The sequence below is a fragment of the Mobula hypostoma genome, chromosome 21 (genome assembly GCF_963921235.1).
Source record: "Mobula hypostoma chromosome 21, sMobHyp1.1, whole genome shotgun sequence".
Classification (NCBI taxonomy): domain Eukaryota; kingdom Metazoa; phylum Chordata; class Chondrichthyes; order Myliobatiformes; family Myliobatidae; genus Mobula; species Mobula hypostoma.
Window position 1 is genome coordinate 5,447,501 of NC_086117.1, and position 1,142,500 is coordinate 6,590,000.

The 1,142,500-nt window shown below is 42.6% G+C and overlaps 3 protein-coding genes and 1 long non-coding RNA gene across 17 annotated transcripts in view; 2 read left to right on the forward strand and 2 right to left on the reverse strand.

Moving 5' to 3' along the window:
* Positions 1–34,366, reverse strand: part of LOC134359760 (uncharacterized) — an 87,844-nt gene extending 53,478 nt beyond the window's left edge. The window contains exons 1-2 of the long non-coding RNA XR_010021199.1: positions 33,305–34,366; positions 14,048–14,141 (exon numbers count right to left, since the gene is read on the reverse strand). This is a non-coding gene — a long non-coding RNA (uncharacterized LOC134359760). The remainder of the gene's footprint in view (positions 1–14,047; positions 14,142–33,304) is intronic.
* A 4,352-nt stretch (positions 34,367–38,718) lies between these two features.
* LOC134359756 (protein crumbs homolog 2-like) lies at positions 38,719–203,918 on the forward strand. Of its 2 annotated transcripts, none has more exons than XM_063073350.1 (13): positions 38,719–39,115; positions 118,970–119,671; positions 129,762–129,957; positions 134,656–134,795; positions 144,394–144,576; positions 149,112–149,225; positions 173,564–174,490; positions 176,665–177,224; positions 184,752–184,917; positions 188,441–189,308; positions 191,606–191,722; positions 194,335–194,461; positions 202,380–203,918. In XM_063073350.1, exons 1-13 carry the CDS (start codon positions 39,052–39,054, stop codon positions 202,599–202,601), a joined length of 4,386 nt encoding a protein of 1,461 aa, XP_062929420.1. In that variant the 5' UTR covers positions 38,719–39,051; the 3' UTR covers positions 202,602–203,918. The 2 variants fall into 2 exon arrangements, with proteins under 2 accessions (XP_062929420.1, XP_062929421.1); XM_063073351.1 differs by having other exon boundaries at positions 118,970–119,212; positions 202,380–203,916.
* A 23,193-nt stretch (positions 203,919–227,111) lies between these two features.
* On the reverse strand, positions 227,112–861,306 carry LOC134359757 (DENN domain-containing protein 1A-like). Of its 5 annotated transcripts, none has more exons than XM_063073354.1 (24): positions 860,124–861,306; positions 844,596–844,660; positions 732,886–732,929; positions 664,550–664,599; positions 646,095–646,214; positions 583,845–583,914; positions 582,034–582,114; positions 579,045–579,098; positions 571,735–571,845; positions 521,574–521,674; positions 475,956–476,001; positions 462,669–462,770; positions 427,163–427,288; positions 357,260–357,361; positions 353,178–353,268; positions 340,857–340,897; positions 337,878–337,949; positions 332,718–332,774; positions 329,704–329,835; positions 289,922–289,981; positions 271,452–271,540; positions 242,748–242,873; positions 235,394–235,550; positions 227,112–232,024 (listed from the first exon to the last, which is right to left on the reverse strand). In XM_063073354.1, the coding sequence occupies exons 1-24, from the start codon at positions 860,138–860,140 to the stop codon at positions 230,705–230,707; spliced, it is 3,234 nt and encodes a 1,077-aa protein (XP_062929424.1). In that variant the 5' UTR covers positions 860,141–861,306; the 3' UTR covers positions 227,112–230,704. The 5 variants fall into 5 exon arrangements, with proteins under 5 accessions (XP_062929424.1, XP_062929422.1, XP_062929423.1 ...); XM_063073352.1 differs by having other exon boundaries at positions 235,298–235,550; positions 860,124–861,305; XM_063073353.1 differs by lacking the exon at positions 289,922–289,981 and having other exon boundaries at positions 235,298–235,550; positions 860,124–861,305.
* A 66,343-nt stretch (positions 861,307–927,649) lies between these two features.
* Positions 927,650–1,000,193, forward strand: LOC134359762 (LIM/homeobox protein Lhx2). 9 transcript variants are annotated; one of them, XM_063073365.1, is made up of 6 exons: positions 944,687–945,271; positions 946,630–946,832; positions 949,701–950,059; positions 980,008–980,213; positions 981,905–981,968; positions 999,427–999,504. In XM_063073365.1, exons 1-5 carry the CDS (start codon positions 945,074–945,076, stop codon positions 981,932–981,934), a joined length of 996 nt encoding a protein of 331 aa, XP_062929435.1. In that variant the 5' UTR covers positions 944,687–945,073; the 3' UTR covers positions 981,935–981,968; positions 999,427–999,504. The 9 variants fall into 9 exon arrangements, with proteins under 9 accessions (XP_062929434.1, XP_062929432.1, XP_062929431.1 ...); XM_063073364.1 differs by lacking the exons at positions 944,687–945,271; positions 981,905–981,968 and adding an exon at positions 927,650–927,748 and having other exon boundaries at positions 999,427–1,000,190; XM_063073362.1 differs by lacking the exons at positions 944,687–945,271; positions 981,905–981,968 and adding an exon at positions 942,047–942,186 and having other exon boundaries at positions 999,427–1,000,190.
* Positions 1,000,194–1,142,500: the final 142,307 nt, after the last annotated feature.

Below are 1,142,500 nucleotides of genomic sequence, written 5' to 3' on the forward strand. Positions count from 1 at the left end.
AGGTCATGGGTTAAGGGTGAAAGGTGAAATGTTCAAAAGGGGAATCTGAAGGGTCACTTTGTGAGAATGTAGAACGAGCTGCCAGTGGAAGTGGTGGATGTAAGATTGATTTCAACATTTAGGAGAAGTTTGGATAAGTATGTGAATGTGAGGGTTATGGAGGGCTGTGGCCCAGGTGTAGGTTGAAGGAACGAGGCAAAGTAACACTTTGGCACGAACTAGATGTTTCTATGCACATAAAGGTGCTGGAAAACCTTTATGTCCTGACTTTAATTAAAATGCATTGCCCACACTGTGAAAAAATATTGCCTCCTTTGCTGCTTAATTTTTAAACCTGTATTTTTATTCTTAAAAATGTTGAAGTCCTAAAGTTATTTTATATTCTCTCCTCCGTTGTTCTTTAAACCAATTCTGCAAGAATGGGTAATCTCCAGAGTGTAGTGATTAAGATTTTTTGCAGAATGTTCTTCAGGGACCTTTTTAACTGTCAGTTCTAATAAAGCTTTCAGTAAATGCTTTACAATATATTTATGTAGCAACAAATTAAAAACCCTGGAATCTAATTGAGTAATGGTGATGTCTGATATTAACATTTAACTACTTACATCATTCAGATCAAATTAATTTCTTACCTTGACTGGGGGATCTAATCTTGTTCAAAATATTATTGTGTTAATATTAGTTTATGCGTGATGACATGTAATGTGCTTTGCACCTTGATCCCTGGAGGAACAATGTTTCGTTTAGCTGTATACGTGTGTACAGTTGAGTGTTTAAACTTGAACTTGGAATGTCACACTTCTAAGTGTTTTTGAAGGCGTTTTCATGTTTGGGTGTCAATGAAAGTCTCTAAGTGGATTTCTGATTATTCTTTTTACACCAAAACTCATGTTAAACTGAAAAATGATATTTCAATTAGCAAAAAAAAAAGTGCTGGAAATACTCAGCAGGCTAGGCAGCATCCGTGGTGAGAGATTATCTGAAATGTTAAGTCTGTTTCTTTCTCCGCAGATGCTGACTGACATTCTTTCAAAGTCCTCTGTTTTTGTTTCAATTTCCAATAGCCATGACATCTATTTGTTTGTTTGTTTGTTTGTTTATTTTATCAATACAGCACAGAACAGGCCTTTCCCACCCATTCAGGGGTGCCACTCAGCAACCCAGCTATTTAACCCTGTCCTAGCCTAATCACAGGATAATTTACAATGGCATCTATAAATTTGCTGATGATACAGCCACTGTTGGTAGAGTCTCAGATGGTGATGTGAGGTGTTCAGGAGCGAGATATATCAGCTAGTTGAGTGACGTCACAGCTACAAACTTGTACTCAACGTCAGTAAGACCAAAAAAGCTGATTGTGGACTTCAGAAATGGTAGGACAAGGGAACACTAACCAATCCTCACAGAGGTATCAGAAGTGGAGAGAGTGAGGAATTTCAAGTTCCTTGGCGTTAATAGCTCTGAGAACCTAACCTGGTCCCAACATATTGATGCAGCTATAAAGAAAGCAAGACAGTGGTTATGTCTCATTGGAGTTTGAGGAGATTTAGTATGTCACCTAAATCGCTTAAAAATTTCTGTAGATGTACCATGGAGAACATTCTGACTGGCTGTATCACTGTTTGGTGTGGAGGGAGGATACAGCACAGGATCAAAGCAAGCTGAAGAGAGTTGTAAAATTAGTCAGCTCCACCATAGGTACCAGCCCCAAAGACATCTTCGCGGAGTGGTACTACAAAAAGGTGGCGTCCATCATTAAGGACCCCCCACCCACCCAGGCCATGCCCTCTTCTCACCGTTACCATCAGGGAGGAGGTACAGAAGCCTGAAGGCACTCACTCAGAGATTCAGGAACAGCTTCTTCCCCTCTGCCATTCGATTTCTGAATGGACATCGAACCCGTGAACACTACCTCGCTACTTTTTTATTTCTGTTTTTGCACTACTTAACTGTTTAATTTACATACTGTATACGCTCACTGTAATTCAGTTCTTTTCTATATCTCTCATGTATTGCACTGTACTGCTGCCGCAATGTTAACAAATTTCACGACATATGCCAGTGATATTAAACCTGATTCTGATTCTGATCAATTAACACACTAACTGGAACGTGGGGGGAGACTGGAGCACTTAGCGAAAACCCTCACACCTCAGAGGAAGGACACACACACGGTGTCGGAATTGAACTGGCCCTGAGCTGTAACATCGTCACACTAACCGTTACACTACTGTGGCGTACTTAAGAAATTTTAATTAATATGGCCACGCTAACCCACTGTAGCCAATCAGATTGACGAGCATAGACAGTCAGAAACAAATTGCACTGGGAATGCAGACTGACCCCAGTGAAATGTGGATGTGAGTAATATCTGAAATAATGGAAGCTAGAGTCACAGAGTGCTACAGCATGGAAACAGGCCCTTCAGCCCATCTAGTCCATGGCAATTTGTTATTCTGCCTCGTCCCATTGACCCACACCTGTCCATACCCCTCTCACTCATGTACTTCTAAAAACTTTTCTTCAGTGTTGGGATTGAATCCACATTCGCCACTTCCACTGGCAACTCAGTCCACACTCTCACCACCCTCTGATGAAGTAGTTCATCCTCAGGTTCCCCTTAGACATTTCACCTTTCACCCTTAACCTATGACCTCTAGTTCTAGTCTCATCCAACCTCAGTGGAAAAAGCCTGCTTGCATTTACCCTATCTATACCCCTCATAATTTTGTATACCTCTATCAAATCTCCCCTCATTCTCCTGCACGTAAAGTCCTAGCCTATTCAACCTTTCTCTATCTCTGTAACTCAGGTCCTCAAGTCCCGGCAACATCCTTGTAAACTTTCTCTGTACTCTTTCAACCTGACTGATATCTTTCCTGCAGATAGGTGACCCGAACTGCAAACAATACTCCAAATTCATCTTCACCAAGATCTCACACAACTTCAACATAACCTCCCAAATCCTGTACTCAGTGCTCTGATTTATGAAGCCAAGGGCTTTCTTTATGACACTTTCTACCTGTGATGCCACTTTCAAGGAATTATGGACCCTGGCTCCCTTAGAATACATGTAAGGGGGTTTTGTCTCTTATGTTACTGTGTAGGCTCATTAAAATAGCTTCTTTGTTATGTTAAACGCTGAGAAAGTTTTTGTGCTAGCAGCCTGTTTTGGTTTAGAGTGTGATAAGAATATGTTACGAACCAATTGGGATAGTTGTTATGTTTTTGGTGTATTTGAAGATACTGTATGTGTGGAGTTTTGGGGCAGAAGGCAGGAGAGAGAGAGACAGAGGATGGACCAGGTGCTGTGAGTCCACTAACGGGGTTGGACCCCGAGGTGGGCGTTCGGTGAGGAGAGGAGACGGAGACGGACTCGTGTGGGGCGTCTGGTCGACCACCATTGTTGGTCCCAGGCCGCCGGTCGAGGTGGTCCGAGGGGCGCAGGGTGAAGAAGAAGGGTCCTAAGCTCCAACTGTTTGTGCACAAAGAAATTGAACTTTGATGAGTGTGGCGCCTTTTATTTTCCTTTTATATTTTATTCTCTATTAATTATATAGTTCTAGTAATATCTATAAACTGTAAATCATTTAATCGTAGCTGGTGTATTGTCTGTTAATTGGGCGGGGTGGGGTACATCACACAGCATCCACACAAACTAATTACCCAGTTCGGTGGGGCCGAGGGCTGTTTCCCTAGACGACAGCGAGCCGAGCGACCCTGAGGCTGGCCGGGGGGTCTACATACAGAAGTAGCAAAAATTAATTAATGGAAATTTCACTCTATAACTCATGTTCTCAGTTATATTTATATATTAATTTGTTTGTTTGTTATTGCTTGTTTCTGTTTTGTATTTGCACAATTTGTCAGTCGTTGTTTTGTGTGGTTTTTCATTGATTCCATTGTAGTTCTTGTTGTAATGTGAATGCCTGCAAGAAAATGAATTTCAGGGTAGTATATGGTGATATATATGTACTTTGATAATAAATTTAGTTTGAACTTTGAAAATGAAATTAATTTACGTCTTTATTACACTGATAAAATTGGAGAACAAATCTAAACTGGATTTGCAGTAAAAGTAGAGGCTAATAATGACGTTAGATAATAGTGTCAGTTGCAGTTTACACAATCCAGTCAGTGGGAGCTTCAATTAAATGGTACTGTTTTATTACTGTGGTTCATAATTAAGAAGTCAGTCCTGGAGAGGGATTTGAATCTGTCAGGTGTCAGAGGTCAGAGGTTGGACTTGCATTTCTATTCCTTTACTCACCTCACTACAGTGGAGAGATGTCATAGGCGGCAAGTTAACTCTCTTCACCTATTGGTGGAAAGCAATTGGAAAGAGAATCAAAAGACTTCAGATCATTGTGATCCAAACGGTGGTAATTCAAAGACAAATCACAGAACATAGGAAGCAGCATCCGCTGTCGAGCACTCCACCAGCCAGGTCCTGCCGTCATCTCGCCACTCTCATTGGACAGGAAGTACGGGAGTCTCAGGTTCAGGAACAGTTATTACCCCACAGCTACCAGGCTCCTGACCCAGCGTGGATAACTTCACTCGCCCAACAATGAGCCTCAGGTCCCACACCACCAGGTGCAGGAACAGTTATTACCCCACAGCGTGGATAACTTCACTCGCCCAACAATGGAATGATTCCACAACCTATGCACTCTCCTTCAAGCACTCCGCAACCCATGTCGTCCATATTGTTTATATCATTTATGTATTTGCACAACTTCTCTTCTTTTGCACATTGGTTGTTTGTTAGTCTTATGTTTATGTATATTTGTTCATATTTTTGTATTTTCCTATAAACTTGAAAATGAATTTCAGGGTAATATATGAAGACGCACGTGTACTTTGATAATAAATTGTCACAATGTGCACTGGCAATATCGGAACCCAAGTGCGGAGGAAAGACAGACTCCAATGTAGGGACAACAACGAGAGTTTATTTATAATAATTCTAAAAGCTGAGCGACAACGCGAGAAGTAACATTCTCAAAACTAGGACACCTTGATTAGCGTTAATCGGGCATCCGTTTAAATAATACAAGTAACATGGATTCCCGGAGCCTATCAAAATAACTTAACAAGCTTAAACAGAAAGCATCAGGAGGCCACACTACAGAGAGTGAGTTGCTCGAGGAAAACACAAGGAACTCTAAATGATTAATGACTCTCGTTAAACAACAATTAACCAGTTCTGGTGTCCTAAAAACCTTGGAGCCCAATACTCTCCGGTGCCCCGCACAAACCCAAAGAGCTCATTACTTAACTTTACTTTGACTATGAACACTACAGCACAGGACAGGCCCTTCAGCCCACAATGCTGTACTGACCGTTTAACCTACTCCAAGATCAATCTAACCCTTGCCTTCCACATAACAACCCATTTTTCTTTCATCCATGTGCCTATCAAAGAGTCTCTCGAATGCCCCTGATGCATCTGTCTCTATCACCACCCCTGTCAGGGTATTCCACACACCCACCACTCTCTCTGTAAAAGACCTACCATATAACCATATAACAATTACAGCATGGAAACAGGTCATCTCCGAACCTTTAACATTCCTCCTATACTTTCCTCCAAACACCTCAAAATTACGCCCCCTCCATATTAGCCATTTCTGCCCTGGGAAAACCGCCGACTTTTCACTCGATCTCTGCCTCAAATCTTCAGTCATGCTTTCAAAAAGGCAACCTTAGCTAATTTCTGGTAACTCATTCAGAATGAGGGAGAGTCACAGTTGAACATAAGGATTCCAGTGAAACATATAGTAATAGTCTAACAGCTTCACAGAGTTGATCATTTTTTAAAATCAGTTTCCTTGGTCAAAGGTTAAGGGTGAAAGGTGAGATATCAAAGAGGAACATGAGGGGGAACTTCTTCGCTCAGAGGGAGGTGAGAGTGTGGAACGAGCTGCCAGTGGAAGTTGTGGATGTGGGATTGATTTCAACGCAAGAGAAATTTGGATATGTACCTGAATGGGAGGGATACTATGGAGGGCAGGTCGATGAGACTGGGGGTAGAATAACAGTACGTATTAGATGGACCAAAGCTCCTGTTTCTGTGTTGTAGTGCTGGAAGACTCTAATTAAAAAGCATTGCCCTCTGTGAAAAGGTTGCTTCTTTTTGCTGCTTAATTGTAAAACTTTTATTTTTATTCTATGCCTCAGTACCGTGTGTGTTATAGTTCTGGCTTTTTCAGTCTCAACACCATCGCAGATGGATCAGATTCTCAGGGATACTTGACGCTTCCTACAAACACGTTTCCAATCCGTCAGGACAGCAAGCACCGGCCAGCCAGGACATACAGAGCTCCCGGAGGGAGGGCAGCTTAAACAAGCAGCAAATAGTAGGGTCAGCAGAGAGTGGACCAGGAGCTGATGGACCGTGAAATGGATTCCAGATGTCGCCTGTGAGTGACAGGGAGCTCGTACCGCAGATAACTTAAATCAACATTGCCTGAGACATCAGACGGGGCCAGGGTGGTCTGGATATCTACCTTCTAACAGGGAAAGGCAGATAATATTCCATCCTTTGAGCGATGCAGATTCAGCTGTTACCCAACATGATAAATTGCAACCCAGAAAGAGTATACCTTTGAGGAGAACCATAAATACACCGCGTACTGGGACCAATCACTGCTCGACGCACAGAGATTAAAAGGTTTGAAACTTGTGTGATGAAGTGCTCCTGGAAACTATCACTAATGCAATTCACATCAGAGTTTCACAGGTGAAGATTCACAGAATGTACAGCTTTGCAAGGAAGCCATTTTCCCCAGAACCTGGACCCATGGAAACTCTTCAAGTAGACATCTTGTGGTTCCTTAAGGTTGTCATATCCAGAGGGGGGTGTGGGGGGATGGTGTTAGGCATGAGCTCCCACTACCTATTAAATGCTCCCAATGGCATGCGTCTCAAAAAGCCTCTGACAACCAAGTCCGGCTCCCGGGCTTCACGTGTGGTTTAGCTACTAGGCCTGGCAGAACCACTTCTGCTGACAAGAGAAGGAGCAAAGGTGGGTTACTGGCACCTTAACACCAGTTACTTTGGGCAGATGGGGTTTGTCAGCCGTGGTTGGCAGCTCACCTGGGGTTACGTCCATGCCCCATGTGGCATCCATCATTTTCAGAACTTCCCCATTTGGAACTTCTCCAAAGTGCACTCCTTCTCGAAGGACACTGTGGCAGCTCGTCTAGGAGAAGGTAGACTCTGATCTCAAACCTCCGCTGCCTTGTGGCTATACCCACTCATGGGGAAGGTTTCAGGAGGAAAATTTTGGAGCTGGAGCCTCTAAGGCAGTCCTATGTTGAGTTCAACACTGACTGGCAACTTCTGCAAGGCTGCTCATGCCAAACTGTGTCGGTCCCTGCCGTTCCTGAGTGCATCAGGCTCCCCTTTTCCACACAGCTGGTGGACCCAAAGGAATGGCAGAGACCGATACAATTTGGCACCCAGCTAAACAGTGGGAGGAGAGAGAGCAGCACGCCATGCGTGCGCAGCCCTCCGGTGAAAAATGATATCGTATCTGTTAAATAGGGGCCATGGACAATTCTGATTTGATGGAGACGGACGTGAAAGCATAGAGGAACATCTGGAAAAATTTCTGAAACGCCCGTTCACTGATGTTGTTACTGCGTGATCGGGAATCTTTCGGAGGGAAGGCCTCAAAATCCCCGGCTTTGCCTGCTGTTGGCAACCGAGATTGAGGTTGAATCGTTCGGCTAGAGATGGTGCTCGGTACTCGGTGTCGGAGAGCTGATCGAGGCTCGAAGTTTTCGGATGACTCAGAGTCGGACTGTGGTCGGGCATGGCAGGGAGAGTTTTTCTTCCTTCTCCCGTCTGCATGAGATGTGGGACATTTGAGAAACTTTGAACTTTTACTGTGCTCATGGACTTCTTCATCAAGTTATGGGATTGTTGCACTGTTGTAACTATATTATAATTATGTGGTTTTGTCAGTTTTTTCAGTCTTGGTCTGTCCTGTGTTTTTGTGATATCACACCGGAGGAAATATTGTATCATTTTTTAATGCATGCACTACTAAATGACAATAAAAAAGGACTGCGTGTCTTCATAATCTATTACAATGTTAAGGAACCTTTAAATTTAAAATATGTTTTCTATTATCTACAAAACATTGGAGCCCAGTAGAGGGGCAGGCAGTTGGCTTGGGCAGAGCCCTTGAATACCCACCACCTGGACCCTGGAATGACTAACCTGGCCAGGCCCAGGAGGAGGCCGACCAGGGACCCCACCCAGCTCCGTGCTGGGTGACCACAGAGATGAGAAGCATGCAGCTGCAATGCAGTCAGAACCTGGGCGGCAGCCCCCTCAAATTGTTGTTTTGTGGTAGCAGTGCAGTGTGCGATGTAGAAGTTACTGTAAGTTACAAAGTAAGTATATAGAGCAAAAGAGGAATAGTGAGGTTGTGTTCTTTGGTAAATGGTCCACAAGTGGGCAGTGTATTAATTCAAACAAACCCTGCAATTTCTGAAGGATATTGTGGATAAGAAGGTGCGTGGTGTGTAGGTCTTCATTAGTCAGAGGAATGAGTTCAAGAGCTGCAAGGTTATGTTACAGCTCTATAAAACCCTGGTTACACCACACATTTGGACTGTTGTGTTCAGTTCTGCTTGCCTCATTAGAATTTCCTCTCACAGTCCAAAGATGGACCAGTTAGTAGCGTAATTGGTCATTGTAAATTGTTCCACGATTAGGCTAGGATCAAATCAGGTTGCTGGCAGCGTGGATCATTGGGTCGAAAGGGTCTGTTCCGTGCTGTATCTCTACATATAATAAAGTCTGATTTGTAGCAGGGAAATGAGGCAGGACAAGAGGATAAGTATCAGTGATTGAGCACTTAGGAAACCAGGACCATTATGTCAAGAGGGTTAGAACAGCAGTGAAATTGGATTTAGAACATTCCAAGGTAAAAGCAGTCAACAGATAAAGGACAATCTCTATGGATTGAAAACAAATCTATGACATGAACCTTTGGAATCTTTGTCTTCAGTTCTGATTGCCTCATTACAGGAAGAATATGGAAGCTTTGGAGAGGGTGCAGAAGAGACTTACCAGGATGCTGCCTGGTTTAGAGAGAAAGTCGTATGAGGAGAGGTTGAGCGAGCTGGGGCTCTTCTCTCTGGGAAGGAGGAGGATGAGGGGGGTACCAGATCAACTGGACTGTCAGAGACTTTTTTCCAGAGTGAAACTGACTAATAGAAGGGGCATAACTAAAGTGATTGGAGGCAAGTACAGGGGGATGTCAGAGGCAGGTGTTTTTAGGCAGAGAATGGTGGGTCCAGGAGTGCGCTGATGGGGTCGGGGTAGAGGCAGATACATTAGGGGCATTTAACAGACTCTTAATTAGGCACATGGATGAAGGAAAAATGCAGGCTTTGTAGGAGGCAAGGGTTAGGTTGATCTTGGGCTAGGTTAAAGGGTTGGCATAACATTGTGGGCCGAGGGACCTGTTTCGCGCTGTCCTGTTCGATATTGGTGAACAGGTTGATATCAATGCAAAACACATCACTCTTGAAGGGTTTTGGCCCAAAATGTTGACTGTTTATACGTTTCCAAGATGGCACCTGACCTGCTGAGTTCCTCCGGCATTTTGTGTGTCTTGCTCTGGATTTCCAGCATCTGCGGTGTCTCTTGGGTTTATTGTTTGTTATTAATGCTGCTCTTTAACAAGTAAAGCTGCTTTTTTATCAAGTCAGATTTCATTTATTTACCACAGTAACAATCTTCAAGACTGCAGGTTGTGAGAATAGATTGTGTCTATGTACATAAAGATTAAACCCTGTGATCATGATAAAGAACCACTGAAATGTTTGATTCTCTCACACTGGTTACTAACAGTACATAATGGGCCATTGTCACTGAGATATGGTCACGTTCTCCCAGTAATTTATCTGCTTGTGTGTTGTGGAAAAGCACTGAATACGTTAATGAGTAGTTTGTTGGTGCTCAGAATAGACGGTCCTTTTCACATTTAAAGCATAATTGGACAACACAGGATCAGAATCGGGTTTAATATTTATTGAAATACCGTTCAGAACGGGCCCTTCCGGCCCTTCGATCCACGTTGCTCAGCAACCCCCGATTTAACCCGAGTCTAATCATGGGACAACTCACAATCACCACTTAACCGACTAACCTGTACGTCTTGGACTGTGGGAGGAAACCGGAACACCCGGAGAAAAAGCGTGCATTCCGCAGGGAGGACGTACAGACTCATGAACTCTGAACCCTGGAACGCCGCGGGCTGTAATAGCGGCATCCTAATCGCCACACTACCATGACATAGACAGTGACATACACACACTTCGATAATAAACATACTTTAACTGCTTTTATAAAATAAATAAATAGTGTGAAAGAGGAATGGTGAGGTAGCGTTCATGGACCGTTTAGAAATCTGATGACGAAGGGGAAGAAGCTGACCCTAAAATGTTGAGTGTGGGTCTTCAGATTCCTGTAACTTCTCCCCGAAGGTATTTCTGAAAAGAGGGCGTGTTCCAGATGATGGAGGCCGCCTTCTAGAGGCATTGTCTTTCAAAGATGTCCTCGGTGCTGTGTTCTGTTGTGCCCATGATGGAGTTGGATGAGTTTACAGATCTCTGAGGCCTCTGCCCCTGCACAAATGATGCATTGAGCTGAGGGCTCAATGTAGATGTGGTACATGAATCGGAATGTGGGCAGCACCCTGTCCGGGAGAGTCTGGGCCCCCACTGCCACCTCATTGGCTGGAATGTGTTTCAGCTCCCTGTGCATCTTCTGTGAGATAAGGCCTTGGTTCCTAAAATAGCACATTTTGTGTACTACATGAGCGATCATTCCTCCGAGGGATAACCCTTATCCCAGATTCCTCATCCTCCCAGCGTTTCATCTCTCTTGCCACTTCACCCCTTTTGAAGTTACTCATCAACATAAAAGTAAACAGGTTTTCCTCCGCCTGGAACAATGAGTTGGTCGGCTCCACCTCCTGAATGATTTATATCTGTTTTCAGGAGACTCCCCCTCCAGCACCTCTCTGAGCCTTTCAAACTGCCTCTGTGTTTCTCTTTCACAATCCTCCAACTGATCGTGTGAGAGAGAGAGAGAGAGGGATATATACTTAGAGGGGGCAGGTGGGGATGGAGAGAGCGAGAGGGAGGTGTGCGGATGGGGAGAGGGAGGGGGGTGGGTGGGAGATGGGGGGGATGGAGAGAGAGAGGGAGAGAGAGAGAGAGAGTGGGGAGAGGTAGGGATGGAGAGAGGGCACAAGGCGGGGATGCAGAGAGGGGTGGGGGCAGAAAGAGGGCCTGCGGTGGAGAGAGGGGGGAGCGGGGGGGTGAGAGAGAGAGAGAGATGATGAGATGGAGAGGAGGGGTGAGATGGAGGGGGGAGATGGAGAGGGGGGAGACAGAGAGAGGGAGTGAGAGAGACAGAGAGAAAGAAATAGAGCGAGATAGAAAGAGGAAAGAAAAGAGATAGAGGTAGAGAGTGAGATAGATAGGAGAGAGATAGAGATAGAGATGTATAGGAGAGAGAGAGAGAAAGATGAGGTTTTGATTGACATTAAGTCATTAGTGAGAGAGACTGAGAGAAAGAGAAGGGGGAGAGAGAGAGAGGAGAGAGAGGGGAGAGGGGAGAGGGGAGAGGGGCAAGGGGAGAGGGGGAGAGGGGAGAGGGGGGGCAGAGGGGAGAGAGGGGAGGGGGAGGAGAGGGGAGAGGGGAGAGGAGAGAGGGGAGGGGAGAGGGGGGAGAGGGGAGAGGGGAGAGGGGGAGAGGGGAGAGGGGAGGGGGAGGGGAGAGAGGAGAGAGGAGAGAGGGGAGGGGGAGGAGAGGGAAGAGGGGAGAGGGAAGGGGAGAGGGGAGGGGGAGGGGGAGGAGAGAGGGGGAGAGGGGAGGGGGAGAGGGGAGGGGGAGAGGGGAGGGGGAGAGGGGGAGAGGGGAGGGGGAGGGGGAGAGGGGAGGGGGAGGGGAGAGGGGAGGGGGAGGGGGGAGAGGGGAGAGGGAGGGGGGAGGGGGAGAGGGGGAGGGGGAGAGGGGAGAGGGAGAGGGGGAGGGGGAGAGGGGAGAGGGGAGAGGGAGACAGGGGGAGAGGGGAGGGGGAGAGGGGAGAGGGGAGAGGGAGAGGGGGAGAGGGGAGAGGGGGAGAGGGGAGAGGGGAGAGGGGAGAGGGTGGAGAGAGGGGAGAGAGAGACAGAGAGAGAGAGAGAGAGAGAGGAGAGAGAGAGAGAGAGAGAGAGAGAGAGAGAGAATGAGAGAGAGAGAGAGAGAGAGAGAGAGTAGAGATATTACCATGGCTGATTTCTGATGCTATTTAGTAGCCACATTAAGTCATTAGAGATAATTATCACAGGGGGAGAAGAGTCAACAGCGGGAGTGACCTGGAATGCCTCAGCAAATTATCCGAACACATGCAAAATAAACTTCACAACTGGAAACAGCTAATCATTCGTTTACTCTTCTCATCACAATCTGGTGGACATGGTTCACAGTGTGGAGCAGCGAGAGTGGATACCACTGCCTCCTCCAAAGGCTCGACCCCTCAGTCCCTTACCCAGCCCCCAGGTCAGTCATCATCAGTCCGAACTTCCCGGTTTGCTGCCAGGATCTGACCCACCATCACACTCCAATGGCCAAAGCACAGCAGGTAGTTCAGATTTAGTTTCAGGTTCAGGTTCAGGTTCAGATTCAAAGTCCAAAGTACATTTATTATCACAGTATGTATACTTTATTCAACCTTGAGATTCACCTCCCGACAGGCAGCCACAAAACAAAGAAACCCAACAGAACCCATAAAAAAATGAAGACCGTCAAACACCTAACGTGCAGAGGGAGAACAAAACAAATCGTGCAACCAGTGGAAGTAAGCAAATAGCATTCAGAACAAAAGTGAGTCCACAGACATCAAAGCAACCCATACAAACTGCTGGAGGAACTCAGCAGGCCAGGCAGCATCTCTGGAAAAGGGTTTTGGCCAGAAACATCGACTGTACTTTTTTCCACAGGTGCCGCCTGGCCTGCTGAGTTCCTCCAGCAGTTTGTGTGTGTTGCTCAGATTTCCAGCATCTGCAGATTTTCTCTTGTTTGTCCATAGACATCAAGCCCAGAGCAGCGAGCAGGCCACAGCCTCAGCCTCAGTTCAACACAGAGCAGAGCAGCGAGCAGAACCGGCCTGACCCTCACTTCTTGTTCTGACACCCTGCCTTTTCAATTCATCTGGCCTGGTGTTTGAATCATCCAAACACTGGGTTGTTCCTCACATTAGGACCTAGGCCTCGTCACATCCGTACACTCTCCTGCCATGTTCTGGCCCGTACCCAACCTTTCCAAATCAGCCTGGTGCAAACCTCACTCTCGGTTTAGGTAGACGGGCCTCGGATCTTCCTCTCCTCCGCTCCAACTGTGCTCCACTCCACTCTGCTGGATTTTGCCTCACACCCGTACACTTCGACCCTTGACCCAGCCTCGCCTTCACTTGCCTCTCCATTGCCCGTGGTAATCGTTTACCATAAATTTTATAAGAAGAAGTGTTATTAATAAAGTACTTAGTTGTATTGTTTGTTTAGTTTGCTGCCAGTAAGTCGTTGCTGACCTTCACCAGTTCCATCTTAAAACAACGACCCAATTCAAATTCATTCATCTCATGTACTGCAAAACATCAATGAAATTTGTCGTTTGTTTTAAGAATGAACATACCCAAGGACGTGCTGGGGGCAGTCAGCAAGTGCCACCCACATTCTGGTCCCAAGAAGGCATGCCCACATTGTTCAGCAGAACAAAGATAACAGCATCGAAGCAAACCCCTTTCCATCATCCCACCCCCTCGCACACGCAGACAGGCCTCCAAGCCCAGGGGAGGCCACCGCCAGGCTTCAGTCCTTCCCCCGGACTCTGAGACATCGGGTCTCCATCCTGCGGTCTCTGGCCTGGACTCACTCCCCATCTCCGGACTTGCCCGGGATGTAGACTTTAACCTTTGGCTTTGCCTTTCAGACTTCCCCGACCTCTGATCACAGCCTTTGATCCTAGAACTCACCAATCATGGGCTTGACTTCACTCAGAGTGCCTCGTGTGCCAGGCTCTGGGAACTCTTCTCGGGGTGGTGTAACAGATGTATTGAGTTATTGGACCTGGATGAACAATTTAGAGAAATAAAATCAAATCCCATTCGAGACATTGGGAACTTAAACATCATTAACTAAATTAATCTGGAATGGTGTTATACATAGCGGTTAGTGTAACTTTATTACAGCACCTGCTGTCTGTAAGGAGTTTGTATTTTCTCGCCATGACAGTATGGGTTTCGCTGGGTGCTCTGCTTTCCTCCCAAAGACACGCAGCTCAGTAGGTTGATTAGCCGCATGGATGTCATTGGGTGGTGTGGACTCACTGGGCCACGCTCCCTTCTCACCACCACCATCCGACAGGAGGTACAGAAGCCTTAGGTCCCCCACCACCAGGTTCAGAAACAGTTACTACCCCTCAACCATCAGGCTCCTGAACTGGCGTGGATAACCTCACTAACCGCAACTCTAGCCCAATTCAACAACCTACAGACTCATTGTCAAAGACTCTTTACAGCTCTCGTTTCTCTATTATTTGTATTTGCAATTTGTCTTTATTTGCATATTGGTTGTTTGTCACTCTTCACCTGTTTATGTACCATGGTCAAAGTCACTTAAATCACATCTCTTCCCCATTCTGATGTTTGGGGTCTGTACAACAACTGAACCTCTTGACCATATCTGTATTATTTTATCTATTGAGTTGCTGCCACATGATTGGCTGAGTGGATATTTGTATTAATGAGCAGGCATACCTAATAAAGTGGCCACTGAGGGTATTTCTCCGTTAGTGCTGCAGCCAGCCAGACGTTTATTTATCTGCCTGGAGATAGGTGAGTGTTGGAAAGTGAGGGTTTGACACGTGGGTTTAGTGATTGATTTATGAGACAGGATTAATCACTCTTTACCACAGGTCTGGTGCTGTGAGCGGGGGAGAACTCTGCTCTACAGAGCAAGGTGTACCCAGGCATTTAATTTGGAGAGCGAGATGGAACTCAGCAAAGAGCAATAAAAAACGCCATTAATTTTTAGATTAAAACCTCCACTTACTTCCTGCTGTGTCTTTACACTTCACACTGCTGGCTTCACTTTCTTGTGACAAGTGGAACGGGATTGATAAAAGCCTAGCTGTGGGGTCAGATTGGAACTACCTGTGTCTGAATGCTAAACAGGAGTTGGCTAAATTAAAACATGTCCATTTCTCGTCTTTACAGATCTGAGCCCAACATCCACTGAGTCCTTGAAACTGTTGACATTTTGTATATAGTGCAGTAAGGGAGGTCGGGTGGAGTGGGATGGGATTAGTCCAGTAGCTGGGGGCAAGAATTGACCACACTGCTCAGTAAGGACTTTTCTTACAGTTTGCAAATACAAAGAACAAGGCAAATAAGGCAAGGAGAGAGGGAGGGAGGAGAGAAAGAGAGAGAGAGAAAAAAGACTGCTAACCAATTTACAACGCAAGTGCCATGTTTGATACTTTGGAACAAAATCTTTATGCAGTGAGTTAAGAGACATTAAGACTGATAATATAGACATCAAATGATATGGTCCTAATGCAAGCAAATGGGGAGAGCAGGAAGGTATGGACAGAAAGGGCCTGTGCCTTGTTCTACTGTAGGTCTATAACTCTGTCAGTCAAAGGTGAGCCAAGATCTTGTTGAAAGGCTGGAGGGTTGAACTCTGTTCCTGCTCCTCGTCTCACAGTAAGTAGTCCACATGATGCACTGATAACTCCGCCAGGGCATTAACACTACACCCACCACAACAAGAAAACCGTGGAGCCGAGTAAAAGTCTTCGCAATTTATTTCTAACATTCCCTATCTAATATTTACCAATACAAAGGATGATACCTAAAAATAGAATTAAAACAGTCACATTAAAACAAAGGGTTTAAAAGGTTTAAAAAGTTAGAAGTAAAGAGCACACCTAAGATAGTTTCTGATCTCCACGTGACAATGTGTAGTCCCATCCCTCTGTTACCAATATTTATTTTTATTAGTTTTTTAATTTAGAGATACAGTGTGGAATTCAGGCCCGACGAGTCATACCGCTAGTAACCCCTGATTTAATCCTAGCCTAGTCACAGGACAATTTACTAATTAATCTACTAACCAGCATGTCTTTGGACTATGGGAGGAAACGGGAGTACCTGGAGGAAAGCCACACAGTTCACAGGGAAAGCGTACAAACTCCATGCAGACAGCACCGGAATTGAACTCTGATGTCCAGACGCCTGAGCTGTAATCGCCTTGCGCTAACTGCTTTGTTACTGTGCTGCCAGTGAAAGGTATATTACACTGAAATGAAAGGGGGAGAATGTCATAGGTTAGTGGTTGTCCATTGTGTCCGACAATTACAGGAAACCTGTGCAGGAGAGCTTTCAATGTTGAAAACCCTTTGCACTGGGGCAGTTCCACCCTCTTGACCTCAGAGGTCCGGGTCCAGTGGTACGAACAAGCGTCACAAACTGGGGTCGTCCTTGGCTGCAGTGGATGACCATGATGTCTTCTGTGTCCTTTCATGCCCTTGGCTCTCCACAGGGTGTTGCAGATCCAGCTTCCTGGCTGTTGGATCTCACCGGAGATCTCATCCACCCAGTCTGCTGAGCTGATTTCACATGCTGGGACATGAAGTCCCTATCTCACCGGGGAATGAGGCTCGTTGGCTGCCCCTCACCTGGTTTAACGGTTGAAGCGGTGTACCAGGGTGTGGTCGCTTGTCGCAGGCAAACAGCTACTTTATACTTTATTGTCGCCAAACAATTGGTACTAGAATGTACAATCATCACAGCGATATTTGATTCTGCGCTTCACACTTGGAGCCACAGGCGAGAGCTAAGTGTCCAGTGGGGACCAAAGTGAGTGAGCTACCCCAGAATGGACATCACAAGCCCCTTCACCAGAGGTACTACCCCTCTCTGGACACCCCACACACCCCAATTATAGATTATTATTTAAATAAAGGAGTTACTTTCATCCAATTTCAATGCTTGTTTTTATAAAATAAAATTGTATGGTGGCTCATGTGACCGTCTTTAAATATACATAGCGTTGAGACTGCGTCAATGGACTGATCTTTCTCAACAAGTATAGGCACCAATGTGGTGTAGCAGTTAGCACCACACTATTACAGCTCAGGCCAGAGTTCACAGTTCAAATCCGCCACTGCCTGTAAGGAGTTTGTAGGTTCTCTCCATGACTGCGATGGTTTCCTTTGGGTGCTCCCGTTTCATCCCACAGTCCAAAGATGTACCGGTTAGTAGGCTAGTTGGTCATTGTAAATTGTCCTGTGATTAGGCTAGGGTTAAATCGGGGGCGGGGGGGGGTTGTTGCTGGGTGGGTTGGCTCGGTAGGTCAGAAGGATCTGTTCCACACTGTATCAGTAAATAAAATAAAGTCTGATTTGTATCAGGGAAATGAGGCAGGACAAGAGGATAAGTATCAGTGATTGAGCACATAGGAAACCAAGACCATTGCGTCAAGAGAGTTAGAACAGCTGTGAAACAGGATTTTAATTTAAGGCATCCGTTAGTCTTGTGAGACCATGGATCTGTGCCCGGAAAGTCTTCACTCTCCAGGGCGCAGGCCTGGGCAAGGTTGTATGGAAGACCAGCAGTTGCCCATGCTGCAAGTCTCCCCTCTCCACGACACCAATGTTGTCCAAGGGAAGGGCGTTAGGACCCAAACAGCTTGGCACCAGTGTCATCGCAGAGCAATGTGTGATTAAGTGCCTTGTTCAAGGGCACAACACGCTGCCTCAGCCAAGGTTTGAACTCACGACCTTCAGATCACTAGTCCAATGCCTTAACCACTTGGCCACGTGCTCACAGAATTTTTTTTGAATAGGATTTAGGACATTCCAAAGTAAAAGTAGCCCACAGGTAAAGGACAATCTCTATGGATTGAAAACAAATCTATGACATGGAGTATTGTGTTCAACTTTCATCACCTCATTACTGGAAGGATGTGGAAGCTTTAGAGAGGGCGCAGAGAAGATTTACCAGGATGCTGCCTGGATTAGAGAGCATGTCTTTTGAGGAACAAACACAAAATGCTGGAGGAACTCTAAACAATGTTTTGGGATGAGATCCTTCTTTAGGATTTATGAGGAAGAATCCCAGCCCGAAACATCGACCTTTACTCCCCTCCATCGATGCTGCCTGACCTGCTGAGTTCCTCCAGCATTTTGTGTGTATTGCTCTGGATTTCCAGCATCTTCAGAATCTCATGTGTTTATGTCTTATGAGGATAGATTTAAGTGAGATAGGGGCTTTTCTTTTTTCGAGTGAAGGAATGTGAGAGCTGACTTGACAGAGGTGTACAAGTTGATAAGAAGCATAGACCGAGTAGACAGCAGGAGACTTTTACCGAGGGTGGAAATGGCTAAAATGGGGTGGGGATGGGAGCATAATTTTAGGGTGTCTCTGGTAGTGGTATTCCGAATTTCCTGTCCGCAGAGTTTCCTCTTTGTCACTCTTGCACAGGGGTTTCCAACTGGGGGTCCATGGACCCCTCAGTTAATGGTTGGAGACCATGGCATAAAAAAAGTTTGGGAACTGTTTCTCTGGCAGAAACACATCAGATCTGCTTTCGAACGAGCAGTCTGACAATGCCCCAGCACCGCAGAATGTCTGTTTTATGTTCCTGCCAAACTCCGATAACCCTGCAACCACACCACTCGGCTTTGAAGGTTTACTGATGGTGTTTGAGTGGAAAGCAGGAGATGTGAGCTGCATTAGAGTGCTTCAATTATTAATCACACTCGAAAACAAAACTGATGCACCCTGCTGTTAGAGGCTGGGTTCCACTGGGACTTTCTGATCAAAGGGTGGACTGCTGTATTTATTAAACCTGTAGGCTGTGCTTTTTTTCAGCATTTTGGGTCTGGAGCTATCTATTGTAGAAACATCCCCCCTGACTGTGAACTCTCTCTAGGTTGTTAGATAAACCAGGCAAAATATCCTCCAGCCTAATCGAGGCACCAAATGGGCTTCAACAACAGAACTCGCTGTTCCTCAGATAAACCAGGCAAAATATCCTCCAGCCTAATCGAGGCACCAAACAGGCTTCGACAACAAAGCTCACTGTTCCTCAGAGTCTAACAGAACCTTTCCTCGTAAGTTTGGAAACGTTAACCTTTTGCCCCCTTCCCTGACCATTTGATTTAACCTTCAATCGACGATTTAGACCACCTACAGCTCATATTTACATGATCAGAAAAGCTCACCAACGCTTTTACTTTCTGAGGAGGCTGAAGAGGACTGGACTGGGCACATCTATACTCACTTCTTTCCACCAATGCACAGTAGAGAGCGTCCTAACAAGCTCCATCTTCACACGGTTCGGAAACTGCACTGCAGCGGGCAGGAATGCTCTACAAAGAGTAGTCGAAACTACCCAACACATCATCGCACCAGCCTACCTGCCAGATACAGGTATATATGGAGAGGTGGCAGAATAGGGCCAGTAACATCATGAAGGATTCCACCCACCCTGCTCAGGGACTGTTTGTCCCACTCCCATCAGGGAGAAAGCTACGTAACATCCACGCCCGGATCACAACAGTCAAAAACAGTTACTTTCCCCAAGCTGTAAGACTGTTCAACACCTCCACCCACTTAAACACCCCTCCGCCACGACATCATTTCCTGTCAGTCACCTTATGTACAGACACTCCTGTGCCTAGCATCACTTTGTGGACATACAATCAATGCATATACACAAGGAATTCTGCAGATGCTGGAAATTCAAGCAACACACATCAAAGTTGCTGGTGAACGCAGCAGGCCAGGCAGCATCTCTAGGAAGAGGTACAGTTGACATTTCGGTGTTTCAGGTTCAGTCCTGACGAAGGGTCTCGGCCCGAAACATTGACTGTACCTCTTCCTAGAGATGCTGCCTGGCCTGCTGCGTTCACCAGCAACTTTTAAATGCATATACACTATCTTTTATACTTATACTTATTGTGTCTTGTTTATTATGGTTCCATTTTGATATCAGAGAATATATACAGTATACAACCTGAACTTCTTACTCTTCACAGACATCCATTAAAAGAGAAGAAAACCCCAAAGAATGAATGACAGGAAAACATTAGAACCCCACCCCCTCTCCCCCTCCCCTAACCCACCCATTCAGCTTTACCTTGTTGTGTGTTTGTGCTGCCTCAGATCCGGAGTGACAATTACTTCATTTTCTTTACACTTCAGTACTAGAAGTGACATTAGACAATGTTGAGTCTTGAATCTTCGGCAGGAAATCCACAGGAGGGTATTGAGACAGTGTGGATCAGACACCAAGGCTGCTGAGTGGCAGTCGAGCCGGTGCCTCTGAGGAACCGAGCAGCAAGGGAACCGGGTGACCTGATGATCCCAGGTTGACTGTGTATGGCTGGCTCAGTGAGCTCTCCTGCTGTGTCAGCTTGTCTGGTGCTCATGTTTTCTTATTTAAACTTGGTCTTGTTTTATTTAGAGATACTGTCTGGAACAGGGCCCCCCAGCTCACTAAACTGTGCCACCCAGCAGCCCACCGATCTAACCGGACCCCAAGGGGGCATTTACAATGACTAATTAACCTCCTAACTGCTCCCTCTTTGGACTGTGGGAGGAAACCAGAGCACCCGGAGGAAACCCACACGCTCACACGGAGGACGTACAAACTTCTTTCAGAGGACACCAGAACTGAACTCCAATTTCTGACACCCCAGGCTGTAACAGCGTCATGCCAACTGCTACGCTACTGTGCTAATCCTGCACTTAAATGATCTTCTATCAATTTCCCTAATGGTTCAGGGACAGGGATGAGGGGAGTTAGAGGATGGAGGTTAGAGGTAGTGGCCCCTAGGTTGGCATGTCCAGAAATTAGAGGCCTGATGTCTGCGACTCTGGACCACGGACTGGAGGTTAGAGGCCCAGAGGTAGTTTATCCTAATTCTGCTCTTGTGCCTTCTAAATGCAGTGGAATATGAATACACTTGGTGGCCACTTTATTAGGTACACCTGCCCGTTAATGCAAATATCTAATCATGTGGCAGTAACTCAACGCATAAAAGCATGCAGACATGCTCAAAAAGGTTTGACTGTTATTCAGACTAGGGTAACATGTCTGAACGACTGGCGTCCTGTCACACTCACCTCAATAATAAGCAAATACTTTGAGAGGCTGGTCAAGGACCACATCTGCAGCTTGCTATCACCCTCACTGGACCCCCTACAATTCACCTACCGACATAACCAATTGACAGATGATGCAATAGCCACAGCTCTACACACCATCCTTACACATCTGGAGAAGAAGGATGCTTATGTGAAAATGCTGTTTTTGGACTACAGTTCAGCATTCAACACCATAATTCCCTCCAGATTTGACAAGGAGCTCAGAGACTTCGGCCTTCATCCTGTCTTGTGTAGCTGGATCCTGGACTTCCTGTCAGATCGCTGTTAGTGGGCTCCCTCACCTCTGTCCCCCTGCCCCTCAATACAGGAGCCCCTCAGGGATGTGTACTAAGTCCCCTCCTTTACTCTCTGTATACCCATGACTGTGTCACCACCCACAGCTCCAATCTGCTAATTAAATTTGCTGATGACACTACACTGATTGGCCTAATCTCAAATAATAATGAGGCAGCCTACAGAGAAGACGTCACCGCCCTGACACAGTGGTGTCAAGAAAACAACCTCTCCCTCAATATTGCAAAAACAAAGGAGCTGGTTGTGGATTACAGGAGGAATGGAGACAGGCTAACCCCTGTTGACATCAATGGATCTGGAGCTGAGAGGGTGAACAGCTTTAAATTCCTCAGCATACACTTCACTGAGGATCTCATGTGGTCTGTACATACGGGCTGTGTGGTGAAAAAGGCACACAGCGCCTCTTTCACCTCAGACATTTGAAGAAGTTTGGTATGGGCCCCCAAATCTTAAGAACTTTCTACAGGGGCACAATTGAGAGCATCCTGACTGGCTGCATCACTGCCTGGTATGGGAACTGTACCTCCTTTAATCGCAGGATTCTGCAGAGTGGTTTGGGCAGCCCAACACATGTGTAGATGTGAACTTCCCATGATTCAGGACACTTACAAAGATAAGTGTGAGAAAAGGGCCCGAAGGATCATTGGGGACCTGAATCACCCCAACCACAATCTATTCCAGCTACTACCATCCGGAAAACGGTACTGCAGCATGAAAACCAGGACCAACAAGCTCTGGGACAGCTTCTACCACCAGGCCATCAGACTGATTAATTCATGCTGACACAATTGTATCTCTATGTTATATTGACTGTTCTGTTGACTCTTACTCTTTGTGTATATGAAGGATGTAAGAAATAAAGTCAATCTAATCAAAATTCAATCAAATATCAGAATGGGGAAGAAATGTGTTCTAAGTGACTTTGACTGTGGAATGATTGTTGGTGCCAGACAGGGTGGTTTGTGTATCTCAGAAACTGCTGATTGCCTAGGATTTTCACACACAGAAGAAAATCTCTAGAGATGACAGAAAATAGCATGAGAAACAAAAAACACCCAGTGAGTGACAGTTCTGTGAGCGAAAACGCCTTGTTAATGAGAGAGGTCAGAAGAGAACAGTCGTGGCCAGACTGTTCAAGCTGACAGGAAGGTATACAGTAACTCAAATAGCCATGCATTATAACGGTGGTGTGCGAAGAGCATCTCTGAGCACACAACACATCGAACCTTGAAGTGGATGGGCTAGGGCAGCCGGCAGAAGACCATGAACATACAGAAATAACAGTGGCCAATGAGTGCGTATGTCAATATTTTGTTACTCAGCCTGCCTTCTTTAAAAAAGTATTACCAGAATGCAAATGATTAATGTGTGGAATTGTGCCCTTTAACTAAGAAAAGCTGTGCTGGCATTGGAGAGGGTCCAGAGGAGGTTCATGAGAATGATCCTGGCAATGAAAGGGTTAAGGTAGGAGGATTGTTAGATGTCTCTGGGACTGTACGCACTGGAGTTTAGAAGAATTGTGGTGGTGGTGGGGGAGGGGGGAAGGGTCTCATTGAAACTGACTGAAAATTGAAAGGGCTAGATAGAGTGGATGTGGAGAGGATGTTTCCTATAGTGGGGAAGTCTAGGGATTCAGAGGACACAGTCACAGAATAGAAGAACATTCCTTTAGAACTCAGATTGTAAGGAACTTCTTTAGCCAGAGGATAGTGAATCTTTGGAATTCACTGGCATAGATGGCTGTGGAGGCCAAGTTATTAGGTGTATTTGAAGCAGAGATTGATAGGTTCTTGATTAGTCAGGGTGTTAAAAGGAGCATGGGCTTGCGAGGGATAGTAAATCAGCCTTGATGGAATGGCAGAGCAGACTTGATGGGGAGAAAGGCCTAATTCTGCTCTGCCTGATGGTATTACAAAACAGCACAGTGCCACATTATGTATCAACAGAGTGAATGAAAGCACTGGCCAAGTCTGACTAAACCTAATAAAGGCCACTTCCCTGACGGAATAACAGAGGAAGGGACATTACTGAACAAAACAGTAAGATCAGAAATAACAATTTTATCCTCTGACGACAGAAAGGGACAGGACAAAATGTTATACATAAAAATAACTCAAACTTCTCAAGCAGCAACTGAAACGATTGTTAGTGCTGACTGTCAGAACAAAAAGTGTCTGTGTAAAGATAACTAAATGTGTTATAGCCCCAGCCCACGGCAGAACAAACCAACTGGCAGCCGGACAGAATTTGTTTTGGAATCGGTTTATTATTGTCACGCGTACAGAGAGACAGTGGAAGGCTTGTCTTGCACAGTGTTCATGCAGATCAAATCATTACACAGTGCATTGAGGTAGAACGAAGTAAAACGATAACAATGCAGAACAAAATGTAACAGCTACGGAGGGTGTAGGCTTACGAAGTGTATGTGTACAGCTTTACGGACTGTAGGCATACAGAGAAAGAGAGGTTGATAGATAGTCAGGGCAGGAAGGGTTGTGGGGAGAAGGCAGGAGATCGTGGCTGAGAGGGAAAATGAATCGGCCATGATAAAATGGGGCAGCAGACTCAATGGGCCGCATGGCCTAAATCTGCTCCTATCTCTTATGGTCTAATTTAAGGTGAACCTGAGGAGGAACTTCTTAATCAGAGGGTGGTGAGAGTTTGGATCGAGCAGCCAGTGGAAGTGGCGGATGTGGATTCAATTTCAACACTTAAGAGTAAGTTTTTAGAAGTACATGAATGAGAGGGGTATGGACAGGTGTGGGTTAATGGAACTAGGCAGAATAACAATTTGCCATGGACTAGATGGGCTGAAGGGCCTGCTTCTGTGCTGTAGCACTCTGTGACTCTAGTTTCCATTATTTTAGATATTACTCACATCCACATTTCACTGGGGTCAGTCTGCATTCCCAGTGTGATTTGTTTCTGACTGTCTATGCTCGTTAATCTGATTGGCTACGGTGGGTTAGCACCTAATTCTGCTCCTATATCTTATGGTAAAGTGCAGTGCAGGTAAACAATAAGGTGAAAGATCATAATGAGGTTGATTGTGCAGTCAAAAGTCATAGGAAGTCATTCCTGCCTGTGGCCATCAAACTTTACAACTCCTCCCTTGGAGGGTCAGACACCCTGAGCCAATAGGCTGGTCCTGGACTTATTTCCTGGCATAATTTACATATTACTATTTAACTATTTATGGTTCTATTACTATTTATTATTTATGGTGCAACTGTAACGAAAACCAATTTCCCCCGGGATCAATAAAGTATGACTACTACTATTTAATAGACTCATAACAGTGGAGCAGAGGCTGCCCTTGAACTTGGTGGCACATCTTCTGCCTGGTGGGTGGGGTCTTTGATCATGCTGGCTGCTTTACTGGAAATCCGTATTTTTAAATATTCACTTATTGGATATTGTGAGGCAAAAGCCCTATTGCAAAGCTGTACTTTTCTGTGTTCTATACAAGTCTTAATCCTTACGTTATTTTAGATGTTTGCTCAACGGTCCTGAACTGAATTCATTACTGTCCTGTTTGGTGTAGCGTCCTCTCACACTGCGCAAAAGCTACACCGAGCTGTCAGGTCAGCAGGAATGTCGCCGGCTGCAGTTTGCTGTCTCTGCTGGAGTTGAATGTGTCCAGGACAAAGAATCAGGCAGGACAGATCATTGCGGACGCTACCCACCCAGAAAAACTGCCTTTTCCAAAAGCTCCCTTCTAGAACCACTATAGGGCTATCAAACAAAAACTTCACACCATCTTCCCCCAGGCAGTTAATCTGATCAACCATTCTAGTTAGCCTCCATTTACCCCCCCCCCACAATCTACTACCCCTTCACTACAACACTGTAAACATTTTAAACCACTTTTCACATTGTAAATACATGCTGTCATTATGCATATTTTATTCCATATCTGTACTTTAACCTCTAATTTTATGTTGTATACAATTCTTTATTCTTTTGGATTGTTGAACCTTGATGGTTTTTCATTGCTTGCCGCACCCAGATCAACACACCACGGCAAACTTCTAATCAACGTAAGCGTATATGGTGAGTAAAGTTGACCCTTGATCTTCGATCTGTTTCAGTGATGGTGATTGAGGGCGAAGTATCAAGCAGAACATAAGGAGAGCCTTCTGCTCACCAGTTTAACATCAAATCCAAAAATAACCTCACAAAGATCTATGTTAGTCCATCACTGGAGGGGCAGGGTGCACAGGAGTGTTCAAACCTCCAAAATGGGACTTGAACTCTCAGTCTTCGAGAGGCTGACTCATCCGATAAACAGCTTAAAAGGTACAATTAGTCAGCGTACAAATCTACTCAAATTTACGCTGATTACTCAAATTGATTTACTAATTGCCAGTTTACACCCTGAGAATGGGGGATGAAAAGACAAGTCAGTATATTGATATCCCCCTGAGAGAGAGCAACTGAGAGACATCAGTCTGTATGCAACAGACACTGCGTCGAGGTACAACTCACCTGGGTACAAAACTAAACACCAGAGATTCTGCAGATGCTGGAAATCCAGAGCAACACACACAAAATGCTGTAGGAACTCAGCAGATCTGGCAGCATCCATGGAGGGGAATAAAAAAATTGATGTTTCAGGACTGGAAAGGAAGGGGGAAGAAGCTAGAATAGGAAGGTGGGGGGGGAATAATTGGCAAGCTTACAGCATGATGAATTCAAGTGTTTTGCAATGTTATTGGGACCGTCTATTAATACAACCTCAGAGAAATTTCCTCTACATTAACCTCACTTCCTTTGTGTGGGCAAATTGATAACAAAAGTGCTTGTGATCTGATTATGTTCTTTTTGAAAGGATCTTTATTCAAAAGTGTTGACATTGATGCTTCACTTCACAGATTTCACATTCCTTTGGGGTGAGATAAATGTTTCTTCCTATGGGGAGGAGGTTGGTGGACCAGAATTTTTTCATTAGTGTCATTGGGATGAGGCTGTAGAAACCAGCTCTTCACTTTGCCTTTGACCTAGCAACACACACAAAAAATGCTGGTGAACGCTGCAGGCCAGGCAGCATCTCTAGGAAGAGGTACAATCAACGTTTCGGGCCGAGTCCCTTCGTCAGGACTAACTGAAGGAAGAGTTAGTAAGAGATTTGAAAGTGGGAGGGGAAGGGGGAGATCCGAAATGATAGGAGAAGACAGGGGGGGGAGGGATGGAGCCAAGAGCTGGACAGGTGATTGGCAAAAGGGATATGAGAGGATCATGGGACAGGAGGCCTAGGGAGAAAGACAAGGGGGGTGGGGAAGCCCAGAGGATGGGCAAGGAGTATAGTGAGTGGGACAGAGGGAGAAAAAAGAGAGGAAAAAAGGGGGGGGGAGGAGGGGGGTAAATAAATAAATAAATAAATAAGGGATGGGGTACGAAGAGGAGGTGGGGCATTAATGGAAGTTAGAGAAGTCAGTGTTCATGCCATTAGGTTGGAGGCTACCAAGATGGAATATGAGGTGTTGTTCCTCCAATTTTTTTTCAATGATTTTAAGTTCCCTGGCCCCCACCGCTTTATTTTCACCATGGATGTTCAGTCCCTATATACTTCCATCCCCTACCAGGAAGGTCTCACAGCTCTCCACTTCTTTTTGGATTCCAGACCTAACCAGTTCCCCTCTACCACCACTCTGCTCTGTCTAGTGGAATTAGTCCTTACACTTAATAATTTCTCCTTTGGCTCCTCCCACCTCCTCCAAACTAAAGGTTTAGCCATGGGCACCCGTATGGGTCCAAGCTATGCCTGCCTTTTTGTTGGCTTTGTGGAACAATCCATGTTCCAAGCCTATACTGATATCTGTCCCCCTCTTTCCCTTTGCTACATCGACGACTGCATTGGCGCTGCTTCCTGCACGCATGCAGAACTCGTTGACTTCATTAACTTTGCCTCCAACTTCCACCCTGCCTTCAAGTTTACCTGGTCCATTTCAGACACCTCCCTCCCCTTCCTTGATCTTTCTGTCTCTGTCTCTGGAGACAGCTTATCTACTGATGTCTACTATGAGCCTACAGATCCTCACATCTGGACTATTCCTCTTCTCACCCTGTCTCTTGCAAAAATGCCATCCTCTTCTCACAATTCCTCCGTCTCCGCCACATCTGCTCTCAGGATGAGGCTTTTCATTCCAGAACGAAGATGTCCTCCTTTTTTAGAGAAAGGGGCTTCCCTTCCTCACCATTAACTCTGCCCTCAAACGCATCTCCCCCATTTCACGCACATCTGCTCTCACTCCATCCTCCCACCACCCCACTAGGAATAGGGTTCCCCTTGTCCTCACCTACCACCCCACCAGCCTGCGGGTCCAACATATAATTCTCTGTAACTTCCGCCACCTCCAATGGGATCCCACCACTAAGCGCATCTTTCCCTCCCCCCCCCTCTGCATTCCGCAGGGATCGCTCCCTACACAACTCCCTTGTCCATTCGTCCCCCTCATCCCTCCCCACTGATCTCCCTCCTGGCACTTATCCTTGTAAGGGGAACAAATGCTACACATACCCTTACACTTCCTCCCTCACTACCATGCAGGGCCCCAGACAGTCCTTCCCGGTGAGGCGACACTTCACCTGTGAGTCGGCTGGGGTGATATACTGCGTCCGGTGTTCCTGATGCGGCCTTCTATATATTGGCGAGACCCAATGCAGGCTGGGAGACCATTTCGCTGAACACCTACGCTCTGTCCGCCAGAGAAAGCAGGATCTCCCAGTGGCCACACATTTTAATTCCACATCCCATTCCCATTCTGACATGTCTATCCACGGCCTCCTCTACTGTAAAGATGAAGCCACACTCAGGTTGGAGGAACAACACCTTATATTCCGTCTGGGCAGCCTCCAACCTGATGGCATGAACATTGACTTCTCTAACTTCTGCTAATGCCCCACCTCCCCTTCGTACCCCATCCCTTATTTATTTATTATTTCCCCCCCCCTTTTTTTTCTCTCTCTTTTTTCTCCCTCTGTCCCTCTCACTATAACTCCTTGCCCATCCTCTGGGCTCCCCCCACTTTCTTTCTCCCTAGGCTCCCACCCCATGATCTTCTCCCTTCTCCAACCTCGTATTCCTTTTGCCAATCAACTTTCCAGCTCTTAGCTCCATCCCTCCCCCTCCTGTCTTCTCCTAGCATTTCGGATCTCCCCCTCCCCCTCCCACTTTCAAATCTCTTTCTATCTCTTCTTTCAGTTAGTCCTGACGAAGGGTCTCGGCCTGAAACGTCGACTGTACCTCTTCCTATAGATGCTGCCTGGCCTGCTGCGTTCACCAGCATTTTGTGTGTGTTGCTTGAACTTCCAGCATCTGCAGATATCCTCCTGTTTGCCATTGACCTACTTTATCTTAGAGATAGAGCATGGTTTCTGGCCCTTCTGGTCCAAAAATGCCCATGCCGCCTAATTGCACTCATGTGACAAATTAACCTACTAACATGTATGGCTTTGGACTGTGGGAGGAAACCAGGGCTCCCAGAGGAAACCCACGCATTCACAAGCTCCTTACCGACCGTGACAGGAATTGAACCCAGGTTGGTGGCGCAGTACAAGTGTTACGCTAACCACCAAGTCAGTATCCTGCCCACTGTACCACCACGTGACCGTGCACCCACACTAACATACCACCCACACACGTCAAAATGCGCCGCTTGCATCAACAACCAACACAGTCCGAGGATGTGCCAGGGGCAGCCCACATGTGTCGCCATGTTTCCGGTGCCAACGTACCATGCCCACAACTTACTACGCCTAACCCGTATGTCTTTGGAATGTGGGAGGAAGCCATAGCACTTGCAGGAAACCCATGTGGTCACAGGGAGAGCTTACAAAGTCATGATAGAGAGCAGCGGGAATTGAACCCAAGTTGTTGGCACCGTAGTAACATTATGCTAACCGTTATGCTATTGTGCCACTCTTCAAAGGCAGAATCAGCCAACCTGTTATGCCAAAGATTGCAGGACATTTCACAACTGCAGTGGTTGGAAATATAACACTTAGGACTGAATTCATCTGATTAAACTCCCCTTATCGATGGAGGAATTCATCTGCCATGTTCTTTTGATCGACTGTAAATGAACAAAATCAGCAGAGACACCTAGTGCAGATAATGAACTGCCTTCACACAATGCTTTAGACCAGAAGTTCCCAACCATTATGCCATGGACCAATACCATTAAGCAAGAGCTCCATTGCCCCCAGATTGAGAACCCCTGCTTTAGGCAATTATATCCTCCAAATGCACGTGACTGACGCTAGTTAGAAACTGTTCGGCAACAGTCTCCTGCCCCAGTTAAGCAACACTGCATCCTAAATAAACAAAGGGAATCGTGGCTATTTTCTCAATTTAGTTTTTGTTCTTTAAACGTTATCCCAAGTAAATGGCTGCCCGGATTAACCGATGGCCCGATTAACTGGCATCCATCATATAATTTTATCTGCTGAATTGAATGCAGAATGCAGTGTTTCAGTTACAATCAGGAGTTTACCTGTGCTGGTCTGTGATAATCCAAAATGCACACAATACTGAAGGAACTCAATGGTTCTAAATGAAGGGTCATGGCCTGAAACTATCTTCTGGTAAGATGTTTAATCATAGCACGTTTGATCATAGCTGCTTCTACGGGGTCAACAAAGGGTGCTACTGTCCTTTTTAAATATATTCTTTATGAATGCAAGATCCTGCTAGACATCAAGATCTTAAAATACTACAGGTCTACTGTAGTGTTTGGATCTATTTCTTTTAGAGCAATGACTCCCTTTAGCATTACGTATGGACTGGTAACTTACCTGTGTACATTGATCTGTTGTCTACGCATGCGTATTGATGATCTCTTGCTCTCTCTTGCTGTGATGTGAATACACCAGTTAAAGCCATCTCCTGTGTGCGTGCTTTTATTTAATCAACATGTAGTTGTGCAGACACAACATCTACCCAACCAGCGAGTTGGCCGAGAAACTGAAGGAGCTGGACTTGGTGCAGATCCTGTTGCTGCTTGCATCTGCTTTCGTGTGGGAAAGAGTCATACAGTCTTAAAGTAAGTGACCATCTTGGTCGCTTCTCCTGTGATCGCAAGATCCTTTTGGACATTGTTAATGTGGAATACTGCAAGTCCCATTCACTGATTTATTGGCGGACAGCAGGGAGAATGGTGGGGAGCTGCGTGGCCTCAGTCATAGCGAGTACTAGGCCTCAAGCCGCGGTGTTGCCTGTTTACAGCCACCAGGAGAAAGATGCCAAATCCGGTGCTCTCCTTAGGGGGCTGTGTGGGGCAGCATCCAGACTGTAAACCCTCCACCCCCCCTGGTGTATTGTGGTCAACTGCAAATTTCTGCCACATTCGTGGACTCAGGATCTGGACTATTTTTTTTTGCCTGGCCATATGTTACATGTGCTTGCTACCTTGTATGTACTATGTGTGCTTTGTGCTGTGTATGACTGTTGGTACTGTGTTTTGCACCTTGGCCACAGAGTAACACTGTCTTGTTTGGCTGCATTCATGAATATTCATGTATGCTTGACCGACAGTTAAACTTGAATTGAAATTGAATTTATTCCTGTCCCAAGATCCTACTGCACTTGTTGAGCTCCCCCAGCATTACCCTAAATTCAGGTAATTCAGAATCACAGTTCTTTTATGAGACAATTTGCTCCATCAATGTCTATGCAAGAATTCCTCTTTCCATAGCCCTGAAAGTTTTTTCCCACCTTTTAGATACTTATCCAGCTCCCTCTTCAATGTTATAGCTGAATCTGTCTCCTGGATGTCCGTGCCAGACCAGGACACGGACATAGTGGTAGTGTGATCACCTGAGTTGAGTACGATGTTCTCTTACGACATTGTCTATTGGTGGGTCCTCAGGTGGATGTAGAGACTGATCTGGGATGTTAGGGTGGATTCCCTTAATGGAGATTGCCTGTGCATGACTTCCTTTAACATAGGCAGGCTGTATATGGTGATATACTTTCATCATAAATTTACTTTGAACTTTGATTACAACAAAATAAAAATCTCCTGTGACCTGAGACAGAAACTGTGATTGATGGTGAGGACATGGTTTTAGTTGAGAGAAGAAACTGCACAGTACAAAAATGAACAATCGTTGATTTTCATTGCAAATGGGTCAGCTCTTTACCCTTGCTGTTTGCTCAAATCTTTTGAAAGCAATGTTAAATATCAAAGCACAATTTATACTCGGACAAGGAGGGACAAATCACGAGAGTGTGGAGATCTCACAGAGACCAGGATAAAGTGACAAAAACATTCAAGTGGAAGATTCTCCAGAACCTCCAAGCAGAATTAGGGAATTAAGGGTTATGGGGAAAAGGCAGGTAGGTGGAGATGAGTCCATGGCCAGATCAGCCGTGATCTTATTGGATGGCGGGGCAGGCTGGATGGGCCAGATGGCCGACTCCTGCTCCTATTTCTTATGTTCTAATGTTCAGACTTAGCTAACTCCCAAAGTTTGCTTCACTGCTATAGAAAGTGCTAAACCCTGACAAAAATTTTAAAATATTCTCTCAAAACGATACCTAACATAATATGATTGAGTGTCTCCAATTGGAAAGTACAAAAGAAAATGAAACAGAAATTAATATGGATTCGTTAAAAAGAATTCCTATGCGATGCAGAACAGATAAGCATATCTGCCCTTGTTTCTCGCATCTCAAGAAATCCGCTAAAACTCTGCATTATCTGGCAGCTAACTCATGCTGGCAGCATCGGAATAGTTGTACAGTGACCTGGAATGGATTTTGAAATGGATTCTGGATTTACAATCAGCCATAGCTACTCAGAAGGACACAGCCAGTGGTGAAACCATTCCCTCAAGCGACTTTCTCAGCTATCACATCAGAAAACTTGGGGGCAGTGGCTCAGTGATCCATAGCTTTTATTTAGAGGCCTGAGTTCGAATGACAATCGAAGTCACGGGAGTCAGACTGCAGGTAAACAGGCTCTTCGGCCCAGCTGGTCTGTGCTAGCCAAGATTCCCATCTGAGCTTGTCCCACTTGCCTGCAGTTTCCCCGACCACGTACCTTTTCAATGTTGCTTGTATGATGTTACTTCTTAAATCCATCTCTGTAATCTCACACTGCACAATGCACAGGAAGATTGCTGGCTGAACTTGGCACAAAGTAATAGCAATAGCAAGTGAAGTGCAGGATATTCACAGGTTACAACAGAGTTCTGTTCCTGTATACTGTCTGAACATAGAACAGTACAGCACACTTCAGGCCATTCAGCCCACTATGTTGTGCTGATCCTTTAATCTGCTCTAAGACCAGAATCAGAATCAGGGTTATTATGTTGTGAAACTTGTTGTTTTGCAGCAGCAGTACTATGTAATACATAAAAAGTATAAAATTACACTTATATATATATATATATATATATATAAAAACACACAGTGGATTCTGGTTAATCGGGGCAGCCGCTTATTTGGGACAACTTTTAAAGAACAAAATCTAATTGAAAAAATAGCTGAGATTCCCTCCATTTATTTGGGACACTGTGCTGCTTAATTGGGACAGTAGACTGTAGCTGAACAGTTTCTAACAGTGTCAGTCATGTGCACCTGTGTGTCTATTAGACATTATAGTCTTTTAGATAGATAGATAGATAGATAGATAGATATACTTTATTAATCCCGAGGGAAATTTGGTTTCGTTACAGCCGCACCAACCAAGAATAGAACGTAAATATAGCAGAACAAAATACCCCAACAATGAAACACCAAAATGCAAACCATACCAGATGGAAAGTAAGTCCAGGACCAGTCTATTGGCTCAGGGTGTCTGACCCTCCACGGGAGGAGCTGCACGTTAGATGGCCACAGGCAGGAACGACCTCCCGTGCCGCCAAGTGTTGTATCACAGTGGAATGTGGCTGAAGTCCAACAGTAAAAAGTTCAATATCCAGTCTGCAAACACGTTCCTCGATCGTAATATGCCCCGGATTGCACCATCCGTTGTTAACCAGATCAGTAAGCACCCAACTCCTTTACGCTTACCGCTATCAGTGCACTTCCAGTCAGGCGGAACGGTATTACCCACTGAACTCCTCTTCTCCAAAAGTCTCTGTTGTCTTGACCCGGTCCTCTTTCCTCGGCCTTGTGATCCCCCCTGTGTGATTTCCTCAGGATTTCAGCAGGGGTGTCCACCGCTCTGTTCGCTAAGCTGGCCGGTCTTTGCTGGTCCGTGGAATACACAATGCGACCTTGCTTCTGTCTCGCGTGTCGGGATGTAACCATTGTTGGGATAAAAAATATATGAATATTTAAGGTAGATTGAATAGCGTGCGGTATCTCTAAGTAAACAGATAAACAAACATTGACTAATTTGACATGTGACATATTTGAGATTTAATTGAATTAGCAAAAAAAAAGCAGAAAACGTAAATATCACATCAGCTATTTACTTCAGAGTGCTGTGAGCCCAGGGAATGTTCACTTTCACCATCACGTTTCTGAGAGAAGTTTCTAACGTGAAGATACTGGCTTCTGCGGTGGGGATTAGCAATCTTGAAACCTGTCACAGCGCAATATATCAGCGCACTCATCATAGGCAGTACCCGTCTAGTACCACTCAGTTCATAAAGCTGATGATTGTTCTCATCATAGAATGACTTTCACATCAAATGGAAACTTCAAGGAATATGACGTGCCCAAATCTCTGGGTTGTATTAAAATAATAGTCATACAGACATAGAGTAGAATCTTAGAGCACCTTGGTAGTGTAATGGTTAGCACAACACTATTACAGCCTGGGGGGGGTGGGGGTCAGAGTTTGCAATTCAGTTCAGGCATCCTCTGTAAGAAAGCTGGACATTCCGCCCGTGAGTGTGTGAGTTTCCTCTGGCTGCTCCCTTCCATGGTACAAAGGTGTATCGGTTAATTGGTAAATTGTACTTTATTACTTTATTGTCGCCAAACAATTGATACTAGGGCGTACAATCATCACAGCGATATTTGATTCTGCGCTTCGCGCTCCCTGGAGTACAAATCGATAGTAAGTATAATAAAAATTTAAATTATAAATTATAAATAGAAAATAGAAAAGGGAAAGTAAGGTAGCGCAAAAAAACCGAGAGGCAGGTCCGGATATTTGGAGGGTACGGCCCAGATCCGGGTCAGGATCCATTCAGTAGTCTTATCACAGTTGGAAAGAAGCTGTTCCCAAATCTGGCCGTATGAGTCTTCAAGCTCCTGAGCCTTCTCCCGGAGGGAAGAGGGACGAAAAGTGTGTTGGTTGGGTGGGTCGTGTCCTTGATTATCCTGGCAGCACTGCTCCGACAGCGTGCGGTGTAAAGTGAGTCCAAGGACAGAAGATTGGTTTGTGTGATGTGCTGTGCTGTGTTCACGATCTTCTGCAGCTTCTTCCGGTCTTGGACAGGACAACTTCCATACCAGGTTGTGATGCACCCTAGAAGAATGCTTTCTACGGTGCATCTATAAAAATTAGTAAGAGTTTTAGGGGACAGGAAAAATTTCTTTAGCTTTCTCAGGAAGTAAAGGCGCTGGTGGGCCTTCTTGGTAGTGAACTCTGCTTGGTTGGACTAAGTCAAGTCTGGCTTCATGGTGCCAGCGACTAGAAGGTCAAGGTTCAATTCCCACTGCTGTTGATAAAGAGTTTTTACATTCTCCCCATGACTGAGTGGGTTTTGTCTGGGTACTCTGGTCTCCTGCCACATTCCAAAAAGATGTACTGGTTAGGGCTGGTAAGTTGTAGGCAGGCTATGTTGGTGCTGGAAGTGTGGTGATACTTGCGGGCTGCCTCCAGCACCCCTTTGGGTTATGTTGGTTGATGAGATAAATGACTATTTCACTGTTTTATTCTCCCACCACTAAGCATATCTTTCCCTCCCCGCCTCTCTCTGCATTCCGCAGGGATCGCTCCCTACACAACTCCCTTGTCCATTCGTCCCCCCCATCCCTCCCCACTGATCTCCCTCCTGGCACTTATCCGTGTAAGCGGAACAAGTGCTACACATGCCCTTACACTTCCTCCCTTACCACCATTCAGGGCCCCAAACAGTCCTTCCAGGTGAGGCATCACTTCACCTGTGAGTCGACTGGGGTGATATACTGCGTCCGGTGCTCCCGATGTGGCCTTTTATATATTGGTGAGACCCGACGCAGACTGGGAGACCGCTTTGCTGAACATCTACGCTCTGTCCGCCAGAGAAAGCAGGATCTCCCAGTGGCCACACATTTTAATTCCACATCCCATTCCCATTCTGACATGTCTATCCACGGCCTCCTCTACTGTAAAGATGAAGCGACACTCAGGTTGGAGGAACAACACCTTATATTCCGTCTGGGTAGCCTCCAACCTGATGGCATGAACATTGACTTCTCTAACTTCCGCTAGGCCCCACCTCCCCCTCGTACCCCATCTGTTACTCTTTTTAATGCACACATTCTTTCTCTCACTCTCCTTTTTCTCCCTCTGTCCCTCTGAATATACCTCTTGCCCATCCTCTGGGTCACCCCCCCCCGTCTTTCTTCCCGGACCTCCTGTCCCATGATCCTCTCGTATCCCCTTCTGCCTATCACCTGTCCAGCTCTCGGCTCTATCCCTCCCCCTCCTGTCTTCTCCTATCATTTTGCATCTCCCCCTCCCCCTCCAGCTTTCAAATCCCTTACTCACTCTTCCTTCAGTTAGTCCTGACGAAGGGTCTCGGCCTGAAACGTCGACTGCGCCTCTTCCTATAGGTGCTGCCTGGCCTGCTGCGTTCACCAGCAACTTTGATGTATGTCACTGTTTTATTCAATGTTTTGATGTACATATAACAAACAAAGCTAATCTTTTATCTTTATAATTGAATCCACATCTATCACTTCCACTGGCAGCTCATTCCACACTTGCACCCCCCCCCCGAGTAAAGAAGTTCCCCCTCAGGTTTCCCTTAAACAGTTCACCTTTCACCCTTAACCCATGACCTCTAGTTCTTGTCTCACCCAACCTCAGTAGAAAAAGCCTGCTTGCACTTACTTTATCTATACTCCTCATAATTTTGTTCATTGGCGAATTATATTATTGGCAACCTAACTATTTGCTACTCCTGGCAAGAACCTCAAGCATTGTGACCTCCGGTAATCAGAATACTCCCCCCTCCCCATTCTGAAATAATCTCAAAACCAAATCAAGATCCAACAACTTGTGTTAACCCTTTCGACCAGCACTAATCCCAGTGCAAACATCTTCATGACAGGATACTCAGTGGGAACAATATATCACTCCCATAAGCACAGTGCAAACTAAATGTACAATAACTTTACACATCTACTTTGTGGAAAAAAATCAAAGTAGAAAATCGAACATTATAGAACATTACAGGCCCTTCGATCTACAATGTTAACCTATTGTAAAATCAATCTATCCCTTCCTTCCCACATAGCCCTCTATTTTTCTATAATCCACGTGTCTATCTAAGAGTCCTTTAAATGTCTCTAATATATCTGCCTCTACCATCACCCCAGTAGGGCATTCCATGCACCCACCACTATGGAAAAGATTTTTTTGAATTTATACATTTCACAGATTTTAAAAAAACATTTAGAGTTCGTAGGTGGTGATAAGATTACTCTTTGAATATTTTGCCACTCCTCTGAAGGAAAAAGGAACATAGGACACAGTTCAGTATGGTACAGACCCTTCGACCCATTATGTTATGCTGTCCTTTTAACCTCCTCCAAGTTCAATTTAACCCTTCCCTCCAATTTTTTCATCCTTGTGCCTATCTTAAATGTCCCTAACCCATCACCCCTGGCAGGGTGTTTTATGCACCCACCATTCTCTGTGTGAAAAACCTACCCCTGACATTCTCCCTATACTTTCTTCCAGTTAACTTAAAGTTATGCCTCCTTGTATTAACCACTTCAGGCCTGGGAAAATGTCTCTGGCTGTCCACTCTATATATTGAGTAATTGCGATATTCAGAGTATAAAAAGATTAATCATTACAATCACCCACCGTCAGAAACCATAAATACTTCTCATAGCTCGCAACTTAGAAACAATGTGAAAATCATTCTGTAGTAATATAATTATCATATCAATCTATCATGATCAACCTGTTAAAATGCACGAATCTTGTAAAGGTTAATGGACAAGCAGACCCTTGAGGTCTTGTTTGTTAAAGGTTACAAGAGCATTTATTTAAGAGGTTCCTGGGCATCATTATTTCCCAGCACCTCATGTGGGAGAACCGTATCTCCTTCATTGACAGAAAGGCTCGGCAGAGGATGTACCACTTGTGGCCTTTGGTAAAATTCCATCTTCCCTAGAACATACTGGTGCAATCCTACACTCCATCATGGAGAGCACCCTCACGTCACCCAACACTGTCTGCTTTGGGGCAGCATCTTCTCACAATACACAAAAACTACGGTGGACTGACAGGTCAGCAGAAAAGGTTATTGGCTGCAGTCTACCATCACTGCAGGGCTTGTATGTGTCCAGGACAAAGAAATGGACAGGTAAAATCATTGCCGACACTTCACACCCCACAAATAGACATTTTTCCAAATTCTCCCCTCTGGAAAGCACTACAGGGCTATCGATCAAAACACTTCACGCCATATTGAAAGTTTCTTCCTCCCGTCAGTTAATCTGATTAACCATTCTAGTTAGCCCCTGCACCCCTCACAACCCCCTCCCCCCATCACCCCTGTCACTGCACTGTAAACACTTTAAACCACTGTTTATAATGCTGTTTACATTGTAAATACATGCTGGGATGTATGTATTTATGCACATTTTATTCAATATGTCTCTAACATACTTTTATATAATTCTTTGTAATTGTTGTATTTTTTTTGTTATTGCATGACGAAAGGAGCTGCAAAATCTGTAACATCATGAAGGATCCTGTACACTCTGTTCGTGGACTGATTGTCCTTCTCCCATCAGGGAGGAGGCTACATAGCATCCACACCAGGACCAACAGACTCAAAAACAGTTACTTTCCCCAAGCAGTAAGACTGATCAACACCTCCACTCCCACTAGCTCCACCACCATTTTACCAGTCACCTTATTTACAGCATAGCGTCACGTTATGGACATTCGATCTATGTATATAAATTATCTTATGTATTTATATTTATTACGTTATTAGTAGTATTTTGTTGTTTATTTCTTGTGTTTATGAGCTGCTTCGGATCCAGAGTAACAACTATTTCATCCTCCTATACACTTGTGTACTGGAAATAACATTAAACAGTCTTCAATCCGTTGGACATCAGCAACCCGGTCCAGTGCAGGAATCCAGACCACATATTACAAAATGCTGTAACGGGTTGAGTGAAGCCGGGGCCAGTGGACAGGGCCAGAGTATCATTGGTGTTCCCTGATGTAACTGGGCACGGGGTGCTTGTGAAACTCTTCCCATCACTTTGCGAGCAGATTTCGAAGGACATGCGGGAGAAGCAGCTGGGTGCGGGGGCTGTTACATACTCTCTCATACAGCATCTCTAGCCTGTCTGCAGCAAGATAACCATGGAAGGAAAGCGAGGGTCTTCCTATTCTCCTGTGGTGGCTCTGATGTCCCTCTTCTTTTGGGGTAGGTCTACTTTGCACTGAACTTTCTTAACCAGCTCTGCTGAGCTGAAGTCCAGCTCTGTGCGGGTAACAGTGGGAGCCAGGAGCGGGCTGGTCAATTAGCAAGGACTTTATTACTTGAGCATTAAGCTGGACTGTTACAGTTATTTATCTTCTATGTGAGGTTAATACTGAAGCGACATAGCTTGCTAACAAAGTGAATTTTGCACTGTTTGCGATTAACTGCCCTGTTCATCAGCAGTATACAAGTAGTTTTGAATTAATGTGAACCTCTTAACTTCTGAAAACAAAAACTACGCAGTCATTCCTTTCAGTAACCAAGGTTACGCCACTTACCGTTGCCTGGCAATTAGCGAACTAAAATCCAGTGCTCGGGAGGAAGGGATGGAAGACGTTTTCTGTCAGAACATCGGTCCATGATGTTGTGCCGACCTCTTAACCTACTCTGAGATCAGTCTAACCCCTCCCTCCCACATTGCTCTCCCCCTTGGATGTACCTGTCTAAGAGTTTCTCAAATGCCCCTAATGCCCCTGCCTCTACCACCACCCCTGCAGCGCATTCCACACCCCCAGCCCTCTCGGTCTGAAAAAAACACGTCGGACATCTCCTCCATACTTTCTGCCAATCACCTTAAAGCTATGCCCCCCTGGTATGAGACATTTTTGCCCTGGGAAAAAGTTTCTGGCTGTCCACTTGATCTATGCCTCTTATCATCTTGTACACCTCTCTCAGGTTACACACAACCGCACAACAAAAAGAGAGGGTCTCTAATGTCCCCAAGATATTGAGAGTGATTGATGGTGAAGGGTGAAAGGTTTAAGGGGAACGTCTTCGCTCGGAGGGTGGCAAGGGTGTGGAATGTTACCAGCTGCCAGCGCAAGTGGTGGATGTGGGTGCAATTGCAACATTTCAATGAGTAACTTAGATTGGTAGGTGGATGGGACAAGGCAGATTAATAGTTTGGCACAGACTAGATGGGCCAAAGGGCCTGTTTCTGTGTTGTGGTGGCTCTTTGACTTTAAGATTAATTACCTTGATTGTTAAAAACACGGTCTTGCTATTCTGGGTGTGATCTACTTGTCCTTTTAAATGTTTTAATTTGATTATTACACTAATCGCGGGAACATTCACTGAGAAGTTGGTCAGAAGGGTTGATCACACCACAGTGAAGGAAGTTTCTGCACGGATTTTTTAGAAAGAGTAAAACCATATCAGCCGTTTCCGTAGGACACAGAAAGCCTGTTCGGAAAGCTTGAGTGACAGTGGGAGTGTGAGCGGGCAGCTGGCAGTGACAGATGATCAGTTCTGCTGGGACAGTTTGCTGCCCGTGGGGTTTAGTCAGCTCCAGCCGCTGGTGTCTGGATGTGGAAGGACCTGGTAAACCTTCAGCAATGGAAGTTGAGGAAGATGATCCAGTTCCTGAAATATGTGAGGATCATTTTTAGGAAGTTGTGCATTTTGCAACTCTGCCATGGATAGTCCCAAGCCTGGCTGTGAAGGGGGGAGAGTTGGACATGGGGCTAGCAACCCCATCCCATAAAAACCCAGAGCTACAAAAACACCGACAGAACCTCCGAAGACCTCATCCCTGGGAGAGCAAGGATCTTCACCTCGAAGACTTATGAAGTCGTGTGGTGGAATCAGAAGCCTCAGGGCTGATCGACCTTATAGAGAACTCTGGAGAGCTGCTGTCTCCGGCCTCTGCCCCAGTCGGGGTGATGGGCTCAAGAGAAAGAAGAATACATTCAGCACATCAATCTGTCAGTGACAATGACATTTGAAAATGTGAAAAGTTAGCACGAACACTGCAGCAGGGTTGTGCATCTGGCAGCTTCAGTTTCCCATCCAGTAGCCAACCTGGAGCAGGATCAGATCAAGGAACTGGAGATGAAGATGGAAATGGTGGAAACATGTTTATTGAAGACAGTGATGATGAGCTGTATGGTTAAGCATACACTGTGGACCAAATTAGATCAGGCCAAGTTGTGTAACTTTTAAAATGCTGGGGGAACTCAGCAGGTCAGGCAGCATATATGGAAAGGAATAAACAGTGAATGTTTCAGGCTGAGACCCTTAATCAGTCCTGAGGGAAATCTCGAACTGAAACATCGACTGTTTATTCCTCTCCATAGATGCTGCCTGACCTGCTGAGTTCCTTGTATGTGTTGCTCTGGATTTCCAGCAGCTACATAATCTCTTGTGTTTACAAGTTGTACAATTTAGTGGATAATTGGTCATTGTAAATTGTCCCATGATTAGGTTAGGATTAAGTCAATGGGTGGCTGGGTGGCCCTATACTAAGGGTTAAGTCGCTGGGTGGCCTGAAGTGCTGGAAAGACTTGTTCTGTGCTGTATCTCTAAATAAAACTAAATTTTCATTTCTTGGATTGTTACTTTTCTCCCCTTCAGTCCATTAGGTGATATGTGTGCAGCTTGCAATAATCTGGCTCAGGAGCTTCTAAATAACCTATCCTTGATGTTGGATGTGAATTTGTTTATTTAGATGAATTTGTTTATTTAGAGAGACAGTGCAAAACAAGCACTCCGGGCCCACCAATCTGCGCTGCCCAGCAACCCAGCGATTTAACCCTAGCCTAATCACAAGATAATAAACTTCTAATGTTCAAGGGCACTTCATCTCATGCTCTCAATATTTATTGTTTATTTATTTATTATTATTATTTCCTTCTTTTAGCATTTGCTCAGTTTGCTGTCTTTTGCACACTGGTTAAATACCTCAATTGGTGTGGTCTTTTATTGATCCTGTTATGGATATTCGATTATGGATTTATTGAGTATGCCCCAAGAAAATGAATCTCGGGGTTTGTTTATGGTGACATATATTTACTTTGAACTTTGAACTGGTACATCTTTGTTCTGTGGGAGGAAACCAGAGCACAGGGAGGAAATCCACACACACATGGGAGGGAATACAGACGATGCTGGAATTGAACTCTGAACTCTGACGCCCTGAGCTGTACTTGTGTGCGCCAACTGTTAAATCACTGCAGAATCGTCTGCCTACCTCTGTTCTAATTGTTAAGGCAGATTCAGCTGCTTCTGTAGTGGGTATAACTGTAGTCTGGAAAAAAAAATAACGAATGTTTATGGAACTTTATATTTTTAGGTGACATATGATAAATGCATGCATTTGAAAAATAAGTTGGAAATATTATGGAACTTAAGTTGTTCATTCAAGACTGTTCAATGTCATTTCCAGTACGCAAGTGTAAAAAAGAATGAAATAATTTTTACTTCAGATCTGATGCAGCGCAAAAAACACAATAAGATAAAGAACACAATAAATATACATACATAAGATGACTTGTATACATTGATACTATGTCCATATATAACCATATAACAATTACAGCATGGAAACAGGCCATCTCGGCCTTTCTAGTCCGTGCTGAACTCCTACTCTCACCTAGTCCCACCGACTTGCACTCACCCTCCATTCCTTTCCTGTCCATATAGTTGTCCAATTTAACTTTAAACGACAACATCGAACCTGCCTCAACCACTTCTGCTGGAAGCTCGTTCCACACAGCTACCACTCTCTGAGTAAAGAATTTCCCCCTCATGTTACCCCTAAACTTTTGCCCTTTAAATCTCAACTCATGTCCTCTTGTTTGAATCTTCCTCACTCTCAATGGAAAAAGCCTATCCATGTCAACTCTATCTATCCCCTCATAATTTTAAGTACCTCTATCAAGTCCCCCCTCAACCTTCTACGTTCCAAAGAATAAAGACCCAACTTGTTCAACCTTTCTCTGTAACTTAGGTGATGAAACGCAGGTAACATTCTAGTAAATCTTCTCTGTACTCGCTCAATTTTGTTGACATCTTTCCTATAATTCGGTGACCAAAACTGTACACAATACTCCAAATTTGGCCTCACCAATGCCTTGTACAATTTCAACATTACATCCCAACTCCTATACTCAATGCTCTGATTTATAAAGACCAGCATACCAAAAGCTTTCTTCACCACCCTATCCACATGAGATTCCACCTTCAGGGAACTGTGCACCATTATTCCCAGATCCCTCTGTTCTACTGCATTCTTCAACACTCTACCATTTACCATGTATGTCCTATTTTGATTAGTTCTACCAAAATGTAGCACCTCACATTTATCAGCATTAAACTCCACCTGCCATCTTTCAGCCCACTCTTCTAACCGGCCTAAATCTCTCTGCAAGCTTTGAAAACCTGCTTCATTATCCACAACTCCACCTGTCTTAGTATCATCTGCATACTTACTCATCCAATTTACCACCCCATCATCCAGATCATTAATGTATGTGACAAATAAGTGACACTAGACACAGGAGTGACAGGAAACGATAAGGTAGTGATGGCGGTGGAGGGGTGGGTTAGTAGGTGGAGATGTTGATCAGCCTTACTCTTTGTGAGTCCGATAGTCCTGACGTGGATGCTACGTAGCCTCCTCCCTGATGGGAGAGGGACAAACAGTCCATGAGTAGGGTGGGTGGGAGCCTTCATGATGTTCCTGGCCCTTTTCCAGCACTTTTCCAGCACCTATATCTGTCCTTGATGGGCAGGCTGTTGCTGGTGATGTGCTGGGCAGTTTTGACTGCCCTTTGCAGAGCCTTCCTGTTGGCTGCAGCGCAGTGCCTATACCGCTTAGTTATGCAGCGGGTTAACATCTGAGTTGTTGCATCTCCAAAAAAAATTCAAAAGTTTTCAATAAACTAAGCTCGCAGTAAACTGGTTGGTTATAGAAACTGCCAGTAAAATTTGTTCAATCTGTTGGGAGCTGAACAGGATTTAGGATACTTAACTGGTAATTTCTAACAGGTTGAATTTGTCCATTAAGGATGTGTAACATTAAGGAACTTTTAGATAGGCACATGGGTGCAAGAGAAACGGATGGCTATGTGAAAGGGAAGAGTTAGATTGATCTTGGATTAGGTTAAAATGATGGTGCAACATCATGGGCTGAAGGACCTGTAAAGTGCTGTAATGTTCCTTGTACGTTACCACGGGTTATCACAGTAAAGCCCTTCCCACCATTGAACACATCAGTATGGAGACTGTCACAGGAAAGCAGCATCCATCATCAGAAACCCCCACCACCCAGGCCATGCTCTCTTCTTGCTGCTGCCATCAGGAAGGAGATACAGGAACCTCAGGACTCATAGTCATAGTCATACTTTATTGATCCCGAGGGAAATTGGCTTTCGTTACAGTTGCACCATAAATAATTAAATAGTAATAAAACAATAAATAAATAATTAAATAGTGATATGTAAATTATGCCAGGAAGTAAGTCCAGGACCAGCCTATTGGCTCAGGGTGTCTGACCCTCCAAGGGAGGAGTTGTAAAGTTTGATGGCCACAGGCAGGAATGACTTCCTATGACGCTCTGTGTTGCATCTCGGTGGAATGAGTCTCTGGCTGAATGTAGTCCTGTGCCCACCCAGTACATTATGTAGTGGATGGGAGACATTGTCCAAGATGGCATGCAACTTGGACAGCATCCTCTTTTCAGACACTACCGTCAGAGAGTCCAGTTCCATCCCCACAACGTCACTGGCCTTACGAATGAGTTTGTTGATTCTGTTGGTGTCTGCTACCCTCAGCCTGCTGCCCCAGTACACAACAGCAAACATGATAGCACTGGCCACCACAGACTCGTAGAACATCCTCAGCATCGTCCAACAGATGTTAAAGGACCTCAGTCTCCTCAGGAAATAGAGACGGTTCTGACCCTTCTTGTAGACAGCCTCAGTGTTCTTTGACTAGTCCAGTTTATTGTCAATTCATATCCCCAGGTATTTGTAATCCACCACCATGTCCACACTGACCCCCTGGTTGGAAACAGGGGTCACCGGTGCCTTAGCTCTCCTCAGATCTACCACCAACTCCTTAGTCTTTTTCACATTAAGCTGTAGATAATTCTGCTCACACCATGTGACAAAGTTTCCTACTGTAGCCCTGTACTCAGCCTCATCTCCCTTGCTGATGCATCCAACTATGGCAGAGTCATCTGAAAACTCCTGAAGATGACAAGACTCTGTGCAGTAGTTGAAGTCTGAACATCACCAGGTTCAGGAACAGTTATTACTCCTCAACTATCAGACTCTTGAACCAGAGGGTAGAGCTTCACTCAACTTCACTCACCGCAACGCTGAACTGTTCCGCAACCTGTACACTCACTTTCAAGAAACCTTCATCTCATGTGCTCTACTTATTGTTTATTTATTTATTGTATTTGCCTTTTGCACACCGGTTGTTCATCTGTCATGTTGTGTGTGATCTTCCACTGATTCTATTGTGTTTCTTTGTATTTACTGTGAATGCCCACAAGAAAATGAATCTTAAGGTTGGTATATAGTGACATATATTTAATTTGAACTTTGAACGATGCTATATCTTAGGTACAAACTTCAGCCGCCTACCTCTCTCTGTTCCCCAGCTCTGGTGGTCTCTATGGCTACTTAACAAGTGTTTTTCCTGAAGAACTAATACTTTTGTACAGTGGGGGAAGGGGAAGTTGTTTGAAGAATGCTTTTGGATTTTCTGAGTGGCTTCATTAGCCAGGAATTCAATGAGGCTTTCCAACTGATCCACCCCAGAACCCATCACTGTTTTTTCAATTAATGGTTGCTATGGAAAAGAGAAGAATCTTCTGGTGGTGAATGCAAAGGCTTCCAGCGACTTTCAGGGTAACAGTGGTTCTTTATATCTGACAGGTGATTGTTGAGTTGAATGTGTTGTTGTGTTTTGCCGGCGGTTCGAGCTGTATTTCAATGTTCTGTGCTCAAAGATAAACTTTATTCACCATTTAGTTATTTACTTTATTTAAAGATACAGCACGGGTCAACCACTTTCAGCCCACTGAGATGTGCTGCGCTGCAATCCACCTATCAAGTCAAGCCGCTTGTATTGTCATTTCAACCATAACTGCTGGTACAGTACACAGTAAAAATGAAACAGCGTTCCTCCAGGACCATGGTGCTATCTGAAACAACACAAAACTACACCAGACTAGGTGAAACAACACAAAACTGCATTAGACTTCAGGCCTACACGGGACTACATAAAGTTGCCAAAACAGTGCAAGACAGTGCAATAATTAATATACAAGACAATAGGTACAGTAAAGGACAAATTACAATATAATGATGTAAATATAAACAATGTAAACAATATTTTAGCAGGAATTGAGAAAGAAATGAGCAAAAATTGCAAAGGGAGTGGAGTGGTGTTCAGTTGAGTGAGTGTGTGTGTGTGTGTGTGTGTGTGTGTGTGGCGGGGGGCTGGGGTTGGTGTCAGACTCCACTCTGGGTATTGAGAAGTCTGATGGCTTGGGGGAAGAAACTGTTGCACAGTCTGGTCGTGAGAGCCCGAATGCTTCGGAACTTTTTGCCAGATGGCAGGAGGGAGAAGAGTTTGTATGAGGGGTGCGTGGGGTCCTTCACAATGCTGTTTGCTTTGTGGATGCAGCGTGTGGTGTAAATGTCTGTAATGGCAGGAAGAGAGACCCTGATGATCCCTATGTAACACTGGCCTAATCACAGGACAATTTACGATGGTACTAACCAGTACGACTTTGGACTGTGGGAGGAAACTGGAGCACCTGGAGGAAACCCCCCTCCACACACATGGGAAGGATGTACAAACTTTCTTACAGATCTGGAATTGAACTCTGAATTCTGGAACACCATGTGCTGTAACAGCAACACACTATGCTGCTATGAAGCCCTAACATTTGCAATTTACCTATATTAGGAATTTGCTGTGGTGTGTTGGTCAGGAGGTGACTTGCAATATAAAAAATACAACAATTAAAAAGAATAAAGACTTGTGTATACATAAAAAACGAAGTTAGAGGTTAAAGTACAGATACATTTTATTCCAGAATAAAATGTGTATAAGTACATAAATCCCAGCATGTATTTACAATGTAAACAGAATTATAAACAGTGGTTTAAAGTGTTTACAGTACAGTTCAGTGACTGGGGTAATAGATAGATGGGGGTGTGGGGGAGCTAACTAGAATGGTTGATCAGATTAGCTGCCTGGGGGATGAAAGTTTTAAGATTCTATGCGTGCATTAATTCCCCACACACTGGAAGAAATGATCATGGACTTTTATGTCCTGGTACAACAATTCTTCTGCCTTCAGAACAGTCCAGGATTAGAGAAGCAATATGCCAGATTTCTCAGTGGAGTTCGTGTATTGTTAATTCACTGGTCTGAAGGTGAATTTATTTTTAAACTCACTATGTGGCTGTAGTTAAATCAGTTGGCAGAGATTCATTGAGATTCAGACTTCACACTCACTGAGTTGCAGAAAGGAGGCCATTCGCCCCATCAGGTCTATGCTAGATCCTTACTGGAGCAAAGCAACTAGTCCCATCCCACATCCCTCTCTCCCCATAGATCTGCCATTTAAATGTTTAAGTGGGTAAATTTCTGAGATCATTTTGGTAAACCTTTCTGTATTTTTCAACTGCCTTCATGTTTTGTTCCCAAGTCTGGCATATATAACTGAACAAAGAACATTACAACACAGTGCAGGCCTTTCGGTTCACAATGTTGTGCCGAGCTTTAAGACTAATTCAAGATCAATCTAACCCTTCCCTCCTACATTGACCGCCATGTTTCTATCATCCGTGTGCCTATCTAAGAGTTTCTCAAATGTCCTTAATGTATCTACCAACACCCCTTGCAGGGTGTTCCACGCACCCACCACTCTCTATGTGAAATAACTTCCCTCTGACATTCGTTTCTCCTATACTTTTCTCCAATCACCTTAAAATTATGCCCCCCATATTAGCCATTTCCACCCAATGCAAAGCCCCAATTGCGGTTAACTAGTGTTTTCTAAAGTTGTAATGTCACTTCCTTGTTTTGTGTGCTATGTCGCCATTTATAAGGACACCTTAGGGTGCTTAGCCCGCCCTGCTGCCTTTAACAACTTGAGAATGTAACCCCACCCCCCCCCGTCTCACTGCTTTGACCCCCTTTTAGATTTGCACCTTCAGATGCAAACAATCAAAATATAACTCCTCTTCAATTCGCCACTCCGGCCTCTTACCTCTCATGAAGGTGAGTGAAGTTATCCCCTTCAAGGACTCTACCTGACCTGTTAACTATCTCCAGCATTTTCTCTTTTATTTTGGATTTTCTGCAAACTGGTTACTATGAGTTTTTCTCTCCTTGTTCAGCTCCTGTTTACACCTCCTCTCAGCAGTTTTACCACCTTCATTCCCATGTCTCATGCTCTCCATCCTGCGCAGATGTTCTGTTTGTTTCTCCTCCGTTCCCCTTCTTTGCAACTTAAAGTATGTTCGCTTTCCAACAGTTTTTTCGTTTGTTCATTTATTTGTAGTGATATACTTTGCGTTGTGTTGTGCACCCTGGCCAGGAGGAACATTGTTTCAGTTGGTTGTACAACTGTACAGTTGAATGATAATAAACTGAACTTGAATTTCTGAATGAAGGGCATTAATCAGAAATGTTAATTCATTTGTTTCCATAGATGCTGCCTGACCTGCTGAGTTCCTGGAGCAGTTTGTGTGAGTTGCTCAAGATTTCCAGCATCTGCAGAATCCCTTGTGTTTCAGACATGTCGTAGATAATTCATATAAACCAATACTCTCAGTGATGGATAGATTAGCTCTATTTATCTCATGTACATGGAAACATACAGTGAAAAATGACACTCACAACATGCTGCAGGAACTCAGCAGGTCGGGCAGCATCCATGGAAATGATCAGTCAACGTTTCGGGCTGGAACCCTTCGTCAGGACTGTAGAGGGAAGGGGCAGGTGCCCTATAAAGAAGGTGGGGGGAGGGTGGGAAGGAGAAGGCTGGTAGGTTCCAGGTGAAAAACCAGTAAGGGGAAAGATAAAGGGGTGGGGGAGGGGAGGCAGGGAGGGGATAGGCAGGAAAGGTGAAGAAGGAATAGGGGAAAACACAATGGGTAGTAGAAGGAGGCGGAACCATGAGGGAGGTGATAGGTAGCTGGGGGAGGGGGCAGAGTGACATAGGGATAGTAGAAGGGAGGGGGAGGGAATTACTGGAAGTTGGAGAATTCTATGTTCATACCAAGGGGCTGGAGACTACCTAGACGGTATATGAGGTGTTGCTCCTCCAACCTGAGTTTAGCCTCATCATGGCAGTAGAGAAGGCCACGTATGGACCTATCTGAATGGGAATGTGAAGCAGAGTTTGAAGTGGATGGCTACCGGGAGATCCTGTCTGTTGTGGCGGACGGAGCGGAGGTGCTCAACGAAGCAGTCCCCCAGTCTGCGTCGGGTTTCACCGATGTAGAGGAGGCCGCACCGGGAGCACCAGATGCAATAGATGACCCCAACAGACTCACAAGTGAAGTGTTGCCTCACCTGGAAGGACTGTTTGGGGCCCTGAAAATGTTGGTGAGAGAGGAGGTGTAGGGACAGGTGTGGCACTTCGCTTGCAGGGATAAGTGCCGGGTGGGAGATCCGTGGGGAGGGATGTGTGGACCAGGGAATCGCGGAGGGACTGATCCCTGTGGAAAGCGGAGAGGGGTGGAGAGGGAAAGACGTGCTTAGTGGTGGGGTCCTGTTGAAGGTGGCGGAAGCTGCGGAGGATAATGTGCTGGATCCGGAGGCTGGTGGGGTGGGAGGTGAGGACGAGGGGAACTCTGACCCTGTTGTGGTGGCGGGAGGATGGGGTGAGGGCCGAAGTGCGGGAAATGGAGGAGATGCAGGTGAGGGCATCATTGATGACGGCAGAAGGGAAACCACCATCCTTAAAGAAAGAGGACATTTGAGATGTCCTGGAATGGAAAGCCTCATCCTGGGAGCAGATGCAGCGGAGACGGAGGAACTGGGAATATGGAATGGCATTTTTGCATGTGGCGGGGTGGGAAGAGGTATAGTTGAGGTAGTTATGAGAGTCAGTGGGCTTGTAGAAGATGTCAGTGGATAGTCTGTCTCCAGAGATGGAGACCGAGAGATCGAGAAAGGGGAGAAAAGTGTCCGAGATAGACCAAGTGAATTTGAGGGCTGGGTGGAAGTTTGAAGTAAAGTTGATGAAATTGACGAGCTCAGCATGGGTGCAGGAAGCATCACCAATGTAGTCGTCAATGTACCGAAGGAAAAGTTGGGGAGCAGTACCAGAATAGGTTTGGAGCTCAGACTGTTCCACATAACCAACGAAGAGGCAGGCGTAGCTGGGTCCCATGTGGGTTCCCATAGCTACACCCTGAGTCTGAAGAAAGTGGGAAGAGCCAAAAGAGAAGTTATTAAGTGTGAGAACCAGTTCTGCCAACCGGAGGAGGGTAGTGGTGGTGGGGGACTGGTGAGGTCTATTATGTACAAACATTGTTTGCATCAATAACCAACACAGGTGTGAGGATGTCCTGGGGACAGTACACAAGTGTTGTGACATTTCAGCCATGCTGTGCAGGCAGATCATTTCACACATACGTACATTGAGGTAGTACAGAAGGGCCTAAATTGTCACCACGGGAGACGTAGCAGTGAAGTGGGCAGATGAACAGGAAATCACACACGCTGAATGCATCACCAGCAAAGTATACGGATATCTACATGATTAGACCATAAGACATAGGAGCAGAATTAGGCCGTTCAGCCCATCGAGTCTGCTCTGCCATTTCATCGTGGCTGATCCCAGATCCCATTCAACCCCATACATCTGCCCTCTCACCTTATAACTTTGATGTCCTGACCAACCAGGAATCCATCGACTTCTGCTTTGAATGTACCCACGGACTTGGCCTCCACCGCAGTCTGTGGCAGAGCGTTCCACAGATTCACCACTCTTTGTTGAAAAAACGTTCCTCCTTACCTCTGTTCTAAAAGGTCGTCCCCCGGTTTTGAGGCTGTGCCCTCTAGTTCTGGATACCCCCACCAGAGGAAACATCCTCTCCACATGCACCTCATCTAGTCCTTTCAACATTCGGTAGGTTTCAATGAGATCCCCATGCATTCTTCTAAATTCCAGTGAGTACAAGCCCAAAGCTATCAAATGCTCCTCAGATGTTAACCTCTTCATTCCTGGAATCATCCTCATAAACCTCCTCTGGACTCTGTCCAATGACAACACATCCTTTTTTAGATAAGGGGCCCAACACTGTTGACAATAATCCAAGTGCGGCCTGACTATTGTCTCATAAAGGTTCAGCATTATCTCCTTGCTTTCATATTCTATTCCGCTTAAAATAAATGTCAATAATGCATTTGCCTTCTTTACCACAGACTTGGTCTGTGAATTAACCTTCTGGGAGTCTTGCACGAGGACTCTGTGCTTCTGATGTTTGAATTTTTCTCCCCATTTAGATAATAGTCTGTACTATTGTTCCTTTTACGAAAATGCATTATCTTACATTTCCCAACACTGTCTTTCATCTGCCACTTTTTTGCCCATTCTTCCAATTTGTCTAAGTCCTGCTATAACTGCATTGATTCCTCAGCACATAGAAACATAGAAAAACTACTGCTCAATACTTCAGCCCACAATGCTGTGCTGAACATGTACTTACTTAGAAATTACCTAGGGTTACCCATAGCCCTCTATTTTTCTAAGCTCCATGTACCTATCCAGGAGTCTCATAAAGACCCTTTCGTATCCACCTCCACCACCGTCGCTGGCAGCCCATTCCATGCACTCACCATGCTCTGCGTAAAAACAACAATAACAACTTACCCCGACATCTCCTCTGTACTTACTTCCAAGCACCTTAAAACTGTGCCCTCTCGTGTTAGCCATTTCAGCCCTAGGAAAAAGCCTCTGACTATCTACGCGATGCCTCTCATCATTTTATACACCTACCTCTCCACCTATCTTTGTATCATCTGAAAACTTTGCCACAAAACCATCAATTCCATTATCCAAATCATTGTTAAACATTGTGAAAAGTAGCGTTTCCAATACTGACCCCTGAGGAACACCACTAGTCACTGGCAGCCAACCAGAAAAGGCCCCTTTTATTCCTACTCACTGCCTCCTCCCTGTCAGCCATTCCTCTATCCATGCCAGTATCTTTCCTGTAACACTAGAGGATTTTATCTTGTTAAGCAGCCTCGTGTGGCCCCTTGTCAAATGGTTTCTGAAAATCTAAGTAAATGACATCCACTGCTTCTCCTTTGTCCACCCCCAACCACTGAGGTTAGGCTAACTGGCCTATAATTTCTTCTTTTTTGTCTTCCTCCCTTCTTAAAGAATGGAGTGACATTTCCAATTTTCCAGTTCTCTGGGACCAGACCAAAATCAAGTGATTCTTGAAAGATCATGACCAATGCATCCATTATCTCTTCAGCAACCTCTCTCACGCCTCTGGGATGTAGTCTATCTGATTCAGGTGACTATCTACCTTATGACTTCTGAATTTGCCAGCACTTTTTCTTTGTAATAGCAGTGGCCCTCACTCCTGCTCCTTGACACTCACAGACCTCTGGCACACTGCTAGTGTCTTCCATATTGAAGGTAGATGCAAAGTACTCATTAAGTTCATCTGCCATTTCTTTGTCCCCCATTACTACCTCACCCCCATCATTTTCCAGTTGTCCAATATCAACTCTCATCTCCCCTTTATTCTTTATATAACTGTTAGGAAACTAGTCATGCAGTGATCAGAGAATTAATAACAAAGTGGTCTAGGTTTTCAGGACGAAGCCTCGAACTAGTTCAGTTTCTGTGACATTTTACAAGGGCATAGAAACAGGCAGGAAAAATCATTGTGGACACTGCCCACCCTACAAATGCCTTTTTTTTCAGAAGCTCCCTTCTGGAGAGTCTATGGCGCTGTTAAAACAAAGACTTCACGCCATTTTAAAACTTTCTTCTCCCAGGCAGTTAATCTAGTTAGCCCTGCCCCCACTACCCACTCTCTCTGTTGGTTTCATAAAAAACATAAAACCATTTTTTATAATGCTGTTTACACTGTAAATTCACTTAAATTAGAGCTTTGTTGACATTGCTGAGAACAATGAGATTACAGTACCGCTCCAAAGCTGCAAACTGGCAATTCAACGACCAAACACTCAGTGACTACATTTAAAATAATGTTGAAGTTAGTTAGAGCGACATTGAAACTGAATTAAAACAAACAACTGCAAAGTTAGAAGGAACAGTGGCTGCCCCATTCAGGTGTTGCACTTGCCCATTTTATAAAATACAATGACCAAATACAACAGAATCAAGAATTAAGGCTGAATTTAAAAAAAATCAGAGCTCTGGTGAATAAGACAAAGGAGCAGAAGTCGGCCATTTGGCCCATCGAGTCTGCTCCGCCATTTTATCATGAGCTGATCCATTCTCCTATTTAGTCCCACTCCCCCGCCTTCTCACCATAACCTTTGATGCCCTGGCTACTCAGATACCTATCAATCTCTGCCTTAAATACACCCAATGACTTGGCCTCCACTGCTGCCCGAGGCAACAAATTCCATAGATTCTCCACCCTCTGACTAAAAAAATTTCTTCGCATTTCCGTTCTGAATGGACAACCTTCAATCCTTAAATCACGCCCTCTCGTACTAGACTCCCCCATCATGGGAAACCACTTTGCCACATCCACTCTGTCCATGCCTTTTAACATTCGAAGTGTTTCTATGAGGTCTCCCCTCATTCTTCTAAACTCCAAGGAGTACAGTCCAAGAACGGACAAAGGTTCCTCATATGTTAACCCTCTCATTCCCGGAACTGTCCCATTAAAACCCAAATGTTACATATTGCACTTGGAGATTGTCCATAGCGCTATGGACTTTGGGTGGATGCGGTTGGGGAGCATTGTTGAGTTGCATGACTGCCCTGGGGAGAAAGTGGGTTTTCAGTCTGGATTTCTGTGCAAGGATGTTTGCTGGATGGCAGGAGATTGAACAAGGGTGTGATGAGCCCATCACGATGTTGTGAGCCTGCTTTAGACATTGTGAGTTGCAGATGGTTTCCATATCTGGTAGTTGTGTCTACAGACTGGTATTTGTACACATTTTATTCCATATCTGCCCTTTAACCTCTAACTTCATTTTTTTATATAATTCTTTATAATTGTTGAATGTTGTTTTTTGTTGCATATCGTGCCAACACACCTCAACAAATGCCCAATACATGTAAATTTATCTGGCGAATAAAGTTAATCATTGATTTTTTAGTTTTGGTGTGAGAACTCGGTGTAGGAAAAATATATAAGCACGAGGAATTCTGCAGATGTTGGAAATTCAAGCAACACACATCAAAGTTGCTGGTGAACGCAGCAGGCCAGGCGGCATCTCTAGGAAGAGGTACAGTCGACGTTTCGGGCCGAGACCCTTCGTCAGGACTAACTGAAGGAAGAGCTAGTAAGAGATTTGAAAATGGGAGGGGGAGGAGGAGATCCAAAATGATAGGAGAAGTCAGGAGGGGGAGGGATAGTAACGAGCTCTTCCTTCAGTTAGTCCTGACGAAGGGTCTCAGCCCGAAACGTCGACTGTACCTCCTCCTAGAGATGCTGCCTGGCCTGCTGCGTTCACCAGCAACTTTGATGTGTGTTGTAGGAAAAATATACTTCACCTGACTAGGTTTCGGGTGAAGTATATTTTGCAGAGATATGTTACAAACAGCTGCTTATCATGTGGCTGGTGATTTTTTTTCAGAAGGGTTAGTCTGACAACTCGGAGTCAAGTGCCCTTCTGTGTATTACCGCCAGCATTGTGCGTCTTTGCAGGGCTGAGGAGTGAACCCAGCCACATCTATCAGCCCTTCCTTTCTAGCTGCTTAAGTCATCAGCTCTATGGTATTGGGTTACAAGATCTTTTTGCATCGCTGCCCTTCATATCACAATGCTGAACAATGATGTGCATAAAGTGACACCAAGAGGGTCAGTAAAATATTTGAATGCAGCAGCTTCTCCTGTAATGGTTACCATGGGAGGTTGATGAGAGGGCAGAGATAGTAGTATACACTTATTAAAAGGATTACCCCTTAGTAATAATGATCAGTTAGGCACAGAGAGAATCTGTATTTACTAAACACAAAATAATCTTCAGATGCTGGGGTCAAAGCAACACTCACAACACGCTGGAGGAACTCAGCAGGTCGGGCAGCATCTGTGGAAACGATCAGTCAATGTTTTGGGCCGGAACCCTTCGTCAGGACTGAAGAGGGAGGGGGCAGAGGCCCTATAAAGAAGGTGGGGGGGAGGGTGGGAAGGAGAAGGCTGGTAGGTGCCAGGTGAAGAACCAGTAAGGGGAAAGATAAAGGGGTGGCGGAGGGGAAGCAGGGAGGTGATAGGCAGGAAAGGTGAAGAAGGAATAGGGGAAAACACAATGGGTAGTAGAAGGAGGCGGAACCATGAGGGAGGTGATAGGCAGCTGGGGGAGGGGGCAGAGTGAAACTGGGATAGAGGAAGGGAGGGGGAGGAAATTACCAGAAGTTGGAGAATTCTATGTTCATACCAAGGGGCTGGAGACTACCTAGATGGTATATGAGGTGTATTTACTGACTGGTACCTTATTGTCTCAACTGAAAACCATGTGAATTTACACAACCGAATACCTGTGTGCAGACTTACTAAATTTCTCTAACCCTCTGTGAACAGTCAAAGAATACGTGTTCCTAATCTAATCTCCACATGTACAATGTAGAGGTCCTGTACATCTGCGTTGGTTGGTCTTCAGAGACTAGTCGCTCATTTGCATTCTAAGCCTCTCATTTTTTTCACTCTTCCCTCACCAGTTCAAATGCTGCACTTTGATCTCGGTGGCTTGAGATCACCTGAGAGACCTGGGTCACCTGATTGTCTCTGGTCTAAAGCTACAATCAGTATTGTTCTATGGCCTTTGCCCTCAGCTTCGTACCCTTTGTTCTCCTCAACTCTGGTTCAAACCAGGTGATGCAGACACTGAGTCTAATGAGATTACAGATTGCTCCTCCTGCAAACCTGCCACTTTACATATTAAAAAGCTTCTTGGCTGAGAACGGTTTTAGGTTTAGCAGGTCATTAGCTGAACTCCTTGCTTCCACATTCAATTGCTCTGATTAAGTTATCCCGAAGCAAGAATCAGTTGATCAAACAGTTCACAAAATGGCGACTGCAAGAACAGTCTCACAACATGACCAGATCCATTCCTGTTCACTGATTGTCGTTCTTTCTGGCCAATGCTCTCATGAAAGCTTTCTGTTTATCACTGAACCTGGGGGACTACAAACTACCTATCACTCCCAAGGTTGCAGGCATGTAGGCTGCAACAAAAATAATGTGAATTTGTATAGCATCTTTACCTTGGTAACCTTGGTAAACCTTGATGGTGACCTTAGCCAACAGGAACTGAAATGATCCACTGAGATGTTTGGAGAGAGGGCAACGAAAACAGGACCTAGGGCAGGTGTAGCGAATCTTTTTGAGAGCATGTGCCCAAAACGGTGATGATTGTTTAATAAAAATTCTCTCTTGTGCCATGGTAATTTTGAAAATTGAAAATTGATTAATGAATTAGTAACAACTGCTATGGACTTTTTAAAGGAAATACAGCTCTTGCATTGTAAAAAATGCTGTTTCATTTGGCAGAAAAGATCATTTCTAGATATATTTTTATTATCTATGGGTTTAAAGAAACAAGGGGTGATCTTGCATGATGCTGCTGACAAATGTTTTTGTGTGTCCCAAGGTCAAGTTTATCGTCATTCAACTGTGCACCTGTATACTGCCAAACGAGACGATATTCTTCTGGACCAAGGTGCACAACACGACACATAAAGTAATATTACCACAAATAAATTAATAAATAATAAGGTGCATTTATGAAAAAGTTTAAAAACAAACGGTATAATACTGGCGCTTCGTATGTGATGATATGATGCCATCATAGGCACATGTGCCACAGGTTCGCCACCCTGCTCAGGAATGTCTACAAAGAGAAGGGGGTTCAGAAAGGAATTCCAGAAATTGGATCCTTGGTAACTGAGGACAGAGTCGCGAGCTCCATGGTGGTGTGCTTCTCAAAAAGCCAGGTTTGGACAACTACAGAGATGCCAACAAGTGAACTTGTAAATTCTAATGTTATTCACTATAGACAATAGACCAATGGATGTAGGAGCAGAATTGGGCCATTCGGCCTATCAGGTCTGCTCTACCATTCCATCATGGCTGATTTATTATCCCTCTCAACCCCATTCTCCTGACTTTTCCCTGTAACCTTTGAAGCCCTTATTAATCAAGAACCTATCGACCTCTGCTTTAAAAGTACCCAGTGGCTTGGCCTCCACAGATGTCTGTGACACTAAATTCCACAGATTCACCACCCTCTGGCTAAAGAAATTCTTCTTTATCTCTGTATTAAGGGGGGTGTTGTTCTATTCCGTAACTGTGTCCTCTGATCCTAGACTCTCCTACCACAGGAAACATCTTCTCCACATCTACTCTATCTAGGCCTTTTAATGTTCAATACATTTCCCTAAACCACCCCTCCCCAATTCTTTTAAACTTTAGCGAGTACAGACGCAGAGCCATCATACACTACTCGTACATTAACCCTTTCATTCCCGAGATAATGATCATAAACCTCCTCTGGACCCTCTCTTGAGAGTACGAGGCTGTGGATTTATGGAAACTGGAATGGAACCAAAAGTGCAAAACTGGAATGGAACAAAAAGGTGGCATGCATCACTAAGGACCCTCATCACTCAGGACATTCCCTCTTCCCATTGCTACCATCATGGAGGAGGTACAGGAGCCTGAAGACACACACTCAACATTTCAGAAACAAATTCTTCCCCTCCGCCATCAGATTTCTGAATGAACAGTGAACCCTGAACACTTCTTGATTTTTTTTACTCTTTTTGCACTACTGACTTATAAATATATGTCTTATTATAATATATAGTTTTTTATTATTATGGATTGCAACATACAGCTGCTGAAAAACAACAAATTTCACAATATCTGCAGTGATATTAAACCTGATTCTGATTCTGGAACTCCTTAACTTGTATTGCAACAATGACTTTTACTCTCATAGCACCTTTTCAAAGAAATGAAATGGCCCCAGGTGCATCTTCAACTCATTGGATACAACTTGGGCTCTGTAGTTCAGTTAGCAGATGAATAAGTTCAGTTAATGATCAGAATTCAGAACGAGTCCTGATAATGGTGATGGCAAAAATTACCAAAATCGACTGGGCTCACCAATGACCTTCAGGATGGGATTTGCTGTCCTTACCCAATCTGGTCTGAATGTGAACATGAAAGATGATGGAAATTGAGTTCAACTTGAAATTTGATAGGGAGAAAGTAAAGTCTGATGTAGCAGTATTTCAGTGGAGTAAAGAAAATTACAGTGGTATGAGAGAGAAGTTGGCAAGTTATCTGGAAGGAGCTGCAGGCAGGGATGACAGCAGAGCAACAATAGAGTGAGTTTCTGGGAAAAGTGAGGAAAGTGCAGGACGGATGTATTCCAAGAACAAAGAAATGCTCAAATGGCAAAATAGTACAACCGTGGCTGACAAAGGAAGTCAAAGCTAATGTAAAAGCAAAAGAGAGGGCATACAACCAAGCAAAAATGACTAGGAAGATAGGATTGGGAAGCTTTTAAAAACCTACAGAAAGCAACTAAAAAAATCATTAGAAGGGAAATGATGAAATATGAAAGGAAGCTAGCAAGCAATATCAAAATGGATACTAAAAGCCTTCTCAAGTATGTAAAAAATAATAAAAGAGATGAGAGTGAATATAGGACCGCTAAAAAATGAGGCCAGAGAAGGCAGAGGAACTAAATGTGAAGGATGAGAAGTGACTGCAGTTACTATTACAAGGGCGAAGGTACTCAAAAAGCTGAACAACCTAAGGGTACGTAAGTCACCCAGACCAGATGAACTGCACCCTAGGGTTCTAAAAGGCAGCATTGGAGATTGTAGAGGCATTAGTAATGATCTTTCAAAAATTATTGGACTCTAGCATGGTCACTTCACTCTTTAAGAAAGGAAGAAGGCAGCAGAAAGGAAATTGTAGAGCAGTTAGCCTGAGCTGAGTGATTGGGAAGACGTTAGAGTCAATTGTTAAGGACGAGGTGATGGAGTACTTGGTGACACAGGACAAGATAGGACAAAGTCAACATGGTTTCCTGAAGGGAAAATCTTGCCTGACGAACCTATTGGAATTCTTTGAGGAGATTACAAGTAGGATAGATAAAGAGGATGCAGTGGGTGTTGTATATTTGGACTTTCAGAAGGCCTTTGACAAGATGCCACACATGAGACTGCTTACCAAGTTAAGAGCTCATGGTATTACAGGAAAGTTACTAACATGGTAAAGTATTGGCTGACTGGTGGGAGGAAAAGGATCCTTATCTGGTTGGCTGCCAGTGGTGTTTCGCAGGGGTTGGTGTTGGGACCCCTTCTTTTTATGCCGTATATCAATGATTTAAATGATGGAATAGATGGCTTTGTTACCAAGTTTGCGGATGATACAAAGATTGGTGGAAGGGCGGGCAGTGTTGAGGAAACAGGAAAGTTGCAGAAGGGCTTTGTTAGATTAGGAGAATGGGCAAAAAAGTGGCAAATGAAATACAATGTTGGAAAAGTGCATGGTCATGCACTTTGGTAGTAGAAATAAATGTGTGGACAATTTTCTAAATGGGGAGAAAATCCAAAAATCTGAGATGCAAAAGGACTTGGGAGTCCTTGTGAAGAACAACCTAAAGGTTACCTTGCAGGTTGAGTTGGTGGTGAAGAAGGCAAATGCAAGGTTAGCATTCATTTCAAGAGGTCTAGAATAGAAGAGCATGGATGTGATGCTGAGGCTTTATAAGGAACTGGTGAGGCCTCACCTTGAGTATTGTGAACAGTTCTGGGCTCCTCATCTAAGAAACGATGTGCTGACATTGGAGAGGTTCAAGGGAGGTTCACAAGAATGATTCCAGGAATGAAACTGTTATCACATGAGGAACGTTTGATAGCTCTGGGTCTGTACTCACTGGAATTCAGAAGGACGAAAGGGGATCTCATTGAAACCTGTTGAGTGTTTAAAGGCCTAGACAGAGAAGATGTGGAAAGGATGTTTCCCATGGTGGGGGAGTCTAGGGCAAGAGGGCACAGCCTCAGGCTAGAGGAGCACCCATTTAAAACGGATGCAGAGAAATTTCTTTAGCAAGGGAGCGGTGAATCTGTGGAACTTATTACTACAGGCAGCTGTGGAGGCCAGATCGTTGGGTGTATTTAAGGCAGAGATTGATAGGTTCTTGATTGGACACGGCATCAAAGGTTATGGAGAGAAGGTATGGTAATAGAGTTGAGGAAGGGGAAAAAGGATCAGCCATGATTGAATGGCAGAGCAGACTCGATGGTCCAATTGGTCTAATTCTTCTCCTACGTCTTATGGTCTTATAAATCCAGAGCAATGCACACACTCAAAATGCTGAAGGAACTCAGTAGGTTGGGCAGCGTTTATGGAGAAAAGTTGACATTTCAAGCCAAGACCCTACATGCAACTTCCGAATGTTCCTTAACTGCCCTGGGGTATGACCTGGTGTCCACCTGATCCAAGGGCACGTAAGGATAGGCAAAAAATGCTGGCCTTGCTACACCCAGGTCCTGAAAAGTAATTTTCTTTGAAAAAGACTGTAATTGAAAAGGAAAATGGAAAATGTTCTTTTCTTCTTTGGAGCAGAGGATGAGATGTGACAGTTCTGAATGTTATTTGCTTACTTTTATTGTTGGCACAATTTGTTTTTTTACCTGCAAATTGGGTCTTTTTTAATGCCTCTACAATTCACATATTTATACATATAACCCACAATGAATAATATACATACACACACACACAATTACTCAAACAATACTAAATACACAACACATACATACTTTAATAAAATCAATTTTGAGACAAGGGTTGGATTGATCTTGGAGTGGGTTAAAAGGTTGGCACAAAATTGAGGGCCAAAGGCCTCGACTGTTCCATGTTCTACGTGAAATGGAAGAATTGTAGGGTGGTTTGCTTAGATAAACAGGATTTATAGAGCAATGAACTGACAGAGCTGGAGAAGCTGTGGCAGGTGAAAGCATCTATTGATTAAGTTTAGGAGTAAGCAACAAGCCTAAACAGGAGGTGAGCAGAGAATGATTTGGATTATAGGCCAAATTGAGGTTGTGGAGGCTGTTTCCCTATGAATTACTCAATTCTTGTAAGATCCAATGAGGTGTTGGTGACATACTTACCAGGCAAGATTTAGTGAAAGGTAAGTACTAGATTCTGAAATACAATGTCTTCTTTCTAATTAAATTGGGACATAATGATATAAATAAGTGCTGAAAGATAGTTTTTTTAAAAGACTTTATTTTGTCACAATATCTGTGGCCCTGACAAAGCAACTGTCTTTATTTTCTTTACTTTACTTTTACTTTACTTTACTGTCACCAAACGATTGATACTAGAGCATACAATCAACAAACTGTGACATCAGAGTCTTAATCCTCTTTTGAGAGAGATTTACCCAGAGAGATTAAGAGCACAATTCACAGTGTGCTGCACGGCTAAATATAATGCTTGTACAATATGTGAGCTCTGATATTTTATTAAGGAAAAAGATATTCTATTCCCTTTACTACTGCTTCTCCAAAATGCAAGTCTGCCACCAGGGGAGAGACAATACATTCATAACTTGACTGAGACGAAGTTGGGATGTTTTGAAACTGTAAGAGTGCTTTCATGATGGTTTTGTGTTTGAAACTGACTTGCAGAACTTTTCAAAAGATTAAAGATGAGTTTTATTGGTCATACGTACATCGAAACATAGAGTGACATATGATGTTTGCGTCAATGACCAACAGTCCCAGGATGTACTGGAGGCAGCCCGCAAGCATCACCACACTCCTGGTGACAACATAGCATGCTCACAACTTGCTAACCCTAACCTGTAAGTCTTTGGAATGTGGGAGGAAACCAGAGCACCCGGAGGAAACACACACACAGTCACAGGAAGTATGTACATTCTGTACAGTGGTGAGAATTGAACCCCAATCTTTTCATCACTAGTACTGTAAAACATTATGGGAACCACTAGACTACCAGGAAGGCCTTTTTGCAGCTACCATCAGGCAGTACAGAAACCTGAAGTCACACCCCACCAGGATCAAGAACAGCTACTTCCTTTCAACTATTCAGTCCTTGAACCAACCAGCACAACCCCAATCACCACCCTCAGTATAGCAACACTGTAATCACCTTGATCACTGCACTAAAATTGAATTTGTTTCTGAAATGTTGAGTGTGTGTCTTCAGGCTCCTGTACCTCCTCCATGATGGTAGCAATGGGAAGAGGGAATGTCCTGAGTGATGAGGGTCCTTAGTGATGCATGCCACCTTTTTGTGGCATTGCCTTTTGAAATATTGGGAAGGCTAGAGCTCATGGTGGAGCCGGCAGAGTTCACAACTTCCTGCAGCCTTTTCCGACCCTGTGCAGTGGCCCCTCCATACCAGATGGTGATGCTCTCCTCGGTACAGCCATTCCTGATATCTCAGGTTTGATAAGGAAATGGTGGCATGAAATAGGCAATGAAGTTTCTTTGACCTCCTGCTGTCAGGCAGACAGTACCGCAGCACAAGAACCAGAACAGTCCGGCTGGGTAACAGCTTCTTCCCCCAAGCTGCCACCCAGGACGCCCGTTTGAACGTCCTGCCATTCCCACCTCCACTCCCCAACTCAGAGAATCACTCTCATCCTTCTCATCTTTTATTGCTGCTGTTTCACATATCTATACAACTGCTTGTAACTGTATACACTGGATTGAAACTGTATGTGCTGCGTGTGACTGCGCCGCGGTTTACACCTTGGGCCCAGAGGAATGTGTAGAAATTCGGGGATTGGTCATCAGTCAGCAACAGTACAGGATAATGTGGAGAAGTGGAAGGAATAGGTCATTCCATAAAAGGATGGGATGGAGCTGATAATGGTTAATGGCTTTTTTTTTCCTGTGCCATAACAAATCAGGAGAGGAGTACAATAGAGCACAGTGCAGGAGTGCCAATAAACCTGTAACCATCAGAAACCAATGACAGTACCAGGTTAACACCAATTGGGATTGACTTTTTCTCATTACTTTCTCTGAGTTACCACAAATGAGACAGGAGTTTCTGGAATGATATTTAGAGGTTCTAACCACTGTTCCCTCGAAGCTGCAAAGATGCGCGGCTACGCAGTAACAGAAATGCTCCCACGCACGTAGCCTTTATTGCCGCACAGCTGGAATGTTCTTTTATTTAATACTAGTATAATTTTGAAATCTATGTTAATATAACTGTGAAATACCCTGTAATTAATTGTGTGATTCACCACCATCCTAATTGTGTTAATGAATATACTCCATAAATTTTCTAAATAATAAACATATCACAACCTTTACTTTGAAACATTTCAGAGTTTTAAGGTATTTACATTGTCAGTGTTTCAAGTTACAACAGTGTTATAAATTGTAACAATAAACACAGAAAGGAACTCGATAGTTCATTGTTAATACACCGTGATCTGGCACCATCTTGTCAAAACACTTTGTTTTTGCCCTTGTGCCTATCAGTTGTAGTTTGTGTCTGTTTCATGTGCATAAAAAGGCAGGAGGAAAAGATGGCAACGCGCCTGCGTGTGCGCAGCCTTCTGGTGAAAAATGATATCGTATCTGTTAAATAGGGGCTGTGGACAATTCTGGTTTGATGGAGAATGGACGTGAAAGCACAGAGGAACATCTGGAGAAATTTCTGAAACGCCCATTCGCTGTTGTCGTTACTGTTTGGTCGGGAATCTTTCAGAGGGTAGGCCTCAAAATCCCCAGCCTTGCCTGCTTTTGGCGACCGAGAAGTAGGTCGAATCGTTCGGACAGAGATGGCACTCAGTACTCGGTGTCGGAGAGCTGATCAGAGTTTGAAGTTTTCGGATGACTCAGAGTCGGACTGTGGTCGGCACGGCAGGGAGAGTTTTTCTTCCTTCTCCCATCTGCGTGAGATGTGGGACATTTGAGAAACTTTGACCTTTTACTGTGCTCACGGACTTCTTCATCAAGTTATGGTATTGTTGCATTGTTGTAACTATATGTTATAATTATGTGGTTTTGTTAGTTTTTTCTGTCTTGGTCTGTCATGTGTTTTGTGATATCACACCGGAGGAAATATTGTATCATTTCTTAATGCATGCATTACTAAATGACAATAAAAGAGGACTCCGTGTCTTCATAATCATCATATTACATAAAACATTTAAAGTACTATGTAGCTTTCAGGCAGTGTTTAAAATAAATAAATCCCGTTCAGAGCTGTAATAAATAAATAAATTAGAGGGACTGGTGGTTTGAACATCGGCTTATTTGTTTATTTTATTTACAGATACAATGTGGAACAGGCTATTCTGGCCCAATGACCCGCGCCATCCAGCAACTCTCCTATTTGACCCTAGTCTAATAACAGGACAATTTACAATGACCAATTAACCTACCAACCAGTACATTTTTGGACTGTGGGAGGAAACTTGGAGGAAGCCCCCGCGGTTACAGGGGAATGTACAAAACGCCTTACAGGCAGTGGGCTGCCTGTGTTGTAAAGAGTTGTGCTAATCACTGCGCTACTCGACAACATATGGGATGTAGGAAGAAATGAGCGCACCCAGAACACAAACATACAACCTCCTCGCAGACAGAGGCGGGCATTGAGCTCAGCTCAATGGCACTGTGAGGCAGCGGCTCTACACACTGGCCTACGCTGTGTGTGCTTTGCAACTGCCAACATCTTGTAGCCTACATCAGTGTTTACTGAGGGTAAATCCTGATCCCGTCGCAAGGCAAAATGTTGGGAAGTATTTGGATTAGTTTGCGGAAAGCTGAAGAATTTTTGATAGGATTATACTTTGTCAGCACTTCAACCTAATACTCCAAACATGCAGCTCAGACTAGGAGTGGCGTGATATTGTAGAGGTCAGCATAACACTGTTACAGCACCAGTGACTAGATTTCCATTCCCTGTTGTCTGTAAGGAGTTTGTGACCACACGGGTTTCCTCCGGGTGCTCTGGTTTCCTTCCACATTCCAAAAACGTACAGTTCAGTAGGTTAATCAGTGTAATCGGGTGGCGTGGGCCCATGAGTGTAATCGGGTGACATGGGCCCATTGGTGTAATCAGTGTAATTGGGTGGTGTGGGCCCATTGGTGTAATCGGGTGGTGTGGGACCGTGGTGTAATTGGTTTAATCGGGTGGTGTGGGCCCGTTGGTGTAATCAGGTGGTGTGGGCCCATGGTGTAATCGGGTGGTGTGGGCCCGTGGTGTAATTGGTTTAATCGGGTGGCGTGGGCCCGTTGGTGTAATCAGGTGGTGTGGGCCCATGGTGTAATCGGGTGGTGTGGGCCCGTGGTGTAATTGGTTTAATCGGGTGGTGTGGGCCCGTTGGTGTAATCGGGTGACGTGGGCCCGCGGGTGTAATTGGTGTAATCGGGTGACGTGGGCCCATGGGTGTAATTGGCGTAATCGGGTGGCGTGGGCCCGTTGGTGTAATTGATGTAATCGGGTGACGTGGGGCCCATGGGTGTAATCGGGTGACGTGGGCCCGTGGGTGTAATTGGTGTAATCGGGTGGTGTGGGCCCGTTGGTGTAATCGGGTGACGTGGGCCCGCGGGTGTAATTGGTGTAATCGGGTGACGTGGGCCCATGGGTGTAATTGGTGTAATCGGGTGGCGTGGGCCCGTTGGTGTAATTGGTGTAATCGGGTGGCGTGGGCCCGTTGGTGTAATTGGTGTAATCGGGTGACGTGGGCCCATGGGTGTAATTGGTGTAATCGGGTGACGTGGGCCCATGGGTGTAATTGGTGTAATCGGGTGGTGTGGGCCCGTTGGTGTAATCGGGTGACGTGGGCCCGCGGGTGTAATTGGTGTAATCGGGTGACGTGGGCCCATGGGTGTAATTGGTGTAATCGGGTGGCGTGGGCCCGTTGGTGTAATTGGTGTAATCGGGTGGCGTGGGCCCGTTGGTGTAATTGGTGTAATCGGGTGACGTGGGCCCATGGGTGTAATTGGTGTAATCGGGTGACGTGGGCCCATGGGTGTAATTGGTGTAATCGGGTGACGTGGGCCCGTGGGTGTAATTGGTGTAATCGGGTGGTGTGGGCCCGTTGGTGTAATCGGGTGACGTGGGCCCGCGGGTGTAATTGGTGTAATCGGGTGACGTGGGCCCATGGGTGTAATTGGTGTAATCGGGTGGCGTGGGCCCGTTGGTGTAATTGGTGTAATCGGGTGGCGTGGGCCGGTTGGTGTAATTGGTGTAATCGGGTGACGTGGGCCCATGGGTGTAATTGGTGTAATCGGGTGACGTGGGCCCATGGGTGTAATTGGTATAATTGGGTGACGTGGGCCCATTGGTGTAATCAGGTGACGTGGGCCCATGGGTGTAATTGGTTTAATCGGGTGGCGTGGGCCCGTGGGTGTAATCAGGTGGCATGGCCCGTAGGTGTAATCAGTGTAATTGGGTGAAGTGGGCCCGTTGGCCCATTTCTGCATTCTTATCTCTAACTAAAATTTAAAAAGTCTGATGTTCAAAGCTGACAGTGGATTGTTTTGTTCTGTTTGATTTCTTCCCGTTGGGTTTTTCTTCAAAATGTGTCCCAGGTTAGAGACGCAATCTCTGATGAATTTGACGGGTACAGGGGAGCCGTGCTGGACTCACACATGGTAGTACAATAGCCATGGACGAAGCAGTGTGGTTTAGATTGTGGTGAACGATTCGGATGTAGCTCTTATAGAGAAAGTCTTTGTCACTGCTGATTACACGCATCACTTGACTTCATTTTGGAGCCAACAGAAGAATTCAGATTCATCATTTGCCAGCATATGTCCTGTGTCATGTGTGGGAAGCACCAATACAGCAGACACTGCAATGCCAAGCAACATCTTGGCCATACAACAAGCCCCTCGGCCTGAATATTGTGCTGACCTTTAACCTTCTCCAAGATCAATCTAACCCTTCCACATCGCCCTCCATTTTTCTTACATCCATGTACCTAACTAAGAGTCTCTTTAAATGTCCCCTAGGTCTCTACCATCATCCCTAGCAGTGTGTTCCACACACTCAACACTTCCCTTTAAAAAAAAAACTACCTTTCTCTTATGCTTGGTTATGCACTTCTACTTCCCTCCAATCACCTTAAAAATATGCCCCCTCATATTTGCCATTTCCACCCCGTTTAAAAAGTCACTGGTTGTCCACTTGATCTATAGCTCTTCTCATCTTTTACACCTCCATCAAGTCACCACTCATCCTCCGTCACTCCAAAGGGAAAAGCCCTGGCTCACTCAACCTTCCTCATAATTCTTTGAGGATGTGAAGGTAGGGCAGTAGATGTAGTGTATATGGATTTCAGCAAGGCATTTGATGAGGTACCCCATGCAAGGCTTATTGAGAAAGTAAGGAGGCATGGGTCCAAGGGGACCTTGCTTTGTGGATCCAGAACTGGATTGCCCACAGAAGACAAAGAGTGGTTGAGAACAGGTCATATTTTTCATGGAGGTCAGTGACCAGTGGTGTGCCTCAGGGATCTGTTCTGGGACCCCTACTCCGTGACTTTTATAAATGACCTGGATGAGGAAGTGGAGGGATGTGTTAGTAAGTTTGCTGATGACACAAAGGTTGGGGGTGTTGTGGATAGTGGGGAGGGCTGTCAGAGGTTACAGTGGGACATTGATAGGATGCAAAACTGGGCTGAGAAGTGGCAGATGGAGTTCAACCCAGATAAGTATGAGGTGGTTCGTTTTGGTAGGTCAAATATGATGACGGAATATAGTATTAACGGTAAGACTCTTGGCAGTGTGGAGGATCAAAGGGATCTTGGGGTCCAAGTCCATAGGACACTCAAAGCTGCTGCATAGGTTGACTCTGTGGTTAAGAAGGCATACGGTGCATTGGCCTTCATCAATCGTGGGATTGAGTTTAGGAGCCGAGAGGTAAAGTTGCAGCTATATAGGACCCTGGTCAAACCCCACTTGGAGTACTGTGCTCAGTTCTGGTCACCTCACTACAGGAAGGATGTGGAAACCATAGAAAGGGTGCAGAGGAGATTTACAAGGATGTTGCCTGGATTGGGGAGCATGCCTTTTGAGAATAGGTTGCGTGACCTCGGCCTTTTCTCCTTGGAGCTACGAAGGATGAGAGGTGACCTGACAGAAGTGTACAAGATGATGAGAGGCATTGATCGTGTGGATAGTCAGAGGCTTTTTCCCAAGCTTGAAATAGCTAGCATGAGGAGGCACAGTTTTAAGGTGCTTGGAAGTAGGTACAGAGGAGGTCAGGAGTGAGTTTTTTACGCAGAGTGATGAGTGTGTGGAACGGGCTGCCGGCAACGGTGGTGGAGGTGGATATGATAGGATCTTTTAAGAGACTCCTGGATAGGTACATGGATCTTAGAAAAATAGAGGGCTGTGGGAAACCCTAGGTAATTTCTAAGGTAAGGACATGTTCAGCACGGCTTTGTGGGCCAAAGGGCCAGTATTGTGCTGTAGATTTTCTATGTTTCTATAAGACATGCTGTTTAATCCAGGCATCATCCTGGTAAATCTCGTTTGCACCCTTTCTAAAGCTTCCAATTCCTTCCTATAATGAGGCTATCAAAACTGAACACAAAACTCCAAGTGTGGTCTAACCAGACTTTTATAGAGCTGCTTCGCTTGCAGCTCTTGAACTCAACATCTAGACAACTGAAGGCCAGCACGCCATATGTCTTCCTAATCTCTCTACCAATTTGCATGGAAAATTTGGGTAGCCTGAGTACAGAGCTCAGTGGGATTATACATGGTCATCATTTCAACATATTACCACAGGCAAGTAACTCAAGACTTGTTTTTTTTATTCTGGTTAAATTCTTGGTCTTAATATTTTCTGCAAAATGATATTGCCATGTTAATGAATTAGCAAATGTGCTCGATGCAGGAGATGCGTATGTGAACTTAGTTCACTTGCTAATACTGACTTGAAATGTGGAAATGTTTTAAGACTATAAGATATAGGAGCAGAAGTGGGCCATATGGCCCATTGAGTGCTACACCATTTCATCATGGCTGATCCAATTTTTTCTCTTGCCCCCAATCTTTTGCCTTCTCCCATATCCCTTCATTCTCTGACCAATCAAGAATCTATCAGCCTCTGCCTTAAATATGCCCAATGACCTGGCCTCCACAGACACCTGTGGCAACGAATTCCACAGATCCACCACTCTCTGGCTAAATAAATTCCTGCTCATCTCCATTCTAAATGGACATCCCTCTATTCTGAGGCTGTGTCCTCTGGTCTTGGGTTCCCCCACCATAGGAAACATTCACTGCACATCCACTCTATCGAGGCCTTTCATCATTCGATAGGTTTCGATGAGATCCCCCTTCATTCTTCTGAATTCCAGTGAATATAGGCCCAGAGCCATCAAATGCTCCTCATATGATAAGCTTTTCAATCCTGGAATCATTTTCATGAACCTCCTTTGAACCCTCTCCAATGTCAGCACATCCTTTCTTAGATAAGGGGCCTACTTAAAGATTTTTCTAGTTGAAGGCAACCCAGTTGCATTTGGAGGTCACTGTCAGGGAGTTTCAGATATGAGTTTTCAGGGTCATTTATCCTTGGTTATTTCATCTTACTAAAGCAATGACAACATGTCAAAAATGCAGAAAGCAAAAATGTATACAAAATAAAGCTGGCCTATCTTTGTTGTTACATTTATTCAGCACCATGCCTGATCAATGTTTGCATTTCTTAAGGTTAGCATAGTACTATTTGCTTGCCTTTATTTCATGTGACGTATGTAGTCATTTAGGTCGAGCACCTTCGCTCTACCTGCAAAAAGCAGGATTTTCCGGTGGCCAACCATCTTAGTTCCAATCCCCATTCCTATTCCGACTCATTGGTCCACTGCCTCTTCCACTGGCATGATGAGACCATTCTCAGGGTGGAGGAGCAACACCTCCTATTCCGTCTGGGTAGCTACCAACCTGATGACATGAATATCATCTTCTCTAACTTCCAGTAATTTTCTCTAATCTCCCCCCACCCCTTTCTTCCATTCCCCATTCTGGCTCCCTTCATACCTCTCCTCTGCTCCCCATGGTGCCCTTCCTCCTTCCCTTTCTCCCATGGTCCACCACCCTCTCTATGACTCCTTTTCCAGCCCTTTACCTTTTCTACCTATCACCGCCCCGCTTCTCATTTCACCCCCTGCCCACCCACCTGACTTCACCAATCACCTCCTATCTTGTCCTCTTCCCCCTCTTCTCCCTCTCCCCTTCCTCCTCTTCCCCCTTCCCCCCTCCTCCCCCCATCTTCTTATTCTGGCTTCTTCCCCCTTCCTTTCCAGTCCTGATGAAGGGTCTCGGCTCGAAGTGTCAACTGTTTATTAATTTTCTGCCGAGTTCCTCCAGCGTTTTCCGTGTGTTGCTCGGGATTTGGAGGTCACTGTTGGAGAATCTCGGAGAAGAGCTTCCAGAGACACTTATCCTGGCATGCACGAAGCGAAATGTATACAAAATAAAACTTGCCTTTCTTTGCCGCTGGACTTATTTAGCATCATGTTTGATTGATGTTTACACAGGAGCCTAGCACCCCTAAGTTTATCATAGTAATATTTGCTTGTGTTTTTGTAGTAACTTTCGTCACAATTGGAAAGTGACAGTCATTTGCCACTCTGACAGAGAAACGGGAAACATCCACTACAAAACTTCACGCCAATATACATTTGTGAGACAAGAAACAAAGAATGAATCTGAGAGGGAGAGAGGGAGGTTCAGAGAGCAAATCAAAAATTGGGAGGGTTACGGAATCGGATTCAGAGGTGGAGAGGGAGAGATTCGAGGGTAGAAAAGGCGATCGACAGAGTTTGGAGATTGACAGAGAGACCGGCAAAATAAAAAATGCATTCTGTAAGTTGCAAAAAAATAAGACACGTAGTTTTGTCTCTAGAAAAATAGAGAATGAATGAATTCCTTAATGATCTAAAGTCAAAGACCAGGGTAGAAGAGCCTGTTGGATTGTTCAGGTGTACAATAGAACATAAAGCAATTCCAGTAGGAGGGTCAGAGTCTTTTCCCCCAGGGTACTGGAGTGAAAAAAGGTGGAACAGTGGTTTCAGGTGAGAGGGAAAGATTTAAGAGGGACCTGATGGGAAAGCTTTTGTACAGCGAGTGGTGGGCATGTGGAACAAGGTGCCAGAGGAAGTGGTAAAGGCAGATACGATTACAATATTCTAAAAATTCCAGATTGCTTAACGTCATTTACGGTACACAAATGTAAAAGAGAATGAAATATTTGTAACTCTGGATCTAATGAGGCATATAAATAACACAGTAAGATAAAGAACACATTAATAAAAATATAAATATATTAATTAGCTAATACATGCATTGATTATATGCCCATAAAGTGACACTTAAGACCATAAGACATAGGAGCAGAATTAGGCCATTTGGCCCATCGAGTCTGCTTTGCCATTTCATCATGGCTGATCCAATTTTCCTCTCAGCCCCAATCTCCTGCCTTCTCTCCATATCCCTTCAAGCCCTGACCAATCAAGAATCTATCAGCCTCTGTCTTCAATATACATAAATACTTGGCCTCCACAGCTGCCTGTGGCAAAGAATTGCACAGATTCACCACTCTCTGGCTGAAGAAATTCCTCCCGGAGCCACGTTGGCCCCTCTGCCTTCCTGTCTATTCTTTCGATACAATCTGTATCCTTGGACATTCAGCTCCCAGCTATATTCTTTCAGCCATGATTCAGTGACGCCTACAACATCATACCCACCAATCTGCAACTGTGCTGCAAGTTCATCTACTATACCTTATCCGGTATACTGCCTGCATTCAGATACAACTCCTTCGGTCCTGTATTCACCCTTTTCGATTTTGTCTGCCTTTTATATTACAACTCATCCTGTTAACTGCAATTTTGCCCTATCAACAGCCTCTCCTCACGACATGTTGCCTCTGTTTGTAAACCAGCTACCTCATCTTCAGCCTTTCCTATGATACTTCTTGCATTGAAATATAGGCAGCTCAGGACACTAGTCGCACCATGCTCAACCTTTTGTTTCCTAACTTTGTCTGGGTTAGCTAACATCAGCCTCCACAAACTGTTCTGATACTCTGGTTCCCATCACCCTGCAACTTTACTTTGAACCCCACTGTGCAGCATTAACAATCCTTCCCACTAAGATATTAGTCCACCTCCAGTTCAAGTGCAAACTGTCCTTTCTGTACAGGTCCCACCTTCCCTGGAAGAGAGCTCAGTGATCCAGAAATCTTATGCCCTCCCTCCTGCACCAACTACTTAGCCATGTAATAAACTGTATCATCCTTCCCGTTCTGGCCTCACTAGCACATGGCACAGGTAGCAATCCTGAGATTACAACCCTGGAAGTCTTGCCCTCTATCTTAGCACCTAACTCCCTGTGCACAGCCTCATCACTCATCCTCCCTGTGTCATTGGTACCAACATGGACCACGATTTCCGGCTGTTCACCCTCCCACTTAAGAATGCTGAGGACTTGATCCGAGATATCCCAGATCCTGTCACCCGGGAGGCAACATACCACCCAGGAATCTCGTTCTTGCTCACAAAACCTCCTGTCTGTTCCCCTAACTGACGAATCCCCTATCTCCACAGCGTGCCTCTTCTCCCTCACCTTCCCTTCTGAGTCAGAGGCAGACTCGGTGCCAGAGACCTGGTCACTGTTACTTTCCTCTGTTAGGTCATCCCCCCTGACATTATCTAAAGTGATATACCTGTTGTTGAGGGGGATGGCCATAGGGGTACTCTGCACTGGCTGTTTAACCCCTTTCCCCTTTCTGACTGTCACCAAGTCTCCTGTATCCTGCACCTTGGGTGTAACTATCTCTCTATGACGTATCTATTACCCCTTAGTCTCCCGAATGACCTGGATTACATCTGGTTCCTGGACCAGATGGACTATACCCCAGGGTTCAGAAAGTGGTAGCTAAGGAGATTGTAGAGGTATTAGTGTTGATCTCTCAAGAATCACTAGTTCCTGGAATGGTTCTGGAAGGATGGAAAATTGCAAATGTCACTCCACTCTTTAAGAAGAGAGGGAGGCAGAAGAATGAAAATTACAGGCCAGTTAGCCTGACTTCAGTGGTTGGAGTCTATTACTAAGGATGAGTTTTTGGGTACTTGGAAGCACATGATAAAATAGAACATCATCAGCATGGTTTCCTTCAGGGAAAATCTTGCCTGACAAATCTGTTGGAATTCTTGAGGAAACAGCAGGCGGGATATACAAAGGAAAGTTAGTGGATGTCATTTATTTGTATTTTCAGAAGGCCTTTGACAAGGTGCCACACTTTGACAGGGCTGCTTAACAAGATGAGAGTCTGTGGTATTCCAGGAAAAATACGAGGATGGATAGAAGATTGGCTTCCTGGCAGGAGGCAAAGAGTGGGACTAAAGGTGTTGGCTGCTGGTGGCAAGTGGTCTTCTGCGGGGGACAGTATTGGGACCGCTTCCTTTCACGTTGTATGTTAACAATTTGGATGATGGAATGTATGGCTTGTGGCCCAGTTTGCAGACAATACAAGGATAGGTGGAGGGGCAGGTAGTGCTGGGGAAGCAGAGAATCTGCAGAGGGACTTAGACAGATTGGGAGAATGGGCAACGAAGTAGCAGACAGAGTATCGTGTAGGGAAGTGTATGGTCATGCACTTTGGTAGAAGGAATAAAGGTGTAGACTATTTTCTAAATGGGCAGAAAATTCAGAAAACGGAGGTACCTTGTGCATATTCCTTAAAGGTTAACTTGCAGTCTGAGTCGGTGGAAAGGAAGATACGTGCAATGTTAGGATTCGTTTTGAGAGGACTAGAATATAAAAGCAAGGATGTGATGCTGAGAATTTATAAGGCACTATCAGACCGCATTTGAAGTATTGTGAGCAGTTTGGAGCTCCTTATCTAAAAAGTTGTGCTGGCATTGGAGAGGGTCCAGAGGAGGTTCATGAAAATTGAATTGAAATGACTTTGTTCCCTACATCCTTCATATATATGAGTAAAAATCTTTACGTTACATCTCCATCTAAATGTGCCATTTATAGTAATTTGTAATAAATAGTACATACAACAGGACAGTCAATATAACATAGAAATGCAATTGTATTAGCATGAATTAATCAGTCTGATGGTCTGGCGGAAGAAGCTGTCCCGGAGCCTGTTGGTCCTGGTTTTAATTCTGCGGTACCAGTTCCCAGATGGTAGCAGCTGGAACAGTTTGTGGTTGGGGTGACTCGGGTCACCAATGATCTTTCAGGCCCTTTTTACACACCTGTCTTTGTAAATGTCCTGAATAGTGGGAAGTTCACATCTATAGATGCGCTGGGGTGTCCGCACCTCTCTCTGCAGAGCCCTGCGATTGAAGGAAGTCGGTGATGCAGCCAATCAGGTTGCTCTCAATTGTGCCCCTGTAGAGAGTTCTTAGGATCTGGGGGTCCATATCAAACTTAGTTAACCATCTGAGGTGAAAGAGGCACTATTGTGCTTTTTTCACCACATAGCCAGCCGGTAACTACAGACCACATGAGATCCTCAGTGATGTGTATGCCGAGGAACTTAAAGCAGTTCATCCTCTCAACCCCAGATCCATTGATGTCAACAGGGGTTAGCCTGTCTCCATTCCTCCTGTCTCCTGTAGTCCACAACCAGCTCCTTTGCTTTTGCAACATTGAGGGAGAGGTTGTTTTCTTGACACCACTGTGTCAGGGTGATGACTTCTTCTCTGTAGGCTGCCTCATTATTATTTGAGGTTAGGCCAATCAATGTAGTATTGTCAGCAAATTTAATTAGCAGGTTGGAGCTGTAGGTAATGATGCTAGGAGTGAAAGTGTTAACGTGAGGAGCATTTGATGGCCCTGGGCTTGTATTTCCTGGAGCTTAGAACAGTGGTTTTCAATGTTTTTTCTGCTTGTGGTCCAATTGTGACTTTCATTTACCTTTGTGATCCCCATTCTCCATAGACTCCATCAGCTGCTGAAGTTTTTTTTCTTGGTCAGCTATACTAATTATTCCAATAAACAGTCAATATTCATGTTTTTTAACAGGTTATAGGTATTGTATGTTAAATATAATGTTACAAATATCTATGAGAAATAAAACTATTTCAAAGATCTGAATGGCATACTTTTATTTATAATATATATAATATTCTTCCAACTAGCCATGAAAAAGTGCTTAAAATTGTTGCTTTGGGCACTTAGTGAGATCCTTGTGACTGATGCAAACTAGCGAGGTTTTGATTATCTGGTTGGAACTTGGTCAAATATAATCCAAGATCACATCCTTTCGCAACATCAATACGGATGTGAACTTTTGATACAAGATGGAAAGCTGAACTAAGACCTCATTCAACAAGATAAGAGGTGGGAAATCCAATTTAAAAACAACTTTGCTTTCTACCAGAGCTGTGAAAATTTACTTTGAATATCACTCTCTAGAAACTCCTTTAGCCCCTAGTTTCTTGTTTTTTTTAAACTTGTGGCCTCTCTGAAATCCAGCGTGGCCTCCTGGGGGTGGGGCAGGGGGTATAGGCCCACGTTGAGAACCACTTGATTAGAGGAATGAGGGGGGATCGCATTGAAACCTTTCGAATATTGAAAGGCCTAGACAGAGTGGATTTGGAGAGGATGTTGCTTATAGTGGGTGAGCCTAGGTCCAGAGGGCACAGCCTTAGAATAGAGGGACATCCATTTAGAACAGAGATGAGCAGGAACTTCTTTAGCCAGAGTTTGGTGAATCTGTGGAATTTATTGGCACTGACAGCTGTGGCGGCTCAGTCATTGAGTATATTTAAAGTAGAGGTTGATAAGTTCTTGGTTAGTCGAGGTGTCCAAGGTTACAGGGGGAAGGCAGGTGAGTGGGATTGAAAGGGGTAGTAAATCATCCATGGTGGGATGGCGGAGTAGACTCCATGATCTGAGTTGCCTAATTCTGCTCCAAAGTCTTTGTTCGCAACTAAGCTAATTGCTTGTCCATATCCTTACATTTTCTGCACATTCATGTCTCAAATGTTTCTCTTTCTGCCACCATCCCAGACGCCCACCTCTCTCTGTGTTTTTTAAAAAAGAGAACTTGCCCTCACATTTCCAGCACAGGACAGCCTGCTGTTAACTGTTACTGTTTGCCCGTGCTATGCACTACGAGCACTTTGAAATATATTGTATCTCTTATCGTAATATTTTAGTTTGTATGCTATGTGTGATGTATGTTTCGTGAATGCGTCATGATCCGGATGAAGGTTGTTTTGCTTGGTTGTATATATGTACAGTCAGATGTTAAACTCGAATTTTGAAATTATTCTCCCTTTAAATAATAAAAAGAATATTGATCAGTTGGTTTAACAGAACAATCTAGGGTCAGAATGCAGGAAATAGTTTAAAGAGTGTTCAGGTATCAGGTCCCAAATGTGTTGCCCTCTCATACAAGCTTTAAACAAATCTGTTTAATAATTTACAGTCTAAACATCAAAGCCTCTCCCTATTGAGTGGCCAATTTGTCAAAATCTAGTTGGTCAAATGTACTTACCGAGGCTCTCAGCAGGCAAGACTGAAGAGGCCTGGATTTTTTATTAACTCAAGGAATATAATTAGCTCCTTTGAACCTCAGTCTCTGCTTCCCTAGATTTCCTGTACTAATTAAAACTTTCCCATCAAATCTGCACCAAGCCTCCCTCATTTTCTGGGTGGAATATGAGATCCAAGTATTTTAAGATATTCACATGCAAAACCTTGCTGACTTTTATGAATCTAATTGATTTTTTTTCAAATATGTAATTATGAGTCCATAAAGAAATAATTTTGAATGTTGCCAGTTTGCCTTGTCACATCACGAACCCTTTGAATTATTCTTGAGGTGCAGGCATCGCTTCTTATTTCTAGCAGATGAAACTTGTTCTTGGGTAGGTCCAGGATACCAAGAAAAATGAATGCTTTGATCAAGTGTAATATCATTTATTTAGAGATACAGCACAAAATAGGCCCTTCCAGCCCTTGGCAGGATCTCAGACTCACAGGCATCAGGCCTCTAACCTTCAGTCCTGGCCTGGACTTGCAGACTCAAGCTTTCTGGCCTCTCCCTCAGGACTGATTTCTGCCTTCAACATTTTGGGCTTTCTATCTCTGGACACGTCGAGCTTTGGACTTCGACCTCTGGTTTGCCCTCTGGACTTTGCTGAGCTGAAATCTCAGAGTCCGTGTGCTGATGGTGGAGGGAACGAATGTGTCTGTTGAGTACCAGACAAGGGACTATATCAAGCAGTAGTAAATCAAGGCAACTGGACTTGCTGTGTTGTCTGGAAGACATTTTGCCACTCATCCAAGAGCCTTCTTCAGTTCTGATCCATGGCGGGTAGTTTTCTGGTTGATAAACCGTGAGTTTAAAGGTATAGCAATCACAAGGGTCGTTAAGGGTTGAAGAGGTAGTGAGACGGTCATTAGTCTTATCTTTGGATGAATGGAGGTGTGAACTGTTGTGAAGACATCAGGGTAGAGATGATAGGACTGCATTGTAAATAGCTGATAGGTGATGTCGTACCCCACCTCCTCTGTTCAGGGATGGGTTTTCCAGTTTGACAAAGATGGCTTCTTCAACCCCTCGTTCAAACCACCTGTCCTCCCTGTCCGAAATGTGCACATTGTTATCATCAAAGGAGTGTCCCTTGTCCTGTAGGTGTAGATATACAGTATAACCGAGTCTTGACCTGAGGTGTTAGGCCTCCTATGTTGGGCTATCCGTTTATGAAGTGCTTGTTTTGTCTCACCGATATACAGATCTGTGTAGTTCTCATTGCATTGGATAGCTTATACAATATTGCTCTGCAACACACTTAAAAGTTGCTGGTGAACGCAGCAGGCCAGGCAGCATCTCAGACCCTTCACGGCCTGAAACATCGACTGTACCTTTTCCTAGAGATGCTGCCTGGCCTGCTGCGTTCACCAGCAACTTTTATGTGTGTTGCTTGAATTTCCAGCATCTGCAGATTTCCTCATGTTTGCAATATTGCTCTGTTTATGTTTGGGTGTAGGATCCTTTGGGTGGATGAGTGTCTGAGTGTCCTTAGAACCATAGAACACTACAGCACAGAAAACAGGCCATTCAGCCCTTCTAGTCTGTGCCAAAACTTTATTCTGTTAGTCCCATTGACCTGCATCCAGTTCACGACCCTCCAGACCTCTCCCATCCATGTATCTATCCAATTTATTCTTAAAACTTAAGAGTGAGCCCGCATATACCACGTCAAATGGCAGCTCGTTCCACACTCCCACCACTCTCTGAGTGAAGTTCCCCCTAAACCTCTCCCCTTTCACCCTAAAGCCATGTCCTCTCGTATTTATCTCTCCTAATCTAAGTGGAAAGAGCTTATTCACATTTACTGTCTATATCCCTCTATCAAATCTCCCCTCATTCTTCTACGCTTCAAGGAATAAAGTCCTAACCTGATCAATCTTTCCTTGTAACTCAACTCCTGAAGACCCGGCAATATCCTATTAAATCTTCTCTACATTCTTTCAATCTTACTGATATCCTTCCTATAGTTAGGTGACCAGAACTGCACATAATACTACAAATTTGGCCTCACCAATGTCTTATACAACCTCACTATAACATCCCAACTCCTATACTCAATACTTTGATTTATGAATGTCAGGATGCCAAAAGCCTGCTTTACAACCCTGTCTACCTGTGATGCCACTTTCAGGGAATTATGTATCTGAACTCCCAGATCCCTTTGTTCCTCCGCACTCCTCAGTGCCCTACCATTAACTGTGTATGTCCTACCTTGATTTGTTCTTCCAAAATGCAACACCTCAGGTGTAGGTTTGTAGGTTTCAGACATCCCACCCTGCAAAAACTCATTTCAGGGAGGTAGCACCATCAATTTGCGGGAGACTCCCGGAACTTCCGGGAGAGGTGGGATGTCTACAAAAGAGTAGCTCCTTAGCAGCTAACCAGCTAGTTTAAATAACATTAGCTATGCTAATGAACGAATGACACCTGTTAAACTCACCTCAACATGTCTTTTACAGTCTTAACCCACCATGGGCAATAGAAAAGTCACTGTTGCAAACAGTGCAGCGAGCAACACTGTCATTATTTTTGACTCCTATTAGGCAGGGGTACACTTTAGTGTAGTCTGAGGTCATGTATGTTTTATATTTTCTTTTTTTGGAACACTCTGCATGGCGCTCTCCCCCTCTCTCACTCGCTCTAAAAAAAATTGATTATCGGGATATTGTATATAATTTGTGGGCATCAGGGAGCCGCTACCAATATGCGGGAGACTCCCAGAACCTCCTGGAGAGGTGGGATGTCTGAGGTTTGAAAAACACAGGGATTTGGTGTTTGTTGAAGATCTTTCTGAGTTTCTCTGGAACTCCAGCTACATATGGGTTAACTACGTTTTTCCATCTGCTTTGCTCCTTACCTCTGTCCGTTGGGCTGATGTCCCTGTTTCTTTTTGTTGCTGACTTGATGGAGGCTCAGTCAGAGTAGCCGCAAGCTTTCAAGGTTTCTCTCAAATACTTGCGCTCCTTGTCTTTAGCTGTAATGTTGGTGGGCACATTCTCGGCGCGATGATGTCGTGTTCTGATAACTCCCAGCGTATGTTCTAATGGGTGATGAGAGTCAACTCGTAGGTACTGATCTGTGTGGGTTGGTTTCCTGTAAACTTCAATATATAGATGCCCATTTTCTTTGACAAGTACTGCACAGTCTAAAAAGGCCAGTCCTGTCCTCGATATCTTCTCATGCTTTGGGGTTGAAGGCCTGTCTGTATTTGTGCGTGAGTGCGGCTGGGAGCAAAGGATTAAAAGAGCTTTTTTTTTTGTTTTTGTTTTGTTGTAGTAGTTAATGTTTTTGCTGTTGCTTATCAAAATCAGGTTTAATACCGTTGGTGTATGTTGTGAAATTCGTTGTTTTGTGGCAGCAGTACAGTGCATTGCTGCTGAGCATTGTGGGTATGCTACATTGGCATCAGAATGTGTGGCGACACTTGTGGGCCGCCCCCAGCACATCCTGCTCTGTGTTGGTTGTTAATGTGAATGATGCACACGATAAGTAAATCTGAATCTGAACAAGTAATGAGAAATTCCTTCATTTGACAGGGAAATTTCAATATCTCTCCCTCAGCACTGCATTTTTTCAAAGTTCTGCTGGAGTGTTGGTTTAGAATTGTGTGAGGTTGGGATTTGATTCCACAATATTACATCTCAGGGTTACAAGTGTTTCGAAACCGAGTCAGAGCTAACACCTCTGAATTTTCAAAGCTGTATTGTGCTATCTTAGCTACCAGTCTCAGAAGTGGAAAGGCAGCTTGAAATCCCCTGATGGGTTTGTATTGTGTGCTGGAGATCACAAGGAGGCCAAGCCATGTTGCTGACCCAGGTGAAAGTCAACCACCAGCTGTTAAACCTCAGTCTGTTGTCCACACTTCCCGCTGTCTTAGCAAAGCAGCTGCGATAAGCAATGACCCTACCCATCCTGGACATTCTGCCTACTTCCCCAGAAACAGAGGTTGCCAGAACCGCAGGGCCATGGTTCTGAGCTGAGATTGACCAAGCCAGGCCTGAACTCTTTGGAACACAGGAAATTGAGGGGAGATTTAAAGATGAACTTCATTTGTCATAGGCAAGCATCAAAACAGAGAGAAATGTTTTGATGATTTGTGACAAATCAAATCAGTGACAGTTGTGGAGGGCAGCCCACAAGTGTTGCTACACTTCCAGCACCAACATAGTAATTCCAGCAACTTACTAACCCTAGCCTTTGGAATGTGGGAGGAATCCGGACCACTCGGAAGAACCAAAGTGGTCATGGGGAGAATGTACAAGATCCTTAGAGAGAGCGATGGGAATCGAAGCCCGTTCGGCCATTGCTGCGGCTGTAAAGCGTTGTGCTGACCACTACACCACAGCTGCCACAGGAGCAACTCATTTCCCTTGGCACACAGGTGTGGGGCATACTCGAGGAGTAGTTGGTAGAAGGCTTAGAAGGTAATTGAGGGAATTATTATTCACTCAGGGTGTTGTTACTGTATGATTAGGAACTCTGTGCCCGAGAGGGTGGTGGAGATAGAAACCGTCCCCAGAGGAAAAAGATACCTCCTGAACCGGAGGGGATAACTTCACTCAACTTCACTTGTCCCATCGCTAAAATGTTCCCTCAACCAATGTTCTCACCTTCAAGGACTCGTCATCTCATGTTCTTGATATTTATTGCTTATTTATTTATTATTATTCTTTCTTTTTTGTAAACCCCATTTCCAGAAAAGTTGGGATATTTTCCAAAATGCAATAAAAACAAAAATCTGTGATATGTTAATTCACGTGAACCTTTATTTAACTGACAAAAGTACAAAGAAAAGACTTTCAATAGTTTTACTGACCAACTTAACTGTATATTGTAAACATACACAAATATAGAATTTGATGGCTGCAACACACTCAACAAAAGTTGGGACAGAGTTAAAATAAGATTAAAAGGTGCACAGAATATTCAAGTAACACCGGTTTGGAAGACTCCACATTAAGCAGGCTAATTGGTAGCAGGTGAGGTATCATGACTGGGTATAAAAGTAGCGTCCATCAAAGGCTCGGTCTTTGCAAGCAAGGATGGGTCGTGGCTCACCCCTTTGTGCCAAAATTCATGAGAGAATTGTTCGTCAGTTCAAAAAGAACATTTCTTGATGCAAGATTGCAGAGAATTTAGGTCTTTCAACATCTACAGTACATAATATTGTGGAAAGATTCAGAGAATTCACAGACATCTCAGTGCGTAAAGGGCAAGGTCAGAAACCACTGTTGAATGCGCGTGATCTTCGAGCCCTCAGGCTGCACTGCCTAAGAAACCATCATGCTACTGTGACAATTATAGCCACCTGGGCTCGGGAGTACTTCAGAAAACCATTGTCACTCAACACAGTCCGTCGCTGCATCCAGAAATGCAACTTGAAACTGTATTACGCAAGGAGGAAGCCATACATCAACTTTATGCAGAAACACTGGCGAGTTCTCTGGGCCCGAGCTCATCTCAGATGGACCGAAAGACTGTGGAACCGTGTGCTGTGGTCAGATGAGTCCACATTTCAGCTAGTTTTCGGAAAAAACGGGCGTCGAGTTCTCTGTGCCAAAGATGAAAACGACCATCCAGATTGTTATCAGCGAAAGGTGCAAAAGCCAGCATTTGTGATGGTATGGGGGTGCATCAGTGCCCACGGCATGGGTGAGTTGCATGTACGTGAAGGTATCATTGACTCTGAGGCGTATATTAGGATTTTAGAGAGACATATGTTGCCATCAAGGCGACGTCTCTTCCCGGGACATCCATGCTTATTTCAGCAGGACAATGCCAGACCACATTCTGCACGGGCTACAACAGCGTGGCTTTGTAGACACAGAGTGCGCGTGCTTGACTGGCCTGCTGCCAGTCCAGATCTATCTCCTATTGAAAATGTATGGCGCATCATGAAGAGGAGAATCAGACAACGGAGACCACGGACTGTTGAGCAGCTGAAGTCTTATATCAAGCACGAATGGACAAAATTTCCAATTGCAAATCTACTACAATTAGTATCCTCAGTTCCAAAACGATTAAAAAGTGTTATTAAAAGGAAAGGTGATGAAACACAATGGTAAACATGCCTCTGTCCCAACTTTTGTTGAGTGTGTTGCAGCTATCAAATTCTAAATTTGTGTATGTTTACAAAATACAATTAAGTTGGTCAGTAAAACTATTGAAAATCTTTTCTTTGTACTTTTGTCAGTTAAATAAAGGTTCACATGAATTAACATATCACATATTTTTGTTTTTATTGCATTTTGGAAAATATCCCAACTTTTCTGGAAATGAGGTTTGTATTTGCAGAGTTGATTCTTTTCCCCCCACACTGGTTGTTTGTCTGTCTTGTTGGGTGCAGTCTTCCAGTGATTCTGCTGTGTTTCTTGTATTTGCCGTGACACCTCAAGAAAACGACTCTCGAGGTTGTATAAGATGACATTTATGTCCTTGGAAATAAATTTACTTTCAACTTTAACTTTTGAACCTGAGACTGGAGAGAGGCTGTAGTGGAGGAGTTTAAGACCAGAAAGGACCACCTCAGAATAGAGGGACGTCCCTTTAGTATCGAGACCAGGAGGAATTTCTTTAGCCAGAGGGTGGTGAATCTGTGGAATTCATTGCCATGGACGGCTGTGGAGGCCACATCATTGGGTATATATAAAGTGCAGGTTGATGGATTCTTCATTAGTCAGGGTGTCAAAGGTTTCGGGGAGAAGGCAGGAGAATGGGGTTGAGAGGGATAGTAAATTAGCCATGAAGGAATGGCAGAGGAGACTCAGAATACTAGAGCACAGAAATGGGCCCTTCAGCCCACAGTGTTGTGCTGAGCCAAATAAAGGGTTAATCAAATGGGTGACTAAGCTAATCTCTTCCTCCAACAAAATGTCCATATCCTTCCATTTTCCTCACATTGGTGTGTCTATCTAATCTTAAAAGTCTCTAATGTTTCTGCCTTTGCCACCACCCCAGGCAGTGCATTCCAAGCACCCATCACTCACTGCGTTTTTAAAAAAAAAAATCAACCTGCCCCTCACATCTCATTTGAAATTACTCCCTCCTTAAATCCATGCCCTCTGGCATTAGACATTTCAGCCCTGGGGAAATGATGCTGTCTGTCTGTTTTATCTGATACCTCAGCACTCCAGAGCGAACAGCCCAAGTTTCTCCTATCCTCTCGTTATAGCATGTGCCTTCTCTTCCAGGCAGCGTCTAGGTAAACCTCTTCTGCCCCCTCTCCAAAGCCTTGACATCCTTCCTATAATGGGCCACATGCTCCTTTGTCTAATGGTCTAAGAGACTGCGAGTGGGAAGTGGAGGTAATGCAGATAACTTTGTTTATCCCTGGTGTGGACAGGATGAGTTGAGTGACGATTCTGTGCTTCTCTCTTCCCTGTAACACTCCTACTGCTCCCATGGCTTCGAGAGCGGAAGTGACAGCATCTCCTTGTATTGAGAACAAGGCAGGTTATCTGCCATAACTGTGAGTACTGAGCTGAAAGGTCTGCTGGTCTCACAAGACGAATTGGTCAAAGCCCCTTGTTTCTCAGACCTTTAATGTCTTCTGCTTCAGTGATACCTTTTTGCTTGTGCACAAGTGAAAGCAGGGAAAGCTCCAACAGATGGGAAAAAATGTGGTAAATGACAGGATAAAACCATAAGATATCAGAGCAGAATTAGGCCATTTAGCCCATCGAGTCTGCTCCACCATTTCATCACGGCTGATCTAATTTTCCTCTCAGCCCCATTCTCCTGCCTTCTCCCCGTATTCCTTCACACCCTGGCCAATCAAGAATCTATCAACCTTTGCTTAAATATACAAAAAGACTTGCCTTCCATAGTAATGATTCGCTGTTCTCTGGCTAAAGAAATATCTCCTCATCTCTGTTCTAAAATGATGGCCCTCTAGCGGAGGCTGTGCCCCCTGGCCTTGGACTCTCCGACCATAGGAAGCATCCTCTCCACATCCACTCTATCAAGGCCTTTCACCATTTGATGGGTTTCATTGAGGTCACCTCTCATTCTTCTGAGTGAATACAGGCCCAGAGCCATCAAATGCTCTTCATATGACAAGCCATTCAATCCTGCAATCATTTTTGTGAACCTCCTTTGAACCCTCTCCAGTTTCAGCACATCCTTTCTAAGATAAATGGCCCATAACTGCTCACAATACTCCAAGTGAGACCTTTATAAAGTCTCAAAATTACATTCTTACTTTTATATTCTAGTCCTCTCGAAATGAATGCTAACGTTGCATTTGCTTTCCTCACAACAGTCTCAACCTGTGAGTTAACGTTTAGGGAATCCTACATAAGGACTCCTCCCAAGTCCCAGTGCACCTCAGTTCTTGTATTTTCTTTTCAATTAGAAAATAATCAACCCTTTCATTTCTTCTACCAAAGTGCAGGACCATACATTTCCCCACACTGCTCCATCTGCCATTTCTTTGTCCATTTTCCTAATCTGTCTCAGTCCTTCTGTAGCCTCTCTACTTCCTCAAAACTATCTGCCCCTCCAACTAACTTCATATCATCTGAAAACTTTGCAACAAAGCCATTGATATATACCATAAAAAGAATTCAGAAGTCAAGAATCTGCAAGTACAAAAGGAAAGAAGTAATAATAATAAATACATTATCAATAAATATCAAGAATATGAGGTGAAGAGTCCTTGAAAGGGAATCGATTGGTTGAAGGAGCATTTCAGTGATGGGCAAGTGAAGTTATCCACACTGGTCCAAGAGGCCAATGGTAGAGGGGCAGTAACTGTTCCAGAACCTGATGGTGTGAGTCCTGAGGCTCCTGTACCGCTTTCCTGATGGCAGCAGCGAGAAGAAAGCACGAAGAAGAGAACATCTGCAGATGCTGGAAATCAAAGTAACCACACAAAATGTTGGTGGAACTCAGCAGGCCAGGCAGCATCTGTGGAAAAACATAAAAGACCCCGTCCTGATGAAGGGTTTTGGCCCGAAACGTAGACTGTTCACTCTTTTCCATAGACGTTACTTCTAATATTTTGTGTGTTTGAGAAGAGAGCATGTCCCGGGGATGCTGCTTTGCTGCAACTTCGTTCCGCGTAGATGAGTTCAATGGTGGGAAGGACTATACCTGTAGTGAACTGGGCTGTATCCACTACTTCTTGTAGGATTTTCTATTCAAAGATACCTTTCCTACAACAGGGTGACCAAAACTGAACACAATCACTCCAGTGTGGCCTCACTAATGTCCTGTAGGTATTCCCTGGAGCCTAGAATTGGAGAAGCAGAGAGATGTTATCTCAGGGGTTCAATTCCCACTGCTGCTGGAAGGAGGTTGTAAGTTTCCCCGTGATGGCATGGGTTTCCTCTGGACGTTCCGGTTTCCTCCCACATTCCAAAGACGTTCGAGGTAGAGTTAGTAAGTTGTGGGCATGCTATAGTAGCACTGGAATTGTGGCGACACTGACAATTGCAGGCTGCCCACAGTACATTGGTTTGATGCAGTGGGTGCATTTCACCATAAGTTTCAGTATATATGTAACAAATAAAGCTAATCTAATCAATCTCGGACCATCTTGTCCTTGCAGCATTCTCATAAAACCTTTTGGCACATTTTCCAGTTTAGTGATGCACAGTGCTCCAGGTGCAATCTTCTACAATTGCAAAGTACCGTCAGAATCAGAATCAGGTTTATTATCACTGGCATACGGCATGAAATTTGTTGTTTTGTGACAGCAGTACACTGTCATAAGTAAAAGATCATTGTCTGCAGTCTGCCATCACTACAGGACTTGTACGAGTCCAAGCCAAGGAAATAGGCAGAGAAAGTCATTGCGAACACTACCCACCTAGCAAACTGCTGTTTCCTAAAGCTCCCTTCTGGGAAATGCTATAGGGCTACTAAAACTAATGCTTCACCCCATCTTAAAAGTTTTTTCCCAGGCAGTTAAACTGATCAACCTTTCTAGTTAGCCTGCACACCCCTCTCTCTATCTACTACCTCAGTCAATGCATTGTACTGTAAGTGTTTTAAACTACTTTTTATCATGATGTTTACATTGTAAATACATGCTGGGGGTTGTGCACATTTTATTCCATATCTGTACTTTAACCTCTAACTATACTTTTTATATAATTCTTTATAACTGTTGAATCTTGTTTTTTTTGTTGCATGTGGTGTCAGCACACCACAGCAAATTCCTAATACATGTAAAGTTGATCTTCGATGTATAAACAAAACAGTTGTGCACAAAGAAATGTACTGAGCTACTGTTCATGGGCCATTCGGAAATCTGAAGGCAGAGGGGAAGAAACTGTTCCTAAATCACCAAATGTGTGTTTTCAGGCCCCCGCACCTCCTCCCTGATCGTAGTAATGATGAGTGTGATGGGGGTCCTTAATGATGGATGCTGCCTCTTCGAGCTATTGCCTTTTGAAAGTGTCATCACTGCTGGGGAGGCTAGTGCCCATGATGGAGTTGGCTGAGTGTGCAACTTCTATTGGCTTTTTCCGATCCTGTGCAGTGGCCCCTCCATACCAGTCGGTGATGCACAGTAGAATGCTCTCCACGGTACTGTAGAATGTTCCAACTGTTGTACTCAGTCCCCTGACTGATGGAGGCCAGTGTGGCAAACTCTTCTTCTCTGTCCTGTCTACTTTCTGGTGGTTGGGGATGTACTTGGTCTGAGCACTGAGGTGACATGAAATCCCTCCCCTCCACCAACACTGCCATCCAACGCTGTCAGTACTCCTCCTGTCTTTCAGTTCTACCCTGCAAGACTGGGAACACACCTTCAATCATCAGAGCCTTTAGGCAGATTCTTCCCAGCTGATTCAGAGGATTACACCACCACTTTCTGAGGTGTTTTCTCTGGAGCGATGGATGCTGAGGGAGATCTGATAGAGGTCTATAAGATTGAGAGGCATCGATAGAGTGGACAGACAGTATCTTTTCCCCAGGGTTGACGAGTCTCATACCAGAGGGCATGCATTTAAGGTGAGGGGGGAAATTTCAAAGGAGATGTGAAGAGTAAGTTTTCTTACACAGAGAGTGGTGATTGGTGGCAGAGGCAGGTACTTCAGGGACTTGTAAGAGATTTATTTAGAGATACGGTATGGAACAGACCCTACCAGCCCACCACCCAGCAACCCACTGATTTAACCTTAATGTAATCACGGGACAATGTACAATGACCAATTGACCTACTAACCGGTACGTCTTTGGACCGTGGGAGGAAACTGGAGATGGTTCACCTGGAGAATGTACAAACTGCTTACAGATGATGTTCCACCAGTGGCGTGCAGAAGAGCATTTCTGAATACACAACACGCAAACCTTGAAATGGACAGACTACAGCAGCAGAAACCCATGAACTTATCTTCACTGGCCACTTTAATAGGTACATCCTGTAGTTAACAGAGTAGCCACCGAGTGTAAAATTCCATTTATGATGTGTCGAGGGGAATAGTTCTAAATTAAATTCTTCGGAGAGTATAGGAAATGATTGTACACTTCAATGTGTAAGGTTCTGTGATGTGATATTAATTCTACAGATCGGCAGTGGTGGAGGCTTGAAATCATAGCTCTCTTAAATATTGACTGACACAACGGATACTTAAAATATTAATGAAGGGAGGGAGAACAAGTGCTTTTCTGGGGCTGGTTAGATTGTGCAAGGTTGTAGCCACAGGCTGTGCATGTGCCACAGGGAGAGGAGAAGGAAAGCTGACTTAAATTCTAAAGGCAGCCACTTTCTGCATTCTTGTTTGTATTTCCCTGCTTGTACTTCTCTTGCTGCAGGGAATCTTCGGCTCCCCGTTCTGAGCTGTCAACCTGACGATAACAACCTGCAAACCAGCCAACCTATGTGTCTGCTGTGACATTTTTTGACCCGCTTCTCTGGGCTACACTGTGCACAGCGCATATTTAATTTAGGTGCCTGAGATAGTTCCTAACGGGTTGTTTGTAGTTGTTTAGGCAAGTCTGTGAAGTGCTTGCAAGTTTCTGGAGAAGGCAAGTTCAGAGCTGAGGTGCACAAGACATCTCAGATGGGAAAAGAAATTACAGGATTGTTGGGAAGAGAATCTGTGCTCTTGGCCCGAAACATCGACTGGTTATTCCTCTCCGTAGTTGCTGCCTGATTTACTGAGTTTCTCTAGCATTTTTGTGTGTGTTGCTGTGGAATTCATTGCCTCAGATGGCTGTGGAGGCTAAGTTATTTGGTATAGTTAAAGCAGAGGTTGATGGGTACTTAATTAGCCAGGGTGTCAAAGGTTACAAGGAGAATTGGATTAAGAGGAATAAATCGGGCATGGTCGAACAGCAGAGCAGACTCGATGGGCCTAATTGTGCTGCTGCACCTCTTGTTGTTATGGAAGATGTGGAATTGGTATCAAATGGAGGGCGGCAGGAAACAATGCTTTTCAGTACCTTCAATACCAGTTCCACTCTTTCTATGAGATAGAGAGATAAAGACTGTCCAAGTGGTGCCTGTAAACTATGGCGAAGTATTGCGGTCTGCTTACGTGTTGCAGGTCAGGGGATGGGAAATTGGACAGATCAGGGGAAACAGCAGATAATTGTAAGGATGAGCAGATGCTCATTAATGAGTTAATGAATTGCCAGTACCCACCACCGACATTACCCTGAGTCTCCCCAAAATTGGCTCCATGCACAATGTCCAATGTTGCTATCATGTTTGCTGTTGTGCGCTGGGGCAGCAGGCTGAGGGTAGCAGACACCAACAGAATCAACAAACTCATTTGTAAGGCCAGTGATGTTGTGGGGATGGAACTGGACTCTCTCACGGTGGTGTCTGAAAAGAGGATGTTGTCCAAGTTGCATGCCATCTTGAACAATGTCTCCCATCCACTACATAATGTACTGGTTGGGCACAGGAGTACATTCAGCCAGAGACTCATTCCACTGAGATGCAACACAGAGCGTCATAGGAAGTCATTCCTGCCTGTGGCCATCAAACTTTACAACTCCTCCCTTGGAGGGGCAGACACCCTGAGCCGATAGGCTGGTCCTGGACTTATTTCATAATTTACTGGCATAATTTACATATTACTATTTAACTATTTATGGTTCTTTTACTATTTATTATTTATGGTGCAATTGTAACGAAAACCAATTTCCCCCGGATCAATAAAGTATGACTATGACTATGTTCCTTTAAAACCCTTTGCTGTTCCATTATTTATTCAATAACAATCATCTGCACAATCTCCAGGTAATCTATTTACCATCACTAACCTTTCACACAATCAACCGGGGTTTAACTAGCAACCTGGTGCTTGTATTTCAGTTTGTTTCTTTTATTTGTTGAGATACAGTGTGGAACAGGCTCTTCAAACCGCGTCACCCCAGAAGCCCTCGATTTAACCTGAGCCTAATCACAGGACGATTTACAATGTCTAATTAACCTACTAACCAGGGTTTATTCGGACTGTGGGAGGAAACTGGAGAACCTGAAGGAATCCCATGCATTCCATGGAGAAGATACACAAACTCCTTGCAGGGGACACAGGAGATGAACTCCGAAATCTGACACCCTGAGCTGTAATTGCATCATGCTAACCGCTATGCTACAGTGGTGCCCAAGTTGGAACCTGGAGTATTCTGCTCACCGCACTACAGGAAGGATGTAACAATAGAGGGAGTGCAGAAAATGTTCACTAGGACGTTGTCTGGAATAGAAGGCTGTAGTTATAATGAGAGATTCAATGGGCTATGTTTGTTCTCTCTGGAACAGAGGAGGTTGTGAAATAGACCTCACAAAGTTCTATTACATTTTGATGGTCATAGATGGATAGAAAGAGCTTTTTTTAATCCCCAAGGCAGTAGAGTCTAAATCTAAAGAGTACAGGTTAAAATTGAGAGAAGAGGAATTTCAATTGGTAAGTTGGTTTATTGTTGTCACAAGTGCACAACTATTTTGTAATGCTGCCCATACAGACCAGTTCACTGAAATAGTGTGTTGAGGTTGTACAAGAGAAAACAACAACAGAATACGGAATAAAATGTTACGTTTTCAGGGAAAGTGCAATGCAGGCAGACTGTAAGTGCAAGGCCATCCTGAGGTAGAATATGAGGTCAAGAGTCCATCTTATTGTACCAGGGAACCATTTAATAGTCTTATAACAGCAGGGTAGAAGCTCTCCTTGAACCTGATGGTACGTGCCTCCGGGCTTTTGTATCTTCTGCCCAGTGGGAGAGTGGAGAAAGAGAATGTCCGGGATGGGTTGAGTCTTTGATTACACTGGATACTTTACTGAGGCAGCGAGAAGTGTAGACAGAGTCCATGGAAGGGAGTCTGGTTCCTAGGGTGCGCTGATCTATGTCCATAACTCTCTGCAGTTTCTTACCCCTGATTAATCCTGCATGTTGTAGACATATTAAAAAACTTTTAAAGGTGGAAAAAGACATAAAATTTAAAACTCCAAAAATACTTAATATTTAAAACAAAACTGACTTTATAGAGTTCAAAAACTTTGAGATTTTTCGTATCTGTCACCATATCCGACCCTGTGGTTCATTTTCTCAGTAAATCCAAGAACCATAATAGAATCAATGAAAGACTGCACACAACAGGGTGGACAATCAATTAAACAGTGTGCATAAGACAACAAACTGTGCAAATACAAAAAAAATAAGCAATAGACATCAAGAACTTGAGATGAATCCTTGAAAGTGAGTCAATAGGTTGTGTTGCTAATCCACTACAGGTGAAACAATTCTTGAAAGGATTACAGAGCTTGTTTGAACCAACACTACAACTTGAAAGTGTTTTCTTGTGGTCATGGTTATCCCTGAGATTCCAAACATTTCCTTTCATTCACATTGACAAGAGAATTATCTGATGAGTCAATGTTGTGGGTTGGAGCACTTAACCTAGGTTCTCACTTCCTCATTGAAGTTCCTAATAAATTCAAGATTCTAGATTGTTCCATGTCATTTCCAGTACACAAGTGTAAAGGAGAATGAAATAACTGTTACTCTCAATCGAATGTAGCACAAAAAAACAAATAAGATAAAGAACACAATAATAATTTAAAAAACAATAAATATAAATACATAAGGTAGCTTATATACATAGATTGATTGTATGTCCATAAAGTGACTCTAGGCACAGGAGTGTCTGTACAGGAAATGATAAAGTAGTGGTGGTTGGGGGTGTGGAGGGTAGGTTAGTGGTGGACATGTTGATCAACCTTGCTGCTTGGGGAAAGTAACTGTTTTTGAATCTGGTGGCCCTGTCGTGGATGCTATGTAGCCTCCTCCCTGATGGGAGCAGGACAAACAGTCCATGAGCAGGGTGGGTGGGATTTTCTATGATGTTACGGGCCCTTTTCTGGCACCTTTCTGTATATATGTAGGCTGGTGCCGATGATATTTTGGGCAGTTTTGACTACCTTCTTGTCCACCGCAGTACAGTTTCCCTACCATGCTGTGATGCAGTTTGTTGGGATTAAGGTTGCCAACTGTCCCGTATTAGCCGGGACATCCCGTATATTGGGCTAAATTGGTTTGTCCCATACGGGACTGCCCTTGTCCCGTATTTCCCCCGCTAAGGTAGAGCGTTCCTATGAAACCTTTCGTGCCGAAATGGTGTAAAGCAAAGAAGTAATTACCATTAATTGATATGGGAAAAATTTTTGAGCGTTCCCAGACCCAAAAAATAACCTAACAAATCATACCAAATAACACATAAAACCTAAAATAACACTAACATATAGTAAAAGCAGGAATGATATGATAAATACAGCCTATATAAAGTAGAAATAATGTATGTACAGTATAGTTTCACTTAGAATCGGGAAGATTAAGCCAATTAGTAGACAAAAATCGGCACGTACACGCATGCGCACACAGGTACCTGCACAAGGCTTCATGGTCATGGTAGTCTTTCTCGGGGTAAACACAAGTGTCCCGTACTTGACTGCCACTTTGGTCCCTTATTTGGGAGTGAGAAAGTTGGCAACCCCAGATGGGATGCACTCTGCTGTAGAATGATGTGAGTATAGATGAGCAAAGTCCAGCTCTCCTCAGCCAACAATCGAGTTTGAATTCATGTGGGAGCAAATCTAAAAGTCACTCCCAATCCTGCTGCATCATTGGCCAAGTCTGGCAGTTTTGCTGTTGTAACTTGGAAGCTTTTGGACTTGGTTTGCAGTGAGTGGAGGTTCTATTCACATTCATATTAATTTATCACATGTATATTGAAAAGTTCCATGAAATCCGCTGTTTTTGTTAACAACCAACACAACCCAAGGACATACGGGGGGCTGCCTGCAAGTAACGCTACACCATACCTGGCAGAACACCACAGAACACAAGAAGTGACCTCCCTCCCACCCACATACTAATCAGTCCTCTAACCCCAGGACAGGCCGTCTTTAGCCTGAAGCCATGCGTCGATTCGCAGACACTGCACCTTTAACTTCCCCAGCGGACTCACAGAGATTAGCAGACTAGAGTAGAGGATTGTGGCTAGAGTAATATTAACTTCACAGCACAGAAACAGAAACAGGCCCTTTGGCCCAACTTGTCTGTACTGAGGTAGTCTTATTTGCTCATTTCTACAGTGCCTATTAAAAGTATTCACCCCCCCCCACTTGGAAGTTTTCATGTTTTATTGTTTTACAACATTGAATCACATTGGATTTAATTTTGCTTTTTTGACACTGATCAATTGAAAATGACTCTTTTGTGTCAAAGCGAAAGCAAATCTCTACAAGGTGATCTAAATTAATTATAAGTATAGAATACAAAATAATTGATTGTATAAGTACTCACCCCCCCTTTAATATGACACAGCAAATTATCACTGGTGCAGCCAATTGGTTTTCAAAGTCGTACAATTAGTTAAATGCAAATCTAACCAATTTGATTTCCAGCATCTGCAGATTTTCATTTGTTTGTGATCAAAAACACACCATCGCTACTGTGAAGCATGGTAGTGGCTGCATCATGCTGTGGGGATGCTTCATTGCAACAGGCCCTGGAAGGCTCGTGAAGGTAGGGGGTAAAATGAATACAGTAAAATACAGGGAAATCCTGGAGGAAAACCTGATGCAGTCTGCAAAAAAAAACTGTGACTTGGGAGAAGATTTGTTTTCCAGCAAGACAATGACCCCAAGCATAAAGCCAAAGCTACACAGGAATGGCTTAAAAACAACAAAGTTAATGTTCTGGAGTAACCAAACCATGCTGTAGACCTCAATTCAATTGAGAATTTGTGGCTGAACTTGAAAAGAGCTGTTCATTCATGATCCCCATGAAATCTGACAGAGCTTGAGCAGTTTTGTAAAGAAGAATGGGGAAACATTGCAGTGTCCAGATGTGCAAAGCTGAAAGAGATCCTATCCACACAGACTCAAGGTTGTATTTACTGTCAAATGTGCATCTACTTGAATACTAAATTGAAGGGGCTGAGTAAATATGCAATCAATTATTTTGTGTTTAATAGTTGTAATAAATTTAGACCAATTTGTAGAAATTTGTTTTCACTTTGACATGATAGTCTGTTTGTTGAGCAGTGTCAAAAAAGCTAAATTAAATCCATTGTGGTTCAATGTTGTAAAACAATTAAAACTTGAAAACTTCTGGGGGGGGGCATGAGTACTTTTTATAGGCACTATATCTTTTGAAATACAGTGGATTCCAGTTAATTGGGACACGTCAGGACCAGTACAATGTGGCCCAATTAAGCGACTTGCCCAGGTCAGCAAAGTTTCATGGAAATAATTAAAAAGGTAAAAAAAAAAGACAAACTACTGTTTAAATGAGTAACAAATTATGTATTTAAATGAAATACAAAGCAAATCAGAATGCTACCAATAGTACTGCGGGGCTATAAAACCGAACATATTTAAGTGGAAGTTAATAGGTTCTTGATTACTAAGGGCAACAAAGGTTCTTGGGTGAAGGCAAGAGAATGGGATTGAGGGGAAAAATGAATCAGCTGTGATGGCATGGCGGAGCAGACTTGATGAGCCGAGTGGCCTAATTCTGCTCCAATGTGTTATTTAGGTGTACACAGTTTCCCCGTATTTTAGGATGTCCCTGCTTCCACAGGCATTTTGGAAACGTATTAGAATGTTCATATTTTCCAAAAAAATTTTACTATTAATTTATCTTTCTACATTTTTAATCCAGGTCTTGCACATGCATACTGACACCAACTACAACATGTAATAACCCTTTGTACCTGGAACCCCTCTTTGTTACAGCTCTCCTGCAAATCTCTAGAGTTTATTTGACACAAACAAGAATAAACTGGCCTCATTTACCGGTGTTCCACTTGGTACAGGCAGGCACTAGGGACAACGTAAGTATGAAAATGGAGCAGAGAAGGAAAGACTTCCGTATGCTGTAGTACATTCCATCCTAGCTATGCTGTGTTGGCTTCCTGTATCTTTTAGGATTGATTTTAAAGCTCTCTTGCCTGTTTTTAAAGCTCTCAATGGTCTGGGACCAGAGTACACCACAGAATTGTTTTTGTTTTATTATCCTGCTTGAGCTCCTCGCTCTTCTTCTGGCGGTCTCTTAAATTTAAACAAGCTCCCTCAAAAGATAAATGTCAAGTCAGCTGTTTTAAACTACACTCCTAAAAAACTGTGGAATTCAATACCTAAAACTATAAAGGATGCAGACTCAGTTGGCACTTATAAATGCCAGCTCAAAACCTATTTATTTAACCTTGATTTTAACTAACATCTTCTTGTCTTTTATTTTCATGTTTATTTTAATTTTATTTTCATATTTGCGCTTTAGTCCCATTGTAAAGCACTTTAAACCATGCCATCTGTATGAAAAGTGCACTATAAATAAAGTTATTATTATTTATTATATTTTTAAAATATGCACCCACATCACGCATGATGTGCCAGTTGAGTTATTTAACTTGTGTTACAAATGTCCTGTATTATGTGTTAATTTATTAGTGGTGATATTGCTTTATGTGTAGTGGAGAGTCTTGTTGACTGACTGCATCACAGCCTGGTATGGAAACACCAATGCCCTTGAATATAAAGCCCCACAAAAAGTAGTGGATACAGCCCAGTCCATCACAGGTAAAGCCCTCCCCACCATTGAGCAGATCTGCACGGAACGCTGTTGCAGGAAAGCAGCATCCATCATCAAGGACCCCAGCATTTAGGCCACACTCTCTTCTCACTGCTGCCTTCAGGAGGAAGGTACAGGAGCCTCAGGGCTCACCAGCAGGTTCAGGAACAGTTATTACATCTCAACCATCAGGCTCTTGAACCAAAGGGGTAACTTCACTCAACTTCATTCGCCCCATCACTGAAATGTTCCCACAACCTATGGACTCACTTTCAAGGATTCTTCATTTCATGTTCTCGATAGTTATTGCTTATTTATTTGCTATTATTTGTATTTGTGCAGTTTGTTACCTTTTGCACTCTGGTTAAATGCCCAAGTTGGTGCGGTCTTTCATTGATTCTATTATGGTTATTATTCTATGGATTTATTGAGTATGCCCACAAGAAAATGAATTTCAGGGTTGTTCATGGTGACATATATGAACTTTGATAATAAATTAACTTTGAACTTGTCCTGTCTGGTACACCTTGGTCGGGAGGAACGTTGTTTCATTTGGCGATATACATACATGTGTATGGTGGAATGACAGTGAACTGAACTTGATCTTATGAGGATGGATTAAGTGAACTCGGTCTTTTCTCTTTGGAGCGCAGGAGGGTGAGGGGCGACTTGATAGACAAGCACAAAACGATAAGAAGCACAGACTGAGTGGACAACCAAAGACTTTTTCCCAGGGCGGAAATGGCTAATACCAGGAGACATAATTTTAAGGTGATTGGAGAAACGTATAGGTAGAGGATATCAGAGGTAGGTATTTACACAGAGAGTGGTGAGTGAATGGAATGCCCTGCCAGAGCTGGTGGTAGAGACAGGTATATTAGGAACACTTAATAAACTCTTAGATAGGCACATGGATGATGGAAAATATGTGGGAGGGAAGGGTTAGACAGATCATGGAGCAGATTAGAAGGTCAGCACGACATTGTGGGCTGACTGGCGGGTACTTGCTGTGGTGTTCTATGTTCTACACTCAGGTACACCTGTTCATTAATGCAAATATCTAATCAGCCAATCATGTAGCAGCAACTCAATACATAAAAAAAACACAGACATGGTCAAGAGGTTCAGTTGTGTTCAGACCAAATGACAGAATAGGGAAGAAATGTGAACTAAGTGACCTTGACTATGGTTGGTGCCAGATAGGGTAGTTTGTGTATCTCAAAAAATGCTAATCTCCTGCGAGTTTCATCTCTAGAGTTCAGAGAAAATGGTACAAAAAACCAAAAATAAAACTTTCAGTGAATGGTAGTTCTATGGGTGAAAACACCTTGTTAATGAGAAACGCAAACAATAGGAATTCTGCAGATGCTGGAAATTCAAGCAACACACATCAAAGTTGCTGGTGAACGCAGCAGGCCAAGCAGCATCTGTAGGAAGAGGTGCAGTCGACGTTTCAGGCCGAGACCCTTCATCAGGACTAACTGAAGGAAGAGTGAGTAAGGGATTTGAAAGTTGGAGGGGGAGGGAGAGATCCAAAATGATAGGAGAAGACAGGAGGGGGAGGGATAGAGACAAGAGCTGGACAGGTGATAGGCAAAAGGGGATACGAGAGGATCATGGGACAGGAGGTCCGGGAAGAAAGACAAGGAGGGGGGGGGACCCAGAGGATGGGCAAGAGGTATATTCAGAGGGACAGAGGAAGAAAAAGGAGAGTAAGAGGAAGAATGTGTGCATAAAAATAAATAACAGATGGGGTACGAGGGGGAGATGGGGCCTAGCGGAAGTTAGAGAAGTCGATGTTCATGCCATCAGGTTGGAGGCTACCCAGACGGAATATAAGGTGTTGTTCCTCCAACCTGAGTGTGGCTTCATCTTTACAGTAGAGGAGGCCGTGGATAGACATGTCAGAATGGGAATGGGATGTGGAATTAAAATGTGTGGCCACTGGGAGATCCTGCTTTCTCTGGCGGACAGAGCGTAGATGTTCAGCAAAGCGGTCTCCCAGTCTGCGTCGGGTCTCACCAATATATAAAAGGCCACATCGGGAGCACCGGACGCAGTATATCACCCCAGTCGACTCACAGGTGAAGGAGTGGGGAGTGGGGAGGGATCTCCCTCCTGGCACTTATCCGTGTAAGCGGAACAAGTGCTACACATGCCCTTACACTTCCTCCCTTACCACCATTCAGGGCTCCAAACAGTCCTTCCAGGTGAGGCAACACTTCACCTGTGAGTCAGCTGGTGTGATATACTGCATCCGGTGCTCCCGATGTGGCCTTTTATATATTGACGAGACCCGACGCAGACTGGGAGACCGCTTTGCTGAACATCTACGCTCTGTCCGCCAGAGAAAGCAGGATCTCCCAGTGGCCACACATTTTAATTCCACATCCCATTCCCATTCTGACATGTCTATCCATGGCCTCCTCCACTGTAAAGATGAAGCCACACTCAGGTTGGAGGAACAACACCTTATATTCCGTCTGGGTAGCCTCCAACCTGATGGCATGAACATCGACTTCTCTAACTTCCGCTAGGCCCCATCTCCCCCTCGTACCCCATCTGTTACTTATTTTTATGCACACATTCTTTCTCTCACTCTCCTTTTTCTCCCTCTGTCCCTCTGAATATACCTCTTGCCCATCCTCTGGGTCCCCCCCCCTTGTCTTTCTTCCCGGACCTCCTGTCCCATGATCCTCTCGTATCCCCTTTTGCCTATCACCTGTCCAGCTCTTGGCTCTATCCCTCCCCCTCCTGTCTTCTCCTATCATTTTGGATCTCTCCCTCCCCCTCCAACTTTCAAATCCCTTACTCACTCTTCCTTCAGTTAGTCCTGACGACGGGTCTCGGCCTGAAACATCGACTGCACCTCTTCCTACAGATGCTGCTTGGCCTGCTGCGTTCACCAGCAACTTTGATGTGTGTTGCTTGTTAATGAGAAAGGTTAGAGTAGAATGGCCAGACTGGTTCAAGCTGACAGGTGGGCATCAATAACTCAAATAACCACACATTACAGCAGTGGTGTGCAGAAGAGAACCTCTGAATGCACAACATGTTGAACTTTGAAGTGGATGGGCTACAGCAGCAGAAGACCACAGATATACATTCATATGTGTACAGGGGGTATGTAATAAAATAGCCACTTGATTATATGCTCTGTGTTGTATGTTTTAATACTTAAACACTCTAGCTTGTAGAACCGATTAGGACAACAAAGGAATTTTAACATGTAAAAATCGCAGTTTGTACAATTTCACTCTTTTCCATTGTTTAAAGTTGGCATTACAGATACACAGTGAAGATGGTATTTTCTGAGTGCTAGACACTCCTGGCAATGGAGTTTGCAGCTCTTTTGTCGCCTGGAAAATGGATTGCTTTGCATTCTGCTGGTATTATTTTGGCAGTAATTGTTGGATAATCTAACAGAGAATAGTGAACCCCTAGAGATTCTACTGAAAACATTCATAAATTAAGCTACTTTCAGATGCCAAAGTCTTGGAAGTGGCCACACAAGAGCAGAGTTTGTTTTCCTCGGGAGGCCACAGTGAAGATCATTAGTTGCCGACTTCTTGTGAGCAAGAGTTTATGGAGTTTAGACCAGCAGTGAAAGAGGACAGTGGCCTGTTCTCTAGGCACCTGGTTCCCTCCAGGGACTTTGGTACCAGAACTTCCCATGATCCCCCAGCCCAGGACTGGAGAAGTGTACTGTACAGTCAGAGGCTTATTTAACACACCTCTTGGCTTCTCTCTTGGATAGGCATCAAAGTTACCATTGATTTATTTTGCAGAGGAGTGTGCAAATTATCCATTGTTTTGGCCAAAATGAACCTCTCATTCCATAGGTTTCCTGTCCGTATCATTCTGGGTTCAAAGTTCAAAGTAAATTTATTATTGTAGTATACATTTGTTACCATATACTGCTGTGAGATTCATTTTCTTTCAGGCATTTACAGGAAAAGAAGAAATATAATAGAACCGTATGAAAGACTGAACATAAACAGGCAAAGAGTGTCAAACGACCAACGTGCAAAAGAAGACGAACAGCAAATAAAAATAATACAGAGAACATGAGTTGCAAAGCATCCTTGGAAGTGAGTCTGTAGGTTGTAGAATCAGTTTGGAGTTGCGGTTGTTTGGTTCAGGAGCCTGTTGGAGTCCATGAGGCCACACTACGAAGGTGTCATTGACTTATCTGACGAAGCATTCGGGGCGTAAGGGCGATAAACTTAGAGCCCTCTCCTCAAAGTCCTCTGTGAAGAAGTTAGCAATAGCCAGCAACAGGGGCAATACCCTGGCCACTCTGTCTGTTTGTTCATAGTATGGCCCCTTGTAGGGGAAGTACCTCGATGTAAGGGTGTGTTCATAAAGGTCAATGGTACCTTTATCAAACCCCGGCCACAGGAGGACCAAGCTGTCTTTAAAGGGAACTCGTGTGAAATCCAGGCACTCCAACAGTTCCATGACCATCTGAATACCTTAAATCCATTAAAAGGAATGACAGAAAAACCAGGAAACTTAACAATGAGGAGGAACCTGTTGCTATCGCCTGGCTTCCCTGTATTTTAGATTACGAAGACACGTAGTCCCCTTTTATTGTCATTTAGTAATGCATGCATTAAGAAATGCCTGTCGTCCCCTGTATTTCTATGCTTTCTGGAAGGTTCACCAGGATCCTGAAGAAATACCGGATTAATACCATCCACAAGCTCGTAAGGAAGCTCAAATAACAACTTGTGCAGGTCAAAGAGGACCTGGGACTCAAGATGACTGGTGGTTACAGGATTCTCTGTGAATATGGAGTAGCGTATATCAGCCGGATATACTCATGGTGGAAACCTGCATCAAGGAGCACAGGAGGTGTATCCGTTTGGGTTACCTGAAGGAATTGGCGGTAGCAGAACATTGATTAGCAATGGCCGTAAGATTGACTTTGACTACTGTGCCACACCAATGGCTTTTGGGACCGCCTTGTGAAGGAAGCCATTGAAATAAGACTAGAGGAAAAAAAATTAACGAGGTCGAAGGTCTTGCTCTAAGTAAGAACTGGAATTCAGTTGTGAACGAGGTGGGACAGCGGAGACCTAATTGGATGAGGACTAACCAATCAGGAAGGACGGATGACGGGGGTATAAATACCACTGTACGAGATATCCCTAGGCATCTTCCCTGATAAAGATGGCAGAGTTTCTCATCGAAACATCGGTTAAAATCAACACCTGTACCCGGCTGAAATCCTGAGAAGGGTTTATTTGTCATATATGCCAGGAAAGCACTAGATCATTTTTCAACTACCCAGTGTTTAAATTATTTTGGGTTTAATTTCCATTTTCTACATGTGAATGTAAGGAGCAGGAAGAATTCATTCATAGTGTTGAGGAAGCAGGGACTGTGCAGAATTAGAGTCATGGAACACTACAGCACAGAATCAGTTCCTTTGGCCCATCTAGTCTGTGTTGAACTATTATTCTGCCTTGTGTCATTGACCTGCACCCTCACCGTAGCTCTCCATACCGCTCCCATTTCATGTACCTATCCAAGCTTCTCTTAAATGTTGAAATGAAACCCGTGTCCACCACCCACTGAACAAAGAAGTTCCCTTGAAATATTTCACCTTTTACCTTTAACTTATGACCTCTAGTTCTAGTCTCCTCCAACCTGAGGAGAAAATGGATGTTGTAACGTAAAGTTAGTTTAACTGGAAAGTACTAACTTAAACTTACATTTGTTGTGCAGAATGGATCAGGTTGGTTATGAGTAATTTGGGCCAGTATCTCCAAGCGGCATGCCTAAAATTCTTCAGTGCCACAGATTCTCTGTATGAAGAAATGCTTTGTGTTTGGAGAGCTGATTTCCTGAGTGTTGGTTTTGAATTAACAAGCTCTGGCCTTCTGATTATTCTGCACAAATAACCCTGTTTATCTGACGGACGAGGGGATTAAAGTGAAGAAAACCAAGGGTTATCTTGCTTTGGCCTGATAATCATTCTAGGCCTGGTAGTCGCTCTGATAGAAACCAGGGGCCCAACAGCAAAAGATCTGGAATATTCCTGGACTACTTTCTGTTTCTCTGGTATAAGCAGAATGAGGCAAATTATTCATCTGAAGCAGTCTTTTAGTCAATTAATTTATTATTTAACTGATTATTTAATGTCAATTTTTATGTATATTATCATCATCATCATCATATGCCGTGTCATATGATGCAGGAAATCATGGTCTGGACCATGATTGCTCTTGGCAAATTTTTCTACAGAAGTGGTTTGTCATTGCCATCTTCTGGGTAGTGTCTTCACAAGACGGGTGACCCCAGCCATTATCGCTGCTCTTCAGTGGTCACATAACCAGGACTTGTGATATGCACCAGCTGCTCATACAACCACCCACCACCTGCGTCTATATGGCTTCATGGTCGGGGTGCGGTGAGGTGGGGGAATGGTGGTCTGAGCAACTAGACCTTGCCCAGCGGAGGGAAGGAGTACCTTGCGCCTCCTTTGGTAGAGATGTAGCTCCACCCCACCAGCCTTGTTTGTTTATTTATTTGTTTTTATTTAGCTTTAATATAATTTTATTTTATTTTTATCATTTTATCCTTTCATATGACACAGCACATGATGACAATGATCTATTTCCCCTACTTATTTGTTATTATTTATTTATTTTATTTAGAGATACAGCACCCTTCCCACACAAGTTTGTTCTGCCCAGTTACACCCATGTGACCAATTAATCTAGTGACCGATGTCTTTGGAATGTGGGAGGGAAGTGGAGCACCTGGAGTAAACCTGTGGAGTTCGAGAGAGAATATTCAAACTCTTTACAGACAGCGCTGGAACTGAGCCGGGTCGCGGGCACTGTAATAGTGTTACGCTAAACCTGCCGCTCAGAAAAAAAAGCAGATCTCCAAATATCTAAAAGCAGAACTGTAAATCTGGAATGAAAATCACGGGATGACTGAAATACTCAGCAGGTCGGTCAGCATTTGTGGAGAGCGAAACAGAGTTAACGCTTGCGATTAAAAAGTCTTTCTTTAAGCAGTTCCTGGACAGGCAGCTAGCTGGGCACTTGACATGTACTGAGCCGTGCAGCTTGTGCACACACAAAAAAAGCAGAACATAAACATTTTGCAAACTGTGGCGTCAGCAAAATTAGAGTCCAAAGCAGAACAGATGAACCTGTAACAAATATCAGGAAAGATTGCACAGAGGTGTAGTCGCTGCAGTGGAGTGTCACAGCTTGAATCAGTGAACAACTGGCTATAACTATTTGTAAACACTATTTTCAAACCACAACCACATCACCAAACTGTGCATTCTAGCTAAATTAAAATCAGTTTCTCTGTTGCAAGTCTGAAAAGGTGCCTTGCGTCTGTTGCTGTTCCAATGGCAGCAAGCTGTCCAGGTGGAAATAAATGAGATTCTGGAAACTAGAGGTAATAAAACACAGTTTCTTTTGTATTTCCTTTAATATCTCTGCTGCTGGGACCAAACCACAGCATAAAGTTCACCATCACACATGAAACCGGCCCAGTGGCTGCTAGGAGTTGTGTTTGCTGAGGCCGGACATAGCAGGCAAAGGCTATTGAATGTCTTCCAAATTAACTACCTCTGTAAAGTCACTTAAATGCTACAAGAGTAAAGTTTAGGTTGGCACAGTAGCAGAATGCTTTACAGAGCAGCGAACGGGGTTCAATTCTTGCTGCTCTTTGTAAGTAATCTGTATGTTCTCCCCGTAAGCGTGAGGGTCTCCTCCAGGTGCATTTTAACACTTGTGGGCTGGCCACAACACATCTCTGGACTGCATTGGTCGTTGATGTACGTGCTTTGATGTTTCACGTTATGTGTCCGTGATTTGGATAACAAATCGATGATCTTGTGTATGATACAAAGATACGGGGAGGGACAGGTAGTGCTGAGAAAGCGGGGAGGCTGCAGAGGGACTTGGACCAGGGGTCCCAACCTGGAATCCACAGACCCCTTGGTTAATGGTAGGAGTCCATGGCATAAAAACGGTTGGGAACCTGTCTGAGATGGATTAGGAGAATGGGCGAAGAAGTGGCAGATGGGATACAGTGTAGGGAAGTGCGTGGTCGTGCACTTTGGGAGAAGGAATGAAGAATATTTTCTGTGCACTGCCTCGGAATACAAGAACATTTCTTTAGAAAGGAGATGAGGAGGAATTTCTTTAGCCCCGAGGGCGATGAATCTGTGGAATTCATTGCCAAGGACGGCTGGGGAGGGCAAGTCAATGGGTATACTTAAACTGGAGGTTGATAGGTTCTTGATTTGTCAGGGCGTCAAACATTATGGGGGTAAGGCAGGAGAATGGGGTTGAGAGGGAAAGTAAATCAGCCATGATGGAATGTTGGAACAGACTCAATGGGCCAAATGGCCTAATTCTTCTCCTATATCTTATAGTGTTATGTGACAAATCTAATCTTTAATTTTAAAGGCTAGATCAATAAAACTCTCAGTCCACCCCAGCACAATAAGTGTGGCAAACAATGTTCGAATTTATCCAGGAGATGTCTGCTTCTGAGTTATATTGAAGCTTCCCATTATGGGAGCTAATGAGATCCAGCACTGTAAATATTGCTTTATTATTGCTGCCTCCTTTATATTATTTTGTAAAGTGGGGGACTGCTTTGTTGAGCACCTCTGTCCCAAGCAATCAAAGCAGAACTTCATGTGGCCAAACATTTTAAATCCGATTTCCAGTCCTGTTCTGACATGTTGGTCCATGGCCTCCTCTTGTTCTTGGAGAACAGTGCGGTAAGAACAGGTGTTGTTTTCTCCTGGTAGGGATTAGTTTTTAGTTCCAAGTGCTCCTGCCGTGTTTTGTCACCCTGCAACCTTATCCTTCAATCTCTTTGAATTATGGAGGGCAGCATGTGTATAAATGTCTCTCTCCAGCAGACTTCATCATGATCATCATGACTTCAGTATTTCTACTATTTTTTAATGTTTCTTAATTGTACATATGATTTTTTTTTGTGTTCTATCGCTGAGCAGCAGTGAACCATCTGATTGGCCCATCAGAGTTCTCTTTGGGAACTAGTTAACTTGATCAGCATTTCTGATCTGGCTATTGTTCACGATTGCACTTAATAAAAAAAAAGTTGAGATCACGCTCAGGGTGGAGTTGCTTATTCTGTCTGGGTAGCCTCCAACCTGGTGGCATGAATATTGATTTCTCCTTCAAGTAAAAAAAGAATTACCTCTCCCTCTACTCACCTTCCATTTCCTACTCTTGCATTTTGCCTCTTCTCACCTACCTATCACCTCCCCAGTCCCCCCTCCTTTCAGATTCCTTCCTTTTCAGCCCACCCACCTGGCATCACCTGCCACCTAGCTACCTTCCTCCCCATCCCCCCCACCTTTTTATTCTGGTATCTTCCCCCCCCCTCCTGTTCAGCCTTGAAGAAGGGTCTTAGCCTGAAATATAGACTGTTTATTCATTTCCATAAATGTTGTCTGACCTCAGTTCCCCCAGCATTTTGTGTGTGTTGCTTTGATTTATTATTGTCTCAATACCAAGATACAGTGAAAAACTTTGAAAAAACTTCTGTAGAAGTATATTAACTGGCTGCAACAAACCTGGTATGGAAACACCAATTCCCTTGGATGGAAAATCCGACAAGAAGTGGTGGATACGGCCCAGTCCATCACGGGTAAAGCCCTTCCCTTTTACTGAGCATATCTACACGAAACCTTGTCACAGGAAAGCAGGTCCATCATCAAGGACCCCCACCATCCAGGTCACGCTCACTTCTCACTACTGCCAACAGGAAGGAGGTCCAGGAGCCTCAGGACTCACACTACCAAGTTCAAGAACAGTTATTACCCCTCAGCCATCAGGCTCTTGAACCGAAGAGGATAACTTCTCTTAACTTCACTTGCCGCATCACTGAAATGTCCCCACACACCATGGGTCACTTTCAAGGACACTTCATCTCATGTTCTCGATCTTTATTACTTATTATTATTTCTTCATTTTGTATTACACAGTTTGTTGTCTTCCGCAGTTTGAACATCCTAGTTGGGCAGTCTTTCATTGATCCTGTTACTGTTATTTTCCTATAGTTTTATTGGGTATGCCCACAAGACAGTGAATCTCAGGATCATGTAGGATGATGAATATGTCTTTTGATAATAAAGACTTTCCAGGTGCAGATCCATGGTCTTGCAAGATACAGAGAAAATGCAGTGTCTGGCCTCTGAGGTAGACTGACAGTCTCCTAGCCTATGTGAGGCCCATTCAAGAGTTTGATAAGAGTGGGATAGAAGCTGTCCGTGAGTCTGGTAGCTTGTGCTTATGGGCTTTTATATTCTCAGAAGAGTAAATGACCGGGGTTGGAGAAGTCTTTCCCAAGGCCTTTCCTCGGGAGACAGCCACTTTCCTATAGGAAGGAAGTGTAGACAGTGCTGGTGTAACGGAGGTTGGTTTGCATGACGGACTGGGCTGTGTTCACGACTCTCTGCAATTCCTTGCAGTCTTGGGCAGAGCCGCGGCTGTACCGAGCTGTGATGCATCAGATCATTCAGAATCGGCTTTAATATCACTGGCATATGTCATGAAATTTGTTGTTTTACAGCAGCGGTACATTGTAATTTATAGTATTTATTATGTATTGCAATCTGAAATATATACTCAGAAATCTGACAGCATTAGGGAAGAAACTGTTCCTGAAATGTTTTGACTTCTTCCCTTCCTTTCCAGCCCTGAAGAAGGGTCTTGTCCTCAAAGGTCGAATGTTCACTCTTTTCCATTGATGCTGCCTGGCCTGCTGAGTTCCTCCAGCATTTTGTGTGTGTTACTTTGAACTGTTGAGTTCGGGCTCCTGTACCACCTCCTTGATGGTAGCAACGAGAAGAGGGAAGTCCTGGGTGCTCAGGGTCCCTAATGGTGGATGTCATCTTGTTGAGGCATTACCTTTTGAGGATGTCCTCCACGCTGGGGAGGCGAGTGCCCATGATGGAGCTGGCTGAGTTTACAACTTTCTGCAGCTTTTTCTGATCCTGTGAAGTGCCCCTCCATATCAGGTGGTGCTGTAACCAGTTAGAATGCTCTCTGTGGTAAATCTCTGGAAGGTATCTGACTTGTGCAAACCAGGCACAGAATATTATTTAAAATATAAAAGGAAAACTTTGGGAATACCCAGCAGGTCAATCAGCACTTGTGGAGAAAGGATCAGAGTTGATGTTTCAGTTGGATAACCTTTCATGGGAACATTATAATATGTCGGCTGATGGTTTCCTTGCTCTGAGGAAATACAGACTGATAGCTACAGTAAATGGATTCCTTCATCATGCTTCAGTTTAGCTCCTGAAATTAGACTCGAATTTAACTGCAGTCTAGTTTGCTGCTTTGGGTACTGATTGATAATATACGGTGTAGTATGCAAGATCAAGGTTCAAGATAGTTTAATGTCATTTCCTGTGTATCTGCCCTGACTGGTCTCCCTCTTTTCTCGCTGCTACCATTGGGCGCGGTGGGCGCGGGTTCCGCGATGCCAGGTTCCGGAGCGATTGTTGCCCTGCAGCCACTGGGCTTCTGGACCAGCTTCGCTTGCCTCGGTACGGGCCAGGCTCCACAGCCGTGGGCTCACTTTCAGGGACTCTGCAGTTCACATTCCATCAGGTTTTGCTTACTTTTTTTTTACTCTTGACGCAATTTGTCCTCTTTTGTAAAGTGGATACGCAGCTGTCTGTGTGCCTTTTTTGTGAATTTTATTGTGTTTTCTTGCTTTTGTGAGCGGATGCATGAAACTTGTATATTGAAGCTTGAAACTCGAGGTTGTATATGATATGTATACTTTGATAATAAGTGTGAACGTTAAGAATGAGACAATTGACAGACACACGAATGTTAGAAAACTGGAGGACTACGCGGGAGGGAGAGATTAGATTGATCTTGGAGTAGGTTATAAGGTCAGCACAACATTATGGGCCAAAGGGTCTGTACTGATGTTCACTGGTTTTCCCCAGTCCTCTATTTTTTATTTTAATATTTTCATTTATTTAGCAATTCAGAGCAGGGTTGGCTCTTTGAGCCGCACTACCCAGCAGCCCCCAATAAACCCGATTAACCCTAACCTAATCATGGATCTAATGACTAATTAACCTACTCGGTATGATTGTGGGAGGAAACAAGAGCACCTGGAGGAAACCCATGCATTCCACATGGAGGATGTACAGATATTCCTTAGAGAGGAACTCTGAACTGTGATGTCCTGAGCTGTAACATGGCTCTCACCACAATCTTCTCAAGGACAACTGGGGATTGCCAATAAACAATGACCTTGGCAGCAACACTGAGATCCTGAAAGTGACTGTTTAAAAAGTTACCAAATATATTCTAATAGATTTGTCAAACATGATTTCCCTTGCAGAATTGTGCATTGATTCTGCCCTGTCATGTTTGCAATGCTTAAACTGTTTTGCTCCCATTTTTATGTCCATCCACCCAGTCAAAATTCCCAAATTACTTGTTCTCTCCTTTCTTAAATAGAGCAGGTGCCTTTGCTGTCTTCCCAACACTGGGAGCTATCCCAGAGTGCGTTGTCTCCATAGCAGCTCTTCCACAACCTCAGGATGCAAGTTTGTCAGGTCAGCCTGGTTCCTGTACCAACCTGAGGTTGGTTAACTGGTCTCCGTCGTGTCACCAGAGCATCCAGGGATATCCCACGCATTCCCTACAGATGATGCCAGGATTGAACTTTGAACTCTCATAGAACATAGAATAGTACAGCACAGTACAGGCCCTTTGGCCCACAGTGTTGTGCCAACCCTCAGACCCTGCCTCCCATATAACTCCCCACTTTAAATTCCTCATATACCTGTCTAGTAGTCTCTTAAACTTCACTAGTGTATCTGCCTCCACCACTGACTCAGGCAGTGCATTCCATACACCAACCACTCTCTGAGTAAAAAGCCTTCCTCTAATATCCTCCTTGAACTTCCCACCCCTTACCTTAAAGCCATGTCCTCTTGTATTGAGCAGTGGTGCCCTGGGGAAGAGGCACTGGCTATCCACTCTATCTATTCCTCTTATTATCTTGTACACCTCTATCATGTCTCCTCTTATCCTCCTCCTCTCCAAAGAGTAAAGCCCTAGCTCCCTTAATCTCTGATCATAATGCATACTCTCTCTAAACCAGGCAGCGTCCTGGTAAATCTCCTCTGTACCCTTTCCAATGCTTCCACATCCTTCCTATAGTGAGGTGACTAGAACTGGACACAGTACTCCAAGTGTGGCCTAACCAGAGTTTTATAGAGCTGCATCATTACATCGCGACTCTTAAACTCTATCTCTCGACTTATGAAAGCTAACACCCCATAAGCTTTCTTAACTAACCTATCCACCTGTGAGGCAACTTTCAGGGATCTGCCCTGAGCTGTAACGTGCTTCTTGCCACAACTTTCTCAAGGACATCTGGGGGTTGCCAATGAACAATGACCTTGTCAGCAGCACTGAAATCCTGAAAGTGAATTTTTAAATGTTCCCAAATACATTCTAATAGATTTGTTCCCGGAATGTGGAAGGCAGGCTGGAATTCTTGCTGTTGATCCAGATTCAAGGATGGCAAATGTCTGGTATTTCCAGCATTTTCCATGTTTATTTTAGATTTTCAGCATCTGCCCCATTTTGCGTTTGGATCCCTTACCTAAAGATTAGTTCTATTTGTCACGTGTACATTGGAACATACAGTGAAATGCATCGTTTGCGTTGATGACCACACAGATAGAATATGTGCTGGGGGCAGCCCACAAATGTCGCTGTGCTCATGCACCAGCACAGGATGTCCATAACGTATTAATCCCTACTATATGCAGTCTTTAGCCCTAACCCATAAGTCTTAGGAATGTGGGAGGAAAGCAGAACACCCAGAGGAAATCTATACGGTTATGGGGAGAATGTACAAACTCCTTAAAGACAGTGGTGGGAATTGATCCATTTTAGCTGGGGTTGTGAAACATTACACCAGCAGCAATACTGCTGTTTTGGAGTGTTGGTTGTCTGAGGCAGTTGAAAAACAGTCATAAGGTGCAGAAACAGGCCCTTCAGCACATCGTAACTTTATTCTACCTCCCTGTATTTTGTCTGCAGCCCTACGGGTATCAGATCCTCAGGAAAACATCCATGTCTTGTTTAAGTTTGAGGTGTTCTGTTTCTCCTCTACCCACCACCCTTAATTTTCCACATCTCTCCTCTACGATCAATCGTTCAATAATTCTGCCCCTCCCCCCCCCAGCCCCATGGTTTTTGACCCCACCGTTAAGGAAAGTAAATCCTTCCCTTTGGGCCCTTTGCTAAGTTGTACAAGTCAATAAAGTCTCCCTTAGGTCTTCTCTGCTCTTAAGACAACAAACTCAACCGCTTCTCCTCCCCACTGCATTTTCCAGTGTGGGTAACATCTCTACAAATCTCCTCCGCACTCTGTCCTGCGCTATCACATCTTTCCATAAACAACATTTCCAATATTGCAACCACAGCAAGATTCGCAAATGACTTCATTTTGCTACAAATCTCTTTGGAATGTCCCGAGAAAGGCTCTGTCAGCAAGTAAAGTACTTCTCGTCTTTAAGATGCTCACAACATCTCTGTTCTCTTCTCTGCCAACCAAACTGCTTCCATCTGTGCCCTCTCCCACCCCTGCGGTGAGGAATCCTGAAAGAGTTAGGCCTGAAAGGTTAAAATAACTTCCATTGTCCTGCAAAACTGATCCGAGGCATTTGGTGACACTGGACTGTGTCACAGAAGCACTTTCTCCCAAAGTGGTTTGATTGTACGATCTGGAAGCTAATTAAAAAAGGCCATTTTTTGGTTTTAGCTTCCACGTTTTTAATGGGAAAAAGTTTTTATATTTAATATGAATTAAATTGAGTATTAGAGACATTTTCAAGAAACATTTGTGACTTGAAAACGTGTAATTTGCCTGATCAAGCCTTTTTAAAATATCTCTGGTAAGCAGAAACAAATCCTATTCTGCTGCGTGTATTTTATTGAACTCAGCAGTTCTGTCTGTTAAATCTTCCCAAACTGGTCCTTCAGGATGTGCCTTAAGCACACCTCTCACTCCCTCTAATGGTGCAAGCTGTTTGGGTTGGCGTTGGGCTGCCTTACTGTTAGGGCTCTGGGGAAAATTAATGATTTTGTAATCTGTAATCATTTTTTCTTCACACATGCTCAACGTTCGCATCTTAGTACTTTGTTTATATCACTGTGCAAAACGAAAAGAACCCCAAGGCAGAGATTTTGTAAAGGAGTCAAGGTAAGACTGAGGGAATCTCAGTTAAAGTTATTTATGGACATGGTCTGGATTTTGTGATAAATAGGCCGTGTATTAGACCGTCACATGCACATAAGTTCTGCAGCGTAACTTAATAAGGAAGATGACCCAAGATCACATAATTAACTGTGTGACCATCTCCAGAAAGCGGTCTCACCCAGCTAGAGTTTCATACCTGCTGTTGTAATGCTCTGGTTTCAGCCGTCGTTCTGATGTATAAAGGCAACAGAGAACTATCAACAGATCAGATTTCTTTTAAGATAAAAGATGTGTTTTATTTGTCAGCTGTACATTGAAACATACAGTGAAATGTACAGTTTACAAAAAAAATCAAATCAGTGAGGATTGTACTGGGCAGCCTGCAAGTGTCGCCATGCTTCTGGCGTCGACATAGCATGTTCACAATTTACTAATCCTATGTAGCATAGCATGCCCACAATTTACTAATCCTAACCAGTACGTCTTTGGAATGTTGGAGGAAACCAGAGCACCCGGAGGAAACCCACGTGGTCATGGAGAGAACGTACAAACTCTTTACAGACAGAGGTGGTGATCGAACCCCGATCTTACAGCTGACACTGTAAAGTGCTGTGCAAACCTCTACACGACTGCACTGCCCAGTTTTTCTTGTACATTGAAATCTGCCATTTCTTGAGCACACAGGGACCAACACCGTTACCTGGGGGAGGGTGGTGGAATTGCAGATAGGGTGACCTATTGGTACCGGTTTATCAGTGTCACATAATCTGAGACAATGATTGCCCTTAAACTAGAATTAGGCCATTCAGCCCATCAAGTCTGCTCCGCTTTTCTGTCATGGTTGATTTATTATCCCTCTCAACCCCATTTTCCTGCCTTCTCCCCATAACCTTTCACACCCTTACTAATCAAGTTCCACTTAAAAATACTCGATGACTTGGCCTCCACAACCATCTGTGACAATGATTCCTTTCCCTCTGGCTAAAGAAACTTGTCCTAATCTCTTTTCCAAAAGGACGTTCCTGTATCTGAGGCTGTGCCCTCTGGTCCTAGACTCACTCACTATAAGAAACATTCTCTTCACATCCACTCTATCTAGTCCTTTCAACGTTTGATAGGTTTCAATGAGATCCTCCCTCGTTCTTCTAAATTCCAGCAAGTAGAGGCCCAGAGAAATCAACTGCTCCGCATTAACCCTGTCATTCCCAGGATAACTCTCGTGAACCTCTGCTCGACTCTCGCAAATGGCAGCTCATCCTGTTTTAGAAAAGGGGTCCAAAACTGCGTGCAGTGCTTTTTCCTCTTGTTTAATTGGGTTCTGAAGAACCAAGAGCAATGTTCTGATTCAGGAAAGTGCTGGATTCTCAGATCCTGGCAGTACAATGCAGGTGGATTGTTGCTGTGAAGGAGTATTAGTCAGTTATCTTGCTCAATGCTCACAAGGCCACTGATTAGTCACAGGGAGCTGTGTTTCCAGGAAAGTATCACTAAACAGATGAGCTCATTGGAAGAGAAGCACATTCCACCAAAGTGTCCCGTTATGCATGACAATGAAGCACGCAGACCATCACTCCCATTCCTGATCAAACAGTGGCTGAAAGGAGATGGGGCGGGGGGGGCGGGGGGGGAGGGGATGGGGAATGTGCGATCAAACAGATGCCCTCAGTATGCACTTAAACATTTTATTTTTATTTAGAAATACAGCAAAATAAAAGGCTCTTCATGCCCAATTAGGCCCTGGCTCTCCTCCTCTGCCATCTGCCCTACACCCCTCCCGCGGCAATTGACCCTCGCCATTCCCAACAGCCTTTGCTCCCGCCAGATTTAAAAACTTGCTCTTTACTCCATGTTCACAAATACGGTACTGTGCAAAAGTCCTAGGCACCCTAGATATGTATATCTAAGACTTTCGCACAATACTGTAAGTCTTATGGAGTCGAGTGTTCTGTAGCTTCTCACATGGCTGCACATTTGAAATGCCATAGCAGACCATGATGCAGTCAGTCAGGGCTCTTTCAGTAGGTCACCTCGTGAACCAGATGCTGAACTACTGGTATTTCTGAATCGTCAGCTGGTGGCTTTTCACAGTTTTGCTGTGTATAGCAAGAACTGGAGTTATGGTTACACAGCATTCTGTGCAGATATAATCCCTTCCAACATTTTTTTCTGTCACTGCTTTCCCTGAAGGGATTAGTTTAATTTTCACTTATAACAGGTTCTTCCAAATTTAAAGAGCAGAATTTTTTTCAGTTAATTAACCTCTGCCTTGAGCTGAAATCCCGTGCCTATTCCGTGAAATTTCAGTTACCTTGCATTTTTCTTGCTCTCATCTTCAGATCCATTCCACAGGGAAATATAAACATCGAGGTTAAAGAGTTAATGGTCATTATTCATTATCGTGGGGCCAAGAAAACTAATTGAATGTTTGTTTATGTTGATTCAGCCAAAGTTTTTGAACATGCAGCATTTAGTGAGAGTCGGATTAATTTTATTATCAAAGTATGTATATGTCACCATATCCTACTCTGAGATTTATTTTCTTTCAGGCAAGTAGCTGCTGTAATTGACAGCAGATGAAAATTCTGATAATCCGCCTTCTGACCATTCCGAAGTTCCAATAGTTTGGCTCTCTACATGTTGGTTCCCAGATTCCCTCTGACATGCTCCGACAATCACTCCAAATTGACCAGAGTCTGTTTCCTCTGCTCCCTTCTGGTTTTATTTTGAGAGCTCCCTAGATTTTCTAGAAAATTTATTATAACTCCCAAAAAGTGTTTTAAAATTGTGCTAGGGTATTAAATGGTAACATCTAATAGACTGGAAAATCTGGACTTACTTTTAAAGGCTCTTCATCTCATGTTCTCGATATTCATTGCTTTTTTTTTGTTTTGTATTCAGACAGTTTGTTGTCTTTTGCACCCTGGTTGTTTGTCCATCCTGTTGGGTACGGCCTTTTGTTGATTATTTTGTGCTTCTTGGATTTACTCTAAATGCCCGCAAGAAAACGAATTTCAGGGTAGTATATGATGACATATGTTCAAAGGTTCATTTATTATCAAAGTATACAACTCTGAAACTCTTCTCCAGATAGCCGTGAAGCCAAGGAAGAAAAGAATGCTTGCAGGATCAACAACCCCCAAATCCCTCCACCCTGCACGAAAAAAATGAACCAAAGCAGAAAGAAGGTTCACCAGATTGATTCCCGGGATGGCAGGACTTTCATATGATGAAAGACTGGATCAACTAGGCTTATACTCGCTGGAATTTAGAAGATTGAGGGGGGATCTGATTGAAACGTATAAGATCCTAAAGGGATTGGACAGGCTAGATGCAGGAAGATTGTTCCCGATGTTGGGGAAGTCCAGAACGAGGGGTCACAGTTTGAGGATAAAGGGGAAGCCTTTTAGGACCGAGATTAGGAAAAACTTCTTCACACAGAGAGTGGTGAATCTGTGGAATTCTCTGCCACAGGAAACAGTTGAGGCCAGTTCATTGGCTATATTTAAGAGGGAGTTAGATATGGCTCTTGTGGCTAAAGGGATCAGGGGGTATGGAGGGAAGGCAAGCACAGGGTTCTGAGTTGGATGATCGGCCATGATCATACTGAATGGTGGTGCAGGCTCGAAGGGCCGAATGGCCTATTCCTGCACCTATTTTCTATGTTTCTATTTTCAAAGTACATGTATGTCACCATTACAACTCTGAGATTCATTTTCTTGTGGGCATACTCAACAAGTCTATAGAAAATAACCCTAACGGAATCAGTGACTCACCACCCAGCTAGGGCATTCAACCAGAGTGCAGAACAACAAAGTGTACAAGTACAAAAAGGAAGAAATATAATAAATAAACAATAAATATCGAGAACATGAAGAGTCCTTGAAAGTGAGTCCATAGGTTGTGGGAACATTTCAATGATGGGGCAAGTGAAGTTATCCCCTCTGATTCAAGAGCCTGATGGTTGAGGGGTAATAACTGTCCCTGAACTGTTGGTATGGGTCCTGAGGTTCCTGTACCACCTTCCTGATGGCAGCAGCGAGAAGACAGCATGTCCTGGATGGTGGGGATTGCTGATGATGGATGCTGTAGATTCCTTATAGACTTGCTGAATGGTGGGGAGGGCTTTACCTGTGATGGACTGGGCCATATCCACTCTCTTTGTATAGGATTTTCTGTTCAAGGGAATTGGTGTTTTCGTACCAGGCTGTGATGCAGCCAGTCAGTATACTCTCCACTGCACAACTATAGAAGTCTGTCAAAGTTTTAGATGTCATACTGAATCTCTGTAAACTCCTAAGGAAGTAAAGGTAAATGATGTATTTCACTGTATGTTTTGATATACATGTAGCAAGTAAATCTACTCGTACCTCATGTTAAAGTCCCTCATGCCTGAAATTGCTTTCATTTCCTCTGCATTGCCTGAGGTTGAGAGCAGCAGAAAGAATTAGTTATAGCCAGAGAAATGGAAGATTTTAGAACTCGGGAAAGGAAGACCAAGAAATTGTTAAACAAAGGCAAAATAGAAACTGCAGTGCAGTGGACAGGAGGCCTCTATAACAGCAAGTCACAACTGCCCACTGGCACCAGCCTGCTCGGCTATCGAGGATATTGATACAGACAGGTGCCGGAAAAGAGCCAGTAACATCATGAAGGATCTCACCCACCCTGCTCATGGACTGTTTGTCCCACTCCCATCAGGGAGACTACATTGCATCCACACCAGAACCATCAGACACAAAAACAGTTACTTTCCCCAAGCAGCAAGGCTGAACAACACCTCCGCCCACTTCCCACTCCCTCCCCTCTCCCTTCCCCCCTTTTCCCAAGCATGACTCCCCTCTCCCTGCCCCCTTCCCACTCTCAGTCCACAATAGAAACTCATATCAGAATCAGGTTTATCATCACTCATATATGTCATGAAATTTGTTTTTTTTGTGGTAGCAGTACAGTGCAATACTTAAAATTACTACAGTACTGTGCAAAAGTCTTAGGCACCCCAGCTATACTGTATATACGTGGCTAAGACTTTTGCATAGTATCATATTTATTGTGTTATTTTAAATTGTTGTGTTCTTTATCTTTTTCAGTTTTTTTGTGCTGCATTGGATCTGGAGTAACAATTATTTTGTTCTTTACACTTGCGTACTTGAAATGACATTAAGCAATCTTGAATATCGGAGAAACATGAAGCAGAGAGTAAGAGGCTCTGTTAGACATGTAAAAAAACACTGTGGAGGCATCCCTCACAGAGAGAGGAGAATTAATAGCCGGGAATAAGGAATTGGCAGAGGACTTACACAAATATATCGTGCCTGTTCTCCTGGTTGAAGAAGCAACAAAACCTGCCAGAAATACGAGAGAACTTCAGTCCATTGAGGACGAGGAACTGAAGGAAATAAATACTAGTCAAAAAATAGCACTGGAGAAGTCAGCAAGCTTGAAAGCTGATAAATCCCAAGGACCTGATGATCTATATGCTTGCATTTTGAGCACGATGGCTATGGAGTCGGTGAACATTCTAGTTATCATCTTCCAGAATTCTATAGATTCTGGAGTACTTCCTGTTGGTTAGAAAGTGGCTAATGTGACACTTCAGAAGGAAGAGAGAGAATAGGGAACCACTGACCTGTTCAACTAATATTCAGGGCCATAGAGTCATTGTGTTACACAACTTTTGACTTCCATGCCCAATTCACTCTCTTTCAAGGACTCTACAACTCATAGTCTCACTATTATTTATTTGTTTGTTTATGTGTTTACCAGTTTGCTTATCTGCTTATTTATTTACTTATTTATTATTATTTTTGTATTTGCACGGTTTGATTTCTTTTGCTCACTGGCTGTTTATCCGTTGCCTGTGTGGCGTTTTTTATTGATGTATGTAACATTACGCACTTTGAGCACGGAAGCAAGCCCTTCGGCTCAGTTGATCCGTGCTGACCAAGGTGTCTGCCTCGGTTATGACTGTTTGCCAGTGTTAGAACACAGGAGACACACACTCAAGGTTTTAGGAGCAACTTCTTCCCCTCCCCCAACAGATTTCTGAACAAACCATGAATATTATCTCACATAAACACGAGGAATTCTGCAGATGCTGGAAATTCAAGCAACACACATCAAAGTTGCTGGTGAACGCAGCAGGCCAGGCAGCATCTCTAGGAAGAGGTACAGTCGACGTTTCGGGCCGAGACTCTTCGTCAGGACTAACTGAAGGAAGAGCTAGTAAGAGATTTGAAAGCGGGGGGGGGAGGGGGAGATCCGAAATTATACGAGAAGACAGGAGGGGGAGGGATGGAGCCAAGAGCTGGACAGGTGATTGGCAAAAGGGATATGAGAGGATCGTGGGACAGGAGGCCCAGGGAGAAGGAAAAGGGGGAAGGGGGGAAAACCCAGAGGATGGGCAAGGGGTATAGTCAGAGAGACAGAGGGAGAAAAAGGAGAGAGAGAGAAAGAATGTGTGTATATAAATAAATAACAGATGGGGTACGAGGGGGAGGTGGGGCATTAGCGGAAGTTAGAGAAGTCAATGTTCATGCCATCAGGTTGGAGGCTACCCAGACGGAATATAAGGTGTTGTTCCTCCAATATTATCTCACTATTTTCCTCTCTTTTTGCTTTACTTTTTTTTCACATTTCTTATTGTAATTTATAGCATTTTTAATGTATTGCACAGTACTGTTGCTGCAAGACAAATTTCATGACCTACAGTATTTCTGTGATATTAAACTAGATTCTGATTCAAAATGGCACAAGAAAAGGCCCTTCAGCCCACAATGTCTGTACTGGATCCCTTTTGCTTGTACATGATCCGTATCCCTTCATTCCCTGTAGGTTCATGTGTGTCCATTTGTTATGCGCCATAAACATTTGATATGGGCAATCGTGGTCTTTCCATGACCATGATTGTTCTTGGCAAGTTTTTCTATACGTTGCCTCCTTCCGGGCAGTGTCTTTACAAGACAGGTGACCCCAGCCATTATCAATACTCTTCAGAGATTGTCTGCCTGGCGTCAGTAGTCGCATAACCAGGACTTGTGATATGCACCAGCTACTCATACGAGCACCCACCACCTGCTCCCATGGCTTCACGTGACCCTGATCTGGGGTGGGGAGGGGTAGGCTAGGCAGGTGCTGCACTTTGCCCAAGGGTGACCTGTAGACTAGTGGAGGGAACGAGCACCTTTCACCTCCTTTGGTAGAGATGAATCTCCACCCTTCCACCCATGTTCATGTACCTGTCTAAAAACCTGTTGAAAGGTAGGAAAATGCAAAACTCTGTAGTGAAGGATGTAGTAACAAAAATTCTTAAAAATAATAATAAGGTTGAGCGGAAAGAAATCATGTTTGACAAATTTGCTTTTTAAGCAATTGATTGATAATATACACGGACTAATTTGAGGATGTGGCTAGTAGAATAGAAGAAGGGGAACCGAAAGCATAATGTATTTTGGGAACGTTTTTGATAAGATTCCACGCAAGAGACAAGTTGACAAGATTAACACAATAAAAAAAACTGGCAGAACTCAGCGGGTCATGAACAGTCGCCACTTTTTGGCGTGACCACTATTTGCTCCAGGCCACATGGCTGCGTGGTGACTGAAATGCTCCCACGCACATAGCCCGTGTTGCCGTGCAGCTGGAATGTTCTTTTGGTAAATGTTTTATTGAAGTGCTGCGTGGTTTTCAGACCATGTAAAAGTTTCCTGCAGAGATGGATCCACACTGCTGTAAAATTAAATAAATAAATATGTTCATGGGAGCTTTCATCTTTTTATACTTCTCTGTAGATGCCACCTGACTGGCTGAGTTCCTCCAGCATTTTGAGTATGTTCCTCTGGATTTCCAGCATCTGCAGAATCTCTTGTGTTTATAAATAATGTTTCAATTTTTAACACAGAAAATGCGAGACTGATTTCTCTGACTGAAGTTATTAATTTTAAAGCATTTGTTTTCTTTTTAAATCACACAGGTAATCTCTGTTCTACAGATGTCAATGTGTGTTTGTCAGAGCCGTGCCAGAACAATGGGATTTGTATCGCCGGTCTGGATAACTACACGTGCCAGTGTCCAGTGCATCCCGTCATCTACTTTGGAAAGAATTGTGAACTACTGCTTGATGCCTGCAGATTCCAGTTGTGTCTTAATAACGGCACCTGTCACACCTCACTGGGAAGCCTACAGTACAACTGTACCTGTTTACCTGGCTTTACAGGTACTGACTGCAGTATAGATGTAAATGAATGCGAGAGCAGCCCTTGCAAGGGGATTCATATGGATTGCGTAGATCAGGTGAATGGATATAGTTGCCTGTGTTCTCCAGGGTATGAAGGGGAAACCTGTACGACAGAGATTGATGAGTGCCTTGTCAGCTCGTGCAGGAACAATGGAACTTGCTTGGACGGGGTTGGGAGTTACGTTTGCGATTGTCAACCTGGTTACACAGGGGCCAGCTGTGAAACCGACGTCGACGAGTGTGCGTCTAGTCCGTGTTTGAACGGGGCTCTGTGTATTCAAGGGGTAAATGAATATAGATGCTTCTGTGTTCCCGGATATCAGGGATCTAACTGTGAAATTGACATCAACGAGTGCGCGTCCAGGCCGTGCAGAAACGGGGCTACGTGCGTGCATGACGTGGATCGATACTTGTGTGTCTGTCCGCTTGGCTATAAAGGTAACTCGTGACTCAAGTCCAGGGCATGCATACCTATAAGTAGAATAGTTGTCCTTCTCATTTAGATAAATTTAAGGCAACTTTTGAACAGATTCAGCAGATAAAATGTGCAGAATCTGAGAAAGAATGCACAGTGTCGAAATTGGGAGCGTGAACACAAGTTGGAATTGGGTTCGTCTCCGACGCTCGCAATTGTATTTTTGAACAATAATGTTGATTTTCCTTCCTTACAGATCCACAAGACACAGGAGCAAAATCAGCCTGTTGAGTTTGCTCTACCACTGGGTCATGGTCATGGTCATGGTCATAGTCATACTTTATTGATCCCGGGGGAAATTGGTTTTCGTTACAGTTGCACCATAAATAATTAAATAGTAATAAACCCATAAATAGTTAAATAGTAATATGTAAATTATGCCAGGAAATAAGTCCAGGACCAGCCTATTGACTCAGGGTGTCTGACCCTCCAAGGGAGGAGTTGTAAAGTTTGGTGGCCACAGGCAGGAATGACTTCCTATGACGCTCTGTGTTGCATCTCGGTGGAATGAGTCTCTGGCTGAATGTACTCCTGTGCCCACCCAGTACATTATGTAGTGGATGGGAGACATTGTCCAAGATGGCATGCAACTTGGACAGCATCCTCTTTTCAGACCCTATCATCAGGGAGTCCAGTTCCATCCCCACAACACCCCTGGCCTTACGAATGAGTTTGTTGATTCTGTTGGTGTCTGCTACCCTCAGCCTGCTGCCCCAGCACACAACAGCAAACATGATAGCACTGGCCACCACAGACTCGTAGAACATCCTCAGCATTGTCTGGCAGATGTTAAAGGACCTCAGTCTCCTCAGGAAATAGAGACGGCTCTGACCCTTCTTGTAGACAGCCTCAGTGTTCTTTGACCAGTCCAGTTTATTGTCATGGCTCAAACCCTTTCCCCTGCCTTCTCCCTCGTGTGCCTGTCCCTCAGTGATCTCACGTAGTATTATTGCTGAAGGCTGATATAGATCCAGGTGCCTTGGTTTCCTCCCACAGTCCAAAGATGTACAGGTTGGTACGGGAATTGTTCTTTGTAAATTATCCTGTAACTAGGCTCGGGCTAAATCGGGGGTTGCTGGGCAGCAAGGCTCGAAGTGCCAGAAGGGCCTGTTCCACACCGTATCTCTAAGTACAAAAACATAGAACAGTTCACAGCAATTTGCCTACTGTCACAGGAGACATAATCTCAATGGCTTTCCACGCAGTGTTGGGTCACCTGGACAATGCAATTACTGTTTATTGACTATAGCTCAGCGTTTAACACCGTCATTCCTACAGTCCTGATCGGAAAGCTGCAGAACCCGGGCCTCTGTACCTCCCTCTGCAACTGGATCCTTGACTTCCTAACCGGAAGACCACAATCTGCGCAGATTGGAAGTAACATTTTCACCTTGCTGTCAGTCAACACTGGTGTACCTCAGGGGTGTGTGCTTAGCCCACTGCTCTACTCTCTGTGTACACATAACTGTGTGGTTAGGCATAGCTCAAATACCATCTACAAATTTGTTGATGATACAACCATTCTTGGCAGAATTTCAGATGGTGATGAAAGGATGGCCAGGAGTGAGATGTACCAGTTAGTTGAGTGATGTCGAAGCAACAACCTGGCACTCAAAGTCAGTAATACGAAAGATCTGATTGTGGACTTCAGAAAGGGTAGGACGAGGGAACACACACCTTGTAGAAGAATCAGAAGTGGAGAGAGTGAGCAGTTTCAACTTCCGGGATGTCAATATCTCTGAGGACCTAAGTGGATGCAACATATTGATGCAGCTATAAAGGAGGCAAGACAGCAATTATATTTCTTTCAAAACTTGAGGAGATTTGGTTTGCCAACTAAACCAAAAACTTCTACAAATGTACTGTGGAGAGAATTCTGACTGGCTGCCTCACTGTCTGGTTGGGGTGGGGCGGGGGATGCAGGTGTACTACACATGACTGAAGTAAGTTGCAGAAACTCGTAACATTAGTCAGCTCCATCATGAGCTCTAGCTTCCAGAGTATCCAAGGCCTCTTCAGGGAGCGGTGCCTTAGGAAGGCGACAGTCATTAAGCACCCCCACCACCCAGGACATGCCCTCTTCTCATTGATACCATCAGGAAGGACGTACAGGAGCCTGAAGGCACCCACTCAACGATTCAGGAACAGCTTCTTCCCCTCTGCCATCCAATTTCTAAATGGACATTGAACCCGGGAACACTAACTCACACTCTTTTATTTGTTTTTTTTTGCATTTAATAGACTTGTACGTACTTAGTGTAGCTCAGTTTTCTCTCTATGCTACTTATCATGTATTTCATTGCACTGCTGCCGTCAAGTTAACAAAGTTTACACCCTACGCCTGTGATATTAAACCTGATCCTGACTCTGACTGTACACCACAGTACAGGACCTTTGGCCCAAGATGCTGTGACAACCTTTTAACCTACTCCAATATCGAACTAACCCTTCACTCCCACTTAGCCCTCCATTTTCAGTCATCCTTGTGCCTATCCAAGAGTCTTTTAAATGCCTGTACCAATCTGCCCCAGCCCCCGCCCTGGCAGTGCTTTCCACATAGTTTCCACTCCAAAAACCCTCTCTCTACTTTCCTCCAAACACCTTAAAGCTACGGCTCCTTGTATTAGCAGCTGGAAGGAAAGTCTCTAGCTGTCCTCTCCGTGGTAAATTTGTAAGTATGGGGAAGGGGTGGGAAGGTGAAGACTTCTCTCCTCCTCGAGCTCATGTCCACCTCCCACTTTGAACACCACAACAGCGACTACACCTGATTGGCGGATAAGCATTTTGGGATGATAAAAGGCACAACTACTTTGTTACTATGTCTGAATCAGATCAGGTTACGTTAGTTCAGAACTCCTCCCACAGACAGACGATGTAGCAGACTCTATATCACCCTGAGAAATCTCTGATTTTGAAGATTTAACCTTCAAAAGAGATCCTTGGAGTTGCCTGTTACTTTGTCTCTGTCAGCAACCTCAGTTATTCTTTCCTTTTCATAACCTTTGACCTTTAAAAACCACTAGATTCTGCGTCATTGCCCTAACAGACACTCTGCCTGTTTATTTATCATTTTAAAGGTCAAGGCAACGCGGTCTTACTCCTTTTAAACCTATACATCCGCTGCCTGTACATAAGGTACATTGATTTCTAAACTTTTATTATGGATCACGATTACACATTCTCTTTGGAGTGAAGGAGCCCGAGAGGTGAATTGATAGATAGAGTGGACAGCCGGGGACTTTCCCCAGGCGGAAATGGCTAACATGAGGGGATATAATTTTAAGATTGGAGGAAAGTAAAGGTGGGGACGTCAGATTTAGATTTCTTATGTAGAGAGTAGAACGCACTGTCAGTGTCAGGTGTGGTGGTTGAGGCAAATAAGAGACTCTTAAGAGATTTTTTAATAGGCATACAGATGAAAGAAAAAAAGTGAAAGGCTACGTAGGAGGGAAGGGTTAGATTGATCTTAGAGTAGAGTCATAGAGCCATACAGCACAGAGACAGGCCCTTTGGCCCATCTAGTCTGTGCTGAACCATTTGAACTGCAGAAGGCCCAAGGCCCTCCATAGTAGGTTATAAGATTGGCACACAACGTGGACCGAAGGGCCCTGTACTCTGCTGTAATGCTCTACCATCCATCAATGCTTCTTATTGTCTTATACACTGATATCAAATCAGATCAAGTGCTATTTATGTGGAGTCTGCACATTCCAAAAATGTGAAACCATTTGTGATAAAGATATTAGAGCCAAATTTATATACTGGGCAGCACACACAAAATGCTGGAGGAACTCAGCAGGTCAGGCAGCATCTGTGGGGGAATAAGAGTCAACATTCGGGGCGGAGACCCTTCGTCAGGGTTGTTGTGTTTACTAATTATTAGATATCCTTTAGAAAGTCTTTCTGTATCAGTTTGTGCTGCCTTCCTATTTCCCTTTGACCTTCTATGAGTAACAGTTACAGTCATAAATAGTTGGACCATGATGGAATTCATGGCCCAAAACTGGACCACAAGTTGAATGGCAATTTGACTTTTATTTTTCAAAATAAATATTTCGTCTTCAGAGATGGACAACCTTTGAAAAAGACAAAGACCTTCCTTTTGGTAGGGCTGGAGTGAATTCTCATAGAAATTTTAGACATTTCTGATAAGGAAGGAAGTGTCTGGATATGGGATTTTACTTTCTGTTGCTGGTGGTCAGTCAAACAAAGTAGATTACTATTAATTTTTAAAAATGTAAATAATAAAGATGACTTTACAGATAGAGTAAGAGTCCTGATGAAGACGGGTCTCCACCTGAAACGTCAACACTTCATTCCTCTCCATAGATGCTGCCTGACCTGTTGAGTTCCTCCAGCATTTTGTGTGTTCCCCTGGATCTGAGCATCTGCAGAATCCCTTGAGTTAGAGATATTTCACGGAAACAGCCCATCAAGTTGGCACCGATTAACCACCAATTTTTACATCCATCATCTCAGAAACCATTTTATTTTCTCCATAATTGTCTTATCCCCTCCCCTTAGAATCTACCATTCACCCCTCTCTGGGGGCGATGGTTCCCAGCCTGGGGTAATGGTAGTGGTCCGTGGCACAATAAAGGTTGGGAACCCCTGCTGTAGGGGCAATCTAACAGCACATCCTTGGTACGTGGGAGGAATTTACCCACCCACCTTCCCCTCACCTGGTCTCACCAGCTTGTGCTCCTTCCCATCTCCCAACTTCTGCTCCCTTCCTTCCCTGATGAAGAGTCTCGGCCCAAAATGCCGACTGTTTTTCCCCTCCATGGATGCTGCCCGACCTGCTGAACTCCTCCAGCATTTTGTGTGTGTTGCTCTGGATTTCCAGCATCTGCAGAATCTGTTTGTGTTTGGGAGTTTAGTTTTTGATAGAGAAATAGACGGCTACTGAAGCACATCGACCTTTTCAAAACAATTGTGTTCCCGTGTGAAGATTAGAATGAGTAAAGAAGATGCGATGCTTCCGTACGTTACCCCAGGACTGACAACTCCAAAGTTGCCTTCTCCCTGAGATGCTCAGAATCAGCATAATCAAAGACCCCACCCACCCAAACATCCTCTCTTCTCCCACCCCCCCATACGGCAGAAGATACAAAAGGCTGAAAGCACGTACAACAGGCTCGAGGACAGCTTCCATCCTGCTGTAATAAGACTAAATAGCTCCATAGTATGATGGAATGGACTCTCGACCTCCCAATCCACCTCATTATGATTTCGCACCTTATTGTTTACCTGCACTGCACTCTCTCTGTGGCTGTTACACCTTCCTCTGCATTCTGTTAATGCTTTACCTTGTACCTCAGTGCACTGCTGTGAGGAATTGATCTGTATCAATGGTGTGCAGTCTGAATCACTGGATTCAGATTTATTTATCACCTGTACATCAAAACATACGTTAACACATCGGGGCAGAATTAGGCCATTCGGCCTGTGTTAGATGTTGCGTTTCACTATATCCCATCCTATCCACCCAGCGATCTCTTTGACCCCCTTACCATCAGGTAGGAGGTACCATAGCATTCGGACAAGGACTGTTAGGATGGGAAACAGCTTCTTCACCCAGGCCATGAGGCTACTGAACTCCCTGACACCATCCAGGTCTCATCACGTATGTGGGGCCAATGGCGCTATACTGTTTACTTTTTAACTGGTATCTTAAATGCACCTTATTATTTGTTAATTTGTTGGTGGTAATATTAATTCATGTGTTTTGTGTGTGTGTGTGTGTGGTGGTGGTGGTTATGTGTATTATGTTCTGCACCTTGGTCTGGATGAGCATGATTTCGTCTGGTGGTAGACGTGTACAGTTGAATGACAATAAAGTGAACTTGAACCTGTATGTTTCGATGTACATGTGACAAATGGAGCTAATCTTTAAAAAATCTTCAATTGATCCTCCTAGAGAGTGCATTGTGACTTGGTGCTTTTTTTTCCAAACCATTTCAATTCTCACCCCAGTGAGATGAGCTAGAGCTCTCTGGTGAATGCTCACTCCCCGAGTTAGTCAGGACAGCAAGCTTAGTGTCAGGTCAACCTGCAACGTCTCAAGTCAGAGACCTTAAGCCCACTTAAGCCTCGGGCTCCTCTCACGGGCTGGTACGGCACGAGATCACAGGGGGCTGACGTGGTGAGTTATGGGGTGGGATAGTTAAAACTGTCAGAGTCTTATCAGCAGACAAGCTTCATGCACTCACGCCCCATTAGAGGGTGAAGGAGACCCATTCTGTCAACGTTAAAACTAGATTGCTTAAACTCCAGAAATTCCAAAGCCATGACCTGACTGGTGCATTTTAAATCAAAACCTCACGCATTCGTTTATATCTGCCTCCAAGTTACAGACACCAAGATTCCTGCTTAAAGAAATGTGTCAAAACTGACTGAAACAGATGAAATTCTTCCATTGTAGAGTGTGCCCGAGCTGTAATTCTGGGCAGCGCAGAAGGTGGTGCTTGTCATCTGAAAGCAGAAGAGTTCCTTGTTTATTTGTTTAGTTAGAGACACAGAGCAGGCCTTTTCAACTCAACAAGCTGAGCTGCTGAGCTGCCCAGCAGCCCACCTATTTATCACTAACCTAATCGCAGGACAATTAACCAGTATGTCTTTGGACTGTGGGAGGACATCGGAGCACTTGGAGGAAACCCATGTGCTTATGGGAAGGAACGTGCAATTTTCTTACAGGTAGCACGAACTCTGAACTCCGACGCACCGAGCTGTAAGTAACGCGCGCTAACCACTCTGCTGATACAAGTCACTACGAAGAAGGTGCGTTGAACAGATGTGCTGCACCGCCTTGGGAGGGGTGAGGGAGGGGAGATACGGGGCACCGCAGTGGCGTGGCAGTTAGCATGACACTGTTACAGCTCGGGGTGCTCTGGAGTTCAGACTGCAATTCCCGCACCATTCTGTAAGGAGTGTCTGTACGCCCTCCCTGTGGAACGCATGGGTTTCTCTGGGTCAAAGATGTACCGGGTAAGTTGATCTGTCATTGTAAACTTTCCTGTGTATAGGTTAGGGTTAATCAGGTTTGTCAGGGGTTGCTGGTGTGGCATGGCTCGAAGGGCCAAGAGGGTTTACTCTGCGCTGTATCACTAAACAAATAATTAACCATCTCTGGTTCATGGTGAGCGTTGAAATACAGAGCCAGTCATGCCCTATTACTGTAATGTAGGGTTAGATCTTCCTCAACCAGGAAGACGACGATGGGCCGAATAGCCTCCTGTGTCATAAGTTTATCGCGATTCCACAATTTCACTTAACTGGTTGAGGTTCAGGCAACGCTGAGTTAATTGTGTTTTGTTGACCGTTTGGTAAAGTCCTGCTGATGTCCGTAAGGAGCCTGTACATTCTCCCAGTGACTGCGTGGGTTTCCTCCGGGTGCTCCGGTTTCCTCCCACAGTCCAAAGACGTACAGTACCGGTTACGGTTATTACGGTGTGAGCATGTGATACTGGTACCGGCAGTGTGGCCACACATGCAGGCTGACCCAGCACATCCTCGCTGAATTGATTTGATACAAGTGATGGATTTCACTGTATGTTTCTATATACATTGACAAATAAACGTAACCATTAAATCTTTTTAAAAATCGGTTCATTATTGTCACATGTACCAACATACATGAAGGCCAGGAGCTGGACTTGGTTGTCAGAGGCTATTTGAGATGTGCACCATTGGGAGCATTTAATAGGTAGTGGGAGCTCGTCCCCACTAACCACACCCTGCTTATAACAACCTCAAGGTCCTGAAGGTAGAACAATGTAAAACAATAACGTGTGTACGAATCTCCCACGTTAGCTCTAGTATTGGAATTGGATACTGGTTTACTATTGTCTCATGTACTGAGGTACAGGGAGAAACATGTCTGACATGCTGTTCGTACAGATCAGATCATTACACAGAGCTTTGATCTAGAACAAGAGTGCAGGATAAAGTGTAACAGCTACAGAGAAAGTGCAGTGCAGGTAGGCAGCAAGGCACAAGACCGTATCGAAGTAGATTGTGAGGTCAAGAGACCGTTGTATCATACTAATAGTCTTATAACAGGCTTTTGTATTTTCTGAAGCAGCACACACAAAACGCTGGAGGAACCCAGTGAGTCAGGCAGCACCTATGGAACTGAACCAACTGTTGATGTTTTGGGCTGAGGCTCACCTTCAGGACCGGAAAGGAAGGGAGATAGTTGGAATGTGATGGGGAAGCCAGGTGGGTGGGAAAGATGAAGGGCTGGAGAGGAAGGAATCTGATGGGAGAAGAGAGTGGACCTTAGGAGAAGGGGAAGGAGGAGGTGACTCAGGGGAGGTGATGAGCTGGTGAGAAGAAGAGGGGAAGGGGAGGGAACTTTTTTTTTACTTGAAGGAGAAATTGATGTTCCTGCCATTGGGTTGGAGGCTCCTCAGATGGAATATAAGGTATTGTTCCTCCACCCTGAGGATGGCCTCTTCTCGGCACAAGAGGAGGCCGTGGACCAACAAGTCAGAACGAGAATAGGAATTGGAGTCAAAATTTTTGGCCACCGGGAAGTTCCATCTTTGGCAGATGGAGCAGAGGTGCTTGACGAAGCGGTCCCCCAGTCTATGACAGTCCTCACCAATGCAGAGGAGGTCGCATCGGGAGCCGCAGACACAGTGGGTGACCTCAGCAGATTCGTAGAGGGTATTGCCTCGCCTGGAAGGACTGTTTGGGGCCCTGAAGGAGGTGAGGGAGGAGGTGAATAGGCAACTTGCAGGGACATGGGCAGGCACAGCAAACCTGCGTATTTTCTGCCTGATGGGAAGAGGAGAAGAGAGGATGTCTGGGAAGGGAGAAGAGAAGACCCACGTACTGTGATGGTGTGTGAGTCCTGAGTCATTAGGCAGAGAAGGGGAAGGCTGACTGGCTGAGTTCCTCCAGCATTTTGTATGTGTTGGCTGGCTGACTGCAGTCTACAAAGGTTTGGTGACAGCCATTACATTTAACGCTGAAGACCATTAGCTAGAGTGAAAGTTATTAAGTGTGATAATGTGCAGTGTCAATCACGATGAGCTGTGGGGTGGGGTGTGTACGATCAACAGCACTTCCCTCAATGTCTGCAAAAGCAAAGCCCACCATCATACCACACTCTGAATCCTGAATCATGCTACGGTTTGTTTTCAGTGCTGATCTTACCCAGAATTCAGAATCAGGTTTATTATCACTGAGATATGTTATGAAATCTGTTGTTTTCAAAGTTCAAATAACATTTATCATCAAAGTATGTATACATTATACAACCTTAAGATTCGTCTCCTAACAGGCAGTCATGAAACAAAGAAAACCAAAAGAACCCATAAAAAAACAAATGCCATCAAACGCCCAATGTGCAGAGAGGAAAAAAGCACGTCATGCAAACATGAACCGTTCTGAACTGAAGCCTGTACCGAGAGTCCCGTAGTTCAGCACGGAGTGAGTAAATGTCGTGGAACGGTGATCTGAACCGGCCCATCTGAACCCTGACCTGTTTTGGGACAGCAGCACAGTGCAATACAGAAACAGAACAAATAGTGAGAACAACACTGAGGTCTGAAGGCTCTGTACTGTGCTGTAATATTCTGTACTCTATAAAACCCATTTGATTCACAGTCTTATTAATCTGCTCTCTGACAGGCAGCAAATCCCACTTTATCTGCAATTCTAAACTGTTTAAAAGTTGCAGACACTGTTCATTCTTTTTCTAACAAAAACAGCAGGCGTGGATTTTCAGAAATTAAATCTTCATTTAAAAAAAAATGAAAATTATTGAATTTAATTCCAAAGTAGAGTCAAGGAGGCTGGTCGACACTAGGGTAAATTTTCAACAGCTGTTGTTAACCTAGGTCACTGCTAGAAATCTAGTGATCCATAACGAGAATTCATCTTGCTTTCTTTGTTACTTATCCATTTCTTCTTACTTCTATCTTAACACTATGAAATGACCTATTTTCCATTTTTTTAAAAGATTATTTCTGTGTAGATAACTTCTCAGTGAAAAAGAAAAGTGAGATTTTGTTTAAAACCCACATTGTCTTCTGATTTCCAAAGGTCTGAACTGCGAGGTTGAGATAAAAGAATGTGAGTCTAATCCCTGTCAGAATGGTGCCGTGTGTAAAGACCATGTTGCGTTCTACACCTGTGCCTGCCCTGCTGGCTATGAAGGGGTTAACTGCGAGATAGATATCGATGAGTGTGCCAGCAATCCGTGCGTCAATGGCGGGAAGTGCGAGGACCTGATCAATCGGTAAGGAACACGTGTAATAAACACGGGAGATTCTGCAGATGCTGGAAATCCAGAGTAACACGCACTAATGCTGGAGAAACTCAGCAGGTCAGGCAGCATCTACGGAGGGGAATAAACAGTCGAGACCCTTCATCAGGGGGCATGCTCAAAGGAGATGTGAGGGGCAAGTTTTTTACTCAGAGGGCAGTGGGTGCTTGGAATGCACTGCCTGGGGTGATGTGAGGGGCAGATACGGAGACGTTTAAGAGATATTGAGATAGACACATTGCTGTGAGAAAAATGGAAGAGATTTGTTAGCCTTTTCATGACTAATTTAATAGTGTGTTCCTGCGCTGTTCTACATTCTTTGACTCATGAAAGATCCCAATAAAGGTCTCTGCCTGAAACATCATCTGTTTATTCCTCTTTATAGATGCCTCCAGGCCAGCTGAGTTCCTCTAGTGTTTGGTATGTGTTACTCAGGAAAACGTGTAATGCTTCCCAATCACCCTACTGGCCTTTCCACAGAGAAAGCTGGGCTTCACTGCACAGTTACTCAAGTGTTTGTGTCACATCACATCTGGCGAGGACTCAAATCTTATCAAGGGGGTTGGTGAGAGGAAAAATATCAAATCCAGGAATAATTCATCACTTTGATTTATAGAACATATAAAGTTACAGCACAGGAGCAGGCCCTTCGGCCCACAATGTTGTGCTGACCCACTTACATTAGCAATCAATGGCCAACTAAACTAATCTCTTCTGCCTACACAATGTCTGCATGCTTCCATTTTCCTCACCTTCATGTGCCTATCTAAATGTCTCTTAAATGTCCCTAATGTATCTGTCTCTACCACCAGCCCAGGCAGTGCATTCCAGGCACCCACCACTCTCTGTGTATATAAAAAAAAACAAACTTGTCCCTCACATCCCCTTTGAAGTTACCCCCTTCTCACCTTAAATGCATTCCCTCTGGTGTTAGACATTTTAATCCTGGGAAAACGATACTGTCTGTCTACTCTATGCTTCTCATAATCTTATAAACCTCTACGATCATCCACAACCAGTCAGACCCTCCACAGTGATTTCTGAGAGATGACCAGTTAGCTGTATGTCACTTGTAAGTGGATTCTTCCTACTCATCAGCTGGGAACACCAGAGATTCTACAGATGCTGGAAATCCAGAGCATCACACACACTGTGCTGGAGGAACTCAGCAGCTCAAGCAGCATCTTGGAGGGCAATGAACAGTTGAAATTTCAGGGCCAAGATCATTCATCAGGACTGGAATGGAAGGGCGGTGGGGGGGGGGGGGGAGAAGTCACGATAAAGTGGGGGAAGAGGAGGAGGACCAGCTAGAAGGTGATAGGTGAGACCAATTGAGAGAAGATGTGTGGGTGGGAAAGGGGGAAACTGGGAGCTGATAAGTGGAAGAGGTAAAGGACTGAAGGAGGAGGAATCTGATAGGAGAGTGAACCGTGGGAGAAAGTGAAGGCAGAGGGAGACACGTGTCGGTGATAATAAACCTGCTTCTGATTCTGATAGGCAGGGGAGCAGAAGCAAAGTGTTGAGAGGGGAGCCTGAGGGGAAATGGAAAAGGCGGGAAATTACCAGAGGATAGGGAAATCAGTTTTCATGCCATCAGGTTGGAGGCTACCCAGCCGGAATATGAGATGTTGCTCCTTCAACCTGAAAGTGGCCTCATTGTGGTAGTACGGGAGCTCACGGACTGACATCCTGGAATGAGAGTGGTTGGTAGGATGGCCACCAGGAAATGCTGCCTTGCTGTAGTTTTGGCTGAAAATGCAATGAATTAAAATCTACCCTAGGATTATTGTAAAAAGGTTTGGGATTCTTGACACCCATTACTCTGTGTAAAACTTGACTCCTGCACAATTTAAGAGAATTCTGCCCCCCCGCACACTTCTCCAGCCAGCATGCACATGTTCCATCACATCAATTGTGGATATTTCTTCACTGCTTCATGGTTGCGCAACAGTTAACGTAACACTTTACAGAGCCAGGGAACCTGGGTTCAATTCCACCGCTGTCTGTAAGGAGTTTTACGTTCTCTCCGTAACTGCGTGGGTTTCCTCCAGGTGTTCGGGATTGTCACTGGATTGCTTCACATATAGATTCTTCTCGAGATTTTTTAAAGAGATTTTAGTGGAGATTTTAGAGACAGAGCAGGGTAACAGGCCCTTCTGGTTCAAAGAGCAAACGCCACCCAGTTACACCCATGTGACAATGAACCTACTAACTGGCACGTCTTGGAATGTGGGAGGAACTGAGAGGAAATACACGTGTTCACAGGGAGAGCACACAAACTCCAAACAGACAGTGACGGGAATTGAATCCCGATCACTCGCGCTATGAAGTGCTGTGCTAACTGGTGTTGTACCATGGGTATCGACAGTGACCTGTTACATTGCTGGTGATGTCCACATCTCAGGTACCCCCTCCACCCATTGATTTTTGGAACAGCCCCAGGACTAGAGAAGGATAATTAAATTCCACATGGCTAAAACAGAAAAGAAACAAATTGAAATACTGTATTTCACCTTTCTAGATGCCATTCACATTTCTGCCCCTAGGTGGCAGCACAGCTTGCAATTTAACACATTCACCAAACCCCAGAGCCTGAGAATTAACTTTCTCGGTTGTCATGAAACATAGAAGGGTTATAATATGGAAGGAGACTATTTGGGCCATCATATCTGTGACAGTTCTACCAGTGAAGTTTCCTAGTTGCACCCACCAGCTCCTTCCCTGTAGCCTCATAAATTTTTTTTTGCATAGCAGTTAATGTAACACAGCGCTAGCAACCTGGATTCAATTCCGCCACTATCTGCAAGGAGTTTGTACGTTTTCCTTGTGACCGTGTGGGTCTCCCCTGGGTGCTTTGGTTTCCCACCCCCTCACCCCCCTGTCGAAAGATGCACAGGAAACGGTTAGTAAGTTGTAGGCTCGCTACATTGGCGCTGGAAACCCGGCGACACTTGGTGTGGCCCCAGCGCATCCTCAGACTGTGTTAGACATGCAAATGACGTACTGTGACAAATAAAACTGATATTTGAAAAACGTTTTATCTTTAAATATCCCAGTCCCTCTTTAAACCACAATGGAGCCTGCCTCCACCTCATCTGTTCTACATGTCCTTGAACTTCCTGTCATATGCTGCAGAAACATTCTCATTAGGTGACTGTTAAGTTGCTTCCCCTCTGATCTCTAGTTCTCGTCCCGTTCACCAACTAGAACAGCCCCCTCCCCAGTATCCACTCATTCAGATCATCAAAAAAGAAAGATTAAAGATTGGCTTCTCCACATCCACTCTATCCAGGCCTTTCATTACCTGATAGGTTTCAGTGAGACTCCCCCAGCATTATCCTTCTGAACTGCAAGGCTGAGCAACATTAAACACTTCTTGTATGTTAATCCTTTCATTCCCATGAACCTCCTTTGGAACCTCTCCATAGTTGCAGGAATGAGTGAATTTAGACCATAAGACATTGGAGCAGAATCAGGCCATTCAGCCCGTCGAGTCTGCTCCGCCATTCCATCATGACTAATTTATTATCCCTCTCAACCCATTCTGCTGCCTTCTCCCCGTAACCTTTGACTCCCTGACTAATCAAGAACCTATCAGCCTCTGCTTTAGATATACCCAATGAATTGACTCCCACAGCTGTCTGTAGCAATGAATTTTACAGATTCGCTATTCTCCAGCTAAAGAAATTCCTCCTCACCTCTGTTGTAAAGAAAATTTTTTGCATTCTGAGGCTGTGCCCCTTGGTCCGAGACTCCCCCCTCTATAGGAAACATCCTCCCCATGTTGAATCTATCTGGGCCTCTCAACAGGTTGGAAAAGCTGAGAATGTTTTCCTTCGAGCACTGGGTAGCGATCAAGGTCATTGGAATGTTATGCTGAAGTTGTATAAGACATTGGTGAGACTAGCTTTACAGTACTGTATGTAGTTCTGGTCACCTAACTGCAGGAAAGATGTCAGTAAGATTGAAGGAGGGCAGAAAAAGTTTACAAGAATGTTGCTGGGACTTGAGGACCTGATTTGTAGGGAAAGGTTGAATAGGTTAGGACATGACTCCCTGGAGTGTGGGAGAAAGAGGGGAGATTTGATAGAGATTATGAGGGGTACAGATGGGGTAAATGCAGGCAGGCTTTTTCCACTGAGATTGGGTGAAACTAAAACTAGAGGCCATGGGTTAAGGGTGAAAGGTGAAATGTGTCAGGGAAACACGAGGGGAAATCTCTTCACTCAGAGGGTGGTGAGAGTGTGGACGAGCAGCCAGCGTAGGTGGTGGATACAGATTTGACTGAAACATTTAAGAGAAGAATTGTATATGGAGGGCTATGGTCCAGGTGTGGGTCGATGGGAATAGGCTGATCAGCCGTTGGTACAGACTAGGTGGGCCGAATGGCCTGATTCTGTGCTGTAGTGCTCTGTATCTCTTAGGACAGTTTTAAGTAATATTGACAACGATAAGTGCTCCTATCGGTTGGTGATATGGGGTGGCAGGGATGTGGATTTAAGTTTCTCGATAAGTACCCGTGGATAAAAGGACCTATAAGATGCTGCTTTCAAGGGCAGTGCCAAATGGAAACACTGAATGCACATAATCACCCCAAACTCTGAACTGTCAGTCCTCTTCCTCTGCTGAAATCAAGAAACAGGATTCATCTTCTGTATTTTGTTTCACTAGTTACCGCTGTGACTGCGACGAGACAGGATTTGAAGGCACAAACTGTGAGGTTGACATCCTGGAATGTTCCTCGGACCCCTGTGTCAACAATGCAACCTGTCTGGAAGGCGTGAAGACCTATGGCTGCCTCTGCTGGCCAGGTGAGTGAACGCCAGAGAGGACACACACAGGAGATAGAGAGCGTAGCTTACTGTCATGGGGTCATGACAACAGCCATCCCCAAAAAAAAACAATTGCTGGACACTGACTTCAGAAAGGGGGTGGTTCCCATGGTCTTGTTGGTATGGAACGGGAGATGGTGCTGTTGATGTTGATAGAGGGTGGTGCCCATGGTCCTGTTGGTATTGAATGGGAGATGGTGCTGTTGGTGTTGAATCTGAGATGGTGCTGTTGGTGTTGAATGGGAGGTGGTGCCCATGGTCCTGTTGGTATTGAACAGGAGATGGTGCTGTTGGTGTTGAGGTTGAGAGCTTCAGACTCCTGGGTGTGAACATCACCAACAGTCTGTCCTGCTCCATCCATGTTGACATCTCATAGCCAATGCCTCTAGTTCCACAGGAGACTGAAGAAAATTACCTTGTCCCTGTCGACTCTTAACATTTTTATTGCTGCACCATGGAGAGTATTCTGTCTGGATGTACAATGGCTTGTTCAAAATTCAAAACACATTTATTATCAGAGTACGTATACATTATACAACCTTGAGATTTGTCTCCTTACAGGCAGCCACGAAACATGAAACCCAAAAGAACCCATTTTAAAAAGTCCATCAAACACCCAGTGTACAGAGAGTTTCAAAAAAACAAATCATGCAAATAATAAAAGTAAACAAATAGCATTTGGGATGAAAGCAAATCGTCAGACACTAAGCTGGAGCTGGCCCATAGTGTCAGCCTCAGTTCATCACACAGCAGAGTAAAATGTCACGGAGCCTGCAGACACGAACCTGGGAGCAGGCCCAAGGCCTCAGCCTCACTGCAGCAAAGAGCAGAGTAAAATGCTGTGGAGCCTGCAGACAAGACATCAGGAGCAGGCCCAAGGCCTCAGCCTCAACCTCCATGCTGCAGAGTGCAGAGTAAACATCCAGGAGCAGTGAGCAGAACTGGCCTTTGGTCCTGGCACCCGGTCTTTTCAATCCACCTGGCCTGACGTATAAATCGTCCAAACATCGGGTCTTTCCTCGCACTAAGACCCAGGCCCTGTTGCACTGATCTGCTCTGTGCCTGGCTCCTACCCCCACATTTCAGATCACACCTGACCTTTCAAAATCACCCTGACACTTAAACCAGCCAACTTTGGTCAGTCTAGGTAGGCGGGCCCTGAAACTGACTTCTCTCCCCTCCACACGCCCCTGCCCCAGCCCCGGCTTCATTTCCAACATGCCTCGACCTCGCTCCCGCACACTCGGTACAACAACTGCTCTGTGATGACCACGAGAAACCGCGGAGAGCAGCGGACACAGCTCAGCACATCATGGAAACCAGCCTCCCCTCTGTGGACCCTGTCTACACTTCTTGCTGCCTCGGCAAAACAGCCAACGTAATCAAAGACCCCACCCACCCCAGACATTCTCTCTTCTCCCGTGTCCCATCGGGTAGAAGTTACAAAAGCCTGAAAGAATACATCACCTGGCTGAAAGACAGCTGCAATCCCACAGTTATCAGACTCTTTCGTTCAACAAGTTGGGCTCTTACTCAACTTATCCTGGTATGATCTTGCACTTTATTGTTGAGCCGCACTACACTATTTTCCAGTGACTTTTACATTGTGCTTCCTCAACGCCTCTGATCTGTAGAAGCAGCAGTATCGAAGACAAGCTTCACACTGTATCTTAGTTCATTCAGATGAGTTTTATTTCTCACATGTACGTCGAAACGTGTCATTTGCATCAATGACCACCACAGTCCGAGGATTGTGCTGGGACAGCCCACAATTGTCACCGTGCTTCTGGTGCCGACGTAGAATATGCACAACTCACCCTCATCCTAAATGTGTGTCTTTGGAATGTGTGAGGAAACCGGAGCATGAGGTCATGAGAGAAACGTGCAGACTCCTCAGAGACAGCAGTGGCGACTGAACGCTGACGGGTGATCCCTGCTCTGTAGAGCATTGTGCTAACTATCACGCTACTGAGCCGCCCTGTACGACAGTAATAAATGCCAAGACACAGAAGATCAGGTGACCGAATCATTAATCTTTACCAGAGAACTGGCAGTAACCTGCAGCAGTTTTGTGAAGAAAACCAGTGTTAGAAACTACTGACTAATGACTGTCTCGGGAACTGTCATTAATCCAGCTGCAAGATGGCAACCTGCTGGATCCCGATGTCTTTAATCCAAGGTTCTCTCAGAAGTTGGGAAAAAGGCACAAAACTTCTTGCTTCATGATTGTTTTATTAAGCGTTAATAGAAAATTGAAAAAGAGACTGTGACAGAGGTCTGGAAGTGGACTGGGAGGTGGGGTGGTGGCAAAAGAAGATGGCATCACCAAATGGTCAGCCCTTTCTATACACATAGATTAAACATTCCATTCAGATTTGCAGATAAGAGTCAGCTCTATACAAATAATGCAGCACCAGCAAAGCCTCTGGATATTTTCAGAATCATACAGGTGAACCAATGTGGGCAAAGTTCCAGACCACGATGCACAAAGTTCACCACGCACCCAACCAGCACTGAAATTTCCTCCCCACATCACAACTAAATTTACGAAATGACAACCAACAAAATGTTTGCAAGTAAATTGTCAAGATCAGAAAACAGCTCAACCCAACGATCATATGAATGCACCTACTAGGAGACACACTGAACAGTTGCACATACTGTGACCGGGAAACGTACCAAACGGTTGCATGTGTACAAGTAATTATATAAAATACTATCAGGCAATTAATTGTTAAGCCGCAAAGAAATGAGCAGTTTCTCCTGGTTCTGACCTTGGTGCCCATGAGTCAGGAAGATTCAGAAGCCCCTCAGCGTCTGGACTGCATCACATGAATGCTCTGTCCACCAGGAGGTGAGATGCTGCTCTGGCCCACCTCTGTGCTGGACGCTGCTGTGACGTAGCTGGTAGAGCTGCCCACTCGTGGCTCCAGGAAGCCCCGGTTCAATCCTGGCCTCCACTGCTGTCTGTGTGGAGTTTGCAGGTCCTCCTTAAAGCTGTGTGAGCTGGCACCACCTACTCCAGTTTCCTCCCACATCCCAAACGCATGCAGGTCAGTCAATTAATTGTCAGCTGTGGTGTGTGGGGGTGGGTGAGTGGCAAAGTCCGGGGAGAATGGGGTAAATGGAGGTTTGATGGTTAGCACAGACTCAGGGTTGGGTGGCCCGCACTCTACAACTCTGTGAATTGTCACGTGATCGGCAACAATCAATACCAATTGAGTCGGGTTTTTATAAAAACAATCAAACATTTACTAAACCCTGCTCAATATTAAAAAAAATAAACAAACGAAAATCTTAACCGTAAGTAAACTGCTATGCGGCCATTTAACAAACCGCCACTCAGTACTAGTTCTTAAAGCGATAAATGCGAAAACAGTTCTTAAAGTGGTAATTTCAAAAACAGTTCTTAGAATGGTGAATTCGAAAGTCCAAGAGATTTATACAGTCAATTAGGACAGACTTTCTTGAAGTAAAGAATTCCTCGAAGACACAATGTCACTGTCCATCCCAGCCGGAACCTGCCTTGTCCGCAGGATTCACGATGACAGAAATAAAACGGTTTAAAGGCACTGACCTTTCCCTCTGGATACTAGATACTGCACAGCCCTTTCTGCCACTTTTAGCGGAGGCTATCTCATGCAGATCACTCTTTCTTGAACGAATTCAATAATGGTCGATCCTCTCCAAAACCGCCGAATGACTCCTTCAGGATCCTGTCTTCACTCTCCAATACTACTGAAAAGATACATCAACAAACCTGGCAGCGATTGGTTAAACAGCTGGCCCAACACTTTTGTACCTTACAACAGAATGTAAAACTCCGTTTTAAATCAAAACCGCGTCATAAGGCGGAGTGGAGTGGAGTCTCTGGCTGACGTTCTAACTGGAAAACAAACTGCGTCACCCCAGGGGTCTCCTTTTATACCCGTGGTGAACATGTCATCACGTGACCTCACATCGGCGGGAAAATTACATCAGGTGACCTCCAAAAGACCACTACATCATTCTCACAAGAAAGTCACAAGATCTCCATGAGGTATGTAACAGAATACAATCTGAAGCTCAATCCCATTGGCTGTAGCGAGGACAATTTCACTCACCTCAGCACTGGACTGCCACAAGCTATCGACTCTCTTTCAAAAACTCTACAACTGAGTATTATTTATTTATTGTAATTTGCTCAATTTGTTATCTTTTGCATATTGGTTGTTTGTCAGGCTTTGTTATTTATCCCTTTTCATAAATACAGTTGTACTGACTTACCGTTTACCTGTGCTTCACACTGCATGCATTTTGAATTATATTTTATTAACTTATTTGTGTTAATATTTTGTTTTACGTGTCATGTGTAGTTATATGTGTACCGTGGTCTGGAGAAACGTTTCATTTGACTGTATATACTGTATGTATAGTCAATTGACAATAAACACAAACTTGAACTTTACTTTACTGTACGTGCCTGCAAGAACTCAAATTTCAAGGTAGCATATGGTGACATTTGCGCATTTTGATAATAAATTTGCTTTGAACTTTGAGCTGTCTAGATTTGAATACAACACTATGCAGATCATCCCCCCGGTAACAAAGTTTCACGAGTTCCCATTAGTCAGAAAGCGCACAGATATGGATGTAAGTAAAATGCAGGGCTATGTGTGAGGGAGGGTGAGATTGATTTTAGAGTCAGTAAAAGGAGTGGCAGAACATCGTGGGTCAGAGGGCCTGTACTGAACTGCACTGTTTGATGTTCTGTGATAATTGAAACCCCACAGTGTAGTAGCGAGTGGCATCAAAAGCACATTAAGACTGAGTTTTAAAAAAAATTAAAGTTTAGAGTTCAAAGTAAATTTATTATCAAACTACAAGGGATTGTTGATGTTTCAAGTTAAAACCCTGCAAGGGATCCGATCTGAAACGTCAGAGAGTCCTTTTCCCTACGGATGCTGCTCGACCTGCCTGTTGCTTTATATTTAATACTCTTCTTCTGCCTCTACAAAGTTCAAAGTAAATTTATTATCGAAGTACATATTTTACCACATACAACCCTGAGATTCATTTTCTTGCAGGCACTCGCAATAAATACAAAAAAAAAACACAATAGGATTAATGAAAGACCACACCAACAGGAATGGACAAACAACTAATCTGCAAATGACAGCAAACTGTGCAAATACAAAAAGTAAAAAGAAATAATAAATTAGTTAAAATAGACAATAAATATTGAGAACATCAGATGAAGAGTCCTTAAATCATATTTGACTTGTCACTGGTTAACCTTTGACGTATCTCACAATATTAATGCATTTTATTTTGTTATTTATGTGTGATTCACCTATAGATTTTATCCTTGCCTTCATACGTGTGTTTTGCATACTACTATATTTTACACCCTGGTTAAGAAACATCTTGTTTCTATATACATTATATGGTTATATATGTTATATACATGTATGTAGTTAAGTAACAACAGACTTTACTTGACTTGACAGTTCGGTGTTGGTGGTGAGTGAAGTTATCCTCCCTGGTTCAGGAGCCTGATGGTTGAGGGTTAATAGCTGTTACTGAGAAGACAGCTGAAACGACTCAACCCGAACAAGGCTGCAGGACCGGATGGTGTCAGTACCAGGGTGCTCAAAGCCTGTGCCCCTCAGCTATGTGGAGTACTTCACCATGTCTTCAACCTGAGCCTGAGGCTGTGGTTCCTATGCTGTGGAAGACGTCCTGCCTCGTCCCTGTGCCGAAGACGCCGCGCCCCAGCGGCCTCAATGACTACAGACGGGTGGCATTGACCTCCCACATCATGAAGACCCTGGAGAGACTTGTTCTGGAGCTGCTCCGGCCTATGGTCAGGCCACACTTAGATCCCCTCCAGTTCGCCTACCAGCCCCGACTAGGAGTTGAGGATGTCATCATCTACCTGCTGAACCGTGTCTATGCCCACCTGGACAAGCCAGCGAGCACTGTGAGGATCATGTTTTTTGACTTCTCCAGTGCGTTCAACACCATCTGCCCTGCTCTGCTGGGGGAGAAGCTGACAGCAATGCAGGTGGATGCTTTCCTGGTGTCATGGATTCTTGATTACCTGACTGGCAGACCACAGTACGTGTGCTTGCAACATTGTGTATCCGACAGAGTGATCAGCAGCACTGGGGCTCCACAGGGGACTGTCTTGTCTCCCTTTCTCTTCACCATTTACACCTCGGACTTCAACTACTGCACAGAGTCTTGTCATCTTCTGATGACTCTGCCATAATTGGATGCATCAGCAAGGGAGATGAGGCTGGGTACAGGGCTACGGTAGGAAACTTTGTCACATGGTGTGAGCAGAATTATCTGCAGCTTAATGTGAAAAAGACTAAGGAGCTAGTGGTAGACCTGAGGAGAGCTAAGGTACCAGTGACCCCTGTTTCCATCCAGGGGGTCAGTGTGGACATGGTGGAGGATTACAAATACCTGGGGATACGAATTGACAATAAACTGGACTGGTCAAAGAACACTGAGGCTGTCTACAAGAAGGGTCAGAGCCGTCTCTGTTTCCTGAGGAGACTGAGATCCTTTAACATCTGCCGGACGATGCTGAGGATGTTCTATGAGTCTGTGGTGGCCAGTGTGATCATGTTTGCTGTTGTGTGCTGGGGCAGCAGGCTGAGGGTAGCAGACACCAACAGAATCAACAAACTCATTCGTAAGGCCAGTGATGTTGTGGGGATGGAACTGGACTCTGTTACGGTGGTGTCTGAAAAGAGGATGCTGTCTAAGTTGCATGCCATCTTGGACAATGTCTCCCATCCACTACATAATGTACTGGTTGGGCACAGGAGTACATTCAGCCAGAGACTCATTCCACCGAGATGCAACACAGAGCGTCATAGGAAGTCATTACTGCCTGTGGCCATCAAACTTTACAACTCCTCCCTTGGAGGGTCAGACACCCTGAGCCGATAGGCTGGTCCTGGACTTATTTCCTGGCATAATTTACATATTACTATTTAACTATTTATGGTTTTATTACTCTTTAATTATTTATGGTGCAACTATAATGAAAACCAATTTCCCCCGGGATCAATAAAGTATGATTATGACTATGACTGATCTGGTGGTGTGGGTCCTGAGGCTCCTGTACCTCCTTCCTGATGGCAGCAGTGAGAAGAGAACATGATCTGGATGGTAGGATGAGAGAACAGCAGAGAATTCTGTCATTTTCAGGAACAAACCTATGTATGCATGTTGAAATTTTGGTATTAATAACTTTATGGGAGCTTGTTTATATCCAGGGGTGAACATAGTTGGGTGTCTGGAACCCAGATGCAGACTCTCTGTGCCTCTAACCCAAAGGTTTGTTCCAGTCAAGAATAGTACAAAATGCTACTGTTTACCTGGAATTGTTCCTTGTTCTGTTTTACCAAAATATCAAAATTCAAAGTAAATTTATTATCAAAGTGCATATACTGTATGTTGTGTGTTATACTACCTTGAGAATCCTTTTAGTGCAGGCACTTACAGGAAACAAGGAGATACAGTAGGGAGGCATAGTAGTGTAGCAGTTAGCTGCAACACTTTTATAGTGTCAATGATTAATGATATAGTTGAGGGATAGGGTTTAAGAGTTGCGATGTAATGATGCAGCTCTATAAAACTCTGGTTAGGGCACACTTGGAGTACTGTGTCCAGTTCTGGTCGCCTCACTATAGGAAGGATGTGGAAGCATTGGAAAGGGTACAGAGGAGATTTACCAGGATGCTGCCTGGTTTAGAGAGTATGCATTATGATCAGAGATTAAGGGAGCTAGGGCTTTACTCTTTGGAGAGAAGGAGGATAAGAGGAGACATGTTAGAGGTGTACAAGATATTAAGAGGAATAGATAGAGTGGATAGCCAGCACCTCTTCCCCAGGGCACCACTGCTCAATACAAGGAGACATGGCTTTAAGGTAAGGGGTGGGAAGTTCAAGGGGGATATTAGAGGAAGGTTTTTTATTCAGAGAGTGGTTGGTGTGTGGAATACACTGCCTGAGTCAGTGGTGGAGGCAGATACACTAGTGAAATTTAAGAGACTACTAGACAGGTATATTGAGGAATTTAAGGTGGGGGGTTATATGGGAGGTAGGGTTTGAGGGTCAGCACAACATTGGGAGCCGAAGGGCCTGTAATGTGCTGTACTATTCTATGTTCTATGTTCTATGATCTGCGATCTGGGTTCAATTCCTGCCCCTGTCTGCAAGGAGTTTGTACATTCTCCCCGTGACTGCATCGGCTCCCCCCCCCACCCCCACAGTCCAATGACATACAAGTTACAGTTAGTGAGTTGTCGGCATGCCATGTTGGGGCCAAAAGTGTTGTGCTGGTCCAACTGTGCAAGTAAAGAGCAAATAAGTAAGTGAAAAATAATACTGAGCACATGAGTTTTAGTGTCCCTGAAAGTGAGTCCACAGTTTGTGGAGTCACTTCAGAGATCAGGTGATTGAAGTTATCCATGATTTCACTATGTTTTGATGTACATTTGATACATATATTCTTTAATCTTTTACAATGGAACTTTCATGAAAAACTATACATAAACAGACAAAGACCGACAAACAATATGAATGGAAATGTCAAGAAAAATGCAAAAACTTGAAGTCAAAGGTTCATGTATTCATATACAACTTTGAAATTTGTCTTTTCGAGTTTATTGTTATCTGCACAAGTTCAGATATGCACAGGTGCAATGAAAAACTTACCTGCAGCAGAATCACAGGTACAGAGCATCAGGTAAACCACATTCACAAGAAAAGCAAACAAGAGAAAATCTGCAGGCGCTGGAAATCCAGGCAACGCACACAAAATGCTGGAGGAACTCAGCAGGCCAGGCAGCATCTGTGGAAAAGAGTTCAGTCGACGTTTCGGGCAGAGACCCTTCACAAGAAAAGCAGATATCATACACAATTTCTTACAAGAAAGAACACAATAGGACACCATGTCACTGGAAACCAACAAAATTTGGCAGCAATAATTGATGTAGTGTTATAATTGTCAGAATTCGGAACAGGTTTATAATCATTGATGTAACTTCTTGTTTTGTGGCAGTGGTGCAGAGCAATACATACAAATATACTACAATTTACGAAAATAAATGAAGGTGTGAAAGAGGAACAGCGAGGTACTGTTTATGGGTTCATGTACCATACACAAATCTTACAGTACAGAGGAAGAAGCTGTCCCTAAAACGTTGAGTGTGGTTCTTCAGGTTCCTGTACCTCCTTCCTGATCAGCAGAAAGCACGTCACAGATAATGAGGGTCCTTAATGATTCATGAAGCCTTCTTGAGGTGCTGCCTTTCGAAGGTGGCCTCGATTGTGAGGAGGGTTGTCTGTGAAAGGGCTGGCTGAGTCTAAACCCTCAGCAGTTTTTGCACCTGAATTACTGAGAGTGGGTCTTCAGACTCCTGTATCTCCTCGCTGAAGGTAGTAATGAGAAGAGGGCACTCCCCGGATGGTGAGGATCGTTAATGATAAATGCATCCTTTTTGAGGCACTATAAGTAATGAACTCTAAGAATTATTACGTATCTAATACCTGCATTTTGTACTCTCCGTATCAGGTTACACTGGACAACACTGTGAAATTGACATCAATGAATGCGTAATGCATCCTTGTATGAATAACGGCTCTTGTTTGCAACGCTCCAATCAAGTGTATTACGGCAATCTCCCGCAGTTCAGGTCTACTTTCAGTTATACCAATGCATCTGGCTATGTTTGCCTCTGTCAGCGTGGTTTCACAGGTCAGTAAAAAACTTAACCTTTTAAATTCAGATTCAGCAAAGATCAAAAGCACATGATTTACCATTTTGGAAATGAGGTTGCCTGGCAGTCTGAAGAAAGGTTCAAGGTTCAAAGCTCAGTGCTCTACAATAGCAGTGGAATGAGCAGACATAGTTGGTCACAAGAGCCTGCTCCTCATTCACTGAGATCCTGGCTAGTCTGATCTTGGTCCCATTGGAGAATGGGACTGGTGAGGTGAGGCCATCACCAGGAAACCTCTTCATCCGAGGAGAGGCTGGAGAAGTATGTGAGACAACAAATGTAGAGAATGCTGGAAGCACTCAGAGTCAGATTCAAATTCAGATTTCTTTATCAAGGATCAACTTTATTTGCCATTTACACTCAATGGAGTGTATATGCCCAATATGAGAGGCTTCAATATCGTGGATAGTGCAGTCTTTTCCTCAGGTTATGTCCAAAACTAGGGGGCATAGTGGCGGGGGTGGGGGGGTATTTAAAGGGATCTGAGGGGCAACATTTTCAGACACAGGGTGGTGAACATACAGAACGAGCTGCCGGAGAAAGAGGTTGAAGCAGATACCATTGTGTCATTTAAGAAGACTTGGATAGGTACATGGGTGACGGAGTGAAGATACGTCTCTATCAAAGGAGGTGTAAGGCACTCCTTCCCTCTGCTAGTCTGCAGGTCACCCTTGGGCAGGGTGTAGCACCTGCTTAGCCCCCCAATCAGGGTCATATGAAGTGATGGGAGCGGATGGTGGACGGTTGTATGAGCAGCTGGTGCAGATCACAAGTCCTGATTATGTGACCACTGTCGCCAGGCAGACAATCTCTGAAGAGTATTGATAATGGCTAGTGCCGCTTGTCTTATAAAGACACTGCCCAGAAGCAGGGAATGGGAAACCACTTCTGTAGAAACATTTGACAAGAACAATCATGGTCATGAAAAGAGCATGATTCCCTACATCAATACAACACAGCACATAATGATGATGATGACCCATATATCCCGCATAATTCTGTATTAAAAACTTCTGTAGTTGTCCACATTCTTTGCTAATGGGTTTGTATTACATCATATGGGTCCATCTATAAAACCATTCCCTTCTCAGTATCCTTGTCAAAGAGTCTTAAGGGACGAAGGGTCTCGGCCTGAAACGTCAACTGCACCTCTTCCTACAGATGCTGCTTGGCCTGCTGCGTTCACCAGCAACTTTGATATATGTTGCTCAAAGAGTATTAAGGCTTTTTAGTTATTTTTTTACATTTTGGTTTATTATTATCTATTATTGGCTAGGTTGATCAGACCCAAAAGGCCCAACAATTTGAGTGTCCAGGAGATGTGGTAAAAAGTGTACAAGCACAACAAAGTAATTTAATCCTAATTTATCATCATAAAACAGAAAGCACAAATAAACCTTTCTAAATACCACCTGGTAAGTCACAAAGATTTCAGGGCTCACCATTCTTAGTCTCTCGTTGCTGTCGTCAGGGGACTTGATTGTCGCTGCAGTTGGGGGATCTCTGAATTCCGACTCGTGAAATCACCCTGGGTCTGTCCTAGGCACTGTTTGATTGTCATTACTCACGCTAGGTGAAGTCCCAAAAACTTCAGTAAGTTACCTCAGTAAATAGGGGTTCAATCCACAAACCTAGCAAGACATGCAGAGACAAGTAAACTCTTTGGTCTTTTGTTCTCATGCCACTGGTGCCTGAGGCCAAAAAGAGTCCAGCTGCTATTAGCAAACATTGAACAAATCTACAGTGTTTAACTTGTATGGACACCTTACATGCTGTGAGCTCACAAAGGGTTAAAGTGTCACTTGGAATTGTTTAGATGTTCATCTAATATTTTTACAAAATTCAATACACAACTCATTGTCACATGTAGCAAGATACAGTGAAAAGCCTGTCTTGCTTACTGTTCGTGCAGATCAGATCATTACACAGTGCACTGAGCTAGAAGAAGGTAAAACAGTAACAGAATGCAGGATAAAGTGTAACAGCTACCAAAAAAGTTTTGTGCAGGTAAACAATGAAGTGCAAGATCAATAAGAGGTAGATTGTGAGGTCAAGAGTCATCTTATTGTGCTAGAGTCTGCTCATTCAAGATTCAGGATTGTTTAGTGTAAAGGAGAATGAAATAATTGTACTGCAGATCTGACGGAACACAGGAAAATACTCAAGAAGATAAAGAACCCAATAAAAATAGTAATATAACACACAATGAATATAAATACGTAAGGTAGTGTATCTACATACTGTTAGATTGATTGTATGTCCATAAAGTGACACTAGGTACAGGAGCGTCTGTACATAAGGTGATTGACAGGAAATGAAGAAGTATTGGTGATTGGGGAGGTGGGTTAGTGGGTGGATGTGTTGATCAACATTACTGTTTGGGAAATATAACTGTTTTTAAGTCTGGTGGTCTTGGCGTGGATGCTATGTAGCCTTCATCCTGATGAGAGTGGACAAATAGCCCATGAGCAGGGTGGGTGGGATCCTTCATGATGTTACTGGCCATTTACCGGCAGAAACTGTCCTTGAGCCTGGACTTCAAGGACTTGTACACAAACAGCCCAGATCTCTCTCTTCCTGTAAAAAAAAAGAAATCCAAAATCCTGGGGAATCTCTCCTTGTTTGGTTGTATTTAGCACTCTGTGCAGCAGTGGAAGTGAGTTGCATTCTCCCTGTGAAATGTATTGCCATTGACTTCAATAGATCTGCATGTCAGAGGGAGAGCATGATGCAGTTTTTGTCTCTGCCTTCTGTCCTATTGCCAATTTTATATTCACAATTCTGTCCCAATTATGCTAACAACTAGTTCCTGGAGATAAGAAGGGTTCAGATCTGGGTAATTTTTCTAAAATAATGAGGTTTAAGAAGGCAGGTTTCGGAAAAAAAAAGAAGCAAATGTTTATTGTATATCTGTCTGGAAATGTAGATTTTGAAGCATAAATTGTCATATTTCAGAGTTGGGCTCTTAGATCCCGGTTCCTGCCAGATCTTAATGAAGCAGCGGAGGGTGATCAGGGCCATGTCCTCTGCTGTCACCAGCAGAACACATCAGCATTGACACCAAGCTCGATGTAAGGAAGGAAAATGACACCTCTGCTATATCAAGCCTGCCGCTGACTATCATTCCCCTCTGCTGTCGAGACACATTCAACGATGTGTGAGCCAATGGACTTTTCTCCCCTGGTAGATCATTGGACATCTTTCAAAAGCAGAAATACCTAGGATGATGCCTCAGAAAGGTGGCATCCATCTCCCAGGGTATGCCCTCTTCTCATTGTGATCATCAAGGAGGAGGTACACGCTCAGTGCCTTAGGAGTAGCCTTTTGCCTCTGCTGTCAGATTTCTGACTGGACAATGAACCCATGAACACTTCCTCTGTATTTTTTTCTTTTTTTTGCTCTCTTTTTGAAAGACTTGTTTAATTAATTTTTAAAATGTATTTCTTATTGTGATGCATAGTTTTTATTATGTATTGTGATGTACTGTGACACAAAACAACATATTTCATGCCATAAACCTGACTCTGATTCAGGTACTGAATCTTTATTTTTAAAGCACTTTTTTACCGTCCTTCTCCACAGTGGCTTTATTATTTAATGGAGGCTTAATTACTGAAGGGTCAGAATTTTCAATTAAAATTCATAATCAACAACTCCCTCCAAGAGCCCGATCTGATTTTCCTAGGTTAGAAGGTACCAAAAGGATTGATTTTATACCGAGGATCAAAGACGAGAGAGTGATTCTGTTCACTCTAGTATAAGCAGGGTTAACTGCCCTTTTCTCACCTCCTTTATGCCTGAAATGGTTCAACAAATCTCTATTAATGTATTAGTATTGGCCTTAGTTTTATTTATCACATGTACATCGAAACATACAGTGAAATGCGTCATTTGCGTCAACAACCAGCACAGGCTGAGGGGAGAAGGCAGAAAAATGGGGTTGAGAGGGATTAGAAATCAGCTATGATAGACTGGCAGGGGAGACTTGATGGGCCAATTGGCTCCTATGTCTTATGGTTATTGATGTATCTGTTTATTATATCTATTTATTTCAAGATACAGCATTTAACAGGCCCAGCGAGCTGCGCTGCCCAGAACTCTAACCCTAGCCTAATCACAGGACAATTTACAACAAACTATTGATCTACTAACCAATACGTTTATGGGATGTGGAAGAAAACCCAAGTACCTGGAGAAAACCCTCACGGTTCATGAGGAGTATGTATAAACTCCCTACAGACCGCATTGGAGTTAAACTCTGAACACGCAGTTCTGGAGCAGTAATATTGTCGTGCTACCCACTACTCTACCATGGCGCCCGCTTAACGTACTGCAGGCGGTTACAAGTGTCAACATGCTTCTGGCGCCAACAGAGCACTTACTTAACCCTAACTTGTTCACTTTTGGAACAAGGGAGGAAAATATTGAAGCTTGAAATTGCAATAACAATTCAACTTTTGCATTGTTAGGATTGTTCTGTGCAACTAAATTTTTGAATTTTTTTTTTTCCAAGGAGAAAATTGTTCGGTTAACATTGACGAATGTGAGTCAGATCCTTGTATGAATGGAGGCACGTGTGAAGATCGAACCGATGGATTTGAATGTCATTGTGCACCCGGACTTACAGGTAAATCATGCCAAGCATTTCTACTCTCCTGTTGAACACTTCCACTCTTTGTTCATCACACTGGAGGAACTCAGCAAGTCAGGCAGCATCTATGGAGGGAAATGATGTTTCATGCTGAGATCCTTTATGACGACTGGAAAGCTGCCCTATGCCTCCTTACGTGGATGCCAACCACTCTGGGTCCAGTTCCCAGAGATGGATGGACAGGAACTGCCAACATTACGCATTGCCTGAAATGCTGACTGTCCACTTCCATCTGCAGGTGCTGCCTGACCCACTGAGTTCCTCCAGGGCTTTCTGCATCGCTCCAGATCCCAGCATCTGCATAGTTATAGTCATAGTCATACTTTATTGATCCCGGGGGAAATTGGTTTTCGTATCTCTCAAGTTTTCAGTAACTGACCTTATAGAATATAGTCAAAGTAAAGTTTTATCAGAGCATGGATATGTCACCTTGAGATTCATTTTCTTGTAGACATTTTACAGGAAAATAAAAACTATATATAAACTGAGGTGACAGGGTGGAGATACATCTCTACCAATGGAGGTCTAAGGCGCCCATTCCCTCCGCTATCCTGCAGGTCACCCTTGGACAAGGTGCAGCACCTGTTTATCCCCCCAATCAGGGCCACATGAATCCATGGGAGCAGATGGCCACCCATCTTGTAAAGACACTGCCCAGAGGAAGACGGTGGCAACCCATTTCTGTAGAAAGTTTTGCCAAGAACAATCACGGTACAACACAGCACATAACAGTAATGATGATAATACATAAAGACTGACAAAAAAACAATGTGCCAAGGAAGACAAATTACCCAAAACTGTTCCTGAATCTGGTGGTGTGGGACATAAGGCTCCTGTACTTCCTGCCCAATGGTAGTAGCAAGAAGAAAGCACGGCCTGGATGGTGGGGGTCCTTGGTGATGGATACTGCTTTCATCTGGCAGCACTCCTTGTACGTGTGTTCAGTTGTGGGAAGGGTGTCCCTTTAGAACAGAGATGAGGAGGAATTTCTTTAAATGGAGGGTAGTGAGTCTGTGGAATTCATTGCCACAGATGGCCGTGGAGGCCAAGTCATTGGACATACTTAAAGCGGAGGTTGATAGGTTGTCAATTAGTAAGGGTGTCAAAGGTTATGTGAAGAAGGCAGGAGGATGTGGTTGGGAGAGAAAATAAATCAGCCAGAATTGAATGATGGAGCAGACACAATAGGCCAATTGGCCTTATTCTGCTCCTATGTCTTATGATGTTGCAAAGAAATACCTCTTAAGCCTGATCTTAGATGCTGGCTGGCCCACTGAGTTCTTCCAACACCTTTTATGTTATTCCTTAAGCTTTGACTGTTATTGTTTTAGACTCTTGATTTGGAATTTTTCACCGGGGGTTAGCTGCAAAAAAATCTGTGTGTAGAGGCATAGCACTGAACAGTTGAAAAGTGACTTTGCACGGATGATAAAATTAAGCAGCTGTCAACATCATCTTCAATCTATAGTGAACTGCAGCCTGCAAGGATTCAGTAACCAGCTCTCACCTGGTTATACATCAGTAATGTCCTGTGAGAAAACAGAGAGCCTTTCCCAAAAGATATCAAGCCTAGAGTTTCATCCCTATCTACATTGTGTAGTGGAGATAGACCATTATCCTCCCAGATTTCGATTTACAAAAGAGCTCCCTTCCTGAGAAAATCAATATGTCGAGCAAATTTTCATCAATTGAAAGGGCTGAGCAAAATACATTATAGAAATTTATATATTATATTATTTATATTAAATGATAGAATAGGGACAGCACGGTAGTGTAGCAGTTAGTGTGATATGTTACAGCTAGGGGCATTGGTGTTTGGAGTTTAATTTTGGCATCCTCTGTAAGAAAGGTTGTACATTTTTCTTGTGAGTGTGTGGGTTTCCTCCAGGTGCTCTGGTTTCCTCGCAGAGTCCAAAGACGTACTGGTAGTAGGATAATTAATTATTGTAAATTGTCCTGTAATTAGGTTAGGGTTTAATCGGTGGGTTGCTGGGTAGTGTGTCTCATTGGGCCAGAAGGGCTTGCTCTGTGTTGTATCTCTAAGTAAAGTTTAATTGTCATTCTACCATATATGAACACCCATGAATACAGCCAAACAAAACAGTGTTACTCTGGGGCCAAGGTGAAAACCACAATACCAACAGTCATACACAGCACAAGGCACACATAGCATATATAAGACGGCAGTAAAATAAGGTTATACCAAAAAAAAATAGTCCCAAGTCCCTGAGTCCATAAATGGTGCAGCAGTCTACGGTCGAACACAATACAGCTTTTATTCACTGAGTGAACACTTGGAGGGGCACCTCCAATGCCTCTCTTCTGGACTGCTGTCAACAGCAGCACCACGGCTTGAGGCCTCGTCTTCCGCCGAGCGAACACAGGAGGGCAGCACTGACACCAGCCTGGACGCCACGCCACACTCGCTCTAGCACAGACTCCAATGCCTCTCTCCTGGACCACTGCAACAGGTGATACCCAGGCTTGAGTCTTGGTCCTTGTTATGACTGAAGTCATGCAGCCTCCCCACAATCAGTCTCGCCAATAAAACAGTGGACTGGACTTACAGTACTCAACGTTACCAATGTCCATCAGGGTCTTGTGATCACTAGAAAAGTGACTAAGGCAATCACTCACCGTTCGAATGCACGCTGCATTCATGCACGGGCTCTGATGCCCCTCTGTAGCAGGCAGAGTATCAAAGTAAATAAATTAAACATTTTAGTCCAATGGAGATACAGGTCAAGGTGTAGTGACTATTTAGCCCCCCACCCCCCCGTGAGTCTGTGGGAGCAGGTGGTGGACGGTCGTATGAGCAGCTGGTGCACATCGCAAGTCCTGGTTATTTGACTGCTGATGCCAGGCAGACAATCTCGGAAGAGTATTGATCATGGCTGGGGTCACCCACCTTGTCAAGACACTGCCCAGAAGAAGGCAATGGCAAATGACTTCTATGAAAAATTTGCCAAGAACAATCATGGTCAAGGACCACGATCGCCCTCGTCATACGACACGGCACCTAAGGATGATGAGTCTATTCGGAATTCCTTTGCACAGAGGAACACATATTTAGAGTACGTATAACCAAAAAACTCTGTATGTCAATGGGTTTATGGCTTAAATTCTTCAGTGGAAGTCAAGTAAAATTCTTGCCCATTTCCAAGGCTCCTTGTGTGTGTTAACACAAATGGTACATTTCACTGTGTATTTCAATATACATGTGACAAATAAATTTGAATCTGAAGAAAGTGAAGTGGGTCCTGAAATCAGTGAAAATGCCAATACCAGCAGATTTATTGTTAACTTTATACTACAAAATTATGAGAGACGTAGACAGGGGGGACAGCACTTTTTCCCGGGGTGAAGTGTTTAGTACTGGAAGGTATGGATTTTAAGGTGAGAGGGAGAAAAGTCAAAGGAAAGTTTTTTTACACAGAGTGCTGGGTGCCTGTAGTGCACTGCCTGGGGGGGTGGTGGAGGCAGATGTGATGGAGACGTTCAAGAGGCTCTCACATAGGCATATGAATGTTCAGAGAGTGGACAGACAGGGACCACGTGCAGGCAGTATTGTAATTAAACCGTTTGCTTCATTGATTTGACACAACATCGAGGGCCAGAGGTCCTTTTCCTGTACTGTACCTAATAAAGTGGCCACAGAAGTGGAACGTGGTATGTTCTTCTGTTTCTGTGGCCCATCCACTTCGAAGTTCATCGTGCTGTGCATTTAGAGATAGTCTTCTGCACACCACTGTTGTAACGTGTGGTTATTTGAGTTACTGTCACCTTCCTGTCAGCTTGAACCAGTTTGACCATTCTCCTCTGACCTCTCTCATTAACAAAGTGTTTTCACCCACAGAACTGCCACTCACTGGATGTTTTTTGTTTTTTGTGAATTCTAGAAAATCCCAGGAGATAAGCAGTTTCTGAAATACGCAGACCACCCTGTGTGACACCAACAATCATTCCATGGTCAAAGTCATTTAAATCATATTTCTTTCCCCATTCTGATGCTTGGTCTGAACAACAACTGAACCTCTTGACCGGGTCTGCATGCTTTCATGCATTGAATTGCTGCCACATGATTGACTGATTATTAAGGCATCCGTTAGTCTTGCGAGACCATGGATCTGCACCTGGAAAGTCTTCACTCTCCAGGGCGCAGACCTGGGCAAGGTTGTGTGGAAGACCAGCAGTTGCCCATGCTGCAAGACACCAATGTTGTCCAAGGGAAGGGCATTAGGACCCATACAGCTTGGCACCAGTGTCGTCGCAGAGCAATGTGTGATTAAGTGCCTTGCTCAAGGACACAACACGCTGCCTCGGCTGGGTCACTAGTCCAATGTCTTAACCACTTGGCCACGTGCCCATGATTGACTGATTAAATATTTGCATTAATGAACGAGTGTGCAGGTGTACCTAATAAAGTGGCCACTGAGTGTATATGTTGTGTTTAGCTCCATAGGCCAGAAATAAGTTTAATCATTTAACTAATAGAATATAACGAACATACTACAAAACACAAGAAAGTCTGCAGATGCTGGAAATCCAGAGCAACACGTACAAAATGCTGGACGGTTGCTTATTTATTTCCATAGATGCTGCCTGAGTTGCTGAGTTCCTCCAGCAATTTTTGTGTGTTGCTTTAAACACTACACCGTGTTAGGTAAAGACAAGAAGCCTTGATGTTATTTTCCTGGTGTGCTGGGTGTCAAGGTGACATTGTAGTTAGCTTACAGCTCTGGAGTTTGGAATTCAGTTCCAGCACTGCTCTGTAAGGAGTCCTTCCCGTGGAATGCGTGGTCTTTCCCTGGGTGCCCTGGTTTCCTCCCACAGTGCAGAGATGTACCAGGTTGGCTAATTAGTCATTGTAAGTTGCTCTCTGATTAGGTGAGGGTTGCACCGGGGTTTGCTGGGGAGGCATAAAGGGCCGGAAAGCCATACTGTGTTCTGTATGTCTGCAATAAACAAAAGCCATTCTTACTATCGAGAGAATCCTCCCAATTCTGGCAAATAGAAAATATGGGAAAAGCAAGTTCATCCGATCGGAATTGTAACGATGGAAGGTGGCGGTTCAAGAACTATGTGCAGAATTCCACAGAAGTTCAAGGTGTAAACGCAATCCTAACAAAGAGGTGAAAATAAATTGTCTTAGCTGACAAATGCCGAGATAATCATCTTACATTGTAACAGCTTCGGGGTGCCTGCATACCAAACACTCCCTTCACATAGCTTTAAATTATTAAACAATTGAAGACATAGTGTGAATTTTTCAGCACTAGAATATATGCCCTGAAATGAAATTGGACAAATATGTACCACTCTGTGGAAAAGATGACTGTTCATTTAAAGTTTGTGACCACAGGCATCCATCCTCAGTAAAAATAATCATTGCACAAATCTACAAACTATGATTTCCTCCAAAACCCATTACAGAAAGGCTCTGGTAATGGGCAACTTTGTGATAGATTCCACATTCCGTGGCTTTGTACTTGATGGCTTACCATCTGACAGAACACAGGAGAACGACTGACAGCAGGAAAACAAAATCCTCCAGTCCTGCTGAATGGTTTCAGCCTGAAACGTCAACTGTACTCTTTTCCATAGATGCTGCCTGGCCTGCTGGGTCCTCCAGCATTCTGTGTGTGTTGCTTGGATTTCCAGCATCTGCAGATTTTCTCTTGTTTGTGATTATAAAAATTATTACAGGTTGCAAATGCTTTGATTGTTATAATTTGTAATGGCAGTGCACAAAGAAATGTTAATTTCTATTTTGTGTATAATTAGGAACATATGAAATAGGTTCAGGTTCAGGCTGTCTGGCTCGTCAAGCCTGCTCCACCACCCAATAAGATCATGGCTGCTTTGGCCATGCACTCATCTCCACCTACCTGCCTTTTCTCCATAACCCTTAATTCCCCTACTATGCAAAAAATCTATCCAGCCTTGTCTTACTGAGGTAGCCTCCACTGCTTCATTGGGCAGAGAATTCCACAGATTCACCACTCTGGGACAAGCAGTTCCTCCTCATCTCCATGCTAAATCTACTCCCCCGAATCTTGTGGCTATGTCCCCTAGTTCTAGTCTCATGTACCAGTGGAAACAACTTTCCTGCCTCTATCTTATCTATCCCTTTCATAATTTTATATGTTCCTATAAAATCCCCTCTCATTCTTCTGAATTCCAACGAGTACAGCCCCTGGCAACTCAATCTCTCCTCATAGTCTAACCCCTCATTTCTGGAATCAACCTGGTGAACCTCCTCTGCACCACCTCCAAACCCAGTATATCCTTCCTCAATTGAGGAGGACAGAACTGCACGCAGAACTCCAGGTGTGGCCTCACCAGTACCTGTACAGTTGCAGCATAACCTCCCTGCTCATAATTTCAATCCCTCTAGCAATGAAGGTCAACATACCATTTGCCTTCTCGATAGCCTGTTGCACCTGCAAACCAACCTTTTGTGATTCATGCACAAGCACTCCCAAGTCCCTCTGCACAACGGCATGCTGTGATTTTCTTATAACCATTTAAATAATAATCTCATCCTCCATTTTTCCTTCCAAAGTGGACGACCTCACATTTACCAACCTTGTACTCCATCTGCCAGACCCTTGCCTACTTATTTAACCTATCTATATCTCTCTGCAAACTCTCCGTATCTTCTGCACAATTTGCTTTTCCACTCAATTTAGTGTCATCGGTAAACTCAGATACAGTGCATTTGATCTCCTCTTTCAGATCGTTAATGTATATCGTGAACATTTGTGGGCCCAGCATCGACCCCTGGTGCACTCCGCTCACTACTGATTGCCAACCAGAGTAACACCCATGTATCCCAACTCTCCTTTCTATTAGATAACCAATCCTCTATCCATGCTAATACATCACCTTATGCATCCTTATCTTAATAAAGTTGATTTATTTGTACTGGGGATTTTTTTCATAAATCAAGTTCTTTTTTAGAGATACAACGTGGAACAGGCCCTTCCAGACTAACAAGCTACTCCACCCAGGAACAGAAAGCTTCGTTCCCCTTTCTTTTCCAGTCCTGACGAAGGGCCTCGGCTCCAAACATCGACTGTTTATTCCACTCCACAGATGCTGTCTGACCTGTTGAGATCCTCCAGCATTTTGTGTGTGTTGCTCAAGGTTTCTTCTCCCATGCTTTTCTACTTTCCTATCCCTCCACCTAATCTCCTCTCCCACCCCCCCATCTAAATCCATTATCCCTGCCCACCACCACCGCCTCCATCTTGTATACTGACTGCCTCTCCTCTAAGCCCTCCTGCAGGGGCTTGGCCCAGAATGTTGACTATCCCTTTGCTTCCACAGATGCTGCCTGATCTGCTGAGTTCTTCCAGTCATTTGTTTTTTTTTGTAAGTTCTGAGTTCCAGCATCTTCAGGCTCATTGTAAGCTTTGTCAGTCCCTTTGTGGGATTATTTTAACAGTCTCTATTTCAGTCCCAAGATTCCCTCCCTCACCTCTTTCTTCTCTTGGACATTAGTGAGGGCAGTGTGTTTCTTCCTGCTCTCAAGTAAAATGTGCTCTGCTCCCCCCTCATAGAGTCAGACCTTCATGGGCATTCCTATCAAACTCCCATTGTCCTGAATCCTGCACTAATTCTAATTTATTTTGACTTCTGGTAACCACTTCCCTTTGCCCCTTCCCTTTTTATTCCTTATCCACCAGCCCCCATTACCCTCTCTCTTATTACCCCCCCAACCCACCATCCTTTCCATCTGCCTATCATCCACACACTCCTCCCTCCAGTTCCCCCCTCCCCCTTTATTCCATATGCACTGTCCTCTCCTATCAGATTCCATCTTCTTCAGCCCTTTGTCATTTCCACCTATCACCTCCCAGCTTCTTACATCATTGCTCCCTCTGTCCCTCGCCTGGATCCATCACCTGCCACTGCTGCCAGTTCTGGCTCCATCCCTTCCCTTCACCCTTTTAAACTGGTGATCTTGCCTCTTTCTTTCCAGTCTTGGTGAGAAGGGTCTTGACCTGAAACATCGACTATCCATTTTCCTGCACAGAAACTGCCTGACCCCCTCAGCTCTCCCAGCATTTTGTGTATTGGTCCAATTATTGACCCTTTGTTCCCAGTAACTTCACTAGAATGTGGGTCTGACTACCATCATCCTGTAAGTGTTGTATGACATTTGTGTATGCTTCCTAGTGTGTTTAGTGTTTGATTAACAGTTTGGAAAATGGAAAAACATGAAAATTTAGACATGCAAACAACAGGAATTCTGCAGATGCTGGAAATTCAAGCAACACACATCAAAGTTGCTGGTGAACGCATCATTTAGACATCAGTTTTATTTATCATGTGTACATCGAAACATACAGTGAAGTGCGTCGCTTTGTGTCGATGACCAACACAGTCTGAGTATGCGCTGGGGGCAGCCTGCAAGTAGCACCATGCTTCTGGCACTAACATATCACGTCCACAACTCTAACCACTGACCCCTAACCCCCAAGTCTTTGGACTGTGGGAGGAAGCTGGAGAGAACATACAAACCCCTTACAGACAGTGGCAGGTGGCAGGAATTGAACCTGGGTCACCAATGCTGTAAACCCAGGACAATTAGCAGCGGCTGTAAAGCCGGTCTGTTGCTTATTCAAGCAACATACATCAAAGTTGCTGGTGAACGCAGCAGGCCAAGCAGCATCTATAGGAAGAGGCGCAGTCGACGTTTCAGGCCGAGACCCTTCGTCAGGAGTCCTGACGAAGGGTCTCGGCCTGAAACGTCGACTGCGCCTCTTCCTATAGATGCTGCTTGGCCTGCTGCGTTCACCAGCAACTTTGATGTATGTTGCTTGAATTTCCAGCATCTGCAGAATTCCTGTTGTCTGTTGCTTATTCAGTCTTCATTATTGTGACATGCACAGAGATACAGTGAAAGTTTTTGCTTAACATACACACACAATGCTGTCGGAACTCAGCAGTCCTGATGAAATGTTTTGGCTGAAACATCAACAGTTTATTCCTCTCCGTCGATACTGCCTGACCCGCTGGGTTCCTCTAACATCTTGTGTGTGTTACTCCGGATTTCCAGCATCTGCAGAATCTCTTGTGTTTATGAAAAGCTTCTGTTTTGTGTGCCATCCACACAGATCATGCTGCGCTGAGGTGCTACATAGAAATTGAATGCAGTTACAGAGAAAACGCTGTGCCATCAGATTTTGAAACAGTCCATGCACTACTAACGCTAAATAAATAATTTCACATACTGGTGAGGTAGAGCAGGGGTGGCTGAAGTCCACAAGGCACAGGATAGATATATTCCACACAGGTATCCAAATGGCAGGGGTAGGCAACCATTTCTGACCAAGGGAAGTTAAGGACTGCATAAAAGCCAAGGAAAGGGCACATAAGGTAGCAAAAGTGAGTGGGAAGTTGGATGATTGGGAAGCTTTTAAAATCCAACAAAAGGGAACTAAAAAAGCTATAAGAAGGGAAAAGATGAAATATGAGGGCAAGTTAGCCAATAATGTAAAGCAGGATGCTAAAAGTTTTTATCAGTTTTATAAAGAGTAAAAGGGAGGTGAGGGTTGATATTGGACCACTGGAAAATTATGCTGGTGAGGTAGTAATGGGGGACAAAGAAATGGCAGAAGAACTTAATGGGTACCTTGCATCAGTCTTCACTGTGGAAGACACTAGCAGTGTGCCAGAGGACTGTGACTGTCAGGGAGCAGGAGTGAGTGCCATTGCTATTACAAAGGGAAGACCTGCTAAGTAAACTCAAAGGTCTTCTGGTGGATAAATCACCTGGACCAGATGGACTACATCCCAGAGTCCTGAGAGAGGTTGCTGAGGAGATAGCAGATGCATTGGTTATCAACTTTCAAGAATCACTTGATTCTAGCATGGTCCCAGAGGACTAGAAAATTGCAAATGTCACTCCATTCTTTAAGAAGGGAGGAAGGCAAAAGAAATTATAGGCCAGTTAGCCTAACCTCAGTGGTTGGGGAAAATGTTGGAGTTCATTATAAAAGATGAGATTTCAGGATACTTGGAAACTAATAAGTCAAAAGCAGCATGGTTTCTGTCAAGAGAAATTTTGCCTGACAAATCTGTTAAGAGTTCTTCGCGGAAGTAACAAGCAGGGTGGACAAAGAAGAGGCAGTGGATGTCATTTACTTGGATTTTTAGAAGGCATTTGAAAAGGTGCCATACATGAGGTTGCCTAACAAGATAAAATCCTATGGCCTTGCAAAAAGGTTACTGGCATGGATAGAGGAATGGCTGACAGGCAGGAGGCAGTGAGTGGGAATAAAGGGGGCCTTTTCTAGTTGGCTGCTACTTTTCACATTGTTTGTCAATGATCTGGATAATGGAATTGATGGCTTTGTGGCAAAGTTTGTGGATGATACAAAGATAGGTGGAGGGGTAGGTAGTGCTGAGGAAGCAATGTGATTGCAACAGGACTTGGACAAATTAGAAGAATGGCAAAAAAAATGGCAGATGGAGTACAATGTTGGGAAATGTACGATGATGCATTTTGGTAAAAGGAACAATAGTGTGGACTATTATCTAAATGAGAAGGCTCAGATGTCAGAGGTGCAGACGGACTTCGGAGTCCTTGTGCAAGGAGGTTAATTTACAGGTTGAGTCTGTGGTAAACAAAGGCAAATGCAATGTTGGCATTAATTTCAAGAGGAATAGAATATAAAAGCAATGAGATAATGCTGAGCACCTCCGCTCCGTCCGCCAAAACAGACAGGATCTCCCAGTAGCCACCCACTTCAACTCTGCTTCCCACTCCCATTCAGATATGTCCATACATGGCCTCCTCTACTGCCATGATGAGGCTAAACTCAGGTTGGAGGAGCAACACCTCATATACCATCTAGGTAGCCTCCAGCCCCTTGGTATGAACATAGAATTCTCCAACTTCCGGTAATTCCCTCCCCTTCCCCTATCCCTATGTCACTCTGCCCCCTCCCCCAGCTGCCTATCACCTCCCTCATGGTTCTGCCTCCTTCTACTACCCATTGTGCTTTCCCCTATTCCTTCTTCACCTTTCCTGCCTATCACCTCCCCCACCCCTTTATCTTTCCCCTTACTGGTTTTTCACCTGGAACCTACCAGCCTTCTCCTTCCCACCCTCCCCCCACCTTCTTTATAGGGCCTCTGCCCCTTCCCTCTACAGTCCTGACGGAGGGTTCCAGCCCGAAATGTCGACCGATCTTTTTCCACGGATGCTGCCTGACCTGCTGAGTTCCTCCAGCGTGTTGTGAGTGTTGAGATAATGCTGAGGCTTTATAAGACACCAGGCAGGTTGCACTTGGAGTATTGTCAACAGTTTTGGGGCCCTATATCTCAGAAAGGATGTGTTGTTGTTGGAAAAAGTCCAGAGGAGGTTGACGAGAATGATTCCAGGAATGAAGGGGTTAACGTGAGGAGCTTTTTGGCAGCTTTGGGCCTGTACTCACTGGAATTTAGAATCTCATTGAACCCTGCTGAAAGTTGAAAGGACTACATAAGTTGGATGTGGAGAGGATGTTTCTTATGGCAGGGGTGTCCAGAACTGAAGGGTGACCTTTTAGAACAGAGGTAAGGAGGAATTTTTTAGCCAGAGCGTAGTGAATCTGTGGAATGCTCTACCATAGACTGTGGTGGAGGCCAAGTCCGTGGGTATATTTAAAGTGGAGATTGATAGTTTCCTGATTGGTCTGGGCATCAAAGGATATGGCGAGAAGGCAGGTGTATGGGGTTGAGTGGGATCCGGATTAGCCATGATGGAATGGTGGAGCAGACTTGATGGGTTGAATGGCCTAATTCTGCTTCTATGTCATATGATCTTACCATATACACAAGAGATTCTGCAAATGCTGGAAACCTAGAGCAACACACACAAAATGCTGATGGAACAAAGCAGGTCAAGCAGCACCTATGGAGAGGAAATGTTTTGGGCCGAGACCCTTCATCAGGAAATGTTATTTGTCAAATGTCAAATAACCATATAACAATTACAGCACTGAAACAGGCCATCTCGGCCCTTCTAGTCCGTGCTGAACTCTTACTCTCACCTAGTCCCACCGACCTGCACTCAGCCCATAACCCTCCATTCCTTTCCTGTCCATATATATATCCAATTTAACTTTAAACGACAACATTGAACCTGCCTCAACCACTTCTGCTGGAAGCTCGTTCCACATAGCTACCACTCTCTGAGTAAAGAAGTTCCCCCTCATGTTACCCCTAAACTTTTGTCCTTTAACTCTCAACTCATGTCCTCTTGTTTGAATCTTCCCCACTCTCAATGGAAAAAGCCTATCCATGTCAACTCTATCAATCCCCCTCATAATTTTAAATACCTCTATCAAGTCCCCCTCAACCTTCTACGCTCCAAAGAATAAAGACCTAACTTGTTTAACCTTTCTCTGTAACTTAGGAGATGAAACCCAGGCAACATTTTAGTAAACCTCATCTGTACTCTCTCAATTTTATTGACATCTTTCCTATAATTCGGTGACCAGAACTGTACACAATACTCCAAATTTGGCCTTACCAATGCTCTATACAATTTCAACATTACAACCCAACTCCTATACTCAATGCTCTGATTTATAAAGGCCAGCATACCAAAAGCTTTCTTCACCACCCTATCCACATGAGATTCCACCTTCAGGGAACTATGCACCATTATTTCTAGATCCCTCTATTCTACAGCATTCTTCAATGCCCTACCATTTACCATGTATGTCCTATTTTGATTAGTCCTACCAAAATGTAGCACCTCACATTTTTCAGCATTAAACTCCATCTGCCATCTTTCAGGCCACTCTGCTAACTGTCCAAAGTCTCTCTGCAAGCTTTGAAAACCTACCTCAACATCGACAATGCCAAAATGTCTATTGTCTATTGTCATGTATGTCAGTGATAATAATTCTGACTGTGATTCAGATAGACAAACAAATATACAAAGGTCACAATGAGGTAGACTGAAAGATCAAGAATACATCTTTAAATTATCAGAGGTTAGATCCCTGCTGTTTGTCATCTGAGGGGAAGGATAGGCAAGATGAACCGAGTACAAATGCAAGAGAAACAGTATGTGAAGGTGGTTTGCGCTATATGGCTAAGATGCCGAAGAATTTTGTAAATCTTGCAGGAGCAAATGATGTTGGGAATGGCGAGGGTGAAGTGTCACAGGAGGGCTGTGGGACAGGTGGCAGAGGAGGAGTGTCAGGGGAGGGCAGGCACACCCAGCTTTGAGACACCAGGCAAGGTCATTTGACTCCAAATAATTGATTTATTGATTATTACAGAATGTCTCTCTGGTGCTTCCCACTCCCTCCCCTCTCCCTTCCCCTTTTCCCAACTCCCTGCCCACTTCCCACTCTCAGCCCACTATACAGACCTGTATCAGAATCAGCTTTATCATTACCCACATAGGTCATGAAATTTGTTGCTTTTTTTGCAGTACAGTACTGTGCAAACGTCTGAGGCATCCTAGCTATATATATAGAACATGGGATATAGAACAGCACAGCACGGTACAGGCCCTTCGGCCCACAATGTTGTGCCGACCCTTAACCCTGCCTCCCATATAACCCCCCACCTTAAATTCCTCCATATACCTGTCTAGCAGTCTCTTAAATTTCACTAGTGTATCTGCCTCCACCACTGACTCAGGCAGTGCATTCCACGCACCAACCACTCTCTGAGTAAAAAACCTTCCTCTAATATCCCCCTTGAACTTCCCACCCCTTACCTTAAAGCCATGTCCTCTTGTATTGAGCAGTGGTGTCCTGGGGAAGAGGGGCTGGCTGTCCACTCTATCTATTCCTCTTAATATCTTGTAGACCTCTATCATGTCTCCTCTCATCCTCCTTCTCTCCAAAGAGTACAGCCCTAGCTCCCTTAATCTCTGACCATAATGCATACTTTTGAACTTTTTTACTGTGCCCATGGCCTGTTCTTCATCAAGTTATGGTATTGTTGCACTGTTTTAACTATATGTTATAATTATGTGGTTTTTGTTAGTTTTTCAGTCTTGGTCTGTCCTGTGTTTCTGTGATATTACACCGGAGGAATATTGTATCATTTCTTAATGCATGCATTACTAAATGACAATAAGAGAGGACTGCATGTCCTCATAATCTAATCTAATCCTCTCTAAAATAGGCAGCATCCTGGTAAATCTCCTCTGTACCCTTATCAATGCTTCCACATCCTTCCTATAGTGAGGTGACCAGAACTGGACATATATATGTGTATCTATATCTAATGAACCAATCACGTGGCAGCAACTCAATGCATAGAAGCATGCAGACACGGTCAAGAGGTTCAGTTGTTGTTCAGACCAAACATCAGAACGGGGAAGAAATGTGATCTAAGTGACTTTGACCGTGGAGTGATTGTTGGCAGCAAACGGGATGGTTTGTATATCTCAGGAACTGAAGATCTCTTGGGATTTTCACGCACAAAGGTCTTTAGCGTTAACAGCGAATGATGTGAAAAACAAAAAAAAACGTCCAGTGAGCGGCAGTTCTGTGGGTGAAAACACCTTGTTAATGAGAGAGGTCAGAGGAGAACGGCCAGACTGGTTCAAGCTGACAGGAAGGTGACAGTAACTCAAGTAACCACACGTTACAACAGTAGTGGCAGAAGAGCATCTCTGAACACACACATGCTGAACAGCAGTAGAAGACCACAAACGTAAACTCAATGTCCCTTTATTAAGTCGAGGAAGTAACTGAAAAAAGTGGCCCTTGAATAGATTTCTCCTAAAATGGAGAAGGATTAATAGTGACAATGTGGTGACTGACACATTCAGTATTAGATAAAACTTTATAATCAACTATTACCAGCGCTGTTTGCAGAATGAACTATTTCACAGGATTTTGTTGAAGAACCAGGCTTCTCACAGCAGAGAGCTCCATGGTCACATTCCAGTGGCTCGCTGGCCTTTGACCTACATATGACTTCCATTTTGAAAAGCCAAGATGGTTTCCACACTCTGTTAAAGCTGGTAAAACTCAATAATGAGAAAATAGAAGAAGCTGCTAGATTATTTTGTTCTGGGTTTTGAAACAATTTTTGGAAAGTATTTAGCAGAACTAGCAGGGGGTTTCCGGACTTTAATCCACCAGTACCCCAATTGTAAGCTCAATAGGCTGAACGAATGAACATGGGAGTGGATCAGACAGTTCAACAATAGAGGCTAATCTTCTGTGCTGCGTAAGTTAGTCAGCCATGGGTGCGCTTTCCAAAACCCTGGCTGCAGCTTGTTACAGCAAATCAGCATCACCAAACAATCAGAGAAGTTTCCGAAACACTTCAGTTTCAAAAGCACGGCAAATGAAAAAGGTGGTGGGGAGGGAAAGAGGGCCTCAGATCTCTCAAGAAACAGACTTTAACACAGGGACTGAATGTATCATGCTGACCTGTTTCAGCTGGTGATTAATTTAACCCTTGACCCATGTCAATTGAGTTAGAGAAGCTGATAATGACTATAAAAGGCGAATAAGCATAAAATCTCCTTGTCAAACTGTAACCCATTTCACCAAAGCTAAATAGATTTTCCACAATTTAGAACACAGAAGATTACAACACAAATTAATTACTGGTTTAATTGGTTGTGGTGGGACAGTTCTGTATCCTGGAATAAAATCTCTTGGTCTGCCAAATTCACCAGCAATAACAGAGAAAATACGGAGACTAATGCTCCTCTCCTGAGTGATAGAATATAGGAAGGTACAGCACAGTACAGGCCCTTCTGCCCACAATGCTGTGCTGCCTTTCTAGCCTACTCCAAGATTAGTCTAACCTTTCCATTCTACATAGCCCTGCATTTTTCTATCATCCATGTGACTATTAAATGTTCCTGATGTATCTGCCTCACCACCACAAAGGGTTCCATGCACCCACCACTCTGTGTTTATATAAAAAAAAACAAACACTTACCTCTGACATCCACACTATACTTTCCTCCAATCACCTTAAAATTCTGGCTCCTTTCCAGTCCTGATGAAGGGTCTCAGCCCGAAACGTCGACTGTTTATTCATTTCCACAGATGCTACCTGGCCTGCTGAGTTCCTCCAGCATTTTGTGTGTGTTACTCTGGATTTCCAGCATCTGCAGAATCTCTTGTGTTTATGTCATAATTGTGCTCCCCCACTCCCCCTGCCTTCTGTGTTAGCTATTTCTGCCCTGGGTGGCTGTCCTCTCAAAAAGGTATAATTGTAAAGTGTTTGGAGAGAAGTATAGGGGGAAGTTCTTTACACAGAGACTGGTGGGTGTGTGGAACGTGCTGCCAGGGGTGAGGGTAGAGACAGATACATTAGGGACTTTTAAGAAACTTAGGCACATGGATGATAGAGGAATGGAGGGTTTTTAAGGAGGGAAGAATGCTGAGATATATCCAAGGACGTGCTGGGACACATCATCAGTGATGTAACCTGGGGCCATCGGATGTTTGAAGTCTTTGAACATCAGACACTCTCACCCAGGTGATCAGTCCCAGCAGCATTGGTCCGCAGGTCACAGCTCTTGATTCCATACCCATCCGGAGACTTGCTCAGCAGCCTCTGTGACAGTCCCTGATGGCTCTTTTCTTTGCAGCCCCTATAATGCCAAGGAGAAAGAACAGATTGAACTTGGAGTAAGTGGAAAAGGTCAGCACGACATCATGCGCCGAAGGGCCTGTACGGTGCTGTAATACTCTGTTCCATCGATGATTTTTATTGTCTTGTACAGCTCCCGGGCGGCGAGGTGGAGATACATCTCTATCAAAGGAGTTGTAAGGTGCTGCTCTCAGGGCTTCGGGGGGCTAAGCAGGTGCTACACCTTGCCCAAGGGTGACCTGCAGGCTAGTGGAGGGAAGGAGTGCCCTACACCTCCTTTGATAGAGACGTATCTTCACTCCGTCACCCATGTACCTATCCGAGTCTTCTTAAATGACACAATGGTATCTGCTTCAACCTCTTTCTCCGGCAGCTCGTTCTGTATGTTCACCACACTGTGTGTGAAAATGTTGCCCCTCAGATCCCTTTAAATATCCCCCCCCCAACTATGCCCCCTAGTTTTGGACATAACCTGGGGAAAAGACTGTACCATCCACTATATTGATGCCTGTCATATTGGGCTGGCATGGTAGCATACTTTAGCATAAGCCCATTACGGTGTTGGTGGCCTGGGCTGTCTGTAAGAAGTTTGTACGTACTCGCTGTGACCATATGGGTTTCCTCCCACATTCCAAAGATGTACAGCTCATTGGATTAATTGATCACGTGGGTATAACCCAGCAGCGCAGTCTCACTGAGCCAGAAGGGCCTGTTACCATGTTGTATCGCTAAATAAAATAATCTTGAAATAAAACACTTCTATAAATTTGCCCTTCATTCTCATAAATGAGACTAACGGGGTTACTCTGCTGGGAGCGGGGCCAAATGTACAGTGCCTATAAAAAGTATTCACCCCCCCCACCCCTGGAAGTTTTACAACAGTGAATCACAGTGGATTTAATTTGGGTTTTTTGACACTGATCGAGAGAAAAAGACTCTTTTTGTGTCAAAGTGAAAACAGATGACTACAAAGTGATGTAAATGAATTACAAATATAAAATGCGAAATAATTGATTGCAAAAGTATTCACTCCCTTTAATATGACACACCAAATCGCCACCAGTGCAGCAAATTGGTTTTAGAAGTCACGTTAGTTAAATAAAGATCTGTTTTTGGAGACTTGTGTGCAGTCAAAGTGTTTCAATTGATTGTAGTGAAAATACACTTGTATCGGGAAGGTCCAACTGCTGGTTTCAGTATCCTGGCAAAAACTACGCCATGAAGACAAAGGAGCACTCCAAGCAACTCTACGAAAAGGTTAATGAAAAGCACAAGTCAGCAGATGGATACAAGAAAATTTTCAAGTCACTGAATATCCCTTGGAGTACAGTTAAGTCAATCATTAAGAAATGGAAAGAATATGGCACAGCTGTAAATCTGCCTAGAGCAGGCCATCCTCAAAATTGAGTGATGGTGTAAGAAGGGGACTAGTGAGGGAGGCCACCAAAGAGACCTATGACAACTCTGGAGGAGTTATAAGCTTCAGTGGCTGAGATGGGAGAGACTGCACATACAACTGTTGCCTGGGTGTTTCACAAGTCACAGCTTTATGGGAGAGTGGCAAAGAGAAAGCCACTGTTGAAAAAAACTCAAATGAAATCTCGGCTAGAGTTTGCCAGAAGGCATGAGGAAGACTCTGAAGTCAGCTGGAAGAAGATTCTATGGTCTGATGAAACCAAAATTAAGTTTTTTAGCCATCAGACTAAACGCTATGGTTGATGTAAGCCAAACACCACACATCATCAAAAACAAGCCATCCCTACTGTGGTGGCTGCATTATGCTGTGGGGATGCTTCACTGTAGCAGGCCTTGGAAGTCTTGTGAAGGTAGAGGGTAAAATGAATGCAGCATAATACAGGAAATCCTGGAGGAAAACCTGATGCAGTCTACAAGAGAATTGCGACTTTGGAGAAGATTTGTTTTCCAGCAAGACAATGACCCCAAGCATAAAGCCAAAGCTACACAGGAATGGCTTAAAAACAACAAAGTTAATGTTCCTGGAGTGGCCAAGTCAGAGTCCAAGACTCAATCCAATTGAGAATTTGTGACTGGACTTGAAAAGGGCTGTTCACTCATAATCTCCATGCAATCTGACAGAGCTTGAGCAGTTTTGTAAAGAAGAAAGGGGAAAAATTGCAAAGCTGATGGAGACCTAGCCACACAGACTCAAGGCTGTAATTGCTGCCAAGTGCTATCTACTAAATACTGACTTGAAAGGGGTGAGTAATTATGCAATCAATTATTTTGTGCTTAATAATTGAAATAAATTTAGACCAATTTGTAGAAATTTGTTTTCACTTTGACATGAAAGAGTCTTTTCTGTTGAGCAGTGTCATAAAAGCCAAATGTTGTAAAATAATAAAACATGAAAACTTCCGGGGGAGGGAGTGAAAACTTTTTATAGCCACTGTAGGTACAATGTTTAAGCAGAAATTCCTAGACTTTTACTTTTGTGTTCAGCGTAAAGAATATTCTGAATTTATTGTGCAAGAATAATCAAAATAGACCAATCAGAACAGACTGACATAAAAAAAAACTTATAACTACCACATAGGAGGTAATTGGATTCAGACATTAGACTAACAGTTCAGAGAGTTTTCAAAGTTTGGAAATATTACCTCCTTGAAATCTCAATGAAAGGACGTCACTGATCATTTGTAAGGTAGAGAGGACAAAGAAATTATTTTTAGGTCTGAAGAAAAACACCTCATATTTCATCTGGGTGGCCTCCAACCTGAAGGCATGATCATTGATTTCTCCAACTTCCACTAATTTTTCCCCCTTCCTTCTTGGGGCATATTGGTTAATACATGATTGATCTTGTTAATATAATGCAGGAACAGTTTCCATTGATGTAGACATCCAATTCTACAATCTGAATCAGGTTTATTATCACTGGCGTATGTCATCTTTTTGCAGCAACAATATAGTGCAAAACATAAAATATACTATAAGTCAATTAAAGTATATAGTCATTTAACCATATACATGTATCTAACCAATATATTCATATAATGTATATAGTCATTTAACCATATACATGTATCTAACCAATATATTCATATAATGTATATAGTCATTTAACCATCTACACTTATCTAACCAATATATTCATATAATATATATAGAAACAAAATATAGTTTCTTTGAACACCCTGGTAAAACACAGCAGTACACACAGCACACATAACACGCGATAATTTATGAAGGTAAGGATAAAATCTGCAGATGAATCATACATAAATAACAAACTAAAGTGCATTAATATTAAATATTGTAAAGTATGGAACAGATTAACCAGTGACACTTCAAATATGATACAGCGGGGAGTTCAGAAGCCTTTGGGAAGAAACTGTTTCTCATCCCGACCGTTCTTGTCTTTTTGCATCGGAGTCTCCTGACTGATGGTAGAAAGTCAAAGAGGATGCTGGATGGTTGGGTGGGATCTTTAATAATACTAAGGGCCCTGCTTGTGCAGTGCTTCTGATAAATGTCCCCAATGGATGGTAGGGAGACCCCTATGATCCTCTCAGCTGTCCTCACAGTCCTTTGTAGGGACTTCTGGTCCAATGGTCGACTGCTCCCATACCATTTGGAGATGCAACTTGTCAGGATGCTCTCAATGGTGCTCTTGTAAAACACACCTAAGATGGGGTGTAGTGAGAGTGGAGGGAAGCCTTGCTTGCTTCAATAAAGTGGAGGTGCTGCTGTGCCTTCTTGTTCAGGCAGGTGATATTAAAGGACCAGGTGAGGTCATCTGTAACAAATTACAATAAGAAACAAATATCCATATTATTTAAATAAGTGATGTGAGGCCCCAGTTTGTCAAAGTCGACCATGGACGTTGTGTCCTGGCTATCTAGGTACACAAGCCAGGGCAGTACGATATGGAGAGCAAGTTGTTGCCCATGTGGCAGGCGACCCCTCTCCACACATCTGATGAACCCAAAGGAATGGCAGAGACCAATACAGTTTGATACCAGTGACATCGCAGGAATCGCCAGTCAGCGTTGAACTCAACGTAGGACTGCCTTAGGGACTCCAGCTCCAGGTTCTTCCCTTGGGATTTACTTCCAAAGCCTTCCCCTTCCCCATGAGTGGATATAGCCGCAAGGCAGAGGAGGTTTAAGAGCAGAGTTTTCCTTCTAAGTGAGCTGCCAGCTACGGCTGACAAGCTCTATCTGCCTGAAGTGATTGGTTTTAAAGCACCAATAACCTGCCTTTGCCTCTTCTCCCGTCAGTAGAAGCAGTTCCATCAGTCTTTGTAGTTAAGCCACATGTGAAGGCCAGGAGCTGGACTTGGTTATCAGAGACTATTTGAGACCCACGCAACTGGGAACATTTAATAGGTAGTGGGAGCTTATCCGCACTATCACCCCCAGCTATGACAACCTTAAGAAACCAAAAAATGTAAATCAGTAATATAACTAAAAAGTAATATTATATATTTTAAAATACACTATTTAAACACATAAATATAAATATATTTGTATTTGCCAATGTGGAGCGGAGTGCAAGTTTGTAAACCTGGCAGGAGTCAAGGATGTTGGGAATGGTGAGGGTGGAGCACCACGGGAGGGGTGTGAGACAGGTGGGACAGGAGGAGTGCTGGGGCAGGAGTAGGACAGGTGCAGACCCTTGGCCCGAAACATTGACTGTTCATTCCCCTCCTGAGTTCCTCCAGCATTTTGTCTGGATTTCCAACATCTGCAGAATCTCTTGTGTTTATGTTATTATTTGTTTCGATCCAAGAATTATTCTTGGAGAGAAAAGCCGGGAAAATGGAAATTCAGCAAAGTTATTGCCTCCTGTTACAAAAAAGTATTTACTTCGCTAACTGAATCGGGAAGAAGGTACGGGAGTCTTCTGTCCTATACCACCAGGTTCAGAAGCAGTTACTCCCTTACGACCATAGAACTGCTGAAGCAGCATGGATAACTTCACATCTCAACACTGAACTCTACAACTCATGTTCTGAGCGGTATTTATTTATCCATCTATCTATCTATTTTTTTGTATTGGACATTTTGTCTTTTGCTCATTGGTTGTCAGTCGTTGCGTGTGGTTTTTCACTGATTCTATTGTTTCTTTGTTCTACTGTGAATGTGCAATAAAATGAACCTCTGGGCCGTATACGGTGACATGTACATTCTTTGATAGTAAACTTACTTCGAACTTTGAATTGAGGTCAGTTTTGAGGTGTGCGAACTAATTTCTCCACTGTAACATTGTGGAGTTTGCAAAGAAGGCACTGTGCTGTACGTATAAGAAACTGGCCCTTGCCTGTTGCCATTAACCACACAGTGCCTCTGTTTTCACTGGAGTTTCGAACATTGGGAGGGCAGGGGGAGGGGAGTTGGACAGGACAATTAAAAATTGCTTGGGGGAGTGGGGCTGTGGCTTTTCTGGCTGATCCTGTGTGGGGTCTGGACAGGATGGGCCACACTGCTAATGAAATAACTGGATCCACAAATGGGCGAGACACAAAACGACTTTTTGAAAAGCATTGGGGCATTTTCTTGAAGCCACAGATTAGAACAGACAGCTGTAGTTCAGTCACCATGCATGGGTTGCAACGGTAGTGTAGCAGTTAGTGCTACCTTATGTCAGCTCGTTTATTAAAATAATAAAAACAATAACAAGGCTATTGCCTGCTGGTTCTGCAAGTGGAATCTAACAGCTCCCTCACAGCAAATGTAAAGAGTTGAGCAAACCAGCTGTAGTGGTCACATGGGGAATTTAATTCTGTGACACACCATGGTAGTTAGAACTGTATACTGAAATGAACAGAGTTAGATATAAAAAGTTCTCTTCCGAATCCCACAAGTTCCTGAGAACAGAAAGAGCCTTTCTCAGAGAAAGGCCGGAGGTTTGATGTCAATTGGTGCTTGCTGCAATCTAAAATGTAAAGACGAGGAGACTAGCATTCTTCGTGTCAGACCTGACAGCATCCAGCTGGGAATGGATAAGGAGGAGGAGGAGGATTACCAGCAAGACCAACTTATATTAAAGTGCAGCTCTCTTTATATTGGCTGATTTAATTACTAATCGCTTTTGCCTGACTGGCATCAGTAAGGCACACTCAGTGTTCTGTTGTAATCAGACACTTATACACAGGCAGACGGGGAATCAGGGAATCCACAATGAAGTCTCGCCTTTACTGTGTGTTCTTCTGGGGAATTCTTCTGAATTCAGGTACTGATGTCATCGTCATTTCATTCTTGCGTTTACAACTGTAGCCTGGCATAATTTTTAAATCTCTCTTCCTCTCCCCACTCTCGCTCTCTCCCTCCTTTCAGCCCTTTCCCCATCGCTATCTCCTTCTTCTCTCCCCCTCTCTCGTCTGTCTCACCCCCTCCTTCCTCACTCCCCACTCTCTTGTCTCTTCACCTCTCTCCTTCCTCTCTACTCCCTCTTGTCTGTCCTTCACCCCTCCCTCTCCTTACCCCCTCTCTCCCTCCCCTCTCCCCTTCCCCCTCCTTAGCCCCCTCTCCTTCCACATCTTCTTTAGCCCTCCCTCCCCTCTTCCCACTTTTCTTTCTCTCTTTCTCTTCCTCTCTCTCTCTTCTTTCTGCCCCCCCCCCTCCGCCAAGCTCCTGTTTTACAAAAGAAGAATTTTGGAAGGCAGGAGCTTAGTTTTAAGCTCTTTATTGCAGGTTTAATGGTGTATTGCATTCAGGAAAAGACTTCACTCTGGACAGGACGATGTTGAGTTGGTTTCCTATCTTGGATCTGATCTATTCGATGTGCCTTTTCATTTAGATCAGCTTCTGTTCAAAGTTTTACCTTATTACAGTGTTTCTGACTCCTCCAAAGATAACCTGCATCACTCAGTCATTACCGCAGCTTTGTTAAAATAGAGACTCGCTGACGAGGGAGTTGGTGAACTTTCCGCAGTTCTGTTTGGTTCTGCTTGCAAGTTGAGTTTTCATGGAGGAGTTCTGTTCAGAAATCTCCCGTTATACGGTGTCGGCTGTTTAGTACAAGTGCCTCAGAGGAGGGTAATGATGTCAGATCACAGAACGAGCAGTCCGTCAGTAACCAAGGGCTTGATCAAAGAGGATTTAAGGAGGTGGGGAAGGGAGATAGTTGGAGGGAGAGGGAGAGGGGAGGGGAAGGGTAAAAGAGAGAAAGATTTTGGGGGTGAGAGAGGGTTGGAGAGGGAAAGGGGAGAGAGAAAGAAGGGAAGAGAGGGAGAGATGGGAAGGGGTGATGGGGAGGGAGAGAGAGCAGAGAGACAGTGAGAGGGAGAAGGACACGTTCGGCACAGCATTGGGGGCTGAAGGGCCTGTATTGTGTTGCAGGTTTTTCTATGCTTCTGGAGCGAGGATGTGAAAAGGAGAGGGGAGAGGAAGTGAGAGAGACAGAAATAAAGGGAAGGGTGGTGGGGGAGGGGGTGGGTGGAGAGAGGGTAGTCTGGAGAGGGAATTCCAGAGGTTAAGTCTTTGGCAGCTGAGTCCACAGCGTCTGATGGTGTAATGATTCAGTCCTGAGAGATTCAGGTGCTAAACTTGGTGGACACAGAAATCCCACATGATTGGAGGAACTTCCAAGGCTAGAGTGAGGGGTGGATGCGAGGCAACTGGAAAACAAGGATGAGGATTTTAAATTCAAGGTATGAATCCCATAGATAGTACATTTTAGAAATATTCTGTATTTCAAACAGATCAAAATATGTGAAACTTTCTTGTGGTATAAATGATTGGTTTTCTATCTCCCCGCAGGTTTGACATGTCAAACTAATGTCAATGAATGTGAGAGCAGCCCCTGTGAAAGTGGAGGGACCTGTGAAGATGGTGTGGCGGACTATACCTGTCATTGTCCTCCCATGGGGGAAGATGGAATCGTCTGGGGAGGGAAAAGATGTTCAGTCAAACTGACCGGCTGTCTGCAACACAACTGCCTCAGTGGAGCTACCTGCATCCCTAACATGGTGAACGACATCCATGGCTACACCTGCAGATGTCCTGCTGGTTTTTATGACGCCTCTTGTTCGACCTCCACCACTTTCTCCTTGTACAATGGCTTTGTAGCTCTGCATTCAGAAGAGGACAACAACCAACCCAGCAGACGTACTGAAGGTGAATCAATCAGCATCAATATGAGATTCAGGACGACTTTACCAAATGCGTTGCTGATTTACCGAGGCAATCTACTCAATGAATATCTTCGCGTTCAGATCCATGGTGGGAAGCTGATGTCCAGAGCAGTCATTAGTGGCCAGATCATGGATATCTCATTCGGTAATCTGGTCAGTGATGGGGCATGGCACCACCTCAGAGTTCTTCTTGGGGAGAACTTCCTGGTGAAGTTATCGCATCCGAGTTGTCCAAACCAGACCTGCTCTGACTCAAAGCTCATTAAATCAGCCACGCTGCCCTTGTTGGCTTCATTCCAGACTACGTACATCGGTAGTGACCAAACACCTGGGGAAAATTTCACTGGCTGCATGCAGGATTTAGAAGTGGATCACAGGCCCATATTGCCACAAACCTTCACAGAGGATACTGCGTGGAATTTTAAACTGGACTGTGAGAAGACGAACTGGTGTGACCAGAACCCGTGTAACAGTCAAGGGATGTGTGTAGACTGGTGGACAAGCTACACATGTGATTGCTTCCGGCCGTATGCTGGTCCCACTTGTGACCAAGGTAAGCAGATCCGATCATTTATTCTTCTTCAGTCTTTGAATGACGTAGTCATTGTTGCGGTAAATATCCATCTTACCGGTTCATCGACAGCCCCTACCCTGTTCTAGCTGGGGATTGGCCTGTTTGAGGAGCATTGCAGCCGCTGCCATTCACTGCCTTTCAGCTGATGATGCCATGGTGCCAGTCGGGTATAAGTCTAGTGCACTGAAAGCACTTGGTTGCTTTTTGCTCTCTGGCTCACCATGAGTTGGGGAATCATGACTGGTGCTGTGGAAACAGTAACCAGTGGAGGTGTGCTGCAGTAAAGTGGGCCTGGGTGCACATTTAGTTAAGTATTTGCCACTGGATCTAACTTGAAGGGTTTACTGAATGTTTAGTGTTTGTTTTGTTGGGTAAATAGATGGTAACTCACTTAGCAGTAATGAGCGTCTCCTGACCCCACTCACTGATTTCACAAACAATAATGGAAACCACTTGAAAATGGGTTTAACTTTACAACTCCTCATATGATAACCCTTCCATTCCTGGAATCATTCTCGTGAACCTCCTCTGAACCTTCTCCAATATCAGGACATCCTTTCTTGCATAAGGTGCCCAAAAATGCTCACAGTACTCCATGTGACAGCTCACCTGTGCCTTATAAAGTTTCAGCATTACATCCTTGTTTTTATATTTCAGTCCTCTCAAAGTGAATGCTAACATTGCATTTGCCCTTCTCACCACTGACTCAACCTGCAAGTTAACCTTTAGGGAATCCTACATGATGACTCCCAAGTCCCTTTGCACCCCTGATTTTTGAATTTTCTGCTCGTTTAGAAAATAATCAGTGCTTCTATTCTTTCTACCGAAGTGCGTAACCATACACTTCCCATCTGCAGCACAAAATACTCTGCAGATGCTGGGGTCAAAGCAACACTCACAACATGCTGGAGGAACTCAGCAGGTCAGGCAGCATTCTTCAACTCTGCTTCCCATTCCCATTCGGATATGTCCATACATGGCCTCCTCTACTGCCATGAAGAGGCTAAACTCAGGTTGGAGGAGCAACACTTCATATACCGTCTGGGTAGTCTCCAGCCCCTGGGCATGAACATAGAATTCTCCAACTTGCGGTAATTCCCTCCCCCTCCCTCTTTCACTCTGCCCCCTCCCCCAGCTGCCTATCACCTCCCTCATGATTCTGCCTCCTTCTACTACCCTTTGTGTTTTCCCCTATTCTTTCTTCACCTTTCCTGCCTATCCCCTCCCTGCTTTCCCTCCCCCACCCCTTGATCTTTCCCCTTACTGGTTTTTCACCTGAAACCTACCAGCCTTCTCCTTCCCACCCCCCCCTTCTTTATAGGGCCTCTGCCCCTTCCCTCTACAGTCCTGATGAAGGGTTCCAGCCCGAAACATTGACTGATCGTTTCCACGGATGCTGCCCGACCTGCTGAGTTCCTCCAGCGTGTTGTGAGTTCCACTTCCCATCTGCCACTTCTTTGCCCATTCTCCCAATCTTTCCAAGTCCTTCTGAAGCTTCCCTGCTTCAACACTACCTGCCCCTGCACCTGTCTTTGTATTATCTGTAAATGTGACCACAAGGTCATCAATTCTGTCATCCAGATCATTGACAAATAACGTGAAAAGAAGTGGTCTGAAGATCAACCCCTGTGGAACACCACTAGTCAAAAAAGGCTCCCTTTGTCACCACTCTCTGCCTTCTGACAGTTGGCCAATCCTCTAGCCATGCGAAATTACCAGGTTGTTGGCTGGATTAGAGGGCATTTGCTATAATGGGAGCTTGGACAAACCTGGGTGGTTTTGCCTGGAGTGGTGGAGGCTGGAGGGAGATCTGACAGAGGTTATGAGAAATATAGGAAGAGTAGACAGTCAGTATCTTTTTCCAAGGGTTGAAATATCTAATACCAGAGGGAATGTATTTAAGGTGAGAGGGGGTAATTTCAAAGGAGATGTGAGGGCTAGTTTTTTTTACACAAAGTGGTGGGTGCCTGGAAAGTACTGCCTATGGTGGTGGTAGGGTCAGATACATTACAAACTTTTAAGACAAGTTTAGATGAGGAAAATGGAAGGAAATAGATATTGTGTTGGCCATTGGATTACTGATTTATTTGGTTTGACACCACATTTTCCTGTGCTGTACTGTTCTATGTTCCATGTTCTTTATCCTGGTGCAGAATACGTCCCTGCCACGTTCGGCTACAACAACTCCAGCAGCTTGGCGTCTTTCATTATCGAGGATAATCCGGGAACAAAGTATGTCGTTTCGTTCTTCATTCGCACCCGGAGCCCAAATGGCTTCATCTTCCAGCTCAGGAATGCCACAGCTCCTTACCTGTCGAGCTACCTGCTGAATGGCAGCCTTCTCGTTGCAGTACGTGGCACGAAGCTGGGCACCTCCAGATACCTGGCCGATGGCGTGAGGAGACTAGTAGAGTTCCACATGGACGGACACTGGTTGACTGTGAGGGAATCAAATGTTATTGTATTGGAGCGAATGTTGCCTCATGAGAGTGTTCAACAGCTCAAGCATGTGCACCTGGGCCGGGATCCCGAGGGAGACTCTGCTGTTTGGGGGGGAGCCTTCAAGGGCTGTCTGCAGGATGTGAGGGTCAATGATAATCTACTGGAATTTTACCCTCTGGAAGACAAGAATTACACCTTGTCGCTGGACGTTTCCACCAGTAAGACTACTATGAATGTGCTCAAGGACTGTATCAGTGATGATACGTGCGAGGTAAAACATATAGTTCATATTGCAGTTTGTTTTCCAGTGTTGCTGGCATTTACGGTTCAATGTCAAGTTCAGAGGCACAGCAGGGCCATGCTGGGTAAGGATGGGAGATATCTTAACCAGAAACACTCTCAGTGACCACTTTATTAGGTACCTAATACACCTGATGTACCTCCTGTACCCTGACATAGTGGGAAAGGCATTTGACAAGATCCCACATGGGAGGTTGGTCAAGAAGGATCAGTTGCTCAGCATTGAAGATGAGATGGTAAACTGGATTAGACACTGGCTTTGTGGGAGAAGCCAGCAAGTGGTAGAAGATGGCTGCCTCTCTGACTGGAGGCCTGTGATTAGTGGAGTGCCAAAGGGATCGGTGCTGGGTCAGTGGTTGTTTGTCATCTGTAATCAATGATCTGGATGATAATATGGTTAACTGGATCAGTTATCATGGCTTGCATCAGCTGGAAAAATGGGCTGAAAAATGGCAGATGGAATTTAATGCAAAACATTGGGAGATTTTGCACCCCGGCAGGACCAACCAGGATAGCTCTTACACAGTGAATGGTAGGGCACCGAGGAGTGTGGTAGAAGAAAGGTACATCATTCATTGATAATGGTATCACAGGTAGATAAGGTCATAAAGAAAGCCTTTGGCACGTTGGCCTTCATGAATGTGTTGGGAACGTGAACAACTGGTTATGGCGTTCGTCTAGTGATCTGAAGGTCGCTAGTTCGAGCCTCAGCTGTGGCAGCGTGTTTGTGCCCTTGAGCAAGGCACTTAACCACACATTGCTCTAGTCTGTGCGAGGAGTGGTGCCCCACACAGACTTCCAGTCTGCAACATGTAAGGCATGAAAATGCCCGACGCAGGCCTCTCATGGGCTGAATCGATGTTGCCCTCCCTTCATAAACCAAAGTACTGAGTACAGGAGAAGGGATGTTATGTTGAAGTTGTATAAGATGTTGGTGAGGCCTAATGTGTGCTGTTTTGGTCACCTACCTACAGAAAAGATGTGAGTATGGTTGAAAGAGTACAGAGAAAATTTACAAGGATGTTCCTAGGACTGGAGGACCTGAGATATAAGGAAAGATTAAATTGGCTAGGAATCTATTCCTTGAAATATAGAAGATCGAGAGGAGATTTGATAGAGGTATACAGAATTATGATGGGTATAGACAGGGTAAATGCAATCAGGCTTTTTCCACCGAGGTTGGGTGAGACTCCAACTAGAGGTCATTGGATAAGGGTGAAAGATGAAATGCTCAAGGAGAATATAAGGGGGAACTTCTTCACTCAGAGGGTTGGGAGAGTGTGGAGTGAGCTACCAGCACAAGTGGTTCATGTGAGCTCGATTTCAACATTTAAACAAAGTTTGGATAGACACATGGACAGTAGGGGTATGGAGGGCTATGGTCCCGGTGCAGGTCGATGGGGGTAGGCAGCTTAAATGGTTCAGCACAGAGTAGATGGGCCACAGGGCTTGCTTCTGAGCTATACTCCTCCATGACTCTAGATCACAGAAACCGTAGAAACTACAGCACAGAAACAGGCCTTTTGGCCCTTCTTGGCTGTGCCGAACCATTTTCTGCCTAGTCCCACTGACCTGCACACGGACCATATCCTTCCATACACCTCCCATCCATGTATCTGTCCAATTTATTCTTAAATGTGAAAAAAGAACCCGCATTTACCACCTCATCTGGCAGCTCATTCCATACTCCCACCACTCTCTGTGTGAAGAAGCCCCCCCTTAATGTTCCCTTTAAACTTTTCCCCCTTAACCCATGTCCTCTGGTTTTTTTCTCCCCTTGCCTCAGTGGAAAAAGCCTGCTTGCATTCACTCTATCTATACCCATCATAATTTTATATACCTCTATCAAATCTCCCCTCATTCTTCTACGCTCCAGGGAATAAAGTCCTAACCTATTCAACCTTTCTCTGTAACTGAGTTTCTCAAGTCCCGGCAACATCCTTGTAAACCTTCTCTGCACTCTTTCAACCTTATTTATATCCTTCCTGTAATTTGGTGACCAAAACTGAACACAATACTCCAGATTCGGCCTCACCAATGCCTTATACAACCCCATCATAACATTCCAGCTCTTATACTCAATACTTCGATTAATAAAGGCCAATGTACCAAAAGCTCTCTTTACGACCCTATCTAACTGTGACGCCACTTTTAGGGAATTTTGTATCTGTATTCCCAGATCCCTCTGTTCCACTGCACTCCTCAGTGCCTTACCATTAACCCTGTATGTTCTACCTTGGTTTGTCCTTCCAACGTGCAATACCTCACACTTGTCTGTATTAAACTCCATCTGCCATTTTTCAGCCCATTTTTCCAGCTGGTCCAAGTCCCTCTGCAGGCTCTGAAAACCTTCCTCACTGTCTGCTCCACCTCCAATCTTTGTATCATCAGCAAATTTGCTGATCCAATTTACCACATTATCATCCAGATCATTGATATAGAAGACAAATAACAATGGACCCAGCACTGATCCCTGTGGCACACCACTAGTCACAGGCCTCCACTTGGAGAAGCAATTCTCTATCACCACTCTTTGGCTTCTTCCATTGAGCCAATGTCTAATCCAATTTACCACCTCTCCATGTACACCTAGCGACTGAATTTTCCTAACTAACCTCCCATGCTGGACCTTGTCAAAGGCCTTACTGAAGTCCATGTAGACAATATCCACTGCCTTCCCTTCATCCACTTTCCTGGTAACCTCCTCGAAAAACTCCAATAGATTGGTCAAACATGACCTACCATGCACAAAGCCATGTTGACTCTCCCTAATAAGTCCCTGTCTATCCAAATGCTTGTAGATTCTGTCTCTTAGTACTCCCTCCAATAACTTACCTACTACCGATGTTAAACTTACTGGCCTGTAATTTCCCGGATTACTTTTCGATCCTTTTTTAAACAACGGAACAACATGAGCCACTCTCCAATCCTCCAGCAGCTTACCTGTAGACAGCGACATTTTAAACATTCCTGCCAGGGCCCCTGCAATTTCAACACTAGTCTCCTTCAAGGTCCGAGGGAACACGCTGTCAGGTCCCGGGGATTTATCCACTTTAATTTTCCTCAAGACAGCAAGGACCTCCTCCTTTTTGATCTGTACAGTTTCCATGATCTCACTACTTGTTTCCCTTAATTCCATAAGCTTCATGCCAATTTCCTTAGTAAATACAGACGCAAAAAACCTATTTAAGATCTCCCCCATTTGGTGGCTTTCATTTAACAGCGTTCAGCACCGCGAGTGTGAGCAATGTCTGCTTAAATATCTTTTTTTTATTTTATTTTTATTTGGATAAGGAATTCACAAATATCATGTACTTTTTTCACACATATAACCTTTTCCATTTTTTATATGTATAAAACTATAATTATTTATACATTTTTAAGTACACATTGAGATGATATAAAAGGAAATTAGACACTTAAATAGATAATTATGTACTGTGGTAATTCTAATCTATTAGGCTAAGTAATGGTATTAGTTGTTAAGAAAAATGGTAATAATTGTTTCCATATAACTCTTCTGGACCATTTCCACTGGTCCAAAATGTTGTATAGAAACATAGAAAATAGGTGCAGGAGTAGGCCATTCGGCCCTTCGAGCCTGCACCGCCATTTATTATGATCATGGCTGATCATCCAACTCAGAACTCCGCCCCAGCCTTCCCTCCATACCCCCTGACCCCTGTAGCCACAAGGGCCATATCTAACTCCCTCTTAAACATAGCCAATGAACTGGCCTCAACAGTTTCCTGTGGCAGAAAATTCCACAGATTCACCACTCTCTGTGTGAAGAAGTTTTTCCTAATCTCGGTCCTAAAAGGCTTCCCCTCTATCCTCAAACTGTGACCCCTCGTTCTGGACTTCCCCAACATCGGGAACAATCTTCCTGCATCCAGCCTGTCCAATCCCTTTAGGATCTTATACGTTTCAATCAGATCCCCCCTCAATCTTCTAAATTCCAACGAGTACAAGCCCAGTTCATCCAGTCTTTCTTCATATGAAAGTCCTGCCATCCCAGGAATCAATCTGGTGAACCTTCTTTGTACTCCCTCTATGGCAAAGATGTCTTTCCTCAGATTAGGGGACCAAAACTGCACACAATACTCCAGGTGTGGTCTCACCAAGGCCTTGTACAACTGCAGTAGTACCTCCCTGCTCCTGTACTCGAATCCTCTTGCTATAAATGCCAGCATACCATTTGCCTTTTTCACCGCCTGCTGTACCTGCATGCCCACTTTCAATGACTGGTGTATAATGACACCCAGGTCTCGTTGCACCTCCCCTTTTCCTAATCGGCCATCATTCAGATAATAATCTGTTTTCCTATTTTTGCCACCAAAGTGGATAACTTCACATTTATCCACATTAAATTGCATCTGCCATGAATTTGTCCACTCACCCAACCTATCCAAGTCACCCTGCATCCTCTTAGCATCCTCCTCACTGCTAACACTGCCACCCAGCTTCGTGTCATCCGCAAACTTGGAGATGCTGCATTTAATTCCCTCATCCAAGTCATTAATATATATTGTAAACAACTGGGGTCCCAGCACTGAGCCTTGCGGTACCCCACTAGTCACCGCCTGCCATTCTGAAAAGGTCCCGTTTATTCTCACTCTTTGCTTCCTGTCTGCTAACCAATTCTCCACCCACATCAATAACTTACCCCCAATACCGTGTGCTTTAAGTTTGCACACTAATCTCCTGTGTGGGACCTTGTCAAAAGCCTTTTGAAAATCCAAATATATATAAGTATATAAGCCTATGTAACAACCATTGTAGGTGTTTATATCCTAATTTGTTCATGCTTGCTCCTGCCTGCAGACATAATTATCCAATCCCTATGTACTTATTTACTTAATTTTTTCATTTTTTATGCCTTTCCCAAATCTTTCCCTTTACTTGTGTTAATTCTCTATTTTCCAAAAGAAAACAAAAAAAAAGACATTTAGACTAGGGGTGCTTACGTTAGCAATGTGTTGATGAGAAGAGCAGTATAAATCATTAGGAGAGTTATCTAAAGTCTGCTCACATTGGGGTTATATATTCAATCCATTTATTCCAGATTTGATAAAATTTTTCTTTTTGAATTCTCAGGGAATAAGTCAACTTTTCCATTTTAAATATTTCCAAGATAATTTCATGCCAATCTTCTAATGTAGGTGGTATTGGATTTAGCCACTTTCTAGTGATTGATTTCTTACTTGCCGCTAAGAAGGCCTGCAGCAACTTTATATCTTCCTTCTGTTCAAGAAACAATACATGCCCCAAATAGAGCGTCTCAAAGTTCAGAGGTATCTGGGACCTGAGTACCTTCCCAATATAGACTTAATTTAGGGCAATCCCAGAAAATGTGAAAATGATTTGCCTCCTTGGAGCCGCACTTTCTCCAACACGTCACGTTTGTATCTTTATATTTTTCCTGATATGGGGTCTTGAAGTATCTTATAATGTTTTTCCAACAATGTTCTCTCCAAGTCAAAGAATTAGTCGAGGACCATTGAAAGCTGCAGATTTTCCCCTAAGCCTCCTCTGAAAGTACTAACCCTGCTTCTTTCTCCCACTTCTCTTTAATATACAGAGTGTATTATATAATCGAGAAACTGATTTACTAGGTATTGAACTGCAAGCCGAATTCAGAATCTTGAAAAATTCTAATTCTACTGTTGATAGGTCTGTATATCTACAACTCTGGTTAACATAGTTTCTGCTTAAATATCAGAAACAAATGACACTTTCTTCTGTACGTATGCACAGAAATCTTTTCCAGAGTGCGGTCAGCAGAATATGAAGGGAAATTCGGCAGGGAACACAGGTTCTAGAGGGTACTATTATTTTATTTCATCCTCATCACCTTTGTAAGCCTGTCGCCCCTACTCGGGCCTAGGCCACCGAAAGCAGCTCACTAGAGTCCTCTGTCCTGGGTGAGCGGTGATCAGCTCTGTGGCTTCCACAGACTTGCGCCCTTCCCCATGTGACTTCATACGTCTTCGAGGTGAAGGTCCTTCCTCTCCCAGGGATGAAGTCTTTGGAACTTCTGGTGGCACAACAGTAGCTCTGTTTTTACTGATGAGTTCTCTACCTCCATGCCCAATCCTCCTCCTTTTGCAGCTGGGCTCAGGACTGTCCATGGCAAAGTTATTATTTTATATATTTTATTTAGAGATACAGCATGGTGAAGGCCCTTCAGCCCAATGAGTTCACACTGGCCAATTACACCCAAGTGACCAAATAACCTATTGTGCCAAATGTGGGAGGAAACCAGGGCACCTGCTGGAATCCCACTCGGTCACCAGGAGAATGTACAAACTCCTGACAGGTAGGGGCAAGAATTGAACCTGGGTCACTGCTGCTGTAATCCCATTGTGCTAACCACGACACCACTGATCCAACATGATCAATATCATATTATGATATTTAAAAGGCATTTGGACAGTTACATGGAAAGGAAAGGTTGTCAGGAGAATGAGCCAAACACAGGCAAATGGGACTGGCTCAGTTACGCAGAGATGAGTTAGGCCGAAAGGCCTGTTTCCATACAGTAACACAACTTACAGAGAGAAATAGATACATACAGATTCGCAACATCAAGTTCAAGTTTATGGTCATCTGACTGAATACAGTACCATGCAAAAATCTTAGGCATATATCTAAGTGCCTAAGATTTTTACACAGCACTGTATTTGTCAATGCGGAGCAGAGAGTGAGTTTGTAAATCTGGCAGGAGCAAAGAGTGTTGGGAATGGTGAGGGTGGAACGCTGCAGGAGGGGTGTGGGACAGGTGGCAGAGAAGGAGTCCCGAGATGGGGAGTGGCACAAATGCAGACACACCCAGTCCTGAGACACCAGGCAAGGAGGCCATCTGATTCCAAACAATTGGTTTATTGATCATTACAGAAAGTCTCCCTGGTGTTTCCTGCTCCCTTCCCTCTCCCTTCCCCTTTTCCCAACCACGATTCCTCTCTCTCTGCCCCTTCCTCCCTCTCAGTCCCCAATAGAGAGTCATATCAGAATCAGGTTTATCATCACTCACATATGTCATGAAATTTGTTTTTTCTTGTCTGTGGCAGCAGAATGGTGCAATTCATAAAATTACTACAGTACTGTGCAAAAGTCTTAGGTATCCTAGATATATATATCTCACACTTTTGCATGGTACTGTACATATCTACAACCAAATGAAACAAAGTTCCTCCAGACCATAGGTACACCCACAAAACATACATCACACACAGCACATAAACCAAAATATTACCATAAATAAGTTACTAAAATATAATTCAAAATGCACGTAGTGCACAGTACAGGTAAACAGTTAACAGATCGCTGTCCTAGTGACCAGACCTTGGTGGTGGCAGGGTGGTCATTCTCAATGTAGTGTAATTCATTCATCTTCCAAGTGTTGGGTTAGTCCTCGCGTATTGTGCAGGGACCGGCGGACTGAGACCTAGTAAAGTTCAATTGGTTTGCATGACCTTCGCTTCTTCCTTTTCCACAGCTTACGCCGTGCCAAAATGGTGGTAACTGCACTGTGACCTGGAATGATTTTGAATGTGAGTGTACGGAGGAGTACACAGGGCGGACCTGTGAGGAGATCGTGTGGTGCGCGACACATCCGTGTCCCTCAGAGTCTTGCTGTCTGGATCTCCCCGGTGGATACGAATGTAAGGACGACATTCAACAGTACAAGTAAAAACTTCATATACAGGAGAATGTTATGATAGGAGGAAAATCAAAATAAAAAGCTGGAAACACTCAGTATATTGTCAGTACTTAGAGCACAGAACAGGAAGTCCCTTTGGCCCATCATGACTGTGCTAACCATGGTTCCAATTATTGTGCAGAACAAAAAAACAACAGAATATCCATGATATTTCTTTAGATATGAATCAAAACATTGACTTAATTTCTCTGCTATGCAATTTGCTTAAGTGTTTGCAACATTTTCTGTTTTTATTCCAGATTTTCAGCTTTCAGTCCTCTATGCTCCGTTAAATAATCTAGACTTTTCCAAATCAAATGCAAATTCTGGAAGTTAAAATTGCTAATTACACACTGCCCAAGTTAACTTCATTTTAAACTTTCATTTGAACCAAAGAAACAATATGTCAGCACAGACAAGATGGGCCAAAAGGCCTGTTTCTGTACTGTAGTGCTCTGTGACTCTTCAGTTGTTAAAAAAAAGAAAATAAGAAGAGATTGTAGTTGAAATTGTAACATTGAATGTTTAGAACAAAGAACAGTGTATTGGATACATTCTCTGATATTAAAAGGATCATTGATTGATCCAGTACAGGCTCTTCGGCCCACGATGTTGTGGTGACCCTCTAATCATGTCCACAAATCCCCTTTAAACTGCCCTCCCCTCCCCTCCCCTCCCCTCCCCTCTCCACTTCCAATGGATCTCCTCTAGTCTTTGATATTTCTAGTCTGGGGCAAGATTCCGACTGCCTATCCCTATCTCTGCCTCTCATTCTATGGATGCTCTAGGTGAGTAAATTGGTAAATTTCATTTATTACTGTCACATGTATCAAGGTATAGTGAAAAACTACGTTTTGCTTGCTACCCACAGGTTTTTTTGTGGTAGCCCAAGGTAAAACAATAGTAGAATGCAGAATAAGGTGTTACAGTTACAAAGGATGTGCAGTGCAGGCAGATTATAAGGTACGAGGTTGAGTGAGTTGGGGCTTTTCTCTTTGGTGAGAATGTAGATTAGCAGTAACTTGATTCAAATGGTTTACTGTCATTTCCTGTACACAAGTGTAAAGGAGAACAAAATAATTATTACTCCAGATCCAACGCAGCACAAAAAAACACAATAATTTAAAAAATGAAATAAATATAATAGATAAGCTAGCTTGTATTCATAGACTGATTGTATGTCCATAAAGTGATGCTTGGCACAGGAATATCTGTACATAAGGTGACTCTGACAGGAACTGATAAAGTAGTGGTTGTTGGGGGTGCAGAGGCGATGATCGTCCTTACTGCTTGGGGAAAGTTAATGTCAATGAGTCTGGTGGTCCTGATGTGGATGCTATGTAGCCTCTTCCCTGATAGGAGTGGGACAAACAGTCCATGAACAGGGTGGGTGGTGGGATCCTTCAAGATATTACTGGGTGATGGAGGGGTACAAGAAGAGAAGAGGTGTAGGTCAGGGTAGTTTGAGGATTGAGAGGTTAAGAGTCTATCTTGTCCTGAATGGTAGAATTGCGCAGGAGTTGATGAGAATGTGTCATAAAGTCAAACTGGCCATTCAGCCCACTATGTCAATGCTGGCCAGTGGGAACTTGGCTGTACTAATCTCATCTTCCAACACTCAGCCCATAGCCTTCAATGTCTAACTGAAACACTGTCAGAGATTCTGCCACCATTGCTCTCTCAAGCAGTGCATAGAATGTATTCACCCCTTGAGGTGACAAAGCTCCCTGCTAAATCTATGCGAGTGGAACAAATAACATCACTTTCTGTGTGGTTAAAAAAAACTTACCCCACGCATCTCATTTGAATTTACCCCCTCCCACCTTAAATGCCTGCCCTGTGGTTTTAGATGTTTAGGGTTTTAGCCAACAACGTCCAGAAAACTATTCCTCCCATAGATGCAGCTTGACCCTCTGAGTTCTTTTAGCATTAGACATTAGACTATTCAAAAAGAGACCAGTTCTGTCTCTGCTTCACATAATCTTAGAAACCTCTGTCAGGTCCCCTCTCAGCCTCTGCATCTCCAGAGAAAGCAACCCAAGTTTGTCCAGCCTCAAGGGATAGAAAGGTAAAGACCAGCTTTATTTGTTACAGGTACAGTGAAATGTGTCGCTTACATCAGGAGTGTGCTGGGGCAGCCCACAAGCACGCCTCTGCCACAAATATAGCATGCCCCTAACTCAATAACCCTAACCTGGGGGAGGAAATTGGATACCAGAGGGCAGGGCAGGCATTCCAGGTGAGAGGAGGTAAATTCAAAGGAGATGTGGGGAGCACGTTTTTTTCTCCACGTGGTCATGGGGCAAACATACACACTCCTTACAGACAGTGGTGGGGATTGAACCCTGATCACTGGTGGTGTAAAGCCGTTGCACTAACTGCCACACTCTGTGCATTAACCAGTCACCATACTAGTGTGTCGTCGGTAACTCCTGACTGAAGCCAAGAATTGAAAAATAGGCATTAAACTAAAACCTTACCCCTACCTTGAAACCAAAAGAACCTCAAAAAAAAAATTAAACCCTACTTGATTTTTTTTTAAGTTAAGCTGATTCAATTGTTGTAAATATGAATGCTTGAATCTTTCACAGAAATTCTAGCAGTCCTGTACATTGATGTCTGTAACCAGTCAGATGTCGAGCACACTCTGGGGAAAAGAAAACACTGAAATAATAAACTGTCATGCAACAAGGCATTGCATTCAAACTAACTTTGGACTTCCTGAGTATAACAGATTTTCATTGCATCTCAGGATTCAGAGATTAAGGAATCCCATTTGGTGGTCACTGCTGCTGTAAAGTGATTGTGCTAACTGCTACACTACCATGCCACTCATTATAGACACATTTCTTCTAATCCAGGCAGCATCTTGGTAAAGGCTAACGTACCTTCTACACTCAGTGGTCAGTTTATTGGTAGAGGGTACCTAATAAAGTGGCCACTGAATTTATATTTGTGGTCTGCTGCTGTAGCCCATCAACTTCAAATCAAGGTTCCATGTGTTGTGCGTTCAGAGATGCTCTTCTGCACACCACTGTTGTAACACGTGGCTACTTGAGTTACTTTCCCCTTCCTGTCAGCTTGAACCAGTCTGACCGTTCTTCTCTGACCTCTCTCCTTAACAAGGCGTTTTCACCCATAGAACTGCTGCTCACTGGATTTTTTTTTTGCTTCTCACACCATCCTCTGTGAACTCTAGAGACAGTAATGCATGAAAATCACAAGAGATCAGTTGTTTCTGAATTACTCAAACCACCCCATCCGGCACCATCAATTGTTCCATGGTCAAAGTCACTTAGATTACATTTCTTGCCCATTCTAATGCTTTGTCTGATAAAACAACTGAACCTCTGACCCATGTCTGCATGCTTTTATGTGTTGGGCTTCTACCACATGATTGGCTGAATAGATCTTTGCATTAATGATCAGGTGTATAGGTGAACCTAGTAAAGAGGAACTGAGCATGCTCTGCTGTATTTTCACAGGTCTGGCCAACGCAACATTTCAAGGTGAGAATCCAGTCGTTTACACCAGCAACAAGTTGATCACAAGAGATCTCACCAGCATTTTGGTGGACTTCAAGACCAGAGACGTGTCTGCCGATCTTTTACAGGTCAGCCACGGAGCAGAATCCTTCTGGATTGGATTCCACAATTCCCAGCTACAGTTTAATCTGTACAGTGGAAATAGCGTAGAGGGTCTTACCCTCTCTAGCAGCATCAATATCTCAGACGGACAGTGGCATTCGGTGCTTGTGACCATGGAGGAACCTTCAAAGGTGTCATCAAGATGGGTTCTTGCTGTGGACGGCAACGCCAATATTACCAGCACAGTCACTGCTGGAAACATAAACTTCCTTCAAGATAATGTGAACTTAACATTGGGCTACAATTTCACTGGGTGTCTCGGAGAGGTCAGAATCAGTGGAATCTACCTTCCTTATGTAAGCCAGGAGGTCCTCACCAAGGGCGGACAGTTTGTTATAGTGAGCGGTTCCCCAGCTCTGATTGGATGCTTTGGCTCGAAGGTTTGTTCCCCAAATCCATGCCTGAATAACGGCCAGTGTGAAGACCTCTTTGATCTTTTCCAGTGCAACTGCGTTTCAGGCTGGGAAGGAAGCCGGTGTGAGGCCAGAGTCGACAACTGCGCCTCCAGGCCTTGTATCCATGGCAACTGTAGCAACCTGGAGCCAGGCTATAGGTGCAGCTGCGATGTGGGCTACACCGGGGTGAACTGCGAGGAGGATATAGACGACTGCATGGGCCACCACTGTACAAACCAGGGGAGATGCATTGACACTCTCAACTCATACTACTGTGTCTGCCCCAGTCAGTTCACTGGGCCACACTGCGAGTAAGTCCGGGTAGACAGATTAGCTGGGAGGAATGGCAGCGTAACACTAACACAGTGCCAGCAATCACCGACCAGGGTTCAATTCCGCCACTGTCTGTAAGGAGTTTGTACATTTTCCCTGTGGCTGTGTGGGTTCCTCCCACGGTCTAAAGACATTCCGGTTAGGGTGAGTGAGTTGTGGGTGTGCTATGTTGCAGGCTGCCTAGCACAGTCCTTGCCGATTTGATTTGAGGCAAACAATGCATCTCACATTATATTTCAATGTACATGTGACAAATGAAGCTAATCTCGTTATCTCTTTAGAAAGATTAGCTTTATTTGTCGCACGTACATCAAAATGTGTAGGGAAATGCATCGTTTGCGTCAGCGACCAACACAGTCTGAGGACGTGCAGGGGGCCTGCCCTCAGGAGATGGCACGCGTCCAGTGCCTGCACAATCCTTACTAACCTGTAGGCCTTTGGAATGTTGTGTGGAAACTGACCATCCGGAGGAAACCCACGTGGTCACGGGGAGAACGCACAAACTCCTTACAGACAGCAGCGGGAATTGAACCTGGGTTGTTGGTACTTTAAAGCGTTACTATGTTACTGTGCCGCCTATAGGCTTAGAGCACTTGCCTTTTCCCCGCAAGCCTTAATTTCCTATAGTATGCAAAAATCTATCTAATTGTATCTTAAATAGGAGATAGTCTCAACCACTTCCTCGGGCAGACAATCCCACAGATTCATTGCTCGCTGGGAAAAGCAGTTTCTCCTCATCTCTGTCCTAAATCTATTATCCTGAATCTGGAGGCTCTATCCAGCATCACCTACCAGTGGAACCAACTTTTCTGTCTCTATTTTATCTATCCCTTAATTGTATATGTTTGTATAAGATTCCTTCTCATTCTTCTGAATTCCAGCAGGTATAGTCTCAGGTGACCCAGTCTCTCCTCACAGGTGAGCCCCTTCACGTCCAGAATGAACGTAGTGAACTTCCTCTGCTCTGCCTGCAAAACCAGTACGTTTTTCCTCAAGTAGGGAAACCAGAGTGGCATGAGACGCTCCAGGTGTGGCCTTGCCAGTACCATGTACAGTGGCAGCACAACCTCCCTGCTCAGTTGTCCTAGCGATGACCAACATTCCGTTTCCCTTCTTGATAACCTGTCGCACTTGAAGATTTGTGATTTTTGTGATTCATACACAAGCACTCCCAAGTCCCTCCACACAACAGCATGCTGCAATCTTGCACCATTTCAATAATAATCTGATTTTCTATTCTTTTTTCCTTTCAAAGTGGGTGATCTCACATTTACCAGCATTGTACTCCATCTGCCAGACCCTTGCCCACTCACTTAATCAATCTATATCTCTCTGCAGACACTCCACCTCCTCAAAACAATTTGCTTTTCCACTCAGTTTAGTGTAATCAGCAAACTTGATCCCCTCTTCCTAAAAGTTCATGTATATGGTGAGCAGTTGTGGGCATTCTGGAATACCACTGTGGTATTCTATTCACCATGTTCTGCCTTCTACTGGTTAACCAATCCTCTATCCATACTAATACCTATCTTCCTTTTCTTCCTTAATGATAGCTTCAAGCATTTTGCCAACTACAGAAATTATTCAAACTGGCCTACAGTTACCTATCTTTTGCCTATATTCTTTTTTTAAACAACAGCATGGCATTCATTGCCTTTGAATTCACCAGGACCTGTCAAGAGCCCAGAATTTTTTCTTTGTAAATTATCACAAACATGTCTGCTATAACTTTCACCATTTCTTTCAGTACCCAGTACATCAGGAGCAGAGGACTTGTCTGCCTTTAGGCCCACTTGTTTGCTTCTCATTCTATACCTCTTTAGTGACAGTGATCATGTCGAGATCCTTCCCCCGCCCCCCCCCCCGCCCCATCACATCCATAACATCTGTGATTGGCAAGTGTCCCCGACACAAAATTGTCATTTAAAGCCTTAGCCAATTTCACATTACCCAGCGTTAATTGCACCTTCTCATCTTCCAAGGGTCCTCCGTTCACTTTAGCTCCCCTTTTCTGCTTTATATAATTTAAAGTCAAGTTTAATTGTCATTTAACCACACTTGAACATAGCCCCAGAGGAAAGTTGTTTCATTTGGCTAAGGTGTAAGACGCATCACCGACAGTTCACAGCACACAACACATAGCACATATGGTTATTTATGATTGCAGAAAACATACAGTCACAAAAAAAAATGTAGCTCATGTCTCTTAGAAACTTGTATGATGCTTTCGTATTTTCTGCTAGTTTACATTCTTCTATCTTCCCTTACTTTCTAGGTGGCCCTATCCCCCAGTAATGTGTGGAGAGGGCTTCAGCTGTCACAACGGGGGACTTTGCACTGATGGTGTGTGGGGGGCGAATTGTACCTGCAAACCAGGGTTCACTGGAGAAAGGTAAACTTCCTGTTGCCGTCGAGACCAGAATTTATTGCCCATCCTCCACGCCCCTGGCGGTGAGGTGTCTTCTCGATAATCAAGTGGCTTTTTGGCCCGAGAGAGAAGGCATTTCAATGTAAATTGTATCCCTGTAACTTAACTGCTCTCTCATGCCTATCCACTACCTCTTTAGACCAAAAGACATAGGATCAGAATCAGACCATTCAGCCCATTGAGTCTGTTCCACCCTTCCGTCATGGCTGACTTATTAGCTCTCTTAACCCCATTCTCCTGCCTTCTCCCTGTAACCTTTGACACCCTGATTAATCAAGAACCTATTAACCTCCACTTTAAATATATATTCACAGCTCTCTGTGGCAGTGAATTCCACAGATTCACCATCCTCTGGCTAAAGAAGTTCCTCCTTATCTCTGTTCTAAAGGAACAACCTTGTATTCCGAGGTTGTGCCCTCTGGGCCGAGTCTCCCCCACTATAGAACATATCCTCTCCACATCCGCTCTTTCTAGGCTTTTCAATATTTTTTAGGTTTCAATGAGATCCCCCTCCCCCCAGCCCACTCACCAGTCACTTATACTAAAACTTATTTACTGCTACCAATTAACCTACCAGCTCTGTTTGAAATGGGAGAGGAAATTGAAGAATCCACTCTATTGATACCCACAGGGAGAACATGCAAATTCCACAACGACAGCTCTGGAGGTTAGGATTGAACCTGCAGTCTTAGGGTTGTGTGGCAGCATCTCTATAAGACCATAAGATATAGGAGCAGAATTAGGCCATTCAGCCCATCGAGTCTGCTCCACCATTACATCATATCTGATTCATTATCCCTCTCACCCCTATTCTCCTGTCTTCTCCCCGTATCCTTTGATGCCATGATTAATCAAGAATCTATCAACCTCTTTTAATATACTCAACGACTTGGCCTAGCAACTGTCAGTGGTAATGAATTTCACAGATTCACCATCCTCTGGTTAAAGAAATTCCTTTTTATCTTTGTTCTGAAGGAACTAGACCACCCATTAATTTCATCCAAAATTTTTTACACAGTTCTACCTTTCTGGAGATCATAGTGTAAACACAATTAAATATGGTTGAAAAATAACATCTTTCAATGTGTTAGATCACAACAATTAATGCCTGTTTCAAGCTGCTGATAGTGATTTAGGCTCTCTTATGTTTTATGGTTTATTTTTAAGGGTGTCGCTTGCTAGTATTTAAGTTAAAATGTGATTATTAATCTTAAACTTTCAAAGGACCACAGAAAAATACACTATGCCCCATTTATTAGGTACACCTGTACACCTCATTAATGCAAATATCTAATCAGCCAATCATGTGGCAGCAACCCAATGCATAAAAGCACGCAGACATGGTCAAGAGATTCAGTTGTTGTTATGTAATTGACTTTGACCGTGGAACGATTGTTGGTGCCAGACAGTGTGGTTTGAGTATCTCAGAAACTGCTGATCTCCTGGGAATTTCACACACAACAGTGTCCATAGTTTACAGATAATGGTGTGAAAAACAAAAAAAAACCACATCTAGTGAGCAGCAGTTCTGTGTTCAAAAACAGCTTGTTAATGAGAGAGGGCAGAGGAGAATGGCCGGACTGGTTCAAGCTGACAGCAACTCAAATAACCAGGCGTTACAACAGTGGTGTGCAGAAGAGCATCTCTGAATGCACAACACATTGAACATTGAAGTGGGAGGCCTACAACAGCAGAAGACCACAAACTTACGCTCAGTGATCACTTTATTCGATATAGGAGATCCCTAATAAAGTGGCCACTGAGTTCGGTCACATAAAGGTACAGAAGAAGCCTAGTGCCTTCAGAGAAAGGTTTCAAAATCTTTGTATTTCTAAACCAATGTTCGGTATATAAAACCCAGTAACTAGGAATTACACTTAGTGGCCACTTTATTACATACCGTCTAATAAAGTGGCCACTGAGTGTATGTTCATGGTCTTCTGCTGCTGTAGCCCATCCAGTTCAAGGCTGGACATGTTGTGCATTCAGAGGTGCTGTTCTGCACACCACTGCTGTAATGCATGGTTATTTGAGTTCCTGTTAGCTTGAACCAGTCTAGCCAATCTCCCCTGACCTCTGTCATGAGCAAGATCAATAAGGCATTTCTGCCCATAGAACAGCCACTCACTGGGTGTTTTTTGTTTGGTTTTTTGCACCATTCTCTGTAAGCCCTAGACTCCAGAGTCTAGAGATTGTTGTGCATGAAAATCCCAGGAGAGCAGCAGTTTTTCAGATATTCAAACCACCCCATCTGGCATCAACAATCATTCCACGGCCAAAGACACTTAGATCACATTTCGTCCCCATTCTGATGTTTGGTCTGAACAACAACTTGACCATGTCTGCATGCTTTTATGCATTGAGTTGCTGCCACATGACTGGCTGATCAGATATTTGCATTAACAAGGTATACAGGTGTACCTAATAAAGTGGCCACTGAGTGTATGTGTATGTGAAGCCAAGACATCAAAAACACCCAGAGATTTGCAAGTGTCTCTCAATCTGAACCACACAAGAAATTGGTTTGCCAAGTTCTCTCTCTTCCACTGATTCAGCACTTTGATCCTTTCTGTAAGGTGTGAGGTGGAAATCAATGCGTGTGCGTCGAACCCCTGCCAGAATGGAGCTACCTGCCGCAGCGTGGTCAACACCTTTGAGTGCATCTGTGCAGCCAACTTTGCGGGCCAACAGTGTGAGACTGATGTACGCAAATTCTTCTTATGTTTTTGCTCCATGCTTTAGATTTAGGATTGGAGAACATATTTTCTGAGGGTAGGCTGAGTGAGCTAGGGCTTTTCTCTTTGGAGTGAAGCAGGATGAGGGGCGACTTGATAGGGATGTACAAGTTGATAGAAGACAAAGATCGAATGCACAGCCAGAGACTTTTTCCCAGGCTGGAAACGGCTAATGCTGGGGGACACAACTTCGACGTGACTGGAAGAAAGTATGGGGGAAGGTGATGTCAGAGACAGGTTTCTTACACAGAGAGTGGCAAGGGTATGTAACGCCCTGCCAGGGGCAATTACATTAAGGACATTTAAGTGACTCTCAGGCACATGGAAACTAGAAAAATGTAGGGTTAGGTAGGAGGGAAGGGTTAGATCGATCTAAGAGCAGGTTAAAGGTCAGCACAACATTGTGGGCTGGAGGACCTGCACTGTTCTCTGTTCTATGTTGCTTTGGCAAAATATTGTTTTCAGTTTCTATCCTGCCTAATCTTGTTCATGGAGAATGACGAGCTTGAAACAGAGCTTGTTTGGCACTAGAATTGCTCAAGTCTTTCCAAATCTGATGACATCTTGGAACACACTGTAAATCAAAATGAATATACTGAGCCAACCTGAATGGGTTAAACAGGTGACATAAATCTCCAGTAATTTCCACACTTCCCTCCTTTTCTCTTTTCCCATTCCCCATTCTGGTTTCCCTCTTATCCTTTCTCTTCACCTGTCCGTCACCTTCCACCCTTTTTTCCATGGTCCACTCTCCTATCAGATTCCTTCTTCCTCCTCCCCCATCTACCCACCTGGTCTCACCCATCACCTGCCAGCTTGACTTCTTCCCACCCCCACCCCATCTCACCTTCTTATTCTGGCTTTTTCCACCTTCCTTTTCAGTCCTGATGAAAGGTCTCGGCCCAGAACGTAGACTTATTAATCTCAATAGATGCTGCCTGACCTGCTGAGTTTTGCACGCATTTTGTGTGTGTGTAGCTTCGGATTTCCAGTATCTGCAGAATCTCCTATGTTTTTGATTTGCCGTACTATTGCATGTTTACAGGCAAATATTAAATATCAGTAATAATACGGTTCTATCCTTACTTTGTCCCATCTAGCATGTGGTAAGATTTGACCAGTCACTCCAAGACTTATTAAACCCATGGTGGCCTCTCCCATTTTCGTTCAGGGTAGCGTGCAGTACATTTAACAGACTCTGTAAAATCATTTAACAGACTCTCAATACATCTAACCAGTTCTATAATATATTTAACAGAGGTAGAACAAGCTCTATGTAAAACTCTTAGATGGGAAGTGCCAGAGAGATGTTCTGTGATCAATAAACCAGATGGGGAGGGTGGAGTGCCATGGGAGGGGTATGGGACAGGCAGCAGAGAAGGAGTGCTGGGGCAAGGTGTGGTTCAGGTGTAGACATACCTAGCTCTGACACACCAGGCAAGGTCATTTGACTCCAAACAACTGGTGTATTGATCATTGCAGAATGTCTCTCTGGTGCTTCCCACTCCCTCCCTCTCCCTTCCCCTTTTCCCAACCATGATTCCCCTCTCCCTGCTCCCTCCCACTCTCAGTCCAGAACAGAGACCCATATCAGAATCAGGTTTATCATCACTCACATACATCATGAAATGTGTTTTTTTTGAGGCAGCAATGTACAAAATTACTACATGCAAAAGTCTGGGGCACCCGAGCTATATATACATACCTAAGATGTTTGCATTGTACTGTATGTCAGTGACAATAAATCTGATTATGGTAGGAATAAACCTTCGGAGTGGTTACCGCTGCATGCACCCATTTTCCGTGAAATGCTCTTCACCAGAAAATGTTTGCAAAATGCATAAGGAACTGGATCTTGCTTATACCAGTGACACTTTGCATAATGAACCAACCCAGTGACATACTCACATGCTACTTCCTGCTGGGATGTTTATCTGAATAAGCATTGGCCCTGTTTCCAAGCAGATGTGACTGACAGTCATTTCGGTGAGGACAACATTAATCTTTTGTCACCGATGGGATTGTGGCATTAATTGGTAATCTGAGAGACACACGGCTGTGTGTTTTATCATGCTGTTCCTGCGTGTCCAATTAGCATTAAGATTAAGATATAGTGAAGGAGCTTATTATTCAAGCAGCTTCATTATGTTAACAGCTTGTTACTCATCGGAAACATTAAAAAGATGACACAAAGTATTATGGAAGTTGCAAACATTTGTTGAATGTTTATATTATTACTATAAGTGCTGCAATCAGAACACTTCATGAATAACAGACTGCATTTAGTTAGTCTTCTCCTCAACCCTGTCTGGGCCAATCAGATGCAACTTAATTTTTTTTTAAAAAAGATTCAGTCAATGAAACCGGGCACAGGCGTAACTCATGAGCACAACATATTCTGCAGAAACTGGAAATCCAAAGCAACACACGTGCAAAGTGCAAAAGGAACTCGACAGGTCAGGCAGCATCTATGGAAATAAACAGTCGACGTTTCGGGCTGAGACAGGGCTGGAAAGGAAGGGGGGATGATGCCAGAATAGCAAAGTGGGGGTGAGGTGGCAAAGAGGATAGCTATAAGGTGATAGGTGAAGCCGAGTAGGTGGGAAAGGTAAAGGGCTGAGACGCAACTCTCTGGACGATGATCTTTAGATTGAATCTGGAGGTGATTTGACTCGGCAAGCGAAAATCAAAACCGTCTGAATCAGGTTTATTGGTTTCAATGGCATTAGTCGTGAAATTTGTTGTTTTGTAGCAGCAGTACAGTGTAAACATAAAAATTACAATCAGTTACAAAGTAAACTAATTGTGGAAAAGAGGAACAGTGAGGTGGGGTTCTTTGTTCATGGACTGTTCCAGGAACCTGATGGCAGTGGGGAAGACATTGTTTCTAAACTGTTGAGTTCCTGTACCACCTCATTAATGGTAGTAAAAAGAAGAGGGCATGTGCTGGGTGACAGGGTGCCACCAATGGATGTCACCTTCCTCAAGCATCAGCTTTTGATGATTCCATTGGTGATGGTGAGGGTTGTGACTGTGGTGGAGCTGGATGACTCTACAACCCTTTGCGGCCTCTTTCAGTCCTGTGCCTTGGTGCCTCCACAGTCTCTGGTGACATGCCAAATCTCCTCAGATAAAGTGATAAACTCTTGCATTTGCAAGTGTTAACTACAAAAATAAAATGATGCTTGAGCCCAGCCAACTGATTTGGACCATAGAAAGTATGGACTTAATCCCATTTCTTCTGAGTTTTTTTAAGACCATAGACATGGGGACGGGGGAATGTACAAGCTCCTTACAGATGATGCCGGAATTGAACTCTGACGCCCCGTGCTGTAATTGCGTTGTGCTACTATGGTGCTATCTTAGTGCTCATCCTGCCTGTTATTTCTTCAAGGAATTCCAACAGATTTCTCAGGCAAGATTTCCCCTTAAAGAAACCATGGTGACTTTAGCCTAGTTTTATCATGTGCTTCCAAGTACCCCAAAACCTCATCCGTAATAATGGACTCCAACATCTTCCCAACCACTGAAGTCAGGTTAACTGGTCTATAATTTCTTTTCTTCTGCCGCCTTCCCTTTTTAAAGAGTGGGGTGACATTTACAATTTTCCAGAACTATTCCAGAAACTTGTGATTCTTGAATGATCATTACTAATGTCACCACGATCTCTTCAGCTACTTCTTTTGGAGGTGTAGTCCACCTGGTCCAGGTGACTTATCTACCTTCAGACCTTTCAGCTTCTCAAGCATCTTCTCCTTAGTAATAGCAACTACACTCACCTCTGCTCCCGCCACTCTCGAGTTCCTAGCATACTGCTTGTGTCCTCCACAGTGAAGACTGATCCAAAATACATTAATTTTGTCTGCCATTTCTTTGTCCTCCATTATTACCTCCCTAGTGTCATTTTCCAGCAGTTGAAAATCCACTCTCGCCTCTCTTTTATTCTTTATATATCCAAAAAAAACCTTTGGTATCCTCTTTTATATTATTGGCTAGCTAATCTTCATATTTCATCTTTTCTCTATTTTTTTTTGCCTCCTGTTAGTTTTTAAAAGCTTCCCAATCCTCTGACTTCCCATTAGTTTTTGCTCTATTACATGCCCTCTCTTTTGTCAGCCACAGTTGCCTCATCCTCCCTTTAGAATACTACTTCTTTGGGAAGTATCTATCCTGTGCTTTCTGAACTGCTCCCAGAAACTCCAGCCATTGCTGCTCTGCTGTCATCCCTGCTAGTGCCCGCTTCCAGTCAGCTTTGGCCTGCTTCTCTCTCGTGCCTCTGGAATTCCCTTTACTCCAATGCAATGCTGATACATCTGACTTCACCTTCTCCCTGTCAAACTGCAGGGTGAATTCTATCATATTATGGCCACTGTCTCCCAAGGGTTCCTTTAAGCTCTCTCATCAAATCTAGTTCATTGCACAACACCCAACCCAAAATAAGGTGCTCTAGGAAGCCATCTTGTAGACATTCTACAAATCCCCTTTCTTTGGATCCAGCACCAACTGGATTTTCGCATCTACAGTACCTGCATATTGAAATCCCCCGTGACAATCTGTAATACCATCTGTAAATTTGCTGATGATACAACCATTCTTGGTAGAATCTCAGGTGGTGATGAGAGGGAGTACAGGAGTGAGCTATGCCAACTAGTGGAGTGGTGTCACAGCAACAACCTGGCACTCAACGTCAGTAAGATGAAAGAGCTGATTGTGGTCTTCAGGAAGGGTAAGATGAAGGAACACATACCAATCCTCATAGAGGGATCAGAAGTGGAGAGAGTGAACAGTTTCAAGTTCCTGGGTGTCAAGATTTATGAGGATCTAATCTAGTCCCAACATATTGATATAGTTATAAAGAAGGCAAGACAGCGGCTATACTTCATTAGGAGTTTGAAGAGATTTGGCATGTCAACGATTACACTCAAAAACTTCTATAGTTGTACTGTGGAGAGCATTCTGACAGGCTACATCACTGTCTGGTATGGAGGGGCTACTGCGCAGGACCGAAAGAAGCTGCAGAAGGTTGTAAATCTAGTTAGCTCCATCCTGAGCACTAGCCTATAAAGTACCCAGGTCATCTTCAGGGAGCGGTGTCTCAGAAAGGCAGCGTCCATTATTAAAGACCTCCAGCATCCAGAGCATGCCCTTTTCTTACTGTTACCATCAGGTAGGAGGTACAGAAGCCTGAAGGCACACACTCAGTGATTCAGGAACAGCTTCTTCCTCTCTGCCATCTGATTCCTAAATAGATATTGAACCCTTGGACACTACCTCACCTTTTTAATATATAGTATTTGTTTTTTTGCAGGTTTTTTAATCTATTTAATATGAATACTATAATTGATTTACTTATTTATTTTTTTCTCTTCTATATTATGTATTGTATTGAACTGCTGCTGCTAAGTTAATAAATTTCACGTCACATGCCAGTGATAATAAACCTGATTCTGACATTGGGAATTAGAAAAGTCATGTATTAAAGGCATTGAAATTTATATTCCATATACTGCCTACTGTTCAGGGATTTGCATATAACACCCATCAGGGTCTTTTTAACTTTGTAGTTTCTTAACTCTGTCAACAAGGATTCTACATCTTCCACTCATATGTCACCTCTTTCTAAGAATTTGATTTCATTTTACCAACAGACTCACCCCACCTCCCTCTGCCTACCTGCCTGTCCTCTTGACATAAGTGTATGGATGTTAAGCTCCCATCTGTGATCTTCTTTCAGCCACGACTGAGTGATGCCCACGACATCATACCTGCTAATCTCTAACTGCACTACAAGGTCATCTACCTCATTCCATACACTGCGTGCAGTCAAATGTAACACCTTCAGTCCTGTATTAATCACCCTTTTTGATTTTACCCCCATGTTACACTCCAACTCATCCCTCTGACTGCAATTTTTCCCCATCATCTGCCGGTCCTTCCTCACAATTGCATTGACTTGTATAGCAACTGGCCCATCCCTAGCTCTGTCACTCTGGTTCCCATCTCCCTGTTAAACACACTCAGTCTCAATGAGAACAAAAAGCAGATTTAATATCAACATGTCTGATATAGATTTAAGTTTCCATTCCGACCTTAATGCATGAAGATAAAATGCAGAGTGTGGGCTTTAATCTAGACAATGGATGTGGTTCTTTATCAAGCAACATGCATCAAAGTTGCTGGTGAACGCAGCAGGCCAGGCAGCATCTCTAGGAAGAGGTACAGCCGACGTTTTGGGCCGAGACCCTTCAGTGGCCTGCTGCATTCACCAGCAACTTTTATGTGTGTTGCTTGAAACTCCAGCATCGGCAGATTTCCTCGTGTTTGGTTCTTTATCAGATGGTATTGTTGAAACGAGTGACTGCCACACTCTACAAAGAACATGACAGCTTTGTGGGTTATAAACACAAGAGATTCTGCAGATGCTGGAAATCCAGAGGAATACACACAAAATGCTGGAGGAACTCAGGTCAGGCAGCATCTATGGAGGGGAGTAAACAGTCAATGTTTTGGGCTGAGACCCTTCATCAGGGCCAGAAGGGAGGATGTGCCTTTAAGGGACTGACCAAAGGTGACCCCCTTTTCTTTTGCAGTCCCAAAGAAGGGTCTGAACTCAAAACGTTGACTGTTTATTCCTTCTCATAACGTGACCTGCTGAGTTCCTCCAGTGTTTTAGGTGTGTGGGTCCATGTCTTGCTTAACAGCTTGAACCTCTTCTTGCAGCACACAGAAGGACTAGATATAGAAGATGGAGGGCTTGAGGAGGGTAGGGTTGGATATCTGTCTGCCAGTGGGATACCAACCTTACCAACGGCTTAAAGTTCTGTGATAAGAAGTGAGCCTACTAACAGTCCCAATTTAATAAGAATCAATTGCCCTAACTGTTGTAATGCTCCTACGTACCTTTAGATGACATGAGGCGACCACAGGTTTTACCAACGCTGCGGCATGGTTCTCACTAAACAAGTACACCTTTCTCTAAGCCGTTACAATCATTTTCAAGATCCACTTTGCCCTGAGCTAATGTTTATTCTTTTCTGCTGTGTTGTTTAAAACTTTTGGAAGAAAGTTAAACTTCGGTATTACTGCAGAGTAAATTTATTACTAAAGTATATATATGTCACCATATTCAACCCTGAGGTTCATTTTCTTGCAGGCATTCAAAGTAGAACAAAGAGAAACAATAGAACCAATGAAAAATGTCTCACTAACAAGGACTGATGTTCTTATTTGTGAGACGGCTGGGTAGACATAGGGTAAACACCAGCAGGCTTTTTCCACTGACATTAGTTGTCACTAGAACTAGAGGTCATGGGTTAAGGGTGGCAGTTGAAATGTTTAAGAGGAATATGAGGGGGAACATCTTCACTCAGCAGGTGGTGAGAGTGTGGAATGAGCTGCCTGCAGACGTGGTGGATACAGATATGATTGCAACATTTAAGAGGTTTGGAGAGGTACTTGCATGGGAGGGGTATGGTGGGCTGTGCTTCAGGTTGATGGGACAAGGCAGAATAATAGTTTGGCATAGACTAGATGGGCTGAAGGGCCTGTTTCTGTGCTATAGTGCTCTATGACTGTATCTTGAGCAGAACTCAAAACAGCCACTAGAATGTATCACAGATAGTTTTCTGTAAGCAAATCTGGGTTAATTACTGTGCCCTGTTTATTGTCCAGTTTGACTAATGATGCCCTTACCTGTCCCCGTTCTCTGTGTATTCTTTCCTACTTGCTCTTGCACGTTTCTGCTCTCTGCACCTGACAGCTATGTTTCCTGTTGAATCCAAGAGGGGTGGAGGGTGGGGAGGGGTGGGTGAGATGGGGAAGGACAGTGAGCAGTTTGAAAGCAGCAGGCACTGCACTTACGGTCTGGTCTCCCTTTGTCTTCGCAGAGAGGGAGCAAGGCGGATGCTAACCCCCTGCTGGCCGTGGCTGTGCCCGTGGCGTGTGGAGCCGTGCTCCTCATTGCAATAGCTCTGATATTTGTGGTGCTGACCGCCCGTAAGAAGCGGCAGACAGAAGGGACGTACAACCCGAGCCAGCAGGAAGTGGCCGGTGCCCGGCTGGAAATGGACAGCGTCCTTAAGGTGCCTCCCGAAGAGCGCCTGATATAATTGGCCACTGGACTCAGAAGAGGGAAAGTTTCTCTTGAAATATCGGACCACTTAAGGTGCCTTCGCTCTTGCCCTGTACTACTGACCCTGCTCACCAAGTGGGATGCAACCCATTTGATGCTGGCACTGAGCAATCCTCACGGAGACTGGAGATGGTGGGGAAATTCGCACTGCGCTGTTCACTGCAATCACGCACGAATAACGTGTGGATTCAGACACTGATTCAAGCATTTCCTGTGCACACACAAAAGGTATGACGAGGTATCACTTCCAGAGGTCAACCCCTCCTCATTTAGATTACAACAACCCCTTCTCAAATCTGTGAAGAAAAAAATGGAAGTTTTTAAAGCTGTTCTGCATTCCAACTGGTTGAAATGTGCTCATTATTTAAATATTCACTGTAATTTGATTCTTAATTGAACCCCCTTTTTAACAGCAAATTCTTTCTGGAATTTAAGTTTATTATATATTGAAACAAATCAAAATACACCTAGTGGCCACTTTATTAGGTACAGCAGTGGAACCTGTTGTGGTCGTCTGCTGCTGTAGCCCATCCACTTCAAGGTTTGATGTGTTGTGCGTTCAGAGATGCTCTCCTGCCACCGGTTATTTGAGTTACTGTCACCTTCCTGTCAGCTTGAACCAGACTGGCCATTCTCCTCTGACCTCTCTCATTAGCAAGGCATTTTCACCCACAGAACTGGATGTTTTTTTTTCCCCCACACCATTGTCTATAAACTCTAGAGACTATTGTGCATGAAAATCCCAGAAGATCAGAGGTTTCTGAGATACTCAAACCACCCCATCTGGCATCAGCAATCATTCCGCCATCAAAGTCACTTGGATCACATTTCTTCTCCATTCAGATGTTTGGTTTGCACAAATGAACCTTTTGACCATGCCTGCATGCTTAAATGCAGTGAGCTGCCACCACATGATTGGCTGCTGAGATATTTGCATTAATAAGCAGGTGTACCTAATAAAGTGGCCACTTGAGTGTATCGTCATTAAATATGGGAACTGTTATAGTTAATTATATATTGAAACAAATTAGTATTAATACAAATGGAGGGATCTATTTTTAGAATACATCTAGCTGGGAGAGGATGGATGATGATGCTGTGCTAGAGGTAAATGGTCACAGTCACAGGATTCTGCATCCCTCTCCTTTGGCTTCTATGTCTAATTAAAGACTTGTTCCCTACCAGAGAGTCTGTACACAGCTTGAAAGCACTTATGTTGTTGCATCAACAGTTGTTACTGACAGACTGTGTCCTCATCCGTTCTATTTACGAACTGCTGTGGGGGCGGGGGGGGGGGAGCTGCCAGGCTGGGGACGCACAACATGAGTGTAGGCCAATAAACTGGAGTTTTCTCATCACCACTTCACTGAATGGTGGGTTCTCCACAGCAGAGAGAGTCTTCCCAGGGAAATGATGGCCCCTGTGCAGTTGCAAGCGGAGGGGTCACAGTCGTCATCCGTCACCACCGCAGTTCTGTTGGCCACTGCCAGGAAAGGAAAGGTAACCATGTGGCAACACGCACAAATTGCCGGAGGAACTCGGCAGATCAGCTGGCATTTATAGAAATGAATAAACAGTCGACATTTTGGGCCAAGACCCTTCATCAGAATTGGGAAGGAAGGGGGCACAAGCCAGAAAAAGGTAGAGGGGAAGGATTATTAATTCTTGCCCTCCCCCCACTTTCTCAGTTTGGCTGCTAGAAGTTGATGGGTGAAGCCAGGTGGCTGGGGTTGGGGGTGAGAGAGGGGGTGAAGTAAGGCTGGGAGATGATAGGTGGAAAAGGCAAAGGGGCAAAGGAGGAATTTGATAGGAGAGAAGAGTGGACCATGGGAGAAAGCAAAGGAGGAGGGGCACCAGAGAGAGAGGTGAAGAGAAAGTGAGGAGAAGAGGCAACTCTAGTGACTTGTAGCCCCAGGAGAACGAAGGAGCAAGAATAGAAATGTGGAGCATCGTTAAGCCGCCGCAGATTTGACTTTGGGAAATAAACAGAATCTCTGGAGTTTTGAGCAACACACATCAAAGTTGCTGGTGAACGCAGCAGGCCAGGCAGCATCTCTAGGAAGAGGTACAGTCGACGTTTCAGGCCGAGACCCTCAGAAAATGTTCTAAGAACTTTCCAACAGCAATTCCCAGCTCCTTTATAATTTTTTGTCATTTGGCACAAATTCCACTAACTCTATTTAACATCATCGGAATTTGAGCTGTTTCCAAAACTGGGGAGGTTGTTTTCACATTCTTTGCTTGGTTACAATTCTGAAGGTATTTTGGGCTGCACAGCCTACATTCAAGTCTTTGTGATGTTACACTTGCGACTTAAAATGCCAAACATATTTTAACATCATTCAAAAATGATGGAATTAGCCTGAATGCTAAAAGTGAGAAATATCATCCAACAGTTCTGTCGAGTACAGTCTAGCTCAGGGAGGCATTCCATAAGACCGTAAGACATACTGTAGGAGCAAAATTAGGCCATTCAGCCCATCGAGACTGCTTCGCCATTCCATCATTGCTGACTTATTATCCTTCTCAATTCCATTCTCTAGACCTCCTCCCTCCCCCCAACCAATGAAGAACCTATCAACATTTGCTTTAAATATAACCAATGACTTGACCTCCAAGAGCCATCTATGACAATGAATTCCACTGATTCACCATTCTCTGGTTAAAGAAATTCCTCCTCATGTCTATTCTAAAGGGACATCTTTCTATTCTGAGGCTGTTCGCTCTGGTCCGTGATGCTTCTTATATTGGAAACATCCTGTCCACATCCACTCTATCTAGGTCTTTCAACATTCAGACTCAGTGGTGTCAATTTCTAATTAGTTGTAAACATGGTACCAATTTTCCAGAGTGCTTAGTATTGAATCTAAAAGTAGAAATCCAGGGAATTCAATGTGGAGGCAGTGAACTCAGGGTGGATGCAGTACTGGCTTTACCCTTCAGCTAGCAGGTACTAATGGGTTGGAGTCTACTTTTAGTGGCAGGCAAACCAACTCTTTCCAAGATGATCCAGGAGCAACTGTGCCCTAACATTACTGTACAAACAAGCCCATCTGTTCGCTGGCCCTCTCTCTCTTTCCTTCCCTTTACCAAGCATGGTCATCTCCATCCCTCTCCAAACCCACGTCATATCCAAAAGTCATCAGCTTCTGTCTCGGCATGAAGACCCTGAAGGAACAACTTGGTTTCAAGACTGGATGCTTGGGTCTCCTTCCTCTCCACTGCGAGTTGTCTGACCTTATCCAGCACAGTGTTTCATCAGAGTCCCTTTTCATCCTTTCCTCACCCACATCTGCTGGGAAAACCAACATCTATTCCGTCTCCATATTTGGAATGAAAGTAAATTCTCTGATTTTCTGGGCTTATATTTAAAGTTATAAAAAGTTATTTCTGCTTGGGATGTTATAGTTTGTAAAAAAAAGTTCTGAAATATTTGGCATAAACAGTTTAAAAAAAAAACTTCAAGCAGGTTCCTCCAAAGAAGAGAAAGCTCTTCTCTTTCTCTTTCATTACGAACTAATAACGATGAGAAACTCTACAGGTCAGGTAGCATATACATTGGGGAATGAACAGTTAATGTTCCAGGCCAAGACGGAGGGTGAAGGTGTGGGCAGAGGAAGGAGTACAAGCTGGCAGGTGACAGGTGAGTGTGAAGGTGGGTAGATTGTGATTGGTCAAGGAATTAGGTCCAAAACATTGATTGTTTATTCCCCCTGCACAGATGCCGTCCGTCTTGCAGTGAAACATTGCTGCCTGGTAAACGTTATGTTTTTGATGAAATGTGAATGGTGTAAGCGTCATGTCATATCTCCTCGGGTGAACTCAGCTCAGGACCAGAGCAATCCCATGGAGAAAAACCACAGTCAACTCCTGTTGTGACCTTTTTGTACAATTTTGGCTAAACTTTATAAAATTATGTTGGGTTTGTGCTTTGTATTGGCAAAACAAATCCCACTATTGATGTAAATTTCTTAGGCTTGTAAATGTAAATTCTGTAATTGATAAATGTGGTGTAATATAAAGAACTGATAAAATCATGATGTTGATATTTATTTGAGTGAACTGAAAATTTTGAAGCAAAATTTGTTGAACTTGGTGGGCTTGAGGGGACTTTCCCGAGATGCGGACACATCAATGCCCTCTGTCCTAGGACGCAGACACACTAACACCCTCTGTCCCATGATCCACGTGAGAGAGACAAAATGTCCCCAGTTTTCCCTGGAATGCTGAACCTCAAGAAGGTAAGGATTCTACAACTGATTCATGAGAAATACAGTCTTCCCAGTTCTTTCTCCCCCTAAGCTCAGGAGGGGAGGGGGGACTGTATCGGACCACCAGGCTACCAGGAAACAAGTTGTTTCCCCAACCTGTCCCAAAATATCTGATAGCCCGGATCAGCGAGTCCTCGGATCACTCAAAACTGCACATGCATTTGGTGTCATTTTCACAAAGCAGTGAATTGGGTATGTTTTTGTGTGGAGTGTTGGAGGTTGAAGCTGTTGTAGAGGCCACTGTTCACGTGCCTTCACTCCCTTGCCATCCTCAGCAGAGCACCACTGCAGTGGGCTCAGTATGGATGATACTTCACCCTCAACCAGCAGGGACAGGGGCGAGTCTGCACACCCAATGAACGGGCACTATCAGGAGGGTTAAGTGAGCTGGGGCTTTTCTGGAGTGAAGGAGGATGAGTAAAAAAAAAACTATCCCTTTCAGACAAGATCATTCCATCCATCAACAGGTACCCCCACCATCCAGACCATGCTTTCTCATGGCTGCCATCAGGAAAAAGGTACAGGAGCCACATAGCACTAGGTTCAGGCACAGTTATTACCCCTGGGTGAGCAGGGGACTGTATAGGGTAACATGTTTGGTGGAAACATAGAGTTGGGGTTTCACTTTAAGAGACTGGTCTGACAGGATGACGTAATTATGTAAAGGGCTTTTAGTGTGCTTCGAGTTCAGTTTTTCTGGTGTTCAATAAATAAGCTGCTGCTGCTTTTCTGAAACATAAAAAGTTCCTGCCGTTTTATTTGTGAAAACCTACATTGGTGACCCTGATGGTCCAGGACGATTCGAATTAGTGAACATGTCGACCAATGCAGTTTGTTGTATATTGCACATTGGCTGAATGCCCAAATTGCATTCCTGCACTGCACTTTCTCTGTAATTAAAACATTATATTCTGTTTTTGTTTTCCTTTCACCACATCAATGCACTTATGTACAAAGTTCAAAGTAAATTTATTAACAAAGTTCATATATGTTACCATATACAACCCTGGGATTAATTTTCTTTTGGGCATTCACAGTAAATACAAGAAACACATTGGAAACAATGAAAGGCATCACCCAAAAGGACAAACAACCAATGTGACGGAGACAACAAATTGTGAAAATACAAGAGTAAAAAACATAAATATCGAGAACATGAGATGAAGGGTCCTTGAAAGTGAGTCCACAGGTTGTGGGAACAGTTCAGTGATGGGGTGAGTGAAGTTATCCCACTTGGTTCAAGAACCTAATGGTTGAACAGTAATATCCCCATTATACTTTCCTCCAATCATCATGAAATTATGCCCCCTTGGTTTGTAGGTTTTTACAAATAAAACAGCGGAGGCATTTTATGTTTCAGAAAAGCAGAAGCAGTTCATTGATTAAACACCAAAAAAAAAACTGAACTTGAAGCACACTAAAAGCCCTTTACATAATTACATCATCCTGTCAGACCAGTCTCTTAAAGTGAAACCCCAATTCACTGTTGGAGATTGTGAATGCTGTACGTTTCCACCAATTATGTTACCCTACACATGCTCCCCACCACCCAGGGGTAATAACTGCTCCTGAACCTGGTGGTGTGAGTCCTGAGGCTCCTGTACCTTCTCCCTGATGGCAGCAGCGAGAAGAGAGCATGACCTGGATGGTGGGCTCCTTGATGATGGATGGAATGATCTTGTCTGAATGGGATACTTTTTTTTATTCTATCTCAATAATAAATCAATAGTTTAAAATGAAACAGGCTTTCCTTATCCTCGTCAACACACTGAATGACAACAAGATGAGATTTAAACTGACCTTACTTTAAACAGGCTTGCCAGAAAAGTTCTTACAGGCTGAATGAAAACAAACTGATAAACACAATGTTCACACTCGTAGAAACTTTGGATCATTAAATGTAGCATACAACAATCCGCTAAATTTTAGATGTCACCCAGTCTAAGCTGAACATCTCATTTGGGTTTGGTCCATTCTTGGACCAAAACTTCCAAAGTAACAACCAACACTCACAATAGACAATAGGTGCAGGAGTAGGCCATTCGACCCTTCGAGCCAGCACCACCATTCACTGTGATCATGGTTGATCATCCACAATCAGTACCCCGTTCCTGCCTTCTCCCCATATCCCTTGACTCCACTATCTTTAAGAGCTCTATCTAACTCTTTCTTGAAAGCATCCAGAGAACTGGCCTCCACTGCCTTCTGAGGCAGAGCATTCCACAGATCCACGATTCTCTGGGTGAAAAAGTTTTTCCACTCTGTTCTAACTGGCCTAACCTTTATTCTTAAACTGTGGCTTCTGGTTCTGGACTCCCCCAACATTGGGAACATGTTTCCTGCCTCTAGCGTGTCCAATCCCTTAATAATCTTACATGTTTCAATCAGATCCCCTCTCATCCTTCTAAATTCCAGTGTATACAAGCCCAGTCGCTCCAATCTTTCAACATATGACAGTCCTGCCATCCCAGGAATTAACCTTGTGAACCTACACTGCACTCCCTCAATAGCAAGAATGTCCTTCCTCAAATTTGGAGACCAAAACTGCACACAATACTCTAGGTGTGGTCTCACCAGGGCCCTGTACAACTGCAGAAGGACCTCTTTGCTCCTATACTCAACTCCCCTTGTTATGAAGGCCAACATGCCATTAGCTTTCTTCACTGCCTGCAGTATCTGCATGCTTACTTTCAGTGACTGATGAACAAGGACATCTAGATCTCGTTGTACTTCCCCTTTTCCTAACTTGACACTATTCAGATAGTAATCTGCCTTCCTGGTTTTGCCACCAAAGTGGATAACCTCACAATTATCCACATTAAACTGCATCTGCCCACTCACCCAAGTCACCCCGCATTCTCATAACACCCTCCTCACATTTCACACTGCCACCCAGCTTTGTGTCATCTGCAAATTTGCTAATGTTACTTTTAATCCCTTCATCTAAATCATTAATGTATATTGTAAATAGCTGCGGTCCCAGCACCGAGCCTTGCGGTACCCCACTAGTCACTGCCTGCCATTCTGAAAGGGACCCGCTAATCCCTACTGTTTGTTTCCTGTTTGCCAACCAATTTTCTATCCATGTCAGTACCCTACCCCCAATACCCTGTGCTCCAATTTTGCCCACTAATCTCCAATGTGGGACCTTATCAAAGGCCTTCTGAAAGTCCAGGTACACTACATCCACTGGCTCTTCCTTGTCCATTTTCATAGTTACATCCTCAAAAAAAATTCCAGAAGATTAGTCAAGCATGATTTCCCCTTCGTAAATCCGTGCTGACTCAGACTGATCCTGTTACTGCTATCCAAATGTGCTGCTATTTCATCTTTTATAATTGACTCCAGCATCTTCCCCACCGCTGATGTCAGGCTAACTGGTCTATAATTCCCTGTTTTCTCTCTCCCTCCTTTCTTAAAAAGTGGGATAACATTAGCTACCCTCCAATCCACAGGAACTGATCCTGAATCTATAGAACATTGGAAAATGATTACCAATGCATCCACAATTTCTAGAGCCACCTCCTTGACTACCCTGGGAAGCAGACCATCAGGCCCTGGGGATTTATCAGCCTTCAGTCCCATCAGTCTATCCAACATAATTTTCTGCCTAATATGAATTTCCTTCAGTTCCTCCATAATCCTAGGTCCTCTGGCCACTATTACATCTGGGAGATTGTTTGTGTCTTCCCTAGTGAAGACAGATCCAAAGCACCTGTTCAACTCGTCTGCCATTTCTTTGTTCCCCATAATAAATTCACCCGTTTCTGTCTTCAAGGGCCCAACTTTGGTCTTAACTAATTTTTTCCTCTTCACATACCTAAAGAAGCTTTTACTATCCTCCTTTATATTCTCGGCTAGCTTGCCTCCATACCTCATCTTTTCTCCCCATATTGCCCTTTTAGTTATCTTCTGTTGCTCTTTAAAAGTTTCCCAATCCTCCGGCTTCCCGCTCATCTTGCTATGTTATACTTCTCCTTTATTTTTATACTGTCCTTGACTTCCCTTGTCAGTCACAGTCACCCCTTGCTCCCCTTAGAATTTTTCTTCCTCTTTGGAATGAACTGATCCTGCACCTTCTGTATTATTCCCAGAAATACCTGCCATTGTTGTTCCACTGTCATCCCTGCTAGGGTATCTTTCCAGTCAACTTTGGCCAGCTCCTCCCTCATGGGTCCATAGTCCCCTTTGTTCAACTGTAATACTGACACTTCCGGTTTTCCTTTCTCCCTCTCAAATTGTAGATTAAAACTTATCATATTATGGTCACTACCTCCTAATGGCTCCTTTACCTCGAGTTCCCTTATCAAATCTGGTTCATTACACAACACTAGATCCAGAATTGCCTTCTCCCTGGTAGGCTCCAGTACAAGCTGCTCTAAGAATCCATCTCGGAGGCACTCCACAAACTCCCTTTCTTGGGGTCCAGTACCAACCTGGTTTTCCCAGTCTACCTGCATGTTGAAATCCCCCATAACAACCGTAGCATTACCTTTGCGACATGCCAATTTTAACTCTTGATTCAACTTGCACCCTATATCAAGCCTACTGTTTGGGGGCCTGTAGATAACTCCCATTAGGGAGTTTTCGCCCTTACAATTTCTCAGTTCTATCCATACTGACTCCACATCTCCTGATTCTATGTCCCCCCTCGCAAGTGACTGAATTTCATTCCTCACCAACACAGCCACCCCACCCCCTCTGCCCACCTGTCTGTCCTTCCGATAGGACATATACACTTGAATATTCATTTCCCAGCCCTGATCCTCTTGAAGCCATGTCTCTGTTATTCCCACAACATCATACTTGCCAATTTCCAACTGAGCCTCAAGCTCATCCACTTTATTTCTTGTACTTGGTGCATTCATATATGATACTTTTAATCCATTACTCCCCTCACCTTTCACATCGATTCCTACTGCACTTGGCCATACTCTCCGATCCCTTCCTGAGCTTTCTGCCCTGTTACTTCTGTTGTCTTTCTTAACTTTTCCTATTCTCACTTTCCCTTTAACTCCATCCTTATATTTCCAGTTCATTCCCCCCCCCCCCACTACTTAGTTTAAACACACCCCTGTAGCAATGACAAACCTGCCTGCCAGAATGCTGGTTCCCCTTCCTGTTAAGGTGCAACCCGTCCCTTTTGTACAATTCAGCCTGACCCCAAAACAGATCCCAGTGGTCTAAGAATCTAAATCCCTGCGTCCCGCGCCAGCTCCTCAGCCACACATTCAGATCCCCCATCTCCCTGTTCCTGTCCTCTCCAGCACGGGGAACTGGAAGCAAACCGGAGATAACCACCCTGGAAGTCCTGCTTTTCCGCCTTCTTCTGAGTTCTCTGAGGTCACGCTACAGAATTTCTTTCGTCATCCTCCCGATATCATTTGTGCCGACATGCACCACCACTTCCGGATGTTCACCTTCACTCTTGAGGATGCCCTGCAATCGGTCCGTGACGTCCTGGATCCTGGCACCAGGGAGGCAACACGCCATCCTTAATTCCTGCCTGTTGCCGCAGAACCCCCTTTCTGTACCTCTCACTATGGAGTCCCCTACTACCACGGCTCTGCCTGACGTCTGTCTCCTCGGCTTTGCTTCAGAGCCAATTTTTGACTCGCAGACCTGACCGCCTCTCAGGCTGGCAGAGTCTTCTGTCCCGACAGCTTCCAAGAGGGTGAACCTGTTTTCAAAAAAGTCTCCTGTACTCCAAGCATCCATCCCTTCCTCATCGTCGCCCCCCTTCTCTCTTCCGGTATCTTCGGTGTAACGATCTCGCTGTAGGTCCTGTCCAGAAAACTCCCGATTTCCCGGATGAACCCAAGGTCATCCAGTTGCTTCTCCAGTACCCCAACACAGTCCTTCAGGAGCTGAACCTGGACACACTTTTCACAGCTGTAGCAACCAGAAGCACCATCAGTGTCCCTGACCTCCCACATCATGCAAGCATCACAGTGAATCAGCTTACCTGTCATTTCTTCACCACTCCTCACCCTCTCCAACTGTGGTGTAGTCTTCTTCTCGCCGAAGACTCTCGAACCAAAGACTCGCACTTTTCTCACAAGACACTTCCCTCCGCAAGGCCGCTCCCCTCGAGCGACCTTGCTTATATTGGCTGATAAATTGACTAATTCGTTTCACTTGCCGCACCTCTGTCGACCTTGAAGGTATGTGTTTCAGGCTGCTCCCGACCGGTTTTTAAATCAACCGCTCCTGAAAACAACAGAAAAAAAGACTCCCAAGAGCTTATCAAAATAAGCTCAGTGTGACTTGTGACATATCTATCCTGCACCCTGGGAATTATTTCCAGAAACTTCATCCAACTCTGCTCTGCCGTCATTCCCGCCAGTATCTCCCTCTAACCCACCCGGGCAAGCTCCTCTCTCATGCCTCTAATTCCCTTTCTTCCATTGTGCTGCTGATACACGTGACTTGAGCTTCTCCCTCTCAAATTGCAGTATGAATTCAATCATATTCTGATCACTGCCTCCTAAGGGTTCCTATACATGAGATCTGGGTTATTACACAACACCCAATCTAAGATAACCTTTTCCCCAGTAGGCTTAAGCACAGCTGCTCTAAACAGCCATCTCATGGGCATTCAACAAATTCCCTCTCTTACATCTGATACCAACTTGATTTTCCTAATCCCCTTGCATATTGAGATCCTCTATTACCCTTATTACATCCCTTTGCAAACTCAACCCCACGTCTTGGCTACTGTTTGGAGGCCTATATATGATTCCCATAGTGGATTTTTTACCCTTGCAATTTCTTAACTCCACCCACAAAAATTCAACATTCTCGGACCCTATGTCACTTCTTTCTAAAGGTGTAATTCCCTCTCTTACCAACAGAACCACACCACCGCCTATATCTTCCTGCCTGTCCTTTCGATACAAAGTATATCCTTTGATGTTAAGCTCCCAACTATGGCCGTCTTTCAGCCATGACTTAGCGATGCCCACATCACCATACCAACCAATCTCTAATTGTGCCACAGGTCTGTCCACTTTATTCCAAATGCCATGCACATTTAAATACAGCACCTTTGGTCCTGCATTCTTTGCCCTTTTGAATTTTTTCTCTGTGGTACAATTTAACTCTTTGCTCTGTCTGCATTTGTACCCAATTATTGGCTTGTCCTTCCTTACATTCATGTTACACCCATCATCTCCTTGTAAACCAGCTGGCTCATCCTCAGCTCTATCATACTGGTTCCCATCCCTCTGCCAGATTAGTTAAAACCACTCCCAACAGCTCTATTAAACCTGCCCACAAGATTATTGGTCCCCTCAGATTCAAGTGCAACCCGTCCCTTTCCTATCCTCGTGTGACTCATGCTCTATCCTCAGTGTTGCGTGGCACAGGCAGCAATCCTGAGATTACTATCCTTGAAGTCCTGCTTCTCAGCTTCCTTCCTAACTCACCATATTCTTTCTTTTTTTTCTTGTTTTTTTGAGCAGGCTCCAATTATACAATTCTGTAAGAAGAACCTGCCTCAATGACTATCATCTCGCTGCACTTACATCCATTTTGATGAAGTGCTTTGAGAGGTCGGTGATGAAGCATAATAACTCCTACCTGAGAAGTGACGTATATCTACTCCATTTGCCAGCCGACATAACACGCCAACAGAAGATGCAATTTCATTGGCTTTTGGAACATCTGGACATACTGCTCTCAATGGACTACAGCTCAGCATTCAACACTATCATCCCCTCCAAACCAATCTATAAGGTTCAAGGCCTTGGCCTCAATACCGCCTTGTGCAAATGGATCTCGATTTCCTCACTTACAGATCTCAGTAGGCAACATGTTCTCCACAATCATCATCAGCACAGGTGCACCACAAGGCTGTGTGCTTAGCCCCCTCTCTACTCACTTTACATTTATGACTGTGTGGCTAAGCACAGCTCCAATGCTATATTTAATTTGCTGATGACACCACTGTCATTGGCCGAATCAAAGCGGTGATGAATCAGCATATAGGAGAAAGACTGAAAATCTGGTTGAGTGGTGGCATGACAACAACCTCTCACTCAATGTCAGCAAAACCGGGGAGATGAATATTGATTTCAGGAGGAGGACACCGGAAGAGATGAATATTGATTTCAGGAGGAGGACACCAGAGGTCCATGAGCCACTCCTATCAGGCTATCAGAGGTGGAGAGAGTCAGCAACTTTAAATTCCTCGGTGTTATCATTTCAGAGGATCCTGGGTCCAGCACATAAGTGCCATTATGAAGAAAGCATGGCAGGACCTCTACTTTCTTAGAAGTTTCCTAAGATTCAGCATGTCATCTAAAACTTTGACAAACTACATTAGATGTGTGGTGGAGAGTATATTGACTGATTGCATCATGGCCTGGTATAGAAACACCAAGTAGTGGATAAAGCCCAGTCCATAAAGCCCTCTCGAAAGGTGCTGTCACTGGAAACCAGCATCCATTATCAAGGATTCCCGACATCCAGGCCATGCTCTCTTTTCGTTACTGCCATCAGGAAGGAAGTGCAGGAGCCTCAGGACCCACACCACCAGGTTTAGGAACAGTTGTTACCACTCAAAACAGAGGGGATAACTTCTCTCACCCCATCACTGAACTGTTTCCACAACCTATGAATTCATTTTCAAAGACCCTTCATATCTCATGTTCTCGATTATTAGTGCTCATTTATCTATCTATCTATTTATTTATTTATTTATTTATTATTTCTTTTTTTTTCTTTGGTTTCGTACTTCACAGTTTGTTGTCTTTTGCTCATTGGTTGTCTGTCCTGTCCATTGATTCAAGAGTGTTTCTTGTATTATCTGTCAATGCCCATGAGAAAATGAATCTCAAGTTTATATATGATGGCATATAGATTATCAGATTATGAGAACACTCAGTCCTCGTTTATTGTCATTTAGAAATGCATGCATGCATTAAGAAATGATACAATGTTCCTCCAGAGTGATATCACAGAAAAACAGGACAAACCAAAGACTAACACCGACAGAACCACATAATTATAACATATTGTTACGGCAGTGCAAAGCAATACCATAATTTGATAAAGAGCAGACCATGGGCACGGTAAAAAAAAGTCTCAAAGTGCCGAGTCGATTGACTCCTGAGTCCCCGATAGCAGGCAGCGAAGGGAGAAACTCCCTGCCATAAACCTCCAGGCACCGACAACTGCCGATGCATTGGAAGCACCCAACAACAGCCGACACTGAGCCCGTCCGTCCGAAAACTTCGAGCCTCCGACCAGCCCCTCCGATACAGCCTCCCGAGTGCCATCCTCTGCCGAGCACCTTCGACCTCGTCCCGGCCGCCGAAACAAGCAAAGCCAAGGATTCGGGGCCTTCTCCTCTGGAGATTCTGAACCAAACAGTAACAGTGGCAGCGAAGCGGGCATTTCAGAAGTTTTCCAGATGTTCCTCCGTACTCTCATGTCTGTCTCCATCAAATCAGAATTGTGCACAGTCCCCTACTTGACAAATAACAGACATCACCACTGAAGTGGCCGCGCGCCCTATGTTGCGCTGCTATCTTCTCCTCCTCCTCCTTATTAAAGTATTATGTACTTTAATAACAAATTTACTTTGATACCAAAGGCATCCTATCCAGATGCATCACGGCTTGCTACAGCAACTGCTCTGCCCCAGTACCTCCACTGGCAATTTCTGAGCGGTGTCCTTCTCCAGGATGTCCCATCACATCTTTCCACAGCACAGGAGCTGGCAGGGATATCCGGGCATTTATGCTGTGAATTTTGCTCCAAGATTCCTGATTCCTTTAAGTAGAATCCACAACTGCAACAGAAGAACAATATAGGCATTCCTCCTTCCCTTTCTCCTATGGTCCACTCTCCTCTCCTATCAGATTCCTTCTTCTTCAGTCCTTTACCTCTTCCACCTATCACCTCCCAGCTTCTTACTTCATCCCCCCTTTCCCCTCACCTGGTCTCACCTCTCACCTGCAGGCTTGGACTCCTCCCCCCTCCTCTCATCTTCTTATTCTGGCTTCTGCCTCCTTCCTTTCCAGTCCTGATGAAGGGTCCTGGTCCAAAACATCAACTATTTATTCCCCTCTATAGGTGCTGTCTGGGTTGCTAAGTTCCACCAGCATTCATGTATGTATTGTTCAAGATTTCCAGTAGAGACAAAATCTTTTGTTTATAATGTAAGTTAGATTTTTAACATTATTTGTGCTTTTAATAATGACTTCAATTTTTAAAATGTTTCAGATGATTTTAATTAAGACAACCTTTAGATTGCAATAAATTACTTCAACTTTACTAGTTGCTAAGCTTTTCTGACATCAAAGGCATTCATAGATATTGAAGGTTCTGGGAGATTTGACAGACAGCAAAGCTGAGGGCTGGAATTTTCCACGGTGTTTTTGGAGGAGGTAGGGTTTATTCCAGCCTATCTGTGTCTCTGTTATGCATCATCAGATTTAGAATCAGATACATTTGCTTATCATGTGTACATCAAAACATACAGTGAAATGTTATCATTTGTGTTGACACCCAACACACACAAGGATGTGTCGGGGCACATTCCATCTCCAACATAGCATGTCCACCATGTTCAGCAGAACAACACAGCAAATGATAAAGCAGCAACTGCAGGACAAGCCTGGTTCCTCCGTCCCTCTCACCCACCCACCCAGGCATATACATTGTCCTCTAGTCTGAGGACAGGCTGTCTTCGTCTGGCTCTAGTGGACTCACAGATTCACAGACATTGGGCCTCTGAGATTCCTAACAGACTCAGTCAGGGCTTCAGCCAGTTGGGCCTTGACTTCTATACTTCAAACTTGCGGACAGCGAGTTAGACAATAGACAATAGACAACAGATGCAGGAGTAGGCCATTTGGCCCTTCGAGCCAGCACCGCCATTCATTGTGATCATGGCTGATCATCCACAATCAGTATCCAGTTCCTGCCTTATCCCCATAACCTTTGATTCTGCTATCTTTAAGAGCCCTATCCATCTCTTTCTTGAAAGCATCCAGAGACTTGGCCTCCACAGCCTTCTGGGGCAGAGCATTCCATATATCCACCACTCTCTGGGTGAAAATGTTTTTCCTCAACTCTATTCTAAATGGCCTACCCCTTATTCTTAAACTGTGGCCCCTGGTTCTGGACTCACCCATCAGCGGGAACATGCTTCCTGCCTCCAGCGTGTCCAATCCCTTAATAATCTTATATGTTTCAATAAGATCCCCTCTCAGCCTTCTAAATTCCAGAGTATACAAGCTCAGTCACTCCAATCTTTTGACATAAGACAGTCCCGCCGTCCCGGGAATTAACCTTGTGAACCTACCCTGCACTCCCTCAATAGCAAGAATGTCCTTCCTCAAATTTGGAGAGCAAAACTACACACAGTACTCCAGGTGTGGTCTCACCAGGGCCCTGTACAGCTGCAGAAGGACCTCTTTGCTCCTATACTCAGTTCCCCTTGTTATGAAGGCCAGCATGCCATTAGCTTTCTTCACAGCCTGCTGTACTTGCATGCTTGCTTTCAGTGACTGATGTACAAGAACACCTAGATCTCGTTGTAATATTGGTATTGAATCTCCCAACCAACTCCAGTCTGGTTAGCGCAGCAGGTGCATACAAATAATTCAAACTTCTTTCACACCAGTGACATTTTCACAAAATCTGACCCAATCACTCTTAACTGACAGAAATCAGAATCAGAATATCACTGGCATATGTCATGAAATTTGTTGTTTTTGTGGCAGCAATGCATTGAAAAACACAATATTAAGAACTCTAAATTATAGTAATAAATATTTTAAAAAATAAATTGGTGGTGCAAAGGAGAGATCAAAAAATATTGAGTTCATGAACATGGGTTCATTGGCCTTTCAGAAACTGGCTGGCGGAGGGGAAGAAGTTGCTGCTGAAACACTGTGTGTGTGTTTACAGGCTCCTCCTTGATGGGTAGAAATGAGAAGAGAAGAGAACATATCTTGGGTGATGGAGGTCCTTAATGATGGATGCCACCTTTTTGAGGACGCGTGCTTTCAAGAAACATTTAACAATGGGAAAAGATTTTTCAGTGAATGAATTTCGCATGTTCAGGCTTCAGAGATTTTTTATAACAAGAAAACAAAATGTGATCCAGCCTGTTTCACAATAAGGAGATTACAAATAACGTTAGGTGAATGATCTCCTGAGTTTTGGAGATTATTCCCAGAGGGTATTCACTCCTTTTATACTCAACCAAATTGTAACATTTTCCTAAAGCAGGAAGACTGCATGACAGAGTTCAATAACACTTCATAAATTATTCAGCAGTCCCGATAGTGTGTTAGTAAATAAATCAGTAGCTTCTCTACCAATGCTAGAATTATTTTTACTTGCTTGAGGTTGATAAATAGATGCAGATGGCAGGGTGGAGATATGTCTCTGCAAAACAGGTGTGAGGTGCTCCTTCCCTCTGCTAGCTTGCAGGTCACCCTCGGGCAAGGTGTAGCACCTGCTTAGCTGCCCCAATCAGGGTCACGTGAAGCCATGGGAGCAGGTGGCGGATGGTCGTATGAGCAGCCGGTGCAGATCACAAGTCCTGGTTATGTGACCACTGAAGCCAGGCAGACAATCTCTGAAAAGTATTGATAATGGCTGGGGTTGCCCGTCTTGCAAAGACATTGCCTAGGAGAAGGCAATGGTAAACTACTTCTGTAGAAAAATTTACCAAGAGCAATCATGGTCATGAAACCGTGATCACCTATATTATACAATGCGGCACATCATGATGATGGTGAAACAGATGTAATTGCTACTTATTTTTAATAGCACCATGAATCCACAAACACACCAAGAAACTCTACCATGTTTGCTTTTCAACAATTTGACTATTTTCAATGTTAATTTTCCTGCCATCTCCCCAAAACCATTGACACCCTGACTAAACAAGAACCTATCAACCTCCACTTTAAATATACCCAATGACTTATCCTCTACAGCCATCCGTGGCATACTGTACTTTGATTATTTTGGTTCAGAATTTTTAATTATTTCTAAATATTTCATACCTTTAGCTTACTTATTTTCTTTTGAATTATTTATTGCAAGAGTTTTAAAATATTTCCTGTATATTTAAACATTGTTTAAAGCCTTACAATTCTGACCGAAGGCACAGGTGAGGCAACTTGAGGGTGGGGTCTCGCTACTCCACCTCCTGTAAGCACTTACCGTCTGGGCCTTGCCTCAGGAGCCTAGTGCAGGAGTATCAGGAAACGTAGAGGAGGCTTTACACAAAAGCTGAGCAGCGGAGAGGATTCAGTGGTAAATGATAACTTTGACAATAGGCCACAAAATAAGAGACAACTATACACAATGAGCAAGAAGATAAACTTTAGGCAGGGAGAGAGAAAGCGGGGAGCAACTGGTTGAGGCCAGTTGGTTCGATGAGTGAACAAGTACTGTGGATAAGAGATGGGTTAAATAGGCTGCAGGTCATGAGATTGGGATGAGTGGCAGGCACAGCCTATTAGCTGGGAGGTGCCTGCATGAGCAGGCCTGATGTACTAATTTCAGCTGCAAGTTCACATAAAATGAGAGATGCCTGCTGGGTCTGATCTGGAGTGATGGTTTACCACACAATAAATATTTCTTGTGGCTCTATCTCAGACCATAGCTAGAAGTAAAAAAATCGGGCTTGTTTTCTTCAGCACTGACCCCTTTTCTACTGCTATACTCATGATTGGATTAGATTAGATTAACTTTATTTGTTACATGTACATCGAAACATACAATGAAATGCATTATTTGTGTCAACAACCAGCACAATCCGAGGACAGCCCACAAGTGTCACCATGCTTCCAGCGCCAACATAGCTTGTCCACAAACCAATACCTAAATGGTCTCCGGACAGGATCAACAAATTGCCTTTTACATGTCCTAAACTGAGTGGTAGCCATGAATAAGTCTTTAATTCAGACAACCAAAGATCTAAAAAGCATTGTGATGGACGGGAGAGGAGCAAGTTAGGATTTCCATCCCTTTGTGATACATTTCCCCAGTACAGCTGAAACTCTGTCGTGTTAGATAGGTGCTTATTCACAGTATTTCTGCATACACTCAGTGGTCACTTTATTAGGTACACCTGCTCATTAATGCAAATATCTAATCAGCCAACATGTGGGAGCAACTCAATGCATAAAAGCATGCAGACATGGTCAACAGAAGCACAGAAAAACTACTGCACAATAAAGGCCCTTCGGCCCACAATGCTGTGCCAGACATGTACTTACTTTAGAAATTACCTAGTGTTACCCACAGCCCTCTATTTTTCTAAGCTCCATGTACCTATCCAGGAGTCTCTTAAAAGACCCTATCGTATCCACCTCCACCACCGTCGCCGGCAGCCCATTCCACACACTCACCGCTTAAAAAACTTACGCCTGACATCTCCTCTGTACCTACCTCAAAGCAGCTTAAAATTGTGCCCTCTCATGTTAGCCGTTTCAGCCCTGGGAAAAAGCCCCTGACTATCCACATGATCAATGCCTCTCATCATCTTATACACCTCTATCAGGTCACCTCTCATTCTCCGTCACTCCAAGGAGAAAAGGCCAAGTTCACTCAACCTATTCTCGTAAGGCATTCTCCCCAATCCAGACAACATCCTTGTAAATCTCCTCTGCACCCTTTCTATAGTTTCCACATCCTTCCTATAGAGAGGTGACCAGAACTGAGCACTGTACTCCAAGTGGGGTCTGACTAGGGTCCTATATAGCTGTAACATTACCTCTCAGCTCTTAAACTCAATCCAACGGTTGTTGAAGGCAATGCACCGTATGCCTTCTCAACCATAGAGTCAACCTGCGCAGCAGCTTTGAATGTCCTATGGACTCGAACCCCAAGATCCCTCTAATTCTCCACACGGCCAAGAGTCTTACCATTGATACTATATTCTGCCATCATATTTGAAATACTAAAATGAACCACCTCACACTTATCTGGGTTGAACCCCATCTGCCATTTCTCAGGCCAGTTTTGCACCCTATCGATGTCCCATTGTAACCTCTGACAGCCCTCTACACTATCCACAACACTCCCAACGTTTGTGTCATTAGCAAATTTACTAATCCATCCCTTCACTTCCTCATCCAGGTCGTTTATAAAAATCACAAAGAGAAGGAGTCCCAGACAAATCCCTGAGGCACACCACTGGTCACTGACCTTCATACAGAATATGACCCGTCTACAACCACTCTATGCCTTCTGTGGGCAAGCCAAATCTGGATCCACAAAGCAAGGTCCCCTTGGATCCCATGCCTCCTTACTTTCTCAATAAGCCTTGCATGGGGTACCTTATAAAATGCCTTGCTGAAATCCCTATACACTACATCTCCTGCTCTACCTTCATTAACATGTTTAGCCACATCCTCAAAAATTCAAATCAGGCTCGTAAGGAACAATGACAAAGCCATGTTGACTATTCCTAATCATATTATGCCTCTCCAACTGTTCATAAATCCTGCCTCTCAGGATCTTTTCCATCAATTTACCAACCACTGAAGTAAGACTCACTGGTCTATAATTTCCTGGGCTAACTCTACTCCCTTTCTTGAATAATGGAACAACATCTTCAACCCTCCAGTCCTCTGGAACCTCTCCCATCCCAACTGATGTTGCAAAGATCATTGCCAGAGGCTCAGCAACCTCCTCCCTTGCCTCCCACACTAGCCTGGGGTAAATCTCGTCCAGTCCTGGTGACTTATCCAACTTGATGCTTTCCAAAAGCTCCAGCATATCCTCTTTCTTAATATCTCCATGCTCAAGCTTTTCAGTCCACTGTAAATCATCCCAACAATCGCCAAGATCATTTTCCGTAGCGAATATTGAAACAAAGTATTCATTAAGTACCTCTGCCATCTCCTCCAGTTCCATACACACTCTTCCACTGTCACACTTGATAGGTCCTATTCTCTCATATCTTATCCTCTTGCTCTTCACATACTTGTAGAATGCCTTGGGGTTTTCCTTAATCCTGCAATAGGTCCAGTTGTTATTCTGACTAAACATCAGAATGGAGAAGAATTGTTATCTAAGTGAGTTTGACTGTGGAATGATTGTTGGCGCAAGATGGGCTGGTTTGAGTATCTCAGAAACTGCTGTATTCAGGCACAACAGTCTCTACGGTTTAAAAAGAAAGGTGTGAGAAACAAGAAAAATATCCAGTGAGCAGCAGTTCTGTGGGCAAAAAATGCCTTGTTAATGAAAGAAGTCAGAGGAAAATGGCCAGACTGGTTCAAGCTGACAGGAGGGCAATAATAACTGAAATTGGCATTGTAATACTGATGTACAGACGAGCACCTCTGAATGCACAACTCATCAAACCTTGAAGTGGATGGGCGACAGCAGCAGAAGACCTGCAGCTAATTAAGTACCACAAAAATAATTCTCTCATCTCCACCCTCTCTTTGGATAGAAATTACCTAAAGCTAGAGAGCATATGCCACCACATTCAAGGCCTGCCTCTACTCCATGTTATTAGACTCTTGAACCAAACTTCCATAATGATAAAAGAAGAACCCTTGATTTCCAAATCTACCTTTTTGTGGCCCTTGCATGTTTATTTGTCCACCTGCACTGCACTTTCTCTGTAGCCCTAGCATTCTGCATTTTGTTTTCCCGTTTACTACCTCGGTGTATTTCTGCATGCCACAATCTGTCTGGCTGGCACAAAGACCAGAAAATCAGCAGATGCTGGAGATGCAAAGCAACACACACAAAATGCTGGAGGAACTCGGCAGACCAGACATCAACGGAAAAGAATGAACAGTTTAAGTTTTGGGCTGAGACCCTTCTTCAGGACTGGAAAGTGAGAAGTCAGAGTAAGAAGGTGGGGGGAGGAGGAGGAAGAAGTACAAGGTAGCGGGTGATAGGAGAAACCGAGGGGGGGGGTGAAGTAAAGAGCTGGGAAGTTGATTGGTGAAAGAGATAAAGGGCTGGAGGAGGGGGAATCCACTAGGAGACGATTGAAGATTATGGAAGAAAGGGAAGGGGCAGGAACACCAGAGGGAAATGATGGGCAGGTAAGGAGATAAGGTGAGAGAGGGAAATAGGAATGGTGAAGGAGAGGTGTGTGTGTGGGGGGGGGGGTAGAATTACTAGAAGTGTGAGAAATTGATGTTTATGCCTTCAGGTTGGAGGACACCCAATGGAATATAAGTAGGTGCTCCTCCAACCTGAGTGTGGCCTTATCGTGGCAGTAGAGGAGGTGATGGACAGACATGTCAGAATGGGAATGGGAAGTGGAATTGAAGTGAATGGCTACGGGGAGATCCTGCTTTTTCTAGCAGAGTGCAGGTGCTCAGCAAAGTTTTGTTGGAGGGCCAAAGAGATCACAGAGAGGGAGCCCCCCTTTCTTTCACTATTCCCCATTCCTGTTTTCCTCTCTCACCTTATCTCCTTACCTGCCCATCATCCGCCTCTGGTGCTTCTCTCTCTTCCCTTTCTTCGAGTGTCTTCCATCCTCTCCTAGTGGATTCCCCCTTCTCCGGTCCTTTATCTCTTTCACCAATCAACTTCCCAGCTCTTCACTTCACCCCCTCCTCCTCTCCCAGCTTCACCTATCACCTGCCACCTTGTACTTCTTCCTCCTCCTCTCCCCACCTTCTTACTCCGACTTCACCCCTTCCTTTCCAATCCTGAAGAAGAGCCTCGATCCAAAATGTGAACTGTTTATTCTTTTCTATACATGTTGCCTGGGCTGCTGATTTCCTCCAGTATTTTGTGTGTACTGTCTGGATAGCAAACAGTTGTCCCTGTATCTCGGTATGAGGCACTCCGTTGGTCAGGGTCAACCATGGATGTTTTGTCCCAGCTGTCTAGATATTCAATTCAGTACGCAAGCCAGTGCAGTACGATATGGAGAGCAAGCAGGCTCCCACTCTCCACGCAACTGATGAATCCAAAGGAGTCACAGGAGTTGCCAGTCAGCATTGAACTCAGCATACGACTGCCTTACGAACTACAGCTCTGGATGCTTCCTCGGGTTTTACTCCCGAAGCCTTCCCCATCAGTTGGTATAGCCACTTGGAGGTCTGAGATCAGCGTCTTCCTTCTCCCAGATGAGCTGCCAACCACAGTTGACAAGGCCCAAAGTGAAGGCTTTAAGGCGTCAATAACGTTCCTGTCAGGAGAAGGGTTCTGCCGGGCTTAGTAGCTAAGCCACATGTAAAAGCTAGGAGCTGGACATGTGTTGTCAAAGGTTATTTGAGGTCTATTCCATTGGGAGCATTTAATAGGAAGTGGGAGCTTATTGCCACTACCACCCCTGGCTGTGACAACCTTAAGGAACGAGGTATTTCAGTACAGTGACAATAATAAATAAACATCAATCAGTGTGTGACAGTGTTTTTGGAGATTGACAGGTAAACTGAGTCATTACACTTTAGCACCAGATCTCTGGTAAATAATGAAGAACCAAGCCCCAGAAATTACACAGGAGAATCATTACTTTTATTACTTTTAAGTCCCTCAGCATCATTCTGTCAGCTTACAAGTCCATTTCACTGTATTAATTACAAAATTCACTTGTTCACAGTCGTATGAGTGATAATCAATAATAGAACACAAAAATAATAATGCACTGAATCTCAGCCTAGCTGCCTCGGTGCTAGGTGTAGTAAAGTGTGCAGTGAACCATTATCTAAATACTTTGATTCTATACTTTTTTCAGAAACTAAACAGTGTCTTTGGACACAGAAACGCAGAAATCTCTGTAGACGACCAGTTTTGGAAAGCAGCACAAAGAAAAACCCTGGGCAAAAGCATGGCAACTCTCACTGAACCCTGCCTTCTGTATTTTTCAAACAACACATCTTTTGGGCAAATTATAGGCAACATGTAATTATATGAATTTTATATTTCTGCATGGTTTTAAAAAAAAAGATTGAGAATTATAGTGTTGATAAGATTCTACAAAAAAGTAACACATTTCTAAATGTGTACACCATTAGCCTTCCACAATACTTGACAAGAAACTGCTGATACCAGTTACAAAGTGTCACTGGGGCCCTGGTTACAAATACTAGCTGTGCTATTATTGCAATTAAAAATAAAAACTTAATAGCTATTGCTTAATATCAACATTATCTAAAATTCACTGTGCATATACTTACAACTGTGGGCAGTCTCTGTGGAAAATCCTCTGTGGTCACGTACTAAATCTGTGTTACTCTTGCCCCAATACACCAAGTAGATCCCTAATGGGCAAAGTGAAAGCTTTTGCCACACATCATAGAATTCAATACATAAAACACAATCACCACATCCGTGACAAATATATTAAACCAGAAATAGATGCATAGGACAAAACCAGATAAGCACTGCTGGTAAAGAAACACTCTTCGCAATATACCCAGGAACTTGGAACATTTATTCAGCCAAGTTGTAAAAGCAATGAATAAGCTCAAATAGGAATCCTGCCATCATATTACACAATACCAAGACTGGCTATCCCTATTGTGTGGGCTAGTGATTTAGTAAATGTAACCAATTCATGAGCATTAATGCTGCTTTGGATACTACAAAAACTAGAGACTTTGCAGATGTTGGAAATCCAGAGCAACACACACACACACTGGAGGGATTTAACAGGTCAGGAAGCATCTGTGGAAATTTAAAAGCAGTCAATGCTTCGGGCAGAGGCCCTTCATCAGGACCTTAAAGGAGGGAGGGAAGACACTAGAATAAGAAGTTGGGAGGAGGGGATAGGTGGGTGGGGGGAGGGGGAATGAAGTGAGAAGCTGGGAGGTGATAATTGGAAAAGGTGAAGAGCTGGAGAAGAATCTGATAGGAGAGGAGAGTGGATCATGAGAGAAAGGGAACAGGATGAGAGGCACCAGCGGGAGGTGATAGGCAGGTGAGGAGAAAAGGTAAGAGGCCAGAATGTGGAATTAAAGAAGAGGGAAGGGGGAGGGGGGGGAATACCATTAGTTAGAGAAATCGACGTTCATGCCATCAGGTTGGAGGCCACTAGATAGAATATCACCTGTTGCTCCTCCACCCTGAGAGTGGCTACCGGCTTCATCTATCACCTTCTAGTCTGTCCTCATTCCTCCTCCCCCCACCATCTTCTTATTCTGGCATCTTCCCCCTTACTTTCCAGTCCTGACGATGGGCCTTGGCCAGAAACATCAACTCTTTATCCATTTTCATAGATGCTGCCTGATCTGGTAAGTTCCTCCAGGATTTTGTATGTGTTTCTCTTTACACCACCTCGGTTTCAGTAAACCGCACTACCTTACATTCAGTAGTGTTCGAGGCACATTAACAAGTTACTGTAATTCTCAGGAAATGCATTAGAGTCTTGTCAAAAGCCACTGCAATATCACTGACTAATTCAGATAGATTTCCAAAGCAGTTATTACAAGGTAACAGTTATTGTAAATATGGAAATTTTGAATCTACTACATCTTAAGTGTGTTTAAAGGTTGCGTGAAACTAATTATTTATTCAGAAACTTGTGCCAGGTTTCTTTTGTGAGGGGTAAGACATTGAGTGTCTGTGGATAGGAACAAATATAGTGCAACCATTTTGAAGTGTAACAGCTCAGACTTTGTGGCTTCAGCACAAATTCAAGTTGTGTTGCTGCAATATTTATTTCATAATAAAATTTGAGAAGAAAACTTTCAAAACTATAAATGCATTAATAACAAACTTTGGCAGTAAGCACAAGCCAGTCTTACAAACGGAGAGCATCCACGCCAATGAAACCACTTCCTGATCTTGTCGTAGGTAGGCTACCACCCTTTTCCAGTGCAAAGTAAAACACCACCGGCAAAACCTCGAGCAATAATCTGTATCTTGAGCTTGGAGATTTGTACCATATTATCCGAGTACTAGTGTGCAAGTTCCATGATTACAGCTCCTCAAAATCCCATTTTCAATATTTGGAAGTTCAGTCACTAAAATCAGGTAAGACTAATCACTAAATACTCTAGGTTTCTTGAGTGGATTGTAAAAACAAATGAAATATATTAAAAGAGATATTATTTTTGCTTGGCGGTAGGCGAGAAGTATCTTTAACAGCTGAAAAAACTCAAACTCTGTTATTTATGAAGCTCAATCATTTTATATATTGATAAATGTTTAAATTTGTTCATTTTTCAATTTACTCCACCCAGTGCTCTCATTCTTCATTTACTCCTTGCTCAGAATCATCGTGGGTGTGGGTGGTGACTGTGTAATGAAATGTATTACCATCTGTGGACCTTATGTAGACATAGATGTGTGTCAGTGAGCATGAGACAAAGTGTGCACGTGTGTGTGTGTGTGTGTGTGTGTGTGTGTGAGCCTGCAGGTCTGTGTGAGGGAGAATATGTCTGTGTGTGTGTCTGAGTGTCAGAGAGTATGTGTGTGTGAGCATGTGTATGTGTGAATGTGTGTGTGTGAATGTTGTGTGTATTGGTGCTCAACTGCCAGAATAACACACATATAAAATGCAGGAAGAACTCAGCAGTCGACGTTACAGGCTGAGACCTTTCACCAGTCCTGATGAAGTTTCTTGGCCTGAAAAGTCGACTGTTTATTCCCCTCCATAGATGCTGAGTTCCTCCAGCACTGTGCGTATATTACTGTACCGATGATGTTACACCAGCAATGTGTGTGTGTGTTACTGCAGAGACGATGTCACACATGGCAGTTTACAAATACTAAACTTGCCACTTGATTATCAGACCCACAATTATTTGTGGAAGCTTTTGATGATGTTCTTGATTGATTACATGCCTCACTTAATGGGAACAGACTTGATGGGCCGAATGGCAGAATTCTTATCCTATGTATCATGGTTTTAATGAAAATACAAACAGTGATACCTTAAAAAAGTTCACTTTACTTTAACTGTAGTTGACCTAAACTAATTTTTTCAAGGCAAAACAAGGAACTAAAATGGGTTACAAACCAAACACAAAATGCGTTCAGACTGATAAACACAAGAGATTCTGCAAGTTCTGTAAGTCCAGAGCAACTTACACAAAACACTGGAAGAACTCAGAAAGTCAGGCAACATCTATGGCGGGGAATAAACATTCGATGCTTCAGGCCGAGACCCTTCACTGGGACTCATGAATGAAGGGTTTTGGCCCAAAATATATACTGTTTATTTCTGTCCATAGATGCTGCCTAACCTGTTGAGTTCCTCCAGTGTTTCATGTATGTTGCTCTGCATCGGGATTGTCCAGTACTTTATAGAAATAGGTGGAGTGTGAGAGGTAAAATCTGGCTTAAACTACACATGATCATAATAATTTAGCCGTCTGATCCCTTTTCACCCTTCAGTACTATAAAAGTATAACCAGAATTACATCAGAAATGGTCCATGAACATTGGGTAGATAGAAAACAGCTTTCTACAAACAGAGCCACAAGTGTGTTAGCATACATTTCCTCCTCAAAGGTTGTAAAACATCCTAACATGAATGCAAAGTACGTACAAAGATTGGTAGAGTTTCCCCTGAAGATGATTAGATGATTTCAGATTTCTTTCTGGTTAGTCGATGTTTGGCCGCTGCATTGGAAAGCTTCCCTGCAGAAGTTGGAAGGAGATATACATGTCCTTCGGCCAACAAGGAAGCAGAGCTTAGGAGGATTTGAAGAAGCATCAAACCACTTCTTTCTTATGATCAGAGGATAGTTTTGATAAAGTGCATCAAGCAGGGAAATGAGTAGCCTTGGATGAATCAAAAACCTGGTAAAAGTTCATATATGCACCTTGTGAGGATTTACAATAACTTGGGGACGGTTCACCTGAATTTGGACGTTCCTGCTTGACGCTTGAGTTCGAACCACCAGTGGCCACAGACGTGCATTACTCAAACCCAGAGGCAGTGTGGTAGAAGGACCCTGGTTCCACCTGAGCACGTTATGCCAGCCATTATAATACTTGGCCAAAGTTGCTGGTTGGTCTTAACACTAGTAGTGGCCGTACGTTAGACACAGAGCTGAAGATTATACTTTAACAAACCTAAGTTGAAAATTCTATTAATCATTTGATGCTGAACTTATCCCACAATAAAACCAATATAAAATCTTTCACTAACAAGCCTGAATTAAAGCAGCTTTACTGAGCTGGAAGAGAAATGTATGAGCACTGATTTGCCTGGTCTTCTTTGCGCACACAGTTACAATAAATAGACAATACTTCGTCATAATTAATTTTTTGAAAAAAGTTCATGTGCAGGAGTTTAGTGTTTACTCTCTGATGTCATGGGAGGATAATTAAGAAATGTTCTGATAAATACAGCAATCATTTCATGATAACTCACATAATTATCAAAATACTGCCTGACCAAGAGCACTACAATCGAAAGGTGCTGCAAAAGGAATCACTGCACTGACAAATTTACGCCGTGGTGCTTCATAACTGATGCAGATATTTAAACGCTGTGCTGAGCAATGGTGACAGTGGTGTGCACATCAAACAGCATCACTGAGCAAGCAAAAAGAAAGAGGAATCAAAAGTAACGAAAGAAGGCAATCTCACGTTGAACTTCGGCAGCTTTGCAGAAGTATTTCTTCGCAGGAAAGCAACTGCAGAAGTCACAGTAAATCACCATATTGAGGAGGTCGTGTTGACTTGCCTTGGGGATTAAGTATAGTGTTACAATACCTCACCATAACTAGAATGGATACAAGATACACTGCCTATGGCTATTACAGAAACCATACAGAATTATCTTGTACAGCGTACTCTTTGCAATGTGATATTCTTTTCTTTATGAGACATCCAAAGGCCACAGTGTATGGACACTCTGGTGTCGTTCACTTAATGACGGGACACTGCATGTCAGCTTTTACTCAAACGTCTCCCACTTCTTCCTGAGCTGGTCTACTCGACTCTGTGAACTTGCTGCCTCCTTCTTCGTCGCATTGAGCAATACTGCAAATGGATCGTCGGCCACCCCAGTGTCGCACGGCTGCGGAATTCTTTCCAGACCTTTCGAAGGCTTTGGTGGGACCACTGGTGGGTCAGTCAAGTTTTTCCCTCCGCTGGCCATGGCGGAATTGGAATCCGCCACATTCCCTGCTGCCTTTGCATAGCTTGTTCCACCCAGGCTGGTGGAGGAGATTGTACTTTGCTTGCTGAAAGTCCCTGACTGAGTCAGTGGGGTGGGCTGTACATACAGATGATGGAGCGAGGGTGCGGAGAAGTTCCGATGGGGCATCTGCGGCTGGAAGTATCCGGGACCCGACGGCAAGAAGCCTGGAACAAAGGGAGAAGCCGCAGGAGACACGAAGTGAGTCGCTGTAGGCTGGGCCTGAGGGAAGTGAAGAGCTGCCGGTAATGTTTGGGAAAACGGATACGATGGGGGTTGGGGAAATGGCACTACTGGTGCTGGGCTGGGGGCTGAGTACCCCAGAGTTTGGCTGAACTGTAGGGAAGCAGGCGGGGTACTTATTCCCAGGTCAGTACTTGGAGAGGCAAAAGCCAAAGGTGCAGGAGCGGAAGGCAAAGACGATGCGGGTGCTAATGAAACGCTGGGACTTGGAGACTGGCCCCTGTCGAGGTCAGAAGTGGAACTCAATGGATCCAAAAGACTCAAGAGATCGTTCCTGCTATCCACTCCCTTGCCGATTTTGATAGGTTTCAGAATATCAGTAGCACAAGAACTTAATGCAGGCTGAGGGGTCAGGTTCAATGGTCTTAAGTCTGATTTCTTCTCAGCTCCTGTGGACTCCTGTAACATTTCGGACACTGAACCAGCAGTGGACACGGACACGTCTTGCTTAGAGCTATCCTGTAACACAGCCGAGACTTGGTCAAGTCCAGGAAGGGCCTGCTGTTTGGCGCCCCGACTGACAGCCGCTGGGGGCGGAAGCACAATCCCCTTGTCCGTGGACCTCTTGCCTTGAGGCCGGGGAATGGTGATGCTGCCCGAGCCACCTGGCGGAGGATCCGTGGGGGGTAACTGAACGCCTCTGTTCAAAGTCTCTGCGTCAATCGCTGTGAAGAAACTCCCGAAGTGAATGCTCCCAGGTGATGAGCTGGTGATGGGCTTCACCCCCAGGGCTGTGTTGTCATGGACAGTGCTCCGAAGCTTGGCATGGGGCAGGGTGTGATGCAGTCCCGTTGAGAGAGCTTTGCTCTTCTCAGATGAAGCCATTCCCTTCCACTGCAGAGATAGCAAAACACATAACATGTAATTTTAAAATGCAGTATTGCAAACAAAATCAGTACACTGAAAGGGTCCTTACATTGGCTTACGTCTACCAACAAGTTATATGGAGAACCCTGGTTGGTTGCATCATTAGCCATGATGAAATGGCAGAGCAGACATGATGGGCCAAATGGCCCAATTCTTTTTCTATATCTTAAGGTATACCTCTTCCCCTCAGCTGCCTATCACCTCCCACTGGCTCTCCTCCTCCTTCCCTTTCTCCCATGGTCCACTCTCCTCTCCTATCAGATTCTTTCTTCTTCACCCCTTTACCTTTCCACCTATCACCTCCCAGCTTCTTACTTCATCCTCCCTGCCCCACCTATCACCTGCCAGATTGTACTCCTCCCCCACCCTACCTTCTTATTCCAGTACCTTCCCCCTGATGAAGGTCTCAGCTGGAAACATCGACTGTTTATTCTTTCCACATACGCTGCGTGACTTGCTGAGCTCCTCCAGCATTTTGTGTGTGTTGAATTGGTGCTATGTGTATGTTGCTCTGGTATGGAAGTGACTGGTGGATCCAGGTGAGGGGGTGTGATAGACAGATGGAGGAGGGGCCACAGCAGCAGAAGGCCATATACAGTTAATGGCCACTTTATGAGGGACAGGAGTGGTCCTCTGCTGCTGCAGTCCATGCACTTCAAGGTTTAACTGTTATGCAGTCAGAGACGCCCTTCTACACACAACTATAGTACTGCGTGGTTATCTGAGTTACTATCACCTTCAACCAGTCTGGCCATTCTCCTCTGATCTCTCTCATTAACAACATACATCAAAGTTGCTGGTGAACGCAGCAGGCCAAGCAGCATCTATAGGAAGAGGCGCAGTCGACGTTTCAGGCCGAGACCCTTCGTCAGGACTAACTGAAGGTTAGTCCTGACGAAGGGTCTCGGCCTGAAACGTCGACTGCGCCTCTTCCTATAGATGCTGCTTGGCCTGCTGCGTTCACCAGCAACTTTGATGTATGTTGCTTGAATTTCCAGCATCTGCAGAATTCCTGTTGTTTGCGTTCTCTCATTAACAAGGCATTTTTGTCCATAGAACTGCTGCTTACTAGATGTTCTTTTGTTTTTCACACCACTCTCTGTAAACTAGAGAATGTTGTGCATGAAAACCCCAGGAGATCACCAGTTTCTAAGATACTCATACCACCCCATCTGGCACCAACAATCATTCCACAGTTAAAGTCTCTTAGATCACATTTCTTCCCCATTCAGATGTTTGGTCTGAACAACAACTGAGCCTCTTGACCACGTCTGCAAGCTTTTATGCATTGAATTGCTGTCACATGATTGGCTGATTAGATATTTGCATCCCCCAGGGCCAATGGTCTGCATCCCAGAGTGCATAAGGAAATAGCCAAAGAAATAGTGGATGCATTAGTGATAATTTTTCAAAACTCTTTAGATTCTGGACTAGTTCCTGAGGATTGGAGGGTGGTTAATGTTACCCCGCTTTTTAAAAAAGGAGGGAGAGAGAAACCGGGGAATTATAGACCGGTTAGCCTAACATCAGTGGTGGGGAAAATGCTAGAGTCAGTTATCAAAGATGTGATAACAGCACATTTGGAAAGCGGTGAAATCATCGGACAAAGTCAGCATGGATTTGTGAAAGGGAAATCATGTCTGACGAATCTCATAGAATTTTTTGAGGATGTAACTAGTAGAGTGGATAGGGGAGAACCAGTGGATGTGGTATATTTGGATTTTCAAAAGGTTTTTGACAAGGCCCCACACAGGAGATTAGTGTGCAAACTTAAAGCACACGGTATTGGGGGTAAGGTATTGATGTGGATAGAGAATTGGTTGGCAGACAGGAAGCAAAGAGTGGGAATAAACGGGACCTTTTCAGAATGGCAGGCAGTGATTAGTTGGGTACCGCAAGGCTCAGTGCTGGGACCCCAGTTGTTTACAATATATATTAATGACTTCGATGAGGGAATTAAATGCAGCATCTCCAAGTTTGCGGATGACATAAAGTGGGCGGCAGTGTTAGCTGTGAGGAGGATGCTAAGAGGATGCAGGGTAACTTGGATAGGTTAGGTGAGTGGGCAAATTCATGGCAGATGCAATTTAATGTGGATAAATGTGAGGTTATCCACTTTGGTGGCAAAAACAGGAAAACAGATTATTATCTGAATGGTGGCCGATTAGGAAAAGGGGAGGTGCAACGAGACCTGGGTGTCATTATACACCAGTCATTGAAAGTGGGCATGCAGGTACAGCAGGCGGTGAAAAAGGCGAATGGTATGCTGGCATTCATAGCAAGAGGATTCGAGTACAGGAGCAGGGAGGTACTACTGCAGTTGTACAAGGCCTTGGTGAGACCACACCTGGAGTATTGTGTGCAGTTTTGGTCCCCTAATCTGAGGAAAGACATCCTTGCCATAGAGGGAGTACAAAGAAGGTTCACCAGATTGATTCCTGGGATGGCAGGACTTTCATATGATGAAAGACTGGATCAACTAGGCTTATACTCTCTGGAATTTAGAAGATTGAGGGGGGATCTTATTGAAACGTATAAAATCCTAAAGGGATTGGACAGGTTAGATGCAGGAAGATTGTTCCCGATGTTGGGGAAGTCCAGAACGAGTGGTCACAGTTTGAGGATAAAGGGGAAGCCTTTTAGGACCGAGATTAGGAAAAACTTCTTCACACAGAGAGTGGTGAATCTGTGGAATTCTCTGCCACAGGAGACAGTTGAGGCCAGTTCATTGGCTGTAATTAAGAGGGAGTTAGATATAGCTCTTGTGGCTAAAGGGATCGGGGTTATGGAGGGAAGGCTGGTACAGGGTTCTGAGTTGGATGATCAGCCATGATCATACTGAATGGCGGTGCAGGCTCGAAGGGCCGAATAGCCTACTCCTGCACCTATTTTCTATGTAGCCAGTAGATGTACCTAATAAAGTGGCCACTGAGTGTAAATGGGTGGGTTAGTATGTCTGTAATCACACCATGATTGTGGCATATTGAATATTGTCAAAGCCACTGGGTGCTCCAGTTTCCTCCGATAGTCCAAAGGCATAGTGGTCAGTAGGTTAACTGGTCATTATAAGTTGTAATTAGCCTAGGGTTAAATCAATTGTTGGGTTGCTGGGCTGTGTGGCTCATTAGGCCGGAAGGGCCTGTTCCACACTGTTTCGCTAAATAAATAAATACACGCGGATAATGTGGGAGCATGGAGAATTGCGTTGTACGGACATTATACAAAATCATTTGTTCAAACCTGAGTTCCAAATGCATTCTCTATTTCTTCCTCTTTAGGGGTCCTCAGATCCTCCATGCTCTTTGCTTGGCTGAGTGGCTGATGTTGTGAAGTTACCTTAATACTGCTGAACAGATCGTCCAGTAAGTTCACATCCATATTCCTGGTTGGTACTGACAGGCCAGAAAAGATGTTATGCCCCTGCCTCTTCTCAGTACCCAAATCTTCTCCATCAACAGCATCAGATTCCTTTAAAGTTTTATATGGCTGAGGCCTGGCAAATGGGGAAGAGAGAAAGACCAAATCAGGTTTGTATCTGAAATAAAATCAGGGAAACTTGGCTGACTGCCGCGAACAGGAAGGTTCTACCATGGGGAGTCAACACTGCCTGACACACCACCGGCACCAGCCTATCTGTCATCAAAGACATATACACATAAAAATGCCGGAAAAGGGTCAGTAACATTACGAAGGATCCCACCCATCCTGCTCATGGATGTTTGTCCCACTCCCGTCAGTGAGGAGGCTACGTAGCATCCAAACCAGGACCACCAGACTCGGAAATAGTTACTTTCCCCAAGCAGTAAGGCTGATCAACACCTCCACCCACTAACCCACCCCTCCACACCCCCAACCACCACTACGTTATCAATTCCTGTCAGTCACCTTATGTTCAGACACTCCTGTATTAACGTCACTTTAACAATCAATCTGTGTATATAAGCTACCTTATGTATTTATATTTATTGTGTTTTTGTATTATTATTGTGTTCTTCAGCTTATCGTGTTTTTTTTTGTGCTGGACCTGCTCCAGGTTAACAACTATTTTGTTCTCCTTTACACTTGTGTATTGGAAATTACATTAAACAATCTTGAATCTTGAAGAATTTTGCACTTGCAGCTGGAATGTGCAGGGATTTAGTCAAATCTCAGTTGCACAGAATACAAAGCTCATCTGGTTCGAGGGCTTCACTGGATGCAGGCTCTGTGGCTAGGTTTAATGGTTTCTAGAGATAGATCAAGGCTGCAGATTTAGTTTTTTTCTCAGGCAGTGTCACAAGCAGATTTTTATATATTTATTTATTTTTTGAGCTACAGAACAGAACAGGCCCTTCTGGTCCAACAAACAGCACTGCCCAGCAATCCACCCATTTAACACTAGCCTGACAGGACAATTTATAGTCATAGTCATACTTTATTGATCCCGGGGGAAATTGGTTTTCGTTACAGTTGCACCATAAATAAATAGTAATAAAACCATAAATAATTAAATAGTAATATGTAAATTATGCCAGGAAATAAGTCCAGGACCAGCCTATTGGCTCAGGGTGTCTGACCCTCCAAGGGAGGAGTTGTAAAGTTTGATGGACACAGGCAGGAATGACTTCCTATGACGCTCTGTGTTGCATCTCGGTGGAATGAGTCTCTGGCTGAATGTACTCCTGTGCCCACCCAGTACATTATGTAGTGGATGGGAGACATTGTCCAAGATGGCATGCAACTTGGACAGCATCCTCTTTTCAGACACAATGACTAATTAAACTATTAACTGGTACATCTTTGGTCTGTGGGAGGAAATCAGAACACCTGGAGGAAACCCACACATTCATAGTGAGGATGCACAAACTCCTTACAGAGGACGCTGGAACTGAACTCCAAACTCTGATCGAGCTGTAATAGTGTTGCGCTAACTGCTACGCTACTATGGTGCCTTAGGGTCATAAAGAGACCTTGTGACACATTGGTCTTCGTAAATCAGAGCGCTAAGTACAGGAGTTGTGATGTTATGTTTAAGTTTAAAAGACGTTGCTGAGGTCATATTTGGAGTACTGTGTGTAGTTTTGATCACCAACCTACAGGGAAGTTATCTATAGGATTGAAAGACTGCAGAGAAAACTTACACGGATGTTGCCAGGCCTTAAGGGAAAGGTTGAATAGGTTAGGGCTTTTAGCCCCGTAGAGATTTGATAGAGGTATACAAAATTAAGAGTGGTATTGATAGGGTGAACGTAAGCAGGCTTTTTCACTAAGGTTGGGTGAGACTAGAACTGGAGGTTATGGGTTAAGCATTAAAGGTGAAATGTTTAAGGGTAACTTCTTCACTCAGAGGACGGTGAGAGTGTGGAACGAGCTGCTAGTGGAAGTGGTGATGCAGGTTCCATTTCGACATTTAGGAAGTTTGGATGGGAGGGCAACGTTCCTGATGCAGGTTGATGGGACTAGGGAGATTAATAGTTCGACAAGAACAAGGTTGGCCGAAGAGCCTGTTTCTGTGCCGTAGTGCTCTAGTACTGTGCCAGTGGGATCCAGCTAACAGATCTATTTAGTGTTCAAGTGCAGAGTTTTATTATATTTAACAAATAAACTGCTTTTTAACATATTATTTTAAAATTATATTTGCTATAACTATTTGTAACTTTCTTAAACAACAAAGAAGTTTCTTTGAGATTTGTTTGGTGCACTGTTTAACAACCAACCTCTCAAAAGAAATCTGTGGTTTGTGACTTGGAGTGGGTCTTTCAGTGACAGTAACATTGGTATTGAACCAGCCACCATAACACTATCATTGGCAGAATGAACGCTTCATATATTTTTTCCCAAAAAGTGTGCAAACAGTTGCTACGATGAATTGCTGTATTGAAATTCAAGTTCAAGTTTATTGTCATCTGACTGTACGTATATACAACCAAACAAAATAATGTTCCTCTGGACTATGGTGCACCCACAGAGCATTATATCACACATAGCACATAAACCAAGTTTTTATATGATAAATAATTCCAAATGCATATAATAAAGCACAGCACAGGTGTACAATAAACAGCTCACTGTCCTAGTGATGAGAACTTGGTGGTTGTAGGGTATTCATTGATCTCAGAGCCCGAGGGAAGAAGCTGTTACCCAGTCTGACAGACCTCGTCCTGATGCTCCTGTACCTCCTTCCTGATGGTAGTGGGTCAAAAAGATTGTGGGATGGGTGGTAGGGATCCTCAACAATACTTTAGACCCTTCATCTGCAACGCTCCCGGTAAATGTCACAAATAGAGGGAGCGACCCCAGTGATCCTCTTGACGGTTTTTACTCTCCTCTGTAGGGTCTTCAGTCTGATGCCTTGCAGCTTCCGTACGACACAAAGATACAGCCAGACAGGGCACTCTAGACGGTGCTCCTGTAGCATGTTGAAGAATGGGAGTGGGGAGCCTTGCACACTTCTGTCTCCAACAAATGTTAATGCTGCTGTGCCTTCTTGACTAGTGAAGAGGGACTGTACTAGTGGTGAGCCCCATTCACATTACCTGTCCTCAAGAACAATTTCTTTATTCAACTAAGAAGAAAATATTAAATTAATTCAATCACACCAATGGGATTTCACATTTGCTTTATTTATTTATTGTTATTATTTTTCTTTTGTATTTGCAGAGCTTGTAGCTTTTGCCCACTGGTTGTCTGTCCTGTTGGGTGTGGTCTTTCATTGATTCTGTTGTGGCTCTTGGATTTACTGTGAATGCCCACAAGAAAACAAATCTTGGTGACATATATGTACTTTGATTATAAATTGACCGAATTTTAAGAAATGAAAGAAAGGCTGAAAGATTTTTCTGATCATTACACCCACCCCTTCCTGATACTACGATATGTCCTTGTGCGGAGGTGGAGTGAAGCGATGATGGCGCTAAACGGCGACTCCTTTGTTTGCATCTTTGGAAACAGCTTTATTTCCATCTTTAATATTTCTTTTCCCTTTCAGGGTCCTTTTGAAGACTCTGACCTGGAGTTACACGCTGACTTCGGTTCTTTGTGAGAATGGGACCCGCTCTCGGGGTTTCACAACTGGCCGTTGTTCGGCACGCCAAGGGCTCGGCCTAAGAGTTCGGCACACCTTTTGAGGCCTAGGATCTCGGGGCTCTGGAGACGGGCAGATCGAAGGTCGGTGCCACGGCAGGCGATCCATGTGTCATCAGGGGAGTTGGAAGATCTACGGCTGTGTGCCCAGAGACTCAAGATCTTTGGGCATAGAGCATGAAAAAAGTGGCGTAACGGACTTTTAACATTGTAAACCAGCGAGTTGTTTGTTATGTCTCTCCGCTTGCTGTGAAATGGAGACACCTCTTTCTTCCTTGTTAGGGAGAGAGAGAGCCTGTGGTATGTCAAATGCCGTTTGAACAATGTAGTCTTTGGAGTACTGCAAGTCTGTGTCCTTACTGTTGCCTTGCTCACACTTGAGTGTTCGGTGGTGGGTGCCAATACTATTTTTTTGCCAGTGGAGGGGGGGTTGTTGCTTGCTGCCGTTTACACGCGGGAAGGAGGGGAGCTGGGGGGGACTTTGGGGTTCTAACATTGAACTGTTGTTCATTCTTTGGGGCACTCCTCTGTTTTCGTGGATAGTTGCGATGAAAAAACATTTCAGGATGTGTATTGTATACATTTCTCTGTCATTAAATGTACCTTTGAAACCTTTGAAAAGTATATCAAAAACCATTTAGATCAGGATTACATTTCAGTAACTCAAAGAGGAAAATGTATTATATAGAGTTCATTCCATTCAGTAGGAATACCTCACCCATGAACTGACTTAAAGAATAGAACCTTTATTCCAAAGCAATCAAGAAATATGTAGTATGTTAGAAATATTTTCAGAAAAGTGTGATGCTGGTTGGATGGTGGAGGAGATTCTAAATATCAGGCTATTCAGATGGACAGAAAAAAGTGAAAATAAACCAAGTAAGAATTCTTAATATTTAAATTTGTTTGAATTTTTAAAAAAGCTTTATATTGTTTGCCATTATAATAATTTAGTAATACTCTATTATTATTTCCTGTAAGCACCTTATTGTACAGCCTAACATCGCTTTATGGACATACCATCAATCTATGTATACAAGCTAGCTATGTATTTATATTCATTGTGTTTTTTATTATTATTGTGTTCTTTAGCTTATTGTAGTTTTTGTACTGATCAGATCCAGAGTGACAATTATTTTCTTCTCCTTTACACTTGTGTGCAGGAAATTACATTGAATAATCCTGAATCCTTAATGATTTAGATTACAATGTGGTAAATTGGATCTGCAAACTTGCGGGTGACACCAAGGTTTACTTACTGGGAACAGCATGGAATAGGCCCTTCTGGCCCCTCAAGCCGAGCGGCCCAGCAACCCCGGACTTCACCCCGGCATGATCATGGGACATTTCACAATCACCAAAACCGACATGGTCACAGGGAGGATGTACAAACTCCTTACAGGCAGCGGCGGGAATTGAACCCAGGTCACTGGTACCGTAAAGTGTTGTGCTAACCACTATGCGACCATGCTGTAGATTGGCTGTCAAAGTCTGCAATGTGATCCTGACCCACTGGGAAAAGTGGATAAATGTAGGTTCAGTTGTAACATTTCAGAGAAGTTTGGATAGGTTCATGGACGGAAGGCACATGGAAGAATGGGTGCACATCGATGGAACTAGGTGGAATGTAAACGGGTTAGTATCTTTTGATAGTGCTTTCACTAAAGCACTTGCTTTCATGAGAGTTTAGTGGGGATTGTACAGACACTTTGATTTCTCTTTGGTATGAGATATGGGTTTCATGCAGGCACCGGGATTAATGCAGATTGGTTTTATGGTTGTTATGGATGTGCTGGGCCACAGGATCCACTGCTGTGCTGAATCTAAAAATCTACTGATTTAAATGAATTTCTAATGAAATTCGCCACCACTGAAGTCTCGTCACTAGGAAAGCGAGCTGTTCACTGTACTGTTTACCTGTGCTGTGCACTTCACATGCATTTTGAATGATACTTTATTAACTTATTGTGGTAATAATTTGTTTTATGTGCTGTGTGCGATACATTTTGCATGGGTGCATTGTGGCCCAGAGGAATACTGTTTCGTTTGGTTTTATATGTCAGGCAGATGGGGCTCATCAGCCGTGGTTGGCAGCTCATCTTGGAGAAGGAAATCTCTGATCTCAAACCTCTGCTGCCTTGCACCTATACCAACTCAAGGGGAAGGCTTCAGGAGTAAATCCCGAGGGAGAAATCTGGAGCTGGAGTCCCCAAGGTGGTCCTACGCTGAGTTCAACGCTGACTGGCATTTCCTGCGATGCTGCTGGTGCCAAACTGTATCTCTCTCTGATGTTCATCAGATGCGTGGAGAGTAGTTTGCTACATGGGCAACAGCTTGTTCTCCATAGTGTACTGCCCATGCTTGCATAACCTGTCAACGAAGATGCAACATCCATGATCGACCCTGACTGACAGAGGCCCTCTCTCTCTCTCTCATATATGTACAGTCAGAAGACAATAAACTTGAACTTGAACTTGATATACTCCATGGTGTATGCTGTAATGAATGTACTCCATGTATGTTACGTATGTTTTGAGATATTTTGATGGGGGAGGTAGGTGAAGACATTTTTCTTCACATCATTCCTAAATATTTGATCCCACATTCTGGGCCTCAGTCTGGTTACCCCTACAAAGGAAAACACCAACTTCACACCTACTCAAGACAGCCCTTCTCTCGCCCCTAATGCAAGTGTGCAATTAACAGGCTCTATGCTGGTCTGAGTTCCACAAACTCAGCAGATGTCAAGCAACACAGCCTGGGCAAATAGGGTACATCAGCTGGCAACTGAAAGAACACTTACTTGTTTTGTGCAGTATTTTGAACAACCAGACAGAGGAGGAAAGGCAAAAGAATTTCCACTTTAAACCCACAGGAAACAAAAAAAAAGAGCAACACTGTAGCGTAGTGGTTAGCACAATGCTTTACAGTACAGGCGACCCGGGTTCAATTCCCGCTACTGACTGTAAGGAGCTTGTACGTTCTCCATGTGATCGCATGTGTTTCCTCCGGGTGCTCCGGTTTCCTTTCACATTCCAAAGATGTACCGGCTGGTAGGTTAACTGGTCATTGTAAATTGTCCCATGATTAGGCTAGGGTTAAATCAAGGGATTGCTAGGCAGTGTGGCTCGAATGGCCTATTCCGCACTGTATCTCAATAAACAACACAATAAAAGTAAAGTAGCTTCCCAGTATTAGGGCTCTTTTTGATAGCTAAAGATAAAAGGCGACTATGATACTGAAAAGCAATCTATTGATAAAGGTTCACTTGATAAAAGACAAACACATCCAGTCTTTATACTGTCGGGGAATAATCCTTCTCTGCATGCCTGCATGCTGGACTATGACCCATAGTTAAAAGATTAGGTAAAACATCTGGAGTAATTTGTTACTGTACAACCAACAGAAACAGCTGCCATGTAATGAAATGTAATAAATAATTCTACCCAGTTGATAGCAAAACGCCTAGAAATAGATATTTAACAAATAGAGCTTGCTTTACACTGAAAGACTACCATGCATTATACATTCACATCCTGTCAGGACCATGGACAGAGGCATGCACAATCCAACAAATTCATGCACTAATTTCTCAGTCAATAGAGTATGAAGGAAGAAGTCAATAGACCATTCGAAAGGAGTGAAGAGAAAGCTTTCCGAGAAGGCAGATACAGAGTTCTCTTCAGGGTGAAGCTCATCATCAGAAGACTCCTCAGAGAGGAACACTGTGTAATGCCGTGTGGGTCTTACAATGCTGAAGAAAACAGGAAGAAAATTTAATTTTACTCACTGAAGAGAAAAAGTGGGAAAATCACTGCCTATATAACAAGACAAGTCAGGCCTAGAGACTCTAACACAGCAGTTTTCAAGCCGTTCAACCTTCAACAATATGTGACATGAAACACAGACAAAAGTTTTTTATATTGGAATATCAATGAACGATAGAGCCACCGTCATTATTTTGTGTTATTAAAGTGAGGCTGATAAAGTTAGACATAAACAGTCACCAACATCACTGTATTCTGCATTAGTAGGTAATTCTATATAACATCAAAAACTGGCAATAACCACAGAGAAAGCAGAGAAATCAGGACTCTCTACAACTCTTGGCGCTTAAGTTAAACAGCCAGCATAATCAAAGATACCACCCAGCCCAGACATTCTCTCTTCTCCCCTCTTCCATTGGGCAGAAATTGCAAAAGCCTGAAAGCACATATCACAAAGCATAAGAACAGCTTCTATCCTGCTGTTATAAGACTATTGAATGGTTCCCTAATGCTTAGTAGAACAAGATAGACTCTTGATCGCACTATCCATCTCATCATGGCATTTTACCTTATGGTCTGTCTGTAACAGACTTCCTCTGTAACGGCAGCACAGCGCTAAGTATATCGCTTTACAAAGCCAACAATCACCGATTGGAGTTCAATTCCCATTGCTGTCTGTAAGAAATTTGTACCTTTCCCCGTGACCACATCGGTTTCTCTGGGTTCTGCAGTTTCCTCCCACATTTCAAAGACATATGGGTCGGGGTGAGTAAGCTGTGGGCATACTAAGTGTGGCAACACTTGTGGGCTGCCCCTGGCACATCCTTGGACTTCGTTGGTCGTTGACGCAAATGGCATACTTCACTGTTTGCTTTGATGTACATGTGACAAACTTTAAAAACAGCTAATTAATTAATGCAGCAAAGTTAATTCACACTAAAAGTGACCACAGCAAAGTAGGGATGGTTTGTTTTACTCTTCCTTTTTGCAGATTTTTGTGTCTTTCCTCTCATTCCTCTATCCCACAAGCCTGCAACTGTCTGACAAGAGCTGACATACGCATGACAGCAGATCGTTCAGCCACTGGGCATTGCACATACTGCCCACTGCGAGGAGGATCTGCCTGGCGCTGGGCTGCAAGGTAAGCCTGACCCTTTTTGACACCAATTATTATACCTGAGGAAAAGATCAGAGTACAGGCGGGACCAAATCCTTCTGGCTTGCACAGGTTAGTGCACAAGAGCATGAGGTTTCTGATCACTATCACATCTTCAGAATCAGAGTCAGGTTTAATATCACCGACACGTCGTGAAATCTGTTGTTTTGCAGCAGCAATGCAGTACACGACAGAAAAAATTATCGTAAGTTACAATAAAAATGCATAAATACTGCAAAAGTGGAATACTGAGATACTAACATGAAATTCTGTTCGAACTTAGCAGGTCAGACAGCATCTATGGAAGTAAACAAATAGTCGACATTTTGGGCCAAGACCCTGCATCAGGACTGCACTAATACTGAGATCATATTCATGGACTGTTCCGAAATTTGATGATGGAGAGGAAGAAGCTGTTTCTAAAACAATGAGTGTGGGTTGTCAGACTCCTGTACCACCTCCTTGATGGTAATAATGATTATAAAATGTGTTTTTAGCACTAAATAAATTAAAACCATTGTATCATATGTCATAGAATTTAATAAATATATGTAATATATTACAATGATGTACTTTGATAATAAATTTACTTTGACTTGGAACATATTCACTTTGACCTCTTCAGCTTCTGAAATCAGAATCAGGCTTATTATCAGTGACATATGTCCTGAAACTTGTTGTTTTACAGCAGCTGTACATTGCAAGACATAAAAAAAAACTATAAAGTACAATAAAAAATACATTTAAAAATTAAATTAAATAAATAATGCAAGAAGAGAGCAAAAATAGTGAGGTCGTGTCCCTGGGTTGGTTCATTGTCCGTTCAGGAACCTGACAGTGAAAGGGAAGAAGCTGTTCTTAAAACATTGAGTGTGGGTCTTCAGACTCTTGTACCTCCTGCTTGATTTAATGAGAATTAAAATCTGTGACTTTTATCATTAAATAAATTAAAGCTATGGTTTTATGTTTCATATAATTCCATAGATCACAAGAGGCTACATTTTGGCCCGTCAAGTTTAATGCTGACGCTCACAAAATTCCCAGTGATATCAGTGAGATCGTGCCACTCAATCTGCAATCCATAAATCTCATTAACGAAAGTCAAAGTCAAGTCAAGTCAAAGTAAATTTGTTATCAAACTATACCTACTTACCCTGAGATTCATTTTCTTACAGGCATTCACAGTAGAACGAAGATATACTATAGTATCACTAAAAAACTGTACACAAAGACTGACAAACAACCAATATGCAAAAGATGACAAACTGTGTAATGCAAAAAAATAAACAAACAATACTGAGAAGATGAGCTGTAGAGCCCATCGGTTGTGGAAACAGTTCAGTGTCAAGGTGAGTGAAGTTATCTACACTAGTTCATTAACATGGTGAAGATTATCAGTCCGAATGGCAAATAACTCAGTTGGTTATATAACATTGAAAAATAAAAAGCTAATACAAGTAACACACACAAAATGCTGCAGGAACTCAGCAGGCCAGGCAGCATCTATGGAAAAAGGTACAATCAACATCTCGACTCGAAACGTCGACTGTACCTTTTTCCATAGATACTGTCTAGCCAGTGAGTTCCTCCAGCATTTTGTGTGCGTTGCTTGGATTTCCAGCATCTGCAGATTTTCTCTTGTTTGTGAGCTAATACAGACTATCCATCGACAAGTGTTTTGCAGATGCCCATCAGTTGATTATGTCCTTAAGTTGGAAAACGCAATGAAATCACCCATATCGAACCATACCTCCACAAAATTGTAATGAATGGCATTGGTCAGACATCATTTGGAGCATTGGGAGCAGTTTGGGATTCCATACATAAGAAATTATGTGCTGGCATTGGAGAGGGTCCTGAGGAGGTTTACAGGAATGATTTAGGGAATGAAAGGGTTAATCTATGGGAAGCGTTTGATGACTCTCGGCCTGTATTCACTGAAGTTTAGAAGAATGAGGGGAGATCTCATTGAACCTTACCGTATATAGAAAAACCTAGATAGAGTGGAGGTGGAGAGGATGTTTCCAATAATAGGATAGTCTAGGACCAGAGGGTACGGCCTCAGAATAGAAAGACGTCCCTTTAGAACAGTGATGAGGAGGGATTTCTTTAGGCAGAAGGTGGTGAACTGTGGAATTCATTGCCACAGGTGGCTGTGGAGGTCAAGTCATTGGATATATTAAGAGGGAAAATGAATCAGCCACGGTTGAATGGTGGAGGAGACTTAATGGGCCCAATGTCCTAATTCTGCTCCTGTGTCTTACAGTAAAACAAATAAGACTGATAAGAAAGAACAACTACTAAATGTGGAGAGAATAAGGAAGACTAGTTTTGCCATTAATAGGAACAAATGTATGTAACTGAACATCATATTGGACTTTTGGACTAAATAACCTTATAGGAATTCATATGTAGGGATGTCCTTAAGATGCTCAGAACCTGGGGACAGTTTGTACTAGTAATAGTGGCCATTTCTGGAGAGCTACAGAAGCCTGTTCTCTCACAAATTTCTACAGATGTACTGTGGAGAGCATTCCAACAGGCTGCATCACTGTCTGGTATAGGGGGCGGGGGAGGCTACTGCACAGGATCGAAATAAGCTGCAGGAAGTTGTAAACTCAGTCAGCTTCTTCATAGTTACTAGTCTCCCCAGCGTCCCGGACACCTTCAAGGAGTGATGCTTCAAAAAGGTGTCATCCATCATTAAGGACCCCTTCACCCAGGACCTACCTTCTTCTCATTGCTATCATCAGGGAGGAGGTACAGGAGTCTTGAAGGCACACATTCAATTATTCAGAAACAGCTTCTTCTCCTCCACATTGAACCCATGAACACTACCTCACTGCTTTTTTTTCCTCTTTTTGCACCACTTAACTTTTTAAATATATATACATGAACTTCTTACCGTAATTTACAGTTTAAAAAATGGACTGCAATGTACTGCTGTCGCAAAGCAACAAATTTCACAATATATGCCAATGATATTAAACCTGATTTTGATTCTGTAATTCCCAGCAATACAGGAAACCCTGCTATTTCTACAAAAGGTGGGCCCATGTCTGATTCAGTATGACAGGAATCTGGTTGAAGCCTACTTACTCCAAGAGCAATTCAGTACGTTCAATGAATGTGACCCAAACTCCATGAATGGATTGCAAAATATTATTGATATTATTTTAATATTCTAATTTTAATATTATTAACTTTGAAAAAGTTAATTTGCCAAGTTATTGAACTGATTAATTAGTACTTAACCACAAGGTACATCATAACTCACATTCACCTATTGATGAGTAACAGATACTATTCTTAGGTAAACTGCCATTATCAAGGACCCTCACCATCCAGACCATGCCTTCTTCTCACTGCTTTAGGTCCCACACCAACAGTTTCAGGAACGGTTATAACCCTTCAACCATCAGACTCCTGAACCAGAGTCATAACTTCACTCACATCAATACGGAACTAATTCCACAACCTATGGATTTCAATTGGAGTACTGTGCAGATGCAACAGAAGCGTTCCCATGCAAGTCTGGTGAAGAGTTTTAAAGACCCTGTCTCAGTAAAAGAGAAGTACCGTCTAACAGAGCAGTCGTCACTGGAATAGTCTGAGTCAGAGTAGTAAGGCTTTGGCAAGAACAGGTGGAGGCAACGTAAGTAGGGAAGTTCATTCTTTATTTCTTTATTTCTTCTTTTCTGAATTCTTCTTCTTCAGCTGCCCATCGGTTTTCAATGTTGACTGAGGCTTGGGCAAGGTTGTATGGAAGACTGGCAGTTGCCCATGCTGCAAGTCTCCCCTCTCCATGCCACCGATGTTGTCCAAGGGAAGGGCACTAGGGCCGATACAGCTTGGCACTGGTGTCGTCGCAGAGCAATGTGTGGTTAAGTGCCTTGCTCAAGGACACAACACGTTGCCTCAGCTGAGGCTCGAACTAGCGACCTTCAGATCACTAGACCGATGCCTTAACCACTTGGCCACGTGCCTTTTCTGAATTAACTCTTGGGAGAATAGGGGGTATGCCTGCAGAGCCAGTGTTCTGGGTGTCAGATATGGGTGTCCAGGAGACTTCCAGCCTCCCCAATGGCCATATCTGCACCTGGTGCATCGAGATGCAGGTCCTTAAGAGACTGGAGTTGCAGCTTGATGACCTTTGGCTTGTTAGGGAAAGTGAAGTGGTGATAAAAGGAGCAACAGGGCGGTACTCACCCCAAGGCTACAGGAGACAGATAAATGGGTGACTGTCAAGAGAGAAGAGGGAGAACATCAGATAGTGGAGAGCACCCCTGTGGCTGTCCCCTTCAACAATACTGTTGGGGAGGGATGATCTACCTGGGGGGAAGTAACAGTGGTCGTGTCTCTGGCACGAAGTCTAGCCTTGTGGCCAGGAAGGGCAGGACACTGGAAAAGGGTGGCAGCAGTAATAGGGAACTCTATAGTTAGGGGGACACTTAGGTGATTCTGTAGACACAAAAAGGCAAGACAGTTGGAAGTTTGCCTCCCAGGTGCAAGGATTTGCGATGTTTCTCAATGCATCCACAATATCCTGAAAAGGGAGGGTGAGCATCCAGAAGCCAGTGACAGAGATAGAAAAAGAGAGGAGGTCCTGAAAACAGCATACAGGGAGTTAGGAAGAAAGCTGACAAACAGGACCTCAAGGATAGTCATCTCAGGATTGCTGCCTATGCAACTCGACAGTGAGGATAGAAATAGAATGAAGTGGCAGATAAATGCATGGCTGAAGATTTGGGGCAGGGGTAGGGATTCAGATTTCTGGATCATTGGGACCTCTTCTGGAGCAGGTGTGAGACCTGTATAAAAGGGATTGGTTGCACTTGAATCCGAGGGGGACCAACATCCCTGCAGGCAGGTTTGCTAGAGATTTTCGGAATGGTTTAAACTAATATGGCAGGGGGATGGGAACCAGTATGATAGAGCTGAGGATGAGCCAGCAGGTTTACAAGTAGATGATGGGTGTAACATGAATGTAAGGAAGGACAAGCCAATGATTAAGTACAACTGCAGCAGAGTGAAGAGTTAAGTTGTACCAGAGGCAAAATTCATAAGGGTGTAGAATGCAGAACTGAAGGTGCTGTATTTAAATGCACTTAGCATTCAGAATAAGGTGGATGAACTTGTGGCACAGAGATTGGTTGGTATGATGTTATGGGCATCAGTGAGTCGTGGCTGAAAGAAGGCCATATTTGGGAACTTAACATCAAAAGAGATATATTGTATCAAAAGGGCAGGCAGGAAGGCATAGACGGTGGTGTGGCTCTGTTGGTAAGAGATGGAATTACATCCTTGGAAAGTGGTGACATAGGGTCAGAGAACGTTGAATCTTTGTGGGTGGAGTTAAGAAACTGTAAGGGTAGAAAAACCACTATGGGAGTCATATATAGGCCTCCAGATAGTAGCCAAGGTGTGGGGTTGAGATTGCAAAAGGAGCTGGAAAGGGTATGTACAAAGGTAATATCACAATAGTAATGGGGGACTTCAATATGCAAGGGGATGGGAAAATCAGGTTAATGTCAGATCGCAAGAGAGAGAATTTGTTGAGTGCCTACAAGATGGTTTTTCAGAGCAGCCTGTGCTCAAGCCTACAAGGGGAAACGCTATCTTAAATTGGGTGTTGTGTAATAACCCATATCTTATTAGGGAGCTTAATGTAAAGGAACCCTTAGGAGGCAGTGATCATGATATGATTGAATTCATGCTGCAATTTGAGGGGGAGAAGCATAAGTCATATGTATCAGTATCACAATAGGATAAAGAGAATTACAGAGGCATGAGAGAGGAGCTTGCCAGGTGGATTGGAGGAGGTTACTGGCGGGGATGATGGCAGAACAGAGGTGACTGAAATTTCTGGGAATAATTCACAAGATATGTCCCACAGAAGGAATACAGTGTTGGGAAATGTACGATAATGCATTTTGGTAAAAGGAACAATAGTGCAGACTATTATCTAAATAGGAGAACATTTAAACATCAGAGGTACAAAGGGACTTAGAGGAGACCTCATGCAAGACTCCCAGAAGGTTAATTCGTAGGTTGAGTCTGTGGTAATAAAGCCAGATATAATGTTGGCATTTATTTCAAGGGAAATATAATATAAAAACAAGGAGATAATGCAGAAGCTTTATAAGACACTAATCAGGCAGCACTTGAAGTATTGTGAAAAGTTTTAGGCCCCCTATTTCACAAAGGTTGTATTGTCTTTGGAGGGAGTCCAGAGCAGATTCACAAGGATGATTCTGGGAATGAAGGGGTTAACATATGAGGAGCGTTTTGGCAGCTTTGGGCCTGTACTCACTGGAATTTTGAAGAATGCGTGGTGATCTAATTGAAACCCACTGAATGTTGACAGGACTAGATAGGGTGCATGTGGAGAGGATGTTTCCTCTGGTGGGGGTACCCAGAACTAGAGGGCAAAGCCTCAAAATTGAGGGGCGGACTATTAGAACAGAAGTAAGGAGGAATTTTTTTTAGTCAAAGAGTGGTGAACCACAGATTGCAGTGGAGGCCAAGTCTGTGGGTATATTCATAGTGGAAGCTGACAGTTTCCTGACAGTTCGGGGCATCAAGGGATATGGCAGGAAGGCAGGTGTCTGGGGTTGAATGGGGTCTGGGATCAGCCATGATGAAAATGTGGAGCGAAATCAATGGGCTGAATGGCCTAATTCTGCTCCTATGTCTTATAGTCTATGGACTCACTTTCAAGATTATTTATTTATATTTTTGTATTTGTACAGCTTCTCTTCTTTTTCATATTGGTTGTTTGTCAGTCTTTGTTTAGATGCAGTTTTTCACTGATTCTATTGTATTTCCTTGTCCTACTGTGAACGCTGCAAGAAAATGAATCTCCGGGTAGTATACAGTGACATAAATGTGCTTCGATCATAAACTTACTTTGAACATTGAATTCTACCAGATTCAGATTCATGAAGTGAAAAATTACTTTTATACGTACTTAAGCCCATTACCCGAAGTGAAAATATTTGCTCATTCTAAAATAACTTGCACTAAGTGAGGTTACAAAATCTGCAGAATGGATATCTAATCTGTTCCCCTTTGTTCTCATGCTACGATCTTTCACTTTTATGCAGTTATCTTTCACTTGTTGGATGGTATGCCCTGACCCACAAATTCCTAATAAATGTGATTGTATCTGGTGAATAAAAATGATCCTTGATCCTTGACAGCATCCTTTGTTTGCACTATGGTCTTACTTTTCATTGTCTTTTGTTTCTACCGTGATGTCAACATAATTTTATGTATAATCTACTGTTGCAAACCACTGTTTTTTAAAAATAATACTTTTTATAAGATTTGTACTTCACCTACCTGATGTAGTTGTTTTCGTTATGTAGTCTATTAACTAATTTATCACTATCTAAGGAATTTTCTTCATCTTATCTATAAAAGTGATAGATTTTTCAGAAGCATCACCTTGTATTCATTCCTTTGTCTTACACCCCTTAGCATTAATTCCCCTCTTAGCATTGTTTCTCAGCTCTTTGCTTAGTATTTGTATGTTTGTTTGTACTCTAGAATACACCGAAATCTTGGAATTCAGACTGCTCGTCATTTTTGAATCCCGGAAGAACCCTAAGGATCAGAAATTAAACAAAGATCGAACACAGTGTATCATTTATATTTAGTGTGTTGTCTGTGCCTACTGTCTGATGTGCTGAGAGCAAGTTTTAATTGTACTGTGTCCATAATTATGCATGTGATAATAAACTAGATTTGATTGCTAGTTTCTCTGTTGATTGGTCACAGCAGTGACATTAGAGGTAACTGAGCCCCAACTCCTGTTGTAGGTTTCCTGCAGTGACTCTCCCCAATGCCCACCACAACACTGACAGAAAGCAGACCAACAGTGCAAGGACTCAAACAGGCAGCAGGAACATTGCGGTCCTTTGCTGTAACTCCACCTGCTGGGCTCAGTAAATCAACATAACACATCTTACACAACACACGCAAAATGCTGGAGGAACTCAGCAGGTCAGGCAGCATCTATGGAGAAGAATAAAGAGTTGATGGTTTGGGCTGAGACCTTTCATCAAGGCTGCAAGGAAGGGGCAGAAGCCAGAGTAAAGGGGTTGGGGAGCGGAAGAAGCATGAGCTGGTGGGTGGTAGGTGAATCCTGGTTAAGGGAAGGTTGAATAATGTGCAAAAAGTCTGAGACACATATATATAGCTAGGGTGCTGAAAGACTTTTGCATAGTACTGCAGTAATTTTATGTATTGCATTGTACTGTTACAAAAAAGACAAATTTCATGACATATGTGAGTGATGATAAATCTGATCCTGATACGGATCTCTAGGTTGGGAAGAGGGGAAGGGAGTGGGAAGCACCAGAGAGATATTCTGTAGTTATCAATAAACCAATTGTTTGGAATCAAGTAACCTTGCCTGGTGTCTCAGAGCTGGGTGTGTCTGCACCCCCCCCCCGGCACCCCTTCTCTGCCACTGGCCCCGCACCCCTCTCATGGCACTCCATCTTCGCCATTTCCAACATCCTTTGCTCCATCTACTCACTGTCAGCGCTCCAAGCTGACAAATACAGTACTGTGCAAACATCTTAGGCACCCTTGCTATATACATCCATGTGGTTGGGGAGGAGTTGGAAAGTGAGAATGATTTGAGAATCTGGACGGTGACAGGTGGAAGAGGCAAAAGGCAGAAAAAGATTAAACCTGATCAGAAAGGGCAGTAGACCATGGAATAAAGGGAAAGAGGTGAGAACCAGAGGGAGGAAGGTGTTTATGATGGGCAGGTCATGAAGACAGGAGAGGGCAAAGGGAAGAGGTAAAGGGGACACAGGGATGAGGGAAAACGAAGGGAGGGAAGACAGAGAGGAATGGCTACTGGAAATGAGAAAGTTCGATGGTGATGCTGTTGAAGCTTAACCAAGACAGAACATGAGGCGTTGCTCCTCCACTCTGCCTCTGGCTTGATGTGAAAGTGAAGGAAGCTACAGACAGAAACGTCAGTGTGGGGATGGAAATTGGAATTGAAATGGGTGGCCATAGGGAGATCCTGGCTGTTAGGATGGATGGAGTGAAGGTGTCCGATAAAGCAGTATCCCACTCTGTGTCGAGTCTCAATGAAGTAGAGGAGGCCGCACAAGAAGCACCAGATAAACAACCCTAATGGATTCACCTGTGAAACACATCTTATACCTGTTGCCACAGTAACATTTCCCTTATTTGAAAACTGTGCTGCACTTTATATTAACAGTATATAACAGAAAATTTCAGCCGCTGGGCAACAAAGGCTATGGGCGTGAGAGTATTTCAGCTACTGTGCGGCCACACAGCTTACAGGGACAATGTGCCACAGTACCCCGACAGTGGGAAGTTCTCCTTGTAACATGACCCCAGCTGTGGCTATTTCCTGACCATTACTCATAATCTGGCATCTTGACTGCCAGTTAGTTTTGAACATGACGGCAGACATTGGGTACCTGTTGGGACCTGGCCAGGTGCCTCTAGTTTAGTTATTAAAATAAAGTTAAAGTCTGTCCTGAGCCTTATAGGCTCATCAGGCTGGTGCTTATGCCGGTTTCCGTGGCGTGAAGTGACTGAGAGCATGAGACTCCCCCCCCCCCCCGGATAGGATGCCAGTCTATCGCGAGGTTAACCCCCAGCATTTTGCCAGTACCCATTTTCAGCTGGGTGGACTGGAGCAGCGTGTGGTTAAATGTCTTGCTCAAGGACAAAACACGCTGCCTCGGCTGGGGCTCGAACTCACTGGTTCAGGAGCCTGATGGTTGTAAGGTAACTGTTCCTGAATCTGGTGGTGTGTGACCTAGGGCTCCTGTATCTCCTGCCCGATGGTAGTAATGAGAAGAGAGCATGGCCTGGATGGTGGGGGTCCTTGATGATGGATGTTGGTTTACTGTGGCAGTGTTCCTTGTAGATGTTCTCAGTGGTAGGGAGGGATTTGCTTGTGGTGGACTGGGCAGAGGCCACCACTTTTAGTAGGTGTTTTGTTCCTGGGCATATCAGACCGTGATGTAACCAGTTAGGACACTTTGTGCTGTGCATCTATAGAGGTTTATCAGCATTTTACCTTCAGAATTATTATTAGCATAAAATTTCAGCGTTCACAGGCGATTCTGCACTGCATGACTCCCACACCTTTCACTGGGTACAATGCATTATTATGCTAACAGATTTATCTCTGTGTTGTTTTGTAGACAGGTCTACACAGTCAGACGTTAGGGAACAGTCAATATTAAATGTGTTCAGATAGATCGCACACATTTCAGGAAAGAATAGCAAAGTTAAATTCTTGCACATTTTCATCCAGCCAGTAACATCATGAAGGATTCCATCCACCCTGCTCATGGACTGTTTGCTCCACTCCCATCAGGAAGGAGGCTACATTGCATCCACATCAGGACCACCAGACTCAAAAATATTTACTTTCCCCAAGCAGTAAGGCTGATCAACACCTCCACCCACTAACCCACCCCTCCACACCCCAACCAACACTACTTTATCATTTCCTGTCGGAGTCACCGTATATACAGACACACCTATGTTTAGCATCACTTTATGGACATACAATCAATGTATATAAGCTATCTTATATATTTATATTTAGTGCATTTTTTAATATTATGATCTTTATCTTATTGTGTTTTTTGAGCTGCATCTGAGCTGGAGTAACAATTATTTTGTTCTTTACAATTGTGTACTGCAAATGACATTAAACAATCTTGAATATTGAATATTCTTGAATAATGTGCAAATATGTTCCAAATATTATTGATGTTTTGGGAATGCAATTCCCTACAGGGTCACACAGAGATGTTAAAAAGAAAAATGTTTTCTTTTAATTCCTTGCTTCTTTTGAATTTCAAGCTCCTGGAATTATATTCTCAGCAAAACGCCCAGCATTCCTAATTAATCTGATTCAGTGAGCAATTCTGACGTCTACCACCCGCTACCTGCTTGGAATTCACACTGAGGAGGCTGTCTGCAGAAAGGCAGGTCACAGCGAGTGTTGGTACACAGAAAACATCCACCGCTAACACAAAAGGAGATTTTTTCTGTCTATCTCAGCGATACACGCCGCCGATCACCGCATGACTGTGCAAGCTTTGCCTCCTAATCCCCGGGCTAAGCTACAATGCGGATGACTTCTCCTCAATATTTTAACGTCTAGTTATCATGTCTTCTGTTGTCCTCTGTTACTGTTTGCTTGTGACAACAATGACAGCAGAGGCTGTTCCTTGTTAAGTATCGTGTAACAAATTCAGCCCTACATACACTAAGTCTCGCTTCAGAGCTTCTGATGGTGTGGGCTTATTCTAATGAGGACAGACCACATCTTGAGGGTTCATTTTCTGTCAGAACGGATTAAAATTCCCAGTGAATTTTGATCAAGGAATTCATAGAGACAAACCTAGTTCCATGCAAAAAATTAACACTAGTAAGAAAAACAGGGACTTTTATGTTTAATGAAGGAGTCTTGCACTGTAATATTTAAAACAAAGGCAGAAAACATATTTAAACATAATAGCAAGCTATTCTGCATCATGGACCCCCACCAATCAGGCCATGCTCTCTTCTTGCTGCTACCGTCAGGAAGAAGGTACATGAGCCTCTGGACTCATATCACCAGAAAGAGTTATAACCCCTCAACCATCAGGCTCTTGAACCAGAGGGGAGAATTTCACTCACCCCATCACTGAACTGCTCCCAGAACCTAAGCACTCACTTTCAAGGATTCTTCATCTCATGTTTTTGCTATTTATAGCTTATTTATTTGATAATAAATTTACTTTGAACTTTGAAGTAGTTTAGACTTGAATAATGTATTAGGGCGTATAATTCTTTTGTGGAAAAGGTAACGGCACAAAGAGTGAATGAAGGTCAGTGAGTCCCCGGGGTCAGAGGTCAGTGGAAGTCTGGTTGTCAAGGACTGGAGTTCAAAGTCTTGTGATCGGTGAGTTCTACAGTCGATACTGGAAGTCAAAACCCAACGTTGAAGACCTAAGTCCAGAGGGTGAGACTTGAAGGTCGAAGCCTCTGGGTTGGTATTTCCGGAAGTCAGAAGCCCAATATCTGCAACTCTGAGACTCCGGGGCAGAGGACTCTCAAGAAGACTTGTCCTGGTTTGGAGCCGGTCCGTAGGCGTGTGAGTAGGTGGAGAGGGGAGGGTGGTATCGGGACATCCTGGGTTTGGAGCCGGTCTGTAGGCGTGTGAGTAGGTGGAGGGGACAGGGTGGTATGGGGACTTGTCCTGATTTGGAGCTGGTCCGTAGGTGTGTGAGTAGGTGGAGAGGAGAGGCTGGTATAGGGACTTGTTCTGGTTTGGAGCCAGTCCGTAGGCGTGTGAGTAGGTGGAGGGGACAGGGTGGTATAGGGTCTTGTCCTGGTTTGGAGCCGGTCTGTAGGCGTGTGAGTAGGTGGAGAGGAGAGAGTGGTATAGGGACTTGTCCTGGGTTTGGAGCCGGTCCGTAGGTGTGTGAGTAGGTGGAGAGGACAGGGTGGTATAGGGACTTGTCCTGGTTTGGAGCCGGTCTGTAGGCGTGTGAGTAGGTGGAGAGGAGAGGGTGGTATCCAGACATCCTGGGTTTGGAGCCGGTCCGTAGGCGTGTGAGTAGGTGGAGGGGAGAGGGTGGTATGGGGACTTGTTTAGCTCCTGTTGTGGTTGGTTGTGTTGTTCTGCTGAGCATTGTGAGTGTGCTATGCTGGCACTGGGGTGTGTGTCAAGACGTGTGGGCTGCCCACAGCACTTCCATTACGTCATCATGGGGGGAACGTACGAACTCCTTACAGACAGGGCAATGTGCTAACCATTATGTTACCGTGCTTTCACGTACACATGATAAATAAATGAAGCTGAACCTATCTTCTGATCCAGACTCCATGAAACTTGCCTCCTTTATGGCAAAACATCCCGCGTGCGCCCAGTTACAGAGCTGAGGAACAGCACCCCTCTCAATAGTTTTACTCCCTGCAATAGGATCAAAATGCATGACAGACAAAAAGTTTGGCGTGGGGTGGCTCTGATCAGAAGATCTGAGATCTGCAGAAGAGCAGATCCGGTCTTGAACCAGATTGCCTTGATATTTTCCAGCTGATACCTAGAGTGGCTGAAACAGAAAACAGAGTATTGTCCTGTTTGACCGGGCGGGTGAAGGTGAAGAGGGAGTGCTTCAGAACAGGGCTCCAACGTGCCACTTCAGGCAGATTCCCTCAGGACCCAATCTATCGGAGCAAACACGATGGACTGAATGGCCTAATTCTGCTCACAGGTCTTATCTGAATTCCCAAAGTACAAAGCGGGTGCAAAACACACTCAAAATCCAGTTTTCTTTATTCTAGTGGAGACAGGGTGTGCCCAGTGAAAAATTCTAAACCTAAAATTAGTACAATGCATTTTCACATTGAATACACGTTAATTATCAGCAACTCATATTTGATTTAAATTGTTCGTGACTGTTGATAAAAGAATTGAGATTTTCAGTGACAGTACCACAACAACAGGAGAGAAATTATAGCATCTTCTCTTTTTAAATATTTAACTCATTTAAAATTAGGGAATATAAAGATGAGTGATTCCCAATGCTTTTTTAAAAATTCATTTTCCAAAGGGACTGGTCAAGAATAAATTAAAGTAGAGAATAAGGATTAAGGATCAACTTTATTCCATAAGATACAGCAGCAGAATTAGGCAATTTGGCTCATCAGGTCTGCTTCATCATTAAATCATGGCTGATTTATTATCCCTCTCAACCCCATTCTCCTGCCTTCTCCCTGCAGCCTTTCACGCCCTGACTAATCAACCTCTGCCTTAAAGATACCCAAAGACCTGGCCCCCACAGCTATCTGTGGCAACGAATTCCACTGATCACCACCCTCTGCTTAAAGAAACTCCTCCTCAGCTTTGTTCTAATGCAGGGGTTCCCAACCTGGATCCTCAGTTAATGGCAGGGGTTCAAGGCATAAAGAAGGTTGGGAACCCCTGTTTTAAAGGGACGTCCTTCTATTCTGAGACAGTGCCCTCTGGTCCTAGACTCACCCACTACAGGAACTTATCCTATTTGTCATATACATTTCCATGGATTAGGAATTTGCTATGGTATGTTGGTCAGGGTGCAACAAAAAACAACATTCAACAATTACAAAGATTACAGAATTATATAAAAGTGAGAGGTAATGTGCTTAAGTACATAAATACCAAGGTATTTTACAATGTCAACAGCATTATGATTTAAAGTGTTTATAGGTAGTGTAGTGATGGGGGGTAACAGAAAGAGGGGTGTGGGGGCTAACTAGAATGGCTGATCAGATTAACTGCCTGAGGGAAGAAACTTTTAAGATGGTGTGGTTTTTGTTTTAATATCTATAATGCTTCCTGAAGGGAAGAGAGAATATAAAAGAATGATCCAAGTGTTTTTTAAAATTCATTTTTTTTTCCTGATGGACTGGTCAAGAATGAAATACAAATATAAACACAAGACATTCTGCAGATCACAAATAAGAGAAGATCTGTTGATGCTGGAAATCCAAGCATCACACACAAAATGCTGGAGGAACTCAGCAGGCCAGGCAGTACTTACGGAAAAAAAGTACAGTCAACGTTTTGGGCCAGGACCCTTCGGTCAGTCCTGTCGGAGGATCTCAGCCCGAAACATCGACTGTACTTTTTCTCGTGGATGCTGCCTGACATTCTGCAGATGCTGGAAATGCAGAGCAACACACACAAAATGCTGGAGAAACTCAGCAGTCCAGGCAGCATCTATGGAAGTGAATAAACAGTTTCAGGCTGAGATCCTTCATCAGTACTAAGTTAACCAAACTTTGATGCAATGTGGGTTCTTGGCTTGAAACACTGTTTATTCATTTCCATAGATATTGCTTGACCTGCTGAGTTCCTCCAGCATTTTGCATGTGTTACTCTGGACTTGCAGTGTCTGCAGAATCTGCTATATTTATAACGCAGGTTAATTGTATTTTCAGCTGGAAGTTGTTTTAATTCCCCTGTGCTTCCTTCAGGATTCCCCTGGCTGAGGAGAGGCTTCAAGCACTGAGCTTTGCCAACACCATTGTGTGATCTGTCACAGCGCAGTGTGTTGATGTCTGCTCTCCCTCTGTGGAAGTGGCTAGCTTCCAAAACTGCCAGCGTGCAATATGAACAATCGGATGCACGAGCTGGTGCCGTGTGTCATCCCAGTGTGCCTCACGTTACTGATTACACCTCGCGTTCCCAATAGCAACACAGCAGAACTGCGAGCAGCGGAAGACACTCCTTGCAAAAGCACATCTTCACATCGATGGGCTTTCGAACCCACGTAACCAAAATATCAAGCTCAAAGTTCAAAGTAACTTCATTATCAAAGTAGCTATACATCACCATATACTACCCTGAGATTCATTTTCTTGCAGGCATTCTCAATAAATACAAAGAAACACAACAGAATCAATGAAAAGCTACACACAAAGACGGACAGACAACAGACGTACAGAAAGAAGACGAACTGTGCAAATACAAAATAATAATAAATAAATAACATTGGGAATATGAGTTGTATAGTCCTGGAATGTGAATCTGTAGGCTGTGGAATCAGTTCAGTGTTGAGGTGAGTGAAGTTATCTATGCTGATTCAGGGCACTGATGTTTGAGGGGTAATAACTGTTCCTGAACCTGGTGGCATGGGAACTAAGGTCCCTGTATCTCCTCGTCAATGGCAGTAGTGAGAAGACAGCATGCCCTTGACGATGATGCTGCTTTCCTTGTAGATGTGCTCAATGGTGGGGAGCAATTTCCTGTGATAGACTGACCTTTCCCTGCACTGACCTTACAACCTCATTTTTTTTGTTGGCTAACTCAACAGTCAGAAACAGAAATGAATTTGTTTATTTGATCATTTCAGTGATCACTTGCAGTTCACAGACAGAGTAACTCAAGTTACCACTTATCATTCCTTTACTCTGTACCACTGTTCTTCTAGATTGCCTGACAGAGACAAGAGAGGACTCCAACAGGGGGGGATAGTAGTGCAGCCGTTTGCATAAAGCCTTACAGAGCCAGCATCAGGCCGAGACTGGAAGTAAGAGGGCATAGTCTCAGAATACAGAGATGGGGAGGAATTTCTATAGCTAGAGGGTGGCGAATCTGTGGAACTCATTGCCCCAGATGACTGTGAAGGTCAAGTCATTGGTTATATTTAAAGTGGAAGTTGATGGGTTCTTGATTAGTAAGGGCATCACAGATTACAAGGAGAAGGCATTCCTGCCACTGTCTGTAAGGAGTTAGTCCATTTTCCTCATGAATGTGTGGGTTTCCTCCGGATGCTCTGGTTTCCTCCCACCGTCCAAAGATGTATGGGTTAGGAGGTTATTTGGTCACAAGGGTGCAGTGGGCTTTGCGGACTCATTGGGCTAGAAGGGCCTGATACAGTGCTGTATCTCTGAATAAATAAAAAGGCAGTAGACTGGGCTTCAGCTTATTATTAATAACTGAATTGATTTGCTAATTTACATTTTTGTCTTCCTTGGTCAGCTTGAGTGACTTGGTACCTTCTGCCCAATACATTTGTTTATTTAGAGATGCAGTGTGGAACAGGCCCCTCCAGCCCAATGAACAGCACAGGCCAGCAACCCACCAATTTAACCCCAGCCTAACCACAGAACAATTTACAATGACCAATTAACCTACCAACCGGTACGTCTTTGGACTGTGGGAGAATGGAGATTCCCAACCTGGGCTCCACAGATCCCTTGCTTAATGGTATTGGTCCATGGCATAAAAAAGGTTGGGAACCCACATGCTCATGGGTAGGATGTACCAACTTCTTACTGAGGACAGTGGAGTTGAGCTGCAAGCTGTAACAGCTTCGTGCTAACCACTACACTACTGTGGCACCCAACACTTCCAACACCTGCAGATGCAGCCAAGCACTGCACCTTGGGAGGCCAGGTACAGCGCCTTAATGTTTGAAAATGCGACATTTGTGCTTGGAGACCTGAAACAAAGTGTCTGATCCTATAACAAGTGACCAAGAGCGGACAATCGCTTTAATACTATCACTTTTCATTATTCTTTATAACAGCTACAGAGAAAAAAAAAATTAGCCCCACATATTCTTAGCACTGCTGTGGAAAGTAAAATTAAACAGTAAATTGAAATGCATTACTTAAAAAAAATTTACACACTGAATGCATTAACCTCTACAGCATCTCGTCTCTGAAGAGTCAGTCAGCTCTCCTCGACTCATATATATTCCAAGTGGTGAATTGTTTGCAAAATATTAATGATGTCCATATAGCTTTATATACAAGTAATACAAAAATTGGTTAATAAAAGATGTAAATTTTCTAAAGGAATTCAATTATAAATTACCTGACCTGTGCAGTAGAGGTGAATGCTCAGTCCTAATTAAAAATACGACAAAACCTTAGAGAAGAACGTTCTCACTGACAAATTAAAGAGCTACATGAAATAAATTAATAGAAGGTTACTATCAATATATAACCCAGCATTCACCAATTCCTTATGCATAATCATCGTGTGTGCACGGACTGTAGATACAGGAATGCAAAACGAAGGCCTTGACATGGTATGTGTCAAATGTAGAATGGCAGCATTGTATTATAAACCACAGATTACTGAAAATAACTACCGTCACTGGGGTTACTGTATACTCAGGATTGAAATCCCATCTTTGTTTTAAATACATGTCATTAACCTCTCCCTTACAGATAAAACCTTTTATTCCTATCTAATACAAACCTTACTTCTCAAAGATCAACCCTACATCCCCTTCATAAGAGGTCGAAACGGGTAAGGCCAGCCAGCAGGGCTCTGGTGAAGCTCTGTAGGCTAATCCCCTCCACAATGGATGGCAGAAACATTGACGAACTCCAAGCTGGGAGGTCATTGATGGCCCATGCTCCACTGGGAGCTAGGAGCTCAAGAAGAAGAACATAAAAACTTGGAAACTACCTAAAAATTTGCACCATGGTAGCGTAGCGGCTAGTGTGACACTATTACAGATTGGGTTGTCAGAGCTCGGAGTTCGATTCCGGCATGTTTGCCAGCAAGTTTGTACATTTCTTCCCATGAGTGTGTGGGTTTTCTCCAAGTGCTGTGGGTTCCTCCCGCAGTTCAAAGACCTACTGATTAGTAGGTTAATTGGACATTGCAAATTGTCCCATGATTAGGCTAGGGTTTAATTGGTGGGCAACGATGCTCAACAGGCCGGAAGGGCCTGTTCCGTGTTGTATCTTTAAATAAAAATAATAAAACTAAGTGGTTATTTAAACTTACAAAACACGCAAAATGCTGGAGGAACTCAGCAGGTCAGGCCGTCGGCACAGAAATGAACAAACAGTTGATGGTTTGGGCCGAGACCCTTCTCCAGATCACATTTAAATGCTTTGCTTGTCAGTGATCTGCACTGCCTGCCACTTCCACAAGGAGGCAGTAAAGTTCCACAGCAGACACAACCGTTCGCTGAGCAACATTAATGGACCTACCTTCCGATCAGTGGTAATTTACAACTTCCTGGAGGTTAAAAACATGCTGGATTTGGTGACAGTACTACAGAAGCATTTACCGCTGTTCATCTTTATGCTGGTCTCAAATGCAATTAACAACAGACTGTTTTTCGGGCTTTACAAGGGAAGAAATATTCTAACTGAAAACACACAATATTCTCTATATTCCAGACAGGAAGGTATACATTTAGAGAATACAAAATCCAGCAATAATTTATTTTATCTGGGATTAAGATTTATGATGGGAAATGTACAATGTACAAGATAGGATGCAAATTTGTCAATCCGATATCAAAGTAAATTTATTATCACATGCAGTATGTCTCCATACACTACTTTAAGATTCGCTTTCTTGCAGGCATTTACAGAAAATAAAGAAATACAGTAGCACTTGTGAAAAGCTATGCACAAATACAGACTGACAAATAGTCTGTAAAAACAACCACTGCACAACCAGTGCGCAAAAGAAGACGGATTGTGCAAATAATTAGAAGTAAATAAATACTACTGAGATCATGAGTTATAGAGACTCTTGCAAGTGAGTCTATAGCAGGAGTTCCCAATATGGGGCCCACGAACTCCTTGCTTGATGATTTTGGTCTATGGCTTAAGAAAGGTTGGGAACCTCTGGTCTGGAGGTTGTGGAGTTATCCACACTGGTTCAGTACAGCTTGATCAGGTTTACCTGAAGTACGCCCCTCACTACAAAACAATTATTACTGTTTTTTGTAGTTGCACAGTTTGTCTTCTTTTGCACATCAGTTGTTTGACAGTCTTTGTAGTTTTTCATTGGTTCTATTGTATTTCTTTGTTCTACTGTGAATGCCTACAAGAAAATGAACTGCAGGGTAGTATATGGTGACATATACATATCTTGATAATACACTTATTTTGAACTCTTAGTAAATTGTGACCTTGACCTGTTCTTCCTCTATTCCCCACTCTGAACTTTCACTTTTTTTCACCTGCCTATTACTTCTCCCTCAGCCCCCTTCACTTTCCCTTTCTCCTATGGTCCACTCTCCTCTCCCACAAGATTCCTTTCCCATCCACTTGGTTTCACCTATTAGGCCAGATAGCATCTATGGACCCTTCTCGGTCCGAAACATCAACTGTCCTCTTTTCCATTGATGCTGTTTGCCCTGCTGAGTTCCTCCAGCATTTTGTGTGTGTTGTTTGGATTTCCAGCATCTGCAGATTTTCTCTTGTTTGTGGCTTCACCTATTACCTTCCAGCTAGCCTCCTTCCCCTCCCCTCACCTTTTTATTCTGGTATCTTCCCCCTTCCCTCTCAGTCCTGAAGGAGGGTTTCGGTCTGAAATGTCCACTGTCTATTTATTTCCATAGATGCTGCCTGACCTGCTGAATTCCTCTAACATATTGTGTGTGTTACCTTGACTTGTTGGCTTTCATTTTCTGAGTGTAATTTTTCAACGGAGAGAATGTGCCGGATGTCGGTGTTCAGACCTGGGTAGGTGTACAAGGCTTGCCAGGATGGATGGGCCTTTCCCCCCTGGCAAACTCACCAATAGTCTTCCGAACATATGCAAAAGCTCACACCTCTTAATACGAAAATAGTCTTCAGGCAATTCCACTTTGCCTAGCAGCTTGTCACTTCAAATTCTCAATAACAATGGGCGAGTTAATAAATGTACAAGTTTTAGACACAATAATATGAATATTATATTATTGAACAACCCCCATCTATCTATTACCTCAGTCACTGCACTGTGAACACTTTAAACTGCTTCTGATAAAGCTGCTTACATTGTAAATACAAGTTAATATTTATGTATTTATGCACATTTTATTCCAAATTTGTACTTTAACCTCGAAATTATTTTTCAAATTTCAAAGTAAATTTATTATCAAAGTACGCATCTACGCTCAGTGGCCACTTTATTAGGTACAGGAGGTGCCAAATGAAGTGGCCGCCGAGTGAATTTCTGTATGCTCAGTCTGCTGCTGCTGCGGCCCATCCACTTCAAGATTCGATGTGTTGGGTGTTCAGAGATCCTCTTCTGCACACCTGTTGCAACGCTGGTTATTTGAGTTACTGCTGTCTTACTGTCAGTCTGAACCAGTCTGACCATTCTCCTCTGACCTTTCTCATTAACCAGGCGTTTTCACCTAGAGAAACGCCACTCAATGGAAGTCTTTTGTTTTTCGCACCATTCTCTGTAAACTCTAGAGACTGCTGTGCGCAAAAATCCCAGGAGATCTACGTTTCTGAGATACTCAAACCACCCTGTCTGGCACCAACAATCATTCCACGGTCAGTCACTTAGGTCACATTTCTTCCCCATTCTGACGTCGTCTGAACAATAACTGAACCTCTTGACCATGACTGCATGCTTTTATGCATTGAGTTTATGGCATGTGATAGGTATTTGCATTAATAAGCAGGTGTACAGGTGTACCTAATAAAGTGACCACTGAGTCTATGTCACCACATTCATTCATTTGCAGGCATTCACAGTAGAACAAAGAAAAACAATAGGATCATTGAAAAACTACAGAGACTGACAAACAACTGATGAGCAAAAGAAGACAAACTGTGCAACTACAAAAAAAAAGTAGATAAGTAAATAAATGATACTGAGAACATGTAGAGTTTTGAACGTGAGTCCATATAGGAAGTGGAATGAGAGTTGATTATACAGTAAATTATCATAAAGAATTTTTTTTTAATTACTCTACGTTGTTGTTTTATGTGCATGTTGTGCCAACACACCACAGCAAATTCCTACTACATGTAAATGTATTGGTGAATAAAACTGATACTTGATCTTTGATTGCTCGATAGGTGGAAAAGCACTACGTTTAATAGGGCTTAATAGCATGGGGTAGAATAGAATTATCAAAGCATTAATACTTCACGCTCTACACATCTACAGTCATATCTGGCAGGGTGAGTTCACTAAATGCAGGATAAATCCATTTTGACTGACCGTGCTAGTCTGCTCTTAATCACGGTGAAACAAGCTACTCTTGACCATGCTATCAGGTTAAATTCTTCACTAATGAGCTGATCTATACCTGCCAAGACCACACACCTCCCTCCAGGCTTAAACCACAACTTTGATCTAAACTTTGCAACTCCCCAAAGTTTGACCTCTAACATTGAGGTGGACAGGGGCAGCAGGTAGTTAAGAGACACCACCTTCGGCTACACATCCCTTTTGTTCCAGCGCGGCACGGTAGCGTAACGATTTGTAGCGTTAGCAATGAGGGTTCAATTCCTGCCGTGGTCTGGACAGGAGTCGGTACGTTCTCTCCATGATCGCGTGGGTTTCCTCCAGGTGCTTCAGTTTCTTCCCACGGTCCAAAGACCATAAAACATGAGAGCAGAATTAGGCCTTTTGGCCCATTGAGTCTGCTCCGCCATTCCATCATGGCTGATTTATTATCCATCTGAATCCCATTCTCCTGCCTTCTCCCTGTAACCTTCGATGCCCTGAATAATCAAGAACCATTTTAAATATGCCCAATAACTTGGCCTCCACAGCCATCTGTGCTAAGGAATTCCACAGATTCACCACTTACTGACCAAAGAAATTCCTCCTCATCTCTGTTCTAAAGGGACATTCTTCTATTTTGAGGCTGTGTCCTCTGGTCCTAGATTCCCCCACTATAGGAAACATCCTCTCCACGACTACTCTATCTAGGCCTTTCAATATCTGGTAGGTTTCACCCCCTCATTCTTCTGTACTCCAATGAATACAGGTCCAGAGACATGCTCATATGTTAACTCTTTAATTCCTGGAATAATTCACTTGAATCTTTTCTGGACCCTCTCCAATACCAGCACATCTTTTCTTAGATAAGAGGCCCAAAGCTGCTCACAGCACTTCAAATGCAGTCTGACCAATAGCCTATAAAGCCTCAGAATTACATACTTGCTTTTATACTCTCGAAATGAATACGGACACTGCAATTTGTAATCTATGCACAGGTGTACCCGCCTGGCAAAGCACTTCAAGTTTTCCTACTAACGTGATCATTAGGTTTCAACACTTAGACAAAGTCCTGGCAATTTAAGTGGTTGAGTGGTTTTAGAATACTGGCAACACGCTGGAGGAACTCAGCAGGTCAGGCAGCATCCGTGGATACAATGAGTCGACGTTTCGGGCTGGAACCCTTCATCAGGACTACCAACTTCTGCAGAGAATTTTGTGTTTAGAATTTTGTGTTATGAAAGCCTAACTTATGGACACCTTGTACATATGAACGAGAAGTGTAGTGTGAGCTGCCTTAATAACTATCGTCCAGTAGCACTCACATCTACAGTGGTCATGGCTAGAGTCAACTCCTGTCTCAGGAAGGACCTGGACCCATGCAATTTGCCTACTGCCACAATAGGTCTACAGCAGACGCAATCTCAATGGCTCTCCACCCGGCCTTGGATCACTTGGACGATGTAAATACCTTTGTTGGGATGCTGATTATTGACTACAGCTCAGCGTTTAACGCTATCATTCCTACAGTCATCATTGGAAAGCTACAGAAACTAGTCCACTGTATCTCCCTCTGCAACTGGATCCTCGACTTTCTTACCAGAAGCCCACAACCTGTGCAGATTGGAAATGACATTCGGCACAGCTTTGTGGGCTGAAGGGCCTGTATTGTGCTGTAGGTCCTCTGTGATTCTATCTCCACCTCACTGACAATCAACACTGGCACACCACAAGGACATGTGCTTAGCCCACTGTTCTACTCTCTCTATACCCATGACTGTGTGGCTAGGCACAACTCAAATGCTATCTATAAATTTGTTGATTGCACAAATATTATTGGTGGAATTTCAGATGGTGACAAAAAGGCGTACAGGATCGAGATATACCAGTTAGCTGAATGGTGTCACAGCAACAATCTTGCACTCAACATCAGCAAGATCAAAGAGCTGATTGTGGACTTCAGGAAGGGTAAGACAAGGGAACACAAACCAATTCTCATAGAGAGATCAGAAGTAGTGAGAGTGAGCAATTTCAAATTCCTGGGTGTCAATACCTCTGAGGACCTAACCCCAGGACATGCCCTCTTTTTATTGTTACCACCAGGTAGGAGATACAGAAGCCTCAAGACACACACTCAGCAATTCAGGAGCAGCTTCTTCCCCTCTGCCATCCGATTCCTAAATGGACATTGAACAGTGAATGCTACCTCACTACTTTTTTTGGCTTTTTTGCACTACTTATTTTTAACTTAGCTATTTACTAGAAATATATATATATACTTGTTGTAATTCAGTATCTCTGCCTATATTTGTGGCAGATAGAGCGAAGGTGCTCGACAAAACGGTTTCTCAATCTAATCAGGTCTCACCAATGAAGAGAAGGCCACATTGGGAGAACCAGGTACAGCAGATGACCCTGGCAGACTCACAGGTGAAATGTCTATCATGTATTTTATTGTACTGCTGCCGTAAAGTTAATGAATTTCACGACCATTGTCGGTGATATTAAACTTGACTGATTCTATGCCTCAACTAATAAAGAATTTACTCCCCTAAATCCTTACACCTTACTGACCCGCCCTGCTAACTTTAACAGATCTGTGGTTAGGGTTACTAATGGCCACATCTCTACCCTGAAAATATCCAAACAGAAGTTGGCTATGAAATGCAATGACAAAAATTTTGTGAAAATGAAAACTACCTCAACAGCCTCATTAAGTGAGGCTTGAAATGCGTAAAGTGGTAAATATGGCCACAACATTATAGGATTCTTTTGTTTAGAGTCAGAGGTAAAACAAAGTGGTGTCAGAGGTTATGGGGAGAAGGCAGGAGAATGGGGAATAATAAATCAGCCATGATGGAATGGCGAGCAGATTTGACTTGCCGAATGGCCTAATTCTGCTCCTGTGACTTTAAAAAGAAAAAAATAATGGTTGAGGTGGGTGGATTAGCTACGTTTAAAAGCCACCTAGTTAAGTACGTAAATAGGAGAGATTTAGGGGACTGAGGGCCAAACGTGGCAGATGAGACTAGCTCACTCGGCAACACAGTCTACGTGGATGAGCTTAGAACAATACAGCGCAGTACAAACCCTTCAGCCCACAATGTTGTGCCAACCCTTTAACCTACTGTAAGATCAATCTGCATCACTGCCATGGACGGTCCCAAGCCCGGCTGCGAAAGGAGGAGGTTGGGAATAGGGCTAGCCACTCCATCTCATAAAACCCAGAAATGGCAGCAGAAGCTCGAAGGACCTCATCCCTGGGAGAGGAAGGATCTTCATCTAGAAGAAATCTGAAGCTGTGTGGAGAAGGTGGAAGCCACAAGACAGCCCAGGACGGAGGACTCCGGTGAGCTGCTATCGGCAGCCTGTGCCCCAGTAGGGGTGATGTGCTTATGAAGAATAAGATCAATTTTCCCTTTCCCTCACACAGCGCCCTTCATTTTCCTTTTATCCGCGTGCAAGTTTCTTTAATTGTCCATAATGTATCTGCCTCTACCGCCACCCCTGTCAGTGCATCCGACACATCCACCACTCTATGTGTAAAAAACCTACCTCTGATAGCCTCCTCATACTTTCCTTCAATCATCTTGAAGTTATGCCTGAGTCAGGTTAATGGGTCTGTTTCCATGCTGTAGGATTCTATGACTCCATAACTCTGTATTAGTAGCTTGATGGACCATCAACTACTATGCACAGTTGAGTACTTGGCATTGATACTGACACTCAAGAAAGAGATGTTACCTTTCACAAGATGGTGTAGAAACACTGATTAAATGCGAAGAAGAGGAACATTTCATTCCTTGTAAACGTTAATATACTTTCAGGAACATCAAGGCCTAAGATGCATTATTCCTTGCCCCCCACTCTCCACTTTCCATAGGAATCACTCTCTGTGTGACTCACTTGTCCACTTGTCCCTCCCCAGTGATCTCCCTCCTGGCACTTAACCCTGCAACAGGGACAAGGGCTACCCTCCTCCCCAGCATCATTCATCCCCCAAACAGTCCTTCCAGGTGAGTTAACATTTCACCTGTGAGTCTGCCAGGGTCATCTACTGTACCTGGTTCTCCCAATGTGGCCTTCTCTTCATTGGTGAGACCTGATTAGATTGGGAGACCGTTTTGTCGAGCACCTTTGCTCCATCTGCCATAAAAAGCCGGATTTCCTAGTTGCCACCCATTTCGACTACCCACTCCCATTCCGGCATGTCTGCTGTCCACGGCCTCCTCTACTGCCACAATGAGGCCACTCTCAGGTTGAATGAGCAACATCTCATATTCTGTGCGGGTAGCCTCCAACCTGACAGCATGAACATTCATTTCTCGAACTTCTGGTAATTCCTCCACCCTCCCCCTTCTTGCTCATTCCACTCCCCATTCTAGCTCCCCTCTCACCCCTTCTCTTCTCCTCACTTGCCCATCACCTCCGACTCCTCCCTCTCTTTCTCCCATAGTCCACTTCAGAGTCCTTCTTCTTCAGTCCCTTTCCTCTTCCACCCAAACCATCTCAGCTTCTTACTTCATCCCCACTCCCTCAGCCACCCACCTTCCCTCTCACCTGGTCTCACCTATCATCTGCCAACTTACTCTCCTCCTCCTCCTCCCCCCTCCCCCACCTTCTTACTCTTCCTTTGTGGTCCTGACAAAGGGTTGCAGCCCAAAACGTCAACCATTTATTCCCCTACGTAGGTGGTGCCTGATCGGCTCAGTTCCTCCAGCACTTAATGTGTTGCTCTGGATTTCCAGCATCTACAGAATCTCTTGTCTTTAAGGGAAAATTCAGGACATTTAACCTAAGCTTGTAGATAACTTCAAGCTTGCAGTTCAGTGTGTTGTTCTGTGATACACACACAATGCAGACTGATGCACATCGAACTTTTTTTTGCCCTCGCACAGCAGAATCCCTTTGTTATTTTAATTCATTATTGATAACAAGAAGCAGAACAAAGTTGAGAGAAAAAATCTGACAGTTTCCTTCATGTAACCATTATTGGAAAATGGAATGACTCAACCATTTAAGGCGATTGTGGCCTTACTGAAGTAATCTAGTGCCAGGCGTACACTGGAACAAAACAGGCCCAAAAATAGAATAACACACACAAAATACTTGAGGGACTCAGCAGGTCAGGATAAACAGTCGACGTTTCGGGCCGAGATCCTTCATCAGGACTGGCAAGGAAGAGGGAAGATGCCAGAATAAAAAAGGTGGAGGGAAGGGAAGCTGGAGGGTAAAGCCAGGTGGGAAATGAAGTGAGAAGCTGGGAGGTGATAGTGGAAAAGGCAAAGGGTTGGAGAAGGAGGAATCTGATAGGAGAGGAGAGTGGACCATGAAAACGGAAAGGGGAGTAGCGCCAGTGGGAGTTAATAGGCAGTTGAGGAGATGAATAAGAGGCCGGAGTGGGGAGGGGAAAGAGGACAAGCTAGAAAGTGATAGGTGAAGAAAACAGAGGCACACCTATGAGTGAATTGTCAGAATTGAGTTACAGAGTTAACACCGTTAGCAGCATCACAAGATCACACAACTAGGATATGAAATTATCTTTCTCATACTGGTTCTAAATATGTGAACGATTTGGATTTTTAAAAACATGTATTTGTTTAACTCTGTCAGACATATTTTGAAGCATCTTGTTGCAGTTTGACATGATACATATTAACTGAAGTTACACAACGAAACACTTCACAGACTTCCTACCTGACCCTGTCAAAAGTAGTCTGCGTGAGGATAAAAATCCCCAGGACATAAAAACCACTCAGTATGCTAAACGTGAGGCCAATAAGCTAAGCTTGCAAACATAATTACCTGCAAATTGAGAATGTCAGGATTAAATGGGCTATTAAATGAAAAATTCAAAGTGCGAATTGTAAAAGCCATGTATTCGTTCTGGAATAAGAATGTTTAACTGTTAGAAGTAGCACTTACTGCTCTGGGCTTGAAATGGAGGCTATTCGAGTCTCTGCCGATAGTGCATTACTCCTTGGCTTCTTAACTGGTGGTCTTGGAGGTCTTGCCTGTAAACACACATGCATAGTGTTAGAAATAACTGTAGAAATTATCACTAAAGTTTAACTCTAAGTGCTCAGGGGCTAAAGAAATGGTCAGTACAGACAGAATACTCAAAGTAACAATGTTTTAACCAATTTCTACAGGAGGCACTATAGCATTAGGACAAGGACTTCTTGGATGGGAAACAGCTTCCCCCAGCCGTAAGGCTACTGAACTCCCTGCCACCAAACAGGTCTCAACACGCATGAAGTTTCAGTAGCAGTGCACTGTTTACTTTTTAACTTGTATCGTATATGCACCGTACTATTTGTTAATTTATTTGTGCTGCTTTATGTGTTATGTGCTGTATGTGAGTGCACCTTGGTCCAGAAGAACGTTGTCTCATTTGGCAGTACGCATGGGTATGGTTGAATGACAATAAACTTGAACTTGAATTTGGAGGGAAATCCATGCAGATTTAGGACAATCTACACAGCTACAGGGCAAAGGCAAACGGAGAGCTGAACTCACTAGCTTGAGGCTGCCATCCTGCTGACGATGAAACTTGCTCCTGTATGCTTCTAACTTTACATGAAACTCGGCCAACGCGTCAGAGATGGTTCAGAAAACAATCCAGGGCTCATTTAACACTCGCTGTATCGTAATAAGAATATTGTTTTACTGGATATACACTCAGTGGTGACTTTACCGGGCCCTTTTATACACCTGCTCGTTAATGCAAATATCTAATCAGCCAATCATGTGTCAGCAACTCAATGCGTAAAAGCATGCAGACACGGTCAAGAGGTCCAGTTGTTATACAGACCTAACATCAGAATGGGGAAGAAATGTAATCTGTGACTTTGACTGTAGAATGATTGATAGTGCCAGGCAAGATGATTTGAGTATCTCAGAAACTACTGATGTCCTGGGATTTTCACGCACAACAGTCTCTAGGGCAGGGATTCCACAGACCTCTCGGTTAATGGTCAGGTCCGTGGCATAAAAAGGGCTGGGAACCCCTGCTTTAGAATTTATAGAAAATGATGTGAGAAAGAAAAACCCGTCATGAAAGAGATTAGAGAAGAATGGCCAGGCTGGTTCAAAATTACAAGGTGGTGACAGAATTTAATAATTACTTATTACAACAGTGGTGTGCTGAAGAGCATCTCCGAACGCACAACACATTGAATATTGAAGTGGAAGGGCTACAGCAGCAGAAGATCATCTGGTGCTCCACTCCTGTACCTAATAAAGTGGCTACTGAGTATATTTTCAGCTTTTTCAAAAGAAGTAATAGCCTGTTACTGAGTAGCAAAGGGAATTAGATGATTTCTCTTCAACCACCAGGTTCAGAACACAGATCCCATACTTGTACTCATTGTCAAGTTCACCGATGACACAACAGTGGTGGGCTCATCGACAACAATGATGAGGTGGCCTACAGAGAGCAGGTGGAAGAGCCTGAGGCTTGGTGCAAAGCAAATAACCTCCATCTCAATATTACCGAGACAAAGGTGATAGTTATCAACCTTAAAACTTGCACCACTCCCACACCTCTTTATTTTGGTGGCACAGCAGTGGAAACTGTGAGCCATAGCAAACTCCTGGGAGTGCCGTCTCACACAACCTCTCGTAGTCCTGAATGCCTCCTGCAAGGTCGTAAAAGCTCTCTTTTCGGAGGAGGCTGAAAACAGCTGGACAGTGCGCATCATTACTCTCGACCTTCTACAGGCCTGCAGTAGCGAGCTTCCAAACAAGCTGTATCACTGCAAGGTATGGAAACTACACTGCGGTGGACAGGAAGGCTCTACGGTAGATAGTCAAAACTGCCCAACGCGTCACTGGCAAACAGCCTACCAACGATCAAGGACATATATACAGAAAGGTGCTGGGAAAAGCCCAACAATATCAGGATGGATTTCATACACCCTGCTCATGGACTGCTTGTCGCACTCCCATCAGGGAGGAGGCCATGTAGCATCCACACCAGGACCACTGGACTCAAAAACAGTTACATTTCCCAAGCCATCAGGCTGATCAATACCTCCACCTACTAATCCACCCCTCCACCACTACATCCACATCAGTCACTCCTCTCCACAGCATCTCTGCACCCTTCATCCCCCATCCACAGCTGCTTTACACTTTGTACATACAATCAGTCTATGTATATAGCTAATCTTATGTGTGTGTGTACACATTATAGGGTTGCTTTATATTTATATTTATTGTATTCTTTATGCTTATTGTGTATTTTTAATTTACTTTTACTTTATTACTTTATTGTTGCCAAACAATTGATACCAGAGCGTACAATCATCACAGTGATATTTGATTCTGCGCTTCGCACTCCCTGGAGTACAAATCGATAGTAAATATAATAAAAATTTAAATTATAAATCATAAATAGAAAATAGGAAAGGGAAAGTAAGGTAGTGCAAAAAAACCTAGAGGCAGGTCTGGATATTTGGAGGGTACGGCCCAGATCCGAGTCAGGATCCGTTCAGCAGTCTTATCACAGTTGGAAAGAAGCTATTCCCAAATCTGGCCGGACGAGTCTTCAAGCTCCTGAACCTTCTCCCGGAGGGAAGAGGGATGAAAGTGTGTTGGCTGGGTGGGTCGTGTCCTTGATTATCCTGGCAGCACTGCTCCGACAGCGTGCAGTATAAAGTGAGTCCAAGGACAGAAGATTGGTTTGTGTGATGTGCTGCGCCGTGTTCATGATCTTCTGCAGCTTCTTCCGGTCTTGGACAGGACAACTTCCATACCAGGTTGTGGTGCACCCTAGAAGAATGCTTTCTACGGTGGACATCTATAAAAATTAGTGAGGGTTTTAGGGGACAGGCCAAATTTCTTCAGCTTTCTCAGGAAGTAAAGGCGCTGGTGGGCCTTCTTGGCAGTGGACTCTGCTTGGTTGGACCAAGTCAGGTCATTTGTGATATTGACCCTGAGGAACTTACAGCTTTTGACCTGTTCCACCTGCGCGCCACCAAAGTAGATGGGGTCGTGCGGTCCGCTACTCCTTCTGAAGTCAACAACCAATTCCTTCATCTTGCTGACGTTGAGGGATAAGTTATTGTCTTCGCACCATGCCACCAGGTTCTTAATTTCCTCTCTGTACTCAAACTCATCATTACCCGAGATACGGCCTACAGTTGTGGTGTCATCAGCAAACTTATATATTGAATTTGATGGAAACTTGGTTACACAATCATTAGTGTACAGTGAGTACAGCAGGGGGCTGAGTACACAGTCTTGTGGAGCACCAGTGCTCAGAGTGATTGTAGAGGAGAGCTTGTCCCCTATTTTTACACGCAAACACGAGGAAATCTGCAGATGCTGGAAATTCAAGCAACACACATCAAAGTTACTAGTGAACGCAGCAGGCCAGGCAGCATCTCTAGGAAGAGGTACAGTCGACGTTTTGGGCCGAGACCCTTCGTCAGGACTAACTGAAAGAAAAGATAGTAAGAGATTTGAAAGTGGGAAGGGAGGGGAGATCCAAAATGATAGGAGAAGACAGGAGGGGGAGGGATGGAGCCAAGAGCTGGACAGTTGATTGGCAAAAGGGATATGAGAGGATCATGGGACAGGAGGCCCAGGGAGAAGGAAAAGAGGGGGGGGGGAACTCGTTGGATGGGCAAGGGGTATAGTGAGAGGGACAGAGGGAGAAAAAGGAGAGTGAGAGAAAGAATGTGTGTATAAAAATAAATAGCGGATGGGGTACGAGGGGGAGGTGGCCCTCGTACCCCATCTGTTATTTTTTATATATACACATTCTTTCTCTCTCTCTCCTTTTTCTCCCTCTGTCCCTCTCACTATACTCCTTGCCCATCCTCTGGGTTCCCCCCCCCTTTTCCTTCTCCCTGGGCCTCCTGTCCCATGATTCTCTCATATCCCTTTTGCCAATCACCTGTCCAGCTCTTGGCTCCATCCCTCCCCCTCCTGTCTTCTCCTATCATTTTGGATCTCCCCCTCCCCCTCCCACTTTCAAATCTCTTACTAGCTCTTCCTTCAGTTAGTCCTGACGAAGGGTCTCGGCCCGAAACGTCGACTGTACCTCTTCCTAGAGATGCCTGGCCTACTGCGTTCACCAGCAACTTCGATGTGTGTTGCCCATATTTTTACAGCCTGGGTCCTGACTGTGAGGAAGTTGAAGATCCAGCTGCAGATCTGAGTGCTAAGACCCAGGTTCCGGAGCTTAGCAATCAGTTTATTTGGAATGGTGGTATTAAAGGCAGAGCTGTAGTCAATGAAAAGGAGCCTTACATATGTGTCTTTAATTTACACTGAATTCGGAGTAACAATCATTTTGTTCTCCTTTACACTTATGTACTGAAGAATGGCAATAAACAATATTGAAACTGGAATCTTCAGATTCTCCCATTAAATGGTAAACTTCTATCCAAACATAGAGAAACCAATAGATGCTGTTAGCTTGAAATGCTTATTAAAAGGATTACAAATGTACATCTAAAATTTAGGAGAAGGTGAAATAAAGGTTGTCCTTGAACAGAAAAATTTACACAAAATGCACAGAATCAACAAACTACACAAAAATAAACGTTTTCAGTCTTAAAGAAAACATAGACAGTGTGATGTGGCTTATGATATGTAACGAATGCTCTATTGAGGTGATGATAGAGGTGTACAAGATGATAAGAGGCATAGATCGAGTGGATAGCCAGAGATCTTTCCCTGGGTGGAAATGGCTAACACAAGAGGGCATAATTTTAAGACGATTGGAGGAAAGTATAGAGGGTATGTCAGGGGTAGGTTTTTTAGGTCACTGATGTGGATGTAGTGGTGGAGGGGTGGGTGCGTGGAATGCTGAATCAGGGGTAATGGTAGAGACAGATACATTTGAGAGATTTAAGAGGCTCTTAAATAAGTTTTTACGCTGTATTTTCACCAGCAACGAAATTTAACCAGCCAGCAGCAAAACCGGGGGTTGCTGCGGGGCAGTGTAGCCTGAAGGTCCAGAAGGGCCTGTTCCATGCTGTATCACCAAATAATAAATAAATAAAATTCTCTGCTCATTGTAGTTTTTATAAATGACTTCAGTAAGAAAGTGGGAAGATGGCTGGTAAGTTTGTAGATGAACCTGGTCAGGTGTCAGGTCTCTCAGTGGGAGAGCATTTTGGAGATAGTGATCACAATTCTATCTCCTTTACCATACCACTGGAGAGGGATAGGAACAGACAAGTTAAGAAAGCGTTTAATTGGAGTAAGGGGAAACATGAAGCTATCAGGCAGGTACTTGGACGCATAAATTGGGAAGAGATATCCTCAGGGAAATGTACAGCAGAAATGTGGCAAATGTTCAGGGGATATTTGTGTGGCGTTCTGCATAGGTACGTTCCAATGAGACAGGGAAAGGATGATAGGGGACAGGAACCACGGTGTACAAAGGCTGTTGAAAATCTAGTCAAGAAGAAGAGAAAAGCTTACGAAAGGTTCAAAAAATTAGGTAATGATAGAGATCTAGAAGATTATAAGGCTAGCAGGAAGGAGCTTAAGAATGAAATTAGGAGATCCAGAAGGGGCCATGAGAAGGTCTTCATGACCAGGATTAAAGAAAACCCCAAAGCATTCTAAAAGTATATGAAGAGCAAGAGGATAAGACGTGAGAGAATAAGACCAATTAAGTGTGACAGTGGAAAAGTATGCATGGAACTGGAGGAGATAGCACAGGTACTTAATGAATACTTTGCTTCAGTATTCACTACAGAAGAGGATCTTGGACATTGTAGGGATAATTTACAGCATATTGAAAAGCTTGAGCAAATAGACATTAAGAAAGAGGATGTGCTGGAGCTTCTGAAAAGCATCAAGTTGGATAAGTCTCTGGGACCAGACGAGATATACCCCAGGCTACTGTAGGAGGTGAGGGAAGAGATTGTTGAGCCTCTGGCAATGATCTTTGCATCATCAATGGGGATGGGAGAGGTTCCAGGGGATTGGTGGGGTTGCAGATGTTATTTTCTTATTCAAGAAAGGGAGTAGAGATAGCCCAGGAAATTATAGACCAGTGAATCTTACTTCAGTGGTTGGTAAGTTGATGGAAAAGATCCTGAGAGGCAGAATTTATGAACATTTGGAGAGGCATAATATGATTAGGAATAGTCAGCGTGGCTTTGTCAAGGGCAGGTCATGCCTTACGAGCCTGACTGAATTTTTTGAGGATGTGACTAAGCACATTGATGAAGGTAGAACAGGAGATGTAGTGTATGTGGATTTCAGCAAGGCATTTTATAAGGTACTCCATGCAAGGCTTATTGAGAAAGTAAGGTGCCATGGGATCCAAGGGAACCTTGCTTTGTGGATCCAGATTTGGCTTGCACACAGAAGGCAAAGAGTGGTTGTAGACGGGTCATATTCTGCATGGAGGCTGGTGACCAGTGGTGTGCCTCAGGGATCTGTTCTGGGATCCCTACACTTTGTGATTTTTATAAATGACCTGGATGAGGAAGTGGCGGGATGGGTTAGTAAATTTGCTGATGACACAAAGGTTGCGGGTGTTGTGGATAGTTTGGAGGGCTGTCAGAGGTTACAGCGGGACATCGATAGGATGCAGAACTGGGCTGAGAAGTGGCAGATAGAGTTCAAACCAGATAAGTGTGATGTGGTTCATTTTGGTAGGTCAAATATGATGGCAGAATATAGTATTAATGGTAAGACTCTTGGCAGTGTGGAGGATCAGAGGGATCTTGGGGTCCGAGTCCATAGGATACTCAAAGCTGCTGTGCAGGTTGACTCTGTGGTTAAGAAAGCATATGGTGCATTGGCCTCCATCAACTGTTGGTTTGAGTTTAAGAGCCGAGAGGTAATGTTGCAGCTATATAGGACCCTGGTCAAACCCCACTTGGAGTACTGTGCTCACTTCTGGTCACCTCACTACAGGAAGGATGTGGAAACTATAGAAAGGGTGCAGAGGAGACTTACAAGGATGTTGCCTGGATTGGGGAGCACGCCTTATGAGAATAGGTTGAGTGAACTTGGCCTTTTCTCCTTGGAGCGATGGAGGATGAGAGGCTACCTGATTGAAGTGTATAAGATGATGAGGCATTGATCCTGTGGATAGTCAGAGGCTTTTTCCCAGGGCTGAAATAGCTAACATGAGGGCACAGTTCTAAGCTGCTTAGAAGTAGATACAGAGGTAAGTTTTTTACGCAGAGAGTGGTGAGTGCGTGGAATGGGCTGCCGGCAACAGTGGTGGAGGTGGATACGGTAAGTTCTTTTAAGAGAATCCTGGATAGGTATGTGGAGCTTAGAAAAATGAAGGGTTATGGATAACCCTAGGTAATTTCTAAAGTAAGTACATGTTCGGCACAGCATTGTGGGCCGAAGGGCCTGTATTGTGCTGCAGGTTTTCTATGTTTCTATGACACAAAGTTTGGTGGTAGTAGAAGGCTGTCGTAGTTTACAGTAGGACATTGATAGGATGCAGAGCTGGGCTGACAAATGGCAGATGGAGTTCAATCCATAAAAATGTGAGTTGATTTGGTTTGGAAGGTCAAACTCCGAGGCAACGTGCAGGGTATAGGGCAGAACTCCTAACAGTGCGGAGGAACATGGGAATCTTGTGGTCTATACAACATTCCCTCTAATTTTTTTTTTACAGCTGCACGAACCAACCATTGCTCTGAGCAGGAAATTTTTACACAGCCTGAAAACTGTGCAGCACTTTAATAAAACATTATATAAAAGAAAATTCTAGCTGCGCGGCACAAAGGCTACGTGTGCAGGAGCATTTCAGTTACTGTGTGGCCGCTCATCTGCACAGCTAAGAGGGAACAGTGGGTCTACGCCCAATCATCCTTCACCTTTGCTGTGCAAGTTGACAGGATGTTTAAGAAGGTGGATGGTGTGCTGGTCTTCATTAGTCGGTGGATTGAGCTCGAGAGCTGTGAAGTATTGTTGCAGCTCTATAAAACTCTGATTAGACCACACTTGGAGAACAGTGAACAGTTCTGGTCGCCTCATTACAGGAAGGCTGTGGAAGCTTTAGAGAGGGTGCAGAGGAGATTTACCAGGTTGCTGCCTGGATTAGAGAGCATGTCTTATGAGGTTGAGCAAGCTCCAGTTTTTCTCTTTGGAGCAAAGGAGGATCAGAGGTAACTTGATAGAGGTGTACAAGATGATAAGAGGTATAGACAAAACAGACAGCCGTTGACTTTTTCCCAGGTGGCAATGGCTAATATAAGAGGGCATAATTTTAGGATGATTGAAGGAAAGTATGGGGGGGGGGAATGTCAGAGGTAGGGTTTTTTACACAGATAATGATGAGTGCTTGGAACATGCTGCCAGGGGAGGTGGTAGAGGCAGGTACATTCGGGACTCCTAAAAGATTCTTCAGCACATAGATGATAGAAAAATTGAGGCCAGTGTGACAGAGGCCTAAAAGTCTTGGAACCAATGCTTTTGGAGTCATCAGAACCACAGTTGCTATTTAAAGGTAATTAAGAAACCTAATAAGTCACATGACAAGCTGCTGGCATAAAACCAGTTCAGGAATGTAGCCCAAAGGCTTAATTATTGCCAAAGATGTTTGAAAGCCATATAAAATGGAAGTTACCCAGTAAATACAATGTTTATTATTTTTGAAGGCTATATAATTTAATCATATTTTAAACTGGGATTCATAACAAATGTAAAGGTGAACAAAATATCTTGTCTATTTGATTTTCTCCCCCCCCCATTCACTTCACGTTTTCTCTTCCTTCACAGAACGCTTCACACATCCTACATTCAATAGATTCAACCATCTGCTTCCTTCGCAATCTTTGATACCTGTGACACTCTCCGTCACCAACGGGGTAGACGTCGCTGTTAGCTCTCCCTCCCGCCCCCCCTCCCCTCCCCTCCCCTCCCCTCCCCTCCCAAGGCGGTGTGGTCACTGACAAGTGTTGTTGGCCCGTCTTGGTGTGAAACTGCTGGCTTCTTCCGCCGCTTATTTTAATCTCTTACTGTTTTGTCTGTCAGATACCTTGGACCGGTTTTTATTTATGAAGCAGACTAGATAGTGAAGGGGATTATCAATTAAAGACAGAGCCGCAACATGGAACTTAATATCAGTCTTTAAATATATTTAGCAGTTTCAGTTAAGGAGTGCTTTTTTCCAAATGAACTATGACAGCTGTTTTAAAATCATTAAAGAACAATTTCTGATTAATGACCTTACATGAGGAAATGATGGCAGTAATTCCACAGATGTTTCTTCATGGGATTTGGCATACTGAAAATCTGGGATGCATTTTAGAAGCGTGAAGCGTATGAAAGTCAAATTCTTGAATTTACTGATCTGCAAGTTGGTTTTATTGACCGGATTACTTTCAGAGCAAGAAACCTAAAACCTCAGCCTGTGAGGTTGCAGGCTGAACCGGCCATCACGTTTAGAGTGGGTAAAATGTCCACTTAAATCACCCGGATTTGAGAGTAATAGTCCATTGTTCAGAGAGAAAAAAAATCCAATTCTATATTCACGAACATTCCCAAACTTAAAAAAGAGACGACAAAAGAAAGTAACTGAAGCATTCAGAGATTTAACTCGGTGTAGAACGCAACAAAAGTTTGGCAGAGAGGGGGAGGTTGTTCAACCCGTGACCTCGGGTGTAGCCAGCGCCGCTGAAGAAAAGAACGGGGTCAAAGGAGGTCGGTTTGTGAACTTGCCGAGGAGGAGGAGGGTACAGCCCTCAGACAAAGCCGCCCTTCGACACAATGGAGACGGCTTAAGCATGTGAACCCGATTGGAAGGAACAGAAGGATTAAGTTTGTGGCAAGTTTGCCTGAACTTGCAACAGGGAGAAACATGGGGGAAAAGAACAACAGAGCTAATTAGCAGCGCCGAGCTGTCATGGCTCAGTGCCAACAAACAAAAGGGAATGCCTAGCAATCAGCAGGATCGATGGAAAAGACTGCTTCATTAGGGATGATAGAACGAAGTAGGAAGAAAAAGAAAAAGAAGGCTGTTTAATTAAGCTTGAGCTGGAAGGTGATGCATGAAGTTTGCCTGTCATCGCGCTGCTAATACTTTCACCTTTCCGCCAGAGCTTTGAAAAGCCGGCGATTACCCCACTGGTGTCAGTAACACCAGATATATCTGGGGAGAAATGCAAAGAAGGATTGGAGCCATCGCCTAAAGGGACTTCAGTGGAAAGTCAGACGGAAAAAAAGGCAGATTCCCTACAGTGACAAATCCAACTGGGCAAATCCGAAAACTGCTTCAGACCCAACTGCTCGCATTTAATCATTATTAAACATTAAATTCAAGCTTATGTACAAAATAGCAGCATCACATACACACAGCAACATAATAATGTGTGCTTTCACTATAATGAAATTGTGAAATATTTCTTATATAGTTTTGAATTCTGATGATTGCAGCTGCGCCTTTATCGAATCTATAATCGCAAGACACTAACCGGATTTAAAATGTTTTTAAAAAACAAATACCATGTGCTTTCTAATGCTGTGTTAATGATTTAACATCTGCAGAGAATTGCACATGTCAGTGTACCTCTCTGGGTTTGTGTCACGATTACCAGGACTTGCCAGAACCATCGAACAATAAAGCTTCATTGACACGTGACGTAGACCCAGTGACACGCTATCATATAGAGAGATAATTTATTCAAAGATTTCCTTAAATGCTGATAAGGCACAAAATGAAGATATTTCACTGAAATTTGCAGCTGAATTTTAGTTCGAAGGAGACATGCCACTGCGCCGTGCAGACAATGGAGGTCGCGCTTTTTGATTAGTTCTTCGGAGACAATGAAGTGTTGCTACGGGCAAGGCCTGATTTGCAATCAGGTCACTTCGTAATTATCGGAAGTGATTAAAGAAATGGAAGTTGTTCATGCCCTGCACTCATTTTAATTAAGCAAGGTGTACTTTAACCTTATTCTTAAGACTAAAAAGTTTGCTATATTGTGTAATGTTCAAGTCATCATGGGATGTAGTGTTCTTTTAAACCACTCCTTGTACCTTTAACCCTGTTTCTAATGACAGTAGAATACGAGATAGAGTGTATGGGGAGTCCAGAGAGGGGTAGTACCTCTGGTGAAGGGGCTTGTCCCAGATCACTTATCTTTGGACCCCATTAAGCACTCAACTCTCACCTGTGGCTTCAAGTAGCTGTGACAGTGGCCCACATGCCTGTACACAGGCGGGCTAGACCAGGTGAGAGGAGCCAGTGGGTTCAGATCCATATCGGACCCTTCACATATCTGATGGCGCAGGAAAAGCAGCTGTTCTTGAGTGTGGGTCAGCTCTCTGATGGTAGTAATGAGAAGAGGGCATGTCCTGGGTAGTGAGGGTCCTTCGGGAGGCATGGCGCCTTTTGAGGGTGCTCCTTAAAAAGGCAGAGCCTCTAATACGGATGCTGTGACTGAGAAGAGGAGCTGGCTCCAGGTGCAAAATGGCTTCCGCCTGCTACTTTCTGGTTAAAGACCTTGACAGTAGTGGTAATGGTATTGATATTGAACGGAATCACATACCTGGACAACAAAAAATTTCCTTCCTGAATACTTTTGGGTGTATCTTAAGGATTTTGGGCTGCTGATCATGAAAATCACCATGAAATTTCCTTATCACCAACCTTTATAAAAAATTGCCCATATTTGTTATTTCAATTCATAATTCAAGCCAGAATAACTGTTGCCAAGATTAAGGAAGACAATTTTGTTGGCCCCCAAATCAAATGCATTGTCAATGACAGGCAATTCGAAGAACTTCTAGTGAGACGCGAGAAAGTCGCATCGAAGGCCATCAAGGATGTTGTTGCAAAATTTATTGGTAACTACAGAGCACCAAACTATGTGCAGCTGGTTGACAACATGCTTCAAGCATAGAAAACCATGAAGTGCAACATGGTTCATTTTCTGCATCCCATTTAGACTTCTTCCCTGCCAATCTTGGCATTGTCAATGATGAGCATGGTGAAAGGCTTCACCAGGACATGGAGAAATGGTATCAGGGCAACCGGAATCCATCAAAGCTGGCCGAATATTGCTGGACTGTTAAGCAAGAAGCCTCAGATACTGAGTAGAAACAAAAATCATCAACAAAACATTTTTAGCTTAGTTGAAATATTACAAGGCTTCAGCACCGTTATGCAATTAAATGCATTATATTCAATAAAAGAATGTCTTGTTTCTCCAAATTCCTACATGATTCAGGAGTCTGAAATTATATTTGTGTTCAGTTTCAAGCAGTCTATCATAAACAAAAAAAAGTTCTGAGGAAGCAACACTTGAAAAAATTTGTTGTCCAGTGATATCTACCCTGTTTAATAACCTACCATCAGAATACTTTAAACAGTGGATTCTAGTTAATTGAGCCATCAGTTAATTGGGGCAGCCACTTACTTGGGACAAATCTTAAAGACAAAAATTATTTGAGGAAATAGCCAGGATTCCCTTAATTTATTTGGAATACTATGCAGCTAAATTGGGAACAGGAGACTGATGCCGAAGTTTCTAACTAGCGTCAGTCACATGTACTTGTGTGTGTGGCCTTTAGATGCTACCTGGTGCATAGAATGAACAGTTTTTAAATAGCGTCTGTTGCGTGTGTTAGTGTTCAAAAAGCAGTGATTTTCGTCTCTGATAATTGGCGAGAAATAAATAGTAAGACAATTTTGAAATGCTTTGCTCACTATGGTTTCAAGTATTCAGGCTTGGGGGATGCCAGAAATGGCTGGGAGTGAAAATGAAACAATTTTATTACTTCAACAAGTTAAGAATTATGAAGAATTTGAAGGTATCAACAATCATGTTGAATGTTAAAATGAAAATGAAGATATGGAGGATGCAATCATTGAAAGCATTGTATGAAGGCAGTCCATTATCTACACTAGGTGTCTGCGTTGATTTTGTTCATTTACAGTCAATCATGTGTGGTGGGCCGAGAGATGTCTGCACCAAAAGAGGTATAAGGCACTCCTTCCCTCTCGTAGTCCGCAGGTCACCCTTGGGCAAAGTGCAACACCTGCTCAGCCACCCCCAGCCCCCACCAATCAGGGTCACATGAAGCCATGTAATCAGGTGGTGGATGGTCGTATGAGCAGCTGGCACATATCATAAGTCCTGGTTATGTGACCACTAATGCCAGGCAGACAATCTCTGAAGAGTATTTAAAATGGCTGGGGTCACCCGTCTTGTAAAGACACTGGCCAGAAGAAGGCAATGGCAAACCACTACTGCAGAAAATTTGCCAAGAACAATCATAGTCATGGAAAGACCATGATTGCCCACATCATACAATATGGCGTATAATGAATGAATGAACAGTCAATCAAAAGACACAGCAGTGTACACTGGATGAATTCCTCCACTGCTAACTATTAGGAACTATAGTTTTATGGTACTGTAGTAGTATTGTTAGTGTTCAAATTCATTTTGTATTTCATTTGAATATGTAAAATGATAGTTAAATGGCAGTTTGCCCTTTTTAGACATTTTTAACTATTTCCATGAAACTCTGGCTAATTGGGGAAGCCACTTAATTGGGCCAAATTGCACTGGTCCCAATGTGTCCCAGTTAACTGGAATCCACTGTATATGGAACGATGATCACAGACTTCCTCTGACCAAACTGGGCCGAGTGGAATCAGTGGATTATGGAGAGCACAAAACCAACTAAGGGAGCTGAGCCAACGGTAAAACCCAGTGCAAATGAAGCCTTGTATACCAGGGACAGGAGTTCACTCATTTCTGTTTCATTTAATTGACATTATTTTGGCTGTGCAATTTCTTTCAAAGCAGGTTTCAGGGAATATTAGTGGAGCTGTCTTTCTGGTACTTTGGATTAAGAGAGAACTGCCGAGGCCAGGGCAGAGGGTCAACTGTGGACCCATCCCAGACAGCTAATCTCCTTGGTCCCCTATTGCTACAGCTAATGGCCTGGTAGAAATTCTGTTCACTGCTTGCTGAGCATTACACACTCCTTAATGATTCTCAAAGGTAGAGAGAGTTACCAAATCAAAATAAGACTAATACTGAAAATGCTGATGCAATATTGACATAGTTGTCCATGTTATTCTTTTATTTCATTTGAGATTATATTGGGATTAGAGTACTGTAGTAGCTAATGTTACAGGGTGTCTGGGGTTTCCAGGAAGGGGTAACACCTCCGGTGAAGGGGCTTATTGTGTCTATTCCAGGGCAGTTTACTCACCTTTGTTCCCCACTGGATACTCAGCTCTCACCTGTGGCTGCAAGTCATGCCACAGCAGCCACATCCCGGTACCATGCTTCCAAAGGCAGGCTAAACCAGGTGAGGGTAGCCAGCAGGCCTCATACCCCAGTAAGACAGGGAATTGCCTGTCCTAGCATGTGAAGTCAGCTGCGGCAGATTGGGTGCATGAGATCAACGGTGAGGTCCAATGGCCAGCAAGGCAGTTCTGCTATATTTTGTGGAGAGTGAAAGGCATGATGAGACACATGGGTCAACCACTGCAACCAAGAAAGTCCCCAGTTTGTGATGACTACTCGTGCCACTGGCCTGGTTGAGAAAGTGCAACGGTCCCAGTGCAACAGCTTTTCTGCTTTAAAAACTCTCCCATACAGGTCTCCTGTCATCGTTGGATACGATGAGACTACGAACATTACAGTGCCAGTGCCGACAGCCGGGGTTCGATTCCCCTGTTGTCTGTAAGGAGTCGAAATGACATGGGCCCGCTTGGGCTGGAAGGGCTTGTTACCATTCTGTATCTCTAAATAAATAAATATTGCTTTTTTCCACCTAGCATTTGGAAATACTCAATAAATTAAGGACTGATATCTTAGCAACAGTGAGTTCTAGATTTTTGTACTCAAGAAATTAGAATCAAAAAACAAAACGCTTTAAAAATACATTAAAGCAACACACACAAAATGCTGGAGGAACTCAGCAGGCCAGGCAGCATCAAGGAAATGAGTACAGTGATGTTTCGGATTGAAACGTGTTTGTGATTAAAAATACATTACTCTGGGTACAGTAACATAGAATCATAGGGCACTACAGCACAGAAACAGAGCTTTTCCAGTTCATGCCAAACTGTTTTTCTGTCTAGTCCCATCTGAACCATGGTCCTTCATATCTCTCCCGTCCACGTACTTATCCAAACTTCTCTGAAATGTTGCCATTGAATCCACATCCACTACTTCTTCTAGCAGCTTGTTCCATACTTGCACCACCCTCTGAGTGAAAAAGTCTCCCTCAGGTTCCCCTTAAATATTTCACCTTTCACCCTAAGCTTATGAGTTCTAGTTCGAGTCTAAAACATAGTGGTTTATATGAATGGCCCTGAAATCTGGAACCGTGAGTTCAATTTAAACTCTGTTAATTGAATAAAGTGTGACTCAAAGGTTGGGGTAATTAGATACCTAATTATTGGATCGTCATGAATCTATTATGTTTACTAATGCCTGTTAAGGGACAAGCTTTACTAGGTCAGGCCTATGTAACACCTGATGCACAGCATGTAACTTTTAGCAAAAGACAAACTGGTGGAGGAATCCAGCGGGTCAGGCAGTGAAGGGAAATGGTTAGCCCTTCATCTGGCTTTAAAGATTAGGGAGATATCTGGTATAAGGAGGTGAAGGGTACGGGAGGAGCCAGAGTGTCTGCAGCCTTGTTGTTTCAGTGTGGTATATACTTTGGTTGTGATCTGTTAGGCCACTGAGTAGTTCAAAGTTCAAAGTAAATTTATTATCAAAGTATGTAGGTATTTGTTACCTTGAGGGGTGTATGGGGTGTCCAGATAGGGGCAGCTAGTTGTGCACATTCTGGGAGAACTCACTTGCCTTTGGTCCCCACTGGACACTTGGCTTTCACCTGCGGCTCCAAATAGCTGTTTTCATGTGACAGTGGCCACATTCTGGTATAGCGCTCGAAGGGCGTGTTAAACCAGGTGGAGGTAGCTGGCGGGCCTCATACCCCAGTAAGATAGGGACATGCCTGTCCTAGCATGTGACGTTAGCTCTGGCAGACAGGGTGGATGAAACCTCCAGTGAGATCCAATGGCCAGGAAGGTGGTTCTGTAACACTTTGTAGAGAGCAAAGGGCATGACAGGGCACAGAAGACGTCAAGGTCATCCACTGCAACCAAGGAAGACCCAGCTGTGATGACCTCTTGTACCACTGGACCCGGACTTCCGAGTCGAGAGAGTGGAACAGTTTTGGTGCACCGACTTTTCTACTTTAAAAACTCTCCTGCACAGGTCTCCTGTGATTGTTGGATACGACGGGCAGCAGCCATACTACCCTGAGATTAATTTTTTTTGCAGATATTCACAGGAAAATAAAGGAGTAAAAAATAATTTTTGAAGTCCTTTCTGTAAACAAAGACTGTCAAACAACCAACGTGTAAAAGAGAAAATGTGGAAATAAAACATTGTCACAATAAGAGTTATAAATGAATGGGTTTGCAGTGGTTTGAACAGCCAGACCATCATCAATTTCCCAAAGGTAAATAAACATAATACTGTGCCTGCAATACTCATTTCCCATAAATGAGTAAGAAAACTTCTGTGGTCTTTGTTTAAATTTACCTGCTGCGGCTAAAATTTGAAGAGTGGAACAGCAATTGTGCTTGGTGTGCCAATCAGCAGGTTTATTTCTTAGTCTTTGGAGTCAAGAATTTTCTGCTTTCTTAATACTTCGACTATTGTATTCACTTCTGGTCACCTCATTATAGGAAGCTTTGGAGAGGGTGCAGTGGAGATTTACCAGGACGCTGCCTGGATTACAGAACATGTCTTATGAGGAAAGGTTGAGTGAGCAAGGGCTTTTCTCTTTAGAGCGAAGAAGGATGAGAGGAGACTTGATAGAGATGTACAAGAAGATAAGGGGCAGAGATCGAGTGGATACCAAAGACTTTTTTCCCACAGTGAAAAGGCAAAATTTTAAGACGACGGGAGAAAAGTATAGAAGGGATATCAGAGGTAATTTTACACTGAGAGTGGTGGGTGCATGGAATGAACTGCCAAAGGCGGCGGTAGAGGGAGATACATCAGGGACATTTAAGAGACTCTTAGATAGGCACATGGATGGTAGTAAAGTGGAGGGCTATGTAGGGGGGCAGGGTTAGATTGATCTTAAGAGTAGGTTAAATGTCAGCACAACATCATGCGCTGAAGGGCCTTACAGTGCTTTACTGTTCTATGTTAAGCTGTACTGGGCTGTGCACCATCCCACAGTCAATAGACTGACAGGTGACTTGCTCCCCATCCACTGATCACACTGCTCTGTACTTCATCACCCTCCCATCTCAAAGAAGGAGAACCTTGGCCTCTGTGTCTCTGAGACAGGGGAATATTTTGAGTGAGGGAATCATAATTTGTTGGTCAGTTGGCATGCCCAGAATTTGAGTCTGCCATTCGGGGTCTGTCATCGGTTCATCTTCAGCGGGTGGGCTGTCCCCCACGTGTCCCTAGGTCTGTTGGTTGTTACTGCAAACGACACATTTCAATGTACATGTGCAAAAAATGAAACTGAATCTGTCTGTTATTCTGTGATGTATCATTCCGTTTGATTGGTAATAATACCTCATCGCGAGCTATTTCTTTATAGTAGAGTTGAAGCACAATTTGTTAAACAGTGATGAGACCAATGACTGCCCCGCCACCAGCGAGGTCTAGTCTCTGGGAGTTGTTCTATATATTATGATGTTTACCATTTACCTGTGCTGCGCACTATATGAATTCTTAAACTATATTTTAACTTATTTATGGTAATATTTTGTTTTATGTGCTGTGTGTGATACATGTTTTGTGGGTACACCATGATCTGGATGAACGTTGTTTCATTTGGTTGTATATATATACAGTCAGATGACAATAAAATTGAATTTTATCACTGATATGATCATAACATTGCAGAGGTCCACGTCAGCTCTTGAAAAATTTAAAACATTACTGAAAACGTCCCAAAAGCATTATCACAAGATACTCTTTCTAATGTACCACATGCACACAGCACCACACAGAGAGGCATATAAGAACACTGCACACCTTATGAATATTGTAGATTACATTATAAATATGTAATTAGTCCAATTAAAAGGTTAGACCACCTCTGAGCATGTACAACATGCATGTTTCCTGTGTACAAACACAAACTGCCACATCCGTGCATGCAATTGAGGTTAGAGCCTTGTATCCAGATGTTAGGGAGTCCCAATGTCAGATGCACTGACACTGCCCAGAGTTCCCTGACGATTTAATCAAGCAAAACACCCTCCACGGTTTTATCATAATGTGAATCAGCACCAGCCACAGGTAGAATTAGAAAGGGGTTACACCTGTTCTGAAAGGTGAGCAAAGCTACAGTCCCTTGGCAGACAAATTGAAGAGAAGGGTAGTGGAATTAGCAGTGTTAGAATAAGTGAGGAAGGACGTAACTTCAGTTCTACTCACAGCTGGAGGAGTACAGTTTATCTTTGGAGGAGGCGGCCGAGGTGGAGGGATTTTCTCTGGCTGTATCAAAGTGGAAACTCAAACGTCACAACCATGTACCCTTCAAATCAATTTACAGTTTTAAAAAAAAACAGAGTGCAGCTTCTAATAAAACACAGACTTGAAACTTGCACATATTGGGAGATCATTATCCTGGATCCGTGTACTGATATGAAACACTTGATCTGACACAATAGGCTTCAGCTAAAACAAACTCTTACATTTTTTTAAATAATTTATCTTGTACCAGTTTTTAGAAGGGCATTATCTATAATTAGAGAGCATGGAACAAAGGGGCAAACAGGCAGAGTGGAGAACTCTTACATACATATACATCATTTTGTGAGATGTAGCACTTCCATGTAAAACTGCAGAACACCATTATTTTTATTCAAATTAAGAGTACAGTGCTTATTAAATTAAGTAACTGCTGCAGACATCATGATTAAAATCCATTTAGTTCTGTGAGCACGAAGCTCGAAACTTCTCCAAATTGAATTTATTTGGATCGCTTAGCTATTTCACATACTGATCTGAACATTACACAGTTAGACTGTGTTTCAGAGTCCGGAGCCAAGGACTGGAGGCCTGGTGGTGGCCTGTCCTGGGGTTAGAACTCTATCTGTGTGTGTGAGCTGGAAAAGAGCTTGTTCTGCTGTTGTTGTCTTGCTTTGTTTTCTTGTTGATGGCACTGCTGCTGTTTGTGTGATTCTGCTGAACATTGTGGGCCTGCTACATCGGTGTCACGAAGTGTGGAGAACTTGCAGGTTGGCCTCAGCACATCTTTGGATGTGTTGGTTGTAACACAAGGGATGGATTTCACTCTATCTTTCAATGTGCGCGTGATAAAGAAATCTGAATCGGACATCCCGTCTTCACACAAGGACAGTTCAATGCACCAGACCTTGCTGGTTTTCTAAACTGAAATGACCAAAAGGTGAAATATCCAACTTGGAATTTTGTTACTCTTTGCATTGGAGTTCAGCATGACAGCTTCTTCCCCTCTGCCATCTGATGAGGTAGCGTTCATTGTACCCATGATGTATGCAGATATTAGGGAGTCCCTATGCTAAACGCACGGACACTGCCAGGGCTATCTGATGATTTAATCAAGCAAAATCACCCTCCATAGTTTTATCATAATGTGAATTAGCACTGACCACAGGTAGAATTAGAAATTCAGTCCATTGAGTCTACTCTACCATTCCATCATGGCTGATTTATTATCCCTCTCAATCCCATTCTCCTGCCTTTTCCCCATAACCTTTGATGCCCTTACTAATCAAGAACCTATTAACTTCTGCTTTAAATTTTGATTCAATGTACAAATATACCCAATTATTTGGCCTCCACAGCCATCTGTGGCAATGTATTCCACAGATTCACTACTCTCTATCTAAAGAAATTCCTCTTTATCTCAGTTCTAAATGGATGTCCCTCTACTCTGAGGCAATGCTCTCTGATCCTGGATTCCCCCACAATTAGGAAACATTCTCTCTGTATCAACTCTAACTAGGCCTTTCAACATTCGACAGGTTTCAATGAAGCCACTCCCACCCCCATTCTTCTAAACTCCAGTGAGTACAGGGCCAGAGCCATCAAACACTCTTCATACCTTATTCGTTTCATTCCCAGAATCATGCCTGTGAACCTCCTCTGAACCCTCTGCAATGCCAGTGCATCTTTTCTTAGATAAGGGGTCCTCTTTTTTTTTCCCCTTCGATCAGTAAGTCTCATCAGAAAACTTTAGCCAGGCTGCTGTGTTGGCAATAGCTGAACACTCTGGGACAAGGGCCGACTATGACTTTAGATCCAAATGTTGATACAGCCCTCTTCTAAAATGTGACTTAGAAGTTCAGATCAAATGATAGGGACCTCTCTCAAGACCAACACCAATGCTTCAAAGTCACCACAAATAGAAGTAAACAACAGGAATTCTGCAGATGCTGGAAATTCAAGCAACACACATCAAAGTTGCTGGTAAACGCAGCAGGCCAGGCAGCATCTGTAGGAAGAGGTGCAGTCGATGTTTCAGGCCGAGACTGATAGAAGTAAGTTGGCTCTGCACCCATGACTGAATTGTCTATGTAACACACAAGCACACTTCAAATGTCACCATAAGCAGATCTATAAGAGTTTGCCAAGGCAAATTCAGGCACATACCTATGAGCTATAGAATAATGGAGGACTACAGTACAGAAACAAGCCCTTTGGCCCACCTAGTCCATACCAAACTATTAATCTGCCTAGTCCTATCGACCTGCATCTGGAACATAGCCGTCCATACCCCTCCCATCCATGCACTTATCTGAATTTCTCCTAAATGTGGAAACTGAACCTGCACCCACCACTTACCGGCAGGTCCGGCAACAATTGCTAACTATCTTCACTGGAGATTATTACATTTTATTTTGCTCTCTCCTTGCACTGCTTATTTACTTTTTAACATTTCTTATTGTAACTTATAGTAATTTTTCATGATTTGCATTATACTGCTGCCACAAAACAACAAATTTTCATGACATACAGTGCCTCAGTGATAATAAATCTGTTTCTGATTCTGATTTTGATTGGTTGAATGAATTGCAACTGGAGTCAATAAAATCTGTGGAAGATGAAACTAAATATTTTGGATATAAAAATGTTAGTCTTTTTTTGCCTCATGCCTTCACATAAATGACTAACAATTCTGCAATTCTTATATTCAGCATTATAAATATGTGAAGAATCATTTAAATATAAATGATACAGTGCCGCATGCATTAAGCAACATTAATTAGTTGTTACATTGAGCTGCTTACCAATGAAACCTGAAGTTAAAAAAATGTAAATTTTTACTGAATCTTGAAAGGATTTATCAGTGAGTGCTTCAGTCTGTGCATCACGGTCACTGCAATTGTGTTAATAGCAGCTCTACTGCCCTAACAGCAGAGGTACTTAGTGAAGTGTGTCAGATTAAAAGAAAAGTCTGCACTACAGATCATCCAAATCTCCGCAACAATGAAAATTTAATTCTGCTCTGAGTCACAGGTCTGCCCTGGTCTTTATTTTATCACACAACGGCCAAGAAAATGTAGATCTGGAGTTAATAAACCATTCCACATAAGACCATAAGACATTGGAGCTGTATTAGACTGTTCGGCCCTTTGAGTTAGGTCCACCACTCCAACACCTACTGTAAGTCTCAAACCCATTCTCCTTCCTTCTTCCCATAACCTTTGACATCCTGACTAATCAAGGACCTATCAACCTCCGTTTTAAATACACCCAATGACTTGGCCTCCACAGTTGTCTGTGGCAATGAATTCCACAGATTCACCACCCTCTGACCAAAGAAATTCCTCTTCAGCTCTGTTCTAAAGGGACATTTTTCTATTCTGAGGTTGTATCCTCTGCTCCTAGACACTCCCACGATAGGAAGTATCCTCTCCACATCCACTCTATCTAACCCTTTAAACATTTGAAAGGTTTCAATGAGATCCACCCCCTCATCTAAACTCCAGTGAGTACAGGCTCAGAGCCATCCAAAGCTCTTCATATGTTAATTGTGGCATTCCCGAAATCATTCTCGTGGATCTTCTCCAATGCCAGCACATCCTTTCTTAGATAAGGGGCCCAAAACTGCTCACAATACTCCAAGTGGGGTCTGACTTGGAGTATTGTGAGCCTCCGCATTACATTCTTGCTTTTTACACTTTAGTCCTTTCAAACTGAATGCTCACATAACATCCAGCGATATGCCTTAGTTTCAGAACACAAAATAACAAAGAAATCATTGCAGATTGTTCCAATTACACAGACTTTCATCATCACTATAAACAATGAATCAAAATAATAGTATTTTAGAAAGCAGTAGTATAAAAAGTGATGTTTAGGAGAATGATTTTCTTTGTTACATCTTTCAATTACTTCATAAGCACAAGAGATTCTGCAGATGTTCGAAATCCAGAGCAACACACACAAAATGCTGGAGGTACTCAGCAGGTCAGGCAGCATCTATGGAGAGGGAAAAACAGTCGACGTTTCAGGCTGAGACCCTGATGAAGGTCCTCCAGCATTCTGTTCGTGTTGCTGAGTTCCTTTATGTTTGTTCTGGAGGTCTGTCTACCGGGTACAAGACTTCCCCTTCACAGAATGATTTCTGTAAACTGGTCCTCAACAGGATTGCTGAATTCACGTTAGCAGGTAACTTCTCCCTCCCTTGGAAAGGCCTCCCTGTCAACTAATTCTTCCTTTCAGAAGTAATCACATTTGAATGAATACAAGACCTTACAGTTCAATGGTGAGGTACATCTGATTTATTTCAATAATTAACTGATGCTGTTATAAATGCAAGATGTTCCGCAGATGATGGAAATCCACACACACAAAATGCTGGAGGAACTCAACAGGTCAGGCAGCACCTATGGAAACGAATAAGCAGTCTACGTTTCAGGCAGAGACCTTTCATCAGGATAGGAAAGGAAGGGGGAAGAAGCCAGAAAAAGAAGCTGGGAGGAGGGGAAGGGGTACAAGCTGACAGGTGATAGGTGAAGCCAGGTGAGTGGGGGGAGGAGGGATGTAATGAGAAGCTGAGAGGTGATAGTGGAAAAGGTAAAGGACTGGAGAAGAAGGAATCTGATAGAAAAGGAGAGTGGACCATGGGAGAAAGGGAAGAGGACAGCCCCTCACGCCAGAGGGAAGCACCGGATATTGGCTTCTTTTCCAGCCCTTTATCTTTTACACCTATCACCACCCCTCCCCCACCAGCCTGTTACTTTCCCCCCCTCCCTCACCCACCTGCCTTCACCTATCACCTTCTAGTTCATACTTCTTCCCCTCCCTCCACTTTCTTGTTCTGGCATCTTCTCCTTTCCTTTCCTGACCTGATGAAGGGTCTCGGCCTAAAACATCGACTGGCTACTCATTTCCATATTATCTCCTGACCTGCTGAGTTCCTCCAGCATGTTGTGTGCGTTGTTAATGCTGTTATGTTTATTTCTGATTTCTTTGCCATGTCATCGATGTTTGGTTTCCCACTGTATCTGACAAAGACTATTAGGGCCTAAGATGGGTGGGGCAGGGTCACTCCAGGTTCCAACATCTGCAGTTTCTTGCCTCTTCATTGAATCCATATGTTCTGATTTAGACTGTACTTTTTTCCATAGATGCTGCCTGGCCTGCTGAGTTCCTCCAGCATTTTGCAGGTGTTGCTTGGATTTCCAGCATCTGCAGATTTTTCCTGTTTGTGACTCTGATTTAGGTTTTACTTGGTGCTTGTGTAGCCATCTTGCAGGTAACCGAGCTGATTGGTTAAGGCGGTACAAGTTCAAGTTTATTGTCATTCAACAGCATACACGTATACTGACAAACAAAACTTTCGTCCTCCAAAGGTACACAACACAGTATATATAACTCACACACATAACACATAATTATCACAAATAAATAAATATATTCCATATGACATTTAGCATAAGGCTAAAAAGTAAACAGTATAATGCTACTGGTGTTTCATACGTGATGAGACCTGGATGGTGTCAGGGAGTTCAGGAGTCTCAGTCTGGGGGAAGAAGCTGTTTTTCATCCTAACAGTCCTTGTTCTAATGCTACAGTACCTCCTGCCTGATCGTAAGGGATCAAAGAGATTGTTGGACGGCTGGGAGGGATCACTGACAATGCTAAGGGCCTGCATGTGCAGTGCTCCTGCTAAACGTCTCAGATTGGTGAAAGAGAGACCCTGATGATCTTCTCAGCGGTCCTCATAATCCTTTGCAGGGACTTGTGGACAAATGCCTTTGAAATGTGAAGATCCCTTACAACAGTTCCTGAGGTTCCCAATATCCTGATGCATGGTGGTTTATCACTAAACGCGTTTGTCATGCTGCTTTGCAAAATATTTTAAGCCTAAATGTGCAGCAGCATATCTTGGCAAGTATCCTGTTACTACAAAACTTCGACAGTTCTCCAAAGCTAGAAATCAAATTCTTTTTGATGTAGTGTTGTTGAAGCTTATTGACACATTCATAGTGTCATAGAGAAGTACAGCACAGAAACAGGCTTTTCGGCCCATCTAGTCCATGCCAAAACCATTCAAACTGCCAACTCATATCATCCTGCACTAGGACCATAGCCTTCCATATTCCTACTACCCATGTACCTATCCAAACTTCTCTTAAATGTTGAAATCGAGCTTGCATGCATCACATGCGCTGGCAGCTCATTCCACACTCTCTTGACCTTCTGAATGAAGAAGTTTCCCCTCATGTAACCCTTAAACTGTTCACCTTTCACCCTTAACCCATGACTCTAATTGTAGTCCCACCCAACCCTTGAAAAAGCTTGTTTACGTTTACCCTATCTATACCCCTCAAATCTCCTCTCAACCTTCATTCTAAAAAATATAGTACTAACCTATTCAATATTTCCTTATAACTCAGGTCCTCTAGACCAAGCAACATCCTTGTAAAGTTTCTCTGCACTCTTTCAACCTTATTTACATCTTTCCTGTAGGTAGGTGACCAAAACAGCATACAATACTCCAAATAAGGCCTCACCAACATCTTATACAACTTCAACATAACATCCCTTATCCTGCACTCAAGATATTGATTTATGAAGGTCAATGTGCCAAAAGCTTTCTTGACAACCCTATGTGCCTGTGAAGCCACTTTCAATGAATTATGCACCTGTATTCCCAGATCCCCTTGTTCTACCACACTCCATGGTGCCCTACCGTTCAATGTGTAAGACTGACCCTGGTTGGTCCTACTGAAGAGCAAAACCTTGCGCTTGTCTGCATTAAATTCCATCTGCCATTTTTCCGCCCATTTTTCCAGCTGATGCAGATCCCTCTGCAAGCCAAGATAGCCTTCCTTACTGTGGACTACACTCCCAATCTTGGTGTCCAGTTAACCACAGTTTCATCCAGATCGTTGATATAGATGACAAACAACAATGGACCCAGCACCGATCCCTGCAGCACACCACTAATCACAGGCCTCCAGTCAGAGGCAATCCTCTACTACCACTCCCTGGCTCCTCCCACAAAGCCAATGTCTAATCCAATTTACTAACTCATCCTGAATGCTGAGCAACTGAACCTTTTTACCAGCCTCCCATGTCCATGTAGACGACATCCACTTTCCTGGTAACTTCCTTGAAAAACTCTATAAGGTTGGTTAGACATGACCTACCACACACGAAGCCATGCTGACTATCCTTGATCAGTCCATGTCTATCCAAATTCTTTAGCATCCAGTCTCTTAGAATACCTTCCAATACCTTTCCCACATCTGATGTCAGACTCACCGGCTTGTAATTTCCTGGTTTATGTTTAGAGCCTTTTTTAAATAGCAGAACAATGTTGGCTATCCTCTAATCCTCTGGTACCTCTCCTGTCACTAAGGATGTTTTAAATATCTCTGCTAGGGCTCTGGCAATTTCTGCGCTTGCCTCCTGTAGGGTCCGAGGGACACCTTGTCGGGCCCTTGGGATTTACCCACCCTGATTTGCCTCAGGACACTAAACACCTCCTTCTCTGTAATCTGTACAGGGTTAGGTCCACCAATTGACCTATGACAATTCTGGAGGAGTTACAAGCTTTAATAGATGAGATGGGAGAGACTGCACAAACAACAGCTGTTGCCTGGGTGCTTCACCAGTTGCAGTTTTATGGGAGAGTGGCAAAAAGAAAGCCACTGTTGAAAAATAGTCACAAAAATCTCAGCTAGAGTTTGCCAGTGGGAGACTTTGAAGTCAGCTGGAAGAAGGTCCTATGGTCTGATGAAACCAAAATTGAGCTTCTTTGCCATCAGACTAAAAGCTATGTTAAGCCAAACACTGCACAAAATCAAAAATATACCATCCCTAGTGTGAAGCATGGTGGTGGCTGCATCATGCTGTGGGGATGCTTCACTGCAGCAGGCCCTGGAAGGCTTGTGAAGGTAGAGGGTAAATGACTGTAGCAAAATACAGGGAATTCCTGGAGGAAAACCTGATGCAGATTACTGCAATTTAGGAGAAGATTTGTTTTCCAGCAAATAATCCCAAACAAAAGCCAAAGCTACACACGAATATAGCTAATGTCCTCAAATGGCCAAGTCACAAGTCCAAACCTCAATGCAACTGAAAATTTGTGGCTGCACTTGAAAAGGGCTGTTCACTCATAATCTCCATGCAATCTGACAGAGCTTGAGCAGTTTTGTAAAGAAGAAAGGGGAAAAATTGCAATGTCCAGATGTGCAAAGCTGATAGAGGCCTATCCACACAGACTCAAGGCTGTAATTGCTGCGAAAGACGCATCCACTAAATACTGACTTGAAGGGGTGAATACTTAAGCAATCAATTGTGTTTAATAATTGTAATAAATTTAGATTAATTTGTAGAAATTTGTTTTCACTTTGTCATGAAAGCGTCTTTTCTGTTGATTAGTGTCAAAAAAGCCAAATTATATCCACTGTGATTCAATGTTGTAAAACATTAAAACATGAAAATTTCCAAGGGGGGGGTGAATATTTTCTATAGGCCTTGCAACATGTCCTTAGAACCCTTAGGATTCTCCTTCACCTTGTCTGCTAGAGCAATTTCTTGCCTTCTTTTAGCCTTCCTGATTTCTTTCTTAAGTATTCTTTTGCATTTCTTGTACTCCATAAGCACCTCATTTGTTCCTACTTGCCTGTGGCTATGCACCTCTTTTTTTCTCTTAACCAGAGTCTCAATATCTCTTTAAAACCAAGGTTCCCTACACTGGTCATCTATACCTTTTATTTTGACAGGCACATACAAGCCTTGTACTCTCAAAGTTTTGTTATTGAAGGCCTCCAAGTACACCTTTGCCAGGAAACAGCCTGTCCTAATCTACACTTTCCAGATCAATTCTGATACCATTAAAATTGGTGTTTCTCCAACTTAGAATCTCAACCAGCAGACCAGACCTATCTCTTTGCATATTTACTTTGAAACTAACGGCACAGTGGTCATTGTGGTCACTGGATGCAAAGTGTTCCCCTGTCACCTGCCCTGTCTCATTCCCTGATAGGAGATCGAGAATCACACACACTCTCATTGGGACTTCTACATAACGATGGAGGAAACTTCCCTGAACACATTTGACAAACTCTATCCCATCTAGCCCTTTTACAGTATGGGATTTCCAGTCAATATGTAGAAAGTTAAAATCACTTGCTATAACAACTACATGTTTCTCGCAAAAGTCTGCAATCTCTTTACAAATTTGTTCTTCCAAATTGCTAGGACTGTTGGGTGGTCTGTAATATAGCCCCATTAACGTGGTCATACTTGTCTTATTTCTCAATTCCACCCGTAATGCTTCACTAGACGAGTTCTCTATCTGTTCTGATGGAGCACTGCCATGACATTTTCCCTGACTAGTAATGATTCAATTCAATTCAGGATTGTTTAATGTCATTTGCTGTACATAAGAGTAAGGGCAAACAAAGTAATTGTAACTTCAGATCTGTTTCAGCACAAAAAACACAAGATAAAAAATACAACAATAAAAAGAAACAAAATAAATATAAATATAAGATAGCTTACTGTATATACATAGACAGATTGTATGCAGATAAAGGGACGCTAGGCACAAGAGTGTCTGCACGCAAGGTAACTGACAGGAAATGATAAAGTAGTGGTAGTTGGGATATATTGGGGTGAGTTCGTAGGTGAGGTGTTGATCAGCCTTACTGCTTGGGGAAAGTAACTGTTTTTGAGTCTAGTGGTCCTAGTGTGGACACAACATAGCCTCCTCCCTGGTGGGAGTGGGACACATGCTATAGAGATAACAGTGAACCAATGTTTTCTGCAGTTCTGTTGTACATTCGACAGTGGCTGTTGAGTTCACGTTGTAAGTGACGTGGATGTCCACAATAAGAACGTGAAAACTGTCCTGCATTTGGCAGTGGAATCATTGCTACAGCTTTTCTTCTTTGCCGGGGAGTGACTAGTTCTGCATGGCACCTCTCCTTGAGGTTGTTGTGAGTGATTTTAACCAAGGCTCATTGGACACTCTGGTCTTGTGCATTCTGCTCCAGCTGTTTGGGAACAAGTTCAGTGTGTACAATATTAGCCTTTACTCACTCTCTGGACCTTTTATGGGACCTGCCTCAATTTCTCTTGCCCAGCAAAAGCTCGCCATAGAGTAGCTGTCTATGGAGTCAAGGAATTTAGTTCCCAAATTTGATTACAGAATCCCCAAACTCTGCCATGTAAATTATGTATCATTTATGTTAATTTAAGTCTGTTTATTTATTGATTTATTTAGAGATACAACTTGGTAACAAGCCCTTCTGGCCTAACGAGCCCACAACCCCCAATTACACCCATGTAATGAGACAATTGTCAATAATAAACCTGATTCTGATTCTCAGAAAGCATACTTCCTCAAAAGGCCATGGAAATTCAGCATGTCCTCAATGAATCTCACCAAATGCACCAGTGAGAGCGTTCTATCCAGATATATCAGAGCTCGCTTCACCCAAGACCACAGCAAGTTACAGAGAGTGGTGAACAAAGCTGTGTCCATCATGCAAATCAATTTTCCACCATCAACTTCCTGCTCCTCTGGAAAGCAACAAATATAATCAAGGACCCCTCCTTTTGGGCGGCACGGTGGTGTAGTGCTTAGTGTAACACGTTACAACAATTCCCGGCACTGTCCGTAAGCAGTTTGTATATTCTTCCCGTGACCGTGTGGGCTTTCTTTCATTTCTCCACTTTCCACCCACTTTCCAAAGACATATGGGTTAGGATTAGTTGTCGGCATGCTATGTTGGTACCGGAAGCACGGCAAAACACTTGTGAGCTGCCCCCAGCATATCCTTGGACAATGTTGGTCGTTAACACAAACAACATACTTTACTGCATGTTTCAACGTACATGTGACAAATAAAGCTAATCTCTTTAATCACTTAAAAGGTCTCACCCTGGTCAATCTCTTCTCCCTCCTTCCATCAGAAAGGAGATACAAAAGCTTGGAAGCACGTACCCCCAAGCTCAAGGACAGATTCTACCCTGCTGTTATCATCCTCATCATCATCATCATTATGTGCCATGTTGTATGCCAAGGGTGATCATGGTCTTTTCATGACCATGATTGTTCTTGGCAAATTTTTCTACAGAAGTGGTTTGCCATTGACACCTTCTTCTGGGCAGTGTCTTTACGAGATGGGTGACACCAGCCAGTATTGCTACTCTTCAGGGACCGTCTGCCTGGCATCAGTGGTCACATAACCAGGACTTGTGACATGCACCAGCTGCTCATACGACCATCCCCCATCTGCTCCCAGGCTTCACGTGACCCTGATCGGTGGGGCTGGGGGAGGGCACCTTGCTCCGCCACTGATCAATGTACTTGCGTTCTGGCTGGTTAGCTTGCAAAATGAAGCTTTTCAGTGTATCTAGGTATATGCGAAATTAATAACCAATTACTAATAGTGACTTCATTCAGAAGTATTTCACTGGGATGTTCTGAGAGGGACGTAAAAGGCAAAATAAGTTCAAGTTTAAGTTTATTGTCTTCTGAATGTACATGTATATACCAAATGAAACAATATTCCTCAGGTCCATGGTTCACCCACACAACATATATCACACACAGCACATCAGCCTAAAGCTAGGGCTTTACTCTTTGGAGAGAAGGAGGATGAGAGGAGACATGACAGAGGTGTACAAGATATTAAGAGGAATAGATAGAATGGCCAGCCAGCGCCTCTTCCCCAGGGCACCATTGCTCAGTACAAGGGGACATGGCTTTAAGGTAAGGGGTGGGAAGTTCAAGAGGGATATTAGAGGAAGGTTTTTTACTCAGAGAGTGGTTGGTGCGTGGAATGCACTGCCTGAGTCAGTGGTGGAGGCAGATACACTAGTGAAATTTATGAGACTGCTAGACAGGTATATGGAGGAATTTAAGGTGGGGGGTTATATGGGAGGTAGGGTTTAAGGGTCAGCACAACATTGTGGGCCGAAGGCCCTGTACTGTGCTGTACTATTGTATGTTCTATATTACCACAAATATGCTAATAAAATATAATTCAAAGTGCATGTAGAGTTACAGAACACTACAAAGGTCAGAAGTTTATTTTAATATCAGAGAATGTGTGCAGTGTACAACCTGAAAGTTTTACTCTTCACCGACATTCATAAAACAAGAAACTGACATAAGAGAAGACAAATAAGCAGAGAAACAGGCCCTTGGCTCATCTAGTCTGTGTTGACTTATTATGCTGCCTAGTCCCATTGATCTGCACTCGGACCACAGCCCTCCAAATATCCAAATTTCTCTTAAATGTTAAAATTGGACCTGCATCCATCACTCCCGCTGCCAGCTTGTTCCGCACTCTCACCACCCTCTGAGTGAAGAAGTTCCCCCTCATGTTGCCCTTAAACCTTTCACCTTTCACCGTTTACCTATGACTACTAGTTCTAGTCTCATCCAGCCTCAGTGGATAAAGCCTGCCTGCAAACAAACTCTGAGATTCTCTTTCTATTTTATTGTCTCAACCATAAACAACAAAAAAAATGCTGTGGGATTTCTTCTCCTTCGTTTAGTTGGGAAGAAAACATTAAACTTGGTCCTGGCTGGACAACCCGTGAGCTAGCTAAAGCCCTCATTATCAGTGTACAGGAGATAACTAAAAGCATCTGCAATACCCCTCGTGTTGGTTAGTCAAATACTTGCTGTCAGCACGAACAAATCACCCTTACTTCACTTTTTTTTCTCAAAAAAAATTTTAATTAGTATTTGACAAATGCCTTTTCATGCAAAAAAATATACATCAGCAATAACAGATAAATAGGTCAACATTGTTTTCTCTTCAAACTTAATCTAAGGATGTCAAAAACTCCGGGAACATGCAGCCAACCAATTTGCACTGACTACACACTCGTCCTGTAATATCTGCTTGACGGGAATGACATTTTCCACTGCTTAGGACAGAAATCCTGTGACATTTTTATTCATAGCCGCGCGTGCCCTTGTAATGATCAGCTCTGGACAATCTGCTTACTGCAGCAGGCCCCCGAGCCGTCCGAGAACAAACAATCACTGGAGGTGCCGGCAGCCCAACCTGCTTATTAAATATCACCAGGCTCCTAACGAAGAGTAACTGCTGAAAATTCAGGGTGGAAAACCCTCAAGGGCACCTCTGGCACATGACTGCTCGCATAATTTTAAACTTCTCAAACACCAGGAACTAGGCAGCTGATGGCCTCCCATTTGCAGTCCAAGGTAATACGAGGCAGTTTCGCTGATGCTGATTTTACACCTGCGTCACTAAAGACGACAGCTTTTTGGGAATCAATAATGGAGGTTTAAAAATTACTCATAATTGATTGTTACGGCCACCAAACAATAATCTTTACTGTGCCGCAATAAAAGTAGTATTTCAGACCTCCAGTGAGTACTATAGACTGTATTTTTATCAATGCATCCTATCCAGATGCATCACGGCTTGGTATGGCAATTGCTCTGTCCATGATCACAAGACACAGTAGAGAGTTGTGGACACAGCTCAGTACATCACGGAAATCAGTTACCCCTCCATGGACTCTGCCTACGCTTCTCGCTGCCTCATTAAAGCAGCCAGCATAATCAAACACCCTATCCACCACAGATACTTTCTCTTCTCCCTCTCTCAAAGGGCAAAAGATACAGAAGCCTGAAAGCACGTCCCGCCAGCCTCAAGGACAGCTTCTGTTCTGCTGTTATAAGACGATTCAAAGGTCTCCTAGTACAGTAAGATGGGACTCCTGACCTCACAATCTACCTCCTCATGCCCATTGCATCTCATTGTCTATCTGCCCTGCCACTATAAGACTATTGAACAGATCCCTACTACCTAGTACAATAAATTGGACTCTTAAATTCACAAACATGAGAAATTCTGCTGATGCTGGAAATCCAAAGCAACACACACAAAAAGCTGGAGGGACTCAGCAGGTGAGGCAGGATCCATGGAAGTGGACAGTCAACATTTCGGCCCAAGGTCATCCTGAAGAAGGGTCTTGGCTTGAAATGCCGACTATTTGTTCATTTCCATGAACGCTGCCTGTGTTCCTCCTGAATTCATAATTTACCTCATTATGATCCTGCACTTTATTGTTCACCTGCACTCCACTTTCTCTGTAGCTGTTACATTTTATTCTGCACTCTGTTATTGTTTTACCTTGTTCTAACTCAATGCACTGTGTAGTGATCTGTTCTGTATGAACAGTATGGAAGACAAGATTTTCACTGTAACTGAGTACATGTGACATAATAAACCAATAACAATACCAATTCATGTCGTCGCATAAGGTGCTACAGAAATCCTCCCTTCATTCCAGTTCTGAAATTAATTGTGTAATGTAACCTGCTATAACTGTAGGCTCACAAACACAAGAAAATCTGCAGATGCTGGAAATCCAAAGCAACGCACACGAAGTGAAGGGACTTGGTGCGAAACGTCGGCTGTACTCTTTTCCATTAATGCGGCCTGGCCTGCTGAGTTCCTCCAGCATTTTGCGTGTGTTACAATTATAGGATGTAATTTTCCAGAGATTATTTTCTTTTTATGATCCTGGGGGAAGTGACAGTGGCTGTGCCTCCGGCACAGAGTCCAGCCCTGTAGCTCAGAAGGGTAGGGAAAGGAAGAGGAGGGCAGTTGTAATAGGGGACTCGATAGTAAGGGGGTCAGATAGGCGATTCTGTGGACGCAGTCCAGAGACCCAGATGGTAGTTTGCCTCCCTGGTGCCAGGGTCCAGGATATTTCTGATCGTGTCCAAGATATCCTGAAGTGAGAGGGTGAGGAGCCAGAGGTCGTGGTACATAGGTACCAATGACATAGGTAGGAAAAGGGAAGAGGTCCTGAAAGGAGAATATAGGGAGCTAGGAAGGGAGTTGAGAAAAAGGACCGCAAAGGTAGTAATCTCGGGATTACTGCCTGTGCCATGCGACAGTGAGAGTAGGAATGCAATGAGGTGGAGGATAAATGTGTGGCTGAGGGATTGGAGGAGGGGGCAGGGATTCAAGTTTTTGGATCATTGGGACCTCTTTTGGCACAGGCGTGACCTGTATAAAAAGGACGGGTTACACTTGAATCCTAGGGGGACCAATATCCTGGCAGGGAGATTAGCGAGGGCTACTGAGGTGACTTTAAACTAGAATGGTTGGGGGGTGGGAATCAAATTAAAAAGGCTAGGCGAGAGGAGGTTAGTTCACAACAGGGGGATGGGAACCACTGCAGAGAGACAGGGTAAAATGAGGGTAGAAGCAAAAAGTAGTAAGGTGAAAAGTAAAAGTGGCAGGCTGACAAATCCAGGGCAAGCATCAAAAAGGGCCACTTTTCAACATAATTGTATAAGGGCTAAGAGAGTTGTAAAAGCGCGCCTGAAGGCTTTGTGTGTCAATGCAAGGAGTATTCGTAACAAGGTGGATGAATTAAAAGTGCAGATTGTTATTAATGAATATGATATAGTTGGGATCACAGAGACATGGCTCCAGGGTGACCAAGAATGGGAGCTCAACATTCAGGGATATTCCATATTCAGGAGGGATAGACATGAAGGAAGGGGAGGTGGGGTGGCGTTGCTGGTTAGAGAGGAGATTAACGCAATAGAAAGGAAGGACATAAGCTGGGAGGATGTGGAATCGATATGGGTAGAGCTGCATAACACTAAGGGGCAGAAAACGCTGGTGGGAGTTGTGTACAGGCCACCTAACAGTAGTAGTGAGGTTGGGGATGGTATTAAACAGGAAATTAGAAATGTGTGCAATGAAGGAACAGCAGTTATAATGGGTGACTTCAATCTACATGTAGATTGGGTGAACCAAATTGGTAAGGGTGCTGAGGAAGAGGATTTCTTAGAATGTATGCGGGATGGTTTTTTGAACCAACATGTCGAGGAACCAACTAGAAAGCAGGGTATTCTAGACTGGGTATTGAGCAATGAGGAAGGGTTAATTAGCAATCTTGTCGTGAGAGGCCCCTTGGGTAAGAGTGACCATAATATGGTGGAATTCTTCATTAAGATGGAGAGTGACATAGTTAAATCAGAAACAAAGGTTCTGAACTTAAAGAAGGGTAACTTTGAAGGTATGAGATGTGAATTAGCTAAGATAGACTGGCAAATGACACTTAAAGGATTGACGGTGGATATGCAATGGCAAGCATTTAAAGATCGCATGGATGACCTACAACAATTGTTCATCCCAGTTTGGCAAAAGAATAAATCAAGGAAGGTAGTGCACCCGTGGCTGACAAGGGAAATTAGGGATAGTATCAATTCCAAAGAAGAAGCATACAAACTAGCCAGAAAAAGTGGCTCACCTGAGGACTGGGAGAAATTCAGAGTTCAGCAGAGGAGGACAAAGGGCTTAATTAGGAAGGGGAAAAAAGATTATGAGAGAAAACTGGCAGGGAACATAAAAACTGACTGTAAAAGCTTTTATAGACATGTGAAAAGAAAAAGATTGGTTACGACAAATGTAGGTCCCCTACAGACAGAAACAGGTGAATTGATTATGGGGAGCAAGGACATGGTAGACCAATTGAATAATTACTTTGGTTCTGTCTTCACTAAGGAGGACATAAATAATCTTCCGGAAATAGTAGGGGACAGAGGGTCCAGTGAGATGGAGGAACTGAGGGAAATACATGTTAGTAGGGAAGTAGTGTTAGGTAAATTGAAGGGATTAAAGGCAGACAAATCCCCAGGGCCAGATGGTCTGCATCCCAGAGTGCATAAGGAAGTAGCCCAAGAAATAGTGGATGCATTAGTGATAATTTTTCAAAACTCTTTAGATTCTGGACCAGTTCCTGAGGATTGGAGGGTGGCTAATGTAACTCCACTTTTTAAAAAAGGAGGGAGAGAGAAACCGGGGAATTATAGACCGGTTAGCCTAACATCGGTGGTGGGGAAACTGCTAGAGTCAGTTATCAAAGATGTGATAACAGCACATTTGGAAAGCAGTGAAATCATCGGACAAAGTCAGCATGGATTTGTGAAAGGAAAATCATGTCTGACGAATCTCATAGAATTTTTTGAGGATGTAACTAATAGAGTGGATAGGGGAGAACCAGTGGATGTGGTATATTTGGATTTTCAAAAGGCTTTTGACAAGGTCCCACACAGGAGATTAGTGTGCAAACTTAAAGCACACGGTATTGGGGGTAAGGTATTGATGTGGATAGAGAATTGGTTGGCAGACAGAAAGCAAAGAGTGGGAATAAACGGGACCTTTTCAGAATGGCAGGCAGTGACTAGTGGGGTACCGCAAGGCTCAGTGCTGGGACCCCAGTTGTTTACAATATATATTAATGACTTGGATGAGGGAATTAAATGCAGCATCTCCAAGTTTGCAGATGACATGAAGCTGGGCGGCACTGTTAGCTGTGAGGAGGATGCTAAGAGGATGCAGGGTGACTTGGATAGGTTAGTTGAGTGGGCAAATTCATGGCAGATGCAATTTAATGTGGATAAATGTGAAGTTATCCACTTTGGTGGCAAAAACAGGAAAACAGATTATTATCTGAATGGTGGCCCATTAGGAAAAGGGGAGGTGCAACGAGACCTGGGTGTCATTATACACCAGTCATTGAAAGTGGGCATGCAGGTACAGTAGGCGGTGAAAAAGGCGAATGGTATGCTGGCATTTATAGCGAGAGGATTCGAGTACAGGAGCAGGGAGGTACTACTGCAGTTGTACAAGGCCTTGGTGAGACCACACCTGGAGTATTGTGAGCAGTTTTGGTCCCCTAATCTGAGGAAAGACATCCTTGCCATAGAGGGAGTACAAAAAAGGTTCACCAGATAGATTCCTGGGATGGCAGGACTTTCATATGAAGAAAGACTGGATGAACTAGGCTTATACTCGTTGGAATTTAGAAGATTGAGGGGGATCTGATTGAAACGTATAAAATCCTAAAGGGATTGGACAGGCTAGATGCAGGAAGATTGTTCCCGATGTTGGGGAAGTCCAGAACGAGGGGTTACAGTTTGACGATAAAGGGGAAGCCTTTTAGGACCGAGATTAGGAAAAACTTCTTCACACAGAGAGTGGTGAATCTGTGGAATTCTCTGCCACAGGAAACAGTTGAGGCCAGTTCATTGGCTATATTTAAGAGGGAGTTAGATATGGCCCTTGTGGCTACGGGGATCAGGGGGTATGGAGGGAAGGCTGGTACAGGGTTCTGAGTTGGATGATCAGCCATGATCATACTGAATGGCGGTGCAGGCTCAAAGGGCCGAATGGCCTACTCCTGCACCTATTTTCTATGTTTATTTAGAGATACAGCAAGGTAACAGGCCCTTTTGGCCCAACGAGCTCACACTGCCCAGTTACACCCAATTAACCTACAAATCCGCACACCCCTGGAATGTGGGAGGAAAGCAGAGCAGCCGGAGACCGCTACACTACTGTGCCACACGCTCAACTAACTGGGACATAACAATACAATGAGATTGAAATGTTGCATTGAGACAGAGTTCTTGTATTGGAAATACTCTTCCCCACGATAAAACAAAACTATTCCCTTAAACAAAAGAGATTCTGCAGTTGCTGGAAGTCTTGAGCAACACACACAAAATGCTTGATAAACATAGCATGTTAGGCAGCATCTATGAAGGGGAGTAAACAGATGATGTTCTGAGACCCTCCATCAGGGCTCACTGCCTTCCCTAAGCCATGTTAATCGTGATAACTGCACCTGAGGAAGGGAGAGGAAGCAGAAGGGATTCAGGGGGCTGGTGGGGCAACCGTAAGGATTGTGGAGACACACCTGACGTTCCCTGGCTCCACCGAAGGACTCTGATTAAGTTATCAAGGCAAACATTTACGGTGCAAACCTTGAGCAGAGTGGTCCTAATTCCTACCCTACTCCATGGGGACAGGGAGGGTGGCATGGTAGAGTGGTATTTACCACATCGCTTTACAGCACCAGCGAACAGGGTTCAATTCTCACCCTATCTGCAAGAAGTTTATACAGTACATTCTCCTCATGACCGTATACCAAAGATGTATGGGTTAGCGTTAACAGAGAAAATTTACAAGGATGTTGCTGGGTCTGGAAGGCCTAAGTTACAAGGAAAGATTGAACAGGTTAGGACTTTATTCATTGGAACATAGGAGATTGGGAGGAGATTAGATAGGGGTATACAAAATTATGAGAGATATAAATAAGGTAGATGCAAGCAATCTTTTCCACTGAGGCTAGGTGAGATTCCATCTACGTTTAATCAAAGTTTAAGGGGAACATGAGGGGAAACTTCTTCACTCAGAGGGTTGTGAGAGTGTGGAACAAGCTGCCAGCACAAATGGTGCATGCGAGTTTGACTTCAACATTTAAGAGAAGTTTGGATAGGTACATGGATGGTAGGGTTATGGAGGGCTATGGTCCCGTGCAGGTCGATGGTAGTAGGCAGTTTAAATGGCTTGGCACAGACTAGATGGGCTGAAGGGCATGTTTCTGTGCGGTACTTTTCTATGACTCTAAATTATGGGCATGCTTTGTTGGCACCAGAAGTGTGGTGACAATTGTGGGCTGCCCCCAGCAATCCTCAGACACAAAATGATGGAATTTCACTGTACGTTCCGATCTACATATGACAAATAAAGCTAACCTCTGAATGAGCCTCCTTTCAAACCACACAAACAAATCAGTTAAACCTGAGCTTTAGAAATTCAGAGATGAGTTAATTCAATAAATTTGTGCCAAGTTTTCTCCACGTTAAAGAAGAATTAACAGCTGGTAAACAGTCTGATAGAAAGCCCAACAAACCAAGACAGTAACTGTCAAAGATCATGTAACAATAGAGTATCACTCTAGAGATGCAGATTGGGACTGAGCCAGAAGCAATTTGAATTCACTAGTAGTCTGTGGTACTAGTCGCAGTACTGAGTATTTACTGCTGGGATGCTTTCTAACGATGACAATATGCTGCCAGTGTTCAGAGGTCAGCTCTGACAACTCCTTTGAGAACTCCAGTCTTATTTCAGTACCAATTTATTTATTTAAAATACAAGATTATAATGATTGAGTGGATTATTTAGTGGATATCGTGGATTATTAAAATACTACAGCTGATAGAAATGTGTGAAAATGGAACAAATGTAATAGCAGGGTATTTGATTATGCCAATATCAACTAGGATTAAATTAGTGTAAATAACATTGCACATAATTTTTAAAATGCATTCAGAAGAGCCTTTTTAGTTTTTATGTGCAAAGTGGTGAAAGGGGGAGTACTGCTATTCAGAACCAGCTTCAGGAAGTTAAAGTGGGGAAGTTGGAAGGCACTGTGTATCTGTGGGGCAGCATGGTGGTGTGGCAGTTAGCACAATCACTTTACAGTGCCAACGATCACTGATTGGGGGTTCGATTCCTGCTGCTGTCTAGGAGTTTATACATTCTCCCCGTGACTGCCTGGGTTTCCTCCCACATTCTAAAGACAGACAAGACAGGGTTGTGGGCATACTATGTTGGTGCCAGAAGTGTGGCAATACTTGTGGGCTTGCTGCATCCAGCACATAGCAAATGGTGACACAAACGACATATTTCATTGTATGTTTTGATGTAGGTGTGACAAATAAAGCTAATCTTTATCTTTTTTTCATCTTTATTTATGTCAGTAGTTCAGTGCAGGTATGGAAAGGAACAGAGAGAGAACAGGAGAAAAGGCTTGTTCTGGGGAAGATCCAATTTTACCCTATGGAGACGTAATCTAACCAAGACCCACAACACCTCATTAGGTGAAGGCACAGCGCATCTACACTTTCTGAGGAGACTGAAGCATGCAAGGCTCTCCACCCCCATTTTAATAACTTTCTATAGTTGCCGCCTTGCCTGGCTGCATCAGTGTGTGGTACAGAAGCTCCAAGGCATCTGACCTCAAAACACCCTACAGAGGAGAGTAAAAACTGCCGAGAAGATCACTGAGGTTTCTCTCTCCTCTATTTGTGACATTTACCAAGAGCGTTGTAGACAAAAGGCCCGAAACATTGTTGAGGATTCCTACCACTCATCCCACAACTCTCTTTGACCCACTACCATCAGGAAAGAAATAAAGGAGCATCAAGACTAGGTAACAACTTCTTTCCTCAGGCTGTGAGACTAACTCCCCAAAGCTTTCCCTTCAGTCCTGACAAAGGGTTTCGGCCCGAAATGTCGACTAATCTTTTCAACTGATGCTGACTGACCTGCTGAGTTTCTCCAGCGCATTGTGAGTGTTCCTTTCGACAGCATCTGCAGATTATTTTGTCTTTGAGACTAATGAATACCCTGCCACCAATGAAGTCTCATCACTAGGACAGCGATCTGTTTACTGTTTACCTGTGCTGCACTTTACTACATGCATTTTGAATTATATTTTATTAATTTATTTATGCTCATATTTTATGTGCTCTTTGTGATATATGTTTTGTGGGTGCACCGTAATCTGGAGGAACATTGTTTCATTTGGTGGTATATATGTACAGTCAGACAACAATGAACTTGATCTTGAACTTAAACAATAGTGACTTGACATTAAATTTGCATTAAAATGGTTAGCAACAATCAATGGTGAGAGTCCAGGGCAGAATATGTTCTTCATGACTAAACTGCTTTAAAGGTGGTTGGGGTGAGGTGGAAATACTGTGCATGCAGTGTTTAGAGAGGAGATGGAATAGGAATGGGATGAACAGAGACTGGAACCTTTAAGGGGTTTGGCATCTTCATATAAGCATTATGTTGGGAGGCAACTAATATTGCACCAGTATTTAAATGGACCTTAAGTCAGTAAAGTTCAAAGTTCTAAGTACATTTATTATCAAAGTGTGCATACTGGAGTGGTGGGGTGGAGATAGTCTCTACCAATGGAGATGTAAGATGCTTCCTCCCTCTGCTAGCCTGCAAATCACCCTTGGGCAAATTGTAGCACCTGCTGAGCCCCCATTAGCCCCCTCCCCTCGGCCAGATCAAGTTCACGTGAAGTCATGGGAGCAGCTGGTGCATATCACGAGTCCTGGTTATGCAATCACTGATGCCAAGTAGACAATCTCTGAAGAGTATTGATAATGACTGGAGTCCCCCGTCTTGTAAAGACACTGCCCAGAAGAAGACAATGGCAAACCACTTCTGTAGAAAAAATTGCCAAGAACAATCATGGTCATGGATGGACTATGATCGTCCATGTCATAAGACACGGCACATAATGAACGAATGACAGCATATACATCCAGACCCTGCTTCATGCTGAGGATGTGTTCCTTGGAGGTGGAGTGGTATGTAAATCAGTGCTATGTGGGGTCATTATAACATTTCGTAAGTGGACATGAGTGCCTAATAAAAAAGATGAAACACGAGATATATATTATTTTATGTGTACACAGTAATTTGTGGAGTAAGAAGCACGCAAATAGACCTGACCTGTGCATCAGTGGAGCAAACATACATCGCAGCAGTAACAGAGGGAAGCAGGTGGTGGTTACATCTTAGAGAAGGGACTGGGCTGTGGGTCCTCCTCTAAATCAGGCTGCTTCTTCAAGTAGGTGTCATAATTTGACGGCCTTTTCTTAAGTTTCCTCTCATGAAGCAGTTTTCAGTCACAGGAAATCATGTTGAGAACACCTCTCTTTGCCTATTGCTTCACTCCCAGTCAGGGTCGTTATCAATCTGATGCTCGCCAGCTTCCAAACGCCGTATCACTTGCAGTTTCAAATCCATGCTGATGTTTTTCCTAGACATATTAAATGGATATTGCAGGCCATTTTCCAGACATTATGGGAGAAAAAAATGGAATAAATTGGCGAGGGAGCAAGAATGTTTCGACACCCTGGTGAGCAGAGCGTGAACTAATATGTGATTGCCTGTGAGTGGCTTAGAGCGTATGTAAAATGCTCTCATTGGCTGATTGAATGTTTACTCTAATGGTGGCTGCTCTTGAGAAGTTTTAAGTGTTGTTTAGAATGAATTTTTGTTGTTTTTTAAAAATCTCAGTAAGGAATTGAATAACCAGATTGTAATGAATCAGCGTTATGCAGGCTCTGAGTGTACAACCTTTAGATTCATCTTCTTGCAGACAGCCACAAAACGAAGAAACACAGCAGAATCCACGAAAACTCCACACAACAGAGACCAGCAAACATCCAAGGTGTGAGAAAAAGAACAAGTCATGCAAACAATAAAAAAGTAAACAAATAATATACAGCACATGAACTGCAGAGTCCCTGAACACGAGTCCACAGCCATGGAGCCAGTTCAGTGCTGAGGCGATGGTTGCAGGCCACAGCTGTAGAGTCAATTCAGACAAGAGACCAGAATTAGGCCATTTGGCCCATCAAGTATCTCCCTCATTTGATCACAGCAGATTTATTATCCCTCTCAACACCATTCTCCTGTCTTCAACCCATAACCTTTGACGCCCTTACTAATCCAGTACCTATCAACCTCCACTTTAAATATACCCAATGTGTTGTTACTGGAGCTATCAGTGTCTGGTCATCTTGCTGGCAGTGTTGGAAAAACTACAGATTAGAACTTTCTCATCCAGCATACTACAGCCAAGAAACTCCATGGTCTGGCATGTTGTAATTCTATCAAACATATCAATATGAATCTATCAATCCATCTATTTATTTCTTGATTGATTGATTGATAGATAAACAGCTTGGAACATGCCCTTCCAGCCCTTTGAGCTACGTTGCTCTGCAAACCCCAATTTAAAGCCTAATCACAGAACAATTTACAATGACCAATTTATCTACCAATCGGTAGGTCTTTGGACTGTGTGAGGAAACGGAAGCACGCAGAGGAAACGCACGCTGTCATGGAGAGAAAGTACAAACTCCTTACAGACAGCGATGGGAATTGAACCTGAGTCGCCTGTACTATAAAAGTGTTGTGCTAACCACTATGTTACTGTGCTTCCTGAATTGTAAGGCCTAAGATTAACTGAGACCCGAACTAATCTGTATCTATTTAACCTACTGGTGCAACTTTTGCAATCTACTAATAATTCTTCTGATGGTGAGAATTATAGTGTAGAACAAATGAAAATAATATTCAAAAGGTACTCAACTGATTGTGAAATTCTGCTCCTACGCCTTATGCTGGTGGGTTAACTAATTCCTGTAAATTGCTTCTTAGTGTAAATGTATCAAAAAGAGGAGTTACAGACAAGATAGAGAGAACAGGTTCCGGCTAAAGGGAAATAAAATGAAGGGGAAATGACTCTGCTGGAAGCTGGCATGGATCCAATGGGCCGAATAGCCTCTTTTGTGCTGTAATAAATAGGTTAACATGTTAGAAGGGTGGTTGGCACAGCTGTGGTGTTAAAATAGGTCAAAATAACATCCTTCTATATTATCTTCATTAAAAGAACATTTCCGCAGCATTCTCTCACAGGGAGTTGCAAAGTTTAGACAATTAACACTGAGGAAGGTCAACGTTTGCCCTTCAATGCAAGGTGACAGAACAGCACTTAAGGGAAATTATATTCTGTTGGTCGTATACTTTGATTTTGTCAGTACAGAATGAATATCTTCTGTGAACTATATAATATCTTTGAAATGTGGGGTGTGCGATTCACCCGTGGTCTTAATGACATCCAGTAATATTACCTCAACTTCTAAAATTTCCAGGTGAAATTCAGCTGGGGATTGACCACCAGGCAAAGAATTAAACACGAAAGATAATTGGAATCATTTTATGCTTGGGTAAGGAATTCTCGAGAATTACTGAAGTCACCTGATGAAATTCTGAATTTCAGACAATGCAATTATTACAGCCCAGTAGCAGTTTGTGAAGTGTTATTAGTCACAATTATCATTTCAAAATTGGAGGAGGTAGATCCTGATTTTTTTCAAGATATCAGGATAATTCAGTTATTCAAAATCTGCACCAACTAAGTACAGAGTTAAATGCCAGGAATGCAAGGCACTGGTGTCCTGATGTACAGCCACCCATTTTCTTCTTTTAAACTTGTCCCTATTTGAACGGCAAAGTCTAATTTTCAAAGAATATTGATATTCAGATCACAACACTTGACAGATCTGTGGAATAGGAAGCATTTTGATTGTCTGCATAGATGATTTTCTTCTTCATGTGCTCTATTCAAGCAAACAAGTCCACGGGCACTTGGGTTATAAATGTGCCCGTTGATTGAATCCGAAAATGGCAAAAGCAATCGCGAGGAAAAGATCAGCTTTTCGTCCCTTTCCTGTTTAGACAAACTGTCAGGCAATGCAGAAGAATACAGTGTGGAGGACAGCTTTCAGCAGGCTCGCTAGAGAAGGCTGATTAAGAATGTTCAACCAACAGCAAACTGCAGGCCGTTACAGCAAAAATAAATAGAGTATATGCAAATGGGTTTGTCACTTTGACAGCATGTCTCAATTAAGGCATCTCACCGCTGTTGGTTAGATCTTCTTCTGCAGTTGTATCAGCGAACCTACTGTATTCGAAAAACACAGGGCTTGACCCTAATCCACATGCATGCATTTTAAAAATTCTGTCTTGCCTGTGCACACCAGGATAACATTGGCAGATGTGTTAAGCAGTTGACAAATGATGAAAAACAGCTTGTCTCATCATCTGCATAGAAAAGCTTTAAAATATTATAACTACTGTCTTCAGCTTCTAATAAACTAGCAATCGTGCATTGAGAAAATGTTTTGTGGTCAGATTTTTCTGTTTGTATATCCATTGCTACTTATAGAACCTGATTTGCATCTTATAAAGTTACACCTTTCAGTAGCAATAACACATGTGTAAGCTTCGACCAACTTGATGGTATAAAGCCATATCATTTTTAATACAATTTGATTTCTACTTCTTCACTTTCATTTGCGGACTGCATTCTATATTTCGCTGCAGACAGCATATTAAGCATTCAATAAAAATGCAAATATGACCATAAGACATGGGAGCAGAATTTGGCCACTTGGCCCATTGAGTCTGCTCCGCTATTTCATCATGGCTGATTTATTGTCTCTCTCAACCCCAATCTCCTGCCTTCTCCCTGTAACCTTTGATGCCCTTATTAATCAAGAACCTATCAACCTCCGCTTTAAATATAACCAATGACTTGGCCTCCACAGACATTTGTGGCAATGAATTCCACAGATTAATCACCCTTTGACTCAAGAAATTCCTCCTCATCTCTGTTCGAAAGGGAATTCCTTGTATTCTGAGGCTGTACCCTCTGGTCTGAGACTCACCCACTGTACAAAACATCCTCTCTGTGATCATTCTGTCCAGGCCTTTCAATATAGTTTTAGCTACAGGGTCGGATAAGCTGGGAGAAATTCCTTCTCCTCTCTGTTCTAAAGGGATGTGCACTGACCAAGTAATGTAAATTCATCGTGATAAGAATGAGTAAGCTTCAGTTTGGGGGGGGGGGGTTCTGTCTACTTTTCAGACTGAAATGTATTTCTTTATCTCACTGTGTGAGGTACTTCTGTACCTCACCTGTTTTAAGTATCCATCTCTTGTTCTGTCTTGCACAGAAACCAAGCTCTCAAAGATGTCTGCCAATGGACTGAAGTTTAATACATAATTAACAAACTAAAGCTAAAAGTGCAGAGAGTTTGACACACATATGCAAAAACACACATCAGCCGGGTCAAATCCTGTTCTTGTCAAAGGCAGATTAAGTGCAATTTCTCACATTGACACTAATCAAGATTTATGGCAAGTAAATAATACGCCAGCAGAGTCACACAATTTTTATTTTAAAAAGCTCATCACATTGTTTCTCTAGATCCTTGATTGGTCAGGGCATAAAGGAATACGGGAAGAAGGCAGGAGATTGGATCAGCCGTGATGAAATGGCACAGCAGACTCGATTGGCCAAATGCTAATTCTGCTCCTATATCTTATGGTCTTAATGTCTTCAATTGTATGCTTTTTTTCCCATACAGGATACCGTCTAACATAAGAAGGTGACACAGCCTCTCCCCTGACCAAGGACGTTTAGTGTTACATTACCCATGCTGGATTAATGACAAACTATCTTTATGCAGAAGTACAAAACCCAATTTGGTTAGGTGTATAATCACATCAAACAGCAAGCTTGACCAAATAATATATTTTCATTTCTAACTACAAAGTAATTCTTGAAAAGAGTTTAAACTAGAGGATTGAACCTTATAACAAGAAGTCTGATACATCACCAACACATTTCTCCCCACCATCAGTAGCATCTACAGGAGGTGGTGCCTCAGTAATGCAACATCCATGATCAAAGAGCCCAACAAACAGGGCAACGGCACCTTCTCGAAGCTCCCATCGAGCATGAGGTACAGAAATCTGAGGTTCCACACCTCCAGGTTCAAGAATGGCCGCTTCCCTTCAACCATTCATTTCTTGAACCAGTTTGTACAACCCCAGTTGGTACGGCCAGATTTGGGAAGAGCTTCTTTCCAACTGTGATAAGACTGGTGAACGGAACCTGACCCGGATCTGGGCCATGCCCTCCAAATACCCAGACCTGCCTCTCGGTTTTTTTGCACTACCTTACTTTCCATTTTTCTATTTTCTATTTATGATTTATAATTTAAATTTTTAATATCTACTATTGATTTGTAATCCAGGGAGCAGGAAGCGCAGAATCAAATATTGCTGTGATGATTGAACGTTCTAGTATCAATTGTTTGGCGACAATAAAGTATAAAGTATAAAGTAAGTATAAAGTATAATCACTACCCTCAGTATAGCAACACTATAACCACTTTGACTCAATGGGCTTTTTTCATTTGAATTGTGTTCTTTCTTGTAAAACTGTGTATAGTTTCTGTTCAAATCATTAATCCATAATTAATAATTAATTCATGTAATTAATGAATGTTTTTTTTCTGGAGAATGCTGATTATATGGGCCTGTGATGCTGCTGCAGGTATCACTCACCTTAACTCTGAACTGATTCCACACCCTACAGACTCACTTACAAGGGCTCTGCAACTCATGTTGTCAGTATTATTTATTTTTTATTTGCAACAATTTATCTTCTTTAGTTGTCTTTCAGTCTTTGCTTATGTATAGTTTTTCATAAATTCTATTGTATTTCCTTTTTTCCCCAGTAAATGACTGCAAGAAAATGAATTTCAAGGTAGTATATGGTGACATGTATGTACCTTGATAATGAATTTACTTTGACTTGAAGTGAGTTTTTCCATTGCACCTGGGCAAACATACTCTTTACATATGACAATAAATGCCATTTTGAGTTTGATCTTCAAAACACAATGCCTCAAAAAGGTGGCATCCATCATTAAAGACCCCCATCACCCAGGACATGCCCTACCTCACGATTTTTGCTCTCTTTTGCACTACTTAGTTAATCCATTTATATATACTTCTTTAAAATTGTAATTCATAGTATTTTTTTATGTATTACATTGTACTGCTGCTGGAAAATAACAAATTTCACGACTTATGTGAGTGATATTAAATCAGATTCTGATTCCAATTTATATTGTTGACTGTAAAAATATTTTTGAGTTAAATTATTTCACGTTAAGCTATGGCTGCTGCAATTATATTTTCCTTTTGTTCCCCAAGTACCAGCAGAATCACCCCTTGATCCTAACTTGTGCTGGTTTCATCAGCAGCTGTTGTCACCTTATATTCTCGGTGACTTTTGTAAGCTCTTTATACAGCTGCTTTGATTATGCTAACAAGCAAATCCTTGATATCCTTATGCAGTAAATTGATTATATTCAGAATTGAGCCTCATCACCAGAACCTTCTTTTGGCAAGTGTTGCATTTACAGTATATGAAATATCAGCTGCTACGATTGAATTTTTAACGTTAAATTATCTCCATTGTGTGGGGACATATTCAGAAGTTTAATCTTGTATGTTTTATATCTGAATGCTGCAGACGATGTTCAAAGCAATACAAAATGAGTAATGGAAAGGTTGCAGTTTCCAGAGTCAGAATCAGGTTTATTATCACTGACGTATGTGGAGGACTGACATGGAACAAAAATATTAAAAATTGCTGTACTGTGTGGATGATGGTATTGATCCAGTCAAGGACTGACATGGAGCAAAATCAAATGAATACACACAAAAATGTTGTAGGTTACAAAAAGAAAATAAACACTGCAAAAACAGAGCAAAATAGTGAGGTGGTGTTCAGAGACTGTTCAGAATCCGATAATGGAGAGGAAGAAGCTGTTTTTAAAATGATGTCCTTGATGCTGGGGAGGCTAGTGCCCATGATGTAGCTGGCTGAGTTCACAGCTCTCTGCAGCTTTTTACCATCCACTACATTGCCCCCACCCCTCAAACCAGGTGGTGATGCAACCAGTCAGAATGCTCTCCATGGTTCACCTGTAGAAATTTGCTTGAGTCAGGTGGAGGCCATTCAAAGATATGCACTTAGCCTGCTGCTCTACTCTGTCTCTTTCCCCCATGACTTTGTGGCTAGGTACAGCTCAAACACCAGCTATAAATTTGCTGATGACACAACTACTGTGGGCAGAACTTCAGATGGTGACGAGGAGTGAGACAGATCGGCTGGTTGAGAGCTGCTGCAACAATAACTTTGCACTTAACATCAGACCAAGGGATTGTTTGTGAACTTCAGGAAGGCGAAGTCCAGAAGAACATAAAGCCATAAGACGTAGGAGCAGAAGTAGGCCATTCGGCCCATCGAGTCTGCTCCGCTATTCAATCATGGGCTGATCCAATCCTTCCAGTCATCCCCACTCCCCTGCCTTCTCCCCATACCCTTTGATGCCCTGGCTAATCAAGAACCTATCTATCTCTGCCTTAAATGCACTCAGTGATTTGGCCTCTACAGCCGCTCGTGGCAACAAATTTGACAGATTTACCATCCTCTGACTAAATTAATTTCTCCGCATCTCCATTATAAATGGACGTCCTTCAATTCTGAAATTGTGCCCTCTTGTCCGAGACACCCCCACTATGGGAAATAACTTTGCCGTATCTAATCTCTTCAGACCTTTTAACATTCAGAATGTTTCTATGAGATACCCCCTCATTCTCCTCAATTCCAGGGAATACAGCCCAAGAGCTGCCAGACGTTCCTCATACCCTTTCATTCCTGGAATCATTCTCGTGAATCTTCTCTGAACCCTCTCCAATGTCAGTATATCCTTTCGAAAATAAGGGGACCAAAACTGCTCACAATACTCCAAGTGTGGTCTCACAAGTGCCTTATAGAGCCTCAACATCCCATCCCTGCTCTTATATTCTATACCTCTAGAAATGAATGCCAACATTACATTCGTCTTCTTTACCACCGTCTCAACCTTGAGGGTATCCTGCACAAGGTCTCCCAAGTCCCTTTACATCTCTGCATTTTGAATTCTCTGCCCATCTAAATAATAGTTTGCCCATTTATTTCTTCCACCGAAGTGCATGACCATACACTTTCCAACATTGTACTTCATTTGCCACTTCTTTGCCCATTCCTCTAAACTATCTAAGTCTCTCTGCAGGCTCTCTGTTTCCTTAACACTACCCACTCCTCCACCTATCTTTGTATCATCGGCAAACTTAGCCATAAATCCATTAATCCCATGGTCCAAATCATTGACATACATCGTAAAAAGCAGCGGTCCCTCACAGACCCCTGTGAACTCCACTGATAACCGGCAGCCAGCCAGAATAGGATCCCTTTATTTCCACTCACTGCTTTCTGCCGATCAACCAATGCTCCACCCATTCTAGTAACTCCCCTGTAATTCTATGGGCTCTTATCTTGCTAAGCAGCCTCATGTGTGGCACCTTGTCAAAGGCCTTCTGAAAATCCAAGTGCACCACATTTACTGCATCTCCTTTGTCTACTCTGCTTGTAATTTCCTCAAAAAATTGCAGTAGGTTAGTCAGGCAGGATTTTAATTTCAGGAAGCCATGCTGGCTTTGGTCTATCTTGTCATGTGCCTACTGGTACACCATAATCTCAATCGATTCCAACAACTTCCCAACCACTGATGTCAGGCTAACAGGTCTATATTTTTCTTTCTGCTGCCTCCCACCCTTCTTAAATAGCGGAGTAACATTTGTAATTTTCCATTCATCCGGTTCAATTCCACTGAAATACCGACACATTGGAATTTAGTTTCTCCGTCTCAAGTTTCAAAGTGAACTCGATCATATAGTGATCACTGTTTCCCAAGGGTTCCTTAACCTTAAGCTCTCATATCACCTCTGGATCATTGCACAACACCCAATCCAACACAGCCAATCTCTTAGTGGGTTCAATTACAAGCTGTTCTAAAAAGCCATCCCTTAGACATTCTACAAATTCTCTCTCTTAAGGGCCAGTACTGGCCTGGTTTTTCTAATCCACTTTCATGCTAAAATCCCCAACGATTATCATGACATTGCCCTTCTGACACACCTTTTCTATCTCCTGCTGTAATTTGTAATCCACATCCCAGTTGCTGTTTGGAGGCCTGTATACAACTGCCATTAGGGTCCTTTTATCCTTGCCATTTCTTAACTCAACCCATAGAGACTCTACAGCTTCCAATCCTATGTCATCCCTTTCTAGTGATTTAATATTATTTCTTACACAGAGCCACACCACCCCCTCTGCCTACTAACCTATCTTTCCGATACACCGTATATCTTTGGACATTAGGCTCCCAATGGCAGCCATCCTTTAGCCCAGTTTCAGAGATGGCCACAACGTCATATTTGCCAATCTGTAGCTGAATTTCAAGATTGTCCATTTTATTTATTTTGCTGTGTGCATTCAAATATAAATATAACACTTTCAGTACAGTGTTTGTTGCTTTCTGTTTTAACTGCACCACACCTGTATTGCCCTGTAAATCATCCCACTGGCCGTGATTAAGCCTCATCTCCTGCCTGTCCTTTCTATTATCTCTGTTGCACGCTATCTTTGATTTATTTCTGTTTTCCCCTTCCTCAGCCCTATCACTCCAGCTCCCATCCCTCTGCCAAATTAGTTTAAACCCTCCCTACAGCCCTATTAAACCTGCCTGCTGGGATACTGGACCCCTTTGAATTCAGGTGTAACCCATCCTTTTTGTATAGGACGTACCTCCCCCAGTAGAGGCCCCAATGAGCCAGGAACCCGAAGTCCTGCCCCCTACACCAGTCTCTCAGCCACGCATTAATATGCCTGATCATGCTATTCTTGCGCTTGTTAACACGTGGCACAGGCAGCATTCCTGAGATTACTACCCTGGAGGTCCTAATTTTCAGCTTCCTACCCAACTCCCCGAATTCTCTCTTCAGGGGTCCTCTCTTTTTCTACCTATGTCACTGGTACCAATGTATACCAAGACTTCAGGCTGTTCACCTTCTCCCTTCAGAATACTCTGCACCGGATCCGAGATATCCCATACCCTGGCACCTGGGAGGGAAACCACCACGCGGGTATCTCTATCAGGCTGACAGAACCTGTTCCCCTCACTATGACTACCACATTCCTCATCTTCTTCTCTCTCTTCTGAGGTTCAATGCCAGAGACCCAATCACCGTGGTCATCCTCTATCAGGTCACCCCACCACCCCCCAACAGCATCCAAAACGGGATAACGATTACTGAGGGGGATGGCCACAGAGGTGTTCTCTACTATCTCCTCCTTCCCACCCCTGACAGTCACTCATTTATCTAATTCCTGCAGCCTCAGGGTGACTAATTCCCTGTAGCTTCTATCTATCTCCTGCTCACCTTCCCTAATAAGCAGTAGGTCATCAAGCTGCAGCTCCAGATTCCTAACACGGTCTCTCAGAAGCTGCATCTCGGTGCACCTGGCGCAGATGTGGCCAACTGGGAGACTGGAAGATTTCCAGGACTTCCACATCTGACACCCAGAGCAAAGTACTAGCCCTATAGACATGCTCTCTATTCTTCAAAAAAAAACTGCAAGGAAAAAACTAAGTTCACTTACCCACTTACCTCGCCAAAGTCGAGGGAACACACACCCTCATTGAGGGGTTAGCAGTGGAAGGGGTGTGTAGCTTCAAGTTCTGGGTGTTAATATTTCAAAGATTGTATGCTGGGCCCAACATACTGATGCAATCACACGGAAGGCATTGCCAGCGACAATACTTCATTAGGAGTTTCAGGAGAAACTTCATTATTTCACCACAGACTCTAGTAAATGTCTACAGATGAACCGTGGAGAGCATTCTAACTGGTTGCATCATCATCTGGCGTGAAGGCGCCAATGCACAAGGTCAGAAAAAGCTGCAAAAGTCGATGCCTCAAGAAGGTAGCATTAAGGACCCCCACCACCCAGGACATACCCTCTTCTCATTACTACCATCAGAGAGGAGGTACCGGAGCTTGAAGACCAACACTCAACAGCTCTCCATCGGATTTCTGAATGGACCCGTGAATGCTACCTCGCTATTCTTTTTGCTTTCTTTTCCCACTGCTCAGTTAATTTTTTAAAATATGTTTCTTAATATAACTTATGTTGTGTTTTATGTCTTGTACTGTACTGCTGCCACAAACCAACAAATTTCATGGCAAGCGTCAGTGATAGTTAACCTGACTCTGATTCTTAAAAGCACAACACATGCAAAAACTGGAGAGCTGGAATAAACACAAAATGCTGGTGAACACAGCAGGCCAGGCAGCATCACTAGGAAGAGGTACAGTCGACGTTTCAGGCCAAGACCCTTCATCAGGACTAACTGAAAGAAGAACTAGTAAGAGATTTGAAAGTGGGAGGGGGAGGGGGAGATCCGAAATGATAGGCGAAGATAGGAGGAGGAGGGATGGAGCTAAGAGCTGGAAAGTCGATTGGCAAAAGGGACACAAGGCTGGAGAAGGAAGAAGATCTTGGGACGGGAGGAGAGGAGCACCAGAGAAAGATGGAGAGCAGGCAAGGAGTTATAGTGAGAGGGACAGAGGGAGAAAAAAGAGAGAGAAAGAAAAAAAAAGGGGGAATAAATAAATAAATAAATATAAGGGATGGGGTAAGAAGGGGAGGAAGGGCATTAATGGAAGTTAGAGAAGTCAATGTTCATGCCATCAGGTTGGAGGCTACCCAGACAGAATATAAGGTGTTGTTCCTCCAACCTGAGTGTGGCTTCATCTTGACAGTAGAGGAGGCTGTGGATTGACATATCAGAATGGGAATGGGATGTGGAATTAAAATGTGTGGCCACTGGGAGACCCTGCTTTCTCTGGCGGACAGAGCAGAGGTGCTCCCCATCCCTTATTTATTTATTTATTTATTCCCCCGACCCCCCTTTCTCTTTTTTCTCCCTCTGTCCCTCTCACTATAACTCCTTGCCTGCTCTCCATCTTTCTCTGGTGCTCCTCTCCTCCCGTCCCATGATCCTCCCTTCTCCAGCCTTGTATCCCTTTTGCCAATCGACTTTCCAGCTCTTAGCTCCATCCCTCCCCCTCCTGTCTTCTCCTATCATTTTGGATCTCCCCCTCCCCCTCTCAAACCTCTTACTATCTCTTCTTTCAGTTAGTCCTGACAAAGAGTCTCGGCCTGAAACATCGACTGTACCTCTCCCTATAAATGCTGCCTGGCCTGCTGCGTTCCACCTGCATTTTGTGTGTGTTGCTTGAATTTCCAGCATCTGCAGACTTCCTCGTGTTTGAGATGGAATAAAAGCAGAAAATACTGGATATACCTAGACAGTCTATAATGAGAAAAGATGTTAATGGCTTGGTATAAATAACTGTTGTTGATGCTGTCGCCAATAGCTGGCCCCAAATAAATTAAACCATCTACTTCAGGCCAAGGAGCTACGCTCTCTTTCCACACTCCCCCAACAATTAAAACTCCTCCTGGATAATAAGACACACCAATCTTCACATTCCTCTTGCAAGAGCTATTTTTATGTGGAGTGTACTAAGTCCCTGTTGAACCTACAGCACTCAACACAACGACAAGCTTGATGCATGTTGCCTGCAGTCCTAGGAGAACTTTGTCAGCCACTGCCCGGTCTTCACGTTTTCCCGTGTATAAAATGATGCATCGTTTTTAAACAAGTAAAAAGAAAATAACGAAGAATGTGAATTCAGGCACCTTTTGGATTTTTAGCATGCATAATTCTCAGATAATGAAGTCGTCAGGCCTGCATGGTGGAATAACTAGATTTGGGAGATATCATTTGCGGCAAGCAGGTATCAGATAATTACCATTTAAAAGAGGAGAGCACTTGGTCTCCTCCCCTTGAAAGTCAATGGCATCAACTAGGCGACATTTTCCACCAACAGCTTCCAAGAGGTAATTGCAGAACAGAATCTCACAAGGACCAGGCACATAGCTGGCACGTTTCTAGAGGTCAGGGGCTGGGTAGCCGCTCATTTGGGACAGGTGAGTCACGTTCTGAGTTTCCACCATCTGCCGTTCCCAAGTCAGGAGTGAAATAGAATTGTCATCACCTGCCTGAACTGAAAGCAGCAGCAATACGTAAGCTCAACTGCATTCAGGCTGAGGCAGTTCACACCATCAATGGATCTGCCAGGCTGAGAAGTCAGTTTTTTTAGGTTTGTTGGGATGGTTTTGATGGACAGCATATGATGTTAGGGGTCAGATTAGTGATAGCAATAGGGATGAGGGAAGTGAGAGGTCAGTAGCAGCAAATAAGAGGAATGGAAGTCAGATTTCAGATAGGAGTTTCCCAAGGTCAGAGGCCAGAGATCTCTGAGGACAGATGTCTGAGGTCTATGAGGCCCCAAGAATGAGGGCTGATGATCTCTGAGGTCGGCAACTCCTGGGGTTGGAGGTACAAGGTTAGCAAGTCCCAGGATTGGAGGCCGAGGTCAGTTGGTAGGTCCTGAGGTCAGAAGGCCATCAGCATTGAGCCTGGAGGTTCGAAGACTGAGGTTAGCGGGTTCAGTGTTCAAAACCCAAAGGTTGATGACCCTGGGTCAGCAGGTCTGGAGGCCAAAGGCTTGATTCTGAGAGTCCAGGGCCAGTGCCTGAAGGTCAGAGGCCAAGTGGTGATCTGTCCTGCGTTGGAGGCCCATCTGTGTGTGTAGATTGGGAGGGGGTGGTGGGAAACAGATTTGTTTTGCTGCTGCTGTTTGTTGTATACTGTATGTTGACTGCATGTTATTCTGATGAACATTGTGGGCATGCTTTGTTGGCAATGAAATATGTGGCGACACGTGCTGCCTGCTCCCCAGCACATCGTTAGGTTATGTTGGTCTTTAACGCAAATGATGTGTGTTTTGATGTAGATGTAACTAATAGAGCTAATCTAATAAATAAATAAATCTGATCTGTCAACAGTCTGTTCACCAGTGTAACATCAATATAGAAAGCTATGACAGTAGAGTGGTTCAGTATGAGTTTAATAGCCACAGCAGTACACCATCAACTCAAAGAAACACTTTCAAGGTCTCTTCATCTCATGTCTGCGATACTTATTGCTTATTAATTAATTCATTAATTCTTCTTTTCCTGTTTGCACAGTTTGTTGTCTTCTGCATTCTGGTTGAATGACCTAGATGGCCAGTCCTTCAGTGATTCTGTTATAGTTGTTATTCTATAGATTTATTGGGTATGCCCACAAGAAGATGAATCTCAGAGTTATATATGGTGATATATATGTACCTTGAGAATAAAATATACTTTGAACTTTTGAACTTTGAAGTTCAAATCCTCCCATAAGTCTGAGGAAGTCAAATTCAACTAATTAAGTGAATCTAGAATTGAACAAGTCTTGGTAACTACCGACTGTTGTTACAAACCATCTGGTTCGCTATGTCTCAGATCTATGTTCATAATTAATTTCTACCCAGGGATCGATGTTCATAATTAATTTCTACCTATTAGTCTCTGCCCATGAAGATCAAGGGGGCGCAAATTCAACTGGGCATCAGTGAAAGTCATGGCGCAACATACACGCGGCATACAAAAGAGTTTCTGGAAGCGTGGTTTTCTGTTAACAATACTGTAAACAGACTCATAGACCTCGATCCTATTTATGAGCCAATGCAGACAAAATTCCAAATCACAACACATGAAGGTTGCCACACAACCAATAAGGGACAGACTTTCTTCCTACACTACAACTGAGTTTCCATAATGACAACCAGTCGGCTGGTTGATAAGTATATAAAGGCCAAGCTCTGGGAGGACACAACAATTAGCAGTGCACTGAAGATGTTTCCTCGTATGATGACAAAATGTTTGCAACTAAATTGCCAAGATCAGAGAACAACTCAACCCAACCATCAACCAGCCAAGATACACATTTTCCAAATTATTTCCAATTAATTTCTTTCTCACTTCAGAAACAAGCAAAGATGGACAATAAATACCAGCACAACTTGCAACATCCATACCCATGAAAAAACAAATTAAATCCAGCATTGCAGCATGTGCTATCTTTCCTCACAAGGGCTCCTTTCGCCAGGCTATTTAAAATGCACAAATGCAAAGACAGCACCACTATCGCAATCACAGACTTCAACAATCCACCTCACCGCTCCAGGGAGCAGGGTTTTATCCTGACCTCTAGTGCAGTCTGTGGGGTGTTTGGATGTTCTCTCACTATACCAGTTCCCTCCAATATCCCAAAGACATGTTGATTGGTCGTCAAACTGGCTGGTACAGTGAGTGGTCAGAGAATCAGGAAGAGTTGATGGATGTGTAAGGAAGAGAAGGTTATAGGATAGTAATTGGGGGAATGGGATTGGTGGGATTGTTCTAAGAGCTACCAGACTCAATAGGCCTAAAGGCCACTTTCTAAATTGTAAGAAAAGTACAAAGGAATATGGACAATCATCATCATCATTTTGTGCCGTGTTGGCGATGATAGTCTTTTGACCATGATTGCTCTTGGCAAGTTTTTTTACAGAAGTGGTTTGCTGTTGCTTTCTTCTGAGTAGTACCTTTGCAAGATGGGTGACCCCAGCCGTTATCAAAACTCTTCAGAGATTGTCTGCCTGCTGTCAGTGGTCGCATAACCAGGACTTGTGATATGTACCAGCTGCTCATACGGCCATCCACCACCTGCTCCCATGGCTGCACGTAACCCTCAACCGGGGGGGGGGGGGGTTAAGCAGGTGTTACACCTTGCCCAAGGTACAGGCTAGTGGAGGGAAGGAGCGCCTTACACCTCCTTTGGTAGAGACGTATTTCCACCTTGCCACCTGAATATGGACAATATCCTTTCAAAATACAGACATTAGTATCTAACAGGATCATGGGAGTATCTCTGCCACACTTGAAGACCAACATTTTCTCACACATATGTGCTGCACCTTCCAGTGAAGCAACATAGAGTCAACCAGCACAGAAGCAGGCCCACCACTTCATCTGGTCCATGCTGACCAAGATTCCCATCTAAGCCAGTTCCACTATTCCTGGTACCTTTGAGTAAAAGAACCAAGAGCATCAAAGAAATCAAGATTTTGTGGCTACTACTTTATTAATATCCTGCTTCAATATATGATGGGCACTGCTTAAGGCGGTGGGATGTAAATACGTCTTTACCAAAGGAGGTGTAAGGCACTCCTTCCCTTCACTAGCCTGGAGGTCACCCTTGGGAAAGATGTAGCACCTGCTTAGTCGCCCTGTCCGGGTCATGTGAAACCATGGGAACAGGTGGTGGATGGTCGTACGAACAGCTGGTGCACATCACAAGTCCTGGTTACGCGACCACTGATGCCAAGCAGACAATCTCTGAAGAGTATTGATAATGGCTGGGTTCACCCGTTTTGTAAGGACTCTGCCCAGAAGAAGGAAAATGCAAACCACTCCTGTAGAAAAATTTGCCAAGAACAATCATGGTCATGGAAAGACCATGATCACCCACTTCATACGACACGGTGCATAACCAACGAAATGCTACCATAGCTGCCAACTCTATAACAGAGATTCCCAACCTTCATTATGCCATGGGCCCCTACCATTAACTGAGGGGGTCTGTGGAAACCACATTGGGAACCCCTGCTCTAGAGAGTGTTCACAGTTCAGTGTTGACATGATTTTCCATGCAATCCCTCCAATTTTTAACTGGGATTTTAGACCGGTCATTCCAAAACCTGATCTTTAAAACTACAAATCATAAGCACAAGGTTTTCTGCAGATGCTGGAAATCCAGCACAACACACACAAAATGCTGGAGGAACTCAGCAGGTCAGGCAGCATCCACAGACAGAAACAAACAGTTGTTGTCTCGGGCAGAGACCCTTTATCAGGACTGAGCTCTGCTGAGTGCCTCCAGTATTCTGTATTCATCTTTAAAACTGTTCAAAGACTCCTGAAGCACATTGTAGGTTCTGTTTTCAATCGTAGCCCCAAAAATACGAGATTCCATTTTTAAATAATAACATCAAATAATGTCCCGAACTCTTCACAACATAACTAGTTCATTTTTCTGACAAGGAAGAGAAAGTCTGGATAACCAAATAAACAGTTGTGGCAATTTCAAAGGAGAAAGCTTGATGATGCAAGGATTTTGTCAGGAAATCCCGACTAATGAAGGCCAATACACCATACATCTTGTTAACTATCCTATCAACTTGCTCTGAAAATTTGAGGGATTTGTGGACTTGGACCCAGAGATTCCTCTGTTCCTCCACACTGCTAAGAATTCCACCATTAACCCTGAATTCTGCTTTCAAGTTTGACCTTCCAAAGTGAATCACTTCACACTTTTAGGGATTGAACTCCATCTGCCATTTCTCAGCTCAGCTCTGTATCCTGTCTGTGCCTTATTGTAACCTGGACAACCTTCTCCATTATCTGTAATGTCACCTGCAAACTTACTTCATTTATGTATAAACATTCCACTAAACAAAAAAAAACTGACAAGCGCTCAATGGAAAGGAAACACACTGGCCATTACATACCTGCCCAAAATGCATGGTTATCGGCCGCTGGTCGTCTCGCTGTCTCCCTTCCTTCTTCTCAGACAGAGGGGATGCCATACCTTTATGCTGGACATTGTCTCCCGCCACTGAGTAGCCATTTTCTGCCATTTCCTGCAAGACAGACACAAGTGACTTGCATTCGCAGGACCATTTGTGGTTAGGGGACACGGGACATGAAGGAAGCGCTGCAGGGAACAGCAGTCGACATGTTCTGATGTTAGAAACGCAAGCTATACACACACACCAATAAACCAGTGAGTGACATACCAATTGCAACACAACCCTGTAGAACCCTGAGAGTAAAATAGGGAAAAACAATTCATTAATCAAAGAGTTACATCTCTCATTGCAATCCAGCGATAGTCACTGTGCAGGGAAGAATCAGACACATCTTCTGCTAGTTCTGACTGAGGATAAAATATCCTGCGGTAGCATATTGGTTAGTGTGACGCTATTACAACTCAAGGCGTTGGAGTTTAGAGTTTGATTCTGGTGTCCTCTGCAAGCAGGCTCGTATGTTACTTCCTGTGTTCGTGTGGGTTTTCTCCAAGTGCTGTAATTTTCTTCCAGTCGAAAGACAATTAGTAGGTTAATTGGTCATTGTATGCTGTCCTGTGATTAGGCTAGGGTTAAATCAGTGGGTTGCTAGGCAGCGCAGCTCTAAGTGCTGGAAGGGCCTATTTCACACTGTATCTCTAAATAAGTAAATATACTTTCAGATATCACCATTGTATGACCAAGAGTAGCAATATAGGTGTTACCTGTCACATCGTTCTCTTCACGATTGGTGTGGACAACAGATGAAAATTAGTCCTGAATGTCTCAGTAGCTGTCAGGATCAAGGGAGCGTGAGGAAGGAGATTTTTCACCAGAATTGAATTGTGCTTGCTTTTAAAAGTGAGCTGCATCAAAATCTCCCACAGTTTTAAAACAAGTAGATCATTCTAAATGGATAAAACTGGTGATAGTTAACCTGGGCTACTAATGAATAGGCAAGGATTTAATCTCATCATCCAGGAGCTCCATCTGATTTGAAGGTTCTGATCTGTTCTCATGATATTTGGTTATTCTTCTCCGAGGATCATCACCTTGTTGTGATGGAGAGGCTTGCGAGTTCCTGAGATCCCAAGAGCAATGCCATCTGGAGTTTAGCCATCTGACGCTTAGCTCCCGGCAGTCACTCGTGGCAAGGTCAGGGTGAGGTCCAGACAAGGAGCAATCTAACCCAGACCTCAGTGGTGCAGCTGGTGGAAGATGATGACATATCACAACTGCAGTGACGGCAGAGGAAGGCTACAGCAGTGCAGGGACTCCAGTTACCTTGCATTCGATGCCACTGGACCCTGATCCTGATATATCAAGGACCGTGGGGTGTCTGTCCATGTATCAGCACCCCATGTTAAACAAAGTCACACACAAGCATTCTCCATTAATGGAATCTATCCTAACGTCCCAGATTAAGTCCAGTGGCGATCAGCAAGTGGCAAAGGGTGCAGGGTTGTGAGATCTGGCCAGAATATGTGGATTCTGGATCAGCCTCTACAGCCACTTGAGTGCCCAGCAATAGACAACCCCTTAAGAGAACATCAAACTTGACTCAAGTGATTGCACTACTGCTAATTTGGCTATTGTTTATTTTAAGTCCCTATTTTACTGAAGTAATGAGAATAGGGATTCTTTTTGACAGAATTTCCAATGGATGATTGAGAAAGATGTAGCAATTCTCATGAAATAAAGTTTCTGTACACTAGAATCAAAGAATTTACTTCAGACTATCTATGTATAACACTGGCAGAGAGGTTTGGCTTAACACACACTAAGTGCTGGAGGAACTCAACAGGTCAGGTAGTGTCTATGGAGAGGAATGAACAGTTGATGTTTTAGGCCGAGACATTTCATCAAGACTTTAAAGGAAGGAGGAAGAAGCCAGAATAAGAAGGTGAGGGGAAGGGAAGGGTCTTGGCCTGAATCATTGACAGTTTATTCCTCTCCATAGATGCTGCCTGAACCACTGAGTTCCTTCAGTATTTTGTGAGTGTTGCTCTGGATTTCCCGCATCTGCAGAATCTTTTGTGTTTATAATTTTTGGACCAGAAGATCATAAGAAATAGGTGTAGAATAATGCCATTCAGCCCATTGTGTCTGCACCACCATTCATCATGGCTGACTTATCACCTCTCTTCAATTCCATTCTCCTGTCTTTTTCCTGTAACCTTTGACATCTTTACTAATCAAGCACCTATCAACCTCTGTTTTAAATATACTCAATGACTTGGCTTCCAGAGCCATCTGTGGCAATGAACCAGGACTGGAGAAAAAAAGATGAGGAGTTCTGTTGAAGGGTCTTGGCCCGAAACGTCGACTGTACTCTTTTCCATAGATGCTGCCTGGGCTGCTGAGTTCCTCCAGCACTTTGTGTGTGTTGCTTGGATTTCCAGCATCTGCAGGTTTTCTCTTGTTTCTATTTATATTTATTGTGTCTTTTGATTATTATTGGATCCTTTTTCTTACTGTGTTTTTTTTGTGCTGCATTGGATCTGGGTAACAGTTATTTTGTTCTCCTTTACACTGTATACTGGAAATGACATTAAACAATTTTGAATATTGAATTGGTCACTAATTGGCAGCAACACTCAAGTAGGCCAGGAAGTTCAGTAACACAACAAACAGAACTCTGGAGAATGCTACAGCAGCGATGCTCATGAGGTTGAGGTTAAGGAGGGATATTAAAGGAAAACCTTCACTCAACATCTAACTTGTGCTTTAACCATCTGAGCCAATATCAGACTAGAGCCCAGAAAGAAACAATACAACCTTTTTGGGTTAAGAGACGCTCGCCATCTCTCCACATTTTTCAAAAAGCCCACTCAGTATCGTCACTGTTAATGCATTTTCAAGTGGACTCACAACAATGCCTCAAACAGTTCCACATTGATCAGATAATATACTTAATGGCTCAGTACTTATTGCAGCACCAAAAATAAATCAAATACCTTTTGCTTCAAACGATTTTTCACCTCTTTTATTCCCATTTTCGCATGGTCCTTTGCCTAGAAGTGCAGAAGAGAATTCAAGTTAAAACCACTTCATTAGACTTCATCTCCCTTCAATAGTAACAAGCCTTCCCATTAAGCCATTTCTGTTTCAGCTGTTTCGGTACAATGCATTAACAGAAAACAGGAGCTGCAAAAAGTTCGAAGGAAGAACCAAGAACTTCTGAATACTAATAAATAGTTCACACATGCTCACTTATTTATTATCTATCTGTCTGTCCATTTATTTACTTATTTTGGAGATGCCGCGGGGAACACCCTTCCGGCCCACTGAGCCACACTGCCCAGCAACCTCTAATTTAACCCTAGTCTAATCTTGGGACAATTTACAATGACCAAATAACCTACTAACTGGCACAGTTCTTGATTAGCAAGGGCATCAAAGGGTATGGGGAGAAGGCAGGGGAGCGGGGAATGACTGGAAGAATTGGATCGGCCCATGATTGAATGGCAGAGCAGACTCGAGGGTCTTATGGTCTTTGGGATGTGGAAGGAAACCTGAACACCCAGAGGAAACCTGCACAGTCCATGGGGAGAATGTACAAACTCCTTACAGATGGCATTGGAATTGATCTCTAACCTCTGACGTTGTAATACTGTTGCACTTACAATGAAGACACATGCTCGATGGTTGAGGAACATCTTCTTCCCCTCCACTGTCAGATTTCTGAACAAGCAAAGAATCCATGTATTGGCCACGGTGGATTTAAAATATGGAAGGAAATGTCAAACTCGAATGGGTCAAGGACAATGGAAGCAGATAGATCCATTGTCTTTGTCCCCGTCATGTGCTTGGAGATGGAAGCTGCCATATTGTGCAACTGTTTTACATCCTCTATTTTGTGAGATGAAGTTGCTTCACTTTCTTTCTGTTTTAAAGTAAACACAATGTTGCTTCAGGTAACCTGGTGGACTAGAGATAATTTCCAAATGATAGGTTATTTGTGAGGTGAATATAACATACAGGTTTGTGAGTGTCGGGATCTGTGAGTGCCTGGAGTGATTCGAGCTGGTTACTGAAGAGAACAAAGAGCCATAAATTATCAACTGTCACTTGCTGGGAAGAGGGTAATAAATAGATGCTGGCCTTGAGCAGAGCCAATAAAAAGGTGTTAAAGGTCAGACCCATGACCTATAGCCTATGACACTGGAATGCAGTATTTGAATTGGTAAGGAACAAATATAAAAGTGGAGGCTTCAAATATGCTATCAGGAATAAATCTCTCAAGAGACCCACCATTGTGAGGAAGAACCCCCACGCCAGAGGCTAGGAGAAGATAGGATCGATCATCTGACCAATGAGGATCCCCTATTTAGGAGTTATAAATTGGACAAGTTGTCTGAGTGAGTATTGGTGGAAAGGGAACAGCAAAATTCATGTATAAGACATGGCTGTAAGCAGCACAAGGGCCCCACAGGGACTGTATTGGCTCCCTTTCTGTTTACCCCATATGCCTCGGAATTCAGAAACAACACTGAGCCATGTCATGTCATCTGCAGAAATTCTCTGATGACTCAGCAACAGTTTGGTGTACAAAGGGAGGATGGGAGGATGAATACAGGACCCTGGTGGAGGACTTTGTCGAATGGTGCAAGCTGAATCATCTGCAGCTCTACATCAGTAAAGGAGATGGTGATGGACTTGCGGAAGACCAAGGCTGCACTGCTCCCTGTTACTATTTTTAGTGAGGACATGGATGCGGTGAGGACCTAGAAGTACCTGTAGTTGCACCTGGATGACAAACCTGAGTGGAAGACCAACACAGAAGCTGTGTACAAGAAGGGCCAGAGGAGACTGAGGTCCCTTGGAGTGTGCAGGCCTCTCCTTCACAGGTTCTACCAGTCTGTTGTTGCCGGTACAATCTTCTATGCGGTGGTGTGCTGGGGCAATGGCATCACCTTGGGTGATGCAAACAGGCTCAATAAATGGATTAGAAAGGCTGGCTCTGTTACAGGAGTCAAACTGGACACAGTGGAGGTTGTGGTAGAACAAAGGACCCTTTGGAAAATCACGGCAATTCTAGACAATGTTTTTAACCCTCTGCATGCCACCTTGGCTGAACTGAAGAGCATTTTCAGTAACAGAATCAGACAACTGCACTGCTCCAAAGAGGGCTATATGAGGTCAATCTTTCCCTCAGCCATTAGGTTCAATAGTTAGCAAACCTATAGCTGGAGAAGTGATGACCCCCTTCTGTTAGACTGTTATTAACCTCTGTTTACCAGAGCTCTGTTTAAGCTCTGTTTACCACACCCTGCTATCGCAGACATGCTGTGCAATACTACCATCACTTCTTATCTGGACGGTGTGAATGTGCACCCATTACTGTATAATATTATGGTCATTCCTGCACTACCATCTTTATCAGTGAGAACTCAGAAATCTTGAAATTCTTGTAATCTTTGACTTGTAAATCTTGTACAACTTATTTTTAACCTAACTTACTTTTTTTATTCTTTCTTACTTCTCTTCTAATATTTATATATCTGTGCACTTGTAATAATACTGTGACTGTAATTTCCTTTGGGATCAATAAAGTATCTAGCGATCTAAATTGAATTGAATTGAATTGAATTGACTTTATTTCTTACATCCTTCACATACACAAGGAGTAAAAATGTTCACGTTACATCTCTGTCTAAATGTGCAATGTGCAATCATAGTAATTTATATTATACTTGATGTATTGCACTGTACTGCTGCTGCAAACAACAAACCTCATGGCACATGTCAGTGATAACAAACCAGAGTAACACACACAAAATGTTGGTGGAACTCAGCAGGTCAGGCAGCATCTATTAAGAGGAATAAAGAGTCAACATTTTGGTCCAAGACTCTTCATCATAATAAACCTGATTCTGATAATGTGCTGAAACTCTGACAAGGTTGAAATTAAAACCCCTAAAATATTTCTACCTTTTTTGACACAGACATTGCTAATTATGGTCAAATTATCCTCGGAGGAACAGAATGAATCAAGTGAAGAAGCAAACAGGAAAGAAATATTCTCCAAAAGAAAATTACGAGGCTTAGAATGCACCAGAATGAAAAGTCGTAAGCACGTCGAGGTATAACTGGATACTGAAGGAGAAATGTACTGTAGCAAATTCACAATGCAAATGGCCCAGTAGGGTCCACAGTTTTCTTTATAATGATTCTCAACTACCTAATGATAAACATTTTTGGTGCATTGTAAGCTTACACTGTGGTTTCCAGGGGCTTATTACTTCTGACATTGTCTTCCTTTTTTATATTCTCTAATAATCTGGATCACTTGGAGCAGTGACTTAACTAGATTCAGCAGAGAAGTTTGTAAACAAGGTCAGTTGCGGACCCTGGAGATCTTTTACATCTTGTTTTCACTGGCATCACTCCTTTGTCAGCTTCGAAGGTCACCTGGATTATCAGTCCCAGCGGGCTCATGAGATCTCTTCTGGGAAATCCTGGAAGAAACCTTGTTATATCTTCCCCGGTTGTCCACCCAGGAGACACCAATTTTGGTACCAAACCAGCTTCACTGAACACTCATGAAGTATGTTTGGCCTATTGTGTTTGTATCGGCCATTTGCTAGAACAATGTACTCTTTGCTTCAAACATTTATCGGCTCTTTCTCTTTTAAATGTGCAGTGGTCTCAACTCCATCAACACCAGACGCAGATTTTGTCAGCCTTTCTCCTCTCCGTTAAATTGAATGATCCCTCCTCACTGGTTCCTCTGTCAGGGAAAATTTTCTTTCTCACTCACCCAATCAAAATCTTTCATGATTATATTAGATGTCTGCATATAACATAAATTATTAGTTGCTTCTAAAAAAAGACCATTCACCATAAAACAGAGCAGCAGATTAGCCCATTCAGCCCATTGAGTCTGCTCTGCCATTCGATCACAATTGATTTATTTTCCCTCTATACTCGATTCTCCTTGCCTTCTCCTTGTAACCTTTGAAATTCTTACTAATCAAGAACCTATCACCCTCCACTTTAAATATACCGAACAACTTGGCCTCTGCAGCCACCTGTGACAATGAATTCTACAGATTCACCAGCTTCTGGCTAAGGAAGTTCCTTTTCATTTCTGTTCTAAAAGGATATCCTTATATTCTGAGGCTGTGCCCTTTGGTCCTAGACTCCTCTAGGAACACTGGAAAATGGAGGGCGTTACTCATGCAGGCTTGGGAAAGGAGAAAAACCCTGAGACATGGGAGCTCGTAACAAATAAACTTTCTGAAACCAATTAAACTGCTTTTCCTTGTAATGAGAAAGGAGTCATAGCCGACTTGCAGGTGACTCTAGCAAATTTTTACAGATGTACCAGCATGGCGAGCATTCTAACTAGTTGCATCACCATTTGTTATGGAGGGTCCACCGCACTGAATTGGGAAAAGCTGCAGAAGGTGGCAAACTCAGCCAGCTTTATCATGGGCACTCACCTCCCCAGCATCAAGAACACCTGCAAAAGGCAATGCCTTAAAAAGGCGGCATCCATCATTAATGACCTCCATCACCCAGGACATGCCATCTTCTCATGTCAGAGAGGAGGTACAGGAGCCTGAAAACACTCTCTCAATGTTTTAGGAAAAGCTTCTTCCCCTCTGCCATTAGATTTCAGAATGAATAGTGAACAAAACAATGAACACTATCTCACAATTTTCTCTCTGTTAGCACTACTTACTTAATTTAATTATTTTAATATATATTTCTAATTGTAATTTATAGGTTTTTATGTCTTGTTCCATACTGCTGTTGCAAAACAGCTTATTTCACGACATATTTGTGGTAAGATTTTGTTTTGCTTTATGTGCTGTGTGTGATGTACGTATGTTTTGGGAGTGCACTGCAGTCTGGAGGAATGCTGTTTTGTTTGGTTGTATATATGTACAGTCAGATGACAGTAAAGTTGAATTTGAAATGTCAGTGATATTAAACCTGACTCTGATCTTTGAAGATACTGCTATTCAATTCTGTACTCTTCAGTAACATATAACTGTGCAAATGCTGCAGACAGATACTTCATTATGATATATTTCATTGAAATATTCATTCCCCTATGATTTTCATAAATTAACAAAATTTGTAACATTTTAAAACCATCCACTTACAAACTTGTACACTGTTTTCATTGCGGGGTTCGCCTTTGTCTTCATTGTATTTATGAGGGCCCCACTTCCTTTCTGTTAATAGATTAATGTTTAAATAATTTGCATTCTGCAAGTAAATAGCTAAAGCATCATATTGCAAAAACATTCTCACAATATTTCAGAGAGAGAATCACAGACTCTTTTTTAAATGGTGATTTTCCTGTAATACCTAGGGATTTGAATGATAACATATCCCGGGACTAATTGATACATACTCAGACATAATTTGTAGGCAAAATTGCATACAAAACTGCATACATTTCAAAAACTGTGAAACTGCTAATTTATCATTAGGCTTAAGATGTATCAAATCTGAGTAAATAAAATCTTACAAATCTTACTAAAATAGTAATACAGGAGCCAATCAGGAAAAGCTGAAAATATAAGGAAAATGTTGAATTCTAAAATAAAAAAACAGAAAATGCTAAAAATATCCAGGATGTCAGGCAGCATCCATGGAGAGAGAAACAGTGATAATGTTTCAGATCAAAGTGTTATCATCAGAACCAGTCATTATTAAAATTCAAATAAAGTGTCTTCAACCAGATATATAGAACACAGAACATAGAATAGTACAGCACAGTACAGGGCCTTCGGCCCACAATGTTGTGCTGACCTTCAAACCCTGCCTCCTATATAACCCCTCACCTTAAATTCCTCCATCTGCAGGCATTTCTCATTTTTTAGAGTCAGAGGGCCAGACAGCAGGGAAACAGGCCCTTCGGCTCAATGCTTCCATACTGACTGTGTTGCTCAGAGAGCTGGTCTCATCAGCACTCATTTCGGCAACAGGCCGCTAAACCTTTCGATCTGTGTAGTTACCCTGATGGCTTTAAATGATGCTAATGTGTCCACAAAACCACTGTTTCTGGCATCTCTTTCCAAATATGCACCACCCTTTGTGTGAAGAAGCTGCCCCTGATTTTCTTTCAGATCTCTTGGCTCTGGGCCGGCTGGTGGTGCAATGACATTGGCACCAGACCCGGGGAGTGGAGGTTCCCGGGTTTGAAACCAGTCGGGTTCGCTCCTGAGTACGCTTTCCACCCGTGCCGGGTTGAGTGTCGAGATCACAACTCGACCTCGTAAAATAAAGGGAAAAATACTGTGAAAATGTCTGTGTGAGGAGTGGAGCGCCATACAGTCTCTCCCTCGCTCCGTGCCCTGTAAAAGCCATGAGAAAGACATCACGCATGCATGCACGCACACGCAGACGCACAGATGCACAGACTCGCACGCACGCAGGCACACGCCAAAAAAAAAACTCTTGGCTCTGACCTTAAACTAATGCGCTCTAAGTTTTTGTAGCCTCCTCCTTGGTAAAAAGATAACGAGCTTTCATCCAATCAATGCCCCTCCTGATCTTATATATCTCTATTAGATCATCCCCCTTGATCTCCTACGCCACAGGGAATAAAGCAACTTCTGTCAGCTATTCCTGACCAACCCTCTACCGCTCAACCCCCCCACCACCAAGCACCCAACCACATCTACACAACAGAGCAGAGGCACGGGTTCAGAAAGAAGACCGTTCTGTTTATTTCACTAAGCTACCTGCAAATGTACTTTCTAGCAACCAGCTTAAGAAAGCAAATGATAGAGACACCAAGGTTAGGGGTGTAGTGGACAGCAAGGTAAACTATCAAAGCTTGCAACAGGATCTGGACCAGGTGGAAGACTGGGCTGAAAAATGACAGATGGAACTTAATTCAGACGAGTGTGAGTGTCGCCTTTGGGAGGACAATCCAGGGTAGGACTGACACTGCGAATGGTAGGACACTGAGGAGTGTCGTAGAACAGTAGGATCTGGGAATACAGATTCATAATTCCTTGAAAGTGTGCCACAGGTTGATAGGATTGTAAAGAAAACTTTTAGCACACTGGCCTAAATAAATCAAAGCACTAAGTACAGGAGATGGGATGTTATGTTGAAGTTGAACAACACATTGGTGAGGCCTAATTTGGAGCACTGTGTGCACTTTTGGTCACCTGCCTACAATCTTACGTCAATATGATTGAAAGAGTACAGAGAAAATTTACAAGGATGTTGCCAGGAGTTGAGGACCTGAACTGTGGGGAAAGTTTGAATAGGTTAGAACTTTATTCGTGTTGGGCACGTGGTCAAGTGGTTAAGGCGTTCGTCTTGTGATCTGAAGGTCGCTAGTTCGAGCCTCAGCTGTGGCAGCGTGTTTGTGTCCTTGAGAAAGGCACTCAATCACACATTGCTCTAGTGTCTGTGCAAGGAGTGGCGTCCCACACAGACTTCCAATCTGCGCCTTGTAAGGCATGAAAATGCCCGACGCAGGCCTCTCATGGTCTGAGTCGACGTTCCCCTTATTTTCTAGAATGTAGAAGAATGAGGGGAGGTTAGAAACAGATGAAAAAGGGTGAAAGGAGAAATGTTTAGGGGGACCATGAGGGGGAATTTCTTCACTCAGAGGATGGTAAGAGTGAGGAACAAGCTTCCAGTAGAAGTGATAGATGCAGGTCTGATTTCGATATTTAAGATAAATTTATACATGTACATCGATACATGTATGGGAGGGGTACGGAGGGTATGGTCCAGGTACAGGTCAATGGGACGAGGCAAATTAATGGCTCGGCAGGGACTAGATGGATTGAAAGTCCCGTTGTATGCTGTGGTGTTCTATGACTCTATGATACAGACTTAGGAAAATCTACAACAATAATGAGCCCCGTAATCAGATTAAAATAGCCAAGCCCATATACAGATAATGTTGAATTCTAGAATGCACCATCCCATGATAAAAAGTAAAGTATAATTAATATTCAGAATTTTAAAGAATGCTTGTAAAACAAAAACTGAAACATTTCATGGACATTGAAGTTAATTTAACTTTTAGTTTTTTAAAATTCATTCAAGTATTTCAGGAGGCTTTTATGAGCATTCCATTTGGAAAGGAAATAAGTGATCCTACTCACCTTCACTGTGAACAGCCACTGATGATAGGATTTGTAGCTTCCTACATAAAGCAGAAAGGTGTCTTACTTGAAAATCGACCCACATAATGAACAACATTTCAGTCAAATGTTCTAATATATCTTCTTGCAGTTCATTCAATTTATATCGAAATGTCTGTTGGATACAACTCAGTCAAGCTAGAAGATGCAGGAATTCCATCTTGCCTTTTATTTAAAGGTTCCCTTTATGTGTCACATGTACATCGAAACATTGAACCATAGAGTGAGTCCAAAGATGTGCTGGGGGAAGGATGCAAGTGTTGCTGTGACTCTGGTGGCAACATAGCATGCCCACAGCTCAGTAACCCTAACCTTTGGCATGAGGGAGGAAAGCAGAGCACCCAGTGGACACCCACGTGGGGAGAACGTACATACTGCTTACGGACAGTGGCATGGACTGAACCCTGATCTTACAGCTGCTATGCAAAGCATTTCACTAAACAACATCTGTTTGGGCTGAACACTACTGACCATTTAATAAGTTAGTGTTTACCAGGAGTGCCAGAACCTGTCATGAATTACAGCAAAAGTAGATAGAGAGGTGGCTAGAACAGAAAGGTAGTTGCAAATACTTTATAGGCAGGAAATACTTTGTGCACCATGGCAGTATCAATTCATAATCTCTATCACAGCGCATTTTCTGATGTGCCGACTTCCTATCAGTTTAGCCGCACGATTCCCACTTTACTTCATTCTCCTCATTTTCCATTGTCTCCTCTTGTCAAACTCTAAACACAATCTGCGTCACATTAATGTGGGAAACACGAACCTTCCTACACCTTGTGAACAGTGACCATATAGGGGCCATTACAATTAGTTCATACTGCTTTGTGTTACTTGCAAGGCTTAGATGAACAATTCTTCTATTTTCCTTCGCAGAAAGATGGCATTCCTCATACTTACTGATATCATGTAGCAAAGCGGTTAGCTTAATGCTTTACAGCACCAGCTGTAAGATCAGGTTTCAATTCCTACCACCGTCTATAAGGAGTATGTATGTTCTCCATGTGAATACTGTACATGGATTTCCTCCAGGCGCTCCAGTCCTCTCCCACAATCCAAAGATGTAGGTTAGGGTTGGTGAGCTGTGGCTATGATGTGTTGGCACCAGAAACATGGCGACACTTGCGGGCTGCCCCCGGCACATCCTCCACTCAACCGATGCAAACGTCTGCATGTTTCAATGTACATGTAACAAATAAAGCTAATCTTTATCTTTGTGGCCCTTGTAAAGGAACAGAGCACCACTGGGTGCTCTGCTTTCCTCCCTCATGCCAAAGGTTAGGGTTACTGAGCTGTGGGCATGCTATGTTGCCACCAGAGTCACAGCGACACTTGCATCCTTCCCCCAGCACATCCTTGGACTCACTCTATGGTTCGATGTTTCGATGTACATGTGTCACATAAAGGGAATCTTTAAATAAAAGGCAAGGTGGAATTCCTGCATCTTCTAGCTTCACCTTTTGTGAAGGTGCCCTCATAGTTCGGATAGTGAGATGCCGATTTGGACCCACTGACACTGATGCAACAAGAAATGTTTTTTAAAATAAAAAAAAGAAACATAAATTATCAACTCGCTTGAACCTGTTCCCAATCCTCTCTGTTCCTTTTCTTTATTTTTATTTAGAGATATAGTCCGGAACAGGCCTTTCCAGCCTAACGAGCCACACCACCCAGCAACCCACCTATTTAACCCTAGCCGCATCACAGGCACTTTACAATGACCAGTTAATCAACTAACCAGTATGTCTTTGAAATGTGGGAGGAAAGTGGATCACCCACACAGTTCATGAGGAGAACGTACAAATTTCTCACAGATGGAATTGAACTCCGAACTCCGACCTCTTTCCTTTATACTCCTGCTCCTCAAACATCCACCTGTTATTGTGAAATTAGCCACAGTCGATGTATTATCAAGGCACATATATGTCACCATATATTACCTTGAGATTCATTTTCTTGTGAGCATTTAGAGAAAACTAAAGAAATACAATGGAACTTATGAAAAACTATAAATAACAACGACTGACAAACAATCAGTGTGCAAAAGACAAACAGCCAATGTGCCTTCTAGCTTGTGAGTTTTTAATTCGGTTGTGGCAAGGTCCTTGATTTACTCCTTGGATCGTGTGGCTTGCTGTGGCATTTCAAGGGGCAGTTAACGTTCATCCGCATTGCTTGGGGCTTGCAGTCACTAATAGACCAGACAGGGCAGGTTTGGCAGATATAGCAATATAGCCCATGGATGATAGAAAAATGGATGGCTACGTAGGAGGAAAGGGTGAGATTGATCTTAAAATAGGTTATAAAGTTAGCACAACATTGTGGGCTGAAGGGCCTGTAATGTGTTGTCATTTCTATGTTCTACACTCCATGATCACTTTATTAGGTACACCTGTTAGTTCATGCAAATATCTGATCAGCCCATCATGTGGTAGCAACCCAATGTATAAAAGCACGCAGACATGGTCAAGAGGTTCAGTTGTTGTTCAGACCAAACATCAGAATGGAGCAGAAATGTGATCAAAGTGACTTTGACTGTGGAATGATTGTTGGTGCCAGACAGGGTGACTTGAGCATCTCAGTAACTGCTGATCGCCTGGGATTTTCACACAGAACAGTCTCTAGAGTTTACAGAGAATAGTGCGAGAAACAAAAAATACCCAGTGAATAGCAGTTCTGTGGGAGAAAACACCTAGAGAGGTTAGAGGAGAATGGCCGGACTGGTTCCAGTTGATAGGAAGGTGACAGTAACCGTGCTTTACAACAGCGGTGTGCAGAAGATTATCCCTGAACACACAACCTGCCGATCCTTGAAGTGGATGGGCTACAGCAACAGAAGACCACGAAAGTAAACTCAGTGGCCACTTTATTAGCGACAGGAGGTACCTAATAAAATGGCCACTGAGCGCATTCCCTTTCCTGAAAGATATAAACGAACAAAATGCTTCTTTTAAAGACAATCCAGTGGTTTCATAGTTGTCATTATTGATGCTTGCTTTTGAGACCATGCTCATTTTCATTAACTGAATTTTAAATTCCCCAGCTGCTGTGGAAGAATTTGAACCTCATTACCTTCAGATCAATGGCCCAATGTTATCGTGCGCTCACCACATCTTTCACAAACATTATCATTAGATCGTCTTCTTTCCTGCTTCTCTTTTTGTGTTTATCCTTTTTTCCTAATCAGGAGGATTATTACGGAATAATATTCATGCCCAAGAACAATATTCCTCTCTGTGACAAGAATGACTCCTGCAGTACAGGGCTTAAAAATTTTAGATGCATGCATGTAGCCTAGGTGTCAAATGCACCTTACGCCCCATTTAGATACAATTCTGACAGGATGCTGTGAACTAAGTGACTATTGAAATTCAATATAGTCATCATATAGAATTTATAATTTTAAAATGTGGAATAAATCATTAAATCTCCTACATTTTGATCATAGATTTTGTTCTTTCACATGCTATGTGCCATCTCATTCTTTATTCTGCTCTTTGAACGTTAAGCTTTCATTTTTTCCCTTTTAAAAATATTCTCGTCTCTTTTTCTCCCAGTTATTTTAATTTTGTTGACCCTAATATGAACCTAAGCTCAAGTCTATTTGTAATTTTTTTTCTTTTGTCTTTATGTAGCCTTTTCATTCACCCTTCTATCATCAATTTTTCTTCCCTGTGCAGTGTCCTTCCTCATTAGCACACGTGAAGCTTGGTTGTGTGATAGCTAGAGTTACCACTGAACATGTACTGAGATTTCAACATTGGGTAACTTTACTATAATACACCTTCAGACTTACAAATAATAATGAAATACAGCAAGAATATCACTGAGGGAAAAGTACGAGGGGTGATTGATAAGTTTGTGGCCTAAGGTAGACGGAGTCAATTTTAGGAAACCTAGCACATTTATTTTTCAGCATAGTCCCCTCCTACATTTACACACTTAGTCCAGCGGCCGTGGAGCATATGGATCCCTTCTTTGTAGAAGTCGGCGTCTTGGACCTCCAGAAAGTGGTCCACAGCAGGGTTGATTGATAAGTACGTGGCCTAAGGTAGAAGGAGATGAGTTATACAGCTCTCATTACATGCAAGTGCAGTTCAACTCTTTGCGTGATTATGCAGAAAGTTTGAAGTTAATAACTCATCTCCTTCTACCTTGGGCCACAAACTTATCAATCAACCCTGCTGTGGACCACTTTCTGGAGACGCCGACTTCTACAAAGAAGGAATCCGTAAGCTCCACGACTGCTGAACTAAGTGTGTAAGTGTAGGAGGGGACTATGTTGAAAAATAAGTGTTCTAGGTTTTCTAAAATTGACTCCGTCTACTTTAGGCCACCAATTTATCAATCACCCCTCATATATGCTGAGGACTAAAGCATCATAGAATGTTAGGATTAAAGTTAGGATTAACTGTGGCGGGACAGTAGGTAGTGGTTAGCACAATGCTTTACAGTACCAGTGATCTGGGTTCAATTCCTGCCATTGCCTATAAGGAGTTTGTACGTTCTCTCTGCAGCTGTGTGGTTTTCCTCCAAGTGCTCAGTTTCCTCCCACAGTCCAAAAGCATGCCTGTAGGGAGATCAACTGCTCATTGTAAATTGTCATGGGATTAGGCTAGGGACTAATTGGGGACTGCTGGACGACACGGTTCCAAGGACCTGAAGCTCTTATTCCAGGTTGTATCTCAATTAATAAATTTTTAAAAATTACAAGTGAAAACAATCAGAAGCCTAATGTAAAACAGTAAGACCAGAATGATCTGGGTTTTTATTTTTAGCAAGGTGCATATATGACCTTCTTTTGTTAAATAATTAAAATAATTGACACTGAGGTTACAAAGGTGCAATTCAAGTTACATATCTAGATATCCAGTCTGCTTTGAAGGGTCAGATGGAGCAGTGTGAAGATGCTTGTGGGTAAATTTCATCAGAACTGACATAATTGAGCTCAGGCTGCTTTATAAAACAGAAAAAGTAACTCATCTTGCTCTAAGGTAATAAACAAACTCTCAAAATTCCAGTGCAAGGGTTTTTTTTAGCCTGTAAACAAATTCTAACTTTAGTTGAATTATAAATCAATTTCCTGACTTTCAGAATGATAAAGTGCCATAAAATCATCTGCCTTTAAGAGCTTTGAAATGAAATGCACTCTTATGCTATTTTCAAACAGGTCTTTAGGGCTGAGAAAACTGGAAGGCTCATATTTGAAGGGGATTTCACTGAAGCGCATTGAATATTGAAACGCCTAGATACAGTGGACATGGAGAGGATGTTTTCAATAATAGGAGAGTCTAGGACCAGAGGGAAGAGCCTCAGAATAGAAGGATATCCTTTAGTACAGAGATGAGGAGGAATTTCTTTAGCCAGAGGGTGGTGAATCTGTGGAATTCTTTGCCACAGACAGCTCTTGGAGGCCAAGGAACTGGTACAGCTGAAGCAGAGGTTGGCTTTAAGAACGTCAAAGGTTATGAGCAGAAGGTAAGAGAATGGGGTTGAGAGGGATATTACATCAACCATGATGATGGGCTGACTGGCCTAATTATGCTCCTATGTCTTCTGGTCTTATGTATTAAACTTGCTGCAGCATATACGAAGATGAATGTATTTATTTCTATTTGTTTCATATGACCAATTTTAAATTTACCTTTAAGATTGTGAACCAATTGCAATTAAAGTGTTTTACAGCAAACTTCAGAAGCATAATTTTTCCCAAAACCCCACATGTCCACAATTCTTTAGTGCTGTATTCAGCAAAACTAAAAAGTAGAAACAAGTGCAAATGTTACAATCTGAAATAAAAACAAACTGTTTTTGAAGCACTCAGCAGGGCAGGTAACATCCATGGAGAGTGAAACTGGGTCAATATTTCAGGTCAAGAAAACTCTGAGCAGGTCACACTTGGAATACTGTGTTTTAGTTCTGGTCATCTCATTGTAGGAAGAAAGTTTAAGTTTTAGAGAGGATGCAGAGGAGATTTACTAGGACGCTGCCTGGATTAGAGAGCATGTGTTAAGAGGATAGGTTGAGTGAGGAAGGGATTTTCTCTTTGAGGTGAAGGAGGATGAGAGGTGACTTGATAGAGGTGTACAAGATAAGAGGTATAGATAGGGTGGACAGCCAGAGAGTTTTCCCAGGGTGGAAATGGCTAACATGAGGGGGTACAGTTTGAAGGTGACTGGAGGAAAGTATAGCGGGGATATCAGAGGTAGGTATTTACACAGAGAATGGTGAGTGCGTGGAATGCCCTGCCAGGTGTAGTGGTTGAGGGAGATACATTAAGAGCATTTAAGAAACTTAGGTAGCCACAGAGATGATAAAAAAAATGGAGGGCTATGTAGAAGGGAAGGTTTAGATTGATCTTAGAGTAGGTTAAAAGGTCAGCACAACATCATGGGCCAGACAGCTTGTACTGTGCTGTAGTGTTACATGGTCTATGCTCTAAGAAAAAGTTAGAAATCACTTTCAGTGAGTGGAGAGGACAGTGGTATTCTCTGTAATAAACTGGAAACTATCGAAGTCTAATTGCTGGTCCTAGTTTGAGGGGGTTAGTGAAGCTTATTAATTGTTGCTGATCTAACTGAAATAAATATTTTATTTTATTTTAGAGATACAGTGCAGAACAGGCCCAACGAGCCGCACCGTTCAGCAACCCCTGATTTAACTCTAGCCTAATCACAGGACTATTTACAATGGCCGATTAACCTACTAACAGTATGTCTTTGGAATGTGGGAGGAAACCAGAGCACCCGAGGGAACTGAAGCGACTTGTGGGGAGAACATACAAACTCCGTGCAGACCGCGCTGGAACTGAACTCTGAACTCCGGAACACCCCGGGCTGTAATAGCGTCACATTAACCACTACACTACAGGAAATATAAGGAGGAGGAAATGATAGGATGGTGGCAAACGTGGAATTCTCGCCCTCGTAAGGTTGTTATGACTAGATCATTGCAGGCTTTTGCAAAGGAAGCAGACTTTTTGTTAAGTTCTGGAATAGGAGGCTCTGGGAAGTGACAGAGAAGAGATGAGACATGAAACAGATCAGATATAATAACCATAAGGGCAAGCCTGAGGTGCGGAGTGGCCTACTCCTGATGTATTCTTGGTGTGAAACAAAACTGGTGATGCATATTCAATTACTGGATGTTCTCAGTATGTTTGTGAAAAAACTAATAACTAAAACTAATAAATCTCATAATTGTTTTTCTATAGGTTCTGCTTTTACTGATGTTTTTAACATTGATTTTGTCTGTAAACTGGAAAATACACTAAATCACTTGATATGGGAACCGTATGTATGGGGTGTCCACGGAGGGGTAGCACCGCTATTGAAGGGACTTGGTGTGTCCATTTTGGGGCAGCTCATTCACCGTTAGGCTCCACCAGACACTTAGCTCCCACTTGTAGCTGTTTGCAAGCAACAGTAGCCACACCCTGGTACCACCGGTTTGACAGGAGGGCTGAACCAGGTGAGGACAGCTGGCAGGCCTCTCACCCCGGTGAGACAGGTTTACACCTGTCCTAGCATGCGAAGTCAGCTCTGGTGGGCAGGGTGGATAAGATCTACAGTGAGATCCAATGGCCAGGAAGGCAGTTCTGCAACACTTCGTGGAGAGTGAGGGGCATGACAAGGCACGGAAGAAGTCATGGTCAACCATTGCAACCAAGGAAAATCTCAGTTTGTGATGACTACTCTTACCACTGGACCTGGACATTCAAGGTCGAGAGAGTGGAACTGTGTAATTGCTTTTCCACTTTAAAAACGCTCCCGCACAGGTCTCCTGTCAGCATCAGGTATGACAGACAACCAACATGGCAACCATATCTCTTCAGTTTTGTACTGAATGGCATCAAAAACACGTAAGACTGAGATAAAAGAACAATTACTAAAAACGAAAAGAGAGATGAAACTAACTTTGCCATTTGTAGAATGTCAGACCTTTGAATACAATGATATTCAAAGGTGGCATAGTAGTGTAGTGGTTAGCACAACGCTTTACAGTACTAGCAACCTGGGTTCAGCCCCCACCGCCTCCTGTAAGCAGTTTGTAACTTCTCCCCATGACCACGTGGGTTTCCTCCGGGTGCTCCAGTTTCCTTCCACCAGTCCAAAGATGTACCAGTCTGTAGGTTAATTGGTTAATTCGATTTGTAATCCAGGGAGCGGGAAGTGCAGAATCAAAAATCGCTGTGATGATTGTACGTTCTAGTATCAATTGTTTGGCAACAATAAAGTATAAAGGTATTGTAAATTGTCCTGTGATTAAGGGAGCGTTAAATCAGGGGATTGGTGGACGGCGTGGCTCAAAGGGCCAGAAAAGCTCACTCCACAATGCACCCCTATCAATCAATCAATCAATCAATCAATAAATAAATAAATAAATAAAATGGTGAATCTAATTGGATCGAATAATATATAACTGTTCATCTATGTGACATTCTCAAATAATATCATGGGAACTTGCTCGTGTGTAGGAGTGTCCATTAGTCAGGCGTTCATAACCTCTCTCTCTCCTGAGTCTCCCTTCCCCCTATTTGCGACATTTACCGGGAGTGTTGTATACGAAGGGCCTGAAGCATTGTTGAGGATCCCTACCACCCATCCTACAATCTTTTTGACCCACTACTGTCAGAGAAGAGGTACAGGAGCATCAGGACTAGGTCTGCAGACTGGGAAACAGCTTCTTCCCTCAGGCTGTGAGACTAATGAATACCCTGCCACCACCGAGGTCTCATCACCAGGGCAGTGAGCTGTTTACTGTTTACCTGAGTTAAGCACTACATGCATTTTGAATTATATTTTATTAACTTATTTATGATAATATTTTGGTTTATGTGCTGCGTGTGATACATGTTTTGTGAGTGCATGGTGATCCAGAAGAACGTTGTTTCATTTGGCTATATATATGTACAGTTAGATAACTATAAACTTGAACTTGAACTTGGTGATGGCCTGTGCCTACATTGTAAAAGATAGCACACTTTATCTGAATGATGGGAAGAACAAGCCTATTCCTGTTGGGTTCTTGGTGTGAACAAAACTTAGTGTTGCATATTCAATTACTGGACATTCTCAGAATACATCTGAAAACACTAATAAACCTCATAATGCTTGTGCAAAGCTGCTTTTCTACCTGCGGTATAGACCATCCCCAGTTTTATAATCCTGCTGAAGCTCTCAGGCCCTCTTCTCCAGTCTCTTAAATTTAAACAATCTCCCACAAAAGATAACTGGCAGGTCAGCTTTTGTGAACTACACTCCTAAACTATGGTATTCAATACCTGAAACTATAAGGGATGCAGACTTAGTTGATACTTTTAAACGCCAACAAAACCTATTTATATAACCTTGTATTAACAAACAGGCTTAGATTTCTCTGATAATTTATTTGTGGATTCTAGTTAATTGGGGCAGCTGTTTATTTGGAGCAACTCTTAAAGAACAAAAACTAGCAAAAACCATTAGAAATTTTCTGGGATTACCTTAATTTATTTGGGACACAATGCCGCTTAATTAGGACAAGAGACTGTAACTAAACAGGTTCTAACTAATGTCAGTCATGTGCGCTTTTGTGGCCATTAGATGTAATACTGTGCTGAGAGTGAAGTTTTTAAATAGCATTAGTTATGAGTGTTTGTGTTCAAAAAGCAGTGATTTTTGGCATTGATAGTTGGCAAGAAATAAGCAGTAAGACAATTCAGAGCTGCTTTGCTCACTGTGGTTTCCAGCAATCAGGCTTGCAGATGCTGGGATGCGATGGGAAGTGAGGACTTTGATATAATAGCTATCACTAAAAAGGTAGTACTGAGTAAACTTATGGGCTTAAAAATAGATAAGTCCCCTGGTCCTGATGGAATGCATCCCAGGGTACTGAAAGAAACGGCAGAGGTTACAGTTGAGGCTTTGGTGATAATTTACCAAAATTCTCTCGACTCTGGGCAAGTCTCAGTGGATTGGAAGAAGGCGAGTGTCACGTCACTATTCAAAAAACAATGTAGGCAAAAGGCAGATAACTTTAGGCTGAACAACAGGAATTCTGCAGATGCTGGAAATTCAAGCAACACACATCAAAGTTGCTGGTGAACGCAGCAGGCCAGGCAGCATCTGTAGGAAGAGGTGCAGTCGACGTTTCAGGCCGAGACCCTGCGTCCTACAGATGCTGCCTGGCCTGCTGCGTTCACCAGCAACTTTGATGTGTGTAACTTTAGGCTGGTTGGTTTAACATCTGTAGTTGGGGAAATGCTTGAAGCTATCATTAAAGAAGAAATAGTGAGGCATCTGGAAAGAAATGGATCCATCATACAGACACAGCCTGGACTCAGTAAAGGCAGATCCTGTTTTACAAACTTACTGGAGTTCTTTGAGGATATAATGAGCGCAGTGGATAGAGGAGAACAGATAGACGTTATTTACTTGGATTTCCAGAAGGCATTCGAGATGTATCCATAAGATAAGGATGCATAGAGTTGGGGGTGATGTACTAGCACGGACAGAGGATTCGTTAACCAATAGAAAGCAGAGGGCTGGGTTATATGGGTGTTTCTCTGATTGGCAATCAGTGGTGACCAGTGTGCTGCAGGGGTCAGTACTGGGCCCACATCTGTTCATGATATACATTAATGATCTGGAAGAGGGGACCGAGTGTAGTCTATCTAAGTTTGCTGATGACACTAAATTGAGTGGAAAAGCAAATTGTGCAGAGGATACGGACAGTCTGCAGAGAGATATAAATAGGTTAAGTGAGTGGGCAAGGGTCTGGCAGATGTTGGTAAATGCGAAGTCATCCACTTTGGAAGGGCAAATGGAAGATCAGATTATTACTTAAATGGTAGAAGACTTGGAAGTGCTTGTGAACAAATTGCAAAAGGTTGGTTTGCAGATGCAGCAGGGTATCAAGAAGGCAAATAGAATGTTGGCCTTCATTGCTGGAGGGATTGAATTTAATAGCAGGGAGGTTATGCTGCAACCGTACAGGGTACTGGTGAGGCTGCACCTGGATTACTGTGTGCAGTTCTGGTCTCCTTACTTGAGGAAGGAGATACTGGCTTTGGTGGTGCAGAGGAGGTTCACCAGGTTGATTCCAGAGATGAGGGAGTTAGACTATGAGGAGAGATTGAGTTGCCTGGGTCTGTACTTGCCGGAATTCAGAAGAATGAGAGGAGCTCTTATAGAAACATATAAAATTATGAAAGGGATAGATAAGATAGAGACAGGGAAGTTGTTTCCACTGGCAGGTGAGACTACAACCAGGGGACCTCAAGATTCAGAGGAGTAAATTTAGGATGGAGATGAGGAGGAACTGCTTTTCCCAAAGAGTGGTGAATCTGTGAAATTCTCCTCCCAAAGAAGCAGTGGAGGCCACCTCAGTAAATGTACCTAAGACAAGATTGGATAGATTTTCGCATTTAGGGGAATTAAGGGTTATGGGGAAAAGGTAGGTAGGTGGAGATGAGTTCATGGTCAGATCAGCCATGATCTTATTGAATGGCGGAGCAGGCTCAACGGGCCAGATGGTCGACTCCTGCTCCTATTTCTTATGTTCTTATGTCAGAAACAGCCAGGAGTGAAAATGAAACAATTTCACTACTTCAAGTGAGAAATTACAAAGAATTTGAAGGTGTCGACAGTCATCTTGAATGTTACAATGAAAATTAGGATTTGGAGCATACAATCATCGAAAGCATTGTATGAAAGCAGCCTATTAACTACACCAGGCATCTGCACTGACTTTGTTCATTGTGTACACTGGATGGATTCCTGTGTCAATAACTATTAGGAACTAATACACAGTTTAATAGTACTGTAGTACTACTGATGGTGTTCTAATTTAATCTGTATTTCATTTAAGGACATCATTTATTTCTCAGTTTGTCTTTTTTATACCTTTTTAACTACTTCCACGAAACTTTAAATAATTGTGGCAGCCACTTAGTTGGGCCAAACTGTACTGGTCCCGATATGTCCCAATTAACCAGAATCTACTGTATATCAATTAAAGTGCCTTAGATGGTCTCAACAATAGCAAGCTGATTGAGGCTTTACATATTGGACAGATCATCCTTATGCAGTTAGCAACTGTGGTGTTAAATGGGAAGTTAAACCAACTAAGAACTTCATCATTGAGGAGCGCCTATTATAAATATTCTCTTGTGCTTTTTTTAAAGTAAGCTTTCATGCAGTCTGCATGAATCAAGGAACATAAGCAGTCAAATATCCTTTAACGTCCAGTCCCACATTGCCTCTCCAGCTTTGACCCAATGAACAGGTAAAGTCTTACCTCCTCCATATTCGCCGTTATTTATCTCCTCCTCAAATACATCACTAAATCCTTCCCCAGAATTCAGCAGATCCAGTCGACCGTCAATGAACTGGAAAACAGAATGATTTTTTTTACGGGAAACAACTGTTCATATAAGTGACACTCTCAAAGCAGGACGTGAAAGGAAGCAGAGTATTTGAAATACAGTTTTTGTGCTGTCAAAACACAATTAATGAGCTCACACTAATTAAAAGAATCAGCAAGTCAGACAGAAGTGAAGAATACGTTACTGTTTCAGATTTTACGCTTGTTTGCAGACAATGTGCACGGTTGAATAACAAGTAATTTAGGAAATTGAGGGATTTCATTTCACTGAAAGAAAGACTCTAATTCACCATGCTCAGCTATTAATATCAACGGAAATCTCAATATTGTAAATAATAGATATCTGATACATACTGAAAAACTCTACTGGCTCAGAGTGCCATGGGCTACAATCGAAATATAAACTACAGGTGGTGCATTTCAATAGTTTTAAGTTCCTTGGGCAGGTCATATTGTGTCTGTGAACCTGACCCACTGTCACGTTACTAAAGGGATTGGACAGGCTAGATGCAGGAAGATTGTTCCTGATGTTGGGGAAGTCCAGAATGAGGGGTCACAGTTTGAGGATAAAGGGGAAGCCTTTTAGGACCAAGATTAGGAAAAACTTCTTCGCACATAGAGTGGTGAATCTGTGGAATTCTCTGCCACAGGAAACAGTTGAGGCCAGTTCATTGGCTATACTTAAGAGGGAGTTAGATATGGCCCTTGTGGCTAAAGGGGTCAGGGGGTATGGAGGGAAGGCTGGTACAGGCTTCTGAGTTGGATGATCAGCCATGATCATACTGAATGGCGGTGCAGGCTCGATGGGCCGAATGGCCTACTCCTGCACCTAGTTTCCATGTTTCTATGTTTACTGCAAGTTGAAGAAAGGCAAAGGTGACGAAGCATTTTCCAAAAGAGCATTTGCCGCTTCATTCCTTTCACATGAATCAGCAACATGAAGTTAGAGATTTTATACCCAAGGCTGAAAACAAAATCAAGTATGGTTGATTATAAGCGGTAATTTCTTAGGGGGTTAAGTTAAATGGCTACCCTTGACGTCAATGAAATGCCATTACGAACAGGAATCCTAAGGAGGAGGGTTGGTCATGTGGCTAACAACCCTATCCTGTAAAAACCCAATGCTGCACAAATGCCAACAGAAGCTCCAAAGACCTTATCCTTGGGAGAGGAAGAATCTTCAATGAGCTACAACTGGGGACAACCTGTAAGACCAGCCTCAAATATAGAACTCTGGCGAGCTGCTGTTGGCGGCCTATGCCCCAGTAGGGAGAAGGACATAAGAAGAGGAAAAAAATCATTGTTGGACACAACCCACTCTTCAAATTGCCTTTTCCAAGTGCCCCCTTCTGGAAAGTGCTATAGGGTATTAAACAAAAAAACTTCACACCATCTTAAAAGTTTCTTCCCCCAAGCAGTTAATCTGATTAACCATTGTGGTTAGCCCCCCATATTTTCGTCTATCTATTACTTCAGTCACTACACTGCACTGTAAACACTTCCAACCACTTTTTAAAATGTAAATACATGTTAGCATTTATATATTTATACACATTTTATTCCATATCCATTCTTTAACCTCTAATTTTATTTTCTATATAATTCTATATATGAGCTGCCAGATGAAGTGGTAAATGCGGGCTCACTTTTAACATTTAAGAAAAACTTGGACAGGTACATGGATGGGAGGTGTATGGAGGGATATGGTCCAGGTGCAGGTCAGTGGGACTAGGCAGAAAAATGGTTCGGCACAGCCAAGAAGGGCCAAAAGGCCTGGTTCAGTGCTGTAATGTTCTATGGTTCTTTATTCTTTATATTAGTTTAATATTGTTGTTTTTTGTTGCAATTGCCCCCCTGACCAACACAACACAGCAAATTCCTAATACGTGCTGTTGTATTTGGTGAATAAAGTTGATTCTTGCCTCTTAACCTTCTTGCAGGAAACTGCAAGGTCCAAATACCAAAAAAATTAAGTAGGCACTCAATATAACAAACATTTTTTTTATGTGTAGTTGGATAAGGGGGCCTACAGAAAGATCTACTGTCAGTCAAGTGAGGACTAAGAAGGAGCAACCAAAATGGTGCAATATTCTGGAACAATCCCTAGGATAAATATTTCTGGTTCTAGAAAGTAAGTTAGAATTGTAAAATTACCAGCACATTTGAATCTTGCTCCAACACGAGCACCAGCCTAACCAGCATCAAGGACATCTTCAAAAGGTGATGTCTCAAAAAGGTACCATCCATTATTAAGGACCCCCATCACTCAGGACATGTCCTCTTCTCATTGCTACCATCGAGGAGGAGGTATAGGAGCCTGAAGACACACACTCAGTATTTCAGGAATAGCCTCTTCCCCTCCACCATCAGATGTATGAATGGACAATGAACTCATGAATACTACCTCACTACATTTTTTCTTTTTTGTTCTCATTTTGCACTACTTATTTAATTGATTTTTTAAATATATACTTAATGTAATTTATAATTTTATTATCTATTGCAATGCAGTGCTGCCACAAAATAACAAATTTCGCGACACATGCCGGTGATATTAAATCTGATTCTGAAATTTTAAGCTTGAATTAAAATGTTGGAGATATGTTTGTTTGTTATTCCCTGTCATTCTTTGAGTAGAATGGGATTGTACTCAGCAAGTGAATTCATCTACCTGGTCATCAAAACAAGGCTGTGCAAAGATTGGAGCGGGTTAAATCTTGGTCCATAACAATGCGAACCATCCATCACAGTATCAGAAACTCACCTCATTTCTGCGCCGAAGCAAAAACTCAAGGAAGCTGATCTCATTAAAAAATCATCACCTCCAATAAGAGGGCACTAAAGCAAAAGCCTGCTTTTTGGAAAGAAATCTGGAAAATTTCTAAGCAGCCTGCGAAACCACCAACACTGTGCAGCTGTTCACAACCACAAGCGATAATAACTTTCTAGCTTGTATAAAGACACAAGCCAGCTTTCAAAAAATTCCCACTCCATCTATAAAGTAAGGGTTTCCTAAAATCTATCACTCAACGTTTATTTTAGAAATTCTTCCAAGTTACTTTCTACAACTTAATCAATCACAGAACATAGAACGTTATAGTACAGTTCAGGTCCATTGTATGACAATGTTGTGCTAACCTTTTAACCTACTCTAAGATCAATCTAACCCTTCCCTCCCACATAGCCCTCCATTTTTCCATCATCCATGTGCCTATCTAAGAGTTTCTTAAACGTCCTTAATGAATCTGCCTCTACCACCACTTTTGGTAGTGCTATACACCTACCACTCTTTGTGTAAAACAAATCTTCCTCTGACATCCTCCCTACGCATTCCTCCAATCACCTTAAAATTATGACCCCTCGTATTAGCCATTTCCGCCCTGGAAAACAATTCTCTGGCTGTCTACTTATCCTTTAGGATGGGATTTCATATGGACAATGGACTTTTATCCAAACTCGGCAAAGAATGATCCCACTGAGGCTCAACTTTTGTTCAAAGTTTTTAAAGAATAAAAAGTTCTCCTCCCTCCCCCTTCTCCCTTTTCTCCATTCCTCATTCTGGCTCTACCTTACCCCCTCCCTTTTCCTCACCTGCCTATCACCTCCCACAGGTGCCCCTCCTCCTTCCCTTTCTCCCATGGTCCACTCTCCTCTCCTATCAGATTCCTTCTTCTTCAGCCCTTTGCCTTTTCCACCTATCACCTCTTAGCTTCTCACTTTGTCCCCTCCTCTCCAATTCACCCATTTCCCCCCTCACTGGCTTCACCTATCACCTGCCAACTTGTAGTCCTCCCTCTTCCCTCCAGCTTCCTTTCCAGTGCTTATGAAGGGTCTTAGCCAGAAACGTTGACTGTTTTTTCCTCTCCATAGATGCTGCCTGACCTGCTGAGTTCCTCCAGCACTTTGTGAATGTTGCTCGGATTTCCAGCATCTGCAGAATCTCTTGTGTTTAGGAGATGAGCTAAACTGTTAGGGTTACCTCATTCACTTCGTACCTGTTTGAAGAGTTGCAGTTGAATGGCATTCTGTAGGAACTGCCTCATGGCACTCGAGCGGTGTGAAACAAAAACCTCCTCGTTGAACGTTATGGGTTCCTCCTAGAAACAATAACAAGAACGTGATATAGTGCTGATGTTTAGTAAGCTGTAACGATGCTGGTAAAATTCCATCTTCTTCAGAACATTCTGGTACAATTCTACACTGCCATCATAGACAGCATCCATACAACAGCCATTATGGGGCGGCACGGTAGTGTAGCGTTAGCGTAACGCTTTACAGTGCCGGCGACCGGGGTTCAGTTCCCCCCGCCGCTGTCTGTAAGGAGTTTGCACATCCTCCCCGTGACTGCATGACTTTCCTCTGGGTGCCTAAGTTTCCTCCTACATCCCAAAGAGGTATGGATTAGTAGGTTAATTGGTTACTTGGGCGCAGGCTTGTTGGGTTGGAAGGGCCTGTTACCGTGCTAAATCTATAAGTAAAATAAATAAAATTTGGTGCAGCATCCTCTCACTCACACAAACAGCAAAACTAGCAGAACTCAACAGAAACAAACGGTCATGAGCTGCATTCTAAATGGCTATCCTTGACATCGATGAAATACAGTTATCTACAGCAAGGCTGAAAACTGTAAATTGGCTGCAGTCTGCCGTCACCACAGGACTTGGATGTGTCGAGGACAAAGGAGCAGGCAGGAAATAAATCATTGCGGACACCGCCCAGTAAACTACCTTTTCCAAAATCTCCTTTCTGAAGAGTGCTACAAGGCTATTAAACAAAAACGTCACACCATCTTAAAAGTTCCTTCCTCTAGACAGTTAATCTAATCCACAATTCTAGATATCCCCCACACCAACCCCCTCTATCTACACCTCAATCACTGCAGTGTACTGAGAACACTTGAAACCACATTCTATAATGCTGTTTACATTGTAAATACATGCCAGTATCACGTATTCATGCATATTTTATTCTATATCTGAAGTTTAGCCTCTCACTTAATTTTTATAAACTTCTTTATAATTGTTGTTTGCTGTTTTTTTGTTACACAATCATGCCTTGACCAACACAACACAGCAAATTCCTAATACATGTAAATGTATATGGTGAATAAAGCTGATCCTTTATCTTTGATAATGCATAAATTAACAACAAATGCATAATAACATACCAATTACACAACGTAAGTTTGGCTGAGAGTAAATTGTCCTTCCTGATGCATTTTCTAAATGCATTCCTAAATTCAAAATCAGAGTTATATAAAAAAAAAGAGCAAAAGCAACCTGGGAGAGTGTTGGGGGTGGGGGGGGGGGCGGTGTGGCACTGTGGATTAGTGCCATTACACCAGTGACTTGGGTTCAATTCCTGTCACTGTCTGTAAGGAGTTTGTACGCTTTCCCCATGGCTGCGTGGGTTTCCTCTGGGTGCAGTGTCCTCCCACATTCCAAAGACATACAGGTTAATAGGTTAATTGGTCACATGGGCATAATTAGGCAGCATGGACTCATTTGTGCCAGAAGGGCCGGTTACTACACGGTACCTCTAAGTAAAAATAAAAATAAAAACAAAATAGTTTCAAGGGCTGCACTACCTACCTGTTTGTGAATTTAATTCTGTCTACATTCTTAAAATAGACAAAACCATTCCTTCCAAAGTTCAACTGGGGCACTTGCAGATAATTTCAGTAAATGCCCCCTTATTTTACCGAAGGCAATACCCTCAGGGTTACTACTGAAATACTCGCTCTAATGATAGAGGACCCATTTTGGAGACAGATTATAATGTGGCATAAGATAAATAATTAAATATCAGGCTAGTTATCGACTTTTATGGAGAATAACAATACTGTTGCACATTTGTGTTTTCTTCCTATACCATATAAGAAAACTGATTTTTAAGACTATTACTATTTACGAAGCAATCCAGATTATATGCCATCCTCTCCCACTATCAGCCTCAATGAAATGTAAAGATTAGCTTTATTTGTCACACACACATTGAAACATACAGTAAAAAGCATTGTTTCTGTTAATGCCCTACACAGTCTGACAATGGCATGGGCCAGTCCACAAATGTCATCGTGCTTATGGCGCCAACATAGCTTGGCTACAATTTATTAACCCTAACCCATACAGCTCTAGAATGTGGGAGGAAACGGGAGCATCTGGAGGAACTACGTGTGGTTATGGGGAAAATATACAATACCTGACCGGCAGCAACAGGATTTGAACCCCGATGGTGACTACAGGCACTATAAAGTGCGACCTGAACCACACACTACTGTGCTGCCCTGAAGTTTTGCATCATGCTTCGTAATTACACTGGCTGGACAATAGTGTACATTACAAATTGTTGGCATCTTATACTTCTTCATCTCTGCTTTCTCCAGGTAAGGAAGTTTGTATATCCTCAGCGTAGACTGGAAACACATAACACAATGCAGAAGGAAAATAAATAGACACTCAAGAGATTTTCCTTCACATTTTCCTAGATTTTGTTCGGTGAAGCACTAGCAAAATATCAAGAGATTTGAGAGAGGTAGCTTTAGATAGTGGATGCTCTAATTATTATCGTCCAGACTACTACAGATGTGGGAATTGTTGTGGACAAGAAAATGGTAATGCAACCCCATTATTTAATAAAGGAGGGAGAGAGAAAACAGCAAACTACTGACCATTAGGCTATTGTCAGTGATTGGGTAAAAACTGAAACATGCCATAACACAACACCTTGCAAAAATTAATACATTTGAAGAGCAATGTCACAAGAAAGTTGCATCCATTATCAAGGATCCCCATCATCCAGGCCATGTTCTCTCTTGCTACTACCATCAAGAAGGAGATACAGGAGCCTTAGGTCTCACACTACCAGGTTCAGGAACAGTTAATACCCTTCAACTCTCAGGCTCCTGAACCAGCGTCGATAACTTCACTCATCTCAGGCCTGAACTGATTCCACAACCAACAGACTCACTTTCAAGGACTCTACAAATCATGTCCTCTGTGTTATACACTTCCTGACATGTAGTCCGTCTGCCATTTCTTTGCCTATTCTCTTAATCTGTCTAAGTACTTCTGTGGCCTCTCTATTTCCCTTAAGCTACCTGCCCATCCATCTATCTTGGTATCATCTGCAAACTTTGCAACAAAGCTATTAATTCCATCATCCAAATCATTGACAATTGTCAGATGGGGCCTTCCACAAAAAGAATTGGCCCCAACGTAGACCACTGTGAAACACCAATAGTCACTAGCAGCCACCCAGAAAAGGTTCCCTTTACTCCCACTCTTTGCCTCCTCCCAATCAGCCATTGTTTTATCCAAGCTAGAATCTTTCCTGTAATACCATGGACTCGTAGCTTGTTAAACAACCTTGTGAGGCACCTTGTCAAAGGCCTTCTGAAAATCCAAGTACACAACATCAACTGAGTCTCCTTTGCTTATCCTGTTTGTTATTTCTTCAAAGAATTCCAACAAATTTGTCAGGCAAGATTTTCCCCTGAGGAAACCATGCTGACTACAGCCTATTTTATCATGTACTGTTTATCTATGCCTGCTCATGCTGTTTCTATGCCTGATGCGAGAACCTACACACTGGATAGAAGCTTCCTTCACTGTGCTATCAGAATTTGGAACAGCCTTCCAGATGCTGTGGTTGGAAACATCTGCGACGATGGGGTCCAAGCCTTCAAGAGTCGAGTGCACAAACATCTATCATTGCTGGGAGAGAAGTCACATGCTTCTTCATAAGCTATCATGAAGGGGACCAGAATGGCAATGCTTGGTTGTTGGTAGGTAGGGTTAATACAGGTGTCCCCTGCTTTTCAAACGTTCGCTTTACGAAACCTCGCTGTTACGAAAGACCTACATTAGTTACCTGCTTTCGCTAACAGAAGGTGTTTTCACTGTTACGAGAAAAGGCGGCGTGAAAAAAGCAGTGCGCGATAAAAGGCAGCGCACGCCCCAAGCAGCCAAGATCCTCCCCCGGAACTGCATTCTTGCCGGCATTGCTTAAACATGTGCCTGTGAGCAGCCGTTAGCAAGATGAGTTCTAAGGTATCGGAAAAGCCTAAGAGAGCTCGTAAGGGTGTTACACTTAGCGTAAAACTAGACATAATTAAGTATTTTGATCGTGGTGAACGAAGTAAGGACAGAGTAAGTTTGGCTTGAGGAAGTTGATGAAGATGATGTTGAAGAGGTTTTGGCATCCCATGACCAAGAGCTGATAGATGAAGAGCTGATGCAACTGGAAGAGGAAAGGATAACAATCGAAACCGAGTGCAGTAGCGAACGGACCAAAAGTGAAGTCGTCCAGGAACTGAACGTGAAGCAACTGCGTGAGATTTTCGCTGCAATTATTGCAGAAAAGTACAACTTTAATTTTGAAAGGGTATGTAGGTTTAGGGTATATTTGCAAGATGGTTTGAGTGCTTACAAAGAACTGTATGATAGAAAAATGCGCAAGGCTAAGCAGTCAAGCATACTGTCGTTTTTCAAACCTTCCACATCAGCCACAGCAGACGACGAACCTTGACCTTCGACATCGAGGCAGGCAGACATAGAAGAAGATGACCTGCCTGCCCTGATGGAAACAGACAACGATGAGATGACACCCCAGTGTCCCACCACCCCAACCCCCGGGCCGTGGACCGATACATTGCCGCGGAGAATGCAGCGGTAGCCGGGATGCACCCAGCACATCTTTAAGAAAAAAGCCGAAATAAACATGCTAATTACATACGTAATTACGTGCCGGGCGGCACCTAATTAATTAGCTTGTTTATTTCAGCTTTTTCCTTAAAGATGTGCTGGGTGCATCCCGGCCACCACTGCACTGCTGCATTCTTCGCAGATCGGTATCGTTCCCCGGCCTGGAGGTCGGGGTCCACTGCACCACCCCAACCTCCGACGACTCAGCCTAACACACCATCATCAGTGTGCTCAGCGCTGTCTTCCCAATTCCGGTAAGTGATACTACACTGTACATACATTATTTCTACTTTATATAGGCTGTGTATTTTTATGTGTTATTTGGTATGACTTGGCAGCTTCATAGCTTAAAGGTTAATGGAGAGAGTGTTTCCTCCGAGAGCGCTTGCGTGAAATTTTCGCTATGGAGAACAGTGCAGCATTGATTGTAGAAAAGTATTTCTACTTTATATAGGCTGTATATTTATCATATCATTCCTGCTTTTACTATATGTTACCGTTATTTTAGGTTTTATGTGTTATTTGGCATGATTTGGTAGGTTATGTTTTGGGTCTGCGAACGCTCACAAATTTTTCCCATACAAATAAATGGTAATTGCTTCTTCACTTTACACCATTCTGGCTTACGAACTGTTTCATAAGAACGCTCTACCTTCAGATGGCGGGGAAAACCTGTACCTGACCTTCAAGAGCACTTGTGAGTTCTGTTCTGGCTGGACTTAGTCCCTAAAGTGCTGGAGAACAGTGCGGAAAGAACAGGTGCTGTTTTCTTCTGCTAGGGATTAGTTTTTAGTTCCACGTGCTCCTGTCACGTTTTGTCACCCTGCAACCTTATCCTTCAATCTCTTTGAATTATGGAGGGCAGCATGTGTATAAATGTCTCTCTCCAGCAGACTTCATCATGATCATCATGACTCCAGTATTTCTACTATTTTTTAATGTTTCTTAATTGTACATATGATTTTTTTGTGTTCTATTGCTGAGTAGCAGTGAACCATCTGATTGGCCTATCAGAGTTCTCTTTGGGAACTAGTTGACTTGATCAGCATTTCTGATCTGGCTATTGTTCACGATTGCACTTAATAAAAAAACCCCTCCAAATACCCTGAGACCTCATCCTTAATAATTGTCTCCAACATCTTCCTAACCACTGAGGTCAGATTAATTGGCCTATAGTTTCCTTTCTTCTGCCTCTCTCCCATCTTGAAGAGTTGAATGACATTTGTAATTTTCTAGTTTTCTGGAACTATTTCAGAATCTAGTGATTCTTGAAAGACCATTACTAATGCCTCTGTTCTGCAATCTGTTCAGGCACCTTTTTCAGAACTCTGGGGAATACACCATCTGGTCCAGGTGACTTATCTACCTTCAGACCTTTCAGTTTCCGAAGAATCTTCTTCTCTAGTTATGGTAACTTCACACACTTCATAACCCGTTACACTTGGAACTTCCATCATACTGCTGGTGTCTTCCACCGCGAAGACGTGTAAAATACTTATTCAGTTTGCCTATCAGTTCGTTGTCTACCTCTCCAGCATAATTTTCTAGCAGTCCGATATCCATTCTCATTTTTTATGTTGGCTTTGACTTCTCTTGTGAGCCATGGTTGTGTAATTTTTCCTTCAGAATACTTCTTCCTCATTGGGACGTATATATCCTGTGCCTTCCAAATTGCTTCCAGAAATTCCAGCCATTGCTGCCTCCCGTCACCCCTGCCTATGTTCTTTTCCCAATCAATTCTGTCCAACTCTTCTCTTAAGCCTCTGTAATTCCCTTTACTCGACTGTAATACTGATACATCTGACTTTAGCTTCTCCTTCTCAAACTTCAGGGAGAATTCAATCATATTATGATCACTTGCTCCTAAGGGATTTTTTATTTACCTTGAGCTTTCTAATCAATTCTGATTCATTGTACAATACCCAATGCAGAATAGCTGATCCTCTAGTGAGCTCATCAACAAACTGCTCTAAAAGGCCATCTCGTAGGCACTCTAGAAAATCACCCTCCTGGAATCCAGCACCAACCCGATTTTCCCAATCCAGCTGTGTTTTGAAGTCCCCCATGAATATTGTAACACTTACCTTTTGGAATGCATTTTCCATCTACTGTTGTAACTTGTAGGCCACATCCTAACTACTGTTTGGGAGTCTGTATACAACTCCCATCAGAGTCATTTTACCCTTGCAGTTGCTCCAAAATGATTCACACCTTCTCACCCTATGTCACTTCTTTCTAATGATTTGATTTCTTTTTTTTTACTAATAGAGCAACATCATGCCCTCTGCCTTCCTGCCTGTCCATTCGATACAATGTGTATCCTTGGTCATTAAGCTCCCAGCTATAATCTTCTTTCAGCTATGATTCAGTGATGCCTACAACATCATACCCACCAATCTGCAAGTTTATCTACCTTATTCTATGTACTGAGTGCATTTAAATCTAACACCTTCAGTCCTGCATTCACCCTTTTCGATTTTGTCTGCCTTTTACACTGCAACTCATCCAGTTGACTGCAATTTTGCCCTACCAACAGCTTCTGTTTGTAAACGTCATCTTCAACACAATTAGCTGCCTTTTCTACGATACTTCTTGCATTGAAATATATGCATTTCAGGACGCGCAGCACACTCAACCTTTTGATTCCTAATTTTGTCTGAGGTCTTACCAACATCTGCCTCCACAACCTCTCTACTAATTGCTCTGGCACTTCGGTTCTCGTCCCCCTACAACTCTAGTTTAAACTCCACGGTGCAGCATTAACAAGTCTTCCTGCTAGGATATTAGTCCCCCTCCAGTTCAAAGGTTAGCTGTCCCTTCTGAACAGGTCCCACCTTCCCTGGAAAAAAGACCAATGATTGAAAAAATTCATGCCCTCTCTTCTACACCAATTCTTTGTATAATCTTTCTAGTTCAGGCCTCACTAGCACGTGGCACAGGTAGCAATTCTGAGATCACAACCCTGCCCTTTAACTCAGCATCTTACTCCTTGAACTCCCTATGCAGAACCTTGTCACTTGTCCTACTCATGTCATTGGTACTTATACGGACCACGACTTCTGGCTGTTCACCCTCCCACTTCAGAATGCTGAGGACTCAATCTGAGATACCCCGGACCCTGGCACCTGGGAGGCAACATATTATCGGGGAATCGCGTTCTCGCCCACAGAACCTTCTGTCTGTTCCCATGACTAATAAATCCCCTATTATCACAGCGCACCTCTTCTCCACCCCACCCCCCCATGCTTCCAGGCCATGCCATATTGCAGCTATCATTAGGTGTTTCCTGACAGAGCACCTTCTGTACAGACACTCCTGTGCCTAACATCACTCTATGGGCATACAATCAATCTGTCTATATAAACTACCATATGTATTTATACTTATTGTGTTTTTTAAATTACTATTGTGTTCTTTACCTTACTGTGTTTTTTGGTGCCGCATCGGATCCCAAGTAACAATGATTTCATTTATATTTGTATACTGGAAATGACGTTAAACAATCTTGAATCTTAAAATTAGTGTTGTTATAATGAGGTAGTGATTAGGGTTTCATAAACTGGTTCAGGAACCAAATTGTTGAGTTGAAGGGAAGTAGCTAATTTTGAATCTGGTAGTGTTAGACCTCAGGCTTCTGTACCATGAGATGGAGTGGCCTGGATGGTGGAGATCTTTGATGATGGATATCGGCTTCTGGAGACAGCAACTCCTGTGGATACTACCTATGGTAGGGAGGGGTGTGACTGTGATGGGTTAAGCTGAGTCCTTGACACTCTGCAGCTTCTTTTTAGATGCAAACACAGTTACTTCAATCAAGCTGTCAGTCTGATCAACACCACACATAAAGTGTTAACCCACTTTACCAACCCTCACCACCAGTACATGCACATCACCTAACGTCACTTCATGCATATTGTGTTTGACAGGAGCACTTTTATATTTATACTTAGTGTTTTTTGTTTGTTTTACTGTGATCCTTACGATTAATGTGTTTTTTATGCTGCATCGGATTGGGAGTAACAACCATTTGGTTCTCCTTTGCTCTCATGTATTGAAAAGTGTTAATAACTGAATTTGTAATGAAGATGATGGTGGGCCCGTTGGCTGTTACAATGGTGGAAGTGTGACAGGGATTTTAGAAGCATGGTGAAATGTGGAGGTGATGAAACTGCTGTTGGCGATTTTGTGTTGCACCTCGGAGTGCGTTACAGCAGTCCTCCCTGGTGTGACCAGCAAAATCAGAAAAGTTGTGAGAAAGTCAACTGTTTACAAACTGGAAGTGCCTGGCCTTGTAGAACAAAGTGTTTTTAATCATGTGATATATCATAATTTCTGCTGAACAGCCACGCTGGTCCTTGGTTGCTGATGGCATAAAAACAAAGTAACAAGAGTTTATTTTCAGTAACTCAACAGTTTTATGTTGCTGAAAATTAAAATGTATAAGTTTACTTTAACCTTTAGACTATTCTTCAACTAAAAGGAAGAAATAATTAAGTTGCTAAAACCTAAATGTTGAACACAAGAAATTCTGCAGATGCTGGTAATCCAAAGCAACACACACAAAGCAACAATGTTGGAGGAACTCAACAGGTCAGGCAGCAAATGTGGAAGTTCTTCAGACTGAGGTCCTTCATCACCACTTACAGTACTGTGCAAAAGTCTGAGGCTCGTGTGAAGAAAATTCTGTAAATTGAAGATGCTTTCAAAAAAATTAAGTTTCTAAGTATCAAAAAAATTACTATAAAGAGCAGCAAACAGCAAAAAACTAAATAAAATTAATATTTGGTGTGACCACAAACAAGAGAAAATCTGCAGATGCTGGAAATCCAAGCAACACACACAAAATGCTGGAGGATCTCAGCAGGCCAGGCAGCATCCATGGAAAAAAGGTTGCTAGTGAATGCAGCAGGCCAGGCAGCATCTCTAGGAAGAGGTACAGTCGACATTTCGGACCGAGACCCTTCGTCCTGACGAAGAGTCTCGGCCGGAAACGTTGACTATACCTCTTCCTAGAAATGCTGCCTGGCCTGCTGCGTTCACCAGCAACTTTGATATGTGTTGCTTGAATTTCCGGCATCTGCAGAATTCCTCGTGTTTCCATGGAAAAAAAACTAGTCGATATTTCAGGCCGAGACTCCAGGACTGGAGAAAAAATGATGAGATAGTGTTCATAAATTCATGGACTGTTCAGAAATAGAGGGCTTCGGGTAACCCTAGTAATTTCTAAGGTAGGGACATGTTTGGCACAACTTTGTGGGCCGAAGGGCCTGTATTGTGCTATAGGTTTTCTACGTTTCTAAATCTGATGGCAGAGGAGAAGAAACTGTTCTTAAAACTTTGAGTATGTGTCTTCAGGCTCCTGTACCTCCTTTCTGATGGTAGCAACGAGAAGAGGGCATTTATGTACTTATATTTTTGCAACTTCAAATAATTTTTATGTTCAGTGATGAGGAGACACTGAAATCTGATGGATTTACAGATCTGATGGGATCTTTTTCTTGCAAAGAGTAATAAGTACCTGGAACAAACTGTCTGAGAGAGTACTGGAAGCAGTTACTGACAGCAACTCATTTCATTGTGTGTCTTAATATATCTTTATGGCACAGTGCCAGATTTCACTTGATTACATTCCTTTGAAGGGCTTGAGAAAACTCAGATGAATTAATAATGGTTGTTGCAGTTGCTGGAGGCAGAGGGATGGAGGCTGCGAAGAGGTAAGAAGCAGGTCTGGAGACATGATAGGTTATGGACGATACATAAGTATGCAATATTGGCATGGGGTGAGATTAAATAACTGGCACTAGGCAGCATGGTAGCGTTGTGGTTGACGTAATGCTTTACAGCGCCAGTTGTAAGATCGGGGTCAATTTCTAATGAGTTTGTACGTTCTCCCCGTGATTGCGTGGCTTTCTTCCAGGTTCCCTGATTTCTTTCCACATTCCTTAGACATTCAGGTTAGGGTTAGTAAGCTATTGGCACGGTCTGTTGTTGCCAGAAGCACGACGTCACTTTCGGGCTGCTCTCAGCATATCCTTGGAAACATGCAAGCAGTGCATTTCACTGACGTACACGTGACAAATAAAGCTTAACTTTATCTTTAACTGGTCCAAAAATATTTCCTTAAATTAGCAGGGCAGTCAGCAGCCATGGTAGCGTACGGTCAACGCAGCACTATTCCAGCTTGGGCATCGCAGTTCAGAATTTAATTCCTGCGCCTCTGTAAGCAAGTTTATACATTCTTTTCCATGTGTGCATGGGGTTCCTCCAGGTGTTCCAGTTCCCTTCCACAGTCCAAAGATGTATCAGTTAGCAGGTTAATTGGTCATTGTAAATTATCACGTGATTAAGCTGCAGCTAAATAGGTAGATTGCTGGGTGGCGTGGCTTGAAGGGCTGGAAGAGAATGGTCTACTTACACTGTCTCTCTGAATAAGTACATGTACAGTGTTTCTGAACATACTCTCAATAACGTGTACATACAAATGCACAAGACCGTAAGATATAGGAGCAGAATTAGGCCATTTGGCTCAATAAGTCTGCTCTGCCATTCAATCATGGCTGATCCTTTTTACCCCTCCTCAGCCCCACTCCCCAGCCTCTCCCCGTAATCTTTGATGCCGTGTCCAATCAAGAATCTATGAAGCTCTGCCTTAAATACACCCAGCAACCTGGCCCCCACAGCTGCCTATAGTAATAACTTTCACAAATTCACCACCCTCTGGTGAAAGAATTTTCCCACATCTCTGTTTTAAATGGCCGTTCCTCTGTCCTGAGGCTGTGCCCTCTTGTCCTAGACTCCCCCATCATGGGAAACATCCTTTCCACATCTACTTTGTTTAGGCCTTTCAACATTTGAAAAGTTTCAATGAGATTCCCCCCTATCCTTCCAAATTCCAGCGAGTCAGACCCAGAGCTATCAAATGTTCCTTGTATGATATCCCTTACATTTCTAGAATCATCCTTGTGAACCTCCTCTGAACCTCTCCAATGCCAGAACATCTTTTCTTAAATGAGGAGCCCAAAACTGATCACAATACTCAAGGTGAGGCCTCACCAGTGCCTTATAAAGCCTCAGCATCACATCCCTACTCTTGCATTCTAGACCTCTTGAAACGAATGCTAATGTTGCATTTGCCTTCCTCACCACCAACTCCACCTACAAGTTAACCTTTAGGGTGTCCTGCACAAGGACTACCAAGTCCCTTTGCATCTCCGATTTTTGGATTTTTTTCCCTGCTTAGAAAATAGTCCACACATTTGTTTCTACTACCAAAGTACATGACTATGCATTTTCCAGCTTTGTATTTCATTTGCCACTTACTTGCTTATTCTCCTCATCAGTGTAAGTCCTTCAGCAGGCTACCTGTTTCCTCAACATAACCTGCCCCTCCACCAATCTTTTTATCATCTGCAAACTTGGCAACAAAACCATCTATTCCATCATTTAAATCATTGATATACAACATAAAAAGAAGCTGTCCCAACATCGACCCCTGTGGAACACCACTACTCACTGGCAGCCAACCAGAAAGGAATCCTTTTATTCCCACTTGCTGCCTCCCACCAATCAGCCAATGTTCTAACCATGTTAGTGATTCTCCTATAATACTATGGGCTCTTAACTTGGTAAGCAGCCTCATGTGTGGCACATTGTCAAAGGCCTTCTGAAAGTCCAAATACACAACATCCACTGCATCCCCTTTGCCTATCCTACTTGTAATCTACTCAAAGAATTCCAACAGGTTCATCAGGCAAGATACTCCCTTAAAAAAAACCATGTTGATTTTGTACTATCTTGTCCTGTGTCTCCATAACCTCATCCTTAACATTGACTCCAACATCTGCCCAACCACTGCGATCAGGCTAACTGGTCTATAGCTTCCTTTCTGCTGCCTCCCTCCTTTTTTACATACTTGAAAAAGCTTTTACTATTCACTTTGAAATTGTTTGCTAGCTTGCTTTCATATTTCACTTTTTCCATCCTAATGAATCTTCTCTAGGGTTTTAAAAGCTTCCAAATTCTCTGCCCCGCTAATTTTTGCTTTGTTGTATGCCCTCCCTTTTGCACTTACATTAGCTTTGACTTCCCTTGTCACCATGGTTGAACTATTTTGCCATTTCAGCATTTCCTTGTTTTTGGAATACATTTATTCTGCACCTTCCTCATTTTCCCCAGAACTCACATCATTGCTGCTCTGCTATCATCCCTGCCAGCAGCTCCTTCCAATTTACTTTGGCCAGCTCCTCTCTCACACTACTGCAATTTCCTTTGCTCCACTGAAAGATTGCTCGTCAGACTTTACTTTCTCTCTATCAAATTTCAAGTTGAACTCAATCATATTGTGATCACTGGCTTTTTAGGGTTCTTTTACCGTAAGCTCCCTAATCACCTCCGGTTCATTACATAACACCCAATCCAGTATAGCTGATCCCCTAGTAGCCTCAATGACAAACTGCTCTAAAAAGCCATCTTGTAGGCATTCAACAAACTCACTACTTGAGGTTCACTTCCAACCTGATTTTCCCAATTGACCTGCTTGTTGAAATCTCCCATGACTATCATAACATTGCCCTTTTGTCACGCCTTTTCTATTTCCTGTTGTAATCTGTAATCTCTGGTTCACATCCCGGCTATTGTTGTGAGGCCATCAGGGTCCTTTTACCCTTACAGTTTCTAAAGTCAACCAATAAGGATTCAACATCTTCCGATCCTATGTCACATCTTTCTAATTATTTGATGCCATTCTTTACCAGCAGAGCCACGCCACCCCCTCTGCCTACCTTCCTATCCCTCCTTGAACAACCTTGAACATTTAACTCCCAACTACAACTGTCCTTCAGTCACGATTCAGCGATGGCCACAACATCATACTTGACAATCTACAATAGTACAACAAGATCATCCATCTTATACCTTATTCTCCATTCACTGAGATACAACACTTTGAGAACTGTATTTGCTACCCTTTTTGATTCGGCATTCCTAATACACTGATTCCTAATTACATTCCTAGTACCTGCTGGCTGCAATTATGTCCTATCCTCTGCCTCCCTTCCCTGACAGTCTGACTGCACGCTATAGTACTGACATAATTTTCTGTAGTATCCAGCTTCAGGATTGGGAAATGGACCTTAGCAGCCAAGTGTTACCAGGAATTAGCAATGCTTCTCTTTAAGAAGTACTTCCATCTCATAACTTTGTGAACTCTGAAGATTGGACGTACCCAAATTTCACCGTACAACCTCACAACACACAAGACATTTTTATTTTATTGATACAGTGCGGAATAGGCCCTTCCAGCCCTTCGAAGCGCTCCACCCCAGCAACCCTTGACAAACTCGATTAACCTTCACATAAACACGTGACAATTTACAATGACCAATTACCCGACCCGGTACGTACATCTTTGAACTGTGAGAGGAAACTGGAGCACCCGGAGAAAACCCATGCATTCCATGGGGAGGATATACAGACTCCTTATAGAACTGAGCTCTGAAACACCCCGAGCTGTAACGGTGTTGAGCTAACTGCTATGCTACAGCAGAACCACAAGCCTCACAATACAGTACACTCAGTCCCTTGAGTCCAGGCAACATCCTTGTAAATATGTTCTGGGCTCTTTACAGTTTAATCGCATCTTTCTTGTAGCAGAACAACGAAAAATTAAAAAAGGAAAATTAAGAGATAAGGCTTGTTTGATCTTTTCAGTTACACACTCAACATAAAGGATAGCACACGAACGTAAACACCACCTCATTTGAATCCTTTAAGTACCTCTGGGTTGCAATAAATGTGATTCAAACTAGTTCTTGCAAATTTCTTATAGATGTACCGCAGACAGCAGACTAACAGGTTGTATCACTGTCTGGGTTGGAGGGGCCACTGCACAGGCTCAGAATTAGCTGCAGAAAGTTGCAAAGTCAGCTATCCCCATCATGGGCACTGCCTCCCCAGCATCCAGGGCATCTTCAAAAGGCAATGCCTCAAAAAGGCACTAGCCATCATTAAGAATTCCGGGGAGTGCAGGGAGGTGAGGAGTTTTTGATTATGTTGGATGCTTTACCAATTAATTAACTTCTTAAATCAGATCCACTATTCAATCAGACCAGAACTAATTTTGAAATCTAACTCCACACACCCATCTACTCTTTTTAAGCACATTTGGTCAAAAAAGATATATAAATTCCATACTTACAATTACCAAATGACCTATATTTGTAAATATCCATGATCCTCTGTAAAATCACAGTAAGAGATCCACTTACAGAGGGTAATTTGCCCTCTGTCAGGTATTGGTCATTGTAAGAGCAATGACTTCATTCATTTCAGGAGAGCAAGGGCTACAAGGGGTGGGCAAAGAAAAAAATTAATTAATTTACAGTAATTGGGTTTACTTAACTGTTGTTAAGTTAAGGGCAAATCATTGGGTGAATTTAAAATGTAGATTGATAGATACTTAGTTAGAAAAGGTGTCAAAGGTTAACAGGAGAATGCAGGAGAGAGACGATGTTGAGAGGGATAATAAATCAGCCAGGATGGAATGATGTAGATGGGCCTAATTCTGCTCCTATGATTTATGGTCTTTTGGTCTAAAATTATAGACAGGATCAAGTATATGCAGCCAGGATCAAATGGCCAAGCAGATTCAATGGGCTGAATAGCCTAATTCTGCTTAAAACCATTTCATAACCTTACTTTTGGAAGGCCAGGCTCTAATTTTCGGGCTATATCCTCTATGTGGTCAGCAGAAATGGGTTCTCTCTGACATCCTCAACAATAAGCCTTGCTTCTTTAAGAGTTTAATATTGTAAACACTTCAAAATGTCAGCTCATTGCTCACATACACTTACTGGGTTAACATTATCTGTGTAACAGTATCTGTGAAGTATCTAATCTGTATGACAGTCATAATCTTTACCGCACTCTATTGGAATTTATAAAATTCAAAGTGGCTCGCCTCTGATATCACCGGTTCCTGCACTAGTTAACATTTCAGACCATGCAGTCAGTGAATTCTCCTCCATCAACAAAATGAGTGTTTTGACTGTGGTGTGACTAATTTTTATCAGGCTACACCTTTCATTATCTGTTTTCCTTCTGAAATTAACCATTTCAACTGCAACTAATAACTCCCAGCACCATTTTCAGTAAGTTTGGAAAACATTGTTTTACTTAATGTCTTATTGGGAAATACGAAGTGGGGCTATGAAACTTTCATTTGGAATGTTATGTGCTTCATTACGTTATGTTGGAATGTTAGGGCAGCATGGTAGCATAGCAGTTAACATTATGACGCCAGTGATCACCAGTCAGAGTTCGTTTTACGTCACTGCCTGTAAGGAGTTTGCATGTTCTCCCCATGGCTTTAAAGGTACTCTTTAAAAGAGCCGGCATAGTTATGATGGGTTGAATAGCCTCATGTTGCACTGTTAGTCCAATGTGACTAATTATATCCAAATTCTTATTTCTTTTCCAAAACTATAGTTGCACTTTGCTGAAGCAAGAACATCAGAGTAATAACAATGAAAAGCTGTTACCCAGTTATATGCTTAAAGCAAGTAACCAACAATATAGCCAAATGTTTGCATGTTAGACAGCAGTACAAATTCTCTGATAATTGCAAAGAAACTGCGTATAATTAGACCACATGTGCACCAGAGCATCTGGCTGCTCAAGAAGCAGTTTACAAGTCTTGTTGAGTTGTCGTGGTGACTGTCACATGACTAGCTCAGTGCTGAAACTCTAGGGCACGGATCCAAATGCACCCACTAACTTAGGCTGACAGTGAGCAGATGTGCAGCTTTTCACAAGGCCAGAAAGCACCAGCTCAAGGCCTACCTGCAGTTTGTTTTCATGTTTGCCTCCCGCATTAGCATTTATTGCCTTTGATGCCAGACGGGAGCTTAGTCTTTTTTCTACTGCGTACACGAAACCTCTTTCTGAGAGTGCAAATTTTACAAAGCCCAGACTGACGTTAGGAGCCAATGTTCTCAAAAAGGAATTCTGGCATATTACCTTATAGCATGAAATGTTAAATCTAGGTAAGATATGCCATTGACCTCGGACTATTGAAGCTTCTACTGCTTCTGCTATTATTCAAATTTGTAAATAGAGAAATCGAGAACATGTCCTGGTACTAACTCAAATAATACTAACACCAGGATGCCCAGACAAGCAAAGCCTAAAGGATTTTCTTTTCCCTGCCCAGTTGCCCACTATCATTTGGTTAATTAATCTTTTTGAGAAAGTATTTCCTTCAACCAATAGTGATCACGTATTTAATAATTTAACTGCCTGGACAGTCCCAAGCCTGGCTGTGAAAGGACAAGGATTGGGCATGGGGCTAGTAACCACATCTTGTAAAAACACAGAGGAGAAATGCCAACAGAAGCTCCAGAGACCTCATCCCTGGGCGAGGAAGGGTACACCAAGAAGATGGGCTACACTTGGAGACAACGTGAAAGACTGACCCAGGACAGAGGAATCTGGCAAGCTGCTGTTGGTGACCTATGCCCCAGTAGGGGTGATGGGCTTAAGTAAGTAATTTAACAATTTATCGAAGGTCATTTTTCAAGGTTTATTTTAAATGATTATGGTATTCATGATCATCTGGGACTATGTTCTCCGATGTAATATGCTCTAGGTCAAGTCCTTTCGTAAAATGCACGTGTGAAGAAAAGGAGACAGATAGACAGACATACACACAGAGTCACTGAGAAGAACCATCTATTGTACAAAAGGGATGACTAAGTGGTGCAACAAAGCTTAAGACTTCACTTTAAAGAAAGATAGAGCTGTAAATCATAAAGAGGTTTTCCAGGTACTGGAAAACCACAACAACACACGCAAAACACAAGAAAAACTGCAGAAGCTGATAATCCAGAGCTGGGGTGGCCAACCTTTTACAGTCCATGCGTCAATTTCTTCACTCACGTGTTCAGATGCACCATACAACTCTTGTACCCCCATTTAGTTCTTGTAAAAATATGTTAATATAGAACTCGTGCGTGAAAAAAATCGCATCTGAACTTGCGGGTGAAAAAATTGACGCATGGAATGTAAAAGGTTGGCCACCCCTGGTCCAGAGTAACACACACAAAATGCTGGAGGAACTCTGCAGGTCAGGCAGCATCTATGGAAATGTTTGAGGCTAAGACCCTTCATCAGAACTAACACACCATTTTGTAAGTGTTTTAACATTTCTTAAACTTGAGGCAATTATGTAATATAGATAACAAGATATTGTTTTGAAAAGGCGGTCCTGTGAATTTGGTCACCCAAGGCAGATAAGATTCTTAAATATGAAATTCAAATTGTAATTAATAATGCAACACAATTAAATTAACAGGAAACTACTAATTGAATTCAGTGGTGGGCACATTTTAAATTATTTTTAATTCACATTCAGAGTAAGGTTATCTGATAATAATTAGAATCAGAAGTCATTCGGCCTATAACTATAAAATGGGCTGTGAAGTGCCTATTCAATACAGGCAAGCACATTTAGCATGTGTAACACGTAAAGCAATTATTTAAACTCTGACATGTCAATAAAATTGCCTGTGCTTCTACAAACACGGTTTAAAGTTAACCGAATCTTTTTTTCTGATGTACTAAAACGAGCACCATACATCTGTAAACACGAGAAGTCTGCAGATGTTGGAAATCCAGAGCAACACACAAAGAAATGCTGGAGGAACTCAGCAGGTCAGGCAGCATCCATGGAAAAGAATAAATAGTCGACGTTTTGGGCCGAGACCCTTCTTCAGGACTGATTAATGTTTTGGATTAGGAAACTGTTTTATGCACTTCTGAACCAAAACCTTACTTCTGCAGAGACTCTGATTAGATTCACTAGATTGTCCAAGACAACGATGATTGTCTTGGAATTTTTTCTTGTGATCACAAGACCTTGTTGGACATTGCGAAAATGGAATACTGTCAGTCCTGTTCACTGGTTCATTGGTGACATCGACGGTGGGAGAGCTGTATGAACTCAGTTGCTGTGTGGACCAGGTCTTCATACCACAGGGTTGCCTGTTGCAGCCATCCAAGGGAAAAAATATGGGAGGCAGTGTGGGAGAGGGCAGAGGCACCAGTGGAAGATACGGGAGGCAGTGTGGGAGAGGGCAGAGGCACCAGTGGAAGATACGGGAGGCAGTGTGGGAGAGGGCAGAGACACCAGTGGAAGATACGGGAGGTAGTGTGGAAGAGGGCAGAGGCACCGGTGGAAGATACGGGAAGCAGTGTGGGAGAGGGCAGAGACACCAGTGGAAGATACGGGAGGTAGTGTGGGAGAGGGCAGAGACACCAGTGGAAGATACGGGAGGTAGTGTGGAAGAGGGCAGAGGCACTGGTGGAAGATACGGGAGGCAGTGTGGGAGAGGGCAGAGGCACCAGCGGAAGTCTGTGCTGGGTTGGGGCTGGCCCCTCCTGTCAGCACTGCCCTCCAGTTTTTACTCATGGAAGGCAGGTTGGATTGCGTTTGTCTACTACTGCACTATTGTGTCATGAAGAACTGCTGTGTGCTTGATCTTGCAGAAATGTAACTCCAGGACAACATCCCATGCGCCATCGATCTACAGTCCATGACACTCATGGACTTGGGCTATATATCTTTTTTGTAACTGCATGATTTTCTGTTATCATAATTACAAAGTGCCGATAGAAAGTATTCACCCCCTTATTGTTTTACAACATTGAATCACAGTGGATTTAATTTGGCTTTTTTTGACACTTAATTAATTGTGTCAAAATTAATTACAAATATAAAACACAAGGAACTGATTGCATAAAAATTCAGCCCCATTCAAGTCAGTATTTAGTAGATGCACCTTTGGCAGCAATTACAGCCTTGAGTCTGTGTGGATAGGTCTCTATCAGCTTTGCACATCTGGACACTGCAATTTTTCCCCATTCATCTTTACAAAACTGCAAACAGCTCTGTCAGATTGCATGGAGATTGTGAGTGAACAGCCCTTTTCAAGTGCAGCCACAAATTCTCAATTAGATTGAGGTCTGGACTCTGACTTGGCCACTCCAGGATATTAACTTTGCTGTTTTTAAGCCATCCCTATGTAGCTTTGGCTTTATGCTTGAGGTTATTGTCTTGCCGGAAAACAAATCTCCCAAGTTTCAGTTCTCTTGCAGACTGCATTAGGTTTTCCTCCAGATTTCCCTATATTTTCCTGCATTCATTTTACCCTCTACCTTCACAAGCTTTCCAGGGCCTGCTGTAGTGAAGCATCCCCACAGCATAATGCAGCCACCACCATGCTTCACACCAGGGATGGTGTGTTTTTGATGATGTGCGGTGTTTGGCTTAGCCAAACATAGTGTTTAGTCTGATGGCCTAAAAGCTCAATTTTGGTTTCATCAGACCATAGAATCTTCTTCCAGCTGACTTCAGAGTCTCCCACATGCCTTCTGGCAAACTCTAGCCAAGATTTTATGTGACTATTTTTCAACAGTGGCTTTCTCTTTGCCACTCTCCCATAAAGCTGTGACTTGTGAAACACCCGGCAACAGTTGTTGTATGCACAGTCTCTCCCATCTCAGCCACTGAAACTTGTAACTCCTCCAGAGTTGTCATAGGTCTTTTGGTGGCCTCCCTCACTAGTCCCCTTCTTGCACGGTCACTCAGTTTTTGAGGATGGCCTGCTCTAGACAGATTTACTGCTGTGCCATATTCTTTCCACTTCTAGATGATTGATTTAACTGTACTCCAAGGGATATTCAGTGACTTGGAAATTTTCTTGTATCCATCTCCTGACTCGTGCTTTTCAGTAACCTTTTTCAGAGTTGCTCGGAGTTTTCTTTTGTCTTCATGTTGTAGTTTTTGCCAGGATGTTGACCCACCAGCAGTTGGACCTTCCAGATACAGGTGTATTTCTACAATCAATTGAAACACCTTGATTGTACACTAGTGATCTCCATTTAACTAATTATGTGACTTATAAAACCAATTGGCTGCACCAGTGATGATTTGGTGTGTCATATTAAAGAGAGTGAATACTTACGAAAAAAATTATTTTGTTTTATATTTGTAATTAATTTTGATCACTTTAGAGAGATCTGTTTTCACTTTGACATGGAAGTCTTTTTCTGTTGATCAGTCTCAAAAAAGCACTGGGTCACCACACACCCCCAGTCACATTCTCAGTGCATACCAGTCGCTGTGCACAAGGTAGCATTCAGGGACAGATGCACTCGCCAATCTTCCCACAGTAAGCATCCTTTTTAGCAGTTTGTTAAAACTCCGGATGATCTGAATCACTTACAGCTAACACCGAGCAAGATAGCCAATTTGTGAAATCATAGAGTCATAGAGCACAACAGCATCGAAACAGGCCCTTCTGCCTATCTAGTCCGTGCTGAACTATTATTCTGCCTAGTGTGGTGAATAATATAGGTTAGGGCAGGAATGGGATAAAAACCAAGTATTTCATGGTCAGCACACACTTGGTGAGTTTTATGAATTATTATAAATCTATGATTTTTGTTTATTTCCAGAAACTCAGTGAATTTCCCACTTCTTGATTGCAGTTCTTAAATTCTTCCCTGAGATCAAATAAGAAAACTCTGGTCAGAAGAGCGTTATGGATTACTGTATATATCCATGAATTTTGCAACCAGAACCACGTTAGGGAATAAGATCAGACTCTATGATTCGTGTGTGTTTGCATGTGTATGTGGGTGTTTATGTGAGAGTGTACTTGTGTATGTGAGTGTGCGTGTTTATGTCAGCTTTCTTACCTGTGTATGTTCGTATATATGAGTGTGTGTCTGTGTGTGTATGTGGGTGTTTAAGTAAATGTAAGTCTGTGTGTTTTATATGACTGTATACTTATGTGAGGATGTGTGTGTGTTTGAGAGACAGAGTCTGCAGGTGTGTGTATGAGGGGGAGGGGGGAAGGGGAGGGCGGAAGGGGAAGAGAGGGGGAAGGGGGGCAGAAGAGTCAGGGGAGGGAAGGGGGAAGAGAAGGGAAGAGAGGAGGGAAGGGGGGGCAGAGGAGTCGAGAGGAGAGAACCTGTGCATATATATATGTTCCAATGCTGGTTGTCTGTATGTGTGGCTGTTGGTCAATTTTTGATATACATCACTAGCAAGTACAGAGAAGTGGGAACTCAGAGTGATTCCCCGAGAACAGACACATCAGAGAATCAGTAACAATTACACTCAGCCCCAGTGTCACTCCTCCCATTAATCCGAACCCCTCCCTGTGATTAATCACTCCTGGGTATCCAGTACTCTCAGTGTATTTTTTTAAAGCTATCTGCTCAGAATCACAAACCTGACTCTTGGTGGGGATTAAAGGTTAAGGTGAGCAAATAATTGCAGCACAACAGTTTAAAAAAAACATACAGATTAAAAATGGGAAGCAGAGCCCAGCCAGTGGTGAAGATGGTTCAATTCAGCACAGCTCTCAAACAAAGCAAGTCACAGGATTTGCAGATGCAGCTGTTAATTAAAGGGCAAGGTAGATCTACCTGGGCAAGGTGTGTGTGTTTGCCTCCTGTCCCAGAGAAGGAGCCACTCTGTGGAGAGTAAGAGAGCTCATTAATGAGGCTAATTAGGTGGAAAGGGTTAGTGCCAGGCATCAGCTGCGGCTTATCACAGCTAATGACTAAACTGTGTAATCTCAGGGGTATAACAACAGTTGACCTGACTCCTGTGTGACTGACGTCGTGAAGGGTGGCTCAGACACCTGAGCACCAGACCGCAAAGTCACTGGAACAACAACAAAAAAAAGCTCTCTTAACCCCCTTTGTGCCGATGGGCAACATGCAGGCCCTTTAATATCATTTGCAAAATGACGATAGGTGGATTCTTAATGATGGATGTCAAGACCATAAGACAAAACAAGGGAGCAGAATTAGGCCATTCGGCCCACTGAGACTGTTCCACCATTCGATCACTATCCCTCTCTACCCCATTCTCCCATCTCCTCCCCATAACCTTTGATGCCCTTACTAATCAAGAATGTATCAACCCCTGCTTTAAATACACCCAATGACTTGGCCTCCACAGCTGTCTGTTGCAATGAATTCCACAAATTCACCACCCTCTGACTACAGAATTTCCTCCTCATCTTTCTAGTCTGAGGCTGTGCCCTCTGGTCTTAGAGTCCCTCACTATAGGAAACGTCCTCTCCACATCCACGCTATATAGGCATTTCAATATTTGGTAGGTTCCTGTGAGACTTTTCCCTCCTCATTCTTCTGAACTCCAGTGAGAACAGGTCCAGAGTCATCAAATGTTAACCCTTTCATATCCAGGATTAATGGGACACTACAAGCGTTATTAGAATAAGTAGAAACAATAGCCACAAATCTCACCAGGCACTTGTTTTGTAATGGTGGGATTGTTCAGAGACCCAGGATTTTATGTTAAATTGTCACGTATAAAATGAGAACTCACATAGCTATAGTCCAATAGCGGGTGGCACGATAAGAGTAGTGGTTAGCGTAACGCTTTACAGCGCCAGCAGACCGGGTTTAATTCCTGCCACTCTCTGTAAGGAGCTTGTACGTTCTCCCCCTGACCAAGTAGTTTTTCTATGGGGGCTCCAGTTACCTTCCACAACCCATAGGAGTACCGGTGAGTAGGCTAATTGGCCATAGGGTGACGCAAGCTTGCTGGGCCAGAAGGGCCTGTTACCGTGCTGTATCGCTAAGTAAAAAATAAATAAATAAAATAAAAAGAATGATAGACAGAAGGTGTAGTTACTATTTTATCTTCTGCATATGTAATCAAAGTAATTTAAATTCTGCAGATGTAATTCTGTGTTTAAAATAACCAAGAGGAGAAAGGCTGTGCAAAGCAGTGAATGTAATTCTACATCAGAGTGCACGTTCAGATTTAGTGCAGTAATCATATTCACACATCTTCTGGCTGCTATAATGTTTCAATCAGCCTAAGGATATGGCACCGAATGCTCACAGCTGGTGTAAGTTCCGCTCTGTGCCAGGAAATGGCACATCTTTCTCACACGCACCAACTCCAAGTTAACAGCTTCAGTGCTAGATCATCCCTGTCGTTTCCTACCCTGTTACTGGTCACAATAACCCCTTAGTAACACACACAAAATACTGGAGCAACTCAGCAAGTCAGGCAGCATCTATGGAGAGGAATAAACAGTTGACGTTTCCAGCTGAGATCCTTCATCAAGACTGGAAAGGAAGGGGAGAGGCTCCAGATTAAGAAATCGGGGCAGGGGAAGGAAGACAAGCTAGAAGATGCTAGGTGAAGACAGGTGGGTGGGGGAGAGGGAATGAAGCAAGAAGCTGGGAGTTGAAAGGTGGAAAAGGTAAAGGGCTACTGAAGGAATCAGACAGAAGAGGAGAGAGGACCATAGGAGAAAGGGTCCTCTAGAGGGAAATGACAAGCAGGTGAGGAGAAGAGGTAAGAGGGCAGAATGGCTCCTTGACATCTCACAGGCATAATGTTACAGAATACTACAGCACTTACAACTACAAAGCATCTACAAACTAAGGATTAAAGATTAATTTTATTTGTCACATGTACATTGAAGCATACAGTGAAATGCATTGGTTGCATCAAATCAAATCAGTGAAGATTGTAGTGGGCAACCTGCAAGGGTCGCCATGTTTCCAGCGCTAACATAGCATCCGTAAAGCAATCAAAATACGAGAGAATAGGATTAAATGTCATCAGTACAGAGCTGCACTGAAATAAACTGCTGCAGAAAATGAATCACAATTTAACTGGGGCGATCAGGTTACTCTGAGAGTACAGCAAGTAAATTTGAGGCTTACAATGAAAGTAACTTCCAACAACATCTACATAAAAGATTATTAAAGTAAACGTTGGTTATAATTTGAGACTAAACATAGAACACTGCAGCGCTATACAGGCCCTTCAGCCCACAATGTTATGCCAACCTTTTAATCTACTCTAAGATCGATCTTTGCTGCTGCATAACCCTCCATTTTTCTTTCATCCAAGTGCCTCGCTAAGGGTCTCTCAAATGTCCTGATGTATCTGCCTCTACCACCACCCTGGCTGTGTGTTTCATTCACCCACCTCTCTCTGTGTAAAAAACCTATCTCTGACATTCCCCCTATACTTTTCTCCAATCACTTTAAAATTATGCCCCCTTATATTAGCCATTACCACCCTGAGAAAATGTCTCAGGCTATCCACTCAGTCTATGCCTCTTATCATCTTATACACCACGGTCAATAACCCTTCTCTATCATTTTTCTACCATCCACATGCCTAAGGGTCTCTACTGTACGTTTCAATGGTTTAATGGTTCCATTTAACATCAGAGAATGTATATAACCTGAAATTCTTACTCTTCGCCAACATGAGGAGAACTAGAGGAGCCTCACAGTGAACTGGACAAACAGGCTGAGTAAAGGGGAAGGGAAATCTAAGAATGTCAGGTACAGTTGTAACCAACTATATCCACCGCCCCCCTCAAACCACAACCACAACCACACCCCACTCCCCTGTCAGATGTGGTGGCCTTCTGTTACAAAGCATGACCAGGGAGTGATAGTATCTTTTGTAATTGCCTCCAGCACCACCCGCAGCAGCACATCAGGAGTTAATAAAAACACATCAACATTTTGTTTCATATACTGTACCGGCCCTTCAGCCTAACCCTTCCCTCTCACATTGCCCTCCTTATTTGTTCAAACATGCATCTATCTAAGAGTCTCTTAAATCTCTCTCCTCATTGCTACCATCAGGAAGGAGGCACAGGAGCTTGAAGGCACACCCTCAATGATTCAGGAACAGCTTCTTCTCCTCTGCCATCTGATTTCTGAATGGACATTGAATGCAAGAACACTACCTCATTACCTTTATGCACAACTTATCTAATTTAACTATTATATACACACATATGAACATATATTGTTTCTCTGCGAGGTTTACTCATCTCTCAACCGAACTGTGGGCGCGGCCTGCAATCATCACAGTGTGAACTCACTTCTGTGGACTTCAGTTCTAAATGCTACTTGCTTACTTCTACTGTTTGCGTGTTTTTTCTCTTTATTTTAAAAGCCAATTCTGATTGGCCATTTCCACCCAGGAAAAAACTCTCTGGCTGTCTATTCAGTCTATGTCTCTTACCATCTTGTACATGTCTATCAAATCACCTCTCATCCTCCTTTGCTCCAAAGAGAAAAAAAAGCCCTAGTTCACTCAACCTCTCCCCATAAAACATGCTCTCTAATCCAGGCAGCATCCTAGTAAACCCCTCTGTACACTCTCTAAAGCTTCCATATCCATCCTATAATAAGGAGACCAGAACTGAACAAGAAACTGCGAGTATCATGAAAAACTGAGGTTTGAAAGTGACATTGCCGAGTGGGTTTCAACAAACTGTGGGAATGGCTCTGATAACCACAGAGCTAGGAGGTAAAATATGCAAATCTTAACAGGCAACACAGCTGGGGCAACTCTGTTCACTTCTGAAATCATGGTTGTAATTTAATTTTAAGCTGAAGTAAGTATGTTTTATAATAATTACAGTCTACAAACATGGGTGTTAACAGCTCTTAAGATCTGTCCTGGACACAACACACGGATGCAATTAGAAGGAAGGCACATTTGCAGCTATGCTTCATTAGGAGTTTGAAGAGATTTGGTATGTCACCAAAGATACCCGCAAATTTCTATAGGTGTACCGTGGAGTGCGTTCTAACTGGTTGCATCACATCTGATATGGAGGGGCCACTGCACAGGACTGGGAAAAACTGCAGAGGGTTGTTAATTCAGCCAGCTCCATCATGGGCACTAGCCTCCCCAGCATTGAGGATATCTTCAAAATGCGATGCCTCAAAAAGGTATCATCCATCATTAAGGATCTCCATCACCCAGAACATGCCCTCTTCTCATTGCTACCATCAGAGTGGAGGTACAGCAGCCTGAAGACACACACATACAATGTTTTAGCAACATCCTCCACCATCAGATTTCTGCATGGACAGTGAACCCACCAACACAACCTCACTATTCTTGCTTTCTTTCTACTACTTATTTAATTTATTTTTGTATGTTTCTTATTGTAATTTATAGATTATGGGAGGGAAGTACAAACTTCATACAGAGAACGCTGAAATTAAACTCCAAACTCTAACGCCCCAAGCTGTAATAGCATCTCGCCAACTGCTACACTACCATATTGTGTTGTAATACTGTCGCGAAATAACAAATTTCATGACATATGTCAGCGATATTAAATTTGATTCTGATTCTGACCTGCAAAGATCCTTAACAAGCCATGAACTGTGAAAAGTTAGCTTCAATGCTCATCAATGCCATTTGGTTATGAAAAATAAATATAAAATCTGGTGATAAGGAGCCAACTGACAACACTGTGAAGATGCAGCCACTTTAATTCTTTCATTTGTTCATTACACATGCTCATACTCATTAAAACTTATACAAGGCGATTCTCAGAGCTTCTCATGACGTCCATCTAAAACTAGTGCATAGGCCTCTAGACAACAAAGAGCTATTTAATAACGGCTCATTTCTAACAACAGGATTACTTTGGTGGACCCTGAGACCTATGAATACATCTGTGTTAATCCACTGCATGTGCGACACACACTTGGCATGTGTGAATCTTTCAGGGTGACGTGTTCAGAAGTGAGAGACTGAGATGCAGCGTCTCTGCACTAATCACAGGAGTTTTACGTGAATTTTTAATAAATGGCTGGAAATATCACTGATGCGAATGAGAGAAGAAATGAATATAAATTTGGAATATTGTGTTCAGTTCTGATTGCCTTGTTACAGGAAAGTTGTGAAAACTTTGGAGAGGGTGTAGAGGAGATTTACCAGGATGCTGCTTGGACTAGAGGCTTGTCTAATGAATATAGGTGGAGCTTTCTCTTTGGGGTTTTCTCTTTGGAGTGAATGAGGATGAGAAGTGACTTGATAGAGGTGTACAAGATATGAGATAATAAGAGATATGGATTAATTGGATAGCCAGAGATTTCTTCTCCAGGGCAGAAATAGCTAATACAAGAGGGGATAATTTTAAGGTGTTTAGAGGAAAATACAATATAAGAGGGATGTCAGAAGCAAGATCTTTACAAAGAGAGTGGTGGGTTCATGAAACATCCTGCTAGGGGTGGTGGTAGAGACAGATAAGTTAGAAATATTTAAGAAATTCTTAAATAAGCACAGTGACGATAGAAAAATGGAGGACCATTTAGGAGGGAAGGGTTAGATTGATCTTAGGGTAGGTTAAAAGGTTGGCACAAGGTTGTGGGCTGAAGGGTCTATACTCTGTTGTAATTTATTTATTTATTGAGATAAGTGCGGAATAGGCCCTTCTGGCTCTGTGACCTGTGTTGCCCATCAGATCCTGATTTAATCTTAGCCTAATCACGGGACAATTTACATTGACCAGCTAGCCTATCAAGCCGTACATCTTTGGACTAGGGGAGGAAACCAAAGCACCCAAAGAAAACACACACGCTCACGGGGAAAATGTACAAAAATCAGCGGTAGGAATTGATGGTAGTGTAAAGCGTGTGCTAACCGCTGTGGTACTGTGCAACAGGGTTCCATGTTTTACAATACAGAAACTACAAGACGTACATAACCTCACTGGGGCAGCTCCTGGTCACTGACATGGATGCAGATGTGTGCTTTCCCCTTGCACGTCCCACCACTGAACCTGAAGCTGATTAGGCTTTGAAAGTGCTCATTTTTTCTAACATCTGATAACAGGACAAACACAGCTAATAATTTAAATAACTGAACAGGATATCAATAAGATTGAACAACTGCAGTGAAAATTTATAAGGATGTTGTTAGGACTTGAGAATATGAGTTATCAGGAAAAGTTGAACAGGTTTGGACTTTATTCCCTAGAGTTTAGAAGAATGAGGGAGATTTGATAGAAGGATATAAAATTATGAGGGGTATGGATAGAATTAATGCTAGCGGGCTTTTTCCACTGAGATTGGGTGAGACTAGAACTGGAGACCATGGGTTAAAGGTGAATGGTGAAATGCTTAATGGGAACTTCTAAGTGGTGGATGTGGGTTCAATTTCAACACTTAAGAGAAATTTGGATGTGAGGGGTATGGAGAGGACTATAATCCAGGTGCAGGTCAATAGGACAAGACAGCATAATCGTTCAGCATGGACTAGATGGGCCAAATAGTCTGTTTCTGTGCTGTAGTGTTCTATGACTCAAGGACTCCCAGCTTGGTGCTGGGAGCTCTCTCTGTGGAGTTAGTTTCTTCAAGAAACCTGATGAATCATGAGTCCAGAATCAGAATTAGAATCAGGTTTATTAACACTGACATATGTTGTGAAATTAGCTGTTTTGCAGCAGCAGTACATTGCAGTACATAATAAACTGTAAATTACAATAAGAAATATATTAAAAACTTACCTTAAATAAATAGTGCAAAAAGAGAGCAAAAATAGTGAGGTAGTGTTCAAAAGTTGGTTCAGTGTCCATTCCGAAATTTGATGGCAAGGGAAAATGGTGTTCCTAAAATACTTCACATGGGCCTTTAGGCTCTCATACATCCTCTCTGATGGTAGTAATGAAAAATGGGTATGTCCTGGTTAATGGGGGTCCTTAATGATGGAGGCCAGTTTTCACTGCTGCCATCAGGAAGGAGGTACAGGAGTCTCAGGACTCACACCACCAGGTTCAGGAACAGTTACTACCCCTCAACCATCAGGCTCTTGAACCAGAGGGAATAACTGCGCTCAACTTCGCTTGCCCATCACTGAGCTGCAGACTCATTTTCAAGTATGCCCTCAAGAAAATGAATCTCATTGTTGTGTATGGTGACTTATATGTACTTCGATGATAAATTTACTGTGAACTTTTAAACTTGAACTTGGAGGATACACTCAGTAATTACATGTATATAAAAATACAAAGAAAGGTGGGAAAGTGAAACTACAAGGAAAATAAAAATACGACACTGCAATCCAACAAACCCTTGTGAAGATCCTGCTCGTTGAACACCAGCTCCAAGGGAGGCTTTTCCTGCTGAACTTCTGACCGGCTTTCACTAACACAAAGCTCTGAGTGTTCCCTCTGAAGGATCTCCACATGAAATGTAAACAATTCCTCTCTCTTTTCCCCACGCTAACCAGCTCCTGATTCACTCTTTATTGGCTGTTCCCCCTCTACTCTTTCAGGAGTAGAAAGCCAAGGTCCTGATGCTTATTGATTAGTTTTGAGGGGATGATGGTGAAGAGCATCCTGATGTATAAATCTTCGCTGTCTAGATATTCCAGGGTTGAGTGAAGAGACAATGAGATGGCATCTGCTGTGGAATGTTGCACCGGTAGGCAAAATGGAGTGGATTCAAGTTAATTCTCAGGCAAGAGTTGATATGTTTCATCACCAACCTCTCAAAACACTTCATCACCATGAATGAAGTGCTACTAGACGATAGTCACTGAGGCAGGTTACTATGTTCTTCTTAGGCACTGGAATAATTGAAGACTGCTTGAAGTAAGGTTCAAGGTTCAAGGTACATTTATTATCAAAGCATGTATGCAGTATACAACACTGAGATTTGTCTTCTCCAGATAGCCATGAAACCTTCAAGAAAAACAGTACCTTAGATGACAGGCTTTAATAGTACCAGAAACACATTTAAAAGAAAATGAAGACATAAAAGAAGTGAAAGAAACAGTTTTTGTGGACTATCTGGAAGACGTCACCCGAGGGTGCGTTGTTCGCTGGCACCATCTTGGCCGGCACCACTCAGCCAGATTCATCCTCCTTTTTTTAACCTTCAGAGTATCAGGGAAGGTGATTGTTGTTGTTATATTGTTATTTTGGATGATGAATTAGAAAATGGAAAAAGTGTTTGCAGAGTAAATTTAATTTTAAAGGTGAACTACAAACCTGCTTGTTTCAATTTATTGATTGTATCTTAAGATAACAATAAAATGACAAAGCAATGCCCTTTGAAAAAGTGTTCTGAACAATTGGTTTTCTGTTATCTCGCTGAGGCCTTGTGATTTCCCTGATGGGAGTTACCCTGCCAGCGTTTCGCTACCTGGTCATTAGTTTCAGTGGAACTCATTGTTTTGTTTACAAATATTGCAGATAATCAACAATGTTCAATTAGTAGCAATTTACCTTTTTCCCCATAAATATACTGTTCCAAACACATGCCACAGAATGTTTTGGCACTCAGCAGGTCGGGCAGCATCTACAGAGAGGAAAAGAAACTTTCTGAGACCCTCTGGTGAAGGGTCTGAGCCAGAAAAGTTACTGCTTATTCCCCTCCATAGACACTGCTGCCGGCTGGTGGTGTAGAGGCATCCGCACTGTACTTCAAGGCGAGAGTTCTCGGGTTCGAATCTGGCCGGCTCCTTGCACGCTTTCCATCCATGCTGGGTTGTGCATTGATCTAGGAGCTCGGCCGCATAAAAAAAGACAAAATTGCAAAAGGAACAGCAAGGTTGCCACCTGATGTGCCGCAAGGTATGGTAAGGAATAACAACAATAGATGCTGCCTGACCTGCTGAGTTCCTCCAGCACTTTGCATGTGTTGCTTTGGATTTCGAACACCTACAGAATTTCTTATACTTATCTATAAGCACTTCTCTGAGGCACCCAGTGTTTAGTTTGCTAACATTCTCATATCATAAAAGCCAATTGAACTATCTGTTTTTAACATAGAATATTTGCATTAAAAGGAAATATACTAATTGGCTACATTATTACATACAACTGTTCATTAATGCAAATATCTAATCAGCCAATCATGTGGCAAAAACTCAATGCATAAAAGTATGCAGAAGTGGTCAAGAGGTTCAGTTGTTGTTCAGATCAAACATCAGAATGGAGAAGAAATGTGATCGAAGTGATTTTGACCGTGGAATGATTGTTGGTGGTTTGAGTATCTCAGAAGCTGCTGATCTCCAGGGATTTTCACGCACAACAATGTCTAGAGTTTACAGAGAATGGTGCAAAAGCAAAAAACATCTGTGGGTAAAAATGCCTTGTTAATGAAAGAGGTCAGAGGAGAATGGCCAGACTGGTTCAAGCTGACAGGAAGGCGACAGTAACTCAAATAACCACATGTTACAACAGTGGTGTGCAGAAGAGCATCTCTGAATAAATAATACGTTGAACCTTGAAGTAGATGGGTTACAGCAACAGAAGACCACAAACATACAAAAATACAATTAGTGACCACTTTATTAGAACCTTCCTGTACATATTAAAGTGTTGATTGTGTCTCAGATTAGACATGGATGGAAGTGAAAATCATAGCGTGGGAATAAGGTCAATGTACAAACTCAATCTTTATGAATATTCTTTTCAAGTCTTCTTGTCAGTTCATAATAACCACACCAGTATTTTGATGAAAAGTTAATCAGTTTAACATTTCAAAAATCTGTCGGAAATATTGGGCAGAAAAGTGCTGGGAAATGCCTGTGGCTTTTGGAAAAGTTGTAAGATTCTTTGTAAATTCCGGCAAGATGAGGCCATCCACACGATGTTTATTGGCCAGACTACATCAGTGACTTCCTGGCACTGCTCTGACAGAGCACCTGGACCAAATCCAGTGCTGGAGCATTAAATTGCTGCATTTCCCAGAACCTGCTCATTTGAACAACTTTAGATCACAAGACATAGAATCTCACCATTGGTGGTATCTACAGGAAGTGCTGCCGTAAGAAAGCAACATCCATTACCAATGATCCACACTGGCCAGGCCATGCTCTGTTCTTGTTGCCATCAGGAAGGAGGTACAGGAGCCTCAAGACCCGCAGCACCAGGTTCAGGAAGTTATTACTCCTCAACCATTACTTTTAAGGACTCTTCATCTCATGTTCTTGATAGTTATTGCTTGCTTGCTTGTTTGTTTGTTTACTTATTCTTTTTGTATTTGCACAACTTATTGTCTTCTTCACCATTGGTTGTTTATCCCTCTTGTTGGGTGTGGTCTTTAATTTATTCTCTTGTGTTTCATTGTATTTATTGTGAAATCTAGGGTTGTACATGGTGATATATATACTGGTATGTACTTTAATAATAAAATTACTTAGATTTTTGAACTTTGACAGTGAGTGTACGTGGCAGGAACACGCATAATTGCACATTCCTTAATGAACAGCGATTGCCAAACAAACAGAGTGGGAACCTGTGGGCAAAAACCACTAGATTTTGTTCCCTATTTTTAAAAATATGTTGTGTCCTGTGCTTGACAGCAAGCCATTTGTCAATCTCATGAGCTAATTCCAGCAGTAACTGACTGCAATGATTCAGATACCAAACATCGTTCAGGTGGGGAGACTGAAACACATTCTAGAGGAGGGTGGTATCATCAACAGGGAGGATACGAAGTGTTTATGACATCTTCCAGATTGTCACTGCCGATGAGAAGCAGAATGGGGCCAACTGTTCCTTGCTTGAATTACAACTAGAAAAAGACTAACATTTATTATCATTGCCAAAAGCTTGTAGCACAGATCACTTCTACTGTAAACATGCCATAAGAAGCCAGCTTTTCAAAAGGGTGATGATTTCAATGTATTGAGAAGGTTGAACACAAAGAAAATGATTCTATTTTTTGACATACAAATCAACTCAACAGACAATCTGTTGGACGAACTCAAAGGGTTGAGCAGGTTCTGAATCAGAATCAGGTTTATTATCACTGGCATATGTAATGAAATTTGTTGTTTTTGCAAAAGCAATACTGTGCAATACATAATAAATTGCAATAAAAAATGTACAACATTTCTTATATATGGTAAATTAAATATTTATATATATATATATATATAAAATTATACAAGTTAGCGCATAAAGAGAGTGAAAAAAGAAAGAAAATAGTGAGGTAGTGATCCTTGTTCATTTAGAAATCTGATAGTGGAGGGGAAGAAGCTGTTCCTAAACTGTGTGTGAGTGTGTGTATTCAAGCCTCTCTCAGAGAGGAAAGGAATTACTGATGTCTTGGGTCGAAACTGAGCATCAAACGCAAAGCGTCGGCAAATCCCATTGCCTTCACAGACTCTGCTCGACTCACTGTTCCAAAAGCAGATTGTTCGTCGCTCCAGATTCCTGCAGTCCCTTGTGTGTCCATTAATCCCTGCTCCAACCAGGAAAACTGAAATGGAGACTACTTTTAAAAAGCATTCAGGATGATCCTGGAACAGGACCTGAATGGACAGCCTGTTAGTCTATGTTTACACTTTGTTATACTCAATGTCTGTATTGTTCTCCTACAACTAACTAACCTCACCTTGCCCACCACTGCTCTGTTGCAGATGGAAAATAACTTGCAATAATCATTTTGAGGAAAAGATAAATAAAAGGTCAGATTATCTTTATGTGTCCCATGCACAATACTGTGCAAAAGTCTTAGGCACTTATAGAACTAGAAAGTTTACAGCACATTACAGGCCCTTCGGCCCACAATGTTGTGCTGACCATGTAACCTACTCTAGAAACTGCCTAGAATTTCCCTAGTGAATAGCCCTCTATTTTTCTAAGCTCCATGTACCTATCTAAGAGGCTCTAAAAAGACCCTTATATATAGCTAAGGTGCCGAAGACTTTTGCACAGTACTGTAGTGCACTGTACAGCTGACTCAAAAAAAATCAAATTTCATAACATATGTGAGTGATAGTAAACTTGATTCTGATATGGGTCTCTATTACGGACTGAGAGCGAGAAGGTGGCAAGGAGAGGGGAATCAGGATTGGGAAAAGTGGAAAAGAGAGGGGAGGAATGGGAAGCACCAGAGAGACATTTTATAATGATCAATAAACCAATTGTTTGGAATCAAATGACCTTGCCTGGTATCTCAGGGCTGGGTATCTCTGCACCTGCGCCCCTGGCATTCCTCTTCTGCCACCTGTCCCACACCCCTCTCATGGCGCTCCACCCTCACCATTCCTAACATCCTTTGCTCCTGCCAGGTTTACAAACTTGCTCTCTGTTCCACATTGACAATAACAGTACCGTGCCCAAGTCTTTTGCACAGTACTGCCCATCAAAGCATTGAAACGTACAGTGAGATACATTGTTTGCATCAAATCAAACCTGCAAGCATTATTCTGGGTAGTCCACAAGTGTCGCCATGCTTATAGTGCCAACATAGCGCCACAACTTACTAACCCTAACTGTGCATCTTTGGAATGTGGGAGGAAACCAGAGCAGCCGGAGGAAACACATGTGGTCACTGGGAGAACGTACAAACTCCTTATAGACAGCTGTGGGAAGTGAGCCCACAGCACTCTCTGGTGCGGTAAAGTGATGTGCTAAAACTCTATGGATAGCCACATAAAGGATGAAAAAGTATGAGGAGACAGACCATGGGTCCTGGTCTATCTTAGGTAGAAAGGTTTTAGTGAGATACAGTTCAGCATTAAAGCAAATGCAGCAGATATGGTAAAATCAGAGAAATCTAGAAATATTTAGTAGATCAGGAAGCACTCAGAGAAGGGCAGCAGTTACATTTTAACCATAGAACATTACAGCACAGAAACAGGCCTTTTGGCCCTTCTTAGCTGTGCCGAACCATTTTTCTGCCTAGTCCCACTGACCTGCACCTGGACGTGTAGCTTTTGCGGGAGGCATTACCCAAAAGGTTCACATACTTTTTTGAACCTACACTGTGATTGTTTAAATAGTGTACTCAGTATTGATGACAATACTGATAACAATATTGATGACAAAGCTGATGACACAACAATTGTAGGCCGTATCTCGGGTAATGATGAGTTTGAGTACAGAGTGGAAATTAAGAACCTGGTGGCATGGTGCGAAGACAATAACCTATCCCTCAATGTCAGCAAGACAAAGGAATTGGTCGTTAACTTCAGAAGGAGTAGCGGACCGCATGACGCATGACCCCATTTACATCGGTGGTGCGCAAGTGGGCTCACTCTTATTTTAGGTTAATGTCTTTTCATCTCTAACAACAAAAGAAATTTTAACTGATTTCTTTAAGTGCTGTCTGACTTGCAGAGGGTCTTGCTTTTATTTCGTAGTTTCATCTGATATATGTACATATAGAAATATGATGCTTTGACCCCAGCATCTGCAGACTATTTTGTGTTTAGATATGTGATTAAGTGTTTTACCTGGAGTGCACATCATTTGTTATAAATTCTTTATTTTTAAACACAGAACAGTACAGCACAGGGACAAGCCCTCTGGCCCATGTTAAACCATAAGACCACAAGCAGAATTAGGCCAGTCATTCATAGCTATCCTTTTTTTTCTCTCCTCCTCAACCCCAGTTCCTGGCCTTCTCCCTATAACCTTTGATGCCATGTCCAGTCAAGAACCTATCAATCTCAGCCTTAAATACACCCAACAACCTGGCCTTCACAGCTGCATGTGGCAACAAATTTCACAAATTCACCACCTTTTGGCTGAAAAAATTTCTCCGCATCTCTGTTTTGAAAGGGTGCCCCTCTATCCTGAGGTTGTGCACACTTGTCCTACACAATCCCACCATGGGAAACATCCTTTCCACATCTACTTTGTCTAGGCCTTTCAACATTTGAAAGGTTTCAATGAGATCCCCCCTCATCCTTCTGAATTCCAGCGAGTACAGACCCAGAGTTATCAAATGTTCCTGGAATGATAACCCTTTCATTCCTGGAATCATCCTTCTGAACCTCCTCTGGACCCTCTCCAATGCCAGCACATCTTTTCTTAGATGAGGGGCCCAATCCTGTTCACAATACTCAAGATGAGGCATCACCAGTGCCTTATAAAGCCTCAGCATCTCATCCTTGCTCTTGTATTCTAGACCTCTTGAAACGAATGCTAACATGGCATTTGCCTTCCTCACCACCGATTCAACCTGCAAGTTAACCTTCAGGGTGTTCTGCAGAAGGACTCCCAAGTCCCTCTGCATCTCAGATTCCTGGATCTTCTCCCTGTTAAGAAAATAATCTACACATTTATGTTGTGCTTAACTAATTTAACCAGTAATTAAGGGCCTAACTAAACTAATCCCTTCTGCTTGCATAATGTCTACCTCACTCAGTTCTCTATTTAAGAGCCCCCTGAACAGCTCTATCATACCTGTCTCTGCCACCACCCCAGGCAGTGTATTCCAGGCACCCACCACTCTCTGCATGGAAAAATATTGCCCTTCACATCTTCTCTGAATTTACCTTTCTCACCTTAAATGCATGTCCCCTGGTATTACAGACTCTAGTCCTGAGCAAAAAAATTACTGTCTGTCTATGACTCTCATAATGTTATAAATCTCTATCAGGTGTCTCCTCAGCCTCTGCCGCTCCAGAGAAAACAACCTTTCATAGTCCAACCCCTCCTTATAGCACACACCCACTGATCCAGGCAGCGTTCTCAAGAACCTCTTCTACATCCTGTCCAAAGCCTCCACATCCTTCCTATAATGGGGCAACAAGAAATGAATGACATACTCCAGATCTGGCCTAACTCAGAGTTCTATACAGCTACAACGTAAGTTCCTGGCTAATAAAGTACCTAAGAACATTTAATTGTATATTTCAACTACCTCAGCTTCTGATCACTAGGTGGTCTTGCGGAAGATGTCTTTGAAATAGTGGAAAGCGAAAAAAAAAACGTAGATACTGGAAATTTGAAAAAATACTTGATTGGTCAGGCAACATATGTGAAGAGAGGAAATGACTTAAAATTTGGATTGAATTCTGATGAAAGCTCATCGAACTCAATCTTTGACAACAAACTTGCAGATAAATTCCAACACTTTTATTAATTTTTAAAATAAAGATTAAATTGATTTGTCACATGTACATCAAAACATCAAAATATACTGTGAAATATGTTGCGTCAAATCACATAAACGAGGATTGTGCCAGGCTGCCCGCGAGTGTCGCCACGCTTCAGGTGCCAACATAGCATACCCTGAACTTACTAATCTACTAACCTTTATGTCTTTGGAATTTGAGAGGAATCTGTAACACCAGAAGGAAACACGTGTGGTCACGGGGAGAAGTTTCTTCCCTCATGCCATTAGGCTTCCGAACGCCCTGCTGCATCATATTTGAAATGTCACTGGTTAATCTTTTCTGTACCTTATAATATTTAATTTATACACTTTAGTTTGTTATTTATGCATGATTCATCTGTGGATTTTATCCTTACTTTAATAAGTTATTGTGTGTTATGTGTACTAGTGTACTATTGTGATTTATACCCTGGTTCAAAGAAACATTGTCTTGTTTGATGGTATACATATATATATATACACACAGTGGTGCTAGAAAGTTTGTGAACCTTGTAGAATTTTCTCTATTGCTGCATAAATATGACCTAAAATGTAATCAGATCTTCACATAAGTCCTAAAACTAGATAAAGAGAACCTAATTAGATAAATAACACAAAAACATTATACTTGTTCATTTATTTATTGAGAAAAATGATCCAATATTACATGTATTTGCTGGAAAAAATACCTTGGTTTTCAGTAACTGGTGTGACCCCCCCTTGTACAGCAATAACTTCAATCAAGCGTTTCCGGTAACTGTTGATCAGTCCTGCACATCAGCTTGGAGGAATTTTAGGCCATTCCTCCTTACAAAACTGCTTCAAAACACAAATTTTCTTCTTTTTAAACCATTCTGCTGTTGATTTACTCTTGTCTTTCACATCAATGTCTTGTTACATTATCCAACTTCTATTAAGCCTCAGGTAAGGGGCTGCTATCCTGATATTCTCCTGTAAAATGTCTTGATACAATTTTGAATTCATTTCCCCAACAATTGCAAGCTGTCCAAGCAATGAGACAACAAAGCAGCCCCAAACCATGATACTCTTTCCACCATGCTTCACAGTTGGGACGATGTTTTGGCGTTGGTGTGCAGCACCCTTTTCCCTCCAAACATAGTGGTGTGCATTTCTGCCAAAGAGTTCAACTTTTGTCTCATCTGTCCACAGAACATTGTCCCAGAAGCATTGTAGAACATCCAGGTGGACTTTTGCAAACTTGAGACGTATAGAATGTTTGTTTTTTTTGGACAGCAGTGGTTTCCTCCATGGTGTCCTTCCATGAACACCATTCCTGTTCAGTGTTTTTCTTATAGTGGACACATAAGCAGAGACTTTAGCAAGCAAGAGCAATTTCTGCAGGTCTTTGGCTGTTATCCTTGGCTTCTTTTTCACATCTTTCATCATTGCACATTGTGCTCTTGGTGTGATCTTTGCAAGATACCCACTCCTAGGGAGAGTAGCAACAGTACTGTCTCCCCCCCATTTGTAGACAATTTCTCTTACTGTGGACTGATGAATACTCAGGTCTTTAGAAATGCTTTTGTAGCCTTTTCCAGCTTCAAGCATCTCTACAATTCTTCTAAGCTCCTCTGAAAGTTGTTTTGATCGAAGCATAGTGCACATAAACAGATCTTTCTTAGAAGAGCAGGCTCTGTCAGTAACCTGACTTTGTGTGTCTTTTTTTAAAAAGGGCAGGGCACCTCTACAACCCACATCTCCAATCTCACCTCATTGATTGGAACACCTGACTCCAAATAGCTTTTGTAGAAGGCATTACCCCAGAGGATCACATACTTTTTCCAACAAATACACATAATATCCGATCATTTTTTCTCAATAAATAAATGAACAAGTATAATGTTTTTTGCTTACTTTTACACACGTGGGCAATGAACTCCAAACTCTGAGCCAATGGCTTTCCGATCATTTTGTAGATATAATGTAGAGCAAATTGTTATCTTCAATGATGAGAAACACCTCAAGTAAAAATCTGCTGTGAATGAAGGAAGCATCGATCATTGTCCACCCTCCACTTCCAAACTGTACCCACTTTTGTGTCACTGTCCAAAGAGGATCTTCAATTTGCATTTGGTTGAGAAGACTGAGACAAACTACCTTTATAAATGTTTTCTAAAATCAGAGCATCAGTACAACACACCAGAAGAATGCCACAAATAGGATGAACAAAAGTTAAAATGGCAAATGATTCACAGACTAAGTAATGTTCCACGTTATCAAGGCTGCATTGCCTTTATAAAACACCTCATAAATTTGCATCAAATCTCACTAAACCTCTCTTGGCAAGCAAACAAAGAAGCTTCTTTTCTCAATGCCCAAATCACTAGTTGGAAATAAAATCTGTTTCCGACCAATCACATTCAGATCTACACTCAGTGGCCACTTTATTAGGTACACCTGTACACCTGCTCGTCAATGCAAATATCTGAGAACACAACCCTCTGCAGCTTTTTCCATTCTTCTATATATTGAATACTAGACAACGATGAATGCAGCTAGACTGCTCTCTGTAGAAATTTGCTGGAGTCTTTGGTGACACACCTAATCTTCTCAAACTCCTAATGAAGTATAGCTGCTGGCATGCCTTCTTTGTAATTGCACCAATATATTGGGCCCAGGATAGATCTTCAGAGATGCCAACACCCAGGAGCTTGAAGCTATTCACCCTTGGTTAATTCTACCTCAGCCTGAATGTATTTTCAGTGAAGAACTTTCACTGGAACTATGAATGAAATGGTGGAGGACTGAACAGTTGTACAGGCTATTCCTACTTTTATTTCTAATGGAAGAAAAATGCGAAAGAAGCCTGCCAATCAAGAGAGCCAGAGATTTTTTCCCCAGGGTAGAAATGGTTAACATAAGGGGGCATCAATTTAAGGTGATTGGAGGAAATATGGTGGGGATATCAGATGTACTGTAAGATGGTGAATGCATGGAACACCCTACCATGCACTTACTTTTTTCTAGTCTTCTTGAAATGAATGCTAACATTGCGTTTGCCTTGCTCACCACAGGTTCAACCTGCAAATTAACCATTAGGAAATCCTGCACAAGGACTCTCAAGTCCCTTTGTGCCTCAATTTTTGTGTATTTTCTCTCCATTTAGAAAATAATAAACACTTCTATTTCTTCTAGCAAAGAGCATGATTATACACTTCCCGACACTGTATTTCACCAGCCATTTCTTTACCCGTTCTCCTAATTTGTCTCAGTCCTTCTGTAGCCTCTCAAAACAACCTGCCCCACCACCTATCTTCATATCGTCTGCAAACTTTGCAACAAAGCCATCAATTCCATCATTCAAATCATTGACGTAAAACATAAAAAGAATCGGTCTCAACACAGACCCCTGTGGAACACCACTAGTCATCGGCAGTCAGCCAGAAAAGGCTCCCTTTATTCCCACTCTTTACCTCTTGCCAATCAACTACTGCTTTATCCATGCTAGAATCATTCCTGTAAAACCATGGGCTCGTAGCTGTTCAAGCAGCTTGTCAAAGGCCTCCTGAAAATCCAAGTGCACAACATCAACTGATTCTCTGTCCACTATCCTGCCTGTTACTCCTTCAAAGAATTCCAACAGATTCCTTGAGGAAACCATGCTGACAATGGCCTATTTTATCATGTGCCTCCAAGTACCTTGAGTCCTTATCTTTAATAATCAACTCTAACCACTGAGGTCAGACTAACTTGCCCAGTTTCCTTTCTTCTGCCTCTCTCCCTTCTTGAACAGTGGAGTGACATTTGAAATTTTCCAGTCTTCCAGAACATTCCAGAATCTAGTGATTCTTGAAAGATCATTACTAATGCCTCCACGATCTCTTCAGCCACCTCTTTCAGAACCCTGGGGTGTACACCATCTGGTCCAGGTGACTTACCTACCTTCAGACATTTCAGTTTTCCAAGAACCTTCTCTGTAGTTAACGTTCTGGTAGTTTTATGCTTCCTGTTACGTGTGATCACAATAGCAACTATCAGAAAGAACAATTCCAAGCAAGTTATCAATAAGTTCAAGTTCAAACCGTACACATGTATGGTGGTTATCTATTAATCTAATGATGACGGGAAACCTGTGAGAGAGAGATTTAAAAAGATGAAAAGCTCTTCCACTGCGGCAGTTTCACTCTCTCGACCTCAGAAGTCTGGGTCCAGTGGCACAAATGGTCATCACAGATGTGGTCTTCCTTGGTTGCAGTGGTGGATGACTATGACTTCTTCTGTGCTTTGCCATGCCTTTGCTCTCCATGAAGTGTTGCAGAGCTACCTTCCTGGTCGCAGGATTTCACTGTGGATCTCATCCGCCTCGTCCACCAGAGCTGACTGAGAAAGCCGTGTCCCTATCTCACTGGGGTCTGAGGCCCACCAGCTACACTCGCCTGGTTTAGCCCACCTGTTGAAGCGGCGTACTGGGGTGTGGCTGCTGTCTCATGCAAGAGCTAGTTGGAGCTACAGGTGAGAGTTGAGGCGGGGACCGAAGATGAGTGAGCTGTCCCAGAATGGACACGACAAGCCCCTTCACAAGAAGAGCTAGCCCTTCCTGGGCACCCCATACATATGTACACAGCTAAATGAAACACTGTTCCTCTGGGGCCAAGGTGTGAAACCCAGTTCATAAAGTCACACACATCACATAGAGTTATGATCCAGCACATAAAGTCCCAAAATAATACTAGCACAAGTCACTGAGTGGCAGGGCCTGACGGTTGACAGGTTGACATAAAGTGCAAAGTACATGTTTATGTGAGACAGTATAATGTTTCTGACATTATTAAAATAAAACAAACAGTCGTATAAATATGTGAAACAGCAGCAAAAGAAATTGGAAAGTGACCAGTGTAGGATGAGAGAATGTGTGGGGGTTGGGTGGTGGGTGAAAAGGGTCAGTGGGGGGGGGGGTTGAGTGGGGAGTGGGCCTCGGGCGGCAGGGAGTGGGTTGTACTGCAGGGCATTCAGACAGGGTGTACATGCGTGTTGAGTGGGAGCAGGACAGTGATAAGCCTGTATTGTGAAGAGAATGGAACCTCAGCTATAAAACACAATGCAGGATCTTTGCGAGGTCCTGTTCTAGGGTGGCCTTGTTTCTGTGCCACTGCATTGATGAACACCTGACTAGAATAAGTTTATCAGTCTTCCAAGGAATTTTTATAGCAAACAATGAGCCGATGCTGTTAGGAAATTAGAAGCAGAATCAGGTTTACTATGATGTGAAATTATTGTTTTGCAGCAGCAGCATAGCGCAAAGACATAAAATTACTATAAATTACAAAATAAATAGTGTAGAAAAAATGAATAATGAGGTAGTATTCGTGGGTTCATGGATCGTTCAGAAATCTGATGACAGAGGGAAATGAGCTGTTTCTGAGTTGTTGAGTGTGGATTTTCAGGCTCCTATGCCCGCTGCCTGATACGAGTGACAAGAAGGGGGCATGTCCTGGATGGTGAGGGTCCCGAGTGATGGATGCCACCTTCTCGAGGCTCAGCCTCTCAAAGATGCCCTCATTGGTAGGAAGGAGCGTGCCTGAGTCCGCAACCCTCTGCAGCTTCTTTTTAATAATGTTTTTATTAATGAGGTATTTTAGCCTGAGGCGGGTCATTTTATATAAATATTGTGTATAGAAACCATATGGATAAATACTACATTTAAAGCAAATTGATAAATACAGTTGATATATCATTCAGAAATTCAAGATTGGGCAGCAATAAGATATATTAAAAATAAAATCAGGCAAGGGAATATTATTTGAGCTCACATATATCAGAATGCTGAGGTACAGTCATCTTTAATCGTTAGCAGGAACAGCTTCTTTCTCTCCACCATCAGATTTCTGAATGGACAATGAACCCATGAATGCTACCTCAGTATTCTTCCCTCTCTTTTTACACTACTTTTAATTTAATTTAATTTTTTATATATACTTACTGTAATTTAATGCAAAACAACAAATTTCACAACATACGCCAGTGACATTACATCCGATTCTGATTCTAATTCTTACGGCAATTATCCAAATGTTGTTTTGTGGCAGCAGTACAATGCAAAGACATAAAATTAGTATAAATTACAAAATACATAAATAGCGCAAAAAAAAAATGAAATAATGTTGATGGGTTTGTGGACTATTGTAGCTTACATACCTCAGAACATTGAGGTAAATTCATCTTTAATTGTTTGCAATGATCCAAACGATCTTACGCTACAGAACAGATGTGAGAACTGGCAGTGCGAGTCATTGTTTATTTTGTACCATACCCTTCTTCACCACCTGGTCTGAAATTAAAACTCAAAATCAAATATCCCCCGAGTACCTTCATTATATTATTAACTCCTAAATTCAAGGTGGACTTCACCCATGCAGCCACAGATGGACTCTGAAGTAATCCTGACTAATCACCTGTGTAATTCTAGCAAATTACCGTCACCCTCATCATTAAGCCTTCTTAACACAGAGCACTGTTCAGGTGCAGCACACCGTCTTAGCGCATTAACAAACTGTCACATGGCATAAAAAGATCTAGTATCCTCACTTTTCTAACAGAGGTCTGAGTTTGATGAAAATCATCTATGGAGTAAAATTCTGTTTACACAATCAAAAACACAAAACGACCTCCCTCATTCATTCTGGGCAATTCTTTTGTAGAAATTGGTTTAATTGTACAGTACCCACAATACTGATTGTTTTTTATTCACAATTGAAGTAAATTATTTGAATACGTTATTGTACACAAATAAATTACTCAACTAGTAATGTTAAACACAAATAAATTATTTTACTCATTTCAGTTTTCAAATCATTTTAGCAACCCAGAATACATTTCAGATAATATTTTTTTCCCCTCTGGAAAGGTCTGTCTATCACATTTGTCTTGGATATTTAGAAAAATGATGGACAAATTATACTTGCAATTTTTTATTTTCTACCTGACAACACTTGTCAATAACTCTCTGTAAAATTTCTGTTGCTCTCTCTCTGGCCTTTGATTTATCTTCCAGTGTAATCTCACCAATACTGCAGGCCAAGATGCCAAGACCATAACCTTTGGAATGTCTTTCCTATATTTCTTCGCTTCTTGTCCCCTTTGTCGAACTTCTCAAAATCTACACCTTTCATCAACATTTTAAACCTCTGAACAAGCCTTTCAATCACACCCTAATATCTAGCTGTGTGGCTAAATGTCAGTTTATATCATTTGATAACATTTCTACAAAGCATCTTTTGAGACTTCTTGTCTACATTAAAAGTGTTGTATACAATACTCTTTAAAAGTCTTGGGCACATGTAAAGAAAATTTTCTAAAGCAAGGCTTTCCAACCATTTTTATGCCATGAAGCCTGACCATTAACTGAGGGGTCTGTGGACCCTAGGTTGGGAACCCTTGCTGTAAAGCGAAGATGCTTTCAAAGATAATGAAATTAAAAGTTTCTAAATATATTGGAAAAAAACTATCAAGAGCATTAAACAGCAAAAAACAAAATCTACTTAATATTTTGTGTGAGCACCCTTTGCCTTTCAAACGACATCAATTCTCTTCGGTACACTGTTCTGCAGTTTTATAAGAATTAGGTTTATTTTCATTCACTTACATGGCATGAGATTTGTTATTTTGCAGCAGCGGTACAGTGCAATGATTTAAAGACAGAGGAAAAGATTCTGAAGAAAAGACATTGAAAAGAAACTTTAACTTGCGGTAATTTCTCCCCCCCCCTCTCTTTTTTCATTCCCTGTTGTGGCTTCCCCCTCATCCATTCTCTTCTCCCTACCTGCCCATCACCTCACTCTGTCGTCCTTCCTCCTCCCTCTTCTCCGATGATCTATTCTCCTGTCTGATTCCTTCTTCAGCTCTTTACTTGTTCAACCTATCACCATCCAGCTTCTCACTTCATCCCCCCATCCTCCAACCACCTACCTTCCCATCACCTAGTCCCACCTATCACCTGCCAGCGTGTACTCTTCCCCTTCCTCCACTTTCTCCTTCTGGCTTCTTCCCCCTTCCTTTTCAGTCCTGATGAAGAGTCTCAGCCCAAAACGTCGATCGTTTATGCCTCTCCATAGACGCTGCCTGACCTGAATCAGTATTTTGTTCATGAAAGTTCAAAGTAAATTTATTATCTAAATACATCTATGTCACCATATACAGCCATAAGATCCATTTTCTTATGAACATACTCAATAAATTCAAAATAGAATAATAGTGTGGTTTCTCATTTCCAATTTCTTGAATCCTACATTTCAGCCTCACAGAGCTACCAGCTATGGATTGTTTCTCTCTCCAGAGATGCTGCCCAATCTGCTGAGTATTTCCAGAATTTTCTGTTTTTATTTCAGATTTCTAGTATCTGCAACATTTTTAATTTTCATTTACCGATGGATATATAGTCTTATTATTCATTCATTTTGGTGATTGATTTGAGCCAATGAGGAGTTTGACATTATTTCTCTCCACTTGCCGTACAGAATTCCAGCGTCTCCATTCAAAGGCTTGGTGTAGTGTTGGTTAATGGCAAGGGTAACTGAGTTTAAGCACTTAACCCCTCAAATCTGAAGCTAAGAATCAGTATCAGATACATTTTCACTGACATATAGCATGAAATTTGTTGCTTTTCAGAGGCCATATAGTGCAATACATTAAAAAATACTACACATTACAAAAGAAATATATATGAAAAATAAACAAATAGTGCAAAAAAAGGGCAAAATAATGAGATAGTGTTCATGGGTTTGCTGCCATTCAGAAATCTGATGATTGAGAGGAAGAAGCTGTTACTAAAATGTTTAGTGTGTGCCATCGTTAAATTAAGTTAATTAATTTAAACAAAAAAAATCATTAAATTAAATTATACTAAATTAAAGAGTAGTTTCAGTACAGTGACAGAAAAAATAAGGTAAGAGCAAGGGTATTCCAATAAGCCCCCTCAAGCCTGTCCCACCATCCAATATTATGAGAGCTGATCTGCCCCAAGCTCATCTCCTGAATCAGTTACATATAGTCCTCAACTGTTTGATCTTCCAAAAACTGTAAGTACACCCAGTGATCTATCTAGGATAGAGAATTTCACAGGTTCACCAACCTTGATGCAGGAAATCAAGATGGCGCCAGCAAACAGCGCGGCCAATGACGATATCCTGCAGACAGTTCACAAAACTATTTCTTTTACTTATTTCACTTTTTCTTCCAAATATGATTCTACTATTAAGGTGCATATGATTGGAACCTGTAATTTAAATTTTGACAGTGTGTTTTTTCGGCTGATTGTGCGATCTGGTTCTTTGCTGTCTCCGAGGAAATTTGAGGAGGTTTGGAGTGGAGTGTGTGTGGCCTGGTGGCCTGGTGGCCTGGAGACAGAGCAGGAGCCCATGATCAACTCTGTTGCTTCTTTCTGACCGTAGCTTCGAGGGTGCGAGCCCATGATCGACTCTATTGCTTCTCTCTGACCGTAGCTTCAAGGGCGCGAGCCCATGATCGACTCTATTGCTTCTCTCTGACCGTAGCTTCGAGGGTGCGAGCCCATGATCGACTCTATTGCTTCTCTCTGACCGTAGCTTCAAGGGCGCGAGCCCATGATCAACTCTATTGCTTCTCTCTGACCGTAGCTTCGAGGGTGCGAGCCCATGATCGACTCTATTGCTTCTCTCTGACCGTAGCTTCGAGGGTGCAAGCCCATGATCGACTCTATTGCTTCTCTCTGACCGTAGCTTCAAGGGCGCGAGCCCATGATCGACTCTATTGCTTCTCTCTAACCGTAGCTTCGAGGGTACGAGTCTATGATCGACTCTATTGCTTCTCTCTGACCGTAGCTTCGAGGGTGCGAGCCCATGATCGACTCTATTGCTTCTCTCTGACCGTAGCTTCGAGGGTGCGAGCCCATGATCGACTCTATTGCTTCTCTCTGACCGTAGCTTCGAGGGTGCGAGCCCATGATCGACTCTATTGCTTCTCTCTGACCGTAGCTTCAAGGGCGCGAGCCCATGATCGACTCTATTGTTTCTCTCTGACCGTAGCTTCGAGGGTGCGAGTCCATGATCGACTCTATTGCTTCTCTCTGACCGTAGCTTTGAGGGTGCGAGCCCATGATCGACTCTATTGCTTCTCTCTGACCGTAGCTTCGAGGGTGCGAGCCCATGATCGACTCCATTGCTTTTCTCCGATTGAGGTGTCAGGCAAGGCTGAAGTCGATGAGAATGAGAGCAGAGGACAGTAGGTGTTCTGAGCCATCTGCCTGTGTCTAACCAGTCTTTCTCTCTCTCTCTCTCGAGCTGCTATCAGAAGAAAGTGCAAGAGTCTTGGGATCCATGTTGCAAGGATTGATCAAAGAGACTGTGGACTCATTTTGGGGGTCTTTGGGGTTCATGTTGCCTGTGTTCCTGAATTCTGGTTACTCTTTTTTATTGCTGTTTTTGAGCAGTTTGATTGGGGCAATCAATGTGGTTTGGGGAGCTTCAGTGAAGAATGCTCTGTCCTGTGGCCTGCAGTGGGCTAGTGGCGTGAGGTTGAACTGAACTAAAACGAATACTGCTTGACTCCTGATTACTTTTGTCTGGTTACTTTCTGTTGTTTGTGCAACTTGCTCTTTTTTTGTGCGTTGGGTGTTTGATGGTTTCTTGAACAGGCTCCATATTGTTTCGTTGTTATGTAGCTGCCTGTGGGATGACAAATCTCAAAGTTGCATTCTGTATGCATACTTTGATAATAAACATACTTAGAATTTTTGAATCTCCACAAGAAGTTCCTATACACTTCATTTTTAAGGGTCTACCCACCAATAATGTTCTTTCGTTCAAGATTCTCACACCACAGGAAACATTTCAACGTCTAACTGGCAGGCACTCTAAAGATCTAATATCTTTCAATAACATCACCCCTCATTCTTCTGACCTCTTACAATAAAATATAGATTTAATTTCCATGGCTGCTCAAGATAGGACAACTGCCTTATCCCAGAAATGACCCAGTGAATTTAATTGGAACTGCTTCCAACAGCACTATATACTTCCTTGAACAAGGGAACCAACACAGCATGGACTTCTCCAGGTGTAGCTTCACCATGACTTCTAAAGATATAAAGATCTTTACATCAGAACATATAGTGAAATGCGTTGTTTTACATCAACAACTAACACAGTTAGAGGATGCGCTGGGGGCAGCCCACAAGTGTTGCCATGATTCTGTAGCCAACATAGCATGCCCACAACTTACCATGCCTAACCATACATCTTTGGAATGTGGGAGGGAGCCAGAGCACTGGGAGGAAACCCACATGGTCACGGGATGAATGTACAAACTCCTCACAGACTGCGGCGGGAATCCAACCCTAATCGGTGATTGCCTGCACTGTAAAGCGATTGCACTAATCTCTGTGCTACCGTGCCAAACCTAAAGGTGTGCAGGAGCAACCGATCAAAGCATCAATCATCGTCATAACAACAGACCGAAGTTAGGGATGACAAAATAAACACTCTCCTTATAATTCATAGATTACTCTACGTGATTAACGATGCTCATTATAATAGAATGACAATATCCATGGGTGCCACGTTAGTGTAGCCCTTAGCGCAGCACTATTATAGCTCAGAGTTCAGAGTTCACAGTTCATTTCTGGTGTCATCTGCGAGGAGTTTGTACATTCCTCTCCATGAATGTGAGGGTCTCCTCTGGGTGCTCTGGTTTCCTCTTACAATCCAAAGATTACTGGTTAGTAGGTTAAAAGGTCATTGTAACTTCCCCTGTGATTAGGCTAAGTGTTAAATAGGTGGGTCAGTTGTCGAGCAGGAAGGACCTATTCAGTGTTGTATCTCTGGATAAATAAATTGGTAAGTCCCTCTAGATCAGGGGTTCGAACTTGGGGTACATGGACCCCTTGGTTAATGGTAGGGGTCCACAGCATAAAAATAGGTTGGGAACCCCTGCTTTAGATAACCTGAAGGGTTTTATAAGTTACAGCAACTTATTGTTCATTTATACATCTCATGCAGACAATGAGGCTCTGTATGTTTGATACAATCCAGTTAAAGTGAAAAGGAATGACATTGGAACATCTACTTATGAATCTGTGAGGCCACATTTGAAGTATAGCATGCAGTTCTGGTTACCTACCTGCAGAAAGAAATCAATAAAATTGAAAGTGTGCGGAGAAAATTTACAAAGATGTTACCAAGACTTGAGGACCTGAGTTATTGGAAAGGGTGAATAGGTGAGGACTTTTTTCCCTTGGAGTGTATGAGAATGAGAGAAGATTTGATAGAGGTATACAAAATTATGAGGGGTATAGATAGGGTAAATGCAAGTAGGCTTTTTCCACCGAGGTTGGGTGACACTACTAGAGGTCATGGGTTAAGGGTGAAAGGTAAAATATTTAAAGGTAACACGAGGGGGAGTTACTCTTAGGGTGGTGTGAGTGTGGAATGAGCTGCCAGCAGAAATGTTGGATGCAGGTTAGAGTTCAACTTTTAAGAGAAGTTTGGATAAGTACATGGAATCAAGGAGTATGGAGGGCTATGGTCCAGATACAGGTCCATGGGACTGAGCAGAATTACAGTTTGGTGTGAACTAGATGGACCGAAGGGCCTGCTCCGTGCTGCAGTTCTCTATGACTCTAGGTGCAGAGCCGTAATTTTAAGTGACCACTAGGTGTCAGCCAAGCAAAGACAGTGCTGTGAAGATGAGGAGGAGGTCGCAATGAAAGCAGCCACTAACGTCGTCCCACCTACAACACAGAGAACACCTGAACTAATAAAATGACATTTCTCTGGAGCCAGAGCAAAGGCTGACCAATAAAATCAGAAATTATTGTGCACAGCATACTTATACATGGAAAACGAAAACAAAAAAAACCCATCTCATTTGAATTCTCTCAACTGCAGTCACTGAATATAGCTTTACAGCAGGGGTTCCCAACCTGGGCTCCGCAGACCCCTTGCTTAATGGTATTAGCCCATGCCATTAAAAAGTTTGGGAAACCCTGCTTTAGAGGGAGTCAAGGACCAAAGGGCACAGCCTCAGAATACAAGGTTGACTCTTTAGAACTGCGATGAGAAGACATTTCTATAGCCAGAGGGTGGTGTATCTGTGGAATTCATTGCCACAGATAGCTGGGGCGGCCAAGCCACTGGGTACCATTAAAACAGAGTTTGATATGTTCTTGATTTGTAAGGACATGAAAGGTTATGGGGAGAAGGCAGGAAAATGGGGTTGAGAGGGATAATCAGTCAGCAGTGATGGAATAGTGGAACAGATAGGGGCCAAAAGGGCTACTTCTGCCCCATGTCTTATAGTCAATGGAGCACTTGGTGATAGTTTAGAAAGTTACTTCTCAAAAATTACAGAGATGCCATGGCAGTGTAGTGGTTAGTGTGACACTATTACAGCTTGGGGCTTCAGAGTTTGGAGTTCAAATCCAATACCATCTGTAAGGGGATTGTACGTTGTCCCCTTGACCATGTGGGTTTACTCCAGGTGCTCTGCTTGCCTCCCACAAAGGCATACCAATTGGTAGGTTAATCGGTGATTGTAAATCGTCATTTGATTATGCTAGGGTTAAATAGATAAGTTGTTGAGTGGTACAGCTTGTTGGGCCGTAAGGGCCAGCTCCATGCTGTATCTCTAAATCCATCCATCACCCAGGACATGCCCTGTTCTTATTGCTACCATCAGGAAGGAGGTACAGGAGCTTGAAGGCACACACTCAAAAATTCAGGAACAGTTTCTTCCCCTCTGCCTCATAATTTCTGAAAGGACGTTGGAATAATATATATATATATATATATATATATATATATACACACACACACACACACGTTTACTGCAATTCACTGATTTTTTTCTCTATTATTATGTATTGCATTGTACTGCTGCCACAAAGACAACAAATCTCACAACATATGCCGGTGATAGAAAACCTGATTCTGCTTCTGAAATAAAATATATTTGAATGGAAAGCGTCATTGTATTCTATCCTATGTCAAGATGTCTTTGGAAAAACTAGTTATTTACGCTAGTCAATATACAACTATGCAATAAAACACAACTCAAATTGAATGGGTAGGAAAAGACTTTTCTGTGAAGTTGTCCAAAATAACTGCATGTTTTTTTTTCAGGCTTGTTTATGGGAAAATGTGCAAGGAAAAAAAAAGTGCCAGGGACTGATTTGTTACGCTAAACATATTTTGCCATTAGCAAATTTCTGCCCAGGGTAAAACCAAAAAAGAATTAACATGTCAGATTTACACAGTCAATGACAGAGCAGGTTATGTCAGACTGTCAAAGCTGCCGGGTTACCATCCAGCTTTACATAATAGACTGCATCTTGACATAGAATTACAATATAAGCAATGAAGACAGACACAAGTCAAAGCTTAAATATTCCTCACAAGTAGAACTGACTAATTCATCTATAGAAACTGCATTATTAATTTATGATGTTTAAAATTAAGACTGGCAATGTATCTATTACCAATAAAACTAAGGCTATGTCCCTGTCAGTTGAGGACTTGTCAAACAGAGCATTTTGCTGATCTCCTGAGTGTAAGATAAGCTTGTTGCAACAGAGGGATGATGGCATCATGCTAAATGAGGTTTCAGAAACTACTGACAAACCATCGGAAATCAATGTCCATACAGGTCTGCAAATATCAGGGCAATTAATGATTTGCTCTTGTTTGCATTTATTCCTGATTTAGCAGATGGATTTCTGCTGTTATTCTTCATAGCTAGGTGTCACTAAATTAAGAGTCACTGGGGTTTAAACAAAAAAAAATCCTCCAGTGGAAAATGCAGCAAATATTGTCAGGGAGGAGACTGCTACCAGCCAGATTTCTGTCAGGCCCAGAATGCTGAGGCTCATCCCAAATCACGCTGTGGATAATGAAGGCTTGCAAAAATATCACCAACAGATTGCAGTACCTGGTAGAATTGTTGAAAGCCCTCGCTCAGAGGCAGCATTCTCAAGCCCCACCACTGACACCTGGGCACCTAATTAATACAGAGCAAGGCTGAGGAGCCAGTGGAGGTTCCATCAATTGGATGATACTTAAACCAAGACCCCTCCCAGGTGGAGGGGAAAAATCTTGCAATGTTGGTTCTAAAAGAGCGGCTATCCAAGATTCTAACTGTAAAGATACAACAAATGAAGCAAGTGATCTGTGATGGTCTGGACCGTAAGTCCATTTTGTACATAACTCACATAGGTTGCCAAAATCAAAGTCAAAGTAAATTTATTATCAAAGTACACATATGTCACCATATAAGTCGATTCTGAAAATCCAGAGCAACACACACAAAAAGCTGGAGGAATTCAGCAGGTCAGCAGGATCTATGGAAATGAATAAACAGTCAATGTTTCAGTCCAATACCCTTCTTCAGGAGTGAAAAAGAAGGGGAAAGACACCAGAATAAAGTGGATGGAGATAGCTAGAAGATGATATGTGAAGCCAGGTAGGTGGGAAAGGTAGAGGGTTGTGGATGAAGAAATCTCCTAGGAGAGGTGAGTGGAACATGGGAGAAAGAAAAGAAAGAGGGGCACTGGGGGAGGAGAAGAGGTAAGAGGCCCAAGTGAGGAATAGAAGAAGAGGGAAGGGGAAGGGCAAAGAATTTTTTATTGGAAGGAGAAATTAATACTCATGCCATCAGGTTCAAGGTTACCTAGACAGAATATAAGGTGTTTCTCCTCCACCCTGAGGGTGGTCTCATTGTGGTGCAAGAAGAGGGCAGGGACTGATATGTCGTAATGGGAATAGGAATTAAAATGTTAGACCACTGGGAAGGTCCACTTTTGGAGGATGGAGCAGAGGTGCTCATGCTCAAAGAAGCGGTCCCTCGATTTATGACTGGTCTCACCAACGTAGAGGATGGATGGAAAGCATGCAAGGAAAGGCCGGAATTGAACCCATGTCCACTCACCTCAAAGTCCGGAGCAATGCCACTATACCACCAGCTGGCTACCATATACTATCCTGAGACTTATTATCCTGAAGGCATTTACAGGAAAATAAAGAAATAAATAGAATTTATGAAAGACTAATACATAAAAGTCTGACAAACAACCGATGTGTGAAAGAAGACAAATTGTGCGAATAGAAAAATACTGAGAGCATGAGTTGGAAAGAATCCTTAAAAGAGAGTCCAGAGGTTGTGGAATCAGTTCGGAGTTACGGTGAGTGAAGTTATCCATGGCGGATCAGGAGCCTGATTTGTTGTTCTTGAACCTGGTGGTGTGGGACCTGAGGTGCCTGTACCTCTTTCCTGATGGCAGCACTGCGAAGACAGCATGGATGGTGGGTGTCCTTGATGATGGCAGTGTTGTTATGATAGCGCTCCTTGTACGTTTGTAGATGTGCTCACTGGTGGGGAGCGCTTTGCCTGTGATGGTCTGAACCGTAAGTCCATTTTGCACACAACTCACATAGATTGCAAAGTGATTTGTGACATCCCAAGGTAATAAAAGGCATCATGTAAATGCAAATTCTTCCTTGGTTTTAGCTCTGTAGAGTTTTCCACAAACTGTGGTGTTCAGTATATGTCAAAAAATTAGGCTGTTGCTAGGCACTGAGTCGCTGATCTTTGTGGAAAGAATTCTGAATGCAATTGCCCAAGAGACAGTGAAGTAATTGTTATTTTTAAATATTACTTCCGGGAAAATACATATTATTTTCATACCAATATAGGTGGACAAATACAATTGTTCCTCCCCCCTCCCACAAGTATACAAAAGGATTCATGTCTCACCTTTATAAAGCAACTATGGGCCTTGAGAAATTACCAAACTAAACCAACCACAGAACAGAGACTGCTGGTGGCGTGAAGAGTGCTGGGTTCACTGGTACAGAGAGATTCTGGCAACATCACATTAAGGATGTCATTTGACTTTTCAACATCTAGGGGCAACAGAAGGCAGCTTTCACCCAAGCACCATCTGATAGCAATTAGACAGAAGGATATCACAAGGAAGTTAGGAATAGGTAGATTTTATAGAAGTAGCTGAAATTGAGGTAGTGGTTCAGCCAAAGATTTACTCTAACATACAGCAGGAGCCAAGGGCCAAATAGCCTGCTCCTTTATCTGTTCATTTTCATAAACTGTCAAAGAATTCAGCCTTCAGCTTTATCCTGTTATTTTTAAAAGATGTTTTCTCCTTGAAAACTTCCAAACCCAGTTATTTGTTTTTGATGTGTGGCACATAGCAACAAACCCCACAGATAGGCAGTCTTGTCAATCCTACAAGTCTAGCTGTACGGTACTGTGCAAAAGTCTTAGGCACATACACAGTATATAGCTAGGGTGCCTAAGACCTTTGCTCAGTACTGTATTGTCAACATGGAGCAGAAAGCGAGTCTGTAAATCTGGCAGGACCAAAGGATTTCGGGAATGGCGAGGGCGGAGAGCTGCGAGAGGGGTCTGGGACAGGTGGCACAGAAGGAGTGCTGGGGCAGGGGGTGGCGTGGATGCAGACGTAACCCAACCTTGAGACACCAGGTGAGGTAACTTGATTCCAAACAATCGGTTTATCGATCATTACAGAATGTCTCTCTGATGTTTCCCGTTCTTTCCCTTCCCCTTTTCCCAAGCATGATTCCCCTCTCCCTGCCCTTTCCCACTCTCAGTCCACAACAGAGACCCATCTCAGAATCAGGTTTATCATCACTCACACACGTCTGAAATTTGATTTTTGTGTGTGGCAGCAGCCGCACCAATACCAGTACAGTGTAATACATCTGTTCATTAATGTGGCTATTATGGTCTTAACAGCAAATCAGTCAATCATGTGGCAGCAACTCAATGCATAAAAATATGCAGACATGGTCAAGAGATTCAGATGTGGTTCAAAACAAACATCAGAATGGGGAAGAAATATGATCTAAGTGGTATTGATTGTTGGTGCTAGATGGGATGGTTTGAGTATCCCAGATTTTCACATACAGCAGTCTCCAAAGTTTAAGGAGAAGGGTATGACAAATATCCAGTGAGTGGCAGTTCTGTGGGTGAAAAGGCCTTGTTAACGAGAGAGGTCAGAGGAGAATGGCCAGATTGGTTCAAACTGGCAGGAAGGCAACAGAAAGTCAAATAGCCACACATTACAAGAGTGGTGTGCAGAAAAGCATCTCTGGATGCACAACACATTGAACCTTGAAGTGGACGGGCTACAGCAGCAGGAGACCACGCCAGATACCTAATACGGTGGCCAGTGAGTGTAGTTGTTTACAGATCATGTGGTGCACTTTTCAGAGTATTTTTGCTTCAAGACATGGACTAAACCTATTACAACTGTAACCCACATAAATGTTTCTTCATTGTAACATGCACATTCTATAGCAAGTGCCTTCATGAAATCAACGTGGATGGTAACACACATGTATTTTGAACCGTATCGATTGATTGCAACAATGTAGCAAGTGCACATGCGGTCGATTGATCACGTGGTGAATCAACTGGCCCTCCTACACATGGAAGGATCTTCCGTTACGTGCAGGCTTTTGAAGGTACCTAGTTCAGCGGGCCTAGTTCGTCAGGCAAATCCCATCATGCGAAATATAAAGCAAATATGTTTTGGATGATGCGCATAGATTTTATTGAATTAATAAAATACAAAAAAAAGTTATAAAGCGGCAATTGGTTCATGGTGTTCATGGATGATGGTGAGATTAGCAAAGGGTTTGCTGACATTGCAGGGCTTGTAGCTATTGGAATGAAGTTGTGTTCGGTGTGTTGAAAACTATGAAGGGGGATAACTCATCAGAGCATGATTAGATCTATCCCGTAATAGTGATGGAAGCAAGGAAACAGACTGCTGGGGTTTTGTGTCCACTTTAGCCACAGCTGATCTTCCAGAAGACTGGAGTACACCATAAGACACAGGAGCAGAATTAGGCCATTTGTCCAATCGAGTCTGTTCCACCATTCCATCATGGCTAACCTCTCAATCCCATTCTCCTGCTTTCTCCCATAGCATTTCATGCCCTTACTCATCAAGAATTTTAGAGTTGGCCTCCACAGTTGCCCGTGACAGATTCACTACACTCTGGCTAAAGAAATTCCTCCTCATCTCTGTTCTGAAGGGATGCCCTTGAATTCTGAGGCGGTGCCCTCTGGAGACTATCAGTGTTGTTCCTTCATTTAAGAAAGACAACGGGGGTATATGCATGGAACACTCTATCAAAGGTGGTGGTAGAGGCAATACATTAAAGACAACTTTGCACTCAATGTCAAGAAGACCAAGGAATTGCTTGTGAACTAGAGGAAAAAGAAGTTGAGGGAAAGCACAGCAGTGCTCGACAAGGGATCATAAAACCATGAGACATGGAAGCAGAATTGGGCACTTGACCCATCGAGTCTGCCCCACCATTCAATCATGGCTGATCATCTTTTCCCCTCGTCAGCCCCATTCCCCAGCCTTTTCCCTGTAACCTTTGATGCCATGTCCAATCATGTACAATGCACCCAACGACTTGGCCTCCACAGCTGCTTGTGGTAATAAATTCCATAAATTCATCACTTTCTGACTAAAGAAATTTCTCCGCATTTCTGTTTTAAACAGATGCTCTTCTATCCTGAGGCTATGCCCTCTTGTCCTAGACACCCCATCATGGGAAACATCCTTTCCACATCTACACTGTCTAGACCATTCAACATTCAAAAGGTTTCAATGAGATTCTCCCCCCATCTTTCTAAATTCCAGCAAGTACAGACCCAGAGTTATCAAACGTTCCTCGTATGATAACCCTTTCATTCCCGGAATCATCCTTGTGAACCTCCTCTGAACCCTCTCCAATGTCAGCACATCTTTTCTTAGAGGAGGAGCCCAAAACTGTTCACAATACTCAAGGTGAGGCCTCACCAGTGCCTTATAAGGCCTCAGCTTCACATTCCTGCTCTTTTATGCTTCTACCCCTTGAAATGAATGCATATATTGCCTTTATCTTCTTCACCACCGATTCAACCTACAAGTTAATCTTTAGAGTGTGTTGCACGAGGAGTCCCAAGTCCCTTTGCATTTCAGATGTTTGGATTTTCTCCCCACTTAGAAAATAGCCTGCACATTTATTTCTATTACCAAAGTACATGACAATGCATTTTCCAACACTGTGTTTCATTTGCCACTTTCCTGTCCATTCTCCTTATCTGTCTCAGCCTTTCTGCAACCTACCTGTTTCCCCAACACTACCTGCCCTCGACCAATCTTTGTATCATCTGCAAACTTGGCAACAAAGCCATCTATTCCATCATTTAAATCATTGATATACAGCATAAAAAGAGACTGTCCTAACATCTGACCCCTGTGGAACACCACTAGTCACTAGCAGCCAACCAGAAAAGGATCCTTTTATTCCCATCTTTTATTCCTACCTTCTACCGATCAGCCAATGTTCTAACCATGCCAGTAACTTTCCTGTTATACCATGGGCTCTTAACTTTGTAAGCAGCTTTATGTGAGGCACCTTGTCAAAGGCCTTCTCAAAGAATGCCAACCGGTTCATCAGGCAAGATTTTCTCTTAAGGAAACCATGCTGACTTTGTCCTATAGTCATAGTCATACTTTATTGATCCCGGGGGAAATTGGTTTTCGTTACAGTTGCACCATAAATAATAAATAGTAATAGAACCATAAATAGTTAAATAGTAATATGTAAATTATGCCAGTAAATTATGAAATAAGTCCAGGGCGAGCCTATCGGCTCAGGGTGTCTGACCCTCCAAGGGAGGAGTTGTAAAGTTTGATGGCCACAGGCAGGAATGACTTCCTATGACACTCTGCGCTGCATCTCGGAGGAATGAGTCTCTGGCTGAATGTACTCCTGTGCCCACCCAGTACATTATGTAGTGGATGGGAGACATTGACCAAGATGGCAATCTTATCCTGTGTCACCAAGTACTCCATAACCTCATCCTTAACAATTGACTCCAACATCTTTCCAACAGCTAAGCTCAGGCTACTGGTCTATATTTCCCTTTCAGCTGCCTACCACTTTTCTTAAAGAGTGGAGTGACATTTGCAATTTTCCATCCTCTGGCACCATGCCAGCGTCTAATGATTTTTGAAAGATTATTACGAATGCCTCTACAATCTCTACCGCTACGTCTTTCAGAACCCTAATATGCAGCTTATCTGGTCCAAGTACCTTATGTACCTTTAGGTTTTTCAGGTCTTTGAGCACCTTCTCCCTTGTAACAGTAACTGCACCCACTTCTCTTCCTTCACACACTACAACATCTTGCACACTGCCAGTGTCTTCCACAGTGAAGAATGATGCAAGATACCCATTTAGTTCATCTGCCATCTCCTTGTCCTGTTATTACTTCTCCAGCTTCATTTTCTAGCAGTCCTATGTCCACTCTCATCACTCTTTTATTTTTTACATATTTGAAAAAGCTTTTTCTATCCACCTTGATATTCTTTGCTAGCTTGCTTTCATATTTCATCTTTTCCCTCCTAATGATTCTTTTAGTTGCTCTCTGTAGGTTTTCAAAAGCTTCCCAATCCTCTATCTTCCCACTAATTTTTGCTTTGTCGTATACCCTCTCTTTTGCTTTTACATTAGCATTGTCTTCCCTTATCAGGCGCAGTTGTACTATTCTGTCATCTGAGTATTTCTTCGCTTTTGGAATACATCTCTCCTGCAGCTTTCTCATTTTTCCCAGAAACTCACTAGAAAATCAGCAGTGGAAAGGCTGAGCAGTTTCAAGTTCCTGAATGTCAGCATCTCTGAAGACCTATCCTGGGCCCAACATATTGATGCAATTACAAAGAAGACACGGCAACAGCTATATTTCATTAGGAGTTTGAGGAGGTTTGGTATGTCACCCAAGACACTTGCAAATTTCTACAGGTGTACTGTGGAGAGCATTCAGACTGGGTGCATCACCTTCTGGATTAGAGGAGCCACTGCTACGGGTTGAAAAAGCTGCAGGAAAGTGCAAACTCCATCGTGGACACTAGCCTCCCCAGCATCGAGATCATTTCAAAAAACGGTGCCTCAAAAAGGCAGCATCCACCATTAAGGACGCCCATCACCCAGGAGATGCTGTCTTCTTGTTGCTACCATTAAGGAGGAGGTACAGGAGCCTGAAGACACACATTCAATGTTTAAGAAAGACCTTCTTCCTCTCTGCCATCATGTTTCTGAATGGATAATGAGCCCATGAACACTACCTCACTACTTTTTTTCCTGTCTTATTACACTACTTATTTATTTTTATATATTTCTTATTGTACATAATTCATAGTGTCTTAATTATTACGTCTTGCAATGTATTGCTGCTGCAAAACAACGCACTTTATGACATATGCCAGTGATATTAAAGCTGATTCTAATTCTGATTCAGATACAAACATTTAGGAGGCTCTTACCTAGACACATAGATGAAAAAAAATTGCGGACTGTGTTGGAGGGAAGGGTTAGATTGATGTTGAAGTAGTTCAAAGATTGGCACAACATTGTGGGCTGGAGGACCTGTACTCTGCTGTACTGTTCTACGTTCGATGTGCTTTCTAACAGTCCCTCAACTTGGTTCTGAGTGGCTAATGTATCTCATTAGGAATCACATTTCCTTCTAGAGTTGGGCAGGTGGTGACACACAGGGCAGGCACCCCATCTGACACTCATATAAGGCTACAGTGCTTTCCTGATGCATAGATATGTTTCCCAATTCTAGCCTGAATGTTCCTTTTCCACCTTGAACAGAGATGGATCAGGTATTCCTTGGAGTCTGCATTTTATCCAAGAATCTTTGAGAGTATTCTTGAATCTTAGTCGGGAGACTGAGTTTAGGAGCCACGAGGTAATGTTGCAGCTGTATAAAACATTGGTTAGACCATACTTGGAGTATTGTGTTCAGTTCTGGTTCCCTCACTATAAGGATGTGGAAGCTTTAGAAAAGGTGCAGAGTAGATTTACTAGGATGCTACCTGGATTAGAGAACATGTCTTATGATGAAAGGTTGGAGAGAAGGAGGATGAGTGGTGACTTTAAAGAGGTGTATAAGATGATAAGAGGCATTGACTGAGAGGATAGCCAGGATAGCCTGAGTGAATTCCCAGGATGGAAGTGGCTATACAAGGGAACATAATTTTAAGCATTTTGTTTATGGGAAATTAGAATTAAATAGGTGGTATAAAACAGTAAGATCAGAATCAGAATCAGGATTATTATCATTGACAGACTGTTATGTTTGTTATTATGTGACAGCAGTACAACACAGGAAATTTTTTAAAAATACTATAATTTACATTAAGAAATATTAGATAGATATACACAGATAGATAGACAGATAAATACTGTAGATAGATGAAATAGAGCAAAATAATGAGGTAGTGCTCATGGACTGTTCAGAAACCTGATGGAAGAGAAGAAGAAGCTGTTCCTAAAACAATAAGTGTGTATCCTCAAGCTCCTGCATGTACTCCCTGATGGCAGTAATGAGAAGGGGGCATGAATGGTGAGGCTCCTTAATGATGCATGCCGCCTTCTTGAAGATGTCCTTGATGGTGGGGAGGCTGGTGCCCATCATGGAGCTGGCTGAGTCGACAATCCTCTGTAGCTATTTTCGATTCTGTACATTGGAGCCTCCATACCAGATGCTGATGTAACCAGTCAGGATGCTCTCCACAATACACCTGCAGAATACCAAACCTCTTCAAACTCCTAACGAAGTATATCCAGTGGCAGGCCTTCTTCATTATTGCATTTATATGTTGGGTCCAGGATAAATCCTCTGAGGGTTCAGAGGGGTTCACGAGAATGATCTGGGGAATGTAAGAATTAATATGAGGAGCTTTTGATGGCGCTGGGACTACACTCACAGGAGTTTAGTAGAATGTTGGAGGATTTCATTGAAGCCTATTTAATATTGAAAGGCCTAGTTCAAAGTTCAAAGTATATTTATTATCAAAGTATATACAGCCTAGAGATTTGTCTCCTTACAAGCAGTCACAAAAAAATAAAACCCAATAGAACATATTCAATTAAAGGCCATCAAACATCCAATGTGTAGGAATAAAAAATAGTGCAAACAATAAAAGTAAGCAAATAACATTCAGAACTGAAGTTCACAAAAGTAAAACCACAGTCACAAAGTCAGTCATCACTGCATTGGACACGGAAAGAATATTTCCTATAGTGTAAGAGTTTAGCATCAGAGGGTACAGCCTCAGAATACAAGGGTGTCCCTTTAGAAGAGAGATGAGAAGGAATTTCTTTAGCCAGAGGGTGGAGAATCTGTGGAATTCATTGCCAAAGAAAGCTGTGGAGGCCAAGTCATTGGATAAATTTAAAGTGGAGGTTGATAGGGTCTTGATTAGTCAGGGCATCAAAAGTTTAAGGGAGAAGGGAGGAGAAAGAGGTTGACAAAGATAATAATTCTGCTTTTAAGGAAAGGTGGAGCAGATTGAAAAGGCCCAATGGCCCAATTCTGCTTCTACGTATTATACTCTGAGATGCTGACGCCCAGGAACTTGTGCATTCTTCCAGTTTCCCCTTTCTGAAGCCCATAATCGGTCTTGCTGAAGTTGAGTGCAAGGTTGTTGATGTGAAATCACTCAACCAGCTGATCTATCTTGCTCCTGTATGCCTCCTCACCACTATCTGACACTCTGCCAACAACAGCTGTGTCATTAGTGAATTTGTAGATGGTATTTGAGCTGTACATAGTCATGAGTGCAAGGAGAGAGCAGAGCAGTGGGCTAAACATGCATCCTTGAAGTAGGCCTGCCTTGACTGTCAGTGAAGAGGGGATGCTACTCAGATCAATCCCTATAAAAACCTTTGCATTGAACCATGTTCTATCCATACTAATATCACTGAAGTCACAACTGCACATGATAAATTGGCTAAAATCAGATCAGATAGATACAAATAGATTCACTCTACTTATATTTATATTTAAACGCCCAGAAACACATCTGTAATTGGGGTGTACAAAATACTGTACATTCCCCAATGTTATGCTCCTGCTCTGCATGATTAATAGCCTTTTCCTAAAGGAGTATGGCTGGAAATCACACCAGTAGGTAGAATGCTGGCTCAAAATGTGTGTTCTAGCCAAGTAAGATGTTAATTACCTACATTTACCCTCATTCCAACTTAACTTTGCGTACCTTGAAGAAGTGTATCATCTTTCACAATACTTTTGTCAATGAACAACAAATCATTCTCAGCTCTGGGGAAGATTTAAAGTTCAGCTTTATTTGTCATATGGATGTGGAAATATGAAAACATACAGTGAAATGCATCCTTTGCATCAAAGACCAACTCAGTCCACGGTTGCGCTAGGGGCAGCCCACAAGTGTCGGCACTCTGCTGGCGCCAACGTAGTATGCCACAACTTAATAATCCTAACGTTTGGGTCTTTGGAATGTGGAAGGAAACCAGAACACCCAGAAGAAACACAGGAGGTCATGGCGAGAATGTATAAACTGCTTAAAATTTGGGAGAGGCAAGAGTGAATGGAACCCCAATCAGAGGTAGTTGGCGCTGTTATAATGTTACCCTACCATGCTACATGAAATCACTTTTCCTGGCTTGAAGCACTTTAATTGTCAATACAAAATATTCACCATAAGTTAGAGATGTATGCTTTATGCTTAATATAATAGCAACAGGGTAAACTTTGCCATCAGGATCAGTTAAGGGAGACAGCACTGCACTTTTCTGGGGTAAATGGATAAATACTTGAAGACTTAAAGAGAGTCTCCAGAGTAATGGTATTCCTTTGGAATTATCTAGACAGGAACTCATACAATCTGTAAGGGCTGAAAGGCAATTTTTTAATGTAATCTCTATTGATCTTTTTTCTGGAGAGGCTGGCTGCAGAAGAGAGAGTAAGCAAGCATATGAAGTGAACACACACAAAATGCTGGATGAACTTAGCAGGTCAGGCAGCATCTTTGGCAAAATAGGTAATCTTAATGTTTTGGGTCAAAACTCTGTATCACCTTTTGTTGAATGTGCGAAAACAAGTTTGTCTTCCATATCACAAACAAGAGAATATTTGCAGATGCTGGAAATCCAAACAACACACACAAAATACTGGAGGAACTCAGCAGGCCAGCAGGCCAGGCAGCATCTATGGAAAAGGGTACAGTTGTCGTTTCGGGCCAAGATTCTTCACCAATCCTGCTGAACACCATAAGAATACTGTCTATTGTTGAAGACACATAAAATTACCCAGCACTGTCAATAAGGAGTTTGTACGTTCTCTCCATGACCACATGGGTTTCCTCCAGGTGCTTCGGTTTTATCCCACAGGTTAATCGGTCATTGTAAGTTGCCCTGTGTTTAAGCTAGGATTAAATTGGGGGATTGCTGGGTAGTGTGGCTCGAAGGGTTGGAAGGACTGTATTCCAATCATTCAATCAATCAATCAATAAATGGTACTGGTTCTTCAGTAAGGCAACAAGGAAGGCTGGTTCAGAAAGTGAAAACATAGCAATAAAGGTGATCTGTGGAGGCTGAGTTGATTTTTATTTCCATAGAAGACAACAAAATGAAAGTCAGGTAGGAATCAAAATATTGTTGACATCGCACAATGAAAATCTACTCCACTCTCCAATCAGCACGCACTGTCCTTGAAAGTGTAAAACATGGGAAAGCCAGCAAATATGTACTTCATTGTTCGTGCTTGCAATGAAGAATCAACAAAACAAATATAATTTTTTATTCTATTTGTAGTCAAAATTTCAAATTTCATTTAACATTAACCTGTTTATAAGTTATCTTAGATTTAGATTTATTTATCACAGACACTGTATATTGAAATATACAGTGAAATGAGTTGTTTGCAATAACAACCAATACAATTTAGGAATATGCTCAGTGTCACATGTCTAGGCCTTACCCTTCTAAGATCACATCTCCTTCCGCTCCACTGAGTATAAAGTACAAGATCTTTTCAAATAACTTTTCTCTAGCTTAGAATCAAGACTCAAGATTGGCTAATGTCAGTTCCAGTATACTCGTGTAAAGGTGTACTCTGTTACTCTGGTTCTGAGGTAGCACAAAAAAAATACAATAAGATAAAGAATACAATGATAAAAAAACACAATAAATATAAATAGATAAGATAGCTTATATACATAGGTTGATTGTATGCCCATAAAATGATGCTAGGCATAGAAGTATCTATAGAAGGCATAATGTGACTGACAGGAAATGATAAAGTAGTGGTGGTTTGCAGTGTGGAGGGGTGGGTTAGTGGGTGGAGCTTTACTGCTTGGAGAAAATAACTTTTTTTGAGTCTGGTGGTCTTGGCTTGGATGCTGCATAGACTCCTTCCTGATAGCATCGGGACAAACAAACCATGAGCAGGGTGTGTGGGATTCTTCATGATGTCACTAAACATTTTCCGGCACCTTTCTGAATATATATCTTTGATGGTGGGTAGGCTGGTGCCGTTGATGCATTGGGCAGTTTTGACTACCCATTGTAGAGGCTTCCGGGCCACTGCAGTGCAGCTTCCGTACCAATGAGTCCACCAAAGATGTCAGGTATGTGATTTGCATGAGCCATACAACTTCTTGCCTTTGGTCATTGCCTTAGTACTTCAGAAAACTCTGGGGCGTCCTGAGCAAAAAACTAAATAGGTTTTAGCATGACGATTTGAAATTTGTTCTCCACTGAGCTGGTTTTCTCTCCTAGGCGCTCTACTAACTCCTGTTCTGCACAGGCCAGACATGCTCAGGTACTATCATTCCCAAATCTCTTTGCGTCAATACCATTCATTATGTGTGGTTACTGTCTTCCCTCCAATCCCCAAGATGCCATATTTGTCAGGGTTGAATTTTTCCAAATTTACAAAAATTAAAAGTCACTAGATGTAGAGAGCTTATATTTTTAAACAACAATTAACTGTGATCGAATATTATACAACATCCCAATCTGTGAGGTTTCCCAAATTTTAGAAGCAAATCGAAAATCAAATATGGTGAAGATGACAAATTTTCAGCCCTTAAACTAACATAAGGACCCACTTAGTGATGATATATCTACACATTCTGAAGAAGGGTCTTGGCTCAAAACATCAACTTTTTATTCATTTCCATGGATGCTGTCTGACCTGCTGAGTTCCTCCAGCATTTTGTGTGTGTTACTCTGGATTTTCAACATCTGCAGAATCTCTTGTATCCATACATTGCAATTTGACACAAATCCACTGAGAACTTTGACAGTATGAGAACAAAAACTAAAGTGAGAAGGGCAAAATCTTCGAAGTTAGCTAGAGCAATCCCACGAATCAGTGGTTTATCTGCAGAGGATGACAATTTTGAGAACTTTACTGCAAATTTACTCATATTTATACTTATGACTGTGAAGCTAAGCACAGCTCCGACGCCATAGACTGTTTAAGTTTGCCGACGACACCACTGTTGCTAGCCGAATCAAAGGTGGTAACACACCAACATATAGGAGGGAGATTGAAAATCTGGCTGAGTGGTGCCACAACTTGTCCTTTGCACACAGGTTGTTTGTCCATCCTGTTGAATGTGGTCTTTCATTGATTCTATTGTGTTTGTTGGATTTACTGCGTATGCCTACAAGTGAACAAATCACAAGGTTGTATATGGTGACATACGTATACTTCGATAATAAAGTTACTTTGAATTTAGAAATCTGCTTAGCTACCACTGTAGTTCGAAGCAATCATCGGTTGAAGGGGAGACTGTTCATAGAACAAAAACAATATCATTAACTCCCAATATCCGCAACATGAAGGGAGAGGGAGGAATTAACAAATGGCTTGGATGCTTGAGGGTATGTTTTAATAAGCTATGATCTTGGCTGATGCTATAATCTTTCGCTAAATTTACCAAATATTCCGTCAATGTTATTAGTTGGAAGTAAGCAATAGAATGTTAACCGAAAGGAGTTTTGACCTATTTACTGTGCATTAGAAGGTTATTGGAACGCACACATTTTAGCATAGTTTAGATAAATTTCTATCATCATATTAAACTTCTTATCCACATTATATCTAAGGTGAGAGTATCTCGAAAAAATATACCATCCATCCTTGTATGAAAGTATTAAGCAATTGTTATTTCAGTCTGGTTATGGTCGTAGACAGTACCTTCTGCCTGCACTGCACTTTCTCTGCAACTGTGACGCTTTATTCTGCATTCTGTTACTATTTACCTTTGTGCTACCTCACGGCACTGAGGGGATGAATTGCACACAAAAGATATTCACCGTACCTCGGGATAGTGACAGTAATAAACCAATGTCTGTGGAGTTGTTTGCCAAGCCTGCAGGTTAAATTGTAGACTTTTTGTCACCAGTCGAGGTGACATCATCTGTGCACAACTGAGTGCCAAATGCTTGCACTTATATTGGTATGAAACACGTGCAGTCAGCAGAAAAAACACTCAGCTGTGCATTGATGATGTCACCTTGACTGGTGGCGAAACGTATGTGACCTAACCTCCCAGCTCAGCGAACAACCCTAGAAACAAGCGGCCAACCTGAGCTACCAATCTTCTCTTTCATTTTACAATAAACCAATAGACCAAATTAACTACAAGCATGGTCTTGGGCTCATGTACACCCCTCACCCCACAGGTCAATAACAATGTTCCCACAACTCCTTTTGCTGGAAACAGCCAATTCAACACAAACCGGAAGCAGGGGTACGATTGGGCTACAACTTGTCTCAGAATATTTCCATTAAAGATGGTACTTTACTCATGATTAATGTTTCTATTAGTTCTAAGAGAGTTCAAAGTTCAAAGTATATTTCTAATCGAAGTATGTATACCATACACAACTTTGAGATTCGTCTTCTTGCAGGCAGCCACAAAACAAAGAAACACACTAAAATTCACGAAAAACCCCACATCACAAACACTGACAAATATCTAAAATGTGTTAAATCCTTCAGGATACCAAAAAAATTCCAGGTTGTATAGATACTTCAAAATCGTATCTCCCAGTGGAACAGGTTGCGGTTTGCTGTGATCATAGTCTGGAAGCAGTTTACTTCGTAGAATTGTTAGAAGTTTTGTTAACTGCCTGCATTGTCAATGTGTCTTGTCAGCACTATCTTCAATGATCAATAGTTGGATAGCCTCCAATCTGATGGCAAAGGCATCAATTTCTCCAACGTCTTGCAATTTTTCGCCCAACGCATCCAACTCTTTTTTTTTCATTCTCCATTCTGGTTCCCCACTCATCCCTTACCTGTCTATTAGCCCCCTTCTGATTCCCCTCCTCCTTCCCTTTCCCTCATAATCCACCTTCCCCTTCATCAGATTATTTCTTCTTCAGCTCTTTACTTCTTCCACCTATCCTTGCCCAGCTTCTCACTTCATCCTCTGTGCCCGGCCAACCTACCGCCCACCCCCTCACCTGGTCTCACCGATCACCTGCCAGCTTGTACTCCTTCCCCTCCTCCCACCTTGTTACTCAGGCTTCTGCACCCTTCCTTTCCAGACCTGATCAAGGTTCTCATCCAAAACATCAACTAGTTTATTCCTCTCCGTAGATGCTGCCTGACCTGCTGGGTTCCTCCTGTATTTTATGCATATAGCTCCATTCAAACATATGGACCTTCAAGTGGCATGCAGCTAAGCAATCGGAAATCCTTACGCAGATCTTTCTCCCCCTTAGTTGAACCATTGTCAGGCTAATATTGATAGGAGAGAAGAATGGACCATGGAAGAAAGGCAAAGAGGAGGGGAACCAGAAAGAGGAGATGGTTGAGAAGTGAAATAACTTGGCGCTGACCAGAATCCTTCCGCTGTTGGTAAGGAATTTGTACGTTCTCCCCATGACCATGTGGCTTTTCTCATTTCCACCCACAGTCCAAAGACATACAGGTTGATAGGATAGTTGGTCATTGTAAGTTGTCCCATGATTAGGGTAGCTTTAAATCGGGGAATTGCTGGGCGGTGCAGCTTGAAGGGCAGGTAGGGCGTTTTCCGCGCGGTATCTCAATGAATAAATAATAAATTAAAACTCAGAGAAACAATAAGTAAACCATAGACCTCGTCTCTGCCATTCCATGTCATATCAAATTCAACCATGAAGGGAGGTAATAAAGCAGTAAAGAATCCAGTACATTATTTTTAAAAACGAGATACATTAATCATGAGAATTCTCACGGAGTCCTTTCCGCATTTAGTTTCCCTGTGCGAAATCAATGCAAGGAATCCTGAATACAGATCCAATCACCACTCTACAGGTAAGATGCTACATCAATCCATTTTACAACAATGCTAATCTTTATGACAATCATTCCTATGGCTGACAGCAAAAAGTTCTTTTGATAAACACTTTAAAAATAAAATACTTCCATGATCCTTTTAGGCAGCTAAAGCAGGTGAAGGATACCAGCACAGAAATGATATTTTGAATGGGCCACACAATGCAAACATAACTCCCTATTACAGAGTAACAATAACAACAGAGACTTTCCATTTAAAACTGTTAATAAAATATTGCTTAAATAAATCTGACCATTAGCAAATTTTACACAAAAATACCACTAAATGCACTTGTGCCCATTACTAAACATAATACAAGATTACAGTAACACTGTTGGATGTTTAAATATATGTCGTATATGCACTTTATGTCAACTTTTACTTCTACAGAATACTTCTTTTAATGTTAATACTATTGTATGTGCTGTATGTGACATAAGTATTGTGTTTCGCACTTTGATCCCTGAGCAACATTGTTTTGTTGAGCTATATATATGTATACAATTGAATGACAATAAATTTGAACTCGAACTTCAACCTGATTATTCAACCTTCTATTAATATGGAGTAGATTAATATGAAGGCCTAGACAGAGTGGACATGGAGAGGGTGTTTTCAATAGTGGGCGAGTCTAGGACCAGAGGGCACAGCCTCAGAATACAAGAATGTCCCTTTAGAACAGAGATCTGGAGGAATTTCTTTAGCCAGAGGGTGGTGAATCTGTGGAAATTAATTGACGCAGACAGATGTGGAGGCCAAATCCTTGAGTATACTTAAAGTGGAGACTAATAGGTTCTTAATTAGTCAGGATGTCCAAGGTTACAGGGAGAAGGCAGGAGAATGGAGAGATAATAAATCAGCCATGATTGAACAGTGAAACAGAATTGATGAGCTGAATGGCTTAATTCTGCTTTTTTGTCTTATGGTTTTATAGTGTAATCCTTTGAGGATGACCATCAAAACCGACAAGGGCAGCAAGTGCACACGCATGCCACCACCTGCACGTTTTAGCTTGCCAACTCCTGCACTATTTGGTATCAATAATAACGTCACTGAATGAAAATCCTGGAATCTGCATCAGAAAGCCCATAGAAGCTCAAGAAAGCAACACACTAACTCTTTCTAAGACCAAGGAGGAATAGTTAGTAAATTCTAGCGCTGACAGTCATTAAAGATGAGCTATCTGGGAACAGCTGACTCAAATCTTTAATACATGAATTCTTTTCTAAAGCTTTACAGCACAATAAATCTGTTCAACTTACAGGTTCAATCTTCAGCGCATTCCTGTAGCTACCAAAGAGGGCTGCTTGACTCTTCAAAAATGCACGAGCAACTCCATCCCCAGTGGTCGTTGAAACTTTCTTAAGTCGGTTCTTCAGTGCTGCCAGCTGTGCGTAGGAATGATGATAAAGGAGGAAGAAAAGAAAATCAGCACACTCTCAAACTGGGCAATGCAATATCCCCTATTCAAACCACTCTCAAACTGGGCAATGCAATATCCCCTATTCAAACCACTCTCAAACTGGACAATGCAATATCCCCTATTCAAACCACTCTCAAACTGGACAATGCAATATCCCCTATTCAAACCACTCTCAAACTGGACAATGCAATATCCCCTATTCAAACCACTCTCAAACTGGACAATGCAATATCCCCTATTCAAACCACTCTCAAACTGGACAATGCAATATCCCCTATTCAAACCACTCTCAAACTGGACAATGCAATATCCCCTATTCAAACCACTCTCAAACTGGGCAATGCAATATCCCCTATTCAAACCACTCTCAAACTGGGCAATGCAATATCCCCTATTCAAACCACTCTCAAACTGGACAATGCAATATCCCCTATTCAAACCACTCTCAAACTGGACAATGCAATATCCCCTATTCAAACCACTCTCAAACTGGACAATGCAATATCCCCTATTCAAACCACTCTCAAACTGGGCAATGCAATATCCCCTATTCAAACCACTCTCAAACTGGGCAATGCAATATCCCCTATTCAAACCACTCTCAAACTGGGCAATGCAATATCCCCTATTCAAACCACTCTCAAACTGGGCAATGCAATATCCCCTATTCAAACCACTCTCAAACTGGGCAATGCAATATCCCCTATTCAAACCACTCTCAAACTGGACAATGCAATATCCCCTATTCAAACCACTCTCAAACTGGGCAATGCAATATCCCCTATTCAAACCATTCTCAAACTGGACAATGCAATATCCCCTATTCAAACCACTCTCAAACTGGACAATGCAATATCCCCTATTCAAACCACTCTCAAACTGGGCAATGCAATATCCCCTATTCAAACCACTCTCAAACTGGGCAATGCAATATCCCCTATTCAAACCACTCTCAAACTGGACAATGCAATATCCCCTATTCAAACCACTCTCAAACTGGGCAATGCAATATCCCCTATTCAAACCACTCTCAAACTGGGCAATGCAATATCCCCTATTCAAACCACTCTCAAACTGGGCAATGCAATATCCCCTATTCAAACCACTCTCAAACTGGGCAATGCAATATCCCCTATTCAAACCACTCTCAAACTGGGCAATGCAATATCCCCTATTCAAACCACTCTCAAACTGGGCAATGCAATATCCCCTATTCAAACCACTCTCAAACTGGGCAATGCAATATCCCCTATTCAAACCACTCTCAAACTGGAGAATGCAATATCCCCTATTCAAACCACTCTCAAACTGGGCAATGCAATATCCCCTATTCAAACCACTCTCAAACTGGGCAATGCAATATCCCCTATTCAAACCCACAATAAAAGTTTAACCTTGCTGACAGTTATTTCTTAAAATAGTACATTATTAATATTGCTATGGATTACAGAATATTATATAATATTGATATAGATTACACAATATTTTATATAAGTACTGTGCAAAAGCCTTAGGCACACATGTATATCTAGGATGCCCAAGACTTTTGCACAGTACTGTATTTGTCAACGTGCAGCGGAGAGCGAGTTTGTAAATCTGGCGGAAGCAAAGGATGCTGGGGATGGTGAGGGTGGAGAGTCGTGGGAGGAGTGTAGGACAGATGGCAGAGGAGTGCCAGGGCCAAGGGGTAGTGTGGGTGCAGACACACCCAGCCCTGAAACACCAGGCAAAGTCATGTAATTTCAAACAATTGGCTTACTGATCACTACAAAATGTCTCTCTGGTGATTCCTAATCCCTCCCCTCTCCCTTTTTCTTTTTCCAACCACGATTCCCCTCTTCCTGTCCCCTTCCCATTCTCAATACGTAATAGAGAACCATATGAGAATCAGGTTTATCATCACTCATATATGTCATGAAATTAGTTTTTTTGTGGCAGCAATACAGTGCAATACATAAAATTACTACAGTATTGTGCAAATGTCTTAGGCACCCTAGCTATATATATCTATGACTTCTGTACCATACTGTATATAAATGCTGAGTAATGCTGACCTTAATCCGATGGAAATGTTGTGGAAGGACCTGAAGCAAGCAGTTCATGCAAGGAAGCCCACCACCATCCCAGAGTTGAAGCAATTTTGAGGATCAGTTGGAAGGATAGGCACACTAACACCAACATGACCATCATCTCCACCATGATCAAGCAACACCTACTCCAATGGATAGGTCATGTCATCCAGATATGTAACTCACTTTTCCCTAACAGATACTTTACTCTCAGTTGAAGGAAGGTTAGCAAGCCCCTGGCGGGCAAAGGAAATGCTTCAAAGATAATACCAACATCAACCTGAAGAAATTGAACATCACATCTAAAAACTGTAAAAACTTTGCACTCAATAGATACACCTGAGGTAAATCAGCTCAAGAGGGAGTTGCGCTACGAGAACAACCTCAGCAGTTAGGCAAGGAACAAGCGGCAGCTGCAAAAGGAGAGACTGAACAACCAAAGGACCACACCACAAACGCAGACTCCATTTACTCTTGCCCACACTGCACCTAGCTATGATGATCCCAGATTGGCCTCTATAGCCACTTGTTCAAAGCATATTTATTATCAAAGTATTTATATATTATGCAGCCTTGAGATTTGTCTCCTTACAGACAGCCGCAAAACAAAGAAACCCAAAAGAACCCATAAAATTGTGCAATCAATAAAAGAAAGCATATAGCATTTTGAGTGGAAGTGAGTCCTCAGATGCGAAGCCCAGAGTAGCCGGAGCAGGCAACAGTTTCAACCTGAGTTCATCACAGAGGGGCGTAAACACCATGGTGTCCCCAGACACGAAGCCTGGAGCAGGCAACAGCTTCAATGCGGCGCATAACAGGGTACATGACATGGAGCAGCAAGCAGAACTGGCCTGACCCTTGCCTCTGGTCCCAGCATCTTCCTTTTTAATCCATCTGGCCTGGGTTGTTTATTGGACCCTCCATACATATATATAGTGATTCCCACTAAAGAGGAACAAATCTAGTCCGAATAAAAATCTACATTAAATTTTTAGACTGCTTTCATCTTTATTCATAATCTAAGCTCCAAAACTGTCAGCAGACTAAAAACCTTGATTCATTACAGTTCAGTTGATATTACTGCCGATGTTTGCATTTATAGTTTGTCAGTGAAAGGATATGTTAAGTTTGTCACTTTACCAAGTGATATGAGGGAATATTGGCCATCTAATTTTTGTTTATTTAAAATCAGATTTCAGATTCATTCATCACATATACATTGAAATATACAATCTTTGCTTGCTACATTCAATGTGTCGTTTACTTCATCAGGTTCTCAGCCTGAAACATCAACTGTTTATTTCCCTCCACAGATGCTGTCCGACCTGCTGAGTTCCTCCAGCATTTTGAGTGTGTTGCTCTGGATTTCCAGCAACTGCAGAATCTCCTGTGTTTATGTGCACATGGCTGATTATTTTTCTATTACTATGTATTGCATTGTACTGCTGTTGCAAAGATAACTCACGACATATGCCAGTGATTTTAAACCTGATTATGATTCTGATTCATTAGGTATCCAAAATATCTGAGTCAGCAGGTCATGCTTCCTGTCTTCAGAAGAAAATCTGCTCTGAATCGTTAAGAAGACATGCCAGTGCAGGAGAGCATAGAAAGCAGATAGCTCATGTAGGAAGAAGAATCTGGCACAACTCAAGACAGATGAAATTAGACACGCAATTTGTGATGGCATTCAAACACCAAAGGAAAAACAGACCTGATCAAATACGATCAATTGAAAACTGAGTAGTAATAAGGCTTTTTAGAAGATGTAATGGTGTCAAGTATTATACATCTTTTCTGTTATTAGTTTTGAAGTAATATTCCAAAAGCCTTGTTTGGGATTGAGGTAGGACATAATAGAAACGTACTTAGAGCTGTTAGATTGACAATGATTGAGATGACAGCAGTCATAGCAGGGCAAGTAAAACAGAGGGAGAGGATATCCCAATGGGAAAATTAACTGTCATGTATTTTGTGATATAAAAGACAGAAAAAGAATTGAGAGAACTCGAGTCATAGCTACCAGCAGCAGACAGTGATGTAAAACTAGATGCAATGCTTAATAACAGCGGAGATGGGATGACTTTTAAAATATCGATCATTGCACCAAGAATTCTATCAAATTCAAGTCATTGTCATAGAACACTACAGCAAACAGACAGGCCTTTTAGTCCATATATTCTGTTCCAAATCTATTAATAGCCCTTCTCCGTGGATTGTCACCTTGTCGTGGTGGAGAAGCTTGTGTGGTCCTGTGATCCTGAGAGCAATGCCGTCTGGCGCTATGCTCCTGGTAGGGTCACCCATGGCGGTAAGGTCGAGGGTGAGGTCCCTGACAAAGAACAATCCAACCAAGACCTCAACGGTGGAACAGGCTGACAAAGTCCCACATAGGAGATTAGTGGGCAAAATTAGGGCACATAGTATTGGGGGCAGAGTACTGACATGGATTGAAAATTGGCAGGCTGACAGGAAACAAAGAGTAGCGATTAACAGGTCCCTTTCGGAATGGCAGGCGGTGACCAGTGGGGCACCGCAGGGTTCAGTGCGGGGACCGCAGCTGTTTACAGCATACATTAATGATTTAGATGAAGGGATTAAAAGTAACATTAGCAAATTTGCCGATGACACAAAGCTGGGTGGCAGTGTGAAATGTGAGGAGGATGTTATGAGAATGCAGGGTGACTTAGACAGGCTGGGTGAGTGGGCAGATGCATGGCAGATGCAGTTTAATATGGATAAATGTGAGATTATCCACTTTGGTGGTAAGAACAGGAAGGCAGATTATCTAAATAGAGTTGAGTTAGGAAAAGGGGAAGTACAACGAGATCTAGGTGTTCTTGTACATCAGTCACTGAAAGCAAGCATGCAGGTACAGCAGGCAGTGAAGAAAGCTAATGGCATGTTGGCCTTCATAACAAGGGTAACTGAGTATAGGAGCAAAGAGGTCCTTCTGCAGCTGTACAGGGCCCTGGTGAGACCACACCTGGAGTACTGTGTGCAGTTTTGGTTTCAAATTTGAGAAAGGACATTCTTGCTATTGAGGGAGTGCAGCGTAGGTTCACAAGGTTAATTCCTGAGATGGCGGGACTGTCATATGTTGAAAGATTAGAGCGACTGGGCTTGTATACACTGGAATTTAGAAGGATGAGAGGGGACCTGATTGAAACATATAAGATTATTAAGGGATTAGACACGCTGGAGGCAGGAAGCATGTTCCCGCTGATGGGTGAGTCCAGAACCAGAGGCCACAGTTTAAGAATAAGGGGTAGGCCATTTAGAACGGAGTTGAGGAAAAACTTTTTCACCCAGAGGGTGGTGGATATGTGGAATGCTCTGCCCCAGAAGGCAGTGGAGGCCAAGTCTCTGGATGCTTTCAAGAAAAGGATGGTTAGAACTCTTAAAGATAGCGGAATCAAAGGTTATGGGGATAAGGCAGGAACTGGATACTGATTGTGGATGACCAGCCATGATCACAGTGAATGGCGGTGCTGGCTCGAAGGGCCGAATGGCCTACTCCTGCACCTATTGTCTATTGAACTCAACGGCTGTGAAGGTGGATGAAGGCTGCAACAAATCCATCAGCTCCAATTGTCGTGGTTTCCATGCTATTGGAATCAGTTGATTTGTGAAGTATCGTGTGCTTCTTGGAGTGCAAATCAAGTACATGTTAAACAAATACACACACAGGTGTCTTCGCTCTGTAGGCCACTTCTTCAGAACGAAGACCATCATCCTTGACCTCGGGGGATAGCCACGATGATTAATAATAGGCATAGTCCCAATGATCTGTACCTGGACCATGTTATCCATATACCTATCCAAATTTCTTTTAAATACTGAAATCAAACCTGCACCCACCACTTCCACTGGCAGCTCAAGCCACACTCTCACCACCCTCTGAGCAAAGAAGTTCCCCAAATGGTTTAACAATTATACTGACAATAAAATGATTAATTTAGTGCTCTCTTGACTGCGCCCCTCATCACACACCATGAATTTCAGTGACATGTACCTCAGCTCGTGCCAAGTCCCATTCACCTCTGTGGATTTACTTCTTTCTATCAAGCCGTTTTTCGGCCCTTTACCTACTTAATCTAATTACTGGTCAAGGTTCCTCTGATTGTGGGTTCTCATGTATCCCTGATTTCCCACACTATATAGACCTTCATCTGGTCAAGCCCTATTCTGAATCCAAACTCTGACATAATACCTCTTTAAGTACCTTAATATCTCATCAAATTTTATTTTTTGAACACATTTCTGAAATGTCTTGAGTTGTTTAACTCCTCACAAAAACATGTTGTAAATACTACAGCGATTAAGGGTTATTGGATTGGACTGTATAATTGTTAATGGACCACTTTGTTCAGCACCGACGCTCCATTTGCCAAAAGTGGAATTTTCCAGTGGCCAACTATTTTAATTCCTATTCCTATTCCTGTTCTGACATGTCAGTCTGAACACAATTAGGCCACTCTCAGGGTAGAGGAGCAACACCTCATATTCCATCTAGGTAAACTCCAACCTGATAGCATGAACATCGATTTCTCCTTCTGATAATTTTCCCCTCCCCCTTTCTTCTTTTTCTATTCCCTACTCTAGCTTCCTATCTCTTCTTCTCACCTGCCTATAACCTCCCTGGGCACCCCTCCTCCTTCCTTTTCTCCCATGGTCCATTCTCCTCTCCTATCAAGATTCCTTCTTCTCCAACACATTACTTGCCCCCCACCTGAAGGTAGATAAGTCCCCTGGACCTGATGGGATACATCCCTGGGTGCTGAAGGAATTGGCGGAGGTTATAGTAGACGTGTTGGTGATCATTTATCAAAACTCTCTTGAATCTGGGCAGGTCCCGGCGGACTGGAAGACAGCAAATATCACGCCAATTTTTTTAAAAGGATGTAGGCAAAAGACGGGTAACTGTAGGCCAGTTAGTTTAACATCTGTAGTCGGGAAAATGCTTGAAGTTGTCATGAAGAAAGAAACAGCAAAACATTTAGAAAGGAGTGGTTCCATTAGACAGACGCAGCATGGATTCAGAAAGGGCAGGTCCTGTTTGAGGACATAATGAGTGCAGTGGATAGAGGGGAACAGGTGGATGTCGTATACTTGGATTTCCAGAAGGCGTTCGATAAGGTGCCGCACAAGAGACTAATAAATAAGTTACAGATGCATGGAGTTGGAGGAAGTGTATTGGCATGGATAGTGGATTGGTTAACCAATAGAAGGCAGAGAGTTGGTATAAATGGGTGTTTCTCTGGTTGGCAGTCTGTGTGAGTGGGGTGCCGCAGGGGTCGGTGCTGGGCCCGCAGCTGTTTACCATTTACATTGATGATTTGGAAGAGGGGACTGAGTGTAGCGTAGCAAAATTTGCTGATGACACTAAAATGAGTGGAAAAGCAAATTGTACAGAGGATGTGGAGAGTCTGTAGAGGGATATAGATAGATTAGGTGAGTGGGCCAAGGTCTGGCAGATGGAATACAACATTGATAAATGCGAGATCATCCACTTTGGAAGGAATAATAGAAGAGCAGATTATTATTTAAATGGTGAAAGATTGCAGCATGCTGTTATGCAGAGGGACTTGGGAGTGCTTGTGCATCAATCGCAAAAGGTTGGCTTGCAGGTACAACACGTTATTAAGAAGGCAAACGGAATGTTGGCCTTTATTGCTGGAGAGATTGAATTCAAGAGCAGGGAGGTCATGCTGCAACTATACAGGGTACAGGTGAGGCCGCACCTGGAATACAGTGTGCACTTCTGGTCTCCATACTTGAGGAAGGATATACTTGCTTTGGAGGCCGTGCAGAGGAGGTCCACCAGGTTGATTCCAGGGATGAAGGGGTTAACTTACGAGGAGAGATTGAGTTGCCTGGGACTGTACTCTCTGGAGTTCAGAAGAATGAGATGGGATCTTATATAAACATACAAAATTTTGAAAGGGATCGATAAGATAGAAGAAAGAAGTTGTTTCCATTGGTAGATGAGACTAGAACCAGGGGACATTGCCTCAAGATTCGGGGGAGAAGATTTAGGACGGAGATGAGGAGAAACTGTTTTTCTCAGACAGTGGTAAATCTGTGGAATTCTCTGCCCAGGGAAACAGTTAGATAGGTTTTTACATTATAAGGGAATTAAGGGTTATGGGGAAAAGGCAGGTAGATGGAGCTGAGTTTACGGACAGATCAGCCATGATCTTATTGAATGGCGGGGCAGGCTCGATGGGCCGGATGGCCTACTCCTGTTCCTATTTCTTATGTTATGTTATGTTCTTCAAACCTAGCTTCACCTATCCCCTTGTGGCACTGCCCTGCTTGCTCACTGCAATTCCTTCCCATTCCTGATTAAGGGTCTTGGCTTGAAATGTTGACTGTTCCTTCATTTCCATCAATGCTGCCTGGCCTACTAAATTTCTCCAGCATTTTGCATGTGTTGTTCTGGATTTCCAGCATCTGAAGAATCTCTTGTATGGATAATTGTTATTTTTGTTGTAGTTTGACTTTCTTGTGCTTGTTTGTATTTTTATATAATCACTTATATACTTGTAATAGTTCAGTGCATTTTTTAGTGGTTGCAGTTGCCGGTACCACATTACTTGAATAGGAGCTAACGTGTGATTCAAGCAATGGAATTTGAATGGAATGTCTTATCAGTAAGTTGGTATAAGAGGATCAGACCTCACTGTCTCAGTCTCTTTGCTCTTTGTCTATTTGTCCCTGTCTTCCCCTTCTTGCCATTAGGCTCTGTGTCTTTCACTCTTTCTTTCCCCTAATTTTTTTTTACAGTTCTTAAAAAATGATCGTAAGCAACAGGTTTTATGCCACACACTTGACTTCCAAAGAACCTTGGATCAAATACATCAGGATATACCAAATAGTAAAAGAAATACAGTAGACTCCAGTTAATTGGGCCAAAGGTTAATCAGGGCAGCTGTTTAACTGGGAAAATTCTTAAAGAAAAACTAATCAAGATAATAGCTGGGATTCCGTTAATTTATTTGGGTCACTATGCCACCTAATTGGGGCAGCAGACTGTTGCCGAACAGCTTCTAATTAGTGTCAGTCACATGCACTTCCGTGGTTAAATAAATTCAGTTGTATGTGGTTGTGTTCAAAAAGCAGTGAGTTTTGTTACTGATAGTTGCTGAGAAATAAACAGTAAGACAATTCAGGACTGTTTTACTCACTGCAGTTTCAAGCTTAGAGATGCCAGAAACAGCCAGGAGTGAAAATCAAATGATTTCACTATATCAACAAGTTAGAGATTTGAAGAATTTGGAGGTATCAACAATCATCTTGAATGTTACAATGAAAATGAAGATTTGGAGAATGCAATCATTGACAGCTTTGTATTGTTAGGGGTTTCTTCTTTTATGTTATTGCTAAGGCTAATAAAATGGCTTCTTTGTTATGTTAAAAATAAAATGGCTTCTCTGTGATGTTAACTGCTGAGACAGTGGTTCTCTCTCTTGTTTAGGTTATATTACTGATAATGAGAATTGTATTCATTTGCTAACCAATTGGGATAGATGTTATTCTTTCTTGTGTGTCAGTAAGCTATTGTTTTCGTGGGCTTTGGGGCAGAAGGCGTGATGGGGACAGAGAGAGGAGACGCGATGCTGTAAGCTGGGCGACGGAACGGACCTTGAGCAGGAGTCCGAGGCCCAGGGATTTCGGGAGGAGAACCGAAGAGGAAGGACATGCTGGACACGCATTGGATGAGCACCGTGGTTGGTGTCAGGTGGTGGGTCGAGGGGATCGGAGGAGATCGCATGGTGGAAAGAAGACCCCATTCATTGAGCTCCAATGGTTGTGCATGAAGTGGTTGAACTCTGATAAGTTTGGCGCCTTTTACTTTCCTTTTATATTGTATCTCTATTAATTACATAGTTCCAGTAAGATCTATAAATTGTATTCTGTAAATCCCATATGGTGTACTGTCTGTTATCTGGCGTGGTGGGGTAAATCACACAGCATCGATTACTGGGTTTGGAGGGGCCGAAGGCTGCTCCCCCTAGATGGAAGCAAGCTGAGCAAGCCTAAGGCTTACCAGGGGGCTACAGTATGAAGGCAGTCCATTATCTGCACTAGGTATATGCGCTGATTTTTTTTTCAGTTACAGTCAAAAGAGCATGATGCAGATGAATTCCTCTGCCCATAAGTGTTAGAAACTAATACAGTGTTTTCTAGCACTGCAGTAATATTGGCAGTGTTTTAATTTATGTAATTAATATAAACAAATTAATTTAATTTGTTACTCAGTTTGTCTTTTTTATACATTTTTTAATATTTCCATGAAACTCTGGCTAATTGAGCCAGCCACTTAATTAGTCCAAAACGTACTGGTCCCAATGTGTCCCAATTAACTGGAATCCATTGTGTAATATACAGTGACATGCAAAAGTTTGGGCACCCCTGGTCAAAATTTCTGTTACTGTGAATAGTTAAGTGAGTGGAAGATGAACCGATCTCCAAAAGTCATAAAGTTAAAGATGAAACATTCTTTTCAACATTTTAAGCAAGATTAGTGTATTATTTTTGTTTTGTACAATTTTAGAGTGAAAAAAACAAAGGCATGTTAGGGCTATGGCTTGTTCACAAAGGCCAGGTGATGCAAATTTCAAAGTTTTATAAATACCCTAACTCTTCAAACCTTGTCCCAACAATCAGCAGCCATGGGCTCCTCTAAGCAGCTGCCTAGCACTCAAAATTAAAATAAATGATGCCCACAAAGCAGGAGAAGGCTATAAGAAGATAGCAAAGTGTTTTCAGGTAGCCGTTTCCTCAGTTCGTAATGTAATTAAGAAATGGCAGTTAACAGGAATGATGGAGGTCAAGTTGAGGTCTGGAAGGCCAAGAAAACTTTCTGAGAGAACTGCTCGTAGGATTGCTAGAAAGGCAAATCAAAACCCCTGTTTGACTGCAAAAGACCTTCAGGAAGATTTAGCAGACTCTGGAGTGGTGGTGCACTGTTCTACTGTGCAACGACACCTGCACAAATATGACCTTCATGGAAGAGTCATCAGAAGAAAACCTTTCCTGCGTCCTCACCACAAAATTCAGCGTCAGAAGTTTGCAAAGGAACATCTAAACAGGCCTGATGCATTTTGGAAACAAGTCCTGTGGACTGGTGAAGTTAAAATAGAACTTTTTGGCCGCAATGAGCAAAGGTAGGTTTGGAGAAAAAAATGGTGCAGGATTTCATGAAAAGAACACCTCTCCAACTGTTAAGCTCGGGGGTGGATCGATCATGCTTTGAGCCATACCAGTGGCACGGGGAACATTTCACCAGTAGAGGGAAGAATGAATTCAATTAAGTACCAGCAAATTCTGGAAGGAAACATCACACTGTCTGTAAAAAAGGCCGAAGATGAAAAGAGGATGGCCTCTACAACAGGATAATGATCCTAAACACACCCCAAAATCCACAATGGACTACCTCAAGAGGCGCAAGCTAAAGGTTTTGCCATGGCCCTCACAGTCCCCTGGCCTAAACATCATCGAAAATCTGAGGATAGACCTCAAAAGAGCAGTGCATGCAAGACAGCCCAAGGATCTCACAGAACCAGAAGCCTTTTGCAAGGGAGAATGGGCAAAAATCCCCCCAACAAGAACTGAAAGACTCTTAGCTGGCTCTAGAAAGCGTTTACATTCTGTGATACTTGCCAAAGGGGGTGTTACTAAGTACTGACCATGCAGGGTGCCAAAACTTTTGCTTCGGGCCCTTTTCCTTTTTTGTTATTTGGAAATCGTAAAAGATGGAAATAAAAAAGTAATCTTGCTTAAAATATTAAAGAAATGTGTCATCTTTAACTTAAGCAACACACCCAAAATGCTGGTGGAACGCAGCAGGCCAGGCAACATCTATAGGAAGAAGTACAGTTGACGTTTAGGGTCGAGACCCTTTGTCAAGACTAACGGAAAAAAGAGATAGGAGTTGGCCAAAGTAAATTGGAAGGAGATACTGGCAGGGATCACAGCAGAGTGGCAAAGGTGTGAGTTTCTGAAAAAAGTGAGGAAGGTGCAGAATAGATATATTCTAAAAACAAAGAAAGACTCAAATGGCAAAATAGTACAATCGTGGCTGACAAGGGAAGTCAAAGCTAATATAACAGCAAAAGAGAGGGCATACAACAAAGCAAAAAATAGTGAGAAGACAGAGAATTGGGAAGCTTTTAAAACCCTACAGAGAGCAACTAAAAGAATCATTAGGAGGGAAAAGATGAAATATGAAAGCAAGCTAGCAAACAGTATCAAAGTGGATAGTAAAAACTTTTTCAAGTATGTAAAAAATAAAGAGATGAGAGTGGGTATAGAGCTGCTAAAAAATGAGGCAGGAGAAATATAATGGGGACAAGGAGATGGCAGATGAACTAAATGGGTATCTTGCATCAGTCTTCACTGTGGAAGACACTAGCAGTGTGCCAGATGTTGAAAGGTGTGAGGGAAGAGAAGTGAGTGCAGTTACTATTACAAGGGAGAAGGTGATCAAAAAGCTGAAAGATCTAACAGTACATAAGCCATTCGGGCCAGATGGACTGTACCCTAGGATTCTCAAAGAGGTAGTGGTAGAGATTGTGGAAGCATTAGTAATGATCTTTCAAAAATAATTGGACTGTGGCATGGTGCCATTGGACTGGAAAGTTGCAAATGTCACTCCTCTCTTTAAGAATGGAAGAAGGCAGCAGAATGGAAATTATAGACCAGTTAGCTTGACCTCAGTGCTTGGGAAGATGTTGGAGTCAATTGTTAAGGATGAGGTTATGGAGTATTTGCTGACACAGGACAAGGTAGGACAAAGTCAACATGATTTCCTTAAGGGAAAGTTTTGCCTGACGTACCTGTTGAAATGCTTTGAAGAGATAGTAGGACAGATAAAGGGGATGCAGCGGAAGATGTATATTTGAACTTTTAGAAGACCGTTGACAAGGTGCACACAGGTGCTTACCAAATTAGGAGCCCATGGTATTCCAGGGAAGTTACTGGCATGGTTAGAATAGGGCTTTGGCTGAATGGCAGGAGGCAGTGAGTGGGAAGAAAATGACCCTTTTCTGGTTGGCTGATAGTGACTAGTGGCGTTCCACAGGGGTCAGTGTTGGGACTGCTTCTTTAATGCTGTATATCAATGATTTAGATGATGGAATAGATGGCTTTGTTACCAAGTTTGCAGATGATACGAAGATTGGTGGAGGGGCAAGGTAGTGTTGAGGAAACAGGTAGGCTGCAGAAGAACTTAGATTAGGAGAATGGGCAAGAAAGTGGTAAATGAAATACAATGTTGGAAAATACATGGTCATACACTTTAGTTTTAGAAATAAATGTGCACAGACTATTTTCTAAACAGGGAGAAAATCCAAAGATCTGAGATGCAAAGTGACTTGAGAGTCCTTGTCCCAATACCCTAAAGGTTAATTTGCACGGTGAGTCAGTGGTGAGGAAGGCAAATGTAATGTTAGCATTTATTTCGAGAGGTCTAGAATACAAGAGCAGGGATGTGATGCTGAGGATTTATTAGGAACTGGTGAGGCCTCACCTTGAGTATTGTGAACAGTTCTGGGCTCCTCATCTAAGAAAAGATGTGCTGGCATTGGAAAGGGTTCAGAGGAGGTTCACAAGGACGATTCCAGGAATTAAAGGGTTATCATACGAAGAACGTTTGATAGCCCTGGGTCTGTACTTGCTGGAATTTAGAAGGATGAGGGTGGATCTCATTGAAACCTTTCAAACGTTGGAAAGCCTAGACAAAATAGATGTTCAAAGGGTGTTTCCCATGGTGGGGGAGTCTAGGACAAGAGGACACAAACCTCAGGATAGAGGGGTGCACATTGAAAACAGAGATGTGGAAGCATTTCTTTAGCCAGAGGGTGGTGAATTTGTTACCACAGGCAGCTGTGGGGCCCACGTCTTTGGGTGTATTTAAGGCAGAGCTTGATAGGTTCGTGATTGGACATGGCATCAAAGGTTACAGGGAGAAGGCTGGAGAGTGAGGCTGAGGAGGAGAAAAAAGGATCACCATGATTGAATGGCAGAGCAGACTTCATGGGTCTAATGGCCTAATTTTGCTCCTATGTCTTATGGTCTAACAAAATCACGTTCTGAAATAAAACATTTCTTGAAGTTTGTGTTTATTGAAAAAACATGTCTGTCTACAACACAACTAAACTTTTAAACTGCAACCTTTAGGAAGCATCAATCTATGTATAACAACCTATCTCACATAATTCTATTTATATTTATTGTGTGTTTTTATCCTCATTGTGTTCTTTATCTTATTGTGGATTTTTGTGTTGCATCACATCCAGAGTAACAATTATTTTATTAATTGTGTGCTGGAAATGGCATTAAGCAATCTTGAATTGAATTGAATTCTTAAATAGGGAGCTGTACCACCTGTACATTCAGTTATTCATCACTTCATAGGGCCTGGCCCTCGTTATTTAGACTGGGGGTGTTTAATTATCTCTAAGGCACAATGAAGCACTTCAAGTGAGCATATTCCGAACAGCCTGATTACCATTTGGACAAAGGAGGTATTCATTGAAAGTATTGAATAAATATCACTGGCAGCCTCTTTGGAAACAGCTTCATAGTATATACCTACACTCAGTGGCCACTTTATTAAGTACCTCCTGTGCCTAGTGAAGAGGCCACTGAGTGTATGCTCATAGTCTTCTGCTTCTGTAGCCCATCCACTTCAAGGTTCATCATGTTGTACATTCAGAGATGCTCTTCTGCACACTGCTGGTGTAATGCATGGTCATTTGAGTTACTGTCAAACTCCTGCCAACTTGAACCAGTGGGTGGCACCTCCTCTTACTTACCCAATGAACAGGACCCCACTAAGGAACACCAGACCCTTGTCTCCTGCATCATCACGGACCTTATCAACTCTGGGGATCTCCCATCCTCTGCCACCAACCTCATAGTTCCCTTACTCCCCACCTCCTGTTTCTACCTCCTACCCAAGATCCATAAACCTGATTGTCCAGGTAGGCCCATTGTTTCTGCCTGTTCCTGCCTCACTGAACTTGTGCCTGCATACCTCGATTCTGTTTTATTCCCCTCCACCCCAGTCTAGTCCATTCCTCCCTACATGTCAACTTCTAACAATCCTGATCTTTTCAATTACTCTTTTCCCTGGCCCCGATTGTCTCACTGTACAAGAGAGACGGGTTACACTTAAACTACAGGGGGACCAATATCCCTTCAGGGAGGTTTGTTAGTGCTACTGGGGAGGCTTTAAACTAGATTTGCAGGGGGATGGGAACCAGAGTGCCAGAGCTGACAGTGTGGCTGGGGTGAAAATAAATGACGTTAAAAGTTCAAGCAAATCCGCTAATAGAAAGGTTGTGAGTAGTGGTAAGAATCTTCTGAGGTGTATATATTTCAATGCTAGGAGTATTGCGGGGAAGGCGGATGAGTTGAGGGCGTGGATTGACACGTGGAATTATGACGTTATAGCAATTAGTGAAACTTGGCTACAGGAGGGGCAGGACTGGCAGCTTAATATTCCAGGGTTCCGATGTTTCAGATGTGATCGAGGCAGAGGAATGAAAGGTGGGGGAGTAGCATTGCTTGTTAGGGAAAATATTACAGCAGTGCTCAGGCAGGACAGATTAGAGACTTGTCTACTGAGTCCTTATGGGTGGAGCTGAGAAACAGGAAAGGTATGGCCACATTAGTGGGATTGTATTACAGACCACCCAATAGTCAACGAGAATTGGAAGAGCAAATCCTCAGAGAGATAGCAGGCAACTGCAGGTAACATAAAGTTGTGGTGGTAGGGGATTTTAATTTTCCATATATTGATTGGGACTCCCATACTGTTAGGGGTCTAGATGGTTTAGAGTTTGTAAAACGTGTTCAGGAAAGTTTTCTAAATCAATATATAGAGGGACCAACTAGAGGGGATGCAATATTGGATCTCCTGTTAGGAAACGAGTTAGGACAAGTGACTGAAGTCTGTGTAGGGGGGGACTTTGGTTCCAGTGATCATAACACCATTAGTTTCAACTTGATCATGGACAAGGATAGATCTGGTCCTGGGGTTGAGGTCCTTAAATGGAAGAAGGCCAAATTTGAAGAAATGAGAAAGGATCTAAAAATCATGGATTGGGATAGGTTGTTCTCTGGCAAGGATGTGATCGGTAGGTGGGAAGCCTTCAAAGGAGAAATTCTGAGAGTGCAGAATTTGTATGTTCCTGTCAGGATTAAAGGCAAAGTGAATAGGAATAAGGAACACACATCAAAGTTGCTGGTGAATGCAGCAGGCCAGGCAGCATCTCTAGGAAGAGGTACAGTCGACGTTTCAGGCCGAGACCCTTCGTCGGGACTAACTGAAAGAAGAGCCAGTAAGAGATTTGAAAGTGGGAGGGGGAGGGGGAGATCCGAAATGATAGGAGAAGACAGGAGGGGGAGGGATGGAGCCAAGAGCTGGACAGGTGATTGGCAAAGGGGATATGAGAGGATCATGGGACAGGAGGTCCGGGGAGAAAGACGGGGGGGGGGGGGAACCCAGAGGATGGACAAGGGGTATAGTCAGAGGGACAGAGGGAGAAAAAGGAGAGTGAGAGAAAGAATGTGTGTATAAAAATAAATAACGGATGGGGTATGAGGGCCAGGTGGGGCATTAGCGGAAGTTAGAGAAGTCAATGTTCATGCCATCAGGTTGGAGGCCACCCAGATGGAATATAAGGTGTTGTTCCTCCAACCTGAGTGTGGCTTCATCTTTACAGTAGAGGAGGCCGTGGATAGACATGTCAGAATGGGAATGGGATGTGGAATTAAAATGTGTGGCCACTGGGAGATCCTGCTTTCTCTGGCGGACAGAGCGTAGGTGTTCAGCAAAGCGGTCTCCCAGTCTGCGTCGGGGCTCGCCAATATATAGAAGGCCACATCGGGAGCGCCGGACGTAGTGTATCACCCCAGCCGACTCACAGGTGAAGTGTCGCCTCACCTGAAAGGACTGTCTGGGGTCCTGAAGGGTGGTAAGGGAGGAAGTGTAAGGGCATGTGTAGCACTTGTTCCGCTTACAAGGATAAGTGCCAGGAGGGAGATCAGTGGGGAGGGATGGGAGGGACGAATGGACAAGGGAGTCGCGTAGGGAGCGATCCCTGCGGAAAGCAGAGGGTGGGGGGGAGGGAAAGATGTGCTTAGTAGTGGGATCCCGTTGGAGGTGGCGGAAGTTACGGAGAATAATATGTTGGACCCGGAGGCTGGTGGGGTGGTAGGTGAGGACCAGGGGAACCCTATTCCTAGTGGGCTGGCGGGAGGATGGAGTGAGAGCAGATGTACGTGAAATGGGGGAGATGCGTTTGAGAGCAGAGTTGATAGTGGAGGAAGGGAAGCCCCTTTCTTTAAAAAAGGAGGACATCTCCCTCGTCCTGGAATGAAAAGCCTCATCCTGAGAGCAGATGCAGCGGAGACGGAGGAACCTTGGTTCTCAAGGGATATTGCAACTCTGATAAAGAAAAAGAGGGAGCTGTATGACATGTATAGGAAGCAGGGAGTAAATAAGGTGCTTGAGGAGTATAAGAAGTGCAAGAAAATACTTAAGAAAGAAATCAGGAGGGCTAAAAGAAGACATGAGGTTGCCTTGGCAGTCAAAGTGAAGGATAATCCAAAGAGCTTTTACAGGTATATTAAGAGCAAAAGGATTGTAAGGGATAAAATTGGTCCTCTTGAAGATCAGAGTGGTCGGCTATGTGCGGAACCAAAGGAAATGGGGGAGATCTTAAATAGGTTTTTTGCATCTGTATTTACTAAGGAAACTGGCATGAAGTCTATGGAATTAAGGGAAACAAGTAGTGAGATCATGGAAACTGTACAGATCGAAAAGGAGGAGGTCCTTGCTGTCTTGAGGAAAATTAAAGTGGATAAATCCCCGGGACCTGACAGAGTGTTCCCTCGGACCTTGAAGGAGACTAGTGTTGAAATTGCAGGGGCTCTGGCAGAAATATTTAAAATGTCGCTGTCTACAGGTGAGGTGCCGGAGGATTGGAGAGTGGCTCATGTTGTTCCGTTGTTTAAAAAAGGATCGAAAAGTAATCCAGGAAATTATAGGCCAGTAAGTTTAATGTCAGTAGTAGATAAGTCATTGGAGGGAGTACTAAGAGACAGAATCTACAAGCATTTGGATAGACAGGGACTTATTAGGGAGAGTCAACATAGCTTTGTGCGTGGTAGGTCATGTTTGACCAATCTATTGGAGTTTTTCGAGGAGGTTACCAGGAAAGTGGATGAAGGGAAGGCAGTGGATATTGTCTACATGGACTTCAGTAAGGCCTTTGACAAGGTCCCGCATGGGAGGTTAGTTAGGAAAATTCAGTCGCTAGGTATACATGGAGAGGTGGTAAACTGGATTAAACATTGGCTCGATGGAAGAAGCCAAAGAGTGGTAGTACAGAATTGCTTCTCTGAGTGGAGGCCTGTGACTAGTGGTGTGTCACAGGGATCAGTGCTGGGTCCATTGTTATTTGTCATCTATATCAATGATCTGGATGATAATGTGGTAAATTGGACCAGCAAATTTGCTGATAATACAAAGATTGGAGGTGTAGTAGACAGTGAGGAAGGTTTTCAGAGCCTGCAGAGGGACTTGGACCAGCTGGAAAAATGGGCTGAAAAATGGCAGATGGAGTTTAATACAGACAAGTGTGAGGTATTGCACGTTGGAAGGACAAACCAAGGTAGAACATACAGGGTTAATGGTAAGGCACTGAGGAGTGCAGTGGAACAGAGGGATCTGGGAATACAGATACAAAATTCCCTAAAAGTGGCGTCACAGGTAGATAGGGTCGTAAAGAGAGCATTTGGTACATTGGCCTTTATTAATCAAAGTATTGAGTATAAGAGCTGGAATGTTATGATGAGGTTGTATAAGGCATCGGTGAGGCCGAATCTGGAGTATTGTGTTCAGTTTTGGTCACCAAATTACAGGAAGGATATAAATAAGGTTGAAAGAGTGCAGAGAAGGTTTACAAGGATGTTGCCGGGACTTGAGAAACTCAGTTACAGAGAAAGGTTGAATAGGTTAGGACTTTATTCCCTGGAGCGTAGAAGAATGAGGGGAGATTTGATAGAGGTATATAAAATTATGATGGGTATAGATAGAGTGAATGCAAGCAGGCTTTTTCCACTGAGGCAAGGGGAGAAAAAAACCAGAGGACGTGGGTTAAGGGGGGAAAGTTTAAAGGGAACATTAGGGGGGGCTTCTTCACACAGAGAGTGGTGGGAGTATGGAATGAGCTGCCAGACAAGGTGGTAAATGCGGGTTCTTTTTTAACATTTAAAAATAAATTGGACAGATACATGGATGGGAGGTGTATGGAGGGATATGGTCCGTGTGCAGGTCAGTGGGACTAGGCAGAAAATGGTTTGGCACAGCCAAGAAGGGCCAAAAGGCCTGTTTCTGTGCTGTAGTTTCTATGGTTTCACAATGGATGTCCAATCCCTACATCCCATCAGGAAGGTCTTAAAGCTCTCCGCTTCTTTCTGGACACTTTGCTTCTCCTCTTCCTTTCCAGTCCCGAAGAAGCACCTCGGCTTGAAAAGTCAAATGCTTACTCTTATCCATAGATACTGCCCGACCTGCTGAGTTTCTCCAGTATTTTGTGTATATTGCTTTGAACCAGTCTGCCACTCTCATTAACATGGTCTTTCCACCCACAGAAATGCTGCACACAGGATTTTTTTTTTATTTTCAAACCATTCTTTGTAAGTTCTAGAAACTGTTGTGTGCATGAAAATCCCAGGAGATCAATAGTTTCTGAGATACTCAAACCATCCCATCTGGCACCAACAATCATTCCATGGTCAAGGTCACTTAGATCACATTTCCTCACCATTCTGATGTCTGGTCTGAACAACAACTGAACGTCTTGTTCACGTTAGCACGCTTTTATGCATTGAGTTGCTGCCACATGATTGGCTGATTAGATATTTGAATTAATGAACAGGTGTACAGGTGTACCTAGCACAGTGGTCATTGAATGTATATATTGTATGATTAATATTGAGGTTATGATTTCCATTTCAAAGATACTCTTTCCTTTTTCCTTCTCTGTGAACAGGAGTGATCGAAACCCCTCCAGCTATCACAGTCACTGCTGGCCATTGGTAGTTCAGGAGTGGTGAGAGTCCCACCTGAAGTCACACCATACTCAGACTGGGGTTAAACCAAACTTACGCAAAACAAATTAAGGGTTTGAAAGACCTAAATGTTGAGTTGCGCCCATTTAAATGCAGCTGTGCTAAACATTATTAGAGTCACAAAGTAATAAAGCACAAAGGGTTTCAGTACAAAATGTTGACTGCTTATTCCTCTCCATAGACGATGTCTGACCAGCTGAGTTCCACGAGCACTTTGTGTCTGTTACTATGGAAACAGGCTCTAAGGCCCATAACTGTCCAAGCCCTTCCTCTCCATGATCCTACCCTAATGACTCTTCGATGCTGCAATTGCATCCTCTTTGACCACTTCCTCAGCTGCTTGTTCCAGATACTCACTACCCTCTATGTAAAGAAGGTACCCCTCAGACTTCTGTGAAATCTCTCCTTTCTTACCTTGTACCTGTGCCCTCTACTTTTGAACTCCCCAATCTAGGGGCAAAAGACTATGAACACCCACCTATTAACTATCCATATCCCTCATGATTTTATAAACTACTATGAGGTCACCCCTCATTCTCCTGCACTTCAGGGAATAAACATCCAGTGTAGCCAACCACTCCCTACAACTGAGGTCCTCTAGTCCAGGAAGCACCTCGTAAATCTCTTCTGCATCCTCTGCAGTTTCACAAAGCCATTCCTATAACGGGGTGACCAAAACTGTACATTATAATCCAACAACGTTTTGTCCCAAAACATCAGCTCTTTATTCCCCCTCATATGACCCGCTGGGTTCCTCCAGCATTTTGTGTGTGTTTAATCTGCATTTCCAGCATCTGCAGAATCTCTTGTAGATTCTCCAAATGGAATCACAGCTCTGAAATGCCCTGGGATGGAGATGGAGATGCCTACTGATCACTGGGAGTGCAGCAGCCAAATTAAATCAGGTCAAAAAGCAAAGGATTACACCTGTAAGGAACCTGAAACAAAAGCAAAATGTGCTGGCAACGCTCAGTAAGCCAATGAGCCAATAGGCTAACGAAATGAGTGGGTCTAACCTTAATTACATTTGAGATTCTGAAGAAGCAATTGAGAAACAAACGCTAACATTCGGTGGAGTTTCCTAAAACGTGTAATGTAAACTGAGGAACAGCATCTTACCTTCCAAATGGGTATTTTAAGTTCAAGTTTATTGTCATCTGACCGTATGTATGTGTGTGTGTGTATATACACACACACACACACACACACACACACACACAACCAAATGAAATAATGGTCCTTTGGATCACAGTGCATCCACTCAACATATATCACACACAGCACATAAAACAAAATATTATACCTTGAGTTAATAAAATATAATTTAAAATGCATGTGTTAAAGCGCAGCACAGATAAACAGTAAACACTACTGTGAGTACTCGCTGACCTAGTGACGAGACCCTGGTGGTGGCAGGGTCTGAGGGAAGAAGCTATTACCCAGTCTGGCAGTCCTAGTCCTAATTCTCCTGTATATCATTCCTGATGGTAGTGGTTCAAAGAGATTGTGGGATAGCTGGTAGGGATCCTCAAAATCCTCTGGGCCCTTTGTCCCAGTAAATGTCACAAATAAGGCGGGGACAGAGACCCCTTTGATCCTCTCAGCAGTTCTTACTACCCTCTGCAGGGTCTTGCAGTCTGATGCCTTGCAGCTTCCATACCACACAGTAATGCAGCCAGACAAGGCACGCTCAATGGTGCTCATGCAGAAAGTAGTTAGAATGAGAGCAGGGAAGCCCTGCACACCTCATCTTCTCAGCTCCTGTGTCTCTTGATCAGTGAGGAGGAATTGTGGGTCCAGGCTAGACTGTCCATTTTGCGCACACTAAGGAACTTTATGCTCTACATGGCAGAGCCAGTGATGCACAAGATAGAGAGGTCGACCTGTGCCTTCCTGAATGATTTACATCTGTGGTACCACCTCACCCACCCATAACTCTTAACGCCAGCACTACATTTGTGTTTTTTTTAGCCCATCACCCTTATTGGGGCAAAGGCCAGCCTGCCTGAGTCCTCTGTCTTGGGCCAGTCTTGCAAGTTGTCCCCAGGTGTAGCCCATCTTCTTGGTGCATACTTCCTCTCCAAAGTTGAGGTCTTTGGAGCTTGTGTTGGCATTTCTGCAGCTCTGGGTTTTTTCATGATGGGGTTGCTGGTCCCCTGCCCAACCCTCCTCCTTTTGCAGCCGTACTTGGGACTGTCCATGTTGGGGTTAGCACATTTGTAGTCATATCTTTATTTCGATCGTGTATTATTGGGTTCCAAATTTTAAAGTAATTTTGTACTTTGGTATCTTCACATTCAGATTCAGATTCACTTATCATGTGTACATCGAAACATACAATGAAATGTGTTGTTTGCGTTAACAATCAACACAAGCAAGGATGTGCTGGGGAACGCCAGCAAGTGTCACCACACCTTTTGGTGCCAACATAGCACGCCCACCTTGTTCAACAGAACAACACAAGCAGCAACTACAAAACAACAACAGTATTTTGGCAACAACTGTCATTATTTTGGTCATCCTTTTTGAGACCCATTTTTGGAAATTCCAGATTATTGGTTGAATTGCCATCTATTCTCTCCATTCTACCTCTCTTTGCAACTTAAGATATGCTTGTCTTCTCCCTTTTGCAGTTCTAATGAAGGGTCCATGACCTGGAACATCAACTCTCTTGCACTCCTCACATGCCCACCTGAGCCCTTCTAGTACATTTAATGTTGTTCCGAATATTAACAATCAATAAGTAATGCAATTTCCACGGATATTAAGAACTGATAAATACCTAGCAATGCTTCTGACTTCAGGTAAAGGCACTGACTTTATATTCCTTTTTATGAAGCCCTAAGGTAGACCATTGAGAACATCTTCAATAGGTGATGCCTTAAGGACACTCACTGTCCAGGACATGCTCTCTTCTCATTACAGCTGTGTATTTAATATTTCAGTAATATCTGAGTAATCTTGTAAATATATTGTTTGATTAAGCATTCATTATGGTTAAATGTAAAAATATGTAAATGGCATATGTCATGACACTATCACGTGATATGAGTGTGTCTTACTTAAAGTAAAAGACGGTTAGACTCGCATTTCTTGGCTCCTTGTTCTTCTTCTAATTAGTTTAATGTTTTGAAGCTACAAAATATAACAATTACTACCATGAAGGAGATGGTACAGGAGCCTGAAGACACACAGTCAATGCTTTAGCAACAGCTTCTCCACTCCACCATTGGATTTCTGAATGGACATTGAATCCATAAGCTCATTTTTGCTTTACCTTTGCACTACATTTTTTTTTATATTTCTTATTGTAACTAATAGTAATTTTGTATGTATTGCACCATTCTGCTGCCACAAAACAACAAATGTAACAATATATGTCAGCGATAGTAATCCTGATCCTGAATCTGATACTGTTTCTGAACTTTGGCTTCCCAAACTACAATTAAATATAAATACCAGCCCAGGTCTACAAAATTGGAGGTAAACCGCTTCATTATCAACTGCATTTTGAAGAAAAACTTTTTCACACAAAGAGTTGTGGTTCTGCGGAATGCTCTGCCTCAGAAGGCAGTGGAGGCCAATTCTCTGGATTCTTTCAACAAAGAGTTAGATAGAGCTCTTAAAGATAGCAGAGTGAAGGGATATAGGGAGAAGGCAGGAAAAGGGTACTGATTGTGGATGATCAGCCATGATCACAGTGAATGGCGGTGCTGGCTCTGAGGGCTGAATGGCCTATCCCTGCACCTATTGTCTATTGCATCAACTTCTCATCAAGATCTGGATAAATGAAGATGTACCAGCAGACTTTAGAGACTCAGCAATCATTACCATCTACAAAAGGAAAGGCGATCGATCCAAATGTGGAAACTATCATGGAATTTCCCTGTTAGCAACAGCAGGAAAGATCCTCACCCGCATCATGACAACCAGCTCAAGCCTTTAGCTGAGGAGATCCTTCTGGAGACACAAGCCGATTTTAGACCATCACATGGAGCAGTCAACATGATCTTCACAATGCGACAACTACAAGAAAAATGTTGTGAAGAACTTCAACCTTTGTACATGGCATTCACCGACCTCACCAAAGCCTTTGACTTGGTATCAAGGGAACTCCTATGGGATGTCCGATCCACCTATGGATGCCCTGAAAAGTACATTCGAATCCTGAGACTCCTCCACGATGGCATGCTTGCCACAGTCATGGTCAGCAACAGTAACTGTGAGTCTTTTCAAGTGAGATCAGGAGTAAAACAGGGATGTGTGATTGCCCCAACTTTGTTCACCATCTTCATTTTGACAATCATCCACATTTTCAAGGACGACTTACCCTCAGGAATTGAAATTGTCTACAGAACAGATGGAAGACTTTTCAATCTTGCCCGTCTCAAGTCCAAAACAAAAACATCCACGAGTTCCCTCATCGAGTTCCAATACGCAGATGACAACGGTGTTGCAGCTCTTTCAGAAAACTACCTACAACAGATTCTGATGCCTTCAACCGTGCATACACGAAACTTGGACTTACCATTAATTCCAAGAAGACTCAGATCATCTATCAACCGTCACCAACTGAGATAAATCAGATAGAACCATCAATTCAACCTGGCGAAACAACCCTGGAAAACGTGGACCACTTTCCGTACCTTGGAAGTCACCTCTCCTCCAATGTTGACCTTAATGACAAGATCCAACATCGTCTTAAATGCACTGGAACAGCTTTTCGACATCTCCGAACAAGAGTCTTTCATGATCTTGACATCCGAACAGACACCAAGTTAGTGTACAAAGCAGTGGTAATCCCAACGCTCCTGTATGCATCAGAAACCTGGACAACATACCGACGACATCTGAAGGCACTTGAAAAGTTCCATCAACGCTGTCTTCGAAACATCTTAAATATCATTTGGGAAGATAGAAGAACCAACGTCAGTGTGCTAAATGAAGCAAAGACAACAAGCATTGAAGCCTATGTCATCAAGATCCAACTAAGATGGAGAGGTCATGTTGTTCAGATGAAAGACGAACGTCTGCCGAAACAAATCTTCTACTCCCAGCTTAAAGAAGGCAAACGTAAAAGAGACAGACAACAGAAGAGATTCAAAGACGTCTTAAAAGCCAACATGAAGAAATGTAACATCGACATCAACAATTGGGAAACCAATGCCAAGGACAGGAAACGCTGGCAAGCCATCATCTGAGAAGGAACAGCAACTTTCGAAGCCAACAGATGTGCAGAATTAGAAGAAAAGAGAAGAAAATGGAAAGAGAGGCAGCAACAACCAAAGCCCGATCTGCCATCTGGAACTACCTGTCCTGAACACAGAGGAACTTTCAAAGCCAGGATTGGACTCATAAGTCACTTGAGAGCCCATAAGTAGATCCAACAGAATGAAGACCATCATCCTCGACCTCGAGAGATAGTCACGATGACTGTTTTTGAATTTTGGCGTCCCAAACTACAATTCCTCTGTTAGTTTTATGATTTAAGGAATCCAAATATCATTTGAAAATATGCAAATCCTCTTTTGGCTTTTTTAGTCTTGTGCTGGTTATTTTTGGTCTGAAAGTTCATGCAATAAACCAAGCCACAAGCTGAATGTACATTTGGGATATTGTTTCAAAGTAATTTCCATACTTTGGTAAAGTAGGCTTTACATCAAACAGTATAGATCTTCAAACTAGAAATAAAACTTTATAGCACATGTAATACACACATACACATTCAGTGGCCATATTATTACTTACACCTGTTCATTACTGCAAATATTTAATCAGCCAATCATATCGTAGCAACTCAATGCATAGAAGCATGTAGACATGGTCATGAAGTTCTGTTGTTGTTCAGACCAAACATCAGTATGGGGAATAAATGTGATCTAAGTGACTTTCACTGTGGAATGATTGTTGTCTTCAGACGGGGTGGTTTGAGTATCTCAGAAACTGATGATCTCCTGGGATTTTCACACACAGCAGTCTTTAGAGCAGGAGTTTCCAACCTATTTTATGGCATGGATCCTTACCATTAACCAAGGGGCCCTGGTTGGGAGCCCCTGCTCTAGAGTTTACAAAGAATGGTGCAAAAAACCTAAAATAAAACATCCAGCGAGTGGCAGTTCTGGGGGCAAAAATGTTTTGTTAATGAGAGAGGTCAGAGGAGAAGGGACAGACTAGTTCAAGCTGACAGAAAGGCGAAAGTAATTCAAATGATCACGTGTTACAACAGTGGTGTGTAGAAGAACATCTCTGAGTGCATAAGACTTCAAACCTTGAAGGGGATGGGCTACAGTAGCAGAAGACTATGAACGTACTGTGGCAGTTTAACAGGTACAGGAGGTACTCCTATAAAGTGACTACTGAGGGTAATATTCAAATTATAAGAAATAAGGAATTCCTAGCAAAGAAGAAAGAGGAAATAGCTTTAAAGCCCAGAATTCTAGTTTTGGTTAGGATGTATTCATCCAAAGTCAATGCTAACTGAAGTTATGCACTAGGACATTGTTATTCATTAATAATGTGCGAGTGTGACATTAGAATACTTTGCATATTACTTACCAATCATTACTAGATTTTGGTACAAAATATTGATTAATGTTGCATTTTTCATATTGAAATTGCAATTGTGCTAATTCTTTCTGGGTGTAATAAGTGGTGTAAACAAAACAAGCTATTGGAAATGTCCTAGGCCTAATCATCAGTAATGTTTATATGCTGAGGTACATCTGTCTAACGCAGAAATGGAAGTATAAACTGACCTTAGTGTGATATACAAGGATGCTTTATTTGGCATCTGTGCAGGATATGAGTGTGGCATCCAACTTCCTTTACTCAACTTTAATAAGTCCCAAGGGGTAACTGTTTCAAAGAAACTATTAATTGCTTAATAATGGACCAAAGCAAACAACTCAAGGGCACAAGCTCTGAAAGCTATTTTTCAAAAGATACACTAGTGTGGTAATATAATATTCCCTTTGCCTCAGTTCTCTAGAGTGACGTCCACAAAAAACATGCTTATACAAAGTTCTGCTGACAAGCCATAGCATCTGACAAAAGTGGTTTCTGATAACTTAGCTACGGAATTATTTTACATGGAGAAGTCAGATCATACTTCATTCCCTCCACCCCCCAAACACTCACCTTTCCCCTCATCTGGTCTCACCTATCATTTGTCAGCTTGTACTCCTTCCACTTCCCCCCACCTTTTTTTTCTGGCTTCTTCCTCCCTTCCCCCCTTCCTCTCCGGTCCTGATGAAGGGCCTCTGCCCAAAATGTTAACCGTTTATTCCCCTCCTTATGAGAAGGGGTAATATACTTTGAAAACACAGTTGAGATGAAGGTTGAAGGTGGCTGGGTTAAACAGAGAAAATGTAATTGGCAATTGGTTTTATTGAATGTAATTTGTTGGTGTTGAAATAAAAAATTAATTTAAAAAAAGAAAACACAGCTGTACAACAGCAAGATTGAACATCACAGCAACTTCATGTCAACTCTACTGTTATCATAGTGCAATCTTAAAAGGGAGCATTTCAACTCAACCACAATTCAAATTACTTTTACTTAAGGTCAAGAAGCCCAACATGCAGTTAAACATAGAAACATAGAAACATAGAAAATAGGTGCAGGAGTAGGCCATTCGGCCCTTCGAGCCTGCACCGCCATTTATTATGATCATGGCTGATCATCCAACTCAGAACCCAGCCTTCCCTCCATACCCCCTGACCCCTGTAGCCACAAGGGCCATATCTAACTCCCTCTTAAACATAGCCAATGAACTGGCCTCAACAGTTTGCTGTGGCAGAGAATTCCACAGATTCACCACTCTCTGTGTGAAGAAGTTTTTCCTAATCTCGGTCCTAAAAGGCTTCCCCTCTATCCTCAAACTGTGACCCCTCGTTTTGGACTTCCCCAACATCGGGAACAATCTTCCTGCATCTAGCCTGTCCAATCCCTTTAGGATCTTATACGTTTCAATCAGATCCCCCCTCAATAAATTCCAACGAGTACAAGCCCAGTTCATCCAGTCTTTCTTCATATGAAAGTCCTGCCATCCCAGGAATCAATCTGGTGAACCTTCTTTGTACTCCCTCTATGGCAAAAATGTCTTTCCTCAGATTAGGGGACCAAAACTGCACACAATACTCCAGGTGTGGTCTCACCAAGGCCTTGTAAAACTGCAGTAGTACCTCCCTGCTCCTGTACTCGAATCCTCTCGCTATAAATGCCAGCATACCATTTGCCTTTTTCACCGCCTGCTGTACCTGCATGCCCACTTTCAATGACTGGTGTATAATGACACCCAGGTCTCGTTGCACCTCCCCTTTTCCTAATCGGCCACCATTCAGATAATAATCTGTTTTCCTATTTTTGCCACCAAAGTGGATAACTTCACATTTATCCACATTAAATTGCATCTGCCATGAGTTTGCCCACTCACCCAACCTATCCAAGTCACCCTGCATCCTCTTAGCATCCTCCTCACAGCTAACACTGCCACCCAGCTTCGTGTCATCCGCAAACTTGGAGATGCTGCATTTAATTCCCTCATCCAAGTCATTAATATATATTGTAAACAACTGGGGTCCCAGCACTGGGCCTTGCGGTACCCCACTAGTCACCGCCTGCCATTCTGAAAAGGTCCCGTTTATTCCCACTCTTTGCTTCCTGTCTGCTAACCAATTCTCCACCCACACCAATACCTTACCCCCAATACCGTGTGCTTTAAGTTTGCACACTAATCTCCTGTGTGGGACCTCGTCAAAAGCCTTTTGAAAATCCAAATATACCACATCCACTGGTTCTCCCCTATCCACTCTACTAGTTACATCCTCAAAAAATTCTATGAGATTCGTCAGACATGATTTTCCTTTCACAAATCCATGCTGACTTTGTCCGATCATTTCTCCGCTTTCCAAATGTGCTGTTATCACATCCTTGATAACTGACTCCAGCAGTTTCCCCACCACCGACGTTAGGCTAACCGGTCTATAATTCCCCGGTTTCTCTCTCCCTCCTTTTTTAAAAATTTGCAGATGATATCAAGATTGGGGGTATAGGGGACAGCGAGGAAGGCTTTCAAAGCTTGCAGTAGGATCCGGACCAGCTGGAAATTTGGCTGAAAAATGGCAGATGGAATTTAATGCAGACATGTGTGAGGTGTTGCACTTTGGAAGGACCACCCAGGGTGGAATTTACACAGTGAGTTGTAGGACACTGAGGAGTGCAGTAGAACAGAGGAATCTGGATATAAAGATCCATAATTCCTTGAAAGTAGCATCATAGGAAGATGGGGTTGTAAAGAAAGCTTTTGGTGCATTGACTTCATAAATCAAAGAATTGAACATAGGAGTTGGGATGTTACGTTGAAGCTGTATAAGATGTTGGTGAGGCCTAATTTGGAGTATTGTGTGTGGTTTTCAGAATCAGGTTTATTATCACCAGCATGTGTTGTGAAATTAGTTAACTTGGCAGTAGCAGTTCAATATAATACATGATAATATAGGAAGAAGAATAAATAAATAAATAAATTATAGTAAGTATATATGTATATTGAATAGATTAAAAATAGTGCAGAAACAAAAATAATATTACTCCGGGTCTCTGCAAGAAACACTCAGAATCTGAATCAGGTTTGATATCACTGGCATATGTCATCAAATTCGCAAACACGAGGAAATCTGCAGATGCTGGAAATTTAAGCAACACACACAAAATGCTGGTGAACGCAGCAGGCCAGGCAGCATCTATAGGGAGAGGTACAGTCGAAGTTTCGAGCCGAGACCCTTCCCGAAACGTCGACTGTACGTCTTCTCATAGATGCTGCCTGGCCTGCTGCATTCCACCAGCATTTTGTGTGTGTTGCTGTCATAAGATTGGTGGTTTTGCAGCTGTAGTACACTGCAATACATATTTTTTTAAAAACTATAAATTACAATAAGAAATATATATGAAAAACTAAATTAAGTAGTGCAAAAATAGTGAGGCAGTGTACATGGGTTCATTATCCATTCAGAAATCTGCTGACGGCAGGGAGGAAGCTGTTCCTGAACAGTGAAGTGTTTGTTTTCAGGCTTCCCAAGATGTCCTTGGTGAACCACAGCGACATGCTGCAGGTGGCTTACAAAACTTCTAAAAATACCTCTTTTGAATTACTCTCACTACAGTCTGCAGCATGTAGTTTCCCTTTAAGCAACATATGTTTGAACCATCTTAATGAACTAGTGATTTCACGATCTTCTGAAGGGGTCACCAGACTTAACTCTCAAACATGTAGGTACAACACTATGAATTAGATGAAAGTACATTGCTATGGCCAGAAGCGAGGTGGGACGGGAGGACTCCAAGCCAGGCTGAAACGCAGGGGGATGAATCACCCTCTACCCAGCATCTTTTTAGCAAATAGACAGTCATTGGACAAAGTTTGGATCACTGAAGGATGCCCGACTGCTGTAGCAGGGCTTGAATGCTATTACCACTTACAAAGTGGAACCAAATGACATAGGCAACAACTATATTTATTGCTTATTTATTTATTATTATTTCTTTTACATTTGCACAGGTTATTGCCTTTTGCACATTGCTTGTTTGTCGGTACTGTTGAGTGCAGCTTTTCATTGTGTTTCTTGGATTTAGTGTGTATGCCTGCAAAAAAGCAAATCTCAGGGTTGCATATGGTGACATATATGTACTTTGATAATAAATTTACTTTGAACTTTGAGGCTTCTTACCTCCTCCATGATGGTAGCAATGAGAAGAGGGCATGTCCTGGGTGATGAGGGTCCGTAATGATGGATGCCACCTTTTTGAGGCATCACCTTTTGAAGATATCCTCGACGCTGGGAAGTTAGTGCCCATGATGGAGCTGATTGAGTTTGCAATTTTCTGCCACTTTTTCAAAAGTTGTGCAGTGGCCCCTCCATACCAGCTGGTGTTGCCACCAGTTAGAACGTCCTCCATGGTATACCTGTAGAAATTTGCCAGTCTTTGGTGATATACCAGTCACCTTAAACTCCTAATGAAATAGAGTCGCTGTCATGCCTTGTTTGTATTTGCAACAGTATGTTAGACCCAGGATAGATCTTCAGAGATATTGACACCTAGGAACTTGAAACTGCTCATCCTTTCCACTGCTGATCCCTTAATTAGGACTGGTGTGTGTTTCCCTTGACTTCCCCTTCCTGAAGTCCACAATCAATTCTTTGGTTTGACTGACATTGAGTGCAAGGTTGTTGTTGTGACTCCTGTACACCACCTCATCACCATCTGAAATTCTGTCATCAGCATATTTATAGATGGCATTTAAGCTGTGCCTAGCCACACAGTCGTGGGTAAGGAGAAAGTAGAGCTGTAGGCTAAAACACACATTCATGAGGTGCACCAGTGATGGTCAGTGAGGAGGAAATGTTATTTCCAACCTACACAAACTGTGGTCTTCCAGAGAGGAAATAAAAGATTCAATTGCAGAGGGCAGAACAGAGACTCAGGTTTTAGAGCTCGTTGACTAGAACTGAGGGTATGATTGTGTGGAACGCTGAGCCGTAATCAATAGACATCAGCTAGAGATAAGTATTGTTACTGTCCAGGTGATCCAAGGCCAAGTGGAGTTCCAGAGGAATTGCATCTGCTGTAGACCTATTGTCTACAGGCAATTGTCTACACCTCAGCAGTGAAAGATTGAAGATTTTCATGTACACTTTCACCAGTTGGTTGTCACAGGTTTTCAATGCCCTACCAGGTATACCTTCAGGACCTGACACCTTGTAAGAGTTCACCCTTGTGAAAGATATTCGGACGTCAGCCTCTGTGATAGAGATCACAGAGTCACCAAATGCTGTGGAATTAGCACAAGTGATATTTTATTCTCCCTTTCAAAGTGTACATAAAAGGCGTTGAGCACATCTGGGAGAGGAACATCACAGCCATTCATGATGTTAGGGAGGAAGTAAAGGCCTGCAAACCCTGCCACCACTGCCAATTCCATCTCTAACATCATTCAAAATTGTTTTTTTTTTAACCCTTAAAAAAGCCTTCCATAGGTTGGTACCTGGACTTCTTGTATAGCCTGGATCACTGCTCTTGAATGCCACAGATATAGCATTCAGCCAACAACAAATCTCCTGGGCTCAACATGGCTTTTGGTTTGGGTATGTCCAGAATGGTCTAGAAGGCACACACTCATCCATACAGGTCTTCATGAAGCTGGTGACAACTGTGGTGTATTCATTCAAATTCAAAGATGAGTTCCTTAATATTGTCTAGTCCACCGACTTAAAGCAGAAAACCTTTTCAACATGTCCTCATAACTGACATCTTTTATATTCACTCTGATGAATCAGCCATACATCATCTCCAAAACAAGTATATCCATCCTCTTGTGCGATGCCTGGAACAGATATCTGCTCCTACAGTTTGTATATTTGCCACATAAAACTTGGTTCCTGGACTTCTTGAGATAAGAAGACTCCTTTTCATTAAGTTTTTTCTTCATGTTTTCTCAGGACTGAACTAAGATGTCTTATAGGCATGTTCTGATATAGGCATTGTATTGCTGCTGCAAAGTCAACAAATTTCACTGCATATGCTGGTGATATTAAACCTAATTCTGATTTTGCATAGTGAGAAGCAACTAACTCAGAGTCTGCGGAAACCAAGACTCAATGCTCAGAGTCTATCCCTGCATCTTCCAGCAGAAGTGAAGAAAACTAATAAAATTTCTCTTGTGTTTAGTCATTAATTGTAATACTCCATCAGAATCGAGTCTCTTCATTTGATTTCCTCTGAACCCATTGTCCTGCCGAAGGGTCTGAGCCCAAAACGTTGACTGTACTCTTTTGCATAGATGCTGCCCGGCCTGCTGAGTTCCTCCCAGCATTTTGTGTGTGTTGTTCCTAAATACAGATATACTGTAATATTTACTTTATTTGGCATTGAGGTCAACCTTAAATTTGCCACTAAACCCGTAAAATTAAAAATGAAAGAAATTACCTAAGTTATTGAAGGGTATCTATAGGAGTGGCACGGTAGCAGAGTGGTTAGCACGATGCTTTACTGAACCGGTTCAATTCCCACTGCTGCCTGTGTGACCACGTAGGTTTCCTCTGGCTGTTCCAGTCCGAAGACGAAACCGGATGGATGGTCATTGTAAATTGTCCTGTAATTATGCTAAGGTTAAATTGGTTGGTTGCTGGGCAGTGCGGCTCGAAGGGCCAGAAGGGCCTGTTCTGTACTGTATCTCAATTTTTAAATAAATAACAGACAGATAGATGTAGTGACTGTGAGGATTTCCTCCGGGCACTCTGATTTCACCTCACATTCTGAAGACATACGGGTTGGAAGGTTAATTGGTCACACAGGTGTAATTGGGCAGCATGGGCTCATTGGGCTAGAAAGGCCTGTTACTGTGTTCCAACTCGAAATAAAATTTTTTTAAAATATGAATGTTGTCAGGATATCCTAAACATTGCTCTGATATGCAAATGCCTTGTGTCTAACAGTGTGCAGAACATGGGTCACTGAAAGGGTTAAGTTATGCCTATTGAAACAGAACAGCTCAAAGTAACTTTATTATCAAAGTACATATATGTCCCACATACGACCCTGAGATTCGTTTTCGTTTTCTTTGGGCATTCACAGTAAATTCATGAAATACAATAGAATCAATAACAAAAAATGCACACAAGTTGGACAACCAACCAGTATGCAACAGGCAACAAACTGTGCAAATACAAAAAGAAAACAATAGTAATAATAAATAAATAAATAAATAATACATAAATACTGAGAGCATGAGGTGAAGGGTCCTTGAAAGTGAGTCCATAGGACTGTGCGAACAGTTCATTGTTGTTGTGAGTGAAGTTGAGTGAACCTAACCTTTCTGGTACAAGGGCCTGCTGGTTGCAGAGTAATAACTGTTCCTGAACCTGGTGGGTTGGGTCCTGCGGCTCCTGAAGTTCCTTCCTGATGGCAGCAGCGAGAAGAGAGCAAGGCTTACTGTTAATTACTTTCTCTGCCAAATTGTGGAGCACAATGAGTGCACAATAAAGCCTATGGGGAGAATTTTTGTGAGTAATATGTACTTTATGTCTGTAAATGTCAAATTGTTTTCAGTGCAGTAAGTCCAAAATGCTGTTAGCATTGCAGGCGTTTACTCAAAGCCCCACAATACTTCAAACAGATGGCAAACTAGGTTGCAAAATTAAGATGCTCTGTGCAGCAAAATAACTAGTTAGACTGTATATCCCACATACTGCAATGATGCTGGCAATGTCACCTTTTAACGAAACACTGAAGGAGCAGACTGTATGTCACTCTCATTTATCCGCAGTAATTTTAAAGTCTGTTCTACATCAAAAAGGACCTTTTCTTTAGCTGGACCTTTAAATAACACCCTAAATCTATCCTACCCTTTCTTGTAACATTAAATAAAATCTGAAAAGGCACCAGAGCATCGATTACAAGTGAGCGGAGAAAAAATTGAGATGATTCTCTTTCTGGCACAACTTTGTTTTGGATCAAAGTAGACTGCTCTCTCCTCCTGGACTGACACACTTTACCACCTCGGTCTTGTCCCTTTGATCTATTAATTAAGAGTACTCCAGTAGCAGGTGGCACTGATAGAGTGCAAGGCAAATTGAACACATCTCTCTCATGGCGACCAGATAACCATTTAGTTAGCAATACCAATCCATTATTCAAAAATGAAATAGAACGGAGAGAAAGAAAGCAAACCACAGGTACAAAGCGGTGAAGGAAAAGGTTACAGTACAGAAAAAGGCAATGAATCATTTTTCACAACAATGGTATAAATGGATTTTAAAAGAATGAGATCAGATTGCACAATTATGCTTTGGCAGAAAGACACGCTTGTAACTTTAAACTGAAAAGGAGAACGAGTGAAGTGAACAGCGAAGCATGCTGGTAAAATACCAAATGTTTTCATGTAGCCCTGTCTCTCATGTAGAAAAACAAAGTAATTTAGCGAATAGATAACATTGTCAAAGAGACATAAAACAGAGAACTGAAGGGGATGGGGGTAGGTAGCGAGAGAGATACTTGAAAAAAACTGCTGTATTAAATTTTGAGTTCAGTAATAAAAGTGCACAGAAATCGGAACAAGGTCATACTTACCACATCATTAGGAAGGCTTTGAAGATCATCAAATGGTGTCTCTAGTGTATTGTTGTCCACGTTTAGTATCACTACATCTTCTAAAGCCATGTTCCTCACTTTCTGTTGTGGAAAATGAAACATTTTTTGAAAAGAATGCATTTAGAAAAATGTAGTTTGACATCTGAGTTCATTAGCACTGGGGATTAAAGCCAGCTTGCAACAAAAGCAGGCCGAATTACTCATGGTATACTTCATGTCAGTCGCAGAGAAAGGGCAACATTGAAAGTTGGGTGAAGTGCAGTTTTGGAGTTGAAATATATCATATCTATAGCTCAAAGTATATTTTTTATTTTTTTTAAATTTTATTTAGAGATACGTTGTGGAACAGACCCTTCCAGTCCAATGAGCGCCGCGCCGCCCAGCATCCCCTGATTTAACCTTAGTCTAATCACAGGACAATTTACAATGAGCAATTAACCTGCTAACCAATACATCTGTGGGAGGAAGCCAGAGCACCTGGAGGAAACCCACATGCATACGGGAAAGACGTACAAACTTTCTTACAGAGGACACTGGAATTGAATTCTACGCTACCGTGGTACCCCAAATTTTCAAAATTTGTTACAAACCAACATTTTATGTATTTATTTATTCTTATTTATTCAGAGATACAGCATGGAACAGGCAGTTCTGGCAAATGAGTTGCAACGCCCAGCAACGCACCTATTAACACTCACCTAGTCACAGGACAATTTATACTGACCAACCAGACCTGATCCATGCCGTCTCTGGGAGAATATACAAGCTCCTTACAGGCAATGGCGGTATTGAACTCTGAACTCCAATGTCCCAAGCCATAATAGCATCACACTATCGAGGCACCCATTACACTTATAAAGGTTAATGTCAGCTGTTCATAAAAACATAAAACAAGTGATCTGCGTATTTTTATTACTGTTGTAATTTATTTGTCATTTTTATGTATGGTACATTTGAAGTTGCTTATTTATTTATTTCGCAATGCAGCACAGAGTGAGCCCTTCTGGCCTTTCAAACCACATACCCCACAACCTCCAATAAATCTGATGAACACCAACCTAATTTACAATGACCAACTAACACACCCAGTACATCTTTGGACTGTGAGAGAAAACCAGGGCACCCAGGGAAAACTCATGCATTTCTATGGTGAGGACGTACAAAGGCTCATTACAGAATGGCACCAGAACTGAACACCAAACTCTGGAATGCCTCAAGCTGTAATACCACCGAGCTAATCGCTATGTTACCATGGCACCTCACGGTATTAATTTTTTTTGAATTACTAATGGAAAGCAATGAAATAAACCAGTACTTACATTAGACGGTCTAACCTTGCATTAAAAGACACACACAGTGCACCGTTGAAGTTCTCTCACTAATAGAAACCGATGCCCTCAGTATTACAAGATATTCTCCATCTAATCAAAAGGTCCAGAGATTCATCTTGCCAACTACTAAGCACATTGTTTATTACGCCTATAAATATGGCTTACCAAGAATTTCAGACTTAATCAATAAATGCTGTTTTCCTAATACAAACAGTGCTTTGTTTTCAAAATGACACCACCACAGTTAAAATCCATTAACTTTTCAAACAAACTCCAGGGGTCCTTACTCACTTGCTTATTAAGTAGAAAACAGTCAGTACTATTTGTCTTGATGATATGCCTTTTTAAATCCACACTCAAATTAGGACCTTAGCATATTGCCATCAAGTTCTCAGAAAGCCTCACTACAATTCAGGACAAATAAAAATATACAGAAATGTCCTACAAACACTTGAAGATAAGAGTTGCAAACTTCAGATGACACGGAAGTTAAATGACAATTCTTTAAACTGATTCTCCTCCTAATCAAGTTAAAGAAGTAAAGGATATAGAAAATTGTATTGAATAGTCATTAGTTCTTGTTTTGAGAATTTACACCAATATTTTGCCTTTATAATGGCTTAAAGTAATGTGGAAAGAATGTATCTCATTTCTCAAAGTGACAAACGTAATTTTTTAAAACATACGCCGGTATGTCAATCTGGCTGCCAGAAGCAGGAAAAGCTTATGATATTAAATTTTATGCTTTCATGCCCCGGCAGTAACCAGAAGGACTTAATGAAATCCTCTCCAGATTTACAATCTGAAGCAGCTATTCAGCAGAAAGATATGGTGAGGCGAGACATGTCCTCTGACCTTTAAACTCTTTGATCCTTGCCCAGCGGGTGAGCAGCGACCCCCTTCTGTGTGTTTTCCACTTTCCTGCCAAACTGTTACCTAGAGTCTGCAACAGCAATGATCTTAAGCAGGTGATTTTTGGGGGTATATTATCATAAACAGCTGTAACGGACTGATCTGAAACTAACTCCACTGACATGAAGGATGTCCAAGCCATTTTCTTATTATTAAACTCAGCAAAGTCCCATTTGTGTTGGTCATTTTGAAATTGAACACATCCTGCTGGCTTTTGAAGGAAAATTGCTGGCAATTAAAGTTAAGCTATGCATTGTCTGCACAGAAGTTATACCTTTGACAATATGGGGATTGGGGCTACCAGCAACAACAGAGAACAAAAATCAGAACATCTTAAAAGTACACAATAAAATTGCAAAATAATTTCTTCTGACATTCTACCCTGTGTCCTGTATTTCCCCATTGTTTAACTACACTTAGTGGCCACTTTATTAGCTACCTTCTGCACCTAATAAAGTGGTCACTGAGTATACGTTCATGGTCTTCCGCTGCTGTAGCCCATCCACTTCGGAGTTTGATGTGTTGTGCATTCAGAGATGCTCTTCTGCACACCACTGTTGTAACATGTAGTTATTTGAGTTACTGTCACCTTTCTGTCTGCTTGAACCAGTCTGGCCATTCCCCTCTGGAGACCCTCATTAACAAGGCATTTTTGTCTGCACAACTGTTACTCGGTTGATTTTTTTTTTTGTTTTTGGCACTATCCTCTGTAAATTCTAGAGTCTGGTGTGAGTGAAAAATCCCAGAAGATCAGCAGTTTCTGAGATACTCAAACCACCATGGCTGGCACCAACAATCTTTCCATGGTCAAAGTCACTTAGATCACATTTCTTCCCCATTCTGATATTTGGTCTGAAGAACAACTGAACCTCTTCACCATGTCTGCATACTTTTATGCAGTGAGGTGCAGCCACATGATTGGCTGATTAGATATCTGCATTAACAAGCAAATGTACAGATGTACCTAATAAAGTGGCCACTGAGTGTATATTGCACACACTGAAATTGTAAAATAATTTCCTTTGACATTCCACTTTGCATTTCCCATTGTACAAACAATATTTTTATGCTTGAGTACTAGCCTGGTTATTCCAAGTTTTAGAACAACATTATTGTACTGGTTCCCTTTTCACAATGAAATTCACATGGAATAATCCTTGCAAATGAATACTCCCTAATGAATCTACCTGCCTGTTTCGAAGGCCCAGTTACAGCCAATATTTTAGTCTTCAGGCTGAGATCCTATTGGATACTGTGTATGGTGCTCAATCGATCTCCAGGAGGTCACTGTTCTCTGGAGATGGATTTTGTTCAGTACAGCAGGCAGTGATTATCCAAGTTGACAGGATTGAAGTCAATTATGCATTCTTTCCATCTATCCTAGACTGAAGGCATTTGCATATAGTTTTTCTGTTTGAATTACTAACACAAAAAAGAGGCAGGTTGCGCCAGTATGCTCAATTAATCACTCCTTCTTGTGGCCTTAAAGGTGTTCAGAGGAACTCAGCTTTCCTCCTAAAAGCCCCAAAGCTTGCCCCAGTTGTATCCATTCCACATACTAATGTTTATATGTGTTCTCCTTTCTCTTTCCTCTGAGGTGTCAGAAATCAGAATCAGAATCAGAATCAGGTTTATTATCCCCAGCATATGTCATGAAATATGTCGTTTTGCAGCAGCAGCAGTACACTGCAAAGCATAATAAAAACTATAAGTTACTATAAGAAATATATATATATACAAATTAAATTAAACAAGTAGTGCAAAAAGAGAGCAAAGAAAAACAAAAAGAAATAATGAGGCAGTATACATAAGTTCATTGTCCATTCATAAATCTCTGATGGTGGAAGGGAAGAAGCTGTTCATGAAACATTGAGTGTGTGTCTTCAGGCTCCTGTACATCCTCCTTGATGGCAGCAATAAGAAGAGGGCATGTCCTGGGTGATGGGTCTCCTGAATGATGGATGCCACCTTATTGAGGCATCACCTTTAGAAGGCACCCTGGATGCTGGGGAGGCTAGTGCCCATGATGGAGCTAGCTGGATTTGCAACTTTCTGTAGCTTTTTCCGATCCTGTGCAGTGGCCCCTCCATACCAAATGGTGATGCAACTGGTTAGAATGCTCTCCACAGTATATCTGTAGAAACTTGAAAGTATCTTTGGTGACGTACTATAATTCCTCATGAAATATAGCAGTTGCCCTGCCTTCTTTGTAAGTTCATCAATATGTTGGACCCTGGATGGATCTTCAGAGATGTTGACACCCAGTAACTTGAAACTGCTCATTCTTTCCACTTCAGGTCCCTGTGTGTTCCCTCAACTTCTCCTTCCTTAAGTACCCAATCAAGTCTTAATGACGTCGAGTGCAAGGTTGTTATTGTAACATGGTTCGAAGCCAATAGAATTCTTCCCTGATGTGGGAATTGAGTGAGTAACCTTGCCAGTGAAAGTAGCACTGAGTGAATACTAGATACACTGCCCAGCTTTAAATATCTGAATAGCCACAATTCTAATATTTGACCCACCGGTAATCAACAAGTCACAAAAGACTGTAAAAATCCCAATTTTGTATTAAGGTTATTAATCCAATAACTAAGACACAATTTAAAGACTTGACAAAACAATTATAACAAGATGTATGCCTGGTTTTTAATATCATGGGTTAATCAAATTCTAGAACTCCCTTTTAAACCCCAAAAATGTTAACCTTTTAAATTTTAAATTTGTTTGACAATTTTAAGACAGATTGCTAACTCTGAACATTAAGCCATCATGGATGTCAGTTCTGTTTTTTGCCATTTTCAAAAGAGATTAAGTCACACTTCAAGGAGAGAGAAAGGCAGAAGAAAGGAAATCATAGGCCAGTTAGTCTGGCCTCAGTGGCTGGGAAGATACTGGAGTCAATTGTAAAGGATCAACTTTCAAGGTACTTAGAGGCACATGGTAAAATAGGCCATCGTCAGCATGGTATCCTCAAGGGAACCTTCTTGCCCGACAAATCTGTTGGAACTCTTTGAAGAAAATTACAAGCAGAAGGCCTTTGACAAAGTGCCACAAATGAGACTGCTTAACAGGTTAAGAGGACGTGGTATTACAGGATAGATACTACCATGGATAAAGTGGCTGATTGGCAGGCAAAGAGTGGGAATAAGGGGAGACTTTTCTGGTTGGCTGCTGGTGACTAGTGGTGTTTCACAGGGGTCTGTGTTGGGACCAATTCTTTTTACGCTCCATGTCAATGACTTGAATAATGGAATTGAAGGCATTGTGGATGATACGAAGATAGGTGGAGGGGCAGGTGGTTTTGAGGAAGTAGGGAGTAAGGACTGAGACAGATTAGGAGAATGGGCAAATAAGTGGCAGATGGAACACAGTGTCCAGAATTTTATGGTCATGCACCTCCAGAGAAAAAATAAAAAGGTAGACTATTTTCTAAATGGACAGAAAATTCAAAAATCTGAGGTGCAAAGGGACTTAGGAGTCCCTGTGCAGGAATCCATAAAGGCTATTTTTCAGTTTGAGACTGTGGTGAGGAAGGCGAATGCAATATTATCATTAATTTCAAGGTGACTAGAATATAAAAGCAAGGATATAATATTGTTGAGCCTTTATAAAGCACTGGTGAGACCTCACTCCGAGTATCATGAGCAATTCTGGGCCCCTTAGACAGCACATGCTGACACTGGAAAGTGTTCAAAGAAGGTTCACGAAAATGATTTTTCCAGGATTGAACGGCTTGTCATTGGAAGAGCGTTTGATGGCTCTGGGCTTGTATTCACTAGAATTCAGGAGAATGAGGGGTGACCTAATTGAAATGTATCAAATGGTGAATGGTCTTGATAGAGTGGATGTGGAGAGGATGGTTCCTATGGTGAGGGAGTCTAAGACCAGAGGGCTCAGCCTCAGAATAGAGGGGCATCTTTTTAGAATGGAGATGAGGTGGAATTTCTTTACCCAAAGAGTGGTGAATCTGTGGAATTTGTTGACACAGCCTGCTGTGGAAGCCAAGTCTTCACAAATATTTAAGGCAAAGGTTGTTAGATTCTTGATTGATCAAAGCATGAAGTGACACAGGGAGAAGGCAGGAGATTGGGGCTGAGGGGCAAATGGATCAGCCACGATGAAATGACAGAGGAGACTTGATGGGCCAAAATGGTCTAATTCTGCTCATATATCATATGGTCTTTATTGAATGAGATAGTTTGCACCTTCTTCCAGAAAATCAATGCAGTATAGTAGACAGCAACATTCCAATTATATGGTATATAGTTTTATTAAATAAATACACAGCTTATAAATTTGAGTGATAAAGCATGTGTAAAGCTGAGTAATAATTCAGAGCACTCTCTACTGAGAAAAAGCTCAAAAAGGCATAGTTGAAAAGGCAATTTAAGTACTATTTAGTTAATAGTACACCCATGATTGTGTAGCCAAGTTTCCATCAAACTCAATATATAAGTTTGCTGATGACACAACAATTGTAGGCCGTATCTCGGGTAATGATGAGTTTGAGTACAGAGAGGAAATTAAGAACCTGGTGGCATGGTGCGAAGACAATAACCTATCCCTCAACGTCAGCAAGATGAAGGAATTGGTTGTTGACTTCAGAAGGAGTAGCGGACTGCACGACCCAACTTACATCGGTGGTGCGCAAGTGGAACAGGTCAAAAGCTTTAAGTTCCTCGGGGTCAATATCACAAATGACCTGACTTGGTCCAACCAAGCAGAGTCCACTGCCAAGAAGGCCCACCAGCACCTTTACTTCCTGAGAAAACTCAAGAAGTTTGGCCTGTCCCCTAAAACCCTCACTAATGTTTATAGATGCACCGTAGAAAGCTTTCTTCTAGGGTGCATCACAACCTGGTATGGAAGTTGTCCTATCCAAGACCGAAAGAAGCAGCAGAAGATTGTGAACACTGCGCAGCACATCACACAAACCAATCTTCCGTCCTTGGACTCACTTTACACCGCACGCTGTTGGAGCAGTGCTGCCAGGATAATCAAGGACATGACCCACCCAGCCAACACACTTTTCGTCCCTCTTCCCTCTGGGAGAAGGCTCAGGAGCTTGAAGACTCGTATGGCCAGATTTGGGAACAGCTTCTTTCCAACTGTGTTAAGACTGCTGAACGGATCCTGACCCGGATCTGGGCCGTACCCTCCAAATATCCGGACCTGCCTCTTGGTTTTTTTGCACTATCTTACTTTCCATTTTTCTATTTTCTGTTTATGATTTATAATTTAAATTTTTAATATTTACTATTGATTTGTAATCCAGGGAGTGGGAAGCGCAGAATCAAATATCGCTATGATGATTGTACATTCTAGTATCAATTGTTTGGCGACGATAAAGTATAAAGTATAATTTACACGATCAGATATAAGGTGAACAAACTATATAACAAGATTTCACATTCAGCAGAAAATGCATCCACCTATAGAGTTGAAGTGCCGTGGTCTATATTAAAAAATGCACTAGAAGAATCAAGTAGCCCTCAAACTGCTCAGGCAATTGATAAGATTAATGTACATATTTATTGTATATAGTTGTTGTGCCTCTCCACTCCTGTGGTGCGCGGGGCAGTAACTTGGCCGTTTCTTTAGCATTTGTCTGTTTTTTACGAGGCCAAGTTGCCAGCTCGACCCTGAACCCAGCACAGATGGAAAACATGCACAGAGCTGGCCAAATTTGATCCTGGGATCACTCGCTTCAAAGTCCGATGTGGATGCCACTACACCATCAGCCGGCCATTGCATATGGTACCATAAAGTTATCATACTCCTGTGCCTAGTGCCACTTTCTGGACATATGCTCAATCTATCTACTATATATACATAAGCCATCTTATTTATTTATATTTATTGTGTTTTTTAATTATTTTGTTGTTTATTTTATTGTGTTTTTTGTGCTGCATCCGAACTGTAGTAACAATTCTTTTGTTCTCCCTTACACTTGTGTATAGGAAATGACATTAAACAATCTTGAATCTATAGTATACAGAACCATAAGATTAATGTACATATTTATTGTAAATGGTACCATAAGGTTAATGTACTCCTGTGCCTAGCGTCACTTTCTGGACATACACTCAATCTATGTATGTAAGCTATCTTATGTATTTATATTTATTGTGTTTTCTTTAATATTATTGGGTTCTTTATCTTATTGTGCTTTTTTTGTGCTGCATCAGATCTGTGGTAACAATTATTTCGTTCTCCTTTACACTTTGTACAGGAAATGACATTAAGCAATCTTGAATCCATAATATTTAGAAGCATAAGATTAATGCACATATTTATTGCATCTAGTCTAAGTATGAGGCTTTAGCTATACGGACTTTTATCTTCATTCAATGTTATTTAAATTAAGTTGTAAATGTACACTACTATTCAGAGTTTCTTAAGAGATATCTTTAGTAGTCAATGTCACTTTTTAAAATAGTTTTTATAGGTAGGAAACCTGCAAAACGATAAAAAAGACAAACTAGGTGATGATAGGAAACCCAGAGCACTATCACTTTAGAATTACAGTAATGATTTTCAACCATACATCATCTGTACTCCCAAGCCATAAAACAGATGGCTGTTTGAATTTCGAAATGGTGTCCAGTCGGAATAAATTTATGTGAAACTGCAAATTAAGCCTCACGTTATATGCATTCTCAATGCCTGAATAAAATACAGCATAATATAAGAATTCATTTGTGAATAAACTTAGTTCTGTTGAAGCTGAAGCTCCACAAGACTTTAATTGAACAATTATAATGCCCAACCAGCTCTCCCTGACTATAAAATTTGTAGCTGTTGAGTAACTAATGAACTGGCTGGTCTAACAAAACAAATTCAAAACATTATATCGATATCACAAATTTATACTTGAATGTGTTAAGCGATCCCTTCATTTAAAAAGACATATTTATTAGACTATCATTAAAGTTTTCTTTTAAAGAACAACCTTCATAAGGTGTAATCCATTAAGTTAGCCAAACTGGAATACTATTAATGGGAAAGAGAGATTTGCCAATAACATAGAATATAAAACAGTGCAGCACAATACAGGCCCTTTAGCCCACAATGTTGTGCTGACATTGTTGACACTGTCCATTATTAAGGACCTCCAGCACCCTGGGCATACCCTTTTGTCACTGTTACCATCAAGTAGGAGGTACAGAAGCCTGAAGGCACATACTCAGCGATTCAGGTACAGCTTCTTCCCCTCTACCATCTGATTCCTAGATGGACATTGAACCCGTGAACACTACCTCACTCTTTTAATATATGTTATTTCTGTTATTTGCACGATTATTAATCTATTCAGTATATGTATATTATAATTGGTTTATGTATTTGTTATTATTATTATTTATTTTTCTTATTATTATTATTTGATATTGCATTGAACTGCTGCTGCTAAGTTAACAAATTTCACAACACATGCCAGTGATAATAAACTAATTCTGATTCTGATTTTATAACCTACTCTAAGATCAATCTAACCCTTCCCTCCCACATAACCTTCCGTTTTTCTTTCACCCATGTGTCTATCTAAGAGCCTATTAAACCACTTTAATGTATCTGTCTCCATCATCACCCCTGGCAGTGTGTTCCATGCATGCACCACTCAGTGCAAAGTAAAAACTTACCTCTGTTTTTCACCAAACGCCTTAAAATTAAGCCTTCTTGTATTAGCTATTTTTGTCCTGGGAAGAGGTGCTAGCTATTCACCCTGTCTTTATCTCTTACCAACTTGTCAAGCTACTAAGTCACCTTCCATTCTTCTTCGCTCCAAAAAGGAAAGCCTTGGCTCGCTCAGCCTATCCTCATGGTTATGCTCTCTAACCCAAGCAGCTCATTTATCTCATCTGTTGTTTCAATTTATCTCACCGACAGAAAGTGGCAAGGATCTTACAGGAACTTTTGAAAGTCTGATATCCATGCAGCTAGCTTAAGGGTTGTCATGGTATACGCTAGTAGATTCTTTGCATTGTATTGTCATCTGCCTGGCTGTTCCACTATCATCTCCTTCCTCTTAGGCCCATCACCCCTACTGGGGCATAGGCCGCCGACAACACTTTCACCACACAACTTCAGATAGCTTGCAGGTAAAGATTCTTCCTCTCCTAGGGATGAGGACTTTAGAGCTTCTGTTGAAGTTTCTGTCGCTCTGGATTTTTAAGGGACGGGGTCGCTGGCCCCATGCTCAACCCTCCTCCTTTCTGAAGGGCTTGGGACCGTCCGTGGCAGAGTTCTGTCCGACCATGGGAACACCAAAATGGTCAAATTAATTTTAATACATATTGCCATTTTCTAGTCCAGATTTTAAAACTTATTCTGGAAAAAGAAACAATTAACTACCAATCTGCAGGCAACGTCACTTAAATTTATCTATTAATAGACAAACTTGGTTATATAGTGAACAAACAAAGCTTGTTAATCTAAACAGGGGAAACAAAACTTATTAAGTAGTTCTTTCCTGATTTATGATAAAAGGCAAACTGAAAGATTGCCCGCAGCTATAGAGCATGGCTTCAGATCTACAAAAATATATTTTCAAGAACTGGCACTCAATCTATTTTATTGAAGTATGTATACTATGTAGCTCTGAAGTGCTTTTTTTAAAGTCAACTCCACGTGCAGTTAGATTCTGGAAAGTGTTCTTTCCTAGTCTTTCATAATCCTAAAATACCAACAGCACAAGTAGTAAATTCTGTGTCACTCAATACAAACTTGGATACTTCCTTGAGTTCAAACAATAATTCCTTTATTTTTAAGACCAAAAGACCATAAGATATAGGAGGAGAATTAGGCTATTTGGCCCATTGAGTCTGCTCCATTTCATCATGGCTGATGCAACAGCTGCAAATAGTAACTATATTTTACTACTTACATACCTACTGCCCATTACGACTCTAGCATTACAGGCAACAACGAAGATCCTCCATCTCTGGTGGTGTTCAGGGCTTCCTTCATCATGTCAGTAGCTTCCTCTTGGTTTTCACTACTGTCATTTATGCAAGTCCCAAGTAAAGACTCAGGAATACCATCGCACTCAGATGCAGAAGGATTCTTCATTGCTGTTTCTGTAACAAATTTGTTTTACTAGTCAGGGTTGTTAACCCTGAGTTGTATCCCCAAATCCAGAGGTCTGGTGGACTACTCTTAGTATGGTCTCAACCTTTTGACCGGTTTGGCGTGGGTGACCCCACCAAAAGCCAAAAGCATAAGGCCTGACTCCAGCCAGCACAGCTCTCCGGGTCACTGAGGCTCACAAGCCTACAAATCACAACAAGGTTGTGGTCCCCTTGGAGGTTTACTTTTAATACTCTTCAGAAAACAGTTTGTGTTCCACTTGTCCCTACAAAGTATTGCAAGGACTGCTGAGGAGATCATCTCTTTTTCACCCATCAGAGATATTTATCAGGAGTATAATTAATATCTGCAATTACCATTGATCAAAAATAAAGGAATTCTTGTTTCAATGCAAAGGAAATACCCAGATTTGTATTGTGTGACACAGAATTTGTTACTTTTATGCGTGGTATACATACTTCAATAAAATAGATTGAGTGCTGATTGTGTTCTTAGCATTGTCAATAATCCCTCCCAACAATCCAACAAAATCTTAAACCCACTACCATCAGGCAGGAGGAACTATAGCATTAGGACAAGGACTGTTAGGATACGAAACAGCTTCTTCTCCCAGGATGTGAGACTGAACTCCCTGCCACCACCCGGGTCTCATCATTTACGAAGCACCAACAGCGTTATACTGTTTACTTTTCAATTATGCTAAATGTCAATCTTCTGGAATATATTTTATTATTTGTTAGTTTTTTTGTGATAATATTACTTCATATGTAGCGTGTGTGCGTGTGTGTGTGGGGTATATGTTGTACATCTTGGTCAGGAGAACAAAGCTTTGTTTGGTAGTATACATGTGTATGTTTGAATGACAATGAACTTGAACTTGAAAACACATGAACAGGTATATGGAGGAATTTAAGGTGGGGGGTTATATGGGAGGCAGGGTTTGAGGGTCGGCACAACATTGTGGGCCGAAGGGCCTGTACTGTGCTGTACTATTCTATGTTCTATGTTCTATGTTACACATACTTCCTAAAAGTCTCCATACCTGTTGTAAGTTGATATACAATGTCTATATTTTCAACATACTATTGACTTGCAAATAGCATATCGTTTTGTTTTTGTGTATTTAATTCAAGAAATAGTAAAGAACTGAGCTGCTAATAGTTCCCTTTAAAACAAAAATGAACGATTTGTATTAGATCAGTTGAAAAAATGAGCAGACTCAGGATTCCTGTCCAACTGCAGATATCCCGAATTTGCTGGCTGCTGTTTGCTGACAATTTCACAACTGTGATCCCTGTGGAGTCCAACAGAAGAAAGCAAACTTGAGACAATTATCCGGCAGTTAAAGTGGTGAATCTAGCTGCTGATCATACATCAGGCTATGATTAGCATAGGAAAAGCTAGTCCGTTCATTTGAAAAGAGTGGAGTGCTAGAGTCACAGGGCACGGCAGCACAGAAGCAAGCCCTTCAGCCCATCTATTGTGTGCTTGCAAGAGATAAAAGATCATCTTTAGGTGATTTATATTTTTTGTTGAAGTTTAATTTCTTCAAATTTTCTACAAGTGTTCGTGTGTTTTCATTTATTAAGCAAGTGACACAAATATTAAAATGTCAATCAATTTTTCCCTCGTTGCTTCTTGCGACATGACTTCCTTTGATATTCCCATGTGACAGCATGACAGCACACGAGACCCTGTTACCCCAGGTAACACCCTGCCAGTGGGGCTCAGGACGCTCAGGAAGCACATTAACAGCTGGAGATCAACAGAGGTTAAGGTCGCACTTACCACAGTAAATTCAGGCCTATTAAAGAAATACCTCTCACTTAGACAAGCTGGGAAATTAAAATACAGTCAAAATGAATTGAAATAATAAATCATAAGAATTTAAACAGCTTAGGAAATTAATCTATTTTCAATTTGAAGAATGACTTACCTCCATTAAACTTGAATGCACTCCGATGAGATAGGGCATCGGTGCACTATAGAGGGAAAAAAAATTCATGTTAATCTTTGCAACTCTCAATTGGATTTATAGAGCAGATTGAAAACACCAAATGAATCAACCAATTTTGAAACAATCTAACAGACAAATAACATTAAACCTTGAAATGTGAAATTCAGACCCACATTTAAAAGGTTATGAGGAATTAAACAAGGAAAAATAAATCTCTTAATAGTTGTAGATCTCTTGAAGCTACAATTACTTTGAGCCTCACTGCAAACAGAGGTCATTCAACCATTCCATAATACAAATTACAGTTAATGTCACTAATAGTGAAATTTAACTTCTGCCGCAGAGAAAAAAGACCAAAACCAAATCACCACTCTCTCACACTTTACAACATTATCTTTAAGTCATCAAAGAAGAAAAAAAAACAGGTGGTGTATAAAATAAGCTGGCAGTTTGCCTTCACCCAGTTTACATGACAGCCAAATTAAAATTTCATTTTCTGAAAGTTAAGAGACAAATAACATAAGAAATGTGAGTTGGTGGTAAGGAAGGCAAATGCAATGTTCACGTTCTTTCAAGAGGACTAGAATGTAAAGCAAGGATGTAATGCTGAGGCTTAAAAAAGCACTGGTCAGACCAAAAGTTCAAAGTAAATTTGTTATCGACGTATATGTCAGCACATACAACCCTGAGATTCATTTTCTTGCGGGCATACTCAATAAATCCAATAACCATAATAGAAGCAATGAAAGACTATACCCACAGAGTGGACAACCAGTGTGCAAAAGACAACAAACTGTGCAAATACAAAAAGAAAGAAATAATAATAATAAATAAATAAGCAATAACTATTGAGAACATGAGATAAAGAGTCCTTTGAAAGTGAATCCATAGGTTCTGGGAATAGTTCTGTGATGGGGCAAGGGAAGTTGAGCGAAGTTATTCCCTCTGGTTCAAGAGCCTGATGGTTGAGGGGTAATAACTGTTCCTGAACCTGGTGGTGTGAGTCCTGAGACTCCTGTACCTTCTTCCTGAAGGCAGCAGTGAGAAGAGCGCATGGCCTGGGTGGTGGGGGTCCTTGATGATGGATGCTGCTTTCCTGCAACAACACTTCATGTAGATATGCTCAATAATGGCGAGTGCTTTACCTGTGATAGACTGGGTCATATCCACTAACTTTTGAAGGATCTTCCAGGGTATTTTTGGAGTGTTGTGAGTAGTTTTGAGCCTCTTATCTAAGAAAGAATGTACTGGCATTGGAGAGAGTCCTGAGGAAATGAACAAGAATGATCTCAGGAATGAAAGGGTTAACTTATGAGGAGTATTTGAGAGTCTGTACCGCTGAAGTTTAGAAGAACGAGGGGAGATCTCATTGAAATCTGTCAAATATTGAAAGGCCTAGACAGAGTGGACGTAGAGAGAATGTTTGCTATAGTGGGAGAGCCAAGGACCAGAGGGCACAGCATCATAATAGAAGGAACGTCTCAACAGAATAAAGCTGATGAGAAATTTCTTTAGCCAGAGGGTGGTGAATCTGTGGAATTCACTGTCACAGACAGTTGTGGAGGCCACGCCATTGGGTGTATTTAAAGTGCAGGTTGATATGTTCTTGATTAGTAAGGGCATCAGAGGTTACGGGGAGAAGGCAGAAGAATGGGTTTGAGAGGGATAATAAATCAGCCATGATTGAATGGTGGGGCTGACGATGGGTCAACTGGTCTAACTCTGCTCCTATGTCTTACGGTATTAAGAAACAGGAACAAAAATGTGCATCTTCAAGCCAGTTGCTCTAGTCAGCAAGATCAAGGCTGATCCTGCATGTATCCACATTCCCACCAATCCTCTTTCCTCTTATTGCCTGACAGCTGAAAGGCAGAACAGGCATAGTGGGCTGAATGGCCTTCTCCTGCTTTTATTTAGGCTGTCTGTATACTCAACAAATTTGTACAAGAGATTCTGCAGATGTTGAAAATCCAGAGTAACACACACAAAATGCTGGAGGAACTCAACAGGCCAGGCAGCATCTATGGAGGGGAATGAACAGTCAATGTTTCAGGCCAAGACCTTAGTTCTGATGAAGGGTCTTGGCCTTAAACTTAACTATCTATTCCCCTCCATAGATGCTGGCTGACGAACAGATTATTTGCAGCCCTTTTAGAGATTTCAATCAATTACTAACCAAACAAAAATTTTCTCTTAATCTCAATCCTGAAGGTCAAACCCCATATCTTGAGTGTTTACCCAAGGCCGTAGTTCCAAAAACTCTTTTCAGAATCTTAAGGAGCTCAAAGAGACCATATCTCATTACTTTAAATTCCAATTGCAGAAGTTTCCCCAATCAATCTTCGGAATCCCTTAATAGTTAATAACTTATTTGTCCCAGCCCTGATTATTCAAGGAGCAATTCTTCGCTACTTCCACTCAAATTGAAGAGATCTTGTCTCATCCCCCGTAGCCAGGGATATATCACTGCAGTTATTTATCAGAATTTGGTCAAATGTGACTTCTCCTTAACAAATACATGTCGACTATAGCTAATTGTATTTTGAATTTCTAGATACAGTACCTTGTCCTACCATTTCCAAATTTCCACAATGACACATTTCATTGTATGTTTCAATTACATATGATAAATAAAGCTGATCTTCTTTAATCTTTAAATCTTTACTATTTTATCTATCGGGAGTTGATATGATTCCGTGTTAGAGTCACATTCACAATCAGGTTTAATATGCGGGCATATGTTATGAAATAATTTGTTTAGCAGCAGCAGAACATTGCAATACATAATAACAAAAACTTTAAACTATAAATTACAATAAGAAAGAGCGACAGGAAAAAAGAAAAAAAAAGTAGTAAGGTAGTATTCATGAGTTCATTGTCCATTCAGAAATCTAATGGCAGAGGGGAAAAAGCTGTTCTGGAATCATTCAATGTGTCTTCAGACTCCTGTACCTCCTCCTTGACAGTGGCAATGAGAAGAGGGCTTGCCCTGAATGATGGGGTCCTTCATGACAGACGCCACCTTTTGACGGTGTCCTCGATGGTGGGGAGGCTAGTGCCCATGATGCAGCCGAGTTTGTAACTTTCTGCAGCTTTTTCTGATCCTGTGCAGTGGCCCCTCCGTACCAGATGGTGATGCAACCGGTCAGAATGCTCTCCATGGTACATCTGTAGAAACTTGCAAGAGTTTTTGGTGATCAGAAGGTGACCTAAATGAAACGATTAAATGTTGAAAGGCCTCGACAGAATGGATGTGGAGAGGATGTTTCCTATGATGGGAGAGTCTAGGACCAAACGCCACAGCCCCAGAATAGAAAGGTGTCCTTTTAGAACAGAGATAAGGAGGAATTTATTTAAGCAGAGAGTGGTCAATCTGTGGAAATCATTGCAACAGGCAACTGTGGAAGCCATGTCTTTATGTTTATTTAAGGCAGTGGTTGATAGATTCTTGATTACTTAGGACATGAAGGGTTACAGGGAGAAGGCAGGGGGTTGGAGCTGAGAGGGAAAATGGATCAGCCACGATGAAATGGTGGTGTAGACTTGACGGGCCAAATGGCCTAATTCTGATCCTATACCTTATGGTCTCACGGCCAGTAGGGGTGCACCTTTTGATTCACACAGTCCTCCAGAACCAAATGCAAAAGGTACAAATACACAAAATACAAAAGCTAGCTCTTATTTCTAAACTAACAGAATACTTCCTGTAGCTTCATTTCGTCTCAATTTTTCCTTCAAAGCATTCCACAAATACAATTATAAATTAACACAGAGCTCTATAAAAATTGATGGAATTATGCAGATAAAAGAAATGAATATACAGAGTGAAATTGACACACATACTCACAATGGGAACAGCATACAGAAATCAACAAGTGGAATGTGTGAAGCCATCAAAAGATAGACTACAATTGTTCTTATATCATGAAGCAGAGACCTATCAAAAACATATTCAGATATTTATTGTACATGAAAGTCCATGCTGAGCCTCAATTGAAAACTTACTTGAATCATATCCTTTAAACGGAATATCTTCCTTTCATACCCCTGTGTAAGATGTGTCAAAGATGAAAACACTCTGAAGTATTGTCTATAAACTATTCATGAAACTAGTCTTTCAAAGTAAAACATGAGCCTGAGTTTTTATTTAAAGAAACTGGAATCTCAGTTCAGCATGCTCGGAAAGATTAGATTTCTTAGATCAGATTAGCTTTACTTGTCAAATGTACATAGAAACATACAGTGAGATGCGTCCTTTGCCTCAAATCAAATCAGCAAGAATTGTGCTGGGCAGCCCACAGGTGTCACCATGCTTCCGGTGTAGACCTAGCCTGCCCACAGCACACTAACCCTAACTGCACATCTTTGGAATGTGAGAGGAAACCGGAGAGCCAGGAGGAAAGGCACACAGTCACGGGGAGAATGTACAGACCTCTTATAGACAGCAGCGGTAATTGAACTCTGACCTTACAACTGGCACTGTGAAGCATTGCACTAACCGCTATGCTACCATGCCAGAAATGCCTCCTTCAAGATATGGGCAGAAAGCTTACTTCTTACAAACCTACAGATGTACTCCCCTAACCCCTGTGCAGGTTAGTCTTGTTGCTAATTCCAGAAATAAATGTGTTTAGGTTGAGTGCTGCCTATCTTATATGTTAATATAAAACATGTAACCGGAAGACCACAGTCTGTGCGGATTGGTGATAACATATCCTCCTCGCTGACAATCAACATTGTGCTTAGCCCACTGCTCTACTCTCTGTATACACATGACTGTGTGGCTAGGCATAGCTCAAATACCATCGAGAATTTGCTGACGATACAACCATTGTTGGTAGAATCTCAGGTGGTGACGAGAGGGCGTACAGGAGTGAGATATGCCAACTAGTGGAGTGCTGCAGCAACAACCTGGCACTGAACGTCAGTGAGATGAAAGAGCTGATTGTGGACTTCAGGAAGGGTAAGATGAAGGAACACATACCAATCCTCATAGAGGGATCAGAAGTGGAGAGAGTGAGCTGCTTCAAGTTCCTGGGTGTCAAGATCTCTGAGGATCTAACCTAGTTCCAAATATCAATGTAGTTATAAAGAAGGCAAGACAGCGGCTATACTTCATTAGGAGTTTGACGAGATTTGGCATGTCAACAAATACACTCAAAAACTTCTATAGTTGTACAGTGGAGAGCATTCTGACAGGCTACATCATTGTCTGGTATGGAGGGGTTACTGCACAGGACCGAAAGAGGCTGCGGAAGGTTGTAAATCTAGTCAGCTCCATCTTGGGTACTAGCCTACGTAGTACCCAGCACATCTTTAGGGAGCGGAGTCTCCGAAAGGAGGTGTCCATTATTAAGGACCTCCAGCACTCAGGGCATGCCTTTTCTTCACTGTTACCATCAGGTAGGAGGTACAGAAGCCTGAAGGCACACACTCAGCGATTCAGGAACAGCTTCTTCCCCTCTGCCATCCAATTCTTAAATGGACATTGAATCTTTGGACACTGCTTCACTTTTTTTAATATATAGTATTTCTGTTTTTGCATATTTTTTTGAATCTATTCAATATACGTATACTGTAATTGATTTACTTATTTATTATTATTATTATCTTTTTTTCTCTGCTGGATTATGTATTGCATTGAACTGATGCTGCTAAGTTAACAAATTACAGGTCACATGCCAGTGGTAATAAACTTGATTCTGACTAATATAGAATGTGCTTTGCATTCACATTTTACAAATGCAGTTTTTTGCAAACATTAATCTTCTTGACCTCATTGCGGAGAGCTTTTCTTAGGTATAAAATGTCAATGCTCATAAATTGAATAGGTTAGGACTTTATTCCTTGGAACGTAGAAGACTGAGGAGAGATTTGATAGAGGTATACAAAACTGTGACGAGTCTAGTTAGGGAAAATGCAAACTGAAGTTGGGTGGGACTACAACTGGAGGTCATGGGTTAAGGGTGAAAGGTTAAAATGTTTAAGGGAAACATGAGGGGAAATTTCTTCATTCAGAGGGTCATGAGAGTGTGGAAGAAGCTGCTAACACAAGTGGTGGGTGTGAGCTCGATTTCAACATTTAAGAGAAGTTTGGATAGGTACATGGATGGAGCTATGGTCCCGGTGTAGGTCGATTGGATTAGGCAATTTATATGGTTTTGCATGGACTAGATGGGCCAAAGGGCCTGTTTCTGTGACTCTATAAAATATATGTACACTCAGAAGTCACTTTATTAGGTACAGGAGGTATCTACATTGACAACATACAATGTGTATGTTCATGGTTTTCTGTTGCTGTAGTCCATCCACTTTAACGTTTGCGGCACTGTGTGTTCAGAGACGCTCTTCTGCACACCACTGTAGTAATGAATGGTCATATGAGTTATTGTCACCTGCCTGTCAGCTTGAACCTTTCTCCTCTGACCTCTCTCATTAACGAGACATTTTTGCCGACAGAAATGCCACTTACTGGATGTTTTTATTTTCACAACATTTTCTATAAACTCCAGAGACTGTTGTACATGAACATCTCAGATCAGCAGTTTCTGAGATACTCAAACCACCCCATCTGGAACCAACAACCATTCCACAGCCAAAGTCACTTAGATCATGTTTCTTCCCCATTCTGATGTTTGGTCTGAACAATAACTGAACCTCTTGACCACGTCACCTACTTTTATGCACTGAGTTGCTGCCACCTGATTGGCTAACTAGATATTTGCATTAATGAGCAGATATACAGGTATACCTAATAAAGTGATCTCATTAGAATCAGAATCAGATTCAGATCGATTACTACTGACATGATGCATTGTGACAACAATATAGTGTAATACATAAAAAATTAATATACTGAAAGTTACAAAAAGAATTAAACAAGTTGTGTAGAAAGAGAACAAAATCGTGAGGTAGTGTTCATGGGATCATAGACTGTTCAGAAATCTGATGCAGGATGGAAAAACATTGCAAACGTGTCTTCAGGCTTATGTACCTCCTCTCTGATTTGTAGTAACAAGAAGAGTGTATGTCCTAGATGGCATTGGTCCTTCATGATGGATGCCACCTTCTTGAGGCATTGCCTTTCAAAGATTTCTTTGATGGTGGGAGGCTATTGCCCACGATGGAGAGGGCTGAGTTTACAACACTTGGCAGTTTATTCCAATCCTGTGCAGTGGACCTTTCGTACCAAACATCATCCCGTTAGAAAGTTAGAATGCTCTCCAAGGTACATCCATGTAAAAATTTGCAAGAGTCTTTGCTGACTTACTAAATTTCTTAAAACTGTTAATGAAATATTGCCACTGGTGTGCCTCCTTTGTAATTGCATCAATATGTTGAGCCCAGAATAGATCTTAAGGGATGTTGACATCCAAAACTTGAAACTGCTCACCCTTTATTGTGCTGATCCCTCAAGGAGGAATGGTATACAGTATGTTTTCCTGATTTCCCCTTCCTGAAGCCCACAACCAATTGCTTGGTTTTAGTGACATTAAGTGCAAGGTTGTTTTTGTGACACCAATCAACTAGCTGATCTATCTCACTTGTGTGTGTTGCTGATTTAAATGGAAGATATCTGCTGTTCTCTATGTACAGAAAGTGTGCAAAAGTGTGGACAAAGGGTAGCTTTGAATACTAGATAGTGGAGATCTTCCCTCATTATTCAATTCAATTCAAGTTCAATTGTCATTCAACCATACATGAATACCCATGATACAGCCAGACGAGACAACTTTACACTGGGGCCAAGATGCAAAACACAGCACCAACATTCACACACAGCACAAAGCACACATAGTCAAGTCAAGTCAAGTCACTTTTTATTGTCATTTCGACCACAACTACTGGTACAGTACACAGTAAAAATGAGACAACGTTTTTCAGGACCATGGTGCTCCATGAACAATACAAAAACCACACTGAACTACATAAAACAACACAAAACTACACTAGACTACAGACCTACCCAGGACTGCATAAAGTGCACAAAACAGTGCAGGCATTACAATAAATAATAAACAAGACAATAGGCACAGTAGAGGGCAGTAGGTTGGTGTCAGTCCAGGCTCTGGGTATTGAGGAATCTGATGACTTGGGGGAAGAAACCGTTACATAGTCTGGTCGTGAGAGCCCGAATACTTCGGTGCCTTTTGCCAGATGGCAGGAGGGAGAAGAGTTTGTGAGGGGTGCGTGGGGTCCTTCATAATACTGTTTGCTTTGCGGATGCAGCATGTGGTGTAAATGTCTCTAATAGCGGGAAGAGAGACCCTGATGATCTTCTCAGCTGACCTCACCATCTGCTGCAGGGTCTTGCGATCTGAGATGGTGCAATTTCCGAACCAGGCAGTGATGCAGCTGCTCAGGATGCTCTCAATACAACCTCTGTAGAATGTGGTGAGGATTGGGGGTGGGAGATGGACTTTTCTCAGCCTTCACAGAAAGTAGAGATGCTGCTGGGCTTTCTTTGCTATGGAGCTGGTGTTGAGGGACCAGGTGAGATTCTCCGCCAGGGGAACACCAAGAAATTTGGTGCTCTTAACGATCTCTACAGAGGAGTTGTCGATGTTCAGCGGAGAGTGGTCATTCCGTGTCCTCCTGAAGTCAACAACTATCTCTTTTGTTTAGTTCACATTCAGAGACAGGTTGTTGGCTCTGCACCAGTTCGTTAGCTGCTGCACCTCCTCTCTGTATGCTGATGAGACCTCCTCGTCGTTCTTGCTGATGAGACCCACCACGGTCGTGTCATCGGCGAACTTGATGATGTGGTTCGAGCTGTGTATTGCAGCACAGTCGTGGGTCAGCAGAGTGAACAGCAGTGGACTGAGCACACAGCCCTGGGGAGCCCCCGTGCTCAGTGTGATGGTGTTGTAGCACATACAAGATACAAGTAACAACAGAAAACTAACCCCTTTCCCACTGCCCTCGACCCATATAAGGAAAGGACTTTTTTTTTTCTCCAGGATTTGGGTGGATGATAGCAGGTTTGTGATTTCAAGAACATCTGTCAGAGCATAGAGAATTGGTGGAAATGGGTGGGTGGCTGTGCAGATCTGTGGAGCTCGGCTGGGACGATCCAACAAGAGACAGGGCCCAGAGGAAGGAAGTCAGGTGGGCTTGACATTTTAGAAATGTATCATTCAGCATGTTAAAACTGCAGCACTATCTAAGTTCAAAGTTCAAAGTGAATTTATTACCATAGTACATACATGTCACCACATACAGCCCTGAGATTCATTTACTTGCAGGTATACACAGTAAATCCAAGAACCATAAAAGAATCAATGTAAGATCGTATCCAACAAAGCGGACAAGCAACCGACGTGCAAAAGATAACAAAATGTGCAATGCAAAGAGAGAAAATAATAATAAATAAGCAATAAATATCGAGAACCTGAGATAAAGGGTCATTGAAAGTGAGTCCATAGGTTGTGGGAAATGTTCAGTAATGGGGCAAGTGAAGTTGGATGAAGTTATCCCTTCTGGTACAGGAGCCTGATGGTTGAGCGGTAATAACTGTTGCTGAACCTCATGGTGAGAGTCCAGAAGCTCCTGTACCTCCTTCCTGATGACTGCAGGAAGAAGGAAACACGACCTGGGTGTCAGAGGTCCCTGATGCTGCTTTCCTGTGACAGTGCTCCCTGTAGATGTGCTTAATGGAGGAGAGGACTTTACCTGTGATGGATTGGGCTATATCCACTTTTTGTAGGATTTTCCATTCAAGGGCATTGGTGTTTCCATACTAGGCTGTGATGCAACCAGTCAATATACTCTCCAACACATATCTATAGAAGTTTGACAAAGTATTAGATGTCATGCCAAATCTTCTCAAACTTTTAAGGATACAGAGGTGCTATTATGCTTCTCTGCAATTGCACTTTTGTGCTGGGCCTAGGACAGGTCCTCTGAAATGATAAAACCGAGAAATTTAAAGTTGCTGACCCTCTCCACCTCTATCACCAAGTGAGCACTGGCTCATGGACCTCTGGCTTCATCCTCCTGAAGTTAATAATCATCTACTTGCTGTCGTTAAAACTGAACCACCATCACTTCCCATGTTAAAACTATGCCACCATCATCAGGCATATTAAAACTGTATCACCATCATCAGGCATATTAAAGTTGTACCACCATCACTTGCCATATTAAAACTGTGCCACCATCGTCAGGCATATTAAAACTTTACAATAATCCCTTTACAAAATTTAATAGTAAAATAACTGATAACAATATTTTTTTAAATCCTGTTGAAGTCACTGAAAATTTACTAAGAGGATTAAATCTCAAAAGGAGGTATATCAGACCATGAGGGGCACAGAATGGGTGAAAGTGCAAAGTCTTTTGCCCAGGGAAGGGATTGCTGAAAACAAGAGGGCATAGGTTTAAGATCAGAGCTGAGGAATTTAGAAGAGACGTCGGGGCAGCTTCTTCACAAAACGGCTGGTGTGTGTTTGAAACGAGCTGTCGGGGTAGTTGTTGAGGTGAGCATGTTAGCCATCTAGATGTAGGGACGGCACAGTAGCATAACACTTCACATTACTAGCAACACGGCTCAGACCTATGCTGTCTGTAAGAAGTTTGTAGTTTATTCTTGTGACTGCATGGCCTTCTTCCAGATACTCAAGTTTCTTTCCATATTCCAAGTTAGTAGATAAATGGGCCAACACGAGGAATTTTAAATCTCTTACTAGCTCTTCTTTCAGTTAGTTCTGACGCGAAGGGTCTCAGCCCGAAACATCGACTGTACCTCTTCCTAGAGATGCTGCCTGGCCTGCTGTGTTCACCAGCAACTTTGATGTGTGTTGCTTGAGATAAATGGGCCATATTGGTGTAACTGGATGGCAAGGGCTCATTAGGCCGATAGGGCCTGTTGTCATGCTATATCTCTGAATAATAAAAGAATACATGGATAGGAGAGGTTTAGAGGGCTATGGACCAGATGGGTCTAGCTCAATAGCCAGAGCATGGACGAGTGCGGTTGAAGGTCTTCTTTCCATGGTATCACTGTATGACTCTAAAAGATGGAATTGAAGAGAGTAGGCCTTTTTGGGACTCAAGTGATCCTGCTGAAAGGTTTTGGCCTGCAACATCAATCGTCTATTCTTCTCCATATATGCTGACTGACTCACTGAGTTTCTCCAGGACTTTGTGTGTCTTGCTCTCACGATCTATCTTTAAAATTATATTTAGAGATACAGCGCAGTAAAAGGTCATTCTGGCCCAAAGAACCCCACACCACCCAATTACAACTATGTGACCAATTAACCTACATACACGTATATATTTGAAATGTGGGAGGAAACCAGAGCATCCGGAGGAAACACACACAGAAAGGAGGATAATATACAAACTCCTTACAGACAGTAGTGAGAATTGAACCCAGGTCTCTGGCGTTGTTACGCTAACTGCTACACTGCTGTGCCACTGTTAGTTTACCAAAATTATCATGACTTGGCTTTGCGATGTGATGGTGTTATGATTGAAATCCTTTCTTCTCTTGGAATAACAGAATGGTTTGTAGTCACTTTCACTTGAGAACTGGATGTGGAACAAGATATTAAGTTATGTTTTTCTAAACAAATAATAGAAAATGCAAGTCTTTAAGAATAGGGTAAAGAGTAGGAAATTCCAGTGGTCATCTACTATATCTGGTGTTTCTGATGCGGCCTCTTCTACATCGCTGTGACTTGATGTAGACTGAAGGACTGCTTTGTCGAGCACTTTTGCTCTGCCTACAACAAGTAGGATTTCCTGGAGTTCTCCTAATAGATTTCTTCTTCTTCAGCCCTTTACCTCTTCCACTTATAACCCCCCAGCTTCTAACTTCATCTCCCCCTCCCCCACTTACCCACCTTTCCCTTCACCTGGTTTCAACTTTTACCTGCGAACTTGTATGCCTTCCACTCCCCCCACCTTCTTATTCTGGCTTCTGCCTCCTTCCTTTCCTGTCCTAATGAAAGGTCCCAGCTGGAAACATCAACTGTTTATTCATTTCCGTAGATGCTACTTGTCCTCCTGAGTTTCGCCAGCATTTTATATGTATTATTCTAGATTTTAAGCATCTGCAGAATCTCTTGTGTTTAAGAGTCAGAGATAACAACAGCCACAGTCCTCTGGGTTGAACAACCTTCATCTCACTCTGTAGGTTTAACTATTTAATTCTTTCTTATAAAACTACCATTGGGCACATCTTCATGAAATGCTGTTGCAGAAAAGCAGAATCCATTGTCAGGGATTCCTCACCACCCAGGAGATGCTCTCTTCTCGCTGCTGCCATCAGGGAGGAGGTACAGGTGCCTCAGGACTCACACCACCAGGTTCAGAAACAGTTACTACTCCTCAGAACTTCACTCAATTTCATTTACCCCATCATTGCAACGTTCCCACAACCAACGGACTCACTTTCAAGGACTCTTCATCTCATGCTTTCAACATTTATTGCTTATTTAAAGTTTAAAGTTCAACGTAAAATTTATTATCAGAGTATATACACATCACCACATACAACCATGAGATTCTTTCTCTGCAGGCATACTTAGCAAATCCATAGAGCAGTAACTGTAAACTATAAACAAACTGTGCAAATGCAGATATAAATAAATAGTAATAAATCATGAGAGAGAAAATACCATATAACAGAGTCCTTAAATGAGCATAGCTATTCCCCTTTGTTCAAGAGCATGATGGTTGAGGGGTAGCAGTTGTTCTTGACCTGGTGGTATGAGTCCTGAGACATCTGTACCTTTTACCTGACGGCAGCAGCAAGAAAAGAGCATGGCCTGGGTGGTGAGGATCTTTGATGATGGATGCTGCTTTCCTATGGCAACGTTTCATGTAGATGTGCTCAATTGTTGGGAGGGTTTCACCCATGATGTACTGGGCTGAATCCACTACCTTTTGTAGGATTTTCTGGTGTTCCCATATCAGGCCAATTATTATTGATTATTATTACTTCTTTCTTTTGGATTTGCACAGTTTGTTCTCTTTTGCACACTGGCTGAATGCCCAAATTGGTGAGGTTTTTCGTTGATTCTGTTACATTTATTATTCTATAGATTTATTGAGTATGCCTGCAATAAAATAAATCTCAGGTTGTATATGGTGAACATATATGTACTTCGATAATAAATTTACTTTGAACTTTGAAAAACTGATTTGTCAACTTCCCAGCATGCGGCTCCGACTGAACTTTCTGGATCTGCGAAGATTCTGTTGCTTTATTTTAATTATTTTTTTTTAAAGTATACCTATTGAACTTTTTACAAAGTACCTTATGTATGAACTGAAAAATGATTGAAAATGAACTTCCTAGAACGTGCAGAAAATAAATTAATAAATATTTTTACTCCAAAGGTTATACAGCTTCCTGGTACAACCAGCGAGGCGACTGGCTCATAAGACAATAAGTATGAGCCGAAGACTCCGGCTTCCGGTTACCTGAACGTGCCACTTCTGCTGAATGAGATTTGTTAGCTCTCAGCTGGGAAGCTCTATGGAGCAATGAACCAAAGCAAAGGCACTTAGAGAAACCTGGTGTCTAATATCCTCCACTTGAACCCTGCTCCCTGAGGCCATGCCTCTCAGCAACCATTTTGCCAGCTGGATGCTCAAAGTCACTGAATTTGGGGCAACGCTGAAAATAAAAGAACAGAAACTTCAGAAATCCAGGAGATTCAGTTCACGCCGAGTGCCAGGAAGTTCACAAAGGAATTCTCCACCAAACAATGGCAGCTTCAAAGAAAGATTTAATTATTTTGTGCTTTCTGACAGAACTGCACTTTAAAATTAAAAAGGAACTAGAAATGCCTTGATGTACAAATCACTCAACATGTGTAAAAAAAAATCGGTTTGCAGAATTCGGTAAAAAGATAGGAGATGCCATTGTTAAATGAAAAAATAGAATGTGCTCAGTTTAGCTCAGAATCAGAATCAGGTTTAATATCACTGGCATATGTTGTGAAATTTGTTAACTGTGGCAGCAGTTCAATGCAACACATAAAAATAGAGAAAGTACTGTGAATTACAGAATTACAGTTAAGTGTGTGTGTATATATATATATAAAATAGTTAAATTAAGTGAATTAAGTAAGTAGCGCAAAATAGAAATAACAAAAAGTAGTGAGGTACTGTTCATGGGTTCAATGTCCATTCAGAAATCGGATGGCAGAGGGGAAGAAGCTGTTCCTGAAGTACTGAGTGTGTGCCTTCATGGCTCCTGTACCACCTTCCCGATGGTAGCAATCTGAAGAGAGCATGTCCTGGGTGGTGGGAATCTTTAATGATGGACACTGTCTTTTTGAGGCACTGCTCCTTGAAATCAGTGTGTGTATCCGTACTTTTGTGATCTAGATTATTTTATTCAGATCTAAACTGTGTGCTGACAGAGGCATCCACTAGGAGGGAGGAGAAGATGGCAGCACGACGCAGCGCGCACGGCCGTTCCGAATGAATATCGTATGTGTAACTAGGGGGCCGTGCACAATCTGGATTTGATGGAGACAGCCGTGAGAAGCACGAATCACTGGAGTAACTTCTGAAATGCCTGCTTCACTGCCGCTGCTACTATGCGATCGAGAATCTCCAGAGGGGAAGGCCCCAAATCAGGGCTTTTGTCAGGGCCGGGGTCGAAGCGCTCGGCAGAGATGGTGCTCGGTGCTCGGTGTTGAAGAGGTGGTCAGAGGCTCGGAGTTTTCGGATGGACTCGGAGTCGGACTGTGGTCGGATACTTCCAGTATGCTGCATCGGCAAGTTGGCGGCGCTGGAGGTTTACCGTCTGCGTGAGATGATGGGATTTTTGAGGGACCTTGAGACTTTTACTGTGCCCATGGTCTGCTCTTATCAAATTACGGTATTCCTTGCACTGTTGTAACTATATGTTATAATTATGTGGTTTTTGTTAGTTTTTTTAAGTCGGTTTGTCATGTGTTTCTCTGATATCATTCTGGAGAAACATTGTATCATTTCTTAATGCATGCATTACTAAATGACAATAAAAGAGGACTGCGTGTCCTCATAATCTAATCTAATCTAAAATTAGAGATGAGAAAACATTGGTAATGTTTTGTCTCTGAGGTTAAAGCATGACAAACAGGATGAACAGTCTTCTTTCTGGATAGTGTAAAGTGTACTGGTCATTACTGTGGAGAGCATTGTGTGCATCGCCATCTGATATGGAGGGAGCACTGCACAGGATTGGAAAAAGCTGAAGAAAGTTGAAAAATCAACCAGCTCTATCATGGGCACCAGCCTTCCCAGCATCAACATCTTCAAAAGGTGATGCCTCAAAAAGGTGGCATCCATCATTGAGGATCCCCATCACCCAAGACATACCACTTTCTCATTGCTACCATCAGGGAGGAGGTACAGGAACCTGAAGGCACACACTCGTTGTCTCAGGAAGCGTTTCTTCCCCTCCGCCATCACATTTCTGAATGGACATTGAACCTATGTACACTACCTCATGTTTTCTCAACCCTTTTTGTACTATTTAAACTTTTTTAAACTTTCTCATTTATACTTCTTATTGTAACACAGTTTTTTATTATATATTGCAAAGTACTGCTGTCGCAAAAAAAAAACAAATTTCATGACATATGCCAGTGATATTAACCCAGATTCTGATTTTGTCTTAAAGTGCTAAATGTCACACAGGCCTGTATGAGATATCTGGTGGCTTATGCCATCACTTTTAAAATACACAAAAACTGTGGTGTCTCACACATTGGCGCTCTGTGAAAAGGAAAACTCCTTACAAGTTTTCTGCTACTTATGAGGATAACAACCTGCAGGTAGCTTTGATAAAAGATGATTATTGTACTCAGCACACCTGCGATATCTTCCATTTCAAACTGACACCCATTTTCCTCAGCTGGGAGCAAAAACAGTTTCCAGTGCACAAAAGCGATGAGGGAATTTATTTTCCCCTGCTTGCTATTTCTGTGAAAGTGTGGGCAGTGCCGGGCTAAAAGAATTTTAAAAAACTGAGAAAAATTAATGAAATAAAAGTCACACTTTCTTCATAATTCATCAAAATCCTTTTACATCTGGATGCTACCTTAAAATGTAAGGAATGATCTTCATTCAACACATTAATGCTGTGTATTCTTTTTTTCTCAATTCAATGACTTAAATTTAATTGTGTTAAAAATCTGATTTATCATTATATTAAATAGTTCCTTATGGAGTGTAAGAAATGTAAGAGAACACTGAAGCACAGCTTGTTTTTCTCTTCTCGTGCCTCTCTTTTCCTTTTTAAGGTGGCTGGTGTCCTGTCAGAGTCCGTGATCTACAGTTGCACTCAAGCTACGGTTCTTCATGGGCGGTGTGTTCTTGCTCTCGGACTCACTGCGCAGTCTGGTGTTGTGATACCTCCTGGTGCGGTCTGAAAGATGAGCACCTTCGGGATGCTGTCCTGTGGACGACCCGATTCCTCACTGTTGTCACTGACTGAAGCATCACAGGAGATTGAAACACCGAGACGACAGGTGGTGTTTGGTGCTGTTGAAAGAAGTCCTCTGCACTCAAGTCAGGGAACTCAAACAAGTGACGCGGCAGATTATAACAACAAAACAGTGAGCCACTGGCCTCCCGTTTCACTTTGTCAGGAGCGATATCTCTCCCTCCCTTGCTGGGGACAGGGAGCCTGTCTGAGACATCAAGATGCTGCGACAGACAGTAGTTTTTGATGGACTCTGGATCATGGTCTCGGTGGGCGGGGGGGCTTTGCTACTATTGCTTGCATGGTGGGTGGGGGGGGGTTTGATGCTTTTGCTGGAGCAGGTAAGGGAGGGTTGATTCTTCTGCTGCAGCTTGTGCGTGGGAGGGGAGGGGAGCTTCAGGGTTTTAACATTTTCTATCATTCATTCTTTGGGGTTTTTTGGTTCATGGATGTCTGTGAAGAGTGAGAATTTCAGATTATATACTGTGTACATTCCCTGATATTAAACTGAACCATTGAACTATTGAAAGACGGAGGGCTAAAAGAGGGCCTGAGGTTGCCTTAAGGGATTGTACAGAAATGTTAAGAGCAAAAAGAAAACAACGGACAAAATTGGTCCTCTGGAAATTCAGATTGGTAATCCACGTATGGAACCAAAAGTGGTGGGGGAGATCTTAAGTGATTTTATGCATATGTATTTACTTGGGAGATATAGACACAGAGACTATAGAAGTGAGGCAAAGCAACATCAACTTAATGGACCCTGTACAGATTACAGAGGAAGAGATGTTTGCTGCCCTGAGGCAAATTAGGGTGGATAAATCCCCAGAGCCTTACAAGGTGTTCCTCGGATCCTACAAGAGGCAAGTGCAAAAATTCCAGAGGCCCTAGCAGAGATATTTAAATTATCCTGAGAGACAGGAGAGATACCAGAGGATTGGAAGATAGCTAATGTTGTTCCACTGTTTAAGTAAGACTCTAAAAATAAACCAGGAAATTTTAGGCCGGTGAGCCTGACGTCAATTGTGGAAAGTTATTGGGAAGCATTCTAAAGGATTGGATTTATGAGTATCTGGATAGACATGGTCTGATTAGGCATAGTCAGCATAGCTTTGTGTGTGATAGGCCATGTCTAACCAATCTTACGGAAATTTTTGAGGAAATTATCAGGAAAGTTGATAAAGGCAAAGCAGTGGATGTTGTCTACACGCACTTTAGCAAGGCACTTGACAAGGTCCCACATGGAAAGTTGGTCAAGAAGGTTCAGTCGCTCGGTGTTCAAGATGAGGTAGTAAATTGGATTAGACATTGGGTTTGTGGGAGAAGCCAGAGAGTGGTAGTAGATGGTTGCCTCTCTGACTAGAGGCCTGTGACCAGAGGAGTGCCGCAAGAATCGGTGCAGGGTACATGTTGTTTGTTATCTATGATAATGTAGTTAACTGGATCAGCAAATTTGTGGATGACACCAAGATTGGGAGTGCGGTGAGCAGCAAGGAGAACTACTATCAGAGCTTGCAATGGGGATCTGGACCAGCTGGAAGAATAGTCTGGAAAAATGGCAGATGGAACTTAATGCAGACAGGTATGAGGTGTTGCACTTTGGTAGCACCAACCAGGGCAGGCCTACACAGTGAACAGTAGGGCACTGTGGACTGCTGTAAAACAAAGGGATCTGGGAATACAGGTCCATAATTCATTGAAAGTGGCACCACAGATAGATAAGATTGTAGAGAAAGCTTTTGGTACATTGGACTTCATAAATCAAAATATTGAGTACAGGTGATGGGTTGTTATGTTGAAGTTGTATAAGACATAGGTGAGGCCTAATTTTGAGTATTATGTGCAGTTTTGGTCACCTACCTACAGAAGTAAATAAGGGTGAAAGTGTACAGAAAAAAATTACAAGGATGTTTCCAGGACTGGTGCACCTAAGTTATAGGGAAAGATTGAATAGGTTAGGACGTTATTCCCTGAAACATAGAAGATTGAGGGGTGATCTGATAGAGGTATATAAAGTTATGAGGGGTACAGATAGGGTAAATGCAAGCAGGCTTTTTTCTATTGAGGTTGGATGGGACTATAACTAGAGGTCATAGGTTGAGGATGAAAGATGAAAAGTTTAAGGGAAGCATGAGAGGAAAGTTCTTCAGTCAGAGGGTCCTGAGAGGGTCCTGGAACAAGCTGCCAGAACAAGTGGAGGATGTGAACTCGATTTCAATGTTTAAGAGAAGTTTGGATAAGTACATGGCTGAAGGGCTATAGTCCCAGTGCAAATTGATGGGAATAGGCAGTTTAAATGGTTCAGCAAGGACTAGATAGGCCAAAGGGCCTGTTTCTGTCCTATACTTTCCTATGACTCTATGGCTCCAAGTTAAATTAGATTACATTGTTATGCATAAGAAGTAGAATTTAGTTCATAAGAATTACAAGGTTTTAACAGCAAGCCTGCTCAACCACTTTATGGCCAAATGACTGCTTTACAAAGTTCAAAGTAAATTTATTATCAAAATACATATATATGTCAGCATATACTACCCTGAGATTCATTTTCTTGCAAGCATTCACAATGGACAAAATACAACAGATTCAATCGAAAAGCTATACACAAAGACTGACCATCAACCAATGTCCAAAAGAAGACAAGATTCAAGATTGTTTAATGTCATTTCCAGTTCACAAGTGTAAAAGAGAACAAAATAATTGTTTCTGCGGATCTTATGGAGCACAGAAAATAAGATAAAAAAACACAATAATAATAAAAACACATAATGAATATAAATACATTAGACAACCTATGTACATAGATTGACGGCATGTCCGTAAAGTGATGTTAGGCACATGGTGATAAAGTAGTTGATGGTTGGGAGCATGGAGAGGTGGGTTAATGCGTGTGCAAATTCAAAAATAATGATAATAAATAAATAAATACTACTGAGAACATGAGTTGTAGAGTCTTTGAAAGTGATGCCTTTAGCAGGTAATGCCATACCCACAACTCTATAGATTTTAACATTCACTTCACTTATTTTCACATCTGCCGTGCAAAATACAAAGTGCGCAACAGCCAGCAATCCTATTGAAGCACTTAGAAGTGTCGCATTATGGGTTCTCAACATGAAGCAGTTTATTCCGACGCATAAATAAGATTTCATGTATGTGCTTTAGCTGCAATCCACAGGAATGTTCACACATCACTGAGAGAAAGGTCTCACAGTCTAAACCCTTTCCAGATGACATCAAGCGAACATGTTTTTAATTAAGCAGATTCAGGAAAATGACAGCTCAGTGTCAGAAGAGCAAGGCCTTGAACACGGCAGGAAGTCTCGAGACTGCAAACGTCTTGTCTACTGGAACCATGGTCTTTGAACTGTACAGCAACAGGAAGGCCACAACAGCCCAAGAAACCTGGTAATTTTTAATATGCTCAGAAGCCAGATAGGAACAAAATCTGTCACACAGATTATATTGAAAATCGGTGACTGCAAACCTTAATTAACAGAATCAGTTCTTGCTTTCAATCTTCAAAATTACTCTGGAAACTCAGGCATAAAAATGAAACTTCCAGCCAAGATGTCAGATAAACTCACTTTCGAGATGATGAATAAACTAGCAGGCATGAGAGACAATTAAATGAATATTTCATATGCACAAGGGAACCAAAAAGAGTAGCCAAACGCGAGGATGAGTAGAAAATTAATTGATTATGATAGGTAATACTCTCTGATAGTGTAATGTGGAATCATTCATATGAATCACAGTACAATATGCACTAAGTAACTAATGTGTGCAGACAGCAGCAATTAAAAATATTTAAAGAAACATGAGGCTGAAGTGTAGCACAATACTTTTGGTTTCATTAACAACAGCTCCTCTTCCCACTGAAGAATATTTCCTCCAGAAGAATCTCTCTCCACTATACACACAAGAGATTCTGCAGATGCTGGAAATCTTGAGTAATACACACCAAATGCTGGAAGAACTCAGCAAGTCCGGTGGCATCTATGGAGGGGAGTAATGAGTCGACATTTCAGTCCAAGACTCTTCATGGGGACATCCCAGCCCGAGATGTTGACTGTTTGCTCCCCTCCATTAATGCTGCCTGATCTGCTGAGTTCCTCCGGCATCCTGTGCATATTTCTGTCTACTATCTGCCAAACCTGTAAACAATCCTGTTAAGCAAAACTCACTTCAGAGAAGATCATTAGAAAATTACATTACAAAATTCTAGAATAAAAATGTAAAGATACTTTTCATAAACAAGAACATAGTTTTCTTTAGGCCATGGGTTCCCAATCATTTTTATGCCATGGAGCCTTACTATTAACCAATAGATCTGTGGACCCCAAGTTGGGAATGCCTGCTAGGGAGATGGTTCAAAATGTATGATCTGTTTTGTAGAGCTTAGATTTAGATGCAAGTGGCAAAACAGGCAAATAAAGTATAAATTTATGAGCTTTGAAAAGCAGTGTTGAGCAATTTACTAGGGTAAAACAAAATCAGCGGAACAATAAATCAGTATAAATGATTGTTTTCGAAATGTGTTTAACAAGAATAGTCAGCAAAGACTTGCTAAGATAAGGTCACATCTGACAAACTTGAATGAATTTTTTGGAAGCGATAACAAGGTGGATTGATTGGAGGAGCACAGTTGAGAAGTTTCCATGGATTTTAGCATGACATTTGAAGAAGTCCTAAAACACAGACTGGTCAACAAAGTAGAAACACAAAGGATTCAATAAGAAAACTGTAACATTGGCTCAGAAGCAGAATGTCAAGGGCAATGGTTGACAGAGCTTTAGTGAACTGAAGGATGCACGCAGTGGCTCAGTGGAAGGTCCCTTCTGTCTTTCTGATTTTCATGCAGGATTATTATTATGAAGGTTAATTCCTAGAGTGGTCTTAGTGAGGAGGAAAGTTTTCATAAGATATTAATGTGAAGATTAAGTGAGCGGGAAAGTGGCAAATGAAATTCAAAGCAACGCACACAAAATGCCGGAGAAATTCAGCGGGTCAGGCAGCATCCATGGAGAGGAATAAAGCTGATGTTTCAGGCTGAGACCCTTCATTCAGACTGGAAAGGAAGGTGGTAGAAACCATGAATGGTAACAATAGTGATGCATTTGGAGAGGCAACAATATATCTACTAAGTGGCAGAATGCATAGAAATATCGAGGGATTTCTAGAGGCAGCAACAGAACACTGTTGCCTCTAAGTTGCATGGGTATCCAGCTGTGCAGTAACTGAAATGCTCCTGTGCATAGCCTTTGTTGCCGCGCTGATAGAATAAAGATAGACAAGAAAGACTTTACAAAACGTGTAAGATTTTCTTTGTGTATAGAATTTCATTTTTCCCTTCAATTAGTGAATAAAATCAAAAGTATGTGATTTTTCAATTTTCATTCTAAATATTCATTATATGCATTTTACAAAAACATTTAAAGTGCCGCACACAAAATGCTGGAGGAACTCAGCAAGCCAGGCTGCATCCGTGGAAAAGAGTACAGTTGACCTTTTGGGCCGAGACCTTTCAGCAGTCCTGCTGAAGGGTCTTGGCCTAAAATGTTGACTGTACATTTTTCCATAGTTGCTGCCTTGCCTGATGAGTTTCTCTAGCATTTTGTGTGTGTTACTTGGATTTCCAGCATCTGCAGATTTTCTCTTGTTTGTGATTTAAAGTGCTGCGCAATTTTTGGGCTGTGTAAAAATTTCTTACTCAGAGCAACGGCGGGTGCCTGCGGCTGTAAAATAAATTAGAAGGAAAGTTGTAACAGAGATGCACATAATGTTTAAGATAATCAAAGAAAAATGGAGACAAAATGGAGACACAAAGGGTCTCGGTCTGAAACGTCAACTGTTCATTTCCCTCTATAGATGCTGCCTAGCCTGCCGAGTTCCTCTAGCTTTTTATGTGTTGATAAATGCCTGTTATTGACCAAAGCATAGTTACAATGCAGACAGAAACTATGGTTAGCAACAACGAGAGCACGGTTCTCATAATTAGAATATAAATAATAGAATAATAACCATAATAGAGTCAATGAAAAACCGCGCCAACTTGGACAGTGTGCAAAAGACAATAAACAGTGCAAAGACAAAAATAAATAGATAAGAATAATCAATAAATATTGAGAACATGAGATGAAGAGTCCTTGAAAGTGAGTCCGTAGATTGTGGAACATTTCAGTGATCAGACAAGTGAAGTTGACTGAAGAGCCTGATGGTTAAGGGGTAATAGCTGTTCCTGAACTTAGGTGTGTGAGTCCTGAGGCTCCTGTACCTTCATCCTGATGGCAGGAGCAAGAAGAGAGTATGTTCTGGGTGGTGGGGGCTCCTGATGATCTATGCAGCTTTCCTGCAACAGTGCATAATGTCAGTGGTGGGGAGGGATTTACCTGTGATGGACTGGGCCGATATCCACTACTTTCTGTAGGATTCTCCATTCAAGGCCATTGATGTTTCCATACTAGGCTGTGATGCAGCCAGTCAATATACTCTCCACTATAAATCTATAGAAGTCTGTCAAAGTTTTAGATGTCATACCGAATCTTCACAAACTCCTAAAGAAGTAGAGGCTCTGCCGTGATTTCTTCATAATTGTTCTTACGTGCAATATTTACAAAATGGTGCCAATGATTAAGTTATTAAGAGATGCTGATGAGGCAGGGACTGTTTCCTTTGGAACAAAGGAAATTGAGTGAGTTTTAATCAAGATGTATAAAAATTTGAGAGACCGAGAAACAATGAATAGAGAAATTCAGCCTCCCCTCGCAGAAAAGGCAAACTATGGAACAATGGTTTCAGGTAAATGGTAGAAGTATTAGAGGAGAACTGATGGATGCTGTCACCCAAACACTGGTGGGAGTCAGAAGCTCAAAGTTCAAAGTAAATTTATTATCATAGTACGTATATGTCACCATATATTACTTTGAAATTCATTTTCTACAAACCTTTACAGGAAAATAAAGAAATACAATAGAACTGTATGAAAAACAAGAAATAACAAAGATTGACAAAATGTGTGAAAAAAGACAAATTGTGCAAATAATAAAACATAAAACATAAGTAAATACATACATACATACTGAATTGTAGAGTCCTTGAAAGTGAGCCTATAGGTTATGGAGTCAGTTCATCATGGAGTTCAGTGAAGTTATCCCCTCTGGGTCAGGAGCCTGATGGTTGAAGGGTAATAATTGTTCCTGAACTTGATGCTGCGGAACCTAAGGCTTCTGTATCTCCTTCCTGATGGCTATAGCAAGAAGAGCACATGGGGTGGTGGGAGTCCTTGACAATGGATGCTGCTTTCTTGCAACACACATCAAGTTGCTGGTGAACGCAGCAGGCCAGGCAGCATCTCTAGGAAGAGGTACAGTCGACGTTTTGGGCCGAGACCCTTCGTCAGGACTATCACAAGAAACGTCGACTGTACCTCTTCCTAGAGATGCTGCCTGGCCTGCTGCGTTCGCCAGCAACTTTGATGTGTGTTGCTTGAATTTCCAGCGTCTGCAGAATTCCTCGTGTTTACTGCTTTCTTGTGATAGCTCTTTATGTACATGCCCAAATGATAGTGAGTGTTTTGCACGGGATCGACTGGGCTGTATCTACCATTTTTTGAAGACTGTCCCATTCCTGGCAGTGGTGTTTCCATAACAGGAAATTCTATGAAGAACTTACTGACTTGGACAATAATGCAGGCAGATATATTTTCCACATTGAAAAGCTAAATTGTTGACATGCGTATGTACAGGAGTCTTAGATGTCACAGCACCAGATTCAGAAACAGTTTTACATTTCAACTGTAGGGGTCTTGAAGCAGCATGGATAACTTCACTCACCTTAACACTGAACTGATTACAAAACCTATGGACTCACTTTCAAGGACTCTATGACTCATGTTCTCAATATAATTTATTACTTATTCGTTCATTATTATTAATATTTGCTTTTTTGTGTTTGCACAATTTGTTTTCTTTTGAATACTAGTTGCTTGTCTGCGTTTGTGTTTAGTTTTTCATTGATTCCACTGTGTTCCTTTGTATTGACTGTGAATGCCTGCAAAGAAGTATGATACTATTACAGTTTGGAGTTTGGAGTTCAATTCCAATGCTGCCTGTAAGAAGTTTGTATGTCCTTCCCGTGTTTCTATGTCCTTCCTGTTTCGTCCAGGTGATCCAGTTTCCTCCTATGTTCCAAAGATGTACAGGTTAGTAGGTTGTAAATTGTAAATTGTCCTGTGATGAGGCCAGGGTTAAATTGGTGGGTTGCTGGGCCGAAAGGGCCTGTTCCACACTGTATCTCAAAATAAGTAAATAAATAAAACAAATCTCAAGATAGTGTGTGGTGACAATAAATTTACTTTGAGCTTTGACAATGAATCTTTGCGTAGTACACGGAGACAAAAACATACTTTGATAATAAATTTACTTGAAAGTTTGGCCGAGTTTCTCCAGCATTTTGTGTTTGTTGCAACTATTTAGGAACTAGCTTGGAGAAGAATGAAAATGGGCAAATTTACATTTATATATTGTTTTAAACATTAGCTCATGAAGCATCATGTAAACATTATAAATCAGACAATGATGATCACTTTTTTTCTCTGTATAATCTAAATGTGTTTGAAATATGCAATAAGTCTGTGAACACAAGAGATACGGCAGATGCTGGCAAGTCCTGATAAATGGTCTCGGCCAGAGATGTCAACAGTTTATTCCTCCTGATAGATGCTGCCTGACCTGCTGAATTCCTCCAGCATTTTGTGTATGTTGTAATAAGTCTATTCTATGGGTCCAGGGCGTCTCTCAGCAGCTGCAGAAGATTCTCAAGAAAAAGGGTGATGTCCTGGTGCATACATAAAAAGGGGGAAGAGTGCACAGTGAGTATAGAGAATTAGGGAAGAGGCTAAAGAGCAAGATCTCCAAGGGAGTAATCTCTAGATTATTCCCAGTACCACATGCTAGTCAGTGTGGGATTAGGATGAATGAGCATTCTGAGGAGATAGTGCCGGGGCAAGGTTTCATTGGGATCTCTTCTCGGGAAGGTATGACCTGCACAAAAAGGACGGGTTCCACCTGAGCCTGCAGGGGATCAATATCTTTTGGGGCAGGCTGCTAGAGCTGTTGGGAAATGGGAACCAGAGTGACAGGGCTGAGGATGGTGCAGCAGGCAGACAAGTCGATGCAGTGTGTAGTGAGATTGTGAGGAAGGACAGGCAGATGATAGGGCAAAATTGCAGTCACTGCGAATTCCTGTGGGTAAAAACCCATAAGAAAAGAAAAGGTATCAAAGAGGATACCAAAAGATTTTTCAGATATATAAAGAGTAAAGGAGAGGTGAGTGTGGCTATTGGACCACAGGAACCTGACACTGCAGAGGTATCAATGAAGGATAAAGAAATGGCAGATGAACTTATAAGTATTTGCATTAGTTTTCACTGTGGGAGACACTAGCAGTATGCCAGAAATTCAATAATGTCAGGGTGCAGAAGTGAGTGTAGTTGCTATTAATAAGGAAAAGTTGTTTGGTAAGCTGAAAGGTCTGAAGGCAGATAAGTCACCTGGACCAGATAGACTATACCCCAAAGTTCTAGAAGAGGTAGTTGGAGAGATTATGGAGGCATTAGTAAAGATCTTTCAAGAATCACCAGATTCTGGGATGCTTCCAGAGGATTGGAAAATTGTAAATGCCACTCCACGCTTTTAGAGAGGCAGAGGAAAGGAAGTTATTGGCCAGTTAGCCTGACCAGTGGTTGGGAAGATGTTGGAGTCTGGGGTACTTGGAGGTGCATAATAAAGTAAGCCAAAGTCAGCATAATTTCATATCATGGTGTCAAAGATTACAGGGAGAAGGCAGGAGAATGGGGTTGAGAGGGTTTAATAAATCAGCTATGTTGGGTCGAGTGGTGTAATTTTGCTCCTATTTCCTATAGTCTATACAGTGAAATGTGTCGCTTGTGTCAAAGACCAACACAGTCCAAGGATGAGCTGGTGGCAGCCTGCAAGTGTCACCACACGTGCCCATAACTGACTAACCCTAACCCTAGCTGTATTGTTTTGCAATACTGGGGAAACCAGAACACCTGGAGGAAACCCACATGATTGCAGGGAGAACATACAAATTCCTTACAGAGAGTGACAGGAATTGAACCAGGCAGCGTTATGCTAACTGCCTATGCTACTGTGCCATCGAATCGCTGATCCATGCTACGAAAAAAAGAGCAACTGCATTTATGTGGCATCCGGCATCTTGGCAATGGGAATGTTTCACCAGAATAAATTATAAAAAGGCAAAGAGCAGAAATTCACACTATTTTATTAGTGGCCCTGTCTGACTTTGCTAAATACATACAATCTATAAACACCAGGTCTAATTCCTAACTTACTGTGGGGCATCTGGAAAAAATGCATGTAATCACACTTAATTACAACATAAATATTCAGCACAGTGCATTTCCACCTCATTATCTTATTAATTCACAACTTTTATTTGGAATGTACCCCACATTAAAGGCAGCGAAACCTGCTTGTGCACACTATCGATCAAACAAGTGAGGATGAGTTCTAACTTCCACCCAAACATCACTTGCCCAGGGGGATGGAGAATGACGGATCAGCCGGTAGCCACACACAATGGCAGTATTCATAATCACACCAAAATGGCATTAAGGTCATTTCCAACAATGTGAACTTTTCAAAAAGGTCTATGATCTATGAAAGCAAAAGAGAATGATGCCAATGTGCTCATCTCACAAAACCTCTCATGGTCCCAGAAAAAATCCCACACGATACCTCTACTTTCTGAGGAAGCTGAAGAAAGCTGTACTATGCACACCTACCGTATGCTCAAGTCATTCTACAGATGCACAGTAGGGAGCATCCTAACAAGCTGCATCACTGCCTGGTACAGAAACTGCATTGCGGCAGACTGGAAGGAACAGGTAGCCAAAAATGCAAGATGGCTTCACTGGCATCAGCCCACCCGCTATGAAGAATATAGATACAGAAAGGTGCCGGAAAAGGGTCAGTAACATCACGAAGGATCCCACCCACTCTGCCCATGGATGGTTTGCCCCACACCGCCAGGGAAAAGGTGACGCAGCATCCATACCCGCACCATGAGATTCATAGTTATTTTCCCCCAGCAGTAAGGCTAATGAACACGTCCACCTACTAACCCCCCACACCTCCTACCACCACTACTTCATAATTTTCTGTCAGTCACTTTATGTACAGACACTCATGTCCAGCGCCACTTTATAGACATAATCTATGTATATAAGCTATCTCATACATATATACTTATTGTGTTTTATTATTATTGTCTTCTTTATTTTATTGTGTTTTTTGTGCTGTATCGGATCCAGAGTAACAATATTTCATTCTCCCTTACACTTGTGTACTGGAAATGACATTAAACAATCTTGAATCCTGAATAGGCCTGTAGTCACACGTAATAACAACATTCAGAAGCACACCATCATAACATTTCAAACAATGCGAACTTTCACAAAGGTTTATAATCCATGAAAAGAAATGAGATAGATGCCAATGCATTCATTCCTAGATATTCAATGAACAGCAATTATGAATGGTAAAAAGGAGATGCTCCCAGAACTCCTGTTTATGTCAGTGTAACAGAACTGCATCACTATGCACAAGACAATAACATCTTGGAGCAGAATTAGGCCATTAGGCCCACTGTATCTACTCGGCCTTTTCACCATGACTGATATATTATCCCTCTAAACTCCATTCTTCTGCCTTCTCCCCGTAACCTTTGATGTCCTTACTAATCAAGAACTTAACCTCTGCTTTAAATATACCCAATAACTTGACATCACAGCCATCTGTGGCAACAAATTCCACAGATTCCCCACACTCCGGCTAATGAAATTCCTCCTCATCTCTGTTCTAAAGGGACGTCCTTCTACTCTTGAGTCTGTGCCCTCTGGTCCTAGACTCCACCACTATTGTAAACATCCTCTCTATGCCCACTCTGTCTAGGAATTTCAATATTCAAAAGGATTCAATGGGACCCCGTCCCCCACCCTCATTATTCTAAGCAGGCCCGGAGCCATCAAACACTCCTTATAGTACTATAGAAAATGCATGTATGACTGCAGACGATTTCCAAACAGAAGTCTGAGAGCGCCAAGAAATGATGGAGATTTGTTCACAAACACAAGAGATTCTGCAGATGCTGGAAATCCAGAGCAACACACACAAAATGCTGGAGGAACTCAGCAGGTCAAGCAGTACTGGTGGAGGGGAATAAACTGTCAACGGTTTGGGCGAAGACCTTTCATCAGGAGCATAAACCAGAATAAGAAGATGGGGAAGGGGAAGAAATACACGCTGGCAAGTGATAGATGAGACTAGGTAAGGGAAAGGTGGGTGGACAGTTGAGAGTGGGGGAATGAAGTGAGAAGCTGGGTGGAAGAGGTAAAGGGCTGAAGGAGAGGGAATCTGATAAGAGAGGAGAGTGGACAATGGAAGAAAGGAAAGGAGGAGGGGCACCAGATGATGGTGATGGGCAGGTGAGGAGAAGGGAAAGGGTAAGATGGGAGCCAGAAAAAGGAATGAAAAAGAAAGAAGATAGAGGGGTAGAAAGAAGATATGCTGTTTGCCACATCTAAGAATGCTACACCACATCCCTCTTTAATTGAGGTCAAGAAGCTAGTCAGCATTACCAAATTTGTACCTAGATTGTTCAAGGCATATTCAGTACTTTGAAGTATTGAATAGGCATGATGTGATCAAAACAGTTTAATACCTTTATCACCTATTAAATATTCATGCAGGTCGAAGCTTTGCGATTAGTTGGCAGAACACCAAATTCCACAGTAAGTGACAAATATTGACCCATACTCTCAAATTAACAACACGTATCATTAACCCAAATTCAGTCCAGATAACCAGATTTAGCAAGACTAAAACTGTGCTTAATCAGGTATTAAGCACCGAAAAATCTTCCTAATTTAAATTACCATATTTCTTTTTTTTATACAAATATTTGTAGCAGCTGAATCTTAATTAAGGCCACAATGTCGTCCCTGGCATATTTCTGAAAGTCAGTTCTTTAAAGGTCACACTCTGAGCTTTCATTCTTTGCACTGGTGGGTGGTAAAAATATACCCTCACGTTTGAACAGATTACATGATTAAGTAAACCTCATTAACAACAGTAATAGGGCTTTGGGCTTAGGGGTAGAATCTGTTCTGTTAATTTAAAAATCTGCAAAAAATGCAATTTTTGTTTATGTAAAAACAGTAAAGCAGCTGTGGTTTATTTTTAGAAAATATATAGGTGATAAAATTGCTGCTAAATTAATTTATTCAGACAAACATAGTCTGTGCCTTATGAATTCTAAATGGGGTCACGTCAGACTGCATAAATCAGTCAAAGTGTTTGTTAATCCAGAATAAGTGCATTCTTGGTAATTACCAGTTTTATGACCAGTTAGTCTAACAAGCACATTGACAAGTCGTTCATTAGTCATATTCTTAAAAACAAACTTAAATCGACTCTACCGACATTATTTATTTGAGTTGGGGGAGGGTGGGGAGGAAACAGCCAATCGTTTTGCTTTGTCCATCCACACCTGGGTTCCCAGCAACAGGATTTAATGTGATGCTCCTCAGAATTCTTTTGTCAGAAAGTCATGAATGTATAATCTATGGACCCAGAGCCAAACCTTGAGCCACTTGTACTAGTGTCCCTGGAACTCCTACCAGCGTGCACCTGAAAGAAAGCGGGGAGCCACAACCCTTATGTGTTAATTACACATATGAAGACTATTATGCAAAGCAAGGTCACCTGCTGGCAGCGAAAATGAATTGAACCTGCCCTTCCTGTGTGCCGTGAGTAAATTGAAGGCTCATTTCAACAGGAGATAATGGTTTTCAGATTACATTCCATGTAATCCTGAGACGGCTGGGTATTTAACATTTAAATCATCCACAGGGAACAGTCCTTTTCCATTTAAATGTTTCAAGCCCCTATCACTCACTTCACTTAAAACTCTTGTTATCCCTGCTGGCAACTGATTTAATTACTTTTTGGATGTTGCCAGAGTAAATACGAGGCAATATACCATATTATTATGGTGTAAACCATGGCTCAGTAGGTAGAACCCTTATCTGATTTAGAAGGTCGAAAGAATCAAGATCCACTTTTGAGACCCAAGCATAAAAAAATCTAGGCTAAAGAATTCAAAGTTGCATGGAGAGAGTGCTGAACTATCAGAAATGCTCTTTCAGAATCAGAATCAGTTTTAATACCACTGGCATATTTCGTGTAACTTGTTTTGTGGTAGCAGCGTATTGCAATAAATAACAATAAAATACTACAAGTTGCAATAAGTATATATAAAAAGTAAACTAAATAGGTAAAGCAAAAAGAGAGAAAAGAAAAAGATAGTGAGGTGGTGTTCATGGGTTCATTGACCATTCAGAAATTTGATGGCAGAGAGAAGAAGCTGTTCCTGAAAGGTTGAATACACATGTTCAGGCTCCCGTACCTCCACCTTAATGGTAGTAATGAGAAGACGGCATTTTCTGGATGATGGGGGTCCTTAATGATGGATGCCACAAATTTGAGCTACTGCACTTTCAAGGAGTCCTTCAGATACAACATTAAACTGAAGCCCCATTTTTTTCAGTCAGATAAAGGATCTTAACCCAAAACGTTGATTGCCCATTTCCCTCAATAGATAGTGCCTGACCTGCTGACCCTCCCATTCCATTTCATCCATCTCCACCAAATTTGCCTATATTCGGCCCATATTCCTTTCACTATACATGAACTATGCAAATGCCTTTTAGATGTTATAATTGCCTCTGCCTTCACCACTTCCTCTGGAGACTCGTTTCATATATGCACCACCCTCAGTTTCCTTTTAAATTGCTCCCCCTAACCTAAAACTTACATTCAGTGGCCACTTTATTAGTTACACTTGCACACCTGCTCATTATTGCAAATATCTAATCAGTCAATCATGTGACAGCAATTCAATGCATGCAGTCATGTTCAACAGGATCAGCTGTTGTTCAGACCAAACATCAGGTTGGGGAAGAAATGTGATATAAGTAACTCTGACAGTGGAATAATTGTTGGTGCCAGATGGGGTGGTTTGAGTATCTCAGAAACTGCTGACCTCCTGGGATTTTCATGCACAACAGTCTCTAGATTTTACAGAGAATGGTGCGACGAGCAAAAATAAAATATCTACTGAGCAGCAATGCCAGCAGTGGGCAAAAATGCCATGTTAATGAGAGAGGTCAGAGGAAAATGGCCAGACTGGTTCAAACTGACAGGAAGGCGACAGTAACTCAAATAACCACACGCTACAATAGTGATTTGCAGAAGTGCATCTGTGAACACACAATACATTGAACCCTGAAGTGGACAGGATACAGCAAAAGAAGATCACAAACATACTTAGGGGCCACTTTATTTGGAATTGGAGGTCCATAATATAGTGGCCACTGAGTGTATGCTCTCTAGTTTTAGACTCCCTAACGTCAGGGCAAAGTTTATGACCATCCACCCTACATGATGTTATACATTTCTCCAAAGTCACCTCTCAGTTTCTGTTATGTTTTGTAACTCCAAAACTAATCAAAGAAAATCACAGGGCCAGGAAGATGCATGTCTACTTTTTAGTTTTACTTTAGCGTGGCATGTACATATGATGTGGTGACATAATGACATATGTTATTCACGTACTTTTACATATAACCAGTAACGGATTATGTAAACAATAAAGAATGCTTAATTAAATAATATATTTACAACATTACTCAAATATTATTGAAATATTAAATACACAACACTCTTCCCTGTTTAGCTATAAACTCCAACACAATATAGAATGCATCGCAACTTATTTACATATATACAGTAAATACAGTTTACTATTTAAAACAATTATAATATAGACATCCACAGCATAGTAAATTTGAAATTATCCCACACAGACCTCAAGATTTAATCCCTATGGAGGAGTTCTCAGTCTTGTGGGATGTCCTGAAGACATTCACAAAGATGATTCCGGGAATGAAGGGGTTAACATATTAGGAGTGTTTGGCAGCTTTGGGCCTGTACTCACTGGAATTTAGAAGAATGTGGAGAGATCTCACTGAAACCTACCGAATGTTGAAAGGACAAGATAAGGTGGATGTGGAGAGGATGTTTCCTATGATGGGGGTTTCCAGAACTAGAGGGCACAGCGTCAAAGTTGAGGAGAAACCTTTCAGAAAAGAGATAAGGAGGAACTTTTTTAGCCAGAGAGTAGTGAATCTGTGGAATGCTGTGCTACAGACTGCAGTGGAGGCCAAGTCCGTGGGTATGTTTAAAGTGGAAGTTGATAATTTCCTGATCCGTCAGGGAATCAAAGAATATGGCGAGAAGGCAGATATATGGGGTTGAGTGGGATCTGGGATCAGCCATGATAGAATGGTGGAGAAGACTTGATCAGCTGAATGGCCTAATTCTGCTCCTGTGTGTTGTGGTCTTATGGGATAACGTCTTTCCTGACAAGCGGGCGGGGGGGGGTCACTTTGCTTGGCAGGTGAGATTTGTGGCTGTGAAATAATCTCAGGTTTTGGGGCCTCCTTCATGGTGGTTGTAGGAGTTGACCCTGGGATTGGAGGAAGTGGTTGTGACAGCTCTGGGCACATCTCTTTTCTAACAGTTGACTGTGCTCTCCTTAACTAACCATTGTATTGTATCCCGATGACAGTCTCCGCTGTGTAGGACAGTGGTCCAGTTCTGTCCTTAATCTTTCCAAGTACCCACTTTTGATCATCTCTGTAGTTCCTTATCAGGACTGCTTGTCCAGGAGTGAAACATTGAACCTCCTTGTTTGAGGAACCTTCAATTTGTCTCAGCTGTTTGACCTACATAATCCTTCTGAGATCAAGTTTGAGGAGGTCCAAGTGTGAGTGGAAGGAACGACCCAGGAACAGCATAGTTGTTGGTTGTGGAGTGTGCTGCATTGCGATATGCAAAGAGGACATTGGCGAGCTTCTCAATCAGTGCAGTGCATTCTGCCAACATTGCTCACTGCAGACTCTGGACAAACCTTTCTGACAAACCACTTGTACCTGGGTGGTATGGTGCAGATGTAATCTGTCTTATTCCATTCATCTTCAGGAATGATTGAAGCCGTTTTGCAACAAAATCAAATCCATTGTAACTATCCAAGTGTTCTGAAATGCCAGCCCTTCAGAAGGGGCTTCTCAACACATCAATAGTTTGCAAGAATGTAGTGGAACCCATGGGGAACACCTCTGGCCATTTTGTAGTTGTACACACTGCCACCAATAAATCTGTGCCCATGAATGGTCTAAAGCAGGGTTCCCAACGTTTTTAATGCCATGGACCCCTACCATTAACTGAGGGTTGGGAACCCCTAGTCTAAAGGAACCATTCAAGAACATGCGAAATCCACATGAATCCTCAGCCAGGGTAATGCAGGCCATTCCCAGGTATGGATGGGCACCACTTTTAGCATCTTCTGGATGTGTTGGCATCCTAAACAGAGCACGGCAAGCTGCTCGTTCTGCTGTCCCAGGCCACAAGATAAAGTTTCGAGCCAACGCTTTCATGTTGACCATGCCTAGATGGCTAGTATGTAGGTCCTCCAACACTTATAGCTGTCAGCTGGATGATACAACAGCTCTCAAGCCTCAAATAAGGCAACCTCCATAAAGGGCAAGTTCACCCCTGTGCTGGTAAAAATGGGGGAACTGGAATCTCTGCTGCACCTTCCAGTCATTTTGGGTTGCCATGCAGACCTGAGACTGTATGAGGTCTTTTCTAGTTTCCTTTTGGATCATCTCTGCTGTAATAGGAAGAATTTCAATTCGCATTAGGGAGAACAGAGCAAGAGGAGTGTCCTCCTCTGTAAATTTTTCAGATATTATTTTTTCCAAAAGGTAAACAGAACAATCCATCAACATTGCTATGATAAGTCATCCTCTTGAAATCGATTATGTAATTGTGTCCTCCAAGAAACTGAGTCCATCTCTGCGTTCATGTTGCTGCTGTTAGTGGAGCATCCTTCTGTGGATTGAAAATGGACACTAATGGTGATGATCAGTAATGAGGGTAAAGTATCTCCTGCACAAGTACTGGTTGAAATAATTTACACCCTAAACTAGATTTAAGGCCTTTCTGTCGATTTGTGCGTAATTTTTCTCTGCAGTGGTAAGGGAATGTGATGCAAAGGTTATGGGGTGTTAATTACATCCTTCCTAGCATGTGACATGACATACCTAAACCATAAGGTGAGGTATCATTGGCAAGCTTCAGTGGACGATGTGGATCATAATATGTCAGCACAGTGTCTGACGTCAACATCTCCTTGCTCATTTGGAAAGCCACCTCGCAATGTTTTGTTTATTGCCATTTCTTCACGATCTGAAGTCATGAGTTCAAGGGGTGGAGCACAGTAGCCAGGTCTGGCACGACTCTTTTATAGTAATTAATAAATCCTAAAAGGGACTGCAGCTGTGACATGTCCTTTGGTCTTGGGCCATCTTGTGTCAATCATAATAGATGATGCTTGGTTTAAAGAAATCATACTTGATGCATCACGTTCATAATTTTCTAATTTTTTTAACACTGTCATGAGATTTTGAAGATGTTCATTGTCATCCTTACTGGTAACAATAACGTCATCCAAGTTACAGTGAGAGCCTGGACAGCCTTGCAGCACCTGGTCCATAACTTTCTGCAGACACTACTCCAAAAATAAGACTACTATGGTAATGAAGTCCTTTATGAGGGTCTATGATGAGAAACACTTTGGGCTCATCTGTAGGTAGGCCTCAGCCAACTCCACTTAGCTGAAGTGTTTCCCTCCATAAAGGTTTCCTCTATTATGGGCAGAGGGCAGTACTTTCAGTACTGGGTTGATGGCGACTTTAAAATCCATCTGTGGGTAATTTTTTTCTGCAGCGGTAAGGGAATGTGATCTTGACTGCCCTATTCTTCTTGGCTACTGGGACCACAGACACTGTCCATGGATCCACTCATCCTTGGCAAGAATTCCTTCAGCCTCCATGCGATCTAGCTCACTGGGTACTTTATCACAGATGGTACAAGGAACCGGACAGTTTTTGTAAAATTTGGGTGAGGCGTTTTCAATTAACACTATTTTACCCTTAATATGTTTGAAGTTTTCCAAAGCTGTCCTTGAAAACTGCTGTGGCGTTATAGAGTACCTTTCTTAATTCGCTTTCAGTTGACTCTCTTGCAGGGGATGTGGCATGCAAATGGTGAGTGGATCACCAACTAATTTGTAGATGTTTCAGTCAACCACAGCCCCACAATGCTGGCCCTCTTGATGTTACCACATACAAGCTCAAAATGGCTCGTTGGTTGTTGTGTTTCACTGTTACGAATGTCATTCCTACAGGAGGTATCTTTCCTCTAGTAATAGTTCATAGTTGGATATCTGCAGGCTTTAGTTCTGTATCTTTGAAACTCATCTTGTGGAATGACCAAAACAGCTGAGCCAGTGTCAAATTCCTTTTTAATTAATTTGCCGTTCACTTCTGGTGTAAGAAATATTGGTTGTCTCTTGTTAGTTTTCACATTGTAAATCTCAAAGCTACTCTGTCCAGTGTCCCTCTCATCATTATCAGATTTTTCATCAACAGCATGCAGATTAAAGTCTTTTTGAAACTACAACTTAACTTTTTATCTTTTTTCTCCTCTCTGTGCAGTCCATTTATTTTTGCCTGCCTGACATATTCTTTGGATATGTCCTACTTTGATGCATTTTCTGCAAGTTTCACCTTTAAACCTGCATTGGTCTGGTGTATGTGACCCCAATGACAATGATATCATGATTTGTTTGGCTAAACAGGTTTCTGTTTAAATGTTACAATTTTAGAAACACAGAAACATAGAAAACCTACAGCACAATACAGGCCCTTCGGCCCACAATGCTGTGCCAAACATGTACTTAGTTTAGAAATTACCTAGGGTTACCCACAGCCCTCCATTTTTCTAAGCTCCATGTAACTATCCAACAGTCTCTTAAAAGACCCTATCGTATCCATCTCCACCACCTGCGCCCTCTCATGTTAGCCATTTCAGCCCTGGGAAAAAGCCTCTGACTATCCACATAATCAATGCCTCTCATCATCTTATACACCTCTGTCAGGTCACCTCTCATCCTCTGTCGCTCCAAGGAGAAAAGGCCAAGTTCACTCAACCTATTCTCATAAGGCATGCTCCCCAATCCAGGCAATATACCTATAAATCTCAATTTTGTTCATGCTCACTTTCATTTCCTGATTGCAAATCAATTAGGTCTCTAGCTGATGTTTCCATTGATACAGCGATTTCAACTGCTATGATTCAGTTAGATGCTGCTTTGAAAGCTTTCTTGTAAGGTTCCATAGAATAAACAATCTCTCAGTGCATTATTAAGCCCACTATTGAATTGAAAATGCTCAGAAAATCTCTTTAATTCAGCTACATAAACTGAAATGGACTCTCCTTCCTTTTGATTCCAATTATGAAACCTAAATTATTCTGCAACCAACAATGGTTCTAATTCTAATTGTTACTTCATTACTTTCACGATATCTGCCGAGCTAATTGTGGCTGGTTTGGTTGGAGCAGTCAATCTTCCATATACCACGTATGCTCTTCCACCAATTACACTCAGGAACATTGGCACTCAATTCTCATTAGCTATTTCATTTGCCCCCAGTTATCTGATGAGCAATTGAACCCATCTATCTTTCCGCTGTAGCCAGCCACTTCTCTTTTTCTTAAATTTATTATTATTGTCACCTAGTGCTGACTATATATGAACCAGTGAATTTTGTCTGTTTTCTGCCTTTTTTCTAACTTGAACGTTTGTATTTCTCTTCCTTCCGAAGAAAAAAAAAACATGTTGCGCTTTTGTAAAACTCAAACATCTCGCTGTGCTTCAACAGGCAAGTAGTCATGCAAACAACAGGAATTCTGCAGATGCTGGAAATTCAAGCAACACACATCAAAGTTGCTGGTGAACGCAGCAGGCCAAGCAGCATCTGTAGGAAGAGGTGCAGTTGACGTTTCAGGCCGAGACCCTTCGTCAGGACTAACTGAAGGAAGAGTGAGTAAGAGATTTGAAAGTTGGAGGGGGAGGGGGAGATCCAAAATGATAGGAGAAGACAGGAGGGAGAGGGATAGAGCCAAGAGCTGGACAGGTGATAGGCAAAAGGGGATACGAGAGGATCATGGGACAGGAGGTCCGGGGAGAAAGACAAGGGGGGGGGAACCCAGAGGATGGGCAAGGGGTATATTCAGAGGGACAGAGGGAGAAAAAGGAGAGTGAGAGAAAGAATGTGTGTATAAAAACAAGTAACAGATGGGGTACGAGGGGGAGGTGGGGCATCAGCAGAAGTTAGAGAAGTCGATGTTCATGCCATCAGGTTGGAGGCTACCCAGACGGAATATAAGGTGTTGTTCCTCCAACCTGAGTGTGGCTTCATCTTTACAGTAGAGGAGACCGTGGATAGACATGTCAGAATGGGAATGGGATGTGGAATTAAAATGGCCATTGGGAGATCCTGCTTTCTCTGGCGGACAGAGTGTAGGTGTTCAGCAAAGGCAAGTAGTCATCTCAGGATTGTTTTAAAACTTACTTGTCATCACTGTTATGTTTTGTAACTCCTAAACTAATCAAAAGGAAAACACAGGACCGGGATGATGCCTATCTACTTTTCACTTTTACTTCAGCAAGACACATATATCTGATGTGGTAACATAAGGACCATTCACATACTTTTACATATAACCCATGTAAATAGCAAAGAAAGCTAATTGAACAGTATATTTACAATATTACTCAAATATTACTTGCACCCCAAGATCTCCGTTTAACAACACTCTCCGGGGCCCTGCCATTCATTGTCCTTGTCCTGGAATAAACTGCCCTAAATTCACCGCTTCACACTTGCCTTTCTGTAACTAGGGTAGCATGGTAGTGTCGTGGTTAGCACAGCACTTTATAGTATCAGTGACCTGGGGTCACTTCCTACTACCATCTATAAGGAGTATGTACATTCTCCCAGTGACCGCGTGGATTTCCTCTGGGTGCTCTAGTTTCCTCCCACAGTCCAAAGATGTACCAGTTGGTAAGGTTAACCAGGCATTGTAAATTGTCCCGAGATTAGGCTATGGTTAAAAATCAGGGGTTGCTGAGTGGCGTGGATTGAAGCGCCTACTCCGCAGGACCTCAGTAAAATAAATAAATAAACACACACATAAATAAATTCCACCTGCTATTCCCTTGACCACATACACATCCAGATCCTGTTGTAACTTCAGATAACTTTCTTCACTGTCCACTGTACCATTAATTTTGATATCTTCTGCAAACTCACTAAGCATGCTATTGACAATCCCTCATGTCCATTCAGAGCCGCAAACAATTCTTCCAAAGCTTCACTTGCAAACCTGTTGGGGTCATCCACTGCACATGGTGCTCCAAATGCAGCTTCTTCTCCATCGGTGAAACCTGACCTCTATTGGGAAACCACTTTATATAGCCCCTTTGCTCCATCTGCGAAAGCAGGATGTCCCGGTAGTCAATCATTTCAATTCCAATTCCAATTCCCATTCTGACATGGCCACCTCTTCTGCCATTTTGAGGCCACTCTCTGGCTGGAGGAGCAGCACGTTATATTCCACCTTGGTAGCCTCCTACCTGATGGCACAATTTCTACACCTTCCTGTAATTTTTCCCCCATCCCCCTTCTCTCTTCTTCATTTCCCCACTCTGGCCCCTCCCTTACCGCTTCTCCTCACCTACCTATCACATCCTCCTGGTTCCCCTCCTCCTTCCCCCTTTCCCTTAGTTTACTCTCTTCTCCTAGCAGATTACTTCTTCTCCATCCTTTTGCCATTTCCACCAATTACCTCTCAGCTTCTTACTTCATTCCCTCTCCCCCCCCCCCCACCTGGTCTTACCTATCACCTTCTATCTTGTACACCTTCACCTCCCCCTCCGGCATCTTCCCCCTTCCTTTCTAATCCCGATGAAGGGTCCCTGCCCAATACATCAACTGTTTATTCACTTCCATAGGTACTACCTGACCTGCTGAGTTCCTCCAGCATTTTGCATTGCTCTGGAGTTCTGGCATCTGCAGGATCTCTTGTGTTTACGATTTACTTACAATCTCATCTACATGGCTAATACTGATAACAACAAAACAGAGGACCTAGCACCGATCCATGTAGCACACCACTGATCATAGGTCTTCTGTTGGAAAACAGCTCTCCACTACCACCCCTGCCTCCCACCACCAAACCAATTTTGTATCCCATTTGTAACTTGTCCTGGATCCCATGTGATCTATCCTTCTAGACTAGCTTACCGTACGAGGACTTGTCAAAGGTCTTGCTGTAGACCACCTTTGCTAAATTTTCAGCTTGCTTGTCAGATAGCCAGTATTGGATGAACACGATTTTCACTGAACTAAATACTACAAAGAACAAACCCACTCGAGACTTTCCCTGTCAGTTTCTAACCCACTGGTTCCATCACTGTCTTGTACAGCTGTCTGAAATTAAACCAGACTATTTGTATCGTAACTACTGGTAATAAGCTTCAGAACACATACCTACAGCATTATTATGCTCCCTATCTCTAGCTGTAAACCACTGTCCAAATCGACCATGCTTCAGCCATTTGCTACTGAAACCTTTAACCGTGCTTTTGTTGCTTACTGACTTGAGTATTCCAAAGGAGTTCTGGAAAATCAAAACCTTGTTCCCTTTGCAATTCTTCCATCTTTGACTCATAGAGTCATAGGGCACTATGGCACAGAAGAGGCCCTTTGGCCCATCTAGTCAGTGCCAAACTGTTATTCTGCCTAGTCCCTTTAACCCATACCTGGACCATAGCCCTCCTTACCCCTCCCATCCATGTACTTAATTGAAACTTCTCTTAAAAGTTGCAATCAAATACGCATCCACCACTTCCGCTGGCGGATAGTTCCACATTCACTACCCTCCAAGTGAAGAAGTTCTCCCTCACCTTCCCTTTAAATATTCCTCCTTTCACCCCTAATCTACGCCCTCTAGTTCCAGTCTCATCCAACCTCAGTGAAAAAAGCCCGTAAGCATTTCCCTCAAAATTTGTATACTCAATCAAATCTCTCCTCATTCTTCTACGTTCCAGGGAATAAAGTCATAACCTATTCAACTCTTCCTATAACTCAATTCCTCAAGTCCCAGCAACATCCTTGTAAATTTTCTCAATACTGTTTCAATCTTATTGACATCTTTCCTGTAAGTAGATGATCAGAACTAGACAAAATATGCCAAATTTGACCTCACCAACCTCTTATACACCTTCAACATAACATCCCAACTCCTGTACTCAGTACTTTGATTTATGAAGGCCTACAGTATATGTTAAAAGCTCTCTTTACAACCCTATCTACTTGTGAATCCACTTTCAAGGAATTATGTACCTGTATTTCCCAATCCGTTTATTGTACTGCACACATATTCATTGTGTAAGTCCTTTCAAACTGATTGGTCCTTTCAAAGTGTAATACTTCACATTTACTTGCATTAATTGCGTCTGCCATTTCTCAGCCCTTCCTGTGTTAGTTTTCCAAACAACCTCAAGGCAACCTCTCGGCTTCCTACAGTCCAGCGATCTCAATAGTTCTTTTATAGCTAAAACAAACATGTAGTTGCACTTTTTATAGCCTAATCCAGTATATGCAGAGAACCCAAACACAGACCACCTTGCAGCAAAACTTCCATAATCTGCAGGAGCAACCCTTAGCTTCCAGATTCATTTTAGTTCTCCATTCCATTCTGCCCTACCTCTGTGTGGTCTTTCACATTGTTATGCTGAGGCCCAAAATCCGCTCGAGCAATGGCATTTCCTCTTCTGTTTGCGTGTTGCAGACTCAGAACCCAACAGCACAGTGGAGGCCCTTCAGTCCCCAATATTGTGTCGCCCTTTTAACCTATACTAAGATCAATCCAACCCGTTCCTCCTACATAGTCCTCCATTTTCCATCACCCATGTGCCTACCTAAGACTTTTTAAAATGTTCCTAATGTATCTGCCTTTACCGCCTTTACCCTGGCAGCATGTTCCACACACCCATCACTGTCGGTATAAAAAATATAGTGTTTTTTAGATTACCTATTTAATTGGGTTCTCTTTATTTAGTTTTAGGACTTGCATGTAGATCTGATCACATTTTAAGTCATATTTATACAGAAAGAGAGAAAATTCTACAGGGTTCACAAAGTTTCTAGCACCACTGTACATGTAATAAATAAAGCAAATTTCTCTCTATAATATTGACTCTGATTTTTTATTTCCACTAACACAACCTGCCTAGCAGGAAATTTCCAATATATCCGTATTTCATGCTCCTTCAAAATGCATGCATCTTCAAAAGGCAATGCCTCAAAAAGGTAGCATCCATCGTTCAGGACCCCCATACCTAGGACATGCCTCTTCTCATTCTACCATCAAGGAAGATGTACCAAAACCTGAACCCAACGTTTTAGAAACAGTTTCTTTCCCTCCACATTTATGAATGGACAATGAACCCACGTACACAACCTCAATTCTTTTGCTATCTACTTGCACTACATTTAAGTTTTTAAAAAATATTTCTTATTGTAACTTATAGTTTTTAGATTATTATTTATTGTAATGCACTTTTGCTGCAAAAAACAAATTACATGACATATGCAAATAATTTTAAACCTGCTTCTGATTCCCTCCCAATCCTCTCTGCAATTACAAAATAACTTGTTTTCTCTTTCCTCATTCAATATGAAGTATTAACTTTGGTTCTCTTTCCACAGATGTTGCCTGACCTGCTGAGTATTATTTTATTTTATTTTTATTTTTTTGTGTCTTCTATTCCCTCCAGAACGTTGACACTTATTGTTCTAAATTGGGTCTGTCTGCTTTCAAACCAGGTCCCATTCATCCATCAGCTGTGTGCTTGGCCACATCCAGTGATTTCCTGTTAAGTAATGACTCCATTTTAAAATCCCCACCTCAAAGATAAATGTCATTAGTATTATGCAAATTTCCACCGGTCATTCAAATTTCTATTGGTCTGCATAAATTATTGTACATTTCCTGGTGATACCAACTGCATGAAATCAACCAACCAATTTATTTATTTATTTAAAGTTACAGTGGGGAACAGGCCTTTCCGGCCAAATGAGTGGCATCACCCAGTATCCCCCTAGCCTAATGACAGAAGAATTTATAATGACCAATTAACCTACTAAGTGGTACATCTTTGGAGTGTGGGTTGGAAACCAGAGCAGTCAGAGGACACCCACACAATCACGGAAAGAACATACAAATTCCTTACAGATGGCACTGGAGCTGAACTCCGAACTCTCTCGCCCTGAGCTGTAATAGTGTCGCACTAACCGTTACACTACAATGGCGCCCAAATTATTGTACATTTTCTGGTGACACTAGATGGATTAAGCCAATTTATTGCAGACAACTTTTATTCATGCTGTTGGATTAGACTGTATACATGTTAATTTCTTGCAGTTTAACAATTCATGCCTGCTTGTATTTTATATAACTACCAACATACATGTAATTGTTTAGTATGTTTCCTAGTGGTCACAGTATGTACCTGAAATTGTTCAGTGTGTCCCCTAGTGGTTAAAATTCTTGTGTTATTCTGGAAGCTTCTCTGACATTGCATTATTTGAATAGGGGCTATCTGATTGGTCAATTCTTATGTACAAATTTGAATAGAATGATTGTAATCTACAGTACAAGATGTCTGAACATGTTAGTCTGTCATCTTTTTCCTATCCTTTGTTCTTTTGCAACTCTGTTTTCACAATTATCTTTGCTCTATTAGCACTTCATAAAACAATCATGAGGCAATAAGTTCTGTGCCTCTTTCTTGACTTCAAAAAGAACCTTGGATTAAAGAACATCAGAATCAAACAATGCAGTGAACATAGGACACAGAAAAGTCCAGCACACGACAGGCCCTTTGACCATGATGTCTGTGCTGATCATGCCATATTAAACTAAGCCCTCTGCCCGCACGTGATGCAAATCTCTGGATACTCAGATGCCTATAGTATGCTTTCACCACCACTCCAGACAGTGCATTTGAAGCACTTATCACTCTCTGTGTAAAAAAAATCTTACAGCACACACCTTCTAAACTCCCCTCCCCCCCCATCTTAAAACAATGCTCACTAATAATTGGCATTTGTACTCTTGGAGAAAGATTCTGACTATCTACCCTTTCCGTGCTTCTCAGTACTTTGTACCCAGGTTCAGGCCTCCCCTCATCCTCTGCTGCTCCAGAGAGTGTGCTCTTGGCCTAAAGAAACATCCTTCAACACTTTCCTAGGAGCGATAACACACACAGAATATTAATACAGAATGAGACAGAGGGGCAGGTGGCCAAAAGATTGATCAAAGCCTTGGGCCTTCACCACCAGGTTCAGGAACAGCTATCAGCCCCTTGAATTGGAGTGAATAACTTCACTTACCACAACTCTGAGTGGAGTCTAATACCTGCAGATTCATTTTGAAGGACTCTTTACAAATCATATTCTCATTATTATTTTTTATTTGCATAGTTTTATTTCTTTTACACATTGCTTCCTCATCAGTCTTTAAGTTTTCATAAAGTCTATTGTATTTCTTTGATTTTCTGATAAATGCCTACAAGGAAAGGAATCTTAAGGTAGTATATGGTGACATATACGTACTTTGATAATAAATTTACTTTGAACTTTGAAGAGGTCCTTTGGAAAGCTACCTTAAAGGAAAGGTTGAGATGGATGGAGGTTCTTAACAGGGATTCCAGAGACGAGAGCTGTGGAAATTGATAAAGAGTAATTATACCCTCCTCTCTACTTCTGGTTTCGTAAGCTTAAGGGAAACCACCAATTTTTTAAATTTAGAGATATAACACAGTGACAGGCCCCATCGGCTCAACGAGCCTGTGTCGCCCAATTACATCCATGTGACCAATTAATCTACTAACCCATACATTTTTGGAATGTGGGAGGAAACCGGAGTACCCAGAGGAAACCCATGTAGTCACAGGGAGAACATACAAACTCCTTACAGATAGCAACGGAAATTGGTCCTAGGTTGCTGGCACTGTAATTGTATTATAAGACCATAAGAGAGAGGATCACAATGAGACCATTTGGACCATCAGGTCTGCTCTGCTATTCCATCATAGCCAATTTATTATCCCTCTCTATCCCATTCTCCTGCCTTCTCCCTGTAACCTTTGACAACCTTGTTAATCAAGAACCTATTAACCTCTACTTTAAATATAACCAATGACTTTCTGTCTGTGGCAATCAATTCCACAGATGCACCACCCTCTGGTTAAAGAAATTCCTCATCATCTCTGTTCTAAATGGACACCCTTCTATTCTATGGCTGTGCCCTCTGGTCTGAGTCTCACATATGATCAGAAACATCCTCTCCACATTCCTCTATCTAGGCCTTTCAATATTCAATACTCATTCTGATGAACCTCCTCTGGACCCTCTCCAATGCCAGCATATTCTTTCTTAGGATAATGATGATGATGATGACGACGTCGACTCAGGCCTGAGAGGCCAGCACCGGGCATTTTCATGCCTTACAAGGCGCGGGTCGGAAGGCTGGGTGGGGCGACACTCCTCACACAGACATTTCACAGTATTTTTCTTTATTTTTACGAGATCGAGTTACGAGCTCAACACTCAACCCGGCACGGATGGAAAGCGTACTCGGGAGCGGCCCGACTGGGTTCGAACAAGGGAACCTCCGTTCCAGAGTCCGGCGCTGATGTCACTGCGCCACCAGCCGACCAGATAAGGGGCCCGAAAACTGCTCACAATGCTCCAAGTACGGTCTGACCAATACCTTATAAAGCTGAAACGCAGCGACTTTGGAAGTTTCTTTCCAAAAGTGAAGTTGTGCTTGTGGAAGGAACAAAACAGAAGTCGATATTACTGAGAGAGATTGTAGAGACAGAGAGATGAGCTTTATTCGTCACCTGTGCATCGAAACATAGAGTGTAATTTCTTCCAATCCATTGTGGAGGTTGAATGCAAGTGAGTGCTGAGATATTTTATCACTTTAAATATAAACGTGTACACTTCTTACCAGCAGTAGTCCAGGAGATGTGGAGGGAGGACCGGAATGTAAACATGCTGCCAGTACATGGGGTAGAGCATAGCTGCCGAGCCGTGGATGCAGGCTGTTAACTGGAAGAAAGAAGAGGAAATGCTTAGCAATTCAACTACAGTTGAAGTAACATTTCAGGCAGAAAAGAACCTTCACATTGACACAGATGGGTTCTTGCTGAGTTCAGGTAGACTGATATTTCCAGGAATCGATGGAGTACAAAAGTATGGAGTAGCTCTATATGGGTTGAAAAGATCACACTAGGAATTCTGTGTAGCCTCTGGTTTCCTTACTTAAGGAAGAATATATCTGCCCTGGGGGGAAATAGAGAAGATTCATCATATTGATTCAGGAAGGAGGGGATTGTACTAAGGAAAAATAAAGTGATCTGGAGGTCAACTTTCTGGAGTCTATAAGGAAATAAATTAGATTTAATTAGCTTTATTTGTCAAATATATATCAAAACATCTAAAGATACAGTGAAATGTGTCATTTGTGTCAATGACCCACAAAGTGCAAGGATGCGCTGGGGCAGCCCGCATCTGTCACAATGCCTCTGGCAGCAGCAGAGCGTGACCACAACTTACTAACCCTGACACATACATTTTTGGAATATTCGTAGGAAGCACAAGCAGTTATTGGGAAAACATGCAAACTCCTTACAGACAGCGGCAGGAATTGCTGGCACTGTAAAGCGTTACAATAATCACTACGTTACCTTACCACCTTTGATCTTATTGACACCTGTCAGATTTGGAAGAGGCTTAGTTGTGGTGTGAGGATGTCTCCTTTGATGGGGGTTATCTAGAACTAGGGAGCATTTTCAGGAGATGATGATATTCATCAAAGCTGAGATGAGGAAGAATTTCTTCTCTCGGGGTGTTACTCTACTCCAGTGAGCCTTTGGCACAGTCAGGAAAAACATTCAGTGGCCACATTATTAGATACACCTGCATACCTGCTTGTTAATGCAAATATCTAATCAGCCAATCATGTGGCAGCAACTTGATGCAAAAAGCATGCAGACACGGTCAAGAGGTTCAGTTTTTGTTTACACCAAATATCAGAATGAGGAAGAAATGTGATCTAAGTGACTTTGACCATGGAATGATTATTGGTGCCATTCGGGGTGGTTTGAGTATCTCTGAAACTGCTGATCTTCTGGGATTTTCATGCACAACAGTCTCAAGAGGTTATAGGGAATACTGCGAGAAACAAAAAAAAAACTTCCAGTGCTTGGTAGCTCTGTGGACAAAAATGCCTTGCTTATGAGAGCGGTCAGAGGAGAATAGCTAAACCGTTCAAGCTGACAGGAAGGCGACGGTAACTCAAATAGCCACACGTTACAACAGTGGTGTGCAGAAGAGCATCTCTGAATGCACAACACTTCAAATCTTAAAGTGGATGGGCTACAACAGCAGAAGACCATGAACATACATTTACTGGCCATTTTATTAGGTAAAGGAAATACCTAATAAAGTGGTCACTGAGTGTATTCAGGACTATGGCAAACAGACATTTGGACCACAAGAGAATCAAGGATGTGAGAAAAAGTGGAATTGAAGCCATGATTATATCAGACTTGATCTGGTTAAATGACTCATATTTCTTATGTTCTTAGAAAGCTGGTTTTTGAACGTTAATCACAAATAATTGTAATTTAAAACCATCAAAAAGAGGGAAAAATATGTACTTCGAAACTAAATATTAAAATCTATCATTCTAGACGATATTCTGAGCAGCTCGGTGAATGATTCAACATGTGTTAAGCTGAAAGTGATGGCTTTACACTGATTAAAACACGGCACTTGATCTTGTTTCTGTCAGGTAATTAAGCTCCATCCTCAATATTCAGCACTAAATCAGCGAGTGGAGCTTGGATCACTGGAACACTCGGCGACTGACCAGGGGATAATGATCAGGCATCTCAGCACTGCAACAAAAGGTATCTTTACAGACCAACAAACAGGCATGTGCATATTTGTGATAAGCAAATTACTTCAGTTCAAAAATCCATGTCATTATTGCCACAGGTAAAACAATCTCATGAAAATGAACTCTGCTTATGGACAACTTTTCTTCCCAACTTATCCCATGGAGAGGATAACATACTTCTTTGTTCTGAAATCTTGCATCCACTATTATCCCACTATTATTCATATAATCAATATGAAGGACTTATTATTTAAAACTGTACTGTTCAAAGTTCAAAATACATTTATTATCAAAGTATGTATAAATTATACCACCTTGAGATTCATCTCCTTACAGGAAGCCACGAAACAAGAAACATGAAAGAACCCCAGTTAAAAAAAGAGCAATGAAACCTCAATGCGCAGAGAGAGAATAAGAACACAAATCGTGCAAACAATAAAAGCAAGCAATAGCATTCAGAACTGAAATGAGTCCTTAGACATGAAGCCCAGAGCAGCAGGAGCAGACCCACAGCCTCAGTTCATTGGCAGCAGAGCAAAATGGAATTTGCAGGAACAAAGCCCAGACTAGCCGAGCAGCCTCACACCTCAGTGTTGCCGAGAGCAGGGCCAACATCGCAGAGCAACGAGCAGAACCAGCCCCACCCTCACCTTCAGTCCCGACACCCTGGCATTTCAGTCCGGTGTTTAAATTGTCCAAACATCAGGTTGTTCTCCGCACAAGCACCCAGGCCCTGTTGCTTCAGTATGCTCTGGGCCTGGACCCCACCACCATGTTCCAGCCCCTACCCGTACAGGCGGATTCATTTTATTAAAAAGATTCTAATCAGCATTTACATCAGATAAATCACCAAAGATTGATTAGCTTTAAATCCACCACGACAAAAACTTTGGACAATATCTATAGCATTCAACCTGACTTGGTATAGATCTTGTGTGTATGAAATGATATATAGAACAGAATTCCACACAAGCAGCTGTAACAATAACTTTATAACCCCACTATTGCTAAACTGCGGTCAGCATATATACTCAGTGGCCACTTTATTCAGTTCCTCTGGTATCTAATAAAGTGGCCACTAAGTGTATGTTCGTAGTCTTCTGCTGCTGTAGCCCATCCACTTCAAGGTTCAACATGTTGTGCATTCCTCTCTCAATAACAAGGCATTTTTGCTCACAGAACTGTTACTCGAGCCTTTTTTTTTTGCACCATTCTCTGTAAACTCTAGAGATTGTTGTGTATGAAAATCCTGGGAGATCAGCAGTTTCTGAGATACGCAAACTACCCCGTCTGGCACCAGCAATCATTCTACAGTCAAAGTCACTTAGATCACATTTCTTTCCCATTCTGATGTTTGGCCTGAACAACAACTGAACCTCTTGACCATGTCTGCATTCTTTTATGCACTGAGTTGCTGCCACATGATTGGTTGATTGTATTACAGCCAATTGTGTGTCTCCTGAATAACAGTTTCTTATCAAATAAAGGCAAACAAGTAACATGTTAAGAACACAAGAGATTCTACAGATTCTGGAAATCCAGAGAAACACACACAAAATGCTGGAGAAACTCACCAGGTTAAACAGCATCTATAGAGGGGAATAAACAGTCAATGTTTTGGGCTGAGACCTTTCATCAGGACTGGAAAGAAATAGAGTAGAAGCCAGAATAAGAAGGTGAGGGGGAAGGGGAAGGAGTACATATGGCAGGTGATAGATGAGACCAGGTAAGTAGGAAGGTGGGTGGATGGGGCAAGGGGGCTGAAGTAAGAAGCTGGGAGATAAAAGGCGGAAGAGCTAAAGGGCTGAAAGAGAAGGAATTGGATAGGATAGGAAAGGAAAGTGAACCATGGAAGATAAGGAAGAAGAAAAAGCACCAGTGGGAGATGATGGGCAAGTGAGCAGAAGGGGTAAGAAGGGAACTAGAAAAGGGACTGGAAAAAGAGAGAAGGGGAAAGCAGGAAGAAGTTGCTGGGAGTTGGAGAAATCATTGTTCATGCTATCACGTTGGAGATTACTCAAATCGAATATGAGGTGTTGCTCCTCCACCCTGAGGTTGGCCTCATCATGGCAGTAGAGGAGGTTATGGATTAACATGTCAGAAAGGGAATGGGAAGTCAAATTCAAATGGATAGCCACTGGGAGTTCCTTCCCTATTCAATGAACAAAACAAAGGTACTTGACAAAGCCACCCCCAGTCTGTGCTGGGTCTCACAGCTGCCTGACTTGCAGAGATCCTCCAGGTGTGTGTGTGTGTGTGTGTGTGTGTGTGTGTGTGCGCACACACGCGCACATTGATCAACATATTAAGAAATCAATTTTCTTAGAAAGCAAACAAATTTTAATATACTGTGATTGTTAATTAAAACAAATAATTTCTGATGAACTTTTCAGCTGTTATAAAATATGAATTGATTCCTGCTGAGAAAGCATAATAACAGCACTGGAATAGTTGAATTTGGAGATGAATAAGACTTTGGTGAGGCCTAATTTGGAGTATTGTGTAAAGTTTTGGTTTACAATCTTCAGGAAAGATATCAATTACAGTAATTTACCCAATATTTCAAATAACTGGCTCTTTTTAAATCAGACACTTCTTAAGCTGGAGTTGTGAACTCAGCCAGCTCCATTGTGGGGCCAAGCCTCCCCAACATCAAGAACGTTTTCAAAAGGTGATGCTTATAAAGGTGGCATCATCATTAAGGACCCCCATCACACAGAACATGCCCTCTTCTCATTGCTACCACCAGGGAGGAGGTACAGGAGCCTGAAGACACACAGAGTTTCAGGAACAGTGTCTTCTGATTTCATCAGCATCATCAGATTTCTGAATGGACAATTAAGTTCAAAGTTCAAAGTAAATTTAATGTCAAAGTACATATACATCATCATATAACACCCTGATATTCATTTTCTTGGGGCCAATCACAGTAAATACAAGAAACACCATGGGATCAAGGAAAGATCAGATCCAACAGGACAGACAAGCAACCAATATGCAAAAAAACAAACTGTGCAAATACAAAAAAGAAAGAGAAAACAAACAAAAATAATAATGATAAATAAATAAGCATTAAATATCAAGAACATGAGATGAAGAGTCCTTGAATGTGAGTCCAGTTCAGTGAAACTGTTCAGTGATGGGCAAGTGAAGTTGAGTGAAGTTATCCCCTCTAATTGATGAGACTGATGGTGGAGGGGTACTAACCGTTCTTGAACCCAGTGGTGTGGAATCTAAGGTTCCTGTACCTTCTTCCCGATGGCAGCAGTGAGAAGAGAACATGGCCTAGATGGTTGGTGTCCTTGACAATGGATGCTGCTTTCCTGTGACAGCACTGCATGTTGATGTGCTCAAAGGTCAAGAGGGCTTTACCTGTAATGGACTGGGCAATATCCACTACTTTTTGTACGCTTTTCTGTACAAGGGCATTGGTATTTCCATACCAAGCCATGATGCAACCAATCAATATACTCTCCACCAGACATCTGTAGAAGTCTGTCAAAGTTTCAGATGACATGCTGACTCTTCACAAACTTCTAAGAAATTATGTGCAAAACCGTGCTTTCTTGATAATGGCAAATTGGAGTGGATTCAAGTCACTTCTCAGGCAGGAGTTGATATGTTTTAAAACCTTTCAAAGCACTTCATCACAGTGGATTTAAGTGCTACTGGACGGCAGTCATTGAGACAGGTTACCAAGTTACCACATATAATTGAAACCTGCTTGAAGCAGCTGGGTGCCTCAGACTGCTGAAGCAAAAGGTTAAAGACATCTGTGAACACTGCAGCCATTTGACGTGAACAGGTCTTTTGTACTTGGCCAGATACCCTGTCTGGGCGGATGCTTTCCGTGTGTTCACCCTCCTGAAGGATGCTCTCATGTAGGCCTCAGAGACTAAAATCACAAGGCCATCGGCAGCTGTGGGAGTTTGTGAAAGTGCCTCCATTTTTGATGGTTAAAGTGAGCACAGAAGGCTCTTAGCTCATCTGGGAGTGAAACCTTACGGCCACCTATGTCGCTTGGTTTCACTTTGTATGATAGCATTCAAACCTGTCACAGATGTCAAGCATCCTTCAGTGATTCAAGTTTGGTTTGCAATTTCCACTTCGCACGTGAATGTCACTGACTTGGCCCTCAGCAGAATGCAGATCTCTTGATTCATCCAGGGCTTCTAGCTATGGAAGACTGAATGTGGGGAAACATTCGTCTATAACTGCTTTTATAAAGTCTGTGACAATTGTGGTGTATTCATTCAGAACCTCATTGAGTTCTTGAACACGGCCCAGTCCACTGAACTGTAGCTGCTCCTCTCCCATGACCACCTCTTTGTTGTCTGTATCTCTGGACCCTTGTCAGTATGCAGGTAGGAAGAGGACAGCTAAGTGATCAGATTTCCAGAAATGTGGTCTAGGCATGGAACAGTAAGCGATCCTAATCGTATTGTAACAGTGGTCGAGTGTGTTGGGACCTCTGGTGTTATGTAGATGATAATTAGGCAGAGATTTCTACAAACAAGCGTGATTGAAGTCTACAACAATGAATTGTAAAATGTTAGGTAGATAGGCTGTTTCTTATTTGCTAATCACACCATTCAAACATCAAGTGCTTGTTTAACCCATGTACACTATCACAATGTCTTTTTTCTTTTATACCCCCGTTTTTGCACTAATTTATTTTTTTAAAAATATATACTACTTCTTATTGTAATTTATTGTTTTTTATTATGATGTATTGCAATTTACTGCGGCCGCAAAAATACAAATTTCATGATGTATACCAGTGATATTAAACCTGATTCTGATTCAGAAAATGAGACCCAAATGCACTCTCAGCTGGAAGTAAAGTGATTTCCTCATTCTTTCAATGAGCTGGGAATTTATCCCCAGTGTCCTGCGCAATGTTTATTCCTCAGTCAACATCAATAAAGTGACAGATGATCTGGTCAATATCATATTGGTGTTGGTGGCAGCAGCCTGCTGTAAGCATATTGGCTGCCATGTTTCTGTAATGCAACAGCAACTATATTTCAAAACTGCTTTACTGGCTGTGAATTACGGTGCTTTTACATTGCATTTCCAAGCCACGGGCAACTACAGTAACACATTCCACCTACTAAGGAACCATTTTTCAACATGCATTGTAGATAGGGAGGCAAATGAAAGAGTACTGCAAAAGACAAAGTTACCTGAGTAAGTAGAGGATGGGTTAACAGGGTGAAAAATACAAGGGTAAATGGCTCAACCACAAAAGCTGAAAATGAGAAGAAATTTCTTTTCTCAGGGAGCCTTGAATCTTTGTAATTCAATACTCCAGGAGCTGAGAAGACTCACTTATTCAAGGCTGAGATACATTTATTTTAGTTCATTTAGGAGCAAGAATGATTGAGGATCATGCAGGGGGGTGCTCCAAAGAATGTGCCACAATATTACTGACAGCACTGAAGCTACCATTGGGCAGAAGGTGCAGGGGTCCTGGGTCCCACATGTCGGGTTTGGGATCAGTTGTAGCCCTGCTGCCATCGGACTCCTGGACAGGTTCTACTCGCCTCAGTGCTGAATGGGATCCACAACTGTGGACCCCCTTTCAGGCACGCTTCAGTTCATGTTCCACGCGTTTTAGATTACCTTTTTGTTACTATTAGCACGATTTGATCAAGAGGGAGGAGAAGATGGCAGCGCGACGCAGCTCACAGTGGCCACTCCGGTGGTTATGTCTGTTATTTGTCAAATAGGATGCCGTGTCCAATCCTGACTTGATGGAGACGGACGTGAGAGCACGGAGGAACATCTGGAGAAACTTCTGAAATGCCTGCTTCGCTGCTGCTGCTACTGTGTGGTCCGGAATCTCTGGAGGAGAAGGCCCCGACTCCTCGGCTTTGCTTGTTGCTCGGCGGCCAGGGTAGGGTCGAAACGCTCGGCAGAGGATGGTGCTCGGAGAGGCTTTGTCGGAGGGGCTGGTCGGAGGCTTGAAGTTTTCGGACGGACTCAGAGTCCGCTGCGGTCGGGTGCTTCCAATGGTGCTGCATCGGCAAGTTGGCGGCGCTTGGAGGTTCATGGCAGGGAGAGTTCCTCCCTTCTGCTGCCTGCATGAGATGATGAGTCTATTGGGACTTGGAGACTTTATTTCACCGTGCCCATGGTCTGCTCTTTATCAAATTATGGTATTGCTTTGCACTATTGTAACTATATGCTATAATTATGTGGTTTTGTCAGTTTTAGTCTTGGTTTGTCCTGTGTTTTCTTGTGATATCATTCCGGAGGAACGCTGTATCATTTTTTAATGCATGCATTTCTAAATGACAATAAACGAGGACTGAGTGTCCTCATAATCTAACCTAATCTGAAGCTGTGACCTGTGACTATCGGCACAGTGCTGAACTAACTCCGTGGCTGTGGCACCCATACCGGCTTCACTCGCCTCAACGCCTCTGTGGCTATGGACACACTTTTGGAGTGTATGTTCTATGTGTTATTTGTTTACTTTCTATTGTTTGCACAATTTCTTCTTTTCTTCACACATTGGGTGCTTGATGGTGTTTGTAGTGTGGGGCTTTTCTTTAAACAGGTTCTATTGCATTTCTTTATTATGTGGCTACCTGGTAGAAGACAAATCTCAAGGTTGCATATTGTATACATACTTTGAAGAATAGTTGGCAATCTTTTTCTGCAGCTGATGTTATTACAACCCTGAATAGCCTAAATCTGCTCCTATCTCTATATGACTCAAAATTAGAAGTTTAACTTGCACAATATAGAGGGTACAAAATAAAATAATAGATATAATACAATAATTTTAAAAGTCCAATTAACAGTTTAGTGTGACAGTTAATCTGAGTTTAAAATTAAGAGTATTGTACCCCTGAAATAGACCACTTGCATTTTTAATAGTTATCCTTCTTTCATTCATAATACTTGAGTAAAGAGAAAGACATATTAAGCAAATTTAATTTAGAATTCTCAGATGCAATATCTTTACGGTTTTACATTTTATAGAACATGTATACCATTTTTAAATTCCCTTATTGTCCTGTTTCTGTCTAATATCTTAAAAATTTGTGCTTTACACAGACGAGGGATTTGCTGAACAGTCACCAAGGATCTGGAGCTGAAACATTCGAAAGAAGAAAGAAATCTTAAAAAGAAAGATCAGCTTTATCACGTGCACGTCAAAACATACAGTGAATGCATCATTTGCATCAACAACCAAGATGTGCTGGGGGCGCAAGATGTGCTTACTATGCTTCCAGTGCCAACACAGCGTGCCCACACTTACTTGCCTTAACCCGTACATCTTTGGGATGTGGAAAGAAGCAGGTGTGGTCACAGGGAAAACATACAAACTCCTTACAAACAGTGGAGGGAACTGAACCCTGATCTTACAGCTGGCACTGTAAAGCATTACGCTAACCACTACACTACATGCCACCCACATTATTTTCAATACTTGAATTAATGCACAAATCTGACCATTTACAGAAGAATGGATTTTTGACTTGGGATGGCAATGTAGAGAAAACCAATGCACTATCCCATCTAAAACTTTCATTTGCAAACAAGAGAAAATCTGAAAAAAATGTTATTCCCTTCCCTCAATTCCTCTGTCTCTGCCACATCTGCTCTCAGGATGAGGCTTTTCATTTCAGAACTAATGAGATATTCTCCTTCTTCAAAGAAAGAGGCTTCCCTTCCTCCACCATCAATGCTGCCCTCACCCACATCACTTCCATCTTGCGCATGTCCACACTCACCCACCTCACCAGGAATGGGGTTCCTCTAGTCCTCACCTACCACCCAACCAGCCTCCACCTCCAGCACATAATTCTCCATAACCTCTGCCATCTCCAACAGGATCCTGTCACCAAGCACATCTTCCCCAATCCCCCTCACTTTCTGCAAGGATCGCTCCCTATGGGACTTCCTTGCCCATTTGTCCCTTCCCACTGATCTCTCTCCTGGTACTTATCCTTGCAAACGAAACAAGTGCCACACCTGTCTCTACACCTCCTCCCTCACTACCATTCAGGGCCCTAAACAGTCCTTCCAAGTGGGGGTCATCTATTGTATCCAGTGCTCCCGGTGTGGCTTCCTGTATATCAGTGAGATCTGACATAGATTGGGAGACCACTTCATCAAGCATCTATGCTCCATCTACCAGAAAAAGCTACCCATTTTAATTCTACTTCCCATTCCAATTCTGACACGTCAGTCCATGGCCTCCTCTACTGCTGCAATGAGTCCACACTCAGGTTGGAGGAGCAACACGTTATATTCCATCTGGATAGCCTCTAACCTGATGGCATGAACATCGATTTCTCAAACTTCTGGTAAGGCTCACTCTCTCACCTTATCTCCTTACCTGCCCCATCACCTCCCTCTGGTGCTCCTCCCACTTCCATTGATCATCTGTCCTCTTCTGTCAGATTCTCCCTTCTCCAGTCCTGTATCCCTTTCACCAAGCAACTTCTCAGCTTTTTACTTCAACCCTCCCCCTCTCCTGTTTTCACCTATCTCCTACTACCTTTCAGGGCAGGAGTTTCAGGGTAGGAGTTTCAGGGCAGGAGCTTCAGGGCAGGAGTTTAAGGGTAGGAGTTTCAGGGCAGGAATTTCAGGGGTTTCAGGGATTTCTTCCTCTCCTCCCTCCCATCTTCTTAGTCTGATTTCTCAGTCCTGAAGAAGGGTCTTGGAAGAGTTGACTGTTAACTTTTTTCCATAGATGCTGCCTGGCCTGCTGAGTTCCTCCAGCATTTTGCGTGTGTTGCTTAGCTTCCATTTGTAGTTCATTGCACACTGGCTTTTATGCAAGTTTATCTTTCACGTGCTAATTTTTGTTGCAATAATTTCTACCTCACAAGGACATAAGAAATCGGAACAGGTCATTTGCCTCTTCAGGCTTCCTCTGCTATTTACTGAGGGCATGGCACATCTCCTGGAGCTTCCTAAACACAAGAGACTCTGCAGATGCTGGAAATCTTGAGCAAAATACATGAAAAAATGGAGGAACACAGCAGGCCTGGCAGCACGTATGGAGAGGAATAATTAGTCGATGCTTTGGGTCAAGACCTTTCATCAGGACTGGATTTCTTTGTATCCAATCCCCTCTTCATCAGCCCTCTACTTCTTCTACCTATCGCCTCACAGCTTGTTGCCTCACCCAGCTCCCCCAACACCCAGTCTCAACAATCACCTTCCAGCTTGTACTCCTCCCTCTCTCCCCATCTTCTTATTCTGGCTTCCGCCTCCTACATTTTAGATTCTGATGAAGAGTATCACCCCAAACCAGTTCACTCTTCTCCATTGACATGCTTCCCGACCTACTGAGTTCCTCCTGTACTTTGTGTATATCACTCAGCTCCACCTTCCCTCGTTAGTCCCATATTCTTCAACTCACGAAGTGTTCCAAAGTCTACTAACCTATCCCTTGAATGGATTCAGTAATTGAGCACACAAAGTGGAGTGTGGCAGAGAGTCACGATATATGAAGCTATTCCTTTGTTCAGTCCCGGATTGCTGATGAGGACCAGTTCCAGACGCCCTAGCCAAAGGGAACATGTTCTGAGCTACTATTCCATCGAGCCCTTACAGAATGCTGCACGTTCAAGCACAGTCATTGTAAATGGAGCGAGCACAGGTTCAGTTCACACAATCTTTCTTCACAGCACAATCCATTTATCCATCCAGTAAACTCGTCTAAGACAAATAAATTTGCTTCAGGAAACAAGATCAAAACTATACATAGCACATTGTGGCCTCACCAATGGCTTATATAATTGTGGTGATTTATAAATAGGTAGATAGGTAGGCAGGTTTTTTATGTTATATATATATATATATATATATATACACATGATGATGGTCTGCTTTCCTAATTGCTTGCTGTAACTACATGGTAACTTTCTACAAGTGTGTAGTAAGACACCCAGTTCTTTCCAAATACCAATATTTTCCATTCTTATTATGCAAAAGCTCCTAACTTTTTAAAACTTTTCCATATTAAAATAATAATTTCCAGTTGTATTCCACCCACTACATTCTTACACACTTACTTTAAGGATTAGGTTTATCTGTCAAATCAAATCAGCAAGAATTGTGCTGGAGGCAGCCCACAAATGTCGCCACATTTCCAGCGCCAACATAGCACACCCAGAACTTACTAACCCTAACTTGTACATCTTCAGAATCCGCGAGGAAACTGGAGCACCCAGAGGAAACCCAGATAGTCATGGGGAGAACATACAAATTCCTTACAGACAGCGCGGAAATCAAATCCCAATCTTGCAGCTGATGCAGAAAAACATTGTGTAAATACATCTTTGTATCCTTATGCTTGCATCGTCAGTAAATATGAACTTACTGCAAGATTCCCTCATGACGTCACTGATACAGGTTGCAAATAGCCAAGTCTCTAACATGACCCTTACCATATCACATTGCAACCTCTCAGCCCGAAAATGACAACTTATTCCCACTATTTCCTTACAACAGACTGAGTTAGTGAGTTCAGGAACCAGAAAGCTTTGCTGCGGGTTTATAGAACTCTGGTTAGGTTGCAGCAAGCGTATTGCATTAATTCTGGGAGGATGTGGAGGCTTTGGAGAGGGTGTAGAAGATGTTCACTAGGATGCTGCCTGGATTAGAGAGCAGGTTCTATCAGAAAGGGTTAAACAAATGGTCTGTTTTCTCTTGTGCGATGGAGGCTGAGGGGTGACCTGACAGAAGTTTGTAAGATTATGAGAGACATGGATAAGGTAGACAGCCGGTATCTTTTCCCCAGGGTTGAAATGTCTAATACCAGAGGGTATGTATTTGAAGTGAGAGGGGGGAAAGTTCAAAGGAGATGAGTGGGGTAAGCTTTTTTTTTATCCCCACACAGGGAAATGCACTGCCATGGGTGGTGCTAATATGAAAGAGGTGCTTAATATCCTCTTAGATATGGACATGAAAGTGCAGAGAATAAAGGGATAATGGCATTGTGTAGACAAGAAGGGATGCATTTAGTTATAAGGTTACTTAGTTTGGCACAACGCTGTGGGCCAAAGGGCCTGGTCCTGATACAGGTACTCCCAACCTGGGATCCATTGACCCCTCAGCTAATGGTAGGTGTCCAGGGCATAAAAAAGGTTGTGAACACCTGTTTTAATTTGTTGCAAGTCTTCCTATAGCCACCATTCTGTTATCAAAATGTAGTTTTACTGATAATCTTGTCAATTGAGAATGTGAAATCTGTACCAAATTCATGCTCGGGTACATCAGCTTTGACTGGTCTCCAGGCCTGTACCAGTGTTTTAAAAAATCATCCACATTTCGAACGCCACCTTCTCGGATCAGAAATATAATTTTATCTTATAACCACTTACTGAATATTTTTTGGAAAATCCAAGTACATTAGATCAACCAACTCCCCCTACTTTATAAATTAATCGCTCTATTTCACTCAAGAATGTTGTTTTTATTTTATTTTTATTTAGAGACACAGCATGGAACAGGCCCTTCTGGCTCAATGAGCTGCGCCTCACTGTAACCCACCTAGTTAACCTAACTTCATCACAGGACATTTTAAAATGACCAATTAACCTACATCTTTGGACTGTGGGAGGAAACTAGAGCACCCAGAGGAAACCCACGCACACGTTAAAAATGTACAAACTTTTTTACAGAGGATGTAGGAATTGAACTCCAAACTCTGAAACCCTGAGCTGTAATAGTGCTGTACTAACCACCGCACTGCCATGAGGACTACACAACAAGGCTTCTGTTACTAAGAACAAAATTTGCCCACAGCTTCCTCCAGAGAGAAAACTGCTAGGAGCCTGTGTGATGGAGCATGAAACTAAAGAGATTTGGTATACTCTCCAGACATCTGTACAAGATGACAGTGTTTCCTGCAAGCTTCAAAATACATAAGGCGCTGCCTGTTCAATCACTTGTCATTTACGGTGTCTGAATTGAAAACCTGCCATCATTATTCGTAATGTTACATGTGACCTTAAGGACACAAGTTCACCGTACAAAAAGGTACATCAGGCCACTTAATATGAAAGAAAACCATGCAACCCTCAGCTACCAGGAGTATTTTTGTTTCACTGCATTGAAGTACAGTAGTGATAGAAAGATAGATGGATACTTTATTGATCCCAAAGGAAATCACAGTGTCACAGTAGCATTACAAGTGCACAGATATACAAACACACAAATATTAGAAGTAAGAAAAAAATTAAAAAGTAAGTTACCTCAAACAGTCTAACAGGAGATGATCAAAATCATAAAATTATAAATACAGTACCTAATAATGTGCATTTAAAATGAAAATTGCCATAAATCTTACCATTCAATGTCCATTCACTTTATTTGAAAGACACTACTAACAATGCAAGTCCTGGTTAGGTGACCACTGATGGCAGGGACACAACCTCTGAAGAGTATTTATAATGGCTGGGGTCACCCGTATTGTAAACACACTGCCCAGCAGAAGGCAATGGCAAACCATTTCTCCAGAAAAGATTGCCAAGAACAAACATGGTCAAAGAACACAATCACCTACATCATATGACATGGCACATGATGATGATGATGATGATGATGATGATGATGATGACTAATAATTATTTATTCCTTATTGGATTCAACGTCCACTTACACAGTCCAGTAACTGTAATGCCACAAAAAGAGTCCAGAAGTGTTTTACAACAAAAAAAACCCATTCTATGTCACGTAATGAAATATTAAAAAAGAAAATTGAAAATGGTGGAAATACCCAGCAAGTCAGGAAGCATCTGTGCATAGAGAAATAGACTTAGCTTTTCATGTCAGAACTAAGGTAAAGTGGTTGCTTTAAGTTACAGACAAGGGCAATTATTTGCACCCAGCTGATACTAACTATCTCATCTATTTTAGGTTGGTTTCCACTATTTTGTTGTCATTCACTTTGTTCTTTCCAGCCCTACCCAATCTCTTCATTTTCAAACATGCCTGCCTGTTTTGTTGATAGATCCTTGGGCTGGAATATTCATTGTTTTTCCTCTACAGATGTTGCGGTGCATATCCAGCATTTTCTTCTGTTTCAGTTTTCTGCGAATTTCCTCCAGGTGCCCTGGTTTCCATTCTGAACACGTACATTAGGGATAGCAAGTTATGGGCATGCTACGTTGGAGCCGGAAACATGGCGACACTTGCGGGCTGCCCTCAGCACCTCCTGTGTTGGTCACTGAAGCAGATGACATTTCACTGTATGACTCAATGCACAAGTGACAAGTAGAACGAATAGACTGATCGAGTCATAGAAAAGTACAGCATAGAAACAGGCTCTTCAGCTCATCTAGTCCATGTCAAACCACTTAAACTGCCTAGTTCCATCGACTGCACACAGATCATAGCTCTCCATACCCCTACCGTTGATGTACCTATCTAAACTTCTCTTAAATGTTGAAATTAAAATCACAACCACCTCTTGCTTGCATTTACCTTATCTATTCCCTTTTGTATACCTCGATCAAAACTCTTATCAATCTTCTACGTTCTAAGGAATAAAGTTCTAACCTTTTCAATCTTCAAATTTAAGATCTTTATCTTTAATTAGCATCTTTTCCCTCTTTGCAATTGATAATATACTAAGACAGGTGGCCAAAAGCTTGTGAAAATGGGAGATTGGAAGATTTAAGAGATGGCAATGATTGAATGGTAAAAAGATGACAAAGATGCCCAGTGGAAGGAGCATTGATAGTGCAATGGATGTAGGAGCCACATAGATAGGGAGGGCCCAGACCACGAGGGATTTGAAAGCAGCACTGGGAATTTTTAAACACTGCCACTGCTCAACCAGGAGCCAATGTAGCTGAACTTAATTACAAGTGAATTAGGTCTCTGGACACAGCTTTGTGCAAGCTTAATTTTACTGACAAAAAAATGCCATAAGCTGCCCAGGATTAGTTGACTATAGAAGTGACAAAGGCATAAATAAAGGCTGTAGCAGGTGTAGTGTAGTGTGGAAATAGTGTTGGGAAAGAATATCTAAAATACAACTCTACAAAAATTGTTAACTTCTGTACATGTACGATAGCATACTGGTTAGCGTAATGCTTTATACTGCCAGCCATAAGATGGGGTTCAATTCCTGCCACTGTCTGCAAGGACTTTATACATTCTCCCCATGACCATTCAGATTTCTCTCATATTCCAAACATATATGTTAGGGTTAGTAAGTTGTGCACATGTTATGTTGCCACTAGAAGTATGGTGACAATTGCAGGCTGCCCCCAGCACATCACAGACTGTGTTAACGCAAACAACACAACTTCATTCACTGCATGTTTCGATGTTTCAATGTACATGTGTCAAACAAAGCTAATCTTTTTCTTAGGAAAATATATTAAATCATTCATCATAATTAGAAAAATTCCTAGCAGCTTTCTCTCTGGAGGAAGCATTGGGTAAGTATCACATCAAAATTGCAACTAGCCCGGTCCAGGGGAGATTGATACAGTCAGCAACTGGGAAGAGTTTGTGAGGGGCCAATGGTAATCAACATTAGATTAGATTAGATTATGAGGACACTCAGTCCTCATTCATTGTCATTTAGAAATATGTGCATTAAAAAATGATACAATGTTCCTCCGGTATGATATCACAGAAACACAAGACAGACCAAGACTAAAACTGACAAAAACCACATAATTATAACATATAGTTACAACAGTGCAAGCAATACCGTAATTTGATAAGAGCAGACCATGGGCACGGTAAAAAAAAGTCTCAAAGTCCCGATAGCCCCAACATCTCACGCAGACGGTAGAAGGGAGAAACTCTCTTGCTGTGAGCTTCCAGCACCGCAAACTTGCCGATGAAGCATCCTGGAAGCACCCGACCACAGTCCGACTCTGAGTCTGTCCGAAAACTTCGAGCCTCCGACCAGCCCTCCGACACCGAGCACCATCTCTACCAAGCACTTTCATCCCGGCCCTGGCCGCCAAGCAACAGGCAAAGCCGAGGAGTCAGGGCCTTCCCCTCCAGAGATTTCGGATCATACAGTAGCGGCAGCAGCGAAAAAGTGCATTTCAGAAATTTCACCAGATGTTCCTTCTTGCTCTCACGTCTGCCTCCATCAAATCAGAATTGTGCACGGTATCCTACTTGACAGATTACAGATATTCATCACCGGAGAGGCCGCGCACGCTGCGTTGCGCCACCATCTCCTCCTCCCTCCCAGACAAGGTATTAGAACCTGAAACAGTAACATGCGTAAGAATGTAAAATAGTAAGGAAACGGATGACCCTTTAGTGCAAACCTTCTGGATTCCTGTTCTGTACCCTGTAAACTGACTTTTTCCAAAAGCTCCCATCTGGAAAGTGCTATATGGCTATTAAAATAAAAACTTCACATCATTGTAAAAGTTTCTTCCCCCGTCAGTTAATCTGATCAACCATTCTAGTTAGCCCTCACCCTCCCCACTCGCAACTATCTATAACCCCAGTAAACACTTTAAACCGCTTTTTATAATGTTTACATTGTAACTATGTGACAATATGTATTTAGTTATTTATGCATGTTTTATTCTATATCCATACTTTAATCTCCAAGTTTATGCTGTATATAATTCTTTATTCTTTATAACTATTGAAGGTTGTTGTTTTTTGTTGCATGTTACACCCTGACCAACACACCACAGCAGATTCCTAATCCATAGAAATGTACTGTATATGGTAAATAAGGTTGATCCTCTACTGTTTCATGTTCTAATACCTTGTCAAGCAACTTCAAAATGGCTATAAAGGTTGTTGCAACTTTATCTGTGAAGTTTTCTTCACTCATAAGATCTTTCATCGTTTGTCTTTTTATTAAAGGGGCTTGTGAGGCTGTCTAGCTGCTTGTTCATTATAAATAATTTATTACAGCAACTTGTTCTGGCAAGTAACCAAATATTGTTCAATTTAAAATCAAAGAATACAAGGGATCTGGGAAAAATATGAATAGCTTGTCAGTTTAATACACATTGAATAAATTTCTAATATCAAGGGTCAATTTTACTCATCATATACATTTGCATGTTTTAGAAATTTGTGTGGTGTGGTCGCCAGAGTGCGAAATGCAACAAAGAAACACCATTCAACAATTATAAAGAATAGAGAATTATATAAAATATAAAGTTAGAGGTTAAAGTATAGATATGGAATAAAATGTGCATAAGCTAAGGTCATATACAAACAACTATATCAGTATTATAGTGGAATAAAGAGAATTACAGAGACATGAGAGAGGAGTTGGCTAGAATTGATTGGAAAAGAACACTGGCAGGGATGATGACAGAGCAGCAATGGCTGGAATTTCTGAAAGCAATTCAGAAAGCTCATGATATATATATTCCAAAGAGGAAGAAGTATTCTAAAGGAAAGATAAAGGAAAATTAGTGGTAAGTTAGAGGATTGGGAAGTTTTTAAAAACCAACAGAAGGCATCTAAAAGTCAATAAGAAGTTAAAGATGGAATACAAAAGTAAGCTGGCCAATAACGTTAAAGAGGATATCAAAAGTTTCTTCAGACACATAAAGTGTAAAAGAGAGGCATGAGTGGCCACTGGACCACTGAGAAATGATGCTGGAGAAGTAGTGTTGGAGGACAATAAAATAGCAGATGAACTGAATAAGTATTTTGCATCAGTCTTCACTATGGATGACACTAGCAGTATGGTGGAAGTTCCAGTTGTCAGGGTTATGAAGTGTGTGAAGTTACCATTACTAGAGGGGTAAACTGAAAGATCTGAAGGCAGATAACCTACCTGGACCAGATGAGGTACACCCCAGAGTTCTGAAAGGGTGGCTGAAGAGATCGTGGAGGCATTAGTAATGGTCTTTTAAGAAGCACTAGATTCTGGAATGGTTCTGGAAGAGTGGAAAATTACAAATACCACTTCACTCTTCAAGAAGGGAGAGAGGCAGAAGAAGGGAAACTATAGGCCAGTTAGTCTGACCTCAGTGGTTGGGAAGATGTTGGAGTCAATTATTAAGGAAGAGGTCTCAAGGTACTTGTAATCACCTGATAAAATAGGCCAAAGTCAGCATAGTTTCCTCAAGGGAAAATCTTGCCTGACAAACCTGTTGGAATTCTTTGAAGAAATAACAAGCAAGATAGACTAAGGAGAATCGGTTGATGTTGTGTACTTGGATTTTCAGAAGGTTTTTGACAATGTGCCACACATGAGGCTGCTTAACAAGCTACAAGCCAATATGGTATTACAGGAAAGATTCTAGCATGGATAAAGCAGTGGCTGATTGGCAGGAGGCAAATAGTGGGAATAAAGGGAGCCTTTTCTGGCTGGCTGCCAGTGACTAGTGGAGTTCCACAGGTGTCTGTGCTGGGACCGATTCTTTTTATGGTATATATCAATGACTTGGATGATGGAATTGATGGCTTTGTTGCAAAGTTTGCAGACAATACGAAAATCGGTGGAGGGGCAGATAGTTTTGAGGAAGTGGCAGATGGAAACAGTGTTGGGAAGTGTATGGTGGTGCACTTAGGTAGAAGAAAAGAAAGGGTTGACTATTTTTTAAATGGAGAGAAAACACAAAAAACTGAGGTGCAAAGAGACTTGGGAGTCCTGTGCAGGATTCACTAAAAGTTAATTTACAGGTTGAGTCTGTGCTGAGGAAGACAAATGCGATGTTAGCATTCATTTCAAGAGGACTGGACGATAAAAGCAAGGATGTAATGTTGAAACTTTATAAAGCACTGGTGAGGCCTCACTTCCAGTATTGTGAACAAGTTTGGGCCCCTCATCTTTGAAAGGATGTGCTGAAACTGGAGAGGGCTCAAAGGAAGTTCATGAAAATTATTCCAGGGTTGAATGGCTTGTCATATGAAGAGCAATTGATGGCTCTGAGCTTGTATTCACTAGAATGAAGGGTGACCCCATTGAAACCTATCGAATGGTGAAAGGCCTTGATAGAGTGGATACACAGAGGATGGTTCCTAAAGTAGAAGAGTCTAAGACCAGAGGACACGGCTCCAGAACAGAGGGACACCTTTTGAGAATGGAGATGAGGGGGAATCTCTTTAGCCAGAGAGGGGTAAATCTGTGGAATTCTTCGCCACAAGCAGTTGTGGAGGCTCAGTCTTTATGTATATTTAAGGCCAAGGTTGATAGATTCTTGATTGGTTATGGCATTCCTAAATTCCTAAATCCCAAATCCGATTCCTAAATGGACTGTAAACCCTTGGACACTACCTCACTTTTTTAATATACAGTATTTCTGTTTTTTGCACATTTTTAATCTATTCAATATATGTACACTGTAATTGATTTACTTATTTATTATTATTATTTTTATTTTTTTCTCTCTCTTCAATATTGTGTATTGCATTGAACTGCTGCTGCTAAGTTAACAAATTTCACATCACATTGAGGGATACCATAAGACCATGAGTCATAGGGGTAGAATTAATCCATTCAGCCCATCGAGTCTGCTCCGCCATTTCATCATGGTTGATCCCAGATCCCATTCAACCCCATACACCTGCTCTGTCACCAAATCCCTTGATGCCCTGACCAATCAGGAATCTATAAACCCACTTCGAATATACCGACAGACTTGGCCTCTGCCACAGTCTGTGGCAGAGCATTCCACAGATTCACTGCCCCTTGGCTAAAAAAATTCCTCCTTACCTCTGTTCTAAAAGGTCATCCCTCAATTTTGAGGCTGTGCTCTAGTTCTGGATACCCCCACCAGAGGAAACATTCTCTCCACATCCACCTTATCTAGTGCTTTCAACATTCATTAGGTTTCAATGACATCCCCCAGCATTCTTCTAAATTCCAGTGAGTACAGGCCCAAAGCTGTGAATGCTCCTCATATGTTAACCCCTTCATTCCCAGAATAATCCTTGTGAACCTTCTCTGGACTCTTCAATGACTATGCATCCTTTCTAAGATTAGGGGTCCAAAATTGTTGACAATACTCCATATGCAGCCTGACTAGTGTCTTATAAAACTTCAGCATTGTCCCTGTACCTAAAGAGACCAAGGTAACATGTCTGAATGACTGGCTTCCTGTCACACTCATCTCAATAATAAGCAAGTGCTTTGAGGGGCTGGTCAAGGACTACATCTGCAGCTTGCTACCACCCACACTGGACCCTCTACGATTCACCTCCCGACACAACTGATCGACAGACGACGCAGTAGCCACAGCTCTACATACTGTCCTTATACCACCTGGAGAGGAGGGATGCTTAAGTGAGAATGCTGTTCTTGGACTACAGTTCAGCATTCAACACCACAATTCCTTCCAGGCTTGACAAGAAGCTCAGAGACCTCAGCTTTCACCCTGCCTTGTGCAGCTGGATCCTGGACTTCCTGTCAGATTGCTGGCAGTTGGTAGGAGTGAGCTCCCTCACCTCTGCCCCTCTGACCCTCACCACAGGAGCCCCCAGGGCTGTGTACTAAGTCCCCTCCTTTACTTTCTGTACACCCATGACTGTGTTGCCACCCACAGCTCCAATCTGCTAATTAGATTTGCAGATGATACTACACTGATTGACCTTATTTCAAATAATAACGAAGCAGCCTACAGAGAAGAAGTCATCACCCTGACACAGTGGTGTCAAGAAAACAATCTCTCCCTCAACGTCGCAAAAACAAAGGAGCTGGTTGTGGACTTCAGGAGGAATGGAGACAGACTAACCCCTATTGATATCAATGGATCTGGGTTTGAGAGGATGAACAGATTTAAGTTCCTCGGCATACACATCACTGAGGATCTAATGTGGACTGTACATATTGGCTGTGTGGTGAAAAAAGCAAATCAGTGCTTCTTTCGCCTCAGACGGTTGAAGAAGTTTGCCATGAGTCCCCAAATCCTAAGGACTTTCTACAGGGGCACAATTGAGAGCATCCTGACTGGCTGCATCACTGCCTGGTGTGGGAACTGTACCTCCCTCAATCACAGGACTCTGCAGAGAGTGGTGCCGACAGCCCAGCACATCTGTGGATGTGAACTTCCCACTATTCAGGACATTCACAGCAACAGGTGAGTAGGAAGGGCCTGAAGGATCATCAGGGACCAGTGTCACCCCAACCACAAACTATTCCAGCTGCTATCATCCGGGAAACGATACAACAGCATAAAAACCAGGACCAACAGGCACCAGGACAGCTTCTTCCACCAGACCATCAGACTGATTAATTCACACTGACACAATTGTATTTCTAAGCTATATTGACTGTTCTGTTGCATATCTTACTGTACATAATATTTATTACAAATTGCTATAGTTTGCACATTGCACATTCAGACAGAGTTGTAACGTAAAGATTTTTACTCCACATGTATGTGAAGGATGAAAGAAATAAAGTCAATTCAGTTCCTTGTTTTTATATTCTATTCCCCTTGAAATAAATAAGGGGATATGGGGAGAAGGCAGGAGATTGGGGCTGAGAGGAAAATTGGATCAGCCATGATGAAATGATGAAGCAGACTCGATGAGCCGAATGGTCTAATTCTGCTTGTATATCTTATGGTCTTATGGTCTCATGGTCTAAATTTATAAATACCAGCATTTACTTACAATGCAAACTGCATTATAAAAAGTGGTTTTAGCATCTCTAATAGGCAGAACAGCATACCCGGCAAATTAGCTATACAGTCTTTCAAGTGTTGCACTGTTAAAAGCTTTGGGAGATTTCGTATATCAGCCTAATATCATGAAAGGTTTATTGACATTTGGAGTTGTTTTAATTGGACAACAGTACCTAGGAAAGCATTTGTCAACTCACCATGAGTGCAATCGAGCAAGTGACTTTAAGTTCCTGTCAACGTCAATGACAAATAGATTTTTAAAACAATAGAAACAACTGGTGCCCAATGGAAATCTTAGATCTATCAGAAAATCACAAGGCTCAGGTGATAAAAAGTACTTATGTTACACCCTTAAATTTTATGACAATATTATGCCTTATATAATGCTCTCAATAGCCTTCAAGTATAAACGTTTTCAAGCATTTGAGTCCCACGTCACTGTGCAGTTACATGCAGTTCCCAGATTCAATTTTATTTTTTATTTTTATTTATCTATTTAGAAATACAGCTTGGAACAGCCCCTTACAACACAAGTTGCACCGCCCAGCAACCCACCTATTTAACCCTAGTCCAATCACAGGACAATTTACAATGACTAATTAACCTACTAACTGGTAGGTCTTTGACTATGGAAGGAGATCAGAGCACCCGGAGGAGACCCAGTCACAGAAAGAAGATACAAACTTCTTACAGAGAATATCAGAATTGAACTCCAAACAGTGATGCCCTGTGCTGTACAGTAATAGTATCACCATTAGCTGCTGTGCTACTGTAGCACCCCAATCTTGAAGTATCTTCGTATTTGATGTACTTCAGAGTATAAAACTGTAGTTTGTTAAATTAATTTTTGGCATAAAATAATATTCATAACAATGCAGCTGTATTACAAATATATGGAACTGTAGTCTTAAGATAAATTCTGTAAACCACTGCATTACAATACCAGTGACTGCATCATTTCACGTTATTTTTTCTTCCTCACCTTGACTGCGAAGAAACTCTAAGTTCTAGCAAACTTTATTTGACGACTTCTAAAAATTGACATTTCTTGTGGTTCACTGCATTATGGTATAATACTGAAGTATTGCAGTGGGAAAAAGGTGAGGAAATATGACATTAAAATGTGGGCTAAATTATGTCTGCAGACCTTGTTCTAATTAACCCATATAACCTGAAGACACATGGGCTTGACTCCTCGTTGTCATTCTAGGAGAGAAACTAGCATGCCTCCATATAATAGACATCTCTTTCTCTCTCTCTCTCTCTCTCTCACACACACACACACGGAAATACGTCAATCCCCTGCAAAATCCAGTGACATTTAAGTTCATTATGTTGGTTAAGTTACCTACTACTCTTTACTACTTCATGTCCCATCGTTAAATAATAATGTACTGAAATCTAGTGAAAACCAAACAGAACTCCTTAGCTAAACTGTTACCAAGATAATGCACATCATGTTTGAAATTCCTGATACTCCACATGATCACGGGCGCCAAGATAGTGTAGAAACTAGCGTGATTCTATTACAGGTCAGAGCATTCCGGAGGTCAGAGTTCAATTATGGTGCCGTCTATAAGGAGTTTGTACATCCTCCCACATGACCGCATGTGTTTCCTCTGGACGCTCCTGTTTCCTCCCACAGCCCACAGACATGCCAGTTAGTAAGTTAACTGGTCATTGTAAATTGTCCAGTCATTAGGCTGGGGTGAAATCGGTGGGGGTCACTGGGAGACACAGCTCGCTGGGCCGGAAGGGCATGTTCCGCACTGTATCCCTAAATAAATAAGTAACTTGGAATAATGAAACACTACTTAACATCCACTCGAGCAAAGTACAATATAATTTCAATCTTCCCACAATCTACATATACTGTAAATTATTTATGAAATTCCTTAAAAATACATTTCCTTTCCTTTTTACATACATAAATAAAAGCACAGAAACATAAACTGAATGTCAGTGTTCAACTACATTGTGACATACAAAGTGACCGATCAAAACCACACAGCAAATCATTTGGTGTAAATTTTGCCCACAGTATCCAGTCATCATGAATATTCATTAAGGGGTAATTATCAATCTCTTTCAATTCCATCAAAGATATTTTGCCTCCAAGGGGTCACTACACTGAGCCCAATGAAAGGGAAGTGATTTTATTAACAAACTGGAAGCACAAAACACAATTTATGGAAGATATAATCAGATTTAGAAATACAGTGCATGCAAATCTGAGCTGTATGTTCTGTTACTAAAATAATTCATATTCAATTTAGTAAAAATTGACTAAATTACTAGTCTATGCAGTTACAAATCTCAAATTATTATTTTTATTTTTGAGCCAAATAAATGGATTTCAAAAATTATACAAAAATGGTTTTTAAATTGTTTATTTATTCTGGAAACCAATGTTCATTGTTAGGCATGAATCACTGGGATCTCAACTTTTAACCACAGATAATTAATGCCTTGTTCCAGCCTTTTCCTAGTCAATTTTGCTTACATCAGGATTCAAACATAGTGTGTAATTTTCATATCAGAACCAACAATGATGCAAAATATATGTACTATTTCTCTGGACTCTGTGATGGATATACTGTGGTACCATAGCTACCTCAGTCACTGCACTGTACTGTAAACACATTAAAATACTTTATACACTTCTGTTGACATCGTAAATACATGATGGCATTAAGTATTTATGCATAGTTTATTCCATATCCATACTTTAATCTCCAAGTTTACTTTTATATAATTCTTTATTCCTATAATTGTTGAATGTTCTTATTTATTGCTGATACCGTGCCAACACACAGCAAACTCCTAAGACATGTAACGTATATAGTGAATAAAGTTGATTCCTTGATAAAGGAATGTGTTAAGAGGAGAGGAATTGATATACACTCAGTAGCCACTTTATTAGGGACTCCTGACTTCCTGCTTGTTAATGCCATCCAGGCCACGCTCTCTTCTCGCTGCTGCCGTCAGGAAATACAGGAGCCTCAGATCCCACACCACCAAGTTTAGGAACAGTTATTACCCTTCAACCATCAGGCTCTTGAACCAGTACAGATAACTTCACTCAACCCTTCACTGAATTGTTCCCATAAACACTCACAAGGCTCATGTTCTCGATATTTATTACTTAGTTATTTATTACTATTATTATTTTCTTTTTTTCTTTTATATTTGGAGTCCTTTCCACACTAATTGTCTGTCCTGTTAGGTGCAGTCTTTCATTGATTCTATTACGTTTCTTGGATTTACTGAGCATGTCCGTAAGAAAATCAGGGCTCTATGTGGTGACATATACGTACTCGGATAATAAATTTAATTTGAACTTTGAATATCTAATCAGCTAATTATGTGGCATCAACTCAATACTTAAAAGCACACAGACATGGTCAAAAGGTTCAGTTGTTGTTCAGACCAAATATCAGAATGGGGAAGAAACGTGATCTAAGTGATGTTGACCTGTGAAGTGATTGTTGAAGCCAGATGGGGTGGTTTGAGTATCTCTGAAACTGCTCAACTCTTGGGAGTTTCATGAATAACTGTCTCCAGAATTTACATAGAATGGCGTGAAAAACAAAAAAACATCCAGTGAGAGACAGTTCTATAGACAAAAATGTTGTGTTAATGAGAGAGGTCAGACTGGTTCAAGCTGACAGGAAGGTGAAAGTAACTCATGTAACCACACATTACAACAGTGGTGTGCAGAAGAGCATCTCTGAACTCACAACATGTCGAACCTTGAGGTGAATGGCTACAGAGGTAGAAGGCCATGAACATACATGCACTGGCCACTTTATTAGGTGCAGGAGGTACCTAATAAAATGGCCACTGAGAGTAGATGTCAAATGAAAACACTGAAGAAAACTGATGCTAAGTTATCTGTTTTTAATTCCTTCAGCAACATGTGCAGTGGGACACCAGCCCGATAATTTTCCTATTTATTACAGCAGTGTTGAATGCTCCAAATATTTTTACTCTTATCATCTACCATTTATGACTATGGTTTAATAACTCAAATCCTCAGAATTAGGTCACAAATTTTGGAATATTTATCTAGCTTTAAGGAATATTACATGGAAGCATTGAAGTACAGCAGACTCAAGGGAGCGCCTAACCTACTTCTACCATCACTTGTGTTTTTATGAAACACTTGAATGATTTAGATCAGGGATCTGGTACTAGAACCAGTATCTTATTGTTTGAGATCAAGTGTACCACATAATACAATGAATACTGAACAGTACAGGACAGGAACAGACACATGATGTGTACTGAACTAATTAAACATGCACTCAACAATTCAGGAACATCTTCATCCTCTCTGCCATTAGATTTCTGAATGGATATCGAACCCATAAATACTTCCTCGCTACTTTTTTGCACAAATTATTTAATTTAACTATATATATATATATATACACACACACATACATATACCCACACACTCTTCTTACTGTAATTCAGTTTTAATTATTATGTATTGCAATGTAATACTGCAACATAACAACATATACCAGTGGTATTAAACATTCTGATTCTGATGATACCTAATTCCTTTTGTCTGCAAATAGTCTCTATCCCTTCAGTTCCTGCATATTCATATACTTATCTAAAAGCCTCTTAAACACCACTATCATATATGCCAACACCACCACTCCTGGAAACACAGTCTGGACACCTGCTACTGTCTATATAAAAAAACCCTCCCCAACACCTCTGCCCCACACACCTCCTCTAAACTATCTCCCTATTTTGATGTACATATGTCAGATAAAGTTAATCATTCTTCTAGATCAGTTCCATAGACTTAATAAATTAACATGCAGACTATCTACCTCACAAGTAGGCAGAAACACAACTACTGTATTTCACGCAGAAGAGCTTACCAGTGCTGTACACCTACTCATTAAATGCAAATATCTAATCAGCCAATCATGTGGCAGCAACTCAATACATTAAAGCAGGGGTCCCCAACCTTTCGCGCACTACGGACCAGTTTAATATTGACGATATTCTTGCGGACTGGCCGACAGGGTGGGGGGGGGGGTGTTCAAATTCAACAGTGCGTGACAGGGAATGAGGAAAGGTGCAGCTGACTCATATTGTTTCACATCGCCAAATCATATCGTTTCCTCACGGCCTGGTGGTTGGGGACCACTGCATTAAAGCATGCAGTCATGGCCAAGAGGTTCAGTGGTTGTTCAGGCCAAATATCAGAATGGGAAATAAATGTGATCCAAGTGACTCTGACTGAGGAATAATTGTTGGTGCCAGACAGGGTGGTTTGAGTATCTCAGAAAATGCTGATCACCAAGGATTTTCACATGCAATAGTCTCTATAGTTTACAGAGAATGGTGTGAAAAAGCAAAAAAAAAAATGTGCGTAGCATTTCTCAGGGTGAAAACACCTTGCTAATGAAGGAGGTCAGAGAAGAACAGACAGATTGTTTCATGCTGTCAGCAAGGTGACAGTAACTCAAATAACTACATGTTATAACAGCAGTGAGGAGAAAAGCAACTCTGAACACATAACACATTGAATCTTGAAGTGTACGGTTACAGCTGCAGAAGAGCATGAACATCCACTCAGTGATCACTTTATTCAGTACAGGAGATACATAATAAAGCGGTCACTGTGAGTATATATACACAAAAGCAATGAAAAATGTTTCAGCAGCAGTTTCATGTTATTTGCATTCACAAAGTCATTAGCTGTAAGCAACAGACAAGCTACAAGATACAGACACCCATCCGAAGGTTATTGAAAACTTGATGCATTAAGATATCACATCTCTGCCATAATAAATTTTAAAACTAACTACTATAATGTAGGAGGATAGTAGCTCTCCTACTTATGCTGGAACAGTTGTCTAGAGGAGAATGTTATTTGACTGGGCAGATGAGAGCAGCAAATCATAAACACAAGAGGTCATGCAGATGCTAAAAGTCCAAAGCGACACACACTAAATGCTGGAGGAACTCAGCAAGTCAGGCAGCATCAATGGAAATTAATAAACAGTCGCCGTTTCAGGCCAAGGCTCTTCATTAGGAATGGAAAGGAAGAGTGAAGATGCCTGAATAAGGGGGAGGAGGGTAAGCAGAAGGTGATAGGTGAGGCCAGGTTGCGGGGAGGGGGATGAAGTAAGAAGCTGGGAGGTGATAGGTGGAAAAGGCAAAGGGCTGGAGAAGAAGGGGTCTGATAGGAGAAGGGAGTGGATCATGGGAGAAAGGGAAGGAGTGGCACCAGGTGATTGTCAAGCAAGGAGAAGAGGTTAGAGGCCAGAGTGAGGAATCGAAGAAGAAAAGAGGAGGGGAAAAAGTACCAGAGTACCGAAGGAGCAGCACTCCAGCAACAGTCAAAAGATAATTCCAGGAGGGAGGTCCAGTAAGGCAGGGAATTAACTCAAGTGTTGGATTTCTCTGTGGTACATCGTTAATGGATGTGCAGAATTTCATTGCAACAGGACATGGAACATTGATTTATTTATTTTATTTAGATATACAGCACAGTAACAGGCCCTTCCGGACTACACCACTCAATTACACCCATGAGACCAATTAACCTAATAGCCCATACTTCCATTTCCCATTGGAATGTGGGAGGAAACCAGAGCACTCGGAGAGAACATACAAGCTCCTTACAGTCAGTGGTGGAATTGAACCCAGGTCATCGGCACTGTAATAGTGTTACACAAACCACTACGCTGCTGTGCACGGAGGAATTGGCATTTTGATAGGGTGGATCTGAAGCTGCCAACAAAAAAACAGTTTTAGATTGAGAAAAATATCCAAGGGAGAAAAGGGATACAAAGAACATCTATGGTGCAAAGTGTCAAATAGATTCAAACAATATAGCTTTGGACTTGTCAATGCTTAATCAAGAAACAATAACTAATCCAGGTGAAAATACAAGATCAAGGAATGAAGTAGAAATTCAGATCTGGAAAAGTTCAAAGTAAATTTATTAACACAGTGCATATATATTATGTCACCATATATTACCCTTAGATGAATTATCTTGCAGGTATTCACAGTAGAAAAGAAATACAATAGAACAGGGGTTCCCAACCTGAAGTCCACAGAACCCTTGGTTAATGGTAGGGTCTGTGGCATACAAAAGGTTGGAAGCAGCTGCTATAGAGTCAATGAAAAACTACACACAAGTAAAGACTGACAAACAGCCAATGTGCAAAAATATATACTGTGCAATACAAAAACATACAGAAAGACAGACAGACATACTGAGAACATGAGTTAGAAATAGACCTGTAGGGTTAGGCGTTACATAAGGAAGATGCTTAAGATAACTGCATAGTAATGAGAGAAGCTACTGTGCCAAAATATATACAAGATTGAAAGAGTACAGAGAAAATTTACAAGAATGTTGCTAGGTCTAGAGGACCCGAGTTGTAAGGAAAGATTGAATAGGTTAGAATTTTATCCCCTAGAATGTAGAAGACCAAGGGGAGATTTGATAGAGGCAACAACATTATGAAGGGTATAGATTGGGTAAATGCAAGCAGGCTTTTCCACTGAGGTTGGGTGAGACTACAACTAGAGGTCATGGGTTAAGGGTGAAAGGTGAAATGTTTAAGGGGAACATGAAGGGAAACTTCTGCACTCAAATGGCCGTGAGAGCACTGCCAGTGCAAGTGGTAGACACAGGTTCAATTTCAACATTTAAGAGAAATTTGGACAGGTACATGGATGAGAGGTGTATAGAGGGCTACGGTCAGGTGTAGGTTGATGGGATGAGAGATTAATAGTTTGGCATGGACTAGAAAGGCCAAAGGGCCTGTTTCTGTGCTGTTGTGTTCTATCACTCTATTTGCTCATGAATACAAATTTCTAATCAGTCAATCATGTTGATTGGCTGATTAGCAAGTCAACTCATAAAAACATGCAGAGACGTTCAAGAGGTTCAGTTGTTGTTCAAACACGAGGTACCCAATAAAGTGGCCACTGACTGTGTAGCAACCAGGGAATTTTATTCGATTTTCACTTGTCACATCAGATAATGGCTCTGTTTCTTAATTCAGCAACATGTATAAGATGGGAGGAGAAGATGGCAGCACGACGCAGTGCACGTGGCCGTTACGAATTGATATCAATATGTGTTAACTAGGGGGCCATGTACAATCCGGATTTGATGGAGACAGCCGTGAGAAGCACGGAGGAAACACCTGGAGAAACTTCTAAAATGCCTGCTTCGCTGCCGCTGCTACTGTGCGATCGAGAATCTCCGGAGGGAAGGCCCCAAATCCTCGGCTTTGCCTACTGCCTGTTGCTGGGGCCGGGGTCGAAGCGCTCGGCAGAGATGGTGCTCGGTGTTTGGTGTCGAAGAGCTGGTCGGAGGCTCGGAGTTTTCATACAGACTCAGAGTCGGACTGTGGTCGGATGCTTCCAGGATGCTGCATCGGCAAGTTTGCTGCGCTGGAGGACTTCATGTCCTCATAATCTAATCTAATCTAATCTAATAATCACAGAATAATTTATCACTTTACAATGATTGTTACAAGATCAACTTGAAACCTACTGAAGGATTGTATCACAAACAAGAGAAAATCTGCAGATGCTGGAAATCCAAGCAACACACACACAAAATGCTGAAGGAACTCAGCAGACCAAGCAGCATCTACGAAAAGAGTACAGTTGACATTTAGGGCCGAGACCCTTTGGCAGGATGGGAGAAAAAAAGCTGAGGAGCCAGGAAGGCTTCAAATCTTCCCATTTCTTTCCAGACACCAGACCCAACCAGTTCCTCTCCACCACCACTCTCCTCCACCTAGTGAAACTTGTCCTCACTCTAAGTAATTGGCCCCTCCCACTTCCTTCAAACAAAAAGTGTAGCCACGGGAAATCGCATGGGTCCCAGTTATGCCTGCCTGTTTGTCAGCTACATGGACTATTCTATGTTCCAAGCCTACACTGGTGACCATCCCACACTCTTTCTATGCTACATTGGCGATTGCATTCGTGTTGCTTCCTGCACCCAAGCTAAACTCATTGACTTCATCTACTTTGACTCCAACTTCTACCCTGCCCTCAAATTTACCTGGTCCATTTCTGACACCTCCCTACTCTTTCTTGATCTCACTGCCTCTATATCTGGAGAGACCATCCCTCCTATATAGCCCTCCATTTGCTTTTATCATCCATGTCCCTATCTAAGAGGTGGCATAGGAGCATGAGGACACACACTCAATGCTTTAAGAAGAGCTTCTTCCCCACCCCACCCCCCACCCACCATCAGATTTCTGTAAGGACAACGAATCCAACTTTTTGCACTCTTTTTGCACTATTTATTTATTTATTTATTTATGCATCTATGTATGTGCAGCATATTGTAATTTTTTATGTATTGCACTGTACAGCTGCTGCAAAACAACAAATCTGACAACACATGTCAGTGCTAATAAACCTGATTCTCTCCCAGAGCGCTATACGGGCTGGAGTCAGGACATTATGCTTTGGCTCTGGTAGGGTCACCCATGACAAACAGGTTAAAGGGTAGAGGCCAGACTAAGAGTGGCCTAACAGTCCTCCAGGTTCGGGGGTTCAGCTCAGGGCTAACAACCCTGACTGGTAAAACAAAACTGTTATGGAAACAACAATGAAGAATCCTAAAGGGACCCTCATTGCTGCCCTAAATGCCAGCGGCAAAAAGGGCAAAACAGTGATAATGCAATTGATTTAAATTAAAATTTGTCAAAATACCCCCCTAGTTAATTACTTTATTTATAGTCATTGTTAGATAAAACAACTAAAATGCTTAAGTTGTGATAGGGTGCTCTAATGCATTTATACCTTGATGAAATATAGCTAGGAAATGAATTTTGAAATAGAAAGCATCTATTCACTGGTTCCAACACTGAAATATACTGTAAACTGTATATGTTGTAATGTTGTTGCTTCCATAGTACCTTAGAGACTTGTAAGATTTTTCATAATAAGATACAACTGTTAGTACAGAAGGTAGAAGATATTGAATAGCATGTCAGGTAAGATTCGTTACTCATGGCAACTTGGGCTCTGAGCTGGGTGTGCTGAGGCATTTTAAAATATTTTTACATTAGACACCTATGGAATTATAACTAGCATGTCAAATTGCATCAGACCCAATTACCGATTCATAAACAATTCTTTTGTCAATGCAATAACATGTGGAGTCATTAAACACCACACCATGCCAATACTGCAGATTATAGAACAGCATCCTGGAATGACTGCAAATGAAGCAAAATAAGATTGCATTGTTCAGCTTTATCTCTGGTAATGGCAACTGTCTCATTATTTTACACAGGGCCACCATTACAATGTATATCAACAACGAGCAGTAGAACATTGTCAACGTGTCCCATGAGGCCATGGATAGTTCAGTAACTATGCAGGCAATCAGGTTATGGACTGAAACTATTTAACTTCCAATAACCATCACACATTTGCTGAGCCAAACCAATCAATATATGCAATTTAATTGAACAGTATGGGGATAAATGTCCCTGCTGAGACACCATCATATTTCTATAATCTGCATTGATCCATTTGGCACTCTGTAATTGGGACATAGTGCTTTTCAGTCGAAGTTGTAAACCAGAAAAGAAAATGAAACTGCTGTTAATTAGCATGAAAACTAGATGGCCTAGAGATAACCTCATTTGCACCAACTGGGACTTGTACTGACTGCTGTGTGCAATTCCAGAGAGAAAAGCTTTGGCTACACCTTCTGTCAAGCATAGAAATAACACACGTGTAACAGTCACTATTTGATTAGTGATCAGTATACTGAAACCAAGCTGTTTATAATGAGACAGACTGATGACTGAACGTCAAAGCTCCAGGCAATTTCTGGTTCAAGAATAAGAGCAGACATAGTAAGATTCCGTAAAGCTACTTACCTCGAAGTTTTCCTCAAGTACAGCAGCTGTTAAATTATTAAAAGCAATATTGTTTCAGTAACTCCAGCTTTGATATACACTTCCCTTTTCCTTCTGAAAATTAGGTACAAAGAGAGTTCAAAACCAAATTTTCAGCATGGTATCAGCTTAACGTGGAACCAGAATTTAACAGCAGTTATTTCTTTTGGTGTCTGCTCTCTCACCTCTCATTTTAAGTTTTTGGAACATGCCTCTACTTATTTATATTCCCAAAGTTGGCACAGACTTGCTTCTATTGTCAGGCTTGATGGAACATGTTTTGTTGCTTTGAATGTTTTCTATTTCAGGCGATGGACATACCATTCTTTCAATATAGTTTCAGTTAGAAATTTTGCCCACATTTTGGGATGTGATCCCCTCATCGCGTCACTGCAGTTTAACGCTTGAGAAGCACATTTGTTCTGCTCCCTTGGAAGTACAAGTAAAATATGGCTATTGCTGAGTAAAGAAGCTTAGCTAAGATTTGTAGAGCCAGAAACGGACCCTCTCTGGCCCATCTAGTCCATGCTGAACTGTAATGGTGCCTAATCTCATTGACCTGCATCTGGGCCATCGCCCTCCATACCACAAGCATCCATGTCATCCAAACGTCTCTTAAATGTTGGAATTGAAACAAATCCACCACCTTAGCTGGCATTTTGTTCCACACTTGCAACACTCTTTGAATGAAGAGGCTTCCTCTCAGGTTCTCCTTAAATATTTCACCGTTCACACTTAACCTATGACCTCATAAACACAAAATAATCTGCAGATGCTGGGGTCAAAGCAACACTCACAACAAGCTGGAGGAACTCAACAGGTCTGGCAGCATCCGTGGAAAAGATCGACAAAGGGTTCCAGCCCGAAACGTCGACCGATCTTTTCCACGGATGCTGCCCGACCTGCTGAGTTCCTCCAGCTTGTTGTAAGCGTTGCTTTAACCTATGACCTCTAGTTTTAGTTTGACTCAACCTCTGTGGAAAAAGACTGTTTACCTCATATAACCAACATGCCACTTTTGTGAGGAGGATGCCCTTGTGCAACTCCAGTTTAAAGAAATATTAAAAAACTATGTTGACAAAAATTTTGTTGTTAGAAGTAGCTGCTAGGTTCTGCAACGAGGCCCCTCTCATAATCTATAAGCCCATATGCATTAGTTGCAGAACTAGAATCAAGTTTAAATCACCGGCATATGTCATGAAATTTGTTGTTTTGTAGCAGCATTACACTGCAATGCATAATAATAAAAACTGTAAATTACAGTAAATATATATATATACATACACACGCACACATATTTAAAAAATTAAGTTAAATAAATTGTGAAAGAAAAGCAGTAAGGTAGTATACATGGGTTCTGTGTCCATTCAGAAATCTGATGGCAGAGGGGAAGAAGCTGTTCCTGAATTTTGAGTGTGTGCCTCCCCACCCCCCACATGATAGCAATGAGAAGGTACATTTTAGTGAATTTTATGGATCATCATATTTCTTACAGCACATAGCGACACACAAAGAGCGTAAAGAACTCTATGGGCCATGCAGCATCTATGGAGGGAAATGGACAGTTGCAGTTTTCAATCAAGACCCTTCATCTGGACTGACCAGATGAAGGGTTTCAATCTAAAGCATCAACTGCCCGTTTGTTGCCTGACTTGTTGACTTCCTCTAGTACTTTGGGAGTTGATCAGTATTCCAGTACCTGCAGTCTTTTGTATCTAAACTTAGAAACACAGAAAACCTACAGCACAAGACAGGCCCTTCAGCCCACAATGGTGTGCCAAACGTACTTATTTTAGAAATTACCTAGGGTTACCAATAGCCCTCTGTTTTTCTAAGCTCCTTGTACCTATCCAAGAGTTTCTTAAAAGACCATATTGTATCCGCCTCCACCACTGTCGCCGGCAGCCCATTCCACGCACTCACCACTCTCTGCATGATCTGCATGAAAAACTTACCCCTGATTTCTCCTCTATACCTACTTCCAAGCACCTTAAACCTGTGCCCTCTCGTGCTAGCCATTTCAGCCCTGGGGAAAAGTCTCTGACTATCCACACGATCAATGCCTCTCATCATCTTATACACCTATCTACTTAAAACATGTAACCACTTGATCCCAATAATGGTAAAAATGGTCCTATATTCCCTGAGTCTGCAGAGAGTGGTGAATCAGTGGAATTCATTGCCACAGATGGCTGTAGACTCCTTGTTCTTTTTTTGCAGTATTTCATTTTTAAATATATTTCTTTTTGTAATTTATGGTATATTTTATGTATTATACTGTATTGCTGCTGTAAAACAACATATATTCAGTGGTCACTTTATTAGGTACACTTTTATACCTGCTCTTTAATGCAACTATCAATCAGCCAATCATATGGCTGCAAGCTTGCACACCCAGTCAAGAGTTTCAGTTGTTGTTCAGACCAAGCATCAGAATGGGGAAGAAATGTGACCTAAGTGACGCTGACGGTGGAATGATTGTTGGTGCCAGAAGGGGTGGTTTGAGTATCTCCAAAACTGCTGATTGCCTGGGATTTTCATGCAGAGCAGTCTCTAGAGTTTACAGGATGGTGTGAAAAACCAAAAAAAAATTCAATGAGTGACAGTTCTATGGGTGGATATACCTTGTTAATGAAAGAGATCAGAGGAGAATGGCCAGGCTGGTTCAAGCTCACAATAACTCAAATAAACATATGTTACAACAGTTGTGTTTAGATGAGCTTCTGTGAACGCAGAACATATCGAACCTTGATCCTTGAGGTGGATGGGCTACAGCAGCAGGAGACCATAAACATACACTTAGCAGCAACTTCATTAGGTACAGGAGATACCTAATATAATGGCAACTGAGTGTATGTCAGTGACGATAAACCTAATTCTGACTCTGGTTCCGTGTGCAGCTTTAAACCGACAGAGGAAAGAAATAGCTTCACTGCTCTGATTGTACATTCTAACAATTTTGGCTAATCAGACTGATCTCAACGCTTTCCGATATAATTCCAGCAAGATTCTTCGCAACTGCCATTTCCTCTAACAACTGTACAAATACAAGCTGTTCCAATTTAACTTTTGAAATCTTCTAGGTTTAGATTACCAAGGTAACATGGTTCTTATTAGAAGTGTCAAAGCCTTAAAGATTAAATGCAGACTCTACAGGGGAGCTAACACCAGGCCTGTCAGAAAGGTGATTATAATATTGTAATAGCAATATGCTCATGATGATGACCTTTCGGGAATCTCATCACCGGAGCCAGTACATAAACAGTCAGTGAGTGTGAACAGTCTGAATTAAAAAGCTCAATCAAAGTGACATTGCAGCTGACCTGTCCTGGGGCTGAGGACTACCTATTCCAAGGCCCTCGGATACCACAGGAAGTCTTATCTCTGCAGGAAAATTTGACTCTACTGAAGATATTTATACCCCCACCCCCATTAGACACCTCCAAAATGTTTCCACTGCTGACAAAAGATTCCTGTGATCCAAGTTATCATCAAGTTGTTTGAGCAGACCCTCCTTTTACTTCATTAAATATCCAAATGAACATCACTGAACATTTGTCTTCACTGACTTCTGATCCTGGAGGTTTTCTTCAGGTCTGTGCCACTTTTATTCCACCTTCCCATCTCAGTCACTCACTCCCTGTGCACTTCCCCTGTACAAATATCCCAATTCACATCTTGCTCTTTAAAAGATAAAGATCTTTTTTTTTAAAGATTAGCTTGATTTGTCACATGTACATCAAAACATAATGAAGAGTGTCATTTGCATCAATGACTATCACAGTCTGAGGATGTGGCCAAAAAAGGATGCCATGATTTCGTCGACAAAATAGCATTCCCACAACTAGGCCACAATCATAATTCTACTGTGTGTCTTTGGAACGTGGCAGGAAACTGGAGCATCCGGAGGAAACCTACATGGTCATGGAGAAAGCATACAAACTCCTTTCAGACAGCAGTGGGATTGTACCTCAATCATACAGCTGGAGCAGTAAGTGTGACACTAATCACTGCACTAGTTACTTCTCTACTTTAACAATGGATTTTAATGTATTCAATAGCTTTTATTTCATTTCAACTCACAAAATTGTTTTGTAATTTAACTCTCCAAGCATCAACAATTCATGTTTTTCACTTAAGTGTACAACAGCTCTTAGCACACCGTGTAGCATGGTTATATGAAAAAGTTATTGTACACCTATTTTACCAACATTGTTATAGAAGGATATTCTTTCAGCTTCCATTACTTATAGAACATGGAACACTACAGCACAGTACAGGCTCTTTGGCCCAATATGTTACACCGACCTTTTAACCTACTTAAACATCAATCTAACCCATCTTTCCCACATTTCCATTTATTTTTCTATCATCCATGTGCCTATCGATGAGATTTTTCAATGCCTCTAATGTATCTGCCTCTATCCCTTCGCTGTTCCATGCACACATCACTCTTTGTCTAACAATCCTTCCTATACTTTCACACGATCGCTTTAAATTATGATTTCTATTTATTTTAGAAACATAGAAACACAGAAAACCTACAGCACAATACAGGCCCTTCAGCTGACAAAGCTGTGCCAAACATATCCTTACCTTAGAACTACCTGGGCTTACCCATAGCTCTCTATTTTTCTAAGCTCCATGTATCCATCCAGGAGTCTCTTAAAAGACCCTATTGTTTCCACCTCCACCGTCGCCAGCAGCCCATTCCACACACTCACCACTCTCTACGTAAAAAAACTTATCCCTGACATTTCCCCTGTATCTACTTCAAAGCACCTTAAACTATGCCCTCTCATGCTAGCCATTTCAGCCCTGGGAAAGAGCATCTGACTATCCACACGATCAATGCCTCTCGTTATCTTGTACACCTCTATCAGGTCACCTCTCATCCTCCGTCGCTCCAAGAAGAAAAGGCAGAGTTCACTCAACCTATTCTCATGAAGCATGCTCCCCAATCCAGCCAACATCCTTGTAAATCTCCTCGGCACCCTTTCTATGGTTTCCACATCCTTCCTATAGTGAGGCAACCAGAACTGAGCACAATACTCCAAGTGGAGACTGACCAGGGTCCTATATAGCTGTAATATTACCTCTCGGCTCTTAAACTCAATCTTATGGCCCTTGTGGCTAAGGGGATCAGGGGTATGGAGGGAAGGCTGGTGCAGGGTTCTGAGTTGGATGATCAGCCATGATCATACTGAATGGCGGTGCAGGCTCGAAGGGCCGAATGGCCTACTCCTGCACCTATTTTCTATGTTTCTATGTTATGGTTGATGAAAGTCAATGCACTGTATGTCTTCTTAACCACAGAGTCAACCCCACAGCAGCTTTGAGTGTCCTATAGATTCGGACCCCAAGATCCCTCTGATCCTCCACACTGCCAAGAGTCTTGCCATTAATGCTATCTTCTGCCATCATATTTGACCTACTAAAATGAACCACCTCATACTTATCTGGGTTGAACTCCATCTGCCACTTCTCAGCCCAGTTTTGCATCCTATCAATGTCCCTGACAGCCCTCCACACTATCCACAACACCCCAAACCTTTGTGTCATCAGCAAATTTACTAACACATCCCTCCACTTCCTCATCCAGGTCATTTATAAAAATCACAGCACAGATCCCTGAGGCACACCACTGGTCACCGACCTCCAGGCAGAATATGACCCATCTACAACCACTCTTTGTCTTCTGTTGGCAAGCCAGTTCTGGATCCACAAAGCAATATCCCCTTGGATCCCATGCTGCCTTACTTTCTCAATAAGCCTCGCATGGGGTACCTTATCAAATGCCTTTCTAAAATCTATATACACTACATCGACGGCTCTACCATCATCAATATGTTTAGTCACATCCTCAAAAAATTTAGTCAGGCTCATAAGGCACGACCTGCCTTTGACAAAGCCATGCTGACTATTCCTAATCATATTATGGCTCTCCAAATGTTCATAAATCCTGCCTCTCAGGATCTTCTCCATCAACTTACCAACCACTGAAGTAAGGCTCACTGGTCTATAATTTCCTGGGCTATCCCTACTCCCCTTCTTGAATAAGGGAACAACATCCGCAACCCTCCAATCCTCTGGAACCTCTCCCGCCCTCACTGATGATGCAAAGATCATCGCCAAAGGATCAGCAATCTCCTCCTTCGCTTCCCACAGTAGCCTGGGGTACATCCTGTCCCGTCCCGGTGACTTGATGCTATCCAAAAGCTCCAGCACATCCTCTTCCTTAATATCTACATGCTCAAGCTTTTCAGTCCACTGCAAGTCATCCCTACAATCGCCAAGATCATTTTCCGTAGTGAATATTGAAGCAAAGTATTCATTAAGTACAAACAACAGGAATTCTGCAGATGCTGGAAATTCAAGCAACATACATCAAAGTTGCTGGTGAACGCAGCAGGCCAAGCAGCATCTATAGGAAGAGGCGCAGTCGACGTTTCAGGCTGAGACCCTTCGTCAGTACCTCTGCCATCTCCTCCAGTTCCATACACACTCTTCCACTGTCACACTTGATTTGTCTTATTCTCTTGCGCCTTACCCTCTTGCTCTTCACATACTTGTAGAATGCCTTGGGGTTTTCCTTAATCCTGTCCGCCAAGGCCTTCTCATGGCCCCTTCTGGCTCTCCTAATTTCATTCTTAAGCTCCTTCCTGCTAGCCTAATAATATTCTAGATCTCTATCATTACCTAGCTTTTTGAACCTTTCATAAGCTCTTCTTTTCTTCTTGACTAGATTTACAACACCCTTTGTTCACCACAGTTCCTGTACCCTACCATCCTCTCTGTCTCATCGGAACGTATCTACGCAGAACACCACACAAATATCCCCTGAACATTTGCCACATTTCTTCTGTACCTTTCCCTGAGAACATTTGTTTCCAATTTATGCTTTCAAATTCCTGCCTGATAGCCTCATATTTCACCTTACTCCAATTAAACGTTTCCCTAACTTGTCTGTTCCTAACCTTCTCCAATGCTATGGTAAAGGAGATAGAATTGTGAACACTATCTCCAAGATGTTCTCCCACTGAGAGACCTGACACCTGACCAGGTTCATTTCCCCATACCAGATCAAGTACAGCCTCTCCTTTTGTAGGCTTATTTATATATTGTGTCAAGAAACCTTCCTGAACACACCCAACAAATTCCACCCCATCTAAACTCCTCACTCTAGGGAGAAGCCAATCAATATTTGGGAAATTAAAATCTCCCACCACAACAACCCTGTTATTATTACTTCTCTCCAGAATCTGTCTCCCCATCTGCTCCTCGATATGCCTTTTACTATTGGCATACTATAAATAAACACCCAGAAGAGTTATTGACCCCTTCCTATTCCTAACTTCCACCCACAGAGACAACCCCTCCATGACTTCCTCCTTTTCTGCAGCCATGACACCATCTCTGATCAACGGTGCCACACCGCCACCTCTTTCGCCTCCATCCCTGTCTTTTCTGCAACATCTAAAGCCTGGAACTTGAAGTAGCCAGCCATTCCTGCCCCTGCAGCATCCAAGTCTCTGTAATGGTCACAACATCATAGCTCCAAGTGCTGATCCACGCTCTAAGCTCATCCGCTTTATTCATAATACTCCTCACATTAAAATAGACATATCTCAAGCCATCAGTCCGTGTGCGTCCCTTCTCTATTACCTGCCTATCTTCCCTTTCGCACAGTCTCCAAGCTTTCCCTATTTGTGAGCCAACCTCCCTTTCTTCCGTCACTTCAGTTCGGTTCCCACCCCTCAGCAATTCTAGATTAAACTCTCCTCAATAGCCTTAGCAAACCTTCCCGCCAGGATATTGGTCCCCCTCAGATTCAAGTGCAATCCGTCCTTTTTGTACAGGTCACACCTGCCCCTGAAGGGGTCTCAATGATCCAGAAATCTGAATCCCTGCCCCCTGCTCCAATTCCTCAGCCACGCATTTATCCTCCACCTCATTCTATTCCTATATTCACTGTCACGTGACACAGGCAGTAATCCCGAGATTACTACTTTGAGGTCCTGCTTCTCAACTTCCTTCCTAACTCCCTGAAGTCTGCTTTCAGGACCTCCTCCCTTTTCCTACCTGCCGTTGGTACCAATATGTACCACAACCTCTGGCTGTTCTCCTTCCCACTTCAAGATATCACGGACGTGATCAGAAACATCCCGGACCCTGGCACCCGGGAGGCAAAATACCATTCGCATTTCTTTCCTGCGTCCACAGAATTGCCTGTCTGACCCCCTAACCCCCTATCACTGCTGCCATCCTCTTTCTTTCCCTACCCTGCTGAGCCACAGGGCCAGACTCTGTGCCAGAGGCATGACCACTGTTGCTTCCCCCAGGTAGGCCATCTCCCCCAGCTGTACTCAAACAGGGGTACTTATTGTTAAGGGGCACAGTCACAGGGGTACTCTTTAGCACCTGCTTCTTGCCCTTCCCTCTCCTGACTGTTACCCACTTGACTGTCTCCCCAGGCCCCAGAGTGACTACCTGCCTATAGCTCCTCTCTATCATCTCCTCACTCTCCCTGTCCAGACAAAGGTCATTGATCTGCATCTCCAATTCCCTAATGCGGTCCCTAAGGAGCTGCGGCTCGACGCACCTGGTGTAGATGTGGCTGTCCAGGAGGCTGGGAGTCTCCAGGACCTCCCACATCTGACACCAAGCACAGAAAACTGGCCTCACACACACATTCTTTCCGTCTGTATTCTAATCAGATAACCTACCTCGCCTTGACCCTTTATCATCGAAGCCCCGTTGAGCCAAAGTCTTCCTATTCTGTCTCCCACTCCTCCAACGCCCACTCTGTAAAGCCTCCTTCTTCTTAAACTCTTCCCGCTGTTCTCACTGGCCGACCTCCACATGCTTGCGCAGTCATGCCCTGTTCAAACTGCTGAAGAAATAACCGTCACCTTATCAACTCTGCTCGCTTTTAAACTCTTCCTGCTGTTCTCACTGGCCGACCTCCACGTGCTTGTGCAGTCGTGCCCCGTTCAAACTGCTGAAGAAATTTTATTTAGAGATACAGCATGGAATAGGCCCTTCCAGCCTTTTGGGCATTGCCACCCTGCAACTCCAACTCCAGATAACTCACAACTTAACCCTAACCTAATCATGGGACAAATTACAATGACCAAATAACCTACTAACCGGTATTCCAGCTGGGTACAGGTATCAATTTTAACTGATGTTTCAATGACAAACTCTGCCATCTTTATCCCCGATGGCCAAATTTGTTATCAAAACGTCAGTTAAAATTGACACCTGTACCCAGCTTGAAGCCCGAGAAAAGTATATTTGTCACATACACTGGGAAAGCACTAGATCCTTTTTTACCGTGCGTCTTTCGAGTGTGGGAGGAAATCGGAGCACTTGGAAGAAAGCCACAATTTCTATGGGGAGGACGTACAGATTCCTTACAGAGGACATTGGGATTGAACTCTGAACTCTGATCCCAAAGCTGTAATGGTATCGCGCTCACTGTTCTGCTACCATTATGCTCCCTAGTATTAGCCATTTCCACCCTGGGAAAATGTTTCTGGCTATGCATTTGATTTCTGCCTCTTAACATCTTGTATACCTCTATCATGTGGTCGTTCATCCTCCTTTGCTCCAAAGAGAAAAACTGAAGCTTGTTCAACCTGAGGCTTTATAAGGCATTGGTCAGACCACACGGGAGTATTGAGAACAGTTTTGGGCTCCTTATCTGAGAAAGGATGTGCTGGTATCGCAGAGGGTTCAGAGGCGGTTCAGCAGAATAATTTCAGGAATGAAAGGATTAACATATGAGGAGCTTTTGATGGCTCTGGGCCGACCTGTACTTACTGATGTTTAGAGGAATGTACCAAATATGGAAAGCAATAGACAGTGGGCTTACAGAATATATTTCTTGTAGTGGGGATGTCCAGGATCAGAGGGCAAAGCCTCAGAATAGGAAGACGTCCCTTTAGAACAGAGATGAGGAAAATTTCTTTAGCCAAAGGTGGTGACTCTGCGGAAAACATTGCCACAGATAGCTGTGGAGCCAAGTCATTGGGAATATTTTAAGTGGAGGTTGATATGTTCTTGATTAATAAGGGCATCAAAGGTTACAGGAAGAAGGCAGGAGAATGGAGTTGAGAGGGATAATAAATCAGCCATGATGAGACAGCAGAGCAGACTCAATGGGCCAAATGACCTAATTCTGCTCCTATGCCTTACTGTCTTCTGGACGTATCAGATAGGACAGAACTGCATACAGTTAACTTCAGTGCACATGTAAATGTAGATTGTACAAGGGTACTAAATGGAACATGGAAAGCTTTTATTTCTGGATGGCTTCAGCCACATGACAGGTAACACATCTGTTCTGAGCCCTTATGTAGCTACTTAATGCGAAAATTTCATTATGCTTTAACAACTGTAAAAGTCTATCAAGTGGGAAAACGCTGTCATTCTGTTCATCTGTACATCACAAACTTATTGATTAGTGAAAGGAAACAATTTCTCAGTGTGCGTTTCTGATGTGCAAGTGCAATATGGCCATAATTTCACTGATGCGAAACCTTCTTTGAGGGTGAGAGTGCTTTTCGATCTTCCAGAGCTTTCATCAACCCTGGTACTTGATGTGAACCTAAGTACTACAGAGTCTGAGCACTATCAGAAGAAGATGAAGTAATCATAGTTGATTAAGAGTCCTCTGTGTCACTGAAGTGGCAGAAATGTGTTGAAGGACTTCCTGACAGATGAAAAGCACCAGAATAATGTACACTCATTTTTATCAATGTGGGTGAAGGGAGGGGGGGTTGTTAATATTGTTCAAATGGGCAGCATGGTAGCATATAATGTTTAGCACAACACTTTAAAGCACCAGCTGTAAGATCAGGGAGTCAATTCCCGTCGCTGTCTGTAAGGAGTCTGTACTTCTCCCCATGTTCGGAGGGGTTTTCACTGGTTTATTCCACATTCCAAAGACTTAAAGGTTAGGGTTAGCGAATTGTGAGCTCGCTATGTTGGCACTAGAAGCACGGCGACACTCGTGGGTTGCTCAGCACTTTCCACACTGATCTAATTTATCACAGAACACTTTGCGCTGGGCTTTTTTTAATGACTAGATCGTTAAATCTAATCTTTAAAAAATCCAAAAATATTAGTCATAATTTTGAACAATTAATTTCTTAGTTTACCTTTTATCTTTAAAGAAATCCAAAAGAAATTAAAATTATTATCTTGTGCAGTTAATTTCTTAGTTTACCTTTTAGACTTTCAATAAGATTAACTCTCATTAAGGATGGCTTTGGCATGTCAATCTTTCTTCCTTCCTAAAGCTGTTGCCTTTATATTGGGATAGCCCAACAGGCTACGCAGCATCCATGCCAGGACCATTAGATTCAAAAACAGTTACTTCATCCAAGCCGTCAGGCTGATCAACACCTCCAGCCACTAGCCCACCTCACCAACCCTCACCACCTAGCATCACTTTGTGTACATACAATCAGTCTATGTATAGAACAGTTACTTGCACATTGTGTTTTACAGGATTACTCTTATATTCACATTTTTGGGGTATTTTTGTGTTTTTATGTGCTGCATCAGATCTAGATTAGCAATCACTTGGTTCTCCTTTGCACTGGTTTATTAAAGAAACAACCTTGAATCCTGAATTCACACTTTGATAGGTCTGGAGTAATGTATGAACCAGACCAGATTAGGGTGGCAGATTTCCTTCTCCGAAGATCACTTGTGAACATGAGTTTTCAACCAACAGTCTCTACCTGGTTGTTAATTCTATTTATTCCAGCTTTTAAAGTTCAGAGTAATTTGATTTTAAGTTCCCAAGCCAGCTTGAACCAGCCCAGCAACTCCACCCCACATCACCTCTCTCTGGTTGTTGGCTACACTTGAAAAGTGTGGTAGTCCACTGGGCAGGCATCATAACTTGCCCTGACCCCTTTTTTTGTCCCAATGAGTCAAGGATATTGCAATTAGGAAGAAGAAACACAAATGATTTTTCTTAGCATCCTAGAACAACTTGACTTAAAACAGTTACGTCCCCGAGCTTTCAGGCTGAACAACACCTCCGGCTATTAACCTACACACCAACTCACCCCCCCCCCCGCCCCAACAACACTACATACACCAGCCACTCCTCTCTGCACCCTCATACCCCCCAGGCACTGGACACTTTGCTCTTATATTGTATATAAGCTAATCTTACGTATACACGGCCACACTCAGTTACTTGTACATTGTATTTTATAGGACAGCTTTTATAAGACCATGAGACATAAAAGCAGTACAGGGCCATTCAGCCCACCGAGACCGTTCTGATAACCATCATGGCTCTCTCTCTCAACCCCATTCTTCTGCCTTCTCCCCGTAACATATATTTATGTTTATTGGGTATTTTTTTATTGTGTACTTTATTTTACTGGGTGTGTTTTTTTTTTATGGTGGATTGAATCCAGAGTTATAACCATCTCACTCTTCTTTACAGCAGTGCACTGAAGAATGACAATAAACAATCTTGAATTTTGAAATTTAAATACAGTGGATTCCAGTTATTGGAACACATTGGGACCAATACATTTTGGCCCGATTAAACTACCACAATTACCCAAAGTTTCACAGTAATAGTTAAAAAAAAGGTATAAAAAGTAAAACTGAGCAACAAATTATGCATTTAAATATTTAAATGAAATACAGAACAAATTAGAACACTACCAATATCACAACAATACTATAAAACTGTGTATTAGTTCCTAATCAATTCCTCTGCCAATAGCTATCCTTCATTTTCATTGTAACATTTAAGACAATTGTCAATACCTTCAAATTCTTTGTAGTTCCTAACTTGTTGATGTAGTGCAATCATTTCATTTTCACTCCCCGACACTTCTGGCAACTCTAAGCCTGAATGCTTGAAACTCCAGGGAGCCAAACAGTTCAGAATTGTCTTACTGGTTATTTCTTGCCAACAATCAGTGACAAAAGTCACTGCTTTTTGATCAAGTGACACTATTTAAAATCTGTTCACTCTAAGCATGGTATAATGTCTAATGGCTACAACAGAGTGCACAACTTATGCTAGTTGGAACCTGTTTGGCAACAGTCTCCTGCCCCAATTAAAAGGCATAGTGTCCCAAATAAGCAAAGGGAATCCTGGCAATTTTCTTGATTAGTTTTGTTCTTGAAGTGTTGCCCCAAATAAGCACGCGGCCCAATTAACCGATGACCCAATTAACAGGAATCCACTGTATTTGAAAGCAGCCCATCGGGCTACAATCATGTGCAGAGCACCTTGGCGAAAGAACTCTGCTCTTTGGAAAATCTCCACTCTTCAAAGGCAACAATATTCCTGAGGCACCACGAGAGACTGACTTACACCTTTCATAACGACACAAACATTTAAGCTTGTGATCAGAGCAGCAGCTGGAGCCGACTCCAAAGAAACAAAATCTTTGTGTACACAGGGATCAGTGTGGGTGGTTTCTACGTTGCAGCTGCAGTCTTCTGGACCACTGGGAATATGGTTACCCAAACCGCTGCTTTAAAAATACTATCAACAATATGTCAAGGCATTTCCAAACTTCCACCAGTGGAGTTAAAGTAGTGCAAACATCGAGATTTCTGAAATTCTCACGCAAGGTACTATTATTTTGTTAGAGGTTTCTCTCCAGGGAACTTTAGTGATAACAGGAAACTGCCTTCCCTCAATCAGTAAACTGCTACGATCTTCAGCAATATCCATTGATCAGTATTTAAGGCAATTCTCATGGGTTACAATTAGACCACGCTTACCAACTTGAATGCATCAATTTTTTTGGAGGAGGAAAACAGTTACTTTCCCCAAGCAGTAAGGCTGATAAGCACCTCCACCCACTGACCCACCACTCCACACGCCCCACTACCACTACTCTATCATTTCCTGTCAGTCGCCTTAGGTACAGACACTCCTGTGCCTAGTGTCACTTTATGGACATACGGTCAATCTATGAATATACAAGCTATTTTATATATTTATACTTATTTTGCTTTTTTATATTATGTTCTTTATCTTATTGTGTTTTTCTTTTGAGCTGCATCAGATCCAGTAACAATTATTTTTTTCTCCTTTACATTTTTGTGCTGGAAATGATATTAAATAATATTGAATCTTTAATCTTTTGTTTTGTTATTTTAAATTTACAGCATGGTAACAGGTCCTTCTGGTCCAATGAGCCTGTGCCACCAAATTGCACCCAGATCACCAATTGACCTACCAATCCGTATGTCTTTGGGATGTGGAAGGAAACTGGAGCACCAGAAGGAAACCTGTGCAGTCAAACTCTTTACAGGCAGGGGAGGGAATGGAACCCTGATCCCTGATGCTGTAATAGTGTTACGGTAACCGCCATGCTACCGCCTCCCTCAATGTAGTGAGGCATTAAAACAGCACAGAAGAGAGATGTAAATAATCAGGTTAATGCTTAAAATAGATTAAAGTACAATTTTAATAATCCTCCAAACAGATTTGACACAGATTTGCTTCCAATGGACACAAATTAATAAAATGTCAATCTTGCACGGAGATTTTTTTACTTATTTAGGAGATCCAAGGACTATGTAGAATCAGAACATCAGAGAGATCATAAGACCAAAAAAACACAGGAGCAGAATCAGGCCAGTCAGCCCATTGTCCGTTCTGCCATTCCATCATGGCTGATTTATTATCCCTCTCAACCCCATTCTCCTGCCTTCTCTCTGTAACTTTTGACGCCCTTTCTAATTAAGAGCTATTTAACCTCCACTTTAAGTATACCCAGTGACTAGTCTTCCACAGCCACCGTTTCATCACCACCAAGATCAATTAATTCTCTTCCTCATCTCTGTTCTAAAGGGACATACTTGTATTCTCAGGCTGCCCCCTCTGGTCCTAGCTTCTAAAGGGACTTGTGCCTTTTATTTGCACAAGGATCATGAGTAACCTTGGCATTAAATATTCTGAAACTGAGCCATCCCTTCCCATGGTAATTCACAACAGAAAGAACACATACAGTAGAGGCAAAAGAAGTGGATAATTGCCCACACCTTCAATGCAAGGTTAGAAATAACGCAGGTTCCACTTATTAGGAAAGCTTTATGAGGCGCATCTGATGGGTCTGGGCTTGTACTCGCTGGAGTTTTGACAAATGTGGGAGGGGTGTTTCATTGAAAATATTGAATAATGAAATACCAAGACAGAGTGGATGAGGAAAGGATTTTTCCAATAGTAGTGAAGTCTAGGACCAGAGGGCACAGCCTCGGAATACAAGGATGTTCCTTTAAAACAGAGATGTGGAGGAATTTATTTTGCCACATGGTAGTGAATCAGAGGAATCCACTGTCACAGATGGCTGTAGAAACCTTGCTGTCGGGTATATCTATAGAGGCTGAAAGGTTCTCGATTAATAAGGGTGTCAGAGGTTACGGGGAGAAGGTAGGAGAATTGGGTTGAGAGGTTAAGAAAGCAGCCCTTATCAAATGGCATAGCAGAGTTGATGGGCCGAATAGCCTAATTCTGCTCCTGACTTACTTACTTATTTCCCTATTTCCATTTTTCATTAAACATCTTCGAAACACATAAGTATCAGTGCACACAGGTTTGAATTCTAGCAGGCAGGGTTGGAGCCATCTTTTGGCAGCAGCAGTGTGCAGCCTTCAAGAACTCGATGCAACTCTTCTATCAGCCCCATCATTGTACTGTACTGTAAACATTTTAAACCACTTTTATTAATACTTCTTATATTGTAAATACATGCTGTTTATGTATATATGCATGTTTTATTCCATATCAGTAATTCTAATGTAATTTTTGTATAATCCCTTTTTATTTAAAATTGCTGAATAGTGTTTTTTTGTTTCCTGTTGTGTGTACACACCACAGCAACTTCCTGATGCACCTATATTGCAAGTAAAGTTCCTTAAGCTTGTTATAGCTGGGGGTGGGAGTGGGCTCAAACTCCCGCTACCTATTAAATGCTCCCCACGGCGCGCGCCTCAAATAGCCTCTGACAACCAAGTTCAGCTCCTGGTCTTTACATGCGGCTTAGCTACTGAGCCCAGTGGAACTGTTTCTACTGACAGGAGAAGGGGCACAGGCGGGTTACTGGTGCCTTAAAACCAGTCGCTACGGGCATATGGGGCTTGTCAGTCACAGTCAGCAGCTCACCTAGGAGAAGGAAGACTCTGATCTTAAACCTCCGTTGCCTTGCAGCTATACCCACTGGTGGGAAAGGCTTTGGGAGTACATCCCAAGGGAAAAAAACGGAGATGGAATCCTCAAGGCAGTCCTACATTGAGTTCAACACTGACTGGCAATTTCTGCGACGCTGCTGGTGCCAAACTGTATGGGTCTCTGTCGTTCGTCTGGATTCATCAGCTGCTTGCAGAGGTGGAGCTTACTACATGGGCAACAGCTTGCCCTTCATATCGTACTGCTCAGGCTTGCATATCTGGACAGCTGGGACGCAACATTCATGGTCGACCCAGACCAATGGAGGCCTGAGTTCATAAGCCTTGGTATTTTGCGACTGGAATTGGGGAGTTGCCTTAACCATCCTCTATTGGCTTCAATATCCATCTTCTATGAACAAGTGCATCTTGTGTCAACAAAACACAAACAATATTTATATATATGCTGTAGTAAACCCTGGGAGATGGTGGCTGCAAGAACAGGTTGAGAGTTTGTGTTTTGGTGCTGTCAGTGCTACTTACAGTGCTCAACTTGCTGCAGGTGATGAGAATTCGCCGTTCATACAGCATACTGGCATAAAGATGGAGCATGTTGTTAACATCCACTGCAACAAAATACTCTGTCAGGTTTCTCTGAAAAAGAAAACCATTACCAAAATTTAAAGGAGAGCGGACAAGCATCATGGATAGAAGTGTCAGGTTGCTTATACACATTGACAATGAACCCTGATAGTAACCTGTCATAACATTTCCAAAATAATATCTTCTACAAAACAAGAAAACATTCCCCATCTGTCTCTCCTCTTACCCTTTTCCTTCTCCTCGCCTACCCATCAACTGCCTTAACTCCCTCCAGTGCCCTTCCTCCTTCCCTTTCTCCCATGGTGCACTCTCCTCTTCTATCAGTTTCCTTCTTCTCCAGCCCTTTATCTTTTCCAACTACTACATCCCAGGTTCTTACTTCATCCCCCTCCTCCACCTGCCTGGCTTCACCTATCACCTGCTAGCTTGTCCTCCTTCCACTCCCCCCCTCAACCAACTTATTCTGGTATCTTCCCCCTTCCATTCCTGACCTGATGAAGGGTCTCGGCCCGAAACATTGACTCTTTTTCCACTTGCATAGAATATGTCTGACCTGCTGTGTTCCTCCAGCATTTTGTGTGTGTTGCTCTGGATCTCCAGCATTTCCAGAATCACTTGCGTTTATAAAATATTTACTGAGTTTTGATCGGAAATATTAAGAATTCCTTCACACTATCCCACCCCTCACAGATGTTACTTGACAAACTGGGTTCCTCCAACAGATTGTTGATGCAATCTATTCACTACAACAGATCAGTTCCCCCTCTCCACCTCCTCCAACTATCAGCCCACTTTGTTGGTTTCTTCAAGTTATTTGAGAATGCAGCTAAAAGAATATACAGTTTAATATGCATTGTCTACACTCAGTGGCTACTTCATTAGGTACGCCTGTACACCCGCTTGTAACGCAAATATCTAAATCAGCCAATCATGTGCAGCAACTCACTGCATAGAAGCATGCAGACATGGTTAACAGGTTCAGTTGTTGTTCAGACCAAACATCAGAATGGGAAAGGAATATGATCCAAGTGACTTTGACTGTGGAATGGTCGTTGGTGCCAGACAGGGTGGTTTGAGTATCTCAGGAACTGCTGATCTCCTGGGATTTTCATGCACAACAGTCTCTAAAGTTCATAGAGAATGGTGCGAAAAAGAAAAGACATCCAGTGAGTGGCAGTTTTATGGGTGAAAATGCCTTAATGAGAGAGTTCAAAGGAGAATGGCCAGACTGGTACAAGTTGACAGGAAGGTGACAGTAACTCAAATAACCACACATTACAACAGCGGTGTGCAGAAGAGCATCTCTGAATGCACAACACGTCAAACCTTGAAGTGGATGGGCTACAGCAGCAAAAGACCACAAACATACAGAAATACGCTCAGTGACCACTTTATCAGGCACAGGAGGTACCTAATAAAGTGGCCAACGAACGTCTGACTGGAATAAATCATGAGTTGTTGCTCCTCAAACCTGAGAGTGGCCTCATTATAACCATGGTGGAAGCCACTGACCAACATGTTCAAATGGGAATGGGAAGTGGATTTAAAAAAGGGGGCCACTGGGAAATCCAGCATTTTGTGGTGGACTGATTGGGGGATTGCTTTGACGAGCATCTTTGTTAGTGTGTTGGGGCTCCCAGTGAGGCCTCCTCTACATCAACGAGGCCCTACATAGACTGGTAGACCTCTTCACCAAGGACCTTCACTCAGTCCGCCAGAAAAGACTGGATTTCCTAGTGGCCACCTATTTTAATTCTACTTCCTGTTCCAGTCCATGACCAGTTTACTATCTTTTAAAGTGCATCATCTATTACTGGAACAAATTATAAACCTATTCTCACAATTTTTTTTGCAAATGGTTTCTTGTCATTTTTTTCCTTTATAAATGGAAATTCTTTAAGTTCTCCCCCATTTCACGCACATCTGCTCTCACTCCATCCTCCCGCCACCCCACTAGGAATAGAGTTCCCCTGGTCCTCACCTACCACCCCACCAGCCTCCAGGTCCAACATATTATTCTCCGTAACTTCCGCCACCTCCAACGGGATCCCACCACTAAGCACATCTTTCCCTCCACCCCCCCCCGCCCCCGCTTTCCACAGGGATCGCTCCCTACGCGACTCCCTTGTCCAATTGTCCCCCCCATCCCTCCCCACTGACCTCCCTCCTGGCACTTATCCTTGTAAGCAGAACAAGTGCTACGCATGCCCTTACACTTCCTCCCTTACCACCATTCAGGGCCCCAGACAGTCCTTCCAGGTGAGGTGACACTTCACCTGTGAGTCAGCTGGGGTGATATACTGCGTCCGGTGCTCCCGATGTGGCCTTCTATATATTGGCGAGACCCGACGCAGACTGGGAGACGTAGGTTTCGCTGAACACCTATGCTCTGTCCGCCAGAGAAAGCAGGATCTCCCAGTGGCCACACATTTTAATTCCACGTCCCATTCCCATTCTGACATGTCTATCCACGGCCTCCTCTACTGTAAAGATTAAGCCACACTGAGGATGGAGGAACAACACCTTATATTCCATCTGGGTAGCCTCCAACCTGATGGCATGAACGTTGACTTCTCAAACTTCCGCTAATGTTCCACCTTCCCCTCGTTACACACATTCTTTTTCTCTCTCTCTCTTTTTTCTCCCTCTGTCCCTCTCCTCTTGCCCATCCTCTGGATTTTCCCCCCCTCCCCCTTTTCTTTCTCCCTGGGCCTCCTGTCCCATGATCCTCTCATATCCCTTCTGCCAATCACCTGTCCAGCTCTTGGCTCCATCCCTCCCCCTCCTGTCTTCTCCTATCATTTTGGATCTCCCCCTCCCCCTCCCACTTTCAAATCTCTTACTAGCTCTTCTTTCAGTTAGTCCTGACGAAGGGTCTCGGGCCAAAACGTCGACTGTACCTCTTCCTAGAGATGCTGCCTAGCCTGCTGCGTTCACCAGCAACTTTTATGTGTGAAACAAGAAGCAATAGAGTGTACAAGTTTAAGAATTAAACCTGGGATTACAAAAACAATAAAAAGTCAAAAAAAATCCCAAGGCTTTGCATTGGAATGCATATAATATTCAAAACAGTTAAACTATGAGAACAAATAGACATTCAGAAACAAGGGGAGAAGGCAGAAAAATGGGGTTGAAAGGGATAATAAATCAGCCATGATGGAATGGCAGAGCAGACTTGATGAGCTAAATGGCCTAATTCTGCTCCTGCGTCTTATGGCCACATGTTTGCAGAATGCGGTACCTGGACTCAGTACTGTTGCATACATGATATTTATGAAGCACATTTTAGGAAATTGTTGTTAAAGGAATTATAGCAAGGCACTTGAAAAAAAACTGCAACGTAGTCAGGAAAGTCAGCATGGTTTTGTGAGAGGAAAGCACGTATGGTGAAATGACTCGGGTACCAATCAAGGAACAGTTGACAACAGTGCCAACATTGGTAGTCGCACACTGAGTACACGTCTCAATGCCAGTAATAATTGCTGCCTATTTTTGCAATGTTTGATGCTGCTGGATTTATCTCATTACAAACTGCCAGGACAATTCTTCATGACAAAATTCTCTGAATATATCTACAAAGCTATTACTTCACTCTCCAATGTATTGGCCATACTTGCCATTCAAATTCACACACTTTAAGAATGATTTCAGAATAGACTTGCCCCAAAATGTTTTAATTTGTCTGCAATAGTTTATTAACAGTAAATTAAGCATGACTAACTTCCTCTTACCACATTGATAAGGCAGGTTTTTGATATACCAATACTGCTACATGCCACAGCTAACAGACCTGCTCCCACGCAGCTCCACAGACCCGAGTTCAACACTGACCATAACACATAGGAACAGAATTAGGCCATTCAGTTTACCAAGTCTGCTCTGCCATTCGATCACGGCTGATTTATTTTCCCTCTCAACTCCAAACTCCTGCCTTTTCCCATAACCTTTGACATCCTGAATAATGAAGAACCTATGAACCTCCACTTTACATGTACCCAATGACTTGGCTTCCGCAACTGTCTGTGGCAAAGAATTCCACAGATTCATCACCATCTGGATAAAGAAATTCTTCCTTGTCTCTGTTCTAAAGGGGCACCCCTCTATTCTAATGCTGTGTCCTTTGGTCCTGGACTCCCCCACTACAGGAAACGTACTCTCAACATTCACTCTATCTAGGCCTTTCAATATTCAATAAATTCTGTAAATTCAATAAATAGTCCAGCAAGTACAGGCTCAGAGCCGTCAAACATTCTTCATTCTTCATTCCCAAGATAATTCTCAAGAACCTCCATTGGACCCTCTCCAAGAGCAGCACATTCTTTCATAGATTAGTGGCCCCAAACTGCTTACACTAACTGACCACCAATGTTGTCTTCATGGAGTTCATACGTTCACCCTCTAACCACACGCCGTTCCTGCTGGTGCTCCAATTTCCTCCCACAATAACATTGGCACATGGGTTAGTAGGCTAGCTGACTATAATAACCTTCCCCCAGAGTGTCAGTGATTCTGAGGGGAGTTGACAGAAATGCTGTAAGGATGGAAAACTAGTGAGGGAATGGAATTGTTCTGTGCACCCTCACAGATGCAACAGGCCACATAGCTGCCTTTGAAGTCATTGGAATACGTGGATATATATTGCAAATCAAGAATTTTACAGCAATCAGCTTAACATCACAAGTGTAAAAACAATAACTATGAAGCATGCATTAAAGCTTAAAAAAGATAAAAGAATCAAAACTCTACAGACTGGTAGTTGAATCTGGTATGGTCACCAGTATAGGGCTATCCATTCTGTGAATGGCTGGTATCTGAAAGAGGTTGTATAGTCTGGCTGTACTGAGATTTCCTAGTTTAGGCACTGTTCAAGTTGAAACTTTCTTCCTCCACACTATCCATATCTTTCATTCTCCTGTGGCTGAGGGCTTGATAAGATAATGCATATTTGTTACTGTCACTACCCGCAGGTATTCCCATTGAAGACCCAAATCTTGTTAGCTGGTTCCTTTCTGAATAAACAGAAGCAAATGTTCCAAATAGCAACTGATATCCTATTTATTTTTTATTTACAAATACAGCACAGAAAAGGCCCTTCCAGCCCAGCAAACAGCACTGCCAGCAACCCACCAATTTAACCCTAGCCTAATAACAGGACAATTTACTATGATCAATTAACCTACAAACCGGTACATCTTTGGACTGGGGGAGGAAAACTGAGCACCCAGAGGAAACCCACATGTTCCACGGGAAGGACATACAGGCTCCTTGCAGACAGTGCTGGAATTGAACTCAAATCTTCAGAACACCCTGAGCTACAAGAGCATTCCTCGAACTGCTATGCCAACATGGAACCATCTTTGCACATAACAATGACTGAAATCAACAGTAGAGTAACTTCCAGTGGAGACAGACAGGAATAAGAAGCTGATTTAGCTGTAAATATCCGAATGAAGGGTCTCAGTCCAAAACGTTGACTGTTTATTCCTCTACATAGATGCTCTCCGACCTGCTGAGTCCCTCCAACATTTTGTGTGTGTTGCACTGGATTTCCAGCATCTGCAGAATCTCCTGTGTTTATGATATAGCTGCAGCCAGGAAACACTAATTCAGAACTCTGCAGGACCAAAAGTGTCTCCAAGCAGAGATGGAGAAGGGTGAAATAGATGATACAAGAAGGAACTGGGAGCAATGGGTGATGAGGAGGTGAGAAGAGGTGTTGCTAGAAGCAGAGATACTTGGAAGAAATAGGTGAACAGGAAAAGAGGTAGGATTGAGACCATAAGAACACAAGAATATAGGAGTAGAATTAGGCTAATCTTTTAGAGAATTTTCAGTTATTAAGGAAATCCAATGACCTTATAGCATCAGAGGCATGTTCAGAGTATAAAACATAGGAGCAGAATTAGGCCATTCGGCCCATCAGGTCTGCTCTGCCATTCCATCAAGGCTAATTTATTATCCCCTTCAACCCCATTCTCCTGCCTTCTCCCCGTAGCCTTTGATGCCCTGACTAATCAACAACCATCAACCTCTGCTTTAAGTATACCCAATAACTTGGCTCCACGCCCATCTGTGACAATGTATTTCACAGTTTCACCACCTTCTGGCGACAGAAATACCACTTCGTCTCTCTTCTAAAGGGACATCCTTCTATTCTGAGGTTGTGCCCTTTGGTCCTAGACTCACTATTGGAAACAACCACTTCACGTCCACTCTACCTAGACCATCAGGTTTCAGTGAGACACCCCACTCCCATCATTCTTCTAAACTCCAGTGAGTACAGGCCCAGGGCCATCAAACACTCCTCACGTTAACACGTTCATCACCAGGGTCATTCGCATGAACCTCCTCTGAACTCTCTCCAATGCCAGCACATCTTTTCTTACATAAGGGACCCAAGTGTGGTCTGACTAATTCCTTATAAAGCCTCAGCATTGCATTCCTGCTTTTAATAGAAAGAGTGTGGACAGGGAATGCTCGGAAGTTGGGGGGTGTGGTGGTGAAAGAGAAAGGAGAATGATAAGGGGGGCACAAGAAGGGGGCGACATGGCATGAGAAGAAATCTCATTGGGCAGACCAGCTCCCAAAATCCATTACTTGCCCAGTCTGCATGCTTCCAGTCGGGAGTGCAGTGTTATGTGTTTTACTGGAACGGGGCTGCACGAGGACATACCCGATCAAATCTTTTCCATGGAGGGCTTCCAGACAGTTCGGGTTGACCGGAAGTGCACTGAGAGCGGTAAGCGTAAAGGAGTTGGGTGCTTACTGTTCTGGTTAACAACAGATGGTGCAATCCGGGTCCTATTATGATCGAGGAACGTGTTTGTAGACCGGATATTGAACTTTTTGCTGTTGGACCCCGGCCATATTCCACCGAGATACAACACTGGGTGTCACGGGAGGTCGTTCCTGCCTGTGGCCATCGAACTTTGCAGCTCCTCCCGTGGAGGGTAAGACACCCTGAGCCAATAGGCTGGTCCTGGACTGATTTTCCATCTGGCAGTTTGCATTTTGTTGTTTGATTGTTTGTGGCTTTTGTATTGCTATATTTATGCTCTATTCTTGGTTGGTGCGGCTGTAACAAAACCCAATTTCCCTCGGGATCGATAAAGTATATCTATCTATCTATTGGGCAGACCAGCTCCCAAAATCCATTACTTGCCCAGTCTGCATGCTTCATGCTCCATGCTCCATTACAAATTGGATGTTCTAATATCATTTCACCCAGTGAGTAATACATATACACTTACATTTTCTGGTATGCTAGGAAGTTCCTGGTTATTAGGTGGAGTAAAGTACAAATGCTGCCAAAAGAAAAAAAAAAGATTTTTAGTTCCATTTTCATAACATCATTATTGTGTATTTAATATTTGAGTAATATTGTAAATATATTGTTCAATTAAGCATTGTTGTTTACATAATTCTCTACAACTTATATGTAAAAGTACTTTTACATGAATGGCATACATCATTATGCCACACATCATAAGTGCATGACTCACTAAAAGTTAAACTAAGTAGACACATTATTTCCGGCTCTCGTGTTTTTCTTTCTATCAGTTTTTGGAGTTGCAAAACATAACATTTGCAGAAAGTGTATAAGGGTCATCTGCTTTAATATAATTGGTACTTAAGCCATACCAAGGAGTCAAAAATGAAATGAAAGCTTGCAGAGCTTTAGTGGTCATTTAGTTAAATTAACAGAACTGACTGTGTGGAACCACTGACAGTAGTTCCTGAGTCCCATTGTATAAAGCCACAGATTATGTGCTTTGCAAAGTACAGGAACCACTGCTGAATTTCATAAATGTTGCCCACATACATCTGAGGCATGGACTTCATTATTCTGACATCTGCTGTTGTCAAGTTCAAATGGGGCCCTGCATCTCATAATTATGATGTCATAGCCAACCAGATAGTATACTAGCTAAATAAAAATTGTTACTTACACAAGAGTAAGGTAGAAGATAAAATAATAGAAATGTTAAAAAAGGGGGCCACTGGGAAAACTGGCCTTTTGTGGTGGACGGATTGGAGGGTTGCTTTGATGAGCATTATTTTTCTACAGGGAGGGATCTTGATCTGCAGTGATTAAGTTCATTGGGCATTATAAAATAAACACTTTCAATGCAACATTGCATTATGTTTTTAAATTTTCTTTTACAGCAAGACCTTTTCTCCTCCTACACCTATCTGGTATAGGACTTATAATGCTGCTGAACCAGTCAGCTTGTCGAGGGATGAACCATTGACAGTAACTACAGGATTTCGTCATTAAACTCTGCATATGAAAAATCTCAACATTACAGCTGTTTCCACAGCATAATGATAGCGCTGTCAGTGAAAATACAAGCTTGGGTGAATATATAAAAATATAATGCACTATATTACATCTGCTAGGCTTCAGATGCAGCCAAAATTTGCTACTTCAAACAAAATTGTACAAATGTAAAACCATATTTCCATCAGGGTGCCTTTCAGTTTAATGCTATCAACTACAATTGGCCTGGATCTTCTGCTTGAAAGGCAGCAGATTTGGCACCTCCGCAAACTGAATTGCAAAGGTTCTTCATCATTTTTGGATCCTCAGAAATACCATCTCCTGATTTGGATTCGATCCCCAGCTTGAACAAACAATGCTTCAAAAATGTTAAACCGCTTTTTTTTTCATCTCTTTCCATCTCAACTGCCTGGCTGCTCAGTTTGAATGCTCCCACAGCAACTGAACAGCTAAAGGAAAGAAAGACGTCCGTAAGCTGTTCTTTGATATGCTTTCCTGCTCCATCGCCCATGAAATGTGTAAGCAGAGGGCAGAGCAGAAGCGTTCTTTTTGAATGAAATGGCTGAAATGAGCTGAGCTATCCCTTCGGACCACAGTGCCTCCAAGACAAATTGCTCTTCAGGTCAGACAGGAGCACCAAGTCTATAAAGCTCGGCTTGGTGAGCTGTGTCATCTCCAAGACCAGCCAATGACCTGGGCAAGGACAAGCAAGCACTACCTGTCGATTAACTTTGGAGCAGGAACTGCTCAACATCAACTGCACAGTTATCACTGCGCAGGAATGTAATGGATGATATAGGATGTTTAGATTCATGTCAGTCTGTGCAGAGAGTATGTCACAGGTGGCGAACTGTCTATAAGTTCTAAATGGGAAAACTTTTACATTAAGTAATGTAGGTTTTTGCGAAGCAAGGTCATTACCACATTTTATAATTATTTCTTATTTTACAAGTGAATAAATAATTATGAAACCCATGGTGTTTTCTAACAAATAAGTCTATTCAACGGCATGTAAGAAGGAACTGGTTCCTTAGGGTCGTCATAGTCAGGTGGGGAGGGTTGATGGGGATGAGCTCCCACTACCTATTAAATGCTACCAATGGAGTGTGTCTCAAATAGCCTCTGACAACCAAGTCCAGCTCCTGGCCTTCATGTGTGGCTTAGCTACTAAGCTCAGTAGAATCATTTCTACTGTCAAGGGAAGGGGCAAAGGCGGGTTACTAGTGTCTAAAAACCAGTTGCTTCAGGCAGATATGGCCTGTTAGCCATGGTTGGCAGCTCATCTAGGAGAAGGAAAACTCTGATCTCAAACCTCCATTGCCTTGTAGCTATACCCACTCACAGGGAAGGCTTCGGGAATAAACCCTGAGGGAAACATCCGGAGCTGGAGTCCCTAAGGTAATCCTGCATTGAGTTCAATGCTGACCAGTATCTCCTGCAATGCTGCTGGTGCCAATCTGTATTGGTCTCTGCCGTTCCTTTGGGTTCATCAGCTGCGTGGAGAGGGGGAGCCAGTTGCTTGGGCAACAGTTTGCTCTGCATATTGTACTGCCCTGGCTTGTGTACTAGCTTGTGTATTGACTCCAATATGGTCAAGCATCCATGGTCGACCCCGACTTCATGCATGTATAGAAAGCAAATCCTATTCAGTTAGTATATAAATTACACAAGGTAGAAATTAGATGAATAGCATTTTAAAATACACAAGAGCCCAAAAATCTGCATCAAGTCTCAGACTCTAATAAATTGATGCCTCTGGATATTTTCTCATCTCCCTGCAGGAACAGCCACCGGCATCCTGTCCTGTATAGATCTCCCTCCCTTCCTTCCTTTCCATACAATAATCCCACAGTCTGTAAGTGGCATCTAAAATGCTGAGACCTACCTACTAGGGTAGTGAGAAGAGAGTTTAGACATGAAGGCTCAGAACTAACGTGACGGCAGTAGACTCCACTTACCACACCTAACTGCACGGCAGTACCTGGCTGCGGCGGGTCAATGCAGTACAATAAATGCAGTAAATTCTTCCACTGGCAGTCCTGAAACAATCCACAAGCACAAAACAAACTATTACTTTTTAACAAAGACTCATTTTTGTGTGAAAAGTTCGATAAATGATATTTCTGTAAGACTGAACCACAGGGAAGGTGGCTGTCTGGCATCAAGTTAAATTGCTTCTCAAAGTTCAAGGTAAATTTATTATCAAAGTAAATATATGTCACCATATACAACCCTGAGATTCATTTTCTTGCGGGCATTCACAGTAAGTACAAAGAAACAAATACAATCATTGAAAGACGGCACAGAACAAGACAGACAAACAACCAGCGTGCAAAAAACAACAAACTGTGCAAATACAAAGAGGAAAACAAAATCAAAATGATAAAAATAAATAAATGAGCAATGATTATGGAGAACATGAGATCAAGAATCCTTGAAAGCAAGCCCATAGGATATAGAAGCAGTTCTCAGTTACTTAACAGGGAAATAACAGGAGGAAAACACTAGCACAAGAAAGGCTTCATTTTTGGGCCCTGTGGTCTGGTGATAAATATCACCTACATGTACATTTGAGAAAAAGCTTCTTTTTGTTTTTATTTATTTGTATATGCAATAGCTTATTAAATTATTAATCAGTAAAATGAAAGGTATTAACCAAACTTTATACCAATGACTGAATTATTCTGTAGCAAGAATATGCAAAAGTGGATTCTGAATTATGATAAAAATTTCTTTCTTACTACAATATTGATTTTGAAACTGCATTTTCAAAATTGACATGAAAATCACTATAGTTACAATACAATCTGCAATTCTTACAGATAAAAGCTTGAGAAGAAGCAATTAATTGTGATTAGTTTTAGAAATACAAGAATCAGAATCAAGTTTAATATCACTGGCATATGTTGTGAAATTCGTTAACTTTGCGGCAGCAGTACAATGCAATTCATGATAAATAAACAAAAAAACTGAATTACAGTAAGGATGTGTGTGTGTGTGTGTGTGTGTGTGTGTGTGCGTGCGTGTGTGTGTGTGTGTGTGCGTGTGAGAGAATTTTTTTTAATAGTTAAATTAAGTAGTGCAAAACACAGAAATTTTTAAGAAAGTAGTGAGGTAGCGTTCAGAGGTTCAATGTCCTAAATATCCCAAGAGCTACATTTTTAACAAATACAAGGATCAACTTTATTCACCATATACATTTATACGTAGTAGGAATTTTCTGTGGTGTGTTGGTCAGGTGCAACATGCAACAAAAACATCAACATTCAATAATTATAAAGAATATAGAATTATATAAAAATGAAGTTAGAAGTACAGATATGGAATAAAATGTGCATAAATAGATAAATACCTGCATGTATTTACAATGTAAACAGCATTATAAACAGTGGTTTAAAGTGTTTACAGTGCAGTTCCAAAGAAGAAAATATATGGACAATGTGAAAAAACTAACAGATCTAAGTGTGCGAGATATATTGACGCTGTGAGGGATCGTTCGATGTGGAGAGCCATGATCGCCCAAGCGTGCAACGCACAAGGAACATGAAGAAGAAGTAGAAGAAGACAGTGCAGTGCAGTGATGGGGGTAATAGATAGTGTGGGGGGGCTAACTAGAATGGCTAATCAGATTAACTGTCTAGGGGAAGAAACTTTTAAGATGGCGTGAAGTTCTTGTTTTAATAGCTCTATAGCACTTTCCAGAAGGAAGCAATTACACCAACAAAATTAGTATTATTGCTTTTAATAAATGTAGACTAAAATACAATACCTGGCTTTTGGCAGTGTATTCTGCTAAGATGTTCAGAAGCTTGTAGAAAACTTCAAACCAAGGTAAATAGCTGAAAATAAACACACAGTCAGCTTTACTTCTGGAACCACCTTACCAATAACAGCAACTTCAGTTTTGTTAACTTTACAGAATGTTGAGTCAGCTGTTGATAACCAGTTCTGATAGACATTTTCAAACTTCCAGCATTTCTGTCATAAAAATATCTGTGCTGAACATAGAACACTACAGCACAGTACAGGCCCTTCAGCTCATAATGTTGTGTTGACCTTTTAACCTACTCTGAGATTAATCTAACCCTTCCCTCCTTCCCACATAGCCCTCCATTATTCTTTCACTCTTGTGCCTATCTAAGAGTTTCTTAAATGCCCCTAATGTATCTACCACTACTACCACACCAGGTTTCCACCCTGGGAAAAAGTCTCCCGCTATCCATTAAATATATGCCTCTTATCACTTTGAACACCTCTATCAAATCACCTCTCATCCCCCTTTGCTCCAAAGAGAAAAGCCTTAGTTTGTTCAACTTATCCCAATCAAGGCAGAGCCTGGTGAATCTCCTCTGAAGATTTCTACATCCTTCCTGTAATGAGGCAACCAGAACTGAACACAATACTCGAAGTGTAGTCTAACCAGTGTTTAATACAGCTGCAACATTAACTCACAGCTTTTGAACTCAATCCCTAACTAATGAAGGCCAACACACCATATGCCTCTTAACAATCCTATTAACTTGCATGGTATCAAGATCGTATCAATTTGTGAAGTCTGGAATATGGAAATACAATAATAAAGCACCATAAAAGTGATCTATTCTGGAAGGCAATCATAAAAGTTAATATAAAAACAGAAATTAATAGTTAAAAATTTTAGTCTGTCAGCAACTAGATAAGCTCCTTCCATAACTATGAGACTGAATAGTAGCCTTTCAGCATTTGATTGGAAAATCATTTTACACTGACAAACATAATGTGTTGCATATGATAGATAATAGACTGCTAAAACATACACTCAGCAGTCACTTTATTAGATACACCTGTACATCTGTTCATTAATGCAAATATCTTATCAGCCAATCATGTGGCAACATCTCAATGCATAAAGGCATGCAGACAAGGTCAAGAGGTTCAGTTGTTGTTCAGACCCAACATCAGATTGGGGAAGAAATGTGATCTAAGTGACTTTGATCAGGGAATGATTATTGGTGCCAAACAGGGTGGTTTGAGTATCTTAGAAACTGCTGATCTCCTAAGATTTTCATGCACAACAGTCCCTAGAGTTCACAGAGAATGGTGTGAAGAACAAAAAAACCTCAAATAAGCAGCAGTTCTGCGGACGAAAATGCCTTGTTAATGAGAGGGGTCAGAGGAGAATGGCCTGACTGGTTTAAGCTTGACAGGAAGGCAACAGTAACTCAAATAACCAATTTTTACAACAGTGCTACACAGAAGAGCATCTCTAAATGTTGAACCTTGATGTGGACAGGGTACAGCAGCAGAAAACCACATACATACAATCACTGGCCACTTCATTATTAATTTCCCACTTGAGATCAATAAGGTACTTATTATCACTATTATTACAACTATTAATACTCATACCAACAATAAGAGAAAAACAACTCAGATTCCTCGGACACATCATGCGGAAAGATGAAGTAGAAAAACTCATACTCTCTGGAAAGATTGAGGGGAGTAAACCTAGAGGAAGACCTCAGCTTATGTACATCAAAAGCATAGCCAGGTGGCTACACATCGAGGAAATGGAAGTCATCCAAAAAACGAAGGATAGATCTATATGGAAAACCATGGTCACCAAAGTCTGCATCGGATGTGGTACCTAGACAGACTATTAATAATTTGTTCAAGAGTGTATTTTGTGAAGTCTGAGCTGTAATTGATCTGAACAGTTGGTAGAACTTTGTTACTTCAATGCAAATAAAATTACCATACTAACAAATGAAAACATTGGTAAATTTAACTGAATAAGTGAAATGTAATGTTCTGCTCAAGGTACAGTGAGCAGTAATAAGCATTCATTACTGGTGTGAATAATAGGTATTCCTTATTAAATACATACCATGTTCCCTATTTAAAATATTTAAGGTTGAAGATAAGATGAAAACTATTAACCCCAAGAAAAATCTTGTTACAGAAGTTAGCTTTTCCTCACAGCAAAACCTATTCATCAAATACATATTTCAGAATAAATATCTTTTATTGCAAAAAAGATTTGGCCTTGTTGAGTTGTTTCTTTAGTGAGTCTTCTCAAAGGATTCCTTGGCCAAGAAATCAGACAATCAAACTGTTCCCAGAGTGCTGGCACTGCAAGCTTAGAGTTGGGCTTGAAAAGGTATCTAGCAGCATCCCAGAGTGACTTGGCCTTCGTATTCTGAGTGCACAGCCAAGACTGAGAACTGAAGTGCTCAATGGAAATCATGGGCCTCCAAGTATGTTTTACCATTCTACAGAGCAGAAGGAGTAGAACTTTACTGCAACCACAAACTAAGGCTATTGTTAAACTCACAAGCAAAAACATAAAAATAAAATTATTCTTATTCGTGACATACACATTGAAATAAATGCTTTGGGTCAAATTAAATCAAATCAGCGAGGATTTGCTGGACAACCCACAAGCTTTGCTATGCTTCAGACACTAACATAACATGCCCACAAAGTGACTGAAAAGGAAAAATTTAACGATACTGTACATCTCAAATAAAAACAGAAAATGCTGGATGTACTCAGTACTTAGTGCAGGCGTGGGGTGAGGAGAATCAACTGATGTTTCAAGTTGATGTCCCTAGTCGTCAGTTCTGATGGAAGTGCATCAATCTAACTGCTCCTTTCTCTATAGATGCTGCCTAACCTGCTGAGTATTTCCCACATTTATTAAAAATAGCAAGATGGATTTGAAACTATTTTATTTTTGAGATTCAACATGCAACAGGCTCTTCCGGCCAAATGAGCTGCACCACTGGATAACCTCAGGGTTGTATGTGTATGTGGTGACATGTAGGTACTCTTGAAATTTGAACATTCCACCTTCTTAACCCAAGCCTAAACACAGGACAAGTTAAAGTGATCAATTAACCAGTATGTCTTTTTAGACCATAAGACATAGGAGCAGAATTAGACCATTCAGCCACTGAACCTGCTCTATTGTTCCATCAAGGCTAATTTATTATCCCTCTTAACTTCATCCTCCTGCCTTCTCCCCATAATCTTTGAACCTATCAACCTCCGCTTGAAATATACTGTACTCAATGACTTGGCCTTCACAACCATCTGTGGCATTGTATTGCACTGATTTACTACCCTCTGGCTAAAGAAATTCCTCTTCATCTCTGTTCTAAATATATGTCCTTCTAGTTTGAGGCTGTGCCCTCTGGTCTATAGCTTGTTTGACTATGGGAGGAAACCAGAGGACCCGGAGGAAACCCATGTGGTCACGGAGAGGTAGTACAAACTCCTTACCAATGGCACCAAAACTGAACTCTAAACGCCGATGCCCTGAGCTGTAGTAGCATTGCCTTAACTGTTATACCATGGTTTCCCAACTAGTGCCAAAACAACCAACAGAAATGTTAACAATGCACATTAGTAAAGGGGTAGGACATTCAGTCTTAATGGAACAGCTCAAAGGGAAAAAGCCGATACTTTCACGACATATCAATGTTGCTGAACACCAGCTGGATAAATTTTCAAATTAATTTAATCAAATTTTTAAAACATTGTTAATCCAAGTGCTCATTCAGAATTCTTTTTTCTGAACTCAATCCACACAGTTTTGATGAATTCAGCAATTTAAGTAGAATACAAGCAAGTAGCTTGAAGACATAGCAACATAAAGTAATCATCAGTTTTAAATTCCAGTGGGGAAGATTCCATCAACCACCTCAGACAAAAACCAAAACTAATTTCTCTCATGAAATATTGTGAGCAGTTTTGGACCCTATTATCTAAGAAAGCGTGCTGGCATTGGAGAGGGTCCAGAGGAGATTCATGAGAATGATTCCAGGAATGAAAGGGTTAAAATATGAGGAGCATTTCATGATTCTGGGCCTATACTCGCTGTAGTTTATAAGAATGAGAAAGACCTCATTGCAACCTATCGAATATTGAAAGGCTTAGATAGAGTCAGCATGGAGAGGATGTTTCCTATATTAGGGAGTCTAGAACCAGAGGGCACAGCTTCAGAATACAAAAAAAATCCCTTTAAAACAAAGAGGAGAAGGAATTTCTTTAACCAGAGGGTGGTAAATTTGTGGAATTCATTGCCAGAAATGGTGTGGAGGCCAAGTCATTGGGTATATTCAAATGGAGGTTGACAATTTCTTGATTTCTTAAAGTGTCAAAGGTTACTGGGAGAAGGCAGAAGAATGAGGTTGAGAGGAATAATAAATCAGGCATGATGGAATGATGGAGCAGACTTGATGGGCCAAATGACCTAGTTCTGCTCCTATGTCTTATGGTCTTAATGGGCAAATTTTGAAGAGTAAGTTGTGTTAAGTGCTCTTACCCTTATGGTTCAGATTATATTCACAAAGGCAACATCTTTTTCTCTGTCACATTATTTAAGCGGCTGTTACACTGATTAATAAATGTGTGCAGCACTTCACAGATTAACCTCCAATGTAAAACAGAATTCGATTTGAAAAACTGTAATCTACAAGTACCACTTAGCAGGACAGCTCCATATAAACAAGCAGAAAGAACTTTGCAACTGACCCACGATTACTTTGGTTGTTTAAACAAACACAATCAAATCTATTCAATTATGAAGCTATCTGAACATTATCTAAATTCTGGAAAGTTTCTCAAATGAAGCAGAAATGCCCCTGTACTTGTCACACTTCCGCAGCATACTAGTCCTCCCACTCGTCCAATCTGCTACACGCTCTCTAACATCTTCCAACACTTGAAAACTATTACAGGAGGAAAAAAATGGTAACAGCTGAGATCAGTAAAAAGAATATTAAGTACATCTCTGCAGAGAGAATAGTCAAAAATAATAGAATGTCTAGTCATTCTAACCACTGGTAAAAGACTGACACCATGAAATAAATACTAAATTTAATAGACTCACTTAATGCAAGTCTATTGCTCAATGCTGATACATCACTTTGCATGATTACAGCATTCCTATTGCAACCAATAACTTAGCGTGAGCAATGCCACGGGAGATGAAACACATATGCTGTGTCACTTCCCTGCAACAGCCTGCTGTTAGACATTATGTGCAGATTTCTTGTACTCGTTACTTGGGGTTTTGTGGAGCAGTCTGGCTGATGTTCAAACCTTACAAATTAATTTATTTAAGCTCTAAGCAAATATTTTTGCCATGTGATTGCTAAGCACCTTTATTAAATGGGATTAATCAGTACCTGTTTAGGAAGGTGAAACCAATCCAGAGGGAACCTGACCAAAGAAGAAATTGAATCTAGCTGATTTGTCTGCTGCAGCTAGAACTCCCAGTGTTTCTAATATCAATAATACTAGAACTCAATTTAAATATTGATTTATCTCTTCTGATTCCTGAAGTTTTTACATCAAAGCTTCTGGCTCACTTAAAAGTTTTGACTCTTGGTCCTGAAGGTTCTTGGCCCAAAGAAACTGACTGTTTATTCCCCTCCATATATGGTACTTAACCTGTGAAATCCTCCAGTATTGTGTGTGTGTGTTACACACTCCTTCCCTCCCACCCATGGTCAACCACTCTCCTACTAGATTCTTCTTCGGCCCTTTACCTCTTCCATCTATCACCTCCCAATTTCTCATTTCATCCCTCCTCCCCAACCTGGTCTCATCTGTCACCTGCCAGCTTCTCTCCCTCCCCTACCTTCTTATCCTGGCTTTCGTACCCTCCCTTTCCAGCCCTGATGAAGGGTCTCAACCCGAAATGTTGACTATTTATTCACTTCCATTGATGCTTCCTGACCTGCTGAGTTCCTCTAGCATTTTGTGTGGCTTGCTCTGGATTTCCGGCATCTGCAGAATCTCTTGTGTTTATAATTCTTAGTTGCTGTTTACTTCACTGTTTCTAACTCGCTGCTTACCACATCTCTAGAAACTACAGTAAAAATCAGAACAATCCTCTCAATCTGCAATGTATAAACTCTCCCCACATGTGTAGGGAGAACTGATCCCTTCACTTGTTGTGAATTACTTCACACTCAGTTAGAGAATGAAGTCTAGTACCATAAAAACTTGCTTTATTTGTCACATGTACTGTACGTTGCAACAAACAGTGAAATCCGTCGTTTGCATCATATCAGACTCAGTGAGGATTGTGCTGAGGGCAGCCCACAAGTGCCATCATGCCTCCACCGCCAATATAGAATGAATGCCCAAAACTGACCCACCCTAACCCATATCCAAGACCATAAGACATAGGAGCAGAATTAGGCCATTCAGCCTATTGAGTCTGCTCTGCCATTCCATCATGGCTGATCCTAGATCCCACTCAACCCCAGATCTATAATGTGGGAGGAAACCAGAGAACCCAGAGGAAGTGGTCACAAGGAAAACTTAGAAACTCTTTACAGACAATGGTAGGAATCAAACCTTGATCTTTTAGCTGGTGCTATAAAGTGTTACGCTAAGCGCTACAGAGGAACCCCACACATTCCATCCCAACCAGTTTCAACCACTTCAGCTCAATTGACATGGTAAGCCTGCATCAGCGCCTGCTGCTCACAATACCCGTCCTTTAGAACAGGGGTTCCCAACCCGGGATCCACGGCCCCTTGTTTAATGGTAACGGTCCATGCCATAAAAAAGTTGGGAACCCCTGCTTTAGAGTAAAGTGTTAAATTATTGGAGCATTGTTCAGGGGAAACTTGATTACTTAGTTCATTTTGTTTCAGGACTTTGGTCTGGGATAATGTAAGAGAAGTGTTTGATGGTCCTGTGCCTGTACTGCTGGAGTTTAGAAAAATGAGAGGAGATCTCATATGAAATATTGAAAGGCCTAGTGGAAGTGGAGATGCTTCCAATAGTGGGAGAGTCTAGCACCAGAGGGCACTGTCTCAGAATAGTAGGCTATCTATTTGTCTCTGTTTAGAACAGAGAAGAGGAGACATTTCTCTAGCAAGAGGGTGGTGAATCTGTGGAATTCAGTGCCACAGATGGCTGTGAAAGCCACATCATTGAGTATATTTAAAGTGGAGGTTGATAGGTTTTTAATTAGTAAGGGTGTCAGAGACATGGCAGGGGAATGGGGGCTAAGAGGGATAATCAGCTCTGACTCAATGGGCTGAATGGCCTAATTCTGTTCCTATGTCATATAAATAAATATATTATTATTTATATATTATTATTAATATATTATTATTTTTATTTATTTATAAATTGCCCCAAATTACCAGAATGCCAGGAATAAGGTACAGGTCGACTTTCACTAATCCGACTACCTGTAATCTGGTTCCTTCGATAATCCGCACTGATTTCAAATTTTCCGCGCAACAGTAATTTTGATTGCGCTAGATCTGTTCACGTGTTGGCGCGCTCTTGTAAGCACAGACAGGCCATTCCTGCTTGTTTTCCTGCATTTATTAATATTAATTTGTGTGAGGTGCGGCCGCCTGGCACCCACCTGTCTCACCCGCCAGCAGCAGGGGGAGCTGGCGCGCGTTGGGTCAGTCCGCCTTCTCACCTGCCTGCCGGCAGTCGCGCACTACCCTCCGGCATCGCACGGTCGGCGCTCCGTTCTCTACTGCCTACGACCTCAGATGAGACGTGGTGACCCACTGAATTTAAGCACATTACTAAGCGGAGGAAAAGAAACTAACGAGGATTCCCTCAGTAACTGCGAGTGCAACGTAGCCTTTGGGGTAACTGCAAGTCTGTGTCGTTGCTATCGCTTAACTCATGCTTGAGTGCTGGTAGTGCGCTTTACTTTTTGCCGGTGGGGGGGGGGGAATTGTTGCTTGCCGCTGTTTACGCACGGGAGGGAGGGGAGTGGGGGGGGAACTTAGGGGTTCTAACATTTAACTTTCATTCATTCTTTGGGGGCACTCCTCTGTTTTCGTAGATGGTTGCGAAGAAAAAGCACTTCAGGTTGTGTATTGTATACATTTCTCTGACGTTAGATGAACCTTTGAATCCTTTAATACTTTGAAGGTATGATGAGGTGGTTAGCTATTGCTTTATGTGATCCTTCTGTAATTCGGCATTTTCACTAATCTGGCATTCCTCAGGTCCCGATGGCACCGGATTATAGAAGGTCGACCTGTACAATGTTGTTCCAAATGATAAGCAACATATTTTTCTTGAACTTTTATAAGTGTTAATCAATGGTCATCAATAAATCTTAAGTCTTTATCAATTTCTTGTAATAAAAAGAGATCAACAATAGATTGACATCCAATTGGCTTTGAAATTTTCAAACAAACCAGCTGCTGTTTACACAAAATTTACTGAGCTGCAAGCTGCCAAGGGAAATCTAATTAATATATTGCAATCTATGCTATTTTAGCAACATCCTTTCAATGTCCACTTCTTATAAAATGTGGAGTGAATGCTGGAATTCTCCCTCCAGACAGGCACCACATTAACGATTTAGTACGATTTGCTTCCTGGCCAAAAATTCAAACCCTAGACTGCACACAGGAGTGGGTTGCGTAAATACTGCTCTGGGATCAAGCCACCTTATGAGAAACATGGCTTCACCAATTAACGCTCAGCAATTGCAGCGTGGTTCAGGAAGCTGGTGCTGTTGCTTTCCGCAGGACATCAAGGGAGACGTGTAACTGGATCCGCCACCACTTAAATGGATCCAATCGCCAGCTTAGAGGGCCACTGGTTCTTTCAACACATACTCATCCAAGCCGTACCCCCACAGAGCTGGGAAACATCTGAAACCTTACCACAAAAAGCTTTCAAATCTTTGCCTTCCAGCTAGTTTGCAAATCATTTGGGGCAGGTGGGGGGTTGGGGTGGGGGGTTGATGAGAAGGAAACTCTGAAATCCCAAAACACATGTGGAAAAGATTACGGTTACAGCTGTACTGAAAGACTCTCACTGCTGCTTGCTTTCAAATGCAGCCAATCCAACTGCAAATACCTCATAATTACAGGCACAAGTGCAATTAGCAAATTACTGACAAGAGGTCATCAACCTGAAGCCTTCCCTCTGATTTTCCTCTACAGATGCTGCCTGGCCTGCTGAGTGTTTCCAGCAGTTTCTGACTCTTGTTTCACAGATTTTTATAATCCACTGTAAAATTAGTAAATCTCTCAGGAAAGTTTGAAAGAATGCAAAGAAAATTTATAACAACGTTTCTGGGACTTGAGGACCTGAGTTATAGAAAAAGATTGATTAGGTTAGCACTTTATTCCCTAGAACGTAGAAATTGTGAGTAGATTTGATAGAGGTCTACAGAATTACGAGGAGTACAGATAGGGTAAATGCAAGCAGGCTTTTTTCACTGAGGTTGGGTGAGACTACAAATTGTGGTCATGCGTTAAGGGTAAAAGGTGAAATATTTAAGGAGAACTTGAAGAGGACTTCTTCACTCAGAGGGTGGTGAGAATATGGAACGAACTGCCATCCAGTACTCATTTTCTGCTTTATTCAAAGAAGAAACACTAACTTCAAAAAATCATCCTAAATAATTAACTAATTCTATTCACCATTTCAGTGATTTCAGTAATAAAAATGGTGACTTTGTAAATCTCCCGAGTCACAATATTTTTGTTCAAGGCAATATGAAATACAAAAAAATGAGAAATAATGATCATTTGCAGGAAGAATTCAGAAGTTTCCAATACTACAATCATAGTCATATTTTATAATAGAAAATTATTGACATGAATGACACCTGGAAGGCGAGCTCCAATTGCTGACGGCCCGTGTCTGCAAGTACACATCCACTGGAACTGAAAGCTGGAGACAGCTTGTCCTGGGGTTGGAGGACTGGGTGTGTAGGCGGATGGGTGGGAGGAACGGGTATTAGTTTGCTATTGTTGCTTTGTTGCTTGTTGTGCTCTGCTGCCGAGCACGGTGGGTATGTTACGTTGGCACTGGGATGTGCAGCAACCCTCGAAGGCTGCTCCAGCACATTTGTGGGACTGCTGCTTGTTAACGCAAATGATGCACTCAACCGTGTGTTTCAATGTACATGTGATAAATAAATCTGAATCTGAATCTGTCCCGATGAAGAATCCCGGCTTGAAAACGTCGACTCCTTATACCTTTCCGTAGATACTGCCTGACCTGCTGAGTTCCTCCAGCATTTCATGCATGTTGCTCTCGATTTCCAGCATCTGCAGAATCTCACGTTTCCCAATCTGAATTTTTACTTGACGTTACATGAGAAGAAAAGTTCTCATTAAAGTACAGCAACATGTTAATCAAAGCCGCTTTTTTCAGTTGTGATCATCTGGATGTTTCAGCAGTGGTGTCTTTTATTTCCCTGTCATTCTGTTTTCTTGTGTGTCGTTTATTGCTCGTCCTGCTCTGAATGACTAGGTATCAAACATCGCAATGCTGTGGCCTATAAACCAATCTCAGTCCGCACATCACTTTAAAGATCAACCATTTCCTCTGTTGGGAGACCAGATTTCACAGCTGAACTTTACTCTGCCAGGAGAGTTTCCTGTAGTGGTCCATTCAGTAAAATCTATTAAGATCTGAAACAACCTTTAATCCTCGTTGCAATGTAACTCGTCCAGTCATGAGGTAAAATTCTGGCACTTAGTAAATATACACTCAGTCACCATTTTATTAGATACACCTGTTCATTAATGCAAATATATAATCAGCCAATCATGTGGCATAAAAACACTCAGACGTGGTCAAAAAGTTCAGTTGTTGTTCAGACCAAACATCAGAATAGGGAACAAATGTGATCTAAGTTATTCTGACTGTGAAATGATTGTTGGTGCCAGACAGGGTGGCTAGAGCACCTCGGAAACTGCTGACCTCCAGGGATTTTCATGCACAGTGTCTCTAGAGTGTACAGAGAATAGTGCGAGAAACAAAAAACCTCCAGTGAGTGACAGTTCTGTGGGCGAAATAGCCTTGTTAATGACAGCGGTCAGAGGAGAAAGGCTAGACTGGTTCAAGCTGACAGAAAGGCAACAGGAACTCAAGTAACCAGGCGTTACAAGAGAGGTGTGCAGAAGAGCATTTTTGAATGCATCAGTCAAATCTTGAAGCGGATGGGCTACAGCACCATAAGACCACCAACATACACTCAGTGGCTGCTTTACTAGGTACAGGAGGTACCTAATAAAGTGGCCATTACGTGCATCAGCAACAGAAAATGAAAGAGAAATCCAGGTGGTCAACTGGTTTCATTCAGAATGCATCAGATGGATGTGTCAAGATCAACAAAAAAAGTTATAACCTGGGAAGTGCTTTTCAACACCAGTAACTTTAATATGGAGATTTAAATCTCTCAGGGGCCTAGCATAGGAAATACCATCAAACAGAAGTTTAGCCACGGTCTAATGTTACATGTGTCACTTCTGTCAGAGTGCAGAACACCACAAAAAAAAACAGGAAAATTGATAATTAGAAATAGTGTAAATCAATTTTAAAAACACACAGGAGTGTACTTTAAGATGCCTTCAGGTGCAAATGAGTTTTTGAGCATCTTAACACCAGCACTTTTTTTTTATACAATACACTTTGCAAACCTCTTCTTCCTCACACATTAAATTCTTTGATATTTTCATTCAGGAAACATTCCTGTGTGCTTTTATAAACACAAGAGGTTCTGCAGATGCTGAAAATCCAGAGCAACACACACAAAATGCTGGAGGAACTCAGCATGTCAGGCAGTATCTATCAAACCAAGACTCTTCATCAGGATTTGGTGCCTCAGTTCCACTGGCATTTCCTGTGTGTTTTTACAAGTTACAAATATTTCTCTTCAAATATTTAATAGTATAATTACTGCAAAGTGGATTTTTTACTGCATAAGTAACTATGATTATAAAAATGAATGTAAAAACTATATATACACATAATATCTCTATATACACATGACTGTGTGGCTAGGCATAGCTCAAGTACCATCTATAAATTTACTGACGATACAACCATTGTTGGTAGAATCTCAGGTGGTGACGAGAGGGTGTACAGGAGTGAGATATGCCAACTAGTGGAGTGGTGCCACAGCAACAACCTGGCACTCAACGTCAGTAAGATGAAAGAGCTGATTGTGAACTTCAGAAAGGGTAAGATGAAGGAACACATACCAATCCTCATAGAGGGATCAGAAGTAGAGAGAGTGAGCAGCTTCAAATTCCTGGGTGTCAAAATCTCTGAGTATCTAATCTGGTCCCAACATATCGATGTAGTTATAAAGGCGGCAAGACAGCTACTATACTTTATTAGGAGTTTGAAGAGATTTGGTATGTCAACAAATACACTCAAAAATTTCTACAGTTATACCATGGAGAGCATACTGACAGGCTACATCACTGTCTGGTATGGAGGGGCTACTGTACAGTACCGAAAGAAGCTGCAGAGGTTTGTAAATCTAGCCGCTCCATCTTGGGTACGAGCCTACAACATACCCAGGACATCTTTAGGGAGCGGTGTCTCAGAAAGGCAGTGTCCATTATTAAGGACCTCCAGCACCCAGGGCATGCCCTTTTCTCACTGTTACCATCAGGTAGGAGGTACAGAAGCCTGAAGGCACACACTCAGCAATTCAGGAACAGCTTCTTCCCCTCTGCCATCCGATTCCTAAATGGACATTGAATCTCTGGACACTACCTCACTTTTTTTTAATATACAGTATTTCTGTTTTTGCACATTTTAAAAAATCTATTCAATATATGTAATTGATTTACTAGTTTACTTATTAATTTCTTTTTTTTTCTCTCTGCTAGATTATGTATTACATTGAACTGCTGCTGCTAAGTTAACAAATTTCACGACACATGCTGGTGATAATAAACCTGATTCTGATTCTGAAATGGTTTTAAACATTCCACTTTGGAAATCACAATTCTTAGTAAATGACAATCTGCTACTATTGAGAAAGTAAGTAAAGGCGTTGGGACTTCAGTTTAGTGAAGCTGAAAGTATTAAACCTCTACATCAAAGTATACACAGCACGTGAAGTCAGAAGGGTTTGTTGTTTGGCTGCCTTTGGTGCTCAAGTAATTTCAGAAAACATTACAAAAGGGTTTCAGTTTCATTTCAACAATAGCAGTTTCGGTGGTTAGTTCACTGGTCACTAAGAAGATTGTAAGTGGCAAAGACAATATTATGGGTCTGTCTGTCAACATATGTATTGGGAAGTCCAGGATCTCCAGGCAAATTCTCACTGCGTATCACCATTAGACAACAGGAGCTTGCTCAATTCACCGGATCTTATAGTTGACATAACTATAAGAAGGTAGGAATAAATATATTTATTTTGTATTGGTTGCGCTATATTTCTTAAATGATTTAAGTTTGTTTTCATGTTATTTATTTTTAATCATTTAACAATAATATGTCTTATTTTACTAATTGTTGAATGATTCTGGGAAGAAGCATTGAAAAGCCTTGGTAACTTTCACAGCAGTCCAGCTGACCATATGCTTTCAAGGAAATGTCTTGTTCAAGGCTAGTGTCAATTAGCAAGATCACCCCTCTGGTTGCACACAAGAAAACATAAGATGGTTCAGTAATGTAACTGAACATGTGAATGAACTTTTACAGATGTATTGTTGAAAGTATCCTGACTGGTTGTACCATAGTCTAGTATTACAATGTGCTGCAGTGCTTCAGAGAGTTGTGGACCTAATCGATACCGATTCCTCCTCTCCATCAGGAGGTGCTGCCTCAAGAAGGCAACATCTATCATCAAAAGATCCCCACCACCCAAGCGATGCCATCTCCTCACTGCTACCATTGGGCAGGAGTATAGAAGTCTGAAATCCCACACCGCTACGTTCAAGAACAGCTACGTCTTTTCAACCATTCGGTTCCTGAACCAACCAGTACAACCCTAATCACTACCACAGTGTGAACACCATGACCACTTTGATCACTTTTCACGAAAATGGACATTTTTTTATTCTGTGTCATTAGGCGCATTTAAAGCAGAGGTTGATAGGTTCTTGATTAGCCAAATTGATTAGAATGTCAAAAGTTATGGGGAGAAGGCAGGAGAATGGGGCTGAGAGGGATAATAATCAGCCATATTGGAATGGCAGAGCAGATTCAATGGGCCAAATGGCCTAATTCTGCTCCTATGTCTTATGGACAATAAACTTAACTTCAACTTTGGATGCATAGTTCAACGTAATTGAGAAAAAAGTGTAATGGCAAGCCCTGCTTAGCAAACTCCACACCTCTGCATGATGTAAGCAGTGTAAGATGGCACTACTGAGGTTAAGTGACAATTTACTGGCAGATCCCAAAGCAAGAAATAGAACTAAAAACCTTATCATTAACACATCTTCTGTAAAAAAAAAATTATGATAAACAATCACCACAAACAATGAAGAGGTGAGCGAGGGTGAGACTGACTGAGGATCAGGGCATGTGGGTGCAATAGAAAGATGGACCTAGGTCAAGGTATGTTCAGGAGTAGTCCAGGTGGGGTCAGGACATCTTCGAGATGAAGTCAGGGCACACGAAGCGGTGAAAAATCAGAGTAGAGGAGTTTCAGATCCCATCCACCTAAACTGAGAGCGAGGTCTAAGCACCAAGCTGATTTGGAAAGGGCCGAAACATGCTGATGCGGTCCTGGCTCAGAGTGTAGTGATGCAACAAGGCCTAGGTCTTAGAGCAAGGAGTGACCTGATGTTTGGACCATTTAAACGTCAGGCTAGACGGATTGAAAAGGTAGGGTCTCAGTACTGGAGGCGAAGGTCAGGCCGGTTCTACCCGCCGCTCCGCAATGTTTGTTCCGCTTTTCGCTGCACTGAGGCTGAGGTTAAGGGCTGGGCTTCGTGTGTATGGACTCACTTTCATTCTAAATGCTGTTGGCTTGTTTTTATCGTTTGCACAATTTGTGTTTTTTTCCTCTCTGCACATTGGGTCTTTTTTTTGAATGGGTTTCTTGTTTTGTGGCTGCCTGTAAGGAGACAAATCTCAAGGTTGTATAATGTATACATACTTTGATAACGAATGTACTTTGAACTGTGAACTAGACATGCCCGGTGACATTTGTAATAAGAAGCAACAAACTGCAAACATTTAACATTGTGAAACATTAGTAAAATAATGAAAAACAAAAGTACTGCATAAGTCCGAAACTTGAGAATGGTGAAAATGTTGTAAACGTTTAGGCAGGTTAGGCAACGTATGTGGAGGAAAGAAGAGAGAGTTGTAATTTCTCTTTCATCAGATTTTGAGAAAGAAATTAAACAAGTACAAACTCAGGGAAAGGGAGGGGGAGAGGAAAGGAAGGAAAAGAAGCAAAGGCCTGAAATTGAGTGGAAAGCACCAGTTAAACTTGATGAAAGGTGCAATGGTACAAATTCCTCCATTTACTTATTACAACAAGAAAGACAACCATTTGGTCCATGCAGTCCTCAGCACAACAATCCCTTAAATTCCATTCCCCTCTGCTTCCTTCTCTGAAGCTCTGCAACATATTTTCTCACATGCACGCACCTGTTTACAATAAATATATTAGAGTAGGCATTTAACCTGCTGACATATCTTTAGTCTATGGGAGTAAACCAAAGCATCTGGAAGAAATCCACGTGGTCAGAGGAAGCACATGCAAACTTCACACAAGCAGCACCCAGGACCAGGATCGAACTGCTGCCCCTGAAGCAGAGAGGCTGAAGTCCAAACTGAGGCCAAAGGGAAGAGGAATGGAGGAAGAGTGAGCAACATCTAATGACTTGAAAAGTTCTAGAGTGATGGAAAACAGCAAAAAGAAACAATCACTGCATTAGATCTTTGAACAGACATTGCTGTAGATAGGTGATACTTTAGGTACATAGTCCTGAAGTACAGCTAAGTTCACACTCAAAAGGGCATCACTTGTAATTATTCTTCGGTCCCGAAGAAGGGTCAATGGTCTGAAACATCAGCTGTTTATTCATTTCTATAGATGCTTCCTGACCTGCTGAGTTCTTCCAGCATTTTGTGTGTGTTGACTTGTAATTAAAGCAAGAATTTGAATCGAATGAATCATAAGAACCAAAACATTTAATAAAACTTTGACAAAATTTCCTTCTACATCTACAAAGACAAACATGAGAGGATTTAAATTCTTTGAGAGTAAAAAGAAAGTTAGAATTTTCTGGTGTGGAAGATGAGAGAAAAATATCCTGCTAATGAGGAGTGCAAAAAGAGGATATTGAAACAAGAATCTAAAATACTAAAGACCAGGTCACCTGAAATGCCTACTATCCACATTTCTTGAAGAGATAAACTTTAGTTAGCCACCCCCCCCCCCATCCCGCCCCTGCTAGTTTCTATGACGCTGTTCACATTGTAAATGCATTTTGGTATTTATGTATTTATGCACATTTTATTCCATATCGTATTTTAACCTTGAACTTTATATTTTATATAATTCTTTATTTTTTGTAATTGCTAAAATGTTGTTGATTTTTGTTGCAAGCTGTGCCCTGACAGCACACCACAGCAAATTCTTAATACAAAGATTCTATATGGTGAATAAAGTTGATCCTGGATCATCTACATTTCTGTCACATTATTTATTTATTTTTGTACCTTAGTAATTTTTTATGTCTTATACAGCATTGCTGCTGCAAAATAACGAATTCTATGACATAATTTTGGCAAATTTTCAAGATGTCATTCAAACCACTGATGAATTATGGACATAAAAGAGGCAGCTATGTGAATAGCTTCTGGAGCATTTGCTGGTAATTCGATGTATGAACATACTCAACACTTTGAAAGGGATCAGAAAATCTTATATCATCAAATATCTGTAAGGGAATTTTTAAAATGATATCTGTCTTTATTTCTAATACTCGAGATTGATTGAGTCTAATTCAAAGCAAATCAGCAAGATACACATGAAGAATAATAAACAACCCATATTTATATTGCAATTTATGGAAATACTTGGATAAGTCATTGCTAAATACAGAAAGTGAGTTTTCATTCAACAGCACTCGAAATGTGCAGTTTTGCACATTGGTTGTTTACGTCTTTGCTCATGTATAGTTTTTCAGAAATTCTATTGTGTTTCTTTACTTTCCTGTAAATGCCTGCAAAAAACAACAATCTCAAGGTTGTATATGGTGACATATCCAGTACTGTGCAAAAGTCTTAGGCACATATATATAGCTACGGTGCCTTAGACTTTTGCACGGTACTGTAGTAATTTTATCATTGCACTGTACTGCTGCCACAAAAAAAACAAATTTCATGATATATGTCAGTGATGATAAACCTGATTCTGATAGGGACTGATATTGTGGACTGAGAGTGGGAAGGGAGCAGAGAGAGGATATTCCTGATTGGGAAAAGGGGGAGAAGGGAGGAAGTGAGAAGCTCCAGGGTAACATTCTGTATTGATCAATACACCAATTGTTTGGAATCAAATGACCTTGCGTGCTGTCTCAGGGCTGGGTGTGTCTGCACCCGCACTATCCCCCACCCCGGCACTTCTTCTCTGCCACCTGTTCCGCAGCCCTCCCGTGGCGCTCCTCCCTAACTATTCCCAACATCCTTTGCGCCTGCCTGATTGACAATCTTGCTCTCTGCTCCACTTTGACAAATACACCCTTAGGTCTTAGGCACCCTAGCTACACATATTTGCCTAAGACTTTTGCACAGTACAGTCTGTACTTCGATAATAAATTTACTTTGAAAGAGTACCAAGTGAACTATGCTTGACTCTTTCAAAGATTTTTTTTGAAGCTACAACTAAAATAGTATATTCTTTATCCAGGGAACCCCAATTGTCTATTCTGGAACAATAACTCACAATTATTATATTATCAGTCGTTACAGAACCTGAAATCCACCCCTTGAAATATTCTAAGCATGCTGTTTCAACTAAGTAATTGGGAATTTAAATGAATTCTGCTTTGACAGTCTGATGGAAATGTTATTCCGTTTCACCACACTGTAGCAGAACACTCATTTTTTCTGTTCCAATCAATTTCTGCACAACTGCCTCATCGTCTGACTTTGGATAAGGTCTGTATGGAGTAGAAAACTTCCCACCATGCCTCTATTTTGCTGGAAGCACAAGCAGGCTAATGGCAATACACAAATACTGAATTTTTAATTGTTTGCTGCTCCCAGACTCTTACCTAGAACATGGTTTTTGACACAAACTTAGAGTCAAATTCCTTCAAATCACTTTTTACAGAATTCAAAATCGACCATTTGCCTTCAAAACTAACATGATGGTACAAAGGCAGCAACTCCCAATTGGGAGCTAAATCTCATTTCACTTTGCTAATCTCCGTCTGCTTCTTCCAATTGAACTCTTTTGTAACTTGAGCCTGCCAAACCTGGTTAAGGCACTTTAAATTTACTTAGGGAAACACTTGTGCAGACAACATGGTGCGGGTCACACTTAACTATAGGAAGCTCAAAGAACATACACTGGGTTTCAAATTTATAACCAAACAGCCTTCACCACATGCAGTTTAAGTAGCATTACTGGTAGCACTACACTAAATTTATGGCCAATGACACACACACATTTAATTTGTAACCAAACACTTCCCCTTCCTCTAAGCTCCCTTTAGAACTTTTGATTAACTCATATTTTTTGGGGGGGTTAGAGGTTAAATAAAGGAAGAGAAGAGTTCTATGCTGAAACAGCCCAGAGCAGCATGCAGAAAAAAGGCTAATGCCATGGACACTAAAGCATTAAAGGACTAGGCAATGATTTTTAAGTTTAGAAGTACAAAAAACAAGATTAGGCATAAAGCTACCAATAAATACAGTATAATGAAAAGGAGGAAAAGGTCAAAATGTAATGTGTCATCATATTTTGTACAATTTTTTGAGCTTAATTGCGATGAGTGCACTAGTCACTTAACAGTATAAAATGTCCCTTTCAAAATCCGAGGTGACAATTTTACAACGATATAGGTCATAAACAGTCAAACGTAAGGCTAAGACACCGTAATATGGCTGGTTGCTTTTTTGCTGAGTGGGTTTTGTTTATTGTACCATTAGTATATCATTACCTACCATATCAGTTCCTTGATACAGGATCTCAGTGCATCTCAGCACCTCGATTACTATCTGTTTATTCAATCAGTACAAAGGACTAGCTATTCCACATTAATGAATCAAGCCTGCAGAACAATTGTTTGTTTTTCAACCAAAAAAAGGGACTTAAGTATTATTTTGCGTATGAATACTGATTCACCCCAAATGCCTTGCCCAATGCTAGCTTTTTGATGAAAATGATGGTCCACACAACATCACAGCAGTCCAAAAGAAGTGACCAGTTGCATGCTGTTACTGGAGACATTTCAATGATGTGACAAGCCACCAAATAAGCTTTTCCTGCACAGCATAGAGAGAGGCGAGAGGAAATAGAACATATACAAAACATTAAGAACCCAAGCAGGTTGGAGAATGTTTTTATACAATAAAAAAAACAGAGAATTCCTTCACTGTGTACCTCTTGCCTATTTGTGTTTGTACAAGTACTGAAATAGAAAATTAGTAATAACTCAGTTTAAACTCAGTTCAGTGATGTACTGTATAGGAAAATGGACCAGTCTTTTTCTGACTGCAATTTAAATATTTTCCATCACAACAGGCTGCAACACAAAAACGCAAGTTGCATGTTGCTAAAGCTACAATAAGACCATTGATACAGATTCTAAATTAAGATCCAAAATAAACTAGACTTTATGTTATAAAAACATGCAAACCATAATTACACAACATTAGTGAAAAAAGACTAGTTTAGTACTAAGATTTCCTACCCTTCTAAATGGCACAGCAAGACTAATGGTGTAGCCAGAACATAAATGTGTCAGCAACGCTTTTAATTGGCTTTTCATGAATGACTTTACTGTACTTAAAAGTCTACTACTCTCTGATGTTTTGATGTGCTGTGGACTTTATTGTCTTCACTGCATAAGAAACAGATTTCAATCTACCCGTCTTGGTTCCTGAGCAAAATGCAGTGATTATTTTTCAAAAATGTAAATGATTTTGCATAAAATTTTAAGGGGAAAAGCACAACCTTGCCATGAAAATTTGGTTAATAAAATATAACTCTCTATTTGAGTCCATAATAGTTAGCAGAACTCATTATTAAAATTTCACACCTCTCATCCGAGCAAAATGCACTGAATTAGCAATTCATCAATAGCCTTTTGCAAACATTCTGCCATCCATTTAGCAACATTGTCACACAAGGTTTCATAAATATTTTTAAATTAATTCTGCATTCAGTTCATCAGCCACAGATATGAGGCAAACAATATACGACAGTCAAGTATGGAATGTGTGACCTTATACAAGATTATTAATAAACTGAGTAATAAAATTTAAATGTCACCTTGGGGATTCGTTGCTTTGTCAGTAGTATTTAAAACATCTGACATGACCCTAACCAGATGTACAATATACCGTAGATGTGAAAGGGTTAAAGAAAATCTATGAAGTGATGGCAGCAAAAGTTACAGATACGCTTCCGCTGCTGGTTCCGAGTCATACTGGTTAGAGGCAGACAAAGGAAGCCCTTGAAGCGAACACAGCTTTTGAGTCCCTCTTGTCAAAGTTTACAGAAAGCTTAATTGGGAAGTTATAAATTGAGATGGAGAGCAGAGCCAGACAGAGAGCAGCTCTGCTGTCAACCATAGTAGGACTCTTTGTGGAGACCAGCAACTTTAACTCCAGTATATTGTAGCTGGGAAATACTGAGAGGAATTTCAGAGGCATATTTAAATTCTGGTGATCTTCAACCAGCATTAAATATAACAAAAAAATTAATTTTTTAAATCAAAGTATACCATTGCTAAATCAACATGGGCACCATGGTAGCATAGTGTTTCACGGGACACTATTACAGCTCAGGCCACCGGAGTTCAGAGTTCAATTCCAATGCCATCTGTAAGGAGTCTGTATGCCCTCCCCACGAATATGTGGGTTTTCTTCTGGTGCTCCAGTTTCCTCCCAAAGTCCAGGGATGTACAGGTTAGTAGGTTAATTAGTCATTATAAATTGTCCCATAATTAGGCTAGGGTTAAATCGGTGGTTGCTGAGCCGTGCAGCTCAAAGGGTCGCACTGTATCTCAGTAAATAAAAGAAATAAGAAAGTCCAAAACTCAAAACATCCACAGTTTTATTTAACTACAAGTGAATTCAAGTTACTTCAGAATCAGGTTTATTATCACAGTCTACCTCATTGTGACCTGGCACTTTCTGTTTACCTGCACTGCACTGTCTCTGTACTATAACAGTGTACTTTATTCTGTTACTGGTTTACCTTGTTCTCTCTCAATTCACTGATGCAATGAATTGATCTGTATAAACAATATGCAAGACAAGTTTGTCACTTGGTACATGTGACAACAATAAATCTATTTACCAGTCTTGACATATAGGAATACAAGATGTACGGCAATATCCACAGTCAGGTGATGAATGTGATTTTTAAAAATTCAAGATGAAGTTGGATGAGAGATGTGAAAAATCCACTCCACTGAACCATCCAGAAGCCACATTCTGGTCAAACAGATGTCATTACTAATCAAGGAAATTAATTATAAAAGTCAGTACTGGCAGAAAAACAAAAGGAAAACATCATAACTACTCAGAGAAAGATCCTTGGACAAAGTTCCTTTAAAAAGTTTGAAGAAAGTTTTTTAAAAAATCACAAGAACAAAAGCAGACAAATAACAGCTCTGTAATCTCCTGCCCATTCTTCCTTCCAAGCTAAACATGAACAGCAGTTATCTCATCCAAAGTTTATATTGGATTTTAATTAAGAAGCATAAACGTCTCATCATTCCAATCCAACAGTCTAGTGGTAGCTATGCAAAACTTCCAAAGAACAATACATTTACAAAGAAATTCAACAATTGTGATGCTGATAAAAAATGCATCTCAACTTGATATGTGATTCTGCAGATTCTGGAAATCTTCACCACACCAACAAAATGCTGGAGGAACTCAGCAATTAACTTGTAGGTGAACTGTTTTCCAAAAATGTATTTACGTTTTTTGGTAGTTCCTTGCTAGAATACAAAGATGTTCCTTTAGAACAGAGAGGGCAGAGATGAAGAAGAATCTCTTCGTTAGCCAGAAGGTGGTGAATCAATGGAATTTATTGCCACAGGTGGCTGTTGAGGCCAAGTCATTGGGTAAATTTAAAGTGGAGATTGGTATGTTTTTTGATTAGTAAGGGCACCAAAGATTACAGAAGAATGATGCTGAGAGGGAAAATACCTCAGCCATGATTAAATAGCGAGCTAACTCAATGGGCAAATAGCCTAATTCTGCTCCTATGTCTTATGCTGTTATAAATACCAATTGCTGCAAGATCCAAAGACAGGACAGCCAATAACAAATAGATGCCATTTATTCTGTATTCCCCGCCCCCCAAACCAGGAGCCGCTGAGATTGGGGTGGGTTGTGCACTATCAGAATACACCACCAAGTGGTGGAACACCTGTGCACAATTTTTCTTGGGAATCACCTCCCATCTCTAACTTCCATTTGAGGAGGTGGGAGTGAAAATTTCTTTGAGGACAGGGAAAGAATGAAGAGGCTGATTCAATTTGCTAAGTACCAGGTAAATGTTACTCTAACACTAGTGGTAGATTTCAGAGTAAAATACATCAGGCCCTCACCTATCGTGCGGCCCTGCAGGGCCTGAATAAAAACTCTGGGTGCAACATCACACAATTCACCCAATTTTTTTTTTTACCTTTTAACAAATTTTATGCTTGATCAATTTCAGCTAAATTTTTTTTTAAAATTGAAGGTCCAGCATGTTTCCAAATCTACACAAAGATATTCCCACAAGATGATCATAAGGAGCCAATTCCATTAACTGTAATCATTCAGAATGGGTTTGAGAGAGAAAATAAATCAGCCATGATTGACTGGCAGAGTAGACTCCATGGGTGAATGGTCTAATTCTGCTCTTATGGTCACGTGTAAAAATAGTAAACTGCATCCCTAGTAGCCATCAAGGACATATATACAGAAAGATGCCAGAGAAGGGCCAGTAACATCATGAAAGATTCCACCCACCCTTATCATGGACTGTTTGTCCCGCTCCCATCAGGGAGGACCTCCAAAAGGATCACAACCTCATCATGGTTTGGAGGCTTGTGTGTCTCAGCGACCCAGAGAGCTATGTTGGCTGGAGTCAGGGCTTTATGCTTTGGCTCCTAGTAGGGTCACCCATGCCAAACAGGTCAAAGGTTAGAGGACAGATCAAGAGTCGTCCACCAGTTATTCAGGTTTGGGGGTTCAGCTCAGGGCTAACAACCCTGACTGGTAAAACAAAATTGTTACAGAAACAGCAATGAAGAATCCTTCTACATCTGAGTTTGATGGTATTCCTGTGTCTTCACCCAGGACTTACATGAGTGTCAGTAGGTAAAACTGAGAAGAAGCTACTAACACAAAGGAAGCCCTGAACCCTGCCAGAGATGGAGGACTTCCATTGCTGCTCTAAAAGCCAGTGGCATAACAGGCAGTACATCACAAGTTGCAGGGAGGAAGTTACATAGCATCACACCAAGACCACCAGACTCAAAAACAGTTACTTTCCCCAAGCAATACAGCTGATCATCACTTCTACCCAACTAAACCACTTCTCCTCACCCCAATCACAATCATTTCCAGTCAAACACTTTATGTACAGATACTCCTGTGCCTAGCGTCACTTTATAGACATACAGTTCAAACTATGTATACAATTATCTTGGCTATTTATATTTATTGTTTTTATATTATTGTGTTTTTTATCTTATTGTGCTGCACAGGATCTGGAGTAACAATTACATTGTTCTCCTTTACACTTGTGTACTGGAAATGGCATTAAACAATCTTGAATCTGAAAGGGCTTTACAGATCAATGGTTTAGAGTCTTTAACTTCCAAATTTACTATATCCCCAACTTGCTCTGCATCTGTCTTTTGTGGGCATTGTTGTCAGATGGAAAATGTCAAACAGAAAAGACTGCAAGTGAATCAGACTGCTACAGCCTAGTGCCAAACAGCCCCATGCTAACTACAAACAGATTTGCAGGCAGGTCTAGTTCTATTACGACTGACTGGGGTTCTGGCATATCCTCTACCCCATGTAAAAGTAGGAGAAACGAGGCCAGCTGAGCACAGCTACGGTGCCAAACAGACTGTGGAGTGCTTACTGCTCGAATGCTCCTCCAGATAAGAGTGTGAATCCAACAGTCCATTGTAAACAACTACTGGTACTTCCTGCCTGATATTGTGCTGTATTTTGGGTGCTAAACATTTCAAGAATAGTGCATTTTAATTCTGGAAAAATAAAATCTAAACTCAGTGACAATTTAAGAGTGAAATGTTTAAACACAGAACATCTAAATGGGAGAAAGTTCAGAAATCAGGGGTGCAAATGGACTTGGGAATCCACATGCAAGATACCCTAATGGTTAATTTGCAGGTTGAGTCAGTAGTAAGGAAGGCAAATGTAATATTAGCATTCATTTCGAGACTAGAATATAAAAGCAAGGACATAATGCTGAAGTTTTATAAGGCACTGGTCAGGCTACACTTGGAGTATTGTGAGCAATTTTGGCCCCTTATCTAAGAAAGGATATGCTGACATTGGAGAGGGTCCAGAGGAGGTCCGCGAGAATGATCCTGGGAATCATGAGCAGTGTTTGATAGCCCTGGGCCTGTACTTACTCGAGTTTAGAAGAATGGTGTGGGGGGGATCTCATTGAAACCTATAAAATATTGAAAGGCCTAGATGGAGTGGAAGGAGGGTATGTTTCCTATAGTGGGAGAGTCTAGGACCAGAGGGGACAGCCTCAGAATAGGATGGGAATGAGGGGGAATTTCATTAGCCAGAGGATAGTGAATTGGTGGCACTCGTTGCCACAGGCGGCTGTGGAGGCCAAGTTTTTGGGTGCATTTCAGACATAGGTTGATAGGTTCTTGATTAGTCAGGGCCTTTGGCCCACAATGCTGTGCCCTCTGGTCCTAGACTCTCCCACTATAGGAAACACATTCTCCATCCACTCCATTCTTACAGCCTATTCTAACATCAATCTAACCTTTCCCTCCTACATAATCCTCCATTTTTCTATCATCCATGTGCTTATCTAACATTTTCTTATTTCCCTTAATGTATCTGCTTCTATCCCCTGGCAAGGAAGCCCACACACTCATCACTGTAAAAATCTACTTCTGGCATTCTCTCTAAACTCTCCTCCAAGCACCTTAAAATTATGCCTATTTTTAAATTTACATCAAAATTGTTCAATGCACAACTCCTAATGCTCCTAAAAATTATTTGAAAAACTAATTCTACAAGGAGTACTAAATATAATTAAAATGACAAAAACTAATTTCAAATTGAATCAACTCACACCACTATAAACTTTGTAATTTAAGAATTACTATAGTAAGAAAAGACTAAGTTAGAAATTATAGTTTCCTGACAGTGGCTGAATAATGCTGATCAACAGTTCATGCAAAACAGGACAATTCCTTGTAAATTTAACATAATATTTGCAATTAAGCTCAATTTTTTTTTTGGCAAGGTACTTCCTCTCTACTGTCATTATAACTATCCCAGGATGCGGAGACAGGCCTTGGAAGATCCTCCAACCAAAAACAAGATACTAATTACTATGCTAAATTGATTAGTTGTCATGCCACTGACTAAATAATTAGTTACACTTAAAATAAATGGGATTCCCTTTGTGCAGGTTCCCTGAAGACTCTGATTTCTCTCATTTTAAGGCCTTCTCACCTTTACACACCACAGAAGATGAACAGGTCCTGATTTTCCGTAGCCCCTTCCAGAATCGAGTAAATTGACAATACTCTATTAAGCATAAACACTGTATCTGTCTATTGTATCCCGTGCTCTTGATATGGCTCCTCTACATTGGTGAGGCCTGATGTAGACAGGGGAGTCGCTGTGTCGAGCAACTTCACTCCATCCTCAAAAAGCAGCATTTCCCAGTGGCGATTCAAATTCCAATTTCCAATCCCATTCCCACATATTGGTCCGTTACCTCCTCTACTGCCATGATGAGGCCATTCTCAGGTTGGCGATTGTAGCCATGACCGTCAATTTCTCTAAATTCCAGTAATTCTTCTCTCCCCCACCCCCCTTCCCTCTTTTTCCATTCCCTACTCTTTCCCTCACTTTTCCTCACCTGCTTACCACCACTCTCTGGTGCCCCTCTTCCTTCCTTTTCACCCATGGTCCACTCTCATTTCCTCTCAGATTTCTTCTTCTCCGGCTCTTTACTTTTTCCACTGCCCAGCTTCTTACTTCCACCCCACCCTCCTGGCTTCACCTATCACTTTCTAGCTTGTACTACTTCCCCTCTCCACACCTTCTTATTCTGGCGACCTTTTCCGTCCTGCTGAAGGGTCTTGACCTGAAACATTGACTGCTTACTCCTTTCCATAGTGTTTTTCTCTCTATTAAGCAACTTTTTTCTTAGTGTCTCACATACCTTAAGATTAAGTTCAAAGACATTAGACTTGCCACGCTCTGCTAAAGTTGTTACACTGAAGCAGACACACACCTGTGAATGCCCTGGTGTTACTCCAACTTGGAATATTGGTGACAGAAGCTTAAATTGGACCAGTGTATCGCCAGTCCTCGAGTGGCAAATTTATCCCATAACTTGCTGCAAGACAAAAAGATCACCATGGAGATATGGGGGAGAAGTGCAGCCATTGCGATGAGGTGGTTGAGTGGATGGGCAGAAACAAGTACAAAACTCATTTACAGAACAGTGATTTGCCTGAAGGTCTTGATTTTATATATGTCTGGTTGCTTCATTAGTTGTGTTTTCCCCACCCTCCCCATGCTCACCCCCATTGAGGCTCACTTACTGAAGTAGTCTGCAATCCCAGTGGTATTCCTGATTTACTACAAGGGATTTTAATAAGGTGTAAATGGGCACATTGTGATCACTAACGACCCACACACACACAACATGTAGGTTTAATGATCTGAATGACATTTAAAAATAGTCACATTTGGATGACAGTTTAAGGACAGGATCTGCCAAACTTCTCTTGCCAGACAGATTGTATCAGTGTTATTTCACACTCTGTGCCAGTGACTAATGGACATACATAGAACATGGAACAACACAGCACAGGACTGGCTCTTCGCCCCACCCTGTTTGTTTGTTTATTTATTGAGATACAGCACAGAACAGGCCCTTCCGGCCCTTCGAGCCTCACCACCCAGCAACTCTCGATTTAATCCCTAATCTAATCACAGGGCAATTTACAATGACCAATTAACCTACAAACTGGTACACTTTTGGACTCTGGGAGGAAACCAGAGCACACAGAGTAAACCCACATATTCCACAGGGAGGATGTATAGACTCTTTACAGATGACATTGGAATTGAACTCTGAACTCCGATGCCCTGAGTTGTAATAGCATTGCGCTAACCACTATATTACCGTTTAACTCTAACTAATGTTGTACTTAGCTGTCTGTAATCCCATGTTGACCCTAACTAACTAAACCAATGACTTCTAACTAATCTAATCCTTCTACTGCCCACATTGACCATATCCCTTCCTTCTCTGCATGGAAACATAGAAACATAGAAAATAGGTGCAGGAGTAGGCCATTCAGCCCTTCGAGCCTGCACCGCCATTCGGTATGATCATGGCTGATCATCCAACTCAGAACCCTGTAACTGCCTTCTCTCCATACCCCCTGATCCCTTTAGCCACAAGGGCCATATCTAACTCCCTCTTAAATATAGCCATGAACTGGCCTCAACTGTTTCCTGTGGCAGAGAATTCCATAGATTCACCACTCTCTGTGTGAAGAAGTTTCTCCTAATCTCGGTCCTAAAAGGCTTCCGCTTTATCCTCAAACTGTGACCCCTCGTTCTGGACTTCCCCAACATCGGGAACAATCTTCCTGCATCTAGCCTGTCCAATCCCTTTAGGATTTTATACGTTTCAATAAGATCCCCCCTCAATCTTCTAAATTACAGCGAGTCCAAGCCTAGTCGATCCAGTCTTTCATCATATGAAAGTCCTGCCATCCCAGGAATCAATCTGGTGAACCTTCTTTGTACTCCCTCTATGGCAAGGATGTCTTTCCTCAGAATAGGGGACCAAAACTGCACACAGTACTCCAGGTGTGGTCGCACCAAGGCCTTGTACAACTGCAGTTGTACCTCCCTGCTCCTGTACTCGAATTCTCTTGCTATGAGTGCCAGCATACCATTCGCCTTTTTCACCGCCTGTCGTACCTGCATGCCCACTTTCAATGACTGGTGCACAATGACACCCAGGTCTCGTTGCATCTCCCCTTTTCCTAATTGGCCACCATTCAGATAATAATCTGTTTTCCTGTTTTTGCCACCAAAGTGGATAACCTCACATTTATCCACATTAAATTGCATCTGCCATGAATTTGCCCACTCACCTAACCTATCCAAGTCACCCTGCATCCTCTTAGCATGCTCCTCACAGCTAACACTGCCGCCCAGCTTCGTGTCCTGCAAACTTGGAGATGCTGTATTTAATTCCCTCATCTGAGTCATTAATATATATTGTAAACAACTGGGGTCCCAGCACTGAGCCTTGCCATACCCCACTAGTCACTGCCTGCCATTCTGAAAAGGTCCCGTTTATTCCCACTCTTTGCTTCCTGTCTGCCAACCAATTCTCTATCCACATCAATACCTTACGCCCAATACCGTGTGCTTTAAGTTTGCACACTAATCTCCTGTGTGGGACCTTGTCAAAAGCCTTTTGAAAATCCAAATATACCACATTCACTGGTTCTCCCCTATCCACTCTACTAGATACATCCTCAAAAAATTCTATGAGATTCGTCAGACCTGATTTTCCTTTCACAAATCCATGCTGACTTTGTCTGATGATTCCACCGCTTTCTAAATGTGCTGTTATCACATCTTTGACAACTGACTCTAGCATTTTCCCTACCACCGATGTTAGGCTAACTGGTCTATAATTCCCCGGTTTCTCTCTCCTTCCTTTTCTAAAAAGTGGGGTTACATTAGCCACCCTCCAATCCTCAGGAACTAGTCCAGAATCTAGCGAGTTTTGAAAAATTATCACTAATGCATCCACTATTTCTTGGGCTACTTCCTTAAGCACTCTGGGATGCAGACCATCTGGCCCTGGGGATTTATCTGCCTTTAATCCCTTCAATTTACCTAACACCACTTCCCTACTAACATGTATTTCCCTCAGTTCCTCCATCTCATTGGACCCTCTGTCGCCTACTATTTCCGCAAGATTATTTACGTCCTCCTTAGCGAAGACAGAACCAAAGTAGTTATTCAATTGGTCTGCCATGTCCTTGCTCCCCAAAATCAATTCATCTGTTTCTGTCTGTTTATTAAGACTAAAAGACATAGAATCAGGCCATTAAGCCCACTGATTCTGCTCTGGTATTCCAACATGTTTGATTTATTATCCCTCTCAACCCATCATCTGCCTTCTCCCTGTAACCTTTGACGCTCCGACTAATCAAGGACCTATCAACCTCCATTTTAAATATATTCAATGACTTGGCATTCCCAGTCAGCTATGGCAATAAATTCCACAGATTCACTACCCTCTGGCTACACAAATTCCTCCTCCTCTCTGTTCTAAATGGACATTCCTCCATTCCGAAGTTGTGACCTCTGGTCCTAGGTTACCCCACTGAGGGAAACATCCCCTCTACATCATCTAGGCCTTCCAATATTTGATAGGTTTCAATGAGATCTGCCCTCTTTCACATATAAAGTTCTATTAACACACACAAAATGCTGGAGGAATTTTGCAGCATCAACATGTTGCATAAGAAACATCAACTGTTTATTCCTCTCCACAGATGCTGCCTAATCTGCTGAGTTCCTCCAGAATTTTGTGTGTGTTTCTCTAAAATTCAGCATCTGCACAATTTCGCATTTATGATTTACTTCTCTACATGTTTATGTGCCTAACAGCCTCTTAAATGTTCTTGTGCATACACTACTCCAGGCACCCACCAGTCTCTGTGTAAAAACACTTGCCCCGCACATCTCCTTTGTACCTTCCCCTTCATCTTAAATACACACCCTCTAGTACTAGACACTTTAATCTTGGGAAAGAGATAATGGTTGTCTACTCTATGTTTAAAATTTTATTTATTTAAAGATTCAGAGTGGAACAGGCCCTTCCTACCCAGCAATCCACCAATTTAATCCCAGCCTAATCACAGGACAGCTTACAATGACCAATTAACCTACCAACCAGTACATCTTTGCACTGTGGGAGCAAATTGGAGCACCCGGAGGAAACCCACTTGCTCGTTACGGCGGACACCGAAGTGAACTCCGAACTCTGACACCCAAGCTGTAATAGTGTTGTGCTAACCGCTATGCTACCATGGCATCCAATGCCTCATTTAATCCTCACAGGGTTTCATAAACTTCTATCAAATCTCTCCTCAGTCTTCAATACTCTAGAGCAGAGATTCCCAACATTTTTTAATGCCATGGACCAATACCATTAAGCAAGGGGTCCATGGACTCCAGGTTGGTAATCCCTGCTCTAGAAAAAACAGCCCAGCTCATCCGATCACTCCTCACAGCAAACATCCTCCAAACCAGACGGCATCATGGTAAACTTCCTTCATATCTTCTCCGAAGCCTCCATACCATTCCTATAATAAGGCGATGAGAATTGAATGCAATAATCCAATATAGTAAATTGGTTTATTATTGTCACATGTACCAAGGAACTGTGAAAAATACATCTTGTATGCCGTTCATACAAATCAAATCATTACAATAGTCCATTGAGGTAGTACAAGGAAAGCAAATAATAGAGTGCAGAATAGAGTGTTACAGAGGAAGTGCAGTGCAGGTAGAAAATAAAGTGCAAGGTCAAAGTGAAGTAGACTGAGGTCAGGAGCCTATCTTATTGTACTAGGGAACAGTTCAATAGTCTTATAACAGAGGGACAGAAGCTGTCCTTGATCACGGTGGTACACTCTTTCAGGCTTTTGTATCTGTCTGATGGGAGAGGGGAGAAGACAGGATGTCCGAAATGGATGGAGTCTTTGATTATGTTGTCTGCTTACTGAGGCAGCGAGAAACAATGACAAAGTCTATGAAGGGGAGGCTTCTTCCTGCGATGTGCTGAGCAGTGTCCACAGCTCTCGGCAGTTTCCTGTAGTCACAGGCAAAGCAGTCGCCACCTGGAAAGGATGCTTTCTGTGGTGCACTGAAGGTCAAAGGGGACACGCCAAATTTCTTGAGCCTCCTGAGGAAGTAGAGGCACTGGTGAACTTTCTTGGTCATGATGTCAACATCTTTGGCCCAGAACAGACTATTGGTGATGTTCACTCCAAGGAAGGAAGCTTAAATGGGATCTAACCAGAGTTTAGTGAACTGAAATATAACTTCCTAGCTCTTGAACACAATGGCCCGGCTAATGAAGGTAAGCATGCCATACACCTTCCTTACCACCCAACCACCTGTGTGGTTATTTTTAAGGAGCAATTTACCTGGACCCTATGATCCCTCTATTCATCAATGCTGTTAAGGATCCTACCATTAACTGCGTGCCCTCCCTTACGTTGGACCGCCTGAAGTGTAGCATCTCACACGTGTCCAAATTAAACTCAGGGTCATAATGGCTGCATCATAACATCTAATGAAGACAGAAAGTTCTCATTAAACCCAAAAGACATTTCTTGTTCCTGCACTTAAGTCCTCGAGCATTCCAGTACAGAAACAGTCCCCTAATCTGAGGAAAGACATCCTTGCCATAGAGGGAGTACAAAGAAGGTTCACCAGATTGATTCCTGGGATGGCAGGACTTTCATATGAAGAAAGACTGGATGAACTAGGCTTGTACTCGTTGGAATTTAGAAGATTGAGGGGGGATCTGATTGAAACGTATAAAATCCTAAAGGGATTGGACAGGCTAGATGCAGGAAGATTATTCCCGATGTTGGGGAAGTCCAGAACGAGGGGTCACAGTTTGAGGATAAAGGGGAAGCCTTTTAGGACCGAGATTAGGAAAAACTTCTTCACACAGAGAGTGGTGAACCTGTGGAATTCTCTGCCACAGGAAACAGTTGAGGCCAGTTCATTGGCTATATTTAAGAGGGAGTTAGATATGGCCCTTGTGGCTACGGGGATCAGGGGGTATGGAGGGAAGGCTGGTGCGGGGTTCTGAGTTGGATGATCAGCCATGATCATAATAAATGGCGGTGCAGGCTCGAAGGGCCGAATGGCCTACTCCTGCACCTATTTTCTATGTTTCAGCGTATCTAGTCCATCCCAAACTACTAATCTGCTTAGTCCCATCAACCTGCACCCAGTCCATAGACCACCATACCACTCCCATCCATGTACCAATCGAAATTTCTCTAATAGTTGAAATCAAACTTAAATACCACTTAAATACCAAATTTCACTCAAACCATTGAGCAAAGACAATCACAATGGCTGTAATTCAACAAACTCAAACGTGCCTATTGCAGAGGTTAGACAATTACTTAGTCAGATCTGGCGAACGTCCTAATTCACAACATACCACCTCAGGAAATTATGTAAAGGCAAGATTCACTCCAACCATTATTTTCTGACAGTTCTGCATGAGAAGAACGGCACCTGCTATAACTTCAGCAAATTATATTTTGTGCTAAAAAGTGGAGAAAGTGTTTGATAATACAAACCTAAGTAAAACTGATTCGGAGCAAGAAGGCTGTGAGTGAACGGCTGATTTTCGGAGCCAAGGCAGTTTTTACCACTCGGGGTAAAAGAGAGGCAAGATTGTGCAGGCGCATGACGTCAGCCAGTAGAGCGCGAAAGGTTTAAAAAGACCGCCATATGCAACGGGCAGCATTTGGAGCAGGCAGCAGAGTAATAGGGCTTTGGCTCAACGGGCTTAGGCAGTAACGGGGACAAGGCGAGGTAGGTTTACCGGTGTTATTTGTGGAAAGGAGGAAGTATGTGTATGAGGCCAGTTTTCTGTGCTCGGTGTCAGATGTGGGAGGTCCTGGAGTCTCCCAGCCTCCCGGATGGCCATATCTGCACCCGGTGTGTCGAGCTGCAGCTCCTTAGGGACCGAGTTAGGGAACTGGAGATGCAGCTCAATGACCTTCGCCTGGTCAGGGAGAGCGAGGAGGTGATAGAAAGGAGTTATAGGCAGGTAGTCACACTGGGGCCACGGGAAACAAGCAAGTAGGTCACAGACAGGAAGGGGAAGGGGAAGAGTCAGGTACTACAGAGTACCCCTGTGGCTGCACCCCTTGACAGTAAGTATTCCTGTTTGAGTACTGTTGGAGAAGACAGCCTACCTGGGGGAAGTGACAGTGGTCACGCCTCTGGCACAGAGTCTGGCCCTGTGGCTCAGAAGGGTAGGGAAAGGAAGAGGATGGCAGCAGTGATAGGGGACTCTATAGTTAGGGGGTCAGACAGGCGATTCTGTGGACGCAGGAAAGAAACTCGGATGGTAGTTTGCCTCCCAGGTGCCAGGGTCCGGGATGTTTCAGATCGCGTCCAACATGTCCTGCAGTGGGAAGGAGAACAGCCAGCGGTCGTGGTACATATTGGTACCAATGACATAGGCAGGAAAAGAGAAGAGGTACTGAAAAAAGAGTACAGGGAGTTAGGAAGGAAATTGAGAAGCAGGACCTTAAAGGTAGTAACCTCAGGATTACTGCCTGTGCGACGCGACAGTGAGAATAGGAATAGAACGAGGTGCAGGATAAATGCATGGCTGAGGGATTGGAGCAGGGGGCAGGGATTCAGATTTCTGGATCACTGGGACCTCTTTTGGGGCAGGTGTGACCTGTACAAAAAGGACGGGTTGCACTTGAATCCCAGGGGGACCAATATCCTGGCGGGGAGGTTTGCTAAGGCTACTGGGGAGAGTTTAAACTAGAATTGTTGGGTGGGGGGGGGGGCGAACCGAACTGAAGAGACTGGGGAAGAGGAGGTTGGCTCACAAATACAGAAAGCTTGTAGACACTACAAGAGGGAGGACAGGCAGGTGATAGAGAAGAGACGCCCTCAGACTGAAGGTTTGAGATGTGTCTATTTTAATGTAAGGAGTGTTGTGAACAAAGCAGATGAGCTTAGAGTGTGGATCAGTACTTGGAGATATAATGTGGTGGCCATTACAGAGACTCGGATGGCTCAGGGACAGGAATGGTTACTTCAAGTGCTGGGTTTTAGTTGATTGAGAAAGGACAGGGAGGGAGGCAAAAGAGGTGGGAGCATGGCACTGTTGATCAGAGATAGTGTTACGGCTGCAGTAAAGGTGGACGCCATGGAGGGATTGTCTGCAGAGTCTCTGTGGGTGGAGGTTAGGAACAGGAAGGGGTCAATAACTTTACTGGGTGTTTTTTATAGGTCGCCCAATAGTAACAGGGATATCGAGGAGCGGATAGGGAAACAGATCCTGGAAAGGTGTAATAATAACAGAGTTGTCGTGATGGGAGATTTTAATTTCCCAAAAATCGATTGGCATCTCCCTAGAGCAAGGGTTTAGATGGGGTGGAGTTTCTTAGGTGTGTTCAGGAAGGTTTCCTGTCACAATATGTAGATAAGCCTACAAGAGGAGAGGGTGTACTGATTTGGTATTGGGAAATGAACCTGGTCAGGTGTCAGACCTCTCAGTGGGAGAGTATTTTGGAGATAGTGATCATAATTCTATTTCCTTTATAATAGCATTGGAGAGAGATAGGAACAGACAAGGCAGACAAGTGTTTAATTGGAGTAAGGGGAATTATGAGGTATCAGGCAGGAAATTGGAAGATTAATTTGGAAGCAGATGTTCTCAGGGAAAAGTACGGGAGAAATGTGGCAAATGTCCAGGGGATATTTGTGTGGAGTTCTGCATAGGTACGTTCCAATGAGACAGGGAAGTTATAGTAGGGTACAGGAACCATGGTGTACAAAGGCTGTAATAAATCTAGTCAAGGAGAAAAGAAAAACTTACAAAAGGTTCAGAGAGCTAGGTAATGTTAGAGATCTAGAAGATTATACGGCTAACAGGAAGGAGCTTAAGAAGGAAATTAGGAGTGCCAGGAAGGGGCCATGAGAAGGCCTTGGCGGGTAGGATTAAGTAAAACCCCAAGGCATTCTACAAGTATGTGAAGAGCAAGAGGATAAGACGTGAAAGAATAGGACCTATCAAGTGTGACAGTGGGAAAGTATGTATGGAACCGCAGGAAATAGCAGAGGTACTTAATGAATACTTTACTTGTATTCACTGTGGAAAAGGATCTTGGTGATTGTAGTGATGACTTGCAGCAGACTGACAAACTTGAGCATGTAGATATTAAGAAAGAGGATGTGCTGGAGTTTTTGGAAAGCATCAACTTGGATAAGTCGATGGGACCGGATGAGATGTACCCCAGGCTACTGTGGGAGGTGAGGGAGGAGATTGCTGAGCCTCTGGCGATGATCTTTGCATCATCAATGGGGACGGGAGAGGTTCTGGAGGATTGGAGGGTTGCAGATGTTGTTCCTTTATTCAAGAAAGGGAGTAGAGATAGCCTAGGAAACTATAGACCAGTGAGTCTTACCTCAGTGGTTGGTAAGTTGATGGAGAAGATCCTGAGAGGCAGGATTTATGAACATTTGGAGAGGTATAATATGATCAGGAATAGTCAGCATGGCTTTGTCAAGGGCAGGTCGTGCCTTACGAGCCTGATTGAATTTTTTGAGGATGTGACTAAACACATTGATGAAGGAAGAGCAGTAAATGTAGTGTATATGGATTTCAGCCAGGCAGTTGATAAGGTACCCCATGCAAGGCTTATTGAGAAAGTAAGGAGGCATGGGATCCAAGAGGACATTGCTTTGTGGATCCAGAACTGGCTTGCCCACAGAAGGCAAAGAGTGGTTGTAGACTGGTCATATTCTGCATGGAGGTCGGTCACCAATGGAGTGCCTCAGGGATCTGTTCTGGGACCCTTACTCTTCGTGATTTTTATAAATGACCTGGTTGAGGAAGTGGAGGGATGGGTTAGTATGTATGCTGATGACACAAAGGTTGGAGTGTTGTGGATAGTGTGATGGGCTGTCAGAGGTTACAGTGGGACATTGATAGGATGCAAAACTGGGCTGAGAATTGGCAGATGGAGTTCAACCCAGAAAAGTGTGAGGTGGTTCATTTTGGTAGGTCAAATATGATGGCAGAATATAGTGTTAATGGTAAGACTCTTGGCAGTGTGCAGGATCAAAGGGGTCTTGGGGTCCAAATCCATAGGACACTCAAAGCTGCTGTGCAGGTTGACTCTGTGATTAAGAAGGCATACGGTGTATTGGCCTTCATCAATCGTGTTATTGAATTTAGGAGCCGAGAGGTAATGTTGCAGCTATATAGGACCCTGGTCAGACCCCACTTGGAGTACTGTGCTCAGTTCTGGTCACCTCACTACAGGAAAGATGTGGAAGCCATAGAAAGGGTGCAGAGGAGATTTACAAGGATGTTGCTTGGATTGGGGAGCATGAGAGGTGACCTGATAGAGGTGTATAAGATGATGACAGGCATTGATCGTGTGGGTAGTCAGAGGCTTTTTCCCAGGGCTGAAATTGTTGCCACAAGAGGACACAGGTGTAAGGTGCTGGGGAGTAGTACAGAGGAGATGTCAGGGGTAAGTTTTTTACTCAGAGATTGGTGAGTGCGTGGAATGGGCTGCCGGCAATGGTGGTGATGGCGGATAAAATAGGGTCTTTTAAGAGACTTTTGGATAGGTACGTGGAGCTTAGAAAAATAGAGGGCTATAGGTAATCATAGTAATTTCTAAGGTAGGGACATGTTCGGCACAACTTTGTGGGCCGAAGGGCCTGTATTGTGCTGTAGGTTTTCTATGTTTCTATGTAACTGTGAGGAAGAAGAAAGATGTAGTGAGGCTCCAAGAGGACATGAGCAAGCTGAGTGAGCAAGAACACAGCAGGTCTGATATAACATTGGAAAAAAGGAAGTTATAAACAGAAGAGATTTTGCAGATGCTGGAAATCCAGAGCAACACACACAAAATGCTGGAGGAACTCAGCAGGTCGGGCAGCATTTATGGAAAAGAACAAACAGTTGATGTTTCGGGCCAAGACTCTTCATCAGGACTGAAAAGGAAAGAGAAGAAGCTGGAAGGTGATAGGTGAAACCATGTGGGTAGAAAAGGTAAAGGGTTGGAGAAGAAGGAATCCGATGGGAGAGAAGAGGGAACTATAGGAGAAAGAGAAAAAAAATGAAGGCAGGGGCACCAGGAGGATGAAAGAGGGGGGGGCCAGAGTGGGGAAATGAAGATGGAAGGGAAAGAGTGAATTTATCCACTTTGAGTGCACAAAACAAGAAGAACAAACTATTTTAAGTGATGGGAGTTTGGGCAGTCATGATGTTCAAAGCATGTTAGGTATCAATGAATACCATCATGCTAGTAAAACAAGCAATTAGGAAGACAAATGGTATATCGATCATTGCAATAATTTTGAGTAAAGATTTCTTAATGCAATTTTATTAGAGACTTAATGAGCTTCATCTCTTGCTTTTAATTTTGATCTCCTTACCTCTAAAAAGATGTACTTGCTATAGTGGGAGTGTGGCAAAAATTCAGAGACAATGGGTTTGCTATATTAGGGGCTATAAGGCTTATATCAAAAAGCCAAAGAAGAATGATTAAACCAGGAATGTGAGCAAATAGAAAGAATCCCTATTACTGATCCAAAAAGGTTACATCAACAAATCACTTGTAAAAAGCTCCTCTATTCTTCATGTCGATGTTTGAAAGCAAAGGATGGCACCATTATCATGGAAAAAGATGAGATTATGAACAGATGGACTGAGTATATTCAGGAATTGTTTGAAGACGATTGCAGCGAAAAACCAGAAATTAAGAAAAACATTGAAGGTCCAAGTATTTTAAAATCCGAAATTCGTAATGCAATAAATAAGATGAGGAAAGGAAAGGCAGCAGGTCCTAATGAATTAGTAATAGAACAAATTATCGACCTTGAAGATTATGGAATTGAATAACTTACTGATTTAATCAATGACATTTATGAGACTGGAATAATACCAGAAGAGATGAAAAAATCAGTATTTATCACTCTTCCTAAGAAACCTGGAGCAATAGAATGTGAATTACATAGGACCATAAGTTTAATGAGTCATATCACCAAGACACGTCTAAGAATTTTTATGACAAGAGCTAAAAGTAAGATACAAGCTGAAATAAGTAAAGAACAATGTGGTTTTGTGAAAGACAAAGGTACAAGAAACGCAATATTGATGTTAAGGATACTATCAGAACGAGCTATTCAAGTGCAAAAAGATTTGTTTGTTTTATTGGCTACACAAAAGCATTTGATAAAGTGAAGCACAATAAGTTATTTGAAATATTACAGAAAGCTCTAAATCTAGATTCGAAAGACCTCCGCCTAATCAAAAATCTGTACTAGGAACAAACTGCCGCTGTAAGATAGATGAAGAAGTGAGTCAGTTTACGAAAATCAAGAGAGGCATTAGACAAGGGTGTGTTTTCTCCCCTGATTTATTTAATGTGTAGTGAAACAATATTACAAAAAATAAGAGACATCTTGGTGGTGAAAACATCAATAATTTTAGATATGCAGATAACATTGTGTTAATTGCAAGTACAGAGGAAGAACTACAAAACTTAATTGATATAACTTTTGAAGAAAGTGCAAAAATGGGTCTATCTATCAATTGCAAAAAGACAGAATGTATGGTGATATCCAAAAAGAAGGAGAATCCTATCTGCAGGCTGAGAATAAACGGGGAAGACATAAAACAAGTACAGAACTTTTGCTACTTAGGAAGCTGGGTGACATCAGATGGCAGGTGCGACATGGACATCAAAAGAAGAATAGGGATGGCAAAAGACACCTTTACGAGAATGAAAAGTAGACTGACCAATACTAAACTAGGCATGACGACCCACCCCAGAGTACTGAAATGTTACGTTTACCCAGTTATGTTACATGGCTCAGAATGTTGGACAATATCTAGTAACATGAAGAAACAAATTGTAGCAGCAGAGATGTGGTTTTTGAGGAGGATGCAAAGAATATCGTGGACCAAACGAATATCTAACGAGGATGTCATGAACAGAGCAAACACAAAAAGAAAAGTAATGTATGAGATCAAGAAAAGGCAATGTAACTTCATTGGACATGTGATTAGGAAAGAGGAGTTATAATGCACGGTAACTATGGGAAAGATTGAAGGGAAGAAAGCAAGAGGAAGACAAAGACAAATGATGATGGAGACAGCAGCCAGAGAACTGGAAATGAATACCAATGAATTGATCCACTTGACCCGAAACGGGAGTGTGTAGGCCATGGCAGCCAAAGCTCAAACTGGGCATGGCACCTGATGATGAAGATGATTATGATATTAGGGGAGCTGGAACAGATTAGCCTACTGTTCTCCAGAGTTCAGATGATTGAGGCGATTCCACTGAAGCTTACAGATTCTTACCGAGCTTGAGACTGGATGAGGGAGGATGTTCCATTGCAGAGGTGTCCAGACCTAGGAATTACTGTCTCCAATCAAGGGGAAGACAGTTTAGCACTGAGATGAGGGGAAATTTCTTCATTAAGAGAATGGCGAATCTTTGGAATTCTCTACACCAGGTGGTTACACAGGCTCAAACATTGAGTTTCATTTAATAGACAGCAGTTGATTGCGGGAAATGAAAGGAACCAAGTGGTAAGCACACTGTTAGAGATAGCACTCAACTATGATCTCTCTGGATAAATGATAGAACTAGACTAAAGGGTCAAATGGCCTTCTCCTGTTCCTCTACCTTATCTTGGCTTAAGTGCAAGCTTTTTAAAAACCATTTTCTGAGTTAACAACAGTAAGGAGCTTGTCAAAACTTCAAGCTTTGTATTACTAAAATTTGTAGATCAACAAACTTACCCAATTATTAATATCTGTATGTATCATAACATTTCAACAGATCACGGCCACTCAGGGAGGCACTGTAGTAATCCTCTGCCTTACAGCTCCAGTGAGTTTGATTCAGTCGATAGAGTCGTTAAGACGGTGTATGGTGTGTTGACCTTCATTAGTCAGGGGATTGAGTTCAAGAGCCACAAGGTAATATTGCAGCTCTGTGAATCTCTACTTAGACCACTCTTGGAATATTGTGTTCAGCTCTGGTCACTTCATTATAGGAAGGATGTGGAAGCTTTCATGAGGGTGCAGAGGAGATTTACCAGGATGCTGCCTGGATTAGGCAGCAAGTCTGATGAGGAAGCTAGGGTTTTTCTCGAAGGAGAATAAGAAGTGACTTGCTGGAGATGGGCAAGATGATGAAAGTACAGATCAAGTGGATAGCCAGAGACCTTTTCCCAGAGCGGAAATTGCTATTATGAGAAAGCATTACTGTAATATGTTTGAAAAGTATAAGGGGGATGTCAGAGGCAGATTAGTTTACACAGAGTGGTGGGTGCATGGAACATGGTGCCAGGGGTGGTGGTATAGGCAGTACATTAGGGACACTTAAAAACACTTAGATAGGGACATAGAGGAAAGAAAAATGGAGGGCTATGCGGGAGGGAAGGGTGCAGAGATGCATTTTTGAGGTTAAACCAGAGCAAAACATATACTCAATGGCCACTAAGCAGGTACCTCCTGTACCTAATAAAGCGACCACTGAGGGTATGTTTCATGTCTTTGGCTTCTGTAGCCCATCCCCTTCAACGTTCAATGTGTTGTACACACAGAGATGTGTTTGTGCATGCCACTGTTGTAACTTGTGGTTATTTAAGTTACTGTCACCTTCTTGTCAGCTTCAAGGTTCAAATGTTCAAAGTAATTTTATTATCAAAGTACATATACATCACCATATACAACCCTGAGATTTGTTTTCTTGTGGTCATACTCAGTAAATCCAATAACCATGAAAGACTGCATCCAACATGGCAGACAGCTCAGTGCAAAAGACAACAAACTAAGTTCAAAAGGAGAAAAAAATAAATAATAAATAAATATCGAGAACATGAGATGAAAAGTCCTTGAAAGTAGTGGGAACAGTTCAGTATTGGAGTGAGTGAAATTGAGAGAAGTTATCCTCTCTGGTTCAGGAGCCTGATGGCTGAAGGATAATAACCGAGCTTCTCTGGTTTATCCTTCCTATGGATTAACACCCCAATTGCAAACAATCCAGTGTCTATAGAGGTTAAACCTCTACCACTTCCTCTAGCAGCTCGCTCCATGTACTCACCACTCCTTGGGGGAAAATGCAGGCTTTTTGTGCATTTTGGAATTTGACTTTGGACTATATACTCTTTATTTCAGTCTTACAGTTTTTATATTCTATGTATTTTGCCCAATCTTCTTTTTTTTGTGTGTGGGGAAGGGATTTTGGGGGTTGATGTGCCTGATCTGTTTTGTTCGTTTTTGCTTGTACAGGATGAGGGACATGGGGATCAAGGTGCCTGATCCATTTTGTTCTTTTTTTTTGAACAGAAGGAGGGATTTGGGAAGTCGATGTGCCTGCTCTGTTTTCCTCATTTTTTGTGCGGGAAAACAGATTTGGGGGTTGATATGCCTGTTCAGTTTTTGTAAGTTTTATTGTACGGAGGTGGGATTTGGGGGTTGATAATCGTGCTGCCTTTCTTTCCTTTCTTGTTTTCACAGCTACCCAGAGAAATGAAGAATTTCAGACTTGCATACTTTGATAATAAATGAGAATTGAATTGAATTGAATCCATATCTGCCAGTTTTTGTAATATTTTCAGTTCTAAGATTCAAACATCGAATCAGCCAATCATGTGGCAGCAACTCAATGCAAGAACACATGCAGACATGGTCAAGAGGTTCAGTTGCTTTTCAGACCAAACACCAGAATGGAGAAGAAATGGGGAGTCACACCACCAGGTTCAGGAACAACCATTAAGCTCTTGAACCAAAGGGGATAATTTCTCTTGCCCCATTATTGAAATGTTCCCACAGCCTGTGGAACCTTCAAGGACTCTTCATCTCATGTTCTCAATATTTGTTATTTATTATTATAATTCCATTCAGTTTGTTGTCTTTTGAACACTGGTTGAGCACACAAGATGGGGTGGTCTTTCATTGATTCCATTATGGTTATACTACTATTATGGATTTAAGACCATGGACCATAATTCATAGGAGCAGAATTAAGCCATCTGGCCCATCGAGTCTGCTCCACCATTCAATCATGGCTGATCCTTTTTTTCTATCTTCTCCTCAACCCCCGTTCCTGACCTTTTCCCTGTAACCTTTGATGCCATGTCCAATCAAGAACCTATCAATCTCTGCCTTAAAAACACCCAACGACCTGGCCTCCACAGCTGTATGTTGCAACAACTTCCACAAATTCACCACCTTTTGGCTAAAGAAATTTCTCTGTTTTGAAAGGGCTCCTCTCTATCCTGAGGCTCTGCCCTCTTGTCCTAGACTCTCCCACCATGGGAAGCATCTTTTCCACATCTACTCTGTCTAGACCTTTCAACATTCGAAAAGTTTCAATGAGATTTCCCACCTCATCCTTCTGAATTCCAGCGAGTACAGACCCAGAGCTATCAAACGTTCCTTGTATAATAACCCTTTCATTCCTGGAATCATCCTTGTGAAACTCCTCTGGACTCTCTCCTGAGTATACCTGCAAGAAAATGATTCTCAATCTTGTATATGGTGACATATATGTACTTTGATAATAAATTTACTTTGAACTTTAATGAGTAGGTGCATAGGTGTATCTAATAAAGTGGCCACTGAGTGTACATAGTGAATACAGGTCCTTTGAGGGTGTTGTAGAACAGAATGACCCAGGAGAAGCCAAAGTTAGTAGTTCCCTGGAAGTGTTTACCCAGGTAAACAAGGTGATGGAGCCGGGTGGTGCACTGAGTACAAGTGTTAAATCATGTTATAGCTCTCCATGATGTTGGTGAGACATCAGCTGGAATATTCAGGTAACCATACTATAGGAAGAATGTGCTTAAGCTTGAGAAGGTACAGAAATGCTTCACAGGGATGTTGCCACGAGCCAGGGCTCGAGTACAGAGCGAGAGTATAGGTAGGAACTGATTTTCCTGGAGTGTAGAAGGTTAAGGGATGACCATGTAGACACTTGCAAAAATCATGACAGACATAGATAAAAAGCACTGCCACAAAGAGCAACATGCATCATCAAAAACCCCTACCAGCCACAGCCTTGCTCTATTCTGACTGCTACCGTTGGAGAGGAGATACAGGAGCCTCAGATCCCACACCACCAGGTTCAGGAAAAGTTATTACCCTCAAACCATCAGGCTCCTAAACCAGCGTGCATAACAGGGACCAGACGAGATGTACCCCAGGCTACTGTGGGAGGTGAGGGGGGTGATTGCTGAGCCTCTGGCGATGATCTTTGCATTATCAATGGGGACAGGAGAGGCTCCAATGATTGGAGCGTTGTGGATGTTGTTCCATTATTCAAGAAAGGGAGTAGAGATAGCCCAGGAAATTATAGACTAGTGAGTCTTGCTTTAGTGGTTGGTAAACTGATGGAGAAGATCCTGACAGGCAGGATTTATGAACATTTAGAGAGGTATAATATGATTAGGAATAGTCAGCAATTTGTCAAGGGCAGGTCGTGCCTTACCAGCCTGATTGAATTTTTTGAGGATGTGACTAAACATATTGATGAAGGAAGAGCAGTAGATGTAGTGTATATGGATTTCAGCAAGGTATTTGATAAGGTACCCGTGCAAGGCTTATTGAGAAAATAAGGAGGGGAAATTGCTTGGTGAATCCAGAACTGACTTGCCCACAGAAGGCAAAGAGTGGTTATAGACGGGTCATATTCTGCATGGAGGTCAGTGACCAGTGGTGTGCCTCAGGGATCAGTCTGGGACCCCTACTCTTCGTGATTTTTATAAATGACCTGGATCAAGAAGTGGAGGGATGGGTTAGTAAATTTGCTGATGACACAAAGGTTGTAGGTGTTGTGGATAGTGTAGAGGGCTGTCGAAGGTCACAGCGGGACGTCGACAGGATGCAAAACTGGGCTGAGAAGTGGCAGATGGAGTTCAACTCAGATAAGTGTGAGGTGGTTCACTTTGGTAGGTCAAATATGATGACAGAATATAGTATTAATGGTAAGACTCTTGGCAGTGTGGAGGATCAGAGGAATCTTGGGGTCCAAGTCCATAGGACACTCAAGGCTGCTGCGCAGGTTGACTCTGTGGTTAAGAAAGCAGATGGTGCATTGGCCTTCATCAATCGTGGGATTGAGTTTAGGAGCCGAGGGGTAATGTTGCAGCAATATAGGACCCTGGTCAGACCCTACAGTCAGCTCTGGTCGCCTCACTATAGGAAGGATGTGGAAACCATAAAAAGGGTGCAGAGGAGATTTACAAGGATGTTGCCTGGATTGGGGAGCATGACTATGAGAATAGTTTGAGTGAACTTGGCTTTTTTCCTTGGAGCGACAGAGGATGAGAGGTGACCTGAAAGAGGTGTATAAGTTGATGAGAAGCATTGATTGTGTGGATAGTCAGAGGCTTTTTCCCAGGGCGGAAATGGCTAGCATGAGTGGGCACAGCTTTAAGGTGCTTGGAAGTAGGTACAGAGGAGATATCAGGGGTAATGGTGAGTGTGTGGAATGGGCTGCCGATGACGGTGGTGGAGGTGGATACGATAGGGTCTTTTAAGAGATTCCTGGACAGGTATATGGAGCTCAGAAAAATAGAGGGCTATGGGTCACCCTAGCTAATTTCTCAGGTAAGGACATATTCGGTACAGCTTTGTGGGTCAAAGGGCCTGTATTGTGCTGTAGGTTTTCTACGTTTCTATGCTCTAACTTCACTCATTTCAGTGTTGAACACAAGCTATGGACCTACTCTCTATGACTCTACAAATCTTGTCCCCAGCATTATCTATCTATTTATTTATTTATTCATTCGTAGGGTGGGTCTTCTGTATTTGCATAGTTTATGTTCTTCTGTACATTGGTTATTTGTCTGTCTTTGTGTGTGGCTTTTCACTGATTCTATTGTATGCCTGCAAGGAAATGAATCTCAAGGTAGTATGTGGCAACATTTACGTCCTTCATTAATAAATTTGCTTTGAACTTCCAACTTAGAAGATGAATGGTGGCAGTCATTTTTCCAAGGTCAGGGAGGCCTTGGAGATAGATTAAAGATGAGAGGGTATCTTTTCCCCTAGGAGTGGTGAGTACATGGAACAAGCTGCTAGAAGAAGTGATAGAGGTTTAACCTCTATAGATGCTGGATTGTTTACAATTGGGGTGTTGATCCATCGGAAGGATAAACCAGAGAAGCTGGGTTTCTCTGTAGAACGGAGAGGAGTGGAATATGATTGAGCAGAAGAGGTCAACAAGGAAAAAATGTTCAAATCCATCAAAGTGTCACAGGTGTAAAGGCCAAGATTTGAGGTGACTAGAAGGACCAGGACTCACATGAGGAAATGCTTTTTCACACAGTGTTATGCTGATCAGGAATTCACTGCCTGCAAGGCTGGTACAAGTGGATTTCAGAAAGGATTTACGCAAGGAATTCAAAGGGAGAAACATTGCAGGGCTACAGGGAAAGAGCAAGGCAATGAGATCAACTGAATTTCTCTGCAAAACGCTGGCTTGACCTTTGTGGGCAGAATAGCTTTCCAATAAAACCAGTGCTCAGTGATAATACAGCTTGCTGAATCCCGTGATACAGCGCAACTCCAAATTCTATCACTTGATATTTGGCATAATTTTCAAAATTCAATCCAGATTTTGAAAAGGCTATACTTGCAACTTAATTTATATCCTGAATAAATCACTATCTTCATAATGATGAATAACAAATTATATTAAGTATTTTCTCACTGTTGAGTATTTTCAATGATTAAATATTATGTATTGAAGGGCAGTTGCTCTATGAAATAAAACATCAATTATGTCCCTTTGCTCCCTGTAAGGAGTTTGTATGCTCTCCTTGTCACCACATAGGAGTCCAAAGATATACCATTTGGTAGGCTAAGCTGTCCTGTGTTTAGGCTGGGGTTAAATTGGCGATTGCTGGGCAGCATGTCTTGAAGGGCTGGAAGGGTCTATTCTGCACTCTAGACAGATAGTCAGAGAGAGGGACAAACAGATAGATAAAAGTCACGCTGGTTTCAACATTTCTTGCACTTGCTCAGCTCTAGAACTGAATGTTAACCACTATGATGTTCTTGGAAATCATTAATGACATTCAAGTACTTACAGTGCAAAGAAGACATTTCATACAGCACATACTAACCATCAACATTTTGCAAATACCCAATTAAAATTCAAATCCATAATTAGTTCATAATGCAGATTTGTAACTTGCATGGGTATCATAATGATAACTTAAGAGATGTAGCTATCATTCAGCAATGTAATGATATGCACACAAAGAGCACACAAAACCACTTTGAGTCAATTGACAGAATGCAATAATTACTATACAGTTATATTCTAACTGGTAAAAACAATAAATGCTTCAGAATTTCTGGTAAGTTCCATTTAAGTTGAAGCATTTCAGAATCTATCAAACCATTAATTAATTCAAGCTTTTTAAAAAGAAAACACTGCATCTAGCTTCATACATTTCCTTCTGAATTATTGGTATGCTCTGTTTAGTTTGAAGCATTTCAAAATCTGATGGAGGGTCCTGATGAAAGGTCTCAGACCAAGGCATCAGCTTTTTCATAGATCTCTTCCGAAGGTGTTGTCTGGCCTGCTGAGTTCCTCCAGCATTTTGTGTGTTGCTTTGGATTTCCAGCACCTGCAGATTTTCTCCTGTTTGTGATTTCAAAATCTACTGAACTGTTAAGTATTTCACGTTTTTTTTTTAAACATTGCACCTAGCTTCATACATTTGCTTCAGAATTTTTGGTATGTTCTGTATACTTTGAAGTATTTCAATATCTATTTAACCATTAATTAATTCAAGTTTTTTTAAACACTGGTTCTAGCTTCCAACAATTCTTTTCATCTTTAATCCTTTGAATCAAACCAAGGTATGGTATCGTAAAAATCCGGTTTTTTTTTCTCCATCTCCCTTCAGTAAAACTCTCAATAAATCACGTCAGAATCGGGTTTATTATCACTGGCATATGTCGTGAGATTTGTTGTCTTGTGGCAGCAGTATAGTGCAATATGTAAAATATGCTATAAATTATAAAGAGAAATGAACAAAAATAATGTAGTAGTAGGAAAAGGGAGGGGGAAATTGTGAGGGACTGTTCATGGGTTCACTGATTTTAACAGAGTAATTTCATTTTCTTACATGTGACCAGAAACCCCTTGCATTGTGCCAGTTTAAAAGGGGAGGAGTGGGTGCAACTATGGCGAAGAGTTAATATTGTGTTGTCTATATGCAAACACTGCCCTGGGTCCCTAAAGGGCCTTGTTGTCCCCACACTGCACTGATTTGCCAGTTGGCATTCCTAAGCCAGGAAACTGTCAATTTCAATTGAGCTTACGGCTACATACTCCCATTAAAGAAGTCTTGCTGGTTAAGGGGCAGCCTCTGTTTCCAAAGCATGGGAACGAGAGCTCTGCATTCCTTAGATTCGAGCTGGCAACTTGCACTGACTAGAATTTTCAAGGAGCAATGAATGAGCTTAACAAAGGCGTTCTGTGGCCGGTTTCTGGCTGTCATCCATGTCAACAGTTTCTTGGGTCAGAGGTCACACTAACTACATTTATTCCCAGCAGACCCTGTTCCAAACAGACCACAATAAGTACAAATTCAGAATTTTTCAGTAATCCCCAGAGATATCCCTGATCTTCCACATGTTTCTGCTCAATTAAAACAAAATCTCACTCTGCACTGACGGTGCTTGGGGACGGAGGCCCAATGGAAAAGGAAACACTGGATAACACACAGTCAAAATCAAAAAGAGCATTCCAAATATAGAAAGAGGCACTAAGTGTAACATATTCTGCTAAACAGATTAACTCTTCCTCTGAATACTGTACATCAGATGTGTCACAGATGGAGACAGCTACTGCGGTTACACCTTTTCCAGAACAATTCTGTCTACCATCATCCAAAAATAGAGAATCTTTCTCAAATTTTGACAGCAGTTACCTGTAGTAGTAAGATAACTGCTTAAGGGAATTCAGTGCCGCTTAAATTTAGTGAGGGGAAAAGCGAACTAACAGATAAAATTTATTCTCAATTATCAGAGCCAACCTTTGGTTATCTTTTTCATTCAGTTTTTTTTTACATACATCTCCCCTTAGAGTGGAAAGCCAACCACTGCGTGCTTATTAATTGTAAACTATCTCAAAATACCAGATGCTTAAATCACAGCACTGGCAAGAGCATGCTGAATGGTGATAAATGCTATTTAAAGAAGTCCAAACTCCCAACCTGTTAATATAAACGATCCACATACAAATGCGAAGCCAACAGCACAGTCCTCTAATCGGTGACTTAGAAGATTATTTTAAATTCCAGAACTTTGGACAGTGCAATGACAGAATTTTACTTAATATAAAAATGGCAATGATATTCTATATTTAAAACTAACTGAAATCTAAATTCATGAAGCATTATATATTAATAGCCTATTTTCTGAAAATACAATACCAAGCTAATGTGCATATTGACCATAAGGCAAAAGATCAGAATTAGGCCATTCGGCCCATCAAGTCTGTTCTGCTATTCAATCACAGCTGATTTATTACACTGGACAGCAATTTTTTTTGAAAGTGTTGCTTCCTTAGAATTTTTTGTGAGTACGTTAGACTGCTTGAAGCTAAACAAAATACAATTTCAATCTACTTGCATCACATAGAAGTTTAACTTTTATTGAATACAATGCACTTAATTGCATAATGGTGCTGACGCTTTGCAATAGTTCAACTAAGCTAAAAATGTTTTGTTGATGATTTTCATTTGTACTTAGTGACTGAAACTTCTCGTTTAAATATTCAACAATAATCAACCAGAATTGATGGATTCCAGTTGTCTTAAACCATTCTCCTGTCTTCTCTCTGTAACCTTTGACGCCATGACTAATCAAGAAACTATCAGCATTCACTTTAAATATACCCAATGACTTGGTCTCCACAGCAGTCTGTGGCAATAAATTCCACAGATTCACTATCCTCTGACTCAAGAAATTCCTCCTCTTTTCTGTTCTAAATGGACATCCCTCTAATTCTGAGGTTGTACCCTCTGGTCCTAGACTCGCTCACTTTTGGAAACATCCTCTCCACATCTATTCTATCTTGGCCTTTCAATATTCGATAGGTTTCAATGAGACTCCCCCTTATTCTTCTAAACTTCATTGAGTACAGGCCCAGAGTCATCAAATGCTCCTCATATATTAACACTTTCATTCCCAAGATCATTCTCATGACTCTCCTCTGGAGCCTCTTGAATGCCAGCACATCCTTCCTTAGTTAAGGGGCCCAAATCAGCTCACAATACTTCAAATGCAGTCTGACCAATGTCTTATGAAGGTTTGAAAAGAAGCAAAAAGGTTAAATTGAACCCAATCTTCAATCAATGCAAAGTAAATGAGAAGGCAGAATTCAAGGATGTAAATAACTAAACACCATATTGCTATATAAATAAAGCACTTAAAAAAAGTTGCTTTCATTTAAAAATTAACAGCCATAGTTCAGTTTGGAACATACAGAAACATGGATTTGATCATGAAAACATGTTTAATAGGAAACACTTTACCTTAACTTATTCAATTCAATGTCACTTAAGTATACACTCAGTGGCCACATTATAAGGTACCTTATTTATTCCTGGCAGTTCATATACCTAATAAAGAGGCCACTGCATGTATGTCTGTGGTCTTCTGCTGCTGTAGCCATCCATTTCAAGGTTTGTCATGATTTGCATTCAGAGATGCTCATCTGCAAACCACTGTTGCAACGCATGGTTATTTGAGTTACTGTTGCCTTCCTGTCAGCTTGAACCTGTCTGGCCATTCTCCTCTGACCTCTCTCATTACCAGGCATTTTTGCCTACAGAACTGCCACTCACTGGATTTTTTTTTTTGTTTTTTTGTACCATTTTCTGTGAGCTCTTAGAAACTGTCATGAACATACTAGGGATCAGCAGTTTCTGAGATACTCAAACCACCCCGTCTGATACCAACAATCATTCCACAGGCAAAGTCACTTAGATCACATTTCTTCCCCCATTCTGATGTTTGGTCTGAACAATAACTAACCTCTTGACCATGTCTGCATGCTTCTATGCATTGAGTTGCTGCCACCCAATTTGCTGGTTAGATATTTGCATTATCGAGCAGGTATACAGGTGTCACGGAGTGTATGAGGGGGGGATCCGACATATATTGAATGCAGCCTGTGAGCTGAGAACAGTGCAGGGCTAGGCAAGAAATGCAGACTGGGGGAAATGTGAGAAGGACATGGAACAGGAAACAGGGAAGTAAACAAGAGCTGCTTTAAATGACAACACAGTAAGTTACCACACACAGATCACTGGATGGAGCCAGGCAGCATAGCATCCGCAGGGGCAAAGAGCACAGTAAAGGAAGAAGGGAGTGCCACTGATGGGGACAGGAAGAAGGGGCATGTCAAAGGTCAGAAAATACAGCAAGGTGCATCTCCTAAGTGCCAGACCAAGAAATCCTCGAAAGCAAGCTCACGAAGCAAAGGGCCACTGAGGTAGGCAGGAAACCTAGCACCACAAGGAAGACGCAAACAACAGGAATTCTGCAGATGCTGGAAATTCAAGCAACACACATCAAAGTTGCTGGTGAACGCAGCAGGCCAGGCAGCATCTGTAGGAAGAGGTGCAGTCGACGTTTCAGGCCGAGACCCTTCGTCAGGACTAACCGAAACTTCCTAGAGATGCTGCCTGGCCTGCTGCGTTCACCAGTAACTTTGATGTGTTACCACAAGGAAGAGATCAATTCTTGGGTCACTTCTTTGGTTGGTACAAAACAGCTTAAAAGATTTTTAAAAATCCAGATTTTACTCACTTAAGTTAGTTCAATTTAATAAGCTTACAAGTTCAAGTCTATTGTCATTCAACTGTACACGTGTATACAGCTAAACAAAACAATGTTCCTCAAGAACCAAGTTACAAAACACAGTACATGTATCACATACAGCACATTAAATAATATTAATAGATAATAAAAGTATTCAGTAGATGTACAAGTTGACCTAAAGTGCATTTACAATATATAGTTAAGTACACAACAGTATTTCTGTTACTGGTGCTGTCATAAATAATGTGTATGGGGTGATAGCAGGGTGTTCAGAAGTCTCACAGCCTCGGGGAAGAAGCCGCTACTTTATACTTTATACTTCACCCAGCCTGACAGTCCTTGTTCTTATGCTGTGGTAAGAGATTGTGGGACCGACAGGAAGGGTCCTTGACCATGCTGAGGGCTCTGTGAATGCAGCAGTCCTGGTGTATGTCCTGAATGGGGGGTGTGTTGGGGGGAGGTGGAAGAAAGACCCTGATGATTCTGAGCAATCCTCAATCCGTTGCAGGATCTTGCAATACCCATACCAGCCGGTGATTGTGCTCTGGTAAAATGTGGATCGAATGGGACTGAGGAGTCTGCTTGTCTCAAATTCCTCAGGATGTGGAGGCATTGCTGAGCTTTCTTGACTGGTGGTGTTGATATACCAAGTGAGATCATTAAGGACCCCATCACCCAGGACATGTATTACAAAATTTGTTGTTTTGTGACTGCAGTACATTGCAATACATAATTTTTAAAAAGTATGAATTATAATAAGAATCACAAACAAGAGAAGATCTACAGGTGCTGGAAATCTGAACAACACACACAAAACGCCGGAGGAACTCAGCAGGCCAGGCAGCATCTATGGAAAAAAGTACAGTCAATGCTTCGGGCCGAAACCCTTCGGCAATAAGAATATATATATATTTTTTTAATTAATTAAGCAAGCAGTCCAAAAAGAAAGGAAAAAAAATAAAGTAATATTAAGGTAGTGCTCATTGTCCGTCCAGAAATCTGAAAGCAGAGATGAAGAAGCTGTTCCTAACACACTGAATGTGTGTCTTGAGGCTCCTGTACTCCTTCAGGGTAACAAAGAGAAAAGGGCATGTGCTGAGTGATGGATGACGGATGACGGATGCCATCTTTTGAGACATGGCCTTTTAAAGATGTGCTCAGTGCCAGGGAGGCTAGTGCTCATGACGGAACTGCCTGAGTTCAGAACTTCCTGCAGCTTTTTCCGATCCTGTGCAGTGCCCCCTATCCCCCGTACCAGACTGTGATGCAGTTAGAATGCTCTCCACGGTACATCTGCAGAGATTTGCGAGCGTCTTTGGTGTCGTACCAATTCTCCTCAAACTCCTAATGGATCTTACAGAAGAGTAAGAAAAGTGGTCAGGGAGAAATGAATGTGCCCACCCATACAACTGCACGAGCTAAAGGCAATCTAATCTTCTCATGACACTGAAACAAGGCAATTGATAACTTAAGGAGAGTTAACCCTCAGAGTGGATGCCACTGACCCAGCATCACACAACTGCATCAAGGGAAAAATGTATGGTCAGCTACAGTATGCTGTAACTAATATTCAAAAAGCACCAAAAACAATTGGTAAAAAGTACTTCACTACCGAATTCCAACTAAATATTCAAACTATAAGGTCACAGGTTGCATGCAATTTGTATGTCATTATGTAGTTATGTAGGTGGCCTGGTAGCATAGCAGTCAGTACAAATCCTTACAGCACCAGTTGCAAGATTTGGGTTCAATTCCTGCTGCTGTCTGTAAGGAGTTTATATGTCCCCCCGTGTGGGCTTCATCCCGGTTCTCCCGTTTCCTCCCACGTTCCAACGGCATACAGTCCGGCCTAGTGAGCTGTGAACATGCTATTTTGGCACTGGAATCATGGCGACACTTGCAGGCTGCCCAGCACAATCCTCACTGATTTTATTTAACACAAACAACACGTTTCACTGTTTGCTTTGATGTACTGCACATGTGACAAATAAAGCTAATCTTTAATGTAGTTTTGCAAAACATAACCCAGCTCAATGAGAGGGAACTGAAATAACTCCCCCCTCGTTATCTAAAGTTACAGCTACACAGAAGAAGAACAATCAAAAGATATAAAATTTTTTATAAAATAAATATTGGATTCACCAATTTATGAAATAAGCAGGCTGGTTTATCATTGCCTCATAAGACGGACACTATGTTTAAATATTGTGATTTAAAAAACTGACTTTTGGAGAAACCCACTGTAAGCCACACAGTTTGTAATAATCCAATTAGAATACCAGGTATGGGACAGTAAAATAAACTCGAAGCATCAATAATGAGAAAACGACACCACTGATGGTTAAACACAAGCTTTCTTCTCTGTAAGAGTACACAGGATGGTGGGTTAGAGCAGAATACGGTAACTAAAAGGCTGAATCACCAAAACATTCAGCAACATAGCAGAATTCAGTGAAGGAGAACTTGACAAATAAACAGACAGCAGTACAAAGTTTTGGCTGTTTTGTAAAAATGGATGACAGTAGTAGTACACGGCTATCAATCAATAGGATTAATCTTGCCAGCTGGAGTTAGTAGTTATTTAAACTGCTGGGGAATTTCAACACAGACTAGAACCCAGAACCTGATGATTTTTACATGAGGGAGGTTGGTTGCAGATTCAAAGACAAAAGTAAAGGGAAGTCTTTCCCTTAATTACTTATCTTCAGTTTAATTTTTTTTTATTAACTTTAAGTACTTAGTGTTTAATGATCTTTTTTCATTGCAAGTTTCAAGATTGTTATTGTCATTCTTCAATACACAAGCATACGGGAGAACAAAATCATTACTACTCTGGATCCGATGCAGTATAAAAAACATAAGAAGTGTAAAAATACACAATGAATATAATTATAGACACAATCCTATAAAACACAATGTACAAGTAACAGAGCGTGTCCGTATATACATTAGATTAACTTATATACATAGACTGATTGTACGTATCAGCACAAGGTAGCACAGGCGATACTGAAACGTAGCGGTTAGCACAATACTTTAAAGTACCAGTGACCGGGGTTCAATTGCTGTCACTGCCTATAAGGAGTTTGTATGTTCGTGACTTCACGAGTTTCCTCCGGATGCTCCAGTTTCCTCCCACAGTCCAAGGACATACCGGTTGGTCGGTTAATTGGTAAATTGTCCTGGGATTAGGCTAGGATTACATTGGGGAATTGCTCATCAGCATGGCTGTATCTCTCTCTCATATATATAAAGCTAGGTGCAGGAGTGGCTGACAGGAACTGACAAAAGTGACAAAGTGACTCTTGGCAAGAGGAAATAGTCTAGGTAGCAGCAGTTCTTTAATTAACTTAAATGTTACTTTTTTAAATATCTCTGAATATCTGCCATGTTTATTTGAAAAGATGGTAAAACTGCAGTTTCAATAGCAGACAAAACCCCAGTTCTAGGGTAAAGAGTCTCTCCACATCCCTGAGGTCCATGCGCTGTTTGATCCTTGCCACCTGAATTAAAGACGTGATGGGCCAGTTAGATCAGTTAACTGCATCCATCCTGCACAATGCAGACACGGAGGGACTGCAGATGGTAATTCTTGATCATGGCCTTGGATCAGCACACTGTCTGCTAAGTAATTGTGATTTTAGGAGTAAAACATTCTGCAGATTCTACAATCAGAGGACATAGTCTCAGAATAGAGGAACGTCCATTTAGAAGAAAGGAGAGGAGGAATTTCTTTAGTCAAAGGGTAGTGAATCTGTGGAATTCATTGGCATCAATAGCTGCGGAGGCCAAGTTATTGAGTATATTTAAAGCAGAAGTTGATAGGTTCTTAATTAGTCAGGGTGTCAAAGGTTACAGAGAGAAGGCAGGAGAATGGTGTTAAGAGGGAAAATAGATCAGCCACAATGGAATAGCGCAGCAGACTCAATGAGCTGAATAGCCCAGTTCAGCTCCTATGTCTCATGAGTTTATGGTCTAGGTTCTTGGATCAGATTTCTATATGGAAAAATTTGAATATACCCAAAAAAGAAAGACACCGTGGCACAGTGGTTAATATGGTGCTTTACTGTGCCAGCAATCAGTGATCGGTGTTCAATTTCTACTGCTATATGTCAAGAGTTTTCACATTCCTCTGGACAATCCAGTCTCCTCCCACATTCCAAAGACACACAGGTTAAGGTTAGCAAGCTGTGGGCGTGCTATGTTGGCACTGGAAGAGCGATGACATTTGCAGGCTGCTCCCAGCAGATCCATGGTCTTTGTTGGTCATTGATATAAAATGAGGCACTTCACTGTATGTTTCAATGTACACGTGACAAATAATATAATCCTTATATTGTAATTCCACACAGGTATAACAAATGGATAAATACAACAGGAAATACGTAGAGTACTAGACTACAAATTAGAATAAGATTTTTATGCTGCAGTGAATGGTCTGACAAAATAAGATTTAAAATTACCCTCAACTATAAATAGATCCAACATTGCTCTGCGCTAGTCTTCAAAATAAAGCCTCAGATCATAAGCCTGTCAAATCAAAAGCACAGTATCGTTACTCATCAAATCCTCGATTCAATCGCAGGTGCCTTACTGTCCACCATGGTAACCACTGAGCAAAAAAAAAACAAAACAAGCAGTGAAAAAGAATCTCTGGGTTTCTTGAACAACACTCAGGTTCAGATAATGGTGCAGAACTTGTGATGGCAGTGACAGCAAAACTGTCAACATTCACTGGTGTTACCATGTAAAACTGACAAGCAGCACCCAGCATCCACACACGTTCACTTAAACATAGAGGCTCCTGTCACTGGTGTCCTGCTCCTCCACCAGGTGTGCTGCTATGAAGGTCTGCTGCAAAAACTGAAATTCACATCAAAAATTACTAATTCTACATTGAGTACATCTGCCATTATTGCAAATGAGCATCCCGAGGAGGAGCCAAATCCCAATGGCAGGAAACTCCGTGCTTAGCTGGACGCCAATATTCCACTACCTCTGCGCAATAATGGTGATAAATGCTGTTTTGTTGTCATTACTCTGGACCGTTACATCAATTCAGTGTTGATCAAAGAGCACATTTGTTTCACTGCTGAGTAGGTAATATGGAGGACCACAAAGGCAATTACACACCTACGAAAGAATCAGGAATAAAAATCATGAATGAAATTAACTAAACAAAAAATATCACACTGATATTTAGTGGCCACTTTATTAGGTACACTGTACACCTGTTCATTAATGCAAATAGCTAATCAGCCAATCATGTGGCAACATCTCAATGTACAGTATAAAAGCATGCAGACATGGTCAAAAGGTTCAGTTGCTGTTCCGACCAAACATCAGAATGGGGAAGAAATATGATCTAAGTGACATTGACCATGGAATCATTGTTGGTGCCAGACGGGAAGGTTTGAGTGTCTGCTGATCCTCTGGGATTTTCAAGTACAACAGTCTCTAAACTAGGGGTTCCCAACCTTTTTTTATGCCACGGATCAATACCATTAAGCAAGGGATCCGTGGACCCCTGGTTGGGAACCCTTACTCTAGAGTTTAAAGAGAATAGTACAAAAAACAAAAAAAGCATCAATTGAGTGTCAGTTTCTGGGCAAAAAAAACCTTGTAATGAGAGGCAGGAAGGCAACAGTAACTTAAATAACTACGCGTTACAACAGGGACATGCAGAAGAGCATCCCAGAACGCACAACACGTCGAACCTTGAAATGAATGGGCTATGGCAGCATTAGACCACACCAAGATCCACTCCTGTGCCTAATAAAGTGACCACTGAGTGTATGTGACTAGATTTGTGAATTTCACATTATTCAAGGAGATCTGTTATTCATTTAATTTGTCTATCCATGGTTGTTCTTGAGAACGTGATGGTGAGCTGGCTTCTTCAATCGCTGCAGTCCTAGAGATGTGGATATAGCCGTAATGCTGTCAGGAAGAGAGAATGCACCAGGGTTTTGACCCAGTGATGGTGAAAGAGGGTGATATTATTTCCAAGTCAAAGTCAAAGTATATTTATTATTAAGATTGTTATAGCCAGAGGTGGTAATGGGGGACAAATTTCCACTGCTTAATAAATGCTCCCAATAGCGTGTGCCTCAAATAGCCCAAGTCCAGCTCCTGGCCTTCAGGGGTGGCTTAGCTACTAAGCTTGGCGGAATTATTTCTACTGATAGGAAAGGTGGGTTACTAGCGTCTTAAAACCAGTCGCTTCAGGCAGATGGGTTTTGTCAGCCATGGTTGGTAGCTCATCTAGAAGAAGGAAAACTCTTGATATCAAACCTCCACTGCATTGCAGCTATACCTACTCATGGGGAAGGATTTGGGAGTAAACCATGAGGGAAAAAATTCAGAGCTGTAGCCCCTAAGGCAGTCCTACATTGGGTTCAATAGTGACTGGCAACTCCTGCGATGCCGCTGGTACCAAACTGTATCGGTCTTTGCAGTTCCTTTCGGTTCATCAAATGCGTGGAGAGGGGGAGCTTGCTATATGGACAATAGCTTGCTCTTCATATTGTACTATCCAGGCTATCTGCAGGATCTCCCAGTGGCCACACATTTTAATTCCACATCCCATTCCCATTCTGATATGTCTATCCACGGCCTCCTCTACTGTCAAGATGAAGCCACACTCAGGTTGGAGGAACACCTTATATTCCGTCTGGGTAGCCTCCAACCTGATGGCATGAACATTGACTTCTCTAACTTGCGTTAATGCTCCACCTCCCCTTCGTACCCCATCCGTTATTTATTTATTTATTCATTCATTCCCCCTCTCTCCTTTATCTCCCTCTGTCCCTCTCACTATACTCCTTGCTCATCCACTGAGCTTCCCCCCTCCCACTCTCTTTCTCCCTGGGCCTCCTGTCCCATGATCCTCTCATATCCCTTTTGCCAATCACCTGTCCAGCTCTTGGCTCCATCCCTCCCCCTCTTGTCCTCTCCTATCATTTTGGATCTCCCCCTCCCCCTCCCACTTCCAAATCTCTTTCTAGCTCTTCTTTCAGTTAGTCCTGACGAAGGGTCTCGGCCCGAAACGTCGACTGTACCTCTTCCTAGAGATGCTGCCTGGCCTGCTGCGTTCACCAGCATTTTTTTTGATGCGTGTTGCTTGAAATTCCAGCATCTGCAGATTTCCTTGTGAACTGGTAGAGATGGTGGGTTTGGAAGGGGCTGTCTGAGGAGTCTTGGTGAGTTGCCGCAGTGTGTCCTGCAGGTCAGGGGTTCCCAACCTGCTTAATGGTGTTGGTCCATGGCATAGAAAGGTAGGGAACCTCAGCTGTAGATGGTACGTGCTGCTGCCACTGCTATATAATGAGAGATTTGATTTTGTAGAGTGACAGAGAGAAACGTTGCAGAATCTATTTCTAGCTTAGGGCTGGCACGGTACCGTAGTGGCTAGTGTAATGCTTTTACAGTGTCAGCGAACCAGGTTCAATTCCACTGCTGTCTGTAAGGAGATTGTACGTTCTCCCCATGGATCTCCTCCGGGTACTCCAGTTTCCTTCCACATTCCAAAGATATACGGGGTCAGTAGGTTAATTGGACACATGGGTGTAATTGGGCAGTGCTGGCTCATTGGGATAGAAGGGCCAGTTACCTTACTGTATCTCTAAATTAAAAAAAGAGAGACTGTATCTACCACTTGGTATCAGACTATTAATTGTAGTTGAAAATAAAAATGAGTATCAGTTTTAGAACTCCATACTGATCTGCAAAATGCCACATTTCAAGAGCTATATGTGCCCACAATGGTTATGTGCATTTGGAACTCAAGTTTGGAATTTAAAAAATATATTCTTATTCCTGTCACAGATGAGATGTCACAACATATTGGTTCCCCTTCAAGCTGCACATCACCTTCAGAGGAAAATATAGTGCTGCTCCTTCAGCTCTGCGACACCTAAATCTCAAAATTCTCAATTTCACAACACTTGTGCTGCCTTCAACAGAAGAGAATACAGCAGAACAAAGTGGCACTCCAGCACCTCCCCAAGCAGCTGAAATGGGGAAATAAATACTGGTCTTCTTAGCAATTCGTCAAATAGGACTAAGTAAATAAATGAATATCAGATTCAGAATTAGGTTTAGTATCACTGTATGTTGTGAAATTTGTTGTTTTGTGGCAACAATACAGTGCAATACATAAAACACTATAAATTAACATGATTAAATTAAGTTAAGTAAGTAGTGCAAAAATAGTGAGATAGTGCTCATGGGTCCTATGTCAATTCAGAAAGAGATGGCGGAGGAAAGAAGCTGTTCCTAAAATGGTGAGTGTGTCTCCAGGCTCCTCTACCTCCTCTCTGATTATGATCATGAAAAAAGGGCATGTCCTGGGTAGTTGGGGAACTTACTGATGGATGCTGCCTTTTTTGAGTCTTCGTCTTCTAAAGAAAGTTCCGGATGCTAGAGAGGCTAGTGTCCATCATGGAGTTGGCTGAATTTGCAACACTCTGCAACTTTTTATGAGCTTGTACATTGGCCCCTTGATACTAGACAGTGATGCAACCCATTAGGCTACTCTCTGTGATATATCTATAGAAATTTGCTATAGTCTTTGGTGACATACCAAATTTCCTCAAATTCCTAATCAAATATAGTCATTGGCAAGCCTTCTTTGTAACTCAAAGAGTGACCCTTTTCACAAGCTGACTTAGAAAGACTGCTTACCTGAGTTAATTGGAATGGTCTGACAATTTCTCCATGTTAATAAAGTAGCACAGTAGCATAGCAGTTAGCGTAACACTTTACAACGCCAGTTGTAAGATTGGATTTCAATTCCCAAAAAGGTTTGTACATTCCGTGACTCCATGGCTTTCCTCCAGGTACTGCAATTTCCTCCCACAGTCCAAAGACGTAGAGTTAGGGTTAATTGTGATCATGCAATGTTGGTGATGGAATGCATTTCACGGTGTGTTTCAAAGTACATTTATTTTAAGTTCTCTCTTTCTCTTTAATAAACTCTTTAAATATACGTAAACACACAACCTTAATTACACTGTTAGGTAAAGATATGCACACAGTGGAAAAATAATTGATTTTGATAAATTAGGTTCTGGGAATCACTTAAACTGGACTAATGCATTGTTATATACTGGGAATTAGAAGTGCATGTTCAAACTCAAATATATAACGGGCCTGAGCTAAGAACCCATTATTTATAAAAGGTACTGTTCAGCATGTAAATAAGCCCTTGGGAAAGCAAAAGGGATTTTAGATTGTGTTCAAGAACTATCCAAAATAATGAGGAACATGCCAGTACATTAGGTTCATAGAGCATCATGTCCAGTTTCAGTTTTCAGTGGTAATAACACATTGACTACCTCCAGCTAGGAGAAAAAAGCCAAAATTTATCTGCTTAAACACTGTGCTAGCCAGACTATATTTCTGTGAGTACTTTGCAATACAACTATGGTAACCCAATGACGCCCTTAGCATTGTCAATCAAGTACCATCCCATCCATCCAACAATCCACCAAGTACACCTTATTATGGTGAAATTGTAAAAGATGCTGGTGAGGCCTAATTTTGAGTATTACATGCGGTTTTGGTCACCCACCTACATTAAAGATTGAAAAAATGTAGAGAAAATTTACAAGGATGTTGCCGTGACTTGAGGACCTGAGTTAGAGGAAAGGTTAAATCTCCCCTCTGAAGATTAGGGGGAGATTTAATACAGGTATACAAAATTATGAGGGGCATAGATAGGGTAAATGCAACAGACTTTCTCCATTGAGATTGTGTGAGACTAGAACGAGAAACCATGGGTTAAAGGTGGGAAAGGTGGAATGTTTAAGGAGAACATGAGGAGGACCTTTTTCCACTCAGAGGGTAGTAAAAGTGTGGAACGAGCCACCAGCACAACTTGTAGATGCAGGTTCAATTTCAACATTTAAGAGAAACTTGGACAGGTACATGAATGAGAGGTGTACAGAGGGCTATGGTCAGGTGCAGGATGATGGGATGAGGCAGATTAATAGTCTGGCATGGACTAGATAGGCCAAAGGGCCTGTTTCTGTGCTGTGGTGTTCTCTCACTCTATCTGCTCATGAATACAAATTTCTAATCAGCCAATCATGTGGCAGCAAATCAACTCATAAAAGCATGCAGAGACGTTCAAGAGGTTCAGTTGTTGTTCAAACACGAGGTACCCAATGAAGTGGCCACTGACTGTGTAGCAACCAGGGACCTTTATTCAATTTTCACTTGTCACATCAGATAATGGCTCTGTTTCTTTAATTCAGCAACATGTAGTAATCACAGAATGAATGATTGCTGTAAGATCATTTACCAATTTGAAACCTACTGAAAGATTATATGCTACATTTCTGACATTAACTTTTCTTTTCTCCTCAACTACTTTAAAAATATTTTATACGACTCTGCAAATTAATGTGCATGCAAAAAATAGGTTGCAAAGATCCAACTGTTGTAGATTTAGGAATCTAACTTGACCTTTTGCTTGATCTTAAATATATATTGTCATTTCTATTGATCGGTCTGGTAAAATAAATTCAACAGAAATACTTTACACTCACTTGTATTTGAAGCCAATTTTAAAGCTGTTTAACTCCCACTTTGACTATATGATCCTATTAATTTTTTCAGCACCACACAATCAGAGCTTTATTTATACACCATTTCAAAGGAATTTAATTTAACGTACCTACTTGCTTACATCTCCTTCACTACCATTTCATTAATTCAGTGCAATGCAACAATAAAAGATTATACTGTAAACCAAAATAGAGCTCTGAGTGCCATCGGGACATCCTAAACATTAATTCCAGCCTGCACAGACGTTAAGTAAGCAAAATTCCACATAAATACAGGAAGAGTACATAATAATGTCTTTTTACATTTTAACTGTAAGTAAGATTTGCAAAGTGTGACACAGGATTAAACTGACAGTTTTCTTTTCTTCAATAAAACACAGTTGCCCAATATAAATCTGAAACTACAACACACAAATAAATCTCATAATCAGAGGGTCTTTGTCCCCAAGACAATGCACTTAGGATTGACCCCTCAGTATAATGACCTGTTGGGAAAGGATATGAGAATCATGGCTGTCAGCTAAAACGTGGTATTTGTCACAAACCAGAGCCTAGTGCTGTGCTCTCTGGTTGGTTATGCATTTTGCTGTCTCACCTTAGGAAGCAGGAGCAAGTTTTAGCCCCAGAAGATAAGCGGCAAAATCCAAACCTCTGCTTGCTGTCAATGTCAGTGAGTACAAATGTGAAGTTCTGGCCAACTTGACTGACTGTAAGGCTGAAAGAGAGAACAAAGCAGAAGAATATTTTTAACTGACCGTAAGATAAAGTTGTCTAAGCAAATCATGTCACTGAACCAGCACAGCTGAACTCTAGGCCGGAATTCATTTTCAGGAAATAAATGGATACGTGCCACATTCCTTCTTATATAAAGCAACAGGTTGATCTAACGGAATCTACTATCCTCTTTCTCTTCCCTGTCTTTTTAATATTAAAAACAACCTTTGATGTTCTTTTTACAATTATTTCCCAATCTTTACACTTTTCTGTTGAACTTTCTGGTTATTAATATTATCTCTCCCTCAATGCACTTTCTTTCATTAGTTCTTAGCTCTGCCTGTAGCTAATCTCTGCACTCGCTGCACTCTAATGTTTTCTCTAATTAGTGTTCTGCATTTTCCCATCCTTTAACTCCAAATCATTACCACATCTAACTCTGCCTGTCAGCTTTCAGAATTTCTGAATTTGGGTCAGGCTGTCAATATGAGGCTCTCCGCTGGACATTGTGTCCCAACTGTCTACGTGATACACAAGCCAGTACACAAGTCAGGTCAGTACAATATGGAGAGCAAGCTAATGCCCATGTAGCAAGCACCCACTCTCCATGCATCTGATGAATCGAAAGCAACAGCAGAGACCAATACAGTTTTTCACCAGCGGTGCACTGGAGCTGCCAGTCAGCATTGAACTCAGAGTAAGAACGCCTTGGAGACTGCAGCTCAGGATTTTTCCTTGGGGTTTATTCCCAAAGCTTTTCCCATGAGTCAGTGCAGCAACAAAGCAGCGGAGGCTTGAGATCAGAGTCTGCCTTCTCCTAGATGAGCTGCCAACCATGGTTGACAAGCCCCATCTGCCCGAAGCCACTGGTTTTAAGGCGCCAGTAATCCTTCTTTGCCCCTTCTCCTGTCAGTGGCAACGGTTCCACTGGGCTTAGTATCTAAGCCACACGTGAAGACCAGGAGCTGGATTTGGTTGTCAGAGGCTACTTGAGATGCATGCCATTGAGAGCATTTAATAGGTAGTGGGAGCTTATCCCCATCACCTCTCCCGGCTATGACAACCTTAAGGAACCGATTGTCAGCAAGGACACTATAAATCAGAGGTGGAAAGACTTGGGAATCCTCATTCAGGATGCAACTTGTGGGTTGAATTGGTGGTAAAGAAGGCAAATGCAATGTTAACATTCATTTTGAAAGTATTAGAATACAAAAGCAAAGATGAGCTGAGGCTTTATAAGGCATTGGTCAGCCTGCATTTGTAGTATCGTAAGCCATTTTGGGCCCCTTATCTGAGAAAAGATGAGCTGGCACAGGAGAGGGCCCAGAAGAGATTCAGGAGAATGATCCCAAGAATGAAATGGTTAACATGTGAGGAGTGTTTGATGGCTCTTGGCCTGTAATTGCAAGAGTTTAGAAGAATGAGGGGGGATCTCATTGAAACCTATCAAATACAGACTGGATGTGGAGAGGATGTCTCCTTCACACAGATGATGGTGAATCTTTGGAATTCATTGACATAGATGGTCATGGAGGCCAGGTTTATTGGGTATATTTAAAGCAGAGGTTAGAACATAGAACAGTACAGCACAAAACTCAAGGGACTGAGCTACAGGGAGAGGTTGGAGAGGCTAGAAGTTTATTCCTTGAAACATAAGAGAATAAGGAATTTCTTTAGCCAGAAGGTGCTGAATCTGTGGAAATCATTATCAGAGATGGCTGTGGAGTCCAAGTCACTGGATATATTTAAAGTGGAGGCTGATAGGTTTTTCATTAGTCAGGGTGTTACAGAGAGAAGGCAGGAGAATGATGCTGAGAGAGGAAATAAAATAGCCATGATAGAACGGTAGAGAAGAGTCAATGGGCCAAATGGCCTAATGCTTCTCCCATGTCTTATGCTCATGTAAAATCAGTCTGAATTAACCATCTTAATAAAATAAAAAAGGTTACATTTTTACATGTTAACTCAGTTAATTTAAGTTTTTAAATATCACTGTTCCCAATTAATATTCGCCAACATTACATATCACAGATAATGCAAATTGACTGATGTTGACGTCTGACACTGCTCTTCTGAGGCCAGATATTAGCACAGTCTTTGCCTGTGTAACCACAGGAGTGATGAAAGCACAGCTTGACAGATTCTTTCAGTATTTCCATTGGGTGCTTCACCATCCATTTATTTCATCTTTGGTCTCAGCCATTATTTTATGTTGTTGTCTGAGAAAAAGAAACCTAGAGTGAAGTTTTCCCAGTCTGTTAAAATATATTATGTTTCATTCTGACCAATTCAGTTCTGGTACGTTTTGTAACACTTGCATCTCTCCTTGATCATCCATCACTCAAAAATTCCACCACCCACACCACGTCTGCTGCAGAACTAAAACAACTTCCATTGATATTAATCTTTAATATGGAAACAACCTTCGAGCAGATATGTGTAACAATGAATACTGGGCCAAAGAAGAACATATTAGTGAGGGGCACGCCACGTTTTGAGTGGAGGAGGTGGTTTTAAGGGTATTCTTCAAGGGGATAGGCAGTGAACAGATGAATAGAAAAGGGAAAGGTGCACAAAAGACTAATTGGAGGAATGGAAATTAGCAGAGGATGGTGAGAAGTATCTGTTGTGTTGGAGAACCATATAGGGTGTTTAGGTCCACATCTACAGATCCCTCAAAGATGCCTCAAGTTAATAGAGTGGTTTAGGAGGAGTATGGTGCGTTGGCCTTTGTTAGTTGAGGGTTTAAATTCAAGAGCAATGAGGTAATATTGCAGCTCTATAAAACTCTGGTTAGACCACACTTACAGTATTGTGTTCAGTTCTGGCTACTTCATTAAAGGAAGGATGTGAAAGCTTACAGAGATTGCAGAGGAGATTTACCAGGATGTTGCTTCGATTTGACAGCATATCTTATGAGGCTAGGATGATCTAGGGTCAACCTATTTTGGAGGAAGGGGAATGACAGGTGACTTGATAGAGCTGTACAAGATTAAGAGGACAGCCAGACACTTTAACCCAGGGCAGAAATGGCTATGAAAGGTGGCATAATTTTAAGTTGCTGGGAGGAAAGTATATGGGGCGATGGTCAGAGGTAGGTTTTTATACACAGGGAATGGTACATTCAAGGAATGCTCTACCAGGAGTGATGGTAGAGGCAGAGACATTAGCTAGGCACATGGATGAAAGAAAAGTTGGGGGCTGTTTAAGAAGGAAGGGTTAGATTGATCTTGAAGTAGGTTAAAAGGCTGGCACAACATCGTGACTGAAGGGCCTGTACTGTGCTGTAAGCTTCTATGTTCTAATGTAAGAGGTACAAGTATAAGGATAAAAATATTAAATTGAAGGTGTGAAAGGATTGGGAAGTTAAGGCCACAGCAATAAGGAAAAGTATTGTTTTGTGCGATTCATCCTAACTCTGCCCAATATTACTTTAAAATCACTTTCTTCACTTCTCCAATAAAATGTTAATCTTATCTGCACAGTTATAAGGTGCCTTTCATTTCACAATCTCTACAAGTTTTCATTTGGTGAATTTCACAAAATCTGCAGTATGTGACGGGGAAAATATTTGGTTTCAGATTTTAACTCTACATGCAGCCTAAATATGTAACAAATCTGACTGTTCAAAATGAGTTAATCTGCAGTATTTTATATATTTAAAGAACTGTAATGCTTTAAATGTCCGATAGTATAGCACAGTAAACAGCCCAACCCCTGCTAGCAATGTCAATATTTAACATACAAGTTACATGTTATTCTGCCTTTTTGGTCATCTGTGTTGATGGCAAAAGAGTTTACAAAGAATGGTGCAAAACAAAAAGCATCCAGTGAGGGGCAGTTCTGCGTGCCAGAACACCTTGTTAACGGGAGAGGCCAGAGGATAATGGCCAGAAGGTGATAGTAACGCAAATAACCATGTGTTACAATAGTGGAGTGCAGAAGAGCATCTCTGAATGCACAACACACTGAACCTTGAAGTGGATGGGTTACAGCAGCAGAAGACCTCGAATGCACAGTGACCACATTATTAGGTACAAGAGGTAACTAGTAAAGTGGCTGCTGAGTGCACATCTCACCTAGAATTTCAGTTAGGCCATAAAAAATGAAAAGTTATATCTATATAATATATATTCAATAAACTCCCCAGATAAAGTTAGACTTGCACATTTAAATAGAAGTGAACATTTAATTAAGCAATAATCTTATTAAGTGATTGTGTGGGCACGTGGCCAAGTGGATAAAGCATTGGACTAGTGACCTGAAGGTCGTGAGTTCGAGCCCCAGCCGAGGGAAAGTGTTGTGTCCTTGAGCAAGGCACTTAATCACACATTGCTCTGCAACGACACTGGTGCCAAGCTGTATGGGTCCTAATGCCCTTCCCTTGGACAACATTGGTGGCATTGAGGGGGGAGCCTTGCAGCATGGACAACTGCCGGTCTTCCATACAACCTTGCCCAGGCCTGCGCCCTGGAGAGTGAAGACTTTCCAGGCACAGATCCATGGTCTCGCAAGTCTAGTGGATGCCTTTATTTATTTTTACTTTATTAAGTGATGAATAAATTCTGGCTGTCACACCATTGGGTTTTGGTGAGGGTTTCGTGGCCTTATGAAGGTGTGAACTGCAAAATCAGACAGTAAGCCTCAATAGCATTCAGTGCAAGGGTGCCAGAGGTGGGAAACTCTTTTTAAGTGCAAAAAATGGCAAAATAACAAAAATGATAAAAGAAAAATTGTAGATATATACTATCAGACCTTTAGGACTACAACTCCAAAATATCAGCCTACCCACTAGCTCCCTTCACTTCACCAAAATGAATCTTTATACAGTATAAGGATTTCCTTACTCTAGGAGAAAAGTGATAGTCCATTCTTTGCAATGCGTGGGGGGTCATTGTCACCATGAGCCTGAACAATTACACCAAAACTAAAACACAGGATCCCACACCCTTCTTCACAATCACAAATGTCCAGAAATACATCATCACGATAAGATCACAATGACACTGCACAACAAAATCAATCAGCAACTGACCATTTTCCAGGAGCCAGGCCTTTTCCCCATCCCCCCAAAATGAACTCTCGCACTGAGCCAGCACAGAGCACGTGCCACCTTCTTTCAGGCACCCCACCCATCAGTCGCGCCCCCGCATCCCTGCCCTGCAACTGGAAGCAACAACAGACAGGACGCGTCAAAGAATGCCACTGTCCCAGAGTGCAAGTACAAACAGAAGTGTCCAGGCTGCGTGTGCAGCCGATAAACATTTAACATCAGCACTGCCGAACAGGAATAATGAGAATTGCGGGGCTGGTGGGGGGGGGGGAGAAATTACTTCTGACAGACCTACTGTCACACTGGCACTCTATAGTTAGCTTTGCTTCTGATTTTAGTTATTGATGAAGGTTGGAGAAATATAAAGATTGTAATTGTGATTGTTTTCTTACAACTATCATCAGCCAGGGCGTACAGGAGCCTTACATCCCACACCACCGTGTTCAGGAAAAGTTATTCAAAGTTCAAAGCAAATTTATTATCAAAGTCTATATATGTCATCATATACAACAGTGAGATTCATCTTCTTGCAGGCATTCACAGTAAATACAAAGACACACAATCGAATCAATAACAAATCGCACACAAGACAAACAACCAATGTGTAAATTACAACAAAGGGTGCAAACACAAAAAGAAAGAACAAAATAATAATAAATAAGCAATAAATATTAAGAACATGAGTTGAAGAGTCCTTGAAAATTAGTCCGTAGGTTGTGGGAACAGTTCAGTGTTGGGGTGAGTATAATTGAGAGGTTGTCTCCGCTGGTTTAGCAGCCTGATGGTTGAGGGGTGAAAACTGTCTCTGAACCTGGTGGTATGGGACCTGAGGCTCTGTACGTTCTTCCTGATGGCAGCAGTGAGAAGAGAGTATGGACTAGTAGGGGTCCTTGATGATGGATGCTGCTTCTCAGTGATACCGCTCCTTATAGATATGCTCAATGGGTTGTTACTATTAACCATGAGACTCTTGAAACTGGGTGGGTAAATTCACTCAGCTCAACTCTGGCCTGATTCCACAAGCTACAGACTCATTTTCAAGGACTCTACAACCCATGCTGTCAGTATAAATTTTTTGTTTGAACAATTTGTCTTGTACATTGGTTGTTTATCTTTCATTGATTCTGTTATGGTTATTATTCTATAGATTTGTTGAGTCCGCCCACAAGAAAATGAATCTCAGGATTGTATATGGTGACATATATGTACTTCAATAATAAACTTTATTTTGAACTCTGTTAGTATTCAGTTATGTACAGCATTTCATAAATTCTATTGTATTTCTTTCTTCCTGTAAATGCCTGCAAAAAATGAATCTCAAAGTAACATATGGCAAGATATTCCTATTTTGATGATAAATTTATTTTGACCCTACCTTTCTTTTATAATCTTTTTTCCAGTACATTTTTTAATTCTTTACGTAATTTAACAATGAATTACATTCACTGGCCACACTCAGGTTGGAGAAGCGATACCGTATGAATATAAGTCCAGGTAGCCTCCAACCCGATGGCATGAACATCAATTTCTCCATCTTCCGGTAATGGCCCCTCCCCCTCACCATACCCCATTCCATTTCCCTTTCTCACCTTATCTCTTTGCCTGCTCATCATCTCCCTCTGGTGCTCCTCCTCGTCCCTTCCTTCAGTGGTCTTCTGTCCTCCCCTATCAGATTCCCCCTTCTTCAGCCCTCTATCTCTTTCGCCTATTGACTTCCGAGCTCCTTATTTCACCCCCTACCCCTCCCAATTTCACCTATCACCTACTACCTTGTATTTCTTCCTCACCTCCCTCCACCTTCTTACTCTGACTTCTCATCTTTTTTCCTCCAGTTCTGATGAAGGGTCTTGGCCTGAAATGTTGACTGTTTACTCTTTTCCATAGATGCTACCTGGCCTGCTGAGTTCTCCAGCATTTTGTGTGTGTTGCTTGGACTTCCAGCATCTGCAGACTTTCTCTTGTTAATGAATTAGATCTTGTATTTTGCACACCTTGGTTTAAATCTTATGTGCCTCAGAAAGGATTTTGTAATCTGTTTGGTTAAGGATATTTTATTGTTTACACAGTTCTCAGGTCTGCTGCTTAGACGGCAATATATTGTGGTATGCTAAATACCAAAGGTTCCAGTGTGAAAAGTCCTCAGACACCCAGTGGGGAATTGAATGTGCCAAGAACCACTCCCATTTCTTTGCTAGTGACCACAAAATCCAGGGCAACATGTTGGAATTTACTGTTAAAAAGGCAATTGAATTAAAGAATTACTGAATGAAACAGTAACCTGTAATCTAAAACCATTACGATTTAGCAGCACCCTTGAGAAGATGGAACGAAGATGCTTCATTACGGAAGTAGCAGATTATGCGAAGAATTACCTAAAAACTCAGAGCAAGTAGGAGATTAAGCAATAAAAACCACTGTGGAAAGCACAGCAATTTAATGCTTGATAAATAAATGAAATATAGTGTAATCTATGGCAAAGAATAGAGGAATCAGAATATATATATAATTCAGTAAGTAGTACAAACAGAGAGCAAAAACGAATAAAACTAATTGAAGTAGTATACATGGGTTCACTGTCTGTTCAGAAGTCTGATGATGGAGGGGAAGAAGCTGTTCCTTGAACATTGAGTGTGTGTCCTCAGGCTCCTGCACCTCCTCCCAATGAAAGAAGGGCATGATCAGGGTAATGATGGATACTGCCTCTTTGAGGCATCGTCTTTTGAAGATGTCCTCGATGCTGGGGAGTCTAGTGCCCACTATTTTGTAAATTAAGTCACCATTTTGTTAATAAAGGCTTTAAAGACTGAGATCAAAGGTCAAGTTTGAGTTTAAGTTAGCACCATCTTGAAGAAATTGAACAGTGACATTGAATTCTGCAAATGGGACAAAAGAATAAAAATATCACCAACTCATTAATAGACAAACTTCAATTGTTTATCCTCAAATGATTATTGATGAAAAGTGGTGCATTAAAAATTGAGTAGAGGCTCCACAGAATATGTCAATGATTGTCATGTGGAGATCAAATAACCTAATAATAAATGACTTTAAACCAGAAGATACTGGTATACTGTACACCAATTAAAATTTTTACAATATACATTTTGCATATTGCAACAGGTCACACATCTATTTTTAGTTGTGTTCCATTAGGATGCTTTTATATTTATACTTATTATGTGATTTTATTATGTTCTTTATGTGTTTTTATGCTGCATTGAATCCAGAGTAACAATCATTTTGTTCTCCTTTACAATCATGTATTGAAGTATGGCAATAAACAATCTCGAATGTGTATAGTGAGAGAAAGCTCCAATCCTTGTTTCAGCCCACAACCTATGGATTCAATGTAGTATTCACCACTTTTCAAGAAAAGTTACTTTTCCCAACATGTCAGGCTGACAGGCTGTCCGCTCTTGGACTGTACTCCTTGGAGCTTAGAAGAATGAGGGGAGACCTCACAGAAACATTTCGAATGTTGAAAGGCATGGACAGAGTGGATGTGGCAAAGTTGTTTCCCATGATGGGGGAGTCTAGTACGAGAGGATTGAAGGGCACCCATTCAGAACAGAAATGCGAAGAAATTTTTTTAGTCAGAGGGTGGTGAATCTATGGAATTTGTTGCCAAGTCATTGGGTATATTTAAAGCAGAGATTGATAGGTATCTGAGTAGCCAGGGCATCAAAGGTTATGGTGAGAAGGCGGGGGAGTGGGACTAAATGAGAGAGTGGATCAGCTCATGTTAAAATGGCGGAGCAGACTCGATGGGCCGAATGGCCGGCTTCTGCTCCTTTGTCTTGTGGTCTTGATCAGCACCTCAACCAATTAACCCACCCCATTTCACTAATTTACCAATTAACCCACCCCCGCAGCCCCACCACACTACTTTGGCCAGCTGGTAGTGTAGTGGCACCCACACTGGACTTGATGGCGAGTGGGCCAGGGTTTGAATCCATCCAGTACCTTGCACAGTTTCTATCTGTGCTAGGTTGATCATCTAGCTAGCAACACGGCCACGTAAAAACAGACAAAAGTGATAAAGAAATGACAAGGTTGCCACCCACTGTGCCACAAGATGCAGAAAGAAGAACAAAACCAACTACACTACTTTACAAATTAACCCAAACCCCCATCACTACTTTATCATTTCCTGTCAGAGTCAGCTTTTGTACAGATACTCCTGTACCTAGACTCACTTAATGGACATACAATCAAACTATGTATATACGATAATCTTATGTATTTATATTTATTGCTTTTTTTGTTTTTAATGCTTGTGTTTTCTCATGCTGCATCAAGTCCAAGGTAACAATCATTTCATTCTCCTTTACACTTGTATACTGTACTGAATAATAACAATCTTGACTCTTGTATTGTGGTTTCTCCACTATTTATTTCTAAATAAAATCAAAGATTTAAACATTCATATTTTAGGTACAACTTTGGGATCTGTTATCACATCTATCATGGCCCTGGACAATTCAAAGCACTTCACGACCAATAAAATGCAGTTGATGAGTGAACTCTTGCAATTTTAGAGAAAACAAGATCTAGCAAATAACAATGAGATAATACAGTCATAGAGCAACTTGTTCCACCCTCTGAGTGAAGACACTCCTCCTTCATTTTCCCCTTAAACATTTCACCTTTCAATCTTAACATAAGAAATAGGAGCAGGAGTAGGCTATCTGGCCCATCAAGCCTGCTCCGTCATTCAAGATCATGGCTGATCTGATCATGGACTCATCTCCACCTACTTGCCTTTTCCCCAGAACCCTTAATTCCACTACTATGCAAAAACCTATCCAACCTTGTCTTAAATATATTTACTGAGGTAGCCTCCACTGCTTCATTGGGCAGAGAATTCCACAGATTCACCACTCTCTGGGAAAAGTAGTTCCTCCTCATCTCCGTCCTAAATCTACTACCCCGAATCTTGTGGCTATGTCCCCTAGTTCTAGTCTCATCTATCAGCTGAAACAATCTATCTTATCTATCCCTTTCATAGTTTTATATGTTTCTATAAGATCTCCTCTCATTCTTCTGAATTCCAGCAAGTACAGTCCCAGTCAACTCAATCTCTCCTCATAGTCTAACCCCCTCATCTCTGGAATCAACCTGGTGAACCTCCTCTGCACCACCTCCAAACCCAGTATATCCTTCCTCAAGTAAGGAGACCAGAACTGCACACAGTACTCTAGGTGTGGCCTCACCAGTACCCTGTATAGTTGCAACATAACCTCTCTGCTCTTAAATTCAATCCCTCTAGCAATGAAGACCAATATTCCATTTGCCTTCTTGATAGCCTGCTGCACCTGCAAACCAATCTTTCGTGATTCATGTACAAGCACTCTCAAGTCCCTCTGCACAGAAGCATACTGCAATATTTTTACCATTTAAATAATAATCTATTCTTTCACTTTTCCTTCCAAAGTGGATGACCTTGCATTTACCAACATTGTACTCCATCTGCCAGACCCTTGCCCACTCGCTTAACCTATCTGTATCTCTCTGCAAGCACATCCTTCCCTCCCCCCCGCCCACTTTCTGCTTTCTGCAGGGATCGCTCCCTACACGACACCCTTGTCCATTCATTTCTCCCAATGATCACTCTTCTGGCACTTATCCTCACAAGCAGAACAAGTGCTACACCTGCCCCTACACTTCCTCCCTCACTACCATTCAGGGCTCTTAAACAGTCCTTCCAGGTGAGGTGACACTTCACATGTGAGTCTTTTGGGGTCATATACGGTGTTCAGTGATCCCGGTGTGGCCTCCTGTACAATGGTAAGACCCAGTGCAGATTGGGAGACCGCTTCACCAAGCATCTACGCTCCGTCCGCTAGAAAAAGTGGAATCCCCCAGTGACCACGCATTTTAATTCCACTTCCCATTCCCATTCCGATACATCCATCTATGGCGTCCTCCACTGTTGTGATGAGGCCACACTAAAGTTGGAGGAACAACACCTCATATTCTGTTTGGGTAGCCTCCAACCTGATGGCATGAACATCGATTTCTCAAACTTCCAGTAATGCCTACACCCCCCTTCACTATTTCCCATCCCCTTTTCCCTCCCTCACCTTATCTCCTTGCCCACCCATCGCCTCACTCTGGTGTTCCTTCCCCCTTTTCTTTCTTCCATGACCTTCTGTCTCTTTCACCAATCAACTTCCTAGCTCCTTACTTCATCCCTCCCCCTCCAAGTTTCACCTCCCACCTGGAGTTTCTCTCTCCCCTCCCCCACCTTTTAAATCTACTCCTCAGCTTTTTTCCCCCCAGTTCTTCTGAAGGGTCTCGGCCTGAAATGTCAACTGTACTTTTTTCCATAGATGCTGCCTGGCCTGCTGAGTTCCTCCATCATTTTGTGTGTGTTGCTGAAGACACACACTGAACGTTTCAGGAACAACTTTTTCCCCTTTGCCATCGACCTTCTGAATGGACAATGAACCCATGTACACTACCTCACTATTTTTTCCTCTCTTTTTGTACTACTAATTTAATTTTTAATATATTCTTCTTATTGTAATTTACAGTTTTTATTATCTATTGCAATGTACTGCTGCTGCAAAACCACAAATTTCATGACATTTGTCAGCAATATTAAACCTGATTCTGACATTTATTCCAATGACAACAATTGATTATATATTGATCCATGATACTAGCCCTAAATGAACAATGAAGTAACTGGTGCATGTTCCGCCTTGATAATAAGAAGAGTATGCCAGTGGAAGTTGAACAGGAACAAACTCTATCCTGCTACTGAGCACAACCAAGTTGGTGAGGATTAAGTTCAAAGGTGAATACATCACAAAAACTGTGCTAGCAACCAATTTTCCCACTGGTCTAATAGCCCTTCTCATAACTGAAACACAAACAAAAATCAATGCAACTCTAAAGGCTGCTGTATTAACAGAAACTGTACTTCAGGCACAGTACACACATTTATGCAGCTTCCCATACAATCCAGAATATAAACTAAACTCTATTTGAAAATAATTAGTTTCATTCTCCTTGGACCAAAGATCCAGGGAAATCGGGTGACACAGTAGCACAGTGGTTAGTGAAATGCTATTACAGTGCCAGCAACCCAGATTCAATTCCCACCACTGAGCGTAAGGAGTTCGTACGTTCTCACTGTGACCATTGTATCCACTGAGGGAATAATAAGACGTGTAAAGTTATACGAATTTTGACTCACTTTATTTCTACAATAAAGTCGTGAGTTAAAATTGATTTAAAATCAATCAGAATCAGGTTTATTATCACCGGCATGTGACGTGAAATTTGTTAACTTAGCAGCAGCAGTTCAATACAATACATAATCTAGAAGAGGAAAAAAATAATAAATAAAATAAAAATAATAACAATAAATAAACAAGTAAATCAATTACAGTATATGCATATTGAATAGATTTTAAAAATGTGCATTTAGGAATCTGATTGCAGAGGGGAAGAAGCTATTCCTGAATTGCTGAGTGTGTGCCTTCAGGCTTGTGTACCTCCTACCTGATGGTAACAGTGAGAAAAGGGCATTCCCTGGGTGCTGGAGGTCCTTAATAACGGACGCTGCCTTTCTGAGACACCGCTCCCTGAAGATGTCCTGGGTACTTTGTAGGCTAGTGCCCAAGATGGAGCTGACTAGATTTGCAACCTTCTGCAGCTTCTTTCAGGCCTGTGCAGTAGCCCCTCCATACCAGACAGTGATGCAGCCTGTCAGAATGCTCTCCACGGTACATCTATAGAAGCTTTTGAGTGTATTTGTCGACATGCCAAATCTCTTCAAACTCCTAATGAAGTATAGCCGCTGTCTTGCCTTCTTTATAACTACATCGATATGTTGGAACCAGGTTAGATCCTCAGAGATCTTGACACCCAGGAACTTGAAGCTGCTCACTCTCTCCACTTCTGATCCTCTATGAGGATTGGAGGATTGGTATGTGTTCCTTTGCCTTACTCTTCCTGAAGTCCACAATCAGCTCTTTCGTCTTACTGACGTTGTGTGCCAGGTTGTTGCTGGGGCACCACTCCACTAGCTGGCATATCTCACTCCTATACGCCTTCTCGTCACCACCTGAGATTCTACCAACAATGGTTGTATCATCAGCAAATTTATAGATGGTTTTTGAGCTATGCCTAGCCACATAGTCATGTGTATATAGAGAGTAGAGCAGTGGGCTAAGCACACACCCGAGGTGTGCCAGTGTTGATCGTCAGCGAAGAGGATATGTTATCACCAATCCACAAAGATTGTGGTCCTCCAGTTAGGAAGTCGAGGATTCAATTGCAGAGGGAGGTACAGAGGCCCAGGTTCTGCAACTTCTCAATAAGGATTGTGGGAATGACGGTATTAAATGCTGAGCTATAGTTTATGAACAGCATCCTGACGTAGGTGTTTGTGTTGTCCAGGTGGTCTAAAGCTGTGTGCAGACCCATTGAGTTTGCATCTGCTGTTGTCCTATTGTGGCGATAGGCAAATTGCAATGGGTCTACGTCCTTGCTGAGGCAGGAGTTCAGTCTAGTCATGACCAACCTCTCAAAGCATTTCATCACTGTCGATGTGAGTACTACTGGTGATAGTCATTAAGGCAGCCCACATTATTCTTCATAGGCACTGGTATAATTGTTACCTTTTTAAAGCAAGTGGGAACTTCTGCCCATAGGAGTGAGAGGTTGAAAATGTCCTTGAATACTCCCGCTAGTTGGTTGGCACAGGTTTGCAAAGTCTTACCCAGGTACTCCATCAGGACTTTCTGCCTTGCGAGGGTTCACTCTTTAAAGACAGCCTAACAAGATATTAATATCAACGGAAAAGATCTAAGAATAATCAGGAATCTCTACTGGCAACAAAGTGCAGCCATACGGATAGACAATGAGATTGATGATCTCTTTATTGGTGATATCAGCCAATAAAGCGAGGAGTCAGACAGGGTTGTGTTCTATCACCAGACCTGTTCTCCCTGTACAGTGAAAACATCATGAGAACCATACAAGACCTACCTGGAATAAGTATAGGAGGATACAATATCAACAACCTCTACTATGCGGATGATACAGTACTGAAAGCAAACAGTGAAGTAAATTTACAGAAACTAGTATCTACCATCAACACAGAGAGCGAAAGACTTGGCCTAACCTTAAACAAAAAGAAAGCTGAAGTAATGGTAATATCGAAGAAACCTGATATCCCAAACTGTAGGATCGTATTGGGAAATGAAATCCTGAAACAAGTTCACAACTTCAAGTACCTTGGATCATGGGTAACATCTGATGGCAAATGCGAAACAGACATAAAAGCAAGAATAGTAATGGCAAGAACAGCATTTACAGAAATGAGAAACATCCTAACGAACAAGAAAATAACAATTGACATCCGCCTTAGAACTCTCAGCTGCTACATTCTTCCTATATTGATGTATGGCTGCGAGTCATGGACCATCAGAAATGCAATGGGAAAAAGAATCAATGCAGCAGAGATGTGGTTCCTCAGAAGAATGCTATGCATATCATATACGGACAGGATAACCAACAAAGAAGTTCTACAGAGAACGAAAACAAAACATACATTACTTTAAAATAAATCAGAAAACAGCAATCAAAATTCTTTGGACACATCATGCGAAGAGAGACATTAGAACATTTAGTTACAACTGGAAAGCTGGAAGGAAAAAGAAGCAGAGGCAGACAGAGAATGAATGATAGATGGAATAACATCATGGTTAGAAACAGGGGAGGCAACAACTACAATTCGGAGGGTCAGGGACTGTGATGGATAGAGAGACGTGATCGCCCACGCCGAATGGCAAGGCACCTGAATGATAATGAACATTGGCCTCTGAGATGGGGATCGCAGGGTCATAAAGTGCAGCAGGGATCTTCACAGCTGTGGTTGTGTTCTATTAAATTCAATATTAAATCAAAGATATATGAAGTAACACAATGGCATGGACCGAAAATTGCCTAGTTAATCAGAAAGAGAGAGTGGACTTAAATGGGTCTTAATCTAGTTACAAGATGTAACGAGTGATGTGCTACTTGATCTTATGTATAAAATGACTTGGGTGAAGGCACCGACAGAATGCAAAATTTTCTGAAGACACAACCTAGGTAGGAAAGTAAGCTGCAAAGGAAGGTTGCAAAGGAGCTGCCGCAAGTGATGAGGGTCTGAGTTCCTGCGAAGTGAACACAAGGAGGCTACAAAGGGGCTACCGCAAAGTGATGAGAGTCTGAAAAGTGAACACAAGGAAGCTGTAAAGGGGCTGCTGCAAAGCAACAGATTTCACAATGTATGTCAGAGATAATAATCCTGATTCTGAGAAAGGGATACACAAAGTGTAATTGAGAGGGCAATGATCTGGAAAATAGAATAGAATGTAGAAAAGATGTTAAGTTGTCCATTTTGTTACTTAGAATAAAAGTAGCATAATATAAAAATAGTGCATATAATTTGGAAAACTAATGATGTGTAAATATTTATCAGCAGGGGGACTAAATACAAAACTAAGAACATAGTACAGCACAGTACAGATCCTTCGGCCCACGATGTTGTGCCAACCTTTTATTCTACTCTAAGATCAATCTAACCCTTCCCTCCTACATAGCCCATCATCCATGTGCCTATTTTTCTATCATCCATGTGCCTATCTAAGAGTCTCTTAAATGTCCTTAATATATCTGCCTCTGGGAGGGTGTTCCATATACTCACTGCTCTCTAAAAACTTACCTCTGACATCTCCTTATACATTCTTCCAATCACATTAAAATTATGTACCCTGCTATTAGCCATTTCCACTCTGGAGAAAAAGTCTCTGACAATCCACTCATTCTATGCCTCTTATCATCCTCCTTTGCTCCATCTTAAAATTATAGCCTCCCCCACCACCCACAGAAGCTAAACTTCAGTGATACAAGACATTGACAAGACCACATCAGGAACACCGTGCACGATATCATGCAGATTTAAAGATGGATACGAACCCATCTAAAGGATTTTGGAGAAGGCGTATTGAACCAATACTGGGAATGAAGAAGCTGCTTTATGGGAAGAGGCTGGGATGGGCTAGGCTTATATCACCGGAGTTTAGGAGAGTCGGAGGGCAATTGATTGCAACATACAAGATCCTGACAGGCTAGATGTGAAGAGAATGTATCCTCCTGAGGGAAACCTAGAACCAGGGGTCACCGATTCAAAGAATGAGGTCAGCCATTTAAGACAGAGGTGAGGCATTACTTTTCCCTCAGAGGATTGAAATCTTTGGAACCCTCTTCCTCTAAGGGGAAGTGGGGGCAGGGTTTTTGCATATTTTTAAAACGTAGGTAGATAGATATTTGATAAGCAGGGTTGAAAGGTTACTGTGAGGACAAGACTGCAGGTTTGATCTTGCAATCAGATCAGCCAAGGTATTATGGGGTTGCCAGAACAAGCAGAGGGTCTAAGCGAACGGAGTCTTTTATTTATTTATTTAGAGATACAGAATGCAACCGGCCCTTCCGGCCCAATGAGCCTCTCCAGCCAGCAACCCACCTATTAAACCCTCGCCTAATCAATTTGCAATGATCAATTAACCTACCAACTGGTTCATCCTTGAAACACGGGAGGAAACCAGAGCACCTGGAGAAACACCACATGCTTACAGGAAAGACATACAAACCTCTTAGAGACGACACTGGAGTTGAACTCCGCACACCGATACCCGAGCTGTAACAGCCTCATGCTAACCGCTATGCTACAATCTTCTCCTAACTGGCTTGTTCACCTGAATTTCAGCTTGACTTGTCACCTCAATGCATTCCGCTTTCTCTCTTCTGTTTTTGAAAAATAATACTTCCTTTTCTAAGCAACACACACAAAATGCTGGAGGAACTCAGCATACCAGGCAGCATTTATGGAAAAAAGTACAGTCAACGTTTCAAAACGTACTGTTTTTGCATTGATGCTGCCTGGCCTGCTGAGTTCCTCCAGCATCTTGTGTGTTGCTCGGATTTCCAGCATCTGCAAATTTTCCCTTGTTTGTGACTTTCTTTTCTAATTCTTTTTTCTCTCCTCTCAAATAATTTAACTTCGAAAACTTTTCTTTCCTAGGATTTCGTTCTCCATTGTGTAAAACTAAGTCATCTCTCATGCTCCGACAACCGGAACAGTAGCAGGTTTTCCAAACTACCAAAACACTTCACGCACAATTGGCAAAATAGGAGACATTCCAACCGACAAGCAAACTTGCCCAAGGTGCCAAGCATCCTTTCCTCTTAAATGACACCTGGCATAAATCTCCAACCACAGATGCCACAAGGGACTGTGCTGCTCCGTAATGTGATAGTATTAATGTCAGCCAATCTTTATATCATCTCTATGGTAAAATACCAAGATTCCTCGAAGCACTGCAGCTGAGAATGGAATGTTTTTGTATATCCCATCATTAAATTAACAGGATAATTAAGAGATATTGGTAATAGGTATTATAATTAATAAAACTATCAAAATATTTTACTTTCTCTTAACAGCATGTCACTAAAATCATGGTTAACACTTCTGAAGATTTTTTTCAATATCCCAACACCACAGCATACACAACCCAACTTTAACATCATATCACTCAATAATAAATGCATAATAATAAACAATAAAACAAATACATCTTTACTAAAAACATTCTAAGTGAAAACATTTCCCAAGCTATCTATAGAGGGCGCTTTTGAGTAAGTACAAGAGTCTGCATTTGGTTTTGCAAACAGATTAAAGCTGATTTTAAAGAGCATGAATGCCTAATTTAAACAAAAATAAACTAAAATTAAAATTACTTGCATTAAAGGATTAATGGGACTGCAAATATCCAATCCACATTCTTTAAAATAAAGTACACTTTGCTAATTTTAAATGAGTTCATTTTTCCTTTTTTGTTAACTTGTAATTATCACTGCCAAAGTCTGGTGAATTATATTGTAGTGTATGAAACCAAGATGGTATGTGTAAACCACCCATGGCTGCACTCTGCTGAAGTGAAGATCTAATTTACAACTTCTCTCAGGCACTTCAGCGCTTTCAACTTTAAGAAAATAACAGAATTATGATGACACTGAACAGAATTATGATTCAGAGCACCTGCGGTAAATTACAATACCAGCTTAACAGGCAAATAAAAACAGTTTCCTCATTTTTATTTGCAAGGGGGAATGTTTTAAACAAGATTTTAAAGGCACAGAATACAACTATGACTCTTTGTTATTTACCAGAGCAATTTTATGGCATCTTTATCTCGTAAACTTTGCAATGATAACCGTACCTGTCCATATAGAAAGGGAAACAAAACTTGGTCAATGTCTGCAGAACTTCCTGTGGAGAGAAAACAGAGAACGTATGCATCTTGTGAGGCCAATAAATATAATATTAACCACACCATACAATTACACCTTCCACACCCCCCCCAACTGCTACCCCACAACCCTACACCCACCCTCAGTTACTCCATGGCAACATGCAAGACAGACAAAGTAGTGGGGCACTTATCAATTGCAGAAGTCAGCAAGCAATCACAAATAATATCAAATTTCATTAAATAATGAATAAAGATTCACACATGAACAGGCTGCAAGGGCTACCTCATGCAAACTCCTGGGGGATTGGAGGTTGGGATGCTGAGTGTTAACTCCCCTCCTGGGATTCCCCTCAGCCTGACCATATGGATGATACTAAATAACACCAACCACATGGGCTTATCTCGGCCCAGACTGCCACTCCTGACAGTGCTTTGGCTGTTACCTAGAAACAGGGGCTGATGGGATTAGAAAACCAGTGGTACATTATGACAAAAGGAGACCAGAGAAAACAGCATCTTTCTCTATTTTCTCTTTTTTTTAAATAGGGGGTTCAAAATGTGAATAGTTAATTGTTTTTTATTCTATCAAAAGCTATAGCTAAAACAAAATATTTCTCTTCCACCAAATACATGCAATGATAGACGATTAAAAGTTTAGTACATATTTCATTTTCAAAGTGCTAAGCACTGGGACAATATAATCAATAAAAATGCTGGGAAGCACAATACCTGTGTAGGCATTGAGACGGCAGAAAAACAAAGCAATTTTGGAAAATAAATATCTGAAAAAGGATGCTATACTGACTTCATCGAAATACCATTTATTAAAAACAATTTCAAAATTATGCCACAAATAAAGGAACTGTTTTCCTACTCCCATAGAAATTTGTATATAAAGTTCAATATATCTGACAATATTTGAATCAACATTATTAAGAATGTCTGAAATTATAAATTAATTATTTTGAACCATTTTTCCCAATGTTGTCAAACAAAACCGCTTTAAAAATATACTTTAATAGCTTCACAATATCAAAAGCTTTTCAAAATTTACTCTTCTATAAAGGAAACTATTTACATCCAGGAGCAGGAAATTATTTTTTTTAAGAAATCTTCAATCTCAGATGACATTTGTGTGTTTGCAGCTTGCGGACTATATAGCTTACACAACACAAATAATTTTCATAATATGTTTTGTAATGTTAATTACATCTTCACTTTATATTCATACATTTTACATGTGGATGAAAAAAATAGCTAATTAAATTTTCCCATGGTCCCAGCAAACCAGTTCAAGCTGTGGCTGGATTGCCTAAAGCCAATTTGGACCTTGCTGATAAATTAAACATTACTTTGCACATGGAACAGTTCTCTATCGAGTGCTCTTGAATGCCGAACATTATAAATTCTTGCAGTGACTTCATTTTAAAAAGGCTGTCCACTCTTCTGCGCAGTCATGGTAAAACATGCAAGGATTGTATTCCTTCAACAGGTTTTTCTACAGACTTATGAGTTCTAAATCATACAATGTAATTCTTCAACTGCAGCTGTAACCAAATGGCAACAATAATTTCATTTTGGGATCTACTGCTCAGTTTTCATATTTTGAAACAGACCTCCCATGCACTAATTATCATAGGTACCTTAATGTAACACCCAAATTCTGAACTATTATCTTTTTATAGCAATGGAACTCCAACCATATTAGTGGATCTTATACCGGAACAAGTTCAGATTCACTGCAGTGACTGATATAGATAGCAAGCTGTATGCCACCAATCACCAATTCACTCTTCTTTCGTCTCTAGAGGTTTTGCGAACATCTCTACAATATCTTATTGAAACCTACTATACAGTTGCTAACAATTTTCAATGCACAAACAAAAAATTAGGGCATTTATTCAACATCTGTAAATTGATTGGTGTCCTATTGACTCGGGTTCTTATATCTGTCCAGTAGTTAATGACACCAGTCATGACTATACATTAAACTAAAGATGCCTTGCTGTTTAGTACACAATTTTGAAAGTAGTTTCTAATTATAACTAGAAAGTACTAGTTCGCTAATATATTTATTTTTCCAACAAAGGGACCAAACGTGCAAGCAGAATAAAAAGGATTTTACAATAACGGACTACTGCTGACATAAATGAAATCATCGCAAAGGATAAATTCTCAAGTCAATGGTATATGATTAAAAGATTATATGATTAAAATAGTGACAATATATTTTATAAATATCAGAGAGACAACCACATTATATTTAACACAAGGCACTGAGCTAGATTGTGCCAACTTCTTATAGAGTGAGCAGAATTTATTAAACCTACTTTGTTAAATGTACTCAATTTAATAGCACACTAAATTTTAAAAAGCATAAACCCAGAAACATGAGCCAAAAGAAATGAAAAATCCCCAGAGAAGATATACATTGCTTTTAAACACAATTCAGAATTGGGTTTAGTATCACTGGCATATGTTGTGAATTTTTTTTTGTTCTGTGGCAAAAGCAGTAAATTGAAATACATTTAAAAAACTATACACACACAATACATAATCAAATAATTAGCACAAAAAGGGAGCAAAAATGAGAAAAAGAGTGAGGAAGTATTCATGAGTTGGTTCATTGTCCACTCAGAAACTTACTCTGTAGAAAAACAAATCATCACCCAAGTGTTGAAGTCTGAACATAAAGGCAAAGACATAAATTAGGCAGTTATCAAAGTATCCACTCAATGCATAATTAAGCATTATTTTGATATGGAAAATGGTAGAAGAAATTTTCTGCTACAAATCCGCAATGCAATAAACCACATTAAGTATCGCAGCTGAACTATGTTTTATCCACTTTGTATATTTCTAAAGATCATACATTTCAAAATTCTACCGCTTCTAATTCCAACAATCATTTATTTTGAGAGTTGATTTCTGGCTTGTTATTTTTGAACAGGAAACTGTTATGTACCAAGCAGTCACATTTGCAAAGAGTAGGGCATGATCCACGTCTCTTGTGGGATTCCAAGCCGCCATGTCACTGCTGGCTTTAGGACATGCACCACCTGTCTCCATGTCCCTCAGGTTCCACTCTTTTCATTATCAAACTACTGCTGACATTATAAGCTTCACATGCACTGTCTAAAATCCTCACCGATCAATATCTCCAACCGTACACATATTGATGAATACAGCTCATCGATTAGATTAGCTTCAATTGCAAAGTTTTAAGCAAAAATACTAAGAGGTGCTGACTTCAAACAAAATGCTGCTGTGCAAAATATTCGATTGCTCATGAATTTATTCTTCTCTTCCATATTAATAAAGATTTTTATTCATATTTAACAATCTGAAATCAATGCATATCATTGCAATGGAGTTACTACATGGTGCTTTGAAACAGGTATTTGTCAACTAATGGTTAAAACAGAATCAAGATTTTTTTATTGTGTTTTGTAGACCAAAATAAACTGGTTACAATTGCATACATTAGCATGTGCCTAGGCACAGACTTCGAGGCAAATAAGAATACATTTCCATTGTTTAGTGACGAAATTAAGAGTTTATTGAAACAAGTTCATTGTTGCAATTATAATCATCTCAAAAAGTGATAAAAAAATAATTCCTTCTAAGGTTTTATCTCAAGCCCCCGAAGAGAGCTTCAGTTAGCAGGTTATTTGCTAAATTTTGATTTGTGTTAATTGAACCCTTTTGAACACTTGGGTCTTACAATTATACCATCAACTCACTATATGACACAGAGGATTCTTAGAAAAGACTTAGCTCTGGTTAAAATTTTAAAAAGATTTTATTCCACACAATTAGAATTCATGACAATCATTCCTGTATTCCTACTGCAAATTAGTTCTGAAAACATCCCACAGTCAAAATCAACTATCTACAGGGCACAATTATCAAGAATTTCAAAATACGTATTTTCCTTACCATTTATTACTGTTTCTTGACAAATGTTTTGTTTAAAGAATGAGAATCCATGACGAAGTAGCCTCCAAGGTTTACTAAACTCAAAAACACCAGATAAGTGGAGAATCCTCACTGCATGCTATTTTTAAAAAGAAATGTCAGTGTTCAGCCGACTACTTTAAAAAATGGGTACTTCTTAAATTCAATCAGATTCAAATAGTAAAACAGTTTGAACTTAATTTTGTGAAATGCTTTCTTGTGGCGTGCAAATACATGGCAGACAAAAAGCTTATTGTTATCACTCTTGGGTCCATAAATATATTTAAATTGTGGACCTTTTTATTAAAAAGATTTACAAAATCCCACAAGAAGGGAGACAGTCATTCAGCTTACATTTTGTTCTGGTTCTTTGAAAGAGCCACCTAATTAGTCCCAATAAAAACAACAAATATGTACTTGATACTGTGCACCTTACAAAATTTCCCTTCCATCTTTTATAAAACAATTTTTAAATTTCCATTCCCGATAGCCTTCTCTCCCAATTCTCCACAGTCTCTTTCAGACCACTACTGTCTCTGTCAAACAATTTCAAATATGCCTAAGCTCTGAGACTGCACTACAAACCTCCTTCAGTTTTCTCCTATTCTGCGCCCTGATGGAAGTGAAATCTGAAAAGAGTTTCTGGGCCCAAATCTAAATGCAAATCAATCTTTTCCTATTGTTTTTAAATCTACTCAATAGATGGCCAATAGCAAATGCAATAGATCCCACAGTATCAACAGCCGAGATTAATTCGCCACCCCCGGCTAAAGAAATTCCTCCTCATCTCTGTTCTTTCTATTCTGAGACTGTGTCCTCTGGTCCTAGACTCTCCCACTAATCTCCCTGTCAACCTTGTAGTCCAAGTTACACCTTCCACATTGGCCTGTCAGTTCATGCTGCTCAATTTAGCAGATTGAAGGATTATGAAGGTTTACAGAGCTGAGGTTGCAGTAGGGTTTTCTTTGCACTCTGCCACATTCCAATATTAAAGGTCCACAGTTTCCCCACTGCATGCGAAAACATAGGTAGAGGGGTAGATAGCGTTAAAGAAGTAGGGAGTCTGCGGAAGGACAGACTGATTAGAACAAGGGTTTCCAACCTTTTTTATGCCATGGGCTCCTACCATTAACTGAGGGGTCAGTGGACCCCAAGTAGGGAACTCCTGGATTAGGAAAATAGGTCCCAGACGGTTGTGGAAGCCAAGTCATTGGGTAGATTTAAAGTGGAGGTTGACATGTTCTTGATTCATAAGGGCATCAACAGTTACGTGGAGAAGGCAAGAGAATGGGGTTGAAAGGAATAATAAATCAGCCATGATGGAATGCCGGAGAAGACTTGCTGGATTATGATATGACAGGTGCAATTTAATCCAGACAAACTTTGAAGTATTACATTTTGGAAAGTCAAATCTGGTAGGAAATATAGTGTTAATCCTGGGATCTCGGGAACATTGATGTACAGAGGAATCTTGGGGTGCAAGTCCATAAGGTCACTGAAAGTGGAGACACAGGTGGATAGGATAGTGAGGTAGCATTTGGTGTGCTTGCCGTCATGTTGCATCTGCCCAAAACATCGTCAGATGGCAATTGAGGCATTGTGTACAGTCTTGATCGCCACACAATAGGAAGGGTGTGTTAGCATCAGAGAGAGCAGTAGAAGGAATTCACCAAGATTTTTCCTGGCATGGATCGTTGGAGAGATGGATATATTCTCACTGGAATATAGAGGGCTAAATGATCTGATAGAGGGTTATGAAATTGAGGAGTAGGGTTTGATTAACAGTTTTTACCGCAGGTTTGGAACTCCAAGGCACAGATTAAAAGTTCAAGGTAAATTTATTATCAATATACATATATGTCACCATATACTATGCTGAGATTCATTTTCCTGCAGGCATTCACAGTAGATACAAAGAAATATAATAGAATAAATGAAAAACTGCACACGACAAAGATGGACAACCACCAATATGTAAAAGACATCAAACTGTGCAAATACAAAAAATAATAAATAAGCAATAAATATCAAGAACACAAATTTGTAGAGTTCTTACGAGTAGGCCCATAGATAGCTTAATCATAGATTACTTAATGTCAGCAGTCTCAAAGAGCTCATTTTGCATTTTAAGATTCCAAGTCCAACTAATTCTTTTCATTGACGTGCTAGCTCTCTCATTCCAATATCCCTGCTAAACCATTTAATTATCCAAATAATGAACGTGTTGCACTTTAAACATCCCAATGATTACTTCTTTAATTTCTATTTAAATGATAGTAATACAGATACTCAGGCACCATCCTAACCCCATCCTGACTTCAATCAGTCCCTGACCAAAGCATAACAAACTGGAAACACAATCACAAACAAGAGAAAATCTGCAGATGCTGGAAATCCAAGCAACACACACAAAACGTCGGAGAAATGCAGCAGGCAAGGCAGCATCTATGGAAAAAAGTACAGTCGACCTCTCGCCCTAAAACGTCGATTGTATTTTTTTTTTCCATAGGTGCTGCCTGGCCTGCTGAGTTTCTCCAGCATTTTGTGCGTTGCTTGGAAATACAATGTTTATACATTATTTTTACTTTTCTTTAACCTCTCAATCCTTACATCAAATTAATATTCCAAAACTGGAACAATTTATTTTTTAACGAATTATCTCCTTGATAACATGAAGGATCTGGAAGGTATATGACTGCAAATATGCCTATTTGCAAGTAATCTATCCAATAAGGGTAATCAATGCTTATTTTTCATTACATGATTTTACATATGACCAATTATTTCAATTACCGGCTGTTAATACGAAGATGAAAATTAATTTCTTGGTTAATTACCTGAGCCTGTTTCAACACAATATAGTGTTCAAAAAAATTAAAATAGCATCATTAAATATTGATGTGAACAATCTCATTGAACCCAAGAGAAAAATCACTAATGTAACTTGGTGATAATTTACTCTTTTAACACATTAAATCACTTTTCATACTGCTAGTTACATTGTAAATACATGATAGTATTTATGCACATGTTATTCCAAATCTGTATTTTAAGCTGACCTTATTTTATATAAATCTTTATAATCGTTGAATGCTGTTTTTTGGTTGCGTGTCGTGCCCGAACAACACACCACAGCAAATTCATATAAATCTATTTGGTGAATAAAGTAGACTCTTATATTAAGTTGATCCTTTTTCTTATATTGCAGAGTAATGTCAAGATGAACTGAAGTTTTCAAAGAGCGGAGTTTATTCCAAATACATTCAGTGGTCACTTTATGATATCCCTCCTTTAACTAACAAAGTAGCACTGAATACACGTTTGCAGTCATCTGCTGCTGTAGACCATCCACTTAAAGGTTTGACATCTTGTGCGTTCAGAAACACTCCTCTGCAAATCATTGTTGTAACATGGTTTCTGAGTCTGAGTTCACGTTGCCTTCCTGTCAGCTTGAGCCAGTCTGTACACTTTCCTCCAACCTCTCTCTATAACGAGGCATTTTCACCCAAAGAACTACCACTCACTGGATGTTTTTCACACCATTCTCTGTAAATTCTAGAGGCTGTCGTGCATGAAAATCCCAGGAGGTTAGCAGTTTCTGAGGTACTCCAACCACCCTGTCTGGCACCAACAATAATTCCACAGGCGAAGTCACTTAGATCCCCTCTTCTTCTCCATTCAAATGTTTGGTCTGAAAAAAACTGAACCTCTTGACCTTGCCTGTATACTTTTATACATTGAGTTGCTGCCACATGATTGGCTGATTTGATATTTGCATAAACAAGATGTACAGGTGTAGCTAATAAAGAGGCCATTGAGTATATGACCAATGATCTATTATTTTTCCTAATTACTTCAGCTGATGGTGCAGACTTAAGAGTGGGGCAAATGTTTTGCCAATAACAGTTGACTGTACAGCAACTAATGTCAAATTTATTCAAGAAAAGTGCATTTAAAGATCAAAAAGAACAGAAACAATAGCAGCTTCTCACAATAAAGCTGGATAATGATAGAGCGGAGGAAGGGGAAAACAGAAATAAATCTAAGATAGTGAGCAGTAAAGATGTCAGGAAAGACAGGCAGGTGATGGGCAAATGTGTAGCCATTGGGATGAGTTGCAGTGCAAAAAAGTTGCAGTGAAATCAAAGCAAAAAGTATCAAATACTGGTCTTAAGGTGTTGTACTTAAATGCACGCAGCATAAGAAATAAGGTGGATGATCTTGTTGTACAGCTACAGATTGGCAGGTATGATATTGTGGCCATCATTGAGACCTGGCTAAAGGATGCATGTCTCTGGGAGCTGAACGTCCAAGGATACACGGTGTATCGGAAGGATAGGAAGGTAGGCAAAAGGGGAGGCGTGGCTTTATTTGTAAGAAATGATATTAAATCATTAGAAAGAGGTGATATAGGATCGGAAGGTGCAGAATCTTTATGGGTTGAGCTAAGAAATAGCAGGGGTAAAAGGACCCTGATGGCAGTTATTGATAGGCTTCCAAACAGCTGCAGAGATGTGGACTACAAATTACAACTGGAAATAGAAAAGGCTTGTCAGAAGGGCAGTGTTATGATAATTGTGGGGGATTTTAACATGCGAGTAGATTGGAAAAATCAGGTCGGCACTGGATCTCAAGGGAGAGAATTTGTAGAATGTCTGCGAGATGGCATTTTAGAACAGCTTGTTGTTGAGCCCACTAGGGGATCGGCTGTACTGGATTGAGTATTGTGTAATGAACCAGAGGTGATTGGAGAGATTGAGGTGAAGGAACCCTTAGGAGACAGTGATCATAACATGATTGAGTTCACTGTGAAATTAGAAAAAGAGAAGCTGAAATCTGATGTGTCGGTGTTTCAGTGGAGTAAAGGAAACTACAGTGGCATGAGAGAGGAACTGGCCAAAGTTGACTGGAAAGAGACACTGGCGGGAAAGACAGCAGAGCAGCAGTGGCTGGAGTTTATGCGAGAAATGAGGAATGTGCAAGACAGGTATATTCCAAAAAAGAAGAAATTTTCGAGTGGAAAAAGGATGCAACCATGGTTGACAAGAGAAGTCAAAGCCAAAGTTAAAGCTAAGGAGAGGGCATACAAGGAAGCAAAAATTAGTGGGAAGACAGAGGATTGGGAAGTCTTTAAAACCTTACAAAAGGAAACCAAGAAGGTCATTAAGAGAGAAAAGATTAACTATGAAAGGAAACTAGCAAATAATATCGAAGAGGATACTAAAAGCTTTTTCAAGTATATAAAGAGTAAAAGACAGGTGAGAGTAGATATAGGACCAATAGAAAATGATACTGGAGAAATTGTAATGGGAGATGAGGAGATGGCAGAGGAACTGAACAAGTATTTTGCATCAGTCTTCACTGAGGAAGACATCAGCAGTATACCGGACACTCAAGGGTGGCAGGGAAGAGAAGTGTGCGCGGTCACAATTACGATAGAGAAAGTACTCAGGAAGCTGAATAGGCTAAAGGTCGATAAATCTTCTGGACCAGATGGAATGCACCCTCGTGTTCTGAAGGAAGTAGCTGTGGAGATTGCGGAGGCATTAATGATGATCTTTCAAAAGTCGATAGATTCTGGCATGGTTCCGGAGGACTGGAAGATTGCAAATGTCACTCCGCTATTTAAGAAGGGGGCAAGGAAGCAAAAAGGAAATTATAGCCCTGTTAGCTTGATGTCAGTGGTTGGGAAGTTGTTGGAGTCGATTGTCAAGGATGAGGTTACAGAGTACCTGGAGGCATATGACAAGATAGGCAGAATTCAGCATGGATTCCTTAAAGGAAAATCCTGCCTGACAAACCTACTACAATTTTTTGAGGAAATTACCAGTAGGCTAGACAAGGGAGATGCAGTAGATATTGTATATTTGGATTTTCAAAAGGTCTTTGACAAGGTGCCACACATGAGGCTGCTTAACAAGAGCCCGTGGAATTACAGGAAAGTTACATACGTGGATAGAGCGTTGGCTGATTGGCAGGAAACAGAGAGTGGGAATAAAGGGATCCTATTCTGGTTGGCTGCCGGTTACCAGTGGTGTTCCACAGGGATCAGTGTTGGGGCCGCTTCTTTTTACATTGTACATCAACGATTTGGATTATGGAATAGATGGCTTTGTGGCTAAGTTTGCTGACGATACGAAGATAGGTGGAGGGGCCGGTAGTGCTGAGGAAACGGAGAGTCTGCAGAGAGACTTGGATAGATTGGAAGAATGGGCAGAGAAGTGGCAAATGAAGTACAATGTTGGAAAGTGTATGGTTATGCACTTTGGCAGAAAAAATAAACGGGCAGACTATTATTTAAATAGGGAAAGAATTCAAAGTTCTGAGATGTAACGGGACTTGGGAGTCCTCGTACAGGATTCCCTTAAAGTTAACCTCCACGTTGAGTCGGTAGTGAAGAAGGCGAATGCAATGTTGGCATTCATTTCTAGAGGAATAGAGTATAGGAGCAGGGATGTGATGTTGAGGCTCTATAAGGCGCTGGTGAGACCTCACTTGGAGTACTGTGGGCAGTTTTGGTCTCCTTATTTAAGAAAGGATGTGCTGACATTGGAGAGGGTACAGAGAAGATTCACTAGAATGATTCCAGGAATGAGAGGGTTAACATATTAGGAACATTTGTCTGCTCTTGGACTGTATTCCTTGGAGTTTAGAAGAATGAGGGGAGACCTCATAGAAACATTTAGAATGTTAAAAGGCATGGACAGAGTGGATGTGGCAAAGTTGTTTCCCATGATGGGGGAGTCTAGTACGAGAGGGCATGACTTCAGGATTGAAGGGCGCCCTTTCAGAACAGAAATGCGAAAAAATTTTTTTAGTCAGAGGGTGGTGAATCTATGGAATTTGTTGCCACGGGCAGCAGTGGAGGCCAAGTCATTGGGTGTCTTTAAGGCAGAGATTGATAGGTATCTGAGTAGCCAGGGCATCAAAGGTTATGGTGAGAAGGCGGGGCAGTGGGACTAAATAGGATAAAATGGATCAGCTCATGATAAAAAGGCGGAGCAGACTCGATGGGCCGAATGGCCTACTTCTGCTCCTTTGTCTTATGGTCTTATAAGTTCTCCACCAATTGCAGGAAGTTATATTAATAATTTTTCATAAAAATCAATCATGCCAGCTAAAGTTCCTTTTTAACACAACATTTTGAATTTTTCTGGAATGGCTTTGTAATTAAAAATCATTTTTCTACATGAGTTTGCATTATATAAGACCCTTATTGCTTATGTTTTACAGTCATAGAGTTATACAGCACCGAAACAGGCCCTTTGGCCCAACCCATCCTTGCTGACCAAATTGTTTACTTGAACTAGACCCACATTTGGCCCTCACTTCACTGAGTCTTTCCTCTGTATGTACCTATCCAAATGTCTTTAAAATATTGAAATGAATATCTTTGAATAATGATGAGCATGGTGAATTTACGTATTTTGAGATACAGTGCAGAACAGGCCCTTCAGGCCCACCAAGCTGCACTGCCCAACTATCCATCTATTTAAGGCCACAGACAATAAGACATAGGAGCAGAATTAGGCCATTCAGCCCTTCGAGTCTGCTCTACCATTCCATCATGGCTGATCCAGATCCCACTCGACCCCATACACCTGCCTTCTCGCCGTATCGCTTGATGCCCTGACCTATCAGGAAATGATCAACTTCCAGCTTAAATATACCCACGGACTTGGCCTTCACTACAGTCTGTGGCAGAATATTTCACAGATTTACTACTCTCTGGCTAAAAAAAAAAATCCTTCTTACCTCTATTCTAAAGGGTCGCCCCTGAATTTTGTGGCGGTGTCTTCTAGTTCTGGATACCCCCACCATAGGAAACATCCTCTCCACATCCACCCTGTCTAGTCCTTCCAACATTCGGTAAGTTTCAATGAGATCCCCCTGCAATCTTCTAAATTCTAGTGAGTACAGACCCAAAGCTGCCAACCTTTCCTCATATGTTAACCCCTTCATTCCCAGAATCATCCTCGTGAACCTCCTCTGGATTCTCTCCAATAACAACACATCCTTTCTGAGAGACGCGGCCCAAAACTGTTGACTATACTCTAAATGCAGCCTGAAGTGTCTTATAAAGACTCAGCATTATCCCCTTGATTTTATATTCTATTCCCCTTGAAAGAAATGCCAACATTGCACTTGCCTTCTTTACCACAGACTCAACCTGTAAATTAACCTTCTAAGAGTCTTGTACAAGGACTCCCAAGTCCTTCTGCACCTCTGAAGTTTGAACCTTCTCCCCATTTAGAAAATAGTCTGCACTATTGTTCTTTCTATCAAAATGCATTATCATACGTCTCTCAACATTGTATTCCATCTGCCACTTTTTTGCCCATTCTTCCAATTTGTCTAAGTCCTGCTGCAATTGCATTGCTTCCTCAGCACTATCTACCCCTCCACCTATTTCATATCATCTGCAAACCTTGCCACAAAGCCATCAATTTCATTATCTAAATCACTGACGAACCATGTGAAAAGTAGCGGTCCCAATATTGATCCCTGAGGAACACCACTAGTCACTGGCAGCCAAGCAGAAAAGGCCCCTTTTATTCCTACTTGCTACCCCCTGCCTGTCAGCCATTCCATTATCCATGCCAGTTTCGTTCCTGTAACACCATAGGATTTGATCTTGTTAAGCAGCCTCGTTAACGCCTTCTGAAAATCCAAGTAAGTGACATCCACTGCCTCTCCTTTGTCCACCCTGCTTGTTACTTCCTTGAAGAACTCTAACAGATTTGTCAGGCAAGATTTCCCTTCAAAGAAACCATGCTGACTTGGACTTATTTTATCATTAGTCTCCAAGTACCTCAAAACCTTGTCCTTAATAAAAGACTTCCAACACTTACCCAACCACTGAGGTTAAGCTAACTGGCCTATAATTTCCTTTCTTTTGCCTACCTCCCTTCTTAAAGAGTGGAGTGACATTTGCAATCTTCCCATCCTCCAGGACCATGCCAGAATCAAGTGATTCTTGAAAGATCATGGCCAATGCATCCGTTATCTCTTCTGCAACCTCTCTCAGGACTCTGGGATGTAGACCATCTGGTCCAGGTGATTTATCCACCTTAAGACCTTTGAGTATGCCTAGCACTTTTTCCTTTGTAATAGCAATAACACTGACAGACCTCTGGCACACTGCTAGTGTCTTCCAGTGAAGACAGATGCAAAGTACCCATTAAGTTCATTTGCTATTTCTTTGTCCACCATTACTACCTCACCAGCATCATTTTCCAGTGGTTTAGTATCAACTCTCACCTCCCTTTTATTTTTGATATAACTATAAAAACTTTTAGTATCCTGCTTTATATTATTGGCTAATCTGCCCTCATATTTCACCTTTTCCCTTCTTATAGCTTTAGTTGCCTTTTGTTGGATTTTAAAAGCTTCCCAAACATCCAACTTCCCACTCACTTTTGCTACTTTATATGCCATTTCCTTGGCTTTTATGCAGTCCTTAATTTCCCTTGTCAGCTACAGTTGTCTACACCTGCCATTTGAGAACTACTTCTTCTGTGTGACATATCTACCCTATGCCTTGTGAGCTAGTCCCAGAAACTTAACACTAGCTTAATTGACAAATTACATTATCAATTAACCTACTAACCAGTACATTTTGGACTTTGGAAGGAAACCAGAGCACCCAGAGGAAACCAACGAACATACGTGAAGAACACACGAACATTTTTACAAAGGACGCTGAGATTGAACTCCGAACTCCGAACTCCAATGCCCCAAGCTGTAATAGTGTTGTGCTAACCACTTCGTTATCATGGTCTATGGTTGTATCCGAACTTCAGGTTGGGGTTAGAGCAAGCACACTGTATGTGTGTGAGTGAGTGGATCGCTGGCTGGGAGGGAGGAAAAGGGGTTTGATTTGTTATTGTTTTGTTGCTGTTGTTCTGATGAACATGGTGAGCATGTTATGTTTTGGATTTCTGATTTCTAACTGCCTAGGAATTCAAAGTATTTCCGATTACTAAGGTGCGCAATGTGTTCTTACTGGCAAGATAGCCACATTAGGTGCCCCAAGATCCTGAATCATTGCAGCTGCTACTAATCTTTCACCAGTCTATCCTTCTTTACAGAAATATCAGTTACTCACTCTGATTCACCCGAGGGCTTTACTTTCACAAATCTGTGCAAATTATAGAAAATGTTCTTTTGTTAAACTTTTGGCAGTTCAGTGGACTGACAGTGTATTTTCACTGTAACTTGGATGCCCCAAAGAAATCAATCAGAAAAGGAATCGAAAGTATTAAAAAATCCTCAGTACATCAGCTTGATCATTGATATCTCTAACTTTTATCTCTAAATTTCTCACCCCTCCTCCTCCTCCCTTTTCCCATTCCGGCTCCCCTCTCACCCCTTCTCTTTTCCCCATCTGCCCATCACTTCTTCAGCCCTTTACCTTTTCCACCTATCACTTCACAGTTTCTTACTTCATTGCACCCCCCCCCCCACCGCCTACTGCACCGACCCAGTTTTCCTCTCACCTAGTCTCACTAATCACCTGCCAGATTGTACTCCTTCCCCTCCCTAACCTTTTTACTCTGGCTTCATTCCCCCCCACCTCCTTCATTTGATGGGGTAAATGAAGTTGAGTGAAGTTATCCCCTCTGGTTCAAGAGCCTGTTGGTTGAGGGGTAATAACTAGTCCTGAATATGGTAGATGGGTCCTAAGGCTTTTGTACCTCCTTCCTGATGGTAGCAGCAAGAAGAACTGTGCTGGGCTGAAATTTATTTTTATTTATTCCAACTTATTATAGGGAATGCCACTGAACAGCCATAAAAATAAACATCAAAGTACTTTGCCAGGATGGAGTTTCTATAAAATTCCAAAGAAGTGTATCTACAGTGCCTAAAAGTATTAACCCCCTTTGGAAGTTTTCATGTTTTACAGTGGATTTAATTTGACTTTTTATGACACTGATAAACAGAAAAAGACTCATGTCAAAGTGAAAATATGTCTACAAAGTGATCTAAATTAATTACAAATAGAAAGCACAAAATAATTCATTGTGTAAGTATTCACCCCGCTTCAATATGACACACCAAATCATCACTGTTGCAGCCAGTTGGTTTTAGAAGTCACATAATTAGTTAAATGGAGATCAACTGTGCGCAGTCAAGGTGTTTCAATTGACAGAGATAAAAATTAACCTGTATCTGGAAGGTCCATCTGCTGGTGAGTCAGTATCCTGGCAAAAACTACACCATGAAGACAAACTAACACTCCATACAACTCTGCAGAAAGGTTACTGAAAAGCACCAGGAGACGGATACAAGAAAATTTCCAAGTCATTGAATATCCCTTGGAGTACAGTTAAGTCAATCATCAAGAAGTGTAAAGAATATGGCACAGCTGTAAATCTGCCTAGAAGAGGCTGTCCTCAAAAACTGAGTAACTGTGCAAGAAGGGGACGAGTGAGGGAGGCCACCAAGAGACCCATGATAACTCTGGAGGAGTTACAAGTTTCAGTGGCTGAGATGGTAGAGACTAGGCATACAACAACTACTGCCCAGGTGCTTCACCAGTTGCAACTTTATGTGAGTGTGGCAAAGAGAAAGCCATTTCTGGGGGGAAAAAACTCAAATGAAATCTCGGCTAGAGTGGGAGACTCTGAAGTCAGCTGGGAGAAGGTTCTACGCACTGATGAAAAAAAAATTCAGCCTTTTAGCCTTCAGAGTAAACGCTATGTTTGGCATAAGCCAAACACTGCACATCATCTCTACTGTGGTGGCTGCATCATGCTGTGGGGATACTTCACTGCAGCACACCCTGGAAGGCTTGTGAAGGTACAGGGTAAGATGAATGCAGCAAAATACAAGGAAATCCTGAGGAAAACCTGAAGTAGTTTGCAAAAGAACTGTGATTTGGGATATTGTCTTCCAGCAAGACACCAAACATAAAGCCAAAGCTACACAAGCTTGGCTTAAAACAACAAAGTTAATGTCCTGAAGTGGCCAAGTCGGAGTGCAGACATCCAATTGAGAATATATAGCTGGACTTAAAAAGGGCTGTTCTCTCACGATCCCCACGCAATCTGACAGAGCTTGAGCAGTTTTGTAATGAAGAATGGACATGGCAATTTTTCCCAGATGTGCAAAGCTAATACAGACCTATCCACACAGAGGTCAAGGCTGTAGTTGTTGCTAAAGGCACATCTGTTAAATACTGACTTGAAGGGGGTGAGTAATTATGCAAACAATTATTTTGTGTTTTAATAGTTGTAATAAATTTAGACCAATTTGTAGAAGTTTATTATCACTTTGACATTAAAGAGCCTTTTCTGTTGATCAGTGTCAAAAAAGTCAAATTAAATCCACTGTGATTCAATGTTGTAAAACAATAAAACATGAAAACTTCCAAGGAGGGGTAAATATTTTTTATAAGTACTGTAAGACTAGACTGCCATTAATCTTCACTGTTACATTTCTTGTGTTGCTTAATAGCTTGATCACATTTTATTTTGAGATACTAACTAAGAAGATTGATGAATGCAGGATAAAATATGTTGCCTATGTGGACCTTAGCAAGACATTTGATAAGGTCCTGCACAGTAAGCTAGCCTAGAAGACTAAATCACATGGGATCCAAGGTAAGCCGCCTAATTGGATCCAAAATTGGCCTGGTGATGGGAGCAGAGGGTAGTGGTGGAAGAATATTTTTCTGATTGGAGGTCTGTGAGCACTGGCGTACCGCAGAGATCAGTGCTGGGACCTTTGTTGCCTGTGATGTACATTAATGACTTGGATGTGAGTATAGGAGGTACGATCAGTAAAAAATGTTGGTGGTGTTGTGGATAGCGAGGAATGTTTCTAAAGCTACAGCAGAGTACAGACCAGATAGAAAGTTGGGATGATTGTCGGCAGATACCTTTAAATTCTAAACACAGGAGACTGCAAATGCTGGAAATCTACGTAACACACACAAACTGTTGGAGGAACTTGGCAGGTCAGGCAGCATCTATGGAGGGAAATTAAACCTTGTCCCTCCCCCTTTTTTATTTTTCCAGTCCCCATTCTGGCTTCCACTTACTCCTTTTCTCCTTTAGTACATTAATTCACACTCAGTATTCATGGAATTCAAAGTATGTTTTTTTTAAAATACCCAGCCTCTGTGATTTAAAATAATCCATAAAATTAGTTACAAAGGTTTGCAAAAAGGTTCATCTATCTGGTATCTTTAAATTAGTTTTGCAAGTACTAACCACTTTTATGAAGTATTTAGAATGAATTAAAAAACACCAGGAAAGTGCATGTTATTGACAATTTGCTGAATGCAGTACATGTGAGGGAATAGCAACTACATAGCGGGAAGTTCTTCCAATATAAGAATAAGATATGTTTTGTACATTGAAACATACAGTGAAATGTGTCATTTGCATTAGTGACCACCACAGTCTGAGGATGTGCTGGGTGCAGCCCACAAGTGTCACAACCCTTCTGGCACCAACATTGCATGCCCACAGCTTACTAACCCAAACCTGTATGCCTTTGGAATGTGGGAGGAAGCCATGGAGCATCTGTACAAACTCCTTACAGACTGTGATGGGAATTGAACCCCAATCTTACAACTGGTGCTGTAAACATTACATTAACTGCTCTGCTACTGTGCAACAGCAGCAGGTTAAAGTACTGTATCTCCAAATAACAGATGCTTCTTAAAATGTCTAGAACATAGGACAGTACTAGAACCTGGGCATCGGCCCATAATGTGTGTGCCAACTTGCCTTACATCTCTCCTTTAATCTTTCCCTCTCTCTCCTCAAAGCTGTGCCCTCTTGTGCTTCATACCATCCTGGGGGAAAAGGCTCTGTCTGTCTGGCTCAAGTGGCTTTATGAACAACTAGCAGGTTGCCCCTCAGTCTCTGACAGTCCAGAGAAAACAGTCCAACCTTCTCTAAATTCCTCTGATAGATCATGCTCTGTAATCCAGGCAGCATCCTGTTGAAGCTCCTGTAGCACCCTTTCAAAAGCCTCTGCATCCTTCCTGTAATGCTGTGGTCAGAACTGCACTCAATTCTCCAAACCACAGTCTGAAACAAGACTTGCTGAATTTTATACTCATTGCCCCAAATGATGAAATTAAACATGCCTAACACTTTATCACTGTACCTACTTTGGTTGCCTCTTTTGGAAGTTGTGGGTTTGCACTCTAAGATCCCTCTGTACATCAATTTTCCCAAGTGTCCTGGTATTTACTGTATACTTCTAAAGATAAGGAGTAGCCTTATTTTTCACATGTACATCAAAATGTACAGTGAAATGTGTCATTTGTGTCAACAACTAACACAGTCCGGCACCAACATAGCATGCCCACAACTTATGAACCCTAACGTATACGCCTTTGGAATGTGGGGGGACACCAGAACACTGAGAGGAAACTCGCACAGTCATGGGGAGAACATACAAACTACTTACTGACAAGGGCAGGAAGTCAACACTGATCACTGGTACTGTAATATATTATCCCAACCACTACACTGCCTTCATTAGATGGGGCATTAATGAAACATCCAAAAGGATTCTCCTGCCCGGAATAACAAGACATATTGGCAGCAATGCACAATCCCACAATTCTTTATTTATTCTCCTAATCTGTCCAAAGCCTTCTGCAGACACCCTGCTTCCTCAGCACTACTTTATAACCATATAACAACTACAGCACCGAAACAGGCCATCTCGGCCCTTCTAGTCCGTTCCGAACTCTTACTCTCACCTAGTCCCACCGACCTGCACTCAGCCCATAACCCTCCATTCCTTTCCTGTCTATATAGCTATCCAATTTTACTTTAAATGACAACATCGAACCTGCCTCTACCACTTCTGCTGGAAGCTCGTTCCACACAGCTACCACTCTCTGAGTAAAGAAGTTCACCCTCATGTTACCCCTAAACCTTTGCCCCCAACACTCAACTCATGTCCTCTTGTTTGAATCTCCCCTCTTCTCAATGGAAAAAGCCTATCCACGTCAACTCTATCTATCCCCCTCATAATTCTAAATATCTCTATTAAGTCCCCCCTCAACCTTCTACGCTCCACAGAATAAAGACCCAACTTGTTCAACCTTTCTCTGTATCTTAGGTGCTCAAATCTAGGTAACATTCTAGTAAATCTTGTCTGTACTCTCCCTATATTGTTGACATCTTTCCTATAATTCGGTGACCAGAACTGTACACAATACTCCAACTTTGGCCTTACCAATGCCTTGTACAATTTTAATATTACATCCCAACTCCTATATTCAATGCTCTGATTTATAAAGGCCAGCATACCAAAAGCTTTCTTCACCACCCTATCCACATGAGATTCCACCTTCAGGGAACTATGCACCATTATTCCTAGATCCCTCTGTTCTACTGCATTCTTCAATGCCCCACCATTTACCATGTATGTCCTATTTTGATTAGTCCTACCAAAATGTAGAACCTCACATTTATCAGCATTAAACTCTGTCTGCCATCTTTCAGCCCACTCTTCTAACTGGCCTAAATCTCTCTGCAAGCTTTGAAAACCTACTTCATTATCCACAACACCACTTATCTTAGTATCATCTGCATACTTATTAATCCAATTTACTACCCCATCATCCAGATCATTAATGTATATGACAAACAATATTGGACCCAGTACAGATCCCTGAGGCACACCACTAGTCACCAGCCTCCAACCTGACAAACAGTTACCCACCACTACTCTCTGGCGTCTCCCATCCAGCCACTGCTGAATCCATTTTATTACTTCAATATTAATACCTAACGATTGAACCTTCCTAACTAACCTTCCGTGTGGAACCTTGTCAAAGGCCTTACTGAAGTCCATATAGACAACATCCACCACTTTACCCTCGTCAACTTTCCTAGTAACCTCTTCAAGAAAATTCAGTAAGATTTGTCAAACATGACCTTCCACGCACAAATCCATGTTGACTGTTCCTAATCAGACCCTGTCTATCCAGATAATTATATATACCATCTCTAAGAATACTTTCCATCAATTTACCCACCACTGACGTCAAACTCACAGGCTGATAATTGCTAGGTTTACTCTTAGAACCCTTTTTAAACAATGGAACAACATGAGCAATACCCCAATCCTCCGGCACCATCCCCGTTTCTAATAACATTTCAAATATTTCTGTCACAGCCCCTGTTATTTCCACACTAATTTCCCTCAAGGTCCTAGGGAATATCCTGTCAGGACCCGGAGACTTATCCACTTTTATATTCCTTAATGGCGCCAGTACTTCTTCTTCTTTGATCATCATAGTTTCCATAACTTCCCTACCTGTTTCCCTTACCTTACACAATTCAACATCCTTCTCCTTAGTGAATACCGAAGAAAAGAAATTGTTCAAAATCTCCCCCATCTCTTTTGGTTCCACACATAGCTGTCCACTGTGATTCTCCAAGGGACCAATTTTAACCCTCACTATCCTTTTGTTATTAATATAACTGTAGAAACTCTTTGGATTTATTTTCACCTTACTTGCTAAAGCAACCTCATATCTTCTTTTAGCTTTTCTAATTTCTTTCTTAAGATTCTTTTTACATTCTTTATATTCCTTGAGCACCTCATTTACTCCATGCTGTCTATATTTATTGTAGATAACTCTCTTTTTCCGAACTAAGTTTCCAATATCCTTTGAAAAGCATGGCTCTCTCAAACTTTTAACCTTTCCTTTCAACCTAACAGGAACATAAAGATTCTGTACCCTCAAAATTACACCTTTAAATGACCTCCATTTCTCTACTACATCCTTCCCATAAAACACAAACAACAGGAATTCTGCAGATGCTGGAAATTCAAGCAACACACATAAAAGTTGCTGGTGAACGCAGCAGGCCAGGCAGCATCTCTAGGAAGAGGTGCAGTCGACGTTTCAGGCCGAGACTCTTCGTCAGGACCACAAAACAATTTGTCCCAATCCACTCCTTCTAAATCCTTTCGCATCTCCTCAAAGTTAGCCTTTCTCCAATCAAAAATCTCAACCCTGGGTCCAGACCTATTCTTCTCCATAATTATATTGAAACTAATAGCATTGTGATCACTGGACCCGAATTGCTCCCCAACACACACCTCCGTCACCTGACCTATCTCATTCCCTAACAGGAGATCCAACATTGCCCCTTCTCTAGTTGGTACCTCTATGTATTGCTGCAAAAAAACTACCCTGCACACATTTACAAACTCCAAACCATCCAGCCCTTTTACAGTATGGGCTTCCCAGTCTATGTGTGGAAAATTAAAATCTCCCACAATCACAACCTTGTGCTTACTACAAATATCTGCTATTTCCTGACAAATTTGCTCCTCCACTTCTTACTCCCCATTAGGTGGTCCATAATACACCCTTCTAAGTGTTACTACACCTTTCCCATTGCTCAATTCCACCCAAATAGCCTCCCTAGATGAGCCCTCTAATCTATCCTGCCAGAGCACCGCTGTAATTTTCTCTGACAAGCAATGCAACACCTCCCCCTCTTGCCCCTCCGATTCTATCACACCTGAAGCAACGAAATCCAGGAATATTTAGTTGCCAATCACACCCCTCCTGCAACCATGTTTCGCTAATTGCTACCACATCATACTTCCAGGTATCAATCTATGCTCTAAGCTCATCCACCTTTCTTATAAAGCTCCTCGCATTAAAATAAATGCATTTAAGAAAATTTTCACCTCTTACTCTCTGTTTATCACTAATGGTACAAACAACTTTACTATTTTCTTTTTCTTCCTTCTCCCCTACATCTGTTCCCACACTCTGGTTCCCCTCCCCCCTTGTATTGAGTTTAAATCCACTGGAGCCTCTCTAGCAAACCTACCTGCAAGGATATTTGTCCCCCTCCAGTTCAGATGTAAACCGTCCTGCCAGAACAGGTCCCACCTTCTCTGGAAAACTGCCCATTTATCTATAAATCTGAAGCCCGCCCTCCTGCACCACGTCTTCAGCCGCGTGTTGATCTGCGCTATCTTACTATTTCTAAACCTGCCTGCACATGGCACTGGTAGCAATCCTGAGATAGTTATCCTGGAGGTCCTGTCCTTTAACTTGGCGCCTAACTCCCTGAACTCACCTTTCAGGACCTCCTCACTCTTCCTACCCACGTCATTGGTCCGTACATGGACCACAACATCTGGCTGCTCACCGTCCCTCTTGAGAATACCGAGAACTCGATCCGAGATATCGCGGACCTTGGCACCAGGGAGGCAACAGACCATCCAGGATTCTTGATCTCTTCCACAGAACCTCTTATCTGTCCGCCTAACTATCGAATCCCCTATCACTACTGCTCTCCTCTTTTCCCTCCTTCCCTTCTGAGCTGAGGGTCCCATCTCGGTGCCAGAGACGCAACCACTGCAACTTGTCCCTGGTAGGTCATCCCTATCAACGGTATCCAAAACGATGTACTTATTATTAGTGGGAACGGCCACAGGGGTGTTCTGCTCATTCTGTCTACTCCGCTTCCCTCTCCTGACAGACACCCAGCTACCTATCTCCTGACTCTTAGGGGTGACTATCCCCCTGTAACTCCTGTTTATTTCTGCCTCTGCCTCCCGAATGATCCGAAGTTCATCCAACTCCAGCTCCAGTTCCCTAACTCGGTTTGTCAGGAGCTGCAGCTGGATGCACCTTTTACAGGTGTAGTCATCAGGGATAATTGTGCTCGCCCTGACTTTCCGCATACTGCAAACGGAGCACTCAACTGCCCTAACTGCTGCCTCCATTACCTACTCTTAAGGTAATTAAATTAATTAAAGGAACTTACTCGGCCTTACCTCACTTGGAGAGAAGCTCGTCCTTCAGCCTCTGCTCGCCGAAGCCTCTCGAGCCAAAGCCTTCCTACTCTGTCTCCCTCTGAGGCAAAGCCTTCCTACTCTGTCTCCCTCTACTCCGTCGCCTGCTCCGTTAATCTTCTCGCTTTTAAACACTCCCACTGCCTCACAGTCCGACTTTCACGTGCTTGCACAGTCATGCCCCATTCAACTGTAGAAGAAATGACCAACCTTCACAATCTTCTCGCTTTTATACACTCCTGCTTTCTCACTGTCTGACTTTCACGCGCTTGTGCAGTCGTGTCCCATTCAACTGCAGAAGAAATGACCGACCGTCACAATCTTCTCGCTTTTAAACACTCCCGCTGCCTCACGGTCCGACTTTCACGCGCTGGCGCAGTCGTGCCCCGTTGAACTGCCGAAGAAATTTTCGTTCCGTCTACCATCATATCTTCCACAAAAATGGACTAAAGCCATCAGTTCGATCATTCAGATCATTAACATATAGTGCCAAAAGTAGTGGACCCAACTTTGACCCCTGTGGAACCCTATTGACAATGGCACTGCTCGCATGAGCATTTTGGTGCTAGGAGCAGTAGTAGTAAAACTAGTGTGATCACTCGAGTTGAGTATGATGTCCTCCCAAGGGGTTATTCCCTTAAATACAGAAAACCCATATGTGACTTTGTTTAACGTAGGGAGGTGGATGCACGGGCAGCTACCTCATGGTCCTTGACTGATTGGGGTCAGGGTCCAGTGACATGGAATGCAAGATAACTGAGATCCTTCCCTGCTACAGCCTTCCTCCGCCTTCACTGCTTTGTAATGTGCCATCATCCTCTGCCAGCTCCACTGCTGAGGTCTGTCTTGGATTGCTCTTTGTCTGGAACTTTCCCTTGACCGTACCATGTCACTCCAGATGGCATCACTCTTGGAGCCTTAGGAACTCTCAAACCTCTCCACCAGGACAAGGTGACGATCTTTGGAGAAGTCTGGAACTAATACCAAACTTGCAAGAGCTACATAGTAACAGTGATTAAAGAAGAGAGTTATTCCTCTCACACTATGTCTCAAACCCCTCCAACACCATCCCAGGTGGTGCCTTGCCCAGATATGCTGGTGGTTGACTGGAGTTACAGGACATTTGAACCACACAAGGATGCCACGCTGAGGCTATAAGTAAACCAGCTGAAGTGTTTCTAACAATCTAATAGTGCATTGGTAACTTTATTGCTGTCATCTACCAATTTTGGTACTTTTTAAGAAATTGAAATAAAGTGATAGGATTGTTATGAGACCATATGGTATGTTGGCCTTCATTAGTCAGGGGACTGAGTTCAAGTGCTATGAGGTAATGTTGCAGTTCTATAAAACCCTGGTTAAACCAGTTTTGGTCACCTCATTGCAGTTTCCTTCCACAGTCCAAAGATGTACCGGTTAGTAGGTTAATTGGTCATTGTAAATTATCCTGTGATTAGGCCAGAGTTAATTGGTGGGTTGATGGGTGGCGTGGATCGTCGTGTCATAAAGGTCTGTTCCGTGCAGTATCAGTAAATAAAATAAAGTCTGATTTGTATCAGGGAAATGAGGCAGGACAAGAGGATAAGTATCAGTGATTGAGCACATAGGAAACCAAGACCATTGCGTCAAGAGGGTTAGAACAGCTGTGAAATAGGATTTAGGACATTCCAAAGTAAAAATAGTCAACAGGTAAAGGAAAATCTCTATGGATTGAAAACAAATCTATGACATGGAGTATTGTCTTGTCTTCAGTTCTGGTCGCCACATTATAGGAAGAATGTGGAAGTTTTAGAGAGAGTGCAGAGGAGATTTACCAGGATGCTGTCTGGCTAGAGAGCATGCCTTATGAAGAGCACACAGAAAATGCTGGAGAGACTCCACCTGACATTTCAGGCTTCACAAACACTCATTATGAGGAGTCTTGGCTCAAAACATTGACTCTTTATTCCTCTCCATTGATGCTGTGCGACCTGCTGAGTTCCTCCAGCATTTTGTGTATGTTGCTTTGGATTTCCAGTATCTGCAGAATTTCCTCTGTCTATGTCTTATGAAGATAGGTTGAGCTATCTTGGGCTCTTCTAATAGGATGAGAGGTGATGATAAAGGTGTACAAGATGATGTTGCATTGATCAAGTGCATAGCCAGACACTTTTTCCCCCAGTAAAGTGATTGGAGGGATAACGTTTTTACAGAGTGTAGATGTGTGGTACGCACTGCCATGGGTGCTGGTACAGGCAGATACATTACAGCCATTTAAGAAACTTTTAGATAGGCACATGGATGATAGAAAAACGGAGGGCTATGTAGTTAGATTGATCTTAGAGTAGATTAAAAGGTCGGCACAACATCATGGGCTTGAGGGTGTGTACTGTAGTGTAATGTTTTATGATCTGTGTTCTAAATTCTCCGATTTCTGTAGTGGACTTGAACTGGTGCTTTCTGGATTATTAACACAGATGAGTTCAATTTCAAGTTTATTGCCGTATATAACCAAACAAAACTATGTCCCTCCAGAACACACTGCACTCACAAAACATATCAGGCACAGCACATAAAACAAAATATTACCACAAATCAGTTAAGAAAATATCATTCAAAATGCATGTAGTGTGCAGCGCAAGTAAACAGCAAGCAGCTCACTGCCCTAGTGACGAGACCTCAGTGGTGACAGGGTATTCATTAGTCTCACAGCCTGAGGGAAGAAGCTGTTACCCAGTCTGGCAGACCTAGTCCTGCTGTTCCTGTACCTCCTTCCTGAGGGTAGTGAGTCAAAGGGATTGGGGATGGATGGTAGGGATCCTCAACAATGCTTCAGGCCCTTTGTATATAATGTTCCCTGTAAATATCACAAATGGGGGGAGGAAGACTCTGGTAATCCTCTCAGCAGTTTTTACTCCCCTCTGTAGAGGCTCGCAGTCTGATGTGTGATACGGGGTCTGCAAGACAATGATGCAGCTGGACAGAGCACTCTCAATGTGCTCCTGTAGAAATTGTTGGAATGGGGGCAGGGAGCCTTGTACGCCTCAGTCTCCTCAGAAAGTGCAGACACTGCCTTGCCTTCTTGACTAATGAGGTGTTGTGGGTCCAGGTTAGATTGCCCATTGTGCGTACACCAAGAAACGTTGTCCTCTTCACTCTTTCCGCAGCAGAGCCATTGATGTGCAATGGAGAGTGGTCGAACTGTGCCTTCCTGAAGTCCACAAGCATCTCTTTTGTCTTGTCCACATTGAGACTTGGGTTGTTCTCACACCTGTTGTTAACAAACCTGTTGTAAAACCATTGGTATACCTTGGGCTTAACCAAGAAAAACAAATGCATTTAGATAACACGATGGCTGTGTAAGTAATGCTTTATGCGCATATTGACACAAAATCTAGCCCATTAATATGACAACCAGCAATGACCAAACAATATTAACATGTACCTTACAATGAAAGGAAGACTGGATAGAGGTGTACAAGATGAAAAGAGGCATACATTGAGTGGAAAATCAGAGACTTTCCCTGGGCAGAAATTGTTAATACTAGGGGGCATAATTTTAAGGTGGTTGGAGGTAAGCGTAGGGGGATGTCAGAAGTAAGTTTTTTTGCATAGAGAGTGGTAATGTATGGAAAGCACTGCCAGGAATGGTGGCAGAGGCAGATACATTAGAGGCATTTAAGGATTTCTTAGATAGGCACATGGATGATAGAAAATTGGAAGGCTATGGGGGAGGAAAGAGTTAGATTGATCCTGGAGTAGGTTAAAAGGTCAGCACAACATAGTGGACTGAAGAGCCAGTATCTTAGTACAGGCTGTGCTCCAACGTTTTATGTTTGATTAGATTTTTTAATATATTGCTGTTAAACTCCCAAGACTGATTACCAAAGGCAGACCTCAAACAGGAAGAAAGCACATAGTTCTCTGTTTAATAAACCTCAAGACATTTGTGTGGTACCTAACTTGTTTGTTTCAAACACTCAGAAGTCTTCCCATACCGGCAGAGAAGAGTTCAAGAATTAATTTTCTCAGTGTATTGTTTTTATCTAGTTTGAATAACTGTGTGCAGATTCAAGTTTATCCAGATGAGAGGATATGGTAGATGAAATCTCAGTTATATTGGGATCTTGTACATTGGGAAGACTTGATTCAAGTTTATCTAAACAAGCACTGCTAATCCCAACCATCTTGGGGGGGGGGTCCACTGTCAAAACAAGCAGCAGGGCCCCAAGGCAAACAGAACAGGCTAGAAATGAAGTCTGGGACTTGGGCCACTCAGTGGATTTTCATTTGAGGTTAGCAGGAGAGATTGAGTAGGAGACAGAGAATTAGCATAATGCCCTTTCATTGGGAAGTTTGGGAATACTGACAGCGGACCTGTGCATAGATCAGTGGTTACAATACAGAGAGTCTATAGGAAAACCATTGAATGAGCCAGCCATATTGACTGAGGACCTAAAAGCACTAAGTGTGGATTGAGAGAAAGGAGGGACAGACTGCAGCATTGTTTAACATCTGCTCGCTAGTTTTGTTCCCTTGAATTCTATGTGGGTTTTGGAGAAACCTAAGAAGGGGGCTGAACATGAATCCGGTAATCTTCAGCTGAATATTTATGCAGTTGGGCAGCCGTTAAGCCACCCTTTGATTCTACCTACTTCACTTTCATTGTTATACACTCAAATTAGGAGAGCATTTCAAAAAGCAAAATAAATGTTTGTTTGTCTGCGAACATTTAAACAGATTTGCATAAATCATGTGCAGTTTTGCCAAGTTTCTTTCCCTTCCCTTCCCACAAGGTTTGGAAATATTCGGGCTCTTACTTCGCAAAATCTAATTTGTGCATTGACAAATATTAGTTGAATCAAACCTCTGCAGTGTCAGCTTTGAAGTGAGCTGATAGCTGGGTAAAAGAGTTTTCAAAGATTGTGTAAAAGGCTTGTCAGGAGAAGGTCACAGATGGTGAATGCATGCAGGCATATTGGCATTTGAACAGACAGAGGATCAAAGCAAAATTTTCTGTACAATGTTTAATATTTTTAACTCTTTGAGAACATCAATTGAAAAAATTATTTTGTTTAATATCTTATCACTCTCTTTGACAAGTAAATATTTTATCCAGCACTGAGATCTAAGTATGAATGTACTTGACAGCAGCAATAATAGCTAATAAGTACAGCATAACAGGAAACAACAAAAAATCATTTGAATGAAATTTTAAATTGCATTCTGATAGAGACCAACTAATATACAGTTGATGTACCTGCCTTTCAGTTCTGCACCTTGAATGAGTTTTACCAACTCTTTTCTGTTTGCCTCAATATTGATACCAAACCCCTGATCATCAAAGATCTAAATATAGCCATTAAACCTATCCACTTTCCTTCTAAGGTACGCTTTAAAGGATGGAGATTTCTTTCGTCATCTTCTTAAGCCCGTCACCCCTATTGCCAACAGTCCTGGGCCAGTCTACTTGGTGTATACTTCTTCTGCTAGGGATGAGTTCCTTGGAGCATCTGTTGGTGTTTCTGTAGCACGTGGATGCTAGCCTTGTGCTCAACCCTCCTCCCTTCACAGCTGGGCTTGGGAACGTCCATGGTGGAATTTGGAGACCTCTTTGACTAAGGCTTTTTTACCATTTTCTTCTTGTATCTCCAGTGTCTTGGGACATTTACCCCGATCAAAAGCACCACATGAGCTATAAGTTGTTTGTGAATTAAAGTTGGCTGATGAATGAACATCTCTCTGTTGATGAAAAGTTGTGTTTTCTAACTTTGTTCCTTACAGAGACAAGCCCTTTTCATTTTCTTGCTAAGAATTTGGATTTGTGTAGAAGCTGTTCAAGATGACAATATAAGAGCTATAAACAGGAGTAGGCCATTCAGCCCCTAGCACCTGCTCTACCAATCAATGACGTGGAAACTGAAGATCCAGAATAACACACAAGATGCTGGTGGAACACAGCAGGTTAGGCAGCATCTATGGAGAGGAATATACAGTTGACATTTTGGATCGAGATCTTTCAAAAGGACTGATGAAGGTTCTCTGCCTGAAACTTCAACTACCAGTCAATGAATATGTTTGATCTTTTTACCTCAGTACCAATACTTTAACTCCATATCCCTTAATCCTTTTTGCATTTAAAACTGTCTTGAATATACTTGTAAACGGAGTTGTCATTTCTCATTTGGGTGGAAGAATGAGGTGATGTTTGATAGAGTTATACAAAATTGAGGGGTATTTCCACTGAGGTTGGGTGAGGCTAGAGGTCATGGGTTGAGGGTGAAAGGTAAAATATTTAAGGGGAACCTGAGAAGGAACTTCTTTACTCAGAGGATGGTGAGAGTGTGGAACGAGCTGCCAGTGGAAGTGGTGGATACAGGTTCAATACCACCATTTAAGAGAAGTTTGGATAGGTACATAGATAGGAGGGGTATGGAGAGCTCTAGTCCAGAGGCCAGTCGGGTTAACGGCACTAGGCAGAACTTACTAACCCTAACTCGTATGTCTTTGGAATGTGGGAGGAAACCAGTGCACCAAGAGGAAACACATGTGGTCACGGGGAGAACATACAAACTCCTAACAGACATTGCTGGTGTTATAAAGATATTTTTACTTTTGTTACTCATTTAGTAAAGATCAGTTTAATGTTAAGATTAGCTTTATCTGTCACATGTACATCAACTCATACAGTGAAATGTGCTGTTTGCACCTCATCAAATCAGTGTATTTTACATTGCAAAGTTGCAAAGAGTTTTCTTTCCATCTATCATTTGCCTTCCCCAGTTATTCTGTACCTTAACTGCCAGTAATTCGTGTACAAGTTCACCCAGGACCATCTGAATACCTATATCTTCTAAGTACCCATCATTTTTTTTTTAAAATCAATTTTTGTATTTTTTTCCCACTAAATTATATATCCTCACATTTTTTCCATGTTATATTCAGAGTGGTAATTGTAGAAAACTTAGGATATTTATCAGGAGCACTGCAAACGCAGGGCCCTTAGTGTAGTCAATGATTCTTCCCATCCGTTCAACAATCTCTTTGACCCCCTACCACCAGGCAGGAGATATTGTAGCACCTGATGAAGAACTGTTAGGATGGTAAACAGCTTCTTCCCCCAGGCAGTAAGATTAGTGAACTCCCTGTCGCCACCCTGGTTTCATCACGTATGAAGTACCAGTAGGTTATACTGTTTACTTTCTAACTTGTATCGTATATATACCTTATTATTTGCTAATTTATTTGTGGTAACATTACTATGTATTATGTGTGTGAGTTATATCTACTGTGTTGTGCATTTTGGTCCAGAGCAATGTTGCTTTTTTTGATGGTATACATACATGTACATAGTTGAATGACAGTAGACTGAACTTGAACTTGATTATACAAACCCCATTTCCAGAAAAGTTGGGATATTTTCCAAAATGCAATAAAAACAAAAATCTGTGATATGTTAATTCACATGAACCTTTATTTAACTAACGAAAGTACAAAGAAAAGATTTTCAATAGTTTAACTGACCAACTCAATTGTATTTTGTAAATATACACAAATTTAGAATTTGATGGCTGCAACACACTCAACAAAAGTTGGGACAGAGTTGAAATAAGATTGAAAAGTGCACAGAACATTCAAGTAACACCGGTTTGGAAGACTCCACATTAAGCAGGCTAATTGGTAACAGGTGAGGTATCATGACTGGGTATAAAAGTAGTGTCCATCAAAGGCTCAGTCTTTGCAAGCAAGGATGGGTCGTGGCTCACCCCTTTGTGCCAGAATTCGTGAGAGAATTGTTAGTCAGTTCAAAAGGAACATTTCTCAACGCAAGATTGTAGAGAATTTAGGTCTTTCAACATCTACAGTACATAATATTGTGAAAAGATTCAGAGAATTCAGAGACATCTCAGTGCGTAAAGGGCAAGGTCAGAAACCACTGTTGAATGCGCGTGATCTTCGAGCCCTCAGGCTGCACTGCCTAAGAAACCGTCATGCTACTATGACAATTATAGCCACCTGGGCTCGGGAGTACTTTGGAAAACCATTGTCACTCAACATAGTCCATCGCTGCATCCAGAAGTGCAACTTGAAACTGTATTATGCAAGGAGGAAGCCATACATCAACTCTATGCAGAAATGCCGCCAAGTTCTCTGGGCCCGAGCTCATCTCAGATGGACCGAAAGACTGTGGAACCGTGTGCTGTGGTCAGATGAGTCCACATTTCAGCTAGTTTTCGGAAAAAACGGGCGTCGAGTTCTCCGTGCCAAAGATGAAAACGACCATCCAGATTGTTATCAGCAGAAGGTGCAAAATCCAGCATCTGTGATGGTATGGGGGTGCATCAGTGCCCACGGCATGGGTGAGGTGTATGTATGTGAAGGTACCATTGACTCTGAGGCATATATTAGGATTTTAGAGAGACATATGTTGCCATCAAGGCGACGTCTCTTCCCGGGACATCCATGCTTATTTCAGCAGGACAATGCCAGACCACGTTCTGCACGGGCTACAACAGCGTGGCTTTGTAGACACAGAGTGCGTGTGCTTGACTGGCCTGCTGCCAGTCCAGATCTATCTCCTATTGAAAATGTATGGCGCATCATGAAGAGGAGAATCAGACAACGGAGACCACGGACTGTTGAGCAGCTGAAGTCTTATATCAAGCACGAATGGACAAAATTTCCAATTGCAAATCTACTACAATTAGTATCCTCAGTTCCAAAATGATTAAAAAGTGTTATTAAAAGGAAAGGTGATGTAACACAATGGTAAACATGCCTCTGTCCCAACTTTTGTTGAGTGTGTTGCAGCCATCAAATTCTAAATTTGTGTATGTTTACAAAATACAATTAAGTTGGTCAGTAAAACTATTGAAAATCTTTTCTTTGTACTTTTGTCAGTTAAATAAAGGTTCACGTCAATTACCATATCACAGATTTTTGTTTTCATTGCATTTTGGAAAATATCCCAACTTTTCTGGAAATGGGGTTTGTAATAACTCTGTCAAGTTGAAGCCCATTATTTGACTTTTAATCTGGTTGATGTGAAGGACTTTGATTCACAACTGTGGCACCTCTTGCTTTAATAAATCAAAACATTGTACTTTTTAAATTATGTATTTTGAAGCTCTGGTTCAAAGTGGTAGTTAAATAGTGTTTTGTATCTGCCCCTATGAATCTGAGAAAAGCAAATAAATTTCCCTATAGCTTCACCCAGAAGGTGGTCGGCGTATAGGAGTTGCCAGTGTTACGACAGCTATATTAGCAACATTGAAATGAAAGAGAAGATTGGTAGCTTGGGTTGGCTGCTTGTCTGTAGGATTTTTCGCCACGCCTGCAGGTTAGGTCACTAATGTTTCATCACCAATTGAGGTGATATCATCAGTGAGCAACTGAGTGTTGTTTCTGCAGAGAGCTCGTGATTATATTGGTCAGACTCATTGTTCTGATTGGTTAGCTGTCGTGCTGGCCACTACTCTCCACTGGGTCCAAACAACAGGATAGCTGAATGATCTCCGCTGGCCAATATCCCTGGTTATCAGTTGTTTTGAGCGTTGGTTCCTCGGGTGTTCGCGGCTCACCCAGCCCAATCCCACAGGCGCACAGGTTCTTAAAATTCTTAGTTCTTAAAATTCTTAGAAGCCTGGTTCTCAATGGAAGACTCTATTAGCAAGCATATTGAACTTGACACAATTTATGAACCTATCAGTTGCGCGCTGATAATGTCACCTGAACTGGTGACTAAGTGTGACCTAACCTCAGGGCTCAGCAAACAACCCCACAAACAAAATATTAACAATTTATAAGATTCTTTGACAAGTGCATTGATAGGAAAGGTTTAGGGGGACATGGGCCAAATGCAGATGTATGGGACTGGCTTAAATGGGAATTATGGTCGTTGTGGTCCCACCTGGCCTGTTTCCTTGCCGTATGACTCCATAACTTCATTAAAACATAAATGCTCTTGTAATTGGTTTGATTAGCATGGGAAACGGTAAGCTTTCCTATGGCAGAGAGACCATAGTTTAAAATATTTCATCTGACTTTGTACTAACATAAGAACTGTTCCCAGGAGCCTGTCCAGAAACTGAGAATTACATAGATTAACTGAGTTTTGGATGGCGTTCTTAACAGTGGGACTCTTTTTAGCTGGTCTAATTTCTCAATCACTTAATTTTGTAATTGAAAGATTTTCTTTATAAAAGAGGTGTAGCAATTCCTGAACAATGCAGTTCTGCAGCAAGTGTATAAATGGTAATCATTCTGGTCTTTCTGGGTCTTGTAGAGATCATTAATTACTGCATTAAAAACTAATGAAGGAAAATGCTTTGTGAGCTTGTAATGTCATTTTGGAGATATTTTTTAAAGTTAAAGAGGTACATCTTTTTCCAAATTGCAGATTATTATTTTAACTTCGTTACCTGTATCTTGTGAATAAATTTCATTTTTTCTTTTGCACATTTCTTCAAAAATATGCTGATTATGTCAATGACCCCAAAGGTTTCCAGGTTGGTTGGTTAAGTCCACAGAAGGACAGATTGAAGGTACTTATTAGCAAGCCTGCTGCACACCGTTGCCCTCTTACTTCTGTATTTACAATGTCATTAAGGTACAAGTCAGAAATCCTGTCTTGATGCAGTTTCAGTCACAACTGTGAAACCAAAATCCCATGGGGAGCCTTAAAGTGCAGCGAATTCAGCGAGGGCCCATTATCCATAGTTTCTGTTTATGTTGTATAGAAGGCGAGACTTTGGGGACTGCAATCCCCCTCATACCCCTCCTTTGTGTAATGACCAAGTCAGACATGAAGAAACTAGATGGTAGAAAAGCTGTTGCCTTTGTGTGAAACATGTGCATTTCAACTGTGATTAGGGGCAAAAAGGCAAAATTCAACCTTTTGAGGCAGCTGAGATACAGTGAGCTCCAGTTTAAATGTCGTAGCTCGTATCTAGTTTGCCCATGTCGTGGAATAATTATCAGTGTTTCCAGGTTTGTGTTGGATCATTTTGGTGCTATTCAATTTTCCTGCTCTACAAATCATACTTTCCATTCTCTAGATGTCTGAATTGAAAATAAGGAATAAATATATGGACTATATTAATATAATAAGTATGTTTCAGATGCTTCCTGGAAGCAGCTGGGGAAATTATGCAGCTATCTTCACAGGAACAAAATTACACAGCAAAACTTAATTACACAAAAATTTAAAGCACATGAAAAATCATCCCTTACTCTATCTTGGTTTAGATTTTATTAAGAGATATACGGTGGAACAGGTCCTTCCAGCCTAGTGAGCCGTATTGCCTAGCAACCCACCTATTTAACACTTGCCTAATCACAGGACAACTTATGATGACCAATTAACCCACTAACTGGTATGTCTTTGTAATGTGGGAGGAAACCTGAACATCCAGAGGAAACCCGTATGTTTACAAGGAGGACATATAGAATCCTTACAGATGGCATTGGAATGAATATGATGTTACAAATGAAGAAAAATCATGTATTTTCTCCCCAGATGGGATAGGCTGAGGTGCAGATCAACAACAATTAAACATCAGAGCAGGTTTGAAGGGATGAATGGGTTCTTTTAGTTTCTAGAAGAGCACGTGCGCTAATTGTTTTCAGGAAACAATGGGAGGTAGCATAGTGGTTAGTATAACACTATTACTGTGCCAGCAACTTGTGTTCAGATCCACTGTTCTCCCTCTGTGACCACGTGGATTTCCTCTGGGTGCACAAGATAGTTTTGGACTTTATCCTTTAAGTTGTCTGAGTGCAGCACAGAACTGTTGTTTATTATTCAATAATTACATAATTATCATGGAGGGGTAGGAATGCCCTTCTGTGGGATGTGTTTTATTACTGGGAAGATCAAAAGGATTTAGAGGACTTCTGCAATAAACAGAATTTCCCAGTGGCCAACCACTTTAATTCCCATTCCAACATGGCTGCCTCTACAGCCATGATGAGGCCACTCTCAGGTAGCCTCCAATCTGATGGCAATTTCTCCCTCCTCACCCTTCTTTCTGTTTCCATTGAGTTCCTCCAGCATTTTGTGTGTTGCTCTGGATTTCCAACATCTGCAGAATCTCTTCCATTAGAGGACTGATATGAAGATTGGTGGAGGGGCAGGTAGTGTTAAGGAAACAGTTAGGATGCAGGATTTAGACAGATTAGGAGAATGGGCAAGAAAGTGGCAAATGAAATACAATGTTGGAAAATGCAATGCACCTTGGTAGTAAAAATAAACGTGCAGATTATTTTCTAAATGGGAAGAAATCTGAGATGCAGAGGGACACTGGGAGTCCTTGTGCAGAACACCCTAAAGGTTAATTTGCAGGTTGAGTCGGTGGTGAGGAAGGCAAATGCCATATTAGCATTCAATTCAAGAGGTCTAGCATGCAGGAGTAGGGATGTGATGCTGAGGCTTTATAAGGCACTGGTGAGGCCTCACCTTGAGTATTGGAAACAGTTTTTGGGCCCCTTGTCTAAGAAAGGATGTGCTGGCATTGGAGAGGGTCCAGAGGAGGTTCACAAGGATGATTCCAGGAATGAAAGGGTTATCGTACAAGGAATGTTTGGCGGCTCTGGGTCTGTACTCGTCGGAATTTAGAAAGTTTGAAGTTAGTAACTTATCAGGGGTGATTGATAAGTTTGTGGCCTAAGGTAAAAGGAGATGAGTTATTAACTTCAAACTTTCTGCATAATCACTCAAAGAGTTGAACTGCAAGTGCATGTAATGAGAGCTGTATAACTTATCTCCTTCTACCTTAGGCCATGAACGTATCAATCACCCCTGCTGTGGACACTTTCTGGAGGTCCAAGATCTGTATGCTCCAAGACCGCTGGACTAAGTGTGTAAATGTAGGAGGGGACTATGTTGAAAAATAAATGTGCTAGGTTTTCTAAAATTGACTCCTTCTACCTCAGGCCACAAAATTATCAATCACCCCTCGTATATTAACCCACAAAGACCCTTTTATAAACCCCCTTTGTTTTCACTGAAGAAAAGAATTTATTTAGGTCCTTGCTGAATCAAACTTCACAGAACAAGTACTATAAAATAATTAAATGTAATTGTATTTGTGTTATCAGTGAGTCCTAGGGGACTTGGCTACCAAAAGTTTTGAACAACGCTTCTCTTGTAATAATAACTGGGCTTTCAACCAACAAACCAATGGACAGGTATGCTCAGAAGATGATTTACAAGCTCACTACAAGATACATCTCTAAATCCCTTTATCTGATAGTGTTGAATGTCATTTCAATGTACCTGGGAGATTAATCTGTGAAGAAAGCTGCATGATAACTCGCGGCAAATGTGTTCAAGTTTTAGGCCATGTGGTTGATCTCATTTGGTACTTTCCAACGCCATCATGCTCCTGATAAAGTGGGGGCTCCCAATCTGGGGTCCACAGACATTTAAAAAAAAAGGTTGGGAATCCTTATGGTAGAGGTATACAAGGTGGTAAGAGGCAAAGATTGAGTAGATAACCAGAGACTTCTTCCCGCGATGGAAATGGCTAATATGATGGGACATAATTTTGTGTAATTCCTGGAGAAGGATGGGCTCTGCAGGTTTCAAAATGCCCAAGACACGCCGTACAATAAGCATACCAAAAAAAAAGCTTGTCATGACGGCGCCCTGACGACTCCACCAGGAGTTAAGGGTACACACACACACCAGAGGTACAGTACTGTGCAAAAGTCTTGGGTACATATATATAGCCAGGGTGTCTAAGACTTTTGCACAGTACTGCATTTGTCAATATAGAGTGGAGAGTGAGTTTGTAAATCTGGTGGGTGCAAAGGAAACTGGAAATGGCGAGGGTGGAGCACCGTGGGAGGGGTGTCAGAGGCAGGGAATGGCACGGGTGCAGACACGCCCAGCCCTGAGACACCAGACAAGGTCATTTGATTCCAAACAATTGGTTTATTGATCATTACAGAAAATCTTTTCTAGTGCTGCCTGCTCCCTCCCCTCTCCCTGCCCCCTTCCACACACAGTCCACAATAGAGACTCAAATCAGAATCAGATTTATCATCAGTCACGTATGTCATAAATATTTTTGTGGCAGCAGTTCAATGCAATACATAAAATTACTACAGTACTGTGCAACAGTGTCAGGCAGCATAGTTTTATATATATATATATATATATATACATACATACACACATACACACACATCTATACTTTTGCATAGTACTGTAAGTATTTTACACAGGGAGTGGAGAATGTGTGTAACGTCATGGAAGGAGTGGTGGTAGAGGCAGATGGCAGATACATTAGGGGCATTTAAGAAACTTTAGATACGTGAGTGATAGAAAAAATGGAGTGCCATGTAGGAGGAGAATATGAGATTGATCTTGGAGAAGGATAGCACAACATCATGGACTGAAGAACCTGTACTGTTATATGCTCTATGCTTATCTGGAATATTCATGGAATATTAAAGGTATCTGTTTGAACAAATATCTGACTATTCAGTAATAATAAACAGAGACCATTCTGCAGATATTCAGTCGGCCAAAAAGCATCTGTGGAGCGAGAAAGGACAATGACCCCTTTCATCAGAACTGAGGACTAAACACAACAGATCCGTAGATGCTGGAAATCTTGAGGAACGCACACAAAATGGTGGAGGAACTCAGCAGGTCAGGCAACATCTATGGAGGGGAATGAACAGTTGGCACTTTGGTCCGAGACCTTTCAACAAGACTCAATTTAAAGGACTCTTCATCTCATGTTCTCTATTTATTGCTTATGAGGAGAACGAGCTTAGGAGAACGATGGTACCTAACAGCAACTCCTCTGCTTGCATCTTCGGAAATAGCTCTATTTCCATCTTTCATATCTCTAGTCTCCCTTTCAGGGTTCTTTTGAAGACCTTTGCTGGTGCCTATGCGTGGGAGCTGGGGGTGGTCTTTGGAGTTCTAATATTTAACTGTCATTCATTCTATGGGGCACTCCTCTGTTTTCATGGATGTTTGCAAAGAAAAAGAATTTCAGGATGTATATTATATACATTTCTGATATTAAATGTACCTTTGAAACCTTATTATGTTTTTTTTCTTTTTGTATTTGCACAGTTTGCTGTCTCTTGCACATTGGTTGTTCGTCCATCTTGCTGTGTGTGAGTTTTCATTGATTCTATGGTGCTTCTTTGTACTTACTGTAAATGCCCACAAGAAAATGAATCTCAGTTGTATACGGTGACCAGATGAACTGCACCCTAGAGTTCTGAAAGAGGTAGCGGTAGAGATTGTGGAGGCATTAGTAATGATCTTTCAAAAATCATTGGACTTTGGTATGGTCCCCAAGGATTGGGAAATTACAAATATCACTGTACTTTTTAAGAAAGGAGGAAGGTAGCAGAAAGGAATTTATAAACCATTTAGCCTGACCTCAGTGACTGGGAAGAAAATCCAAAAATCTGAGATGCGAAGGGACTTTGGGAGTCCTTGCCTTCCTCACCACGACTCTACCTGCAAGTTAACCTACAGGTAAGGTCAGCGGTTAGGAAGGCAAATGCAATGTTAGCATTCATTTCAAGAGGTCTAGAATACAGGAGCAGGGATGTGATGCTGAGGCCTTATAAGGCACTGGTGATGCCTCACCTTTAGTATTGTGAATCACTTTGCACTCATCTAAGAAAAGATGTGCTGGCATTGGAGAGTGTTCAGAAGAGGTTCACAAGAATGATTCCGGGAATGAAAGGGTTATTATACAAGGAATGTTTGATAGCTCTGGGTCAGTACTCGCTGGAATTCAGAAGGATGAGGGAGGATCTCATTGAAATCTTTTGAATGTTGAAAGGCCTAGACAGTGTAGATGTGGAAAGGATGTTTCCAATCGTGGGGGAGTCTAGAATGGGCACAGCCTCAGGATAGAGGAGAGTCTATTTAAAACAGATGCAGAGAAATTTCTTTAGCCAGAGGGTGGTGAATTTGTGGAATTTATTACCACAGGCAGCTGTGGAGATTAGGTCGTTGGGTGTATTTAAAGCAGAGCTTGATAGGTTCTTGATTGGACACAGCATCAAAGGTTATGGGGAGAGGGTGGAGAGGGGCTGAGGAGGGGGAAAAAGGATCGGCCATGATTAAATGACAGCAGAGTCGATGGGCCAAATGGCCTAATTCTGCTCTGATGTCTTATGGTAATATGTACTTTACTTTGATATTAAGTTTACTTTGAACTTTCATAAATGCATTTAATATACACTGTTATTTTTCTATTAAATTAAAAACAAAGATTGTAAGCAAACATTGCTTCCTGCAGCACTTGGGAGATCTAAATATATTTCCCAATTCCAAATGTCAGCATGCTTATGGAAAAAAAAATGGGAAGAACTCCACTGAACAGAGTAGAACAGAGTATAACAGAGCGTGCATTAAACTGGGAAGTCAAGATAATCATTAGAAAATCCCAAATTGAGTCTGTACACGATTTCTGAAAAAGAGATTAAGGAAAGGAATTTCAGTTTTGTAGAAGTTGTGCACTTCAGCAGATTAGCTTGCTTTTCAGCTGACTCTGTCATTAACAGGCCAGCCGTTTATGATGAAGAGCATAAGGAACGGTTCAGGTGAATAGAGGTTGATGAAGGCAGAAGAGGAAGGCATCAACATCACATCAGACTTTTAATTTATTTGAGATACAGCCAAGGACTTTGCTGAGAACTTGTCAACTGGGATCAAAGCTTAAGAGCCTTGGTCCAAATACGATTAGAAGTATTGTGTTTAAGATGGCAGCAAAGCGTTTGCACTGATAGCAATCAAGCCCCTCCTCCCTCAGAAAAAGTAATATCGGAAAGCTACAGGCACAACAGAAAGGTAGATGTGGCTACTAGAAACTGAATATGTCAAGCTCAAAATCAACAACCTGAAACCTTTATTCTGTTTCTTTCCCTGCAGATACTGCCTGACTAACTGAGCATTTCATTGAAGTTTATTGTCCTTCAAACATACACATGTATACAGCAAAACGAAACAATGTTACTCTGAGGCCAAGGTGCAAGACACAATGCACATCACATGTAGAACATAAAACAATATTAACACAATATGAACAGATAAAAATGTATTCAGTAGATGTACAAGTTGGCGTAAAGTGCACTTATGATGATAGTTAAATATACAGCAGTGTTACTGGCGCTGTTCATAAATAATATGTACTGGGTGATAGTTGGATGTTCAGAAGTCTCTCAGCCTGGGGAAAGAATCTGGGATCAACCCTAACAATCCTTGTTCTTATACAGCAATACCTTCTGCCTGATGATAGGAGGTCAAAGAGATTGTGGGACGTGTGGGAGAATTCCTTGACAATACTGAGGGCTTGGTGAAAGCAGCGCTCCTGGTATATGACCAGTTCTCTAAGTATGCACTATTATAGGAGTCTCAAGTCTGATTCATAAAATCAGAAATAGAATTGTTTGCCGATCACTGACTCAAATAATTTAAATATTTCAACTACACACTACATAATTTAAATATTTTAACTATATTTTAACTACAATATCTGGATAATGTCCAAGCTTGACAGCAATACCTACTCAAAAACCCGGTGATGAGTAACTTTACCAAAAGGGCAAAATCATCTCCCTTGTTGGTCAATCTGTAATTTAAGATTATTCTGATTCCTTTCAAGGTTATCAACTTTCAACATAAATACAGTTCTCTCTCCCTCCTCTGTATGACCTGCCAAACATTTTGATCACAGTTTTAAATTTCAGAGTTTCAGCAGCAATATGCTTCATTTTGCTTCATTTCACTGAGTCATGAGACATGGAAATTCACCAAACAAAGTGAATTAGTTTACTCAAAGGGGATGGAAGGCAGCGAGTTAAGTCTAAGTAAGATATTCAGACTAAAGGATACATTTAAAACAAAAGTTACATAAATTTAAATAAGAACTGTTATTTGAAAAACAATCGCTGTCCAATTAGACTCTTGCCTGCATTCAGTTTTCAGGAGCTAAGATTTAAATGGATTCTATTCAATAAAAGATTTTTTAGCAACACACATAAAAGTTGCTGGTGAACGCAGCAGGCCAGGCAGCATCTCTGGGAAGAGGTGCAGTCGATGTTTCAGGCCGAGACTTCGTGAGTCCTGACGAAGGGTATCGGTCTGAAACGTCGACTGCACCTCTTCCTAGAGATGCTGCCTGGCCTGCTGCGTTCACCAGCAACTTTTATGTGTGTTGCTTGAATTTCCAGCATCTGCAGAATTCCTGTTGTTAAAGATTTTTTAGCTTTATTTGTCACATTCAATGAAAACGTCATTTATGTCAAATCAAATCAGTGAGGATTGTTTGCAGGCAGCCCGCAAGTATCACCACACTTCCAGTGCCAACATAACACGAACACAACTCACTAACCTTAACTGTACATTTTTGGACTGTGGGAGGAAACCTACACGGTCATGGGAGAATGTACAAACTCCCTTCAGACCACAATGGGAATCAAACACCCCAAGCTTCCTGTTGCTCTGAATCGTTGCACTACATTTCATGTAGTTCTTGCTACCCACTTCATGTATGCAGAGAAACTCATTTTATTCCCAACTTCAACCTGGTATCACAGCATTGTACAGCATGGAAACAGGCCATTAGGCCCAGCTTATCCATGCTGACCAGTGTGCAACCTTCGATACTGATCCCACTGCCCAGCACTTGGTCCATAGCTCTGAGACCTGTTTCAGAGTTTCAACTCTTAGTGGAAACTAATTCTTCCTTTCACTGTGTTGTTTGAGCAAAATGCTATTTACTTTTTTTTAAATAAAATGTTCTAATTGACAAGAAGTTTGTGTTATCATTGCAAATATGTGCATAAGTAGCTTTATTCCAAATGCAGTTAGCAAATATAAATGCCCTTACTTTGCAAAATAACTGCAGTTGCCATCTAAGTATAGGTGTGTAACAGACTTTGACGGCGAGGCTCCAATAGGGCATATGATCATCCACACCAGCTTCTAGCATTTTTGCTCTTTGTTTCATTTAATTATTGCAGGAACAAACCAACATATAACATGTGGAACTTGAAATTTGACCATAAGTAACCCAAGCACATTTGTTATGTGTCAAGCTGTTTTTACCCCTTCCAGTGACCCTGAATTACAACTATATGTATGCCAAATTCTCATTAATCCATAACACTGCCTTTGGGCTTTTTGAATTACATGAAATTTAAAAGAATTTTCAAAAAGAACGTTCAACAGTTGAATGCCTAAGATTGACTTTTTAAAAAGCTAACAAGAATTTTTGATGATTGTGGATACTTTGAATTGTAGCCCTTTGATTAGGTGGTAGATTCACAAATATAATCAGTATACTTGCTCACAAAGCTTGGCTCAGTGATAACATTGGTCTTCAAGTCAAAAAACTGTTCAAGTCTCTCGCTAGGACTTTACGATCAAAAATCAGGGTTATTATCACTGGCATATGTCATGAAATTGGTTTTGTGACAGCAATATAGTGCAAGACATAAAATATTATAAGTTGCAATAAGTAGTATAAAAATAAGTAGTGCAAAAAGCGAGCAAAATAGTGAGGTAGTGTTCAGGGACCATTCATAAATCTGATGGCACAGGAAGAAGCTGGTCCTAAAGTGTTCAGAGTGCATACTGTATGGCTTCAGGCTCCTGTACCTCCTTCTCGATGGTCGTAATGAGAAGAACATATGTCCTAGATGGTGAGAGTCTTTAATGATGACTGCTGCCTTCTTGAGGCATCGGCTTTTGAAGATGTACTTAATGGTGGGGAAGCTAGTGCCCATGATGGAGCTGGCTGAGTTTACAACCCTCTGCAGATTTTTCTGATCCTGTGCATTGGCAAGCCCATACCAGACAACGATGCAACCAGTTAGAATGCTCTCCATGGTACATCTATAGAAATTTGCTAAAAGTCTTTGGTGACAAACCAAATCTCCTCCAACTCTCACTGAAATATAGAAGCTGGCGTGCCTTCTTCATAAATGCATTGATATGTTGGATCCAAGATAGATTTTCAGAGATGTTGACATGTAGGAACATGAAACTGCTCACCCATGAAGAAGTGCCTTTGGGAGCAGAAAATAAAGCAAGAAATGATAGAATGCTGATAAGTTTAGAGAATCCAGGAGTGTATGTCCATAGGTGCATGAAAATATCAGAGCAGATAATTAAATTTGCATTTAGAACTGGCCAATGCATAGAGAACAATCATGCTAGAATTGTATAAAATGTGCTCTGAATCACAGCTAGAGCACTGTGTAGTCCTGATACATTAATTCAAGGACCTGAAGCCAGCAGAATGAGTATAAGAAGATACTTAGATACTTAAGGTGAAATTCCAAAGGAGTGGAGAATTATAGTTATTGGGAAGGATCTGATCAGCTAAGTTTGTATTCTTTATGACACATGGCTGAACAGAGATTCGAGAGTACCATACACAAAATGCTGGATGAACCACAGCAGGTCAGGCAGCATTTGGGAGAGGAATAAACAGTCAACATTTCAGGCTGAGACTCTCAACCAGTTCCTCCAGCATTTTGTGTGTGTTACGCTAGATTTCCAGCAACGGCAGAATCTCGTGTGTTTGTGATATGACAGGCCTAATTAAAGGTGAATAAACAAAAGTGCATTTGTGCCACCTAGTGTGGTCAATAATTAGGGCTCAGATTTAAGGTGACCATAATAAAAACACACAGCTTTGGAATCTTTATTCTACGTGGAAACACGTGACATACAAACAGCTCTCTACATTTCAATGTCATCGAATTTGATCACAAACATTGTTTAAATCTACAAAAATCTATTTTCAAGTGATCACCAATGCACTGTACATGTGATTGCAACTCAAAAAGAAGATTTTAGTTTAAATTAACACAGTCTGAGGTGGAGAGAAACATTATACATATACAAGGGTTTTTGAACTGTATCATAGAGTTCTAGAAAGGGGGTTTGGTCATGTTTAACTATAATCATTTATCTCGGGAAGAGGGAATTAGAGTCTTTCTTACAAACATCATGGTTAGTCCTGGGGTCGATACTGTAGATCGAATCCCAGAAGCTCTGAGCCTAAAGGTCTGAAGTCCACTGGGAAAGCCAGACCCCCACTGCCCGCGGGTCCACAGGAGGATCGAACGCCTGTCCTATGGTTGGTGGACTGTCTGTGTGGATGTGTAGAGGGGGCAGAAGGTCTTGTTTTACTGTTTTTGTTTGTGTTCTCTTTTACGTTGTTCTGTTGAACACTGAGAGCATGATATGTTGGCACCAGAGTGTATGGTAACACTTGTGGGCTACCCTCAGCACTTCCTTAGGTTGTGTTGGTTGCTAACACAAACAACACATTTCACTGTATGTTTTGACGTACATGTGATAAATATGAATCTGAATCTGAGATCCAGTTGCCCAGTTGAATGAGAAGTCACAACCACCTTTTGACTAAAACCATACTTATACAAATACCAGACATAAAAACTACATACTATAAAGAAAATATGTTGGAAAAAAACATTGTAAATATAAATGTTAAATAATCAGACATTTATATGGTCATCGTAAAAGTCAAGTCATTCCAAAGCTTTACACTTATAAATAAACTTTGGAAATCTTACAAACAACAATGGGATAATGTCCTGATTTTATGTGACTGAGGAATATTTGGACACTGGGATGAACTTTTCCTCAAAACGTCAGATCATTTAGGACAAGCTGAAAAGGTCAACTGGGCTTCAATTTAGTGCCTAGTCCGAAAGATGTCACCTCCAAGAGACCAATCCTCACTCAGTAGGTAGAAGACTGGCTGACTGGTAGGAGCCGGAAGGTGGTGAATCTGAGGAAGTCATTGCCACAGACAACTGTGAAGGCCAAGTCATTGGGTATATTTAAATTGAACATTTATAGGTTCTTGATTGATCAGGGCATCAAAGGTTACGAGGAGAAGGTTGAGAGGAATAATTAATTAGTCATAATTGAATGGGAGAGCAGACTGGATGTGCTAATGTCTTATGGTCTTATGGTAATATAAGGCACAGTTTTCCTCATATCCATGTTTTCCCAGTTCTCTACAGATGAAGGGTCTTGACCCAAAATGTCAACTGTGGATTCCTCTCCATAGCTGCTGCCTGATCCACTGAGTTCCTCCTGTGTCTTGTGTGCTGTTCACTGTTTTCCTATTCCAATTCTTCTAACTCAGAATGCTACCAACTGAGCCACTGCTAATACATCTGATTAAGAGTAATCTTGCCCATTACTTCTGCATTGTGAAGCACATTGCTTTGCATTAGCAATTAGCACAAATAATACCAAGCAAAATAGGTGGGAGAAGCACACTTATATTTCAAAGAAAACGTATTGGGAAAAGTGCTAAATAGTTATTAACAAAAACTGTTTCAATAAGATCATTTCAACAGGTCTATTATTTCAGTCCCGCATGCCGCATATCTCAGATGTACTTACAATAAGCAACATGCATTATTAAGAAAAAGATCTTATAAGTGAGAAACAGTATTCAGCATGGGGATGGAAAACAAGGCAAATGGAATACGGAATATATGGTAAGAGAGGAAAAAGGGACCCTGGGGTGCACCCCTACAGTCCTCCAAAGGTGCCAGGTCAGGTGATTGTTTCTCTTATTGGCCAATGTGCATAGAAAAGTCAGGTATGAACTACATAAAGGCAGGAAACGCTCATATTAAGGATCAAAGAACTCAAAACACCATCACCAGTGCAAGTCAAAAAGAATGGAGATATCCTTTTTCTTGGTTGCCAAAATCCACTGCCTTTCCAAGAACATTTGTCTACTTAGATGAAGTGGCTTGCTACTCCTGGCCTTTCTAAGCAATACAATGGACTTAGGTGTCCTGGAGTTACACAAAAGGAAATCAACCAACATTCCTGCCACACCATTAGCCACCTATGTTTCAGAATCAGAATCAGGTTTAATATCACCAACATATGTCATGAAATTTGTTAACAGCAGCAGCAGTATTATGCAATACATGATAACATAGAAAACAAATAAGTAAATCAATTACACTATTTAATATGTATATTAAATAGTTAAATTAAAAATAGTGCAAAAATAGAATTAATAAGGTAGTGTTCATGGGCTTAATGTCCATTTAGGAATCAGATGGCAGTGGGGAAGAAGCTGTTCCTGAATTGCTGGGTGTGTGCCTTCAGGCTTCTGTACCTCCTTCCAGATGGTAACAATGAGAAGAGAGCATGACCTGGGTGATGGGGGCCCTTAATAATGGACGCCAGCTTTCTGAGGCACCACACCCTGAAGATGTCTTGGATACTACAGACACTAGTACCCAAGATGGAGCTGACTAGCTTTACAACTTTCAGTAGCTTTTTCCAATCCTGTGCAGTAGCAACCCCCACCCCCCCTTACTAAACAGTGATGCAGCCTGTTAAAATGCTCTCCACAGTACATCTGTAGAAGTTTCTGAGTGTTTTAGGTGACAAACCAAATCTGCTCAAACTCCTAATGAAGTATAGCCGCTGTCTTGCCTTCTTTATAGCTGCATCAATATGTTGGAACCAAGTTAGATCCTCAGAGATCTTGACATCCAGGAACTTGAAATTGCTTGCTCTCCCCACTTCTCATCCCTCTATGATGATTGGTTTGTGTTCCCTCATCATCCCATTTCTTAAGTTCACAATCAGCTCTTTGGTCTACTGACGTTGAGTGCAAAGTTGTTGCTGTGACACCACTCAACTAGTTGGTACATCTTGCTCAGTACACCCTCTCGTTTCCATCTGAGATTCTACCAACAATGGTTGTATCACCAGCAAATGTATAGATGGTATTTGAGTTATGCCTAGCCACACAGTATTGAGTATAGAGAAAGTAGAGGAGTGGGCTAAGCACACACCCCTGAGGTGCACCGGTGTTGATCATCAGTGAGGAGGAGATATTATCACTAATACACACACATTGTGGTCTTCCAGTTAGGAAGTCAAGGATTCAATTGCAGAGGGAGATACAGATGCCCAGATTCTGTAGTTTATCGATCTGGACTGTGGGAATGATGGTGTTAAACACTGAGCTATAGTAACAAACAGCATTCTGACATAGGTATTTGTATTGTCCAGGTGATCTAAGGTCATGTGAAGAGCCATTGAGACTGATTCTGGCAAAAGGCAAATTGCAGTGGGACAAGTCCTTGGTGAGGCAGGAGTCGATTCTCGCCATGACCAACCTCTCAAAGCATTTCATCACCACAGATGTGAGTGCTACTGGACGATGGTCATTAAGGTAGCTCACACTACACTTCTTAGGCACTGGTATAATTGTTGCCCCTTTGAAGCAAGTGGGAACTTCCAACCGTAACAGTGAATGGTTGAAAACGTCCTCAAATACACCAGCCAGTCAGCTGGCTCAAGTTTTCAGAGCCTTACCAAGTAATCCATCGGCACCTGCCACCTTGTGAGAGTTCACCCTCCTTAAAAACAGCCTGACATCAGCCTCCGAGACAGAGATCACAGGGTCACCAGGTGCAACAGGGATCTTCACAGATGTAGTTATATTTTCCCATTCAAAATGGGCAAAGAAGGCATTGAGCTCATCTGGTAGTGAAGCATCACTGTCAATCATGCTATTGGGTTTCGTTTTATGGCAAGTAATGTACTACAAACCCTGCCAGAGTTGACGTGCATTCGATATCACCTCCAAGCTTGCTGAGAATTGTTTCTTCGCTCTTGAAATGGCCCTCTGCAAGTTATACCTGGTTTTCTTGTGCCGACCTGGGTCACCAGACTTAAATGCCACAGATCTAGCCCTCAGCAGATAATGAACCCTCAGGTTCATCCACAGCTTTTGATTTGGGAATTTATAGCAAGGTTTTGTAGGTACACATTTATCCATACAGGTTTTAATGATATCGCTGACAATTGTAGCATACTCATCCAGATTCAAAGACAAATCCCTGAATACAGTCCCGTCCACTGATTCAAAGCAGTCCTGCAAGTGCTCCTGTGCTTCCCTTGTCTGTACCTTCTTGGTCCTCACTGCTGGTGCTGCAGTCTTCAATCTCTGCCTATGCTCAGGCAGCAGAAGAACAGCCAGGTGATCAGACTTTCTGAAGTGTGGGCATGAAGTGGCACTGTAGGCATTCTTGATGGTGTTGCAACAGTGGTCCAGTGTGTTGTTCCTCTGGTACTACAAGTGATTTGTGTCCAGAGATCAAGGCCAGGCCAGACAGGATTCCCTGTGGTTGGTCACTCACTGTGTCAGTTTCACATATAGAACATAGAACAGTACAGCACACTTTGACCCATGATGTTGTGCCAACCCTTTAACCTATTCTAAGATCAATCTAACTCTTCCCTCCTATGTAACCCTCCATTTTTCTATCATCCATGTGTCTATCTGAGAGTCTCTTGTGTTCCTAATGTATCTGCCTTTACCACCACCCCTGACAACACATTCCACTCTCTGTGTTTAAAAAAAACTTACTTCTGACATCCTCCTATACTTTCCTTCAATCACTTTAAAATTATGCCCCTTTGACTTCCACCGTGGCTGTCCACTCAATCCATGAAGACTGTCCATTCGCTACACACAATGCACAGTACCTATGCAGCTGTACCTCAGCTAGAGTTAATGCTGTCAGGACAGGAATATCTTAAGTATGAAAACAGAATGAGGCAAACAATGAAGCAACTTCCTGCACAGTTGAAGTGCCTGTGGCTCCATTAGCAGCAGCACTGTGAGGTAAATACAATTAACGCACCCGTGACAATTTACATCAGCCACAGATCAATTGCCTGCAGCATATACACAACAGCAGACCTCAACCCTTTCAAATCCAATTATGTAGGTGTTGAGTGAGAACACAAGTGTGGTGGCTTTAAAATCAACCCACTGATTTGCTGCTGCCTGTGGTCTCAGGTTGTGGATCAAAGTTGAGCTCAAGTATCTGACCAGACCTTTGTTTGAGCCCCTGGTTCTGACCAAGCATTTCTTATTATGTTGTGATACACTCATTGACTATTGTCCTGGAAATCTCACTGCAATTTTATTGTTAAGCTCTGAATTTTAAAACAGGTATGTTCATTGAAATTGGTCCAAATGGCCAGTCTTCCTGAATTAATGGTATATTTTACTGAAACACCAATATCACATATCATTTTAAAAAAAACAGGATATTACACAGAGTTCTTTGTGAACCTGGGTCTTTGCAAAATAAATCAAGCAATAGATGTTGCCAACTGGATTGGATAACCAACCTAATTGACCTAATTTACATCACTGTCACTTAAATTGGTATATTGCCAGTTATATCATGGCACGCCTTCCTTCAATTGCTCATTTGGACAAACGGGCATCACTGGAAAGTTAACAGAAGCAATTCTGCAGATGGTGAAAATCCAGAGCAACATAGACAAAATGCTGTTGGAACTCAGCAAGTCAGGCATCCATAGTCAATGTTTCAGGCCGAGACCTGTCCTGATTAAGGGTCTCCAAAATTATCATAGATATGGCTCTCAAATGTTATATACTTCCATCAAATTCTCCTTAGTCAGGGATTCCCATTCTTTTTTAAGCCATGGTCCAATACCATAAAGCAAGGAGTCTGTAGGCCCCAGGTTTGGACCCCCCTTTCCTCAACCACTGATGCTCCAGAGAACATACTGATATTGAGTAGAGAATTACAGTATATCTGTAGAAGGATGTAGAATTGGTTATATCTATTATCAGATATAGTGTTGATATTCCCATGAAAATTCATTTCCACTGTGTTAGTCATCAATCCAAAATCAATTTGGACTGGGAGCAGCAGATAGCGTAGTTGTTAGTGTAACGTTCTTACAGTGCAAAGCTTTTACAATGTCAGTGACCCGGTTTCAATTCCGCCACTGGCTGCAAGGAGTTTGTACATTCTCACCATGACCATGTAGGTTTCCTCCAAATAGTCTAATTTCCTCTCACATTCCTGCAGGTTAGTTGATTACGTGGGTGTAATTGGGTGGCACAGACGTCTTGAACCTAAAGGGCCTATTACCATGCTGTAGTCAATCCAATCAAAAATAGAAGTAGTCAATCTAATCAAAACCTTCATCCTAAACAAGTATTATTCAAGCTTTTTAACAATGTTCCAATGTTTCCAGATGGTAGTGTTTTTACATAATCCTGTAATTTCATTAAATGTTCTAATTCAACAATTTCACTATTTGATTACTGGAATGGCTACTAATTGGTATTTGAAAATATAACAAAAATACCAATTTGTTTTTCTGAAATATGATGTTTTTGTCCACAGTAAAATTGTAGTGTTGAAATTTTGTTTTTCAGTCTTCATCTCCATTAGAAATATCAAACACATGGCCATACCGCTCACGAGTTGGTCCCTACACAAAAAAACCACAACACCTGAACCCAATATCATCCTCATCTCTCCACTTACTCTCTTGAGGTGTTTACTGAACAACACTAACATACATGAACTAGGGTGAGCTTGATCTTTGTCATCCTCACAACGGAAGACGAGGCCCATTGGCCAGAGCCCCGAGACCACGAATCTCTGCAAGTCCATTGAAAAATCAAAGCCTAATGTCTGAGTCCACTGGAGGCCGAAGGCTGCCTGCCCTGGGGTTGGAGGACTTTTATATGTGCGTAGTTTAAGGGGGCAGGGGAAATGAGGCTTGTTTTGGTGTTGCTGTTTGTTTTCTTCTGTTTTGTTATGTTCTGTGTTGTTCTGCCAAGCACTGTGGGCATACTACGCTGGCACTGCAATGTGTGGTGGCACTTGCGGGCTGACCTCAGCACATCCTCTGGTGTGTCGGTTAACTCAAATGACAGATTTCACATTTCAATGTACGCATGATATATAAATTTGAATCTTGAACACCTTCACCTTTGCTTTACACGTCTGTACAGTGAAACAAAATATCCCTTAAAACTTATTTCAAAGTACAGGAGACCATCTCTGAGCTTTGAGGTAAGCGGAGGTGGTATTTGTGATGATCAAAACGTTATACAAATACAAGCCACTGTAAAACTATATAAAATGGAAAATTGACCGCAACAAACAAATGTATTAATATAACCCTCAAGCTTGCAACAGCCAAGGACAACTCCATGGACCAGAGAATTTAGGATTCCAATTTGTACAGTTAAATCATGTAGCACACAAATTATACAATAAAGCACAAAATTAATACTTTTACTGTGTATTGACTTGTGGGTGTTCTGGTACAGTCGGCTTTCTAAGACATTCACTTGCTTGGATTAGAACATAGCAGCTTTCTGTGGTTTGTGACTCCAGCTCTCTTTTCAATATTGCCTCAGGAGCCCCTTGCTGATCTAGAAATCTTTGGCACTCTGGCTTCAGTTAATGCCCTCCAGCACAAATCTGACCATTGGCAGCCATCTCCCAGTCGCCTGCCATCTTCATATCTTGCTTCCAGCTGTCCTTTTAACAGCGGAATGGAGGTCCAGTGATTTGTGACCCAGCAACCAGTTCACCGTACAGGATGTCCTTGGGAATATAACTGTCATCCATCCAATGAAAACAATCAAACAGCATTGGGTTAAAAATCAGTGATACTAACAAACTGAGCCTGAATCCAGACCTCCAAGATAATGACCTTGTCCCACCAGGTGCTTGCCTGAGTTGTCCATATTCGCTTGACTGCCTCATGAAGACAATGGTCTGTGTACATGCAAATACCTTTTATAGGAAAGAAAAAGTACTAATCTGTTGGAAATGGTGTATGATTAAAAGATCGTTAATAATGCTCACAAACTATTTTCAAAAATAATGTAGTAACGGTTTTAAACTTTATGCTAATGAGTGTGATCCTGGTATAATATTTTTAAAAATCACCTGTTCAGACCTATAATTTCCATTAATTGTGACCATGTTATGTGTTTAAAAATACTAACATTGATTTATATTTTAAAATGCTCTCCATTAGACGTTCAGCTACAGAAAAACAAAGTTTGGAAAACTGAACTACAAGATCTGTCAGCTCTCCTTTGCCATCTCTTTTCAAGTAACATTCTTTCAAGTCAGTTTTAAAACTGTAATACACTGCACTAAACTGTTATATTTTCCCCAAAGTGAACTGCAGCAATGTATTTGACTACATTCTATCATAATACTAATGCTGCAGAAACAGCAGAGAGTAAATGATCATAAGCAAGATTTCTACAAAGTGAAGGCTCATTTGTTACATCATCTCTTTGTATCAGACAGCTTATTTACATTTCAGATTATATTTTTCATGAAACACTGAGATCTATCAGCACTAAGAGTCTAAAATAATGAGGGAGAAAGACTTTTAATAACACATCAGGTCTGCATTACTTCCGTGTCAAAAAGAAAGGTTTCTTCTGTCGTGATGGCTCATTTATTCTGCCCATAAATGAGAAGCAAAGATGAAACTGATGAACTTTTACTGCCCATTTGTCTTTAGCAGACAATTAAGACTGAGGAGATCAAAATGGATTATCATGCCATGCAGACAACCAGCCTAGCAGTCATACATCTCCAAGGCCGCAGATTTGTAACTCGCTTTCATCCCTCCCCTTTCTTCTTGCGCTTTTTCCCTCTCTAAAGGCAGCAAAAGCTTTGTGGCTCAAGGGAAGCCAAAAGCCTGACCATCATTAGTCAGTCACAGATGCCGATCTAACATGCTTTCTCTGTTTCTAAAGGATCGAGCCACAATAATTTGTGACAGTCCCCCACAGTAGCATAAAGACCTTTAGGAATAAAATTTCACTCATAGCACTAGCAGCATCAACAGACGCCTCTGATCCACAGCAAAGACTACACTACATCTAAAATTTATTTTACCCACAAACAAGCAGAAAAATTCATATTTTGTAGTCATCTTTTCATGTGATACTTTAAAAAAAACATTCCTTTCTTTTGGCAGTTACATGACCACGTCTCAGTGTAAAGTTTACTTCTATCAGACAAACCAACAAACAGGCTTCTCCTGCCTGACAAGAAGGCCACCATTTTCCAATTAGACGCAAAACCACAGCAAACATTTGTACAAAAGAGGACAAGTTGTGAATGCCAAATACGTGGTGCACCTTTATTAAGGTGTACCAATATTGCTCTGCAGTAATTAATTCAGAAATACTTAAATAGTAGTGCATTATATAAACATTAAAAACTAAAATGAGATTTGCTTATTAATAAAGATTTGAATGTACCCTGGATGATTTATAGAATGGCAAATACAACGGAAGCTTCATATGACATCATGAGGTCAAACAAGCTCAAGTTTAAAACCACTGTCAAAAGCTACCAATGAAAAGTCACTCTCCTGCATCCATGATTAGGCTATTTTAGCATCGATGCCCCGCTCCAATGCACACATCGTACATACCTGCTCTATTTATATTTGTCAAGATGAAGACTTTTTAAAAAAAAGTGCTAGGCATAAAACAGATGCTGTATGAAACGCGATTGTTCCAAAATATTTCCTAATTATTTTAGCAACAATTGAAGTATTCATATTAAATGTTTATTGAAGTTACACAGTGGATTCCAGTTAATTGGGCAATACATGAACCAGTACATTTTGGCCCAATTAGCTGAAGTTTCATGGAAATAGCTAAAAAAAAAAGGACTTCTGTGCCAATCAAGCAGTATAGTATCCCAAATAAATGGAGGGAATCCCAGCTATTTTCTCAAATACTTTTTGTTCCTTAAGAATTGTCCTGAATAAGCAGCTACCTGAATTAACTGGAACCTGCTACATATTACACAAGAGGATAATAATCAGATAAATGTAGATTACCCCTTTTCCTATTTTGTTTGCATTTTTACACATGACACCTGTAAAATACATATTTTTCTTTTTAAGAAAGTTTGTATACATCCTGTCTTCTACGCTGTCTGTACAAGCTTCTGTAATTTGGATGGATGAGTGATATTTCTCTAAAATCAAATATCAGTGCAAGACATTTCACCTTGATTCAGGTTGTCTGTGTTCCTCAATCCATCCTTAAAATTTTATTTATTTAGGGATACAGCGTGGAACAGGCCCTTCAGACCCAATGAGCTCCACCGCCCAGCAACATACCAGTTTAATCCTAGCCTAGTAGCAGGACAATTTACAATGGCTAATTAACCTACAAACCAATGAGTCTTTGGACTGGGGGAGGAAACCAGAGCACCTGGAGGAAACCCACATGGTCACAGGGAGAACGTAGAAACGCCTTATACACAGTGGCTGAGCTGATGTCCGATGCCCTGAGCTGCAATACAATCGTGGAAACAACTACAATAGATAGATATATTAGATAAGCACCCAAAGGAAATTACAGTGTTACTGCAGCATTAAATTGCACAGATATACAAATATTAGAAGAGAAGTAAGAAAGAATAAAATATAAGTATTCTCGAACAGTCTAACAGGAAGGGATCATCACATCCCCGGCTATAGGTTAACTCATAAATAGAGCCTAATAGCTAAGGATAGAAATGACCTCCTATAGCGCTCTTTGGAGCAGTGCAATTACCTTAGTCTATTACTAAAAGTCCTTCTCTGTTCAGCCAAGGTGGCATGCAGAGGGTGAGAAACATTGTCCAGAATTGACAGGATTTTCCGTAGGGTCCTTTGTTCTACCACAGCCTCCAGTGTGTCCAGTTTGACTCCCATAATACAGCCAGCCTTTCTAATCAGTTTATTGAGCCTGTTGGCACCACTTGTGTTGATGCTACTGCCCCAGCACATCATCACATAGAAGATTGTACTGGCAACAACAGACTGGTAGAACCATGTGAAGGAGAGGCCTGCACACTCCAAAGGACCTCCGTCTCCTCAGGAAGGAGAGGGAAGTAGAATACATAACACACAATTTATATCTGGATGCTGTACACCTGGTTAAGTCAATGTTACAAATGATTCAAGTTTTCATTGTAAAGCAGAGACTTTAAGGATTGACGGTGGATATGCAATGGCAAGCATTTAAAAGTTGCATGGATGAACTACAACAATTGTTCATCCCAGTTTGGCAAAAGAATAAATCAAGGAAGGTAGTGCACCCGTGGCTGACAAGAATAATTAGGGATAGTATCAATTCCAAAGAAGTAGCATACAAATTAGCCAGAGAAAGTGGCTCACCTGAGGACTGGGAGAAATTCAGAGTTCAGCAGAGGAGGACAAAGGGCTTAATTAGGAAGGGGAAAAAAGATTATGAGAGAAAACTGGCAGAGAACATAAAAACGGACTGTAAAAGCTTTTATAGATATGTAAAAAGGAAAAGACTGATAAAGACAAATGTAGGTCCCCTGCAGACAGAAACAGGTGAATTGATTATGGGGAGCAAGGACATGGCAGACCAATTGAATAATTACTTTGGTTCTGTCTTCACTAAGGAGGACATAAATAATCTTCCAGAAATAGTAAGGGACAGAGGGTCCAGTGAGATGGAGGAACTGAGTGAAATACATGTTAGTAGGGAAGTGGTGTTAGGTAAATTGAAGGGATTGAAGGCAGATAAATCCCCAGGGCCAGATGGTCTGCATCCTAGAGTGCTTAAGGAGGTAGCCCAAGAAATAGTGGATGCATTAGTGATAATTTTTCAAAACTCGTTAGATTCTGGACTAGTTCCTGAGGATTGGAGGGTAGCTAATGTAACCCCACTTTTTAAAAAAGGAGGGAGAGAGAAACCGGGGAATTATAGGCCGGTTAGCCTAACGTCGGTGGTGGGGAAACTGCTGGAGTCAGTTATCAAGGATGTGATAACAGCACATTTGGAAAGCGGTGAAATGATCGGACAAAGTCAGCATGGATTTGTGAAAGGAAAATCATGTCTGACGAATCTCATAGAATTTTTTGAGGATGTAACTAGTAGAGTGGATAGGGGAGAACCAGTGGATGTGGTATATTTGGATTTTCAAAAGGCTTTTGACAAGGTCCCACACAGGAGATTAGTGTGCAAACTTAAAGCACACGGTATTGGGGGTAAGGTATTGGTGTGGGTGGAAAATTGGTTAGCAGACAGGAAGCAAAGAGTGGGAATAAACGGGACTTTTTCAGAATGGCAGGCGGTGACTAGTGGGGTACCGCAAGGCTCAGTGCTGGGACCCAAGTTGTTTACAATATATATTAATGACTTGGATGAGGGAATTAAATGCAGTATCTCCAAGTTTGCGGATGACACGAAGCTGGGTGGCAGTGTTAGCAGTGAGGAGGATGCTAAGAGGATGCAGGGTGACTTGGATAGGTTGGGTGAGTGGGCAAACTCATGGCAGATGCAATTTAATGTGGATAAATGTGAAGTTATCCACTTTGGTGGCAAAAATAGGAAAACAGATTATTATCTGAATGGTGGCCGATTAGGAAAAGGGGAGGTGCAACGAGACCTGGGTGTCATTATACACCAGTCATTGAAAGTGGGCATGCAGGTACAGCAGGCAGTGAAAAAGGCGAACGGTATGCTGGCATTTATAGCGAGAGGATTCGAATACAGGAGCAGGGAGGTACTACTGCAGTTGTACAAGGCCTTGGTGAGACCACACCTGGAGTATTGTGTGCAGTTTTGGTCCCCTAATCTGAGGAAAGACATCCTTGCCATAGAGGGAGTACAAAGAAGGTTCACCAGATTGATTCCTGGGATGGCAGGTCTTTCATATGAAGAAAGACTGGATGAACTGGGCTTGTACTCGTTGGAATTTAGAAGATTGAGGGGGGATCTGATTGAAACGTATAAGATCCTAAAGGGATTGGACAGGCTAGATGCGGGAAGATTGTTCCCGATGTTGGGGAGGTCCAGAACGAGGGGTCACAGTTTGAGGATAGAGGGGAAGCCTTTTAGGACCGAGATTAGGAAAAACTTCTTCACACAGAGAGTGGTGAATCTGTGGAATTCTCTGCCACAGCAAACTGTTGAGGCCAGTTCATTGGCTATGTTTAAGAGGGAGTTAGATATGGCCCTTGTGGCTACAGGGGTCAGGGGGTATGGAGGGAAGGCTGGGTTCTGAGTTGGATGATCAGCCATGATCATAATAAATGGCGGTGCAGGCTCGAAGGGCCGAATGGCCTACTCCTGCACCTATTTTCTATGTTTCTATGTTTCTACTTGAGAAGAACTTGCATTGACCACTTTATAGCAAAAGAAAATTAAGATAGTTTATCATCTGTAAGATTTTTATACTGTATTTAAATAACATTCTTTTGGAATGAAAAATCTGAGCAAAAGTAAATTTGGTATGGATAATTTTTGTAAGGATAAGTAGATGTTGTATGGCAGTACAATATTATAGCAGTTAGAGTAATGCTTTACAGCACCAGAGATCAGGGTTCAATTCCCACCGCTGTTGGTAAGGAGTTTGTACGTTCATCCCACAATTGCATGAGCTTCTACTGAGTGCTCTGATTTCTACCCACATTCCAACGACACACAAGTTAGAGTTAGTGAGTTGTGGACAGGGTATGTTGGCGCTGGAAGCGTGATGACACTTGAGGGCTGCCCCCAGAACATTTTCCAACAATGTTGGTCGTTAATGTAAATGACGCATTTCAACTTGTGTTTCAAAGTACATGTGACAAATAAAGCTAAACTTTGTTATCCTAATAACTGTTTCATTGCGCAGAAATTTTCACTCCCCAATAATTAAGTGGGAAATACATTACTTATTACAAAGAAACATACAAGCAGGTTAGACAAAGGAGATGTAATAGGTGTTGTGTACTTGGATTTTTGGAAGGCCTTTGACAAGGTGCCGCACATGAGGCTGCTTAACAAGAGCCCATGGAATTACAGGGAAGTTACTAGCATGGGTGGAGCTTTGGCTGATCGGCAGAAAACAGAGAGTGGGAATAAAGGGATCCTATTCTGGCTGGCTGCTGGTTACCAGAGGAGTTCCACAGGGGTCGGTGTTGGGAGCGCTGCTTTTTACTATGTATGTCAATGATTTGCACTACAGTATTAATGGATTTGTGGCTAAATTTGCCGATGATACAAAGATAGGTGGAGGAGTAGGTAGTGTTTTGGAAACAGAGAGCCTGTAGATAGACTTAGATAGTTTAGGGGAATGGGGAAAGAAGCGGCAAATGAAATACAATGTTGGAAAGTGTATGGTCATGCACTTTGGTGATAGAAATAAATGGGCAGACTGTTATTTAGACGGGGAGAGAATTCAAAATGCAGAGACGCAAAGGGACTTGGGAGTCCATGTGCAAGATACCCAGGTTAACCTCCAGGTTGAGTCCGTTGTGAAGAAGGCAAATGCAATGTTGGCATTAATTTCTAGGGGTATAGAAGATAAGAGCAGGGATGTGATGTTGAGGCTCTATAGGGCACTCGTGAGACCACACTTGGAGTATTGTGTGCAGTTTTGGGCTCCTTATTTTAGAAAGGATGTACTGACATTGGTGAGGGCTCAGAGTAGATTCACAAGAATGATCCCAGGAATGAAAGGGTTACTGTATAAGGAATGTCTGGCAGTTCTTGGGCTGTATTCCCTGGAGTTCAGCAGAATGAGGAGGATCTCATAGAAACATTCCGGATGTTAAAAGGCCTGAACAGATTAGATATGGCAAAGTTATTTCCCATGGTAGGGGATTCTAGGACAAGAGGGCACAACTTCAGGAATAAAGGATGTCCATTTAGAACTTAGATTCGGAGAAATTACTTTCGTCAGAGGGTGGTAAATCTGTGGAATTTGTTGCCACGAGCGGCTGTGGAGGCCAAGTCATTGGGTATATTTAAGGCAGAGATAGTTAGGTTCTTGATTAGCCAGGGCATCAAAGGGTATAGGGTGAAGGCAGGGGAGCAGAGATGACTGGAAAAATTGGATCAGCCCATGACTGAATGGCGGAGCAGACTCGATGGGACGAATGGCCCACTTCTGCTCCTGTATCTTATGGTCTTATTGTCTAACTGTGAGATTAAATATATTATCTTCATCTGAAAATGACTGGTTACGTTGTGTAGAATATCTGAGATATGCCTAATACTCAATGTAATGCACTGGAGCCAGGCAGTTTCACCAGAATGTCTCTTTTCAGTCCCTTTCTAGTCTCACCTATAAAGAACAGTTATTTCAATGAAGCAGCACTCCCGAGCTTCACTCTGAATTGCAGTAAGAGGCAGCAGAATTAGTGGCAACAAATTTCACCAATCGGACTCCCTTCATTTATCCTTAAGGCTGTCATAGCCACGCGCCTCAAATAGTCTCTGACAACCAAGTCTATCTCCTGGCCTTCCTGTGCAGCTCAGTGACTAAGCCAATCATAACCGTTTCTAATGACAGGAGAAGGGGCAAGGGCAGGCTACTGGCACCTTAAATCCAGTCACATCGGGTAGATGGTGCTTGTCAACCATGGTCAGCAGCTCATTTCGGAGAAGGAAAACTCTGATCTCAAACCTCTGATGCCTTGCAGCTATGCCCACTCACGGGGAAGGCTTCGGGAGTTAACCTTTAGAAAAAATATTGACCTGGAGTCCCTAAGGTAGTTACACTGAGTTCAATGCTGACTGGCAACTCCTATGATGCTGCTGCTACCAAATTATATCAGCCTTGGTCATTCCTTTGGATTCATCAGCTGCGTGGAGAGGAGGAACCTGCTGCACGGGCAACAGCTTGCTCTCCATATCGTACTGCCTTGACTTGCGTACTGGCTTACATGTACGTAGACATTAGGATGCAACATCCACCATCGACCACAACCAACAGAGGGTCTCAATTTATCAAAATATTTCAAGGTCCCTCACACAAACACGGTAAGAGCACACTAACACAGTTACGTGAAGCAAGACTGAGGACTGAACTTCAGTCACAGGTGGTTTTAAGGGGAACTGTGAGGTTGTCAGGAGTGGGGTGATCAGTTAGAAGTCCAGAAAGGAAATCAAAGTTCAAAGTTTAAAACATTATCGAAGTATGTATACATTATACAAGCTTGCAATTTGTCTCCTAACAGGCAACCATGAAACAAAGAAATCAAAGACCGTCAAACACACAAAATGCAGAAAGAAAAAAAACCAACTATTGCAAACAATAAATGTAAATAAATAGTGTTGGAGACACATAGTTCAGCATAGAGTCAATTAAACGACACGTAGCAGCGAGCTGATCCAGCCCATCCCCTGCCTCCAGGCCCTGACACCCTGACCCTTTCAATCTGGCCCAGCACCTAAATCAGCATCCAAACATCAGGTTCAGTCACTATGATACACTCTGGGGCTTGCCCCCCCCCCACCCGTACCCAACCTTTCCAGTTCAGCCCAGCACTTGATATTAACCAAACATTGATGTTAACATCCGATACTAAGGGAAAGACATGGCTTGCAAAGGTGAAATGATTAAATTCATGAATATACAGGAGGCCAGAGATGGTGCGGCACAAAGATTTAAAACATAGAACAATAGAGCACAGTACAGGCCCTTCAACCCACAATGTTGTGCCAATCCTTTAACCTACTCTAAAATCAATCTAACCCTTCCCTCTCACGTAGCCCTCCATTTTTCTATCATTCATGTGCCATTCTATGAGTCTCTCAAATGTCCCTAACGTACCTGGGGGCAGATTAGATTGCAGATGTAGTGCAGGAAGAGACTGCCAAGCATTTTGAAAAAGAACGTTAAAATAAAGGTACTGCTTAAATAGGAGCCGATCTAAATCAAGGTTGTTAGTACATGTCAGTGAACAAGCCACAATTTTGGTTGAATGTAGATTTATGAACGGATAAACAAGGGAAGGGATTGAACAGATGAGTTGAACTATAGGTAGAGTCAAAGAACATTAGAGAGGTGAAAAATATATATCCCAATGCTGTCTGAAGATGTTCTTAAACATAAACACAAGAGGTTCTGCAGATGCTGGGAATCCATAACAACACACACAAAATGCCGGAGGAACTTAGCAGGTCAGGCAGCATCAATGGAAGTGAATACAGTTGATGTTTCGAGAGATCCTTCATTAGGACTGGAAAGGAAGGGGAAAGAAACCAGAATAAGAAGTTGGGAGGAAGGGAAAGAGGATAAGCTCTTGGATGAAGCCGGGTTGGTGGGGGAAGGGATGAAGTACGAAGCTGAGAGGTAATACACGGAAAAGGCAAAGGGCTAGAGAGGAATGATAGGAGAGGTGTGTGGACCATGGGAGAAAAGGAGGAGGAAGGACAGCAGGGGGGAGTTAATAGACAAGAGAGAAGAGATAAGAAGCCAGAGTGTGGAATTAAAGAGTGAAGAGGAAGGGGAAAAAAATTAGCAGAAGTTGGAGAAACCAATCTTAAATATAACACTGAGCTTGCAAAATTCCTGCTTCAGCTTAAGACATTTACTAGAGAGAACAGGAAACATTAGCAAGTGAAAGATAACTGACAGGAATAGTAAGGGGGTACCTTCAGTTTAGGTGAATAAAAATTTTGCTTTGTGGCACCAATGTCACACAAGGGGTCTGACAACAAAAAGATAAGGGAACCGACAGGAAGGTAGAGCTTGGTATCAGCAATGCATAGATGAACCAGGAGACCCTCTTTTCATTGCTACCATCAGAGAGGAGATACAGGAGCCTAAAGACCCATATTCAACAATTCTGAAACAGCTTCTTCCCCTCCGCCATCAGATTTCTGAATTATTCTGCCAAGCATTGTGGGCATGCTGTGTTGGCGTCAGAATGTGTAGCAATAGGTTGCCACCCAGAACGCCTCTAGTTTGCGTAGGTTGTTAACACAAATGACTATGTTTCGATGTAAATGTGATGACTTAATCGAAATCTGATCCATCAACCCATGAACATTGTTTTATTATCCCATTTATTTTGCACTATGTATTTCTTTTACAAATATACTGCTGCAAAACAACAAATGTGACATCATATAAGACACTGATAATAAATCTCATTCTGACAATCCTGATGCTGCTCACAAGCAGTATGTCGATAAGATTTGGAGGGAACCAAGTATAGAACCTTGGAGGAGATCAACGATAACAGTCTAAGAGTAGGAAGAGTAGTTTGTTGCTGATTCAAGATTGTTTAATGTCATTTCCAGTACATAGGTGTAAAGGAGAATGAAGTAATTGTTAGTCCAGATCTCATGCAGTACAGAAACACTGAACAAGGTAAAGAACCCAATAATAAAAAAGCATAATAAATATAAATACATAAGGTAGTTTATATACATTCATTGATTATATGTCCATAAAGTGACATTAGGCACATAAGTGTCTGTACGCAAGGTGACTGACAGGAAATTATGAAGAAGTTGTGGCTGTGTGTGTGGCAGGGTGGGTTAGCCGGTGGAAATGTTGATCAGCCTTACTGCTTGGGGTAAGTAACTGTCTTTGAGATTGGTGGTCCTGGCGTGGATGTTACAAAGTCTCCTCCCTGATGGGAGTGAGACAAACAGTCCATAAACAGGGTAGATGGGAACCTTCATAGTGTTATTGACCCTTTCCAGCACCATCTACAACTAAATACACAAGTCTGTGTGGGTGGAAGTCAGAAGCAGGAAGGGGGCAATAACCCTATTGGATTTTTTTAATATATAGACCCCCCCCCCATAGTAACAGAGATTGAGCAGCAGAGAGGGAGGCAGATTCTGGAACGGTGCAACAATAATAGGGTTGTTGTGATGGCTGATTTTAACCTTTCTAATATTGACTGGCATCTCCTTAGAGCAAACGGTTTGGATGGGGTGGAGTTTATTAGGTGTGTTCAAAAAGGTTTCCTGACAGAATATGTAGATAGGCCAACCAGAGGAGAGGCTGCACTTGATCTGGTATTGAGAAATGAACCTGATCTCTCAGTCGGAGAGCACTTTGGAAGCAGTGATCACAATTCTATCTCCTTTACCATAGCACTGGAGAGGGAAGTTCGGGAAAACATTTAATTGGGGTAGGGGGAAGTATGATGCTATTAGGCAGAAACTCGGGAGCATAAATTGAGAGCAGATGTTCTCAGGGAAGTGCACGGCAGAAATGTGGCTAATGTTCAGGGAACATTTGCATGGCGTTCTGCCTAGGTATATTCCATTGAGGCAGGGAAAAGATGATAGGGTAAAAGAACCATGGTGTAAAAGGGATGTAGAAAATCTAGTTAAGAAGAAAAGTAAAGCTTACAAAAGGTTCAAGAAACTAGATACAGTCAGAGCTTGAAAAAATTACTAGTTTGCCAGGAAGGAGCTTAAGAATGAAATTAAAAGAACTAGAAGGAGCCATGAGAAGGCCTTGGTGAGCAGGATTAAGGAAACTCCAAGGCATTCTACAAGAATTTGAGGGGCAAGAGGATGAGCCATGTGAGAATAGGACCAATAAGGTGCGATACTGGAAATCTGTGCATGGAGTCGGAGGAGGTAGTGGAGGTACGTTAATGAATACTTTGCTTCAGTATTCACCAGGGAAAAGGACCTTGGCAATTGTGGGGATGGCTTACAGCAAACTGAAACGCTTGAGCATATAGACATTAAGAAAGAGGACATGCTGGAGCTTTTGTAAAGGATTAAATTAGTTAAGTCGCCAGATCCGGACAAGATATACCCCAGGCGACTGTGGGAAGCAAGGGAAGCAAGCGATGATCTTTGCATCATCAATAGGGACGGGAGAAGTACTGAATGATTGGAGGGTTGCAAACGTTGTTCCCCTGTTCATGAAAGGGAGTAGAACTAACCCAGGAATTATAGACCTGTGCGTTTTACTTCAGTGGTGGGCAAATTGTTGGAGAAGATCCTGAGAAGCAGGATTTATGAGCATTTGGAGAGACATAATCAGGTTAGGGATAGTCAGCATGGCTTTGTCAAGGGCTGGTTGTGCCTTGCAAGCCTGAATAAATTCTTTGAGGATGTAACAAAACATATTGATGAAGGTAGAGCAGTGGATGTAGTGTATATAGATTTCAGTACAGCATTTGATAAGGTTCCCCATGCCAGGCTGATTCAGAAAGTAAGGAGCCATGGGATCCAAGGGGACTTTGCTTTGTGGATCCACAATTGGCTTGTCCACAGTAGGCAAAGGGTGGTTGTAGATGGTTTGTATGCTGTATGGAGGTCGGTGAGCAGTGGTGTCCCGCAGGGATCTGTTCTGGGACCTCTCCTCTTTGTGATTTTCATAAATGACTTGGATGAAGTAGAAGGGTGGGTTAGTAAGTTTACTGATGACATAAAGGTTGGGGGTGTTGTGGATAGTATGGAGGATTGTCAGAGGTTACTGTGGGACATCCATTGGATGCAGAACTGAGCTGAGAAGTGTCAGATGGACTTCAACCCAGATAAGTGTGAAATGGTTCATTTTGATAGGTCAAATTTGAAATAAGAATATATCAATGGTAAAACTCTTGGCGGTGTGAAAGATGCGAGCGATCTTGGGGTCTGTGTCCACTGGACACTCAAAGCCATTGCGCATGTTGACAGTGTTGTTAAGAAGGCATATAGTGTGTTGGCCTTCATCAACCATGGGACTAAGTTCAAGAGCCATGAGGTAATGTTACAGCCATACAAGCCCTCAGTTAGACCCCACTTGGAGTACTGTGTTCAGTTCTGGTCACCTCACTACAGGAAGAATATGAATCCTTTAGAGAGAGTGCAGAAGAGATTTACAAGGATATTGCCTGGATTGGAGAGTGTGCCTATGAGAATAGGTTGAGTGAATTTGGCCTTTTCTCCTTGGAGCCATGGAGGATGAGAGGTGACCTGATAGAGGTGTATAAGATGATGAGGCACTGATCGTGTGGATAGTCAAAGGCTCTTTCCTAGGGCTGAAAAACCTAAAACAAGGGGGCATAGTTTTAAGGTGCTTAGGAGTAGGTACAGAGGCTTTTTCCCAGGGCTGAAAAGGCTAGCAGGAGAGGGCGTAGTTTTAAGGTGCTTAAAAGTAGGTATTGCTCTCTGCTTTCACACAGAGAGCAGTGGGTGCATGGAATGCACTGCCAATGATGGTGGTACAGGCAGATACAATAGGTTCTTTTAAGAGACTCTTAGACATGTACAAGGAGCTTAGAAAAATAGAGAGCTATGCAGTAGGGAAATTCTAGGCAGTTTCTTGAGTAGGACACATGGTCGGCACAACATTGTGGGCCGAAGGACCTGTGATGTGCTGTAGATTTCTATGTTCTGTGAATGGAACTGGACAAGTAAAAACCCACCAAGCTAAACAAGAGTGGAAAAGCAGAATAGGATGTTACATATACACGGGGTGTAATATGGACTTTGATCAGAGATATTTCTGTCTCGTATCAGGTTGAAAACTTTGTGGGATTCAAAAAGTTAACATCGGTACAATCTGGAAGGATGACACTCTCAATGGGTGAAGTGGAAGGAAAGGTTGTAATTAGTTCAGCTGAAGGCACAGTTGCCAAACACAACGGTTTTAAGGAGTGATTAATAATGACATTAATGAAGGGCAGGGAACTGTACCCACAAAGAAAATGTACCTGAGAAAAAGTACCAGCTGCATAAGATGAAAAGAGGCATAGATACCGTAAACAACCAGCAACATTTTCCGAGGGCAGAAATAGCTCATACATTGGAAGTCAATATGAAGAGGGTGCAGATACAGTAGGCCAAAACAATTGTGCAAATGGAATCGTGATGATTTCCACCTCCCTCTGCCTCTTCTCCCTATTGAGTGAAAATTCCAGTGGTAAATGTAATTAATTTAGATGGGTAAGAGGATGGCATATATATGTTGGGATAAGGCCTGTTTCTTTGCTGGATAACACTAAGGCCACGAGAGGGCATCATTTTAAAGGTGATTGGGGAAATTATAGAGGGGAATGTCAGAGGTATTTTTTCCTGCTCAGAGAATGGTGCAAGTATGGAACACCCTACTAGGGGTGGTGGAGGTAGATACATGGAGACATTAAAGAGCCTCTTAGATAGGCACATGGATGAAAGAAATATGGAGGGCTGTGTGAGGGAAATTTAAGATTCAACTTGGAGAAGGTTAAAAGGTCAGCACAACATCATGGCCAATGGGCCTGTACTGTGCTGTAACGTTCTATGCTCTATGTTCTAAAAGGGAGCTATGAACATGTTACAATGGTACATGTGGCCCACGGGCTATCTCCCTACAGAATGTCTCAATGAGTGGTGACTCACTGATATTCATTGTTTCCCCACCAGACCGCCCTGCAGCAGCAACCTGATCCTCAAGGTCAGCCACTGCACCAAGTCAGCCTGCCCCTGACCTGCAGGGCCAACATCCGACCTAGGGGGCTGGCCTCTAATCTAGAAGGTCCCAAGAAGAGCACAACTTGCTGTTGATAATGGCAAAGCTTGTGTCCACAAGTCACAGAACCGGGAAAAACAAATGGTGAAATTACTAAAAGACTGTTACTTGTCTGTGATATTTACAAATATTCAAATACCTGAAAAGTATGAATTTTTAATACAATAAAAATAGAATAATTTAAAATAAACAATTAAATTAACACTAATACACTAGAAACTACTTAAATAAATACATTGAAGTACATATATATTAATAATTGAATTCGCTCAGAAAAGTGTACATTACTTTTCACGTACCCAAATCCCACAAATCATTCCTCTTTGAAACAGAGTTACTGAACCTGCACTGGGCCTAAACTGCCACAGATTTAGTTCCCAGATAATGTGACAGCCACTGCTGGGAAAATGCAGGAAGTTGATAAACTGTTGTTGGACTCTACTATCATGATATCAGCAAGAATAGGATATTGGTGAGACCACATCTGGAGTACCAGGTGGAATGTTGGATTCATCATTTAAAACAAAAGGAGTTCACATTGATAAAGAGGTTATCTGCCAGGCACCAGACCTCAAGCCCTTCCACCTCCTCTCTGTAGGCTGGCTCGACGTTGTTGCTGATGAGCCCCACTGTCATGTCATTGACGAACTTGACGATATGATTACTCAGGTGTTTGGTCCTGCATTCATGTGTGAGCAGAGTGTACAGCAACGGGCTCAGCACACAGCCCTGGGAGGCACCCGTGTTGAGGATGATGGGGAGGGAAGAGCAGTTGTGCATCATTCACTATCTGAGGTCTGTTTTTTTTAAGAAGTCCAACACCCAGTTGCATAATGATGTATTTAGACCAAAGGGTAGGGGTTTGTTCAACAAGGTCTGTGGGAGGATAGCGTTGAATGCCGAACTGAAATCCAGAAACAGCATTCTGACATAAGCATCCTTCTTGAGATCGCAATCAGGTCAGTGTGACCTTATTAAATGTAGAGCAGGCTTAAGGGGGTCAAGTGGCCTATTCTTAGTCATGTGTTCACATAATCTTTCAAGAAGTTGAGGACTTCCAGGCTTCCATAAGTGGTCCTCAAAGGATTCAAATTGGCAAAATCACACTCCCTGGAAAGCAATTTGCATGGCTAAGCTAACAAAAAGTTTGGGAAGGGAAATGACCAGATAGCATTTTAATGCTAAAAGGGAGCAGCAGGTGGGTGCTACGCATGGAGATAGCAAGGGGTGGGGGATAAGTGCACAGTTGATAAAGACACATTCAGATAGACTGGCTCCATGCACAAGAGGAACAGAGGGAAGTGGCAGATGCTGCTGACCACCTGGTCTCAATCTTAGTGACAAAGCATCAGGTATTCTCAACTCATGCTGTTGAGAAAGGAAGGTTGTGAAGACAAGTAAGATAGGTTTAAAGAGGATCAGTCGGAGAGAAATTAAGCTGGGATTTAAGTTTTTATTGCAGGAATACTGAGAGACCTAGACAGAGTGGACATATAGTAGGGGAGTCTAGAATCAGAGGGCAATTTGGGACAACACTTTTGAATGATCATAAAAACCCATCCAATTTATTAACATCCTACAAAGGAAGAAAAAAAAACTTCCTTAACTCACTCTGGAGGTTATGTGTCATAAAATCTCCAGAACGATTTATGTGATTGACTTTTAAATGCCGTCTAAAATAGCCAAGCCTGCTACAGTTTAAAGATAATTAACAGATGGTCAATACATGGATCCCAGCAACATATACATCTCATGAATGAAGCTTTATTCCTCCTATCCATTAGCACTAAAATATCCCAGTACGGAACAACTATGGTGTCCCTCTCAGTTCTGAAAGCCCCAGGGGAGGATTGGTAATATAAACAGCAAGATTTCTAATAAGGTCTAAAGGCAGTTTGGTTTAGGAACATTTTATGGTAAAACTGTGCCTTTGTGCACTTGGATAGTGAATAGAATGAGGAGTATCTTTTCAAAACTGACATCAAGAGAAGTGGTTAGAAGGATTATTACAGCAAGGCATAGATATTAGATTTCATAAATTCCACAGTCCATTGTTTGCATTAGATATCACCGATGCTCTTTTACTTGGACTTATAATTTGTCACATTAACAGCTAATGCCAGAAAGAGGGTACAAAGAAATTCTAAATCACCTTATTCATCTTTTGTTCATGTACTGTATGTTGGCATGTGATTTACCTCATAGAATTGCTTTAAAAATTGCCATGCTGGGTTGCAAAATTTTGCCTCCTACTGTATATCTTTACAAACTGTCAATGCCATCATCATCTTCATCAGTGGCTCTTAATTATCACCCCCATCTCTTCCCCCCAAAAAAAATTCATTTGTCTCCTTCATTAAGCTGAACAGCAGTGGTATCTTGAGTGACTCTGAAATAAATTTTGCCATGTAAAAAAAAGTTAATTACGCATTCCAAACCTGGTCGCTGAAGTCCTCGGGGAATTGCCTCCGCACCTCAGGATCTGTAAATAATTGACAGATAATATTAATTGGCTTTGGATTAGCGAGCAAGCAGAGTATCACACATTAATATTTGATCAGAAGATGATAGGGACTTGGCAGGGGATCCAAGGGGCAGCTGAGGCTGTTATGGTGATTAGGGCCAGTGAGAACTGTTCAAGGCTTTCCCCTTTTCCCTTTTCCCTCCTCCAGTTAGGGAAAAAAAGAAGAATATTTGGCGCACCCTTTAGCTTCAAGGCAGTTTTCTACCCTAACCTCCTACTAGCTGCAAATTGCCATCTAGATGTGTTGCCAGAATATCAGAAGGTCTTTCAAATTCCAGAGAGCCTGCTTTGATTGTGATTTTATTAGCTCCCTAGTTTGGCTGACTACAGAGCATAAGAAGATAAATGTTCCAAATTTAGGCTACATCTCTGCCAGCTACTGATGTTCCGCTACCAGCATCCAGCAGAGCTTCCACAGTGTTATCAGAGATCAACCTATGAATAATAGGGGGACATGCAGAAGGGTCAATTTAATGCGTGGAATTCTTCCAAAAAAAAATCCCCGACTCCAAACAGTTCCTTGAGGCTAATTAGAGCAGTGTTGAACCTTTGTCAGCATGCATGACAACAGTATCAAAGATTTAAGGAGGGAAAAAAGGGATGCTGTACACACAGAACACTATAAGTGACAGCAAATATTTCTTAAAACATACGCTTCAAGTTGTATTGTCAGATCTCGGCTGTCATTAGATTATGAAATGTAGTGCATTGGCAGGGGATTCTGATCTACTTCTATTAGCCTCAATTACATGAACATAGTTAATTGAGGCAAAATTGGAATCAACTGCTGATGCACATAAAACAATATAACAGAGTCACAACAATGATCAGTAGCATACAGATTGAGTGCAGTAACAACAAAGAAAAAAATCACTATACATCTGAACTGGTTTGAATAATTCTGTGTTAAAAAATAGTTTAAAAATCCCAGATTACAATTAGTTTTAAAGTTCCCCCCCGAAGAACGAATAGACAAAGCACTTCCTCTGGCTACAAGATGCACTTGCTTGTAACATGAAGTATTGGCTCTTGCAACTTTACACAGTATGTGCTCAATTCATGCAGCAGCATCCCTAGAGTACCGTGGCTGCTAGGTAAATAGGGTAAAATAGAGTAAGTCAACTCAGACAATGTTGATCCACATAATGATTTGACTTCCTGTGTAGAGATAGTTATTGATTTTGGTGACATACATCTTTAACCCTTCAGGCTTTATAAAGCACAAACACTGAAGCCTGATACGACAAACAATATTTTTTTTAAGTAAAAGGCAGTATCACAAAGGCTGAGGGATAATGATGGAAATGCCATAACTAACCAGAAAAAAATGAACTGAATTTTCATTTTCATTGATTAATCTGACCCCACATAATTTGCCATTGTGAGACATGATAATGAGTTGATTGTGGGGGTGGGGGGTGGGGAGACTGCTGTGGGTTAAGCAGTTTGCAGCTTATTTCAGGGAGTACTTCATTACTGTTTGCAGTCCAAAGACAAACATACAACCAATATTTTCCACAAGAATATATTTTTGACCTGGTTACTGATGCTTGTAACACAACTAAGGACTTGAAATCCTATTTCAAGCATGTCTGAAGTTATCAGTAGAATATTACCATGTTAATAAATGAGACCCTAAATGCACTGAACTAAAAAAATAAATACAAGTTATCACATGACTTACTATATCAATGGAGCTGACATACAGTATGTTGATGGCACTTTTCATGAAAAGATTAATGTTGCATTACGTAGCAACCCAAGAACCACAGTAGCTTAGCAGTTAGCATGACGTTTTTACAGTTTAGGACATCAGAATTCGGCGTTTAATTCTGACATTGTCCGTAAGAAGTTTGCACATCCTTCCTGTGACTGTGTGGATTTCCTCTGGGTGCTCTGGTTTCCTCCAACAGTCCAAAGATGTACTGGTTAGTAGGTTAATTGATCAATGTAAATTGTCCTGTGATTAGGCTTGGATTAAATAGTGGAGTTGCTGGGCAGTGTGGCTCATTGGATTGGACAGCCTGTATCACACCATCTCTACATAAACTACAAACAAAATAGCCCAGTGACTTTATAATTAAAATAATTTAAATTATTACAATAATTTTATAATTCTGATTATTTTTGTTACAAATAAGGAATCAAACTGACCAGTAAACAGCTGCACTGAGTCTAATTGTCAAATTTAATCAGCGTAAGATACAGAAATAATGCCAGAGAATCTGATGCAGTTATCTCCTCAATTATATCCATTTTTCTCTGACCATAACACTCACTTCTCCTACACCCACACGCATAATTCATACATTTTGCTAACTTTCCGTATATGCCCACTTTCTGCTGTATATATAATGGTCCTACTGCTGCACTGAACAAAAATGTCAGTGTTCATCACAATCTCACTGCCTAACCCCCAGCAACTTCTCGATTGCGAACATGTACTGCATATCTAAACACTGAAATCCAGAAGTTAGTATTAGTGATTCCGTACTTGTCCACAGGCTGCACTGTTTAACAGCCTCCTCTGCTGTCACCAGCAAACTGATAAGGACTTCAGGTGTTTGCGGACTTGGTCACATTGTATTTTATGCTTTATTGCCGAGGAATAATTGTGGCCTTGTCTGGCAAACTAGACCATAATTACATCTGAGCAAGCATCCTAGCATTCAAACAATCTCAAGTACAGGAATCAGATAAATACTTCAAAATATCAATGATCTTAAAATACTATGTTGTTTTTACATTTTCACTTTTCTTATAATAATACAAGATCCAATCTTTATGTTGCACTGCGTAATTTGTAAATAAAAGCATTTGTTAAAAATGTGCTTTTTATCCACTTTTTTGCTGTCCATGAGAATCTTCAAATGCGACTGTTTTGATGACTTTGCAGTTGCTGGATAGTTGGGCTCCTAATGAACAGATCAATGGCATGAAAAGGAATTCTTCACTGTACAGATTGCTAAACTTTTGCAGGAAACCATCACTTCACCTTTGACTATGAAATCTAGGCATCAGTTTCTTTGTACCTAATGCAAAAAGGATTGAGTGAGCATATTTTCCCCAATCTGCAAGTCCACTCTTCTGAGTTTAAATTATGCACCTTTCCTTTATTATGACGTTGAGAGAAAATAGGTTCTCAGACCAGTGGAAGTTTTTATTTAGAGATACAGTGCGGCAACAGGCTCTTCCAGCCCAATGAGCCCACATCACCCAGTTACACCCACGTGACCAATTAACCTTCTAACCAGTATGTTTTTGGAATATGGGAGGAAACTGAAGCCATCTGAGGAAACCCCTGAGATCACAGCGAGAATATAAAAACTACTTACAGATAACGGCTGCAATTAAACCCATTGCTGGCACTGTAATGCAATGCGCTAACCGCTACTCTACTGCGCCGTCCCAAGTCTCTCAAATTTCTTTCTGTTGCTTCCTATAGTGGGAGAGTCAAAGGCCAGAGGGTATAGCCTCAGAATAGGAGGATATACCTTTAGAACAGAGATGAAAAGTAATGTCTTTAGCCAGAGGGTAGTGAATCAGTGGAATTCATGGCCATGGACAGCTCTTAGAGACCCAGTCACTGGGTATATTTAAAGCAGTGGCTGACAGGTTCATGATTAGTAAGGATGTCAAAGGTTACAGAGAGAAGACAGGGGAATGGAGTTGAGAGGGATAATAAATCAACTATGATTGAATGACCTAATTCTGCTTCTATGTCATATGGTCTTAGGAGTGAAAAGGGGGAAAGATGAACAAGGAGGAATGGTGGGAGCAGAACACAAACACGAGAGAGAAGAACATCCCATATTCCCCTTGGATTGCCTACACCTAATAGTATGGACACTGAACTTTCCAGTTTGAGATAGCCCATTACCCACATACCTAACCAGCAGAATCTCTTCTCCCTTGGTCCACCACTTCTATCTCCAATCCCACCTGGTTCAATCCATTCATTATCTCTCCTTCAGCTAGTTCCACAGACCAGCCTCTGTCGCAATGCTCCCTTGCACTTCAATACCCAGTCTATTTTCCCTTCACATTCTCAATCCTAATAGAGGATCACAACTCAAAATATCAGAATCAGAATCAGGCTTATTATCGCTGACATGTGTCATGAAATTTGTTGTCTTGTGGAAACAGTACAGTGCAATACATAAAACATACTATAAATTACTATAAGAAATGTATATAAAAATTTAAATTAATTAAGTTGTACAAAAAGAGAACAAAAATAGTGGGGAGGTGTTCATGTGTTGTTTCACTGTCCATTGAGAAGCCTGATAGCAGAGGAGAAGAAGCTGAACCTAAAATTTTGAATGTGGGTTTCCAAGCCCAATGATCCAGGGGAAAAATACACATCCTGCAATGAAAATAGAGTTTTAACAGCAATCAGTGTTAACAGGAAGTGAGCCAGTGTTTATTACAGAGCAACTATTGACATTAATTACAAAGCATCATGCCAGTTTTAAAACATTTTGCAGTTACTTTATACACAATAACATAGTCACTAGCCATACACTGTTCAATCTTCAAGCTTTTCACAATCTTAAAATATAGCATTCTTTTTAAATTGTTTCAGTCTCTCCATGTCTAACTTCTCCCTAGTTCTGTGACCTTGTAGTCTTAATCACTGTATACAATGCCTGACCTTCATTAACACCCATTCCTCAACACTCCTCTCCCTCCGTTAACTCCTACCTTCAGTACTTTTGTTTTCGTATCTCCTATGCTACCTTTAAAAACCTCCTCTCAATGCTCTCCATTTGTGCTTTTGTATTCCTCCAACTCTCTTGGTGTTTCTTTCACTCGCTCCCTAACAAAAGCTCCAAGAACTTTCAAAAGGGAAAGAAATTCAAGTTGAAATTGAAGCAGATCTATTCAACTAACACTTAACAAACTTCGTAGTCTCTGCTTAATGCTTAAATTATTTCTTTTATTTTCTTTTTGTATTTGCACAGCTTGTTGTCTTCTGTACATGGGTTATTTGTTCGTATCTGTCAAGAGCAACATTTTAAAAAATCGATTCTACTGTTTCCTTGTTTTACTGCGAATGCCTGCAAGAAAATGAATCTCAGGGTAGTAACTGGTGACATACGCGCACTTTGAAAATAAATTTACTTTGAAATTTGAGACTCCCTGGAAAATTAAATGTACACAAATTGGTTTTAAAATGTTAAGTAGCAGACCACAGTGATTCATGCACACTTGCACCACAAGCATTTTTTAAATATGCACGTATACAGATAAGTTTTTTTTAAATTAAGGCTTCAAGTGCCAAAAGCTGCAGTAATGTCAATTGAATACTCAGTGCAATGCAGCAGCAAATAAATGTTACGATGTTGTTGTAGGATTCTCAGAGAAGCCACTAGATGGAGCTTCTAACAAATGACATGCTAATGCAGCTAGGCAGCAAGATTCAAGAATGTTTAATGTCATTTCCAGTACACAAGTGTGAAGGAGAATGAAATAATTGTTACTGCAGGCCCAATGTTGCGCCTAAAACACATTCAATAAGATAAAGGCAAAATAGTAATTAAAAACACAACAACACTACCTCACTACTTTTTTTTAATTTGATTTGCACTACTTATTTTAACTTAATTATTTAGTTGGTGTATATATATACACATACACACACACACATATATATACTTAGTGTAATTCAGTTTTTTTCTCTATATTTATTTATCATGTATTTCATTGTACTGCTGTTGTAAAGTCAACAAATTTCACAACATATGCCGGTGATATTAAACCTGATACTGATTCTGACTGTGAAATATAAATATATAAGATAGCATATATACAGAGATTGATTGTGTAACGCTCAGTTATATTGGCTCGTACATGTCTCGGGGGAATCCCACCCAGCCCCTGCCTCAACGCTTCCCACGGAGTCGGTTGCTGCACCACTGCCGCCCGAATCAATCCCAAACATCGATCATCAGCCAGGACACACAGTACGTTTTACCAAGTACACTTATAGATATTACTAAATCTAGGAAATTAATATAAATTCGATACAGAAAAGGAAGTAATGGGGGGGGGAAAAAAGAGGCGCCAGACTTATCAAAGTCCACGTTCTTCGTGCACAACCGTTGGAGCTCAATCAGTTCCTGACGACCACCCGGATCCTCTCGACTCACGGCTCGGGACCACCCAAAGTGATCGACCGGAGCCTTTCCGCACGTCCGCTGTCCTCCCCGTCTCTCCTCCGACTCCCTGTCTCTCCTCCGTCTCCCCGTCTCTCCCCAGACTCCCCGTCTCTCCCCAGACTCCCCGTCTCTCCCCAGACTCCCCGTCTCTCCTCCGACCCCCCGACTCTCCTCCGTCTCCCCGTCTCTCCGACTCCCCGTCCCCAGTCATATGAGACAGCATTATCATCCAAAAACAAAACGATACATGACCACCCACTGGCTAATAGTACCCTGCTGTCTGTATTAACCCAATCAAATGTCTAGCTAGAGACTTTCTCAGCATTTAACATAACAAAGAAGCCATTTTGAATTTAACATACAATAAAGAAAGACCCCGTACAATTGTATGTCCATGAAGTGATGCTGGCCACAGGAGTGTCTGTACATAAGATTGCTGACAGGAAATGATAAAGCAGTGGTAATTGGGGTGTGGAGAGGTGGGTCAGTGGGTGGAGGTGTTGATCAGCCTTACTGCTTGGGAAAAATAACTGTCTTTGAATCTGGTGATCCTGGTGTGGATGCTACGCAATTTGTGATGGGAGTGGGACAAACATGAGCAGCATGGGTGGGATCGTGATGATGTTACTGGATCTTTTCTGGTACCTTTCTGTAGACAAGTCCTTGATGGTGGTAGGCTGGTGCCAGTGAGCCCCAGCCAACAACGGAAAGCAGAAGAAGCCTACTACAAAAACAGTGCAGACAAGAGGTGGGAGAGATGGACAAAGGAGATCAAAGATTTTAACCAATTACCCATCACAAAATTTCAGTAAAAAAGCAAAAGTTATAAAATTTTAAATCATTTTTAAAGCTTTTTAAACTCTGAAGGATCGTGGAGTCCACGTCCATAGATCTCTCAAGGTCGCCTTGCAAGTTGAGAGATTGTTAAGAAGGTGTGAGTTCAGTCTGGTCACCTCATTTAAAAAAGGATGTGGACACTTTAGAGAAGGCGCAGAGGAGAGTTACAGTAGTGCTAGGAAGTTTGTGAACCTTTTAGAATTTTCTCTGTTTCTGCATAAATATTACCAAAATGTGATCAGATCTTCACACAAGTCCTAAAACTAAATTAAAAGAACCCAATTAAATAAACACAAAAAAATTTAAACTTTTTCACTTATTGAGAAACATTATATAATATTACATGTATTTGTTGCAAAAAAAATGTGAATCTTTGCTTTCAGTAACTGATGTGACCCCTTTGTACAGCAATAACTTCAACCAAACATTTCTGGTAACTATTGATCAGTCCTGAACATCGGCTTGGAGGAATTTTAGGGCATTCATCCTCACAAAACTGCTTCATCTCTAGGATGTAGGTGGGCTTCCTTGTATGAATTGCTTGCTTTAGGTCCTTCCACAACATTTCTATAGGATTAAGGTCAGGACTTTGACTCAGCCATTCCAAAACATGAAATTCCTTCTGCTTTAACCATTCTTTAGTGGACTAACTTGAGCTGTTGTCTGGCTGCATGACCCACTCTCTCTTGAGCTTCAGTTCATGAACAGAACCCAACACTTTCCTGCAGAATTTGCTGGTACAGTTCAGTATTCATAGCTCCATCAATGCTGGCAAGCCATCCTGATCCGAGGCAGCAAAGTAGCCCCAAACCATGACACTGCTACCACCATGTTTCACAGATGGGTTGAGGGTCTTATGCTGGAATGCAGTGTTTGCTTTTTGCAAAAACCAAAAAGTTCTACTTTGTTTTCATCCACCCACAGAACATTCTTCCAATAGCCTCCTGGCTTATCCACTGGTCTTTAGCAAAATTTAGACATACAGCAATGTTCTCCTTGGAGAGTAGTGGCTTTCTCCTTGCAATCATGCCACACACACCACTGTTGTTCAGTGTTTGCCTGATGGTAGACTCATGAACGCTGATATTAGCCAATGCAAGAGAGGCCTGTAGCTCCTTAGATGTTACCCTGGGGTTCTTTGTGACCTCCTGGAATTTTACATGCCTTGCTCTTGAAGTAATTTTTGTTGGTCAAACTCTCCTGGGGAGAGTAATAAGAGTGTTGAACTTCCTCCATATGTACACCATCTGCCTGACTGTGGAAAGGTGAAGCCCAAACACTTTGGAAATGGTTTTGTATCCTTCTCCAGCCTGGTGAGCATCAACAACTTTTTTTCTGAGGTCCTCAAAAATCTCCTTTGATCGAGGCATGGCACACTTCCAAAAACATGTGTGGTGAAGATCAGACTTTGATAGTGGAGACTTTGATAGGTTTATGTTCCTTAAATAGGGCAGAGCCTCCCACACTCACACCCAATTGTCATCCCATTGATTGGAAAAACTGACTCTGATTTCCTCTTTAAATGAACTGATAACCCTAGAGGCTCACATACTTTTTCCAATAATGTCATATTGGATCATCTTTCTCAATAAATAAGTGAACAAGTATTATGTTTTTGTGTTATTTATTTAATCGAATCACCAAAACAGCGCAGACACCTAGTGCAGATAATAGACTGCCTCCATACAAAGCTTCTGATGAGTGCATCTTCCAAATCCTCATTTTTATTGTGATCTCAAGATGATTGTCAATACCTTGAAATTCTTCACAGTTTCCAATTTGAATCAGTGAAATCGTTTTATGTTCACTCCCAGGCATTTCTGGTATCTCCAAGTCTGAATGCTTGAAACCACAGTGAGCAAAACAGTTCTGGATCGTCTTACTGCTTACTTCTCACCACTAGCAGTGACAAAAATCACTGCTTTTTAAACAGAAACACAAAGAACTGATGCCATCTAAAAACTGTTCAATGTAAATAGGGCATAATGTCTAACGGCCACACAACCAACATCAGTTAGAAACTGTTCGACAACTGTCTCCTATCCCAATTAAGTGGCATCGTGTCCCAAGTAAACAAGGGAAATCATGGATATTTTCTCAATTAGATCTTGATCTTTAGGAGTTGTCCCAAATAATTGGCTTCCCTGATTAACAGATGACCTAATTAACCAGAATCCACTGTACTGAGTTGTGCACTTTCCAATAACTCACTTTCTGTCTGTATCAGAAATGCCATTCTTGCTACAAATCACCCACCCAGGACATTGGCTATCAAATGAAATTAATGGAACTGAAATGTAAGACTAACAACATACAAAACAAAAGCTCCAAAAACAAGGGCATAGTGTCACAGTAGTGTAGCGGTTAGCATGACACTTACAGCTCAGGGCATTGGAGTTCAGAGTTCAATCTTGGCATTCTCTGTAAATTTATATGTTCCTCCCCGTATGCACTTTGGTTTTCTCTGGGTGTTCCAATTTCCTCCCACAGTCCAATGACAAAGCGGTTAGTAGGTTAATTGGTCACTGTAAATTCTCCTGAGATTAGGCTAAGATTAAATAGGTGGGTTGCTAGGCAGCACCACTCAGTGGGCCAGAAGGGCCTGTTCCATGCTGCATCTCTAAATAAATTAACAAGTTAACTCTAAGTCAAGAAATTTCACGACATTTGCCGGTGATAATAAACCTGATACTGATTCTGAGATAAATAAATAAAACTGCAAGCTGCCACATATGGATCCTCAAATTTAAAGCCTTTCGTGGAACTGCAGCTTTGCTTTGAGTAGAGTTTTGGAGATGCTACTCCTTTCCACTGTAGCAAAAATAATGAAGCAGTTCTCACTGTAACTGACATTGATTTGATGAATTGAGGAGACTTGGTATATCACCAAAGACTCTTGCAAATTTCTACAGATGTACCGTGGAGAGCATTCTAACTGGCTTCATCACCGTCTGGTACGGAGGGGCCACTGCACAGGAAGGAAAAAGCTGCAGAAAGTTGGAAACCTAGCCAGCTCCATCATGGGCACTAGCCTCCCCAGTATCGAGGATATCCTCAAAAGACAGTGCCTCAAAAGGCAGCATCCATCATTTAGGATGCTCATCACCCAGGACATGCCCTCTTCTCATTGCTATAGGAGCCTGAAGACACACACTCAATGTTTTGGGAACAGCTTCTTTCCCTCCACCATCAGATTTCTGAATGGACAATGAATCCATGAATACTACCTCAGTAATTTCTTTTCTCCTTGCAGTACTTACTTTATTTATATATTTCTTATTGTAATTTATAGTTTTAAAATTATGTAATGCAATGTATTGTTGCTGTAAAACAAGATATTTCACGACAGATAACAGTTATGTTAAACCTGATGATAAATTCTGGTTCTGATCTTCAACCTGGCAAAAACAAACTGTATTTGTAAAAGTCTTCACGCTATAAAAAGAATAAATACATTTCAAAACCTCCTTATTATTTTGTTCAGAACTATGCACCCAAATTAAAGCCAGCAGGCTAAAATTAAAAGCTATATACTAGACAGACATGGTTTTAATGGTTGTCTGACAATGTAGAAAGCTGCCAACTACACTTTTATTGCCCAACATGAAATATAAACGCTACTGATTGGGCTTGAAAAGAATTTTTAAAAAATCTATATTTTAAAGGATTGTGCATTGTGAATAAAAAACATTTGATTCTTGCTTTCCTACTCAAATGTCATAAAAATTCATAAACCTCCGAAAGACGGAGCCAAGGCTCCTAAAAAGATTCCTTATTGAATCGGTACATAATCAGCTACGTAGGCAATTCTTTAGAGCAACAGAACACTTTTCTTGCAAACAGCAGCAGCATGGAACATGTAAGAACTTGGCACCCTGTGGTTAAGCAAACTGTATGAAAATTTTCTGCTTGGCAGAATTCCATTTGCATGTCTGTGTGTTTTTACAAGTACTGTATTTTGTGCACTACACTGTATCAGCTGTATTTCATTGAGTTCCAAATAAACTGGTAACATTTTGAAGTCTACCGTATCTCTTATCTGGAAAACAATACATCAGTATTTATTGTATACACTTTAAATTTATGGACATAACTTAAATGCATTGCCAGGAAACTTACATAAAAGTGAAGAAAATATCAAGAATAATTATTTCTGATGGAAATTCCAAGAAAATTATTTTCATCTTAAACATTATTGCCAACCACTCAATGATTACATGCCAATATGTACCAACCCTATTTTTTTTAATGAATCCTATTTGTAATTACTTTGATCCAAGTAAATACAACCAAACGTAATTTTTTCTCATTCAAAATTTGATTGTTCTCTGAAAACGGTATCACCACAGAACCAGTGTGCATCCAAACCCAGTAGAGCTCTGACAAGTCGTCATCTGACTGCCAACCAAGTTCAACAGCGATTGAGTGGTGACTATTTGACAATTATCCCACATGGCTGCCTTAAATATGGAATGCATCAGGCTTGAAACCAGTCGAGATTTTAACTGCTGTTTATGGCAAATTATCCTCATTTTTTTTCTGGTGACCCCACACTCTAAAATGTACTCCCTAAAACTCCACCTCCCTAAGATCCTCTCTGCAAACTTCTGGTCATTGCCTTTGCCCCAATACCTCTTTTGGCTCTCGGTCCAATTTTGTCTTTATGCCTCTGCAATGCACATTAGAATGATTTGTTAGGTTAAAGTGAATACTTAAGTAAAAGCTAGTGTCCAAAGAAAATCCCCAAGTTGAAAACACATTTCTTCACAAATATTTACTTTGGCAACCAACTGTTAAGGTTTCTAAGCACTTTCCGTACTCAGTATAGTAAAAGATTTATATTAATCAAACTACATCCTTTAATCATTTTCTATTGATCTATGACAGGACAAATTAACAACTCTGGAAGTAGAAAGAATTTAGCTACTAGCTTAGAAACATTTCTCTTCCGCGTACCTATACTCAGTAGCCACTTTATTAGGTGCCGGAATGGTTTTCTGCTGTAGGCCATCCACTTCAAGGTTCAATGTCTTGTGCATTCAGAGATGCTCTTCTGTGTACCACTGTTGTAAGGCGTAGTTATCTGAACTACTGTCACCTTCCCGTTAGCTTGAACCAGTGTGGCCATTCTCCTCTGACCTCTCTCATTAAGGCGGCATTTTCGCCTACAGAACTGCCGTTCACAGGATGTGCTTTTTTTGCACCATTCTCTGTAAACTATGGAGACTTTTATGCATAAAAGTCCTAGATCAGCAGTTTATGAGACTCCCAAACCACCCCATCTGGCAGCAAAAATCACTGCACAATAAAAGTCACTTAGATCATATTTCTTTCCCATTCTGATGTTTGGCCTGAACAACAGCTGAACCTCTTGACCATGACTGCATGCTTTTGTGCATTGAGTTGCTGCCACACGATTGGCTGAATGGACATTTGCATGAGCAAGCAGGTGTACAGGTGTACCTAATAAATAGTGGCCACTGAGTGCATATGAAGCTGACGTTTTCTTTATTAAGTTCATTTATAGTTTGGAACTAACTATTATAAAATGGTATCTAGGTTAAACATAAGCGGAACTCTGCAATTAACCATTTTTAATTAGGAGGTGATCAGAAACTTTGATGCTTTTGCATTTGTATTATCAATTGTGTTATCTTCTCCCTCCAAACTTAATAACTGCTGTACTGCTTAATGGAGTAAAATTTTCACCCATTTTCTTTACTCAAAAGAGGATGCGGACATTGCCCATAAGGACATATAATCATGCACATGTATATATTTATTAAGGTTCATTAATGTTGTCATAGCCAGGGATGTTACTGGGGATAAGTTCCCACTACCTATTATGTGCTCCCAATGACATGCGACTCCAGTAGCCTCTTACAAACCAGCTTGTGGCCTTCATGTCTGGCTTAGCTACTAAGCCCAGTGGAACAGTCTCTGCTGACAGGGGAAGGAGCAAAGGCAGGTTACTGCTTCCTTAAAACCAGTTGCTTCGAGCAGACAGGGCTCGTCAGCCACGGTTGACAGCTCATCTTGGAGAAGAAAAACTGTGATCTCAAACCTCCACTACCTTGCAGCTAATCCAACTCATGGGGAAGGCTTCAGGACTAAACCCCAAGAAAAGGTCTGGAGCTGGAGTCCCTAAGGCAGTCCTACGTTGAGTTCCACACTGACTGGCAACTCCAGCGACACCGTTGGTATCATACAGTATCGGTCTCTGCAGTTCCTTTGGTTTGATCAGATGTGTGCAGAGGGGGAACTTGCCACATGGGCAACAGTTTGCTCTCCATATTGTACTGCTCTGGCTTGCGTATCCAAACAGCCAGGACACAACACTCATGGGTGACCTTGATGAACATACGTGTATTTAGAATTAAGGTACAGAAAAGGCCCTACTGGCACAATGAGCAATGCCGCATAGCAACCCACATATTTAATCCCAGCCTAATCACAATGACTAATTAACATACTAACCAGTACAACTTTGAACTGTAGCAGGAAACCAGAGCACCTGGAGGAAACCCACATTTTCCACAGGGAAACAAACTGCTTACAGTTGGCGCCGGAATTCAACTCTGAACTCCGAAACCCTCAGAGCTGTAATAGCATCACACTAACTGCTACATCACTATGGCACCATTATTTTTTTTTAAATGGACAGCACATTCAGCTAAACTAATAGAACTCAGTGGTGATTATCAGAAAGCCAACGTACATAGCTTTGATATTGGTAAACCACCTAATCTCATTGTTCAATTTCATGCAGGTTTAGCCAAACAAGAGATTCTAAGAGCTACACTGCAGGCTTGGTTAGACTCTAATTTGAGTCACAATTGGACATGATTTTCCAGCTGAGAGGATGGGTCTACTGCCCTTGCAATGCATATATACAAAGCTATGCAGTGAGTTAAACACCCTCTCGAAAAAAATCACCTGAGCCAGAAGCTTTCTACAGGGATTTTAATTAGATCTTTCTTGTGAAACTGCAGAAAGTTAAGCAAAATATGTATTAAATTCAATACAGAATCATTGCTTGCCTGAATACACTAATAATATTAATTATTCTCATGATCAGTGTTAACCAGGTAACACACACACCATAACTATGCCACGTAGACCAGAGTGAACTCATCACGCATTGATAGCTTAATAACAATAAACATAATACTTCAAAATATATCTACCAAATTTTTATCAATATTAAGAAACCTTAAGACTCACAGATATTGCTGTTTCATAGGAAAATAAAGAGGGGCTGAAAATGAATATGATTCTAATTGAAATCCAAATTAACCCACGCAAGAAATAATATACAGGTGTCCCCCGCTTTACGAAAGTTCACTTTACGCCACTTCGCTTTTATGAAAGACCTACATTAGTACCTGTTTTTGCTAACTGAAAGAAATCCGAAGAGGATTTTCACTTTTACGAAAAAAGGTGCCCGCTTTAAACTTGTGTTTACCCTGCGGAAGAGTACCATGACCGTGAAGCCTTGCACGGGCAGCAGTGTGCACATGCGCGTACATGCCGATTTTTTTTTCTACAAATCGGTTTTTGGCTAAATCTTCTGATCCTGGTAAGTGAAACTACACTGTACATACATAATTTCTACTTTATATAGAGAAAAGGCGCCCGCTTTAAACTTGTGTTTACCCCGAGAAAGACTACCATGACCGTGAAGCCTTGCGTGGGCAGGTGTGTGCGCACGCGTATTCGTGCCAATTTTTGGTCTGATTTGGAAGGTTATTTTTTGGGTCTGGGAACGCTCAAAAATTTTTCCCATATAAATTAATGGTAATTGCTTCTTCGCTTTACGCCATTTTGGCTTGTGAAAGGTTTCACAGGAACACTCTACTTTCGGATAGCGGGGGAAACCTGTATTTAAAAAACAGCTTGTGTACAGGAAGTGATGTTCATACAAAATGAGCTGTATCTCTAACAGGCCAGAACAATGGGAATATGTCACAAAGCAGCGTATCTATAAAGTAATTAAGCATTGCTCTTTTACTTGTTTTGGAGCCCGTTCTGCTACCTGAACATTGTTCCACATCAGCCCACTTTAGATTGAAGACATCCGAATTTACATTCAAATTTCAGCAAGTTCAAGTTTAGTGTCATCTGACTGTACGTATATTCAACCAAATGAAAAAACATTCCTCCAGACCACAGTCACCCAAAGACAGCACATTAACTAAAATATTACCACAAATAAGTTAATAAAAATCAATTCAAAATACATGCAGTGCGCAGCACAGGTCAGTAAACAGCTCGCCGTCCTAGTGATGAGACTTTGGTGATGGAAAGGTATTCATGAGTCTCACAGTCTGAGGAAAGAAGCTGGACATTTTGTATTGTTTTCTTTATAATTCAATTTTACTCAACTTCACAACCATGAGTAATATGGACTATATATTCAAAGCCAAAAAGCAAACTACAGGAACTATATAAACCTTGCTTATAAACTATAAACAATTCAATATAAAGTATTCTATTTAAGGTCAGACATTTAAATTGGCCTATCACTTTTCCATAAACAGATTGCCTGAAGGCAGTCCATAAAACCTACAAAATCAATTATCAGCAGTATAACAGAAACTGCTCTTTAGACTGATTCAAAAAAAGTCCATTTTAGAGGGCTGGTAAATTTGGAAAGTTTCCAGGAATGGGTGGAAAGTTTTATGGAATTGGAAAGAAAAAAAACTGCAAACGCGACTGAATATAATTTGTTTTTATTTGTTCATTCATTGGGTGTGGGTTTTGCTGACAAGGCTATGCTTTATTGCCAATTCCCAAATGCACTTCAATAGGTAGCAGTACGTAAGTGCTTAAACTGCCCTTCCTGACTCACTGACTGGCAAATGCTCGTACTTACCTTCATTTTGGCTTGAGGAGTGAATCAGAATCAGGTTTAGAAACATAGAAACATAGAAAATAGGTGCAGGAGTAGGCCATTCGGCCCTTCGAGCCTGCACCGCCATTTATTATGATCATGGCTGATCATCCAACTCAGAACCCAGCCTTCCCTCCATACCCCCTGACCCCTGTAGCCACAAGGGCCATATCTAACTTCCTCTTAAACATAGCTAATGAACTGGCCTCAACAGTTTGCTGTGGCAGAGAATTCCACAGATTCACCACTCTCTGTGTGAAGAAGTTTTTCCTAATCTCGGTCCTAAAAGGCTTCCCCTCTATCCTCAAACTGTGACCCCTCGTTCTGGACCTCCCCAACATCGGGAACAATCTTCCCGCATCTAGCCTGTCCAATCCCTTTAGGATCTTATACGTTTCAATCAGATCCCCCCTCAATCTTCTAAATTCCAACGAGTACAAGCCCAGTTCATCCAGTCTTTCTTCATATGAAAGACCTGCCATCCCAGAAATCAATCTGGTGAACCTTCTTTGTACTCCCTCTATGGCAAGGATGTTTTTCCTCAGATTAGGGGACTGTTTCTGTACTGGAATGCTCGAGGACTTAAGTGCAGGAACAAGAAATGTCTTTTGGGTTTAATGAGAACATCCTCAGCATCGTCCGGCAGATGATAAAGGACCTCAGTCTCCTCAGGAAATAGAGACGGCTCTGACCCTTCTTGTAGACAGCCTCAGTGTTCTTAGACCAGTCCAGTTTATTGTCAATTTGTATCCCCAGGTATTTGTAATCCTCCACCATGTCCACACTGACCCCCTGGATGGAAACAGGGGTCACCGGTACCTTAGCTCTCCTCAGGTCTACCACCAGCTCCTTAGTCTTTTTTCACATTAAGCTGCAGATAGTTCTGCTCACACCATGTGACAAAGTTTCCTACCGTAGCTCTGTACTCAACCTCATCTCCCTTGCTGATGTATCCAACTATGGCAGAGTCATCCGAAAACTTCTGAAGATGACAAGACTCTGTGCAATAGTTATAAAACTGAGTTTTAGGAAAGGCCCTATAAACAAGCCTGATTGAGTTTTTTGAGGATGTGACTAAATATATTGATGATGGTAAAGCAGTAGATGTAGTGTATATGGATTTCAGCAAGGTATTTGATAAGGTACCCCATGCAAGACTTATTGAGAAAGTACGGAGCATGGGATCCAAGGGGAAATTGCTTTGTGGATCCAGAACTGGCCTGCCCACAGAAGGCAAAGAGTGGTTGCAGACAGGTCATCTTCTGCATGGAGATCAGTCACCAGTGGTGTACCTCAGGGATCTGTTCTGGGACCCCTACTCTTCGTGAATTTTATAAATGACCTGGATGAGGAAGTGGAGGGGTGGGTTAGTAAATTTGCTGATGACACAAAAGTTGGAGGTGTTGTGGATAGTGTGGAGGGCTGTCAGAGGTTACAGTGGGACATTGATAGGATGCAAAAATGGGCTGAGAAGTGGCAGATGGAGTTCAACCCAGATAAGTGTGAGGTGGTTCATTTTGGTAGGTCAAATATGATGACAGAATATAGTTATAATGGTAAGACTCTTGGCAGTGTGGAGGATCAGAGGGATCTTGGAGTCCGAGTCCACAGGACACTCAAAGCATCTGCGCAGGTTGACTCTGTGGTTAAGAAAGCATATGGTGCATTGGCCTTCATCAATCGTGGGATTGAGTTTAGGAGCCGAGAGATAATGCTGCAGCTATATAGGACCCTGGTCAGATCCCACTTGGAGTACTGTGCTCAGTTCTGGTCGCCTCACTATAGGAAGGATGTGGAAACTATGGACAGGGTGCAGAGGAGATTTACAAGGATGTTGCCTGGATTGGGGAGCATGCCTTCTGAGAATAGGTTGAGTGCACTCAGCCTTTTTTCCTCGGAGCGAAGGAGGATGAGAGGTGACCTGACAGAGGTGTATAAGATGATGAGAGGCACCGATCACGTGGATAGTCAGAAGCTTTTTCCCAGGGCTGAAATGGCTAGCACGAGAGGGCAAAGTTTTAAGGTGCTTGCAAATAGGTACAGAGGAGATATCAGGGTTAAGTTTTTTTTTTACGCAGTGAGTGGGTGAGTGCGTGGAATGGGCTGCTGGTGATGGTGGTGGAGGCAGATACAATAGGGTCTTTTTTTTAGAGACTCTTGGACAGGTATAGGAAGCTCAGAAAAATAGAGGGCTATAGGTAACCCTCGCATAGGTAATTTCTCAAGTAAGGACATGTTCAGCACAGCTTTGTGGGCCGAAGGGCCTGTATTGTGCTGTAGGTTTTCTATGTTTCTATGTTACATTGCATGTCACAGTGAGTGCCATAAAATTCACAACTTCTGGCACATTTCCCTGCAAGTGTGACAAGTGCTACACCTGCCCTCACCACCATTCAGGGCCCCAAAAAGTTTGTCGAGGTGAGGCAAAACTTTACTTACGAGTGTGTCGGTGTCATCTATTGCATCCGGTACTCCCAGTGCAGCCTCCCCTATATCAGTGAAAACTAACGTAGATTGGGAAATCACTTTATTGAACATCTCCAGATCTCCCAGAGACCCCCATTTCAATTTGACTTCCCATTTCGACATGCCTGTCCATGGCCTCCTATACTGTCACAAAAAAGCCTAGCTCAGCTGGAAGATCAAAACCTCATATTTCGCTGGATGAATTCCATAGAGACCTGGATTTCTCCAACTTCTGGTAATTTATCCCCCCTTCCCCCTCCTCTCTTTTTCATTCCTCATTCCCATCCCCATCTCACCCCTTCTCTTCTCCTCACCTGCCCTTCACCTCCCTCTGGAACCGTACCTCCTTCTTCCCTTTCTTACATGGTCCACTATCCTCTCCGAGTAGATTCCTTCTTCTTCAGTTCATTACCTGTTCCACCTATCACTTCCCAGCTTCTTATTTTATCCCCGTCCATCCACCTTTCCCCCTCACCTGGTTTCCTTTATCAGCTGCCAGTTTGTACTCCTCCTCTCCCCCTACCTTATTCTGGCTTCAGCCCTCTTCCTTTCCAGTCCTGATGAAGAGTTTTGGCCCAGGATGTTGTCTGTTTATTCCCCTCCATAGATAATGCCTGACTCACTGAATTCCTCCAGCATTTTGTGTGTGTTGCATCTGCAGAATCTCGTTTTTATATATTTTATTGTGTGGCTTAAAATCAACTGGGATCTACTGGTCAGCAGACAAAGTCTTATAGAGCTGTGTCATCTTGAGAGAAACATCTTCATGCTTTACAACTGATGACCAAATCAATAAAAATATTATTTTGTTCGCCATAGATGTGTACATCAATCAATTCTAAATCCCCCAATTTCCTATTTCAAACAAAATTAATACCAGAAGTGACATTCTCCATTAAATATACTTGGGCAAGTATCAAGTGTCTATTTAAATTATTTCCTACAGATAATCTGCCCAGGGATATAAATTAGTAATGAAAATCTTCCTTTGCACACTCACTTATTTCCATTGTAAACAGCACAAAAGCTGTAAACTGCCGAACTGGTGAAAGTAATGATGGTTCAATGGTTCCATTTAATATCAGAGAATGTATACAGTATACAACCTGAAATTCCTACTCTTTGCAGACATCCACAAAACAGAAGAAAATCCCGAAAGAATGAATGACAGAAAAACGTTGGAACCCAAAGCCCCCCTCCCACACACAAGTAGCAGCAAAGCATGAACCCACCCCTCGCCCACACCTGCCTCAGCAAAAGCATCAGCATCCCCCCCCCCAACACACACCACCTGCCATGGAAGCAACAGTAAAGCCCTGAATTATCAACTCAATTATACAGAAGGGCAATTTGGCCAACCCAAACTTCAAGTTCAAGTTTATTGTCTTTCCCATACGCATGTATACAGCTAAATAAAACAACTTTACTCTGAGATCAAGGTGCAAAACACAGTATAGGTATCACGTACAGCATATAAAATAATAACAGATAATAGAAAATATTCTGTAGATGTACAAGTTGACAAAGTGCATGTATGACATAGTTAAGTATAAATCAGTATAATCCTACTGGCGCTGTCATAAATAATGTGTACTGAGTGGGAGCAGAGTGTTCAGACCTTTTACATCAATAAACTTACAATATCATACTTCTTATTTAAAACATCCAAATGGTTCTTGGTCAAAGAATTATTTTTCTATCAATATACTTTCCATTTTGTACATTGATCACACACTAATAGCCATAAAATGTAGTCCTACATTTGCTTTTTACCATTTTGATTGAATGCTCACTTCTCTCACTTCGGTTCAACGTAGAATTCAGTGACTCCAGTCCTTCACTTCCCAGGGCAGCCCAACAAATCTTCGTTCACTTTAATGGACATTCCATCTTCTCAGAGTTACCATCAGGCAGGAAGGTACAAAAACCTGAAGTCTCACATCTGGTTCAAGAACAACTACTTCCCTTCAGCTACTCAATTCTGAACCAACCGGCCAAACCCCGATCTCTGTCATTTAAAAACACTGACCATTTTGCACTAAAATTGTCTTTTTTTGTTTTAATTTTGCTTTTTTGTAAAATTTGTCAATAATACTTTATACTTTATTGTCACCAAACAATTGGTACTAGAACGTACAATCATCACAGCGATATCTGATTCTGCGCTTCACACTCCCTGGATTACAACTATTAAATATTTAAAATATTAAAAATAGTTAAAATTAGTAAATATTAAAAATTTAAATTATAAATCATAAATAGAAAATAGAAAAATGGGAAGTAAGATAGTGCAAAAAAACCGAGAGGCTGGTCCGGATATTTGGAGGGTACGGCCCAGATCCGGGTCAGGATCCATTCAGCAGTCTTATCACATTTGGAAAGAAGCTGTTCCCAAATCTGGCCGTATGAGTCTTCCAGCTTCTGAACCTTCTCCCGGAGGGAAGAGGGATGAAAAGTGTGTTGGTTGGGTGGGTCGTGTCCTTGATTATCCTGGCAACACTGCTCCGACAGCGTGCTGTGTAAAGTGAGTCCAAGGACGGAAGATTGGTTTGTGTGATGTGCTGCGCCATATTCACGATCTTCTGCAGCTTCTTTCGGTCTTGGACAGGACAACTTCCATACCAGGTTGTGATGCACCCTAGAAGAATGCTTTCTATGGTGCATCTATAAAAATTAGTGGGGGTTTTAGGGGACAGGCCGAATTTCTTTAGTTTTCTCAGGAAGTAAAGGCGCTGGTGGGCCTTCTTGGCAGTGAACTCTGCTTGGTTGGACCAAGTCAGGTCATTTGTGATATTTATAATATATTTAATTTAAAATTTTCTTCAAAATTCAAGATTGTTTAATGTTATTTCCAGTACACAAGGAGAATGAAATAATTGTTATTCTGGATCCGATGCAAAACAAAAAAAACAAGATAAAGAATACAATAAATATACATACAGTAAGAATAGCTTATATACATAGATTGATTGTATGTCCACAAAGTGACACTGGGCACAGGAGTGTCTGTACATAAGGTGACTGACAGGAAATCGTGACTGGGGCTGTGGAGGGATGAGTTAGTGGGTGGAGGTGTTGATCAGCTCTACTGAAGGGGAGAGAGGGGGAGAAAGAGAAAGGGTGAGGGGGAGGGGGAGAGGGGGAGAAAGAGAGGAGTGAGGAGAGTGGGAGAAGAAAGAGGGGTGAGGAGAGTGGGGGAAGAAAGAGGGGTGAGGAGAGTGGGGGAAGAAAGAGGGGTGAGGAGAGTGGGGGAAGAAAGAGGGGTGAGGCTGCACCCTTGGGATATCGAAAAACTGCTAGTCAGCCCCAGGAACGGGTCTCAATTCTGTAAAAAACCGCAGTTTGAGTGAGGTAATATTTATGGACCTTTCACAAATCTGATGGTGGAGGGGAAGAAGCTGTTCCTAAAGTGTTGAATGTATGTCTTCAGGCACCTGTACCTCCTACCTGATGGTAGCAATAAGAGCAGGGCATGACTTGGATGGTGGGGTCCTACATGATGTTGTCTTCTTGAGGCATCACCTTTTGAAGATGTCCTCAGTGTTGGAGAGGATGGTGTCCATGATGGTGCTGGTTGAGTTTACACCCCTCTGCAGATTTTTCTGATCCTGTGCATTGGAGCTTCCATACCAGACAATGATGCAACCAGTCAGAAAGCTCTCCACAGTACCTCTGTAGAAATTTGCCCGTCTTGGGTGACATACCAAATCTCCTCAAACTCCTACTGACACTTGTTGCATCAATATGTAATCATATAATCTTAAATCAACATCAAAGAGATCTGATTATAGTATCAGAATGGATACCAATAAATATTTTTAACGGAAGTCAGAAGAAGAGTTAACCACTGCGAAGCTCTCTCTCCCCTACACCTTCAGCTACAAGCCAGCAGTGACAATCACAGGGTTTGGATACAAGCTATCCACAAAATCCTTGGCCAGTAAAAAAGGAAGAGACAACACAAAAAAATAAGATTTTAAGCAGAAAGAGAAAGGTTTCAATCCAAGTGGTTACTTATGTGGGTTTCTCTTCTGTTACTTGGGCCCAGGTTACCAAGGTCAATAATGAACAGAACTAAAGTTGATTACTTTACAACACTGATGAATTTGCCTTGTAACAAGTAACCATTAACTCATAATAATTAACTCACTTATTTCATCTGAACACTCACCTGCAGTCAGGTTTAACCACATTTCAACACCAAAATAAAAACATCCAACTAATTTTCAAAAGGAATCCAACATTGGATGAAGCCACTTACAATGTTCAGCAAACCATATTGAAGCTATTAAGGTGCTAAGCCAGTGTTTATGGTTCCCAGTATGCTTATTTTGGAAGTGAGCAGGATGTTTGATGAAAGGAAGTATCGTTAACTTACTTAAATTACTAAACACATCCACAGATAAAAAGATGGCAGAGACCTCCATTGGTTGGGGTTGACCATGGATGTTGTGTCCTAGCAGTCTACATCAATTTACAAGCCAGTGCAGTACCATACGGAGAGCAAGCAAGAGCTCATGCAGCAGGCTGTCCCTCTCCACATAGCTGATGAATCCAAAGGAATGGCAGAGACCAGTACAGTTTGGCACCGGTGGCGGTAGGAGTTTCAAGTGAGCAATGAATTCAATGTAGGACTACCTTAAGGACTCCAGTTCTAGATTTTCCCTCAGGGTTTACTCCCAAAATGTTTCCTACGAGTGGGTATAGCTGCAAGACACTGGAGGTTTGAGTTCAGAGTTTTCCTTCCAAAGGCAGTAACCTGCCTTTGCTCTTTCATCTGTCAGTAGAAACAATTCCACCAGGCTTAGTAACTAAGCCACATGTAAAGGCCAGAAGCTTGATTTGACCAGAATTGTTGTACCATAATTACTCATTAAATCATCCAGCCAAGATCTTTGCTTCATAATGAATAAAATGAACAAAGAAACACTTCACTCGCCACTGTAAATGCAGGTGTTATCTTTGTCATCGGATTCAGTTGTAATACATAACTAGGCACCAATGCACCTCTTACACGGAAGGGAATAATGCCACAACATTAAGCATGCAGTGCATCTCCACAAAGCTGTGAGGAATAACAGTCTTTCAGCCTGGATAATTAAATAGTAGTCTTGTAGCAACAGATAGCTACACTTTCAAATTAAGATGATTCATAAGAAGTCTCTCGTGTTGAAAGATGATAGAAGGGAACTTGATGCTGGGTGATAATTGGTAAATCATTGTTTAAATAGAGAACCTGAGGCAAAGGCTCAGAGACTTGAACTATATTTTTTGTGTGACTATTTTACTGCTGTCTTATATGTGGTGTGTGTGACTTTTGGTACCGTGTTTTGCACCTTGGCCCTGGAGTAACACTCATGTATGGTTGAGTGACAATTAAATTTGAACCTGTAAGGAACAAAAGATGATAAAAGAGAAAGAAAGCCAAAGGTAAGGAAGAAAAGGCTGATTAGGTAACACTGAAATACATGAATAAAGGGAAGTTCAATACTTTTGAAATCCTGGGCAAAAATCAACCGTAGCAGGACAATGCTATTTCTAGGGTAACACACACAGTGCTAGAAATCCAAAATAACACACACAAAATGCTCAAGAAACTCAGATCAGGCAGTATCCATGGAAATGGATAAACAGTCAACATTTCAGGCCAACAACAGGAATTCTGCAGATGCTGGAAATTCAAGCAACACACATCAAAGTTGCTGGTGAACGCAGCAGGCCAGGCAGCATCTCTAGGAAGAGGTACAGTCGACGTTTCAGGCTGAGACCCTTCATCAGTCTAGGAAGAGGTGCAGTTGACGTTTTAGGCCGAGACCCTTCGTCAGGACTAACTGAAGGAAGGTCTAGCTGCCTGCCTGCTGCCTGGCCTGCTGCGTTCACCAGCAACTTTGATGTGTGTTGCTAACATTTCAGGCCAAGATCCTTTTCCCAGGACTGGGGGGAGGGGAAGGAGGCTAGCTGGAGGGTAATAGGTGAAGCCAGGTGGGTGGGAGCAACATTGGTGTGCATTGAGGGAACTATAGACCAATAGAGAATTTATTATTATTTCCATACAGTTTTTGACTGACCATTTTCACAACTTGCATTCTTGCATCTGCTAAACCCATGCAAAAACATCTACAAGGCAATGAGATACAAACAAAGCAAAAAGAAATACTGAGCAAACTTTGATCAGAGGCAAGTTTAAGAGGGTTGTAAAGGTCTGAAAGGAGGTGGAGAGCTCAACGTGCTTGAGGAAATAAGTCAAACATTGACACTCAGTGACTAAAGAAAAGGCCTCAGGCAAAAGTGGACTCATGCAGAGTTATATTGCCTCAAGCCACAAGATCGCCTGTTGCAGCCACTGGGGGGTAGATGCCAGAGGCAGTGTGGCACAGCAGGTGTCCATGCTGGGTTGGGGACTGCCTGCTCCCGTCAGTGCTGCCCTCTAGTGTTCGCGGAGGAAGACAAGCTGGATTGTATTTGTCAGTGGTTGCACTAGCATACAATGAGGAACTGCTACGTACGTTCTTGCAGAATTTACATCCAATGTACCATCAATCTACAGGCCATGACATTCAGGGACATGGGCTATATTGTTATTTTGACTGTATTTTTACTGCTATTGTAATATATATGCTATATGTGCATTGTACTGTGTGTGACTGCCAGTACTGTGTTTTACACCTTGGCCCTATAGCAACACTATTTCATTTGGCTGTATTCATGGGCATGGTTGAATGGCTAGTAAACCCGAACTTCAACTTGTAACTTCCAAGAGGACCACAACCTGGTTGTTGGGTTTGGAGGCATGCATGCCTCAATGACCTGGACAGCTGCAGTGGTGCTAGAAAGTTTCTGAACCCTTCAGAGCTTTCTCTATTTCTGCATAAATATGACCTAAAATGTCATCAGCTCTTCACACGTCCTAAAACTAGATAAAGAGAACCCAATTAAATAAATAACAAAAGAAACATTATACTTGTTTACTTTTTGAGAAAAATGATCCATTATTGCATGTATGTGTTGGAAAAAGTATGTGAACCTTTGTTTTTAGTAACTGGTGTGACCCCCTTGTACAGCAATAACTTCAACCAGAGACATTTCCGGTAACTGTTGATCAGTCCGGCACATCGGCTTGGAGGAATTTTAGACCATTCTTCCATACAAAACTGTTTCAGTTCATCAATAGTTCTGAGATACCTTGCATGAACAGCCTTCTTCAGGTCATGCCACAGCATCTCAATTGAGTTAAGATCTGGACTCTAACTTGGCCATTTCAAAACAAGAATTTTCTTCTTTATAAACTATTCCATTGTTGATTTACTCTTGTGTTTCGGATCATTGTCTTGCTGCATTATCCAACATCAATTAAGCTTCAGGTGATGGACCACTGCTCTGACATTCTCCTGTAAAATGTCTTGATACAATTTTGAATTCACTGTTCCCTCAACGATTGAAAACTGTCCAGGCCCTGAGGCGGCAAAGCAGCCCCAACCATGATGCTCCTTCTACCATGCTTCACGGTTGGGTTGGGTTGAGGTTTTGGTGTTGGTGTGTAGTGCCCTTTTTCTTCCAAATATAGCAGTGTGTATTTCTGCCAAAAAGTTCAACTTTTGTCTGATCTGTCCACAGAATATTGTCCCAGGTGGTCTTTGCAAACTTGAGATGTGCAGCAAGGTTTTTTTTTGGACAGCAGTAGTTTCTTCCATGGTGTCCTTCCATGAACACCATTCTTGTTCAGTGCTTTTCTTATGGTGGACACATGAACAGAGACTTTAGCAAGTTCCAGAGATTTCTGCAGAACTTTTGCTGTTACCCTTGGGTTCTTTTTCACCTCCTTCAGTATTGTACATTGTGTTCTTGGTGTGATCTTTGCAAGATGCCCACTTCTAGGGAGAATAGCAACAGTACTGAATTTCCTCCATTCAAAGAACAATTTCTCTTACTATGGACTGATGAACACTCAGGTCTTTAAAAATGCTTTTGTAGCATTTTCTAGCTTCATGCATCTGTACAATTCTTATTCTAATGTCCTCTGAAAGTTGTTTTGATCAAAGCATGGTGCACATAAATAGATCTTTCTTGAGAAGAGCAAGCTTTGTCAGTAACCTGACTTTGTGTGTCTTTATTTAAAAGGGCAGGGCACCTCTACAACCCACATCTTCAATCTCAACTTATTGATTGGAACACCTGACTCCAAATAACTTTTGTAGAAGTCATTGCCCCAGAGGTTCACATACTTTGTTGAGCCTAGACCATTGATCGATTAAATGATGTACTCAGTAATGATGAGAAGTAGTACAATTGCTTGTGTGTGATTAGTTTAGGCAGATCGTATTTGTCTATTATTGTGACTAAGATGTAGAACAGAACACATTTTATGAGTAATTAATGCAGAAAAACAGGTAATTGTAAAGGGGTCACAAACTTTTTCTTGCAACTGTATGTTGGCTGGAGTCAAGGTTTTATGCTTTGACTCTTGGTAGGGATACCCATGCCAAACAGGTCAAAGGGTAGAGGCCAGACTAAGAGTGGTCCATCAGCCCTCGAGCTCAGGACTAACAACATTGGCTGGTAAAACCAAACTGTTATGGAAATAGCATTGAAGAATCCTTCTATATCTGAGTGTGACAACATTCCTGAGTCTCCAGCTGGGACAGTAGCAAAAACTGAGAGGAAGCTCCTGACATGATGAAGGAAACCCTGAACACTGCCAGAGATGGAGGACCTTCATTACTGCCCTAGATGCCTAGTAGGCAGTAAGTTGAACTTGTGAAGTATAATTATACTGAACATACAAAATAGAAATAAGATATTCTCCCCAACTTATCCAAGTAAACATTTCTGTACAACTCTAAACTCCACACTTTACCTACTCCTCCATATACAGCAGAATCAGACATATACCTTATTTTGACTTATTTTGCAATAGTACAGTCAAACATAAAATTACTATAAATTAGAAAAACTAACTAAATATTGCAAAAGGAATAAGAGGGTAGTGTTCATGGACCATTCAGAAATCTGATGGTAGAAGGGAAGAAGCTGTTCTGAATAGTTGAGTGTGTGCCTTCAGGCTCTTGTACCTCCTCCCTGATGGTAGTAATGAGAAGAGGGCAGTTAAGCGAGGTCATAAAAATAAATTGCAAACCAAGGATGCAGATTTATTTCAAGAAGTACAACTGAAAACCGAAGGCACACACTCAACTATTCAGAACAGCTTCTTCCCCACTGCCATCAGATTTCGGAATGGTCCATAAACACTACCTTCTTATTCCTTTTGGAATATCAAAACTTGGAATTCCGCATACAGTTCCTATTACCATAGAGTGTCATAGAGCATTACAGTATGGATACAACTGCTGCATGCCAACCACAGCGTCCTCTTTCCTGCTACACACACAAGATACAGGAGGAACTCATCATGTCAGGCAACATCCATGGAACTGAATAAACAGTCAACCTGTCAAGACGAGACCATTCATCAGGACTGTTCATCTTGGCCCGAAACGTCAACTGTTTGTTCATTTCTATAGATGCTGCCTGATCACATTTCTTTCCCTTTCTGATGTCTGGCCTGAACAACAACTGAGGCTACGTCCACACTACGCCAGATAATTTTGAAAACGAAGCCTTTTCTCTTCGTTTTGACCCTCTGTCCACACGAAAATGGCGTTTTCATCCCCCGAAAATGGAGATTTTCAGAAACGGTCTCCAAAGTGAATAAATCTGAAAACGCCTAACATCCGTTGCAGTGTGTACGGGGTAACCGGAGCTTTTTAAAACCGCTGTCATGACGTGCCGGAACAGATGGCGGCAGCACGGCATTTCATTGCTTTCTTCTTATTATTATTATTACTTTATTGTCGCCAAACAATTGATACTAGAGCGTGCAATCATCACAGCGATATTTGATGCTGCGCTTCGCAGAACCTAACAATTTCAGAACAGACGGCAACGAGACTGAAGCCAGAAGAGTTAGAAATGTACTCACCAAATACTTTGACCCATAGCTTACTGAATAAATAAGTATACTCACTTTGCCCTGTTTTCTGTCCTTGCTTGTATGAAGGTGGTTTACCTATTTATGCAAGTACTTCTCTGACAATAGATGTGTAACAGCCTAATGTAACATTGTATGGAAATACAAGATAACACTGATGCAGACAGTTTTATACATTTAACAAGGTGCTTTATTAATGCAACAGAGTTAGTCAGTTTTTCAATGTTCGTCGTCAGCTGGGTCATACTGTCTGTGAACTCCCTGTCGTTTGCCTCCATACGCTCCAGTATTTGTTTTTGTTTTAGTTTTAAGTCCTCCTACGCGAGAGCCAAGAGCAATTCCTTTTAAGTTTTTCTAGTCTGTAACTGGACAAACGCGCACCAACTACACCGTTTCATCTTCGCTTGTTTCCTGTGCGTCCTGCGCATACCCTGTAGGAGGAGATTTGCCCAAATATCCACCTAATGTGGACAGAGATATTTTGAAAAACACTTACTGTGGACGCCTGTCGTTTTTACTCGAAATCGGCGTTTTCAAAATTATCCGGCGTAGTGTGGATGTAGCCTGAATCTCTTGACCACATCGGCATGATTTTATGCATCAGGTTGCTGCCCGATGATTGGCTGGTCCTTGTTTATATTGAGGGTGTTATTTAGAAAGTGTGTGTAGGTTCAAGACAGTGCAGAAGAATCACTTCAGACTGAGCAAGTTCAGTTTGATTTGACACAGACAACAAACCTGATGTTAAAATTCTATGTTTCAAGGCACGTGTGACAAATAAAGCTAATTTATTTAATCTTTTTTACATTGGAGAAGTTGGGATTGCTCCCCTTGGAGTTGTTTGGAGAGATGCACAATTAAACCAGGTCTAGAAAGAACCTGTTCCCAGTAGCAGATGGTTGAAGGACCAGGGAACAGCTTAAAATAAGGACAAAAAGGTAAAATACAAGGGATCTCAGAGATGCAAAGGGACTTGGGAGTCCTTGTGTAGGACTCCCTAAATGTTAACTTGTAGGGTGAATTGGTGGTAAGGAAGACAAATACGACGTTCGCATTCATTTCAAGAGGACTAGAATATAAAAGCAAGGATGTAATGGTGAGGTTTTATAAGGCATCGGTCAGACTGAACTTGGAGTACTGCGATCAGTTTGGGCCCCTTATCTAAGGATGGATGTGCTGGCAATGGAGAGGGTCCAGAGCAGGCTCACGAGAATGATCCTGGGAATGAAACGGTTAACATATGAGAAGTGTTTGATACCTCTGGGCCTCTACTCACTGGAGTTAAGACAACTGAGGGGTGATCTTACTGAAGCCTATTGAATATCGAAATGCTTAGATAGAGTGAATGTGAGAGGACTCTCCTATAGTGGGAGAGACAGTCTTACACTCAATGTTTTATGTACAATAATTTTTTAAGTGCAAAAACATTATAACAGAGAATAATTACTGTCTTGACTCACTGCGTGTAACAGTGGTGTAAACCGTCAGTAAATCAAGGCTTTCAAATAGAAATTGGATCGGCACACAGTTAGATCATGATGAAAGAGCAGGTCAATAAGATGGAATAATTTGCTTTACGACTAGCTCACACGTGAATAGGTGAAGTGGCCACCTCCTACAGTGTAAAAGCTCTACGAGCAACATTACTCATTTCCACTTCCTCGCAATTAATTTACGTACCATATAAGAGAGGAGATTTAGTCAGTGACGGCTCACTCGTTGCATTAACAGCTGTTGAGGCCTCTTGCCATGTATGAGCTGTGAGAAACAGTTAATATTCTACACCCTCTTAGAAACATGACAAGCCAGGGGCCAAGGCCACAGAGAGCTGTAATACTAAGATGAAAAAGCTCTTTCTGGTGGCTCAGTGGGAAAAGAAAAATACAACGAATGGCCTTTCACCACCTGTACTTGACACACAGCTAAATAAATAAAGGAGCTAACAGTTAATTTTGTATGGTGTAAAAAAAAGTCTTCATATTTGTTCAAGATTAAATAGAAACTATTTTAGCCAGCACCATAATACTTCAAAAAGTATCCAGCTAAAATGCAAGATATGATGCTTGTCCAAGCTGACCCTCGGAATCCCAATATCATTCTGATAATTATATGGTACACTTCCGAAAATAGAAATTTTATCTTTCCGAAACTGTGGTCTGCAGATTTTGATTATATTCCCATAGCTTTCAAAATCAAAGTCAAAATAAATTGATTATCAAAGTGCATATATGTCACCATATAGTATCTTGAGATTCATTTTCTTGTGGACATTTACAGAAAAGTAAGGAATTTATGAAAATGGTAATTTGTTTGTTCTGTGCCGTGTCGTATGACGTGGGTGATCATGGTCTTTCCATGACCATGATTGTTATTGGCAAATTCTTCTACAGAAGTGGTTTGCCATTGCCGCCTTCCGGGCAGCGACTTTACAAGACAGATGACCCCCAGCCATTATCAATACTCTTCAGAGATTGCCTGCCTGGTGTCGCAGGACTTGCGATGTGCACCAGCTACTCCTACGACCGTCCACCACTTGCTCCCATGGCTTCACGTGACCCTAATCAAGGGTGACCTGCAGGATAGTGGAGGGTAGGAGTGCCTTACAGCTCCTTTGATAGAGATGTATCTCCAACCCGCCACCCTAGAAAAACTATACATAAACAAATATTGACATATAAACAACGAGCAAATAGGAGTTATCCACGCCGGTTCTGCTATTCTGTAATTCCAAAGTACGTTGAGCTGTGGTGCTGGATTATCCAGAACTATCACCCCTTTGTACCACTGCCATTTTCTGCAGATGAAATCTGGCAGAAGTTCTGTTTAGGCTACACAGTCAGAATAAATGCACTTTATACATACAATCGGGAATAAATTCATCAAAGGCTCTTACTCAACTTGGAGGGTGTGCCTTTGTCACCATTTCTGAGATGCGAAGAAAAAAAAGTACCAGCATTAGAAACTAAATTTAAATTTAATTATCTGCAGCAAAATAGATAATTGCATGCTACTCTTTGCAGATCCATTTATTAAAGCAAGGGTTCCCAACCTGGGGTCCATGGCCCCTCAGTTAATGGTAGGGGTCCATGGAGAAAAAAGGTTGAGAACCCCTGTATTAAAGATTAACAGATAAAAGGATTAGCTTTATTTGTCAGACGTACATCAAAGCATGCAGTCATCGTGCGCGTCAAATCAAATCAATGAAGATTGTGCTGGGGGCAGCCCGCAAGTGTCACCATGCTTCTGGCACTAATATAACATGGCCACAACTCACTAACCCTAACATAATTCTTCGCAATGAGGGAGGAAACTGGGACACCCAGAGCATACCCATGCGGTCACGGGTAGAAAGTACAAACTCTTTACAGGCAGCTCAGGGAAATGAATCCCAACTGGTGATTACAGGTGCTGTTCCCATCAGTTTAATATTACATTGTTTCTATTATAATCGTTCTACCCTTTAATCTAAATTCTATAACTCTAAGAATTACTCTCACACTTTATTCTGCACTCTTCTTGCTTTTCCCTCGTAACGCCTCAATGTACTGATATGATGAAATAATTTGCATGAACTGCATGTAAAACAAAGATTTTTCACTGTACCTCATTACAAGTGACAATAATAGACCGATTTACCAATTTAAAGCCAACATGTTAAAAAGTCTAAAGAAAAAAAATATGAAAGAAGGTGGTGATTCTCACAGATTAAAGGTAAATTCACAACAATTAAAATGACATAATGTGGGGGAAGCCTTTTTGGGTACAGCTAAGAAACATAACAGGACTCGTACATCCAGAGAACTTATGCACTTGACTGAAATAGGGACAGTGAGACCGAAGGGAAAGAAAGATTTACAGACAAACCAAGTAAACCAGGTAAGAAATGGCATTACAGATAGTTTGCTCAATCTACTTATTTCTTATTTCTCAGTTATCCTAGCTCTAGTGAAAAATTAATTATTAATTAATTAAAACTAGATATTTTACTTTTATTTTTCTCTCTCCATTGATGCTGTTCCTAGCAGCTGAGTACTGACAGGACTTTCTCTATTTATTTGAAATATCTAGCATCTACAGTACTTTACATTTTTCGTTCCAATTCTTTTCTTCAAAGGCCTTGAAACTAAGAAGATTAAAAGGTTATTTGATCCAAGTTCTCAAAATATTAAAGGGAATTAGACTGGATAAATAGGAACTATTTCTCACAGATTCAGGAATCTCAGACTCCATCCAGAAATCTGAGTCTGTTCAGGGAGTGGAGTTAAGAAAAACTCATATACATAATATGCTCATGAGGAGCATTAGGTCCCACACCAACTGCTTCAGGAATAGTTCTTACCCTTCAACCACCAGGCTCCCAAAACAGTGTGGATAACTTTAACCAACTCAACACAGAACTGGTACCACAATCTATGGATTCTACCATTTATGTTTACAATATTGTCTGTTTGTTTGTTTGTTTGTTTATTTATTTATTTATTTATTGGTTTTGCAAAGTTTGTCTCCTTTTGCACATTGGTTGTTTGTCCATCTTTGTGTGTAGTTTTTCATTGATTCCATTGTGTTCCTTGGCACCAACACGAATGCCCACAAGAAAATGAATCTATATATTCCACTTACCAGAGGGGGGCGACCGGCGGAGGAAGAAGGGGGCGGCTGGGGGAGGAAGGGTGGATGACGGGGTGAGAGAGAGGGGAAGGGGGAGATGGGGGTGGGATAGAACTTAAATAACAGTTGAACCATCTTCTACCACCCAGCTTCCTGAAAATCTCCCAGTTTCTCCAGCTCTCTTGCATCAGATTTGATGTTGTTGGATTAAAGTATAAAATGGTTATCTTTCTCATATAATCACCAATATATGTGTAATCCATTCCCAAGGATCCCCAGCAGCCAGGACGTGTCCTCTCCTCATTACTGCTATCCATGAGGAGGTACAAGAGACTGGAGACACACAATATTTCAGGAAACAACAGGAATTCTGCAGATGCTGGAAATTCAAGCAACACACATCAAAGTTGCTGGTGAACGCAGCAGGCCAGGCAGCATCTCTAGGAAGAGGTACAGTCGATGATTCAGGCCAAGACCCTTCGTCAGGACTAACTGAAGGAAGAGTTAGTATCAAATCTCTTGCACTTGGACTAAGATGTTAACTGTCCTGTGCTATCACCAGTGGGATCATCAGTTGATCTGCCATCTGTCTGCAGGAGTTTCAGGCCACTTACGATCAAGAATCCCTCGAGGTGGTGGACCAGCAGTGCTAAAGTGCCACCCCCCATTGGTGAGCTTAAAAACTTGGCATCGGTTCTGGGACCTCTACTTTTCGTGATTTTTATTAACGACCTGGATGTGGGGGTAGAAGGGTGGGTTGGCAAGTTTGCAGACGACACAAAGGTTGGTGGTATTGTGAATAGTGTAGAGGATTGTCGAAGATTGCAGAGAGACATTGATTGTTTGCAGAAGTGGGCTGGCAGATGGAGTTCAACCCGGAGAAGCGTGGGGTGGTACACTTTGGAAGGACAAACTCCAAGGCAGAGTACAAAATAAATGGCAGGATACTTGGTAGTGTGGAGGAGCAGAGGGATCTGGGGGTACATGTCCACAGATCCCTGAAAGTTGCCTCACAGGTAGATAGGGTAGTTAAGAAAGCTTATGGGGTGTCAGCTTTCATAAGTCGAGGGATAGAGTTTAAGAGTTGTGAGGTAATGATGCAGCTCTATAAAACTCTGGTTAGGCCACACTTGGAGTAATGTGTCCAGTTCTGGTCGCCTCACTATAAGAAGGATGTGGAAGCACTGGAAAGGGTACAGAGGAGATTTACCAGGATGCTACCTAGTATAGAGAGTATGCAGTATGATCAGAGATTAAGGGAACTAGGGCTTTACTCTTTGGAGAGAAGGAGGATGAGAGGAGACATGATAGAGATATTCAAGATATTAAGAGGAATAGATAGAGTGGATAGCCAGCGCCTCTTCCACAGGGCACCACTGCTTAATACAAGAGGACATGGCTTTAAGGTAAGGGGTGGGAAGTCCAAGGGGGATTTTAGAGGAAGGTTTTTTACTCAGAGAGTGGTTGGTGCGTAGAATGCACTGCCTGAGTCAGTGGTGGAGGCAGATACACTAGTGAAATTTAAGAGACTACTAGACAGGTATATGGAGGAACTTAAGGTGGGGGGATTATATGGGAGGCAGGGTTTAAGGGTCGGTACAACATTGTGGGCCAAAGGGCCTGTACTGTGTGTACTATTCTATGTTCTATCTGCCTCTATCAGAGTTGCTGGTCGCTTCCATTCAACAGATAGTTTATTCTTCAGGTGTCTATGCAACTACTGAAGGGTTTGCAAAAGGTGGGTACACTGTCCGACTATCTGCCCCTCTGGACGTACCTATACTCAATGGACGTACTTATACATACCATATACTCAACAGCCACTTTATCAGGTATCCCATGATTGTATGTGCATGGTCTTCTTCTGCTATAGCCCATGCACCTCAAAGTTTGACATGTTGTGTGTTCAGAGATGCTCTTCTGCTCACCACTATTGTAATTCTCCTCTGACCTCTTTCCTTAACAAGGTGATTTTGCCCACCTATCTTCTGCTTACTGGACGTTTTTTTTTGTTTTCACACCATTCTCTGTAAATTCTAGAGACTGTTGTGCATGAAAATCCCAGGAGATCAGCAGTTTCTGAGATACTCAAACCACCCTGTCTGGCACAAACAACAATTCAGCAGTCAAAGTCACTTAGATCACATTTCTTCCCCATTCTGATGATTGGTCTGAACAAAAACTGAACCTCTTGACCATGTCTGCATGTTTCATGCATTGAGTTGCTGCCACATGATTGGCTGATTAGATATTTACATTAACGAGCAGGTGTACAGGTGTACCTAATTAAGTGGTCAGTGAGTGCATGTCAGTGATAATAAAGCTGAATTTATTATCACCTGAATTGTTTATTTTTTTAAAATTTAACGATTCATCACAGAGTAGGCCCTTCCAGCCCTTTAAGCCATACTGCCCCAACAACCCCACAATCCCGATTAACCCTAACCTATTCACGGGAAAATTTATAACGGCCAATTACAAATAACCAGTATGTCTTTAGACTGTGGGAGGAAACTGCAGCACCCAGAGAAAACTCAGAGACTCCTTACAAAACTGTGCCGGAATTGAACTCCAGAACGCTCTGAGCTGTACTATCATCGCATTCACCGCTATGTTTTGTCAATTTTCAATAATTGTTGTATAGCTGATTTGGTATTTTTCTGGAAGCTGCCTGGTTTTTCTGTAGCAGGTGTCATGCCACTTGAACCTTCCAATTTCACAGCCTACCTCTTATCACTAGAGTGTGCTTTATCTCTCTAGTGAGCCAGTTTCAGTATAGGACAGTCACAACTTCACTGTTTCTTTCTTCACATTGCTCTCCCTCTTCACTTTCCCTCTCTCCCTTACAGTAGAGCAAGTAGGCTACTGTTTTTTTTAAATTATTGTGAACACCAAAAAAAAATGGCTATCATGACAAGATTTAAGCCTCATTCTCGACTTACAAAGAACTACTACTGGATGAGAAAACCACCAGCATCCAACTATGTCAAGTCTTTCTGTAGTAGTACATTGGAGAAGTTCTCCTTTTTGCTTTCTCAACTACAACTATTGGCGGTGCTCTCAAGCCCAGTTACTCTGTTTCTCAAATATAACCTCATAGAACATCTCCTGCTGAGGCACAGTACACCCTCAAAATGACTTCAACAAATTATCAAACATGATATCCCTTCCGTAAATTCATACCAACTTTGTCCAATTCCATTATTATTTTCTGAGAGCCTTGACATTCCTTCCGTTTTCATAAGTTTCAGCAATGCTATCACCAGTGATGTTAGACTAGCAGATTCATAGTTCTCATTTTCGCTCTCCCTGGTTTCTTAAATCACAGGATGATATTTGCTAATTATTCATCTATTGTGGTATGCGGTTCTGCTATGTGTAGGATTCTGAAAGATGACAAGCTACACATTCACCATCTCACTGATTCACTTTCAGAACTTTAGGATGTAGGTCATGAAGTCCAGGGGATTTATCAGATATCAGTCTCATTATTTTCTCCAATATTTTGCTTTATTAATGCTAATTTCCTTTCAATCCTCATTACACTAACCCTGTTCATTTCCACTGTTTCCAGGAAATTTTGTATCTTCTTACTTGAGCACAGATGCAAAATAACTGTTTAATTTCAACGTAATTTCTCCGTAAGAACGGTCACACATTAACTTTTTCCACAGAACCAGCACCAGTGATCCATGAATTTAAATTCATTTCTCCCACACTATTCTTTGAACCATGCATTCAATACTTTGATCTTACTGGCCCTACGCTAATTCATGTGTGACCTGAGTAATAATCCAAGATTATCACTTCTATACTTCTGCTTTTCAGCTTGGATCTTAGCTAATCGTACACCTTAAGCAGAATCTCCTCATTCGCCTATTCTCTGTCTTTCATTTCTACACACATCACAATAACCACGAACAGCAAAATCTTTGTACCTGTTGGGTGTCTACAGGGCTACCTTCGACAACTAGCCACAGGATCAGAACACTTCCTTTCTTCAGACACACTCACTAATTCCCCTTTGCTAATCCTTGCTCAGTCCTGGGTATGACTCTAAACTGCAACCGGTGATGAGGCTCTGATTGGGGACTTTCAGAGCTTTGGGGAAAGTGGAGTTACCCATTCGTCATTCATTGCTCCCAGGGCCGCTCTAACCCAGAATGGTAGCACCTGCAAGGGTTCCTGCTCAGGATACGAGCGAAGGCCAACGGCAGATTCGGCAGGTTCAGTAACTGAACTCACGACGGAGAAGGCGGATGACTTCAAATGTCAATGGCTATAGTACAGGCAGATGAACATTTGGGGAAAAAAATGGCAATTTCTTTAGTTCGCCCAACGGTAGGCAATAGCAAACCACCATTGCAATTTGCTAAGAAAACCATGGTCAAACTCACAAAATGTATCACACAACAACAGCGTCAAGAGGATCTTCAAGACCACTCTGAAGATGTCTCACTCGGTAGGGTTGATTCTGGCCAGCAGGGAATCCCCGACCATCATCAAGCTACTGCTCATAAAATTCAAGTAACACAGAAGAAAATTATTGCCACTTGGAATGTAAGAACCCTATACCAAACAGGAAGATTGGACAATGTGATAAATGAAATGTAAAGACTAAAGATTAACATCACGGGAATTAGCGAAGTTCGTTGGATAGGTGCTAGAACATGTCAGATTAGAAATAAAACACTAGTGTATTCTTGTGGAACATCCCATACTAATCCAGTAGGAATTCTTATGGATGAAAACATGGCAAAAAGTGTTTTAGGACATTGGGCAATACTGCATCAGAAAGAATGCTCCTTGTTAGATTCAGAGGACAACCATTTGATTTAGCAATTATACAGGTATATGCACCAACAACAGATGGAACGAATGAAGATATAGATAAATTCTATGAAGAGCTTGAACAAGCAAAGAATGGATGCAAATCTCAAGATATTGTTATTGTCATGGGAGATCTAAATGCTAAAGTAGGACAAGGTGCTGGTGGAAATACCATAGGAAAATTTGGACTAGGGGAAAGAAATGAAAGAGGTGAGAAATGGGTAGAATGGTACAAGATGAATAATCAGGTCATTATGAATACCTACTTTAAAAACCATCCAAGACGCCTGTGGACCTGGAAAAGTCCAGGTGATAACACTAGAAATCAATTTGACTTTATTATTATAAACCAAAGATTTAGAAACTCAGTGACTCAATGCAAAACATATCCAGGTGCAGACTGTAATAGTGACCATAACCCAGTAGTATGTCATGTACAAGTAAAACTAAAAAAAACTAAAGAAGCAAAAATCTGAACAATCCCTTGACTACTTGCAATTAATTAAAGAAGAAAACTTATGACAAAAATTTACAATTGAAGTAAGGAATAGATTTCAAAGTCTAGAAATAGAATCTGTTGAAGATGATAGCAATCATGTAGAACTGAAATATAACTCTCTAAAGGATGCCTTGGTAGAAGCAAAGTCAGTGATTCCTAAAAAAGAAAAAAACATAAAGAATAAATGGATGACAGATGAAATAAAAAAATCTCATGAAAGAAAGGAGACGGAAGAAAGTAAATCCTATAGAATATAAATCCTTAGATAAAAAAGTTAAAAGCTTATGTCAAAAAGCAAAAGAAGAATGGTTAAACCAGGAATGTGAGCAAATAGAAAGAATCCCTATTACTGATCCAAAAAGGTTACATCAACAAATCAAGACTATCACTGGTTAAAAAGCTCCCCTGTTCTTCAGGTGGATGTTTGAAGCAAAGGACAGTACCATTATTATGGAAAAAGATGAGATTATTAACAAATGGACTGAGTATATTCAGGAATTGTTTGAAGACAATCGAGGCAAAAAACCAGAAATTAAGAAAAACATTGAAGGTCCAAGTATCTTAAAATCTGAAGTTCGTAATGCAATAAATAAGATGAAGAAAGAAAAGGCAGCCCTTGAAGATTATGGAATTGAAAAACTTAGTGATTTAATCAATGACATTTATGAGATTAGAATAATACCAGAAGAGATGTGAAAAATATCAGTATTTATCACTCTTCCTAAGAAGCCTGGAGCAACAGAATGTGAATTACATTGGACCATAAATTTAATGAGTCGTATCACCAAGATACTTCTAAGAATTTTGATGACAAGAGCTAAAAGTAAGAACAATGTGGTTTTGAGAAAGACAAAGGTACAAGAAACGTAATATTGATGTTAAGGATACTATTAGAACGAGCTATTCAAGTGCAAAAAGATTTGCTTGTTTTATTGACTACACAAAAGCATTTGATAAAGTGAAGCTCAATAAGTTATTTGAAATATTACAGAAAACTCTAGATCTAGATTTAAAAGACCTCCATCTAATCAGAAATCTGTACTGGAAACAAACTGCCGCTGTAAGAATAGATGAAGAAGTGAGTCAGTTTACGAAAATCAAGAGAGGCGTTAGACAAGGGTATGTTTTCTCCCCTGATTTATTTAATGTGTACACTGAAACAAAATTACAAAAAATAAGAGATCTTGGGAATCAAAGTTGGCGGTGAAAACATCAATAATTTCAGATATGCAGATGACACTGTGTTAATTGCAAGTACAGAGGAAGAACTACAAAATTTAATGGATGTAACTGTTGAAGAAAGTGCAAAAATGGGTCTATCTATCAATTGCAAAAAGACAGAATGTATGGTGATATCCAAAAAGAAGGAGAATCCTATCTGCAGGCTGAAAATAAATGGGGAAGACATAAAACAAGTACGGAACTTTTGCTACTTAGGAAGCTGGGTGACATCAGATGGCAGGTGCGATTTGGACATCAAAAGAAGAATAGGGATGGCAAAAGACACCTTTACGAGAATGAAGAGTAGTCTGAACGATACAAAACTAGGCATGACAACCCACCTCAGAGTACTGAAATGTTACGCTTATCCAGTTATGTTATATGGCTCAGAATGTTGGGCAATATCTAGTAACATGAAGAAACAAATTATAGCAGCAGAGATGTGGTTTTTGAGGAGGATGCAAAGAATATCATGGACCAAACGAATATCTAACGAGGATGTCATGAACAGAGCAAACACAAAAAGAGAAATAATGTATGAGATCATGAAAAGGCAACGTAACTTCATTGGACATGTGATTAGGAAAGAGGAGTTAGAATGCATGGTAACTATGGGGAAGATTGAAGGGAAGAAAGCAAGAGGAAGACAAAGACAAATGATGATGGAAACAGCAGCCAGAGAAGTAGAAATGAATACCAGTGAATTGATCCACTTGACCCAAAGCAGGAGTGTGTGGGCCATGGCAGTCAAAGCTCAAACTGGGCACGGCACCTGATGATGATGATGAATCCTTGCTACCACAATCTGAGGGGGATTGTGCTTTGTAGCTACACCATCAGCCCTTGTTCCCCAGTGTATTTAGCAATTTAGATCTCAGGTTCCAGTTACAAACAAGAGAAAATCTGCAGATGCTGGAAATTCAAGCAACATACACAAAATGCTGGAGGAACCATGGAAAAGAGTGTAATCAACATTTTGGGCCGAGACCATACATCAGGTCTGGAGAAAAAAAATGAGGAGTCTGAGTTAGAAGGAGGGGAGGGGAAGAAGAAACACAAGCTGATAGATGAACTAGGGGGGTGAGGTGAAATAAAGAGCTGGGAAGTTGATTGGTGAAAGAGATACAGGGCTAGAGAAGGGGGAATCTGATGGGAGAGGACAGAAGGCCATGGAAGAAAGAAAAGGGGGAGGAGCACCAGAGGGAGGTGATGGGCAAGTAAGGAGATAAAGTGAGAGAGGGAAAAGGCATCCCTAGAAGTTCAAGAAGTCGATGTTCATGCCATCAGGTTGGAGGCTACCCAGACAGAATAAGGTGCTGCTCCTCCAACCTAAGTCTGGCTCGTGATCTTCTTAGTTAGGTTCTCAAAAATTGATGCAAAAATCTCAATCAGAGCCACAATAAGTTCATCCCTTGCTTCTTTAATGTACTGGGATAAATCCTATCAGACAGACCCTGGCAATACATCCACACTAACGTGTGCTAATATTTCTAACACTTCTTTGTTCCTGATACAGACAAGCTTGTGAATACAAGTGAACTCTCCCTCTACTTGCAAGCTTCCTCATCCTTCTCCCTGGTGAATACCTTGTATTCAGTACCTTTCTCACACACCCTGTCTCCACGCATAGATGACCCCTTTGATCTCCAAGGAGACCTACTCGTTCCTTAGCTATCACTGTTTTATTTGGGTTTATTTGTGTGTATGGCCAAATGACAATTAAACTTGAAATTGAATTTGAACAAAATGGACTTGAAACACTATTGAAAGGTTTTAATCCTATTTACCAAGTTCATTTCATGAGCCCTTTATATCACTCCGAATTTAAGTTCTCTCATATACTGTACTGTGCAAAAGTCTAAGGCACATATATATATTGTAGGTAGGATGCCCAAGACTTTTGCTCAGTACTGCATATGGGTAAAATAAGAAGATGGCTGGGAAACAGACTTTGTATTAGCTCAGTAGTATTATGTTAGTTGGTAACTGGAAAGACATAATATACAGTACTCTGCAGAAGTCTTTAGCACCCTAGCTATATATAGGTGCCTAAGACTTTTTCACAGTACAGTATACCCCATAAACCTCAAAGTGCTTGTTCAATACCAATTTGCCATACTTGTTATATGTTGCCTTCTTTCCTTTATCAATATTTTATGTTAACGGAACTTAACATCTTTGCTTGTTACTCTTGCAGGTACGTGCTGACTACCACCTTGCTTTCATCGAATGTCATTTTCCCCTATCAACTTCTGCAGGGTCCTATTGTAAACCATAGAAATCTACCTTTCCTATCTCAAAGGCCAACATTATCTTTTTTACTGAATACCAAAGGGAAGTATATAAGACAACCAAATGCAGAAGTGGGAAATTTAATTTAAAAATGTGAAAGGAAGAGATAAATAAGCATGTTTTTATAGGTTCATTTTTCCAGTGTCTGCAATTTAATCTCCTGGAAAACCCAAAAAGCAACAAAAACTATCAAGGCAAAATATAGTCCTGCTCAATTTATGTGAATAACTGAATTGCTTTTAAAATTTCTTACAGAAACATACAGGGAAATGCGTCATCACCACTGTCATGTGTGGATTGAAACATACAGGGAAATGTATCATTCTCCTGCCACATGTGCATCGAAAGACACAAGGAAATGTGTCATGTGTGTCAAGAACGTGCTTGGAGCAGCCTGCAAGTGTTGCCATGTGTCCGGCGCCAATGTAGCATGCCCATAGCTTACCAACTCTGACGTGCACGTCATTAGAATGTGGAAGGAAGCCAGAGAAGCCGGAGGAAGCCCACATGGTCACAGGAAGAACATACAAACTCCTTACAGGTAGTGGCTGGAATTGAACTCCAGCTGGCACTGTAAAGCACTATACTACCCTACAGCCCTACAAAGGCCTAGTATTAATTCCTTGCTTTTAAACGTCATACATTTGTTACCTGCTTAGGCACCAACTGCATCCCCCCTGCCCTCCCAAATCAGGGTCACATGAAGCCATGGGAGCAGACAGTGGATGGTTGCATGAGTAGCTGGTGCGTGGCACAAGTTCTGGTTAGGTGACCACTGACGCCAGGCAGACAACATCTAAAAGTATTGATAATGGCTGGCTCACCCCTCTTGTAAAGACACTGCCCAGAAGAAGGCAATGGTAAACTACTTTGGCTAAATAGGACATATTTGTCTAGAACAATCATGGTTATGACAAGACCACGATCACTCACATCAAATGACACAGCACATGATGAACAAATGAATGAATGAACCCCCTACAAAACTGCAATATTTTGTGATATCACCTTTTCTCATCCTCCCAACTAAAATCAATCAACTGGTACCTCTGTGCTAAATTTTTAACTTTAATGTGCCTGCCCATTCCCATTTGTCCTTGCCATGCTGAAAGCTGTACCATTCCCTACAATATTTTACTATACCTCTCAAGTTTGTGTCAATTGAAAGTATGTCCTATTTAGCCAAATACAGTATTTAAAAGATATAAAATAAACAGGAGTTTTAATACTGATCAGTGAAGAACCCCACAATATACTTCAAACCTGTTTAAAAATATAACCATCATCACATTTGCTGCTTTTTGGTCCTTTAACCTATTTCATGTCCACAATACCACACTCTTTATCTCCGCTGCCTACAGCCTTGCTAATGCTTATTTTCTATGTTTTAAAAGTCAACATAAATAACGTGATCCACATGACCCTTGCAAACTGTCTTTAGTTATTTGGAGAGCTAGCCAATGACAAACAAAAGGACACTAACATTTTGTGCCTCCTATCAGACCAAATTCAAGTTTCACTTTTGATGAAAAGTACCTTTAAGTAGATGCTTAGGCTCTGCCAAATTTTGTCCTCCATCAATTAGATCGGAGAGGGTCAAGGCAACGAACAGATGCTTAAATGAGGTACCAGATGGCTATTGATGTTCATGTTGTCTTTACAACAACGCTGTTAAACACGACTTTCAGGAGTGGAAATGAAAAAGAACTTACATAATTGAAAAATTAAGTAACTGCTGTGGTAGTTAGGTCAATGCCAATGTTTCTAAGAAGTAATTGTTTTCATAGTTAAACATCTGAGTTTGAGAAAATGAGTTTTACAAACAGGTATTTTCATAAACCAGACGCTCTGTATTTTTTTATTCTGGAAACTCAAATTGTGAATACAATGACCACTTTCAGTGGACTTTCGGCTGAAGATTTAAAATATCTAAACATTTCTCGGCCTCCGCAATACAAAGCTGTCTTCTGTGTAGTATTTGAATAAACGAAGACAAAAGTGGCTGGCACTGAGAGGGAAGACCTTGGCTGCCTATCAACAATGAGATTAAACCACAAACTACATTACTAAGCTCCTTAGAACAGCTTTATCGCATTCATACTCAACAGTGTAAAACCAGACCTCTTCAAGAGGAGGCTGTACAACAGTGTTTACATTGGTATTACTAGCTTATCACTCACAATTCCTCCTTTTAAACTCAAGCCATCACAAGCAACACTATTAAAGAGCTACTGCTAAATATTCAAAAGCTAAGCTCTATACACTTGCTTAGAAAATCTGGTAGCTATCATGTTTTTCCACACACTTCGAGCTTTCTCAATGAGATGTTAAAGTTCAACAAAAGAGAATCTGAACTTTAAGAGTTTTGCTAATTTCAGACAGGAATTCTGGCTAAAACTTCAGTCTAGGGTGTCTTGCTGAGAAGGGAAAAGGCTTTTTTTAAAAGCATCAAATTGCTAGTTGAGTAGCAAGGACTCAAATATAACTTGAACACACATATAATAAATCTAATCGTTACTGAACCCCTTCCAACCACAGAGACTTCAGTGAAGTAATTCTCCAGTCAACTTCAGTCTACCACTCAAGTTCCTCCAAGCTTCTCACTTCATCCACTCTCCTCCACCCACTCACCCACCCAGTCTCACCTATCGCCTGCCAGCTGGTATTCCTTTCCCTCCCCCACATTCTTATTCTGGCTTTTGCTCCCTTCCTTTCCAGGCTTGATGAAGTGTTTCAGCCCAAAAATTGATTCTTTATTCCTCTTCAAAGATGTTGCCTAACCTGTTGAGTCCCTGCAGTTTTGTGCATGTCTAAATCATTAGCTGTTAAATTATTGAAAATATATTTTATTCTAACGAGAACAATATAATGATATATTGATACGCAATAGTCAGAATCAGTCTCAACAGCAACAATAATCTGGTTGATCCAAAGTGTGCATTTTCCAAATTAAGACCAAGTTCCTGTGCCAAGGTCATCTGTTCCTCTCAATTGACATTGAAAACTTTGACAAACATTTATCGATGTGTGGCAGAGAGTATATTGACTGGTTGCATCACAGCCTGATATGGAAACACCAATGCCCTTGAATGAAAAATCCTATAAAATGTAGAGGACACAGCCCAGCCCATCGTGGGTAAAGCTCTCCCCACCACAGAACACATCTACATGAAGTGCTATTGCAAGAAAGCAGCATCTATCATCAGGGACCCCCACCACTCAGGTCATGCCCTCTTCTTGCTGCTATGATCAGGAAGGTGGTACAGGACCTCAGGAACCCTCACCAGCACGTTCAGGAACAGTTATTACCTCTCAACCATCAGGCTCTTGAACCAGTGGGGATAACTTCACTCAACTTCACTTACCTGTTCTCACAACCTATGGACTCACTTTCAAGGACTCTTCATCTGATGTTCTCGATATTTATTACTTATTTATTTCTTATTATTATTTCTTTTTCTTGTGTGTTTGCACTATTTGTTGCCTTTTGCACGTTGGTTGTTTGTCCACCCTGTAGGATGAGGTCTTTCATTGATTGTATTAAGGTTCTTGCATTTACTGTGTATGCCCACAAAAAATAAATCTCAGGGTATTACATGGTGACATATATGTACTTTGATAATAAATTTATTTTGAACTTAGATTTTTTTTCCTTTTGCTACATTAACCTAGAGGCTACATCAATAAATAAGTGGAAGATGTTCACTGATCAGATATTCCCATTTGTCTTGGCACAGCAAAGATTTAAAGTCAAATGAGATACAAAGAATAACGAAAGGTATAAGTTGTAAAACAAAGAGAAAATACTTCCAGATGATAGAGAAATACAATACTACATTACCTATTCAATAACACTATTAATTTAAACAGTAACAAATATAGTGGATTCTAGTTAATTGGGACACATCAGGACCAGTACATTTTAGCCCAATTGGCTATCCCATTTAGCTGAAGTATCGTGGAAATAGTTGAAAACGTACAAAAAGACAAACTACTGTTTAACTGAGTAACAAATTACATGTTTAAATGAAATACAGAACGAATTAGAACACTGCCAATACTACAACAGTACTATAAAACTATATTTTAGTTTCTAATAGTTATCAATGGAGGAATTCATTCAGTGTACACTGATGCGTTCTTTTGATTGACTGTAAATGAACAAAATCACCACAGACACCTTGTGCAGATAATGGACTGCCTTCATGCAATGCTTTAGAATATTGCATCCTCTAAATCTTCATTTTCATTGTATCACTCAAGATGATTGTCGATGCCTTCAAATTGTTGAAGTAATGAAAACATCTCTTTTTAACTCCTGTCCATTTCTGGCATCTCCAAGCCTGAATGTATGAAACCGCAGTGAGCAAAACAGCTCGGAATTGTCTTACTGATTACTTCTCACTAACCACGAGTGACAAAAATCGCTGCTTTTTAAACACAAGCACATGCAACTGACACTACTAAAACAACTGTTCACTCTAAGCATGGTGTAGTGTCTAATGGCCGCACAAGTGCACGTGACTGACGCTAGTTAGAGACTGTTCAGTAACGGATTCCTGCTGCAATTAAGCATAGTGCATAGTGTCCCAAATAAACAAAGAGAATCTAGGCTATTTTCCCAATTCGTTTTTGTTCCGAATAAGCAGCTGCCCCAATTAACCAATGGCTCAATTAACCAGAATTCACTGTACTTTCAATTAGGCAGTTTGTCAAATGAAAAGTTCTTAGAAAAAAATTGCCAGGTATGTACCATAATACCACTAGCCCCTGCAAATGGCTGCCATAAATTCCCTGCCCTAAACAACGTTATGGTAGGATGTTAAATTACAGAGCTAGCAACAAGTGACTTGGAACACTTATCCAGAGCACATAGAGCTAGGGAATTAATTCAAGGAATTACCATAAGTAAATCTGGAATTAAGGAAAACGTGCTAAAGTCTCTGTAACAGTAAACCCTGTGGCATCACAAAGTAATCTAGACTACAAAGGCCTGTCAGTAGTGGAAAAAGGTCATGCTTCATTGGTTTGGTCATTAGCTAACTCTGGTGAATGTGGTTGACATAACTGCCTCCTTATTTGTTGGACAATTAATCACGGACAATAAAAACCAGAAACATAAGCACAAGAGATTCTGCAGATGCTGAAAATCCAGAGCTACACACACAAAGTGCTGGAGGAACTTCTCTGGTCAGGCAGCATCTATGGAGGGGAAAAAACAGTTGATGTTTCAAGCTGAGACCCTATCGACCATAGAAACAACCAAGGGTCATCCAGCCAGAATGGATTTCTTCCCTTGAACAACAAACTGGCAAAGATTTTGAGGATTAGTTTTATATATTACATGTACAGCAAAACTTTGAAACATACAATGAACTGCACCGTTTGTGTCAACAACCATACAGTCCAAGGATGTGCTGGGGGCAGCCCGCAAGTGTTATCATGCTTCCAGTGCAAACACAGCATGCCCTCAATATGTTAACCCTAACCAGCAAGTCGTGTAATGTTAGAAGAAACCAGAGCAAATGAAGGAAACCCAACTGGTCACAGGAGCATGCACAAAAATCCTTACAAACAGCAGCAGGAATTGAACCCCGATAGTTTGCACTGTAAATGTCAAGTTAGCCGCTAGTTTTATGGTGACCAATTCTGATACCGGATCATCATTTCAAATTCAATGATTTGAACATAAGCTCCTCAGACACCAGTAGTAAGTTATAATTTAATTACTTCAGATTCATAGCTCAGACCACTGGATACAAGCAATTTCACAATCAGAATCAGATTTAATATCACTGGCATATGCCATAAAATGTGTCGCTTTACAGCAGCAGTACAGTGCAACACAAAAAAATTATAAAATACAATAAGATATAGATAGATAGATATGTACAGTATATATTTTTAAAGTAAACAAGTAGTGCCAAAAGAGCAAAAAAAACGTGAGGTAGTGTTCACGGGTTGGTTCATTGTCTGTTCAGAAATCTGATGGCAGGGTAAGAAGTTGTTCTGAAAATGTTGAAAGGATGCCTTCAAACTCCTGAACATCCTCCCTGATGGCAGCAATGCAGAGGATGTGCTCCGAGTAACGGGAATTCTTAATAATGGATGCTGCCTAATTGAGCTTTTTGAAGATGTCGCCTTTTGAAGATGTCCTCGAAGCTGGGGAGGCGAGTACCCATGGTGGAGCTGGATGAGTTTGCAATTGTCTACAGCTTTTCCCGATCCTGTGCAGTGGACCCTCCATACTCCATGCAATTTAGTCACCATGCCATCATATTGCTCAGCCGGAGGTTTGAGAAGCTGAGGTAACCAAAGCAAATAAATCCAGATTGTATGAAGCTCTCGAACTTAAGTCTGTAACTAATGTAGAACAAAAAACAAAGGGCTGCAAGAAATTCACCTTGATATACTTTATTTTTGTAAAGGACAATTTACCAATTTCATTTTTGGTCACAACAAAAGTCTAAATGTAATTATAATCCATAAATGTTTTAAGATATGATTACAAGACACTGAAAATATTGGTTGCATTGCTCATGTAATGACAGAACATTTGTAAACCCTTTAGCAACTACACTGAAGTGGTAAAGCAATACAATGAGGTAAAAAAAACTTTGCCACCAACCCTGAACTTTCTGACACATCTGTAGATCCTCACATGAGAACACTAACTTCTCCCTATGGCCCCCACGCTACATAAAAACAAATCAACAGCCTCCAAAGAGAGGGTCATATGTGCCACACAAAGTAAGTCCACAACGAATTAACGGGATTAATTAGGAAGGGATTTGAGAAACAGTTGCGCGCTGGAAATCCAAAACAATAAATTGTTTAAATACTTTGGCGACAGATCAAGGTTTCCAAGGAGTATTGGGCAAAGTGCCTATCCTTTCCTCTGCGGTTTTGTTTAGATGCATTATGCTTAAACCTGACTAGAGATCCCGAGACGATTCTACAAGCACATTAAAGCATGGCGCACATTAAGAAATCTGGCAAGCTGTTTCCAGGTCTTGCACTGTGTACGTGGTCAGGTAGTATTAATTAGTCATGAATGGATGTAGCATCAGCTGCTCTCATTTCACGGAAGGTGACGCTTCAGAATAACTGAGCCATTTATTCAAACACTGCTAAAGTTGCAACTATTAACAAAGATAAATAATAAAACCCCATTAGTAGGTATTAGAAAGGCACACATCTATAGCTAAATTGATACTGTTAGACACAAACGTAGAGCAAACAGTGAATGTCATCCATCACATTAGCTCTATTTAAATAAATAACGGTTCGCAGAAAAGGAAAAGCAATTCTTCTGAATTTGTTTCTGGACCAATAATCTAAACAGATAAGTTCAAAGTTTAACTGCTAAAGTATGTATGTGTCACTAAGGACCACAACCTTGTCATAGGGTTTGGAGGCTCGCATGCCTCAATGACCCAGAGAGCTACATTAGCTGGAGTCAGAGCCTTGAGCTTTGACTCTTGGTAGGGTCACCCATACCAAATAGTTCAAAGGGGAGGGGCCAAACTAAGAGTGGGCCACCAGCCCTCCAGATTGGGGGGTTTAGCTCAGTGTAAATAATCCTGACTGGTCAAAAAATAATTGTTATAGAAACAGCAATAAAGAATCCTTCTTTATCTGTGTGCAATGGTATGGACAGACAGAGATAGAGGACTTTCATTGCTGCTCTAAAAGCCAGTGGCATAATAGGGTATAAATACATGTCACTAAATACTATCCTGATATTCATTTTGTGAGCTGCCCACAAAGCATCGCCTTGTATCACCAAGCGCCATCTTTGATCATAATGCCAAAAGGCATCGAGATAGCAAAGTAGTATTTTTCTAATAATATATTAATCTCTTGGATACCAAAAATCAAGATAACACACCTTTCAAGGTTCCAATTCACTTAGGCATTAACAAATTCAGTTGAAACTGTAAGAAGTTGGCAGCCATTGGCCCATAGAATTGGTGCTGGTCCATCTTCAACACTAGGCCAGAAGCACAGGTCATAAGTATACAATTAGTTGTTTCTACACCTAAAAGATTCTGCAGATGCTGGAAATCTTTCAATACCATACCATCAACTTTATTTGCCATGCACAGCTAAGTGCATTAAGAACTTGTTGTGGTGTTGCAGGATGTTAGGGATAAATTTGTCCCGGTGAGGAAGATAAAGAATGGTAGGGTGAAGGAACCATGGGTGACAAGTGAGGTGGAAAATCTAGTCAGGTGGAAGAAGGCAGCATACATGAGGTTTAGGAAGCAAGGATCAGATGGGTCTATTGAGGAATATAGGGAAGCAAGAAAGGAGCTTAAGAAGGGGCTGAGAAGAGCAAGAAGGGGGCATGAGAAGGCCTTGGTGAGTAGGGTAAAGGAAAACCCCAAGGCATTCTTCAATTATGTGACGAACAAAAGGATGATAGGAGTGAAGGTAGGACCGATTAGAGATAAAGGTGGGAAGATGTGCCTGGAGGCTGTGGAAGTGAGCGAGGTCCTCAAAGAATACTTCTCTTCGGTATTCACCAATGAGAGGGAACTTGATGATGGTGAGGACAATATGAGTGAGGTTGATGTTCTGGAGCATGTTGATATTAAGGGAGAGGAGGTGTTGGAGTTGTTAAAATACATTAAGACGGATAAATCCCCAGGGCCTGACGGAATATTCCCCAGGCTGCTCCACGAGGCAAAAGAGATTGTTGAGCCTCTGGCTAGGATCTTTATGTCCTCGTTGTCCACAGGAATGGTACCGGAGGATTGGAGGGAGGCGAATGTTGTCCCCTTGTTCAAAAAAGGTAGTAGGGATAGTCCGAGATATTATAGACCAGTGAGCCTTACGTCTATGGTGGAAAAGCTGTTGGAAAAGATTCTTAGAGATAGATCTATGGGCATTTAGAGAATCATAGTCTGATCAGGGACAGTCAGCATGGCTTTGTGAAGGGCTACTACTACTACGACGTCCACTCAGGCCTAGGGGGCCGGCGTCGGGCATGATAACTGACTCTCCATTTCTCTCTCTTGTGAAGGGCGATCGTGTCTAACAAGCCTGATAGAGTTCTTTGAGGTGGTGACCAGCCATATAGATGAGGGTAGTGCAGTGGATGTGATCTACATGGATTTTAGTAAGGCATTAAGATTCCACATGATAGGCTTATTCAGAAAGTCAGAAGGCATGGGATCCAGGGAAGTTTGGCCAGGTGGATTCAGAATTTGCTTGCCTGCAGAAGGCAGAGGGTCATACTGGAGGGAGTACATTCGGATTGGAAGGTTGTGACTGGTGGTGTCCCACAACGATCGGTTCTGGGACCTCTACTTTTCGTGATTTTTATTAATGACCTGGATGTGGGGGTAGGAGGCTGGGTTGGCAAGTTTGCAGACGACACAAAGGTTGGTGGTGTTGTAGATAGTGTAGAGGACTGTCGAAAATTGCAGAGAGACATTGATAGGATGCAGAAGTGGGCTGAGAAGTGGCAGATGGAATTCAACCCAGAGAAGTGTGAGGTGGTACACTTTGGAAAGACAAACTCCAAGGCAGAGTGCAAAATAAATGGCAGGATACTTGGCAGTGTGGAAGAGCAGAGGGATCTGGGAGTACATGTCCACAGATCTCTAAAAGTTGCCTCACAGGTAGATAGGGTAGTTAAGAAAGCTTATGGGGTGTTAGCTTTCATAAGGGATAGAGTTTAAGAGTCGCGAGGAAATGATGCAGCGCTATAAAACTCTGGTTAAGCCACACGTGGAGTACTATGTCCAGTTCTGGTCACCTCACTATAGGAAGGATGTGGAAGCATTGGAAAGGGTACAGAGGAGATTTACCAGGATGCTGCCTGGTTTAGAGAGTATGGATTATGATCAGAGATTAAGGGAGCTAGGGCTTTACTCTTTGTAAAGAAGGAGGATGAGAGGAGACATGATAAAGATATACAAGATATTAAGAGGAATAGATAGAGTGGATAGCCAGCGCCTCTTCCCCAGGGCACCACTGCTCAATACAAAAGGACATGGTTTTAAGGTAAGGGGTGGGAAGTTCAAGGGGGATATTAGAGGAAGGTTTTTTACTCAGAGAGTGGTTGGTGCGTGGAATGCACTGCCTGAGTCTGTGGTGGAGGCAGATACACTCATGAAGTTTAAGAGATTACTAGACAGGTATATGGAGGAATTTAAGGTGGCAGGGTTTGAGGGTCGGCACAACATTGTGGGCTGAAGGGCCTGTACTGTGCTGTACTATTCTATGTTCTGTGTGTGTTCTATGTTCTATGCATGCAACAAAAATTAGCAAAGTTCAACAACCATAAGAACACAAAATTATATACAACACCTATTAATTGGTTAAAGTACACTCAAAATGCTGGAGAAACTCAGCAAGCCAGGCAGCATCTATGGAATCTATGGAGGGAAATAAACAGTCCAGGCAAAGGGTCTCAGCCCAATACATTGACTGATTATTCCCCTCCATAGATCTATCTGACTTGCTGAGTTCCTCCAGCATATTGTATGTGTTGCTTAAAATATTGGTAAAATCCACTGAGGGCACCTTCCTCTATGATCCTTTCAGCCAAAGAATTTCAGAACATTACGACCCTCTCAAAAAAAAGATGGTTTCCACTTCATCCCTTGAATCCTACTACTGATTAGGTTCAATTCATGTTCTCTGACTTCTGACTCCTCTGCTAAGGGAAATGATTACTGATTACTCTATCAATGTAATTTCAAAAAGTGGATTTCAAAATATTTTCAGCAAAATAAACTCTTTAAAACATCAATCATTAAGTATTGTGCCATCAGCTAGCAAAAGTATTTTAATGCTTTTCCCTAACATATTTCAACTTAATATGCGGTACCACAAAATATTAAGAATCAACATCAGAATCAGGTTTAATATCACTGGCAAATGGCATGGAATGTGTTGCTTTACAGCAGCAATATATTATTTTTAAAAACTATACATTACAATAAGAAATATATGTAAAAAAAAGTTAAATCAAATAAGTCATGCAAAAAGAGAGCTAAAAGAAATAATGAGGTAGTGTACACGAGTTCAATGTCCATTCAGAAATCTAATGGCAGATGGGAAGAAGCAGTTCCTGAAACATTGAAGGTGTATCTTCACAATACTATACCTTCTCCTTGATGGTAGCACTGAGAAGAGGGCATGTCTTAGGTGATAGGGGTCCTTAAAGATAGATGCTGTCTTTTGAACGCAAACAACAGGAATTCTGCAGATGCTGGAAATTCAAGCAACACACATAAAAGTTGCTAGTGAACGCAACTTTCACTAAAAATAAGTAACAGATGGGGTACGATGGGGAGGTGGGGCATTAGCGGAAGTTAGAGAAGTCGATGTTCATGCCGTCAGGTTGGAGGCTACCCAGACGGAATATAAGGTGTTGTTCCTCCAACCTGAGTGTGGCTTCATCTTTACTTATTTTTATACACACATTCTTTCTCTCACTCTCCTTTTTCTCCCTCTGTCCCTCTGAATATACCCCTTGCCCATCCTCTGGGTTCCCCCCCCCCTTGTCTTTCTTCCCGGACCTCCTGTCCCATGATCCTCTCGTATCCCTTTTGCCTATCACCTGTCCAGCTCTTGGCTCCATCCCTCCCCCTCCTGTCGTCTATCATTTTGGATCTCCCCCTCCCCCTCCAACTTTCAAATCCCTTACTCACTCTTCCTTCAGTTAGTCCTGACGAAGGGTCTCGGCCTGAAACGTCGACTGCACCTCTTCCTAGAGATGTTGCCTGGCCTGCTGCGTTCACCAGCAACTTTTATGTGTGTTGCTGTCTTTTGAAGATGCCCTCGATGCTGGGAAGGCTACTGTCCATGATGAAGCTGACTGAATTTGCAACTTTCTGCAGCTTTTTCCAATCCTGTGCAGTGGCCCTGCCATACCATACAGTCAGGCAACCAGTTAGAATACCCTCCACAGTACGTGGTGAGGGAAAGAATAAGATAAAGTGACACGCAGGTGGCAGTGGAGGAGAGGTCATTGGGTGTATTTAAGGCTGAGGTTGATAGGTTCTTGATTAGACAGGGCATGAAAAGTTACAGGGAGAAGGTAGGAGATTGGGAATGAGAGAGATAATAAATCAGCCACGATGGTATGGCGGAGAAGGCTTGATGGGTCAAACGCACTAATTCTGCTCCTATGTCAGAATCAGAATCAGGTTTATTATCACCGGCATGCGACGTGAAATTTGTTAACCTCGCAGCAACAGTGCAATGCAATACATAATCTAGCAGAGAAAAAAATAACAATAATAAAATAAAACAAAAATAATAATAATAAACAAATAAATCAATTACATATATTGAATAGATTTTTTTAAAGTGCAAAAACAGAAATAGTGTATACTTTTTGAAAAGTGAGATAGCGTTCAAGGGTTCAATGTCCATTTAGGAATCGGATGGCGGGGGGGGAAGAAGCTGTTCCTGAATTGCTGAGTGTGTGCCTTCAGGCTTTTGTACCTCCTACCTGATGGTAACAGTGAGAAAAGGGCATGCCCTGAATGCTGGAGGTCCTTAGTAATGGACACTGCCTTTCTGAGACACCGCTCCCTAAAGACGTCCTGGGTACTTTGTAGGTTAGTACCCAAGATGGAGCTGTCTAGATTTACAACCTTCTGCAGCTTCTTGCGGTCCTGTGCAATAGCCCCTCCATACCAGACAGTGATGCAGCCTGTCAGAATGTTTTCCATGGTACAACTATAGAAGTTTTTGAGTGTATTTGTTGACATGTCAAATCTCTTCAAACTCCTAATGAAGTATAGCCGCTGTATTGCGTTCTTTATAACTACATTGATATGTTGGGACCAGGTTAGATCCTCAGAGATTTTGACACCCAGGAACTTGAAGCTGCTCACTCTCTCCACTTCTGATCCCCCTATGAGGATTGGTATGTGTTCCTTCGTCTTACCCTTCCTGAAGTCCACAATCAGCTCTTTCATCTCACTGACGTTCAGTGCCAGGTTGTTGCTGCAGCACCACTCCACTTGTTGGCATATCTCACTCCTCTCATCACCATCTGAGATACTACCAACAATGGTTGTATCGTCAGCAAATTTATTGAAAGTATTTGAGCTATTCCTAGCCACACAGTAATGTGCATATAGAGAGTAGAGCAGTGGGCTAAGCACACAGCCCTGAGGTGCGCCAGCGTTGACTGTCAGCAAGGAGGATATGTTATCACCAATCCGCACAGATTGTGGTCTTTCGGTTAGGAAGTTGAGGATCCAATTGCAGAGGGAGAGCCATTGAGATTGCACCTGCCGTTGACCTATTGTGGCGATAGACAAATTGCAATAGATCCAGGTCCTTGCTGAGGCAGGAATTCAGTCTAGTCATGACTAACCTCTCAAAGCATTTCACCACTGTCGACCTGAGTGCTACTGGGCGATAGTCAATAAGGCAGCCCACATTACTCTTCTTGGGCACTGGTATAATTGTTGCCGTTTTGAAGCAAGTGGGATCTTCACAGCTGTACTTGTGCTCTCCCTTTCAAAGCATGCATAGAAGGCGTTGAGTTCATCTGGTAGTGAAGCATCTCTGCCATTCATACTATTGTGTTTCGCTTTGTAGGAAGTAATGTCTTGCAGACCCTACCAGAGTTGCTGTGCATCTGATGTCGCCTCCAACCTCGCGTGAAATTGTCTCTTTGCCCTTGAAATAGCCCTCCACAAATCATACCTGGTTTTCTGGTACAGGCCTAGGTTGCCAGACTTGAATGCCATAGATCTAGCCTTCAGCAAGTGACTTACCTCCTGGTTCATCCACCACTTTTGGTTTGGGAATGTACAGTAAGTCTTTGTGGGCACTTCCAGGGCACGACTCAAGTAGCAGCAGTACTCTCAATGAATACGATTAAATATTCCCAGACTTGAATGCCATAGATCTAGCCTTCAGCAGACAACGTAACTCCTGGGTCATCCATGGCTTTTGGTTTGGGAACGTACAGTAAGTTTTATGGTTACTTCCAAAATAACACGTAAAATTACAAAATGAGCAGAAAAAGAATAAAGGTATGAAGAAGAGGAATAGTTGTTAGTGACGTTTAGAATCACAATAGATTTAGAGTAAAGAAAAATTGCTTCAAGAATCAGGAAACCAGATTCAAGGCAGACAACCAGAGATCCAGAGATGGCATAAGAGTAAACCTTTCCTTCAAGCCACAAGTGGTTAGAATTACACACAAAAAAATGGAGGAACTCAGCAGGTTAAGTAGCATCTATGGAGAGGAATAAAGAGTCAATGTTTCAGATCGAAACTCTTCATCAGTTTTCTTGAAGTTTGAAGGTCACGGTAAATGTATTATCAAAGTACTACCCTGAGACTCATTTACCTGCAGGCATTCACAGCAGAACAAGAAAATACAATAGGATCATTGAAAAGCTACACACAAAGACTTACAAACAACCAATGTGCAAAAGAAGACAAACTGGGCAAATAAAAAATAATCTGCAGGACAGATCAGTACTAATCTGCAGCTAATTAAGCTACTCAGAATCAGAATCAGGTTTAATATCACCAGCATGTGTCATGAAATTTGTTGTTCTGCAGCAGTACAGTGCAAAACATAATAATGAAAAAAACTGTAAATTACAGTTAATATATATATAAAGTTAAATTAAATAAGTACTGCAAAAAGAAAGGAAAAATAGTGAGGTAGTGTTCATGAGCTGGATCATTGTCCATTCAGAAATCTGATGGTAAAGAGAAAGTTTTTCCTGAAATGATGGGTATGTGTCCTCAGGCTCCTGCACCTCCTCTTTGACATTAGCAATAAGGAAGCAGCACTTCTTGGGTGATGGGGGTCCTTAACGATCGCTGCCGCCTTCTTCAGGCATCGCCTTTTGAAGTTCTCCTCAATGCGGGGAGGCTAGTGTCCATGACAGAGCTGATTGAGTTTGCAACTTTCTGAAGCTTTTTCTGATTCTGTGCAGTGGCCCCTCCATACCAGAGGTGATGCAATCAGCTAAAATGCTCTCCATGGTATACATGTAGAAATTTGATAGTCTTTGGTGACATACCAAGGCTCCTCAAAATTCTTACAAAATATACCCACTATCGTGCCTTCTACAACTTCCACCGATAGCACCTTAGACTCACTGAAATTTTGGCTTACAGTCAATTCCTGCAATCCTTGCATGACCTAGGGGGTGTCTACAATTAAAAGAACGGTTCTCCTGGTGTGAGGGAATAATGATCAGAGCAGGGTCAGATTCTGTGATCGAGATTTTCTATGATCTGGCAACAGTCAGGTGCAAAGGGTGCTAGATTAAAGATTTTCAACCTGTCCAAAGCGGAGTTACGCAAACAGCACCGAGCTTTACATACCTCTTTTCCAATTCAAATGAGGTCCCCCACACCCGCCCACATACTCGCGGTCTCACAGCTTACAAACCAGATGCAAAGCAGAAACGAGGTACGACAGAAATCCAATATATTAGTAGCCTCTACAACAATAACCAAATAGTGCAAATTTAGCCTTAGAGGAGCAATATGCAAGAAATTAAATTTAAAAATTTTAAATAAAAAAACACGAGGCTGGAGTACTTTAAATTAACAGGCATATTAAATATGACATTTGGGAGAAGATTAGCTAAATGTTTGATCAGGAAAATTCATTAAGAGAATCCACAGTAGTGTAGCAGTCAGCATAACACTATTACAGCACCAACGACCTGAGTTTCATTCCCACCATTTGTCCGTGAGGAGTTTGTACATTCAACATGTAACTGTGTGGGTTTCCTCCAGTTTCCTCCCACATTCCAAAATGTACAAATTGGTAGGTTAATTGGTCACATGGGTGTAACTGGACTGCATGAGCTCGTGGGCTGAAGGGCCTGTTAACACCATGAATCGCTAAATAAAATAAATAAATAAATAAAATAAGAACTTCTAGTGGTATTTCTGCTGTGGAGCCAATAGCAGTGAAAATATAATAAAATAGAAGGGTCACATGCTGAAACTTACACAATTCCATGCTGAATTAAAATGTATGATGATGTGTTCACTCAGGAAGGATGTCACATACAGAGCAACAGTTAACAGCAAAACGAAAGGATGGGAAGCAAAGCAGTGACAAGCAGGGAGAGGAAGAGGGGCAAAGAGAGAAGAATGCCGTTGAATGGAACAGCATGACAGAAGAGAAAGAAAAAAAAACACAGAATGATATGCAGCTGAAAGAATCTTTACCAGGTTAAGAAAATGCGTGAAGGAAAATCATAAAAGCAAATTTTAACTTTTCAAGGATCAACTTTATTCGCCACAGACAAAATGCCAAAGGAACTCGTTACACACATATCACCTCCCAGCTTCTCACTTTATTCCCCCTTCCCCATGTACCTACCTTCCCCCTCAACTGGTCTCACCCATCGCCTTCCAGCTTGCACTCCTCCCCCTCCACCACCACCTTCTCATTCCGGCTTCTTGCCCCTTTCTTTCTAGTCCCAATGAAGAGTCCCGGCCCAAAACATCGACTGTTTATTCACTTCCATAGATGCTGCTTGACCTGCTACGTTCATCCAGCATTTTGTGTGTGTTACTCTGGATTTCCAGCATCTGCAGAATCTCTTGTGTTTATGGTTAACTTTATTCATTTACACGTATCAGGAATTTGCTGTGGTGCGTTGGCGTGACATGCAGCAAAAAAAAACGTTCAACAATTATAAAGAATAAAGAATTATATAAAATATAAAGTTGGAAGTTAAAGTACGGATATGGAATAAATATGCATAAATACATAAAGACCAGCATGGCAGCATGACCTGCGATGAGGGTAGGGTTAAATCGGGGACTGCAGGGCGGTGCAGCTCAAGGGATCAGAAAGACCTATTCCACGCCACATTTCTAAATAAATAAATACTGTAGATTTGCAACGTAAACAGCATTATAAAAAGTGGTTTAAAGTGTTTACAATGTCTAAGGTAATTAACAAAGGGAGAGGTTTAGTTTCTTTAGCCAGAGGGTGGTGAATCTGTGAAATTCATTGTCACAGTCACTGGGTATATTTAAAGCAGAGGTTGACAGGTTCTTAATTAGTAAGGGTGTCGAAGGTTACAGGAAGACGACAAGAGAATGGGGTTGAGAGAGATAATAAATCAGTCGTGACAGAACGGTAGAGAGCAGACTCAATGGGTTGAATGCCCAAATTCTGCCCCCATGTCGTACGGTATTATAGTCTTATGGGGGGGGGGGGCTAACAAGAATCAGATTAACTGTTTTATGCTACAATTTCAGGGCAGCCTGAAAAAGACACTAAATAATTACTATCAACAAATCACTTGCAGTATTAGAGGAACCAACACACTGGACCACTGTTACACACCAGCAAGAATGCCTACCATGCTATTCCACACCCTCACCTCGGGAAGTCTGATCACCTGGCTGTACTTCTACTCCCTGAGTACAGGCAGAGACTGAAGACTACAGCACCAAGGTGACTTAGTGAGGACCAAGAAGGTACAGACAAGGGAAGCACAGGAACGCTTACAGGACTGCTTTGAATCGTGGTCTAGACCATATTCAGGGATTCATCTTCAAAACTGGATGAGTGTGACGCAGTTGTTACTAACTTCATTAACACTTGTGTGGAGTGTGTATTTATGAAAACTTGCTGTACATTCACAAACCAAAAGCCGTGTATGAACCAGGAGGTATGTTGTCTGCTGAGAGCTAGATCTATAGCATTTAAGTCTGGTGACCCAGGTCTGCACGAGAAAACCAGGTATGACTTGCAGAGGGCTATTTCAAGAGCGAAGAAACAATTCTGAGCGATGTTAGAAGCGAAATCGGATGCCCATCAACTCCAGCAGGGTTTGCAAGCCATTACTTCCTACAAAGCAAATTCCAGTAGCATGAACAGCAGGGATGCTTCACAACCAGATGAGCTCAATGCCTTTTATGCCCGCTTTGAAAGGGAGAATATAACTACAGCTGTGAAGATCCCTGTACACCCAGTTACCCTACGATCTCTGTCTCAGAGCCTGATGTTAGGCTGTTTTAAGGAGGATCAACCTGGTAAGGTTCTGAAAATTTGTGCCAACCAACCGGAGGGAGCATTCAAGGACATTTTCAACCTTTCACTACTAGGCCGGCTGGTGGCGCAATGGCATCAGCGCTGGACTGCGGAGCGAAGGCTTCTGAGTTCGAATCCAAATCAGGCCACCCCCCAAGCACGCTTTCCATCTGTGCTGGGTTAAGCGTCGAGCTAGCCACTCGGCCTCGTAAAAAAAAGGGTCGAGTTAGGAACGTTCATATCGTGACCTGGTTAATCGGAAAGGAGACCAATCCTGACACCACGCGCCAGACAAAAGAAAAAACTACTACAGTCAAAAATTCCCACTTGCTTCAAAAAGGCAACAATTATACTATGCCTATGAAGAGTCATGTGAGCTGCCTTAATGACCATCACCCAGTAACACTCACATCTATGGTGATGACATGCTTTGACAGGTTGGTCATGGCTAGAATGAACTCCTGCTTCAACAAGAATCTGGACCCTCTGCAATTTGCCTATCACCACAATAGGTCTTTGGCAGACGCAATCTCAATTGTTCTCCACACGGCCTCAGATCACCAGGACAATACAAACACCTATGTCAGGATACTGTGTGTTGACAGTGTTTAACACCATCATTCCCACAATCCTGATCAATAAAGTTAGAGAACCTGGGCATCTATACCACTCTCTGCAATTGGATCCTTGACTTCCTAACTGGAAGACCACAATCTGTGCAGATTGGTGAAAATATCTCCTCCTTGTTATCAACACTGGTGTACCTCAGGGGTGCGTGCTTAGCCCACTGCTGTACTCTCTCTATACCTATGACTGTGTGGCTAGGTATAGCTCAAATACCATCCATAAATTTGCTGACGATACTACCTTTGTCGGTAGAATCTCAGATGGAGATGAGAGGGCGTACAAGAGCAAGATATACCAGCTAGTTGAGTGATGTTGCATGAACAACCTTCCACTCAATGTCAGTAAGACGAAAGAGCTGATTGTGGACTTTAGGAAGGGTAAGATGAGGGAACACAAACCAATCCTCAGAGGGATCAGAAGTGGAAAGAGTGAGCAATCTCAAGCTCCTGGCGTCAAGATCTCTGAGGATCTAACCTGGTCTCAACATATCAATGCAGCTATAAAGAAGGCAAGAGAGCAGCTATATTTCATTAGGAGTTTGAAGAGATTTTGGTTGGTCAACTAAAACACTTGAAAACTTCTTTATATTGTAAAATTAGTCAGCTCCATCTTGGGTACTAGCCTTCATAGTACCCAAGGCATTTTCAAGTAGCAGTGTCTCTGAAAGACAACATCTGTTCTTAAGGATCCCCATCACCCAGGGCATGCCCTCTTCTCTTAGATACCATGAGGAAGGAGGTACAGAAGCTTGAAGGCACATACTCAGCGATTCAGGAACAGTTTCATCCCCTCTGCCATATTGAACCCATGAACACTACCTTACTTTTTTTTTGAAATACACATTATTTTGGTTTTTGCACTATTTTTTATCTATTCAACATACATATAAATACTTACTTTGATTTACTTACTTGAATTGATTTACTTACTTTTTTTCTCTATATTATCATTGTACTGCCGCTAAATTAACAAGTTTCACAACACATGCCAGTGATAATAAACCTGATTCTGATTTTAAAGATCATATGTTTGAATAGAGAATAGAGCAACGTACCGCATTAGCACACTTGCAATTAGGTTGGGATATAATTGCCTTTGACCTTCAAAAGGTTGGTCACAGCTTACCATTTGTCTTTGAATGCAGAACAATGAGGTGTACTGCAATATTGATGCAGAACGAACAGGCATTAGATTAACAGAAACTCAATTGCCATATTGCTGCCAAATCTCTATTTTTGCAAGTTTAACAAGGAGCACTCATTGTGCAGTCACTGCAAACGCACTGCAAGTAGGCAACAGAACAAAAACCAAGTGGGAGTTTGCTTTCCTCTGCTCTTCCACACTTGTTAATAAGCAACTTATACCAATGCCATGGGAAAACAAAGAATATATTGTACATTCAAAGTTCAAAGATCAGAGTAAATTTATTATCAAAGTATGAATATTTCACCATATGCTACCCTGAGATTCATTTTCTTGTGGGCATTTGCAGTAGATAAAAGAAAAGCAATAGAATCAACAACAAACTACACACAAAGACGGCCAAACAACCAATGTGCAAAAGAAGACATACTGTGCAATTAGAAATAAAAAATAATAAATAAGTAGTGCTGAGAACACGAGGTGTAGTGTCCTTGAAAATGAGTCCATAGGTTGTGGAATCAGTTCAATGTTGAGGCGAGTGAATCCATGCTGGTTCAAAAGCCTTATGGTTAAAGGCTAATAACTATCCCTGAACCTGCTGATATGGGACCTATGGCAATGGGTTCAGTTAACTTGGGTAGCAACTGGAAGACCCCAGTTCACAACCTGCTTCCAATGACATTTATACTCTAGATCACTTGAACACCATGTCTACATACATCCGACCACTCCCCTCGTGACTTATCTTTCAAGAGACAGTATTATCAGGTAATAGAATAATAAAAACACTTGATTCTCTTGCTTCACAATAACATGGATATGCACAGGGAGATCACACTGATGAAACAAAATTGGGTTTTAAAAAGGTTATATGGACATCAATGTACTGAATACTCAGTATTCAGTGTTCCTGATGCTGCCTCCTCTACATTGGTGAGACCAAATACAGATTGAAGGACCACTTGTTAGGCACCTTCATCCACAACAAGCAGGATTTTCCAGAGGCCAACTATTTTAATTCCAATCCCTAATCCCGTTCCAACATGTCGGTCCACGGCCTCCACTACTGCCACGATGAGGCCACTCTCAGGTTGGAGAAGCAACACCTTATATTCTGTCTGGGTACCCTCCAACCTGATGGCATGCCTTCCTTCTTCCCTCTCCTGTCAGATTCCTTTCTCTTCAGCCCTTTACCATTCCCAATTGTCACCTCCTAACTTCTCACTTCATTCCTCCCCACTCCCCCGCTCACCTACCTTCACCTGTCACCTTCTAGCTTATCTACTTTCTCCTCTGCCCACCTTCTTATTCTGGCTTCATCCCCCTTCCTTTCCAGGCCTGATCTAGAGTCTCAGCTGGAAACATAACTGTTTATTCACTTCCATACATACTGCCTGACCTGCTGAGTTCCTCCAGCATTTTCTATATGGAAATCAATGTATTGAACACTAATTTCATTAACAGTATTTATCCGAATTGCAAGCTGCTATCTAATAAATACTAATTTTGCCATTAAGCCAGCAACCTGATATAGCAACTGTGCTTAAAAGGCTAAAATATCAGTCCTTCATACTTTAAGCCCACAACTCCTCCGCAAACATGGGTGTCAGTCCCATCCTTATTTTGTTCTTCAAGGAAGCATTTGGAAAGAAAATGAAAGTCATTTCCAAATAGGATCAGGAAACTGAAACGCCTTGGTGTTCATTTATTTTGAATTGCCAGAGTGGGCTTCACATTGTAACCTGTTTGTTTTCATCTTGATAAACTTCTTCAATGAAACTATTCTGTGACTGTTGTTAATGAGAGCTCAGTAAAATGTTATGAAATATTTGCTTCAAACATTTGACACTGGACTCATGCATTCATGCTTTTGATGTTGCTGTCACATCTACTCATCAATTTTTCTTTAGCATGGAAAAGGAATGTGTTAATCCCGCTAATTGTTAGGATTTTAAATTATGAGAAAAAGGCATCAGATTCTGAGACACGAGAGACTTTGGGCATATCAAGTTGTTAAGGCAGAGCAATTTACAGCATAGCACCATGCTCTCTGTTTGAAACACACATTAAATTTTGTATGATTGATCAGTCTTCAAAACCTAGCTGAATTAACTAGATTTTATGCTGGATGCTCAGTCCAATTAGTTCCAAAATTTTTTGTTTAGCAAAGAAGACCTGTAAAGTAATCAATAAGCATCGAATGTCATAAAATTAACTATGCTAAATATTTTGTTTTTAGCCTTTTAACTAAAAAGTGTTAAAAAGCTCTTTATATGCTACTCCACTGGCAAGATAAACCTACAAAAAAAATGGTGGCTAAAGCCCAGTCCATCACAAGAAAAGCCCTTCTCACCATTAACCACATCCACACAGAACACAGTCAAAAGAAAGCAGCATCCATCATCAAGAACCCACACCATCCAGGTCATGCTCTCTTCGCACTGCTGCTATCAGGAAGGAGGTACAGGAACCTCGGGTCCACATCACCAGGTTCAGGAACAGTTATTATCCTTCAACCATCAGGCTCCTGAACCAGTGTGGATAACACCACTCACCCAACACCAAACTCATTTCACAACTTATGGACTCACTTTCAAGGACTATACAACTCATGTTCTCAATACATTTATTGTTATAATTTGTATTTTTGTATCTCAACAGTTTGTTTTCATTTGCACATTGATTGTCAGTCTTTGTGTGTTGTTTTTCATTGATTCTATTTCATTTCATGTTCTACTGTGAATGCCTGCAAGACAATGAATCTCAGGGTAGTGTACCGTGACACACATGCACGTAGATAATAAAATTACTTTGAACTTTAAAAATACAATTCAATAATATCAATTAAGGTAAAATTGATAGAGAAATGTTTCATACAAGTATACTGCATATATTATGGTCCAAAACCAATAAGGCTGAAGAAAGTACTGAAAGGCTATAAATAAATGCATACCAATATGAACAAACGTTAAAAGAAAGACTAGCTTTATGATCAAAACATACAGTGAAATGCTACATTTTGTGTCATTTGCCAATGTGCTAGGAACAGCCTGCAGGTGTTGCCATATTTCTGGCACCAACACAGCATGCCAAAACTTACTAACCCGAACATCTTTGGAAAGTGGGAGGAAACCAGAGCACTTGGGAGGAAACCCACATGGTCACAGGAAGAACTTCTTACAGACAGCAGTGGGAATTGTACCCCTGACTTCTATTGTTGATGATGTACAGCATTATGTCTTTTATAGACCGCCCAATAGTAACAGGGACATTGAGGAGCAGATAGGGAGACAGATTCTGGAAAGGTGTAATAATAACAGGGTTGTCGTGATAGGAGATTTTAATTTACCAAATATCGACTGGCATGTCCCTAGAGCGAGGGATTTAGATGGGGTGAAGTTTGTTAGGTGTCTTGACACAATATGTAGATAAGCCTACAAGACGAGAGGCTGTACTTGATCTGGTATTGGGTAATGAACATTGTCAGGTGTCAGATCTCTCAGTGGGAGAGCGTTTTGGAGATAGTGATCACAATTCTATCTCCTTTACCATAGCATTGGAGAGAGATAGGAACGACAAGTTAGGAAAATGTTTAATTGGAGTAAGGGGAAATATCAGGCTATCAGGCAGGAACTTGGAAGCATAACTTGGAAACAGATGTTCTCAGGGAAATGTACAGAAGAAATGTAGCAAATGTTCAGGGGATATTTGTGTAGGGTTCTGCGTAGGTGCATTCCAATGAGATAGGGAAAGGATGGAAAGGTACAGGAACCATGGTGTACAAAGGCTGTTGTAAATCTAGTCAAGAAGAAAAGAAGAAATTACAAAAAGTTAGGTAATGATAGAGAGCTAGAAGATTATGAGGCTTGCAGGAAGGAGCTCAAGAAAGAAATTAGGAAAGCCAGAAGGGATCATGAGAAGGCCTTGGCCAACAGGATTAAGGAAAACCCCAAGGCATTCTACAAGTACGTGAAGAGCAAGAGGATAAGATGTGAGAGAATAGGACCAATCAAGTGCGACAATGGAAAAGTGTGTATGGAACTGGAGGTGATAACAGAGGTACTTAATGAGAACTTCGGTTCAGTATTCACTATGGTAAAGGATCTTGGCGACTGTAGGGATGACTTGCAGCAGATCAAAAAGCTTGACATGTAGATATTAAGAAAGAGGATGTGCAGGAGCTTTTGGATTGGATAAGTCTCCGGGACCGGACAAGATGTACACCAGGCTACTGAGGGAGGTGAAGGAGAAGATTGCCGAGCTTCTGCCGATGATCTTTGCATCATCAATGGGGGTGACAGAGAATCCAGAGGATTGGAGGGTTGCAGATGTTGTTCCTTTATTCAAGAAAGGGAGTACAGATAGCCCAGGAAATTGTAGACCAGTGAGTCTTACTTCAGTGGTTGGTAAATTGATGGAAAAGATCCTGAGAGGCAGGATTGATGAACATTTCATAATATGATTAGGAATAGTCAGCATGGCTTTGTCAAAGGCAGGTTATGCCTTACGAGCCTGATTGAATTTTTTGAGGATGTGACTAAACACATTGATGAAGGTAGATATAGTGTATATGGATTTCAGCAAGGCATTTAACAAGGTACCCGTGCAAGGCTTATTGAGAAAGTAAGGAGGCATGGGATCCAAGGGAAAATTGCTTTATGGATCCAGAACTGGTTTGCCTACAGAAGGCAAAGAGTGGTTGCAGACGGGTCATATTCTGCATGGAGGTCGGTCACCAGTGGTGTGCCTCAGGGACCTGTTCTGGGACCCCTACTCTTCGTGATTTTTATAAATGACCTGGATGAAGAAGTGGAGGGATGGGTTAGTAAGTTTGCTGATGACACAAAGATTGGAGGTGTTGTGGGTAGTGAGGAGGGCTGTCAGAGGTTACAGCGGAACATTGATAGGATGCAAAAATGGGCTGAGAAGTGGCAGATGGAGTTCAACCCAGTTAAGTGTGAGGTGGTTCATTTTGGTAGGTCAAATATGATGACAGAATATAGTATTAACGGTAAGACTTGGCAGTGTGGAGGATCAGAGGGATCTTGGGGTCCAAATCTACAGAACACTCAAGGCTGCTGCGTAGGTTGACTCTGTGGTTAAGAAAACATAAACTGCATTGACTTTCATCAATTGTGGGATTGAGTTCAGGAATCAAGAGGTAATGTTGCAGCTATAAAGGAGCCTGGTCAGACCCCGCTTGAAGTACTGTGCTCAGTTTTGGTCATCTCACTATAGGAAGGATGTGGAAATCATAGAAAGGGTGTAGAGGAGATTGACAAGGATGTTGCCTGGATTCGGGAGCATGCCTTATGAGAATGGGTTGAGTGAACTTGGCCTTTTTTCCTTGGAGCGACGGAGAATGAGAGGTGACCTGATAGAGGTGTATAAGATGATGAGAGATCGGGGAACGACCGTGCTTAAAGAAACCTAATATCATTGTGTACCAGACACAGAAATTCAATATCCAGGAGCAGCCAGTGATTAGGAAGACCATAAAACATAAAAGCAGAATTAGGCTTTTTGGACTGTTGAGCCTGCCCCACCATTCCTTCATGCCTGATGTATTATTCTTCTCAACTCCCTTCTCCTTGCAACCTTTGATGCCCCTACTAATCAAGAGCCACTTTAAATATACTCAATGACTTGGTCTCCGCAGCGGTCTGTGATAATGAATTTCACAGAACTACCACCCTCTGGCAAAATAAATTCCTCCTCATCTCTGTTCAACAGGGATCTCCTTTTATTCTGAGACTATGCCCTCCGGTCCTAGATTCTCCCACTTCTCCATGGATTGTCACCTTGTTGTGGTGGAGAAGCTTGTGTGGCCCTGTGATCCCGAGAGCAAAGCCGTCTGGAGCTATGCTCCTGGTAGGGTCACCCATGGCAGTAAGGTCAAGGGAGAGGTCCCTGACAAAGAACAATCCAACCAAGACCTCAACGGTGGAACAGGCGGACTAAGTTACTTCAAACTCAACGGCTGTGAAGGCGGATGAAGGCTGCAACAAATCCATCAGCTCCAATCGTCGTGGTTTCCAAGCCATTGGAATCAGTTGGTTGATTTGTGAAGTATCGTGTGCTTCTTGGAGTGCAACATCAAGTACAGGTTAAACAAATACACGCAAAGGCATCTTCACTCTGTGGGCCACTTCTTCAGAACAAAAACCATCATCCTCCACCTCGAGGGATAGCCATGACGACGAGATTCTCCCAATGCAGGAAACATCTTCTCCATGTCCACTCTACCTAGGCCTTTCAAAATTCAATGCGAACCCAACTCATTCTTCTGAATGAGTACAGGCCCAGGCCCAGAGCCAACAAATATTCCTCATGTGGTAACCCTTTCATTCCTGGAATCATTCTTGTGAACCTTCTCTAGACCCTCTCCGATATCAGCACATATTTTTATTTGATAAGGGAACCAAAATTTTTCAAAAAACTCCAATTATACCTAAGAAAGGCTATACCCATAGCAGGTATATCCTTCTCAACAATGCCATATAAAGTCTTAGCATTACAACCTTGCTTTTATACTCTAACCCTCTCAAAGTGAATGCTAACATTGCACTTGACTCCCTCACCACTGATTCAACCTGTAAGTTAACATTTAGGGAATCCTGCACTAGGACTCCCAAGTCCCTCTGCACAAATGGTGCAAATGGAGTTGAGTCTATGAGTTAATAAAATTATATAGGACCTCATTGAAATCACATTTGGAGTATTGTACATGGCTTTGATCTCTCTTGGTGAGAAGACATCTACCTGCAAGGGATATATCCTTTCTTAGGTATGAAGACCAAAAGGATGGAATACAGTGAGGATTCACGAGACTGTTTCCCTGGATGATGGGTTTCATGCAAAAGCAGGCAATGACAAACCATGTCTGTATTCTCTGAAGTTTAAAACAATGATAGATCACATCAAAACTTGCATGTCATACAGGGCTCAGCCTGCTGGCTGTACATGTTGTTCCTAGCTTAGGAGTCTAGAACTCAGTGGGAATCTCTCATAATGAGGGTGGGCTAGTTACATGTGAGATGGGAAATAATTTCTTCATGCAGAGGTCAATGAATCGTTGGAATTCTCCACACTAGAGGGCTCTGGAGATTCAGTCATGGAATTCATTTCACTGAGGGATCAACAGATTTCTAGAAATCAAAGGAATCAAGGGATATGGAGTTAATACAGGAAAATGCTATTGATATAGATGATCAATCAGAAATGCCATATATTGGGCCTATTCCAAAGTGTTCAAAACATAGCTAAGCTATGTACTTATTGCTCACAAAGAAAACATTTGCTTATGTTAGCTGAAATACTGATGATACAACTAATTCTCCTTTGAAAAATTAACTACCATAGCTGGTAGCACACAGTAGCGTAATAGTTCATGCAATCACGTTCTGGCACCAGTGATTACTGAAAGAATTCAATTCCTGCCGCTAACCCTATGACCACATGGGTTTCCACTGCGTACTCAGGTTTCCTCCTACATTCTGAAGTTCAAATAAATTTATTATCAAAGTACATATATGTTACCATATACAACCCATATTTTTCTTGGGGGCATACACAGTAAATCCAAGAAACACAACTGAATTAATGAAGAACACACTTAACAGGACAGCCAAACAACCAATGTAAAAAGACAGCAAACTGTGCAAATATAAAAGAGATTTTATAATAATAATAATAACGAATAAATAAACAATAAATTTCAAGAACATGAGATGAAGAGTCCTATAGGTTGTGGGAACAGTTCAGTGATGGGACCAGTGAAGTTGAGTGAAATTAACCCCTCTAGTTCAAGAGCTTGATAGTTGAGGACGAATAACTGTTCCTGAACCTGTTGGCATGAGTCCTAAGACTCCTGTACCTTGTTCTGATAGCAGTAGCAAGAAGAGAACATGACATGGGTGGTGGGGATCCTTGATAATGGATGCTGCTTTCCTGCAACAGCACACCATGTGGATGTGCTCAGTGGTAGGTAGACCTTTATTGGTGATGGACTGAGCAAAGATATATGTAAATTGTAAGCATGCTACGAGGGGTGATTGATAAGTTCATGGCCTAAGGTAGGAGTCAATTTTAGAAAACCTAGCACATTTATTTTTCAACGTACTACCCTCCTACATTTATACACTTAGTCCAGCAGTCGTGGAGCATACAGATCTTGGACCTCCAGAAAGTGTACACAGCAGGGGTGATTGATAAGTTCGTGGCCTAAGGTAGAGGAACATGAGTTATTAACTTCAAACTTTCTGCATAATCACTTAAAGCATTGAACTGCATGTGCATGTAATGAGAGTTGTATAACTCATCTCCTTCTACCTTAGGTTCTATTTTAACTAACAGTTCTATTTTAACTTCATCAGTCCACAGGATTTGTTTCCAAAATGCACTAGGCTTGTTTAGATGTTCCTTTGAACCTTTGAACAGAACTTTTTGGCCACAATGAGCAAAGGTATGTTTGGAGAAAAAGGGTGCAAAATTTCATGAAAAGAACCCCTCTCCAACTGTTAAGCACAGGGGTGGATCAATTATGCTTTGGGCTTGTGTTGCAGCCAGTGGCACGGGGAACATTTCACTGGTAAAGGGAAGAATGAATTCAATTAAATAATAGCAAATTCTGGAAGCAAACATCACACCATCTGTAAAAAAAAAGCCGAAGATGAAAAGAGGATGGCTTCTACAACAGGATAATGAACCTAAACACAACTCAAAATCCACAATGGACTACCTCAAGAGCCACAAGCTGAAAGTTTTGCCATGGCCCTCACAGTCCCCCGACCTAAACATCATTGAAAATCTGTGGATAGACCTCAAAAGAGCAGGGCATGCAAGATGGCCCAAGAATCTCACAGAACTAGAAGCCTTTTGTAAGGAAAAATGGGTGAAACTCCCCCAAACAAGAATTGAAAGACTCTTAGCTGGCTACAAAAAGCATTTACAAGCTGTGATACTTGCCAAAGGGGGTGTTACTAAGTACTGCCATGCAGGGTACCCAAACTTTTGCTTCGGGCCATTTTCCTTTTTTGTTATTTTTGAAACTGTAAAAGATGGAAATAAAAAAGTTTCCTTGCTTAAAATATTAAAGAAATGTGTCATCTTTATGCCTTTTGGAAATCAGTTCATCTTTTACTCGCTTAGCTATTCACAGTAACAGAACTTTTGACCAGGGGTGCTCAAACGCGCGCGTGCGTGTCACGATATTCTACCCTAACATTGATTTTTTGCAGGCATTCACAGTAGAACAAAGAAATACAATAAAATCTATGATTTACTGAATATTTCATGCATCCTTTTTTTTTGGATTTAAAGCAACTGCAGATATTTGCTCCAATTACACTATCAGAGTTTGGCACAAAATTCTTGCCACTTCGACTGAGAGAAAAAAATTATAAAACAATGAAATATTTATGACAGAAATAAGTGGAGAGAAAACACAAACTGTGTTTAAAAGGGGTTTCTTTTTCTCCTGGGTAATAATACATGCAAAGTTCAAAAATTCCATTGACTGCAGAATTCAAACTATACAGTACTGTCTAGTTGTGTTCCAAATTTATATTGAAGCCATCTCTGCTGGATACACAGTGGAAAACCTACTGACATTTTTGACTGTGAAAATTGGCCCAACCTGGTAGGAAAATATACACGAAATCAAAGTGCCTAATAACTTATGTCCTGTAAATCCTTACAAGTGATTTTTGAGAGTATATAATTTAACACCTATCTGACAGGAATAATGAGTGAGAATTGAAAAGAATACACCTTGACAGAGACAGTAATTTACTTCATTTCACACTATCACCAGTGCTGGTATGAAAGGCCACGAAGAATGAATCCAACACAGTAGTGTGGCCAAATCATTGCAGTCCTCTGGGTATTTTTTATTTTCATACATTTTCTTTGAAGTTGCTACACCACCCAGTAGATCAAAGCCAAGAAATTCAAACTTTCAAATATGAAGAATGACTAAATGCTGGCAAAGTATGAACCATTCATTCAGTTCCTAATGATCTCTGAATGAGCAACCACTAATAAAAGAATTTGCCTTCTTATTTTTTTTGCAATAAACCAAAGACTGCACATCATTTTGATCTTTGCCTTCTAAAATGTCTTTTATGAAATCTCCAAGAGTCAATGGTGGTTGCACAAATTCAGCTCTAATCAAGAATTCTTAAAATTGTTCTAACAGATGCTTCCGCAATCATCAATCCTTTCAAAGATTGATGGCTATATAATAAACTCTGCACTTTACACTGCAATGTAGTTTGCATATACTTAAAAGTGGTCGGGCAACCTTTGTCCAATATTTTAACATGTCTCTTCTCTCTCGAAAAGATTATAGAGGTGCAGGTTTCTCCACAACAAGAATACCAATCCCAAAAGGAACAGCACTGGCTTACTGTGATAATTAACAAAGGCCTGCTGCACAATAACGATGTTTGCCACTTATTTTACTGAATGATAAATAAATCAGTACAGTTACAAAAATCAGTTCACAAAAACATCAATACAGTTATACAGAATGCTTTACTTCTCACAAAGCAAAAGGGTCTTTCAGATATCCAGATATTCTTTATAGTTCACAAACTAAAAGACAGCACGACTTAACGTTTACCTGATTTAAAAGCATCCCAACTGTACAAGTGAGCATCTAAACTGTTCAAGAAAAAAAATTAACCTCACCAAAAAGAGTTATTTAGAAGAAGAATCCATAGCATCTCCAATGTTTGTATCTGCTGGGATCCTTACAGAGCAAAGCACAAGAGCAGGGGTTCCCAACCTTCTTTATGCCATGGACCCCAACCGTTAACCAAGAGGTCCATGGACTCTGGGTTGAGAACCTCTGCACAAGAGGTCCTTTTTGACCACTGTGCAATATTCACAATTAAAAGAACTGTTGAAAGATCTTCAACCTGAAACGAGCACCCTATTTTTCTCTCTCCGTAGCTGCTGCCTGACCAGCGGAGTATCTCCATCTTTTCCCACACTTTTCTCTCAATTGGTGAAAGGTCATTAACCACGAAATTAAATTGCTTCTCTCCTGAACTGCTAAGCATTCTCTGTTTCAATTTACAATAACACTGCTTAAATGATTATTAGAACTGAACCAAATTTCTCAAGCAAGCAAAGCAGTTGGAAAGTTTCAACTTCACATGTCAGAAAAGAAACTGGATATAAGTAGGGCGCAGCTAGGGAAGATGTTACTTGAGTATTCTTCAGGATATGCAATTACTGAATACAATCAATTTTTTGCATATCAATTTTCTTAAATATAAAAGAAATCCAATCTCCAATGAAGTGCCTAGTGAGAGTATATTCCCAGTTTTCTGATGCAGTAAGCCCATCCACCTCAATGTTCAATGTGTTGTGTGTTCAGAGACGCTCTTCTGCACACCACTGTTGTAAAGCTTGAATCAGTCTGGCCATTCTCCTCTGACCTCTCATTAACAAAATGAGTTTCCACAAAGAACTGCCACACATTGAATGTTTTTGTGTACACTCCCGGTAAACTCTAGAGACTGTTGTGCATGAAAATCCCAGGAGATCAGCAGTTTCTGAGATACGAAAACCACCGCTTCTCGCAACAATAATCATTCCACAGACAAAGTCATTTAGATCACATTTCTTCCCCATTCTGATGCTTGGGTGGATCAACAACTGAACCCCTTGACCTAGTCTGCATGCTTTTATGCATTGAGTTGTTGCTACATGATGGGTTGATTAGATATTGGTATTATAAGCAGGTGTACAGGTGTACCTAATAAAGTGGACACTGAGTGTACGGTTAGTGCAAAAAGTAGAAGTGATGTAAACTATGGCCATTAACTATGGTCTGAGGGGAAAAATTCTTATGGATGCATCAAACTTACTTCAAAAAATGACCAAGTATTTATAATTTGATTTACAGGGTTGGCATCCTCAGGTTCAGAAACTGTATTTCTTCAGAAGGTTTAAAGTTTAAACAACTTTCCAACTTGGTGCTCATTTGCAGAGCTAATGATCCATTTCTCTCCCTATCTATAGATATGGATTATTATTCTATTTCAGATGTTGGTACCTGTAGGCAAGTATAATGCACTAGATAAAGATCAAGGATTGACTTTATATGCCATATACATTTTACATGGAATAGGTACTTACTGTGGTGTGTTGGTCTGGGTGCAACATGCACATAAAATAACAACATTCCCCACATAAAGAATAACAACATAAAAATCATAAAATATGGATACAGAATAAAATGTGCAAAAATGCATATATATCAGCATGTATTTACAAAGTAAGCAACATTATAAAAAGTGGTTTAAAAGTGTTTATAGTGAGTGCAGTGGCTGAGGTAGGAGATAGAAGGGGATCGGGTGGGAGTGTAAATAAAATAGTTGATCATATTAAGAGAGCATCTGGTTTTTGTTATAATAGCCCTAAAGCGCTTTCGAGAAGAGAACTTTTGAAAAGGACAATTTGTTGGGTGCGTAGTGCTGCAATGATGGTAGACTGTAGACAATGACCTTCTCTATTGACATGACAGCTCACTATAGTTTTCATATGAGAACTATACAAAAGGGGGAAGTTAGTGGCAGTAACAAAAAAAAATGAAGGTGGCTGAAATTATAAAGAATTATCTAGTGAATGTGGTTAGTAGGATAGAAAGTGAAGATAGAGGGAGTACCCTCTTTGTTCTGGCTAGGATAGTAGAGGATGAGAGCATAAATGATAGAAACTGAAGAGACCTGGCTGAGAATTCCATCAACGATGGGAGAAGGGAAACTAGTTAAAGGAAAAAAGGCTAATGCACTTGCGTGGCAAGTCTCATCTTCAAAACAGTGAGAACAGAGACAAAAACTGGGAAAATTAAAACTTCTTACAGGAAGCAGGGTATGAGGAGGTGCAGTCAAGATTGCTGTGGGAGTTTGTGGGCTAGACTATGGATACTGACACCAGCCAACATCCAAGAAGAGATGTTGTGGAAAGGAAGAGAAGAACACTTGTAATTGAAAGCAGGGTTGTAACTAGAATGAAAGCAATGGAATTTTCCATTCCTATATGAGAGTAGTATCAGTACATTCATCAATATAATACAATAGAGTTGACAGCACAGGCTTGAGTGGGACTGAAAGAAGGTCTGCTCCATGTTAACTACAAAAGAGTAGGCTTTGCTTGGGCCCATGTGAATTCCAAAGCTATTGTGAATTGACTTAGAGAAAGTAAATTAAGTTGAGAGAGAAGCTTTTCAATGCAAGATCTAACTTGGCCAGATGAAGGTATGGTGGTGGTTGAAGGAAGAAGTGAAGAAATGAAGTTTCCTGCTGTAGAGGAATTGAGCTTCCATGATGAACTGAGAATCAACAGACCAGGAATTGTCAAAATGCAGAGGGTTTTAGAGGTGCCACCGATCTAAATGGAAAGTTAAGAATCAAAGTAGACATAAATGAGCTCGTGACAGCAGGCTGATACCTGCTTGTCAGTCATGGTGAGGAGATGGAAAAAGAGTGTGAGGAGGTGTACTCAAATTAGTCGGGGAAATTCATGGGCTTTCATACTGTAGTTTCACAGTTAGAGGGTGGTGAATCTTCAGCCAAAGGGTAGTGAATCTATGGAATTCATTGCCACAGATGGCTGTGGGGGGGGCGGGTCCAAGTCATTGGATATATTTAAAGCAGAAGTTGGTAAGTTCTTGATTGGCAAGTACGTCAAAAAGGGAGAAAGCAGTACAATAGGGTTGAGAAGGATAACATATCAGCCATGATAGAAAGATGGATCAAACTCGATGGACCAAATGACCTAATTCTGCTACAATGGCTTAGGTAATTTCTCAAGAGAATAAACAATTTCATAAATAGTATATTAGTAAATGCCTCATACCTTATGAGTTGGAGAGTTGTGTAACCTGCTTCTAAAGATGAAGCAGCCAGTGATTTAGCACAAGGAAGGTGAGTGGGCAAGTGTTTAAAACAAAGTGGTACACAGTCAGCTTTTTGAAACAAAGCAAAGCAGAGGCACAGAAAGGAAAGAAAGGGCACAACTTAAGCAAAAAAATAGATTTACGATAAATAAGACCAACTATTAACGTCAACCTGCTCTATTTTTGTATTTTTTACTTAGAGATGCAAAATGGAGCAAGCCCGATGAGCCGCACCACCCAGCAACCTAACTATTAAAACCTAGCCTAAACACAGGGCAATTTACAATGACCAATTAACCGACTAACCGGTTCATCTTTGGAATGTGGGAGGAAACCAAAGCACCCAGAGGAAACCCATGAGCTTCATGGGAAGGACGTACAACATTCTTACGAAGGATGCCAGAATAGAACTCCGAACTCTGATACCCCAATCTGCAATAGCATTGCGCCACCGTGGTACCCCAAACGCAAAAATTTGTTTGTTGTTACTGAATAGATTTACAGCTCCTCTAACTATTCTGCTGCTGTGGAAATAAAGCCTCTTATTGCTTTGTATCACATCTCAGCTCATGCATGTTTGCCCACCAATAAATGAGGAAGCACAACTGAGACACAAATAGTTCAGAGAGAAAGATGCTTTTACTACCCCGCTGTACAAGTAAACTAATCTGTTTCCATCTACACAGTAGGCACTTTATTACGTACTTCCTGTACCCAATAAAGTGGCCACTGAGTGCATGTTTGTGGTTGTCTGCTGCTACCTATCTACTTCAAGATTTGTCGTGCTGTACCTTCAGCATTACCCTTCCACACATCACTACTGTAACGTGTGGTTATTTGAGTTACTGCCACCTTCCTCTCAGCTTGAACCAGTCAGGCCATTCTCCACTGACCTCTCTCATTAACAAAGTGCTTACATCCACAGAACTGTCACTAAACTCTAGAGACTGTTATGCATGAAAATCCTAGGGGATCAGTAGCTTCTGAGATACTGAAACCACCCTATCTGGCACCAACAATCATTCCACGGACAAAGTCACATTTCTTCCCCATTCTGACATTTGGTTTGAAGAACACCTGAATCTCTTGACCATGTCTGTATGCTTTTATGCATTGAGTTGCTGCAACATGATTGGCTCATTAGATATTTGCCTTAATGTGCAGCTGCATCTGATGAAGCGGCCATTTAGTCTGTGCAAGTCATCAAGCCAGTCATGGAGGTAACTGCGGACTAACAGACTCAATAATAAAACAGGTCTGAAACCTACAGAGATTATTACAAGACAAAGTGTCATTGCTATTGGTTTTCACCTTTAAAGCTCTGTCACAGTATAGGAAATATATTCGTCAACCATTTCCCACAGAAGTTTTCAGACAAAGACAAGAAAGCATCATTTCCTCACTCTATTCTCTTTCGGGAAGTCAGCTTAGGAGCTTTTCAAATGGGTTCTTCTAAGCAAGTGGTCTGCCACGTTCTTGTATACAGTCGGCCCTCCATATCCGTGGGTTCCGCATCCGCGGATTCAACCAACCGCGGATCGGGATCGGAAAAAAACCCGGAAGTTCTCTCTCCAGTACTCGTTGTTTGAGCATTGTTCGCCTCGCGTCTCGTTCAGTCGTTAGTTGCGTTGTGTGCGCCCTTTATTTCTGTGAAAAAATGCCTCCTAAAAAGCAATTAAATGGTCAAAGCAATTCCTCAAAGGCTAAGAGGGAGCGTAAAGTACTGTAATCTAGAGACGATTAAAAGTATTACTCGTTGTTTGAGCATTGTTCGTCTCGTTCATTCGTTACTTGTGTTGTGAGTGAGATGAAGGAGTTTAAGGCTAGTAAGGGATGGCTGGCTGGCTATGTAAAGCGCTACAGCCTGAAGAACTTAAAGATCACGGGAGAATCGGTACCGGATGATGCCGAGGCAGCATCAGCGTTCCCAGAAGAGCTACGATGGTTGCGTCTGTACTGAACACGTACAGACTTTTTTTCTTGTCATTATTCCCTGAACAATACAGTATAACAACTATTTACATAGTATTTACATTGTATTAGGTATTATAAGTAATCTAGAGATGATTTAAAGTATACAGGAGGATGTGCATAGGTTATATGCAAATACTACACCATTTTATATACAGAACTTGAGCATCTGCGGAATTTCATATGCGTGGCGGGGTGGGGGGGGGGGTCCCGGAACCAATCCCCCGCGGATACAGAGGGCCGGCTGTACAAGCAGAAAGAATAAAGTACAGTAAGTGGATGGAGGCAAAGCACCGTAACATAAAAATGAAGTGCACAAAAAACATTTCACTGTATGTCTCAATGTCATGTGATAAATAATTCTGAAGATGAATCTGAAAAGAAGTGCATTTTGTGATATTACTTGGGAACAAAGTTTTCAAACAAACCTTTAAAGTTCAGATTCAGATTAGTTTATTATCACATTAAATTCCTTGCTTGCATGAAGCTCACACAGTGAATGGTATACCTGGTAATAATATAAAAAACAACAATAAATGCAACAACAGGTGCAAATATTTATTAGTAATATTGAAATTCACCTTCAAATCAGGATGCCATATGACTTGGACAGAAATCTGCAGATGGCGATATACCAATGCACCTGGCATCCTAAACACAAGAGATTCTGAGATGATGGAAATATACACACAAATGCTAAAGGATATTGGCTTGAAATGTTGATTCCCCGTAGACGCTGCCTGGCGTGCTGAGATCCTCCAATATTTAGTGTGTTATATCCGCATTCCTTTTGAGTAAAGGTGAGAGGTTTGGGAAATTGCCCAACACATTACCAGCACCACAGCCTACCTGTCATTAAGGATAGATAGAAAGGTGCTGGAAAAGAGCCAGCAGCATCATGAATGATCCCATTCACCTTGCTCATGGACTGTTTGTCCCACTCCCATCAGGGTGTGACTACTTAACATCCACACCAGGACAACTAGACTCAAATACAGTTACTTCCTCCAAGCAATGAGATCAACAACTCCAACCCACTAACTCATCCCTCCACACCCCCTACCACCACTACTTTATCATTTCCTGTCAGTCACCGTCTGTACAGACACTCCCATGCCTGGCATTACTTTACGGACATGCAATCAATGTATATACAGTATGCATTTATATTTATTGTGTTTTTTTATATTTTGAGTTTTTTTATGCTGCATCAGATCCAGAGTAATAATTATTTCATTCTGCTTTACATTTGTGTACTGGAAATGACATTAAAAGTCTTGAATTTTGAGATGGTAGCAGAATACTCAGTGCACTTTGCTGATCGTACACACTAGTCAGACTGGATATCCAGTGGAAGCAGGGTCTCTCCACTTACTAATGACTATAATACTAAGGAAGAGCATCAATTCTTCTCTCTTCCTGAAAACACTAATTAGAGTTGCCTCATGAATTGCAATCCCCAAGTGTACAAGTTCTTTTTTCTAAACTGCTTAAGATAGTTAAACCACAATAACTTCCGGTGCCAACAGAGCAATGCGACACCCTCACTGATTCAATTTGAGGCAAAACAACAGATTTCGCTGTATGTTTTGATGTACAGTACGTGTGACAAATACAGCTAATCTTTAGCAGCAAAGTATATGATTATAAAAATAGATCTATCAATTCTGACTGATACTTCCATTTTACACAAAGATAGAAGGAAAAAAACAATCTGCTTACTTGGATTGATACCTGAACAACACTAAGAAACTTTAATGCAGTTGCTCGTGGGCTGGAGTTAATATAAACCTGCTGTAAAGTTTCATAGAATTATCTTTAATCCTGGGGCTGAAAGAATTGGAATTGTGTTTTAAGTGCAGCAGAGGATGTTCTCAGTTTAGGGTTTAAGCACGGTCTGGGGAAGAGAACACCACAGGGCCTACAATCAGTGCTGTAACCATGGAAGTGTGAGGCTGTGTTACTGGGTGCAAATTGGAAAAAGTGTTGCACTGCCAGAACAATCACTCCTCAGCTTGTGAGCTCAACACCCAAATACTCCAAGTGAGGGCAGCAAATAGTATTTCACATGACACAACTTAGCACTAATTATTTTTCAGCATAGCCGCGGATGATTTCCAGCTGAGACAGAAAAGCATCCCTGGTTTTGTGATTCTTTTTATAAAGCAATCATGTAGCACCTGAAGTGAATTACTTCAAGTTTTATTCAGTAATATTTCTTCCCATTCCAGACATTATATTCTGGAAGTATGCAACTAAAAATGACTTTTACAAGACGAAATGACTTTACTGTAAGTTTTGTACTCCAAGACTGTCAGACTATAGGAAATATAGTCATCAACAATTTCACAAAGATAGCTCTTCTCAGATACCATCTCACAGACAAACTAACAACCTCCAACCAACAGGACACAGAGAATGCCTACATGAGGAATTCTGCAGATGCTGGAAATTCAAGCAACACACATCAAAGTTGCTGGTGAACGCAGCAGGCCAGGCAGCATCTCTAGGAAGAGGTAACCTGGCCTGCTGCGTTGACTGTACCTCTTCCTAGAGATGCTGCCTGGCCTGCTGTGTTCACCAGCAACTTTGATGTGTGTTGCTTAGAGAGAATGCCTGTAGTCCACCCAATTTGCAGCTTTGAAGTGTACTCAATATTTCATACAAATATGGAAGGGCTGTACTACTGTGCAGACCAATGTTGGCTTTTAAATGCAATGCTCACCTGAAGGCCCTCCATTGGATGTTGTGTCCTAGTTATGATATGCAAGTCAGGACAGTATGACATGGAGAGAGAGAATGTTGTTGCCCACGTAGCATCCTCCCCCTCACCATGCAACTGTTGAATCCAGAGGAACAGCGGAGACTGATACAGTTTGGCACCAGCAGCGTCACAGGAGTTGCCCGTCAGCATTGAACTCATTGTCGGACTGCCTTAAGGACTCCAGCTACAGATTTGTCCCTCAAGGCTTCCCAATGACTGGTTATAGTCACAAGGCAAAGCAGGTTTAAGATCAGAGTTTTCTTTCACCGAGGTGAGTACCAACCACAGTTGACAAGCCTCATCTGTCTGAAGAGATTGGTTTTAAGGCACCAATAAGCTACATTTGCTCCTTCTCCTGTCAGTTGAAACTGTTCCGCCAGGCTGAGTAGTTAGACTACACATGAAGGCCAGGAGCTGGACTTAGCTGTCAAAGGCTATTTGAAACGCCATTGGGGGCATTTAATATGTAGTGGGAGCTTATTCCCATTACAACATCTCCCAACACAATCAGCTATGACAATCTTAAGGAACCTTCAAAGCACAATTTAAATAAGCATATAAAAGACCAAACTTCATATTCAAAATAGGAGAAATTCTCACTCAGAAATAAGACAGTAACTGGAAATGTTCAGAATCAGATTTATCACTAACTTATAATGAGAATTTGTTGTTTTATGGCAGCAGTATAGTGCAATACATAAAATATACTACAAATTAAAATAAGAATTAAGTAGTGCAAAAAGAGAGCAAAAAAATAGAGAGGTAGTGTTCATGGACCATTCAGAGATCGACTGGTGGAGGGGAAGAAACTGTTCCTAAAGAAATCTGACGCAGAGGGAAAGAAATCTGATGATGTTAGAGAAGAAGCTGTTCCTAAAATGGATAGCGGAGCTGAAGACCATAAGACACAGGAGCAGAATTAGGCTATTTGGTCCATCGAGTCTGCTCCGCCATCCAATCACGGCTGATCCTTTTCTCCGCTGCTCAGCCTCACTCACCGGCCTTCTCCCCATAACACGGGATGCCGTGCAAATTCAAGAACCTATCAAACTCTGCCTTAAATACACTCAACGACCTGGCCTCCACAGCTGCCTGTGGTAATAAATTCCACAAATTCACCACCATCTGGCTAAAGAAATTTTTCCACATCTGTTTTAAATGGACGCCCCCTATCCTGAGGCTGTGCCCTCTTGTCCTTGAGTGTACTCTATGTTACATTGACTGTTCTATTTATTATAAATTATAAATTACTATGATTGCACATTGCACATTTAGATGGAGACGTAACTAAAAGATCTTTACTTCTCATCTATGTGAAGGATGTAAGAAATAAAGTCAATTCAATTAGACTCACCCACCATGAGAAACATCCCTTCCACATCTACTCTGTCTGGGCCTTTCAGCATTCAAAAAGTTTCATCCTTCTAACCAGTGAGAACAGACTCAGAGCTATCAAACATTCCACGTATGATAACCCTTTCATCCCCTGAATCATCCTTGTGAACCTCCTCAGAACCCTCTCCAACCCCAGCACGAATTTTCTTAGATAAGGAGGCCAAAGCGGTTCAGAATAGTCAAGGTGAGACCTCACCAATGTCTTATAATGCCTCAGCATCACATCCCTGCTCTCGTATTCTGGACCACTTAAAATGAATGCCAACACTAAATTTGCCTTCCTCATCACCAACTCCACCTGCAAGTTAGCCTTTAGGTTGTTCTGCACAAGGATTCCCAAGTCCCTTTGCATCTCAGATCGTTGGGTTTTCTCCCCATTTAGGAAGAACCTGTTCCTAAAGAAATCTGATAGCAAATGAGAAGACACTGTTTCTAAGGAAATCTGATGGCAGAGGGAAGATGCTATTCATAAGAAATTCTGATGGCAGAGGGGAAGATGCTGTTCTGAAGGAAATCTGATGGCAGAGAGGAAGAAGCTGATTTCAGTTTCATGAAGTGTTATGGTGCACACTTTGTTTTTCAATGCAATATTGGTTCACACTGCATCAAGTACCAGGCTTCAAGATGGGAGCTCACCCAATCTTTGGAGGCAGCTTTCTTCCACATCAGCATCAAATGCCATTGTTTTTCCTTTGAAGAGTGAAGTAACTCAAAATTGCTTCCTCCAAAGCAAGCTGCCATGACCAGATATCTCAAAGGTTAAACTCAGTGGCCACTTTATTAAGTACATCTGCTTGTTAATGCAAATATCTAATCAGCCAACACACATAAAAATTGCTGGTGAACGTAGCAGGCCAGGCAGCATCTCTCTGTACCTCTTCCTAAAAATGCTGCCTGGGCTGCTGCGTTCACCAGCAACTTTTATGTGTGTTGCTTGAAATTCTAGCATCTGCAGATTTCCTCATGTTTGCTTAGCTAATCAGCCAATCATGTGGCAGCAACTCAATGCATAAAAGCATGCAGACATGGTCAAGAGGTTCAGTTGTAGTTCAGACCAAACATCAAAATGTGAAAGAAATGTGATCGAAGTGAATTTGACCATGGAATGATTATTGGTGCCAGACGGGGTGGTTTGAGTGTCTTAGAAACTGCTGATCTCCTGGGATTTTCACAGTCTCCAGGGTTCACAGAAAATAGTGCAATAAACAAGAAACATCCAGTGAGCAGTAGTTCTGCGGATGAAAACACCTTGTTAATGAAAGAGGTCAGAGGAGAATGCCAGACTGGTTCAAACTGACAGTAATTCAAATAACCACACATTACAACATTGGGGTGCGGAAGAGCATCTTTGAATGCACGACGTGTTGAACCTTGAAGTGGATAAGATTCAGCAGCAGAAGACCAACCAGGTTCTACTCCTATACCTAATAAGGTGACCACTGAGAGTATATGCAATTAGGCTAAGCAATCCAGTGCTGAGAATACTAGAACACCAGTTTGAAATATTGCTGGATGACAATACAAGATCAAGGGTTACCAGGCAATCTCTTACTCCTCCCTAAGCAAACTTTATATTGCTTTTATACCACCTCACTACACTGACCTCCAGTATGATCAAGGAAAATCTCCATTGTAAAAAGGTGACCCCAGTGTAGTGCCAAAGTATCTCAGCCCAAAATATCGACTCTTTATTCCCTTCCATAGATGCTGCCTGACCTCCTGAGTTCCTCCAGCATTTTGTGAGTGTTACTCTGGATTTCCAGCATCTGCAGAATCTTGTGTTTATCACAGTTAATTAAATCTGATCAAATATTCCATGAACCAATGAACACTAGCTCCTATTTTGGTCAGATTTTGCATGACTTATTTGTTTTTATATTTCTTATTGTAACTTATAGTAATTTTTTTAATGTCTTGCCCTGTATTATGACAGCAAAATAACAAATTTCATGACATATGTCAGCAATAATAAACCAGATTCTGATTCAAAATTGCCTTCAAGAATTATGCATTCTGAAACCCACATCACAGCAACATAAAAGCCGCAAAACCAAAAGTTCACATTTATTGAACCCCAATCCAAGACCTCTAACAGGTTTTTAACAATACAGACATTGACACTCATTGTTAAATACTTGAGTATGAAAGCTATCATTTACAGAATATTCTGAAAAAGAATTAACCAACTTCCTCCAAAGGACAAAGGACAGAATCTGGTCACAAAATGCAGTATGAATTAACATTAATATCTTTTTTTTTCCATCACCTAGGACCCCCAACATCAAGGCCATGCTCCCTTGTCACTGCTACCATCAGAAAGGAGGTACAGAAGCATTAGGTCCCAAACCACCAGCCTCAGGTTCCATGTCAGCCTTTGTGTGTAGTTTTTCATTGATTCTGTTGTGAATGCCTGCCAAGAAAATGAATCTCATGGTCACATATTGTGTCATATACATACTTAGATAATAAATTTTTTTTGAACTTAATATTTTAGCTGACACAGAACCTGAAATCTGATTATAATGCACGTTCCTACAGTGCTATGCAAGGGAGGGTTTTTTTTTCATGACCCCAATTATTATCAACATAATATATCCTTTTAAAATTCAAAGTGAATTTATTATCAAAGTACATAAACGTCACCATATACAACCCTAAGATTCGTTTTCTTATGGGCATACTCAGTAAATACAAAGACCCACAATAAAATCAATGAAAAACCACACACGACAGAGAAATAACCAATGTACAAGACAACAAACTGTTCAAACACAAAAAGAAAAAACCCAAACACCATCATAATAATAATAATAAATCAATAAGCAATAAATATCAAGAACATGAGAAGAATCATCCTTGAAAGTGAGCCCATAGATTATGGAATCAGTTCAGTGTTGGGGTGAGTGAAGTTGAGTTTATGAAGAATCATTTCCTAAATTATTCCAAATATACAAAAAAGTGTTCAATTTATTTCACTTAGCCAAAGCCAATTCTGGATGTATAAGTTTTGAACTGTAAGCCATGCACAGACAGCAAGTGATCAGAAGCCCTGCAGAACCCATACTCTCAGTTTTTTTGCATCCAAAGTCACAAGCTGCAGTGTCAATCAATCCACCTCACATTTTCTTCAGTGAGAAGAAAATCTGACAGATCACAGGAGCTTGCTTTTGTAAACCAATTCTAGAACTTTCATGCTTCTTATTTGTTAGGTTAAAGGTTAAATTGCTGACCTACAACCTCCTACTTGGCAGACTTTTTCCTTTCTGTAAAGCTTTATTTTGTGGGCTGTATTTACATGGATTAGACCCTTTTCATGCAGGAAAAAAAGGAATTGGTACACAGTCAAAGCCTGAGAGCTGGTTATACAGAAAGCAGCCACAATTATTCACTGCCAGACAATGACCATATTGTGGTTTCACAAAAACCCGCCCCTGCCATGGCAAGCCTTGTTCATGCGGCAGGAAACAATGGGCAAAAATCTTATCAGGCATTCAAGCGAAAGCAAACAAAGCCAGCCCACTGTGAACTTGATGAAGATGTCAAGCTTTTCTGAAAGATAAACCAACAAAACATTTAAAAAGTAAAATAGGTTCACTCTGTAAAAGATTATGAGAGGGTACCTATTCAATACAGGTCCGCTTTCACGTCACCCTTTGGAGACTAAAAGCCTTTATTTTATGAAAGTAAAATTGCAGCATATAAAAAAACTTGTTAACTTATGAACAAAGAGGGCCAAAAAGGTACAGAAGATGCCAACGTGAATTTATTAGGTACCACAGAATCTAAATCATCAAATTATAGAATATAAAGTCAAATTTGAATTAACAAATGATGCTTTAAAATGTAAATTAAATTATCTGAGCTAACCCTGATGAAGGGTCTCAGCCTGAAACGTCAACTGTTTATTCATTTCCATAGATGCTGCCTGACCTGCTGAGTTTCTCCAGCATTCTGTGTGTGTTGCTTTGGAATTTCCAGCATCCACAGAATACTTTTGAGTTTAAAATTTCAGATTTGGTTTATAATTTACTTTGCTCATTTCATTTTTTTTAGTTAATCCAACAATTCTAATTGATATCAGGGGCCACATCAGTCTGGACAACTGATTAGAGCTCCCTCCAGGTTGATGAGTTACACACTTTATTAGAAAATAAAGCTTCATTGCTTCTGAACCAAATATTTTCCCGTCCAAGTGTCCAAATAAGGAGGAATACTGCAACTTATCCACTGATTAATGTACACTAATAAGCCAGGGCCTGCCGCTATTTTTAATTTGTTCCGGCTACAGGTGACCTGGTCACACAGAAGCTACAGACCAACAGCATCAGTAATGAAGATCATGGTGTGCATCCTGTGTACAAGCATGTTAAAGGCTGCAGAACAAAATCTGCATCATGTCATACATGCACAGCATGCAGTAAAACAAATAATAGTCTTGAAGAAACGGCTTAAAAAGTTTACATAGTATTTAATGCATAGCTCATCGCAGAGAATTAATCAGGGCCAACAATTTCTAGTCCCTAATTCAGCAAAGTAAAATCAATTTTGAAAGAGTTTCACTGAAATAACAAGGATATCTTGCAAATGTTTCAAAGGCAAACTTTTCAAATTAACCAAACACCAATTACCTTTTTAGTAAGATATAATAACCAATCATTGTACAGTCAAAAATATTTTCATATTAGGAGCTAAAGAGCAAACTGCAAAGAATTACTTCGTGTATGACTGGGCTAGCCAAACACACACACACACAAACAAACACATGGAAAGCAATAGTGGAGGTACCATGAAGAGGCTGATATCTCATCCCACAGCACTCCCTACCTTCGTCCTTCCCTCCTGTGTACTGCACCCATCCTTTATCCATGGCCTCTCATCTCCCACCTGACCATCATTCACTCAGCAAGGTCTCCATTTTGCCCTGTTCCCTTCTCCTACCGGATTTATACTTCTTCTAATTCCTAAAACTAATGTGGGATCCAACGGCCAGGAAAGCGGTTCTGCAATGCTTCGTGGACAGCAAAAGACATGACAAGGCTCAGAAATCATGATCATCCACTGAAACCTCTTCCGAAGTCGAGAGAGTTCCACTGCAATAGCTCTTCCACTTCAAAAACTTTCTCGCACAGATTTCCTTATGCAGTTCACATCAAACTCCACAAATCTGACTTTCATTGATAACAATGACATACAAATAACAATCAATCCATCAATTCCTAAGTCTAAATAATATTTTTATCACTGCCTCCCAAACCCATTGCCTTTGTAATCAGGTGGCATAGAAATCAGCTTGACATCTTTGTTCTAGGTGGCATAGAAAGCAGATGAGGCACAAATAAGACACAGGATAACTTCAGCAATACCAGAATCTCAGCAGTTTTGTAGAAAAGGGAGGGGGATAAAACAGGACAAGACTCACTTGCAAGGACTCTTTAAAACTCATGTTCTCAGTATATTTTTAAATTTGCACACCTGTCTCCTTTTTCCACATCGGTTTGTGTCAATTTTCGTTTATGTGTAGTTTTTCGTAAGTTCTATTGAATATCTTTACTGTAAAGGCCCGCAAGAAAATGAAGCTCAAGGTAATACGGTAACATATATGTAAATTTGGATAATTAATTTTACTTTGAAAATGTTCAGGGAATAAAGGAGCCCTATAATGTCCAAATGGATTCTTTAGCATTTGTCAAACGCTCCAAGCTTAAAAGAACAGAAGATCACAAAAATATACGGGCTAATGGTAACAAGAATCAATCATGCGGACTCGCATGACTGCCCCAGCATCTTAAATCATCGCTACTTTGCTTACTGGTCCCCATTAACACTTGATTCAAAAATACCAAATTTGTCAGTTTGTTACCCCAAGCAACTGAAAAGATCCATCTTGTTATGATTCTTCAACATCATGCAGGGAAGGGTTGTCATATGAGAAATGGCAGAAGTTTTGAGATCCTAATGGGTTTGCAGAAAATTAATTTGAGTTTAAAAACTTCTAAGATACCATATAAAGCTGTTGGACACAATTCAAAGTAAATTTATTATCAAAGTATGTACCATATACTATCTTGAGATTATTTTCTTGTGGGCATTCACACTAGAACAAAGAAATGAAAGAGAACTTCCCTTTTCCACCAGAAAAATTAAGTTTAAAATATAACAATGAAAAGGTAAAACTAATGGGTAATAAGTCATATTTTTCAAAGCGACATACGGAAATTTGACCACTTTGTTTACCCCCAGATAAAATTTTTTGAAACAACAAAGTAGGTGCTGCTTAAAGCTGAAAATAAAGAGCCTCAGTCAGATTGACCGTAAATGACAGAGCAGGCTAGGGAAATACACTCAGACCATGAAATAACATGCTGCAGGTAAAAGTTTCATTTTATTTATTTATTTAGAGCTATACCGTGGAATAGGCCATTCCAGTCCTTCGAGCCGTGATGCCAGCAACCCACCGATTTAATCCCAGTCTAATCATGGGGCAATTAGCCAACTAACCTGTACAACTTTGGACTGTGGGAGGAAACAGGGGCACTCAGAGGAAACCCACACATTCCACGGGGAGGAGTACAAACTCCTTACAGAGGATGGCGGGATTGAACTCTGAATTCTGACACCCCAAGCTGTAATAGCAACGCACTAACCACTCCGCTACTGTGGCCCTAGATCTTTAAAAGTAGTATTGAGTCTGGTATATCATAACAAAACATGAGATCATAAAATAAATGAGAGGATGATACGTAGCCACATAATGGAATTAAGGTAACAGAATTAGGTTTGGATTACATTAATAAATATTCTGACTAAGAATATGATACGAAGTACTGGAACTGTTGAAGGGTTACTGCCCTGAAGCATTAACTCATTTTTTTTGTCTCTCTACAGATGTTGCCTGACCAGTTGCGTATTTCCAGCTCTTTGTTTTCATTTCAGATTTTTAGCATCTGCAGGGTTTTTTTTTCCAATGATTAAAAACAAACTGCATTTTTTTAAAACTTTGATCAATGGGGGAAGCAGGATAAACTTAATTTGCTTAAAATGCATTTGCAGCTACTAAATTTCAGACAGAAACTTATAAATCTCTCAGTTCCAAACTAATGGAAGTAGGAAGCATTCAAACTTTAAAGTCTAAAACATAGACAACTCTCTGCCTTGTACGAACAAGATTAGAGGTGCACTACACTCCGCTGCAATTCAAATGTTAATATCAGTCTTTGCAACCACTGTGATTAACTTGCTTGGAGTCAATAGTTCTCTTGTTAGAAAGAAATCTATTCTTTCCACGCAGCAGTACGATTAAAGAGACAGGGAGGAGGAAGTGAAACTTGTAGAGAAGCTTACAGTAGAACCTCATCAACTCCTTCTAAAGGAGAAGTAAATACAAACTATGTTTCCTTTACTAATCCTGTGAAGTGCTTCAAACTGGTGGGGAAGAGAAATTGGTTTTAACATTGCAGTACATAATACAAATTTCAGAGGTTAATGATAAATTACAACAAAAGCAGGAGTAATTCTTCTTAGTTCAGCAACATTACCATCAAAATTAGGCAATTTTCTATAAAGTATGGAAGAGTTTTTTTTTACAGTTAGCTTCCTTAGTGATTTACAGTTACCAGCACTACTAGTATCCGTACTTAACAACGTTGTCACAATTTTCATCTAGTTGATCAAGAGGCCGCAAACTGAAGGTAAAAGCCGGCTACCACCATACATTCCTGCTCAAAATGCTCGTTTTCCAAATGATTAGCCCAAATCCTTAAGGTCTAAAATGTAAAGGGATTACAGAATTCAATCCAATTTGCCAAGAACAGATCGTTTTGTTCAAAAATTAATTTATTCTTTCCTGAGGGGGAGAAGTTTCCCTTAAGTTTTAATTAAATTTAAATATTAACTTGTGGAAAAGTAAGTGTTTCTTTTAAAAATCTCTCATTTATGATGGACATTTGTAATACATAAATAAATTTATACAATTCAAAGCAGGAAGCAAAAGTAGAATATGGTTTAGTGGTCCTAGATTCCTTCCAGAGCCAATGACAAGGAGTTAAAAGCAGCATGACATCAGGTGAGAGAGAGAGAGAAAAAAAATATACAATTCTCTCTAGTCAACAAGAAAATTACATAGACAAAAAATTATCACAAATGGGTAAGATCAATAAAGTATGACTATGACTATGAAGTGATAAACTCAGGCACATTGGTGATCTTGCTAACTACTCAAATTGAGAACTTAAGTCATCAATGAACCTTTTCTATTGGTTAGATCTATGCTTCCTATAAAAGGGCTACTAAGTAGCATCTATCATGGGCATTCTTTTTGCTCTTGCCACCATCTCCCAAATTGAAACATTAAGTCGGTCAACAGATGATGCCCAAATGGCTGAACATTTCCAACATTTTGTATCTTTATCTACTAGATGAAGAATGCCTCAAAATTAAAAACCCACCAAAATCAGCTGCAGACTATCCAAACCCAACTTGTGACTAAACATGTATCAATTTTTCTGCACCTTACCCAACTACCTACACCAAAAAATAACGATCTCAAAATGCCATTGATCTGAAAGCCTGAATGGTATGGTCTAGAGTTGGCTCAAAGTTCAAAGTAAGTTTATGTATATGTCACCAAGGCGTCAGTCTAGTGATCTGAAGGTCGCTAGTTTGAGCCTCAGCTGAGGCAGCGTGTTGTGTCCTTGAGCAAGGCACTTAACCACACATTGCTCTGTGATGACACTGGTGCCAAGTTGTATCGGCCGTAGTGCCCTTCCCTTGGACAGCATTGGTGGCGCGGAGAGGGGAGACTTGTAGCATGGGCTATTGCCAGTCTTCCATACAACCTTGCCCAGGCCTGTCCCTGGAAACTTTCCAAGGCGCAAATCCATGGTCTCACGAGACTAACGGATGCCTACTACTACTACAACCCTGAGATTCATTTTCTTTCAGACATTCACAGTAAAACAAAGCAATACAGTAGAGTCAATGAAAACTTATACACAAAGACTGACAAACAACCAATGTGCAAACATGCAATGTTGCTTCACTGGAACACACGTCTTGCACTCAACATCACTGCGGACTTAAGGAAGGGGAAGCTGAGGGAACACACGAGTCCTCATCAAGAGATCAGCAGCGGAAAGGGTGAGCAGTCTGTGTCAAATCTCTGAAGATCTATCCTGGGCCCAACATATTGATGCAATTACAAAGAAGACATGACGGTGGCTATACTTCATGAGGAGTATGTCACCAGAGACACTTGCAAACTTCTACAGATGTGTACCAAGAAGAGGATTCTAATGTATAGTATCGAGGGGCCACTGCACAGGATCAAAAAAAGCTGCAGAAAATTGTAAACTCAGCCAACTCCATCATGGGCATTAGCCTCTCCAGCATCCAAGACACCTTCAAATTGTGATGCCTCAAAAACGCGGCATCTATCATTAAGGGCCCCAATCATCCAGGATGTGCCCTCTTCTCAGTGCTACCATCAAGCAGCGGGTAATTTACAGTTTTTCTTAAATTATTATGTATTGCAATGTAATGTACTGCTGCCACAAAACAAATTTCATGACATACGCCAATGACATTAAACCTGATTTTGATTCACCCTATGTGTATAGTCAGATCCTGTCAGGTTCTGGCTAAGCAGCTCTATAAGGTACCACACTAGCGTAGTGGTTAGCATGATGCTATTACAGTTCAGGGCACTGAAGTTTTGTGTTCATTTCCGGCGCTGTTGGTAAAGAGATTTCTCTGGATGCTCTGGTTTTCTCCCAGAGTCCAAAGACATACCATTTTGTAGGTTAGTCATTGTAAATTTTCCTGTAATTAGGCTAGGGTTAAATAGGTGGGTTGCTGTGCAGTGTGACCCATGGATGAAGGGTCTGTTCTGTGCTGTACAGATGGATGGATGGTTAAAAAGTACCTCTTTTTTAAAAAAAAACAAAACCTGCTCACTTTAAAAGCTACATTATTCCCTCGTAATTCAAGAAGCAGGCCTTTGGCAGTCCTTTGGAGTAGAGGATGAATTATTTCCGTACAATTTTTATGTGTATGTTGTGGCTATTCCAAATGCCCGTCCACTATGACCAGTCATGAGTCAAGGATTCCCTTCAGTGAGTGACTTTTTGTCCACCCTTGAACTGTTACCTGCATCTTCCTAATAACTACTTTCTGTGACAGAATTCAGAAAATATGAGCAACACACACAAAATGCTGGAGGAACTCAGCAAGTCAGGCAGCATCTATGTTTAAGAATAAACAGATGACATTTCAGGCTGACGCTCTTCATCAAGACGGGAAAGGAAGGTGAGAAAAGCCAGAATAAGATTGAGGTTTTGGGAGTCTGATCACTGAGACACGATAATATGATCCACCAATCCAAGCCAGATGGGTATAATCAGCATATCAGTGCTGGGGGTGTTAGCCTGGGAAAGGATGCTGACATTGGTGATCCCATCAGTGAACAAGGATGATTTAGAAAGGTACAGGGGAAACTGCAGTACTGGTTTGTCTCATTGAAAGTTAAGGTGCTTGCTATCAATGACACTTATCTTGAAGTGTACAGAAGGGCAGGAATCACTACTGTCTAGCTGTGATCATGAATTTTGTGTTGATCTTTGAAAGCTCTTATCAATGTCTATATAGAGGTTGAGAGGGATAATAAATCAGCCATGATGGAATGACGGAGAAGGCTCGAAATGACCTAATTCTGCTCCTACATCTTGTGGTATTATATTCACAGAGAGGTAGACACCCAGAAATGGAAAGTTTGTCCTCATTTTTTCAGGTTTTTGTCATCTTTATTCACAAGGGTACGATAAAGGAGGGTGCACTGCTGTACAGTGGGAAAGTCATAGTCATACTTTATTGATCCCGAGGGAAATTGGTTTTTGTTACAGTTGCACCATAAATAATCAATAGTAATATGTAAATTATTCCAGTAAATTATGAAATAAGTCCAGGACCAGCCTATTGGCTCAGGGTGTCTGACCCTCCAAGGGAGGGGTTGTATAGTTTGATGGCCACAGGCAGGAGCGACTTCCTATGACGCTCTGTGCTGCATAGACTGAAAAAGGACTTTCATAAATGTTTAGTACAAGGTCATTCTCTGCAATGCTTCAGTTGCATAGAGCTCAACTTCTGCATGTGTGCAAAAGCACCATCTATGTAACTACAATTCAATTCATTAAAAGTTAATGAACTTTTCCATGAAGCCTCAAAGCTGGTCACGGCACAGTAGCATAGCAGTTAGTGTAACACGTTACAGTGCCAATAATCTGTATTCAATTCTTGCCATCGTCTGTAAGGAGTTTGTATGTTCTCCCTGTAACCACGTAGGTTTCCTCCAGGAGCTCCGGTTTACTTCCATACTCCAAAAACATACAGGTTAGGGGTTAGTAAACTGCAGGAATGCTACACTGGTACCTGAAGCACGGCAACACTTGCAGGCTTCCCCCAGAGTGTGATGGCCATTGATGCAAATGATGCATTTTATTGTTTGTTTTGCTGTTTGAATGTACAGTACGTGTGAAAGACAAAGCTAATCTTCATCTTCAACTGGGCATTCTACAAACTTAAAGCAACACACATAAAAGTTGCTGGTGAACGCAGCAGGCCAGACAGCATCTCTGGGAAGAGGTACAGTCAACTGTACCTCTTCCTAAGAGATGCTGCCTAGCCTGCTGCGTTCACCAGCAACTTTTATGTGTGTTGCTTGAAATTCCAGCATCTGCAGATTTCCCCGTGTTTGCATTCTACAAACTTAAACAACTTTTAGCACACACTGGAAAATTTGCAGTGACTATAATTTTAGCAAGACTTTCAATAAACTCGGCAACAACATCTCAGACAAGCTTAAAAGATTGCCCTGCAATGGTGTACATCAGGAGAGAAGAATCTAGTTTGCGCTATTGTTAATTGGGAGTAGTTGGTCAAATCGTCATGATTCACACTCTGTTTTGCAGAAAGACAGAAACTGTCTGTACACTTGAGAAATCATCATTTTCTAAGCATTACAATAAAAAAAAGGAAGCAGCAACTATTCTCAACAGTAGCATGCTGCAGTTCCGTTCACAGGCAATCTATCATCAACACATACACACAATGCTGGAGGAACCTCAAGTCAGGCAGCATCTGTGGAAGTGAATAAACAGTCAACATTTCAGGCTGAGACCCTTCATCAGGAGTGAAGAAGGGTCTTGGCTGGAAACGTCAACTGTTTATTCATTTCCACAGATGCTGCCTGACTTACTGAATTTTTCCAGCATTGTGTGTGTGTGTGTGTGTGTGTGTGTGTGTGTGTGTGTGTGTTGCTCTGGAATTTCCAGCACCTGCAGACTTCCTCTTGTTATGATTACCAACATATTCTACCTTTTGGGAAAATACTCAAGCCTTACAAGATACTATTTTCTCAAGGATCCCTAATAATTAATTATAAAACTATGAATTTTACATGTTAAACATTTTCCTTTTAATGGTCTTAAAATACAAGTTCATGATTCAAGACTGGTTAATGTCATTTCCAGCACATAATTATAACGAGGAATGAAATAATTGTTACCCCGGATCTGATGCAGCACAAAAAAAAACACAAAAAGATAAAGAATGCAATAATAATTTTTAGAAAACGTTAAGTAAGAATACATAAGACAGTTTATGTAAATTGATTGTATGTACATAAAGTGATGTTAGACAGAGGAGTGTCTGTACACAAGGTGACTGACACGATAAAGTAGTCGTGGTACCACCACAACTTCGTAATTATATTTACATTTTAGTAATGTGTTTTTGGGTCAACTGAGCACTCTAGCAGTTTTGTTGCCTCCAAGGGAATGTGGCATGGTTGAGAGCAAGGTTGAGAACGGAGTGTGTGGCCTAATAGTGGAGCGCGAACCCATGATTGGCTCCTTTACTCAACAATCTCGCTGATTAAAGTGCTAGGCAAGATTGAAGAGTGGAAGGTGAGTGGGTGTTCAGCACCATCTGCCTGCCTTTGAGTAGCCTCCCTCTCCCTTGCTGCTACAGGAGGAAGTTGCAGGTACTTGGGTAAGGTTTGGTCGGTGCAGTTTCTGAATTGGACTCGTTTTTAGAGGACTCTACAGTTCATACTGTGTGTGTTTCTGGCTTCTCCTTTTTTGTTGTTAATTTGTGCCTACAGTCAAGAACAACACAGCATTAAATTCAATTGAACTACACTGAATATTCCTAGACTATTTCAAGGACTGCGGTTTGACATTTAATATTTTGTTTGCGCGATTTGGTCTTATTTTTTGTACTGGGTGTTTGATGCTTTCTTTGAATAGGTTCCATAGTATTTCTTTGTTTCGTGGCTGTTGCAGGAAGACAAATCTCTGGATGGTATACTTCAATATATACTTTGATGTTAATCTACTTTGAACTAATGAATAAAAATAAATATACCAGTGCTTTATATATCTATGAGCAACTGATATTCAGGAAGTCTGGGAGATCACGAAAGTCAAATTATTTATGTGGTGCTGAAAGATGACCCTTTAACATGTGAACACTTCCTCTGCTTAAATAGGTTCTGATAATTATAAGCATGAGTCTTGACAGAACTGGCATAATCAGTTCTGTAAATTAAAAAGGAATAGCATTTAAATCTAGATTTTCAAAGAGAGATGTTTACTTTCTGATCATTTTCAAAACCTTATTACTTTGATAATCAGTTCCAAAGCATTCATGCACATGTAAATTAGAAGTGAAAGGGCACTTTTTGCTTCAGCCAAATTTTGACCTCGATTGCAATACCAAAGGAACCCAATCCCTGACCTAGTGTAACTGAGTAGTTTAACGTTCACACTGAGTATACACGATCAACACAGCCTACTGCTGATCAGTTAAATACTCCACATAGATCAGATTTGTTTGGAAATGAGCCAGATCAGTAGTAATTGCTAGTGAAGTACAAAGGAAAATTACACTACATTATGGTTTTAAATCAAGCAATATCTGCAATAACAAAGAAAAATGTTATGTCCAAAACTAATTTTATTGGTCACAAAAGGTACTTTGTGCATCACACACAAAATGATGGAAGAACTCAGCAGATCGGCCAGCATCTACAGAGAGGAATAAACAGTTGATATTTCGGGCTGAGACCCTTCATCAGCACTGGAAAGGAAGAGGGAAGGTGCCAGATTAAGGAGGTGGAAGAGAGGGAGGGCGACATGCTGGCAGGTGACAGGTGAAAGTAGGAATGGGGGATGGTTGGGGGAGGGGAAATAAAGTAAGAAGCTGGGAGAGAATAGATGGAAGAAGTGAAGGGTTGAAGATGAAGGAATTTGACAGAAGAAGACAGTAGGTCATGGGAGAAAGGGAAGAAGGGGGGTAATGGGCGAGTGAGCAGAAAGAGCGAGAGGGGAACCAAAATGGGGAATGGAAAAAGAGAAAGGGGGCAGGAGATCCTTTCTTAGGTAAGCAATTCAGGCACCTTAGTACATATATGGAAACAAAGCTCTTACATTAAGAAATACTGCATTTGTAAAGTCACATAAATACTTATTCCATAATTGTGGGCATATACAGCAACAGTAGCTACTTTAGTATACACTGGATAGCTTACGTATCTTTAGTTAGTTAAGTGGTTTATTGTCATTTAACTGTATATAATCATATAACGTATGTAGAAATGAGACAATGTTACTTTGAAGCAGTATGTAAAGCACATAAACACGACAACTTATGAAAGCAAGGAAAAAAATCTACAGATGAATCACACATAAATAACACACTAAGGTGCATTAATATCAAATGCTGTAAGGTACAGAACATATTAACCAGTGACACTTCGAATACAATGCTGCAGGAAACTCGGAAACCCAATGGCCTGGGAGAAGAATCGTCTCTCATCCTGACCGTTTTTTTATTTACGCATCGTAGTCTCCTGTCTGATGGTAGAAAGTCCAAAAGGATGCTGGATGGATGGGTGGGATCCTTGTTAATACTAAAGTCCTGTGTAAGTAGTGCTCCTGATAAATGTCTCCAATGGATGGTAGCGAGACCCCTATGATCTTCTGAGCTGTTCTCACAGTCATTTGTAGGGACTTCCGGTCCAAAGCTCAAATGCTCCCATACCATTTGGAGATGCAACTTGTCAGGATGCTCTCAATGGTGCTCTTGTAAAACACAGTTAAAATGGGGGATGGGAGCCCTGCTTGCCTCAATCTTCTTCAGAAGCGGAGGCACTGCTATGCCTTCTTGTTCAGGGAGGTGATATTAAGGAACCAGGTGAGGTCATCCATGATGTGGACTCCCAGGAACTTGGTGCATTTAACTCTCTCTGTGGAGGAGCCATGTATTCAGAGAGGGAGATGGTTACCTGCACCTTCTTGAAGTCCACAATAATTTCCTTTATCTTCTCTATGTTCAGGCTTAGGTTGTTCTTCTCACACTAATCCAGCAGCCACTCTACTTCCTCTCTATACTCTGTCTCGTCATCGTTCCTGACGCTGTTGTGTCATCTGCAAACTTGATGATATGGTTTGAGTTGGATCCTGCGACACAGTCATGTGTCAGCAGCGTGATCAGTGACAAGCTGAGTACACAGCCTTGGAGAGTGCCAGTTCACTGCCAATTTAGAAAGGACAGAAGGAATAGGTCAGGGATTTACAGAATACAAGGGTGCCACGGTAGTGTCGTGGTTAGCACAACACCATTACAGCTTGTGGTATCCCAGAGTTTGGAGTTCAATTCTGGCACCGTCTGTATGAAGTGTATATGTCCTCCCCATGGAATGTGTGGGTTTCTTCTGGGTGCTCTGGTTTCCTCCAACAGCACAAAACATTCCAGTTAGTAGGTTACTTCTAGTCTAGGTATTTTTGCTTGGTATTTTTTGTGTTTACTGTGAATGCCCACAAGAAAACAAATCTCAGGGTTGTATATGGTGACATACATGTACTTTGATAAAAAATTTAAATTGGTAGGTTGCTGGGCGGTGCAGCTAGTTGGTCTGGAAGGGCCTGTTTCGCGCTATATTTCTAAACAAATCAAATTAAGATAAGTGGTGGGAAAGCTGTTGGAAGGGATTTTGAAGAACAGAACACACACAACATTCTGCAGGAACTCAGCAGGTCAGGCAGCATCTACAGAAATAAATAGTTGCCGTTTTGGTATGAGACCTCTGGAAATGAAGGGGGAAGAAACCAGAAGCTCATTTACTGATAGTAACGATATTATATCATACAGTACTTAGCTGGAATGCTCATAAATATCAATGAGAATTTTAGTTCTACTTGCTAGTAAAAGTTTTGAATTTATTAAAGTTAATTGCATTAGACAAATTTTGTTTTTCAGATCATTTATCTCAGTGGTCCCCAACCATCGGGCCGCAGACCAGTACCGGGCCACAAAGCATGTGTTACCGGGCCGCGAGGAAACAATATGATTTGGCGACGTGACCGTGTTGCCAACTTGCTGGTTGGCGCCTTCTTGCCCAGAGTCTTGGCGGCAGAGATGTTGCCAAATGTAACAGACCAAAAAACATTTTTCTTAAAGGCAAGTATTTTAGAAAAAGGATGGTATGTAATTTTCATGCAAATAATTTCAGCATGTAAAAAAGCCAGGAAAAAGCCCAAAAGCCCAATGAATTTTCTGACACCAACCAAATTGGAAAAGACAGCCAGATTTCTGGAATTTGGAGCTGAAAAAGCCAATCTGGTAACCCTGTTATGAGTCAGCTGCACCTTTCCTCATTCTCTGTCACAGCCACGGTTGAATTTGAACGCACGCGAGGTCATTACGCATGCATCATCCATGTTAGCGCGGGAGAAGATCAACTTCTCGAGCTTGCAAATGACGGTGGGCTGAAAAGTATGTTTGACATAACATCTCTGCCGGCATTCTGGATCAAAGTCAGGCTGAATATCCTGAGATAGCCACAAAAGCACTGAAAACACTGCTCCACTTCCAACATCATATCTCTGAGAAGCGGAATAGACTGGACATAAGGAACCCCCTCCCAGTATTGGTCTCCCATCACCCCTAAATGGGACTGTCTTGTTGCGGGAAACAAGCCCAGGGCTCCCACTGATTCACCGATATTGGTGTGTTGCAATGATTTTATATGTTCATACGAGGAAAATATGCGCTGTGTGTTTTATATCCAAAAGTTACTTAAAATGTTATGATGCTATTGACTTATAATTGACTTATTATTATATTCATGCCAGGAAAATATGCACTGTGTGTTTAATATTAAATTCGTTAGATAAACCTTTTTAGAAATGAAATTGAGTTTATTAGCCACTTATAAGTGACTTTATCACCCATATTCCAGTTGCAATTAACACCCCCCTCCCCCGGTCAGTCGGTCTGCAAGAATATTGTCAATATTAAAAGGGTCCGTGGTGCAAAAAAGTTGGGGATCCCTGATTTATCTTGACAAGATGAAACAAGTTTTATGTTAGGTCAGTGAACAAACAAGTAAAGAATATGTTCTGTGGCAAAGCAACAAATGTTTTCTCCCATTCAGTCCCATAATAAGAAATAAACATTCAAGATAAATGAATACATTCACATTCTTCATCATCAGTTTTGGAATTCATTTATTTTTTTTTAATTCTGACAATGTCCATCACACTGATGTACTACCACCAGCAATATTGTGTGATTTACAAGGAAGATTCTCCACGTAAAACTATTTTGGATATTATACAAAGCCAATTAATGGAATTTCTTCACTCGACACTTTCATTTTGATCATCCAAGTGAAATTAGTACAACATTCTTTACAGTTTATTTGAACAGTACGGTAATAGTGAATCCCTTCAGGAACTAGCAATGCCATTTCAATATTTGTCTTTTTTTAAGAATATCCTCAATAATATTTTATACAAGTTCACAAAACCCACTAAAGAATTGTCTTGTTTGATAATCAAACAGTAAACTCGAACATCTTGAAACTCCTTTTTCAAATGTTAATTGCTGTTCAAATACAATGGTCTTTTTGTTTTAGGAAATCTTTGTTTTACTTGTCATCATTTATCTCAATTAATCCAAGTGTAACATTGTGCAATGTTGCGGACTAAATAAAAAAAATTTTAAACACTTGTTTGACTGAAAGACCAGAAAGTAAGCTCAGCAAATGAATGAAGTTTAATTTGATCCACCCACAAAGAGCACAATTCACTAGAGCACTAAGGCTTAGAGAGATTTGCCATAATACACAAGTCCCCCAGGCAAAAACATAAAGGCACCATGAAAATAGAATGATAATAGATTTAATACTTCCTTTTATCACAACGAGATGAAAATTCCTCTCTTGAATAATGTTTTAATAATTGCATAATTTTCAAAGCTTCTCCAACTAATCACAATATTAATACAATACACCTATTGTTCAAATAAAAGCCAGCTGTTTTTTTATATAAAATGCTCTTGAACAACACTTGAGTTCAAACTTTAAACTTGACAAAATTAACTGATTTTTTTCCATACCCAGAAGGTCTAATGCTTTCGTCTGATAAATATAAAAAGTTTGTGTTGTGGTAAATTGGTTGAGATGCTATTGAGTAGTTATAAATGCAAGAGATTCCGGAAATCTCATATAACAGACACTCACAAACACACAAAGTGTTGGAGGTGCTCAGCAGGTCAGGCAGCATCTATGGAGAGAAATATATGATCAACTTTTTGGGCTGAGAATCTTCATCAGGACTGGAAAGGAAGGGAGAAGCAGCCAGAATAAGAAGGTTATTATGTCCATCACTCTGATGTACTACCACCAGCAATATTATGCTATTTACAAGGAAGATATAAATAAGCTACTTTGGGAATTATACAAAGCCAATTGAGGGAATTTCTTCACTTGTCACTTTCATTTTGATCATCCAAGTGAAATTAGCACAACATTCTTTATGGATAATTTGAACAGTACAGTAATAGTGAATCCCCTCAGGATCTAGCAATGCCATTTCAATATTTGTCATTTTTTTAAGAATAGTTTATTAATTATTACAATTCTGAAATGTGGTCAACAATACTTTAAATACTTCAGTGTAAAACTTGAAAGTATTCATGAACAATAATACGAGAACAATGAAAAACATGATAAATCTGTTCTCATTTAATTCTTTTTAACATTATTCTTAAAAGAATAATTTCAATAACATGCTTCAGTTAGTTACTTAACTAATGAAGATGAAGCCGAGTTTGGACAACTTAAAATTAATGCATTGATTATTAAGGAAAAATAATTAATCCATATGTAAATATTTCCATTATTAACATTAAACATAGTAACATTAGTGGTCATGTTTTAGAAGTTACATAAGTTGATCATCATCTCAGATGGGAGCAACAAATAAAAGTCAGGAATAAATTTCTTCTCAGAAAAAAACAACTAAAAAATGCTTGGGATAAAATGAATCATTCTAGAGTGGATTAACTTCTTAAAATATAAAAGGCAACAGCTGTACTGTGCTCAATAAAATCTCATAAACATCAATAAAAGGCCTATTAATGTATTTTTATATTCAGAATTCCGTGCTCTTTGCCAAAAAGATCCACAGATCTTTTAATGCTCACTTGAACGTGAATATAAGGGCTTGGTTAAGTGTGTCATCCTAAGCGAGGCACCATTGATGAGGGAGAATTCTTTCATTACTGCAATAGGATGTCAGCTTCCATTATCTCTCCAACTGTAGCCATGGGCCCAAATCCACAAACCCTCCGATTCAAAACCAAAATGTTACAGAGCTATACTGACACAGTGGATTAATGTTGAAGATCTGTAAATATGGAGTTGCATTAACTAAAGGTGCATCAATATAATTTAGCATGGCAATGATGGAAAAACTACTTATAATTGCATTAACACAAGAGAATCTGCAGCTGCTGGAATTTCAGATAAACACACATAAAAACTGCCAAGAGGACCACTGGGGTCTCCCTCCCCACTATATTTGACATTTACACAGAACGTTGTACACAAAGGGCCTGGAGCATTGTTGAGGATCCCTACCACCCACCTCACATTCTCTATGACCTACTACCGTCAGGACGGAGGTACAGAAGCATCAGCACTAGGACTGCAAAACTGGGTAACAGCTTCTTCCCCCAGTCTGTGAGACTAATGAGTACCCTGCCACCACTGAGGTCTTGGCGTCACTAGGAAAGAGAGCTGTTTACTGTTCACATGTATTTGAATGATATTTTATTAACTTATTTGGGGTAATATTTTGTTTTGTGTGTTGTGTGTGACATATGTTTTGTGAGTGGACTGTGATCCGGAGGAACATTGTTTCATTTGGTTGTATATATGTACAGTCAGATAACAACAAACTTGAACTCACCAAGTCAGTGGGGCTCTATGCAGGAGAATAAACAGTTGACACTTTGGGCCAAAACCCTTCAATTGCATAACAGCTTTGGATTATTTTTACCTCAACTAATTTAAATGAAAGAGGATTAAGTGAAAGCTGTTTACTGAAACAGGATACTCAATTTTCTGAGCACAGTAGCCGATTCATTAAGGCACAAATACAGAACTCACTCATCCTTCAGATTTGGTGAGTACTAATCACACATGTTTCACAGCAGCACAGTTCAATGGCTTTGTCGTCACTGATCATCAACTTTGAGATGGCTTCAAATGGTTCCAGATTACATTGCCTGGAAAGTTGTTTTTCAGCACAGAGAGTGGGCAACCAATGGAAATATTTAGGCCATTTAACCATGGAAATTTTTGCCAAATGAATCCTCAGCTTAAATGTTATAAAGCACAAACTTTTAATGTAGTGTCTCACCACTATTAAATTGTCAAAGTCCAGTTATCATTCACATAATTCCATATTACTCGTCATAAACTACGCCTCTTCTCTTTGGCCATAAGGCTAATGAAAGCCCTGCCACCACTGATGTCTCACTACTAGGACAGAACGAGTTGCACCTTACATACATTCTGAATTACCAGTATATTTTATTAACTTTTATATGGTAATATTTTGGTTTATGTGCCATGTGTGATATATGTTTCATGGGTGCACCATGGCCCAGAGGAATGCTGTTCGCTTGGTCATATATACATACAGTAAGATGACAATAAACCTGAACTTTCCTTTCCAAGGTGTGGAGCTCAGAACTGAATGCAGTCAGTAGGTGTTGTTTAACAAAGGTTTTGTATTGCTGTGTCATGACATTTAATTCCTAGTTCTCTGGATATAAAGTCCACCAGTACACTAATCTCTATGATATTATCTATCTGCCCAACTCAGCAATAGTCTTTATAGCTCCGCTGTTTCTAGATAGTTACAAATTACTCATTGGTTCTTTGATGCGCAGTAGAGTATCCTGACACGCTGCACCACTGCATGGTACAGAAACTGCACTACGGCGGATACGGCGGACAGGAAGGCTCTACAACAGGTTGTTAAAACTGCCCAACACATCACATCACTGGCACTAGCCTACCGCCATCAAGGACACATGTACAGCAAGGTGCTGGAAAAGGGCATCACGAAAATCCCACCCACCCTGCTCATGGACTGTTTCTCCCCACTAACATCAGGGCGGAAGCTACATTAAGGCCACCAGATTCAAAAACAGTAGCTTTCCCCAAAAAGTAATGCTGATCAACACCTCCAGCCACTAATCCATCCCACCACTCCCACCAGCACTACATGCACTTCAGCCACTTTATCATTTCCTATCTGTCACCTTACATTCAGGTACTCCTGAGTCTTGCATCACTTTATATACATACAATCAGCCTATCTATATAAGCTATCTTATGTACAAATGGTCACGTTCAGTTACTTGTCCATTGTGTTTCATACGATTCCCTTTATATTTATACTTATTGTGTGTTTTTATGCTTGTAATGTTTCGGATCCAAAGTAACCATCATTTTGTTCGCCTTTACGTGCCTGTAACGAAGAATGACAATAAACAATCTGGAATTTTTTGGTTCACACCCTGATGAAGGGTCTTGGTTCGAAACACTGACTATTTATTCCCCTCCATAGATGCTGCCTGATCTGCTGAATTCCTCCCGCATTCTGTGTGTGTTACTCTAGATTTCCAGCATTTGCAGCCTCTCTTCTGAATATTTTATAACAAAGCCTTCATAGGATGAACAAGACTCCAAAGGCAACCATGCAGCTATATTTATTACTGGGCACAATTGTGACACATGGCATTAAAGCTTCATGTACTGCAGAAACAATGAGCTTACACAACAGCTATCACACTATTCAAAAAACGATTATACCGCCACACAGAGTGGTGAAGAAGCTGATATGCAGAACTCAACACAAGGAAAACACTGTCTTTGGTATTGAGAGAAAGGAATTAAATGGTACTTTAATAAAGGTATAGATGATAATAAGCAGAGTAGAAAAGATAATTTTATAGCACTATTTTTCATGAAATGCAGTCACAAAACAAGGGGACATGGGTACAAAGTGATGAAAGGGTAGCTCAAAATCGGATTCAGAAAGCAATACTTTCAAAGCAAAATATGTCAAAGACTGAGCAGGCTCTGGTACCAATTAATAAAACTGAAATCATTAAAGTTACAAGACCATAAGATATAGGAGCAGAATTGGGCCATTTGGTCCATCGAGTCTGTTCCAGCATTTCATCACGGCTTATCCAATTTTCCCCTCAGCCCCAATCTCCTGTATTCTCCCTGTACATCTTCATGCCCTGACTAAGCAAGAATCTATCAACCTCTGCCTTAAATATACCCAACGACTTGGCTTTCACAGCTGTGGCGACAAATTCCACAGATTCACCATTCTCTGGCTAAAGAAATTCCTCCTCATCTCCATTCTAAAGGGAAACCCCTCTTTTCTGAGGCTGTGTCCTCTGGTCTTAGACTCCCCCAACACAGAAAACATCCTCTCCACATCCACTGTATCAGGGCCTTTCAAAATTCAATGGGTTTCAGTTAGGTCACCCGTCATTCTTCTGAATTCTAGTGAGTACAGGCCCAGAGCCAACACTCTTCATATGACAAGCCTTTCAATCTCGGAATCATTTTTGTTAACTTCCTTTGAACCCTCTCCAATATCAGCACATCCTTTCTTAGATAAAACTGCTCACAATGATACTCCAGTGAGACCACACTGGTGCTTTATAATGGTGAAATTGCCGATTTCTGCAGGAGGTGGCCTCTTTAACTTTTAATTAGAATCAGATTTATAATTACTGGTCTTATATCTTGAAATTTGTCTTGCAGCAGCAATATATTACAAGACAAAAATTTACAGAAAGTTACAAAATTAAATAAATAATGCAAAAAGACAATTAATGGGGTAGTGTTCAGAGACTGTACAGAAGTCTGAAGGCAGAGTGGAAGAAGCTGTTCCTAAAGTGTTGGAGTGTGGGTCTTCGGACCCCTGTCCCTCCTCGCTGATGGTACCAATACGATAAAAAGCATGTCCTGGATGGCAAGGGTCATTAATGATGGCCCTTTTGGGGGGATAATGGATCTCAGGTACATTTAAACCTCTATCCAGAATCATTTCATTTGCTTCTCCAAGGAGTTTTATCATTCATCAATACACAAGGATAATTAAAGTTCGCCAAATACTGCCTGAAAACACAGTTTATCACAGAACACAGTATAGCATGGCAGAGAAGGCTACATCTGCACAAGTTCTCTGGTAAAGCAATTATTCCCAAAGTTCAGTACGAACACCTGGATAGGTACATGGAGTTCAAATTCAAGTTTATTGTCCTTTCAATCATACACATGCATACTGCCAAAAGAAGCAAAGTTCCTCTAGACCAAGCTGCACAACAGTACGTATACCTCACACACAACACCAAGCGATATTACCAAACAAATAATAAGGTGCATTTATAATACAAGTTAAACAGTACTGTGTAATGCTACTGGTGCTTCATACATGGTGAGATCCGGGTGGTGACAGGGAGCTCAGCAGTCTCACCGTCTGGGGGAAGAAGCTGTTTCCCATCCTAACAGTCCTTGGTACCTCCTTCCTGATGGTAGGAGACCAAAGGGATGAGAGGACGGGTGAGAGGGAGCATTGACAATGCTGAGAAGCAGGGCTTAGAGCGATATAGGCCCAACGTGGAAAATTGAGTCGAGATGGGCTTGTTGGGCCAAAGGGCCTGTATCTGTGCTGCATTCCTCTATGAGTCCACCAACTCTACGTTAAACACAAATTACCAGTGAAACTTGCTCCCTGGTATCTGGCATTCCCTGCTTTGAGCTAATGCTGAAAGCTATCAGAGTGATCATCCTGAGAATGCGAAAGCAAGGATGTGATGTTGAGGCTTTACAAGGCATTCGTCAGACCGCACTTGGAGTACTGTGAGGACTTTTGGGCCCTTTATCTAAGGAAAGATATGCTGGCATTGGAGAGGAGGTTCACAAGAATGATTCTAGGAATGAAAGGGTTAATGTATGAGGAGCATATGATGGTTCTGGGCTTGTACTCAGTGGAGATTAGAAGAAATGGGGCGGCGGGATTTCATTGAAGCTCATTGAAAATTGAAAGGCCTAGATAGAGAGGATGGTTCCTACCGTGGGGGAGTCTAGGACCCGAGGGCAAAGTCTCATAATAAAAGGATGCCCCTTTAGAATAGAGATGAGGAAGAATTTCTTTAACCAGAGAGTGATGAATCTGTGGAACTCATTAAAGTGGAGGTTGATAAGTTCTTGGTGTCAAAGAGAGAAGGAGAATGGGTTTGAGAGAGATAATGAATCAGCCATGATATAATGCTGGAGCAGACTCAATGGGCTGAATGGCCTAGTTGTGCTCCTGTGTCTTATGGTCTTACTTCCAGTCTTCTTCCCCTCATTCACTACATGCCAAGTGCCAGGGATAATTAAAAGCAAAAAACAAATACAGATGTTGGAAATCTGAAATAAAAATTGAAAATGTAACACTCAGCAGGAGATCGGCAGCATTTTCTGCATTTACTGTGGATAATTATTTGCTCCCACTCTCATTCTTTGACAGTAATCACTGTTGATAAGACAGTTCAGAAGTTAAGTATGCCAGAAATTCACAGCAACACCCTTCCGCTTTCTACATCCCCAGGGCTAAAAGACTTCGAGGGCAGGGTGCTGTCAGAAGCCAGAGCTATGACTAACCACATTTTAACAAGATTCTTTGACAACACTGGAATAAATAATAAGAACGTTATTAGGAACATAAAATTCACTACTTCCAAAAATGCCCGACAACCAGGACATTTGGATTAATGAAGAACATTCAAATTTAAAAATTGCCTCAGAAGCATCTTTGAAATGGCCCTGTCGATGCCAATAGCCAAGAATTCCACAGAAAACCACCAAGTAATAGGATTTCATGGGTTGGCATATATCTGTCTTCCAATCTGAACTGTGAAAATCAGGGATGTGGAGGGCAGATGCTAGTAGATACAATTTGTTCTACTTAATTTGAGGTTCGAGAAACCAGCCAAAGATAGGCAAAGTAACAGCAGAGTCCAGTGGACCATCAGAAATAGCAAGGCTATGCATATCAGTCTGCAACTTTTCCAAGAAGCCAAGATGATAATGAAAACAGCCACTGTACAAATATGCAAAAAGAAAAAAAAATGAAAGATGGACATAGAAACATACAGTGATGTGTCTTTTTGCATAAAACAGTCCAAAGATATACTTGGGGCAGCCCACCAGTGTCGCCATGTTTCTGGCACCGCCATAACATGCCCACAACTTACTAATCTTAACCCATACATCTTTAAAATGTGGGAGGAAACTGGAGCATCCAAAGGAAACGCACTCTGTCACGAAGAGAACATACAAACTCCTTATAGACAATGGCAGGAATTGAACCCTTATCAGTGATCACTGGCGCTCTAAAGTGAGGCACTAACCACTAAGCTATCAACAGTCCCATGTACTCATGTATGGTGGTTAATATTACTCACAGTTCCTGTCAGAGTTGCTCAACCCCTGCTGACATTGAAATACTGCTTGGAAGTAAAGCCAAATGAACAGAGTCTTAATTTGGCTATAATTCAGAAACAGTGAAATATTTACTGTACTAGATGCCCCAGTGAATCATGTCTTTATCCAATATTGAGTCAAGCTTAATGGACAATTGAACAGAATAACTTCACTATTTTTATGGTCATATTTGTTATTACAGCAATTACAGCCTTACTGTACTTGTCACACATTATTTATTGTGGGTTAATGAAACTCTGTAAGCAGCAATTAAATCCTGTAGCCCAAGTAACATCCATATCTGAACCTCTTGAATAAGTTACTGCATTGTTACACACTCTCAAACAAACATCATTGTACATTTAAGTGGCATATTTCTGAAAGAGTTTGTAATAAGTTAATTCTCCAATCGCTTAATTACACCCATGGGGTTTGGGTTAGGGTTATATAGTACAGATAAAAGCCCTTGAAGTCATCATGTGGGCACTGGCCATAAGTACCTGTCCACTTGAATCCCATTTGCCAAGATTTGGCCTATGGGTGTTTAAAGTTCTCATCTAATAATATTTCAAGGGTATAATCTCTAGCATCCTCTTACAACACAATGTATCCCAGATTTCATTATCTTCTGGTGAAAAAAAATCTTCAAGTCCCTCTGTCTCTTACCCTAACCATAAACACTTACCTTCAGATTGTAGCCTTCTTTCCTCCTCGCCTCCCTCTGGTTCCTCTCCTCCTCTTTCCCTTTCCCCCATGATCCACTGTCTCTCCTATCAAATTCATCCTTCTTCAGCCCTTTATCTCTTCCACCCATCACTTATCTCAATTCATCCCGCCTCCCCCACCTACCCACCAGCTCTCACCTATCAGCTGTCAGGTTATACTCCTCCCTCTCCCCCCACTTTTTATTCTGCTTCGTCCCTCTTCCTTTCCAGATCTAATGAAGAGGACTCTGCCCGAAACATTAACTAGTTTATTCCCCTCCATAGACACTGTCTGACCTGCTGAGTTCCTTCAGCATTTTGTGTGTTCCTTTCAATTTTCAGTATCTGCAGAATCTCTTGTGTTTATATTTCTCACCTATCTACCTGATTCATGCTCCTTATTTTGTACAATTCAATCAGGTTCCTCCTCAGTCCTCCCTGCTCCAAGGAAAATATACCTTAAAGTTTAAAAATTTAAATGATCAACTGTGGTCTCCTCAAACACAGGAGAAGCTTTGCATTCCCCCCTTCCCTTTTTCCTTCTCCCTGGGCCTCCTGTCCCATAATCCTCTCATATCCCTTTTGCCAATCACCTGTCTAGCTCTTGGCTCCAAACCTCCCCCTCCTGTCTTCTCCTATCATTTTGGATCTCCCCCTCCCCCTCCCACTTTCAAATCTCTTACTAGCTCTTCCTTCAGTTAGTCCTGACGAAGGGTCTTGGCCCGAACCGTCGACTGTACCTCTTCCTAGAGATGCTGCCTAGCCTGCTGCGTTCACCAGCAACTTTGCTGTGTGTTGCTTAATTTGACTTTGGCAGGTTGTGACCCTGCCATAACCAGGTAATTTCAATGAACATGCAATAGACTGTCAGCACTGGAATCAGGAGCTACAAAACAAACTACTGAAGGAACTTAGCAGATCCAGCAGATCTGTGGAGGCTAAGTGATGGGTGATGTATTGCGGTTGAGACCTTGCATCAGGACCATGAGCATGGGTGGAGAAGAAGGTGATGTTGACCATATGGGAAACTGACACAAGCAGTAAACAGGTTGCCAACCCTGTCCCGTCTCTGGATGAGCCTGCCATATCTCATTAGTCACCTCAGAACCCACAAAACTAGAATGGAAGTACGTTATCCCTCAATCCTGAGGGGCTGCCTCAGGAAAGAAGAATTCTGGTGTCAATCAAGTTGATGACCATACTGCCGAAAATGACCGAGATTTTTATTATGCACATAATAATATCTATATGCCACTGACTGTAATTTTCAAGGGAAATTACTCCATTTACATTGGAAGTTGCTGTTGTTTCCAATGAAAACATTAACATCTTTGTCCAAAATACTTGGCTGATGTGGTATTGTCAATAAATTGTTAAGACATGGAGTTCTCCTTAAATGATAAGTAAGCTTGCACAAAGCATTTGTCATGTTGCTTAAGGATTTGATAGTGCTGGTGAGGAAGCTGTGGACGTTCATCAAGGATCAACTTTTATTCACAATATACATTCACACGTATTAGGAACTTACTTGGTGTATTGGCATGACATGCGATAAAAACAACATTCAACAATTATTAAGATTACAGAATTATATAAAAACCAAGTTAAAAGGTTAAAGTATAGATATGGAATAAAATATGGATAAATATACAAATATTTGCATATATTTACAATATAAATAGTGTAAAAATAAAAGTAGTTTTAAGAATTTAATTGCAGTGACTAAGGTAATAGAGCTGGTTGGGTGGGTGGGGGGGCTAACTAGAATGGCCAATCAGGTTAACTGCCTGTTGGGGGGGGGGGGGAGAGAGAAACTTTTAAGGTGGCATGAAGTTGTTTTAATAGCCTTGTAGTGCCTTCTAGAAGTTGACTTTTGAAGCCTACAGTGGGATATTGTCCAAAATCGAACAGTTCAGTTACAAGGAGGAGCTGGAGAGGGTAGACCATTTCTTCCTGTTGCAGAGGAGGTTAAGGGAAAACATGACTGAGGTATATGAAATTATGATGGGCATAGATAGGGTGGTGGGGTGGAGATACGTCTAGCCTGCAGGTCATTCTTGGGCAAAGTGCAGCACCAGCTTAGCCCCCCAATCAGGGTCATGCTAAGCCACTGGAGCAGCTGGTGCATATCACAAGTCCTGTTTATGCGACCACTGACGCCAGGAAGACAGCCTCCGAAGAGTAGCTGTGGCCATGCATCTTGTAAAGACACTGCCCAGAATCAGGCAATGGCAAACCACTTCTGTAGAAACATTCGCCAAAAGCAATCATGGTCAAAGACCATGACTGCCCACATCATGTGACACGGCACATAATGATGATGATAATAGATAGGATAAACTACAGGAAATCTCTTCCCATATCAGAGGTAGACAAACCAAGAGATAGATAGATTTCGGATAAGGAGGAAAAAATTCAGAGGGGGGTGACCTTCAACCCAAGAGTACCAAGTACCTGATATCCACTACCTGAGAGTGTTTGAACCTGGGTCACTGACAAATAAGTGTCCAGATGAACATTTGAATCACTCAGGCATGTAGGGCTATGAACCAAGTGATGAGCGATGGGATGAATATGGAAGGGTGCCCGTTTGCTGGCATGGACAAGATGGACTGAATAAGCTGGTTCCCTGCTGCATAATTTTGATTCAGCGATCTACATTTTTATGACTTACAACCATTCACAGAAGCACTAAAACAGGATTAACAGTGTGATGCTTCCTTTTAATCACTCTTGATATTTATTAATCTATTACCATACGGTTTCTGCTTTGCTCATGTCAGAGCGCCTGTTACATTTCTCAATTCATTTTTACAGCACTTTGACTGTAGACTCAAACTTCTGGAATGCTCACTGACATTCATGCTAAAGAATTAACAATTCAAATGTTATTACTGCAGATTTATTGGAAATAATCTGCAATTAATTACCAGAAAAATATATAGGCAACAGAAAGGGGACTTTACATGATTTGCACAGTGGCATTTCCCCTCTTTTCTTCTCCTTCCCTGCGTACATCAGATTCCACAGTGAGATGACAAGGTCGTTTCCACTGTCCAGGCTTTAACATTAGCATCATTTCAACTAAAGCAATGGGAAGATGATAAGTATGCACACTACTCAGGGGATAACGATTATCCCAGCTGAAACGGCTTCAGCATTTGTGAACACAATCTGGAAACCTGCTAGATAGCTGGAGGGAGAATAAGTATTAGCCTCAGGGTTATTTTTAATATTGAGCCGTTCAATTATGCAGTTGATATCTGACAAAATTTGGACATAAAACGTTGCAAGTTCATGTGAACTGCTACACAACTTCAAATCCTGAGCAACTTCATTCTCAATACTGCTCTCAAATAAAACACAATTGTAAAATTGTTAAAGTTAACACTACCTGAACCACCAGACTCGGGCCGTGTAACTTCCGCGTACACTTCAAAAGTCGTCGTTGGATATTTCCTGCAACAGTAGAGAAAGAAATGTTTTCAGTTTTGGTCAAGCAGAAAAAAAGTAGTTTTGTAACACCCCACAATTAACTGCATCTGTCCTTAAAGTTGTGGTTAAAATGCAACAGGGTTCAGCACACCATCACAGCCTGGTCCCTCATAACACATTGATCAAGATCCTATTTCTCAATTAAGATAAATACATTATACCTTTAATACAATTATGATACACTTGCAACTCAGCCCCTACTTGGAAATATTTTCAAAGCTTGAGGTTTTTGTCAAGAGTTTATTGAGAATTTTTTTAATGTTACCTTTGAGGAGCACTGCCCAACAACCCTCAACAAACTCAATTTCACCCTAACGTAATCCCACAACAATTTACAATAATCTATTATCTAACCCGGTATGTCTTTGGACTGTGGGAGGAAACCATAGAACCTGGAGAAAACCCTGCATTCCACAGGGAGGACAGACAGAGACTCCTTACAGAGGACGCCGAGATTGAACTCCAAACTCTAATGCTTCGAGCTGTAATAGCATCACGTTAATTGCTACATTACTGTGGCATCCCATGGGATTCTGACCCTACAGGTTTGCAGTGCTAAGCAAATACCACCATACTTTTAAAGTAGAGTAACATCAAAAGCATCAGGGGATGTTAGATGAAAGTGTTTTTTTTACACATATAGCAGTGAGTATGTGGAGCTTCCTACCAGAGGTGGTGGTAGAAGCAGATATATTAAGGACATTTAAGAAACCCTTAGATCTCAGAACAATTGAGGGCTACGTAAGAGGAAAGGTTTGGATTGATGTTATAGTAAGTTAAAAGGCCTACACAACATTGTGCAATAATATTCTAAATGCAAACACAATGGCTATGGGAAACTATTTTCCTAACTTTCAAACCCTTACCAAAGTGAGTACCATATCTAGTAAAAAGTCATTCAGAATTGCACTAATGCTCTATCATAAATTTCTTTACATTAATTTTAATGTGAACACTTTAATACAAAAGTATTAAAAAGTATACAAAGTCATAAGAGAAGATGCAGCAAAATACATTTAAGTGCCATCAATCACAGTTTCAATCTGGTAGCAGATTCAGATTTTTCGTCACATTACACCTAAACATACAGTGAAATTGAAACTTAAAGCATATTGCAGTGATTCTTCAATAATGATTTATTTAGCTGTTATACTAAATGCAAAACAGAACAATTAACAATATGGTCAAGCACAACAATCCTGTCTCAATTACATCACACACATTGACATGAATCACTGTGAGACACTTTCTTATTGTCTCCTTTCCACAGCCAAATCCAAAAGCCAGTTTCAGTACAGGGGATGTTACCAACGCTAAGAAATCAAATTTAATATCAACCCCATTTTTTACACGTTAAATATGACAAACTGCAAAAATAAACATTAAACAAACATTTCAAAGATAAAGATTTGCTTTGATTGTCAATAAATAAATGAACGACTATAATCCTGATTGAGCAGTTGCAGAACCTGGGCCTCCGTACCTCGCTCTGCAATTGGATCCACGATTTCCTAACTGGAAGACCACAATCTGTGCAGATTCACGATAACATATCCTCCTCACTGACAATCAACACCTCAGGGCTGTGTGTTTAGCTCACTACTCTACTCTCTATATACACATGACTGCTACCATCTATAAATTTGCTGATGATAAAACCATTGTTGGTAGCTCAGGTGGTGATGAGAGGGTGTACAGGAGTGAGATATGCCACAAGTGGAGTGCTGCCACAGCAACAACCTGGCACTCAACGTCAGTACAATGGAAGAGCTGATTGTGGACTTCAGGAAGGGTAAGATGAAGGAACACATAGAATTCCTCATACAGAGATCAGAGGTATAGAGAGTGAGCAGCTTTAAGTTCCTGGGTGTCAAGATTTCTGAGGATCTAACCTGGTTCCAACATATCGATGTAGTTAGAAAGAAGGCAAGACAGCGGCTATACTTTATTGGGAGTTTGAAGAGATTTGGCATGTCAACAAATACACTCAAAAACTTCTACAGCTGTACTGTGGAAAGCATTCTGACAGGCTGCATCACTGTCTGGTATGGAGGGGCTATTGCACAGGACCGAAAGAAGCTGCAGAGGGTTGTAAATCTAGTCAGCTCCATCTTGGGTACTAGCCTACAAAATACCCAGGACATCTTTAGGGAACGGTGTCTCAGAAAGGCAACGTCCATTATTAAGGACTCAGGGCATGTCCTTTTCTCACTGTTACCATCAGGTAGGAGGTACAGAAGCCTGAAGGCACACAGCGATTCAGGAACAGCTTCTTCCCCTCCGCCATCCAATTCCTAAATGGACATTGAACCTTTGGACACTACCTCACTTTTTTAAAAATATACAGTATTTTTGTTTTTGCACATTTTTTAATCTATTCAATACAGTGTACGTAATTCATTTAACTGCTTATTTTTTTTCTCTCTGCTAGATTATGTACTGCACTGAACTGCTGCTGCTAAGTTAACAAATTTCACATCACATGCCAGTAACAATAAACCTGATTCTGACAACACACATCAAAGTTGCTGGTGAACGCAGCAGGGCAGGCAGCATCTATAGGAAGAGGCGCAGTCGACGTTTCAGGCCGAGACCCTTCGTCAGGACTAACTGAAGGAAGAGTGAGTAAGGGATTTGAAAGCTGGAGGGGGAGGGGGAGATGCAAAATGATAGGAGAAGACAGGAGGGGGAGGGATAGAGCCGAGAGCTGGACAGGTGATAGGCAAAAGGGGATACGAGAGGATCATGGGACAGGAGGTCCGGGAAGAAAGACGGGGGCGGGGGGTGACCCAGAGGATGGGCAAGAGGTATATTCAGAGGGACAGAGGAAGAAAAAGGAGAGTGAGAGAAAGAATGTGTGCATAAAAATGAGTAACAGCTGGGGTACGAGGGGGAGGTGGGGCCTAGCGGAAGTTAGAGAAGTCAATGTTCATGCCATCAGGTTGGAGGCTACCCAGACGGAATATAAGGTGTTGTTCCTCCAACCTGAGTGTGGCTTCATCTTTACAGTAGAGGAGGCCGTGGATAGACATGTCAGAATGGGAATGGGATGTGGAATTAAAATGTGTGGCCACTGGGAGATCCTGCTTTCTCTGGCGGACAGAGCGTAGATGTTCAGCAAAGCAGTCTCCCAGTCTGCGTCGGGTCTCACCAATATATAAAAGGCCACATCGGGAGCACCGGACGCAGTATATCACCCCAGTCGACTCACAGGTGAAGTGATGCCTCACCTGGAAGGACTGTTTGGGGCCCTGAATGGTGGTAAGGGAGGAAGTGTAAGGGCATGTGTAGCACTTGTTCCGCTTACACGGATAAGTGCCAGGAGGGAGATCAGTGGGGAGGGATGGGGGGGACGAATGGACAAGGGAGTTGTGTAGGGAGCGATCCCTGCGGAATGCAGAGGGGGGGGGAGGGAAAGATGTGCTTAGTGGTGGGATCCCATTGGAGGTGGCGGAAGTTACGGAGAATAATATGTTGGACCCGGAGGCTGGTGGGGTGGTAGGTGAGGACCAGGGGAACCCTATTCCTAGTGGGGTGGTGGGAGGATGGAGGGAGAGCAGATGTACGTGAAATGGGGGAGACTGTAAAGATGAAGCCACACTCAGGTTGGAGGAACAACACCTTATATTCCGTCTGGGTAGCCTCCAACCTGATGGCATGAACATTGACTTCTCTAACTTCCGCTAGGCCCCACCTCCCCCTCGTACCCCAGCTGTTACTCATTTTTATGCACACATTCTTTCTCTCACTCTCCGTTCCTCTGAATATACCTCTTGCCCATCCTCTGGGTCACCCCCCCCTTGTCTTTCTTCCCGGACCTCCTGTCCCATGATCCTCTTGTATCCCCTTTTGCCTATCACCTGTCCAGCTCTTGGCTCCATCCCTCCCCCTCCTGTCTTCTCCTATCATTTTGGATCTCCCCCTCCCCCTCCAGCTTTCAAATCCCTTACTCACTCTTCCTTCAGTTAGTCCTGACGAAGGGTCTCGGCCTGAAACGTCGACTGCGCCTCTTCCTATAGATGCTGCCTGGCCTGCTGCGTTCACCAGCAACTTTGATGTGTGTTGCTTGAATTTCCAGCATCTGCAGAATTCCTGTTGTTTGCGTTTAAAAACCTGATTCTGATAATGTTTTTTGTGCTATTTATTTAATTGGGTTCTCTATATCTCGTTTTAGGACCTGCATGAAGATCTGATCACGTTTTAGGTCATATTGATGCAAAAACAGAAAATTCTACAGGGTTCACAAACCTTCTAGCACCACTGTATTTGCAGTTTGTTGTCTTTCACTCACTAGTTGTTTGCCCGTCTTTGTTGTGTGTGCTTTTTCATTGAGTCTACTGCATTTCTTTGTTTTTGTTGTGAATGGCTGCAAGAAAATGAACCTCAGTGTTGTATATGATGACATATATGTACTTTGAATTTTGGACTTTGAGTTCTTCCAGCAGTTTGTTTGTTGCTCCAGATTCCAGCATCTGCAGTCTCATGTCTCAATGTTTGCAACAATGCTGCTCATATCAGCAACAGCAAGATTTCAAAGTTCAAAGTACAAACAAACCCTATTTCCAGAAAAGTTGGGATATTTTCCAAAATGCAATAAAAACAAAAATCTGATATATGTTAATTCATGTGAACCTTTATTTAACTGACAAAAGTACAAAGAAAAGATTTTCAATAGATTTACTGACCAACTTAATTGTATTTTGTAAACATACACAAATTTAGAATTTGATGGCTGCAACACACTCAACAAAAGTTGGGACAGAGGCATGTTTACCATTGTGTTCCATCACCTTTCCTTTTAATAACACTTTTTAATCGTTTTGGAACTGAGGATACTAATTGTAGTAGATTTGCAATTGGAAATTTTGTCCATTCTTGCTTGATACAAGACTTCAGCTGCTCAACAATCCATGGCCTCCGTTGTCTGATTCTCCTCTTCATGATGCGCCATACATTTTCAATAGGAGATAGATCTGGACTGGCAGCAGGCCAGTCAAGCACACACACTGTGTGTCTACAAAGCCACGCTGTTGTAGCCCGTGCAGAATGTGGTCTGGTATTGTCCTGCTGAAATAAGCATGGATGTCCCGGGAAGAGACGTCGCCTTGATGGCAACATATGTCTCTGTAAAATCCTAATATACGCCTCAGAGTCAATGGTACCTCCACATACATGCAACTCACCCATGCCATGGGTACTGATGCACCCCCATACCATCACAGATGCTGGATTTTGCACCTTTCGTTGATAACAATCTGGATGTCGTTTTCATCTTTGGCACAGAGAACTCGACACCCGTTTTTTCCGAAAACTAGCTGAAATGTGGACTCATCTGACCACAGCACACGGTTCCACAGTCTTTCGGTCCATCTGAGATGAGCTCGGGCCCAGAGAACTCGCCAGTGTTTCTGCATAAAGTTGACATATGGCTTCCTCCTTGCGTAATACAGTTTCAAGTTGCATTTCTGGATGCAGCGACGGACTGTGTTGAGTGACAACGGTTTTCCGAAGTACTCCCGAGCCCAGGTGGCTATAATTGTCACAGTAGCATGATGGTTTCTTAGGCAGTGCCGCCTGAGGGCTCAAAGATCACGGGCATTCAACAGTGGTTTCCGACCTTGCCCTTTACGCACTGAGATGTCTGTGAATTCTCTGAATCTTTCCACAATATTATGTACTGTAGATGTTGAAAGACCTAAATGCTCTGCAATCTTGCGTTGAGAGATGTTCCTTTTGAACTGACTAACAATTCTCTCACGAATTCTGGCACAAAGGGGTGAGCCACGACCCATCCTTGCTTGCAAAGACCGAGCCTTTGATGGACACTACTTTTATACCCAGTCATGATACCTCACCTGCTACCAATTAGCCTGCTTAATGTGGAGTCTTCCATAACGGTGTTACTTGAATATTCTGTACATTTTCAACCTTATTTTAACTCTGTCCCAACTTTTGTTGAGTGTGTTGCAGCCATCAAATTCTAAATTTGTGTATGTTTACAAAATACAATTAAGTTGGTCAGTAAAACTATTGAAACTCTTTTCTTTGTACTTTTGTCAGTTAAATAAAGGTTCATGTGAATTAACATATCACAGATTTTTGTTTTTATTGCATTTTGGAAAATATCCCAACTTTTCTGGAAATGGGGTTTGTACATATCATCATCATCATTATATACAGTGTCACATTAATGCAGGCATTCATGTTCTTATCCATGACTATAATCGTTCTTGGCAAATTTTTCTACAGAAGTGATTCGCCACTGTCTATTTCTGGACAGTGTCTTTACAAAACGGGTGACCCAGCCATTATCTATACTCTTCAGATTGTCTGCCTGGTGTCAGTGGTCGCATAACCAGCACTTGTGATGTGCACCAGTTGTTCACATGACCATCCACCACCTGCTCCCATGGCTTCACATGACCCTGATCGAGGTGCTAAACAGGTGCTACACACTGCCCAAGGGTGACCAGCAGGTAAGAGGGAAGGAGCACCTGACACCTTCTTTGATAGCAATGCATCTCCACCCCACCACCCACAAAGTATGCCGCGACGGTGGTGGACGTGGATACGACAGGGTCTTTTAAGAGACTCCTGGATATGTACATGGATCTGAGAAAAATAGAGGGCTATGGGTAACCCTAGGTAACTTCTAAAGTAAGTACATGTTCGGCACAGCACTGTGGGCCGAAGGGCCTGTATTGTGCTGTAGGTTTTCTCTCTCTGTTTCTATGTCACTATATACAACCCTGAGATTAGTTTTCTTGTGGTCATACACAGTAAATCCAAGAAATGAAATAAAATCAATGAAAAACCACACCAAACACAGGACGGACAAACAACAGACTGCAAATACAAAAGAAAAAAATAATAATAAATAAATAAGCAATAAATATCAAGAACATGAGATGAAGAGTCCTTGAAAGTATGTCTGTAGTTAGTGGGAACAGTTCAGTGTTTAGAGAGTAAGGCTGAAGGTTAAAGGTTAATAACTGCTCATGAACATGGTGTTGAGGGTCCTGAGGTTCCTGAACTTTCTTCCTGATGGCAGCAACGAGAACAGAGTATGGCTTGGGTGATAGGGGTCCTTGATGATGGATGCTGTCTTCCGGCAACAGTGTTCCAAGTAGATGTGAATGTTGGGCAGGGCTCTACCCATGATGGACTGGGTTGTATACACCAGTGGTCCCCAACCACCGGGCCGCAAAACATGTGCTACCGGGCCGCGAGGAAATGATATGAGTCAGCTGCACCTTTCCTCATTCCCTGTCACACACTGTTGAACTTGAACATAGGGTTGCCAACTGTCCCGTATTTGCCGGGACATCGCGTACATTGGGCTAAATTGGTTTGTCCCATACAGGACCGCCCTGGTCCCGTATTTCCCCCGCTAAGGTAGAGCGTTCCTATGAAACCTTTCGTGCCGAAATGGCGTAAAGTGAAGAAGCAATTACCATTAATTTATATGGGAAAAATTTTTAAGCATTCCCAGACCCAAAAAATAACCTACCAAATCATACCAAATAACACATAAAACCTAAAATAATTCTAACGTATAGTAAAAGAATTTATGACATAATAAATAAACAGCTTATATAAAGTAGAAATAATGTATGTACAGTGTAGTCAGGAAGATTATGCCAAAACCGACTTGTGGGGGAAAAAAATAATCAGCATGTACACGCATGCACATGTCACATATACGAATGTCATGCATGCGCACACAGGAGCCCGCACAAGGCTTCACGGTCATGGTAGTCTTTCTCAGGTTAAACACAAGTGTCTCGTCAACACACACAAAAAATGCTGGTGAACGCAACAGGCCAAGCAGCATCTATAGGAAGAAGTACAGTCGATGTTTCAAAACAACTTCAGTGTTTATACTTCAAAACAACTTCAGTGACTGTTGCTTGCATCCATTAAGATGTACAATAAATGATAATCTTCCTTTGCTCTGAAATGCTTAGCATCATCTGTCAGAAAGACCTGACAAAAAGAGGTCCAAATTATAGAGGTACCTTTCTACAAAGTAAGCAATATCAGAATTTCAATCACACCCAATCTTTTATAAATATGCCACACTAGAAACTGGACATTCACAGGCTCCCTCCTGGAAAGTGTTATTGGGCTATTAAAACAAAAACCTCACACCATCTTAAAAGTTCCCTCCCCCAGGCAGATAATCTGATCAACCATTCTAGTTAGCCTACCCCAACCCCTCTATTACCCTATACATGCTCGTATTTATTTACTTACATACATTGTATTCCACATCTGTACTTCTAGTTTATTTTTATATAATTATTTTATTTAGAGATACAGCGTGGAACAGGCCCTATGGGTCCAACCAGCCGTGCTGAACAGCAATCCACCTATTTAAGTAGTCCATCACAGGATGATTTACAATGACCAATTAACCAACTAACCGGTATGTCTTGTGGAAGAAAACTGGAGAGGAAACTCACTCGCTCAGAGGGGAGAAGGTACAAACTCCTTACAGACGGTAACAAACAACAGGAATTCTGCAGATGCTGGAAATTCAAGCAACACACATCAAAGTTGCTGGTGAACGCAGCAGGCCAGGCAGCATCTCTAGGAAGAGGTACAGTCGACGTTTCAGGCCGAGACCCTTTGTCAGGACTAACTGAAGGAAGAGCTAGTAAGAGATTTGAAAGTGAGAGGGGGAGGGGGAGATCCAAATGATAGGAGAAGACAGGAGGGGGAGGGATGGAGCCAAGAGCTGGACAGGTGATAGGCATAAGAGATACGAGAGGATCATGGGACAGGAGGTCCGGGAAGAAAGACGGGGTGGGGGGGGACCCAGAGGATGGGCAAGGGGTATATTCAGAGGGACAGAGGGAGAAAAAGGAGAGTGAGAGAAAGAATGTGTGTATAAAAATAAATAACAGATGGGGTACGAGGGGGAGGTGGGGCATTAGCGGAAGTTAGAGAAGTCGATGTTCATGCCATCAGGTTGGAGGAACAACACCTTATATTCCATCTGGGTAACACTCAGGTTGGAGGAACAACACCTTATATTCCGTCTAGGTAGCCCCCAACCTGATGGCATGAACATCGACTTCTCTAACTTCCGCTAATGCCCCACCTCCCCCTCGTACCCCATCTGTTATTTATTTTTATGCACACATTCTTTCTCTCACTCTCCTTTTTCTCCCTCTGTCCCTCTGAATATACCCCTTGCCCATCCTCTGGTTCCCCCCCCCACCTTGTCTTTCTTCCCGGACCTCCTGTCCCATGATCCTCTCATATCCCTTTAGCCAATCACCTGTCCAGCTCTTGGCTCCATCCCTCCCCCTCCTGTCTTCTCCTATCATTTTGGATCTCCCCCTCCCCCTCCAATTTTCAAATCTCTTACTAACTCTTCCTTCAGTTAGTCCTGACGAAGGGTCTCGGCCTGAAACGTCGACTGTACCTCTTCCTACAGATGCTGTCTGGCCTGCTGCGTTCACCAGCAACTTTGATGTGTGTTCCTTACAGACGGTAATGGAATTGAACTCCGAACTCTGAAACTGTAATAGCATTGTGCTAAGCATTAGGCTAATATTCTGTATGATTGAGTGCTGTTTTTGTTGCATGTTGTGACAACACACCACAGCAAATTCCCAATGCATGTAAATGTATATAATGAATAAACTTGATCCTTGAGACAATGATAGATTGTCTCATCTTAAACACTAAATTATACCAAAATATATTTTACAAATACAAAACTACAGCCCTTGTCATACAGCATGTGAAGGATTGGAAGGAATTGGAATATTATTGCCACATATACCGAGATCTGGTGTAAAGCTTGTCTTGCATACTGTTCATATAGATCAATTCATTAAACAGTGCACTGAGGTAGTACAAGGTAAAATAATAACAGAATGCAGCATAAAGTGTGATGTCTGCAGAGAAAGTGCAGTGCAGGTAGACAATAAGGTGCAAGATCATAATAAGGCAGACTGTGAATTCACCTTAGTAACGATGTTACTAAGCAACACACACAAAATCCTGGAGGAACTCAACAGGCCAGGCAGCATCTATGGAAAAGAGTAAACAGTCAATGTTTCAGGCCAAGACCCTTTATCAGGCCTAATGTTACTAAGTTCTCTATCTCATTCCTTTATTCCAACTCATTCATTGAGACAAAGCCCAGCTCAGTGGTAACAACTTTGACATGGAGTTGGAGCAGAATCTGGTCATGAGTGCACAGGGAGTGAAGCAGGAGGCTGACAACGCACTGGTATTCAGAATGATCATGCTGCTGCCTATCCTTATGGACTGTGGATTGCTGGTCAGGAAGTCGAGGGTACAGTTGCAGAGGGAGGGTGTTATCAGGACTCAGTTTGGTGACATGTTTGCTTAGAATTATAGTATTGAAAGTGGAGCTGTAGTCAGTAAACAATGACCTCCAATATACGCTGTGGCCACTTTATTAGGTACACCTGCTCGATAACACATAACTGATTAGCCATGATGTGCAGCAACTCAATGCATAAAAGCATGCATTCATAGTCAAGAGGTTCAGTTGTTGTTCAGACCAAACACCTTGGGAAGAAATGTGATCTAAGTAACTCTGACCGTGGAATAATTGAGATGGTTTGAGCATCTCAGAAACCACTGATCTTCTGGGATTTTCATGCATAATCTCCAGAGGTTATCCGATTTTTATTTAGCGATACAGTGCAGAGTAGAGGCCCTTCCTGTCCTTCGAGCCACCCTACCCCAGTGGCCCCTGAAAACACCTTAACCTAATCACAGGACAGTTTACAATGACCAATTAACCTACTCAGTACATTTTTGGACTGTGGTAGGAAACTGGAGCACCTGTGGCAAAGCCATGCGTTCCACAGGGAGGACAGGCAGAGACTCTCTTCACTGTGGTGCCAGAATTAACTCCAAACTCAGGAACACCCTGAGCTGTAATAGCACTGCACTAACCGCTATTCGCGGCACCCAAAAATGGTACAAAATAACAAAAATCATCCAGTCAGCAGCAACTACGTGGATGAAAACACCTTGTTAAATGGCCAGACTGGTTCAAGCTGTCAGGAAGGCAACAGTAACTCAAATAACCACATGTCTGATGTGCAGAAGAGCATCTCTGAACACACAACACATCAAACCTTTAAGTGGATGAGCTATAGCAGCAGCAGACCATGGGCACACATTCAGTGGCCACTTTATTAAGTACAAGAGGTAACAAAGTGGCTACTGAGTATAGATAACCTTTACTGTCCAGATGCTCCATAGGTGAGTGTTGAAGTTGTTAACAGGTCAAATAGAGTTTTGTTTAACTCTACCCTACAAGTCTCTAAAGATTCAAAAGGTTCAATGGTTCATTTTATTGTCAAAGTATGCATGTGTAATACTACTCTGAAATTTGTCTTCTCCAGATAGCCATGAAATACAGAAAGACCATGGAGTAATGAAAGAAAAGACATCAACTCCTCCCCCCAGCCTGAAAAAGAAGAAACAAAACCCAAAGACCCCACAATCCCCTCACTGGAAAAAAAAAGAGCAACAATAGCATCAAATCCTCCTCCCCCACAGAAACAAAACAGCGACAGTAACACTCACCACTCACATAAAAAAGGAAGTGTGACAATAACAATCCCCAACCCCCTCACCCGCGGAAAAGAACACTGACAGTAACATCAAAACCCCCAACTCCCCCACAAGAAAGAAAACGTAGAAAATCTGAAGGAAGCCGATATAAAGTACAGTCCAATGATCACATAAATCTCAGAATATCAGAAACATCTTTTTGTCTGTATATGAGGACAGCAGCCATACAAGCTCAGTCCTGCCATAAAGAGTGACCTCCGAGCCAGGTCCAAACGCTGCCAGTCTGGGCCTGAACGCACCAATTCGGCTACTGATTGTCTCCGTTGGGAGCCATTGCAGACCCATTCCGTATTCACCTCGCTGACCACCGGCCTGGGTCCAAACACCTCTGCTGGAAGCCATCACTGACCCCCTTTGCATTCGCCTCAATGCTTCAATCTTCCTTTATGCTTCAAGATGGAGTCGTTCATGATCCAGCTCCTCGTCTCTAATCTTTTCCACAGGTTCCCTTGTGTTCTCGGCGGCCCCCCCCCCCAGCACCCCTGAATCTCTGATCTCCACAAGGCTGAGCTCCACGCACAGCATAGTGTTGGATCCTTCCATCGCGTTCCAAACTGTACGTCACAGGCTCCAACAGTTTCCGTAACACGAACAAGAAAAAAAGAACAAGCAGAAGGCATAGAAAAAGTGAAAATATCGGAGGGATTTGCTATCTGAAAGATGTCGCCTGAGGAATCATTGTTCACTGGCACCATCTTGACCAGAAATCCCTGACCAAGCATGCATCAACTTTCAAATTTAGTGTCTCAAGGCACCTCTCCAGAATTTTTATCCAGATTATTATATCAAAAACAAGAATCATTTGATTAACAAATGAGTCCCTGCACAATAAAATATTTCTCGATAAGGGCATAACTAATGATTTGCTGAGATTTAATGAAGCTTCACCTCTGCTTTGCTGTATCGAAAAAATTAAATACAGCACTTTGCATAAAGATGAACATTTAATTGTCGTTTAAATTACAGATAATTAGTTGTTAGCCTAAATTATTGTCTTAAAGTTGCACCCTGTAGCTCCTCCTTTGAACCATTAATTATAAATATAATTCAAACATGACAATGAACTGCAGATAAATTGATCATCATAATACTACGGTAATAATTAATGCAATTTCCAAAATACAAAACTGATGCTCTCTCTAGGAGCACTGTGTCACACAAATAATCAACAGCACTAAGGCCAAAGATGCAATAAAACACCAATACTTAGTCTTTCCTGTTCTGTGATCCCTAACACCCTCAACCAGATAGCAAATTGATCTATTCCTGTCACACATTCAGAGGTACAGTGAAAAACGTCCATATAGATCAATCATATCAGTATAATGAAGCAGTACAAATACAGAATGTAATTGTACAGAATAAAATGATACAGTTACGGAGACAGGCAATAAGCTACAAGGTCATAACGAGGTGAATTGTGAGATCAAGGATCTCTCTTATCCTTCAATAGTCTTATAACAGTTTGATAGAAGCTGGGCTTCAGCCTGACGATAGGTACTTCCATGCTTTTATATCTTCTGTCCAACGGGAGGGGGAAAAGAATGAATGTCCAGGAAGGGTGGAGACTGCAATTATGTTGGACGCCTTATTGAGGCAACACGACGTATAGACTGACCTGTGTCCACAACTCTCTACAGTTTCAATTGTTCACTTCCCTCCATAATTGCTGCCTGACCTGCTGAGTTCCTCCACCATTTTTATGTGAAGTACTCTTAGCTGTTTTAATATCTAAAAGCAATTATGCAAAATGTGGTGTGTCTCTTCCATAACTAATTAAAAAAAACACAGGCACGCACGCACAAATTGCTGAAAGAACTCAAAAGGTCAGGCAGCATCTATGAAAAGGAATAAACAGTTGATGTTTCAGGCTGAGATCGGCTCCTGATGAAGGGTTTTGGCCCAGAACATTGACTGTTTATTTGTCTCCATACAAACTTAAAATGCTTTAAGCTTGTATGCTTGGGAATCCTAAAGACCAGCTCATGTAGATTCAAGACAGCTTAATTTCATTTCTAGTACACAAGTGTAAAGAAGAATGAAAAAAAAATTAACTCCAAATCCAATACAGCACAAAAAATGCACTAAAATAAAGAACACAATTAATATAAATACTTAAGATAGCAACATCTTATGGTCTTATTTACATAGGTTGATTGTATGTCCATAAAGAGATGCTAGGCAGAGGAACGTCTGTACATAGGGCGACTCGACAGGAAATGATAAAGTAGTGGTGGTTGGGGATGTGTCGGGGTGTATTAGTGTTGATCAGCCTTACTGCTTGGGAAAAGTAATTGTGTTTGAGTCTGGTGGTCTTGGGCTGGATGCTATGTAGTCTCCTCCCTGATGGGAGTGGGACAAACAGTCCTTGAGCAGGGTGGCTGGGATCCTTCATGATGTTGCTAGCCCTTTTCCGGCACCCTTCCATATACATGTCCTTGATAGGCAGGTAGGCTGGTGTCAGTGAGCCTACCTGTCCGCCATAGTGCACATGCGGTGATGCAACATGCTAGGATGCTCTCTATTGCACATCTGTAGAAGGTTGTGAGCACAGATGTGCATAGTCCAGCTCTCTTTAGCCTCCACTGGCGATTTTGCCTGAATGTTTTGAATGAGTTCTGGGATCATGAAAGGTTGTGCAAGATGTGCACTCCAAAGAGTTTGAAACTGCTTACAGTTTCCACTGCAGTGCCAATGTAAAGAAGGGTCTGACTGGTTTAAGTTCTCCTTAAGTCGATAACCATCTCCTTTGCGTAGTATTGCTAAGTGAAAATCTAGATGATCAGTACTCTGACACAATTTTAAGAATTTCATAAACAAGGGAGATAGAAAAATACAATGGAAGATATTTCAACACAACTGAATACACATCTCGGTCACCAGGGGCATGTATGGGCTGAAGACCTTTTATTGTGCTTTACAACTATGTCTGTGCCCTGAATGATTTTACAAGAGCAAACTACTTGTGTGAACGTTCTCACTGGATCATTTTAATAGAGACAACAGAACTGTTTTCAGCATTAAACAGCTGTTCATGAGCTACTCACCATTCTCCCTCTCACAATATTTGGAGGGCATTCTGACTAGTTGCATCAGTTTGCTAAAGTCTTTCTTTCATACACAGGATTGCAAGAGGCTACACAGGCTCAGCCAGATCCATCACGGGTACAATCAAGGACATTTTAAGGAGGCAGAGCTTCAAGAAGGCAGAACCTATCAGCAAGGATCCTCACCATCTGGGATATGCTCCTACCTCACGACAGTACTACCATCAGGAGAAGGTACAAGTCTCAGCGCTACCCTCCCGGGCGGCGCTCCCTCGGCACTGACACCTTCCATAGCGCGGCGCTCCGTCCAATGCCCCATCACAGCTCGCGGCGCTCCCTCACTCCAGCTCAAAGGAGACAACCTGGATTTTTCCACTGCAGCGGAGCCTCGCCCGTTTACCCAGAGGAGAAAGTATAACCCACGGCAGCTTTCACCCTGTAAACTGGTGTTTACTGAATGAAATGTCAGCCCACCGGCTGACAGATCCACCTCCAAATCTGCCTCACCCACCACGCCCCGTCCATTTATTTTCTACCTGCAGACAGAGGAATTCCCCACCCCCCTGATTCAGCACCGTGTGGGGCCCCTCAGGGTCGGCATAGTGCTGCAGTTCAGCCGGCCTCAGAGGCACCGTGCGCCGGGGCCAGTGTGTAGGCGAGCTCGGGGATACCAGGGCCTGGCGCTCTCCCCGCAGCACCAAGCACGGGAACCGCCGGAAAACGGAGAAGCAGCGAATTAAACTCACCTGATCCTGGACCCCATTGCTGGTGGCTACCGTGCCGCGCTGTCGTCGCTTCTGCCAGGGGAGAAGCAATACCGCCAAGCCCTTCCCTCCGCAGCCTTTACGCGAAGCCGGAGGACGACATGGTCGCTGGGCATCGAAGGTACCGGCAGACGGCTCACCGTGGTGTCTGCTGGGTCCTGTAGTCCAAGGTCTGCCGTTGCTACCCCTCCTACGGACCTGGCGTCACACAAAAACTATAACTCCCGGCGTCCTTCACTCCCTCGGCAGCCCAGTCTACCTGTCCATCAACCAGACTTTGTCAACTTTTTTTTACAGAAATGTCGCTGACCACATAAGTAAAAGTGACCCTGCTGAAAGAATTAGAGATTTCGCGTTACCACAGTCCTTTACAGTATGTCACAGAGGGGCTTTCACATATTCGATGCAGGGAGGATGGTTCCAAAATATGGGATCACGCACTCAGGTGAGAAGAAGAAATTTCTACACCCTGAGGGCAATGAAATTTTGGAATGCTCGGCACGTAATCAAAGACTCCCTTCCATTCCAGACGTCCTCCCATCTTCCATCGAAGAGAATATACAAAACCCTGAAAGCCCTACCGTCCAGCTCAAGGACAGCGTCTACCCGCTGTTATTAACTCGAGTGGTTCCCATAGTACGATAGCATGGACTGTTGGCCTCACAATCTACTCGATGAGACCTTTCACCCTGCTGTTTACTTGTAGTTACTCTGTAACTGTAACACTTTGTTCTGCATTCTGTTACCGTTTTACCTTGAACTACCTCAATGCACTGTTGTAAAGGATAGTATGGATTTTTGACACGCTCGATGCTGGGATGATGATTACAAAATATGCGATCGTTCACCCGGGAACGAGGTGAGTGACTCCGTGTGGATGGTACGCAAGACAAGTTCAGTAGGTGTGACAATAATGAACCAAATTATCGTTACCCAGGCGTGCTGCCGAGGTGCACTTCTAGAACTGTGGCTGTCAGAGGAAATCGTGCGATGTGGGTTATCGCATGGAAAGAGGGGAAAGACCGGCCAATATCTTACTGCATGACAACGGTAGAAGGATGGGGCACCCAGCCTGCATTTGCTTTGGAAGTGAAGCCGACATTGCAATGGAAACAGTGGTCAATTTGCCTGAGGTTGGAGGGCTGTCTGTGGGTGTAAGGGTGGGAAATGAGCTCGTTTTACATTTGGTGTTCGTTTGGTCATATTGTTGGCTCTGTTGTTCTGCCAAACATGGGGGCATGTCGGTATGCGTGGCGACACTTGCGGGCGGCCCTCAGCACATCCTTGTGTGTGTTGGTTATTAACGCAAATGACGCATTTCACTGTATGATTCGAGGCACGTGATAAATTAATCTGAGTCTGAAGGTGAATCTGTGTGCATCATACTTGATCAAGACATCAATCAATGATATTTCTCACTGTTCTATCATTCTATTGCCTCGTAATGTAAGTATGTAAGTAATGAGAGGGTTCGTTCATTCGTTATATGTCGTGTCGTTTGACGTGAGTGATCATGGTTCTTGCCAAAATGTTCTACAGGAGTGGCTTGCCATTGCCAGATATGGTAGAATGTAAATATAGGGTAGATAGGTCTTTTTCCCCAGGAAAGTTCAAAAGTTCAAAGTAAATTTAGTATCGAAGTATGTATAGGGCACCATATACTACGCTGACATTCATTTTCTTGCGGGCATTCACAGTAAAAGAAATACAATAGAATCCATGAAAAGCTACACACAAAGACTGACAAACAATGTGAAAGAGAAACTGTGAAAAAAAAATACAAATAAGAATAAATAGTTAATACTGAAAGCATGAGTTATGGAGTCCTTGGAAGTAAGGAATCAGCTCAGGGTTCAGGTGAGTGAAGTTATTGCCCAGGTCATGCAACACTGCACATAATGATGTTGATGATCAGTTGGGCATATAAACAGGCAAGGAATTGAGGAATATGGACCATGGGATTAGTTAGATTGGCGTCATGGTCAGCACAGGCGTAGTGAGCTGACGGCCTATCTTCAAGGAGCCCACCATCCAGGCCTTGCTCTCTTCTCACTGCTACCGTCAGGAGCCTCAGATCCAACACCACCAGGATTAGGGACAGTTATTACCCCTCCACCACCAGGCTCCCAAACCAGCATGACATTTTCATTCACTACAACACTGAGCAGATCACTGAACACAACCTGTAGAATCACTTTCAAGGACTTGTCAACTCATGTTCTCATTATTATTTATTTTTTATTATTTTTTTGCATAGTTTGTCTTCTTTTGCACTCTGGTTGCTTGTCAGCCTTTCTGTGTCATTTTTCATTGATTCTTTGTTTGACTGTGAATGCCTGCAAGATAATAAATCTCACGGCAGTATATGGTGACATAGGTGTATGTGCTTTGATAATATTTCTCCATTGAACATTGAACTTTGAACTGTTCCTGTGCTGTACCGTGATGTGTTCTATCTTTACAGTTTGGCCGACTGGCCATGTCTATATCAGGCCCTCCATTTAGCGAGGTCGACCATGGATGTTGCACCCTAGCTGTCTACCCGATACGCAAGCTGGTATGCGGGTCAGGGTGGTACGATATGAAGAGCAAGCAGTGGCCCATGCAGCAGGCTCCCCGTCTCCACGCAGCTGTTGAATCCAAAGGAACAGTAGGGACTGATACATTTTGCAATGCAAATACCTATGTCAGGATGCTGTTTATCGACTATAGCTTTGCATTTAACACCATCATTCCTACAGTCCTCATCAGAAAACTACAGAACCTAGACCTCTGTGCCTCCCTCCACAAATGGATTGTCCACTTCCTAATCGAAAGACCACAATCTGTGGGGATTGGAGATAACATCTCCACCTAGCTGACAGTCAAAACTAGCACACCACAAGGGTGTGTGCTTAGCCCACTGCTCTGCTCTCACTACACAGATGACTGTGTGGCTATATCAAATGGCATCTATAAATTTGCTGATGACACAGCCATTGTTGGCAGAATTTCAGATGGTGATGAAAGTGTGTACAGGAGCGATATAGTGGTTAGTTAGGTGGTGTCAGAGCAACAACCTTGCACTGAATGTCCGCAAGACCAACAATCTGATTGTGGCCTTCAGAAAGGGTAAGATGAGGGAGCACGCATCTATCCTCATAGGAGGATCAGAGGTGGGGAGGGTGAGCAATTTAAAGTTCCTGGGAATCAATATCTCTGAGGACGTAAGCTGGACACAACATATTGATGCAACTATAAAGAAGGCAAGACAGTGGCTATATTTCATTCAGCATTTGAGGAGATTTGGTTTGTCAACTAAAACACTCGAAAATTTCTATAAATGTACCGTGGAGAGCATTCTGACTGGCTGCATCACTGTGCAGTATAGAGGGGCTACTACACAAAATTGAAGTAAGTCGCAGAAACTTGTAAAATTAGTCAAGTCCACGTCTACATAGGACATGTCTACAGCTCTGTACACAGAACTTTAAATTCCTTTGCTTCTGCTCTTGCTGTCGAACCACTCGAAATTCATGGCTTTTTATGAATAAAGGACCCCGTTCTTTCTCTTGGACTGTCCCATCAACCCATCGAGCAAAGGCAGGAGAATGAGATCGAGAGGAATAATAAATTACTTTGTTATGTCTCCCCTCTCGCTGTAAAACGGAGACATCTCTTGCTCCCTTATTAGGGAGACAGACAGCTTGTGGTATGTCGAGTTACTGGGTGAACAAGTAGTCTTTGGGGTACTGCAGGTCTGTGTCTTCATTGATGTTTTGCTGCACACCTGAGTGCTCGGTGGAGGGCGCCGATGCTTTTTTTGCTGGTTGGGGGGAGGGGTTGGTCTTGCCTTGCTGCTTCCAGTGCACGGGAGGGGTTTGGGGCTTCTAACATTTGACTGTCATTCATTCTTTCGGGCACTCTTCTGTTTTCATGGATGTTTGTGAAGAAAAAGAATTTCAGGATGTATATTGTATACATTTCTCTGATGTTAAATGTACCTTTTGAACCTAAATCAGCCATGATGGAATGGTGGAGAAGACTGGATGGTCTGAACAGCCTAATTCTGCTCCTCTGTCTTTAGGTCTTATGTTTTCCCTTTGCTGGTTCAGATGACCCATCCATCTTCAATATAAAAAATACCCTTGTTCCTCTTCCCAGAGACACTGCCTGACCAGCTGATTCTTTCCAGCACTTTCTGTTTATATTATACCTCATTTTTGGGTGGTGGGGTGGAGATGCAACGCTACCAAAGGAGGTGTTAAGCACTCTTCCCTCCGCTAGCCTGCAGGTCACCCTTGGGCAAGGTGTAGCACCTGTTTAGCCCCCCCCCCCGATCAGGGTCACATGAAGCCATGGGAGCAGGTGGTGGATGGTCGTATGAGCAGCTGGTGCAGATCACAAGTCCTGGTTATGAAGCTGTGATCGCCTACATCATACGGCATGGCATAATGACAATGATGAGTTTTTGGGATTTTATGTTGCATGAATTAACAGCTATATTATTGACATTACAAGAGCTCTCCGCTGATCACAGAGTGTCACTGAGAGATTAGATAAAGGCCAGCCTTTCTTACTTCACACTCTTCTACATGCATTTGAATTCTCATTTGGTTTGGCTCTTTGTTTCTGATAGAAACGAAATACACAGTAATAATGTACTTAGTCTCTTTGAGGATTACAGTCATATTCACAAACAGTTTCTAAAGCAATAAACGCAAATTGTTTTCACAGACATTACAATTCCAGTAATCTGAAAAGAAATAAACTTCTGAACACTGAAGATCGAAAACCAGAACAGAAGACATTGGAAATATGCAGCAATTGCAATCAAACTATGCAAATAAACTTTTATAATTAAAGATTAAAAAATAACAAATATTTGGAGAAGGTTGGAAGGTCACAGGGTGACAGAATGAAAAATATCCAATAGAACAATAACATTCTCATTCTGCATTCTTAACACAATTTTGGAGTCATAGTGCACAACAGCACAGAAACGGCTTTGGCCTGTCTCATCCATGCTGAACTATTAATGTGCCTCCTTCCATCAGCCTGCATCCGGACCACAGCCCTCCATACCCTTCCCAAACATGTACCTATCAAATTCCTCTTTAAGTGTTGAAATCAAACCCATGTCCACCACTTCTGATGGCAGCTCGTTCCACACTCTCACCACCTTCCGCCAACAGAAGTTCCCCCCTTTAACACTTCACCTTTCACCCTTAACCTACAACCTCTAGTTCTCGTCTCACCCAACCTTAGTGGGAAAACCCAGCTTGCATTTACCCTATCTATACCCCTCATAATTTTATATACTTCTGTCAAATTTCACCTCATTTTTCTACGCTCAAGGGAATAAACTCCTAACCTATTCAGCTTTTCCCTGTAACTCAGGTCCTCACGTCTAGGCAACATCCTAGTAAATTTTAGAGATACAGCAGAGGATGGATGGACCTTTCTGATCCAATGAGTAATGCCACCCGGCAACCCAACTATTTAATCCTAGGCTAATGACAGGACAATGGCCAATTAACCTACTAACCAGTAGGTCTTTGGAATGTGGGAGGAAACTGGAGCACCCAGAGGAAACCCACACAGTCGCAGGGAGAACGTACAAACTCCTTAAAGCCGGTACAGGAATTGAACTCCGAACCTCAATGCCCAGAGCTGTAATAGCATCACACTAACTGCATGCACTCTTTCAACCTTATTGATATCTTTCTGCATTTTGTTTTCCTTTTCATTTCCTTGTTTTTAAGTATGGAATTATATGTCGGGAAGGCATGCAAACAGAAGCTTTATACTGTATCTCCCAACATTTTTATTTACTTTGCAGTACAGCACAGGGTAGGCCCTTCTGGCACTTAGAGGAACGCCGGCCCAACAAACCACATTAATCCTAACTGAATCACAGGACAACTTACAATGACCAATTAACCTACCTGATATCTCTTTGGACTCTGGGAGGAAACGGGAGGACCCAGAGGAAATCCATCTATTCCACAGGGAGGATGAATGGAGACCCCTTACAGAATTTAACTCCAAACTCTGGAACACCCGAGCTGTAATAGTGACACACTTCCCATTGAGGCTGCAGGTGAGACTAATAAACTGATCCTAATTCCATTGACTGATACTGCATGGAGAGTATCAGTCATTCACATGCAGTGAATTGAATTGAATTGACTTTATTTCTTACATTCTTCACATGCAGTACATAAGGAGTAAAACTCTTTAATTCTAATAAAATGTGGTAGAGTTTTCAAACAATGACTATGGGGGTTTAAGCAAACATAAAGAGGTCTGAAGAGAATGTTGGAAATATTAAAAGCAGATAATCAGTCCAAGCAAATCTCCACAACCAAACTATCACTCATAATCCCCTCCTACCACATCATTACCAACCAAGCGTTTAGCCCTGGGCTGACAAACACCAGAGTTCCTCACTGTCTTTTATAGTTTTGCCCACTCATTAGGTCTGTCTCTTTCACTTTGCAACTTTTTGCTCCTACCTGTGTCATTTAAAATTGTGGCAAATTCAAGCTGTCTGTTACTCCAGGCGAGTTATTTAATTACATGGTTCAGTGCAAATACCCGGGGAGTGCTGTGTCACATTCCCGATCAGCCTGTTCTATTTATTGAAGAGAGGAAAAAGATCAGACTGCAGACGCTGGAAACCTGAAATAAAAAGAAACAGAAAATGACAGAATCACTGACGAGAGAAAACCATTTAAAGTTTTATCACGGCACAACCTTCAGTACCCACTCTGTGGTCTCCTCTACATTGGGGAAACCAACTACAGATGGTGTGACTGTTTGGCAGAACAGCACTATTCACTCTGCCAGGGTGACCCTGACCTTCCAGTTTCCTGTCATGTTGATTCTCCAGCTCACTCCCATGCTGATTTTGACATATTACAGTCAGAATCAGAATCAGCTTTATTATCACTGACATATGTTGTGAAATTTATGGTTTTGCAGCGGCAGTAGAGTGCAAGATGTACAAATTACCATAATTTACAATAAGTACATAGGTGTACAGAAAAAAATGTGTAGATAGATAGATAAATAGAGTGAAAGAGGTATAATGTGGTATAGGTTCATTGTCCACTCAGAAATCTAATGGCAGAGGGGAAGAAGCTGTTCCTAAAACTCTCTGAATCTTTAGGCTTCTGTGGCTCTTCACAGTGGGCATCTGGGTGAAGATAAGTCTCCACCAAAGGAGGTGTAAGATGCTCCTTCCCTCCACTAGCCTTGGGCAAAGCATAGCACCTGCTTAGCACCCCCCCCCCCACTGATCAGGGTCGTATGAAGCCATGGGAGCAGGTGGTGGATGGTCGTATGAGCAGCGGGTGCACATCACAAGTTCTGGTTATGTGACCACTGACACCAGGCAGACAATCCCTGCAGAGTATCGATAATGGCTGGGGTCACCCATTTTGTAAGTACAATGCCCAGAGAAGGCAAATGGCAAACCACTTCTGTAGAAAAAATTACCAAGAACTATCAAGCTCAACGATCATGACCGCCTACATCATACAACACGGCACATTACAAATGAATAAGCAACAAGGTCACCTCACAGCCTCCCATGCTTCCTTCAAGTAGACAGTCATCATCTTTTTCCCAAGCGAAAGATGTCAAACACATGTTTAATGTGAGAGGGGGAGAGTTTAAAGAGGCTGTCTGATGGAAATGGAGATTTTGATAGAGATTGGAATACTGGAATCTCAGAGAAGATGGAGGAAGTGTAGGGGAATGTTCGAGGTGGATTTTTTTTTAACACAGAGTGGTGGATGCCTGGAATGGGCTGTTGGGGAAGGGCTGCTGGAAGCAGATACAATAATGGTGTCTACATGGCCAATAAGTAGGTAGTTTAAGAGGTTCGGCACAGACTAAACGGTCTGCAAGGCCTGCTTCTGTGCTGTACCTTCCTATGGATATGCAGAGATCATGTACAGGCAAAAGAGAATCAGTTTAATTTAGCATTATGTTTGGCATAGACATTGTGGCACCTTTATTATTAACATTACTGTTTCCTGTATTTGCATAGTTTGTCTTCTTTTGCATATTGGTTGTTTGTCGGTCTTTGTCTGTGTGTAGTTTTTCATTGATTCTATTGCTTTTCTTTGTTCTACGGTGAATGCCTGCAAGAAAATGAATCTCAAGGTGGTACATAGTGATCTATATGTACTTTGATAATTAATTTATTTAGAGCTTTCAACTTTCGAAGGTCCTGTTCCCTTGCTGTTCTTGGTTCTGTTTCCTGTCCCATCACATTGTACTTATGCCCCTCCGCAAAGATCATTTTAAAGTACAAGATAAATTTATTATCAAAGTACATATATAATCACCATATACTACCCTAAAATTTGTTTTCTTGTGGACATTCACAGTAAATACAAGGAACAATAGATTCACTGAAAGATTGATTCAACGGGATAGACAAGCAACCAATGTACAACAGACAACAGTGTGCAAATACAAAAGAAAAAAATAATAATAAACAAATAAGCAATAAATATCAAGAGCATGAGACGAAGAGTCCATGAAAGTGAGTCCAGAGGTTGTGTGAACAGTTCAGTGATGGGGCGAGTGAAGTTATCCTTTCTGGTTCCTGAATCTGCTGGTGTGGGTCCTGAGGCTCCTGTACCTCCTTCCTGATGCTATCAATGAGAAGAGAGCACGTCCTGGGTGGTGGAGTTCCTTGATGATGGATGCTGTTTTCCTGCGACAGCACTCTGTGTAAATCATTTGTAATAAACACGCTTGTTCCACCCTTTCTCAATGGTTACAGGCAGCATCTTGGTCGCATGGATGAGTTGGGCCAAAGTGGCTGCTTCTGTTCTGTATAATGACTCATCAAAACCATGTTGGCCAAGCACTGTTATGAATATTCCCACAGTTTTAAAATCAAAAATAAATTCACTGATGTTCCTCTGACTAGGCAGACTGCCAATACCACACATGGCAAAAACCAAATACATCAAAATTTTCAAACTGCAGTGTTTCTGTCCAGCCTAAGGCACATTTCACATGATATACAAATTCCTGGATGTAATAATGCAGTCATAAAAATCTGTGAAAAACAACAGACAGCACAGTTAGCCAACATTGCATACCAACCATAGCAGGGTGGTTAATACTTAGAGGAATGTTCATCAGTGTCACCCAATTATAACATGCTTATTTTGAGATATTAACTCAAAAGGTGACTCGGGTATATATAAAAAGCAGAAAATCCCTTTGAATCCAATATTCTTGAGCTCATGAAGAAGAAATAATATTCTGTGCATGATATCAGCAGAACTTTGAATAAGCATTTGCTCAGGAAACAATGATTCCGGGAATGAAAGGGTTAACGTATGAGGAGTGTTTGATGGCTTTGAGTCTGTACTCACTGGAGTTCAGAAGGATGAGGGGGGATTTCATTGAAAGTGCAGAATATTGAAAGGTTGAGTTAGAATGGACCTGGAGAGGATGTTTCCTATAGTGTGGAGTCTAGGGCCAGAGAGCACAGACTCAGAATAGAGCAACGTCCGTTTAGAACAGAGAAGAAAAAGAATTTAAGCACCAGAGGGTGGTGAGTCTGTAGAAATGATTGCCACAGACAGCTGTGGAGGCCATGTCATTGGATATATTTAAAGCGGAGTTTGACAGGTTCTTGATTAGTAAGTATGTCAAAGGTTGCGAGGAGAAGGCAGGACAATGGAGCTAAGAGGGATAATATATCAGCCATGATGGAATGGTGGAGCTATCTTGATGGGCCAAATGCCATAATAATGTCTTATGGTCTTGATGAATGTAATGTTGGTAAGGATTGTAATTGTAGAAAGATATGTAAGACATTTAGAAAAACTTAGCAAATAACAAGAGCATGAATAGTTTACTATGATTAGGTTCAATAAGCAACAGCAACTACTATTCATAATTGTACCTTTATTGCATTAAGATTTCCTGAGGGCTTTTAAGTGAGCAGTATCAAACAAAATTTGACTGTGAACCACCATCATTTGACCAGATGACCAAAGGAATCTTGGAAAAGGTGACAAACTCAAGATGCAGAAGGAACTGAGCAGGTCAGGCAGCATCTATGGAGAGGAATAAACAGTTGCCATTTTGGTTAAGACCCTTCATCAGGACTGGGAAGGAAGGGAGATGGAACAAGAATAAAAGGGAAGAGGAGAGGCAATTTAGAGAGGTAAAAGAGATACCCTTCAACCATCAGGCTCCTGAACCAGCATGGATAACCTCACTCACTTCAACACTGAATTGATGCCACAACCTATGGACTCACTTTCAAGGACTCCACAATTCATATTCTCGGTGTTATTCAGTTTTTATTATTACAGTATTATTTTTTTATAGCTTAAGCTGGTAAAACCTGAAGTATAGGCATAACCAAGCACATTCATTTCTCTATTGCTAGGAACTTTCAGACTATTCTAGTGGTATTTAGTATTGTGGCTTTCTGGAGATTTACATAGATATTGCTGTGTGGGCCTAATTGTTTAATGCTGTTGTATAGTGACTTTGGGATGATATCAGTTGTAGATATTACTATCGGGACAATGTATAACTGTTTATGCTCCGTAGTCTTTCCATTTCCTCTTTTAATTCAGCATATTTCTGCTGTTTTTCACATTGATTTTTGTACAATGCCTACAAAAATATTCACTTGCAAGTTTTCATGTTTTATTGTTTTACAACATTGAATCACGGTGGATTTAATTTGGCTTTTTTGACACTGATCAACAGAAAAAGACTCTTCTGTGTCAAAGTGAAAACAAATCTCTATAAAGTGATTAAATTAATTGGAAATATAAAATTCAAAATAATTGATTGCATAAGAATTCACCTCTTTCAGGTCAGTATTTAGCTGATGCACTTTGGCAGCAACTACAGCCTTGAGTCTGAGTGGATAGGTCTCTTCAGCTTTGCACATCTGGACACTGCAATTTTTCCCCATTCTTCTTTACAAAACGGCCCAGGCTCTGTCTGATTGCATGGGGGTCGAGAGTGAACAGCCCTTTTCAAGTCCAGCCACAAATTGTCAATTCGATTGAGGTCTGCACTCTGACTTGGCCACTCCAGGATATTAACTTTTTTTTTGCTTTTAAGCCATTCCTGTGTAGCTGTGGCTTTATGCTTAGGGTCATTGTGTTGCTGGAAAACAAATCTTCTCCCAAGTCGCAGTTCTCTTGCAAACTGCATCAGGTTTTCCTCCAGGATTTCTCCGTAGTTTGCTGCATTCATTTTACCCTCTACCTTCACAAGCCTTCCAGGACCTGCTGCAGTGGAGCATCCCCACAGCATGATGCACGGTAGGGATGATGTATTTTTGATTATGTGCGGTGTTTGGCTTATGACAAACATAACGTTTAGTCTGATGGCCAAAAAGCTCAATTTTGGTTTCATCAGACCATAGAACCTACTTCCAGCTGACTTCAGAGTTTTCCACATGCCTCCTAGCAAACTCTGGCCGAGATTTCATGTGACTTTTTTTCAACAGTGGCTTTCTGTTTGCCACGCTTCCGTAAAGCTGCAACTGGTGAAGTACTTGGGCAACAGATGTTGTATGAGCAGTCTCTCCCACCTCAGCCATTGATACAATCATAGGTCTCTTGGTGGCCTTCCTCACTAGTCCCCTTCTTGAACAGTCACTCTGTTTTTGAGGACAGTCTGCTTCAGGCAGATTTACAGCTGTGTCCTATTCTTTCCATTTCTTGATGATTGACTTAACTGTACTCCGAGGGATATTCAGTGACTTGGAAATTTTCTTGTATCCATCTCCTGACGTGCTTTTCAATGACCTTCTCATGGAGTTGCTTGGAGTGTCCTTTTGTCTTCATGGTGTAGCTTTTGCCAGGGTACTGACTCACCAGCAGTTGGACCTTCCAGATACAGATGCAGTTTTACTACAATCAATTGAAACACCTTGACTGCACACAGTGATCTCCATTTAACTAATTATATGACCTCTAAAACCAATTGGCTGCACCAGTGATGATTTGGTGTGTCATATTAAAGAGAGTGAATATTTATGCAACCAATTATTTTGTGTTTTATATTTGTAATTAATTTAAATCACTTTGTAGGGATCTGTTCTCACTCTGGCACCAGAGTTTTCCTGTTGATCAGTGTCAAAAAAAGACAAATTAAATTCACCATAATTCAATGTTGTAAAACAATAAAACAAGAAAACTTCCAAGAGGGGGTGAATACTTTTTATAGGCACTGTATGTTACGTGTGTTTGAAATGATATCTATTAAGTAAGTTGGGCTTGCTTGTTTACAGTATCCTGAAAGACTACATCCAAATGGTTATTATGAATTGTCCTGTTTGTAATAATGGATCAGTCAGTCATGATATAATTTGTCTGTCCCTGACTCTAAAACTGAAACAGGCTTGTCTTTATAGTAAGGTATGGTATCTATTAAAAGTTTTTATTTTAATGCAAGATTTTGACGAATGATTTCATTGTGCCCGGGTAAGTAATCAGATAGAGTTAACTGCTGCAAGATCCTGTAATGTGTTGGATTGTTTCAAGTATCTCTTGCCATTTTCTGCATTTATCATCTTGAATTTGTTGGTCTTTTAGTATGCATTTTTGAGTTAACTACTGGGTCCTCTATTCGTACAAGGAACCTCTTTGTTTTTGGCAAGAGGTCTCCAACTCTGAGCCAGGTGTTCTACACTTCCTTGTCAATATCTAATCTCCTCAGATAGTGGAGTGTCTGCCATAGAGAATGATGCTCTTCCATTGGTTAACTTTTTCTTCTATTGTGATAATTTCTTCAGTTTTGGGGGTTGTGCTTTCATTTAGGTTTAGTGGTGTGTACTTCTTATCAGAATTTCATATTATTATTATTTGCTTTTTTGTATTTGCACAATTAGACTTCTTTTGCACATTGGTTTTGTCATTCTTTGTGTGTCGCTTTTCATTGACTCTATTGAATTTATTTATTCTACTATGAACGTCTACAAGGAAATGTATCTCAGGGTCGTATATGGTGACGTAGGAGTATGTTGATAATAAATTTTGAACTTTGAACCCTGGCATAGGGAGTCTTGAAAGCTGCTAATAGTGCAGCAATTAAAATCATGCATGTGTAAGAGGTTGGAACTGGAGGAAGGTCAAGATCACAGAACGTTGAAAGACAGCAGAAAGCTATGGAGAAATATAGATAGATATTTTGTTGATCCTAAAGGAAATTACAATCTCACAGTAGCATTATGAGTCCACAGATATATAAATATTAGAACAGAAGTAAAAACAGTAAAAAATAAGTTACCTTAAAAATAAGATGTGCAACATTTCCAAGTCAAAGATTACAGGATTTACAAGTTTCCAAGTTCTCACTGATAAAGATGGAAGTGCAAGAATTACCATAATATTATACAGTAATGATGCACATTCACACTATCCAGATAAGAATTGCTGGTAGTATTGCACAGGGTGTCTGCAAGACCTAAACAGAGCTTAAACAGAACTCTGATAAACAGAAAGGAGGCAAAAAGGGCAAAATAAGAATAAAAAATTTAAACTATAAGTGGTCTACATAAGAGATGGCTTCCAGACAAAAGAGAGATGAGCCAGTTTCAAGTTTCTGGGTGTCAACATCTCCGAAGATCTATCCTGGGCCCAACATATTGATATAATTACAAAGAAGACACGTTCCCAGCATTGAGAACATCTTCAAGAAGCAATGCCTTGAAAAGGTGGTATCCATCATTAAGAACCCCCATCACCCAGGCCATGCCTTCTTCTCATTGCCAATATCAAAGAGGAGCTACAGGAGCCTGAAGACACACACTCAACAATTCAAGACAGCTTCTTCCCCTCTGCTATCAGATTTCTGAATCAACAATGAACCCATGAATGACAGGAGTAAAGGTAGGATGAATTAGAGATAAAGGTGGGAAAATGTGCCTGGAGGCTTTGGAAGTGAGCGACGTCCTCAATGAATACTTCTCTTCGGTATTCACCAATGAGAAGGAACTTGATGAAGGTGAGGACAATATGAGTGAGGTTGATGTTCTGGAGCATGTTGATATTAAGGGAGAGGAGGTATTGGAGTTGTTAAAATACATTAGTACGGTTAAGTCACTGGGGCCTGACGGAATATTCCCCAGGCTGCTCCACGAGGCGAGGGAAGAGATTGCTGAGCCTCTGGCTAGGATCTTCATGTCCTCGTTGTCCACGGGAATGGTACTGGAGGATTGGAGGGAGGCGAATGTTGTCCCCTTGTTCAAAAAAGGTAGTAGGGATAGTCCGGGTAATTATAGACCAGTGAGCCTTATGTCTATGGTGGGAAAGCTGTTGGAAAAGATTCTTGGAGATAGGATCTATGGGCATTTAGAGAATCATGGTCTGATCAGGGACAGTCAGCATGGCTTTGTGAAGGGCAGATCGTGTCTAACAAGCGTGATAGAGTTCTTTGAGAAGATGACCAGGCATATAGATGAGGGTAGTGCAGTGGATGTGATCTATATGAATTTTAGTAAGGCATTTGACAAGGTTCCACACAGTAGGCTTATTCAGAAAGTCAGAAGGCATGGGATCCAGGGAAGTTTGGCCAGGTGGATTCAGAATTGGCTCACCTGCAGAAAGCAGAGGGTCGTGGTGGAGGGAGTACATTCAGATTAGAGGGATGTGACTAGTGGTGTCCCACAAGGATCGGTTCTGGGACCTCTACTTTTCATGATTTTTATTAATGACCTGGATGTGGGGGTAGAAGGGTGGGTTGGCAAGTTTGCAGATGAGACAAAGGTTGGTGGTGTTGTGGATAGTGTAGAGGATTGTCGAATATTGCAGAGAGACATTGATAGGATGCAGAAGTGGGCTGAGATGTGGCAGATGGAGTTCAACCCAGAGAAGTGTGAGGTGGTACATTTTGGAAGGATAAACTCCAAGGCAGAGTACAAAGTAAATGGCAGGATACTTGGTAGTGTGGAGGAGCACAGGGATCTGGGGGTACTTGTCCATAGATCCCTGAAAGTGGCCTCACAGGTAGATAAGGTAGTTAAGAAAGCTTATGGGGTGTTAGCTTTCATAAGTCGAGGGATAGAGTTTAAGAGTCGCGATGTAATGATGCAGCTCTATAAAACTCTGGTTAGGCCACACTTGGAGTACTGTGTCCAGTTCTGGTCATAGAAACATAGAAACATAGAAAATAGGTGCAGGAGTAGGCCATTCGGCCCTTCGAGCCTGCACCGCCATTTATTATGATCATGGCTGATCATCCAACTCAGAACCCCGCCCCAGCCTTCCCTCCATACCTCCTGACCCCTGTAGCCACAAGGGCCATATCTAACTCCCTCTTAAACATAGCCAATGAACTGGCCTCAACAGTTTGCTGTGGCAGAGAATTCCACAGATTCACCACTCTCTGTGTGAAGAAGTTTTTCCTAATCTCGGTCCTAAAAGGCTTCCCCTCTATCCTCAAACTGTGACCCCTCATTCTGGACCTCCCCAACATCAGGAACAATCTTCCCGCATCTAGCCTGTCCAATCCCTTTAGGATCTTATACGTTTCAATCAGATCCCCCCTCAATCTTCTAAATTCCAACGAGTACAAGCCCAGTTCATCCAGTCTTTCTTCATATGAAAGACCTGCCATCCCAGGAATCAATCTGGTGAACCTTCTTTGTACTCCCTCTATGGCAAAGATGTCTTTCCTCAGATTAGGGGACCAAAACTGCACCCAATACTCCAGGTGTGGTCTCACCAAGGCCTTGTACAACTGCAGTAGTACCTCCCTGCTCCTGTACTCGAATCCTCTCGCTATAAATGCCAGCATACCATTCGCCTTTTTCACCGCCTGTTGTACCTGCATGCCCACTTTCAATGACTGGTGTATAATGACACCCAGGTCTCGTTGCACCTCCCCTTTTCCTAATCGGCCACCATTCAGATAATAATCTGTTTTCCTATTTTTGCCACCAAAGTGGATAACTTCACATTTATCCACATTAAATTGCATCTGCCATGAGTTTGCCCACTCACCCAACCTATCCAAGTCACCCTGCATCCTCTTAGCATCCTCCTCACTGCTAACACTGCCACCCAGCTTCGTGTCATCCGCAAACTTGGAGATGCTGCATTTAATTCCCTCATCCAAGTCATTAATATATATTGTAAACAACTGGGGTCCCAGCACTGAGCCTTGCGGTACCCCACTAGTTACCGCCTGCCATTCTGAAAAGGTCCCGATTATTCCCACTCTTTGTTTCCTGTCTGCTAACCAATTCTCCACCCACACCAATACCTTACCCCCAATACCGTGTGCTTTAAGTTTGCACACTAATCTCCTGTGTGGGACCTTGTCAAAAGCCTTTTGAAAATCCAAATATACCACATCCACTGGTTCTCCCCTATCCCCTCTACTAGTTACATCCTCAAAAAATTCTATGAGATTCGTCAGACATGATTTTCCTTTCACAAATCCATGCTGACTTTGTCCGATCATTTCACCGCTTTCCAAATGTGCTGTTATCACATCCTTGGTAACTGACTCCAGCAGTTTCCCCACCACCGACGTTAGGCTAACCGGCCTATAATTCCCCGGTTTCTCTCTCCCTCCTTTTTTAAAAAGTGGGGTTACATTAGCCACCCTCCAATCCTCAGGAACTAGTCCAGAATCTAACGAGTTTTGAAAAATTATCACTAATGCATCCACTATTTCTTGGGCTACTTCCTTAAGCACTCTAGGATGCAGACCATCTGGCCCTGGGGATTTATCTGCCTTCAATCCCTTCAATTTACCTAACACCACTTCCCTACTAACATGTATTTCACTCAGTTCCTCCATCTCACTGGACCCTCTGTCCCTTACTATTTCTGGAAGAGTATTTATGTCCTCCTTAGTGAAGACAGAACCAAAGTAATTATTCAATTGGTCTGCCATGTCCTTGCTCCCCATAATCAATTCACCTGTTTCTGTCTGCAGGGGACCTACATTTGTCTTTACCAGTCTTTTCCTTTTTACATATCTATAAAAGCTTTTACAGTCCGTTTTTATGTTCTCTGCCAGTTTTCTCTCATAATCTTTTTTCCCCTTCCTAATTAAGCCCTTTGTCCTCCTCTGCTGAACTCTGAATTTCTCCCAGTCCTCAGGTGAGCCACTTTCTCTGGCTAATTTGTATGCTACTTCTTTGGAATTGATACTATCCCTAATTTCTCTTGTCAGCCACGGGTGCACTACCTTCCTTGATTTATTCTTTTGCCAAACTGGGATGAACAATTGTTGTAGTTCATCCATGCAACCTTTAAATGCTTGCCATTGCATATCCACCATCAATCCTTTAAGTGTTATTTGCCACTATAGGAAAGATGTGGAAGCTTTGGAAAGGGTACAGAGGAGATTTACCAGGATGCTGCCTGGTTTAGAGAGTATGCATTATATCAGGGATTAAGGGAGCTAGGGCTTTACTCTTTGGAGAGAAGGAGGGTGAGAGGAGACATGATAGAGATATACAAGATATTAAGAGGAATAGATAGAGTGGACAGCCAGCGCCTCTTCCCCAGGGCACCACTGCTCAGTACAAGAGGACATGGCTTTAAGGTAAGGGGTGGCAAATTCAAGGGGGATATTAGAGGAAGGTTTTTTACTCAGAGAGTGTTTGGTGCGTGGAATACACTGGCTGAGTCAGTGGTGGAGGCAGATACACTAGTGAAATTTAAGAGACTGCTAGACAGGTATATGGAGGAATTTAAGGTGGGGGGTTATACGGGAGGTAGGGTTTAAACGTCAGCACAACATTGTGGGCCGAAGGGCCTAAGCTGTGCTGTACTATTCTATGTTCTATGAACACTATCTCACCATTTTCTTCTGTTTTTTTTTGCACTCACTTTGCACTACTTACTTAATTTTATATATATTTATCTTATTGTAATTTGTTTTTTTTTATTATTATGTATTGCAGTATATCGCTGCTGCAAGACAACAAATTTCACAACATGTGCCAGTGATAATAAACCTGATTCTGATTTTGAAATCTCAGAGGTCCATAAGCCAGTCTTCATTGGGGCATCAGAGGTGGAGAGGATCAGTAACCTTAAATTATTCGGTGTTATCATTTCAGAGGATCTGCCCTGGGTCCAGCATGTAACCACCATTACAAAGAGGGCACAGCAGCGTCTCTACTTTCTCAGAGGATTGCTTGGATTAAAGTACTTATTAATTATTATTATTAAAACTTTGACAAACTTCTAAAGATGTGCAGTGGAGAGTATAGTGAGTGGTCACATTACAGCCCGGTATGGATACACAAATGCCCTTGAACGGAAAATCTTACAAAAAGTAGAGGATATGGCCCAGTCCATCACAGGTAAAGCCCTCCCCACCATTGGACACATTTACAAGGAGAGCTGTTGCAGGAAAGCAGCGTCCACCATCAGAGATTTCCACCACTCAGGTCACGCTCTGTTCTCGCTGCTGCTAGCAGGAAGGAGGAGCAGCAGCAGCAAGATCCACTTCACCAAGTTCAGGAACAATTGTTATCCTCAACCATTAGGCTCTTGAACAAGTGGAAATAACTGCACTCACCACAACACTGAAATGATTCTGTAACCTGTGGACTCACTTTTACAAACTCTACAACTCGTTTTCTTCATAGTTATTGCTTATTTATTATCTTTTTTTGTATTTGCATAGTTTGTTGTGTTTTGCACATTATTTGCCCATCTCTGTCATGTGCGGTTTTTCATTGATTCTTTGGTGCTTCTTTGTAATTACAATGAATGCCTACGAGTAAATGAATCTCAGGGTTGTATATCGTGACATATATGTACTTTGCTAATAAATTTCCTTTGAACCTTGAGCTCTAAGACCCTTCACCAGAACTGAATACTTAAGTAAACAACTGAATTTTAAGTTGCAGAAGAAATGGAATAAAATAAAATATTATATTTGAATGTTTTATTGCTAAAAATGTTTAACAACCAGTAATGTTCTTAATAAATGTTTTAAAGCATATTAAATATCTGTTAATGCTCTTGCATTACCATTAATGGGGGGGGGGAACCCGCAAAGGCAGATTAGATTCATGGGGAATCTCCAATATGGTAATATGTTCTAAGTGTTTCAGGGCAGCAAAACTATTGATGCATCATGCCATGCCTCCACACTTGGTAAAAACGAGGAAATCGCCGCAAGTGTGTGTGTGTTCAGAGCTTGGATCTGCATTGCACACAGTGTCCTCTGTGCCAATGCGCATTTGAAGTGCTCTTCTTACCTTTAGTATGAAATCCTGCACTCAGCGGCCACCTTATTAGGTAACTCCCGTAGATAGTGAAGTGGCCACTGAGTGTAAATTCATGATCTTCTGCTACTGTCGTCCATCAACTTCAAGGTTTGACCTGCTGTACTTGTGCATTCATGCAAAAATTGTGTCAAACAAAACTACTTCTATCCATTCATGCAAACATTTTGTTAAACAAAATCAAGAAGCGTTGAAGCATTACAGTTTACATCTCTGTTCAAAGTGACATAGAAACACATTTTACTGACCCGTAGTGAGTCATAGAGATTTATAGTTACTTCGGAACCATACAGCCAGTGGCCACGTGACTAGGTACAGGAGTGGGACCCAGTGTGGCCATCTGCTACTGTAACCCATCCACTTCAAGTTTCAACATGTTGTGCGTTCGGAGATGCTCTTCTGCACACCACTGCTGTAACACATGCTTATTTGAGTTGCTGTTGCCTTCCTATCAGCTTCACCCAGTCTGGCCACTTTCATCTGGCCCTCTCATTAGCAAGGCATTTTTGCCCACAGAACCTCTGCTCACTGGATATATTTCTGTTTTCATGGTCAAAGTCACTGAGATCACATTTCTTCCCCATTCTGTTGTTTGGTCTGAACAATAACGAAACGTCTTCACCATGTCTACATGCTTTTCTACTGTACATTGAGATTCTGCCTAATGATTGGCTGATTAGCTATTTGCATTCATGAACAGGCATACTGTGTACCTAATAAAGTGCCACTAAGTGTATAGTTTAGTTGGTTGATATTATCATTTTCAACCAGACTATAAAAGTGATCAGATGTGTGTTGAGGATAGAATTTATAATAAAAGATTTTATACCTCTTGATTTGTTTGAGGTTCCATTTGGACAGCTGTCAGTACTAAACAGAAACATTTCTGTCATGCTGCAGAAGGTAAGTATTATAAATATTAAGTGTAAAGCTTTATAAGGCCAACAGTCTGGGATCAATTCCTGCTGCTGTCTGTAAGGAGTTTGCATGTTATCTTTGTTTGCTCCGCTTTCCTCCCACATTCTAAAGACATATGGGTTGGGGTTAGTAAGTCATGGGCATGTTTCCTTGTGCTTACGTTTTTAAATTCACTACTGCGAAGCCTCTTCCGGTGATGCCTACACTGAAGTTGTTTAAATCTTCTCTTCAACGGGAGTTCAGTGAAGCCATCTCTCGCTGCTCCCCATCTGTATTTTCTTCAGCTCTTCAACTCTTCTCCTATCATTTCAGATCTCCCCCTCCCCTTCCCACTTTCAAATCTCTTACTAGCTCTTCTTTCAGTTAGTTCTGACGAAGGGTCTCGGCCTGAAACGTTAACTGTACCTCTTCCTCTAGATGCTGCCTGGCCTGCTGCGTTCACCAACAACTTTTATGTGTGTTGCTTGAAATTCCAGCATCTGCAGATTTCCTCGTGTTTGCGTAGGTAAGTTGTCATGCTACTTTCTAAGCAGAGTCAACACCGCAGTAAATTTCATAAAACATACTGCAGCTTAATCTGTTTAAATTGGACACCACAATTGCCTTTAATCTATCACAGCTGACAGAATCAGCATGTTAAAACTGTGCAAAGTAACTCCAATTCCACAAACTTTTATTTGACGGGATTCTGCAAGGAGACAAGGCAGCTGCTTAAGCAATAAAGGACGTCACTTCAGTTGCGGTTTAGTGGTTGGCACCCTGGGTCAAATTGCTAATTTGTGCCATAGGTTCAAGCCATATTCCGTGGACAGGCACAAAAAACTAAGCCGATATTCTTGAGTCCTGACGAAAGGTCTCGGCCTGAAACGTCGACTGTACCTCTTCCTATAGATGCTGCCTGGCCTGCTACGTTCACCAGCATTTTTTGTGTGTATTGCCAATATTCTTGATTCAGATTCAGCTTTTTTTTATCATGTGTACATCAAAACATGCAGTGAAATACGCAGTTTGAATTAAAATTGAATTGACTTTATTTCTTACATCCTTCACTTACATGAGTAAAAATCTTTACATTATGTCTCCGTCTAAATGTGCAATGTGCAAATTATAGTAATTTGTAATAAATAGTATGTACAACAGGACAGTCAATATAGCATAGAAATACAGTTGTGTCAACGTGAGTTCATCAGTCTGATGGCCTGGTGGACCGAGCCCGTTGGGCCTGGCTTTAATGCTGTGGTAGCAGCTGGAGCAGTTTGTGGTTAGGGTGACTTGATTCCCCAATGATCCTTTGGGCACTTTTTACACGCCTGTCTCTGTAAATGTCCTGAATAGTGTGAAGTTCACATCTACAGATGCACTGGGTGTCTGTACCACTCTCTGCAGAGTCCTGGGGTTTGAGGGAAGTACAGTTCCCACACAACCAACACAAACTCGGGATCTGCTGAGGCAGCTCGCAAGTGTTGCCACACATTTCGCTGCCAACACAGCATGCCCACAATGCTCAGCAGAACAACACAGAACACAACAAAACAGTTCACAACAAACACTAAAACAAGCCCATTTCATCCCTCCTACCCAACCATACCTTCAATTCCATGACAAGCCTTTGGGCCTTCAGTGGACTTGCTGACAATGGCCTCTGACTTCTCAGACTCGTAGACCCAGGGCCTCAGGTTTTGACTTCCAGACTTCTAATCGGACTTTAGGCTTTGATCTTCAGGATCGACCCCAGGACTAGCAGATGACAGGACCCCAAAATCCAGGCCTCAAACCCCACACTCACTGGCTAACTGATGGTGTCTCCAAAATCTTCCAAATTCATTGCTAGGAATATGAACCAATGCAAGCATTTTTTTCCCAGGTTTGAAGCCATGATTCAGAACGTGCCGTGATTCAGAATGTTTCCTTCAGGATGGAACATTTAAATGGCCTGTTAAAATATCTAAACCATCCCAAAGGGGAATGCTGTCCAATAGACAATAGACAATAGGTGCAGGAGAAGGCCATTCGGCCCTTCGAGCCAGCACCGCCATTCACTGTGATCATGGCTGATCATCCACAATCAGTACCCCGTTCCTGCCTTATCCCCATAACCTTTGATTCCGTTATCTTTAAGAGCTCTATCCATGTCTTTTTTGAAAGCATCCAGAGACTTGGCCTCCACAGCCTTCTGGGGCAGAGCATTCCATATAACCACCACTCTCTGGGTGAAAAAGTTTTTCCTCAACTCCGTTCTAAATGGCCTACCCCTTATTCTTAAACTGTGGCCTCTGGTTCTGGACTCACCCATCAGCGGGAACATGCTTCCTGCCTCCAGCGTGTCCAATCCCTTAATAATCTTATATGTTTCAATAAGCTCCCCTCTCAGCCTTCTAAATTCCAGAGTATACAAGCCCAGTCGCTCCAATCTTTCGACATATGACAGTCCCGCCATCCCGGGAATTAACCTTGTGAACCTACGCTGCACTCCCTCAATAGCAAGAATGTCCTTCCTCAAATTTGGAGAACAAAACTACACACAGTACTCCAGGTGTGGTTTCACCAGGGCCCTGTACAGCTGCTTACTAACTCTGAGATTCAGCAGGTTTGAGGGGAGTGAATTTTTGTTCAGGATATCCAGGTCAGTAACCTCCCTCCTGCATCAGGCCCACCCCTGCTTTGATGGGGTGGGGATGAGGGGAGCTGGGGGAGGTGAGTGAACATTAAAATTCACCACTATCTTCTGACACCACCCTAAAGTGAGGTCCTATTTGCTCTTTCATTTCTGAGCAAAAGATCACATGATATGACTCAGAAGAGGAGCGAGGAAATCTGGTGGTGGCACAGTTAGCGTATCGCTTTACAGTGCAGCGACCCGGGCTCAGTACCCACCACTGTCTGTGAGGAGTTTGTACTTTCTCCCCGTGACCGCATGGATTTCTTCTGGGTGAGCATAAGACCATATGATAAAGGAACAGAAGTAGGCCATTTGGCCCATCGAGTCTGCTCCGCCATTCAATCATGGGCTGATCCAATTCTTCCAGTCATCCCCACTCCCCTGCCTTCTCCCCATACCCTTTGATGCCCTGGCTAATCAAGAACCTATCTATCTCTGCCTTAAATGTACCCAATGACTTGGCCTCCACAGCCGCTCGTGGCAACAAATTCCACAGATTTACCACCCTCTGACTAAAGTAATTTCTCCACATCTCAGTCCTAAATGGACGTCCTTCAATCCTGAAGTCATGCCCTCTTGTCCTAGACTCCCCTACCATGGGAAATAACATTGTCATATCTAATCTGTTCAGGCCTTTTAACATTCAGAATGTTTCTATGAGATCCCCCCTCATTCTCCTGAACTCCAGGGAATACAGCCCAAGAGCTGCCAGATGTTCCTCATATGGTAACCCTTTCATTCCTGGAATCAGTCTTGTGACGCTTCTCTGAACTCTCTTCAATGTCAGTATATCCTTTCTAAAATAGAGAGCCCAAAACTGTACCCAATAAGCCAAGTGTGGTCTCGCGAGTGTCTCATAGAGCCTCAACATCACATCCCTGCTCTTATATTCTATACCTCTAGAAATGAATGCCAACATTGCAATCACCTTCTTCACCACCGACTCAACCTGGAGGTTAACCTTTAGGGTATCCTGCATAAGGACTCCCAAGTCCCTTTGCATCTCTACATTTTGAATCCTCTCCCCATCTAAATAACAGTCTGCCCATTTATTTCTTCCACCAAAGTGCGTGACTATACAGTTTCCAACATTGTATTTCATTTACCACTTCTTTACCCATTCCCCTAAACTGTCTAAGTCTCTCTGCAGGCTCTCTGTTTCCACAACACTACCCGCTTCTCCACCTATCTATGTATCATCAACAAATTTAGCCACAAATCCATCAATCCATTAGTCCAAATCATTGACATGGTAACTGGCAGCCAGCGAGAATAGGATCCCTGCATTCCCACTTTCTGTTTTCTGCCGATCAGCCAATGTTCCACCCATGCTAGTAACTTACCTGTAATTACAGGGGCTCTTATCTTGCTAAGCACCCTTGTCAAAGGCCTTCTGAGAATCCAAGTACACAGCATCTCCATTGTCCACCCTGCTTGTAATTTCCTCAAAAAATTGCAGCAGGTTTGTCAGGCAGGATTTTCCTTTCAGGAAACCATTCTGGCTTTGGCCTATCTTGTCATGTGCCTCCAGGTACTCTGTAATCTCATCCCTAATAATTGATTCCAACAACGTCCCAACCACTGATGTCAAGCTAACAGGTCTATAGTTTCCTTTCTGCTGCCTCCTACCTTCTTAAATAGTGGAATAACATTTGCAATTTTCCAGTCATCCAGTACAATGCCAGAATCTATCAATTCTTGAAAGATCATCGTTAATGCCTCCGCAGTATCTCCAGCTACTTCCTTCAGAACCCAAGGGTGCATTCCAACAGGTCCAGGAGATTTATCCACCCTCAGACCATTAACCTTCCTGAGCACCTTCTCAGTCGTAATTTTCACTCCACATACTTCACTTCCCTGACACTCTTGAATGTCTGGTATACTGCAGACATCTTCCACTGTGAAGACTGATGCAAAATACGCATTCAGTTCCTCTGCCATCTCTGCATCTCTTATTATAATATCTCCAGCGGCATTTTGTATTGGTCCTACAGCTACCCTCAACTCTCTTTTACCCTTTATATACTTAAAAAAGCTTTTAGTATCTTCTTTGATATTAGTCACAAGCTTCCTTTCATAATTCATCTTTTCCTTTCTAATGACCTTCTTAGTTTCCTTCTGCAAGTTTTTAAAAGCACCCCAATCCTCTATCTTCTCACTAGCTTTGGCTTCTTTGTATGCCCTCTCTTTTGCTTTTACTTTGGCGCTGACTTCACTTGTCAGCCACGGTAGTGTTCTTCTTGCCTTTGAAAATTTCTTCTTATTTGGAATATATCTGTCTTGCACTTTCTTCATTTTTCACAGAAATTCCAGCCATTGCTGCTCTGCTGTCCTTCCTGCTAGTGTCCATTTCCAGTCAACCTTGGCCAGTTCCCCTCTCATGCCATTGTAATTTCCTTTATTCCACTGAAATACCGACACATTGGAATTTAGTTTCTCCTTCTCAAATTTCAAAGTGAACTCGATCATATTGTGATCACTGTTTCCTAAGGATTCCTTAACCTTAACCGCTTTTATCACCTCCGGATCATTGCACAACACCTCATCCAGCGTAGTTGATCCCCTAGTGGGCTCAACAATCTCGTCCTGGCTATCCCTTGAGGTCGAGGATGATGGTCTTCATTCTGAAGAAGTGGCCCACAGAGCGGAGATGCCTGTGCGTGTATTTGTTTAACGTGTACTTGATGTTGCACTCCAAGAGGCACACGATACTTCACAAATCAACCAACTGATTCCAATGGCTTGGAAACCACGATGACTGGAGCTGATGGATTTGTTGCAGCCTTCATCCGCCTTCACAGCCGTTGAGTTCGAAGTAACTTTGTCTGCCTGTTCCACCATTGAGGTCTTGGTTGGATTGTTCTTTGTTGGGGACCTCTCCCTCGACCCTCGACCTTACCGCCATGGGTGACCCTACCAGGAGCATAGCTCCAGACGGCATTGCTCTTGGGATCACAGGGCCACACAAGCTTCTCCACCACGACAGAGTGACAATCCACCGAGAAGGCTCAACAATAAGCTGTTTTAAAAAGCCATCCCTTAGACATTCTACAAATTCTCTCTCTTGAGGTCCAGTACTGGCCTGATTTTCCCAATCCACTTTCATGTTAATATCTCCAATGATTATCATGACATTGCCTTTCTGACATGCCTTTTCTATCTCCTGTTGTAATTTGTAATCCACATCCTGGCCGCTGTTTGGAGGCCTGTATACAACTGTCCTTTTACCCTTGTCATTTCTTAATTCAACCCATAGAGACTCTACACCTTCCAATCCTATGTCATCTCTTTCTAATGATTCAATATTATTTCTTATACACAGAGCCACACCACCCCCTCTGCCTACTAACCTATCTTTCTGATACACCGTATATCCTTGGATGTTCAGCTCCCAATGGCAGCCATCTTTTAGCCAAGTTTCACAGATGGCCACAATGTCATACTTGCCATTCTGTAGCTGAATTTCAAAATTGTCCATTTTATTTCTTATGCTGCGTGCATTCAAATATAACACTTTCAGTCCAGTACTTGTTGATTTCTGTTTTAACTGCACCATGCCTCTATTGCCCTGTAACTCATCCCACTGGCCGTGATTAAGCCTCATCTCCTGCCTGTCCTTTCTATTATCTCTGCTGCACACTATCTTTGATTTATTTCTGTTTCCCCTTCCTCAGCCCTATCACTCTGGTTCCCGTCCCCCTGTCAAATTAGTTTAAACCCTCCCTAACAGCTCTATTAAACCTGCCTGCTAGAATATTGGACCCCTTTGGGTTCAGGTGTAACCCGTCCTTTTTGTACAGGTCGCATCTTCCCCCAGAAGCGGCCCCAATGATCCAGGAACCCGAAACTGGAACTGGGTGCTCCAGTTTCCTCCCACGTTCCAAAGGCGTACAGGTTAGTAAGTTGTGACATGCTATGTTCAGAATCAGAATCAGGTTTATTATCACTGACATACATCATGGAATTTTGCAGCGAGACATAAAATAGACTATAAAATACAATAAGAAATGTGAGGGCTCCGTTGATTGGGGTTGACCATGGATGTTGTGTCCTAGCTGTCGAATACGCAAGCCAGGGGAGTGTGACATGGAGAGAAAGCTGTTGCCCATGCAGCAGGCGCCCTCTTTCCACGCAGCTGATAAATCCAAAGGAACGGCAGAGACCGGTACAGTTTGGCACCAGTGGTGTCGCGGGAGTTGCCAGTCAGCATTGACATTGCACTCAACATTGCTCTGCCTTGGAGACTTCTGCTCAAAGAGGAGAGTGTAAATAGTGAGGTAGTGTTCATTGGTTCGTTGTCCATTCAGAAATCTGATGGTGCAGGTGAAGGAACTGTTCCTAAAACATTGAGTGTGTATCTTCAGGCTTCTGCCAGAAGCGAGGAGACACTTGCAGGCAGCCCCCAGCACATCCTCGGACTGTGTTGGTTGTTGATGCAAAGGACACAATTCACTGTATGTTTCAATGTTTCGACATGTTTATGACACATAAAGCTAATCTTTTATCTTTTTTCTGCCTTGTGACCCCGGGGTAGAATTTACCTCTCAGCCAAGGTCACAAAATCAAATTAACCGGTCAGTGTGTGAAATTTGGCTGCTTCCTTAATTCCATCTGGGACCACTCCCAAAAGTGTGGTTAAATTCTTTGGAATGTCCTGAAATCAAGCCTTTCTTCCTTTTTCTTTCTTTCTTGCATATCAATGAAATAACTGATGCTATTCTCGCCAGCAATGGAGGCTCGTGTTCTTCATACCTCCCCTTCTGTCAGATCTGCCACTGTCATTCACAGAACCTGCTGTTGTGCTATCTCTTGGAAAAACTCTTCTCATCACATCTGCTGTCTTGATCAGTCTGAAGGGTTCGCAGCCAAATGTTATCTTTAGTTGCAATCTCTGCGAATCCACCATAAGAGATGCAAAACGAAATGTTGTTGCTGCTTTCCCTTCTGAAGACACAAAGTGTCAAATACAGTTATTTCACTATTAATAATAGGTCTATTATCCAATAGGAAATACAAACTTATGATAATAAATCAAATTTTGCATGCGAACAAATCATTGTGATTATCAAAGTCATTCGAATCTGTTGAATACAAACTCCGTGTCCACTCTGTTAGGTAGGGCACTGTGTGTATATATCAGGTGTAACATTCTGGGCTGACTAACATGAGACAATGCACATAAGTGTTGAAAAGGTAATTGACATCGCACACAGAGTGGAGCAACGATGCCCACAGCAAGGCAACAAAACGATACATGTGTGAAAATCGACTGGATCAGTTATAAAAAATTGATCTGAGTGTGTAGGTGGGAAATGAAAAGACAAAAAGGCCATGAACTGAATACTGACAAGCTTTGTCAAGTAGAAAATCAGACCTTGATAACCACATCTCCAAACAATATGGGAAGGAGGACAGGATACAGATCAGTGAGGAGTCTAATCAGTCTATCAGTAAGACACAAGAACTGGGCCAGGATTACATTCTTCAATATCAGATAAAGGCTGGCAGTAAATATGCAGAAAAAACAATATGAAGAGGAAGTTAGCTTAGGGTCATAGGATCATAGGACACTACAACACAGAAACAGGCCCTTTGGCCCATCTAAGCTGTACTGAACTGTTATTCTGCTTCATCCCATCAGCCCACACCAGACCATAGACCTCCATTCCCTTACTTCTCTTAAATTCTCTTTAAAAATTCAAGAAGCAGAATTTATGAACAATGTAACCATAAAACTAGAAGTTTTACGGGACACCACAGTAGCGTAGTGGTTAGTGCGACACTGTTACAGCTTGGGCGTCGGAGCTCAGATTTCATTTCCGGCGTTCTCTGTAAGCAGTTTGTACGTCCTCCCCGTGAACATGTGGGATCCTCTGGGTGCTCCAGTTTCCTTCCAACTGGTTAGCAGGTTAATTGGTCGTTGTAAATTGTCCTGTGAGTAGGCTACGGTTACCTGGTGGTGCAGCCTGTTGGGCCAGAAGGGCCTGTTCCACACTGTAATTTTTTTTAAATTTAGAGATAAAGTTAAATTTTTCATATTTAGAATTATTGATGGGTTCTAAGTTTGAACTTTGGGGTGCGCTCCATATGATTTCATACCAAGAGGAGAGAACACAAATGCATATTGGCCCAGAGAATCAGCCAATCACATAACAGCAATTCACTGCATAAAAGCATGCAGACATGGTCAAGAGGTTCAGTTGCTGTCCAGACCAAACATCAGAATATGGAAGAACTGTGATCTAATTGACTTGGACCATGGAATGATTGTGGTGCCAGACAAGGTGTTTTGTGCATCTCAGAAACTCCTGATGTCCTGGGATTTTCATGCACAACAGTGTCTAGGGAAGGAGTTCCCAACCTGGAGTCTATGGACCTCTTGCTTAGTGGGATTTGTCCATGGCATAAATACAACGGTTGGGAACCTCCGCTCTAGAGATTATAGAGAATGATGCAAAAAACAAAAAAAAAACATCCAGTGAGCAGCAGTTCTGTGAGTGAAAACACCTTGTTAATGAGAGGAGTCAGACAAAAGTGGCCAGACTGGGTGAAGCTGATAGGAAGGCAACAATAACTCAGATAAGCTTGTGTTACAGCAGTGGAGAGCAGAAGAACATCTCTGAATGCACAACAAACCGAAACTTGAAATGGACGGGGTACAACAGCAGATGACCACACTAGGTTCCACTCCTGTACCTAGTAACGTGGCCACTGACTGTACACTTCTGAAGTAACTGTTAATCTCTGTGACTCACTACAGAGCAGTAAAATGAGTCTCTATGTCACTTTGAACAGAGATGTAAACTGTAATGCTTCAACGCTTCTTGATTTTGTTTAACACGATTTCCACAAGAATGGATAAAAGTAGTTTTGGGTTCTCCTTCCTCATCCCTCCTCCATCTCCATCTCTTCCCACTCTGGTGCTTGACACTGGGATGCAGTTGTCTATCCCCAGCAACTCGGTACAGATAGGAAGAATGCTTCTCATCAGTGAATTTCTATTTTCTTTCCTGATAATGAAATGTTTCCCTTTAGAGAGATGCACCACATAGCAACCTGCTAAAGGCTGTTAAAGTTCTTCCTTTCTCTTTGGATGTGTGAAAGGCAATTTCTGCTCAAAATGCTAATGAGATACATTTTCTTTCAATTGACCTCCAGTTATAAAATTTATGAATGCAGTCCAAGAAGGCTTGTCTCTTTAACTGTAAATCCCATTGATTTGGAACAGTTTTATGTGCTTTGACTGCAGTGCCTGTGACTTATTTCCTAATTAAAATTTAATTGTCAACATGGTGATAATCACAAAGATGCCGATATTCATGAAAGCTGAAGAACTGTCCAATGTTCGTCACTTTTCCAGGGCTGCAGATGGATCGGAGAGTATACCCAGCTTCAAAGCTGCAAAGCATCTAATATTAATTTGCAACAAGCATGCCGACTAATAAAGGTTTAAAAAGGTTCCTATTACCCTGTAGACTTAAATGAAGCAAATGACCTTAACCGTATTGATGTTACGCAGATGCAATGATTGTATTTCACATAGAACAAAAAAGTACAGGAACAGACCCTTTGGCCCGATGATTTTGTACCGATTCAATTAAGTTAGTAATCAAAGTTCAAAGTCCAAAGTAAATTTATTATCAAAGTACTTATATGTCACCATAAACCACCCTGAACTTCATTTTCTTGTGGGCATTCACAGTAAATAAAACATAATAGAGCCAATGAAAGACTGCAATGACAGACAGACAAGCAACCAATGTGCAAAAGACAACAACCTGTACAAGCACAAAAAGAAAAGAAAAAGGATAGATCAGCAATATATATTATATAAAGAGCACGAGTTTCAGAGTCCTTGAAAGTGAGTCCATAGGTTGTGGGAACAGTTCGGTGTTGGGGTGAGTGAGTTGAGTGAACTCATCTGGTTCAAGAGCCTGATAGCAGAGGGATAATAACCGTTCCTGAACTTGGTGCTGTGGGCACTGAGGCTCCTGTACTAACTAAACTAAACCCTTCTGCCTACACAATGTCCATATCTTTCCATTTTCGTCAAATTCGTGTGCCTATCGAAATGCCTCTTAAAAGTCCCTAATGTACCTGCCTCTACCACCACCCCAGACAGTGCATTCCAGACACCCACCACTCTCTGTGTAACACCTCCATTGAAATTACCCCTCTTACCTCAAATACATACCCCCTGGTTTGGAAAAAAAGATTTAAAAGATGAGCAACACACACAAAAAATGCTGGTGAACGCAGCAGGCCAGGCAGCATCTCTAGGAAGAGGTACAGTCGACATTTTGGGCCAAGACCCTTCGTCAGGACTAACTGAAGGAAGAGCTAGTAAGAGATTTGAGAGGGAGAGGGAGAGATCCGAAATGATAGGAGAAGACAGGAGGGGGAGGGATGGAGCTAAGAGCTGGAAAGTTGATTGGCAAAAGGGATACGAGGCTGGAGAAGGGAGAGGATCATGGGACGGGAAGTGTGGGGAGAAAGAAACGGGGAGGGGAGCCCAGAGGATGGAGAGCAGGCAAGGAGTTATCGTGAGAGGGACAGAGGGAGAAAAAAGAGAGAGAGAAAAAAAGGGGAAAAACTAAGTAAGTAAGTAAATAAATAAATAAATAAATAAATAAATAAGGGATGGGGTACCAAGGGAAGGACGGGCATTAACGGAAGTTAGAGAAGTCAGTGTTCATGCCATCAGGTTGGAGGAGCTTTATTTGTCACATGTACATCAAAACCAACAGAAATGCAGCATTTATGTCAAATCTAAGCAGCGATCACATAATGTATTTCTGTTTCAATGTTTTGCATGAGAAAAGATGTATTGCAATTCTTTGAGCATGATGTTTGCAACTTCTGATTTTTTATTGCATGAATTTTAGGAAAATATTATCTTTGTAGCCGGCTGGTGACGTAGTGGCATCAGCGCCGGACTTCAGAGCGAAGGCTCCCGAGTTCGAATCCAGCCGGCGCCCTTGCACGCTTTCCATCCGTGATGGGTTGAGCATCGAGCTAGCAACTCGGCCTCATAAAAATAAGAAAGCCTGCTAAAAAAACACCCTCATGACGGCGTCCCGATGACTCCACTCAGAGTTAAGGGCTTTCACTTCATTATCTTTGTAAATATGTTTTCAGAAACTAAGCACAGAAAAAGTTGGAATAGGCCTTTTTAATTAAACAAGATCTGAGAGAAAAAGTATTTTAAATTATTGTGTTTTAGGGCACACTTTTGAAAGCACTGGGTACTTCACTTCTATTGTCAATAAATACAAGAAACGTTCAGTAGATTCAAGATTGAGATTTATTTATTACAATGTACCTCAAAGCACACAGTGAAATGCATCATTTGCATCAACAACCAACACACCCAAGGGTGTGATGAGGGCAGCCCACAAGTATCAGCACGCATTCTGGCGCCAATACAGCATTCTCACAATGTTCAGCAGAACAACACACAACACAGCAAGCAACAAGACAACAACAGCAAAACAAAAACACAACACATGAGAAATTCTGCAGATGCTGGAAATCCACAGCAACACACACAAAACGCTGGAGGAACTCAGCAGGTCAGGCAGCATCTATGGAGGGGAGCAAACAATCGACATTTCGAGTCAAGACTTTTCTTCACAACTGGATGCTAGAATAAAAAGATGGGGGGAGGGGGAGGAGGATAGCTAGAAGGTGATAGGTGAACCCAGGAGGGCAGGAAAGATAAATGGCTGGAGAGGAGAGTGGACCATAGGAGAAAGGGAAGGAGGAGAGGATCCAGGGGGAGGTCATAGGCAGGTGAGGCCAGAGCGAGGCAAGTGCCGGCGAGAACATGGTAGAAGAGTCGGAGGGCAGCAGAGATCACAGAGGGGAAGCAGTGAGAGAGTGTCTCACTGAACTCTCATCGAAAAGGAGACAAATTCCATTCCTCACTCCCACCTGGGCTCATACACAGTTCTTTAACCCTAGTGGAGTACAGGACAAAAACTTCTTTCTCCAGCATACGAAAATCATCCCAAGTCTGTCTGGTTTATATAGGAACCAAGTTAATATTTATGTGATAAGCATATTTGGCACTTTATATTATGTGTATATTGTGATAGGTAGTATCTGGGGTGTCCAGGGAGGGGTAACACCTCTGGTGAAGGGGCTTGTCATGTCCATTTTGGGGCAGCTCATTCACCCTTTAGGCCCCACAGGGCACTCAACTCTCATTGTGGCTTTAATTAGCTGTTCGCATGCAACAGCAGCCACACCCCAGTACACCTCCTTGACAGGTGGGCTAAATCTGGTGATGGTACCCAGCGGCCTCGTACTCCAGTGAGATAGGGACATGCCTGTCCAAGCGTGTGAAATCAACTCCGGCAGACTGGGCGGAAGAGATCCACAGTGAGATCCAACGGCCAGGAAGCCGGTTCCTCCAATGCTCCGTGGAGAGCGAAGGGCACGACGAGGCACAGATAAAGTCATGGTCACCCACAGCACCCAAGGGAGATCCCGGTTGTGACCACTACTCATGCCACTAGACTTGCAAGGTTAAGAGAGTGGAACTTCCCCAGTGCAAAGACTTTTCCACCTTTAAATCTTTTGCGTGCAGCCCACCTGTCACTTTTCGGATACAACAGACAACCAACAGTGTACCTGCAGATAACTTACAGAGTGCCAGGGTAATTGTCCCAGCTGTCATCTTAAACCTTCAGCCCCTCCAAAATGAGGGCATCCTTGCCACAGGCAAGGTTTTTTTTTGGGGGGGGAAGAGGATAGACAGTAAATGTTCATTTTTGCCCATGATGCCCAAACATGACAATAAAAAAACACATTGCTCATGTTGAATTCATTTATATAAAATAATATTTAACCACAATGACAGTAGCAGCAGGAAAATTGGGAGAAGGCAGTTTAAATGTTTCAGTATGGACTAGATGGGTCAAAAGGCCTGTTTCTGTGTTGTAATTTTCAATAGCTTTATCACTCTAGTTAAGAAGCAGTCTCCAATTTCGCTGTAAGAAAATATCTACATCAAAATACACACTCTGTGGTCACTTTATTAGGTTAATGCAAATATCAAATCAGCCAATCATGTGGCAGCAACTCAATGCAAACAAGCATGCAGACATGGTCAAGCAGTTTCTTTGTTGTTCAGACCAAACATCAGAATGCAGAAGCAATGTGATTCAAAAGGAGTCAAAGTACATTTACTACTGAAATACTGTATGTATAACTCTGAGATTCATCTTCCCACAGACAGCCCAGAACAAATAACAACCATAGTACCCATTCAAAGAAAAAGATGTGTTCTAAGTGACTTTGAATTAATATTCATAAAGTTATAGAAAAGGACAGCCCATTTAGTCTGTGCTGAAACATTTAAAATGTCTACTCCAATTGAATTGCGCTGGGACCATAGCCGTCTATACCCCTACCATCCATATACAGTACCTATCCAAAGTTCTCTAAACATTGAAATCAAGCTTACATTGCATTGGCAGTTCATTCCACACCCCCATGACCTCTGACTGAAGAGGTTTCCCCTCATCTTCCCCTTCAACTTTTCACCTTTCACCTATAACTTGTGACCTCTAGTTGTAGTCCCACCTAACCTCAGTGGAAAAAGCCTGCTTGCATTTACCCCATCTATACCCCTCATAATGGGAAACTATACATAAACAATGAGTGACAAATAATCAGTGTGCAAAAGAAGACAAATTGTGCAAATAAGAAATAAATAAATAACGCTCTGAACATGAGTCCTTTAAAGTGAGTTCATGGGTTGTGGAATCAGTTCAGAGCTGAGTGAGTGAAGTTATCCATGCTGGTTCAGGAGCCTGATAACTGTTTCTGAACCTGGTGGTGTGGGACCTAAGTTAAAGTTAGAGTTTTATTGTCATTGCTGAGAACAACGAGATTCCAGTGCTGCTCCATTCAGTGCAAAACTGCAAACTGGCAATTCAGTTACTATAAACTCAATGACTACATTTAAAATAATGTCTGTTATTTAGAATGACACCTAAGTTATAACTGAATTAAAACTTACAACTCAAAAATTAAAAGAAGCAGTGGCTCCCCCATTAAAGTGTTGCAATTGCCCATGTTATAAACACAATGACCAAATATAACAGACTGTGGTATCAAGAATTTAGCCAATGTATTGCACTTAGAGATTGTCCATAGTGCCTATGGATTATGGGTGGCTGGAGGCATTGTTCAGTTGCACAACAGACCTGGGGGAAAAGCTGTTTTTCAGTCACGATGTCCATGTAGAGGTGTTCCTGTATCTCTTGCCCGATGGTAGTGTCGAGAAGAGAGCGTAGAGAGCACTCTTTGCAGGCAGACCGGGACTCCAGCTGCAGCAAGATAGATCACAAAGCACTCTAACGGCTGATTAGAACGGTTCAGCATATCACTGGGACTCAACTACCGGACCTGGAGACAATCTACAGTTCTCAATGCCTACGGCACACGCGTAACATCATTAAAGACACATCCCGTCCCGGACACTGTCTGTTCAATCTCCTGCTATATGGTAGGAGATACTGAAATATCTCAGCCAAGTCAGTGAGACTGAAAGACAGCTTCTTCCCGAGGGCTGTTGTGCAGCTGAATAACGCTACACCCTGGCTTGCCAATGACCTTTGAGTGTTATGGACTATCAAAGTCACTTATTGCATGTAAGTATGGGTATTTTTTTTAAATGAAGCCACGCCACATGCATTATAAGTACTGCTTAGCACGGACTGCAGTAGCACCACAATCTCATCTGAACAACAACAATAAAGTTCTGTTGAATTCTACGGCCGCATTGTTTATTCCAGGGACCAGCTGATTGCGCTAATGCCGGCCGGTTTAGCGAACAGAGCGGCGGACACCCTGCCTGAAATCTGGAGGAAAACACACAGAGGATGCAGAGGGGGATCACAAAGGCGAGGAAAGAAGACCGGGTCAAGACAACAGAGACTCATGGAGAAGAGGAGTTCGGTGGGTAATAAAATGGATGAGTTGACAGTGCTAGCCAGGAGTCAGAGAACATTTCAGGAGAGCAGTGTTATGTGTTCTACTGAAACGTGGCTGCACGTGGACATACCCGACCAAAACGTTTCCATGGAGGGCTTCCAGACCGTTCGGGCTGACTGGAAGTGCACTGAGAGCGGTAACTGTAAAAGAGTTGGGGGCTTGCTGCTCTGGTTAACAACGGATGGTGCAATCCTGTTCATATTGCAATCATGGAAAGTGTTTGTAGCCCGGATATTGAACTTTTTGCTGTTGGACTCCAGCCATATTCCACCGAGATACAACACTGGGTGTCATGGGAGGTTGTTCTTGCCTGTGGCCATCGAACTTTGCAGCTCCTCCCGTGGAGGGTCAGACACCCTGAGCCAATAGGCTGGTCCTGGACTTATTTCCATCTGGCATAGTTTGCATATTGTTCTTTGATTGTTTGTGGTTTTTGTATTGCTATATTTATGCTCTGTTCTTGGTTGGTGCAGCTGTAATGAAACTCAGTTTCCCTGGGGATCAATAAAGTATGTCTATGTCTATGTTTATACCATTCCAGGACAGGTACTATCATGTAAAGCAGGTCGACATGGTCTCTTGTACCAAATTATAAATGGTTCCCACCTTCATGGTGGACTTGCTGAAAGGTGATTCATCATCATCATTATGTGCTGCGTCACATGAAGTGGGCAATAATAGTCTTCATGACCATGATTGTTCTTGGCAAAATTTTCCACAGAAGTGGTTTGCCATTCCTGCCTTCTGGACAGTGTCTTTACAAGAGCTTTGACCAGCAACCAATCTGGACTTGGAAGTTTGAGAGGAGGGGATTTCACTCAAGTCCACTGCCCGAGTAGGAACGGGGGCGGCGGGTCACGGCAGTGTAATAGAGCTTTGACCAGCAACCAATCTGCATTTGAGATTGATTAGTAAGAGCAAATTAAAGGAAGGCAGGGTCAAGTGCAGTGGCCATCATTGCAGTGACTGTCATCAGAGTGGACGTAGTCAGGTTGGTGATTTTCAGGCTTTGGATCTCTGGGGCACCAGTCGTAGAAACCAAAGAAAGGAAAAGCTCTAGGTAAAGTTTTTTCCCTTCCCTTCTTTATATCTGCTCATATAGGACAGTAGAGATGCCAGACAGGATAGTGGAATGCTCCTCTCGTGGGATGTGGCACGCCAGTGTCCCTGATGACTACAACTGCGAGAAGTGCATCCAGCTGCAGCTTCTAACAAACCATACTAAGCAGGTGGAGCTGGAACCGGATAAGCTCTGGATCATTCGGGGGGCTGAAGGGGTGATGGATAGGACACACAGAGAGGTGGTTACACCCAAGGTGCAGGACACAGGAACCTGGGTGACAGTCAGGAAGGGGAAAGGTGTTAAGGAGCTAGTGCAGAGTACTCCTGTGGCCATCCCCCTCAACAATATGTTTATCACTTTGGATATTTTGGGGGAGATGACCTAACAGAGGAAAGTCACAATGGTCAGGTCTCTGGCACTGAGTCCAGCTCTATGACTCAGAAGGGAAGGGGGAGAAAAGTCCATCATGCTGTGGTGATGGAGGATTCTTTAGTTAGGGGAACAGACAGGAGGTTCTGTGGGCGAGAACGAGATTCCCAGATGGTGTGTTTGCCTCCTTGGTGCCAGGGTCCGGGATATCTCAGACGGAGTCCTTAGCATTCTTAAGTGGGAGGGTGAACAACCAGAGGTCATCGTCCATGTAGGTACCAATGACATGGGTAGGACGGGTAACAAGGTTCTGCATTAGGAGTTCAGGGAGTTAGATGCCAAGTTAAAGGGCAGGATCTCCAGGGTTGTGATCTCAGGATTGTGACCTGTGTCATGTGCTGGTGAGGCCAGAACTAGGAAGACTATACTGTTCAATGCATGGCAAAGAACTTGGTGTAGGAGGAAGGGCATAAGATTTTTGGGTCATTGGGCTCTCTTCCAGGGAAAGTGGGACCTCTACAGAAGGGACGGTTTGCACCTGAACTGGAGGGGGACTAATATCCTAGTGGGAGTGTTTGTTAATGCCGCATGGTGGAGTTTAAACTGGAGTTGCAAGGGGATGGGAACCAGTGCCAGAACAGATAGTGGAGAGGTTGTGGAGGCAGATGTTGGTAAGGCATCAGACAAAGTCAGGAATCAAAAGGTTGAGCACGGTGCGACTCGTGCCCTGAGCTGCGTATATTTCAATGCGTGAAGAATCATAGGAAAGGTGAACGAGCTCAGGGTATGGATCAAAGCCTGGAATGATGACATTGTAGCCATTAGTGAGACTTGGTTGCAGGAGGGGCAGGACTGGCAGCTCAATATTCTGCAGTTCTGTTGTTTTAGATGTAACAGTGGGGGCGGATTAAAGGAGGAGGGGTGATGTTACTAGTCAAGGAAAATGTAAAGGCAGTGCTCCATCAGGACAGATTTGAGAACTCAGTTTGTGAGGCATTATGGGTGGAACGGAGGAATAAGGAAGGTATGGCCACGTTAATGGGGCTATATTACAGACCACCCAACTGTCCTAGCGATTTAGAGGAATAAATTTGTAAAGAGATTGCAGACTGTTGCAAGAAACATAAGGTTGCATTAGTGATGTTAACTTTCCACATATTGACTGGGAATCTCATACTGTAAAAGAACTAGATGGGATAGAGTTTGTCAAATTGTTCAGCAAAGTTTCCTTCATCAGTGCATAGAAGTCCCAATGACAGAGCATGCGATGCTGGATCAGCTATTAGGGAATAAGAGAGGGCAGGTGACAGAAGTTTGTGTAGGGGAACACTTCATATCCAATGACCACATGCCTTTAGTTTCAAAGTAAATATGCAAAGAGATGGGTTTGGTCCATGGGTTGAGATTCTAAATTAGAGAAAGGCCAATTTTGATGGCATCAGAAGAGATCTGGCAAATGTAGATTGAGACAGGTTGTTTTCTGGCAAAGGTGTATTTGGAAAGTGGGAGGCCTTCAAAAGTGAAGAGTATAAAGCCTGTATGTGTCTGTCAGAATAAAAAGTGAAAATTACAAGTGTAAGAAACCTTGGTTTTCAAGAGATATTGAGACTCTGGTTAAGAGAAAAAAGGAGGTGCATTGCAGGGATAGACAAGTAGGAACAAATAGAGTACAAGAAATGCAAAGAACACTTAAGAAATAAATCAGAAGTTGCTCTAACAGACAAGATGAAGGAGAATCCTAAGGGATTCTATAGACATGTTAAGAGCAAAGGGATTGCAAGAGTCCAAATTGGTCCTCTGGAAGACCAGAATGGTAACCCATGTGTGGAGCCAAAACAGATGAGGGAGATCTTAAATGCATTCTTTAGATAGATAGATAGATAGATAGATAGCATCTTTGCATCTGTATTTACTTGGGAGACAGATACAGAGTCTATAGAAGTGAGGCAATGCAGTAGCAACTTCATGGTCCCTGTACAGATTACTGAGAAGAAGGTGTTTCCTGTCCTGGGGCAAATCAGGGTGGAGAAATCCCAGGGCCTGACAAGATGTTCCTCAGACCCTGTGGGAAACTAGTGCAGAAATTGCTGGGGCCCCTGGAAGAGGTATTACAGGAGAGGTACTAGAGGATGAGTTGTGGGAAAGTTATTGGAAGGTATTCTAGGGGACTGGATATATAAGTATTTGGATAGGCGTGGACTGATTAAGGATTGTCAGCAAGGCTTCGTGCATGGTAGGTAATTTCTAACCAATCTTATAGAGTTTTTCGAGAAAGTTACCAGAAAAGTGGATGAAGGCAAGGCAGCAGATGTTGTTTACCTGGACTTTAGTAATGCATTGACAAGGTTCTGCATGGGAGACTGGTCAAGAAGGTTCAGTCGTTCAGCATTCAAGATGAGGTAGTAAACTGTATTAGACATTGGCTTTGTGGGAGAAGCCAGAGAGTGGTAGTAACCGGTTGCCACTCTGAATGGAGGCCTGTGACTAGTGGAGTGCCACAGGGATCGGTGCTGAGTCCTTTGTTTTTGTCAACTATATCAATGATCTGGATGATAACATGGTTAACTGGATCAGCAAATTTGTGAATGACACCAAGATTGAGGATGTAGTGGACAGTGAGGAAGGCTATCATGGCTTGCAGAGAAAGCTGCATCAGCCAGAAAATGGGCTGAAAAATGGCAGATGGAATCTAATGCAGACAAGTGCGAGGTTTTGCATTTCGGTGGGACCAACCTGGGTAGTTCTTACACAGTGAACAGTAGGGACTGAGGAGTGTGGTAGAGCAAAGGGATCTGGGAGTACAGTTACATGATTCATTTAAATTGGTGTCACAGGATCGTAAAGAAAGCTTTTGGCATATTGGCCTCATAAATCAATGTAGTGAGTACAGAAGATGGGATGTTATGTTGAAGTTGTATAAGACATTGGTGAGGCCTAATTTGGAGTATTGTGTGCAGTTTTGGTCACCTACCTGCAGGGAAGATGTAAATAAGATTGAAAGAATGCAGAGAAAATTTACAAGGATGTTGCTAGGACTTGAAGACCTGAATTATAAGGAAAGATTGAACACGTTAGGACTGTATAAGATCAAGAAGAGATTTGATCGAGATATACAAAATAATGAAGGGTATAGACAGGGTAAATGTAAGCAGGCCTTTTCCACTGAGGTTGGGTGAGACTACAACCAGAGGTTGTGGCTTAAGGGTGAAAGGTGAGAAGATTAAGAGGAACAAGAGGAAAAACTTCTTCACTCAGAGGGTCGTGAGAGTGTGGAACGAGCCGCCAGCGCAAGTGGTTCATTGAGTTTGATTTCAGTGTTTAAGAGAAGTTTGGATAGGTTCATGGATAATAGGGATATGGAGGCCTACGGTCCCGGTGTCTGTCATTGGGAGTAGACAGTTTAAATGGTTTTCAGCATAGACTTGATGGGCCAAAGTGCCTGTTTCTGTACTGTATTTCAATATGACTCGATGATTCTAAGACAGGTGACCCCAGCCATTATTAATACTCTTCAGAGATGGTCAATCTGGTGTCAGTGGCTGCATAACCAGTACTTGTGAGAGGGTTGGGAACCAGAGTGATAGGGCTGAGGAAGGGGAAAACAGAAATAAATCAAAGGTGGTGTGCAACAGAGATTATAGAAAGAACAGGCAGGAGATGAGGCTTAACCACAGCCAAGTGGCATGAGTTACAGGGCAATAGAGGCGTGGTGCAGTTGAAACAGAAAGCAACAAATACTAGACTGAAAGTGTTATATTTGAATGCATGCAGCATAAGGAATAAAATGCATGATCTTGAAATTCAGCTACAGATTGGCAAATATGGTGTGGCCATCTCTGAAACTTGGCTAAAGGATGGCTGCCATTGGGAGCTGAACATCCGAGGATCGGAATCGGAAAGATAGGTTAGTAGGCAGAGGGGGTGATGTGGCTCTGTGAATAAGAAATAATATTAAATCATTGGAAAAAGATGACATAGCATTGGAAGGTGTAGAGTCTATATGAGTCGAGTTAAGAAATGGCAAGGGTTTAAAAAAACCCTAATGACAATTGTATACAGGCCTCCAAACAGCAGCCGGGATGTGGATTACAAATTACAGCAGGAGATAGAAAAGACGTGTCGGAAAGGCAATGTCATGATAATCGGGGATTTTAACGTGAAAGTGGATTGGGAAAACCAGGTCAGTACTGGACCTTGAGAGAGAGAATTTGTAGAATGTCTAAGGGATGGCTTTTTAAAACAGCTTGTGGTTGAGCTGACTAGGGGATCGGCTGTGCGGGATTGGGTGTTGTGCAATGATCCGGAGGTGATAAGAGAGTTTAAGATTAAGGAACCCTTAGGGAACAGTGATCACAATATGATCGAGTTCACTTTGAAATTTTAGAAGGAGAAACTAAATTCCAATGTGTCGGTATTTCAGTGGAATAAAGGAAATTACAATGGCATGAGAAGGGAACTGGCCAAAGTTGACTGGAAATGGACATTTGTAGGAAGGACAGCAGAGCAGCAATGGCTAGAATTTCTGTGAAGAATGAGGGAAGTGCAAGACAGATATATTCCAAATAAGAAGAAATTTTCAAAGGGAAGAAGGACACTACCGTGGCTGACAAGTGAAGTCAGAGACAAAGTAAAAGCAAAAGAGAGGGCATATAAGGAAGCCAGAGCTACTGGGAAGATAGGGGATTGGGGAGCTTTTAAAAACTTGTAGAAGGAAACTAAGAAGGTCATTCGGGAGGAAAAGATGAAAGATGAGAGGAAGCTGGCAACTAATATCAAAGAAAATACTAAAAGCTTTTTTAAGTATATAAAGGGTAAAAGAGAGTTGAGGGTATATATAGGACCAATACAAAATGCCGCTGGAGATATTATAATGAGAGACGCAGAGATGGCAGAGGAACTGAATGTGTATTTTGCATCAGTCTTCACAGTGGAAGACATCTGCAGTATAGTGGACATTCAAGAGTGTCAGGGAAGTGAAGTTTGTGCAGTGAAAATTACAACTGAGAAGGTGCTCAGGAAGGTTAATGGTCTGAGGGTGGATAAATCTCCTGGATCTGACGGAATGCACCCTCATGTTCTGAAGGAAGTAGCTGGAGAGAATGCGGATGCATTAATGATGATCTTCCAAGAATCGATAGATTCTGGCATTGTACCAGATGACTGGAAAATTGCAAATGTTACTCCGCTATTTAAGAAGGTAGGAGGCAGAGAAAGGAAATTATAGACCTGTTAGCCTGATATCAGTGGTTGGGAAGTTGTTGGAGTCGATTGTTAGGGAGTACCCGGAGGCACATGACAAGATAGGTTAAAGCTAGCATGGTTTCCTGAAAGGAAAATCCTGCCTGACAACCCTACTGCATTTTTTTGAGGAAATTACAAGCAGGGTAGACAAAGGAAATGCAGTAGATGTGATGTACTTGGATTTTCAGAGGTGCTGCACATGAGGCTGCTTAGCAAGATAAGAGCCCGTGGAATTACAGGGAAGTTACTAGCATGGATGGAGCATTGGCTTGTCAGCAGAAAACAGAGAGTGCTGGTTACCAGTGGAGTTCCACAGGGGTTGGTGTTGGAACCGCTGCATTTTACAATGTATGTCAATGATTTGGTCAATGGGATTAATGGATTTGTGGCTAAATTTGCCAATGATACAAAGATAGGTGGAGGAGCGGGTAGTGTTGAGGAAACAGAGAACATGAACCTGAAGAGAGACTTAGATAGTTTAGGGGAATGGGCAAAGAAGTGGCAAATGAAATATAATGTTGGAAAGTGTATGATGCGCTTTGGTGGAGGAAATAAACGGGCAGACTATTATTTAGATGAGCAGATAATTCAAAATGCAGAGATGCGAAGGGACTTGGGAGTCCTTGTGCAAGATACCCTAAAGGTTAACCTCCAGGTTGAGTCGGTGGTGACGAAGGTGATTGCAATGTTGGCATTCATTTCTAGAGGTATAGAATATAAGAGCAGGGATGTGATGTTGAGGTTCTATAAGGCACGTATTGTGTGCAGTTTTGGGTTCCTTATTTTAGAAAGCATATACTGACATTGGAGAGGATTCAGAGAAGATTCACGAGAATAATTCCAGGAATGAAAGGGTTACCATATGAGGAAGATCTGGCAGCTCTTGGGCTGTATTCCCTGGAGTTCAGGAGATTGAGGGAGTTTCTCATAGAAACATTCCGAATGTTAAAAGACCTGAACAGATTAGATATGACAAAGTTATTTCTCATGGTAGGGGAGTCTAGGACAGGAGGGCACAACTTCAGGATTGAAGGACATTCATTTAGAATTTAGATTTGGAGAAATTACTTTCGTCAGAGGGTGGTAAATCTGTGGAATTTGTTGCCATGAGCAGCTGTGGAGGCCAAGTCATTGGGTATATTTAAAACAGAGATATATAGGTTCTTGATTAGCCAGGACATCAAAGGGTATGAGGTGAAAGCAAGGGAGTGGGGATGACTGGAAAAATTGGATCAGCCCATGATTGAATAGTGGAGCAGACTCGATGGGCCAAATGGCGTACTTCTGCTCCTATATCTCATGATCTTATGGTCTTTCATGCACCAGCTGCTCATACGATCATCCACCACCTGCTCCCTTGGCTTCATGTGACCCTGATTGGGGGCGACCTGCAGGCTAGGGGAAGGAAGGAGCACCTCACACCACTTTTGGTAGAGACGTATCTCCACCCCGCCACCCATGAATATAAAGTTACAGACACAATTAGACGATTTGTATCTCAGAAAAGGGAAGCATGGTATCGTAGCGGTTAGCACAACACTTTACAACACAAGCAACCCTGGTTCAACTCCCACTGCTTTCTCTCAGAAGGTTCTACATATTCCTCTTCACAGCATGGGATTCCTCCCATACCCCAAAGACATATAGGTTAGTAAGTTAGTAAGGTTAGTAAGGTGTTAGCTTGTGGCCAAGTGGTTAAGGCGTTCGTCTAGTGATTTGAAGGTCGCTAGTTCGAGCCTTGGCAGAGGCAGTGTGTGTGTCCTTGAGCAAGGCACTTAACCACACATTGCTCTGCGACGACACTGGTGCCAAGCTGTATGAGTCCTAATGCCCTTCTCTTGGACAACATCGGTGGCGTGGAGAGGGGAAACTTGCAACTGCCAGTCTTCCGTACAACCTTGCCCAGGCCTGCGCACTGGAAACCTTCCAAGGCGCAAATCCATGGTCTCACAAGACTAATGGATGCCTATTATTATTAAGTTGTGGGTATGCAATGTTGGAGAAATGTGGCAACAGTTGCAGGCCTCCCCCAGCACGATGCATTTCACTGTATATTTCAATGTGCATGTCACAAATAAAGTTAATCTTTTGATGTAATAAGTTTCTGACTTATTCCTGGATTTGAAAAATATTATTGGATTTTGAAATGTGTACATAAGTAACTTACTTAAACCTGTTGCTGTATGCAACAGAAAAAGACGGCTAGAAGAACTCGGCAGGTCAAAGTCAAAAATGAGTTCGCCGTCAGCTGCACAAATGCATGTCTGCACAGCTGCAATGAAAAACTGACCTGCAGCAGCATCGCAGACGCAGAGTATCAGATAAACTGCTTCACGAGGAAAACGTAAATTTATAGATAAATTGTTCACAATTTTTACAAGAGAGAACACAAAGTAACAGGTCCATTTACAGCAAGGTGGCCAGAGTGCTCAGAGTGTTTTAAAACTTAGTGATTAGTGTTGCAGACAAAAATACTGAAGGAACTCAGTAGGTCAGGCAGCATCGATGGGGAGGAATAAACAGTCAGCTTTTCAACCCTTCATCAGGCCTGGAAAGGAAGAGGGAAAAAGCCAGAATAAGAAGGTGAGGGAGGGGAAGAAGGACAAGCTGGTGGGTGATAGGTGAAGCCGGGTGAGTGGGGAATGAAGTAGGGGGGGTGTGGGAGGTGATAAATAAAAAGGGCAAAGGGCTGAAGAAGAAGGAATCTGATAGGAGAGGAGAGTGGACCATGGGAGAAAGGGCACAAAGAAGTGATTAGGGTTGTACTGGTTGTCTCTAAGGAACCAACTGGCTGAATGGAAGTAGCTGTTCTTGAGCCTGGTAGTGTGGGACTTCAGGCTTCTGTACTTCCTGCCCATTGGGAGCCAAGAAAAGATATATTTTGGGGGGGGGTGGGGATGGGAATGGACAGTTGATGTTTCAGATCGAGACCTTTTATCTGGACTAATGTCCAGAAGGGTCAACTATCCATTTCTCCCCAGAGCTAGCACTCTGCCCATTGCATTCCTCCAGCAGTTTTTGCTTTACCTCAGATTCACACGTCTGCAGTCTCTTGTGTCCCTATGTGACATGCAACACTTTGGTAATGTACAATTTGGACTTCAGCCTCCCAATGCTTATAGAAGATGCAAAAGATCCACTCATTCTTTTAAATGACCCATGAAAGATTCAGCTTCAGAGTGAAAAATGTAACCTTGCCAATGGGAAGCAAAGGGGATGCGGCAGGATAGAACATGGAGCACTACTGCACAATGCATGTAATGAGCTTTTAGGGCCTGTGCAGGGTGCCAGAGAGTGCTGGCCCTGAGGTTTTACAGAACACCTGGATTGGTTAATTGTTGTTTTACAAGAGTTGTTAATTGTTTAGAGTTCCTTGGTTTTTTCCCTCAAACGACTCGCTCTTTGTAATGCTGTCTCCTGGTGCTTTCTGTTTCAGCTTGTTAAGTTTATTTTGATAGGCTCGGGGTTTCCAAGTTACTTGTATTATTTAAGGGGATGCCCGATTAGCTCTTATCACGGGGTCCTTGTTTTGAGAATGATTTGTATCATGGCATTGTTTGATATTGTGCAGAACTTTTAACCTACTCATGCTCTCCTACATAATCCTCCATTTTTCTGTAATCTATCAGCCTCTTTAAGAGTCCCTTAAATGCCCTGGATTACGTACCTCTACCACCACCCATGGTAAGGTGTTTCATGCAAGTACCACAATCTTACCTCTGGCATCGCCCCCCCTATACTTTCTTCCAATCAGTGACATTGTCTCTGAGATTTCCAGTGTCATTCAGATGTCCCTTTTCCAATTTGTGTAATATTTGTTCTGTTAACCACTCTGCAATATTGTACGTTACCATTCGAGTGGAAGACAAAGATGTTCATTGCAAAAAAAAAACAGGCAACAGCAGCAGTGGAAAATATGCTGCATCCCAGGAATCTTTCCGAGAGCTGATGTGACTGTAAATTTATTCACAGTGAGAATAAATTCACTGCCATTCTTTCCACAATGGAAGGAAATGGAACAAGGAAGCAGAGTAACACACACAAAAACTGCTGGAGGAACTCAGCAGGCCAAGCAGCATCTATGGAGAGGAATAAACAGTCTATGGTTTGGGCCAAGACCCTTCATCAGACCTTTACAGAAGGTAATTTCTAACTATCTTCCATTTGACTTGTTAAGACTGTTCAATATCCATTTGAAACACAGGAGATTCTGCAGCTGCTGGAAATCCAGAGCAACACACACAAAATGCAGGAAGAACTCAGCAGGTCAGGCAGCATCTGTGGAAATGAATAATCTGTTGATGTCTTGGGTTGAGACCCTTTATCGGGATTGTAAAGGAAGGGGAAGAAGCCAGAATGAAAAGGTGGGGGTGGGAGGAAGCAGTACAGGCTGGAATGTGATATGTGAAGCTGGGAGAGGGTAGGTGGGTGGTGTAGGCTGACAATGGCCTGATGGTCTGGATGGGGGCCTTTTCTACGTGTAAGTAAGAGGAGGTTTCTCTGAGAGTTGCCACCTGGCCTCAGCAAGGTAGAGGTCAGTCCACCAGACTACAACAGCGCCCCTCTTTGTCCGTAGGTTTGATGGTGAGATTGGGATTGATATGGAAAGAGTTGAAGGCAGTGCATTCAGACAGGGTGAGGTTCAAATAGGAGACACGAGTACTGAAGTCAAGGCAGTTGACATTTTGTCGGCAAATACAAATGCTGAAATTGGGACGGTTGACGTACCCGTCTATCTTCCCTCCTGGCTTTACCTATCACATTCCAGCTTGCATGCCTTCTCCTCTCCTAACTTGATATTCTGGCTTCTTCCCCCTTCTTTTTCAGCTACGTCTCTTCAACTAATCAGTTATTTAACCAGCCCGGCACGACTGTAATCACCTCCACCTTTGCTTTCTCCCTTTGGTCTCCTCTCCTCTCCAATCAGATTCCTTCTTTTTCAGCCTTTCACCTTTCCCACCTATCAGCTCCCAGCTTCTTACTCCAACCCCTCTTCCCCACCTTCTTATTTTGGCTTCCTCCCCCTTCCTCTCCAGTCCTGATGAAGGGTCTCAGCCCGAAACGTCGACTGTTAATTTCTCTCCTTCAATGCTGTCTGACCTGCTGAGTTCCTCCAGCATTTTGTGTCCATTTCAAAGTTCGAAGTAAATTTATTATCAAAGTGCATCTATGTCACTATATACAACCTCTGAGATTCATTTTCTTTTGGGAATTCACAGTAAATACAAAGAAGCACAATAGAATCAATGAAAGATTGCACATACTGTAACAAGACCGAAAAACAAAACAAACTGTGCAAATGCAAAAAGGAAAAAAGTAATAATAATTACGAAGCAAAAAACATTGAAATCATGATATGAAGACTTCTTGAAAGTCAGTCCATACATTGCGGGAATAGTTCAGTGAGTGAAGCTGAGTGAACGGGTTTGGACCTCTTATCTTAGAAAGGATGTGCTAAAATGCAGCGGTTTCAAAGGAGAGTCACAAAAATGATTCCAGGATTGAACAACTTGTCATTTGAAGAGTGTTTGATAGCTCTGGGCCTTTACTCAATGAGGGGTGACTTCATTGAAACCTATCGAATGGTGAGAGACCTTGATAGAGTGGATGTGGAGAGGATGATTCCAATGGTGGGAGAGTCTAGGACCAGAGGACACAGCCTCAGAATAGAGGGGCGTCCTTTTAGCATGGAGATGAGGAGAAATTTCTTTAGCCAGAGAGTGGCGAATCTGTGGAATTTGTTGCCACAGGCAGCTGTGGAGGCCAAGTCTTTACATATATTTAAGGCAGATGTTGCTAGATTCTTGAATGAAGGGATATGGGGAGAAGACAGGAAGTTGGGGCAGAAAGGGAAAGTGGATCAGCCATGATGAAATAGTGGAGCAGAGTCGATGGGCCAAATGGCCTAATTCTGCTCCTATACTTTATGGTCTTATGGTCTTAGGGTCTAACAATATGGATCTGTGGTTCTGCAGTAAGCAAAGTCCAACAGCTAGAACCCAATTTGCAATTTACACCGGGGTCAGAATGAAGTAGAAAGCTGGTGGTGGTTGGATTGATGTCAATTTCCTGCACTAATGTCTTCAGTTATCTGACTGCTGTTAACTGCTCTGTAATAGTGTCTCTTTGTGTTTACCACTATACATACGATCTGAAAGCTCAAATAGTTCGACATAACTAAACAAATACTGTATATAGCAAAACAACAGCTTGCAAAACAGCAGGGTTGGGAACTGTGGTACCAGTACTGATCTTAAAGTCAGACTACAGCAATTATTTTACAGTTTCACATCTAATGAGTTCCTTTATACAATACAACAATTAGCACTTTCACTACTACATGGGATGGGATATTTAAGCACCCATTTCTTGTCCTAGAAATAACACCTTACTTTCAAAACTTAAAAAGAAAAGCAGAAAATGGAGCAAGTATTCAAATGGTCAGCCCACATCTGTGGGAACAGAAACAAGATCTGAATCAGGTTTAATATCATTGGCATCGTGAAATTTGTTGTTGTGTAGCAGCAATTCATTGCAATAAATAAAACTGTAAATTACAGTAAATATATATATTTAAAAAGTTAAATTAAGTAAGTTGTGCAAAAAGAGAATTGAAAAATCTAGTGAGGTAGTGTTCATGGGTTCAATGTCCATTCAGAAATCTGATGGCAGAGGGGAAGAAGCTGTTCCTGAATCACTGAGTGTGTGCCTCCTACCTCCTCCCTGATGGTAGCAATGAGGAGGGCATGCCCAGGGTGATGGGGGTCCTTAATGAAGAATCTCACCTTTTTGAAAATGGCCTGGTTGCTGGGGAGGCTGGTGCCCATGATGGAACAGACTAAGTTTACAACTTCCTGCAGCTTATTTTGATGCTGTGCCTCCATACCAAATGCTGATACAGCCTGTTAGGATGTTCTCCGTGGTACTTCTGAAGAAATTTGCAAGTGTCTGGTGACACACCAAATCTCCACAAACTCCAAATGAAATATGGAGTCATGCCTTCTTTGTAACTGCATCAATATGTTGGGCCGAGGATAGATCCTCAAAGGTGTTGACACCCGGGAACTTGAAATTGCTCACTCTCTCCACTGATGAATCCTCGATGAGGATTGGTGCTCTCCACTGATGAATCCTCGATGAGGATTGGTGTGTGTTCCCTCATCATATCCTTTCTGAAATCCACCACCAATTCTTTAGAGAATTACATATCCATACTTTAACCTCTAACTTTATTCCTTTATTTCTTACAATTGTTTTTGTTACACGTCATGCCAACAGGGTGGTGAATCTCTGGAATTCATTGCACGGATGGCTGTGGAGGCCATGTCCAAGGTATATTCAAAGTGGAAGTTGATGGGTTCTTGATTAGAAAGGGCATTAAAGGTTATGTAGGGAAAGAAGGAGAATGAGGTTGAGTGGGATAATAAATTAGTCATGATGGAATGGTGGAGCAGACTCAATGGGCCAATACTCTAACCCTGCTCCTGTGTCTTATGCCTGAACAGACTGTAGCAACCTTCAAGAGGACCACAACCTTTTCATGCTTTGGAGGCTTGGGTTCCTCAATGATCTGGAGAGCTATGTTGGCTGGAGTCAGGGCTTTATGCCAAACAGGTCAAAGTGTAGAACCCAGAGGCAGTCCTCCAGATTTGGGGGTTCAGCTCAGGGTTAACAACCTTGACTGGTAAAACAAAATTACTGTATTATGGAAACAGCAATGAAGAATCCTTCTACATCTGAGTGCAGTGGTATACCTACATCTGGGACTTGCATGGCTGACAGTAGTGAAAATCCAACAGGAAGCTATTGACCTGATGAAGGAAGCCCTGAACACCATTGCTGCCCTAAACACCAGTGACATTACAGGTGGTAAGAAGATAGCACAGAAAAGTCCTAATACCTGTAAATATATATGGTGCATAAAGCTGATAAAGTAACAATTAATATTTTGGGCTGAAAACACTTAATCAAGACTGGGAAGACTAATCATATAATGAAGCAGAGGGGATATGGGGAATTGAGTGTCTCATAAAAAGCAGGGTAACTTTGGGGAGCAGCCCGAAACAAGGTCAATGAATTGTGAAGTAACTTGTTTTAATTTAGATTTATTGCTTCTGCAGTCCTTATTTACATTATTTCTAAATTTTGGCTGGGTAAATTGTAATTTTTGGGTGGTAGGATGGAGATATGTATCTACCAAAGGAGATGCAAGGCATTTTTCCCTTTGCTGCCCACAGATCACCCTTGGGCAAGGAGTAGCACCTGCTTAGCCTCCCCCCACCCCCAAAATCAGGGTCATGTGAAGCCATGGGGGCAGGTGGTGGATGTCGTATGAGCAGCTGGTGCATATCACAAGTCCTGGTTATGCGACCACTGATGCCAGGCAGACATGGTCATAGAAAGACCACAATTGCCCATGTCATACAACATGGCACATAACAAATGAATAATATTTTGAGATGCAGCACAGTAACAGGGCCTTCTGGCCCAATGAGTCCACCCCACCCAACTCCACCCGTGTGACTAATTAATCTCCTAAAGTGTCCGCCTTTGGAATGTGGGAGGAAGCTGGAGCATCCAGAGAAAACCCATGTGATCACGGAGAGAACGTATAGACAGCAGCGGGAATTGACTCCAGGTTGCTGGCGTGGTACCTGTGTTACACCAACTGCTCTGCTACCATGTCGCCCCAATACTGTACGTGACAATAGTAAACCAAACTGGGAAACTGGTTTATTACTGCCACGTCTACTGAGGTAGAGGGAAAACATTTGTTTGATCTGTTTAAAGTGCACTGCGGTAGTACAAGGCAAGACAATAACAGAATGCAGAATAACATGTTACAGTTACAGAGAAAGAACAGTGTAGGTAAACAATAAGATACAAGATCATAGCGAGGCAGATTGTGAGGTCAAAAGTCCATCTTATTATAATAGGAGACTGTAACAGCAGGATAGAAGCATTTATATATTTGTATAATAATTTGTATAATTTCCTTAAAACTGAGTTGTACTATTACTTTTATCTAGCTATCTATCTACCACTCTACCTCTCTATATATCTACCTATCTATCCACCTACCTACCTATCTATCTCTCCATCTATGCATCTATCTACCCATCTATCTATCCATCTATGTATGTATGAATGTATCCATGTATACATCCACCATATTCATTCATCAATCAGGTAATAATGTTACAATTTGCAATTTCATCATCATTATGTGCCATGTCATTTGACATAGGTGCTCATGGTCTCATGACTGTGATTGTTCTTGGCAATTTTTTTCATAGAAGTTGTTTGCCATTGCCTTCTACTGGGCAGTGTCTTTTCAAGACAAGTGATCCCAGCCATTATCAACACTTTTCAGAGATTGTCTGTTTGGTGTCAGTGGTTGCATAACCAGGACTTGTGATCTGCACCAGTTGCTCAAACGACCATCCACTCCTGCTCCCATGGCTTCATGTGACCCAATCAGGGGCTAAGCAGGTGCTACACCTTGCCCGAGGGTGACCTACGGGTTAGCAAAGGGAAGAGCACCCTACGCCTCCTTTGGTAGAGACGTATTTTCACCCTGACACCCAGATCTCTAAATATACTGTATTAAAATAAAATAATTTACCAAATGCCAAATTCAACAAGCAAACTCCTGGAGGAACACAGCATCTGTGTTGGAAAATAGACAGTTGGGATTTCAGACCAAGACCTTCACCTGGACTGTTGTCTATTTCCCCACCACAGTTGCTGCTTGACTGTCTGAGTTCCTCCAGAATGTTTTTTTAAATCCAAATTCCAGCATTTGCCACCTCTTGTGTCTCAATGATGTCAGGTTCAGCTGAATGTCCACTATTGCACCTTGTCTGATATAAAGTCTAGTATATGTGGGTGCGGGTATGCGGGTGAGACCTGCCAGCTCCCCCAGCATATCATCAGGTGCATTGGCTGTTAACGCCAGCAGTACATTTCACTGCCATCATCTCATCACGCATGAAGCCCAACTTACTTTTTAAACTGTGTCTTATACAACAATTGCCATCTCGGCCCTTCTAAATATATGCACCTAATTATCTGTTAATTTATTTATGGTAATATTACTTTATGTTTTATGTGTGTGAGGTATATGTACTTGGTCCAGAGGAACGTTGTTTGGTTTGGCAGTATGGATAGGTGTAGCTGAACGACAATGAACTTGAACTTAAATCTTTTGATGTACATGTGATAAATAAATAAATCTGAATCTGACTCTAAAGTTGAATCTTGCAAAAACGCAAATGTTCGGTTGGAAGTTCTGAATTTAAGAAGTACTGGATATTTCTAATCCCCTTCTTTTGTGGTTTTAACATTGACCAAAGACTGGCCTTCCAATGATATCTGCCACTCCGGGAAGTCATTCTGAGAGCACAGTCAGAGTGCGTCATGAAGCCCCATTCAGGGATCTCAATCTATGCGCTGACCAGAATGGTTTAGAAAGACCACAACCCAATTCAATCTGTACTCACAGGCTTTTGGCACAGACAAGAGTATTGAATATTGAAAGGAGTATTGCTAGATGGGACGCACTGCCATTGTAAATATGTAATTCTGTACATTTACTTGACTCCTTTTGAAATGATAAAGCAGGTCAACACACGGACACAAAATGCTGGAGGAGCTCAGCAGGCCAGGCAGCACCTATGGAAACAAATCAACAGTGGACGTTTCAGGCCAAGACCCTTCCTCAGGACTGGAAAGGAAGGGGGAAGATACTGGAATAAAAAGGTGGGGGGAGGGAAGGATGACAAGCTAGAAGATGTCAAGTGGGTGGGAAAGGTAAAGGGCTGGAGAAGAAGGAATCTTGCAGAATGTTAAAGTAGGTGATTATAGCAATGAGAACCTTTGTTAATTGCTTATTGTTATCTTTGTGTTGAAAAAGTAATGTGGGAAGTAGGATTTTTTACACGGTCTGGTGATTGAGAGGAGAGCACTGCCATGGGTGGTGGTTAAGGCAGATACATTCGGGACATTTAAGAGACATTTAGATAGGCACATGATAGCCATTGGGTATTTTTAAGGCAGAGATTGATAGGTATCTGAGTAGCCAGGGCATCAAAGGTTATGGCGAGAAGGCGGGGGAGTGGGACTAAATGGGAGAATGGATCAGCTCATGATAAAATGGCGGAGCAGACTCGATGGGCCGAATGGCCAACTTCTGCTCCTTTGTCTTATGATGAAAGAAAAATGAAGGGCTTTGTAGGAGGGCAGGGTTAGATTGAAACATGAGAAATTCTGCAGATGCTGGAAATACAAAGCAAAACACACAACAATATTCAATGTGGGGAAAAAAACAACAAACTGTAGGAATACAAAAAGAAAGAGAAACAAAGATTAGATAGATAGACAGATAAGCAATAAATATCCAAAAGGTGAAGTGAAGAGTCCTTGAAAGTGAGCCCATAGGTTGTGTGTGTGAACATAGGTTGAGTGAAGTTATCTCCTCTGGTTCAAGAGCCTGATGGTTGAGGAGCAATATCTGTACCTGAACCTGGTGGTGTGAGTCCAGAAGCTCCTGGAAACCTCCTTTCTGATGACAGCAGCAGTAAGAGGTGTCGGTTGGACAAAAAGGTCACAGATTCATAGAGGCGTACAGTGTAGAGCCCTTTCGGCCAACTCATCCCTGCCCATCATGGCGCATATACAGACTACGTTGTTCTGCCATTAGATCCGTGATCCTCCTTCAACCCGTGGAGAAACTCAGCGAGCAGCATCTGCGGGAAGAAAGGAATTGTTGGCAGTACAGCTTGAAACCCAGTATCAGGTTTACCCTACAGATGCTGCTCGACTCGCTGAGTTCCTCCAGCAAATTGCTTTGCTCCTCCAGATTTGAGTGTCTGCAGTTTCTTGTGCCTCACTTTGCAACTCCCCTATCCAAACGGCGAAAATATGATTGACAGCCTCCTTTTCTCAATAGTTGGAGCTTAAAACAATACTTGCATTTATGTAGCACCTGCATCATCTCAAAGCAGTTCACGGTTATGTCTTGAAGCATTTTCAGTAGTGTCTCAGTAGAGAGCTGGGGCAGACAGTCTCCTGTGGTGGAAATCAATGCTATCCTTTGCATTTTCCAAATTGGGGTTCATCTGCCGGGGGACTCACTACATGCAGAACTTGGCTGCTTTCTGCAACTATCAACAACTCAACAAATCAGTTCCCCGTTGTGCACTTCAGTAATATCACACCGTTCACTGTGTTGTCAGCAGAACCAACTTGATGACAGTAAGGCAGTAGAAACACTTGTCAACACTATTTGGGAGTACACACAATCACCCAACAAGCTCTCGAAGTCTGTTTCTCACTTTATTTAAACGAACAACATATTTCCCTAATATTGAGACCGATTTCAAATTTGACTTCTGCTTAACTGGCCAAATGCTGGCTGATGTTATTAATCACCTGAAAACAAATAAAACAGCAGATACTGGAACTGTGACAAGAAATTGGTAAATTGGCTTATTATCGTCACATCTACCAAGTTACAAAGAAAAACAGAAGGTTCTGTAGATGCTGGTAATCCAGTGTAACGCACACAAAATGCTGGAGGAACTCAGCCGGTCAAGTAGCATCTATGAATGGGAACAAATAGTCAACATTTCAGGTCGAGGCTCTTCATCAGGAGAAGGAAAAACTTTTGCAAGCAGTTCTTGCAGATCAATTCATTACAGCAGCACGATAGGCGCCAACACCAGCTGTAAGATCGGGGTTCGATTCCCGCCGCTGTCTGTAAGGAGTTTGCAGGGTCTCCCCACGATCACGCAGATTTCCTCCGACGCTCCAGTTTCCATCCCCATTCCAAAGAGCTACGAGTTGGGGTTAGTGAGTGGTGGGCAAAATACTTTGGCACGGGAAGTGTGGTGACACTTGCGGGCCGCCCAACGCAATCCTCACTGATTTGATTGGACACAAACAATGTATTTCACTGCATGTTTCGATGCTTCTATGTACACTATATGTGACAAATAAAGCCGATCAACCAAATACAACAGTGCATTGAAGTAGTACAGGGGAGAACAATAACATAATGCACAATAAAATGTTACAGATGCTGTACAGTAAGGTGCAAGACCATAACGAGGCAGATTGTAAGGTGCAGAATCCATTTTACCATACTATGGAATTGTTCGATACTCCTATAACTGCAAGATAAAAGCTGTATTGGGGTTACGGGGTATGGGGAGGAGGGGTAACACCTCTGGTGAAGGGGCTTGTCATGTCCATTCTGGGACAGCTCACTCACCTTTGGTTCCCACCGGACACTCACTCTCACCTGTGGCTCTAAGTAGCTGTTTGCATGCGACAAGCGACCAAGCCCCGGTACACCGCTTCGACAGGCGGGCTAAACAGGGTGCAGGTAGCCGGCCGGCCTCATGCCCCGGTGAGATAGGGGCACGTCTATCCTGGCGTGTGAAGTCAGCTCCGGCAGACGAGGCAGATGAGCTCAGCAGTGAGATCCAGCAGCTGGGAAGGTGGCTTGCAACACTTAGTGGAGAGCAAAGGAAGTAGGCACAGAAGTAGTCTTGGCTATCTACTGCAACCAAAGAAGACCCCAGTTTGTGATGATTATTCATGCCACTGGACCCAGACCTTCGAGGTCTAGAGAGTGGAACTGCCCCAGTGCAACGGCTTTCCCACTTTAAAACTCTCCCGCACAAGTCTCTTGTCTTTGTTGAGTAAGATGGACAACCATCATCACCAAGCATGTGTACGCACAGGTGCAGTAAGAAACTTACTTGCAGAAGCACTTAGATTATGATAGATTTGATTCGGATTTATCACATGTACAACGAACCATGCAGTGAAATGCGTCATGTGCACAGACGTAAACTGATCTGGGGGCAATCCAGTCCGCAAATGTTGCCACACATTTGTAAAAATCATTGAGATGCAGCGTGATGCCTTCCCGCCCTTCGAGTTGCGCTGCCCAGCAATCCCCCGAATCAAGCAGAGTCTTATCATGGGAAAGATTACAATGACCAATTAACCAACCTGTACGGCTTTGGACAATGGATGGAAACCTGAGCACATGGAGGAAACCCATGCAGTCACGGGGAGAACGTACAAACTCCTCAAAGGCAGTGGAAATGGAATCCGGGTTGCCTGTAATGTAAAGTGTTGTGCTAACTACTCCGCTACCATGCCGAACATCCAGGTGTTCATATCACAGGCACATAACATCAGGTGCACAGCATTCACAGGGAGAAGAAATATAAACTATGGAGAATTATACTAAAAGAACACAATTAATACAAAAAAGCCACTGTAGTACACAGGGTTCAAAGTGATCATAGTGTCGCTATGCTGTATGATGAAGGTTATGCCTGTTGGTTCAAGAACTGAATGGTTGAAGGGAGGTAGCTGTTCTCGATCCTGGTGGTGTGAGCCTTCAGGCTTTTGTGTCTCCTGCCTGTGAAAAAAATAGCATGGCCCAGATGATCGATGTCTCAGGAAATGTAGAGGAGGTGTGATCCAAAAGCAGAGCAGTGGAGAATACTCAGCAGTGAACGACAAGTTTAATAATAGACAAGTCACGAGGGGGCCTCAAAAAGAGGGGGAACAGAAGCTAACCACAATAGGCAATAAGGTGACTTTAGGCAGGGAAAATGAATGCTAGAAACAATAGACAACAGGAATTCTGCGGATGCTGGAAATTCAAGCAACACACATCAAAGTTGCTGGTGAATGCAGCAGGCCAGGCAGCATCTCTAGGAAGAGGTACAGTCGACGTTTCCTCGTCCGTGGTCAGGATGAAGGGTCTTGGCCTGAAACGTCGACTGTACCTCTTCCTAGAGATGCTGCCTGGCCTGCTGTGTTCACCAGCAACTTTGATGTGTGTTGCTAGAAACAATAGGTTGTGGTAGGCTGGTTTGACTAGTGAACAAGGTCTGCGGATCAGCACTGGGGTTAAATAGGCTGCAGGTCTTCAGTGTGGAACAAGCCACAGGTGAATCTTATTAGCTGGGTGGAAACGGGGAGGTGCAGTCTGGGAGGTATCAGTGGTCGCAAGCCTGATGCTGACCACATATAGTCAATACAGGAGCGCACAGAAAGAAGGGCTCTGTTGAGAGAGAATGGTCCAGTAACAAAATAAACTACATTTTCTCCATCACTGTCCATCCATTACCTTGTGCCCGACCCATCCAGTTTAATCTGACCATCTTCAAAGCTTACAGTTCAAAGTAAAAGCATAGTGGTTAGCACAATGCTTTACAGTTCCAGAAACCTGGTTTCAAATCCCGCAGCTGCCTGTACCGAGTTCCTACATTCTCCCCGTAACTGCACAACACAAAATACTCTGCAGATGCTGGGGTCAAAGCAACACTCACATCACGCTGGAGGAACTCAGCAGGTCGGGCAGCATCCGTGGAAACGATCATTTGACGTCTCGGGCCGGAACCCTTCGTCAGGACTGAAGAGGGAAGGCGCAGAGGCCCTATAAAGAAGGTGGGGGGAGGGTGGGAAGGAGAAGGCTGGTAGGCTCCAGGTGAAAAACCAGTAAGGGGAAAGATAAAGGGGTGTGGGAGGGGGAAGCAGGGAGGGGATAGGCAGGAAAGGTGAAGAAGGAATAGGGGAAAACACAATGGGTAGTAGAAGGAGGCGGAACCTTGAGGGAGGTGATAGGCAGCTGGGGGAGGGGGCAGAGTGACATAGGGATAGAGGAAGGGGGGGGAGGGAATTACTGGAAGTTGGAGAATTCTATGTTCATACCAAGGTACTAGAGACTACCTAGACAGTATATGAGGTGTTGCTCCTCCAACCTGAGTTTAGCCTCATCATGGCAGTAGAGGAGGCCATGTATGGACATATCTTCTCCCCGTAACTGCGCAGGTTTCCTCCGCATATTCTGCTTTCCACAGTCCAAAGATGTTCCAGCTGGTAGGTTAATTGGTCTTTGTAAATTGTCCAGTGATTAGGTAGGGTTAAATTGGGGGTTACTGGGTGGGGTGGCTCAAAGATCTGGAAGGGCCTATACCATGCTGTATGTCAATAAACAAATAAAATAAATACATTTATTATTGAAAAAGGATCTAGTGCTTTTACCTTTTTCATTATTCTTCATACATTACATGGTAGCTATTACAGCTCGAGGTGTCAGAGATCAGAGTTCAATTCCGGCACTGAGCTTTTAACTGGTTGTAGCACTGAGATTTTATCAAGATGGGGGTTGCTTTACCCAAGCCCAACCCTCCTACTTTCGCATCCGGGCTTGGAACTGTCCATGGTGGAGTTAAGTTAAAGTTCAGTTTACTGCCATTCAACCGTATACATGTATATCGTCAAACGAAACAACAATCTTCCCGAACAAGGTGCACAACACGGTACATATAACTCACACACACCTAAAATAATATTATCACAAATAAATTAACACATAATAAGGTGCATTTACGATACAAGTTAAACACTTTAACGCCACTGGTTCTTCATACGTGATGAGACCTGGGTGGTGTCAGGGAGTTCAGTAGTCCCACGGCCTGGGGGCAGAAGCTGATTCCCATTCTAACAGTCCTTGTCCTAATGCTACAGTTACCTTCTGTCTGATGGTAGATGGTGGTGGGGAGCAGAGGGAACAAAGAAATTGTCGCCAACAAGGTTGTAATGTCATACAGTACGGGAATAGGACCTTCGGCCCATCTCGCCCGTGCTGACCTGAGCTAGTCCCATTTGCTCGTGTTTGCCCTACATAAAGCTTTCCTGTCTAGATATCTATTCAAACGTCTCGTAAACAGTTGTAATTGTACCCAGTTCTACCTCTTCCTCTGGAAGTTCGCTCCATATACACCCATCCTGTCTGTGGCTGACTTGTTTTTGTTGCGAATGCTGCTTCTATAATGCGATGTGCCTGTCACGATGCTGCAAACGAGACTTTCGTTACACTTCTGCAAACACGTACTTGTGTATCCGACAATAAATTCCGTCTCGACTCTGGAAACAAATATGCCCTTTAAATCTTCCCTCACTCACCTTAAGCGATAGTCTCTAGTTTCAGACTCCCATGCCATGGGAAAATGTGGAATATAACTAATAAGTAGCCTGTCTCCCCAAACTATCCACCACCCGCCATTGTGCCCGACACCAGCAATCCTCCAGACATCGCCTCAAGGGCCACGTTAGTCAAGAAAAGAACCGTGACGTGGAAAATTATTCGTAAGGCAGTGAAAAGTCAGTCTACAAGATCCAGGTCCACAATTATTATCATTTGTTTCTCTCTCGTGCCCTCTCTCTCCCCTCTCCCTTCCCCTTGCCCTCTCTCCCTCTCCTTCTATCCCTCTACTCCTCTTTCCCTCTGGCATACCCGCTCTCCCTCTCTCCCCCTTTCTCTCTCCCTCTCTCCTTCAAACTCTCCCCGCTCTCTCCTTTTCTCTTTCCTCTCTTTCTCCCTCTCCCCTCTTTCCTCCTCTTCACCTCTCTCCCTCTCTCTTTCTACTTCCCCTCTGCCTCCCTCTCTCCCCCTCCCTCTTCCTCGTTCCCTCTGCCCTCTCTCTCTTCCTCCTCTTCACTTCTCATTCCCTCTCTCCTACTTTCCCTCTGCCCTCCCCTCCGCCTCTCCCTTTCTCTCTCCTACCTCTTCCCTCTCTCGTTAATAGTGGAGATGGTGACCCGGGCGCTTTATGTTGTCTTATACAAAATAATTAAAACAATAAACCGGGTAAGTTTCATTGGCTGCAAAGTGCAGCCAATGTTCTGTGTGTAGCGCAACATGGATAAGATCAGTTACAGAGTGCCAGCGAAACAGTGTGAGGTTGTAACAGAGTCTAAATGGGTTACTAATGCCCACTGGGCAGACGTTTAACAACACGCTAATCCGGTTCTGTGGCAGCCATGGGCGAGGTTCATGGAGTTGTGGCAGAGAGGATCAGATCTCAGTTTAGGATGCGTTAGTTGTGTTCGCGGCTGCGTGGTTCACTGCTTGGCAAGGCAGTTACGCCAGCAGTTCTGCCAGCTAATCCGAACTGGGGGTTATTTAGGTGACGTAGAAAACTGCAAATGATGTAAATCCGGAGTAACGCACAAAATGCGGGAGCAACGCAACAGATCTGGCAATATCTGTGGAGGGAAAATGGACAGTTGGCGTTTCGGACCGCGGTCTTTCATCGGCCCTTGCAATGAAGAGTCGAAACGTCCACTCTTCACTTCCCTCTATAGATGCTGCCTGAACTGTTGCGCTCATCCAGCATTGATTGAGTATTTAATTTAGTTGCTCCAAGAGTCTATCAAGGCGGTGAGTGAAACCAATGGACCGCCAACTCCGTTGGGGAAGAACGGAAGGTCAAGGAGAAGCAAGGGACGAAAATTATTTTAATTCAAGAACAAAAGGCGGGGAAGAAAATTATTTTAATTCAAGAGCAAGAGGCGGGGAAGAAATAAACAAAGAAAATGTCAATTTTTAAGTGTAAACAACAGGAATTCTGCAGATGCTGGAAATTCAAGCAACATACATCAAAGTTGCTGGTGAACACAGCGGGCCAGGCAGCATCTATAGGAAGAGGCGCAGTCGACGTTTCAGGCCGAGACCCTTCGTCAGGACTAACTGAAGGAAGAGTGAGTAAGGGATTTGAAAGCTGGAGGGGGAGGGGGAGATGCAAAATGATAGGAGAACACAGGAGGGGGAGGGATGGAGCGAAGAGCTGGACAAGTGATAGGCAAAAGGGGATACGAGAGGATCATGGGACAGGAGGTCCGGGAAGAAAGACGGGGGGGGTGACCCAGAGGATGGGCAAGAGGTATATTCAGAGGGACAGAGGGAGAAAAAGGAGAGTGAGAGAAAGAATCTGTGCATAAAAATGAGTAACAGCTGGGGTACGAGGGGGAGGTGGGGCCTAGCGGAAGTTAGAGAAGTCAATGTTCATGCCATCAGGTTGGAGGCTACCCAGACGGAATATAAGGTGTTGTTCCTCCAACCTGAGTGTGGCTTCATCTTTACAGTAGAGGAGGCCGTGGATAGACATGTCAGAATGGGAATGGGATGTGGAATTAAAATGTGTGGCCACTGGGAGATCCTGCTTTCTCTGGCGGACAGAGCGTAGATGTTCAGCAAAGCGGTCTCCCAGTCTGCGTCGGGTCTCACCAATATATAAAAGGCCACATCGGGAGCACCGGACGCAGTATATTACCCCAGTCGACTCACAGGTGAAGTGATGCCTCACCTGGAAGGACTGTTTGGGGCCCTGAATGGTGGTAAGGGAGGAAGTGTAAGGGCATGTGTATCACTTGTTCCGCTTACACGGATAAGTGCCAGGAGGGAGATCAGTGGGGAGGGATGGGGGGGGGGGGACGAATGGACAAGGGAGTTGTGTAGGGAGCGATCCCTGCGGAATGCAGAGGGGGGGGGAGGGAAAGATGTGCTTAGTGGTGGGATCCCGTTGGAGGTGGCGGAAGTTACGGAGAATAATATGTTGGACCCGGAGGCTGGTGGGGTGGTAGGTGAGGACCAGGGGAACCCTATTCCTAGTGGGGTGGTGGGAGGATGGAGTGAGAGCAGATGTACGTGAAATGGAGGAGATGCGTTTAAGAGCAGAGTTGATAGTGGAGGAAGGGAAGCCCCTTTCTTTAAAAAATGAAGACATCTCCCTCGTCCTAGAATGAAAAGCCTCATCCTGATGCGGCGGAGACGGAGGAATTGCGAGAAGGGGATGGCGTTTTTGCAAGAGACAGGGTGAGAAGAGGAATAGTCCAGATAGTTGTGAGAGTCAGTAGGCTTATAGTAGACATCAGTGGATAAGCTGTCTCCAGAGACCGAGACAGAAAGATCTAGAAAGGGGAGGGAGGTGTCGGAAATGGACCAGGTAAACTTGAGGGCAGGGTGAAAGTTGGAGGCAAAGTTAATAAAGTCAACGAGTTCTGCATGCGTGCAGGAAGCAGCGCCAATGCAGTCGTCGATATAGCGAAGGAAAAGTGGGGGACAGATACCAGAATAGGCACGGAACATAGATTGTTCCACAAACCCAACAAAAAGGCAGGCATAGCTAGGACCCATACGGGTGCCCATAGCTACACCTTTAGTTTGGAGGAAATGGGAGGAGCAAAAGGAGAAATTATTAAGAGTAAGGACTAATTCCGCTAGACGGAGCAGAGTGGTGGTAGAGGGGAACTGATTAGGTCTGGAATCCAAAAAGAAGCGGAGAGCTTTGAGACCTTCCTGATGGGGGATGGAAGTATATAAGGACTGGACATCCATGGTGAAAATAAAGCGGTGGGGGCCAGGGAACTTAAAATCATCGAAAAGTTTAAGAGCGTGAGAAGTGTCACGAACATAGGTCGGAAGGGATTGAACAAGGGGTGATAAAACAGTGTCGAGGTATGCAGAAACGAGTTCGGTGGGGCAGGAGCAAGCTGAGACAATAGGTCGGCCAGGACAGGCAGGTTTGTGGATCTTGGGTAGGAGGTAGAAACGGGAAGTGCGGGGTGTGGGAACTATAAGGTTGGTAGCAGTGGATGGGAGATCCCCTGAGCGGATAAAGTCGGTGATAGTGTGGGAGACAATGGCCTGGTGCTCCTTAGTGGGGTCACGATCGAGGGGTAAATAAGAGGAGGTATCCGCGAGTTGTCGCTGTGCCTCGGCAAGGTAGAGGTCAGTACGCCAGACTACAACAGCTAGGTACACCTGAACACCTGCTTATTAGTGCAAACATCTAATCAGCCAATCATGTAGTAGCAGCTCATTAAAGCATGCAGACATGGTCAAGAGGTTCAGCTGTTGTTCAGACCAAACATCAGAATGGGGAAGAAATGTGATCCAAGTGTCTTTGACAGTGGAATGATTGTTGTTACAGGACGGGATAGTTTGATTATCTCAGAAACTGCTGATCCCCTCAGATTTTCACGCACAACGGTCTCTAGAGTTTAGAGAATCATGCAAAAGAAAACAAACAAAAAATCCAGTGATTTGTGTAAAAACACCTTGTTAATGAGAGAGGTCAAAGGAGAATGGCCAGGCTGGTTCAAGCTGACAGGAAGTCGAGGGTAACTCAAATAACCATGTGTAACAGCAGTGGTGTGCAGAACAGCTTCTCTGAACACACGAAGTCGACTCTTAAAGCAGATCGATAGACAAACTTGCGTTTGCTTAGCGCCATCCACCGCCACAGCCCGCCCCCGAAATACCTCGCAGCCAATGGAATACTTGTTGAAGGGCAACCACCGTGGAGAGCGGCAAATAACGAAGAAACGGAGTGGCGACTCAGATTCCACTTGCAATTCATGCTTTAAGGCTTTTAAAATTACAGTATTATCGTAGAGAAAACGGAAGAGCAACAGATTCGGGAAGTGAAGGTGACAAGGAATTTCACGATGAAAATATGAATTTTGTTTTCTTACTAAACGGAAAGTTGAGCACGGGATCGCTAGACGGGAATGATCGCAGTCTCGATCTTAGTTCGTAGAAACTAAGCTAAAGTACATTTAACACAGAACGAGCATTGTTATACCTTAAACTTGTTCCCTGAGTTAAAGCTGGCGTTCATTGATGCCTTGTTCAGTAGCTTGCTTACACATAAAACACCCGTATTTTGAGAAATTATGGAATTCAATTAGTTATATTCCTGTTTCTAGATAATTGCTTGTCGGTGAAAACGCCAAATGTCAATGGTGTCTATTACTACTGAGTTATCAATAAGTCCTCGACCAAACATCCTCCCAAACCAGTGCAACGTATTCGTCTTAAACATCCAGGATTCAAGATTGTTTAATGGTATTTTCAGTACAAAAATGTTAAAGAGAACGAAATAACTGTTACTCGGGATCCGATGCAGCGCGAATGACCACAATAAGGTAAAGGAAACAACAATAAAAAGCCAATGACTTTAAATACATAAGATACCTATGTGTGCCCATAAAGTGACACAAGGCACTGTGACAGGAAATGATAAAGTGGGGGTGGGGGATTCTGGTGAGATGGGTCACTGGGGGAGCGAGCTGGTGATGGTTTGGGTGAAGTAACTTAAAGTTTAGAGTTCAACGTAAATTTATTTATCGAAGTACATAGATGTCACTACATGCAAACCCGAGATCCATTTTCTCGCCGGCATTCACAGTAAATAGAAACACGATAAAATCAGTGCAAAATCCTCGCACGGCGGAGACGGACAATCAACCAACTGTTTCTGACAGTCCTGGTGTTAAAGTACCGAAGTTCGGGGTGGTTAGAAATTGAAAGGGATACTGAATCTTCCCCAGCCGTCATTTGTAAAGATACGTTTAGGAACAGTTACAAATTATTTGCTGCTGGGCGGTTGAATTTTGACAAGGTAGAGGATGTCTGACAGGGGCGGGAAGGATTATTGATGAATGGGGAGAGGTGGCAGACAGTGGGGAAAGACATTGATAAACAGAACTGCTGGTTTTAGGGGCCAATAGAGGAAAATCCCTAAAGACCAAGTGGCCTGCGACCCACGCCCATAATGAAGACTGTCTTTTAAATTCCGTTCAGACTCCGAGAAACAGTCCCGGCCGTTGGCGATAATTTAACCGTCAGAAACAAAATACCATAAACGCCTGGAGATCAGGGAGTACTTTCAATGGTTCACGGGGAATGGGATTTATATTTTTTTAAAAAACCATCTCCTCCCACTCGTTATTTGTCAGTGCATTGTGTAGGCTGAGAGGAAAGAGGGTGCAGTAAAGGCTGGCATTGTGTGGAGATTTTGTGTTACGGACTGCCTCCTGTACTGACCCGCTACCAGAGCTGATAATATATTCATGGTGTAGAGAGAGCAGTTCCTCAGAATGCGATACTTCCAAGTACGAAAAATATTCATAATACTGCTCGTAATTCTATTCTGGCATCGGCTATTAAGTTTAATGCAAATTCAGGTGCGAGTATGAACATCACTAAAGCTCCCTGTAGCTCATGGGAAGATCGTCCCGTTCTTTTAAAGAAATAATTCATCTTAATTCCTGCTGTTTCCTATCCTTCAAGGATTTTGTTTTTAAAATATGTATGTTTGTATTAAGTACACACCTCTAACACACACACACACACACACGTGACGATGTAATTCTGACGGACCCCGGTGCGCCCAGCTTTGTTTAATGAGCGCATCCTCGGTGACAGATTCATTATTTGCATTCAGTTGCTTGAAGTCAAAACACATTAGTTACACTTACATTGCAATACAGATTTAATGATTTACTGTTTAACACCAATTTATTTTGATTAACATCTCGCTATTGGCAATTGTAAGTCCAATTAAATGCAGGACAACAGCGATTATGCGTTGTATAAATTAAAAATTCCGCAAACAGCAAATGTTACACGTTATGAGTATAATTCTGCCTGTAATTTCACATAAGAAATTGTATTCAATGGAATGTTGCAAAGGTCGTCAAATAAAATTAAATCAGCGATTATTAAATATGTTTTTAAAAATACCGTTTCAATATACAACATATACAATTTGTATTTCCAATGTGATGCTTAATACATTAACGGTACATGAATAGTTGATCGTTTTTGTAAAAATTGGCGAGGTATCTCCCGGTGCCACGATACCGGGCAACGCGCTGCTTTGCAATTTATGAACTTCGAGCCAGGATTTCTGAAAATGTCAATCATTATAATGTCATTTTAAATATATCATGTGAAAGATTCAGGGTCACCAGCGCCTACACAGGAGAGCTGGTGGTAATTTAAAGCAGAGAGTCCTGCTACACGGTGTATGCTAATGTGGGATGGGTGCAGGTAACACGGAGCGAGCACTGAAGCTCCCTCTTACATTACCGCTACAGCGCTGTCATACGTTGTGACTTTAAGCGAATTCATGTAATATGAATGATGTAAATGCAGAAGGTGTTTACCATTCTTGTCACCTCCAAAGAGACTGTTTTCAAAATAATGACACTTCACAGAACTTTGGGAAAGGCTATGTTGGAAAAAAGGGACATATGAAATGTTCATTTACATTCTAAAAATGTGGATTGTGACAGCGTGCATTACAGACAGTTCTCGGGGCGGAAAATAATCTAATTGCGTAAATAAAATAAAAACTGTTACAAGATTAAGAACCAATATCAATTACAAAGTTCCCCAAAGGAAAATCTATTTTGCCCATCAAGTGTTGCGTGTTATAGCAACAACCAGCGGCTTCTATTCAGTTCCGTCTTCGCCCCCTCCCCACCTCCCCCCCCAACACACACACTCCACTCATGCTCAAACTCACGGAGAGCCCCGCTCTTCCGCCGAAAGTTTGCGAATTCTTTTGCAAAGACGATACTTTGTCACCCACAACGGCTTATTTGTCCTTAGGTCAACGCTGTGGTATGGGAGAGGCGCCGGGCTTTCAGTAGGTTCTGCTAGATGAGGTGACTAGCTGTAAAAGCTAATCAGAACCATTTGTTAGAGAGAGCGAACAGGACTTTTCCGACTAATAGACGTAACCGACGTGGAAGAATAGTTATTCGTTTCCGGTATAGCACTTCATCGGAAGAATTTTATTTCTACTGACTAAGGCTAGGGGAAGTAAAGGTAACGGGCATGTCTTGAACTTATTAAACGGGCCGTGTATGGGGTCCTTTGCAACGTCCAGACAGTCTGACTGTGAAGCAATCATTCAGAGGATTTACATTAACATTTTGTCCAAGGTAGTCCCCAACTCCCTGCAACCTATACGGAGCTCGTCAACTTAATTAGAGTGGGTTATAAGATCGTCTTTTCCTTTGTCAAAGAATTCGCAGCCGTTGCGACCGAGAGAGAGGGAAGAAAAAAAACTATCTGACGAAAGCGAAGGATGTTGTATTTGGCGATATCAGATCACGATCAAACGTGATTGACTTGTCACGGGGCATGTTTAACAAGAGAAGTCAGCCAGCCCTCAACAACAAGAAAAAGTTCAGAAATGGATGAAGAATTGATGCGGCGGCGGAGTTTGACGCTGCAGGTGGGTCAGAGGTCAGATATACACGAGGATTATAAAGGGAGTGGGGGCTCTAGATCACAGCTGTATGTGGCGTTCCGTCTGGGTTACTGGCGATCGAATACAGATTCTCCAATTGTTCGTAAACAATTAGGTTACAGTCCTGCCAGGAGAACAGGTCTGGCGGTGTTACCGCAGTGGCGAAACTGGCTGGCGGTAAGACATGATTTATCCTCTGACGGCGTAATATTGTTCGAACCAACCTCAAATTTATTAGACTGTGAAAATTTAGTAGGCTGATTAATTTATGCTCGGTTGATGCATTAATCGCTTGTGAATGTTGCAATATCATATTTCATACACGCCTGCAGACATCCTGTGTATAAGAATGATGTATAATGTATAACCCAAACATCTAGACGTTATAATGCCCCGATAACATGCGCCTGTATTAAATATGTATTTATTCAATTAAGCATTCTGCATGTTTTAATTTGCATGGGGCCCGAGTAAGCCGGAGCCGATCTTTAAGCAGTTGCTCTTTATTATGTAGATCCGTGGACGCTTTAAGGTTATTGATTTTAATCTTAGCAGCATGAAGCAGAGTTGAAGAGACAGTTAGACTAAATCGTATATAGTGATTTCAATTGCAATATATATATTTAAAAAACTACCACTATATTAAAAATAAAGCTGACTTCTGTACTGGATTTATACGCTTCATGTACGTTAGGCAGAAATAGACGCAGTAAAATATTTTAGAACCTCGTGTGTTTAAAATATTTTAGAGGGATGATTCTGTGCTTTGCACGTGTGGTGACTGATCAGTGTTGCGCGACGTTGAAAGAAAATTGTACATGGTAATTTAAACCTGGTTGTGTAGTGGGGATCGACCCTTACAAATATAACAACAGACAGATCGTTTTGGAACGGTTAATCCGTGTAAGGTTGAGGTTTCTTTTGTTTTGGAATTACACTGTGGATTCTTGTTCTGTTTTTATACCCGCTTGATGGACCGTTCAGTGGTGGCTAATTATTCGAATGTCGCTTCAAGAGAGTTTGACTTCCTCTTACAGCGTTTTCCCTGTATTGACAATGCCATAGATAGTGTCAGGGCGTATCACACTACACGCCACCCTCGTGTGCTTCTGTTCATCAACGGAGCTCTATCCACATTTTAATATGTGGGCTTTTTAATGCCCACATTTTGTGATCTATTTATTACCGTCGATTCTAACATGGTGTGGTCAGAAAACAAATAAAGCGAATAGGTTCACAGGAAATCCTGGATATACTTCATAGTGAAATTTATGTTTAAATAAACTAACGTTATAAAGACTGATCTACTACGATAATTTATTCTAGTTTATGAAATTACCATGCCTATTGTTTAAAATGTGAACGCATGTAGCCGAAATAATACCGTAAAAATATGCCTACAAGGCTGCTAAGCATTGGTTTTGTACTCTGCGAGACCTTGGGTATAATCTGATGTTTTACGCTATACTGTGGATACAAACTATTCATTCTTAATCTTGATCCCATGCAAGGTAAAACTGGTCTTTGAAAGTCGACACTTTTTTTTTGTAATCTCCCCTCTATGTACACATTGTTTTTTTTTGTAGAAATTTTGTTTCGAGCTAATATTTGTTACGGAGTTAGAACCGAGCCTATGTCTCAAAGAAATTCTAAAACAGCCCTCACAATGTATGGTCGTTTTAAAAACCTCTTCCTATTGGGGTATTCAGTCCAGCAACCAACAGTGTTAGTTAAACTGGTTAGGATAAACGAAGCGCGATTGTTTAGTTAAACTAGTTAGCATGACACAAACCGCGGTGGTGAATTCAGTTTTGTAATATCCTCATTGCAAACGTAGAGAGTAAAGGTCTGATTTCTCTCCCGGTTTAAGTTGTGCATCAGTGATACATACAGACGGACAAGTCTGTTGAAGAGGGGGTGGGGCGGTGGGGGTGGGGGAACAGGTCCGGGCTGCTTGTTGTCCAGAGTAAACCATGCAATGTCTCGTACAGCAGGGCTGTAGTTAATTCGGCAGACAAGTCAAGTGTACCATTAAATAATCGGCTTTAAAGTCGTCAGAGCGAACTTTCCCCCGTGTCTTCAGATTTTGCGAATGCTAGTTCATTCCCCAGCGTAAGTTTGGAAATCGGGGAGCCAAGTTGGCAAGATAGGAACGTATTTCATCCTCTGTTAATTGTTACTAAAACTGCCCTAACTCGGGCTATTTGTCTTTCTCGCCTTTATGCAATGCTCATTCGCAGGATGAATTTTATGATGTTAAGATGGGGTCGTATTTGTCCGCCAGATAATCTATAAAATAAAGGGAGCTGGAGCTATGGAGTTAAAATAGCTGGCACTTTCTGAGTAAGCTTAGTCTTTGACTGATGAAAGGTGTCAGCCCGAAACGTCGACTGTTTATTCCTTTCCATAGATACTGCCTGTTCTGCTAAGATTCCCCAGCATTTTGTGTGTGTTAGTATTCAACTGTGTGACTTGTTCATTTTGGAGTCATAAGCGGGTGGGAGAAATTCTGCTGATTCCACTAGAAAATAGTTCTGGAAAGCGATTAGAACAAGGGGCTTGAAATACGATGGGCCGGAGAGGCCGTGGATAGCGGATAGCCAACCTACGTTGTAGATTGATCTACAGACCGTGTTAATGAATCAAGCGAGGAATGAATTGATGTCACGACTAAAGTGTACAGCATAGATCAAATTATTAGACAACATAAGACACGCCAATTGCTGACAGCTTGTTGATAGATCGGAAAGACACTCATTCACCGTCATGAATTATCAAGTATGATTGTAAAGCAGTTAACCAGGCGGAAACTGGTCCTTCGCATTGGAAACCTCTCCAGCGACTAATAATTTAATTGTCGTATTGATCTACAAAAATAGCGAAAGACTATTAGTGTTGGTTGATACTTATGTTCCATTCATATAAATATTTCTCACGTGCTTTAATGTTTCAGTAGATTAAAAACGTTGCCCAGGACTGCCCAATCTGACTAAAATTAAACAGGGAGTCTTGTCGAAACGTCAACTGTTTATTCATTTCTACAGATGCTGCCTGACCCGCTGAGCTCCTCCAGCAATTTGTGTGTGGCTGTGTTGCTCCGAATTTCCAGCAGAATCTCTTGTGTTTAAAAATACCGAGGGTCCGTCCGCTGACGCGGATAAATTGCCGCACCGGTACTTGAGAGAACAATATTTACCGCCTACCCTCAATTTTGAGCAACTATTTTAATCTGAGTTGCTCTTCGTTTCCACTTTAATCTGAATTGTTCTTGGTTTGGAGAGAGGTCTCGGGCTGTAATAAATGACATCTTTTTACCAGAGCACGCGGGGGCAGGTGCAGAATAAACTAGGTTTCTTTATGCAAATTAAGGAATGCAAATATTTACAACATGCTTTCTAAGACTGTGTTTTGAAGACGATATCACCACAATTCCCTCTTCTCGGTGTCTGATACCAGATTGGTCCCCGCCACACCAACTTGTACTTGGGGAGACCTCAATAGTTCCTCTCAATATTTGTCAATACATAACGTCAAGATCATTAACTCATATCAGCTCACATCTATTTTACTCAAAGTAAATTTATAACCCACGTACATGTATGTCACCTTATACTACCCTGAGATTCGTTTTCTTCTGGCCATTCGCCGTAAATACAAAGAGAACAATAAATAAATATCGACAACATGAGATGAAGAGTCCCTGAAAGTGTGGGAACATTTCAATGTCGAAGTGAGTGAAGTTATCCCCTCTGGTTCAAGAGCCTGATGCTTGAGGGGTAATAACTGTTCCTGAACCTGGTGGTGTGGGACCTGAGGCTCCTGTGCCTCGTTCCTGATGGCAGCAGTGAGAAGAGAGCATGGCCTGGATGGGTTTTATATCGTTATTGCGCTACGGCAATAAATGTAATGGCGAGGGGGGTAGCTCAGACCCCTCGTGCCCAATTCCATGGACTACCTATAATATCTCATTGGCCAGGATCCAAACTTAAATCTGTCACTGGCGTAGTAGTGTTCAGCACAGTTGACCCTCTCACCCTCGCAATGTTAACAGACAGTATTAATTATTCTGGTTTACTGGTTTGACCGGCCAGGTCTTCCCAATTGATTAACTAAAGTAACTAATGATTTAGGGTCCAATGTGCTTGAACTGTTTTTAATCCGTCCCGCCGCCTTGTTAAGGTAGAGAGGTAACAACTGGTCAACAGATGTCAGTCACGCTGATATAATGATTAATCTGTTGTACAGCAGGGAGCAGTTATTCCGGCAGACTGTGTGCACGTCCGGCATCAGACGCCGTCAGCTGACGAGAAATTTTCCAACACAGAGTACAGCTGACACCGGTGCCTGGCCCGTGCCTCCTGTAACACCTACTCCGGCCTTAAACGGACTAAGCAAGCCAACGGGTTGACAACACACACACACACAATGCGGAACTCCGCAGATCCAGCAGCGTCTATTTCAGAAAGTGGGAGGAGCCGAAAGAGCAATTGTTGAGGATGAGGACCCGTTCCGACAGACGGAGAAGTGGTGGCGGGGAACCGCATGAGTCTGTTGCCAAGAAAATAGTCGAGAGTTTTAAGGCCTTCTTGAAGTGAGGGGGTGGGGTGGTGAACACAAGGGTATACTGACCGGACGGACATGCATGCTGAAATGAGGCGACCATGGCTATGAAATTGAAAGCTGTTGAGGGGATCGCCAGCATGTGATGTGTCGTGGCTGTGGGCGGGAAGGGACTGAACCAAAGGGGATTAAGTGGAGTCGAGGTTATGCGGACACGAGCTCAGTGGGGCAGGAGCAGGCTGAAACAGCGGGCCTACCGGGACGGTCAACTGCTGCCTGACTTTGCCGAGTTTCCCCAGCACCCTCTGTGTTGCTCCGGATTTCCAGCATCCGCAGAATTTCTTGTACCAACGGGGTGTCAGTTGTGCCACCAGTTAAACTGCTTCGCCAACAGTGCCGTGCAGTAAAACAGCGCAGATTTCATAGTCCACGTGGGCTTAGGTGCGAACAAGTCAATTTCACAGAATGATTCATGTGGTGGGTGCGCCATTTCCATAACTCTTTGCCAAGATTCAAGATTGTTTAATGTCGTTTCCAGGACACAAGTATAAAGGAAGACGAAATAATTGTTACTCCGGATCCGGTGTAGCACAAAAAGATAAAGAACACTATAATAATGAAAACACAATAAAAACATAAGATTGTGTGTGTGTGTGTGTGTGTGTGTGTTTACAAAGTGACACTAGGCACAGGAGTGCCTGTACATAAGGTGACTGACAGGAAATGATAAAGTAGTGGTGATTAGGAGTGTGGAGGGTGGGTTATCGGGTGGAGGTGCCGATCAGCCTTACTGTTTGGGGAAAGTAACTGTTTTTCGGTCTGGTGGTCTTGGTGTGGATGCTACATAGCCTCCTCCCTGATGGCAGTGGGACAAACAGTCCATGAGTAGAGACTCATGGGCTATTTATTCATTTACTAAGTTAAAGTAATGAACACCATTCAGTAATCTCACAATGAGAGCTCCTGTTCATATTAGATAAACTTGTAATATACAATTTTGAGTCATTAACTGTCTTCCGGCCCGGGGTGTCTTATAAATTGTAAACTGAGTTCTCATTGATGGTCTTCTAATATATACACAGGTGACGTTTCGTGCCGAGACCCTTCCTCAAGACTGAAGGGTCTCTGCCCAAAACGTCGCCGTTTTCTTCCTTTCCATAGATGCTGACTGACCAGCAGCTTGTCCAGTATTTTGTGTGTGTTACTCTGGAGTTCCAGCTTCTCTTGTGCTTCTAATATTTATATCGAGTTGTTAGCCGTCTCCGGGCCTGGGGCATCTTTGAAATTGGAAATTGAAACAAAATAAAACCTTTAAATTTCTTAAGTGAGAATTTAGTACCTGTATTTCTCTCAAAATACAATGAATTCCTGGTGAATTTCAGATCACAATTAAAACAGAGTTTATGTCATCTAGAATAATACAAAAAGACACTAAACTTGATGCTTGCTGGAGCTGATTAAATGATAGACTCCACTCTACGGTCTTCACTTAAAAACTTAATTTAAATAATTGGAATAAAATGTCGTGTTTGATGTATTTTTTCGAAATTGAAATGGACGGAATAATCAAATTCCTTACTCTAATTTTTAAACAAATTACTACAAGACGAGCCCTATCATTCGACTAATACAACTTGACAAACAGAATTACTGAAATGTAAGCAAAAACGGGGAAGCATCTCCCGATTTCTTTTTTTTTTAAATATGGTTTTAGTACAAACTGATTCTGCTAAAACATACAAAAACAAAACTTCGCCATGGACAGTCCCAAGCCAAGCTGTGAAAGGGGAAGGGCTGGGCATGGGAGCAGCAACTCATCCCGTACAGACTCAGAGCTACAGAAACTCCAAAGACCTCATCCCTGGGAGAGGAAGACCTTCGAAATTGGGCTACACCTGGGGGCAACTTGAAAGACTGACCCAGGACAGAGGACTCTGGCGAGCTACTGTTGGCAGCCTTTGCCCCAGTAGGGAGATGGCTAAACACAACAACGAAATGTGATAAAGAGAGATGTGCGCGTTGCGAAATATAGAATTTGTCGCTTAATCGACATGTATAGTACATCTGGTCCCACACAGAAAAACACATTGCCTTCTTACGTTTAACTTCAAACTTTTTATATTTAAGTGAACAGAGTTGGCATTTTAAAATATTCCACCATCACTTCAAATTGTCCTCAGAAAACGTTTGCAATCTTTCCCAAATTCTTCTTAGTTTCATGAAATGTAAATCTAATCAACGAACCAATCAGGTTAAACAAAATTAGGCCAAAATTTAAACATACCTCTGCTTGGATTGAAATTGAAATTTGCAAATGACAAAACCTGTTCTTATGAAACCAACATTTAAATAGCGTTGGGGTTCACAGCGAAAGATGGGGAGCCTTAAAATGGTCACAATCGCAATCAACTCGAATAACTAACCTTTCACCTTGTTATGTTTGACCCGGCACTTAATTAATCTGCTTTCTTGTAGAAGACGTTGATGTGAAGATCAGAACTAATCTCATCAAACCAGCAGTTTTTATTTTTAAAAGACGCAAAAATCAGTAAATTTCCACCTTCTCGGTGAGAAATATTGAGAAAGCTTGTTCCATCATCTCCACTGTAAAAAGGGTACAGTGGTCTGTCCTCAGTAAAAATCCGCCAGGAGTACTTAATTAAAGAAACGACCAGCTAATTGCTCCTCGCGTTGATACGCAGAGATGTTAAAGTGCGTTGGGAGTAAGGTCGGTTCAATGTGTGAAGTGTGTACTTTTAAATTTTGTTTAAAAGCGTTTATGTGTGTGCGGGTGTGGAACATTGAGCGTTTTGGCCGCCTTCTTCCGATCATGAGGCAAGCGTGACATTTAAGTGTTCAATTGAGTTTTAATTAATGGAACTTCTGCAGCCGACCTATTAGTGTCAGGACCGATAAACTAAAGCGTTTTATTTAACTTTCGGCAGGTGGCTCCGTTAATGAGAGAATGAATCATAGACTGGGTAAAAAAGGCGATTAAATTTAAAATAGGAACCTAATTCAATATAGGCGTTTGGTATTCACCATCAAACCGAGGAAAACACAGGCATTGTAAAGATTTATCTAACCTCTCCTACTGCATGGATGCTAAACCAACTGCAGAAAACAATGGCATCTTGACATCCATGCTTCTCATGACGTTATATAGTTAATAGCACAAAACTCACGTTGCATTGGTTTCTAGTTATTTATCTATTACAATATTTAAACTGCGTATGTCGTTCCCAACTAATTCTGTATACTTCCACACTCATTCTCTCCCCCTTCTGTGTAGTTCCCGAGTCCGATCACGAAGTTTCATCTACCTGTAAAAGTAAATACTCAAAAATTGCGTATTTAGTGTTCAAGAAAATGGTCGAGCAGTGAGAGCATTCACCCAGTGAAACCGCAACCCCCAACAACCAACCAACACCGTACAGTTAGTGGGCACAGCGTATGGTGTTAAATGCCAACCTGAAATTCGATGTTTAAAACGTATCTCCGGCTCTTCACGTAACAACAGAATCCTTCTTTTATCTGCTTCGGATATATTCAGATCAGGTCGACCTCTCTCAGGCGGTAGTTATTTTCGTAACCTTTTACAGGTGTTTCATGCTAAACAAAAGGATTTGGGACTAACCCCTCTGAATTGTATTTACTAGAGTTCCGCAGGACAGAAATTCGCGTACAATCACATATGTGTACGCTATTCCTTCAAATGTAAATATAAATGCGCATAGTCATATACACGAGGCCCATACAGTACATACAGGCGTACCCATATGAAACCTGCAGGTACATGTGGGCGTCACAGTAGCATAGTGGTTAGCACAACGCTTCACAGTACCAGCAATTCTGGTTCATTTTCCGCCACTCTCTGTAAGGAGATTGTACTCTCTCCCTGTGACCCTGCGGGTTGCTTGCCACAGATCCAACACATACCATTGATAGAAATGGGTCATCGTTGATTGTCCCATGATTAGGTCAAGGGTTAAATCGAGGATTGCTGGGCTCGAAAGGGCCAGAGCGACCTATTCCGCGCCGTATTTCAATAAATAAAAATAAATAGAAAAATATTAAAACCCATATACATTAAAACACACACACGCACGCTCATAAACAACATACATGCAAAAAAACTCCGACTAAAGTTGAAATAACATACAATTGCACATGCATGTACACCACACACTCAGAGGTGCACACATGACACGCACTCACATTCAACCTCGTATGTGTACATGTATCTGCTTTAATTCCGGATGCAAGGGAAAACTAAAGACCATTTCGCCCTTTTGTTGTGATTTCCAACCAAGCCGGCCTCTTGCGTTAGAGGCCAGCCCCGCGGAAGTAATGCGATACTGGTCTCTGCTGTGCTAAGAAGAATGCGGATACATCCAACACTCCAAAAACACTTCTGCGTCTAAAAATTTCATTTGCAGACAGATTTCCCGCAGACGAATACCCCCTGCAGCCATCCTCATAACCTACTCATAAAAATGGAAACGTGCAGAAACAGATCAAATAAAAAGAGATTCTTTACTTAATATTTCCCTGAGAGGAGACTTAAAGTGTGTTGAATCCTTTTGATGTGGAAAGAAAATTATGAAATGGCCAGTTCCTGCAGTCTACAGTAAACGCGTCCAAAAGTTTCTCTCTGAAAAGTCTGATGGTTGTTGGAATCCCAAACGAATAACATTCCCAGCAAGGGATGTTTGGGGGGAAATTGTCCTGCCCAGAACCAGGCACCGTTCGCATGCTTGTTCTCTGAATAGGCGCTTCGTCCCGCAAGCATCCCGAGCCTTCAAAAACGCGGCTCTAAGATCAGTTCTAACTCCTCGCTTAGTTGCCACGATTACCCTACAGGGGCACTGTTTTAATTGTGAATTTGATGCTGAGGGTTCATAGTAAGTCTGTATTATCCGGTAAGGACAAATTGTTACTGTCCCGAGAACAGCCAAAGCGGCTAATTAATTCAGGTCCGGGCTCTTCACATTTTGAGGACAGACAGCAGGGAGAGCTGGGTGAGGGTGGGGGTGGGGAGGGAGGGTAGAAGGATATGCATGTACACACACGCACACACACACTCACAGACAAACACATACACATACTCACACACACACATACTCACAGACAACACACACACTCACACATACACAAACACTAAAACAAGCGCGCGCGCGCGCGCACGCACAGAAACAGGCCACAGACAGTTCACACACTAATACTCCAATTTATACACTTAACGCCCATCACAAAAACGCACGAGGTTCACACTCATACACGCTCACACCAAGGCGCAAACTCGCGCAAATTACGTACATTTCGCATTTTGACACACAGACACACAGCCCACAAAATCAGACACACACATACAGACACAAACACACCCTCGTGAGATGCACATCTCTCTCTCTCTCTCTCACACACACACACACAAACACACACACACACACACACACACACAAACAAGGATTCGCATTCATACCTGCGTACAGGCAGAGACACATCTACACTAAATTACACTCAGTCAAATTCTTTTACACAGATTTACATTAACACACACAGAATCGCGCTGAAGAACTCACACTCACAAACAAAACAGCTCCACACATACATTCAGATTTAGGGACTCTCTCTCTCCCTCCCTCAGTCTCTCAAGCACAGACACACATCCACACAGATTCAGTTATATATCTACATACTCATACACACCCAGACAGTACACTCAGACACGCACAGATTTAATCACAATACCTACACACAGACTCCTACACCACCATACACACAATCTCTCTCTCACGCTCACACATGCATACTCACTTTCTCTCACAAACACGGGAAAATCTGCAAATGTTGGGAATCCAAAGCGCTCTCTCTCTCTCTCACTCTCTCTCTCTCTCACACACACACACACACACAGATTTAATCACAGATAGTTCGAAGTTCAAAAGTTCAAAGTTAATTTTATTATCAAAGTGCATTTATGTCACCATATGCAATCCTGCGAATCATTTTCTTGCGGGCATTCACAAAAGAAATACAATAAATTCAATGACAGAGAACACCCAACAGGATTGTCAAACAACCATTGTGCCCCTGACAACAAAATATGCAAATACAAAAAGAAAAAATCATGTTAAGAAGTCAATACATATCGAGAAAATGAGAAGACGAAATTCTCTCTCTCTCACACACACACACAGAAACTCTCTCACACTATCTCTCCCTCGCTCATTCTCACATACTCTCCGTCTCTCCCACTCCCCCACCCCGCCCCACATACACACTTTCCGTTGTGGTATTCTCCAAAACATTCGCCAGTTACACGATTGAGACGTCTGACATCTCTCCAGCTCCAGTTTCCAAAACAAGTTTGTGGCGAAAACGTTCTCAGTGACGGGACAGACACACAGACCAGGAGGGCTCACGAGCCACCTTTCCGAGTAAAGGAAGCGTTTACTAAGACCTTTCCACCCCCCCCCCAAGACTAAATAGAAACGATTACGGGGAAGCGGTTAACGAGGATAAGGTCAGTTCAAGACGGTCTGATTGTGTAGCAAGAGCGTGTGCTGAGTTCAAAGCTGACTCGGGAAAAGGGCTACTGGCTTATAAAGAATTCCACTGTCGTGTGTAAGTTTACCCCCTCAACCATCAGGCTCTTGAACCAGAGGGGATAACTTCACTCACTCCAACACTGAACTGATTCCACAACCTATGGAATCACTTTCAAGGACTGTTCATATCATGTTCTGGACACTCATTAGATTTAATTTATTAATAATATTATTATTTTACGTTTCTTTTTTAAACTGTGAACGTACACAAGAAAACGAATCTCGGGGTTGTATATGCTGACATAGAACTAACTTCGACAATAAATTTACTTTGAACTTTGTGTGAAATTGGCGCCAGTTATTTACTAATCGGATATTTACACGGACATCTTCACAGTCGCTGAATACGACGTTTAGAACACAGACCGAAACAGCCCATACTGTTCCAAACTCTAAAGTTTAACACAGGAAAAATGAAATGAAGCCTTCAAGGTCGGGTCACATGCTACCTTCCTTGCGATGAGGTTTCGCAATAATGCGTCGATATTTTGTACAAAATAATTCAGTTTATATTTACTTGTGATATTGTGATCGTGAGATACCGAACAGGGTCACGCAGATTTCCAATAGCATGTGTTCCTCGTGTACAGGGAACCGTCTTGTGCAGTGAAATATTGGCGCTGAAAACTCGACAAATGAGCCTGTCAGTAGGCAGTAACTTCTGTTCAATTAGGGCAGGTAGATTTTACGCCCCTCCCATATATATCGTGACATCTACGCGCTATCCAATTTAAATCAAGTCGCTGATATTTACCAGGAGGGGGTCGTTCAAGTGTTTTACGACTATTTAGTTACTAAAGAAGCCGCGCTCTCTCTCTCTCTCTCTGGGATCAAACGCTTACAGAAACCTACATTCGATTTGAGACTTTCCGAGGGGATTGTAACATCTCCGATTGTAACATTGCCGGATGAACGAGGTGAACGAGGTCTGGTTCAGCCGGCTGGGCGCACCCTCGGTCCATGCTCGGCAGCGCCTCCTGCTGACAGACTGCGCGGCGTCTTAGCACTGGAGACGGGACAGTACGGGAGGGGTGTGAGTTCTAGCGGCGGTCAGGGCCCGCGTGAAGGTAACAGGCCTCGGGGTTTTGTAAAAGAAAGACTCTGCTTCAGCGCCCACCTCTGCAATTATTTTAAGCAATGGGGACAGTGAATGAAACGTTGCTGATGTACCTCGGGATGTTTCTATGACATTATCATGTTTTTGAAGTTTGGCCGTTTAGCAGACAAATCGACTTACTGTTGACAAAACTGAAATCTTGCCCTCCTACGTCTTTAAGTGTTGACAGTTCCTTCCCCTATTCCCCCGTGCTTTTACATCCATATAAACTTCAGCTCACTGTCAAAGAACAGTACAGCACAGAAACAGGCCCTTCGACTCATCTAGTCCATGCCGAGCTATCAATCTGCCTAGACCCATCGACCTGCACCCCGACCATAACCCTCCATTCCCCTCTCATCCATATACCTATTCAAACTTCTCTTAAATGTTGACATCCAATCCGAAGCCACCTCTTCCGCTGGCAGCTCGTTCCACACTCCCATCACTGTCTGAGTGAAGAAGTTCCCCCCACCCCCGCCACCACCCCAGGTCCCACTGTTATTAGATGTTATAATCAGATTTTTTTTCCTTTAGAAAAAGAAACAGCCAATCTTCAGCAAAGCAAATCGCGTCGGCATGAAACAGCTCATCCACAGCTGAAGGGGACTTAGATAGAGCAACGGGCCCGCACGCAGTCGACGGAGGCTTCAAGTGATCACAGTTTGACATCAACGCGCTGTTAAATCATTAGAATAAGCACATTACATGTAATTTAATCTAATATCTTGTATTTTCATTTGGAAAAAAATACCACGTGGAAATAAAATGGTGGATTATTGCACTCGAGAAAATTACTGATGAGGGTTACAAAATAAACCCATACTTACAGCAGAAATAACGATGATTAATTATACCTTGTCAATCACTGTGTATGAAGATATAAAGCCACCATCAAGCAATATATTAAGCGCCTAGAGCAATTACAGGTTTTAATTCGCAGTTCAATTTATATCAAATTAAGTACTTGAATTTTAAATTCAGATAAAATCATTTAAGTGAAGAGTAATATGGTGCTGGTTCAGTCGCTTAATAATATCAAGAGATTTGCTGGATCATAGTATCTAGATTACAACCTGTCATTTATCAGAGCGGAGCTCGGTCACGTAGATTAAGCAGTCTGCGCCTGGAGTTTTATTGTTTGGAGTTAGTCACGGCTGCTGGCTGCTGGTACCTTTGTGTGTTGGTGTGGGGAGCCGCCGCTAACAGATGGCAGCGAGGAAGGTGACGTGTTGTTGCTGAGGTTGTACGCGGCCGCTGCAGTCAGCCATTCAATTCACCTATCAACTCCTAGCCGGCGCAGGAGACACAATCTGTGATATCAGCAGCATTTCCTGAGCGTGGAGATAACAATGTCTTTATCGACCGCCCCCCCTCCCTATTTTATTTAAAGCTGAGGAACCGAGTCTCATTTAAGTCGGTGCTTTCCAGAAGTAGGTAGAACGTGCATGTCACACACGTGACAAAATAGTTACAGGTATTAAAGTTATAAAGATTTATTTTCCACAGTATTGGGAGAAATGAGTAATAATCCCCCCCACCCTCCACTGAAACGTGGCAAAACTGCCAAGGCCTACCTATACACGTGGACCCCACCCAACCTTGTAAACTGCAGAAGCAAATGCGATATGGAGGGTAACTGGACGTATAACTTTATATAAAACACCAGAAGAACATAAGATTTAAAAGCCAAATTAGGCCACTCGGCCCATCGAGGCTGCTCCGCCATTCTATCATGGCTGATTTATTGTCCCTCTCGACCCCATTCTCTTGCCTTCTCCCCGTACCCTTTGACGCCCTTCCTAATGAAGACCCTAGCTTTCTGGAGTGGCTCCGGTGAATTGCATCTGGATTCAGGGTGCCGCCGACTCCTTTGTGACCGGTGCAGAATGCCTTGATTTTCAAGTTTAATCTTGTTCTGATTGGGCACCGTGCGCTCCCGAGACTAACAGGATTAATCCTGCTTTCTAAGGCAATCTTGTAGTTCGTATTATTCGAGGCTCCCAGCACCCAGCCACTTACGTTCCGCTTTAAGGCTCGCCCTAACAGCTATATTTCAAATGCATGCCGTGAAAATATTCCAATAGGAATTATTTTAATTGCAATCCAGAGAGAAAAAAAATCAGACGTCACGCCTGGCATCCACGTTCTGGGGATTTAATGATAACATGGCACTCGTCCAATAACTTGGTTCATTCATCAGTAACCTCAGGATACAATATCTTGACTGTTATGGGGAACACAGTACTGTATACGGCTCATACCGCCGTTAGACGCTACTAAAACCGATATTGCGGAGAGGTTGTTTCCCGACATGATATCTAGACCAGGATGTACTTCACAAGGTGGGTAAGGGGAGGGAGGAAGAGCTCGCAACTGTCGAAAGCGCGCCACGCTCATTTGCCTCAGATCACTCCTGCGACGGTTTCAATGCACCCCCTCTGCCGCCCTTAGTCACTTGCAGGGAAATAAACCTTCTTCTTGTCAAAAATGGTTTGCAACGGAAGCACAAGTAAGTAGAAAAGCAACCTGTTTATTTTTAGATTGTTCAAACATGCGTTAACAACTTTGTAGTGTATTTACAGACAAATAGACTGTGCATTATATTACCCCCGGTACACCATCTACGCTGTGCACTTGGGCTATTTGCATTTCACGTTTGCAATATGCGGTCCCCACCAATGGCGAACGCTCATTCACACCTCCAGTTTATGTAGAGTTAAATTAAAGACGCAACGCTTCAGTTTATTAATCTTGTTACGGCCATCCAATTGAGAGGAGTAATCTTCTGCCTTATCTGTCAACTTTCCCCGGTGTTCTACTGTGAATAATATTGAGAATGCCAGTTTGGGGATTGTCAACAGCGCGACTGTAACCTGAGAGAGGTCCCGTTGTATTTGGTAACGGGTTTTGTTTTCAGAGTTTGTCCTCGCCCATAACTGAGCGGGGCTGGGCATTATCAACACCGCCCGCAGTAAAACAAACCACTGGGAGGGGCAGGATAGTAATCGCGGGATTGTTGTAAATAGAATGCGTTTTATTTATGGGCTCTGTAATGTAAATTGCTGAACATTCAGCCAAACAGCGATCTTCCCTCCTCACACAAACACAATATACATGTACTGATTGTTAAGGAGCTGTATGTTAACCAACCAAGCGGCGTATCCGTGTTCATATCTACACTACCAGCCTCTGGGGTTAAACAATCACAATCTGAAGACTTGTACGATAATACTTGTAGTACTTTCCTATATATATAAATAACTCCTTCATACACACACACGCGCGCGCGCGCGATATATACATACATACATACATATATATATATATATATATATATAGAAAGAACGCTTGGCCTATATATATAGGTGTGCGTATATGTATACATGTGTGTATACAGTATATTTGTATATATATTAACAACGTTTTGCCCATTCTCCCTTCTCCAAACAATATTACATCTACTTGTATAGTTTGATTGTGGACAGCTGGCCTTCGTCCTTGCGTGAAGCCAAGTGACTGACTAGGCCAAAGTATCAGTGACTATCAAAAACCTCTGTGCCACGGATCATTCGCGACCCGCGTTTATCGCAGCCCAGGCGAGCAAGACAATCCTCTGCCAGAGGCGAATTCCGTCTCTTGGGTGTTTTCGCCCCGACTTGGAGCTCTATGCTGCCGAGCGGGTCCAGGCGGTTATCTTTGTATGCAGTCTCTCTGCTTACAGATATGCAATTTGACAACTGACTCTGACCATCGTTGTTCTCCGATAAAACAAATCGAATTCAGCATATAAAAACCGAACAATTAATGAGTACCTTTCACCGTATAGGACACCAGTGTGGTGGGCAGTCTGCAACATTTAGTGAGCCCGTTATCTTTCTCACAACCAATAATAAATCGATATTAATGAACAAAAGTCGTCTGCAAACAAACACATTTCGAACACTATTTTAATTGCTGCCAAGTATAGCGATTGAAAATCTCCTGAAGTTGCATCATTCATTGACACGGGGATTGGTCAGATACCTGGGATGTTTTGGAATAAAGTTGGGGTTATTTGATACTCGATCCCCGGCAATCTTACAAACTTTGGGCATTACCAGTGGAAAATGAACTTCTTTCTGCATTTCTCCAACATGTACTGACATAAAGACTTGCTTAAAAAAAAGAGATAAAATTTCAATGGTGAATATTTACCCTTTGTAAGGACTGCTGCTTAGACATTCATTCAATCAGGGGAATCAAACTGGGCTGGCGGTGCTTGGTGTGTATGGGAAAGGGCAGAAATGCAAAGCCAAACTTTGACTGTTCTCATTTGGGGTCACGCCTCTTCCCGCCCAATCCACAAATCCCATTCCCGTTCAATACAATTCAGGATTGTAAAGTTTTGGTTAAACCTCATTTCGTCGCCGCATATAGTGTTTAAATGTTGGATATCACGGGAGTCCATAGTTCGGGGCTTCGCTGCCAACTCGTTTTCTTCTCTTTAGTCCGAAGCCCTGCCTTACATCCTGAAGCAGAGGCTTCTTTGCAAACCAGTACTTTCTAGTTAGTCAGGGTAATTATTGCAATGACCCGAACGCGTGTGGGTAGGTTTGCGATTGACTTAATGGGGCAAACTAATTAGGATTCTGCGTCTTTAAGGGAAAAATCGTTGAACTTTTAAAAAATGTTATTTTTCCATGCAGTCTCCCTTTAAATTTGAAAGCCCCCAGCACGCGTTGCTATAATAGGAAGGCGGTGGCGCGGAGACAGCCAATGGGCGCAGGCGGGGGGCGGTGACGTGCCGTCCCGGTAGAAAAGGCGCGGAGTCGGCGATGGCCGCTGCTGTCAATCACGGAGAGAAAACCGGGTGCAACAGAGCGGCGTTAAAGGATTACACCAAATTCAGAACTAACCCCTCCTCCCCAATTACTCACACAAGACTTCGCTTTGCACAAGAGTAACTTACTAAAAACAACAAGCCATCAAGTCTGCAGCTTTTTGCATCGAGATCAGACATTGTAAAAAAATAACCTGTATTTTTTTTCCTCTGTGATCAAGCCTTTGTACATCTTGATGCGAGCTATTTAAAAGGAGCGGGGTACCTTCCCCACTAAACAAAAAGTTGCAAGTGACGTGATTTTTTTTATTTTCTTATTTTTTTTAAAGACCAGTCCTGTGGTCTGACCTCGCTTTTGTTTCTGTTGCTGAGAGAGAGAGCGAGAGAGATTTGGGCATATCCGCGTATAAATGCATGGCTTAAGTCTCCGGCTTATGGAAGTTCTGAGTTCGAAGTCTGAGCAAGACACGTGTAATTTCCGCCGCTCAGCGATGCTTTTCCACGGAATCTCGGGGGGTGAGATGCAGGGAGTTATAGAGGAGATGGAAAGACGGTCGAAGATGGAGCCAGCCAACAGTGCGGGGATAGAGATGGGGGAAAAAGAAACGGTAGGCACCACGGGTTTAACTATTCTAAGGACTGTGCTGGGATTGGGCAATTGTTATTTAAAACAAAATCGTTTTATGCACCCACGCCTAACGAAGTAAGTTATTTTAAAAATTATTTTTCTTACTATAATCTTTTTAACCGGATGCTAGAGCGACTGCGTTGAATCTGAGTATCACAGACTGGGTCCTGGTGGCGGGTGACTGATGTCTTCCGGAGTACCCATCAGATGGAAGGCTTTAATCAAACGTTATCATTAATCAGATTTTTAAAGGAAGATGCCTGCGCTTGTGAAATCAAAACTTTGGGGAAAGGCAGACAATGCATAGGACCCTGCCCACGAGCAGGTCGGATATGTTCCGCGTGATAGACTGGGCTCTGCCGCTTGTGTTTAGTCTTAAAATTTCTCCCGGCAAACAACAAAAAAAATTAAGAAAAATTAGGGGCGACTCGATTTCGTTGTCTGAGCAACTTTATTTTCAAATTGAAAGAGACATGACCGCGCACGGATTAAACAGACGGTAAGAAATTGCTAACACGGGCGCAAAGGTTCGGCTGTTCTGGGAGAAGTCGCCTGGAATAAGTTGTGGAGCAAATGAACATAAGAGGGGATTGCTGCAAAAATAAACCCCGCAAATATACCAATCGAATGGCGTTAAAACGTTTACAATGATTTTCTCGAAAGGAACCGATGTTTTTTTTAAGATGGTGTTATTTCAAATCGCTGGCATTCAGTTCCAAAGTATTATCCTCAAAGAGATGTTTCAATGGGATTGCAAAATAACGGTAGGCCTGTGTTCATAAATAATAAAACTTGTCATATAAACAGCGACTTTAAACCTGACAGTTATTGAAACAGAATGTGATTAATAGTTTGGCAAAGGATCAGTGATATGTGTTTGTGGAAATGAAGGCGCCCTTTTGTATTGAGCGAAATTGTTAGCAGGAATATTTGCATTAAAGTGGAGATGAGGTGTTTTAAACCGTGGTCGTGGTGGCGGATAGAAGCAGCAAAAAGATTCTGTGTGATGAGGCTGTTAGCCCGCAGTTACTTTGAAGGCTTGCAAGAATTCGGAAGATAACAGGACCAAAAGAGCCGCTTCTGCAGCGACCAAGTTCTTGTTAACCACGTAATTTAGTCGAAGTCAGGAATTAAACAGGACAGCATCTATAATAACCATAGTAGCGTGTATGTAATATATCAAAAGTACAACGCTGTAGTGCAATATTCAGATCATAATCCGTGTTTGAAATATATATGGTGTGAGCTTTGCCCCGGCTGACAAGGTGTATATATCTATCGCTATTTCTGGGGCGTGGTAGAATGGACGCTGACGGGGTAATCGCTTCTGTTTTTCAGACTATGCCGTCTCTTAGCGGCGACCGGCCCGCTCTCTGCGCCGGCTGCGGGGGCAAGATCTCCGATCGCTACTACCTCCTCGCCGTGGACAAGCAGTGGCATATGCGCTGCCTGAAGTGCTGCGAGTGTAAGCTGGCCCTGGAGTCCGAGCTGACCTGCTTCGCCAAGGACGGCAGCATCTACTGCAAGGAAGATTATTACAGGTACTTTAAAACACAATGTTAAAATCTCAGCCAACACGCCAGTCCCAGCCTGCAGCGACACGGGGGCCACCGCACTGCAAGAGAGAAGACGTGAATTTCCACTTAATTAGTCGGGATGGTCAAACTTGGATTGATATAGCCATAATTAGCGTTGAACGTTATTGTCTGAATCACTGTGCGTCAGTTAAAGACTTTCTTTTTTTTACACAAAGTACTTCGGAATAGATACCACACTCGGGTAGAGGACATGAGAATGCCTTTTCCTTGATAAGCAAATGCTTTAATTCCATCAGATACTTAGATACTTTTTTGCTGTTGCCCTGTCAAAGGGCTAGAGGTTTAGTGTGAAAACAGTGAGATGATTATCTGTCTATGATCAAAAATGGAATATTAAATTCAAACAAGCAATTAAATTGTTTTTGCGATAGTCGAAGTTGTTTGAAACCAGTTACTGGAGGGACAGTGTATAAATAAAATCACATTGGCTCTTGTCACGCCGTAAGTAGACCACAATAGAAACAATAAAACGAGGCTTGTGTTAATACTCTAATTAAGTTTAATTGTGTTCTAACTGTGTTAAATAAAATTTAATACCAGCGACAGCGATTCTTGCAGTTAAATATAATGGAATGAACGACATCCAGCAGTCACAATAACCCGGCAGGGCACGGTGTGTTCCCACTGTATCCGGCGAAAGCGGTGTTTCTGCCACCAGTCATCGGGGTCTTGGCTGTGGAATTAATCCGAATCAGAATCTGGTTTATTATCACCGGCATATGTCGTGAAATTTGTTATTTTGCGGCAGCAGTACAGTGCAATACATAAAACAACAAATTTCACGACATATGCCTGTGATATTAATGCTAATTCTGATTTTGACTAAACGGACTTGTGAATTTGATATGGGGCAAATATAGGCCGTTCGGTACCGGAAAGATCTAGGCTTTTTACCTTTTTGATATTGCTTTCAGCCAACCGTGTGGTTACTGGGCATGAACAAGCTCGGGAACTTTCACATAGGGAAGGTTACTACGAGTTAATCATGTTTATTTTTGTATTTTGGGAAGGCACATTTGCCGTGTTTTATTACAAGGCCGCGAGACGGTGATTCTATCTCGCATTGATAGCGAGAGAGAAAAAAAACCCTTTGCAAACCTTTGAAATGCTTACAACGACGGAAAAAATGATCCCTTAATCCGCATTCGGCGCGAATTAAGTGAAGGTTTAAAACAGGATTCTGCTAGTAATAAGATTCTGCAGCTCTACAGAACTGAGCTGGTTAGTGGAGATTTCACGCCTAGTCTCAACTTGGTCTGTAAGGTATTTCTGCAGAGCACTCTTATGTTTACAAGGGACATTTAAACAGTTAATGTTTTAAATCATGCAGCGTCAAATTTATCCAACGATTTTCTAATTTAAGACCCGCAACACACTTTAAGGCAAACGGACCGAAATATAACACGAATATTTATTTCGGTTCGCATGCTCCAGAGCAGGCGAAACATCAGCCAGTTACGCTCAGAGAAGCTATTTAACGGAGAAGTCATTTCCAAGTGGAATATGTGGGAACAAGTGCAGGGGACGCCAACGAATTATCATAATTTTTCGAATGGGAGGGGTTGCTAAAATGTGTGGGATATCTTGGAGTCTCAGGAATTGTTTTGTACATTATAATTCCAGCTGTTAAACTCCCTCACTCAGTTTGATGAACGAAGGCGGAAGGGTGGCGGTTTAAATGGAGCTCACCCATTAACCGGTGTCCAACACCAAGTTTTAAACCTTCAGTTTCAGGGAGGTGGGAATCCTTCCCGAAATAGCCCCCCTGCTGTAAAAACGAACCGTTTGCCCTTCTGCGTGGAACTGTGGCCATAAAAGGTATAATATTTCTAAAGTTAAGACAAATCTCATTCAATAGAAAAGGAGATGGACTTTGTCAGGCGCCGCTGCGAAGCTGGGGTTGACAATCTTTATAGCGGGGACGGGCAGTATTCTATAGGGGACCTGCAACTTCACGTCGGGTCCAACGAAGAGTGTGTAGGATTCTTAAAATGACATTTCAGGGAGACGGGACGTTTTGAAAGTAGGGTTTAGTTATTTTCTTGATATATTGTTGGAAATATGACCGGTACTGACAAACCCCCAAACTCTTAAGTCCTGGCCAAAACCGAAAACCTTTTCTACAAACCCCGACCTTTGCTGGAGGGGGGAGTGTGCTTTAGTGCGTTGTTTGTGTGAATGCTTATGGTTAAGAGTAGAGGTGTGTGTGTGTGTGTGTTGGGGGGTGAGCGAGTTAAAGACGGAGTCTTAGAAACACAGCTGGTGCGTGTGTGAGATTGGGGTCTGTATCTGTGTATGTGTGCTGACAGTTGTGTGTATGTGGGTATTTGTGTAAGTGTCTATGTACGCAGAGAGAAGGGAAAGTGTGAGAGAGATAAAGACAGACTTAGGAAAACTGTTAGTGATTGGTTTGGTGTGTGTGTGTGTGTGTGTGTGTATCTACCTGTATATGTGTGTATTCGTGTAAGTGTGTGTTTGTGCATGAGGGAGAGATATAGACAGAGTACGTGTGATTGATTGGTTTTGTGTAAATCTGTGTAAGGGTCTATGTGTATGAGTGCTGGTCTATGAGTGTGTGTACAGGTGTATATATATTCCATTCTTTGTGTGTGTGTGTGTGTGTGTTGTATAGGTGTCTACCTGTCTGTGGTATACCTGTGGTTTGAGGCATACTCTTTAGACAACAACACCTTGGTTCTTGATTTTAATGATGTTCCACACCACGGACGAAGCGTTAAACTAACTTAAGAACAATTGACATAAGACACCAACAGGTTTTATACATAACGTTTCCCTTCGCACTCCCCGCAGGAGATTCTCCGTACAAAGGTGCGCCAGATGTCACCTGGGGATCTCAGCGTCGGAGATGGTGATGAGAGCCAGGGATTTGGTCTATCATTTGAACTGTTTCATATGTACCACCTGCAACAAAATGCTGGCGACCGGAGATCACTTCGGCATGAAGGACAGTCTGGTGTACTGCAGGGTGCACTTCGAGACACTGATTCAGGGCGATTTTCAGGCGCACTTCAACCACGCGGACGTGGGCTCCAAGAGCGGCGGCACTCTGGGGTTACCCTTCTACAACGGCATGAACACGGTGCAGAAGGGTCGGCCTCGCAAGAGGAAGAGCCCGGGGCCTGGAGCTGACCTGGCGGCTTACAACGCAGGTAGGAACCTCGCACTACTCTGTCTGGGCTGGTTATAACAATTGGTGAGAATGTGAGCCAGATGGGAAAGCAGTGCCCACTTCTACAACAGAGAATGGAGGTAGACCCATGTCAGAATACCAATACTTTTGCCCCTGTGTTGGGTATACTCCATGGCAAGTGGTTGTAATTTCGAGGCACCCGTGGTTGGTAACTAAGTCCGAGACTTAGAAGTCGTAGAACATTAAAGCACAGAAACAGGCCATTCTGCCCGTCTAGTCCGCTCCAAACCATTATTCTGCCTGGTCACCTCGACCCGCACTCGGACCTTAGTCCTCCACTCCACATCTGTGTGGCTATCTAAATCTTTCTTACAAGTTGAAATCGTACCCGCATTTACACTCCCGCTGGAAGCTCGTTCAACACTCTCACCACCCTCTGAGAAGAAGTTTCCCCTCAGGTTCATCTTAAACATTTCATCTTTCACCGTGAACTCATGACCTCTGGTTCTAGTCTCACCTCTCAGTGGTAAAAACCAATCTATACCCTTCATGATCACATACATACTGAGTGAGGCGGTACTGTTCAAGCACAGAAGAAAAATGCCCCAATATTGTAGTGGGGCAACAGCCTTTTCCTCTGGGGAAAGGGAATAGAAGAGATGTGGTTCCACATCACCCCACCCCTTACCATGGCAGGCTATTTTACCAAGAGGCGCCTAAGCTTCGGGTAAAGTTGCTTATGAGAAACAGGGTGCCGTCTGTAGTTCCTGGGAGCCGCTGGTCTCGACCCAGGATTCCCTCCCACGTGTGTGCGTGTAAGAGAGAGAGAGGGAGATCGTGTTTGTGTATTAAGTGTGTGTATGGTTGTAGTGTGTGTAGATGTGTGTATGTGTGTGTGAGAGAAAGAGGGGAGGAGAGTGTTTATGTGTGATTGTGTCTGTGTGTTTGTTTAGTGTAGTGTGTGTGTGTGTGTGTGTGTGTGTGTGTACGTGCATATGTTAGGGTTTTGTGCTTTCCAGTTTTCAGGAGCGACCTTTCACCTCCTGTTTACTGAGCTATTTTTACACGTCAATATTCTTAAAGAGACACTCTCTCAGTTCAGGCCCGACTCTCCAGTGACGTTCTGGGAACCGTCCTGAAGACAGTTTGCAAATTGTTTCAACCATTTTGCAAAATACATACTAACTTCAGGACTCATACTGAGACAAAACGATGAGGGGGCGAGAGTGGAGGGGGAGGGACGTATTGATGAAGGAGGCAAACAACAGGAATTCTGCAGATGCTGGAAATTCAAGCAACACATAAAAGTTGCTGGTCCTGACGAAGAGTCTCGGCCTGAAACGTCGACTGCACCTCTTCCTAGAGATGCTGCTTGGCCTGCTGCGTTCACCAGCAACTTTTATGTGTGTTGATGAAGGAGGCGATTGATTTGGAAGACGGGTTCTGTGTGGGTGGTGTAAGGCGCACTGGGAGTGATGTGGGACGCGTTTTCCATCTCACTCTCTAGCTGCCTCTCATAGTCCATAAGAACTTAATATTTAGGGGAGAATTAAGCCATTCTGCTCATCGAATCTGCTCGGCCATTCGATTAGGGCTGATTTACTATCCCTCTCTAGCCCATTCTCCTGCCTTCTCCCAGTAACTTTTGACGCCATGACAAATCAAGAACCTTTGAACCACCGCTTTAAGTATACCCGCTGACTTGGCCTCCACAGGCGGAAGAGTTTGAGGAGGATCACCTTGGTTCCCACCTGCCGGAGTTCTTTTGATATTGGAGAGCAAAGTCGGTGGGAGTTCATTTGTCCCGTTCCCGGATAAAGTACAAAACAACCCCAAACCCCCAAACCCTGTCCAACTTTGTGGCGGGGGGGGGGGGTGCGCGGCGTTTTCTTCTGGTGAATAGGGATCAGGAGAGGTATAATGCCACATCAGCGCCACTCCGAACCACGGCAGGCTATTTTAGCAAGACGCGTCTAAACCTGAGGTTAAATTGTATGTAGGGAAATGTTAAATTGGTTTATTATTGTCACAAATACCGAGATACATTCAGAGACTTTGTTCTGCGGCCCATCCGTTTAGTACAGCAGCGAGCGGATAGTTTCTCGATTAGTAAGAGCGTCAAAGGTTACGGGGAGATGACAGGAGAATGGGATTGAGAGGGATAATGAATTAGCCGCGAGTAACCGGCGGAGCAGACTTGATAGACCGAATGGCCTCATTCTGCTCCTAAGTCTTAAGGTGTTACCATGGAAACAATAACAACAATGCGGAATAAAATGTTAGTTGCAGAGAAGGTGCAGTGCAGGTCGACAATAAGGTGCAAGACCGTGATGGGGTATATTGTGAGGTCAAGTGACTATCTTATCGTACTAAGGGAGCGTTTAATAGTCTAACATCAGCGGGGTTGAAGCTACTCTTCAGCCCACTTCTCGGGGGTTCTGTTAAAGGGAGTGGGAGGATCTCAAAAGAAGAAAACAAAACGAAATATTATAAATTGAAGAATTTGTAAAGTCAGGATTCACCTGCCCAAAGCCGAGAGGCACTCGGGATGGGAACGGAGCGAGTGTCTGACAGTGTCAGTTCTCGTGTTGTACTAAGTGCGTTTCACGGTTCAAACACGTGTGGCGTTCTGAGAACTGGTCAGAATCGGGTTTAAAAACAGGCTTTTGGCGTGGAATTTGTTGTTTTGCGGCAGTTGCACGTTGCAAAGCACAATAATAAAACTATAAATTACAGTAAGGACACGGACAGACGTAAGTAAATAAGCAGAGCAAAAGTAGCAAGAGCAGGTAGTGTACACGGGTTCAGTGTCCATTCAGGAATCTGACGGCAGAGGGCAAGAACTGTTCCTGAAACGTTGAGTGGGTGTCTTTAGGCTCCTGTCCCTCCTCCTTGATGGTAGCAATGAGAGGAGGTGATGGGCGTCCTTAATGGTGGACTTTTTGAGACATCGCCTTTTGGAGATGGCCTGGATGCAGGGGTGGACAGTACCCGTGATGGAGCTGGCCGAGTTGACAACTTTCTGCAGCCTTTTCCGATCCCGTGCGCTGGCCCCTGCGCACTAATGACGGTCAGTTCTGGCGGGAAGGACTGTCCGATCCTCTCTAAGGAGGTTTACAATGGGGAACATCAGCCCCTCTCAACCCGACTGGTATTCTCTGCCCCAGCAGTTAAATATACACGATGTCCGCCAGCAAGTTCCACAGCCTCGCTGATGCCTTAGCGTAGATTCCTAAAGCGAATTGTTGTTAGTAAATAATTGATTTTTTTCTCTCTCTCTCTGTTTATGACCACAACATTGGAAACCATAGTGCTGATCCACATTTTAGCGGACACTTGAACACGTAGATCCGAAATCAAGACAGAATAAGGTCCAATTTCACGGAAACCTTTGCTGCGGTTGCATTAGAAGGCACCAATTTGATTTCAGAGATTTCATGAGTTTACTGGAGACTTTTACCGCACCGTGCTTGGGTCTTTAGAGAGCTGGGAGGGGGTGGGGAGACTCTGAGGAGGGTTTGAGACAAGAATGGAGACTGACAAGTGGAAAACAGGTCAGAGATCCCGGGACTTTCTTTGCTAAGGGTTTCTCTTTTTGTACTTCCATTTACTGCTCTTCAGTGGGGTGGCGAGGGGAGGGGAGGGGGCGGGGGTTCATTTTTGGCGCCTTTCCGGGAGAGAGCCAGTGTTTGTGGCTAGTAACATCAATGAGTGAAATGTTGTGGAACGAGGGTCTGATTCGGTGCGGAACACCTGTGCGATATAACAAATCCCTCGAGGTTTCCCAACGAGCGCGGAGAAAACTTCACACCAAGCCTTTCCCCCCCTGTAACATCTTCCCTAAATTCATGCCAAACAACTGCTTAAATTTCATTTTGAAGAAGGGCAATTAATTGATTCAAAATTGTGTAATGATTGATCAATAGTTACACGTTTCCCTCTGTAAGAGCTGTTGAACACTGCCGCTATTACTGAACACAGATCAGAACAATTGGAGAGGTTATCTATTTTAGATACCTGCATTTCTATTTCTTTAATTTTGAAAGTAGCCGTTATAGGGAATGATAATTTCCCCCTAACAACCTGCAAGCTGCGAAAACGATTAAATTTATTTGCATAAAGTGACGAATTTGCACATGTTCGTATTCCTTCCCCGTTCGGCACCATTTAGCTTACAGCAGTAAGTAGCGGCTCTAGCAGTCACATATGTAATCGACTGTTCCCCCGAGTCACTGTAACTCCCCAAGTCCTCCCAGAGTTTAGAACGACGCCTGTTTTTTTAAAAAGTAAACATCTGTAGAGCCGCTCATTGTGTAGGAAACTGCACATTAACAGTTTAAAATCACACTCGTGAATTCCCATTATTTTACCCGCAGTTTTATTGAGTCGAACCTTATTTTTCGACTAGAACTTTACCTATTTTGGACCTTGTAAGACCCAGGATCAACTTTATTCGCCATATACATTTGCTATGGTGTGTTGGCCAACAAAAACACAACATACGATAATTATAAAGAATAAGGAATAAAGAATTATATGAAAACTTATAACGAATAACAAATAAAGTGCGGGTATGGAATAAAACGTATATAAATACATGTATGTATTTACATGTAAACATCATTATAAAAAGTGGTTTAAAGTGTTTTACAGTACAGTGCAGTGACGGGGTAATAGATAGATAGGTTCTGGGGGGTTAACTAGAACGATTCTTCTATTAAAATCCGATCAGCCTCGTGAAATTGCGGTTTTTCTTTCTCAGAACGCGGTTTTCTCCCGGACTCAGCGGAAATTTGTCAATATATTCATGTTTCACTCATTATATGAATTACTTCATCCACTAGCTTCAGTTATGCTAATTAAAGTCTATTGCCTACTAATTTACATATTCCAGTCACTAAACACCTTGTTGTTATACATAAAACGCGTACTACAATTCTCTCAAAGAAGAGTACCAGTCGTTTAATTTAACACCGCGCGAGAGGAGAGAGAGAAAAAAAACTATTTCCAACAAAAGGCTTTTAGGCAAAAGACAAAGAAAGGCGATTTGATATCTTCTTACTCGCCAGCACCTATTTAAATTTGATGTTTACCATTTAGATTTTTTTCCCGCCCTTGGAAGTAATTATTAAAATCGCGAGCTTCCAGTGAGAGGGGGAACCCTCTGTTTTGACAGTCTCTTTGGGTCGCTGGTTGGTGTCTGGCGCCGTAGTTTTTATATTTATTCCTCAAAGCCTCTGAATAGAGCTGACACTGGGTAGTCGGATTCAATTCAAGGAAATTAATTTGAAGTAGGTGATCCAGATGGAAATTTAAACGGCGATCATCCTGGAGGCTCTGAATTCTCTTAAAATTGGATTACATCAGAAAACCTGTTCAAATTGGAGGGTCTATGACCTGGACATGCGGTGTGAACATCGCCTTTAGACGGCAAATCGAGGTGGCGGGTAATACAGTTCTTACAACAAGTCTTATAGATCAGCTTTTGTTGCAGGGTGGGCAGTCTGGGTAGCAAGAATTTCTACCATTTATTCGAAAATGGCAACAAACCGGGTTATGCAGCTCCCTTTCCCGCGCAAGACTATATTCAACAAGTGTTCTGGGTTTAATTGGGAATGTGCAAAGGTTGTTGGTGTTATCTTTCCAGATATCATTTCAAAACGATTACGGTAATTCAAGGTCTTGAGTGGCGATCAGGAGCTGTTAACCCTTTGAACTTCTGTACATCGGAAGAATTCCCCTCTACCTCAGAAAACACCTTCCTCGCTGTTCCAATGCAGGCCTTAAACCTTAGCATCATTGTGCAGTGGACCACGTTTAATTTGACAACGCGTGTGATATAATTAGAGTTCTATAAACAGACATATCTAATGTGGGGAGAGGCGGGTGGTTTGAAGTGCAATCTTGATCGGTAACTACGGGGTTATAATTTTGGGATTTTTATTTAGCCGGTAGTTTACAATTAATACGGAGACTTTAATTTCTTTCTTCATTAGTGTTGCTAGTGGAAGGTTAGTTACGGTTATGAAAGCGGACACGGATTCTAGACCACTATCTCCCCCTGGAGGCAATCGCAGGACCTGCAAACTATTCACTGGGCAGTTGATGGGGCAGGCCGGACAATCTTCCCCTAAAAAAAACACCGTTGAAAAAACCGGGATCCATTCCCCCTTGGTAGAGCGAGAGAAAAGAAAATCCTAACTTTTCAGCCTATGAGTAGGAAGGCTGAAGTAAACTTTTGTTTTATTTCATTAGACACAGGGTTGTGAATTTCTGGAATTCAGAGGACAGTGGCGGCCAGGTCATTGTGTATATTTAAAACGGATTAATCAGAACATCAAAGATTATGGGCAGAAGAGAGGAGAATGGGGTTGAGAGGGGTAATAAATCAGTCATGATGGAATAACAGAGCAGACAGGACGGACCGAATGGCCTAATTCTGCTCCTTTGTCCTATAGCCTAATGGTTTTTTGCGTCTTTCAGAAGTTAAGACTCCTAATGATTTTTGCAAACGTTTCCCAAACAGGGCTCTGTGTAAGAGGTGCCGAACTCAATTCGGAGTTGCAATCTTAAAAAAATAATTGTACAATGCAGATCTGAAGTTGTAGAAGGAAAATGGCTTCATGTTACAAGTCACTTCAACTCCCTTCCCCAATCCCACACTGACCTACTTGTCAGCAGCCTCCTCCACTGCCAGGTTGAGGCCGGATGCAAACTAGGGAAAAGCCAGGATCAGAATCAGGTTTAATATCATTGGCATATGTTGAGAAATATATTGTTTTGCAGCAGCAGTGCATTGCAATACAAATAAAAATACATAAATTAGAATAAGAAGTATATATACTGTATACTAAAATTAAATTAAAGAAGTATTGCAAAAAAAAAGGAAAAAAATAGTGAAAATAGTTCATGGGTTCATTGTATATTCAGAAATCTGGTGGTGGAGGGGAAGAAGCTGTTCCTGAAGTGTTGAGTGTGTGCCTTCAGGCTCCTGTACCTCCTCCCTGATGGAAGCAATGAGAAGAGGGCTTGTCCTGGGTGATGGGGGTCCGTAATGATAGATCCACCTTGATTAGGCATTGAATTTCGAAGGTTTCCTCGATGCTGGGGAGGCTGGTGCCCATGATGGAGCTGGCTGAGTTTACAACTTTTTGTAGCTTTCCCCGATCCTGAGCAGTGGCCCCTCCGTACCAGATGGTGATGCAACCGGTTAGAATGCTCTCCACATTCTAACTGATTAATCTGCAACATTAACACTGAATCCTCTCATTTTGGGTATCCTGCTCCCTCTCTCTCCTTCTGATCCACTCAATTCCCTTAACACATCTCCTTTCCCAATGTTCCAACAACATTTATTATCAAAGTTATCATATACAATCTTGAAATTCACTTCTTGCAGGCATTTACCGAAAAAATGCAATAGAATTTATGAAAAACTATATATAAACAGACAAAGACTGACACACAACCAATGTGCAAAATAAGACAAACTGTGCAAGTACAAGATAAATACTACTGAGATCTTAGAAGGTCAGGCAGCATCTATTGAAAGGAATAAAGAGTTGCCATTTTTGCCGGAGACCCTTCATCAGGTCCCGATGAAGGATCTTGGGCTGGAACATTGATTCCTTGTTTCTTCCCATCGATGTTGACTGACCTGCTGAGTTCCTCCAGCACACTGTTGTGTGCTCCTCTGGATTTCCAACGTCTGCGGAATCGCTTGTGTTTATAACACTGAGAACATGATTTGTAAAGAGTGCTTGAAAGTGAGTCTGTAGGTCGTGCAATCAGTTCAGATTTGTGGTGAGTGAAGTTATCTACGCTGGTTCAGGAGCCTGATGGTTGGAGAGTAACAACTGTTCCTGAACCTGGTGATGTGGGAACCCAGTGAACCTGGAGGTGTCCGCCAACAACTGCTGGCATAGTTTTAAGGTGATTGGAGGAAAGTGTAAGGGGGATGTGATGGGAAAGTTTTTTACACAGAGAGTGGTGGGTACATGGAACACCCTGCCAGGGTGGAGGCAGATACATTAGGGACATTTAAGAAACTCTTAGATAGGCTCATAGATGACAGAAAAATGGAGGGCTATGTAGAAGGGAAGGGTTAGATTGATCTTAGATTCGGTTAAATGTTTAGCATAAAATCCTGAGTCAAAGGGCCTGTACTGTGCTGTAATGTTCAATGTGCTGTGTTTAAGATTCCACACAGAAGAATAACATTTTTCAATATATTGGTTGGTACTGGGGCAAGATACGATGGCAAGAAACATTTAGGAATTATTCCAGCTTCTCCAATGGGCTTCATGAGCAAGAGGATCTGACTAAGGCAGGAAACCCAGGATACCAGGAGCATTGATGGAGATGGTTTTATTGCTTGGTTCCCTTTGATTTAAAAACATTTTAGGATTGATTGACAAAGGAACATAACCAGGCACAGAAATTATAAAATTAATGAGAATCAGGTTCATTATCACTGACATATATTGTAAAATCTGTTGTTTTGCAGCAGCAGTATAGTGCAATGCATAAAATATATTATAATTACAATAAGAATATCAATATTTTTTTACACAGAGTGGAATGCACTGCCGGGGTGGTGACAGAAGCAAATACATTAGGAGCATTTAAGAAACTCTTAGATAAGCACATAGGTGATAGAACACTGGAGGCTGTGTGTTAAGGAAGGGAAGAATTGATCTTGTATGAGGTTAAAATGTTGGCACAACATTGTGGGCTGAAAGGCCTGTACTGTGTTGTAATGTTCTATACATTGGATTTTAAAATAAAACTGTGAGATTGTGGGTGAAAAGTATTAATTTTAATCTGGAAATTTGTGAAATTCAAACCAAATAAACACCATTTCAGGTTAGGAGGAGAGACAAACCTTTTTGGAGATGAATTGTCTACAGAAATTTTGATTATCTCTGGGAAATAAAAGGTAACAGATTAGATCACTTCTGGGACAGTTAAGCTGAAAGACATTGGATACAAGGGACATTATAGATGCCGTCGTATGAAGCATCTTATGAAACAAGCTGCTGGAGATGTTCAATGGGGCAAGTGGCATCTGTGGGAGGAAAGGAATTGTTGACATCAGAATCAGGGTTAATATCACGAGTATATGTCATACAATTGGTTGATTTGTGGCAGCAATACATTACAATTCATAATAAAAAACTATCAATGACAGTAAGAAATATATATATATATATATATAGATTAAATAAGTAGTGTGAAAAGAGAGGACTAAAAATAGCAAGGTCGTTTTCATGGGTTCAATTTCCATTCAGAGATCTGATCACAGAGGGGAAGAAACTGTTCCTAAAAATGATGAGTGGTTGTCTTCAGGCTCCTGTACCGTCTCCTTGATGGTAGCAACGAGAAGAGGACATGTCTTGGGTGATGGGGGTCCTTAATAATGGATGCCGCCTTGTTGAGGCATCTCCTTGTGAAGATGTCCTCAATGCTGGGAGGCCACTGCCCATGATGTCGCTGGCTGAGTTTGTAACTTTCTGCAGCTTTTACTGATCCTGTGCTGTAGTTAACACCCTGGATCTGTCCAGATGAAAAGTTTCAACCTGAAATGTCAACATTTCTTTTCCTCCTACACATGCTGTTCAAAGTCAAAGTAAATTTATTATCAAAGTACTTACATGTCACCATAATGCCCCTTTATTTTCTTGTAGGCATTTACAGGAAAATAAAGAAATACAATAGTGTTTTTGAAAAACTACATAAAAAAGACTAAAAAACAACCAATGTGCAAAAGAAGATAATTGTGCAAAAAGAAGTCCTGAGAATGTGAGTTGTAAAAAGTCCTTGAAAGTGAGTCACACACATCAAAGTTGCTGGTGAACGCAGCAGGCCAGGCAGCATCTCTAGGAAGAGGTACAGTCGATGTTTTGGGCCGAGACCCTTTGTCAGGACTAACTGAAGGAAGAGCTAGTAAGAGATTTGAAAGTGGGAGGGGGAGGGGAAAATCCAAAATGATAGGAGAAGACAGGAGGGGGAGGGATGGAGCCGAGAGCTGGACAGGTGATTGGCAAAAGGGATACGAGAGGATCATGGGACAGGAGGCCTAGGGAGAAAGACAAGGGGGGGGGGGCACCCAGAGGATGGGCAAGGGGTATATTCAGAGGGACAGAGGGAGAAAAAGGAGAGTGAGAGAAAGAATGTGTGTATATAAATAAATAACAGATGGGGTACGAGGGGGAGGTGGGGCATTAGCAGAAGTTAGAGAAGTCAATGTGAAGGTGAGTCCATAGGTTGTGGTAACATTTCAAATGTGGGGCAAGTAAAGTTGAGTGAAGTTATCCCCTTTGGTTCAAGAGCCTTGTGGTTGATAACTGTTCCTGAAGCTGGTGGTGTGAGTCCTGAGGGCTGCAAGGAGAAGAGAGCATGGCCTGGATGGTGGTGGTTCTTATGATGGATGCTGCTTTTTAGTGGTGGTGCTCCTTGTAGATATGCTCAATGGTGGACTGGGCTGTATCCGTCTATTTCTCAACCCACTGATTTTCGATACGCACAATAAATCTATAGATTTATTCAGTATGCCCACAAGAAAATGAATCTCAGGGTTGTGTATGGTGGCATATATGTACTTTGATATTGATTTACTTTGAACTTTGAGTTCCTTCAGCAGATTGTCTGTTGACCCAGATCCCAGTCTCTGCAGTCTCTTATTGTGTCTTATCTTATTAAGATCATTGCTGAGAACTTCAGTGACCCGGATCCAATCCTGCTCTCCGGTGCTGTCAGTGTGGAGTTTGCACGTTCTCCCAGTGACTGCGTGGGTTCAGACCATGAGACATATGAGCAGAATTAGGCCATTTAGCCCATCGATTCTGCTCCATCATGGTTGACTTATTATCCCTCTCAACCCCATTCTTCAGCCTTCTCCCCGTAACCGTTGACACTCTTACTAATCAAGAATCTATCAACCTCCGCTTTAAATGTACCCAATGACTTGTCCTGCACAGCCGTCTGTGACAATGAATTCCACAGATCCACCACCCTCTGGCTAAAGAAATTCTTCCTCATCTCTGTGCTAAATGGATGCCCCTCTGTTAAGACTCACCCACTCTATCTAGGCTTGACAATATTTAATAGGTTTTAGTGAGATTTCCTCTCCCCAATTCTTTTAAACAGAGCCATCAAATGCACCTGATATGTTAACACTTTCATTTCCTGGATCACTCATGTGAACCTCCTCAGGTTTTCCCCAGGTGCCTTAGTTTCCTCCGACTTCCCAACAAGGTGCAGATATGTTGGTTGATTGGTCACTATGAGTTCAAAGTTCAAAGTTCAATGTAAATTTATTATCAATGTAGATATATGTTACCATATACAACTTGGAGATTCATTTTCTTGAAGAGAATAACAACCATAACAGTATCTATCAAAGACAGCACCAATTCGGGTGTTCAACCAGTGTGGAAAAGACAACAATCTGTGCAAATACAAAAAAGGAATAATAATGATAAATTAATAAGTAATAAATATCGAGAACGTGAGATGATGAGAACTTGAAAGTGAGTCCATAGGTTGTGGGAACATTTCAGTGATGGGACAAGTGAATTTGAGTGAAATTATCCCCTTTGGTTCAAAAGCCTGATGGTTGAGGGGTAATAAGTGTTCCTCAACCTGGTGTTGCGTGTCCCTGCGTGTACCTTCATCCTGATGACAGCAGGGAGAAGAGAGCATGGCCTGGGTAACGCACACAGAACGCTGGAGGAATTTAGCAAGTTAGGCAGCATTTATGGAGAAGAATAAACATTCGACATTTCAGGCCAAGACCCTTATTCAGAACTGAAAAGGAAGGGGGAGGAAATCAGAGTAAGATGGTGGGGAAGGGTGAAGAGTATGTGCTAGAAGGCGATAGGTGAGACCAGGTTTGGGGGGAAGGTCGGCGGATGGGAGAGGAGGGATGAAGTAAGAAGCTGGGAGGTAATAGGTGGAAGAAGTGAAGAAGAAATCTGAAATGAGAGGAGAGTGGACCATGGGAGAAAGGGAAGGAGGAAGGGAACCAGAGAGAGGTGATAGGCTGGTGAGAAGAAGAGAAGAGGTGAGAGGGGAACCAAACTGAGGAATGAAAAAGAGAGAAGGGGTGTGTTGTGTATTTAATATTTCAGTAATATATGGGTGGTATTGTTAATATATTGTTTGATTAAGCATTCTTTGTTTGTTTGCATAATTCATTATAGATTATATGTAAGAATTACGTGAATGGCATACGTCATTATGTCACCACATCATATGTCTGCACCTCACTGAAGTAAAACAAAATAGACGCGTTTCCCCTTTCTCCCACATTTTACTTCCGATCATTTCCTGGAATTACAAAACATAATGGGGTGGGGCGGGGGGAGAAATTACCAGAAGTTGGAGAAATCGATGTTCATGCCTTCAGGTTGGAGGCTACGCTTTGTGGAATATGAGATGTTGCTCCTCCAACTCACATCAACTCTTTGTCCATAGCTTTGCTCGTGTTGATGATTCAAGTACTCGGGCAATGCGTTTCCCATTCCGTCAACCGCTGGGAGAACAAAGTTCTTCTTCATTTCCCCTTAAAACCTCTTACCCCTTCTTTGCTGTGTAGTTGAAGATATATCTGCTCTAGAAAAAGGTTTCCCATTATCTATTTTATCTGTTCCCTTGATAGTTCTGGTTATCAGATGCCCCTCAGCATCTCCCACTCAATGGAAAACAAAGCTTACTTTTCCAGTCCCTTTTTAGAAGTATGCCTGCAACATTGGTTGAATTCCCACCACTGTTTGTACATTCTCCCTCGGACTGCTTGAGTTTCCTCTTGAGAGTTCTGGTTTCCTCCCACATTCCAAAGACGTATAGGTTAGTAGGTTAGTTGGGCCTGAAGGGCCTGTTACTATGCTGTCTTCTTCTTAAGGCCATCAAACCTACTGAGGCGGAGGCCGCCAACAGCAGCTGATCAGAGCCCTTTGTCCTGGGCCGAGGGAAGGTTGATCAGTCCTGTGGCTTCCACTTTCACTACACAACTTCATACGTCTTCTGGGCAAAGATCCTTCCTTTCCCGGGGATTGAGGGCTTTGGAACTTTGTTTGGTATTTCCGTAGCTCTGGGTTTTTACAGGATGGGATTGCCAGCCCCATGTCCAACCCTCACAGCCGGGCTCGGGACTGTAGGGTTGTTACTGCGCTGTATCTCTAAATAAAAAATTTAAAAAATGCCCTCCCGCTGATACTCCACACACCCGCTTACGTTTGCTCAGATGACTCCTGGACCCTTGACCTCACGATTTACCTCAATGTGGTCTTGCACTTCACCGTCTGCCAGCACCGCTCTTTCCCTGTAACACACTGCTATTATTTTACCTTGATGTACTGTTGTAATGAATCGATCTATATGGAATATGTACAAGGGAGTTTTTTAAAGATTAGGTTTATTTGTCACACATGCATCAAAGCATACGGTGAAATGAGTCGTTTGCTTCAATGATCGGCGCAGTCGGAGGATGTGCTGGGGGCAGCCTGCAAATGTCGCCACCAGCATAACATGCCAACATCTTACTAAGCCTAACCCTACGTCGTTGGACTGTGGGAGGAAAGCAGAGCACCCGGAGGAAAGCCATGGGAGAACGTACAACCTCCTGTGGTGCGAATTGAACCTGGGCCGCTGCTGCTGTGATTGTGTTATGCTAACTGCTGCTTTGCTGACCATTTTTTTTCACTGTACCTCGGTACACGTGACAAAAATAAACCAATTTGCTAGTGAGTTCGGCCCAGTCATACCATGCTGGCCACGGTGCCCAAACAGCTAGTCCCTATCTCCTGGGTTCAGGCCACACTCCTGTCCAAATGCTTGTTAGATGATGTTATTGTAACTGCCTTGATCACTTCCTCTGGCAGCTTGTTCCATTTACTCTCCATCCTCTGGGTGCAAAACTTGCCACTCAGGTCCCATTTAAGTCTTTCCCCCTCACCCTAAACATACGTCCCCTGGTTTTGAACTCCCCTGTCTTAAGACCATAAGAGCATAAGACGTACGATCACTCCTGTCAGAGTCATCTTATGTAGAGACTCTCCTGTGCCTAGCATCACCTTATGGACATACAATCAATCTATGTATATAAGCTAAAACAACAGGAATTCTGCAGATGCTGGAAATTCAAGCAACATACATCAAAGTTGCTGGTGAACGCAGCAGGCCAAGCAGCATCTATAGGAAGAGGCGCAGTCGACGTTTCAGGCCGAGACTATCTTATTTATTGTGTTTTTTGCACTGCATCAGATCTGGAGTAATAATTATTTTGTTGTCCTTTACACTTGCATACTGGAAATGACATTAAACAATCTTAACTCTTGAATCTAGAATCTATCAACCTCTGCTTTAAATATACCCAATGACTTGGCCTCCACAGACGTCTGTGACAAAGAATGGATCTTGGAGTAAAGACTGTCACTGTCCACCTTGACTGTTAAAATTGTAAACCTTTCTATAACCTTGCTCCTCACTCTCCTACGTTCCAGGTAATAAACACCCATACTGGCCAGCGCAGTATTCCGATACTGTACTGTTCTATGTTCCATTTCCTGCTGACTGTCAGCAAATACTGATATACCAACAGCCAAATGATTGATTCTTTTCTGTTCCCAAATGCTACCCACGTGGCGTCATTTGTCGAATCTTTCAGAAAATCCTTCCTTTTTACTGCAGCGATCATTAAAAGTGCAAAGGCATCTCCTGTTTTACCTCTACTAAGAAGAGGGCACGTCCCGGATGGTGAGGGTGCTTACAAGTAGATGCTGCCTTCTTTAATTCAAATGTGCTGAGTGTTCAGAATCAGAATTAGGTTTATTATCACTGGCATATGTCGCAAAATTTGTTATTTTGTGGCAGCGGTACTGTGTAAGGCATAAAAAAGCTACCACAAATTACAATAATACATAAATAAATACGTGTAAAAGAGGAATAGTGAGGTCATGTTTATGGACCGTTCAGAAATCTGATGGCGGAGGGGAAGAAGCTGTTCTTAAGATGTTGAGTGTGTGTCCTCAGGCACCTGTATCTCCTCCCTGATGGCAGCAATGAGAAGAGGGCAGGTCCTGGACAGTGAAGGCCCTTAATAATGGATCCTAGGCATTGGCACCTCCATACTAGATGGTGATGCAACCAGTCAGAATGTAATTTATGGTATATCTGTAGAAATTTGCTTGAGATTATGGTGGCTTACCAAATCTCCTCAAACTCCTAATGAAGTAGGCATGCCTTCTTCGTGATTGCATCAATGTGTTTGGCCCAGGATAGATTTTCTGCGATGTTGACACCCTGCGAGGAGGACTGCTGTGTGTTCTCCTGACTTCCCCTTCCTGTAGGTCTGGTGTGTGTTCAACTGCAGTGGAGTGCTGGAAAATGTACCGTGAGGCATCTCAGATACTGCCTTACGTCAGAGCGGCACAGGAATTAAAAACTTTAGGAGGCTGCAGCTGCCCTTGTTGTGAGCTGGGAGCGCAGTCCTGTCTTACGTGTGGGGGTCCTCCATCCCACTGGTCCAAAACCTGTTTGTCCATGTCACAACCGCAGAATCTGCACGCTCTCACAGGCGGGCAGCTGAAGGAAGATGACAATCACACCCGTGAGAACGCTCACGTTCCAGCCAAATAGAGTTTCTTCGTAACTGTATTCAACTCTTGTCCTTTTGTTTCAGTCCTGTCAAATCTTGATTCAATCACAGCGACAACAATGCTTACCTTGGTCTACATTTCGGGAAAGATCAGAGGTTTAGATAGAGTGGTATGAATTTAGTTCCAGGTTACTATTTTTAAGCCACAGTGACATGTTAGTTTGAGAGTTTTTGATAGTAGCCAGTTGGCTGAGCATTTATTATTATCTTTATCTTATTGTGATTTTTTCTGCTGCATCGGGTCCAGATTAACAATTATTTCATTCTCCTTTACACTTTTGTATTGGAAATGACATTAAACCATTTAGAAGCTATCAACCTCCATTTTAAAGATACCCAATGACTTGGCCTCCACATTGTGGACATCTGTGACAATGAATGGATCAGCGTCCACCTTGACTGTGCCTGTTAAAATTGTAAACATTTCTATAACCTTGCTCCTCACTCTCCTACATTCCAGGTAATAAACACCCATACTGGCCAGCGCAGTATTCCGATACTGTACTGTTCTATGTTCCATTTCCTGCTGACCCTCAGCAAATACCGATATACCAACAGCCAAATGATTGATTCTTTTCTGTTCCCAGATGCTACCCACGTGGCGTCTTTTAACAAATCTTTCAGAAAATCCTTTCTTTTTACTGCAGTGATCATTAAGATTGCCAAGGCACCTCCATAGATGCTGTTAAAGGAACGATGTAAACTTAGTTCTAGGCTACTGCTTTCGAACTGCAGTGACGGCGTTAGTTTTTAGTTAGTTTGAGAGTTTTTAGTAAGCAGCCCCGTTGGCCTAATGTTTACTATTTTCCTTTGACCTGTACAGTTCTTATTAAACCTCTGAGAACTGTTAACTGTGTCTGTGTCTCTCCGCCCTGCACTTGGGGCCTTCACTGGACTCCCATCAGCCCATTGTGCGAGATGAGCTTCCCGGGCCAGTACAGCAAAACATTTCAACATTTATCTGCAAACAAACACATTCATGGATTACAATGGCCAATCAGTTATCAAGAATCTGATCAGGGTATCATAGGGGTGAGTGTAAAGTTTTACAGTGAAAGCAATTCGGAACCAATTCATGGTTTCACCGTGAATCAATCTATCCCGAGCCCAACATATTAATCAATCACAAAGAAGGCTTGATAGCAGCTATATTTCCTCACGAGTTTGAGAAGACTTGGTATGACACCAAATACTGTGGCAAATTTCTACAGCTATACTGTGGAGAGCATTCTGACAGGTTGCATCACTTGTCAGGTATGGGTGAGGGTGACTGCACAGGATCGGAGAAAGCTGCAGAAATCTGCATGCTTAGCCAGCATGGGCATGGGCACCGGCCTCCCCAGCTTCGAGGATACCTTCACAAGGCGATGTCTGGGAAAGGTGGCATCCATCATTAAGGACACCCATCACCCAGGGCATGCCCTTCTCTCATTGCTACCATCAGGGAGGAGATCCAGGAGCCTGAAGGCACACACTCAACATTTCAGGAACAGCTTCTTCCCCTCTGCCAGCAGATTTCCAAATGGACAACGAACCCATTAACATTTCATCAGTATTTTTTTTCTCTCTTTTTACACTGCTTGTTTAATTTAATTTTTAAAAATATATTTCTCATTGTAATTTATAGACTTTATTATTGTGTATTATTGTGTAATTTATAGACTTTATTATTGTGTATTGTGCTACTGCAAAACAACAAATTTCACAGCATGTACTAGACACGTATCAGATTCTGATTCTGATTCTGACTGCTTGGGTTTCCTCTGGGTGCTCTGGTTTCCTCCCACATTCCAAAGACGTACGGGTTGGCATTAGTAAGCTGTGGACATGCTATGTTGGAACCGCAAGCATGGAAACACTTGCGGGCTGCCCCAGGTACAGCCTCTAACGGTGTTGGCCGTTGACACTAGTAACAGCTTTCACTGTAGGTTTCAATGTACATGTGTCAAATAAAGCTAATCTTTATCTTTAGATGTCATCTGCAGGGAACAGGAGTGTCAAAGCAGATCTGGAGAAGCGAGAGAGAGGGTTGTTTTGGGATAAACAATTGGGGAGAAAGGGGCTTTTAAGGGAAGAAGCGTTACCTGTGGGTGGTGGAGAGAGAGAGGGCTATGAGGTGAGTGAGGGAGAAAGGGAACTGATGGGTTTACTAACGAGAGATAATCGGAACTGCTGACAAAATTGTCAAATGATTGAGCCTTTTTGTTGGATTGTCACGCTGGTTTTCGAGAGACTGAAGTGAAGATCTGACAGACACAGTTAGAGAATTGTATGGGTGACTCAGCCTTTAGACAGGGGAGAGGGATCACCCACATCCCAGGGAAGTATTCTGGAGGCTCCAACATGGTACTCTTTGTCAATTCCAGGGACAAATCTGAGGCCTAGACTATACCCCTGAGCCCGTTTGTCTAGAATATTCTACTGTTAAAAGGACTCATGCTTTAACAATTTTGAACTTTTCAATGGAAAGGTATATCTCACTGTTATAAGACTATTGAAAGGTCCCCTAGGACTCTTGACCTCACAATCTACAGTACTGTGCAAGAAGTCTTAGGCACATATACACTAAATATATATGTATATATATATGTATGTATGTATATATATCTTGGGTGCCTAAAGATTTGTCAATGTGGAGCGGAGAGTGAGTCTGTAACTATGGTGGGAGCATAGGATATTGGGAATGGTGAGAGTTGAGCACCTCGGAGCGGGGGTGTGGGTCAGATGGTGGAGAATAAGTGGTGGGGTTGGCGTGGGTGTGGACACACACAGCCATCAGGCACCAGGCAAGGTTATTTGATTCCAAATAACTGGTTTATCGATCATTCCAGAATGGCTTTCTGGTGCTTCCCGCTCCCTCCCCTCTCCCTTCACCTTTTCCCAACTTTGATTCCTGTCTCCGTGCCCCCTTCCCACTCTCAGTCGACAAAAGAGACCCATATTGGAATTAGGTTTATCATCACTCATGTATGTCATGAATTTTTTTTATGGCAGCAGTACAGTGCAATACATAAAACTACTACAGTACTGTGCAAAAGTCTTATGCATCCCAGCTATATGTATGTACCTCAGACTTTTGCACAATGATATACCTTTGGTATTTGTTTTTGGAATTGGTTTATTATTGTCAGATGTATCAAGATTCAGTGAAAAGCTTGTTTCGTGAGTTGTTCTTACAGATCAGCCCATTACACAATATATTGAAGTAGAACAAGGTAAAACTATAACAATGCAGCATAAAGTGTAACAGCTATTGAGAAAGTGCAGTGCAGGTAAGCAGTAAGGTGTAAGATCATAATGAGGTAAATTGTGAAGTTAAGAGGTCCATTTAAAAGCAACATACCATTGAAGTTTGTTTTAAGAGCTGTGCAGACCAACTATTGCTCTGAATAGGAAATTTTTACACTGCTTGAAAACTGCACAGCGCTTTAAATGATTTTTTAAAATATGCATACAATGAATATTGACTAGATGGCCGTTTACTAACAATGAGCTACCTTCTTCCATTCTGTGTTTATTGTCACAATTTATAGAAGTATTCTAACTGAAAACTGACAATGAAAATATGTTGAAGCTCTAAAATATTTCAAGGTTGTGCTACGTTTATTATCTAGAAAATTTATGAATTATATTCATTAACACAATTACAGGGTATTAACAATTATATTAACATAGATTTCAAAATTATATTAACATTCTATAAAAGAAAACTCCAGCTGCGTGGCAACAAAGGCTATGTGCATGGGAGCGTTTCAGTTTCTGTGTGGCCACGCACCCACACAGCTAGAGGGAACAGTGTTCAAGAATCTGATACCAGTGAATAGAAACTATCCTTGAGCCCTGTGGTATGTACTTTCAGGCTTTTGTATCTTTAACCTGATGGGAAAGGTGAGAAGAGAGGATGTCTGGGGTTCGTGGGATTTTAGATTACACTGGCTGCTTTACTGAGGCAGTGAGAAGTACAGGCAGAGTCCAGAGTCCATGGAGGGGAGGCTGGTTGCAGTTTCTTGTGCTCACAATGCGGAACAGTTGCCCTACCACGGGTGTGACACATTATTGTCTGCCTACACTGTACTTTGTAACACTTTATTCCACATTCTGTTATTGACTTCCCTCGTACGAGCTCAGTGTACTGATGTGATGAACTGATCTGTATGGATGGCATGCAAAACCAAACTTCATTGTACCTTGGCGAATAATAATCCATCATCAAGGACCTTTGCCGTCCAGGCCAAGCTCTCTTCTCACTGCTGCCATCGGGAAGGAGCTACAGGAGCCTCAGGTCCCACACCACCAGGTTCAACCATCAGGTCTCCGAACCAGTGTGGATAACTTCACTCACTCAACACTGAACTGATTCCCCAAACTATGTACTCACTTCAAAGGACTCTACAACTTAGTTCTCAGTGTTATTTATTTGTTATTATTTTTATTTGCTATTATTTTGTTTTATTTGTGCAGATTGTCTTATTTTGTACATTGGTTGTTTGTCAGACTTCGTTTGGGTGTAATTTTTCATTGATTCTATTGGATTTCTTTGTTCTACTGTGAACGCCTGCAAGAAAAATAATCTCAGGGTAGTATACAGTGACATATACAGTATGTACTTTGATGATAAACTTATTTGGAACTTTGAACTTTTGAACTAATTAACTAATTTAGCTGAACACGCTCTGTAACATGTCTGTTTGTACGTGCTCTTTCACGAGGTGTCAGGATCATTGTAGAGACCCAACACACCTGCCTGTACGTGTTCTTTCACGAGGAGCTAGGATGAGCATTCATTGGCACCACTAACAATCCCAAGCAGAAGGGATACTTCTGATGATAGATGGCAGTCATGGCAGGGAACCAATTCCATTGCTGAGGTTTGGAGTTTGCACATGATCTTTCTACTGGATTCTAGAAGACCGTTCGGTTTCTACAATGATTCAGTTATTATTGGGCTGCTTATATAACTCTTTGAGAAATAGGAGCAGAGAGAAATGTACAGGGAAGGAGGCAGTTCGGCCCATTGTGTCCACGAAAAATAGAACAGCTCATCTAACACCACCTAACAGCCCAGTCCACCACAGGAAAAGCCCTCCCCACCATTGAACACATCTACAAGGAGCACCGCCACAAGAAAGCAGCGTCCGTCATCAAGAACCCTTGTTGTCCAGCCCATGCTGTCCTCTCGCTGCTGCCATCGGGGAGGAGGTGCAGGAGCCTTAGAGTCAGGAACAGTTATTATCCTTCCACCATCAGGCTCCGGAACCGGTGTGGATAACTTCACTCACTTCAGTACTGAAATGAATCCACAGCCTTTGGACTCATTTTCAAGGACTCAACAATTCATGTTCTTAGTATTATTTAGTTACATATTTTTATTGTTATTATTATTATTTTTTTTTGTATTTGTATAGTTTGTCTTCTTTTGCACCTCGGTTGTCGTCTTTGTGTGTAGTTTTTCATTGATTCTATAATATTTTGTTGTTCCACTGTGAATGCCCGTGAAAAAATGGGTTTCAGGGTTGTATATGGTGACATGTACTGCATATATTTTGATAATAAATTGACTTTGAATTTTGAACTCCTGCATCCTGCCTCTTAGCCCCGAGTTCATTGTTAATCCATTAAACATCACAAGGGTGTCTGCCTCCGCCACCCACACTCAAGCAGTGAGTTTCAGACCTCCTCCCTCTTCGGCTGAACAGATCTCTTGTCTAATCCTTCCCCCAACTAACTTAACTCAAGCCTCCTGATTATTGGTCTTCTACCGAGGGAAATAGGTCCTTCCTGTTTCGGCCTCTTAATTAACATCTTGGTTTAATCTCCTCTCATTCCCAAAGGAGACAGTCTCAACTAAACCGGTCTCTCTGCATTGCTATAATCCTCCAGCCCTGACAACATCCTCGTAAATCTCCAACACACCTTGCCTGGTGTCTTCCTGCGGTATAGTGAGCAGACCAGTATTGAGCTCCTACAGCCGTGGCCCAACTGGGAGAATAATGCCCAGACTTTTAATGCAGAATTTATTTTATTAGCTGAATTTAAGAGCTGTGGTGGGAATTGACTCATGTCTCATGTTCATTAGTCCTGGATTACAAATGAATGGTTGCTATGCGTCCACATAACAAGCTGTGGCCTGAGGTGACAAAGGAATTGCTACCTTCACTTAGTTGGCTAGGGAGGTGAAATGATCTTAAGGTCAGTCGTAGTTAATTACTTACTGCCCATTACGTCACTGGCATTTAGGGCAGCAATGAAGGTCCTCCATCTCTGTCTGTCCTTGGCCATCTTCTCTACTGTGCCCCAGACGTGGTTCAGGGTCATCAGTCACACTCAGATATAGGAGGCTTCTTCATTGCTGTTTCCATAACAATTTTTTTGACCAGTCAGAGTCGATAGCCCTGAGTCAAACCCTGAAGCTGGAGGACCAGTGGACCATTCTGAGTCTGTCCTCTACCCTTTGTCCTGTTTGGCTTGAGTGACCCTACCAAGAGCCAAAGCACAAAGCCCTGACTCCAGCCAGCATAGCTCTCCTGGTCACTGAAGCACGCAAGCCTCCAAACCCAATGACAAGGTTGTAGTCCTCTTGGATGAGCTGTAAGCAATTGTAGATATTATAAGTAAGTAGCACACACAAAATGCTGGAGGAACTCAGCAGGCCAGGCAGCATCTATGGAGAGGAATAAAGAGTCGATGTTCAGGTTGAGATGTTTCATCAGGAGTGGAAAGGAAAGGGGAAGAAAACTGAACCTAGAAGACAAGACAGAATGCAGAGGGCATCAGGACTTCATCAGGTCTCAGCCCGAAATGTCGACTGTACTCTTTTCCATAGGTGCTGCCTGACCTGCTGAGTTCCTCCAGCAGTGTGTGTGTGCTGCTCTGGATTTCCGGCATCTGCAGACTCCCTTGTGTCTTTAAATGATACTCCTGTATTCTAAGGCTGAAAATATGAAAGAAGTCTTTCTTGGGAGGGGAAATTCATTTTGATATTACATTCCCCAGAAGTGGATGCTATTACTAGGATGCAATTAGCCAAAACTATTTAGAAAGAGTCAGAGAACCCGAGCTTTGGCCCATCTAGTTCATGCCAGTTATTTTGCCTAGTCCCATTGATCTGCATCTGGACGTACCCCTCCATACCCCTCCCGTCCATGTCCTTAAGTGCTGAAATCAAAATCGCATTCACCACCTCCACCAGCAGCATGTCCCAAAAGATGATTAAGATGAAAGTTTTATACATTTGCATTGAAGATCTAGATTAGCTTTATTTGTCACATGTACGTTGAAGCATACAGTGAAACATGTCGTTTTTGCGTCAACGGCCAACGCAGTCCGAGGATGCGCTGGGGGCTGCCCGCAAGTGTTGGCATACTTCCAGTGCCAACACGTCATGCCCACAACTCACTAACCCATATGTCTTTGGAGCAAGGGGTTCCCAACCTGGGGTCTACGGACCCCTTGGTTAATGGTAGGGGTTCATGGCATAAAGAAACATTGGGATCCCCTGTGTGGGAGGAAACCAGATCTCCCAGCAGGAATCCCTGTGGATACGGGGAGAACGTACAAACTCCTTACAGACAATTGCTAAGAACGTTCGGACTATTCTAATGATGTTTAGTATTGTGGCTTTCTGGAGACTTACATAGATATTGCTGTGTAGGCCTAATTGTTTAATGCTGTTGTGTAGTGGCTTTGGGATGCTACCAGTTGTAGATATTACTATTGGGACTATTATGTGAATAGCCTATTACTATTACTATTATTATTAAAATCAGGGGAATAGTCATCTGATTTGTTGCATGAAGTGACAATGGAATCACTACCCTTGTTTGATGGGGTAGGGAGGTGATATGATCTTAAGGTAATCGACAGGTAAACATAAATATTAAAACCAATTATTATAACATCATAAATAATATTCCTTTATTCTAAGGCTGAAAACAAGAATTAAGTCTTTTCTTGGGAGAGGAAATTCATTTCAAAATTACATTCCACCAGAAGGCGAACTGTTTCTAGGTCGCATGGATGTTTGTACTGTCAGGAGGGAGGTACAGGAGCATCACGACTAGGACTGCCAGACTGGGGAACAGCTTCTTCCCTGAGATTGTAACCCTGCCACCACTGAGGTCTCGTCACTAGGACAGTGAGCTGTTTACTGTCTATCTGTGCTGCCCACAATATGCAGTTTGACCGATACTGTATTAACTTATCTATGTTAATATTTTGTTGTATGCATTGTGTGTGTGTGTGTGTGTGATATACGTATTGTGGGTGCACCGTGGTCTGGAGGAACATTGTTTGATTGTGTATATGTACAGTCAGACGACAATAAACTTGAACTTGAACTAGAGCTTGTAGAAACTTCTCACAGATGGTGAAACTTTGGAAGTCTCCACCACACTGCATTGTGGAGGTTGGAATCGGGGGAGGGGGGTTATTTAGAGTGGATGTAGATACACCTGGAATTGGAATTGGCTTATTATTGTCACATGTGCCAAGGTTCAGTGAAAAACAAGGTATGGGAAAAAGTAGGGCAGTATGGTAGTATAACAGCTTACAGTGTCTCTGACGAGGGTTCAATCCCGCCACTGTCTGTAAGGAGTTTGTACATATCTCTCAGTGACTGTGAGGGTTTTCTCCGGGTGCTGTGGTTTCCTCCCACATTCCAGAGATGTATGGGTTAGGGTTGGTACATTGTAAACACGCTATGTTGGTGCTGGAAGCACGGCAACACTTGTGGGTTGCCCCCAGCGCACCCTCAGCCTGTGTTGGTTGTCGATGCAAAATGACGCATTTCGCAGGAGTTCCCAACCTAGGGTCCCAGGACCCCTCAGTTAATGGTAAGGCTCCAGGGCATAAAAAATGTTGGGAACCCCTGCTGTATATTTTGATGTAATGTGACAAATGGTGTTATCGAGTCACGGAGTGCCACAGCACAGAAACAGGCCCTTCGGCCTATCTAGTCTGTGCTGACCTGTAATTCTGCATAGTTCCATTGACCATAGCGTTCCATGTCCCTTCCATCCACGTAGCTATCCAAGCTTTTCTTAAATGGGAAATCAAACCTGCATTCACCACTTCCGCTGGCAGCTTGTCCTGCAGATAGGATAGCACGGTAGTGTGGTGGTTAGCACAACGCTTTACAGTACAGGCGACCCGGGTTCAATTCCCACCACTGCCTGTAAGGAGTTTGTACCTTCTCCACGTGACTGTGTGGGTTTCCTCTGGGTGCTACAGTTTCCTCCCACAGTTGTACAGGTTAGTAGGTTAATTGGTCATAGTAAATTGTCTCGTGGTTCAGTTAGGATTAAATCGGGGGATGACTGAGCAGTGTGGCTTGAAGGACCAGAGGGGCCTGTACCATGCTGTATCTCAATAAATAAAAATATAAAATGATGCTAATGTGTTCACCCTTCAGCTCACAGGGGTATGGACAGGAACCGCAGTACCCAGAGGAAGTCTATGCCGTCATGGGGATAATGTGGGGAGTCTGTACAGGCAGCCGTGGGAATTGAACCTGGGACACTGCACGGCAGTGGCACGACCCGCTGTGCCCAAATACGAGGCATTGAATTCCCCTTCCCAGCTCTTGCTCTGTCATCCAATAGGTAGCAGTGCCTTTAAGAACTTGCTGGCTATGCTGGGAGACACAGGCTCATACAGCGCAGAAACAGGCACTTCGACCCACCATCAAATACCCATCCACTCTGAGCAACACATGCAAAATGCTGGTGGAACTTAGCAAGCCAGGCAGCATCTATGGAGGAGAGTTTTCAGGCCAAGTCCCTTGTCCTCTGATTCTATTTTATTTTCTCCCAGCAACCCCCTCTAATTGTTCAGCATGGGCTAGATGGGCTGAAGGGCCTGTTTGCATGCTGCAGTGTTATGTGACTATTCAACCGCTCACGTACTCACTATGAATAATTGACAGCAGCCAGTTACTCTACCGACCTGCCTGTGTTTAGGACGTAGAGGGGAAAGCGGTGAAGCCAGGGGAAACTGTGCCATCGCAGGGAGAACGTAGACAGCATTCGAGCTCAGAACTGAAGCTGGGTCCCTGGAGGTCCGAGGCAGCAGGTTGTACTCAGCAGGGAATTCCGGATCCTGTTTGTTGACAGCTCCTTTCCCTTCCATGACACGTTACCTTGGACACAAGAGATTCCCAAGATGCAGGAAACCCAGAGCTTTTTGCCTGCTGTCTCACAGCCTTGTTTAAAATCTAGTGTAAAACTATATATAGAACATTACAACACAGTACAGGCCTTTCAGCCCATGATGTTTTGTCGACTTTTTAACCTATTCTAAGATTAATCTAACCCTTCCCTCTGACATAGCCTCTAGTTTTGTATCTTCCATCTGCCTATCTAAATGTCTCTTAAATGTCCCTAATGTATCTGCCTCTACACCAGCCCTGGCAGGGTGTTCCACACACCCACTACTATTTGAGTAAAAAATAAATGTATATACTTTTGTAATTGATAGTATAGTTTATGTATTGCACTGTACTACTGCCACAAAACAACAAATTTCAGTGTTCAAGGTTCAAAGTACATTTATCATCAAAGTATGTACATTATGCAACCTTGAGATTTGTCTCCTTACAGGCAGCCACTAAACAAAGAAACCCAAAAGAACCCATTAAAAAATGCTGTCAGACACCCAATATGCAGAAAAAAAATTGTGCAAACAATAAAAGTAAGCCAATAGCTTTCAGAATGAAAGTGAGTCCACAGACACTAAGCCAGGCATCACTGCAACCGGGTAGGCTACAGCCTTAGTTCAGCGCAAAGCCGAGTAAATATCGCAGAGCAATGAGCTGATCCATCCCGTCCCTCGCCTCTGGCCCTGACACCCTGACCTTTTCGATCTGGCCCAGCGCTTAAACCGTCCAAGCCTCGAGTCGTTGCTTGTTCTCGGACGGGGGCCCTGCCGTTTGGAGATGCTCTCGGGCTGGTGCCGCACCGCCTCGATTTGGTCCATACCCGACCTTTCCAATTTGGCAAGGCATTTAAATCTCTGCCTCCTCACCTCCACTCACTTCGCCTCGGTTCCTCCGAGTCTGCTTTCACAACTTATGTCAGCGATGATGAACCTGATTCTGATTAATTTTGTAATTTCTGTGCCTGGTTATCTTTGTCAATTACTCCTAAAATGTTTTTTCAATCAAAGAGAACCCAGCAAAAAGACTATCTCCATCAATGCTTCTCGTCCTCGGTCTCCTGCCTTATTCAGATCCTCTTGCTCATGACCTCGTTGGAGGAGGAATAATTCCTAAATATTCCTTCTCATCATATTTTCCCCAGTGCATCATTTGGAAACCAACCTATTAGATCCCGAAACATTGACTCTTTATTCATTTCCGTAGATACTGCCTGACCACCTGAGTTTCTCCTGCATTTTGTGCGTGTTGGCTTTGGATTTCCAGCATTTGCAGACTTTCTCAAATTTATTACTGGAAAATGTTATTCTTCTGTGTGGAATTTTAAACTTAGGACATAGGACATTACAGCACAGTATAGGTCCTTTGTCCCAGGATGATGTCCGACCTTTTAACCACTCTAAAATCAATCTAACCCTTCTCTCCCACATAGCCCTCCATTTTTCTATCATTCATGTGCTAAAGCATCCCTAATGTATCCAACTCTATCACCACCCCGGCAGTTTGTTCTACATGCCCACCACTCTGTGTAAAAAAAATCACCTCTGACATCCCCCCCTATACTCTCCTCCAACCACATTAAGATGATGCTAGGGGTTGTTAGTAGACACCACCAGCTTTACTGGTCTCCTACACCACCAGGTTCAGGAACAGTTCTTACCCCTCAACCATCAGGCTCCTGAACCAGAATGGTTAACGTCACTCACCAACAGGTTCAGGATCAATTATTACCCTTCAACCATCAGGCTCCTGAATCAACGTGGATAACTTCAGTCACCGCAAATGTGAACCGATTCCACAACCTACAGGCTCACTTTCAAGGACTCTTTACAAATCATGTTCTTAGAAGTATAAACACAAGATACTCTGCAGATGCTGGAAATCCAGAGTAACACATACAAAATGCACATCAAAGTTGCTGGTGAACGCAGCAGGCCAGGCAGCATCTCTAGGAAGAGGTACAGTCGACGTTTCGGCGTTTCAGGTTCAGTCCTGACGAAGGGTCTCGGCCCGAAACGCCGACTGTACCTCCTGCTGCGTTCACCAGCAACTTTGATGTGTGTTGCTTGAATTTCCTGCATCTGCAGAATTCCTTGTGTTTACATACAAAATGCGGCAGGAACTAGCAGCACCTATGGAAAGGAATAAACAGTTGAAGTTAGAAGTCTATAAAATTATAAGAGGCACAGGTAAGGTGGACAGTCAGAATCTTTTTCCTAGGATAGCATCAAAATCTAGAGGACATGCACTTAAAGTGAGATAGGGAAAGTTTAAAGGATGTGTATGGGACAAGTTTTTTACACAGTGAATGCCTGGGACAGGTCGTTAGTGGTGTTGGTAGTGGCAGCTGTAGAGTCACAGAGTCTTTGAACACTACAGCATAGAAACAGGCCCTTTGGCCCATCTAGCCCTTGCTGAAGAGTGGCAGTGTGGAGATACCTCTCTACCAAAGCAGACGTAAGGCACTCCTTCCCTCTGCAAACATGCAGGTCACCCTTGGGCAAGGTGTAGCAGCTGCTTAGTCCCCCCGATCAGGGTCACGTGAAGCCGTGAGAGCAGGTGGTGGATGGTTGTACGAGTAGCTGGTGCATATCACAAGTCCTGGTTATGTGACCACTGATGCCAGACAGACCATCTCTGAAGAGTATTGGCAATGGCTGGGGTCACCTGTCCTGTAAAGAAACTGCCCAGAAGAAGGCAATGGTAAGCCACCTCTAGAAAATTTGCCAAGAACAACCATGGTCATGCAAAGACCACGATTGTCTATGGCACATAATGAACAAATGTGTCCATGCTGAACTATTGTTCTGCCTAGTTCCATTGACCCACACCTGGACCATAGCCCTCTATACCCCTCACATCGATGTACTTAACCAAACTTCTCTTAAAAGTTGCAACTGACCTGCATCTACAACATCTGCTGGCAATTTCTTCCACAGCTGTACAGCTGTCTGAGTGAAGAAGATCCCTCTCAGATTGTCCTTAAATATTTCACCTTTCACCCTTAACCTCTAATCTCTAGCGCTAGAATGATAGAGGCATTTAAGATAGACACATGAATGGGCTGGGAACAGAGGGATATGAATCAGAAATGGGCAGAAGACATTTTATTTAATCTGGCATCATCTTTGGTGCAGATACTGTGAGCCGAAGGGCCAGTTCCTGTGCTGTACTGTTTCAGATTGAGATTCATTTATTTATCACATGAACATCAAGTCGTTTATTGTTATTTAACTACATCCGTGTATGTAATGTATATAACCATATAATGTGTATCGAAATGAGACAGCGTTTTTCCAAACCTGGCTGTAAAGCACAGTAGGACACATAACACACGACAACTTATGAAGGCAAGGATAAATTCTACAGATGAATCACACATAAATAACAAACTGAACTGCATTAATATTAAATATCATGAAGTATGGAACTGATTAACCAATGATATTTTGAATATGATGCAGGGAGTACAGAAGCCTTTGGGAAGAAATTGTTTCTCATCCTGACGGTTCTTGTCTTTATGCATCGGAGTCTCCTGACTGATGGTAGAAAGACAAAGAAGATGCTGGATGGGTGGGTGGGATCTTTAATAATACTAAGGGCCCTGCTTGTGCAGTGCTCCTGATAAATGTCCCCAATGGATGGTAGGGAGACCCCTATGATGCTCTCAGCTATCCTCACAGTCCTTTGTAGGGACTTCTGGTCCAATGGTCGACTGCTCCCATACCATTTGGAGATGCAACTTGTCAGGATGCCCTCAATGGTGCTCTTGTAAAATGCAGCTAAATGGGGGATGGGAACCTTGCTTGCCTCAGTCTCCTTAGGAAGTAGAACTTCTTGTTCAGGGAGGTGATATTAAGGGTCCAGGTGAAGTCATCCGTGATGTGAACTCCCAGGAACTTGATGCAGTTAACATTCTCTATGGAGGAGCCATGTATCCGTTTGTGTTAACAACCAACACAACCAAAGGATGTACTGGGGGCAGCCCGCAAGTGTTGCCACACATTTTGGTGCCAACATAGCAAACCCACAATGCTCAGCAGTTCTATCCTACTGTTCTGTGTTCTATAAGTCATCAAAGGGATATATTCTAGTCAGTAGCTGCACTTATTCAAAGTTCCTTCTTAAATTTACAGTAAATCTTCCTAATATTTTATAGCATTGAGTTGTAATGAAAATGCTGGTGACCACATGGAGAGGGAGCAGCAGTATCCTCCCGCCCAGAAGACAAAACGCATGCGGACTTCCTTTAAGCATCATCAGCTGAGAACCATGAAATCTTACTTCGCCATTAACCACAATCCCGATGCAAAGGACCTGAAGCAACTAGCACAGAAGACCGGTCTTACAAAGCGAGTTCTGCAGGTAAGGGAGATCTCAGTTACCATCTACAAAGTATTGGAAGTTCTGGATAGCCAAAGCCTTTCCCCAGGGCGGAACTGGCTAATACGGGTGGGCATAATTTTAACGTGATTGGAGCAAAGTATAGGGAGGGGATTGTCAGAGTCAGTTTCTACATAGAGAGTGGTGGGTATGTAGAACTCACTGCCCAGGGTGGTGGTACAAGCAGATATGATCCACTCTCCGCAGACTTCTGGGGCTGAATTTCCCTCTGCAGGAAATTCCTACGTGCCTTAGTAATAAATGAACATTCCACCCCCAGTTTTGTAACCATGTCCCCTCATTCAAGACTCACCCTCTAGGGAAAACATCTTGGAATTTACCCTATCTTGCCCCCTTAGGATTGTACAGCCTCATTATAGGAAGGGGGTAGAAGCTTTAGAGAGAGTGCAGAGGAAGTTTGCTGGGATGCTGCCCAGATTAGAGAGTGTGTCTTCTGAGGATAGGTTGAGTGAGGTAGGGTTTTTCTCTTTGGATTGAAGAAGGATGAGAAGTGACTTGATAGAGGTGTACAAGAAGATAACAGGCACAAACAGAGTGGACTGGAGAGGCATTTTTTCCCAGAGCAGAAATGGCTAAAACAAGAGGGCATAATTTTAACGAGATTGGAGGGAAGTATACGGGAGATATCGGAGGTCAGTTTTCTTTACACAGAGTGGTGGATGTGTGGAACACCCTGCCAGGGGTGGTGGTAGAGACAGATACAGTACATTAGGGACATTTAAGAATCTCTAAGTCACACGGATGAAAGAAAAATGTAGGGCTATGTAAGAAGGAAGGGTTAGGAATCCCGAAAGAACTTGCAGGTTGAGTCGGTAGTAAGTAAGACAAATGCAACGTTAGCACTTACTTTGAGAGGACTAGAATACAAAAGCTGGGATGTAATGCTGAGGCTTTTAAAGGCATTGATCAGGCTGCATTTAGAGCACTTGGAGTATTGTGAGCCCCTTATCTAAGAAAAGACGTGCTGGCATGGGAGATGGTCCAGAGGAGGTTCACGGATGATTCCGTAGATGAAAGGATTAATATGTGAGGAGTGTTTGATGGCTCTGGGCCTGTACTTGCTGGAGTTTAGAAGAATGGGGGGTTGGGGGGATCTCATTGAAATGTATTGAAAGGCTTAGATAGAGTGGACTTTGAGAGGGTGCTTCCTATAGTGATGGAGTCTAGACCAGAGGGCACAGCCTCAGAATAGAGTGATGTTCATTTTGAACAGGGGTGAGGAAACACTTCTTCAGACAGAGGGTGGCGAAAGTGTGGAATTCATTGCCACAGACGGCTGTGGAGGCCAAGTCATTGGGTATATTTTAAGGTGAAGGTTAATAGGTTCTTGGTTTATCAGGGTATGAAAGTTTACGGGGAGATGGCAGGAGAATGGGGTCGAGAGAGGATAGTAAATCAGCCGTGATGGAATGGTGGAGCAGACTTGATGGCCCAAATGGCCTAATTGTTCTCCTATGTCTTATGGTTTGATTGATCCTGGTAGATTAAAAGTCGGCGCAACATCATGGGCTGAAGGGCCGATACTGTGCTGTAATGTTCTGTATTGTGTGATACATAAGCAAAGGTTACTGGAAATGGTTGGCAGGTCAGGCAGCATCTGTGGAGGGAGATTCCGATGACCTGAAGCACTGAACTGGTTTCTCTCTTCACAGATGCTGCCTGATCTACTGATCATCCATTGAGCAACACACACAAAGTTCTGGAGGAACTCAGCAGGTCAGGCAGCGTCTATGGAAATGAATAAACAGTCGACGTTTCAGGCTGAGACCCTTCACCAGGACTGGAGAGGAAGAAGCCAGAATAAGAAAGTGGGGCGGGGGGGGGGGAAGGAGTACAAGCTAGAAGGTGATAGGTGAAGCCGGGTGGGGGGGGGGGTGTAATGAAGTAAGAAGCTGGGAGGTGATAGGTGGAAAAGGTAAGGGGCTGAAGAAGGAGGAGTCTGATAGGAGAGGAGAGTGACCATGGGAGAAAGGGAAGGAGGAGGGGACCTGGGGGAGGTGAGAGGCAAGTGAGGAGAAGAGGAGAGGTAAGAACAGAGCCAGAGGGGAAGCAGGAGGAGGGAAGAAAAGCATCTGTGGCGTCTCTTTTCAAATTCTGTTTCTCAGGCAATCTTCTTCACTGAGCACACTGCTATTTAAAGTAATACATTCAGATTCACACTTTAATCTAACACCATCTCACTCGCGTTGCAGTTTTGCGTGGAGCAGGAAGCAGTGACTTGGCTCAGCTACTCATTTCTCGAACACATCTCTCTGGAGTGCTTTGTTTCAATTAGGATCACGGAGGGGTGGATCGGGCCGCTGAGTACGCGTTAGCTCCTGGGAGAACTGCTCCATCAGCCTCATTCCCCACGGGCCTGCTGATGATTTTACCCCCATATCCCATCCCTTTCCCTTTATAAAACTCTAGTTATACCACATCTGGAGTGCTACAATCAGCCCTGGTTGCCCCATCACAGTGAGGTTGTGGAGGCTTTGCTGAGGGTGTGGACGAGGTTTATGGCATAGGGTATAACACAGTGCTGGATCTTGACGCTTTTGCAGTGCAAAGGTTTTTTTGGAAATCAACAAAGAGGCATAATGCCTATTGCTTACAATCATTTTATTGAGTGTAACAGATGAAGAGTGAAGAAGCATGAGGAAAGAGAACAAAGGAAGAGCAGGCAGGGAAAGAGCCTAGGGAAAAAGAGGGAGAACAAAGAAGATCTGGTCTTCACATACCAGAACATAAGACCATGAAAAAGCAGGAGCAGATAGTCCATTTGGCCCATTGAGTCTGCTCTGCCATCCCAACATGGCTGACTCCCTTACTAAGCAAGTACCTGCCAACCCCCATAGGGTGACAGGGTGGAGATACGTCTCTACCAAAGGAGATGTAAGGTGCTCCTTCCCTCCTCTAGCCTGCAGGTCACCCGTGGGCAAAGTGTAGCCCCCCGATCAGGGTCACATGAAGCTATGGGAGGAGGTGGTGGATGGTCATAGGAGCAGCCAGTGCATATCACACGTCCAGCTTTTGTGACCAGTGACGCCAGGCAGACAATCTCTGAAGAGTATTTACAAGACACTGTCCAAAAGAAGGCAATAACAAATCTTTTCTGAAGAAAAATTTGCCAAGAATAATCATGGCCATGGAAAGACCATGATCGCTTTCATCATACGACATGGCACATAATGAACGAATGATCAACGTCCATGCTCTGTTGTAATGAATGGTTCAAATGGTTCCATTCTATATCAGAGAATGTATACAGTACACAACCTGAAATTCTTACTCTTCACAGACGTCCACAAAACAAGAAACTCCAGAGAAGGAATGACAGGAACATAAGAACCCCAAAGCCCCCTCTCACCGTCCCAATGCACAAGCAGCAGTAGAAACACTGAGCCTGCACCCTCCCTCCCCTCACTTGTGCCAGCAGACGAACCAGCCACCACCCCCTTCCCCACCATGCAAACAACAGCAAAACCCCCCAGAGAGACCTTGATCTAGAGTTCATCAAAAACTACAGTCCGTAACTCAGTGCTTTGGTATCTTGTACAGGCTTGCTCTCACTAGTAAGGTAGAGAGAGCAGTCACTCCAGTAACAACGAGAGTGGGTCACCAGCAGCTCACTGTTTGGATGTTATGATCTTCCATGTCACTTCTCCAAGCCCCCTGACTTGGGGACCAACAGCCTCTCACTCTCCGAGAGAGAGAGAGAGAGAGGGGGGGGAGGGAGAGAGTGATAGAGAAAGGGAGGGGGGAGAGGGAGGGAGAGGGAGAGAGAGAGAGAGAGAGTGATAGAGGGAGGGAGAGAGTGATACAGAGAGGGAGGGGGAGAGGGAGAGGGAGAGAGGGAGGGAGAGGGTGGGGGGAGGAGAGAGAGAGAGAGAGAAAGAGAGAGAGAGTGATAGAGGGAGAAAGAGAGTGATACAGAGAGGGAGGGGGAGAAGGAGAGGGAGAGAGGGAGGGAGGGGTGGGAGGAGGAGAGAGAGAGGAGAGAGAGAGGAGAGAGAGGAGAGAGAGAGGAGAGAGAGAGAGGGAGTGGGGGAGGGGAGAGGGAGAGAGAGAGGAGGGGAGGGAGTGAGGGAGAGGGGAAGAGAGAGAGAGAGGAATGGGAGAGGAGGGGAGAGAGAGGAGAGGGGGAGAGAGAGAGGGGGAGTGGGGGAGAGGGGAAGAGAGAGGGGAGGGAGAGGGGAGTAGAGAGAGAGTGAGGAGCGGGGAGGGGGAGAGAGAGAGGAGGGGGAGAGAGAGAGGTGGGGGAGGGGGGAGGGATAGAGAGAGAGGAGCGGGGGAGGGGAGAGAAAGAGAGGAGGGGGGAGAGAGAGACAGAGAGAGAGAGAGGGAGAGAGAGAGAGAGAAAGACAGAGAGATATCACAGGGACCTCCTTCTGATAGCAGCGCACTCTGCCTGCTCTCCCGGTGTTTCAGACTCCAACACAGAACAAAGTTTCTTACTGTATCGTGGTATATATGACAAAAATAAACCAATTTATCAGTTTCCCACAAACATCTTCACCTGAGGTTTAGGCTCCTCTAGGTAAAACAGCCTGCCATGGTGGGGGGTGGGGGTGATGTGGAATCACATTTCTCCTGTTCCCTATTCACCAGAAGAAATCTCCGCCTGCTCCCTCTACAAAGTTAGGATGGGGTTTGATCTCTCCCATCTATTGGGAAGCAAGGGTATTCTCCTGCCTTCTAACCATAACCTTTGACACCCTTACTAATCAAGAACGTAATAATGCACATAAAATGCTGGAGGAACTCAGTAGACCTTTGATCCTGGCAAGGGGAACAATTGCCACAACTGCCTCTACTCCTCCCTCACCACCATTCAGAGCCCCAAACAGTCCTTCCAGGTGAGGCGACACTTCACCTGTGAGAACTTTGGGGTCATATACTGTGTCTGCTGCTCCCGGTGTGGTCTTCTGTGTATGTAGATTGGGAGACCGCTTCACCGAGCACCTACACTCCATCCACCAGAGAAAGCGAGATTTCCCAGTGGCCACCCATTTTAATTCCACTTCCCATTCCCATTCCGACATGTCAGTCCATGTTCTCCACGATGAGGCCACACTCAGGCTGGAGGAGCAACACCTTATGTTCTGTCTGGGTAGCCTCCAAACTGGCGTCATGAACCTCGATTTCTCTAACTTCTGGTAATGGCACCTCCCTTTCACCATTCCCCATTCCCATTTCCCTCTCTCTCCTTACTTCCTTACCTGCCCATCACCTCCTTGTGGTGCTCCTTCCACTTCCCTTTCTTCCGTGGTCTTCTACTCTCCCCTATCAGATTCCCCCTCCTCCAGCTCTTCACCTCTTTCAGCAGTCAGCTTCCCAGCTCTTTACTTCACCCCGCTCCTGTCCAGGTTTCACCTATCACCTACCACCTTGTACTTCCTCCTCCCATCCCCCTCCTTCTTGGTCTGACTCCTCATCTTTTTTCCCAGTCCTTATTAAGGGACTCGGTCTGAAATCTCTTTTCCGCTGATGCTTGCTGACCTACTGTGTTCCTCCAGTATTTTGCGTGTGTTGCTTTGGGTTTCCAGCATCTGCCGACTTTCTCGTGTTTGAAGAACCTATTAACCTCTGCTTTAAATGTGCCTACAGACCACTAATAACATTAATTTCCATTGATAACATTGACCAGTTGGATAGCCAGATTCGAGTGATGTGATACCCACCACTGACCGGTCGGATTCAAGTAATGTGATACTTGCCACTGAAATCAAGCAGTTTCCAAAAAAAGTACAGAGGCAACTTTAACCACTGAAAACTCACTGAACATGTATGTATATTGGTGATTATATAAAAATACAAATGAGCATAAGAAAGTTAAACTGCAGGAACAGCAACAATTTTACAGCCCATTCCAACAACAGGAACGGGTCCTTTGGCCCATATTGTGGTGCTGAAATAAATTAGTAATTAAATATTCAACTGAACTGAAGACCATAAGACCATAAGACAAAGGAGCAGAAGTTGGCCATTTGGCCCATCAAGTCTGCTCCGCCATTTTATCATGAGCTGATCCATTCTCCCATTTAGTCCCACTCCCCTGCCTTCTCACCTTTGATGCCCTGGCTACTCAGATACCTATCAATCTCTGCCTTAAATACACCCAATGACTTGGCCTCCACTGCCGTCTGTGGCAACAAATTCCATAGATTCACAACCCTCTGACTAAAAAAATTTCTTCGCATTTCTGTTCTGAATGGGCGCTCTTTAATCCTCAAGTCATGCCCTCTCATACTAGACTCCCCCATCATGGGAAACAACTTTGCCACATCAACTCAGTCCATGCCTTTCAACATTCGAAATGTTTCTATGAGGTAATCCCTCATTCTTCTAAACTCCAAGGAATACAGTCCAAGAGCGGACAAACGTTCCTCATATGTTAACCCTCTCATTCCCGGAATCATTCTAGTGAATCTTCTTTGTACCTTCTCCAACGTCAGCACATCCTTTCTTAAATAAGGAGACCAAAACTGCCCACAGTACTCCAAGTGAGGAAACACCAGCACCTTATAGAGCCTCAACATCACAGCCCTGCTCCTATACTCTATTCCTCTAGAAATGAATGCCAACATTGCATTCGCCTTCTTCACCACCGACTCAACCTGGAGGTTAACCTTAAGGGTATCCTGTACGAGGACTCCCAAGTCCCGTTGCATCTCAGAACTTTGAATTCTTTCCCCATTTAAATAATAGTCTGCCCGTTTATTTCTTCTGCCAAAGTGCATAACCATACACTTTCCAACATTGTATTTCATTTGCCACTTCTTTGCCCATTCTTCCAATCTGTCCAAGTCTTTCTGCAGACTCTCCGTTTCCTCAGCACTACCGGCCCCTCCACCTATCTTCGTATCATCAGAAAACTTAGCCACAAAGCCATCTATTCCATAATCCAAATCATTGATGTACAATGTAAAAAGAAGCGGCCCCAACACGGACCCCTGTGGAACACCACTGGTAACCGGCAGCCAACCAGAATAGGATCCCTTTATTCCCACTCTCTGTTTCCTGCCAATCAGCCAACGCTCTATCCACGTATGTAACTTTCCCGTAATTCCATGGGATCTTATCTTGTTAAGTAGCCTCATGTGTGGCACCTTGTCAAAGGCTGAAGAAAGGAAGTTGTTGGCCAGTTACCCTGACGTTGGTGTTTGGGAATATGTTGCAGTCTATTATCAAGGATAAGATTTCAGTATGGTTTCCTTAAGAGGAAATCTTGCTTGTCAAATCTATTGAAATTTTATCAGGAAATAATGGGCAGGATAGACAAAAGAGAGGCAGCGGATGCTGTTTACTTGGATTTTCAGAAGGCCTTTGACATGGTGCCACACATGAAGCTGCTTAACAACATAAGAGCCCATAGTTTTGCAGGAAGGATATTAGCATGGATCGAAAATTGGCTTACTGGCAGGAGGCAAAGAGTAGGAATAAAGGGAACTTTTTCTGTTTGGCTGCTGGTGACTAGTGGTTTTCTGCAGGGTTTGCTTCTTTTCATGTTATATGTGAATGCTTTGGGTAATGTAATTGATGGTGTTGTGGCTCAGTTTGTGGACCATATGAAGATTGGTGGAGGGGCAGGTAGTGTTGAAGAAGCAAGAAGTCTGCAGAAGGACAGACAGATTGGGAGATGCTGAAGCTTTATAAGGCATTGATGGGATCATATTTGGAGTATTGAGAGCAGTTTTGGGTCCCTTATCTAAGAAAAGATGTGCTAGCATTGGAGAGGTTCACGAGAATAATTCCAGAAATGAAAAGGTTAACATACGAGGACCATTTGATGGCTCCAGGCCTGTACTCGCTGGAGTTTAGAAGAATGAGGGGGGATCTCATTGTAATCTATCAAATATTGAAGGGTCTGGCTAGCAGGATGCAGGATGTTTCCTATAGTGCGTGAGTCCAGGGCCAGAGGACACAGCCTCAGACTAGAGAGATAACTATTTTGAATAGAGATGAGAAGGAATTTCTTTAGCCAGAGGGTAGTGAATCTGTGGAATTCATTGCCACAGTTGGTTGTGGAGGTCAAGTCACTGAGTATATTTAAAGTGGAGGTTGATCGATTCTTGATTAGTTGAGGTATCAAAGGTTATGGGGAGAAGGCAGGAGAATGGGATTGAGAGGGATAATAAATCAGCCATGATAGAATATCAGAGCAAACTTGGTGGGCTGAATGGCCAGAGTGTGCTCCTATGTCTTATGGACTAATCTCATCCTTTCTGCCTACACAATGTCCATACCCTGTATTTGTGCCAATCCACTAGCAACAAGCATGATGCTGTTACAGCTCTCGCAGTGTCAGAGTTTGGAGTTGAATTCCACCACCTCCAGTAAAGAGTTTATACATTCTCCCTGTGATTGGGTTGGCTTCTGATTTCCTCCCACATTCCAAAGTCATACTGGTTAGGTTAACTGGTTATTGTAAATTGTCCTGTGATTAGGCAAGTGTTAAATTGGTGGTTGTTGGACAGCACAGCTCAGAGGGCCAGAAGGGCCTGTTCCACACTGTATCTCTAAATTAATCAATAAAACCCGAGCCTTTTGGATGTCTGTATTGTATTTGCCTCCATCAGCATCCCAGACAGAACATTCCATGGGTGGGATAGACAGTCAGGATCCTTTCACCAGATTAGAAATGCCAAGTACCAGAGGACAAGCTTTTAAGTTTAGATTGGGATCTGAGATACAAGTTTGCTTTGTCAGGCTGGAATAGGTTACAAGGGGTAGTAGTGGAATCAGGCAGTTTGGTGGAGTTTAAGGTGCTTTTAGTCCGACCCCTGAATATGAAGCTTTGGATGAAGTGTTGTGGCTTGAAATGCCGGCTTTATTCCTCATTGATGCTGCCTGACCTGCTGAGTTCCTCCATGCCCCTCTGCTGACTGCTCCTGTGGCTCCTCCCACAGGCCCCTGAATAAAGGTGATTGCACCATTGCTCCTCCTGTCAGTCCAGGGGCAGATACTCAGCATGGTGGAGGTCACATTTTACTGCTAATAAAAGCCTTTCAGTATTTACTCTACTTCCAGTCTTTTGGAGTTATTGATAGTGCATCACTGCCTTTTATAGCGGGCATGTGCTATAAAGAGAGGTTAGACAAACGAGGATGGTGTCCCGTGGAACGGTGGAGTTTGAGGGGAATCAGGAGAGTGGGGCTGAGAGGGAAAATAAATTAGCCATGATGGATGGTGGAGCAGACTCGATGAGCCAAATGGCTCTAATTCTGCTCCGATGTCTTATAGAGAGCTGATGGAGTTTATAAAATTATGCGAATTATTGATAAAGTCAACAGTATTGTTTCCCTCAGGGCTGAAATATCTACAAACGTGTTTGTAATACCAGAGGGCATGCATTTAAGGTGAGAGGGGATAAGTTCAAAGGAGATGTGGGGGGACATGTTTTTTACACAGAGAGTCATGGGTGCCTGAGGTGGTGGTAGAGGAGGGTACAATACAGGTATTTAACAGGGTCCTAGATAGGTACATGAGTATGCAGAGAATGGAGGGATATGGACCACTTACAGGCAGAAAGAATTAGATTAATTTGGCATTATTAGATTAATTGGTTAGGCACAACCCCGTGGGCTAGAGGGTCTGTTCTTGAGCTGTACTGTTCTGTGTCCTGCACTCTGTTTTGTGATTTACACTCTGTACTGTTCTGTGTTCTGCACTCTGTTTTGTGATTTACACTCTGTACTGTTCTGTGTTCTGCACTCTGTTCTGTGTTTTACACTCTGTACTGTTCTGTGTTCTGCACTCTGTTCTGTGTTTTACACTCTGTACTGTTCTGTGTTCTGCACTCTGTGCTGTGTTTTACACTCTGTACTGTTCTGTGTTCTGCACTCTGTGGCCTCTTTGTTAGATATCTCCTGTACCTAATAAAGTGGCCACTGAGTGTACATTCATGGTCTTCTGCTGCTGTATTCCATCCACTTCATAGTTCGATGTGTTATGTGTTCGTAGATGTTCTCTTGCACACCACTGTTGTAACGTGTGGTTATTTGAGTTACTGTCACCTTCCTGTCAGCTTGAACCAGTCTGGCCATTCTCCTCTGACCTCTCTCATTAACAAGGCGTTTTCACTCATAGAACTTCCACTCACTGGAATTTTTTTGTTTTTGCTCTTTGCACCATTCTCTGTAAACTCTAGAGACTGCTGTGCATGAAAATCCCAGGAGATAAAGCACATTCTGAATACTCAAACATCCCCATCTGTCACCATCAATTATTCCATGGTCAAAGTCACTTGATCACGTTTCTTCCCCATGCTGATGTTGGGTCTGAACAATAATTGAACTCTTGACCATGTCCGGATGAGTTACTACCATGTGATCGGCTGATCAGGTGTTTGCATTCATGAGCATGTGTACAGGTGTACCTGATAAAGTAGTCACCGAATACATGTACTGAAGTTAATCGGTTTCACCCACTCCTGGTGGTACTAGTTTCCATGTGCTGAATTAGGTTTCCCTGAGAGCCCCTTTGTCCACTGCGCACGAGTCAGCTTTATTGAGGACGTGCTGCCTGAGGTTTACTCCTGTGGTTGGTTTTGTTCCCTTGGAATTCCAGTCCATGACCAGAGGCTGTTGTTATGCTGATGCACCAACAGGAGCTCTTTATAAGTGCCTAGGAGTTATCCTGCAGGTCCTGTTTATACCCCAAAGACTGTGAGCGGATGGTGACAGTGGGATCCTTGGAGATTGGAACCAGAATTAGTTTTTTTTTTAATAATCACATGTAGGAAGATACAGTGAGAAGTTTGTCCTGCATGCTATTCTTGCAGAATAGATCATTACATAGTGGACTGAGGTATTACAATAACAGACTGAAGAGTAAAGTGTAACATCTACAGAGAAAGTGCAGTGCAGATGGACAACAAGGTGCAAGGTCATGACGATGTAGATTGCGAGGTGAAGAGTCCATCTTATCATACTCGTGAACTAAACAATAGTCTTGTAACTGTAGGACTAGATGGGGGTAACGCACACAAACTACTGGAGGAACTCAGCAGGTCAAGTTAGCATCTACAGAGAAGAATAAACAGTTGATGTTTTGGGCCAAGATGAAGGGTCATGGCCCCAAACATCGATTGCTTATTCTCAAAGTTCCAAGTTCAGTGTCCATTTATTATAAAAGTATGTGCTGTTTATTATATTCTCAGATGCTGCCTGGCCTGTTGAGTTTCAATAGTGTTTTGTATGTGTTGCTCTGGATTTTGAGCATCTGCAGAATCTCTTGATTTTTGGGATAGGTTGGGGTAGCTACAGGTATGATTCAGCATCTGCAGTTAGAGAGGAATTACGCTTTGTAGTGTTCACCCCGATGGTAGGGATGAAGGAACAAGCCTGAGTTTCCACCCTCACTGTTATAATTCAACCATGTTGGAGGACATACTACATGTGAGACAGAAGAAACAGAACCAGTAGAGGCCATTTGTCCCCTCTGAATTGGTTCTGCTATCCAGTAAGGTCATGGCTGATCTGAAAAGAGACTTCAACTTTCCTGTCTTCTCTGTTCCTTGTGTAGCTTGGAGTGTCAGAGACTGAGGGGTGACCTTATAGAGGTGGATACAGTCATGAAGGGCATAGATAAGACTGTAAGACTATCGGGAGCAGAATTAGACCATTCAGGCCATCAGGTCTGCTCCGCCAAGCCATCATGGATGATTTATTATCCTTCTCATCCCCATTCTCTTGACTTCTCCCTGTAACCTTTGATGTCCTTACTAATCAAGCTCCGCTTTAAATATACCCAAAGACTTGGCCTCCACAGATGTCTGTGGCAATGAATTCCTCAGATTCACCATCCTCTCTCTAAAGGGATGCCCCGCTATTCTGAGGCTGTTCCCCCTGGTTCTAGACTCCCCCATTATAGGAAACATCCTCTCCATGTGCAGTTTACCTGGCCCTTTCAGTATTCAATAGGTTCCCCCCATTCTTAGAAACTCTAGTGAGTACAGGCTCAGCGATGTCTAATGCTCCTCTTACATTAACACTTTAATTGCCAGGATCATTCTTGTGAACCTCCTCTGCAATGCTAGCACATCCTTTCTTAGATAAGGGGCCCAAAACTGCTCACAGTACTCTAAGTGAGGTCTGAGATGAATGTAGCATTGAGGAATCAATGACGAGAGGGCACAGGTTTAAAATGAAAGCGGAGAGATTTAAGGGAACTTCAACATCTTTTACACAATGGGTGATGCGTATGTGGAATTAGCCATCAGAGGAAGTGGTTGCTACAACAACAACTTTGAAAAGACAGTCAGACAGTCAGACAGTTAGACGGATTGAAAAGGTTTCGAAGGTTTATGTGCCAAACTCTGGCAAATGGGACCAGATTGGATAGGGCATATTGGTTTGCATGGAGTAGCTGGGCCAAGGGGCCTGTTCCCACGTTGTATTACCATCACTAAACACTCTGACAAACTTCCACAGATATACAGTACCATCACCAAACACTAACAAACTTCCACAGATATTCAGTACCATCACCAAACACTCTGACAAACTTCCACAGATATACAGCATTTTGCAAAAGCCTCAGGCACATGTGAACAAAGTTCTGTAAAGCGAAGATGGTTTCAAAGATAATGAAATTAAAAGCTTCTAAATATAAAAAACCATAAAGAATAGTAAATTGTAAATATTAAATCAAATCAATATTTAGCGTGACTACCATTTGCCTTAAAAACTGCATCAATTCCCTTCGGTACAGTGTAGTGCAGTTTTAAAAGAAAATGAGCTGGTAGGTTATTCCAAGCATCTTGGAGAACTTGCCATAGTTCTTCTTCAGACTTTGGCTGTCTCCTTTGCTTCTGTCTCACCAGGTAATCCCAGACAGCCCCGATGATGTTGAGATCAGGGCTCTGTGGAGGCCTTACTACTGAAACCATACAAAATCTAGGGTGCCTAAGACTTTTGCACAGTACCATACTGTTGGAAATGTCCTAACTGGTTGCGTCATGGTCTGTCATGGAAATACAAATGCACAGGGACACAAGGAGCTTCATAGAGTAGTGGACTTGACCCAGAAATTCACAGGCACGTCCCATCTCCACCATTCTGATTCTGACTCTGAACATGAAGCTCTGCCTCAAGATGGCAACACGTTTCAAAGCAACGCACACAAAATGCTGGAGGAACTCCCCAGGTCAGATAGCATCTATGGAAATAAATAGACAGTGGACATTTCAGGCCGAGAATCTCCTTCAGGATTGGAGCGGAAGGGGCAAAGGTAAAGGGTTGTAGAGGAAGAAATCTGATAGGAGAGGAGAGTGGACCATAGGAGGAAGGGAAGAGGAGGGGACCCGGGGGAAGGTGATAGGTGGGTGAAAAGAAGTAAAAGGCCAAAGTGGGGAATAGAAGAAGAGGGGAGGGGAGGGGAATTTTTTTTTACTGGAAGGAGAAATCAATAAACAGGTCATCAGATTGGAGGCTACCCAGACAGTAAGGTGTTGCTCCTCCACCCTGAGGGTGGCTTCATCTTGGAACAAGAGAAGACCATGACTGATATGTTGGAACGGGAATGAGAATTGGAGTTTAAATGTTTGGCTACTGGGAAGTTCCACTTTTGGCGGATTCAGCGGAGGTTCTCGATGAAGGACGTCGCTTTAGAACAGAGATGGGGAGGAATTTCTTTAGCTAGAGCGTGGTGGATCTATGGAATTCTTTGCCACAGATGGCTGTCATTGGAGGTCTTAAGGCTCTTGATTAATCAGGGTGTCAACAGTTATAGGGAGAAGGCAGGAGAATTGGGTTGAGAGGGATAATAAATTAACCATGATGGAATGGCAGAGCAGGCTTGATGGGCCGAATGGCCTAATTCTGTTCCTACGGCTTTTATGTTTTAGATTCCCCACATAAGAAGCAATGTCTTCTCGGTAGCTACCCTGCCAAAGTCCCTCAGAATCTTATACATCACAGGAGGGGGTTCATAGCTGTGCTGCTGGTTATGAAAGTCCATACAAACTCTGTTCTGGTGGAACCATGTCCCTTAGGATTGTTATCTCAGCAGTTGCTGTGGGAATCTGCTCCGGAGAAGAAAACTGGAATGGGGGAACATTCATTTTAGTTTGAACATCTTAATATTTTCGGGGCAACATAGTACTCGATAATTCTTTCTTAAGATGCTCAGTTGCTTGATGTGAGTTCACTGTCATGGTGGTGTAAGCTCCCCAGTTACGTATCCACACACACAAAACGTTGGAGAGACTCAGCAGGTAAGGCAGCATCTGCAGGTGGGGAACGGCCAGTCGACATTTTGGGTTCAGACCCTTCAAGACGACTAGGAAGGAAAGGGGCAGAAACCAGAGTATGAAGACGGGGTGACGGGAAGGATTGATTACAAGTTGTCAGGTGATACGTGAGACAGGTGAGGAAGAAGGTGGGTGGATGGGCGAAGGAGGGGATGAAGTAAGAAGCTGGGAGGTGATAGGTGGAAATGGTAAAGAGCTGAAGAAGAAGGAATCTGATAGGAGAGGACAGTGGACCATGGAAGAAAAGCTTGAAGGAGGGGAACCAAGGTGAGGTATAGGCAGGTGAGGAGAAGAGAAGGGGTGAGAGGGGAACCAGAATGTGGAATGGGAAAAGAGGAGCGTGAGACTAGTGAATAGTCTCAGCCTGAAATATTGACTATTTCCCTCCATAGTGTTGCCTGACCTGCTGAGTTCCTCCACCATTTTGTATTTGTTGATCCAGATTTCTGGCAACTTCAGAACTCTTGGTGTGTCCTTCCAGTTACGGCGCTACTTTTTTTCCAACCAGAGTGTCTTGGATGAGAGTTTCTGGGCTGAGGTCCCTCTGTCCTACCACTGAGGCATAGTGATGCTGTTCTGATAGTGCTGGAAATGGTAGAACTGAGGAGGTGAAAGAATGAGATTTTCTTCAGACCACATTTGTAGTATTGTGTTCCATTCTGGTCACCTCATGATAGGAAGGATGGGGAAGCTTTAGAGAGGGTGCAGAAGAAATTTACCAGGTTTAGGGAGCATGTTTATGCATTTAGGTTGTGTGAGCTGGGGCTTTTCTCTTAGGAGTGAAGTTTCTATGTTTCTATGTTCTATGAAGGAGAATGAGAGGTGCTTTGATAGAGACAGATACAGTAGGAGCATTTAAGAAACTCCTAGATGGGCACATGTATGATAGAAAAATGGAGGGCTATGTGGGAGGGAAAAGTCGGACTGATCTTAGAGTAGATTAAATGGTTGGCATAACATTGTGGGCCGAAGGGCCTGTATTGGGCTGTAATGTTCTATGCTCTATGTTCTATGATTCCTGGGGGAAAGGGAATGGAATGATGTGTAGAGTCCGGATTCTGTCCATGTTGCAAAGATATGCAGCCTTAGTGGGTGTTGTAGATGGACCTTGGAGTTCAGGTTCATGGTTCCCTGAAAGTTTCATCACACATAGACGGGGGGGTAAAGAAGATATTTGGCCTGCTGGCCCTAATCAGTAACACTGGCCTCCATCTATCTACATATCATCTGCAAACTTAGCAACAAAGCCATCAATTCCTTCTTCCTAGTCATTGACATATAATGTGAGAAGAATTGGTCCCAGCCTGCACGACACCACTAGTCACCAGCAGCCAACCAGGAAAGGCTCCCTTTATTCCTATTCTTTGCCTTCTCCCAGTCAGCCAAAGGTCTGTCCATTCCTGTAACTCATACACTTTGCACAATACCATGAAACTGCTATGTCTGCACTTTGGTTTTAGAAATTAAATTAAGAGCAACCCCGAAAAATGCAGATGCTGGAAATCTAGAGAAAAACACACAATGACTGGTTAGGCTGATGAAGGGTCTCGGCCCGAAACGGAGACTGCTTATTCCCCTACATAGATGCTCCCTAAAAATAGTATGGTTGGCCTCTCTTGGTTTTTTTTGCATTGTAGAAAATCAGGAGAAGCTGAGTGCTGAATATTTCTGATTAATGCCAAATAAGACACATTTAGATTTACACTCTAAGTTATAACTTGATATTTAAGGAGGTAAGACTTGGCATACTGATGTACTCTTTCTTGCTGTGTGTAATAGACACGCTTATTCAGTAACCTTCTTCAAAATGGAAGCTGGTTATCACTGTACAGGAACGCAGCATGCAGAAGTTTTCCATGGAGTTTTTCCTACTTTTACACACAGCAGGAGATCCACGATCAAAGGCAGATACAACCCTCGGGGCAAGAATTTATGTCATATAGTCACAATTGCAATGACATTACCAAAAGTTCTGAAACACAAAGTCAAAGTATGTCTATATTACCATACACTACCTTGAGATTAATTTTCTTGCAGACATTTACAGGAAAACAATAGAATTCATGAAAAACTGTACATAAATAGACTGAGATACAACCAATATGCAAAGAAGACAAATAATACAAATAACAAATTAAATAATACTGAGAGTATGAGTGGTAGAGTCCTTGAAATCTATGTTCTCAGAATTATTGACTCTTGTCAGTATATGTTTAGTATGATCACACACCCTCAAGGACTGCAGTCACTTCACAAGCCTTTGGTACATGTGCACACATTTGAACATAGAACATAGGGCACCACAGAAGCGTAGTGGATAGTGCGACACTATTACAATTCAGGGTGTCGGAGTTCAGAGTTCATTTCCGACGTCATCTATAAGAAGTCCTCACCACGAGCGCACGGGATTCCTCGGGCTGCTCTGGTTTCCTCTCACGGTCCAGGGACGTACTGGTTAGTAGGTTAGTCCGTCATTGTAAATTGTCCTGTGAGTAGGCGAGATGGGTTGATGGATGTTGCGGTCTGTTGGGCCAGAAAGGCCTGCTCCACGCTGTATCTCTAAAATAAAATAAAATAATGATTGCATAGTACAGATCCTTTGGCCCATGGTGTTGTACCGACCTTTTAACCTACCCTAAGATCAATCTAACCATTCCCTACCATATAACCCTACAGTTTTCTATCATCTGTGTGCCTATCTAAGAGTCTCTTAAATGTCACTAGTGTATCTGCCTTTACCATCACCCTGGCAGGGTGTTCCACACACCCACCACTCTGTGTAAAAAAAAAAAAATTAACTTTGACTTTCCTCCTATACTTCCCTCCAATCACATTAAAATTAAAATGAAAATCAGAGTATTTAGTGTTCCGGGATGTGACTTGCAAGCTCAGATCTTGTGCTGGTCCTGTATGTGCTGTGAAGTTTAAATTGATTGGCCTTATTGTAATTACACGGACCTCTTACAATGAAAAATTAAAAGGTGTGTATATGAAGACTTGTCTACGAGAGGGGTTTCTTATACCAGTATAGTAGGATTCTTTGTATCCCTCAGCTCTTTCTTTTTTCCAAAGTAAAATTTCTAGATATCGATTTCCATAATACCTTCAGTTCGCAGGGAACTGGGAGATGTTGTAACATGTAAATTAGCAATTTCTTTTCTTGAGATTAGCTTGTGGACAAAATCTGTTCTGTAAACTCAAACACAGGACATCAATTCACCAGGCAGTGTGACTTGCACCAGATTAACTTAGCATAAACCATATTTATGTAATCCACATGTAGAATGATGTGAGGCTTTACAGTCATGCCTCTGGTTACTGTAGTTGTACAGTATTGAGAAAGGCAGGCAGTTTCTCATCTCAGCATCACTGTTTATCACTGGGTTGCATCAAACAACATCATTGGCGGGAGTAACCTCTAAAACATCATAGATGACAATACTTAAGGAGAGCTTTTGGCATATTGGCTTTCATAAATCGGGCTTTCATGAGTATGGGAGTTGAGATGTTGAAGTTCTATAAGACATTGGTGAGGCCTAATTTGGAATATTGTGTGCAGTTCTGGTCACCTAACTACAGGAAAGATAGCAATAAGATTGAAAGAGTGCAGAGAAAATCTACAAGGGTGTTGCCAGGACTTGAGAATCTGAGTTATAGGGGAAGGTTGAGGAGGTTCAGACTTTATTCCTAGAACATAGGAGAACATTAGAGGATGTAACATTATGAAGGGTGCAAACAGAGTGAAACTGATAGGGTGACGCTGGGTGAAACTAGAACTACAGGCCTTGGGTTAAGGGTGAAATGTTTAATGGAAACATGGGGGAAAATGTTTTCAGTCAGAGGGTGGTGAGTATGTGGAATGATCTGTCAGTGGAAGTGGAGGATGCGGTTCGATTCCAACACTTACAAGAAATTTGGATAGGTACGTGAATGGGAGGAGTATGGAGGGTTGGGGTCCAGGTTGATGGAACTAGGCAGATTAATAGCTTGGTACAAACTAGATGGGCCAAAGGGCCTGTTCTTGTGCTGTAATGCTCTAAGACTCCACGACTCTACAGCTATTGTATCATCTCTGTGTTCTGGTGTGGATTTGAAATGATTCTGGAGGCTTGTCCTGATAGGATCAGACTTGTACAGCTGGTCATCTCTAAGTTATTTTACATAGTTTATTTTAATTTTATCTAAGTAACCTTAAACAGAAATTTGTCAAAGTGCAGAAAATTCACTAAAACCCCTCAAATATGGGTATTTTTTATGTACTTACATTGGCTTAAAATCTAAACTTAAGGTAGTCACTAACACTAATGGTTAATAATATCAAAATCAAAAATCTATAAATTTGTCAACACACAAAATGCTGAAGGAACTCAGCAGGTCAGGCAGCATCTGTGGAGGGAATGAGCAGTCGACATTCCGGGCGAGACCCTTCACCAGGGCTTTGTTAAGAGTCGTTCCTCTTAAGGGAAGTTGAGAATGCAGGTTATTTATTGAACCCTTGATTCGTATCATATCTAAAATCATCTCGGAGGGGTGGATATATATCATAAAGCTAATTTAGTAGCTTGATTCTTAAGAATTATTTGCAAGCTTGGCACTTTTTGCAATCACAGAGTGACCCAGGTAATGATAAATCTCTTCAATAAGCTTTCTTTGTTAAAATATTCCTCCCCCCTTGACAATTTGTTCCTCGACTAAACCAGACGAATGAGTTTTAAGCATGGCTCTTAAATTGCTCTCCTAATTCTAACCTATGGGGCCTCACATGGCTACTACATGTGGTGAAAAACTCCAACTCCTTACCTCTGATTAATATCTCTACTAAAGTTTGCCTTCTGTGATAATACAGCAAGTGTTTTCCGTCGCGATCGTTTTACTGACTTTATGCTCGCTTGTGTGGGTTCAAAACTGGTACAAAATTACCATCAAATTGGTTTGCAGGTTTGGTTCCAAAACGCACGAGCAAAGTTCAGGAGGAATCTGTTACGGCAAGAAAATGCAGGGGTTGATAAAGCATCTGACGGCACTTCGCTTCAAGCAGGAACGCCGTCTGGTCCAGCGTCAGAAATTTCCAACGCCTCTCTAAGTCCTTCAAGCACCTCCACTACTTTAACTGACTTAACTAATCCTTCTATGCCAACCGTGACGTCGGTGCTGACGTCAGTGCCTGGTAACCTCGAAGCTCACGACTCCCGAAGTCCCACACAAACTACACTAACAAACCTTTTCTGAGAACACTCTTTTACACGATTCCCACGAAGAGGAAATTCCTAGTTTAATTATAACTGTATTTTTAATAGATACTTTGTACAACTGACTAATAGCACTATGGATCTATACTGAAAACTGATTCAAATCTGGGAAAAAAAAGTTTACAGTCGGCTGCGGAGAAGCTTTGGAGAGTTAAGATGGATCCCCTATTGTGTAACTGTACAATTCTGTGGACTGAACATGCAATGAATTCAAAATCTGAACCATTAAATAAAGTTGGCTAGGAATTACGTGTAGTTCTAAGTTTTCAAAGACTGTCATGTGCCTTAATACACTGTCTTGTAAACACACAATGGACTGCATCTGCGTTCAATTCAGATTTATGAGGTCGGCTCTTTAACACTTGTCTTTCTGGTGCACTGGAAGCTCAGAAACCTTTCAGAATGTCACAGTGGAAGGTCAGTTTCAATAAAGTTGTGCTAACGTTGTAAAACAAAACACAAAGCAAGAGCTTTTTGGACATTGAAATATTGTGGTTGGAGAGATGGAAGTGTCTGTGTAACCCTTTGGATCCATCTCTGTGTGCTGGAGTTCAGGGGTCTATTATCGCTAACTGGAGAGGTAACATTTGGTTTTATTGGGTATTTTCAGCGTCGGACCGTCAGCCATTTCCTTTTGCTGCTGTGCCCCGCACACATTTGTTTTGCGTTATTTAATATATTCCAGTCTGAGGACAGAAGCAACTAAGACATTACAAGCTATCCAGTTCAGGTAATGTACTCTGATGGTCCTTTCATGAATGCAAACCTGCCTGTCTTCTTGCCGGAGATGTCTGTAATGTATCCCTCTGAGTTTGAGCACACACACAGCGTTAATTTTAAACACCTTCTGCAGTTGGATTGTTAACTGGTGATTTGTGGCAGTGTATGGCTGGAAGCTGAATTCATAAGACCATGCGACAAAGTGAGACCATTTGGCCCAGCGAGACTGCTCCGACATTCCATCATGTTTGATTTATTATCCCTCTCAACCCCATAACCTTCTCCCCGTAACCTTTGACGCTCTGACTAATCAAGAACTTATCAACCTCTGCTTTAAATATACCTAATCACTTGGCCTCTACTGCCGTCTGTGGCAGTGAATCCACAGATTCACAACCCTCTGGCTGAAGAAATTCCAACCCGTCTCTGCTCTAAATGGACGTCCCTCTATTCTGACCTCTGCGCCCTACTATAGGGAACATACTCTTCACACCCACTCTATCTAGGCCTTTCAACACTCGATAGGTTTCAATGAGACTCCACCCCCATTCTCCTAAACTTATCCTTCAAACTCACAAACAGACGATGAAAAAGAATTTATAGATGGATCTGCGTTATGAGAGAGATTGGGAAATGACTGGTTCTGACCGGCAATAAAGTTGCTGGGATTTCAATAGGATCGATGTACATGAAATAATTGCCAAGTAGATTCCAATTAACCCAAGTGAAAGAATCAAACCCCACCTCCAGTCTGTGGAAGGAGCTGAATATTTACGTCCCGCTCCCGAATTAATCCATGAAAACCCGAGGTGGAAATAGATTTGCTTTGGATATCGTACCTTTTAATTTTAGGATTCAAACATTTTAAATATTTGAATGTTACCAACGCGTATAATGTAAATTTAACATTTTTTTTTATCTTCCATGGGACTCAAAAGTTCTAAGTAACTTCATTATCAAAGTACGTATCTGTCACCATAAACCACCCTGAGATTCGTTTCTTACAGGCATTCACAGTAAGACAGAAATACAATACAGTCAGTGAAAAGCCCCACACAAAGACTCACAACCAAGGTGCAAAAGAAGACTAAATAAATAAATAATACTGATCTCAATGCATGCACGTTTGTTTGGAAAGTTGATACTGAGTAATTATCCAATCAAATCGAACTTTACTTTTGAACGAAAGATTTTTTAAAATGTGTCTATCAATTTCTTTTATTTCACTGTCGTCGTCGGTCGGGTGGCCGTGCGATGTGTGTAGCTCTCTGCGGGTGAGCGCTGAGAGCTGCCAGCATTCCCCCCCCCCCCCCAGTCCGACACAGGCTGCAGCCCCTCCACTTCGGGCTGTCCCGCCGGGCCCCTGCTTCGAGCAAAGTTCAGCTGCAGGTCCGAATGTCTGTTAATCTGGTTCACTGGATTTCTTTTTTTTTGTTGCGTTTCCAAGTTCTTACAATGGCAGCAGCTTGCCGGCAGACTTCTGCGAGGTTGCCGTATGAATCAGCAACAGATCTATTTCAGTCCGAGGATTGATCTGGAGAACACGGAGGAAGAAAGGCCGCTCAGATTGGAGGCAGCTGGCACAATAGATATCACTTTGGAGAGGACACAGCTAAGAGCCAAGCCTCTGCTACTATAGAGAGCTCAACTTCTTCCAAATAGATTAATTGGCACGGAACGAAAAGAAAACAGTGAGAGTGCTGTGATGTCAAAGCGCCATGCCCGAGTTCGATGTATTCAGTATTTACTGGGATGGGATTCAGTGTTTCTTCCGCTGGGGCCGTAACAGCGTACATTCAACAACAATATAGTCGCACCAAAAGGTTTGTATCAGATGTCCAAGGCACCAGATGCCAAGGCAATTGTGTGTCTGATGTAGTACCAGCCTAGACTTGTGAAACAAGTATTTAAATTGTAAACTCCAATCAGTTCGGATTGGCAACAATATCTCTTCACACATTCTCCATCAGCACAGGTGGACCACAAGTCTGTGAGCTCAGCCCCCTGCTTTACTCGCTTTACACCTGTGACTGTGTGGCCAAGCTCAACTCCAGTACCATCTTTAAGTTTGCTGACGACACCACTGCTGTTGGCTGAATCAAATCTGGTGACGAATCAGCGTATGGGAGGGAGATTGAAAATCTGGCTGAGTGGAGCCACAACAACCTGGCACTCAATGTCAGCAAGACCAAGCAGCTGATTATTGACTTCAGGAGAAGGAAACCAGAGGTCCATGAGCCAGTCCTCATCCGAGGATCAGAGTTGGAGGGAGTCAGCAACTTTAAATTCCTCAGTCTTATCATTTCAGAGGCCCGGCAATTATGAAGAAAGCAGGGCAGTGCCTTTACTTCCTTAGAAGTTTGGGAGATTCGGCATGACATCTAAAACTTGGGCAAACTTCTGTTGAAATGTAGTGGAGAATACATTGACTGGATGCATCGCTGCCTGGTATGGAAACGCCAATGTTTTGAATGGAAAATCCTACAAAAAGTTGTGGGATATGGGCCCAGTTCACCACGGGTAAATCTCGCTCCACCACTGAGCACATCTACAAGGAGTGCCGTAGCAGGAAAGCAGCATCTGTCATCAGAGATCAGAGACCCCCACCACCAGGACATGCTCTCTTCTAGCTGCTGCCATCAGGATGAAGGTACAGGAGCCTCTGGACTCATACAGTCAAGTTCAGAAACAGTTAATACCCCTCAACCATCAGGGTCTTAAACAGAGGGGATAATTTCACTCAACTTCACTTGCTCCATCACTGAACTGTTCCCTTTCAAGGACTCTTCATCTCATGTTCTTGATATTTATTGCTTATTTATTATTTCATTTCTTTCTTTTTGTATTTGCACAGTTTTTTTGTTTTTTTGCACACTGTTAGTCCGTCCTGTTGGTGTGGCCTTTCATTTATTCTAATACGGTTATTGGATTTGCTGAGTATGCCCACAAAAAATGAATCTCAGGGTTGTATATGGTGACGTAGATGTACTCTGATAATAAATTTACTTTGAACTTTAATTTGATCAACCAGAAAATACTAAACACAAGAGATTCTGCAGATGCTGGAAATCCAGAGCAACACACACAAAACGCTGGAGGAACTCGGCAGGCCAGGCGGCATCTATGGAGGGTAATCAACAGTGAACATTTCGGGCGGAGACCCTTCATCAGGACTGGAAAAGGAGTGATAGAAGTCAGAATACTGAACCCAGAAGACCGAACACAGAATGCACAAGCCAAAGCCAGAATCCTGGCTTCTTCCCCCTTCCTTTCCACTCCTGATATTTATTTATTTCGTTTAGCGATGCAGCCTGCTGTAGGCCCGACCAGTCCTTACAGCTAAGCCATCTCAGCAACTCCAGTCAAAGCCAATTAGCCCTAATCTCATCACAAGGCAATTTACATTGATCAGTTAATCTGCCCAGTATGTCTTTGGATGGTGAGAAGAAACCAGAGCACCTGGGGAAAACCCACACACTCCACGGGGAGGACTAACAGAGACTCTACAGCTAGGCGCTGGAATTGAAAGCCCAACTCCAGAGCGCCCACGCCGTAATAGCGTCACGCTAACTGCCATGTTACCGTGGCACCTGTGATTACGTATTTCTAGTCCCAATGAAGGGTTCTGGGCTGAAATGTTGACTGTTTATTCGCCTCCATAGATGCTGCCTGGCCTGCAGTATTTTGTGTATGTTCCACCAGTAAGTAATGTGTAGCCAGACTGTAACCTGAAGTACATTAGAAGCTTATGCAGTGAAATTTTTTTCGCCAGTTTGACATTCTGTGTGCAAATGTGCTATCACTTTGGATTATTTTTAAATGAAGGAGTTCACTTTCTCGCTGGGCGAATGTGGACAGATGTGACGGCTCCTCGATATGAAACTTCCATAAACCTGTTTAGGCGAGGACCACATAATTGCATTAATTTTATTTTGATTGTATTTTTTAGAGATACAAATGTGGAACGTGACCTTCCGGCCCACCGAGCCACATCCCCCAGCAATCCACTTATTAAACACTAGTCTAATAACAGGACAATTTACAATGACCAATTAATCTACGAACCGGCAAGTCTTTGGACAGTGGGAGGAAGCCCACGCGGTCCACGGGGAGGACATAAACAGACTCCCCACAGCGAACTCCAGAACTCTCTGAGCTGCAGTACCGTACCACTAACACTAGGCTACTGTGGCGCCTATCAATTCATTGGTTTTAATGAATTAAAAAATAAACTGTTCATTGTCGTTAAAAGAATCTAGAGCCGTAAGCAGAAAAGATAATCAGATACAGTAGCAAATTCTACTTAACGTCGTGAGTTTGAGTGTGCAAACATTTTCTCCCTCTAAGTACTTCTGGTATTTTTCACAGCTCTTGGGACTTAGTAAGAATCCAGTGTTGCATTTCCCTTGTCTGAAGAGACAGGCAGATGTAGAATTATCTTTGCCTTTTCTTTTCAAACCCGCAAATGGTGACAGGAGGATGACAAGGCTGCTCCTTCCAGATAAAAACAACACCATAGGAAGTCATGGCAAATGGAAGCAAGTCTCCAACCATTGACAGAGTGACTGATAACAGAATTTGAAGGATGCAAATTATGGACTGGTTACACAGGCACCATCGATACTGTTTTCCTCATGTCCAGCAAAATAATACCTCTAAAAGAGTTTGAATAAGCTTGATAAAGAAAAGTGGAAAATATATTATTACATATTGAAGGAGGTGGAATAGTTTTGAATCACAGGAGGTTCTGCAGATGCTGGAATCCGGAGTAAGACACACAAACGCTGGAGGGACTCAGCAGGTCAGGCAGCATCTATGGAGAGAAATAAAGAGCTGAAATTTCATGCCGAGATCCTCCATCATGACAGGAAAGGAAGGGGGCAGAAGACGGAATAAGAATTTATTTATTTATTTTTATTTATTGAGATACTGTGCAGAAATGGCCTTTCCAGCCCTTCAAGCTGCGCCACCCAGAAACCCCTGATCGAACCCTAGCCTAATCACAGGACAATTTACAATGACCAGTTAACCTACCAACTGTTATGTCTTTGACTGTGGGAAGAAACCGAAGAACTGGGAGGGAAACCCACATGGTCAAGGGGAGAACATATAAACTCCTTACAGACAGAGGCAAGAATTGAACCCGGGTCGCTAGCACTGGAAAAGGGTTGTTCTACCCATGAAGGTGATCATTGGCTCATTATCCCTCTCCATAGATGCTGCCTGGAATATGGTTGAGTTTTTCAAGCATTTCTGAATCAAGTATCTCATTTCCATTGGGTTCACTACATTGAGGCTGGTCCCTATTCTGAATCCTGCACTTTTCACAGTTCGAGACTATGTTGAGGTCATTGCAGCTCTGATTATCATGGCATTACAGACACAGTTTACAAAATAAACCTGATCTAGCAGAAGACTATTAGGACGCAATGCAGTTTCGTACAAACACTTTAATGATCTTTGCCGACCCTTTATATTGTTTTGATGCTGTGGTCTTTGTCTGATTGTGAAAAGCACGCTGGCTTTGAATGCTGTACATTTTCTATAATATCAATTGTACCTGTCCTGTACACATTGTTGTGCAGTTGAATGTGATGTATTTGAACAGTCTCCATTTTTGTTGATATGTATAAATTAGCATAAAGTAGTTCTAATTTTTAAAGTGTTCTCTTGGCGGTGAATTTAATCCACAAATCCATGTAAGTGTACAAGTGAAAAAAAAATGGCAGACATGCTTTCCACCACAGGCACACAGACAGTGGCTGCACGCTTTAAAGACTCGAAGTGTAAATTTTTACAGAGGGTATGACATCATTGAAAACAGAAATGACAAATCTTTTTCAGTTAGTGTCAGTACATCTTATTTATTTATCTAGAGATACAGGTCAAGCCCAACAATCCCCTATTGCACTGCCCAGCAATCCCCTATTTTGTTTGTTCGTTTATGTGCCATGTCGTATGACGTGGGCGATCATGGTCTACCCCTGACCATGATCGTTCTTTGCAAATTTTTTGACAGAACTGGCTTGCCATTGTCTTCTGGGTAGTGTCTTTTCAAGATCAGTGACCCCAGCCATTATCAATACTCTTCAGAGATTGTCTACCTGGCGTCAGCGGTCGCATGACCAGGACTCGTGATGTGCACCGGCTGCTCGTATGACCGTCCACCACCTCCCATGGGTTCACATGACCCTGATCGCGGGGGCTAAGCGGGTGTTACACCTTGCCCAGGGTGATCTGCAGGCTAGCGGAGGGAGGGGGCACTTGACACCTCCACCCTGCCACCCAACTCCCAATTTAAGCCTAGCCTAATCATGCAACAACTTACAATGACCCATTAACTGGTTTGCCTTTGGACTGTGGGAGGGAACGGGAGCACGCTGAGGAAGCAGGAAGCATATGTGTTGACAACAGAGGAATGTACAAACTCCTTACAGATGACGTTGGAATTGAACTCCCAAACTCCGACACCTGGAGCTGTTGTGCGAACCGCTACGCTACCTTTCTGGAGATATGAAAACTTCTTAGGTAGAAGTAAAAGGTTAGAAGGTATTTAGGGAGCTAATCACTTTGTAAATATGATTTTTTTTTGCAGGTAGAGCAAGTACTTGGGGCAATTGAGGCTGCCAGTTCTGAGGTTTGGAATGTCCGATCGTTAAAAACATTGGGAGTTGTAGGCCTGGATAGTAGGTGACTTCAAGACGGAAGTTATTTGAGAAGTGAGCTGCCATGATTAGTTCACTCAGCTGCTGTTGAAAAGATGTAACTTGGCTGTTAGGCATTTTTTTCAATTCAAATTGTTTTATGTCATTTCCAGTACACAAGTGTAAAGGAGAATGAAATAATTGTTTCTCCAGATCTGATACAGCACAAAAAATACACAATAAGATAAAGAACACAATAATCATAAAAATGCAATAAATATAATTACATAAGATAGCTTATATACATAGATTGATTGTATGTCCATAAAGAGACACTAGGCACAGAGTGTCTGAACATAAGGCAACTGAAAGGAAATGATAAAGTGGTGGTGATTGGGGGAGTGGAGGGGTGGGTTAGTGAGTAGAGGTGTTGATCAGCCTTACAGCTTGGGGTAAGTAACTCTTTTTGAGTCTGCTGGTCCTGGTGTTGATGCTAAGTAGCCTCCTCCCTGATGGCAGTGGAACAAGCAGTCCATGAGCAGAGTGGATGGGATCCTTCATGATGTTAAGGACAAAGGAACTGACACAGAGATATAAAGTTCAAAGTTCAAAAGTTTAAAGTAATTTTATTATCAAAATGCATACTGCATATGTCACCATATACAGCCCTGAGATTCATTTTCCTGTGGGCATACTCAGCAAATCTATAGAATAGTGACTATAACAGGATCAATGAAAGATCAACCAGAGTGCAGAAGACAACAGACTGTGCAAACGCAAATATAAATAAATAGCAATAAATAACGAGAACATGAGATGAAGAATCCTTGAAAGAGAGTCCATAGGTGGTAGGAACATTTCAATGTTGGGGCAAGTGAAGTTGAGTGAAGTTATCCCCTCTGGTTCAAGAGCCGATAGATGAGGAGTAATAACTGTTCCTGAACCTGTTGATGTGAGTCCTGAGGCTCCTGTACCTCCTTCCTGATGGCAGCAGTGAGAAGAGAGCATGGCTTGGGTGGTGGGGGTCCCTGATGATGGATGTGCTTTCCTGCGACAGTGTTTCAAGTAGATGTGCTCAATGCTTACTCTTGCTGCAAAAGGCAAATAGTGCTCCCAAATGGGGAACGTGTTATCAAATATCAGCACAAAGGAATTCATGAATAACAATAAGACTGCCTCTTTCACAGTCTTCTGCTGTTAGTTCCTGCCTACAGCGGAATACCTGTGATAGAGCCTAGCAGTTCTTTATCAAGACTATGTTGTTTTTTTTCATTCTCTGTTGTTGAATGATACCTAATTTCAAGCCATTCTTCATTAACAGCCTTCAGTGAATCAGGTAACTGCACTCCTTGGCCACTTTATCAGGTACCCCCTGTATATAATAAAGTGCCCACTGATTGTATGTCTGTGATCTTCTGCTGCTGGAGCCCACCTTTCAAAGCTCGGCGTGTGCATTCAGGATGCTGTTCTGCACAACAGAATCATAGAAAAGCACAACACAAACAGGCCCTTCAGCCAATGCAGTCCATGCCAAAGCACTTAAACCGCCTACTCCCATCCACCATACCTTCAATACTCCTACCATGTACCTATTGTAACTTCTCTGAAACTACTGCTGAAGCACGTGGTTATTTGAGTTACTGTCACTTTCCTGTCAGCTTGAACCAGTCTGGCCATTCTCCTCTGACCTCTCTCAATAAGAAGCTGTTTTCACCCACAGAACTGCCACTCACTGGACGTTCTGTCTTGTTTTTTTGCACCATTCCCTGTAAACTCTAGAGACTGTTGTGTGTGAAAATCCCAGGAGATCAGCAGTTTCTGAGATACTCAAACCAGCCTGTCCGGCATGAAAAATTATTCCACAGTCAAGAAGGCATTTCTTCCTCATTCCTATGTTTGGTCTGAACAACAACTGAACCTCTTGACCATGTCTGCATACCTTAATGCCTTGAGTTGCTGCTGCAAGATTGGCTGATTAGATACTTGCACAAACAAGCTGGTATAGCTAATAAAGTGGCCACTGAGTGTACCTCTTGGCTGTTGTTAGATTTGTAAATCAAAGGGTTAGTATGTTCTTATGATGAAAGAGGTCCTATTGTCCGGATTCACTTGGCATGAATAACTTTAGATTCCTGGATTCCCTGAGGTATTGACTGGAATATCGGATGAGAAAATCAGGTTATTTATCATACTTCTTGTGAAGAGTTTCAATGAGTCATGAAAGAGATGTATGTAGGGTGTTGTACAGAACAAAGCTGGCAGAGATATTGTGGGTGTTCTGGTGCTTCAGAAGACATGGTAGTGTAGCGGCCAGCAGGATTCTAAACAACACCAGTGACTGCGGTCTGGTTTCCGCTGCTGTTTGTAGGTACTACCCGTGTCCGTGAGGGTTTCCTCTGGGTGCCCCAGTTTCCTCCCACATTCCAAAGGCGTATGGGTTAGGATTAATAAATTTTAGGCAGGCTACATTGGCGCCAGAAGCGTGGCAACACTTGAAGGTTGCCCCCAGCACACGCTCGGACTGTGAGAGAGGAGAGGGGGAGGGAAAACAAAAAGGAAAAAAGAATCGAGCCTCTCCTGAGGGCACAGGAACAAAGAACACAGAACAGTACAGGCCCTTCGGCCCATGATGTTGTGGCGACCTTTTGACCTACTCCAAGGTTGTTTACTCCTTCCTTCCCACAGAGCCCTTTATTTTTCTTTCATCCATGTACCTATAAAAAAGTCTTTTAAATGCTCTGACGTAGCTGCTTCTACACCTCCCCTGCAAGCACGTTGCGCACCCAGCACACTGTATGGAGGAAACCTATTTCCGACTTCCTTCCCCCATACTTTCCTCCAATTACCTTAACATGATGCTCCCATTGTATTAGCCATTTCTGCCCTGAGAAAAAGCCTCTAGCTGTCCACTCTATTCATACCACATATCATCTTTTATACCTCTATCAAGTCACCTCTCATCCTCCGTCTCTTCAGAGAGAAAAGCCCTAGCTCGCTCAACCTTTCCTCATAAGACATGCTCTCTAATCCAGGCAGCATCCTGGTAGATCTCCACTTCTGAGAAATCAAGCTGTGGTCAGAGATGGGGTACCTCATGTCATCGTTCCCGGGGGGAATGTCAAGTTCCACTCTCTAAGCTGGACGTAAATGATTTCCAGGGAGAAGAAGAGTCAAGAAGTTATCCCTGGCATTCTGACCAATTCTTGGCCCTTAGCTAACCCAAAAGCAGATGGCCTGGTCATAGTCACATTTCTGAATATGGGAGCTTCCTATGGACAAAATGACTGCTGTCGCTTATGATGATTGCTAGGTTTCAAAAGTGTGAAATGGTCACAGGATGTTATGGCCACCCCAAGGTAATGGCTGCTGGTGTATGCATCAGAGTTTCCTCATTTACCTGCTCTCCGGAGAACCGAAGAATGACACCAAGGAGAAGAGAATTGGATCTCCTCACCTGCCCATCACCTCCCTCTGGTGACCTTTCTCTTTCCCCTTCTCCATGATCCACTCTCCTCTCCAATCGGATTCCTTCTATTTCAGCCCTTTACCTTTTCCGCCTATCACCTCCCAGCTTCTCACTTCATTGCCCCGCCCCCACCTGGCTTCACCTATCACCTGCCAGCTTGTAATCCTTCCCCTCCCCCCACCTTCTTACTCTATTCTAGCTCCTTCCCCCGTCCTTCCCAGCCCTGATGAAAGTCTCGGTCCGAAACATTGACTGTTTATTCCCTTCCGTAGACGCAGCTTAACCTGCTGAGTTCTGTCGGCATCCGGTGTGTGTTGCAAGGGGAGAAGAGAATTGGATCAGCTGGGGGAACTCAACAGGTCAGGCCGCATCTCAGTAGGAAAATGGACATGCGATGTTTCCAGTTGAGACCCTAAGAGTAGATGTGAGGCGCTCAGTATAAAAAGGAGGAGGGAAGGAGTGCTGCGTTCACCATGTCAGTCCCTGGCCTCCTCTACAGCCACAATGCGTCCACACTCAGGTTGGAGGAGCAACGCCTTATATTCCATCTGGGTAGCTTCAACCTGACGGCATGAGGATCGATTTCTCCAACTTCTGGTAATTGCTCCCCCCTTCACCATTCCCCATTCCCACCTCCCTCCCTCACCTTATTTCCTTACCTGCCCATCACCTCCCTCTGGTGCTCCTCCCCCTTCCCTTTCTTCCATCACCTTCTGTCCTCTCCTATCAGATTCTTCCTTCTCCAGCCCTGTATCCACCAATCAACTGCCTGGCTCTTTACTTCACCCCCCTCCCCTCTCCGGTTTCACCTATCACCTGCCACCTTGTACTTTTTCCTCCCCTCTCACCACCTTCTTACTCCAACTTCTCGTCTTTTTCTCCAGTCCTGATGAAGAGCCTTGGCCTGAAAAGTCAACTGTTTACTCTTTTCCATAGATGCTGCCTGGCCTGCTGAGTACCTGCAGGATTTTGTGTGTGTTGTTCTGCATTCACCTGCTGGCTCTTTACACTGGCCATCACCCCTCTATCTTTCACTTCAGATGAAGGATCTCAGTCCAAAGATCATTTTCTTCCACAGACACTGCCTGACCCACTGATTTCCTTCAGCTTTCTGTGTGTTGCTCCAGGTTCCCGCATCTGCCGTCTCCTGTATCTCCCAGGGGTTAGAAGGAGCTGATGTATCAAGGGAAGGTGTGGTAGGACCTAAAAGCAGTTCCATGCCTACAATATTTTTGTAAAATTATTTTGCACAGGATCGGGGAGATTTTCCTTGTGGAGGTTAATAAGTGAATTTAAACTTTAAAAATCATCTCTGTCTCAAAGAGCTTACATAATTTAAACTTGGATAATATGAACAGGGTGAGTAAAATTCTCCAGAGGAACTTGAGTCTATTATTAGATGTGTGAGGACCTCCGGTGCATATCTAATACAAGCAGCTCGGTCGCACCTAGCAACAGACAACACAGTTGTGTAAACAAAGACAATTGAAACCATGCTTCATTGAAATAAAATAATAAAATGCTCATGTCAATTCTAGTGATGAATCACGTATAGGGATGAATGTTGGTAATATGATGTCTAACCATTGCAACATCTCCCCAAGTGAGGGCAATACACTAAAAGGAATGGGAAGAGGTGTGGGTACCAAGGAGGGTTTGAGATTAAAAATTGATCATCTGCACATAACCATCTAGTTTAGTCCAAAGTTCAAGGTAAATTTAAAACATGCATGTTGTCACCGTATACCACCCGGAGATTCATTTCCTTATGGGCAATTCACAGTAGATACAAAGAAACACTATAGAATCAATGAAAAACTACACACAAAGACAGACAAAGAATCAATGTGCAAAAGGAGACGAACTGTGCAAATACAATAAATAACCAATAAAATAACAAAGTAATAAATAGATAATAAATAAATAATAGATAAATGATAGAAGTGTTTAAAATTATGAGGGGGATTGACAGAGTTGACGTGGTTAGACTTTTTCTATTGAGAGTGGGGAAGATTCAAACAAGAGGGCATGGGTTGAGAATTAGAGGACAAAAGTTTAGGGGTAACATGAGGGGGAACTTCTTTACTCAGAGAGTGGTAGCTGTGTGGAACGAGCTTCCAGCAGAAGTGGTTGAGACAGGTTCGATGTTGTCGTTTAAAGTTTAATTGGATAGATATACGGACAGGAAAGGAATGGAGGGTTGTGAGCTGAGTGCAGGTCGATGGGAATAGGATAGGGTAAGAGTTCGGCACAGACTAGAAGGGCCGAGATGGCCTGTTTCCGTGCTGTAATTGTTATATGGTTATATATGGTTATAAATGAATAAGTATTAAATAATATTGAAAACAAAAGTTGTAGAGTCCTTGAAAGTGAATCTGTTGGTGATGGAATCAGTTTAGTGTTGGGGTGAGTGATGTTATCCCCTCTGGTTCAGGAGTCTGATGGTTGAGGGGTAATAACTGTTCCTGAACCTGGTGGAGTGGGACCATATGCTTCAGTACCAAATTTTCTTCCTTTTCTTCCATGGACTCAACAGGCCAAATAGATGACTTTTGTTCTGTAATGATCCTGTGAGATGAACTTTTGTATTTGATTCGAAGAGATCTAGTGACAAAGTACAGAAAGAGGACATTCAGCCCATTGCCTCCATACTGTTATTAAGGATCAATTTTATTTGCCATATACATTTACATGTATTAGGAATTTGCTGTGATATGTTGGTCAGGGTACGACATGGAACAAAAACCAACAACATTCAACGATCTTAAAGTATAGAGAATTATATAAAAATAAGATAATGGCTAAAGTACAGAGATGGAATAAAATGTGCATAAAATACATAAATAGCAGCAGGTATTTACAATGTAAACAACACTATAAACAGTAGTTAATTCCAGCACTTGGCCCATACCATAAGCCATGGGATCAGAATTAGGCCATTCAGGCCATCAAGTCTGCTCTGCCATTCCATCATGGCTGAATTACTTTCCATCTCAACCCCAATCTCCTTTTCCCCAAACCTGAACCCCAAACCGGGTTCAATTCCACTGCTATCTGGAAGGGGTTTGTACGTTCTTTTTGTGACTTGTGGGTTTCCTCCAGGTGCTCTGGTTTCCTCTCACATTCCAAAATGTACCAGTCAGTAGGTTAATTGGTCACGTGGGTGTAATTGGGTGGTGTGGGATCATTGGGCTGGAAAACCTGTTACCGTGCTGTAATGCTAAATAAAATAATTTTAAAAATTAAACCAAAAAATATCATGATGTATATGTCAGTGAAAATCAACCTGGACACAAAAGACCTTGCATTGGCTGGAAATCTTGAACAACACATACAAAATGCTGGAGGAACTCAACAAGTCAGACTGAGTCAGGCTACGGAGAGGGATAAATAGTTGATGTTTTGGTCCATGACCTTTCATCAGGGCAGATCCATTAGGGTAGCTTCCAACCTGATGGCATGAATATCGATCTCTCCAACTTCAGGAAATTTCTCTCCCCCACCCCACCTCTTTTTCCATTCCCCATTCTGGTTACCATCTCACTCTTCCTTCCCTTTCTCCCATGGTCCACTCTCCTTTTGTATCAGATTCCTTATTCTTCAGCTATTCACCTCTTCCACCAATCACCTCCCAGCTTCTTATTACGTCTCCCCTCCCCCACTCACTTTCCCCCTTACCTGGTCTCACCTATCACCTGCCAGCTTGCATTCCTTCTCCCACCAACAGTTCCGATGAAGTGTTTGGTCCGAAATGTCGTCTGTTTATTCCCCTCCATAGATGCCGCCTGATTCTAATGCTTTTCCATGCCTGGGTGACTCACGTGTTTGTCTAGAGCCTATGGAGATGTTATCTGTAACTCTACTTCCACCACTGTCTCAGGCAATGCTCTCTGACGACTCACCACTCTCAGCTCCCCTCTAAATCTCTTACCCCTTATCCTGAGTTTACTGTATGTTTTATTTCATTTTAGAGATACAGTGTTTAACAGGCCTTTCTGGCCCAATGTGCCACACTGCCTAGCATCTCACTTAACCCTAGCCTAACCACAGGACAATTTACTGTGATCTATTAACCTACTAACCGGTACATCTTTGGACTGTGGGAGGAAACTGGAGCACCTGGAGGAAACCCATGTGCTCACTGGGAGAATGTACAAACCCCTACAGACGGTGTTGGAATTGAACTCCAAACTCTGATGCCCCAAGCTGTAATAGTTTATTGTGCTGACCCTTACGCGACTGTGGCGTATCTACCTCCGATATTCCAGGGAGTACAAATCCAGTCTATCCTCATAACAGAAACCCTGCAGTCCCAGGAAACATCCTGGTGAGTAGTGTCTGCTCCCTGTCCAGCACCACCACCCTTTTCCGATGGTGTGATCACCAGAACTGTGTACAGTGCTCCAGATGAGGTCTCACCCCGATGTTTTCTACAGTTGGAGTAAAACTTGCCTCCTCCTCTACTGCCACCATGAGGCCACTCTCAGGCTGGAGGAGCAACACCTGATATTCTGCCTGACACCATTCGGCACAACACTTTTACGGCTCGGGTCATTGAAGTTCGGAGTTCCATTCCGCGGCTGCCTGTAAGGAATTTGTATGTTCTCCCCATGACTGTATAGGATTCCTCCAGGCGCTCTGGTTCCTCCACAGTACAAAGACATACCTGGGAGGTTAGTTGGTAGGTAATAGGTGAATTGTCCTGTAAATATGTTAGGGTTAACTAGGTGGGTCACTGGGTGGTGTGGGGTCTGTTCTGAGCTGTATCTAAATAAATAAATAATCTGATGGCATGACCATTGATTTCTCTCACTTTGCATAAGTTCTTCCCCTCCCCTTCCCTCTTTCTTTGTTCCCCATTTTGGCTTCCCTCTCACCCCTTCTCTTCTCTTCACCTGCACATCTCCTCCTCCTTCCCATTCTCCATGGTCCACGGTCCTCTCATAACAGATTCCTTACCTTCGACCTTTCACCTATCACCTGCCAGCTCACTTTCATCCCCTCTCACCCACCCACCAACCTTCCCCCCTCACCTGGTCTCACTTATCGCCTGCCAGCTTCTCACTTTCATCCCCTCTCACCCACCCGCCAACTTTCCCCCCTCATCTGGTCTCACCTATCACCTGCCAGCTTCTCACTTTCATCCCCTCTCACCCACCCGCCAACTTTCCCCCCTCACCTGGTCTCACCTATCACCTGCCAGCTTGTACTCCTTCCCATCCCCCACCTTATTCTGGCTTCATACCCCTTCCTTTCCAGTTGCGATGAAGGGTTTTGGGCTGAAGTTTGACTGTTTATTCCTCTCTACAGAGGCTGCCTGTTCTATGCTTTGACTAAAGAAGATCTTATCTTATCTAGAAACAAGAGAAAATCTGCAGATGCTGGAAATCCAAGCAACACACACAGGAACTCAGCAGGCCAGGCAGCATCTATAGAAACGAGTACAATCGACGTTTTGGGCCAAGACCTTTCCGCAGGCCTGAAATGTCGACTGTTTCTTCATTTCCCTCGATGCTGCCTGACCTGTTGAGTTCCTCCAGCATTTTGTGTGTGTTGCTCTTATCGTATCTACATTCTCCAGCAGCAAGGAGAGTAAGACAAAGTGGAAGAAAATTTATTCAAGACATAAGATTGTTTAAAACCAGAAGATCATAAGGACATAGGAAGTAGCAGATAGGAGCAGAATTAGGCCATTTGGCCCATCGAGCCTGCTCTGCCATTTCATCATGGCTGATCCATTTCCCCCTCAGTCTCATTCTACTGCCTTCTCTCCGTAACCTTTCACACCCTGACTAATCAAGAACCCATCAACCTCTGCCATAAATACACCCAATGACTTGGCCTCCTCATTCACCTGTGGCAACAAATTCCACAAATTCACATCCGCTGGCTGAAGAAATTCCTCAGAATCTCCATTCTAAATAGATGTCCCTCTATTCTGAGACTATGTCCTAGACTCCCTCACTATAGGAAACATCCTCTCCACATCCATTCTATCTAGGCCTTTCAACATTCAACAGGTTTCAATGAGTTCCCCCCACCCCCGTTCTTCTAAATTCCAGTGAGTACAGGCCCAGAGCCATCAATCAGTCCTCAAATGGTGACCCTTTCATTCCCAGAATCATTCTCGTGAATCTCCCCCGAATCCCCTCCAACATCAGCACACCCTTTCTTAGATAAGAGGCACAAAACTACTCACAATGCTCCAAGTGAGGACTCACCAGTACTTCATAAATTCTCAACGCTTCCTTGCTTTTATATTCTAGTCCTCTTGAAATGTACACCAACACTGCATTTGCCTTCCTCACCATCAACTCAACCTGCGAGTTAACCTTCAGGGAATCCTGCACAAGGACTCCCAAGTCCCTTTGCGCCTTGGAATTTTAAATTTTCTGTCCAATTAGAAAATAGTCTATACTGTTGTTCCTTCTACCAAAGTGCATTGCCAGCCAGTGGTGTAGTGGCATCAGCACCGGACTTCGAGGTAAATAGTCCTGAGTTCGAATCTAGCTGGCTCCTTGCATGCTTCTCATTCGTGCTAGGTTGAGCATTGAGCGACAGCTCATGAGAAACAAGTGCTAAGAGAAAGGCAAAAATGCCGCCCAATGTGCCACAAGGTGCGAAAAGGAACAACAATAACAACTAAAGTGAATGACAATACACTTCTCAACACTATTCCATTTGCTGCTTCTTTGCCCATTCTCCTAATCTATCTGTCCTTCTGTAGCTTCTCCACTTCTTCAAAACTAACTGCCCCTCACCTCTCTTTGTATCATCTGCAAACATGGCCACAAAGCCATCAATTCTATCATCGAAATCATTGACATATAATGTAAAAAAAAATTGGTCCCAACACTGACATTACTAGTCACTGCCAGCCAACCAGAAAAGGCTCCCTTTATTCCCATTCTTTGCCTCCAGCTAATTAACCAATCCTCTATCCAAGCTAATATATTTCTGTAATACCATGGGGTCTTATATTGTTAAGCAGCTTCATGTGTGCCACCTTATCAAAGGCCTTCTGAAAATCCAGATGCACAACATCCACCATTTCTCCTTTGTCTATCCTGCTTGTTATTTCCTCAAAGAATTCCAACAGATTTGTCAGGCAAGACTTTCCTTTAAATAAAAGCATACTGACTTTGGCCTGTTTTATCATGCGTCTCCAAATACCCAGAGACCACATTCTTAACAATTAACTCCAACATCTTCCTAACCACTGAGGTCTGACTAAGTGGCCTATAATTTCCTTTCTTCTGCCTCCTTCCCTTATTGAAGTATGAAGTAACACTTGCAATTTTCCAGTCCTCTAGAACTATGCTAGAATCTAATGATTCTTGAAAGATCATTACTAATGTCTCCACAATCTTCCCAACCAATTCTTTCAGAACCCTGGGGTGTAGAAAATCTGATCCAGGTGAATTTTCCACCTTCAGACCTTACAGCTTCCCAAGCATCTTCTCTCTAGTAATAGCAACTGCACTCTCTTCGAACTTATGACACACTATGAGTGTCTTCCACCGTGAAGACTGATGCAAAATACCTATTTAGTTTGCCTATCATTTCCTTGTCCCGATTACTACCTCTTCAGCGTCATTTTCCAGCGGTTCAAAATCTATTCTTCCTTTGCTTTTACTCTTTATATGTCTGAAGAAACTTTTGGTATCCTCTTTGATATCATTGGCTAGCTTATCTTCACATTTCATCTTTTCCCTCCTTATGTTTTTTTTAAATTGCCTTCTGTTGGTTTTTTAAAGCTTGCCAATCTTCTAACATCCCACCAATTTTTGTTCCGTTATATAGCCACTCTTTCATTTTTATGTTGTTTTTGACTTCCCTTGTTAGCCACAGTTATATCATTGTGCCTTTAGAATCTTCTTCAGCTTTGGGATGTACCTGTCCTGCGCCGACCAAATTGTTCCCATAAGCTCCAGCCATTGCCGTTCTGCCATCATCTCTGCTACTGCCCCCTTTCATTCAACTTGGCCAGCTCCTGTCTCATGCCTCTATAATTTCCTTTACTTCACAGTAATACTGACATATCTGACTTTAGCTTCTCCCTCTCAAACTGCAGGATGAAGTCTATCAGATTGTGATCACTGCCTCCTAAGGGTTTCTCTTCCTTAAGCTCCCTAATCAAATCCGGTTCTTTACACAACACCCAATCCAGAATAGCCTTTCCCCTAACTGGCTCAACCACAAACTGTTCTGCAAAGCCATCTCGTAGGTATTCTACAAATTCTCTCTCTTCGGATCCAACAGCAACCTGATTTCCCCAATCTACCTGCATATTGAAAACCCGCATTACTAAAGTAACATTGCCCCTATTATCCTGATGAAGGGTCTTGGCTCGAAACGTTGACTGTACCTCTTCCTAGAGATGCTGCCTGGCCTGCTGCATTCACCAGCAACTTTTATGTGTGTTGCTTGAAATTCCAGCATCTGCAGATTTCCTCGTGATAGCCCCTATTACATGGCTTTTCTATCTCCTATTGTAATTTGTAGCCCATATCCTGGCTACTTTTCAGAGGCCAGTATACAATTCCCATCAGTGCCTTTTTCTCTTGCAGTTTCTTAACTCTACTCAACAAGGATTGTACACCTTCCAATTCTATGTCACCTCTTTCTAATATTTAACATCCTTTCCTGTACATAAGTGTAAATAAGAATGAAATAATTATTACTGTGGACCCTATGCAGCATATAAAAACACAATAAATATAAATACGTAAGATAGCTTATATTATATATATTGAAATTATGTCTATAAAATAACGCTAGGCACAGGAGTGTCTGTACATAAGATGACTGACAGGATATGATGAAGTAATGGTGGTGGGGTGTGTGCAGGGGTGGAGGTGTTGATCAGCTTTACTTGGGGAAAGTTACTGTTTTTAATTCTGGTGGTCCTGGTGTGGATACCATTTAGCCTACTTCCCGATGGGAGTGGGACAGACAGTCCATGAGCAGCGTGGGTGGGATCCTTCATGATGTTACTGGCACTTTCCGGCATCTTTCTGTATATATGTCTTTGATGGTGGATAGGCTGATGCCAATGACGTGTTGGACAGTTTTGACTACCTGTTTTCCTGTCTGCCGCAGTGCAGTTTCTATACCATGGAGTGATGTAGCTTGTTAGGATGCTCTCCACTGTGTACCTGTAAGGCAGATCAGTAAAGCAGGGTACAGCAAAGATATACAGGGATGTTCCAGGAGGGGACAGTAAATGAGGAAATGAGAGGGTGAGGTAAATGGGGAAACTATGGAGGAGGAGAAGATGGCAGAGCGATGGCAGCACGCGTGGCCACTTCGGTGGTGATTTCTGTTATCTGTTAAGTAGGGGACCGTGCCCAATTCTGATTTGATGGAGATGGACGTGAGAGTACGGAGGAACATCTGGAAAACTTCTGAAATGCCCGCTTCGCTGCCGCTGCTACTGTGTGGTAACCAGAATCTCCAGAGCCGAAGGCCCCGAAATCCTCGGCTTTGCTTGTTTCAGCAGCCAGGGCGAGGTCGAAGGCACTTGGCAGAGGATGGTGCTCGGGAGGCTGTATCAGAGCGGCTGGTCGGAAGCTCGAAGTTTTTGGACGGATAGACTCAGTGTCGGCTGTGGTCGGCTGCTTCCAAGGCATCGGCAAGTTGACGGTGCCTGGAGATTTATGACAGGGAGTTTCTCCCTTTTGCCGCCTGCTATCGGGGACTCGGAAGTCAATCGACTCGGGGACTTTGGAGACGTTATTTACCGTGCTCATGGTTTGTTCTTCATCAAATTATGGTATTGCTTTGCACTGCTGTAACTATATGTTATAATTATGTGGTTCTGTCAGTGTTAGTCTTTGGTTTGTCCTGTTTTCTGTGATATCACTCCAGAGAAACATTGTATCATTTCTTAATACATGTAAAGAGGACAATAAAAGAGGATTGAGTGTTCTCATAATCTTATAAAAAACAAACAAACTAGGGTGGCGGGGTGGAGATACGTCCCTACCAAGGTAGGTGTAAGTCACTCCTTCCCTCTGGCCTTATGAATGAGTTTGTTGATCCTGTTGGTGTCTGCTACCCTCAGCCCGCAGCCCTAGCTCACAACAGCAAACATGATCGCACTGGCCACCACAGACTCATAGAACATCCTCAGCATCGTCCGGCAGATGTTAAAGGACCTCAGTCTCCTCAGGAAATAGAGACGGCTCTGACCCTTCTTGTAGACAGCCTCAGTGTTCTTTGACCAGTCCAGTTTATTGTCAATTCGTATCCCCAGGTATTTGTAATCCTCCACCACGTCCACACTGACCCCCGGATGGAAACAGGGGTCACCGGTACCTTAGCTCTCCTCAGGTCTACCACTAGCTCCTTAGTCTTTTTCAGATTAAGCTGCAGATAATTCTGCTCACACCATGTGACAAAGTTTCCTACCGTAGCCCTGTACTCAGCCTCATCTCCCTTGCTGATGCATCCAATTATGGCAGAGTCATCAGAAAACTTCTGAAGATGACAAGACTCTGTGCAGTAGTTGAAGTCCGAGGTGTAAATGGTGAAGAGAAAGGGAGACAAGACAGTCCCCTGTGGAGCCCCAGTGCTGCTGATCACTCTGTTGAATACACAGTGTTGCAAGCACACGTACTGTGGTCTGCCAGTCAGGTAATCAAGAAGGAGTAAGGAGAAAAACAATCGAATATAAATGAAATATAAATATAAATCTGATTCTGATTCTGGTTTTTAGAATCTTATTGTTGCCAGCATTTATTGCATCCTCCCCCCAGTAACCTTCATGAAGTTGGATGTGAGCTGACAGTCTGAACCACTGTAATCTTCTAAATTACAGTGTTGGCAAAAGGAATTTTGTCATTTGGATCAGTGACGGTGAAGAAGTAGCAAGATTTATTCAAATTTCAACGATATGGCTTGAGTGTTCTCATTGTTATTGCTGTGTTTCTGTGTAGTTTGTCATCGATTCTATTGTATTTCTTTGTTCTAGGGTGAATACCTGCAAGGAAATAAACCTCAAGGTAGTATCTGGTGATATATGCGTACTTTTATTTTGAGCTTTGATATTTCTTGGATCATTGGTGCTTACTGCAATACTGTGGTCTAAACCTTATCCCAATGCTGTGTCAAAGCCAATGACGTGCTTTGGCAAGATGGCACAAGCAATCAATGCGACTGATAGCGACGTTCTGCAGACAGTTCACAAAACTACTTCTTCTCTTAAATATACAGTACATCTACCACTAATCTGTCTGTGATTGGAGCCTGTAATTTACATTTCGATGATGTGTTTTTGAGCAATCTGGCACTTTTGCTGTCTCTGGGGGAAATTGGTGTGGTTGAGAGAGAGTCTAAGAATGTGCAGAGTTTGCGGGTTGGGATTTGATGCTTTCTTTGAACGGGTTCCATGGTGTTTGTTTGTTTTGTGGCTGCCTGCGGGAAGACAAATCTCAGGGTTGTATACTGCATATAATAAAACCATAAGATATAGGGGCAGAATAAGGCCATTCAGCCCATCGAGTCTGCTCCACCATTCCACCTTGGCTGATCCCGGATCCCACTCTACACCTATTCACCTGCCTTCTTGCCATATCCTTTGATGCCCTGTGCGATCAGGAAACGACCAACTTCTGCCTTAAATATACTGACAGACATGGCCTCCACCACAGTCTGTGGCAGAGCATTCCACAAATTCACTATGCACTGGCAAAAAAAAGTTCCTCCTTACCTCGATTCTTAATGGTCACCTCTCAATTTTGAGGCTGTGACCTCCAGTTCTGGGTACTCCCATCATAGGTAACATTCTCTCCACATCCGTCCTATCTGGTCCTTTCAACATTTGGTAGGTTTCAGTGAGATACCCACGTATTCTTCTAAATCCCAATGAGTACAGGCCCAAAGCTGCCAAACACTCCTCATATGTTAACCCCTTCATTCCTGGAATCATCCCTGTGAACCTCCTCTAGACTCTCCCCAATGACAACACATCCTTTCTGAGATATGGGGCCCAAAACTGTTGACAATATTCTAGCTGCAGCCTGACTCGTGTCTTATGAAGCCTCAGCATTATCTCCTTGCTTTTATATTCTATTTCCCTTGAAATAAATGGCAACATTACATTCACCCTCTTTACCGCAGACTCAACCTGTAAATTAACCTTCTGGGAGGCTTGCATGAGGACTCCTAAGTCCCTCTGCACCTCTGATGTTTGAACCTTTTTCCCATTCAGATAACAGTCCACACTATTGTTCCTTTCACCAAAATGCATCATCATACATTTCCCAACACTGTATTCCATCTGCCACTTTTTTGCCCATTCTTCCAATTTGTCTAAGTCCTGCTGCAATCACATTGCTTCCTCAGCACTACCTACCCCTCCACCTATCTTCATATCAACCACAAACTTTGCCACAAAGCCATCAATTCCATTATCCAAATCATTAACAAACTATGTGAAAATTAATGGTCCCAATATTGACCCCTGAGGAACACCACTAGTCACTGGCAGCCAACCAGAAAAGGCCCCTTTTATTCCCACTCGCTGCCTCCTGCCTGTCAGCCATTCCTCTATCTATGGCAGTATCTTTCCTGTATTGCCACAGGATTTTACTTTGTTAAGCAGCCTCATATGTGGCACCTTATGAAATGCTTTCTGAAAATGCAAGTAAGTGACATCCACTGCCTCTCCTCTGTCCACTCTGCTTGTTACTTCCTTGAAGAACTGTAACAGATTTATGAGGCAAGATTTCCCTTTACAGAAACTATGCTGACTTTGACTTATTTTATCATTAGTCTCCAAGTACCCTGAAACCTCATCCTTAACTCTAGACTCCAGAACCCAACCACTGAGGTAAGGCTAACTGGCCTATGGTTTCCTTTCTCCCTTCTTAGTGGAGTGACATTTGCAATCTTCCTGTCCTTGGGGACTATGCTAGAATCAAGTGATTCTTGAAAGATCATGACCAATGCATCTGTTATCTCTTCAGCAACCTCTCTCAGGGCTCTGGGATGTAGTCCATCTGGTCCAGGTGACTTATCCACCTGAAGACCTTTCAGTTTGCCTAGAACCTTTTCCTTTGTAATAGCAATGGCACTCACTCCTGCTCCCTGACATTCATGAACTTCTGTCACACTGCTGGTGTCTTCCACAGTGAAGACTGATGCAAACTACCCATTAAGTTCATCTGCTATTTCTTTCTCCCCCATTACTACCTCATCAGTATCATTTTCCAGTGTTCCAATTTCAACTCTCACCTCCCTTTTACTCTTTATATAACTGAGAATTTTTTTTAGTATCCTGCTTTATATTATTGGCTAGTTTGCCCTTATATTTCATCTTCTCCCTTCATATAGCTTTTTTAGTTGTCTTTTGTTGGATTTTAAAAGCTTCCCAATCATCCAACTTCCCACTCACTTTTGCTACCTTATGTGCCCTTTCCTTAGCTTTTATCTAGTCCTTAACTTCCCTTGTCAGCCATGCATGCCAACCCCTGCCATTTGAGAACAACTTCTTCTGTGGGACATATCTATCCAGCACCTTGTGAACTATTCCCAGAGCCAGCTCTGCTCTGCTGTCATCCTCAGCAGTATCCTCCTCCATTCCATCTGGGCAATTCCTCTCTCATGCCTCTGTAATTCCCTTTATTCCATTGTGATACTGATATATGTGACTTAGGCTTCTCACTCTCAAATTGCAGTATGAATTCAATCATATTATGATCACTGCCTCCTAAGGGTTCCTTTACATTAAGCTCCCTAATAAAATCTGGGTTATTACACAACACCCAATCTTTCCCCAAGTAGGTTCCAGCACAAGCTGCTCTAAAAAGCCATCTTGTAGACATTCAACTAAGTTCCCTCTCTTGCGATCTGACACCAACCTAATTTTCCCATCCCCTTGTATATCGAAGTCCCCCATTGTAATCATGACATTACCTTTATTCCATGCTCTTTCCAGCTCCCTTTGGAATCTCAACCCCACATCTTGGCTACTATTTGGAGGCCTATATATGATTCCCATATGGTTTTTTTTAACCCTTGCAGTTTCTTAACTACACCCACAAAGATTCAACATTCCCTGACCCAATGTCATCTTTTTCTGAAGTTGAATTCCACCCCTTACCAACAGAGCCACACCACCACCTATATCTTCCTGTCTGTCCTTTCAAAATTAAGTATATCCTTTGATGTTAAACTCCCAGCTATGACCTTCTTTCAGCCATGACAGTGATCCCCACGTCGTATCAACCAACCTCTAATTGTGCCTTATTCTGAATCCACCTTATTCTGAACGCTACGCACATTTAAATACAGCCCCTTCAGTCCTGCATTCTTTGCCCTTTTGAATTTTTCCTGTGGTATAATTTAGTTATTTGCTCTGTCTGTGTTTGTACCCAATAATTGGCTTGTCCTTCCTTGCTTTCACGTTACACCCATCATCTACTTGTAAACCTGCTGGCTCATCCTCAGCTCTATCATACTGGTTCCCATCTCCCTGCCAGAATAGGGAGTTGTTATTTGTTTATTTTTTTTTAGATTATGAGAACACTCAGTCCTCTTTTATTGTCATTTAGAAATGCATACATGCATTAAGAAATGATACAATGTTTCTCTGGAGTGATATCACAGAAAACAGGACAAACCAAAGACTAACACTGACAGAACCACATAATTATAACATATAGTTACAGCAGTGCAAAGCAATACCATAATTTGATGAAGAACAAACCATGGGCACAGTAAAAAAAAAATCTCAAAGTCCCGAGTCGATCGACTCCCGAGTCCCCGATAGCAGGCAGCAAAAGGGAGAAACTCTCTGCCATAAACCTCCAGGCACCGTCAACTTGCCGATACCTTGGAAACAGCTGACCACAGCCGATACTGAATCCATCCGTCCGAAAACTTTGAGCTTCTGACCAGCCGCTCCGATACAGCCCCCGAGCGCCATCATCTGCCGAGCGCCTTCAACCTGTCCCCGGGCATCTGAAACACGCAAAGCCGAGGATTTCGGGGCCTTCAGCTCCGGTGAGTCCAGTTACCACACAGTAGCAGCAGCAGCGAAGTGGGCATTTCAGAAGTTTTCCAGATGTTTCTCCATACTCTCACATCTATCTCCATCAAATCAGAATTGTGCATGGTCCCCTACTTGACAGATAACAGATATACTTTGATGTTAAAAAAGATATTTATTTAGAGATTCAGCTCGGAACAGGCCAATGAACTGCTCTGCCAGTAACCCTCGATTTATCTCCAACCTAATCACAGGACAATTTACAATGACCAATTAACCTACTAATTGGTACATCTTTGGACTGTGGGAGGGAACCAGAGCACCCGGAGGAAACCCACGTGCTCACTGTAAGGAACACGTAAACTTGCCTAAAGAAGACGCTGGATTTGAACTCTGAACTCCAGCACCCAGAGCTACAAAACATCGTGCTAATCCCTATGTTACCATGGCGCCAAAAGACAAAATGTATCAAGATTCACATGTTCACCATCACATACACAGACACAAACATACCATTCTATACACACACGTACACACCAGTACTCATACACACAAAACATGAACACATATACACACACAGACACTCAGAGACACATACATACACATACACACACACACACACACACACAGGCACTCTCACACACGCGCACGCACACACACACAGCTACACACACTCACACAGACACAGATAGACACACACACACCCACACACACTCACACACACACTCACACACACACATTCACACACACACACACAGCCAAACACACACAGCCGCACACACTCACACTCACATACATACACACACACACACGTGCCTGGAGGGAGATTAGTGGGGAGTGATGAATGGACAAGTGAATCATGGAGGGAGCGATCCCTGGGGAAAGTGGAGAGGAAGAGGTAAAGATATGCTTTGTGGTAGGATCCCTTGTGGAAGATAATGTGTTGGATGTGGAGGCTGATTGGGTGACAGGCAAGGACAAGAGGGACTCAATGACTATTATGGCGATGGGAAGATGGGTTTAGCGCAGATTTTCGAGAAATGGAGGAGGATGTGGGTGAGGGCTGTGTCAGTAGTAGAGGAGGGGACCCTGTTGTTTAAACCACACACACTGTTTTTACAAACATCAACGGGTATATGTGAAAAGGAGAGCAAGTCTGATTTCTGTCCATTTATTTATTTAGAGGATTGGCACAGGATAGGCCCTTCTGCCGCACCACCCAGCAATCCACAAATTTGCAATGACCAATTAACCTACTAACCAGTTAATCTTTGAGACTAATTAACCTGCTAACCGGTACGTCATTTCGACTGTGGGAGGAAACCAGAACACCCGGAGGAAACCCATACGCTCACAGGGGGAATGTACAAACTTCTTACAGAGGACGTCAGAATTGAGCTCCGAACTTCAACGCCCCAACTTGTAATAATGTCGCACTAACCGCTACGCTACCATGGCAACCCTATTGTTATTAAATTCCCATCCAGAATTTCAGATCCCTTCCCCAAATGGTAACCGGTGGCTAGGTGGTCGGGCTGCTGATAATTTTTGGAATTTGTTCGCCGAAGATACTATGGGTTAAATGTTGGGATGTGTAGGTTCTCAGCCCAAAATGTTGGCTCTTTATTCCTTTCCATCGATGCTGTCGGGCCTGCTGAGTTCCTTCAGCATTGTGTGTGCTACTCTGGGGTTAGGTCACAGGCCACCTGTGACCATGTACTTACAGTCCCAGTTTCCAGGGGCTGAATGGCCCCATTCTGCTCTCATATTCCTGTGTTGAAAGAACATTTTAACGACTAATTAATATAGACTGTTCTGTAGAACAAGGGGGCGGGGGTGGTAGTTCATCTCAACATTACACAGAAGTTTGGAGATAATGGGACACAAAAATTAGGATGGTGATGCTTGAGATCTTGGTTAGAAATTCTTTCTTCTGCTAATTCAGTACACGTGCTAATGTATTCAGAATAAACACATCTTGCTGCATTAGGATAGTAGTCAAAACAGTCTGATAAGAACACGTTAAACATTCGTGCAACTAATATCACCGTGACATTTCAAGGCTAAATTAATGGATTTAAATTTTTCTCAGGGCATGGGTAAGAGAAAGCCACTTCAATAACGATATTGACTATATTGTCCAAATTTCCCTGAATTTCCCTGCTCTTTGTTGAAATCAAGATTCCAGATTTTAAGGTTCAAGATTGAAGATTCAAGACACAAGTTTATTGACCCCATGTACAAGGAGACATTCAGTGAAATACGCATTGCTTGCATTAATAGCCAACACACCTGGGGAAGTGCTGGAGGGGCAGCCCACAAGTGTCACCACACATTTTGGCGCCAACATAGCGGGCCCATAATACTCAGCAGAACACAACAAGCAACAAAAAGAAGCCCCTTTCCTCCCTCCCATCCACGCACATACTCAGTCCTCTGTCCCCAAGGTGGGCTGACTTCTTCGTTCAGCAGCCTCCAGCGGACTCTGATCCCGATACCGACACACAGACATTGGGCCTTCAACTGCCCTTCACAGCCTCAGAGTGGATGGACATCCTTTTATAACAGAGATGAGGAGGAATTTCTTTAGCCAGAGGGTGGTGAATCTGTGGAATCCATTGCCGCAGACAGCTGAGGAGGCTAAGTCATTGGGTATACTTAAAGCGGAGGTTAATAGGTTATTCAGGTCAATAAAGGTTACAGAGGGAAGGCAGGAAAATAGGATTCAGAGGGAAAACAAATCAGCCATGATCAATTTGAGAAGCTGATTCAATGGGCTGAATGGCCTAATTCAGCTCGTATGCCTTGTGATATTATGGATTCCGTGGCAGGAATACCACCGAGCTGTGGACTTCTGGAATGGAACTCTCCTTAGTGAACTGCTAATCTTTTTACACATCATTCACCCAACTCACACCTTTTACAAGGCTGTTCACCCTCACACATTTACAAAGCTGTACGCCCACACTCAACATATCGATTCCTGAAAGGCAGCTTATAAAAGCGAGAGCATTTTCAAACAGGCCAGCAAAACTATCCGTACAGATTAATAATGGCTCTGATGTGATAGAGACAAGGAGTTATTGGCATGGAATATTTGAATAAAAGGGGAAAAATGAAATCTCTTTCTGAAATTAAACAAAAGCAGTCAGATATGTTTGGACATGTGCCTCTTTTGAGAATGGCAGTACATGTTTTTAAGATTTTGACAGCAGACCTTTAACTGGCTGGCTTCCTGATTTTTTAATCTGAGGCAGACATCTATTATGAAAGCCGTTGAATGTGTAACTGTAAAACATGTGTAGCAGCTACCAGTCTGGCAACGATCTCTGGCTGCAAAGAGGAGATTTAGAATTGTATTATGGCCAAGTAACTGCTTACATGAGGGAAACTGTTTTTAACAAGTGACTCATAAAAGCTGTGAAAAATGTTGCTCTTTCGTTGGAGGGATGTGGGGGACGAGAGAAAAAAATTTGTTCATGCTGCTAAAGTAAGAGAAAGCATCAAGAGAACAAATATAAAATAATTATTATTTTAATTAGAATAATAATTACTTAATTCAATAATTATTATTTTAATTATATTATTATGTATATAGGCTATCTTATGTATTTATATTTATTGAGGTTTCTTTTGCTGCTGCATCAGATTCAGAGGAACAATTATCTTGTTCTCATTTACATTTGTGTACTGGAAATGACGTTAAACAATCTTATAGACAATAGACAATAGGTGCAGGAGTAGGCCATTCGGCCCTTTGAGCCAGCACCGCCACTCACTGTGATCATGGCTGATCATCCACAATCAGTACCCTGCTCCTGCCTTCTCCCCGTATCCCTTGACTCCACTATCTTTAAGAGCTCTATCTAACTCTTTCTTGAAAGCATCCAGAGAATTGGCCTCCACTGCCTTCTGAGGCAGAGCATTCCACACATCCACAACTCTCTGGGTGAAAAAGCTTTTCCTCAACTCCGTTCTAAATGGCCTACCCCTTATTCTTAAACTGTGACCTCTGGTTCTGTACTCCCCCAACATCAGGAACATGTTTCCTGCCTCTAGCGTGTCCAATCCCTTAATAATCTTATATGTTTCAATCAGATCCCCTCTCATCCTTCTAAATTCCAGTGTATACAAGCACAGTCACTCCAATCTTTCAACATATGACAGTCCTGCCATCCTGGGAATTAACCTTGTGAACCTACACTGCACTCCCTCAATAGCAAGAATGTCCTTCCTCAAATTTGGAGACCAAAATGGCACACAATACTCCAGGTGTGGTCTCACCAGGGCCCTGTACAACTGCAGAAGGACCTCTTTGCTCCTATACTCAACTCCCCTTGTTATGAAGGCCAACATGCCATTAGCTTTCTTCACTGCCTGCAGTACCTGCATGCTTACTTTCAGTGACTGATGAACAAGGACACCCAGCTCTCGTACTTCCCCTTTTCCTAACTTGACACCATTCAGATAGTAATCTGCCTTCCTGTTCTTGCCACCAAAGTGGATAACCTCACATTTATCCACATTAAACTGCATCTGCCCACTCACCCAATCTGTCCAAGTCACCCTGCATTCTCATAACATCCTCCTCACATTTCACACTGCCACCCAGCTTTGTGTCTTCTGCAAATTTGCTCATGTTACGTCCCTTCATTTAAATCATTAATATATATTGTAAACAGCTGCGGTCCCATCACTGAACCCTGCAGTACCCCACTAGTCACTGCCTGCCGTTCTGAAAGGGACCCGTTAATCCCTGCTCTTTGTTTCCTGTCTGCCAACCAATTTTCTCTCCATGTCAGTACTCTACCCCCAATACCATCTGCTCCAATTTTGCCCACTAACCTCATATGTGGGACCTTATCAAAGGCTTTCTGAAAGTCCAGGTACACTACATCCATTGGCTCTCCCTTGTCCATTTTCCTAGTTACATCCTCAAAAAATTCCAGAAGATTATTCAAGCATGATTTCCCCTTCGTAAATCCATGTTGACTCGGACCGATCCTGTTACTGCTATCCAAATGTGCCTCTATTTCATCCTTTATAATTGCCTCCAGCATCTTCCCCACCACTGATGTCAAGCTAACTGGTCTATACTTCCCTGTTTTCTCTCTCCCTCCTTTCTTAAAAAGTGGGATAACATTAGCTACCCCCCAATCCACAGGAAGTGATCCTGAATCTATAGAATATTGGAAAATGATTACCAATGCGTCCACGATTTCTAGAGCCACCTCCTTAAGTACCCTGGGATGCAGACCATCAGGCCCTGGGGATTTATCAGCCTTCAGTCCCATCAGTCTATCCAACACCATTTTCTGCCTGATGAGAATTTCTTTCAGTTCCTCTGTTACCCTAGGTCCTCTGGCCACTATTACATCTGGGAGATTGTTTGTGTCTTCCCTAGTGAAGACAGATCCAAAGTACCTGTTCAACTCGTCTGCCATTTCCTTGTTCCCCATAATAAATTCACCTGTTTCTGTCTTCAAGGGCCCAACTTTGGTCTTAACTAATTTTTTCCTCTTCACATACCTAAAGAAGCTTTTACTATCCTCCTTTATATTCTTGGCTAGCTTACCTTCATACCTCATCTTTTCTCCCCGTATTGCCTTTTTAGTTATCTTCTGTTGCTCTTTAAAAGTTTCCCAATCCTGTGGCTTCCCGGTCATCTTTGCTATGTTATACTTCTTCTCTTTTATTTTTATACTGTCCTTGACTTCCCTTGTCAGCCACGGTCGCCCCTTACTCCCCTTAGAATCTTTCTTCCTCTTTGAACCTTGAATTAAAATATTATATTAAATACACTCAGTGGCCACTTTATTATGTACCCCCTCTACCTGTCTATTCATGGTCTTCTGCTGCTGTAGCCTGTTCACTTCCAGGATCGAAGTGCTGTGCATTCAGAGATGCTCTTCTGCACACCACTGTTGTAACGTGTGGATATTTGAGTTACAGTCACCTTTCTGTGAGCTTGAACCACTCTGGCCATTCTCCTCTGGCTTCTCTCATTAACAAGATGTTTTCACCCACAGAACTGTCTCTCACTGGATTTTTTTTTCGTTTTTCACATCATTCTCTGTGAACTCTAGAGACTGTTGTGTGTGAAAATCCCAGGAGATCAGCAGTTTCTGAGATACTCAATCCATCCCATCTGGCACCAACAATCATTCCACTCTCAAAATCATTTAGATTACATTTCTTCCCCATTTGATCAAAATCTGAACCTTTTGACCATATCTGCATCCTTTTAAACGTCGAGTTGCTGTCACATGATTGGCTGATTAGATATTTGCATTAACAAGAGGTGTACAGGTGTACCTAATAAAATGGCCACCGAGTGTTATTTCAATATTATTTAATATTTGTGTTCAATTTTTATTGTGTTTTTTCATGTGCTGCACATATATTTACCTGCTAAGCTATACGTCCTTGGAATGTTGGAGGAAACCAGAGCACCCGGAGGAAACCCACGCAGTCACGGAGAGAACATATATACTCCTTATAAAAAGCGGTGGGACTTGAACCTGGGTGGCAGGTTCTGTAATAGCATTTTGCTAGCTGCAATGCTACCATGCCATCCCCAATTTGGATGGATTTTATATAATAATATAATTAAAACAATAATTAATAAATTAAATAAGCGCCGCACCATATCAGAGAAGTCGGTTACAGGCGGTGGGGTCCAAGCCCCAGTGCATATGGAGGGGAGTGAACCCAATGTTTGGATGGAGATTCAGGCACTGAGCCGGATTGAAAAGGTCAGGGTGTTGGGGCAAGAGGCGAGGGTGGGCCAGTTCACATTGAAAAGGTCAGGGTGTTGGGCCAGAGGCGAGGGTGGTCTGGTTCATATTGAAAAGGTCAGGGTGTTGGGCCAGAGGCGAGGGTGGTCTGGTTCATATTGAAAAGGTCAGGGTGTTGGGGCCAGATGCGAGGATGGTCCGGTTCATATTGAAAAGGTCAGGGTGTTGGAGCCAGAGGTGAGGGTGGTCCAGTCATATTGAAAAGGTCAGGGTGTTGGGGTCAGAGGTGAGGGTGAGCTGGATTGAAAAGGTCAGGGTGTTGGGGTCAGAGGTGAGGGTGGTCCGGTTCATATTGAAAAGGTCAGGGTGTTGGGGCCAGAGGTGAGGGTGGTCCGGTCATATTGAAAAGGTCAGGGTGTTGGGGTCAGAGGTGAGGGTGAGCTGGATTGAAAAGGTCAGGGTGTTGGGGTCAGAGGTGAGGGTGGTCCGGTTCATATTGAAAAGGTCAGGGTGTTGGGGCCAGAGGCGAGGGTGGTCTGGTTCATATTGAAAAGGTCAGGGTGTTGGGGTCAGAGGTGAGGGTGAGCTGGATTGAAAAGGTCAGGGTGTTGGGGTCAGAGGTGAGGGTGGTCTGGTTCATATTGAAAAGGTCAGGGTGTTGAGGCCAGAGGCGAGTGTGGTCCATTTCATTTTGCTGCTCCACCACTTGGCTCTACACTGAACCATGGGACTCTCTGGGCTTCAGTTCAGAACACTATTTGCTTACAGTTATTGTTTGCATGGTGTGTTTTCATCCTCTGCAAATTGGGTGTTCAATGGAGTTTCTTATATGGGTTCTTTTATCTTTTTATGGGTTCTTTTTTGATGAGCATGACGTGTTTTTATTCTCTGCACAATATGTGTTTTTTTTTATATGGGTTCTTCTGGGTTTCTTTGCTTTGTGGCTGCCTGTTAGGAAACTAATCTCAAGGTTGTATAGTATACATGCATTTCGATAATAAATGCTCTTTGCATATTTGAACTTTGAATTTCGATCATGTGGAATGGCTGGTCACCTGGGCTTGGCCAGGGTGGGATTTCAGCTTGAAGGGAACAGCATTGTCTCTTCATTCCCACTTCCCCTCTGGCCAGAGTGGGGTCCTCATCAGTGGAAGGCCACAGCCGAGTTTCAGTACATAAAGTGCAAAAACAGGCTATTTGACCCATTGGTCTATGCTTCAAAATGGCTGCTCTCTCACTAGTCACCAGCTCAAGGTTGCTCCCTCATCGTTCATCAAGGCCTATTCACCTCAACCACCACCAGCGTGTGCTCATCCCTCTTGCAAAGGAAACAAAAGTTTGAATTCTCATAGCACCAGGCTCTAGGACTGCCTCCATCTCTTTGCTATAAGACTCTTTGAGTTTCTTGGTGAACCAGTGTTCTCCTCATCCACACGCATCATAGTTGCTGGTGAACGCAGCAGGCCAGGCAGCATCTCTAGGAAGAGGTACAGTCGACGTTTCAGGCCGAGACCCTTCATCAGGACTAACTGAAGGAAGAGCTAGTAAGAGAGTTGAAAGTGGGAGGGGGAGGGGGAGATCCAAAATGATAGGAGAAGACAGGAGAGGGAGGGATGGAGCCAAGAGCTGGACAGGTGATTGGCAAAAGGGATATGAGAGGATCATGGAACAGGAGGCCTAGGGAGAAAGAAAGGGGGAGGGAGGAAAACCCAGAGGATGGGCAAGGGGTATAGTGAGAGGGACAGAGGGAGAAAAAGGAGAGAGAGAAAAAGAATGTGTGTATATAAATAAATAACAGATGGGGTATGAGGGGGAGGTGGGGCATTGGTGGAAATTTGAGAAGTCAATGTTCATGCCGTCAGGTTGGAGGCTACCCAGATGGAATATAAGGTGTTATTCCTCCAACCTGAGTGTGTCTTCATCTTTACAGTAGAGGAGGCTGTGGATAGATATATCAGAATGAGAATGGGACGTGGAATTAAAATGTGTGGCCACTGGGAGATCCTGCTTTCTCTGGCAAACAGAGCATAGACGCTCTGGCGGACAGATGCTGGAAATTGTGGCTTGAATTTCCAGCATCTGCAGATTTCCTTGTGTTTGCGTTTTTAAGTTCTCTTCCCAGAGATGCTGCCTGGCCTGCTGTGTTCACCAGCAACTTTGATGCGTGTGGCTTGAATTTCCAGCATCTGCAGATTTCCTCATGTTTGCATTCTCCTCATCCAGCTTGTCATAGCCCTTGCACTTTACTTCAAGATGCAGTACTGTAATGTCATTACCAGTACACAAATGTAAAGGGGAATGAAATAATTGCTACTCCGGATCCGATGCACAAAGACACACAATAAAATAAAATACACAATAAATATAAATACATAAGATAGTTTATATACATAGATTGATTATATGTCCATAAAGCTAGGCACAGGGGTGTCTGTGCATAAGGTGGCTCTGACAGGAAATGATGGTAGTGGTGGTTGGGGGTGTGGAGGGGAGGGTTATTGGGTGGAGGTGTTGATCAGCCTTGCTGCTTGGGGAAAGTAACTGTTTTTAAGTCTGGTTGTTCTGGCGTGGATACTATGTAGCCTCCTCCCTGATGGGAGTGGGACAAACAGTTCATGAGCTGAGTGGATGGGATCTTTCATGACGTTACTGACCCTTTTCCGGCATCTTTCTGTATATATGTCCGTGATGGCGTGTAGGCTGGTGCTGGTGATGCATTCATCTGATGTAGTGAAACTGCTTTGCACTTTCTCTGTGCATTCTGCATCTTCTGCAAAGTTCAAAGTTCAGAGTATTACCAAAGTACATATACATCACTATACACTACCCTGAGATTCGTTTTCATGCAGGCATTTACAGTCGAACAAAGAAATACAACAGAGTCAATGAAAAACTACACCCAAAGACAGATGAGGAGCCAATGTACAAAGACAAACAGTGCAAATTCGTAAAAGAACAAAGAGTAATAATAATATTAAATAAATAATACTGAGAACATGAGTTTTAGAGACCTTGAAAGTGAGTCCATAGGTTGTGGGATCAGTTCAGGGGAGAGTGAAGTTATCCCCTCTGGTTCAGGAGATTGATGGTTGAGGGTTAACAATTGTTCCTGAACCTGGTGGTGTGGGACTGAGGCTCCTGTATCTCCTTCTTGATGGCAGCAGCAAGAAGAGAGCATGACCTCAATGGTAGAGGTCCTTGATGATGGATGTGTTCAATTAGCTAGGGAGCTAGGGCTTTACTCTTTGGAGAGAAGGAGGATGAGAGGAGACATGATAGAGGTGTACAAGATAATAAGAGGAATATATAGAGTGGATAGCCAGGGCACCACTGCTCAATACAAGAGGACATGGCTTTAAGGTAAGGGGTGGGAAGTTCAAGGGGGATATTAGAGGAAGGTTTTTCACTCAGAGAGTGGTTGGTGCGGGGAATGCACTGCCTGAGTCAGTGGTGGAGGCAGATACACTAGTGAAGTGTAAGAGACTACTAGACAGGTATATGGAGGAATCTAAGGTGGGGGTTTATATGTGAGGCAGGGTTTGAGTGTCGGCACAACATTGTGGGCCGAAGGGCCTGTACTGTGCTGTACTATTCTATGTTCTATGTTCTATGTTCTATGTTCTAATAGTGTTATTTCCCTCCAAACTGCCTCAATGTACTTATGTTTGGAATAATTTGGCATGCAAAACAAAGTCCTCCATTGTAACTCTGTGAGGTGAAGTGCTCTATCAGTCAGAGTTAACCATGGATATTGCATCCTAGCTGTCTAGATACACAAGCCTGGGCAGTACAAGTCGAGAGCAAGTCGTTGCCCGTGTAGCAGTCTCCCCCATCCACGTGTCTGATGAACCCAAAGGAACAGCAGAGACCGATACATTTTGGTACTAGCGGTATTGCAAGAGTTGTCAGTCAGCATTGAACTCAATGTAGGACCGCCTTAGGGATTCCAGCTCGTGATTTTTCCCTCGGGGTTCACTCCCGAAGCCTTCCCTGTGAATGGGTACAGCCACAAGGCAGCAGAGGTTTGATCAGAGTTTTCCTTCTCCTATATGAGCTGCCAACCATGGCTAATGAGCACATCTACCCAAAGTGACTGGTTTTAAGGTGCCAGCAGCCCGACTTTGCCCCTTCTCCTGTCAGTAGAAACAGTTCCGCCGGGCTTAGTAGCAAAGCTACACGTGAAGGCTGGGAGCTGGACTTGGTTGTCAGAGGCTAGATGAAATGCACACCATTAGGAGCATTTATTGGGTAGAACTTGTCCACATTACCTCCCCCGGCTATAACAACCTGAAAGAACCTGTATCTCTGTACATGTGACATTAATAAACCAATTTACAAATTAAAAGCACAAGAGATTCTACAGACGCTAGAAAATCCAGCTCTCTTCTCACACCATCTCTTCTCCTCACCTGGCCATCACCTACCACCTCCAAGCTTATTACTTCTCTCCTCCACCCACCCACCCACCTACCTTGCCCTTCACCCGGTGTCACCAATCACCTGCCAGCTTGTACTCCCTCCCCTCCCCCCACCTTATCCTGCCTTCTTCCCCCTTTCCGCTCCAGTCCTGTTGGAGGGTCTCGGCTGGAAACGTCAGCTGTATTCATTTCCATTGATGCAGTCTGGCCTGCTGAGTTCCTCCAACATTTTGTGTGTATTACTACGAATTAAAATATTCGCATTCCACTCATAGGGTCAAAACATTGCTTCTGAATTTCCTGTTTTTGTGTCATTGGCCACCTTACTTGTATTTTTTATCACAGTTGGAAAAGCCATGGCATTCTATAAGATGTAGGAGCAGAATTAGGCCATTTGGCCCATCAAGTCTGCTCCACTATTCCATCATGGCTGGTTTATTATCCCTCTCAACCCCATTCTCCTGCCTTCTCCCCATAACCTTTGACGCCCTTACTAATCAAGTACCTATCAACCTCTACTTTAAATATACCAATGACTAGGTCTCCACAGTTGTCTGTTGCAATGAATGCCACAGATTCACCACCTTCTGGCTAAAGAAATTCCTCCTCATCCCTGTTCTAAAGGGATGTCCCTGTATTCTGAGGCTGTGCCCTCTGGTCCTAGACTCCCCCACAACAGGAAACATCCTAACAACACTAACAATTTTGAACAATTTGCACTAAAGTGAACTTGTTTTGTTCTAATTATGTGTTCCTCTTTTAAAAATAGCTTATTATTGATGTTTTTTTCCTGTGAATGTTGTGTATTTGATTCTACATGCCTGTGGTGCTGTTGCAAGTAGGGTCTTCACAGCAACTGTGCTTCTGTGTAAGACCAACAAATAAGCAGAATTAGGCCATTCAGCCCATCAAGAGTGCTCCCTCATTCCACCATGGCTGATTAATTATCCCTCTCAACCCCATTCTCCTGTCTTCTCTCTGTAACCTTCGACCCTCTGAATAATTAGGAACCTTTCAACTTCCACCTCAAGTATACCCAATGACCTGTTCTCCACAGCTGTCCGTGGCACTGTGTACTTGTGCAAGTTGCAATAAACACAACTTCGACTTTGGTCTTTGATTTGATCACATCAGGCAAATAGCAAAAATTGCTGACAAAACTCAGCAAGTCAGGCCCACCAGTGGGAAGAGAAAAAGAGTCAATATTTCAGGTCAGAGACCCTTCGCCGAAGTGAAAAGGAAATGAAAGAAGGTTGTAAAGCTTTCCCTGACCCCACAGAGTGCTTCCAGAATTTTCTGTTAAGATGAAAATTCTGTCCTGGTGAAGGGTCGCGGCCCGAGGCATTGAGGGTTTATTCATTTCATAGTGCTGCCTGTCCTGCTGAGTTGCTCCAGTATTTTGTGTGTGTTGCTTTGGAGATCCAGCATCTGCAGAATCTCTTGTGTTATTATTTTCTGTTACTTTGTTTGAGATTTCCAACATCTGCAGGTTTCTTTTAATCTTCACAAACCCAAATATTGTGCTTTGGCACTGAGACAAGTCATATTTATTTCTTGTAACTGTGACTTATGGAATATTCATGGACAGAATCGTTCAATCTTCCAAAGCAACCTGCCCAGTGTTTTAGTGGTTTGAGTTGTCATTGCTTGTGTTTCTTTCTTTATGGAATGACACAGCAGCGCAGTGCAACAGTTCGCATGATGACACTTTACAGCAGCAGCTGTAAGATCAGGATTCAATTCCCCCGCCATCTGGGTGACGGGGTGGAGATACGTCTCTACCAAAGGAGGTGTAAGGCACTCCTTCCCTCCACTAGCCTACAGGTCACCCTTGGGTGAGGTGTAACACCTGCTTAGCTCCGATCAGGGTCGAGTGAAGCCCTGGGAGCAGGTGGTGGATGGTCGTACGAGCAGCCGGTGCAGATCACAAGTCCTGGTTATGCGACCACTGACGTCAGGCAGACAATCTCTGAAGAGTATTGATAACGGCTGACGTCACCAGTCTTGTAAAGACACTGCCCAGAAGAAGGCAATGACAAACCACTTCTGTAGAATTAGCCAAGAATAATCATGATTGCCCATGTCATACGACACAGAACGTAATGATGATGATGGTGTGTAAGGGGATTGTATGTTCTCTCTGTGACCATGTGGCAACTTTCTTTCTAATTTTTTTTCAGCTGCACGATTGAACCACTGCTGTGAACAGGAAGCTTCTACATGGCCTGAAAACTGCCCGGCACTTTAAATGTGTTTTTGTAATATGCAGACTATGAATATTTAGAATAAAATCTGTCAAATCACATACTTCTGATTTTATTTATTAATTGAACTGTATAATGAAATACAGTACAAAAAAAGAAAATCTTTCGTGTTTTGTAAACATTTTCTCATCTGTCTTTATTCCAGCTGCGTGGCAGCAAAGGCTGTGTGTTTGGAAACAGTGCTGTGTGGGTTTCCTCCGGGTTCTCCAGTTTCCTCCCACGTTCCAAAGCTGTGCAGGTCGGGGTTAGTGAGTTGTGGGCATGCTGTGGAGGTGCCAGAAGTGCTTATTCTTGCTATTTTCCTGATACACATTTACAGGACATTTTCAGAATTCAAATGTAGGAAACCACTCTAAAATTCGTCAGTCCAAATCTAAGCTACACCCTGGTGAAGTATTGCGAATAGTTCGGTTCCGGCGTCCTCTGTAAGAAAGTTTGTATGTTCTGCCCATGGGCGCATGGGTTTCCTCCTGGAGCTCCAGTTTCCTCCCACAGTCCAAAGACGTATCAATTAGTAGGTTAATTGGTCATTGCAAATTGCCCTGTGATTAGGCCAGGGTTAGATAGGTGAGTTGCTGGGCAGTGTAACTCGTTGGGCCAGAAAGTCCTGTTCCACACTGTATCTCTAAATTATCTTGGCCCGAAAGGTCAACTGCATATTCATCGCCACAGATGCTGCCTGACCTGCTGAGTTCCTCCAGCATTTTGTGTGTGTTGCTCTGGATTTCCAGCATCTGCAGAATCTCTTGCGTAAATAATAAATAGTTAAGATTGAGCCTGTATGAAGTTGGACAGCTAAGCAGAAAACCCTTGTTAGGTAGACAGAGAAACATTTATCTCTATGCACAAAATTCATTTGGTTGTAACCTTTTGGTTTAAGAAGTAATACTTATCACTTTCTTTTTAGTCAAGCAGAGAGATATTTGTAGTTAACAGTTTAATGCAATCAATAACAAAGTCTGTCACATGCACAACAGATACCCATTCTGTGCACTGTGAACATGTCCACATATGGATTTTCTGAGAGACTGTCTGAGTTCTAGCTGGCAATACCACTCAATTTTGTGAGTGCTTGCACGCACGTGTGTGTGTGTGTTTGTGTGTAGATGGGTGTGTGTGTGTGGACGCATGCATGTGTGTTTGTGTCTGTATATATGTGTGAGTGTGTGTGTAGATGGGTGAGTATGTGAAGAGGTTAGGGTGAGTGTGTTTGTGTGTGGATAGATGTATGTGTGTGTGTGTGTGTGTGGATGTGTGTGTGAAGATGTGTGTGTGGATGTGTGTGCATGCGTGTGTGTGTGTGTGTCTGTGGATGTGTGTGTGAAGATGTGTGTGTGTGTGAGAGAGTGTGTGCGTAGATGGGTGTGTGAGTGTATGTGTGTGTGCTTGTGGATTTGTGTGTGTATGGATGGGAGTGTGTGTGCATGCGTATGGGTGTCTGTGTGTGAGTGTGTGTGGATGTGTGTGTGTCTGTGTGTGTGTGGTGTGTATGGATGGGTGTGTGTGTGTGTGTGTCTCTGTTTGTCTTATGGTCTAATACAAACTGGGTGCAAATGATACCGTCCAGTGAAAGACAGACTGCACAAAAGCAAATAGCAAAGACACGATCAAAGACAAGTCTACTGTTGCGTAAAAGCTGTTCTCTTGGTTCTGTTTCCGAGGTTACTGTGATACTGAGGCAATATTGGATGAGCCTAACACCAAGCATTCATGATGATAAAACATGATTGCGGTGAGATTCTGCCCCAGGTGGAACCTGGAGAAATTAGTGGGATGCGTTTGCATTGGACGTCGTCCAGCCAGGACACACAGGGAGTTTCTCACCCGCCTTTCTGGGATCACCACACAATCCTGTTATAACAGCAACATGCCATCGTCAGTACGGAGAGAATTTACTTTCAGAGGGTTTTATTGAAGAACAAAATGGTCACCAGCATTTATAAACACAAGAGATTCGGCAGTTGCTGAAATGTGGAACAACACACACAAAATGTTGGGTGGACGGTAGCACAGCGGTTAGTGTAACACTATTACAGCACAAATGATCGGGTTAGGTTCTTGCCACTGTCTGTATGGAGCTTAAACATTCTCCCTGTGACCGTGTGTGTTTCCTCCGGGTGCTCCGGTTTCCGCCCACATTCCAAAGATACAGGTTAGGGTTACTAAGTCGTGGGCACGCTCTGTTGGTGGTGGGAGTGTGGCAACACCTGTGGGCTCCCCACAGTGCAATCCTTGCTGACTGGTTTGGTGTAAATGATGGATTTCATTGTCTGAAAGGATCTGGTGCTGTCCCGGTGTACATGACAAATAAACTCTTCTCGAGTTTCCAGACGGGTCCAGGTATTGAAACCTCACCAGTAACAGCCACCATCATGCCCAGAGTGGTTCTTTCTATTTTGATTAACCATGCAAAAACTATTTCGGGCTCGGAGAATCTCCACGAGGAAATACGACAGTTAAAGATGATGTTCCTACAGAATGGCTTCAAGGTGAAGGAAATCCATCAGGCTCTTAAAAGGGCCGATGGGAAAACCAAGAAACGTAACAACGAGGAAGAACCCATCGCTACCGCCTGCCTTCCCTATATTTCCTCAGTTTCTAGGAGGATTGCCAGGATTCTGAAGAAATACCATGATTAATACCATTCACAAGCCTGTAAGGAAGGTCAAATCACAGCTTAGGCGGGTCAAAAACTCAGGACAACAGGTGTTTACAGGATGTATATTGGCCAGATGGGACGCACGGTGGAAACATGCATCAAGGAGCACAGGAGGTGTATCTGTTTGGGCTACCCTGAGAACTTAACAGTAGCAGAACGATGCCTTCGCAATGGCCACAGGATTGACTTTGACTACTGTGCTGTGCCATTGGCTTCTGGGACCACCTGGTAAAGGAAGGCAGTGAAATAAAACTAGAGGAAAAGGACTTTAGCGAAGACAAAGGTGTTGCTCTAGGTAAGAACTGGAATTCAATTGTAAACAAGGTGGGACAGTGGGAAACTGATTGGATGAGGACTAACCAATCAGGAGGGATGATCTATGGGGATATAAATACTGGACTAGACGTGCCCAGGCACTATCCCAGATGAAGATGGCAGAATTTGTCATCGGAACATTGGTTATAATCGATACCTGTACCCGGCTGGAAGCCCCAGAAGCGTTTATTCGTTCATTTCATTGTCTGTTTCGATGCACATGTGACAAATAAAACTAATCTCTTAAAATGCTGGAGGAACTCAGCAGGTCAGGTAGCACCTATGTAGGGAAATAGAGAGCTGGCCAAGACTTGATCAGCACTGGAAAGGCAGGGAGCGGAAGGCAGAATGGGAAGGTGGGGGAGGGGAAGGAGTACAAAGGAAAGGGGGAGGAATGACTGGAAGTTAGAGAACTCAATATTCATTCTTTCAGGTTACTTAGTACAAGGACAGATGGGGCTGATTGTAGCCTCCATTTCTGTGCAAATCCAATTGTTTTCAGAGGTTTGATGCTCAATTTGGTTTGTCCATCAGACCCAGAACTCCCATGGTGTGTTGGAGCACAGACATTGGCAGCTTCGTCCTTGTGCCCTGCCACCGGTCCCAACTCTGAGTGGCTGACCTGCTGCGGGCAATCCAGATACATTTCACACCTGGCTCCTCAGCTCTACACCTGGTTAGACTCCCCCCTCGACTGGAAACACATCTTCTCCATATCTACTCTATCGAGGCCTTTTGATGTTCAATAGAGTTCAACAAGACTCCCCCATCGTTCTAAACTCCAACGAGTGCAGGCCCAAAGCCTGTTTCAATTAGACTGCATCAAAAGCCGGCATCTAAGGAGTTAAATTACCTTTTAATGCAGTAGCAGCTCTGAGTGCAGGACGTGAATGATTTTCCTCTCCCAAAAGACAAATAAAATTACATTTTTGTTCCAATCATTAAACTCTCTGATGTAAGCACACCAAGGGGCAGAGCTGTGTGTTAAAGGTATTGATTGGAACCACTTCCTGGCAAAGTGTGTGGACTCTGCCATATCACCAGCATGCAGATTTAATTTTGGTTCCTACTAACTTTCTTTTTAACTTCAGCTTGCCACAAATGTTTAAACCCAAGTACCATGCCGTGTATTAAACGCTGAATGTCTGTTCTTGAGCCAGAAGCATCCCTACAAATCTTAAACTCAGTCAGCAAGTCAGCCATAGATCAAGTTATATTACTTCACCTTTTGCCGTCTGTCAAGCAAAATCTCCACTTAAGTGCACGGTGGTCGACCTGAATATGTTTTACTGCCTTCTGTTAGCAGAACCTGTCTCCGTTTTACGCATTAAAAGTGTTACCATGGAATCTAAATCTGAACTGAACAGGATTTATTGGGAATATGAATCAGTCAGGCGCAGATATTTAATTTACAATCTGATGCTGACAGGAGTCATAAGAACATAGGACCAGACCATTCAGAATCAAAATCGGAATCCGAATCACGTTTATTATTACTGGCGTGCACTCTGTGGCCACTTTAGTAGGGACTTCCTGTATCTAATAGTGTGGCCACTGAGGGTATGTTCATGATCTTCTGCTGCTGTAGCCCATTCTCTTCAAGGTTGGACATGTTATGCATCCAGAGATGCTCTTTTGCACACCGCTGTAGAAGTACGTGGTTATTTGAGTTACCGTCGCCTTCCTGTTAGCTTGAACCAGTCTAGCCATGGTCCTCTGACCCTCTCATTAATAAAGCATTTTCACCCACAGAGCGGCTGTTCACTGGGTGCTTTATGCTTTTAGTGCCTATATTTCACTGCCATTTACCCATTCCCTATTATTGCTTCATTGGTATTTTGATTGAATTCATTCTTGTTTAACTCCATCTTCGATTAGAAAAATAGATCATTGAAAGATTCGAAGAACATTTGTATCGGAGTACTCCCGAAAAGGGAGGGTGAGCAGCCAGACGTTGTGTTACATATTGGTACCAATGACATGGGTAGAAAAAGGGAGGAGGTCCTAAAAACAGAACACAGGGAGTTAGGAAGGAAACTGAGAAGCAGGACCTCAAGGGTAATAGTCTCAGGATTGCTGCCTGTGCCACACGACAGTGAGGATAGGAGTACAATGAGGTGGCAGATAAACGTGTGGCTGAAGATTTGGAGCTGGCGGCAGGGATTCAGATTTCTGGATAATTGGGACCTCTTCTGGGGCAGGAGTGACCTGTACAATAGGGATGGGTTGCACTTGAATTCGAGGGGGACCAATATTCTTGCAGGCAGGTTTACTAGAGCTGTTGGGAACAGTTTAAATTAATATGGCACGGGGATGTGAACGAGGATGACAGAGCTGAGGATGAGCCAGCAGGTTTACAAGGAGATGATGGATGTAACATGAATGTAAGGAAGGACAAGCCAATGATTGGGTACAAATGCAGACAGAGCAAAGAGTTAAATTGTACCACAGAGGCAAAATTCAAAAGGGCGAAGAATGCAGGGCTGATGGTGCTGTATTTAAATACACATAGCATTCGGAATAAGATAGACGAACTCGTGGCACAATTAGGGATTGGTTGGTATGATGATGTGGGCATCACTGAGTCGTGGCTGAAAGAAGGCCATAGTTGGGGGCTTAACATCAAAGGATACACTTTGAATTGAAAGGACAGGGAGAAAGGCATAGGCAGTGGTGTGGCTCTGTTGGTAAGGGATGGAATTACATCTTTAGAAAGAGGTGACATAGGGTCAGAGGATGTCGAATCTTTGTGGGTGGAGTTAAGAAACTGCAAGGGTGAAAAAAAAACATTATTGGAATCATAGATAGGTCTCCAAACAGTAGCCAAGATGTGGGTTGACATTGCAAAGGGAGCTGGAAAAGGCATGTAATAAGGGTAATGACACAATTGTAATGGGGGACTTCAATATGAAAGGGGATTGGAAAAATGATGTGGGATTGCAAGAGAGGGAATTTGTTGAATGCCTATAAAATGGCTTTTTAGAGCAGCTTGTGCTTGAGCCGAAGGTTATCTTAGATTGGGTGTTGTGTAATAACCCAGATCTTATTAGGGAGCTTAATGTAAAGGAACCCTTAGGAGACAGTGATCATGATATGACTGAATTCATACTGCAGTTTCAGAGGGAGAAGCATAACTCATATGTATCAGTATCGTAATGGAATAAAGGGAATTACAGAGGCATGAGAGTGGATTGGAGGAGGATGGCAGAGCAGAGATGGCTGAAGTTCCTGGGAATAGTTCATACGGTGCAGGACAGATATGCTTCACAGAAGAAGTTCTCAACTGGCAGGGACAGGCAAGTGTGACTGACAAGGGAAGTTAAGGATTGTATAAAAGTCAAGGAAAAGGCATATAGAGTAACAAAAGTAAGTGGGAAGTTGGATGATTGGGAAGCTCTTAAAATCCAACAAAAGGCAACTAAAAAAGCCATCAGAAGGGCAGAGATGAAATGTGAGAGTAAACTAGCCAATAATATAATAAAGCAGGATACCATGTTATTGTTTGGTTATATAAAAAGTAAAAGGGAGGTGGAAGTTGACATTGGACCACTGGAAAATGATGCTGGTGAGGTAGTAATGGGGGACCAAGAAATGGCAGATGAATTTAATGGGTACTTTACATCGGTTTTCACTGGAGAAGACAATAGCAGTGTGCCAGAAGTCTGTGAGTGTCAGGGAGCAGGAGTGAGTGCCATTGCTATTACAAAGGAAAAGGTTCTAGGCAAACTCAAGGGTCTTTAGGTGGATAAGTCACCTGGACCAGAAGGACTACATCCCAGAGTCGTCAGAGAGGTTGCTGAAGAGATAACAGATGCATTGATCATGATCTTTCAAGAATCACTTGATTCTTGCACAGTCCCTGAGGACTGGAAGATTGCAAATGTCACTCCGCTCTTAACGAAGTGAGGAAGGCAAAAGAAAGGAAATTATAGGCCTGTTAGCCTAACCTCAGTGGTTGGGGAAGTGTTGGTGCCTATTATTAAGGATGAGGTTTCGGGGTATTTGGAGACTAATGATAAAGTAAGTCAAAGTCAGCATAGTTTCTGTAAAGGGAAATCTTGCCTGATAAATCTGTTAGAGTTCTTCAAGGAAGTAACAAGCAGGGTGGATAAAGGAGAGGCAGTGGAAGTCAGGATTGGGCCAAATCTACCATGTTTCGTAGGTTTTGCTGTTCAAGTGCATTGATGTTTCTATATCAGGCCGTGATGCAACCAGTCAATATACTCCCCACCATGAATCCAGAGAAGTTAATTATCTATTCATTTACTTATTGAGATACAGTGTGGAATGGGCCCTTCTGGCCCTTCGAGCTGCACTGCACAGCAATCTCTGACTTAACCCTAGCCTAATCACCGGACAATTTACAGCGACCAATTAACGAACCAACTGGTACGTCTTTGGACTGTGGGAGGAAAGCAGAATACCCAGTGGAAACCCACACCTTTGTGGGGAGAAGGTAGCAACTCCTTACAGCCGGGGCGGGAGTTGAACCTGTGTTGGTGGTATTCTAAAGTGTTGCGCTGACCGCTACGCCACTGTGCAGTGGAATACAGAATTGTGCAGGACTGTTAGATTCAGAAATACTTACGTGTCCAAGGTGAGGGTCTGAAGACTGTTTCTAGTCCTGATGCTAACTGGACAAGATAGTGAGTGGATAAACAAGGAACAGGTGCAATGTATTGCGGAATAACGTGACACTATCGACTTTGGTGGGAATAGCAGAGTATTATTGAAATGGCAATAGGTCAGGAAATGTTGCTGCAGAAGAGGATGTGTGTGTCCTTGGATAACAGACACGAGAGGCACCCAAGCAGTTCAGAAAGCAAAGCTGACACAAACGACGCATTTCACTGTATGGTTCAATGGACCTGTGACAGAGAAAGTAAATCTTCATCTTTATCTTCATCTCATGAAATGACCTGTATGAACGGATTCAGAACTGGTTTGCCTATAGAAGGCAGTGGGTAGTGTTCAAAAGAACTTACTCTAGCCGAGGTCCATGATTAATGGTATTCTGCAGGGGTCTGTACTGGGACCTCAGCTGTTTGTGATGTATATAAATGGCCTGGATGAAAATTTACATGGGTGGATAAGTGAGGTTGCAGATGATATGAAGACTGGTGGTGCTGTGGATAGTGTAGAAGACTGGCAAAGACTACAGCATGATATAGATCAGTTGCAGATATGAGCAGAGAAATGGCAACTGGAGTTTAACCCAGCCAAATGTGGAGTGTTGCACCTCAGTAGGTCAAATGCAAGGAGACAGTACTCTGTTAAAGACAAGACCCTTAACAGTGCCGGTGAGCGGAGGGATCTTGAGGTTGAAGTTCAGAGCTGCCTGAAAGCAGCTCCCCAGGTTGATAGGGTGGTTAAGGAGGTTTTACGGCATGCTTGCCGTTATTATTCGAGGCACCGAGTTCAGAAGTCAGGAAGTTACGTTGCAGCTTTATAAACTCTGGTTAGGCTACATCTGGAGTATTGCATTCTGTTTTAGTTGCCCCATTAGAGGAAGGATGCTGAGGCTCTAGAGAGGGTGCAGAAGAGGTTTACCAAAATGCTGCCTGGATTAGAGGGCATGTCCTATAATGAGAGGCTGGATGAACTTGGGTTGTTTTCTCTGGAGTGGCAGAGGCTTAGGGGAGATCTGATAGAGGTTTATAAGATTATGAGAGGCACAGATAGAGTAGACAGAGAATATCTTTTCCCAGGGTGGAAATGTCTAGTACCTTTAGACTTGCGAGACCATGGATCTGCACCTGGAAAGTCTTCACTCTCCAGGGCGCAGGCCTGGGCAAGGTTGTATGGAAGACCAGCAGTTGCCCATGCTGCAAGTCTCCCCTGTGTCGACACCAATGTTGTCCAAGGGAAGGGCATTAGGATCCATACAGCTTGGCACCGGTGTCATCGCAGAGCAATGTGTGATTAGGTGCCTTGCTCAAGGACACAACACGTTGCCTCGACTGGGGCTCGAACTCACGACCTTCAGGTTGCTAGTCCAATGCCTTAACCACTTGGCCACGTGCCCTCTGGTACCAGAGGGTATGTAATTAAGGTGAGAGGAGGTAATTTCGAGGGAGATGGCGGTTGTCTGGAATGCGCTGCCTGGGGTGGCGCTAGAGACAGAAACGTTAGTGACTCTGAAGAGATGTTTAGATAGGTGCCTGAACGTGAGGGAAATTTATTCATTTATTGACGTACAGCTCGGAACAGGCTCTTCCAGCCCTCCGAGCTGCATGGCCCCTGGTTTAGCCTAGCCTAGTTAAGGGACAATTTATCATGACCAGTTAACCTACTAATCAGACTGTGGGAAGAAACCTGAGCACCCGGAGGAAACCGCGCATTCCACAAGGAGAACGTACATGTTCCTTAAAGAGGACGTCGGAATTAAATTCCAAGATCTGATCTTCCGAGCTGTAAAATGGAAGGATATGGACACTGTGTAGGCATTGTGTTGGCCATTCGATTACTAATTTATTTGGTTTGGCACGATATCGTGTTCCTGTGCTGCACTGTTCTATGTTCTATAAAATGCTCTGTATGAATGGCATGCAAAATGAAGATTTTACTGTACATGTGACAATAATAAACCAATGTATTAATTTACCAATTCATTGGAAGAAGTACAGGGTCAAGGTCCTGAGATTGGGACCCCATCTGGATCTTGCCAGTACCAATTGCTCCACGTCTAAACTCTCTCAGTTGTAGGGAGCAGCAGGTGAGATTTAAACAAGTCTGCGTATGTTTGAAATAAGTTCACAGAACTCTGTGTCACAAGTGTGAAAATATTTTGGGAGTCTCGCTTCTTATCTGTGGAAAGTTATCTGCTTTGTGCAGATGTTGGTTTATTCCCAAGCTCCCGGTCTGATTGTTTTCAACAACTCGTTCCCCTGGTGCTGGGCCAGAGTAGAGCAGGGCTCTCTCCGTTCTCAGTTGTATGTCCCAGCCCTGCTCCACCGATGGGTTTCTAAGCTGAGGTTATAATGTGGCCCTGGGAAGATGATTCGTTTCAACAACCACTGCCAGAGTGCTCCTGCTGGGGTTAAACCTCCCACACCTACTTTTGAAGATACGTTGGGGAACCTATTCATTGCTCAATGTAACCGAAAAATGGGTGTCCTGCTGAAGGGTCTCGGCCCAAAACATGGACTGATTACTCTTTTCCATGGATGCTGCCTGACCTGCTGAGTTCCTCCAGCATTTTGTGTGTGTTTCTTGAAAAATAGATGATGTACTTGTGGTAGAACATAGAATATTACAGCGCAGTACAGGCCCTTCGGCCCACAATGTTGTGCTGACCTTTTAACCTTCTCCAAGATCAATCTAACCCTTCCCTCCTACCTAGCCCTCCATTTTTCTGTCATCCATGTGCCTATCTAAAAAGTCTTTTTAATGTCCCTGATGTATCTGCCTCTACCACCACCCTGGCAGAATGTGTTCCAAACACTCACCACTCTCTGTATAAAATTTACCCCTGACACCCCCCTATACTTTCCTCCAATCACCTTAAAGTTATGCCCCCTCTGTTAGACATTTCTGACCTGGGAGACAGGTGCTGGCTGTCCACTCTATCTATGCCTTGTATCACCGTATACACCTCTATCAAGTCACCTCTCAACCCTCTTCGCTCCAAAGAGAAAATTTCCTCTGTACCCTCTCTAAGACTTCCTCATTCTTTTTTAACGGCTGACCAGGACTGAAGGCAATACTCCAAGAGCAGTTTCACCAGAGTTTTATAGAGCTGCAACATTACCTGCTGGCTCTGTGCGGTTAAGGGGCCCATGGCAGTTTCTGAGGATAAGGTGAGGACTTCTGGGAAACCTGGCCAGTATTAATTCATCGCTCATCAATGCTGACAAATAGATGATGTAGTTATCAAAGCTCAAAGTAAACTTATTGTGAAAGTAGTATGCCATACCCACCCCTGAGGTTCATCTTCTTGCAGGCATTCACAGCAAATACAGAGAAGCGGAACAGAATCGAGGAAAGACCACACGCAACAGGAATGGACAAACAACCAGTGTGCAAAAGACAACTAACCATGCAAGCACAAAAGGGGCGAGGGAAGAAAAACAAACAAACAAACAAATAAATAGATAGAAAGATAATATCGAGAGCATGAGACAAAGAGTCCTTGAAAATGAGTGCATAGGTTGCGGGAACAGTTCAGTGTTGGGGTGAGTGAAGTTATCCCCTCTGGTTCAGAAGCCTGATAGTTGAGGGGTAATAACTGTTCCTGAACATAGTGTGTTGGGTCCTGAGACTCCTGCACTTCCTTCCTGAAGGCAGCCATGGGAAGAGAGCGTGACCTGGGTGGCGGGGGTCCCTGATGATGGATGCTGCTTTCCTGGGACAGCACTCCATGTAGATGTACCCAAAGGTGGGGAGGGCTTGACCGTCTTTTGTGAGATCTTGCAGTACACAATCTTCATTACAACAATGACTACACTTCAAATGCACTATACTGGATAAATAAGATCTACTGCAATGATTTTTCTCTACATCGGCCTGTTGAGCACCACAGATCATGGGTTCCGATTACCGATCGATGATGAATTATATGCCCGAGGTTAAGGAGAATTAGGGACTGTTTGACTGTAACCTCCACCGGAAGTGCAGACGTGTGGGTATTGGTGGAGGAGGAGGCCAGGATCAGCTGAGTTTCTCTGCGAATCCTTCCAACGAGCCTGGCAAGTGAAAGGGAGCGATTAGCCGTACAGTGCAGCAGAGGGCAGTGAGTGACCCCAGATCTCTCTCAAGCACAGGCTGTGCGAGGCTGACTCGAGCAGCGGGAGTAAGAAATCAAAACTCTGAAACAGATCGGAGCGAAAACAGGTTGTTTCAATATTAATGCGCAGAGCGACCTCTTCACAAAGCACACCCTATCTTTAAGTATGACTCATTACTTTTCCTGCTGTTCACTGTGTATGAATAGCACGGAGAACTCTCACCAGATTCAAGCTAAAGTTTAATTATCATTCAACCAAACACATATACACAACTAAATGGAACTGCATTTCTCCGGGGGATACATACTGTTACACACAGCACATATAGTTACGGTAGCACATAGTGTCACAAAATAATATTAGCACAAGTCCCTCTGTGACATGGCCTGAAGATTTATGGTGCATGGGATATTGTCCTGGAGTCATGTTACAGCAAAAACAAGTATTTTCTTCTATACATGTGTTGGAGATTATATTGACTGGCTGCATCACAGCCTGGTATGGAAACACCAATGCTCTTGAATGGAAATCCCACAAAAAGTAGTGGATATAGCCCCAGTCCATCACAGGTAAAGCCCTCCCCACCATTGAGCACATCTACATGCTGTCGCAGGAAAGCAGCAGCCATCATCAGGGACCCCCACCATCCAAGTCATGCTCTCTTCTCACTGCTGCCATCAGGAAGAAGGTACAGGAGCCTCAGGACTCACACCAGCAGGTTCAGGAACAGTTATTACTCCTCAACCATCCGGCTGTTGAACCAAAGGGGATAAGGGAGGGAGGAGAAGATGGCGGCGTGACGCAGCGCGCACGGCTGTTCTGAATGAATATCATATTTGTGAAGTAGGATGCCGTGCACAATCCTGATTTGATGGGGACAGCCGTGAGAAGTGCAGAGGAACATCTGGAGTAACTTCTGAAATGCCTGCTTCGCTGCCGCTGCTGCTGTGCGATCGAGAATCTCCGGAGACGAAGGCCCCAAATCCTCAGCCTTGCCTATTGCCTGTTGCTGGGGCCGGGGTCGAGGCATTCGGCAGAGATGGTGCTCGGTGCTCGGTGTCCGAGAGCTGGTCGGAGGCTCAGAGTTTTCGGACAGACTCGGAGTCGGAATGTAGTCGGATGCTTCCGGGATGCTGCATCGGCAAGTTGGCGGCGCTGGAGGTTCACCGTCTGCGTGAGATGATGGGACTTTCGAGAGACTTTGAGACTTTTACTGTGCCATGGTCTGTTCTTATCAAATTATGGTATTGCTTTGCACTGTTGTAACTATATGTTATAATTATGTGGTTTTTGTTAGTTTTTAAGTCAGTTTGTCATGTGTTTCTGTGATATCATTCTGGAAAAACATTGTATCATTTCTTAATGCATGCATTACTAAATGACAATAAAAGGGGACTGCGTGCCCTCATAATTTTAATCATAATCATAACTTCACTCAACTTCACTCGCCCCATCACCAAAAATTTACTTTCAATGGCTTTTCATCTCGTGTTCTCGATACTTATTGCTTATTTATTTATTATTATTATTTCTCCTTTTCCTTTTATATTTGTTGTGACTTGCACACTGGTTCCTTGTCCGTCCTGTTGATTCTAGTAAGGTTAGTGGTTTACTGAGTATGCCTGCAAGAAAATGAATTTCAGGGTTGTATATGGTGATATATATGTACTTAGATAATAAATTTACTTTGAACTTCGAACTCATCTCCCTCATCTGCAGATGAAGACAATCAAGCTCGTCTCGTGCTGGCTCAGCTGCAGACAAAGACAATCCTGCTCGTCTTCCCGGGAGCGAACACTGGAGAGCGGCACCGACAGCCAGCCTGCGGGGCGGGGACTAGTCCCAACCCAGCGTCTGCCGTGCCTCCGTTCTCACCCACACCGCCTCCCCTGGGTGACTGCAACAGGAGACGGCGTGGCACGAGGGCCTAGTCCGTGCAATAACCTGAGGCCATGTAGCTCCCCTGCCTTTGGTCTCACCAATGAACCAATGAACTGCACTTACAGTCTGTTCTGTTACCAATGTCCAACAGGGTCTTGTGATCACAAGGGGAAAGTTTAAGACAACCTTGTGCACCATTTGTTCGACCTGTGATTAAGTGCTTACCTGAAGTCCCTTATCCTGAAGGCTGCAAAACAATTTGGAAAACATATACTGTCCAGAGTTCACTCCTCTGAACGATAGTGTTGCTCGCTTGAGTCAGATTCAATGTTTCATGGGCAGGGTGAAAGGTGAAATATTTAATATGTTCGATCCTGATACTTCTGCAATTCAAAATGTCCTTTGGACGTCAAGAATGAGGCATCAAATTTATTGCTTACAATCATTTTACTAAATGTTATACGAGTGAAAAACGAATGAGAAAGAGGAGCAGAGAGAACAAAGTTAAAGTTCAAAGTAGATTTATTATCAAAGTACATATAATCACTATATACAACCCTGAGGTTCGTTTCCTTGTGGGCATACTCAATAAATCCATTGAATAATAACCATAATAGAATCAATGGAAAGTCGAATTAACTTGTGTGTTCAACCAGTGTGCAAAAGACAACAAACTGCAAATACAAAAAGAAATAACCAATAATAATAAATAAACAAATAAGCAATAAATATCGAGAACATGAGATGAAGAGTCCTTGAATGTGAGACCATAGGTTGTGGGAACAGTTCAATGATGGGCAAGTGAAGTTGAGTAAAGTTATCCCTTCTGGTTCAAGAGCCTGATGGTTGAGGGGTAGTAACTGTTCCTGAACATGGTGGTGTGAGGCTCCTGTACCTCCTTCCTGATGGCAGCAGCAAGAAGAGAGGATGGTCTGGGTGGTGGGGATCCTTTTGATGGATGTTGAATTTCTGTCATAGTGTTTGATGTAGATGTGCTCAATGGTGGGGAGGGCTTTACCCATGATGGACTGGGCTGTATCCACTACTTTTAGTAGGATTTTCCATTCAAGGGCATTGGTGTTTCCATACCAGGCTGTGATGTAACCAGTCAATATTGTACTATCCACTACACATCTATAGGAGTTTGTCAAAGTTTTAAATATCATGCTGAATCTTTGCAAAATCTTAACAAAACAAATCACTCACAACACGCTGGAGGAACTCAGCAGGTCGGGCAGCACCTGTGGAAAAGATTGGTCGACGTTTTGGGCCGGAACCCTTCGTCAGAACTGAAGAGGGAGGGGGCAGAGGCCCTATAAAGAAGGTGGGGGAGGGTGGGAAGGAGAAGGTTGGTAGGTTCCAGGTGAAAAACCAGTAAGGGGAAAGGTAGAGGGGTGGCGGAGGGGAAGCAGGGAGGGGATAGGCAGGAAAGGTGAAGAAGGAATAGGGGAAAACACAATGGGTAGTAGAAGGAGGCGGAACCATGAGGGAGGTGATAGGTAGCTGGGGGAGGGGGCAGAGTGACATAGGGATAGTAGAAGGGAGGGGGAGGGAATTACCAGAAGTTGGAGAATTCTATGTTCATACCAAGGGGCTGGAGACTACCTGGATGGTATATGACGTATATGAGGTATATGAGGTGTTGCTCCTCCAACCTGAGTTTAGCCTCATCATGGCAGTAGAGGAGGCCATGTATGGACATATCTGAATGGGAATGGGAAGCAGAGATGAAGTGGATGGCAACCGGGAGATCCTGCCTGTTGTGGCAGACGGAGTGGAGATGCTCGACGAAGCAGTCCCCCAATCTGCGTCGGGTTTCACCGATGTAGAGGAGGCCGCACCGGGAGCACCGGATGCAATAGATGACCCTAACAGACTCACAAGTGAAGTGCCATCTTATACTCAGAGTAGAGATAACAAAATTGCAGTGATAACAATTAACCCAGATTCAAGAGGTGTGACACCTGTTACTGGAAACAGAGAAGGGTTTAGAAAAATAGAGAAGCAACTGCACTGTAATTACTGGAAAATTAACCCAACAGTTACACTTACATAAGTGAAATATAAAAATACAAGCAAGCACGGGAAAGGTAACTACGAGGTAAGCAACAATTGTACACCCCAGTCCAACAAAGGGGAACCTGAGGGGAAACTTTTTCACTCCGAGGGTGGTGAGAGTGGGGAATACGCTGCCAGCAGAGGTGATGGATGCAGGTTTGATTTCAACATTTAAGGTAATGTGAGAAGGTACATGGACAGTAGGAGTATGGTTGGCTGTGGCCCAGATGCAAGTTGATGGGACTTGGTTGAATAACAGTTTGTCACGGACTAGATAGATTGAAGGGCCAATTTCTGTGTTGTAGTGCTCCATAACTCTAAATATGAAAAGAATTCTCACTAAGCATGAATTGAATGTTGCCTCATGGGTGCTTGTAGTAATGGACACTTTTGACTACTCGTGTATTGTTCCAGATCCCTGGGGACCCATCTGTTGGGAAGGAGTTTTTATATCAACATCTACTGGTCGTTCAGAGAGAATGAGGACTGGTGGCCTGCCCCCCCCTGGTCAATGAGTGCCCCCTAGGTTGGCAGGTCCTCGGATCTGAAGTCTGTGAGGGCAGGAGGCATGAGGGCTGGTGACCCCCTAGGTTAGTGAGATGGTGAGTTCAGAGTTTGAGACCTAGCATTCAGGGTCAAATCATCAATGAGTCTGGAGTTTGAGGCCTAGTGCTTAGGGTTCTATCATCAGCAAGTCTGGAGTTTGAGGCCTAGTGTTCAGGGTCCCATCATAATGAGTCCGGAGTTTGAGGCCTAGTGTTCAGGGTCCCATCATAATGAGTCCGGAGTTTGAGGCCTACTGCTCAGGGTTCTATCATCAGCGAGTCTGGAGTTCAAGGTCTAGTGTTCAGGGTCATATCATGAGTGAGTCCGGAGTTCAGGGTCCCATCATCAGTGAGTTGATATCAAAGATCGTAGCCCCAAAGTCAATTGGAAGTCTAGAACATCTAGGCCTGAAGCATGGGTCTGCAGGTCTGCAAGTCCACTTGGAAAGTCAGAAGCCTGATGTCTGCAAGTCCACTGGAGGCCCAGAGGCCTGCCTGGGGTTGGAGAGCTATGTGTATGAGTGTGTACAATAGTTGCATTCTTTCTCTATCAAAGGTTGTTTTGGTTGATAAACACACACACAAAACATTTCATTGTTTGCTTTGATGTACATTTATTTTACTTATTTAGAGATACAGCATGGAACAGGACCTACCGGCCCAATGAGCTGTGCCATCCTATTTAACCCTAGCCTCATCACAGGGCAATTTACAATGACCAATTATCCCACTAACCGGTACGCCTTTGGACTGTGGGAGGGAACCCACACACTCACAGGAAAAACACACCAATTTGCTTACCATTCGAAATTGAACTCCAACGGCCCAAGCTGTAATAGCGTCACACTACCGTGGCAAATTTGATAACTAAATAAATCTGAACGCGGGGAGGAATTGGCTGAAGATGAATTAGAGAGAAATGTTTTCTATCTCATATCCATTCTTGGTGCATTTAACCTCCGTGTTCCCTGGGACAAAGGCATTGCTTACTCCAGTGGTGAGGGTGAGAACTCATCAGACACGGCTCACTGTGAGGTGAGTGAAGCAGCTCAGAGGCAGGGGTGGGAAAGGGAGTGAGGGTGAGGGCTGGGGGAGGGGGTAGGGGTGGGGATGGGTGTGTAGATCTTGGGATGAGGATGGGTGACGGTGGGGTTGGGGATGGGGATGGGTGACAATTGGGGTAAGGATGGGTGATGGTGGGGGTGGGGATGGGTGATGGTGGGGGTGGGGATGGGTGACAGTGGGGGTGGTGATGTGTAACGGTGGGGGTGAGGATGTAATGGTGGGGGTGGGGATGGGTGACGGTGAGGGTGGGGATGGGCGATGGTAGGATGAGGATGGGTGACAATTGGGGTAAGGATGGGTGACGGTGGGGGTGGGGATGGGTGACGGCCAGAGTGTGAGTTGGGGTGAGAGTGTGGCCTGGTGTGTCAGTGGGGTGTATGGAACGGTACGTGTTGCCACCCTGTAGATGAACTGTTAATCAGAGACACAGTTACCCTTCGTAAGGAGGAGCAGGGTCTTCTTGCCACGGCCCTTTGCCACCCCACCCCTCTCCCCAGCGACGTCCGTGTCCGTTTGGTGACACTCCAGGCTCAAGGTTGCCTTGCTGACCGTGGCTTTGTGGCTGTCAGTGTTACAGCCTGACCCAGCCGCGGAGGACTGATTCAGGGGCTGCACTTTGCTGTCTAATATCTGCTCGTCTTTTGTCGTTTGCGCGATTTGTACCTTTTACTGTGCGTCTGGTGTTTGATGTTTTCTGTGAACGGGTCCCATGGTGTTTCATGGCTGTCTGCGGGAAGATGAACCTTGTACGGGCTTGTACACTGCATACATACTTCGATAATAAATGAATCTTTGCATCCTTTCCTCATTCCCTGTCGATCAAAGGTCGGGTGGACAGAGCTGGTTACACTCGACCAGGTGCTGCTCACACGATTGTTGATATTGAGGTGGGTGGAGATATTCTACCCACAAAGGCAGAAGATTATGGGTTCACATTCATAATCAGAATCGTGTTTGTTTATTTATTTATTTTGAGAGACCACGTGCAACAGGCCCTTCAATTCCAATGAGCCGTTTCCGCTCGGAAACCTGCCTATTTAACCCTAGCCTGATCAGGGGTCAATTTACAATGAGCAAATAACCTACTAACCAGTATGTCTTTGGGCTGTGGGAGGAAACCAGAGCACCCGGAGGAAACACACACGCTCACGGGAAGGACGTACAAGCTTTCTTATAGAGGACACTGAAATTGACCTCTGAACTTCGACACGCCGAGGTGTAAGAGTGACGCGGCAACCGATACACTACTGTGGCACCCTGTCAGTTTATTATCATTAACGTACAGTATGTCACGCAATGTGCTGTTTGGTGATAGCAGTACAGTGCAAAGACATTAAAATTAGTATAAGTTAAAAAAAAATAAGACCATAAGACCATATTGTATCAAAGCAGAATTCGGCCATTTGCCCCATCATGTCCTCTCTGCCATGTCATCATGGCTGATCCATTTTCTCTCTCAGCCCCAGTCTCCTGCCTTCTCCCAGTATCCCTTTATGCCCTGACTAATCAAGAATCTATCAACCTCTGCCTTAAATACACCCAATGACTTGGCCTTCACAGCTGCCTGTGGCAACAAATTCCACAGATTCACCACTCTCTAGCTAAAGAAATTCCTCCTCATCTCCATTCTAAATGGATGGCCCTCTATTCTGAGGCAGTGGGCCTCTGGTCTTAGACTCCCCTACCATAGGAAACACCCTGTCCGCATCCACTCTATCAAGGCCTTTCACTATTCGATAGGTTCAATGAGGTCACCCCTCATTCTTCTGAATTCCAGTGAGTAGAGGCCCAGGCTATCAAACAGTCTTCATATGACAATCCTTCCAATGCAGGAATCATTTTGTGGACCTCCTTTGAACCCTCTTCAATGTCAGCACATCCTTTCTTAGATAAGGGGCCTAAAACTGCTCACAATACTCCAAGAGAGGCCTCACCGGTGTCTAATAAAGTCTCAACATTACATACTTGCTTTCGTGCAGAAGATGAGTGGTAGTTCATGGACTGTGCCAAAATTTGATGGCAGAGAGGCTGAAGCTGTACCTGAAACCTGTGCCTTTAGGCTCGTTTGCCTCCTCTCTGATTGTAGATTCAAGACAATGATCTCGGGAATGGAAGGGTTTAATGCGTGAGGAGCATTTGATGCCTCCAGGCCTGTACTTGCCAGAGTAAGTTGGGTCCAAAAGCTTGTTTTCATGACGAATAGTTCTGTGACCCTATTTCACTAACACTCAAGGAGCTAGGATAGAGATGAGGTGAGTTTTTTCAGCGGTTTGTGCATCTTTGGAACTGTCTTCTTCAAGGGGGAAATGGGAGCGGAGCTTTTGAATATTTTTAAGGTGGAGATAGTGTCTTGATAAGCAAGAGGTAGAGGTGTTACTGAAGTACGCCTCCTCCCACTGCACCTGTCTGCTTGTGGTACCCACCATCTGGCCTTGAGTACAAATTCATGCCTCGAATTTATCTTTCAACCACCTCAAAAGTGGCTTGCTCAGCGACTGCCGATGGAGTTAAGCCAGAATCACAGGTAACACAAGAGAAATGGCAGGTGCTGAAAATCTGCAGCAATGCACAAACACAAAATGCTGGAGGAATTTACTGTCTTGATGAAGGGTCTCCGGCTGAAACGCCCCCTGTCTACTCCCTCCATAGTTGCTGCCTGAGCCACTGGGTTCCTCCAGAGATCCAGTCTTCCGCATTCCCAGCACCCCCAGCTCTTGTCAGTGAATCTAGAGCAGGGAGGCAGGGCGTGCTGTCGTCGCTTAAAGCAACCAACGCAGAGATGAGCTGAATTTCATGTTCCCTCAGAGGGTTGTGAGTCTTCGGAACTCTTCAAAGGCTGTGGGAAGTAGAGTTTTAAGGCCCACAGGGAGCCAAGATAGCGTAGTGGTTAGCACAGCACTACTACAGCCTGGGGCATTCCAGAGTTCAGAGTTCAATTCTGGCACCGTCTGGAACGAGTCTGTACATTCTCTCCGTGAGCCACGGAGGTTTCCTCCCACAGGCCAAAGATGTACCGGCTGAGAGGTTAATTGGTCATTGTAAAGTGGCCTGTGATTATCCTGGGGTTAAATAGTTGTGTTGCTGGGCTAGAGAGGCCTGTTCTGCACTGTATAATAAATAGATAATTGAGAGGTGAAAGGATGCTGAGATCAGGTGGGATTGGGGAGTTAAGGTTACAGTCAGATTGCCCATGATGTCTGTAGCAGGCTTGATGGGCAGAATAGCCTTCTCCTTTTCACAAGTCATATTTTCTTCTTAGGCATCCGTTAGTCTCATGAGACCATGGATTTGCGCCTTGGAAGGTTTCCAGGGTGCAGGCCTGGGCAAGGTTGTATGGAAGACCGGCAGTTGCCCATGCTGCAAGTCTCCCCTCTCCACGACACCAATGTTGTCCAAGAGAAGGGCATTAGGACCCATACAGCTTGGCACTAGTGTCGTCACAGAGCAATGTGTGATTAAGTGCCTTGCTCAAGGACACAACACGTTGCCTCAGCCAAGGCTCGAACTAGCGAACTTCAGATCGCTGGACGAACGCCAACACTTGGCCACGTGCCAACAAGTCATATTTACAGTTTATAAAACACTGCCTCGAAAAGGTGGCATCTATTATCAAGGATCCAGGCCATGCCATCTTCTCACAGCTACCATCGGGCAGGAAGTACCCACACCTGCACCAGTTTGGGAACAGCTACTCTCCATCAGTCACTGGGGTGCACAACCCTCACCCTTTCTCAGCAACAGAGCACCACAGACCACATCTTTCACTACCTCAGATTTGTCTCTGATTGTGTCTTTTTCTGCATAGAGATCTTGCAAATATCTAATCAGTCCTTCACGTAGCAGCAACTCAATGTATTAACGCATGCAGGCATGGTCAAGAGGTTCATTTGTTGTTCAGAATGGAGAAGAAATGTGATCTAAGTGACTTTAAGTGCTATAATCCAGTAGCACTTATATCCACAGTGATGGTGTGTTTTGAGAGGTTGGTGATGAAACATATCATCTCCTGCCTGAGAAGTGGCTTGGATTCACTCTAATTTGCCTACTGGGGGAATGGGTCCACCACAGATGCCATCTCATTGACTCTTCACTCAACCCTGGAACATCCTGATAGATATATCAGAATGCTCTTTATTGACTACAGCTCGGCATTCAATACCATCATCTCCTCAAAACTAATTAATAAGCTTCAAGGCCTTTCTGTCAATACCTTGTGCAATTTAATCCTGGATTTCCTCACTTGCAGACCTAGACAGTTTGGTTTGGTAGCAACATCTCCTCCACAATTCCCATCAGCACAGGTGCACCACAGGATTGAGTGCTTAGTCTCGGCTCACTTTACACTGGTGACTGTGCGGCTAATTACAGCTCTAAGGCCATACTCAGGTTTGTTGATGACACCGCCGTTGTTGGCTGAATCAAAGGTGGTGACATATAGGAGGGAGATCGAAAATCTGACTGAGCGGTCCCACAACAACAGCGTCTTGCTCAATGTCAGGAAGACCAAGGTGCTGATTATTGACTTCAGGAGGAACCTAGAAGTTCATGAACCAGCTGGAGGATCAGAGGTGGAGAGAGCCAACAACTTTAAATTCACAGACAACAGTCTCTAGAGTTTACAGAAAATGGTGCAAAATACAAAAAAAATCCTGTGAGTGGCAGTTCTGTGGGGGGAAACGCTTTGTTAATGAGAGAAGTCAGAGGAGAATGGCCAGACTGGTTCAAGCTGTCAGGAAGGCGACAGTAACTCAGACAAACACGGGTTACAACATTGGTGTGCAGAAGAGCATCTCTGAATGCACAACAAGACAAACCTTGAAGTGGAGGGGCTACCACGGCAGAAGACCATGAACGTACACTCAGTAGCCACTTCATTAGGTACAGGAGGTACGTACTGCAGTGGCCACTGGGCGTGTACTCAGTGTATCGTCTGTGATGCTGCTGTAAGCAAGTTTTCACTTTGCGCCTGTACCTGTACCTCACTGTACTTGTGTACGTGGCAAAGAACCTGACATGGGTTCAGGAGCAACATGATCATTATCACCCGCAAATATTTTATTTTGAGATACAGCGGGGAACAGACCCTTCCAGCCCGACAAGCCTCACCGCTCCTAGTGAACACTTGCCTAATCACAGGACAACTTACAAGATTCAAGATTCAAGACTGTTTAATGTCATTTCCAGTACACAAGTGTAAAGAAGAACAATATAATTGTTTCTCCAGATCTGATACGGCACAAAAATGAACTCAATAAGATGAAGAACCCAATAATAATAATAAGAGCACAATAAATATGAATACATAAGATATACATAGATCGATTGTATACTGACCTATTATCCTAATAACCATCTTTGGACTGTGGGAGGAAACCCACGTGGTTCACAGGGAGAATGAACAAAGGCCTTCGAGATGGTGCCAGAATTGAACTGTAACTCTGGAACGCTCCGAGATGTAAGAGCGTTGCGCTAGCCGCTGTGGTACTGTATTGCGCCCTATTCTAAGGATCCAGAGGAAAGATCGCCCTGATTGGTTCACTAAAGTTCTTTTTGCTCTGCGTGTGACACTCAAACCATGGAAATGCAGTGGTCTCACAAAATCCTTCCTCACCTCTATCCCTTTTTGGGTAAGTGACGGCCCCTTCAGGGGTTTGAGGAGTGTTTGATGGCTCTGGACCACTACTCCCTTGTTATTAGAAGAACGAGGGGAAAATCACGTTGAAGCCTATCAAATATTGAAAGTCCTAGCTAGAGTGGATGTGGAGAGGACGTTTCCTATTGTGGGGGAGTCTAGAACCAGAGGGCACAGCCTCAGAATAGAGTGTATTTAGAACTGAGATGAGGAGGGATTTCTCTAGCCATAGGGTGGTAAAATGTGGAATTCAGTCAGACTGTGGAGGCTAAGCCATTGGGTATATTTAAAACGGAGGTTGATAGGTTCTCCCCTTACCACTATTCAGGGCCCCAGACAGTCCTTCCAGGTGAGACGACACTTCACCTGTGAGTCGACTGGGGTGATATACTGCATCCGGTGCTCCCGATGTGGCCTTCTATATATTGGCGAGACCCGACGCAGACTGGGAGATCGTTTTGCTGAACACCTACACTCTGTCCGCCAGAGAAAGCAGGATCTCCCAGTGGCCACACATTTTAATTCCACATCCCATTCCCATTCTGATATGTCTATCCATGGCCTCCTCTACTGTAAAGATGAAGCCACACTCAGGTTGGAGGAATAGCACCTAATATTCTGTCTGGGTAGCCTCCAACCTGATGGCATGAACATTGACTTCTCTAACTTCTGCTAATACCCCACCTCCCCCTCGTACCCCATCTGTTATTTATTTATATACATACATTCTTTCTCTCTCTCTCCTTTTTCTCCCTCTGTCCCTCTGACTATACCCCTTGCCCATCCTCTGGGTTCCCCCCCCAGCTTTCTTTCTCCCTAGGCCTCCTGTCCCATGATCTTCTCATATCCCTTTTGCCAATCTCCTGTCCATCTCTTGGTTCCATCCCTCCCCCTCCTGTCTTCTCCTATCATTTTGGATCTCCCCCTCTCCCTCTCACTTCCAAATCTCTTACTAGCTCTTCTTTCAGTTAGTCCTGACGAAGGGTCTCGGCCTGAAACGTCGACTGCACCTCTTCCTAGAGATGCTGTCTGGCCTGCTGCGTTCACCAGCAACTTTGATGTGTGTTGCTTGAATTTCCAGCATCTGCAGAATTCCTCATGTTTACGTTGATAGGTTCTTGATAGTCAGGCTGTCAAAGGTTATAGGGAGGAAGCCGGAGAATGCGGTTATTCCCTCTAATTCTCTCAGCATATAACAGGACAATAAGGACACAAAGAGTTGTGGACCCAGCTTCAGGGGGTAGCAACTTCTTCCCTCAGGCTGAGACTAATGAATACCCAACCAGGACAGCAAGTTGTTTACTGTTTATCTATGCTGCTGCACTTTACTACATGCATTTTGAATTATATTTTATTAGCTTATTTACAGTAATATTCTGTTTTATGTGCTGTGTGTGATATATTCTGGTGCCAACATACTGGTCCATGGCCTCCTCATGTCAAGATGAGGCCACCCTCAGGGTGGAGGAGCAACACTTTATATTCCATTTGGGTAGTCTCCAACCTGATGGTGTGTATATTGATTTCTTCTTCCAGTGAAAAAATTTTGCCCTCCCCCGCCCCTCTATTCCCCACTCTGACCTTTCACTTCTTCTCACCTGCCTATTACTCTCCTGTGGGTCCCTTCCTTCTTCCCTCTCTCTTATTATCCACTCTCCTCTCTTATCACATTCTTTCTTCTCCTGCCCTTGACCTTTCTCTCTTACTTGGCTTCATCTATCACCTTTCAGCTAGCCTCTTTCCCTCCCCCCCCACACCTTTTTATTCAGGTATCTCTCCATTCTGTCTCAGTTCTGATGTGCGAGGAGTGGCGCCCCACACGGACTTCCAATCTGCGCCCGTAAGGCATGAAAATGCCGGATGCAGGCCTCTCAAGGTCTGAGTCGACGGTCCCCCGCCTCCTCTGATGAAGGGTCTTGGCCTGAAACGTTGACTGTTTATTAGCCTCCACAGATGCTGACTGACCTGTTCGGTTCCTCCAGCATTTTGTGTGAGTTGCTCTGGACTTCCAGCATTTGCAGACTTTCTGGTGCCTATGTTTTTTTTGGTGCATTGTGGTCTGGATGACTGCTGTTTCGTTTGGTTGTATGTATGAACAGTCAGAGGAGAATACATTTGAACTTGAACTTCTGCTCGTAAGGACTGCCCTCAGAGGCTGGTTAGGGATGGCCATTAACGTTGGCCCTGCCAGAGACACCCTGTGTCTCTTGAAAGAAAGAAACAGAAGCATTTTTAGGCGGCATATTAACTTTGTGCCTGGGCAAGTGGCTCTGTCTTCCCCACGCAGTGAGGTGTGGGCTGATAAATGAAAGCCTTTATGAAAGAAGCAACCGACAAATCATGTATCAGGTCAGTGGTTTGCTTCGTTTTCATGGATGGTTTGTCATGAGGGGAGTACAGTACGCTGGAACAAAGCCCATCTCTGAGGCAATGCTCGATTTCTCTAAATGAGCCACAGCCATCCACAACACAGAACATATCCCGTCCCTGTAATTTAAAGGGACAGTACCACTTTGTACAACTAAACAGTCCAAATATTCACTCAGTGATCACTTTACAAGATAAGCATGTCACTGTATGCTTCAATGTATATGTGACAAATAAAATTAATCTTCTAACATTTTCCCTGATGAGCTTATGGCATTTTAAAATGATTATGTTTTTAATATTTCTGGGTATCTAATGACGTGGTCACTGAGTGTACGTTCATGGTCTTCTGCTGCTGTAGCCCCTCCCCTTCAAAGTTTGATGTATTGTGTGTTCAGAGATGCTCTTCTGCACACCACTGTTGTAACGTGTGGTTACTTGAATTACTGTCACCTTCCCGTCAGCTTGAACCAGTCTGGCCATTCTCCCCCGACCTCTCTCATTAACAAGGTGTTTTCGCCCACAGAACTGCAGCTCACTGAATGCTTTTTAGCTTTTTGCACCATTTTCTGTAAGCTCTAGAAACTGTTGTGCATGAAAATCCCAGGAGATCAGCAGTTTCTGAGGTCCTCAAACCATCTGGTCTGACACAGTCATACCACGGTCAAAGTCACTAGACACTAGACACTAGAATACTACAGCACAGTACAGGCCCTTCGACCCTCGATGTTGTGCCAGCCCATATATTACTTTAAAAAAAACGTACTAAACCCACACCACCCCGTGACCCTCTATTTTTCTTTCATCCATGTGCCTGTCCAAGAGGATTTAAATATCCCTCATGTTTTAGCCTTCACCATTATCCCTGGCAAGTCATTCCAGGCACCCACAACCCTCTGTGTAAAAACCTTACTCCTGATGTTTCCCCTAAACTTCCCTCCCTTAACTTTGTACATATGCCCTCTGGTGTTTGCTGTTCGTGCCCTGGGAAACAGGTACTGGCTATCCACCCTATCTATGCCTCTCAGAATCTTGTAGACCTCTATCAAGTCCCCTTTCATCCTTCTACGCTCCAAAGAGAAAAGTCCCAGCTCTGCTAACCTTGCCTCATAAGACTTGTTTTCCAATCCAGGCAACATCCCGGTAAATCTCCTCTGCACCCTCTCCATTGCTTCCACATCCTTCCTATAATGAGGTGACCAGAACTGAACACAATACTCTTGTGTGCTCTCACCAGAGATTTGTAGATTTGGAACATGACCTCTCTACTCTTGAACTCAATCCCCCTATTAGCATCCCATAGGCCTTCTTAACTATCCTATCAACCTGTGCAGTCACCTTGAGGGATGTATGGATTTGAACCCCAAGGTGCCTCTGTTCATCCACACTCTTAAGTAACCGACCATTAACCCTGTACTCAGCCTTCTGGTTTGTCCTTCCAAAATGCATTATCTCACACTTATCTGGATTGAACTCCATCTGCCACTTTTCTGCCCAACTCTGCATCCTGTCTATATCCTCTTGTAACCTTCGACAACCTACAGCTCCATCCACAACTCCTCCAATCTTCATGTCATTCGCAAACTTACTCACCCATCCTTCCGCCTCTTCATCCAGGTCATTTATAAAAATCACAAAGAGCATTTCTCCCCCATTCTGATGTCTGGTTTGAACAGCAACTTCTTGCTGCCACAGGGTTAGCTGATTATATTTGCATTAGTGAGCAAGTGGACGGGTGTACAGCCACTGGATGAGTTTAAAATGAGAGACCTGTATTTTCATTCCTTTTGTGGTCATTTTCTTGCTGCATCATAAAGAGCATCCTATCCACATGCTTCACGGCTTGGTGTGGCAACTGCTCTGTCTGTGACTGCAAGCAACCCTGGAGAGTTGTGGACACAGCTCAGCACATCACGGAAACCAGACTCTCCTCCACGGACTCTGTCCGCACTTCTTTCTGCCTTGTTAAAGCAGCCCACATAATCAAAGGTACCACTCACCCATCTCCCATCAGGCAGAAGACAGGACAAACTGAAAACACATGCCTCTAGACTCAAACACACTTCTATCCCACTGTCATGAGTTTCCCTACCTGGGGTTCATGGACCGCTTGCTTAATGGTATTGGACCATGGCATAAAAGGGTTGGGAACCCCTGCCCTAGTACAATATGATTATGAGGACACGCAGTCCCCTTTTATTGTCATTTGGTAATGCATGCACTAAGAAATGATAAAATGTTTTTCCAGAATGATATCATGAAAACACATGACAAACCGACTTAAAAACTAACAAGAACCACATAATTATAACATATAGTTACAACAGTGCAAAGCAATACCGTAATTTGATAAGAGCAGACCATGGCACAGTAAAAGTCTCAAAGTTTCTCGAAAGTCCCATCATTTCACGCAGGCGGTAAACCTCCAGCGCCGCCAACTTGCCGATGCAGCATTCTGGAAGCATCTGACCACAGTCCGACTCCGAGTTTGTCCGAAAACTCCGAGCCTCCGGCCACCTCTTCGACACCGAGCACTATCTCTGCCGAGAGCTTTGACCGCGGCCCCGGCAACAGGCGATACGCAAAGCTGAGGATTTGGGGCCTTCGTCTCCGCGGATTCTCGATCGCACAGTAGCAGCGGCAGCGAAGCAGGCATTTCAGGAGTTACTCCAGGTGTTCCTCCGTGCTTCTCACGGCTGTCTCCATCAAATCCGGATTGTGCACGACCCCTAGTTACACATAATCGATATTCATTCGGAACGGCCGCGCGCACTGCGTCACGCTGCCATCTTCTCCTCCCTCCAATAAGATGGACTCTTAACCTTGCAATCGACCTCACTGTGACCTTGCACCTTATAGTTTACCTGCACACTGTTTTCTCTGTTCTGTAATACATTATTCTGCACTGTTACTGCTCTACCTTAAACTACTTCAATGGATTGATCTGTATGGATGGAATGCAAGATAAGTTTTTCACTGTATCTCGATACATGTGACAAAAAGTAAAACAACTTAACAATTTACACATTTAAAATATCTCATCTTAAATTGAGTTCAGATTGACTCCAGCTTGGCCAAGAATAGGTTTGGTTTAGACTGGGTTAGATTTACTTAGTGTTGGATTAGCCGAGACTTTATCAGCTTTGGATTGGCTAGGGTTGGGGTTTGTATTAGCAAAAGTCAAAATTTGTGTGGCAGCATGGAGATACGTCTCTACCAAAGGAAGTGGAAGGTGCTCCTTCCCTCTGCTAGCCTGCAGATCACCCTTTGACAAGGTGTAGCCCCTGTTTAGCCTCCCCCTGATCAGGGTCGCGTGAAGCCATGGGAGCAGGTGGTGGATGGTCGTATGAGCAGCTGGTGCATATCACATCCTGGTTATGTGACCACTGATGCTAGGCAGACAATCTCTGAAAAGAATTGATAATCGCTGGGGTCACCTGTCCTGTAAAGACCCTTCCTAGATGAAGGCAATTGCAAACCACTTCTGTAGAATCATGGTCAATTGCCCATGTCATAATAATGATGATGCTGAATGTCAAAATGGATTTGGATGGTCAAGGTCAGATTGAAGTTATATTGACCGAGATTGGGTCATCTTTGGATTCACTGAGGATGGCGTGGGTTTGGTTTGGCTGATGTCAAGTTGGGTTTGATTAGCCATGGCCAGGTTTACCTTGGATTGTCTGAGATTGCGTCACCTTTGGCTGAGGTTGGATTGTATTTAGATTAACCAACATCAGGTTGAGTTCATATTGGCCAAGAGTATATCTGGTTTGGATTGGGTGACATGAGTAAGTATTAGATCAGCTGAGATTGGGTTGGCTTTGGACTGGCTGGGATTGGGCTGGATTTGGATTGGCTAAGGCCAAGTGGTTAAGGTATTCGACTAGTGATCTGAAGGTCGTGATTTCGAGCCCCAGCCGAGGCAGTGTGTTGTGTCCTTGAGCAAGGCACTTAATCACACAGTGCTCTGCGATGACACTGGTGCCAAGCTGTATGGGTCCTAATGCCCTTCCCTTGGACAACATTGGTGTTGTGGAGAGGGGAGACTTGCAACATGGGCAACTGCTGGTCTTCCATACAACCTTGCCCAGGCCTGCGCCCTGGAGAGTGAAGACTTTCCAGGCGCAGATCCATGGTCTCACAAGACTAATGGATTCCTTAAAGGGCAAGATGGGTTTTGATTGTCCAAGGTGGGTTGGGTTTGGATTAGGTGAGATTAGGTTGACTTTTGATTGGGTGGGGATGGAGTGGGTTTGGATTGGCCAAGAGCAATTTGGGTTTGAATTCACTGAAGATGGGGTGATTTTCGATTAGCTGAGGTCAGATTGGCTTTGGATTGGGTGATATGCAGTCAGTATTTGATTGGGTGTTGTCGGGTTGGATCACCCAACGTCAGGATGGGATTGAACAGGCTGAAAAGAAGTCATGTTTGGAATGCCTGAGGTTGGGTCGGCTTTCAAATTCATCATGTCCCTCTACCTCTGCTCCAGAATCCTCTCCTTAAACCTTTGCTCCTCTTCAACACTTTGCTCCTTCTACATGAAGACCGCGCTCTGTGACGAAGCGTTCGGTGGCCTGGTCTGCCCCCTGTGGGTCAGTGTCAGACCTCCTTTACCAGTGCTGCTCTGGTGCGCCTTGGCGGGTTTTACCGTGTAACAGGGGCTGTTCGAGTGCAAATTGTTGCTCAGTTCCCCCCCGGTTTTCCCTCAGAAAAAGATGCCCTTATGAATTCGCTTTTAATATCATATCGCTCGAGATATGTCGCTCATGTCTGTCACATGTTCAAGAGAGTGTGTGACGTGTGGTTGCAATCGCAAACTTTCTCCCATAAAACTGGACAGACTTACATTGAACTGGCAAGACTTACTTACTAATTCAGCGAGATGGAGTGGAAACAATCCCTTCCGGCCCAATGAGCCACACCACCCAGCAACCCACCGATTTAACCCTATCCCACTCACAGGACAAATTGCAATGATCGATTAACCTACTAAGTGGTCGGTACGCCTTTGGAATGTGGGAGGAAACTGGAGCACCCAGAAGAGACCCACATGCTCACAGGAAGAACATGTAAACTTCTTACACTGGGCACTGGACTGAACTCTGAACTCTGAGCTGTAATGGCGCTGCCCTAGCTGTTACGCTGCTGTGGCTGTTTAACTGGTGCGGATCCCTGATTTTCTTTTAACAAGTGAAGCAAACATCACTGGACCAGCAGCTTCACCGGCCAAGCAAAAGCGGGAACTGAGCAGCGTGGAAGGTGTAGCCGGGAACGTCCGGGCACCCAGACACTTTCCACAATGCAGTCCTCCTTCTGCAGATGTAGACATCTTCTCATAGAAGCTGCTGTTTTGTCTGGCAGAAGTTAATTGTTTTCTTGAAACTTTTGTTCAGAAAGTGATTACCTCAGATTATAAACCAGGTGTTTTATCGCCCAACAGATGGTGGGGGATGAGTCTGATAGAGGCTGTTGGGAATCACTCAGGGGTAACACTATCTCCTGCCTGCAGGTCAGGCAGCTTTCATTTCAGGGAACCAGGAACAGGTTTTATTGTCATTGACATACTGGATAGCAAGTTCATTTTCTTTTTGTTTTGTGGCAGCAGTACAGTGCATGCAGAACAAATTTCTATGAGTTACAAACTTGATTTATAAGAGCAAAAGATTCTGCAGACGCTGGAAATCCAGAGTAACACACACAAAATGCTGGAAGAACTCAGCAGGTCAGGCAGCATCGATGGAAGTGAATAAACAGTCAAGGTTTCGGGCTGAGAACCTTCATCAGGACCAGAAAGGAAGGGGACGAAGCCAAAATAAGATGGCGGGGGAGGGAAAGGAATACAAAATGGTAGTTGATGGGTGAGACTAGGTGAAGGGGAATGTGGGTGGGTATGTGTTTACCGAACAAATATTAAATCTATTTAATTAGATTTTAAACGTCGACTGTTCATTCCTCTCCATTGATTCTGCCTGACTTGCTGAGTTCCTCCAGCATCTTGTGTGTGTTAAAGCTGTTTAGCCAATTTTTGTTCAGTACAATTAATTTCCAAAGCTCAGAAGAAAGGTCTTCAACTGGAAACATTAATACTCTTTCTCTTTCCAAGGAGTGTGGGTGAAGAAGTGGCAGGTGGAATACAATGTAGAGAACTGTGGGGTCATGCTCTTTGGTAGGAAGAAATAATGTGTAGGCCAATTTCCAAATGATGCACCCTGGAAGGCATCCTATCTGGGTGCATCGCAGATCAATACGGCAACAACTTTCGTTGTGACCACAAATACTGCAGAGTTGTGCACACAGCTCAGCACATCGCAGAAACCAGGCTCCCCTCCATGGACTGTCTACACTTCTCACTGTCTCAGTAAAGCAGCCAGTGTAACCAAAGACCCCACCCACCCACCCCAGACGTTCTCTCCCAACTGGCAAAACATACAAAGGCCTGAAAGCATGTACCATCAAGCTCGAGGTCAGCTTCTACTGCTTTGTATTCAGACTCTTAAATGGACCTGGTGTTTGATAAAATGGACTCTTGTCTTCACAATTTACCTTGTTATGATCTTGAACTTGATTGTTTACCTGCACTGCACTTTCTCTGTAACTGTAACACTTTACTCTGCATTGTACCTCAATGCACTATGTAATGGTCTGATCTGCATGAGCAGGCTGCAAGACAACTATCTCAGTACACATGACAATAATAAACCAATACCAATACCCCATTGATAAAAAGATTCAAGATTGTTTAATGTCATTTCCAATACAAAGATTCAAGATTCAAAGTACATTTTATCCAAGAATGTATACAGTATACAACCCTGAGATTCATCTTCCCAGAGACAGCCATGAAACAAAGAAATTCCATGGAACCCGTTCAAAGAAAACATCAAATATTCAACGCACAAGTGGCAAAAACACAAGTGAAAAACACAAAATATGAAAGAGCAAACCACAAAGTCATTGGAGCAGTCCAGGAGTATTCAGTTTAGTTCAGTTCAGTTCAATGTAGTGCGATATTGTTCATTAACTGCAGGCCGCAGAGCCTGCTGCCCCGAACAAAATAGCAATAAAAAAAATCAGTAACCAGAAACCAGAAACACATCATAACACGAACAACAGAGTTCAGTCCACAAACTACACCTGTTAAACCTTGCCCAAGACCCAAGACTCTAGCACCAACCTCCTGCAGCATCGAACGAGAGGTAAAGAGACAAGTCAAATGTGCACAACTATAAAACAGCATGAAATAATTGTTACTCTGAATCCAATGCTGTACAAAAAAACCCCACAAAGGTAAAGAACACTTTAATAATAAAAACACAATAGATATAAATGCATAAAATAGCTTATGTACACAGATTGATTGTATGTCCTTAAAGTGACGCTAGGTACTGGGGTGTCTGTACATAAAGGTGATTCGAATAGGAAATGATAAAGTAGTGGTGGTTGGGGGTGTGGAGGGGTGGGTCAGTGGGTGGAGGTGTTGATCAGCCTTGCCGGTTGGGGAAAGTAACTGGTTTTGAGTCTGGTGGTTCTGGTGCGAATGCTGTGTAACCTCCTCCCTGATGGGAGTGAGACAGACAGTCCATGAGCTGAGTTTGCAGAATCCTTCATGATGTTATGGACCCTTTTCTGGCACCTTTCTGTATGTATGTCTTGACGGCAGGTAAGCTGGTGCTGGTGATGCGTTGGGCAGCTCTAACTACCGCTGTAGAGACTTCCAGTCTGCCGCAGTGCAGTTTCCACACCGTGAGCTGGCAGTTCATCTCGCTGAAAGAAAACTCTGATCTTGAACTCCGCTGCCTTGCAGCTACACCCACTCATTGGGAAGGCTCTGGGAGTAAACCCCGAGGAAAAATCCAGAACTGGAATCATTAAGGCAGTCCCACATTGACTTCAACGCTGACTGGCAACTCCTGTGATGTTTCTGGTGCCATTCTGTATCGGTCTCTGCAGTCCCTTTAGATTCATCAGCTGCGTAGAGAGGGGGAGCCTGCTGCATGGGCAACAGCTTGCTCTCCATATCGTTCTGTTCTGGTTGCATATCATGTGGACAGCTCAGATGCAACATTCATATCAACCCCGAACAATGGAGGGCCTCCAATATTTCAATTTAGAGACACAGGGTGGTAAAGCCCCTTCCAGGCCAATGGGCCCACGCCACCCAATTACACACGTGACCAATCAACCCACCAAGCTGTACATCTTTACAATGTGGGAGGAAACCAGAGCACCCGGAGGAAACCCACACAGTCACGGGGAGAATGTACAAACTCCTTACAGACAGCGTCGGGAGATGAACCTGGGCCACTGCACTGTAACACCTGTGCTAATCTTCCGCTGTCACTGAGACACTTCATTCGATTCATGTTTTACCTTGTTCTAGCTCAGTGCACTGTGTATTCACTGTGGTGAATCTCTCCTGCCTCCTCTCAGCACCCCCACACCCTCCCTGTTGTCTGGCGACCAGAACTGTGCGCAATACTCTGAGACTGAAGGGAGTGATTCTTGGCAGCCACACTGCAAAGAGCCTCGACTGGCAGCTGTCACAAGCAAGTCGGTATTTTTACCCGGAGATCCTGACAGCAGCCGTCTGGTAAGGAATGTGAATGAAATTAAAGCAACATCGTGTTTATTCAATAGGAGCAGCCACACAGTTCACTGGCTGCAATATACCGGTGTGACAGAGACAAAGGAATTCTTCCCTGCTCGTCTCATTATTTCACATTTGTCACGTGAGCCATAGGATTTGATTGTCAAGCTTCTGCCGAGGCTCCTGTGCTTTTTGATTCCAGGATTCGTTAGTGAATTAAAAACAGAACCACACTGATCATTGAAGTGTGCAAATTAAAGATGTCTACCTACAGGAAGGATGTAAGCAAGGTTGAAAGAGTACAGAGAAAATTTACAAGGATGTTGCCTGGTCTGGAGGACCTGAGTTATAAGGAAAGATTGGACAGGTTAGGACTTTATTCCTTGGAACATAGAAGATTGAGGAGAGATTTGATAGAAGTATACAAAATTGTAATCCAGGAAGTGGGAAGCACAGAATCAAATATCGCTGTGATGGTTGTATGCTCTAGTACCAATTGTTTGGTGACAATAAAGTATAATGTATAATTATGAGGAGTATAGTTAGGGCAAACGCAAGCAGGCTTTTTCCACTGAAGTTGGGTGGGACTACAACCAGAGGTCATGAGTTAAAGGTGAAAGGTGAAAATTTTAAGGAGAACATGAGGGGAAACTTCTTCACTCAGAGGACTGTGAGAGTGTGGAATGAGCCTCCAGCACAAGTGGTGCATGCGAGCTTGATTTCAACGTTTAAGAGAAGTTTGAGTAGGTACATGGATGGTAGAAGTGTGGAGAGCTATGGTCCAGGTGCAGGTCGATGGGAGTAGACAATTTACCTGGTTTTGGCATGGACTAAATGGGCCGAAAGGCCTGTATCTGAGCTACACTTTTCTATTACTCTATAACTCTATGACTCCATAAATGAGGAAGTGAGGGACCACTGTTTAGAAGAAAGATTATGTTTCTATTTACTTTTTATTTAGGAATACAGCAGGGTTACAGGACCTTCTGGCCCAACGAGCCTGCATCGCCCAATGGCACCTATGTGACCAATTAACTCACTAACCCGCATGTTTTTGGAATGCTGGAGGAAACCAGAGCCCCCTGAGGAAAGCCTCACAGTCAGGTGGAGAACGTTCAAGCTCCTTACAGGCAGTGACATGCCGCAGGCACTGAAATAGCTTTACCACAACTGCTGTGCAAACTGGCCAGCCGCACAAGTCTCTCACGATTTTGTAAAACTGATTGCTATTCATTTATTTATCACATGTACATCATAACACACAATGAAATGTGTTGTTTGTGTTAACAGCTGACACAACCTAAGGGTGTGCTGGAGGCAGACCCCAAACGTTACCAGACATTCTGGCGCCAACGTAGCGTGCGAGCAACACTTGACAAACAACACAGAACACAACAAGCAACAAAATAACAGCAAAATAAGCCCCATCCCTCACCCCCACCCCCCAACACACACGTACACACGGTCCTCTAACCACAGGACTGGCTGGCTTCAGCTTCCAGTCCCTAGCAGACTTTTGGAATTGCAGATGTTGGGCCTTTCAACTCCTCAGTGCTCTTGCAAAGATTTGCAGACTCGAGCTTCGACAATCGGAGTTTTGACCGTGTTACAGTCCAGGAAGGGATTACCACCGGAACTCTGACCACATTACAGTCCAGGAAGGGATTACCACCTGAACTCTGACCACATTATAGTCCAGGAAGGGATTACCACCTGAACTCTGACCACATTACAGTCCAGGAAGGGATTACCACCTGAACTCTGACCACATTATAGTCCAGGAAGGGATTACCACCTGAACTCTGACCACATTACAGTTCAGGAAGGGATTACCACCGGAACTCTGACCACATTACAGTCCAGGAAGGGATTACCACCTGAACTCTGACCACGTTACAGTCCAGGAAGGGATTACCACCGGAACTCTGACCACATTACAGTCCAGGAAGGGATTACCACCTGAACTCTGACCACGTTACAGTCCAGGAAGGGATTACCACCGGAACTCTGACCACATTACAGTCCAGGAAGGGATTACCACCGGAACTCTGACCACGTTACAGTCCAGGAAGGGATTACCACCGGAACTCTGACCACATTACAGTCCAGGAAGGGATTACCATCGGAACTCTGACCACATTACAGTCCAGGAAGGGATTACCATCGGAACTCTGACCACATTACAGTCCAGGAAGGGATCTAAGGACTTGTGTGCTATTCTGCAGTTCCCCCTACCTCCAGTCGGCATGTGAATGGAGGGAACTCGATGGATGTCAGCCTTCACTGTGGATCCACCAACTATCACCCTTCAGAGGAGGTCTCTGTCAAACCAGGAGCTGGAGATGGGCGGAATGGGTGGGCCCTGCCATGCATTACCACCGCTGCAGATGCCAACTGTCTCAACAGATATCTAAGAACCCACACTAAAGATCATAACATATAGGAGCAGAAATAGGCCATTCAGCCCATCAACTCTGCCCTGCCATTACTAGACAAATTATTGTCCCACCCATTACCCACCCCTAAAAATGGGTGATTGGACCATGAATCATGAACACGACCTCAACATTTTGCTCTCATTTTTCACTCTTTATTCATCTTTATATTTTCTGTTATTGTAAATTATGGCGATCTTTTCAATGCGTTGCACTGTACTGCTGAACCAAACTACAAATTTCATGTCGTAAGTATGTCAGTGACAATAAACTTGTTTCTGATTCTCATTCTGACACTTGTCAGTGGAAATATGAAAGACAAGCGGCAACATTAATAAGTTGTAACATGTGTGAACTAGCCAGGTCCTCAACAATAATTCTACGAGGAACAGTATTGTATCTCACTGAGTGCTATCCACATCCCTCCCCCACCTGCATTAGAGAATTCCTCCACTGTGCTGCTTTTTTCAAGGTTTTCACTCCACAGACCGAAGTATTTTCAGCTGATTTTGGAAGCAATGCCAGTTGATAACACAGCAGCCGTGTGCTCTGGGAGCTGCGGGCTTGGTTTCCGTGGTTTTGGGGGAGGTGGATTGGCGAAGAGGGTGTGGGGTTGCTGCAAAACTGTTTATCCTATGTGAGAGTGACCTCCACAGGCTTCAGTGGAATTTCACACTGGAACAGAGTGGTGAATGTGTCCTCTTGTTAGATCTGAACAGCTGTACTGACAATGGTTTGGTTTGAGCTTCTGACGGGAGATTTCAACATCTCCAGTGCCCTCTCAGAGTAAGGCTCTACATTCACTCTGCTGAAGGGCCTCCAGCCTAGGGTCCTCGGAGCCATCAGCCAAGCCACTTTCAGAAGGACTCGGATGGCTGCCTCCCTGTGTGTAAGCTTGACTGCTCATGGTACACGAGGGATAAACCCTCCTTGGCATTAACCCGCACATGAGTTCACCCGAACCAGATGAGAGCAGTTCCCTTTGCATTGTCACAGAGATAAACTAAAATACAGACACATCGGCCCAAACAGTCTGTGCTGACCACAAAGCACCCTTTGACACTAACCTCACACTAATCCCCCTACCCACTGCCCGTCAACTCCCTCCAGATTCTAGCACAACTCCCAACCTCCACACTAATCCCCCTAACCACTGCCCGTCAACTCCCTCCAGATTCTAGCACCACTCCCAACCTCCACACTAATCCCCCTAACCACTGCCCATCAACTCCCTCCAGATTCTAGCACCACTCCCAACCTCCAGTCTGGAGGTCGAGGCCTGAAAGTTGAAGCCCCTGGCACGTCTGGAAGTTGGCCTGATGTCTGCAGTTCAGCGAATCTGGGCCAGGGGTTGGATGTTGGAGGTCCAGTGTCGACGGGTCAGCGAATCTGGCTCAGTGACTGGGAGCTGGAGGCCCAGTGTCCACGAGTCTGCAAATCTGGGCCAGGGACTGGACGTTGGAGGCCTGTGTGAATCCAGGCCGGTAAGAAGAAGTTGGAGGCCCAGTGTCCATGGGTGAACAAATCCTGGCCAGGGACTGGAGGTGGGAGGACTGATGTCCACGCGACTGTGAATCCGGGACAGGGACTGGATGTTGGAGGCTCAATATTCATGGGTCTGTGAATCTGAGTGAAGGGCTCCTGGGACGGCTGTCCTGGTGTTGGTATCCTGTCTGTGTGTGGGTGGCGGGGGCTTGTTTTGCTGTTGATGCTGTTGATGATGCTTGTGGTGTCTTTCTGAGCAGGGTGGATTTATGATGTTGGTGTCAGACTGTGTGGTGACACGTGTAGGCACATCCTCAGGTTGAGTTGTTTGTTAACGAAAACGACACATTTCCCTGTATGCTGTGACGTACGTGTGATAAGTAAATGAGTCTGAAGCCCACATGTCTTTGGGATGTCAAAGTTCAAAGTAAATTTATTATTAAACTGCGTGTATGTCACCATACACGACCCTGAGATTCATTGTCTTGTGGGCATTCACAGTAAGTACAAAGAAAATAATAATAATAAATAAATACAGAGACCGTGGGATGCAGAGTCCGTGGGTTGTGGAAAGAGCTCAGAGTTGGGACGAGTGAAGTTGAATGAAGTTATTCGCTCTGGTTCGGGAGCCTGATGGTAACTGTGGGGGATCCCATGGGGTCACAGGGCTCACAGGGGAAAAGTGGGAATTCCACATGGGACCCCGGTTAAGAAGGAACCTGGGTCTCTGGGGCTGAGAGACAGCGGTTCTACCAGCCGCATAGAGTGCCGGTCCTCCTGTCGCTCGTCCTCCTCTGATCTGGATCATTAATATCAGCTTGCCCTGGTCTCCAGTGTAGCTCCTTACAAGAACTGACATCGCTTTGTATTGTAGAGTTTCATTACTATTCATAATTACTGAATAATTCCTAACCCAAATGACAAATTTAAATACATTTATTTTAGTTTATTCAAGGAATTAATTAAATTGGGAATTGATGTACAATTGCATTACTTTTTAAAAATTTATTGATCCCTTGAATTGTTGTCCCAGCCAGACCCGCTACACCTCGTGACTATAAAACCATAACACCATAAAACATAGGAGCAGAATCAGGCCATTTGGCCCATCGAGTCTGCTCTGCCATTCGAAAATGGATGATTTATTAACCCCTCAATACCATTCTCCTGCCTTTTCCTGTAGCTATTGACACCCTGACTAATCAAGGACCTATCTGCCTCCGCTTTTGTACTTGGCCTCAACAGCTGCCCATGGCAATGAAATCCACAGACTCTCCACCCTCTGGCTAAAGAAATTCCTTCTCATCTTTGTTCTGAAGGAACGTCCTTCTATTCTGAGGCTGGGTTGTCAGGCCCAAGACTCACCCATGATTGGAAACATCCTCTCCATGCCCACTCTATCTGGCCTTTCAATATTTGATAGGCTTCATGGAACATAGAACATTGAACAGTACAGGCTCTTTGACCATGATGTTGTGCCCACCTTAAATATACCGAATAATTTGGCTCCACAGCCTTCAGTGACCATGCATACCAGAGACTCACCACACTCGAGTTAAAGAAATTAACAATACACTGGACTTTGGCTTTCACTTCGGCTGGGTTGCTATGGAGACACCGAGACTTCACTTCTCCTTTACCAAAGGGATTTCAGGGGATCAGTTACACTTTACTGATGGAATTTCAGGGATACGTTACACCTTACTAATGGAATGTCGGGGATCAGTTACACCTTACTGATGGAATTTCAGGGATCAGTTACACTTTACTGATGAAATTTCAGGGATACGTTATACCTTACCGATGGATTGTCGGGGATCAGTTACACATTACTGATGGAATTTCAGGGATGGAATTTTAGGGATCAATTACACTTTACTAATGGTATTTCCGGATATCAGTTACACCTTACTGATGGAATTTCAGGGATCAGTTACACTTTACTGATGGAATTTCGGAGGATCAGTTAGATTTTACTGATGGAATTTCGGGGATCAGTTACATTTTACTGATGGAATTTCGGAAGATCAGTTACACTTTACTGATGGAATTTCAGGGATCAGTTACACTTTACTGATGGAATTTCGAGGGAATCATTTACACTTGACTGATGGAATTAAGGTGATCGGTTACACTTAACTGATGGAATTTCAGGGATCAGTTACACTTTACTGTTGGAATTTCAGGGATCAGTTACTTCCTTCAGTTAGTCCTGACGAAGGGTCTCGGCCTGAAACGTCGACTGCGCCTCTTCCTATAGATGCTGCCTGGCCTGCTGCGTTCACCAGCAACTTTGATGTATGTTGCTTGAATTTCCAGCATCTACAGAATTCCTGTTGTATCAGTTACACCTTACTGATGGAATTTCAGGGATCAGTTACACTTTACTGATGGAATTTTGGGGGATCAGTTATACATAACTGATGGAATTTCAGGGATCAGTTACACTTAACTGATGGAATTTCAGGGATCAGTTACACTTTACTGATGGAATTTCAGAGGGTCAGTTACACTTTACTAATGGAAATTCGGAGGATCCGTTACACCTTACTGACGGAATTTCGGGGATCAGTTACACTTTACTGATGGAATTTCAGGGATGCAATTTCAGGGATCAGTTACACTTTACTGGTGGAATTTCAGGGATCAGTTACACTTTACTGATGGAATTTCAGGGATGGAATTTCGGGGATCAGTTACACATTACTGATGGAATTTTGAAAATCAGTTACACCTTACTTTGGAATTCCAGGAATCAGTTACACGTTACTGATGGATGATCGGAGATCAGTTACACCTTACTGATGAAATTCCAGGAATCAGTTACACCTTACAGATGGAATTTCAGGGATCAGTTACACTTTTCTGATGGAATTCCAGGAATCAGTTACACTTTACTGATGGAATTTCGGGGATCAGTTGCACCTTCCTGATGGAATTTCGGGGATCAGTTACACTTTAGTGATGGAAATTCATGGATAAATTACACTTTACTGATGGAATTTTGGGGGAACAGTTACACCTTACTGATGGAATTTCAGGGATCAGTTACACCTTACTGAAAGAACGTCAAGGATAATTTACACTTTACTGATGGAATTTCGAGGGAATCATTTACACCTGACTGATGAAATTAAGGGGATCGGTTACACTTAACTGATGGAATTTCGGGGATCAGTTAGACCTTACTGATGGAATTTCAGGGATACGTTACACCTGACTGATGGAAAATCAGAAATCAGTTACACCGTACTGATGGAATTTCAGGGATCAGTCACACTTTACTGATGGAATTTCAGGAATAATTTACACCTGTCTGATGGAATTATGGGGATCAGTTACACTTTACTGATGGCATTTTGGGGATCAGTCACACTTTACTGATGGAATTTCTGGGAATCAGTTACACTTTACTGATGGAATTTCGTAGGATCAGTTACACTTTACTGATGGAATTTCAGGGGTCAGTTACACCTTACTGATGGTATTTCGGGAATGTGTTACATGTTACTGATGGAATTTCGGAGGATCAGTTAGACCTTACTGATGGAATTTCAGGGATACGTTACACCTGACTGATGGAAAATCAGAAATCAGTTACACCGTACTGATGGAATTTCAGGGATCAGTCACACTTTACTGATGGAATTTCAGGGATAATTTACACCTGTCTGATGGAATTATGGGGATCAGTTACACTTTACTGATGGTATTTTGGGGATCAGTCACACTTTACTGATGGAATTTCCGGGAATCAGTTACACTTTACTGATGGAATTTCGTAGGATCAGTTACACCTTACTGATGGTATTTCGGGAATGTGTTACATGTTACTGATGGAATTTCGGAGGATCACTTACACCTTACTGATGGAATTTCGGGGGATCAGTGACACGCTACTGATGGAAATCCAGGGATCAGTTACACCTTACTGATGGAATTTTGGTGATCAGTTCCACTTTACTGATGGAATTTCGTAGGATCAGTTACATTTTACTGATGGAATTTGGTAGGATCAGTTACATTTTACTGATGGAATTTCGGGGGATCAGTTACACTCTACTGATGGAATTTCGAGGGAATCATTTACACTTGACTGATGGAATTAAGGGGATTGGTTACACTTAACTGATGGAAAATCAGGGATCAGTTACACCTTACTGATAGAATTTCAGGGATCAGTTACACTTTACTGATGGAATTTTGAGGGATCAGTTACACTTTACTGATGGAATTCCAGGAATCAGTTACACCTTACTGATGGAATTTCGGGGAGCAGTTGCACCATCCTGATGGAACTTTGGGGATCAGTTACACTTTAGTGATGGAAATTCGTGGATAAATTACACTTTACTGATGGAATTTCAGGGATCAGTTACACCTTACTGAAAGAACTTCAAGGATAATTTACACTTTACTGATGGAATTTTGAGGGAATCATTTACACCTTACTGATGGAATTTCAGGGATTAGTTACAATTTACTACTGGAATTTCAGAAATCAGTTACACTGTACTGATGGAATTTCAGGGATGCAATTTCAGGGATCAGTTGCACCTTCCTGATGGAATTTCAGGGATCAGTTACACTTTAGTGATGGAATTTTGGGGGAACAGTTACACCTTACTTGATGGAATTTCAGGGATCAGTTACACCTTACTGAAAGAACTTCAAGGATAATGTACACTTTACTGATGGAATTTCGAGGGAATCATTTACACCTGACTGATGAAATTAAGGGGATCGGTTACACTTAACTGATGGAATTTCAGGGATCAGTTACACTTTACTGTTGGAATTTCGGGGCATCAGTTACACCTGACTGATGGAAAATCAGGGATCAGTTACACCTTACTGATGGAATTTCAGGGATTAGTTACAATTTACTACCGGAATTTCAGAAATCAGTTACACCGTACTGATGGAATTTCAGGGATCAGTCACACTTTACTGATGGAATTTCAGGGATGCAATTTCAGGGATCAGTTACACTTTACTGATGGAATTTCAGGGATCAGTTGTACTTTACTGATGGAATTTCAGGGATGGAGTTTCGGGGATCAGTTACACGTTACTGATGGAATTTTGAAAATCAGTTACACCTTACTTTGGAATTCCAGGAATCAGTTACACGTTACTGATGGATTTTCGGAGATCAGTTACACCTTACTGATGGAATTTCCGGATATCAGTTACACCTTACTGACGGAATTTTGGGGATCAGTTACACCTTACTGATGGAATTTGGGGGATCAGTTACACTTTACTGATGGAATTTTAGGGATCAGTTACACCTTACTGATGGAATAGTTATAGGAAACCTCAGCAGACAGGCGGTGGAGAGTATCCTGACTGGTTGCAACGTGGCCTGGTATGGAAATACCAGCACCCAGGAATGGAAGTGTCTACCAAGAATGGTGGATATGGCCCAGTCTATCACAGTAAACGCTCTCCCCACTATTGAGCACATCTACAAGGAGGGCTGCTACAAGAAAGCAACATCCATCATCAAGGCCCCCACTGTCTCTCTTCATTGCTGCTATCTGCTTGGATTTACAGGATCCTCGAGTCCCACACCTCCAGATTCAGGAACAGTTATTCCCCTTCAAACATCAGGCTCCTGAACCAGTGTTGGTAACTTCAATCACCCCTAGCACCGAACTGTGGACTCACTTTTAAGAATACTACGGTCCTTTTCTCAGCATTATCTCTCTGTCTGTGTATTTATTTATCTGTCTGTTATTTATCAGTCTAGTTATTTATTTATTTACTATTTTAAAAATTATTTTTGTATCTGTGCAGTTTATCGTCTTTTGCAAATTGCTGATTGCCAGTTTTTAATTGATTCTATCGTATTTCTCTGTTGCACTGCGAATGCCTGTCAGAAGATGAATCTCAGGATAGTACATGGTGATATGTACATAGTTCGATAATAAATTGACGTTGAACTTTGAGACTAGTGCGGAGGAGATATCCTCCCAGAGCTGCTCATGCTGCTCTCCAGCTGTCCACCAGGAGGCGTCAGAGCACAATTCTGGGGCCTGAGGTTACCTCCAATCCCAATGTTGTTGAGGTTGCTTCTCTCGTCCTGGGCTGCCCGGTGCTGACTTAAACTCCTCTCCGCAATGTAATGACACTGGGGAAGTAATATATGGCAGCCAGGGTCAGCAGTGAGCAAGGAAACGTTCAACGTCTGTCTAGGAAGCTGATTTGGAATAAGGTACATTGAACTGGAATCAGAATCTCTGACATATCTTGTGAAGCTTGTCGTTTACTGACAGCCGTCCAGTGCAAGGGATAAAAATTACTATAAGTTACAGAAATCATCATCATCATGTGCCGTGTCGCATGACGTGGGCAATCATGGTCTTCCGTCCGTCTTTAATCTGCCAGTGGGGAAGACCCCCCCCGCCCCCCACCCGCTCTAGTTCTTGTATCTCCACCCCGCCACCCTGTAAGTTACGGAAAAAAATGTACAAAAAAGGAATAAAGAGGCAGTGTTCATGGGTTCATTATCCATTCAGAAATCTGATGCTGGAAGGGAAGAAGCTGTTTCTAAATCATTGAGTGTGTGCCTTCAGGCTCCTGTATCACCTCCTAGATGGTAGCAATGAGAAGAGGGAATGTCCCAGTTAGTGATGGCCTTTAATAATGAAAGTCACCCTCTTGAAGATGTCCTCAATGGTGGGCAGGGTTGTGTCTGTCTGAGTCTACAGTCCTCTCCAGCCTCTTATGGTCCTGCCAGTTAGAGCTTCGATTCCAGACAGTGATGCAACCAGACCGAACTCTCTTCTCTGTGAATCTGTAGAAATTTCTGGTGACATACCAAATCTCAAACGCCTAACACATTACAGCCACTGCCATGCCTTCTTCATAATTAGGCCCAGGATAGTCTCTCTGAGATGTTCACACCTAGGAGCTTGAAGCTGCTCGCCCGTCCTACCACTGGCCCTTCAATGAGAAAAGAGTGAAATATCTTTAAATTCAGTTAACACAGGCACAACTTTAAATAAGGTTTGCCAAACATGGTCAGTATTTTAAGATTGTCCCCTTTTGGATGTGTGTCTAATGTAGGCAAGTTGCAGCAAATAGACATCTCATTTGAAAACGTTTCAGAAGAGGCTGCAATTAAGAATCTAATTGATTCAAGTGGCCACTTGGACATTTAGGGAGACTTAATTATCTCCGCTTTTCACACAATGAGCCAAGTTCGGCAGTGAAGAGGAATTCCCTTCATTGGTGGCAGTGTAAGCCGTGATACATTCACCCTGAAACACTGAACATACCCCTGGGGTGATGCTAGCAGAAGGTCCCATCTGACCTCTCAGGTGGATGCAGAAGATTCCATCCAACTCTGCTGGAATGCTGGAGAGAAGTCTCTCCACAATGTCCATAGATTAATATCTCCCTCAGCTTATTAACAGGTCAGCTGGACACTATTATTAAACATAGAATGTAGAACACTACAGGCCCTTCAGCCCACGATGTTGTGCTGACTTTTAACCCTACTCTAAGATCAATCTAACCCATCCCTTCTACATAGACATTCATGTACCTACCTAAGAGTTTCTTAAATGCCCCTAATGTACCTGCCTCTACTACTGGAAGGGTGTTCCATGTATCCACCACTCTCTGTGGAAAAAACCTACCTCTGACATCTCCCCTATACATTCCCCCAATCACCTTGAAATTATACCCTCTTGTATTCGCCATTTCCACCCTGGGGAGAAGTGTCTGGCTGTCCACTTGATCTATGCCTCTTATCATCTTGTACACAAGATATCTTACATGTGGGAATTGGAATACAGGAACGTGAGGCCAGTATTTCAAAGTTCAAAGCAAATTTAATCACAAAGTACATATACTTTACCGTATACTACCCTGAGATTTATTTTCTTGTGGACGATCACGTAGGACGAAGAATTACGATAGAATCAATGAAAAACTACACATAGATAAAGACTGATAAACAATCAATGTGCAAATAAACACAAACTGTGTACATACAAAATCAAATAAGCAAACAAATAAATAAAGAATACTGAGAACGTGAGTTGTAGAATCCTGGCAAATGAGTTTACAAGATGTGTTCAGTGATCAGTTCAGTGTTGAGGTGAGTGAAGTTATCAACACTGGTTCAGGAGCCTGCTGGTTGAGGGCTAATAATTGTTCCTGAACCTTGTGGTGTGGGTCCTGAAGCTCCTGTATCTGCAACTCAGTGTATTAAAGCCAGTTCAAATCACGGCATTGTTTGTAAAGAGTTTGTACGAGGATCCATAAAGATCAAGTGGCATGGGCAGCTCTCCCTAGTCTCTACCCATGAAGATAGAGACACATAGGGGCACAAAGTCGGCTAGGCATCAGAGAAAGTGATGACACAAGCAAACACGTGACATGCAGGAGAAGAATTCCTAGAAGCATGATTTACTGCAAAAAATTCTGTAAACAAGCAAATAGACCTCAATCCTATTTATGTGGACAAAATTCCAGACCACAACGTATGAAGTTCGCCACACAATCAATGAATGATGAGATTTCCTCCCCACATCACAGCTGAGTTTCTGAAATGCCATCCAATCAGCTGATTGAAAAGTATATAAAGGCCAAGCATTCACAGGGCACAGCACACTGACGGTGTCTCCCCACATGGGAACAAAACGTTTGCAAGTAAATTGCCAAAATCAGAGAACAATTTAACCCAACCATCAACCAACTGGGCTACACATCTTCGGAATTATTTCCAGTTTGTATGTTCTCCACGTGACCACTGTGGTTTCCTCTGGGTGCTCTTTGGTACGTTCCAAAGATGTACAGATTAGTAGGTTAGGTAGATACATCTGTGTAAATGGGCAACATGAGCTCGTTGGGCTAGAGGGGCCTATGGCCATGCTGTATCTCTAAATTAAATTAAAAATAAATCACCACTGTGTCCTCTAGCTTAACTCACACATTTGGCTTCTTGTTCATTGTTAAGAGTGCATCAGTTATCCGTGTCTGCAGAGCTGCTAGGATCTCTGAGGCCATCCCAATGAACAAATCCTCATGCTATCCAGTGGGCTTTTAAGGAAAGCAAATGCAATGTTAACATTCATTTTGAGGGGACTAGAATATAAAAGCAAGGTTGCAATGCTGCGGCTTTGGTCAGACCACACTTGGAGTATTTTGAGCAGTTTGGGCCCCTTATCTAAGAAGGGATGCGCTGGCGTTGGAGAGATCCAGAGGAGGTTCACAGGAATTACCATGGGAATGAAAGGGTTAAGGTAATTGGATCTGGGCTTGTACTTACTGGACTTTAATAGATTGAGGGAGATCTCATTGAAATGTATCAAATATAGAGAGGCTTGGATAGAGTGGATAAGACCATGAAATATAGGAGTAGAATTAGGCCATTTGGCCCATCGAGTCTGCTCCACCATTTCATCTTGGCTGATCCAATTTTCCTCTCAGCCCCAATCTCCTGCCTTCTTCCTGTATCCCTTCATGCCCTGACCAATCAAGAATCTATCAACCTCTGCCTTCAATAGACATAAAGACTTGGTATCGACAGCTGCCTTGAATTCCACTGATTCACCACCCTGAGGCTAAATAAATTCTTCCTCATCTCTGTTCTAAAAGGACGCCCCGCTATTCTGAGGCTGTGTCCTCTGGTCTTAGACTCTCTTACCATAAGAAACATCCTCTCCACATCCAGTCTATCAAGGCCTTTCACCATTTGATAGGTTTCAATGAGGTCACCCCTCATTCTTCTAAATTCTAGTGAATAAAGGCCCAGAGCCATCAGACGCTCTTCATATGACAATTCATTCAATCCTGGAAACACTTTCATGAACCTCCTTTGAACCATCTCCAGCTTCAGTCCATCCTTTCTAAGATAAGAGGCCCAAACCTGCTCCAAGTGAGGCCTCACCTGTGCCCTATGAAGTCTCGACATTACATCCTTGTTTTCGTATTCCTTTTACATTCTAGTCCTGTTGAAATGAATGGTAACATTGCATTTGTCTTCCTCACCACAGACGCAACCTGCAAACTAATCTTTGGCGAAACCTGCACAACGACTCCCAAGTCCCTTTGTGCTCAGTATTTTTGTATTTGCTCCCCATTTGGAAAATAGTCAACCCTTTAATTTCTTCCACCAAAGTGCATGACCATACACTTTCCTATACTGTAGTCCATCAGCCATTACTTCACCCATTCTCTTAATCAGTCGAAATTCTTCTGTAGCTTCTCTACTTCTTCAGAATTACTTCCTCCTCCACCTATCTTCATATCATCTGCAAACTTTGCAACAAAGGCATCAATTCCATCATCCAAATCATTGACAATTATTGTAAAAAGAATTGGTCCCAACACAGACCCCTGTGGAACACCACTAGTTACCAGCAGCCAGCCAGGAAAGGCTCTCTTTATTCCCACTCTTTGCCTCCTGCCAATCAGTCATTACTTTATCCTTGCTAGAATCTTTCCTGTAATACCGTGCTTGTTAAGCAGCCTCATGTATGGCACCTTCTCAAAGGCCTTTTGAAAATCCAAGTACACAACATCAACCAATTCTCCTTTGTCTATCCTGCTTGTTGTGTCTTCAAAGAATTCCACAGATTTGTCAGGCAAAATTTTCCCTTGAGGAAATGATGCTGACTACGGCCTATTTTTTCTCCTAGTATCCTGAGACCTTGTCATGATATCTGTTATCTGTCAATTAGGGTGCTGTGCACAATCCTGATTTGATGGAGACAGACGTGAGAAGCACGGAGGAACATCTGGTGAAACTTCTGAAATGCCTGCTTCCCTGCCGCTGCTACTGTGTGATCTGGAATTTCCGGAGGGGAAGGCCCCGAGTCCTCGGCTTTGCTTGTTGCTCGGTGGCTGGGGCAGGGTCGAAGCGCTCGGCAGAGGATGGCTCTCGGTGCTCGATGTCGGAGGGCTGGTCGGAGGCTCGAACTTTTCGGACGGACTCAGAGTCCGCTGCGGTCGGGTGCTTCCAGGGTGCTGCATCGGCAAGTTTGTGGTGCTTGGAGGTTCATGGCGGGGAGAGTTTCTCCCTTCTACCGCCTGCGTGAGGTGATGAGGCTATCGGGACTTTGAGACTTTTTTTTACCGTGCCCATGGTCTGCTCTTTATCAAATTATGGTATTGCTTTGCACTGTTGTAACTATATGTTATAATTATGTGGTTTTATCAGTTTTAGTCTTGGTTTGTCTTGTATTTCTGTGATATCACTCTGGAGGAACATTGTATCATTTTTTAATGCATGTATTTCTAAATGACAATAAAAACGAGGACTGAGTGTCCTCATAATCTAATCTAAGTGTGCTACCAGTTCATCTACCTTACTGTGTATACCGTGCGCATTCTGATAAAGCACCTTCAGTCCTGTATTCACCTTTTTCAATTTTGTCTGACTTTTACATTGCAACTCATCCTGTTGACTGCAATTTTGTCCTATAAACAGCCTCTCCTCACTACACATTGCCTCTGTTTGTAAATCAGCTACCTCATCTTCAGCTCTATCATCTGCTTTTCCTACAATACTTCTTACACTGAAATATACACAGCTGAGGATACTAGTCACTCCATGCTTAAATTTTTGACTCCTGACTGTGTCTGAGGTCTTACCAACATCTGCCTCCATAACCTCTCCACTACCTGTTCTGGCATTCTGGTTCCCATCCCCTTGCAACTCTAGTTTAAGCTCCACCATGCAGCATTAACAAACCTTCCCTCTAGGATATTAGTTCCCTTCCAGTTCGTGTGCAAACTGTCCCACGGAGAGGATGTTTCCTATAAGTAGTGAGTCTAGGACGAGAGGCCACAGCCTCGGAATAGAGGGACGTCCCTTTAGAACAGGGATGAGGAGGAATTTCTTCAGCCAGAGGGTGGTGAATCTGTGGAATTCATTGCCACAGACGGCTATGGAGGCCAATTTATTCCATATATTTAAAACAGAGGTTGATTGGTTCTTGATTAGTAAGCAGACATCCCACCCTGCAAAAACTCATTTCAGGGAGGTAGCACCATCAATTTTCAGGAGACTCCTGGAACTTCCAGGAGAGGTGGGATGTCTGCAATACAGTAGCTCCTTAGCAGCTAGCCAGCTAGTTTAAATAACGTTAGCTATGCAAATGAACGAATGACACCTGTTAAACTCACCTCAACACGTCTTTTACAGTCTTAACCCACCATGGGCAATAGAACCTATTGGCAATAGAACCCACTGTTGCAAACAGCGCAGCGAGCAACACTGTCATTATTTTTTACCCCTATTAGGCAGGGGTGGGTACACTTTAGGGTAGTCTGGGGTGATGTACATTTTATATTTTTTTTGGAACACTCTCCCATGGCGCGCTCTCTCTCTCTCGTGGTCACTCTCGCGCTCTCTCTCTCGCTCTTGTGCGCTCTTTTGCTCTCTTTCTCTCTCTTTCTCACTCTCGCGCTCTCTCGCTCGTTTGATCTCAAAAAATTGATTTCCGGGATATTGTGTATAATTTGCGGGCATCAGGAAGCCACTATTAATAGGCGGGAGACTCCCGGAACTTCTGGGAGAGGTGAGATGTCTGAGTAAGGGTGTCAAAGGCACGAGAATGAGGTTGAGAGAGATAATAAATCAGCCATGGTGGAATATTGGAGCAGAACGGCCTACTTTTGCTCAAGTGTCTTATGATCTTGTGGTCTAGCAGCTTGCTGTCCTAGTGACAAGACTTCGAAGGCTGCAGGTTTCTTGTTCATTGTTAAGAGTGACCCATTTACGAGGTCGCTTTAGTAAATCTGCAAGCTGCTTTGTGTGACAAAACAGCCGAGCTCTTGTATTCTGCTGATCCACCGGAATTGACATTGTGTGACTCCTCTCTATTCACAAGTATGGAGCTATTCCCCAAGCTACAGAACAGAAGAATCCCTGGGATTCCTGGGCTGCCTACCATCCGTGGAAATGTGATACCTCATTCAGCAGCTGTTAACCAATGCTCAAGTGGGCAGGCATTAATGCATGTAAGCGGGGAGGATTTTTATTAGGATGGTAGCCTCTGCTGGCTGGCTGCAGAGGGCATGCTAACACTGGTCTGGAGCACAGAATCAAAACCACGTTTAATATCACCAGCATATGACGTGAAGTTATTTGTTCCAATGCTGAAATAGATATCGTCTACACATTCACTCAGAGGGTGATGCGAGTGTGCAATGGGCTGCCAGCTGAGGTGGCTGGCAAGTTCAATTTCAACATATAAGACAAATTTGGTTAAGTACATGGATGGGACCTTCAAGAGGATGACAACCTTGTTGTGGTTTGGAGGCTTGCGTGCCTCACTGACCCAGAGAGCTATGTTGGCTGGAGTCAGGGCCTTGTGCTTTGACTCTTGGAGGAGTCGTCCATGCCAGACAGGTCAAAGGGTAGAGGGTAGAGGCCAGACTAAGAGTGGGCCACCGGTCCTCTAGGTTTGAGGGTTCAGCTCAGGGCCAACAATCCTGACTGGTCATTAAACAAGATTGTTTCGAGATACAGTGTGGAACAGGACCTTCTTCCCCCACGAGCCGCATCGCCCAGCAACCCACCTATTTATCCCTGGCCTCATCACAGGGCAATTTACACTCACCAATTAACCATCTAATTAGTACGTGTTTGAAATGTAGGATGAAACCGGAGCACCCAGAGGAAACCCACGCGATTCACTGGGAGAACGGACAAATTCTTTACAGATGGTGCTGGAACAGAACTCCCAGCAGTAATAGCATCGTGCTAACGCCACGCTACCGTAGCACCCATGGTAGTAATTTTTAACGTATTGCACTGCATTGCTGCTGCAAAACAACAGATTCCATCACGTGTCAGTGATATTAAACCTGATTCTGATTCTTAATACTTGCAGCAGCATCACCGACATGAACGTCAGATAAACGGCATTCACAGCAAAAACATCTCGTTTTTAAAATCTTTTTTATTAATTATGATCAAAGATCAACAAAAATACATTAAGATAATCAAGTCAATATGTACTGTACAATGAAGAATTAAATTAGCAAATAACTGATTAACAAAGCTAAGCAATATATCAATAATAAGAAGAAAAAATAAAGTGTTAAAAATATTTTTTTGAAAGAAAAAAAGAAAGCAAAAAAAAAGAACCCCTACTAACAAAGAGGAAAAAAACCCTACTAGCTAAAAAAAAACCATTGGGAGCATGACCCCAGAACTATACGTCATAGAAGCTTCCATAAAAGAAAACATCAATCACAAAAATATTAACATAAATTATGCACAACTTTTAAGAAGAAAGAACACAATTAGAACAAAAAAGTCCATTTTAGTGCAAAGTGGTCACAGTGATGTTAAATAGTGATTAGGAACAAGAACCAAATTGTTGAAGAGAAGTAGCTGTTCCTGAACCTGGTGGTGTGGCACCAGGCTTCTGCACCTCCTGCCAAATGGTAGCTGAGAGAAGAGAGCATGGCCTGGATGGTGGGGATCTTTGACGATAGATGTTGCCTTCTTGAGGCAGTCCCTTGATGATGTACTACTGATGGTGACAGTGATAAAATGGGCAGAGTCACTACAGCTTCTTGTTGTTGCTTGTTGTGTTCTGTGTTGTTCTGATGATTGTGGGCATGTTATGTTGGCGTCGGAATGTGTGGTGACTCTTGTGGGATGCCTCAGCACATCCTTGGGTTGTATTGGTTGCAAATGCAAGTTCAAACTCCTGGGAGTGCGACATCACACACAGTTTCTCATGGGCCCAGAACACATCCAACGCAAACAGCTCATCAGTGTCTCTACTTTCTGAGGAGGCTGAGGAGAGCTGGACTCTGCAGATGCACAATAGAGAGCATCCTAACATGCTACATCACCGTGTGCCATGGAAACTCCACTGCAGAAGACAGGAAAGCTCCACAATAGCTGGTTAAAGCTGCCCAGCACTTCACCGGCATCAGCCTACACACCATCAAGGGCATATATACAGAACGGTGCCGGAAAAGGGTCAGTAACATCATGAAGGATCCCATCTACTCTGCTCCCATCAGGGAGGAGGCTACATTGCATCCATGCCAAGATCGCAGGATTCAAAAACAGCTACTTTCCCCAAACGGTGAGGCTAATCAACACTAACTCCACCCATTGATCTGTGGCTGACCCAGTGTGAGAAGAGGCACTGCTGTGTACTTGTCTTGTAGAAACATGGCTTCAGGACAACTTCCCATACAACATCAATCTTCAGGCCATGTCACTCAGGGACTTGTGTTAATATTATTTTTTGTGTCTCTATGGACTATCGTAGCTATGTCCCATGTGCTGTGTGTGACTGTTCATATTACGTTTTGTACCTTGGCTCTGGACGAACGCAGCTTCGTTTAGCTGCCTACATGTGTATGTTTGAATGACAATTAAACTTCAAGATGAACAGTGCATCCCTCCCCATCTGGGGGAAAATCCTACCTTGACCTGACTCTGGTGCAGAGAGTTTATGACTCAAGAGAGCCACGGTACTCAGTGGAGTGAGAAGTCATCAGAGCGTGAAGTTGGATCAGCTCATGGAGGAAGTCATGGCGTGATTGTCTACTGAGTCTCTGTGGGTGGAAGTTAGAAACAGGAAGGGGTCAATAACTTTATTGGGTGTTTTTTATAGACCATCCAATAGTAACAGGGAGATCAAGGAGCAGATAGGGAGATAGATTCTGGAAAGGTGTAATAATAACAGGGTTGTTGTGGTGGGAGATTTTAATTTCCCAAATATCGATTGGCATCTCCCTACAACAAGGGGTTTAGACGGGGTGGAGTTTGTTAGCTGTGTTCAGGAAGGTTTCATGACACAATATGTAGATAAGCCTACAAGAGGAGAGGCTGTACTTGATCTGGTATTGGGAAATGAACCTGGTCAGGTGTAGGGTCTCTCAGTGGGAGATCATTTTGGAGATAGTGATCATAATTCTATCTCCTATACCATTGCATGGGAGAGGGATAGGAACAGACAAGTTAGGGAAATGTTTAATTGGAGTAAGGGGAAATATGAAGTTATCAGGCGGAACCTGGAAGCATAAATTGGGAGCAGGTGTTCTCAGGGAAATGTATGGCAGAATTGTGGCAAATGTTCAGGGGATATTTGCATGGAGTTCTGCGTAGGTACATTCCAATGAGACAGGGAAAGGATGGTAGGGTACAGGAACCATGGTGTACAAAGGCTGTTGTAAATCTAGTCAAGAAGAAAAGAAAAGCTTACGAAAGGTTCAAAAACTAGGTAATGATAGAGATCTAGAAGATTATAAGGCTAGCAGGAAGGAGCTTAAGAAAGAAATTAGGAGAGCCAGAAGGGGCCATGAGAAGGCCTTGGCGGACAGGATTAAGGAAAACCCCAAGGCATTCTATAAGAATGTGAAAAGCAAGAGGATAAGATATGAGAGAATAGGACCAATCAAGTGTGACAGTGGAAAAGTGTGTAGGGAACCAGAGGAGATAACAGAGATACTTAATGAATACTTTGCTTCAGTATTCACTACAGAACAGGATCTTGGCAATTGTAGGGATGACCTACAGCGGATTGAAAAGCTTCAGCGTATAGACATTAAGAAAGAGGATGTGCTGGAGCTTTTGGAAAGCATCAATTTGGATAAGTCTCCGGAACCGGATGAGATGTACCCCAGGCTACTGTGGGAGGCGAGGGAGGAGATTGCTGAGCCTCTGGCAATGATCTTTGCATCATCAATGGGGACGGGAAAGGTTCCGGAGGATTGGAGGGTTGCAGATGTTGTTCCATTACTCAAGAAAGGGAGTAGAGATAGCCCAGGAAATTATAGACCAGTGAGTCTTACTTCAATGGTTGGTAAGTTGATGGAAAAGATCCTGAGAGGCAGGATTTATGAATATTTGGAGAGGCATAATATGATAAGGAATAGTCAGCACAGTTTTGCCAAAGGCAGGTCATGCCTTACAAGCCTGATTGAATTTTTTGAGATGTGACTAAATACCTTGATGAAGGTAGAGCAGTAGATGTAGTGTATATGGATTTCAGCAAGGCATTTACTAAGGTACTCCATGCAAGGCTTATTGAGAAAGTAAGGAGGCATGGAATCCAAGGGGACCTTGTTTTGTGGATCCAGAATTGGCTTGCCCACAGAAGGCAAAAAGTGGTTGTAGACAGGTTATATTCTGCATGGAGGTCGGTGACCAGTGGAGTCCCTCAGGGACATGTTCTGGGACCATTTCTCTTCGTGATTTTTATAAATGACCTGGATAAGGAAGTGGAGGGATGGGTTAGTAAATTTGCTGATGACACAAAGGTTGGGGGTGTTGTGGACAGTGTGGAGGGCTGTCAGAGGTTACAGCGGGACATCGATTGGATGCAAAACTGGGCTGAGAAGTGGCAGATGGAATTCAATCCAGATAAGTGTGAGGTCGTTCATTTTGGTAGGTCAAATATGATGGCAGAATGTTGTGTTAATGGCGAGACTCTAGGCAGTGTGGAGGATCAGAGGGATCTTGGAATCTGAGTCCATAGGACACACAAAGCTGCTGCGTAGGTTGACTGCGTGGTTAAGAAGGCATACGGTGTAATGGCTTTCATCAACCATGGGATTGAGTTCAAGAGCTGAGAGGTAATGTTACAGCTAAGGGGTAGTGGAGGTATAATTTGTCCATCTGTGCTGATCATCCCATCCTTGACTAAGCTGTTCCACCATGAACACGATCTATTATGAGTCAATATGATGCTTTCAGATCAGGTCATGCATAGCACGTACGTCCGCCGCACTGCTCAGGTGTGTTTCTGGGGTACAGGGGCTAGCGACCCTTGTGCCTGTTTTGTGTTCTATCACTGAGCAGCAGTGAACCATCTGGCTGGCCTATCAGAGTTCTCTTCGAGAACTAGTTGACTTGATCAACATTTCTGATCTGGCTATTGTTCACGATTGCACTTAATGAAAATAAATAAATAAACGAATATAGGACCCTGGTCAGACCCCACTTGGAGTACGGTGCTCAGTTCTGGTCACCTCATAACAGGAAGGATGTGGAAGCCATAGAAAGGGTGCAGAGGAGATTTACAAGGATGTTGCCTGGATTGGGGAGCATGCCTTATGAGAATAGGTTGAGCGAACTCGGCTTTTTCTCCTTGGAGCGGCAGAGGATAAGAGGTGACCTGATAGAGGTGTATAAGATGATAAGAGGCATTGATCGTGTGGATAGTCAGGGGCTTTTTCCCAGGGCTGAAATGGCTAATATGAGAGGACACAGTTTTAAGGTGCTTGGAAGTAGGTACAGAGGAGATGTCAGGGGTAAGTTTTTTACACAGAGAGTGGTGAGTGCGTGGAATGGGCTGCCGGCGACTGCGGTGAGGGAGATATGATAGGGTTTTTTAAGAGACTCCTGGATAGGTACATGGAGCTTAGAAAAATAGAGGGCTATGGGTAACCCTAGGTAATTTCTAAAGTACGGACATGTTTGGCACAGCATTGTGGATCGAAGGGCCTGTATTGTGCAGTAGGTTTGCTATGTTTCGATGTAACTTATCTAATCAAGAACCTATCAAACGCTGCCTTAAATACATCAGAGACTTGGCCTCCAGAACCGCCTGTAGCAACAAATTCCACAGATTCACCACTCTCTGACTGAAGAAATTCCTCCTCATCTCTGTTCTAAGTTCTTCTAAGAAGAATTTGTGCAAATCTCAAATGTCCCTAATGTATCTACCTCTACCACCAGACCTGGAAGGGCATTCTAGGTACCCACCATTCTCTGTAAGAAACCTGCCTCTGGCATCTCCCCAACCCCCAACTACTCTTTCCACCAATAACCTTAAAAATGATGTCCTCTCATATTAGCCATTTCCACCTTGGAAAAAGTCTTCCTGCTTAAGAACAGTTTGGGTTATGAGCCATTCTCAAGAGCGTAAATCCGTTGTAAGCTTGGGGCTCCCTGTGCAATGAAAATTCTCTTTGTTTCCTCTAGATTGTTGGATAAGGTCGTGCACGTTGACCTTATTGTATTTTATATGTGTGTCCTTGGGCGCAAGGTGCTTTTTTAAAAACTAGATGCTTTGAAAGGTGTTCTGTGTCCTTGGGTGTCCTGGTTGTGTAGTCATTAGCACGATGCTGTTACAGTTCGGGCATCGGAGTCTGGAATTCTAACTCGGGATCCTCTGTAAGGAGTTTGTACGTTTTCCCCGTGGAATGCCCGGGGTTCCTTTGGGTGCTCTGATTTCCTCCCACAGTCCAAAGACGTACCAGTTGATAGATTAATTTGTCATTGTAAATTGTCCTGTGATTAGGTCAGGGTTAAATTGGGGGTTGTCAGTGGTTGCGGGGGTGGTGCGGTTTGAAGGGCCGGAAGGGTTTATTCCGCTCCGTATCTCTAAATAAATGAGATGAACACATACACGAGAGTCTCGGACCATAGGCCCTGACCCAGAACAGAAGGGCAACCTGACAGAACAGAAATGAGGAGGAATTTAGTCAGGGCATCAAAAGTTACGGGGAGAAGGAAGGAGAATGGAATTGAGAGGGATAATAAATCAGCCATGGTAGAACAGACACGATGGGCTGAATGGCCTAATTCTACTCTTGTGTCTTATGGTCTTATGATTTGATGAATGTAAGTTTGCATTCATTTCCTGTCCAGAGATTCAGGCAGTGGAACTTAGATATTAATGGATTCAAACAGGTCTTAATTATGGGAAATGCAAAACCAACAAAGGAAAGCTGTTTGCATTTTATTTCCCTGATGAGATGCAAAGTCCTGGCAGGAAAACAAGGGGAGAACAACATTTCCCATCAGTGTGGATGCTCACCGAGCTCATTTACATCTCCTCATGCTGACCAACATCAAGTTCCTCCAGCAAGTTATGGTGCCCAGGCTGACAGTTCACAGCCTGTGTCAGAACCTCAGGGTCTTGTTACCAAGTCTGAAACACTTGCCCTTAGGGCTGTCCCGAAACCTGCACATCGATTTGTCCGTACAGGAGTGCTGCCAAATGGCAGGTCCCAGGCCACAGGAGGACATACTGAAGATGTACTGAAAGTGCAAGGGCTCGGTGGGGAGGGATCGCAGTACAGGTGTCTTTCACTGCTGGAGAGGGAGGGGCCGGGTTAGGTTAGGAAGCCCCTCAGTTATTGTAGTCGCGCCCCACCTCAGGGAACCTCATACTGTAAGACCATAAGACATAAGAGCAGAATTAGGCCACTCACCCATCAAGTCTACTCCACCATTCCATCATGGCTGAATTATTATCTTTTTCAACCCCATTCTCCTGCCTTCCTCACATAACTTTTGACATCCTGACTATTCAAGAGCCTATCAATCTCCGCTTTAAATATACCCAATGACTTGCTCTCTACGGCCGTCTGTGGCAATGAATTCTACAGATTCACCACCCACTGGCTAAAGAAATTCCTCCTCATCTCTGTTCTAAATGGACGTCCCTATGTTCTGAGGCTGTGGTCCTAAAATCCCGCAATATAGGAAGCATCCTCTCCAATTCCCCTCTGTCCTGGTCTTTCAGTATTCCATAGGTTTCAATGAGATTCTCCCTCATTCTTCTAAACTCCAGCGAGTACAGGCCTTCAAACGCTCCTCGAATGTTAACCCTTTCATTCCTAGAATAATTCTTTTGAACCCCCCCAGCCTCTCATTCTCGCATGAGTGGCAACAGTCTATTGGTTTTAAGGAAGGTAATTGAGCAGTGCTGAAGGCATTGACTATGAATGTAAGAATAAAAAGACATTGCATGGTTTATTCCCATAAATAATTTAAAAATTATGAATAAAGTTTAGTTTGATATATAAAATGAATGTGTTCTGCTATAAAGTTTGAACTGACTGACAGTGGTTGTCATAAAACAAGAAATTCTGCAACACTCACAACACGCTGGAGGAACTCAGCAGGTCGGGCAGCATCCGTGGAAACGATGAGTTGACGTTTCGGGCTGGAACCCTTCGTCGGCCCGAAATGTCGACTCATTGTTTCCACGGATGCTGCCCGACCTGCTGAGTTCCTTCAGCGTGTTGTGAGTGTTGCTTTGATCCCAGCATCTGCAGATTATTTTGTGTTTAGAGATTCTGCAGATGTTGTAAATCTTGAGCAATGCACACAAACGCTGGAGGAACTCAGGCATACTCCTACAGCCACTGCAAGGGCTCGACAATGGAGGACCATAGTATAGAGAGATTTTACACAGTACAGTGTGTCACCAAATGCTCCTTCAAATTTCTACACATGTACTGAGAAGAGCATTCTAACTGGTTGCATCACCGTCTGATATGGAGGGGCCACGGCACAGGATCGGAAAAAGCTGCAGAAAGTTGTAAACTCAGCCAACTCCATCATAGGCGCTAACCTCCCCAGCATCCAGGACACTTCCAAAAGGCGATGCCTCTAAAAGGCGGCATCCACCGTTAAGGACCCCCACCACCCAGGACACGTCCTCTTCTCATTGCTACCATCAGGGAAGAGATGCAGAAACCTGAAGACACACACTCAGCATCTTAGAAACAGCTTCTTCCCCTCTGCCATCCGATTTCTAAATGGACAATGAACCCATGAACATTACCTCACTATTTTAAAATTCTTTTTATACTACTTATATAATTTAATTTATGTACATATATATATTTCTTATTGTAATTTATATATTTTTATTATGTATTGCACTGTACTGCAGCTGTAAATAACATAGTTCACAACATATACCAGTGATACTAAAACCGATTCTAAATCTCGATTCATTTATTTATCGCAGGTACATCGAAACCTCTCACTCAATGTCTGCAAGACTGAGCTCCGTGAGCCAGTCCTCATCGACAATCAGAAGTGGAGAGGGTCAGCAGCTTTAAATTCTTCAGTGTTCTCGTCTCAGGGATCTGTCCTGGGCCCAGCATGTTGAGTGCGATTATGAAGAAAGCACGACAGTTGCAAAGGTTTGGCATGACATCTAAAACTTTGACAATCTTCTATAGATGTGTGGTGGAGAGGCTGGTTGCCTGGTATGGATACGCCAATGTCCTTGAATGGTAAATCCTACAGAAAGTAGTGGATACAGACCAGTCCATCACAGGTAAAGACCTGCACACATTGAGCATATCTACGCAGACTGTTGTCGCAGGAAAGCAGTATCCATCATCAGAAAATCCCCACCATTCAGAGCGTTCTCTCTTCTCACTGCTGCCAGCAGGAAGGAGGTACAGGAGCCCCAGGACTCACACCCCCAGGTTCAGGAACCGTTAACCATCTGGCTCTCGAACCAAAGGGATAACTTCACTCAACTTCACTTGCCCATCACTGCTTCCACTACCCATGGACTCACTTTCAAGGATTCTTCATCTCATGCTCTCAATATGTATTGCTTTTTTTATTTCTTAATATTATTTCTTTCTTTTTGTATTTGCAAAATTTGTTGTCTTTTGCACCCTGGTTGAATGTCCAAGTTGGTGTGGACTTCCATTAATTCTATTATGGTTATTATTCTATAGATTTCGTTTATTATGCTCAGAAGACAATGAATCTCAGAGTTGTATATGGTGATATATATGTACTTGATCATAAATTGACTTTAAACTTTGAACTTTTGAACATACAGTGAAATCACTGTTTACGTTAACAACCAACACAATCTGATGATACGATGGGGGTAGATTCAAGATACAAGTTTATCCGTCATGTGTACGTCGAAACAGTGAAATGTGCCATTTGTGCCAACAACCAACACACCCAAGGATGTGATGGGCAGTCCACAAGTGCCACCAGACATTCAGCTGAGCCAACCTTTCACATCCACAATGCTCGTCAGAACAACACAGATCATAACAGAACAGAACAGGATTCCTCCGCTCTTTGACTGGGAGGGACCAGGCTGAGTGAGGAAGCCCTCAATTGTTGAGGTAGTTCACCACGTAACTGGCAACAGTCCTATTTGTTTTAAGAAATACAATTTAAATTTGAACAATCTCCCTCAACAGATAGTTGGTAGGTCAGCTTTTTTGAACCACATTCTTAAACTGGAATTCAATACCTAAAACTATAAGGGATGCAGACTCAGTTGACACTTAAAAACGCCAGCTCAAAACTATTTATTTGACCTTGATTTTAACTAACATCTTTTTCTCTTTTATTTTTATTTTTTATTTTATTTTCATGTTTGCACTTTATCCCAGTGTAGAGGCTGCCTGTAAGGAGACAAATCTCAAGGTTGTATATTGTATACATACTTTGATAATAAATGTACTTTGAACTTTGAGCTACATTGTCTGTATGAACAGTGCTCTAGAATCATCACCATCATTATGTGCTGCGTTGTATGACATGGGTGATCATGGTCTTATCTGCGATCATAAGACCATAAGGTAAGACAGTAAGATATAGAAATGGAATTAGGCCATTTGGCCCATCGAGTCTGCTCCACCATTTCATCATGGCTGATCCAGTTTTCCACTCAGCTCCAATCTCCTGCCTTCTCCCCGTATCCCTTCATGCTGTGACCAATCAAGAATCTATCAGCCTCTGCCTTCAGTTTACATAAAGACTTGGCCTCCACAGCTGCCTGCAAAGAATTCCACAGATTCACCACTCTCTGGCTAAAGAAATTCCTCCTCATCTCCATTCTAAAAGGACACCCCTCTATTCTGAGGTTGTGTCCTCTGGTCTTAGACTCTCTCACCATAGGAAACATCCTCTCCACATCCACTCTATCAAGGCCTTTCACCATTCGATAGGTTTCAATGAGGTCACCCCTCATTCTTCTGAATTCCGGTAAATACAGGCCCAGAGCCATCAAACACTCCTCATATAACAAGTTATGATTGCTCTTGGTAAATTGTTTTATAGAAGTGGTTTGCCTTTGCGGCCTTCTGGGCAGTGTCCTTACAGGACAGGTGAGCGCAGCCATTATCAATACCCTTCAGAGATTGTCTGCCCGGTGTCAGTGGTCACATAACCAGGACCTGTGATATGCACCGGCTGCTCGTACGACCGTCCACCACCTGCTCCCATGGCTCCCCATGACCCTGATTTGTGTGGGGGAGTGGGGTCACAGGGAGAAGGTACAAACTCCTTACAGATGGAGATGGAAACTGAACCCCGATCTTTCAGCTGCGTTGTAAAGTGTTGCACTGGCTGCTCTGCTACCATAGTCAGCAGGAATGTGGGTAAAATAAGAGCATAGATGGGCCCTGATGAAATCCAGATGTGAGGTCTCGGCCTGAAACATCGACTGCTTGTTCCTCTCCACAGATGCTCTCTGACCTGCTGAGTTCCTCCAGCGTTCAGTGTGTGTTGTAATGTACTGTAGGTGAGCATTTAATGGTAGGTGTCAGCTTGTTATTGATGCACGCACCAAGATGCAATGAAAAGCTTTTGTTCTGCATATGATGGAGATAGATCATACCATACAGTTCTTAAATACATTGAGGCAGTATAAAAGAAAAACAGGATGGTGAATATGGTGAACACAAGTAATTCTGGAGATGCTGGAAATTCAGAGTAACACACACAAAATACTGGAGGAACACAACAGGTCAGGCAGCATGTATGGAGATGAATAAACAATCGACATTTCCGGCCCTATTTCGGGCCCCGTTTTAAGTCGTGATGAAGGGTCTTGGCCTGGAACGTCAACCGTGTGTGTGTGATGCAGGATGTGATGTTATGGTTACAGGGAAACTGTCGTGCAGGTACAACGGCCTCAACAAGGCAGACTGGTAGTTCGTCGTTCAGCGTCTTTTCAAGAGTCTGATATTAATGGGATAGAAGCTGTCCTTGAGTCTAGTGGTTCATACTCCCAAGCTTTTGTATCTTCTGTCAAACAGGAGAGGGGAGAGGAGAGAATGAACAGGGTGGGAGCGATCCTTAATTATGCTGGCTTCTTTCCTGACACAGCGGGGAATATAGATGGGGTCAGAGGAGAGGAGGCTGGTTCGCATGGTGAAGGTCTGTGTCTGTGCTGTATCTTCTGACTCAGATTCTTTGGATTTATTTGGCACTTTAATGCTCTGAAGCAAATTCACTGCAGTTAATGATGTCGGCACTTTGTGAACTGCGAGCTCCCACAACGCGCCAACGGCCAGGTAATCAGTCACTGGAGATGCACGTAAGTCAGGACCCTGGGGAGAGCCTGGGGGAAAGCAGAAACTGCTTTTCCCGGAGAGCAGTGGACCTGTAGAATTCCCTGCCCATGGAAGCAGCGGAGGCTGCCTCATTAAATAAATTTATGGCACAGCTAAACAGATTGCTTTCCCATGGCAGGTAGGTGGATCTGAGTCCACAGTCTTATGGGTCAGATTGAATGGTGGAGCAGGCGCGATGGGTCAGATGGTCGATTCCTGGTCCTGTTCCATGTCTGCTTATGAGCATCTCCCCGTGACTTGCCACCAACCATATGATTCACCAAGGGATCTTCCACATCATCCGGAGAGAGCAGGTAAGATGGCACCAAGCTGTGGTCTCCAATGAGGTGGTAGCTCGGTTTGTGTTTTTTAGCTTCAGAGGGATGGTTTGGGAGACAGAGAGGGGAGTTAGCGGTCAGGTCAGGGTTTTGGGACAGGATTGTGAGGGAATTCGAGGACCGGCTGGAGTATAAGTCTTCACTCTGCATTTGGCCAGCGGTGAGGATGTGGTTGGACGTCTGCCTGGCAGAATGGTCAAATCAAATCAAATCAAATTCAGGTTTAATTATCATTCAACCACACATGAATACAGCTGAATCAAACAGCTTTCCTCTGGGGCCAAAACATGCAAAACATACACAGCACATTCAGCGCGGACACATACAGTCACACAAAACATGTATATATAGCCCAGGTCCCTGAATGACACATCCCACAAATTGACAGTGCAGTTCCCGGCAGGCCACAGATGAGCATGTGTATGCAATCCAGTTTGTCATTCCACCAATTAGACCCTGGGGGAAGCACTAATGGGAGAGGGCAGCCCCCAGATGGCACGCGGCACCACCTCTGGTATCTCGTCTCTGGGACCACAGCAACAGGCAAGCCTGCAGCTTGAGGCCTGGTCCTCGCCTCAGCCTAGGCCACGCAGCTCCCCCGCCATCTGTCATAGCGCCAAACAAGGGAAACAGGCCTGTGGCATCTTACATTATCAGTGTCTTGCAATTGCAGGACAAATGTCCAAGACAACCACCTACGGTTACACTGCACGTCACCTTCGCACACCAACTCCAGTGCCTTTGAGTAGCAGGTATCAACACAGTCTACACCATGTCCAGCTCCTCTGCCAACGAGCAGCCCACTGGTGGGGTAGGCCTGCAGTACCTGAAGTTCTTGGAGTCAGTATTGTCTTGCGATTGTTAAGAAAGACATTTCAAAAGAAAAAAAAGCACCTCTGGTTGGCCCCTGAGAGGCTGCTGTGTCCAAACATGCTGCCATCTTACTGGAAGTGATGTTTGGGGTCCTGTCATCAGCATTTGAAGCCTGGAGTTCAGATCCTCATCCAGGGTCGTCATTCATCATCGTCTGCAAGTCCTGGGTCGATACCAAAGAATGAAGCCTAGAGGTTGATCAGAGGTCCTGAGGTTGAGCCCTAATGATCAATTGGAGGTCCAGAAGTTGAAGTCCGAGGGTTGGAGGCCTGAGTCTGCAAATCTCCGTGAGTCCGTTGGGGACGTCAAGGCCCAATGTCTGCGAATCCACGAGTTTGCTGTTGGCCTGTTCTGGGTGTAGGCCATTGTGTATGTGCATGGGTAGGCGGGAGGGAGGGAGGAATGAACAATGCTTGTTGCACTGTTGATATTTTGTTTCTTGGTATATTCTGTTTTTGTTACGTTCTGTGTTGTTCTGCCGAGCACTGTGGGTATGTGATGCTGGCGCTGGAATGTGCGGTGACACTTGCGGGCTGCCCTCAGTACACGTGTTGGTTGTTAGCACATCTCCCGGTTTGCTTCGGTGTACGTGATGGACTGCTGAGAGACGTAAGCAGCACATTTCACTGTTCGTTTCACCTTGCTCCTCGCATGGTTAAAAAAGATACCTTCAACTCTGCATTTTGTGAGTTGGCTTTGAAAGCGATTCGTGAATGGTTGAAAATTCCCCGTGGGTCCTGGGGAGGTGGGGTAGGTAGGACTAACAGTGTTGAACGTCAGATGAGGTGATGCTGGCACTGTGCTCACTCCGGGCTGCGGTTCTGCTCCAACACGCAGGGGGAGAGCTCAAGGTATTTCTGGGGCTGTGCAGATCCAATCTCTCAGCAGCTGTCTCCAGCCTTCACACTCCTCTTCCACCACCTTGATTCAGCACCCCACCTCTCAGTATTTTATTCCTTCTCCCTCTGTCTCTCTTTCTTTCCCTCTCTCTTTCTTTCTTTTTCTCTTCCTCTCTCTTTTTCTCTTTCTCGCTCTCTCTTTCTCTCAAGTCCTAAGTTATAAATCTGTGTCATAACTGTTCCCTTCTGTGGATATTACATTGCGACATATCCCTGACAACACTTCAACATATTTGCATGGCTCTGGCAAAAAATGATCTACTCGCAAAAATCACACCTGTCACTTCTGGTAGTAAGTCTCACCTTTATCACGCAATACTTGTTTATCAAGAAGGATTTATTTATTTTTGTCCTTCACTGTGCACCCATTTAATAAAACTCAACCCAGTATGTGGGCGAAGCATTAGGCCTGGATTTGAAGTTGTCTGCTGCCTTGCCATGTGATCCATCACTCCCATTTTCTTTAATACAGCTGCTGTGTCATTGTTTATTAGCCTTCCACTCTACCCCAGGTCTGTAAGAACGGTTATGATCTTTCCCAAAGAGTTTGCTTGTCAAATAGACCAGCATCAGAATCAAGTAAATTTTTTTAAAATTTCAAAATATACTTTGTTCAAAAATAAAATTATACGCAATAAACCATTCCATAACTTTTCATCCTTTAGATATGTTCCCATTATGGTCTCTACATATCCATACTTCTGGCCACCCACGTGGCACTCCAGTTGTTCACCTTACCACACCATTGTTGAGGGGTATACTCCCCGCCACCTGACCCCTCCCACTCCCATGGGAGAAGAACCCTAAACTGTGGTCCTTCCCCACCGGGCCCTTGCGGTGGCTGCACCGAGTTTCAGTGCGTCCCTCAGCACGTACTCCTGCAGCTGAGAACGTGCCAGTCGGCAGCATTCTCCCATGGACATCTCCATGTGCTGGTAGATCATCAAGTTTCGGGCTGACCAAAGAGCATCTTTCACCGAGTTGATGATCTGCCAGCAGCACCGGATGTTGGTCTCAAGTGTGCGTCCCCGGGAACAGCCCGTAGATCAGAGAGTCCTCTGTTACGCAGCTGCTGGGGATGAAACGTGACACTAGCCCGTCCATCCTCCTCCACACCCTCTCTGCGAACTGACAGTGTGCAAAGAGGTGGGTCACAGACTCCTCCTCACTGCAGTCCTCCCGTGGACAGCGGAGTGTGGAGACGACGTTCCGGGCGTACAGGAGGGATCTGACTGGGAGGGCCCCTCTCACCGTCAGCCAGGCGAGGTCCTGGTACCTGTTGGTGAGATCCGGCGATGAGGCATTTTGCCAGATGAACTGGACGGTCTGCTCAGGGAGCCACCCCACTGTGTCCATCACGTCCTTCTCCATTATCACTGACGTACGTCATGATCTTGTTGTAAAGTGCGACATGGAATGTTACAGGACAGTAGCCTAATGACAGCATAACCCCTTACAGCGCCAGTGACCCGGATTCAATTCCCACCACTTCCCGCAAGGAACTTGCGTGTTCTCCCTGTGACCGTGTGGGTTTCCTCCGGGTGCTCCGGTTTCCTCCCACAGTCCTAAAATATACAGGCTAATAGATTAATTGGTCATGTGAGTGTAACTGGGCGGCACGAGCTTGTTGGGCTGGCTGGGCCTGTTATCGTTCTGTCTCTCTAGAAAAAAGTATCGGCCCTTCGGCCCATGTTATGCCAGCCTTTCTGTTGTGTGTTTAATATTTCAATAATATTTGAGTCATCTTGTATATATTGGCTGATTAAGCACTCTTGTTCATTTAAATAATTAATTATGAGTTATATGTAAAAATAAGTTAATTGCAAATGTCATCACGCTCCCACGTGATATATGTGCACCCTACTTAAAGTAAACTCAAGCTGGACCTGAATTCCCGGACCCCTGTGTCTTCATTTGAATTAGTTTAATGACTTGAAGTTACAAAACATAACACTTTGAACCTGCTGAATTGATTTTAGAGTAGGTTAAAGGTCAGCACAATATTGTACTGTTCTATGTTCTATCTGTTCTACTCTGAGATCAATCTAACACTTTCTCTGACAGAGCCCTCATTTTTCTATCTTCCATATGCCTATCTAAGAGTCTTTTAAATGCCCCTTAATGTACCCGCCTCTACCACCACTCCTGGGAGCGTGTTCCACACACTCGCCACTCTGTGTGTAGAGAACTTACCTCTGACAACCTCTACACTTCCCTCCAATCACATTAAAATTATCCCCCCATTACTATATGTTAAAGTAAGGAATATATATAAAAATAGAGCAAGATAGTGAGGTAAATAGTGTTCATTTTAGCCAGCCAGTGGCGTGCTGGTATCCACACTGGACTTTGAGGCTAGTGGTCCCGGTTCGAGCCCGGTTGGCTCCTTACGAGCTTTCCATCCATGTTGGGTTGAGCGTCGAGCTAGCAATTCGGTCTCGTAAAAAAAAAAGGACGAAAATGAAAAAAAAAGCAGCGAGATTGCGCCCGATGTGCCGCAAGGCGCGGAAAGGAACAACAACAAATAGTGTTCATGGGTTCAGGGACCATTCAGAAATCCGATGGTGGAAGGGAAGAAGCTGCTGCTAAAACATCGAGTGCACGTTTTGAGGCTCCTGTAGCTCCTCCCTGATGGTAGTAATGAGAAGAGGGAGTGTTCTGGGAGGTGAGATAGGCTGACACCATCTTGAGTCACTGCCTTTTGAAGATGTCCTCGATTGTGGGGATTGTGACGGGACTGTCTGAGTCCACCGACCTCTGCAGATTGTTCTGATCCTGTGCGTTGGTGTCTGCATACCAGATGGTGATGAACCCAGTCAGAATGCTCTCCATGGTACAAGAGTAGAAATTTGCGAGGGTCTTGGTGACAGACTAAATGCCCTCCAACTCCTAATGAAGTATAGCCGGTGGCTTCTGTGTGATTGCATCATTGTGTTGGAGAAGAAAGAAGACACACAAAGAGCTGACTATTGTGCAACCAGTATGGGTGGGCTCTCGTGGGCGTACAGGTCTCTGTGTGAATCATCTGGTTATTTAATAACTTGCCAAGTTCAAGTTCAGTTTATTGTCATTCAACCATATACATGCACACTGCCAAACGAAATAGCGTTCCTCCAGACCACGATTCCCTAAGGGCTAATTTGCAGGTTGAGTTGGTGGTGAAGAAGGCAAATGCAATGTTAGCAATTGTTTCAAAAGGATTAGAATATAAAAGCAAGGATGTGATGCTGATGATTTTGTGATGGCTCACTTGGAGCAGCTTTGGGCCCCTTATCTGAGAAAGACATTGAAGAAGGTTCAGAGGAGGTTCACGAGAATGGTTTCAGGAATGAAAGGGTTAACGTATGAGGAGCAATTAATGGCTGTAGGCTGTTACTCACTGGAATTTAGAAGAATGAGGGTGGGATCTCCTTGAAATCTATTGAATGATGAAAGGTCTAGACAGTGTGGATGTGGAGAAGATGTTTCCTATGGTGGGGGAAGTCTCGGACCAAAGGACATATTCTCAGAATAGTGGGACATCCATTTAGAATGGAGATGTAGAGGAATTTCTTTAGCAAGAGGGAAGTTAATCGTTAGAATTTAGTGTGTTCCGAAGGGTTCCGGCCCGAAACGTTGACTCATCGTTTCCACGGATGCTGCCTGACCTGCTGAGTTACTCCAGTGTGTTGTGAGTGTTGCTTTAGAATTTGTTGCCACAAATGGCTGTGGAGGCCAGATTACTGGATGTATTTAAGGCAGAGGTTGATAGATTCTTGTTTAGAATGGTTACGGGGAGAAGGTAGGAGAACGGGGGTGAGAGGGAAATGGATCAGCCATGGTGAAATGTTGGAGCAACTTGATGGGCGGAGTGGCCTAATTCTGCTCCTGTGTCTTATGGTCCATGACCTTGTGAACCAAGGTGCACCACGCAGTACGTACAACTCACACACACAACACATAAAGTAATGTTGCCACAAACAGATGAACAAATAAGGTGTATATACGGCACAAGTTAAAAAGTAAACAGTATAATGCTGCTGGCACTTTATTAATTGTATTTATTTATTGACATTCAATGCAGAATAGGCTCTCCATCCCTTCAGGTTCTGCCACCCAGCGATCCCCCAATGTAACCCTAGCCTAATCACAGGACGATTACCAATGACCAACTAACCTACCGACCAATACGCCTCTGGACTGTGGGAAAAATCAGAGCACCCAGAGGAAGCCCATGCGGTCACAGGGAGAACGTACACGCTCCTTACAGGCAGTGGCGCGATGCGTGATGAGATGATGGCAGTGAAACAGACAGAGAACTGAGTCACTGGCGCTAACACCTAGCACACCCAGTGATACGGTGGGGGCAGCCAGCGAGTGCCATTGCACAGTCCGGGAAGACATTCTAGTCAGCGCCGAGACTGAGGTCTCTGAATGGGGCCTCACGGTTCACTCGGACTGTGCCCTCAAAACGACTTCCTGCAGTGGCAGATATCATTGGAAGGTCAAAGTTAAACTGCACAAGAAAAGGTTTGGGAATATCCAGAACTTCTAAACTTCAGAACTTCCAACCGAAAACATTTGTATTGTTGCAAGATTCAACTTTCGATTCAGATTCAGATTTATTTATTTCTCCCGTGTGCATCAAAAGATTCAAGTTCAAGTTCGGTTTATCGTCAATCAATCACACATGAAACAAAGTTTCTCTACACACCTAGGTGCACTTGGGTGGTGTCAGGGAGTTCAGATGAATCACTGCCTAGGCGGAAGAAGCTGTTTATCATCCTAACAGCCCGTGTCCTTTTCTTTTTCAATCTTTTCATTAAGTTTCAAAATTAAATATAACAATAATAGTAATGATACACAGAGATTGGGATTACAATAGTAACATTTAACATGAACAAGCACAGATTCCAAGTAACAAATATAGTTTAGCCTCCCAATCTCATAGTAACTGATCATGAAAAAGATATTTTATAAAGAGAAAGGAAAAGAACCCCCCCCCAAACTAAAGAAAAACTAACTAAAAAAAAACAAAGCTTAGGCTGTCATAGCACATCGGCTAAAATTATTATTTGTCGTTAACTCCGCTCCTCTATACATGTACAAAAAAATTACTACAAAGGATCCAGAAAGGGTCAACTTAGATCACATGAAAATATTGAATAAATAGCCTCTAAGTTTCTTCAAATTTAACCGAAGGATCCAAAGTACCACTCCTAATTTTTTTTCCAAGTTTAGGCATGCTATCGTTTGGGAAAACCATTGAAATGTAGTGGGGGAATTAGAGTCTTTCCATTTAAATAAAATGGATCTTCTGGCTATTAATGTAACAAATGCAATTAGACGACAAGCTGACAAGGATAAATGACTAGAGTCTATCGCTGGTAGCCCAAAAATTGCCCATGTCCTAATGTTATGGTACTTAATGCTTGATGGTAGAGACAAGATAGATAAAATTCTGATATACATCTGAGTAGTTTTATTCCAAATATAATAGCTTTGAAGTGGCACTGTATACTGGTAAAATATCCCCAAATGTTTCACAGCAGAATTCAGGAGTTGCTTAGAGTAGGTGACCGGAAGCTCACTTGAAGCACAAAAGGAAGGTGGGAAGGGTTAGAACGGAAATTCCTATGTATAAATCCTTTGTAATTGATGGGAAAGTTGCCAGAGGGAGAGGGATTAAAATTGAGGGGAGTCAGAAAGAACAGAAATGGGAGAATGCAGAAACCAGGCGGGATTGAAGGGTTGGGGTGGAGGTTACGCTGTTTGGACGTAGCAGCCTCTTAGAGGTCAACCAAAGGTGCTTTTAACTTTGTTAAATTTCTTTTTTATGATTGCAAGTTGGTGCTGGGCTCCAACAGCTTCAGGTGCTGGAGGTCTACCCCATCAGTGAGCTGCTCGTTGATCAGAGAAACGGCCTAGCGGGTCGGGACTGGGGCCCAGCAGGTCAGGACTGGGGCCCAGTGACGTGTCGGGACTGGGGCCCAGCAGGTCAGGACCAGGGCCCAGCAATATGCCAGGGCTGGAGCTGGACTGCGGTCAGAGAAGCGGGCCTGTGCACAGACCGTGCTGCTCTGTCTGTTACACAAAAGCATTGGAATTGGTGCACGAAGGAGGCATACAGTGAAACTGTGGGTGATTGTCTTCGACATTTCTCTTGTGATCAGAAGTCCCTGTTGGTCATTGATAACGTAAGATGCTGCAGGCCTTGTTTGGTGAAACAACGGGTGGCGTGGGAGCTGCGTTGCCTCGGTTATAGCAAGGACTAGGCCTCAAGCTGCGGGCTAGCCTGCTGCTGCTGTACAGGAGAGAGACACTGGAGCTGGTGTAGCTTGGCACCCGTGCTCAGTTGGGGTCCGACCTCTCCCATCAGTGCTGTCCTCCAGTGTTTGACTGGTGGAATGACAGGGTGGATTGTGTGCTCACACATAGCTGAGGAGCCAACATCAAACTGAGAGACTTGTTGTTCAGGGGCTCAGACTATTTTTGCGTGACTATATTTTTTTGCTTGCTATCTTGAATGTGCTGTGCATGTTTTACTCCTTGGCTCCAGAGGAACGCAGTTTCATTTGTCTGTATTCTCGTGTGGTGGAATGCTAATCAAACTTGAATTTAAATTTGAATTTTGGATAGAGGGTTACACAGATGGGAGGGTTACAGTGATGGAGAGGGTTACAGAGACAGGAGGGGCTACAGTGACAGTGGGGATTACAGTGCATTCAACCACACATGAATACAACTGAACGAAACAGTGTTCCTCTGGAGCCAGGGTGCAAAACGTACACAGCACCTTCGAAACAGTGAACAAAAGACGTAGTCACACACACAGGAAGATATAGCTCAAGTCCTTGAGTGACCACCCAGGCAATCAGCGAAAGCTCTAACTATGCTAGTTACTTCTCTGTAATACTATGGGCTCTTAATTTGGTAAGCAGCTTCATGTGTGGCACCTTGTCAAAGGCCTTCTGAAAATCCAAATACACAACATCCACTGCATCCCCTTTATCTATCCCACTTGTAATCTCCTCAAAGAATTCCAACAGGGTTTTGTCAGGCAGGATTTTCCCTTAAGGAGACTGTGCTGACTTTGTCCTATCTTTTCCTGTGTCACCAAGTACTCCATCACCTCGTCCTTAACAATTGACTCCAATACCTTCCCAACCACTGAGGCTAGGCTAACAAGTCTATAATTTCCTTTCTGCTGCCTCCCTCCTTTCTTAAAGAGTTGCATGACACTTGCCGGGGAGTGGGGCTGAGGAGCGGAAAAAATAATCAGCCATGATTGAATGGTGGAGCAGACTCTCTGGATCGAATGGCCTAATCCTGCTCCACGTCTTATGGTCTTGTGGAGGGGTTACAGTGCTGGAGGGGGTTACAGAGATAGAGGTTACGGTGCTGGAGAGGGTTGCAGATAGAGAGGGGTTACAGTGCTGGAGGGACTACAGAGACAGAGGTTACAGAGACAGAGGGGGTTACAGAGACAGGGGTTGCAGTGATGGAGAGGGTTACAGTGCTGGAGGGGTTACAGTGATGGAGGAGTAACAGAGACAGAGGTTACAGTGCTGGAGGGGTTACAGAGACAGGGGATTACAGTGATGGAGGGGTTACAGAGACTGGGGTTACAGTGATGGAGGGGTTACAGTGCTGGAGGGGGTTACAGAGACAGGGGTTACAGTGCTGGAGGGGTTACAGAGACTGGGGTTACAGTGCTGGAGGGGTTACAGTGTTGGAGGGGGGTTACAGAGTCAGGGGTTACAGTGCTGGAGAGGGTTACAGAGACAGGTTACAGTGCTGGAGGGGTTACAGTGATGGAGGGGTTACAGAGACAGGGGTTATGGTGCTGGAGGGGTAACAGAGATAGGGGGTTACAGTGCTGGAGGGGTTACAGAGACTGGGGTTACAGTGTTGGAGGGGGGGTTACAGAGTCAGGGGTTACCGTGCTGGAGGGGGTTACAGAGACAGGGGTTACAGTGCTGGGGGCTAAAGAGATGGTGGAGTTAAAGTGTTGGAGGGGTTAACAGAAATGGGGTTACAGAGACAGGGCGGTTGTAAGGCTGTGAGGGTTGGGTTCGGGTCAGGATTAGGGTTGGTGTTAGGGTTAGGTAGACAAAGTCTGGTTTCATTAGTCACTGAATGTGAAGCTATTTGTGAATCCGCTCCAAGCACTTAATGAGTGTTAAGTAATGTGAAACATAAGTCATTTCTTCTGGCAAGTGAGCATTGCCAAGAATGGCTTTTCACCTACTTTCTCAAAGCAACGACGGACTCTCTGACTGGGAACCTGCTGTGAAGGTTGTTGGAATGGCCACTATATGAAGGCAGATCCAGACTCTTGCCTTCTGTATCACAGCCTCCCCTCTCACATCTGCTGTGGCTTGGTTAGCGGCAGCCTTGCCTCTGAGTGAGAAGATTTCACAAGTTGAGACACTTACACTCGGATCTATAGGTAGTCGCAGTCGAAGTTATATTTATTATCAATGTACATATATACTCAGCGGCCACTTTATTAGGAACACCTGCTCCTTAATGCAAATATCTAATCAGCCAATCATGTGGCAGCAACTCAATGCATAAAAGCATGCAGACATGGTCAAAAGGTTCAGTTGTTGTTCAGACCAAACATCAGAATGGGGAAAAGATGTGATCTAAGTGACTGTGACGGTGGAACGATTGTTGGTGCCAGATGGGGCGGAAATTGCTGATCTCCTGGGATTTTCACACACAGCAGTTTCTAGAGTTTACAGGGAATGGTGCCATAAACAAAAATCATTCAATGAGTGGCAGTTCTGTAAGTGTGGCCTTGTTAATGAGGGAGGTCAGAGGAGAATGGCCAGATTGGTACAAGCTGACAGGAAGGTGACAGTAACTCAAATAACCACGCGTTACAAACAGTGGTGTGCAGAAGAGCATCTCCGAATGCACAACACGTCAAACCTTGAAGTGAATAGGCTACAGCATCAGAAGACCACAAACATACACTCAATGGCTACTTTATTAGGTGCAGCAGATACCTAATAAAGAGGCCACTCAGTATATGCTGTCACATACTACCTTGAGATTCATTTTCTTGCAGGCATTCACAGGAAACTGAAGAAATACAACAGAATTTATGAAAAAAGTATAGATAAACAAACATTGACAAGTAACCAATGTGTACAAGATGGTGAAGTATACGAGTAAATAAATAGTATAAGTTGTAAAATGTCCTTGAACTTGAGTCTGTAGGTTGTAGAACCATTTCTGAGTTGAGATGAGTGGACTTATTCATGCTGGCTCAGGAGTCTGTTGGTTGAGGGGTAACAACTGTTCCTGAACCTGGTGGGGTGGGACCTGAAGCCCCTGTACCTCCTTCCTGATGGCAAGTGAGAATAGAGCATGGCCTGGACAGTGGGTGCCCTTGATCAGTGGCCCCCACCCTCCGGGCCGCAGACCGATACATTGCCGTGAAGAATGCAGTGGTACAGCGGTAGCTGGGACACACCCAGCACACCTTTAAGAAAAAAAGCCAAAATAAACAAGCTAATTAATTAGGTGTCGCCCAGCAGGTAAGTGTCGGCCCAGATCAGAGATGACGCAATCGGCAATAGTCTCTGATCTGGGCCGACATTTACGTGCCAGGTGGCACCTAATTAATTAGCTTGTTTATTTCAGCTTTTTTTCTTAAAGATGTGCTGGGTGCGTCCCGGCTACCGCTGCATTCTCTGCTGCATTCTTCGCGGCCCGGAAGCTGGGAACCACTGCCCTTGATGATGGATGATGCTTTCTTGTGTCCACACTCTATGTAAATGTACTCAGTGGGGAGGGATTCACCTCTGATAGTCTGGGCTGTGTCCATCACTTTCTGTAGACCTTTCTATTCCTGGACATTGGTGTTTCCATACCAGGCCATGATGCAACCAGGTAGGGTACTCTCCATTGTGCATCGACAGGAGATTGTCAAAGTTTTTTTTCTGTTTTCGTGGATGTCTGTGAAACGTAAGAATTCCAGGTTGTACACTGTGTACATTCTCTGATATTAAATCAGACCACTGAACATGCAGAGCATATGCAAACTTTTAAGAAAGTAGAGGCATTGTTATGTTGTCTTTGTGCTGGCAACTCCTCAGTTCTATCCAGCAGTCTTTAACCAGAAACGTTAGCTCTTTCTCTTTCTATTGATGATGCCTGCTAATTTTATTGATGATGCCTGCTAACCTGCTGAAAGTTTTAAGATTTGTGGAAGTTTGCAGATTTGAAGTACATTGGGTTCATGCAAGAGGTTGTGCTGACATAAAGGTGAGCCTTGATCTTATTGAATGGTAGAAGAGGCGAGAAAATCTGAATTGGAACCAGGTTTATTATCACTGAAATTTGTTATTTTGTGACATCTGTACAGTGCAAAGAGATAATATTACCACAAATTACAAGAATGGATGAATAGTGCAAAGGTGGATAATGAGGTTCAGGTTTAGAAATCAGGTGGTGGAGGGGAAGAAGCTGTTTCTGGATCATTGAGTGTGGAACTTCAGTCTCCTCTACCTCCTCCCTGGTGGTAAGAACAACAAAATGGCTCACAACTGATACATCAAAGTTGCTGGTGAACGCAGCAGGCCAGGCAGCATCTGTAGGAAGAGGTACAGTCGACGTTTCGGGCAGAGACCCTTCGTCAGGACTAACTGAAAGAAGAGTGAGTAAGAGATTTGAAAGTTGGAGGGGGAGGGGGAGATCCAAAATGATAGGAGAAGACAGGAGGGGGAGGGATGGAGCCAAGAGCTGGACAGGTGATTGGCAAAAGGGATATGAGAGGATCATGGGACAGGAGGTCCGGGAAGAAAGACAAGGGGGAGGGGGGAAACCCAGATGATGGGCAAGGGGTATAGTCAGAGGGACAGAGGGAGAAAAAGGAGAGAGAGAAAGAATGTGTGTATAAAAATAAGTAACAGATGGGGTACGAGGGGGAGGTGGGGCATTAGCGGAAGTTAGAGAAGTCGATGTTCATGCCATCAGGTTGGAGGCTACCCAGACGGAATATAAGGTGTTGTTCCTCCAACCTGAGTGTGGCTTCATCTTTACAGTAGAGGAGGCCGTGGATAGACATATCAGAATGAGAATGGGATGTGGAATTAAAATGTGTGGCCACTAGGAGATCCTGCCTTCTCTGGCGGACAGAGCGTAGGTGTTCAGCACATGCCTGGATGGTGAGGGCCTTTCGTAATGGATGCTGCTTTCTTGGAGCACCACCACTTGAAGGTGTCCTCATGATAGAGTCAGACAGTGACGCAACCACTTAGAATGCTCTCCATATACATCTGTAGAAACTTGCTGGCCTTTAATGCCCTACTAAATCTCCTCAAGCTTCGAATGAAGTATAGCCGGTGGCTTCTTCGTGATTGCATCAATATGTTGGAGAAGAAAGAAGACGTCACAGAGAGCTGTCTGTTGTGCAACCATATGGGTGGGCTCTCGTGGGCGTACAGAGCTCTGTGTGAATCATCTGGATACTCAATAACGTGCCAAGATGGATATCGCATGTCAATCTGACATGTATCTGTGTTGTTCTCGATGGTGGGGAGGGTTCTGTTCATTATGGATTTGGCTGAGTCTACAACCTCTGTAACTATTTTTGATTATGTGCATTGGAGCCTCCACACCTGGTTGGGATGCAACCAGTCAGAATGCTCTCCACCATACATCTGTAGAAATTTGCAAGACTCTTTAGCGACATATCAAATCTCCTCGAAGTCCTGACAAAGTCGGTCCACTGGCCAAGTGGCATATTTTTGCTTCGTTAGCTTCCATTCTTTTGAGACCACTATGAGATGAATTGTCTCCCAATAGGTCATAAAGTCTCGGCCCATAGATTAGGAGATGCTTACTAAGGCTGAATCTCATGGGATAAAAAGAATTTGAGGTCAAGGAGTAAATCAGAAGCACAAGTCATTCTTCAATAGAACAAACAATTAAAAAGTTTCTCAATAATTTGTTTATTGTAATTTATAGATTTTTCATTGTACTGCAATGTACTGTGGCTACAAAAACATATTTCACAACATATGCCGGTGATATTAAACCCCATTCTGATTTAGATTCTGAAGCTGCGAAAGAGTTAGAAATATAAAACTGGTATTCCAGGGGAAGGCAGCCCACTAAACCCTTCTCGAATCATATGAAAGCATTTCAAACAGTGGCATTTATTTTGGTAAGATATAACACCAGGAAACATGTTTCCTTTCAGAAAAGATAAAATAGTATTCAGATTAAGGAAGTCATTTCCAAAGTAAATAATTATTCAAAGCTCAGGAGAACATTGATTGCAAAGCCAACGATTTCATTGTTTATAAAGTAATTTTTTAAAGAAGTGCTTTGTTCTTTCTCTGGGAGAGCCAAGTAAAATACAGGGACCGCTGAGCTCAGTCTGCCTCAGAAAAGGTTGGACCGTATACTCTTCTCTCATGACACTGTTTACAATTTCTTCTCCTTCTGAGACGCCATCATTTCTTAACCCTTTCTTCAACTCAAGAGAGTAGTTATCCATCCATTTCTTGATTTATCTTGTTTGTATTTTACAGTATGTATTATGTATTGCTCTCACAAAGAAACAAATTTCATGACATATTGATGCTCACTTTCAAGGATTCTACAACTCGTATTCTCAGTATTTATTTTGCATATTGGTTGTTTGTCAGTGTTTGTGTGCAGCTTTTCATTGATTCTATTGCATTTTATACTTCATACTTTATTGTCGCCAAACAACTGATACTAGAACGTACAATCATCACAGCGATATTTGATTCTGCGTTTCCCGCTCCCTGGATTACAAATTGATAGTAAATATTAAAAATTTAAATTATAAATCATAAATAGTAAATAGAAAAATGTAAAGTAAAGTAGTGCAAAAAAACCGAGAGGGAGGTCCGGATATTTGGAGGGTACGGCCCAGATCCGGGTCAGGATCCGTTCAGCAGTCTTATCAGAGTTGGAAAGAAGCTGTTCCCAAATCTGGCTGTACAAGTCTTCAAGCTTCTGAGCCTTCTCCTGGAGGGAAGAGGGACGAAAAGTGTGTTGGCTGGGTGGGTTGTGTCCTTGATTATCCTGGCAGCACTGCTCCGACAGCGTGCGGTGTAAAGTGAGCCCAAGGACGGAAGATTGGTTTGTTCTACTGTGAATGTCTACAAGAAAATTAATCTCAGTGATCTATATGTACTTTGATAATAAATTTCCTTTGAGCTTTCACATGTCAGTAATAGTAAACCTGATTTGGGTTGGCCAGTGGAAGGTTTTAATTCATCTATGAGAAGTGGGCACTGTTGGCGATTGTGGATTTAAATTGGCATGCCCTAGTGAACTTTGACCAGGAGCTGCAGAATGTCTTTCTGGAGCTGCTGCTATTGGCGAGGGAGCTGTTGGATTTAGAAAGGAGAGGCAATATATTTCCAGGCCAGCATGTTGTTTAACTTGGGAGGCAAGCAGCAGGTTGTGGTGTTCTCCACATCAGGGGCCCTGGTTGTTATAGTTGGTGGTGGCCCCAGGTGTGTGAGCAGTTTAGGCATTTTGTCGATGATCCAAAGGTCACAGGCTCCCCTTGACCTCTCTGAGCACAGAATGTGCTGGTTTCATCAATATAGCTTGAGGTTTCTATTGCAACTTACTTCCTCGAGGTCTTCAACAACACAATGAAGGTTTTTGATCTGTATGTTAGTTTAGAAAAAAAAATGCTTTTTCAGCTTGCCGTTGATTGCATTTGTTACACTAATAGCTGAAAGATCCATCTTACTTAAATGGAAAGATTCTGATCCTTCTACTACTTTTCAATGGTTTTCTCAAACTATATTATGTTTAAACCTGGAAAAAATTAGGTGTGGTGTGGTTGATTCTTCAGTTAAATTTGAAGAAATTGGTGACCGTTTATTCAACATTTTCATATGATGTAAGTTGTCCATTTCAGAACCTTTTCCTTTTTTAATAATCTTTTGTTTATCTATGGAGGAGCGGAGTTAATGACAAATAATGTCCTTATCCGAAGGACTAGGACATCCCAGTTTTGTTTTGTTTTGTGTTTTTTTTTAGTTTAGGGGGTTCTTTATAAAATTCTTTTTTCAAGTTCAATTACTTAGGGATTGGGAGGCTTGAATTATATATTTTACTCGAAATATCCCTGTATACGTTAACCATTATCAATGTTAAACCGATCTCTTTGTATCATTAATATTGTGGACTCTCTGACAGTGGTGTCTGAAAAGAGGATGCTGTCTAAGTTGCATGCCATCTTGGACAATGTCCCCCATCCACTACATAATGTACTGGGTGGGCACAGGAGTACATTCAGCCAGAGACTCATTCCACCGAGATGCAACACAGAGCGTCATAGGAAGTCATTCCTGCCTGTGGCCATCAAACTTTACAACTCCTCCCTTGGACGGTCAGACAGCCGGAGCCGATAGGCTGGTCCTGGACTTATTTCCTGACATAATTTACATATTACTATTTAATTTTTTATGGTTTTATCTTGCTATGTTTATACTCTATTCTTGGTTGGTGCAACTGTAACGAAACCCAATTTCCCTCGGGGTAAATAAAGTATGACTATGACTATGACTATATTAATCTGAAATTTAATAAAAAGATTGAAAAAAAATTGCTGCATATGTACATCGAAACAGATATTGAAATGTGTCACTTGTGTCAATGAACAACACAGTTTGGGGGCAGCCTGCAAGTTTCGCCTTGCTTCTGATGCCAGTATAGCATGCCCACGGCTTATTAACCCAAACCTCTACATCTCTTTTTGGACCGTGGGAGGAAACCGGAGCACCTGGAGGAAACCCACATGGTCACCGGGAGAAGGTACAAACTCCTTACAGACGGCAGTGGGATTTGAACCCCAATGTTCCAATCACTGATGTTGTAAAGTGTTACATTAGCCGCTACACTACCACGTCACCCAAAGCTGTCTGCTTGGAACTGCAACATAATCAGACTAACCAAAGAGAGGGTCTGTGTTAGGCACGAGGCTACTTCAGGGCCATGATCTTAGGGGAGAGGGGGAAGTGTTTTTTAAACACAGAGAGTAGCAGGTGCCTAGGATGGGGTTCTGGGGGTAGTGGTGGAGGCAGACATGACGGTATGGTTTCCATTCAGGGCCCCAAACAGTCCTTCCAGGTGAGGCGACACTTCACCTGTGAGTCGGTTGGGGTCATATGCTGTGTCCAGTGCTCCTGGTTTATCGGTGAGACCCGTTGTAGATTGGCAGACCGCTTCGCCAAGCACCTACACTCTGTCTACCAGGAGAAGCAGGATCTCCCAGTGGCCTCCCATTTTAATTCCACTTCCCATTCCCATTCCAAGATGTCTGTTGTCAAGATCTCTACTGTCATGATAAGGCCACACTTAGGTTGGAGGAACAACAGCTTATATTCTGTCTGGCTAGCCTCCAACTTGATGGCATGAACATCAATCTCTCAAACTTCCAGTAAAGGCACCCCCTCCTTCACCATTCCCCATCCCCTGCTCCCTCTCTCACCTCATCTCCTTGCCTGCCCATCGCCTCCCTCTGATGTTCCTTGCCCCTTTTCTTTCTTCCATGGCCTTCTGTCCTCCTGTTCGATTCCCCCTTCTCCCGCCCTGAATCTCTTTCACCAACCAACTTCCCAGCTCTTTACTTTCATCTCCCTCCCTCCCGGTTTCACCGATCAGCTTGTGTTTCTTCCTCCCCTCGCCCCACCTTTTAACTCTACTCCTCATCATTTTTGCTCCAGTCCTGCTGAAGGATCTCGGCCTGAACCGTCAACTGTACTCTTTTCCATAGATACTGCCTGGCCTGCTGAGTTCCTCCTGCATTTTGTGCGTAGGTTTGTATGGTTTAAAAGGCTTTTAGATGGACATATGAATATGTGGGGAATGGAGAGATATGGATCATCTGCAGGCAGAATTCAATTGAGTTTGGCATCACGTTGGCATCGGGTGGCGCGGTAGTGTAGCGGATAGCGTAACATTATTACAGAATCAGTGACCCGGGTTCAACTCCTGCTGCTGTCTGTATACTCGCTCCTGTACATCTTTGGAATGTGGGAGGAAGCAGGAGCACCCGGAGCTCGATGGTAAGTGGTTTGCGCCGCACCATTGCAGCTCGTGGAGTCGGAGTTCAGAGCTCGGACTTCGGTCCTGATGTTATCCGTAAGGAGTCTATACGTCCTCTGCATGCAATGCATGGGTTTTCTGCGGGTGCTCTGGTTTCCCCCCACAGTCCAAAGACGTACCGGTTAGTTAATTAATCATTGTAAATTGTCCTGTGATTAGGCGGGGAACGTCGACTCAAACAATGAGAGGCCTGCGTTGGGCAGACTGGAAGTCTGTGTGGGACGCCACTCCTCACACAGACACTAGAGCAATGTGTGATTGAGTGCCTTGCTCAAGGACACAAACACGCTGCCACAGCTGAGGCTCGAACTAGTGACCTTCAGATCACTAGACAAACGCCTTAACCGCTTGGCCACGTGCCCAACACACAGTTAGGCTAGGGTTAAATCGAGGTTTGTTGGGTGGTACAGCTTGTGGGGCCTGAAGGGCCTGTTCTACATTGTGTCCCAATAAATAAATAAACAACCCACGTGGTCACGGGGAGAACATAGTCATAGTCATAGTCATACTTTATTGATCCCAGGGGAAATTGGTTTTTGTTACAGTTGCACCATAAATAATTAAATAGTAATAAAACCATAAATAATTAAATAGTAATATGTAAATTATGCCAGGAAATAAGTCCAGGACCAGCCTATTGGCTCAGGGTGTCTGACCGTCCAAGGGAGGAGTTGTAAAGTTTGATGGCCACAGGCAGGAATGACTTCCTATGACGCTCTGTGTTGCATCTTGGTGGAATGAGTCTCTGGCTGAATGTACTCCTGTGCCCACCCAGTACATTATGTAGTGGATGGGAGACATTGTTCAAGATGGCATGCAACTTGGACAGCATCCTCTTTTCAGACACCACCGTCAGAGAGTCCAGTTCCATCCCCACAACATCACTGGCCTTACGGATGAGTTTGTTGATTCTGTTGGTGTCTGCTACCCTCAGCCTGCTGCCCCAGCACACAACAGCAAACATGATAGCACTGGCCACCACAGACTCGTAGAACATCCTCAGCATCGTCTGGCAGATGTTAAAGGACCTCAGTCTCCTCAGGAAATAGAGACGGCTCTGACCCTTCTTGTAGACAGCCTCAGTGTTCTTTGACCAGTCCAGTTTACAAGCTCCTTACAGGCAGCAGCTGGAATCGAACTTGCATCACTGGTGCTGTAACAGCATCACTTCAGATAGTACAATGATTATCTTTCTATGATGCAATAAGATAGCCTTTTTAAATAAAAGATCGATACGATAAGCAGAAATTCAGCTGGAGATACATGAGTTGGCGAGTTCAGGGTCCTGTCATTGGGTTTTTCTGGGTTCTACACTGAAAATTGAAGCCCGAAGGTGGACTGAAAGTCGGGATTGAAGCCCTGGGTCTCTGAGCGAAGCCCAGTGGGGAAGCTGAAGGCCTGGTGTCTGTGAGTCACAAACCCACTGGAAGCACGAAGGTCTGTTCAGGAGTTGCAGGACTGTGTGTGTGCGTGCGCGGAAAGGGACTTGTTTGCTGCTGTTGACTAGTTGCTTGTTGTGTTCTGCCGAGCACTGTGGACACGTAACACTGGCGCCGGAATACATGGCGGCTCTTGTGGGCTGCCCCCAATATATTCTTGGGTCGTGCTGGTTGTTAACACAAATCGGTGTATATTTTGATGTAAATGAATCTGAATCAGAAAATGCAACATTTCTAAATATAAATATTTGTTATTGAAACTTTTCACTGGTTGACAGATTTGTCGTGCAGGATTACTGTTTAATCTGTTTTTTCTTCAACCCAGTCCTTATTCTGGTGACTGCCTTCACTACAAAGTTATGAAAATGGAAGCAGTTGTCTGTTGGTTCTTTTCCCCGCAGGACTGTGCGTGAATGCAGAGGAATTGTCAGCCCAGGGACATGTATTCCTTCTTTATTCTGTGGGACTATTGTTTGCTGACAAAGGGGCAGACATGGCTCCATTCAGAGCGGTGGCGACAATGGCAGCTTGTTCTCATTCACCCTTGTGGCTGCGGAAATGTTAGCTTCCCCCGGCAGGCAGCCAGTTCCAAAGCCTCGGTCCTGCCCCTCGACTAACCGATGAAGCGGAGCGAAGGAGCTGAGCTCAGCCACTCAGTGACTTCTTCGGGGGAGCTCGGTGCTTTCAGAGTCGCCCACAGCTGCAGGCACTGGGAGGTCTTGGCTTTGTCTTGTGGTGATGATGAAGAGTGGGGGCAGGAAAGAGGCTTCTGGCTTTGTCCAGGAGTTGAATAGACCTGTCTCCGACAAGGAGCTACCAGTGAGTCCAATGTTTACAAGACTCAGGAAACACACAAACTCAAATGAAAAGTAAACACAAGAGATTTTGTGGATCCTGGAAATCCAGAGCAACACACACAAAAAGCTGAAGGAACTCAGCAGGTCAGGCAGCATCTATAGAGAGGAATAAACAGTTGACATTTCGAGCCATGACTCTTCATCAGGACTGGAAAGGAAAGGGGAAGAAGCCAGAATAAGTGGGGTGGAGGAGAGGGAAAGGAGTAAAGCTGGTAGGTGATAGGTGAAAGCAGGTGAGGGGGAAGGTGAGTGGGTGGAGGAAATGGGTGGGATGAAGTAAGAAGCTGGGAGGTGATAGGTGGAAGAGACAAAGGGCAGAAGAAGGAGGAATCTAATAGGAGAGAAGAGTGGGACAGGGAAGGAGAGGCACCAAAGGGAGATGATGGATAGGTGAAGAGTAGAAACATAGAAACATAGAAACATAGAAGGGGTAAGAAGGTCAAAAACAACTCTTTGACTCTTTGAAAGGTCGTGTTGCTGGCTAGAAAACTAATTCCTTAGACCCTGGAAAATGAACTATTCTGTTATGGATTAATTGATTTAATCCAGGGGTTTCCAACCATTTTTATGCCATGGACACTGTGGTAAACCATATATATATTGTAACTGGGTTAACTGTCAGGACACGCCCCTCTGCTGACTGCCACTGTGGCTCCTCTCACAGGTTCCTGAATAAAGGTGTTTCGCCTTGCCCCTCCCCCTCAGTCGGGGGGCAGACACTCAGCATGGAGGCCGTATTGTACAGCGAATAAGAGCCTTTCAGTATTTACCCAACTTCAGTCTTTTGGAGTTATTGAAGGTGCTTCAGACACCTTGGAAACTTGGGGACCCTGATTTAATTACTCCTCCACGATTGGAAACATCCTCTCAACGTCCACTCTATCAATAACAAGCAGTAATAGAAGCATAAATAGTTAAATAGTAATATGTAAATTATGCCAATAAATTATGACTTCAGGTCTTTCTATATTCAGTATGTTTCAATGAGATTCCCCCCCCACTCATTCTTTTAAACTCCAGTGAGAACAGACCCACAGCCATCAAGCACTTCTCATACATTAACCCTTTCATTCCCTGCATCACTCTTGTGAACCTCCTCTACACCCTCTTCAATGCCAACAGATCCTTTCTTGGATAAGGGGCCCAAAACTGCTCATCGTAGACCATGTGCAGTCTGACTAATGTGTTATAAAGCCTCAGTATTACATCTTTGCCTTGACAATACTGTGCAAAAAGTCTTAGACCTAGATATACATAGCTAGGGTGCTTAAGACTACTGCACAGTGCTGTAACTTCAATATACTGCTTGCAATTCACACTCAATGTTTCAGGAACAACTTCCTCCCCTCTGTCATCCAATTTCTAAATGTTCATTGAACCCATGAATACCGCCTCACCACTTTTTATTTCTATTTTTTTCACTATGTATTTAATGTAATAGTTACATATGTTATATATATGTTACATATGTTATATGTACACATAGTTATATATATGTGTGTGCTTATTGTAACCACAATTTTGTTATTATTTGTGTATTGCATTGTACTGCTGCCACAAAGACAACAAGTTTCACGACATATGCATTTGATATTAAAGCTAATTCTGATTTTCACTTTAAGAACTGAAGACCGGTTCTTGTTGGAATGAATATCTGCTATATTGACGTAACTCCTGAATACTCCCTAACAGTAAACATAAAAGGCATCAAGCTCATCGGGGAGCGAGCCTCGTTGCTATTTACAATACTATGCAACAGTATTGCTACATATGTGTGCCTAAGACATTTTCACAGTACTGCTTATTCTAATCCTCTGAAAATGAATGCTAACATTGCATTTACCTTCCTTACCACAGACTCAACCCGCAAGTTAATCGTTAAGGAAACCCGCACAAGAATTCCCAAGTTCCTTTGCACCTCAGATTTTTGAATTTGCTCCCTGTTTAGAAAAGAGTCTAAGCTTTTATTCCTCCTACAAAGGTGCATGACCGTACACTTTCCTATACCATCTATTCCACCTGCCACTTCTTTCCCATTCTCCTAATCCATCCAAGTTCTTCCGGAAAGGATGGAGTTGATACCCTACGCTGCAAGAAACTTCAAGGAAAGTTGATGGATTGGTGTAGAATGGGTTAATAGAACTGAGGAGAGCTTCCCTCTTGCTTTCCCTTCAGCTGTTACCATTCCTTCAGCTGGACCAACTGAGTGTGTGTGGAGAGCATTCTAACTGGTTACATCATCGCCTGGTATGGGTCACCGCACAGGATCGGATATAGCTGCAGAAAGTTGTCAACCCAGCCTCCCCAGCACTGAGAACACCTTCAAAAGAAGGTGGCATCCGTCATTAAGGATCCCCCCCCCCCGCTCACCCAGGATGTGCCCCCTTCTCATTGCCACCATCAAGCAGGAGGTACAGAAGCTTGAAGACGCACTCTCAACAGTTCAGGAACAGCTTCTTCCCCTCCCCGGTCAGATTTCTGAATGGACAATGAACCCATGAATACCAACTCACTATTTCTTTTTTGCACTATTTCCTTTGTAGGTTTTCGTAAATAAAATGGTAGAGGCATTTTTAAGTTTAATAAAGAAAACCACAACGACTTCTTTATTGTCAACCAAACACAGAATATAAAACAGGGTAAAAAAACACGTCATTATGTCATGACATCAGACCAGCCTCTGAAAGCGAACCTCAGCTCAAAGTCTGTGGTTGTAAATTATGCGCATGCTTCCACCCATTACATTACCCTACACTTCATTTAACTTTTATACGTATATTCCTATTGATATTTATAGTTTTTTAATTGTTAAAACAACATGTTTCATGACCTTTGCAGTGATATTAGACCTGATTCTGACTCTCCAGTTCAGAATCTATAGTGATGAGAAGTTACATGAAATGCAGGAGCTTCTCGTGCCGAACGAGCTTTGTGCCCTTTGCAGGGCTAAGCACTTGCAGCCAGAACCACAATATTTGCACTGCACCATTTAGTCAACACGAAAGTTTTTTCATTGAAGAAACCCAGAAAGAAAATACACGTAGTCTTTGCATTCTTGTCAATAACAGCTCGTGGCAATTGGTTTTCCTGCTGGGACGCCTTGGCACCTGACTGCAATCCAGAATTCTATTTTCATCTGACAAAGTGCCGGATTGTTTAATATTTTAAATATTCTGGGCCAGCCAATCCAGTTGCTTTAACACAGCTGACTCCTGGTTGAAGGAATTTTGCTGTCTCATAAGCTGGCTGTTTGCCCATCTCCATTTTGTACTTTAACCAAAAAAAAAATCTTTCCTTTTGCGGCCTGTGGAGCAACTTAGAGCAAAAGAATCACTTACTGTTCCATTCTCGGTAATCCACCAACCTACAGATGCACTGCTAAAACTTAGCTTAAATAACTTAGCTAAAAAGGATCAAGGACCAACTTTATTTGCCATCAAAACTCAATGGCCACTATATTTGGTACCTCCTGTACTTAATAGTACACTTAATAATGTGCTTAGTATCGTAGGGAAGGCGGATGAGCTCAGGGCATGGATCAACAGCAGGAATTATGATATTGTGGCCATTAATGAGACTTGGTTGCAGGAGGGACAGGACCAGCAGATCAATATTCTGGGTGTCTGCTGTTTTAGACATGACAGAGCAGGGGGGATTAAAGGAGGGGTGGTGTTACTAGTCGGGGAAAATATCACAGCAATGCTCTGCCAGGACAGACTAGAGAACTTGTCTAGTGAAGCGTAATGGTTGGAACTGAGAAATAAGAAAGGTATGATCGTGTTAACGGGTACTATATTACAGGCCAGCCAATAGTCCTCGGGATTAAGAGGAGCAAATCTGTAAAGAGTTTGCAGACTGTGCAAGAAACATAAGGTTGCTATAAGAGGAATTCTGCAGATGCTGGAAATTCAAGCAACACACATCAAAGTTGCTGGCGAACGCAGCAGGCCAGGCAGCATCTCTAGGAAGAGGTACAGTCGACTCTGGAAAACTTTGGTTAGGCCACACTTGGAGTAGTGTGTGCAGTTTTAGTCTCCCCATTACAGCAAGGATGTGGAGGCTTTGGAGAGGGTTCAGAGAGGTTCACCAGGATGGGGAGTGTTAGCTCTACAAAGAAAATATGGTTTTCTCTGCAGCTTCAGAGGCTGAGGGGAGAGCTGACAGAAGCATGTAAAATTAAGCGGGGTAAAGGTAGGGTAGACAGTCTTTTTCTTCTCAATTATCATCGTCATCATCATCTTCATTACGTGCCATGTCATATGATGTGGGTGATCATGGTCTTTCCAAGACCATGATTGTTCTTTGCAAATTTTTCTACAGAAATCATTTGCAATTGCCTTCTTCTGGGTAGTGTCTTGTAAAGAAAGAGACATATTCCCACCCCGCCACCCTATTTCTCCTCAAATACTGGAGAGCATAGTTTACAGCGAGAGGGGGAAAGTACAAAGGAGATTTATGAAGCTTTTTCTCACATAGAAAAAGGTGGATGACTAGAATGTGCTGCTGGGGAGCTGGTGGAAATGGATATGATAGCAAGATTTAAGAGGCATTTAGATAGGCAAGGGAACAGGCAGTGATTGGACCACCTGCAGGCAGATGTATAGATTAGCACACTCAAGATGCCAAAGGATCAGCAAACCAGGCAGCATCTATGGAGTGGAATAAATAGTTAACCTGCTGAGTTCCATCAGCATTGTGTGTGTGTGTGTAGTGTGTATGTGAGTGCGAGTGTGAGTGTGTATGTGTGTGTGGAGTGTGTGAGTGTTTGTGCGTGTGAATGTTTGTATGTGAGTATGTGCATGAATGTGTATGGGTGTGTATATGTGAGTGTGTGGGTTTATGTGTATGTGTCTATATGTGTGTGGGTGTATGTGAGTGTAAGTGTGTGAGTGTATGAGCGTGTGTGGATGAGTGCGTGTGAGTATGTGTGTGAATGTGTATGTACGAGTGTGTGTGTTTGTGTGTATGTGTGTGCGTGTATGTGAGTGTAAGTGTGTGAGTGTATGAGCGTGTGTGTGGGTGTGTGTGTGTATCTGAGTGTGAGTGTGTATGTGTGTGTGAAGTGTGTACGTTAGTGTTGGTGTGTATATGTGTGTGTGCGTGTGTGAGTATGAGTGTGTTGGTATGTGAGTGTGAACGTGTGAGTGAGTGTGTGTGTGTGTCTGTGTGTGCACGTGAGTGAGAGTGTGTGTATCTGTGAGTGAGTGTCTGTGTGTGTGTGTGTGAGTGAGAGTGTGTGTATATGTGTGTGTGTGTATATGTGTGTGTGTGTGCGTGTGCGTGTGTGTGTGTGTGCGTGTGCATGTGCGTGTACGTGTGCGTGTGCATGTGCGTGTGTGTGTGTGTGTGTGTGTATATGTGTGTGCGTGTGCGTGTGCGTGTGTGTGTGTGTGTGCGTGTACGTGTGCGTGTACGTGTGCGTGTGCGTGTGCGTGTACGTGTGCGTGTACGTGTGCGTGTGCGTGTGCGTGTGTGTGTGCGTGTACGTGTACGTGTGTGTGTGCGTGTGCGTGTGCGTGTGTGTGTGTGTGCGCGCGTGTTGGATAAGGTACGCATTACCTCCTGTGCTGTCAAGTCCGATGCTACGATGGTTCTGATGCATCATTTCTGTAAAAGCAATGCAATGTGCCCCTTGACACTGACTCTGGCCGTACAGTGACAGTGCTGGCGGTACCACTGGGCAGGGTCATAGAACATGGAATACTTCAGCTTAGCACAGGCCATTCTGCCCACAATGTTGTGCTGACCTTTTAGCCTGTTCTAAGATCAATTTAACTTTTCCCTCCTGCATAGCCCTCCATTTTTATATCATCCATGTGCCTATCTGGTGGATGTCTGTCATGTCTGACAATGACCGAACCTGTGCGGGAGGGTTTTTAAAGTGGAAAAGCCATTGCATTAGGGCAATTCCTCTCTCTCAACCTCAGAAGTCCAGGTCCAGTGGTACAAAGAAGCATCACAAACTGGGGTCTTCCCTGATTACAGTGGATAACCATGACGTCTTCTGCGCCTATCTAAGAGTTTCTTAAAGGTTCCTAATATATCTACCCCTAGCACAAGCCCTGGCAGGGTGTTCCACACACCCACCAATCTGTGTAAAAACCTACCCCAAACACCTTAAAATTATCTGTCCTTGTATGAGCCATTTCCTGCCTGGGAAAAAGCTTCTGGCTGTCCACTAATAAATGCCTCTTATCATCTTGTACATCTCTATCAAGTCACTTCTCACCCTCCTTTGCTCCAAAGGGAAAAGCCCTACCTCGCTCACTGAACCTATTCTGATAGGTTCAGTCTGTCGTTCTCAAATAACAGAGCACAATGTGCAAATTATAATATAAATTAACTGCTGAAGAAATTGAAATAATTACTTCCCTAAGTTTGCAAAACTTTTCCAAGGAGGAAAGTAATGATTCTGTTGCATGTGTAGTCAGCTGAAACTCGATCCAAATAATTGTTCCCAATGGGTAAAAGCCTCCTCATATTGCACCTTACTCTCCACTGAACTGGACCAGATCGGCTGAAAGTGCTGACGTCAACCAGTGCTACTTGATTCCTCCCAGATCGTTGATTCTTACCCCGTCAGTTGTATCACGAGGGCAGAGAAATGCAGTGGTCCCGTCACTCGCGGTCACCTCATTTAGTTCCAGGTACCATGTTTCAGGCGCAATTCATCGATGGTTGTCTGAGGAAAGACACTGCGGTCTAGTGTGTTGGTGAATGGTAGAGTCTCAGAAAGATGATGAGGGTGTGAGGAGAATAAAAGATGAGGTTAAAAGCACAAGAGGTTCTGCAGATGCTGGAAATTCAGCGCAACGCACACAAAATGCTGGAGGAACTCGGCAGGTCAGACAACGTCCAAGGAGGGGAATAAACAGTGAACATTTTGGGCCGAGACCCATCATCCGGACTGGAAAGGAAGGGGGCAGTAGCCAGAATGAAAGGCAGGGGAAGGGGAAGAAGTACATGCTGGCAGGAGATAGTGTGAAGTCAGGTAAGGGGGAAGGTGGGTGAGGTAAGTAGCTGGGATGGAATCAGTGGAAGAGGTAAAGGGCTGAAGGAGGGGAAGAACAGTGGACAATGGGAGAAAGGGAAGGGGGAGGGGACCAGAGGGAGTTGATGAGCAGGTGAGGAGAAGGGATGGGGTAACCAGAATGAGAAATAATAGGTGAGACCAGGTGAGGGGAAAGGTGAGTGTGTAGGGGAGGGGGAATGACATGAGAAGCTAGGAGAGGTTAGGTGGAAAAGTGAAGAAGGAAGTCTAATAGCAGTACTGTGGACCATGGGAGAAAGGGAACCAAAGAGAAGGGGTGAGAAGGGAGTCAGAAAGAGGAATGGAAAAAGAGAAAAGGGAAAGGATGGGAGAAATTAGCAGAAATTGGAGAAATTAATATTCATGCCTTCAGGTTGGAGGTTACCCAAAAGAAATATGATGTATTGCTCCTCCAAACTGAGTGAAGCTTCATCATGGCAACATGGATTGACGTGTCAGAGTGGGAATGGGAAGCGGAATTAAAGTGGGTGGCCACCAGTAAGTCCTGTTTTTGTGGCAGATGGAATGAAGATGGGATTAACATTGGATTAGCATGGTTGATGATCAGCATGGGCTCAGTGGGTCAAAGGGCCAATTTCCGGTTAGAATTCACTCCATGTTCATCACCAGCTAGAGTTTCTGACCACCTCATATGGGGGCTTCAATGCACTAGATGTCAGGAGGCTGCAGAAGGTTGTGGAGTTAACCAGCTCCATCACAGACACTACCCTCCCACCAGTGAGGACGTCATCAAGAGGTGATGCTGTAAGAAGGCAGCATCCGTCACTGAAGACCCTCAGCACCTGAAAAACGCCTTCTTCTTTTTATTACCTTCAGGTGGTAGGGACAGGAGCCTGAAGACCCCCACGTAGCCATCCAAAAACAACTTTTTCCCCTCTGCCATCAGATTTCCGAATGGTTCATGAACCTATGAACACTTCCTTGGTATGACGAAGGGTCCCGGCCCAAAAAGTTGACTGTACCTCTTCCTGTAGATGCTGCCTGGCCTGCTGCGTTCACCAGCATTTTTTGTGTGTGTTGCTTGAATTTCCAGCATCTGCAGATTTCCTCGTGTCTTGGCATTTCTTTTTTGGCACTAATGACTTATTTTTGTAATTTATAGTCATTGTATGCCCTTCAACTTTAGAGCTGTCAGAAAAATGCAGAAGGTATTCTGTATATAGAAGGGCCAGTATCATCATGAAGGATCCTACCCACCCTGCTCATGGACTGTTTGTCCCACTCCCGTCAGGGAGGAGGCTATGTGACATCCACGTCAGGACAACCAGACTCAAAATAGTTACTTTCCCCAAGCAGTAAGGCTGATCAACACCTTCACCCACTAACCCACCCCTCCACACCCCCCACTACCACTACTTACACATCACCTAGCGTCACTTTATGTGCGGAACATAGACTCAGTCTACGTATACACGGTCACTTGTACACTGTGCTTTATAGGACGGCTTTTATATTTGTATTTAATGCTTTTATTGTGGTCTTTATCTTTGCTGTGTTTTTTAATACTGCATTCAATCCAGAGTAACAATCATTTCGTTTTCCTTTACACTCATGCACTAAATAATGACAATAAACAATCTTCAATCTTGGATCTTGGAAACAACAAATTTCATGTCATAAACACAAAAGATTCAGCAGACGCTGGAAATCCAGAGCAACGCACACAAAATGCTGGAGGAATTCAGCAGGCCAGGCAGCATCTATGGAGAGGAATAAGCAGTCGATATTTAAAATCTAATTAAATAGATTGATAAACAGATATAATAAATAAGCACCCACCTGCATTCCCCCTCACCCGCTCTCACATATCACCCGCCATCTTTCTTCCCCTCCCCACCTTATTATTTTGGCTTCTTCCCCCTTCCTTTCCAGTTCCGATGAAGGGTCTCAGCCCAAAACCTTGACTGTTTATTCCCCTCCATAAATGCTGCCTGACTTACTGAGTTTCCCAGCATTTTGTGCGTTTTGGATGGAAAAGATGTACATTGAGGCCAAGCAGTGCTAGTGAGATGTGAAAAACACTCTTTTCTGTGACAGAAAGTTCCTGAAGGAGTTGTGTAAAAGCCCACCCTCTCGAGCAATAGGACCGGGTGCTGCGCGTTACCGACTTGCATCCGAAGCCGCAGGGAAGAAGCATTTAAAATGGACCTAATTGTGGCTGTTCCTCCCCACCCAATCTTGGTAACGCCGAACAATGGGAGCATTGTGGAGGCTGTTTAATGCAGCCATTTAGACAGTAAGTAGTCTCCAGTGTCTGAAAGTCTCAGGGGCCAGTAAGAGGCTGGAAATATGTTTGCCAGTGCAAACCACTGAAGTCGAAACTGCTAGTGTGGGCCAGCAGACTTGGGCTGGAAATGATCTTGTCCTTCAACACAGGAGACCCTGCAGATGCTGGAAGTCCAGAGTAACACACACAAAATGCTGGAGGAACTCAGTCGGTCAGGCAGCATCTACGGAGGGGAAATAAACTGACGATGTTTTGGGCCATGAGCCTTCATCAGGTCTAGAAAGGAAGAGGGTAGAATCCTGTATATTAGCAGGTGGGAACCTCACTAAAGTATTCCTGAGTATTCCTGGCCCCCGTGTTTTTCTTTTGATTAGTTTCTGGAGTTAAAAACAGAACAGTGGCGACAAGATAGTTTTAAAACAAATCCAAGATGACCACCTACCTGTTGAAGTACAGCAACTGTTTCTTCGGAAGGGGAGAGAGACAGACAAGTTCAAAAAAATGGCAGAAAACGGACAAGATTCACGGGTTCATAAACAATGAATACTGGGTGATACTAACAATTAATTTAAAAAGGCAGAAACGACTGGCTACATTGGAAAGATAGATGCATTCGATTGTACAAGGATAACTGGATGATGTATACTGAATAAATTGAGCAGTATTTTGAAGCAAATGAAATAGCCAATGAAAAGCGAGTTGCCAGTGTTATCGAGTGCGACAGGTGAAAAAGCATATAGTTTGCTTAGAAGTTTAACTACTCCAACAAAACCAGCAGAAATGAGCTTTGCTGATATTGTGAATGTATTGCAGGAGCATTTAGAACTGAAACCATTGCTGACTGCAGAACCTTTTAAATTTCATAAGCATAATCAAAAGGAAGGAGAGTCCATTTTAGCTTACGTGGCTAAATTGAAGATATTGTCTAAGCATTGTCAGTTCTGTGGTGGACTTAATGATGTCTGAGAGATCATTTAGCTTGTGGAATCCTACAAGAAAGCAATCAAATATGGCTCCTAACTGAAGACAGCAGTTGGAATCACTGTATCAATGGAAACAGCAGCCAAAGACTCAATAGAGCTGCAGTCAAGAATGAAACTGAGTGTGAACAAAATTGCAGCGTCTAGACAGAGGTCTGTCTGGCCAGACAAATTGTGTTACCATTGTGACAGGGGCTCACATACACCAAGCCAAAGCAAATTTAAAGGTGAAAATTGCAGAAAATATAACAAAGTAGGGCACGTACAAAAAGCATGTCAGGCAGACAAAAATAAGTAGACTGTACAGGGAAAAGAAAAAGATAAAAAGCGAAGATACAGTTTGAAAAAGAGTTCTAACCTCCATGCCATTGATGAAAAATCTGAAAATGACATCCTGGCAGTCCTAGTCCTGATGCTCTTATACCGCTTTCCTGACGGTACTGGGTCAAAGAGGTTGTGGGATGGGTGGTAGGGTGCAAACTCAACTTACAGGTTGAATTGGTGGAAACAAAGGCAAGCACAATGTTAGCCTTCATTTTGAGAGGACTCAGGGATGTAATGTGATCCTTGGGAATAGGGGGAGCAGGCAGGAGAATGGGAATGAGCGGGATAATAAATCAGCCATGATGGAGTGCTAGGAGCTGAATAGCTTAATTCTGCTCCCGTGTCTTACATCTGGGAATGTTTTCCAGTTCCAGAATCTGAGCACAGAGATATTTGGAGGTGAATGTTTGGAAAGCTGGGTCAAATGGTTCAATTCAGATTGAACTAATAGGCTGCTACACTGGGTAGCAACATTAACACTAATCCCAAGAGGACGGGACACTGCTGTCAGAGGTATAGATTTATCACACAATGTCAGGAATGAATACAAATCCCTAATCCTACTTATCATCACAGTTTTGGGTTACATAACCCTCTCTGGTTCTTTATTAATCCAGACTCAATTGGATATACACTTGATATTCAAAGATCTGGAATCGTAGAACACAGAACATAGAACAGTACAGCACGGAACAGGCAGTTCAGCTCACAAAGTTGGGCTGACCTTTTAACCTACTCCAAGATCAGCTTTCCTCCCACATTGCCCTCCATTTTTCTTTCATCCATGTGCCTATCCATTCACATTTTGGGGAAAATGACGCTGTCTGTCCACCCAATCTATGCCTCTTATCATCTTGTGCTCCTCTGCGAGGTTACCTCCCATTCTCCATTGCTTCAGAAGAGAGAAGAGCTCTGGCTTGCCCAACTTATCTTCATAAGACGTGCTCCCTAATGTAGGCAGCATCCTGGTAAAACTTCTCTGCACCCCCTACAAACCTTACACATCCGACAACCAGAAATGAACACGATACTCCAAGTATATTCTAACCGGAGTTTTATCGAAATGCAGTGTGAATTCACAACTCTTGAACTCAATGCCCTGACTAATGAAGGCCAACACACTTCATTCCTCCACCTCCCTCCTCACCTGGTTTTATCTATCACCTGCCAGCTTGTACTACTCCCCACCCACTACCTTCTTATCCTGGCTTCTGCCTCCTTCCTTTCAAGTCCTGATGAAACGCTGAATGTTCGTTGAAGCAGCCTGACTTGTTGAGTTCCTCCAACATTTTCTGAGTGTTGCTCAGGAGAGCCATTGGGCGATTTTGAATGAAGTGTGGTGTGATTCTGACAACCAGCTTGCCAAATGTGAGTGGAGCCTTGAAGCACTTTGATGGTGTAATGAGCAAAATGCTCAAACGTTGCCTTACCTTCCTCCCCAGCAACCCAGTCCCCGTGGTTAGAGCCGCAGAAACCAAATTAAAAATAAAAACCGAGGGAAACAGATGGAGTTTCGACCAAAGGAAGTTGGTCTTGCATTTGCATTCTATCCCTGGAAGATGGTATTAGTGAAAAAATGCATTTGACGCAGCGAGAAAAGGAAATTGGAAGGAAATTGACTCACTGGGGTGACTGAACCACAGAGTTAAAAAAAAATCTGCTGTTGTCAGCAATTACAGCAGTTGCAAACGACCAGATTCAGGAAGGTGAGAACATTATACTTGAGATAATAGGAGACTCTTCGGCCCATCAAATCTCAGAGCTGTTTCAGCACGCCATCTGAAACTTTGACAGACTCTTATAAATGCTCGGTGGAGAATAACCTTACTGGTTGCATCATGGACAGGTATGGAAACACCTATGACCAGCAATCACTGGCAAGGGCAGTCCATCACTGGCAAAGCCCTCCCCCCCACTATGGGGCACAATTAGAAGGAGCGCAGCAACAAGGAAGCGACATTCGTCATCGGGTGGCAGGGTGGAGATACGTCTCTACCAAAGGAGATGTAGGGTGTTACTTCCCTCCGCTAGCCTGCAGATCACCCTTGGGCAAGGTGTAGCACCTGCTTAACCCTCTGATCAAGATCACGTGAAGCCATGGGGGCAGGTGGTGGATGGTCGGATGAGCAGCTGGTGCAGATCACAAGTCCTGGGTATGTGACCACTGATGCCAGGCAGGCAATCTCTGAAGAGCATTGATATTGGCTGGGTATCACCTGTCTTGTAAGACACTGCCCAAAGGAAGGCAATGGCAAACCAACTTCTGTAGAAATATTTGCCAAGTACAATCATGGTCACCATGATGGCCTATGTCATATGACACAGTACATAGTGATGATGATGACTATTTAGACCACGCTCTCTTCTCACTGCTGCCATCAGAAATGAGCTACGGAAGCATTAGGTCCCACACCACCAGGTTATCACCAGAAACAGTTATTACCCCACAACCATCAGGCTCCTGAGCCAGTGTGGATATCTTCCCTCACCTCAACTCTGAACCGATCCCACAAGCCAAGGACTCAACAACTCTCGTTGGTGATATTATTAACTTAATCACTGTTGTTTGTTTGCATTCGCACATTTTCTCTTCTTTCACACATTAGTTGTTTGTCCATCTTTATTTGTGTGTAGTTTTTCATCAATTCTGTTGTGTTTCTTTTATTTACTGTAAATGCCTGCAAGAAATTGAATCTCAGGATAGTGTATGGTGATATAAATGTACTTAAATAATAAATTTACTTTGAACTTAGAGCGGTCCCGTCAATGCTAGAGCCTACTTGCTTTCCTGATTACGTGCCATCCTGACAGCCTGTTGCCAAAACGTAAAAAGAACATAAAAACGTCATACAAAGGAAACAGGCAAACAGAATACAGACAAGTACCTACAACATAACAGTAAATGTGAACCAGGGCATTACGTGAATAACGGTTGAACGAGCTAGGGCTTTTCTCTTTGGAGAGATGGAGGATGAGAGGAGAGTTGCACAAGATGATAAGAGGCATAGACAGCACGGATAGCCAGACCTTCTTCCCGATCAGAAATGACTAGCTCGAGAGTTCACAATTTTAAGATGATTGGAAGAAAGTATAAGGCAGATGTCAGAGGTAAGTTCTTTACACAGAGAATGGTGAGTGCGTGGAGCACTCTGCCTCTGGGTTGGTGGTAGAGGCAGATATGTCAGGGACATTCTTCTGACTATTAGATAAGCACATGGATGATGGGAAAATGGAGAGCTATGTGAGAGGGAAGTTTTAGATTGATCTTAGAGTCGGTTAAAAGGTTGGCACAATATCATGAGCTGAAGGGACTATACTGAGCTGTAATGTTCTATGTTCTAGTACGGTGTCATCAAGGATGTGATGCTAAACCACAGCAGCCGTCATCTTGAGCGCCATATTATATGAGACCCTGGTCACCATTGCAGAGAAAGCGCTGTGTAGTAGACAATATGGTTACTTACTGCCAATTATGCCACTGGTCCTTCTGTCTCTGTAGTCACTATGGCGCAAGGGTGATAACGAGGAAGACTGTTCTGTTAAGAGTTCATCTTTATTGTACAAGAGGACCACTCAATAGTCTTACAACAGGGTGACAGAAGGTGTCCTGGATCCGGGCAGTATGTGTTTTCCATTTTTTTGTATCTTCCGCCCAACAGAAGGGGCTAGAAGGGAGAATATCCAGTGTGGATGTGGTATTTGGTTTTGTTGGGTCTTTCCCAAAGCAGTGGGAAGTTCTAACCAGGAGAAAAGGCTGATTTTCAGGATGGACTGGGAACCCATTCTCCCTCACATCCCGTTCACCTGAGGCCCTGAGACATTACATATTCCTCATACATCAATCTTCTCATTCCCAGGATTATTTTTTGAGCCTTCTCCAGACTTTCTCGAGGCCAGCATATTTTTTCTTAGATAGTGGGCCCAAAATTGTTCAAAATGTTTCTGCTGATGTGGATTACAGACAGGGTCAGTGCGGATGTGCGTGGTGACTCCAGGTATAGGGTTCTGAGCCACACATCAGCCAGTGTTTGTAATAGTGGAACCTACCCAAGGGTGGCAGACTGAAGATACATCTCCTCCAAAGGTGTGTGAGGTGCTCCTTCCCTCCACTAGCCTGCAGATCACCCTTGGGTTTAGTCCCCCCCAATTAGGGTCACGTGAAGCCATGGGAGCAGATGGTGGATGGTCGTATGAACAGCTGGTGCATATCACAAGTCCTGTTTATGTGACCACTGACACCAGGCAGACAATCCCTGAAGAGTATTGATAATGGCTGGGTTCATCTGCCTTGTGAAGACACTGCCAGAGGAAGGCAATGGCAAACCACTTCTGCAGAATAATTTGCCAAGAACAATCATGGTCATGGACGGACCATGATTGCCCACATCATACAACACGGTACACAACAAAGGAACCAACTCAGTACCCGATATTCCATGACTCAGTACAACCTCATGTTGTTTTTCCTGGTGACAGAGGCAGAGAGGAGATCTGACAGAAGTTTATAAGATTACGAGAGGCCTAGAAAGAGTAGGCAGCCGGTATCTTTTCCCCAAGGGATGAGATGTCAAATTCTGGATGGCATGCATTTTAGGTGAAGGAGGAAAGTTTAAAAGAGGATTCCAAGTGGCACTGAGACGCGACCTCCACTGTGTCACAGCTCAGATTTAGTTGATTACTAATTGATTAACTGCCTGCAGGGCCGAGTCCGTGTCTGATGTTCTCTTGAACATTCCGTGGTGTTTCTTTAGCTTGCTGCTGCCTATGGGAGAATGAAACTCAGAGTTGTATTCGGTATACATATTTTAATAATAAATGTTCTTTGAACTTTGAACTTTGAGGTGTTTAAGAGGTTGTTAGACATACGCAGTGAATGGAGAGACATGGATCATGTGCAGGCAGAAAATCGGAATCAGAATCGGATTTAATATCACCGGCATATGTTGTGAAATTTGTTGTCTTTGTGGCAACAATAGATAGCAATACAAAATAGTAGAAAAAATGTTAATTACATTAAGTACAGATTTCCTCCACCATCCAAAGGTAGAGCGTTCCTATGAAATGGTTCGTAAGCCGGAATATCGTAAAGTGAAGAAGCAATTACCATTTATTTATATGGGAAAAATTTGTGAGCGTTCGCAGACCCAAAAAATAACTTACCAAATCATACCAAATCATACCAAATAACACATAAATCCTAAAATAACAGTAACATATAGTAAAAGCAGGAATGATATGATAAATACACAGCCTATATAAAGTAGAAATACTTTTCTACGATCATTGCCACACTGTTCTCCGTAGCGAAAATCTCACGCAAGCGCTCTCGGCAGAAACACTCACTCCAGTAACCTTTAAGCTATGAAGCTGCCAAATCATACCAAATAACACATAAAAATACACAGCCTATATAAAGTAGAAATAATGTATGTACAGTGTAGTATCACTTACGGGAATCGGGAAAACAGCAAGCACACTGATGATGGTGTGTTAGGCTGAGTCGTCGGAGGTTGGGGTGGTGCAGTGTCCCCAACCTCTGGGCCGCCGACCGATACCAATCTGCGAAGCACACAGGGGTCCAGTGGTAGCCGGGATGCACCCAGCACATCTTTAAGAAAACAGCCAAAATAAACAAGCTAATTAATTAGGTGCTGCCCGGAACGTAAATGTTGGCCCAGATCAGAGGCGACGCAATCGGCAATCACCTCTGATCTGAGCCGACATTTACATGCCGGGCGGCACCTAATTAATTAGCTTGTTTATTTTGGCTTTTTTCTTAAAGATGTGCTGGGTGTGTCCCGGCTACCGCTACATTCTCCGTGGATTGGTATCGGTCCGCGGCCCAGGGGTTGGGGTGGTGGGACACTGGGGTGTCACCTCATCGTCGTCTGTTTCACATCAGGGCAGGCAGGTCATCTTCTTCTATGTCTGCCTGCCTCGATGTCGAAGGTCGACGTTCGTCATCTGCTGTGGCTGATGTGGAAGGCTTGAAAAACGACAGTATGCTTGACTGCTTAGCCTCGCGCATTTTTCTATCATACAGTTCTTTGTAAGCATTCAAACCATCTTGCAAGTATGCCCTAAACCTACGTACCCTTTCAAAATGAAAATCGTACTTTTCTGCAATCATTGCAGCGAAAATCTCACGCAGTTGCTTCACGTTCAGTTCCTGGACAACTTCACTTTCGGACCGTTTGCTACTGCATTCAGTTTCGATTGTTATCCTTTCCTCTTCCAATTGCATCAGCTCTTCATCTATCAGTTCTTGATCATGGGATGCCAAAACCTCTTCAACATCATCTTCATCAACTTCCACAAGCTAAACTCACTTTGGCCTTACTTCGTTCACCACGATTGAAATGCTTAATTATGTCTAGTTTTACACTAAGTGTAACACCCTTGTGAGCTCTTTTAGGCTTTTCCGACACCTTAGAACTCATCTTGCTAACGGATGCTCACAGACACGTGTTTAAGCAATGCCGGCTAGAATGCAGATCCGGGGGAGGAGCTTGGCTGCTCGGGGCGTGCGCTGCCTTTTATCGTGCGCTGCTTTTTTCGTAACAGTGAAAACACGTTCTGTTAGCGAAAACAGGTAACTAATGTAGGTCTTTCGTAACAGCGAGGTTTCGTAAAGTGAACGTTCGAAAAGTGGGGGACACCTGTATATATATATATATATATATACATATATATATATATATACACATACAAAATAGTTAAATAAGTTCTGCAAAAATAGAAATAAAAGGCTGTGAGGTAGTGTTTATGGGTTCAATGTCCACTCAGAACTCTGATGGCAATGGGGAGGAAGCTGTTCCTGAATCATTGAGTGTGTGTCTTCAGGCTTCTGTACTTCCTTCCTGATGGTAGCAATGAGAACAAGGCATGATCTGGGTGATGGGGGTCCTTAATGATGGATGCCACATTTTTGAGTCATTGCTTCTTGAAGTTGTCTTGGATACTATGGAGGCTAGTGCCCATGATAGAGCTGACTAAGCTTACAACTCTCTGCAGCTTATTTTAAGCCTGTAGCCCCCACCACTGCTCCCACCGTACCAGATGGTGATTCAGCCAGTTAGAATGTTCTCCACAGTACATCTGTAGAAATTTGCAAGTGTCTTTGCTGACGTACCAAATCTTCTCGAACTCCTAATGAAATATAGCCGCTGTCATGTCTTTTTTGTAGCTGTGTCGATATTTTGGGTCCAGAATGGATCCTCATGGATTTTGACTCCCAGGAACTTGAAATTGCTCACGCATGTGTGTGTGCGTCCGCATGTCCGTGATGATGTCTTTTTCATGGCTTTTACAGGGCGTGGAGTGAGAGAGAGAGACTGTGTGTCACGTCACTCCTCACACAGGCATTTTCACAGTATTTTTCCCTTCTTATTTTACGAGGTCGAGTTGCGATCTCGACACTCAACCCGGCACGGATGGAAAGCGTACTCGGGAGTGGACCCGGGAACCTCCGCTCCCTGGGTCCGGCGCCGATTTCATTGCACCACCAGCCGGCCCACTGTTTCCACTTCTGATCCCTCTCGGAGGTCTGGTGTGAATTCCCTTGTCTCACCCTTTCTGAAGTTCACAATCAATTCTTTGGTATTACTGCAGCTGAGTGCAAGGTTGTTGTTGCAAATCCACTCAACTAGCTGATCTATCTTGCTCCTATACCATCTGATCTCCATCTGGAATTCTGCCAACAATAACTGTATTGTCAGCAAATTTATAGATGGAATTTGAGCTATGCCTAGCCACACAGTCAGGAGTGCCCAGAGAGCAGAGCAGTGGGCCAAGCACACACCCCTGAGGTGCACCAGTGTTGACCGTCAGCGAGGAGGAGATATTATTTCCAAACCACACAGATTGCAGTCCTCTGGTTGAGAAGTCGAGGAGTCAGTTGCAGAGGGAGGTACAGAGGCTCAGGTTTTGGAGCCTTTCGATCAGATCTGCATAAATGATTGTGTTAAACGCTGAGCTGTAGTCAATAAACATAGGTGCTTGTATTTAGTTTAGTTCAACTTTGTGCTCAGCACAGACAATAGGCTGAAGGGCCTTATGCTGCGCTGTACTGTTCCATAATGATCAATGACCGTTATTTAAATTTGAAATCAGATGATTGAATGCTAATTGAGGAGTTGATTCAGTACGAGATGCTGCTTACTATTTTCTGTAACCACAAGTAACTTATTGGCCCTCGAATGGTGCAGCGGAAAATCTGTCCTTTTTTAGCCGATTACACAAAACGCCGATCTAAGTTTGCTTTCGATCAGATGATGCACTCTCACTGTGACTACTTATGTCCTACATTCCCTTATAACTGCAGTCTTGTTACTGGCATTAATCCCTAGGGTATTCACAGGAATAATTCTGCTTAAAATGCAACTTCAGTTTAGTCAACAAGTTCATGAATGAATCACTTTTGATTCTATGTTCGGAAGCTACAGCTCAGTTCAGGGAAAGAGAAGATGGCAGAAACCATCTAGCACATGCAAAGTGCTGGAGGAACTCAGCAGGTCAGGTAGCGTCAATGGAGAGGAATAAACAGTCGACGTTTCAGGCCGAGGCCCTTCAACAGGACCCTGCTTTTCCCAGAGAGTAGACAACGTGTGGAATTTTTTTTCCAGGGGATTCGTGGAGATTACCTCGTTTAGCACATTTAAGGCACAGTTAGACAGATTTTTGCATAGTTGGGGAATTTAGAGTAAAGGGCAGACAGTTGGAGCTGAGTGCATTGTAGATCAGTCATAATCTTATTGAACAGTGGAGCAGGCTCGATGGACTGGATGGCTGACTCCAGCTCCTAGTTCTTGTGTTTTTATGAGCATTTCCCCTTGTCTTACCACCAAACTATTGTGTAACCATATGATTCACCAAGGGCTTATTCCTGTGTGTGTGAGAGAGCATGGAAGAGCGCAATTTCAAGGTTTCAAGTTTCAAAGTACATTTATTATTAAAAAATATATAAATTATACAACCTTGAGATGTGTTTGCTTACAGGCAGCCACAAAGCAAGGAACCCGAAAGAAACCAATTTAAAAAAATAATGACCAACACCTGACACACAGAAAAAGGAGGGAAAAAAACACAATTCATACAAACAATCGAAGCGAGCAGCAGAGTCCTTAGAACCAAACCCTGGAGCAGCCCGGAATAGGCCCAAAGCCTTGGTATCAGTTCATCATATTAGCGGGTATGGAGCACAGCAGCCTGGGCAGTCTTCATAACCTCAGCGCCATGGAGTGTGGAGTGAACATCGCGGGAGAGTGAAAGAGATCAGCTTTTGCCTCTGAGCCTGACACCCTGTCAGTCCTGTCTAATCGGGCTGGGGTTTAATTTGTCCAAACAGTGCATTGTACCTCGTACTAGGACCCAGGCACTGCTGCAGCGAAAGGCTCCAGCCTAGACCACGCAGCCCAGCAACTTACTCCGGACTCAGATTTCGCCAACCAGCCGAAAGCCGCTCTCGAATTCTCCAAATCGGCTTGGCGCCCAGAGCAATCCAACGTTGTGCCAGAGCCGGTTGACATCGTGTGCCGAAGGGCCTATTTCTCTGTAAGACTGTTGGAAAATTGAACACTACAGCCTACGATGTCGTGCTGGCCC

What these genes read in the sequence shown, in the direction of transcription:
- LOC134359757 (XM_063073352.1), bottom strand. An exon ending in TTCCCTTTCTATATGGACAG is followed by an intron (nt 646,215 to 664,549) that starts GTACGGTTATCA and finishes TCTCTCTTTCAG; the next exon opens with CCTTACAGTCAGTCAAGTTG. An exon ending in TGCATTCAAGTTTAATGGAG is followed by an intron (nt 462,771 to 475,955) that starts GTAAGTCATTCT and finishes TTTCCACAACAG; the next exon opens with AAAGTGAGGAACATGGCTTT.
- LOC134359756 (XM_063073350.1), top strand. Translation starts at nt 39,052, where the DNA reads ATGGAAGGAAAGCGAGGGTCTTCCTATTCTCCTGTGGTGGCTCTGATG. An exon ending in GATGTCCCTCTTCTTTTGGG is followed by an intron (nt 39,116 to 118,969) that starts GTAGGTCTACTT and finishes TAAATCACACAG; the next exon opens with GTAATCTCTGTTCTACAGAT. An exon ending in TGCGAGGACCTGATCAATCG is followed by an intron (nt 129,958 to 134,655) that starts GTAAGGAACACG and finishes TTGTTTCACTAG; the next exon opens with TTACCGCTGTGACTGCGACG.
- LOC134359762 (XM_063073358.1), top strand. Translation starts at nt 945,074, where the DNA reads ATGCATGGCTTAAGTCTCCGGCTTATGGAAGTTCTGAGTTCGAAGTCT. An exon ending in TGCAAGGAAGATTATTACAG is followed by an intron (nt 946,833 to 949,700) that starts GTACTTTAAAAC and finishes CACTCCCCGCAG; the next exon opens with GAGATTCTCCGTACAAAGGT. An exon ending in CCTGGCGGCTTACAACGCAG is followed by an intron (nt 950,060 to 980,007) that starts GTAGGAACCTCG and finishes AATATTTTATAG; the next exon opens with CATTGAGTTGTAATGAAAAT.